The 1,122,066-nt window shown below is 44.7% G+C and overlaps 7 protein-coding genes across 23 annotated transcripts; 4 read left to right on the forward strand and 3 right to left on the reverse strand.

Annotated features, from left to right (window-relative positions):
* Positions 1-30,107: 30,107 nt before the first annotated feature.
* On the forward strand, positions 30,108-925,838 carry ATP11C (ATPase phospholipid transporting 11C). Of its 10 annotated transcripts, none has more exons than XR_009557004.1 (31): positions 30,108-30,946; positions 62,515-62,707; positions 70,820-70,939; positions 75,333-75,422; positions 78,292-78,372; positions 78,534-78,641; positions 79,269-79,397; positions 83,503-83,606; positions 87,606-87,656; positions 87,942-88,006; positions 90,187-90,268; positions 92,560-92,710; positions 92,820-93,017; positions 94,925-95,065; positions 95,335-95,492; positions 98,453-98,524; positions 99,326-99,399; positions 100,335-100,438; positions 101,735-101,916; positions 103,084-103,338; positions 106,042-106,216; positions 107,054-107,156; positions 107,371-107,516; positions 109,115-109,174; positions 110,603-110,730; positions 114,847-114,982; positions 123,295-123,360; positions 123,583-123,686; positions 124,688-124,841; positions 136,684-138,264; positions 925,575-925,838. XR_009557004.1 is itself a non-coding variant. In XM_035126433.2 (31 exons), the coding sequence occupies exons 2-30, from the start codon at positions 62,645-62,647 to the stop codon at positions 132,368-132,370; spliced, it is 3,384 nt and encodes a 1,127-aa protein (XP_034982324.2). In that variant the 5' UTR covers positions 30,108-30,946; positions 62,515-62,644; the 3' UTR covers positions 132,371-132,375; positions 139,882-140,010. The 10 variants fall into 10 exon arrangements, 8 of the variants coding, with proteins under 8 accessions (XP_034982324.2, XP_034982323.2, XP_034982319.2 ...); XR_009557005.1 differs by lacking the exons at positions 136,684-138,264; positions 925,575-925,838 and adding exons at positions 132,287-133,763; positions 133,795-136,537; XM_035126433.2 differs by lacking the exons at positions 136,684-138,264; positions 925,575-925,838 and adding exons at positions 132,287-132,375; positions 139,882-140,010.
* MCF2 (MCF.2 cell line derived transforming sequence) lies at positions 144,590-234,486 on the forward strand. Of its 3 annotated transcripts, none has more exons than XM_060270479.1 (30): positions 144,590-145,495; positions 158,525-158,593; positions 159,443-159,557; positions 169,026-169,116; positions 183,919-184,038; positions 185,731-185,847; positions 187,409-187,562; positions 189,569-189,689; positions 190,738-190,852; positions 191,276-191,395; positions 191,838-192,029; positions 193,691-193,882; positions 194,220-194,391; positions 202,392-202,480; positions 203,894-203,982; positions 204,367-204,433; positions 206,287-206,402; positions 206,539-206,608; positions 208,143-208,235; positions 211,185-211,277; positions 211,777-211,902; positions 212,660-212,881; positions 215,680-215,772; positions 222,243-222,321; positions 223,171-223,234; positions 224,380-224,486; positions 224,906-225,018; positions 225,759-225,871; positions 228,534-228,634; positions 232,022-234,486. In XM_060270479.1, the coding sequence occupies exons 1-30, from the start codon at positions 144,976-144,978 to the stop codon at positions 232,060-232,062; spliced, it is 3,774 nt and encodes a 1,257-aa protein (XP_060126462.1). In that variant the 5' UTR covers positions 144,590-144,975; the 3' UTR covers positions 232,063-234,486. The 3 variants fall into 3 exon arrangements, with proteins under 3 accessions (XP_060126462.1, XP_060126465.1, XP_060126463.1); XM_060270482.1 differs by lacking the exon at positions 144,590-145,495 and adding an exon at positions 162,283-162,354 and having other exon boundaries at positions 158,576-158,593; XM_060270480.1 differs by lacking the exons at positions 144,590-145,495; positions 158,525-158,593 and having other exon boundaries at positions 159,456-162,354.
* Positions 194,573-200,894, forward strand: LOC132591526 (uncharacterized). The gene is made up of 2 exons (XM_060270483.1): positions 194,573-199,391; positions 199,889-200,894. Exon 1 carries the CDS (start codon positions 196,275-196,277, stop codon positions 199,329-199,331), a length of 3,057 nt encoding a protein of 1,018 aa, XP_060126466.1. The 5' UTR covers positions 194,573-196,274; the 3' UTR covers positions 199,332-199,391; positions 199,889-200,894.
* On the reverse strand, positions 234,544-255,452 carry LOC118089875 (coagulation factor IX-like). The gene is made up of 8 exons (XM_035124963.2): positions 255,320-255,452; positions 245,295-245,458; positions 243,332-243,356; positions 241,197-241,310; positions 240,502-240,630; positions 239,497-239,711; positions 238,160-238,274; positions 234,544-235,816 (listed from the first exon to the last, which is right to left on the reverse strand). Exons 1-8 carry the CDS (start codon positions 255,384-255,386, stop codon positions 235,266-235,268), a joined length of 1,380 nt encoding a protein of 459 aa, XP_034980854.1. The 5' UTR covers positions 255,387-255,452; the 3' UTR covers positions 234,544-235,265.
* LOC118090360 (coagulation factor IX-like) lies at positions 261,103-275,093 on the reverse strand. Its single transcript, XM_035126015.2, has 8 exons — positions 274,979-275,093; positions 269,255-269,418; positions 268,771-268,798; positions 268,034-268,147; positions 266,409-266,537; positions 265,250-265,422; positions 263,205-263,319; positions 261,103-262,064 (listed from the first exon to the last, which is right to left on the reverse strand). Exons 1-8 carry the CDS (start codon positions 275,043-275,045, stop codon positions 261,520-261,522), a joined length of 1,335 nt encoding a protein of 444 aa, XP_034981906.1. The 5' UTR covers positions 275,046-275,093; the 3' UTR covers positions 261,103-261,519.
* Positions 324,494-595,128, forward strand: FGF13 (fibroblast growth factor 13). 6 transcript variants are annotated; one of them, XM_035125708.2, is made up of 8 exons: positions 324,494-324,851; positions 337,130-337,381; positions 404,910-405,076; positions 464,945-465,112; positions 556,716-556,826; positions 564,804-564,907; positions 590,582-590,780; positions 591,981-595,128. In XM_035125708.2, exons 4-8 carry the CDS (start codon positions 464,947-464,949, stop codon positions 592,115-592,117), a joined length of 717 nt encoding a protein of 238 aa, XP_034981599.1. In that variant the 5' UTR covers positions 324,494-324,851; positions 337,130-337,381; positions 404,910-405,076; positions 464,945-464,946; the 3' UTR covers positions 592,118-595,128. The 6 variants fall into 6 exon arrangements, with proteins under 6 accessions (XP_034981599.1, XP_034981596.1, XP_034981594.1 ...); XM_035125705.2 differs by lacking the exon at positions 404,910-405,076 and adding an exon at positions 329,350-329,665 and having other exon boundaries at positions 324,496-324,851; positions 337,151-337,381; XM_035125703.2 differs by lacking the exon at positions 404,910-405,076 and having other exon boundaries at positions 324,496-324,851.
* Positions 902,390-908,260, reverse strand: ZIC3 (Zic family member 3). Its single transcript, XM_035102576.2, has 4 exons — positions 907,764-908,260; positions 906,984-907,727; positions 905,357-905,520; positions 902,390-903,686 (listed from the first exon to the last, which is right to left on the reverse strand). The coding sequence occupies exons 1-4, from the start codon at positions 908,164-908,166 to the stop codon at positions 903,501-903,503; spliced, it is 1,497 nt and encodes a 498-aa protein (XP_034958467.1). The 5' UTR covers positions 908,167-908,260; the 3' UTR covers positions 902,390-903,500.
* Positions 925,839-1,122,066: the final 196,228 nt, after the last annotated feature.

Genomic DNA, 1,122,066 nt, shown 5'->3' on the forward strand with positions numbered 1-1,122,066 from the left:
TCTGTTAAAGCAAGCCTTTTGAAAAGAGAATGGCAACCTACAAAAGCTGTCAATCAAAGTTTGCCCTCCAAAGCTGGAGTTCACATGGATTCGAATGACAGCCCCCTCCGTCCACCCGCCCTCCCCGCCCGCAAAGCATCAATCTCTCTCCCCCCACATGCACCCACAGCCCATTGTGAGGGGCGCAGGTGTTTGTTACAGCACCCAAAAGCCGCCTCCTTACAACCCTGCCGCTGAGAAGTGGGAACTGCGGACAATGTGTGGCCTCGCAATGTGGGAAGGGACAGAGGGATGTGTGTTTGTGTGTGGAGGAGGGGAACAGACAGATGGTAGAGGATACCAGGGGAGTAAAGTCATTTCAGAACAATTGTCCCCTTCTATTTTTAACTTTCTCGGATTGGCCCAGTTTGAAATGAAACAAAAACACCCCAGGTGTTGTGGGTGGGGAGTCATCCGATGGATCACACCAGCAGCATTCTTGGCCTAGCGTCTTTGGTGGGGAGGGGGGAAAGGGAAAACTGGGAAAAATTAGAAAAGTTTGGTTGCTTTTGCAACTTTTAGCAAAAGAAAAGGAAGAGAATGCTAACAAAGTCCTTTTTATGGATTGAGTTAAAAGCATATAAACTGCTGGACTATATACATAAACTGCTTTAAAAACATATAAACTGCTGGATTTTACATGTGTGTGTGTTAGTGTTACACCCTATGCTTACATGAAATTGTTCCCTGCCTTGGTTTTAGTCTTCAATCTCCATATAGAATTCATGCAACTGCCCCAAGAAAGCTAAACGAGAATTGCTCAGATCCTGCCAAAATTAGAGGCTGCCACTTTCCACTTTTCCTTTATTTGGACAAATTCAACCCTGGTTTATTTATTTTAAAAGAATTTATCTGACGTGAAATTTCCCATTTTAAGAACCCACGCTGAAATCACACCACAGCTTGGTTAAACTAACTAATATCTAACTAACAACGGAGTCTGCTTCTGCTAACCCGACATTAAACACAATTACTTCTATATTTTAAAGGCAAAAATAATAGAACAAGCATTCGTAGTTAAGCACATGCTTGTCATTTCTCTTGTCATTTTTAATAATACTACTACTAATAATAATGGCTGTAACTCTGTGGTACCGTAGAGCATCTGCTTTGCATGAAGGCCCCAGGTTCGTTCCCTGGATGAACCTAGAATGCTAAATGCCCAGAGAGCTGCTGCCAGTCAGTGCAGACAGTACTGAACTAAATGGACCAATGGTCTGACTCCATATAAGGCTGGTTCCTATGCTCCTATTAAGAAATAAAGGATGCTGTGGCAGCTGCCATCAGCCCTGCTTAGCACCGACATTCCCATTCAGGCTCAGAGACTGAGATTGCACTTCTTTGCTTCCACCCTCATCAGTGTTATGTATTAAGATTGGCTGCAGTTCTCACTCAGGGCCTCCTCCCTTCCATATTTATCTTTTTCACTGTCAACACCTCCACTGGTGAAATCCACCATGGGGTCTTAGTCTCTAACAGTGATTTGTTTCTTTCCCATACCTCAAACAAAGACCTTCTTATCACATGATTTGTAAAACCTTTATGGACTCTTTTCTTGTCGTACCAAAGATATGAATGCCAACCAAATCTGTTGTCGTATCCTTCCAAATCTAATAAATCTGTATTTCCCAATGTTATCCAATCTTTTAGCCAACAGAGACACGACGCCTCATAATATAACCTCAGGTCCGGCATAGAGATTCCACCTCTCTCTTTTCTATCCACCAAAATCTTATATTTTATTCTTGGTTTCTTCCCCTGCCAGACAAATCTCTCTAAAACTTTTTGCCATTCTTTGAGTTGTCCTGTTCCCTTTATTATAGGAATCGTTTGAAACAAAAATAACATTTTGGGTAATACATTCATCTTTACTGCAGCTATTATTCCAAGGAACGACAACTTCATTCTGTTCCATGTTTCTAAATCTTTCTTTATCTCTTTCCATACTGGTTCGTAATTGTCATTAAACAGGTTTATATTTTTTGCTGTCATCCAAATTCCCAGGTATTGTACCTTTTTCGCCATTGCAATACCATGTTTCTGATGTAATTCTTCCTATTCTTCTTTTTCCATGTTTTTAATCACCATCTTCGTTTTTTGTTTATTTAATTTGAATCCCGCTAATTGTCCAAATTTTTCTATTTCTTCTATCACTTCTGCAACACTTTCTTTGCGATTTTCCAAAGTGAGAACTAAGTCATCTGCAAAGGCCTTCAATTTGAACTCTTTTGCACCCACTTTAATTCCTTTGATTGTTTGGATTTCTCTAATTCTGTTCAGTAATACTTCCAGGACCTTGATAAACAATAACGGAGATAACGGACATCCTTGTCTAGTTCCTTTCGTAATTTCGAAGTAATCTGTTAAAACATTATTTATTATCAATTTTGCTCTTTGTTCAGAATATATTGTTTCTATTCCATTCAGGAAGGATCCCCCCACATCCATCAATTCCATGTTCTTCTTCATAAACTGCCAAGATATATTATCAAAAGCTTTTTCTGCATCAATAAACATTAATACTGTAGGTTTATCTATTCTGGTCTCCAGATACTCTATTACATCTATAATATGTCTTACATTGTCCTTTAACTGTCGACCAGGTAGAAATCCTGCTTGGTCATTATGAATCATCTCCTTTAAAATCTATTTCAATCTTGTTGCCATTATATCTGCAAAAAGCTTGTAATCATTATTCAGCAATGAAATTGGGGACAATGACAATAAAGATATCTTATCTTATCTTATCTATGGCAACTGCATCAGAAATAGACTGTCAATCTCCATCCAAGTTTGCCTCAGGGCTGGTGGACCACATTACTCACATGGGAATTCTCCATGCTCAGCTGAAAAGCTTAGCTACTGCCAACCCCCCTCATGTAGGGGGGGTCCCTTTATCTGTGTGGCAGAGGCTCCTGGGAACACCTGTCTGCTGGCGTGGAAATGGATGGCAAGAGGAGGACGCTTCACCTTTCGGTGTCGGGGCCGTTCTCAGCCATGTCTTCCCTGATGGCAGTGAGGCTACCATTGCATATTTTTCAAGAACCTTGTTGTTAACAGAAAGGAACTATAGTCAGCTTGACAAGGAGGCACTGGCGCTTGTGACAGGAGTCAAGCGTTTTCATGAATATCTCTATGGCAGGATTTTCAACCTCGTCACAGACCACAAACCTCTTCTGGGTATCCTGGCTGGTGACCGCCTGACCCCCTTGATTTTATCACCATGAATGCTACGCTGGGACGTTTTCCTCGCAGCTTATAATTATCAGCTACTATACTGACCAGGCAAGTTATCAGGGCATGCCGACGCCCTTAGCTGCTGGCCTTTGCCGGCGCTGGTTGAGGATCCGGCACCCTCATCAGAGGTACTCCTGATTGAGGAACTGCCTGCACTTCCCCTGTCAGCAGCTGACGTCGCTCTCCACTCTTCCAAGAATCGCACCATCAGCCTCGTTCACAACTGGGTGTGGAGGGGGTGGCCAAAAGGGCCAACTGATCCAGAGTTCCAGCCTTTCACTCAACAGCAACACGAGCTCTCAGCTCACTGGGGGTGTCTCCTATGGGGAGACCGGGTCATCATTCCAACCAAGCTTCATCAGCGCATCCTTCATGCGCTCCATGTTGGGCACCCAGGAATTGTGCGCATGAAGGCGTTGGCATGCAATTTTGTTTGGTGGTTGGGCATGGACAAGGTCATCGCAGCCTGGGTCAAATTGTGCCAGGCATGCCAGGAGTCAAGGCCTGATCCACCTGTGCATCGTGGGAACTCATGAGAGAACCCCAAGGCACCATGTTCGAGGGTGGCATATCCATGGCCACATTTTTATGGTGGTAGTGGACACATATTCTAAATGGTTGGAGGTGGTGTTAATGTCCTCAACCACCTCAGAAGCCATTATCCGTGTGCTGCAGAGGCCTTTTGCCACACATGGGTTGCCAGACGTACTCGTATCGGACAATGGAGCCCAATTCATGTCGGGCGCATTCGAGCGCTACCTCCTTGGCTGGGGCATCTGCCTCACTCTGACAGCTCCATTTCATCCAGCCAGCAACGGTCAGGCAGAACGAATGGTTTACTTGGCTAAAGAAGCATTGGCACGTATGGGACAGGGGGACTGGCACAAACGGGTAGCCGAATACCTATTAGTACAACACATCACCACATGTACAACAACAGGCTAGAACCCGGCCAAACTGTTGATGGGCCGCTGCCTACGATCGTCTCTCGACCGGCTGCACAGATTCCCCAGGCTGTGCTAACACACCACGTTTCTTCGTTCCGGGAGAGAAGGTGTTTGCCCGGAACTATGCGGGGGAGGTTCCCTGGGTGCTGGCTGTGGTGGTTGGGGTTACAGGGCCCAAGTCATATCAAGTGGTTTTGGACTGTGGAAGGATATGGCGCCGGAACATTGACCAACTGCGCCGCCGGGCTGGGGATTCGGACACAGGGACAGTGCCTCTGATGGCCCAGACAGAGGGCGGCCAGCTGCCAAGTACCGCTGAAGTTCAACCAAGCAAGGTTGGGGAAGAAACTCCGGCGTACAGCCCATCTTTACCTGAGTCCTTACCGGAGCCTACTGTACAACCGCAGTCCGAAGCTGCCACCGCAGAAGCCAACATAGAATCATCCAAGTCGAGCCATACACCTGCGTCTCCAGGGGGGAGTGTGTCATCAGGCTCTGGCAGCCTGGCTGCCCCTCCAGTGATACCTCGGCATTCTACCCGGACCCGTATACGTCCAGCCTACCTGAGGATTAAACCGTGTAATGTACCTGTACAGTACTTCTAATCAAACCTGTGGCTAGCTTATACTTGTATATAGTGGAATTACATATGGTATTTGCTTATGGTGTATGGTTGTAACAATTAAGGATGGGGGGGCTAACACCTCATCTAGGTGGGGAGGGGTGTTATGTATTAAGATTGGCTGCAGTTCTTACTCAGGGCCACCAGTATGCAGATGAAGGATTGAGAACTGTCACTCACTGATTGGTTAGTTAGTTGGAAGTTGTTACTGTTACAAGTTACTTAGTATTATATAAAGCAGCCAGCTAGGCTGCAGAGAGTCAGACTCAAGGAGCAGTTCTAACTGCTGTAATAAAGAGCTGGGAATCTAACAGAGCTGTGTCCTTCGTCCATCTTTCCCACTATTCAACAATCATCTTCTGCTCTCTGTGGGCCACTGGAGGGCCTAGTCCTAGAATCATAGAATCGTAGCATTGGAAGGAACCATGAGGGTCATCTAGTCCAATGCCCAGCAATGCAGGAATCTGTGGGGCCCAGGCTTTGGCCCTGAAGTCCAGTCCAGAACAAAACACTCCACACATGCAATTCTACAGTATATGTGTATCAGAGCCTGTGGATGGAAGCAGCTGACAGCTAGCTGCACTCCAGTTCCCCTTTTAAAAGCAATGAGGGAGTTTTCCCCTCGAGTTGCACAGGGATGTTGGAGATGAGTAATTTACAAGCCTTTTAAAGAGCCCAGAGACATTTTGCTTAATGGGCATCCCCAGTCACACACGGCAGGAAGAGCAGAAACAGCTGAGTAAGAATATGCTTACTGGGGCATCAGCGTGATGATAACATCTCCTCGATGGCAGGATGAAAAAGCAGAACTGTCCTCTTCCCCTGAAGGGACTTAGCGAGTTCCGCTTTGCTAATCAAAACACCAGGTTTCAGGTTTCACATGAGACCGGCATTTGAGGGCAGGGTGTGTGTGAGAGTGTAGGATGTTTGGACTTTCAATCACATCTTATTAGCACCATCCTCAAGAGATAAAAGATTTAGAGCTCTTATGCAATAAACCCCCTCCCCTCCCCACCCAAATCAGATGCTTGGTGATAAGGAAAGTGATGTCAAGATGCACTGGGAAGTACAAGACAGCATTAGCCTGATGCAATGTTATCTGGATTTTCTGCAAACAAATCAGAATGAATGCTCAAGAAATAGCCAAAGTCAACTCAACACCCTGCAATGAATCAGGACAACAGCCCCATAAACAGGTGGTCTAGAAGCAACCTGAGGCTCGTAGGGCTGATTTGGGTGGTCAAAATGGAAGACCATGGATTTAGCATCCTAGCTTGGACCTGCCATCTGAACACTGCATTCTTGGGCAACTCTGAGAGCCCTGGCAAGGTCCATTGTTAATACAGTGGTACCTTCACTTCCAAACAGGATCCGTTCCAGAGGTCCGGCCACATCCTGAGGAATTCTCAACTGGAGGACCGCTTCTGTGCATGTGTGTGGTGCATAGAGTGCTTCTGCGCAGGTGCGAGCATGGCGAAACCCGGAAAAATGCTTCCGGGTTTGCTGTGTTCGCATCCCGAAGTTTACGTATCCAGAGGGATATGTAAGCGGAGGTATGACTGTATCTGTCCTGAGCCTTCTAATCAGCACATACCAGTGAACCCCCATTGCAATTTCCCATGTGCCTCCAAAGTAGCATCACTTCAGGACCCTGTAAAGGAGTGCTTGCTGCCCATTTGTTGTTGTTGTTTAGTCGTTTAGTCGTGTCCGACTCTTCGTGACCCCATGGACCAGAGCACGCCAGGCACTCCTGTCTTGCACTGCCTCCCACAGTTTGGTCAAACTCATGTTCGTAGCTTCGAGAACACTGTCCAACCATCTCGTCCTCTGTCGTCCCCTTCTCCTAGTGCCCTCAATCTTTCCCAACATCAGGGTCTTTTCCAAGGATTCTTCTCTTCTCATGAGCTGGCCAAACTATTGGAGCCTCAGCTTCACGATCTGTCCTTCCAGTGAGCACTCAGGGCTGATTTCCTTCAGAATGGATAGGTTTGATCTTCTTGCAGTCCATGGGACTTTCAAGAGTCTCCTCCAGCACCATAATTCAAAAGCATCAATTCTTCGGCGATCAGCCTTCTTTATGGTCCAGCTCTCACTTCCGTACATCACTACTGGGAAAACCATAGCTTTAACTATACGGACTTTTGTAGGCAAGGTGATGTCTCTGCTTTTTAAGATGCTGTCTAGGTTTGTCATTGCTTTTCTCCCAAGAAGCAGGTGTCTTTTAATTTTGTGACTGCTGTCACCATCTGCAGTGATCAAGGAGCCCAAGAAAGTAAAATCTCTCACTGCCTCCATTTCTTCTCCTTCTATTTGCCAGGAGGTGATGGGACCAGTAGCCATGTTCTTGGGTTTTTTTTTGATGTTGAGCTTCAGACCATATTTTGCGCTCTCCTCTTTAACCCTCATTAAAAGGTTCTTTAATTCCTCCTCACTTTCTGCCATCAAGGTTGTGTCATCTGCATTTGCTGCCCATTAGTGCCAGATAAAAGGGACCCAGGTGGCGCTGTGGTTAAATCACTGAGCCTAGGGCTTGCTGATCAGAAGGTCGGCGGTTCGAATCCCTGTGACGGGGTGAGCTCCCGTTGCTTGGTCCCAGCTCCTGCCAACCTAGCAGTTCGAAAGCACGTCAAAATGCAAGTAGATAAATAGGAACCGTTACAGCGGGAAGGTAAACGGCGTTTCCATGTGCTGCTCTGGTTTGCCAGAAGCGGCTTTGTCATGCTGGCCACATGACCTGGAAGCTATACGCCGGCTCCCTCGGCCAATAATGCGAGATGAGCGCGCAACCCCAGAGTCGGTCACGACTGGACCTAATGGTCAGGGGTCCCTTTACCTTTACCTTTAGTGCCAGATAAACCTGCCTTTGGGGTGAGGGGAGGCAATTGAATGGGAGGGAATCCACCAGAGGGCATTTGGCAGAGTGCCTCCGCAAAGCAGCCCTACCACAGCTGGAATATTCATGCTGCCTCTCCCTAAAGCAATGCTTTCCCAGGGTGTTGCACACTCACCAGGAACACAGACATGGAATGGAGAGGACATTCAAAATCAGTTTAGGGTGGAGCATTGGGTGGGGCTGCTGATGTCTAAAGGGGAAAAAAGAAATCACAGCTAATCACAACAAAATCCAAAATCCTTGGTCACAACAAACATAGCACTTTGGATCATTGGAAGAAATGGCCACCATCAGGCATGCCCTATTCATCCCCTGTTATAGCAATACCCCAGAATCAATACAGCCAATCTGGTGTGCCCTTCATTCACCACCCTACCATTTAAAAGGAGGAGCAGCAGCTTCTATTGATTAACCAACTACAGTAGGGGTTGATTAATCTGTTTAGGGGTTGATAAATCTGCTTATTGAACCAGTATAACTTAGAATGCTGCAGTGTGCCATACATAGGGCTGCCCTAGAAGGCAGCTTCAAAGCTTCAGCTAGCACAGAATGCAGCAGCTAGATTGCTCATTGGAATGGATAAAGCTGTCTGTGCATCCAACCTTTCCTCTTTCCTTGTGGGTTCTGATATTGGACTGGAACAAGGCGACCTGGCTGGGATGTGTCCTTGAACCAGTGTTTCTTGAACTTGGTTCCCCATCTGTTGTTGGACTACAACTCCCATCACTTCTGACCACTGGTCCTTCTAGCTAGGGATGATGGGAGTTGTAGTCCAACAGCATCTTGGGACCCAAGTTTGAGAAACACCGCTTAAACTCTTGCTTGCCTGGGTGGATAAGTGGCCACCCACTGGCATGTGGCCCCCAGAAAGTTCCCTATGAGGGAAGGTGGCCTTTGGGCTGAGAAAGGGATCCTTGCCTCTGCTTTATGAGAAGGCTTTAATCCCTCCAGTCAAGTGCCTAAGTAGAAACTCTCTGATCTTTTCTTTATAAACTCCCTCCCTCTAAGCTTTCTCAAAGCATGTCAGTCTTTAAAGCCCTCCAATGCTTTATGAATCCTTTTTAAATGATGTGAGTGAGCAATGAAGGCTTAGCTGAAGACAGAATACTTTGCTACCTGCAAAAAGAAGCAGAGGGTATAATGCCCTTCTGGAGTATCTCTTGTCCAAGTCCTCCAAGAAATCAATAGGGGCACATCGGAGTCTCTTATCCTCACAACAACCTTGTGAAGTCAGTTGGGCGTAGAATTAAATGTAGAATTGCACTAATGTCCCAACTAAGCTGTAAATGCTTTGGCCATCATTTGAATCTACACCATAGGACAGTGTTCTTACCTTTCTACCACATTGCTTATGCCTGCAATTCCCACTTACATGAGAATAAGTCTCACTGAAGTTAAAAGGTTGGGCTGAATTAAATGTGCACAATGCAGATCTCCTGATGTTGCATTGGAAGCTCCCTTCTGCTGAATCTGTCTGGTCTATTTAGCTTACTGTAGTATTGCATACACTGAGGGCTTATCCACACTTATCTTTTGCCCTCTCTTTCTAGACGCATGTCCACACTTTAAAACTCCATGTCCAAGTGTTGTTGTCCCCCACCCCTCACCCTGGAGCTTTCCCCATGAAATCCCCTTTTTAGTGCTCAGTTGGAGCAAACTTCAATGCAGGTTTTCCCTTTGGAGCACAGACCATGCCTGGAAAGTGGAAATTCAAGTGTGGATAAAAAGCTCTCCAGGTTCCAATTCCCAGGTGCTATCAGGAGATGCGAGGAGGTGAGTCTGCGACCTTCAGTGTACAAAAGAGACTTGCTACCACTGAGGTACAGCCCTTCCCAGTTACATCAGTGGTCATCTCTCTGCATGAGTTTTCAAAACGCAAGTGGGCAAATGTGGTGTCAAAAGTGGCCCTTCATCAATAAGTTTCGCCATGTTTTCAATCCACTTCCAGAGCATAGTTTCCAACAGGTTCCTCTCTGCCACCCCAAACTGTGAAAACAGCACCCTCTGCTGTTCAAGGTCTGCATTTTTCCACTTTGAAATGTCGACCCGCTTTGACTCTTCCTGTAGAGCACATGACTCCATTGCTAGCACCGTAAAGGTCAAACAAGAGGAAAAAATGTGCATGGGAATCTTCTATACTTCTATACTGTATCATTTTTGGTGTTTTTTGTTTTTTTGTTTTTTTCAAGGTGGTATGCCTGTATGTCAGGCAGGGCTAGGAAACCTTTGGCCTTTCAGTTGGTGCCTGACCCCACCTCCCAACAGCCCCTGCAGCTGGCATGACCAATGGTCAGGGATAATCAAGAGTTGTTGGTGGGAGCTGTAGCTCAGTGGCAGAACACCAGCTTTGTATGCACAAAAGGGTTCCAGGTCTAAATCTGAGCTAGATGGACCAGTAGCCTGACTTAGGGACACAGTCAGACAGGTTATCTAGTGCAACCCCCTGCAATGCAGAAACCATGCCCACAGCAGAAGTGGATTTAGGGGAGCACAACCAGTTCAGTTGCACTGGAGAAAGAGCCTCAGAGGCACCATAGGGAACACTGCAACTGCGCTTTAGAATGTAACATGAGCAGTGGGGAGCGTTGAAATTTTAAAACCCAAAGTCTGCCACTGTTTGGGGACAATTTGCTGTCTTGCTTTTAACTGGTTTATTGAAGCATTTAATTCAGTGATTGCCAAATTCCTGGTAGCCAAAGCACATTCTGGTTCTTATTTAAAGCTGGAAAGATCAGGTGGTAGAGAGTGAGACTCTTATATCTCAGGGTCATGGGTTCAAGCCCCATGTTGGGCATTGCAGGGGGTTGGACTAGATGACCCTTGGGGGTCCCTTCCAATTCTATGGAGGTCTCTTATCAGACTAGGAGGAGGAATCCTTAAAGTAACCAGTTATAAAGCTCCGAAGAAATGACTTCCTCTGAAACAAGGCATTCCAACATGGGAGGGTTTGCATTGAGCATGATAAGATATCAGCTCATAATGACAACTGATTAGCAAGGGGCACGGCTTGATTTGATTAGCCAATTTAGGAACAGTGGAAGTCAGACCAATCTCGCTCTACGCAGGGTTGCCCTTAAAGCTGACCCAGAAACTCCAGCGGGTGCAGAATGCCGCGGCGAGGCTCCTTACAGGGTCCCGGCCGTGGGATCACATTCATCCAGTGCTTTACCAGCTGCACTGGCTCCCGGTGGAGTACAGGATCAGGTTTAAGGTGCTGGTTTTGACCTTTAAAGCCCTATGCGACTTGGGACCCTCGTACCTACGGGACCGCCTCTCCTGGTATGCCCCGCGGAGGACCTTAAGGTCCACAAACAATAATATTCTGGAGATCCCGAGTCATAAGATGGCTAGATTGGCCTCTACTAGAGCCAGGGCCTTTTCAGTACTGGCCCCAACCTGGTGGAACGCTCTTTCCCAGGAGACCAGGGCCCTGCGGGATTTGTCATCTTTCCGCAGGGCCTGCAAGACAGAGCTGTTCCGCCTGGCCTTTGGGTTAGACTCAGCCTGACCCCTGTGTTTTTCTCCCTCATGGCTTGGATTTATGGCCTACTTGAAATGAGGCTGCACTTTAAATTTTAATACTGTATTTTAATCTGTATTTTAACTAATTGTTTTTATGTTTTATTGTGGTTCTGTTGGTGTCAGCCACTTATGGCCTACTTGAAATGAGGCTGCACTTTAAATTTTAATACTGTATTTTAATCTGTATTTTAATTAATTGTTTTTATGTTTTATTGTGGTTCTGTTGGTGTCAGCCGCCCTGAGCCCGGTTTTTGACTGGGGAGGGCGGGGTATAAATAAAAATTTATTATTATTATTATTATTATTATTAGTTCCCCAGGGAAGGGAAGGGCCCTCCAGATCTTTGTTGGATTACATCTTGCATGATTCCTGATCATCAGTCATGCTAGCTGGAGTTGATGGAGGCTGATGTCCAACAATATGTGGAGAGCTGCAGATTCCACATCTCTGGTCTACCGTGACCAACAATGGCTCTCTGTGGTTTCAGGCAAAGAGTTTTCACCTTCCTTTCCTGATCTGTCATCCCTCCCAGCTGTCCCCAGCCTTTCACTTGAGGCATCTGTGTGAAGCTAATCAGCAGGGCAGCCCTGTGACAATCCACTAACCACCAGCGCTTGCAGGGGAATGTGTACGGAGTTTCTTGGGATGCCAGCCCTGGCCCTGTGGCCAGTTTTAGTTTTTCTGAACCACTTGGGGCTTGTGCCTTTCCACATAAAACCTTGCAAAGTGCCATGCACACTGACAGCATGGCATAAATAATAAATATTAGTACCATCAATTTTATTGTTAAGAGTGCAGCCAAGCACTGATGCTGAACTTCCTGAATACCTGAGCATTTTGCAAGCTGTTTCTGTACCCTCATAACACTGACTACCAGAAACGTTTTTTTCCAAAATCTGGCATCCCTGAGTATCCAAATTCTGTGCAATCTCAAACAAATTAGACCAGCAGAAAACAAACAGCTCTTGGCATGAGTAAACACACACACACACACACACACACACACACGAACATATTTTTCCTTCCCTCTTTTATTTCATTTCATTTTTTTTAATCTCTCCAATGTCATTTATTTTACCAGATCATCAGTCTGGGTTTTGTTTTGTTTTCATTTTGAGTCGCAGCAATCAGTCCCTGTTTTTGTTCACTTTGTGGGGAAATTTGTAGGACAGGTTCTTGCTATGATTAGTTAACCTTTTTTAAAAAAACAACAACAAATCAAACTGACAGGAAGTTCGCCTTCAGTTCATTTTGATCCTTGGGAGGGCTGGGGGCTGAGGTTGTGGGTTATGGGTTGGAATAGAGGACGATGCAATCCATTGATTTCGGGGTGTTCTGACTTGGCACGCTGTGACACAGATGCTCAAGCATCTCCATGAAAGAAAGACACCGAGTAGTTCAGCAAAGGCATGATACCGACCATTCTTGGAACTGGCATCATCTTGGCCATCACATATCACGGATGGCGCACAGCATGATGCTCCCAGAATCGTTGCTTCCGCCACTTCCTTCGTCCTGGGCTCCTTTGCCCTCCAGAGATTCCATGGATCCACTCCTGGAGGAGCCGTAGAGGCACTGGAAATGTTCCACTGAGTAAATGCTCCCAGACTCATCGGAGTGAATGCTTTCAGAGGAATGGCTCCTGTAAATGTGGCTGATTGACTTGGCACTTGCCTTCTTCTGTTTTGATGGTGACGCTTTTGATGGCTTGGACAAGGGTGCTGCAGGGGGCGGGGATCTTGGCTGGGGTCGTGCCCGGGTCAGTGGCTTGGTCGATGGCTGGGATGGTGGCAGAGGCGGTGGTTGGCATGGTGGCAGGGACATTCCCTGGGATGTTGGTGCCTGGCATGGTGGCAGGCATGGTGCCTGGCATGGCGGTAGGCATGGCGGCAGGCATGGCGGTAGGCATGGCATCCGCTGAGATGATTCCAATGCCTCTGCTGGGGAAGGAGACAGGACGCAGTGTGTCTGGATAGTATAAGACTTCACCTCCTTCCTCAGGGTGCTTGAAGAAAAAGAAGATGAGAGAGGTACAAGCACAGCAAGGAAACCCAGATAGATTTTCCATATATAGTGTTATTTACTTTGCAGATTTGTTTATTTTAAGCAAGTGTTCTGTTTAAAATCAATCTGATATGCATGTACATAAAACAAATAACCAGCCTTTTTTAAAACAAAAAACCGAACCTCTGTTATGTTGTCAGAGAAGTGTCATACAGTTCCCCATAATGTATATAGGTCTGCATCACACCAATAAATAATAATTAAAAACTCAATTTCTCATTAAAAATGCCACCCAACTGTCTATCTGCTCTAATTCTCTCCATATTTTAGAGGGACAGACTCAGATTTACAGAAGCTGTCTTGGTTTCTTATTGGATCCCATGAAGCCTCACTTTCCCTGAGAACATCCCTATTTTCAGCGGAGAAATGTTGGAGGGTATGGAGTTATGCAACCCCCGAGTCAAGGAGATACAGTAAGAAACTAAACAACCTTTAGAAGACAACCCTGTCTTCTAAACTTGAAGGCAGTCCTGTATAGGGAAGTTTGTTTTATTAAATGTTTCATGATTTATTAATGTCGGCACACCCCAGGCACTGACTGTCACAGGGCCAAGGCAGCATGCCTTGCTACAGCACAGTCAACAGGGCCTCCTGCACTAAGTTATCAGCTATATAATTAATTGTTGTTGTTGTTGCTGCTGCTATGCTCTAATACACCATGTCAGTCTATCAGTCCAAGCTCAGTCTCATCCAGGGCCGGCCCTACGGCCAGGCTGGGTGGCGCAGGGCGCCAGGGCGCCTGCCTGCCCGCCGTGGAGCTGCGCCCGCCCGCCGCGCTGGGAAACGGGGCAGGGCGGGGGCGCCGGAGGGATCCCGTCGCACCACGGCGCCAGGGCGCCAAATATACTTAAGACGGCCTTGGTCTCATCTAATCTGACTGGCAGGGGCTCTCCAGGATTTTAAACAGGAGTCTCTCCCAGCCCTATCTGAAGATGCCAGGGATTGAACCTGGGACCTATATCAAGGCTGCCGGCTCCTGGGGGCCGAGGCACTATGCCCTCGAACTTTGTTTTAGGGAAGCAGGCCCCCTCAATGTTCATAGGGCCCCATGTGAAATGTTAGGATGTTGCGTCAGGCCCCCTCAATCCTCCACAGAAGTTGGTGCCTCTGTTCTACATACAAAGCAAATGACCTGCCACTTTTCTACAACCCAACATTTCTCATAGGATGTTGTTTATATAACCATCTCAAATCCCTTAGCTTTATTGCTGTTGGTGACATTTGCTATTTCAGTTTTCATTATGCAAGGGCAACACCTGCAACATACATTCATAACACTTTTAGCAAAAATGCTTTCCCAGAAAGAATCATTGGGTGCTATACTCTACCCCTCACAAAGCTAATATTCCCAACATCCCTAACAAATTACAGTTCCCATGATTATTTGGGTGGAAGCCGTCAGTTCTAAATGCATGGTGTGTATGTGACCACAGTTACTTTGAGACTCTTCAGTGCAGAAAGTGTCAAATAATCATAATATGACCATCTAGCTCAGTATTGATTCCACTGACCAAGAATCATATAATCGTAGAACTGTAGGGGACCCTGAGGGCCATCTAGTCCAATCCCCTGAAATGCATCCAACTAAAGCATCCATGACACGTGGCCACCCAACCTCTGCTTAAAAACCTCCAAGCAAGGAGAGGCCACCACCTTCCAAGGTAGTGCATTGTACTGTCAAACACCTCTTACTTCTCAGTTCCTAATATTAAGTTGGAATCCCTTGAACTCCATTGGTCTTCCTGAAAACAAGCTTGCCGCATCTTCCATGTGGCAACCCTTCAGATATTTGAAGATGGGTATCGGACTACTGCTCAATCTTCTCCAGGCTAAACATACCCAGCTCCCTCAACCATTCCCCCAAAGCCTCACTTTCCTTGGTTTCAGACAGATGTTTTCCCCAATCCTCTCTGTAGATATTGGGGATCGAACCTGAGTCCTTCTGAATGCAAAGGACTGAGATTTGGTCCCCTTTCAAACAGCAACTGTTGCATGCACAAGTTGGTGTGTGTGTGTGTTGTGATAGGTGAAACTTACATGTCGTCTGTCATCAGCTTGTAGTGAAGAACAGTGCAGCCAACAATAAGCAAAATCAGGAGCACCAAGAATACACACATCACGGCAATCAGCAGGTCTTGCTTCAGTCTCTGCTTTTCCATGGCGTCTTCTTCCAAATGGTTGTTTAAAGGAGAGGTACTGTATTAGTTCAAATTATCACCTGTATCCTGCCCTGTTCCATTCTCCAAGGCACCCTTGCCGTCTAGGAAGAATCTGAACCCATTTTGTATCTTTGCTAAATAAATTTCTTAGTTGGATTTTTTGGGATGTACTCATTTAGGAACAGAGGAAGATGTAGTATACAGAGTCAGACCATAGGTCAGGCATAGGCAAACTCGGCCCTCCAGATGTTTTGGGGCTATGACTCCCATCATCCCTGACCACTGGTCCTGTTAGCTAGGGATGATGGGAATTGTAGTCCCAAAACATCTGGAGGGCCGAGTTTGCCTATGTCTCCCATAGGTCTATCAAGCTCAGCTTTGTCCAAATTGAGTAGCGCCAGCTTTCCTGGGTTTCAAACTTGGGTTCCCAGCTGTTGACGGACTACAACTCCCATCATCCATGATCACTGGTCCAGCTAGCTAGGGATGATGGGTGTTGTAGTCTAACAACAGCCAAGGACGCAATTTGATAAACACCGCCTAAGTGAAGATGCTGGGGACCTGAACATAGGAAGTTGCCATCTACCAAGTCAGACCATTTGGCTGATCATGCTGGCTGCTGGGTTTGCTGGGAACTGGAGTTCAACAAGATCCAGAGGTCCACTGGATCCCTGCCCCTGCCCTAGTGAGTCACAGCTAGGGATGGGGCAGAAACTCCCCATAAAGTTCAGCTCCCACATAAAGGCGAACCTACCTAATTCACACTTCCCATAACAATAAGTGACCCAAAACACAGTTGGAATCTAGACACATATAAAAAAAAAGCTGTTAAAAACGCTTTTAAAAAAAGTTTTGAAAAATATATTGAATTTGCAACCATTGCCACCCAGTGTCACATTTGTATTATGCACTTTAAAGGTAAAGGGACGCCTGCCCATTAGGTCTAGTCGTGGCCAACTCTGGGGTTGCAGCGCTCATCTCGCTTTATTGGTCGAGGGAGCCAGCGTACAGCTTCCAGGTCATGTGGCCAGCAGGACAAAGCCGCTTCTGGCGAACCAGAGCAGCACATGGAAATGTAATTTACCTTCCTGCTGTAGCGGTACCTATTTATCTACTTGCACTTTGACGTGCTTTTGAACTGCTAGGTTTGCAGGAGCTGGGACCGAGCAACGGGAGCTCACCCTGTCGCGGGGATTCGATCCACCGACCTTCTGATCGGCAAGCCCTAAGCTCTGTGGTTTAACCCACAGCGCCACCAGCGTCCCTTATAATGCACTTTACAACACACTTAAAATGTTTTATTTGCAACTGTATAGCTGAGTCCCCAGCCTTTCCCCAAAAGCGAACCTGGTTCACCAGATTACAAGTCCACCGCTCTTAACCACTACACCATGCTGGCTCTCTGGAGGCAGGGAAGGGAAGACCTCCCAGGATGAGAGATTGGGAGAAGGGAGGAAAACTCCCAGGTGGGAGCTGGAAGGGTTCACCACTTTCTGTGCGCACCTTTGGGAGAGGGTGCAGTTTTCTCTTTCTCTGTTTCTGTTTTTATTTAGATTAGTTCCTTTTTCTACTTGTATTATGAAAAGCTTTAATGGGGGGGAGATATTGACTTGATTTGTCCACCCCCAGTTGCAGTTCTGAAAAGACATGACTGCAGAACCTTCACTACACTACATTCTGCATTTTAGGAGGGTGGCGAAGTCTTTAAGATCCCCCACCCTTTTTATCGCTTTTATCTTTCTGCTGTGCCAATGCATTTTAAAACTGACTCAGCAATTTTGCACGCCTCTCATCATGTTACTGTTTTAATGATTGAATCAATTTACTGTACTGCCTTAATCCCATTATCGGCGTCTATGTTTGCAGTCTGGAACTGGCCCTCCTGCAGGCTGAAAGGAAGGGGTAGGTGCTTGTCTAAAATAATATGAAATAAAGGTGGTAACTTTACGTGGGGTTCCCTAGGCACACCCCACTCCCAAATAGCAAGTTTTCCGATTGCATCCATGCCCCTCTAGCTTCAGCAACAGCCATGTTAGGTGTCCCCACACCATTCAATGCACCCCCAAGTTCCTTTGGCATGGGGAAAGTCAAAACACTTTACTGTTTGGGTCAAAACAGAATAGGTTGGTAGGGTTAGACGCAGAGCCACTAAGAGGCTCTCATGTGCTACTGTGCCTTAAGAAAGGTCTCCTTTGAGGTGATGGCTGGGGTTCCATTTAGAATTGGCAGGGCTATTAAAAAACAGTGGTTATATATGTTTTAATAGCTCACCAGTGGTCACTCCGCATTCCTGACCGAAGCCCTAAGCAAGTTAGCCCCCAAAATATCTCAAAAACCATCTCTGTGCCTTTAGGTCCTCTTGGGTGTTAAGACTGACAAAGCAGGTGTCCTCTTGGTAGTTCCACCATCCTCAAAAGTTTGGGGTGGTGGTGTCCTGGAAGTGGAGATCCTCTGTGGCAGTCCCTAAGCTGGTGAATTCCCCTCTGACTGTACAGCTTTTGCCAAATACTGAAGTTACGCCTATTCACCCTGGCATTTGACAGTTTAAGGTGCCTTGTTGGAGACACCTGAATTTTTTTCTGAAATCACACTGTACTGCTCCATTTGGAAAGCTTTGGTGCCTCTTGTCGTTGAAATGTTTTTATCTGCTATTAAATAGTTGTATTTATTGTATTGTTGTAACCCACTCTGGGACCATATGGTGAAGGGCGGGTGAGAAATCTTATAAAGTAAGCAAGTAAGTAAGTAAAGTAGGTAAGTAAGTAAGGCATGCATTCATCCCTCATGGGTACCCTACCTTGGCACAAGTGTGGCCCTATAAAGATGGAGAACAATAGGAATGTATGGGAAAAGCTGTGCATTGTTTCTTTAGTCATTGTCTTTCCCCATGCTGACTGCATATTATTCTGACCTGCCATGGAACCACGTGACACCCCCAGCATTCCTAACAACATTCTGACAGCATAATCTATTCCAGTGCTAGGGTGGGGTATGTGGTCACGTGGGTGAGTCCATAAGGTCTTGCTGGATCCATCTAGCTCCATCTGGCTTGGCCCAAAGGTTCATCTGGTCTGCTATCCTGCTTTGCAGAAGCTAACCAGATGCTTCCAGGAAGCCCACAAGTCAAAGCTTGAAGGCAACAGCCCAGTCCCCCTCTGATTGTTTACAGCAGTGGTGGCCAAACTCGGCCCTCCAGCTGTTTTGGGACTACAGTTCCCACCATCCCTGACCACTGGTCCTGTTAGCTAGGGATGGTGGGAGTTGTAGTCCCAAAACAGCTTGGGGGCCAAGTTTGGCCCACTGGCTTACAGGAAGGACCATATAGCGTAGTGGTATAGTTTATGCTTTGCACTCAGAATGTCCAAGGGTCAATCCCCAGGATATCCAGGTAGAGAGATAGGGATGTCCCTTGTCTGAAACCTTGGATATCCATTGCTAATCGGTGTGGACAGTATTGTGGTGGACGGACCAATGATTTGGCTCAATGTAAGGCAGCTTATCCTGCCAACCTAGCAGTTCAAAAGCACATCAAAATGCAAGTAGATAAATAGGAACCACTACAGCGGGAAGGTAAACGGCGTTTCCATGTGCTGCTCTGGTTTGCCAGAAGCGGCTTTGTCATGCTGGCCACATGACCTGGAAGCTATACGCCGGCTCCCTCGGCCAATAATGCGAGATGAGCGCGCAACCCCAGAGTCGGTCACGACTGGACCTAATGGTCAGGGGTCCCTTTACCTTTAAGGCAGCTTATATGCATTATGTCACCAAACATTTAGCCATCAGGCTCTCATCTGCTCTTTCTCAGATTTCTCAAATCCCCTTTTAAAATAAAAATCACCATAGCTAGTGACCATCACCATGGATGTCTTTTGTTGGGTGGGAGCTTAGATTACTGAAATGCATTGTATGTGGGGCTGCCATTCAAGAAGATGGCTGCTAGAATTTTAATTGGGATCAGTCCACTTCCAGGCCAAATTCAAGTTATAATCTTCAAAGCTTAGTATATATTATTAACACTGGCCAGGATTATACGAATACTGTAACTTGTAAATTCACTTTTATGAGCTTGGCAAAAAAATAAAAAATTAAAATTAAAAGGGGTGTGTGGAGGAAAGGCAGAGGGAAAAACTCCCACCCACCATTGCACCCAATGTGTTTTTATAAGATGCAATTCTGGCTTTAGGCGCAATCCCTGGAACATAGCTTCCACATAATTTGCAGCCTTGTTGTATGATAAACACTTCAGGTACTGAAAATAGTAAGTCACAAATATTAATCTCCCTTATAGGAATGCCAGCAGCATACAATTTCTGGAGACAAATAATATTCATGGTATCAGAAATTACAGGGGGGAAGGGTGGGATTAAGCCATATGTTGATCATGTTTAACTGGATCAAAACCGGCATACCAAATGGTATGAAATCTTTAATAGCAAGTTTGGTGAATCTCAGCAAGAAGGTTATGGAAGACTCACAACCTGTGGCCACTTGGGAACCACTTTGGAAGTGCTTATATCTCACAGAGGTGGAGAGGCTAACAGATCTGGTACTCGGGAGAAATGGTAACATCTATAATAATATATTCATCGATAAGTAGGTGTGTTTGGAAATTACTGCAATCAGCACTGAGCACTACAGACATTTGCAGCTCTCTTGGAATATATTTATGCAACCTGTCAATATTTCTTGCATTAAAAACCTGTATATGTGGTGTTTTTAAAAAGTATACTTTCATGTTTCCTTCGTCCACTTGTTAAGGAAAATCCAAATGGTTTATTTCTCAATTCTCCTCCATGCAATGAAATAATGTATGTCTCTTTAAGCTCAAATAATGAATTCATCTGCATGCCACATTAAACCAGGGGTAACCAATGCTGTGCCAGATGTTGCTGGACGCCAACTCCCATCAACCCACAACATCTAGAGGGCTCCATGCTGAGTATCCTTGATTTAAAGCAGGCATCCCCAGACTTCGGCCCTCCAGATGTTTTGGACTACAATTCCCATCTTCCCCGACCTCTGGTCCTGTTAGCTAGGGATCATGGGAGTTGTAGGCCAAAACATCTGGAGGGCTGCAGTTTGGGGATGCCTGATTTAAAGCATAGTTAAGTATAAACTATGGTTTGCAGGTGAACATGCAACATGCTGGGTGTGCAGACTCCTAAAATTATGGGCACATTGTTTCACTTAAACTGCCCCCGTCTTTGTGCTGGGAGTTACACCACAGTTTGGCTTATCTGAACCCACGCTTGTTTAAAGTGATGTGTGAACCACACCGTTGAAATGTACAAAAACTAATTAAAATCGGCTACTAATTGAAATGGCTGCTCACCCTGATGGCTATGCGCTTCCTCTGCTTTCAGAGGTCTTATGTTTGTGATTCTGGCTGGGAATCACAAGTGGGGAGAGTGGGGTTGCCTTCGGGTCCTATTTGAGGCTTCCTACCAGGACATCTGGTTGGTCACTGTGAGAACAGGATGCTGGACTAGATGGACCACTGACCTGATCCAGCACGGCTCTTATTATGTTCTGTGGGACTGTGATCTTGGAAGGGTCACTTCTTTCCCATATGATGTACCCTAGACCTGATATCGTGAATGGAGGGCCACTTCCTAGGCCCTCACAAATCTGAAAGGCCACAGGTTTGCCACCCTTGCTTGATCATCTCCCCACTCCTCATAGGGAAGGTGCACCAACACCCTGATCATTTGGGCTGCCCTTTTTATGGGATAGAAATCTGTTTGGGATGATAATAATTCAATGTCTCAATGAACTGACTTATTTATACATGCAGTGCTTTGTCGGCAACATCTGATGCTTAATTTGCCCATTCATTTTGCTTTGAGAAGTTTCAGTAGAATTTTGGGTCACTTTGATGGTTCCTGTTAAAAAGCTTATTACCCTTTAGTCCTTATTAAAGACCTGAACATTGCTCTGCAACTCCAGGGACTATACAAATTTACTCCAGTGTTGTTCTGGTTGTTGTTGATGTTTTAAAAAAGCAACACCCAAAACATAGATCCTCAGGAATTTTAGCAGATGTCTGGAGAAGCTACGTTCTGCAATTCACACAGTGATTAGCATTCTCTCTCCTTTAAGGATAAGATGATTTTGTGTACTCCTGTTTAAAACCCAATTAAACTTTTGACCTTCACAACATTCCATCCATTGGTTAATTGTACACTGTGTTAAAAAGAAAAAAAAGTGCTGGAGTCCTGCTTTTGTTTGCACCTGTGAATTTTCCGGGGGGGGGGGGGTCCCCTCCAGGTTGTGTATAATGAGAGTTTCCTATTGCTCTCTCCATCCCACTTAACCCAACCTCCTCATCTCCTTTTCAATAGGAGAAGGGGAGAAGACCTTTAATCCTTTTGGTTCTTCTCATGTGGTGGACTCCCTAGATTCCTGTTTGGAATTGCTACTTCTATATTCTCTATGGATTTTCTAGCTATGCTTAGGTAGCTATAATTCTCCCTTGTCCTTAAGATATCAGTGCTCCCAACACCTAAGCACCAATTCTCTGGACTTGGTGCAAAGTTGTAACATTGGACACACACACACACACACACACACACACACCCTGTCCACCTACACATTCACCCCCCAAAAAAGACTTGGTCAGTATTGGGGGGGGGACAAGCAGGGTATCCCTTGGAGTGCTCTTGGCCCCCCTCCTCTCCTGCTTCTGATCCTGGACTTCTCTCTGCCACAGACTCTCAGCTCACCAAGTCCTCTTACCTCCTCAGCTTCCAGAACCTCATCTTCCTAGTCTTCTCCCTCTGACCACTCATCATTGTCCCACCACCACTTCCTGGGCTCTGAGCCTTCTTCCCTTGGGGGTTCCCCAGCTGGTTTCTCCCACCATTCCTCTGCGTCCAACAAGTCTGTGACATCTGATCACAGTCTTCCTTGCTAGGGTAGCATATATTGCATTTCTATATACATTATAGTAATATTTTTTTTCTCAGTTCGTATCAATACATATAAAATAGCACGTGCCTTGGAGGAAAGGCAACAAACAAACAAACATCAGCAACAGATAAATTAATAAATTAGAACAGTCGTTACTTTTGCTGGAGTAGCCGCAGTTGTGCGCACTGAAATTTAGGTTTGTGCAATTAAAGTGGATTAAGGCACTCAGATGCCTTAGTAACACAAAACTATTTATTTATTTTGTTTTTTTGCAGGTAGGAAAGTGACAGGGGAATGTATATTAAAAAAGTGAGATGAACAAATGAGATGTATAATATGCAAGAAACAAATCACTATGGCTTGTTGTTGTATAACCTCCCCATAAATAAATAAATAAGAACAAATGCTTGATAAAGACTATAAAGGCTTGATAAATGCATAGTCTAACCTCCTCATAAGCTTTGTGCAAGCAAATCAGGTCAATAAACAGGTTGTCTGGTGGAGCCCCTACTTACTAATTCTGTCATCAGAGCACACTGAGTGATCACAAACGCCCCGTTGCCTCTGGTGGCCACTAGGTGGAGGCAGCCTCCATTGAACTGAGGAAAAGTTGCATCTTTTTTTTTAAGCAACCTAACTTGAAGTATGCATGGTCAGAAGAGGTCCAAGAGGATTTATTTGTTGGTTATTTCTCTTAGGGTGACATTTTTAGAATTTATGAAATCTCACTGCAAATTTAATTGAATATAGGAGAAAATATTTACCTGGTCCAGCGCCCTCCTTCTCAACAGTGGCTAACCATAAGTTTACAATGAAGTCCTCGGGTGGGGCATGGTGACAATTGCCCCCCTTTTAACAGTTGCCTCCACCAGAAATAGACTGTTTCTCAGTGTGAAGGTTCTACTGTATTTGGCTACTGTGGTAGCCAATAATAGACGTCATCTCCTTCATGAATTTGTTTATCTCCCTTTAGAGGAGGTGGGCTTTCCTTCACTGGAAGTTTCTATACCAGTGATGAGCAACCTTTTGAGCTTGGTGTGTCAAAATTTGCCAAAAAACTGAGGATAACTCGGGTGGTGTGTCACTTTGAGAAAAAAACATAATTTTGCGATATTTATAGTTTAAATAACAAAAATGTATAATTGTAATATATAACTATATTTAATAAACCAAAAACCAATTATTTAACCAAACCAAAAAACCCTTATCACAAAGTGCCCAGAGTTGTTGAGCTTTTTGAGGATATCTGTTGACCAAAGTTTTGGAGGGTTTTTTGGGGGGGTCCAAAAGTTGCTTTGCTTTTGGGGGGAATGCCCCAAAGCTGCTGCGCTTTTGGTGGGGGAGAGAACAGAAATAAATGACAAATAATACCTTCGCTGGAACTTTGAGAATGAGATGATGAATTTGGGCTACTGGCCTGATCCAGGCAGACTTCTTGGAAGTTTTTCTTTGTAACATAAGAAAGCTGCCTGGATCAGGCCTGTGGCCCACGTTCAGCATCTCATTCTCAAAAACTGCAAGCAGAATCTGACCACAACAAGCCTTGTGATTCTCAGGAAACTGATATACAGAAATATGCCGCCTTTGAACCTGGAGGTGGTATGTAGCCATCACTTGACACATCACTGAGTTCACATGGCATCCACCCGGCTTCTTCCCCCAAAGAATCTGGGAGCTATAGTTTGGGTCGTTGGGTTTGGTGCTTTTGTAACTGGTTTTGTAATGACTTTAAGGATTGATTGATCAATCGATCGATTGATGAAAAAGTGATTTTCCCCCCCTGAGATGCTAACTTTCTCTCTGCATGTCATTCCTTGAACAGCTTCCTGTGCGAAGATAAGGCTTTGTCCTTTCTCTGTTCATTTGAGCATTTGACTAGTGTTATGTGGAGGGAAATGCAACCACTAGGCTGAAAAATGGCCCCCTCCTGCCCCCTTGGTTTCCGGTGTGGCCTTCACAGATATCGGCCCAACTTGGGTGTGGGTGTTGGCTGCTGAGCTGCACTCACCAACCATTGTGAGGGCTGAGGGGGTGATTGTGATGCCTCCCCAGCTGCTGCCATTGTCTGTGGGTTGACTGTGATGTAACAATAACATTTAGCAGCTGAGCAGGTATAAATGTGGGCCAAGGCACAAGCCTCGGCAGTTGCCCTCCCCAGAGAGAATATGAGCAGCTCAGTGGCACTTAGCCCTGGTGGTCTCCTGCCCCATGGCAGCAAGCTGGCAAGCAGAAGGAGGCAATCGCCAGGTGCTGGGGTGCTGTGGAGCAAGGAGCAGGCAAGTACAGTTTACCTACTGGTGGGATCGCTACCTGAAGGTGACTGATATTCAGCCCTGAAGCGGATTGATGTCTGCCAATGGACCTGGCAAGGCTGCAGCTGGTGGGTGGTTGTCGGAAGAGTTTGCATTCAGGCTAGCGGATGCCATGAGGCTACGCTGGCTGAGATGGATGCAAACTGGTTTGGACCCTTGTTTGTTAACAGGCAGCCAAACAGAGGAATCTGAGGGGGATCCTTTCGGATGGTGGCCATCCCACTCACCTGTTTGCCTCTGCCTTACAGGGATGTCTGGAGCCGGTGAGGTTTTCCCCAAGTCCAGCCTTCAGAATCAGGAAGAGAACCGCAGGACGTCCCTATTTACATCAGAGAAATGAATGTGAAATACTGCCAGTGAGCAATGGACAAGGCCGTGGCCACACCTGAGAGAAGGAGCCTTGAAGGGAGACTGCAGGCGGACATCTGCTGCATTGCAAGCGATGGGGAAGTGGGGAGAGAGAAGAAAATGAGGGAGGAAACATTAGGCCACATTAGGCGCACCGTCCATTGGAAAGCTATGAAGACGCTTTGAACAGGAATGGCTTCCCCTCAGGGATTCTGTGAACTGTAGGTGGTTAAGGGGACGGAGGGTTGTTAAAATGGTTAAGGATTCGGGTTAGGATTAGAGTTAAGGTTAGAGTTACGGGAGGGATAGTGTTGGGGTTGGGGCAGCGGCAGGGTTCCCTTCTCGTCAGGGAACTCTGGGAAAGAGTTAAGGGTTAGAGTTAGTGTTAGCATCAGTAGGGGTAGGGGTAAGGGTAGGGTTCCCTTCTTGCCAGGGAACTCTGGGAATTGTAACTCTGGGTAAGGGTTAAGGGTTAAGGGTTAAGGGTTAGAGTTAGTGTCAGAGGTAGGGGTACGGGTAGGGTTCCTTTCTACCCAGGGAACTCTGGAAATTGTGGCTCTAGTTAAGGGTTAAGTGTTAGCATTAGGGTTAGAGTTAGTGTTAGCATCAGTAGGGGTAGGGGTAAGGGTAGGGTTCCCTTCTTGCCAGGGAACTCTGGGAATTGTAGCTCTAGTTAAGGGTTAGCATTAAGGTTAGAGTTCGGGTTAGCATCAGGGGTAAGGTTAGGGGAAAGGGTGGGGGTAGGGGTAGGGTTCCCTTTTGGCAGGGAGCTCTGGGAATTGTAGCTCAGGGAGGGGAACAGGAAGGGTCTCCTAACAACTCTCTGCACCCTTTTCAAACTATAGCTACCAGATTCTTTGGGGCAAGAAGCCATGAGTGTTCAAAGCGGCTTCATAGTTCTTTAAATGGTGTGGATGTGGCCCTGGCCTCCCTCACCCCACGACCTCTTATTATGGAAGATTTGAAAGAATTTCCCCATTCAAATCTGTCGGAAACAGGAAGAAAAAAGACTTTGCATCTCATGCCATTTTTAAATGTCTTAACTTGAAATGCCAATAAAGGTATTTGTATTGTATTGTATTGTGTTGTATTATTAACATGGGAAGTGGAATGGTAAAATGTTAATGAGGTGAAAGAGAAAGTTCTGTAAACTGGTACGCACGCCCCTTCTTGTGGGTGTGGAAGGAGGGACTTGCGGCAGGACAAACGACTTTATAAGATGTGTTTTTCCTGATGAAGATGTGCCTGATCTTGGGTTACCCCACTTGTGTATAATAAAAAGGTTTCCTAATTCACCCATTTTGTCCAGATCACTTTATTTAAAAGGATCCAGAGACCTTAAGTCAAAGGAACCAGTTTATTTTTCTCTCAGAAAGGGCAAAATAAATAATACGAATCCCTCAACTGCTAAAATAAAACCAAAACGGTCTTGCAGCACTGTCAAAACTAACAGATATTGGGGAAATATTTTTAAAATGGGAGGGTCTGGGGGCCTTGGTGGGTGCTAAGGAGGGTTTCTGAGGTTGCCATGGAGTCCACATGCCACAAGTGTCACAAGGAGGGGGGCTCCTCAGTCATCATTTACTAATAAATGCCCCCCTTGAGGCCTAGTTTCCCCAGCCCTCTCCATGTATGGTCTCCTGTGATGTCACAAACAGACATAGCAGCTGAGGGGAAAGAGGCAGTTTCTTATTCTAGAATTTCAAACACAGGAGTGCAGGCGGGGGCGGGGGGTATTTTTTCAGCCCAGGGTCTGCATTTCCCTCCATACAACACTTGTCAAATACTCAAATGAACAGGGCAATTAAACAAGCCTTATCTTTCCAAAGGAAGCTATTCAAGGAATGACACGGAGAGAGAAAGTTTGCATCTCAGGAAAAAAATCAATCAATCATTTATTTATTGTATTTGACTAAAAGCCATTACAAATCCAGTTACAAAAGCACCAAACCCAATGACCCAAACTATAGCTCCCAGATTCTTTGGGGGAAGAAGCCAGGTGGATGCCAGGTGAACTCAGTGATGTGTCAAGTGATGGCTACATACCACCTCCAGGTTCAAAGGTGGCATGTTTCTGTATATCAGTTCCTGAGAATCACAGGGGCTGTTGTGGTCAGATTCTGCTTGCAGTTTTTGCACAAGAATCTTTGAGAATGAGATGATGAATTTGGGCCACTGGCCTGATCCAGGCAGCTTTCTTATGTTACAAAGAAAAACTTCCAAGAAGTCTGCCTGGATAAGGCTTTTTCCTTTCTCTGTTCATTTGAGCATTTGACTAGTGTTGTGTGGAGGGAAATGCAACCACTTGGCTGAAAAATGGCCCCCTCCTGCCCCCTTGGTTTCCTGTGTGGCCTTCACAGATATTGGCACAACTTGGGTGTGGGTGTGTTTTGGCTGCTGAGCTGCACTGGACCTCAGTGTCCGGGCAGAACGATGGGGGTGGAGACGCTTCTTCAGGTCTACTGGACCGAGGCCATTTAGGTGTTTAAAGGTGAGCACCAACACTTTGAATTGTGCTCGGAAACGTACTGGGAGCCAATGTAGGTCTTTGTATGGTCTCGGTGGTCGCTCTCAGTCACCAATCTAGCTGGTGACCTAAAGCTCAAATGTTATGGGAAAGAGAGCAAGTGTTCTCCATTTTCTGTAACACATGAACATGAAATGAGCCTGATTGATCAGACTAGTGTCCCATCTAGTTCAGTATCCTGTTCTCACAGTGGCCAATCAGATGTGAGAAACCCACAAGCAGGACCGAGTGCAACAGTGCTCTCCCTACTTGTTATTCTCAGCAATTGGTATTAAGAACATGAGCACAGCTGGATCAGACCAATGGCCCATCCAATCCAACATCCTATTCTCCCAGTGGCCAGTCAGATGCCTGAATGGGAAGCCTGCAAGCAGGACCAGGAAGCACTCTCTACTCCTGGGTTCCTGGAGCAGAAAAGAGGAACACGTGCCACAGGAATTTATGCTGTGAGGAATGGCAGGAGCTATGTTTCTGTCGGGGTGACGCTTTACTGCAGGGCTGGGGAGCCTGCACCCCTCCAGATTTTGTTTCAACTCAACATCCCATGAGTCCCAGCCAGCATGGTCGCTAGGATGATGGGAATTGGGAGTGCAACATCTGGTGAGTTGGTGGTTCTTTATCCCTGCAAATTAAGCATGCTTATCGGCCAGGAGCAAGTTTCTTGCTCCGTATCTAAAGGGAATCACCGATGATTCAAATGAAGCCAAACTGAGATATCTACTAAATGATGAAGACCCCTCAAGATCACTCATGGTTGCCAGATTCTTGATCAGCGTCCTATCCCTAAAGAAGAAAAACGGACTCCTGTGCGGCTCGGATAACCCTTTTAAACCATGATTTATGTTTTAGGATGTAATTAGGTGATATTATCATTGATGTCTTTTATTAGTTTATGAGCAGAGGGCGATGTTTATGCTGCAAATTTATTGTATTGTATGTTGTTGGTCTTTTGTTTTTTGTTTGTTTTTGTAAGTTTTTGGCTGTTTTAAATTTGGAGGTTTAAGTACATATATGTTGGTATGGGAATTGTTGTGTGATGGGCCAATGGCCGTAATAAAAATCAATCAATAAGCATGCTTATCTGGGAGTTTTAGCAAGGTCCATCCTTAAATACATTCAAAGTTAAAAGTCTCATTGTAGGGTTGGCGAGACACAAGTTCAAACCTTCATTCTGACATGGTTGACCCTGATCGCCTCCCTCCCCTATGACATTGTGTGGTTAAAATGCAGTGCGGCAGCACAGGTTGGAGGGACCATGCAACTTCTGAAATTCAAGGTCTCCCCAAAGTGTAGTTCTGAATTGTATGTTGTTTTATATATTACTCTGATGTTGTTCACTACTTAGGTAATTTCGTTTCATTAAGATTCCTTGGTGGAAAGGCAGAATAGGTATGCAAGTTAAATAAAGGCAATGGTGTGTATTTTTAAAGACACCCACTGCGGTGGTCTTAAACCTCAAAACAACAACAACAAACAAACCATGAGAGATTCATTAAACTTATTAAGCGGTATATAAAGGTAAAGGTAAAGGGACCCCTGACCATTAGGTCCAGTCGTGACCGACTCTGGGGCTGCGCGCTCATCTCGCATTATTGGCCGAGGGAGCCGGCGTATAGCTTCCAGGTCATGTGGCCAGCATGACAAAGCCGCTTCTGGCAAACCAGAGCAGCACATGGAAATGCCATTTACCTTCCCGCTATAGCGGTTCCTATTTATCTACTTGCATTTTGACGTGCTTTCGAACTGCTAGGTTGGCAGGAGCTGGGACCAAGCAACGGGAGCTCACCCCGTCACAGGGATTCGAACCGCCGACCTTCTGATCAGCAAGCCCTAGGCTCAGTGGTTTAACCACAGCGCCACCTATAAACACACAGTGTATGTATGTTGTCTTGGGTTCATTGGTGGAAATGTAGAACATAAGTGCAATAATTAAATAAAGGGATACTGTGTATTTTAAAATCATTTATTATGATGATGCCATTAGGCAGAGATCAAACTGCCATCCTTTTTGCAAGGAAACATACGTGGGCTTTTGATGCGCATGCCTAAGCCCGTTAAAATCAAGTCACTCCGTTCGCGGAAAAAGGTGCAGAAACTCTTAAAACTTGATTCGGTGAGTTCGGAGGCGAAACCATACCAATTTGCGCCGCAGCGGCAAGAGAAAAGCGGTCGCTTATTGCTCAGAAGATTCTCTAGGTAGGGCTGGATATGTCCCCTGTCTGAAATGCTAGCGAGCCCACGGCCCTCAGTGTGCTGCTGAGTTACGCGCAATGATGACTCGCCTGTCCATGTTCTGTTTGGGGTGTGCCCGAGAGGCCTAGCCAATCTCCAAGCCAACTTCCCCTTACTGCGGCGGGCCGAGGACCGAGGAGGAGCAACAGGCTTGCGCTCGCTAGCCTCGCTCTCCTTTCTCCTACCATCCCGGACGTCGGGCAAATATACTACACCTCCCAAGCTGCTCTCGGGACCCAATGGGTGGAGAGAAGCCGAAGGTTCCGCCCCTGGGGCGGCTGAGAAAACAGAGCGGGGCGGAGGGGTGGGAGGAAGTGGAGCCTCCAGGCAGAAACGAGAAAGTAGCCCGTAGCGGGGCAGGAAAGCAGGAAGCGCCGCTGGGCTGGTGGTTTTGCTCTCCGCGGGCACCGGCGAGGCAGCGTGCCACGTGCGCTTGGGAGAGGCGGGCGCGCGAGGAGCGCTCTGCGCTTGGAAGAAGTCGTGAGCGTAGCGCTGCGCCTCGGTTTCTCGGTCTCCCGCCGCTCTCGGGCCTCAGGGGCGGGGAGGACTGTTGCTGCCTCCGCCTCCGCTGCAGGGGAAGAGGGGAAGAGGAGGTTGCATCCAGCAGTCTGGGTTCCCCGCCGCAGCTTCCCCCTTCCTGGCAGCCGGCCTCCCTGCCTTAGCTATTGTTCTCCTGCAGCCACCTTTTATTATTATCATCATCATTATTATCATCACCATAGCGCGGCATGCTGCCCAGATCTTGCCTTCGGGCAGCCTGACGGAGCCGAGGTGTGTTGGCGAAGCTCGGAACTCTCCCCCATATCCGGGGCTGCTCTCTGGGAGGAAGAGAGGGAGAGCCCCGCTGTGGGCTGTTGCTGCGGTTGGTGCCACGACTGGAAGAAGAAGAGGAGCGATGCGGCTGAGCGGCAGAGCGGCGCGCCGGTGACCGCGGGGCTGGAGGGGCTGGGGGCGCCTCTCCGCTCGCCGCAGCGTCCCCACTGACCCCTAGGCTTGGGGACCCGTGCAGAGGGGCTAAGTGCGTGTGCCAGTAGGCTCTAAGAAACCAGGACTACCCCACTATCACCCCACTGCCCCCCTCTCTCCAAGGCGCTGCGGCAGTCCAGCTATGTTTCGCAGTCAGATCAATCGCTTCGTAAGTACCTCTGTGCCACCCTAATTTGGGGGGTGGGTGGGGAGGTCCGTACGAGATGGATGCTCAGTTCTTTCCCTCCCCACTGTGCCCGAATGCTTGCACGCCTGCAGATGCTTGTGGTATGATGGGGGTGGGGGTGACCTGTCTACTGCTCCCCTCTAGTTCCCCAAGTGCACCCAAACGAAGTCATCCGTTCTCACGACTATCCCAAGGCCTAAAGCATCAACTCCCCCCCCCCCCCAACCTTCAATCTAGCCACCGTGTTGTTTTCGCAATCTGCCGCCGCCGCCGCCACACTGCTGCTTCCCGAGTGTTATTTTTAAAGCTCAGCAAGTTGGCCGAGACTCACAGGTAAAGGAACCGTCTCCCCAGGGTACCCGTTGCACAAAGGGTGGGCGGAAAGATGGCGTTTGATTGGCCGCTTTGATCACTTTTCATCCTTTTGTTCTTTCTAAATAGGGGAAGCACATGCAGAGGATTTGCAGATTGGCTTTGAATCCCTAGAGGCTTCCTCTTTTATTTTTATTTTTGAAAAGGATGCCTGTGGGGGGATTTTGTGGGTTGGGGATCAGCCAAGGAATGGGGAGCAGATTCAGGACAAGCTGGAGGATGAACTAATTCCCTGCTCTAGGATTCATTTAGTTAGTTTTTACATTTATACCTCGCCTTCCCTCCAAGGAGCTCAAGGTGCTTCTCCCCATATTATCCCCACAACAGCCCTGTGAGGTAGGTTAGACCCAGAGTGAGTGACTGGCCCAAGGTCACCCAGTAAGCTTCATGGCTGAGTGGAGATTTGAACCCTGGTCTCCCAGGCCCTGGCCAAGGACTCTAACCACTGCACTGGTGATGACCACTGCCTAAGGTTGAGGCCCACACTTCGCAGCCAAAATATATTTATTGTGGTATTTGTATATCCCACCTTCCCTCCGAGGAGTTCCACATTCCTACAAGTGAAACTCAGAAAATTAGAATATTGTCAAAAAGTGCATTTATTTCAGTAATGCAACTTATTATTTTAATTTTAATTTTTACAAATGCTTTCTTTTGGAAATTCCACAGTAATAAGACAAATAGTTACAACAATACAAAAATAAACATCATTATTACATTTCATTAATTACATTCCAATTATAATTGACCCGTCTAACGACAAACAATTACAGCAAATAAAGGCTTGACATATCTTGCTTTGCATGTCATGCATCTATATATTGGTTTCACCTTTTAAGTTGTGTTACTGAAATAAATGCACTTTTTGACGCTATTCTAATTTTCCGAGTGTCACCTGTATTTTAGCCTCAGATCAACCCTGTGAGGTAGGCCACTGGGCTACGTGGCTGAGAATGGATTTGAACCTGCGTCCTTGGCTGAGTAGCTCAACCCAGGAGACAGCTCAATTGGTTAGAACATGGTGCTGACAACGCCAAGGTTGCAGGTTCGATCCCTGTATGGGACGACTGCCTATTCCTGCATTGCAGGGGGTTGGACTAGATGATCCTCAGGGTCTCTCCCAGCTCTAAAATGCTATAGGATTCCATGAGACTGTGTATCCTCACACTACACGGGGGAATACAAATTTGACAAAAGAAGATTCCACCTCAACATTAGGAAGAACTTCCTGACAGTAAGAGCTGTTCGTCAGTGGAATTTGCTGCCAAGAAGTGTGGTGGAGTCTCCTTCTTTGGAGGTCTTTAAGCAGAGGCTTGACAGACATATGTCAAGAATGCTTTGATGGTGTTTCCTGCTTGGCAGGGGGTTGGACTGGATGGCCCTTGTGGTCTCTTCCAACTCTATGATTCTATGACTGGACCCCTGCGTTGAGGGGGTGGGGAGAGAAATGCATTGCTCTGCAAATAGAAGATTAGATCACCAGGGTAAAAGGCTCCAGTGCAGCTCATGATTCTATTTATTTATTGATTTCCAATCATTTCAAAATACAAAAATTCACAAAAATAGAAACAAAGAGCAATAAATAAATAAATGACAATATGACATAAACAAAAAAGAAAAAGAAGGGGGAAAAAGAGAGAGAAACATATCAATTCTTACATTAACTTGACATTGTAGACTTCCTCGATTCCCCCCACACTGGGTCCATTTTAAAATCTAAATTAAGCAATTTTCCTTTGCCATCTTAAATCATTCTAACACATTTTTTCCATTATCTCACAACCAATTCTAATCTTCACAAAGAAATCAACTATACTTAACCTATAATTCATTAATTAATCCAAATCTAAATTTATTTTCCCATCCATCTCTAATTCTTCCCTCACAATTTATTCCCCAAATTTTTCCCATACATTCAAATATTATTTCTTCTATCATAATAACTTTTAACCACATTTATCTAATACTCCCCCCTTCCCCTGGACTCCGGATCTCCCAGCAATGGCTCTTCTTGTTTTCAGTTCTTAAGCAGCAGAAACAGGCTGAAGCCCATCAAACAGCATGTGGCAAAAAAAAAAACGCATTTCAGAAAGCCGCCCTCCATTAAAAACTCCCTGCTGACACTTCCGGTCTACCGCCAGTGCTGAACAGCGAGGAATCCTCGAGCTCCGAGGTTCCTGGCACTGTGAGGGAGGGGGGAGCCGCGAGAGTGCTGTGGACCCCCAATAAAAAACCCCAGATTGAGCTTTTTGGGGACCCAAAAGTGACTCCTCTGCCCCCCGGTAAGCTCTTTTAAGAGCCCCGAGAGCGAGCGGAGTGCAGAATCACAGTCCCAAGTGTGTGGCCACCTTTGCCTCCTGCGAGAGAAAGCTCTTTAGTTTAGCTATATGCTGCATAAAGAAGAACTTTCTTTTCTTGTCCTGAATCTTGATGCGTTCAGCACACAACTGACCAGGCTTCTCAGATTGTAATGGACACGTTTTTGGAGGAGGAGGAGGAGGAGGTGTCTTCTGCTGACTGTGAATATGAATGGTTATCTGCAACCTGCATGCTTGGAGGCAATAAACCCTGGGGTGCCTTGCCCTGGGATAGGGAGTGTTGGACTGGGTGGGCCTATTGAGTCTGAGCTGATAGGCAGGGGTGGTGATAGGGCAGCCTTGGCCAACCTGGTGCCCACCCCCCATGCTTTGGACTACAGCTTCCTTCAGCCGCAGAGACCATGGCTCTGTGGCTTGGGGCTGATAGGAGTTATACAGAGGGCATCTGGTTGGTGAATCCTGATCTAAAGACTCCGTCTAGTCAAGAGCCTAAAGCAGGCATCCCCAAACTGCGGCCCTCCAGATGTTTTGGCCTACAACTCCTATGATCCCTAGCTAACAGGACCAGTGGTCAGGGATATGGGAATTGTAGTCCAAAACATGGTGGGCCAAAGTTTGGGGATGCTTAGCCTAAAGTCACCTGTCTGCACCCATCCAGCCGTTCCCAGTGAGGTGCCCCAGGTTGCTCAGAGGCGGGGCACTGGCTCTCTCTTGCTTTTACCTGGTACATACAAATAGATTGCTTCTGTATCTGGAGGTTTTATTTAACTATAATTGCTAACAGTGGTGCATTTAGGTTTGTCTGCAGCTTGTGTCCTTAATAGGCTATCCCCTATTGGAAACAGTACATTGGACTTGTTAAACACTTCTGATCCTGCGGGGCCCTTACTGTTCAGCCTCTGATCCATCTTGCGAAATAACACATTTCAGATATGTATGGAGTGGTAGTGGTGGTGGTGGTAACCTGCATCAAGGTCTCTCATTGCAACCTGTTTCCAAATGTGTATTTGGGTAGAGCCGCCTACCAACTAATTTGAGGAAATGATTTCTTTTCCCCCTCCTTTGGCAGAAAAGAGTTGGCTAAGAAAGGTGATGTTACAAGGGCAAATTGGAAGTGTCCTGGACATTTTAGAGCTTACCTTGTACCACTTTTAAAACAGGGAATTGTTTCTTGGAAGCGGTCCTTTGGTGCAAGTTTTCCTGATCACCTGCTGGGATGCTGCATTGCTGTTGCAGCCCTCTGGGCTACCAGAGACAGAACAATCCTGAAGTCTCGTGCATTGCAAATCCTTGTGTAATCCCGGTTTCCCTGCAGTGGATGTGGCTTAAGTGTATAGTATTGTTCTCATGCCTTAGCTCAGTGCTCCCGGAGAATATGCTTTGGATGCAGGAGATCCCAGATTTAATCCCAATCACTTGCAGATCGGGCTTTCCTGTTTCTGACAGGGGAGGAATGACATGGGAGTCACTGAGCTGTGGGCATGAGCAACCCTAGTTTATCATAACTTGAGAATGTGTCCATTAGTAAAGGCAAACAGCTCTACCATGTTCTTGGTATGTGTGTGTATAATGGATGCCTATGGGAAACTCATTAGCAGGGAATACAGAGTGATTGCAACCCCTACTGCTTGACCCCAGCATTTAATTCTTAGAGGTATACTGCCTCTTACCATGTAGCTTCAGTTGTGTATTGTAAGTGCTCTCAGTTGACTATACAAATGGTGAAGGTGCATGTGTGTTATTCCCCACTTTTCTCCCACAAACACTTACCCGATTGTCCTGAAATTTGGCCACGACTTCAAACTCACATGTGAGCAGGTCATCATGCACTTACACTGACCAGCTGACACCTAAGACAGGTATAAACCTGGATTTGTGGTCCAAAAAATTGCGCCCTCCAGTGGACACTCAATGAATAATGGACAAACATATTCCCACAATCCCTCACTCCCCGGAGAGCACATCTCCAACAGAGATCAAACCACTTGGAGACCAAGCCACTCCTCAGGGAACCAAGCCTGCCTCAGAGATCACACATCCGAGACCAGGCCGCTTCCCAGGGACCCACGCCCGCCCAAGAGATCACGTACCAGCGACCCCTCCCCCCGACCAAGCCCACTCCAGACATACCCCCACCCCACGGATCATGCCCCCGCCGATTCCGCTGCCTCGCACGACGTCTTCCCCTAACCCCAAACAAGCCCACCCCCTCCGTATTACCCTCAATCGGTGTGGGGGGGAATAGGGGTCAGGGATAGGTAAACCCTTCTCAGGTTGGGGTGGGTTTCGGGGGTCAAAATGGAGGACACTGATAGGTAAGTCCTTCCCTGATTGGGATGGGGGGGTCTGTCAATAGGTGACAGGGATAACTAAGACCTTCCCTGGACGGGTCGCTACAGAGTGTGGGGAGACACAGGTATCCCCCAATCTAACCATAATACAGGGGGGACTCTGACGGTCTGGGGAATCTGAAGGGGGACTCTGACCTGCCATTTAACAAACAATGCCACAGCAATGCGTGGCAGGGCCAGCTAGTCCTTTATGAATTTGCAACATCCTTTCTTTACAGCTAGCTATAAGAAACTTCATGACACAAGTCCCAATGAATGCTGCTGCTTCATTCTTTCATTTTTTTCTTATTTTCTTTCTTTTTTTGAAAAAAGACATTTATATTAAAACAAAAATCTGTAGATTCCCGAAAGTTCAGAAACTTGAATGTTGGTGGTTGTTTTCGTTTCTTCAAAAAGACGCTTGTAAACTTTTTGCACCCTTTCCTTTCAAATTTTGTTTTCAATCCCTCAATTTTACGGTTTCACTCAGCCAGCTGTTATATTTTCTATGCTTCATTTGCCTTGTCTTTAATTGTAGGCATTATGGAGTGTCCCCATTTCCCCGTTTTTCCCCACTGAAAGTTTTTTTTTGAGGCAGCCAATACATCTGATGATAAAGAAAAATATGGGTTTCCTGCTTGCAGAATAATTTAGAAGAGCTTTTTCAGGAAAAAAAAGAATGGAGTTCATAGTATGTCATAATGTGCTCTGTGAATTTTGCAAAACAACGACCTGACAGTTTACAGTACTTACTTTGTATGGCTTTTTATATATGTAAAAGAAACTCTCTGGACTCCTCTTGAAACAAAGAGAGAACCAGTGTTGTGTAGCAGTTAGAGTGTTGGACCTGGAAGTCCAGAGTTCAAATCTTCACTCAGCCATGACGCTCCCTGGGGGACCTTGGGCCAATCATTGCCTCTCAGCCTAACCACAGGGTAGTTGTGAGGATGACATGGGGATGCTACCTCGAGCTCCTTGCATCGAAAGGCGGGATGAAAATGCAATAAACAAATAAATGGCAATATTTGGTCAGCAGGAAGCTGCATCTCCAGCATGTAATAGTTATCTGCATTCTGCAGTCCATTCCATCACTTAGATACTTGGATCCTGACTGGGAGCCTCAGGGCAGCCAAGAACCTCCATTAATTGCCAACAAGACAAAAGTAGCTGTTTGATTTCCAGGTTGCCAAATCATGAGCAGCAGCGATACTGCACCAGCAGCCAAGTCCAAATCTAATCACAGAGCATCCTTTTAGAAAGTACTGTTTTGGCCTGATGTTGTAATGTTCAAAAGGAAGAAGGCCAGTTGAGGCCTCTGGGCCAAGGACACCCATATCCTGGGTGCCACAGATGAGAGGGCCTCATCCCACATTCACACACACTGAACAGCTTAAATGGCAAAAGACATGTGGCTTCCTGGCCTCAGTGGCTGTGTAGCTATAAACCAGGAACATAGGAAGCTCTGTTAAAATGAATCAGACCATTGGTCTATCTAGCTCAGTGCTCTCTGTACTGACAGGCAGCAGCTCTCCAGGGTTCCACAGGTGGGACATTCTGAGACATACCTGGAGATTGAACTTGCATGTGAAGCAGGTGCCCTGCTGCTGAGGAACTGCCCTTCCTCAATCTAAACGTACAGTTCTCTCAGCCCAGTTCTTCCAGGTTTATGCATTTGGGTAAACAAACCACAAATGAGGTAGCTTAGTGCGACCTCCCACCTTGCAGATGTCGGGCTTGAGCTCATCCAGTCCAATGCAGCATGCCCACTGCCCAGGGACAGTGGGAGTTCTGGTCTATCAACACCCCCAAGTCGGGGAAGGCTGGTTTAGCATGATGGGATTGTAGTCTGTTTCCCCCCCCCCCTAATGAAACAAGATTCATAAGCCAACACCAAGCTGGCTGGTGAGCTTGGCTTATTGAGGAGAAACGAGCCATGATCCTGAGTTCAGATGTAATGCAAAGACACCCCTTCCTATTTTGCTTCCAGCTGTGCAAAGGGAGAACTGATGTGAGAGTGATTGGGCTGTGTGTTTGGCCCCTGACCCCAATTATCATTTAGGGATTTTGAGGGTGAAACAACGGGACCTTAATTTGGCCCCTGGAAAAAAATCGGGAGCAATTGGGAGCAATACACCCATTGCTTCACACAACACCGTGGTCCTCAGAATGTTCTTAAGAAGGACGTTTGGCCCTTGAGCCTGCAGCTTCTGTGCTCAAATGGCTCAGATGGCTTAAAAGCCAACACATGGAACAAAGTGTATTTTGCAAGTAGGGATTTTTCTTTTTGGAGGTTGATGCCTTAACCTCTCTCCTACTTCTTTGCCTCCCACCCCCGCCTTCTTTTCTTCAGATCGTTCTCAATTCCTCACTCTCTGCTAGTTCTTTCCTACTCCCTTCTGTTGCGTAAATACACAGCAGATGGAAGCTTCCTGGAAAACCGTAACTGGCCTCAAACCGACTCCAGATCTGCTTTGCCCTGAAAAGTAAATAACTGGGGATGGGGGTGGGAGCCTTTCTTAAAGCAACAGAAGGTTTGAGAGCATATCTAGATATGTCTTATATAGAGGAACATAGGAAGCTGCCTAATGCCGAGTTCAGTCTACTGCACTACTGTCTGCACTGACTGGCAGCAGTTCTCCAGGATTTAAGAGAGCCGTAAACGTGGGGTTCCTGAGGATTCAGTTCTATCAACTTTGGCTGGTGGCCCAGCTGTGCCCTTGTCTGGACAGGAATAGCCTAACTTCCATTATTTATGCTCTGGTAACCTGTAGGCTGGAACCTGTAGGTCCCAGCTCCTGCCAACCTAGCAGTTCGAAAGCACCTCAAAGTGCAAGTAGATAAATAGGTGGGAAGGTAAATGGCGTTTCTGTGTGCTGCTCTGGTTCGCCAGAAGCGGCTTTGTCATGCTGGCCACATGACCTGGAAGCTGTTCGGCGGCTCCCTTGGCCAATAATGCGAGATGAGCGCCGCAACCCCAGAGTCACTCATGACTGGACCTAATGGTCAGGGGTCCCTTTACCTTTACCCCTGTGGGCTAGATTACTGCAACTCATTATACGTGGGGCTGCCTCCGAAGACAGTTTGGAAACTTCAGCTAGTGCAGAGTTCAGCGGCCAGGTTGCTCACTGGGTCTGCATAGATATGTCAAGGCCTCCCACCCCCAATATTTTCAGAAACAAAATGGAGGGGAAACCCTGAAAAATTAAAGCAACAGATTCAGATTTTCTCACGATTTTTTTTACCTGAGTTTTTACATGCAAAGTGCTTACAACGTGCCTAAAACCCTCTTTAATTATGGGTTGCAAAAAAAGGGATCTTGAAAGATCTTGTCCAGGCACTTGAGATTGCACTGATGATTTTTCCTCTTCTCCCTCCTCAAACCTTTGGAATCCATAATAGCTACCAGTAGCAGCTTGAGGAGTTTTGGGGGGAGGGGTAGAACTGCAGAATGTCCTGCCTGTGAGGCCAGAGTCAGGCACAGCTGTTTCTGCACCTGGAGTCTGCACGCCTCGCTGCAGGGTTAATGTGTAAGTTTGTCCTTTTGCAAGTTGCTCTGGAAGCACCAAAACACAATCTTTTGCCCCCTCTGCTCTGTCTTGACCATCATGCTTGATGGTCAGAGAATGATGGGCTCTGGAGTGTGTCAACATCTGGAGGACCTCAGGTGCCGAGAAAGCTGCAGAGCAGGCTGCTTATAGGCTAACACAGTTGCAATACTATGGGTGGGTGGGCTCTGTTCCCCTGCCTTCTGCTCACATGGGTTTGACTTGGCAAATTCCTGCAACCACCTTGGTATTTATAGAAACTCATTAAAGGCCTGGGTGGATCCAGATTGTATTCCTGGAGCCCCTCCCTTGCAGCATGCAGAGAGTCCTGACCCTTCTATGCCTTTGCTATGCTGGTGCTTCGGAGATGCAGAAGAACTTTGTGGTGAAATCTTCCTGGACCATACTCACTTCGCTCTGTGAACAAGAAAGGAGCCCCCTGACTTAAGTGTTCTCACTTACAGAATTCTATTTACTTAAGCTCCTGTTGCAAGTGGAAAAGTAGCCTGTTAGCAGTGTGCTGGCTTTCCTGGTGCAGGATAGTGTGTGTGTGTGTGTATCCAGGGAGCATTCAGACACATTCCCTAATCTTGTGTATTCTGAAGTGCCTCCTGAATGTGTCAGTGCGTTCTAAATCTTTCAGAACCATTGCATAAAAATACAGGGTACTTTGCCCACCCAGTGAGAGCAGGGACAGTGCGGCCTGCTGGTTAGAGTGCTGCACTAGCACCTAGTGAAGCTTAATGAATGACATTGGGCAAACGATTGCCTCTTAGCTTAACATACCTCACAAGGTTGTTGTGAGGATTAAATGAGAAGTGGGGAGCACAGGTGGCATATAAATGCAGTAAAATAAATCAAGACCAAAAAAAATCACAGCAGGGTGAAGTAAATTGGGAGGAGTGAGGAAATATAAGGGACGATGGATTCTCTTTCGGTTTTCATTTCTTTTAATGTGGAAATTCCCTATCTGAAAAGTTAGGGGAAATTTAACAGTAATTTTGGATGCTGAGAGTTGTGTTGCCAGTGAAATTTGAGCCTTCAATTAGGTTTCAGATATGCACATGCTGGGTGCTAGTGGGGGAAAAAAAGCACAGGCTCTGGAAGATTGAGCAGAGTTGTTGTTGTTGTTGTTGTTGTTATTATTATTATTATTATTAATACCCCACCGTCCCTGGCCAAAACTGGGCTCAGAGCAGCTTTTTTCAGAAGAGACGTATAGTGAATGCAGTGGTCAAGAAGGGGCTCGTCATCTTCCTGAGAAAGTAACCCAACTAGGAGAAGGAGAACTCTGACCCTAAACTTTGGAGTTGACTTCCACAAGATGCAGTAAGCACCGTCCACCTGGATGGCTTCACAGAAGGATTAGAGTTAGACAGATGGGTGGGACTGCAAGTGGCTGCTATCCACAACGGCTGGGCCCTGCTTCCTTAGCCAGAGGCAGTGTGCTTATGATGAACCCCAGTTGCTTTGGAGTGCAAGTGGTGAGAATTGCTCTTGTGCTTGGGTCCTGCTTGTGGGCTTCTTCTCATTGATATCTAGTTGGCCACTGTCATAACAGGATGCTGGGCTCGGTATGCCATTGGCTTGATCCAGTGGGGTTCTGCTTGCTTCTTCACTCTGATCAAAGCAGTGGCCTGGATCCTCTGTAGCCCAAAAGCTGAGAGGAAGGCTTGAGCTTGCCACACAGCTCGGAGTTGTGGGAGGTGGGAACAGTCACCGTGGCGAGTGAAAACGCAACAGGGAATTTCATTAGCACAAGCAGTTTCTGAGCTCTGGGAGCAGTATGCGCCTAATATTTCAGATTAAAACTGCCAATGCTGGGATGAAAGGAGGAACTTTTCCTGCTTCCCCACTTCCAGGCACTCTCTGAGGACTGGAGAAGGGACCTTCATAAGTATATTAGGGGCGGGTGGGCAGGGGAAGTATAGCTTTGTTTTTTGCAGTCTTCAGATGAGGACTAGACTATGTGAAAAATGAATATAAGATTTTTGCTGCAGTTCATTCATTTTCAGCTTTGTATTCTTGTTATAAAAAACGTCTGCCTAGACATTCTGTTGTTGCGCCCGTAACCTAGGTTAAGGTGCCATTTAGCTCCTAGCTTTCATATCTCACTTTCTAACACTGGTGAAATCGTAGCCTGGTGCCAGGTAAAGACTTTTTATTCTCAGGCCTCTTATAATCCTGTTGCCTTGCCCCACCTTGGCTTAGATGTGAGCTACCGTATTTGTTTGGTTTACCTTTATAATGGCGGCCTGTCTAATTTGGCACTTCCCCAACTGACAAATGAACTGAGGCATGGTTAATCCCTTGCAATCCACAGCATTCCAGAGTTTGTGATGTGGTTCTCCAAGCAAAAGAGTTGTCCATAAATATGTACATGTATTAGTGCAAAGATTAAGCAAAATTGCATGCGGGAATGCACATAACATTGGTGCATACGTACCGTGTTTCTCCAAAAATAAGACACCGTCTTATATTTATTTTTCCACAAAAAAACACACACACACTACGGCTTATTTTCAGGGGATGTCTTATTTTTTCCTCCTCCTCCTGCCGCGGCCGGCATTGCTGCTGTGCCTATCACTATGTCTTCTTTTCGGGGTATGGCTTATATTCCTTGAATGCTTAAAAATCCTGCTATGGCTTATTTTATGACTACGTCTTAAAATAGGAGAAACAGGGGCATGAATGCATACGTATGAATTTTCATGCTGGTGCTTTTAGAAAAGTACACTGTTTGCTGCAAAAATTGAGCGAATGTAAGCTTGGGAAAATGAGAAACCAAAATTGGCAGGATTTCAAATGGACTTATCGTAGTGGGAGTTGGTTCTTAGTAGACTTTCACAGGATTGCATTGCAAAAGCTTTTACATTGATTGTTACATTTTGGAAAGAATCTCAACTTCAAGAACTGAGGGCTGGAATATACACGTTATAAATTAAATCAGCAGTGCCTTAAGCTGGTCCATATGCAGTCAATGTGTGAATCCCATTTGTCTCGGTGCTTAATGAATGCCGTTTTGGTCTTTGACAGCTGTTGAACAGAATCTCACTTCTGATCTAGAGGAGCTATCTAGCTGATCTCATTTGGAGAGCACTTTCTTAATGTGCAGAGATTAGTCAAACCCCTGGATCTGATCCTGGCATAATATTAGAAGTCTGGTCGCATTAGGGAGGATTAGATTGCCATGTAGCTCTGCTGGAAGCCTGGATGTGAGCAGTTCCCTTCTGTCTCCTGGGACAAGAAGCGCTTAGCGCGTCCTGGGCTACGTTGTCTAATAGCTTGGAAAGAATGAGCGCCTAGGGTGGCGCCTGGTAGCACAAATGAGATTCTCTCTCTCCCCAAACCCAGTGACATTGCCTCTTTGCCGCCCCACCGCCACCTTAGCTTCTCTTTGAAGCTAACCTTGAATATCAGCGCTGATTGAATACAACCAGCCGGAGGCTGTGTTGCCGCAGAGTCGGCATGAATCCATTTAGCATCAGCCGGGGCTGTGCGAGAGTGAAAATTGGATCCACAATGCATTTCGCTCCCTCGCTTGGAAAGAGGCGCAAGCTATTAACTTCCCACCTTTTTCTAATGTGAAAGACTGGCGGATGCTGGTGCCAGGTGTATGTTGTGGTCTCCATCCTGGAGGGCCATTAAAATGCGGTGGTTCACTTTTGGGTGGTTGTTGTTAGTTTTTTCTGGTGTGCCATTTTTGCAGCTGGAGCATTTGAGGTCCCGCTGCTGCAAAGAAGGGGCAGTGTTTGCTAAACAAGTTGCACAAGCCAGTCCAGGTTTCATGGGCTGTGGAGCCATTGACCCCTAGTGCAGGTCAAGTCCATCCAAAGTCCTAGGCTTGAGTACAGTTAGGGCCAAGAGACATGTGATGTTAACCATTCTTTAAACACAGGATGCTTAACCCCCCCTTTTGCCCTATGAAGTGGAAGCTGCCACAAGGCTCGTCTAAGCTGACATGCATATGCTCCTGTTCCGGACCGGGCCCTGCACCATTTCTTGCCAGGAGCTATCCATAAAGGGGATGGGAAGCACATTTCAAAGTGCAGCTGCAACTGCCTCCTCTTCAAAATGAAAGTTTCCAATTTAAGCACTTTATATATATAAAAAAAGTTTACCACAACATGCAGTACGACCTTACAAGGGGTCGCTCGGGACTTCATGAAAAGCATGGCCTCCATGGGGCTGTCCCTGAATAAGTCTGGCCCAACTCATAGCCGCGGACATGCCTTGGACCTGGTGTTCACCTCTATGGATGTTGGTGATCTGACACTAAGTAAAAGTGAATCTAAAGAAGTGCCATGGTCGGATCACTTTCTGGTGTAACTGGACTTCTCCGCAACCCTTCCCCTCTGTAGGGAGGTGGGACCTATTTGGATGGTCCGCCCCCGTGACTTAATGGATCCAAATGGTTTCCAGAGAGTGGTAGGGGATGCTTTATCCCATGTTGATGGCCTTTCAGCCGATTCCCTGGTGGCCCGCTGGAATGAGGAGTTAACCAGGGCTATTGACTGTCTGGCTCCGAAGTGCCCTCTCCGATTGCATGGAGCCCGGACAGCCCCGTGGTTTTCCAGGAAATGAGGTAACATTCCCTTTGGATTGTAATGGATTTTCAACCAGAGAGATATTGCTTGCTCCCAGACTTTTAATTCCACTCTGGGAAGTCCTGCCTTTTGCCTTAACACTGCATTAGGTGTGCTTTTTGGGGTACCGAATAGTGATCTTAAAATTTTTGATTGTACTGTTTCAAGGGTCTTAAGATTGTCAGAAGGTCCGATTTGAGAGCTATACAGGAGCTGGGCTAAAGATTTTGCCTGAAAGACTTTTAGGGCCATATGAAGGAAGCCGGCGCCTTTCCTTCTGAATAATCTAAGGATGGCATTTGCTATTTGCTATTATTATTATTATTATTGGCTATCCATAATGTGGGTTTTCTGGGAAGTATTGTATAGGGATTTATTTTTCTTCCAAATGCCCTAAATTGACTGGGATCTGAACCATCATTTGAGACCCTTTTGAATATCTTCCCTGAGAGGTCCAACAAAAGGGACCCCTGACCATTAGGTCCACTCGTGACCGACTCTGGGGTTGCAGCGCTCATCTCGCTTTATTGGCCGAGGGAGCCGGCGTACAGCTTCCAGGTCATGTGGCCAGCATGACAAAACCAGAGCAGCACATGGAAACAATGTTTACCTTCCTGCTGGAGTGGTACCTATTTATCTACTTGCACTTTGACGTGCTTTCGAACTGCTAGGTGGGCAGGAGCTGGGACCGAACAACGGGAGCTCACCCCGTCACAGGGATTCAAACCACCAACCTTCTGATCGGCAAGCCCTAGACTCTGTGGTTTAACCCACAGCGCCACCCGCATCCCAACAAATCAGTTCCTAAATAGGTGGCAATAAAGCTGAAATGTGTAGTACCTGATTGGTTTTTCTGATTGACATTAGTATCAAACCTGTTGATTACTAAAGCATCAATTTTTGTTGTTCTAACAAGTTGTTATTATTTTAAGACTGATCAATAACCAATTTGTTTATTGTACTTACTCAATGTAATGCACACCCTTTTTGGCCAAATAGTGTCACAATCATTAGGGTGCACATTAGATTTGATGGCACCAGCAAATAATTTTTTGGTTTCAAGGTTTTGAGAACTGAGGTGCGCATTAGATTTGATGCCATGTTAGACTCGAGTAAATACAGTATTTGTGTTGGTGAAATGCTCAGTCCTAAAGCTTGTTCAAGTGTTTTCTTTTTTGGACTGTATGTCTTTTTGGAGAGGAAATTCTGAAAACTAAGCCCACAAAAATGTTGTCCTATTAACACTTTTCTTTTTCTTATAGATGGCCACATAGATCTCTCTCTTATATATCTATGCCCTGAAATGTGGGTGGCAGTGGGGGACACCAGCTGTTGTAAAGCATGACTTGTGAGTTGATCCTTTATCAGCATAGTAGAGTAATTACCGCAAGCTTTTCCTTACATCCTTCTTCTCTATAACCCCATTTTTTTCTCTACAACCCCATTTTTATCTGCTTGTGCATGAACACAGCTAGCATAGCACCCAGGGTCTTCAGTAACATTTTGTTGAGTGCTACTCAAGAGTTTAATATGTACTTTAAGGAATGGGTGAACAACTGGGATTCACACTTAAAATCTTCACAGACTAGCATGTTAAAGGGAATTTGCTGCTAGCAAATGTTAATGCTTAACTGTAGCAAATGCAGCTTGAGCCTGAAAACTGGAAAGAGAATCAGTGGCATTTTACCAGTTCGCCGCAACTGAATCTTATCTTGAAAGTAATTAAACAGGAAAGTGGAGATGTTCAGTTTAGATTGGCATATGGTTGTAGCAATGTAAACATTCCCCAAAGTTGCCTGGACCTTAGGACACATTCATCCTTTCGCAACCACAAAGATCATTCATACTTTCGCAAAAACAAGTGTGTGTGTGTGTGTGTGTGTGTGCCAAGGAAATTGTACATTTTTTAAACAGATAATTAACTATTTGGAACATAATAGGCAGGAGGTTATCCTTGTGGAAGAACATGATTAGGGATTATGATGTGGGCAGCATATGGTAGCTAATTTTTCAGACGTTGCCTGAATATCTGTGAGGACTAGATGCATGGACACACTTGGCATTTTCAGGGTGGGAATTACAAGTTCCCTTGATTGTACTGAAAGTTATAACGGTATTACTATCTAGATCAGAGCTTTCCAAACTTTTCCTGTTGGTGACACACTTTTTAGACATGTATCATTTCGCAACATAGTAATTTAGTTTTACTAGCAAAACGGAGGTCAAACTAACCCCTTTCCAGCCCCAGGAGGAACATGGGGAGCATTCTCACAACACATCTACACAATGCAGCCGACACGCTAATGTGTTGTGACACACTGTTTGGAAAGCTCTGGTCTAGGTGACTCTCGGGGTCCCTTCCAACTCTACAGTTTTATGATTTTATGATAGGTATGATCCTGAACATCTGAGAACTGAGACACATCAAACTCAGTGATGCTTACTTATTTATGTGGGAAATACCCTTTGGTTTGCAGCTAATTTATTTATATAATAGACCCCATGCACCACTTAATCGTAAAAACTGCAAAGCGGCTTACAAAATATAAAATCATAAAATCAATAAGAATTAAATCTGGAAATATATCACCAGGCTTACCTGCTGAGTAAGACTAATAATTGGAGAGCTAGCAGAAATCCCATTTGGGCTACTCTTGAATATAGTTTCTTTGAACCCCTTGTTGTTGTTGTTTAGTCGTTTAGTCGTGTCTGACTCTTTGTGACCCCATGGACCGGAGCACGCCAGGCATTCCTGTCTTCCACTGCCTCCTCATAGAGGGAGGAGAGGTAGAGAACATTGCATTGCTTTAGGAGAATCTTCCACCTTCACCTCAGGTCGCCGCTACTGCCCCAGTAGGGAAACGGTAGGCAGAGGGGTTTGGGGGGGGGGAGAGTGTGCGTGTGCGTCTAGTCTCTGCATCCAATCCCTGTGTCCGTGGGGTACATGCGCAGTAGCGCGGACACAGGGACTGGACGCAGAGACACAGGGACTTTATTATATAGGATAGCATCTCCTTGAACCTGGCAAATTATTTATCTCTCCCAATTTCAGGATTTTAAGCTAGCAGATATGGGCAGTTCTGCATTAGGGTGTGTTGCCTATAAAGTGGGAACAACGAAACCGGTTTTTTTCCCCTGGGTCAGAGAGTGGAAACTGTAGTTTGCCTTGAAATGTACCTAAATGTATTGTGAAACCTGTTGGGAAAGCTATTTCACTACAGTGGAACCTCGGTTTATGAACACCTCGATTCATTCACTTTCCATTACTTTCTTTTTTTTAAAGTATATTTATTAAGAATTTTCTCAAGCAACCAAACATACCAAAAATACAAAAAAAAACAAGACAAAAACAAAATACCATACATACAAAGCAAAGCAATAAAAAAAAGAAAAAAAAGAAAAAGAAAGACAAGCAAAAAATAAAAATAAAAAATCTAGCAATCAAATCTTTTTTCATAACTTCGTTATAGGACTTCCCCGATTCTCCCCATATTGGGTCCATTATAATAACTAGATTAACAGTATTCAATATACATGGTATCTCATATTTCAATTCTACTTTTCTCTCCATTTATCCAATAATTCCAATCTGATATTTCTATTTACCTTTCAATATATAATCCATAACTTTCCCTCACCTTTATTTTTTGCTAACAATGAATCATCCTTCAATTATTATCTCTTATATCATGATACATAATACATTTATGCACTTTCCATTACTTTCAATGGGAAAGTTTGCTTCAGTTTATGAACGCTTCAGTTTATGAACAGACTTCCGGAACCAATTGTGTTCATAAACCGAGGTACCACTGTACTGTATTTGCATGGGGAATGGTTGGATCAACAGAATGACCACCGCTTTGAAGAAATCCTCTTGCTTCAGAACAATTGGTTGTCCAGTGAATTATGAGATTTCTCAAAAAATTATCCCATTAGCTGCTTCTGACTTGAAGTACTGTAATTGTACTCAGTGGCACTGCAGTGTGTTTCAGTGAACTTTACATATGCCATTTCTTGTAATGCATAAAATAACCTTGCAAACTACCGTAGGTTGGTAACACTGGCCTCTTGCTCATTTCAGATGAGTTCAGGCCATAGACAAGATTTGGACCGGAATGACTTTGTCCATAGTAAGTCTGGTTCTGTATGGGAGAGTCATTAAAACAGCCTCTGCCAAGCTGGTGCCCTCCAGATGTTTTGATCAACTCGCATTAGCCTTAAGCAGAGGTTGGATGGCCATCCGCCATGTTTAATTTAGTTGAGACTTCTGCATTGCAGGGGTTTGGACTTGTTGAACATGGGGGACCCTTTCAGCTCTACAGTTCTATGATTCATAGGAAACGTTGGTCCAAAAGCATGCTTGACCTTTTGTGAGTTGCTTTTTTCTCAGCCAGCCTTTCTCACAAGGTTGTTGAAAGCACAAAATGGGATGAAGATGACCCACAGATATCAGGCTCCTTGAAAGTGAGGTGATCAAATTGAAGTTTACATACAGTGGTACCTCGACTTACGAACAACTCGACAACTGAATTTTTCAATTTACGAATGGGGCAAATGGCCGCACGCTTCTGAATTTCTCGACATCCAAACGGAAACCATGGCGGTTTTAGATAGGGTTTTTTCGACTTACGAATTTTTAGATGGGGTTGATTCGACTTACGAATTTTTCCGTTTCCAATGCATTCCTATGGGAAATTGTGTTTCCAATGGCACTTTTCGACTTACAAATTTTTCGACCTATGAAGGTGCCTTCAGAATGGATTAAATTCGTATGTCGAGGCACCACTGTATTTGGTCTGAGAGGGATGGAGCTGACTTTTATTGAGTGAGACCCTGGGAGCAAGGTTTACGTTCTGCCTTAAGTGTGGTGCTGTGTTTTTCTGAACATGTTAAGCCAATGGAGTTTTGGAAGGCTATTTTTTGCACTGATTTCATCAGCAAGTGATAAAGGCTCATTGGAGTTTACTCTGGCCCCAAAGGAAGGGCTTGACGACAAGCTCATCAGTTCCTGTAGCTTGGTGGCTTTGCTAAAAAAAGAAGCAACACAGACTGAAACCTGCAAAGAGGCACCAAAGTCTTAATGGCTTTTGTACTCTGCACTCTTGAGAGAGATGCCCACTCGGAAAAAGTGCTCCTATTTCTGTCCCATCTTTATTTCCACAGGCCTTTTGTGAAAACATGTCACGTGGTTTTGTTTTGTGTTTAATTTCCTTATTTTTGCCAGATAGAGAGGTGCTGAAAAGAGTTTTCCTTCCTCTGTCCTACCAGTAAGATCAAGAGACAAGAGATCAGAATGTTTCCTCTTTCCCCCTGTCATCAACCCAGCCGTTAGGATTTCATCTTTCAACACACTTCCATTGACTTAAAATATATATCTTCTTTCCACCAGCATAAAAATATATTTCTGCATCATTACTACCATGTTGTCCTTCTTGTGGAAGCTCTTTTGTCAGCAGCTTCAAGCTTCTGGTCCTCTATGACGTCAGACTTTTTTTTTTTGAGATGCAGAGGAGGGGCTTCCTCTTGGGAAGGACCTTGGTCTCCACCCATGGCTCTGACTCCCCATCCTCAGGGGAAGAGGTCATGGATTCATAGGATATATCTGACCAGGAGCAGAATGTGCCCCCCTGAACCAGCCTTTGATGTCTCTGTCACTTCAGATGTTCCATCACCAGTGCATCCCATAATGCCAACATCTCTCTAGCCTGAAAATGTTGGGCTTTTCTCATGCTCTACCCTACACCTGAGTAATGCATGAATCAGGATTTGCTTTTTCTTTGTGCTATCAGGCTGGTTCACATGTTCAACTGAACACATTGCAAGCTGTCTCTACACAGGAACCAGCGTTGTGTGAGAGTGTGCCCTTGTTGATTTGTTTAGATCAGCTGTGGTGCCTACAGATAAGGCACTGAACTTTACAAGTGGATAACTATAGAAGGGTACAGCTTAACTATTTGTGTAAACCTCTGAATCAGTAGAATCTTATTTGGAATGTGTGTATCGCAGAAAGACTGCCATTGGGCTTCCAGTTCAGTGTCTGGTGCATCTTTTGTGTTGTGAGTGAAATTTCTGCTTTCAGTTGGGTTCAAGGTTTTTGACATGCATGCTTGGGTTCTGGTGAAAAAGCCCAGGCTCTGGCAGATTTATTGGACTAGACCAGGGGTCAGCAAACTTTTTCAGCAGGGGGCCGGTCCACTGTCCCTAAGACCTTGTGGGGGGCCAGACTATATTTTGAAAAAAATATGAACGAATTCCTATGCCCCACAAATCACCCAGAGATGCATTTAAAATAAAAGGACACATTCTGCTCATGTAAAAACATGCTGATTCCCGACCGTCCGCGGGCCGGATTTAGAAGGCGACTGGGCTGCATCCGGCCCCCGGGCCTTAGTTTGGGGTCCCCTGGACAAGTCCAATAGTGAGTCCAACGGTCAAGAAGGCAGTTTCTGCACATGAAGGGCAGGTGGGGCTCATCAACCTGGGAAGGTAGCCCATCTAGAAGAAGGGAATCTCCAGTCCAAACTCTCTGCTCCCTTGCAGGTTATCTTTGGGAGAGGAAAAAGCCAAGGAGTAAACTCTACACAAATCCAAAGTGGAGTCCCTAAACTGGTTGGATGGCACCTTGTACGCCTCCTTCCAGCAGCTCCTGCAGCCAAGCTGGCGCCAAACATATTGCTATGTTTTACTTTGGACCACATCAGTGAGCCGAGAGGCAACCTGGACATCCCAGGGCCTCTATGTACACTGCCCAGGCTTGAGCCCCAGGGAGGTCATTTACTTTGATTTCACCCCCTAAGGCACACTCCATTGTCTTTTGAGTCAGATGGATGCCAATAGCAACAGCTCTTGAAAGAGCATTTCCAGTGCAATCTTCTGCATGCTTACTCAGAAGTAAATTCTCACTTTGTCCCAGTGGGACCTCACAATTATATTGCAATTTTTATTTTAAAACATGCTTTTCGAAAGTGGGCAACCCCAATCAGCAGAAGCACTAGGACCAGCTTGTGTACTTGGCAACCTACTAAGTTCATGCTTCTTAAAGACATTTATAATGCTCACATTCCAGTTCCACCCTAAACTGGATCTTTAACAAGCCTCAAGCAGGTTTTTCTTTTGTCAACCCTCCCTCAAGTCAGCTCATGAGGTTGGAGTTTGAAAAAGAGAAGTCAAATAAAATAGAATGACAGTCACCAAATGTCTCCACATTCATTAAACCAGGGGCCTTTCTTGGGTTTTGTATAATTAAATTGGAGTGCTTTCCTTATCTCTCTGCTGGGGAAACATTTGCTTTTCAGGGTGTGAAGCCAGCAAGCAGGAGGAGAAAAGTGAGATAGGAAGCTGCTTTCTACTGAGTTAGACCATTGTCTGTTCTAGTATTGCAGTATTGCTTTGCTAGACTGGCAGCAGTTCTGCAGGTTTGCAAACAGGGACTCTTTTCCAACCTTACCTGGAGATGCTGGGGACTGATCGTGGGACCTACTGCATTAAAAGCAGGTGCATTAAAATCCCACTTTGCCTACCATGGGCACCTGTGTCTTGGAAGTTTTCCCAGACTGTCTTGTGCCAGTACAAAGGTGTTTTGGTTCATGCGTTGTGTGCCCTCTCCACTCTCATGTGCTGCTACTTCCCTTGGTCTCATCCTGCAATGGCCTGCAGTGTCCCCCGACAAATAAGAGCAACTTCTCCTGATCAAAGCTGAAAATATTGAAAGTGAACGATCAAAATAAGAATTTTTGAACCTCGGTTACATTTTTTGGCTTTGTGTGATTTACGTTTGGCATCCTGTAGACCCTTACCTGGCAGTTAAGTTGTGTTGAACTCACTGGGGGTTACTTCTGAGCTGATGTGCACAGAATTGAACTGCAAAAAACTCCAAAAGCAGTGATTTCATACTCTACTCCAGTTTCTCCTTAAATTGGAATGAAACCACTCGTTATCTGAGCAAGCTATGCAAGTTTACTTGGGAATAAGTCCCAGTTGTTTCAATGTGGCTTACTCCCAGGTAAGTGTGAGTTGGATTGCAGCCTGTATTTTGGTCTTAACAATGCATTTCAAATATAGCTGTGTTTCCTGGCTATAAACTCTTCCAATGCAGCAGCACATTTACATTTTTAAAAAAGAGCATAGGTCCAGAATGTCTCCACTTTCCTCTATGAGGAGGACTTTAGTTTGTGTAGCCAAGCCGCAAACAAATTTACCGCATTTTTCGCTCCATAAGACGCACTTAGTTTTTAGAGGAGGAAAACAAGAAAAACAATATTCTGCTGGCCCTGCCGCTGCCTCTCGCTGGGGCAGGCACAGGAGCCGTGGTTGGGAGAGGCGCTGCACTGCGCCTCTCCCAACGGTGGTTCCTATGCCAGCTCTTGCAAGCGGGAGGGAGAAAGTCGGCGGTTGGAATACCTGCGACGGGGTGAGCTCCTGTTGCTCTGTCCCAGCTCCTGCCAGCCTATCAGTTCGAAAGAATGCCAGTGCAAGTAGATAAATAGGTACCGCTGCGGCAGGTAGGTAAACGGTGTTTCCATGCGCTCTGACACTCGCCATGGTCCTCCGTGCGCCAGTAGCGGTTTAGTCATGCTGGCCACATGACCCTGAAAGCTGTCTGTGGACAAACGCTGGCTCCCTCGGCCTGGAAGTGAGATGGACTTAACTGTCCAGTGGTCCTTTACCCTTACCTTTTAGACCTTCCTTGCTCTCAGTCAGCCTCGACTGAGATCTGATTCTACTGCCTGTTTGCATTCAGTCCTCAATGCATCTGGTTGACCACTGCGAGAACAGGATGCTGGACTGAAAGGGACCCCTTGCCCTGGCCCACCAGGGTTCTTTTTCTGTTCTTAGGTTTCTTTGGCTGCAATCCCACCTCCCCTTAGCTAGGAGAAAACACTATTGAACTGAGTAGGACTTATTTCTGAGTAGATACTGTTAGGGTTGCTCTGCTAACATGTTCTTCTGGTGTAGAGAAGGATGGCTTGTATTTGCAAGCCACTCATTCAAGGAGCACAGGAAGTGGGCTCCTTTGAGCTGAACACACTCTAAAAGGGGGAAAGTGAACTCTGCTAGATCGTTGGCATCCGTCTGTCCCAAGAGACAGTGGAATTTGCCTCCAGGGTGAAGCCAAACTGCTGCATTAGCAGCACGGAAGTGACTTCCCTGGGGCACAAGCCTGGGCACTGTGAATGGGGGTCCTGGGCTGCCTAGGACAAGACCCCCCTCTCGGCCTCACTGATGTGGTCCAAAGAAAAGAAGACATTTGGCATCAACTTGGTTGCAGGAGTTGTCAAAAGGAGGCACACAAGACACCATCCAACTGTCTTAGGGATCCCACTGTGGATTTGTGTAGCGTTTACTCCTTAGCCTTTCCTTCTTTTGAAGATGTCCCACAAGGCAGTGGATTTAGGATGGGCTACCTTCTCAGGTTGACAAGCCCCATCTGCCCCTCACCTCCCTCCACATCATGAGCAGAAACTTTCTTGACCATTGGACCCACTATTAGTCCCATCTGTTTAATCTTCTGGAGCCCATCTTCCACATACAGGGAGAGTCCCTAACTCACTAAGGGACCCACCAGGTCCCCCTCACCTGGTTTGGCCGGCCAGTCAATTTTGTTTTCTGGGTATGGTCTCTGCTAATGGTCACAATAATGGCATAGCCAGCCCTTTATCAGATGCTTGCAGGAAGTCCTCAAGCAAAGTCACAGTAACTCGGTCACAGCAACTCTGATTTAGTGGCAGATTGTCTCTGATACTGGAGAGTGTTATGCAACCATCATGACTAGTAGGTATCAATAGGCTTGTTGTCCATTGGTTTGTTCTCCAGAGTCTTAGGCATCTGATCAAGACCTCTTCTGATGTTAAGAATGAATTATATGTTTCGATTTGGTGGGGTGGGCAAGTACCAGAGATTTGGGAAACATTGATTTCTGTAATGCAAGGCGATTTCCAAGGAAGATAGTACAAATAGAGATAAGTGTGGTCAGTCAAGGAATACACAGACCAGTTGTGTCAAGGACAATTCTAAAACGATAGATCGGGAGTGGTCAACATCACCTTGGAGAAGCATTTGTTATTATTTTAGGGTTGGCAGCTGAACAGAAAAAGAAAAATCCAGATGGGCCTGTTCATTTATCAGCCACTTGAGCTGCAGGGATGAGATGAAGCTGTTTAATAGCAAGGAGATCTAGCATCGCCCTTTGCTAGCTCAGGTAACCTGTCCTACAGTCATTATTTTTACCTGCTTTTAACTTTTTAACCTTTTTTTTTTGCAAGGTTTTGTTTGTACTGCTGTAAACTGCTTAATCTTTTTTTAAAATGACGCAAGTGTATACAATTTTTTAAAAATTAATAAAGTAAAATAAAAGCAGCACCCCTCACCCCTGATGGGAGTTGGGAGTCCAGCAACATCCAGAGGACCACAGAACTTTCCCTCCCTGCCTTCATTTCACTAGACCCAGGAAAGAGGCTGCCATGAGTTAAATTCTGCAGGCATGTCACACCTATGCTCAAGTTACTGCCAATGTCTTTATCCCAGGCTCCAGTTCACAGGTGCGTGAGGCTGAAAGGTCATTATAGCTGGCCAGACAATGCACAGCTGCTAATATAGCACAGGAAGAGGATATTGTGGTTTATCTTTTGGCTTCTTTTATAAGCAGAGTTTGGTAACGAGAGCTGTGTATCTTCAGCAGCTCCAGCATCCGAATACTGGGAAGCATTTATTCAATGGCAGCTACAGGGATTAGAGTGTCTTTGCAAGTGTGCAATGCTTGCTAGCCAACAAAACATTTTTAGCAACCAGTCTGCCATACTTTTCTCTCTGTGTGTGCGTGTGTGCTCCCACTGAACTCAGTTGGACTTTACTTTGAGCAGACACGTGTTGGATTGCAGTGCTTTTTTGCTTCAGGTATAAATGGGTTGGGATAGTGGTGGTGAACCCCTGCTTTCATAAAGCTGGAGGCAGCCAAGGCTAGCAACCATTTGCAAGCTTGGCTCAGGACAGCATACTAATACTGAAAGGCAACTCACCTGCATTTGTGCACATACTGTACCTGCATTCATGCACATACACCCCTGCAAGAACTGGCATGCTCCCAGTGCATTCTGGATACATATATAACAAGGGAAAGTTTGCTTATTTATGGTAATTGTGCAAAAAACCTTTGAACTGCACTTGTATCAGATTGCTTAAGAATTTATCCACAATGAAGGTATATTCAAAACGCCCTGCAAATATCCCAGTCCTTGCCAGGTGTATTTTCAAGTGTGTGGGTTTTGCATGTGGATACTGCACTAGTTATTAGCACCATTTTCCAATTTATTTATTTATTAATGCTTATGGAAAACATGGTGCTAATAACTAGTGCAGTATTACCTGCCCTGTGGCATACCACTACCTGTAGGAATTAAGAGAGATGCATAGGAAACACAGGATGTTAATGACTATCCTTTGTCTTCTAAAACTTTGTATTGCCTGTTATCTAGGCTTTCCCAGAGAGATAATGTTATACCTGCAGGTGAGGCAGTGGAAGTGCTGGACCGTTGTCTTGCCTCAGCAATAGACGTGAGGGAGAGCCAACAAACTGAAGCTCAATCCAGATAAGATTGAGGCACTGTGAATGGGTGGTTCCCTAGACCGCATGGGTGGGACGTCGCCTGCTCTTGATGGGCTTACACTCGCTCGGAAAGAGCGGTTATGCAGCCTGGGGACAGGGGTGTAGCGAGGCGCTGCGTCACCCGGGGCTGCAAATTGCCATGCACCCGGGGGGGGGCGGCGCTATGTAATGATGCATGTGTTGCTATGTAACGATGCATGCGTGTTATGTAACGATGCATGCATCGTTGCATAGCGGGGTATCGCCGCCGCCCCGCGCCACTAAAGCCGTGCGCCTCCAGCTACAAACTCCAGGTAGAGAGCGGGGTGGCGGTGTGTGTGTGTGTGTGTGTGCCACTTGGCGCCCCCACCCCCTCGACTCCCAAGCCGAGCTTCCAGCCTCCCGGTAAAAAGTCCACTCGGCGCAGTGCCGAGAGGACTTTTTACCAGGAGGCTGGAGGCTTGGCTTGGGAGTCGCAGGGGTGGGGGCGCAAGTGGCATCCCCCCAGAGTGGAACCCGGGGTTGGCCGCCCCCATCTCCCCCCATTGCGATGCCTCTGCCTGGGGGTACTCCTGGATCCATCACTTGAGATTCAGGTGGCCTCGGACTGCCTTCCATCAGCTTCAGCTGGTGGCTCAGCCATGTCTCCATCTGGTCAGGGAAAGTCAGTTGGTGATGTCATCACCTAACCAGTTGGTGCAGAATTCGGCGGCCAGGTTGCTCACTGGGACAAGACGATTTGATCATAGTACACTGATCTTGGTTTTTGTGGTTTTACACTGTTTTTATATAGAAATTTAATAAATAATAATAATAATAATAATTGCAGCATTTTTATAACTGGCTTTTAAAAATGAATATTTAAGAACCATATAATTATTATGTATTAATGAATCACCTTTTATGCAAGCGTCTCAAGGCGGTGTACAGTGGTACCTCGGTTCATGAACACAATTGGTTCCGGAAGTCTGTTCATAAACTGAAGCGTTCATAAACTGAAGCGAACTTTCCCATTGAAAGTAATGGAAAGTGAATTAATCCGTTCCAGATGGGTCCGCGGCGTTTGTAAACCAAAAATTCGTAAACCGAGGTGTTCCTAAACCGAGGTTCCACTGTACAATACAAATAGGAAAATAAATAAAAAACAGCATTTTTAAAAAATAAAAAAACCCAGTACAAATTAGACACCCATGGCAGAGACCCTTCTATCTAGCCTGAAAAGCCCTTTAGAACAAAACCTGTGTAGCAGGTTTCTGCTAATAATAAGGGTCTGGAGAATGCTAAAATAACTTGCCTGCAGCTTCAAAGCCTTCTGCAGGTATTTCTGACAGCCACACAGTCAGTGGTTAAAAGGGGGCCTCTGGCATGCTGAGATCTTATAACTACTGTATTTGCATATTGCATAGTTCTGATAGGGGTTTGTGTACAAGATGCCAAGACTGCCTCTTGCAAGGTACTGCATGTCTCTTGGTTTATTTTTTCCTGCAGCAGACTTGCAGCAAATGTTTTAAGTATTACAGCCCAGGGAGCCAGATCATTTGCATGTTTACTTGGGAGTTTGTCCCACGGAGACCTACCAGGCTTGCTCCTTTGTGGTTGGTTGAGTGTGCAGGAGTTTGCAGCCTTAAGGTCAACTAGGATTGCTACAGAAGTCAAACTGCTGAGGTCAGAAGCCCCTCCCCTCCCTTTTGGAAAGTGCTTATTTAAACAGAATGCGTTTCCAGCCCAATGTAATTTGATCTTTGTGCAGCTTTGTGCAAAAGCCTGTTTTTGCCTGCTTGCTGCCTGCTTTTTTAAAAAACAACAAACCACATGGCATTTTAATTCCTTAAAGTATTTATTTTATGGAGTACCACTTCTGCATGGAAGACTGTTGGTTCATTTTGTTGTCTTGAAATGGAATTCTGCTTCACCCCAGAAACTTGGTTGAAGGTGTGGTCTACGGCGGTAAGCCCAAACGTATTCACTGGCGTTTCTGCTTAGACATTGCATTTGCAAATTAACTGGTGTTTCAGAATTACAGCGTTTGGTCTGGAAAGTATGCAGCAGAGAACAATATGTTGTTTTTAAAATGCAGACGTTTCTGGAAAGACTAATGGAAGCAAGGGGGAAAGGTAAAAAAGAATGTCGGTTAGCAGAAGCCAGAGTTTCACTTAGGTAACGAGATTTACTAAAACACGTCGGATTAGTGTGTTGACTGGTTTGCAGTGATATTTTACTGACTGATGTATCGGAGCTGATCCTGAATAAGGCCACAATCCTGACATCACTTACCTGGGTGTTAGCCTCGTTGTGTGTGTGTGTGCGCGTGTGTGCATTCTTTAAAAGGGGGGGGGAGCATTTAAAAGTGGCAAATCAAACGCTGTAAAACTGGCTTCCAAAGCTGAGAAGATTTACTGCTATGTGTTTAGTGCAAGCAGATAAATAGGTATCGCTACAGCGGGAAGGTAAACAGCGTTTCCATGTGCTGCTCTGGTTTGCCGGAAGCGGCTTTGTCATGCTGGCCACATGACCTTGAAGCTGTAGGCCGCCTCCCTCGGCCAATAATGTGAGATGAGTACCACAACCCCAGAGTCAGTCACGACTGGACCTAATGGTCAGGGGTCCCTTTACCTTTACTAGTGTACCTTTAAAATTGCTGTGCTAAAAATCAAGTTATAGATTTCTGTGACCAGTATTGGAGTGTCTTATCAGATCTGCCATGGCCAAAGCTGCGGACACCACTCTTTCCCCTGGTATGGCTCTTGGGCCTTTAACAGTTGGGTAGCGGGCTAAAATTCAATAAATGCAGCCTGAATACATAATAATAGGGGCAAAGTTGCACTGATTGAACTTTTCAGGAAGGAATTCCAGCCTTACGAATGAGTCATTGCATGTCTTAGTTCCCTGGAACAGAAAGTCAGTTATTCAAGGTGTATGCCAAGCCAGTGAAATTTTATACATTTGCTTTTATTTGAAAACGGCTTCATTTATTTGAAAACAGCATTGGCCTTGCTAACGCACTCTAGAACCTGCTTTAAGCTTGGCACTGAATTCAAAGAGAAGTTGTGGACAGGTGTCCAGGCTTATGCGGAGTGCATAGGAAGCTGGCTTATACCAGGTCAGACTGTCTATCTCAGTACTAGCTGGCCCTGCCATACATTGCTGTGCCTGACTCAGGGTCCTCGTTTCCCAGGAAAGGGGGAGGATGTGCCCCTCCCCCCTGGGCTATGTGTTTGCCCCCCCTCGTTGTTATGCCTCCCCCATCCTGTCACGAACCTCCCCCCACCCCCGGATCATCCCTGTGACTCCCCCCACTCTGGCCCAACCCATGACCTATCCAACCCTCTCCTCTCCTCCCCACCCCACCCCACCCAGGGCTCCACTCGGGCTAGTCTGTAAAGTCGAGCCGAGATCTCCAGTCGGCCTAGTCTGTAGGCCTCAGCTCGGCCTGGTCTGTAAATGTGAGCCAAGGCCTCCGATCGGCCTAGTCTGTAAAGTGGAGCCAAGGTTTTGACCCATGATCTATCCTGCCCCCTCCTCCACCCACCCACCCCTCATCCCTTTGACTCCCCCGGTTGGCCTTTGTGGAGGAATGGCCTTTGTGGCGGTTATAGCATGTTGGTTGGTGACATCATGATCTTGCTTTGGCCTTGGAGACGCAGCTTCTGGGTTCTATTTCCCAGCATGCACTTTTGTGGAGGATGGTAGGATACCCTTCCCTGTGTTGTCCCCGGGGAGTGTTGACCCCCTCCCCACTGTATCTCCATACCTTGGCCCCCACACTTGGAAAAGGAACTGTTAGCGTCTGGGTTCTATTTTCCAGCATGCACTTTAGGGTGAGTTGTGCGTTCTTGAATATGGGGTTTTGGGGGTTTTACCTGGCGCAGGTGTGACATCTGTCTTACCAAACTTTATAGGAACCTTCGGACATTCGCTTTGGACGTTGTGTCAAAATTTGAGTACAGTCAAGCGGTTCCAGAGAAAAGTGGACACAAACCCACATGCCCTTTTTACATTTTTATACAGTGGTACCTCGACTTATGAATGACTCGACAACCGAATTTTTCGACTTACGAATGGGGGTAATGGGCGTGCACTTACGAATGTCTCGACATCCGAAAGGAAACCGAGGCGGTTTTAGATAGGGATTTTTCGACTTACGAATTTTTAGATGGGGTTGCTTCGACTTTTTTCTGTTTCCAATGTATTCCTATGGGAAATCGCGTTTCCAAGGGCGTTTTTCAACTTAATGAATTTTTTGACCAACGAAGGTGCCTTCGGAACGGATTAAATTCGTAAGTCAAGGCACCACTGTATATCTATATCTATATATAAATGTAGGCATTGCGTGCACAGAGGTCACAGCCTTTCTCCGTAACCGCTGAACCAAATTGCATCAAATTATGACAAAGCGTACCTTGCCCATCAGTGAGGGATCTGGCATAATCCCCCCCCCAAAGCACAGCTTTCATCCCTTAAATAGTGATTAAACGCAAAAAGGTGGCATACAAATTAGACATCACCAGCAAAAGCTCTGAAGATTCCAGCAGCATCCAATAGAAAGGCAGATTGCACACTGTCACCAGCAAAAGCTCTGAAGGGCGCCGCCAAATAATGACATCACCAACCAAGCAACTGAAACCACCAAGGCGGCCATTTCCAGGCCCCTAGGCCCCTGCCAGGCTGCTAGGCCCACACTAGGCCCGGGGGGGGGGGAGAGGGCGAGTGCCCGGGTCGCAGGCCGAGGACAGCCTTTGTTTTATGTAGGCCCCTGCCAGGCCGCTAGGCCCCCACTAAGCCCGGGGGGGATAACCCACAGCAGCGCACTTGGGGGCACGGCAAGGTTTTTTTTTACTTTAGTGGGCATTTTGTCACATGCGAGGCTCCGGCGGCCATTTTAAATAAGGGCAGTTGTGCCCCTTTTAACCTAGGCTTTATACTATGATTGATTGCAAGCCTCTGCGTCTTTTAAAAAAACAACCATGCATTTTCTCTCCCCAGTTTAAGTCCTCGGATATTTGCAGTGGCCAATTCCCACCCCGCCTTGATTTACAATCTCCTACCTTCCCCATGCCACTTCCTGGTTTTTTTATGGAACCGAACAGCTCAGGCGCTTCGGAACTTGCCTTCTGCTGCCATAGGGCTGTGGGTCTCCCAAATCATACAATACCCACCAAAATAAATGACAACCCCCAAATAAAATTAAACAATAATAACTTCTGCTTCTCATGTTCTTATTTTTTAAAAAATAATCTAAATATATAAAAATGTTCACAATGCGTGCACAGGGGCCAATGTATGGAGATACAGGGGAGAGGGGACAACACTCCCTGGGGACAACAGAGGGACACTTGTGTGCAAGCAACAGGTGGGAGCTTGCTGTTCACCTAGACACATGCAATCTGTGCCCCACCATTTTTAAATCTGTGCTTTTACCGAAACACAGGGATGAGCCATGGGATTGGAGGGACGAGGGGCGGGATACGTCATGGATGGGTGGGGGGAATCACAGGGATGACCCATAGTAATGTGTGGCTGGGCCAGCTAGTATAGTTTATATATATATATATATATAGTCTACCATTGTTTCTCATACTTGAGTCCTCAGCTGCTATTGGACTACAACTCCCATCATCCCTAGCTAGCAGGACCAGTGGTCAGGGATGATGGGAGTTGTAGTACCCAAGTATGAGAAACATTGTCTGACAGGCCACAGAGAGGGTGTTGACTTTCCCCTTTGATAACTTTGCTTAGCACATCAAGGATGAAAGGGGGCAGACTTCTCAAATCAGACTTCCTCCACAGCCTTTTTTATTGCATTTATTTATCCATTTCACTTGAGTGCTGTTCCATCTTTTGTCACATTTTTATAATGCACATAAAACACAATTAAAACATTATATTTGGAGCTGTTTAGCTGAGTCCTGTGTGTTGCAACACGTTAGTGTGTCTGCTGCAGTGTGTACATGTGTCTTGCAAATGCTCCCTGTGAATACTGTAGGATATTGGATGAAGGGCAGTAACAGAAATATAGCTAATGAATGAATAGCTTCCTCTGGGCATTTTAGACTACATTAGGGATGAAAGCAATTTAAATACAAAGAAATGAGACATGAAAACAAAAGCAATGTAGATATAACAAAACCAAAACACACTGAGTATGTTTTAATTGAAAGCACAGATTTAAAAATGGTGGGGCACAGATTGCATGTGTCTAGGACTAGGTGAACAGCAAGCTCCCACCTGTTGCTTGCACACAATTGTCCCTGTGTTGTGTAGTTGCCGCGAGGGTTGGAGTAGTTCCTGAGAAACCTGGGTTCAAATTCTGCCTCCACTGCAGAGCTCACTCAGTGACCAGTCGCCATATTTCAACCTAATCTACCACTTGTGGCTGTTGTGAGGACAAAATGAGGTGAGCAAGATAAAAATGTAATCCAGTTTTGTGGGTTTTCTTCAGAATACACCCCCTTCTTCTCCATGACCTGGTGGGGAGTAATGACTGAGTTCAAAAGTTGTGCAGCCAACTTCTCAAACAACTCCTGCCATTTCTCCCACCCACCCCTAAAAATATACAAGTTTGATGCATAAATATGGCAGCAGATGTTTATCTCTAGCCTGCTTTGGGGTTGACGTGGTTTGGCGAAATTCCCTGCTGATTGCTCTGCTTTTTCTAACAGCAGAAAATATTTTCTCCATGTGAAAGAGCAGTGTAGGGCTTTTGCCTGCTGGTCCATTGACACCATCTCTCCCTAACCCCATCCCGGTCACTAGATACTGGGGCACAACCTCCCTCTTTCCTTGCCCTAAGCACCAATCCTTGAATTCCATGGCAGTTGGTCCCCAGGCTGGGCGGTTGCTGCAGCAACACTTCTCGATGCCAAATGGGATTTTGAGGACCCTTTATCCCGGTGAGAGGATCCTCTCCTCCGCTCGCCCCCGTTCCCCAAATTCAAGATCCTCTACATGGAGCAGAAACCAGCCGCCTCTCATGTGCAGCCCCAGTGGTCAAAGCATATTCATGTACCGGTAAGTCGTGTTGACCTTGAAGTTGTCATCTGAAGGGGAGGGAGAGGGGGACCTATGCAAGTCCTGGGTTTTGTTTCTCTCTCTCTCTCTCTCTCTCTCTCTCTCTCTCTCTCTCTCTCTCTCTCTGTGTGTGTGTGTGTGTGTGTGTGTGTGTTGGTATGTGAGGGGGGAGTTGTTATTTAGATCCCACCTCTAGGCCAAAGGCATAAGGTGAGTTACAGACTTTAAATAATAAAACTTGTGCTTTCAAATCTTCAAATTGCTATCTGTGGATTATCTAGTTGTGAGCTTTGCAATGACCCTTTAAGGCAGTTTTATACTGAAGTATCATCTGTCTGGTTGCAGATAGCAAGACTTGGGTTATAATCCTAACAGCCCTTTCTGCCCCAGTTTTTAACATTTTTAATATTGAACTGTTTGTGTTGGTAGCATGTCTGGGATGTCTGCCTTTCCTTTTTCTTTTTGGTATGCGATTTATTTGTTTAAGGACATATGTAAGTATTTTGCCGGATTTTGGGGGGGTGGCATGAGTTGTAATCCTGAGTATTCTCAGGTTTTCTTTTGTGAGATATGTGGTGGTTTTTCTTTCTTTCTTTTTGGTGCCCACAACAGTTTCTTACTTTATTGAATGTGCTTTTGGACCGTGGAAGTTTTGGGACACAGGATTTTGCTCTCTTGGGTACTACCCCAGTCTTGGTTTGCACCCAAGACTGGTGGGGCAAGTAAGGAAGGAGTGGCTGTAACCTCCCCCCACCCCAATTTCTGAAAATATAAAATCAAGCAGTTACCCAGATCTGTCTCCAGGCTGATGCCATACAGGCAGATTCCTTGCAAGGTAAAGAATACAAGTAAGTAGAAACATAGCTGGGGGGCGGGCGGTTCTTTTAGCAAAGCTGGGGATGAGTTTCAGGTGGTTAAAAAAATACTAAATGGAAGCTAGCCCAGGTAACATGGCCTAGTGGTTAGGGAAAACTACAGCTTTCCATGGGTCTACACATACTAGCTCCTGGAGTTTTTAGGTGATGCAAGTTTATTGTCAAATAGTTTCACGTGGCTTAAAAAACATCAGGTCAAAAAGACTTCCCGCCATAAGCCAGATCAGTTGTTTTCAAGGTAAGAGCTTACTGTTGTAAATATGATCTTCCTCCCTTTCATTAGTTTAGAAAACAAAACAAAACAGAGACACCTGCTCTGGAGTCTTTTGTTTTACTTCTTGAGAGCTTTTTGGCGGAGTGCCGGTTTCTATGAGAATTGGACCCTTTTTAACTCAGTGGAGGGAAGCCTTTGCGTGAGTGACCTGTGTGTTTTACAAATCTTTAAATATTCCCCTTCCTATTCGTTTTACTTGTTCCTCTGATGCTTTTTCTTGTGCGGGTGTAGAATGAAGGTCAAGATTACAGTTCCTGCTCTCATTATTGCAAACTGTTGCGTTCAATTAAGCCTTTCTTGTTGGTTGGAACTGGGCTTAGAAAGATGTTTTTGCAGTAGAATTTAGGGGATGCAGAAAGCTGCCAAATGCCAGGTTATGGTACTTGCTCATAGGGGGCAGGTATGTATGCAAAATATTGTCTACTCAGAGCTGTCTTAAGCATATGCAGCGCTGGGGTGCAAAGATCCACCAGGTGTGCGCACCCCCCCCCCAGGTTGCCCAGTCCCAGGCGTTCAGGAGGGTGGAGCCAGCTGGCCGCCTCAGCGTCTCGCTGGCTCACTCACCCCCGAACTCACAGCTCAGAGCCACCCACAGCAGAAGAGCTCGCCGCAGCGCTCCAACTGTCGGACGGGCTCTTTCCTGGACTCAACTCTCGGGCCCTGGACTCTCAGGCTGGTGCCCCTGAGAGCCCGGCACTCGGGTGCACCGCACCCCTAGCACCTATGGGTAAGACGGCCCTGTGTCTACTCCAGCCTTTTTGACCTGGCATCCTCCAGATCTTTCAGACTGATGCATGGTCAAGCCAGCATGGTCACTAATCAGGGGTGACCCAGCCGAAGTAGAGCATTTCAGCAGTGGAAAATTATGCCTCTTCACTTGGAAAGAAGTACCATTGACTATAATAGGCATTACTTTTCTGAGAGTGTGTGTTGTCTTCATGGTTGCTTTAAAGAGGAGTTGCACAAACTTCAACTCTTCCACAAAGATCAGTGGGAGGCATTTTTGTGCTAGAGTATTCTAGAGGATTTTGGGTGCGTTCAGATGTAGCAAATGTTGTACTAGTTTCCCCAGTTGTCCTGTTTTCTAACGATGTTAATTTTGTACTTAAGTACCTGGTGTGCTGTGGAATTTTGACTTTTTGAGAAATACACTGGCGTGCTGTGCTAAATTTCATATTCACAAGTATTGTGGCACAGCAATGACCTTTCTACACATGTATGCTCCTTTTCTCCTATGATTTCCTCATGAAAACAGGAAGGAACTGTATGCCAGCATCCCACCCCAAATTTTTCAGTTTTCTCCTGGGGTTTTCCACGTTAAAAGGGCTGCAAATAGATTATTTCTGGAATCAGATTAGAGCTAAATATGTGCTATAGTCCATTAGTTTTCCTGAAGTGGCTTTTGTGTCATGTGAAAGCCCAGATACAATGCAGAAATGCACCTAGGGAAATATTGGGGAAATTGAACAAACTTTTGTGTGAATAACTCAGGCAATATAAATGCCTTAGTACCGTGTTTCTCATATTATAAGACATGTCTTATATTTATTTTTTCCCTCAAAAAAACACACTATGGCTTATTTTCAGGGGATGTCTTATATTGTTCCTCCTCCTCCTCCTGCCATGGCCGGTATTGCTGCTGTGCCTATCACTATGTCTTATTTTCGGGGTATGGCTTATATTCCTTGAATGCTTAAAAATCCTGCTATGGCTTATTTTATGGGTATGTCTTAAAATATGAGAAACAGGGTAATGAATTTATACTGGGCAAGTCCACACACCATTCTGCATTATTAGTTCTGTAATATTCCAATTTTACCTCAATTGTCTGGAGGAGCACACTTGCACTATACTGTACAGTAACAGAAAAACAGTAGCAAGGAAAACTCTTGGAACATGTGCGGCATGAAAAGTTGCAGAATTTCAGCTACGGAACATACATTGACAGGAAATAAAGCAGTATGCCCACCTGGAAACTTTTGCAGGTGCAAATGGTATTGAAAGGATAATAATAATTATAATAATAACAAGTTATTATATATACCCCGCCCATCTGGCTGGGTTTCCCAAGCCACTCTGGGTGGCTTCCAACCGAATATTTAAAACAGTACAGCATCAAACATTAAAAACTTCCCTAAAGAGGGCCGCCTTCAGTTGTCTTCTAAAAGTAAAATAGTTGCTTATTGCCTTGACATCTGCTGGGAGGGCATGCCACAGGGCGGGTGCCACTACCAAGAAGGCCTTCTGTCTGGTTCCCTGTAACCTCACTTCTCGCAATGAGGGAACCGCCAGAAGGCCCTCGGTGCTGGTGTTGCTGATAAAGTACAATGGTACCTCAGGTTAAGAACTTATTTCGTTCCGGAGGTCCGTTCTTAACCTGAAACTGTTCTTAACCTGAAACACCACTTTAGCTAATGGGGCCTCCTGCTGCCGCCACGCCACCACCACACGATTTCTGTTCTCATCCTGAAGCAAAGTTCTTAACCTGTGGTACTATTTCTGGGTTAGCGGAGTCTGTAACCTGAAGCGTCTGTAACCTGAAGCGTCTGTAACCCGAGGTACCACTGTATGAACAACGAAACCGGTGTTGTTGTTTTTTCTGGGAAACTCGTTTGCCTTGAAATGTACCGAAATGTATTGTGAAACCTGTTGGGAAAGCTATTTAACTATTTGCATGGGGAACGGTTGGATCAACAGAATGACCACCGCTTCAATCCTTCCAAATCCTCTTTCTTCAGATCAATTGGTTGTCCGGGTGAATTATGAGATTTCTCAAAAAAATATCCCATTAGCTGCTTCTGACTTGAAGTACTGTAATTGTACTCAGTGGCACTGCAGTGTGTTTCAGTGACCTTTACATATGCCATTTCTTGTAATGCATAAAATAACTTTGCAAACTACCGTAGGTTGGTAACACTGGCCTCTTGCTCATTTCAGATGAGTTCAGGCCATAGACAAGATTTGGACCGGAATGACTTTGTCCATAGTAAGTCTGGTTCTGTATGGGAGAGTCATTAAAGCAGCCTCTGCCAAGCTGGTGCCCTCCAGATGTTTTGAACTTCAACTCGCATTAGCCTTAAGCAGAGGTTGGATGGACACCCGCCATGTTTGATTTAGTTGAGACTCCTGCATTGCAGGGGTTTGGACTGGATGAACATGGGGGACCCTTTCAGCTCTACAGTTCTATGATTCAGTGGTACAATCATGGATGTGCCCAAAGAGCCATACCCTGCGACGCTGTGGAGTGACTCGAGTTATTGTGCCGTCTCTAAGCCAGTCACAGTGACATGTCCCAGTTATAAGCACTATATAGCCTGTTCAGACAGCCCATATTTGGCTGAAGATAGGCGTGCATTTGAGCCATACAGGCCATTCCATATTTGGTAGAATTGTCAACAAATCTGTAATTGTGCCTCAATCCTCTTTCATTCGATGCTGCTCTCTTGGGGCAAGGGCTGGGGGACATGTGGGGGCATGTCCCCTGAAGCTGATCTCTCCCTACCCTCTGGCTTCCCAAATTCTTTTCAACCTTGTAAACACCTGTAGTTGGATTACTTTGTGGAAAAGGTCAGTCCCTGGTCAGCCCTCACTCTGTGTCCTTCCAATTTGGCTTGTCATTCAGGGCCAAACTAGATCTGTTAAAAATTGAGCTCATTCTTCCACCCCATTCAGTATAATGGAGAATCTTAAAAAGCCTGCTATAACTTCTTCTTCTTCTTCTTCTTCTTCTTCTTCTTCTTCTTCTTCTTCTTCTTCTTCTTCTTCTTCTTCTTCTTCTTCTTCCTCCTCCTCCTCCTCCTCCTCCTCCTCCTCCTCCTCCTCCTCCTCCTCCTCCTCCTCCTCCTCCTCTTTTCCACACAGAAGTTGTTGAAATACATAGACCTAACAGCTCAGCCAGAATGGATTAAGCTTGATACATCTGTGTGTGCTGTGCACAGGACTTTTTTAAAATTTGATTTTAAAAACAAAGCAAAGCGAAAACGTGTAATCTTTCCGCTTTCTGCCAGAAGTGGATGCAGTTCTCCCCCTCTTATACACAGACGCAGGTGGCACTGTGGGTTAAACCACAGAGCCTAGGGCTTGCTGATCAGAAGGTCGGTGGTTCGAATCCCTGCGACGGGGTGAGCTCCCGTTGCTCGGTCCCAGCTCCTGCCAACCTAGCAGTTCAAAAGCACGTCAAAGTGCAAGTAGATAAATAGGTACTGCTCCAGTGGGAAGGTAAACAGCATTTCCGTGTGCTGCTTTGGTTCGCCAGAAGCGGCTTTGTCATGCTGGCCACATGAACTGGAAGCTGTACGCCGGCTCCCTTGACCAATAGAGCGAGATGAGGACCGCAACTCCAGAGTGGGTCACGACTGGACCTAATGTTCAGGGGTCCCTTTACCTTTACCTTTATACACGTATACATCTCCCCCCATTTTTTAAATCTTATACATGGGGGCGTCTTATAGATGGAAAAATACAGTATCTTCTGTGGTTCTGCTGCATGGGCAGGCTTTCCCCCCAGTTTTGTTGTGGGCAGCAATCACAGGTCCACTTGGGGTGGTGAGAGAGCAGGGATCCTCAGGAAAGATGGGCAGTAAAGTATCACTCCCTCCAGCAAGGAGCCTGTTACCCCAAGGGTAGATGTTTGGGGGCAGGTTTTTCCAGACCCCCACATCCCTGGATTTTTAGGAATCGCAGCCTGTTCCCTCCCTCCCTCCCTCCCTCCCTCCCTCCCTCTCCCCCCCCCCTGTGAGAGATATCTCTTCTTTGACCATGAATGATGAAAAAAGATCATCTATCCCTAAGGAATACAGCGGTGGAAGGGAAAGTATTGCCCTGATTCACCATATAATTCAGAGGCTGTGCACACCCCAAGCAAGCACACCTGCATGCAACATATAATTTGGCATTTATTCAGCTCCTGGCAAAGCTCTGTTCATGGCCTCGACAAACAGACTTCCACATTGAATTGAAGACCAGGGTTGCAGTTCTTCTTTGCTGCTCAGTGCACCCCATGAAGATGTTTTGAATGGTAAATGTACAGTACTGCCACGCTTATGGTTGCGTGGAGGCCAGGGAATAGTTAGGTTTGGAAGGATTTTCCATTTTATTTTCATCTTCCCCTGCGTGCACTCCTGAAAGAGAGTTTGGGAGGAAGGAAGCAGGAATGTGAATTTGCTCCTCATGGTCCTGGATCATTTTTTATGTCAAGGTCTTTGTGCAGAAACTCTCTGATCCGACACTTGATGCTCCTGGGAATTTCCAGTACAAAGGTCCGGTCAATGATGGATATGTACCTCCAGTTGCATTAATGCTATTTTTAAACTGTTGTCCTCCCCTGCAATAGGAGGAAAATCCTCTCCTTACTACTTGGTTGTGAGCAAGGTTTTTCCACACTGGAAGGAACGAAAAAGGTTGGGTGTGTGACTATCGGAGCTCGGCATATAAAATGCTCTGGAGTATTATCCAATCTCACATCAGTTGATTGTGTTGTATGTGCTTTTTTTGCCGTGACGTACTTTTTCTAAAAGTTCTTGCGTGGTCTTCTAAATCCTCCTTTGTTTTCCCATTGTTGGAGAAGGTAGATTGGATGGAATGGACTGTGAATTGGATCTGGTATGTTCTTACTGGGTTTGTCTCTTTTTCCCCATTTTAGGTAGAAAAATTTATTTTATTTTATTCTTAACTTAATATCTTTTTTTAAAGGAACTTTCACCCACCACGAGCTTGCCTGCCCCCAAATATGCCTATTGCAGGAGATTGTGGGAGGCAGAGATTCTGTCTTGCACCTAAGTTTGAGGGGGCCTGGTGTGTGTTGCGTTGTGTGATGTCATGTGTGCGCGATGTGCGCAATACATCATATGCTTGGTGACATCACATATCAGGAGGAGGCCAAGCATGGAGCCCAGCATGTCACTGCTTCCTCTCTTGCGCTCAGGAGGAGCCAGTCGCTTAGCACTAGCCTCTTCTTTGCCATCCGATATTGAGGGGGCCAAAGACTCATCCACCCTTGGGAGTTGGTGCGCCTGGTGGGATGTGTTTTGGGGCCTTGCTCTCTTGAGCATGAGTTCTGTGGGATGCACCTAGTGCAGCTGCATTCTGCTGTGGGAGATTAGCTGCCCGTAAAGGGGTACGTTTGTTTCTTGTGGTCGTCTCATTGGAAAACCTCTGATAAGGTTGGAAGAAAGTCCCTGGTCCTGGAGCATGCTGGAAATCCTCATTTGCAGAAGATTCTCCTTTGGAGTCAACTTGTTTTCCTGTTGGAAACACCTGCACTGTGTTGTTCCTCCATTTCTTGGTGCCTTCAGAAGGAAGTGACCATTCAGTGGTCTAATGTGGAGCTCCCAGGAATGTTTGTTTGGCTCCCATGGATAGCATCAAAACGCTGGCTTTCAGTTTTACCCCAAAGCTCTCCCAGTTACTAATTGCTGCTTTGCTTCCACTGTTGCTCTTAACGGTTTTGTTGTTGCTGCTGCCGCATCGCTATACACAAATCTGGTTTTTTCATTATTTTTATTCTGTGGTAATTACTTGTTTCATACTGTTATCTGCCTTGTGGCAGGATATAATGTTTCAAATGAATGAAATAGGTAGCTTGGATATAACTTTAGGAAAACAGCAGCATATGTAAATTGTGTACCGCCAGCTCTGAATAGAGTTGTTCTGTACGTTTGGAATGGTAATTTCTTTTTGTGGGACAAATGTTCTCTGCACATCCATGGAATTTCCCAAGAGATTTCCTCACTGACTAACAATAGGAACGGCTCCCCAAATGCACAAATGAATTGTGTGCATGGAGGTGCCCCTGACATCCAGTGAATGCCACAAGCCCTTGGGAACATGGAAGCTCCATGTTGTTAATGAGCCATAGGCTATTGACCCAGGGCACCAAGGGTGCAGAATTCCACAGGCACGGAAGCCTGCTTAGCAATACGTTTGGGGGCCCGTGACTTAATCCTCTTCCTCTTCTATTTGCAGCTTCTCGGGGACGAGAAACGTGTTGGGACACGAACTGTCATTGTTGGCCACCATCCGCTTCCCACGCCAGAGGCTTACATTCCGCAGAAGTTCTGCTCTAACCAAATAGTCTCTTCCAAGGTACGTTTGCCACATGAATGCTGTTGTGGGAATGGCATGCGAGCTCTTGACAATTCATGTGAACACCATAATAACCATGCTTTAATTGCTACACCGGCCCACCCGACCTGTTTTTATCTTCACAACAACCCAGCGGAGTATTTCAGGCAGAAGGGATGCGGCCGGCCGAAGGTCACCAGTGAGCATCATGGAAGACTGGAGCAGGTTCTCCTGGTCCTTCATAGTTTAGATACTCAGCTCATAACCTGCAAGTACTTAGATCATGTTCAGGTTACAGAACAGGTTACTCCAGAGTGTGCCATCAGCAAAAGCAATTTTGTGTTCTGTTACTTTTCCCCCAGACTTGTTTTGAACTTGGGAATCACTCTGACCATCATTAACCTTATGACTTGATAATGAGTTATGAGGATCACTCGCAAGCTGTGCCTGGTTTTTGCTTGTTTTTGTTCGGGGAGTGTCATTTGTTTAAAGCTTACACTTTGTTAGTGATCCAGCTCATCCAGGAGGTCCTCCAGGCATAACAAGAAATCTCTTGCAAAAAGGCAGTCTGTGAGACCCTTTATCAGTCTGGAGCACCTATTTTGCTGCTATTTTGCAACTCTGTCTGTTTTAGCTAAGAATAAAACCTATGCATAAAACCTTTCCCAATCCTGCAAGGTGTTCCAGTTTTAGAACTGCATGAAACAAAAAAGACCCATAGTTCATCTTTTGTAGCTTCTTCCGTCTGGAAGCCCAGCTAAGGGGTTTATTACATTTACGAGTGGGAACTGCAATAAAATGTCGCAGAGGGTATTGTCCAGTGTTCCAGGTAACCAACCGTATCTTCTTCCAAGACACCCCATCCGGTTATTATTGTTATTTGTTAAATTCGTATGCCACTCTTCATCCAAAGATCCCAGGGTGGTTTGCAAGAGAAAAATACAAAATGAGAATTCAAAATACATAATGGAACAACAACAAAACCCCCAATAACCCCACTCCCACAAACACGTTAAAAAAGCCGTAGAAAGTTAATCAGCTGAACACCTGGTTGAAGAGAAACATTTTTGCCTGGTGCCTAAAGATATGTAATGAAGGTGCCAGACCAAGCCTCCAGGAGGAAAGCCTTCTGCAATCAAGGGGCCACCACAGAAAAGGCCTTTCTTGAGTTGTCACCCTCCAAACCTCTCCTGGAGGAGGTGGCACATAAAGAAGGGTCTCAGATGATGGGTCGCAGGGTCTGGGTAGGCTCATATGGGGAGAAGGAGTCCTTGAGCTATTGCAGTTCACTCTCCTACACACACACACACACACACACAGAGTTCTCTGGGTCCCCGTCCCCCCAATAGACACTGAGCATGGTCAGTCCTCATTGAACTGTTGTGTTGTTGCTGTTACTGTTATTGTTATTTTGTCCCCTTGGCTTTTTATTTCTTGCTTTTTCGTCACCCTTTGGGATTTTTGCTGACCCAACCTCCTCGTTTTCTCCGCTACAGTTCCTTCAGGCACTTGCCACCCACGCATGCCAATACAGGGAGTCATATACAGAACCATTTTGGAGCGCTGAAGCCGGAGAAATTTCCAGATAATTAGCAAATACAAAATGATTGTGAATTATACAAGGAGAGCTTGGATAAAAATATTAGGGTCGACAACCCTAAATATTTTTTTAATGTGCACAAATCTCCGTTTCTTCTGTGCAGTGATATTTGCAAAGTAGAATGAAAGTATAAATTGCACCCAAACTTCAATTTTTGATTTTGATTTTTTTTTAAAGAGCTAATGCAAACCAGGCAAGGCACAGCACAAGCTGCCCCTCTGGAATCTTTTAATATATTTACTGTTGCATTGACTGGGAAGTCTTGGTCTCATTGTGTGTAGCTTGGAAGGCGGAACAAAAGGCAGCAGTTTTTCCAAGCCAGGAAAGCAGGTGGCTGCTATCAGCGGGCAAAAGGGGAGTTGCGTAAAACATCGTGACAACCTCCGCTAGTGGTTGACATTCAGCAGATTCTGTGCATCAACTGTCGTATGTTTCATGTGCCTTTTGTGTGCTGGGAAAAGGTCGGGTTCCCATACCCGCTTTCTCTGCTCTGCAAAGCACCCACCTGCAGTTTTCATGTGGTCTCGCGAAATGACTCAGTGCAAGCTCAGCTTGCCATTTAGTGGACTTGCCATTTAGTGGACGAGCCTGATATTTTTTTTCGGGGGGGGGGGGGTCTTTCTTGTAAGTGCAGAGCTCCTGGTGTTTGCTGGATCAATTCAGAAGCTTGTCCTTTGAGTGGTGAAAGTCTGGGCTGTGCAGAAGGCAGATGAGAGGATTGACCCTGGAGCTAGACCAGCATAGGAAAGGTGGTCCTTGCCAAGGCCCCAGGCTAACAAGAGGAGAGTCAGCGGCTACCCTCGATGGACACAGTCATTCCAGGGAGATGCTGCAACCTGCTGCCCTAATGTCTCGCTATATGGTCTGGCAGATCGTGGAGCTATTGGTTCTGGGTTCTGGGTTCTAGCCCCTGCAGTTCCAGACAGTAGTGCAGAGCTTTTCATGACACATTAGTGTGTTGGCTGCAGTGTGTAGGTGTGTCACACGAATGCTCCCCATGCTCCTCCTGAGGCTGGAAAGGGGTTAGTTTAACCTCCAGTTTGCTAGTAAAATTGAATTACTATCTCGTGAAATGATGCATGTCTAAAAAGTGCGTCACCAACAGGAAGAGTTAGGAAAGCTCTGCAGTAGCACAAGAAAGTTGTTGTTGTTGATTAAATCTGTATACCACCCTTTATCCATACATCTCAAGGCAGTTCACAACATAAAAATGCACGATAAAAACACAAACTACAGAATAAAAACAAGAATGAAAACAAAAGAAAACAGCAACCCCCTTCTACAGAAGGGCCACATTAAACCAAAGAAACAACAACACACAAAATAACCAGCTGTGGCAATGATTACCTTTGGTGCCAGGTTTCTACTGCAGCTGGATTTGGCTGATCTAGGAAGCTTTTTGAATTCCTCTTATGGTCAATTTAAAACCAGCCAGAGCATGGGTTAGTCCATTTGTTCACATATTGAATATATATCCCAACTTCCTCACACACCCCAGAACTCAAAAGTGGCATACCCCTTCCTCTGTTAATTCCCACAACCACCCTGTGAGGAAGCCACAGCTGAGAGGCAGTGACTGGCTCTAGGTCAACCCAGGGAGCTTCATGGTCGAGTGGGGATTTGAACCCTGGTCTCCCAGGTCCTGGCCTAACACTCTTAACTGCTGTGCCACCCTGGCTCTCACCGCACTGTGAGGGAGGCCACAACATCTCTGGAGGCTATACTGTTTATTGATCAGTAGCTTGAGAAGACGCGAAAGGGTTGGTATTCTGTAAGCCAGTGGAGGTAGCTTCCAATGACTTGGTATTGTTGAGGCAGAGGAGGAGCCAAGAGGTTGTGTCAAATGCATACCTTGCCAGAGCAATATGTTTGGCAGCCTTTCATTTCAAACCAAGCGACTGAAGACGCGGTGCATTTTGCCATTACGTTTGGAAGCACTTTCTGATATTTAAGTCATGGTGCTTGTTCAGCAATGCAGAGGCAGTAACTGGTCCTCAAGGCTGCCCTCTCCACTTCACCTTATTTCAAGCTGGCTTGTGTGTGCGGGAGAGACAGGGAAAATGCCTCCCCCTTTAAACCTTCACATCTCTTGTTTCTGGCACTAGAATTTTTGAGTGGGGTTATGCGCCGAACCTTTTGCAAATGCTGGCGTAAGACCCACGGGACACGGCTCATAGAAATGAAAGGAGGAAAACCCAACGTTTCTGAGTGGGTAGCAAAGCAATCTCTTCACGGAGCAAGATGCTTATTTCTTTCCGTTGGAAATGACACCAAAGGGGTGTGTGGATGTGTGTGCATGCGTGCCCATTATAATTGTTTGCCCCTTTAAAAGCCACCCATTTTATATTTATAGACAGACAGATAGACAGAGATAGATAGACATATTGAACAGATGATAGGTATTCCAATTCTGGTGTGGTCTTCAGAGGCAGGGCTGGCCCACTCCACCCATGAGGGAAGGTGAGGTGACCACCTCATGCAGCAGAATCCAGAGGGGCAGCAGATCCAGCCTCTGAGGATTACATCGTCCACAGCCACTCCAATACCATCTCTTGGCAAATAGGAGGCACTGCAGGTCTCTTTCCATCCTCGCTCCCAATGTAGATCTTTATTCTCCCATTGTTCCTGATGTAGTTCCTTGACCATCACTTCTTCCCTGGTGGGGGGTGATTTGTGTGTGTGTGTGTGTGTGCGCGCGCCCTTTTCTGGTTAGCTTCAGGTGCCGGAATGTCTCAGGGCAGCCCTGTTCAGAAGAGGCCATTGTTGGTCGAAGTCTTGGTTCATACCTGCCTCTTTTGCTTTTTTGCCCCACAGTACACAGTCTGGAATTTTCTTCCAAAGAATCTCTTTGAACAGTTCCGAAGAATTGCCAACTTTTACTTCCTTATCATTTTCCTTGTACAGGTAAGGCTGCTTTAGAAAAAGCAATGAAGGTGAGAGAGAATGTTGCTGGTGTGTGTGTGTTTGTGTGTGTTTGTGTTTAACTACCAGTCATTGAAATGTTTCAATGCCACCCTGCTAAAATACTCTTATTTTCAAGGCATAAGTTAGTGGGTTCGTGTTTACAGAACACGACGACAATGGTGTCATTTGCTCCAACATAGAGACTATACATTATATAGCTGTTTATCTTAAAGGATCAAAGATGCACCATCCCCTCCCTCCTGCACACACAACAGCTTGTGATGAGGCCCCCAAATACCTCCCCTGTTACATTGTGAGATGCTACACAAATGCAGAAGTAAATTTCTGAGTATGCATTTCTTGGTGGGTAGGCGAATAGCAACCACAGATGTGGGCTGTGTCCTTTTCACTTCTGCTTTCTGATTAAAGAGGCTAGAGCCGAATCGGGAGACTCTTATAAAATAACAAGCAAGCTGAAATTCTGCAGACCCAACTGTTTCAGGGAAGGAAAGTAGGGGAGTGGGTCCAGGTTCCGTTGATGTTGGATGGGTTTTCAGTGTTTCAGCATTTTTTTAAAGAAAGTGCTCCTGACCTGCAGCATTGGGCACCAGCCACTGCTCTTGGGCAGCATATCTACTGATGTTTACATCTTGGCCCATTCCTCATAAGCCTGAACCTTCCTCAGGCTTTGCTAAATGGAGTGTGTTGAATTCACCACTGCTGCTGCCTGCTTGATGATTGCATCTTGCCTGCTTTGAAGACAGAGTGCTTTGCCAATTTGCATCTCATCCTTGTGTCAGGGGCAGAGGCATTAATGATCTCTGAGGAAGTAGCTCCAGCTAATTTGCATTACAATGCTAAGATGGCATCGCCCCACCTTCCAGATAACTGTAGAATCCTGTTCTGAGCAATCGGGGCTGGTTATGAAATGTATAGCCTTGCTTATGCACCAGGCTAACCGGCTGCCACTTCCACTTCCTTGGGCGGTGTGGTTCAGCTTGCCAGGAGCAACAAATTCAACAGGAATCTCCCCAATCCACGTGGGGCTTTAACTCGGAACAGGTTGGAACAGAGGCTATATTTAACTTAAAACAAATCGAAATAATGCCACTAGGCATGGATGCAGTTTTGTCTCTCGGTTCCAGTGCTGTGCAGTCAGTTTTGGAAGAAATATCCCCATGTTTCAGTGAATTGCATACAGCTGATTTTTGCCCAGAGTTGACCCGTCATGGTCAATATCAGTGGGTCTACTCTGAGTAAAAGTTACTTGAAAACTTGGCCATGGAGAGGTGTGTATGGATTATCACACTGTGATTAAAAAACAACAACAACATCCAACTGACTTATCTTCTAAAGCAGAACACCCCCGTGAAAAATCTCGTGGCTACCTATTTGTGCCAAACCTCCCCCTTGCCCACCCCAGTTAGCCTTCACCATAGGAAAGAAATTCATGTTATAGTCAAATGTTTGGCATCGGATTACAAAAGCATTGCTCCTGTGCCAGGCATTAGTAAAACCTGGCAGTTAAAGGCATGGAACCCGTCAAATTCCCCTGTCAATGTGTTTGTTCATTGTTCTACAAGAGGCTTTTTTTCTTGTGAAAACTGCACAGCTTCAAACACATGCCATAATAAATCCATTACGGTGCGGTCATACACGTTTACTGAGAAGTATGCCCCACTTTCTTTAACGAGGCTTATTCCCAGGTAAGTGTGTGTCTTTAAGCCTTAGTCTTTAAGGGTGCTGCAAAAAATTTTTAAGTGTCTGTTTGTTGTAATAACATAGCTAACCCCCATAATTCATACATCGTTGCATCTATCAACGGCTTTTGGCCACAGTAGCTATGCTGTGTCTCCACGGTCAGAAGCATAAATGTCTCTGAATATCATTTTCTGGAAGCCACAGGAGGGGAGAGGGCTCTTATACTCAAGTCCTGCTTGTAGGTTTCCCAAGGGCACCTGGTTGGCCTCTGAGAGAACAGGATGCTGGACTAGATGGGCCACTGACCTGATCCTGCAGGCTCTCCTTATATTCTTATCATTCCGAGTGCCAAATACTTTTAGTGCTGGAGTAGCTTGGACCACTGGAATAACTGTTCTAGTGAACAGACTTCTTGTAGCGTGAGCTGAGCTCTTGAGCAAATGTGCATGTGTGTGACAAACCTCCATTTACAGTGCAAGCTTAGCACATACTTGATATCAACTGCGTATCTGTAGCAGAAGGCTTTGACACACTCAATCAGCCTTGGGTCTTCAGATGTTTCTGGGATAAGATTCCTGTCACTCTCAGCCAGTTTGAACAGGTATGATGCTGTTTGCAGCCCGACAACATCTGGAGAATCAAAATTGAAGAGTGTTGGCTTCGAAGAAATGAGTTCTTTACTACTACTACTACTACTACTACTACTAATAATACACACTTGGATTCACATGGCGGGACATATAATGGAAAAGGATGCATTCAGACGTCACATTATTCTATTTGGACACCCAGAGAGATCCCTTCACAAGCTCTTCACAGCAATAAAGCGGGAATGAAGAATATACATGGGTGCTTTTCTTCTTATCTGGAAGACACCTCTGCCATTCGAATGAATGGAAAACTTTGCCACATCATTATCAAAACTTACTATAAAACAGAAGTCTAAACGCATTGTTGTACAGGAAATTTTGCACGTAAACACATGCAATTCATTAAAAAGGAACGGCATGCACTCTCTGGTTTCCCCCCTGTGTTTTCCACGTTGCAGTGTCAGTTTATGTTTGCTGCTTATAAAAGCTGAGGACATCAAACAAACCAATCTTTCACCAGCAAATATCCTCTTCTTCAATTCTCCCCCCCAAAACCTGCCTTTCCCCCTCTTTTGCAGGTCATAGTGGACACACCAACCAGCCCCGTCACGAGTGGACTTCCTCTATTCTTTGTTATTACCATTACAGCTATTAAACAGGTACTTTCGTTCTCCCCCCTTCCCCCCAAAAAAAAGTAAATGAAAAAAGAGGATTACCAATTTAGAGCTCTCTCCCTCACCTCTTTTTTTCTTTGTTTCCCTTTCTCTTGTTTCTTGATTGTGATGACTTCCGCCCCCTGCTCCCTAATTTATCCCTCCAGGGCTATGAGGATTGGCTGCGGCACAGGGCTGACAAAGAAGTAAACAAAAGCACCGTCCTGGTAATCGAGAATGCAAAGCAAGTGAAGAAGGAGTGCGAAGGAATCAAGGTGTGGTATGAAAGAGGGGAGCAAGCTTTCGGGGCACTGGGAAGCTCCAGGGAGCCTGCAGCGAAAGGCAGAGGGTGGGGTGTGAGTGCGGGGAGAGTTGTTATTAAAACCTTGCATTCGTGCTTGCTGATGGACTCTGGTCCCCTATGGCTGGTTGGGGTGGCTGGGAATGGGCTGAAGCACTTGTGTGTTTTGTAGCAAAGACGAGCAAGGTTTCTGCACATTGGAAATTGTCTGGGGCCTTCAACCACAGGGAGCCATAGGCAGCAAGGAGTTCTGTGCAGGCGAGTGAGCAAGCTGGTCTCTGCACCCCTCCTCTGCCATTCCACTTGGCAGAAGGCTTTCCCCTCTTCTGTAATACAGCACGATTGCAACTTGTGTGAAGGCTACATTCTGGGCATGGTGCACAGAGGCAGGAATGTGTGTACCCTGCATGAGCTCCCCCCCCCCCACCCACCGCTCCCAGCACGGCAGAGAGCTTTAGATGCCTTCTTCTTCGCTTCTTTGTTGTCGATCTGTATCAATAAAGCCTTTTCAGCTGAAAGGGTTTTTTTTGATGCTCTAAATAAGTACCTCTAAGCAAACATTTCTGCAGCACGTTGACATTTATTTGTTCTGGTCATTAAGGTTGGCGACATAGTAGAGGTAACGTCAGATGAAACCTTCCCATGCGACCTGATCTTCCTCGCATCAACTCACAAGGATGGGTGTTGTCATGTCACTACAGCTAGTTTGGATGGAGAATCAAATGTCAAGGTAACAGAATGGGTAAACAGCGCATCTGACCTGCAGCCCTTTTATCTTCACTAAGCTTTGAAGCGGTAAATCTTGGCTTTCCAAAGCTTTGACACGGCACAGTCTTCTAGGCTGCAAATGAAGAGTGACTTGACTGTCACACAAAGGAAAGCGAAATGCATTCTCTTTCAGCCATGCTCTCTTCCTGACTTGCTCATTCTATATGACAGGATATTTTTGTGCTGGGGAGCATATGGTCATGCGTGGCCCTCAGAGCTGCACCATAGTCCTTCTCTCATGAACGGCAGGCTCCTAGTCCACAGCTTACATGGGATTATAAGAGCATGCCTTCTGTGTTCAGCACCCTGTTTTCTGTGAGGGCAGATCCAGTGATGTAGGAAGGGGGGGGGTCCGGTGAATGCCGCCCACCCCCGGGTGTCATCACTGAGGGTGGTGACCATGGGGCCTGGCCTGCAGCGTGCCCGAGCCACACATCTCTCTTGGGGAGTGACGTGATGGCTTGGGCCCCTGCAGGCTCCACACTGCCCAAAACAGCAACGTGGGGCTTGTGGACGCCCCACGTTGCTCTGCCCTGGCTTGCCCTCCCTGTGGGTGGCTTGCCTCGCCCCTGGGTGCAGGGCATTTGCACCGCCCTGGGCGCCCAAGCAGCTAGCTAAGCTGCTCGGCAGATGAAGCCGCCGCACCCTTTTGGGGGGGATTCAGCGGTGCCTTGTCTTTGAATGTGGATTTCTCTAATAGCCACTGATAGAGCGCCTTCTCCATTCAATGCGAAGGTGGATAAACCATTGGATTCATGGTTCTTCCATGCAGCCAGCCACGGATGCACAAGCCACCCACTGCTGCCAAATTCACCACCCACCAGCAAATTTTGCTGTCTGGCAGGGGTGTGCCTTATAAACTGCTGCTTGACGGGCTGAGGGGATCATGATTGCAATGGGAGTCATCCCTGAGCACCTTCCTCTGAATGTAAACTGCACTTCTCTTGGCCCACCCAGTTACTGTTATGCAGGCTGGCCAGAGTGAGACCTTTTGCTACTGGTGTGTGTTGGGAGCAGCTGCACTTCTCAGTCTTAGCAGGGAGACCTCTGGAAAGTCGTGTGTGTGTGTGTGTGTGTGCGTGCGCATGCCCCAGGCACACAATTGGCATGTCACCCTCAAACACCCACTGCCTGCAGCCTATTATGATATCACAAAAAATAAAATAAAACTGGAAATAGTTGGTGCCATTCTGAGCAAACATTTGCCCTGCAAAAAGGCAGAAATCAGTTAAATGAAAAGTCTGAAAGGCAGCGATGCTTCTGAATACCAGTTGCTGGAAACCAAGGGAGGGGAGAGGGCTCCTGACCTCCCCTTCTGCTCCCTGGTCTTGCACAGGCAGCTGGTTAGCCATTGCAAGAACAGGATGCTAGATTAGATGGGCCATGGGCCTGATCCACCAGGTGCTTCTCATGTTAAATGAGGGGAGGCTTAGGTTTATCTCTAGGTGAACAACTAATCAATTTTACTCTCTGCCCATTTTTAATAGTTGTACAAAATACCATTTTAAAAATACAATAGTGCCTCTGTGTATGTTATACACTGTTCAATATTTCAATCTTACTTCATATGCAATATGATTCATAACATGAAGTCTGGCTGATAACAGCAATAAGATCGCCCATCCCATGATTTATTGTTTCATATTTCCTTTTGAAAGATAACAGAGCCCGGGACCACCATTATCCTATGAAATATTCTCTCTCTCTCTCTCTCTCTCTCTCTCTCTCTCTCTCTCTCTCTCTCTCTCTCTCTCTCTCTCTCTCTCTCGTGCATGAACACACCCACCCACCCGTATGGACCATTCCATTTTCTGTACATTGCCAGATAAAATATCATTGAACTTTGGTGTGTGTGTGTGTGTGTGTGTGTGTGTGTGAGAGAGAGAGAGAGAGAGAGAGAGAGAGAGAGAGAGAGAGAGAGACAGACATTATAACATAATAGAACACTGGTGTTTTTCTGGCATGGTTAAACTATGGCATGCATTCTCATAGGAGACAGTGTTGGCCTTGGATGTCTTTAAAAGAGGATCAGACAAATTCATGGGTGATAGGGCTGCCAGTGGCCACTAGGCTCAATGGCTATGCTCTTCCCCCATGCTCGGAGTCCGTGTTCTTCTGAATACCAGTTGCTGCAAACCACAAAAGTGAGGAGTGCTCATGTCCTGCTTGCGGGCTTCCTGTTGTCATCTGGTTGGCCACTCGGAGAACAGGATACTGGACTGGAGTGGCCACTGGTAAAAGGTTACCAGACACCCCTGTTTCCCGGGGACAGTCACTGCATTTACAAATCAGTCCCCATACAAAATCCATTGAAGTTGAAAAGTGTCCTCGGATTCATTGAAAAAAAAAATCTGGTAACCTTACACTGGTGTGATCCAGCCAGCTTGTCTTCTTCTCATCCACTGTTACCGCAAGCAAGTCATGCTGATCCCCCCCCCTTTCCGCCTTCAACTTTCCTCCAAAGCATGTCCTGTATCTTGTTTTGCAAGAACAAGGTGCAACAGGATGTGCCTAAGAAGGAATGTACTTAAAATGTTTAATGAGCTTTTTCTATAAATCTTTGGCAAGGAAGCGCAAAGCCCATGAGCTTAACCTCCAAGTTGTGAAAATGTCTGTGTGCTTTTAATGCCATTCATCATCTCCCACTGCTGATGCAATAGAGCTGTTTCTCATCCAGCTTGAAATGAGGAAAATTTAGAGATAACGAGCTAGGGAAGCATCTGGGTGAGTTTTGTTTATGAAGATGGATCACAGCAGTGTCTCCTGCTGACAGAAGTGATTTACAACACCCGAGTAGCATCTAGAAATAGAACCTCTTAAAATGGCAAATTTTAAATCCTTTGTCTGCTTTCTAAGTTAATGAAGAAGTATCTGCGTAGCCAGGGATGCCGAGAATAGCTCTCCCTCCTCCACTGACATTTAATTCTCTTACCTGATTACCTTTGAGAGATCCTGGGCCAGGACTCAGGGGAACAGGGAAGACAGAACAACTGTTGAAGCACCTGCAGCTTTTCATGAAACCTGGAGAAGTTGATAGACTGTTCTTCAACAGGTCTCTGGAATCAACCCATTAGGGCATGGTTGGGAAACCTGTAGCTGTTGCTAGACTCCAGCTCCCATCATCCCTGCTCCCTGGCCAATCACTGATGGGGACTGGAGTCCAATAGCAGCTAAAAGGTCACAGGTTCCCCATCCCTGAATTAAGATTTTGTTCACCGTGGAAAGCAAGTTAATGGCAGTGTAACGCTAGGCATGAGTTATCAAGAGTAAGCTGCTCAACTGGAACTGCAACCCCACAAGGAGGAGACAGGCATCTATTTCACATAGGATCTATCTGTATATTTCCAGCTTATTTCTATATTGTGGGAGCAAATAATTGGCTCAACATGCATTTTAATTTAGTAGGTTTACTCAGTTGGTTAGTTGCTGAAGCACTTGTGTTTTGCTTTATGCCCCAAAGGACTCTTGGGGTAGCTTGCAGATAGCTTCATTATTTTATATTTATAAAAGGTATTTATATACCACCTGTTCATAGAATATAGCATGGCAGTGCATAGCAATTACATACAGTAAAATATATAAAAAAAGATTAAAATGACTGGCCAATCAAAGATTTTTTAAGCAGCTGCATAGACCTGTTGATGCAAAACTATCTCCAGGAAAGTCAGAAGTGAGGGTGCCTGCTGAGCATGTGTTGGAAGAGCATTCCACAGCATGGGACCGATGACATTAAATGCCCAATTTCTAGTAGGTGTCAGTCAAGCCTCTGTAACACAGGAAGCAGTGCTCCTCTGGATGATCTCACTGATCGAGCTGGGATAAAAAGCCTTTAAAAACCAAGCAATAAAATTACAGCTAACGCAGCAGTAGTGATAGTAATAATGAGCCCCTTGAAGATGGCTAAAACACAGATCAGCTAAAACCAATTCCTAGTAGCATTTCCAGCAATCAAAGCACCACATGAGCTCTGTAGCTTGTTAGAATCGCCCACTGTGCAAAACGGTCTGTGTACTCTAGGGACAGTAAACAGCTGCTTAACAGATTTTGCATTTCCGTCTCCCTTCTAGACTCACTACACTGTGCAGGATACTGCCAAACTCCATACATGCCAAGCCATAAATTGCCTTGCTGCTATAATAGAATGTGAACAGCCTCAGCCAGACCTCTACAGGTAAGTTCTGAAGCACAACGTTTATTTCCTTGCCAGTTTGTGTCTGTCTTTTTTTTTTTTTTAACATACTTTTTATTAATTTTACAAAATACAAAAAAACAAAAAAACGGTACATACTTAAACCCCTTTTCCACCTCCTTCCTACCCACCCACATGGGTCCTCCCCTGCCACAGAAGTATCCCATGTTTGTGAACAGTCAGAAATGGTCCATTTTATGCTTGGATTTCTGTCCTCCTCCCCCTCCCCTGACCCCAAAGCCCCCCCCTGCCACCAGGGAGCTCCAGCAAACCAGGGCAGTACGCAGGAGGACATCCATCCAACCATCTATTGTTATACCAAAAAAAAGAGAAAAATAGAAATAGGAAAAAAAGGGGAAAAAGAAAGGGCGAAAAAAAAAAGAAAAAGAAAAAAACAATACAAAACAGAAAAATTTTTCTTGCATTCATAGTTGAAAAACCATATTTTATGGGCTTCCCCTCCCCCCCTTCCCCGGTTTTCATCCCTTTTTTATCATCTGCAACAGTTTCTTACTTTATAAAAATACACCTTTGTATCTTATACAACTTATAAATCAATTGTTAACATTTTCATCTAATATTCAAATCACTGAAAATTCAAACTCCCATTTTCTCTTCCCGTGCCTAATTTTTTTTTTTCTCCCTCTATAAGCCTCCATATTTTCACATTTTCCAAAATCCATTCACTTTTAAAACTATAACTATTCTCAATTTAACCTTACATCCCCGATTACCGGCTCCACCCCCCCCAATCCAGCAAATTCCAAAATCAGCAGACCAGTTATAAACCTGTTAATCCATCCTTATAATCACAACATCACTTTCCCTTCACCCCACCCCCTGTTTACAGTCTCTTGCCATCCAGGCCACCATACAGGACCCCTGGATTTCTTCTCTTCTCTGCATATTTTTTCCTTCTTCCCTGTGGGCGTTCTGGAGTTCCAATAATACCAATCGTGCCCCCCTCAAAGGCAGGGCACTCCATCCAACTTTTTGTAGAGTAGAGTCATCATTTTTTTCATGGTGTGTTTCATTTTGTGTTGAATCATCACAGTCCTCATCTTCATCTTTTCCTTCCCCATCATTGTCATTCTCACATTCCTCTTTTTCAGTGTCAAAAACTTCATCTCCTAAAAAATCATATTCCGCCATCACCTCCTGAAATTTCTGCTGTAACTCCTGTCGTCGTGTCTCCTCTTGACATAACTCTATTCTTGTTTCCCACATTAAGGTCAAAACAGACCGTTGGAACTCAGGGGAACACTTTTTTGTTGACATATTTCAGTCCTGCCAAGGTCAAAACTTATCACGTGGGGTGGAATATGATCACAGTTTATTTTCTCGACTCCATTTTAACAAGCTGGCTGCATTCTTCAAGTCTTGTTAACAATAAAGTTCGAACTCACATTTCACAAGCACTTAAGCCAAAAAAGAAATTCCACAAAGTCCAGAAATACAAAGTGAAGTAAAAATTGACTTATAAATCCTGATCAACTCACTGGGTTGCCTGGGCTGCCGGCTCCCGAGGGAAAGAAAGGTTTTTCTTAGGCTTTACCTCATTGCTGCAGGGCAGTCATAAACCACAGTCTCTCTCCCCTTTTCACCCTGCATCAAAGGGGATATTCTCTTTGATGCCTTTGAGGGATCCTTTTGAATTACAAATCTTCTGTTTATGGCTTCGGGTTTCTATTTACTGTCTCTTTGTTGCCGTGGGGGGGGGGTGGCTTCCTCTTTTCTCCCCTCTCTCCCAGACCAAATTGTTTTATAATCCAAATCGTGAGGTTACTTACAGTCTTTTCCAATCGTTTTATTTTCGGAAGAATCCAGCGCTCTCCGCCTTCGGCTTGAAGCTTCTCCCTGCTAGAATAACGTTGCCGCTCAAAATGGCCCCCGCGACTTCTACCCTCCTCGCTCCGGAGCTCTTATTAGAGCTAGCCGAAGAGTTGGGGAGTCCGGATTGGGTCTGTGCCGAGGAAATTGCCCTCGGGACGCCCTTCCCGAGGTTCTAAGGGGCGCAGCGTTGCTCTCGCTGCCCTCCCCACTCCTAGCAGAGACGGGCCGTCTCGGAGACGAGACGAAACCCCGCCGATCGACGCTGGCGCTGAACCCGGAAGCCTCAGTTTGTGTCTGTCTTGTCCCAGGACTGGGCTCATGAGTTGGACTTTGAGGTGCATGGTAGGTTGAGCTTCAAGCGTGTCAAAGCTTTCTGTTTGCTGTCTTATTTGCATTAACCATCTGCGACCTGGATCTGCACCATTTCCTGGGAGATCAGGCAGCCAGGATTAGAGATTAGGATTGCATCTTGCTCACAGTTGTGTACACTGACAGGCAACATTGTCTTAAAACAGCATCTGGATGTCCATCTGCCATGGATGCTTTAGCTAAGATTCCTGCATTGCAGGGGGTTGGACTAGATGATCCTTGGGGTCCCTCCCAACTTTAAGATTATGTTTCTATGATCTCTGCAGGGTTTCAAACAAGGATCTTTCCCAGCCCTGCTTGAAGGTGCTAGGGACTGAACCTGGGACCTTCTGCATGCAGTGCAGTTGATATATGACCCTTCTCATGTGAGATTATTTCTTTATGAGAATTCGATTCATTCCCGAATGTAGAGTTGTTTATCTCCTTTCCCCATATGAGAAAGTTGACTGTGCTTCGTTATATTCTGAAATTGATCCTGGTCTAATTGCCCTTAGGCAAATGTCAAACAAGTCCCTTTCCACCCATTGGCCTGCCTGACCCAGTTGCCACTCCCCCCTCCCCTTTCTCATGCATGGGAGGGCGGGAGGGAGGGACCCCTCTCCCTGGCCTGCTATTGATTCTCCTTCCCTTGTACTCTCCCCTCCTCCAAAATGTGTCATGTCTTTGAGCTCACAGTCTATAAATGGGTTAAAGGCACACTGCCTTTTAAATCTTTTTCTGCAGCATCTAGCAAATGCAGGCGCTTGGTAGATGTGCGTTTAGCAAATGCTAGGGAGGATGGTGGGTTGGAGACTGACAAATAACTGCTTGTAAAATAAATGCCTTAAAACAGGTTCTCACAGATGTAGTCTCTGCCATGTTTTATATCTATCTATCTATCTATCTATCTATCTATCTATCTATCTATCATCTATCTATCTATCTATCTCCTTATCCTTCTCGGTAGTGGCACCCACCCCATGGAACACCCTCCCATCAGATGTTAAGGAGATGAGTAATTATGTAACATTTAGGAAATGTCCGAAGGCAGCCCTGTATAGGGAAGCTTTTTAAGGTTTAATGTTTTACTATGTTTTTATATATGATGGGAGCTGCCCAGAGTGACTTATTGGTGAATAACTCGCTGGATTTGCATAGCACACAGTGTACAAATGTTTGGAACAGAATGGGGGAACCTTATTCAGCCTGAGGGCTCATTCCATCATGGTCCAGCTTCTGGGAGCTGTGTGGCAGTGATAGGTGGGGCCACAGGTAAAGTGGGTGGAGCGGCGAATGTGGCTTTCAACTTTCTACAGTAAGATACCTTCCTGACAGGTCAGCAGTTTCTACACACAAGCACACTGCACAAACACCCCCTTCCTCCACCTAGGGTGGGGCACAAAACCTTTTTATTTTATTACGCATATTACATTTTTATATTGTAATTCCATGTTGTGAACCATCCTGAGAACTAAGGAGGAAGGGCGGTATACTATTTTAATAAACAAAAATAAATAAAAGCTCTGATGAGCAGGCAGGTGAAGGGTGTGGCCTGGAGAACAGTGGGGCCTTGGGAATGCACCAAGGGCCGAATAGGGAGGCTTGGAGGGCCACACACACCCCGGGATGAGATTCCCCACCACTGCTTTGTGGAACAGATGTTTCTGAGAGCTCTGTGGTCCTTATCCACCTTTGCTTTTCTCCTCCGCCTCTTTTGTTCATTGATAATTTGCAGCAGCTCTCCTACAAATTACCAGCAGGGCATAATAAGCAACCTCTTGTGCCTGTCTCTCATTGCAGGTTTGTGGGCCGAATTACCATCTACCAGGACGGTCAAGAGCCAGTAGCCAGGTTAGTCAGCTGTTTTGTTAGTTCATTATCGCTATGCTTGGGGGGGGGGGGGCTTCTGTTTTGTAACTAATTAGCTGGCCTCTTGTCGCCTCCCTAAAGGCTATTGCTGACATCAGCAGCTTCATGTTTGACTGCTCTCTATCCCCTGCATTGATTTTTCACTTTCCCTGCACATTAATGAAACTGTCTTAGTGGTGTTGTCTTGCTTCCCCCTTACCGTTGCCATTTTCAGAATGCATTCCCCTTTCTGTTTGTAAGTAGCCTAATAGTCTGACTTCATTCTAGGCCACTGGGTCCCGAGAACCTGTTGCTGAAGGGAGCGACATTAAAAAACACCCCTAAGATCTATGGTAAGCAACTGTTTGACATCTCCCTCTTTTCCAGTTTATTTTAGCCATGCTTATTATTAGCATTGGATTTAAGACCTGCCCTTCACCAACCTCTCCCAGGGCACGTTACAACAATTTAAATTAAGGTAAAGGGACCCCTGACTGTTCGGTCCAGTCGCAGATGACTCTGGGGTTGCAGCGCTCATCTCGCATTATTGGCCGAGGGAGCCGGCGTATAGCTTCCAGGTCATGTGGCCAGCATGACAAAGCCACTTTGATAAAGCAAACCAGAGCAGCACATGGAAACACCGTTTACCTTCCCGCCGGAGCGGTACCTATTTATCTACTTGTACTTTGACGTGCTTTTGAACTGCTAGGTTGGCAGGAGCGGGGACCGAGCAACGGGAGCTCACCCCGACGCAGGGATTCAAACCACCAACCTTCTGATCGGCAAGCCCTAAGCTCTGTGGTTAAAACTTGTTAGTCACGGGAATGGGCTGGGCATTGGAAACACACATCTCAGGTGTCATAGGCCAGGGTGAAGTGATGCATCTTCAACATTCACCAAAATCCTGTCTAGTGAAGGTGCCAGACACATGGGGGGGGGGGAAATCCCAAGGTTTAGGGGCTGCCACTCCAGGCACTATCTCTTGGGCTGTTACCACCACCCCGCCCAAACTTTTGATGGAGGTAGAATGACCAAGAGGGACCCACTTGCTTATCTCAATACCTGGGAGGACCCGTAGGGAAGAAGGCTGAAATCTCAAATTTGTGTGGTGTTTATTTCCTGCCCCAAACAAAAGTTTTTGGGCTGGGTTCCTATGCATATTTACTCACGAGTAACACACATTTTAAATTAGTGGGATTTACTTTTGACTTAAGGGCTCACTCAGGCAACCTTTTTAAATGGGCACTCATCTTGGTTTGCTTGCACAAAGCATGCACAGCGGTTGGATCATGTCTGATCTTTATTCTGATTTGCTTGCAGGGTCTTACCCCATTTCTCAGTGCATTTAATGGGTTTTTCAGATCTTACTCCATTTTCAGATCTTACACCATAGAGAGCCAGTATGGTGTATCAATCAATCAATATACTTTATTCGACCGATAGTAGTAGTGGTGTAGTGGTTAAGAGCGGTAGACTCTTAATCTGGGGAACTGGGTTCGCGTCTCTGCTCCTCCACATGCAGCTGCTGGGTGACCTTGGGCTAGTCACACTTCTCTGAAGTCTCTCAGCCCCACCCACCTCACAGGATGTCTGTTGTGGGGGAGGAAGGGAAAGGAGAATGATAACCGCTTTGAGACTCCTTAGGGTAGTGATAATGCGGGATATCAAAACCAAACTCCTCCTCCTCCTCCCCCTCCTCCTTCTCCTTCATTTTCCAGTGCATCGCTTCTCTAAGTGCAAAGAGTGATTAAAAAAGGAAAGAAAAATTCTTAATCAGATTTGTCGTGCCAGTGCAATAGAGCACTCTAATCTGCCTGAACTGTGCAAACCTAAATTTCTTGGTTTGAATTCCTCTCCCAAAATAACTTTACAATCAGGAGGCAACCTCAAGGTTGTACTTCCTCTTCTTTCCTGAGCTTCAGCTCATCAATTGTGAATTCATTTTTCAACCAAGTGAGAATGATTGTTCCATGCAGTATGAACTGTTTATTACATTTACTAGTCATGAAGCCCGTTAAATTAACGGGTGCTAGAACAGACCTGTTGCTCTAGCAACCTCGGGGACATGCGCAGAGCTGACATTGCTCGCCCGCCGCCACTTGTAACGGCCGCTGCCGATTAGAAGTAAGTCCACACGAGAAGTAAATGGCCTCGCGAGTGCGCCTGCATGGAGAAAGAGCTTGCTCGCAAGCACGGGGCTATCTTGCGCGTCCTCTGGATTATCTCGCGAGAGCTGCTCCGAACGCCGAGAGGTTGAGCTCCCTTACGTGCTGGCCAACGCGCTCCGTCTCTGCGCTCCAAGTCCCAACGGCTCTCCGTGCGGCACATGCGCAATAGCACAATCCCACGGACACAGGGACTGGACGCAGAGACACTTGGACTTTATTATAGAGGATTATGTCTGACTACCAGTTGCTGTGGAACATGAGTGAGCCCATGTACTTGCCTACGTGGACTGTGAAACGTCCTTCCTAGAAAGGAGCAGGTAGGTGAATGTTTGCAGGGCATTTACCGGTCACTTTGATTTTTGTAGGAGTCGCAGTCTATACTGGAATGGAAACCAAAATGGCTTTGAACTACCAAGGAAAATCCCAGAAACGATCTGCAGTTGAAAAGTAGGTTATCTGGACATATTGTAAATCTCTTTTGTGTCAACTGTTGTTGTTTAATTGGATTGTGTATATAGTACAGTGGAACCTTGGTTTACGAACACCTCGGTTTACAAATTTTCGGTTTACGAACACCGCGGACCCATCTGGAACGGATTAATTCACTTTCCATTACTTTCAATGGGAAAGTTCGCTTCAGTTTATGAACGCTTCAGTTTATGAACAGACTTCCGGAACCGATTACACCCATGCTTCGGGTTAAGTATGCTTCAGGTTGAGTACTCCGCGGACCCGTCTGGAATGGATTAATCCACTTTCCATTACTTTCAATGGGAAAGTTCGCTTCAGTTTATGAACAGACTTCCGGAACCAATTGTGTTCATAAACCGAGGTACCACTGTACTTCAACTTTCTTCCTTTGTCTCAGACACACTCTGTGTTAGAAACTGAGAGATGAAAGCTAGGAGCTAAATGGCACCTTAAACCTAGGTTGAATGTCTAGGCGCGCTTTTTTTAAAACAAGAAAGCAATGCTGAAATTGAATGCACTGCAGCTAAAATACTATGTTCATTTTTCACATGGTCTAGTCCTTCCCCTGCCCCCCCCCCATATTCTTATGAGGATCCTTTCTCCAGTCTTCAGAGAGTAGCTGGAAGTGGGGAGGCAGAAAAAGCTCCTCCTTTCCTTCCAACAGTGGCAGTTTTAATCTGAAATCTTAGGGGCAGTACTGCGTCCAGAGCTCAGAAACTGCTCACACTAATGAAATCCCCTGTTGCAAAATGCGCCTAGAAAAACTACATACACTGAAGAAGAAAGGCCCAGCTTTGTGGCGGTGACACATTCTGTATTTGCCTGAATGTAATGTGCACCTTAATTTTCGCAACGTAATTTGGCCAAAAAAGCTGAGCATTAGATTTGAGTAAATATGGTATTTGTAAAATTGAAGAAGGCTGGTAGAGTAATCTACACCCCCCACGCTCTGTATAAGACATGCGCTGTGTGTGAAAGGGTAAGGTTGGACTGGACAAAGATGTGCCATGTCCCTCTCTGTATGCCTTCCAAATGTGTGGGAAGGCAGAAGGAATCCCTACCAGGAGATGGTTTTAGAACAAGGCATTCTGGAGGTGGGAAAGGCTTTAGCCAGCCCAGGATTCATTGGTTCACAAACTGAATTGCTGATGATGCGGCAGTCATCCTGCCCCCACCTTGAATCTGGAGCCCCCAGGTGGTTGCACCTCTTTCTAAAGCCCCAACATTTGGTTTCCTCCTTGGAATTTCTATAGAAATTAACTGGAGTGACTCAGTGGCTGAATTTAGGAGCTATTGTATCTCTTAACTGTTTCATAGCCCCGCCAGGCCTCCTTGTTTTGCACTCCATTCTGTTCTGGCCAAGCCATGGCCATCCGCTAATCACCTGATATCATGTATGACCATATGTATGTAACAATGACAACACAGGGACTGGATTGGCTCCTCGCCCCAGTGAAGTTTGAACTTCAAATGTTAAATAATTCTTTTTAGTCCTTTAAAATTGTAAACTGCCTTGGGTTCCTTGCCAGAAAGGTAGCATATAAATGCACTAAATAAATAAACGATTGAATCATGTGTGGGCAGGAGGCTGGGCTGAACCAAAAGTGTCTTCTGCAGCATGGGTGACCAGCTGATCAGCAGGACTTCAGAGCACCATGCAAGGGTCCCTCCACAGTGCTTTGAGGTCCTGCCTGGCCGCCATGAATACTTCAGCTGAGAATCCTGCATTGCAGGGGATTGGGCTTAGATGATCCTTGGGGTCCCTTCAAAATCTGCAGTTCTATGATTCTATGATTGTAAGTGCTTCAAAGTATCATGTTGCTTAACTGATGACCTACCAGTCAGCTTTGTCATGGGGGTTGGGGGGGGATCCAGTTCCCCACCCCTGCTAAGGTTTACATCAACATTTTGGATTAAGACCAGAAATAAATAGGTATCCAGTGTGGTGCACGCCCCCCCCCCAATATTCTCTGCCATCTGTCTCAAGGTGGCAGTCTGGCCAAGGCATCTTCTATCAGTTGCAGGTCTCAAACACACTTCAAAAGAGAGCCTCACATATACATGAGTGTAATGTGGTTTAATTCAAGTGAGGGGGTCTAATGCCGGTGCAATTCTCTTGAAACAAGGCTGGATGGCTGCAAAACCGTTTTGTATCCTTATAAGTCTTGGAATTGTTTCTTGCAGGTCCCTATCAGCGTAGAGTTTTCCCACTGCTTGCGTAATACTATACACCACTTTGATTCTTTTTTAACACTTTGGCTTTCCAGATCGATCAACATGTTCTTGATTGTTTATTTATGCATTCTTGTGGGCAAGGCTATAACATGCACAACTCTGAAGTACATCTGGCAAAGCGTTCCATTTCACGATGAGCCTTGGTACAACCAGAAAACCCAAAAGGACAAAGAAGCCTTCAAGGTAACTGGGCTTGCTTCAGCTTTGATTGCCACCACCGCTGTATTCATTAGCATTTGCCCTTGTGTACTTTTTAAAACAACAGTCCAGTCAATCTTTCTGTTCTCTCTAGCTCTTAAAAATGTTCACCGATTTCCTGTCCTTCATGGTTCTCTTCAATTTCATCATCCCTGTCTCCATGTACGTGACAGTTGAGATGCAGAAATTCCTGGGCTCCTTCTTCATTTCATGGGACAAAGAGATGTATGATGTGAGCTGCAACGAAGGAGCCTTAGTGAACACCTCTGACCTCAATGAAGAGCTGGGCCAGGTCAGAAACATCTCGTTTCCTTTTTCTCACCTTTCCCTCCTCCCCACTGCAGTTAGTGTATTACGATCTGTTGGTCCAAGTTAAAATGATACAACTACCACTGTATTGAATTTTGGTGAGAACTGACCTGAAGTATAGCAGTGACATGGGTTTTCCAGAAAAATCCAAACTGGAAAATTTCCCCAATGTAAAATTGGACTAATTTTTATATGCTAATCAAGAATAATTTGCTCGGGAAGTTTTCGGATTGCATTGGAGAAGTTGCCAATGCCAGGCTAAAAACTCACAATGTGCTAAGCTTGACTAATACTGAATCTGCAGTCGGCATCCATTCGTTCTTCCAAATGTCCTTGTGGAACAACAAATTTTCAGCAGAAAAATTAAGCACCAATTCCCCACCCCCATCCTTGCCCACAACACCATGTGTAGTCAGAACATAATAATCCTTCAGAGCTCTTATTTTTTTCACTAAAGTTTTGGGCTCAAAAAAGAACTGACTACTTAACCCTGACAACTCAATCCTGTTCGGAAGTAAGTCTTTCTGAATTCAGTGAGGCTTACTCGTGTGGTTAGGGTTGCAGCCCAAATCAATTTAGAACTGCTTCCAAGTTCCAAAATACTGACGACTCAGCACTCAAGATTTGACCATCAATCCAAGTAGAAGGTCACCTTTGCTTTGATATTCCATTAGCCTGACGAACTGCATTCTCTTCTCTGTTAGATCCTGTTTATTTCTGCCCTCCCTAACAGTGCATCTATAGAAAGGTATATTGCAACTATCAAAACAAAAGGAAGCATGGCTTGGTTGTGAAACAAGCAGAGCAAACATGTCAGGGAGAAGATAGTAGATTTCCTGCCAGCGCAGTGGCTCTAAAAGGCTGTTTAGCCAGCCAAGACGTAATCTGGCCGTAACAGAACCTGAGACTTCTAGGTTATCGTGTTCCTTTCAACACAGGATTTCTTTTTAGAGTATTTAAATATGTATCAGCACTAAAGATTGATTCTTTGGGCCTCTGAGTGCTGGATGCTATAATTAGCCCTCACTAAGCAGGATTTGCATGCTTGTTACCATGCAGCGAAATGTCAGGCTCCCAATCCCATGCTGTGCGCATGTCAGCTGATCCTCCTAGTCGTGCTGCTTTTAATTTTTAAAATCACTTCTTCTCCTTTTGCAGCGGAGCTGTTTTTCTTGCGAAAATAAACTTGGTTTGACTTTTTTGTTTTTCACTTTATTGGGCAGTTGGGCTTCACTGCTTGCCGCTGTGTAAGGCATGGCTCAGCAGCTAGAAGATCTCAGCCAAATTCTCCCTCTTAAGGGCCTGCCTTCTCCCATCTGGGGAGGGAATGGGTTCTCTGTGAAGTGGACTTGCCAGTAGGCCACTTTGAGGGATGGAGCCTTGGTTCTCCACCCTTTGCTTCAGGGATGGGAAACTTGTGTCCTTCCAGACTGCAGAGCTCCCACAGTTTTTGGCTTCAGCCAACAAAGCCAGTGATCAGTGCTGATGGAAGTTGTAGTCCATCTCTGCTTTTCTTCCATTTTCCAAGTGGCCCTCCAAGAAAGTTAGATTCTGGCTAGGAACATGAAATCAACTAACTTTATGCACACCTGGAGTGTGAGATGAAACTAGATAATCAGTGGGGGGTGGGAGGTACCGGTGTATCTCTGTTTTTGAAGAATAAGCAGGATAAAAATGAAAACAGTGTAAAGAACCAGGGGGCATTGCTGCAGGAAATATGAGGCACAAATCAGAATGCAACAGGCATGTTTTAATTCTAGCATTCAAGCCACTTCTTAAAGCATTTTATGTCTTAACACAAATATAAAAGCGAGGTGGGTCTCCTTTTGGAGAAAGTGCAAAGGGTTTTTGTTTCTCGTTAACTGGAAACCATTTCCCTTTTACTTCTAGGTTGAATATGTGTTTTCTGATAAAACGGGGACTTTAACAGAAAACACAATGGAGTTTATTGAGTGCAGCATCGACGGCCACAAGTACGGAGATTCCATTACAGAGGTTGATGGATTGAAGGGTCATGGGAAAGCAGAGAAGGTAAGCATCCAGTGCAGGGCAGCCCAACTTTCTGTACCAAGAGGGCCGCAAGAGTACTTAGACAAGCTTTTTGAGGTATTGTATGTGCGGGCTGCACACTGTCTTGTTGTGGGAGGGTGGTGGTGGTGGAGCAAGACTAAAATTTGACTGCTGTTGCGCTGGAAGCAGTTGGTCCTGTGATGATGTCTCAGTGTTTCTTCCTTGTATCCCTGGAACAGAAAGCCTGCTTGCTAACGTGCTTGTTTCCTTTTGTTACATCCCTTCCCCAGAACCGCGAAGAGCTGTTCCTTCGTGCTTTGTGTCTCTGCCACACAGTTCAGGTCCAGCAGAAAGACGAAATGGATTCACAGGGTTTGCTGACAGGCAGCACAAGCGAGTATGTTGCCGCATCCCCAGACGAGATTGCTTTGCTGCAAGGAGCTCAAAAGTAAGGATGGCTTCGGAGGCAAGGCCACTCCCTTCCCAATGCATCTATCCTCCTGCTCAATTGTATTGAATGGTACACAAATGTTCCTCGTGCTCCTTATGCTCACAGGTGGACACTCTCCAGCTTTGGATACTGAGAGTGGTAAAGAAAATATTGCTGAAACTGCCTGGTGAAATCTGGCTTAAAGGTGTTTGAAGTTGTTGGTTTCCGTGACTTAGGCCATGCTGTGGAACTCCCTTGATGCATGGGCAATGCTAGGAGCCACCATGGCTGGGCACCCACTGAAGCTCAGAATTGCAGGGAGGCTCACCTGACAGGAGGAATTCCTGCCATTTTGGTATCCACTGGTCTGGTCTTGTCAGAGGAATTGTGCATACTCCCTCTGTCAAAACCAGTCCGAGGCACGTCTCAGAATCCCCAGACTTCCCTAGTATCCCCAGATGTTTCCCTGGCCCACTTCCCACCTGCCTTTTTCCATTTCCCCCATAATGTTGGAAAGCAAGGGCAGCTGGACTCTGAAGTCCTGTCAGCCACAATAGCTGTTGTCATGTAGTCATGGATTATGTAATTCAACAACATCTGGAGGGTAACAGAAGAGGAAGGATTATTTTGACCAAGATGTGTCCTTTGCCTGCAGGCATTTGATCTGTTTGTTTGAGGATTATTTTGTGGTTTACCCCCCTTCTTTTTAAATTGTATTTTATCTGCTGCATCAGGTCTTTTAATTTTTTCAATTGCTTGGGACAACTCTAATTGGATTTTATGGTTTATTAAAATTATTGTAAGCCAACGGATGCGAATAGGACCATAGGGTTGCAGCCCGCAAAGACATACTCTGAATTGACACTTTGAAATGAACGTATACATGCTCTTCAATTCCAACTGGTCTGCTTTGTGCGGGACTAACATTGGATATATAATCCCTAACCATCTAGCTCAGTGTTGTTTACACTGACTGGCAGCAGCAGCAGCAGCAGCTCTGTGATTTCAGGCATGGCCTATTTCTCGGCTCTCCCTGGAGATGCCTGGGACTTTCTGCATTCAAAACAGGTGCCTTACCACTTTGCTGTGGGCCCTTTGGTGAAAAGGTGGGATGGAAGTATTTATAACAAGTCGTTAAAATGAAGAAGCTGAGTCAGGAAGGTGAATCACTTGGAAGTGAGTCTTTACCGCCTACTCAGACAGGTGTGGGCGTAATTGTAGAAGCAGTGGTATGCATCTGGAGAAGATGCTTGTAAAGCAGATGTGTGTGTGGGGTTTCTTAATCTTTCTACTGGGGGATAGCCAACAACTACTCTCCCTTGGCCACGACATTGCACCTGTCCTCTGTGCATTTTGGAGCTGTGCAGCTTTGGGTCCCTCCACCTTAAGGAACCTGGCAGGCACCCTTTTCTCTGAAACCAATGCCTTTTCAGAATCTCCTGGGGCGCCAAGCACTGTGAAAGGTGCCAGCCAGCTGGGAAGTCAACTGACAACTCCCAAAATTAGGGTGGGGGGGAGGAAGGGGGGACAGTGTGAAAAATTGGGCTTGGGGCTGGCTGCAGCCCACCTGTTGCCCATCCTGGCCTAAACACAGGTTGGTGTCTTGATCTTTAACAGCAATCACTCTTGTCTCATCAATGGAGGAACATTCCAACAACTGGGCTTGTTCCTTTACCTCTTGCTTGCTTGCTTGTTTGTTTTAAGTTGCGTTTGATGCTTCTAAGGTCAGCATAGGCTGAACCAGAGTCCTTCAACTTTTTCCTCTGTGTTGCAACTGTGGCCAAAAAAGAAAAGAAAATTTAAGATCATTCCGTACAGCAGAGATAAATTCTTTAAAAGTCCTTCAGTCGAGTTTTGTTTTGCAAAGCAGCTGAAACAGGGGCATCAGCAAAATGGAACACATTAACGGACAAAAAAAATAAACGATCTGCTTGCCAAGAGAGCGTATTGTCCATAAGTTAAAAACAAGCAAAACAGAAGAAATGTGCAGAGCAATCTCTGAACATGCTCCCCCCACCCCCAAACCACATATAAGGATCAGAGGCTGCCTGTATTCCATTGCTTAAACACGTTCATACACCCATCTATGGGCGATTGGAAGTCCTTCACCCCCACAAACTCAGTCCTACATCTTGCGTACATTTTATTTATTTCTAAAAATATTTATAGACAACCACCTCACATAAAATGCCAGTGCACAAGTGTGCAACAAGTTCAGAAAATAAAAACAACACAGAACAATAGTAAAAAAATGAATAAATAGGCCTGTTGGCATGAAATTGTCTTCAAGTATCGCCTGAAAATTAGCAGCGGGATTGCCTGCAGAAGACTGTTTTGCAGCATCTAACCCAGGCATCCCTAAACTGCGGCCCTCTAGATGTTTTGGCCTACAACTCACATGATCCCTAGCTAACAGGACCAGTGGTCAGGGATGATGGGAATTGTAGTCCAAAACATCTTGAGGGCCGAAGTTTGGGGATGCCTGATCTAACCTGTGACGCTAAATGTTCAGCCGGGTTTCTGAAACATGAGAAGCAATTCAAATTGAGCAAATGTGCCTAATTCTGATGCTTCTCACTGAACTACGAAGGGGCAAGGAATGCTAAAGAATATGACACCCCTTTCACCAGTCATTGGAAAGCTTAGTCAGTTCTCTGAGATTTCGGCAGATAATGTATTTTCACCCATGAGAACTAGAAACCTACTTTTTAACAACAACAACAACAACAAAAAAGCAAACCTGATACTTTCTCAGGAAGTTGAACTCTGTGTCCAGCACTATTTGTGCAGGTTTCCTACGTTTGCAAGGAACTGCTCACACAACTCCTGCCTATATTGCAGTATCAAACAGCATTTTCTCCACGTGGCTTTTATTTCATTTTAATTTCTGTCAGTTTTTTGTTTCTTTTTAAATCTGAAGTGCGTGTGTGTTGGGTTTTTTTTTTCAACGCCATTCTGTCCTTTTTGTTCATTGACAGGTATGGTTTCACTTTTCTAGGACAAGAAAATAACTTCATGAATGTACAGAACCGAAAAAAGGAAATCGAAAGGTAGGCACGACCGCGGCTTGGCCTCCCGATATCACGCAAGGCAGCTGAAGCCCTAGTCAGGGAAACCCTAATACTGGGCGGTGGTGATGGAAGTGACTGGCTCATTTCGAGGCATGTTTGTTTGTTTTATTAAAAAAAAACCCACCTGCCTTCCTTGAATTTAGCACCAGGGTTCCCATTGCTCTTTTTCCACATTTCTGCTTCTGTTGAGCCATCTGGGCTGTGACCGATACCTGTTAGAGCAGTACAGAGATCAGCAGGTGTACGTGGGCTGCATCCCCCTTCCTCTTTTTTATATCGCTTAGAGGTGGGGCAGCTCCAGCCTTGCATGTGGCTGCTGGCTCCACATTAGAATCCCAGAAGTACTAGCATCTTTTAAAATACATCATTAATGTAGTCAAAACAGTTTTCTCTTTTTTGGGAGGGTGGGGGAGGCATCCTTAAGTGGGCCAAGGCAATTGAAGGAGCTGAAGGACAAGGGTTGGCTGGCTGCATGGCTCAACAGTTGCCCCTCCTCCTGCCTTTACACATGGCCCCTTTCTTCCCAGAGGCCAGATAAGCATCCCTTAGGAGGGTGGATTTGACTTAGACATCCCTTTTCATTTACACAAGTTGCAACCCCTAAATACCTTCATAATAGATATAGAGTGTTTGTTATCCTTTCCAGAGCAGCAGCTAACTGAAGCTTACGCAGGGCTCTTATTTGATTCATTTGTGTAGGGTCGGAGGGTAATAAGTGGTTTGAGTTTCCCAGCCACCTCCCAAGACCCTAAATGCTCTTTGTCCTTCTTGCCTCAAAAGGTATGAATTGCTGAATGTTCTGGATTTTGATTGTGTCCGTCGCCGAATGAGTGTTCTCGTGAAATCGCACAATGGTGAGTTGAAGCTCTTTTCTCTCTTCCCCATAAAATTTATTATTTTGGCTTTTCCAGCAGCGGCCTGCTAGTTTATCTTCTTCACTGCTTTAAATAATAATCAATCCCTTCTTATTTTTAAAATAGTTTTTATTTAAGTTTTCAAATTCACATTTCCATCATTAAAATAATACATTCGTTGACTTCCCTACTTCCTCTTCCATGGGTCTTTTAATTTTCTCATAATTAATGTATATTCTGTTAAAACCATTTAATTCCCCAATCATATTTCCTCATTCTACATTATATTGTAGAATTTACCTTAATCCTGCTAAAATTTTCACTTGTTTACTGTTATTTTCCAGATATTCCACAAAAAATTCCACTCCCCTTTGTAGACTCGATCTTCTTGTTCTCTTTATTTTACTGGTTAGGCCTGCTAACTCTGCATGTTCTATTATTTTAAGTTGCCATTCCTCCTTCTTAGAGACCTCTCTCATGCTCCATTTTGGGGCTAACAAAGTCCGAGCTGCTGTAGTTGCATACATAAATAATTTTTTCCCCTGACTCATGGGTACCTCCATCTGAACCATTCCCAAAATGAATGCTTCTGGTTTTGGGGGGAATGTTTTTTAAAATATTTTTTCATCTCACAGTATATCATTTCCCAATAGTCTTTAACTGTTTTGCATGACCACCACATATGAAAAAAATGTGGCTACTTCTTTACATTCCCAACACAAATCAGATTAAGATCATTACATCTTTGCTAATCTACTCAGGGTTAAATACCCTCTGTGTATTATTTTTATATAGTTTTCTTTCAGTGTGTAGCATGAAGATCTTTCTTCCATAATTATTCCCAGAGATCAAATTCTATGTTATGACCTAGATCTCTTGCCCTACAAATCACTGATTATTTTACCCATCCATCCCTTTTCAAACTCTGTTTTTAGGAAGCATATACCTGTTCTGCAAGGGAGCAGACTCTGCAATTTTCCCCAGGGTCCCAGAAGCTGACGTCCAAAAAACAAGGATACATGTAGAACGCAATGCATTGGTAAGCCTGCCAACTTTGACCTTTCGAGTTATTTTGATTTGTTCATAGAGAGAATGCATAGTCCAGAATCTTGGCATTTGGAAAACCAAATGCCGTTAAGCTTTGCCCAGATTGGCTGTTGATTTTTAACAGGGACCATGTTTGGACTAAAGTCCCAAAGGCTGGTGGCAGTGGCTCTTTCCACTAGCTCACCCTTTCAGGGTCACCTTTACTGCTGACTCTTCAGGATAAATAGTGCAGAACTTGCAAGATAATAGTAATGGCCACCAACCTGTATGGCTTTTAAGAGAGGGTTAGAGAAATTCATGGACGGAAAGGTTTTCAACAACTGCTAGCCAGGCTGTCTATGTTTTCCCTCCACAGAGGCAGTATGCAATTGGATAACAGTTTTTGGGAATCACAGGAGGAGAGAGCACAGTTGTCCTCAGGTCCTGCTTGTGGGCTTCCCAAAGCCATTTGGTTGGCTGTTTCTGCATTTTCTGGTAGTGAATCCATTAGTACTAATGGCATGAACCCTATTTGAAGGGGTGGTATCTCCAAAAGCCTTGTGTCTTGGCTTGTGTGGTAGAAAACAACTGATAAAAAGGGTGATGTTAATTTGTCAAGGGGTGGGATTGGGCTCCAAATTGCCTATTCCTAATCACATGTTTTAATGGGTTTCATATTGGTGGCCCCAACCTTAAACTTTTTAAATTTTCTGCTGTTAAATGGGAGCCTCCAGCTTCAGTATTCTGAACACTGGCTGGGGAGCAGCGGCAAGTAACTTGTATCTGGCTGGCCACTGTGGGAAACTTTATTGGCCTTGCTTATTCTGTGGATAATAAACTTCTTTTCCATTGTGGAACACAAGCTGATGTGCATGGGATTCCCAGGTTGTCTCCTGAACCCAGGCACTGACTAGACCTGCATCTGCTTAGCTTCAGCAAGGTGGCTACCCCCCTCACCCCCCTCATACTTTCAGACAAGGTCTTGGGACTCAGTGAATCTCTTGGTCTGATCTCACAAGACTCTTAGGTTTTTGAACACCTGTAGGGTCACTTTGCTGCTACCAATTACACTTAGCACCAGTGGATTTACTGCAAGGAAGGCTCTGAGAATCATGGCCGTCAACCCATGACCCAGCAATCTTTTTAAGGCAGCTTTGAGAGGCTGCCTATGACCACCGGCCCAGCAGGTTGAGTCTGGTGTGTTTTTTTTTGCAGGTGCTTGCGAGCAATTGAAGCCTGCTGTTCTAGAGGGACGTTGGGTGGGAGACTCAAGATTTAGAAAAATGCCCTTCCTTGCTTGTTTTCTTAGGATGGGTATCGAACTCTCTGCGTGGCCTACAAAGAACTATCTCACCATGATTACCAAATAATTGATACCCGGGTTAAGGAAGCCACGATGGCACTACAGGACCGGGAAGCAAAGATGGCCCAGGTTTTTGACGATATTGAGAGGAACATGCATTTGATTGGGTCCACTGCTGTGGAAGACAAGTAAGTGTCCACGGGAAAAGAAATGCGACCTCCGCAACTTGGAAAAGGAGATTGGGTGACGTTTTTGTCCCTGCCTTTCACCGCAAGATCCCAAGGCAGGCTACATATTTATTGTTAAACACCAAGGTAAAGAGTGCATCCATACAGCTCCACCACTTGACTGAGAACCCAGATGTGCATATGCACATCCCCCTCCATGTGTGTCGGCCTCCTTTCACATTTTATGGAAGTGCATAGTGAATATGCACGACCCCACTTCTTTCATGCACTCACTGAATGTGGGGTGGCTGGCTCTCCTACATAGCCTTGTTGTGTTTCTGCCAACCAGTTTAGAATGCCAGCTAGCCAGAAGAGAGCACTTTGCTGAATATTATCACCAAATGCCATCGGTGGAAAAATAATGCCAGTGAGGAACCTAGCGACCAGAGGGACACTGTAGCATGGAGGTGTCAGTGCACCAGTAGGCTTTGATCTCTGTTGCCTGTCTGAGCAACTTCGGAACCTATCCTCCTCTTTCAGCTCTCCTCTGCCTTTTCCCTTCTCAGCCATACAGGGCCCAGCTGCTCTGATAACCTTATGTCAGATTTTTGTGGTGGCCACGGGACTAAAGGGGTAGCGAATGTAGTTTGCATGCAGACGGTCACAGGTTCAATCCCAGGAATCTCCGTTAGATATGATCAGGGAACAGGTGACGAGGAGGACATTTCTGTGCCTGAGACCCCTGAAGAACTTCTGCCGTTCAGAGTAAACAGTACTGTTCATGGACCAACAGTCTAACACTAAGGCAGTTCTCATATTCCTACTGCCTGCCTAGAAAGTAAGTATAATCAGAAATCAGCCCCTGAACTATTAGAACAGAAGGAAGAGTGAATTCTTCTGGAAAACATACACTTGTCTTTTCTTTTTTTGTAATACTGGAATTGTTGACTGGAAAATGCCTTATCTTCTCTTTCTCATCCCCACCAGTTTTACTGGGTTCCAGTTAATTAAGTAATGGTTGTGAAGGTGTCATTATCTCTCTCCTGTATCCTTTTTTACCCGCTACGAATTCTGAATCGTTCAAAAGAGTTCTCTCTTTAAAAAAAGAAAAGAAAATTGTAGAGGCCAAAGAACATTTTGGCACACCAGCTGCTTCGTTTGATAAGTGAAAGGTGTCTCTGCCCGTAGGCTCCAGGACTTTGCTGCTGAAACCATTGAGGCCATGCACACCGCGGGCATGAAGATCTGGGTGCTGACAGGGGACAAGCTGGAGACGGCTCAGGCCACCTGCTATGCCTGCAAGCTCTTCCAGACCAACACGGAGTTGCTGCACCTGACGGCCAAAGTCATGGAAGGGGAAGGCCGGAAGGAGGACCGGCTGCACGAGCTGCTCATGGATTATCACAAGAAGCTGGTGAGCGACGTGCCCCCAAGTGCAAAGAGGTAAGTGTGAAACAGGCAGCTTCTAAGGGTCTGTAGACAGGCGCCCCTGAGATAACTTTACAGCCAAAGAGGAGAGACTGGACTTCGTTCAGCCAAGAGCATCCTGTAGCCGATCACCATGTTTTTTCGCTCCATAAGATGCACCTGACCATAAGGCACACCTAGTTTTTTTAGAGGAGGAAAACAAGAGAAAAAAATATTGCTAGCTAGGGGCAATGGGAGTTTTAGTTCAACAACATCTGGGGACCCACAGGTTGAGAAAGGCTGATATGGTATGTGAGGTGGGGCTTACCTGCCCCCCCCCCCAATATTTTATTCAAGTTGGAAGAGGGAGGGAAGGAAGGAAGGGAGAGGGAGAGCTCACATTTGTGCGTGTCTGTGGCGGGCAGCTGCCTTGCCTCGTCTCTGAGGTGATGCCGGAACCGGAGCAAGAAGAGGAGGAGGAGATGCCGGGACAGGAGCTGTGTAAGTTGCTCTCGCTCAGCTTGCTTTACAGTGAGGCAGGAGGAGGGGTGGATGAGAGCCATGGCTCCCGTCCCTCCCTCCTCTGGCCTCCCTCCTCCAGCCTCGCTGTAAAGTAAGCAGAGTGAGAGCCGCAGAGCGTGTAAGCAGCTCTCACTTTGCTTGCTTTACAGCAAACGACAGACGGGAGCCATGGCTCTGGCAGCGGAGGCATCCCTCTGCTTGCGAGTGCAGCGGCAGCCGGGGGGTCCTGCTGCCGTCCAGTGCATTTGCTACATAAGATGCACAGACATTTCCCCTTACTCTTTAGGAGGAAAAAAGGTGTCTCTCACGGAGCGAAAAATATGGTATTTTCCAAGAGGTGCTCTGGAATGCAACCAAATTAACCCTTAGCACTATTTGCTGGTGACTCCGGATTAAGTTTCTTTTAAAGAGTGCCCAGACTTTGAAATAAAGTTCACTTCTGTGTACCTCAAGGCTGGCCACCATGCCTCTGTTCTCCCTCCTTTGTCGGAAGCGATATGTCTCTGAATACCAGTTTATGGGAATCACAGGTGGGGAGGTGCCTAGCTGGCTGGCTGCTGTGAGAAATGGATGCTAGACTGGTTGGTTCCACTGGCCTGATCCATCAGGCTTGTCTTACGATGTTCTTTTCCCTGTATTGGTTCCTTCCTGATTTCCCTCACCCCACAACTTGCAGAATAACAACAGTCAGAGATTGATTTGCATCATAATGAGTGAAATAAGTATTTGATCCCTTTGCAAAAGATGACTTAGTACTTGGTGGCAAAACCCTTGTTGGCAATTACAGAGGTCAGACGTTTCTTGTAGGTGGCCACCAGGTTTGCACACATCTCAGGAGGTATTTTGTCCCACTCCTCTTTGCAGATCCTCTCCAAGTCAGTAAGATTTCAAGGCTGATGTGTAGCTACTCGAACCTTCAGCTCCCTCCACAGATTTTCGATAGGATTAAGGTCTGGAGACTGGCTAGGCCACTCCAGGACCTTAATGAGCTTCTTCTTGAGCCACTCCTTTGTTGCCTTGGCCCTGTGTTTTGGGTCACTGTCATGCTGGAATACCCATCCTCGACCCATTTTCAATGCCCTGGCTGAGGGAAGGAGGTGCTCACCCAAAATTTGACGATACATGGTCCCGTCCATCGTCCCTTCGATGCGGTGAAGGTGTCCTGTCCCCTTAGTAGAAAAACACCCCCAAAGCATAATATGTCCCCCTCCGTGTTTGACGGTGGGGATGGTGTTCTTGGGGTTGTAGGCAGCATTCCTCCTCCTCCAAACACGGCGAGTTGAGTTGATGCCAAAGAGCTCAATTTTGGTCTCATCTGACCACAACAATTTCACCCAGTTCTCCTCTAGGTCATTCAGATGTTCATTGGCAAACTGCAGACAGGCCTGTACATGTGCTGTCTGGAGCAAGGGGACCTTGCGGGCTCTGCAAGATCTGAATCCTTCACGGCATAGTGTGTTACCAACTGTTTTCATGGTGACTATGGTCCCAGCTGCCCTGAGATCATTGACAAGTTCCCCCCATGTAGTTCTGGGCTGCTTCATCACCGTTCTCCTGATCATTGCAACTCCACGAGATGAGATCTTGCATGAAGCCCCAGACCGAGGGAGGTTGACAGTTATTTTGTGTTTCTTCCATTTGCGAATTATTGCACCAACTGTTGTCACCTTCTCACCAAGCTGCTTGGCAATAGCCTTGTAGCCCAGTCCAGCCTTGTGCAGGTCTACAAGCTTGTCCCTGACATCCTTGGAGAGCTCTTTGGTCTTGGTCATGGTGGCTACTTTGGAATCTGCTGGATTGATTGCTTCTGTCAACAGGTGTCTTTTCTACAGGTACTGTAATGAGCTGGGATTACAGGTAAGACCTCTCCCTTACAGCAGGTGCTTCTAATCTCAGCTCGTTACATACAGTGAAGATACCAGGTAGCCTGACACCTGGCTGGTTGATAGGGGATCAAATACTTATTTCACTCAATATAATGCACATCAATCTCTGACTTTTGTCTTCTGGGTTTCTGGGGTTTTTCCTGTTGTTATTCTGTCTCTCATAGCTACAATAAACCTACCATTAAAATTATGGACTGATCATTTCTTCGTCAGAGGGCAAATGGGCAAATTTAGCAGGGGATTAAATACTCCCCCCCACACTGTATCTTCTTCCAGGATCTATGTCAGGAGAGGTGTATATAATTATTGCAAGGCTTGTTGTCTGTTTTAGAAGCTGGACACTAAGTCACGAGTATGGACTGGTTATTGACGGTGCCACCCTGGCCCTGATACTGAACCCTTCCCAAGATTCACGTTCCAGCCACTACAAAAGCATCTTCCTCCAGATCTGCCTGAAGTGTACAGCAGTCTTATGTTGTCGGATGGCTCCCTTGCAGAAAGCGCAGGTGTGTGTGTGTGTGATGCAGGACCTTTGACCAACAAAAGAACCACTGCGTTTTAACTGCTACCGTGTTTCTCCAAAAATAAGACACCGTCTTATATTTATTTTTCCTCAAAAAAACACACTGGCTTATTTTCAGGGGGTGTCTTATTTTTTTATTAAATATGGTACAGTTTAAGCTACAAGGTTATACTGCCTATCACTATGGCTTATATTCCTTGAATGCTTAAAAATCCTGCTATGGCTTATTTTATGGCTATGTCTTATTTTCGGAGAAACAGGGTATGTTTACATACCTCTTTACCCCAGCCTTTGGCACTGAGAGGAGTGTTGTGTTTTAGGACCCCCACCTGTTTGCAGTTTTTTAGAAACTGCTTTGACTACTCAATTTCAGATTGCTGCAATGCATCTCTGACTTGCTGTTGAAGGGCTTGATATGATGTTCTATCTTGCTCTTGTTATTTATTGGTTGCAAGCAGCTTTGGGATTCATTTGAATGAAAAGTGGCATCTAATAAACCAAATCAAAATGTGATAAAGGTGATGACAACGACGGGCAGGTAATAAATATTAACAGTAAAAGGGTTATAAGTTGGATGAAGATTGGTAATAAATTACCTCACCTGGATAACAAACAGGAGGTGTGGAAGTAAATTCTCACTTGCAGCAGCAGGACCTTTTTGTGTGTGTGTGGCATCTTTTCCAGTTGGGTCTCAAGTCCAAATCCAGCCCCCCTTTTGAGCTATACTAAATGTAATACTTGTGAGCTGCACAGGACAGATTCATAGACTTTACTCATTTCTCCTCAGTCTGCCTTTATTTCTTCTCTTTTGCCCATTTAGATTGTTCGGATGGTTAAGTGTTCGAAGGGCAGCCCAATAACCCTGGCGGTGGGAGATGGGGCCAATGATGTCAGCATGATCTTGGAAGCTCATGTGGGCATAGGTGAGGCATATCTTGAAGTGCATAGCTTTGGGCAACTATTTGGAGTATTGTTGTCTTGCAGGGTGAGTGGTGGAGAAATCTAAGAATGGGGGGAGCATGATAGAGGCGTATGTATGGTGGTGGTGGTGGGGGAGGCAGAGCAGCTGGGGTTTTTATTCAGGATGTATTGGCCAGGGAACTCCTCACCCACCTATTTTTCCATCTCCGCTTCCAGGTATCAAAGGTAAAGAGGGCCGCCAAGCATGCCGGAACAGTGACTATGCCATCCCAAAGTTTAAAGACTTGAAAAAATTGCTGTTGGCTCATGGGCATTTGTACTACGTGAGAATCTCACACCTTGTACAGTATTTCTTCTACAAGGTAATGGGCTTCATCTGCTTGGGGGGGGGGGTGCATTTAGTCACTTCCCGATCATTGGTTAATCCCAAGATGAACTGCTGGTGGGCTTCAGGGGAGGTGGAAATTCCAAAGCTCTGATCCTAGATGAGTGGCCTACGGCACCCATCCTGGCTTACAGATATGTCGGTTCTTTCTGGCCTCTTATGTCCTTCAGCCACTCCTGGCTTTGCAGCCCCATAGCTGAGCAATGGAGCAAGTGTTTCGCACACTGGGAACCCACAATTCAATCTCCGACCTCCCCAGTTTAAACTATGAGATAGCAGGTGATGAGAAAAGTCTCTGCTTGAGACCTGTCAGGGCTGTTGCTGGCTACCCTTGAGCAACGACACTCCAAACCATCTTGTCTTTAATAATTTTATTATGAAAGTTATTTACAATGCAAGAGCTTCATGAAAACATGTCTACTCAGTACTATCAGATTCTCCCAATGACGCTTTTTGGCTCCTCCCCCAGCAGAGTAGTTTGGGGACCCCTAATCTCCTCCCCTTGCGTTTGCGAGCCGCTGATCGCCTCAGTTCTGGGGTGAATTTGAAAGGACGCCCCTCTGCTGTTTCCCCACTAGAACTCTCTGCTGGCCCCTCCTTCCCTGCTGGTATCACAGGCTGCAGGTAGGGCTCTGAGCCCTGGCCCACTCCGGTCACTTCCTCCTTCCTGTCTCCTGTCCCTCCGCTGTTGTCCAAGCCATTCGAAGAGCTGGATTTGATGAGGGGTGGCTGTTCCCTGTAAGCCCACCCCCTTACAAGACCCTTGAGAGCTATTGCCACCCAGCGTGGACAGTATTGGGCTAGGCTTGCAAACAGTTTGACCTGGTAGAAGACTGTTTCCTATGTCCTGTCTTACCATGGTTGTTGGTATGCATGCCGAGAGAGGAGGTGTGTGTTAATGGGTTGGCAGTTGGGCAACAAAGACCTCTGTATTGCCATGGGTGGGTGCACAGGCTAGGGCCTTCTCAATCACTGCGCCATCGTGACAGAATTCCCTTCCAAGAGAGGCTGGCCACTTGGTCTTCCAGCAATACTGTAAAGATATGGCTCTTCTGTAGAGCATTCGTGGATAGGAAAATGGGCAGTAAGCATGTGATGCAGCACACACACACACACACACACACACACACACACACCTGAAACAAATAAGGCTCTTCTGAATTTGTTGTTTTACATTTGTGATTGTGATTTTTAAATTTGTTTTATTGAGTTGTAGCCTTTAAAAGACTGCTGAGATCCAGGGGGTTGGACTAGAGGATCTATAGAAGACAAAACAGGTAGCACAAAAAAAGAAGCAGCTTGCTTTGTGATGCTAGGGGCGAGCTGCCCACTCCAAGGATAAAATGGGATCACCTGCATATATGCCACCCTGCACCTCCTGGGAGGGAGGGCAAAACATGTTGCTGCTCTTTTGAAGTGAGGATTTGGAGCAGAGCTTTGTCAGCAAATCTGTAAAGGGCAAGAACGGTTTTGTAGTGGGTCCCCAGTGCTCTCGGCTGTATAAATTAAAATAAATTAATAAAGTGCTTTGGTCTCCTGAGTAACATGGCTTTTGCTTTTCTGTTTCATTTTTAGAATCTTTGCTTCATTTTCCCACAATTTTTGTACCAGTTCTTCTGTGGCTTTTCACAACAGGTACGTTGTTGCTATCGGTGATGACTTTGTGAGCTGAAGTGAATCGCGACTCACAGTTTGAGCTGAAGTTCTAGGCCTGCTAATTTTTTATTATGGTGCTACCTCCTTTTCTGCGACCAGAATTCTCAGACTGCTTGTTTTTATCAAATTATATGAAACTATTTTGTTCCTTTCAGTGCTTACTAGAGAAAAATGCTCTTTCCTCCCACCTGTTCCATACGCCCTGCCTAGGCTTGCACCCTCGAGGGGACCACTTTGGTGTTGCAGTTGCAGCAAAGACAGCACAGGAGGCACCTTTTACTCCAGTTGGATTTCCAGATAGATACAGATAAATATTGTGAAGGGATGAGTGACCTCCCATCCTACACTAGGGCAGGAGTTGGGATAAAGGTCCAGTGGCAAGACGGCTGGCTCCCTCGTGCGTCTTCTCTTGTTCTGCTCTGTAAACCACTCAGCTTTGGATCACCCTCTACCATTATTCCACTCCTGCTTTTATTTCTTCACGCACCCCTTGCAAAATGCAGAAACATAGGCACTTGCCAATCAAGCCAACGACCTTCGCCAGGAACACTCCTGTGCTGGAGGTTTTTTAAATAAAGGACTTTGCAAGGGGCAGGGGCAGGTGGGTAGTTCCATTGTGCAAAAAAGCCGTTGAAGCCATCTGGGTGTGCAGCTTTTTAAATTAATCAAAAGTGAAACTGTCTGGCAGCTGTCACCGTCATAGCAAGCAGGCAAGCATCTGCAACTGCTATCTAACGGTTTGGTTTCCTGCCCTCTGCACCTCAAAATGTTTTCTGTGGTACTCGAAACCCACTTCCAACCCCTGTTTGTGGAATTGCTGGCTCATCTCCAGAGGCTCACAAACTACCCAGTTTCTCAAGTGTTCCATTCAAGCACTGGTTTTGCCGTAACCAATTCTGCTAATGAGCCTGCTTCCTTTGACTCTCCTCTTTTCTCCCTCTTTGGCTTGTGGTTACTGTCCCCCTCCCACAACAGTTCAATTTTGTGTTTGGTGTAGAAGTTCAGAGTGAGGTTATGCTTGAGTTTACAGTTCTAAGAAGTGCAGGATTTGCCCTTGCCGCCCATGTTCCTTCTGGCTGAGTAGGACTCGCCCCTCTTCTTGAACCTGTAACATTGCATTATGACTGTGATCTCTTGCAAACCAGAAGTCCAGAATGGCATGTTGGCAGCCTAAAGCCAGCAGGAAGCGTGCCCCAAAACTGCATAAAAGCTTTTCCCACCTGGTTTGCAATCAAGTGCATTTTGCTAAACCTGAGGTTCAGTTGCCTCTGGAAGCCTTGAAGCCTTAACTGTAGGGGAGGCTGCTGCAGCGGGCAGCAGCATCATGAGTATTTTGGAGAGGGCAGGAGCAAACAATGGTGCTGCTTTCTCCTTCTGACTCCCCTTCTCCCTTCCTTGTCTTTTAAGCCTCTCTACGATGCCGCTTACCTTACCATGTTCAACATCTGCTTTACATCTATGCCAATCGTGGCCTACAGTCTGCTGGAGCAACACGTCCCTATTGACACGCTGATGGCCTTCCCAAAACTATACCTGTAAGTAACCCATCAGCGCTTTTCCTGTTTTATCTGCCCTAGGCTGCTGGTGACAGAAGTTGAGCTGGGTTGTGGACAGAGATCCAACATTCCCTTCCCTTTGCCCGTAGCCTTAGGCAGTCAACCCCACTCCCAGGTGCAATGTTCTGATTTGCTTTTCTTTGTTTATGGCATTTATGTCCCACTCTTTTATCAGCAGTGACAGCAAGCCCTGCTGGAGTCAGCTGGGCTGCTGAGTCCACCATGGGGAGAATTCCATAGTTTAGCCTCCCTCCCACTAAAGAAAGCAGGGCTTGACGTTAGTTCTGCTCAGCTTGGATCTCTGCTTGCTGTGAAGCTTTGGCTCAAGCTGCACTATAAATGAAGAATTAGTTTCCTGATATTATGGTCACCTCCAGTGATTGACAGGTGGGCAGAGTGTCCGTCAGGGGTCAGTGTGATGAGCTCTGTCGCTCTGTCAGGGTTGGGGCCAGGTGGGCAGATCCTGACATGAGCAGGAAGAAACTCGGGTGGTGGCGCTCATTTTTGGGGGAGCATGGCTGGTGGGGAGGTTCTCCCCAATGTGCCTCAACTTCCACCTGCTTCAGAAAGGAGAAGCAAGGATGCTGCTTCCTCCCCAACAACCTCCTGGGGGAGATCAGAGAGCCCCAGTGGAGCCCTTGTTTTCCATTCTGGCATTCTCACAAAATGAGCAAGTTGCACCTTTGCAGCTTGGGACAGTTGCTTCCTTCCAGATCTTCCTGATTCCTGAACTTCTGAATTGTGACTCCTGAGTGCTGCTGCTCAGCCTGTACTGTTACTTCCCTGGCTAAAGATCTCTTTCTTACATACACGCAAGAATTTCTGTCTTTAATATTTTGGGAGTGAGGCAAGACATGCAGGATCTGGCCTGTCTGCTGCAAAAGGTTCTCCACCGCTGCTTTAGAGTAAGGAACTGGAGATAGCAATTATTGCTGGAGAGGGTTGCTAGTTGATGATGCTGGCTGAGTACTATGGTCCCCACCTGCCCCCCCCTCACTTGCATGTGATGTCTGTTGCACAGCAGATCCATAAATCAAAAGCTTTGGAGTATCAAAAAAATTTTTTTAGACCTGTGCTTGTGGGTCTTTTGACTACCCTGACTCAGGGTGCTTTCAGAAAGTTCTGACTGCAGTGATGATTGGGCCGTTACCAGGATTCCCAGTTCCAGCAATTAATACCTTCTGGTTACCTTCAGCGTGCTGTTGCTTCTCAGTCTTCACCGCTGATACAAACCAGGGGAGAATTGGTGCTGCTGGAAGCTGGTCCCTGGAAAAGCCCCTGTCAGTGGCTGTCTCGCCATCTCTCCCTGAACTGTCCAGCAACAGATGCTTAGCCTCGCATCTGTGGAGTGCTCTGCTAACCTGCTCCGGCAAATGAAAATCTTCCTCTGGCCCTGGTCCAGCAAGCCAGCTGCTGTTACCAGTTTTGTGTGCTTGATGCTGGTGTAAACATCCTTGTTTGTATCCAAAAGATTTGTGTATGTAGCAAAAGGCTGTGTGGGTGGTTGTTGGAGGCATGGAAGCGGAGCTGCTCCAGAATGGGACAAGCCACCCCCTGCACCACTTCTCCCTTTGCCAAGTGCCTCAGCATTCCCCTCTGCCACTATTTATAACTTGATAGAAGCTTATTGAGCTCCTGTGCTTGCCTGGCGATCGTAAATTGCATGAGCAGAGTAAGGAAAACAAGCTAATTGCAAAAAAATAAGGTGGCCTTGCTTTGAATATTCATCAGCTGAAAATGTGCCCCTGAATACAAAGTGGTTTTGCAGGCTGCTGCCTTTTTCAACTCTCCCATTTTCAGCTCTGCTACTTAGGCAGTTTATCACTGCTGTTTGGGCAGGCGGGATGGTCCAACAGCAGAATCCCAGGCGGGGCTTGCAACAGTGGGCTCCCTACAGTTTCTCAATGGGATAGTTAGCCCTGCCATCATTACTGTCTGTCCTGAAGCACACTGCCTTTCCTAAATCTTAGCGCAGCTCTGCCTGGTTTGGCTTTGCCTGTGAAACGATGTTGCCGTAGCAGGTGGGAGAGGGGCTTTAGCCCAGCCTGCTATTATAATAGTCCCTGCGTTATCAAAACAACACGAGAGGGAAGGTAGCTTCGCCTTTCTCTGCGCCATGCACGTTTCCAGAAGTAAAACATTCCTGATCGTGGCCCTGTCAAAGCTAAGCACTTTTAAACCCCATTGATTCTTTCAGAGGGAGGTACTTAACCACATGCCCAATTCAGTGGGGCCTGAACCTGCTTGACTGTAGCAGCCCAGAATGGGACTCCCATACCATACCGTACCATACCAATCCAATTTCATATATCCCAAGGCCCATATCACCCTTCTCGGTAGTGACACCCTCCCTGTGGAACTCCCTCCCTTCAGATGTCAAGGAGAGCACAACTTTTAGAAGACATCTGAAGGCAGCCATGTATCTGGAAGTTTTTAATGCTTGAAGTCTTACTGTGTTGCTGTATTTGGTTGGAGGTTGCCCAGAGTGAGGGGGCAACTCAGTCAGATGAGCGAGGTAGAAATAAAAGAACAACAACAACAACAAACAGGGCCGTCTTCAGCACACCTGGCACCGTGGTGCGGCGGATCCCTCCGGCGGCCCCCCCGCCCCGTTTACCAGTGCGGCGGGTGGGCAGGCGCAGCATGCAGTGTGGCTGCTGCCTGGAGGGCTGGTGCCCTGCACCACCCAGCCTGGTCGTAGGGCCGGCCCTGGGCCAGGGGGCGCTGCCCGCCCCCTGTTGCGACGCCCCTGCGCGCGGCGGAGGTGGCCCCAGGCCCGCGCGCCTTCGGAGAGCGGCCTGAAGCCACTGAACAGCTGAGAGGCGTGCCTGGGCTGCCTCCGCCGTACCTCTCTGCGGGCGCAGCGGTGCCCCGCGCCACCGGACCTGGGCCTAGAGACGGCCCTGACAACAAATATAATAAGATGAGCCAGGGTAGGTGTAGCAGAACAGCTGGAATTGGGAAAGAAACAGAATTTAAAGGGGGGGAGTGAAGGGGGCTTGATCCCTATAAGAATTTGTCTGCTATTTATTGTATAACAAAGAAATATGAAAGACAACTTGTGTTAGCTGATCTTTGCTATTGTAATAGCCATATTTGCATGCCATCTGCTGTGCAGCAAGAGGCCGTGGCAGTCAAGTACCTCTGTGCTGGTATGTGGAAGTAAAAAGACCCCTCCCCTTCCTCTGGTGAGATTGTGGAGAGCAGTTGTCAGGGAAGACAAGTCTGACCTTGATGGCCGGCTGCTGCCTGGGCTAAATCCTGTTGCTGTCACACTGCATTCCTTGCATTTCCCTTTTCAGTCTTTTCAAGAACTCCCTTTTGGAAAGAGAGTGTGTTTCAAGCCCAGCAGAGGGAGCCCATGTCTTACGTTGCACATAGGAATGATAAGGACATGATAAGGACGTTCTACATAGGAATGATAAGCAGTTTCAAATATCATATCTGTGTTTTTCATTATTATTATTATTAAGCCACCAGAGCAATGCAGCCAGAGTAGTTCAGTCATTCTCCTCACTTCTTTTTGAAGAATGTGGCTGGCTAAAAGATGATTCTGTCAGGCCAAACAAAAGAAGAGCAAGACCCAGACTGGGCAGAGAATAAGTACTGAAACGGAATGCCAACCTGTGGAGAGAAGTGTCTGAAAGTTATACAGCCACCTTGTTACCGTCTTTGCAAACTAACTCTTCTTGTTTCTTTTCATAACCTGCTAGTCTTATGCAGCTTACTTTTCCACTTCTAACGCAGGAAGGGGATTTCATAGATTTTATTTATTGTATTTTTTATACTATGTTCCCTCTAAAGAGCTCAAGGTTCTCCCCCTCCCAAAATAAAATATATCTTTACAACAACTCTGTGAGGTTGGATTGGGCTTGAAGAACGTAACTATCCAGAATATCACCCAGTGAGGTTGAATGGTTGTGTAGGGATTGTGCTGCTGTTGTAATCTTCAAGGTCGCCTTTTGGTCTCCTGCCTGCTTTGAGGTCCTGCAGAATACCATCGGGCAATTGTGCACATGCACACACACACACACACCTTGCTTTTTGTGAACACATTTTAAAAGCCTTTTCTTTCTGTTACATTTTCCTTGGCAGGAACGTTTCCGACAATGCCATGTTGCAGTTGAAACCTTTCTTATACTGGACCTTCCTGGGCCTTTTTGATGGCTGTGTGTTTTTCTTTGGGACTTACTTTTTTTTCATGAACTCTTCTATAGAGAACAATGGAAAGGTAAGAGGAACAAATCCTGCTAAACCAAAAATCAGGCTGTGCCTGGAGTTGCTGAATGGTGCAACTCATTCCATCTGCTCATCAGATGTGTATATCTAAAAGAGCATCCCCCTGTCATGCGGGAAACCACTTTTGAAACTCTGTGTGATTGTGGCAGGAAATGTTTCCTTCCTTCCTTCCTTCCTTCCTTCCTTCCTTCCTTCCTTCCTTCCTTCCTTCCTTCCTTCCTTCCTTCCTTCCTTCCTTCCAAAAGAGCTTGTGAAGGAGCATTCAGATCTACCCAGAAAGAGAAAAATCCAAACATCCCATTGGATATAATGTGAAATTCAGCCAGCTCTTAGGATGCTAGCCTCATTCCATTAAGCATTTGTGCCAAAGTGTGAGGTAAACCGCTTTGCAGGGTATTTTTATTTTTTATTTTACATTCAAGCATGGAATGAATGAGTATAGTTTTTAAACTGGCCATTGAAATCGGGGAAGTTTTCAAAGGCTCCATCAACCATCTTGATTCCAAAATGGCATCCAGTTGCATCCAAACCTGTTCCTTGGTCTCAGGAACCAGTATGTGGAATTTGCTGACAGTATCTTAAGAGGTTTCCAAATGCATACAGACATAATAATAATAATAATAATAATAATAAATTTTTATTTATACCCCGCCCTCCCCAGTCAAAAACCGGGCTCAGGGCGGCCGACACCAACAGAACCACAATAAAACATAAAAACAATTAATTAAAATACAGATTAAAATACAGTATTAAAATTTAAAGTGCAGCCTCATTTCAAGTAGGCCATAAGTGGCTGACACCAACAGAACCACAATAAAACATAAAAACAATTAGTTAAAATACAGATTAAAATACAGTATTAAAATTTAAAGTGCAGCCTCATTTCAAGTAGGCCATAAATCCAAGCCATGAGGGAGAAAAACACAGGGGTCAGGCTGAGTCTAACCCAAAGGCCCGGCGGAACAGCTCTGTCTTGCAGGCCCTGCGGAAAGATGACAAATCCCGCAGGGCCCTGGTCTCCTGGGAAAGAGCGTTCCACCAGGTTGGGGCCAGTACTGAAAAGGCCCTGGCTCTAGTAGAGGCCAATCTAGCCATCTTATGACTCGGGATCTCCAGAATATTATTGTTTGTGGACCTTAAGGTCCTCCGCGGGGCATACCAGGAGAGGCGGTCCCGTAGGTACGAGGGTCCCAAGTCGCATAGGGCTTTAAAGGTCAAAACCAGCACCTTAAACCTGATCCTGTACTCCACCGGGAGCCAGTGCAGCTGGTAAAGCACTGGATGAATGTGATCCCACGGCCGGGACCCTGTAAGGAGCCTCGCCGCGGCATTCTGCACCCGCTGGAGTTTCTGGGTCAGCTTTAAGGGCAACCCTGCGTAGAGCGAGTTACAATAGTCAAGCCTGGAGGTGATCGTCGCATGGATCACTGTGGCCAGATCGGGGCGAGAGAGGTAAGGGACCAACTGCTTGATGCGGCGGAGATGGAAAAATGCCACCTTTGCTGTGGATGCAACCTGCGCCTCCATGGAAAGGGAGGCGTCAAAGGTTACACCCAAACTCTTGACAGAAGGCGCTGGTACCAATTGAGCCCCTGCAAAAGATGGGAGTTGGCCCCCCAACCCCATGTCGCCCCGACCTAGCCAGAGGACCTCTGTCTTCGAAGGATTTAACTTCAGTCGGCTCCCACGTAGCCATCCAGCCACAGCTTCCAAGCACCTGGTGAGTGTGTCCGGGGCTGAGGCAGGGCAGCCGTCCATCAACAGATAGATCTGGGTGTCATCAGCATATTGATGACAACCCAGCCCAAAACTCCGGACAATCTGGGCAAGGGGGCGCATAAAGATATTAAAAAGCATTGGGGAAAGGATTGCGCCTTGCGGGACTCCACACACCAAGGGGTGCCGCGGCGACAACTCCCTCCCTAGCGCCACTCTCTGTCCCCGACCTGAGATGAAGGAACGCAGCCATTGTTGGACTGTGCCCTGAATCCCCACGTCGGCAAGGCGGTGGTCTAAAAGGTCATGATCGACCATATCGAAGGCTGCTGACAGGTCTAAAAGAATCAGCAGTCCCGACCCACCTCGATCCAGCTGTCTACGGAGATCATCTGTTAAGGCTACCAGAGCTGTCTCGGTCCCATGACCAGGGCGAAAGCCGGACTGAAATGGATCTAGAGCTGATGTTTCATCCAGAAACCTACCAAGCTGTTCGGCAACCACTCTCTCAATTATCTTACCCAGGTACGGAAGATTCGAAACCGGGCGATAATTGGATAGATCTAAAGGATCTAGAGATGTTTTCTTTAAGAGTGGACGCACCACTGCCTCCTTCAACTCCTCTGGGAAAGTCCCTGTGCCCAGGGACAAGTTGATGATCTCACCCAGGGGGGCCCGTACCTCATCTGGACACGCTCTAATCAGCCAAGACGGGCACGGGTCCAGGGAGCAAGTGGTGGGCCTTCCAGCCCGGAGGAATCTGTCTACATCGGCAGGGAGTATCTGATCGAATTGGTCCAATACTGAACTCGAAGACAGTCGAGGGGCCTCCAGTTCCGTTATTGTATCCAAATTGGCAGGGAGGTCACGGCGGAGTGTCAAGACTTTCTCCGCAAAAAAGCTCGCAAATGCCTCACAGCTATGGGTCAAATTCGTATTTAAATTTGGCTGTTCCTCTAGGGTTGTTAAAGACCTGATTATTCTAAAAAGTTGTGCTGGGCGAGAGCTAGCGGATGCAATGGAAGCTGAGAAGTAGGACTTTTTTGCAGCTTTCACCGCCATCTCATAGGCTTTCATAAGTTTCCTGTAAGATGTTCTTGAGGCTCCGTCGTGAGCACGCCGCCATACTCGCTCTAGCCGTCTAAGGTCCCGCTTCATTTTCCGAAGCTCCTCGGTAAACCAAGGGGCCCGGTTTCGGCGGGGTCGCAGAGGGCGCTTAGGTGCGATCTCATCGATGGCCGCCAAGAGCCGGTTGTTCCAGTTCTCGACCAGCTCTTCTAATGAGCCGCCAGGGGGAGCAGGGTCCCGCAAGGCCTGACGGAATCCATCAGGATCCATCAGCCTATGCGGGCGAGCCCAAATAGGCTCGCCACCCAAGCAGGGGAGGGGCGGGAAGTCAATCCTGGCTTTCAGAGCGTAGTGATCAGACCATGGCACTTCCACAGTTGGGGACATGATCACGTCTATACCCGCACCAAAGATCAAATCCAGCGTGTGGCCTGCTTGATGTGTGGGACCCAAAACAAACTGGGAGAGCCCTAGTGTCGCCATGGAAGACACCAGATCCGGAACCCGTGAGGAGGGGGTGGCATCTGCATGGACGTTGAAGTCCCCCAAAACCAGTAGGTTAGGGAACTCCAAGGCCCAGCCTGCCACCACCTCCAGCAGGTCCGACAGGGTGGCTGCTGGTGCGCTAGGTGGTCGGTACACCAGCCAGACAGCCAAGCCCCCCTTGGTGCCCCACACTAGGCCAACACATTCAATGCCGGTGATTGATGGTGATGGCAGAGCCCTGAAAGAGCAATCCTCCCGGATTAACAGCGCTACCCCTCCCCCCCGACCCACAGTCCGCGACTGGTGGAGGACGGAGAAGCCCGGGGGTGTTATTTCATGCAGGGCAACTACTTCGCCCACACGCACCCAGGTCTCAGTCACGCAAGCCAGGTCGACCTCCAATGAGATGAAAAAGTCTCTCATAGTGGCGGTTTTATTGCCTATAGACCTAGCATTGCACAACACCAGTGACGGAGGTGGGTAATCCCTGCTCGCCCTACCCTCGTCCCTCGGGATGGGGCGAAGATTGGAAGGGATTCGAGCATCACCACATCTCAAAACCCTTCGCCTGTAAAATCTACCCCCACCGCCATACCTCCCTCGCCCTTCCATGGTGGTGATCCCAAACCCCATGTTGGCCTCATCTATAAAGGACTGGTATCCCCTCACTAACCAGTCATCCCTGGGCCAGGTCTCTTGGGTCGGAGGGGTATAATGATGGAGTATGGAATCAGCTGGACAAACATCCCCACTAGGTATGGCCCATCCCGCAGCACCCCATGTAAGGAGGGCGGCCCCACAATGGCCCACTAGCTGTCAATCCCTTTCTTGCTCATGGGATGACCGAGGGGCTGCTAACTCTTTCTGGGCCTTTGGGAATATTAAAGAAGCATGTGCTATAAAATGGGGATCATTCGCCAACAGAGAGCCAGCTTCCTGCTGAGGAACTCCATCTGTCCTATCTTGCCAAAGATGGAATGGGGAGGAACGGTTGTCTTCGTGGGTTTTGGGAGTATTAAGCAAAGGACCAGCCTGAGTATTTTGGATCAAGAGTCTATCAGCAACCTGAAGTTCTTTGGGAGTTGTTAACATGGAGTTATCATGGTCGCCAGGCTCTTCCTCTTCATTGCTATCACTTAGGAAGAGATCCGAGTGTTGGACCGATGTCCTTCCTTGGGATGGAAAGTTGTTGGGCATATTTAAATATTGTGTTCCAGGCTGTAGTGTCCTTATACTTTGAATTGAAATCTCCGATTTTATGCTTAATAATCTTCTCTTCAGTTCTTGTATTTCTGAGCTCACGACTTTCTCTTCCTCTTTCGTATTTATGATGTCTCTATTGTTTAGTTTGATTTCCCTTCTCAGCATTTGTTTTGATTCTCTGTCAGGGACCAACTGTCTCACTACTTCATCTTTGAAAACCCTTACCGGGTGGAGAGAGTAAGACCGCCATAGGATGTTTTTCATCTCCATAAGTCGGGATGGGAATGCCGGTTTACTAAAGGTCATAAGTAAACGTGTGGCATTTCTTGTGTTGGGCAAGAAGTGGAAGTTTTCCAGGTCTACTTTTTTATAATGGCAGTTCAAAAGCTGGGATAAGGATGTTGTAATTGACCTGCGATTCGTCCACCTGTACACATTGCGATGAATCTCAAGCATAATCTGGTTCTTTTGGAGAACTTGGCAGGACCTTATTTGGTCCATGACTTGTATTGGCAAATCGTTAACATAGCTATGCCTGGGCTTTGTAAAGGGAGGGCAGATATCCAATTTCTCCTCTATATTAACTATTTTTGTGAGAATTTCATTCAGTCTTTGGAGAACTAAGACCATAGTTTCTGCAGACATCATGCAAATTTCTTGGTAAGGGTGCATGTCTGGAATCTGCTGGCAATTAGCTCTTTTGCTGTTTTGTTCCAAAGACATGGGTGGGTCAGCGTTTGGAGTAAGGGGAGTCTCTCCTCCTCCTATCCTCTGGATTGAATCATCTCCAACCCTCCTTGAGAGGAGAGGAGTCAGGTCATCTCGTTCCCTTGGAGAAAAGAGTGGGGGGGATCTCCCGACATCATTACTCACAGTTTGCTCTCTTTCAGGGTTAGGAGTAATGGTATTCGCTTTCGACCGCTTCTCAGCTTTAGAGGATTTATGAGTCCCAATTATGCTGTTTTGGTTCTTCTTGCTTCGTTTTTTCCTTCTAACAGGCATTCTAAGGAATTAACAAAGTTCTGTCGAGTCAAAACCAGGTCTTTTAACAGGTGGAGGAAAAACAGCCAGTGAATAAAGACGAAACTGCAAGTTAATCGCCAGGGCTGCAATCAATCTTCACTCGGCGTTCAGTGATTACGCTAAGTCGAGTTGAGCCATAAAACCATAAAATAAAACCACAAAACTAAAAACAAAAGGAGACAAACTGATAAGGCAACTAATGAACAATTTAAGTGTCAACTTAGGATCAAAAGGTGACTAAAAACTGCTTAAAAACTTGATTGAAGGCGGGAGGCTCTGACTAAGCTACTGCCTCCGCCGCCATTTTGGCTCCATCCATACAAACAACTTTCCAAGCTGTAGTGGAAGCACTGAATAGCTGGGAAGTGGGATTGAAGATTAGTACTGTGCTGTCCACAGGAGGGTTTTTTAACCTTTCTCCTTGTGTTGTTTTCTCTTTTTTTATTTTTTTTAAATAACCTTTATTTCGTATTTTATAGTTACAAAACAGGATCATAAAACATGGATCATAAATTATATATCAAAGTTACAGAACAAAATCATAAAACATAAATCAGTAAGATAGAAGAAAGGTAGAAGAAAAGGGGGGGAAAGAAAAAATAAAAATAAAAAAGAGAGAGAGAATATAGCATATATATATATATATATACACCCATGCATATGGGATATGTGTACATATACATGTACATATACATACCAGGTAGAAACAACACATACATAAACATAGAAATATAATACAGAAAAAAAAGAGCATTTCCTATTGTTTGAACATCACTTCCCTTTGTCAGTTCTTCCTTATCCTGCTTTATCTCTGTCCCCACATTATCTACTAAATTGACCTTTCCTCCATTTATTATCCGTTTGTTATTCATCCTATATGTATTTTACTCGAAGCATATCACCAAATTTGTATTTATCTTTTCTTTTTTTAAATACTCTTCAACATATTTCCATTCTGCTTTACTTTTCTGTATCGGGATATCTCTAATTGCTGCTGTCATCTTGTGTTGTTTTCTCAATTAACTCCCCCTATGAGTGGAGTGGACAGTGTACTGTACTCATTTTTTGTGTGTGCTTTTTATTTGTGCAAGTTAATAGGGAGACATGGCATTGGGGGAGGGGGGGAGGATTACAAAACCTCTCCCCTTGTGCTATATCTTGATCTGAATGTTCATCTCCCCCAACCAACAGCTGCAATTACCACTTTAAAAACCTGTGGGGAATCTTCTGTGTGTCTTTGTTTTCCCTTAGGTGACTTTGTGTAAATGTTAATTGTAAATTATGTATTTGACCATTGCAGTGATGCATCTTTTCTACCAAACCTGTTTATTTGTGGCCTCTGTGCAAAGGTTGTTCTTAACAGTGAATCAAAGCCTCTTTCAGATGTTGCAATGTTCCATAAACTCCTTTGTACAGTGTTTTTCAGAAGCAGCAGCGGTTGGCAGCTTCCAAAAGGGAGATCCACATAGATCTACTTTGCTGTGTCCTTGTTGTAGTGGTTAAGAGCAGTAGACTCGTAATCTGGGGAATCGGGTTTGTGTCTCTGCTCCTCCACATGCAGCGGCTGGGTGACCTTGGGCTAGTCACACTTCTCTGAAGTCTCTCAGCCCCACCCACCTCACAGGGTGTATGTTGTGGGAGAGGAAGGGAAAGGAGATTGTTAGCTGCTTTGAGACTCCTTAAGAGGAGTGAAAGGCAGGATATCAAGTCCAAACTCCTCCTCCTCCTCCTTCCTGCAAAGTTGCTTCTTGTTGTCCATTTAATCACATTCCCTGGCTTTCTGCACCTTGACTTTGTGCCTGTTTGTCATTAAATGCAAAACATTTTTTTAAAAAACAATACAAAACAAAAAACTTTTTACATGTCACTTTCTGTTTTAATATATGCATTCAGACCTTGACAGAATTTGGTAAGCAAATTGTCCCATTTGTTGCCATCATTCTGACTTTGAAACACAGTCTGTTGCTTTTTCTTTGGTGCGGGTAGAGCCAAAAAATAAGAAAGAAGGAGATGCGTGAAAAAGGTGGGATAGCAGTCCACACATAAAGGCTTGTCCATGTGGGTGTTGAACCAAGCTCCTGTTTAGCACTGAACCAGAGGTTCTGGAATTGGATCCTAGGGACGGCATTCAACTTAAGTTGTGTGAACAGAGCAAAGTCCGCTCACGCAATGGGACCCCAACAGTGCGCCCTCTGCACCCCCTAAATCTGCTTTAGAGAGTGGTAGAGGAGCTCCACTTAGCACCATATTGAATTCCACACCCCATGAAGGCAGGGGTGATGCAGATCATCCCATGATCGCAAAACACTGATCAGTTGTTGCTGTTTTAATTTGCCCTCTCCTCAACTGAGTGCATGTGTGGAACATTACCCAGAATCCTCTGCAGAGACTGTACCTTCTGTCATACAACCGCAAAACATTCAGAGTTTCTTTCAACCAGACCCCTTACCAGCCAACATAAACCTTTGTGGAAAGGAATGCCAACCTTGCTTCCTCACACCTGTGGCTGTTGTTGGGTTTTTTTTTTAAAGCAGGAGACCACCATGGTTGCATTTTCTTTTCTCTTTTTCCTTTTTTTAAAAAAAAGAACCATTGAGCAAATTGCGGCAGATAGCCATGATTTTGTTGTGCTCTGCAAGGTGTTTGTTTTTTGGTTAGGGGAAAATGTTCTAATGATCATTGCAGTATCTTGCTCCTGTGGGGCGGGGATGAATTATTCAGTTCATTGTAATCATTTATTTAGTTCCTCACTTGCCCTCTTTCAAAAATCTGGACAAGGCAAATATCTCAGCCAACTCTGTTTTTCAGATGTCTGGGAACTGGAGTTTTGGAACAATGATTTTTACTGTGTTGGTGTTCACCGTCACTCTAAAGGTTAGTGTCCTCGTTTGATTTTTTTTTTAAAGCCACCTTTCGATTTAGTTGTACAGAGGAGTTCCTGATACTGAGCTTGATGTATTGATGCTACTGACAGTGATTTTCTTCTTATTGCTCCAACTGCTGTGGTAATTAATGATAATTACGCCCTTCAACATATTGTATCTAAAGCTCCCCATTCATTCTCTTTTCTCTCTCTCTTTTTTTCAAATACTCCAGCTGGCATTAGACACTCGGTTCTGGACGTGGGTTACCCACTTTGTCATTTGGGGTTCTTTGGTCTTCTATGTGTTTTTCTCATTCTTCTGGGGAGGAATCATTTGGTAAGCATTTTATTTCCAACTTATATTATTGTGCTCCAGTGTAATCTGCACCGATTGCACCCCAGATTTAAGTGTACAGTGGTACCTCGGTTTAAGTACACAATTGGTTCCGGAAGTCTGTACTTTACCTGAAGCGTACTTAACCTGAAGCGAACTTTCCCATTGAAAGTAATGGAAAGTGGATTAATCCGTTCCAGATGGCCTTCTTTTACACCCCACCTGGAAATGCCTCCTGGAACCCTCTGGATGCAAAACATGTGCTCTCCCACCACTGAGCTATGACCCTTCCTCAGCACGAGGTGGTGGGAAGACCTATGCTCAGACTCTTACTTGGCCATGAAATTCGCTAGCCGACCTTGCTAGCAAATGAGTCCGCCTACAGCACAAGGCTGCTGTGGGAATAAATTCTGTGTGTAGGGAGTGGCCCCGAGATCCAAAGGGAAGAGTCTACTTACAATCCCAAACCACAAAAATATCAGTAGAATGACAGTCCTCGTTGGAACCACAAATATTAGCACCAGAGCCTACAAACAGCCACTGGAACTTAAGGCATCGAAAACAAACTAGCAAAAGATTAGTGTGGGCACAATGACATGATCCATGTTCAATGAAGCAGCTATTGGCAGATTTGAGAGAACAAGATGGGGGGTGGGTGGGTTGCAATGACTCAATGAAGGCCCAGTGGGCATCGGGAATACTGAGTGACTGTTTAGGAGGGGAATGGAAAACCAGGTGGGTAGGAGGGAGAATGTAATGGAGTAGCCTGGGAGAGGGCATGGCCAGCTGGCATGAACTGGAGCATTCCTTGCTACGCTCTGTTGCTAGTAATAAGTTTTGACATTCATATTATAGTTGATTTAAATACCATAAATCTTGATGTTTTAGGATAAATAAAAGACTGAGGCAAGCCTGTTTGGTTGAGGGGTGCTTTGTTTTTGTTTTAAAAGAATAAATCTAATGTGTGCCTTTCTCTCTCTCTCTCCTTCTGTTGTTCCGGCCAGGCCTTTCTTGAAGCAACAAAGAATGTATCATGTCTTTGCCCAGCTGCTGACTTCCGTCTCAGCCTGGCTGGCAATATTTTGCCTGATCTTACTTGCCCTTCTCCCCGAGGTCCTTGTCCAACTCTTTAAAAGCATGAAGAGAAAACGCCACCAGGTAAGGAGCGGACGGAAGAAGCCCGACATTTCTCAACCCGAAGAGTGGATCCCCCTCTTCTAAGTAATCTCTTTGGCAGGCAGACTGTTCGGAACATTTGGAGAGCTCTGCCCAGATTATCTAGCAGTCCCTCGTAGTCGGCCAGTGGCTCTTTGTAGAGATCAGCAAGGAGGATATCAATGGATATGGAAAGGCAGCTGGCAGTGCATAGCAGACAACAGCTTCATCCATCTAGCCTGTCTAGACCTGAACTCATAGAGGCTGGACCAAGACAAGCGAGAATGCAAGCAGGGGTTTCCAGAAAGAACTTTCCCCCAAAACTTCAAATCAGACCCAGACTCCATCTTTTGAGGTTTTCAGCTGGACCTTTGCTTAGGGCTTCCTGAATCTGTTTCAGCAGTTGTGGAAGGTGGCGTTTTGTTTTTGTTTTTTAAGAGTTGAGGAGATGTCCAATTTCTTTATGTCCCTTTATGTCCGACGAGGGCTGAATTGCATACCTGTGTGAATCTGATACTGCAAGGAACCATTTGTGCTGGAACCATAAATCCCATAGCATACCTGTTGGGACCAGCGGGAAGGGAGCTTGGTTTTCCTCTGTGATGCTTAACAAGCACTAAACCCCAGTCGTCTAAGTCCCTCACTTGGGCTAGTTGAATAGTACTTAGTTCTCGGTTTTTCAAAAACACTGCTAAGAGTCTGCTGCTCAGAAGCTGCAACATTGACCCACTCATCCCCAGCAGCCACCATCCATGACAGATTGGGCCTGCCAGCTGAATCATCCTTTGTGCCAGTGAGGCATTGGCAACAGCCACCTGCTGCAAATGTACCTCCCTAGATCTCCTAGCCATGAGTGAGGAAGTGTGTGATCTGTGAGCTCATAAGCTCCGTACTTCCCCCCTTGAGCACAACTTGCCCCTCCCTCCCTTTCTAGCCTTAAACCTGGATTAATGCTGGTCAACCAGCTCGGGAGGGAATCCTAGATAATGCTAAGCACTTGTAAGTGCCAGTGCAGATGGTAAACTGTGATTGCAGCTGGGCAGGGAACAGGTAGCCGATTTATTAGTTGAGAGACCAGCAGTATTACATCTGCATCAGAACTCCCATATAATATTTGTTTCGTATGGTTCTAGCTCATAAACCATTTCGTGAATTGCAGGTCTCCCTTTTCTTACTTGTCTATTTAAGAAATGCTGGAGTTGGCATTGTTTTAACAGGGATTTGGTGAGTTCTAAGTGATGCCTTCAGAAATATTTTTGGGTTTTCTTTTTTATATATGGTGCAGTGTGTTGAAAAATGTTGCCGTGTGCATTATGTTAGATTGTACTTTCATGCGGTTTTACAGTAAACTTTATACACAATTAACATGTCAAAGACTTGTCTTTGCTAAAGTATAAAAAAGGCACAACAGCATTATAATTCAAGTACCCCAAAATAAATTGCGGAGACTGTAGGCGCTTTTGATGGGCAGCTGTCAACCGAAGGAGTAACATGCAAGGTAGCTTTGCTAGCAGAGGGCAGTGGCTAAAACTGAGCAAAGGTTTCCAGTTCAGACTGCAATTTTACAGGACAGCCTTCGGCTCAACTCCCCACTTGTATGTTTTTGGGGTGATTGTTAAGGACCTTGGTGTGATGTTTTTGTTGTTGTTATTGCCCTTGACACATTTGAATCCACTAATCCTGCTGTGTTTTCTAACTGGCAGGTGGTGGGAGGGCAAACATTTCCCTCTTTTGAGTTACATTAACAGCACGTTTAGGGTCAAACAGTAGACAGTTTCCTAAATGGTTTAAAAGGGGGAAGGTGGGGAAATTGCATCAGGGTTCCAAGTCATGTGGGCAACCTTTCCACATAGAGTTGCTCTCCAGGCACAGAGGGTTTTTTGTGGCGGGCACAAGGTGTTGTGTCCTTCTTGGCTGTTCTCCAGTGGCATGCTCTGCCACTGCTGCTTCCTGCTTCAAACCACGCCATCCAGCCCATGGAAGGAGGCAGGACCAGGCAAGAGCACTTGGTGGGGTTGATGAGCAGGCAATTGCAAACCCTGTAAGGGTGAATGGCCAAATAGGACTGCAAAGTTGTTGCACAGCATGATCCCTGCACCCTGTAGAGCCAGGGGGGGGGACCTGTGTGTTCCTGACTTCCACCAGCCCTGGCTGAATTGGGAAGAATAGATGGTTTAGTGATTTTGGCGGTCAGATTAAAAACTTTCCTCCCTTTCCTCCCAAAGGCATGGTTATAATACAGTCGTACCTTGGTTCTCGAACGTCCTGCGATTCGAACGTTTTGGCTCCCAATCGCTGTAAACTCGGAAGTGAGTGTTCCAGTTTGCAAACTTTTTTGGAAGCCGAATGTCCGATGCAGCTTCTGCGGCTTCCGATTGGGTGCAGGAAGTTCCTGCAGCCAATTGGAAGTTGTGCCTTGGTTTTTGAACTTCCAGAACAGATTCCGTTTGAGAACTAAGGTACGACTACAATCTGTTGTGGGCACCACAACGTACGTATCCAGTTCACAAAACTAAACCTGGTGATGCTCAGACCTGCCCCCTTCATGAAAAGGGCAAAACACTGAAACACACACAGACAAAAAGCCAGGCATCCCCCCGTCTTAATCCACCGGCCCAAAGGAGGGGTTGTGGGAGTGGCTGGGTGCAGGGGTACCAAGGATAGATGCCAAAAATGCCAGAGAGATCAGTTCTAGTGCTTTATTAAAAGGTGTAGATTTACAGCAAATCAGCCTGCCAGCCTTTACAGACACAGAACTGTCACCGCAGCAAGGAGATGGTTTGTCCGTTCCCAAGCAAACATGCATATGTTTCTTTATACACAAAGTAGCATACGTCACTTTGCCCAGGACTTTCCACCACTTCACCTGACCAGAAGAGGACATGGGTGACAAGCACCCAAATCTTACAGAGAGTTCCTGTTTCTGGGCTCAGTGCCCAGCACCTGGAGCCCACAGATAAGGATAACATCAAAGTAAGCCAATTAGCTTATATCAAAGCAAGCGAATATAAACATATATGAGCTCCTTTCCCCAAAATGAAAATACTCTTTAAAAAGAGAGAGAGAGGAGTGGGTGGGTGGGATAGCTGGTATTGGCAGACACCAAGAGGAATCTGTGGTGCCCCCAGGCACCAAATTAGGGTTCCCAACATTAAAGTGGGATGAAAATATTGCATAGCTGGCTGTGTTGTGTGCTTGTGTTCTTTCTTGGTGTGGAGTCCAAGAAAGACAGACGGTTCACTTCCCTCTTAAAAGCTGTGTTCTAGTTCTTTTTATTACGGTCAGTTCCTTTTATTTATTCTTTATACAGAGCACAGTTGAGTAGGGGAAGGACTTGCAAAACTGCTCTGGGAAGAAAGGGGGTGTTCACAATGTTCCAGATTCCAGCAAATCAGTGCTGTGCACAGCCAACTTCTGCAAACCAAGATTTCCTGTGAACTTAATGAGATGATTGTTCATTGGAACAAAATTCAATGATGGTGCTTCCAGAAGAAGACTTCCTAAAATTATATGCAGCTATATATAACCCTGTACGGAGTCTGAGGCACTTAAAAATGGAAGGAGAAAGGAGGTTTTTCAGTTCAAAGAATTCTTCTAAACTTTTTCTTCTTGGCAATACAAAAACAGCCACATATAATATTTATTCAAGCTGTAAAACGAAAAAAGGATTTTGTCCTTGGATCCTCAAATTTTTATGCAGTTTGGCAAATGAGAAGGTTTTCTTGTGAAAGATTTCTCAGGGGAAAGAGACAACTGGTATCACAGTATCATATTGTGTGACGTATTCAACTGCTTTGGTTGGCCAATCTATTCCCCCCCCCAAAAAAAAATATTTATTGATTTTCAAACATTTCAACACAAAAACAAAACAGCAAAAATAAAACATATAGTCAAAAAAAAAAAGAATGAAAGAAACATATCAATTCTTACATTAACTTGACATTGTGGACTTCCTCGATTCCCCCCACACTGGGTACATTTATTAAATCTAAATTAAGCAATTTCCCTTTATCATCTTAAATCATTCTAACACAATTTTTCCATTATTTCACAACCAATTCTAATCTACACATAGAAAAAAAACAACTATCCTCAACTTATAATTCATTAATTAATCCAAATCTAAATTTATTTTCCCATCCATCTCTAATTCTTCCTTTAGCCTCACAATTTATACCCCCCAAATTTTCCACACATTCAAATATTATTTCTTCTATCATAATAACCTTTAACCACATTTATCTAATTCTACCCCGCTTCCCCTGGACTCTGGATCTCCCAGATGTATCAACCAGCTCCATAAAATGTTCCAGTTTCGGACCATCTTAATCAATCAGAAAATAACCCATTGTTGCTCCTCACCCTATTGGCACTCTTTCACCACCTATCCACCACTCTCCCTTCTTTGTCCCCTGCTGCCCCCCCCCCCAATTTTCTAACTGTAGCACAATACCATCCAGCTATGTTTCCACTTTTCAGCCCTATCTCAATTCGCCCCCCCCCCCCAGGTTAAGCTCAGGCCCCAGCAAGGATCCTGCCCCTTCCTCTCTCACTGGGAGGACATTATTCCATGCTGGTTCTTCTTTGCGGACTCCTTTAATTGAACATAAGTCTTGTTCCCCCTCTCCCACTGGGGTAACAATATTCCATACTTCTTCCTCCTCTTTTTTAAGTTCAGTTATATTGTCCAGGACTGATGGATCTTCCTCCTCTTCTGTAAAGTCATTTACAATGTCCCCGGCTGGTGCTTGTTCATCTTGCTTCGCTTCGTTCTCTACTGAGATCGATCCACCTTCACTTTCCACACAGTTCTGTCTTATTTTTGCGTATCTGTATATTGTTCTGCCGCAATTCATCTCACACATCCAAAATCAGTTTTTTGAAAGTCCACAAAGTCTAAAGAGCCTGATGTTGTTGTGTCTACTGACATCCTGTTTGTCTCAAATTCCATGGGAGCTGCACAGATTACAGTGCAGGAAGTGGCGGTGTTCGTATTTCCAAACCTCAGAAACAAAGTTTACGTCTGATCTGGTTATCAACTCTCATTTTTAATTCTTGTCCATTTCTGAAAAGAGCAGTTTCAAACTTCTTGTACACGGCCTTATATTTCCTCTCTCTTCAAAGTTAACAGTTCTCAGCCTCAAAGAAGTAAACAAATTCCTTCCTATTATGATGTCATAATGGTGGCTGGCTGATCCCTCCAGGGACCCAACTCCAGTTCCCAGGGGGCTTTCCCCAGTTCAACTTAAATAATTTTGCAGGGATTTTAATGTAATCAATCATCCCCTTTACCCTGCCTCAGGGGGAAGGTTTTAAGTCCCGTCCTTGGAAGTTATTAAAGTCCTGTCAAACTCTCCGGCTGCAGGCAAGTTACCTGCGTCACCATTCTCTCAATGGGGGAGACCGACTTCCTGTTTAAATTGCCTCCCGTGGCCAATTCTTTTCAATTGAATTTTTTTTTTTAAAAAAAATTCTTCCCGTTACTCACGGTGTCCAATGTCTTCAAATCCTTTTTTTAAAAAAAAAATCCACTGCTCCTCCGCTGCCGGCATGGAGCTTCGCTCTGTGAGGGTAGCGATATACTTGAAAATGGCGCCCGCGACTCTCACTCTGCTCGCTCCGGAGCTCTTTTAAAAGAACTTGCCGGGGAACAGAGGAGTCACTTTGGGGCGCAGTCGAGTTCTCATGCCTCCAGAAAGCTCAATCTGGGGTTCTTCTGGGGGGCTGTGTTGCTGTTGCGGCTGCCACCCCCCCTCACAGCGCCTGGAACCTCTGAGCTCGAGGATTCCTTGCCGATCAGTGCTGACGGTAGACCGGAAGTCTTGGTTGGCCAATCTAAAAAAACCCAAAGGTGTGTGAAAATGCAACCTAAGTGAGTGGGAATAGAGGTGGTAGAGCATTTTACCTCCTGAAAGACTAAAGCAGAGATACGAAATCTGTGGCCCTTCAGATGTTGGTGAGCTATAGTAGCTCTCATCATCCTTGACCGGCAGGGCCATGTTGACTGTGTCTGACAGCAGTTGAATTCAGTAACACCTCAGGGTACCAGCTTCCTCTCCCCATGTTCTAGGAACATGACAGAGTTTTGTAAAAAATTGGGAGAAGAATTGAGAGCAAGTGGAGTTTGATACACCTTCTCCTGCCCCCAGAAAAGAGACAAGAGAGTCACCCAATGAAATCGACTTGACGGTAGACAAAAGAATGTTCCATCTTTTTGTGGCAGCACCTTCCATATGAGAGGGGTAGCCAAAGTGGCACTCTCTAGGCCAGTACTTCTCAAACTTGGTTCTCCAGTTGTTTTTGGAATACAACTCCCATCATCTCTAGCTAGCAGAACCAGTAGTCAGGGCTGATAGCAGTTGTAGTCCAACAACAGCTGGGGGCCCAAAGTGTGAGTAGCACTGTTCTAGGTGTTGCTAGGCTGTCTTTCCCATCACCGACCACCATGGCTGTGGTTGATGGGAGCTAGAGTCCAACATTTGGATGGTAATAGGTTACCTTACGGCAAAGTTTGCTAGCTATCCTGCATTTCTTTTTACACTGAAACTCAAGGGTTAGACAAAATCTTGGAGGAGGAGAGATCCTTTATTTTTATTTTTATTTTATTTTATTTATTTGGAATAATAATAATATTTTTGTCATGTTTACATTCCACCTTTTTGTCTGTCATGAAACCCAACCAAGGCAGAGGATATGTGGTTCCCTAGTGATCACCCACTCTGACACTGACATGTCCCAGATCCATCAGATGAGGTGATGATGTCATGTGCCTTCAGACCATGCTTTAGCTAGCCAATGGCACCAAGAGTTAAATGCAGCCCCAAGGAAGCACCCATATTCAGGTGTGTGTGTGTGTGTGTGTGTGCGCGCACACACACACACACACACACCACCAATAATTGTATTAGCCCCCCACCCCGTTCAAACTATTCAGCTGGTAATCTTCGGAAACAAGATGCCTGGAAACGAGACGGGCATTCTGCTGGAGCCAGCAGGGCTGATTCCTGAGTGTAAAAGATTACATGCACAATTTTAAAAAAATGCAATACAGATAAATGTTACCTGCCCCTGCCTCCCCACCCACCCCCTCTCTGGATAAGCTGTTTTTTTAAAAAAAAAGCCTCCCCTCCTCCCTCTGGCCTATTTCAGAACAAATCAGCTTCAATAGGTGTGCTTTTGTTCCCCAAGTCTTCCTGTCTAAAAACTGCTGCTCTCTTGTCTCTAACCCTTCAGTGCTTCTCTATCTCAACATATTCTGTGCTCTTTGGTTTTTATTAACAGTGCCTTCCCCCATGTTGAGTGGAAAGTTCATTTGTAATTTCTCTCTCTCTCTCTCTCTTGCTCCCCCCCCGCCTGTCCCTGCATTCCTTTCTGCACCCACCTCCCTCCCTCCCTCCCTGCCTCTTTGAAATCTCTCCCTTTTTTTCTTTTGTGCCCTTCTGAACCAGGTAACGAGGCGCCTTCCTTCCTCGGGAACGTCTACTATCTTCGTGCTCTCTCAAACTTCCAGCAATCACAGCTTCTCTGAATGAATAAGGTGATCTTTCTTCTCTAATAATTGGAAGCCCTTGAGCCACTTAGCTGCTTTACTTTCTCTCTACACATATAACCTCCTTGATAATGTGTGTGTGCGTGCGTGTCTTGCCTTTGCTTTTTGCCTTTGCCTTGTATTTCTGCTTTTCACTGTGCATTGCTTCCTCTTGTCGTTCCATCTCTCCCCTTCTCCAAAGGCACCCCACTCTCCCACCTCCCCAATAGCCCAGCTGTCTTTGTGCCTGACAAGACTCTGAAGCTGACTGCTTGGAGATAGAAGCCAAATGTGACAGAAACAAATATACCATGAAATCCCCTGAAACGAGAGGTAATCAGACAAAATAAAAATAATTAAGGAGCTAAGGATATCAGAAAACTAATAGTAACGACTGATGAAAAGAAATAATTAACGAAAATAATCAGAGCCTTAACAGGATGCCGGCTACAACCTTGTTTCACTGTGATTAACAGTTTCCTCAGAAGGAAATTGAAAGCAATGTATTTTCAATAAACATCATTCAAAAATAAAGAATAAGAAAACAGTCTTTGCCAAACATTAGGTCATGGAGCTCTCGCAATCCAGACTTTGAGTTTTTCAGAAAGCTATATATAGCTTAATTTGAACCCCTTTTTGCCTGCGTCTTAGGCCTAGAATATGCAAAACCAGTGCTTCCTTATTCCTTATTTATTTATTCCTTAGTTCCTTAAATATTTTTATCTTATCCGATCACCTCTCGTTTCAGGGAATTTCACGGTATTTTTGTTTCTGTCACATTTGGCTTCTGTTTACGTATGTTGCCGTGACTGCCTTTTCTGCTACTGACTGCTTGGAGATAGCAGCCGCCAGCATTGACCAGCTTGTGTGATTGAACCATCCATGGAAGAGCCAGTGGTGGTGTAATGGTTAGGGTATTAGACTTGCATTCAATCCCCCCCCCAGCCAGGAAGCTCACTGGATGACCTTGGGCCGGTAATCAGTATCACCAACTTCATAATCGACATCAATTTTATTTCCCCTGACGGGACTCAAGGCACTTTACACATAAAGTCACCACCTATCAGCCTAGCAGTTGCTGACCATAGTGCTGATCATGTCAAGTTTGCAGGTTTGATCCCTGTATGTGCCAGCTGCATATTCCTGCATTGCAGGGGGTTGGACTAGATGATACCTCAGGGTCCCTTCCAACTCCACAATTCTACGGTTTTACATTGCAGGGTTGGTGGGTTGAGGATAGCGTGGAGATAACAGAGGCAAATGTGTCCCCTTGAGCTCCTTGGAGGAAATACAAAAACTAAAGTAAATACCATAGATAGGACCATTACCCCTGCCTGACCATTACCCCTGCCTGTCCGGTGTTTTCTCCTTCTCCCTACCTCCACCCTCCCTCTTCGGTGGAGTCGGATCACCCTGGTAGGCTTCCAGGTGGCCCTTTCAACTCTGGGGCGGAAGATAATGTGAAGGTACCATTTCAGATTGAAGGTGGGGAAACACTTTTTTTTTTAAAAAAGAACAATTTGCATTACTGTAGTTTGTTGTTGGCATGGGTCTGTCTCAAGAGACAGTGGAGCGCACCTCCGGCGTGTGTGTGTGAAGTCAGACCACTGCAGAAGCACAGCGTCTGCCAGTAACCCATAACTGCTGCCTCCCATGTTGTTTCTGCTGCACTAGCATCACCAGAGTTACCTCCCTGAGGTGCAAGCCTGAGCAGTGTGCATGGAGGCCCTGGGCTGCCCAAGCAACAAGACCCGCCTCCCTCTCAGCCTCCCTGATGTGGTCCAGAGAAAAAGCAGAGCAAGACATTTGGCACCAGCTTGGCTGCAGAAGTTGCCAGAAGGAGGTGTACAAGGTGCCATCCGACCATCTTAGGGTCTTCACTCTGGATTTGTGTAGGGCTTACTCCTTAGCTTTTTCTTCTCCCAAAGATATCCCACAAGGCAGCAGAGGTTTAGGATCAAGAGTTTTCCTTCTCAGATTGATGAGTTAGTCCCTATCTCACATCAGCTGCCCTCGCCTGGTTTTGCTGGCCAGTCGAAGTCATTCCCAGTGTGTGGACACTGTCATGTGCTGACAACTTCTAGGAACCCAAAATATTATTATTATTATTATTATTATTATTATTATTATTATTATTATTATTTTATTTGTACTCCACCCTCCCTGGCCACAGCCAGGCTCAGGGCAGCTAACATGAAACTAAGACAGTATACAAAGAACATAAGAACATAAAAACAGGCAATCAGTTAGTTAAAATACATCTTAAAATTAGTTCAGAGCAAATTAAAATCTGGACAGATGGAATTCCATGAGTAAAATTGAGCAGAGAGGGGATGAACTACCCCGGAAGGAGCTTGACATGTTCCCCCACCAGAGGTACAACCCCTCCCCTAACCCCCCATTTACTTTAGTGCTGTTAGCTTAATTCCTAGACTGCCCTTCATCTGATGATTGCAGGGCTGGATTGCGCAGTATTCAAAATCCTAACAAAAATAAATGTATGTAAGCTATTAAAATGCCACCCATAGCTCCATAACACAGTTCCATACAGGGAACCAGGCAGGGGGCCCCTCTCAGTAGTGGTGCCCGCCCTGTGGAATGCCCTCCCATCAGATGTCAAGGAAATAAACAACTATCTGACTTTTAGAAGACATCTGAAGGCAGCCCTGTTTCAGGAAGTTTTTAATGTTTGAAGTTTTATTCTATTTTTAGTGTTCTGTTGGTAGCCACCCAGATGGGCAGGGTATAAATAATAAAATTATTATTATTACTATTATTATTATTATTACTACTACTACTACTCAGTTTTGTTAAAGGCTGGTCAGGAAGCTGCAAGATAATTGAAAATGCAGCCGCTAAGCCACTTACTGGGGCAGCCTATCAGTCATGTATTGCAACACTCTTAAAGGAATTGACACTGATTGTAGATAAGCTACTGGGCCAGGTGTTGGCCTATAATGTCTTAGTTTATGTACCACTTCAGGTATCATTGCTGTTCATCAGGTGTGGAGGGACCTTCAGCTCATGGGCTAGACTTGGGTCACCAGGCCTCCCCATTTGGCCTATGAGACAGTTTCCCCCTAAACCACACTTGTGTCAGATGTTGGGCTGGTAAAGACGCAGCTTCATAAAGCAGGGAAAAAAAATTCCTGCATGTCTGCTGAAGTTTCATTTCAGGTGAGCTAATGAATGCCTGCTGGGAACTGGCTGGCTCAGCCAAGCCCTGCACAGAGCAGGACTGAACACACAGGGAGTTCAAACCTGCTTGAGCAACATCTCCCCCACCCCTTTGACAGTTGGGTGGTCCCACCTGTCAAAGTTACCCCAACAGGGTGCGGAAGATGAATACCTAGCCCCCTGGGCAAAAAAGGGGATGGAGGTCTCCACCATCACAATTACTTGGTTGGGCCTTCTTGTCATGCCGAAGCCTATGGGAATATAGCCAGCGGTTGCTAGAGGGAGGGCCTTTTCTGTGGTGGCCCCTGTACGGTGGGACAGCTTTTCCCCTAAGCTTAGGCTAGTGCTCGCATTAATGATGCTTCGGCACCTTTTCAAAATGCACTTAAGACAGGAGCAAAGTGCAATATATAGACATGAACCTTTTTGCTGAGCTGGAATGGGCAGCCGCAAGACTCTGCAGCAGTAAAACTTCCAACACATTAGCAAAGCTAAGCAGGGTCCGGTATGGTTTCAAATTGGATTGCAGGGGGTTGAGCTAGATGGCTATCAGGGTCCCTTCCACCTCTATGATTCTATAGGTGGCTGGTGGCCTATACATTTTACGAGGCCTGGCCAATCCAGAGGCTTCATACCTCCGGGTGATAATGGGGGCCAGTGTTGCACCCTGCCATTCCCTCCTATCCATCAAGGATAGGACACAGAGACTCCTGGTTAATTTACCAGGCAGGTCCTGCAGAAGATGGAGCTCAGAATCAGGCCTCTCAGGTGGGGGGTAGCAGGTAGTCGTTATTGAAGGCATGTAAGCTGTTTCTTCCCCACACTCTGATTGGAGCAGAAAGCCAATAGGGTGGGACTTTCTTTCTCTGTTTGCTGCATTGGGTGGAGTTGTGAAAATGAACAGTGTGCATCTCAGTTGATATCTGGGAAGGAGATCCCTTCCCCCTCCACAAACTGGCCACTTTTCTCACAGTGAGTTGTGTGCTGTCTCCCCCTCCCCGGCCACCCTTTCCTTTTAACCTTTTTCGTTTCCATTTTAGCTTCCGGAGCTCAGTTGCGTTGCCTTGTTAACCTCGCTTTGCCCAGATCATCCGCTGCAATTTCACGTGCTTTATACTCTGTTTGCCTCACCCTTTGCAGAAAAGAGTGCGCCCTAGGATTGCAGCCAGTTCAGTGCCGACCAGACCGTCAGTCAGACCTCTCCTTTTAAGAACCTTCTCAGACGAATCTAATGTATTGTGACAGGTATCCTGTTCTCGAGAATTAGGGCCTGGGAAGGCATGGATTAACCAAGTGATCCCTGAAATCAATTAAAATGTGATTCTCGTAATCTCAGCCATTGGGGCCGGCAACTCTCCTTGCCAAACATCGCCAGATACAATGCCTGCCGTAAAGGTTTCGGGTGCCATTTGGGAGTTTTGGATTTTCTTCTCCTTTTTTAGTGGAGATGTTTTTATTAAAAGAAGGATAACCAGAAACGGGAGGAAGGGATGTTTCCCTCTTCTCTTTTTAACTTAATATCTAGCACAGGCCAGAGCATTGAAAGCTTTTCGTTCAATAAAAGCTTTGTGGCCATCTTGACTGAGGTTTTTAGAAGGTGTTTGGAAATGCATGGATCTTTTTTTTTCTGCAAAAAGGCCCAGAAGCCAGAGGAGCCTGGTTTTCTTCTCAACTTCTGCACACTTCTTTTTTGCCTTTTTTCACAGGTCCCTCAACCTGTGGCTACTTCTATCTTTCCTGGAGCCATGAAAGCCAGGGTAGTTGCCAGAAAAACCCCACACCTGGCCATAAAAACCCTGAGACATCCCCAGTTCCCTGAAACCTTTGTTGGCAAAACTGAATTACACAGATGAAAGGATGGACAGAATTTGCATGCAATTGTTATTATTATTTTACTTTGTAAATGCTTTCATTTGATTTTTCCAGTATAACAACATGAGAAGCCCCCATACAATAAAAAGGGAAGGGAAAAATCCTCATCCCTCATGAGAATAAGGTGCAGAGGTTAGCCTTATATACCCTGCCATAATTCCCGGAGACTGCATGCCAGAGTCAGTTTCTGATACGCATGCTATAAAGCAGGGGTTGGCAAGGTTTACCTCGCCTGAGACGGTTCACTTCAGCGGAGATCCCTCCATGGGCCGGATCGTACGTGCCCGTGATTTCTGGCATCTGCGCAGACACAATTTTCAGTGTCTGCATCTGCGCAGACGCGATTTCTGGTGCCACAAAAGCGAGTCCCTGTGCTGCACCAGTTTAGCGCAGCGTGCGGGGGGCTCACTGAGCAGGCGGCTCTGTTTGGGGGCAGCTTGTGGACCAGCTAAACAACAACTCTGGGCTGCTTGTGGCCCAGGGGCCTTAGGTTGCCGACCCCTGCGATAAAGACATGCCGTATTTCTGCAGGATCATTTTCCATTTGCTGTCCGTTCACTGCCTTTTTAGCATTTAGTCAACTTTTTCATGAGAGCCATTGTGCAAGCAGGCAACTGCAAATCCAAACCCTTCCAGTTTTTTGTGCAATCAGCAGATGAGCTGTAGCCAGTGGAAGTGGGATCTGTTCTTTATGCAGAAGGTCCTTCTGTTTGCCCTTTTTCTTTTTAAAAAAGTGAATAAGCCCAACTCATTTTGCCTTCGTTCATTCTGCCTTGACTATGTCAACATCCTGAGCCACAAGATTGTAGTTACGTTAATCCTTTTAGAAAGAACCTTGGTATGGTAATAGTTATTCAGCAGCTGGTTATATAGGAAGGCTGCTTTTTGAGGACAGTTAGCTCCTTTTTCACCCAAGGCTTCAGACCTTGGGTTTAGGATATGTGTGGCTTCTATTCCAGTTGGGTTCACTCACACAGGCTTTATGGCAGACACCACTTCTATTGCTTTTTCTGTTACATTAAGTGCACTTAATGTGCCAGTGTGCAAAGTGGTGTGTAGAGCCTTGTGTGTCGCAACAGATACAGTCTGATATTTCTGGGCATGCAAGGAACACAGGTATCTAGCTTATATTGAGTCAGGCCATTAGCCCATCTAAATCAGTAGTGTTTACACTGCCTGGCAGTGGCTCTCCAGGATTGGGTTCTCTCCCAGCCCCACCTGGAGATGATGGGGTTTGAACTCGGGCCCTTCTGCACACAAGGCAAATACTGTACCACTAAGCTAAGGTGGAGCAGATTGTCAGAACCCATTTGGAGCCCCATAGCCATTACAAGTTTCACAGAAGGAGAGGTGAATCCCAGCTCATTCCCCAAAGAAGTAATTTCCCCAGCCCTAGCATAAGCTTCTTTTGGAGTTAATCAAACCTGCAATTGCTACACAGAGACTTCAGTGCCTCTGTGGATTTCAGTGGGGTCCTAGAGGTTTTTGGAGAACCGTGCTTAGTTTTAAGCATCAATGAATCCATGCTGGTTTCTTGGTGACTCTAGAAGTGAACATTCCAATTGGAAGGAAAGAACAACTGGCTTCCATTTCCTCCCCAAGTATTCTGGCATTGCACTTGTGAGGTGTTTAAATGATTTGATGGTATTTAACCGCTAGCTGCATGCTGCTCCTATCCGAATAAGACTTGCAAATCTCTGTATTTTGACATCACCTGGCTTTGATTGCCTGTTGATATAGAATAACATGAATCCATCTGTCTCTGGATTCTGTGTCTGTTGTATATTCTTCACACACTGCACGCAACTCCTTCCTAAATGTTTTTGATCCTCAAAAGTGTGTTAATTACCACATGTAATGAAGAGGGAAGAATGCCAAACCAATCACCTTCCTACTTCCATTTAAAATATCGCCCTGTAGATGCAAATGGTCCATTTCATGCCCATAATAGTCATATCTGTTTTCAAGTTTTTCCTCTGTTGCATACCGTAATATGGGGGCATGATGCACCAAGTCATTGTTTGTTTGTTTGTTTGTTTTTTTGTTTGTTAATGTATTTATTATAAAACTCTAGAATCTGCCTTCCTTCCAAATGGAAAACAAATCAAGAAAAGCTAAACACAAATATAAGAGTGTCCATAGATAATTAAGAACAATAATAAATAGTGGACTTCATTCTGTTTGTTAATGCAAGGATTATTGCATTTGCAGACAGGTGAGTTTTAATCATAGCACTTCTCTGCTTAATTATGAATTTGGTTTGGCATTTTCCCTCCCCAACGCCTTTGCAAATCATGTAGCTCTTTCCCTCCTCGCAAATTCTAAGTCTTGATTTCTGACATGGTGCCACACTGTTATATCTGTTTCTTTCCCTTCCTGGTCCATGTTGACAACAACAACTTCATCTGAATTTCTCTCTCTTCCTTCCCAACCCCTGCCCTCCGTCTCCCCCCCTTTTTTTTACAGCCTAACCCCCTGGAGCTGCCGATGCTGGTGTCCTACAAACCACGGGGGAACAGCTACACCGCTGAAGGAAAGCCAGGGAGCTCCATGACTAATTTTGCAGAACGTTGCCATCTCAGGATAATTCAGATGCAAAGATTTTAAACCCCAGCACACAGTTCTGAACAAACAGCACTCTCGGAGTAAAAAATGAACGCTTGGACGCAATCAGGCCCACTAGAAAAAGAAAAAGAAGAAAAATACAAATGGTTCTATATTTTGGTTAGGCTTTTTTTTTTAAAGACCTTTGGTTTGCATTGTGATTTTTTTAAAAAAAAATCAGCATAAGGGTGTGTGTGCCATCCTTTTCATCTGTTCCTACCCCTTCCTAATGCAAGTTTTGAGAAAGCAACCTTGCTGTTTTGATGACAAAAATTGTGTGAGACTTTTGCCTACCATGATGGATGATCTGTCCTCTGTTCAGCCATCTTCACCCTTGTCCAAGGAAGAGGAGGGGCTGTGCATGGCTCTGCTCTCCCCCCCCCCAACCAATGATATAGCACAAGTGGTATGTTACAGTTCCCCCAAAATAGCACTAGGAATTTTTGGTAGATAACCATTCTGTTGCTAAGCCATAAATGATGTTTGTTGGTGGAATCCTAATTTCACCGATTGCCACCCAAGTTCCTCTAATGAGAAAGTTGTGCCATACCGTTTTAAAGGGACAATGTGGACATTTAGAGAAAACACACACCCATTTTTTTTCTCCCATCCAATCCGACCCATCAGGAATACCCGAAAAACAAAACAACTGAAGCACCCATTCTCTCAGACATCTACGTCCATCTCAAAACCTGAGGTTAATTCCCACCTTTTCAAAATGTGTTCAGGCTTTCCCTTCTCCCACCAAACAGGTATCTCACAGCCAAAGTGAACATGCACCTATTCCCCAACCACCCCAACTCTAGATTGGTGTCCTTTGGCTGTGTGAAAATGTGGGACCTGCGTTTTCTGACCTGCTTTGACGTCTGCTGTGATGGGCTTGAGAACCTGCCTTTTGGATGCAGGTTGCCACATTGCCTGGAATATGTGAATTGTTCACAAGGTCAAGTCAGTGTCCCAAGCACCATCGAAGGATGCAAGCCATGGGTTCTTTGCTGTGCTAACCTTGTCCTCCTCTTCGGTATTCTGTTGAGTGGCTGGCAGCCCTCCCCCCCATTTTTTGAAAGGGAGTGGGATGCAAAACCTAAAACAGCCTGTACTGTTATTCCTTCTTTCCTGTGAAGGGAGGCAGGAGACTTATTACCTTCAATCTCCTCCAAAGTGTGGCACATCTTAATGGCCGACTCCAACAATAGATTTTAAAGGCGTTCCCTGCAGGATCCTTTCAACGTGGACACCTGGCGCTATTTTGCATGTGCAACGCCAAGCATGCCTTCAGCTGCACGTATCTGGTGGGTGCATGTGTTTGCCACCACGTGGTGTCAGAGGCGGCTCATTTGGGCACATGCAGTGGACACAGAGCACCACGGGTTTTTCCCTCCCCCTCTTTTACCATGAGTGTTGCACACAACCTCAGCACTTCCTGCAACGGTGGAAGAGGCCCCATAGAAAACTGGTTTGGAATTTATGGTTCAAGTTAAAAGAGTGTAAGCTTTGGTTCACACATTGCTTCTATGCAAGGTGAAGGATATTCACCAGCAGCAAGCAATTCCACAACAGCAGGGCATTTGTATGGTCCAGTCAAAATGTTTCTGTAGCAGATCTGAGCCTGTGATGATGTGGCATGTGGTGACTGGGGCTGGTTCTAAAACTCCCCAGCATTTAATCGAGGTTCAGTCTTCCGTTGCTCATTCTTTCCCCATTGCCACCTCTTAAAACAAAAACAAAAACAAAAATCAGAACTTCTCACTTCCGCTGTGCCTACAAAGGACATATTGGAGAACCTTGCTAGATGTTAGTGGGGAGGCTGGCAATGACCCACATCTCTCAGGAAAGAAACTAGTGGGGTGGCTCTTGCCGCTCTTGGGTTAACAGTTCTTAATTTAATCCATGTCTCATCTGCAGTGTCCAGATAGGTCCCAAAGGCAGCTTGAATGACAGCCTGAGTGCCAAACCATTTGAGGGTGGGGAGGGAGGGATGTTTATATGCATATTTCAGTCAGTGCTTTTGTGACTTCTCCGGAGCTAGTGCTGAAATGTTCAGCACTAATGTTCTCAGGGAAGGAGAACCTTGAAGTCCTCCAGATGTTATTGGATCAAAGCTCCCATCAGCCCCAGCCCACATGACTAGTGAGAAGGGATTATGGGAGTTGTGGTCCAGAACACCTGGGGGATGGCAGGCTCCCTTCAGGCAGCCTTTTGCCTACTGGTTGTGATTAGGATTGACACTGCACTCCCCATTTATTTTAGTTCAAAGAGTGTGGTGGTTTTATTATGTTTTTTTTGTTGGGGGTGTGTGTTTTTTATTCAAAGTGAGTCAGGAGAAGCCTCAAGCTTATCATCCATCCATCCACCCTCCCTACCCCCAAGTAACATTAATTTGGTAAGTTTACCAAACTCTCAGCTGTGAACAAAGTATGGTTTCTGCATTTTGTTGCTTTTGAAAATACAAAGCCACCTCAGAGACAGTTTTATTTCAGCTCCACTGAAGCGCCCAGTCTACCCGAAAGTAATGTAAACCTGGCAGTTCATTGAGATTTATGCAGAGGCTTGGAGGAAGAAAAGAGGAAAGGTGGTTTCTTTGAAATCCCATTTGTAAAATGATGGGTTTGGTCTGGCCTGCAACACAGAAAAGATGGGAGTGGGTACTTAAAAAATGGACTGTGCCACTTTAGATAGCAGATGGGGGATCTCCCAATTGAATCCCTGTCCATTGTGTCCTCCAGTGGGATGGTGGTCAAGACTTGCTTCACATGGAAAACTGGATTTTAGAGAGAAATGGCCTAAACAGCTCCCTGATGTGCTCCTTTTCATGGGAAACTCATTCTAACACGGTATAGTTCTGCCGCAGTTTTTCCAGGTGATCTGCTCTCTGCATAGACTGGGCCTTAATCAATACTAACCTTCTCTGCACTTCATTCTGTATTGTCCAGCAACTAAGTGTGGCTGGTGGCTTCTCTCCCTCTTCCCAAAGCAATATAATCGTTGCTGAAAATTTGCATATGGTCAGTGACACAGAATAAGCAAACAAAAAATTAAATTCAGCTTTGCACCTGTGCCACACCAGTCCAAATAGACTTGTGTCAATATCTTGAAACTTGCCTGACTTAAATCTGCAGCAGAACTTCTGGAAAATACATTTGTTCATTTGTTTTTGTAAATACGGGGGGTGGGGTGGGGGCGAAGGAGGGTGTAAAATTATATACAATATACAGATTTCAAGACGCATTTTTCAGCTTCTTGCAAAAACCCAGCAGGACTGCATTTTTAATTTTTATCACTTCAACTGCAATTTTATACGTTCATGTTGCTTTACATAATGACAATGGAATGTGAATGTTAACTTTTATGAATGCAACTTGCTCCTTTTTTCCCTTATGAAAACAAACCTTTTTTTGTTTTGAAAATAATCAATAAACTTTGGTATGTTCTGATTGAGCTTGGTGAAGTTTGTTGTCTTAAGTCAGGGGTCCTCAAACTATGGGCCGCTGCTCAACTGCAAAATACTAAAGGGGGGAGGGAGTACCTATTTCTATTCCAGCTTCAAACTGGCTCAGCCACATGGTGTATTCCATGGACCATGGGCCCAGAGTAGTACAAAGAGACTGGAGTAGCAGTATTTGGTAAAATGAACACCAGCACCCCAAATCCAGTTTGGGTAGAGGAGCAGCTGTGTATATCACTTCAATAGATTGAAAGCTTTTTCAGGAAACAGGATCAAAATCCTACCCACTCCTCCATTTGAATAAGAACAACAACAACAACAAAAACTTTCTCTCAAAAGAATGAGGGCAGTGTCTGCCTGTCAAATTTCTGAACCTCTAATGTAAAAGAAAAAAAGGCAGCAGCATAATTATACAGCCCACAGAGGATATAAGTGCCTTTTCCCCAAAAACTTTGATGTGAAATGACAGCTTACATAGAACTTTGAACAAAGCTGCTATATAGAGTTTATATTCCCAGCTGCTGCCACCACACAACATGTGTGCATACCTAATTGAAAAGCAGTGCAGTGATTCATCTGCCTGTTCTACTTCCTTTTATCACTAAGCATGCATAGGACCGCACTGTTAAAAAGGTCTGCTATCCCAATGACAGTGTAGACTACTATGGTAATATTGATATATAAAAATGCACTGTATTAACTACAATTGCATTGTGCAGGTTATAACACTTAATTTCATATTTATAAAGCCATTTATAATTATTAGTAGTTTGTATCATATATTTTTAAGGGACCCAGGTGGCGCTTGCTGATCAGAAGGTTGGCGGTTCGAATCCGGGCATCGGGGTGAGCTCTTGTTGCTCGGTCCCAGCTCCTACCCACCTAGCAGTTCGAAAGCACATAAAAGTGCAAGTAGATAAATAGGGACCGCTCCGGCGGGAAGGTAAACGGCATTTCCGTGCGCTGCTCTGGTTCTCCAGAAGCAGCTTTGTCATGCTGGCCACATGACCTGGAAGCTGTCTGCGGACAAACGTTGGCTCCCTCGGCCTATAGAGCGAGATGAGCGCTGCAACCCCAGAGTCGGACACGACTGGACCTGATGGTCGGGGGCCCCTTTACCTTTATCATATATTTACACCTATTATTTCATGTTATAGCAAGTTTCTAGAGACTAGATTATGAGTCTTTGTAAATTGTGTTTCTAAAGGAACTTTTGTTATTGCCAAATGCCAATGTGTTTGCATTATTAAGGTTGTTATGAATTAATTATTAGAGCTTAATAATTATTTCACTATTAATATATTTCTTCATTGTATTTCAGTTCAACAATTTCTTTGATAAGATACCTATTTTGTGCAAATGGCTTTAGATACCTATTGGTCCATGGATTACCATATACCATATATTCAACACAAAAAAACCAGCGACAATTTGTTGTTGACAAAGGACAGCTGGACATATAAAGGGCCCCATTACCTTCAGTAGTTTATACAGTATGAGGAAGGAGGACCATGCACGCAGCTCCTTGGAGGAAAAGGTGGGGGGTTGATGCAGTGCATTTAAATACTGTAAATAAAACAAGCCTTCGGGAAAAAGAAGCACAGAGCGAGGCGGACCCAAAGCACAGGTGCCCAAAGCAGCTGCCGGGCAGAAACTCATCCAGGCGCTCCGCCCAGCCCGTGCGCCCTCCTCTCCAGGGCGCGAAGGTCCTTAAGCCTCGCCGTCGAGGCCGGGAAAGGGATTGGAGAGACTTCACGGGCCGCCGAGCTGGGGCGCTGCGCTCTTCCTGTCTCCCGATCGCCGGGAAGGGAAGGAGGGAGCTGGAGCCGGGAGCGCCCCGGGAAGAACTCGACGGAGGCGGGCTATGGAGAGCGCAGCCTCCGGCCGGGAGTAGCCGCCGAGCCGGCATGGCCCTGGCCGGCTCTTCGCCGGAGCTGCGCCTGCCGCTGACTCGGATCTCCGAGGCGGAGATGGAGCTCTACTACCGGCTCCTGCGAGCCGCAGTCAGGGCCGAGTCCTTGGCCGCCGCCGGTAAGTCGCCGCCTCTGGCCGGGCAGCAACAGCAACTGCAATGCAGCGAGGCTCGGGGGCGGGTGTCCTCCCTCTGCCCGCCCCGCTTCCATTTCTACCAGCGATCTCCCTCTTCCCCCCCCCCGGCCTCGTCAAGGCAAATAAGTTTTCCCGGGACGGGGATAGGTGGGTGGGTGAGTTACAGAGGGGCTTCTCACGGACCCCCTCTTCCCTCCCAAAGATGGGCTGCATCGCTACAGCATTCAATCTGCTAATATTAACATTTTGTGGGATGGACGCATGAGGGTTGCCAACTGACCTGTCTTGCGCCTTAAAGAAGGGTCGAGTTGCAAAAATCAGCAGGTCACCGGTGCCTTTCTTCGCCTCAGGCCCCTTCGCTCCATGGAGGTAACCGTGGTTTCCTCTTGCTGGTGCATGCAGAGCAGGTGAGGAAAATTGAGAAGTTGGTAATGCAATGTATTCACTGGTGGAGCTTCGTTCTTTCTATGCATACAAGGAAAATCTACAGGTGTTGGAGCCTTGGAGAGAGGAGCAGCTTCCATTCTGATGGATGCAGAGTGCTGTGGACAGAAAGGGATGAGGGACTTTAGGCCTAGCAGCCAAATGTGGCCCCCCAAGCCACTCGAACTGGCCCTCTCTAACTCTCCCTGGACCACCCTTTTTAATAGCCATGCTCTGTGCACCTTCCTTGAGTTTTCTCTAGCTAGAATGTGACCTTAAACGGGAACCTAGGAACATAAACTCCTCATACTGAGTCAGAAGCATTGGGCAATACTAGCTCAGTATTGCCTACACTGACTGGCAGCAGGATTTCAGACAGGTTTTTCTCCCAGCTCTACCTGGACATGCTGGGGAGATGCTGGTGGTGTGTGTGAGTGAGTGTAAACTAGCCTACTCTACTAAGGAAAATAAATAAATAAATAATAGGGAGTACAAATGTAAAACTTACATTTGTCGTCCTTCCCACTTTTTTCTGGTTCCTCCCAGCGCTGGCAAGTGGCCCTTTGAAAGTTGCCAAAAAGGGAATGTGACCCTCATTGTTCTTCTTCCACCATGACATCTTAGCATTTTAGGAATTTGAAAATCCTGAAGCAAGTAGCGTATCCTACTCATTCAGTGACTACCTTTGCTGATAGATCATTCTGGGAAGTGTGTAGGGATGGGTGGTCTAGGGAAGCCTTGCATCCCAACTCCTTCAGCAGCAGATGAATGGATTTGGTCCAGAGGCTGATAGCTCCCAACTCCCTTGTCATTCCAACATTTGCTCTAGTCTAATGGGGGACGGACGGGGGACTTGCAAAATCTCCAGCAATCATCAATGACTTTGGGAAATAAGAATGTTTGTGTTCCTGCACAAGTGAGAAGTTCGGGGGACCCTGGGCCTTGACTGTGTGTGCAACCATTGGTGTGCAACCTTGCTGGTGGTTCAGTCCTCAATGCCATCTACATGTTCGGCTGGGAATGACCCCCCCCCCCCCGCTACCTGAAACCCTAGAGAGCTACTGACAGTGTAGAGCAGCGGTGGACTGCTGGTCCACAGGTCACTCTTGACCTATCAGGGGTCCTGTTTGGCCCATGAGGCCATTAACCTCCCATCCACACCCATTTGTCAATCAGCTGACATCATTGGGTCACATCAGTTGATAGACGGGAGGCCGGGGTTTAATGCAGCTTGGTGCAGCTTCTCCAATGTACAGTATTACCTGCACTGAGCACACAGGGGAAGCCGATCACCCACCCCATGAATTAACTCTTACAGGTGGGAGGGACCATTCTCTTATGGTGTCACCATGATCTCAGGTGGCTGGCCCCACCCACCTGCCAAAGTGGACCCACTGATCCACTGGGCCGGAAAGATTCCTCATCCCTGGTGTAGTTGTTTGGTGTACTAATGTTTTGAGTTGGATTGAAGCAGCTACAGTACTGGGGCTGAAGCTAGGTGGTTGAGAGGGCCCAGGTTCAATTCTCAGCATCTCCAAGTAGGGCTGGAACATATCCCCTTCCTGAAACTCTGCCAGTCGCTGTTGACTGAGCTGCTAACTCCCTCTGCAGTCCTTGGCTGTGAACTGATTCATACACGCATGTGAGTGCATCATGTGAATGTGTGAACAGACTCATGTGTTGGTCACTGGGAGAGTTGGGGTCCCCCAACATCTGGCAGGGGTCAGCAAACTTTTTCAGCAGGGGGCCGGTCCACTGTCCCTCAGACCTTGTGGGGGGCCAGACTATATTTTGAAAAAAAATATATGAACAAATTCCTATGCCCCACAAATAACCCAGAGATGCATTTTAAATAAAAGGGCACATTCTACTCACGTAAAAACACCAGGCAGGCCCCACAAATAACCCAGAGATGCATTTTAAATAAAAGGATACATTCTACTTGTGTAAAAACATGCTGATTCCCGGACTGTCCACGGGCCAGATTTAGAAGGTGATTGGGCCGCATCCGGCCCCTGGGCCTTAGTTTGGGGACCCTTATCTGGAGGGTCACAGGCTCCCCACCCTTCCCCTAAAGAGAGATCTGCTTGCAGCCATCAAAACAGTACTCTGATCATGGGTGGCTTTGGGGAATCACAACATACCTCCCTGGGAGTCTGTAGCAATTAACCAGAAGCAGCAACATTGACCTTAAAAGCAGGTGAATTCAAGCAGTTGGAAATGCTGGGGCTTGTCCTGAAGCAGGTGTGGCAGTGAGACATGTAAACTGCTAGAGCAGGTGATTTGTCAGGCTACATCCTTCTCAGTGGGAAAAAGGATGATGTGCTGAAACTTGGGCAGTTGCGAAAGGATGTAACGCAAGCAGCTATCGACAAGAACTGGGTTTTTACTCTAGCAAACAGCAGCTGGTTTTCCAGAGGCTGTACCGTTTTGGGCTGCAGGTGCTGGCTTGCATCGTGAAATGCTCATCCGCCACACAACATTTTCCTGCATGCAGGAGAAATGCAACAGCAGTTCACAGCAGGCTTCATTGCTTTCTATCATGCAGTTGTATGAGCTCTTGAGTCTGGTATGATGCTGTCTGCCAGACACAGGTCTACCACTTCAGCTGCTGTTTGTAAGAGAAGCCGGGGCTGCCGCTGCCGCCTCATGCCGCGGCGTGGAGAGGCGGGCACAACGGGCGGGCGGACGGGCGGGAACAGAGGGGAAGCCCTGGGACCGCGCAGTTGCCGCCTCCACTGGCGGGGATGTGCGCCGAGGGCCCCCGGCTCCCCCGACGGACCACCGAGCAGCTGAAGAGGCCGAGCACTGAGCAGGCGGGAGAATGGGGTACCGGAAGATGGCGGCGGCAAGGCCGGCGGCTTTGTCGAGCATCTCGCTGTCCCGCAGCAGCCGCTCTCGAGCGAGAGGCGGGAGGAGAAGCTGCCAGTGGCTCATTTACTGGGTTCTGGTTCTCTTCATTGGTGGGGAGCATGTGTGTGTGTGTGTGCGTCCAATCCCTGTGTCCAATCCCTGTGTCCGTGGGGCACATGCGCAGTAGTGCAAACCCAGGGACACAGGGACTGGACGCAGAGACACAGGGACTTTATTATATAGGATGGTAAAACTGACCTAATTTTAGATGTAGCCATAGTAGTAGTAATAATAATAAAAATTCTTACTGTGTTTGAATGGGGAACCTCAGACCTAGGGGACAAGTACAGTCCTCCAAGTCTCACTGTCTGGCCCTTGGACGCCTCCTGGGGCCACACCCCTCATCCGCCTCGCTTCAAACCCTCCCTGAGTGTTTTTGCCTGGGTGGAATGGTCTTTGAACTCTCATAATGAGAAGGCTTCTTACTTGCCTTTAAGAAAAATACAGAAATAGGTGTGCTGAGTGTTGTCAGGAGCCAAGTGGGCAGTAAACCACACTGTGCAAGTTGGAATTAACTCTTCATTAGCAAAAACATGATCTTCACAGATGTGGCAGGGTGTCAGGCCTAATGAGCACAGCCGCTCACCCCTGGTAGGTTTTATCCCATGGATAAGTTGCTGAGACTGAAAGCTCCCCCCTCCCCAGCTGCCTAAGTCCTCTCCTCTCCAGGGGTTTCTCTAAGCAACCTGAGACTGCACCTGCATGAAGCTAACTTCTCCACCCTTTTCATGCCTCTTCTGGTTCCGGAACAGAAGTGGGGAGGAGATCTTGTTGCAGCAGGAGGGGGAGACACCCGTGGCTCTTCTTCAGCCAGACTCATCCCCTCCTCTTGGCTTACCTCCTCTCCTGCTTCAGCTTCTGCCTCTGATTCTGGACTTCTCTCTGCCACAGATTTTCACTGCTCACTAAGCCCTGCTCCCCCTTCAGCTTTTTACACCTCCTCCCAGTCTTCTCCCTCTGACCACTCATCGTTGTGCCACCACCAATCCCTGGGCTCTGAGATGTCTTCCCTACCACTCTTCTATGTCCAACCAGTCCATGACAAGTATGTGCAGAAAGTAGCCTGCTCTTTAAAGCTACGGTTCACATTCATTGCTCCACCCATTTTTGCCTCTGACCCCACCCACCTCTGGCATGTGGCCCTTGAAAGGTTGCCCAGAAGGGAATATGGCCCTTGGGTTTTTGCTTTCTGTCCTTGCTTATGCTCTTCCTGGAGGCATCTGTTTGTTGGGCCACTGTGGAGAGCACCCAATGAAAGGAAAATGATTCAGTGGCTGCTATTATTATTATTATGCTGCTATAACTTTTTAAGCTTATTGTAAATGCAGGAACCTGCCTTAGGCTGAGTCAGACAATGGGCCAAACTAGCTCAGTACTGTCGACACTGACTGGCAGCATCTATCAAAGATTTCAGGTAAAGTGTTTTGGAAGAAGCTGCCGTTTTGACCAGGGACTTTCAATGGAAAGCATTCTCTTCACCACTGAGCTATGGATATTCTTAATGAACTCTGTATGTTGCCTTATCTTGACACAGACTGTGGGCCCTTGTATTGCCAACACTGGTTAGCAGGAGCTCTGCAGGCTTTCCAGCCCTACATGGAGATGCTGGGGACTGAATTTAGGATTGATCCTGTGATTTTCTGATTTTCTCCCTTTCCAAACTAAACCAGAGTTGGGGCATTCTGAGTGATGGGACCCCCTTTGTGGGTCCCCAGGACGTTTGCCTGTCACCACCATTGCTACCTTTTAGGTGTCTGCTGAAGCCAATTTTGCTTTTCTTGGCGTTTCAATGGCTAATGCTGTCTTTACTCTTTTATTACTGCCAATCGTGTTTTTATAGCTGCGTAGGACTGCATGATTGGTCTTTTAAAATGCTGCTTCTTGAATATTTTATTTAGTTGTATTTATCACTACACCTCCATTCTACCCAATAAACAAGGCAAGGTTTTTGCTTTTCATTTGTTTGTTTTTGTGTTCGAGTTACACTTTGCTGCTTTGGAAGCCTGTCTCAATCCTAAAAAGTGTTTTTAAAAATAATTGTAGACACATTTGATTTAATACCCTAGTATGGAGACACTCTGCCCAGAATTAGACTGCTCCATATGGAAATATGATGTGATTTATTGTAGTCCTGCCCTTTTAAATATCCCCCATCTTCCAGATTGCCCTTCTACATTATTTTGTCTGTCCATCCCACCCCACTGCAAAAAATATATCCGAAGCTCATAGCTGTGCATCCTATTAAAAATAGATGCTTCAGATGCCTTTACAGAACTTTCAGAATATAGGGCAACAACGTCCCAAAAGGCTTTGGATGCTTTCGTAAGCTGAAGAGAGTGTCTCAAGGAGAGAGAAGCAGATTGAAACAGCCATTCAGAATGCTTTTTTTAAAAAACCTACAAATGTCACACCAGCAATAACTGCCGTGTGGTGGGTCCCAGCGTCCTAATTGTTTACTGCAATAATTATAAAAAGTGACAGCAGGTGTGTGTTGGGCAGAAATATTTGCTTTGGATTGTAAATTGGGAAGGCCATTTAATTCCATTGTCCCAGGGGAATAGGCAGTGTTAATAAATAGGCAGTGTTAATTTCTGTTCCTGTGAAGTGCAGGGGCGTTTTAATTACTTATTTCCCATTTTAAATTAAATTTTATTGGAGTTCATCTGTTGCAAGACACCACTGTTGTGGGATACAGATGAAAAAAATAAAATGGGTGGGGGAAAGCTGTAATCAATGCCTCCCTTTTACTGGAACAGGAACTTAAACTGGGGCAACTGACTCGTTATTCACCAGTAATCCCACTGCTGCCATCAACAAGGAACTGAAGCTGCCTTCAGGACATTTTCAGGTGGTATTGCAATTTAAAATCTGTTTGCTGAATGGGACCTACTTCTGCGTAAACATCTTAGAAGGACATTGGTCCAAAATACATCCCTATATTTATTCATTATAAATAATACTTACGGTATTCCTCAAAGAATACCATTTCAGTACTCCCCACTTCCATTTTATCCTCACAACAACCCTGTGAAGTAGGTTAGGCTGCAAGACTGTGACTGGTCCAGGCCTTTGGGTAACTGGGAGTTTCAGCCTCCCAATGGAAATTTTCAGAATATTTCTTTGCATCGGCAGTTTCCATCTATAGGCTTAATGTAGATACTGTATATCTCTTCAGATCTTTACCAGGGCATATTTGACTTCATGGGAATTCCAGGAATTGAACCTGGGACATTCTGCATACATAGTATATCACCTGTTCTTTACCCTAGGCTTTAGTAGGGCTGGGCTCTGCTGTTAAATTATGAGATTCTACCTCTGCAGAAATTCCACACCCTTTCACAAAGTGGCTATTTAAGCACCAAAGGTTGGAAGCTTTTGCAAGATTCTTTTTTGTGCTTGCAGGAACCTACTGTGCCTTTGTCCCAATGTTATTATTTTCATGCACTGGGGGAGTTAGTGCCACTTTTACACAGACACACGCCCTTTGTGTTGCAGAAATACCTTCTGGGACATTGTGTACCTTCAACCCGAAATGAGGTCTTCTTCCTCCAAAGAACGTTTGGTCTGCAATCAAATCTTGCATGAATGACCACAATCATCACCATCCTGCAAAGGAGAAAATGACCATCTTAGAATCCTAGAATTATAGTTAGAAAGGGCCATGAGGGTCATCTAGGCCAACCCCCTGCAATGCAGCAATATTTTGTCCAACCTGGGACTTGAACGCACAACTTTTATAATTAAGAGGCTCTGGGCAACTGAGATATCATCTTGGATTGCCATCTGTCAGGAGTTCTTTTGCTGTGTTCCCTGTATTGCAGGGGGTTGGACGAAATGACCTCAGGGTCCCTTCCAACTCCACAGTTTTATGATTCGTCACTTTAGGGCTCTCTTGTCAGGATTCGAAAGGAGGACTTTCCTGGCTCGTGTTTAGTTTCTTTACTACAACACTTTGCTCTAACTAGAAAATGCCCTTGTTAAGAGGGAGCAGTCTCCTCTGCTTAGCGCTTGTGCCTGGATGTGGCTCAGCTACCCTCAGTTGAATCTTGGTGTCACTTTACTCCCTGGCTCTTATCCTTTCCATCTTTTTGTGCTTCTGCTTTTTCCATTGGGGATGCTGCATTGTCAGGAGTGTGCTCACGTTTCTGCTTCATATTTACTGTGCCTTGGCATGACATAATGGAAACATCCCCATGAACAGAGGACAGAACTCGTTGGAAAGGCAGATAAGATATGGGATGACTACTCTGTGTTAACGAGACGCGGGTGGCGCTGTGGGTTAAACCACAGAGCCTAGGGCTTGCCAAGCAGAAGGTCGGCGGTTCGAATCCCCGCGACGGGGTGAGCTCCTGTTGCTCGGTCCCAGCTTCTGTCAACCTAGCAGTTCGAAAGCACGTCAAAGTGCAAGTAGATAAATAGGTACCTCTCCAAGCGGGAAGGTAAACAGTGTTTCCGTGTGCTGGTCTGGTTCACCAGAAGCGGCTTTGTCATGCTGGCCACATGACCTGGAAGCTGTACGCCGGCTCCCTCACCCAATAGCACAAGAGGAGCGCCGCAACCCCAGAGTCGGTCACAACTGGACCTAATAGTCAGGTGTCCCTTTACCTTTTACTCTGTGTTAACAGCAGTGTAACTATCCATATGTGCAAGCAAGGGAGCGAGATGGATTTTCCCCTTAACAGTGAAATGCGGCTTCTAATCCACTGTAATTTAGGCTGCATTCACAAAGTGAATGTTTGAGCTTTCACATGATGTAGAAGCCAGAAAACTATTGGAATATAGTGCACGTTTAGTGATCATTTCCATGTAAAGTGACAAATTTGGGGTGGTATACTGGCATACAGTACTTTCCTATTGTTTTCATGGGAAATCATGGAGACTTTGCCTTTAAATGAGAACTTGTCTTTAAATGAGAACTGAATTGAATTTCTCCTATATCCCTAGTTGTGAAAAAACATAATTTGTGACATTGCACAATGCATTTTAATGATCAATGGGGTCCCTCTGTTGAGGCATCAGCTTTAGCTTCCCATTTCCTGACTTTGTGGAGCCTCTCCCCCTCCCTGCTACATAGAGATGTCTTGTAACCCCTCCAGTTCTTCCATGGCTTCTTTCCTCCCATCCCACAAGTGGCATCAATTTCATTCTTTCCAACCAAAGAGGTAGCTAATCTCGGCCAATAATGGAAATCCAGTTTGACTTGCTTTAATTAAGAGCCTCCCTCCTTCAGGCTCGAAAGCCATTAGAGGATTAGAGGAAATTTGGGACATATAGGTAATTACAGATCTTATTTTGCAGCCCAAAGCCACTACTGCAAGCGAGCTTTAGTGGTAGATACACCCAACTGTTTTCAGATTGGCTGTGCTATTTTAAAACAGAAGATGCTTTAATGCAGTGGTAGGCAACCTAAGGCCCATGGGCCGGATGCGACCCAATCGCCTTCTCAATCTGGCCTGTGAACGGTCCAGGAATCAGCGTGTTTTTACATGAGTAGAATGTGTCCTTTTATTTAAAATGCATCTCTGGGTGATTTGTGGGGTATTGGTGTCAGGGGGTTGTTGCAGCTACTCACGAGTAACAACGATCCAGTCCCGTTGACAAAGTGTAGGATCATGGCAATGAAAATAATGAATAGAGTTGGGGCAATAATCCCACTGTGAATGGTTCACTTTGAGAGCCATTGTTATCTGTGATTGTTGCTGTCATATTATCATGGAGGAGCTGAATGATGTTTACAAATTTATTTGGGCAGCCAATTTTCAGAAGGACAGCCATAGAATCATAGAGTTGGAAGAGACCACAAGGGCCATCCAGTCCAACCCCCTGCCAAGCAGGAAACACCATCAAAGCATTCTTGACATCTGGCTGTCCAGGCTCAGCTTAAAGACCTCCAAAGAAGGAGACTTCACCACACTCCTTGGCAGAAAATTCCACTGTCGAACAGCTCTTACTGTCAGGAAGTTCTTCCTAATGTTTAGGTGGAATCTTCTTTCTTGTAGTTTGAATCCATTGCTCCGTATCCGCTTCTCTGGAGCAGCAGAAAACAACCTTTCTCCCTCCTCTATATGACATCCTTTGATATATTTGAACATGGCTATCATATCGCCCCTTTACTTCTCTTCTCCAGGCTAAACATACCCAGCTCCCTAAACCGTTCCTCATGAGACATTATTTCCAGGCCTTTGACCATATTGGTTGCCCTCCTCTGGACATGTTCCAGCTTGTCAGTATCCTTCTTGAACTGTGGTGCCCAGAACTGGACACAATATTCCAGGTGAGGTCTGACCAGAGCGGAATACAGTGGTACCATTACTTTGCTTGATCTAGATGCTATACTCCTATTGATGCAGCCCAGAATTGCATTGGCTTTTTTTAGCTGCTGCCTCACACTGTTGACTCATGTCAAGTTTGTGGTCTACCAAGACTCCTAGATCCTTTTCACATGTACTGCTCTCAAGCCAGGTGTCTCCCATCCTGTATTTTTGCCTTACATTTTTTTTGCCCAAGTGTAGTACTTTACATTTCTCCTTGTTAAAATTCATCTTGTTTGCTTTGGCCCAGTTGCCTAATCTGTTAAGGTCATTTTGAAGTGTGATCCTGTCCTCTGGGGTATTAGCCACCCCTCCCAATTTGGTGTCATCTGCAAATTTGCTCAGGATGCCCTCAAGCCCATCATCCAAGTCATTGATAAAGATGTTGAATAAGACTGGGCCCAAGACAGAACCCTGTGACACCCCACTAGTCACTACTCTCCAGGATGAGGAAGAGCCATTGATGAGCACCCTTTGGGTTCGGTCAGTTAGCCAGTTACAAATCCACTGAATGGCAGCACTGTGTAGCCCGCATTTTACCAGTTTCTTTACAAGAATATCATGGGGCACCTTGTCAAAGGCCTTGCTGATATCAAGATAGGCTACATCCACAGCATTCCCTTCATCTACCAGGCTTGTAATTCTGTCAAAAAATGAGATCAGATTATTCAGACATGACTTATTTTTTCAGAAACCCATGCTGACTTTTAGTGATCACAGCATTCCTTTCTACATGCTCATAGACCGTTTGCTTAATGATATGCTCTAGAATCTTTCCTGGTATTGATGTCAGGCTGACTGGGCGGTAATTGTTTGGGTCCTCTCTTTTCCCCTTTCTGAAAATAGGGACAACATTTGCCCTCCTCCAGTCTGCTGGGACTGTTCTCCAGGAATTCTCAAAGATTACTGCCAGTGGTTCTGAAATCACCTCTGCCAGTTCTTTTAATACTCTTGGATGTAGTTCATCTGGCCCTGGAGACTTGAATACATCTAAATTAGCCAAGTATTCTTGTACTACCTCCTTACTTGTTCTGGGCTGTGTTTCCCCTGCTGAATCATCTGCTCCATATTCTTCAGGTCGGGCATTGTTTTCTTTTTTGGAGAAGACTGAGGCAAAGAAGGCATTACGATTTACAGTGTCGAAAGCCTTAGTCAGGTCAATAAACACCATATACATGCATTTTTCTTGAAGCTGTTGAGTGGTGAAAATCATGTCCACTGTCCCCCTAGAAGGCCAAAAACCATTTTGGGATTCAGGAAGGGTCACCTTGGATATTGTTACCAGACGGTTTGCTAAGATCCTTGCAAGAATTTTGCCGGCTGCAGCTAATAGAGAGATGCTTTGATAGTTTCCACAATCAGTTCTGTCACCTTTTTAAAAGGGATTGATAATTTTGGCATCCCTAAAGTCTGCTGGGATTTCTTCTCTTTCCCAGATTTTTTTCGATGAGCTTGTGAAGTTGTTGTGTAAGTTCAATTCCACCCACTTTGAAAATTTCAGCAGGTATCCCATCAGGTCCACTGGCTTTGTTGTTTTTCATTTGGTTAAAAGCTGTACACAACTCTCCCAGATTTGGAGATATTGCAAGCTCATCTCTAACTTGTTTTTGCAGAATTTGTGAGAGGGCCTCAGCAGCTACGGGGAAGTTGTGGTTAAGGAGATGTTGATAATGTTCTTTCCAGCGCAGTGCAATAGCTTCTTTATCTTTTAGAAGTGTGTTACCATCTGCTGAGCGTAGGGGACATATGCCATGATTTATTGGCCCATAGATGGTCTTTGTGGCTTTAAAGAAACTCTGTGCATCATGAGTATTGGCTAAGTGCTGGATCTCTTGAGCTTTTTTATCCACCAGGTGTTTTTTTAGTTCTCTGGTTCTTTTTTGAACCTCAGCCTTAGCGTTGGCATAGGTTTTTTTTTCTTAGTGGCACAGTTTCTATCTCTTTGCCAGATCTGAAAGGCCTTCCTTTTCTTGTCAATCATGCATTCAATCTCACTGTCATTCTCATCAAACCAGTCCTGGTGTTTCTTGGTTTGGTATCCAATAGTTTGTTCACAGGCTGCAATAATGGATGTTTTTAGCTTGGTCCAGTGATCCTCGATGTTAACAGGGAATTCCGAAAGCAGATGGTCCTTAAGAGTCGTTTGGAAGCAATCCCGCTTAATGGGATCTTGAAGGGCTTGAGTGTTCATTTTGCGCCTTGGTTTCCTTCCTTGAAGCCTGCGTTGAGGTATAATCTTGATAGCCATGGTGGAGCGTATTAGTTGGTGATCTGTCCAGCAGTCATCAGCGCTCATCATAGCTCTGGTAAGGAGCACATCATGGCAATCTTTAGCCCGGACAATAACAAGAGTCTAAGAGGTGCCAGTGGTTTGATCAAGGATGCCTCAATGAAGTTTTAAATTTATTTTTCTGTCGAAAGAGTGTGTTGGTAATAACAAGGCTGCTAGACAGGTGTGTAGTATACACCTGCTGTTTGCAAATGGTGTGGGCCGTTCTGGTGAGGGGCAGGGAAGATAAATAACAGGCAGCATTGAACCAGCCCTCCTTTCTTAAAAGGGCATTAATTACTGCACATGCTGTGTCTGTGACTCAAGAACATCACCTACTCTGTAACCTTTTGCTGACCCTGTTCTTGCCCTGGTCTTGTTGTTCATCAAACCCAGGCTCAAGGTTTTAGCCCTCTGAAAGGATTTGTTGTGGGCTGCCTGCCTGCAGGTAGCTGTTTGCGGCACACTGATGCTCCGAAAGGAAGGAGGGCAAAAATTGTACCTCCTGGCCCTGCCTTGACTCATCTAGCTATTTTTCAAGCTGTGAACACATCTAGATGTGTACAGTACATAAGTTACGTGAACAATCTGGGATCCTGCAAAATGCAGGGTTGTTGATTGTGCAGAGTTGCGTCAGCTCTGTTCACAGGTTGAATGAACTCGAGGTTGTGTAGTGGAGTGACTTACAGATGCCAGAGGTGAGATAGTTCCTCCGTTCAGGTTGACAATCCAAAACAATACACAACACAAAAGGAAAATGGATTGGGAGGGACAAGCTTCCTTAATTGCAGAGTTCTTGGAATGGCCAGCTGGAGTGGGGGAGATATCACAGAGAGGATGAACAGGGTCCTTTCCCATCAGGAGATGCTAGGGTTTAAGCCTGGGACCGTCTGCATCCAAAGCAGGTACTCTGCCACTGAGCTATGACCCTCCCACACGGAGGCTATAGAAAGGGAAGAGCAGGCACTCAAGTCGATGGGTGATGGAGATGCAGAGCTACAGGAAGGAGAAGCCTGGAGAAAGTGGGATATAGATGTGACAGGTTCAAGCTACGCAATGATTAAGCCATGCATTTCATGTTCCTTTGTTTGCCAGAGTCATCTTTTCCAACATGTGCAAAGGACATTGCTGAGGACTTGAAGAAAGAATTTGCATTTCTTTCCGGTGAGTATGGCAAACGCTTCTTTGTCTCCCAAACATTGTTTTAAGTGTATATAATAGTGTAAAAATAGACAAAATTAAAGTAAACTCCACCCCACATTGCTGGGACCAGTTTGAGACTGAACAAGGGCTCCTTTGGGACCAGGGGTGGGCAGTGCAGTTTGAGACTGAAGCGAAACGTAAGTTCACAGCTGTTAGCATAATAAATAAGGGTTCCATTTAGGATAGTTTCAAGGTCACATAGTAGTGTAGTTGGACCCCTTCTTGATAGTCACAGCCATGCCCCCTTCAAAAATTATTCAATATCTTATCAATATATGGTAATAATGATTAGAGATGCAATTCAACAACCAGTGCGGGTCTGCATTTGTTGCCCTTCAGCTAGAGCTATGCACATACACGTGCAAATGATTTGGAGTGCTCCAGTGTCTTATTTCAGAGTGACTTGAGTTCTGTTTTCCTTGAAGTCCCATTGCACATAAGCCCCTTGCATTCTTAGTGTTCCTAAACACTTAGTTTGGAGTATGCAGAATAACTCCTCCTCCTTGTTCTCCCCATGTTCTTTCTCCAGAGGGGTCCTTGGAGCCAGTCCTCAGGGGCTGACTCATCTCTTTCATTCCAGATGAGCTCCAAGTAGCACCCAGGGTGAGAAGACTTCTTCTTTGTGGTGAAAAGGTCCCCTTCCATGCTGATTGGGCACCTTTAAGAGGCTGGAGACAGGGAACCTGCTGCAGAAATAGTAATGGGTCTTTGACCGTGACCCTGCCTCCCCCAGCAGGCACATGTGTTGAATGGTTTAATAGCTGGTTTAGGATGTCTACTTATTCCCAACCCCCCCTCTCTCCAAACTAGGTGGAAGAGGGAAAGACAACAGCTGGATCATAACATTTCCTGAAAATTCCAATTTCAACCAAATGCCTGAAGAGGTTGTGACAAAAGTTTTGAGCTACTTAACTCAGATTCCAAGGTACCCATATTTCACTCTAGTGGGTGCTGCGCTGTTACATCAGCTTGATATTGTTATAGATCTAAGGGTGGGGGTGGGGACTCCCCTAAACCCTATAAGTTAACAAATGCTAGGATTTTGATTATTTGGGACACAAAGGGAGAATGCAAGCTGCAGAAGAATTCCTGTGGCTGAGCTATGTTCCTCAAGGAACAATAGAGAGCAATTGAGGGACATTAACCATGGGATGCGGGTGGCGCTGTGGTCTAAACCACTGAGCCTTGGGCTTGCTGATCAGAAGGTCGGCAGTTCGAATCCACACGACAGGGTGAGCTCCCGTTGCTCGGTCCAAGCTCCTGCCAACCTAGCAGTTCCAAAGGACATCAAAGTGTAAGTGGATAAATAGTGGATTAACAGTGTTTCCGGATACTGCTCTGGTGTCGATGTTCCATTGTGCCAGAAACGGCTTAGTCATGCTGGCCACATGATCCGGAAAAACTTTCTGCGGAGCGGACAAATGCCGGCTCCATTGGCTTGTAAAGCGAGATGAGCGCTGAGAGTCATTTGCGACTGGACTTAACTGTCAGGGGTCCCTTTACCTTTCAACAATACAAGAGAGTGCCTTCCCCCTTGCCCTGAGGTGTGAACAGAGACTGGGGATTTGGAAGGTTGCCAGGGTAACTGTTCTGGAAGAGGAGGAAGAGGAGGAGGAAGAGGAGCTGAGATCCATCCTGGGCAGGCTGCCGGAAGGTTGCCTGTGCTGCTGTGGGTGGTACGAGCCCTCTTGAAAGGGCCAGGCTGTAAGATCTGGATTCCCTCCATGCAGAGTGAAGGTGTAAATAATAGGTGAACAAACAAACCATATTTCTTAAAGCCACGACATTTCTTCACCATGTCTTCCTTAGGCTGAGAGACAGAGGCTGGCTTAGCCTACCTCACGAGATTGTTGCAAGGATGAAAGGTATATGTTCGGGGGGGGGGCATGCAGACTACTGTGACACACTGGAGAATCAGCATAATAAAAAAGCAGATAGTTGCCTGTTGCTTACTATGACAAAGTATGCCAGCACCAGAATAATAAACAGCACTGTTGCTGCATCAGTAACCAAGACAGAAAACTTGCAGCTTTTTTTCTGGTGAGGGGCGTGGCATAGCTATGTATTAGGAGCACATGTTTTGCAAATACAATTCCCAGCACCTCCAGTTGGAAAAAAATATCTGGTGGAAAGTAATGAGAAACCCCTCTTTCTTCCTGAGAACTGGGAGAGTCAGCGGCAGTCAGATAAGACCAAATGTCTGCTATATGTTGATCAGGTGTTGTTTATTATTATTATTATTATTATTATCATAAATTATTATTAGATCGCACTTCATAGCGGCAGATTCTATTTCAATAAGAAGCAATGCATCAATAACAGAGGATATACTAAGCTATGGGGGTTATTCCTTTACATGCTAGAAACAGCCTCAGAAACTATGTTCCCTGAGGTCTAGAAACTTTGCAAAGGGCAGGCGGCTGTTTAAAAATGAAACAGGGATTCTGTGCATCCTTGCCTTAAATGTGTGCTAGATTTAAAAACAGCAATGCACACCCACAATCCTGGAGGTCCAAATAACAGCTTATATATCATGTTCACTAGTTTCATTTGCAAATGTTTGTTCTGGAACCTAATAATTAAACACTTGTAGGTTTAATTCACCTGTGTGTCAACCTTCAAGACTGCTGCCAGGAAGTAAGAAGAACTGGGGGAAGGAAAAGAAAAACGTTAACTGTGATCAAGTTACTAATAAAACAAATCAGTCTACCTTGATACCTGCCCAGCAGGTTGGGTTGTATATTTAATGCAGTAGTGAGGTGCTCAGAACTTTGTTTTACAGGCAGGAGGCTCACTTTTGGACTTAATGGCTTTATGTCTCTCTAGATGGCAATGTGTGTTTCTTCCCTTACCCGATCTTACAACCTGAGTCTCCTGTTTCAATGGGATTGTTTTAGCACATATTTTAATTGCAGATGTTTTCTATTTCTTTCTTTTTTTAATTAATGAGATTCCCCCACCCACCCCTTTTGTATCTTAGTGGTTGACGTTTATATTTGAATGTTTGTGTAATTGGTTTTTTAATCCTTGTAAGCTGCTTAGAAGCTTATTGCGGCATTAAGTGGTATATAAATTAATAAACAGTAATACTTGCAGTCAGTCTAACACTTTACCACACTTAGGGATCCTCCTGCTCAGTGGTGCCCTGGATATTTGCCCCCCCAAAATGCTAACTTGATGGCACCACTCTTTGTTGGAGGGTTTAAGTGTCATTTGCCTCTATGTGGTCAGTAAATGAATCTAGCATTAACTGCTCTGAGTTCGAAGGTATCTGCAGGTTCATTGCTGAAGTCAGAGAATGAATATTGGGCCTCGGCCCAGGGATCAAGAACATGCATGGCACCCGTTGATTCAAGAACCCCATGGTACCTGCTAAGTCTCTGAATACCCCTACGCCCCTCCGCTCATTGCTCCCTTGGTGATGAAGGTGGCTAGGGTGGTTAACTCCCCCTACTCTCCCTTTAAAGGGTCATAGAGTTGAAGGAGGAAATGGGGAAGAGTGGTATTCTTTTCCACTTCCTCTTTCAGCTCTTGTTGCTTTTCAAAGCTCATATGAATTCTTTTGGATCTGAATCTAGGTCCCTTGAGACATTGAAGTCTGTGTATGCATGTGTGCATGTACCCAACCCTTCTCTCTTTCTGTTTTTCAGAGGGTAGGTTGATCCAGGGCGAGGGACTTAATACACCCCTTGACTTGAAAAGGCTGGCAACTCCTGGTCTAGGTCTGCCATTTATTAACTCAAGCACTGATATAGTTTTGTAAACTGATGTGGAATTTAGTAAAGTGCCAGTCAAAGAGGACTCCCACAAGTCGACGGTGATGATAACTATGCCTAGATGCTCCGAAGAAAGGATATTAGACAAACTCACAGTTGCTACAATAGTTAAATGGAACCTTATATTCAGAAGCAAGTATTGTGCACTGGGAGCAACAAACAGGGGAAGGGATATTGCCTTAATGAGACAAACATCCGTTTTTGAGAAGCATCTGGTGCTGCTGGAAACAGGTCATAGTGTTAGCAAAGTCATGTAAATAATAGAGGGGGAGACAAAAAAAATCCTTGTAACCCTTTACCAAGGAAAATGAGCAAAACAGTGTGTAATTTGAGGATAAATAAATGAGAAAAATGTGCATAATTTGAAGAGAGGTTTTTTATCTATTTTACTTGAAGGCCTTGTATATAGCAGGGAGACATTCAGCAAAATTAGCTGGTGGGTGAAAGGTACAGCCAATCAGAGCATGTGGCATCTTAGCAAACATCATGCCACTCTGCCCAGTTGCTAAGCAGCATCTTTGCCCGCCCCCACTTTTAGCTACCAGAATTATCCTTTAAGCAGGGAGTTCTGAAAAGTGAGTACTTCCACACTATAGGATCAATTTCATATGAAGGTGGAACAAGTATCATGTGGCACCAGTTCCACAGATCAAAGCAGTCAAGCGGGCATATACAGTGGTACCTCTGCTTACGAATTTAATGCATTCCGAACACACATTTGTAAGTCGAAAAAAATTGTAAGTCGAATCCCATAGGAATGCATTGGGAGAAAAAAATCGTAAGTTGAAGCAACCCCATCTAAAAATTCGTAAGTAGAAAAAATCCTATCTAAACCGCATCCAAGATGGCGGACGGAGCTCCATTCATAAGTAGAAACATTCATAAGTAGAGTTATTCGTAAGTAGAGGTACCACTGTATGGGGGGAAGGTGATCTTGCAAATAAACTGGCCCAAAGCTGTTAAGGCCTTTATAGACTAATTATCTTATTTTTGTTAATTAGGTATTTAGGTATTGCATTTATACCCCACTTTTCCTCCAAGGAGCTCAAGGAAGCATGCATGGTTCTCCCCTCCCATCTCATTTAATCCCCACAACAACCCTGTGAGGTAGGTTTGGCTGAGAGGCAGTGACTGGCCCAAGTGAGCTTCATGGCTGAGCAGGGATTTGAACCCTGTTCTTGCAGGTACTAGTATGACACTCTAAGCCAGGGGTCAGCAAACTTTTTCAACTGGGGGCCGGTCCACTGTCCCTCAGACCTTGGGGGGGGCAGACTATATTTTGGAAAAAATAATGAATGACTTCCTATGCCCCACAAATCACTCAGAGATGCATTTTAAATAAAAGGACACATTCTACTCATGTAAAAACACGCTGATTCCCGGAACGTCCACAGGCCGGATTTAGAAGGTGATTTGGCCACATCTGGCCCCTGGGCCTTAGGTTGCCTACCCACGTTCTAAGCAATGCACCACAGCGGGCAAACAGGCCATAGTGAAGGTGCTGCATAGCAGAGGTGCCACATGCTGACAGGGTCTCATTCCTGTCAGTAATCATTTTCTCAGAATTCTGCACTAGCTGCAGCTTCCAGGTCAAGCCCAAAGGGAAGCACCACCTAATAATACAAAGTAATAATGTTAATGCAGCACATCCTGGCCAGTTTCAGAAGGGAAGTTAAACAGAGCATACTGTTAATAATAATAATAATAATAATAATAATAATAATAATAATAATAATAATAATAATATATTTATACCCCGCCCATCTGGCTGGGTTTCCCCAGCCACTCTGGGCGGCTTCCAACAGAAAAATAAAACACAGTGATCTATTAAACATTAAAAGCCTCCCTAAACTGTTTGTTACAGTGGTTGAACTGCCGGTGGAACAGGGAGCCCTGAGCTCGATTTGGACTCTCTGCCCACTTCGTCTCTTTGCTGCAGCTTCAGAGATATAATTCTTCCCACCCACCTGAGCCCAGCCACTTCCTGGAATTCCTCTCTTCCCACCTGTCCAAAACAGGGGCATAGCAAGGGGTGTAGGGGGCAGGGCGCCCCGGGTTCCACTCTGGGGGAGGGTGACACTCGCCGCCCCCACGACGTCCAAGCCGAGCCCCGGCACCTGGTAAAAAGTGTGCGTCCACGGCTTGCTCGCAAACCTGCTCGGCACACGCTTTCCTTTTTCCGGCTGGAGCGGAGGCCGGGGGGGGGCGGGGGCGTCAGCATTGCTCTGTAGCATGCATGTGCTGTAGCTCCACGGCTTGCTCTCGGGGTTTGCAACAGCGCTGCAGCGCTCCGTAGCGTGCATACGCCGTGCGTCATGATGCATGCATCATGCATCCCGACGCACGATGCATGCGCACTGCAGACACCCCCACCCCCCGGGGGTGCCTTCGGGTTTGCTGCCCTGGGTGGCCAAGCGGCTCTGTTTGCCACTGGTCCCAAAACCCTGAGGGTTTTGGGGGGGTGAGTTTCATCCAGAGGTGTGTTGCCACCAATCTCGTGTGTGAACTGAAGGTTGCCGTTTCCAAAGATGAAAGTGCAACCCAGCTTCCTGTACTGGTGAACGAGTCATTGCAGAGTTGCTCCACCTTATTAAGGCACTTTAGGGCTGTTCCCAGTATTACTTAGAGGGAACGCCCTGGCAGATAGCAGTCCTCCACACCCTAGACAGCAAGGGTGGCAGCACCATGAAATCCATGGGAGCAACTAGTGAGAGATTTGCAAAGCAGAAATTTTCCTAACAGGATCACAGTGGCCTGTTTTTCAGGGTGTTGTTGTTGTTTTACTTCCTTTCAGCTGGCTGGGTGCTGATTGATACGGGAATAATCTATAGAGACTAGGGATGGGGAAGGAATTCCTTTGGCCTGCTTTGCACAATGGACCAACCTGCTCTAAGATTCCCAGACTCACTAGCTGATTGGAATGCAACTCCCACTTGGATTGCATCCTTTTCCAGATTTTGCAGTGTATTTGAGATGCCCAAAAGTGTGCACAAAAATAATAATGCATATTTTATGTAAAAAAAGATTGATATTGCATAGTTTTGTACTGATGGATGCATCAAAAAGTGTGCGTTTTATCTACTGTTTCATAAAATTTATATACCACTGGCTGGAAAGGAAGGGATTTACTCTTAAGCTTATCCTCTCCCTCTTAATAATATTTTTCTATGTGGTTTATTTTTCCATTTATGCACACTTTGTCCTAATATTTGCATTCTTGCCCACATGGGGGAGATGCAAGAAACTAGTTCCCAGGAGACTGGGACCCTTCAAGGTCATTCAGCAGGTCAATCTGGTAGCGTTCCGTTTGGAGTTGCCCGAGTCCATGAGGATACACCCCGTGTTTCACAGGTCACTGCTCTCCCCCTACAGGGAGGGACACAGGTTCTGGGAGGGGGGCACAGAGCAGCCACCCCCTCCACTGGAAGTGGGGGAAGATAGGGGAAATGAAGCAATGGAGATTCTGGATTCCCGTTGGGGAACAGAAGGTTTGGAGTACCTAGTAGCGTGGGAGGGGGTTCCGGCTTTGAGCAATGCTTGGGTACCAGCGGACTGTGTGCAGGAAGAGTACCTACTGCAGGAATTCCACGCTCTGTTTCCACATAGACCCAAGCCACCAAGCTTCTGGGTGGAGGAGGTGTTTGCGCCCACGAGCAGTGAGGGGGAATTTGAGGGGTTTCCGCCAAGCGGGGGTGGGGAAGAGGAGACAGAGGAAGAGGACAAGGAGCCACGGCAGAACATGGTGTGGGACGCAGTATTTGCAGACACGGGTGAGGCGGAAAGCTCTTTCAGGGGCTTCCCCAGCAGTTCGCCAGAAGCGACAGACTGGCAACAAGTGTTCACCCCCACAGACTCAGACGACACGCCTTTCGAAGGTTTTCTGCCCTCGCCCTTTACGCAACCCGCCTCAAGTGGGGAGGGAGGCATGAGGGGGGGTGGGTGTCAGGGGGACCCCCGACAGCAGTAGCAGCGGGTCAGGCGAGGGGAATGAGGAATGGAGCGGAATGGAGGGAGGGTTCAGTGAGGCATCCAAGCCCTTGCACTGCCCCAGCCATCTAGTGGAGGAAGGAGGGCTCAGCGATGTATCAGAGCCCCTGCACTGCCCTAGCCAAGAGGTGAAAGAGGGAGCGCAGCCGCTTCCGGCGCCTGAATTGAGGCGTGTGCCCAAACACAGGTTTACGGGGCGGCGTTTCAGGATCCCCAAGCTATTATGCTGGCCCCGAAGCAGAAGGGCGCCATTGCCGGATTCTGCGAGTGACTAGGAGATCATGTTTTCTGCTATCTCTGCACTGTAAATAGTATGCACAATAAAACCTTAAAAGACAGATCGGACTGGAGCGTCTTTACTCGAGAGTAGCCGCAACAATCCCCTGACAGTATGAATTTGGTAGGTTCTCTTTAAAATGCAAACTGTACTGAATCTCACCCTGCTGTAAGTCTTGCAGCATCAGATTCTGGTAAGCCACTGCTAGGGCGTGTGCCCTCCTTTGTTTCTCCGCCCTTTCTTTTTCCTGCCCTGCCCCACCCTACCCTTTCAGTGGCTTTGATCCTAGAAAACAAAATAAGTATGGAATGAATTGACCAAAATCTTGCAATGTGGGTTGGAATTTGCAGCTTAATCTCCAGGCAATGTTATTTGCCAAGTGTATTCTGCCGGGCAAACCTCTCATTAACAGTGTGATTCAGAGCGGGTTCCCCTAAATTATTGTCTTGAAGAACATGAATTAGTAATTGAGTCAGGCAAGGTTAAGGCATGTGCGATTAGGTTTTTGCATGCGGTTATGTGGTTTTGCTGGGAGAACAAAGACTTGTGCAACAGAGGAAGAAGAATCTTCCTTATTCCAGATAAATAGCACGTGCTCCAGGTATGCCCATCTACTATCAATTTCAGTTCTCTGGTCCCTGTCCCTGGTAAAGTTTCTCCTTTGTGCCCATAGTTTGTTTTGTTTCGTTTTGATTTTTTTGTTTCGTTTTGATATTTTAGCTGCTTCTTTAAATATTGTCAGCTGCAATATTATTTATTGCATTTATATGCCACCTCCCCCCCCCCCCAAGGAGCTCAATACATGGTTCTCCTTCCACTTTCATCCCCAGAACGACCCTGTGAGGTAGGTTAGGCTAAGTGATGGTGAGTGGCCCAAGGTCACCCAGTGAGCCTCATGGCTGAGAGAGGATTTGAACCCTGGTCTCCCAGGTCATAATCCAGCACTCTAACCATTACACCACACTGAGGCTCATGTCAGTCCCCTCTCTTGGGTTTAGGGGTGGGGAAGAAATTAATTTCAGTTTGTATTTAAAAGTGAATGTGCCTAATTTGCACTTTCTGAAACAATATGTGAACCAAGGCACAGCCATCCTTTTTTTAAAAAAAAAATCACACTGTGCTGAATTTTGTAATTATTTGTCACTTTTTTTTTTAACTAAACTTATATCCTGCCCTTTCTGTCAAAAGAGCCTCGAGCAGCAGACAGATGTAAAGACAAATGCATTATAATGTAATTAAAAGCAATCTTAGAACAATTATAGTGGTACCTCGGGTTACAGACGCTTTAGGTTACAGGCTCCACTAACCCAGAAATAGTACCTCGGGTTAACAACTTTGCTTCAGGATGAGAACAGAAATTGTGTGGTGGCGGCACGGCAGCAGCAGGGGGCCCCATTAGCTAAAGTAGTACCTCAGGTTAAGAACAGTTTTAGGTTAAGAATGGACCTCCAGAATGAATTAAGTTCTTAACCCGAGGTACCACTGCACAGTTAAAAGCATCTAAAAGCTGTTTCATTTTAAACCATATTAGCAGTTAAAAACACTGTTCCATCCAATGATCTTCGGGTTGCAAGGGACAGGATTTTTCAGCAACCCAATACCTAGGTGAACAGGAATGCTTTCAAATTCCTCCTGAAAGTTAATAATGATGGAGACAGGTGCACTTCACTAGTGAAGGCATTCTGCAACCAGGGAGCCACTTCTGTAAAGGCTCTGTCACAGTTCTGCACCAGTGGGGCAGCCCTCAGTGGCAGCACTACAAAAAGGTTTCCCTAGCCAATTGTAGGTTCCAGGGTGGTTGGAACTGGGGAAGGTGTTACTTTAGGTACAGTATCTGGCTCCCAGTCAAGTAATGTGTACATAGAATGCATATATTATGGGGAGTTTGGCATTAAATTAGGGGAAACTGATTTGCAAAAATGTGTGTTTCGGGTGCAAAACTGCATACAAAAATGGGTATATTATAGGAGGTTCAAACTGCAATGCCAGTGACTTTTCATGAGGACTTTTAAAAAACAACCTTTGCATCCTGATTTGGATATGTGGAGAACTGAACTTAAGAACCGGAAAAATGAGACACTTGGTTCGTCAGATTTGCCCATCCATATTCCTGGTGGGCCGGGTGGTGCGTGACTAGAAACCTTCAGCTCAAACACCCTGCCAGTGTGACTTTTCAAGGGTGAGCTTTTAACTCACAATAGGAATAGATGTTTGTGTATTGAAAACCATTAAAAAAAAAAGAATGTAGGAAGGTCCTGGATCTAAGGAAATCCGGTTGTGAACTTTTGACATGGATGTGATTGGCACAGCTATGTTCCCTGCTTCTTCTTTATTTTATTTTATTGTGTTCCAGCCAACGTGAATTGGAAACCAAATTTATCCTAATCCTGGACAGAAGGTTGGATACATGGACGTCAGTCAAAATGACTCTGCAAAGAATAGCAGTAAGTTCTTCTGTGGTGGGGTGGGCACAAGGGGAGTGTCATTATCTGCCCAAGGACCATAATTCATTTGTGGGTAACCTTCCAGGGGACAAACACCAGTGGTGGGAGGAGCCAGAATTGGGCAGGGCAGGGCTAGAGGCAGAAGTGGGTGGAGCAATGGCTATGACTCTTACCAGGAGAGCAGGCTGGATTTTTAGCTAGGCAGAAGCCAGAGGTTTCTGCACACACATATACACACACACGCTCTCTCTCACACACACATACTCCCCAAGACACCCTTCATCCAGGTGAAGAAGTAGTGTTACCACAGTTCAATTACACATTCCAGCCAGGCAAAATCATTGGAGGATGATGCTAAAGAGGGTATGGCCTGGGGACAGTTCTGAGGACTGGTCCCCCAATTCCAGAGGAAGGGGAGTTGGGGGGCTGAACACCATTGGGGGGAGAAGGCCTAGGTGTGTGTTCTTGTTCTAGCCCTAGTGAGCTCCACCAGAAGGTGACATATCCGCTGAGCTCTTTGGCCTGGTGCTGCTGGTGCTGAATGCCAGATCAGTCCATAATAAAACCACGCTCATTCGCAATTTGAGTGGGCTGATCTGGCCTGGGTGAGTGAGCTGGCTGGGCCTGACCTTACCCAGCTCTGCCCACCTGGATTTTCAGTGCTGCACCAATCTAGACTAGGGAGTCAAGGCAGGGGGGTTGGCTGTTGCCCATACAGACGCCATTTCCTTAACCAGGGAAAGACCTTGGGGTGGGATTAGAGGGTCAGCACTTGAGGCTGGGCCAGAGATTAGGGATGCCCCTCAGCCCATTCTCTTCCTGTATTATCAGATTTAGCAGAAGGTGGTTGACCATTTGGGCCCAGAGTGGAGTTAATGCTTTGCTGCATGAAGGGATGGTCTCTGCAACAATGAAAGGAGCAGTGATGTGGCTGTTCCTTAAGGAACCAGTTCTCAACCCTTTGTATTTGAACAGCTAGTTGCCAATACCCCTTTGGGGGGAAGGTGGTGGAAAGGGCCATGGTGGGGCAGCTGCAGGAATTCTTGGAGGACACGGTTTATTTAGATCTATTCTAGGTTCAGGCCTGGCCAAGAAACTGAGTCTCCCTTGGTTGTCCTGCTGAGTGACCTTTGCAGAAAATAGGGCAGGGGGAGTGTGACCTTGCTCCTGTTTCTTGGTATCTCTTCAGCACTTGAGACCTTTGTCCACGGTATTCTCCTGGACCAGTTCTGGAAAAGGAGAACTGGGCGGTGTGGTTTTTTTGGGGGGGGGGGTCCTGGGCTGCCCAGATGACAAGACTCACCTTTTGAGAAAGGCTTTGGAAGTAACCTCAAGGAAAATTCCATACCCGCTGCCTGTCAGGGCGGGTGTCATGAGCAAGTCAGCAATAACTCACACAGTAGCAAGTGAAGGTAACTCTTTATTCCAATAAGAGGAGTTCGGTGAAATTAAAAAACACACCATTTTATAAGTTGTGTGAGCTTGTTTCTCAGTTTGATTCTTTTACATGGTTTTGCATGTTTTGTGGTATTTTATGGATTGTGATTTGCTGTAATTTTTATTTATTATTGTCTAGTAATTCTTTATTGTAACTGATAAGGGTTATTATTTGTGGATATTTAATTTTACTGTTTACTATTATATTCTAATGGATTATTGAAAATTGCTTTATTTGATATAAGTTGCTTATTTTAAAGTTATTGTGACTTTCTTGTATTGGATCAGATTGTTATTACGTATGTGATCTTTGCTGTCTATTTTGTTGTTTCTTCAGCTTGTAAACTGCCTTGTGCATAGTAATATAGAAAGGCGGTATTACAAATTAAAAGTGAAATGAAAAATGAAAATAAACAAAAGAGCCCAGGAGGTCAGACCTAGTGAGCAAAGCAACTCATCCCGGTAGTTCTTACCCCAACGAGGCAGTTGCAAGGACTGAAGGTCCCTGCTTTCCCACAGTTCTCCTCCTCCCCTGTTTCCTTCCTAAGCAATCTGAGGCTCCTTCGTCTTGCCTGTCTTTGATCCGCCCTCTTCACACCTCTTTGGATTCTGGAAGACCAGAAGAGAGGAGAGCTGGTCGCCACAGGACGGGGAGACACCCAGGCTTCCTCACCAGCCTGCCTCATCTCTGCCACTTGGCCATTGCTCCTCTCCAGCCTCCGCTTCTGCTTCTGATTATGGACTGCTCTTTGCCACAGACTCTTCCTGCTCATAACCCTGTTATATCTTCAGCTTGTGACACCTCCTCTTCACAATCTGCTCCCTCTTCTCCTTCTGACTACTCATCACCATCCCACCGCCATCCCTCTGAGCCTTCTGCCCTTTGGGGTTCCCCAGCTGGTGCCTCCCACCACCCCTCTGCATCCAGCCAGTCCATGACGCTGCCTTGCAGGATATCATTGGGAGAAGAAAAGGCTCAGGAGCAAACGCAATGCAAACTCGTAGTGCAGTACCTAAGATGGTTGGATGGCGCCTTGTATACCTCCTTCTGGCAACTTCTGCAGCCAAGCTGATGCCAAATGTCTTGTTCCGCTTTCCTTTGGACCACATCAGCAAGGCTGAGAGGGGAGGTCTGAGCAGCCCAGGACCTCCTTACACACTTCCCAATCTTGTGCCCTGGAGAGGTCACCCATCTCTGCAGCCACAACCATCTCAAGACGGATGGATGCCAACAACAGCAGCATCTGACAATGGATTGTATAACATAGCCGTTGTGGCCATTGATGGCCTTTTTCTCCATTATTTTGACTGCCCCCCTTTTAAAGGTGTCTTGGTTGCTGCCCTTCTCTGCATCTTGTGGCAGCAAGTTCCATAGTTTAAACTAACGCACTGTAGCTATTGATAGAACATAAGTTGTAGTTATTGACATAACTTTTAAAGAGTTCTGCTGCATCAGGCCAAAGGAGAATCTTGTCTAGCATTCTGTTCTCACAGTGGCCACCCGGATATCCATTATAGGAAGCCTGCAAGCAGGATCTGAGCACAGCAGCACTCCTCCCCTACTTGTGATTCCCAGAATCTGGGATCCAGAGGCATGGCAACTCTGGCAGTAGAGGGATAGCTGCTTCTTCTTCTTTGGCGATCACTCGTATCTGAGTAAGATTGTCTTCCATAAACACGGTTTTAACAACGGCTCCGTAAGTGACTGTGGAGGCCAATTCTGGATTCACATGTCCTTCCACAGTGGGGACATTGGTTTCCGGGCGGGAGTTGATCATGGTGTGGATTTGCCAAGCATGCCTTCCTCTTAGCATGCTTCTCCCTTGCGTCCAGAGTTTCTTCAAAGCCCACGACACCTTTTGTAAAGGCTGTTCTCCAACTGGAGCGCTCGCAGGCCAGAGTTTCCCAGTTGTCAGTGTTTATACTACATTTTTAATGATTTGCCTTGAGACAGTCTTTAAACCTCTTTTGTTGACCACCAGCATTACGCTTTCCATTTTTAAGTTCGGAATAGAGTAGTTGCTTTGGAAGACAACATCAGGCATCCACACAACATGACCAGTCCAACGAAGTTGATGTTGAAGAATCATTGCTTCAACACTGGTGATCTTTGCTTCTTCCAGTACACTGATACTAGTTTGCCTGTCTTCCCGAGTGATGTGTAAAAAATTTCGGAGACACCATTGATGGAATCTTTCGAGGAGTTGGAGATGGCATTTATAAGTGGTCCATGTTTCATAAGCATATGGTAAGGTTGGTAGTACAATAGCTTTGTAAACAAGCACTTTGGTTTCCCTGCGAATGTCCTGGTCCTCAAACACTCTGCACTTCAATCGGGAGAAAGCTGCACTTGCAGAGCTCAGGAGATGCGGGATTTAGGCATCAATGTTGGCCCTTGTGGAAAGGATAGCATAGCCATCCTGGCTAGTAGCCTAAAACACCTCGGGGGCATGTGATCTGCTCTCTTCACCAGGGCACATCCGGGGCAGCCAGCAGCAAAAATGGAGACCATATCAAAGTTACCAAATGGTCCCTCTATCCCTCTCCCTCTCTGTCTCTGTATTAGTTGCCCAGTAGCTATCAGCTATCAAAGCAGTGCTGGTTGCACAAAGCAAAATTTGTTTCTCATCTGCAGGAAAGCTTTGAGGGAAAAAAAACCACCAGAAAGGATGCTCGCTAGAATCTTAACACTGCTCTGGAGTGTGTTGCTGCTGTGAGCTATAAATGGCAATATATACGTCTTCAAACTTCTGCATTCCACCTTAAAAATCTATAGCTGTTCTTGGCCACTGAGTCTCTCCTCGCACCCCCCCCCTGCCAGCTAGCACAGCCAACAGCCATTCATAGTTTTGGCACCCTTGCCTGTTCTGCTTTAGCCAGAGGAGAGGACCAGGTTATCTGCCAGTCAGTTTTGCGTTTGGGGATGAATGGATTATGGGAACATGTATCATCGCCACCCGTGCAACTGACATGAGTGAGGAAGCTGCTCTGTGTGTTCTGTGCAGCGATGCCTTGGCATAGAGAGAAGCAGCAGTGCAGGCGGCTGGCTACCCCCGGCGATTTTTAAGCACCTCACGAGATCCATGGGTCTTATTTCACTGATGCCGCATTGACATTTGGGCAAGGTAGCCAGTTCCTCTGTTGCAAGGGAGATGGCTGAGGCGAATCCCCCAGGAGGCAAGATGAGGGGAAGAAGGAATGCGGTAAGGATTCTGTCTGCCTGCAGTCTTTCTCCTTTTTTTTTTTTTTTTTTTGCAAAGCAGATTTCTAAGTTCAAATGCAGCCTTGATGCAGCACTAGCATCCAGCCTGGCTAGCAGTGCAGCATTCTAGGACAAACTGCTGAACACAACGCTTGGAAAATGAAAGGGGGGGAGAGGAAAAGGATGGTGTTTGGGCAGTATTTACTGTGTTTTCCATACACCTGTCCACACTGACAAAGCAAGGTTGGCACCAGTTTTAAACAGAGCTCCTAAGTCTGGGTGTCTCTCTGTCTGAGAAATGTGGAGGGCTTCAGAACCCCTTCATTGCATCATACATATGCATCATGCATATAAATATTCCTTGGTCTTTGAAGGCAGAAAGAGGAAATCAGGCAGAAATATTTCATTCTTTGTGGAGCCTCCTGCAGGGCCTGTAAAGAAATAGGCCATGCTTTTTGAAATTAGCTACTCCTAGAATGCCAGCCTTGAATACCTTCCCTTCTGTAAGGTGCCCTGATCTTTTACCTGCACTTAATAAAACCATTGTTTCTAATTTTTTAGCATTTTTGCAGAGGGAGGGGAAACTCCTTTGAACTCTTTTGTTAGCCTGTACAGATGCATTTTCTTATGGCTTTCTAAAACTTTTACTGGCCAGCTCTACCACACATGCATGCAAATGTGTTTGTGCATGGATGCAAAGTGCTAGCATAGTGTACTCTTTCATTTCCCCTTCCCCTCCACCTCCAAAAATGAAACATGACTGTAGAGCAAATGTTGCTCAGCTATTCTGCAAATTCAGACAATTCCGTCATATAAGTGAAAAACTTCGACAATATGTGTTTGGGGGCTTGTTTGCAATTTAGAGAGAGAGAGAGAGAGAGAGAGAAAGAAAGAAAGAAAGAAAGAAAGAGAGAGAGAAAGAGAGAGAGAGAGAACTATGATGGTCGGTTTATTGACATGTCCCTGCTTTAGATTAGCCAGTGCCAGACAAGACTTTTGCAGAGGTGGATTTAGGGGAGTGCAACCAGTTCAGTCAAACTGGGTGAAGAGCCTTGGGGGCACAGCAGGAGCTGCCACATCTTTGATGTAGAGTGGAAAGCAAGAAGCGGGAGGGAGGTGCCAAATTTTGCCACTGCACAGGACACTGCTGGCGTTTGAAGGGCCCGCTACTGACCCTTGCAGACTAAATCAACATTCAGCAAGCATAGGGGCAGCTTGGGTGATGTGTGGTGTGCCAAGTGGAGTGGGGGAATACTTGGTATGAGAATCGAGGTTTTGCAAGCCCCCACCCCCATTTGAAATGTTGGAGGATTTGGAGATGTCCTTGCTACACAACCATACCCAGCCTTCTAGAATGTTGAGTGGTTTTTGCACATGTGGAAAAGTTACCGTAACTTCTGCAATGGCCAGGACTTTGAGCCATGGCTGCGAATCCTGTGGCTTCCCATATGTTGTTAGACTCCAACTCCCGTCAGCTTCGCCCTTGCGCAATCAATGGTCAGGGATGATTGGGAGCTAGAATCCCAGCAATGTCTGGAGAGTCACCCTTTCCTCAGCCCTGTCCAAGGGGGAGACAAGCCACAACTTCTTGAGTCATCAATCAATTTCCGTTTACAACTGCTTCAGCTTTTCAATTTGGCACCTTAAAAGACTTCATAGGATTTATTAAGGCATGCGCTTTTGTGGAGTCCAAGCCGACTTTTCCAGATGCATCTGACGAAGTGGGCTTGACCCCACGAAAGCTTACCGGTATATCACAATTAATTCTGTTAAGTCTTTTAAGGAGCCAGAAGACTCTTGTTCAGTTTTGCTCCAAGAGGGCTACCCACCTGGAAGAGTTTACAGCTTGTGTTTCTGGTCAATCTCAATGGGATTGGCTGACTCCCAGTGCTCTCTAGGAAGGAAAACCAGAGTCTGCCATAAGGCTACAGGGACAATCTGTTATGTAAGGTTGATGTGGTGCCAGGCTGATTCTGTTCTCTCTTTCCTGCAGGGGTGCTCTAAGCTAGAGGTTGGGAACCTGAGGCCCTCCAGATGTTGCTGGATGTTGTTTCAACTCCCACCACCCCTACCTGTGCTATCCGGGACTAATGGGAGTTGTAGTTCAACTTGCCCATGGAGGACTGTAAGGCCTCCACCCCTGCTCGGTTCTAGTCTGAATTGGAAGCCATAGAGTTCCCTATTCTGCCCAGTGGAACTTGCTCCACCAACCTCAACCTGCCCTGAGCCAGCCCCAAACTACCTGGTCTCTTACTTACAACCAGAGGCATACCTAGGCTCCCTTGCACCTGCTGAGGCACCCAAGGAGCCTGAGTACCTCACCAGGCTGCCCAAAGCAGCGGAGGAATGGCCTGTGGAGGATGGGCGAGCTCCTAGCCACTCCAGGTCAGAGTGGAGAGGCATGATTTTTGCACCCCCAGGCCTGTGCCCTTGTCCAGTCCCTAGGCACACCTCTGCTTAAAACTACTATTCAGATTCCACCTGTTTAGCTTCAGTGTTGCTCTTGCAGAACTCAGCAGGGAAGAGGATGGAGACTAAACTAGAATGAGTTATCTCTGTCTGTCATTAGCTCTGCCTTCACTTGGGCTGTTTTCAGAAAGCCCCTTTGTTCCATTTCCCTGACATTTCCTTACCTGATAATTACTGCATTCTAGGAGATTTTCTTTCTTTTTTTTAATATATTTTTATTAATTTTCCAATTAGAACCAATTATATCACATTCATTATTTCAAATTATACACATATATATATCAATCAAACCGAATGTTATGCCAAATCGTCTAGAGAATTTTTTATTTGGGTTCCCATGCTTCAAGAAATTGGGGGTTCCTCGCAACCGTCCACTGCCGTCTTTTTTCTAAAGTTCAAATCGTCCTCCAAGTTCATAATATTCCAGATCTTCCCCTTACAGTCACATAGATGTTTTCCACTTTCAACCGATTGTTTCCCAGCTGCTGAGATAAATATCAAACAAGGTTTCACAGATGTTCTTTCTCCTGTGTGGGTTAATCAGTCCAGCCTCCCCATAAATCTTCTTGGTCTGGAGCTCCCTGTTGCGTCGACTCTCAACACGAAGCAGCGCCATCTTAAAAAACTCAAATCACTTTCGTTTTCTCTCATAGCCATGAAGATTAACGATCTTTATAGTATTTACAGCTTTTCCAGGCAGAAGACCCAAACATCAAACCATAAACTCTTGGTAAATTAATGGATCTCCTTGCCCTATAGCTGAACTTAGCTTCAGGTCGCTGCTCCAATTCAAAGTGCGTCACAGCTCATAAATCCTCCGAACGCGTCCAGGACTCCTTCCGTCCGACTAGGGGGGGGGGCTTTTCTCATCGGCAACTCCACATCTTTAAAAAATATGCTCAGTAACAACAGTTTATAAAGTTCAACTCACACAGTCTTTTGCTTCTCTTTCACTCCAAACAAGCCAGGACATCGCGTCTGGGAAGGTACGAAGTATGAAGAAAAATAAAAAAAAACTCAATTCCCTTATCGCTCCGTCCCCATCAATCCTTCTTCCAGATGATATACAGCCTTTGACTCCTCTCCCTCAGCAGCATAAATTTCTCAGCAGTAAACAGCGCTTCTTCCCCTCCTTCTGAAGTATGTCCATAGTTTTAAGCCTAATTATCTTCTTTAACCATGGAAATCCCCGCCATGCAGATTAGCGTCCGGGAGTCCTGGCCCTCGTAAGTGCTTTTCAGCCCAAGCTCCCCCCACTCCATAAACAGTCGGAGTGGGTCTGGGGGCATCGCGGGCCAGCGGCCCCTCTCCGTAACCCCCGGAGAGGGTAGGGGGTTGCCATTTACTCCCCTTGCAACCGCCAAATTCCTTACGAAGGTCAGAGGGATGGAAAACAGGTCCGCCATTCCTGCCGGCGGAAACCGGAACCCTGCATTCTAGGAGATTTTCTATGTGATATAACAGCCACTTCTGAAAATGTAGCAAGTGTTTAGTGCGTTTTTTCCATGCTAACTGCTTCCAGGGAAAACATCTGTTTTCAACCACATTAACCTGGAAAATCGTGGGAATTTTTGCACTGCAGTTTCCCCACTGTTTTCATAGGTCATGCTATGTGATGAAGTTTGGGCTGGTGTTCCAGCGCAGAGTTCTTCCTTGCCATTTTCATGGGGGGAGGACAGAAGCAGTCACGTGCATGCTGGGTGGTGGCAACATATCTGGTGATATCTGCTGTTCCATCACACCACACACACTGATGTGCATGAAATATAGCATGGTACATGGCAGAATATCAATCAAAAAGTCACAACGCAACAGATAGTGTGGTGTAAAAAGAATATTGGGAAAAGGAGCAGAAGGAAAACTATTGCAATAATCCATGAGTGAATGCAGACTTGCTGCTAGGCTCCTTGCCTTTTGCCCTACAATGACCGCAAGGCACCAATATTTCTTCCTGTCCTCTCCAATCTTGTAAAAATGCAGGAAGAGCCCTGCTAGATTGGACCAAAGACTCAGCATCTAGTCCAGTGCTTCCCAAGCTCGGGTCTCCAACTGTTTTCAGACTACAATCTCCATCATCCCTGACCGTTGGACTTGCTAGCTAGTCTTGCTTGTAGTCCAACATACTGACCTCTAGACATTGCCAAACAGATGCCTTTGGCAATAGGCTTCTCTTGTTGGTACCCCTGTTATCAGGTAGACTGCTGCTGAACAAGGAGTTTCTATTTAGCTGCCACAGCTTCTTTTAATGTAATTAAATTGATATACTGCTTGACTGAAATAAAACCTCTAAGCAGTATACCAGAAATATTAAAATTATCAGTTAGAAACCCCCAGTTGGAAACAAATAATTAAAAGTGTTTAAAAGGAGTGCAGTGAAGGCACCTGCTTACGTCAATAGGCAGGGAGTTCCAACGTTTAGGTGCTGCACACAAAGTGATTGGTTCTTGTAATTGTGGAATGAGAATTACGTGACACCTTCAATAGTGCTAGTTCTGCAGGTCGAAGTGGGCATATCTCACAAGTAAATTAGTTCTAGTTACAGGTAGGTAGCCGTGTTGGTCTGAGTCGAAACAAAATAAAAAAATTCCTTCAGTAGCACCAAAATAAAAACTTAGTTGGTCTTTAAGGTGCTACTGAAGGAATTTTTTTATTAAGTAAATTAGTTAATACCATTGGTAGACCTCTTCTTTAACCATGGATTTGGCTAATCCTCACATTTTTAGGGTCCCTTCTTGGGGACCCTATGTTGGTTATCTCAGGCTAAATAGAGCCCCCATGCTCAGATGCAGTATACCTTTGAGTACCAGGCTCTGGGGACAAAAAGCAAAGGTGGGTTGTTGCCTCCATGCTCTGCTTGTGGGCTTCTCAGAGGCATCTGGTTGGCCACTGTGGGGAAAAGGTAGACCTTTTGGATTGTCCCTTACAGTAAGGCTGTTTGTAGGTTCAGTTCCACAGGAGGCCTGCCGATAAAATAATTTTGCTGGCTGGTCTCTGAGAATGCTGCAAACAGAATTGGTTTAAGAGCCAACTTTGTTTGGGACTCCTTTTAAAAATAAAAAGTAGGTTTGTGTTAATACTAAAGTGTTTTTATTCCAGTTTAAAATGCAAGAGGACAAAAGCTGACCAGGTGGTGCATAACTTTCTCCCATTGGTTTAAAAAGGGATTTAGAAGCAGCCAACTTTATCTGCATCATAAAATGTGTCTTCATCAATGTTAGAATCAGCCTCGTTTCCTTTTTACCAGACCCTCTTTTTTGGGGGGGGAGGGGATTCCAGAGCAGAGGCCCCACCCTTGGTGATTCCCCCCCCCCAAGCTGGGAGGTGGTAGTTCTTTAGATCATGGTTGAAGATTTCACATATGTATTATTTTAAAGGGATGGGCAAAGGGATGGCTAAATTTATTTATTTATTTATTTCATAAAATTTATATTGGGGGGGGTCTATAAAAAATCTATTGTAAAAAGGAAAAAAGCCTCAAAGTGGTTTACAAAAGATAAAACAGTAAAATGAAGAAAAAAATTGCAACTGTACCTTAAAACATATAAAAGTTAAAATACTAAAACAGATTAAAATCACCTGTACTTTCGTAGCATCTGGGTAGGCTTGCCTAAACAGGAATATTTTTAGGAGGCTCTGAAGAGAGTACAATGAAGGCCCCTGCCTGATCTCAACAGGCAGGGAGTTCCAAAGTTGTAGGCGTTGCCACACTGAATGATCAGCCTTGCTTGAGCTCAAACCCTCCTCATAGTCAAAGGCTGTAGAAAAAGGCAGGATTGCATAAGAAAAAAGTCCCCAGGAGAGCCATTGTGGGGGATGGCACGGGATCTGAATGAAACAGATTTGCTTATGTAAGGTTAGGAGAAAAGGTTTTTAAAAAGGAGCTCACCATTCTGCCCCCCCCCCTCGGTGTTCAGGAGCAGATTTAAGGTAGTAAGGATATAATTTGATGAGAAGGACATACTTGTATGAAAGGGATGCACTATTTCTTTTTGACAGTTCAGTGAGGGCCAAGTCTCATTAGGGCAGCTCATTTGGAAATGGTGAGCCAGGAAAGAGATGCATGCCAACTGCTAACAAATAAATTGCAGGTCTTTAAGTCTAAAAGGAATCACTTGCAGAAAAGCCTGCTGCATGAGTCACTGCTGTTGTTCTCCCTGGAACGGGTGGGTGGGTGATACTTTCCCACCTCTCTGCATCAAGTGTGATTTAGCATTCTGTCACTCTGGCCACTGAGGTACGGCCTGAGGTACGGCTTTATTCAATGGCATGCCCAGAACAGGGACTCACACAGAAACACACTGAGTGGACTCTTGTGAGTTTGGGTAATTCTTAAGTTTTCCAGACTCTGCAAGATAATAATCTTACGATTGGCAGCGGTGGTCAGGTGGGTGAGCGATTGTCGGCAATCCACCCCAAAAAAGCTCTACAACTTTGGGCAACACCCCCTCCCCCCAAGCTCAACAAGTCTGGCCAATCCCCCCCCCCCAAAGCTTAACAACTCTGGGCATTCTTCCCCCATTTCCTTAATTTTGAGTCTAATACACGGGGGCATGTTATACACAGAAAACTACGGTAATATGGCGAAGGAAAGAGAAGAGAAGCTGCAAAGTCCAGCAAGCACCAAAACATCTTTGCATGCATGAGAATAGCAAACTATTTACTATCCCGTCTATTTCCTATGTTCAGACTATGGAGCCAGTTCCATTATCAATAGCTCCACTCATTCACAAGAAGGTTGGGGTGACCATAAGCCTGATGCAAACTGAACATGCTCAGTGGACCTGGAATGCTGCCATACTCTTGTGAGTTGTGGAGTGCCTGGAAACTTGAGCAGAAGCTCTTTTATGCTGCAACATTTTGCTGCAGATCCCATGTATGCATCCTGAAGAATGTGATTGGTGGGGCAGTGCCCTGTTTGCCCTAATGGACTAACCTTCACTACAAAGCTTACCTGGGAGTAAGTCCCATTGAACTCAGTGGGATTTTTTTCCTGAGTAAATATGCTTATGAGTTCCAATGGAAACTGGGTGGCGGTGGCATTCAGTTTGGGGGCTCATTGAATTTGGATGAAACTATCCTGTGGTCCACACTCACATACACTGCATTACCAGTGGGCATTGCATTCAATGAGCACATAGTCTTTGCTGGGTTTGATTTCTGCTGGGTTTGATTACGCAATCGCAAGCTACTGAGCAGTTTGCCCTTGTTTCAAGAGCCGGTTCTTGGTCCCTGGAAGTCTTCCTGCTGGCTTCATTCAGCAAGAGGCTTCATTGCCAGAAGCGGCTTTGTCATGCTGGCCACATGACCGGAAGCTATACGCCGGCTCCCTCGGCCAATAATGCAAGATGAGCGCGCAACCCCAGAGTCGGTCACGACTGGACCTAATGGTCAGGGGTCCCTTTACCTTTAGGGGCCCAGGTGGCGCTGTGGTTAAACCACTGAACCTAGGACTTGCTGATCAGAAGGTCGGCGGTTCGAATCCCTGTGACGGGGTGAGCTCCCGTTGCTTGGTCCCAGCTCCTGCCAACCTAGCAGTTCGAAAGCACGTCAAAATGCAAGTAGATAAATAGCAACCGCTACAGCGGGAAGGTAAACGGCGTTTCCATGTGCTGCTCTGGTTTGCCAGAAGCGGCTTTGTCATGCTGGCCACATGACCGGAAGCTATACGCCGGCTCCCTCGGCCAATAATGCGAGATGAGCGCGCAACCCCAGAGTCGGTCACGACTGGACCTAATGGTCAGGGGTCCCTTTACCTTTACCTTATCCTGTGGTCCACACTCACATACACTGCATTACCAGTGGGCATTGCATTCAATGAGCACATAGTCTTTGCTGGGTTTGATTTCTGCTGGGTTTGATTACGCAATCGCAAGCTACTGAGCAGTTTGCCCTTGTTTCAAGAGCCGGTTCTTGGTCCCTGGAAGTCTTCCTGCTGGCTTCATTCAGGCCAGAGTTTTGGCAATCGGTTTGCATTCATTTATTATTTTAAGCTTATCTTAAAAATAGCTCTTGGGAACATGTTGCATTTGGGCCACACGTCTCATTGCGTGAAATATTATATTCCAATGCAGTATGTATAATGCAATATTGTACAGGTTGAATCTGTATGCATTTTTTAAAGTCGCAGACACCAGGAATCCATTACTGTAATAATTTTGTTAACAATATGGCAGGATAATTTATTGTTGACATTACTTACCCTGGTTATTACAAACCTCCAGACGGCAAGTTTATGGGCCCCTTTGAGTTCATAAGAGATACTCACAGGCTCCTGGAAAGAAAGGGTGAGATAAACAAGTCCTATACAACAATTTACAGGATGTGATTGATATTCTTGCAACGAATCTTTGGAGGAGTGTCCCCCAATTTCCACAACTATTTGAGGCTGTTTGTTCTCTTCCTCTCTCCTCATACCTGAAAGCGGTTTTAAAAATGGATGGTGAAGGGCATTGTTAACACTGCAAGGATGAGGTGCCAAAAATTTGGCATGTGTCTATTTCAAGGGGCTATTGATTATTCCATATTGGACGGAATAAGACTGGATCTAGGTGGCTATTGGATGCACGTAGAGTCTGCTGCAAACACCAGCCTGTGTCTTCTCCTCGGGTCTTCCCTGAGAACACCTAGCATCAACAAGACATGCGGAAGTGTTTTACACTGCTACAAATGTCTCAATCCTTCGCAAATGTCTAGAGAAGGGAAATTCCCGTGGTGAATAGTTTTAATGGCTGCCTGTCTCGTTCCTACATGGAAGTACTCTCATACCAACTATGCTGGCTACTGCTGGTTAGCTTACAGGGGATAATTCAACTTGCTGGTTCTTATCTGTTCCAAAAACTTAAACGACTTGAGATCAGTAGGCAGAATGAGACTGCTGCATGAGGCAGCAGATGCTAGGAGAAGGCAGCAGTAGCGGAAAACATCCCAGTTCTTCCTTCTGAACTCGCCCATCCTCCATTTGACAACAATAGTGTGTTCCAGGGGTTTAACCTGGGACCTTCGGCATGCAAAGCAGATGTCCCAAAGCAGATATGGCACTTCTAACAACAACAAAAAGCAGCATTCTGTTCCTCATGGTCCTGAATAAAGGGCACAGGAAACTGCCTTTAACTGAGTTGAGACCCTTGTTGCATTCAGGTCAGTATTGTCTCTGCTGACTGTAAGGGGCTATCAAGAGTTTCAGGCAGGGGACCTGCCCAGCCCTACCTAAAGATGCCAGGGGTTTAACCTGGGACATTCTGCATGCAAAGCAGATGCTCTGCTCCTAAGCCACTGCTCTTGCTCAATGGCCCCTCACAAGAAGGGATGTAGAACTACCTCCCTGGAGGGAGCATCCTTTCTACGCCCTTCAAAAATAATTTTTGAATATGCTTTTGTGTTGTTCACTCACTTTCCATGCTCCCTCCAGCAACACCTCCTTGTTTGGAAAGGCAGGGTGTGGTGTAATGGTTAGAGTGCTGAACTATGACCTGCGAGACCCAGGGTTCAAATCCCCACTCAGCCAATGAAGCTCTTTGGGTGACCTTGGGCCAGTCACCTCAGCCTAACCTATCTCACAGGCTTGTTGTGAGGATGGAATGGGGAGCAGGATAGCCACCGTGGACTCCTTAAACAGTATTTTCTAAACTGACTTTCCTCTTGATAGCGGAAAACTCTCTGTATGTAATACTGGCTCTCTGGTTTCCTCTCCACAGGCCTCATTTCCCGGCAACTTGCACCTAGTGATGGTCCTGCGCCCCACCGGATTCTTCCAGCGCACTTTCACCGACATTGGATTTCGGTTTAGCCAAGAGGACTTCCTGCTCAAACTGCCGGTATCACACCTGCTGCCACAGCATCACCTCTGTCTTTGTACTCTGCAGCTTTACCTGCAGGGAATTTTCCTTCCCTGTTGTTGTTCAGCTGCAATGCATTTGTTTAAAATGACAGTGAATGCAAATGACAATCACACACACACACACACGTACAAAACACCAACCTTGAGCGTTTTATGGGCTATAGAAGATGATGCTAAAAATGGAGGTGAAGTGTTAAATTCATTCATATTTAAAAGCTCTGGCAGGCGTTTATCTGGCGAAGGGGTGGGGCTCCCAACTCGCATCAGCCCCTAGAAGCCTGTCCAGTGATCAGGGAGGATGGGAGTTGTAGTTCAACAATATCTGGAGGGGTGCAGGCTCCTGCACCCCTGAATTATAGCTTTAAAGTTGGGATGCATCTGGAGCTCAGAGTTTTTCCAAGTGAGAATGCTCTGAACAGTAAGTTCTTTCCCATATTGCAGATTGCTTCCCCTGCCCCAAGGTATTGAGCGGTAAAGAGAGTGTGGTGAGCCTGCCAGCCTGCCTGATTGGCTTGCAATGCATGCATTCTACCTAGAGCCAGAGTCGTCTTGGGGCAGGAGGAAGGAGGAGGGTGCAAACTGAAACATAGCCACCCTTTGAACTTTGCAATTCCCCACATTTGGAAATGTAGTTTTCCAGCCAAGTATTGTGTACAAAAATGCATCTACAAAGGCAAATGGCACATAAAAATGTTTGTGTTCATGAAAGCAACATACAACACATGTAACGTTAGGGTAAATTGATTTGCAAAGATATGTACCAGTACATAAGGCGCCGTTGCATACCAATGTGTACATGTGTAATGGTGTTGTTGCGGCTACTCTCGAGTAAGGACACCCAAGTCCGCACTTTTCTTCAAAGGTTTTATTGTGCATAGTATTTACAGTGCAGAAATAGCAGAAAACATGACCTCCTAGTCACTCGCAGAATCCGGGAGTGGACGTTTCCTGTTACGTGACCAGCATAAGAGGTTGGGCACCCCGAAACGGCTCCTCCTGACCTTACGTTTAGTGGCGTGCCTTAATTCGGGCACCGGAAGGGGCTGCCTGCTCCTCTCCACCTCTTGGTTCTCCAACATCACTGAGCCTTGCCTCCTCCATACCGCTGACTTCCTCATTCCCCCCACCTGACCCACTGGCTGCTGCTCTCACTGGGCAAAGAGCTGGTGAACAGGATGGTGGGAGGTTCCCTGTAGGAAGGTCCCCTGACAACGTGCTTTTGCTTTTTAAAAGTTGCAAACTACTGAGGAAATGCGGAGAGCTGAACTTAAGAGTGGAAAAATGAGAAATGAAGAGAAACCAAAATGGACAGATCCACCCATCTCTAGTCCCTGTTCAAAGGCATCTGAGTAGTAGGTTGACTAGGTTGCCATCATGTGTTGTTGGGGAAGGCTCCACAGTTGAACCACACACTGTGTGAAAAAGTACTTCCTTTGGTCTGCCCTGAATTTCCAACCTTTCAGCTTCATTGGGTGACTGGGCTCTGGAATCTTTGGTTTGGGGGCTGGGGTTGGCTAATTGCAAGGCTGATTAAATGGATAACATGTGCTGGTATATTCATTGAAATGACTCCTGCAGAATCAGATATCTAACCCTGTGAATATTAAACTTCTGCTTCCTCTGGAAGTGTGAGCTATAAGTCTATTATCCCCCTTTTCTCTTCCCCCAGGTTGTAATGCTGAGTTCGGTCAGTGACTTGCTGACATACATTGATGAAAAGCAGTTGACACCTGAATTTGGGGGCACCTTGGAGTATTGCCATAGCGAATGGGTCATCTTCAGAACAGTACGTTCCTCCCATTAATGCTGTTGTAAATGTGTGTGTAATATCTTCTTATATACATAAAAATGTGAGGCGTCACCAAGCTCTGCATTCCACATGCCTCATCAACTGTGGTGTGAGGAACAGCAAGTAGGCCCAGGAGTATGGCTATGCATGCCTGCAGCAAGGTTTAACAGAGAGGGGAGGCCTTTCACACAGTGGTTTTTAGCAAGTAAAAGAGTGAAATGCCTCCCCCCTTTAAAAGGGGGTGGAGCTTGAGGAGAGAGGGGTGGGTGTTAGTACAACGGGCTTGGTGCAAGCTGTGAGGAATAGGGAGCAGAGGTAAACTTTCAAGGGAGGGGGTTTGGTCATGGAGGGGGAGGCAAAGAGGTATGCTGCATTGGCAAGTGGAGAGAGTAGGTGCAGGAGGCTTTAGCATATATGCAAAATTATAACATAGCTTGGGTAATTCTGGACCATGCAATGGGAAGTTCATGAAGTTACCATCCAAGACTCCAGCTCCCACCAGCCTCAGCAAGGGCACTAGTCAGAGATGGTGGGAGCTGGAGTCTATTATATATATTGGCTACCCCTCTTAGTACTCTGGCTGTCAGCAGCTTCTCAGGGTCCTGAAAAGAGAAGGGACTTCCCATCATTACCTACTACTGTAGATCCTTTCTTTTAACTGGAGATCCCTGGGATGTAACCTGGAGTTGTGTTCTGCTTGCAAAGTACATTGCTCTGCCACAGAGCTATGGTGAACTCCAGTCCTTCCAACAACAGCTGAACTAAGTTGTAGGTGCATCTAGGTCCCTCTCCATGAACATTCTCTATGTGAAAATTCCCATATCCAAGCACAGTATCTGAACTTTGCTATACACACTGCAGATTCAGATATCAGAACAGAGAGCAATTTTTACTTTCTTGTTTGCCTTTCGCTGGTTGGCTGAGGGAGGGAGAGTGATCAGACAAACCAGAGACAATCTTTTCTGGGTTCTCCTGTGGTTTCCTGAGGATTTCTTTGGCTTTTTTTGGGTGGGGGGGTCCAAAGTTCCTTGGTCAGGAACACATTAGAATTTCCCCTCTAGCAGTCAATGGAATTGCTCACCTAATGAAAGATTTCCGGAGAATGCATTGTGTTCAGTTAGCAGGAAATGCTGGTGTACAAAGCCCATCATCTCACTACGTATATACCCAACCAATCACTGCACTTTGCAGGAGAGGGCCTTGTTGTGTGGAAATCACACCTTTAGTGTGGCAGCACCTGGCATTTGGAAGCCCTCCGGTCTGAAAGTCTCCATTATCTGTTTGCGCCTACGGAACACCTTGGTTTTCCAAACATTCTTTAAAGTGCAAATTTGTTTTTATCCCAGTCTATTCCTGTATTGGACCTGAATTTGTTCTGTATTGGACCTGAATATGTTTTTATTGCCCATGCTTTTTTGTTGTCCATTGAATCCATCAGGGGAAGAAATTCCTAAATGAAAATAAGCAACTATATAAATAAATACCTCATTGCTGCTTTTATTGAGCCTAAGCACCAAGCGGCATGCCAAGCTGATTAACAGAAAACTTTCTCCCCCAGGCCATAGAAAGCTTTGCACTAACAGTGAAGGAAATTGCCCAGATGTTGCAATCCTTTGGCATGGAGCTGGCAGAAACAGAGCTCCCAGATGATGCCTACTCAATTGAACGCATCCTGGCACTGCGCACAGAGAAATACTATCAGCTGAAGGCAAGTTGCATCTGAAACTACCTGATCCTGTGAAAATCTTTGGTCACCTCCAGACTTGATAACTGTTTTGCAGGAAGGGTTCAATCCCATACTGGTGATGTGGGTTTGCACAATTAAAGTAAAGCACTGGTGCGGGGGGCGGGGCAGGAAGCAATTCCAGACCTTTTTTGTGTGTGGTGGGACTCAATCACACACTAGCATAAGGCTCTAGGAAGAGCCTGCTGGATCAGGCCAATGGCCCATCTAATCCAGCATCCTGTTCTCGCAGTGCCAAGCAGATGCCCCCAAGAGAAACCAGAAAGCAGGACCTGAGCCTAAGAGCACTCTTCCCTCCCGTGGTTTCCAGCGACTGGTATTCAGAACCATTACTTCCCCTGACCCATGGACCAAATTCAGATTGCATTTAGATTCAAAGGGGTTCTGCAGCAAACCTAGTTCCCTAGCAGGTGTTTTTTCGGGGGAGCTGTTATTGATATTTTAGGGAGACTAGAGCAAGTGACTTCCCCACAGTTAGCTCTCTCACCACCCTGGAGTAGCTAGCAGCTGAAGTGGCACTACAGAGGCTGGCATGAACGGTTAAAACAAAACATTTATTTAACAAACAGCGAAAGAACTGGCTTCTTCATAGAAGTTATCAGAGGCACATACAGACCACTTCTGACAGGAATAACGGACACCAACTGACACAACAGTCACATGACCCCCTCTCTCTCTTAAGGTGGAATGGAACATTACAACAGGAGCATCATATAATCTTCACACAAAGCAACTATTCAATAAACAGGTTGGGATGTCAGGAAAGAAATGACATTTCACTGTCCTGCTTTCCTTTCCTTGCTTTTGCCCCTGTGCTATGGTATATGATTGTCCTGGGATCACTATTTGCTAGCTAAAAGCTGCCATGTTTGATGGGTGGAGGAAGGGACAAGGAAATCCAGTCTACTCATCAAAGCAATTCTTCACCACAATTAATTTACTCCTGCTCAAACTGATGGGCATCTAACTTGTTAATCCTGCCATTTCGAAGTGATTGATCACGATTTCTTAAACTAGGTGTCTCGGACCTACCTGTCATTGTTTGCTTCTTATTTCTACAACTTCAGAAAGGCAAATGGTACATACAAAGTTTCATAAGCAAACACTGCATTGACTTCTGCCCCCTTAGACCTTACACTCTGCCTACGAGCAAGGAAATCCTAGAATGACAGAGTAGGAAATAGTGTTGCCAGTTCTGACTCTGGACTCTGTATCTTGCCTCAATGATAGCATCTCTGATCAGGGACTCAGGGGAGGGGGGAATTGATTCAGTTCTCATTGGAAGGTGAAACTACCTAATTTTCAGTTTCCAAGACAAAACACAACCTTCAAAATCCACAATTCTCCGGATTTTGCATTGCAGTTCCCCAATCAAGTAATATAGACCAAAATGCACGTCAGAGTAAAGTATGCATATAAATGTATGTATAAAACAGCAAACAAAAATGTGTTATGTTAGGGAAAATGGCTTAACACTTCCAGGCAGATTATGGCTATTCATCATCTATTATTTTTGTGGGTCCACCCACACGAACAGTAAAATTGATGGGGAAATACAATGGAAGATTCCAGCCCCCTGGTCCTGTTGCTGATCAATATAAAACACATATTCTGTTTTTATTAGGTGGTTCTAGTTCTCAATAGTTCTAGTTATGCCCTCTAGAACAACAGAGGTCAAATCTGCTCCATCTTCTGCATGACAGCCCCACCAGATATTTGAAGACCATGTCTTCCCTTAGTCTCCTCTTCTGCAAGCTAAATATACCCAGGGACAGGTGAGGTGGGGCAAGGGACTGATCTTAGCAGGTGCAGTCGCAGATGTGTTGTAGATTTGATTCCGTCTGAGGGTTGGGTTCAGAGAGCTCCTTTTGGTATTGTGGTCCTTGATACCTCATTGAGTTGGAAACGGAACACCACCACGGTGGTTCTGGTGACATATTAATCGGCAGTGCTTATTATACATACTGCAGGAAGATATTACGACAGTGACCAAAGAAGGAAACATGCTGCTGTGTAGTTTAGAGGAACCTGACATGGATGAACCTGACAAAGAGGAACCACAGGAGAGATCTGGTGACTGGGAGACTGTCAATCGGTGAGCATGTTGAGCATCATGCACATTTTAAAAGCTGTTGACTAGGATCACTGTCTTGCCCATCGAAAGCATAGAAACATAAGATGAGCCCTGTTGGATCATGCCAATGACCCATCTTGTCCAGCATCCTGTTGGAAACCCAAAGGAAGGACCAGAGTATAAGAGCACTCTCTGCTCCTGAGGTTTCCTGCAAAACAATGCACAGGAGAACTTAAGGATAAAGGCTATCAGTGACTGCTAGTCACAATGGCTGGGTACTATGTTCCAAGCCCTATCTGGAGATGCTGGGAATTGAACCTAGAACCTTCTGCATGTGGAACTGATGCCCTACCACCGAGCAATAGCTCTCTCCCCCCCCAAAAAAATACGAACAGGAAATTATCTTTACAGTATACAGTCCATCTAGCTAAGCGTTGTCTGTGCAGGTTGGAAGATGCTCTTCCATTCCTCTTGGGGAAGAAAGCAGCCATGTGCCTGGGGTCAGGTAGGCACTCCATTAGAGTGCATTCCCCCAGCAATGGCAAAAGTTATGGGGGGCAAGCAGGTAAGCCACCACTTTGGATACAACCTCTTCTTCTCTGTGTGCAATCCTCACCTGTCTTGCACCTGTGCCACCACTGAATGGGACAGCCTTCTTTTACCTTGGACAAGCTACAATTTTTTCCCTGGTGAAAGGAGGTTGCAACAACACAAGGCATCACCTAAGGGTTGTTTTTGGGGACCTTGGTAGTACCTTGGTAGATTCTGGAGTTTCCAGTCCTCAGCAGTCCAAATAGGCGTTGGGTGGCTGGAGTCCATTTAAATGCCACATAAGGGATATCGTGAGAAATCTAAAAGGTGCCTGCTTTTATATATATATATATATATATATATATACTTTTTAAGGGGTTGAGTTCTTTATTGAAACGTCTTTTTTCAATGGCTTGGGACCACTTGGTAGAAATGCAGTTGAGGGTTTTTTATTGTTTTTATTAATGATTTTCTTGGGTTACAATAGTAAAAAAAATTAAATGGATAACTAAATCAACTCCCTCTTGTGAAAAAAAAGGTTGCTTGCACAGTTGCATGAAATGGAAACTGCTTTTGATGGATTCTGGGAGAAACATCAGCTGAAGATGGAGCAGTATTTGCAGCTTTGGAAATTCGAGCAACATTTCCAAGAGGTAGGATGAGGTCCCCATCCCATCAGCCATGGCTAAGAAACTCTTGCTGGCATTTTGTAATATTCATTTGACCCCCACAGTAGCTTTTAAGCTTGAAAGGTATAGAGGACCTTTCCCCCCTGCGAAAGACCTTTGATCTGCAGGAGATGTCATGGGGGGGGGTGGCTCCTTTGATGTGTGGAGCTAGAACCAATGGTGGGCAGAAGACCACTGCTGCCCCCCCCCATTCTCTGCTTGTTCAGCTTCAGATGTCTTCCTTGCTCAAGCATAACTCAACACTTTCAAGTGAAAACAGAGCAAAGAGGGATGTGTAGATCACATGAGGGGAACCTAAGAGCCACAAGTTCCCCTCCTGTGCTTTAAATAATATTGTGCCCCTCCTGTTTTATTTTCCTTTTTGACAAAATTTCCTTTTCCTTTTAGCTCAGTAAAGCCATTGAATTTTTAATGGAGAAGCAAGGGGAGCTGCCAGATACTGGAGATAATGTCTCTCAAGTAAAACAGAGGGTGTTGGATATGGAAAACTTGAACAAAATGGCACAGGTGAGAGCGCCATCCAGTTGGTGTCACTGAGGAACAGCCATCCTAACCCACCTAGAGCAGGGATAAGGAGGTGTTCACTGGCCAGGATGGCTGGAGGTGGGGGGGGGCACTCTGAAATCTCTTCAGCAGATGACACAAGGGACGAAGGTTGGCAGAGCAGCAACTGTAACTGTTGCCTTTGTGCAGTAGGCTGCATTCTCTACTCACTCAAACACACATTTTTTCCTCCATCCTCACAAGCAAGGGGCATGATCAGAGTTCAAGGACACATTCCAGCCAGGGAAGAAAACTCAGAGAGGCTGTGAAGTAGGGACAGTATGTGACTGGGGAGAGAAGGTGTTGCCTGGGAAGAGAGGCCTGCGAGGGCCACATGGTGACCCTTCTGCCTCACACAGTCTAGAAGTATAACTCCTACCCCCTCTTTTATTTGGATGTTACATAGGAGTTGACAGGGAAGGCTCAAGTTGTGATCCTTCATGGGCACCAGCTGGCAACCAACCACCACTACGCCCTCAACTTGATCTGCCAGCAGTGTAATGAGCTGCGGCACCATTCGGATATCCTGCTGGAGGAGATCAAAAGGAAGCACAACCAGCTCCAAAGAACCTTGGACCTTCTCACTTCTCTGCAGCAGGTAATGTCCAGAGGTGGACCTCCAGACCCAGTGAATGAATGATGGAGCATTGCTTTCAGAGTCCAACTCTGCATGACAAAGGATGGAGCTGTGCACTTGCTGTGATCCTGCAGGAGGGCAGGATAGGCTACTAGCCACAGAGCCCCAGTTTTAATTTACAAGTTTACTAGTGTGGAAGTGAAACCTTGTCGAAATTAAAGAATGCTGAATAGCATTTCTGAGGCTTCAGTGTCCCACATAGCTCCTCGCTTCTCCCCAGAATAGATAATATAGAAGATGAAATTATACTATTGCATCATCCTGGATTGTGGAGTTGACTTGTTGTTGGTTCAGGATTCTAATTTTTTAGGCCAGGAGCGGGGAACCTCCAGCCTGGAGCCTAATTAGGTGTCCCTATTTGGTCCAGCCATGCTCATCAATGATACCATGCCCATCAATGATATCAATGATGGGCAAAGACATGGCTGAAATGAAAGGGTGTTTTGTATGTTTGTTTGTTTGTTGCGGGTACTGCTGATCCTGCACAACTCTATGGAAGGATCTATGTATGCCACTTTGTGAGCCTTGACAGTCGGCTACTCACTGGGGCTTTCAAAGTGGGATGCCTTTGCCTGCACAGTTGATTTCAAACCACACAGGCTGCCTGTTAAACGTCAAGAGACAGGGGAGATCAGGACCACAGGCCTTGGGGCTTGCAGGCGAAGTCGTAGCAATTGTCATGATCTGGTCTGGTCTGGGCAAGGCAAGGCAGATCAGGACCCTGGACAGGTCTCATGGGAAATTGTAGGCTGAGGTGCAGAAGATGTTGCTCTGCAGTGGACCAGAGGCATTTAAATGCTGCCTTTCCACAGTGAACTCTGTGCCCAAAGCAGCCTGCAACAAACAATCAGTCATCAAAAGCTTTGGGGTGGGGGAGAGAAGTCAATTTGCAAAACATATCCAATAAATTCAAAGTGGACAAAAAAATATAAACAATTAGCATATTAGAATAATTTCAATATAACGAAGAAACATAGACTTAGAGGTTTATTTTTATTTTTTGGTGTCGTATTTTGGAATTTAATTAAAAAATAAGTTCCAACTGCTGCTGCAGGTCTTATTGCTCTCCAAGAAGCCTCAGCTCTGCAAGAAACCTCAGGGGGTCTTCTGATGTGGCTAGCTGAGTTATAGCTTGCTCCCTTTTCTGTCCTCCAGAGACCAAGAACAGCACTTGGGAAACGCTGGGGAGAGCCGTGGTGGTGCTTTCCCCCAGCATCCTGGAAGTTCTGCAGTTGCATGTCAAAGCATGGCTGTGGAACAGGAGAAGCTATGGAGGAGTCACCCCCAGAGTCAGAGAATGATAGAAGAGCCACCTCCTCTGTCTAGGACAGTGTAGGAGGTCTCCTTAATAAGGGTGACCTGTGATTTTCCTGGCACTGGATGCAAAGCACATGATGACAACAATGCAGCAGAATAAGAGGGTTAGGCAGTTGGAAGAGGACATTGGTTGCTGGTTGGAAGAGGACATTGGAGACAATACTTCCACCTTAAATCTCCTCCTGTCCTCTAAGCCTGTTCATAACAGGTGGGAGAGGGGAAATCCACTGCTCCCTACAGACTGCCAGTTGGTCATTACCCTAGGTAAGACCACCAACCTGTTCCTGCTCATGTTTTTTCACCAGGCCCTGGAGTGCTGCGATGAAGGAGCCTACCTTCTAGCCAACCAGCAGATGGATAAATGCCAGTCTCGAGAAGGTGCCCAGAAAGCTCTCCAAGACATAGAGATGTTCCTTGAGGGTTCTTCGCTGCATTTATATGCTGACTCACAAACCCTGTGCTCTGACTTTGAGTCCATCTTAACTCCTGAACTAAAGGTAGGCCTGGTACAGGAATCACATTTGTGCTGGCCATGATAGCAAGAGCTCCGCTACACAGTGTACTAGCCTTGAATCCAACAAACTGAAAATACTGGAGTAATTAAGCTTGTTGGCCTAGACTGGAATTCCCTCCCAGGCTTTACACCAATAGGCCAAAGTAGGTCCCTGACTCTTATGGAGGCTTCCAATCCAGATTAGAGCCTGAACTACTAGGAGAGCCAATATTGTGTCTCAAACTGACCTCTGTTTCACAGGCTTGATCAAACACCTGTGATATGTGACAAGCCAATTCTGCAAGATTTCCTTACGGGGTTTTCCTTTTTGGACTCTGCAGGCTCAGATACAAATGGTCCAGATGAAGCTTGAGAATGTGCGGAGCATGTTCGAGAACAGGCAGGCTTGCTACAAAAAGCTAGCGGACAAACAAGCACGCCCTGTGCAGCTGGTAGCCCCACGGCCAGAAAACCCACCCCGGTCGAAATCTCCTTTGTTTTCCCCCAAACATGGTAACCTGCTTTTAAAGTTTCGTCATTCAGAAATGTTCATTAAGTAACTGTGGGGAAGATGGAATGAGAATGGGCTTGAGAATGTCGTAGATTTCTTTGTATGTGTGAACAGAGAGTGAAGCTAACTGTGGAGGACACCACCAAGTCTATTCCTTCTCTAGTGATCAGAGCTGTTTTGCGAGTGTGTTCTTTAAATACCCTGCAGTGTCTTCAAAAAATAACACAAACTGATTGTTATTCATGTCTCTCAAAGCCTCTACTTAATATAGTATGGAGAGTATCCCTTTTTGCAATCTGCATTATTCATCTGTATTGCACTTTTTATATGTTACTGCTTTCTGCCCACTCTTTACATAATGGGATACATACCATAAGCGTGCAGTGTGATTGCTGGAGAGGAACTTCTGCTTGAAGATTTTAGACGTCTTCTAAAGGAGGACTACATTCCTCTGGGTGCTCCAACTACAGTACAGGACAGCTCTCAGGGAAAGTGTTTTGGTTTGCAGGTGTTTGCCTAGCCTCCCAAGGCTGTTCAAATGTTATATTCAATGAGTATACAATCCATGCACACAAATAGTTGAGCTGTACATTTATGCACTTATTCACATGTGACATTCAGCGACAACACAGGTGGAATCTAGACACATATAAAAAACGCTGCGAAAATGCTTTTTTTAAAAAAAGTTTTGAAAAATATATTGAATTTGCCCTAAGCTCACCCTTCGCCATCTAGTGTCACATTTGTATACTGCACTTAAAACACACCTAAAACGTTATATTTGCAGCTGTATAGCTGAGTCCACAGTCTGTGTACCGTACCTGTGTTTTGATACAGCTAAGCTGTGCAAATCTGCAAATGTAACACTCTTTTATATAAATAGTTATACATGCGTAGACAGCTTGTACCTGTGTTCAGTGTAACGTGTGAACAAGATGTTCTGATTTCTGTAATCTCAGACTGTCAGCAGAAATGATCATTTTTTTGAACTCCCTGGGAACTGTCATTTGTGCTTAGCAAACCGCTGGTTGTCCATCTGTGACAAATTGAAGCACTTTTAAAATGTTTATTTCTGCCCGGCTGGCAAAGAGTTAACCCACCTCCAGCCTGACTGGCATAGAACTCTGATGGGGGCGGGACTGTGCCCGGTTTGAAAGGAGGGAGTGTCGGTTTTGGTCAGTTAGGAGGGAGAGGGAGGAAGGTGTGGTGTGGTGTTATGTGGTGGCTTGTATGAAGACAGTTAAGAGGCTGGGAAAACTTAAAGTTAAATGTTTGACTGAGTTTATTTTGTACAACTGGAACAAAGCTAATTAATAAATGACACGTTAAAGAATCACTTATGTTTTTAACACAATAAAACTTCATCTCTGTTTTTGCCAACAAGAGGTCCGTCTGTATTTTTCCAGCGAGGTACCAGGACTCACAGCCGTGGTGACTCAAGAGAGGGCAAAACTCACCTCAGGCAGGGAGGTAGTGGTTTGTGTCCTGTAGTTACACGGAGGAGGCTTAGAAGGGTAACCTGAGGTGCCAAGAAGTTGCCAGAGTGCATAGGGCAAACTTCTACAGTGGGGAAATCCAACTGAGGGAGACCCTTTACTGGAGGCAAGAGGTTATTCCTGGGGGACAGCCTAGAGTTTCTTAAGGTACCAGGCCACGCAAGCTGGAAGGCTCTCCTTACTAAGAAACCCATTAGTAAAAGGGGGTTTATTTTTGAGGCGGCAGGACCAGAGGGTGGGTGTTTTCCCCTCTGGATTCCTGTGTCGCAGTGATAGTAAGGCAGAGTGGGACACGGGTCGTCACATTTTTGGTGGCAGCGTCGTGATCGAAATTCAAAGCTCACGCGCCTAGTTTGGTTTGAGTCTGTCAGGATTTTCCTGTGAGGAAAATGACTCACGTAAGAAAACCCAGAGAGGCAAAAGGAGATGAAAGAATGGAAGGGGCTGAGGGAAGCCCAGGTTCTGAGGTAGAAGTTATGAAACTACGAATTGAGATGGCCCGAATTGAAAGTGAGAGAGAAAAAGCAAGGATTGAAGCTGAAAGTGAGAGGGAAAAAGCTAGAATTGAAGCTGAGAGGGAAAAGATGGCATCTGAGGAGAGAATGCAGTCAGAGAGGATAAGGGCACAATTAGAACAGGACAGAATGAGGCTTGAAGAGATACGTTTGCGATCAGAATTAACTCAGAGTCCAGTTAATAATGATAGTATCGCAATTAATTTAAAAAGGTTCCCCAAATTTGGAAAAGACGATAATGTCGAATCGTTTCTATTTACCTTCGAACGCGTTTGTGTGGAATTTCAAATACCTGAGGAGAACTGGATGCTTTATTTAAGACCTCAAATTTGTGGGATACTAAGTGAAATTTATGCTGACCTGAGGGAAGAAGAGCTGTCAAGTTACCAAGTATTTAAGCAAAGAGTCAGGGTTCGATGTGGGCTCACGGCTGAACAAAGCAGAAAGGCTTTTCGTGAGGCAAAAAAGGAACATAAAGAGACTTATGCCCAACTAGCTAGCCGCTTAGATAAATTACTTGACAGATGGATTCAAGGGAGTGGAGTGAAGGACTTTGATGAGTTAAAACAATTAATTTGTTTAGAACAATTTTTTAAGCAAATCCCTAGCAATTTACGTTGGTTCTTGAGGGATAAAAAACTGAAAACTGTGGCACAGGTTGCCGAGGTCTTAGACGAACTACAAGGAGATTTCAATGAAATAGCATTCCCAAAACACTCACAGAAGGGTAATCCATGGAGAAACAGAGAAATTAAAGACAGGCAAGAAAATTTTCCTGTCAGGGAATCAGTTTCTGACAAGACAGGGTCTAAGAAAATCACTTGTTTTTTCTGTAATCGTGAGGGCCATGTACGTGCCAGGTGCCCCCTGCTGGTTAAGTCGCAAACTACACCTACTGCAGCTAAACAAGTAAAACTGGTAATGCAGTCACAGGAAAATAGCTCGCCTCAGACAGAAGGCTCAGAGAAAGCAGACCGTCCAGCTGAGACTACTTCTAAGGTCTTGCAGGTCTGGAGGGCTGAGCAGGAGTGCAACCAAGATTACATGGAGCCAATTGAATTAAATGGTCAGTCTTTTTTAGGTTTGAGGGACACAGGAGCAGAAGTCTCACTGGTCAAATCACAATTTGTTCCAAAGGAGCAGTACCTCAAGGGTCAGTCCTATAGTTTAAAAGGCATATGGGGCCCACATTTTGAAGTACCATTAGCTGAAGTGGATATTACCTACAAAGGATTTTGTGGCAAATGGAGAGTAGGAATCCTAAATGAATTGGAGGTACCCTTTTTAATAGGGAATGACCTAGCTAGTCAGAAGCACCGTATTCAAGTGATAACTAGGTCACAGTCTCAAGTCACTGAGAGTAATCCTCCTGCAGTTATAGAGTCACCCATAGAGCCTGGTGAGGATGAAGGGCTGATTAGCGTGCCAGTGGTCCAGGAGCACGGTGCCCAATTCTTGAGTGATCAAAAAGAGGATGAAACTATAAAAGAGCTGTGGGGTAAAGCACAAAGTCCTAATGCCGAAGTAACTGTGGAGAACCCCTGCTTATTTACCACCATTGAGGGAAGACTGTATAGAATTTCTAGGAGGAGGAAAACTGCTGCTGTTTGGGAAAGGAAGAAACAGTTAGTGTTGCCAAGAGCTTACCGGTTGCAAGTGCTACAAATGGCACACGACGCACCCTCAGCAGCGCATCTAGGCATTAGAAAGACTAGTGATAGAATCCAAGCAAGATTTTACTGGCCTGGGATGGGCAAGGACATCCAAGAGTATTGCAAGTCCTGTGTGATCTGCCAAAAAGCAGGCAAAAGAGCGGACAAAACGCGAGGCTTGTTACAGTCTATTCCTGTAATTACTGAGCCCTTTTCCAGAGTAGGAGTGGACATCCTCGGGCCTATCTCCAGAGTTACAAAAAGGGGGAATAAGTTTATTTTATGCCTCGTGGATTATGCTACGCGCTATCCAGAAGCAATACCTCTAAAGGACATTGATTCCAAGACTGTAGCAAAAGCCCTCATGTCGGTGTTCTTAAGGCTGGGATTCCCCAAAGAAATTATAACAGATTTAGGGACATCCTTCACGTCCAAGACCATGGAAGAGCTTTTAACTCTTTGTGGAATTAAGCATGTTAAAACTACGGCTTACCATCCGCAGTCGAATGGCTTGACGGAGAAATTTAATTCGACCCTGAGCCGGATGCTAAAAACCTATTCCATCAATCATCCTAACGACTGGGATGAGAGGCTGCAACACTTCCTATTTGGTTATCGCGAAGTGCCACAGGAGAGCACAGGGTTCAGTCCTTTTGAACTCCTATTTGGACGACAGCCACAAGGACCCCTAGACTTGATGAAAGCAGCGTGGTCGGGGGAGGAGCAGATCGACAGCCCTGATGTTGTGACGTATCTACAGGAGCTGCAGAGCGACCTTCAAGAGCTACGGGAGCAAGCTGCTCACAACTTGCAGCAGGCACAGCGTCGACAGAAGCAGTGGTATGATGCACACGCAAGAGACAGAACTTTCCAGCCTGGTGACAGTGTGCTCGTGTTAAGAACAAGACGTCGAAAGAAGTTGGAGATGTCGTGGGACGGTCCCTTCAAAGTGGTCGAGAAGATATCTGCGGTGAACTATTTGGTAGAGTTAGATGGGGAAGGGAACCGATGTAAAAATTTTCATGTAAACTTACTTAAGCCTTATTTTGACCGAAATAAGTTGGTGTTGCAAGTAAAGGGGAAGGTGACCCAAGGAATTCATTTAACTGGGTGGGGAGAACTAAGTAAGGGCACAACTCTAGCAGAGGTGTCATTCGATGAAAGTCTGACCCCAGAGCAAAAGGAGCAGTTAAAATTAGTCCTTGCTCAGTTTGCTCAGATCTTCTCAAACATCCCAGGGAGGACCAGCCTAGCAACTTATAAAATAGACACAGGGTAAGCACATAAGTGGGAAGGAAAACATCATAGCGGACGCTTTGTCTAGGTATATTTTTGAGAGGTGTTGTTGTTGTTGTTGTTTAGTCGTTTAGTCGTGTCCGACTCTTCGTGACCCCATGGACCATAGCACGCCAGGCACTCCTGTCTTGCACTGCCTCCCGTAGTTTGGTCAAACACATGTTCGTAGCTTCGAGAACACTGTCCAACCATCTTGTCCTCTGTCGTCCCCTTCTCCTAGTGCCCTCAATCTTTCCCAACATCAGGGTCTTTTCCAAGGATTCTTCTCTTCTCATGAGGTGGCCAAAGTATTGGAGCCTCAGCTTCACGATCTGTCCTTCCAGGGAGCACTCAGGGCTGATTTCCTTAAGAATTGATAGGTTTGATCTTCTAGCAGTCCATGGGACTCTCAAGAGTCTCCTCCAGCACCATAATTCAAAAGCATCAATTCTTCGGCGATCAGCCTTCTTTATGGTCCAGCTCTCACTTCCATACATCACTACTGGGAAAACCATAGCTTTATAAAAAACCATAGCTTTATAAAAAACCATAGCTTGAGAGGTATAGAATGGTGCAAAGTATTATATGAAACGGTAATAACCCTAGCAGAACATTTGTGCTTAGGCATTATAGTCTGACACATGCCAAACATGGTTTATCTGTGTACAAGTTTATGAGATGTTAATTTAGTTGACTTTGTAATATGAATGTTATAGAATGCATTGAAGTATTTTTTTAACCCCAAGCCCATTGCTTTGGCATTGCTCTAGTTAGTTAAGAGCAAGCCGACGCAATGTCTTTGTGGTGGGGGAGATATGTGACAAATTGAAGCACTTTTAAAATGTTTATTTCTGCCCGGCTGGCAAAGAGTTAACCCACCTCCAGCCTGACTGGCATAGAACTCTGATGGGGGCGGGACTGTGCCCGGTTTGAAAGGAGGGAGTGTCGGTTTTGGTCAGTTAGGAGGGAGAGGGAGGAAGGTGTGGTGTGGTGTTATGTGGTGGCTTGTATGAAGACAGTTAAGAGGCTGGGAAAACTTAAAGTTAAATGTTTGACTGAGTTTATTTTGTACAACTGGAACAAAGCTAATTAATAAATGACACGTTAAAGAATCACTTATGTTTTTAACACAATAAAACTTCATCTCTGTTTTTGCCAACAAGAGGTCCGTCTGTATTTTTCCAGCGAGGTACCAGGACTCACAGCCGTGGTGACTCAAGAGAGGGCAAAACTCACCTCAGGCAGGGAGGTAGTGGTTTGTGTCCTGTAGTTACACGGAGGAGGCTTAGAAGGGTAACCTGAGGTGCCAAGAAGTTGCCAGAGTGCATAGGGCAAACTTCTACAGTGGGGAAATCCAACTGAGGGAGACCCTTTACTGGAGGCAAGAGGTTATTCCTGGGGGACAGCCTAGAGTTTCTTAAGGTACCAGGCCACGCAAGCTGGAAGGCTCTCCTTACTAAGAAACCCATTAGTAAAAGGGGGTTTATTTTTGAGGCGGCAGGACCAGAGGGTGGGTGTTTTCCCCTCTGGATTCCTGTGTCGCAGTGATAGTAAGGCAGAGTGGGACACGGGTCGTCACACCATCCCAAACTGGGATTGTGCCATTTATATATTCAGTATATGCTAATTTTGGTGTTCTCCCAGTTAACAGCCTTAGGGATCTCTCACAAAAGTGCTGCCTGTCATTTTAAGAGCTTGTAGGCAGCAGGGCAAATACATCTGAAACACTCCACCTTATTTGGGAGTTTTCTTTCTGATGATGCTGTCCGACATCAGTGAGATCTTGTGGAAATAGTAATGTTGTCACTGTTTGAAGCACAGTTTGAAGATGGGGCAGCTTCTCTTCATATCTGTTTGCATTCTTCTGCATCTGTTTTTCTCCCAACATCCTTTGCCCATTACTTCATTAAAGGTGCTTCTTCTATCTAACGGATATTCAACACTTATCTATGTCAATAAAATTAGATACTGTTCCTTTTCTTCCTCAGTTGCATCTTCTCCTAGCAAGGAACTCCATTGCCTTTCCTTTCCACTCTTCCATTATATCCAGAAATCCTTTCAGTGTGGCCCAACTGCATTATGAGTTTTATATAAAGCAGTTTTATACCACTTTAAACAGATATTGTGGCTTCCCTCAAAGAATCCCGGGAATTGTGGTTTTTTAGGAGTGTTTCTAAATGATTGGTTGATAGATATTGTAGATGTCCTGGGTGTTTTTAAGCTGAATTTTGGTGTAGAAGTACTTTCAATAAATAAAGCTTTGCATGAATAAATGCTATCTCCACAACAATATGGTGGCTTGATGGTGCAGGTTTGCGTAGGAAATTTAATTACCCAGGAAATGCCATCAAAGCTGGATATAACACATTATCTGTTGGTTATTAAAATATTATTAGCCACTATTCTGGGGGGGGGCTTTTGGAGTGATAAGAGGTATATAAATGAATAATAAAAATATTAGATCTCAGAGTTATGTACAAAATAAGTCAAATAATGGCCAGTTTAACAACAGTGAAGAGTAGCGACATTTAAATAGTCCAAATGTAGCCACTTCAATGGGTCTACTCTGAGTAGGATATAACCCAATGCCCTGAGATCTGCACATGAATGGTGGTATACAAATTTAATAAAAAATAAAAATGCAACTTGAAGAGGAACTGTAAAGCAAAATAGGATGCTTCAAACCTTTTCTTGGTACCTTGTCAGATTATGAATTTTTAACTTTTAATCTCATATTTTGTTCATTTCAAATTCTGTGTGATTACTTACCGTAGTAAAAAATTCTGTTGTTTCCTAAGTGCCATTTATTTATTTTCAAATCTTTTGTTATAATTAATAGTTCCCCCCAATAACTTTTTTCTCTTTTAAAATGTTTTGTCCTGTTTGTTAAAACATGTGTGCACACAGGAACACACTCACATATATTTTGTTTCCAGCATTAACTAACTGAACAATCTACCTTTTAAACAGGTGGTGTAATGTGGTTCAATGTATTTCCTTTGCACAAAAGTAATCTGCAATTTGTAGACTATAATCTGCCCTTCTTCTTTTTCTTATGTCCAAGGTGTAGATTTTAACTCCAGTTTGAAATTTTCATTTGATATCTCACTGCCTGGGAAGAAGACTTCAAGGAAATCTCAAAGTTCCCGCAAGGTAGGTGATTAAAAATGTTTAAGTACAAGTGTGACGTCCACAAAATCAATGTGGAATAGTCCTGTTCTGTGTTCCTGCCTGCCATCCAACCAGCCATACCTTTTTCTAGGGGACTCCATTCCATTCCTCACCAACTTCAGTCTCCCTACTTGCAATAGATGCTGAGCATTCTAAGGACACAGAGCATGATCTATCCTTGTCATGCTTTTTTAGGTCCCCTCCTCCTTAAGCCATTGATTCCTCTCTGTTGTGCATGGTTGGTGCTGTTTCGGCTACATACCATAGTCAAAGGAATGACTTGAAGGGAAATCTTGCATACCATTAACAAACTGCTCCTCAAACCACATCTTTTCATGCAGCATTCCTTGTCCAGAACAAGCATAAAAAACAAGATGGATGGGAGACCACATAGCTAAAATGTATAAATGGGACAGAAGTTTTATCAGTGCAGTCTTATGCCTACTCACTTGCCCAGTTCAGATGAAATGCCCAAACCAAGCTTTAAATTAGTGCTGCATAAACTAACCTGGATAAGCCGTTGGATCATGGCTCATTGATCCTTTGGTATGGCTTGGAGATTGGAAGCATTTTCCTCCGAGTGTAAACTAACCACATTTTGTTGCTGCATCCAGTCTGGGGTGCAAAAGTTGATTTAAACTATGGTTTATTTAACTATCTTGGTTCAGAAACCATGGTTTGATCTTCTCTTGTTTCAAAGAGATGGAGTTTAAGCTAACAATAGCTTAGAGTGGGCTGCTTTAGGCAGTGGTTTGTTTAAATTAGGAAACAGATACAGTACTTCTAGTCTCCTCCTTGAGGCTGTGCTAGGGGAAGAGAGGGGAGGGAGATGAGCAAGCTCACTCAAGCTCATTCATGTAGCACTAAACTTTGGTTTAGTGTTGTGCACAAACCAGGCCATATTCTTCCATCCTGCTACTATTTTCTTTCTCTTCTTCTGTTGACTCTCCTGTGTCAGATTCTAGATAGTAAGCAAGGGATGGGGAACTGCAGACCTGGGACCAAATGTAGCCCCTACCCACCCTTCCCTCTTTGATTCCTATTTGTTGGTCACGCTCTGTGGCCTCCTTGTCTGCTTTTGCCTAGGTGCAATAAATCCTTGATCAGTAATGATGCTTCCTCCCCCTCACTTTTTTTGACTCTAGCTACACCTTTATTTCTTTTTGCCTCCAACTGCAGTTGTGTAGCCACCATAAAGTTGTCCTCTGGGGAATGAGGCCCCCATGCTGCAAAAGGTTCCTCTAGCAGGGATGTACCCCCTAGTACATTGCAAAATGCAAGTTCATGTTTAGGGCAGCACATGAATCATTTTAAAATAGCAGGCTTCAAGTTGCCACTTCAAAGCTTTTTATTTTTTATTTTTTCCTCTTCCTAAAGCATTTTGTTTCCCTCCAGATTGAAGTGATGCACGATTATCAGGAGAAAAGGAATTCGCTGCAGTTCTGCATATCAGAAAGTGAAGACAGTTTAGACATATTGAAAAGGTATTCTTCACCCCCTTTTTAATCCACCAACTTCTCTGCTAGTCATGCACACAAACCCTGATTTGTGCTAGGGAAAGTTCTCTGTTCCTTTTACTCAAAGCATTTGAAGAACGACATTGGCCTTGCTGTGACGATTAGGCCTCATCCAAACCAAAATGTACACCCCTTCAGTGGGGTAGGGGGGTCAGGAATAACTAGGCTTTACTCTCACCCTTTCAAGCACATCTTTGTAACATGAGGGCTAGAATGTTTATCTTTTTCTTCCTCCAATAAATTCTTGAACATTTAGAAAGCTGGATTGTACATGCTACTGTTTTCCCCCCAGTTTTTTGTGGAATTGCTACATGTACCCAACCTTGATTTCCCCCCCTTCTTCATTTTTAGCTATGTGATAAACGAGCTTATAGAAACTGAACGGGTTTACGTTGAGGAGTTGTTCACCATTTTGATGGTAAGTGTGCCTTTGTTTCTTCTTGCTTCACCCTTAGATGTATCTGGGATACATATTTTACTTCTTTATCTGACTGCAAGTAATAATAATATAATACAATAATAATAACAACAACATTTTATTTATACCCTGCCCTTTCTGGTTTAGGAACCGGGCTCAGGGCGGCTAACAACAAATATAAAACATTGATTAAAAATGACTTTAAAAAAAGCTTAAAAACAGCATAAAGTACAACATAAATATAGCATCGCCAGGGCTAACTGGCCAAGTTAGTCCTGCTAAGGCCAGCAAGGAGACCAGGGAAGAATTTAAATGTGGGGACCCAGAAGGATTTCCTCATAGGAAAAGGGAATAGAAAAAGGAATGGAGGATCAGGGTAAATAGAAGGCCAGGCGGAATATCTCTGTCTTACAGGCCCTGCGGAAGGAGATCAAGTCCTGCAGGGCCCTAGTTTCATGGGACAGAGCATTCCACCAGGTTGCTGCCATCACTGAAAAGGCCCTGGCCCTGGTGGAGGATCTGGCTTCTTTAGGGCCCGGGACCCTTAAGCTGTTACTATTTGTGGACCTTAGGGTCCTCTGCAGGGCATACCAGGAGAGACGGTCCCATAAGTACGAGGGTCCTAAGCTGCATAAAGCTTTAAAGGTCAAAACCAACACCTTAAACCTGACCCGATACTCCACCGGGAGCCAGTGTAGCTGGTAGAGCACTGGATGAATATGCTCCCATTGCAAGGTCCCCTAGATGCTAACAGATGCAGGGCCGTCTTAAACGCCCCTGCCGCTGTGGTGCGCCGGATCTCTCCGGCGCCCTCCTGCCCCGTTTCCCAGCGCGGTGGGCGCAGCGCGCAGCGTGGCTCCCACAGGCGCAGCTGCGCGGCGGACCGGCGGATCGGCTGGCCAGCGGGCGGGCCGGCGCCATGGTGCCCTGCGCCACCGGGGGTCTACCTAGAGCCGGGCCTGAACAGATGTGCAGGATGAGGAGAAATTTAGTTTCGTGCATGCTTTAGCCTAATTCACACTTCCTGAAGCAATACACAAACCAAAATGCACCTGCCCTTAGAAAGTCAAACTTCTCTGTATTTGGCATTACAGTTCTCCAACCAAATAAAGCGTACAAAAAATGTTGATATATGATTTTTTTAAAAAAATGATTTCATACTTGTATTCCAGCAACAATGTTGATCTCAATGCAGCTCACAATAACAATAGCATTAATATTTTGAGGACAATGTTACAATCACAGTAATTGTATTAAAAAACACAATAGCATACAAATAAGGCAGAAAACAAATTCATCGAACAATTAATATAATTATATACATTAGGATTAAATATGCAAAAAACGTGTTAGGAGAAAGTCGTGCATACAAAAATGATGAACATTGAGATATGCATATTAGACAGTATCACATGCAGAAATAAATTTGTATAATGGGAGAAATGCCCACTAGATGCTGATAAATTTTCATGAGGACTTTTTACTTTAAAAAAATAATAAATGCAAACTGATGTGAAAATGTGGGGAACTGTACTTAATAATGGGAAAGATGTGAAACTGAGCAAAACCAAAATTGTCAGATTGATCTATCCCCACTCCCCATTCCAGTTTTAACATTTATTATTCTTATTCACATTCCCCTGTTGAACATGCCACTCAGTGGCATATTTTTACTGTCATAACACTCTGTAAACACACAAGCCAAATAAACACCCCTCTGGGGATGGTGCACGACTGCAAAGAGATTTTTAGCATTAGGACCAAGAGGTGATTATGCTACTAAGCGCGGCCTTTTGGGGTCGGACAATCTGTATGTGTGCCTAATACTACATTTGGGATTGTGCTGTCGGCAGGGCTACAGAGCTGAGATGGACAACCCCACCATGGCCTTTCTCTTGCCACCCCCCTTGCAAAATCGCAAAGATGTTCTGTTTGGAAACATGCCAGAGATTTACGACTTTCACAACAAGTAAGACACTGCCAAACCTTTGCATTGCCAGTCTTTCCCCACCTCTACCACCCCTTGCCTTTAAAAATGAGTTCCAGAAGCAAATGTAACCCATTCTTCATTCCTACCCTCTCCATCCTCTTCCTTTTTCTTGCAGGATTTTCCTCCACCATCTGGAGAGCTGTGTGGAAGCCCCAGAGAAAGTTGGCTATTGCTTCTTGGAAAGGGTCAGTAGGCATGTTGTTGGAGCTGTGCTCGTGATCCTTCTTGTTCTAGATCAGGGGTGGGGATCCTTATTCCTCCAGGCCTCCCTGTCTGGCCCTCTGAACTCTCCCCAAGCCATGATTCCTGTCCCTACTTAGACACACTGATTGTTTTTGTCTGGCCTGAATGTGTCCTTAAACCTGGGTAACGCCTCTTACCTGTTGGAGGATGGAGAGGGGTGGGCTGGTCTAAGAAGCAGCCTGTTGTAAAACCCACATTCTCTGCTCTGCCCGCTTTTGCCTATGGCCCCAAATATCATTAGCCTGTGGTCTTCAGAAGGCTGCCCATGGTTGAAAAACATTCCCCAGCCTTGTAGTATGAAGTTTAAGGAAAGCCCATTGCATGTGTTCAATGTACACCACTAGTAAGAAAAAAATTGTCCCTCCTCGGTTGGTGAGTGGTAGACAAGAAGGATGGGGGGGGGAGAGATTAGCCCCTCTTTTGCCCCACTTCCTCCCACCACCAGCACCCTGCCTCCAACTGGTTGCCCCAAAGGGAATGTAGCTAACTTCAGGAAAACCTTTCCTATTGTTGAGGTAGGCAGTAGTGAGCTAGACTGACCCAATGGCCTGGCGGAGCATAAGGCAACTTCCTATGTTGCTAGAACCAACAACATTACTTTTCTGCTTCCTATTCACTCACTAAACAGGAGCAGCAATACGTATGTGCGTGGGGCGGTGCTTTTTGCACTGTGGGGGCCACATTCCCTTCTGGGCAATCTTCCAAGGGCCACAGTGGACAAGGTCAGACTCAGAGGCCAAAGCGGATGGATGAGTGTTCATGGGATGCTCTCCCCAGGGAGACTTGCCTGGTGCCTTCATTACTCTGGTTTTATATTTTGCTGGAAGCCAACCAGAGTGGTTGGGGCAGCCCAGTCAGATGGGCAGCATATAAATAATAAATTATTATCATCATTATTAGTATTACTACATATCTTTAGGCACCAGGCAAAAACATTCCTCTTCAACTAGGCCATTGGCTGATTAAACAATCTATGGCTTTTTCAATTTGTGTGTTGTTGTTGTTGTTGTTGTTGTTGTTGTCATTATGTTATGCATTTTGTGGTTTTGTTTTGTGGTTTAATGTTGTAAACTGCCCTGTAATCTTCAGGAGAAGGGCGGTATTTGAATTTTAATAAATAATAATAATGTGCAGTCTTCCCCAGGCCTGAGGTGCCCCACCCCAGTCATACTGACAGGCCACCACTGTCCCCAGCTCCAAACAAGGATCTTAGCTAGTCCTACCTAGAGATGTTAGTATTTGAACCTGGGACCTTTAGCATGCAATTCCTGTGCTCTATTTCTATGATCTAGAACAGGTTCCTGCATGTCCCTCGGGATCCCTTTCATCTGTACAATTTTGTGGTCCTGCGATGGCTGTTCCACTTAAATTAGATAGCTACAGGTTCTGTGGCTGTCTGATACAAGTTCCCTGCAACGGATGTACTTAGAATCAAGGGGATGTTACATATTTATCCTTCTTTCTTTCCTCCTGCAGCGGGAAGATTTTCAGATGTACGAGAAATACTGTCAAAATAAGCCACGATCTGAATACCTGTGGAGGCAGTGTGCAGAAAGCCTCTTCTTCCAGGTATTTTCACATTGTCACTTGGGCCAGTCATTGTCTGTCAAGCTAACCTACCTTGCAGGGCGGTTGTGAGGACAACCTTCCCTGTGCCTCCCCCCCCCACGCTATGCCACTGGGGAGTGGAGCAGCATTTTGGGGTCCACCTCAGTTGTTATAATATCTCAGCCCAGCCCTATTGAGGTGACTTGCTTCGACAAACCTGAAATATATATGTATCCCAAACTGGGCAACAAATTCTAAAATTTTTGCTCATTCATTTTGATAGCTCCATAATGCTGATTGTGAGGCGCATTTGGTGGACATAGAAGATTGCAGGCAGCCTATTAATGAGATCCTGGCACATGGATTAATAAATCATCTGTAAATGCAGCTAGGAACAAATCTATTCATCAGCTGCTTTATACAAGCTCCAGATTTTGCCTCTTTGTTGTTGTTGTTTAGTTGTTCAGTCGTGTCCTACACTTTGTGACCGCATGGACCAGAGCACGCCTGTCTTCCACTGCCTCCCGCAGTTTGGTCAAACTCATGTTGGTAGCTTCGAGAACACTGTCCAACCATCTCGTCCTCTGTTGCCCCCTTCTCCTCATGCCCTCAATCTTTATCAGCACCAGGGTCTTTTATAGGGAGTCTTCTCACGAGGTGGCCAAAGTATTGGAGCCTCAGCTTCACGATCTGTCCTTCCAGTGAGCACTCAGGGCTGATTTCCTTCAGAATGGATAGGTTTGATCTTCTTGCAGTCCATGGGACTCTGAAGGGTCTCCTCCGGCACCATAATTCAAAAGCATCCATTCTTCGGCGATCAGCCTTCTTTATGGTCCAGCTCTCACTTCCATACATCACTACTGGGAAAACCATAGCTTTAACTATATGGACCTTTGTCAGCAAGGTGATGTCTCTGCTTTTTAAGATGCTGTCTAGGTTTGTCATTGCTTTTCTCCCAAGAAGCAGGCGTCTTTTAATTTAATGACTGCTGTCACCATCTGCAGTGATCATGGAACCCAAGAAAGTAAAATCTCTCACTGCCTCCATTTCTTCCCCTTCTATTTGCCAGGAGGTGATGGGACCAGTGGCCATGATCTTAGTTTTTTTGATGTTGAGCTTCAGACCATATTTTGCACTCTCCTCTTTCACCCTCATTAAAAGGTTCTTTAATTCCTCCTCACTTTCTGCCATCAAGGTTGTGTCATCAGCATATCTGAGGTTGTTGATATTTTTTCTGGCAATCTTAATTCCGGCTTGGGATTCATCCAGTCCAGCCTTTCGCATGATGAATTCTGCATATAAGTTAAATAAGCAGGGAGAAAACATACAGCCTTGTCATACTCCTTTCCCAATTTTGAACCAATCAGTAATTCCATGTCCAGTTCTAACTGTAGCTTCTTGTCCCACATAGAGATTTCTCAGGAGACTGATGAGGTGATCAGGCACTCCCATTTCTTTAAGAACTTGCCATAGTTTGCTGTGGTCAACACAGTCAAATGCTTTTGCGTAGTCACTGAAGCAGAAGTAGATGTTGTTCTGGAATTCTCTAGCTTTCTCCATAATCCAGCGCATGTTTGCAATTTGGTCTCTGGTTCCTCTGCCCCTTCGAAATCCAGTTTGCACTTCTGGGAGTTCTCGGTCCACATACTGCTTAAGCCTGCCTTGTAGAATTTTAAGCATAACCTTGCTAGCGTGTGAAATGAGCGCAATTGTGTGGAAGTTGGAGCATTCTTTGGCACTGCCTTTCTTTGGGATTGGGATGTAGACTGATCTTCTCCAATCCTCTGGCCACTGCTGAGTTTTCTAAACTTGCTGGCATATTGAGTGTAGCACCTTAACAGCATCATATTTTAAAATTTTAAATAGTTCAGCTGGAATATCATCACTTCCACTGGCCTTGTTATTAGCAGTGCTTTCTAAGGCCCATTTGACTTCACTCTCCAGGATGTCTGGCTCAAGGTCAGCAACCACACTACCTGGGGTATACGAGACCTCCATATCTTTCTGGTATAATTCCTCTGTGTATTCTTGCCACCTCTTCTTGATGTCTTCTGCATCTGTTAGGTCCTTTCCACGTTTGTCCTTTATTATGGTAATCTTTGTACGAAATGTTCCTTTCATATCTCCAATTTCCTTGAACAGATCTCTGGTTTTTCCCATTCAGTTGTTTTCCTCTATTTATTTGCATTGCTTGTTTAAGAAGGCCCTCTTCTCTCTCCTTGCTATTTTTTTGCCTCTTTAGCCTACTGTTATGTTGTGATAGCTCTCCAGGGGCTGAGGAAGCAGTGTTGCCCCCCCCCCAATGACCTGTTTGTTCAGCAATCATCCTGATTAGCTTCTGCAAAAAACTTAGTGTTAATATTTGTAAACATTTTAAAATTGCAAAACTTAAAAGTAATCAAATCATCACCAAAAAAGATTAATATATATATAATTTTGTAATATCACTGTATTCTGAACCCAAAAGTCAATTAAAAAGTGCTGCATATACTTCTTGAGCATCCCTGGTAACTATTATATTTTAAACTGGGTGTTAAATTATACATGTGAATGCAAAAATATATAAGGCTTGACATTGTCTTTGAGTTTTACATTCCAATATTTAACAAACTCCATTTCTCAATAATTTTTGTGCCCTTCCTTTAATTTCTCTTTCACAATATGAACAACAGTGCTACATAGCATATGTTTTTATACCATCTCAATATGTCAATGGACTTAACTGATTTCCAATGGCTAGTCTGGCTGCTATGATCATTGCTGTTGCAAATTCCAAGTCTTAGTCGTTTACTCTGCCTGTTTTGGTGCTAAGATTACATTGCTACCAATCATTTAATTTATAAACCTCAACGCCTCTTGTTAAAATTTACACAAGTCCAAAATCATGTACTGAATTTAATATTTTTTTATTTTAAAAGATGACATACACAATGTGCCACATTTTACCTTTACCTTTCCATTTCGTTGCAGGAATGCCAAAGGAAATTGGAGCATAAGCTTGCGTTGGATTCCTATCTACTCAAACCTGTGCAACGGTTAACAAAATACCAGCTGCTCCTGAAGGTATTCATGTCATTGTTCCTAAGAATGGATCTACAACACTTCCATCTTTCACGAATGTAGCCCCTCACAGAATGGTAGCTCTGGGAACTGTAGCTCTGTGAGGGGAGTATCCTCAACTTTCAAACACTGGGATCCACTTCCACAAGAGGTCGTGAAGGCTGACAAATTAGATGGCTTTAAAATTAAATTAGGCAGATGCATGGAGGATACAGCTATCGATGATTACTAGTCACAGTGAACATGTGGGCCCTCCGGTGTCAGAGGTGTGTGGCTCTGAATACCAGTTGTTGAGTATTTCAAGGGAGGAGAGCACTGTTGCTCTCAGGGCACCTGGTTGGCCCTGAGATGCTGGACTAGATGGGCCACTGGTCTGATCCAGCAAGCAGGCTCTTCTGATGTTCTTATTGCAGCCAATGCAACATTTGACATATTTCTATGTGAAGTGGCCTGGAGTGCAGAGAAAATCCTGACTCCAGGATACTTTGATTTTTTTTTTCAGGAGCTGCTGAAATACAGCACAAGTTGTGAAGGTGTCCAGGAGCTCCAAGAGGCACTGGTTGCCATGTTGGATTTGCTGAAGTCGGTGAACGACTCCATGCATCAAATTTCGATAACTGGCTATGATGTAAGTAGACTTTTCTTTGGTTGGGAAGGCATCCGTCGTGGGAATGGGATGCAGTGGGGCTGTCAGGGCAGGACTTTGGGGGGCAGATGTCAAGGCCCCACTCAGCAGAATGAGCAGAAGGGGCTCTGAATGCAGGAAGACTGGCTTGGTACACTTCCATCTAGATATTCTGTAAGCCGCCCAGAGTGACCGGGGAAACCCAGCCAGATGGGCAGGGTATTGATGATGATGATGATGATGATGATGATGATGATGATGATGATGGTTGAAGAGGAGCAGCCATCTCTGTGTTACCATCTGAACAGCACTCTCTCCCCAGCAAGGCCACTGAGTCTGGAATCTAGGAGCAGAGGGGAGGATCATAGCTCAGTGGTTGAGCATCTTGCTTTGTGTGTGAAAGGTCTCAGGTTCAGTTCCTGGCAATTCCACGTCAGGCTGGGGAAGAACTCTTTGGATGCAATGGTGGGGTGTTACTCCATCTTCATGGGCAAGGAGACCATTTTGGCCAAAACACAACCATAAGGGGTATATGATATCAGGCACGGGGCAGATAAGGACTTGCCTTGGACAAAAGGGTGTTGGAAACAGCATGGTTCAGTTGATTGGCAGTGCCAGAATAAAGCCCTTTTCAAAGGAATAGGACAAGACAGCTCTTTGAAAGGGTCTTCGGAAGGCTTTATTTTGTAATTTGCTTTTGTGATGAGGAACCCCTGTGTGCATTAAAAACAAGCAAACAAAATACAATTGTTCTTCCCAGGGAGACATTGGTGAGCTGGGCAAAGTGCTGATGCAAGGATCTTTCAGTGTATGGACAGGGCACAGGAAAGGTCCCACGAAAATGAAGGACCTGGCCAGATTCAAGCCGATGCAAAGGCACCTCTTCCTCTATGAGAAAGCGCTGGTCTTCTGCAAGAAGAGAGAGGACCACGGTGACAGCCACGACAAAAGCTCCTCGTACAGTTTTAAGCACTTTTTGAAGGTAAGTGGGAACCTCAGCATTCCGCGTTTGGCATTTCATTTGTTGTCGGTTTTTAGCAAAGTGTTTCATCACTGCATCACACACACACACACACACACACACACACACACACACACACAGCACGACATTGTTTTCTGGTTGTTGTTTTTTTAGATTATCCCCCCTTCCCCCCCTTTCTCTTCCCTTTTCAAATGCAAAAACCCAAAAATTGGATAAGTGGGTAGCATAGAACAAAATTAGATTAAATTAATTGGAAAGAATTATATGGTGTTATGTTATTGTTAATCTTCCTGTTCCAATAATTATTATTATTAAATGCCAAAAGACGCTACACTGCTGATCTGAAGTGGAATATATCTAGGAAATTTTCCCAACCAGACAACAATTTATAAAGTCTAGGTTTATTGCCCCGCTCCCCAAAATGGTTTCATTTATTTATCTACCTTTATTTCAGATTCTTCTGTACCACTTTATGTCAGGCAGTTTTCAGAGTGGTTTGCATGAAGGTTTGCATCAATAATAATAAGCTCATAACAATTCCATTCCATTAACTGACAGTATAAAAGCAGACCCTGAGCCTCTTTTTAAAAGACCCTCATTCTGGTTTCATACTCATCAGCTTCTTGCTTCTGCCTTGGGTACCCAACCAGCCGTCTGCTCCTATGATAGTTCTGTCAGAATTTTCTTCTCACTGATTGCAGATTTGCAGTTTTCTGGTGAACTGCCTTTTGTTACTCTCCAAGCATGTGTGCATTTGTGTAAAGTCCTTCCTTTTTTCTCACAAGTCGAACATTTCATGGATTTGTAATTCCGGGGGAAATCCTGGTGTTACTTACATTTCCTTTGAGTGTAAAAGCTGCTTCATGCAAGGGAAGGCTAATTACAGTGCTGGAGCACCTGCTTTGCATGCATAAGGTCCCAGCTTCATTCACTGGCATCTCCATGTGGGGCTGGGAGAGTCTCCAGCCTGAAATGCTGAAGAGTTGTTGCCAGCCTGTGTAGACAATATACTGAGCTAGATGGACCAATGGTCTAACTCTGTAAAAGGCTTCCTATCTCCCGAGATTATTTCAGCTGAACTGTTAACAAAAATACAAATGTTGGCTTTCAGAAAGAGGGTGGAAGATCTTAACTTAAACTGTGTACTTGCCATGAATTGAACTGAAATATCATCTCGCCCCTCCTATACCTGATCGATCACTGTTCTCTGCAGATGAAAGGACCAGCGGCGCTGTCCGGTCCACCACTAGGTCTGGGGAACGGTGAACCAGCCCCCTCCAAAAAAAGTCTGCTGACCCCTGCACTAATGCAAGCACCTTGAATTAGAACCAGATATGAACTATCCAACATAGCAGATGCTTATGTGAGATAATCTGGTTGCTAAATTCTGGACCAATTCAAGATTCCATGTTGCCATTAAAGGGCAGGCCCACGTAGAGCACATGGCAACAGCCCAGTCTGGAAGTTACCAGAGCATGGAGTCCATTTCTGTGCAAGAGTGGCTACAGCTGTGAGAAAAAGGCACCCTAGCCCCCAAAGCTGGTGGTACAGCTTGTATTCTCAGCAGTGCCTGGAAACCAATTTTGCAGAAACAAAACTTAATTGGCAAATGGCTTCTTGTGTCCCTGAGGCTGCCTTCCACAGCTGATGATAGCCATGCCAAGAAGAGAAAACAGAGAGGAAGGAACAGAAGGTTTAGCCAGGTGGCCTCATTGCTTTAATGTCTCAGGCCACCTGGCAGTATTGTTCTTTGCACATGGAGAACATAGAGTGTTTTATTAAGGGTGAACAATGGGAACTGTAAACTGAACATCTATTTATAAACAGCTTACTCATATTCCTAATGAGCAACTAGTTTGCCTGGGTTCTTAGCCCCCTTCAACCTGGGTCCCTAAGGGCATGTAGATCTAGTAAACTAGCTGCTTAAAGGGCGTTCATAATGCTGGCCAGAAGGAGGGTGGAGAGAGCCAGTGTGGCGTAATGGTTAGAGTATTGGGCTGGTACTTGGGAGAGCAGGGTTTGAATCCCCACTCAGCCATGAAGCTCACTGGATGACCTTGGGCCAGTCACAGTCTCCTAACCTAAACTACCTCACTGTTGTGAGGATGAAATGGGGAGGACCATCTTGAGATCCTTGGAAGATAAGGGTGGCTTATAAATGTAACAAATAAATAAAAATAAATAATGCCATGACCCCTAATTCTAGCAATGATCTGGACATGGAGTCAGAGGCTTCAGGGGCATCAGATGAGGAGTCTGGTGAGCTTCAGGGGTCAGAGAAGATGGTATTACTGCTGTCCTGAGTTTGGGTCTACATGAAATGTTGGAGCCCCACAAGAGGGTGCAGAATATTTGAGTGCTCCTTCCTCCATGGCAGGGGCTCTGTTTCTGACAAGGCTGTTAACTATTTATTTATTTATTGCACCTTTATTTCCCACCTTTTCTTCAAGGAGCTCAAGGGTAGTGTACTTGGCTCTCTCTTCTGCCTGATTTCAGCCTCTCACAACAACCCTGTGAGGCTGGGAGAAGGTGGCTGGCCCACCAAGGTCACCTGGTGAGGTTCATGGCTGTGTGGGGCATTTGAACCTGGGTCTCCCAGGTCCTAGTCTGACTCTCTAACTACTACACCACCGCTGGCTCTCTGTAAAAGAGATGCACTCTCCCATTCAATGGAGCCCCATGTCAAGGCATGCAGAAATATAATGCAGCCCACTTAGATTGTCTGACCATCACTGAATCACTATGGGTGCTGCTATTATTATTATTATTATTATTATTATTATTATTATTATTTTTAGATGAGCGCAGTTGGGATCACTGAAAATGTGAAAGGAGACCATCGGAAGTTTGAGATCTGGTATAGCGGTCGGGAAGAGGTCTATGTTGTTCAGGTTTGTTTTGCTTTTGTAAGGATTTTCCTTTTTTTTCAGCCAGACCATTGGCTCCACCAGGTGGAGTTACTGCAGCATATTCATGACTCTTGTTTGCACCCATATGTGTCCTGCAGGACCAGACCATAGGCATCCTATTGGCAACTGTGGGAACAGGACGCTGGACTAGAAGGGCCTTCCTTTGGCCTGATCCCGTAGCCAAATACTTCTGTTGTTCTTATGATATACTGCCCTCAGCCATGGAGGCTTCATTTGCATTGTCATAATCTCCACTGGCCTATCTAGTGAATTTATCTCATCTTTTTTTTAAAGAATCTGATCTAACTGGTCTTCCTCACGTCTTTTGCATGAAGCTCATTGGGTGACCATCTCTCAGTCTATCCTACCTCAAAGGGTTGTTGTGAGACTGAAATGGGAGGAGAAAACTATGCATGCTGCCTTGGGCTCCATGGAGGAAAAGGTGGTATATAAATGTACTCAATCAATCTGTCACAGTGGCCGGAGTGAACTACTTCAGAGTAACGACGCTACGCAGCTCTGCATTTTATTCTTTTATTGGTGCTGCGTATTTACAGTGCTCAAGTCATTGCTATTTACACGGAGCGATGTTGTCAGTCGGTTTCAGAACCTCCTAATGGCTTTTGGCGCGTCTTTCTCCAACACAAAAGCTTTGGCAGACCCATCCTCTTGCCCCTCCTCTTCCTGCGTAATTCTGGAGTTGGGGGGATGGGTCTTCCCCCCTTACTTGCCCCTTCCTGTCCCACCTGGGACCCTGGCTCCTTTACCTTGCCTGAGCCTCGGACACGACTTCCTGCTTCCCCACTGGAATCGGAGCTCTCCCTGCTTTCCCCTTTGCTCGGGGACGGGCTTGAACTCAGGAGGGGAGGGACTTCGCGATATCCCTTGTCCCTCACATCCACCCCCCTCCCAAGCTCTCCTTCACCCCTCCCCAGGCCCCCCCCATGTGTCGGTGACGACTGGAAGCCCAAAAACTCGGTGCTCTCCGAGCCCGTTGGTGTGAACACCTCCCCCCAGTCCTGCGAGCCCCCCCCTTCCGCCTGGGAGGACGGGAATCCCAAAAAGTCCGTGGCGTCTGAGCTGGTGGGGGTAAAAATGTTTTGCCAATCTGCTCCTTCCTCTGACTGGGTGGATCTCGGTGACACCCATACCTCATCCTCTGGTTCCTCAAACTCCGCTTCCCAGCGCCATGGTGAGCTGCTCTCCCGTGCCTCCTCCTCCTCCCCCTCCCTTTCCATGTGCCAGGGCTTGGGTCTGTGGGGAAAGAGGGCGTGAAATTCTTCCACCAAGAATTCCTCCTGTATCTGAGTGGCTGGGACCCATTCATTCTGGGACGGTGGAGCATCCTCCCATGCCATGAGGTACTCCAGTCCCCCCACCCCCCACCTTGAATCCAGGATGGCCGTGGCCTCATTGAGTTGCTCCCTGCCTTCCCTCTCCCCCCCTCCCTCGGGGGTTAGTTCGCTGTCTCGGAGCCTGCTGCTTTCCCTGTACGGCGACAGCAGCGATCTATGAAACACTGGATGCACCCTCATGTCCTCTGGCAGTGCCAGCCTGTATGCCACCGGGTTTACCTGTTGCGTGACCGTGAAGGGGCCCAGCCTTTTGGGTGCCAGCTTTTTGCACCTCCCTCTGGTGGGAAGGCCCTCCGAGGACAACCACACCTTGTCCCCCACCCTGATGACCTCCCCTTGTCGCCTGTGGCGATCTGCCCCCTTTTTGTACGCTTCCTTGGCCCTCTCCAAGTGTTCTCTGAGCTGCTGGTGCACCGTCTCCAGTTCCTCTGCCCAATCCTCAGCCTGTGGGCCCTCCTCCTCCTCCTCCTCCCTCTCCCTCTCTGGGAAAGATCTGAGGTCGCGCCCGTAATTGGCCTTAAAAGGCGACACCCCTGTGGAGACGTGCACTGCATTGTTGTAGGCAAATTCTGCTAGTGGCAAGCGATCCACCCAGTCCGTTTGCCGCTGGCTGACGTAGCATCTCAGGTACTGCTGCAGAATGGCGTTGACCCTCTCCGCTTGTCCGTTGGTCTGCGGGTGTCTAGCCGTCGACAAGCTGACCTCCACCTGCAGGAGGTTCATGAGCCGCCGCCAGAACCTGGAAACAAATTGGCGGCCACGATCCGAAATAACCCTTAAAGGTAATCCATGCAGTCTGAAAATGTGATCAACAAACAGTTTGGCTGTCTCTTCTGCCGAGACTGCCCTGGCACACGGTATAAAGTGACACATTTTGGACATGAGGTCCACCACCACCAACACTGCAGTCTTACCCCTGGACGAAGGCAGATCTGTGATGAAGTCCATGGACACCACTTCCCACGGCCTGTGTGGTGTGGCTAAGGGCTCCAGCAACCCTGGTGGCGCTGCTCTGACCACCTTCGCCCGCTGGCAGGTGGTACAGCCCCTTACATAGTCTCTAACATCTTCCCGCACCCCTGGCCACCAGAAGTGTCTCATGACTAGGTGAGTGGTCTTGTCCCTTCCAAAATGCCCCGCTGTAGGGTTGTCGTGCATCTGCTTGAGGACCGTACGTCGAAGCTGGGTGGTGGGTAGGTACAGCGCACCCTTGTAGAAAAGCAGCCCTCTGCGTTCTGCAAAGTCTTTTGCCTGCTCCCTCCCCCCTCTCAGTTCTCTGAAGATGCGGTTGGCAAATTCATCCGCTGCCGTCAGTGCTGTGAGTTCTGCCTCGCTCACCACTGCTGCTCCGCAGGACCATGCCGACGGGGGGAAAATGTGCCTTGGGGCTGGTGGCGCCTCCTCCTCCATGTACTCTGGCTTGCGGGAGAGGGCATCCGCCCTGACATTCTGCTCCCCCGGGATGTAGTGGATGGAGAAGTTGAAGTTCGAGAAGAACTCTGCCCACCGTATCTGCCGCTGGTTGAGTACCCTGGCAGTTCTCCAGAACTCCAGGTTCTTGTGGTCTGTGCACACCTGGATGGGGTGCTTGGCGCCCACCAGGAAGTGTCGCCAGTGCTGGAACGCAGCGTAGATCGCGAGAAGTTCCCTATCAAACACTGTGTAGTTGCGTTCAGGCTGTGTCAGCTTCCTGGAGAAGAAGGCACAGGGTCTCCACTCCCTGTTGGCGTCCAGTTGCAACAAAATCGCGCCCACAGCTTTTTCCGAAGCATCTGTCTCAATGCGTAGGGGCGCGTCCTGCACCACATGGAACAGGTTTTGGTCTGAGGCGAACACTCTCTTGAGGCTTTCGAACGCTGCTTGCGCCTCTGGTGTCCACTTGAACTTCTGCTTGCCTCTCAGGCAGTCCGTGATGGGAGCCGTAACGCGAGAGAAGTTCTTGATGAACTTCCTGTAGAAGTTAGCGAAGCCTAGTAGGCGTTGGGCATCTTTGCGCGTCCTGGGGCTGTGCCAGTCCAGGATGGCCTGCACCTTGTCCTTGTCCATCGCCAGCCCCTTGTCTGACAGCTTGTAGCCCAGGAAGTCCACCTCTTTGGTGTGAAACTTGCACTTCTCCAGCTTCACATACAGGTGGTTCTCCTTCAGGCGTTGCAACACCTCTCTGACATCTTTCACATGCTGCACTGGGTCATTCGAGTAGATAAGGATGTCATCTAGGAAGACCAAGCATTTCCTGAAGAGGAGGGACCCCAGGACGTGGTGCATGAAGGCCTGGAAGCATGCTGAGCCCCCTTGCAAACCGAAGGGCATCACCAGATATTCAAAAGAGCCCAGAGGCGTGAACATCGTGGTTTTCCATTCATCTCCTTCCCGGATCCTGATCAAGTTGTACGCCCCCCTTAGGTCCAGCTTGGTGAAAATCTTGCCCCTGCGTGCCGCTGTCAGGAGATCATCCACTCTGGGCATGGGGAAAGCCACTGGCTCTGTCACCGAATTCAGCCGTCTAAAGTCCACCACAAGACGGCGCTGTTGCGTGTCTTTCTTGTCCACCCAGAAGACCGGGCTGCCCCCTGCTGCCTTGCTTTCTCTGATGAACCCCCGCTTGAGGTTCTTGTCGATGAAAGCGCGCAGATCCTCCAGCTCCTGGTCTGACATGGCGTACAGCTTGGCTGGGGGTATCGTCGCCCCTGGCACCAGGTTGATCTGGCAGTCAAAAGGCCTGTGCGGGGGTAGGTGGTCGGACTCAGCTTCGCTGAAGACCTCCTGCAGGTCCCAGTACTGCTTGGGTATTGCCTCACCCCCTTTGATATGCATGGTGGCCACCGTGGCTATCGGAGGCCCCTCCCCTGGTTGGTGCTGCATGCAATGTTCCAGACAAAAGTCTGACCCAAACGTGATGCACCTCTGGTGCCAACTGATGGAGGGGTCGTGGCGCGCCAGCCAGCTCATGCCCAAGACGATGGGGGGGTCTGAGATGGTGGTGACGTTGAACGCCAGTGTCTCTGAGTGCCTTCCCACCGTCATTCGCATGGGGGGGGTTTGATGTGTGATGGCCCCTCCCAGCAGCTCCCTGCCGTCAATGGTTGCCACGTGCAGAGGAAAATCCAACTGCAAAAGCTGGATTTGGTGCTCTTCTGCAAAGCTTCTCGAGAAGAAGTTGGCGGACGCCCCACTGTCAATTAAGGCGAGAACCGTCAGGGGATAGCCATTTGGGAGCGTGAGCGTCACTTCTAGAACCACTCCTGCTCTGGGAGGGGTGGGCTGGCTCTGCACCTCTCTGTGCGGGTGGGCGGGCTGGGGCTGTTGTCTGCTGACCGTGCCTGGCTGCTGCCCCTTGTCTCCTGCAGCCAGGCTTTCCCGTTTCCCTGCTGTGGTGCTGCGTCAGTGGGGGAGGGTACCACCGTTCCCGCCTTTCCTTGCCACTCCCTGCGATGTGGGCAGTCCCTGACGAGATGCTGGGGTGAGTTGCAGAGAAAGCAATTCCCGCCCCTTCCCTCCTTGCGTCTTGGCGCCGCTGGGGTTTGAAAAGCCCGCGCGCGCGCGCTATCAATCTGCATGGGCTCCTGGTCCTGGCTGGCTCCAGGCGTGGCTTGAAAGGGTTGTTGAGGGAGTGGCTTCTCCTGCGACCGTGGGAACCAAGCCCGCTTTGCGCGCGTCGCTTGCTTGTCGTTCCACCGGGATTCCTGCCTCACCCCCACCGCCAGAGCTGCTTTGCTCAGCTGATCCATAGTACTGGGCTTTGGACCTCTCGAGAGTTCATCCTTCACCTCCTCGCTCAAACCCAAGTAAAACGCAGCTTGCATGGGAGGCGAATCCAAAACCCACCCCAGTCTGTGCACCAGCATGGTGAATTTCGCCCAATATGCGCGAACTGTCATATTTCCTTGGCGTAAATTATGCAGTTCCTCCTTAGTCTGGTCCAAATGACTATCGGACGAATACATCGTCCTCAAACCTTCTAGAAATTGTTGGACATTTTTCATGCAAGGATTCTTGGTTGCGATTAACGGTCTTAGCCACTCCCTGGCTGCTCCGGTGAGATGTTCCACAATAAACGCTACTCTGTGCTCATCATCGGGGAACTCATTCTGGTGCAGCTCAAGAGCATACACGATCTCAGTCTCAAAGCCCTGAAACTCCTTCGGGTCTCCATTGAACTTGCTTACAAGGGTCCCTGCTCTCCTTCCTGGCAGCACTTGGACTTGGGGAGCCCCTCCCGCCTTGTTTTTCTCGGCATCCAGCTTGTTTTGGAGGTCTACCGCCACCGCCCTTAAATGCTGCTCTTTTTCCTGGAGCTCTCTCACCTGTTCCGCAAGTTGTAGCCGGTCGTCCTGGACCTTCTTAGTCTCCTCTTTAGCTGCCTTCAATTCTCCCTGCGCCTGCAGCGACAGCTGTTGCAGTTCTAGCTGGGCTTGCTCAGCGATCTGCCGCCACTTCTCCGCCTCGGACACGCTCATCCCGGCAACTCCAAAGTAGCCCAAAAATGATTAGGAGGTTGCTGTCACAGTGGCCGGAGTGAACTACTTCAGAGTAACGACGCTACGCAGCTCTGCATTTTATTCTTTTATTGGTGCTGCGTATTTACAGTGCTCAAGTCATTGCTATTTACACGGAGCGATGTTGTCAGTCGGTTTCAGAACCTCCTAATGGCTTTTGGCGCGTCTTTCTCCAACACAAAAGCTTTGGCAGACCCATCCTCTTGCCCCTCCTCTTCCTGCGTAATTCTGGAGTTGGGGGGATGGGTCTTCCCCCCTTACTTGCCCCTTCCTGTCCCACCTGGGACCCTGGCTCCTTTACCTTGCCTGAGCCTCGGACACGACTTCCTGCTTCCCCACTGGAATCGGAGCTCTCCCTGCTTTCCCCTTTGCTCGGGGACGGGCTTGAACTCAGGAGGGGAGGGACTTCGCGATATCCCTTGTCCCTCACACAATCAATCAAATTGGATGAATAAATTATGGGATTGTCAACACCTTTTCTTTTTTCCACACCACCCTTTGGTTGTTTTTGGGAGGGGCATGTTTCTTAACTTCTGATAGCAGAGAAGTGATTGTTCTTTGTCCAGAAGGACTTCAAGGCAGTTCTCTCTTCTTCTGTCAGGCACAAACGGTTGACCTGAAGATGGCATGGCTAAATGAAATAAGAAAGGTTTTGTTCAAGCAGCAGGAACTCATCAAAGGTACCTTGGAGGGTGGACCTTCTGGACTTCCCTGTCGTGAATAGCAGGGGTGGTGTGTCCTGTTTTGCCGCTTGAGGAGAAATGGAAAAATGCCTCCCCCTGCTGCTGTCCCGCTGGTACCAGTACAACTCTCTCACCTGCGTTGTGCGACATCAGCAAAGTTTTGTGAGAACTCATGCATTTCCATTCTGACATTTATTCCAGGATTCAGATACCTGGTATGTTCTGCCCCAGGTTAATTCTGGTCAGAAATTCAAATTCTGGGATGCAGCTTCTGAGTGCCTGCACCTGAAAAGCAAAATATTAAATAGGGTTTGTTTTAACTTGTAAAATGGTGCATTGATGGAATTATGTTGTAGAACAATTTTGAAAATTAAAAGAAAGAGAAATAGAATGAACTGCTCTTTCAAAACATTTGCAGTTTAGCTTTCCCCTCTGGAAAAATCTCCAAACACTCATTGGGAATCCACTTTGCAAATCTGAGGTAAAGTCTGATTGAGATAGAATTTGTTTTCTATTCATAGAATATTTTTTCCATCCATAATCTGCAAGCTTGATCTTTCTCCAGCCTTCAGACCACAAAACATATTGTACCCCTGGTTGAGATGAATAGGTGGCACTGGAGAAATTTTAATTTAAACCCACATTTACCAAGAATGAGGTCAGCATGCAGGGCTAGTTAAAAGGGGAGGTCCATAAACCATTTGCCTGCTGCATCAAGCCAAGGATTTATCTGCTTCAGGATTTTGAGTCCAGACCTAGGCACCTGATGGTCTCCATCACCTAACTTTGTGAACATTTGCCTGATACATGACAAAAAGCTAATCCATATCTGCATTATATTCACAGTTGAGAAGCAACAACCTCCTTCATGTACAGACCAGATCCAACTCTCCCCTCCTCTGAGTGATGGGTAAGTCAGCAGGGCCTGAGACAAAATAGCTAATTTCTGCCCATCAGGATGCTGGGCTCCACCCGGTCCAATCCTTTCCTTACATTTTTATGTATTTACAGTATTATTTAAATCTGTATGCAACTTTTCTGTATAAATATGCCCCAAGTGGCCCCTAAAATGTGAATCAGTGTATCGTTACATTAACATTCAGACACTACAGTCATACCTCTGGTTACGTTCGCTGCAGGTTGCGTACATCACGGGTTACAAACGTGCCAAACCCGGAAGTGCCGGAACGGGTTACTTCCGGGTTCAGCCATTCGCGCAGAATGATGTCACGCGCATGCGCAGACGTGCCAAATCGCGTGACAAGCATGTGTAGATTCGGTGCTTCAGGTTGCATACTGCTCTGGTTGCGTACGGGGCTCCAGAATGGATCCCGTTCGCATCCAGAGGTACCACTGTACACCATTTCAAAACAGAATTCCAACATATAGTAATTCGGTTTCAACTGAATAATTCAGTATGGACATTGTAACATTTTAAAGTAATCATAAAACAAACTATCCTTAAACTGTATCAATTAATGACAGATACAATAAACATTCCAGTGCAATTGCATGCCAGCAGTAATATAACCAGCAGCCACTGCGGGTACAAAAGCTAACCAAGTGTATATAAATTATTGATTGGATTTATAGACTGCATTTCTGCCAAGGCAGGTATGATAGCTTGCAATTTCAAAATATTAAAACAAAAACGTAAGTTCACAAAGGCTAAAAAAGTTAAAGTGTGCATAGTTCCTAACAGCTTAACCGTATATCATGGAATACATAGCAGTTAATAAAACTATACTGTACTATAAAGCACATGAATCATTTATAGGGGCTAAAAACTGAAGTGCACCTATTTCATAGCAGCTTGATCATGTAAAGTGCTAAAAATACAACTCTCACCCACTGCTTTTGATTGTATCTGGCAAAATCGGTGGAGAGCTTGGAGGAACTGCATCAGGACACAGAATGGGAGGGGGGATTAGCACCTACACCCCCACTGCATATGCTTAGGAATGGACACCACATTGGTATTGCTGGGATTACCTGCTCATAGTTTGGTCGGTCTTGTTGCCTCAGTTTCTCTAAACAGACTCTGTGTGTTTTCAGAAAACAACCAAGAGCCTCCATAAGCTCAGAGGAAAACGATTCTGAGCGTACCAGCCCCGTGGCCTTGGAGAGCGTGGCTTCCTCACCGCAGAACAAGCCAAGCAGGAGTATGTGCAGCTTGATAGCATCTTCTTCATTCTTTGGCCCAAGTGTGCAATTTTCTCTGTGTTGCCTGTGTAAATCTCATCTTTTCTTCCCCAAATGTATTTAGGGACACCTGTCCATTCTCCAGCTAGGCTGAAGTGTGTTTTCCCTAGTCACACATCTACATATGGGGGGGAGGGGGGCAGCAAGCGAGTGCCTGCCCCCGATGCATGCCCCATTTCTGGTTGCACCCACCGTCCCTAGGAGGCATACAGGAAAAACCCAACCTTCAAGTGTTGATGGGGGCTCCAACTTCCACCATCCCCAGCCAAGTGGTTTGGGATGATAGGAGCTGGAGATTCTCCATTCCGGATTTTGTAGTAATGTTCTACAAGTGACCTTGTAAGCAGTGGTGATCGTGTATCCCTTTCTCCCCATGCAGCTTGGCCAGGAATGTCTCATTCTTTGGAAATCTGCGAAGGACTTGATGATTGGTCCAGCCATAACTACTTCTTGACGTGTTCTGACACGGAAGAAGAAGATGGGAACCAGTTGGTTAGTTGAACCATTTGAACTTTATTGATTTATTTCCACGTAGGAATCACTTCCTATAAAACATCTTGGTGTCATTTAACAATAAAAATATCAACATCCATGAATCACAACTGGAATTGCTCCTGTTATATTTTCCCTTTTTTGTGATGGCTCTGTACCTGTAACCTGTTGTTGTGATTACTGTTGATATTTTTATTGTTGTATCCCCTTTATATTAAATTCATTTGTAATTGATTTTTTAAAAAACAACAACCTCCCAATTATAACAATTTATCTAATAATGACTTGAATAGCAGATTTTGTACCTGACACAGACACACAAGTTTGCAGAACACACATACCAGATTCATTTCAGGTGAATGGTATGTTACTGGGAACTCGGCATTTCTGAAGCTACTCTGTGAAGCATGAGACATTGGGCCCAGTACTGCTGCTTCTCCCCTTTATTGAATAATAACAACAAACCCCTCTTCCCAGGGGAAATTGCACTTTTGTGCAGGAAATAAGGGTCTCCTAAGAGCTCTCAGCACTCTTAATAAACTACAGTTCCCAGGATTCCTTGCAGGAAATCATGATATCATAGTGCTTTAAACACACAGTGCAGATGTGGCCTGGCTCTAATTAGATTTGGAGTATGTGAGAGGGTTTATTTATATATTTTTGTAAGGGGAAGTTTGGCATCCTGGGAGGCTGGAACTGCTCTCTGGAAATAAGCCATATCTTTGTTCCTGGTGTCTCAGTTCCCAGGAAAATATAAAGCCCTGGCAGACTGCAAGATGAGCAATTCAGAAGACTTGCTAGTGAAAAATGGGGATGTGATTCAACTATTGCATGAAGATGGAGAAGGACAATGGTGAGCACCCCAGATCTTTTTCAGCAACAATTAAGGCAGGTGTTGACATTGATAAATAGGTACCGCTCCAGCGGGAAGGTAAAGGGTGTTTCCATTTGCTGCTCTAGTTTGCCAGAAGCGGCTTTGTCATGCTGGCCACATGACCTGGAAGCTGTACGCTGGCTCCCTCGGCAATAATGCGAGATGAGCGCTGCAACCCCAGAGTCGTCCGTGACTGGACCTAATGGTCAGGGGTCCCTTTACCTTTACCTTTAAGTTAAATTCACTCCGCTGTAAGCTTGTTCCGCTGGCAAAATGTTTTGTCCCAGTAGAATGTTGTTGCCCAAGAGAACACACAAGCACATTTCCGATAACTTTGTTGCAAAATAGATTACACAATCTGTGGTGCAATGAGTTTCTGCTAGTGCAGCTGTCACACTGGATTCCTCTGCGATACCTGCACTGAAACTCACTCCCCAATAGCAGACAGAGTGTTTGTTTTCCCAGTGTGTTTGTTTTGGCTTTATGTTGGCTGCTGTTGTATTTACAGTCATACCTCGGTTTAAGTACGCTTCGGTTTGAGTACTTTCAGTTTAAGTACTCCGTGGACCCACCTGGAACGAATTAATACACTTTCCATTACTTTCAGTGGGAAGGTCACTTCAGGTTAAGTATGCTTTAGGTTAAGTACAGACTTCTGGAACCAATTACAGTCATACCTCGGGTTAAGTACGCTTCAGGTTGAGTACTCCACGGACCTGTCTGGAACGGATTAATCCACTTTCCTTTACTTTCAATGGGAAAGTTCGCTTCAGGTTAAGTTTGCTTCAGGTTAAGTACAGACTTCTGGAACCAATCGTGTACTTAAACCGAGGTACCACTGTATTCTGAAGTTTTGTCTCGGTGTGATTTCATTGAACTTTGGTACACTGCTTTCTGATCCTCACATGAAAGGCAGTATAGAAATAGCTTCAATAAACAAACAATGAGAAGTGAAGAGGGAGCTGTAATCTCTTGAATCTGGTAATATGTTGTTACTGCTTTCAGAGGTGTAGCCATGTCGGCCTGTGCTGCAAAACCAACTAGGAGTCTTGTGGCCCTTTATAGAGATACATACTTTGATAGATTATTTAGTTGTTTAATTCCTATATTTAAAATATCTCTAAGCGGTGTACAGGAAATTGAAGCAGCAACAGAAAACTTAGACAAAATATTACGAAAATCCGCACAGGGCAGAGGGTCCTTCCTCAGGCTGCCCACAGCTGTGTCCCATTCACCTTCACTCTCCACACCCAGTTCCAAGTGCAAGACATTGGATGAATTTACTCACAACACACACACACACACACACACACATCATATCATACATAGATAGTAGGTAGACAGATAGATGAGAGACCTGAGTTAAATAGGAATAAGATTCAAAAGCACAGCCTGTGGGAATTCAACTAGCTCAATGCTGTGCTAAGCAAACCTACAGCAACTAAACTTAGCATTACTGATGAAAATGGCAATATAATTTGAGCTTAAGTAGCTTTGAATATACAGTGGTACCTCGGATTACAGACGCTTCAGGTTACAGATACTTCAGGTTACAGACTCCACTAACCCAGAAATAGTACCTCAGGTTAAGAACTTTGCTTCAGGATGAGAACAGAAATCGCATGGTGGCGGCGCAGCGGCAGCGGAAGGCCCCATTAGCTAAAGTGGTACCTCAGGTTAAGAACAATTTCAGGTTAAGAATGGACCTCCAGAAAGAATTAAGTTCTTAACCCGAGGTACCACTGTAACGGCTTCCTGTTTCACTGCCATCGTTGAACTACTCAGCAGTGCTGAAAGGTGATTGTTCTTTCACTAGTTATTGTCAACACTATGCTCACTTATAATAATAATTTCCCCCAGCCACTCTGGGCGGCTTCCAGCATGTATTAAAATAGCTATAAAATGTCAAACATTAAAAACTTCCCAATACAGGGCTGCTTTCAGATGTCTTCTAAAAGTTGTGTAGTTCTTTATCTCCTTGGCACCTGATGGCTCTAACTGGGTTGCCACAGGCTGTAACATGCTGCTGACGTGCTGTTGACTCTGTGCTTTACATACCCCACCCACCTCCTTGTGTATTCATTCACTTGCCAACTGATATCCCACTCCAGAGGAAACTGAGTTGGACCTAGAGCTCAATGTTGTCTCCTCCAAATTTCCAGCGCTACCTGGAGATACCAAGGATTGAACCTGGGATCTTTTGCATGCCCTCCAGGTGCTCTACCATTGAGCTATGGCCCTTGCCTTATGGATCTGGGCTCTAGTCTTATGACTATAAGAAGAGCAAGGGCAAAGGCCCATCTAAGCCAGCTTCCTGACCTCAGTGGCCAACCAGTGGCCCAAATAAGAAGTCAGCAAGGAGGACATGAGTACCTTGGTCTTCTCCCCACTTGTGCACTGTGGTACCTGGTATTCAGAGGCAAGCTTCCTCTAACACTGGTGGTAGCACAACACCATCATGGCTCATAGCCATCGGTTGCCTTGTCTTTCACGAGCCTAACAAGTTAGCCTTTAAGGTGCCATAAAACTGTGTTTTACCGTAGTTTAGTCGTCCTGCGTGCTGTGTATAGATATGCAAACATTGGTTTTCTTGTACACCTTTTTAATGCATATGTTTTCTTTTCTTTTATCATCTTAAAAGGCTGGTCAAAAACCTCAACCGAAGAAAAGAAGGTTGGGTGCCCATCAATAGTTTGCAAATCATTCTCGGGGACTGTCGTGTTCGCCATGCCCGAGATGCAGGTATCTCACTCTGAGTGTATCTCACTCTGACTGTTTTGGAACTGGAATCTGCAGGAGTTTGGAGGCACTGGCTGCTTTGCATTGGCTGCTTGCTTAGAGGAAATCCTGGCTTTCGCCACAGTTTTTTTGAATTACGCTGAGCAGGGGAGAAAAATCAAGTATCTGAATTGCTTCAAAAAGTTATCAGTAGTATGATACAATCTTTCCCCTCTCCTTTTCATTTGCTTACTTTGATTTTACTTCTTGCAAATATGGAACTGCCAAATAATAATAATAATAATAATAATAATAATAATAATAATAATAATGGTAATAAGTGCTAAAGGCAGGAGACTTTAACATCTAATCCAGGCGAACATGTAATCACTTAACAACTAACCACCAAACAATAGACATGGCTGCCAGGACACACTTGTTCCCTAGTTCATGGGAACCTGCACACACACATTTTCCCCTGCAAATAATGAGGACTAGAAACATGCTGGCTCATTCAAAATGACAGCTAATATGTTCAGCTAAGATTCTGTGTGAAAAACCTGACTCTACATAGAAAGGCTGGACTTTTCATCCATGCTCCAGTGATGGCCACACCATTCCTCTGCACTCAGTTAATTGCAGGTTGTTATTTTTTTCTTTCTGAGTAGAAAAAATATATTTGATCCAGTGCTAATGGCAATAGCAAGTGACAGAGGATGGGTGGAGGCAGAGACCTGTGGGTCTTAGAAAGAGAGCTGCATTCAATAGAGAAGCGTATCTGAAATCCTTCACCTCTTGTTTCTAATGGGATACCTTTTGTTTACTCCCCAGTTCTTTTCCTCTTACGATTCAGGGCCTTTTGGTGTCACTGGGCACACTGTCTCTTTTGAAATAAGGGTTCATTTGTCAATTTATTGTTTTTTACACTGGGAGAGGATAAAGTGCAGACAAAAGCCAGGAGATAATGGTGGCATTAGGACATAAACCTAAACAATTGTTTAGCATTAGGAGAACAAGCACTTCCCCCTCACTTCCAGCATGATCCTGAGGAAGAGGAGACCCAAAGTCTTCACTTCCATTTTAAATTAACCACTGTTTAGTGGTTCACACAAATCCTAAACTGTGTTTATCCTAATTATAGTTAGTCGGAACAAGCCAGCTTCATAAACCATGGTTTGAAGTTGACTAGTTTCAACTAACACATAATTAGGATTAATCACTCTTTGTCTGCATGTAGATGACATTGTCAACTCTTTTTCTAAAATCTAAAATGGAAGAAAAAGTTTCCCAACTTCACCTTGTTGCTATCCCGGGGTTGAGGGCAGACAGAGGAGAGAGAATTGCAAGGTTCACTGCAGCTTATTCTTGTAATGCTAAACTATGGTATAGCCTTGCATCCAAACCAATCCACCTAAGACTTATTTATCTGAGATTTTCCCACGTTCAAGTGAAATTCCTGGGATCGCCTCTTTAAAGGATTAGGTAATATGCAATATGAAAAACTTCTGCCTGGGACCATAGGGAGCCAGTCAGAGCAGGCAATGCTAGTTATATAGATATATGGGCAGTGTCTACACATCAAAGTAAGCCATAACCCACAGTTTACCATTCACAAGCAAATCTTACCAGCTCCACTCTTCCCCACTAGCATGTGGGGAAAACAAGACACAATTGCTGGCTTGCCATTACACCTGAACCAAAGAACCATGATTCCATTCGCACATGCAAAGTAGGATTGGTGAGCTAAGAGGAAACCTTGGTTTATCTAAACCAGTGTTTTTCAAACTTAGGTCTCCAGGATTCCCATCATCCCTGACTACTGGTCCTGCTAGCTAGGGATGAAAAGTGTTGTAGTCCAACAACAACTGGAGACCCAGGTTTGAGGAAACACTGATCTAAATGCTTTGTTTGGAGTGAAACAAGCCATAACAATTCGTTTGGATACAACACTAACCGGGGAAGAGTAAAGTGGGCTCAGTTGGCTCACAGTAGACACAGTAAGCTAGCCTGGTGTGTCATGGTAAGAATATCACACTGGGACCTTGGAGGCCAGGGTTTAAATCCCCACTCAGCTATGAAGCTCACTGGGTGGCCTCCTAGCCTATCTTACAGGGTTGTGAGCATAAAATGGGGAGAAGGAGCAGCACACACAGCACCTTAAGCTCATTGAGGAAAAGGTGGGAATATAATAAAAACAAATAAAGGCTTGTCCTGCTGGTCAAAATGTGGCTGGTTCCTTACCTGCTGTAAAGCAGTCTCTCATGTCCACATGCTTTATGCTCCATCCTTTATATCATATTCAACCAACAAGTAGCACTTTTAATAAGAGATCTCCCCCCCCCTTAACTTCCTGCTCTATTCTGCTTTCAAATGAATTTTTGCATGCTGCATTAATTCCATGCTTCCATGACCTTGTGGCCTGGCATCTCGAAGTCCTAGTTCTCACTTAAATGGTCATGGTTCGGAATTAATCCCACCTTATTATCTTTTATGCCAAAGAATGCACAAATGCTACGGATTGCCTAATCTTGCCTAGAATCGCCAAAAGAAAAAAAAGTTGACCTAACGCCTGATGGGCTGCAATTCGTAAACCAGGGTCTAGGGCCGTAACCTTGACAAATATATTGTAAGATATGTCCAGAATTCAAGGCACCTAAGAAAGAAAGTATGGCCAGCTTGATGGCATCTCAATAGGAATATTGGGTTTACTCCCTCTGGGAACTGACAGCTGTTAATAGGCCAGTTTGGTGCATCATAATATATATTGCCATTTTATTAAATCTCCGATAAGAGTTTTGTTTATTGGGAGGGTCTTGGCCCAAAACCTTGTGTTAACAAAGCGAACTTGCCTTTTAGCTGGTCTTTGGTGGTTTGATTCAGTTAGGGGAGGGATTGCACCCAACACCAGTTCTACTCAGTGTAGACCCATTGAAATGAATGGACATGATGAACGTAGGTCCATTAATTGCGTTGGGTCTGTCCTGAGCAGCTGGAGACAACTATGGGTTTATTTCCACTTTTCACAAGCGTGCTGGATAATGTTTTGCAATTATCGATGGGGTGGGTGGGGGTGTGTTCGGGGAAAGGAATTGTAGCAGAACCTCAACCAGTCAAATTGCAAAGCTATTTAAATGCACTGGATTGCACTCTTTATGCACTTTAAGTTGCGTGTCTATGTAGCCTTAATGATTTGTGACTGCTCTGTGGAATGCAAAGTTGTTGAATTGAGTTTTCTCTTATTTGTTCGTTCTTGCTGGCTTTTGGAACAGAAGGCAGTCCTCTGGCCAGCTTGTCCTACACTGCCTTGTGCTTTGGGGAACAGAGGAGTTATAAGCTGCATGGTCGTAAGAACCTATGTAATCTTGGAATACGCTCCTCCTAATGCTAATGTTGCTCTTCGTTGCTTTATAGACGCTGCCATGTATAAGACGAGAAAGCTAAGCTCCCCCTGAATTTAAAGGGAGAACTCATATCATGTCATGTTTGAATGCTGCAGTGGCGATTTGAAGTGGTTGTTCAAGAGGGAGGACTTACCCATGGCTGGAGATCCACCTCTCTGTCATCCATCACATTTGCAGCACATCACAGCTCCATCAACATTCTCCATGACCTTCAGTAGAAGTCATTTTTGTTTTTGTTTTTTGGCATATTTAATTCCCACTTCCTCCCACCAATGGAAAATAGGGTACCATTTTGTTTTCACTTTCCCCGTCCTCTCCATGGCATCCACTGAACTACATTTAATAACTAATTGGGTGGTTCCTTTTGCCTTTATTAAGATGCCTGATGCTTCCTCTTGAAGATGTGTTTCCCAACCACACGTCACTGCAGTTGGCTGCACTTTCCTATGTTCGGTTGGGTCTAGACCAGATAGTCACAATAAGCTGCTTTCTAGTTCATTGGTTGTTGCCCCTCTGGAACAGGCATGGATACATCTCAACAACATATGACCATCTTTCAGGCTGGATGATGCAATACTGTTGCGAAGGAGTGGAGTCTCCTTTTGCACTAAGGGTCTGATCCAGAGCCCAGGGTATCCGTAGGATGTAGTTCAAGATCATATTTGACAACTCAAGATTGTCGAAACTCCTATTGGGTTCCCTGGAGTTCCTGGGTGACCTACTAAGTGTCCAAGTTTACATTGTGATTTTTTGGGGAACACACGTGCCATAACTGAGTTCAGTGTCCCTGTTTGCACTAAAAAAGCAATGTTCTTCTTTGTGCTAAGACTGTACTCTTCAGCATTGTTATTGAGAATGACGTGATGCTGGAATGGAGGAGAGAGAGTATGTCCCCTCTCTTTCATTCTTTCTTTTTAAAATGAAGTTTACATAATTTATTTCCTGTTGTGCTTCTTCGTTTTATCTCTGCCCTTAGCATTCATGTGTCCATACAGGTAGTTCTACGTAATGTATGTAATTCAAATTTCATATGGGAAGAATAAACACAGGGTAGGTGTTGTGACCTCACTACTCAGAATGGCTCAAGACAGGCGTTTGGTTGCATGCCTGCAAATAAGAATTGATACAGTCTTGGTAAGCTGCAGTAGTCATTATTATTATTTTCTTACACACCACAATGTGAAGGGGAGAAACACAATTTTTTTAAAAAAAAATCAGACTTGAGTTTCTGAACCACAGATTCCAAGCTTGTACTGCCACAGTGCATTAGCACACATTTCATCAGCCTAATCATGCAGTGTTTCTCAAACTTGGGTCCCCAGCCATTGTTGGATTACAACACCCATCATCCCTGATTACTGGTCCTGCTAGCTAGGAATGATGGGTGTTGTAGTCCAACAACAGCTGGGGACATAAGTTCAAAAAACATTGGTAATGTGTGTATTCGGGGTGGGGATGGTTTCTCTCCTCCAACCGTCAATTTCATAATCACCTCTAATGCAAATACTGTGTGATATATTAGGTGGTGGACTCTCCTTCACTGGAGTTTTTTAAAACAGAGCTTAGATAGCCATCTTTCAGGGATTCTTTAGCTTCAATTCCTGCATTGCAGGTGGTTGGATTAGATCAGTATTTTCCAAACTTGTGTCCCCAGCTAGTTTTGGACTACAACTCCCATCATCCGTGGCTAGCAGGACCAGTGGGCAGGGACAATGGGGGGGAACAGCTGGAGACCCAAGTTTGGGAAACACTGGACTAGGTGGTGGTTTGGGTTCCTTCTCACTCTATAATTCTGTTATTCTGTTCAGAACCATTTTTTTGCTTGTTCACCACTCTGCAAGAAAACAACACTGTAGAATGAATGGCAGGATCCTAGAATATGCAAGCCCTTTGTGAGAATTCAAATGGACCGTTTTAACAGATATTCTATAAAGCACCATCCAAAGTTACTGTACATTAGTTACTAGTTACATTTAAAATGGGTTCCTTTCTTCTTTACTCTTTACTGTAGATTAGCCAGTCGTGCTGTGGAGATCACTTAAAAAAGAACAAAAAACCCAAACCTCCACACCTAAATACTTTGTCTTGGCAACCACAACACACCTTGGCCTTTTAATTGTGTCTTTCTAGTTCTGAATCGTGCACTATTTTATTTATGAAGCTGGCTAGTTCTGCAAGCCTGAATGTACAGTCTTAAGCTGCAACCTGCACCCACTGACCTGGAAATAAGATCCGCTGGGCTTATTTCTGAGTAGACACATTTAGGATTGTACTCTTAGGACTTTGGAAAAATTTGCACAAATCTTTGACACCTTAAGAGTAGCCAGGTTTACCACTTGAGCTGTAAAATGTATATCGAAGCTAAACCAGAAGGGTTTCTGCCCTCTCTAGAAATTATACTGTAAATGTACTTGTAAAATGTGTTAAATCTATATTTAAAAAGAATTATAAACATTGTTAAATAAAATATATATATATGAGACATTTTCATTTTGTGTGGAGTTTTATGCTGCATGAATTAACAACAGAGGAGCTTTTTACATGGTATTTTATTTGCAGTTTCATAATAAACGCACTGAATGCTGATTGCATTCTAATGCACCCGCTGTGCTAATTTCCCACAATACCTTTAAAATCTTGTGTTTTACTCTTAAACACCACAGGTAGGGAGCCAAAGCTGATGTGGCTTGTTTGAAATTCCTACAGCCGTGATAATTAACATTAGTTTCAGTAATACAAGCCAAATATTCTACCCCTTGCCCAACACTACCTCTAGGTAGCAATTCCTTTGTAAACTCTTATCTAAAAGATGTGTGCTCAGTTGTGTTTAATTTTGTGAAACTATTTTAAAAAGGGGGCTTGGGAGGGGGGTTATATGTGTTGCCCCCTTCCCCCAATCATATGTTTCTTTGGAATACATTTCGGCAAGGATGGGCAAAGCAATCACTTTCAATTTCTCCCTGTTTCTCATTTATTCCCAGTCTTAAAATAAAGTTCCCATACACCTTCAATTTGCAATCTATTTGGGGGTAGGGAGTCCTTATGAAAATCCACCAGCATTTTAATGCTGATTTCACCAAATGCTCTCATTTTTTAAAATGTTATGTTCTTGAATATATATATATGCCATTTCCATGCACGTATTACCCCACTGCACAGGTACTTTTGGCTGGAGATATAACTGCTTTGGAAAATTTGGAGAAATGCAGATCTAAAAGGATTTTCAGAACTTCTCCCCCTATCACAACTCTGGGCTACTTTGCATTCAAAGTCGTCATGTCTTTTATCCACTTAATGTACTTTGAAACTCTGGTGTAGACGCCATATTTACCCTTTTTCGCACACTCCTCCCCCCAGCTGGTTATCCCCGTTAGGAACCAGGTGCCTTCGATGTCTGCGGTGTAAGGGCCCCCGCTGTCCCCTTGGCACGTGTCCTTCTCTTCATCTGAGTAGCCAGCACAGAACATGTTGGGCAAGATGGGGTACCTGGTGCTCCTTAGGCAGGTTGGCCGGTCAATGTATTTCACTTTGAGAACCTGTAGGATGCTAGCCAGCCTTCCTTGAAATGCCAGCCTCCCCCAGCCACTCACAGTGCCGATGCTGTGCTTGAGCAGGCTGTTTGTGAACTCTTTGTCCGCAAGGCAAATGGGAACGGCATACTGGTTGAACTCCAGCGGCAAGTCCAGCTCAAGAAGGGCAATGTCATTGTGGTACTTGTTGCTAGCGTTGTAGGTTGGGTGGGGGACCGTTCTGGTCACCCGGCGACGCTGTTCAGTGCCGTCCTCGATGTTGACGTTATGCTCACCTGATAAAGAGCCAAAGCATCCTTTTAAAATAATAATAATAATGATAATGATGGAAGAGGGGGCTGATCCATTAGGGCACATAGGGGCACTGCCCCCCACCTCAGCCAGCCTTCCCCCCATCTGCTTGCCTTCATGTTTGATGTCTTGGGCTAGTTGGACACAGAGTAATGGTGGGAGGAACCAGCTGGAGAACCCCCAAGGAAAGAAGGCCCAGAGCCCAGGGAGTGGTCGTGGGACAAAGATGAGTGGTCAGAGGGAGAAAACTGGGAAGAGGAGGTGTTAAATGCGGAAGGGGTGATAGGGTTTGGTGGGAAGTCTGTAGCAGAGAGGCGTCCGGAATCAGAGGCAGAAGCTGAAGCAATAGAGTGGGAGAAGGGAGGCCAAGAGGGGGAGATGAGTCTGGCTGGTGAAGAGTCATGGGTGTCTCCGCAGTGTGCTATGACAAGCTCCTTTCCCCATCTTCCAGAACCAGAAGAGGGATGAAACCCAGGCGCAGTCTCCGGTTGCTTGGAAAAGCCCTGGAGAGGAAGGAACAGCTGGAGGGAGGTGGGGACTTTCAGTCTTGGCAACTTATCCATGGGGGTGAGCTGCTGTGCTCATTAAGCCTGACACTCCGACAAGTTTGTGCAAATTGTGTTCTTGCTAATAAAGAATTAACTCCAACTTGAACGGTGAGATTTACTGCTGATTTGCTCCTGAAACTTCACAAGAAGTCTGGGATGTGGGAGCCCTGCCTGTCAGTTTCCTTCTCCAAATTTTCAGTGTTGCCCTTGTAAAACTCAGCAGAGAGGAGGAGGAGGATGGGGACAAAACTATGATGTGTTGGTTCTGGCTCTCATTGGCTCTGTCTCCACCTGCTGTTGGGCTCCTTGTCTTCTACTCTGCCAATCCCAATGGGCACCGACAGTCACTGAATTCTCAGGACCATTAGCAGGCCCATCTTCACAGCATATGGTTAAGCTACTACAATACCACCTTAAACAGTCATGGTTGCCCCCAAATTATCCTTGGAGCTATGGTTAGTACAGAGCTACAATTCCCATTGTTCTCTGAGCAGATTGTTAAAGCATTAGGCCCTGTGAGGGTGATAGAAGTTTCCTAGCAGTTCTTAGCACCCCTAGCAAACTACAGCTCCCAGAATTCTTTGGAGGGGAAGCCATGATGACTTAAAGAGGTATCATCATGCTTTAAATCTGTGGTGTGAATGTGGCTTTAGTGTACATTTGTGAATCATGATAACAAGGATTCCCAGGCTAGTTCAGACCTAGCATCTGTTGAGTTCAGGGAATGTACCCCATGGGCTGGTATCAGTGAGTCAAGTATTCGATGAAGCTCAGAGACTATTGAGCCCCAGTTCTGCAGAAATATTAACTGCACCCTCCCTTGAACACCAGGCATACCTGCCAAAACCTAGAGGGACAGCTTCACAAGTATATGAAATTAGAGGTACTACCTGGAACGAATGGTGTGCATCTGGGCTCCGAAAACTTTCCCACCCCTTTTCTTTCTGCTCACCCTTCCAGGAGCCACATGCCAGGGTGGGCAGGGTGTTGGCCAAAGTAGGTGGGTCAATGAATGCACACTTTGCCTTCATGCAACTGGCTAGTTTCTACACCCACTGGCAGACTCATCCACATTCTCCAACCAGACATGAAAGAGGTATCAAGTTCAAGGATACATCCCAGCCATGCAGAAACACTTGGGAGTGCAAAGCAAGGCAGGTGAAGCATGTGGCCTGGGGCAAGTGCCAGAAGGCAGGTCAGGAGGGGTTCATTTCCCCCCTCCCATATATGTGAGCCCTAACCTACAAGCTCAGAGTCCTTTGACCTAAACTGAGGTGCTCTGAGGCTGCCACAGCTCACTGACAGATCCACATGCAAGCACAGAGGGTCTTGTGATCAGTCCCAAACATTTCCCAGTGTATGGCAAATTCCCAAGCTCCTGTGGCCATGATTACCCAACAAAGACAAAACTCTTTGTAGATGCTTGAGTGTGCTTTATTTTACTCAACCTATCAAAGGTGCAAAATAAGTACTGTTGCCATATTCAAAAAGTTGTTGAAAGTTGTTGTGCTTTCTTTAGACAAACCCTTGACTTGCCTCTGAAAGTCCACCTTTCAGAAATTCCCCGCAGTCCAGGAAAATCTGGACATTTGGCAGCCCTAAATTAAGGCTAGGATAACCCACATGTATTTTCCAGACCAAAAACCTGGACTCAGCTTGGATTGTTCTCTTCCTACCTCCTTGTTTCTGTAAATACCCCCGAGGTTCTCTGTCCCTGCTCTGGCAAAAATGTGGCAAGGAGGAACACAGCACTCACACGAACATTACTCTGTGACTTACCTGCCACAACAGTGTGGGGCACATACTCAAGGCAGTGGGCTGCAGTGACGATCCATCTTTCGTTGATGATTGAGCCTCCGCAGAATCCTTTCTGCTCTTGGTTGAGGATATAAACCTGCATGCAGAGAAGGCTGAACTAGACCACGGGAAATTTATATAACCAGCCTGGAGACCCACTCAACTTTGGGCGAGACTCATTTTCAAAGGGAAGGTGAAGGTTGCCTGATAGCAAAGAACAGGACTATGAGCAGGGGGCTTGCAGAACTGTCTGGGAAAAAGCATGTCTGTTGTCTACATTACTGGGACATATGTGCTATGGTTTGGGCACCCTGGGAAACAGAACACCATTGGTCCAATCCAGAAAGGCTATGGAAATTTTACATGCAGAAGTGATTTTGACCATAGCTACATTGTGTGAGTGCCCCCGAACACAGAGAGATGCTTGCCTCTCTTGATAGTTACCAGGATGTGATCACTGGCACCCTATGAAAGGGAAAAATAGATCTATAGATCTATGTACTGTATGTTAGGGATCATGTGAGTTGGGTGGTTGATGTGCATATCAACCAGCTATTTTACACATTCACTATGTGTCATGGAGAATGTGCCCATGAGAAGGGTACACATTGCCTGGCAAATACGCACACTCTCAAACAGGACTTGTGGAATGTGCACATTTGAACAGCATTTTGTACATCGTCCATACAATATCTAGTCTCTCCAAGAAACATCTGCTTCTAGTTCAGAGGTGGGCAGTCCCTTGCCCATAGTAATTGAATTTCAGACACTCATTACCTGACCATGTGACTTGGGAACATTCACAAAATGTGTCCCTTGCAAATGTCAACAGTAATTGAATTTCAGACACTCATGTCACCTTAAATATAACAAAGAGCTTTGTGTCACCTCAAGGACTAATCCATCTTACTGTGGCCCTAAACTAAGGAGTGGAACAGAGAAAAGGGATGGGGTTGTACTGTTTGATGAGTAACTTTTCCTTGATTTAAGCTGTGCTGAGTGGGTGACAGGTTTGTTTCAGAGTGAGAAAGGTTAGCTGTAGAAGTTGCTTCCCTCCTCCTACATTAGTTAAAGCCCAGTGTTCTTTACAGCAGACATGGCCAACATGGTGCCTTCCATATCTTGGTGGACTACAATTCCCATCAGCCCCAAGGAAGCATTTAGATGATGGGAGTTGCAGCACAGCAACATCTGGAAGGAACCACACTGGCTACCGCTGCCTTAGAGGGATAAAGTATTTCGTAATTTCCTGATAGTGAACAAGAAGTCGCAAGGTTAGGCACCCCCAGATGACAAAGCAACCATGACAACTACAGTACCTGCCAAGGAATCTCCCCTTTCTTGCTGTCCATGCCACCAACCACTCGAATTCTGACTCCCGTTTTGGAAACAACCTGGGTGGCATTATCTCCTGACTCCTCCTCAAGGTCATCAGTAGTGTTGGTGACCAACCAGTCATCAAATGTATTTGGCGTTGAGCGGGTGAGCTTCTTTACTGCCTCTTGAGCTGTGACTTTTCCGCATGGGAAGGGCACTGGGGGAAACAAAATAAGAAGACAACACCCCTGCCTCTGACAAAGGGGACTCTGGCCCACAACAACATTGCAGACAAATGCCTCTTGCTTAGTAATAACTTTCTGGTTTTGACACTGTACTCGGTAGGCAAGGATTAGTTACTTTGGCTGACTCAGGGCAAAGGTTTCTTTGAGCAGCCTTTTCCATTGAGCAGCCTTCCCCAATCAGATGTGCTCTAGTGGCTGGACAGTGGAGGAGAACCATATGGTAGGGATCTGGAAGCCAGGAACTGGGACTCAGAACTGGAGGCTAGGCCAAGTGTAAGGCTGGTTTTTTGGAGGAAGAGGCTTGCAGCCCTTTGTCCACCTCCCCACGCTCCACAAGGGGCTTTGCATGTCCTGTGCTTGGGCAACACAGTGCCTGCAAATATTTTCTTGCCTAACGCTGCCCTATCCCACAGGAAAGTTGGTGGGTGTAGCCTGGCCAAAATGGCCTTGTGGGTCAAATGGGAAGATTGGTGGGACAAATCTAGTTCATCATTACAGGTTTTAAAAATAGAACAGCCACAACCCACCAGAGATGATGAAACAGATGAGTGTATGTTCTAGTGTGAAGGTAGCAAGCACTTATTGGACAGCACCCATTCCATCCAATTTTAAATACATCAAATAGAAGGAATGTTCATTTTTTTTATTTTGGTGGAAAATGTGTCCATGACAGGAACAGAGGCCTGAAATATTAAATATGTAGAGTGTGTGAGAGATATACAGCTCAAAATTTAATAAAGCTGTAACAAAAAGGAGACTTACCTGTTGGCTCACAGCTCCTCTGATCATCTTGAAGCCTATATCCAGAAGCACAGGAACAGGATGCTTTCCCTCCTGGGCCATTCTTACAAAACTGTTTGCAACCTCCATTCTTTGTGGCGCAAGTAGCATCTGATTGCAATGGGGTAAAGGGAATCAAATTTAATCATGGGTTAAGAGCAGAAGAGGGCTGTGGAGGGTGGAGAACATGGAGACAATGAAGAAGTCCCATCACTGATCAGCGTTAAAGGATGGTTCACACAGGAAAATGACTTCAGCATTTATGTTTCTACTAGGGCCTGCCATTGCTGCTCGTGTTGCTCGCCAACCCCACCAAACATCCCACCCCATTGCCAACCACAACCCCTCCCTTTATGCCTTGTCCAAAAGACCCTTCCCCTCACAGTCTGTCCCAAAGTCCTCCTCCATCCCTTCACAGCTCTCTGGGAAGAGGATTTGATTGTTAAACCACTCTGACAACTGTAGCTTTGAAGGGGAATAGGGGTTTCCCTTAACAAACTACAGCTCCCAGAATTCTCTGGGGGTAGCCCTGGCTGCTTAAAGTGGTGCTGTACAGCTTTAAAGGTGCAGTGCAGATAGGGCCTTTGACACACTACCATACTCAGCAATGGTCGGTTGCTTAACATCCTCTGGATTTATGGCATTGTGCAACAGAGACAGACTCCCTCTTAACATACCTAATTCACAGTTCCTTCCTTCATAACCACCCAGACACCAGCATATGTAGTTACTGATATCATCTTCACACCGACCTCCGTTCAAACAGGGGTTTGAGTCACACTGGTTTCCGTCTTGGAAAGGAAGAAGGAAATGTAATAGGAACTTGCATTATCCAACAGTTACATTGTTATTTACACATCTTTATCACTTGCTTCAGAGCATAAGCAAAAAAGACAGGGTGGGGGTGGGGTGTTAGGGGAGGGGTAGTATCTCTGGTGGGGGGGATTGTGCTTCTTCTTCTGGGGACGTTTATCCGCCTTCGGTCCCCACCTTGCACTCAGCCTTCACCTGTAGCTTCTAAAAGCGGCCAGCAAGAGAGACCATTAGTGTGTCTCTACTATTTTGAAGCTATTTAGGCCTCTGTAACATGCAGGGCAACCAACAGTGCTCCTCTACATTATTTCAGAGATGAAGCTAGGAGAGGAAGGCTCGGTATCCTAGAGCCAAGTTGTTGAAGGCTTGTAGACCAGCATAAGCGCCTTGAACCTGGCCTAGTAGCATATGGGCAGTCAATACAAATATTTTTGCAAGGCTGCCTGCCCCTATCAGCAGTCTTGCCACTGCATTCTTCGCCAGTTGGAGGTTCCACACCTGTCCCAACACAACCCCACATAAAGTGCATTGCAATAATCTAGTATCAAGGATTATTATCCCAATCAAAATACAGCAGTGGATCCAGGAAGCTATTTTCTACAAAGCCTGATCATGGGTCTGTTTAGCTCAGTGCTGCCCACGCTGCCTTGCAGTTGCTTTCTAGAACAGGCACCCCCAAACTGCGGCCCTCCAGATGTTTTGGCCTACAACTCCCATGATCCCTAGCTAACAGGACCAGTGGTCAGGGATTATGGGAATTGCAGTCCAAAACATCTGGAGGGCCGAAGTTTGGGGATGCCTGCTCTAGAGTTTCAGACCCACCTGCAGATGTCATGGACTGAACAAGGAACCTTTGGCACAGACTCTACCAACAAGCCATAAAAAGGGAGGGGGTGGGAGAGAGAGACGTCATACCTCAGTTTAAGTATGCCTCAGTTTAAGTATTTTCAGTTTAAGTACTCCACGGACCGTCTGGAATGGATTAATCCACTTTCCATTACTTTCAATGGGAAAGTTTGCTTCAGGTTAAGTACGCTTCAGGTTAAGTACAGACTTCCGGAACCAATTGTGTTTGTAAACCGAGGTACCACTGTATGCTGGTTTCTTTTGGGTTCTGCTCTGTCTGAATTTCAGCACTTCTGCATTCCAGAATGTTAGCGACAGACCTTATGCATGCAACTGCACAACAGTATTTTAAAAGCAAACACACACACACACACACACAGAGAGAGAGAGAGAGAGAGAGAGAGAGAGCCCTAAAACTCAGGAGTCAAGCATCTTCCATTTACAGTGGTACCTCAGGTTAAGAACTTAATTGGTTCTGGAGGTCCATTCTTAACCTGAAACTGTTCTTAACCTGAGGTACCACTTTAGCTAATGGGGCCTCCTGCTGCTGCCACACCGCTGCTGCGCGATTTCTGTTCTCATCCTGAAGCAAAGTTCTTAACTCAAGGTACTATTTCTGGGTTAGCGGAGTCTGTAACCTGAAGCGTCTGTAACCTGAAGCGTCTGTAACCCGAGGTACCACTGTTCTGGCTCTTTCCATGATTCCAGTTGGAATGCAACTGTTTCTTTTTGAGAATAAAATACAGTAAAGGTAAAGGGACCCCTGACCATTAGGTCCAGTCGTGACCCACTCTGGAGTTGCGGTCCTCATCTCGCTCTATTGGTTGAGGGAGCTGGCGTACAGCTTCCAGGTCATGTGGCCAGCATGACAAAGCCACTTCTGGCGAACCAGAGCAGCACACAGAAGCGCCGTTTACCTTCCCACTTGGAGAGGTACCTATTTATCTATTTGCACTTTGACGTGCTTTCGAACTGCTAGGTTGGCAGGAGCTGGGACCGAGCAATGGGAGCTCACCCCGTTGCAGGGATTCAAACCGCCAACCTTCTGATCAACAAGCCCTAGGCTCTGTGGTTTAACCCACACCGCCACCTGCGTCCCTCCATGCAATGCAATGCAATTGAAGTGTCTTAAAAAAAAAAAAAGCCTACTTACCAAGGTATACCTTCCAGAATTCCAGCTGTAAGAAATATGGTAAAGCTGAATTCAAATGAAAATGAAAGCAGGAAAGCAATTAACATATATAAGCCATCTATATAACATTTGTATAATGATCCAGACCCATGCACAAGGGCAGTGATGGGCAACCTTTTGAGCTTGCTGTGTCAAAATAACGAGCATAACTCGGGTGGTGTGTCACCCGAGAAAAAACGCCACAATTTCACGATATTTATAGTTTAAATAATAAAAATGTATAATTGTTTCCCCTTTTAAAAAAAGGAAAAAGGGGAGGGGAAAAATTATTAAAGTTTTTTTTAAAAAATAAATTTAAAATATATATATTAAAAAAGGAAAAAAATAAGGCAAACCCCAGAGGTCTTTCCCAGTGGGACTCTGGGCTCAGGCCTTCCTCCAATGGGTCTGCCGCTGGGGAGGTGGGCTCAGGTTGGGCCTGTGCCTCCTCGTGGCCCTCTTCTGCCCACCTCTCCCCTCACTCGGCTATGCTTGCGTGGCAGTGGGGCGACAGTGAAGGGGTTTCATCTTACTTGGGTGTCTCTTCTCTCTTCCCGGGAGGGTGGCGAGGTGGCGGTGGTGGCGGCAGCAGCGAGGTCGGGGTCAGGTTTCTTCTCCCTCCTCCAAGGGCCCCCTCCTCTCCCTTGAGGTGGGGGCAACGGGGACGGCAACAGAGCGAGCGGACCTGTTTCCCTTTGCCTTGGTTTCCCTTCTTTTCTCCCTCCTTTCTGCGACGGCAGCAGCAGCGGGGCCGTGGCTTCCTTTTTCCTCCTCCGGAGTGCCTCAAGGCCATCCATCAGGTTTGCAGGGTGGGGGTGGGGTCTGGCAGCTCCACAGTTGCTGCACTGGTGGCCCCCAGTGTCCGGGCGGCGGCGGTTTCAGTGGCTTGGGAGCCCGTCCAGCAGCTCCTGCAGCGCTGGTCACTTTCAGGAGCTCTGTGGCTCCGTGCCCACCACCATCTTGCCTCGCCGGAAGTCCACAAGGCCCCCAGAGGTGTGTCGCCTGCGGCATTCCGCCGCCGGCCAGAAGTGAGGTCTTGGCATATGGCTGCGTGTCACCAAAAATGGCTATGCGTGTCAGTGCTGACACGCGTGTCATGGGTTCGCCATCACTGCACAAGGGTGATGTCAGTGCCTTTAACCCATGACTGAGTACATAACAAACTCCTTCTAATCATCTACAGTCAGAAATAATGAGGATAGTACATTCACAGAGAACCCACATCTTACGTTTTTTGCTGTGGAAGTCAGCTTCTATTTTCACTTCAAAAGAAAAACAGGATTCTAGTCCTTATTGCTGCCAAACTAAGGCATCCTTTAAAGTCTGAGGTGTTGTGCCTACCATAAGTGCAAAAGCTGAACTGGCACCTAAATATGCTTTTCAGAAGCCAATGGAAAGGCTCAAGTCCTTCTCACTCCCTATCCCAGCAAAATAATAATTATGCAAAAAAGTAAAACTGGCAGAATGTGCAAAATAAGGGGACTCACATACATCTACTTTGTCTGTACGTCACGAAATTTTCTAAGTAAAGAATTTGGATACCTTGCCACATAATCAAAGAGTTCACTAGGATTTACTAAAGAGGTTTGGTAAAGCACACTAAGGCTGCTGTACATACTTACCTGCTAGAAAGCCCCATTGAACTCAATGAGATCACACTAGTGCAACCTTTCTCTCTCTCACACACACACATACATTTTGGGAGGGGCTGCTCTTTCTAACTTGCAACAAACTATGGGAGAATTTCTCCTCCTGTTGGGAGAAATTCAGTTAAATAGTTCAACCCACTCAGAAAAAAAATAATTAAAAATTATCTGCCTGTCAGTAGGATGGAGAATTTCACTAGACTCCTTGCAAACAGCTCTAGATTGCATAGCAGGTTCTTTTTTCAATTGCACACCCGTGGTGAAGTTCTAGATCTTTCATTCTAATAACTGGAACTCACCGTTTTCTCATCATTTTCAAATACTTCTCTTGCTTCCTCATAACTGCATCTTTCTTCCTGGCACTCGCGCTCAAGATTTCCTTGAATCATTTCTTCCAGCCGCCCAGAATTGTACCTTTTGTAGCGTGGCAGAACTGCACTCGCCTCATCCTGGTTTATAAAAACTTCAAGTTGCAAAGAAGCAACAGGTCAGAGAGCGAAATGAGCAAAAGAATTAACTGGAATAATAACTACCCAGAGTCCCTTTTGAAAGCCATGGCTATTTGGATGCTTGGTTGGTAAATAGTTCACCACTCAAATCTTACCACAGCCACAAATTCACCTGGATGGATGTAGGCAAGACATTATTACAGCCAGAGTGGTGCCATGGGTAGAGTGTTGGACTAAGACCTGGGTTCAAATCCCCACTGAGATGTTGTTTGCAGATGATACAGTCCTGACAGTGTACTCCAAGGAAGTTTTCCAGAGACTCATCAACTGTATTGCCCAAGCCTGCCTCGAGTTTGGTTTCACCATCAGCCTGACGAAGACCAGCCGCTTGGGTCAGGACACTGCCAGCACACCAGGCATCAGCATTGATGATCGCACCCTTGAGGTGGTAGACAATTTTGCTTACCTGCCTAACTTTTCCATGGACCCTGAGCTAGACAAGTGTATTGGCAAGGCAGTGATGGCAATGGCTCGCCTCTCCAAAAGGATATGAGAGAATGTGATGCTAAGGACCAATACCAAGATGAAGGTCTACCAGGCTTGTGCGGTGAACACACAGCTTTATAGTCATGGGCAATTTACACCTGCTAGGAGAAACGCCTCAATGTCTTCCATGTGTGCTGCGTCAGGAAGATTTGGGGCATCACATGGCAGAAACAAGTATCAGGCAATATGTGTCCGTATTTCCAGCATGTTCACACTCCTGTCTCAGCGACGTCTATGCTGGCTTGGTCATGTACACAGAATGGAGGATGGAAGGATCCCCAAGGGACAAGCTCTATGGGGAGCAGTCTTCAGGTACCAGGCCTGTTGGCAGACCAGCTCTGCGTTATAAAGGTATCTGCAAACGTGACTTGAAGGCTGTCTACATCAACTCCACCGTGTGGGAATCCCTTGCAGACACAGTGCCTGGAGACAGAGAGGCAGGTCGTGCATCTACAGCAATGACCATAGGAGAAATGGTTGCTGGGAGGGCACAGAGAGAAGAAAAACCATGGTTCATCTGCACCAGTGAAACCAGACACCCCACTGCAATAAAAAATGTCTCCCCCATTTTGTTGTCTATAGCTGCAGCAGGCACTGTAACTCTTCAACAGTTTCAACTTTATCCCTGAAGGTGTCCCAAGACATATGGATGCCAACACCAACAATGCTAGCCTAGCTTACAGGTGTGTTGTAAGGATTTCTAATGTATTTTAAATCTTTGTTGGAAGCCATCCAGAGTGGCTGGGGAAACCCAGCCAGATGGGTGGGGTACAAATAAATTATTATTATTATTATTATTATTATTATTATTATTATTATTATTATGGAGGGTGAGTGCAGTAAAATGAGGTGGAAGAAGACCAGCCCAACCTAGTTCAGAATGCAGGCTGGAGATAAAAGTTCAGACTGCTCCTATGTGTCAAAAATGCCCTGCAAGTAGAAAGCGACTCCATCAGGCTAGGAGATTCTAGTGCAGCGACTTTGCTTCAGTGTTGGCCTTCTGGTTGCAGAGAGTTTGCAACACTGGGGAGCGTTAAAAATGCAAACCTGTGACATCTATTCCATCACCACCTTCTGCTGCACCTATAGCCCAGGCTTGAGATAATAATGCATGCCAGGAGTGGAGAAATATTTTCGCCTCAGGGGCTGCATCCCTCATAGGCAACTTTCCAGGGGCCACATGTAAATGGTGGGTGGAGTCAGAGGAAAAGTGGGTGGAGCAAAATACCCATGTTTCTCATGAAATAAGACACCGTCTTATATTTATTTTTCCTCAAAAACCCCCCACGGTGGCTTATTTTTGGGGGATGCCTTATTTTTTCGAGCGGGAGCCAGCAACAGCGCGCTGCGCCAAGCCCCGACCCAGCGGGACCCGGTGAGAGCCGGCAGCAGCGCGCTGCGCGGGACCCGGTGAGAGCTGGGGAGCAGAAAATAAAAACAGCAAGGCTGCCCTTATAACAAAGCACAATAATAATACTGTGGAGCTGCGGAGCTCAGCGGGGTTCCGGCCCTCCCATTTGCGTGCTGCTGGGGAGCAGAAGAAACACCATGATCCAAGGAGCACGGCCGCGTTGGCGGAGCAGGAAGCGGCAGTGGAGGCAGCTGTGAGAGAAGCGGCAGCGGAGGGCCCGGCAAGAGGCGGCTGCATGGGAGCCGCTTCGGGGAGCGCAGCGCGAAGAGCCTGGTGAGAGGCAGCTGCGGCTGCAGGTGAAGCCCATGATCTGTGTGGGCGACTGGGGGCGATTAGCCCGCCTCTCAGCTGATCGTCGGGAAGCCCCCGCAAAACACAGTGAGGCGGTCGCGGGGAAGTGCCGAGAGCGCCCAGGAGCGTGGCTGCAGCGATGGAGATCCCAGCGGCTGCAGAGGTGGCTGTGGGCACGCGCCCAGCACCAAAGCACGGTGGCAGCGGCGGTGGCGGAGACGGCCACTGCGAGTGGCGCACTGTTGCCTCTTGCCAACTCTTCCAAAGGCGCTTAAACGCCTTCCTTTCCTTGCCAGACCTGCTCCCCCACTACGGCTTATTTTGGGGGTATGTCTTATATTTAATCAACTCGTGAAAAGCCTGCCACGTCTTATTTTGTAGGTATGTCTTATTTTATGAGAAACACGGTATGTGATTTCCTTTTTTAAAGGGGGGCACATTCAACTGCTTTCCTCTCTCAATCCACTCTGGCAGGCAAGAGGCATGATTGCAATTCAAGGACTCATTCCAGCCAGGCAGAAACACTAAAGGCTGGTGAGCGGTGGAGCCTGGGAAAGAATCTGAGGGCCGAGTTGAGAGACATGGGGGGCTGCATTTGCCCCCACCCAGGACTGAGGTTCTCCGCTGCTTATCTATGAGGGAAGTGTTTTCCTTCTTGAAATGCGGTAGATAAAAATGCTACGCCAGACCCTCTCACTCCCCCCTCCCCCGCTCCAAATTGGCTGTATAACAGCATTGTCTTCTTGCAGGTAAGATTCAAATTCTATTCTGTGAGCTGGAAAGTCCCTCCCCCTTACCTGGCCTGTCCCCTGGCAACACTTCCCCAGGCAGGATTGGACGATTGGCTGGGGTAGGTGGAGACCCCTGGTATCCAGCCTGGAGAGGTAGTGGCCAGATCCGATCTATCAGGTAGCTGCTGTGTGGTCTGGGCGGCTTCCAACAGAAGTATTAAAATACCATAATTTATTAAACATTAAAAGCTTCCCTAAACAGGGCTGCCTTCAGACGTCCTCTAAAAGTCTGGTAGTTGTTTTTCTCTTTGACATCTGATGGGAGGGCATTCCACAGGGTGGGTGCCACTACCAAGAAGGCCCTCTGCCTGGTTCCCTGGAACTTGGCTTCTTGCAGCGAGGGAACTGCCAGAAGGCCCTCGGCACTGGATCTCAGTGTCCGGGCAGAGCGATAGAGGTGGAGACGCTCCTTCAGGTATACTGGACTGAGGCCATTTAGGGCTTTAAAGGTCAGCACCAACACTTTGAATTGTGCTCGGAAACGTACTGGGAGCCAATATAGGTCTTTCAAGCTTTCTTAGGTTGGAACGCCCTCCCATCAGATGTCAAAGAAAAAAACAGCTACCAGATTTTTAAAAGACATCTGAAGGCAGCCCTGTTTAGGGAGGCTTTTAATCTTTAATCGATTATTTTATTCTTCTGTTGGATGGGTGGGGTGTAAATAATAAATTATTATTATTATTATTATTATTATTATTATTATTATTATTATTATTAGGGTCATTTCTGTTGTTGTTGAGATTTCGCAAAAAAAGCCGACAACAACTTCTTTGGCAAAACAAACAAACAAACAAACAAAAAAACCACCCAAGAACTTTGTCAAGAAAAGCTCAACAATTTTTTGAAATATGGCAACCCTATTTCGGAAACCGAGGGGGTGGTTGCACAGATCATAAGCATGATCTATATACGTATATAAAGATGTAGGCATTGCGTGCATGGAGGTCACAGCCTTTCTCCGTAACTGCTGAACTGCAATGTAACAAATTTGGCCACAATGTTCCATGCCCATCAGGGAGGGCATTAATTTTTTTCCCAAAAAACCACACCTTTCACACCTAAAATAATGATTAAACACAAAAAGTGGCGCCCAAATTAGATGTCACCACCAGAAGCTCTGAAGACTCCAGCAGCATCCTATAGAAAGGCAGCTTGCAGCCTGCCACTTCCAAAACTGCGCTGCCAGATGACATCACAAAATTCCACAGCAACCAACTGAATCACAGGGATGAGGCACAGTCCTTTTGCAGCAACAAGGCCCAGCTTTTTCAATAGGCCGCAGCATTGCCAAGCAGGAAAAACTGAGTAGGCCGCACCATTCAGTAGGCCACAGGCAAAAACAAACAGAATAGGGCCTTTCACAACCGGGGGGTGGGGTGGGTGGTCACAGGGATGAGGCACAACAAAAGGAGGGAGGACACATAGCCCTGGGGGTGGGAGGAAGAACCCTGACTCAGCCAAAGCAGTGTGTGGTGTGTGTGTTGGGACAGGGAAAACTGAGTAGGCTGCAACATTGCCCAGTAGGCCATAGGCAAAAACAAACAAAATACAGCGGAACCTCGGTTTACGAACACCTCAGTTTATGAATTTTTGGTTTACGAACGACTGTAACCTGGAAGTAAGTAACCCAAGGTGTCCGAGGCCTACGGAGGCCTCCGCAAAGGCCTGAAGGCTGGGCCGCAGCTGTGGAGGCGCTCCCATGGCTCCTTGAAGGCCTGGAGCGAAGTCACGGACGCTCCGAAGCCTTCCAGGAGGCTGGGCCTTCGCTCCAATGCCTTCGTGAAGCCATGGGAGTGCTTCCGTGGCTGCAGCCCAGTCGCGGACGCTTCGATGCCTCCATCGTCATCAGCCCAGGTAAGAAAAAAAAAGTCTCTTCCCCACCCTTGCAAAGCGGTCCAAGATGATGTCACTCCCACTCTGCGCAATTGTGCAGCTTCACCTTAAGTTTCTCTTCGACTTACCAGCACATTTATTTCTGGAATTACTAACGGCATCGCGATGCCTAGCCTCGATGGGCTGTGGGAGAAGCGACATATTGGCTCTGTCCACTCTTATGGCTGATTTCATTGACTTTCGGTTCAAAGCCTTTGGCTTTCAGATTTTATAGCCTATGGGGCAAATCTGGGGATATCAGGCACAGTCAGCCCTCCCGCCACAGATCAGGTGCTTTAATACCTTGCCTGACTATGTTACCTGGACGTGTGGTTAAGTCTTTTACTAGCCTGACAGCCGCTATTCCTCTCTTAGCTTAAAAATTGAATAAGAATCGGTAAAGGACACCAGGCGATTCCTTCAGTTAAGGACACCCACGCCTGGCCCCTTCATCATCCATCAGGATGGGTGTGCGAGCTCCCTGCCCCCGACCAGTCTGTCAAGGGCACTTGGTTATCCGACCTAATTCTATCCGATACATAACTATTGCTTCACATTCGTCAATCAAAAATGGACAGGAGAGGGAAGAGTCCCTGTGTGGTACTGCACATTCCTTCCGAATTCGGTCTGCTACAGCAGTGGTACACATGGGCCTCTCATTGGAGAGAATAAAAGATTTGGGTCAATGGAAGTCCAAGCTTACAAGGGTTACCTCCGCTGCACAATGTGACTAAGCAACTGAGTTTGGCAAATCACTTACATTCTTTTGCTTTGTTCTCAGGAGATAATACGGTGAATATCTGGATGGTTGATCACAGTACCATGCCCAGGCGCGCGCCCTTGATTGGAGACTGGGTCCCAATTTGGGGCTACCTCCACGGGTCAAAGTTTCCTGCTTTACAAGGAGATGGAAGTGCTGGGTCAGACTCCTGCCAGCTGTGTAGGCCAAGGCCGCCAGGGCCGCCTCACAAAATCCCCCTGTTTTCTTGGAGGTGCAGCCCGGTGGAAATGATTTGGCTTACTGTAAAGGCATTGATTTGCACTGAAGATTTTAAAGACTTTGTCGAGCTGGGGACTGCCTTTCCAAATCTTGAACTATCTTTGGTCTTCACTGCTGAAGAGACGCATTTTGCACGACTTTCACACCCCTGCTGCTATTGATAAATGAAGGAAATTCTTGGTTCTGGCAGTGGCCAGAAAGGTTTCAGCTTCAAATGGACAAAGTGACCAGAAAGGTTTCAGCTTTGAATGGACAAACTATCTTGTGCCCAGCCATAGGATTCTGAGAGGCCCCAGGGTGAGTCCTAGTTGAAGGACTCACAAAACGGTGGTTAATCCTTCACAGACTGCCAGCGCAGCAGGCTGGAGTCGTATGACTGCAAGGCGTTCCTGTACCGTGTTGATGGCATTCACCTCTCAAATGAGGGAAATGGTGTTTGGCTTGCTGACATTCCTTTTGCAAGGCGTCCCTGTACCGTGTTGATGGCATACACCTCTCAAACGAGGGAAATGGTGTTTGGCTTGCTGACATTCCTTTTGCTATTAGGTATTGGTTGCGGTTGTGGGGGTATTGGCGGCGAGCCCTTTGGGCTCGATTGGCGGTAGGCATTGGATTATCTCGTGAAGGTACAGGTGTGGGGGGGAGGTTGCGGCCATCACCTCCCCCAAAATGCGGAAAGGTACTCCCTTAAGGAGTCTGGGGGCGTTGCCAAGTCCGAAGCCGTGGTAGGTGAGGGCCAGAGGGCACGCCCCTAGCGGTGGCCCCAGGATGAGCTCCTAGTTGATGTGCATCGCAGGACTCATCCAACGGTGGTTAACCTTTCACAGACTGCCAGCAGAGCGGGCTGGAGTCAGATATAGTCGGTTAGATCCAATGCCTAGGCCAATACCCCTCTACATCCGTAATCAATAAAGTTGTGGCCTTCTATGCCCATTAACCTTATGCAATGTGTCTAGTGTTTTTATTTCTCGGGGAGGCATCGGGGTATCGCCACACAAAGTCTCTTCCCCACCTCGGGGGGAGGAGATGTTGTGGGCGCCACGAGGCCTTCACGTGGGGGGGGGAATGGTTAGCATTCCCCCCCCAGCCCATTGGTCATCTCCCTGCCGCGGCACGCCCCTAGCACAGCCAATTAGGTCGCTCTGGGGGGCGCGGCTCGCCTATTTGAACAAGAGCGCGGCAGGGACTCTGCCTTGCTTGCTTCTTCTGGATTCAACAACTGCGTTTCTCCCACCCACCTCCCCCACGTAGGCAGGGTTTCTTCGTGACAGTGCTATGGACTACGGTTGGTCGCCTATTGGGGCCTGGTAGGAGTTTTTCCCACTTGGCAAATTGGCTCAGGCCTTGTGGTTTTCGCCTACCTCGTAGCTACTCGTCACAACTTGGGTTTTGGCGGTAGGCATTGGATTATCTCGTGAAGGTACAGGTGTGGGGGGGAGGTTGCGGCCATCACCTCCCCCAAAATGCGGAAAGGTACTCCCTTAAGGAGTCTGGGGGCGTTGCCAAGTCCGAAGCCGTGGTAGGTGAGGGCCAGAGGGCACGCCCCTAGCGGTGGCCCCAGGATGAGCTCCTAGTTGATGTGCATCGCAGGACTCATCCAACGGTGGTTAACCTTTCACAGACTGCCAGCAGAGCGGGCTGGAGTCAGATATAGTCGGTTAGATCCAATGCCTAGGCCAATACCCCTCTACATCCGTAATCAATAAAGTTGTGGCCTTTTATGCCCATTAACCTTATGCAATGTGTCTAGTGTTTTTATTTCTCGGGGAGGCATCGGGGTATCGCCACACAATCACATTTTCATTTTGTACTGTTTTATTGATTGCATTTTATGGATCAATGGCCTCATTAGACAGTAAAATCCGTGTTAAATTGCTATTTTAGGGGGTGTTTCTCATCGTCTGGAATGGATTAATCCACTTTCCATTACTTTTAATTGGAAAGTTCGCTTCAGGTTAAGTATGCTTCAGTTTAAGTACAGACTTCCGAAACCAATTGTGGTTGTAAACTGAGGTACCACTGTATGGGCCTTTCACAGGGTGGGGGAATCACAGGAATGAGGCACAACAACAGGAGATGGGGCTCACAGGGATGAGGCACAACAAAGGGAGGGGGAAACCCCATAGCCATGGGAGGGAGGGAGGACCCTGAGTCAGCCAAAGCAGTGGGGGGTGGGGGCATTTTCAGGAACACGCATGGGTGGGGGAGTCTTATTTTTGAAACTTACAGTAGGGGAGTCAGGGCTGGGACAGGGCAGGTGAGGGGACTCTGAAGGTGAATTTAACAGAAAAGGATCCATTTAACACAAAAACCCACAGCAACGCGTGGCCAGGCCAGCTAGTATGAACTATAAAAAACAGAACTGGCACAATCCAAGGCAGTTGGCCATACTGAAATCTTATTGAATGAGGCTCCCTCAGCCCTTGTATTCCCTGCTCTCACTAAGGTAATAATTAAACTCCCAGTTGTGACCTATGACTTATTTGCCAAAGCTAAGGAATGAGCCACACAGCTAGTTATGTGGCCATTCATACCATTGATTTCAGTGGGACAAGTTCAAGCAGGAGCTTAACTTGCCCATCAAAATCCATTAAAAGCTGCAAGACTTAAACATGTATAACTCTGGCTGAATTGTGCCTGAAGTTTGCAACTGGATGCACATCCTAAAATGCAGGAAAAGGAATCATCAAAGTACATTTTATGCATTTTTTTTACTATATTCCTAATCTTCCATTTTTTAAGGTGAACTCCCTGCAAATATCCCACATTGCATTTTAAATAACTGTTCAGGCTTATATGCCAAATGTGGAAATAATTATATTCATTTTCATTCATCATTATTTGTCTATGCAATGTTTATTATTATTATTATTATTATTATTATTATTATTATTATTATTATCATCCAAGGAGTTCAAGGTGGCACACATAGTTCTCCCCCTTGTTTTCTCTCTGCAACAACCCTTTGAGGTAGGTTAGGCTGAGAGTGAGTGACTGACTCCAAGTTCACCCAGTAAGCTTCACAGCTGATCAGAGATTTGAACCCTGGTCTCCCAGGTCTTAGTCCAACACTCTAAACACCACACTGTAGCCTCTAGTTAATTGGAACTGTCACAATTTCTTCTTCCTTGTTTAATCTATTTTTATTAATTGTTTCTTTCTTCTGCCGGAACCCAGGATGGCTAGAAGCAAGAAACTCCAGCTAGTGCAGAACGCAGCGGCCAGATTGCTGAAGAGGGCATCTGATGGATATCACAAGGCACCATTGTTAAAACATTTTCATTGGCTGCTCATCTACTACCGAGCCACATTCCAAGTTCCTTGTAATAATTTGCAAAGCCCTGAACAGGTAATGACAAACTTAGTTGGTCTCTAAGGTGCTACTGGAAGGAATTTTTTTAATTTGTTTTTATTTTGTTTCAACTACAGCAGACCAACACAGCTACCTACCTGTAACTAACTCTTTCTAAAACAGTTTGCTGATTTCTGATGTCAACTTTTTTTTTTACATGGTTTTTGTAGTAGGCTTCTTTTTGTACAATTTCAAACAGCTCTGATATTTTTGTAATGAATAGTGGTATATAAATATATATATATTAAATAAATACACATCAAAAAATACACAGTGCAAGTATCATTTTAAAAATATTGAAAGCACATTAAAATCATCAACAAATCAAAGCTACTCATAAAACAGTAGGCAGGCACTAAATCGTATCTGTCAAAATGTTCACCGAGATATTGCATTTCTTAATTCAACTATACTGTGAACTGAAGGCTATATGAAGCCCCCCCACCCCTCAGTTCTTTAAATTAATGAAAGTTGGGTCAACACTGGCAACTACATTAAAAAAAATCCTGTACGTAAAAATGTTTCTCCTTCCTTGTAAATTATTGATTGCATATCTGCCTACCAGACCCTGGTCTCATTTCAGGTGACTCGTTCACTTTAAAATGAACCCACCTGCACATTCACCACGGAGATGACATCCCAGGAGACAGATGGCCAGCACGAAGAAGCTGTTTGCCATTTTCTTAAAAGCAGCGCATCTGCTTTGCTAACAATGTATTGTGGACTAGGAGCCACCAGTTTAAGGGGTCCAAAGGGCAAGTACATATTTGTTTTGTTTTGGGCTCAGCTTTGAGGTCATCTTCTAAAAGGAAGTGCCTCCGGAAGTTTCTAAAATGGCTTCCCCTATATTGAAACACCAGTTTCAGCATGGCCATGACATAAAATCTCACAGACTAAGGGCTAGGGTCTCGGAAGAGCAGGGCTGGGGAATCTTTTCTCGGGCCAAATACTAGATTCTCTTCTAGGTAACTTTCCAAGGCCCACATGCCAATGGTGGGCAGAGCTGGTGGCCAAAGTGGGTGGGGCAGTGGATGCAAATTTTACCTATGCAAAGCAGGTTGGTTTCTACACTTTCTTTCCCAAATGAAACCTGTGTAGGCAGGGAATAGAAGTGAGGAAAAGCATGGCAGTCTTTAGACCAGTCTTCGCCGATCTGGTGTCTCCCACCGTTCCCACCAACCCCAGCCAGCACAGGGGTCAGGAGAATTGTCATTCTGCAGCACCTGGAGGGTACCAGGTTAGTGGAGCTCACAGAGAACCCAAAGTGAGTTTTCACCATCTTGCCTTGTGAGTCAATAAAGTCTATAATAAACCCTATACACTGGAGTAGACCCATTTGAGTCAACTCTTAGGGGCTGAAGTCCCTCCAATAAAATATTTGAGGGCCCCCCGAAAATTGATTGGCATTGCCATTCAAATGGTGTGTGTGTGTGTGTGTGTGTGTGTGTGTGTGTGAGCTGCGTTTTGCCATCAATTATGCAGAGTGGTGCTTGATTGCCCCCCCCCCCCTAATATTTTATTCAAGTTGACACCCCTGATTAGACTCATCATCCAGAAGCACACCCATCTCCTCCTCAGCATTGCTGCATCATCAAATATCAACAACTCAGAAGGATAGAGAGGGGTAGGGGAAGACGGCCATGCTTCTCCTTACTTCTATTCCCTGCCTACGCAGTTTTCATTTGGGAAAGAATGGGATTATAAACTGAGTGTTTCTCAAATAAATGGAGCACTACTGCCATTTCCCCCTTCTTGATCCCAGTAATCCAAATATGTAGCACTTCAGAAGGAATAAGCTTGAAATCTCTGTCTTGGGGCCTATTTGCGCTATACATTTAAAGAAGTATTATACCACTCTAAGAGAGAGATGCTTCCCCCTCAAGGAGATGATTCCCCCTGGGAACTACAGTGGTGCCTCGCTAGACGAATTTAATTCGTTCCACGGGTCTTTTCTTATAACGAAAAAATTCGTCTAGAGAATCCCATAGGAATGCATTGATATTTTTTTTTGCCCATAGGAACGCATTAATTGAATTTCAATGCATTCCTATGGGAAAGCGCGATTCGCTAGATGAATTTTTCATAAAACGAATTCGTCTAGCAAGGCAAACTCCGCTCGAAAAATCCTTTCGTTAAGCGGAAATTTCATTAAGCAGGGCATTCGTTAAGCAAGGCACCACTGTATAGTCTGTTAAGGGGGCTGAGAGTTGTTAGGGGGGCTCTATTTACAGAGCTGTAAACCTCAGAGTGCCCTGGGAACAGGAATTGAGCGCTCTGGGAATTGTTGTTTTATGGGAGGGGAGTAGTGGAGAGCCTACAAACAACACTTAGCACCCTTAACAAGCTACAGTTCCCAGTATTCTTTGGGCGAAGCCATGACTGTTTAAAGTGGGCTGGTGGTGCTTTAAATGTATAGTGCACATGGGGCTTTAGACTAAATCTGTGAGCCACCTCATAGCTTTAACTAATTATTCTACTGTTGTGTTTATTATCATTTCCCCCTGAGGAAGATCTCCAGAGAATCCAGAAGTGTGTTGTGTTTTTTGTGACTTTTTGGTTGGACCTAATAGAGGTGTTACCAGCTGCTGACTGACTTTTCTTATTGATGTACATGGCTGCCTTTGTTCTTCTTAGTTTACTTTGTACTTTTTGCAAAACAGACAGAGTTCAATATCTACATTTGCACCAAACAGCAATACTCCTGTCTGCAGTAAGGCTGTACTTTTTGGTTATCTTAATTATTTAAGATTGCATTGGGGTAGAATGGTCCCACCTCATTAATTAATTAATTAATTAGTTTACATAATTCATTCCTTTTTTGTGTGCAAAGCTTATCTGCAATGGCATCAATAAACCAATAAGGTGCTATGTCAAGACTGAAGGGATTAGTGCAGGAGTTGCCAACCTTCTTAAGCCAATAGGTACATTTGGATTACTCAGCCTCCTCCCAGGAGAAACAGAATGAGAGAAGGTGTGCATGCACACTCATTGCTTTTCCAAGTGATCTGACTAAAAGTAGAATTAATCATGGGCTTTGAAAAGCACCTGTAAATGTCATGGCCCCAATTCAGCAGCTGCTAAGGCTTGTGGGTCAGGAGCTACAGACATTCCAGCCAAGGGACTCAGCGACATTAGTAAAAAACAAAGAAACCCCAGCGTTGTAAACATGCAACACCAGATGGCGCTGAAGAGCACAAAACTTTTCTAGGCAATTTTACGTGTGATTTTTCCCCCCTTTTGTTATAACGATTTAATTTATAACTTATTTATAGTATGTGTTTTCCCCTGTGTGTAGAACCACCCAAGGAATCAGACCAGGTGCAGGGCTGTGAGTCTGCTGGTGGAAAGCAGGAGCAGAAGCTGATGAACATGAGCCCCCCCCCCCACCAAGAGCCTCCTGCAGTGATGGCTGATGTCCAATGGGAGGGCAGTAAGCAGGGAGGCCAACAGTAGTCTAGTTTTGTCCCCATCCTCCTTGCTGCTGAGTCCTATAAGGGCAACACCAAGGTTGAGGAGGAGGAGGAGGAAACTGGCAACCAGCCCCAGCCCCTGGACTTGGATACAAGCAAGAAGGTAATCAGGAGGGCACTGGCTGAGGGCAGATTTGAGGTTGGTGGGGCAGTGTACTGTGTCCCATCTGCCCTAATGGACCAGTCTCTACCGACCTTCTGCATCTGTAGGGTCAGAGCGTGGACCCCCATGAGCACCTTCCCCCAAGGAACACACATACCCCTGTCAAGACCTTACCGGCCCAGCACTGAAGGAAGTGTACCAGGCCAGAGGGTTGGTCCTTTAAGAGTCACAAGGTGCTGGAGAGACCGCCTGGAACCAGAGGCTTAAAAGGGATTGGTCAGCTTCAAACCTCCACCAGGGCAAGCTGCCCACTCAGAGTTATCTGTGGCTATGTATCTTTCTCTATGGAATATGTTACTGGACTAGACCGCGACATTAAAAATGAAACTACCAACTTCCTCCTTCACCTCTGTGTATTTCTCAAGGGAGAAAATGTCAAGCACCCTCAGATTCTCATGGTCAAGGGGGCAATGGAGTGGGGTGAGGAGCTCAGGGCTCAGAGGCTTCATGGGCACCAAGCTGGTTACCCCTAGATTACTGAAATGGTCCCCAAAGTCTGGAGTTTTGTTCCTGTAGGAGAGCTGGAACTCTTTTAAATTATCAGTCTTGGCTGTTGAACCACAGTTTTACTGCAAAGCTTGCAAAAGAACATGCGTGTTTATTTTGGGTGGTGATGTTGTAGCAGGCACTTATTGAGCTAAAGCGAAACTGCCATCTGATTGCAGGGTACATTATGCATCTACAAATGCTAAATTGCTAATGCCTTCTGATGCTTTTCTAATGTATCAGTTCAACAGTATTATACCACTCAGCAAGAAAATGATACCTTGAATCCATTATAGCTTGAATGATGGGATCCTATCAGGCGCCAAATATGTGGCTTCCAACAGTTTTAAAAGATAGCCATGTCTATATTGATTTTCACCAAAATAATAATGTTATGAGTTGCGTGGGGAAAGAGCAGTCTGTATGCCAAGACCCTTCTAATACCTGGGTACAGCAATTGTTAAAAATCTAAGGAAAGATTTTAGTTCCTAGAATAGCCAGGCTAGCTTCCTGGTAAGGTAATGGCCTAAATATGAGCTATTAAGGAAACAAAGGAAGTGGTTCGGTGCCAGAAAACAAATGGGTGGACCCTCCTTCCTTAACTCAGTGGTAGTTAAAAAGACAAAGGCTGGAAGTAGCAGGCTGGGAAGGCAGAGGGTCGGAGCCATGCTTTTTCTGTTTGAATCCAAGGTTGTGGCTATGGGAGAAGCAAGACCATCTTGGAGTCTTATTGCTGTGAACCCTCCCATCATAGGCTCAGATTGTATATGTGTGTAAATAAATCATATATTTTAATGACCACAGTCTCTGCTGTACTTCATTCTGAAGGAAACACAAACCCTGGGTAAGCGCCTGGAACCCCTGGAATCTCACACTGCTCAGAGAGTGGGGTGGGGTGCAACAGTATTTTAGCCTTTTAATCTCATCTTGCTAGATCTGAATGGTATGCACTTTTACTGATGAATCTGGCTGGTTCTGCAAACCTGAATGTACTGTCTTAGAATGCAATCCTATATCTGTTTACCTGGGAGAAAGCTCCATGGGGTTTACTTCTGAGTAGACAGGTCTAGGATTGCAATCTTAAGACTTTTAAAAGCTTTACATTCCCATTGAAGGGTTTCATCTCACCCAATTCAGCAGACACCGGCTGCTCCCCTGGTGCCTGCACACAGGTCTCTGAATTTTCCTGCATGTTTTCCTCCACTGCCAATTCCTCAGGCACTGGCTCTTCCTCTTGCATGTTCACACACACCTACAATTTCTCCCTCACCCCCTCTTCCACAACAGGCTCCCAGGGAGTGGAGAAATCAATCAGAAGCAGCTTATCAGTTCTAGCCACCACACATTTCCCCAATGTGGGTTCCCCCCCTTGTTTTCAGCTGCCCACCCACACTCTGGATCTCTTCGGCCATCCATTCCAGCTGGGTGCCTTGCAGCTGGGTCCTGGGTCACTCTCAACCCCCTGTAGCATCTCATTCAGCAGGACCCTCAACTTGCATGGAGCCACACCCTTCTCTCCAAGGAGGCCTTTCACACACTCTGCAGCTGCTTCACCTCAGCAAACTGTCGCTGGATCATGTGCTCAAGCCGCCCCATGTCTTGCTGGCTTCACTGCTTCATCTGTTGCTGGAGCTGAACTGCTCAAGGAGTGTTGCTGTTCCTTCTTCCACTTCACCTCTGGCACATCTTGGTCACAGGTCCCCTTCCAGGAAACACAAAACCCACTTCTCACACCAGTGTTGCATGACACCCCAATACCGAACAGTTGCAGATTTCCTTGGGTTTCAAGCACTTACCCAGGCTTCATGTTTCCTATGGAATGAGGTACAGTAGAGACTGTGGTTTCCTTATAATATATGGTTTCTTTACACATACATATGTACAAGCTGAAGCTATGATGGGGCAGTGGGGGGAGGTTGTTTGGTAGAATCCACAGCCTTGGATTCTAACAGAAATCAGCCATGGCTCTGTCTCTCTGGATTCCCAGCCTGCTTCTAGCTTCCAACTTCTAGATTTAAACACTTGCTGGATCCAGGAATTAGAAGGGTCTTGACATTCAGCCTACTCCCCTGCCCATCAACTCATAACACTATGGTACTCCAAACTACACCCCCCAAAAAAATTCCTCTCATTTTGAAATATACTGGTAAACTATGCTGTTAGCATGTTTGTAAATATGTGTTAAATCTATCTGTTGAAAGAGTCACACACATATACACACTGAATGTTTTGTCCCATGTGGCGAGTTTTGTGACGTTTTGAATTCAAAATGGTGCTGTTTTTAATGCGGTAATTTATTTGTGGTTTTATGGCACTTCATTCTTATACACGTAATAAGTGCTGATAGCATGGCAAGAGCATTAAAATGCTAAGTTTCCAAAGTAGTTTACAGAACTTTGCTTTATAACAACCTGCGGAGGTACTTTTGAAAAACGGGTTGTGAGCTGAATCTGGTGTGGCTTGTGATACTAAATATTGGCCTTCTACTACCTTTTAACTATCCTTACTCTTCCGGACAACAATTCCTATGCAAACTGTTTTCAGATTTGTGCTGCTGGGCTTCCTTCTTTGTTTTTAATTCTAGAAAACAAATTCAGAACAATACCTTAGGATGATTATATTCCCCCGCCCAACCTTACACCACCATGAGATGATTATTTTAAGGAACTGAAGACATCTAGCCCCTGGCTAAATTATGCAAGCTTTGTTGTGTTTCTTATCCACTGAACATAATCTGCAACTCCAGTGAAGACATCATAATCGCCCTTCAATGCACACTCTTCGCAGCTGCTCGCTATGCCTGTTAGGAACCAGGTGCCTTCCACATCTATGGCATAAGGGCCTCCACTGCCTCCCTGGTGCGTTTTCTTAGCTGTGGCAGAGACACCAGCACAGAACATGTTTGGCAAGAGGGTAGACTCGTTATCCCTCTGACAAGTGGTCTGGTCAACACGGTGCACCTTCAGAACCTGGAGGACACTGGCTCTTTTTCCTTGGTCCTTTGGTCTCCACCAACCGCTCACCGTGCCTGATCCATGCTGCAGAAGGTTGTTTGTGAACTTCTCACCCGCAAGGCAAATCGGGGTGATGTAATGGTTCAGCTGCAGCGGTGAATCCAGCTCAAGAAGTGCAATGTCATTGTGGTACTTGTGGGTAATGTTGTATGCAGGGTAGCGAATCGCCTTTACCACCCGACGTTGTTGTTCAGTGTGGTCGAAAGCATCCATTTTGTGCTCACCTGATGAAAAAAAGAGCGATTGGATATGCACAGGTTCTTTAAACGGGAAATTTGGCATTCCGGACATACACTTAGTTTTCAACACTGCATGCTCCAGGCTGCGTCAGATTAAAGCAATGATTCCAGCACTGAACTCAAGGCACCAGTGTTAAGTATACAATATATAATGAAATGGAAAAAAATAACTCTACAATGTGTCTGTGTTGAACTGTGAAGCATTGCATGGATAGTTCTGTTGAAGAGCAGCCTAACAGGTTAATCATTAGAGTGGCTGCATCACGGGGCTTTATCTCTGCTGGCTCAGTCACATGAAAGAGATACTATTACAGATCTGTGTATATGCTAATCTGCGGGCATCCATCTTGGTTGTGTGAGTTCTTTGTTTTCAAGCAACTGGAGAGAATGGATATATTAATTCTGTTCTTCAGTAAATCAGCCTCAGGCTAATGGACTGGATGCAATATATTTATAATCAAGATACTTATTTCTTTTCAGCTACTGTTGATCAGGATCATAGAATGGTAGAGTTGGAAGGGACCCTGAGGATCATCCAGTCCAGCCCCCTGCAATGCAGGAATCTCAGCTAAAGCATCCATGACAGGTGGCCACCCAACCTCTGCTTAAAAACCCTCCAAATAAGGAGAGTCCGCAACCTCCCAAGGGAGACTGTTCCACTGTTGAACAGCTCTTACTGTCAGAAGCTCTTACTGTCAGAAGTTTTGTTTAGTCAGAATCTCCTTTCTTGTAACTTGAAGCTATGGGTTCAAGTTTGATTGTCTTTTGAATATTTTAAGATATCTGTTTCTTATCAACAATTTAGATACTTTGCTTAGTTTTTTATGGGCTGCTTAGAGGTTGTCTTACAATGAAATGACACATTAACGTTGTTAAAGGAAAATAAATAGACGGACATGAATAATGATCCTGAGGAAAGGGCATGCACTTAGTACATGCTCAACAGCATTCTCCCTACCCCACCCCCAAAGTCTAGGAACAGAGTAAGGCCCCCAAGAAACCTGTATCCAGCTTTCTCATTCTTCCAGCCCTCCTGGTTTGCTCTGAGAAGCCTCCCTGAGACTCTAAGCAAAAATGCAGCCAAAGGTTGTTCCAGCCACACCTCAAAGTTGCTCTATCACTTACCTGCCACAACAGTGTGTAGCCCATAGTCAATGCAGTGTGCTGCGGTGGCAATCCACTTCTCATTGATGATTGTGCCACCACACAGTTCTTTTCTCTCATAGCTGAGCATATAAACCTGTGAGCGAAAAAAACCAGGATGAGATCAGGATCGACCCATTAAAGCATATATGCAGTTACAGTCCAATGGTAGTGTTAATGGCAGCTGCCCCTAGAGGGCAGCAAAGGCTGGATGGTGCAGCAGCACACTGAAATTTGCAAAGAATAAATGGAAGAGTACTCAAACAAAAGACTTTTTTTTAAAAAAAAAACCCAGAGAGAAATACAGTAGCAGGTTAAGTGTATTTACTTATATCTCAAGTGCCTTTGCCTACATGCATAGAAATCAAAAATCAGGAAGGCTTGAGTGAATGTTTCAGGATGCAATCCTATGCAGATTTACAAAGGTAATGGTAAAGGGACTCCTGATCCTTAGGTCCAGTCGTGACCGACTCTGGGGTTGCGGAGCTCATCTCACGTTATTGACCAAGGGAGCTGGGTCATGTGGCCAGCATGACTAAGCCATTTCTGGTGAACCAGAGCAGCACACGGAAACGCCGTTTACCTTCCCGCTTGGAGCGGTACCTATTTATCTACTTGCACTTTGATGTGCTTTCAAACTGCTAGGTTGGCAAGAGCTGGGACTGAGCAATGGGAGCTCACTCCGTCGCAGGGATTCGAACCGCTGACCTTCTGATCGGCAAGCCCTAGGCTCTGTAGTTTAACCCACAGCGCCACCTGCGTCCCCCTTTGCAGATTTACCTGGCAGTAAAGTGAAGCAACTTAGTTAAAATGTAGAATTCTCTCGTGCAAGAGGCTGTGATGGTAGGGTATGTCATTTTAGGTAGGGAAACTTAATTTCTTCCAATTTCTTCAGTGAGGTGTCTGAAAAATATGTTTTTGGGTGTGAGGAATTCAGTTTTGCTGTTATTTTTGTGAGTGGCCAAGTCTACATTTGAGGAAGAAGCACATAAACTGCTTTCAGAAAACCAAAGAATTTTAATCTGATCTTCTGAAAATGTCAGGTAATGCTAAACAACAGCAACAATTTACTTGCAAGTATTTGGCAATCATTTTAATGATTTCTATGCAATTTTACACACATTTTACTTGTCAAGCAAAACTAAATTATATTAATTTGACCAAAATAACCTTTGAATTCCAAAGTCATGTTACAACTTTTTTTAGCATCCATCATTTTTGGAATTTGAAAGTTGAATATTCAACTGGTCTTATATAGGCACTAACTTGGATTTCAAATTCTCTACCACCCTTTATCAAAAGGTCCCAGGGCGGGTTCAACATTAAGAACACATTTTACGGAGCATAATTAAAACAAACATAAAAAGCATAGTAATATATAGCATAGTAATAAAATAATAATCATAGTAACAGTCTCCCTTACCCCACAACTTTAACACGCCATAGATTATTTAATGGCCAAAGGCCTGGGTAATGTTTTGCCAGGCACCTAAATGTGTATAATGAAGGCACTAGCTGAGCCTCCTTGGGGAATGCATTCCACAGATGGGGAGCTACTGCAGAAAAGGCCTGTTCTCATGTTGCCAGCCTCCAGACCTCTCATGGAAGAGGCACATGAAGAAGAGCTTCAGAGAATGATCTCTAGGTCTGGGCTGGTTCATATGAAGAGAGGTGGTCCTTGAGGTATAGCAGTCCTGATTTGTTTAAGGCTTTATAAGTGAGCACCAGTACTTTGAATTGGGCCTGACATTATATGCTCAAACTGTCTTGTTCTGGTGAGCAATTAAATTCTGCACCAGCTGGTTTCCGAACTGTCTTCAGGGGCAGCCCCATGTATAATGCATTGCAGTAATCCAACCTCCTTCGGCATGTGGTTCCCAGACGATTGCCCAGAAGGGAATGTGGCCCTGAGACTGAAAAATGTTTCCCACCCCTTTAACTAGAGGGAACGGTTCTCCTGCAGATTGCCTGATGTGGGCCTTCTATAGCCACCACATTTGCAAAACATCGAACTCTTGTTGCATTACCTGCCACGGAACTTCCCCCTTCTTGCTGTTTGTGTTTATTGGCCCGGGAGGCGTTGGTCCCACAAGAGCAATCTGGGCTTTATTGACAGACACTTCTCTGGGGTCATTGGTAGCATTGCTGCTTCTGTTGTTCATTGCCTCTGGAGCTCCAATCCTCCCGCATGGAAAGGGCACTGTGGAGAAACTACAAAATCACTCATGCACTGGAAAGTAGGCTCCGGTGCACAAGCACACCTGCTAGAATTTGAGGATTAGCCTTTCCTTGATGTGAGGCTGCAGCTGCAAGCATCACCGGCTCATTCGTGTGTCCGCTTTTGGAGGGTAATCCATAAACTTGAGAATGTGCTTTATGTTAAAGTGGACCGTTGGATCAGGTCCATATTGACCGGCAACAGCACTCCAGGAATTAAGACAGGAGGCATTTCCAGCACTCCTAGGACATGATGGGGAATGAACATAGGACTTTTGCCTGCATCACAGGTGGTAGAGCCTTTCTCCATTTGTCCATTGGGTTCAGGATTGCCTCCACTGACTGAGACATACAGTAGTAGGATATACCAGAGATTGAAGCTGGCACCTTTTGAATGCAAGGCAGGTGTTCTATCATGAACCAAAGCAGCTCACAACAATGCCGGAAAAGAATCCAGTAGTAAGGAAATCCATTGCAGCACATTGCAAGATATAAAATAAGCATGGATTCAACAGGCTGTCTCACATTACAGTATACTGTACTGCATACCACCAAGACTGGGCAACCCACTAGCAATTCACACTAAAGTTTATTGATAAACATAACAAGACAAAAGTCTAAATTAATAGCAAAATAGTACACCAGCCTGAGATCTAAGAAACATCCCCCTCCCGACTTCTCACTTTTTAAAAAGGCTTCTTTAGCGCTTCATGAAGAGGCAGGAAAAACTAAAGCCTCCTCCCCATCCCATCCCAGATGCAACTGACTAGTGAACCTTCTGGTATGACAACTGCAGGTAGCTATTGGCTAGTACCCATTCCACCCAGATTTGGATAGTCTGCACACAAATCCCTCACCTGGAGGGATTTCAATGGAACCTGTTCCCACATCAGGTTTGGAGTTTTATTCCACTAAAAGGGTAGAAGATTCATAGGTCAAACATTACTAAACAGTGCTCAAATTTTTTACCTGTTGGTTCACAACTCTTCTGGTCTTCCATCAGTCTGTACCCAGGAGCACAGGAACAGACTGCCCTCCCTGTAGGGCCATTCTCACATATCTGCTTGCAACCTCCATTCTTCGCTGAGCATGCAAGGTCTGATGGGGGGAGGTTTGAAATTAAATTGAATTTTACTTGAAACTTGCCAAAATATAAGAACATACTTGTGGCATGAAACAGGTACAACAAGGATGCCCCCAAATCAACCAAATTTTTGATCTGGTTAACACTGGCATGGTAATCTCATGATCTCCATTTAAAACTTGCATTTCATTCTGTTGGCTCAAGGCAACATGCATCGTTCCTCCTCAATTTTAACCTCACAACAACCCTGTAATGTAGGGCTAGTCAGTGTGGTGCCCTCATCATCTCCAGCCAGTGTGGCTGATGGGAGTTGGAGTCCAATAACATCAGAAGAGCAAACACTTTATTTGTGGACAATGCTTTAAGAGACTTTGATAACCCAAGATTGTGGGAATTCAGATTGGGTCCTCCAATCAGTAAGGTCTAAAACCACAGCATACAGGTGTCATAGGTAGTGGATCAGACCCTTACTGCAAAAGTACACCCCACTCCTCCTCAACTTTATTGCATCATCATATCACTGAGCTCTAAAAAATGGTCTTATGCTGATGACATCATTGGCCACAGATCCACAGCCTGTAGTGTCGCGGCAAATTCAGAAGCGCAGGGTCCCTTTGTGATAGTCACACCCCACCACCTCAGAGCCACACCCCCTTCTAAGATTATACCATATTCTAAGACTATACAATAATCTTATAATTATACAATGATAATAATTAGGGATGCATTGCAAAATGATCAGTGCAGATAGCCATGTATTGCCTTTCAGATGGATCTACTCTTTTCTGCACAGGTAAAATGATTTGGAATGCTCCAATAACTTCCTTTGGAATGGCTTATGTTGTTGTTGTTTTAAGTTCCATTGAGCGTAGAAGAACTTGCACACCATTCTGTTGAAACTGAAGCACCTGATGATTTCAGTGTTCCTAAATACTCAGCTGTGGAGCAGGCAGAACAATTCCTCCTCGTGGCACTTCAAATATGAAACAACCACCCAGGACAGGTCCACCTTTTAGAATTGCTGCTCACTTTCTAGTGTGTTGTTACAGCCCTACTTAAAAAAATAACACCTTAACTTGTTTAGATTGCTATTATAATTATTATCAAAGGTAAAGGTAAAGGACCCCTGGACAGTTAAGTCCAGTCAAAGGCGACTATGGGGTTGTGATGCTCATCTTGCTTTCAGGCTGAGGGAGCTAGCGTTTGTCCACAGACAGTTTACCGGGTCATGCGGCCAGCAGGACTAAACCACTTCTGGCGCAATGGGACACCATGACGAAAATCAGAGTGCATGGAAATGCCTTTTACCTTCCTGCCGGAGCAGTACCTATTTATCTACTTGCACTGGCATGCTTTCGGATTGCTAGGTTGGCAGGAGCTGGGACCAAGCAATGGGAGCTCACCCCGTCGTGGGGATTCGAACTGCCAACCTTCCGATCAGCAAGCCCAAGAGGCTCAGTGGTTTATTTGTGGTTCCAGGTAACTGAGCACCCATTCCCCATTAACATACCAATCTCACAGTTCCTTCCTTCATATCCATCTAGGCACAGACATAGGTAGTCATTGGGTCGGCATTGACATGTTCCACCATTCATGCATGGTCTTGACTTGCATCCCTCGCCACCTTGGAAATCAAGATTCAATTGTAACTGTAACTAAGGATATCCATCAGTCATATTGTGATCTACAAATGGCTATCAATGCATTTTACCGCAGAAGCAAAAGATAAAAGAAAACACAGGGCAGTGAGTCAGGAGTAGCATGCCCCCCCTTCTCCTCCAGCCCCACTGCAAGGAGGACATTGGAAGTGTGGAAGTGTGCACTCCTGTTTAATGATAGCTATGGTTTAATGTCACATAAAAAAAGACAGCTGTGGTTGGCTTAAATGATGCCTATTGTCAAAAATAGTTCAAAGCAAAGCCATGGGAGATTGTAGCTATCATTGTTGAAATCCAGTGTGATGCTAGGCATATTCAATGTATTACTAAAGACCCAAGCTTCTTCCATGCGATAGCACAGTTCAGTGGTCTGTGGGCTGCTATTTGATGAACGCAGAATACTGCGGCAGCCTGTGTTAGCCTGGTTCGCTCCAGAAACTGTGGACCAAAAAACTCATTGGCCCCACACCATGCCAGCTGGGAGTGATGGAAGTTGGTGTCCAAACCATCTGGTTAGTGAACACATTTGGTGGGTGAAGGTAGTCGGGTTGGTGAAGGTAATCAAAGTCAGACAAAAGATACTGCTTACCGTAAGTGTATGTATTCCAAAATATGATCTACAAGAAAAATTATTAACATTAACCTCAATGGTAAATGCAGGCAGAGAAACAGCAAACAGGTTTATAGAACATTCATATTACTTTAGTATTGACATCCAGGCATTTCACAAGCATTTTGGCAGGTTCACACCATAGGTCAGCACTGCCCTTCTGTTCTGAAATATGTCCCAGAGTGGTTTAACAATCAATCCCTCTTCCAGAGAATTCTGGGAACTGGAGCTCTGGGAGGGGAACAGGAGCCTCCTAACAACTCTCAGCACCCTTCCCAAACCACAGTTCCCCTAATGCTTTGGGGGAAAGCCATGACTGTTAAGGGCTGCCCTGGTGCTTCAAGTGCCTGCTGTGGATGTGGTCCTAGTTGCGTTTAGTAAAGAACATTACAAACATTCCCACCCACCCACCTGCTCATTCGCCAAAGTACTCAATGACCAGCATTTGAGATCTCACGATTACCGTTTGCAAGTCGTCTTCAAAGACTTCTCTTGCTTCCTCATAATTGCATACTTCCTCAATACACTCACGCTCAAGGTTTCCTTGCAGAACTTCTTCCAGTAAGCCAGTATTGTGCCTCTTATGTCGGTGCAATAGAGCATTTGCCTCATTCTTGTTAACAAAAACTTAAACAGGAAAAGAAATTAGAAATCCACTGAGAAGGCTGCTTCCAATGCCATCCACCACCACCACCCCGTCCCTCGGAATTGCATGAGTGTGAGGGGGCCTCCCTGCCCTAATCATTGCATCACTGGTGCTGCTTCCAGCCCTGTATTCCCAATGCTACCAGGTGATGCCAGGAATTGAACCTGGAATGTCCAATGATCACATTCTAAAGTACAGCGGTACTTCGGTTTATGAACTTAATCCGTTCCAGAAGTCCGTTCTTAAACCGAAACCGTTCTTAAACCGAGGCGCGCTTTCCCTAACGAGGCCTCCCGCAGCCGGTGCCCTTCCGCTGTTCGGATTTTGTTCTTAGACCGATGTAAAGTTCATAAACCGGGACACTACTTCCAGTTTTGTGGCGTTTGTAAACTGAATCATTCTTAAAGAGGACTGTTCTTAAACCGAGGTACCACTGTAGTTGTGTTCTATGTTATTAATCAAGAACTGCTAGGAGTTTTTTTTAATTTTGTTTTCCAATGTAGTTTTTATTAATTAAAAAAAATCAGTGTGGCATGAGCAAATTTTTATCTTGACAGTGTGGGCAAGAGAAAAAAGTTTGAGAACTACTGCTTTACAAGTACATAAGAAGAGTCCAGCTGTATCAGACCAATGATACATCTAGTCCTGCATTCTGTTCTCACAGTGGCCAACTTTTGGAAAATAGCAACTAAATTCAAAAGCATTACTGCCTCTGATCGTAGAGGCAGAACATAGTCTTCATGGCTTGTGGCAACTGATTGCTTTATCCTCCATGAGCAGGCATGCCAGGCCCCTTAAAGTTCAGCAGTGTCCGTGCCCGCATGCTGTGGGCTATGCTTGTGCCAAGCATACAAGCCATGGGGCGTCCGCACAACACGTCCTCGTGCCCCACACTGTGCATGCATGATGTCGCCCGGACCCGTCAATCCTGCAGGTATTAACCCAAGTGCAGAATAAAGTTGTGAGTTTTGTACTAATGAAATGCATCGTGTAAAATGTAAATCTTACATTATGCTACCTGTACATCTCATGAGCAACAAATGCCACGGTTATAAACGCAGACCTGGAATAATCCAAGGACAGCTGTGAAGCTGACATCAGACTGACCATGTCTTTTGGGGTCCATTTTTTTACCCCATGCTCTGACTTAAGGTAATAATTAAACTTCTGATTGCCACCCATGGCTTATTTGCAAAAACTGAAGCACACTCTGTAGAGCCAGTTATATGCTCTTTAGTCCTGCCGACTGCAGCGAAAAGGGGCTCAACTCTCCTCATAAAAAACAAGGTTACTCTGAAATGCATAACTTTGCCTGGATCGCGTTTCTAGTTTGCATTATGCAGCCACAGACACATCCTTAAATGAATGGAATGGGAATGGAAAAGAAAGCATTTAATCATTAAATCAAATGTGCATATTATTTTTTACTCTGTTCCAAGGGACCTTCCTGATGCAAATGGGTTGCTGTCAACAAGGGTTTTTCAAATCTTGTTTTAATTTACCAGATTTTATCCAGAAAGGGAAAATAGAGGGGAAAGACGGGTTGACATTTTGATGTCAATGTAATTCCAGGTAGAACAGAGAACCCCGTGTCTCAAACCCTGGAGAGCTGGTGCTAAATGGACCAATGGTATGATTCTGTAGAAGACAGGTTCCTATGTACCTCATGGAACCAAATATTTTAAGGTGATCCCACACATAATATCCATTTGATCAAAGCCTTTCTCAACCTCCTGCCCTGCCCAGATGTTTTGAACTACAATCCCAATCAGCCCCAGCTAGCAGGGGAGTTGCAGTCCAAATCATCAGGGGGGCAACAAGCTGATATTATGAAGGCTGGTTTAATGAGAACTCCCTGCAGATGTTCCTTTAAAAAAATTACTCATTTGGCTTCATACTCCAAGATCAAAATTATTTTATTGATTAAAGGCATTGTCTCCTGGGGTAGCTCAGGCAGTGAAGCATAAGACTCTTAATCTCAGGGTTGTGGGTTTGAGCTCCACGTTGGGCAAAATATTCCTGCATTGCAGGGCTTGGACTTGATAACCCCCATGGTCCCTTCTTTTTTTTTAAAGAAACTTTATTTCAATTCTTTAAAAAGGTTACATAAAACCATAAACAGATAACTGATACAAAATAGACAAACTATAGAAATATAATCAAAATTAAACATAGCTGAAATTGGAGAAAAGAAAAAAGGAAAACGAAAAAAAAGGAAAAAAAAAAACCTTACAGAAAAATATTATGCAGCAAATAGTCCGGATAATCGATTATTAATTAGATATCTGTTAATAATATATCAATCCTATATCATAGTAAAAATATTAAGAAAAAGAAAAGAAAGAGGCAAAAAAAGAGAAAAAGAAAAGGGAGGAAAAAAAAGAGAGATAAAAATTGCTTCCTGTTGTTTGAGTACCGCTTTCCTTTACATATTTTCTTTTATCTCGCTTTACTTCAGTTATTGTTTATACATAATCTCCAACTCCCCTGTATATCTTTCAGTCTAAGCAAATCACCAAATCTACATTTAATCCTTCTTTTTTCAAAAAGTCCTCAACATACTTCCATTCTTTTTTACAAATTTGTCTGGGGGTATTTCGGATTGCTGCTGTCATTTTTGAGAGATTCATAAATTCTACTAACTTCTCCTGCCATTCTAAAATAGTCGGGGTTTTCTCCCCTTTCCAATGCTGTCCAATTAGGAGTCTTGCTGCTGCGGATGCGTAGAGGAGGATGTTTTTCCTGTCTTCTGGGATATTCTCTGGTACCATGCTTAATAGAAATAACTCTGGTTTTTTTCAAATGTTATTTTTAGCATCTTTTTTAACTTTTCATATACCAGATTCCAGAATTCCCTAATTTTCTTGCACTGCCACCAACAATGATAATAGTTTCCTATTTTTTCATGGCACTTCCAGCATTTATTCGAGCTTGTTTTATAGATTTTCGCAATTTTCTCTGGAGTGAGATGCCATCTATACATTAATTTTAACATATTTTCTTTTATTCTTGCACAGGCCGTGAATCTCCATCCCTCTTTCCATAGTTTCTCCCATTGGTTGCTGTAAATGGGTCTCCCAATATCTTGAGCCCATTTAATCATGGTTGTTTTAACTATTTCATCTTTCATCTCCCATTCTAGCAAATGGTTGTATAATTTTGCCAATGGTTTTTCATTATTTTCTATCAGAATTTCTTGCAATTTAGATTTCCCCTCTTTAAACCCAATTTTTCTATGTTTTTGGAATAGGCTCTGTATTTGACAATAATGTAGCCAGCTTGTGCAGTGCTCTTTCATTTGCTGATATGTTTTTAATTTTAATTGTCCATTCTCTTTTATTAATAATTCCTGGTAGGTTGCCCACTTTCTTTCTGTATTTTTGCTAAATAATGAGTCATCTCTGGGGGGGGAAACCCACCACGGAATTTTGGATTCTAAGATGTCTCTATTTTCCCTCCATATCTTCAATAGTGGCTTTTTAATGACATGATCTCTAAACTCTCTATAACCTCCTTTCCCTTCCATCAAGTAAGCATGCCCCCCCCCCTGGTCCCTTCTTTTCTCCAAGGAGCTCAGGGTGGTGTACATGGTTTTTCTCCTCCTCCTCCTCATTTAATCCCAACAACAATCCTGTGAGGTGGGTTAGGCTGAGAGGCAGTGATAGGCCCAGGGTCACTAACTGAACTTCCTGGCAGAATTGGGATTTGAACCCTGGTCTCCCAGGTCCTAATCTGACGCTAGACTACACTGGCTCTCAGAGTTCATTGTTCTTCATTATTATTAGTCTACATTTTAGCTATGACTTCAAGTTTACGTGTAGCTGCTTCCTTCTTCCTTGCATATCCGCCCCCCAAGTGGGTCTATTTTAAATCCGTACTCTAATAGAGACAAAGACCACATCAGATTAGAAATATCTGTTCTTTGGACCTGGGAAGAAATCCTATGCAGCAGAGCGGGAGTTACCTCTGATGAAATGTGTACAGATAACAACTTCAATCCCTGTTCTGTGCTATTGAAGGGGGTTAAAATTGTGCACGAACTTCCTCTGCCTGACTCTGCCCAACTCTTATCACATTCAGGTGGGTAGCCGTGTTGGTATGACACTGTCGAAATAAATAAATAAATAAATAGTCCAGTAGCATGTTTGTGTGCATGCACACGAAAGCTTATACCCAGAACAAACTTAGTTGGTCTCTTAAGGTGCTACTCGACAATTTTTAAATCTATTTCAACTCTTATCAGGTCATTGGGAAGGGGTTGGGGTGGGGAGTTCTGCTGCCACAGAAGCTGCCATGAATTCACCAAGCCCATGGCCAAGTGACCTGTCTCCCTGCAAAGCCCACAAGTGCTAACTGTTGCTGGGTACCCTTCTTATGAGTTCTTAGTCTTTAAAGTGAATTTGGACCCAGGGCCGACTTAAGCATGTCGGGCGCCCTGGTGCCGTAGTGCGGAGATCGCTCCGGCGCCCCCGCTCTGTTTCTTGCCGCGGCTGGTGGGTGGGCGCCGCGCCCCACGCCACCCAGCCTTCCCCTAGAGCTGGCCCAGTTTGGACCAGTGACTCTCCTTCAAATAGAGCACTCGTTCAAATAAAGGGTGCTCCTCCGTAAAGCAGGACATATTACCACCCTGCCAAGAACCCACTGGATCCTAGCACACGATGTAGGTATTAAGTAGCAAATAAATTAATAAGTAATAATAATTGCCAGAAGAAGATACCAGCCTCTCTGCTGGGCTGGCGGTGGTGCAACAGAAAAGCTGCCCCCTCCTTCTGCCCTGATAGGCAGGGACCAGCAGAGCTCAGCTTTAGGTGTGGCTGCGACTATCCCAGGTGTTTCTAGGGCCAGATTATGCCAGTTTAGGATTCCTCTAGCTCAGGGGTCAGCAAACCTTTTCAGGAGGGAGCCGGTCCACTGTCCCTCACACCTTGCGGGGGGCCAGACCCACCCTCTCCCAAAAGCACCCCCCAAACCCCAAAGGACCCCCTCTGCTGCCACTCATGCCACAGCTGCCAACGCTGCCTTGTCTCCAGCAGCATTGTCGCCATCCTCAGCCTTGGCCAGGGGTCCGCGGGGCGCATAGCCCATGCCACTGGCCTGGGTCCGCTGCCGCCACTTCCTCCCGCTCAGCTCTTGGCCATACGCGCCCGCCTCAGCGGGAAGGAAAAGGCATCGCCCAGAGGCGTCCACAGCTTTGGATTTGCTGGAGGAGCTTCTTGCAGCTAATCCGAAGCTGCGCAAGCGTTGCAGAAATCAGTCCCCGCATGGCAAGGCCTCCGCGCAGCGCCAGTTTAGCGCAGGGACTGACCGAGCAGGCAGCAGGGTCTGCAAGGTTTGCAGGCTGGATTAATGAGCCCTGATCTAGCTGTTAATGAAAATTGGGTCCTTCATGATACTCCTGTGGCGGGAGTATCTTTAGAAGATAGGATTTTAAAGATTTCATGCTGCTTGTAAATGTTTTGTCCCTTATCCGATGTCGGAGCTCCTCTCTCTTTTCAAGTCAGAAGAAGCACAGGTGGCCAGTTAGCTTTAAAATGAACTAACCTGCACATTCAGCATAGAGGTGGCATCCTAGGAGACAGGCAGCAAGGGTGAAGAAGCTGATTGCCATCTTCTTAAAAGCACCACGGCTGGTTTGCTAATGAATTGTGGACTGGGATGTCTCTTGGTTTAGGGGTCCGAAGTGCAAGTACATATTTGTTTTGATTTTGGCTTTACTCCAAGGTCATATTTAAATTTATGGTCACTGGATAGACATTTCTGAAATGGTTGCCGCTATGTAAAAAGTTATTTCATTTTGGGCTCAACCCTCAGTTCATTTCTTACTTTATGGTCCCTGAATGAACATTTCCAGGTGGTGCTGATTTATGCCCAAATTAAGTAAACTACAGTTTAGGGCGTTGGATTATGAGAGGAAGATTGGGGAGGTGGGGGAATGACTAAGGCCCCAACCATACCAGACCATCAAAGTAGTATCATATCACTTTAAATAGCCATGGTTTTGCCCAGGGAATCATGGGAACTGTAGTTTGTTAAGGCTGCTGAGAGCTGTTAGGAGACCATGATCCCCCCCCCTAGAGAACTATGGCTCCCAGAGTTCCATGGTAAGAAGGATTGTTTAACCACTTCAGCAGGAGTCATAATTATTATTTGTTTTCTGTGTATGCGGATATGCAAATGTGAGAAAACAAGGAAAGCAAATAATTTGTTGGATGCAAACACAGATAGAACCAATATCCACAATAGCCTTCCCCCACAAACAATTGTTCAAGAAACCTTTGCAATAATGGAAACAAGCATATTAATTTTTCATTTTGGCTGTTTGTTGTAGTATCTAATAAAACATTTAACTTCCTCTGCAACCCCCCCCCCCAAAAAAAAAACCCCTCAATCCTCATTTCTGGGATTTGCATTTCAAAATGAGAAGAAAAGGTTCCATGCTACAATAGATCACAGCCCAGCAATCCTGATCCGGCTTAATTTGCATTAGTCTGTACTGATAATTGTCAAAAGGGAGCTAATTAAATTCCCAAACGATGGTGCATGCCCTGTGTTACTCATGTTCTGAAGCTGCAACATAGGAACTGCTCCATCTAGCTCAGCATTTTCCACCCTAAGGGGCAGTGAGTGTCCAGAGTTTCAGTCTCTCGCATCGGAAATGCCAGATATTGAAGGTGGAACCTTATGCATGAAAAGCAGACACTCTACCACTCAGCTATGGCCCATCCCTTAAGTAAGATTCTAGTTCTCAATGTTGTGATCAAATGGATACTTAGGCTGGATCTAGACGTATCAAAGAAATGTTTCAATTAAATGTGTCATAAATTTAAACAGGGAAAACAGGTGGAGAAAAACGGGATTCCACATCACCATCTGGTGGCACAATGTTATAGGTAAAAAAAGGTAAAGGACCCCTGGACGCTTAAGTCCAGTCAAAGGCGGCTATGGGGTTGCGGCACTCATCTTGCTTTCAGGCTGAGGGAGCCGGCGTTTGTCCACAGACAGCTTTCTGGGTCATGTGGTCAGCAGGACTGGCGCATGGAGGACCATGATGAGTGTCAGAGTACATGGAAACACAATTTACCTTCCCGCTGTAGCGGTACCTATTTATCTACTTGCACTGGCATGCTTTTGAACTGCTAGGTTGGCAGGAGCTGGGACAGAGCAATGGGAGCTCACTCCACCGCAAGGATTTGAACTGCCGATCTTCTGATCGGCGAGCCCAAGAGGCTCAGTCGTTTAGACCACAGTGCCACCTGGTGGCACAATGTTGTATTGCATATGCAACGCCTATAAATCGCTTTTTCTTTACCAATTTAGCTGAGTCCTTAATTTACACAGGAAGCTGCCTTATACCAAGTTGGATTATTGACCTATCTAGCTCAGTATTGGTGACTGACAATAAATACTATAATGGCTCTTCAGAGTTTCAGGCAAGAGTCTCCCCCAGTCCTTTGTCAGGGATTGAAGCTAGGGCTTCCTGCAGGCAATCCTACAACATCTGAAGGGCACTAGGTTCCCCACTTTTGCCCTGGGTTCAGCAATTTGCACATCAAATGAGCTGGGCCAGTTCTTTTAACCAAGTTCTTTGGAGGCGGGTCTGTCTTCAGGGGAACAGACCATTCCCTCCTCTCTTCCTTATTTTCTTTTAGTTAGGCTTGCAGATGAACTCACAACACAAATCCAGCTTTCATCATCTCCTGTCCAATATTTACAGGAAGTAACTATCAGGAAAAAACAACCATAATCCTTGCCTGGCTCTACAAAAATTAAATTGAAACACACACATGGCTTTGAAACACTTCTGTTCAAAGGCAGCTTCCCTTGTTGAATAAACCCAGGATGCCTGAAAGATTCTCAATGAGATGAGTAAATACAATTATTAATTCATCACAAATGGTGCATTCTGCTGGAGAGCTGTTCTATCCTATTTCTTTTCCTGAAAGCAAATGCATTCTCAGATTTTGTTTTAATCTGCTGGTAACTGTCTCATCTGGAAAGAAAAACAGGCGAAAGAAACCTTAGACTCTGTGCAAACAGTTTAAGGAACAAGTTGGCATTCACTGACAAGTCCCAACTTTCACTTTCTCCTACAGAGATATTTTTAATGATTAAACAGCAGCTAGGACACTGTCCTTGTCTTTATCTAAAAGTGCCCAGAACTGTTTTGAAAAATGGCTGGAAAAGATCCCCCAATTCTGATGTCTCAGCACCGAACCATTGGTTGCTCTGCTTTAAGCTGGAAGTTGAACAATGGTTCCACTTCCAGACTAGCAGACCCTCCAAGTGTCCCTATTTTCCAGGGATGGTCCCAGATTTACAGAAGCCGTCCCAGTTTCTGATTTGACCCCAGAATCTCCTGCTTTTCCTTAGGACGTTCCTATTTTCATTGGAGAAATGTTGGAGGGTGTGGAGTTATGCAACCCCCGAGTCAAGGAGATAAGGAACTATACAACTGGTATTGGAAGATTTTTAATATTTGATGTTTTATTATGCTTTTATATTCTGTTGGAAGCTGGCCAGAGTGGCTGGGGAAACCCAGCCAGATGGACAGCGTATAAATATTGTTGTTGTTGTTGGTATTATTATTTAAAATCTGAAGGCAGCCCTGTATAGGGAAATTTTTAATGTTTTATGTTTTATTATGTTTCTATATGTAGGAAACCACCCGGAGTAGCTGGAGCAACCCAGTCAGATGTGTAGGGTAATAATAATAATAATAATAATAATAATAATAATAAAAAATAGGACATCCCTATTTTCATTGGAGAAGTGTTGACAGGTAACTTGTAACAATCAATCCCTTTTTTCCAGCCCCAAATGTTGGAGAGGGAAATTTTGATTGGGACCACAGTTTGTGGTTAAAAGGTTTTGTACTCTCAACCATTATTCTCTAACCCTTCCAGTCACAATTTAGCAGGGTTGTTTGTGTGTGTGTGGATGCAAATGCAGTTGTATTTGGAAAGAGAAGGATACATTTGATAGAGCTGACTCTTGGAGAGAAGTGACGGAACATATAATAATAAATAATAATAATAAATTTTATTTATACCCCGCCCTCCCCAGCCTAGGCCAGGCTCAGGGCGGCTAACACTAGATATAAAACAATTGATTAAAATACAAGAACAATATTTAATACATTAAAATTAAAATTAAAATGCAGCCTCATATGGAAAGAAAAGGAAAAGGGGGAAATGGGGAAGGGGATCAGGTTGGCTCCAGGCCAAATGCCAGGTGGAACAACTCTGTCTTACAGGTCCTGCGGAAAGAAATCAGGTCCCGCAGGGCCCTGGTCTCAGGAGACAGAGTGTTCCACCAGGTTGGGGGCAGTGTTGAGAAGGCCCTGCTTCTAGTAGAGGCCAATCTGATTTCCTGCGGGCCCAGGACCTCTAAAGTATTACTGTTTATGGACCTTAAGGTCCTCCGCAGGGCATACCGGGAGAGACGGTCCCATAAGTATGAGGGTCCTAGGCCGCGAAGGACTTTAAAGGTCAGAACCAGCACCTTAAATCTGACCCTGTACTCCACTGGGAGCCAGTGCAGCTAGAAAGCACTGGGTGAATATGCTCCCATGGCAGGGACACCGTGAGGAGCCTCGCTGCAGCATTCTGCACCCACTGTAGTTTCTGGGACAGCTTCAAGGGCAGCCCCACGTAGACCAATTACAGTAATCAAGCCAGGAGATGACTGTCACATGCACTCCACTATTCCATTGACTTTAATAAGAACTTGGATTTTGTGACGGGTGGAAAAAGGAATCTGAGCAGAGTAACCATAAAAGGGGGGAATAATTTTTTTGTTCACAATGTTATGCAGATGCCCCATAAAAAATGAACGTAGTGTAGTTGTTCCATTGTGAATGCCTAATGCATAGGGGTGGCATGAAATTCAGTCCAGTTCGCATTTGAAGATGAACCTATCAAATTTGCACTTTCTGAAATAATACAAGAATCAAAACACAGCCATTCTTCTAAATTTACATGTACCAGTACTATTTTTTCTAGAAAAAGAGATGCCGGAACTCACCGTGAGCACCTCCCTTGCTCTCTTAGAATGGCAATGTCGCCCCCACCTCACAGGTGCCAGGGGGGGGGGAGCCTTGCACTTATCAGAATTTTGCAATGCAGTTCTCCCACCAATCAGTGTTTACAAAAAACATATATTACGTAAAAGTGTGCTCAACAATGAATATTATGGGAAAATAACTTACAGCAATGCATTATTACTAGAAAAAATGGCTTGCAGAAATGTGCACATGATTCAAAACTGCACACAAAAAAGGTGATTGTTGGGTGGAATTCATACTGAAATGAAGAATCTTCATGAGTGCTGTAGAAACATTCAGGTCTGAATTTAAGAATGGGAAAATGAGAAACGGAGAGAGAGCTGAAACTGGCAGATCCATCCGCACTCCTAATAGAGTTGAAGAAGCAACATCCTGCAGCTTTCACTTGCTTTCTGGGTGATAAGGATCTAACCTGATCAAAACAGCTCATTCAGTGCTGCATTTTTGTTTGTTGCCATTTCTAATCCACACCCATTTATTTAACCCAGAATTGTCACTGTATTTCCATTCTATTTTTGTTGCTGTTAACTTTGCAAAGCTGTTTTAATGCCCCCTGGTGGCGAATGTCACAACAGAAAATCCTTGTCCATAACCGACAATTTGAGATTGCATGGCTGGAGATTTATCCCCCCCCCATTTTAATCACAGTGAGATGACCTACTTCTATGTATTTGAATCTTAAAAGGGGGAAAATTAATGGCTAAGCTACATGTTGGTGGCGGGGGCGGGGGCACTGGCTGTGTGCAGGATGCAAAATATAGAACCACCTCGCCTCCCATTCTTCTCCCAGCCCATCTCTCACACAGCAGTCTCCTCAGCAATTGGGGGTCTAACAGGCATCTAATGTAGGTTTGCCAAAAATGCTCAAAAAGCACATGAGTTTATCAGAAGGGCTGTAGGTCCAGGGCTGTCTTAAGCATATTAACTTGCGTCGTGGTGCAAATCTCCCCCCCCCCGTTTCTCAGAGTTGTTGACCTCTTTTTAGGGAGGACACACTGCTGGTGGGGCTGGAGGAGGCGGGCAGCGGCTGGAGGGCAGCTCCTTCAATGGGGAAGAGGCGGAGCCTGGACATGGCCCCTCTTGCCTCAGCTGGCCGCTTCGTGCCACGGTGGCCACAGCAGGTGGAGGCTCCGGGTATGGTGCTGCTTCGGTGCAGCATGGCGGAGGCGGTGAGGGTGGCAAGCTGATGCTGGGAGGCGCTGTGTCCAGCCTCCGCCTCTTCCCTGGCGCTCTCCAGAACTTGACGCCCTGGCGCCCCTTGCCACTAGCCTCTATGTATAAGATGCCACTGTGTAGCTCACTGGTAGAGCTCCTGCTTTTCATGCAGAAGGTCCCAGGTTCAATCGCCGACATTTCCAAGTAGAGCACAATTCTGCCTACACTGACTGGCAGCATCTTTCCAGGGTTTCAGAAACACGTCACTCCCAGCCTTATCTGGCGATTCTGGGAATTGAACCTGGGACTTTCTGCATGTGAAGTATGTTTTGATGGATATGAATGCACAGACACATGGAGGGTTGCCACCCGCTTGCTTCACTCCCCTGCCTACCCACCAAGCCCTTAACCAACCCCCTTTTCCCCACATCTGGCCAACTCCGCCAACCTGACCACCACCACCCACTTTGCACCTCGCCCACCTGGCCACCCCATCACCTATCCCCTCCCATATCAATCCCCTCCTCTCACAACCAGCCAGAAGCCCCACCTGAAGAAGAGAGGCACTTCAGAGAGTGGTTTTCTGAAGCAGCTTCCCCTCATTAAACATGTCACCCTGGGCTACCTGTCGCCCTGCTGCAGTGCTGCACACACACCTCATGGCAACCACACAGCTGCAGCATGGCACCCTTACATTTTTATGTACACAGTATAGGAAGATCTGGAAGGTGTGGGTATGGAAACTGGAGCTGGCATAAACATGACCTACGTCTTCTATGTCATAAATCAGTTCAATGCTACAGGTGCTGTTTCTGGGTTTCATAGATCTGAGGCGGGCAATAAGGTACACCATGCCCCACTGGCTAATCTTTTTGCAATCTAATAAGAGCCCTTGGAAGGGAAAAGCAGTTTATGCCTCCTTTTTTCATTTATTTGGCCAAGCAATCAAGACTGTGATCCCAAAGACACTTGTCTGGGACATCTCAAAAAGGCTTCTAAGCAGGAGGCTTCTAAGCAGAGTTTGGATGGCCATGTGTCATGGATGCTTTAGTTGAGATTCCTGAATCACAGTGGGTTGGAATAAAAAACCCTTGGGATCCCTTCCAACTCTACCATTCTATGATTCTATATTCTGAATAGGTGTGCATCAATGTGATTTGTGTGTGTGTGTGTGTGATTTATTACTGTATATCATAGAATTGGTAAAGGTTGGCAAGGCTTAATACAAGTAAAGATCTCGATTATGAACTTTATTGACCCTGATGCCTGCCTTATCTCAAACATGTTCTGGAAGGCCTCAAGAGACATCCTAGACTCCTAATACTTTGTGTAAATAGCAGCACATGCAATCTAGTTACCAGCAAAATCTAATCAACACCTGCTGTGAAATGATGGTGATGGACAAACAGTGAGATAGCTTTAAGACAGGAAACAAACAAGGATAACCAGTGGAGTCATTGCTCACTAGGATTATATTCTTTCCACTTTTAATTAAGCAGAATAAACAAAATGGGAAAATTCAGGAAACTCTAGAAAGAAGCAACAGAACAATAGAAATATTGGAATTATAGGAATTGCTCATCTAAAAGTCTCCCTCCCTTTTCCATTAGAATACATTGGCTAAAATTAATACAAACCCTAGATTTCCAATGATTAGTTAGATCTTTAAGCTCCAAGGAAAGTTCCTCATGATATTAACGCACAATGTGCCTTAAGTGAAGGTATACTCTTCGCCTTCTATTTATTGTCTTGCTATTAGTGTGGGTTCTGTGGCAAAACTGCCATGCTCACTTTCTGTAGGCTTTTAAGAATAGTTAGAACTAGGTGTTTATGCACTATAAGATTCACTGCCAGCTTAAATTTTTAACTTTGCTATCTGAAGCTGCATTCATATTTTCTGTCACTTTGGTGAAGACTCAGCCCAACCCCCCTGATGATTTCTTCCAGAAGTTTTATATAGATGTTGAAAAGCATGAGGGGTGGGGAGAGCCACGAGGCACCTCACAAGTGAACACCCATGGGCTGTCTGAGCACCCCCCCCCACTTTCTGGACACAGCCCAGGAGGAAGGAGCAGAGCCTTTACATAACAATGCCCCCAACTTCCAGCCCTCTTAGGTGGTCCAGGAGGATACTGTGGTCAAGGGTTTGAAAAGTCACTGAGAGATTCAGCAGAACCAGGAAACAGCTTTCAACTCTACCCTTAACCCACCAGAGCTCATCAATCCGCCTGAACCCAATTGAAAGGGGTCCAAATGGTCCACAATGAAACTTCAAGGACAATGTGGCTTAAGTCACTCTGAAAGAAGGTATTGGAATACTTTAGGTAAAAGTGCGGCCGTCATCTCACTTCAGGCCGAGGGAGCCAGTGTTTGTCCAAAGACAGCTTTCCAGGGCATGTGGCCAGCATGACTAAACCACCTCTGGCACAACAGGACACTGTGATGAGTGCCAGAGTGCACAGAAACACCGTTTACCCGCCACAAATGCAAGAACTGCACTTCTGGACTCCTGCCTTTTGACACTGCCTAGGGTTGCCATATTTCAAAAAGTAAAATTCCTGAAACCTGCAAAGTTAAGTTTTTGGAGCTGTTTCCGCTGCTTTTTCCCATCACATTGCGATACATCTGGGTTTTCCCTGACATTTTACTGATTCAGCAACCCCCCCCCCCGCACCATTTTTACACCTGGAAACCAGGACATGTCAGGAATTTTCCTGACGTGTGGCAAGCCTAACACTGCCAATCTCCACAGTCTCTGGCCACATGTAGCCTCGCTATGCAATTAAAGTGATAACTCCATCCTCCCAGCACTTGGCACACAGTGCCTGAGGCAGAACAAGACCTCTGATTCCTCCAGCACCAGGAGAGCTTGCTTCAGAGGCAATAGCTGTCCTGGTCCCTGTGAGGCCTTACTGCAAGTCAAAACAAACACCCTTCCAAGTGCTGCGATGCAGAAAGTCAAATTGCACAAATCTACCATGATCTGGCTAAATGATGCAAATTATGCAAATATTATTTGATTATGTGATCTAATGACTCATTTCAATTTGATTATACACAGATGTCGTTTGGCGTCAGCGTAAGTGCTTAATGGTTTCGTCTGAGAGCACTGTGCACATGAACACTACAGGAGTGGGGAAGTGGGTAAAAGGTAAAGGAAAAGGGACCCCTGACCATTAGGTCTACTCTGGGGTTGCGGCGCTCATCTTGCGTTATTGGCTCAGGAAGCCAGCCTACAGCTTCCAGGTCATGTGGCCAGCATGACAAAGCCACTTCTGGCAAACCAGAGCAGCACATGGAAACGACGTTTACCTTCCTGCCAGAGCTGTACCTATTTATCTACTTGCACTTTGACGTGCTTTCGAACTGCTAGGTTGGCAGGAGCTGGGACTGAGCAACGGGAGCTCACCCCGTTGCGGGGATTCGAACCGCTGACCTTCTGATCGGCAAGCCCTAGGCTCTGTGGTTTAACCCACAGCGCCACCTGCGTCCCTGCGTGGGTACTTTGCCCTAACCTAAATGAAAAAGAAAGAGTAATGGCATTCTCAGAAAGAGAAGGAAAGTAGCCCTAGTTGCTTAGGTGTGTGCAACATTAGGGATCAGCAAGGCCAGCCCAAACAATGAGACAACTTAACAGATTAGACAACTGGGCCAAAGCAAACAAGATGAATTTTAATAGGGAGAAATGTAAAGTACTACATTTGAGAAAAAATAATAAATGAAAGGCACAAATACAGGATGGGTGACACCTAGCTTGAGAGCAGTACATGTGAAAAGGATCTAGGAGTCTTGGTAGACCACAAACTTGACATGAGTCAACAGTGTGATGCAGCAGCTAAAAAAGCCAATGCAATTCTGGGCTGCATCAATAGGAGTATAGCATCTAGATCAAGGGAAGTAATAGTACAGTGGTACCTCACAAGATGAAAATAATTTGTTCTGCGGGTCGTGCCGTCTTATGAAAATTTTAGTCTTGCGGAAACAAACAGCAGCCGGCAAAAAACAAAAAAGCGGCAAAAAAAAAAGTTTTGTGAGACACGGCCATAGAAAGCTTCGTCTTGCGAGGCAACAAAGAATCTCTAGACGCTTTCGTCTAGCGAGTTTTTGGTTGCGTGAGGCATTCATCTTGCGAGGTACTACTGTACCAATGTATTCTGCTCTGGTCAGACCTCACCTGGAGTACTGTGTCCAGTTCTGGGCACCACAGTTCAAGAAGGATACTGACAAGCTGGAACGTGTCCAGAGGAGGGCAACCCAAATGGTCAGAGGCCTGGAAATGATGCCTTATGAGGAATGGCTTAGGGAGCTGAGTATGTTTAGCCTGGAGAAGAGAAGGTTAAGGGGTGATATGATAGCCATGTTCAATTATATAAAAGGATGCCATATAGAGGAGGGAGAAAGGTTGTTTTCTGCTGCTCCAGAGAAGCGGACACGGAGCAATGGATTCAAACTACAAGAAAGAAGATTCCACCTCAACATTAGGAAGAACTTCCTGACAGGAAGAGCTGTTCGACAGTGGAATTTGCTGCCAAGGAGTGTGGTGGAGTCTCCTTCTTTGGAGGTCTTTAAGCAGAGGCTTGACAGGCATATGTCAAGAATGCTTTGATGTTGTTTCCTGCTCGGCAGGGGGTTGGACTGGATGGCCCTTGTGGCCTCTCCCAACTCTATGATTCTATGATTCTAACTTGGGGAAGTCAGGGCCAAATGATGTGTTATGTTATATGGTTTATGCTGGCATTCAGAGTCTTTTTTTCTTTCACAGGTGGCTTAATCTAGATTCAGATCCCAGTGTGGCAGATGAGGGGCATCAGCTCTTTGTCCTCCACTGATTCTGCATTTATGAGCAAACTATGTGATTGGTATCATGGTTAACTTGGTCCTGAACAGAGTGCACTAGGGTGCTTAATTAGGGAGCTGGCACAATGGCATAAGGGTGAGCAGATTTATGGCTTGTCGGGGCAACTTTTATATATATAAAACCTCTCAGACCTGGAGACAGTCTCGATTGAACCTGCTAGTTAGGTACTACTCCAGTCCAGAAATACAACCACATTTTGAAATGGAAAACAAGTTGTACACTGGGGACAAACACTGGAGGAAAAACACCACATTGTGATTTGTTGCTCTGCTCTTTAGATGTGTGGCTTGCTTTTTGGCCCTTGCATGCAAGGTCACTCTTGGATGAGACTGTCAGTGAGTGGGTGTACTCTGTGCCCATGGAGAGATACCTTGCGCTCTGCTTACACACACATACACTTGATGGAACGGGCCTTGAATCGGCATCAGCTGGGATCTGCTTAGCTACTCAGTGTTCTGTCAGAGCAAAAGAGAGTTACGGCTTGCTATTGAGGAGCTGGGGGACAGGAAATCAGGACAAAGCAGGCAGGCAGTGATCTTGGACAGTTTGTGCACCTCTTCCTGGTGTGCTGTAAGCTATTGGGCCATTTCATGATGGCTAAATCAAGAAAAATGAGTAGCACGGTCATTTTCAAACACTGTACTTGAAGGGAACCTTTTCCATATCCACTAAGGCTGGTTGGATCTACTTCAGGCTCTCCAAATGCCTTTGGCCAGCCCTCAGAAATCTCATTAGACCACACCCCTCATTGGCCACACTCCTCATTGTTTTGCACTCTGGGGTTTACCTGGCTTGAAATATGTCTCTGAAATTCTTTGCCTGAAAGGAGAATAGAGAGGAGTGTGTGAGTGTGTAAAGGAAATAGGCAAGTGTACTGAGGTACAGTTGCTGTGCCCACTTTTGCCTCTGATCCTGGCTAGCTCAGTAAGTCAGAGCATGGTGCTGATAGTGCCAATGTTGCAGGTTTGAACCCTCTATGGGACAGCTGTGTATTCCTGCATTGCAGGGGGTTGGACTAGATGATCCTCAGGGTCCCTTCCAACTCTACAATTCTATGATACTAAGATCCCAGCTACCACAGCATGTAGCCCAGGAGGAAATGTGGCCCTCCGGCTGAAAAATGCATAGCCCATCAGCTTTTTATTATGTTATTTTTGATGGCCCTGTTTTCCTAACGCAGGGGTTCCCAACAAAATTTTCTTGAGGACCCCTCATCGAGCCGCTATTGTGACAAGGACCCCCATTAATTCCTAATGCTAAAATTAAAAAGTGAGAGCCAAATTAAGAGTCTTTTTATATTTTATATTTATACGTTTTTTACCGTTACAACAGAGTACTCCATCAGTATACAGTTAGTTTTAATTTTCAGTTCTTAATGAGATGAACCACTTTTTAACCAATGGTCCATTTTTAACTACGCGAACTGTAGCTTCCGCGAAAAACAATGCTTTGTTTACAAACACTATTGTTTTGCAAAGAGGCAACGCGCGCCAGGGAGGAGGGAGGGGAATGGAGAAGACAGGGTACCTGCGCAGTAGCGCACAAATGAAGCCGACGCGCGCAAAGCATCTTGGGGAGGTGAGCGTTAGTAGAATGTGTGCACTGCCTCTTTGCAAAACAGTAGTGTTTGTAAAGCACCACCTAACGGCATACAGCATAACATCATAACATACAGCATAACAGCAAAAAATCTGTTATCATATGAAATATATTTAATATATTTTTTATTCTAATAGCATCTTGCGGACCCCTCTGGCATAGCTCGCGGACCCCTGGGGGTCCGCGGACCACCTGTTGGGAACCACTGTCCTAACGTTTTGCAAACCACTACAGCAAAAAGTCATGTCTCCATGATCACCTACCTTAGGCATGAATTTTTGAGAGCATGATTAAAAAGAACAAGCTCCCGAGACAAAAATCTGAAGTAGCCAAATTGAGTCTGTGAAGAATGGCAGATCGCATCAGCACATCGGCGCTCGACAGCAAAGTGCTACCATTAAAATGGCATTATAAGGTAATTGATAGCTAAAACGGATCAAGCTGGAGGAAGGATTGACACAGGATAAGCCTGCTGTTGAAAAGGAGCCGGGATGAAGAATTGACACGGTGAAAGCAGCTGCAAACTCAAACAATGAAACAGGAGAATGTAAACTAAAATCTGAGTAAATAAAATCATCAAGTGAGGAGAAAGAGGAGGTGCCGACACAGTGCTTGCTGCCTCTGCATCGCGGAGCCCTTTGCTGCCTGTGTCTGCTGCAGACACCATTCTCTCCATCATCTCCTATGTCTGGTAAGAATATTGTTGCCTGTCACCCCTGTCTCCAAGAGATGTGAGATTGCAGGGGTTCCTGGCACTTACCCAGCGTTCATTTTCTTTGGAATTAGTGCAGCGTGGCAGAGACTGTGGTGCCTTGATGATATATGGTTTATTTACACACATATAAAACCTGAGTCAGCAATGGAGGAGCTCGCAGAGTTAACACCCCAAGAAGGTCTTGCTTCTCTCATAGTCACACCCTTGGTTTCAAGCTGAAATCAAGCATAGCTCTCCCTCTCAGGCTTCTGCCTGCTGCTTGCTCCTAGCCCAAATCACTCACTCACCCATCGCCACCTCAACCCTGAGGGAGGGAGGCCCACCCATTTGCCCTCTGGTACAGAGCCACTTTCTTTGTTACCTATACTTAGGGGGGCATTAGCTCACCAAGAAGTTGGCCTGCTAAGTGCAAGGCCTGATGTAAGAAAGACAAAAGCTCTCTGTTTATTCCTCCTCAAATTATACACTGTTTTGTTCAGTTTTTGCACAGTAAAGTGTCAAGAAGACTTCTCTTCTCTGGACTTGCTATCCTAGATAAGCCTTTGCCAACCTTGTGTTCTCCAGATCTTTTGGATTACCATTTGTACATCAGCCCCAGAAAACACAGCCATGCAGGTTGGAGCTAATGGAGGAGCACCAAGTTGGCAAAGCTTGTCAAAGAGCTTGATCTTGAGCATACTCTAAATTGGGTAGGGGACCCGTGGTTCATACAGATGTTGTTGGACTTCCAACAGCCTCCACTAGTACAGTAAGTGGTAAGGGATGATGCGAATTGCAACTCCAACAACATCTGGAAGGCCACAAATTCATCATTCCTATTCCGAATGCTCAAATGCATATCTTGAATATTCCCCCAAATGCTACTTTATTTTGATATCTGCAGTTGGGGAGCCAAGCAGCAGGAGAGAGTACTTGCTTTCATGTTCTGATTGCAGGATTCCTAGGAACATCTGATTAACAGAATGCTGGAATGGAGAGGCCATTCATCGGATCAAGCAGGGCTCTTGGGACATGTCATCTCCAGCGTACTGGTCTCCGATAATGTCCTCATCTTGTTTGCTTAGCTTCCATACCACAGAGACTCCAGTGTTGAATAAAAACTACTGGGGGAACACGGAAAGGGAATTGTTCAAGTGCTCTCTGTGGAAATAGCAGCCAAGTGTGAGGCTTGCAGTTTACTTCTAAGCATTGACTGCCATTCCAAAGGAAAAAGCTGAGCGGTCACAAGTCATAAAGCAAAAAGCTTTAACTCTCAGCAACACACACACACACACACACACACACACACACACACACACACACACCAGCAGCTTTCAAGAGTCATTCTCTAGTGGCTTTAGTTTTATTTCCCAATGCACTGAATCCTTTCCCCATAATTATCAAGGTTGCTTTAGAGCACAAATCACAACTTGTTTTCATGTGCTCTTGGTGCACAAGGAGCATTGCAATCAAATGTTGGAGGGGGATGTTCATCTGCTCTGAGAACATCTACTGATTTGCTCCTAAGCCAGGTTCAACGTGCTTATTTGCAAAGCCCTAAAATTAAAGAACCTTTTAATGAGGGTGAAAGAGAAGAGTGCAAAATATGGTCTGAAGATCAACATCAAAAAAACCAAGATCATGGCCACTGGTCCCATCACCTCCTGGCAAATAGAAGGGGAAGAAATGGAGGCAGGGAGAGATTTTACTTTCTTGGGTTCCATGATCACTGCAGATGGTGACAGCAGTCACGAAATTAAAAGACGCCTGTTTCTTGGGAGAAAAGCAATGACAAACCTAGACAGCATCTTAAAAAGCAGAGACATCACCTTCCCGACAAAGGTCCGTATAGCTAAAGCTATGGTTTTCCTAGTAGTGATGTATGGAAGTGAGAGCTGGACCATCAAGAAGGCTGATCGCCGAAGAATTGATGCTTTTGAATTATGGTGCTGGAGGAGACTCTTGAGAGTCCCATGGACTGCAAGAAGATCAAACATATCCACTTAACCATTTCCACATTTTACAGAATGCCTGGAGTGGATCCTCACCACACCTGTCCATTTGAACAGAGGAGAAGTTCTTTGTGGGTGAGGGTGAGTGAGGTAGGTGCCTTCCAAAATATTTTTTTGGGTGCTGTCTTTTTTGCTGCCCTTTTAGATGTGGCTACAATTTTGTGTTCTGCTGCACCTTTTGAGCAACCATTTTATGTTAGGACTAGAGATGGGGGTGGGTATATTCAGATCAGTTTGCATTTAAAGGTGAGTCTACTTAATCTGCATTTTCCAAAACAATATGAGAACCAAAACACACCTTCAAAATTCGCATGTCTCTGAATTTTGCAATGCAGTTCTCCAGTCAAATGATGGGTACAAAAACGCATACACCGGGGTAAAGTGTGGATAAGAATCCATATATTAGTGAAAAAAATATACAATATATATGGGGAAATTGCTTGGAAAAATGAGTATATCTGGAAAAAAGAATGCATATAAATATGTGTATGTGTAAATTCACACAAAAATGCTGATGAAATTTCATGTGAAGTTTTTTCTTAATGTATAATGAAATTGGAAAGCTGTCCTCATGCTGTGGTTCCCATGGCTGCCAACTCATGAGGAGTTTTTTTTTAAAACCTTATAATGAAATTGGAAATCTATCATCATGTGTAGTTCCCAAGGCTGCCAACAGGTGGCCATGGCAACTCCAGCATGATGACAGACCAGCAGACAGGCAGGCAGGCAGGCAGGCAGGCAGGCAGGCAGGCAGGCAGGCAGGCAGGCAGGTAGGCAGGCAAGCAAGCAAGCAAGCAAGCAAGCAAGCAGCAAAGATGGCAGGCAGCCTAGGCAAGCTTTTTAATGAAGAGTGGAAGGCACTTCAGAAAGCTGTTTGGCAAACAATTCTCTAACGCCCCTCCCCTTTCCATTAAACATCACTGGAACAGTTACCATAGGTGGCCCCTCCTCTAAGCAATTGCTTGGATTATATTTGTATAATTGAGTCAGGCAGTGGTATATGACCAAGAGACAGAGATGCCGTATTGTCTTTTCAGTGCTATAGAAGCAATTCTAGTAGGATGTTGCACAGGCTTCCTCTTAATTTTATTGAGATACAAGCAGGAGAAAATGTGTTGGAGTTGTGCCCTAAATTAATTAGATTACCTGAATTCTGGCTTCACTCAGAGGAACCAAATTAATCTATCCTCTCCCTGTTGCTTCCTTCCAAGGTAATATACCCATTGCTGCTGGCCTAAATTACAGTTTCACATTTCCCAGTGACAGGCCTATTTCATGCGGTTAGCAATGACATGCCTTTCCTGCAACGCCATAATGTACCATCAAAGCAGGCGCTTCTAAAAATAGGTTATGCTTTCTTTAAAAAGAATCAATCAGTAACAATATTTAAAATTCCCCTCTGTATCCTTGAACAAAAAGAAGTCTTTTCATTCCAGGGCTTCAAGGAAGCCATTTCACCATAATGGCCACAGGATATTTACAAATCAACTCGACAAGGACCACGGTCAGCCATCCCAGGGGCTGATCACAAATGCTGAAGGTAACAGATCAGATGTCATGGAAACAGAGATGAGAGCTCGTTCTCAGCCCTAACTGTTGCCTTTATTTATTTCATTCTGATAAGCTATCTCTAAACTGAGAAAGGGGGGGGGAGGTGCTGCCTGTGCTATAAATAGCACAGTGTTGGTATTTTAAACTCAGCCATGTTTAATAATATTGCTGGCATCTGCTGTTGGAATCTTTCCTTCATGCATGAGGGATGCATAGGTGCCAGGGAGGAGAAAAATCAATGCCATTGCCAAGTTCTTTTTTGGGGGGTGGGGTGGAGATTTGATCAGAAAATGCCTGAAGATGCTAATTCCACATATACATATATATGCATGAATATTTCCTCCCTGCCCACCTGCCCACTTGCAAATCCACATTGCAAAAGATGCTTATGCTGCTTTCTGAGGCCAGCCAGCTGAGGCCAAAGTCATATTAGAGCCGGCATGGTGCTGTGATTAGAGGGTTGGGCTAGGGCCAGAGAAGACCCACAAAATTCACTTGGGTGATCCTGGACCAGTGACTCTTTCCCAGCTCTTTCTACTTACCTTGCAGGGCTCTTGTAAGGAGAGGCAAGACAGAGGCTCTTCTCTCACAGACAAGTTGATCAGACTGGGACCAAGCCTAGGAGAGTTTCCATATAAGGCCAACAGGGACCTTTATTGGCTGCCAGAGCCAAACCATATTGGGAGGGTCAGAGGAGAATTTCAGCTGCTCTGACTTACTTCTCCAAAGAGGCTACCTTGACTGATGTGGCTTGTCTCCTCGCAATGCCTTCCATTAGCTGAGGTGGCACCCAAATTGATCGCTGTCCCCCTGGTCAACAGTTGAAGACTTGTGCATACCCTGATATCCCTCATGCACGATGTATGTAAGGGGAAAGGGGTTGGGAACCTCACCTGGGGCCCAAATCTGGCCCTTAAAGCCTCCCCCTCCCTCCCTCCCTCCCTCCCTCCCTCCCTTTCTTTCTTTTTACTGCCATATTTGCTCTCAGAAAGAAAGCTTTGCTTCTGCTCTGTGGTGACTAATTCTGATGGCTATGTTCTGCTTCCACTGTCAAGGGGCAGTATATGCTTCTGCATATCATTTGCTGGAGGCCACAGGAAGCGGAGAATGCTGTTGTGCTTGGATCCTACTGTCAGGGACTGACTGGACGGTGAGGAAGTTGGATACTGAAGGAGAGGGCACCTGGAGAAGAGGGCCAGAGACTGGAGAAGCCTGTAACAGCAGTAAGATGAGAGGCAGAGGCAAAAGAAGATGCAGGTTTGGAGAATTAAAGGCAGGTACAGGAGGCAGGAGAGATGGGTCAGACTGGTGTAGAGTTAAGGGCTGCTATACCTCCTCCTCTTGCCTCCACCTCTCCTGCTCCACTGTCTCCCAGGACCAGAAGAGGATTGAAGAGGGAGGAGCAAAAGCAGGTTATACTCAGGCACAGTGCAGCAGCTAGGGTGCCAGAGATACATATGCTAAATGGGGTCTCTCTGTTGTGGTAGCTGCCTCATCATGTGCACACCTAGGAGTAGCTAAGAGATGTAGGACTGAGGGACATGCTTTTCTTCCTAATTTGTAAGTGTACTATTGATAATAAAGAGTTAATTCTTCACAGGCCATGACACCTACTTAGCATTTGCAGGTTTCCCATAGGCAAATGAAAAGAGGATGCTGAACTCTGTGGGCCACCTAGGTAGGTCACCAGTGGTGAGGCTCATCTCATGTTCTTGTGATGGGAGGGTGGGCCTCTAACAATGTTGGTGGCTGTTGTTGTATTCTGATGAATATAAATTTGTGGCTAAGAGGCTTGTCCTGAGCAGGACCCAGCAATGGAGGGAGGGAGGGAGTGGTAGGTGCCAAGGAACATAGGCAGAAAAAACAAACAAACTGACCATGCGATTGGATGCAATTATGAAAGTTCTCCTTGAGAATCATTAAAATCTCTTTCCCATGGATAAGAATAGAATAGAATAATTTATTGGCCAAGTATCGACCATACTTGGAATTTTGCTTCGACTACATTGCAATGTAAAGAAAAAACGTACCTCATACAAACTATTCGCTTCACAATACAACAGCACAGCGAAAAAACCCATACCACCAACTGGCCTCCCTTCTGCCCACAACTACAGATTCAACCATTTGAATGGCACAAGGAAAAAAGCTATTCCTGTGCCTAGACCTTTTTGTATATAGAGTCCTGTACTGATGTCCAGACAGGGCCGGCTCTAGATAGACCCCTGGTGGCGTGGTGCGCCAGGGCGCTGGGCCAGTAGGCTGGGCGCCGGGTGGCAAAGCCGCACGGAAACAATGCTGTGCCCTGCAAGGGCGGTGACGCCGGAGCGATCTCCGCCCCTCAGCGCCAGGGCGCGCGATCTGCTCGAGACTGCCCTGTGTCCAGATGGGAGTAAATCAAACAGGTAATGACCAGGATGTGAAGGGTCTACAGCAATTCTCTCTGCTCTCTTCCTGACTCGAGCGGCATAAAGTGTTTCTATTGGAGGCAAACTAACACCAATTACCCTCTCTGCAGTTCTTACTAAGGGGGCATACCATGTTTCTCCGAAAATAAGCCATACCCCGAAAATAAGCCATAGTGATAGGCAGTTCAACCTTGTAGGTTAAACTGTGCCATACTTAATATATAAAAAAGACATCCCCTGAAAATAAGCCACCATGTGTTTTTTTGAGGAAAAATAAATATAAGACGGTGTCTTATTTTTTGAGAAACATGGTAGACCGACTGTAGGGGAAGCTGAGCCAATGAGATCAGGAACTGAGGAGGAAAAGCAAACAGTGCTGTGGATTTTTGGGGAGATATTTACTGAGAACTTCCAAGGGTACCACAGGAGGTATTGCTGGACACACTGGCACCCATGAGTGCCACGTTGGCAAAGCCTGCTTTACCAATATTCAAATAGCACATCATAAAACAACATTCCCCAATGTCGTCATCCGAATGCAGAAATAACTCTACTGCGGTATAGATGCCAGCAAGGCAACCCTTTGATGCTAGCCTTCTGCACCCAACCGCCTCCCATTGACTTCAAAGCAGCAACAGGAAATGTGTTCCTCATTTGGGGATATGATCCATCCTTTCACAGCAGCCCAAAAGCTGGAACCAAAGAGAGCAAGAGAGACAAGGATGACAAGCAAATGTCTCTTTCCTGCTTTCAATTAGCTATGCTCTGTAAAACCATAAAGCTTTTCTTCTTCTTTTGCTGCAGTGCAAGGCGGAAGGGTTAGCTGTCAGCTCTCCCCCTCCCGCTTCTTCTTTCAAAGATTCCCCCAACTATGACTGCAAAGATATTCTGGGATACAATGAGATGAATGGGAGCTGCTTTCAGGATCTTTCTTGCTGCAAATTGGCAGATCTTCCTTACCACCCTTTGTTTAAAATCGGCACAAGGACAATGATGCTCAAGTTTCTGACGTATTTAGAGAAAGCAAACATTTTACTTTCTATTTATTATGGCAGTCGGGAGTGAGGGGGGAGGAGGAGGGAAGGGAGCCTGTGTATCGGCAAATGATGCTGTGGTCTTGTCTGCGCATCACAGTGAGCCATAGTTAATGGCTCACCATGTGGGAGCCACATGTAGCCCTCCAGGTCTCTCTTTCTGGCCCTAGCCCACATCTCTCATGGATCCTGCTTTGCACATGGAACACTTTCACCTGGCTGGAATGTGGCCTTGAATTCTGATCATGCCTCTTGCTTGCCTAAGTGGAGGACAGGGAGGGTTGTGTGAACATGTGTAGAAAACAGCCTACTGTAAAAAAGTAGTTTGCATTCATTGCTTCACCCACTTTTGCCTTGGGCTTACCTTCCACTGGCATGAGAGACTTGGCTCTGTGGTCCTCCCTCAGTGGCCATCTTCAACAGCCATTTCACCAGGCTATCAGAGACCGATGGTGCTTCAAGTCATTTCCATCATCTCTGCTTCAACACCAGAACATTTTGGCTACTCTCTGAAATCCCCCTAGTCATTGCAAGAACTCTGCAATGCAGAAACTGTGACCAAGTCCCCCCCCCCAACCTGCTTTCCTTTTGTGCCCTGTCTCCTCAGAACCTGTTTTTGGCTGGAGAACTAGATTTATTTATTTATTAACCAACCTTTTAATTAATTTAAATAACGCTCAGGACTATTCTGTTAATCTTAATACATAACTATACAACACGAAATGGGAATAAGATACTATCATTCTCATGCCAAATCCACCCAACACAATATTCCCATTAATAACGTTTTTGTATTGTCTCTGAGCTTTATTGCTAAAGTTTTACCTTCCATTTCCCCCTCATTGAGCCTCTGAAGAGCTTCTCTGATCTCTTGTGAAACACACAGCAATTTGCTTTGATTTCAACTGTTACAGACTGTAATTCATCTCCTCCCCTCCACCTTGCATTATTTCCTGCTTTTCTCCCTTAACAGACAGGCACAAATCTGAGAATATCCTGATTGCATAAACTTTAAAAAATTATTTACTCTTGACTAGCGTTTTTAATCTTAAACTAGAGAAAGTAATTGATGCACATAAAAGCAAATCTGAATGACAAAGAAAATGGGGGAAATCAGGAGGGAGACTGGAAATGCATTCCATTGCAGGAATCGTCATGCCTTGGTGATTGTTACAACTCCCATCACCATTTGACTACGACTCTCATAATATCTGACCATCTCTCCATCCATTTGCTGGTTTGAAACATTATTCACCCACTAATGCTCTGGTTTAATGACCGCTCCCCACATCAAATGGTTTTTCCCCCATGGTTGCGTGCAGCCCCCCGGATCCCAATGCGGCTTCTGGTAGTACAGGCTGGCTGCATCCTTCCCAGGCTGGATACCTGGATATCTCTGCCTCCCTCAGCCAACTGCCCAATTCCGCCTAGGGAGGTGTTGCCAGGGGATCAGCCAGGTAGGGGGAGGGACCGCCCTGCCCTCACAACAGAAGGTGAATCTTACCTGTGCAGTGTCAGTGGGCTCCAGAGCTTCTTCCACCCTGCCCTCCCTCAGTTAAGCCTTCTTTTCCAGGTTAACCTCTTCTCCACAGGTATGTGGGCGCTGCTATGTCATGGTCGCTGTTGAAGGGCCAGAAAGGAATTTTCCTGCATTGGCAGGTTTTGCCTTCCCCATAGCAAAACGTCAGAACTTTGGTGGTTTCAGGCCCTTTAGTCTATCTTCCCTACGCCCTCCTTGTGGTGGAGATCCCAGGGTTCCCTGTTAAAGGGGTATTGAGGGGAGGCATTGGCCATACTCTGAGAGGTTGGCATTGCTCTCCCCTGCGATGGCGGCAAAACAGGGAGTGGGCTGTCTGCTTGAACATACGGTATGTTCTCCAGAGCCAGCCCAATCCCACACATTCTGGATAACCCTGATGTTCTCCAGATCCCCAACTGGGGAATGAGAAGGATAAATGCCCAGTGCCTGAGCCAAGGTCTCCCCACATCTGAAACTTATTAAAGTTGTGGCCAATTTTAATCCCATAGCACGATGTCTTGAGTCATTATTCCACTCGGGAGTCACCTGGGGTTGGGGGGACTCCGCCTGTCCACGCAATGGCTCATCTCCCAGGTCATTCCCAGACTTCGTTCCCCTAAAGACCCACACTCAGTGAGCTATCACCAGGCCTTTATAGCCAGGATTTATTCAAGGGGGGGCAGGCTTTATGTTAGAGAGGGGCAATTGGTGGCACAATTGGTTAGTTAGTTAAGTATTTTTATTTATTTAGTTGATTTAGGAGGGGCAGTTCCCCAAACCTTGATTAACTCCCCCAGCCTTGATTAATTCTGACTTTTATTGGACCCAGAAATTTATGGTGTCTCACACCCCACAACCTCATAACAGTTTGATGGCCCGGGGAAGAGCTGTAGCTTAGTGGTGGAGCATATGCTTTGTGTGCAGAAGATCCCAGGTTCAGTTCCCAAGCGTCTCCAAGTAGGGAAGGGGGGTGAAACCTCCCAGAAATGCTGGAAAGCCACTTCCAGTCAGTGTAGACAACACTGTACCAGATGGATCAGATGTCTAATTCAGTATAAGGCAGCTTCCCGTGTCCTCATACAGGCCCAGAGAGCTGCTGCTAGACAGTGTAAGCAATGCTGAGTGAGATACATGAGTGGATCTGAGTTTGCAGAAAGACAGCTTATAAGTCCCTGTGGGATTTTGTTTGTTTGCTTCTGTGTGCATGTGAATGCGAGAAGTGCGGTTACAGGGAACCAGGCAGAGAGCCTTCTGGGTAGTGGCACCTGCCCTGTGGAATGCCCTCCCATCAGTTGTGTGTTCAGACCTTTTAACCTCCCCTTTAAATAACTTCAGACAAGACTCAAATTTTGGTTTGGTTTTTGGCAGAATTTAGTCCACAACTTTATTGATTACAGCAAGTGAGTGGTTGCATAGGCTCTGGTTCGACTAGCTCCCTGCAGGTAGTGCTGACCCAGGGCACCAGCATAGGTCAGCCTAGGGTGAACACCTGGATAGGCAGAAAGCCGGGAACAGGCTATGTTCGCCACCCAGATGTCCCCCTGGACTCAGGCATGGGCACAACCCCTCACAGGGTTGACCAAACCATAGAGTCCCTGGATTCCTTTAACGGAATACCCTTCACATAGGGATGGTGAGAGCATTCCCCCATCCCTAGCACCTGAACCAGAGCCTATCCACAACCTTACAAGTTGTGATGATTTGCTATGTGGCAGGTGAAACCCAAATGGCACCAGCCAATTGGCCAAGTGGGGAAAATTCCTGCCGTGCCCCTGTCCCAATGACAGACGACACACAATGGCGTAGCAAGGTTAAGCGCGAAAAAGCCATAAAAGTAGGGAGAGGTGGGCGGGTGTTCTGATGCATTTGCCAAAAGAGGGTATATATAGGTCCCTTGATCCATTTAGGCTGTGTACCATTGGCCTGATTACACCCTGCATCAAGGGATCTACCAATTGGGTGTTGTGGCTGTCAATCATACCCACCCACAACACAGGGTTTGGTTGCCAGGTCTCACCGCAACATGTGCCCTCTTTGAGGGAGGACCCAATATGTCAAGGAAATAAGCAACTATCCAGCTTTTAGAAGACATCTGAAGGCAGCCCTGCTTAGGGAAGTTTTTAATGTTTAATGCTGTATTGTGTTTTTAATTTTGGGTTGGGAGCTGCCAAGAGTGGCTGGGGAAACCCAGTCAGAAGGATGGGGTATAAATAAATATTTTATATTATTATTATTATTATTATTATTATTATTATTATTATTATTTACTACTATGTCTCTGCATGTAGGAGGGCACATTCCACAGATAGAGTCACCCCTGTGGCACGGAACCAGAAGTGTTTGCAATTATTCAGACTTAACACACTGAGGTTGAAAAGTACCAAGGGACTGGTCCTGTGGTACATCAAATCAATAATATAAGCTCTCCGAGCCTTCCGAGCTAAGAATAAACGCCAGCTGCATGGAATACACAAAGATGCCTCTTTCCATCAGGCAAAGCACCCAGGGGAACACTTGGGCATGCTTTAAGTGATTATAGGTCAATGAAGACTATATCATATTTGACTTTCATTGCTGGTTTTTTTTATTTAAAAAAAATCTCCCCATTGTTATGAGATTAATGCTGATCCCTTTGTCAAGTCTGGGGTGGCAGTGTTTGGAAGCAATCGTCCTGAACTATGTTTGAACAATATGTGAAGGATAGGAATGAATTTTTATACTATAGATAAGAATAGAGACATTCATACCAAGGATCGCTGTGCTTTTCTTATCCTCCCACACCCCATCCCTGAGCTCCCTCTCGCCTTCTTGCTGTTTTCACTGGCTTTTTATTAGCTGGTCCTGCATGGTCTTGGAACAGTACCGGATTTACATATAAGCTAAACAAGCTATAGCTTAGGGCCCCACTGTTTTGCCCCCCCCAAAAAAAATGTAAAGGAAAAAAAACTTTGAATGTACATTTCCAAAATATAAGATACGTTCAACAATTACTTTGATAAAATACATATTTTGTTACGTGCAAATGGCTTTAGATACCTATTAGGTCCATAAATTACCATATAGCATACAGCCATCAACAGGTTTACCACTCTTACAGCCCATCACCCATTCCCATCACCCCACCCCCCACCCTCTGAATATATATAAGGGTCTGGTTGCTTCTGTTTCAAGTGTATCTGAAGAAGTGTGCATACACATGAAAGCTCATACCAAAATAATAACTTAGTTGGTCTTTAAGGTGCTACTGAAGGAATTTTTTTTATTTTGCTTCGACTCAGACCAACACGGCTACCTACCTGCATATAGCATATATTCAACCCAAAAAACAGGGACAATTTGTTGTTGACGAAGGTGCATATATAAAGGGCCCCATTACCTTCAGTAGCTTAGGGCCTCCACAAACCTACGGTAAATCCGGCCCTGTCTTGGAAGCCAAGTCAACTTTTAATTGGTTCTATTCTTTTTGGTTAAAGAAATGCTGGGGGAACTTGCAGACAGCCACTGTGTTCAGGTGAGATTTAGTCACATGCCATACACTCACCCAGTTCAAGTTGTGTAATTACAGTGGATCGGGGAGTGATTTGTACAATAAACCCTCTTTCCCAAAATATCAGATTTTTTTTTAATGCAATGTTGGTAGGTAGGTAGACTAGTGCTGTGTGGAAAATTGCTTGTGTGTGTGTGAAAAATTGTCTGCACTCAGCCATTAAGCTCACCCTGGAATGGATGAGGAGTTTACAGGACATGCTTTATATCTTAAAACGTCTGGATAGTATTAGGGTAGGTGAAAGCAGGCAATGGAAGGAAAGCTTTGTAGAGAAATTGTCTGTCCTTGCTGTTTTGGACTAATACTTGCAGGCAGTGGAAGCTGGTCCTTTAGGGGAAATGATATTCTGCCCCACCATCCTCATTCCCACTTGCCTGCTGCCTCTCAACTTCCTCCTGCTAAGTCTCAGTGTTGCCTCTGTAAAACTCAGTAGAGGAAGGGTTAATAGAATCATAGAATTGTAGACTTGAAAGGGGCTCAGAGGGTCACCTGGCCCAACTCCCTGCAATGCAGGAATCTCAACTAAAGTATCCATGATAGATGACCATCCAACCTCTGCTTAAAAGCCCCCAAGAAAGGAGAGTCTACAACCTCCTAAGGGAGACTGTTCCACTGCCAAACGGCTCTCACTGTGTTTCCTTTGGAATGAGGCACAGCATTCAGAAATGTTAAATTTCTAGAGTTGGTGGCGCGGAAACTGAATCCAGAAGAAGCAAACTTTAGCAACCTGTGTTGACAAAAGTTGAACGAGGCATTTCTCAAAGGCAATAATCAAGACAAAATATGGACAGTGATTTAGCATGACAGGTGCATAAGCACATTGGATCAGCCCCTACAGGATCAGGCCAAATGCCTATCTTGCTCACCATTCTGTTCTCACAGTGGCCAACCAAATACCTCTGGGGGAAAAGGAGGTTTTGCCTCTGTGATTTTTTTGTTCAACAACCCTTGTGAAATCCAAATATCACTGCACAATTCCATCTTGGAAAGTGTCACCATTCACACATGGGGGCGGTGTTCTAAGTTTTGGTGATAATAGGGCTGCCATACGTCCAGAAATTCCTGGACAAAAAAAAAAAGCTCCACAACTTTTCTGTCCAGATTTTCACTGTTTGAAATATGGCAACTCTACAGCTCTTGTGCTTTAGTGTTCAGTCTTCTTTAAAATAATAAAAATAATAAAAGACAACCATTAATAAATACACACTGAAAAATTAGGGCGAGCACTTTGTGAAAGTTGTCTCACTGTGCTTTTTAAAGGAGTTATGAATATGCTTCATACACTGCTTGCTTAGAGGGTTTTTTAATTAAAAAAAGATATACAGAATATTATTTTTATGTATGGTGTGTACCAGCAGGCTTCATCTTGTTACCCAGATGATTTATTGGTCCCTAAAAAATTCAAGAGAATTTAAATTGCCCTGTCTTTTTCACATCATTGGATTTGTGCCTGGTTCTCAGTCATTTAAATATTCTGTTAGAACAACGATTTGGAGTGTTGTAATGAAAAATAGGTAATAATGAGTTGAATGGCATACTTGTGCTGCAATCTTATTAACTACCAACCAAAACCACTTCATTCCATTTCCGAGTAAAAGGAGGTATTCCAGAATGGTTAGGAAACTATTCTAAGCCTTGTAGCTTCTGCGGAGAGGTGGAAGCTAGTATGGTATAAAAGTTGCAGTGTTTGACTAAGACGTGGGAGACCAGGGTTTGAATCCCCACTCAGCCATGAAGCTCACTGGGTGGCCTTGGGCCAGTCACTGCCTCTCAACCTAACCTACCTCACAGGGTCGATGTGAGAACTGATTGAGGATAGAGAGAGAACTCATTGAGGATAGAGAGAACCATGTATTCAGCTCTTCAGCTCCTTGGAGAACAAGGTAGAATATAAATGCAATCAATTAATTAATCAATAAAAATAAGCAATGTCTCATTGAAATTGTGCAGCAGAAGTATATGGTCAACTATTATTATTCTTCCTTTGTAAATGTATGTAAATGCATTTTTATATATTTAAAATGTTTATATGCTGTCCTTCATGAAAATAAAATTTTAAAAATGTATTCCAGGGCAGTTACGGTTTACAACAGTTTTAAAACTGCAACTACCAACACACCATAAAATGCAGAGATAAAAACAGTTGGCAAGTGTTCAGATCGGCCCTACTTGAAAAGCTTGGATGAAAAAAAGGGGGTATGCACCTAAAAGATAATAATAGATAATAACTAGTTATGAGACCCCTGAGCTGGTTAGCTGGTTCTATTATATCTGATATAATGGCTGCTGAATACTTCATGTTAAGCCATTTTTTAATTGCATTGCTTATATTTATTGCTTTAGCTTATACAATATTTGGGGTAGAGAAATATACGCAGACGTCTAATAATAATAATAATAATAATAATAATAATAATAATAATAGGCATTATTATAGTGGAGCACCATACCTGGGAAACCCTCTGCCTAGTTGAGATCCATAAAGTCTCAAAAGAACAGGTTCTTGAAAAAATGGGATCAGAAGAATGTTTTAGAAACATAGGAAGATGCAATATAATGAGCTAGGTGATGGAAGTTGCAGTCCAGCAATATTTGGAGAGCCAAAGATTAGCCACTATCTAGATTCTAGGCTGACTGACAGAAGCTCTCTAGGGTTTCAGGTGTCAAACCCCACAATGATTCGGTGTGTGTGTGTGTGTGTGTGTGTGTGTGTGTGTCTCAACCTAAAAACTTTTGTGTGAAAAGTAAGTGCTGTACCATTGAGCTAACCCCACAAAGGAACTAAGTCTAAGGGACGCGGGTGGCGCTGTGGTCTAAACCACTGAGCCTCTTGGGCTTACCGATGAGAAGGTCAGCGGTTCATAGAATCATAGAATCATAGAGTTGGAAGAGACCACAAGGGCCATCCAGTCCAACCCCCTGCCAAGCAGGAAACACCATCAAAGCATTCTTGGCCCATCAAAGCTTGCTGGCCACATGACCCAGAAAGCTGTCTGTGGAAAAAAACGCCAGCTCCCTCAGCCTAAAGTGAGATGAGTGTTGCAACCCCATAGACGCCTTTGACTGGACTTAACCATCCACGTGTCCTTTACCTTTTACAAAAAATTACAGGTAGTAAAAGGTTGAGTCCTCAGGTTATTGTGTATCATATGAGTTTTAGTTGGTTAAGGGTTGCCGAGAATGGTCTATCTCTGAGAGGGATAAACTACAGGTCCCATAATTCATTGAGGAAAATAATGTGCTTAAAGTGGAGAAAGCTAAGAGCCAGTATAATGCTCAGGATTGCTTATGAAATCAAACAAGATGATCAAGAATACAAAAAGGACTGGAAAATTTTTGTAGAGTGTTTTAAAAATCAGTATAAACAAGTGAACAGATCAGCAAGACCTGAATAAATCCAGCAGTATAAGAGGAAGTAAGTGAAAATTAGTAAGAAGAGTAGAACTAGGTAACTTAGAATATGCAGAAGAGACAGAAAAGAAAAGATATCAGAGAAGGAGAGGAAGGGAAGTCCTTGGGTGTTTTGTGTTGTGTCCTTGGTTTGCCATGGGTTTTGTTTTCATTTTTCTTTTATTCCTTACTTTTTTTTAACTATGGAAAACCGCAAATAAAAATTACTTTCCAAAAAAGAAAGAAAAAATGGATTGCTTGTTAAGTCAGAAAGACAGGGCAGGTGGAGACTGCCTGAGGTTGGTGAGCTAAAGCTCCATTTGCCCTAACTGACCAACCTCCATTGAAGAATGCACTCCCAGCCTCTTGTGCCAGTTTTGTGAAATACATTGCTCTGTCCTTCCCTGCTGAACACTGGGCTCCAGGGCAAGCCAAGCCATGGTTGTGGTAACTCTTAGCTAGCAACAGATGTGACAGGTGCAGGGTCACATGAATCATAGAATTGTAGAGTTGGAAGGGACCATGAGGGTCATCTAGTCTAATATTTTGCCCAATGTGGGGCTCGAACCCATGACCCTGAGATTAAGAGTTTCATGGTCTACCGACTGAGCTATCCCAACAGAGTAAGGTGAGGCAAGGTCAGAAACCTAGATAGAGCTCTGGCTGAAAGGGAGTTGTTGCTCCAGCAAGCTGTGAATGCCTTCTGAGGCCTTAGGAAGGCTGGCTAGCTTAGTGGTGGTGTTTGCCCCACTCCCTCTGAGGAGCTACCTCTTCCCTTCAAGCAGCCCTCCCCAGCCTTCTGCTCTCCAGTTGTTTTGGATTTCAGCTCCCACCATCACTAACCATTGACCACCTTGGCTGTCCAAAAACATCTGCAGCAGACCAGGGCCTTGCTCCACAGCTGTTAGTTCCTACAGCCTGCTATGGAGATAGCCTTGGGAATGAATCTTCTGAATGTGGCTGGGGAAGTGGAAGAACCTGGTATGGGAAGATGGAGACTCCTTGCCCAGCTCCTCCTCTGAGCTGTGTCCAGCTTGGAGAAGAGAAGATCTTCCTATTTGAGCTTTGAGAACCAAGGCTTGTGCACGTTCTCCACCCCACCCCTGAAATACTTTAATACATTCAGATCCTTACTACAAATTCTACATCTTCATTTCAGATGTCCTTCCTCATCTCCCCCTCCCTCCCCGCCATCCGTTTGCTTCCTTTGCAGACACTGGGATTAGCGCTGGTTCATCTCTGAGCCAGTTAATTACCTGCCAGAGCATTCCGACCAAATCAGAATACCCATCACACAGATCAAAGAGGGGATTTGTGCCTGCCTGCCTAAACAAGAGAATCGGCACATCCATCAGCAATTATGATAATGGATTGGCTTTCCTGAGGATAACTAATTGCTATTTTGCCCAACTTCTACTCAAGTTTGCTGTAGAGATTAATTACTTGGCATATCCAGTATGTTGAATGATTGAGCAATAAGCTCATTTTCAGACAGGGGTCCGTGGAGAAGGTAACCAGTTCGCAGACAGCTTAGGCATGTTGCGAGCATAGTTCTGCATCCACAAGGTCCTTCCATACCTCCATAATAGTAGTGCCCCATCTATTAGCAGCCAGAAAACCACATTCCCAACACTAAGATGCAGTTTGCCAGGGTATGTGACTGGCTTGACAGGGCAGTGGCAAAAGCACTGGTGAAGCCAATGCAGCAGTGCAATTTTGCCCCACCCTTGCCATCCCTCCCACCCTTGTCAAAGTAAGCAGCTATGACACCTGGGTTGGGGTAAAGGCCTTACCTCCCAACTGGCCACTACTGGTATTCTTGACAGCAAGGATGGGGAACCTGTTGCCCGCCAGATGTTGTTGGACTCCAACTCCCATCACCCCTGACAGTTCATCATACTGAGGCTGTTGGAGTTGGAGTCCAACAATGTCTGGAGAGCCTCATATTTTTCACCGCCCACTTTTAAGGAAAGTATGCATGTTGACCTGTCTGTCAAGCCACTGTGTCAGCAGCACCAAAGTGACCTGGGCAGTGTGTATTGAGGTCCTGGGCTCCACAGACAACAAGAACCACCCCCTTTCAGCCTTGCAGATTGGTCTAAGGGAAAACAGAGCAATATATTTGATACCAGCTTAGTTGCAGGAGTTGCTGGAAGGTGCCATCAAAGCATCTTACAAGGTGCCATCAAAGCATCTTAAGGATTTCTGTAGGGTTTAGCCTTTTCTTCTGAAGATATCTCACAAGGCAGCAGATGTTTAGGACATGAGTTTTCCTTCTTCTAGAAGGGCTACCTTCCCCAGTTAATGAGCTTCCCTCTACAGCTTGCCTCTAAGGCATGTGCAGAAATTGCCTCCAAGATCATTGGACCTACTATTGGTCACATCCACTCAATCCACTGGAGCCTGTCTTGACACGCAGGGGAAGTCCCTAGCTCACTGATGGTTTGAGACCCATTGGCTACCCTCACCTGGGTTAGCTGGCCAGTCAAAGCCATTTCCCAGGTTATGGCCATTGTCACATGCCGACAGCTTCTAGGAGCCCCAGGTGAGAGCTGAATGCAGGGTGGGGACCAAAGGTTGACAAACTTCCCCAGAAGGAGCATGATGTGTCCCCCACCACAGGTACTACGCCTCCCCCAACACCCCATACACCCCATAGTGACATATAAATATTGTAATAAATAATAAAATGCAGCCAATTATTGCCCTTTCTTCAAGAGTGAGCAAGTTTCTGGCATGGGCTTTTAAGCATCTGCACAGGAAGTTTATTTGCAGTCCTCAAAGAACAGCCCACAATGATACATGACAAAAACAGGTGTGTGATGCTGAAAGCCCATCAGAAGGTGAGTGCCAGTTTCTGAGGCTGTCACACAACAGCCTAGGAAAGGTATTTGTGCCCTCTACATTGTTTCTTGAGTGCTGGTGATGACCCCAAGATGTGCTCCAGGAGGTGCGGGCTCTTGCATCTTAAATGAAGTTCTGGTGCCATTTCCAGCAAAAAGGAGATTTTCTGATCCCCCCCCCCCAAGGTGGCAGGCAAAGGCCTCCGTGGAAGTCAACCAGGCATTGGAGAAAAGCTTGCCAACATAAGGGTTTTTATTTCTGCCAAAACTAGCATCACTTTGAGAGGAGGAAAACAGTAGTCAGAGAGAAAGAGAGAAAGAGAGAAAGAGAGAAAGAGAGAAAGAGAGAAAGAGAGAGAGAGAGAGAGAGGCAAAATAACAGGGGGAATGGAATAGCAAGGCCAGCCTTAACATGAAATAACGTGAAGTGAAGGTTTGGGTGGTTGGTTCTTGAGTGCAGTGGTGGCATTTCCAAGGCACAAAACCCCTGAAGACTGAATTTATCCATCCTCCAAAATGTGTCTTACAAGCGTAGAGAAAGAAAGAAATAGTTTTAGTTTATTTATATTTCACCCCTAAAACATCTAAAAACAATTCCAACACAGATGCAGATTGGGACAGATCTCCAATTTAAAGGTTTTGTTGAAGGAGGAAGGTCTTCAGTAGTTGCGGAAACCTGACAAATATTCAAGGAGAAGGAGGTGGGATTCCAAAGGGGAGTTGCCACAACACTAAAAGGCTCGATTCATGCACCTCCAGATAAGATGATTTCTGCAGGAGGCCCTCACCTTGCAGTGATTGGGTAAATGAGGGGTGAGCTGATCTTCCAGGCATTGCTAATAGCCCCTGATCATCCTCAGCTTATGTTTTCCTGAAGAACTCTCTCTGCTAACCTGCCATGACATATCATTCTTCAGAGCAGCAATCATCACCACCAGCTGATAACGTTCTGGTAATGATTTCTTAAAAATATTATTTTGTGTTTTTTGCTGCCTCTTTAGTTATCATTCTCCCTGTCCCTTTAGATAAGGTTTTCTGCATCTGTTATGAGCTATGGTGTCTGCTAGAATCTCCCTCCTGCTCCCCCTCCCCGCCCGCCGCTGTTGGCTGTTCACATGAATTGATGTTTGAAGAAATTACTTTAGAGATATGTACCATGACTTCTGTTCTAATGATGCTGTGCTGATCGCACTGAGCACATTTTGTTGTCAAAGCACTTTGTGTGCGCACACACAAAAAAGAATAATGATTCCAGTGGTTCTGCCTGATTCAAACAAAGGAAACGTCACTCGCTTTGGAGGAAGTAAATGAAATATAATGCAAACATTATGCAGGGGCATAACATAAGGTGAACCATCATTTCCTCCTTTGAAATGCATTTGTGTAATTCCGTAATTCTGTATACAGAAGGGCAGGCTGTAGCTCAGTGGCAGAACATCATTCTGCATGCACAAGGTTCCAGGATCAACACCTACGGTAGCACCTTAAAGAGCTGCTGCCAGCCAGTGCTGGCAATACCAAACTAGATGGACTAGTGGTCTGACTTGGCATAAGACAGCTTTCTAAGAGCATGCAGGATGTCTAAAGCGCTTGGATAAAGGAAAGTCCTCTATGCAGTTTCAGGGCCAGTGTCAGCTCCTCGAATCCTTGGGCATCTTGCATGGCTCTGACACAAGGCCATGGCACATCAACATCCATGAGAAACCTCCTTCTTTGCTCCCTTCTGCTGAGTACAGCTTCATTGGCATGCCTGTTGGGGAAATTTTGTTCACAGAAGTTTTCTCCCCCCCTCCCCTTCCTCACATCTAAGCAGAGGTGGAGACGTCAGCACCGAGAGCCTCGCTGGAAACATAATGGAGTGGAGAGCTGCCACTAACTTAATGTCTTTGTTTACATGCATCCTCTAATTTGCATAACATTCCCATTAGGTTGGCAGACATACAAAAACCGCCAAGGACGCCATTCACACTCAGACGCAGAATCGTATCTTCTGCAGTGGTCAGTGGGGATCTGGTCTTTAAAATAGCTTCCTGGACAGCATGCCACAGTCCCTTGTGCTGGCCATCGTCACCATCAGTTAATGGTTATCGGGGACCTTTGGGGTGTTCAGAGTGTCACAGCTATGTTATCTTAGTAAAACAACAATCTAGTGGACCTATTAGTATTAACATCCCCTTTTAAAACTCTCTTGAGACTCCTGCAGACATTGTGCTTCAGCATGATGGATATAAGGAAACCTCTAGTTATCTGGAATGTTTTATTTGTGGGGAGTAAGTTCTGCCACATTATTTATCCCCTTGCCCTTGAGTCAGCTGTACCCTTAGACAGAATGAAGCACCCATCTCAGGGAGCAGTTGTGGAGGGTGGGCAGTGAGAGTAGCCTCCCACACCTTCGCCAGAGCCCAGAGCTCCCCACTTGACATTCCCCTCTGCTGCAGGACAGAGCTCATGTGATCTACCCTGTTATTCTGCTACTTTCAGCTGTGATAGAGGATGCTGTCCCATTGCATCTGTTGAAACAAGGCTCCATCTGACCATTTAAAGCAGCACCATACCACTTTAAAAAGTCAAGGCTTCCCCCAGAGAATCCTGGGGACTGTAGTTTGTTACTGGTGCTGAGGAGTTATTAGAGACCCCTATTCCCAGCTAGTACCCAGAGGACGTGGGTGGCGCTGTGGGTTAAACCACAGAGCCTAGGGCTTGCCGATCAGAAGGTCGGTGGTTCGAATCCCCATGACAGGGGGAGCTCCCGTTGCTTGGACCCAGCTCCTGCCAACCTAGCAGTTCGAAAGCATGTCAAAGTGCAAATAGATAAATAGGTACCACTATAGCGGGAAGGTAGATGGCATTTCCGTGTGCTGGTCTGGTTCTCCAGAAGCGGCTTAGTCATGCTGGCCACATGACCCGGAAGCTGTACGCCGGCTCCCTCGGCCAATAACACAAGATGAGTGCCACAACCCCAGAGTCAGTCACAACTTGACCTAATGGTCAGGTGTCCCTTTACCTTTACCTTTACCCAGAGGTGCAATTTTAAGAGTGGTTTAACAGTCAATCCCTCTTCCCAGGGGCCTCCGGGAATTGTGGTTCTGTGAAATCAGTTTTGAAATCAGTGATTAAGCTCTGCAATTTTGGAAGGTTCAGCTGATTGCCTTGATTCAAAATGGCATCCACTTGTATCCAAACGTAGATAAAAACCTGCTCCTTGATCTAAGGAATCGCCATGCAAAATCTAGTTATCTTGCATCCAAATACATAGTGAACAAACTGTAGAGTAGATACATGTTGGGAAACTTTTACAAAACAGCCTGAGGCTTATTATCAGCAGATTTGGAGGAACTTCTGTATGTAGTAGGATGTCACTTGACTCCTCTGCATGAGATCAGACCACTGCAAGTGTGGACAGTGGTAACATGTTTCTTAGCCTAAAGCCAGGGTTGGCTCTAGGGGAAGGCTGGGTGGTGTGGGGCGCTAGGGTGCCACGCTGCGTGCGGCGCCCATCCACCAGCCGCAGCAAGAAATGGGGTGGGGGCGCCGGAGCGATCTCCGCACCACGGCGCCAGGGTGCCCGACATGCTTAAGACGGCCCTGCCTAAAGCCATACTATTCACTGACCATATGAAAAAGGAAAGGCACTACTTAATGCCACATAATCCCAGACATAAACCACATAATCCCAGACATAAGCCACATCTGCATTATACATTCACTATTAGACCAGTGTAACAGTCGTGTCCTCCCTAAAGAATCTATAGTTTCCTATAGTAGTTAGGAGACCCTTATTCCCCTCTTAGACACATATCCAAAACTTGAATCTTGTAGCTAAGTGTAGAAACTATTGCATCCTGCTTCTTATTAATAAGCTTTTTTTAAAAAAATAGATGATATATGTTTGGCTGAGTAATGTGAGGCCTCTGGTTTAACTTGACCACTTGACATTCTGTCTGCTAGTCTCTGTCAGGTTGTCCGTAACACTGTTAGATGGGAGATCTGAATGACACACCCACAGGGCTCAGTTCTATGTTTTGAAGCTTGAATACCAGCTTATTTTCAACATGGGTGAGGGTGTACCTAAAATGTAGTGTGGCATCTTGCGTTGGAGACTGAGATGTTGGAATGAACATTGGCAAGTCAACATTCTGTGTTTCAAGAGACGAAGCCCAATGGATGCATTTTCAAGCAGGAGCGAGCAAAACCTTTCAGACAATGTGTTCACATCCACAGCATATGTTTAAAGCATTCCCCCAAAGAATCCCAGGCAATCTAGTTTTATATCCCACAATTCCCAGTGCCCTTAACAAACTGCAAATTCCAAATGTGACCTTAACACACACACACACAACGCAACACAACGCAACACATCTGCTGCATAAAACCGAGGGCTTAGCCACTCTTTCCAGGCACAGCACATACTTTAAAGCATACTTTAAAGCTCTGTGTCTGAGCACTCCCTGCTTCTTTGGCTACAGAACTTTCCCCACAAAACCCCACTTTTTAGTGCTCAATCAGAACAAATGTCAATCCATGGAAAACCCAAACTGATGTTTGCTCCAAAAGAGCACCAAAGAGCAGGCTTCACAGGGAAGGCTCCGGGGCAAAACAAAAAACAAAAAAAAACTGCCCCAAAATGCTCAGATACAGAGCTTTAAAGTGCAGACCTTTGCCTGGAAAGAGCAGGGCAAAAGACAAGTGTGAATAATCCCTGATTCATACCACTGCTCCATCTAGTTCAACACTGCTAGCAGTGGTTTTCTGGGGTTTCAGACATGGGACATTTCCAGCCCTACATGGCAAAGCCCTGCAGGCAAAGCAGTTGCTCTACAGCCCTGCAGGCAAAGCAGTTGCTCTACCATTGAGCCCTTCCTAATGGTGCTTGGCAGAACAGACTCCTGCTAAGCCAACCTGGCTTTGTTCACTTTTTCTGGACGTAGGCATGCTAACTTTTCCTTGTAGAACATAGTAGCCTACAGCAGGATATGCTTTTCGACCCATCCACTTCTTCCTCTCGAAATCAAGCTGTCTCTTTGCATCAGTCTCTTCAGGAATGTGAAGTTGTCTGATGTACCTTTTTGCTTTTACAAAGCTCTGTGGCACCGCAATGCAAGGGAGGCCAGTTCCCCAGTGGCATTACAGCTTTGATTGTGCAATATCCTCTGGTGGTAATAAGGGACTGGCAGATCTGTGAATTTCGTTTTCTTGTCTCCCACCCCCACCCCCGGTCTTAAGGTTAGTTTTCCACATTTCCACATCAGCCTGTGATATCTTTTTTAAAAGTCCTTATGAAAATTTATCAGCATTCTGCTGCAAGTTTCTCCTAACGGACACATGAAATTTTGCCTCATAAACAAATTTATATATGCAGAACTGGCACTGTTACAGGAACACCATAATACTTGTTCTGTATTTGTAATACATTCATCTTTTAGTGTGGCAGTATCTGCACTTCGGAACTTCCTGCCTAGAGAAATCAGGTTGGTGCCTTCACTGTACTCTTTTTGGTACCTGAAAAAAACATTTTTGTTTAGGCAAGCCTATCCAGATATGTAAACTGCTGAAATGTATTTAAATCTGCTTTTTAGCTTATTGTCAATTTTAATTATTTTTTAAAAATGTTTTAAATAATTTTTTTAACTGTTCTTTAAAATTATAATTTAATTGTTTTATTCTTTCAGAAGGTTTTTTAAAACAATCAAGTTTTTATAAATTCCCCAATGCCACAAATTTCTTTATATTATTTTCATGAATATATGTATTTTGATACTCACTTTACCTAGGGTTGCCTATATTATTTGTAATTATTATACTTTTAGCCCTATATTTATTTTTAACGTTTGTAAAGTAAGCACGCTTTGAAGAGTAAAAAAAGAAAACACATTTGCCGACATTTACTTTTAACTATGGACCACTATGACATCTCTCGTTTTAAATACCCTTACTATATGTAGGCTATAGAAGCTGTGATAAATTGTTAGTAGTGATGTTCTCAACTTTCATAATAATAATAATAATAATAATAATAATAATAATAATAATAATAATAAATTGCTCCCTCACTTGCCACATGAAAGTATTTGGGCTCATGTTCACATCTTTGTGAACATAAGTATGCACAGAACATTTTATTAAACTGTTAAACATGTACATATGGACTCTCCTTAAGGGAAGGAGGGTGTTAACCCTTGCCCTCTCAGACTCCGTCTCCAAGATCTTGTAGCCGAGCCAGCGTCCTTTAAGTTCAGCCACAAGAGAAGGGATTCATACAGTATGTATCTAGTTTAAGATGCTACTCTGTTGTGATCCTCTGCTGCAGACAAGCTTATCTGGGTGCCTTAGATCTGAGTCTAATGCACTTGACTAGATTTTTTTTCTTGGGTTACTGAAAAAAAAACTAAAAACTAAACAAAAAACCTGGACATTTCCCCAAATTTTAAAAATCCACCCAGACGGAAATTTTAATCCTGAAAAAGAGGATGTGTCCAGGAAAAAGGGGACATATGGCAACCCTAACTTTGCCCTAGCATACATGTTGATATTATTATTATTATTAGTAGTAGTAGTAGTAGTAGTAGCCGAAACAACAATTTTTTTGCAATGTGGAATTTGTTTTGTATTTGTTATTGATTCCCTTTTGCTAATCTTATATTGATTCCCTTTTGCTAATCTGCTTAGAGATTTCTGCTAGAATATGAAGCAGTATACAGTATAAATTAACCAACTAGCTAAATAGCAATTGTCAGGGCTGGAGTCAGACACAGGTCAGCATGCAAGATGCAAGGCTCCGTTATCAGCAACACTTCCAACTGAGCTATCCCTCAGGTCTTGCCCCTTTGGAGCAGTTGCCAGGACTGAATGTCCCTCCCTTCCACCCTTTCTTAGGCTCCTCCTCTCCCAGATGCTTCCCAAGCAGTTCTGAAACTGCACCTTCCCACCTTGGCCTCTGCTCCACTCTTCTAATTATCCTGTGCGTTCTTGGAGACAAGGTGTCAGGGAAGAGTCGGACTTGCCTGACAGGATATGTATCAATACTTGAAATAAAACCATAAAAACTTCAACAGGTATGAAAGGGTGATTGTCGTGAAGAGAGGAACATTCCATCCTGACACAAGGGGAGAGAGAAGCTTGTCACAGCAGGAGAGGAAGACTTCCTGGATTCTTCAGCAGTCCTTGCCACCCCCATCTGCTTCGACCTCGAAGTCTGTCACTGGTACTTCCTGCTCACTAAACTCTGTTGCCTCTTCAGTGTCCAGCTCCTCCTCTCATTCTTCTCCTTCTGAACTCTCTTCAGTGTCCCACCATCAATTCCCAGGCTTCGAGCCTTCCTCCTCTGAGGTTTCCATTGGGGGTTCTCCAGCTGGTGCCTCACAACACTCCTCGTCATCCAGCCAGTCCCTGACAGCAAATTAGGCACTATCCTGCCCCGCCCCCCATGTCCAGGGTTATACTCCCTTCAGCATCATGTCTTCAGAGTTTCTGGTGGTGACGTCTAATTTGGGCGCCACTTTTTGTGTGTTTAATCATCATTTTAGGTGTGAAAGGTGTGGTTTTTTGATATATATTTTTTATGCCAGATCCCTCCCTGATGGGCAAGGTACGTTGTGGCCAAATTTGTTACATTACGGTTCAGGAGTTATGGAGAAAGGCTGTTTCATCCGCGTGTGCAATGCCTATATTTTTAAATATATAGACACAGGATGTGAAAGCCAAGCCAAGCTTCCCAACTCCAGAGTTATCCCCACAGCTGTTTGCTCTCTTCCTCTGCCCCCCCCACTGCCAAAAGGTCATCTCTGGTCCTTATTGCTTCCAGATGGAACTTCACAGGTCTGTGAGCAGCAGGTGCTTTTACGTGAGCTGTGCTCAGCAGCAAAAGGCACAGCACTGCTTATGAAGGTTTAGCATGTCTGCCTCGGGACTTAAAATAGATGGCCAGTCGTCTTTCACAGTCACGCCTGCAGATAGCTGCTACATTTTAGGAAGGATGTAAACAAACTGCAACAGGTTCAGAGCTGGACAGTAAAGGTGGCACGTGGTATGGAATGTAAGTCCTATGAGGAAAGGATGAAATAGCTGGGGACATGCAATGGGCACAGGGCACAAAACTTGTTGTTGTTTATTTTATTTTATTTTTGTAAATGATTTTTATTGATTTTACATGGAAGAAAAAAAATTATTCTCAATTTATCTTTGTGCTAGCACTTTCGTCTGCATTACTTAGGTGCAGAACTGCACTGCAAAATTCAGAGAAGTACAAATTTCAAAAGGCTGTTGTTTCAGTTCACAAATTGCTTTGGAAAGTGCCGACTTGGTAAGTTTGCCTTTAAATGTGAAGGGAATCAGATTTCTCCCCCTCTCTAGGCAAGATAAAAAGGTAAAGGTGCCCCTGACTGCTAGGTCCAGTCACTGATGACTGGGGTTGCGCGTTCATCTCGCTCTATAGGCCAAAGGAGCTTCCAGGTCATGTGGCCAGCATGACTAAGCCGCTTCTGGCGAACCAGAACAGTGCATGGAAACACCGTTTACCTACCTGTTGGAGTGGTACCTATTTATCTACTTGCACTTTGACATGCTTTCGAACTGATAGGTTAGCAGGATCTGGGACCGAACAACGGGAACTCACCCCATTGCGGGGATTCGAACTGCTGACCTTCTTATCAGCAAGCCCTTGACATATTCTTCCATGAAATGGCGAATGGCAGGTGCTTTTTTCACTGGAAGAAAATGAAATAATTCAAAATGGGTCAACCTGCCCTCCAGCATGTCACAGAAGATAGCAGGGAGGTGCTTGTCATGCCACTGACCTCATACTCTGGAGCGGTGCCAAAGTCTCTGTCTCACTTGCACAGTGCTGCAGGCTGTGTTCTACTGACTACATTCATTTGCCATACAGTGTCTTTGTGGTCCCTTAGTATCTCTGCACATGCAGCTAGGAGCGCAGGAAGATTAGTATTGTCTGCGATGACAACAGCTGTGCAGGGTTTCGGGCAGGGTCTTTGTCACCTGTACCTGGCTGGATATACCAGTAATTGAAGCTTGCAGACTTCTGCATGTAAAAGTAAGCTAGAGATCTTTCATATTACACACACACACACACACACACAGAGAGAGAGAGAGAGAGAGAGAGAGAGAGAGAGAGAGAGAGAACTTATTCTCCAAAATAATTAATGAATTCCATTGTGAATGGTGGGTATCTGTTGTGGGCTATTTGTGAATGGGAAAATGGGGGAGGGCTCCCTGAAAATGCCATACGTTGGCTGGCTTGCATTCTGAACAGGTGCACTCCTCTGCGGCAACTATCTGTCCCCCACCCCTGCTTGCATATATTGATACCAAGCACTTTATTTAGCCAAAATGTGCCAGGGTTTCTTTTGTTGTGATCTGCTGCAACTGACTGCCACCGCCTACCCCCTCTGGCATTTGCTCTCTGACAAATTAAGAAGCCTCCTGGCATGCAAGGAGCTGGGATTCAAGTTTCATCATTGCCCCTGTCTGAGTATCTGCTATTTAAGTGAGCATCCAAGCTGCCTCAGTTTTTATTTGGTCACTGTTCATCATTATTTAAGATGGCTCAGGGTGTGGGGTGTCTGAGTGGCCCTGCTGAGCTGGTGCCAAGAGGCAGTGATTATATATCAGGTCCAGAAGTTGCAATTAGTGCAGAATGCAGTGGCAAGACACTTCTGGCCCTGCAGTTTGGTTGACCTGTACTAGGGACCAAGCCTTCAGTATGGTGGGCTTCACCCTGTGGAACTCTCTGCCACTAGAAGGCCAGGAAGAATAATTCCTGCATTCTCTTAGATGTCTCCTAAAAACCTTTATTTAGACAGATGTTCACAATGTGAATTTCTTTCTATCAACAGTCCGGCCTGTCACAAAGCATCTTGCTATAAGAAGCTACCTGAAGGAGCGTCTCCACCCCAATCATTCTGCCCGAACTGAGGTCCAGCACAAGGGCCTTTGGGTAGTTCCCTTGTTGCGAGAAGCCAAGTTACAGGGAACACGGCAGAGGGCCTTCTCGGTAGTGGCGCCCACCCTGTGGAACACCCTCCCATCAGATCTCAAAGAAAAAAACAACTACCAGATTTTTAGAAGACATCTGAAGGTAGCCCTGTTTAGGGAGGCTTTTAATGTTTAATAGATTATTGTATTTTATTTTTCTGGTGGAAGCCACCCAGAGTGGCTGGGGAAACCCAGCCAGATGGGCGGGGTATAAATAAATTGTTGTTGTTGTTGTTGTTGTTGTTGTTGTTGTTGTTGTTGTTACTACTACTACTACTACTACTACTACTACTACTGCATAAGAGGGCCTGTGAGCGATGTCATGGGAGGGATTTCCCCCACTACATCACCCCCTGCCTTTGGGAGCCGTGTAAGAAGTTGTGTGCAGGAGGGGAACGGCTAGCAGCGTCATGCTGGGAGTGTTTCTAAGACCAGAGATGAAACTGACAAGTCCTCTTGTTTCTTTTGCTATTGTCAGGAGGTGCAATGTTGTTACTTTTGTAGTATTTAAACACCAATCGTGGGTTCAATGGTCAAGAAGGCGGTTTCTGCATGTGCTGTAGAAGGAAACAAGGGGCAGATGGGGCTCGTCCTGCCAATAGCAACTGTTACATTTGCTATTGTGTTGTTGTTTTGCTATTCTTGTTCTTATGAGATTGTTCTTATGATCCTTGATTTTGAGGGTTTTGCTGTTCTCTTTCTTGTAAGATGCTTGAGAATCAGTGTGATGATGCTATTACAGAGCCTAAGAGGTTTAAATATCTCAGCGCAGGGGTGGGAAATGCCAGGCTCAGGGGTGAATTATGGACCTCCAGGCCTTTTAATCTGGGTTCCTAAACCAGACCTCCTCTCCCCAGCCCTAATTTTACATACCAGTAGTACTTCTGGGTGTCCCCCCCCCTGGATAGACTGAATGCTTTGTGCCTTCCTACAGAAGGAATCCTGCCTTCTGTACATAGGTGATATTGACATTCATTTATTGTTCCACCCACTTTTGTTCCTGGCCCCACCTATGTAGGTGGGTTGCTCAGAAAGGAATGCAGCACTCTGGCCAATATAAGGATATATGACACCTACTATTGAACTTAGCAGGTCTGAGTCTGCTGGCCAATAAATCCAGTCATTCCCCCCCCTCCAATTCAGTAAAGTTTATTTTTAAAGCCAGTTAATCAATCCAAGTCATTGAATGAACATTTTTGCAAACCGTGATGGAAGGCATATTACTGAGAACTAGCAGAAAGCTCACTTGCATATCTGTAAGAAGCTCAACTTCCCCTCCTTATTTATTATGGCAATGCATCCGCAGCAAAAGATCCTGTTCACCTTGTCAATTTTTATCACACACAAATATACACAAATACAAACACTGGGAGAAAATAAAATGAAGTGGCGAGGGAGCTGTGTTCACGGAAAGATCCCCAAAGGGGAGGTCATCTTGCTCCCTGTGCAGGAGAAACCAATTAAGATCATGCGAAGTGACATTTGCATGCTTTCTTGGTGCAGAGAAACAAGCCTTTGGCAGAGAGCAGCAACAGGGGACTGGCTGGCTTACAAGGGAGTCAAGGGCACCATTTGCTTTTATATATATAAATAATTTTTATTAATTTTCCATTTAAACATATATAATCACATCATTATTATCCACTTTACTTCTTTGGCTCTTTAGAGCCTGTCAACATCCTTCCCTCCTGACTCTTGGCTTTCAAAACAAACCTTTATACCACAGCATTTTATATATTTTCGAATTCTAATATAACTCATTACAAAATACCTCACAATTTAAATAAATATAGAAAGGTAAGAAATGTCTCATTACAAGTCTTCAGATAACCGTACTAGTGTTGTTAATTGCTTACAATGATCTTTCAAATATTGTATAAATTTACTTCAGCCTTTTTGGAATACTTGATTGTGTTGGTTTCGGATTTTCTCAGCCAGCTTCTCCAGTTCTGCAAAGTCCATCATTTTAATCTGCCACTCTTCTTTCATTGGTACTTCTTGTTGTTTCCATTTTTTGGGCTAAAAGAGTTCTTGCTGCTTTTGTTGCATACACGAACAGTCTTTTATCTTCTTTTTTGTATCTCTTCACCTACTATACCCTGTAAAAAGGCTTCTGGTTTTTTTTTTTAAACAAAAGTGTTTTTAAACATTTTCTTTAACTCATTATATATCATTTCCCAGAAAGCCTTTACCTCTTTACATGTTTACCACATATGGTAGAAGATACCTTCCTTTTCTTTGCATTTCCAAAACTTGTTGGATCTTGTCTTATACATTTTAGCAAGTTTTGATGGTATTAAATACCATCTATACACCATTTTCATCACATTTTCTTTAAGTGTACTGCATGCAGTAAAATTAATACCTTCATTTCACAGCCTTTCCCACGATTCTAACTGAATTTTATACCCAAAATCTTTAGCCCATTGTATAATCACAAGGGCACCATTTGCAAAACACAATGCAAGCACATTGTTGCAGTGAGAAACTGTCATCCCAGTTGTGGTGCCCGAACTCCTAACAGTTACATTTGCATGCCATGTTTTCTTGGAATGGTGAGAATCCAGTGGGAAGTGACAGCTGCACAGGTAAGGATGGAGGAGACAATCTAATCTGAATCTACCCCTTCTCAAAACAAGACAGCTAGGCCTGTGACAAACCTCTCTTCCTCTCCAGCATGCTGTGAGCCAAATCTTTTTTGATACTCTCTCCCCCCCCACCTTTGCCACCACCTGTTGGCAGGTTTGCCTCTTCATGTCACACATACGATTGGGTTACACTAAGCTTAAGCCAAAGCCAAGGGAACTCTCAGTTGAACGTTAAGACTGCTGCTGAGTCAGGGCTCTTAACAGCTATCCAGGCCAGAAAGAAGCAGGCTGACAATATGGAAACCATTTGAATAATGGATATGGAGGAGGGCTCATGCAATGCAGGGAGGGGACCATCTTCATTGCTGCCACCACCAATCACCACACAAAAATATTCTTTTTCTCTTGTGTTTACTTGGAGGTAAGCTCTTATCTCTTGCAGGGATTCAGTTTTGCCCAAATGTTGATATGAGCTCACTGGATCCTCACCTCACCAATTAAAATGCAGTTCAGGGTGTAGTCATTCTGTGGGTTTCTCGCTCCATTGAATTTAGCAACGTTGTTTTAGGTTCAAGGAAGCGTATCAAAATGCATGGAGAAATGTGCACATTAAGATCAGATAATGCTTAGAAATCTATTCTGTGAGCAAATATATTTAAAATATGTGTTTAAATGTGAAATCTTGTGCTTTAGAACCATAGATGGAAAACTGTTTTCAGCTTGAGAACCATATTCTCTTCTGGGGGCCACATTCTAGTGGTAGCCGAGACCAGAGGCAAAAGTTGGTGAAGCAACAAATGTATATTTTAACTTTGTATAGTAGGCTAGTGACTACATGCATACGGTTCAAAGGTACAATTTTCAGTTGCTGCTCTGCCAAATTTTGCCTCTAGCCCTGACCACTACTGGCATGTGGCCCCTGGAAAGTTGCACAGAAGGGAATGAGGCCCTTGAGCTGATAAAGCTTCCCTGCCCCTGCAGTAATGCAGCGGAGCAGCTGATGAATCATATTTTACTGGAGGGTGTGGTAGGAGGCTAGTTCAAATGCCTGAAGAGGGTGAGAAGGTTCTGTTTGTGACTCTGCATGTTTCCTTCTGCAATGTACACCTTGCAATTGTACCAGTTTACAAACATGCATATATGAAGCTATTTGGCCTGAGATGTTTCATACTTAATGTGCCTTCTGTCATTCAGGCCAATCTGGTGGTTCTCAAGCTTTTTCCTCTGGGCCACACTTTCAGAATAAATTTTTTCTCGCACCACACCTAATTATTGATAGGAGATCGATTGGAAAAGGAAAAGAAAGAACTCCTAGCAGCGCTTGATTTATAGCACAGAACACAACTACTTTATAATATGATCATGGAGCATCCAGAAAGTATAAAACAATGCAACTACCTAAGGACGTGAATCATTCCCCAAAATATAATTATAAACAAGCCTCTTGCATATGTACCTTGAGTATGTAGACAAACTCAGTGAGAGGCATGAGCCTGCTTTTGCAGGGTATATGAAGTCTAATGTGAGACAAACAAGCTCTCACTTCCTCATCAAAACAAGGAAGCCTTTCTTTGGAAAGTCAAGGAAGTCAAAATTAAGGGAGAGAAAAATAACAGTGATCTCATTGTGGGAGTTTACTATAGATCCCCAAGCCAAACTGAGGACACAGATGATGCCTTCCTGGAACAGATGACCAAGCATTCAAAAGGAAGTGAGATAGTAGTAATGGGGGATTTCAACTATCCTGATATTTGTTGGATGTCAAACTCAGCCAAGAGCATATGGTCGAACAAATTCCTCACTGGTCTTGCAGACAATTTCATTGTCCAGAAAGTGGGAGAAGCAACAAGAGGATCAGCCATTTTAGATCTGTTCCTAACCAATAGTGATGACCTGGTTAGTGGGGTAGAAGTGGCAGGATCATTAGGTGGGAGTGACCATGCTCTTCTGGAGTTTATTGTACAGCAGAAAGGAGCAACCAAGCATACTAAGACTCAAATTCTAGACTTTAAGAAAGCCAACTTCAGAAAACTTAGGGAAACACTGGGTGAGATCCCATGGACAGAAATACTAAAAGGGAAGGGAGTTCATGATGGTTGGGAGTTTGTTAAAAGGGAGATATTAAAAGCACAACTTCAGGCAATACCAATGAGACGGAAACATGGAAGGTACCCAAAGAAGCCAGGGTGGCTATCTAAAGAACTTTTAACTGAGTTAAGATTTAAAAGGGATATGTACAAAAAAATGGGAAAAGGAGGAAATCACCAGAGAGGAATTCAAACATATAGCTAGCATGTGTAGAGACAAAGTCAGAAAAGCTAAAGCACAGAATGAATTCAGGCTTGCTAGAGAGGTTAAAAGAAACAAAAAGGGCTTTAATGGGTATGTCCGTAGCAAAAGGAAGAACAAGGAAACAGTGGGGTCACTTAGAGGAGAAGATGGTGAAATGCGAACAGGGGACAGAGAAAGGGCAGAACTCCTCAATGCCTTCTTTGCCTCAGTCTTCTCCAAAAAAGAAAACAATGCCCGACCTGAAGAATATGGAGCAGATGATTCAGCAGGGGAAACACAGCCCAGAACAAGTAAGGAGGTAGTACAAGAATACTTGGCTAGTTTATATGTATTCAAATCTCCAGGGCCAGATGAACTGCATCCAAGAGTATTAAAAGAACTGGCAGAGGTGATTTCAGAACCACTGGCAATAATCTTTGAGAATTCCTGGAGAACAGGCGAAGTCCCAGCAGACTGGAGGAGAGCAAATGTTGTCCCTATTTTCAAAAAGGGGGAAGAAGAGGACCCAAACAATTACCGTCCAGTCAGCCTGACATCAATACCAGGAAAGATTCTAGAGCATATCATTAAGCAAACGGTCTATGAGCACCTAGAAAGAAATGCTGTGATCACTAAAAGTCAGCATGGGTTTCTGAAAAATAAGTCATGTCAGACTAATCTGATCTCATTTTTTGACAGAATTACAAGCCTGGTAGATGAAGGGAATGCTGTGGATGTAGCCTATCTTGATTTTAGCAAGGCCTTTGACAAGGTGCCCCATGATATTCTTTTTTTATATAATTATTTTTATTAAGGATTTTTTGGGTTACAAAGGTGGTGCAGTGTCTCATGCATCATGTTTACACATCAGTTTTACTTGTTGAGACCTTATGAGGAAGGGGGGGGGAAAGAGGTGGGTGGGATGGGGAGTTGGGTGTGGTGGATTGTCAATGTTTCTGTTTTTCTTGATATGTGTAGGGGTTCGGCGTCAGCGTCGTTTGTGCAGGTTCTCTGTTGTTTGTTCGTGCTTCTCTGTTGGTGAGAGAGGTCGGGATTCGTCTTAGGATGTGATTGCTCATTTGTGGTCGGCTGTGATGATCTTTAGTTTCTTGTGTGAGTGGGGAGGGAGGATGTTTTGCTTAGGTTAGCTATATTGATTTGTATGCTGACGGTAAGTTTTTGTCGTTGTCTTGTTGGGCTGTATAAGTGATGAAGGGGAACCATACTGGGGTGAAGGTGTCTTCTTCTGTTTGTCCCTGTGTCAGTTTCAGCTTACTGGTTAGTTTTTCTAGTAGGGCCGTTTCCCATACAACCTGGTACCATTGGTCCATACTTACTCCTGACAGGTCCCTCCAGTGTCTGGCTATGATGTTTCTTGTTGCTGACAATAGGTGGATTATAAATTCTTTGTGTTCTGAGTGAGCGTTGTTATCTTGAAAGATACTTAGTAAAACCAATTTTGGGGTAATTTCTAGCACTTGCTTAGTTATCTTGCCCCATGATATTCTTGTAAAGAAGCTGGTAAAATGCGGGCCACACAATGCTACCATTCAGTGGATTTGTAACTGGCTGTCTGACCGAACCCAAAGGGTGCTTGAGATGAAAGTCCTTTACTTTCCGTCTTAATTTACAACCAACTTCTCAAATTATAAAAGAACCAACGTGGATATCCTGAGGTATGCAGTGGTGGCGGCGAGAATCCTAACTGCCAAATATTGGAAAAAACAAGAGACCCCTAAAATTGAAGAATGGCAGGGAAAAATATTTAGCTATATAGAATTGGCCAAATTAACAAATTCAATCAGAGGAGGCAGAAATTGGAAATTCAATCAGAATTGGGAAAAGTTTGGGGATTATTTGAAAAGGTAATGCCCCTCAATAAAGACTTGGATTTACTTTTAATATTCCGTATTGATTCAAAAATGGAATGTGAAGGGAAGCAGCATAAAAATATGTGAGTTTATTAGCCCGGGATGATGACAGTGGAAGTCGGTTTATAGGAGAATTCTTGTGAAGTCAAAAGAAATTATTTTATTTGATAATATATATATATATATATATATATATATATATATATATATATATATAAAAGATCTACTCAATTTAGGTTATGATTTATATATTCATTAGTAGGTTTTTATTTGCACACCTTGTACAAATTGTTTTGTTTCGTTTATATTATTTGTACATGTTATATTTGTATATTTTTATTTCGATTTCAATAAAGTTATTTTAAAAAAGTAAATGTTTCTTAGATTGTCCTTGAATCTTTCCTGCCACACCAGTATGTCACGCCACAACCTTTGAAAACCATTGGTCTAATCCCTGTTCTGAAAGAAAAGCAGGGAAGGGGAAAGCAGCAGGCAAAGAAGTCCAGAGTCTTCAGAGAAGGTGATGACATGTTTATATCATGTTCACTCTCACTGAAACCATGGGCAAGCCTTCCCCAAGCTGGTGCTTTCCAGATAGTTTGGACTACAACTCCCATCAGCCTTGGTCAGGCCAGCACAGAACCAATCACAGCTGTTTGTTCTCTCTCCCTCTCCCTCTCCCGCTCCCTCTCCCTCTCTCTCTCTCTCTTAGACTGAGAGGAGAGCCTATCTAAGGAATGAACTCAAGCACACCAGGAGTGACTGCCATTTCTGGGGCTGCTCCTATATTTGCAATTGCTAACACTGATCCAAGTTTCCCTTTTGCACCTGTCGGCATACGCCGAAAAGGATGGGGAAATGAGAGAGCTCAGTTGGCAGAACACCGGACTCCTATTCCCAGGGTTGTGGGTTCAAGCCCCAAGCTGAGCAAAATATTCCTGCTTTACAGTGGTCCCTTCCAACTCTGTGATTCTATGTACCTTCAGAAGCAGCTCTGTTGAAATGAGGCCAAAAGGCCCATTGGCAATGGCCAGCCACGTGCTCCTGGGAAATTCAGAATACAATGGGGTGGTTAAAGAGAACTGTAAAATCTGTCTCATTGTTCCATACTTGTTTCTTAATATTTAAGAAGAAGACAGTGATATAAACAACCCCTGTACCTCACTCAGTCACAATCACGGTCACAGTTACGAGTGGTTTCCCCCCCCCCTTTGCCTGATTTGCACATCTGATTGACCTTTTACAGCTGCATTCTCAAAAATCAAACAAACATATTTACATACTTTTAAAGGGTGATATTCTACAGCTGTTATACCTCAAGGCACGCAGCTGAGTGAGTCCCTTCATTTGCTGTGGTATGCTTTAAGAAATTGAACACTCTCTGTGTGTGTCTGTGTGTAAGTATGCATCACTGTGGTGGGCATGTGTTCAAAATGTGGCAAACCAGCCCTTTTGTTGGCCCTCTTCCAAGGGGAGTCATGGACGGCTGCCCTAATGCCCTCCCTTTCTTGACAGCACCCCTGATCACTTGTCTCTTCCTGGGGCCTCTCCTCTCCAACTTTGGCTCTGAAAGGGATCCTCCATGCTGTAAGGCGATCTGGATGCACAGCTGCCTTCTCCAGCACTTAGAGGAGAGCAACCTGGGAAGTCAAAACAACTTGACGAATTCTGTTTCACTAAAAATAGCCGCTGGAGAAACCCTGTGACTTGCCACATCTTTGGTTGAGCATGGCAGGCCTCTGATCCTTTTTACTGCATGGGTCATTCTTCTGTCTACCAGATTCAGAGGGTTGTTCCTCTGGAGTGTTTTCCCAAGGCCACGGGAAACCGGGAGAAGGAGTTGTGTGTGTGTTTTTTTAAGGACAGAGATTGTGTTTTGTTTTTGTGCCATTGTTCTTGAGGATTTTTTAAGCACGTGCTAAATGCATAGGATTATTTCAGGATTTTTACCCCGAAGAGCGCTGGAACTCTTGGCCAGGAATAGCTTCTAAGGCACACAGCTCACGGCCCTTTCTCGGATTAAGGTAGGTGACACAGTGATGGTGGGGATGGGAGCGTTGTTTGGGTGAACTGGATCCAACTCTGAAAGAAAATAAAAAGCTGGTGCATCCAGGGAAGACCATGAAAAAGTATGATCAGTTTTCGCGCTGTTTATATAGGTTCTTTACAAGCTCCTATCTCCCCTTCGCATAATTCCCTTATGGCTTAATTGGAATTACAAAGAGGATAAGGATAGTCTGGTTGGGTCTGACCAAATTCTTCTTCTTCTTTTTTTTTTAGTTTTAAAAATGAACTTTATTGAAAATCTGATTAAAAAATACAAACATAAAACTCATCCACACACTTACAAAATACAAATCATAATAGAAAAGAAATCTCAGATTAGCTATATCCACAAATTAAATTAACTTAATTTCCATCCCTCCTAGTTGACTTCCCCTCATCTCTCTCTCAGGTTCCTTAGATGCTATATACCATTACTGCTTCCCCATATATCCACCAATATATACCTTAAAATGATTTATAAATAGAAATACATCAATTATCATCCTTATCATATTTGGATCAATCTATGTTATTCAATACAAGAACTAAAAATGAACCCAGGACTTTACCGTGGGACACTGTTTTTTCATATACTCCCCAAATTTGACCCAATTAAGTTGGAATTTCTTGTTCGAATGTCCTCTAATTGAATTCGTCAGGTTGTCCAAATCTAGGTATCCAAACAGCTTTTCCCTCCATTCCTCAATATTAGGTATCTCTTTGGTTTTCCAATACGATGCGATCAATATTCTTGCCGCTGACATTGCGTACAAGAACAGTGTCTCATCTTTTTTCTTGATTGTATTATCCATAATCCCCAGTAGAAAAAGTTCTGGGGTCTTTTTTATATTATATTTGAACATTTTTTTGATCTCTTCAAATACTTGGGTCCAAAATTTCTTTATTTCCCCACAGTGCCACCACGCATGTAAAAATGTTCCTGTTTCTTTTCTGCACTTCCAACACAAATTGTCCCTGGTTTTATACATTTTATGAATTTTAACGGGGGTTATATACCATCTGTAAAATAACTTAATCATATTCTCCCTTATTCCCTCTGATGCTGTAAATCTCCAGGTTCTTGTCCATAACTTCTCCCATTCCTCCGTGTTTATACTTCTCCCTACATCGATGGCCCACTTTGTCATCACTTCCTTAACCATCTCGTCCTTAGTCTCCCATTCAAGTAATGTACTATACATTTTAGATATTAATTTGGTGTCTGATTTAATTAAATTTTTTTCCAATAAAGAGGGTTCATTCAAAAATCCTTGTCTGTGTTTGTGTTCGTTAAACTTACTGTGGATCTGGTGGTATTGTATCCAACCCGTTAGGTGCTGTTTTACCTCCTCATAATCTTTAATTTTCAAAATTCCATCTTTTTCCTCTAGCAGGACCGAGTAGTTTCCCCACCTCCTCTCTAAATTTACCTTTTTTACTGTAATTATTTCCATGGGGGACGCCCATCTAGGTGTTTTTGGCTCCAGCAGTCTCCTATGTTTATTCCAAATGCCCATAAGTGATCGCTTGATGATATGGTTATTAAACCCTTTGTGGACTTTCAATTTGTCATCCACAAGATAGGCGTGCCACCCAAATTTATTTTCAAAGCCCTCCAAGTCCAGAAGTTCGCTATTCACTAATGTTAACCAATCTCTTAGCCAAACAAATCCTGCTGCATCTCATTTCTATCTCCAAATTCTTCTTTCTACTGTGGTCTTGGGAAGCCAGCAAGGAGTGGGTGATGTTGAATAACCCTCTCCTGCTGTTGCCCATTTGGGAAGCAGCATTTGGGATATACTGCTTCTAAATATGGAGAGTCCATTTAACTCTTGTAGCTTGTGGCCAATCTCTCTTCCTCCTCTGTGTTTTCCCCCAGAATCAACCTTTGCCAACTGGTGCTGGTGGAGGCTGATGGGAATTGTAGACCAAAGCACCGGGAGAATGCCAAGTTGGCAAAGACTGCCCAAAATTCCCTCTAAGCTAGTGGCCATCTTTGCCAGGTGGCACTGTGGTTAAACCACTGAGCCTAGGGCTTGCTGATCAGAAGGTCGACGGTTCGAATCCCTGTGACAGGGTGAGCTCCCGTTGCTTGGTCCCAGCTCCTGCCAACATAGCAGTTCGAAAGCACGTCAAAATGCAAGTAGATAAATAGGAACCACTACAGCGGGAAGGTAAACGGCGTTTCCATGTGCTGCTCTGGTTCGCCAGAAGTGGCTTTGTCATGCTGGCCACATGACCTGGAAGCTATACGCCGGCTCCCTCGGCCAATAATGCGAGATGAGCGCGCAACCCCAGAGTCGGTCACGACTGGACCTAATGGTCAGGGGTCCCTTTACCTTTACCTTTACAGGTGAAGAAGTCCTTTCTTTGTCTGCCTTGAATCACCCGCCCTTTATTCCAGTTTTGATGGACCCTAAGTTATTGCAGATTTGAGAGACAGAGGGGGAAAGTCCCTGTAGCATAGCCATGTTCTCCACATCCACCGAGAAGCTCTCTCAGTGCTGTCCTGTCCCTCAATGCTGAAGTAGAGCATCTGCTTTACCTGCAGAAGGTCCCAGCATCAATCTCTAACATCTCCAGCTATGGCTGGGAGAAAACCCTGCCTGAAACCCTGGAGAGCTGCTGCCAGTCAGTGTAGACAATACCAAGGGTCTGAGGCAGCATGAGGCAGCTTCCTGTGGTGCTATGCTGCTCGCCATTCAAAGTAAAAGTTTGTAAAAAGTTATTCAAATGCTTTCAAACTTTCCTTCTGGAGGAGGTTTCCCAACCACCCGATCATGTTTGGGTTGCATTGCTAGGTACTTAAAGGATGTGGGACACTGGCCCATGACACAGATTTGCACCAGATTTTCAAATGCTAATTTACAAATATAGATTATCTGGAGAAGTTAAGATGATGGGCAGCTGAAGTCTCACACCATCATTTTGCCCTGGTGCCCTTTTATGCAAAGTATTTTTTTAAAAAGCTTTCTTAAAAGGGGAGGGCAATGGGGCAAGAAATCCTGGGCTTGGAGTGACAAATCTTTTCCTCCCCGCCCCTCAAAGAAAACACTTCTGTTTGTGCTGTAACATTTAACCATCTTTATTCCATGGCTCTCTTACTGGAAACTCCCTAGTCTTCTAGACTCCTGGTGTTTGTCAACAACCCCGCCCTCTCCAGCAGCAAATGAAATGCAATCCTGAATTGGAGATGGCTTCACTTGAATCATGGAATAACAGCAGAAAGGGTTGGGATGGAAAATGTAGGGGTGATGGGGAGATTTGATCCCTGATGCTCTTTTTGCAGTGGTTTGTAGAATTTATGTAAAATGTAAGATGAATCTATTCCTGACTACCATGACACCATGCATGGAAAATTCAGAAGTGCAGGGTCCTTTCATGATAGTCACAGCCACACAACACACCCTTCTAAGATTATGCAACCCTTTAATATTATGCAATAATATTATAATTAGGAATGCATTGCAGTCACCTGCACAGATGTCCATGTGTTGCTACTATTTCCTCTGGAGTAGAATGGACAAACAATTTGAAGTGCTCTGATATATTCTTTCAGAGTGGTTTAAGTCATGTTTTTTCTTGAAGTCCTGTTGTATGCAGCAGAACTTGCAGCCACTCTCCTGAAACTGAAGCACCTGGTGTTTTTACTGTTCTTGTGTGCTTTGGAGCACACAGAACAATCTGCCCTCTGTGTTCTTCTTGGGCACCTTCTCCAGAATGACCCTACGAGCCGATAAGAGGCTAAATCACATCCTTGATGATGATGATGATTTATTAAATATGCATACCATCCTTCATCTGAAGATCACAGGGCAGTTACAAAGAAATGCAAAATGAGAACACAAACTACATAAAAACAAGAACAAGAGCAAAAACAAAAACAAAAACTCCTCCCTTCCAATCAACTCCAATTGGTTCCAATCAGCTCAAAGGGTGAGAGGATTTATTTCCAGAGGCTAAAAAAAACCTCACTTTCCTGCTAATTGAGTGGCTGAAGGAAATTGGAGCCAGAAAGTCTGCTGGGACCCTGTTGCAGTAATAGCAATGGGTCTTCAACCCTGAACTACTGCTCCTTCAGTCACACTTTAGTGGTAGAGAAGGGGTCGCCAAGGTTTACCTCGTCTGGTCCGATTCACTCCAGTGGAGATCTCTCCATGGGTTGGATCGCTCGCCTGTGTGAGTGTGCGTGCTTGCGATTTCCAGTGTCTGCGTTGATACGATTTCTGGTGTCTGCGTCTGCGCAGACGTGATTTCCAGTGCCACGAAAGCGAGTCCCCGCACTGCACTGTGCCGGTTTAGCGCAGCGCGTGGGGACTCGCCAAGCAGGCAGCTTGGTTCAGGGGCGGCTCGTGGGCTGGTTAAACGACCCCTGTGGGCCGCTTGTGGCCCATGGGCCTTAGGTTGCCTACCCCTGATGGTAGAGCATCTGCTTTGCATGCAGAAGGTCTCAGATTCAATCCCTGTCATTTCCAGGTAGGACTGGAAATATTCTTACCTGAAACCCTGAAGAACAGTTGCCTGCTGGGTGGACAATACTAAGTTTGCTGGACCAGAAGCCTGGCTTGGTATAAGGCATGTTCTTGTATTACATCATTCTTAGCCAAGTTTGTTGTGGGAAATGTGTGTGGAGAAGCATGCCAGCTTTCAGGAGAGAAAGAAATAGCTGTTGAAAGCAATCAGCTAGCACTCTCCCAAGCACGATGTGCCATCTTTGCCACCACCTGTAAAGAGTGTCATTCTGATTCCTATCAAGATGTCCCAAACAGAAAACACAATTTTATTTGTTCAGGTAGGTAGCCGTGTTGGTCTGATGCAGTCGGGGGGGGGATTAAAAAAATTGTCCAGTAGCACCTTAGAGACCAACTAAGTTTGTTCTGGGTATTTTATTTTTTTAAATAAATTTGTTATTATTATTTGCTCTTATTTTTTTGCCTTTGAAACCTACCCTTCCCTGCAGGTCAGGAGCTCAACCTAACCCTGCCCACCCCCTCAATTTTATCCTCTCCTAACAACCTTGCAATGTAGATGAAGCTGAGAAGGGAGTCATTAGCCCAAGGTCACCCAGTAAGCTTCCTAGCTGAGCAGAGATTTGATCCAGCATCCTATCTCTTGCTCTTGTCTGACACTCACACCATTTCATCATTCCTGGCTCTCACCTCCTGGTCCAACTTTGCTTGGTTCCACAGACTTTCAATAACAGGAAAACAACACCTATTCCCCAACCCAGATTTAGACATCTAAAAGTGGCTGTGTTAATGATTGAAAGAGTATTTGGCATTAAAATATGTGTTATAAACTCTCTCTCTCTCTCTCTCTCTCTCTCTCTCTCTCTCTCTCTTTGTTATTGTACTGTGTACAATGGCTCTTTTTCAAATTCAGGGTGACAAGTGAGGGCTGCAAAAGAATGTTGCAGTGCAAAGTTTTGCTGTTTATGATTCTAGCTCCTCTGTTCTGCTTTTTTCCAGTTTTCCATGTCCCCTACCCCACAGTGGCCAGTGTACTGTTACCTTATTTTGAAGAGCAAAAAGAAAAAGAAAAAGAGAATACATTTGCCAACATCTACTTTTAACTATGGATCTCTATGATCACTATTTTACATATCCATGAAAAAGAGGGCATGTCCTGGATAAATAGGTCAACCCTACTTCATAGAATCATATAAACGTAGAATTAAAAGTGACCACAATGGTCATCTGGTCCAACCCCCTGCAATGCAGGAATCTTTTGCCTAACATGGGACTCAAACCCATGAGATTATGCTCTACCGACTGTCCTACTCTGTGGCCATAGAGCATGCTCAGTTCCCATTGGGCTGTTTTGGAGTTGCCTTCTGAAGATTTTCTGCGTTTCTGCAAACTTAAGAGTTTCACCAAACCTTCTTACACCTTGAGTAAAATGCATGGAACAGTGAAAGTGGGTAGAGAAAAGTTTTTTTCTCCTTCTCTCATTGCACTAGAACATAGAGCCGGCATCCCCAAACTTCGGCCCTCCAGATGTTTTGGACTACAATTCCCACCTTCCCCGACCACTGGTCCTGTTAGCTAGGGATCATGGGAGTTGTAGGCCAAAACATCTGGAGGGCCGCAGTTTGGGGATGCCTGACATAGAGCCATCCAATGAGGAGGAATGTTGGAAGATTCATAACAGACAAAAGGAAGGCCTTCTTCACCTAGCACATTGTTATACCACAGAGCAAGAGACAGTGATGGCCACGAACCTGGGTGGCTTTAAAAGAGAATTAGACAAATCCATGGAGGAGAAGGCTCTCCATGGCTGCTAGCCACAATCTGTATATTCCACCTTCACTGTTGGAGTGGGTGAATGAATACCAGTTGCTGAGTATTACAAGTGGGGAGAGTCCTGCTTCAGGGTTTTTCATGGGCATCTGTTGGCCAGTGTGAGAAGAGGGTGCTAGACCAGATGGGCCCCCTTTTGGCTTGATCCAGTACGGCTCTTCTTACAGTCTATTGTGCATTGGCAAATGCCCTTTTGGCTACAGAAGGACTGATATTTGGAGACCTGAGATAAGTATTGGAATATAAGACTATGATACTTGTATCTCAACTTTCTAACATTACGGAGCTCAAAGTAGTCTCCCACTGGGATCCCAGGTGATCTCCTATCCAGGCATTGACCAGACCGAGGTGGCTGTATCCAACCATTCCTGGAATTAGACCCTTAATAAAACCAAACCAAAATATGTGCCTTTGTAATCTGCAGAAAACCATGCTCCAGATATGGAAATGTTCTGAGAGTGCTAAGTATTAGAAAAGAAAAGAAAAGAAAAGAAGCAAGCAAAGGGCTTGTGGTGGCTGACATCTTATGAAGCTCTGCTGTGGTCTATGAATTAATTGCTGCCTAGCTCCAGACAGCTCCAGAAGGCAAATGTTTCCTGCTCATTAAATTCTGTCTGTGACATTGTGCCCGGGTCAGACTATTGGGGGTTCTGACTTTCATACAGCAAATGGGGCAATGAAGCAGAAAGACCCCACTGATTGTGATTGGCCAGGAGATGGATGACATCAGCTGGGAACATCCACACCTCCTTATCATTATCCAACACTCTTAAAATGCTGGTGCTTTCTGAAAGGCTGGGAAGGGACGGAGCAGGAGGGGTTGGGTAGTACGAGCATATATCCTATGCACATGTAGCCAGCCATTAATTAGATCTGATTCCAGCTCTTGCCTGCAAAGCCTGTGACCCATGAAACAATTCACCAACCACATGTGGTGCCTCTTGTGTCTGGCAGACTGCAGGGCTCATTGAGTGGGCTACATTCAACTAGCAGTGCAGGTCAGTGTAGGAGAGCTGCAGTTCCACTCAAGTCCTGCTTGCGGGCTGCAAATAGGCATCAGGTCTGCTGTGAGAACAGGATGCTGGATTAGGTGAGTCCCTGGGCTTGACCTTGCAGCCATGGCCAGAGGAAGCAATGCTTCTGAATACCCATTGCTGGAAACCACAGGAGGAGAGAGTTACTTTTGTGTTCAGATCCTGCTTGCGGGCTTCCTATGGGGGCATCTGGTTGGCCACTGTGAGAACAGGATGCTGGACTAGATGAACCACTGGCCTGATCCAGCAGGCTCTCCTTATGTTCTTGTGCTCTTACGGTACCTCTTTTGAGGGGACACTACTTACAACCCTTCTCCACTGTTGCAAAAATCTGAGGCATGTGTATCATTTCTGATACACATTCTTAAAACTCAAGCTGGGAAACCTTCAAAACAACTATTGAGATATTAATTGCATGAGTTTGGAGCATTCCCAGTGTCCTCTAGTAGCAACCCACAACTTTCCCTCTCTAAGGCTGCAATTTTTAATCTGTTTTAATCTTCTTCTTTTGAAGTTTGCATCTATTAATAAGACACCTCCAGTTAAACAGGTGACACTGCTTAACATAAAAGGTGATTATTCTTAGTATGAGTAGCTGGATACACCAGATGCCATTTCAGAGGTCTTCTCCCTTCACTCTTCTGCAGGGGGGATAGCCTCTCTTTAGGGCAACATGTAAAGACAAACCTTTAAAAAGTGTTATTCCCTCCTCTTCAACCCTCCTCATTGTTTCTGTGTGTGAAATGTATGTATACTGAAGTCAGATAACAAGGCAGCTATCATCTATCTAGCTCAACTGGTAGAGCATGAGACCCCTTAATCTCAGGGTTGTGGGTTTGAGGCCCACATTGGGTGCAAGATTCCTGCCTTGCAGAGGGTTGGACTAGATAACCCTTGTGGCACCTACCAATGCTACAATTCTATGATCCTACCTACCTACCTACCTACCTACCCTACCTACCTTCAGTGCTATATTTCTAGAAAAAGAGGTGTCAGAACTCACCATGAACACCTCCCTTCTTCTCTTACAATGGCAATGGCGCCCACCTGAGAGGTGCCAGAACTGAGTTCCAGTGAGTTCCAGCTGATTTTAAAAAAAAACCCTGTACCTACCTATCTATCCTAGGTGCTGACTGTGAATGGGCAACTTCATGGATCCAACTGCTCTCCCTTCTCCATTCCTTAAACCAAACTTGGCCTGAACAGTCCATAAAATAGAGAATTGCATTCTGCAAAGTAGGACACATGCCCATTATTGGAGTGGGGCATCAAAAGTAGATTGAGAATGGGGAATCTCAGGCTTGTAGGTCCTCTCTATCTGGCCCTTCAAACTTGCACCAAATCACCCTTTGTCTCTGCAATCCACTCTCTGGTCTTGCTTTTCATCCCAAGTGCTTTTGCCAGGCTGGACTGTGTCCTTGAACTCTGATCATGCCTTTTGCTTACCTGAATGGAGGGTAGAAAGGGTTTTGTGATTTTGTGCAGAAAGCAGCCTACCAAACAATGGTATAATCCACATTAGTTGCCCTGCCCACTTTTGCCTCCATCCCCACTTGTCACTGGCATATGGCCCCCAGAAGGTCACCTGGAGAGGAATGTGGCCCTCAGTTTGAAAAAAAGCTTTCACACCCCAGGGATTAATGGAAGATTGCTGTTTTAGGCATAAAGTGATGTATTGACTGTCAGGAGTTTGTGCAGGAGCCAGGCCCTGGGACCAGCAGGGCTTTGCAGGACTGGGATCCTCTTCGGCTTGCTCTCGAGAGGCAGGGCGCGGCCGCACAGGTGAGGCCATTTGGTATTCACTGCACCTGGTGGCAAGAGCCGGCAAGGGATATAAGGCCAGCATTTTCCCTCAGCACTTTGCCACAGCAATGCACTCTCTGCCTCGCCTTGTGCCTCCTTACCTTTTGACCATGACTTCGTGCCTTGACCCTTGGACTGTGACTTTATGCTTTGACCTTCGGACTGTGACTTTGTGCTTCAACCTTCATACTGTGACTTCTTCCCTTGTGCTTCTTGACCCTTGGGCCTCTACTCCCTGGATGTTCGTGCCTACCATCTTGCCCCCGGTCCCGATGCTCCTTGCTGGGACTTCGCTCGTAAACAGCCCGGATCATGACACTGACTCTGGAACATCAGCCAAGAGAAGCTCAGCATGCATTCAAATCCAGTCAAAATTTGCATTTTAAGTTTTGCAATGCAAGACTTTGAGTGGAGGACACATCTCTCCCTCCTCCAAAATGCACATTCAGTGACACCAAAGGTGATCATCACATTTCTTTTCCTCTTTAAGAAAATGCTTAACATCCTTCTTGGGGAGTTATTTGGCATTTATGATGTTATCTTTGGAAGCCATTCCACATCACACCAAGATGTGTGTCCAGGATTGGAGAACTTCCTCAACTCATCAAAGACACACACACAAACACGTACCACTTAAATAATTTTAAAATCCAGATTTTTCATAATTTGTTAATGGCTGAAGGCGTAGACAATATATAACCTCTGGATTCTTTTCACCCAGGTGACTTGGCAAGTTCCACCATTCTCTTGCATGGGGACTTACATGTGTGGGAAAGGATGGCAAACACTATCCCCCCCCCTTCTTAATTAGGAAGAAGAATTCACAAGCAGTGAGAGAACAGCTGTTGTGGATACTTATCCTCATGGTTCTTGCCTTGGTGGACCTTTCTGTTCAGCTTTGGTTCTGTTGGCTTCAGGGGCTGCATGACATCAAGAGTCAGCATAGTCAGGCATTTTTTGGGGGCTGCTAACAAGAGCCTCTTGGGACTGGGCCGCCTCTTCACCACTGCAGCCTCCTTGCTTCACCCTCCTCTTGCTCTTGCCCAGGTAACGGGAGCAGTGATCTTGAGGAGCCAGAGATGTCACAGCCCTCTTGCTCATTGGCTCTCTAACTGGCAAGCAAGCAAGCAAGAGGTTGCAATGGTGAGGAAGAGGAGGGGCAGTGGATGGCGACAATGGAAGTGGAGTGGAGCCTCACTGAGGAAGGGGGGGTCCCATGGAGGGTGCCTTGCCTGAGCAGCCACCCAAACCTAGAGCTGCTTGCATTTTCTGCATCTGCAAGATGAAAACTTGATGAAGGTGAAAGGGGATGGGTAAGAAGGAAGCTGTGAAGGTCCACAATTCCAGCTTGGGTCCCATCAAAGCCCAATTCAAAAAAGTGGCCCTAGAGTTTCCTCCTTCCCTTGGTGTCAATCTACCCTCTGGTTTAAGGTAAAGGTAAAGGGACCCCTGACCATTAGGTCCAGTCGTGACCGACTCTGGAATTGCATGCTCATCTCGCATTATTGGCCGAGTGAACCAGCGTTTGTCCGCAGACAGCTTCCGGGTCATGTGGCCAGCATGACAATGCCGCTTCTGGCAAACCAGAACAGCACACGGAAACGCCGTTTACCTTCCTGCTGTAGCGGTTCCTATTTATCTACTTGCATTCTGACGTGCTTTCAAACTGCTAGGTTGGCAGGAGCTGGGACCGAGCAAGAGGAGCGCACCCCATCACAGGGATTCGAACCGCTGACCTTCTGATCAGCAAGCCCTAGGCTCAGTGGTTTAACCCACAGCGCCACCTGGGTCCCTACGCTTAAATCAACACCGAGTGGTTGCAGCTGAAAATTAAAGGCATTAATTCCTTCCAGATATTGAGCTAAGCAGCTGGGTGCAGGTGGTGTGGTATTTTGCCCTTTTCACCCACTTTGTGAAATAACAGCATGATCCTAGGCATGTGTGTTTGGAAGTAAGCTCCATGTTGTGTAATGGGACTTACCAGCAGTCCAGTATGCCCATTAGGATTGCTATCTTGGATTCTTTACTTCAGCTGTCCCAGGGAAGTAAAACCAGATTCTGCCTTCCCTAACAGAGGCCAACCCTCTCTTAGAGGCCAGCCCTTTATTGGAAGGTGTCTTTTGTTGGAAGGGATGCCCAGTTGAAGTCCACCTTAAAGATCAAGAAGGGAGAGCCAGACAGCCCTTGGAAGTTGCACATCCACACCCAGAATCTGGAGAGCAGGCACGCAGGTCATAGGCTTCCCCATGGAGGAGCATTGCATTCCTATGCAAATTTCATATGCAAATTTCATGGAAATTCGAAATCCTCTTTTATTATGCATTTGCTCTCCTTTCTTTTTTGGCCACGCAGAAGCAGCCCCCGCCCATCCCTCTTTTGCTCCAGACCCAACAGGTAGCGCCTCTCTCTTCACCTGGGGAACAGCTTTGCCCAAAGCTATTCTCCCTACCTGAACATACAATTTGTTTCTCCTGTGTTTGAAAAGAAACCCTGCAAGTTTTATCCACGCCTCTCTCTGCAGTGTAACGACCCCCCCTCCGTTTCTTCCAACACCTCCCTAGACTTTTACAAGAATCGTGTGTGTAGGAGCGGGGGGAGGCAGGGAGATTGCACGCTCCCTCCCCCAAGCGACAGTCCCACCGCCCTTTGCCTGAGTGGGGAGAACAAGAGAGGTGTGTGTAATTCTCTGCCTGTCAGTAGCATCTGGGGGGTGGGGGTGGGCTGGAGCTATTAGGAGTGGTGCCCCCCCTCCTCTCCTGCTGCCTGGGAAAGGTGGAAGGAGGAGAGGGAATATCTGGTGGCGGAGAGAGAAGACAGCAAACTGCTTTTGTCTCTTGCAAACCTCCCAGCCAAGGCAAAGGAGAATCCTGCGGATGTCCAGGGGACCCCCCTCGCTTTCACTGCCCCCCTTTCTCCTGTACTAGGCAGGAGGGGGGAGAGAGATAGCACCAGCCAGCAGGTTCAATACAGTCTTTGGCAGTGGTGGTGGGCTTTAACCCTCCTGCACCAGGAAATAGCACGAGGAGCCATCAAGATTTCCTCCTGATTCTTCCTTTCTTCCCCTCTTCCCCTTCTCTTCTTCCCCTCGTCCCCCTCCTTTTTTATTTTTTATTTTTAAAGAAAAATACATTTTGCTTTTAGGATTTCCCCCTTCTCTCCAACCCGCTGCTCGTTTACCCACAAAAGAAAGGTGGGGGAAAAAAAAGAAGGCGCTCTCATCGCTCTGTCCATATATCTCCATCCACTGCCTGCATTTCCTGGAAGTCCAGTCGGATTGTCCACACGAGGTCTCTTGGGGGGATTTTACAACCAAACTGGGATCTATGAGCGGGAAGGTGATCAAGTCAAAGGAAGAGAAAGATGCATCTAAAGGTAAGGGGCCCGGCCAGGTGTGTGCGTGTGTGCGTGTGTCTCTCTCTGTGTGTTTTGCCGACCCCTTCTCCTCTTCCTCCTCCTGCATTCTCCACAGCCCCCCACCCCGCGCAACACTCCTTTGTCTATACACCCCCCTCCTCTCCAGAATTTCCTTTGTCTCTCTTTCTGCCTTTCCCTTTCCGTACTGAGCTCTGGGAAGAAAGAATGGGAGAGGAAGAATAAATGGGGACAACGGAAGCCTCTTTCCCATCTCCCCCAGTTCACATGCTTTAAAGCATTATTTTATTTTTTTGCCTGGGTGGGGGCTGCCTTCCCAAGGTGTTTGGGTTTGACAGTTCCTCTTCTACCTCCCTCTTTCCACCATTGTAGAGGGAGGGAGAACCACATTTAGGGGTGGGGGTGGAGGTAGACCTTTTCTAATGCTGCAGTGTCTGTCTTGGCGCTGACAGTTGGGGTGCCTTCCTTTGTGTGCGAGCGCCGCGGGGAGAGGCAGCATGTGCCTCGTCGGCACCCGTGTTCTGCAATAGATCTGGAGGTACCAGGAAGTGTGGGATTATTAACCCCGCATAATATATCCTCCTCTCTCTCTCTCTCTCTCTCTCTCTCTCTCTCTCTCTCTCTCTCTTTCTTTCTTTCTTAACTTGGTGGTAGCAATTGGGGATGGGGCTGTATCCTGATAAATGTGGGGCGTGTGTGTGTGCGTTTGCTCGTATGCGCGCAAAGGAAACGTGTTATTCCCCCCCCCCTATTCCTGGGGTGGGTAGTAGCAGCTAACATAGTCGGCGATGCTCACTCATTCCCAGGGATCTTCAGAGGTGCCACAGATGGAAGAGAGACATGGGGTACCCCCACCCATCGTGCCTTTTCTGGCGCCGACGCCCCTTCCCCCCAGCAACTCTTTGCAAAAGAGGGCCGTTTAACTACCTGGTGTTGGAGCCCATCTATTAGCGCATCTGTCAGTGTGGGTTATTCCAGCCCACATTGGAGAGGAAACAATAGGATACAGTACTATGGTCATAGCCACTTTCAGGCCAGGTGGCCTGGGCGTTTGGATAGGCCTGCAGCTCTTGCAAAGAAGCGGGGGGACAGGGGTGGAAGGCTGGTGGTGCGGCGTGGTGGGGGGCTTCTTGCAAATTGTCCACCGACGGCTGCATGTGTCCGAAAGAGGACATGTGATGCTTTGAATTGCATCTTATCTTCCCTCTCGCAGCCACTCCCCAAACCCACACTGACTTTCAAGCTTTTCCCCATGCAAGGGACTGGATTGCTTTTCTTCTTCTTTTGAATGCATAACAATTGCCATGGAGACAAAATAGAGTTGGGGCGGGGGACGAGCAGAGGCAATGGAGATGAGGACTCTAAGAGGTTAGCGCCAATGGATTACTTTCATAGACAGCCCCACTAGCACCGAAGGTAGACCAAAGCTCTTGGTGGGATGGACCTGGGAGAGAGCAGGGAAAATCGAAATGGGGAGTGCGCGCGCGCGCCTATGCACCTGTGTGTGTGTGTGTGTGTGTGTGTGTGTGTTGTGGGGAAGAGTAGCGAGTGATGCTCCCCAAACAATCAGTTCCAGGCGCACGAGGTTGGTGCAAAGGTGTGCATTGCCATCTCACTTGCTACATTTAACCTTACTAAATTTAACATGCACACACACACAAACACGTTTGGTGCACCAGCCTCTAATCCCTCCTGTTATACAGCGCGCGCTCACGGGCACGCGCGAGCTCACGGAGCTTTTTAAATTTTGGTTCTTGAAATGAAACATCTCCAGGCTGGGGAATTTTATTATGATTTTAGCCGGATGTGCTACTGATTCTGCAGCAGTTTGTAGGTGCATGACCCGGCACGCGAGTGACCAGGAGCCAGTGGTTCACATGCACATACCTCGAAAGATAAACAAATTAGGGCCTAATAAAAAATCGTTCGCATCTCAGGCTACACAGCATGGTTATGCCAAAAACCCTTTGTGGGTTGGTGGTGGCTAAACTGTTGTATTCCCACTAGTCTCTGCTTGGACTCAAGATCTGCTTCCATTCCCCGCTCCTCATTTTAGTCTAAGTGGTTTGCGGACAAACAGATTGGTGTTGAGCATCATAGGGGACATCTAATTTTGGGGAGGAGGGGCTTTATAAAGTTACCGTTTGGCCAGGTGTCGTTTTTCAGTGAAGATGAATGCAGAGATGAGTGTGCATGTTAAATCAACATACAACCTTATTGTTACAATGAGTGGAGACTCTACCCCTACGTTCCCGAAACACCTTGAACAAGTTGTCTTGCGGGACGAGGGTGTTGATTTTAGATGCATCCTCCCTTTGTAACCTTTCTAGTTCCAACTGTACAATTTGACCCCCCCCCCCGTTAATTCAGTATCAATGCATGCCGTACTTTTGATATCTGTTTCTATGTAAAAAGCAAAACAAAAACCTTGTGCATGGTGGGGTTGATTTATCTAACTGTCCGCGTGATGTTTTCTGGCCAGCCTTTACCACCCCCAATTTGTCTGGTATTCTTTTTATCTTCTCCCTTGTATCAGTTGTTAGAATTATTCTTCCCGGAGTTTTCACGGGTGAAACAATGCCCTTCTAGGTTCCCCCCGCCCACTGTTCGTCATACACAGAGTAAAGTCATTGAAATCTATGGACGTGACTAACTCCGTTAATTTTAATTTGTCTGCTCTGACTAGAACTCAGCTGTAGTCAGCCCTGTGTTGACCAGATTTTTCAGACCTGATTTACTCTTATTATTATTATTATTATTATTATTATTATTATTATTATTTATAATTTTCCTTGCTGTTTAACATTCATTGCACGGACCCAGCCATGGCTGTTTTTGGAATTCTATATTAAAATAGCGTGTGAAGCAATGCATGCAGTTGGGGACTTGCTAGGAGGCTGGGTTGTTGATTATTCCTTCTTGCCTTTTTCAAGAATTTTGGTTCCAATGTAGTCCCAGATAAACTGTCCCTCCGCTGTACATTATCTCCTATGCTGGGCAAACCGGTTTGCTGCATGACATAACCACCATTATGAACATTACTCAGTGTCCTTAAATATAAATTTCTTAACATCTCAGCACATGCTCCTTAATAAACCCAGTCCTGTGGTCCTTAAAGCATGGACTGCAACATGCTGTGCACATAATGCCCCTAATCATCCCAAAGGGTTGGAAGGCACAAAGTATGACAATTTCCAGACAGACTCCATCAAAACAAAGCCAAACAGTATGAAAAGTTACCAGTAGTAGGAATGCTTCAGCAAATACAACCAGTGCATCACTTCTCCAGACGTCACCACCATCAGCTGGACGTCTGGCAGCTGCATGTCTGAAAATGATTTTGCATAGAAAAGTGTTGCATTTGAAGTGATGTGAGGTTATGTCTGTGGTGTTATATATTTACAGTGGTCCATTCACACATTTGGCCAGTCATAGCTTGATGCCAGTGGTGGGTGGAGCTTTAGTGGGCTCGACTTAGAAGTGCCTTCCTTAAGATGAACTAACTCAGGACAGGCATATTCTGAGCTTTGAATTTTATCCCTCTCCCTCTCCTGATGGGTTTTTAGGAAATGGCAATGACATCTCGAGGCATTACTTTGGAAAAGTTAGTGTGGTGTGGGAACATGGGAGACCAGGGTTCAAATCCATACTTGGCTATGAACCTCACTGGGTGGCTTTGGGCCAGTCACTGTCTCTCAGCCTGACCTACCTCACAGGGTTGTTGTGAGAAGAAAATGGAGAGGAGTACCACGTGTGCCCCTCGAGCTCCTTGGAGGGAAAAGTGGGATATAAATGCAATAATAAATAGATTAACATGCAAGCAAGCAAACAAACAAACAAGCTGCTCTCCATATAGGGATGACCATAATGGATGGGGGGGGGCTCCTTATCCCAACCCTTCATGCCTCCCCCAATTAGTTTGCCCCAAACTTATCTTTCTTTATTGGCTAGCAATGAGTAGAGTGGTGGCCGAGGTTTCCATTACCGCAACAGCATTCCCTAGACTCATGGGAAATGAAATTAAGGTCCCAGGAGCCCTAGGAAACTGTTTTCCAGGGAACCTGGCCCTCGTAATGCTACCATGAGCTAACAAAGGTCCCAGAAGCAGTCCTTTTCCTCACTGCCACCTCATCCTGGTGAGTTTCAGTGGGAAAGGTAATGGCAGTGCCCAGGGCAAAGGTAGTTAATGAGTTAAGGATCATAGTTCTGTAGGAGAGTGCCTGCTTGGCATGCAGAATGTCCTGGGATCAGTTCCTCACCATCTCCAGGCAGGGCTGAAACTTTGGTGTGTCATTGTCACTAGGTATGTTGACAATGCTGAGCTAGTTGGACCAGCCATCTGATTTGGTATCATGTTTTTATTCATTTAGTTCACAACATTTCTATACTGCTCAGTTGCAATAATACTTTGAAGCAGTATAAGGCATGTTACTAGCTGAACCCAAAGATCTTAGACTCATAAGATCTATTCAGTCATCCTCTCCACTGCTCCATCCCCATATTAGTATGGCAGAAGAAGGAGAGCAGGAGATGAACCCATTGGCCTCATCCCCTCCCTGTAGTTCCTGCAGCCCCCCACCCACATCTGGAGGCTGAACATATGCAGCAGGAAGTCTCACATTTTATTTATTCACTGAAAGCATTTTTAAAATGTCTTCAATCTGAAACAGGAATGAGGAACACCTGTGGACATCTGAATGTCAATGGGACTCCAACTTCCATCAACCTCAGGCAGCATGGCCAATGTTCAGGGTGATGGCATGGAGTCCAACCACATCTGGAGGGCCAGGAGGTTAGGCATCTCTGATCTACAATGGATATCAGGCTGACATGCAGGAGGCACAAAAGAAACTCATCTTTCCCAACCTGTGGCGCTCTTCAAACATCTGGAGGCCACCAGATTGGTAAAGCTCTGAAATAAACAGTCATGCCAACAATCTGATTCAACAGAACATCCACTTGACCTAAATATAAGCAACTGAAAGCAACAGAGCATACCAAATGATGGCCATACATTTAAAAGTTGAAAATGCATGGGCAAAATGAATTTTGACCTGATGCTGAAATGGCTGTGATGTTGGTGACAGTCATACTTGAGAGTGTTCCATGGACTGAAATTATACATCAGGATGAACAAAACTGTCAATTTGGGTTTCCCTCAGGTCACATTATACTTTTAAAGCACTATGGTACCACTTCAAACAATCATGGGTTCCCGCAAAGAAGTTTGGGAGTTGTAGTTTGCTAAGGTTACTGAGGATTGTTAAGAGACCCTCAGAGAGCTACTATTCCCAGAGTGGTTTAACAACCAGTCTCTCTTCACGGGGAATTGTAGCTTTCTGAGGGGAATGAGGGTCTCTTAACAATCCTCAGTGCCCTTAGCAAACTACAACTCCCAAACTTCTTTGGGGGAACCCATGGTTGTTTTGAAGTGGTACCATAGTGTTTTAAAAGTATGGTATGAATGTGGCCTCAGTCTCTCATTTTCCGAATCCTTAGTTCAGTTCTCCACATTTCCACAGCAAAACCCCTCATGGTTTCAAAATGGACAGTAGGACCATGTGTTGAGATTCCTGCAATGCAGGAGGTTGGACTTAATGGCCTCGGGATCTCTTCCAGCTCTACAGTTCTATGATTTGGCGGTAGTTTTTCACGGTACTAAGTTCTGCTTCAGCTCAAAGTTCTGCTTCAACTGAAAGCTTTTCAAAGTTACACAGACCATTTAGGATATCTTAATGTCTGCTGGTTGCATTGCTAGACCTGACATAATCAGCATTTGTAGAACCTCATTATACGGCCTCATTTGGTAAAGCAAAGAGACAGAAGTTAATTTTTTTGTCTAGTCTGTATGGCTAAGGGGATCCAACAGCATATTAGCTTCAGTACAGAGAGCTCCAGGAAGACGTGGCAGATATTTTAAAGAGCATTGCAACTGAGGCTGTGTTCTTTGAACTTCAAACATCACAGGCAGGCTTAGAGCATGGAGATAAACCCACATTATCAATTTATGGGATGAACATACCGTACCCTTCAAAGGGGCAGGCAGCCTTGTAACCATTTCAAGCAGGTTCTCTCCTCTGCCTCAAACCCGCCCCCCCCGCCCCCGGTAATATTTTCATGGCAATGGACAGGTGTTATTTATTTGTGTATGTGTTTATTTGAGCGAGTTCTATTTTGCTTTGTGTCAAAAGACCTCGGGGCGGACAAGGTTTAAAATGTAAAAATCAAAGCAGAAAATCAAAGCAAGGTGTCAATCAGTCTGAGTATTATGACACCATAGGTCAATGATTGTGTTACCCATAAGCCTGACAGAAGAGGAATAACTTCAGCTGGCCCCCCAAATAGCTAGTGTTGGTGCCAGCTGAACATTGGGGTATATAGGGCAGACTGTTTCAAATCTGAGAAGGCCCTGCCTGAAAGTCCTGTAAGTCTTGTAAGTTCTAAAGCTATGTGCCTTGCACAAAGTTAGCTTCACTAACAGAGTCTCCTCAGCTAACTATAGAGCCCAGGAAGGGCTGTATGGGGTGCCATGTTGTTTGGGAAGATTGATCCTAAGCCATGGAGGGCTTTATCAATCAAAACTAAAGATTTGGAATTGGGGCTGTTGACAAGATGGCAAATGGTGAAATACCACAGTTCTATGATCCTGCGCCATCAGGTCCATGAAGACATGCTCATTGTATTTTGCAGCAGCTACAGCCTCCAGGCCATCTTCAAGGGCAGCTCCACATAGAGTGAATTACAGTAGTCCAGACAGGAAGTTTAGCTATGGCTAGCCTAGCCTTGGGGCGCAGGTGACGCTGTGGGTTAAACCACTGAGCCTAGGGCTTGCCAATCAGGAGGTCAACAAGACCAGTTTAAGAAAGGCAGCATGAGCCATTGCTGAAGACCATTGTGAACATAAGTACATATTATGTAGCAAATGCAGGTGCACCCATTTGTGTCCTTAGAAAAGCAGTGTATTATGACCTGGTGTAGAATCTGCAAACTGGGCAAGGTTGCTTTGTGTGTATTGTGAAAGCATGGCGACTGGTAAGGCTAGTATGGAGGCAGGAGAGAATGTGTGGGTGGGCTTACAGCAAGTGCTTGTTTTGGCCATCTTTAATCCATATTTTTTTGCATCTGGGCTTTGACTTGAGAACCAATTCTGGCTTGGGGAGAGATGGTCTTGGTAGGATGCTGAAAGGGTAGAACTGGCAGGTGTGGATAGAGTTAAGGAGTGTTTCTCCCTCTTTTGTAATGCTAGAACTGAGATCAGTCCAATGAAACTGAGTATTGGATGATTCAGGACAGAGGAAAGAAAGTACTGTACTTCACAAAGCAGCTTAGTTAAACTACCTCCTGCAAGAGGTAGTGAAGTCCACCAACTTGGATGGCTTTAAAAGATTAGATAAAATCATGGATTTTTAAGGCTATCAGTGTCTACCATCCATGATAACCTGAATCATGCCTCCATCCAAATTCAACACCCTGTTCTACTGTGGCCACCCAAATGCCCTTGGGAAGCAGGACCTGAACACAGCAGCATTTTCCCCATCTGCCATTACCAGCAGCTGTTACTTCCCTGGGGTCAAGAAGACATCACAGTCCAAATGTTTTGTGCATATAAACTCTTCAGATCTGGTTTCCATCCCCTCCCTTCTTCACTTTTTATTTCATTTCATTTGTGCCCAGGCTTTCCTTACAAATCTATAAGGCAGGCAACCACAGTAAAACCCACAATGAAAATTGTGACATGGTAGGCACTATAAAAAACCACAACATGGGGGAGAATCAAACAGGAGTATATAAAAATAGCAGCCAGAAAATGTATCATTGAAAGATACAGGTTGAAGCACAGAGTAGCAGAGAAAGCCAAGCAGCTTTGCAGGCCATGTGATTATTTTTGAAGGTAAGGTTTTCTTGCTGGTGGAAGGCCATCAGCGAAGCAGTGCCTTTGGTATTTAACAGAACACAGCCCCTAAGAGGGCCCTGTCTCAAGTTTCTGACAAATGCACATCAGATGCTGTGACAAGAGAGAGCCAGCAGTAAATCATACCAAGCAGGTGGAGTTATCTCTTTATTAGCAAAAGGATCTGCACAGGAGTGTCAGGCCTAATAAGCACAGCAGCTCATCCCTGGTAGGTCTTGCCCCTTGGATCAGTTGCTGAGACTGAAGGTCACTGCCTCCCTGAAGCTGCCTATGTTCCTTCCTCTCCAGGTATTTCCCCAAGCAACCTGACACTGAGCCTGCATGAAACTAACTACTCCTCTGCCCACTTCATACCTCTTCTGGTTCTAGAAGACCAGTGGGGAGAGGAGCTTGCATCAGGAGGTGGATACAACCTGGCTTCTTCACTGGCCTGACTCACCTCTGGCTGTTAGCCTCTCTTCTCCCACTTTCCAGCTTTGGATTATGCCTCTGATTCTGAATAGGGGTGTCTTATCCATAGAGGCTAGTGGCGCAGGGCGCCAGGGCACCATGTTCTGGAGGGTACCAGGGAAGAGTTGGAGGCTGGATGCGGCACCTCCTGGCATCAGCTTGCCGCCCTCACCCGCCTCCGCCATGCCGCACCTAAGCTGGAGCCTCTGTCTGCCGTGGCCACCATGGCACGAAGCGGCCAGCTGAGCCAGGAGGTGCCTTGTCCAGCCTCTGCCTCTTCCCTGCCGGAGGAGTTGCCCTCCAGCCACTGCCCACCTACTCCAGCCCCTCCGGCAGCACGGTCCTCCCTAAAAAAAACTCTGGGAAATGGGGGGAGGGAGGGGAGAGGAAGCTTTGCACCATGGCACCAGATATGCTTAAGACAGCCCTGATTCTGAACTTCCCTCTGCCACAGACTCTGCTTGTTCACTAAACTCTGTTATCTCTTCAGCTTCTGACACTTCCGCTTCCCAGTCTTCTCCCCTTTGATCACTTACCATCGTCCCACCACCAATCCCCAGGCTCCGAGCCTTTTTCCCTTCGGGGTTCCCCAGCTGTTCCTCCCACCATTCCTCTGCATCCAGCCAGTCCATGACATGCTGACAGATGAGGAGAAGCGTCATCCTGGGAAATCTCAGCACCCAGGAACCAAAGTGCAGGGAAAAGCAGTGGGAAGTTTAGGAGGGAGGATTTCTGATGATCCAGATGTTTTTGCTTTACTGCAAGCACAGGCACTAGCAGAGGAATAGGGGTGGGGTGGGGGAGTGCACTGCCCCTGGCAGCCTGATCCTGGTGGGGTGCCATCACGGCTGCCTCCCACACTGGGCCCCATGCCCCCGCAGGTGGTGCACCACACCCCCAGGATGCACATCACGCCCCTGCGGGTGGCGCACCACACCCCCGGGACATACGCCAACCATGCCCCCGCCTACTCTCCTTGCCCCCCCTCCTGGCCAGAGCTTGAAGCTCTGCCACTGAGCAAAGGGAAAATGTTCAAGCCCAAGGACCATGTGCCCTTTAAAGGAATCTTCTGGGGACCACAAGCCAGCGGTGGACAAAGCCAGAGGCAAAAGTGGATGGGGCGACAAATGTGATGGAGACTAGTTGTTACACCCAGTTCACACAGCCCTCTCTCTCCTTGACATATGCAAGCAAGATGAGTTTGAAGACACATCTCACTCAGGCGAGGCACACAAGGCGAGTGCAAAGCATGGAACAATGAGGGGCCCAGTGAGATGTAGCTGTGGAAGAGATGTAGTGTGTGGGGAGAGACTGGCAGTCAATGTGTAACTAGGGTTGTCAGACCCCCTGGCTGAACTGAAGGCTCCAGGTTTGCCTGCCCCCTCCCCTCAGGTTACAGACAGAAGGCTTGAACCTCCAGGTGGGCAAGAGTGCCTTCTCTCTCTCCCCAGCCTCCCTAAGCAGGTGAGAAGGAATGGTCCTCTCACTTCAGCTGGACACCCACTTTAGCTAGGGTTTCTATCTTAATTTCCAACCAATTTACATTTTTGCTCATTTGCCAGTCTTTGTGGCTTTTATTTGAATGACACATTCTCAGAGACTGTGACTGATGCTTAATGTGCCATGCTTAATGATGTAACTGGGGCCACTCCTTATGATACCACTGTAGGCTACCCCTAGGTCTCAGGTTTGGACCCTAAAATCTCAGGGTCCAGGATGCTCCTGAGCTGGGAATCGTATGTGCAAATACTGTAACATTTTCAAGTGCCCCTATTTTTCAGGGATGTCCCTGATTTAGAGAAGCCATCCTGGTTTCTGATTTGATCAATGTCCCGCTTTCCCTTAAGATTTGCCTATTTTCATTGGAGAAATGTTGGAGGTGCCTGAAGGCAATCCTGTAAAGGGAAGTTTTTTTAAAAAAAATGTTTTGTGTTTTATATTGTTTTTATATATGTTGGAAGCTGCCCAGAGTGGCTTGGGCAACCCAGTAAAATGTGTGGGATTTAAACAGTAAAAGTTTCATTATGGAATGGGACATCCTTATTTTCATCAGAAAAATGTTGGAGGGTATGGTATAGCAATTTACAGGAATATTGCAGGTTCCAATTTGTCTCCCACAATGCACCTGCTAACAGGACAAATTCTCTCCCCACTCTTCCCTCCCAATGCCAATCTCATTACTGTATTGCAATAAAAAGCTTAACATTTGTTCTAGGAAGTAATACAGTATTAGCAGAACCATAACATGCAATTTGTCTTTCAGATATCTCTAGCCAAAAAAGCAACACCTTTATACTAAACAAGAAGTTCTGCATCAATCTACATCCTGTTCTCTGAAGACTGCTTGTTTTAAATGTCCAAGCCAGGTGTTTGTGGTGTTTTAAATAGGCTGTTCATCATTAAAATTAGAAACATTTAATTCACAGCTGCCATTAATTGTAGAGACAATATTCCACAGAAGTCCAGTAGAAAATTTCCTTAGACTCTAATGCAGGCATCCCCAAACTGCGGCCCTCCAGATGTTTTGGCCTACAACTCCCATGATCCCTAGCTAACAGGTCCAGTGGTCGGGGAAGATGGGAATTGTAGTCCAAAACATCTGGAAGGCCAAAGTTTGGGGATGCCTGCTCTAATGGTATCATACTATTTATGTTTACTCAGAGGTAAGCCCCATTGAATCCAGTGGGGCTTTCTCCCAGGTAAGCATGCATAAAATTGCAGCCTCAGGGATCCAGGACATATAAGATGCTGATGGGGAAAAAAAATAGCTGTGTGTATAAAACAACCTGTCCTTTCATGAAGAAATCATATTACTTGTTTCCAAAATTTCATTATGAAGGGACAAGACAAGAATATATTATTGAAAGAAGCAGAAAAATAGAAATTGGCTTCCTCAGCAATTGTGCTTTGCCAAATTGTATACAGTTGTACCTCGGTTTATGAACTTAATCCGTTCCGGAAGTTGGTTCTTAAACCAAAACCGTTCTTAAACCGAGGCATGCTTTCCCTAATGAGGCCTCCCATCACTGGTGCCCTTCCACCATTCAGCTTGTGTTCTTAGACCGAGGTAAAGTTCGCAAACTGGGACACTACCTCCGGTTTTGTGGAGTTTGTAAACCGAATCGTTCGTAACCAGGGCTGTTCTTAAACGAAGGTACCACTGTATTTGTTTTTGTTTATACTGTATAGCACCAGCAAGGTTTCCTCCAGATGTTGTTGGAGTGCAACTCCCATCATCCCAGATCATTGGCCATGCTGGCCGGGGCTGATGGGAGATGTAGTCCAATAACATCTGGAGGACATCATATTGGCTACACCTGATGTAGTCAGCCTGTCGGAACTGAATTTTATACAAATGTTTCGCTCAAATTAGCATGAATCCAAGCCATTAGTTTCCATATCCACTTCTATTCCTACCAGAAGAACATTAATTCCCAGATCACAGTTCTCTTCACCTGATGAGTTTATCTTCATTCAACAGAAGTATTCCAAAATTACACCTCTTGGCTAGGTCACATAATCTTTGCAAAGTCCTCTGAAAGCTCTGAAGAGCAATATAAATACTAATAGTTCTTTGAATAACAAGTTGTTGAAGAAGATCTATAATTAAGATAAGAATGTAGGAAGAGTCATGAGTACAAAAAAAGAGTACTACTGGATCAAGCCAGTTAGTCTACCACCCAGTCTCCAGCCATTGTGGCTAGTAGTGGCCACTAATAGCTTACCCTCTATGAATTATGAATTTGCCCAATCCTCAAAAGCCAGCCAAGTGGAGGCCATCACTGTCCCATTGGATTGAACTAAAAACCTGTCTAGTTCAAAATAATAATAATAATAATAATAATAATAATAATAATAATAAATTTATTATTTATACCCGCCCATCTGGCTCGGTTTCCACTCTGGGCGGCTTCCAACAGAAAAAATAATAATACAGCAATCTATTAAACCTTAAAAGCCTCCCTAAACAGGGTTCCTTCAGATGTCTTCTAAAAGTCTGGAAGTTGTTTTTCTCTTTGAAATCTGATGGCAGGGCATTCCACAGGGCGGGTGCCACTACCGAGAAGGCCCTCTGCCTGGTTCCCTGCAACTTGGCTTCTCGCAACGAGGGAACTGCCAGAAGGCCCTCGGTGCTGGACCTCAGTGTTCGGGCAGAACAATGGGGGTGGAGATGCTCCTTCAGGTATCCAAATGACTGAGGCCATTTAAGGCTTTAAAGGTCAGCACCAACACTTTGAATTGTGCTCGGAAACGTACTGGGAGCCAATTTAGATCTTTCAAGACCAGTGTTATGTGGTCTCGGCGGCTGCTCTCAGTCACCAGTCTAGCTGCCGCATTCTGGATTAGTTGTAGTTTCTGGGTCACCTTCAAAGGTAGCCCCACGTAGAGTGCATTGCAGTAGTCCAAGCGAGAGATAACTAGAGCATGCACCACTCTGGTGAGACAGTCTGCAGGCAGGTAGGGTCTCAGCCTGCATACCAGATGGAGCTGATAGACAGCTGCCCTGGACACAGAATTGACCTGCGCCTCCATGGACAGCTGTGAGTTTAAAATGACTCCCAGGCTGCGCACCTGGTCCTTTAGGGGCACAGTTACCCCATTCAGGACCAGGGAGTCCTCCACAGCTGCTTGCCTCCTGCCCCCCACAAACAGAATTTCTGTTTTGCCAGGATTCAACCTCAATTTGTTAGCTGCCATCCAAACTCCAACCCCCTCCAGGCACTCACACAGGACCTTCACCGCCTTCACTGGTTCTGATTTGAAAGAGAGGTAGAGCTAGGTATCATCCACATACTGATGAACACCCAGCCCAAACCCCCTGATGATCTCTCCCAGCGGGTGCATGTAGATGTTAAAAAGCATGGGGGAGAGGATAGAACCCTGAGGAACCCCACAAGTGAGATCCCAGAGTCTGAACACACGTCCACCATCACCACTTTCTGAACACAGCTCAGGAGGAAGGAGCGGAACCACTGTATAACAGTGCCCCCAGCTCCCAACCCCTCTAGATGGTCCAGAAGGATGTTATGGTCGATGGTGTCAAAAGCCGCTGAGAGATCCAGCAGGACTAGGAAACAGCTCTCACCTTTGTCCCTAGCCTGCCGGAGATCATCAACCAGTGTGACCAAGGCAGTTTCAGTCCCATGAGGCCTGAATCCCAACTGGAAGGGATCCAAATGGTCCACTTCTTCCACGTGTGCCTGGAGTTGTTCAGCAACCACTCGCTCAATCACCTTGCCCAAGAATGGAAGATTTGAGACTGGACAATAGTTGGCCATATTGGCCGCATCTAAAGATGGTTTTTTAAGAAGCGGTTTAATTTCAGTGGGTATGGGAAGGCTGCCTCACAGAGAGAAGCATTCACCAACCCACAAAGCCCATTGCCCAGCCCTTCCCGGCTAGCTTTTATAAGCCAGGATGGGCAAGGATCAAGGAGACAGGTGGTTGGTTTCACTCGTCCAAGCAGCCTGTCCACATCCTCGGAGGTAACAGATTGGAATTGATCCCACATGACTAGACAGACCTCTAGCACTCCCCTGCCCCAGCCCTGTTCCCACCTCTTCCCAAATCTGAGTGACTTTATCTGCAAAATACTTTGCAAGATTGTTGCAGGAGATCATGTGGTCCGTACTGGGCCCTGATGGAGCAGGTGGTTCCACTAAACTGTGAACCACCTGAAAAAGTCTCCTGCTACTGTTTTCTGCAGATGCAATAGAGGTGGTGAAGAAAGTCTCCTTCGCCGTCGCTACTGTCACTTGATAGGCTCGGCATTGAGCTCTAACCCATGTGTGGTCAGATTCAGAATGAGTTATCTGCCACCGGCGCTCTAGCCGTCTCAGCGATTGTTTCATTGCCCTCAGATCCATGGAAAACCACGGGGCTGTCCGGGCTCCATGCAATCAGAGAGGGCACTTCGGAGCCAGACAGTTAATAGCCCTGGTTAACTCCACATTCCAGCGGGCCACCAGGGAATTGGCTGAAAGGCCATCAACATGGGATAAAGCATCCCCTACCACTCTCTGGAAACCATTTGGATCCATTAAGTCAAGGGGGTGGACCATCCGAATAGGTCCCACCTCCCTGCAGAGGGGAAGGGTCACGGAGAAGTCCAGTTGCACCAGGTAGTGATCTGACCATGGCACTTCTTTAGTGTCAGATCAACCATATCCATATCCCACACCAGGTCCAAGGCATGTCTGCGACTATGAGTTGGGCCAGACTTATTCAGGGACAGCCCCATGGAGGCCATACTTTCCACGAAGTCCTGAGCGGCCCCTTGCAAGGTCGTGTCGGCATGGATATTAAAATCCCCTAGGACAACCAAACTAGGTGTCTCCATGAAAACATCTGCCACGACCTGAAGCAGCTCAGGCAGGGAATCCTTGGTGCAGTGAGGAGGTCGGTACACCAGAAGGAATCCTGTACTGCCCCTATTGCCCAACTTCCAGAACATACACTCAGAGAACTGGGTCTTCCCAATAGGATGCCTGGTGCAAACTAATGACTTCCTAAAAATCACTGCAACCCCCCCTCCCCGCACACAAGGCCTGGGTTGCTGTGCGTAAGAGAAACCTGGTGGACAAGCAGCAGCTAAAACAGGCCTATCTGCTTCATCCAACCAAGTCTCAGTTACACATGCCAGGTCAAGTCCTCCATCCACGATCAAGTCATGGATGGCAGTTGTCTTGTGAATCATTGACCTGGCATTGCACAGCAGCACCTTCAGGTCATGTGGGTATCCCTTGCTGATTCCAGTATCCATCCGGTCAAGACCAGACCCGGAGGCAGGGATAGTCCTCAGACGACTAAGCCTGTCTCCTCGGTAATAACATGGTCTGGTCTTAGCGTAACTCCTTCTCCTACCCGTGATCACTGAGATCGGTTGTCCCAGTGCCAACCCCCCCCCCCCCGTGGAACCTGCCCCAGCCAGTTGGCTGGGACCCACTCCCAGGCAGCCCTGACCCCTTCCCTTAAGAACAAAATATAACCTATATTTTAAAAAATACAATAAAACAATACAAACCAAAAACAGAAAAATTACAAACAAACCAAAATTAAACAAACTCAAATTAAACAAATTTCCAAACCCAACTAGACATCCATCCCACCCCCCACATCAAAAAAATTAAGGTGAATTTTTTTTTATAAATAATTCTTCTCTTAGCATCCATGGAAGATGCAACGGGTGAGATCTAACAGTGGTGGGTCTGGGCTCTCCAATTCCAGCCCTGTGCAATGCTAAAATTTGGAGCCCTCTTCCTTTGGGTATCCCCCAGCTGGTGCCTCCCACCATCCCTCTGTGTCCAGCCAGTTGGTGACAGATGGGGCCACAGCTCTTTAGATTGGGGAGGGGAAGCTCAGGCCCAAGGGTCAAACATGGTTCTCCAGGCCTCTATCTCTGGCCCTTGTAACTCTGTCCAGGCTACACCCATTGCCCAGCTGCACTCTTCTCTGTGTTTTCACCTGTTCTTGAACTCTGACAATGACTCTTTAAAAAAAGAGAGAAACCAATGTCCCCACTGTGGAAGGACGTGTGGCTCCAGAATTGGCCTCCACAGTCACTTACGGACCCATTGTTAAAACTGTGTTTATGGAAGACAATCTTACTTGGCTACGAGTGATCACCAAAGAGAAAATATATATAGGATGCCTACATTCTCCATGGACTGGTCACATGGTCCATATAGTATATATTCAACACAAAAAAAATGTTGTTGACAAAGGACAGCTGGGCATATAAAGGGCCCCATTACCTTCAGTAGCTTAGGGCCTCATCAAACCTAAATCCAGCTCTGCCCAGATCAGAGCTGGGTTGAAAATAAACTGTGGGGATTAAGTCAGAGGATTATGCCCTTCTATGGACCTGAACAACTGATCTTTTGTTCTAGCAACACAGGTGGAGTGTCTGCACATTTCCCCAACTTTACCTTTGTCAAAAGGATTGCTGCTTGTGGATTTTGCAACCAGGAGTAGTGCAGGTGGTAAAGCAAGCAGATTTCATCAGTGTCAAGAAATTGACATCTAACCTAAGTCTTGAATCATGATTGATAGGCGCTTGGCTGCAGGGAGCCACCTCCTGCGTCGGCAAGCATTTAATATTAAAACTTTGTGGGCGATGAGAACAGATGTTCACCTCTGCGATTTGAAATTCAGATCCATCCAAATTTCCTTTTGAAGTTGGTGGGAGTTTGAAAGTGTCTCTCTCTAGGATTTCACCCCCATCTTAATTAGTGATATATTGTTAACATAGTGGTGCTTGCAGTATTTACAGGAACAACGGCATTTCTGACTCATTATCTTTAATTGCATTTGATGTTGCTGCCAAAATCAAATAACTTGTTGCTTTGGAATATGAAGCTGCATTGGGGAGGGCCCTGCACCTGACATGCCAGTTTGTGACACACACACACACACACACACACACACACACACACACACACACACCTGACACTTTTACATTAGGGAAAAAGCAAAGCCATAAGTGATACCACAGGGAGGCAGGTACCCTCCTTACAAGTAGCCCATGTCCTTCGCACATTATAACTTACTGTTTTCATAAACTGGCTCACCATAAGGCTGCAATGCTAAGTATGCTTATTTCAAAGCTTCTTAATGGCAAATTCCTGTACAGCATCAATGGGTAGCATCTGACTAAGTAATCCTTAGAGTCAGTACTTTTCTTCTAACATAAAAGGTGCCGGTACTGTGTACCATTGAGCACTCCCAGAAATAAAGCACTCTTCAGAGTAGACCCATTTAAATCAGTTAACCTAATTCCATTGATTTTTAAAAGTCTGCTCTGAGTACGATTTAGTTGGATACTACCAACAGCTAGTGGGACGCGGGTGGTGCTGTGGGTTAAAACACAGAGCCTAGGGCTTGCTGATCAGAAGGTCGGTGGTTCGAATCCCCACAACGGGGTGAGCTCCCATTGCTCAGTCCCAGCTCCTGCCCACCTAGCAGTTCAAAAGCATGTCAAAGTGCAAGTAGATAAATAGGTACCACTACAGCAGGAAGGTAAACGGCGTTTCTGTGTGCTGTTCTGGTTCACCAGAAGCGGCTTTGTCATGCTGGCCACATAACCTAGAAGCTGTACGCCGGCTCCCTCGGCCAATAATGCAAGATGAGTGCCGCAACCCCAGAGTCGGTCACGACTGGACCTAATGGTCAGGGGTACCTTTACCTTTACCAATAGCTATTAGCAATCTTGGCTATATAGTGCCTCCAAGATCTGGCTATCATTGCTGAGGATCAATAGAGTGAGAGCTATTGTTCTTATTTCTGATTTGCCGGTTATATTTGGCATCTAGCTGGCTACTGAATCCTGCTGAATTTTAAAGGCTGATTATAAACTGATGCTTTTGACTGATTTATCTGTTCATCTGTTTTGACTGATTGATTGTTGATTTTATTATTTAGTTGTAGAGACACTCAGAAGGTTTTACTGAAGGGTGACTTTAAAATACTGTAAACAAACAAAAAACAAAAAACAAAAAAAACAACATTGCAATCCTAAGTGTGTCCACTCAGAAGCAAATCCCTTTTAGTTCAAAGGAACTAAATTCCAGGTAAGTGCTTATATAGTTTGTAGTTTAGACTCATAACAAGGAAGACACAAGATCAAATTCTGGTGCACTGGATTGCGTTAAACAAATCACTGATGTGACAACCTAACACATAGGGTTTTTGCTGGGGTGAGCTTGGATGACTCCATTTATGTTTCCAGGAAAGCCTTTATATTTGAATTTACATCTAAACATATAAATTAGGAAATGCACATTTTAGGCAAGCTGGTGTTCTCTTTGCCTGCTTTTGTGTGTGATGCATTTCACCTCTTCTGGCAATTCATAACAAAAGTGACCACCTGTGCTCTTTATTTCTTCTAGTCAATGAATCCCCAGCACAAGTGCTTGCAGCCTGTTAAGCTGATAACTCTTGTCAGCTAAATTTGCAAGCCTGGATTCAGAAAAATGTGAGCACTTAATAAATGCACACTGCTTATCTTTCTCTGGATGGTGTTATGGTAGCTGGAATTTTGCCAGCTCGTTTTCATTGGGCTGGGGTAGGGGAGGGAGACACAAAATCTGCCATTGCATAGTGTGGTGACAATTAGCTGACATTTCACTCACTGGCTCAATCATTCTCCTGTGGATTTATTCTCTCTGTTAATACATTTCTTTGCAATTGGTGCTTCAGTCTTATCGTGGCACATCTTGTAAAGAGAGCTCACTGCCTCTGGTAGAGTCAATCTTTTAAAATTCTGCTACTGTTCTCCCATTCAGCTAATTTTGCTTTTAGCTGGCTTACAATTCCAAATGAGGCCAATGGGTGGGGAACCTTTGGTGCTCTAGAAGTTGCTGAGGTACAACTCCTCTCAGTCCCAGCAAGCATGGCCAATGGCCAGGGATGATAGGGGTATAGTTCAGTAACATCTAGAACAAGGCCCACATGTGGCCCTCAAGGTCTTTTTGGGTGGCCCTCAATGACATTTGATGGCCCGCTCTGCAACCATCACAATACCTTCCCAAAGCCTAGTAAGTAAGGCACTTGGTTTTGGGGATGCTGCATAAAGACTCTGAGAAGGGTCCTAGAGTCCTCCAGCTTCCCCCCCCCCTGAGCCTAGTTAACACTTTCCCTGCTTTGGGAAGAAAGTAGGAGGGCTCTAGGACCCTGCCAGAGCCTCACACCTCCTTTCCAAAGCCTGGTGCCTTGCCTATCTGGCTTTAGGAAGGCAGCATGAGGGCTCAGGGCCATGGGCCATGTGAGAAAAAGGTGGGATACAGATGCATATAAATAAATAAATAAATAAATAAATAAATAAATAAATAAATAAATAATGTTTCTGGGTCAAATGGGGATATGAGAGACAGATACGAATATTTGTCTTTAGAAGACTACTACCTACAGGAAAGATAAATGGCTTTTTAAAAAAAGAAAAGAAAAAAGAGTTTGAAAGATGGATAGCTGCTTGTTTTGCACACCTTTGTCCCATTTTTGCTCTGGGTTCAATAGGTTTGGTGGGGTTTGTATGTTTTCTAAAACCTGCCAAACCTCTTTAACCTGGGTCAGTAAAGGTGCAAAATAAGGGTGTCCTGTATACCATAAGAAGTGATGTCTCTTCCAAATCACTTCCAACTCCCCTAAGCACCATTGTCTGTTTCAGTTCATAGCATGACTTTTGTACTTTGCTTTCTGAAAACCTAAAGCTGGGATCACTAATTGTACAGTTAATTTAGCACTTTAAGCAAAAAGCTTGTTAAAACCAAAACACCATTTGTTTCTTTTAGATGCATATGATGCTGTCATGTTAGGTTTGCTAATTGGACATTTGAGTCATATCTGATGTGTGTGTACAGGGAGAATAAATGTATTTTTATTTTATTTTATTATTTTTACACAAAAGCTCTTGAAAATCCCAATAATTATTCATCTGTGACTCACCTGCCTTTGCTTCTCATTATTTACTGAGGATCATGAAGTACTGTGTAGGTTTTCATAGGCAGAATCAGTTACCCCCTCTCAAAATGCTATGATTTCAAAAGTGAATGAATTCATGAAAAGGCAGAAAATTAATCCATCAAAAAGCTATTTAATGGAAAGACAGCTCTTTCTAGGTGTCTGATGTGCAGCTTTTGGGGCTCATTTCATGTGACAAACAGCGAGTGAAAAAAACAACAACAACTCTGTTCTTGGACTGCGTAATCTGAGACAGAAGATTAGGGATAATATATTTTGAGTGTGTCCCCTTGAAAACAAATTCCCTGTGCCATATTGAAAACATTCAAAGGACAAGGCTAGTTACGAACTCCTGCACTTGACATACAGTATAAAAAACTTTAAGTGGGCCCTGCAACAAAATGTTGCACTATGGAACATTTCTATTTAGGAATGGCTTCCGGGTGAGGTGTGCCCATATTCATCATTAGTAACTTTGAAAAAGAATTTGAAAACATTCCTGTTTTCCTTAGGAGGAAGAATACTGTTCTTGGCCACCCCGAGTACATTGGATGGAAAAATGTTCTTAACCATATCTTAAAAACTGTTTTGTTTTTACTTTGTTTTTAAAATGTTCTTGCTGTCTCAGGCTCCTTAGAGAGGAAGGGCAGGGTATAAATTCAATAAATAATATTCACAATAATAATAACCTAGCTTTGTTCACTTGGGGGGGGGCATAGACAAGCTAAATCTGAGAACAAAAGAAACCTAGATGAAGATAAAGGTAAAGGGACCCCTGACCATTAGGTCCAGTCACGGACAACTCTGGGGTTGTAGAGCTCATCTCACTCTATAGGCCAAGGGAGCCAGCGTTTGTCCGCAGACAACTTCCAGGTCATGTGGCCAGCATGACTACGCCGCTTCTGGTGAACCAGAGCAGCTCATGGAAACGCCATTTACCTTCCCGCTGGAGTGGTACTTATTTATCTACGTGCTTTCAAACTGCTAGGTTGGCAGGAGCAGGGACCGAACAATGGGAGCTCACTCCATCACGGGTATTTGAACCGCTGACCTTCTGATTGGCAAGCCCTAGGCTCTGTGGTTTAGACCACAGCGCCACCTGCATCCCAAAAGAAACCTAGAATTTGCCTAATACCAAATCAGACCATTTGCCTAATACCAAGTCAGAACATTGGCCTACTAAGCTCAGTACGGTCTACACTGACTGGCAGCAGCTCACTAGGAATTCGGACAGGATTCTCTCCCTGCCTTACTTAGAGATGCAGAGGATTAAATTTGGGGCCTTCTACATGCCCAGCAGATGTTCTACCATTGAGCTATGACTTTTACATAGTTGGCAAACATCTGTGTTGGGAGGCAATGGAGGAGTGCACTTTGGGAGGGGGGTGGTGTAAAAAACCTTTACATAGTTCCCTTTTAACTCCTACCACCATTCCTGGCTATATGGGGGCATATAGCCTGCGAGTTCCTGCGAGTTTGCCTTGATCCACCATGGAGGGAAAGTACTGTATCATGGAAAAGCAAAGTCAGAAAGCAGGCAATGACAGCCAGTATTTTTCAAACCACTACCAAAGCTGCAGCTGCACCGAAAAACTGCAACACTGCTAGAGTATGATTCATGCAAAGTGGAAGAAACTTGCCTTGGACTAAGGAGGAAAAATGTTAATATTTCATGCATCTGGGGAGACATTCTCCACTCAGCGCCTCAGGATGGCATGTTCTGCAGTGAGAACTTATTCCACACTGGGAAGTCTTTCAATGTGCTTATTTCAAATGCTGAGCAACAGCTCATTATTATGTGGCCAATCATGAGAGGTGGGGAGAGGGTAGGGGAACAATAAGGAGAAATGAAAAAAATCCAACCTTAAATAAGCGCAACACACTAGACACCCTTAACCCTGTAGTTTATTAAGGGTGCTGAGAGTTGTTAGGAGATCCTTAACAAACTACAGCTCCCAGAAATCTATGGGGGGGGGGGACCATGAGTCTTAAAATGGTTTGAGTGCTTTAAATGTATTGTGTGGATATCACACTAAGTAAATTTTGTATGTATGTACTCTCTCTCTCTCTCTCTCTCTCTGTGTGTGTGTGTGTGTGTGTGAGAGAGAGAGAGAGAGAGAGGAACGGGTTTCTTGAACCATGCTGCCACCGCTACATTTAAGTGGCTTCATCATCATACTTTTTTAAATTACCTCTTTATTACATATGCAAGCAAACAAGACAAGAACCAACCAATACCTCCCCCCGCCACATAGAAATCAATATGGTTAACTTGACCCAACAGTAGCAACACCTCCCCCCGTACTGCAACTGACCACACCCTGGGCCCTCTGTTCTCTCACACTGACAGCAAAAACAAAGCACCTGTTTACATGGCACTGACACAAACGCTTTGCTTAGAATGAAATTTTACTGTCTTCCCCTTTCCTCCCCTCTTTCCACTTCCTCCCTCAACCCCATATTGCCTATAACAATAATGTCTCACTCTGAATATGTCTGACTTGTTCAAAGGATTCTATGACTTGGAAGCAGAGACTGTAAGCCAGTGTGGTGTAGTGGTTAAGAGTGGTAGACTCGTAATCTGGGAAACGAGGTTCATGTCTTTGCTCCTCCACACGCAGCTGCTGGGTGACCTTGGGCTAGTCATACTTCTCTGAAGTCTCTCAGCCCCACTCACCTCACAGGGTTGTCTGTTGTGGGGGAGGAAGGGAAAGGAGAATGTTAGCAGCTTTGAGACTCCTTCGGGTAGTGATAAAGCGGGATATCAAATCCAAACTCTTCTTCTTTTATTACCCAAGAAAAACCTTTAATAAGTGTGTGTGTGTGTGTGTGCGCGCGCGCCCGCTCACACACACACACACACACACACACACGAGTTAGGTAGAAAATACCTGTAAATCATGGGATGATTTGCAGTAGATTTGCACTACCCTAATTTTTGGAATAAATTAGGAGAGGAGAGCGCAAAATATGGTCTGAAGCTCAACATCAAAAAAACCAAGATCATGGCCACTGGTCCCATCACCTCCTGGCAAATAGAAGGGGAAGAAATGGAGGCAGTGAGAGATTTTACTTTCTTGGGCTCCTTGATCACTGCAGATGGTGACAGCAGTCACGAAATTAAAAGACGCCTGCTTCTTGGGAGAAAAGCAATGACAAACCTAGACAGCATCTTAAAAAGCAGAGACATCACCTTGCCGACAAAGGTCCGTATAGTTAAAGCTATGGTTTTCCCAGTAGTGATGTATGGAAGTGAGAGTTGGACCATAAAGAAGGCTGATCGCCGAAGAATTGATGCTTTTGAATTATGGTGCTGGAGGAGACTCTTGAGAGTCCCATGGACTGCAAGAAGATCAAACCTATCCATTCTTAAGGAAATCAGCCCTGAGTGCTCCCTGGAAGGACAGATCGTGAAGCTGAGGCTCCAATACTTTGGCCACCTCATGAGAAGAGAAGAATCCTTGGAAAAGACCCTGATGTTGGGAAAGATTGAGGGCACTAGGAGAAGGGGACGACAGAGGACAAGATGGTTGGACAGTGTTCTCGAAGCTACGAACATGAGTTTGACCAAACTGCGGGAGGCAGTGCAAGACAGGAGTGCCTGGCGTGCTCTGGTCCATGGGGTCACGAAGAGTCGGACACGACTAAACGACTAAACAACAACAACAAATTTTTGGAATGCTCTGCCTTGAGTAGTTTGAGAGACACAAACAGTAACCAATATTAAATACCGCTGTTTAGCCAAACTCTCACAACCTTCACTGCCTTATACCACATCAAACCATTGATGCATCTAGCGCAGCATAATCTTCACTAACAGGCAGTAGCTGTCCAGCATTTCAGGAAAGCGGACATTCCCTGCATCTACAGTCATACCTCGGGTTAAGTCCGCTTCAGGTTGAGTACTTTCCGTCTGGAACAGATTAATCCACTTTCCATGGGGAAGTTCACTTCAGGTTAAGTACGCTTCAGGTTAAGTACGGACTTCCGGAACCAATTAAGTACTTAACCTGAGGTACCACTGTACTTTGAGACGCTGCTGATAGAATACAGTGGTACCTCTACGTACGAATTTAATGCGTTCCGAATGCACATTTGTAAGACGGAAAAATTTGTAAGTCGAATCCCATAGGAATGCATTGGAACAAAAAATTCGTAAGTAGAAGCAACCCTATCTAAAAATTCGTAAGTAGAAAAAATCCTATCTAAACTGCATCCAAGATGGTGGACAGAGTTCCATTCATAAGTAGAAACATTCGTAAGTAGAGTTATTCGTAAGTAGAGGTACCACTGTACACCTATTGGAATTCATGGTAACAACTAACTATTGCTAACCTTGCATACAACCCTTGGGTGTCTTTCCTTGGATATGTGCATGTAGTACATATTTTGGGTCTTTCAATAGCCTTCTCTGCTTTGAGGGTTTTAAATCTTCAGATTAATAATAAGATGCCCCCTCTCCACCCAAGCAGTCTGGCCAATGAGATTCTCTGTCTGTCCTCTCCTTCTGTGATGTCAGTGCAGGTTAGCCAATTGTCACCAGAGGCTCTAGACTCCATCGCACATTGCAATATGACTTTGCCTCCTGTGCTGATCAAGAAATCCATTTGGTGGGTTGGTGAGGCTAAAGGGGAAAGGCTCTTCCTTAAGCTGATTACCTTAATTAGCAGCAATGTAAAATAAATAAACAAACAGTGGGCACCTAGAAGCAAGACAGCCAATTTTCAAGGTAGGAAAGGAATAGATGCAAGTAAGCTTGAAAGCTGGCGCTCCCTCATTACCTTTCAGTGTTGAGCTGATTAACTTACAGTGAAGACAACTAGTTGATCCCCCTGCTGGGAAGTGGCCTTATTAACCTCAGACTGAAACGACAAAGTCACAGATGTTCTCATCAGGATCCCCAATGAAGATTCATTTGCTGGGCTCCTCTTACGAAAGCAGCAATTAACTTGCTGGCAAGTATATATATATATATATATATATATATATATATATATATATATATATACACACACACACACACACACACACACACGGTATATATGTGTATGTATATTCTTGTTGGTATATAAACTTCAGTGTTAAATGACAAAAGTGCAAAGGCGCTTTTTACTACCTGCAAGAAAGCAGCTCATCCGTTCTTAAATATCCTAATTAAAGGGGATGGTAGTAAACTCAAAGACGGAGATAATTAAGCAATGATCTTTCCAGGCCAGGAAAAAAATAAATAAATCACACACACCAACCTCCATAATGCAAATTGCAATGCCAGTGAAACCCATTGTGCATAAAACAAAACCTCAGAACAAAAAGACCTACAAAAGCAAGGATCATATCAAAGCATCTAAAATTACCCATGGCTGCTAGCCATGATGGCTGTTTTCTATCTCCACTTTTGGAAGCTGCATGCTTCCAAATACAGGCAGCTGGAATTTACAAGTGGGCAGCCTGCTGTTGCACTCAGGTGCTGCTTGCAAACTTTCCTTTGGCATCTGGGTGGGCACCATGAGAACAGGATGCTGGGTTAGAGATGTCTGTGTCCCCCCCCCCCACTGTCAGGGTCAGTGTCTCTCTGAATACTAATTTCTGGACTTGGGGGGGGGAGCAGGTGTTGCTGCACTTATGTCCTTCTTGAGGTCTTCTCGTCAGAGCACTTGGCTGTCTACTATGAGAAAAAAAGTGCTGGACTAGCTGGGCCTTTGGCCTGATCCAGGAGGACTCTTCTTATGCTCTTAGCACATATGATGCAGATAACTATTTAAAACCCTTGTAAACTAAAACAAAGGAACAACAACCCCTAACAATTATCCCCAAACAGGAGCAGAATGCAGAGATTAAAAACACTAAAACGAATCATTCTAAAAAATTTTTTTTGAAAGCTTGGCATGGGGGGGAATTCCTTCCCTGGTGCAAAAACCATATTAAAGTAGTTCCTGAGAATACCCTTTAGGGAGATAACTTGGGGGTGGGGGCAACATAAAAGGTCCATTCTCTTGCAGCCATGCTCCCTTTCTGAGGAAGAGTCTCAGCTGAGGACTTGGGTAAGCAACATGGAGGGGCTGGTTATCTTTTTTTATAACCAGCCTCTGGGACTGCATCATACCCCTTCTCTGACTATGCAGTTCATTTGTCTGGGGGAAAATAAGATATACTCAGTGCACTTAAGCCTTAACTGCATATCTGATGCTCACCTGAACTATAACAGCTTTTGCTCTCGAAGGACCCCCCCACGAATACTAGGTTATGAGATATACAAACAGTTATACAGGAAACATACAGGATAGCTGTGATAGCTCAGTTGGTAGAGCATGAGACTCTTAATCTCAAGGCCTTGGGTTCGAGCTCCATGTTAGGTGAAAGATTCCTGCATTGCAGTAGGTTGGACTAGATGACCCTTGTGGTCCCTTCCAACTCTGCAGTTTTGTGATTCTATCAAGCTGTCTTACTGGACATAAGAGCATTATTCCACACTGAGTGGCAGCAACTCTCCAGCATTTCAAACAGGGGTCTCTCCCAGCCCTTCCTGGAGATGCCAGAATCAAACCTAGGACATTCTGCCGGCAAACCTAGTGCTCTACCACAGAGCTACAGCCCTTCCCCAATCATTTCTTATCCACAGTGGCTACCATCAAACAATGTACAAGCAGCAGGAATTCAGGCTTAATATGTTTGCATCTCCCTCTTCAGGAGTTTACCAATTCCCTGTAGCATGTTGTTGTTGTTGTTTAGTCGTTTAGTCATGTCCGACTCTTTGTGACCCCATGGACCAGAGCACACCAGGCACTCCTGTCTTCCACTGCCTCCTGCAGTTTGGCCAAACTCATGTTCGTAGCTCCGAGAACACTGTCCAACCATCTCGTCCTCTGTCGTCCCCTTCTCCCTGTAGCATAGCAAAATGATTTTCAAACTTGGTAGAGGGTTATCTTGAACACTGTTTTGGTGAGAGTTCTGGATTTTTGAGTTAGGGAATTGTCTGTGTGACAGGCATTGTATAAATGAAAATATTTCTTAGATGGTTGTAGTGCTCAGTGGTCTGATATTTGGGTTGGAAGCTCAGCTGAGCCAGCTTTGGAGGAAGGGTTTGTGTATACGGCTAAAGGCAGCCAATGCCAGTTCTTGTCTGTTTTTGCAATCACTAAGGCTCCATACCTTTACTCACTGAGCATGAGCTCTATTGGACATAGGCAGAGTTCCCTGAGGAGAGGGATTGATCATTCAACCGCACTGAAACAGTAGCTCTGTGAGGGGAATTGGGATCTCCTAACAAATCTGAGCACCTGTAACAAACTACACTTCCCAAGATTTCTTGGGGGAAGCTGTGTCTGTTTGAAGTGGTATCATGCTACTTTCAATGTATAGTGCAGCTGTGGCTTCAGTATGTAAGTTTTGAATGGCCCTAACTGTTAAGGTGCTTCTATTGCCACAATACCCTTTCTTTGGTCACTGAAGTTTTGGCAGCATTTCCACAGGGAGCAAAAATCAAATCCCCTTTTGCTGTGTCACCCGGTGATTTTGTGACTGAATGTGGCAGGGGCTTTGCTGGCCCCTGCCACATTCAGTTTCAACCTGTCTTTCCAAGTAAGGAGAGTCTGTGCTGGATAAAAATAATAAAACAGTGCCTCTTGGTGATTAATTTTTATTTTTGGAAAACCCCTGAGGGGTGGAAATGGCATGCAGTTTATTTGGGCAAAACTCCAGGTTTATATCAAGCAGCCAGCAAAAGTAACCCACAGAGAATAAAAATAATTTCCCAAATAACCAAGGATAGCATGGGCCAGCCAATTATTGATTGTTGTTCTGCCCTTTTGTGGAATTCTACCTAGCAATGGAATTCTCTAAAGTGTTGTCATGCCCACAATGACTTCCCTCTTCTAAGCACTTGGTAAAAGAGCCCTTTTGGGTACCATCAAAGATCTCAGTGATCAGGCAGGGTTTTAAGAAACCAGGAAATTCTTAAGGTATCCTGGATGCAAGTTGTAAAGGGCCTTGCAAATTAATTCAAGAACTTTGAACTAGCCTCAGTAGCGTATGGGGAGTTGGTGCAAACCTTTAGCCCTGGATTCATGTTGTGCTGGCAAGCCCATCAACACTCCAGCTGCTGCTTCTTAGACCAGTTGGAGCTCCATATCAGGGAATATGGAATCCCAAAGTGGATCCCATATAGAATGCATGGTTGATCTACCCAAAAAAGGGATATCATAAAATGAGTAAGAATATAGAAAAGGCCAACCTGAACTGATCAGGGGGTTGGAGACCAGTTAAGAAGCCCCTCCCTCCAAAAAAGAGTCCAGGTTTACAAAATAATGGGTGGTGTGTAGAAGTAAGATAGAAAGATGTTTATCTCATAAAATAAGAACTTGGGGGTCTCAAACAAAACTGACAGGAGATTCATCAAGGTAGTGAAAAGTAAGTACAGTTGTACCTTGGTTCTTGAACGCCCCGAAACTCATACGTTTTGGCTCCCAAACGATCGAGTGTTCCAGTTTTCTAATGTTCTTTTGGAAGCCAAATGTCTGGTGGCACTTCCTGCAGCCAATCAGAAGTCACGCTTTGGAAGTCAAACGTTTTGGAAGTCAAATGGACTTCTGGAACAGATTGCATTCAACTTCCGAGGTACCACTGTACACAAGATACAGAATTGCCTTGTGGGATTAGATGCTACAGGATGTGGTAAAGTTGGCCATTAATTGAGATTTTTTTTTAAAAAAAAAGAGGATTAGAGAAAATCACAAAAAGAAATACATCAGTAGGCTAGCAGTGGGGGTGAAATTTGCTCAGTTTACATTTTGGTGCAAACTCACCAGATTCACACCTTCCAAACAATGCCCAAACAAAAACACAGCCTTCCTTTGAAATGTACACTTCTTCCAAATTTTTGATACAGTTCAAAGAATGTGTACAACAAATTGTGTATTAGTAAAAATAGCATGCAAGGATACATTCTATTAAATGGAAAATGTTTGCAAAAATCTGTATATTACAATAAACATCCATGGGAATGTGTACAAATTTTCATGTCATTTTTAATTTTCTTTTAAATCACAAATGTATGCAGAAATTGACAGATTCTTCCATTCCTGCAATGTGTTACGGTAGTTCAGTGTAACACTAAACCCTGGTTTAGCATTGCAATAACAAGTGTAGCCTCTGGGCTCGCACTCCCCCCCCCCACTGTGCTGTTAAAATGAGGAGCTAGACAGCTTTTGCTTCTATTATACAAATTAACCACAGTATCACAGTGTCATCCAAACTTGAATAAACTCTGTTTAATCTTAAATCTGGTTAGTAGAAATAAATCAACTTCAACACTTAGTTTATGAAGCTGGCTTGTTTCCATTAATTCTAGGTAAGGTCAACCAGAGTTTGGGATGAAAATGACATGCTAAACTATGGCTATTATAAAATGGCAGTAGGCAATTCCAATCTCTTGATGTCACATCAGAAGAGGAGTGTGGAGGACAGAGCATATGAGTTTAGGAGATGATTGTTTCATTCTTGTTCCTTTAAACCAGGTGTTGGGAACCTTTGGCCCTCCAGATGTTGCTGAACTACAATTCCCATCAACCCAGCAGGCATGGTCAGTGATGATGGGAGTTGTAGTCCAGCAGCATCTGGAGGAAATCATAGTTTAATTCAACATCTGAACACAGCCAAATAACTGCTATATTTAGAGGCAGTTTACACCCGAGATTCAGTTGTTGGAAAGCAACATCAGAAAAGGCCTTCAGGTATTTCCTTCAGTTTTTGGGCTTCCTGGAAGCATCCTGATGGCTGTTCTGGGAAATGGGATGCTAGACTAGGTGATATTTAATGTGACTCAGCAAGAGAAGAGGGTTCTTTGTTCTCTTCGGAATAATGTAGTGCTGAGGTCTGCAAAATGATGGCAATCTGGTTGCGACTAAATAGAATACAAAAGTCCCCCCCCCATATGAACATGTGGGTGTCAAGTGTCTGAACTCAAGTCCAAGATTTAGATCTGCACCTTATATCACATGGAACAGAAGGGGTGGGGGTGGGGGCATAAATGGTTTGGGTGTAATCCTGACACCTCATCTCTCCCACCCAATGTGGACAGAAGGGAAGACCCAGGCTCAAATGCCTATCCAGCCATCAAGTTTACTCACAAACTTGGGCAAGCTGTAATTTCTCAGCCTAGCCTATTTTGCATGGCTGTTGTGAGGATGAAAGGCAGGCAGATACACCAGCCTGGGCTCTTCAGGGTCAGCTCTACTACCAGACAGCAGCCTTGGGGTGCATAGGAGGTGATTTCAATTTGTTTTAGTATTTTAACTTTCATACATTTTAAAGTATGGTTGTGAATTTTTCCTCATTTTTATTGTTTTATCTTTTTGCAAACTGCTTAGAGTTTCTTTGTTTAAAAAATGGTGTATACAACAAACAAATAAAATGCTGAGGGTTGGGCAGTGGATGAAGATGTCTTTGGGCCCCCTAAGATAGTCCTCTGACTTCAGGATCATTGTAGGCTGTTGAAGATTCAACTGCTGGCATGATTGCTTTTGTAAATGGAATTGGGTGAGGCATCAGAAGCAATCTTGGAGTACAGCATCAGGGTTGTTGCTGTTCAGAACAGGATCATGTGACCAAGGGTGGCAGAGAGAGAGAGAGAGAGAGAGAGAGAGGTTTCCCTCTCTAGCAAATCCATTTTCTAGGCCTTATGATAACAGAAGGAAACCTAGTATTGTGGGCCACTATCCAACACCTGGAAACCAGAACAGCTCCAGTAGAGGTCTGGGGATTCCTGCTCTTCCCAAAGGTGGTTCTTCCTCTGCCCCCTTTCGAGGTCTTAATAGTTCCTCCCACATCTCCCAGTTCCATTCTTAACATGTGAACTCCCAACATGAAAATATTTCAGGAAGTCAGCATGAAAGATCCAGCTGAAGGGGCGGGGAATTGCCCCAGGTTAACAATGGAATTTGGAATGAAAGAAAATGACTTTGGTGTGGGTGCACCAAATATTTTTTTAATTTGTTTTTTTTAAGCATTTTATATCCTGCTCTTCAGCAACAAAAAAGGGAAAAGGCTCCCAGAGCAGGGCACAAATGTTCGTGATAGGACAGTCCCAATTCTTAGGCTTATGGTCTAAAAAGGCATGATAGAAAAGGGATTGGGATGCAGGAGGAGAAAGGAAAAGAAAACTCAGGCTTTATTTCTTAGTTGTGGAGTTCTTGTAATGACCATGTGTAAATGTGAGATGCAGGTGGCGAAAAGGCTTGTCATCGCTGAAAGCCACAACAACAGCAGAATGCAAGGTGTCATAGCACCGGATCCTTTCAAACTCTCCTGGTGAGAGGCAGAAAAGCTCCTGTGCAAATGACAACACACTCCCTTTGGTAGTTGTCTCATTGGCTTAACGATCAGAAATGTGTGTGGCTCCCAAGCATTGATTTCTTCTGGCTTCCATCCCTGGAAAAAATGAAATTATACCTTCAGGACATAAAGGATGAAATACCATATAAAGAAATATAAAGTGTGCAAGAAAAGAAATAAAAAGTCAGCATCCATTGTGGTACAGTGACATGTTTCTTGGAATTTTCTCAACTGATTCAAATGGTGACCTACTTCGTGCATCAAATTTGGCCACCCCAATATGATGTGTGTGTGTAGCCGGGGGGGGGGAGGGATGTCTCCATATATTAGAATTGTTCACACATAACTCTGAGCACAGGAGCACACTGTCTCTACACATAGACAAGTGTTCATGGGAAAGATTGTAACATGTTAATTTGTGCCTCTCAACTGTTCTTTACACAAACTGTGGACTCAATAAATATAATCTGTGAACACGTTGCTATTATCTGAAGGCTATGCATGATAGGAGCTGTCGCCTATTGACTGACGAAGCCCCATGACACTAGGGAGACAAGAACACAGGAAGCTGCCTTATATCAAGTCAAACAATTGCTTCACCTAGCTCAGTATTGTCAACACTGACTGGCAGCAGCTCATCGGGGCTTCAGAACAGGATTTTCTCCCAATCTCTCATGGAGATGCCCGGGATTGAACCTGTGACCTTCTGCATGCAAAGCAATTGCTCCATCCCTGAGCTACAACCCATTAAGACTTTTAATTCCCATTAGGACTCTTAAGAACTGGATGCTACTTTTTTGCCTTCTTCAAAGTTGTTTTGCTAAACATACATTAGTGTGAATTTTGATTGGTGTTTGGTTTTTTGTGCGTGTTTCTGCCTGACTATATATAGTGGGACAATTGCCTTTTGTCTTTCTTCACACAAAGTTCTCAGTCCCACCCTCCAACCCCAAAGAAGAGTCCCCATGATTAAGTTGTTTTGTATCTCTCTGTACAAGGAGAAGGGGGCATAAATTATTCATTTTTGGTGGGTGTTATGGGACTTTGGCCTAAGCTGCGCTCTGAATATAGAAACTGAGAGGCTTATTCAGCATGGGTCAGGGAAAGCAGATTTCAAACAGCTATTTGGCAAGTATGAAAGAAAATGCTGTTTTTTACTTTAAAAAAAATTAAAAGATGAATAGACAAAAATAGATTTGCATGGGCATCTGTAACTATTATTAAGAGCTAGTTCACAGCCTGTCATTATAATAGGTGTGATTTTTGTGTGTGTGTGTGTGAGTTTTAATATTGAATTAATTTATTTTATCAAGCCTTATAGCAAATGCAACCCACAAATACAGGGTTTTACTTTCCCCACACAGGAGTAACTGCTAGGGCTATGTTCACAAGCCTCCCCCTGCAATGCAATTCAAAGCCTGACCTGTCACCTTGGAGTGGCCCTGATCTGGTTTAATCTTCAACCAGTGAGAATTGGGCCTGATAGTTGCTGCCCTTTGGGACTGCTGGGGAGAAGACCAACAGTAGGCAGTTCCAGTGCCAAAGACAGGCAGAGGACCCTTTGATTGGCTGGAAATAAGAGAGGCAGACATGGTGAGCTCTGACTGGGAGCAGACTGGTTGGTGGAGCTTTGCCCCATTTACCCTTATTGGCAAGCCTTCACTGGCCCCACCCCTTTATTTGCATCTCCCCACTGCTTTCTGTTTCTTGCTTATCTGTGGGCAGCCTTCCTTAACCTGGTGCCACCCAGATGCCATTGAACTCCCTAACCATTGGCCATGCTGGCCACTGGGGCTGATGGAAGCTGGAAACTGCAGGTGCAAAGGATTTTGTCAGCAAAGCTCCTGGAAAGAGGGAGGTGTTAATATCATCTCGGCCAGCTCCTTCCCCTTCTTGATCAACCAGCCAGCTCCCAATGGACACCTGGGTCATCTCTGGATTCTCCATGCTCCTGAGCATCAGAGCAAGGACCATCTAGCCCATGACTGAGGAACCTCAGGTGCCAGAGATTTTTTGGGGGCACATTCAGCCCTGGAATGCTCTGCCACACTCCCTCTTCCCAGGCCACACACCCTCACTGGTGGTCCTGCTTTGCACTGTTCTGGAATTCTGATAAATTCCTCTTCCTTGCCTTGCAAAGAGGTGTGTGCACAAGTGTAGAAACCAGCCTACTGCATAAAGGGAAAAATTTCATTTGTTGTTCTGCCTTCTTTTGCCTATGCCCCCCGCATCAGCTTGGGGCCCTTAGAAGATTGCCTGGAAGGGAATGTGGCCCCCGGGCTGAGAAAGCTTCCCCACTCCTGATCTAGCCTACAGTTCTGTCACTCTGCTAGTGCTGTGCCAGACTACCTATTTTCCCCTGTCGTTGTAAAGCCTTTGAACAGAGCTGTCTCCTGTCTTCTTAAAGCCCAGGCTCCCCCCTGAGCCTCTGGTGCCACTTTCCACTGCTGAGATATAAATATTTAGGGATTGTCATCTCTTCCCTCTCCCAGTGACTTAAGCCTCTCTTGCAGCCAGATTTGTATGAGAGAGGGTTATATTTATACCAGTGCTTTTGTTTATTGAGATGTTTATCGTGAAAACCATCAGTTTTGCAAGCAAAGGCCTGGCAAATTTAGATGCAGTATATGCTTACAAGAAATGAGGAATATAGTGTTACTTTTCCTGATTGCAATGCTAGTGCTTGCTGTGACGTTGACCTATGATGGAGGTGCTGGAGGTGAAATAGTTAACCGGGTGACCCAATAAGAACCCAAGGGGGTGGAGTCAGAGGGACTATAAAACCAGCCCTGAGGGGGAGTTCAGTTGAGTTCAGTTGGTTCAGAGTTCAGTTGGGATTGGAGTGGGAGTTGGACTGCGGGGGGGGGGGAGTCTGTGGGTAGGTTGAGTTAGTGTAGTGGAATATAAGCTGAGTCAGTAACAGTTAGTTGCTAGGAAGTTCAGTAGATAACTGAAGGGTGGAACTGGATGCAGGAAGGAGGTTGGTTTAGGGAGTGTGAGCAGGTATAGGAAGGTATATGCACCAAGTGTTTATAATTGACTGAAGACCATTTATGAAACCACACGCTTGTTAAACTGCAATAAATAAACAGAAGTTTTATGTTCCAATTTAACCCTGACTGGACTCAGTATTTTACCAGGTAGAGCCTGGTTGTGGCAGTGGGAAATAAAGTGGTGGCACAGGGATCAATAGACAGTGACACATCCGGGGACCCTGTGTGATCACCACAGTAAAGTTGTGGCAGCGGCGGGATTCGGACAGCTAACAACCTTTGAGGGTAGCAATACACCAAGGAGGGAAAGGGTAAATCTGTGAGGTGATTTCCTGGCCCGAGGGTGTGATTGAGGTAAATCCCAGGTTGCCGCAAGGCCAAGAGAAATAAGAAGAGCAAGTGATCTCAAGAGTTGGACTCGTGGTCAGAGGAAGTAGGCAAGAAGGGTCAGAGAGAGAACCCATAGAGATACTTTGGGACCAGGGTCTTCTGAAACTAAGCCAAGAGGAACAGTTCTGAGAGAAAAGTTCTCTTATTTAGTTAATTTATTGAAACTACCAACTCACCAATAATGCCACCCAAGAAGACAGAACACCCAGTGAGAGAAACCTCATACGAAAGCTCTGGTGAAGAGAATGGGAATCCCCAGGGGGAGGAACAGAGGTTAGAAGAGATAACTAAAACCCCACCTGATGGAGCGGTTCCAAAATTCTCAGAGGATTTTGAAAAGTGGAAGTTAGAACAAGAATATAAACTGAAATTAGAACTTGAGAAAATTAGATCTGAACAAATGAGGGAACAAATTTAGTTTGGAATGATTCTAAAAGAGCAAGATTTTTGAAGCTGCAGATCCGAGAGCCATATGTCAGTTGTGTTAATTTTTTTGCAGCAAAGACCTGGGAGGCTGCCGGAATATATTGGCCCCCTTTCCCATAGAAAAATCTTATAATAGCTTTGGTACATCTTTCTGCATTTGCAATAGTATTTTTTTTTTTTGTAAATTATTTTTATTAAAGAATTTCTTAGGTTACAAAGGTAGTGCAATGTCTCTTTCTTTTCATGCATCATTTTTACACATCAATTTTTTACTTGTTGAGACATTATGAGGAAGGGGGGGAAAGGGGGGAAAGAGGTAGGTGGGATGGGGAGTTGGGTGTGGTGGATTGCCGATGTTATTTTTAAGCTGGTAATGCCATAAGCCCTTTTCCTGGAAGGTTATACCCAGGTATTTAAAAGATGATACCTGTTCAATAGGTCGATTGTCAATTCTCCATTTGTGTCTCATTCTTTTTTTAGAGAACACCATAACTTTGGATTTGCTATAGTTAATTGTTAGTTGTTCGGCATTACAATACACAGTGAGAGATCTCAGAAGTTTTCTTAGGCCTACACAGGAGAAGGAAATAATAATAATAATAATAATAATAATAATAATAATAATAATAATAATAATTTATTATTGGCCAAGTACATTTTCCAACATACTTGGAATTTGTTTTGGCTACATTGCAATGTAAACATACACACACTGTTCCACTCACAATACAAATAAGCAAAGAAACCCACCCATAATTGACCTCCCCTTCAGCTACACATCTACAAATTTAACAATTTAATGGCACAAGGGGAAAAAAATTGTTCCTGTGCCTGGCCGATTTTGTATATGAAGACCTGTAGCGATGTCCAGATGGGAGTAAATCTAGCAGATGATGACCGGGATGTAAAGGATCTGCTGCAATTCTCTATGCTCTCTTTTTAACTCTGGTAGCTTAGATTGTCTCTATTGTAGGCAAGCTAGCACCAATTACCCTTTCTGCAATTCTTACAGCTCATTGGAGCCTTTTCTTAGAACTGCGTCATCCACATATAAGAGAACCGGGAGGGGTGTACCAGCCAATTTAGGGTGTGTGTGTGGATATTTTCTTTCTCCATGTTTCCTACTAAGGAGTTAAGATAGAAGTTGAATAAAGTAGGCGCAAGGATGCAGCCTTGTTTAACACCATGGTAGGTTTGGATTTCCTTGGATAAATGGCCCTGTCGGTCACACCTAACCCGGACCCGAGTGTTTTCGTATAAACTGCGGATGAGATGCAGTAGGCGTCTGTCTAAGTTTGAGGCACTTAGTTTTTCCCAAAGCCTGTCTCGTGATATTAAATCAAAGGCAGATTTAAAGTCTATGAAAGCTGCGCACAACACTAGACATCACTAGACAATGTTGCTATTCCCCCACCCTTTCCACACTTGTGTGCTTCTGTTCCCCTGTGATTCCCCCATGAAAACTGCAGGAAAGAACTTTATGCTGTTATGCTGCTTCAAATTTCATCCCTTTACTCCCCCAGTTTTCCTGGATTAAGGGGGCTGCAAATGGATTCTTTTCTGGAACCAAATAATATGGAAATGAGTGCCAAGTGTGTACTATATTCCATTCCTTTTCCAAAATGGGTCTGTATGTCAGGTGAAAGCTCAAATCAGTTGCAAAATTAGTTACAAAAACAGCCAGGAACTGGCTGTGTGAATGCAGCCTCGGTTTGCATTAGGGCTAGCAACAAGAGTCAGCATATTTGGGCCTCTGGAGAGGGCTCAATCCCCAGCAGGGGCTGACTGCCAAGAGCTCATTGCGCCTATTGCAATGAAGAGGCCAGCTCACCAAGGGAGGATGAGCATCTTGCTCCCAGCCCTTCTGGAGCCTGGAGTCAACAGTGGTTCATATGGCAACTTAAAAAGGCTAAGAAGAAAGGCCCAATCGCTTCACCGTATTTAGAAGGATGCTAATAACACGTGATGGAGATGTAAGATAGAGGAAGCAGGGATGGGCCACATTTTGTAGTTCTGGATGAAGACATTTTGGAAATAAGTTGGCTTTGTAAAAGAGTCAGTGCTGTCCGGGGAGATAGAAATAGTTTAATGAAAACAGTTTTTAAAAGGAAAAAGGAAGAAAGAATTCTCTCTACCCAGTTTCTCCACGTCAGTCATACTTTTCTAAACTTCTACCATGTCACCTTTTCTTGAAACCAAAAAGTCCTGAAGGTTTCAAACTTTCTTCATGTGGATCACTTTGATTGCCCTTTTCGTTTGTTTGCCTGGATGGAGAACAAAGAGGCGTCTGTGAGGTATGAATGTAGAAATTTCCAACTTCTGCATGGCTAAAATCCCATTCCCGATTTTATAGGATTGCACCTCAATTCTACATGTCAGCAGTGTGTTAAGAAGGAAAAAAAAGCAACGGGAATAACTTGTCCACAATCCTGCACATATGTATGTGTCCTTGAAATTAAGCCCCATTGAACTTACTCCCATTCTGTTTTCACTTTATTCAATTTAAACCCTGCAAGCTGTCCGAACTCCTGAATTATTTCCAGTGCTTTAACTGTACTAGTCTCCGGGTCCTGTAAAGTTAGTACTAAATCATCAGCAAAGGCTTTTAATTTATTCTGTTTAGATCCCACTCCTTTAACTTTCACCTCTTCATTTTTCCTTATCATGTTCAACAAGACCTCCAGGACAGTTATAAAAAGTAGAGGGGAAAGTGGGCACCCTTGCCTGGTACCCTTTTCCATTCTGATTTCCTCTGATACCACGTTATTCACAATGATTTTCACTTTCTGTTCTGAATAGATTGCATTTATACCATTAATAAACCCTTGCCCAACCTCCATATTTTCCAGATTTCTTATCATAAAATTTCAAGAAACATTATCAAATGCCTTCTCTGCATCTATAAAAATTAACACTGCTTTTGTATTTTTTCTTACTTCCAATCTTTCTAACACATCAATTATATTTCTGATATTATCCTTCATATGTATTGCGGGTAGAAAACCTGCCTGATCTTGATGTAGTTGATCATTTAACATCTTTTTCAATCTCGAGGCCAAAATACTTGCAAAAATTTTGTAATCCACATTTAAAAGGGAGATTGGGCGATAATTCTATCCGCATCTGGTTTTGGAATCAGAGTTACGTAAGCTTCTCTCCAGGTCTCGGTTGCTTTGTCCCCTCCAAGGATCTTGTTGCAGACATCCATCAACAGTTGTATCAACTTTTAATGTCTTGTAATATTTTGATGTCAGTCCTTCTGGTCCTGGTGCCTTGCCAATTTTCAATTGGTTTATAGCGTCTTCTACTTATTGTTTTGCAATTCTGTGATTGAGTGATGATCTCTTATCAATTGGAATCGTTTGCAGTCCATTTTTGCCCAAGAATTGTTGTATTTTATCCAATTGTTCTTTATCCTTTTTATAAAGCTGTTTATAATACTTCTGAAAACATTTCCTTATGTCTGTTGGGTTCTCAATATTCTTCTCTTCCAACTTAATATTGGTTATCGTACTTTATTTCTGTCTCTTTTTCAATTGCAATGCTAATAATTTCCCACATTTATTAGCAGATTCAAATGTCCTTTGATTCATCATTTTAATCTTCCATTCAACTTCATAATTTATTAATTGTGCATACTGTACTTGCAACAACTTAATTTCTTTTTGGATCTGCTGATTTTTAGGATTACATCTCAATTTCTTCTCTTTTTCTTTCAATTGTGACAGAATATTTTCTTTTTTCTCATTTTGTTGTTTCTTCCTAATCACATTCTGTTGTATCAGGAATCCTCTCATCACCGCCTTACTTGCGTCCCAAATTACCCTTTTATCTCTTTCTGTATTCAAGTTTATTTCAAAGTAATCTTTTAGGGTCTTTTGGGCCTTCTTCACAACATCCTCATTCCTCATCAATGCATCATTCACCCTCCATCTAAAGGAACCCTGTAGAGACAACTTTAATTCTAAAAAAACAGTGTTATGGTCCGAACATGTTCTTCGGCAAATTTGCACCTTAATCGTTCTCGGAGCCAAATCTCTGGTTATCCATATATAGTCTAAGCGGGACCAACATTGTTTTGATTCTGGAAAAAAGTACTGTCCTTCTCCAATGGATTTTTCATTCTCCAAGCATCTATCATATAAAAATTATCAACCATCTCAAAAAAGGTCTTTGGTAGTCTTCCATCATTCGAAATTTTCTGTCTCTGAGATCTGTCCATCAAAGTGGAAACTACCCCATTCAAATCACCCATCATAACAATTTTGTAATCCATATAGTCCAATAAAGTATCATGGATCTTTTTGAAGAATTTGGCCTTCCCTTCATTTGGTGCGTAGATATTTTTTTTTTAAAAAAAGATATTTTTCACCTTGCACTGTTACTTCAACTGCAACATATCTTTCATCTTCATTCTTAAACATCAATTTTGATTCCAATTTATCTTTCACATAAATTACTACTCCTCTTTTTTCACTTTATCAGATGAAATATAGTCCTGTCCCAACTTCTTATTCTGTAGAATTTTTCTATGAGTTCTCATCACATGGGTCTCTTGCAAGCAAATCACATCTAGATTCTGTTTTAATAATACATGATGAATCCGATTCCTTTTGGGTCTTAAATTAAGTCTATTAACATTCCAAGTTAAAATTCTTAAAGCCATGTTTTCTTACACTGCTGCACCTGCTCCTGCTCCTAGAGCCACTGCTGCTCCAGATGGTTCTCCAAGTCCTGGTCCTAGTTCAGCTTCAAAATCCCTTGCATGTCTCTCCAAGAACCTCCTCTTTTCTTCCGGTGTTGTAATTCTTACTTTCTTTTCTTAGTATTTGAAGAAGAGACCTTGAGGAAACTCCCAATGAAAGAAGACCCAATTTTTCCTCAGCACAGTAGCCAAGTCCATATATCAATTTCTGAAACCCCAAAATAATTTCAGAATTTCTTTAAAAAATATCACTTGCTGCTGTATCTTCAGATTCTTCCTGTAATGTAATCCTAATATTGTGTCTCTTTGTTCTCTGGTCTGGAATATCACAATGCAATCTCTCACCGTTCTTGATCCTTTCTTCCCTCTAGGGCCAAATCTGTAGACTTTCCTCCATCGTCTTCTCGCGTTCTTCTTTAACCAAATCCCACTGTGAGACGAATTCTTGAATTATTACTTCTTTTTAATTCCCCTGTTCAATCTCTGGAAAATTCCTCAGGCACAAATGAGATTCACGTTCCTACATCTGAAGACAAGCGATCGCGATTTGGGTTGCTTCCTCTTGTTTTTCAAGCTCTTGTCTATGGGCTTCCAATTCTGTGACTCTCACATCCACGCCTTGGATCTGGATTTTATTATCTTGAACCTCCTTTCTCAAATTCCCAATATCTTGTTTAATTTCCTGTATCCCTTCTGTATTTGACTTTACACTTGCATCTAATTTGTCCAGGCGTTGTGTGACTGTCTGTAATCCTGTGGTATTAGATCTTACTTCTGTCTTGATTTCTGCCAATGCAGCCAGGTTCTGTTCTTGATATGTAGCTGTTACTGAGCCTTTTCTCTGCTGTATTTTGGATTTCTCACTTGGAGTTTCAGCCATAGTCAAAATATTAAACAAGCAGCTGTGCTGTCAAGGTCAAAGAATGGTTATTCCCACCAGCCAGCAGCAGAGGGCTGGTGAGCAGTGCAACTCTCCAATTACAGTCAATAATATAAGGCAGTGGAAGACAGAAGTGCCTGGCGTGCTATGGTCCATGGGGTCACAAAGAGTCGGACACGACTAAACGACTAAACAACAACAACAACAACAAAAATATAATGCAGCAGTAATTTATGCTTCAGAGTCTCTAAATGTAAAGAATGTGCACATATGTTGTCCAATATTACCTTTAAAAGTCCTTTCCAGCAGCCCAGACTGCTGCAGGGAACTTCAAAGAGTCAAAATAGGAAATGAAAGTCCAGCAGTTCAGCAGTATCTATTGTGACGTCAGTGACCGGCAGAACCCCCGGGTCTCCATTCACAGAGAAAATAGCAATGTTTTTGCAGTCTATTTTCCTAGATTTTCAGGGCTATTTACACCAAAGTCTCTTCTCCCCCTTGCCCTGACTTTTTTGGGGGGGATTTCCAAGCCTGGATTTGGAAGTTTTATTTTTTCTAAAAATCATTTCCGGTTGTAGCTGCTTGTCTTACTTTTGCTTTTAGCACAGCGGAAAGGACCGACTTCCCTTATTTTTAAATTCTTTCCATATTCCAAATTCTGAATTCAAATTTAATTTCTTTGAATTTTTAATTTGGGAAGAATCCACTACTCAGTTGTCAGTCAGCATGGAGCTTCCCATGGCAAAGGCAGCGAATCAACTCCAAGAGCCCACGTCTCCACTCCGCTCGCTCTCGGGGCTCTTAATAGAGCTTACCGGGGAGCGGAGGATACGTGTCTGGGCTTGGCTGAGTCTCCATGTCCCCAGAAAGTTCAATATGGTGCTCTTTTGGGGGTCCACGGCACTCTTGCAGCCCACCCCTCCTCCACCGTGCAGGGGAATCCCAGAGCTCGAGATTTCCCTGCTGATCTGCCATGGTGGTAGACCAGAAGTCGAACTTACTCCCATTCTGAGCAACTGCATGCAGGCTGCTTATCTTAATGGGGCCAGAGAAAAATCTATGCCAAGGTAATCTTGTGTGTGATATCTCACATGGAACACATTGCTCATGAATTAAGTATTTACCTCCCTCCTTTTTGATGGGGAGAATGTAAAACATGGGCAGATCATTTAAGGGCTGCCAATGCTCATTATCTTCAAAACCTTCTACACAGGACAAACATCACTTAAATTAAAATCATTTGGAGGGAGGCATCAGGGGGAAGAGAGGATGCAAAGAATGGAAAGAAGTAGCAGGAAAATGTGGCTGAGACACCAGTTCAGAGTTCCTAGAAAATGAACTTGCTCTGCAGTCATAAATAGCCAGCGCTGAAAAGCTTCTGGAGTTGATGGGACTGTCACTGTTGAGCCATAAGGCTTACACGGTTGCTTTTCAGTGCTTGCTTTTGGTGCTGGGGTCTTCCTATGAGCAATTCAAGAGAAGGCACATCTAGAGGAATGGTTAGAACCAGACTTCAGGGCAGAACTCTGTGGCCCTGCAGCCTCTCTGATCCTCAATGATGGCAGGCACAAGTGACAGCAGGACATAGGGCACAAGCCTTTGGGACCCATAGACCCATTTGGAACATTCAGAAAGTGACATGAGCACCGCACTTACAAAATGGCTGCTATAGGGGTTTGGCATTACACAAAATGGCTTCCAGATTTAAAAGAGCCAAAAGAGGATGGGTGGAACCACAAAATGGTGCAGCAATGTCTGCACCCCCATCAGCCTGCCATCAATGAAATAAACACATACCACCACCCCCAACATTTTTCTGATGAAAATACGGACATCCCATTCCATAATGATAACTTTACTATTTATACCCCACACATCTTACTGGGTTGCCCCAGCCATTCTGGGCAGCTTCCAACATATGTAAAAATATAATAAAACATTAAACATTTTAAAAACTTCCCTATACAGGATTGCCTTCAGATGACTCAGGGGTCTGATAACTCCATGCCTTCCAACATTTCTCCATTGAAAAGTCCCAAGAAAAGTGAGACATTCTGGGATGAAATCAGAAACAGGACGGCCTCTCTAAATCAGGGACATCCCTGGAAAATCAGGGACACTTGGAGGGAATTACATACACATCAGAAACTGCTACACCAAACCACCCAAGTGTCCCTATTTTCCAGGGACATCCCTGATTTAAAGAAGCTGTCCTGATTTGATCCCAGAATGTCTCACTTTTCCTTGGACATCCCTATTTTCATCGGAGAAATGTTGGAGGGTGTGCTACACTTGCTCAGAGAGAGAAGCAGTCCTCTGTTCAAAAGGCAATATCCTGGTATCCAATAAAATATGGTCATATTGTGTCTTGCCCACCTCTGATATCTGGCCCTCTGAAACTTGCCCAGGGGGGAATGCAGGAAAAATGCAACCTGTGCCATTGATAAGCCAGGAATGCAGGCTTAAAAAGTTTCACCATTTCTCTCTTCCACTCCCTGCAGTTTTTGCTGGTCAAAAATCTGCTGCATGGAAACTTCTTTGAGCTCAGTGTCTTTTTCCAGCAGGGAACACCTGAATGTCACTGGAAGGTTCACAAGCATGGCTTGAAGACAACAGCTGTCGCCTTTGCCCCTCAGCAGTTGGCATTCAGAGCTAGACTGCATCTGAATGTGGAGGTTCTATTTAACTGTCATGGCTAGCAGCTGCTAAACACCACTTGCTGGGGAATATGAGGAGGAGAGTGTGATTGTGCTCATGACCTGCTTGCAGGCTTGCCAAAGGCTTGTTGGTGGCCACTGTCAGAACAGAACACTGGAGGAGCAGGACCCATAGCTGTCAAGTTCTCCCTTTTTTAAAGGGAAATTCCCTTATGCTGAATAGGCTTCCTCATGAGAAAAGGGAAAACTTGACAGCTATGGCAGGACCTTTGCTCTCAACCAGCAGAGCTCTTTTTACAGACACAACTTTTCAGGAGAGCTGATTGACAGAGGCACTTTCTTACTACCATGTGCAAAAACATCCCTTTTTGCTCCTCCTTTGCCCCGGGCCAAACAGCTTTCTAGGTTTCTAAAGCCACATAATGGTCAAGGTTTCTAAAGCTTGACCATTGACGTCAAAGGGATAATGAATATGGTCCATCTCATGGGCACTACCTGTTGCACTACCATGAACAGGCTATCAGTGGGGTAGGAGAATAACACTCCCCTGTCTTCAGCATGAGCTTTTATTAACCAAAGCATTTATTAAGCAAAGCAGGCAGAACCAGAGATGAGCTGGTACATTTATTTTAATATTTTGTAAGACAAATGTGTTGAGATTTGAAAAGGTGATTAATTTATTTTTTGCTGCATTCCAGGCTGCCTCCTGTGCTTCAGCATCTCCCCCTCCATTTAGAAATTTCAGCTTTCACTGTTGCCCTAAATATGAAGAAACTGTGAGATGCAAGCCTATTCTTTCACACACACTCCAACCTCACTTCAATACCCCTGGCTGTGAACTTTCTTTTTCTGAATTTGCATTTAATGTTGTTTACTTGGGTTGGCTAGGTGGTGGAGGAGGAGATAACAGCCTTTTCTTTCGTCCTGCTGTATTATACCTTCAGAAATGGGTTTGGTTTTTTGGGGGGAAGACAGATAATTATACTTAACATACATGGAGGTGGATTTCTTTCAAAATCCTTCACTCCTCCTGAAAGAACAAAGTAGCATATAATGAATTGAGCTGTCTCTCTCTCTACTCCCCTCAATCTTTCCTGAACACAATCCCACACTTGCCTGGACTTGAAGGTTAAGTTTTTAACTCACTATATTTTACACACACACACACACACACATACACACAAATTGTAAATTCTCAGATTAAATATATACAACAGGGGTCAGCAAACTTTCTCAGGAGGGGCCCGGGTCCACTGTCCCTCATACCTTGTGGGGGTCGGGACTATATATATATATATATATATATATATATATATATATATATATATATATATATTTAGGGGGGGTGATGCAAGAGCACCACGAGCCCCAGTGGCTGCTTACCTGTGTCTTGCGAGCAGCAGGGGCTTGTGGCAGCGGCAGGACAATGAGCGGTGTGTGAAAGGGCTCCAGAGAGGGGCTGCTTAAAATGGCGGCCGCTCGAGCAGTGCTGCTGCTGCTGGCACCAACAAAGCCCAGCCCCCTCCCTCCTCTAGGCAGGGCGGGGAGAAGCCAGGAGGAGGGAGGGAGGAGGCGGCAGCGCCGCCGACGTGTGAGGGAGAGGGAGGGAGAGGGAGAGGGAAAGAATGTGCATACTGGTGATCCACGTGGCGATTCCTGGACCGTCCGCGGTCTGGATCCAGAAGGCAATTGGGTCTGATTCATGGGCCTTAGTCTGCCTACCCATGCTATACCCATGATATACAATGAACACATGTATTTGCTGGAATATTTCCACTCAGATGCTTCCCCGCCCCTTCATAAGCTGGTGTTTTTGGAATTGCATAAACGGGGATGCTAACCAAAGATGTCACTAGTGTCTCGGGTAGGAAAGAGAGATGTCAATTTTCCTAGTGTGAGTCTTAGAATATGGCGCAGTCTCCAAGGGTAGTATTTATTGTATTTTCTAGGATTCCTGACCCATCTTTTTTCCACCCAATCTTGCTTAGCTTTCAATAAGGGTAGCTGCTATCTAACTTACTGAGGGTAAGGCTATCAGTGGCTACTTGCCACAATGGCTATGCACTCCCTCCAATGTCGTAGGTGTCATGCCTCTGAATGCCAGTTGTCTGGAATCACAAATGCATACCCTCCAACATTTCTCTGATGAAAATAGGAATGTCCCATTCCATAATAATAATTTTACTATTTATACCCCTTGGTCTCTAAGGTGCGCAGCATGGGACCCTAGCTCAGCTGCAGAAGACTCTCCAGTCAATCTTTGGCATAATCAGTTCTTTTAAAAGGCTCAGGTTCAAAGTGGTAAACAAAAGCCCTCTCTGCTTAAGACCCCAAGGAGCTACTGCCAGTCAGAGTAGGTATCACTGGGTAGACAGAGGCCTATTTTGAGGCCTCATTGCTCCTTTTTTTCAATATACAGTGGTCCCTCAACTTATGAATGACTCGACACCTGTAGGTTTCGACTTACAAACGGGACAAATGGCCGCACGCTTACGAATTTTTCTACATCTGAACGGAAACCGTTGGTGGCTTTAAATGTGGTTTCCTCGACTTACAAATTTTTCCGAATATTTTTTTTCCTATGGGAAGCCGTGCTTCAACTTACGAACTTTTCGACCTACAAATGCGCATTCGGAACGGATTAAGTTCGTAAGTCGAGGGACCACTGTAGTTGGAAAAGCATGATACTCTTAATCTCAGGGTCATAGGTTCAAGCCCCACATTAGACAAATGATTGCATGTGAAGACCTTTAAAACTCCCCCTTAAATAAATTCAGACAAGACTCAAATTTTGATTTGGTTTTTGGCAGAATTTAGGCCACAACTTTATTGATTACAGCAAGTGAGTGGTTGCATAGGCTCTGGTTCGCCTAGCTCCCTGCACCGTGGCATGTGGCGCTGACCCAGAACTCCATAATAGGTCAGCCTTGGATGAACACCTGGAATGGCGGAAAGCCGGGGACATGCTATGTCCACCACCCAGATGTCCCGCTGGACTCAGGCACGGGCACAACCCCTCACAGGATTGACCAAACCATTGAGTCCCTGGATTCCTTTAATGGAAAACCCATTGCATAGGGATGGCCAGCCTGCTATGCCACCCCTATCACCTGAACCGGAGCCAATCCACAACCTTACAAGTTGTGACGATTTGCTGTGCGGCAGGCGAAACCCAAATGGCACCAGCCAATCAGCCAAGTGGGGAAAATTCCTGCTGTGCCCCTGTCCCAACAACAGACAACACACGACGGCATAGCAAGGTGAAGCGCACAAGCCCTAAATATAGGGAGAGGTGGGCGGGTGTTCCGATGCACTGACTAAGAAAGAAAGTTCAGGGTCACGTGTATTGGCATATATAGGTCCCTTGATCCATTTTGGCTAGTGTCCCATTGGTCAGATTGAACCCAGCATCAAGGGACCTACCAATCAGGTGTTGTGGCTATCCAATCGTACCCACCCACAACACAGGGTTCGGTTGCGAGGTCTCACTGCAACACGTGCCCTCTTTGAGGGAGAACACGATTTCCTGCATTGCAGGGGGTTGGAAAAGATGGCCCTTGAGGTCCCTTCCAGCTCTACAATTCTATGATTCTGTGATTCTGCTTTTCTTTCACTGATGAGGTTGAAGCTCAAGTACAGTGCAGGCTGAGCCCTTAGACATGTGATTGCTTAGTTCAGCTTTCAGCTATGTTGCAGACTTGGACCAGATGCCGCTTGCAGAAGGTGAAAACTCAAGGAAGCTGCTCAAATTGGTTTCTGCTGCAAATTAATTCTTAAATTAGAATGCCCTTGAGGCCTGTTTCTCTTTGGGGAATCTTTGCTTCACCATTGCTAATGAATGAATTAATGAAATCAAATCAATACTTTATTGCGGCCATAGGCCCATACCTAGATGTCAACACAAAACAATGTACAGGTGAACAGGTGCCACTTCCCATTATGACATTTTGCTGGAGGTCCATCTCCTCTAGTTTTTGCTTAAGGGTTCTTTTAGCTGTGGCAAGTTCTAGTTTCAGCAAGTCCGAAAGGGACAGTTCATAGGACACAATTTTAGTATGGATCATTTTTGCCCAAGAACTAGGAAACTTGTCTCGCCAGAGACATTGAATCAAATAAAGATTCGGAAGCCTGTACCACAGAGACAGCCAATAGAATAGAATACGCCTCCAGAGAGTAGTTTCTAGAGAGGTGATTTTTAATTATAAGCGAATGGCTGAATTACTAACACACTGAGGCAGTTTTAATAGACGTCTCATAAATTGATTTTGGATTACCTCCAAAGGCCTTAAATTTACTGCAGCCCCCCATAGTGGGGTGGCATAGGTCATTGCCACGATCACTTTGTTGTTAAATACCTTCAAGGTTGAATGAATGGATGGTGCCACAATACTCATTTAGTTTTGGGGTGTCCCCCCCGTAAATGTAATATTGTTTATTGATAAAAAGTATTTCTGTATCGCCATATCATAAAATATCTGGGCACTTTGCAATGATAAAATACCGTGTTTCCCCTATTTTAAGATGTCATAAAATAAGCCATACCCTGAGCCAGCGGGACCCAGCATGTCGGCCTTGGCAGCAGGAGGAGGAGGGCTGCCGGGTCTGTGCCCAGAACTGGTTACTGCTGCTGCAGTGCTGCGTGGAGCAGGACCGCCGAGTGCTCCAGCCAGCAGGACCCAGCACGCCGACTGTGGCAGGAGGAGGAGGCCTGCCGGGTCGGCGCCCAGAACTGGCTGCAGCAGCAGCGCTGTGCCTTGTGGAGCGATACCGCTGAGCACCCCAAGCCAGTGGGACCCAGCAGCAGGGCTGTCTTAAGGTTATTGGGCGCCCTGGTGCAGGGATCCCTCGGGCGTCCCCCCCCCACTCTTTTTTAAAAAGGAAAACTCTTACCTGGTGTGCCGGGCGGCGGGAGCCTCATGGCGGCCCCCACTCCTCACAGCAGGGCCATGCTGTGCCGGAGGCCGCCTGCCTGTCCGATGCCACCGGATTGAGTGGGGGAGGGGGCACCGCTGCTCCACGCAGCCTTCCTCCCTTCTCCCAGCGGAGCGGGGTGCCTGGGCAGGCCGGGCCACGCCAGGTTCCTTCCTGCCAACAGGGCACTGTGTTTCATTGGTAGAGGTGTTGCCATGTGGCGTTCACCTCTACCAATGAAACGCAGCGCCGGGGTGAGGGATGACCCTGGCGCTGCAGAGCGGAAAAGGGTCCTAGTGCCCCTGTTCCGCTCGCTTCCCTCCCTGCTCTCGCAGCGCGGCTGGTGGAGGGAAAAGGGAGGCCGCCGCGAAGCTCCCCCACTTGCTGGCGCGCCCCTCAGCGCCCCCTGATCGCCCAGGTGCCGTGGTGCATTGCGCCACTAGAGTCAATGGGCGAGTCGGGCCTGCCCAGCAGTAGGACTCTGCTGCTGAAGTGCTGACAAAGCACCCAGCAGCACCGCGTGGAGCGCCCTGAGCCACAGCAGCAGCAGGAGGATTCAACGTGCTACAGAGCACTGCTGGTTCCCAGAGGCTCAGGGTGCTCCGTGCGGCGCTGCTGGGCACAGAGCTGGCAAGCCGCCTCCTCTTCCTGCCGTGGCTTGGCACCCGAAACCGGTTGCTTCTGCTGCTGCTGAAGTGCTGACAAAGTGCCCAGCAGCACTGCATGGAGCGCCCCGAGCCTCCGGGACACAGCAGTGCTCTGTAGCACTTTGAACCTGCCTCCTCCTCCTGCGGCTTGGGGCACTCCACGTGGCACTGCTGGGCGCTTTGTTGGCATTTCAGCAGCAGCCAGTTCTGGTCACTGAGCCATGGCAGGAGGAGGAGGAAACTTGCCGGGTCGGCGCCCAGCAGCGCTGCGTGCCCCGAGCCAGTGGGACCCAGCAGCAGCAACGCTGGCGTGGCAGGAGGAGGCAGAAACCATACAGTACTTAATTTAAAAAATAAGACACCCCCAAAAATAAGCCATAGGCTTATTTTCTTGAGTAAAATAAATATAAGATGGTGTCTTATTATAGGGAAAACACAGTATAAAGCACTGCTGAAAAACACTGCAGATAATCATTAAATTGACTGGCTGCCTATACACTGCCTTGTCTTCACATTTTGGCAGTCTTGGAATCTGGGTTTTACACCTTTCAAGAACAATGCTCTCCCTCTGCACATTATTCTAAAACATTCCTTCCTTCCTTCCTTCCTTCCTTCCTTCCTTCCTTCCTTCCTTCCTTCCTTCCTTCCTTCCTTCCTTCCTTCCTTCCTTCCTTCTGCTCAGAAAGCCTATTCCCAGCTATGAAATGCTAGCTATGGGAAGAGTTCTGCCTTACACATCTCTCCCTGAAGGGTTTAATTCCTTAATGCATTGTGATGAACAGACAAGTTCTAGAGCTGAATTTCGCTTATCCAGAAGTTTAATGGGAGGTGCCATCTTTCTAGCCCAAATAAAGAGCAAGCACACTTGGTCCTCCTGTATGTTGGGTGTCATGTGAGTGCAATGGAGAATGTGGATGTCACAGGTGAGCCAGCAGTAAATCATACTGTGCAAGAGTTAATTCTTTATTAGCAAAAACACAATCAGTACAGGAATGTCATGCCTAATGAGCACAGCAATTCATATCTGGAAGGTCTCATCCCCATGAAGCAGTTGCTGAGACTGAAGGTTCCCTCCTCTGCCAGCTGCCTAAGTCCCCTCCGCTCCAGGGTTTCCCCCAAGCAATCAAAGACTGCTTCTGTGCATCCTCCACTCTTCTCATTCTTCTCATCCTCTTCTGCTTCTAGGAGACAAGGAGGGAGAGGTTTTTGCCGGTGTCACAGCAGGCGGGTGAGACACCCATGACTCTTCTCCAGCCAGACTCATCTCTGCCTCTTGACTTCCTCTCCTGCTTCAGTTCTTCCTCTGATTCTGGACTCCTCTCTGCTACTGACTCTCCTATCTCACTAAGCCCTGCTACCTTTTCAGCTTCTGGCACCTCCTCCTCCCAGTCTTCACCCACTTCTCCCTCTGACCATTCATCTCCATCCCACCACCAATACCCAGGCTCTGAGACATCTTCCCCTGGGGGTTCCCCAGCTGGTTCCTCCCACCATTCCTCGTCCAACCAGTCCATGACATTGGACCACCACAGTTAATATGCAAGCTCTGACTCTCTTTAAAGGACAGTTGCCTGATTGTGCCTGATATTATCTTATGAGCATTCACACCCCTAATACATACTCTCAACCTTCAAATTGACCCTGGCTAATTGCTAACTGGGGGCAGAACATCCCCAATATAGACTCTTATTTTTAGCACATTCAGCTGTTTTAACAATCTTCCTAATTACTGCTGTTCTATCATCTGGCAGATGATGAGTTAGATCTTCAGGTATTAACTTTGAGATCTGGATTAACTTTGAAGTTCAAGCAGCGAGCCATAGTTTTGAGCTTGATCCATAAGCTGCAGAATGAAAGTCGTGGCATAGAACACCTCAGGCCACAGAAACGATCCTGCCTGTGAGTCTGAAACGTACATGTCATCCTCAGACAGATGAACAGATCAGCTTGTCCAGGCCTAAACTGTGGCTAAAGGCTGTTTATGATGCAGAAGTGGGTTTGGGCAGCTAATTATTTAGAGATAACTCCATAGAATCTTAGGGACCCAGGTGGCGCTGTGGTTAAACCACTGAGCCTAGGGCTTGCTGATCAGAAGGTCGGCGGTTCGAATCCCTGTGATGGGGTGAGCTCCCGTTGCTCGGTCCCGGCTCCTGCCAACCTAGCAGTTCGAAAGCACGTCAAAGTGCAAGTAGATAAATAGGAACCGCTACAGCGGGAAGGTAAACGGCGTTTCCATGTGCTGCTCTGGTTTGCCAGAAGCGGCTTTGTCATGCTGGCCACATGACCGGAAGCTGTACGCCGGCTCCCTCGGCCAATAATGCGAGATGAGCGCGCAACCCCAGAGTCGGTCACAACTGGACCTAATGGTCAGGGGTCCCTTTACCTTTACCATAGAATCTTAGAGTTGGAAGAGACCACAGGGGCCATCCAGTCCAACCCCCTGCCAAGCAGGAAACACCATCAAAGCATTCCTGACAGATGGCTGTCAAGCCTCTGCTTAAAGACCTCCAAAGAAGGAGACTCCACCACACTTCTTGGCAGCAAATTCCACTGTTGAACAGCTCTTACTGTCAGGAAGTTCTTCCTAATGTTGAGGTGGAATCTTCTTTCTTGTAGTTTGAATCCATTGCTCCGTGTCCGCTTCTCTGGAGCAGCAGAAAACAACCTTTCTCTCTCCTCTATATGACATCCTTTTATATATTTGAACATGGCTATCATATCAACCCCTTAACCTTCTCTTCTCCAGGCTAAACATACCCAGCTCCCTAAGCCGTTCCTCATAAGGCATCGTTTCCAGGCCTTTGACCATTTTGGTTGCTCTCTTCTGGACACGTTCCAGATGTTGACTAAGACTGGGCCCAAGACAGAACCCTGTGGCACCCCACTAGTCACTTCTCTCCAGGATGAAGAGGAGCCATTGATGAGCACCCTTTGGGTCGGCCAGTTACAAATCCACCCTGAACACTGCCAGTTTCTTCTCTTGCAATAAAGTAAAATTAAATGCAATATTATACTAGTTCACATAAATGACAGATGAACTTGTACCACTTCAGAATGCAGGTGGGGAGGTTCACTGCATACACACCACACACACACACACTCACTCCTGTACATATAAAGCAAGGTCAGGAAAATGTTTTGCCACATGCCATGCATGGGTAGGACCAGAGGCAAAAATGGTCAGAGCAACAAATGCCAATTTTACCTTTGTACAGTAATCTTGTGATTCTATGCACATACCTCTGTTTCCTTCCCCCAGGCAAGAGAGAGGCATTTCTGGGGTTCAGTCACACATTCCAGCTAGGAAAAAATACTCCATGTGCAAAGTAAGGGCAGAGGTCTGGAAAAAGTCCCAAGGGCCAGACCACCTGCACCCATATGAACCCAGGGGCTGACACTGTCTATCTGCTTCCTCCTCTTTAGAACTCAGCAAGAGGAGAAGAGTGGAACTACTTATTTATTAAGAAAGGTTGCAGCATTTGGGATTTTATTTTATTAGTTTAGGAAAAAGGTGAGTAAGAGGTGACCTGATAGATGTTTATAAAATTATGCATGGCACAAATAAAGAGGGTAGAGAAGAGTTTTTCTCCCTCTCACCCGCCACTAGAACTCATGGATATCCAATGAAGCTGAATGTTGGGAGCTTCAGGATAGATAAAAGAAAGGAGTTCTTCACTGATTCCAGAGGAGGCTGTGACGGCCACCAGCTTGGATGGTTTTACAAGAGGATTAAACAAATTCATGGAGGAGAGGGCTACTGTTGACTACCAGTCATGATGGCTATGCTCTTCTTCCATGAATGGAGGTGGCCATGCTTCTGAACACAAGGTGCTGGAACCCATAGGAGGGGTTCTGCTTGGGGGGGGGGTTCCCAACTAGGGCAACTGATGGACCACAGTGAGACCAGGATGCTGAGGTAGATGGGCCTTCTTATATTCTTATGACAATACTGCAAATAAGTTGGCTCAGCCTGTCATTGGCTCTGCTTTATCTCTTGTTGGTCTTCTGCCCAACCAGTTCTCCCAGCAGGTGATAAGAAGACCTCTGTCTGAGGCCCTGGGGAACCAGTAAGAGTGGATTGCTGAACAGTCTGCTTTGCTTCAAGGCAGCTTTATATCACCCACATTGTTTCCATACCTTGTTGTCGAGCTTTGAATTGCAGCTGCCACAGTTATGGTTGTTTTATTTTATTTTTTGCATTAGATGCATTTGCCACTCAGATGACGCAATTAATTTTTTTACTTGAGACTAAATTGCTGCAGGCCCATTTAGATTAATTTAATGAACATCTTTATCATGCCTTTTATCTGAAGATCACTCAGATACAACTGCCTCTGGATTGAAATTCAAAATCCTATCTGGTGGCAAAACCGCAGCATCATGATGCCTTGTTGCGGAATGGTGCCCTTCAATGATGAATCACGAAGCGTGCTTTATTAGCATGGTTTATTCAATTTGTTGATGCTAATAATAACAACTCACAGCATTTATATAGCACAGCTCAAGTGTTCAACACGCCTCACATATTCTATCTCAGAGATCCTTATGGCATCCTTATGGCATAGCTCTGGGAACACAGGAGAGAGGGTAGGCTTGCCTGAGGTGTATCATAGCTATGCATGGTATAAAGAAAGTGGACTGTTGGTCCACTCTGGATGCACACTGGATGCACTATAGGTGCATTCAAATGTCTGTAATATTTTGCTAGTTTCCCTCATTGCAATGCTAGTGCTTCTGCCCTGCTTTCCAATGTTCCTTTTACAGTGCTGTACCAAGCTGAGTGTTGGAAGATTCTGGACATATAAAAGGAAGTACTTCTTTATGCAGTGGCTGTCAACTTGGTGCCAGAACACCTGCTTTGCATGCAGAAGATCTCAGGTTTGCTCTAGGGTTCAGTCTCTGGCATCTTCAAGTACGGTTTGGAGAGCCTCCTGCCTGGAATCCTGGGGAACTGAGCCAGTCAATATTGAACCCGGTGGATGAATGGTCTTACTCAGTATAAGGCAGCTTCCTGTGTTAATTAAAAATCATAATTCATAGAACTGTAGAGTTGGAAGGGACCACGAGGGTCATTTAGTCCAACCCCCTGCAATGCAGGAATCTTTTGCCCAGTGTGGGGCTCAAACCCAAGGCCCTGAGATTAAGAGTCTCAGACTAGACACCGCTACAGCATTGTACAGCTGCGCCTATCACCTGCTATTCTGCTTAAACCATACTGGATTTAATTATCTCTCCTTACTCCCCACTGTGATATATTTGCTGCCATTTAGGCTGCCTCCTGCTGATAAGATTGGCCTTGAAGTCATTGTTCTTTTTCTTCTTTTGCCAAGGCCCTGGCCAGCTGTCTGCTGCTATTGAAAATAAGAGGGCAAATCCCAAAGCAGTGCTTCACTCCAGGAGCGGGAAACCTTTGGTCTTCCAGATGTTGTTGAACTGCAACTCACAGCAGCCTCAGCAATAGTTTCCAATCACCAGGAATGGTGGGAGTTGCAATTCGGTGACACCTAGGAGGCAATTTTTTAAAACCTTGTGTGTGTGTGTGTGTGTGTGTGTGTGTGTGTGTGTTGGAAATGGACAGGAACTAACATGCATAGAGAATGTCTGGGGTGATCTTATGGCTATTTATATACAAGGAAGTGTGGGATGTAATCCACTGGGAGCAGTCAACTAAAACATTCCTTGTTTTGCTAGCGTGGACATTCAAGGGAATGTTTGGTACAGACCATAGCTGCCAAGTCCGGGTCGTAAAGATCCGGGATCGGCAGCGCGTGCATGACTGGAAGTTGCGTCACACAACTTCCGGTGGCGCTTCGCCCTTCTATGGGCACCAGAAAATGGCGGCGCCAACGCCGGAAGTCGCTTCCGCGCATGACCGGAAATACGTAAAAGCGACTTCCGGCGCCGCCGGCGCCATTTTCTGATGCCCATAGAAGGGCAAAGCGCCACCGGAAGTTGCGTCACGCAACTTCCGGTCATGCGCGGAAGTGGCTTCCGGCGCCGGCGCCGCCATTTTCTGGTGTCCATAGAAGGGCAAAGTGGCACCAGAAAAATGGCCGCCGGGCAGAAGCCAATTTAAGGGACAATACCGGGATTTTCCACCAAACGGGAGACCGCCAGGAAACGGTAAGAAAAAAGGGGTTTTCCCGGCAGATGTGGGATACTTGGCAGCTATGGGTACAGACGGTCAAAGCTTCCTGTTCCTCCTGGCCTGGAGCATCCTTCCTTGCATGTGACTAGTAGGTGGGTGTGGCCTTTCCAGACCTGGTAAAAGGCCAAGGCATACTGCCATTCTCTCTCTTTTCCATCTTCTTTTCGGCCTGCGAACTTCCTGGAATGAACTGCTGGCTGCTAGCCAAGCAGTCCCCCAGGTCATATTCTTTAACATCCTGTTGTTGTTGTTCTTTTTCTTCTTCTTCTTCTTCGATCACTCATAGCCGAGTAAGATTGTCTTCCATAAACACGGTTTTAACAATTCGTCCGTAAGTGACTGTGGATCTGGATCCACAGTCTGGATCCACACATCCTTCCAGAGTGGGGACATTGGTTTCCAGGCGGGAGTTGATCACGGTGTGGATTTGCCAAGCGTGCCTTCCTCTTAGCACGTTTCTCCCTTGCGTCCTGAGATCGAGTTTCTTCAAAGCCCACGACACCTTTGGTAAAGGCTGTTCTCCAACTGGAGCGCTCTGAGGCCAGTGTTCCCAGTTGTCAGTGTTTATACTTCATTTTTTTAGATTTGCCTTGATACAGTCTTTAAACCTCTTTTGTTGACCACCGGCATTACGCTTTCCATTTTTAAGTTCAGAATAGAGTACAGTGGTACCTCAGTTTAAGTACACAATTGGTTCCAAAAGTCTGTACTTAAGCTGAAGCGTACTTAACCTGAAGCGAACTTTCCCATTGAAAGTAATGGAAAGTGGATTAATCCGTTCCAGACGGGTCCGCAGAGTGCTTAAACTGAAAGTACTCAAACCGAAGCATACTTAAACCAAGTATGACTGTAGTTGCTTTGGAAGATGATCATCAGGCATCCACACAACATGACCAGTCCAACGAAGTTGATGTTGAAGAATCATTGCTTCAACACTGGTGAACTTTGCTTCTTCCAGTACACGGATATTAGTTCGCCTGTCTTCGCAAGTGATGTGTAAAATTTTCCAGAGACACTGTTGATGGAATCTTTCAAAGAGCTGGAGATGGCATTTATAAGTGGTCCATGTTTCACAAGTGTATAGTAAGGTTGGTAGTACAATAGCTTTGTAAACAAGCACTTTGGTTTCCCTGTGAATGTCCCGGTCCTCAAACACTCTGCACTTCAATCAGGAGAAAGCCGCACTCACAGACCTCCGGCGATGTTGGATTTTGGCATCAATGTTGGCCTTTGTGGAAAGGTAACTGCCTAGGTAGGAGAAGTGATCAACATTTTCCAACGTTACACCACTGAGTTGGATTTGTGGCGCTCTAGAGGCGTTATTTTGTACTTGTTGGTGCAGCACTTTGGTTTTTTGGATGTTGAGTGATAGGCCAAGCTTTTCATAAGCTTCTGCAAAGATATTTAGGATGGTTTGGAGGTCATCCTCTGAGCGTGCGCACACTACGTTGTCATCAGCATACTGAAGCTCTATGACGGAAGTTACAGTAACCTTACTCTTTGCTTTCAGCCTGTTCAGATTGAAGAGCTTTTCATCTGTTCGATATATGATTTCTACTCCAGTGGGGAGATTCCCGTCGACAAAGTGTAGGATCATGAATGAAAATAATGAATAGAGTTGGGGCAATAACACAACCCTGTTTAACACCTGATCCCACTGGGAATGGTTCACTTTGAGAGCCATTGTCATCTGAGATTGTTGCTGTCATATTATCATGGAGGAGCCGAATGATGTTTACAAATTTATCTGGGCAGCCAATTTTCAGAAGGACAGTCCACAGGGCATTACGATTTACAGTGTTGAAAGCCTTAGTCAGGTCAATAAACGCCATATACAGGGGTTGGTTTTGCTCTCTGCATTTTTCTTGAAGCTGTCGAGCGGTGAAAATCATGTGCACTGTCCCCCTAGAAGGCCAAAAACTGTTTTGGATTGAAGAAGGGTCACCTCGGATATTGTTACCAGGTGGTTTGCTAAGATCCTCGCAAGAATTTTGCCGGCTGCAGCTAATAGAGAAATGCCTTGATAGTTTCCACAATCAGTTCTGTCACCTTTTTAAAAAAGAGATTGATAATTTTGGCATCTCTAAAGTCTGCTGGGATTTCTTCTCTTTCCCAGATTTTTTCGATGAGCTTGTGAAGTTGTTGTGTAAGTTCAATTCCACCCACTTTGAAGATTTCGGCAGGTATCCCATCAGGTCCACTGGCTTTGTTGTTTTTCATTTGGTTAATAGCTGTACACAACTCTCCCAGATTTGGAGATACTGCAAACTCATCTCTAACTTGCTTTTGCGGGGTTTGTGAGAGGACCTCAGCAGCTACAGGGGAGTTGCGGTTAAGGAGATGTTGGTAATGTTCTTTCCAGCGCAGTGCAATAGCTTCTTTATCTTCTAGAAGTGTGTTACCATCTGCTGAGTGTAGGGGGCATATCCCATGATTTATTGGCCCACAGATGGTCTTTGTGGCTTTAAAGAAACTCTGTGCATTGGCTAAGGAGTATCGGCTAAGTGCTGGATCTCTTGAGCTTTTTGTATCCACCAGGTGTTTTTTAGTTCTCTGGTTCTTCTTTGAACCTCAGTCTTAGTGTTAGCATAGTTTTTTTTTCTTAGTGGCACAGTTTCTATCTCTTTGCCAGATCTGAAAGGCCTTCCTTTTTTTGTCAATCATGCGTTCAATCTCACTGTCATTCTCAGCAAACCAGTCCTGGTGTTTCTTGGTTTGGTATCCAATAGTTTGTTCACAGGTTGCCATAATGGATGTTTTTAGCTTGGTCCAGTGTTCCTTGATGTTATCAGGGAATTCTGAAAGCAGATGGTCCTTAAGAGTCGTTTGGAAGAAATCCTGCTTAATGGGCTTGAGTGTTCATTTTGCACCTTGGTTTCCTTCCTTGAAGGCTGTGTTGAGGTATAATCTTGATAGCCATGGTGGAGCGTATTGGTGATCTGTCCAGCAGTCCCCAGCACTCGTCATAGCTCTGGTAAGGAGCACATCATGGCGATCTTTAGAATGGACAATAACATAGTCTAAGAGGTGCCAGTGGTTTGACCGAGGATGCCTCCATGAAGTTTTAAATTTATTTTTCTGTCGGAAGAGTGTGTTGGTAATAACAAGGTTGTGTGCTGCACATATCGTCAAAAGTAAGATTCCGTTCTGGTTGCTGTTGCCAACTCCTTCTTTCCCAATAGTCCCAGGCCACAGATCAAAATCTCGCCCAACTCTTGCATTAAAATCACCCAGGAGGATAATTTTATCTTCCTTAGGTGCCTCTGATAGGACGGTATCCAGCTGAGAGTAAAATTTTTCTTTAATGTCTTCATCAGCATCCAGTGTTGGTGCATAAGTGCTTATAATAATAGCCTGTTGGTTTTTGGAGAGCTTTATTTGAAGGGTTGAGACTCACTCATTAATGCCGGTAGGGACTTCGAGATAGGGAAAACCAGCATCCCCCCACTTTTTTTTCTGATGGAATTAATTGATTTGATTTTTGAACGTAATTATTTCAAATTCCAACAAGATTTCTATTTGCAAATTAGAGGAGTTGCTATGGGTAGTGCATGTGCTCCCAATATAGCCAATCTATTTTTGGGCAAACTGGAGGGAGAATTCTTTTATAATCAATTGGTTAATCCTTTTTTTTGAAGAAATAATATTTTAGAAAAGATTTGTTGGTGATTTATTTCTGGTTTTTAGGAATGCTGATAACGTTTTTGGACACGGTCGTATATCGGAATAATACCAATAAACTGGCAATCAGAACCTATAAAAAACCTACAGATAGGCTGTCTTATCTTCACTACAAATCATTTCATCCACCCCATCTTAAACGGAATTTACCATACAGACAATTTTTGAGAATTAAAAGGAATTCGACCACTCTGGAGGATTATACCAAAAACTGTGCCCAAATGGTGGGTGAATTTGCCAACAGAGGCAATCCCCAACAAGTGATAAGAACAGCGCAGTCGAGGGCGAATAATAGGCCTAGATATACACTTTTTGAGGAAATGAGGCCATAGATAATAAAATCAACAGACTGAAGGAGTGGCCAAGGGTAGAAGAGGAGGAAATCAGGGAGATAGTTAGAAGCTTTAAATCAGGGAGATCACATGGGCCAGACAGTCTACTGATAGAATTATTTAAGACATACATAGACTGGTGGGCAGAACCCTTAGCTCAATTATTTACTCTCATTGATAAACATGGAATCATGCCTGAAATATGGCTTAGATCAATAATTATTCCAATTTTTAAAAATGGCAACCCAAACAAACCAAAGAACTATAGACTGATCAGCTTATTATCAGTCATAGGAAAAATCTATGCCAAGCACCTCTTATTTAAACTTCTTACCTGGATGAAAAACCTAAATTTACCAGGGAAAGAACAAATAGGCTTCTCTAAAGGTTGCTCTACTTTAGACCATTGCCTTATACTTACACATTTGGTCAAAAAATATAGATCCCAAAAGCAATCTAAAATTTACGCAGCTTTTGTAGATTTCCGTGGTGCTTTGACTCAGTTGATCGTGCAAAATTGTGGAAGAAACTTGTAGAGCTAAGAATACAAAATTTATATTCTTTCAACACCTGTCAAGTTAAACTCAACATTAAAGGTCACCTCTCGTCTGATATCCCTAATATGAAAGGGGTAAAACAAGGGTGTATTCTTGCCCCCTTTCTATTTAATCTATTTTTATCAGCTCTCCCAGAACACCTCCAAAAAATAGAATCACACGACCCCAAACTCAACCAGAAGCCTATTCCTCTTTTATTATACGCAGATGACGCAGTCCTACTATCATTAACAAGCTTGGGTTTGAAACGTCTTATGCTTTCCCTGAGTCTCTACTGTGAAATTAACAAACTTTCTATAAACTATGAGAAGACGAAAATCTTGGTCTTCTCCAAAGGTTGGAAACTAGGGAAATGGAAAATAAGAGAACAAGAAATCCAGCAAGTAAAGATGTATAGGTATCTGGGAATCTTATTCCAGAGCAATTTAGGGTGGTCAAATCATTGTACAAATGCTATAAAACAGGCAAAGGGTACCTCCTCAGCTGTTGCTCGTTTCTATTATCAGAAAGGAAACCAATTTATCCATGCGGCCAACCAAATTTTCCAAGCAAAGGTGTTATCCCAGATACTCTATGGGGTCCCAGTATGAGTACAAGCATTTAATAGAGATTTAGAAAATATTCACTCAAGTTTCCTGAGCCTTAGATAATAGGATCAACTATGTTAAAAAGCTAATAATCCCAGCCCAACGTGGGGCATTTATGCTGGCCCGACTGAATATATTTCCCTCAGCATTTGTCAGGGGTAGATATCAGAACACTCCCAGAGACAAGAGATACTGTAGATCAGGGGTGGCTACCTCCCAAGAGACTCTGATCTACTCACAGAGTTAAAAACTGGGAGTGATCTACCCCCTTTGGGGGGGTTCAGGTCAAAGCTGTTGAGTTTTTTTTAAGGAAGGGAAGCCCTGTTTTGGGGGGTTTAGGTCAAACTTGTTGAGCTTCTTTTAGGAGGGAGGGAGGCCCATTTTTGTTTAGGGCTTCAGGTCATAGTTCAGCTTTTTTTAGGGAGGAGGAAAATTTTGGGTGAGCTTTTTTTAGGGGTGCCAGTGATCTAGCAGTGATCTACCACAGACATCCAGTGATCTACTGGTAGATCACAATCTACCTGTTGGACGTGCCTGCTGTAGATGTTCTCTGAACGTGCCGGATACTGTAGAGCATATTCTCTTTCATTGTCGACTCCACAGTATGCTGCATGAATGTGTGCTGTCCCCTCTTCTGGGTGCTCTGACACCGCAGCATGGTGGAAATGTTGGATTCTGCCTGTCTGACATTGACCATAAGGTGACTGCGGGAGTAGCTGAGTTCTTGGCAGCAGTGTCTCAAGGAGTAGTTTAATAGGAAGAAATCTCAGATATATATGTATGTATGTATGTATGTATGTATGTATGTATGTATATATAATATATACATACATACATACATACAATTAATCTATGCAGTTTACTGTTGCCTCTTTGTATGCATTTTAAATACTTTTGTATGTGACTCTTTTTCTTGCGGTTCTATTTGTAAAATGCCTAATAAAGGTTTGATAGTCAGATATACACTTTTTGAAGAACAATCCAAACTTGAAGACCATCCCTTAACCTGGTCCTTAGATTTCACTCCATTATCTAACTCAATAGCCAGAACAATTAGAAAACACTGGCACATTATACAGGAAGTCCCAGGTTGTCCATCTACACCTCCACGTATTGGTTTTTGTAGAACCAAGAATCTCAAGGATATTTTAGTACATGCTGATATGACTGGAAAAAGCCAACCCCAAGCAAGTGATATAAAGGGCCATTTCAAATGGGGTCCATGTGCCATATGCAGCCTAACAATTGAGCAAAAGGAGTTTACTATTCCTAATACAAACAAAGTGATTCAACTAGAAACATTCACTGTAACTCCCGGGGAGTGGTATATGCTATCCAATGTAAGTGCAACCTATGGTATATAGGTAGTACGATAAGAACTGTTAAGACCAGAATATTGGAGCACAAAAGCCACATTTTTAACAACGTTATAGAGGGCCCGCTTACATCCCACTTCATAGAAGCTAACCACAAAGCTAGACTTCAGATGGTTCGTGATTTACAAACATAATATTAATGAAACAAATATGGATATTTTGCAAAAGAAATTATTACAGAAAGAGATGTACTGGATTTATAGGTTTGCATCCCTGGCGCCAGCAGGCCTTAATACAAATATGGATATCAGTTCTTTTCTGTAAAAAAAACATTTCCCAGTAACTCTAGGCATGCCCAAGTATGAAGTTTTAGTGATCTGTCTCTTTAATAATTATATAACATTCAGGTTTGGTTTCCAGACTTGAAGCACATGCATGGCTTGCCCTCTTGGGATAATTTTTTTCCATTTGTAAAGATCGCCATATCCATATATTATTTTCCCTATACAGTTTTCTTGCTTTATGAGTATTTCAGAGTTTTTATGATGTAAGTTTGTATAACTTCTTTTCCTGAAAGCGTCTTAAGACACACCCAGAAATAATTGGTGTGATCTAGCCTTTTATGAATTGAGTACCACTCAGTATAAAAGCCAGTGATTAGGAACACCTTCCAGCAGTCCTAGCAATAGCTTTGTAACAATGAGACTATGGGAGCTAACATAGCCGTCTGCTGAATCTTTTTCATAAGCTATGATATCTTGGCTTTGAATTTTCTCATAAGTTTTTAACCTTTTGGTTTAAGCACAATTAGAATCTTTATCCTGGGTAATTTACCCCTGACTGCCTGGGAGTTTTCAGTTCTTCTTTGAGTTTATGAATCCTCCCCTTATCATGAATATAAGAGACCTTGAGTCTTTATAACTTATTTTTTTCCTTCTGAGGAAACTGATAGATCATTTACAGTGAAACGAGACTTTTAGCCGGCAACTCGTTAAGGTTTCTTTGATTAATTTATGTTTTTTGCGTATTTACACATCAAGTAGTTTAGCTTCATTATAATTTATATTCTTCACTTTAATTTAATTATCTCGTTTCAGGGATCTTTCATGGTTTAGATTCGTTCTGTGCTCATTACATTCCTGTGATTGTCTTTTTTGCTATCATGGTTTATTTTATGTCTACGTCTTAAAATAGGGGAAACACGGTAGTGTTTTTGCGAAAGGAAGTTTCTTAATCTCTGGTGCAGCATGAAAGGAAGATGAAGATCTTCTTAAGAGGAGTTTTAAAAACGTATCTCACTTTGTGTCAGGTACAAGTATTAGAAGCCTTTCATTAATGGAAAGAGACATTGTTTTGTAAAAGGAAGCATTTCCAAATGCTTTGCTGGATAGAGGTTTTGATAGAACTGATGTTGGCTTCATGAGAAATATAATTCCTTCATTAAGTCTTGACAGAAGCAAGTGCATTGCTGTAATTGCTTTGTTAAGCCTCTGAGAATGCAGAAATTAATATCGTCAGCAAGCAGCTGGAGCTGAAGCAAAAAAACAAAGATCATTATGCTACAAAGCTATTGCACTATTTCCAGCTTCTTTGCTTTGACAACTAAAAAGGGGGGGGGGGGAATGGACCATGATTTGAATAGTGATGGAGCAAGATACAGACTCTTGTCCAGTTGAAATGCCTCATGTCCATTTAAGGCAAGTGGAGATTCTTTGGGATTGGGGCCTGGGATCAATTTGCCTTGACTTGAGATCCCTGGGAATCTTAGTTTCCTGTGTCTCCTCCTTGTATCTAGAACACTGCTGTTTTCAGCATTCTTCTAGGTGCACTGACAGAACAAGGCAGGCATGGTGGCAGGTGAGGAGTGCTTGCTTCTGTCAGTATCAATGCTTCTACTGATGTACCCACTCCCAAGCAAATATGGGGGAAGGTGATGGGGAGGTAAGCATATGGGATTATGGTGTTGCAGGTACTGAAGGGAGCATTATTTTCTGGATCTTGAAAGGAGCATTACTTTTCCGGATCTTGAAAGAACCCAGGCAAGATTTTTTTGAAGGTAGTGGCTGCAGCTCAGTATTAGAGCATCACCTTTGCATGCAGAAGGTCCCAGCAAAGGCAGTTTTAGGGTAGCATGACTGGCTACACTGGGCACTATGCTGCAGGGAGAGGTAAGGGGACACAGAATTTTAGCATCACACAGGGTGCCACCACTGAAATTTGAGAGCCCAAAGTCTGCCACCGTTCCCAGGGTCAATCTCTGGCATCTCTAGGTAGGGCTATCTGAAACCTTGGAAAGCCATTGTCAGTCCATGTTGACAATACCCAGATGGACAAGCAGACTGTCTCAGTGCAAGGAAGTTTCCTGTGTTCCTAAAATAATAATAACAATAACTTATTATTTATAGCCCGCCCATCTGGCTGGGTTTCTCCAGCCACTCTGGGTGGCTTCCAACAAAACATTAAAATACAATAATTCATCAGATATTAAAAGCTCCCCTAAACAGGACTGCCTTCAGATGTCTTCTAAAAGTCAGATAGTTGTTAATTTATTTGACATCTGGTGGAGAGCGTTCTACAGGATAGGCACAACTACCTGGTTCCCTGTAACTTTGCTTCTCACAGTGAGGGAACCACCAGAAGGCCCCTGGAGCTGAACCTCAGTGTCTGGACAGAACAATGGGAGTGGAGATGCTCCTTCAGGTATACAGGACTGAGGCCATTTAGGGCTTTTAAGGTCAGCACCAACACTTTGAATTGTGCTTGGAAACATACTGGGAGCCAATGTAGGTCTTTCAGGACCGGTGTTATGTGGTCTCGTCGGCCGCTCTCAGTCACCAGTCTAGCTGCCGCATTCTAGATTAGTTGTAGTTTCTGGGTCACCTTCAAAGGTAGCCCCACGTAGAGTGCATTGCAGTAGTCCAAGCGTGAGATAACTAGAGCATGCACCACTCGGGCGAGACAGTCTGCGGGCAGGTATTTCTTTTTGCATAACAAAGAATGGAGGCAACTGGCAGTCCCAGGAAAGACATGAAACATGCTAGCTCCTGCAAATGATAAAAAAGCAATAAATAAAAATTGCACACCTTGCATTGCAGAAGTTGAGGTTCTTTGCTTCAAAAGATGAAGGCTTCTCCTTGTGCCTCTTAGCAGAGAGAGGATTTTATCATTAGCTATACATGACTATCTATGTGTGATAAGCCCCTGATATGACGCGATTTATTTCATTTGGCATTTCAATTCCTCTCTGCCAAGTTAGGTGTAATTGTGTAGACATAGTCACTTTTAATTTTTTATGGGCTAGTATAATGTACAATTAAGGGTGGCATGTAGGGGCACCAGAAAGTATCACTACCCACTTTTCACTTTAATTTTCTTTCGTCAGTTCAATAATTCATCTTAACTGGATGATGAATGCTGGCATGAGAGTATATGATGGGCACACTGGAGAGAGAAATGGGTTTCTGCAATAGTGCCTTAAAGCCAATAGCAGCTTGGGAATACATTCTTGTCTACTATCAGTGGAATAGCTGTTTTAGTAACTGCAGCTTGCATACAATGAGCATAGATATGTTCTTGGTTGCTGTCCTATATTTCTCCCCCCCCCATCCCACCCCTCCATCTGAGGTTGCCTCAATAAAGTGAACAAGAAAATGCTTGGGATGGATCCATCTGTTCATTCTGATTTGTACCAGTTTCTCATTTCCCCCCAGCAATAAGTTCATTTCTCAAAAAAATTACTGAGTTCTTTACTAGCCATGATGTCTATGAGCTGCATCCACCGTCAGAGGCAGTACTGATTCTGAATACCAGTTGCTAGAAACCCCCGGAGTGGAGAGGGCTCTGGTAAGCAGCTCCTCCTTGTGGGCTTCCCAACCAGGGCAACTGATTGGCCACTGTGAGAACAGGATGCTGGGCTAGATAGGCCTTTGGCCTAATCCAGCAGGGCTCATCTTAGGTTCCTATACTGCATTTCCACATCAGTTTGCATTTTTGGGAGGGGGGGGTTGATAGCATGGCATCAGTTGGTCTTCCCAACATCTGTGTAGGTTCTTGTGAGAGCAAACAGGCCTTGCAGCTCAAATGTGGAATTTGTGAAGGAGCAGGGGAAGCAGAGCCTCACCTCCCAGTGGACCTTCCATACTGTCATTGACCAAAAGATCTGGTAGATCCAAACATCCCTACTGTAGGACTGAAGGTTTCACCACACCAACTCCCTTGGTTCAGGAAGCTGTCAGAATCCCCATATCTCTCCACAGGAGCAGAGAAGACAATGGTCCAGGCTGGAACACCTGGTATGCCAAGGAAGGGGCCCAGCTAGCTGCCCATGGGGCTATATGGGAAGAAAGAGTTCCACACGGAAGTATCTGACCATATCAAGTGCTCGATGAGAGCCAGGAAGTGGGGGGATAGAGCTTCCTGCCAATCTAAGCTTCTCATTGCTGCAGCAACATCTCCATTCAGAGCTTCAGGGTCCCTGAACTGGAGAGGTGGCTAGAGGCAGGTTGGACCCAAGCCATAAAGTGATCAAAAGGTGTAAACCAGCCTAAGAGTTGTTGAATTGGGAATTGTTGTTGGAGGGTGTTGAGATCTATCCCTTTAGTGATCCCTATCTCTGCCAGAGAACTATTGTTTCCAAGGTAGGAAAATGGAGTTGTTGTGAAATCAGATTCCATCGGGGCTTTTTTTTTTTTTAGCGGGCACTCACCAGAACTCAGTTCTGGCACCTCTTAGGTGAGCACCATTGCCATTCTAAGAGAATGAAGGTGGTGTTTGTGGTGAGTTCTGGCACCTCTTTTTCTAGAAAAATAGCATTAGATAGGTAGGATGTTTCTGTCCTTGATTTGTAAGCAGACGAAGCATGTTTTTTGACACCACCACCCGTAGCATCATCACTAGCTGTGATTGGAAGAATGTTTTGTTTATTGATTTGAACACATTGCGAAGCATCTTAGGAAACAAATGAGCTGAAAGTGCAGCAATACATTTATCTGGGGCTGGAAAGCAAACTGGAGTTACATCACAAAAGTCAAGGCAGTGTGGATAGCCCATCAGATGGGTAAGCCATGTGATAGCGCCTGAGGCAACATCTCCTAAAAGCAATGTCAGATACTATTCCCAGCTGTTGGAGTGAAGAAGGGAAAGGGAATCTGGCACAGTGCTTTTCCTTATAGCCTGGGACAAAGTCAGAGGGCTGTACCCATGGTTAAACATACTTGGACTAGACTTCTGAAATTAATGGGAATGGCTGACATAGGTCACATCCACACCTTACAGAGAAAACACTATTATATCACTTTAACCGCCATGGCTTCCACTCTGAAGAAGCCTGGGAGCCACAGTTTGCTAAGGGTACAGAGAGTTGTTAGGAGACCCTACCCTACCCTACATTTTCCAGTACCCCTAACACACTATCTCCAGGATTCTGGGGTGAGGGGAATCCGTGAGTGTTATAAGAGTGCTTTAAATGTATAGTGTGGCTGTGACCTTAGATCTTTTAATTCTATCAGGTCTACTCTGAGTACAACTCACTTGATTACACAGCAGAAATTCCAAGCCATAGACACACACGCTATCCAAACTTCCATAGGATGCATCACTGCTCATGTCAAGGGTTGCAGCTTGGGAACCCCCGTTTTCTGTAAGTAGTATTCATGTGCTCTCCAATGGCCTGCTCCTGCAAGGGTTTTCCAAGGCACCTGATGCTTGCAGATTCTTTTTCTTGAAATTTAAGAATGTTTAATCTCACGAGAGGTCTGTTTCTCCTTAGTGCAGACAAAGGGCTTAACCAGGCACGATCCAAAGTTTAAAGCCCCATGTCCAAATGCTCTTTTTTTCCTGCCCTGAGTTTTCCCTGCTCTCTCTCTTAAGAAATATAGTTTTATTAATTTCTTATTACAAAAGGGGGGGGAATACGAAAACAAAATCCCAAGTCTCTTCCCCTCTCCAGGATGGGTCAATCCAGTTAAATTTGCCAAAATCCAACCTGTGAGTTCAGTAGTTTCCATTTTTCAGGGTTATCAGGAAAGTCTTTTATAAAAGGAGTGCCATATTTTAACAAAATTGTCTACATTATTTGTATTATTCAATGCATGTAATCTCTGTTAATTCTTTCTGAAACAGCAAATACACTGTACATTCTGTTTCCAACAAGAGATACACAGATGTTCCAGTCCTTTCCGATTCTGCGCCAGTAGAAGGCATGATGCTACTGAAAGAAAAGTAATTAGTTATCCAGGACAAAAAAACTTAAAATTAGACAAACACTTGGACATGGTGCTTTTAAGTGTGGACCTGTGTCTGCAAAGAGCAAGGCAAAAAGTAAGTGTGGATAAACCCTAACTGTAAATCAAACATCCTCAACATTGTTTGGTATTCTACTGCAGTGTGAAATGAATGTTAGAAAGTGGGGCATAAATGCCACCATTATAATCAGCAAAATAAGCCCCCTACTGAATGCACCCGAAGTGCCACATCTGTGCCTCTGTTCACCAATGGAACAGAACCTCACGCTGACCAGAGGATCGCAATGGATTTCGTCCAGGAAGGAGACAACTAGGGGAGGTGGACAACAATAGGGACGCCCATCCCTCTGTTCTCCTTTATTATTGCAACCCCTCTTTCATGAGATTTTTACCATTCCAGGCTGACATTCACAAATTATTTAATGATCTCATAAGGGCACCAGCCTCCCCTTTGTAATGTCACAGGCCCTAGGGTTTCATGACAGGAAGGCCCTGACATCTAGATTAAAGCTAATTGCACTGGCAAAATCCATTAACTTCTTGCAAAACGAATGTCTGTGGCCGGAAATGTTTGGGACCTGCAGAATCGACTTGCTTTGGTTGTGCTATCAGATCTCAGAAGAATAGATGGGGCTGGGTCAGATGCAAGCTCTTATTTCTCCTTTCATGGCATGAAGTAGTTTAAGGCATTTGCTGTATCAGAGATGGATTAACAATGAAGCGTATTGAGAGAACAGCCTCCTAAATTGTATCTCTGTGTGTGATATACCGTATATATCTCTGTGATCATCTATGAACATCAAGTTGCTAGTTTTCAGCATTATGTACAGAATCTTAAAAATCCCAGGATACTCCAGGGCCTCAAATGAGATTGCCTTGCTGCAAACCCTTTCTGCTCTAAAAAGTAGACCCCCTCCCCGGCTTTTGAGTCAATAGTGCAGTCATGGGCTGAAAGCAACATAGCCCATCCTGTAACCAACATATTGGGAATGACAGAGATGAATGAAATTCTCCTTCAGTTGTGTTTCGTGGTGAACAGATTCACTCTCCTGTTAATTCAACGCCTCATCGAAAGCCTCCCTGCCATCATGCCGTACAAGAAAGAGGGAGGGAGATTTGATCTAGTTTGATTCATTGATTTCCCCCACGCCTAAACCTCTTTTTACATCTGTGTTATGTAATTCTGAATGTATTTTATTCTGAGCAAAGTCCAATTTAGACTCTGACATGTCGAATTCTCTTTGAGGGGGATTTTTTTTTTTTTTTTGATGGAGAGAGAAGAAAATATTCTCCTGAGGGATCTGACTTTTTGAGGGGGAAGGAAGAGCAGAAATATGATAAGGCAATGGGAATAAGACATCTGTTCTGCTAATTTGAAGACTTCTTAATGTGGCAGAAGGAGGCTACAGGTAGCAATGTGAGAAGGCACTCTTTTCTGTTCTGCCCTGTATTTGTTGCATATAGCAGCGTTTCCATTCCGCTGCAGTTTGCACACCACCAAAGACTATGTTAATCGACTTGCGGTTTACTGTGATGAAATTATGTCACTTAATTTACTTAATTAATCGGGTGGATTACATTGCTATTCTCTCATTCCAGACCATTCACTTCAGTGCAAAGGAAAGAACAATACAAAGCGGGGATGGGGGGGGGATAATTAATTGCTTGTTTTTTGCACTCTGAAAGCAACATCAGCAACTGTTAGTACAGTGGTACCTCTGGTTACAAACTTAATTCATTCCCGAGGTCCGTTCTTAAGCTGAAACCTTATCCTGAGGTGCGCTTTCACTAATGGGGCCTCCTGCTGCACGCACGCCTCTGGCGCACGATTTCCGTTTGCATCCTGGGGCAAAGTTTGCAACCAGGAGCAGCTACTTCCAGGTTAGCAAACCTCATAACCTAAAGTGTTCATAATCAGAAGCATTCGTAAGCAGAGGTACCACTGTACTGATCATTTTCAACAAACTGATTTCCATCTTGACTCCAACTGTTGCAAATGTCTAAGCTCGGTTGGAGTCTTTCAGTTATTAATATTCTCAGAACTTTCAGGGTAGGAAGAATCTGAGCCCAGCATCTTTTTCAACTTGGGTGGGCACTTTATTTGAATGTTACACTAACTTTTTATTTAAAAAAAAATAAGAATAAAAAAAGTCAGCTTTAATTGTTCATTTATACAGCTGAGTTAAAACAGAGCAGGCAGGAGAGAGAAGCAAGGAATGCCTTGGAGCATTTCTAAAGGAAGAACTCCAGGACATTCTGTTCTTAAGTCCAAGACGCTCTTCTGATCTTGTAGCATCATTGAATAAGGATGAGCAGTGTTTTTCTTCTTGCATTGAATGGGCATTACGTTCTTCACCCTCTCTCATAACAGTAGCACTCGACATTCAATGTAGCTAGGTGTTGGAAAATTCAGAAAGTGCTTGTTCATACATTGCAAATTTAAACTGGACATTTCTCCCACCGTGTGGGGCACCAAAATGAATGGCTATAAAAAGGGGATGAGACAAATTCATGGAGGAAATTATACGAGACTTTCTCCTTTGTGTTGGTTGTATTGGTGGCTACTAGCCAAGGTGACTTCCTTTAGAAATGCTTGCTTCCTTGCTTGGGCTCAGATTCTTCCTACCCCGAAAGTTATGAGAATATTAATAACTGAAAGACCAGATGGGCGGGGTAGAATTTATTATTTATACCCCGCCTATCTGGCTGGGTTTCCCCAGCCACTCTGGACGGCTTCCAACAGAAAAATAAAATAAAATAATGTATTAAACACTAAAATGCCTCCCTAAATAATGCTGCCTTCAGATGTCTTCTAAAAATCTGGTAGCTGTTTTTCTCTTTGACATCTGATGGGAGGGCGTTCCACAGGGTGTGTGCCACTACCGAGAAGGCCCTCTGCCTGGTTCCCTGCAACTTGGCTTCTCACAATGAGGGAACCACCAGACATAGCTGCCAAGTCTCCCGTTTTCCCCGGGGAATCCCTGTTTTTCCAGCTGTTCCTAGCTGGAAAAACGGATTTTTTTGTTTTTTCCCGGTTTATTCTGGCGCGCCGGCCATTTTGGAACTGGCTGGAGCATGCTCAGAAGCGACTTTTGATGCTGCTCTGCTCAGTTCCAAAATGGCTGCAGTGCGACTTCTGGCGTGGTGCCCATTTTGGAACTGGGCAAAGTTAGGCCCCAGTGTTTTTCGTACAACCCCTTCTCAATGAAGTAATCAATTTTAATCTAGAATTTAAATTCTCAAAACTTTCTTATTTGTTAATTTGAGCAACTAAACTACATTACATTACAAACAGCATTTCTACCTGCAACACACTTGAGAAAACTTGCTCATCTCCCTTTCATAGCTGCCAAGTTATCCCTTTTTTACAGGGATTTTCCCTTATGCTGAATAGGTTTCCTCGTGAGAAAAGTGAAAACTTGGCAGCTATGCTCCCTTTCACAGATATTTTGTTGCCATTTGCAACTGTAGCTACTTTAACTCTTGGGGAAAATAATTAGCATCACACATCATGTGCATGGAAGTTGCCGAACGAATTAACCAACTAGAAGGATTACTGTTAATAGCACCAGTTTTCCTTCATAGTGGTACCTTGGTTTACATCCATAACCTGTTTCGGAGGTCTGGTTGTAAACCAAAACAGGTTGTAACCCAAAGTGCACTTTCACCAATGGGGCCTGCAAAATAATGGGTTGTAATCCCCCCCCCAAAAAAGGGACACACACTTCCAGGTTTGATGTGGTTGTAATCCAAAACAGTTGTAATCCAAAATGGTTGCAAACCAAGGTACCACTGTAACTTGATATTGCTGGACAGTTTTGATGAACTGCAAAAGCATTTTTAGTTATCTTTCTGTTGCCACCCTGCAGCTTTTCTTTATTAGTGCGACTTTGTTTTGTACGATTCCTTGCAAATGAAAGAAAACAACTTTTCTGCTTGTATATGTTGATAATATAATTTTGGTTACTGAGGACAAACAAGTGGGCAAGTGGGCACCCTATCAAATGACAGGGCAGGAGCTACACAGAGGAGGGCCTTTTAACTGGGGTTGCCCATTGTATACCTCCCCTGCAATGTGCCCTTTTAATACCCCCCTCAAGGATTGCACCCGGGGTGGGCCACACACCACACACACCTCTTCCTATGCACCTGCTCCTTCCTCTGCCTTTTCTATTGCACCAGCATAGGCTAAGGCAACCTTTGCCAACCAGTTGCCTTCCAGACTTTTAGGACTACAACTCCCATCAGCCCAAGCCAGCACATTGCTTGCTGCGAGCTGATGGAGATTGTAGTCCAAACTGTGTGGAGAGTATTAGGTTAGACCAGTGATGGCCAAACTTAGCCCTCCAGCTCTTTTGGGACTACAACTCTCATCATCCCTAGCTAACAGGACCAGTGGTAAGGGATGATGGGAATTGTAGTTCCAAAACAGCTGGAGGGCCAAGTTTGGCCATCACTGGGTTAGACAGTAAAGAAGGAGCAATGCCAGGGTTTCCATATTTCAAACAGTGAAAATCTGGACAGAAAAGTTGTTGGCAAATCGCCCCAAAAAGAAGAAGCCACTTTTGAGCTATTTTAAGAGGAAATAGCTGGTGAAGGCAATATTCTGGATATGTCTGGGGAATTCTAAGTGACGCCATTCTCTTACCCCATGGAAGCCTATGTCTGATCCAGAGAGGGGCCATGGTCCCAATGCAGTTGTCTCTCCACCACAACTGCACAAGGGCTCGTGTTAGGTTTAACGTCATGGAGGCTTAGGCTCCTAAGCTAGATCACGCTGGGAAAGGTTTACTCCATTAATCTGACAATATTACAAAGGTGCAACGTAACAAAAGAGCCAATAAGTGCACCTAATGATTGATTTGCATGCAGATCAAAACCAGATGGTTAGAGGAGTTTAAAAGCAAAACAAGCTGGCCCCTCCTGGGGTTTAATAGAAGCACAGAAATGAGATTGCTGCTGTTTCATTTTTGTCTCCCAACCCTCCCTCCCCTATTTTGGAAGGATTAAATTGCTTGAAGAATAATGTGGAAGGGCTTTGTGGTGTGTCAGCAAAAACAAAACGAAAAAACAAAAAACCCGCACTGCCCCGCTATAATTTAATAGCATTCAGCACAAGATGAAGGGTCTTGATATAAAAGGTCTCAGCTGACGTCAGTCAGAGAGTAAAGCAAGGGGGGTTTGGTAGGAGTTTGGTCAAAATCTATATTGCAATTTAAGCCTTTGTCATTTTCAGTCAGAAAAAAACACAGCTGCTAATAAATCCAAGCCGGTAGGGTGGGAGGGAGGGGGGAAGCAAGAGACGGCAACTGGGTGCTGCCAACAACTGCAAAATAAGGGCGAAAGCCTCGTGATTTCCTGGATCTTGATATAAATAAGTTTTAGGGGTTCGCTCAGTACCATAGCTGCCAGGTTCTCCCTTTTTTAAAGGGAAATTCCATTATGCTGAATAGGCTTCCTCGTGAGAAAAGGGAAAACTTGGCAGCTATGCTCAGTAGCATTGCACCATATAGAAGGTCCCAGGCTCAACCTGCAACGGCATTTTCAGGTAGGGGCTTGGAGAGAATCTTGCCTGAAAATCTGCAGAGGCACTGCTGGCTTTTGATATTGAGCTAGGTATTTATTCATTCATGTATTTGTTTATGAATTAATAATCCTCGATTTCATAAAAGACATGGCAAGTCAGAACATAAAACAAGCTTCCGAAAGACACCTGAAGGAGCGAAGGTGTGCTTCCTGCCAAACCTTCTTGTGGCATGGAATTCCACAGGCCAGGGCCTGCCACACTAAAGGCTCGGCCTCTGGTGAATGCCAACTGAGCCTCAGGGGCATGGGAAACTGCCAGAAGTCCCCCATTAGATGATATCAGTCAAGGTGGAGTGTAAGTCCTTAAAGTACTTTGGGCCCAAGTTGCTTAGATGGACTAATGGTCTGATGCACTATAAAGCAGTTTCCTATATTCCTGTGAAAATTCATGATGAAATGTGGGTACACACTGCTGTCATCCTTCACAGGTAGATACATTCCTGGATGCCACTGGCAAACACACACAATAGCAGATTTCCCTCTGCACCTGTTTGATTGCTCTGTCATTTCTGGCTTTGAGCCAGAGATTAAAGAGGGAGCTAAATGCACTCTTGATCTAATCCGATCAAGGAGTTCTTAACATTCCTGTTTGCTGGAGTTGAACAAGGCCAGGCTGCCCCTAAGACAAGTGCTATGAGCTAGGGTAGGTAATGGGGAAGAATGATACAGAAAAATGTAATTGGAGCTGGCAAAAACGCAAGCATTTATAGCTCTTTGGTTCATTCTTGAGTCATGAAATCCCATCACATATTGTGAAGCATCCTCCGTACTCTCCCTCCTTCTCTTTGGTCGATGATAGCTTTGGCAGTAGGTTTTTATTTTGCCTTCTTTGTGAGTTTGCAAGGTGTGATGAAGGGTGCCGAGCGTCTGCTGACAACTGCAAGTGCTGTGGGAGATGGCTGGAGGGTGGTGGACTGGCTAAAAGCAGAACACTGAGTGTTTGCTGAAGGATCTAGTGAGACTTGCAGAGCGGGGGGTGGGGGTGGGGGTGGGGTGTTTGTAAGAAAGTGTGTCGAAAACTCTGAATGGAATGCGAGGGAGGCTTAGTGCTTGCTGTGCAACCAGGACAGTTTGTGCTCTGTGAAAGTGTGAATGCTCCGAGTGGAAAGTGTCAGTCTAGGGCAAGAAAAGGTCACACTTGCCAAATACATACATACATAACATACATACAGCCATGTGCATAAATTGAGCAAACTGATTATCATTGCATGTGATCTTTTTGCAAAACAAAACAGAACCCAACCATTTTAAAAAACTAAGAAGGTCAAGTTGTCTCAAATACTCAGAGCAGATCCATTAATGGAGATGACTAAGAAAGGTCCATTCATTTCATTGTGTCTGTGGGAATGTTAGGGATGTGGATTTGGATATATTATTAGATAGATCCTATCCAAGCTTGTGTTAGCAAGCTTCCAATATCAGCAGAGTGACATTCCCCTTTTGTGCGCAGCAAAGCGTGTGCGTTAGGTTCGCTAGAACCTCTAAAACAATATTATACTTTATACTTCAATATTACACTTCCTGGCAAAGTCCCCGTTGTCCCTCTTAAAAGAAATACACAACACAGTGTTTATAAAATAAGATAGAGTTTATTTACAGTTTCATCCTGAGTTAACAGCATAATCTCAGAAAGGCAGGCTTGCTTAGAAAAGTTACAAATATATACATGTGGAGACTACTTAGTAAAGTAAGGCTCCATTTGGTCTCACTCTTGGCTGCAGGCCAAGAGTGAGAACCATCCTAACTGGAGATTCTCTGGAGATGTGTTCCCATCGAAGGATAGAAGGCTAAGAGAGAGAATGGCTGCTGGTTAGAGGCTTTGTCCCAGCTAGTCCATCTCATTTGCATGTCTTTAGGAACAGGAACTTAATCAGGTGTCCCTCCAGGTAAGTTCCTGTTAGTGGACACTCTAGGAACTGTTGTGACTTGTCTGCCCCAGTGTTCCATCCCACAGTGTCTACCCTGAGTAGGACTAGCATTGGATACAACCTTTGTGTAACTTATTCCCCCCCCCCCTAAATAGCAAAAGAACACTGAACACCCTTACCCATCATCACTGTTAAATCATGTTCAGCCAGCTTTTTGACTTCTGGAGATTGCAACAGCTGTAGCTCACACACTTTAAAACTTACCTTTGCAGCAAACAATGAACACTATAAAGTTGCATTTTCAAAGCAAGGAAGATAAAATGGAGAATGGCAGGAAGTGGAATTCCATGTCCCTGTTGCAGCTGTTCTGCAATCCCATGTGACCTTAGCATGTAGGCAGCGACATGTACAAAAAGGGGAATATAAAAAATAATAAAAAGTGGAATACTCATTCCGCACAATGGACCATTGAATTGGGATTCCTATTCAGGACATGGGTGCTTTTTCACTTGTACATGCACACCACAAACATTTATTTATATCCTCCACCCTTTAACAAACTATATTCCCCCCCTAAAGGAGCTTGCAATAAAAACCTCAGATAACTGCAGTGCCAAATAAGTCAAAGCACAGAGAAGTTCTAAAAATCATCAGATCCATGCTTGCTGAAGAATCAAGCAGCCTCTCCCATCTCCCCTGAGGCTGCTAAGAGACGTGAGAGCCCTGGGGGAAAGCAGACTTAAGGAAACCAAGGCCAGAAAGCTTGAAGAGCCAGTCAGCCTAAGAGGACTCCCATCGCGCAACATTTTATACCAGTCCTGTGCTCTTTGTCTTTTAAAATTGTAAACTGCCTTGAGTGCCTTGGCAGAGGAAACCAATCCACCAGTAAATCAATCAATAGGAAAATCACCTCCTGCTAATAAAATATACTAGCTGTTCCTTTTATAGATTGCCATGATTTGGTATATTCAAAGAAGGTGCTTCTGCAGGAGTAATAAATGTCACTTGAATTCATGAGGCTGGTCATGTCCAATGACCATAGCAACTCACCAACTTTTAATCAGACATCCTCATTTAAAACCACATAGAGGAAGTCTGAAAAAGATGAATATAAAAGATATATTATGGACACAGGGAAGGTCACCTCTGAGAGAGGGAACAAGAGAGAGTGCCTTTGGATAAAGAATGCACAGCTCTTTTCTGAATCATCCCAGGTTTTGGTGCTGGAATCCTGCATAACGATATGGGTAATGTCTGCTGAATCATAGCTGATTCATCAGTTTCACTTGAGGCATGATAGGCATGACTTTGGAGACATTCTTTAAAATAAAAATCTAGTATTCCCTATCCTTGTGCCCTCTGGATGCTTTTGACAACAGCTCTCATCAGTCCCACCCAGCACAGTCATTGGGGGAAACTGTATTGAAAGCATCAGAATTGTTCCCTGCAGCACCACCAAATCATCCTGTGTGGCCACATTCACACCATACATGTAAAATTTCATGTTACTACTTTACGGAGTCATGGGAATTATGGGAGCTGTAGTTTGTTAAGGGTGCTGAGAGTTGCTACGGCATGCCTATTTCCATCCCACAGCTATGATTTCTAGAGATCCCTGTGAAGGGGGATTGAGAACTGTCACTCTTTGAGGGGAATAGGGGTCCCCAGCACCCTATTCCAGCACCCTTAACACACTACAGTTTCCAGGATTCCTAAAGGAGAAGCCATGGCTGCTGAAAGTGGTATATTACTATTTTAAATTTGTAGCACAGGTGGCATGTTGTGTAAATATGATGGGCACCTCCTCTTTTCTTAAGGACAGCCAGTAAAAACCTTCCTTGCCATGTTCCAGTATTGTTGATCAACATATCTAGAAAGTACATTTCATAACCGAGGGATGGTAGGAAAAATATATAGCTACTTCTCTATGATTGCTTGAAAGGCTGATTTATCATAATAATGCAAAAAAATGCACAAAAATACATGTGGTTCAGGAGAAGCCAATTTGTTTACACACACACACACACACACACACACACACACACACACACACACACCATGTATGAATCTTCATGCTGACTTTCCAAAACAAACTGCAAACTTACCTGGAAACAGGGTGAACTAAACTGGAAAAATGGCAGATAGATTGGCATATTTGCCATCCCAAAGAACATAGGAAGCTGTCTTATTCTGAGTTAGACTGTTAATCCATCTAGTTCAGTATTGCCTACTCTGATCAGCAGCCACTCCAGGGTTTCAGACAGACCTACCTGGAGATGCCTTTGTGGGTTGAACCTGGCATCTCCTGCATTCAAAGCAGATGCTACAGCCCTTCCCCAAGCACAGGGGAACAAGTGTGGGAACAGCAAGGGACAAAATTAAAACAAAACAGAAAGAAGCAGAGTTGCCACAGAGCATCTCCAGAGAGAAGGCATTCACCCACACCTTCCTGCTCATGTCCCCTTGGGCTCTTTTTGTAGTGGCTGCTGAGAAACAAATTACAGAGAACAGTAATAAGTCTGGGAGACATAAAACGTGTTACTTACCGAAGGGCAGTGCTTCAGGCAGAAATCCAAAACAATTACTTGAGTTACACATTGAGGAAGGGAAAGAGAGGTAGAGAGAAACTGTGGCTATAAACTGAAAGGTAGTGGGTTCATTTGTGATCCGTCTGAGAAGAGTGTTTAAGATTTACATTGATCAGCATTGTTCTGAATAACTCAGTGTACATCACAGGCTTCCTCAAGCTGATACTTTCCAGATGTTTTGGGTGGCAACTCTCATCATCCACAACCAGCACATCTGGAGGTAACCTAATTGGGAAAGGCCGAGAATGTAATGGCCCTGCTGAACCAAGCGCCTGTCAAGTCCAGCATCCTGTTCTCACAGTGGCCAATCAGATGTCCACGGGAAGTCCACAAAGCAGGACATGAGCACAGGAGCACCCCCTCCCCTGTGGCTACCAGCACAGCCTCTGACAGTGGAGGTAGAACATACTGATCATGGCTAGTAGCCATTGTTAGCCTTATGCTCAATGAATTTGTCCCATCCTCTTTTAAAGCCTTCCAAGGTTCCATAGATTAACTGTATGTTGCATGAAAAAGGATTTTCTTTTATCTGAACCTTCTAACCTTCTGCTTGGTAATTGCAACTCTTGAATTCTTAGTATATTGACGTTGGAAGATGTGTTCCCTCTAGTCCACACTGATATGAAAATGTGGCAAACTGAGCGTGAGATTGTAGAAATGAGAAACTGAAGCACAGAATGAACTCAGGCTTGCTAGAGAGGTAAAAAGCAACAAAAAGGGCTTTTATGGGTATGTCCGTAGCAAAAGGAAGAACAAGGAAACAGTAGGGTCACTTAGAAGAGAAGATGGTGAAATGAGAACAGGGGACAGAGAAAGGGCAGAACTCCTCAATACCTTCTTTGCCTCAGTCTTCTCCAAAAAAGAAAACAATGCCCAACCTGAAGAACATGGAGCAGATGATTCAGCAGGAGAAACACAGCCCAGAACAAGTAAGGAGGTAGTACAAGAATACTTGGCTAGTTTAGATGTATTCAAGTCTCCAGGGCCAGATGAACTACATCCAAGAGTATTAAAAGAACTGGCAGAGGTGATTTCAGAACCACTGGCAGTAATCTTTGAGTATTCCTGGAGAACAGGCGAAGTCCCAGCAGACTGGAGGAGGGCAAATATTGTCCCTATTTTCAAAACGGGGAAAAGAGAGGACCCAAACAATTAGCACCCAGTCAGCCTGACATCAATACCAGGAAAGATTCTAGAACAGATCATTAAGCAAACGGTTTGTGAGAAATGTAAAGTACTACACTTGGGCAAAAAATGAAAGGCACAAATACAGGATGGGTGACACCTGGCTTGAGAGCAGTACATGTGAAAAGGATCTAGGAGTATTGGTAGACCACAAACTTGACATGAGTCAACAGTGTGATGCAGCAGCTAAAAAAGCCAATGCAATTCTGGGCTGCATCAATAGGAGTATAGCGTCTAGATCAAGGGAAGTAATAGTACCACTGTATTCTGCTCTGGTCTGACCTCACCTGGTCTGACCTCACTCTGTCCAGTTCTGGGCACCACAGTTCAAGAAGGATACTGACAAGCTGGAATGTGTCCAGAGGAGGGCAACCAAAATGGTCAGAGGCCTGGAAACAATGCCTTATGAGGAACTGCTTAGGGAGCTGGGTATGTTTAGCCTGGAGAAAAGAAGGTTAAGGGGTGATATGATTGCCATGCTCAAATATATAAAAGGATGTTATATAGAAGAGGGTGAAAGGTTGTTTTCTGCTGCTCCAGAGAAGTGGACACGGAGCAATGGATTCAAGCTACAAAAAAGAAGATTCCACCTAAACATTAGGAAGAACTTTCTGACAGTAAGAGCTGTTCAACAGTGGAATTTGCTGCCAAGGAGTGTGGTGGAGTCTCCTTCTTTGGAGGTCTTTAAGCAGAGGCTTGACAGCCATCTGTCAGGAATGCTTTGATGGTGTTTCCTGCTTGGCAGGGGGTTAGACTGGATGGCCCTTGTGGTCTCTTCCAACTCTAGGATTCTATGAGAGAAACCCAAATTGACAGAGTCATTCATCCGGACTTGTATGTGCAGTGGTAAAACCTGTTGAGATATTTTTAAAAAGAGTATGTTCGTGGGAGGCAGCAGTTTTTCTGAATGTCAGTTGCTGGAAGCTGCAGGAGGGGGGTCCTGCTTTTGGCACCTGGTTGGCCACTGTGAGAACAGGATGCTGGACTAGATCAGTCATTGCCCTGATCCTGCAGGCTCCTCTTATGTTATGTCTTCCTTTTTTCTTCAATGGGACATAGTTGATTTGTCTATAATCTGTCTGATCAATGGAGTATTTTATTTTATTTTATCGTGGTGTTGTGGAGAGAAAAGCAGTGTTTGCTTTCTGATCCTGGCACCAGCCACATCACAGCTCCTTATAAATTAAATATTCATCAAAGGAAGCTTACAGTGGCATTTGATTGGCTAGTTCTGAAGAACTAATTTCCTTGCTAATTTCCCCTCTGATTTTAATGTGCATGATGCCTTTACAAACAACATTATGAAATGATTCCAGTGTAAAGATTTATACACAGCAATAAAAAGCAAAAGAGAAAATGGTAAAAAAACTGGAAGGGGGAGATCTGGGATGGAGACTGGGAATAGAAGGTGTGCTTTGCATGCAGAAGGTCTCACATTCAATCACCAGCATCTCCAGGGAATGTCCTCTGCCTGAAACCTTGGAGAGCCACTGCCAGTCAGTGCAGGCAATACTGAATTGGATGGCTCAGTGGTCTGGCTTGGTACATAAGGCAGCTTTTTGTGTTCCTAAAAGCAAAGTACTAGTGCAGCATGTATACAAATGGGATGTAAGCCCTGCTGAATTTAGTCACCAATTCACACATTAGTTGGCTGGGGAATTGCATGGCAAAATTTGAAGAGATGTTTTTGAGGGATGGCTGCATTTCAGCATGTGTATTGAGTCAGAAAGTGTGAACTAGGTAAGCTTCCCTTTCAATGAGAGCTGAATCACATTTCGCTAGTTCTGGGTTGCTTGGAGGAGTCCAACACACTTATTTGGGCATTTTGCTCCCATGGCCCTGTGCACAGTTATCCCGTGATGGGAAGCACAGTGAGCTTATTCAGTTGGGTGAGGGGGAATACCTGCCCCACTGTGTTCTCTCATGAGGGCAAAATAAAGTTTGCAAAGTTTAACTCCTTGCTCAGCCCAGGGTGGGGAATGTGATCCTAATTATTTATTTCATTTGCAAGTGTTTCTGTTCCAACATTAAGAAAAAAACAATATCATGATGGGAAGCAGCACAAAACTAGGAATAAAATTACATTCTGAGGTAAGCATAAGATATATCATTAGCTTTATCATATTGTTTTGAGCCTGGGATATGTGGGTGAGGGGGGGGAGAGGAGAGAATAATGTTTGACCAGCTGGAAGTTTGTCCAGCTTTCTGGACTCAGACAAAACACCATGTTTTGCAGCATTCTTTAATTGAAGACAAAACGGATATATTTGCATTTAGATGGTACTCAAAGGATAATATATTTTCATAAGAAGCTGCTGAGTAACATGATGCCAACTTCCTTAGCTATTGTGTGCTCCCAAGGTGTGAAATGAATAGGTTCCTTGAATAAACCACAGAGTGAGAGTGGAGAGGGTTGTTGTTTTTTAGACCTCACCATTTTTTATAGTGGGCTACAAATGCACTTCAGCAGGAGGGACTGTACTGTATGATATCCCCAACTGCACTTCTAAATTGTCTCCGAGATTAAAATTACACTTCTGTTGTTATTCTCAAGAGTCATTTGAGTTTCTAACAAAACTGAAGAGCCACGATCTCAGGAAGCTGAGCTAGGAAGTTGTCTGTCTGTGAAATATTCCATGAAGCAGAACTTGTAGATACAGGAAACCCCTTTCATTTCCCCAGCTGTGAGAGGAATTGTCACTGGTAGGAATTCCAGCATAACTGCACAGAAGGAGAGGTGAGACAGTGAGTCCCCCTCCCTTCATCATCATTTGATGCTTCCACTGCCAACTATTCCACCAGGTGGGGCAGAGCTGCTACACAAACTTTCGGGCAGGTGGGTTGTTGTTGCACACTGATGGGAGAGGGGTAGGGGCAAGGCCACAGAGAGATGAGCGCAGTGCTAACCTACTGACAGAGCCAATCCAGCACTCCTGCTAGCACATAATAATAATAATAATAATAATAATAATAATAATAATAATAATATATTATTTATACCCCACCCATCTGGCTGGGTTTCCCCAGCCACTCTGGGCGGCTTCCAACAGAAAAATAAAACACAATAATCTATTAAACATTAAAAGCCTCCCTGAACAGTGGCTGAATCACCTGCCCAAAGCAGAGGAAGACTTGAAGCCCTGAGGACTCTTCCATCAGCTTCTGCCCTGAGAAACAGGATCCTGGCTTAGGTACACCTTTGGTGTGGTCCAACATTAAAGGTGAAGGGACCCCTGACCATTAGGTCCAGTTGCAGACGACTCTGGGGTTGTGGCGCTCATCTCGCTTTACTGGCCAAGGGAGCCAGCATACAGCTTCCAGGTCATGTGGCCAGCATGACTAAGCCACTTCTGGCAAACCAGAGCAGCACACGGAAATGCCATTTACCTGGAGCAGTACCTATTTATCTACTTGCACTGCATGCTTTCAAACTGCTAGGTCCAGCATTACTCCTCTTCTATTCTTAGGACCATTCCATTAAGCTTCTTTATTTTAGAAGGGGAAGCTGTCTGAGACAACATAGTGAGTTCATGGAAGAGATAAAGTTCAGAGCTTATTCATGGCTCAGACTCTTGGCTCCTGAGTGACACCAGCCTTCTAATGGGGCAATCATGCCCTCTGCAGTGCTCTGGGGGGCTTTTCCAGATTATGGTGCCATTGTGCAGGCAGCGAAGCTAATGGTGGGAACAGAAATCCTAGAAGAATCCTCCATCAAGCCCCAGGAGGGACTTTATCAAGAGCCATGCGGAGTCCAGTTCCAATGGATGCACAGTCTTGAGCCATTGCTCACTGTTCTGGTGCAGTGATAGCTACACCATGCCCATATTACATCAGTCCGCGGGTGTTTTTAAAAAACCTTGGGTGTTTTTAAAAAACCCATGAGTGACACAGGAATATTAGTCATGTGGATTTGTAGAAAAATAAATATCCAAGTGCCAGAACAGAAGGGGTGCTGGCTGTTGCCAAGGTGTTATCTTTCTGGCTTTTGACTTGGCCCAAACCAGCTTGTGCTCAGCTGTAGTCAATTCTTTTTGTTGACTATTACTGTTCAGTGCCAGCCAGAAATCTGGCAGCCTTCCTTGATGTTTGGGTGGTGGTTTTTGTTTTGTTTCAAATCATGTGGTATGTTGAATGAGTGTGGGGAACAAAGATGACAACAGATACTGAGTCAATTGGCTTTAAAAGAGGATTAGACAAATCAATGGAGGATGAGGCTATCAATTGCTTGTAACATTGATGGCTATTCTGTATCCCTGCTGTCCGAGGCAGCATACCTACCTTGACCTCTCTTTCAAATCAGAACCAGAGGAGACGGTGAAGGTCCTGTGTGAGTGTCTGGAGGCGGTTGGAGGATGGATGGTGGCTAACAGCTTGAGGTTGAATCCTGACAAGACAGAAGTACTGTTTGTGGGGGACAGGAGGTGGGCAGGTGTGGGGGACTCCCTGGTCCTGAATGGGGTAACTGTGCCCCTGAAGGACCAGGTGCACAGCCTGGGAGTCATTTTGGACTCACAGCTGTCCATGGAGACGCAGGTCAATTCTGTATCCAGGGCAGCTGTTTATCAGCTCCATCTGGTACGCAGGCTGAGACCCTACCTGCCCGCGGACTGTCTCTCCAGAGTGGTGAATGCTCTAGTTATCTCTCAATTGGACTACTGCAATGTGCTCTACGTGGGGCTACCTTTCAAGGTGACCCGGAAACTACAATTAATCCAGAATGCGGCAGCTAGACTGGTGACTGGGAGCAGCCGCCGAGACCACATAACACCGGTCTTGAAAGACTTGCATTGGCTCCCAGTATGTTTCCAAGCACAATTCAAAGTGTTGGTGCTGACCTTAAAAGCCCTAAATGGCCTCAGTCCAGTATACCTGAAGGAGCGTCTCCACCTCCATCGCTCTGCCTGGACACTGAGGTCCAGTGCTGAGGGCCTTCTGGCAGTTCCCTCTCTGAGAGAAGCCAAGTTACAGGGAACCAGGCAGAGGGCTTTCTCGGTAGTGGCACCCGCCTGTGGAACGCCCTCCCACCAGATGTCAAAGAGAAAAACAACTACCAGCATTTTAGAGGACATCTGAAGGCAGCCCTGTTTAGGGAAGCTTTTAATGTTTAATAAATTATTGTAATTTAATATTTCTTTTGGAAGCTACCCAGAGTGGCTGGGGAAGCCCAGCCAGATGGGCGGGGTATAAATATATTATTATTATTATTATTATTATTATTATTATTATTATTATTATTACCTCTAAATACAGTCATACCTCAGTTTAAGTATGCTTCGGTTTGAGTACTTTCAGTTTAAGTACTCCGCGGACCCGTCTGGAATGGATTAATCCACTTTCTATTACTTTCAATGGGAAAGTTCGCTTCAGGTTAAGTACGCTTCAGGTTAAGTACAGACTTCCGGAACCAATTGTGTACTTAAACCGAGGTACCACTGTATCAGTTGTTGTTGGAATCTCAAGTGAGGAGACCACTGGTGTACTCATCTCCTGCTTGTGGTCTTCACTTAGAGACATGGTGTTGACAACATGAGATTAGGATGCTGTGAAAATCCAGAAGGGCTCTTCTCCTAGTGGTAGAAGAATAAGAGTTTGAATTTGATATCCCGCTTTATCACTACCCTAAGGAGTCTCACAGCGGCTAACAACCTCCTTTCCCTTCCTCCCCCACAATAAACACTCTGTGAGGTGAGTGAGGCTGAGAGACTTCAGAGAAGTGTTACTAGCCCAAGGTCACCCAGCAGCTGCATGTGGAGGAGTGGAGACACAAACCCGGTCCCCCAGATTACGAGTCTACCGCTCTTAACCACTACACCACACTGGCTCTCATCAATAAAACCACCAGCACCTTTGCAAAGCTAAGCAGGATGCAGTATGGTTTCAAACTGGATGAGCAACTATGTGTTCAGATTCCTGTGTTGCAGGGGGTTGGACTAGATGACCCTCAGTGTCCCTTCCAACTCTACAATTCTATGATTACTAATTACTAATTACCATATTAATTACTATATTATTATATTACTAGATTATTAATTACTATGTTATTATATTATTTATAGTAATTAATATAATTACTAATGCAATGATAAAGGGAGGTTAATACCTTGTTTAGCCTCACTTCATTCAAAACCTTTTTTAAAAAAGGGATATTTAATTTAGGTAAGAGGGGGACAGCAGACTTGTGATCTGCTACTGAAGTCTCCCGTAGTTTTTGTGTTACGGTCAGGCTAGGCATTTATTGGGCCAGTGGTACCCTCCTTCCAGTTAGCATGTGGCACCCTAGAAAGTGGTAGGACAAGGTCCATTGTTGAGAGACAGAATGTGCTCTTTGCATACAGAAGATCCCATATTCATTTCCCAGCATCTCCAGTTCAAATAGTTCAAGAAGCAGAGCTTCCTGAGACCTTGCAGAACCAAGTGCCAATTGAAATGGAGAATATTTGGTGAAATGGAGCAATGGCCTGACTCTGTAGAGAGGGTTGGGAAGGGACAGTGGGTCAACAGTAGTGCAAAGACTTTGCATGTGGAATGTCCCAGGGCCACCATATGTGCAGTAGCAGAACTGGGAATGACCTACTTCTGAATCATAGAATTACAGAACTGGAAGGGACTGCCAGGGTCATCTACTCCCTGTAATGCAGGAATATTAACAAGATCACACATGACAGATGGCGATCCAACCAATATATTTGAAGATGGCGACCGTATCTCCTCTCCGTTTCCTCATGGAGGGAACTTAGACGGTTGTGGGAAGGTGGGGGGCTTTCAGTCTTGGCAACTTGTTCTCATGGGAATGAGTTGCTCTGCTCATTGGCCTGATGCTCAACCAAGTTTGTGGAGATTGTGTTTTTGCTAATAAAGAGTTAACTCCTATGACACTTGTGCCCATTGAGAACGGTAGGGCAGAAAACTGTGATACTAATAGTAGGAGGAGTAGGAACGAATGACAAGCAAAGCCAGCTCATTCTAGTTTTGCTCCTGTCCTCCTCCCTTTTGAGTTTTACAAGGACAGCACTGAGATGAAAGAGGAGCACCAACAGTTAGGCTTGCTGTTGGTAAGGCACCATGCAGCTGGGGGCTTGCTTAGGGCCCCTGCATAGGCCTCACCTAAAGTAGGATATTGCAGAGTTGGAAACAGTTCCAAAAAGGGCAGCTAAAATTATCAAGGGGCTCCTTCGTCTCTTCCCTGGGAGGAAAGGTTCCAGTGTTTGGTTTTTTTTAGCTTAGGGGAAAGGCGAGTAAGAGGTGACATGACATAAGTTTATAAAATCATTCAGGGCATGGGGGAAGTGGATAGAAAGTTTTTCTCCCTCTCTCATAACCCATGAGAGTAGATAAAATGAAGTCCTTCATGCAGCACACAGCTAAAGGGAGGAACTCCCTCCCACAGGAAGCAGTGGCGGCTACTAACTTGGATTGTTTTAAAAGAAGATTAGACAAATTCATGAACTGTGATGGCTCTGCTCTGCCTCCATTGTCGGAGGCATTATGCCTCTGAATACCAGTGCTGGTAGTCATGGGAAGGTAGAGTGCTGTTGTGCTCCTGTCCTGCTTGGAGACTTCCATAGTGGTTGTCCACTGTGCAAACAGGATACTGGACTGGAAGGGCCATTGGCCTGGTGACGTGGGCTCCTCTTGTGTTCTTACTGCTGAGATGGGTGGGACAATGCTCCATTGGCCCTAACATCAGTCGCCACTACTTCTGCACCAATGGAGTGCATTTCTAAATGAATAGTAACTCCGTCTTTCTATGTACATTTCCCCCACAACTTCCCCTATTTTAATATTTCTTTTGGAAGCTGCCCAGAGTGGCTGGGGAAACCCAGCCAGATGGGCGGGGTATAAATAAATCATCATCATCATCATCATCATCATCATAATCATCATCATCATCATCATCATCATCATCATCATCATCATCATCCTTTTCGCAAAGCATAGACAGAATGTCCTACCTACCCCTTTGCCACAAGGGATCACAGTGCAGAATTCATCTCTTCCTAAAAAGAAAAGAAAAGAGCAGCTTTGAAACTGCACTAAAGTGGTAAATAGTGTGTGTGTGTGTGTGTGTGTGTGTGTGTGTGTGTGTGTGTGTGTGTGGCTTTAAACTGTGCCAGTTGATTCCAGTGCATCGGATACATTCAATAGCATTCACAATCACACTTCAGTTAATTCCGTGACAATGTGTTACTCCTTCTTCGGCAATATCTGCCATAACCTGCTCCTTCTTCTCCATTGTTCTTTGGGGGAAAAAACCATTTCTTGTAAAGCCTGGAAGGCGGTCAGAGGTGATGGGAGGAAACATAAACCCACCCTTGTGGCTTTTCTTGTTTTCCGCCTCCTTTTTTCACACTCACCAGGCAGAATTGCAAACATGATGCTTTATTAGGTGGAGCAGCACATCCTAGCCCAGAATCTGAAAGAGGAGAATTTGCCGCAACATCCTGCTCTTTGATTGCACTGTTGGGAAACAAAGTAATTTGTACACAGAGTAAAACAAAAACAAAAAGCTATATAAAAAAACAGAGGAGCTGTGATGGACACCAGCTTTAAAAATGGACTAGACAAATTAATGGAGGATGCAATGGCTATTAGTCAGGATGGCTGTGTTCTATCTCCACTGCTGGAGGAAGTACATAATTCTCAGCTGAACATGCATCTAGATACTGGCCAGACCTAGACTTGTTTAGCTTCAGCAAGGTCAAGACAAATTTATGGAGGATGCTACCACTGCCTATTAGCCAGGGCTATGATCTCCCTCTACTCTCAGAAACAGTATGCTGGGGAGAATCACAGGTAGGGAGAGTGCTGAAGTACTTGGATACTATAGTTGGCTACTGTGAGAAGCATATGCTGGACTGGATGAGCCATCATCAGACTGATCAAGCAGGCTGTTCTTACTCTCTTTGGAAATGAACATATCCAGTATTTTTTCAAGACTACTGGGGATATTCATCCCATTCCACACCTTAAGCAGAAACTTACCGGTATGCTTGTCTATGAGAAGTAAGCCCTGCTGTCTTCAGAACCCTGTGAGGGAGGTGAGATTGAGAGCTGGTAGCTGGCCCAAGTGGCCAAGTGGGAATTTGAATCCTAGTTTCCCAGGTTTTAGTCTTGAGTCCCTGTCTACACCACACTGGCAATATTTTTTCCCAAACCAGGGTACAAATTGCAGTACGTGATTGGATGAGAGAGCGTGCAAGGCTCATTGATGTAGTGCCCAACAATAGTTGGTTCAAGGGTTAGTCAACGTGGTGACTCCAGATGTGCCAGACAACATAACCAACAGTCAGGGATGATGGGAGTTGTAGTCCAAAATCTGTAAGGCACCATGTTGGCTAACCTCTGATGCCTGAAGCAGCCTCATTTTTTTACACCTTTATCTTTGAGTGTACAGCATCTTTCTTATTTGTGTATGTGTGTGTTGAATAGCATTCTCCTTGACTTGGTTGCAGGAATAAGATTTTACTAGCAAGGCTCTCAGAAGCCAATTACTTTTTATTACTGTCATGCTTAATGGCTTATTGGAAACACTATAAAAAAAATCTTTGAAAAAGCAAAATAAAGCAAGCACACGGTTCTCCTTCTTCAGGGATCAGAGACTGTGCTGATTTCAGATTGTTGGTACAGCAAAGTCTTCTCCTATCCCCCCTCGTATCTCTCTCGCGGGCATGCCAACTTGCATCCAGTGCATCTGAGAAATTACTATAATTGGGTTGGGATGAATGATGTGTCTTCAGTTTATTATTTCATTGCCAGTTCATTACTTCATTGGCTCCTTGTCATAAAACTGGAGACAAGGAGGCCGACATCTGGAAGGGAGATGCAGTGGGACAGAGCCTTTGGGGTAAATCATTTTGATGAGGTCAGAGGTTTTGTGTGTGCTTAATATCTGTGATCAGAACATTGGATTAAGTTGCTGTGGGGTGTGGTAGAAAGCCACAGATTACACAACTGAGAGTGCAATCCATACACCAAGAGCCATAAAGCAGGTAAATCAGACTTGTTAATCCCTCATCATCATCATTAACATTTAACATTTATCATTCTTAAGAGTGTTTAAGGGCCTAAGGCAGTTTCAAAGTGCAGCAGATATAACAATTTCAGAATGAGCTAATTGTCTGATGGGTTAGAAGGCAGCTTTGTATGCCTGCATTTTTTATACATGGTCATGTCTCTCATCCTAGTGTTTGTTAGTAGTGTGGTTTGCAAATTAACAGGTGGGTGAACCTGTCAATTTCAGTTTCTCTCATAATCATTTTCCAAGTCTTAAGTTCAGTTCTCCACATTGGCCACATTCACCCCATACATTTAAAGCACTATAAAGGTAAAGTGCTTTTACCTGGACCCTGACCATTAGGTCCAGTCATGACCAACTCTGGAGTTGCGGTCCTCATCTCGCTTTACTGGCCGAGGGAGCCGGCGTACAGTTTCCAGGTCATGTGGCCAGCATGACAAAGCCGCTTCTGGTGAACCAGAGCAGCGCATGGAAACACCATTTACCTTCCCGCTGGAGCGGTACCTATTCATCTACTGGCACTTTGACGTGCTTTCGAACTGCTAGGTTGGCAGGAGCTGGGAACGAACAACAGGAGTGTTGTGTATTAAAGTAATAGCACAGTCAAGTATGTATTGTAATATAGAGTTTATTGTACTGTATTACAGAGTTTATTTGAATGTACAAGTTCCAGCAGGAATGTCTATCATTTGCTGGTTCAGGGTGCAGGATTTGGATCCTCTGCCGGATTGGTTTCTGCGGGAGGGAATCCGTGCCATTGGTTCCCGTCAAAATGTATCTTTTCCCTGCTTGTTGTTGTTTAGTCGTTTAGTCGTGTCCGACTCTTCGTGACCCCATGGACCATAGCACGCCAGGCACCCCTGTCTTGCACTGCCTCCCGTAGTTTGGTCAAACTCATGTTCGTAGCTTCGAGAACACTGTCCAACCATCTCGTCCTCTGTCGTCCTCTTCTCCTAGTGCCCTCCATCTTTCCCAACATCAGGGTCTTTTCCAAGGATTCTTCTCTTCTCATGAGGTGGCCAAAGTATTGGAGCCTCAGCTTCACGATCTGTCCTTCCAGGGAGCACTCAGGGCTGATTTCCTTAAGAATGGATAGGTTTGATCTTCTAGCAGTCCATGGGACTCTCAAGAGTCTCCTCCAGCACCATAATTCAAAAGCATCAATTCTTCGGCGATCAGCCTTCTTTATGGTCCAGCTCTCACTTCCATACATCACTACTGGGAAAACCATAGCTTTAACTATACGGACCTTTGTCGGCAAGGTGATGTCTCTGCTTTTTAAGAGACATCACCTTGCCGACAAAGGTCCGTATAGTTAAAGCTATGGTTTTCCCAGTAGTGATGTTTTCCCTGCTAGTCCTCTGTTATTATATAAACCCCAGTTTTCCCCATTCCTGTGTTTTCTGGCTCTTACCAGTTCTTTGAAGTAAAGAGATGTTGTACCAGATCCTCGCCTCCAGCTTCTTATCTGCACTGGGCTGAAATCACCGAATACCCACTACACAACAGGAAGCCCGTCACAGGGATTCAAACCACCGACCTTCTGATTGGCAAGCCCTACGTTCTGTGGTTTAACCCACAGCGCCACCCGCATCCCCTTAAAGCGCTATAATACCACTTTAAACAGTAGTGGCTTACCCCCCGAGAATTCTGGAAGCTTTAGTTTGTTAATGGCAGGGCCGTCTCAAGCCGGTCGGGCGCCCTGGCACCTGGCTCCAGCGCCTCAGCCCTGGTGGGCGGGTGCAGCACGCAGCATGGCTTCCGCGCGGCTTTGCCGCGCAGTGCCCTCCTGCCAGCCCGGCGCCCTGGCGCCCCACGCCACCGAAACTACCCCTAAAGCCAGGATGGTTAATGGTGCTGAGAGTTGCTAGGAGACTCCTATTCCCCTCCTAGGGTTACAGTTCCTAGAGTTCCCTGGAAAGATGGATTGGCTGTTAAACCATTCTGGGAACTGAAGCTTTGTGAAGGGAACAGGGGCTTCGTAATAATACTCAGCACCCTTAACAACAACATCTCCCAGAATGCTTTGAAGATGAAGATGTGGCTGTTTAAAGTGGTATGAAACTGATTTAAATGTATGGTATGCTGTGTCAGTTTGCAAAAAATAAAAATAAATAAATTGTAAAAAGTTGCTCAGTGAAAAATGTGTCAGCATTTTGGTGTGAATTGCACCAAATGCACATATTTTTGTTTGCGATTATGCCTACTATACACCATTTTTTTCAAACGATTTTCCTTAATGTAATGCATTTTTTGTATTATTTTTACTAATAGATGCATTCCTATGCACACTTTTCCTAGTACATGCATTTTTGCATGCTTTACTTGCTTGGAGAACTGTACTACAAAATTTGGAGGAGTGTGAATTTCAAGGTTGACAGTGTTATGGTTTGCATATGGTTTGGGAAGTGGGAATAGGGCTGATTTGTCTTTAAATGTGAACTGAATGGAATTCATCCCCATCCCCGTTCACAGCCACCCTGCGCTCTTGCCTGCTGACAACGCTGGCAGACTGAACATCCGGACTGGATGATATTTAGTCAGTTTACTATAAATAGCCTCATTTTGACATCAGCTGTATTGACAGCAGGTGGGGCCATGCAATGGGCCTTGATTGCCTCTTGGCATTTCTCTCACTGAGGCATAAACACAACCCCAAAATGATTTCCAAATGTGGGTTCTGCAGCAGCGCTTTCCGCTGGCTGCTGCAAAGGGCACCAAACTTCTCTTCACTGTTCGCCTTCTAATCTTCATTTATCCCTTTGTTTTCGGAGACTGTTGGAGGTTTAATTTGGGGAGCGCAATGAAATGCAGCAAACAGTTGCTATAAAGTTGTGGAATTTAGCTGGAGATCATAGTGGCAACTCTTAATTTTGAAGGTATCGAGGTATCGGTTTATGTTGGATTAACCCCATTTAATCAAGAAACTTATTTTTCTAAAATAGCTCTAGAAAGTACAGAGGTGCTTCCCCCAAAGGCATTTCATGTTGATTTATCAAATTTACATTTATTCCTATGGCTTCTTCCAGCTGTGGCTACTGTTTAAACGTGTCCTGTAGTGCGTTCTTCCCTTTTCTGTGTGAGCATTTCCCTTGATTTCCAAGCCGGCCCTGGCCACATCAGGTTGTATCCAGCTGCATCCTACTCAGAGTAGACCAACTGAAATTAATGGAATGAAATTAGGCATGGATTCAGCCTTGCACCTCTGTGGCAATCAAATTTGTTTGCCAAACTTGAGAAATAGAATGTCATTATTTTCTGCTTGCATGAAATGAACTTTGAAAACTTGAATATTTAGTGAGGACAAACAGAAGGAGATGTGTGGCATCTGATTGTGCTTTCTGGGCTTATAGTACATTCCTGTCTGTCCTAGCTACCTATCTAGAAATGCCATTCAGAAACTATGCAAGTGACTAACCCAAGCACTTTCTCCTGAATACTCTGCAGTGCTTCAAGGGAAGGGGTATAGCTTGCGATGTAAAAAGACAAAAAAAAATCACCCCATGCTGTATTATTCTCACACAGCACTGTTTCCATTCTGCTGCAATCTATCTTCCACCAAAAACAACATTATTTCTCTTGCTGTTGCCATTACATTTTCCCACCCCATTCACTTCAATGCAAAAAAAAGCACAATGGGGACAAAACTCATAATCAATTACTGTATGTATTGTTTGTGGACTGAAAGCAGCAGCAGCAGCAACAACAAATATTGATTGGCTTTGCTGGATTGATTCCAATTCTGGATGTGGAACAAATAATAGAACACCCGTTCTAGTTTCATCAGAATTCTCCAACATCCCTAGGTGTGTGTAGTTCAGTGGTTAGGGTGACCTCTTGCTCATTGAGAAGAAAGAATAAATGCATCACTGACAAAGGAGGACCAAGGAGGGTACCAATTTGGATAAAATGGGCATATGCTAATTTATATAGATGCATATGCAGAAAAAATGACTATAATTTAAACATCTCAAGGAAATGTTGGGAAATATTCCTGTCTTAAATCCTGGAGAGCTACCGTCCATCAGTTTATCTCAGGGATGAGAAAACTTGCTGCTTTCTAGATGCTATTGGACTCCAACTCCCATCAGCCCCAGCCAGCACAGCTGAAATTCAGGGTTGATGGGACATGGAGTCCAACAATATCTAGAGGGTCACAGGTTCATAATCCCTGGTCTATGAACAGGGGCCAAAGGACCAAGCAATGTGGCAATGGACCACAGCTCGGTGGTAGATCTCAGTGGTGGCTAGTGCCTCTTAGGAGCCAGTATGGCATAGTGGTTAAAGTGTTGGACTAAAACTCTGCAAGACCAGGATCGGTTCAATACCCACTCAGCCAATGAAACTCATTGGGTGTCCTTGGTGCAGTCACTGCCTATCAGAGATGTGGAGGAACAGAACCATGTATGTTGCCTTGAGCTCCTTGAGGGTAAGATGAGGCATAAATACAATGCATGCATGCTGGTAGGGAAGAAGGCAGGGAGCTCAATAGTTGGCAGAGCCAGAGACAATGACAGGCAGAGCCAAGCAATTCTAGCTTTGTCCCCACTCTCCTCCCCCTACAAGTGGATGCAGTGAGACTGAGAAAGAGGCAGCAAGTGCCACCCTCTCAACTGGTTGTAGGAAGCAAGACTGGATGGCCAAGGGGACACTGAGGTTGGTTGGGCAGTGTCCCATTTTCCCTAATGAACCAGCCTCCTCTGGGGAGCAGCTGCTTTATATTGATTCAGTCAGTCTATCTAGCACACCGTCATCTTCCCCAGCCTGGCACCCTCCAGGTCTTTTGGTTTAAAACTTCCATCATCCCTGGCCATTGGCTGGGGCTGATGGGAGTTGTAGTCCAAACTTCTGGAGGCTGTTAAACTGGAGAAGACTGATCTCTGCCAACTGACAGTGCCTCTCTAGGATTTGACATAGGACCTGGAGATGCCAGGGAGGATTGACCTTTGGCATGCAGAGCACAGCATGTGATCTGCCGTGGAGCTACGAATCTTCTCCTAAAGATCCCAAGTTCAATCCATTGCATCTCCTGTTAAAAGGAAGCCAGGTGGCAAGTGGTAAGTGAAGACTCTAACCTGCCTGAGGCCGTGGAAACTGCTTCCAGGCAGAGTGGACAATACTAAAATAGATGGACAAACAGTCTTTCAGCCACTATCTCATTCTCAAGCTATGTAGGCAAATGGCTCTTTAACCCTCCCTCTGCCCATGCGGACAGCAAGAGGGGATTTGACAGACCGAGCCCATCCTTTGGGCACCTCACTCTCACTTAGCCTGGGCACACAGGAATAATTGGTTGAGGTAAAAGCCTCTTTTTCAGGTTGTGCTATAGGAAAAGGGGGCTAGAGAGGCTTTTTATTGGAAAAGCAAGTTAAGTTGGAGAAACATCATGGGATCCAGGTACTCTCATGGAGGCCAGATTCCACCCTTCCCTCCCACAACCTCCAGTTGCCTATTCATATATTCAGCAATCACTTGGGTCCTGCCACAAGCGGATAGAATTTTTTGTAATCCTGACATAAATCAGCACAGAACAAGAATGTTACTGGATGAGAATGTATGCTGAATTAATTCCAGGAAGCAACAGCTGGTTGTTGGCATCTATATTTAGAGCAGTGGATTCCCAAATGGCAGGCCACAACAAGAGAATGACTGGCAGGCCAAGCAATGTTCATGAAATAATTCAGATCATTGCAAGTGAACAGAGGAGATTCCATCTCTGGATGAGTTGCTGTTCTAGCTTTCCCAATCAGCCTCTGCTCTAGGAGAGAAGGGGTGGGTGATTTGATCCATTTCTTTTTGGGTATATGTCGGCCAACTTTCCATTAAATTGGCTGAGGCAGCTTTCAACAGCTTTCAATCCATTACCTCCAAGGATGTGGACAGGCTGCTTGGACGAGTGAAACCGACCACCTGTCTCCTTGATCCTTGTCCATCCTGGCTAGTAAAAGCAAGCTGGGAAGGGCTGGGCGATGGGCTCTGCAGGGTGGTGAATGCTTCCCTCTGCGAGGGAGCCACCCCAGACCCATTGAAAGAGGCAGTCATTAAACCGCTTCTTAAAAAAAAAACATCTTTAGACCCGGCCAATATGGCCAACTATCGTCCAGTCTCAAATCTACCATTCTTGGGCAAGGTGATGGAGCGGGTGGTTGCTGAACAACTCCAGGCACACCTGGAAGAAGCGGACCATTTGGATCCCTTCCAGTGGGGATTCAGGCCTCATCATGGGACAGAAACTGCCTTGGTCGCACTGGTCGATGATGTCTGGCGGGCTAGGGACAAAGGTGAGAGCTGTTTCCTAGTTCTGCTGGATCTCTCAGCAGCTTTTGACACCATCGACCATAACATCCTTCTGGATCGCTCCAAAATGCCTGCCTGGGTGATCCTGCCTATTGCCTTGCCCACCTTCAGCATCAGTGGCATGTGGATTGTGTGAGTAACACAGGACGGGACGGGCGGCAGGGTGGGAAGGGACCCTCACCAGCAGACCTGTGCGAGGGATCGGGCGCGCCACGCTTCCAACCAGCAGCGTTTCTGCCCCGCTTGCTTGTCCCGAGCGGCTTTCAAATCAGAACCAGTGAAGGTCCTGTGTGAGTGCCTGGAGGCGGTTGGAGGATGGATGGTGGTTAACGGATTAAGGTTGAATCCTGACAAGACAGAAGTACTGTTTGTGGGAGACAGGAGGCGGGCAGGTGTGGAGGATTCCCTGGTCCTGAATGGGGTAACTGTGCCCCTGAAGGACCGGGTGCACAGCCTGGGAGTCATTTTGGACTCACAGCTGTCCATGGAGGCACAGGCCAATTCTGTGTCCAAGGCAGCTATCTACCAGCTCCATCTGGTACGCAGGCTGAGACCCTACCTGCCAGCGGACTGTCTCGCCAGAGTGGTGCATGCTCTGGTTAGCTCCCGCTTGGATTACTGCAATGCGCTCTACGTGGGGCTACCTTTGAAGGTGACCCGGAAACTGCAACTAATCCAGAATGTGGCAGCTAGACTGGGAGCAGCCGTCGGGACCACATAACACTGGTCCTGAGAGATCTACACTGGCTCCCAGTAGGCTTCTGAGCACAATTCAAAGTGTTGGTGTTAACCTTTAAAGCCCTAAACGGCCTGGGTCCTGTATACCTGAAGGAGCGTCTCCAACCCCACCATTCAGCCCGGACACTGAGATCCAGCTCCAAGGGCCTTCTGGCAGTTCCTTCATTGCGAGAAGTGAGGTTACAGGGAACCAGACAGAGGGCCTTCTCGGTAGCCGCACCCGCTCTGTGAAATGCCCCTCCATCAGATGTCAAATAAATAAGCAGCTACCCTAATTTTAAAAGACATACAAAGGCAGCCCTGTGTAGGGAAGCTTTTAATATTTAATGCTGTATTGTTTTAATATTCAATTGGGAGCTGTCCAGAGTGGCTGGGTAGACTCAGCCAGATGGGTGGGGTATAAATAATAAATTATTATTATTATTATTATTATTATTATTATTATTATTATTACAGAGCAAAGACTCATAATAAAAATGCATAATGTTTTCTTCTGTAGCATCTCTGCACCAGGTTTGATTGACTGCATGAGTCAATCTGTGTGGTGAGCCTTCTGAACTGCAGATGGCAGCTTCTCAATGACTCTGCCTGCCCAGGTTCACTATTGGTCCTCCTGGACAAAATAATAGAATCATAGAGTTGGAAGGGACCCTGAGGACCATCTAGTCCAGCCCCCTGCAATGCAGGAATATGCAGCTGTCCCATACAGGGATGGATCGAACCTGCCGTATTGGCTTTATCAGGACCATGCTCTAACCAACTGAGCTATCCACAGGAAGGAATACCGTAGAAGAGGGCTTCCTAATCTGCTGGGGCCTTTTTAGAAGAACAAGGTCTTCCTTGGCTATTTTCTTAGTTGCTCTTCCATCCTCAGTCCTGGCTTGTTCTTTGATCCTACCAGCTGGTTTGCCTGAGTACTGGCTGGCGCCACAGTTCCCAATTCTCAATTCCTGGCTCTTTCCAGACTCCTCATGGCCCAGCCTTCTCTAGGGAGGTGTATGTGTGCATGCATTATATCTATCTGGCAGGTCCAATCCTTAGCTCCCCCTTCCCCTGAAGGTCACCTAACATAGCAGTAGCAGTTGTGTTGTTGTTGTTGTTGTTGTTGTTGTTTGTTGTGTTCCTGCACTGATGCTCAGCTGATTTTTCAGGGCTTGCATCCTGATGCCCAAGTCCCTATAACCCAGTTGTGTCCTTTACCTGCCTCACCCCTGACACTCTACATGATATCAGGTGCAGGCAGGTGGGTGTGACCTGGTCAAAATGGCCTTGTGGGCCAAATGGCTGAGTTTAATACAGTATTGCATTTTTTACATTGTGGTAGCCTGCTCTGGGACTTTCTTGTGAAGAGCCCTAAGAAATTAATAAATAATAAATTATTATTATTATTATTATTAATAATAATAATAATATCTGTGGGCCAGAGGTTCTCCGTCCCATTCCCTTTGAGTCATTATGCACCAGGAACACTCAGTTGCTCCTCATGCAGATAACACAATCACCTTGCCTCTGAGGGATGCTAACCTTTCACATCTCTGTATGAGCCCCAAGATGCAGAGAACAACAACTCACACAGGGGAAAACAACACAGGAGAATGGGCTTCCTGCTGTAGGGGTGGCAGTCGTTACCATCTCACAGACTGTTCTGTGTGTAAGATTGAAATGAAGTCCAATTTTGATTCAATGTGGGTGATGTGCTTTACAACCCTTCTAGAGAATAAACACTCTCCCAGGCACGTCAAGAAGCCCAGCCTCTCCCCATCACGTTCCCCCCCCCCACTGCCACCACCACGGTTTAGCTTTAATTGTGAGCTTGGTGTGTCAAACTTCAATTTGTCACCGTTGCCCTCTCCCCTCAGGCGAGAGCACAGTGTGCTCTGCCAAGATAGGTGCGGCTCATAAATGGCTCTGACGTATTCACGATTATCTTTTCTCAAATGCTGCAGCTCCAGACGTGGGTGAGCAATTTGGGAGGACTATGGGGGTAAATTTTTCCTTGGTTCTTTAATTTTGAGACGGTAAATGCTTCAGATTTGCGACAAAACATTACAGTTTTGCAGACACCTCTTTCCCGTTTCAAAGAGGAAGTGTTAGCAAGTGCCACAGCTTCACCTATTTACCGGGGACAGACCCTCTTTCTAATCCTGTTCCTTTGTAAATTCGTGTTCCTACTTTGTCCTTCAGGGAGCACCTTGTTAAAATTCTGGTAATGCTGAGTTACTAGCCTAGTCCTTCTGTGGGGTCAATGTCACCGTATTGGCTTCCTAGAACCTGAATCTCTGAATGGCTGGGTGTATGGTGCACAGGTAGGAACACTTGTCAGCCATTAAGAATGGGCAAATCTGTCAGTTTTGATTCCTCTCTCACTTTTCCCATTCTGAAGTTCAAGGTGTTACTATTAGTATAAAGGTAAAGGGACCCCTGACCATTAGGTCCAGTCGTGACCGACTCTGGGGTTGTGCGCTCATCTCGCATTATTGGCCGAGGGAGCCAGCGTATAGCTTCCAGGTCATGTGGCCAGTATGACAAAGCTGCTTCTGGCAAACCAGAGCAGCACATGGAAACGCCATTTACTTTCCCGCTATACCGGTTCCTATTTATCAACCTGCATTTTTATGTGCTTTCGAACTGCTAGGTTGGCAGGAGCTGGGACCGAGCAACAGGAGCTCACCCCGTCGCAGGGATTCGAACCACCGACCTTCTGATCAGCAAGCCCTAGGCTCTGTGGTTTAACCCACAGCGCCACCTGTGTCCCTACTATTAGTATAGAAAGCCTTTAATGGTCTTTTAATGTGGCCGCATTGCAACTTTGCTTAATGTAAACCACTTTGCAAAGCTTTTCACCCCAGTATAATGCATTCTGCTTGTTATTTTCACCAATGCATTATTTTTATGCATATCTTCCCCTAAAATAGGCATTTCCCCCCCCCCCCAGCATATTATTTGGCTGGAGAAGTGCATTGTAAAATTTGGAGAAGTGTGAATTTCATATTATTGTTTGGGAAAAGGTGAATTAGGTGCATTTACTTTTGAATTGTGGTGCTGGAGGAGACTCTTGAGAGTCCCATGGACTGCAAGAAGATCAAACCTATCCATTCTTAGGGAAATCAGCCCTGAGTGCTCCCTGGAAGGACAGATCGTGAAGCTGAGGCTCCAATACTTTGGCCACCTCATGAGAAGAGAAGAATCCTTGGAAAAGACCCTGATGTTGGGAAAGATTGAGGGCACTAGGAGAAGCGGACGTCAGAGGACAAGATGGTTGGACAGTGTTCTCAAAGCTACGAACATGAGTTTGACCAAACTGCGGGAGGCAGTGCAAGACAGGAGTGCCTGGCGTGCTATGGTCCATGGGGTCACGAAGAGTCGGACACGACTAAACGACTAAACAACAACAACTTTTAAATGAAAACTGAAACTAATTTCTGCTCCACCCCTGCTGCCATCATACATGCTGGCATTGATGCGCTGAAGGCTGAACAGTTTATAACCTTTTGTAGGACAAGAATATGGTTTTGGCCCACACCTATATGGACATGCCCAGGCTATGAGATTAGCTGCAGATCCTTGTTCATGGCTCTGCTTTTAAAATCCAGCACACTGGCAGGCACAAGAGAGGGTAGTTCAAATCTTGTGGAACTCCCTCCCACCAGATGTGTGTTTTCCTTTCCTTTCTGGTACCACTGAACTATAACCCTTCCCTGCAACACCTCAATGTGATCTTGGATTCCAATAGTGAGGGAGTATGGGCTCTCTATAGGGTCACAGATGTTTGCCATCTCTGTATTAAAATAACATTCTGAAGTTCCTAAATGTTGGACAGTGACACTTATTTATCATAATTGCATCTGATTTTTCTTCTTTTCTCTTCCTTTAATTTCTGTCACAGTCATCCTGGAGTGTCTGAATACTGTCTTGGCATGCTCTCGTCAGTATTCAATTTATAGAAACTTGCATGCATGGGTGAATGGTTTGGATTTGGGTTTTTAAAATAACTTTAGAATGGCCACCTGAAGTCCCAAAAATAGATTCTACTGTCTGCTGTCGGTTGAGGAATTTTAGTAAGTAGAAATGCAATTAATATGTCACAGCTCTGAGCAGAGAGTTATTTGGCTTCCAGCTTCTTTGAAAAGCAAGACTCCTTTGTCAGAGAACCCACAGAAAGTGACAGCAGGCTGGGGTTATGTAATAATGCCCCACTCATTATCTGGAAAACAGCAAGCTATGAACTTTTTGCAAGGACCAAAGAGAAAGGAATCTGATCCCCATTTGAAATGCTAATGAGCTTTGGAGAGTGAAAATTTGCAATTCGAGGTAAGATAGTAAGGAGCCTTGGAAAGGTCCAGAAACATTGGATCTCAAGAGCAGAGTGGTGTAGCAGCTAAATTTCAGAGGAAGAAGACCCCTCCCCCAAAATACATTGTGATCAAAACATAACAAAATTATAGAACCATAGAACTGTGGAGTTGGAAGGGATCCTGAGGGTCACCCAGTCCAATCCCTGCAATGCAGGAATCTCAACTAGATCATACATGACAGATGACCATCCAACCTCTGCTTGAATACTTCCAAGAAAGGAGAGCCCACAACCTCCTGAGAGAGTCCATTCTACTGTCAAACAGCTAGCTCTTACTATCAGAAAACTCTTCCTGATGTTTAGTTGGAATCTCCTTTCTCGTAACTTGAATCCATTGGTTCAGGTCCTGGCCTTCAGAGCAGAAAAAAACAAGCTTGCTCTATTTTCCATGTGACAGCCCTTTAGATATTTGAAGATGACTATCATGTTTCCTCTCCATCACCTATTGACCAGGTGAATCACCCAATTTTCTTAACCAGGTCCATGCCTGGTTTGTCTGAGGCCTGGAGCAGGAATCTTCATTTGGCTGGGAGGCCTTGGGTGGCATGACAACATAAGTCTGGCAGATCCCTGGAGGGGCTTCCCAGACAGCTTAGCCCTCCGAGGCCTGGGGCAAGTATAACAAGTTGCCCATCCCACACACACTACATGGACCTGCCATCACCCATTCCTCATATGGCTTGGTTTCCAGACCCTTGATCATCTTGGTCACCCTCCTCTGCACACACTCCAGCTTGTCAACATCCTTATTAAATTGTGGTGCCTAGAACTGGACACAGGACTCCAGGTGTGGTCTGACCAACACAGAACAGAGTGGGACTATGATTTCCCTTGATCAAGACGTACTTGCATTTTAGTTTACAAACCCCAAAAAGAGATGATATTCTTTGCCATGTTTCTTCTTGTACACACAAATATTTCATTACTATTTTTCCCCTCTTCCCCATCCCTGCCTCCTTTAGAAGTGGAGCATGTTTTGTCCCGTTTATTTCTAAATGAAAGTTAACACTTCACAATCAACCTCTCGGGAGCCTTCATGGCGCCCAATTCATAATCTGTGAATTGGAAGCCTACTGTTTTCTTAAGTGGAGGGGAAACAGCAGAATAAAGGCCTGCTCAACAACTCTCTGCCATTTTGCAGTTAAGTACACTTTGAAGAGAATGAAAGAGATGCATTGACTTGGGAATAATGTTCTCTGTCTTAGAAAACAAATTTTTTAAAAATACTCTCAATGAAGGCTCTTGATCCTCTAAGGATTTTTGTAAACGTTCTGGGTAGCAGATTTTTTTTTTAAAAAAAAATCAGCTGAGTTTTTCTCTCACTCACTTTTCTTAAATTTTATTTAACAGATCCTCCTTTTTTAAAACCCCAAAAGAGTGGTGCAGGAAAGACGTGGGTAGAATCAAGTAGGTCCCTTAAAATCTAGCACCTGAGGTTGTCGTCTCCCTTTGTGGGTCACTTTCTTCCAAAGCCACCCCCAACCTTGTCAATTCTCCTTCCCACCAGCAGAAAATATATATCTCCGTTTACTGGATTTCACCTTCCTAAAAGGTTATGGTCTGTGATGTAATTATTCTGACATTCTACCAAGTGCCATGGTAATGGATTGTGATGTCAGAAGTAAAGATTGGAGAAGGACATGCTTATGGGAGGGAATAGACAGTGGAGAAAGAATTTGTCATTTTCGCACTGGATTTTTCTGACATTCCTCTCCGGCAGTCTTCTTGCTTACTGGGGTTGGTGTTGAATAAAGAACAGGGTGGCAATAATGGCAAGAGTTGGGGGCGGGAAGGAGGCAGGAAATTGCTTTTAGGCTCCCTGAGAATTTCATTTGTTTCCAAGGTTGATGATGTGCACACAGAACTGCTTCTAACAGGAGGAAGATGAAGCTCCTCAGACAGGAATGAAGGACATTTCAGCGGCAGCAATATGCACACCTTGGGCACGATGACCCAGGAACATAGCAAGCTGTGTGACGCTGAGTCAGATCTTTAAACCATCTAGCTCAGCATGGTCTACACTGGGTGGCAATGGCTCCCCTGGAATTCAGACTAGAGATGCAGGGATCTGAACCTGGGGCCTTCATGCATAGTGGATGCCCAGCCACTGAGGTGTGACCTTTAGACACAAAACGGAAAGTGCAAACTGTTTTGAATCATAGAATTGTAGAGTTGGAAGGGACCGTGAGGGTCATCTCATCCAACCCCCTGCAATGCTGGAATTTTTTGCTCAACATGGGGATCAAACTTGCCCTGTGCTCTTTTTGGGTGGATGTTTGGGATAGAAATGCAATAGTAGTAGTAGTCATGAGAATGTGAAAGGTTTCACCCATTATACCAAGGGGGCGGAGGAAATTCTTCTCTAAACACTAGAGGAGAAGACAGATCCTTGGGCTATTTTACACATGGTGTAGAGCAGGGGTAGGCCCAATCACCTTCTCAATCCGGCCCACGGATGATCCAGGAATCAGCAGGTTTTTCCATGAGTAGAATGTGTCCATTTATTTAAAATGCATCTCTGGGTTATTTGTGGGGCATAGGAATTCGTTCATTTTTTTTTTCAAAATATTGTCCGGCCCACCCACATGGTCTGAGGGACGGTGGACTGGCCCACAGCTGAAAAAGGTTGCTGACCCCTGGTGTAGGGGTCAGCCCAGTTTAATACTGAGTGTGCATTCAACAGGAAGCTGCAGCCAATCAGAATTACTTGAAGTTGATGGCATGGCGTGATTGCTGGTTGGTCACGGTCACACTTCAAAGGTAACCCTGCCTCCATGAAACCTTAGAAATACCCAGTTCTCACAGGCCCAGTTTCAGCCAGCAACACACTTGGGCAATGCTGGGACTCCACTTCTGCTGACGCTGCAATTTAGGGTCCTCTTTTCTAGAGCTCAATGGAGGAGCTGAGCTAATGATGCAGTGGCTCTCCTCCTCCTCTTCCTAGTGGCATACAGTGGTACCTCGGTTTAAGTACACAATTGGTTCTGGGGAGCCATACGCTCCCCAAAAAGTACTTAAATGGAGCGGCGATAGCGCACATGCATGAAGTGCTGATAGATCGTTTCTGCGCATGCGCGCACCGCACAAATCACTTCTGCACATGCATGTGCTATGCAGATCGCTTCTGCACATGCGCACGCCACGGAACCCGGAAGTAAACACTTCCGGGTCCATGGAGTACTCAAACCGAAAGTACTCAAACCACAGCGGACTTAAACCGAGGTATGACTGTAGTGGCAAATTCAGAAGTTTGGAGTCCTGCCACAACCTCAGCCACTCATAACTACTCCCCTTTCTAAGATTCTACAGCCTTCTGAGGTTATACAGTAACATTATAATTATGCAAGAATAATAATTAGGGGTGCATTTCAATAATCAATGCAGATGTGATGCGTTTCAGCGAGATCTACTTTTTTTCCATGCACGTACACCGGCAAATGACTTGGAGTGCTCCAATACTGTGTCTTCTTTCCAAGCAACTTAACTTGTGTGTTCCTTGATATCCCATTGTACATGACAGAACTAGCACACCATTCTCTTGATACTGAAGCACCTTGTCCTTTCAGTGTTCCTAAATGCTTAGCTGTGGAGCACACAGAACACCAACTCCTCGGTGCTCTTTCCAGAAGGACCATAGGAGACAACCCTCCATGGCTGACTCACCTCCTTTCACTCTTGCTCCAATTAGAAATTTTGCAACTTCTGCTCATTTCCTATTATGCTGACTATGTGGCTCTAGGATGCTGGAGTCAAGGACCCTGTCAGGTCCTTGCTGCAGAAATAATATGGGTCTTTAACCCCCTGTGACCCCAAAACACTCCACCTTTGCTTCCTTTTCAGCTAAACCCATTCATATGTGCTCCTCAATCTATGGTGCTAAGGAGAAGTGGAGGGGCCATCCCATTACCTTGTGGGGAACACGCAAAGCCCTGTGTCACCAACCACTTCAAACTTGGAGACATCTCCAAATTTAAATCTAATGTACTGTACTATGACACTGAAATTATGCAATGGGTATTTTTTGGGTGGGGGGAGACTATGGATGCTGGAAATTTAAGATTGCTGTGCCTTTCATGGGAGGATTGTTTGGCATGTGAATGAAGTGCCATCCTATTAGTTCCACCTTGCTAACTTAAGGAAATAGGGAGATAGTGTTCTGTCTGGCAGTTGTTTTAGCTCTGAGAAAATGTATGGCTCTCACATAAGCAGTGGAGTTAACCACCCCCCTTTTTAGCATCTGTTGCCAGGCATCTCCAAACTGCAGCCCTCCAGATGTTTTGGCCTACAACTCCCATGATCCCTAGCTTACAGGACCAGTGGTCAGGGATGATGAGAATTGTAGTCCAAAACATCTGGAGGGCCAAAGTTTGGGGATGCCTGGCATAAGCCTTCATAATCTCGGATTTTGTTTTAGGGAAGAGTAAGTTCCTAGTCTCTGTGGATAGTGGGGAGAGAGTAGGGTAGTCACTTGCATATCACTGAAAAAGAAGGCACCAATTTGCATTTGCTAATGTTCAGAATTTAGAAATAATTGTTGTTGTTGTTTAGTCGTTTAGTCGTGTCCGACTCTTTGTGACCCCATGGACCATAGCACGCCAGGCAGTCCTGTCTTGCACTGCCTCCCGCAGTTTGGTCAAACTCATGTTTGTAGCTTGTTGTTCCAGTTGTTCCATATCAGTTGTTCCATATCCAGTTCTAACTGTAGCTTCTTGTCCCACATAGAGATTTATCAGGAGACAGATGAGGTGATCAGGCACTCCCATTTCTTTAAGAACTTGCCATAGTTTGCTGTGGTCGACACAGTCAAAAGCTTTTGCATAGTCAATGAAACAGAAGTAGACGTTTTTCTGGAACTCTCTAGCTTTCTCCATAATCCAGCGCATGTTTGCTATTTGGTCTCTGGTTTCTCTGCCCCTTCGAAATCCAGCTTGCACTTCTGGGAGTTCTCGGTCCACATACTGCCTAAGCCTGCCTTGTAGAATTGTAAGCATAACCTTGATAGCGTGTGAAATGAGCACAATTGTGCGGTAGTTGGAGCATTCTTAGAAATAATTAAAAGGTAAAGGTAAAGGGACCCCTGACCATTAGGTCCAGTCGTGACCGACTCTGGGGTTGCGCGCTCATCTCGCATTATTGGCCGAGGGAGCCAGCGTATAGCTTCCAGGTCATGTGGCCAGTATGACAAAGCCGCTTCTGGCAAACCAGAGCAGCACATGGAAACGCCGTTTACCTTCCCGCTGTAGCGGTTCCTATTTATCTACTTGCATTTTGACGTGCTTTCGAACTGCTAGGTTGGCAGGAGCTGGGACCAAGCAACGGGAGCTCACCCCGTCACAGGGATTCGAACCGCCGACCTTCTGATCAGCAAGCCCTAGGCTCAGTGGTTTAACCACAGCGCCACCTGGGTCCCTCAATTACTGCTGTGTAAATAGAAGTATATCTCATTGTAACTCAGGTGGTCTGGTCAGTGTTGCTGTTCACCCTGCTGTCTGGGCACTAGCTGTTGATGGGCAGCTTCAAGGTTCCTGTTCTCCCTTCTTAGAGTTGTTTTTTTAAAATCTTAAAATAGGAATGGACCAGACATCTCTTCAAACACTAGATGTATTCACAAAGAACAGTGTAGGGAATGTTTGAAATGCCAGATGTTGCTGAACTACAACTCCTATAATCAACGGCTGCTGGTCCCCATGATGGCGGTTGTAGCTGAAAAACATGGTGAGGGGGCAAAGGTCCCCTACTCCTGAAAGAGACTATCTTCTGTGTGGGTTTCAAATAGTTGATTGCCTGTAAATTAGAACAGGTGACTATCCTGAATGTTAGCAGCATGTTTTAGAAATCAGAACTACAAACCACAATACCACAAAACAAGCTCGTATCAGTAAATAATCAACACAGTCACTGAACAATCCATTTCATTCTCAACATTTCATCAGGGTTTAGCTAATACAGTAATTAATCTGTAAGTACTGTATATGAATAAACAAAGCATTGCAGTAAGCAATTTGTAACGAGACAGTAACACATACATTTCAAGATGTTAAAGGTAACACTTTCTATAAACATTTCATCAAAAATATTTTGTGTTCATACTGCAACTGATAAACAAGATGCCAGCTTTTTTTAAAGAACAAAAAACAAACACCAGTTCCTGCGCTGATAACAGGAAGTGGATGTGCTGATATTATCAAGTCATCATGCTTATCTTGCTGCCAGGAAAAGACTTACCTACTGGCTTCTGTATGTGGGACGGAACAGAAACAAAAGAGGGTGGAGCAACAAATGCACATCTTTCTCCATCTTCCAATCAGGCAAGCAAGAAACATTATCAGCCAGGAGAAAACAGACAAGGCACAAAGCAGGGTTGCAAGGTATGTGGCCTGGGGTGTTCCAAGGACCAGATAGCAATTCCTGGCCTGAAGGTACCCATCCCTCTCTTAAAGCCGCAAGAAGAAGCCCAGCTCCCCACCTCAAACAGCTGTCAACCAGGGAACATTACCTCTTTGAAAAAATAAATGTAAGAATATATATATCCTTTGGGAAACTTGATCACCATAGCCAGCCCAACACATTTTGCTCCCTGTTAACATAGGGAGGATAACATGTTGCTGTTATTTCAAAAAGTAAAAATCCAGACACAAAAGTTGATGAGCTGTTTCAGACAACCAAACCTGGCTAGGGTAGGTATGTTATCCCTAGGATAACATAGCTACACCTCTCCCCACCAATTCCACATACAAATGTCAGCTGAATTGGCTATTGACTCTGAACTTCAACACTAGCAATGGGACAGTGCCCTCTACACCTGAGGACAGCAAGCTAGCTTAGAGTTTGCATGGCACACACACAGCTCTGTCTGCTCCTGAAGTGGCTACTTCACCCTGCCTGATGGTTGGGCTGGCTCTGTTTATTGCTGCTGCGGCAGGAAGAAATAAAATTAAACACACACACCCTTTGTTTATTGGCAAACAATACCAGAGGGAGCCTGAAGCTGCAGCCAGCTTGCATTGGCATTCCAAGCACACAGGCTCAATTTGTAGAAAACAAAGAGAGGATCGATGGCAGTTCCACCTGCTGAGTGCCAAAGGAGAACTGGCTACAGGTTTTTCCTCTGACCCAGATTAGGCCAAGGCTTTGCCAGGATAACCAACAACAACTGCTTTCCATTTCCCCACATTTAGTTTTGTAGCGCACCAGTCTACAAATGCAAGGTGTGTGTGTGTGTGTGTGTGTGTGTGTGTGTGTGTGTGTAGAAACAGGAGGAGGATTGGAGGATAGAGAACAACTGCTCAAGCTCACTTCCTTGAGCCAAAGGAGAAGCACCTGCCACAGCAGAGGCCAGAGTGCACTTGCTAAACTGTGAAGCAAGTGCCTTTTCCTGGAATCATGAAGACAAAAACGCCCAAAATCTGCCATGTGCACATCGAGGAAAGCATGCAGGGATACATTTCAAACTGATGTGCACTGGCCTCAGTGTCAGACCTTGGTGTCTCAGATTTTAATGGTGCCCTGTGCAACAGGGAAAATACATGAACCCCCTTTCCTCTTGTCTTCCATTGGATGTCATAGTTGCAGCACCTGCTTCAGCATCCCAGAAGCTCCGCACCTGGTGCAACCACACTGGCTTCTGCCTTTGCTTACCTGGAAGTGCTTTCAGTGATGCCGTTAGGACACTTTCAACTAGGAATGGGGTACCAAAAGCAAAATGCTTCCTTCTCTATCTGGCCCTCATAATTCTTCTTGGGCCATGCTCCTTGTTAAACCCCCACCCCCACCCCTCGCAATTTCTTTGCCTGGCTAGAATGTGTCCTTGAATTCTCATAATGCTTCTTGGTTGTCTGGACAGAAGACAAGAAGGGTCTCTGAGAGAACATGTGTGTATGTATGCGCGTGCATGCCTGTGTGTGTGTGTGTGTGCAGAAACTGAACTACTGCACAAAGGAGAAGTTGACATTCATTGCTCCCCACCACTTTTGTGTCTGGCCCCTGCCCACTACTGGCATCTAGGCCTTCAGAGGTTGCCCTGAAAAAAGGTCTACAAAAGGGCATATGCTAGGGCAAAGTGTGAAAATAAAATGCAAATTGCATTATATTAGGGGAAATAATTACTTTGGGGGAAAATAACCAAAATTGAATATAAAGATTTATGTGGTAGGAGTAATTTGCACTAAAAAAAACCTAATGAATTTTCATATGGTTTTAGCAAATGTGTGTGAAAATGTGGTGAACTGAATATAAGATTCTTCTTCTTTGGTAATCACTCATAGCCGAGTAATAATAATAATAATAATAATAATAATAATAATAATTTATTATTTATACCCCGCCCATCTGGCCGGGTTCCCCCAGCCACTCTGGGCGGCTTCCAAAAAAAACAGAAATTCTAAAATACAGAAATCCATCAAACATTAAAAGCTTCCCTAAACAGGGCTGCCTTGAGATGCCTTCTAAAGGTCTGGTAATTGTTCTCTTTGACCTCTAGTGGGAGGGCATTCCACAGGGTGGGTGCCACTACCGAGAAGGCCCTCTGCCTGGTTCCCTGTAACTTGGCTTCTCGTAATGAGGGAACCGCCAGAAGGCCCTCGGAGCTGGACCTCAGTGTCCGGGCAGAACGATGGGGGTGGAGACGCTCCTTCAGGTATACCGGACCGAGGCCGTTTAGGGCTTTAAAGGTCAACACCAACACTTTGAATTGTGCTCGGAAACGTACTGGGAGCCAATGTAGGTCTTTTAGGACCGGTGTTATGTGATCTCGGCGGCCGCTCCCAGTCACCAGTCTAGCTGCCGCATTCTGGATTAGTTGTAGTTTCCGGGTCACCTTCAAAGGTAGCCCCACGTAGAGCGCATTGCAGTAGTCCAAGCGAGAGATAACTAGAGCATGCACCACTCTGGAGAGACAGTCAGTGGGCAGGTAGGGACTCAGCCTGTGTACCAGATGGAGCTGATAAACAGCTGCCCTGGACACGGAGTTGACCTGTGCCTCCATGGACAGCTGTGAGTCTAAAATGACTCCCAGGCTGCGCACCTGGTCTTTCAGGGGCACAGTTACCCCATTCAGGACCAGGGAGTCCTCCACACCCGCCCGCCTCCTGTCCCCCACAAACAGTACTTCTGTCTTGTCAGGATTCAATCTCAATCTGTTAGCCGCCATCCATCCTCCAACCGCCTCCAAGCACTCACACAGGACCTTCACCGCCTTCACTGGTTCTGATTTAAAAGAGAGGTAGAGCTGGGTATCATCAGCATACTGATGGACACCCAGCCCAAACCCCCTGATGATCTCTCCCAGTGGCTGCATATAGATGTTAAAAAGCATGGGGGAGAGGACAGAACCCTGAGGCACCCCACAAGTGAGCGCCCAGGGGTCTGAACACTCATCCCCCACCACCACTTTCTGAACACGGCCCAGGAGGAAGGAGCGGAACCACTGCATGACAGTGCCCCCAGCTCCCAAGCCCTCTAGACGGTCCAGAAGGATGTTATGGTCGATGGTGTCAAAAGCCGCTGAGAGATCCAGCAGAACAAGGAAACAGCTCTTACCTTTGTCCCTAGCCCGCCGGAGATCATCGACCAGTGCGACCAAGGCAGTTTCAGTCCCATGATGAGGCCTGAATCCTGACTGGAAGGGATCCAAATGGTCCGCTTCTTCCAGGTGTGCCTGGAGTTGTTCCGCAACCACTCGCTCAATCACCTTGCCCAAGAATGGAAGATTTGAGACTGGGCGATAGTTGGCCATATTGGCCGGATCTAAAGATGGTTTTTTAAGAAGCGGTTTAATAACCGCCTCTTTCAGCGGGTCTGGGAAGGCTCCCTCATGGAGAGAAGCATTTACCAACCCGCGAAGCCCATCGCCCAGCCCTTCCTGGCTAGCTTTTATAAGCCAGGATGGGCAAGGATCAAGGAGACAGGTGGTTGGTTTCATTCGTCTAAGCAGCCTGTCCACATCCTCGGAGGTAACAGATTGAAATTGATCCCACAAAACTTGACTAGACAGGACTCTAGCACTCCCCCGCCCCGGCCCTGCTCCCACGGTGGAGTCTACCTCTTCCCGAATCTGAGCGACTTTATCTGCAAAAAACTTTGCAAAATCATTGCAGGAGATCATGTGGCCCGTACTGGGCCCGGATGGAGCAGGTGGTTCCGCTAAATTGTGAACCACCTGGAAGAGTCTCCTGCTGCTGTTTTCTGCAGATGCGATGGAGACGGTGAAGAAGGTCCTCTTCGCCGTCGCCATTGCCACTTGGTAGGCTCGAAGTTGAGCTCTAGCCCGTGTCCGGTCTGATTCAAAATGAGTTTTCCGCCACCGGCGCTCTAGCCGTCTCAACGACTGTTTCATTGCCCTCAGCGCCGGGGAAAACCACGGGGCTGTCCGGGCTCCATGCAATCTGAGAGGGCGCTTCGGAGCCAGACAGTCAATAGCGCTGGTTAACTCCGCATTCCAGCGGGCCACCAGGGAATCAGCTGAAAGGCCATCGACATGGGATAAAACATCCCCTACCACTCTTTGGAAGCCAATTGGATCCATTAAGTAGCGGGGGCGGACCATCCGAATCGGTCCCACCTCCCTGCAGAGGGAAAGGGTTGCGGAGAAGTCCAGTTGCACCAGAAAGTGATCTGACCATGGCACTTCTTTTGTTTCGCTTTTACTTAATGTCAGATCACCAACATCCATAGAGGTAAACACCAAGTCCAAGGCATGTCCGCGGCTATGAGTTGGGCCAGACTTATTCAGGGACAGCCCCATGGTGGCCATGCTTTCCACGAAGTCCCGGGCGGCTCCTTGTAAGGTCGTGTTGGCATGGATGTTAAAATCCCCTAAGACAACCAAGCTAGGTGTCTCCAGGAGCACATCCGACACGACCTGAAGCAGCTCGGGCAGGGAATCCTTGGTGCAGCGGGGAGGTCGGTACACCAAAAGGAATCCTGTACTGCCTCTATTGCCCAACTTCCAGAACATGCACTCAGAGAACTGGGTCTTCCCAATAGGACGCCTGGTGCAAACTAATGACTTCCTAAAAATCACTGCAACCCCCCCTCCCCGCCCAGATGGCCTGGGTTGCTGTGCATAAGAGAAACCTGGTGGGCAAGCAGCGCCAAGAACGGGCCCATCGGCTTCCTCCAACCAGGTCTCTGTCACACATGCCAGGTCAAATCCTCCATCCACAATCAGGTCGTGAATGGCGGTGGTCTTATTCATCATCGACCTGGCATTGCACAGCAGCACCTTCAGGTCATGTGGGTATCCCTTGCTGATTCCAATATCCGTCCGGTCAGGACCAGACCTGGAGGCAGGGATAGTCCTCAGACAACGACTAAGTCTGCCTCCTCGGTAATGACATGGTCTGGTCTTAGCGTAACTCCTCCTCCTACCCGTGACCACTGAGATCGGTTGTTCCAGTGCACACCCCCCTGTGGAATCTGCCCCAGCCATTTTGCTTGCTGGGACCCCCTCCCGGGCAGCCCTGACCCCTCCCCTTAAAAACAAAATAAAACCTCTGTAAAAAACAGCAAAGAACTCAACAAAAGAAGAACACAAAAAAGACAATAAAACAATAAAACCAAAAACAATAAAAATTACAAATACACTAAAATTTAACAGATTCCCACACCCAACTAAAAATCCCTCCCACCTACCACCCCAAAGAAGATAAAAACATTAAAAATTCTTTAAAAAGCATTTTAAAAAGGACTCTGTGCTGTTTCAAGTTCCCCTGGGCAGCACCAGCAGCAGAGCGGCGGCAGCAGTCCTTTATGAGGCCTTCCAGGCCCCGCCCTAGACCAGGTGGAAGGAGGCAGGGACAGGGCCTGTGGGCACTCACAGCAGGAGAGAGTCCTGGGCAGCACCAGCAGCAGAGCAGCGGCAGCAGTCCTTTATGAGGCCTTCCAGGCCCCGCCCTAGACCAGGTGGAGAGAGGTAGGGACAGGGCCTGTGGGCACTCACAGCAGGAGAGAGTCCTGGGCAGCACCAGCAGCAGAGCAGCGGCAGCAGTCCTTTATGAGGCCTTCCAGGCCCCGCCCTAGACCAGGTGGAGAGAGGTAGGGACAGGGCCTGTGGGCACTCACAGCAGGAGAGAGTCCTGGGCAGCACCAGTAAGATTGTCTTCCATGAATATGGTCTTAGCAGTGAGTCCGTAAGTGACTGTGGAGGCCAACTTTGGATCCACGCACCCTTCCACAGTGGGGATGTAGGTTTCCGGGTGGGAGTTGTAGCAGGATGAAAAATCTGAGAGAATTTGAAATTGACAGATTAGAAATATATTATGTCTCACCTTAGTAGAAACCAAGTGGCCTGTGTGCCTGCTCAGACTGCCATTGATGGACACCCTTAAGGCCAGCTCTGCTCTCCCTTCTTTGAGTTATTTATTTGTAAACTGGACTTTGGACCACAAAGACCTTCAATTAGAGTCCACCGTGAAATGGAGAACCTTTCCCCAACCAGGTTTGCTGATGGCAGATGTAGTTCAGGAGGGCACTTGGCTGGAACAGAGGACTATCCTTGGGAAGCCTTGCAAGTAGAGGAATGTCCTCTCTAAAACAGGACACCTGACCACCCTTGTCCTCTCTGCATGCATCTGGAAATATGGATGGAGTATAGTAACTGTGACCGACAGGGCCGTCTTAAGCGCCCCTGGCGCCGTGGTGCGCTGGATCCTTCTGGTACCCTCCCGCCCCGTTTCGCAGTGCGCTGGGTGGGTGGGCGCCGCACGCAGCGCAGCTGGCACAGGCGCTGCTGTTCGGCGGGCGGGCAGGCAGGCACAGCACGGTTGCTGTGGGCACAGCTGCGCAGCGGACCGGCCGGCCAGCGGTCGCCCTCCTGGCGAGCCGGCGCCGTGGTGCCCTGCGCCACCCAGCCTGGCCATAGGGCTGGCCCTGGTGACCGACTTTGGAAGGTGGTTGTAGAGATTCTTGAGCTCAGGTTTGAGAAGCATCTGAGCACTTGAAATATGTAACACTGTGGTTAAGTTTTAAAGATTCATGGGCACTTGAAGCCAATGAGCCTCCAGCTGACTCTTCTGTGTCCTGAGGGGGATATAGATAATATATGTGGCTTTCACAGGCAGACTGTGGTTTAGTTATGCGAGGCCTGGGATTAGGAAGAAGGGGGGGGAATCTAGTGGTGTCTGCATTGTTTTGTTCCTTGGGAGTGATCTTTCAATTAACGCAGGCAAAGCCAGCAAGTGGGGCCACAGTGGTGCCTTATGGCGCAACTGGTGGGTGCAATTCGGTGTGTGCATGATAATGTCAAATGCCACCAAAGACACAAGCCAAAGAATTTGCAAACTGCGCTCTCTTGAACCCGGTGCTCATACTGCAATTAATGAGAGCACCAATTAAACACTGCCCCTCCTGTTCCTGCATTCTAAACAAAGGAATGTATCTTAGGTTAAGCAGGAGCTTTTCTTAAACTGCATTACGCATCATTAAGAAATACAAAAAGGCTATCTGCCCGAATGAGCTCAAATGCTCCCTTCTGCTTAGTTGCCTGTCACTGACAGTGGGCACTAGTGGAATATTCTGTGCAAAGGGCTGCTCCTTTCAGTTTTCCAGCTGAGGCTCACTGAACAACCCCACATACAAAAACCACACACACAGGCACAAAGCTGTGTATGTGTGCGCGCACAAACAGAAGCTGCAGCAATGCTGTTATCAAGCCAACTTGCTCTGATTTGACCTGGTGGCTCTAGAAGAGGTTTGGTCTAGGGGGGAACCAAATGGCTGAAACCCACAAATATGTTGGCTTGTTACCCAGTTACAAGTGGGGTGGAGTAGGGTGGGTGTTAGAGGAGGGGTAGTACCTCTGGTGGGGGGGGCATGCCATGCTCCTTCCAGGGTAATTTTTCCACCTTTGGTCCCCACCAAAAATGTTTATGTTAAGATAAAATTGCACTAAAATGTTGACTTTTTTCATGTGGACTTAAAAAATAATAATCACAGACTGATGTGGACATGTGCTAACTGAACCTCAGATTGGGAATACATGAAACAGAGAGAAACTGAAATTGATAGATCTGTGCACTTCAGCAGAGGTGTGGATGAGCTTTTCCTACCCTCCAAACTCTGATAACCACCTCTTTCTAACACAAGAGAGAGATCTTCCGCCTAACCATTGCCCCCACTGAAGAAGCACCAGACAATCATTCTGGACGATTAAACAGCAATCTGCCAAAGGGAAACGGCCATTCAGGAAGCAGGAACACCATTTAGGATGCAATAATGTGTTCTGCTTTTTTCTGTTTCCATGCATCACACAGCCATGTCTCACTTAGCCACAGTGTTTGCACAATGTCCCATCTCAAGTCCCTTCACCTGCTCACTGATGAGTCAAGGTCTATGTTCACAGAAGAATATGTACTTGAAGTAGGATTGCTTTTGCTACCTAGCACAATACCCTTTTCTGTATGCAAAAAGCTGGGAATATATATTTATAATATTCTTTCCCGGCCAAATGTTGCAAGGTTGGAAAGAATGAAACACACTGTTAATTTTCCCCTTCCTTTTTATGAGGCTTTCCAGAGCCACTAGCGCGGCAGGGGACAAAGGCAACATTGGCAGTCCAAAGGAGATTTCCAGGAAACAAGCTCATGGAGCACAATGAAACCGAATGGGAGGCTCTCTCTCCCCCCACTTCCCCGATGCTTCCAGTGTGATTCATTGGTGGTGTGTTAATTGGGTTATAGATCCTCAAGGATGTTTCTGGAGAAAGTGTTTTGCTCAGGCAACATTGCAGGCAATCCTTTCTGCAGTTTCTTCCAAATTATCAGAACCTATGAAACAGGTTCACGGGATCGGACCCAAGTTTCATGGAGTGTCTGTAGTACAGTGGTAAAACACCAGCTTTGCGTGCAGGACAGGGGTGGGGAAAGCTTTTTTTCTTTTCTTGCTAGCCTCAGGGTCACATTCAGGAATGGGCTTACAAGGGCCACATGCCAGGGTTTGTGAAGCCACAGGCAAAAATGAGTAGAGCAATAGAGGTGACACTTACTACTACTACTACTACTAATTTTTATTTATACCCCGCCTTCCTTGGCATCAAATGTATAAGACATTAACATAAAATGTATAAGACATTAACATAAAATCAGACAATCAATTAAAATACATCCTAAAATCAAATCAGGATCAGAATAAAATCCAATCAAATGGCAACCCGCAGATTAGGGTTGGAGACCTTAAATGCTCACCAGGCCCAACTGTTTGTGCTGAGCTTATATGGGCCTGTGAGAAAAATTGGGATGCCACTTTCATGCAAGTTCTTATGAAAGGGGGGAGAGAGTCAGACTGAACCCCAACCAAAGGCCTGGCAGAACAGCTCCGTCTTGCAGGCCCTGCTGAAAGATGTCAAATCCCGCAGGGCTGTGGTCTCTTGTGACAGAGCTTTCCACTGGCCCTGGTCGAGGCCAGTGTAAGCTCCTTGAGGCTCGGGACCTCCAAGATGTTATTATTTGCAGACCGTAAGGTCCTCCATGGGGCATACCAGGAGAGGCAGTCCCATAGGTACAAGGGTCCTAGGCTGTATAGGGCTTTAAAAGTTAAAACTAATACCTTGAACCTGATCCTGATATTTTTTACATGGTAAGCTACATCCCAGCTTACCAACAATGCCCCCGCCCCATGTACAGTGAGTTAGGAATGCAAGATCTGCCTGCTGGATCAGGCCAATGGCTCATCTAGTCCCGGGTCTTGTTCTCACAGTGGCCACCCAGATGCCTCCAGCAGGAGGCAGTGGATAACCATTGTGGCTAGTAGCTATTAACTGTGTAGGAATGGCTACAAGAACTTCAGCTGCCATGACAAGATAAAACTTTGGGTGTTGTCCACCTGTTAAGCAGTAGCTAAAAGACAGGGCCAGTTCTACCATGTGACAAAGTGAGGTGGATACTTTGCTGCAGAGGTTGGGGCACTTCCAGGGTCTGCATGCCAGTGGCATTGGGGGCCAGAGGCAAAACTGGGGGGCAGCAATGGCTGCAACTGATGCCTTTCCACAGTGAAATGTATTTCAAGCATACAAATGTCAGAGGTCCCTCCATCCTCCATCCAGGAAAGTAAGAGGCATGATCATGTGCCTGGCACAATGTGGCCAGCAAAAGCACTTAAGAACTGCAGAGAAAGGGGCATGGCTTAGGTAGAGTGCCCAGGGCCAAACAGCGATGCATAAAGAGCTGCATCTGGTGCCTGGGCATAAGGCTCCCTACCCGCTTGTATAAAAGGTAAGTGGCCTGAGTTGAAAGGCATCTATTGAGAACTTTCAGCTCTGATTTGGGGTCTGGAGGGTGGGTAGGCCAAAAGGAGGACTGGAGGAGAGAGTTTGGAGGGAGGCAAAACTCACCATCCTCAGTGGAGTGTCTCACATAAGCCCCACCAAATGGTAGCCATCATATTTATCTCTCTCACCTGCCCAAAGCTCCCATCTGAGAAATTCTTCAGTGACCATCTATCAGAAGTGACCATGTAGCAACCTTACTTTAAGTTAGGAAGAGGAACCTTGTGTCCTCCAGATGTGGTTGGACTCCAGTTCCCATCACCCATGGCCATTTACCATGCTGGTTGAGGCTTATGGGAGGTGGAGTCTAATAACATCTGCAAGGCCACAGGCCTTAAAGTACTGAACAGGTAAACTGCAGGCCATGAATAATTCTGACACATTTAGAAGGATGCCTTCCCAGTTTAAATATTTCTGTGCTTATAGCAATCAAATGGATAATATTGAAACTTTCCATAAAGCCTTTCTCTGTGTATAATGGAGAGCATCACTGGACTTAGTTGGGTCCAGGTCCACAAGGCATCTGGTTCACCACTGTGAGAACAGGACGCTGGTCTAGATGAGTCTTTGGTACCCTGTTTCTCATATTTTAAGACATACCCATAAAATAAGCCATAGCAGGATTTTAAGCATTCAAGGAATATAAGCCATACCCCGAAAATAAGACATAGTGATAGGCGCAGCAGCAATGCCGGCCGCGGCAGGAGGAGGAGGAAAAAAATAAGACATCCCTTGAAAATAAGCCATAGTGTGTTTTTTTGAGGAAAAAATAAATATAAGACATGTCTTATAATATGAGAAACACGGTATGATCCAGCAGGGCTGCCCTTATGTGCAGAGCCCCAAATTTTTAAAAAGTGGACCTCAGCCAGTGCTTTAAATGGGAAACAGGTTTGGCTTCTTAGCTGCAGAGAGCATCAAGTAGTTTGTGGATATTCCTTCCAGTAGCACCTTAGAGACCGTATCTGAAGAAGTGTGCATGCACATGAAAGCTCATACCAATGACAAACTTAGTTGATCTCTAAGGTGCTAAGGAATTTTTTAATTTTGTTTTGACTACAGCAGACCAACACAGCTACCTACCTGTAACTAGATTGGTGGATATTGTTCCCTTTTGCATCAAAATGTCAAGTCATCTGACAAATGTGTTGCACTGTGTGAAGTTGGTTGGATCCTGTAAGGGTGACTCCCTACAGGGAGCCAGCCCCCATCATCCTAACGTCCACCTTGCCAAGCACAGGGAGCAGCAGTGGGTCTGAAGCAGCCAGGGGGGAGGGGAAAGACTTGGAGGGAGAGAGAAACCAGCATGTGGAATGATGGGAAAGCTCAGGGGAGGAGAGATGCAGGCGAGGGCTCAAGGATGCTGGAGAGCCCTTCCACTGCCTTGATGGGGAGGAGACCGAGAGGGCATCACTCCTTCCGGCACAAGACTTAAGGAGAGCACTGCGACGCAGGTCAAGGGGGAGGCGTTTTAGGGTGCCCCGACTACTTTGCTGGCGTAAGAACAGACGTACGCCATTGCCACATTCTGATTCGTAATGAGAGGCCATGTACAGTCTCTGCACTGTAAATACTTTGCACAATAAAAGTCTTTAAAGACAAACTGGACTCAAGCGGAGTTACTCTAGAGTAGCCACGACAACCCTCTGACAGATCCATTTTCCCATGAAGACAGTCCAAGGTGAAGGAGCCTTTTTAGTTGAGAAAACCAACCAACCAACCATACAACTATAAAGGGATTGAGATTTATAAAATTATGCTTGGTGTAGAAAACATGGATACAGATTGTTTTCTTAACTCCCTACCAATACCCCTGGGAATTATAGAATTATCTGGTCATCTGCCGAGGTAGGCAGGGAGTTTTGGATGTGATCACAGGCTGAGAAGACATGGTGTGCCAGGAGACTCTGTCCTAAGCCAGGAGTCATTGCTGGGGGATCCCCTACATTTCTTTATTTCCACTAAGATTTCCTATGTAATTTTTGAATATAATAAGAATGTGCATATACTTTTGGAAGATGAGCCTATGCAAATAAAATAATAGTTATAACAACAACCCCTCCTCATTGGCACCCCTGCTTCACAGACTTGAGGCTGTTTTTAAGAAGTGGCTCAGTTTCGCTCGGACCACTGGAAAGCTTCTGAGTAACACGAAAGCATCGCTGACAGAGCTGCATTGCCCCTGTCAGAATTCTGACATCTTAAGCTTGCTGCACACATGGAATCAGCTTTACAGAGACAATTATCTCATTCTTTGCTGAGGAAGCAGATGCTTTACAGTAGCACAGTATCATTCCCAGCTTGTTACTGGGGTGCTATAAGTGAAATGGGGGTGTGATGCAAAATGCAATAATTATATTTAGTTGCCCAAGAGCTGAGACAAGGACAGCAAAGTTATGGGGCCATTTTAATCACTGGAGCAGCCGGGGGGAGGGGAATAGACCCAGTAAAAACACAGATTAAACTGTATCCTTTTGTACTTGCTGCAAAAAATTCAAACATTTCCTGTAAGGTTTGTGTGAGAGAGAGACAGAGGGGGGGAGACTAAAATTGGGGCTTTTAGAAAGCTTTGGGGGTGCCCTCTAGGCTGCAGTATCAGCCTGCCTGGGAACCAGTCAACTGACCCCCCCCCCCAAGCCAATCACTATCCCCCAGGCTGTATAAAAGCTATGCTTCAGATCTTCTTCTCAGTCTGCCCACCTGGGCTTAAACCTTTGTTGCTAGTTAGATCTTGCCTGACTTTGACTTCACAACTTCCCCCAGCTCCCCCTGATCCCTTGTTCTTGCTTTGGAAGTCAATCACTACTAGTACTCAAGGATGATGGGAAAGTAAAGTCCAGCAACATCTGGGGGGCCAAAGGTTCCCCACCCCTTTGTAGTATTAGAGCAGCTGGACCAGAGAAGAGCATATGCTGCTCTTAGCTGTGTACTAGCATTTCCAAAGGGAATACTGTACTCTGCAAGCGCATTCCTGCTGCCTAGTACCTTAACAGAGTTTGAAAACTTTCTAACATCTGGAAATAAAGACTTCATCACCCCACTTTCTAAAGCAGAGGCAATTTATAGCTCAGTGATGCGGTGATATCTTCATTTCATGATAGGCATTTATCTTTAGCAGTCATGATATACAGTTTTAAGCTAAAGTGCTGCAGTATTAACTTTGTGTACCAGTGTCAGAAATATAATGATTACCCCCCCCCCCTCCAGCTTTTCACTGTGCTTGCTGATTTGAGTTATATTTCATGCCTTTTAATGTGGTGGAAATCAAGGCAATTGTGTTACATTGGTTGGTGTAAGATGAGTGTGTGTTTGTATGTCAGAGAGAAAGGGAAAGGGAGAGGGAGGGAGAAAGAGATTGGCTTATATGGTTGCTGAGTTCTGCCACACTACAGTGTGACCAAAACACAGAACCTGGGGTCAAGCTATGCAGCTGAAGGAGCAGACTATGTAGATAAGGGCCTCATTGATTCCTCGTAGCTACTAAATGTAAGAAATGAAAATCAAGCAAGGCTAAAATATTGGAGGTGGCAGAAAAAGAGTGGCAGAATAGCAACATTGTACAATGACGTCCACTTTTGTGCCATGTCACACTTCACTGTTCTCAAATAAATTTAATGCAACATGGCAGTAGATCGATCATAAAGTTACCGTTCCATAATGACTGGTAATGTAATGTAAAATGAACATTAGAAACTGGGACAGAAGAGCTAGCATTATAACTAGGATAACTAATACAATAATCTCTATGTTTGAATGCACTGTCAGAGTTATGGATGTGACTCTTAAACTCCACAGACGTTCCTCCATTCAGGCAAGCAAAATGAAATTCTCACAGTTTAACGACACATTCCAGCCAGGCACAGGCACTCAAAAACTGGACCAATGAGGAGTCTGAGGGAATGACCAATGAGGGAAAACCCTGAGTAAAGTCTCAGGGGCCACATTCAGCCTGGGGTCTAAGGTTCCCCACCTTTGCTCTGAAGAAATTCATCTCCATATCCCTCATTCAGTAGGTCCATTCACAAAGTTCATAAGACTTTATTGACTCCACTGCATAAATTATTCCAGTGTGCTTGACCCTTTGTTGCTTACATGACTCTCTCTCACCCACCTGCAACACTTCCTAGCTCACCAGACTATATTGCAAATGCCCCCGTTTGATGGAAGGCTGTTAAACATTTCACACTAATGGGTGTGCTGGAGTAGTATTTTATGCCAATCCTTGGCATCTCCAGCAGTTCTCAGAATGGAGCCTTGGAGGCAGTGCTAAACTAGATGGATCAATACCCTGGCTCGGTACAACTCAGCACATTACTCTGGGTTATCACCGTATCATACTTTCCTATCTATCAAGGCATGTAGAAAGTCCCAGGTTCAATCTTTGACATCCCCAGGCAGGACTGGAAGAGACCCCTGTCTTAAATCCTGGAGAGCTGCTTCCAGTCAGTGTAAATAATAATGAGCTCAATGGACCAATAACTTGACTTGGTCTAATGCAACTTGCTATGCTCCTGTTTAAACCAGCCCTTTATGCAGACCCATAACAACTGGGACCTAGCATTATTTTTTTAGGACAAGGAACATAGCCCACCTGTAGCACACATACTCAGCATGCAGAAGTTCAATTCCTGACTATCTCCATCTAGGTCTCAGAGAGACATCTGTGTGAAACCCTGCTTCTAGTAAATGTTGTTGATGCTGAGTCGACTCAACCAATGGTCTGACTTGGTATAACAAAACACCCTGTGCCAACCTAGACAGAGTGTCTCACTGGGGTGTGGGTCTTCCCTGAAATGACAGGGGCTGTAACCCAGGGGCGTAGCATGGGTTGCTGGCACCCAGGGTGGGGTAAGTGTTGCATCCTCCTGGTGGAATGGGCAGCGGTCAGTCCCTTAGCCTGCCAGTGTCTCAAGGAAGTCTTTCCTTGCAAACTAGTCCCAACCTGGGAGCAGAGGTAAGGCAGAGAAACAAGAAGTCAGGAGTGGGTTATGCAGAGAACAGAAATGATGAAAATTCAGAAAGTGCAGATAAGTTGATGTGAGAACTGAAGAGAGATGCAATGAATGTTTGCAAATTGCCGCTTCTGAAGTGAATATTCACTGCTGTGGAGAAATGTCCCAAGCAAGCAATGTATTGCCTGATCAATGGAGGAGAGAGGAAAGGTCGAAAAATCACCCTGCCTAATGCAGAACAGCCAGGAAATCCTGTACTTTGAAGGGGTTGGCAGGGCTGGTGCACAAAAGCCTGACATGATATGTGGCAGTTAGCCAGGACAGGCTATGCAATGGATGGAAGAACCAAAGGGCTGTGGCCTCACCAGGGAGTGTGAAACAGCTGGTCAGTGCTTTGAATCAGAAACTAATAATTCAAGGTGCTCGTTTTAACCTATAAAGCCTTAATTGGCTCAGGACCACAATACCTGAAGGACCACCTCGCTCCATATAAACCGTCCCAGACACTGCAATCATCATCTGATGCCCTCCTTCATGTGCTTCCTCCTCGAGAGGTCCAGAGGGTGGCAACACAAGAACGGGCCTTCTCTATATTGGCTCCCTATCTGTGGAATGCTCTCCCCAGGGAGGTTCACCTGGCACTTTCATTATATATATATTAGGTGCAAGGCGAAAATGTTCCTCTTCAACCACACTGTTGGCTGATTAATATTCTACAACCTTTAAAATAATAATAATAATAATAATTTATTATTATTTATTATTAATATTATTTATACCCCGCCCATCTGGCTGGGCTTCTCCAGCCACTCCGGGCAGCTTCCAACAAGATCTTAAAATACAGTAACCCATCAAACATTAAAAGCTTCCCTAAACAGGGCTGCCTTCAGATATCTTCTAAAAGTCTGGTAGTCTTTGTTATCTTTGACATCTGGTGGGAGGGCATTCCACAGGGCGGGAGCCACTACCAAGAAGGCCCTTTGCCTGGTTCCCTGTAACTTGGCTTCTCACAGTGAGGGAACCACCAGAAGGCCCTCGGCGCTGGGCCTCATTGTATGGGCAGAACGATGGGGGTGGAGACACTCCTTCAGGTATACTGGACCAAGGCCGTGTATCTGTGTGAAGGGAGGTGTTGTTTTGTTGTTTTGTTTTTACTTATTTGCTTGCTTTTATGCTGTATTTTGGTGGCGCTGTGGGTTAAACCACAGAGCCTAGGGCTTGCTGATTAGAAGGTTAGTGGTTCGAATCCCTGCGGTGGGGTGAGCTCCCATTGCTCAGTCCCAGCTCCTGCCAATCTAGCAGTTCAAAAGCACGTCAAAGTGCAAGTAGATAAATAGGTGTGGTCCAAGCGGGAAGGTAAACGGCATTTCAGTGTGCTGCTCTGGTTTGCCAGAAGTGGCTTGGTCATGCTGGCCACATGACCTGGAAGCTGTACGCCGGCTCCCTCATCCAATAACGCGAGATGAGTGCCGCAACCCCAGAGTCGGTCACGACTGGACCTAATGGTCAGGGGTCCCTTTACCTTTATCCTGTATTTTATTCTGTGAATCCCCCTGAGATCTTATAATGAAGGGCAGTATATAAATCTAATAAATAAGATAAAATAAAAGGGAAAAGATTGGACAGAATTGTCCAGATCATGTGATGGCAGTTCTTCAAGAAGGCAGCAATATCCATCAAGAAAAAAATTGAAGGTTTCAAACGTACTTTATTTATTTAACTTTAAAAAAATTGTATTCATTTGTGTGTGTGTGATTTACAATTGTAGAAAATAAAACCATACAATAAAATATTTTAAAAAATAGAAATCAAACACTGGCTAGCTATTGTGGAAATAGGTATTCTTAATTGCCTGCATATGCCTGGTGGAATGAAAAAGTTTTCAGAAGGCTTTTGAAAACTGGCACCGAAGCTGCCAGCTGACTCTCTGTTGGCAGAGTATTCCAACAGTGCTTTGCTGAAGACACTATATGGCTTGAGTTTCTTGCTGTTATCAAGTGAGCCTCTCCAACTTGGTGAATATCCAGCGATGCTCTTGCTGATGACCTGTGGTCAGTCTGGAATATAAGGGTTCAGGCAGTCCCCAAGGGACCCTGGACCTAAGTGGTTCAGGGCTTTTGTACATTAATACATCTCTACAAAACAGGGAGGAGATGGAGCAAGAGAGAAACTAAGATCTTCTTGTTCTTTTTTTTTCCTTGCTAGTGTCCTAGTTTCAGAGTCATTTTGTCAGATTAATCCCAAGCAGAAATATTTGCTTTCTCCCCGCCTCCCCACCTTCAGCAAGCTCTGTGCAGAACCAAATTTTTGGCATGACTTTTTTTTGGGGGGGGGGAATTACTACCTTTGACAACAACCTCCAGCTTCTCCCTGCTGCTACGAAGTTTCCTGAAAGCTCGCTTCTTAGTGATATCAACTCTGCCATGCTCTGCTAAATTCCCTTGAAATAAAAGTTGGCTCTTATTTTTAAGAGCAGTTACCCAGCAACACAGACTCATGCCCTCCCGGATTTATGTTGCCTTCCTACTCCACAACTCCCTCCCCACCAAAAAACAACAACCCTGCTTTGTTCTGCTGTTAACTTTATGTGTTGTTTTTAAGTGGTGCATTCGGGTGAGTGTGTCAGTGATCATTACCAATGACTGTCTGTTACCCCGTGAAGCGTTTCCTGGTGATTAATGGGGGCATACAAATGGACAATTGGACCAAAGACCAGGCCAAAGGCCACAGCCTGAGGCTGACTGCCTAATCCCATGGCCTGATTACTTCTGCAAAAGTCATTGAGGTTTTGACAGGCAAATAAAACAATGGACAAGTTCTGCGTCCTTCTTCTAGACCTGGAACAAATTGTCTATGTGGTTTGCAATTGATGTGGGAGCTTGCAGAACCGACTGCACTTCCATACTAAAATGTGGCAGGGGGCACCCCAAGTACCGTGTTTTCCCCAAAATAAGACACTGTCTTTTATTTATTTTTCCTCAAGAAGACACACTATGGCTTATTTTCAGGGGATGTCTTATTTTTTTATTACACGTCCAGCCTCGCCTCTTCCTTGGCGCCCTCCAGAACTGCGCCTATCACTATGTCTTATTTTCGGGGTATGGCTTATATTGTGCAAATGCTTAGAAAGCCTGCTACGGCTTATTTTATGGGTATGTCTTATTTTCGGAGAAATGGGGGTATTTCACGGTGAGGCTAGGCTAGTCCTCTTTTTCCTTCCACACCAGTTTTCCTAGAAAAAGAATTTTTGAGGGGATGGCCCCTGGCTGATTACATACCCTCCAACATTTCAATGATGAAAATAGGGACATCCCATTCCATAATGATAATTTTAATATATATACCCCCAATATCTTATTGGGTTGCCCCAGCACTCGGACAGCTTCGAACATATATAAAAACATAATTAAACATTAAAAAAATAAACTTCCATTTACAGGATTGCCTTCAGATGGCTCAGGGGTTGGATAACTCTGTACCCTCCAACATTTCTCCGATGAAAATAGGGACATCCCAAGGAAAAGCGGGACATTCCGGGATAAAATAAGAAACCAGGATGGCTCCTCTAAATCAGGGACGTCCCTGGAAAATAGGGACACTTGGAGGTTCTGTGATTAAATTCCTTCCATATTAAGGATGAGCAAATGTGTCAATTTGTTTCCTGTCTGTTATTCATCCCCTGCCTCATCTTAATTCAGTTTGCCACAATTCTGCATTAGCTGGTGATTATTATTTTTTAAGTCCTCGGATTAAGCCATCGGTATGTTTCTCCTAATAGAAACATATGCAATTTCTCCTAATATAACTCTCTCACTTTTATATGTAACGGAATTTGTATGCTATTTTCACTTAACACACACATTCTTATCCATGTTTTGCCCCTGTTATACACTTTCGGCTGAATTACTGAGATGAAAAATTTCAAAGAAGTATTAACTTCATGTGTTATTCTGGGAAGTGCAAATTAGGTAGGTTTGCATTAAAATTCAAACTGAGCTGATTTTCTCCTCATCCCTTTTCCTGATGAAAGCTTGCATGTTCAGCTCTGTTCATCCCTTTTCTTTTCTGTGAGGCCTTTGGAACAGCAAGACATGAGAGCAAACTGTTCAAGTATTTTCTCCTTGTCACAACCTGCTGTTTTGCAGCACAGATGAGGTGTTTAGATGTACAGCACTTATTCCACAGAGAGTACTTATAGGGATGGTGACCTTGTTTTTATTTTTTATTTTGTGGGCACCCTTGCTTTTAGTATCTATTTCTGTTATTCTTGTGTGAACTGCTTGAGGGACCTAGACTTAAAAATGGGAAACACATTTTTAAAACAACTTCATTTGCAAATTTCACTCAAGGCTGTGGACTTCACAACACTCAAACATCTGGCAGGCTATTGAACTGGATTTCAAGTGGCACTTGTCTGGATCATGAAACCTGCTGATTTTTATTTTTTGAAATCCACATGTTTAGAAATCAGCTGCTAATGGATATGCATGAGGTTAAGGTTTTGAAAAAATTACTCCCCTGGTGGGCACCAAGTGTTTGCATTTTATAATGCCGCCTGCAGACAGATTCGTTTGGAGAAAGCTAGTTATGTCCATTCGTTTCAATATGTCTGCTATGAGTAGGACAGACGAAAGAAAGTGCTTCTTCATGTAGTTAAACTGGATGGGCCATTGGCCTGATCCAGCAAGCTTCTACTATGTTCTTACAACTAGCAATTCTATAGATATAGGACCATGTGTCACCAGTGCTGAAATCACAGCACTAGCTGCCAGTGAACTAGTGGGCCCAATTCAAGGAGGTAGAACCAGTGTACAAAGCCCTAATGGGCTTGGGACCTGAGTGGCTTCCCTGATATCAACCATCTTGAACTACAACCAGCAGGTGAGGCATAACTGGGAAAGTGAAAGGAACACGCAAGGGGAAGGGTGGGATGGCCCTTTCTTTGATGAACACCACCTCATGACATCTCCACAAACATATCAGATTGATCTGGAAATAGCCAACATTTGCCTAACCACCCTGTCAATAACACAGGATGCAGTGCAAGCAGGAATCTTGATACCCCAAAGGCCTAACCCGTAGTTTGGAATGTCCCTGACAATATTCTCTGAAACCTTATTTGGTTTAATGGCAGGCTTCCAGGGGTTCCTCAACATATGAGCTGACACAGAAGTATTTTCTGGAATGTAGAACTCAGTGTTTGACGTATTAAGGGATGGGGTAAACCATGAGATCACCCCACCCCACCCCACCCCACTCCAACATGCTCCCTCTCTTTGCGCCTTCTGGAATGAACTGTAAATTTGAATGCCAGTGAATGATGATCCGTCGTCTGAAAAAAAGTATCTTGGCCTATAGAGTCTAATAGCAATATGATGTGAGTAATGCTGGGTATCTGTTCAAATTGCTCATTGCTGTTCTGAATATAAAATGAGTAGCTCTGGCCATTAAAACCTGCATGATATCTTAGCTGTTACTGTATGTAATCTGCATGCAAAATATAGCCACGTATTTCACTAAAATGGTAGCAAAAAAGAGAGGTTATATGTGGTATAGATACCTTGTATTCAGTCTTTTCCCGAATACATTTTTAAGATATGTAAGCTGCGCTGCTCTGGTTTGGCAGAAGCGGCTTAGTCATGCTGGCCACATGACCCGGAAGCTGTCTGCGGACAAACGCCAGCTCCCTCGGCCTATAGAGAAAGATGAGCGCGCAACCCCCGAGTCGTCCGCGACTGGACCTAACGGTCAGGGGTACCTTTACCTTTACTTTTAAGCTACCTTTCTTAACACAGTATCATTTCCTATACAGTGCTAGAAAGACTGGTGTAAGCATGGAAATATAGAAGTAAATGACTCCTACCCTCTTGTCTCCTCTTCCTCTGCCATCATAAACCAGAGTACGTTAATTCTCTTCATTCTTTTCTTTTTCTCTCTACCAATGTTTTCCCCTCCCCTCTACCCCCTGCTCCCCTGTCCTTCTCTGCCCTTCCCTGTATCATTATAGAGTTGATTTGCTTCTCTAGATTTTTTTTCTTTGTTTTAATTTTATTTTTTCCCTTTCATTCTAACTTAAGTTCATTTTGTTATGTGGTGACCGCAGTTATGGATGACGCTCCCCCCGGCACACAGGAATATATTATGTTACGGCAAGATTCCATCCAATCTACGGAATTAAAGAAAAAAGAATCCCCCTTTCGTGCTAAATGTCACGAAATCTTCTGCTGTCCTCTGAAGCAAGTGCACCTCAAAGAGAACACAGAACCTGAAGGTTTGTGCACCACGAGATCCATGTTTGCTTTCTTTTTCCCGGTTTTTAAATTTTTTATTTTCCTTTCCTTTGTGTTTTTTTTTTCGGAGAGAGCGTGCCTGTCCTATAGATTGTGTCTTGTGTGTTCTTTGGCCTGTGTTTAATATAATGCAACTGGATGCAGCAATCTGCCTGGGGTTCATGTATCACCCTCTGCTATTTTGCTTGCTTGTTAATGTCTGATACGAGTTGGCCATGGGCCACTGTATGAAATATAATTCACTGATATAGTAAAACCTTGTGTGTGTGTGTTTGTGTGTGTGCGTGTGTGTGTGTGCGTGTGCATTTGACAATGCTTTAAAAATTACTGATCAAAACTTTTATTTCTGTCCATTTTCATCATTACACTTGCCTTTTGGCTGCCAAAACTTGCTTGCTTTTTCTAAAACAGCATCTTAACAGCTCCCTCTTCTCTCTCTTCACCCGAGAAGTTCTCCTCCACCTTAGTATTTCAAAGTTGCACTGAGCTGGGAATAAATATTAGATCGCACTTAAAGCTGGATTCTCTGACACTTTTACACTTCATAAAGCTTTTGCGCATTGCTGCCCCCCCCCAAAAAAAGCTCATAAAAGCTTTAGTTTGGCAAAGCAGGATAAGTTGAATGTACTGCACGCCCGGTTGCATTTTGGAGAAGTTCTGTGCATGCAGTAGAGCTAATGTCTGAGTGGAATGTTTCCTTTTTATTTTCCGGAAATGGTAATCAGGTATGGGTGACCACTTGCTTGCGTGTTCCCCAGAAACTATTAATAAGGAAATGTGTCTTGTTAGCCTGTCAGTTTTGGGTATATATGATCTTAAACATCCACCCTCTCCAGACAACCTAATTCTTTATATTCTGTAATGCTGTTTTTATATGTTTTCCACTACTGCCTCAATTCCTATCTGGTAAGACTTTGCACGTTTTACATGAGCTTCTATATATGGTCCAATAGAAGATGTCTTTATAACAAAGAAAGAGTGCATTACAGAGATTATGAATATATAGGATTGGATCCTACTCTGACTTATACAGGTGTGAAAAAATGAGGGTTTGCGCAACACAATTGCCATGTCACAACTGTCTGGTTTCTACAGTCACAATGTGTACACATGGGGCACATCAGTGCACAGTATGTGATGCTTCACAGTTACATCAGCAAAATGGAGTAAGTCTCTGCCCTCAGTGAGCTTACATACTCATAGTGGTACTCCTCTTTCCATTATCCAGTTCTGTAGGTTTCCAGGATGCATGTGTGTCCCCAAAATCAACATAGTGGTGCTTTAAAGTTAACATGAACATAACAGACAGGTGTCTGATTTCAAGGAGCTTACATATTTCTAATGGACCTCATTGCATTATCTCATTCTATGGCCATACAACTATCCCATAGCCAAATAGGCCCATGGAGATTGCATATGTAACATGATAGTTTTTGCAGTTTTAAATGGAAAATATGACTGCCTGTTTTGTCAGAAGATAGGTTGCAATAAACACTTTCAAGAAGTCTCAGAGGCACATGTGTTTTTCTTTTGCCTGCACCTATGTTTGTCTAGGATTGTGGTTATTACCCACAAATGCAGATCTTTGCTTTACTAAATATTACAGGAACAACATCTACAGGTATGGAAAAGGAACAACAATGAAATCTTTTTTCTTCTTCTTTTGGGGAGATTGTAGCTCAGTTTAATGCTTTCAGTGGCATTGGCATGTCAGATGGGCAACTTCTGAGAGATTTAATTCATGCAGCTACATGTGTCATAAAAGTGGAACAGTTTCTGAATCACTGAATTGTATTATCTTTCATGTCAAAGCAATGGTTTTAGATTTAGATGTTCAAAAAACAATTGCTCTGCAAACAAACTGGCCAGAAGCTTCAAATGTCAGTGAGTTGTGGCTGGCAAGAGTTGGCAATTTCAAACAACATTTGGATTATTTTTTGGTTTCATTTGTATTCATGCATAGTTTCTTGCAAGGAGAAGCTTGGGAGTTCTAGAAAATTGTCTTTTACTAACCATTGTGTTGCTTGATTTTTTTTTCCCAAAGAAAAAGTGATGATACTGAAGTCAGAGAGAAACATGCATGGTTTTAGAAATAACAGAGTTGTTTTAAGTTGAATTTTTAACACTATTTTGTTCACGAACATTCAGTTTGGTCAAAAAAAAAAATCCTTCAGTAGCACCTTAAAGACCAACTAGGTTTTTTATTTTGGTGTGAGCTTTCGTGTGTATGCACACTTCATCAGATACACTGAAACAGATACTCTGTTTCAGATACTCTGTTTCAGTGTATCTGAAGAAGTGTGCATGCACATGAAAGCTCACACCAAAATAAAAAACTTAGTTGGTCTTTAAGGTGCTACTGAAGGAATTTTTTTATTTTGTTTCGACTCAGACCAACACGGCTACCTACCTGTATTCAGTTTGGTGTTATCACTCCTGGTTATAACTTGTGTTTGTAGCAATATTTGTATTTAAAGAAGCACCTATTTATAGAAGGCACTAGGGCAGGCATCCCCAAACTGCGGCCCTCCAGATGTTTTGGCCTACAACTCCCATGATCCCTAGCTAACAGGACCAGTGGTCGGGGAAGATGGGAATTGTAGTCTAAAACATCTGGAGGGCCGAAGTTTGGGGATGCCTGCACTAGGGTCTTGATATACATGGGGTCATATCATACAATACCCTTTTGCTAATCCTACCCTTAGGCAGGGTGGAGAACAAATGTCTGTCATCCCTATCTGCCATCCTAATAATGCCATCCACTGGGACAGACTGTTTGATTTTTTTGGTTCAGGTGTGAAAAATGCAAGATGTGTAGGTCAAAATCATGTAGTCAATCTCCTGGTTGAAAAACAAAAATGGGTTTAATCACAGAATTTAGGGGTTCCAACCTTACTAGGTTTTGCTCACATGAGACTGCCTTGTTTAATTGAGTGCTTGCTAATCTCTCAACTGCTCATGTATTGTCATTCTTTAAAAGAAAAGAAAGCCTGACTCATTGTATGCAAAAAATATGAATATTATTCATGTAATATGTATAAAGGTGAAGTCCCACACTGTGCTATATTTCTTCAGCATTTATATTAATACATGCATATTTTAATACAGTTATATACACTGCTTTATGCATCTGTTTAAGTGCTTGTTGCATTAGAAAACGTGGAATAAAAATGTGTACACTGCATTTAATAATGCATATAATCAAGCATATTATGTGCCAGCACTCTCACTATGTTTAATGGAACTCGGATGGGGGTAGAACCTTGCATTTTGTTGAGATTAAGGAGTGGAGTGAGGAATCCATTTGGATAAACTCAACATTGGGATTATGAGAAAATTCCACCCTCTTCTTACACAGATTGAATTTCTATGTGCATTGGCACATAGAAATTGAACTCAAGATAGGATAGAATTGAACTCGAGATAGGCAGCTACCAGATGCAAATGCCGCTCTTCCCTCCCCCCTTGAATTCCAACAAGTTTCTCCTCATCATAAAAAGCTTCTTCCACCACCACCCCGCACCCTGGAAGCATTTCATTCAGCATGATAGTTCCATTGCTCGATTTCAGTGACATATTTTAATCATTAAGCCATTCTTCCAGAAAACATTGTAGAACCAAAGAGACCAGACGGTTTGCCTCATTCTAATGCACATACCTAATAGCAAAAGACAAATGTCTTTTCCCCCTTCTGAGGATATATGTTTCCATTCACAAAGAGGCATCCAGGCATGAGATAAGAAATGGCACTGTGATGTTACCTAATCCATAAATGTTGAGAGGGTGTCAGTTCCTGTACAGATGGAAACAAGAGTGCTGACTTATGCCAACTGCGTGAATATTGCACTTTAAAAAAAAAGAATGCTATTTAGTGTGATGATATGTATTCATGATTACTCGCCACATTTTAATTTGTCTCAAACAATCTGGGAATAGGTTAGTTGGGTGCCTCTTCCACCATTTCGCTTCATAATTCATGCCTTGGCTCATAAGATCAGTTCAACCCATAGGATTCAAAAGTACATGAGTCATCTTTAAGATTTTGCTTGTATGGGGACTGCATGCTAGAAGGCTCTGGGCTACATGTAACAAAGTAGACCAAGGCACTTTTTCACACAACTACAGAACTTGCTCCTTCAGGAGGCAGTAATGGCCAGCAACTTGGTTGGGTTTAAAAGAGGATTGGACAAATTCATGGAAGAGAAGGCTGTGCATGACTCCTAGCCACAATGGCTATGTTGTACCTCAGGCTTCCTCAACCTCGGCCCTCCAGGTGTTTTTGGCCTACAACTCCCATGATACCTAGCTAGCAGGACCAGTGGTCAGGGATGATGGGGATTGTAGTCTCAAAACATCTGGAGGGCCGAGGTTGAGGAAGCCTGTTCTACCTCAATGGTCAAAGGCAGAGGATAGTGTTATTGTGCTCAGGTGCTGTTTGAGGTTTTCCCATTGGGGCATCTGGTTGTCCACTGTGATAACAGGGTGCAAGGCTAGATGGGCCATTGTCCTGATCCAGCAGAGTTATTCTTATGTGCTTATGTTCATACCAACTTAACCTAAAGTTTGTGTCCAACATTAGTTCTACTCTGAGTTGGTCCATGGAAATTAATAGAAATGGCTTACTTAGGTCCATTATTTTCAGAGGGTCTACTCTGAGTAGAACTTAGTTGGACACAACCCTAAGTTTACATCAGCCTGTCCTAACCTTTGGCTTATTTGGCTTATTATGGCTTATTTGGCTTATTATGTTTGAAGCAAGAGGAAGAACAAGAAAATAGTAGGGCCTTTGTGTGGAGAAGATGCAGAAATGCTGTTGGATGACACAGAGAAGACAGAGCTGCTCAACAACTACTTTGCATGACTGGCAGTGACTCTTTAGGAATTCAGACATAGGTCTATCCCAGCCCTATCTGAAGATGCCAAGGACTGGACCTGAGTCCTTTTGAATACAAGGAAGATGCTTTACCCCCGAGCTATGCTCTGTCTCCTAAGGTGGGCCTTGGCCAATATCTTAGCCATATAACTCCATTGCAGCCAACCTTAGTTACCTCAGAAGCCCCCACAGAAGAAGTTGTGGAAAGGTCCATATGGTTGCCTGAGATTCCCCAGAGGCTTTTGCACATTCTCCATTACAGCCAGGCAAAAGCACATAACATATGTATCACTCCACTCAAGCAGGGAATCTGGTTCTAGCGGCAGGAAGGCCATCTGAGAGGCATGCTGCAGCTATTTGTTCTCTTAAATAGTTTAAACATAAGCTGCTGCTATCTTTCCAAAACAGGGTTATGTAAAGAGAAGCCTGTTTTTGCAAAAACCTAATTTGTGTTAGTACATTCAGAGCAGCAAGGCTATAATGAGGTTGTGTGTGTGTTTCTCCCTTAAACACACACACACCACACCACACCACTCATTGGTTAGTTGCCATCATAGATAGCTTAGTGCATTGCCCATACCTCTGGTTTTGATGTGATTCCCCACCCCCTCCTTCTCTCGCTCTGCAACAGTCTGCCTCCCGCAGGGCACACATAACCTTTTTAAACAGGAAAGTAGAGGCGCATGGCCAAGTCAGTGCATGAGAGGCTGATATCAGCCTTCAATGAGCAACACAGAAGTATGATGGGTTAGAGCAGTGTTTCCCAACCTTAGTCCGAAAATAGCTGGAGACCCAAGGCTGGGAAACACCGGGCTAGAGAATGTTAAGGGTGCTAGGCAGAGAAGAGCCAGTGCATTGTGTGGGTGGGTGATCTAAGTTAGCCATGCCCATTCATTTCAATGTGTCTGCTCTGAGCAGGATAGCTAAAAGTTGAGTACCGGTACTTCTTCACACAGTGCAGAGTTACATTATGGAACTAATTTCCACTGGAGGCAGTGACGGCTACCAACTTGGATGGCTTTTAAAGAAACTGGGCAAATTGGTGGGGGATCAAGGCTACTAATGGCTACTCACCATGATGGCTATGCTCTGCCTCCACAGTTGGAGGCAACAATGCTTCTGCACCCCAGTTGCTGGAAACCATGGGAGTGGAGAGTGCTCTTGTGCTCAGATGCTGCTTGAATATTTTGCAAAATATTGGCCATTGTGAGAACAGGATGCTGGACTAGATGGGCCATTGGCCTGATCCAGTGGGGCCTGGTTTGCTACTTAATGTTCATTTGCCTTTGACTAGTGATAGAAGAATCTGTACAAAAATGCATTATTTTAGGCAAACATGCCTAAAATATAAAATGTATATGGAGGGGTGGAGAATCACACTAAAATGCTGATGAATTCTCAAGAAGACTTAGAAGAAGCCCACCATCACCACTACAAATAGATGTGAGAATGAGAAGTGAACTCGGCTGGTGGGCAGGTGCGGCCCCGCGCCACCCAGCCTTCCCCTAGAGCCGGCCCTGGTGATGTCCCTGGAAGACACAGAGGAAGAGGAGGTGCTAAGCTAAAGGCACATTACTTGGTACAGCTAAAGTCATGTTTTCCCAGTTGAGACCACAGGAACCCTGTCATTGCAATCATTTGCTCCAAGGCTCCTACTTCCATGGCATTGCCTCTACAAGGAATACATTTTCCAGGGACATGCTGATCGCTAATGAAGAGCATGGGAGTTGTTGTTTTTTAAAAAAGGCTTGGAAGCTGGTGTATACACAATGACAAGAAAAGTAATGAGTCATGCTTGAAGAGACTGATTAACTTCTTATGACAAGGCTTCCGATGAGCAAGCTTAGGACAGAATGACATCAAATGTGGTTGATGGACTTCAGGTAAATCACCTCCCCTATTTGAAACTTGGCTTGGGATAGCCATCAAGTACTTTCTGTGTTTCAGACAGGAGGGTTTATTTCCCCTTACACAATAAAAATTTTATGCATTTTTTTAAAAAAGATATTTATTCACCTTTCATCAGATGATTTCAGAGCTGGATACAAAAAGTGTGAAAGCTATTGACATAAAATTATTCACACTAGATATATCCATAGCATTGGGGACACAGGTGGCACTGTGCTTTAAATCACTGAGATTCTTGAGCTTGCTGATCGGAAGGTTGGCAGTTCAAATCCCTACGACGGAGTGAGTTCCCGTTGCTCTGCCGCAGCTCCTGCCCACCCAGCAGTTTGAAGCATGCCAGTGCAAATAGATAAATAGGTACCTCTGAGGCGGGAAGGTAAACAGCATTTCCATGTGATCTGGTTTCTGTCATGGTGTCCCGTTGCACCAGAAGTGGTTTAGTCCTGCTGGCCACATGACCGGGAAAACTGTCTGTGGACAGTCGGTGGCTCCCTTGGCCTGAAAGCAAGATGAGCGCCGCAACCCCATAGTCGCCTTTGACTGGACTTAACTGTCCAGGGGTCCTTTACCTATCCATACCAAAGCATAGCAAGCTGCCATAGCAAGCTCAGTGTTCACAAGCTTCATTCACATGGTCTGCATCATGTTTGTAAGGAACAGTAACTAAATAGCGGGCACAGTGGCTGCTCTATTATTTTTCGTACCCAGCAGCCTGTCTAGAAAGAGAGTGGGATGTACGGGAAGTGACAAGCAGAGGAGGCACTTGAAAGGAGTGGAGAGGATTAGCAGTGAAGTTAATGGGAGGCGAGAATTAATTAAATCTTGATTCAATTCACAATCATGCAGCATCCAACACAGCATATTACAATTGTTACAACATTATTATTATTATTTTAAAAATCCATTAAGTGGTCCTCAGCAACTTTCAAGTGGTTCACTAGGTAGGGCGGAGGGAGGGAACCATAGGTCTACCATGACTGGCAGTGGCTTTCTAGGAAATGCAGACAGGGGTCACACCCAAGCCTACCTAGAGATGCTGGGGCTTTATTCACACAAAGCAGATATGCCACACTAGGACTGGGGAATCTTAGACATGAGGACCAAATGTGGCCTTCAAGCCCTCTATCTGGCCCTTGGAATTTTCCCTAGGACCCACCCCCTTTCCTCAGAACACTCCCCCCCAATGGGTACTACTTTGCACCCCAAATAACTCCCACATTGCCTCTGGTTCACCTGGATGGAGAAAAGAGAGAGGTGAGTATGTGCAGAAAATACCCGACTGTACAAAGGTAAAATTTGCATTCATCACTCACTTTTGTCTCTGACCCCACCCACTACTGGCATGTAATCCATGGAAGGGTGTCCAGGTGGGAATGTGGCACTCAGAGTGCATAAAGATTCCTCACTCCTGATTTCTGCCACTGAGCTTGTCCCAACCCAGCAGGCCCAGTGACCTGAGTGATTCTCACAGTTGCTCTCCTGCTGCATCAAAATCCACCTGCTAATGAAGCCAAAATTAAACAGCGTTGCCCACTTCAATATCCTGGTAAAGTGTAGCTTGATTATGCAGATGTATTGCTAATCCTTAATTGCATTATAAGTAAGTGTTATTTTTCAGGAATGGTCTTCCTCTAAAAGTGAGCACCTTCCATTTCACCATGATAATGCTGAAGGCATGCTGGGTGGGCTGTACGTAACCAACTAAGTCAGGGGTGGTGAATATTTTTCATTCCAAGGGCCACATTCCAGGATGGTCAAGGTCAAATGCAAAAGTAGGCGGAGCAACAAATGTAAGTGTTTCCTTTGTACACATGGCTGGTTTCCACACACATGTATACCTCTATCCTCTATCCTCTATATCAGTTCTCAGGTGGTGTGGATGTGTGCAAAGTAGGGCAACTTTCACATCAGACTTTCAAAGCACTATCACAAACACATTAAAGAGTTATGGCTTTCCCCAAAGAATCCAGCGATTGCAATTTGTTTAGCGGTGCTATGAGTTGTTAGGAGACCCCTATTCCCCTCAGAGAGCCACAATTCTCAGAGTTCCCAGGGAAGAGGGACTGGTGGTTAAACAATTCCTGGAATTGTGAATATGTCCTAGTAGTGATGAGGGATGTTGCCCGCAGAGTGGTCATGTAGCTAAAAAGTGTGTGTTGCCGAGAGTCCTGAAGGTCGGATGGAGAGGCCTTGGGGTCAAAAGTTCCTCATCCATAAACTCAGCTGTAGACTCATGCATGGCCAATGGACTAGCCCTGAGTGCTAGTTTTCTCCCCCGCCCCCACAACTAAATTAAGACTGACATATCCATATAGTGAAGGAAAACTGGAGCTTGGTTCAGACCTATTTATACAGAGCAACAAGACCTTAGGTAACGGATGTATTTCATCCCTGATATACTCACATTATGCAATGTGCACTTGTTATTTTCAAAACACATACATCAACAATGACACTAAAATGCAGCTATCCTAGGGTTCGATTTATCCTGGTATGGATCAGGGATGAAGGTCAATAGCTGGAAGAATTATTGCAGAATCTGTGGCACAATGAGTTTCCAATACCATAACTGTTGCGTTGGATTCCTCTGTTGCACAACATTACAACTCACCCATCTACTAGAACAAGAGCCCTTCAGCTAGCAGACAGACAACATTGGATACATTGTTGCATCTCTGTCCCACAAACCTTTTTTTCAAATTTTTAAATTCATTTTATAATAAAACGAAATACATCAAAAACAAAAACATATCAAGTACATAACAATAAACACAGACACAAAGCAAATAACAAAGACAAAATATAACTTTCTCGATTCATAAACTTTCCTTCACATTTTAGGATGACTTCCTCAAGTCCTCCCTATCTGCGGTTCATTATCATTCATCTTTAGCAATTTCTAAATCATATCTTTAACTCACACTATCTAACTTCTATAACATAGGTAAAGGTAAAGGGATCCCTTTATTGTCATTATTGGCCGAGGGAGCCGTCGTATAGCTTCCAGGTCATGTGGCCAGCATGACAAAGCCGCTTCTGGCAAACGAGAGCAGCACATGGAAACGGTGTTTACCTTCCCACTGTAGCAGTTCCTATTTATCTACTTGCATTTTGACGTGCTTTCGAACTGCTAGGTTGGCAGGAGCTGGGACCGAGCAACGGGAGCTCACCCCGTCACAGGGATTCGAACCGCCAACCTTCTGATCAGCAAGCCCTAGGCTCAGTGGTTTAACCCACAGGTCCACCTATCCTTCCTTTATATCAAATTACATTAACTTTCCATTAAATTCTAAACCTACAGCTTATAACTACTTCCAAACATTAAATTCTAAACCTACAGCTTATAACTACTTCCAAATCAATTCATACTAATCAATTTTACAATATTTCTTTAAATAAACTTTAAATTTATTCCAATCTTCTTCCACCGACTCTTCTCTCTGGTCGCGGAGTCTCCGGTCAGTTCAGCCAGTTCCATAAATTCTATCATTTTCATTTACCATTCTTCCACGGTTGGTATCTCCTGTGTTTTCCAGTTCTTAGCTATCAATATTCTTGCTGCTCTTGTGGCATACAGAAAGACAGTAGCATCTTCTTTGGGAATTTCTTTTCTGACAATGCCCAATAAGAAGGCCTCTGGTTTTTTAATAAATGTGTTTTTCAACACTTTCTTTAATTCATTATAAATCTTTTCCCAGAAATCTTTTACTATGGGGCAAGTCCACCACATGTGGTAAAAGGTTCCTTCCACAGCTTTACATTTCCAGCATTTATTTTCATATGTATGATAATTTTTTTCTAATTTAACCAGTGTTAAATACCATCTATACATCATTCTAATCATATTTTCTTTCAAAACATTACATGCTGTAAACTTAATAGCCTTTTTCCCTTTTCCAAATTTTTCTTCATAAAACTCCAAGAAATATTACCAAATGCCTTGCCCCACAAACTTTCTGTGATGGAGCCCAGGGCAGTGTACATGGGGGTCCCCACTGGACCCCTATCCACGCACTGATGAGATCAAGAACATCTTAGCTTCAGCAAGGATACTCCAATGTATGCCTTTGGACTGTGCTGTGTGGCTGCTATATAGCACATGCATGCACCCCATGGGTGCTGTGTGCATCCGAAAAAGCCACACATAGGGCACTCCCAACTTTGGATGAGAGGCACAGAGTTTCTAGGAATGGGAAGAAAAGGAAAAAGTAAACCTCGCTGAATGGAAAACAATTCTAACTTACAAAGGGGAGGGAGAAGAAAATAAGCTCTCAGCTTTGAGTAACCCAGTGCTACATGCTGGTGTTCTGCACTTGGAACACAAATTGGTGGATACAAATGCCAAGCAATGCCAGAAGCAACAGATGAGCAATTCTGACTGAACCCAGCCCAAGATCTTCGCATCAATGCAGCAGCAGTCACTAACACTACTATAGTGAAGAGGAGAGATATTCAAATGATACATAGAAGCAAGGAGGAGAGAATCATAGAACCATAGAATTGTTGAGTTGGAAGGGACCCTGAGGGTCATCTAATCCAACCCCTTGCAATGCAGGAATCTCAACAAAAGCCTCCATTACAGATGGCCATTCAAACTCTGTCTAAAAACCTCCAAGGAAAAAGGAGATTCCATCACCATCCCAGGTTCCACTGTCAAACACCTTCCTGTTGTTTAGTCAGAATTTCCTTTCTTCTAACACGAAGTCATTGGTTTGGGTCCTACCCTCTGAACCAGGAGAAAATAAGCTTGCAACATCTTCCATTGGCCTGCATGACATTTTTTTGCCCATTTCTTCATGGGCAACTTTCCAGGAGCCACATACTAGTGGTGGGTTGGGGCCATTGCAAAAGTGGACAGAGCTATGGATTTGACTCTTACCTTTGCACCGTAGGTTGCATTCCAGCCATGCAAAGGGTAGTTTTCACATGTGCATGCACCTCATCCTCATGCCAGGCAAGCAAGAGGCACTGTCACAGTTCAAGGACACATTCCAGCCACCCAAAAGGACTCAAGGAGGATGTGCCCAGTGGAAGGAACTGTGGTCCATAGGTCACATTTGCTCTCCCAGCTGGAGGTTTCACACCCCAGACCTAGGATCACCTCTGCATGCAGCCTCTTACCAGTCTTAGACTGGAGATGGGGGACTGGATTCAGATGGTGGTCCAGGTCCTTATCTCCTCCAGCCTGATTGCCTCTCCTGCCCACCAGATCATAACCATAGGATGGATTGTGGGGGTTGAATATACTGTAGCCCTAGAATCTTCCAACACTCTGCTCCATTGGATGGCTCCTAATTAGACCCATCAACCCAGAGGTTCACCCTCCCCCCGCCCCACAGCCTATTTCAAGAATACGTTTCCTTATATCCTGCTTTCTCCTCTGTCTTGAGACACTCATAATCTCACATCCTCCCCCCTACTTCCCTTGCTGAAATCATCCTCCCAGTCAAAAGGTGTTTTCTTTCTATCAGTCTTTGATAGAAACAGTTTAGTTTTACACACATTTCTTCTAAAGTGTGAAACGTTAGTGCGAGCCTGCCAGCATGCAGAGAGATAACTCAGATGAGAAAAGGTGTGAAAAATGTTGTGTTGTGTCCCCCCCCCCACATACACCATGGAATGCTTTCTTGTTAAAAGCTAGTTCCTTGCACCCCCATCAAACAGAAAGATTTAGGTCAACAAAGAGAATGGCTAGAACTGTCAGATTAATCAATAAATAGGGATGCCCGTTCTTTGATTCCTTCACCCTGTAGGTTGAAGTTGTGATCCTTTAGATGTTGCTGGACTTGATCTCCCATAATCTCTGAACATTGGTCATACTAGCTTGGGCTGATTGGAGTTGGTATCCAACACCGTCTGAAGGGCCACACCACCCCTGGTTTAGCCATCTCATCCCAAATAGGGACGCGGGTGGCACTGTGGTCTGAACCACAGAGCCTAGGGCTTGCCAATCAGAAGGTCGGCAGTTCGAATCCCCGCGATGGGGTGAGCTCCCATTGTTTGGTCCCAGCTCCTGCCCACCTACCCTGTTTCTCCTATTTTAAGACGTAGTCATAAAATAAGCCATAGCAGGATTTTTAAGCATCCAATGAATATAAGCCATACCCCGAAAATAAGACATAGTGATAGGCACAGCAGCAATGCCGGCCACGGCAGGAGGAGGAGGAGGAGGAGGAGGAGGGAAAAAATAAGACATCCCCTGAAAATAAGCCATAGTGTTTGTTGTTGTTGTTGTTGTTGTTGTTGTTGTTGTTGTTGTTTTGAGGAAGAATAAATATAAGACGGTGTCTTATTTTCGGAGAAACGTGGTAGCAGTTTGAAAGCACGTCAAGTTCAAGTAGATAAATAGGTAGTGCTCCAGTGGGAAGGTAAACAGCATTTCTGTGCGCTGCTCTGGTTTGCCAGAAGCGGCTTAGTCATGCTGGCCACATGACCCAGAAGCTGTCTGCGGACAAACGCTGGCTCCCTCGGCCTATAGAGCGAGATGAGCACCACAACCCTAGAGTTGTTTGTGACTGGACCTAATGGTCAGGGGTACCTTTACCTTTATCCAACACCATCTGAAGGGCCACACCACCCCTGGTTTAGCCATCCCATCCCAAATAGTATGTCTTCATCATTACACAGATGGAGCGCATTTTTTTTAATGTTAAAAAATTAAACACCAACTTGGGGGGGGGGGAGAAATGGAGAGAAACTGAAATTGACAGATTCTTCTATCCATAGTCACAGTCACAGGCAAATGAAGTACCAAAGACCCTGCCATATTAGGCCAATCATCCATCTAGTACAGATTCCTGTTTTCCCAGGATGCTGGACCAACCAACAGCCTCTGGGAAACTGGCAGGCATGTTTTTATAACCTCTTCTCTGCTTGCTGCATTGATTAACTCTGCATGATAATGCTGTTGAAGACTCTAGAACCAGGAAGAGTTGGGCCTCTGTGCGGCAGCCCCACATGGTGAGTCGCTGAAACTGCAATGTAGAACATTTTCTGGGTAGTGAAATATCCTTTGGCTCTATCCTAGCCCCACCCACCCAGGCTGGCCATTGGGCTCTCCTGGACAGAAAGCGCTATAAAGGATGAGAGTCTGCATGAGCCACATTAGTCTTAGTCTTCCTGACTCTGGTGTGTTCCTTGGTTCTGACTCTTGGCTTTGTTCCTTGGCAGCCAACCTCATGGCTGGGTTTCCATCTCACCTCTGCCTTAGTCTTGACTGCTGCACTTCACTGAGTTTATTAGCAGGTTCACTTAGGGATTTTATGCATCTAGCTGAGTATTGCCACTGCACAGATTGACCAAACCCCTTTAGGGTTACAAGGAGGGGGCATCTCCTGGCCCTGCAAGGAGATTGGCAGGGATTGAATTTGGGGGCTTCGTCATGCAATGCAAATATTCTGCCACTGAGCTTTGACCTTTCCCTGCAAATTCTTCTTCTTCTTCTTCTTCTTCTTCTTCTTCTTCTTCTTCTTCTTCTTCTTCTTCTTCTTCTTCTTCTTCCTTCTGTCATAGCCTGTTTTGTCATCATTTAAGGCAGAGCTAAAGAGCATATGGCTCTCCAGATGTGCAGAACTACAACTCCCATCATCCCTGACCACAGGCCATGCTGATGGGGTTTGTGGAAGTTGGTATCCAATAACATCCAGAGAGACAAAAGTTCCCCATCCATTATCTAGGCAGTTTCCCAAACGTGGGTCTCCAGCAGTTTTTGTACTACAATTCCCATCATCCCTAACCACCGATCCTGCTAGCTAGGGATGATGGGAATTGCGGTCCAAAAACAGCTGGAGTTCCAAGTTTGGGAAACCCTGATCTAAGGTTTAATTACACACACACACACCCCAAGCTTAAGTTGTCTGAACTTATAATGCGTCTGGTTGTACTTGTTATATTTAAGTGTAACCTGCAATGAAGTGTTGCAGTGTGGACTGCTCCTGTTCAGGATTCCAGTCTATCAGCTGTGATTTCTTCCAAGTTATTCAATCCCATCCCCTTTCTAGTAGCAACATTTCATCATCAGTGTTCCATGGCCACTTAGCAAAATCAGGTTTGACCACCCAACACTTGTCCAGCAATGACAAGCTCAGTGTCCATAGTTGGTTTGGTCACTCATGGTGGGCAGCAGCCTCCCTGTTGGTATATGTGCCCCAGCAATGCCAAACTCTGCTCCAAGACATGAACCTTTGCCCCATCCCACAAAGGGCAGTAAAATACAACCAATACTTGAGCTGGCCCCATGAACCTTGTCTTGGGACTTCGTTGAGCCTGTTTTTCCTTTTTAGAAGGAGCATCATCATCATCACAGAACTGCATTTTTAAAAAAGCCACACACCAAGAAACAACAAGGCTATCAATAGCTGTTTGTCATGGTGGCTTCATACTACTCCCAGGACCAGAGGCAGCCTGACTGTTAATACCAACTGCAGAGGATGAGTAGGGAAAGGAATGTTGTGCTCAGGTTCCCATAGATATATCTGGTTGGCCCCTGTGAGGACAGGATTATGGACTAGATGGGCCTTCCAGTCTGATCCAGCAGGGCTCTTCACATATTCTGAAACTCTTTTCCATGGCTAGTTTCTGCAGTGTGTGCAGGACGAGTGTTAGCTCAGAACACCAAGGAAGAGGACACCTCAGTCAGCAAACAGCTGAATTCTTTTCAACTAAGAAATGATTTATATTTGCAGGATACGTGACCTGCGCTGTACTTTTGCTCTTTCCATATATATATATATATATACTGCCAGGAAAGGGGAGGGTGCCATGATTGTTCCACAATATGAAAGGCTAGGTCTGATGTTCTTTGATTAATTATAAGCACAGACCAAGGTAGCTAAATCATTTCTGGAACGGTAAATGCACTGAGATTTCAAGCCAAACTACCAAGTTTCTTCCCATTGTGGTCTGAATGCCAAGAGCATATATGGCCCTCATTTCCACACATTTTATTTTAAGTATTTTAAATATCATTTTCTGTCATGCAGGTATTTTCTTGCTGGTGTCGGTGATCTCATAACTTGCATGGAGCCTTCAGAATTCAAAGTCAGGCCTTTTCTTTTGCTGAGTTTCAAATGATTGAAATGGACAGCAGAAGCTTATAAAATTAGGCATGGTGTGGAAAAAGTAGACAGACCTCCCCCCCCCCACATATGTCAGAATTTTAGATACTGCATTAGAGTTGGTTGGCCGTAGAATTTTTGAGTCCCATCTACACTACACATTTAAAGCAGTATCATACCACTTCAAACAGTCATGGCTTCCCCCAAAGAACCCTGGGAGCTGTTGTTTGTTTCGTGTGCTGAGAGTTGTTAGGGGACCCTTATTTCCCTCTCAGAGCTACAGTTCCCAGAATGGTTTAACAGTTAATCAGTCTTCCCAGGGAATTCTGTGAATTATAGCTCTGCATGCACGGCATAAAGCGTGGGGTGAGCTAGTATCAACCATGATGCCTGCAAATGGTCTCAATAAATATCCTTGTAGAAATCCACAGTGTGTAAGACAGCTTACTCTTCCTGCTCGGTTCCTGTTTGTGATGGCCCAGTGTTTCCTACACACCCTTAAACAGGCCCACATTTCATTGGAGGCCAGGACTGGACACTCACCCTCCTTTCCACTCAGAATAGAGAGATGCAAAGAGCTTCTGTCTGCAAGTGGGCAAGCTGTTGGCATGGATGGTGGGGGGCAAGTGGATGAGAGCATAAGACAAGTCCTGCTAGATCAGGGCAATGGCCCATCAAGTCCAGCATCCTGTTCTCACAGCAGCCAACCAGATACTTGTGGGAAGTCCACAATCCGGACATGATTGCAACAGGGCTCTCCCCTGCAGTTTCCAGCAACTGGTTACGCAAAGGAACAGTGCCTCTGACAGAACATAGACATCATACGTATATCCACTATCCCTAAAAAGCTTGGTGACTCCTACTACTTTAATCAGTTATGGCTCCCCCCAAAGAATCCTGGGAAATGTAGCTTGCTAAAGGTGCTGAGAATCATTAAAAGCCTCACAGAGCTACAATTTCCAGAGTTCCCTGTGAAGAAGGATTAATGGTTAAACCACTTTGGAAATTGCAGCTCTGTGAGGGGAATAAGTATACTGTATATTAATGACTCTCAACGCCTTTAACAGACTACAACTCCCAGGATTCTTTGAAGAAGCCAGACGTTTACAGTGGTTATCATTACATGCATGTTTTAAATGTGGCCCAAATAGACTTTTGGTTCAATCCAGCAGGGTTCTTCTTGCACCCCTATTGTGAGATTTCTTCCTTCCTACTCCTTCGGTAGGGAAAGCAACCATAATCACAGGCCTGATATCTCATGCAGCCAGGAGTAATTTCATGACTGTTTCGTGGTTGTCTTGTTTCATTTCCATGATGAAGAAAAAGACTGAAGGGCGTTTTTGAAATCCTGCACCCTCCCTTTCACCATTTGTCCGTCAGAGGGATCTTTCCCACCTAGAACAACTTTTAAAGGTGCCTTTTTAAAAGACCACTTTGGGATGTCAAGTGTTTAAAGATAGATGTGCACCAGGCCAAAATAAAATAAAAATATTCTCCCCCTCTATCACTTGTCATTGTTTAAGGTCACTTTGTTTCCAGGCAAAGCACATGAAGATGGAGACCTGCCCATGTTTTCCCTAGCAAATCCTTGACTAGAATGTTATTTCTGGATAAGAAACTGGTGCACACTCAGCCAAAAATGCAGGCTTCCTGACAGCTGGCAAGAGGTTTGGCTAAACCTTCCAAGTGTTTTTATATATATATATAGATAGCTTCAGAGTCCATTACTGGCTTTTGAAAGGCACTAGTGACTTGTCTTTTGTGTTTGCTAGCAAGTTCTAAATTTAGCCGTTTGTTCATGAGATATATTTCCTGTGCTGGTGCCAAGATCTCCATCTTCGTTCTTTGTCCAGCATCCAACAATCTTTCCATGTTTGTATCCTTTTGTTTCAGGGGTCTGATTCCTCTCCAAGTAGTTTTTGTCAAGGCTGTGAAGCTTTTGTTGCTTCAAGGCAGGTGTGAGGAACCAAATGCAGCCCTCTAGGGCTCTGTAACCTGCACTCAGAAGTCACCCCAGGCTCCACCCCTCCCTAGCTGGAACATCTCATTGAACTATGATAATGCCTCTCGCCTGCCTGGGTAGAGGTTGGAGAGGACCGTGTGGGCTTGTGTACAAACCTTTTACAAAAGTAAAAGCTGCATCCATTGCTCTGATGTGTGCCCCCTGAAACTTGCCCACAAGAGAATGCACCCGTTGGACTAAAAATGGTTCAACCTCCCTCCCCCCCACCTATGCTTAAAAAAAAGATCTGCCCCTTCTACATCCAGGTGTTCTGCAGTTTATGGCCAGCCAGGCTTTCAAGACAAATTAATGCAGAGAAGCACTGGAACTGGGGGTGGGGGGAGAATGGGGGAGATGCATGCCTTTAGGGACATGGAAACATGGAAAATGATCTATGTTTAAGAACCTAAAGAGAACCTATCTGATTAGGTTCCAACAAATCTCATCCATACTTACTAATTTATATACTATTTAATGTCCCACTAGGCAATCTGCTGCTGAATAAGAGGGCTAGTTTGACACCTGCAAGGTCTACCCCCTAGCAGCGAGCCCAAGATAAGAGCCAATTAGACCTGTACCCTCCTCCTCCTCCTTCTCCTCCATCTTCCCATACTCCACCCTGCTTATTGGCCTGACTGAAGTAGCATCATGGGGTATTTGGCTCTGTCTAGCAGAAGCTAACAGGTAGGGGCAGGCCCGGCTTGCCCATTGACTCTAGTGGTGCATTGTGCCAGGGTGCCTGGGCAATCAGGGGGCGCTGAGGGGCGCCCCAGCAAGTGGGGGAGCTGTGCAGTGGCCTCCCTTTTCCCTCCACCAGCCACGCTGGGAAAGCAGGGAGGTAAGAGAGCGGAACAGGGGCACTAGGACCCTGTTCTGCTCTGCAGCGCCACGGTCATCCCTCACCCCGGTGCTGTGTTTCATTGGTAGAGGCGACACCATTTGGCAGCACCTCTACCAATGAAACACAGCGCCCTGTTGGCGGGAAGGAAACAACCGTGGACCCAGCAAGCGACGGAGTCGTGGGAGACGGCCGGGAAGGCCCCAGCACGGCCCAGACTGCCCAGGCACCCCGGCCCCACTGGGAGAAGGGAGGAAGGCCGTGCAGAGCAGTGGCGCCCCTCCCCCACTCAATCTGGCAGCAGACAGACGGGCAGCCTCTGGCACAGCACGGCCCTGCTGTGAGGTGTGGGGGCCGCCGTGAGGCTCCCCCCGCCCCCGCCGCCCAGCATGCCAGGTAAGAGCTTTCCTTTTTTTAAGAGTAGGGGGGGCGCCTGAGAGTTCCCTGCACCAGGGCGGGTAGGGGCAATCATAAGGCAGAGGGGGAGCAGCAGCTGGCTATAATGGCAGGGGGCAGGAGACTCCCTGAGAGATGGGGGCCCACTGAGGGTATCTTGCCCAAAGCTCTCAACCCCCCCTCAAAAAAAACCCACCAACAGCCCTGAAGCTGACACTGAGCTGGTTATAAATGTATGAAAATCAGAAAGTAATTATTAGCAGTTTAATACTAATACTAATAATTTATTATTTATATGCCGCCCATCTGACTAGGTGTCTTCCAACAAATTAAAACATCAAGCACAATAAAACATCAGACATCAAAAAAAATTCCCGATAGAGGGCTGCCTTCAGATGTCTTCTAAAAATCTCATAGTTGTTTATTTCCTTGACATCTGATGGGAGGGTGTTCCACAGGGCAGGCGCCACTACCGAGAAGGCCCTCTGCCTGGTTCCCTGTAACCTCACTTCTCTCAGTGAGGGAACTGCCAGAAAGCCCTTGGAGCTGGATCTCAGTGTCCGGGCTGAACAATGGGGGTGGAGATGCTCCCTCAGGCATACAGGGCTGAAGCCCTGTATAAATGTCTATGCTATTGTTTCTGTTTCAGTGGGGGGGGGATTCCACCTTCCTTTTGCCCAAAATAACTCCCCGCAACACTATTGGGGGGGGGAATGGCAATATATTCCAACTCTAAAACAAACTCATCAAAACATTTGGGGTACAAAACAGAGCACAAAATAGAGAGTGCAATGCAAAAATCCACAATATGTTCCAACGGAAACTGCCAATATGTCCCAGCAAAAATGACAGAACATAAACCTTCCACTTGAAGGCATAAACTCTTGCTGCTGGATGTGTCAGCCTCAGGCCAAGTAACCATGCCATGTTGAGACAGATGTCTTGGCCACAACCCCTCAGAATCTGAATTCCCCTGTTGCCCCAGGAATCAGGGCTGCAAAGTGAAAAACATGTTTTGATATGCCAGCTCATTAGTGTTTTCGCCTTGAACTCTTATTATAACTTCTTGCTGACCTGGGTGGAAGATGAGGAGGGGTGTGTAGAAACTAGCAAACCGTGGAATGGAATATTGGCATCCATCTGTTATGAGAGACAATGGAATGTGCCTCCAGGGGGCAGCTCAAGGTGCATGCCTGGGCAGTGTGCATCAAGGTCCAGGGCTGCACAGACAACAAGGAGCCCCCCCCCACACTGATCTCACTGATGTGATCCAAAGCAAAGCATTTGGTACCACCTTGGCTGCAGGAGTTGCGTGTGGAGCCCTTTAACCTAGGCCTAGAAATAAATTCAGACATGACTCATATTTTTGGTTTGGTTTTTGGCAGAAATTAGGCCACAACTTTATTGATTACAAATTGAGTGAGTGGCTGCATAGGCTCTGGTTCCAAAAGCTACCTAGGGTAGCACTGACTCAGGGCGCACCATGAATCAGCAGTCAGGTCCACACCTGGGACGGGGAACCTGACTACCGCCAGGCCTTGATTCCCCTATGTGTGCCCAGAATTCTGGAGAGGGTACAACCCTGCTTGGGGGAATACCAACCAGAAGTCCAATGGATTCCTTTAAGAGGAATACCTGTGGATAGGGTGGTAAGGGATCAGCATGAACCAGAGCCTATCCGCCACAAAGAGTGTGCACACACGCATTCCTGACAACCACTCACCCCTGTAACCAATCCCTTTCAGAAGCGCTGCATCTGAAACCGGGATAGGGCATCGGCAATGTCATTACTGGCGCCAGGTACAAAATGGGCAGAAAATACTTTTTAAATCTGAGGCAATGCAACACAAAAGTGCGCAGCAGGGTGCAGACTCGGCTGGAGTGGGACGACTGTCTCGCTAAAACACTCACCACTGCTTGGTTATCTGTCCAGAAACAGACCCGGCGGTCCTGGAACTCCTTAGTCCAGATGTGCACTGCCACTTTTTTGTTGTTTAGTTGTTTAGTCGTGTCCAACTCTTTGTGACCCCATGGACCAGAGCATAATAATAATAATAATAATAATAATAATAATAATAATAATAATAAATTTTTATTTATACCCCGCCCTCCCCAGTCAAAAACCGGGCTCAGGGCGGCTGACACCAACAGAACCACAATAAAACATAAAAACAGCATGCCAGGTACTCCTGTCTTGTCCATGGAGTTTTCTTGTCAGGGATACTGGAGTGGCTTGCCAGTTCCTGCTCCAGTTCCTGCTCCACTATGACCTGTCCATCTTGGGTGGCCCTGCACGGCATAGCCCATAGCTTCTCTGAGTTATTTAAGCCCCTTCGCCACGACAAGGCAGTGATCCATGAAGGAGGCACTGCCACTACTATGGGGAAAAACTCAAGAATTGTTAAATCAACCAATGCTCTGTCCATTTCTCGACCAATGTTCTGTCCATCTCTGCACGCACCAGCGTCCTTTAAAATAAAGGCCAAATCCAAGAGAGCCGGCAGTGTCCGAATGGAGCTGAAAATCAAACTGCAAATTAAGGGTGTCTTGCCACAGTGATACGCCATTAAATTCCTGCAAAAAGTGAGCCACATTTGGAGGTCTGTCCTAACCTCATCCTGTGATGTGGGTAACATAGGCTGGCAGAGAGCCTGGTCAAGTGGGTGCAGAAGGGGCGGCCAGGGGCCACCACTCTGCAGGTGAAATTCAAATGCCCCAACAGGGATTGTATTTGCTGCAATGTCACTTTTTTAAGGGGCATGAAACTGGAAATTAACTGTCTCAAGGCAACCAATTTGTTCTCAGGGAGCACAGAAGTCTGTGTCACAGTATCTAACTGGATACCCAAATAAGAAAGTTGCGTGGAAGGGCCCTCGGTTTTGTCAGCAGCCAAGGGTATGCCCAACTCTGCAGTAAGGTCATTAAAGGCCTGCAAAAGCAGCGTGCATTCATTAGAATCAGCTGCAGAGCATAGTAAAAAGTCATCCAGGTAATGGGTAACACCCCTAAAACCTGTTTTCTTATGAAGGGCCCAATCAAGAAAAGTGCTAAAGGCCTCAAAGGCTGCGCAAGAAATTGAACAGCCCATGGGCATGGCTATATCGATGTAAAAGGCTCCCTGAAACTGAAAACCTATGAGCTTAAAATAAGAGGGATGAACTTGGAGTAAGCAAAAAGCAGCTTCAATATCACATTTCGCCAATAAGGCCCCTGGTCCAAAACTCCTGATTAACTTGACCGCTTGGTCAAACATAGCATATTTAACTGATGCCAATTCAGGAGGGATAGCGCCATTAACCGACATGCCACTTGGAAAGGACAAATTATGGATCATGCGAAATTCACCAGGGGACTTTTTAGGGATGACACCTGTCAGGGGGGTGTTGCGGCTACTCTTGAGTAAAGACATTCCAGTCCGCACTGTCTTTAAGAGTTTTATTGTGCATACTATGTACAGTGCAGAGATAACAGAGAACATGACCGCCTAGTCCGATTCAGAACCTGGCAATGGCTGCCTCCTGCTTTTTGGCCAGCATAAAAGCCTGGGCACCCCAAAACGTCGCCCCTTTCCCCTATGTGTGGGCACACGCCTCAATTCGGGCCCTGGAAGGAGAGGTTTCCTCTCTTGCTGGCCGGGGCGGTGCCTGGGCTCCGACGTCTTGCTGAGTCCCTCATCCACTGTCCCTTGACCAGAGCAGTGCCAGGGCTCTGACACATCTCTGAGCCCTTCCTGCACTCTCTGTCTCCGTAGCATCGCCAGGGCTCAGACACCTCACTTAGCCCTCTCTCCAAACCGCTCCATTCCTCATTCCCTCCTCCAAACTCGCTGCTTGTGCTGTCACTCTCTTACAGGGAGGACCCGATTTGCCAGAAAGAGGCGTATGAGGCACCATTCACCCCCCCCTTAGGGTTTACTCCTTAGTTTTTCCTTCTCCTGTAAATATCCCTCATGCAGTGGGGGGTTGAGAACCACTTTTCTTCTCCTAAATGGGCTCCCTTCCCAGGTTCATGAGCCCAATCAGCCCCTCATTTCCCTCTACAGCCCCTCTACAGCATGTGCAGAAACCACTTTCTTAATCGTTGGACCCACCCTTGGTCTCATATGCTCAATCTATCAGAGCCTATCTTCACATGCAAGAAGGAGGTAAAATCTCACACATTGCTTTGTATAGTTTTGCATCTGTTTCTGGCCACCACGGTCTTGCAGTACCTGAAAAGTTGCCAAGAAGGGAATGTGCAACTTGTGCTGGAAAAGACTCCTCCCATAAAGTAATTGTTGTTGTTGTTTAGTCGTTTAGTCGTGTCCGACTCTTCGTGACCCCATGGACCATAGCACGCCAGGCACTCCTGTCTTGCACTGCCTCCCGCAGTTTGGTCAAACTCATGTTCGTAGCTTCGAGAACACTGTCCAACCATCTCGTCCTCTGTCATCCCCTTCTCCTAGTGCCCTCCATCTTTCCTAACATCAGGGTCTTTTCCAAGGATTCTTCTCTTCTCATGAGGTGGCCAAAGTATTGGAGCCTCAGCTTCACGATCTGTCCTTCCAGGGAGCACTCAGGGCTGATTTCCTTAAGAATGGATAGGTTTGATCTTCTTGCAGTCCATGGGACTCTCAAGAGTCTCCTCCAGCACCATAATTCAAAAGCATCAATTATTCGGCGATCAGCCTTCTTTATGGTCCAGCTCTCACTTCCATACATCACTACTGGGAAAACCATAGCTTGAACTATACGGACCTTTGTTGGCAAGGTGATGTCTCTGCTTTCTAAGATGCTGTCTAGGTTTGTCATTGCTTTTCTCCCAAGAAGCAGGCGTCTATTAATTTTGTGACTGCTGTCACCATCTGCAGTGATCAAGGAGCCCAAGAAAGTAAAATCTCTCACTGCCTCCATTTCTTCCCCTTCTATTTGCCAGGAGGTGATGGGACCAGTGGCCATGATCTTGGTTTTTTTTTTGATGTTGAGCTTCAGACCATATTTTGCGCTCTCCTCTTTCACTCTCATTAAAAGGTTCTTTAATTCCTCCTCATATAAAGTAATTATATGTGATCTATAGCAATGATTTCCATTCATATAACAAAATTTTCTCTCCCCTTTGAATGCATTTTTGGTGGGCAATCTTTGGGAATGGGATTATATGCCAGTAATGGGTGGGTTCAGATGCAACATTCCAGCCACAAAGGTTTGTATACAAACACACACACACACACACACACACACACACACACACGCACGTCTGTTTATCATCCAAGCAAGAGGCATTATCATAGCTTAGAATATAAGAGCTCTGCTGGATCAAGCCAATGACGCACCTAGTCATAGAGATCATGGAATCATAGAGTTGGAAGGGACACGAAGGGTCATCTAATCCAACCCCCTGCAATGCAGGAATATGCAGCTGTCTCATATGGGGATATCCAAGTTTGTGGCCATCACTGAGTTCCACACCTTATCTATGCACTGCATGAAGAAAGACTTTCTTTTGTCTTTCCTGAATCCACTAACATTCAGCTTCGTTGAATGTCCATGAGTTGTAGCAGTTCAAGGACATGTTCCAGGCAGGCAAAAGTGCCCTAGAAGGGCATGGAGCCAGATCAGTCAAGCTTGTGACCTGGGGACAAGTGAAGGGGGAGTCTCAAAAGCCAGAGGTGCCTGGAGGCCATAATCTGCCCAAGGGCAGAAGTCTCCTTATCCCTGATCAAGATATCTAGATTTTCTACTACACTCACAACACTCCACTTTATGTCTTTGTTTTGCCTCATCTTCCTCCTTTGCAATCAAGCTGTTGTGACAATTCACTGGTTTCCTGAGTTAAAAGTGACTGTTGCTGTGGAGTTTAATGATAATATATTTTCCAAAGTCCCTCACTGTTGATGCCTGAACGGGAAGTAACGGAACAGAAACAATTTGTGCCAAAGTGATTCTCTTTGCGTGCTGTTGCCCTCATGGGGATATATCAAAATTCATGGCAGATTTCAGTCAATTAATGCTGGAAATGTTTCCAAGCAGAAAAGCTCATGTTGGGGTAGAAGGATTTTGTTGGAGGGATGTGGGTGGTGCTGTGGTCTAAACCACTGAGCCTAAGGCTTGCTGATTGAAAGGTCAGCGGTTCAAATCCTCACGATGGGGTGATCCCCTGTTGCTCGGTCCCTGCTCCTGCCAACCTAGCAGTTCGAAAGCATGTCAAAGTGCAAGTAGATAAATAGGTACCGCTCCGGCGGGAAGGTAAACAGTGTTTCCATGTGCTGCTCTGGTTCGTGACTGGACCTAATGATCAGGGGTCCCTTTACCTTTACCTTTTTACCTGGATTTTGAAGTGGTCAGGGTTGTGTTGGTTTTTTTTTTGGCAAGTGCCTTTTCTATCATTCTGCAGTAATTTCACTAGTGGCCTGGCACGTTGCAGTCTTCCGTGATATCCAGGTTCTCATTAACACCTTGGGGAAGATGTTATGAGGTTAACTCCTTCCATTGCAGGGTGTGTGTGTGTGTGTGTGTGTGTGTGTGTGTGTGTGTGTGTGTGTGTTTCGGATAAGGAAGCGTTGAAAGCTGCAAATGTTTTACTGGAACACACACACACACACACACACACACACACACACACACCCCTCCACCTCACAACCTAGAAGGTAAGCTGAAAACCCTTCACCCACTGAAATTCTACAGAAATTATCAATCAATCAAATCCGTTTATTGTGAGGACCATGCCTGTACACAAATATCAACACAACAATAATTAAAAATATTAAAATCCATTTCATAATATCCCAACAAAACCTTCATCCCACAAAACATGAAGAGAAGGAAAACAAGCAACGAGTTAAACAGACGATGAAGGGGTCTTTACATTGTCATCTATAAATCTTTCCCTGGCTTTCATGGCCTTCATCACAAAAACCGCTACCGCGTGGGTAATACGTGGGTTTGCATCAACCAACAAAAATTTTACTCTGTCTTCAGGATTGATTATGGAGTTGGGTATAATTTGCAGCATTGCGTCTCTAAAGCCCGAATAAATGGGGCAATAGAGGAGGTAATGTATAAGATCCTCTTTAATTTTCATAAGGCAAGGGCATAGACGATGTTCTACTGGGGTTTTTGTGAATCTACCGGTCAAATATGCAGTTGGCAATGTTTGAAACCGCACCATAGTAAAAGCTCTCCGAAGGGTGGGATCAGTGATCTCCACCAAGTAGTTGGCACAGATTTTGACTGCTTTTACTCGGGGAAACCAGTAGGAAAACCCAGAGTTTTTTATCTTCGTGGTGTCCAAAAAGGCGTCTTTTTCAAATATCCATTCCCGAACTTTATCAGGGCTCCACAGTTTGAGAGTATTAAACTCAGGTAGATTGTATCTGGATAGAATATCTAATAGGTTTTGACGCCAAGTAGTATTATGTTGTAAAGATACAAAGGCTTGTTTAGCCAATAAGGTGTTCGAGGCATCTGCGAGGTTGGTGAAAAAACGCAGAAATCTTAAGTGGGCCCTGGCAGACACAGAAGGTAATCCTACTTCCACTCTTAGGAAAGCTGCCGGAGTACTCTGAGGGAGGCCTAGAATTCTTCTGAGATAAAAATTTTGGAAGATTTCCAGCCGTTCTAGCAGCTTCTGGTTCCATCCCCAGAGTTCTACCCCATATAACATCTGGGGAATCACTTTACCAACAAAAGCTTTTAGTGCCGGGATCACCAGTTGCCCTCCCCTTGAATAAAAAAAGCTGAGCAGAGCACCGATTGTCCTACGTGTTAGAAGGGTCGCGGCCTTGAAGTGGGCAAGCCAGCTAGATGTAGCTTGGAAGGTGATACCAAGATATTTAAAAAGAGGACACTGTTCAATTATGTGTTCATCTAAAGACCATCTAAATGTGTGGCGAGCTCTAGTAAACACCACAATTTTTGTTTTGTCATAGTTTATCTTTAGAGAGTTTTGGGAACAATAAGCTGCGAGCCCCTCCAGCATGCTGTGTAGACCCCTTCGAGTAAGTGCCATGACAGCCATGTCATCAGCATATAGCAATATATTCAGGTGTTTGCCTTCCAGGGCAGGAGCTGATGACTTGTACTTCGCCATATGCTGAACAACATCATTTATATAAAAGTTAAAGAGGAATGGCGCTAACAAACAACCCTGTTTAACCCCTTTCCCCAGTGGCAGTGGGTCAGTATAGTTGCCTGACATCCCAGTTCTGATTTTAACTGTGGTATGACAGAAATTATAAAGAAATCATAAAGTGCTTAGAGAATGAGGCAGGAAAATGGAAGCCTCCTTTACAGGGAAGTTGTGGGGTGTTTTTTTACAAACAGTACAACAAATTCCCACACAGCACTAAGTTAGATGCTACCTGGTTTGTCCTTTCCCCCGTTACAAAAGGGCTTGATTTATAGTACAGCATGGTAGATTTTAGTTTTACAAATGGTGCTGAATGAAGAGTGGAGCAGATAATGAGAAACAATTTAATATGATCCATGAGGAGGATTAATACGAGTACCTGGCTTGTGGCTGGGCGATGAAGCTCAGCACTGATGAATGGGAGATAATCAGCTTAGGAGTAAGGAACTCTTGTAGAGGACTGAAGAAAGACTGGAAATGCTGCAGGGAGCTGAGTAAGGGGGTGGCAACTGCAGGAGGCACTGGAGAAAGGGGGAGAAGAGCAGCCATTGGGGAATGAGCTACTGAACTGCCAGCAATAAGGTGTTAAGCAGTTTTCACCCTTCTGGTGGTCTTCCATTTAAACCTACAGCCATGGTGCTTTCTGCTTTAATAAAAAAAAGTGTAGGGAAAGACACATATGGCTGCATGCCATGTGGCACTTACATGATATGGGGGCAGTATGTCTCCTTGTGCATAATGGAAGATGGCAGGATCCCCAAGGAAGCGCTCTATGGGGAGCTGGCTTCAGGCACAAGACCTGTTGGCAGACCAACTCTGCATTACAAAGATGTCTGCAACACAGCATGAAGGCTAGCAACATCAACCCCACCATGTGGGAATCTGTTGCAGATGACCACAATGCCTGGAGACAAAGAGGCAGGCCATGCACCCACAGCAATGCCTAGAGGAGGAATGACTACATGGTGCACCTACAGCAGCACAACCAGACACCTTCACCTGCTCCAGCTGCAACAAAACATGTCTCTCCTGTGTTAGTCTCTACAGCACACAGCAGACCCTGTAACTCTCCAGTGGTTTGACTTCATCCCCAAAGGTGCACTCTTCCATTGCCTCCCAAGGCAGTTGGATGCCAACAACAGCAGAATGCACACAGCTGCTTTCCAACACAAATTGCACAATTATCTCATCAATCTGCAGACCCGTCCCTCCTCCTAATGGAAGGTGGCTGAAGACTAGGCAGCTATTTTCAGTGGTCATGGGCAATCTTTCAGCCGATTCCAATATCATCTTCCACATTCCAGTTCCTTATAGGAGAGTATAGCAAGCAGTCACTTTAAAAAGAAATAAATTATGCAAGCCAGTAGGTGTCTGAATAAAACCACCCCACTTTTGATCCCATTCACCCATTTTGAGCAAGGGGTTTTAAATGTCTCCTCTCCCAACAAATTGCATCCCACACTACTGCCCATCTTCAACCAGCCTGTTTCTGCATTGACCCACCATAGATTGTATTGGTCATACTGGGATGTGACAGCGGCTTTGATGTACAGTAGATAAGATTGTTCAGGCAGAGAAGTGCAAAAAACTTCTTACAAAGTAAAACCCCAGAGGTTGAAAGTGACCTAAGTGAAATAAATATTAGTCCCTAAGGATGTGTGTGAGTCATTTAAAAAGGTGTGACTATGTATTAATCAAAAACTAAGGAAATGAGGATGCCTGTTAATTAAAATTCTGTTGTTTCAGTAACTATCGGGTCCTTTCTCCTAGCTTGATTTTTATGTTAAAAGCAACAGGAATTGGAACATTAAATTCTACCAGGCATCATAGACATAATTATGTCTACAAGCCATTCCTGGGGGGACAGAGATGACCCTCTTGCCATAATAGTCTTTCTACTTGCACAATCCAAAATTTCCCCAAATGTGTGCAGCCATTATTATTATTATTATTATAACAAATATAATGCATGTTGTTCTGTTTTCTCATTGGCCGGACGTGCTGATCTGTCAGAGCATGGCAGGATGGCCTCCCAGCTGAGGACAGAATAATGCTGGCTGCTTTTGCCTGTGAGATTTGAGGTGCAAAGAGGAAGTGGCTTGGAAGGCTTGGGGGGGGCACTTATGCATCATGAAAAGTGGGGGAGGGAAAGGACAAAGATTTGCATAAACTTGAATGTGTTAATTTGGATAAATATGGATGAACATTCTGAAATAGTTAATGTAGTACTGTATCAATAGAAATACAATGCACCTCATGATCATAGGAAATATTATGACCAGGTGACTTGTGTATCTGCCCAGTACCTGCCTCCCAGGTACTAACTGTTGATGGGCACTTCTTAAGGCTTGAGCAGGAGCCCTGGTCTAGACCAGTCTTCCCCTAGCTGGTGCTTTCCATGGGTTGTTGTATACAGCTCCCATAATTCCTTATTATTCACCGTGATGTCTGTGGGTCATGGGAGTTGTATTCCAACAACCCATGGAGAGCACCAGTTTGGGGAAGACTGGTCTAGATTAATAATCTCTCTGATTTCACACTCTGCTCACCCTACCTTGCAAAAAAAGGTACAATAATATCTTACCAAGACTCTCAAGTTCATTGTTTGTTGATGGTACCATCCTGCCTTACAAGGATGGTGTTACAATTGCTGGGATAATGTAGGGTGATACAAAGCAAACACATTCTGCTTTATAAAATGCAGAGTAACTTTGCTAGGGACATAGGAGACTGAGTCAGACCCTTCGTCCATCTAGCTCAGCATTGTCCACTATAACTGGTAGCAACTCTACAAGTTGTCAAACAAGGGACGTTACCAGCAGAGCAATACATGGAGATGCCAGGGACTGAACCTGGGACCTTCTGCCACTGAGCTATGGCCCTCTTGTTATTTCAGACAGAGAAAGCAGAATAGGAAGGGTCAAACCACACATAAGAGCAATGCAAATGGCTGGTGGTATGATGCGCTCCTAGGTAACGTTTCCCTTCCCTCTTTGGGGAGAACAATTGCTTCTTCTTTTTTAGAAATAAATGCAACCAAGAGGGAAGTTTTAACAGCGTTGGTGCTTGCCCACTGTTATGTACTGAGCTGAATCCTAGAACAATAGGATTCAGAATCAGCGGGAGCTACCCAATCCAACTCCAGGTGGAAGTGAATCCGCAACCTGATTGGCCTGCTGGAGCAGCCAATCAGGCGGCTGGCAGAAGTGAATCTGCTACCTGATTGGCCTGTAGGAGCAGCCAATCAGGCTGCAGGCAAAAGTCAATCCACAATATAATTGGCCCACAGGTGTAGCCCTGAAGTAGCCAATCACGCAAGGCCCATTGTGTAAATAATGTATATAAGCAGATGGTTTTGGGAAAAGAGCCATTCGTCTTCTCTTCTCCTCCTTGATGACTATGAGCTGAATAAAGAGCATGAAATTCACTCTTGACTCCGAGTATATTTCACTGGCGACGAAGGTGGGATCCTGCTGAGCTGACCGCCACCACGCACTGCACCGCAGCACCGCCACCTGCTGCACCGCTGCATCGCACCGTGCATCCAGGCTTCAGCTCCAGGACCCAAGGAACCCAGAATGGCAACCGACAGCAGCTTCTCGCCATTCAAACCAGCATCAGGAGACTGGGAAGGGTACGCCGCCCGTTTCAACTTCCTCCTGCAAGCGAAAGAAGTCACCAACGATGCCATGAAGAGGGCGACATTCTTCAGCGTCTGTGGAGAGGAGACGTTTGAAATCGCCCGGGCTCTCCTTGCACCTAGAGATGTCGCTACCGTCTCTTACAAAACAATAATGGAACGGCTGAAGGAGCACTTCTCACCACAGCCCTCGGTGGTAGCTTGCCGAAATGCCTTCTACGCAAAACGGCAAGCCCCGGGGGAAACCATAACTGGGTTTGTGACCTCCCTCCGCCAAGCCGCCCGGTTATGCAACTTCTCAGAATTGGAGAACATGCTTTGTGACCGCCTCGTCGGTGGCCTGAGGGACGAGATGTTGCGACGACGCCTCTACGCAAAAAAAGACCTCACGTTCCAGATTGCTCTGGAGGAAGCCCTGGCAACCGAAGCCGCCGAGAGGTCAACGCAAGAGGCACGACCGGCCCCGCCATCCCAACCGAGGGTCTACCACGAAGACCTCACCGACGAATCCGAATCTGACAGGGAGGAAGTACACCGAGTACAGCGGCGCACTCAAGCAGCACACACACCACAGCAGCCTCGACGAGAAGGAGGGAACTGTGCAAGCTGCGGGGAGAACCACGAGAGGAGGACCTGTCGTTTCCGCAACGCAGAGTGCAGGCAGTGCAGAAAATTGGGACACATCGCCCGGGTGTGTCGGGCTCGACTCACCCGTCGACAAGCATCAGATGACCGACCCAGGAGCCCCAGGTCACACGGCACCATGCACCAAGGCAACTCGACGGAGATCACGGACTACCAGGTATTCCAGTTGCCCCATCCCAGCACAGAGAAAATTTATATAGAGGTACAGATAGAGGGAGCCCCATGCCGCATGGAGCTGGACACGGGTTCAACTCTATCCATAATCTCGGCCCGAACATTAAGGGAACTGTGCCCTAATGGGGGTCCCAAACTAAGGCCGGCCCCATTCACCCTCCGGGACTTCCAGAAACGTAAGGTCCCTACTATGGGGGTGGGGACCTTCAGGGTGCAATATCGAGGGCGAAAGCAACAATTGGACTTGCTGGTAGTTAAGGGCCCCTACGTTAGCTTACTGGGACTGGCATGGTTTGGACCTCTGGGGCTAGCCGTTACCGGGGTGAACCGCACTAGCTTACAAGTGGACGTGGACGCCATATGCAAAGAGTTTCCAGGGGTTTTCGATGGGGCATTGGGACGATATACAGGACCCCCCATTGCCCTACAGCTAGACCCCGCTGTACGACCCATCAGGCACAAGGCCCGCCGGGTCCCGTTTGCCCTGAAACCCCGCATAGACGAGGAATTGGACCGGCTCGTGGAGCAAGGAGTGCTGGAGCCGGTGCCCAACGCCCCCTGGGAAACTCCAATTGTCACACCCGTCAAGCCTAACGGTTCGGTCCGCATCTGTGCAGACTACAAATGCACCATAAACAAGGCTCTCACGGCCCATGCATACCCAGTGCCAGTGGTCAGCCATGTCCTCGCCACCCTGGCTGGGTCAAAAATCTTTGGCAAACTGGACTTGGCCCAAGCGTATCAACAGTTGCCTGTGGACGAAGCCACAGCAGAGGCTCAGACGATTGTGACGCACAGAGGGGCATTCAGAGTAAAGCGGCTGCAATTTGGCGTTAGCGTGGCACCAGGCATATTCCAGAATCTAATGGACTCTCTCCTTAAAGGGATTCCTGGTGTCACCCCCTTCTTCGATGATGTACTGATCGCCGGGCCCACACCAGAGGAATTTGAGGACCGCCTCCGCTCCGTCCTGCACCGTTTCCAGACGGCGGGCCTCAAGGTGAAGCGGGAAAAGTGTTTACTGGGAGTGCCGCAGGTGGACTTTCTGGGATTTAAGGTGGACGCAGAAGGGGTCCATCCAACCGGTGACAAGGTACGGGCCATTTGTGAGGCCCCAGCGCCCAAGAGCAAGCCCGAACTTCAGTCATTCTTGGGACTATTGAACTTTTACCATGCCTTCCTTCCCCATAAGGCAGCGGTAGCGGAGCCCCTACACAGACTCCTAGATAAAAGGGCCCCTTGGGTGTGGGGCCAGCGACAAAGGGCCGCATTCCAGGCAGTCAAGGACTTGCTCGTCTCGAACTCGGTCTTGGCACACTTCGACGAGAGGCTGCCAGTGGTGCTGGCATGCGACGCCTCTCCCTATGGCATCGGCGCTGTCCTGGGACACCAACTCCCGGATGGAAGAGAGGTGCCGGTGGCATACTTCTCCCAGACGCTTGCTGCAGCCGAACGAAACTACTCACAGATTGACAAGGAGGGTCTGGCAATCGTGAAGGGCGTAAAAAAATTCCATGATTTCTTGTACGGGCGGCCCTTTACCATAGTGACTGACCACAAGCCGTTGCTTGGCCTGTTTGCCCCTGAGAAGCAGACCCCCCAAGTGTTGTCTCCACGTGTCCTCAGGTGGTCAATTTTCCTTGCCGGCTACCAGTATGCACTAATCCACCGCCCTGGGAAGGCGATGGGCCACGCAGACGCCCTCAGCAGGCTACCACTACCAGAAACAGGCCCCGACCCAGCGCCTGCGCAAGAGGTTATGACCCTGGAGCTGCTTCCCGACCGACCCATTCAGGCACAAGAAGTTGCGCACCATTCCACAAAAGATAGGGTCATCTCCCGGGTCCTGGACTGGGTGTGGCGAGGATGGCCCAGCAGCAGCCCCGGGCCAGAATTCGCTGGCTACACAAACCGCAAACATGAACTGTCGGCCCACAAGGGGTGCCTGTTATGGGGAAGCAGGGTTGTTGTTCCCCAGCCCCTCCGCAAAAGGGTCCTCACAGCCCTACACGAGACACACCCAGGGGTAGTGAGGATGAAGGCCCTTGCCAGGAGTTATGTGTGGTGGCCGGGGATTGACAGAGAGATAGAGGCCTGGGTCCAACACTGCCAGACCTGCCAAGAATCCCGCCCGGATCCCCCAAGGGCCCCAGTCCAGCCCTGGGAGTCCGCCCGACATCCATGGTCACGCTTGCACGTGGACTTCGCTGGCCCCTTCCAGGGAAAAACATTCTTCATAGTGGTGGATTCCTACACCAAATGGCTGGAGGTCGCACTGGTACCATCCACTTCTACGGCGGCAGCCATCCGGGTACTACGTAAGCTGTTTGCGACCCACGGGCTCCCTGACACCCTCGTCTCGGACAATGGAACCGCATTCACGTCAGAGGAGTTCCAGACCTTCACAGCGCAGAACGCCATCCGCCACATCCGCTCAGCACCATTCCACCCTGCCACCAATGGCCAAGCGGAGCGCATGGTGCGGACCACCAAGGACAGCCTCCGCCGCATGACACAAGGGGACTGGGAATACCGCCTTGCCGCATTTCTTCTAGCACAGCACAGCACCCCAAGCACAACGACGGGCCGGAGCCCAGCTGAATTACTAATGGGCCGGCGCCTTGCAACTAGACTGGACCGACTTCACCCCGACAGAGCTCAGGATGAGGTAGTGGTGGGGAAAGGCAGGAACCCCCGGACATTTGTGGCCCAGGACCCAGTGTATGCAAAGAATTTTGGGGCAGGCCCAGCATGGGTACCCGCCACAGTCACCAAGGTGACCGGTCCCGTGTCGTACGAGGTACTAACGGAAGGGGGGCAATGTTGGCGCCGCCACTGCGACCAGATACGGCGACGATTCCCAGGAGGAACCCGGGAGGAGAGCGGGACAGAGGGGTCCCAAGGGGACAGCAGGGCAGTGAGGCCTGTAGAGCGAGAGGGGTGGGCAGAGGAAGCAGAAGCAGTAGGCACAGAGGGGCGCCCCGAGGCTGGAAGGACACCGGAACCAGAGCTACAACCTAGTGGTTCAGTGGCGCCAGACCAGACAGCCCCGGCACAGCCAGCAGCCTCGGAACACGAGCCAGAACCAGAACCCCTGACCAAGGAACATCCCAGGCCACAACGCACACGGAGGCGGCCAGCAGACCTTGGGGACTACGAATGCAACTTCCCGGGCAGGACTGGAACTTAGAGGGGAGGGGTGTTATGTACTGAGCTGAATCCTAGAACAATAGGATTCAGAATCAGCGGGAGCTACCCAATCCAACTCCAGGTGGAAGTGAATCCGCAACCTGATTGGCCTGCTGGAGCAGCCAATCAGGCGGCTGGCAGAAGTGAATCTGCTACCTGATTGGCCTGTAGGAGCAGCCAATCAGGCTGCAGGCAAAAGTCAATCCACAATATAATTGGCCCACAGGTGTAGCCCTGAAGTAGCCAATCACGCAAGGCCCATTGTGTAAATAATGTATATAAGCAGATGGTTTTGGGAAAAGAGCCATTCGTCTTCTCTTCTCCTCCTTGATGACTATGAGCTGAATAAAGAGCATGAAATTCACTCTTGACTCCGAGTATATTTCACCCACCTATCCTTCTTCTGTTTGGAATGCAATAATATAAAGGAGCTGTGAGATTATCTGTTAGACAGGCTTGAAGATTTGAATTGCAAAATGTATTTTTTTTAACCAACCAAAAAACAACAACCAAGAACTTTAAAAATAGCTTGCAGACAGAATCAAACTGACAGTACAGCCGGGGTGGGGGGGTAGAGAAGAGAGAACAAAAAATGAGGACACACTTGCATGATGTGTCATGGCAATGGTGTCATCTTCTTTTGAACCTCCCCCCCCCCAGATGTTCCAAATGTGTATTTTATTAAAAAAATAATTGAAGGGAAAAGCAGTGTGAACTAGAGAACAAAAAATTCTGGTACTTTGAGGGAAATTTGTTTGTTGAACATTGTAGTATCATTCATTTTCTCACTGCAAACCAAAAAGGTGGTGGTGAGGGGGTTGTAAGAAGACAGCTACTGGATTACACCAAATCCAGAATCCATCACTCCTCAGGGTAGGGATAGGGTAGAAGGTCAGTTTGGTTCAGAACCACTTCCTTTGTTACCTTAAATGCCTCTATGTGAAAGTCAGTTTTGTTGAAGGAGTGTTAAGTAGTAAATGCTCTGATGGAGTCTTTTTAGGACTCACTAATATCTAGTATATAGTTTATATGTTATGTAACCTAACTATGTACTCAATGAATCTGACAGTAAAGTAGTTTATGTTATTATCATTCAGATTCATGTGTATTTTTCTTTAAGAGGGACAAAAGGGATTATCCCAGGAAGGCAAGAAGGCAGGAAGGTAGAAGGCATAATTAGTAAAAGGACTCAAACGAGTTAGCAATCCGCTTGCTGTTGTGTAAACTCAAACAAGGAATCGTTTAACTCTGCTATATTATATAAACGTTCCTACACCATTATCAAGAAGCATGTGTGGCTGTTCCAACAATTTGAATCCTTCCTTAGATTTTTCATCCTTGCTGGATCCAAGAATTAGAAGGGACTAAGGGACCCGGGTGGGGCTGTGGGTTAAACCACTGAGCCTAGGGCTAGCCGATCAGAAGGTTGGCGATTCGAATCCCCACGACAGGGTGAGCTCCAATTGCTTGGTCCCAGCTCCTGCCCACCTAGCAGTTCGAAAGCACGTCAAAGTGCAAGTAGATAAATAGGTACCACTCTGGCAGGAAGGTAAACGGCATTTCTGTGCACTGCTCTGGTTTGCCAGAAGTGGCATAGTCATGCTGGCCACATGACCCAGAAGCTGTATGGCGGCTCCCTCGGCCAGTAAAGCGAGATGAGTGCCGCAACTCCAGAGTCATCCGTGACTGGACCTAATGGTTAGGGGCCCCTTTACCTTTAAGGCATCCAGACTATTTCTTCTCCACAACCACAACCACCTCATACCAATATATGAGGCAAAACCAACTTCAGAAATACATGGTATTTGGGGAAATCACTTGCCAAAAGTGTAGATTAGGCAAAATTGCATACAAAAATATGCAGATTCAGAGAGATTCTCTGAAGAAATTATCAGGACCTTAATGAAATAAACATATGTGGAAATGTGGCAAAAATGACTGGAGAAATGAGAAACTGAGAGGAACAAAATTGGACAGGTGTGTCCATCCGTATGTCTAGGCAATTGGCTCCTGATCCAACTGATAATTTTGGTATGATCTGGTGAAAAGCACAAGTGGAGATATCTCCAGAGGGCAGGGAACAAAAGAACTGAAAATGTCTGCTTTTGCTGTAGGAGAATGGATGTTTACACATGCATGGCTGTGTGTGGTGTGTCTCACATCTGATGATCTGAAGGCCTAAGACTCAAAATGGTCTCCAGGAATATCATTTTGCCTGAGGTAAAGTCAAGAGGTTGTTCCTCCCGCATAAACCACCCCAGCTGCCAGTATGCATTAGCAACAGTTAGAAATCTGTGATGTTATTTATATAATATGTAAGTGTGTGTGTGTGTGTGTGTGTGTGTGCGTGTGTGTGCGCGCGCATGCGCACACGCCTGTGTGAGTGTGTGTAAGAGAGATAGATAAATATGCATATGTTACAGGAAGACAAGATACAGGCTGGCATGGTGATGTTTTCATTCCTCACATCTGTGCTTGGTCTCTCTCTTTGATGTCTGTGCAAGTCCAACATGCCCTGAGATAGTCCTTCGGGCTAATCTGTCATCTTTCCCTTGACAACTGTTAAACAAGAATTTATCAACATGATGCAGAGGTACTCCCCCCCCCTTTTCCCTGGCCTGTTTGAGGGTGGGGAGGGAGTAGACCATGTATCCACTGAAGCTCTTAAAGGGCACAGCTGCAAACAAGCTAAAATCTGGCTCTCTAAAAGACCCAGCACATCTGCTTTGGGCTCAAACATCATTTCTGCACTAAGGAAACACTAATGAAGGATTGTTTGTGTTGCTGTCATATTGACACTGGCTTGTATCCAATGCTGTTTCTACTTGAAGCAAACCTATTGAAATAAATAGACATGACTTAATTAACTCCATTCATTTCAGTGGGTCTACTCTGACTAGAACCAACCCACAGCTATTTTAGTGGAAGTTGCTTGTATCAGACAAGATTATCCTTTGGATAGAGTAATAATAACGATAATTTTATTATTTATACGCTGCCCATCTGGCTGAGTTGCTGCAGCCACTCTGAGTAACTTTTATATATATATAAAAAAGTCATACATGGCTGCCTTCGGATGTCCTCTAAATGTTGTGTACTCCTTTATCTCCTTGACATCTGTTGGGAGGGTGTTCCACAGGGCGGGTGCCACTACCAATAAGGCCCCCTGCCTGGTTCCCTGTAACTTGATTTCTCCCAATGAGGGAATTGCCAGAAGGCCCTCAGAGGTGGACCAGTAGGGCTGAGGAACCTTATTTCCTTGAGAGCAAACCTTCAGGGAGGGAGAGACAAAAATGGGCAGAGCAGTAAATGTAAATTCTACTTTCGTAAAGTCTTCTTCTTCTTTGGTGATCACTTGTAGCTGAGTAAGATTGTCTTCCATAAACACGGTTTTAACAATGGGTCCGTAAGTGACTGTGGAGGCCAATTCTGGATCCACATGTCCTTTCACAGTGGGGACATTGGTTTCCAGGTGGGAGTTGATCACGGTGTGGATTTGCCAAGCGTGCCTTCCTCTAAGCATGTTTCTCCCTTGCATCCTGAGATCGAGTTTCTTCAAAGCCCATGACACCTTTGTAAAGGCTGTTGAGCTCTCACAGGCCAGTGTTTCCCAGTTGTCAGTGTTTATATTACATATTTTTTAGATTTGCCTTGAGACAGTCTTTAAACCTCTTTTGTTGACCACCAGCATTACACTTTCCATTTTTAAGTTCAGAATAGGGTAGTTGCTTTGGAACATGGTCATCAGGCATTCACACAACATGACCAGTCCAACGAAGTTGATGTTGAAGAATCAATACTTCAACACTGGTGGTCTTTGCTTCTTCCAGTATACTGATATTAGTTCGCCTGTCTTCCCAAGTGATGTGTAAAATTTTTTGGAGACACCGTTGATGGAATCTTTTGAGGAGTTGGAGATGGCGTTTATAAGTGGTCCATGTTTCACAAGCATATTGTAAGGCTGGTAGTACAATAGCTTTGTAAACAAGCATTTTGGTTTCCCTGCAAATGTCCCGGTCCTCAAATACTTCAATCGGGAGAAAGCCGCACTTGCAGGGCTCAGGCGATATTGGATTTCAGCATCAATGTTGGCCCTGCTTAGGTAGGAGAAGTGATCAACATTTTCCAACGTTACAACACTGAGTTGGATTTGTGGCACTGCAGAGGGGTTATTTTGTACTTGTTGGTGCAGCACTTTGGTTTTTTGGATGTTGAGTGATAGGCCAAGCTTTTCATAAGCTTCTGCAAAGATATTTAGGATGGCAATGAAAATAATGAATAGTACTGGGGCAATAACACAACCCTGTTTAACACCTGATCCCACTGTGAATGGTTCACTTTGAGAGCCATTGTTATCTGCGATTGTTGTTGTCATATTATCATGGAGGAGCCGAATGATGTTTACAAATTTATCTGGGCAGCCAATTTTCAGAAGGACAGTCCACAAGGCATTATGGTTTATAGTGTCGAAAGCCTTAGTCAGGTCAATAAACGCCATATACAGGGGTTGGTTTTGCTCTCTGCATTTTTCTTGAAGTTGTCGAGTGGTGAAAATCATGTCCACTGTCCCCCTACAAGGCCGAAAACCATTCTGGGATTCAGGAAGGGTCACCTCAGATATTGTTACCAGGCGGTTTGCTAAGATCCTCACAAGAATTTTGCCGGCCGCAGCTAATAGAGAGATGCCTTGATAGTTTCCACGATCAGTTCTGTCACCTTTTTTAAAGAGATTGATAATTTTGGCATCCCTAAAGTCTGCTGGGATTTCTTCGCTTTCCCAGATTTTTTGATGAGCTTGTGAAGTTGTTGTGTAAGTTCAATTCTGCCCACTTTGAAGATTTCGGCAGGTATCCCATCAGGTCCACTGGCTTTGTTGTTTTTCATTTGGTTAATAGGTGTACACAACTCTCCCAGATTTGGAGATACTGGAAGCTCATCTCTAACTTGCTTTTGCGGAATTTGTGAGAGGACCTCAGCAGCTATGGGGGAGTTGTGGTTAAGGAGATGTTGCTAATGTTATTTCCAGCGCAGTGCAATAGCTTCTTTACCTTTTAGAAGTGTCTTACCATCTGCTGAGCGTAGGGGGCATATACCATGATTTTTTGGCCCATAGATGGTCTTTGTGGCTTTAAAGAAACTCTGTGCATCAGGAGTGTTGGCTAAGTGCTGGATCTCTTGAGCTTTTCTTATCCACCAGGTGTTTTTTTAGTTCTCTGGTTCTACTTTGAACCTCAGCCTTAGCATTGGCATAGGTTTTTTTCTTAGTGGCACAGTTTCTATCTCTTTGCCAAATCTGAAAGGCCTTCCTTTTCTTGTCAATCATGCGTTCAATCTCACTGTCATTCTCATCAAACCAGTCCTGGTGTTTCTTGGTTTGGTATCCAATAGTTTGTTCACAGGCTGCAATAATGGATGTTTTTAAGCTTGGTCCAGTGTTCCTCGATGTTATCAGGGAATTCTGAAAGCAGATGGTCCTTAAGAGTCGTTTGGAAGCAATCCCACTTAATGGGATCTTGAAGGGCTTGAGTGTTCATTTTGCGCCTTGGTTTCCTTCCTTGAAGCCTGCATTGAGGTATAAACTTGATAGCCATCGTGAAGCATATTAGTCTGTGATCTGTCCAGCAGTCGCCAGCGCTCGTCATAGCTCTGGTAAGGAGCACATCATGGCAATCTTTAGCATGGACAATAACATAGTCTAAGAGGTGCCAGTGGTTTGACTGAGGATGCCTCCATGAAGTTTTAAATTTATTTTCTGTCGAAAGAGTGTGTTGGTAATAACTAGGTTGTGTTCTGCACATATCGTCAAAAGTAAGATTCCATTCTGGTTGCTGTTGCCAACTCCTTCTTTCCCAATAGTCCCAGGCCACAGATCAAAATCTCGCTAGTTTCCACACACACACACACCCTCTTAGTCCTCTTTCCAAACTAGCAAAGAGCATTAACAGAGTTTAAGGACACTTTCAGCCAGGCAGAAGACTCAAAGAGGGTGTGGCTGGGGACAGGATATGGCCTGAGGGCCAGAAAGAGATGTCTAAAGTCCCTGAACACTCAGGGACTGAACCTACAGTTCCTCATCCCTGGGATGGAGACTTTCACTTAATCCCACCCACTAGAACCTGGCATCACCCAGTGACATCAATTCATGAAAGTGCTTCTTTGCACTGCTCATAATTAATGTGTGGAATTCATTGGAGGTGATGGTTTGTATTCAATGCTAATGCTACTCTGAACAGAACCATGGAAATGAATGAACCTAACTCACACAGGCACGTTAATTTTGGTGGGTCTACTTTGAGTAGAATTTGGAGACAACCTGATGGCCACCAGCTTACATGGCTTTGAAAGGATTAAGCACATATATGAAGGAGGCTCATAAGCAGGAAAGTTGATTCAAAGCTTTGGTGGTCCAGAGGTGTTTCTCCTGAGTACCAACTGCTGGCCCAATTGTGAACATCCACAAGCAGCTGGTTGGACACTCAGGCGTCCTGGACTAGATGGGGACTGATCCAGGATGGTGGCTTTTATGCTCCATCACAGCATAAGTAGAACTTGCTGGATCAGGCCAATGGCCCATCTAGTCCAGCATCCTGTTCTCACAGTTGCCACCCAGGTTCCTATAGGAAGCCCAATAGCAGGTCCCGAGCACAAGAGCTCTCTCTGCTCCTGTGGTTTCCAGCAACTGGGATTCAGAACTATTACTGGTTCCAACTATGGAGGCAGAGCATAGCCATCATGGCTTGTAGCCATAGATAACCTTGTCCTCCATGATTTTTTGCATGTGGGTTACCTTGTCAGATCAGGCCAGCATCCACCCAGTCCACAGTTCTGTCTCCAGCAGTGGCTATAGAGGTGTCCTAGGATACTCACAGAGGGACGCGGTTGGCGCTGTGGTCTAAACAGAGCCTAGGGCTTGCCGATCAGAAGGTCAGCGGTTCGAATCACCACAACGGGGTGAGCTCCCGTTGCTCGGTCCCTGCTCCTGCCAATGTAGCAGTTCAAAAGCACATCAAAGTGCAAGTAGATAAATAGGTACCGCTCCGATGGGAAGGTAAACGGTGTTTCCGTGCGCAGGGAAATAAATTTGGCTCCCAGTGTAGCAAATTATGCAAATGTTTGCATTCATTCTCTGAGGATCAACAAATGGCTACACGTACTGTAGACAAAATGCTGGTGTTGAAGATAAGCAGAGAAATAATCTTAGGAGGTGCTCAAATAAGTGTAGATCCAAAGAAATTTTGCAGTGGGGTTCTGTAATGTGTCCTCCCCCCACCCTTCAGTGGCTTCAGTGACAAGGAAATGCATCAGGAAGATGTGATGTGTTGATGTCACATAGCTCATGGCAGAGATTATTTATGAGCCAGCCCTTCTTTCTGTTTGGAGGTTTTTGAAGGAAAAAATATGGAAGGGAATCAAGACAGAAAACAGTAGATCAAAGGTTTGTCATTTGTCAGAGGTGCCAATATACTCTAATCAAATCAGGTTTTAGTGTTTACCAAAATAGGACGCATTGCAAAAAATGTAAAATCAAAGGTCCTTGAAATAAAACAACACTAGGAGCAAAATTATTTGTGTGTTCAGACCTTTAAACCTCCCCCTTAAATAAATTCACATAAGACTCAAAATTTTGGTTTGGTTTTTGGCAGAATTTAGGCCACAACTTTATTGATTACAGCAAGCAAGTGGTTGCATAGGCTCTGGTTCTACTAGCTCCCTGCAGGTAGTGCTGACCCAGGGCACCAGCATAGGTCAGCCTGGGGTGAACAACTGGATAGGCAGAAAGCCGGGGACATGCTATGCCCACCACCCAGATGTCCCCCTGGACTCAGGCACGGGCACAACCCCTTGCAGGGTTGAACAAACCATTGAGTCCCTAGATTCCTTTAATGGAATATCTCTTTGAAAAGGGATGGCGAGAGCGTTCCTCCATCCCTATCACATGAACCAGAGCCTATCCGCAACCTTACAAGTTGTGACGATTTGCTATGCAGCAGGCGAAATCCAAATGGCACCAGGCAATCTGCCAAGTGGGGAAAATTCCTGCCATGCCCGTGTCCCAATGACAGACGACATACGACGACATAGCAAGGTCAAGCGCACAAGCCCTAAAAGTTGGGAGAGGTGAGCGGGTGTTCTGATGCACTGGCCAAAAGAGAAAGCTCTGAGTCACATGCATGGGCATATATAGGTCCCTTGATCCATTTTAGCTAGCATCCCATTGGTCAGATTAAACCCAGCATCAAGGGACCTACCAATAGCGGGTTGTGGCTATCCAATCATACCCAACCACAACACAAGGGTTTGGTTGGCAGGTCTCCCTCTTTGAGGGAGGACACGATTTCCTTCAAGAGAGAATTTGCAACATACATCAGTGCAAGTGGACAGTCCACTATGTTTACCTCTCCAAACAATGGGAACAGCGAGGTGTCATAGTGTAAAAGGAGGCTGAAAGCATTTGAGATGTGCCTAGTTCTCATTGACAAGGTCAACTTGTGCATGGGCTTCAAACTGCTCATGTGGCTGAGTGCTCAGCCACAAACATTTCCAAAACAGAAGAAAAGCTGGAATGCTTTTGTTTGCCATGCTCTTTTCCAGTGTGGCTATGCAGAGGATATTATCCTTCCTATTTCCTATGCACAGACTAGGTATGTCATTGCTTACTAAGCCAAAAAATGCACCTCCATGTGCTAAAGGGAAGATTGAAGGAATTACAATTCTGCAGAAGTACCAAAAAATAGAAGAAGAAAACTGAGGAAGAACCCCTCTCCTTAAAAAAAAAAAAAAAGCAGCCCAGTGGGTAGTGAGAGTGCTTGGTAGCCATAAATCCCTTGAGACCACATTCACACTGTACATTTAAGGCATGCGATGGGATTGCTCAATTGATAGACCATGAGACTTTTAATCTCAACACAGTGATATCCCTTTAAACACCCATGGGTCCCAAAGAGTCCTGGGAGCTGTAGTTTTTAAGGGTGCTAATAGTTGTTAGGAAGCCACTATTCCTCTCCCAGAGCCACATTTCTCAGAGTTCCTATTATTAATATTAATATTTCCACAACAACTGTTATTAATTAACCAATTCATTAAACAAATGTATACCCTGCACTTTCCAAATGAGCCCAGGGCAGCAAATATATCAAGGAAATACAATTAAAACTTTTAAAAAAACAGTTTTAAACAGCCTTCTTCTTTTTTTCTTTAAAAAATACCACTTTAACATTTCTAAAAGCAATCAGATATGTGCGTATTTTGGGAAGGGTACTGGATTATTGCAGTGCAAAATTCAGAATATTGACAGAGAACTGGGCTTTGGTTCAGTTCAGAAGCAGCAAATTAGGTCAAAGCACTACATCATGCCTGGATTATTCTCAAAAATGTTTCATCCCCAGACCTTTTAAAACATGGACCGAAAGAGCGTTTGCTTCCCCGCACGCTGACGGCTGCCTCCCTGTCATGTAAATGCCTCCCCATTCATAGCCCGAAAAGTTGTTGCTTAGCAGCTGAGACTTTTTCCTCTTTTTTTGACATACTGTAGGGATTCAAAGCCAAAGCGCAGAAGGGGGAATGGAAGCTTTGTCTGTCATTTTGATAAATCTTATTGGTAACACTCATGCAAAGGATTTGACAGATTGGCTGGAAGGAGCAGTCTGGGGACATACGGTCGCCTGCGAAATCTAATTCTGAATGATGTGGTGTCGAGATGCAAAGAAGGCATGATGGAGCGTGAAGCCGTAGCTCCTTATAACTCTGCTCGTCCCTGCCCCTTTATTGACTGAAAAGGGTGTCGTCAAAGCCTATGGAGGAAGAATCAGCTTTCTCAGTGTCTCTGCGAGCCTGTTATCGATTTGTTCCTTCTCATTAAAGCAGGCAGTTCTTCCTTCTTGGGGAAATAAGTTCATTGTCACTTATTCATGTTACATCACTGGCTTTGTACCACCTAGGCTTCTTCCTCAGCTTAGCAGCACTGACAACTCCCCTCCTTACATTTCTGCCCGTTGATCGTAACCCTTCTAAAGGGGGGGAGAACTCCTTGCGACCCGTCTTGACAATCTGGGACAAGTCTGCAGGAGGGAACACCTAAGCTCATAACTGCCTGAGTAGTTTGGCTGGCTTCAAAAGTCCTCATCTCAAGCACACTTCATTGGTTCAATTAGAGGATGGAGAAGCTGAAACAAATAAATTTCAAGTTTCAAAGGAAGGCACAACTCAAACACCTCTGTTCCCGATCCCCCATTATCCGTTTCTGATCCATTGTTTGCATCCATCTGTCTTGAGAGACAATGGAGGAATGCACTTGGGGGAGTGAGGTCAAACTGTTGCAAGGTTGCAGCACCTGCTGTGGCTATAGAAATCAATGTGGTAGAGACATGTTTTGTTGCAGCTGGGACAGATGAAAAAGTCTGGTTGTGCTGATGCAGATGCACCAAGGCATCTCTTCTCTCTGTGCTCCTCCCAGTGGTCACTGCTACGGATACACAACCTGACTGTCTCCAGGCATTGTTGTTATCTGCAAGGGATTCCCACATGGCAGGGTTGATGTTGCCATCCTTCATGTCACGTTGGCAGACACAGAGTTGGTCTGCAAATGGGCCTGGTGCCTGACACAGCTGCCCTTAGAGCATGTCCTTGGGGAACCCACCATCTTCCATTCTGTGGACACGAACAAGCCAGTGTAGATATCACTGAGATAGGAGTGTGAACATACTGGGAAAGTGGGCTTGGGAGAGCACATCTTGGTTTGAAATTCTGTCTTGCAATGTGATACCCAAAATCCTCTTGGTGATGCTTTATATACACCTTCTATAGGTTGATGCTCATTTACTTAAATTCATTTACTTTCCATTGTATTCAATAACTCGTCTTCCACTGATTTCACCGCCTAGAAAGGGCTGGCTCCCTTAGCCAATGGCATACAAGTAAAACATAATTGTCCCATTATCGGTGACCATCCATTCCAAAATAGGTGCCAGCAGCTGTGGCATATGAAGGACAGGTCAGTGCTATTCGGATACTGAAAGAGCTCACACAGAGAAGAGGGCCAATATTTATTCTCTGCCCCCAAAAGGCCAGACTAAATCCCATAGGCTTTAGTTAACAGGAGGGTAGATTTGGGCTGAACATTAGGGGGAAATGGTAAGAGCCATTCAACAAGAGAACCAATGGCCTTATTGGCCCTTTCTAGCCAGAGGTCTTGAAGCAGAGACTGGTGCCCACATCTGTTGAAGATGCCCTACCTCTGGATTTCCTGCATTGAGTGGACATGGGTGGTGTGAGGGATTCCCCATTCCCCCCCCCTCACTGCTTTAACAACAGAGGCTCTCCCTGTGCTTCTCTACAATTGGGAGTAAACCTCCAGTGTCCAAATTGGACTTGTCTCCAGGGTACCTCAGGGCTCTGCGTTCGAAACCTATTGCCACCAGTGGGGTCTCCCTCCCATGGATCCCTACTGCTACAATTTGCCTCTCCCTTAGGCAACTATGTGGCTCCCCTGGCTTCACTAACCAGCCCTTTGTATGAAGCAAACAGTTTCCTCTTCCACAGGAAAGCTTTGTTCTCGCCTCTTAGTCACACCTCTGAAGGTACTGAGACACTGCCCGAGTCCACGAATGTCTAGGCACATTTAACTTTATTATTTAACTTGAAAACATGGATTTCTCTGGTTCTTAAAAGTGCATATCTTCTTTTCATATAATACATCTCCTGCATCTTGGTAATAATGGTTATAACCTTTCTTCCCATCCACCCAAACCTAACCTCCTGCTCCCTCTCTAACCCTCCACCCCCCCCAACTTCAAACCCCCAACTGCCTTTCAACGGTTGTTCCCCCTCCATTTAGAACGCCCTCTATCTCTGCCTCCCAGGGAACACCTGCCTATCATGGGAGTGATAGGTTAACCCATGATGAACCAGAATCATCATCAGGCACTATTCCGCCACAGGTGGCAAGTTTGACTAGATGACCCCCATGACATCTTCAAGCTCTCCAATTTCAGGGGAGCTCATGCCCACCATTCTGGCCCCAAAGGATGGTCAAGGTTCATGCTGTAACCTGATAGACTGGATTTAAAAAGCAGGCTAAAATTGGCTGCTACTTATGCCTGCCAGATTCCCTGTATTCCAAAAGTCGAATGGACTGTGGCATACAAATCTCCCCCCACCCGATCCCCCCCTGCCCTTCCTGTTTGTTCAAAATGTTACATTTCTGCAGTGCTTTACGATATGCATCTCTCTCTCTCTCTCTCTCTCTCTCTCTCTAGTATCTCTTTGTATGTAAAGCACAGCAGGGGGCTGGTGATATGACTCTCTTCTTATTATGAGTCATCTTTAACACTTCGGGTCCCTCCCCCCATTTGTGTCCCAGAGAAACTGCTGGTGGCAGCTGAAGAGCGGGTCCTTTTAATTGCGTTTAGCTCTTTGAGCTTTGCTGATCTCAACTTCGCTATCAACCCTCTCCTGGCATTCTTCATCTTGGTCCCCCCCCCCTCCACACAGTGCAATTAGCATCATTAACTGTGACAGAAGCAATAGAAGAGTTCGTCTAAAGCGGCATTCAGTGAAGAATTGAGGCCAGTGTCATTTAGATGTTATGGCTCGTAGTTAGCCCATAGCTTGCCAAGCTGAATTCCCCATGGGAAGCACACATTTCTGTGTTTCCTGTAATTTTAATTGCAGCAAGAGAATGAAAACAAAGTGTGTTATGCGTCACACAGGGAAGGCTGAAAGCACATGGCAAAAAGCAGAAGAGAACATGAGAGGCTGGCCAACCTCAACGGGTGTTTGCGCCTGGGCCCCTGTGAGAAGCAAGCGTTCTACCACAGAGGCAGAGACTGCAGCCACTGCTAACTTGTCATGGTGGCTTCTAGTTGAGAAGTCAGGCATGCCTTCTGTTTGTGAAGAGCTTTGCTGATGTGCTATTAAGAGCAGGGGTGGATGAATTTGTCCATTTTGGTTTCTCTCCATTTCTCATCCTTCCAGTCTTTATTTCAGTTCTCCACTTTTCTGCAGCAATTTCTCTGGCACCTTTGACTCATGGACATATTTTTGATGCAACTTTCCACAGTGCAATGTATTTTAATGTCATTGTAATTAATATGTTCATGTCTACTCACACTTTCTCCCACAGTGCACTTTTGTACATGGTTGACTAGAGAACTGCATTGCACAATTCACAGGTGTGTGAATTTCCAAGGATCATCTTGTTTAGGTTTGTGCATTGGTATGAAACTGTGAATTAAGTAGTTTCTCATTAAAATTCAAACAAAGTTGCAATTCTACCACATTCTGATGTTAAAGTGTAGAATCATAGAATTGGAGAGTTGGGGGTAATCTAGTCCAACCTTCTGCAATTCAGGAAACTCAACTAAAACATCCATGGCAGATTCCATGGCCATCCAACTTCTGCTTTAAAACCTCCAAGGAAGAAGAGTCCACCATCTTCTGAAGGAGACCATTCCGCTGTCCAACAGCTCTTATTGTCAGAAAGATTTTCCTGATGTTTAGCTGGAATCGCCTTTCTTGTAACTTGAAGCCATGGGTTCGATTTCCAACCTCCAGAGCAGGAGAAAACAAGCTTGATCCATCTTCCATGGGACAACTCTGCTTGGGAGCCTGTGGAATCCCTTCCTTGAAGGTTTTTAAGCAGAGGTTAGACAGCCATTTGTCATGGATTCTTTAGCTGAAGATTCTGAATTGCAGGGGGACAAGATGATCCTCTGGAGTCCGTTCCAACTCTACAGTTCTATGATCCTATGATCCTATTGTATACATTACCATCCATTGATATGGTTGCTTTCCCCTTTCTTATTCCACTGAGGCCCAAAATGATACTAAATTCACCTGTGCCACAGCTCTTATTTATTCATTTCAGGCAACACAGGTTAAAAAGAAGAAGGAAATTTATGATCTCAGGGGAGCATCTCATGTAAATTGTATTTCTCTCTCTTCCTAGACACATTGTCTGGGACATGACGTTGTGCTCAAGGAACTTCCAAATGTCTCCTGTGTTAAAGCCCTTCTCCCTAATGAATGGCTTGGCTGTAAATCCAGCTGCCTGTGAAATGTCAAGAAAATAACAATTCCATAAAAAGTTAACGACTCTAGTACAAGGACAATTAGAACCTGAATGCATTAAGACAGAGAAACAGAGGCAGAATGTTGGAAGGTGCACCTCATTTGGTTTCTAATAGGAATATGCTTTGTGCTTTTTTCAAAAGTTGTTGCTTGGCTGGTTACTAGATTTGGTGTCAGGCAATAGTTTTCCTCCTTGGTAAGAGTCCAGGTAGGCATTAGGCAGTAGAACTGGAACCAAATTTCCTGCCAAAGAGCTTAAAAAGAAAAATGAAGCTGCAGTACCACTTCTGCAAGTGGTATTCGGAGATGCAGACTCTGACAGTGCAGATTGCCATTGCGACGAGGCAGCTGTATATATATATACAGGTGGCGCTGTGGGCTAAACCACTGAGCCTAGGGCTTGCTGATCAGAAGGTCGGCGGTTCGAATCCCTGCAACAGGGTGAGCGCCTGTTGCTCGGTCCCAGCTCCTGCCAACCTAGCAGTTTGAAAGCACATCAAAGTGCAAGTAGATAAATAGGGACCGCTACAGCGGGAAGGTAAACAGTGTTATCGTGCGCTGCTCTGGTTTGCCAGAAGCGGCTTTGTCATGCTGGCCACATGACCTGGAAGCTATACGCTGGCTCCCTCGGCCAATAATGCGAGATGAGCGCGCAACCCCAGAGTCGGTCACGACTGGACCTAATAGTCAGGGGTCCCTTTACACACACACACACACACACACACACACACACACACACACACACACATATATATATATATCCTTGTCCTCCATGGATTTGTCTAATCTTCTTTTATAGCCATCCAAGTTGGTGGCCATTGCTGCATCCTGTGGAAGAGAGTTCCATAGTTTCTGCAGCTACGACTCCCTTCAACAGCTCATTGCTTCTTCCCTGTGTTGCTGCCATAGACTCAATCCTGAGGTCCCACTGCATGATAATGAGGGGGAAGCTTAGGCCTCTTTCTCTATGGAAGAACGTGCAGTTATTTAACCTGCATCTTGCCAGCCAGGGGACATGGCTCTAACATTAGTGTCAGACTCCAAGGACAAGTTCCCAGCTACCATTCCATCTTCTAGTCCTTGCAGGTGTTGAGGAGTACAGGCAAGGGCCCTGTTGAGGATAACAGCTGGCTTCTTTAAGGAGGAATAACATTATTCAGAACTGGTCTTGAGTGCAATGGCTTCTGCTACCCAATGAGACAACCTCACCCTAAAGTTCATTTAGTAGGATCCATTGGGAGTTGTCCAGGGTTCTCTTTCCAGTCCTGCTGTAGCAAAACGTAATAATTTCATTCTTCCAGCCAGGTTTTCCCAGGCCAACTTCTCAGAAGGTGGGTCACTTACTGGGGGGAGTGGGGAATAGGATGAAGTAGCAAGGAAGTTAGTGCAGTTCCAGCCAGGCAAAAGGTATTGAGAGAGGCAGAGAGGCATGGAGCAGGACTTTGGGTGTGGCCTTTGGATGAAATGGTATGGCCTGGGGAGGAGCAGGACCTAGGGGGAGTCCAAAGGGCTGGGGTTTTTTGCCACCAGGTCTGAGGTTCCGCACTCTGCTCTGGTGGAAAGGATCAAGGTGATTCTGTGCCTGAGGCTCTGGAGAGCTGCTGCCAGTCAGAGCAAGCAATACTGGTGGACTAGCCTGCACTGGTGGAAGTCAGATCTCTATGTTCCTGTGCCAAATTGCACATTGCCAAATAAGAGGAAATGCATCTCCAAAAAAAGCTAAACAAGAGGGCAAAAGGTGGTACCATGCAATTGGCACATGCTGATTCATGTGCGTAGATGCAACTCTAAGAATCACTATCATTTAAATAGAGAAACAATCCACCTCACCTTGGTAGGTTGGACCCTGACAAGGAGATTTAAGCGGCTGCTAATCTTTGATGGTTAATTTCAAGGTTCCTCCTCTGGTGGTTCTTTATCTTTAATCTGCTCTTAGACCAGACGATGCTTCAAATACAGAACAGTCCTCTTATCTGAAAAGTAACAATAACAATAACAATAAATAATAATAATAATATTTTATTTGTACCCCACCCTCCCCAGTCAAAACCGGGCTCAGGGCGGCTAACACCAAAAAAATTACAATAAGACATAAAAGAAAACAATTAATTAAAATACAGATTAAAATACAATATTAAAATTTAAAATGCAGCCTCATTTTAAGTAGTCCATAAATTTTAAGTAGTTCATAAAACCATGAGGGAGGAAAACACAGGGGTCAGGCTGAATCCAACCCAAAGGCCAGACGGAACAGCTCTGTCTTGCAGGCCCTGTGGAAAGATGACAAATCCCGCAGGGCCTTGGTCTCCTGTGAAAGAGCGTTCCACCAATTCGGGGCCAGTACTGAAAAGGCCCTGGCCCTAGTTGAGACCAATCTAACCACCTTACGGCTTGGAATCTCCAGAATGTTGTTATTTGTGGACCATAAGGTCCTCCATGGGGCATACCAGGAGAGGAGGTCCCGTAGGTACGAGCTCAATGACACATTCTCGCCAAGCATAAAAGCAGGAGACTGCAAAGCAGGACCAGTAAAGGTCTGAGGAGAGTCAGGAGAGTCAAGGGCTACATGCATTTCCCAGGTCTGAGGTTCTACATTCCTGCTTTAGCATGACCTAACAAGGCTCTTATGATCTAACTGGGCTCTTATTATGTCCTTATGAAAGTCTCAGTTTGGCTGGTGTGTGTGTGTGTTATTCTCTCCAGCAAGGAGTTCTATATTTCCCTATATATATCAGCAGGGATGTAAGATGGAGAAATTTTTATATGTTTGCAGAAAAGGATTATATTAACGTCTATAATTAAAGTTAAATCAAAGAGAATTGGGATCTGAAGAAGTGTGCATGCACACGAAAGCTTATACCCAGAACAAACGTAGTTGGTCTCTAAGGTGCTACTAGACGGGGGGGGGGGATTTAAAAAAATTATTTCGACCTCGTCAGACCAACACAGTTACTTACCTGAATCTAAAGTTAAATCAGATAGTGATGTGGCTCCCTCTGCTGGCGTAGTTTTATTACAGCATTCTAAGAAGAAGAACCCCTTCATGGATCAATGCCTTGTCGTGGCGAAGGGGCTTGAATAACTCAGAGAAGCTATGAGCTATGCCATGCAGGGCCACCCAAGATGGACAGGTCATAGTGGAGAGTTTTGACTAAACGTGATCCACCTGGAGAAGGAACTGGCAAGCCACTCCAGTATCCCTGCCAAGAAAACTCCATAGACAAAGACAACAGGCATATAAAAGTTATGACGCTGGAAGATGAGCCCCTCAGGTCGGAAGGCGTCCAACATGCTACTGAGGAAGAGCGGAGGACAAGTACAAGTAGATTCAGAGCTGATGAAGCGGCTGGGCCAAAGCCGAAAGGACGCTCAGTTGCGGATATGCCTGGAAGCGAAAGGAAAGTCCGATGCTGTAAAGAAAAATATTGCATAGGAACCTGGAATGTAAGAACCATGAGTGGAGGTAAGCTGGATGTGGTCAAAAATGAGATGACAAGAATAAATATCGACATCCTGGGCATCAGTGAACTAAAATGGAAGGGAATGGGTGAATTCAGTTCGGATGACTATCATATCTACTACTGTGGGCAAGAATCCTGTAGCAGAAATGGAGTGGCCCTCATAGTCAACAAAAGAGTGGCAAAAGCTGTAATGGGATGCAATCTCAAAAATGACAGAATGATCTCGATACGAATCCAAGGCAGACCTTTTAACATCACAGTAATCCAAGTTTATGCACCAACTACCGGTGCTGAAGAAAGTGAAATTGACCAATTCTATGAAGACCTACAACACCTTCTAGAAATGACACCAAAGAAGGATGTTCTTCTCATTACAGGGGACTGGAATGCTAAAGTAGGGAATCAAGAGATAAAAGGAACAACTGGCAAGTTTGGCCTTGGAGTTCAAAATGAAGCAGGGCAAAGGCTAATAGAGTTCTGTCAAGAGAACAAGCTGGTCATCACAAACACTCTATTCCAACAACACAAGAGACGACTCTACACATGGATATCACCAAATGGACAGCATCGAAATCAGATTGATTATATTCTCTGCAGCCAAAGATGGAGAAGCTCCATACAGTCAGCAAAAACAAGACCTGGAGCTGACTGTAACTCAGATCATCAGCTTCTTATAGCAAAATTCCAGCTTAAACTGAAGAAAGTAGGAAAAACCACTGGGCCAGTAAGATACAATCTGAATCAAATCCCTTATGAATACACAGTGGAAGTGAGGAACAGGTTTAAGGATTTAGATTTGGTGGACAGAGTGCCTGAAGAACTATGGATGGAGGCTCGTAACATTATACAGGAGGCAGCAATGAAAACCATACCAAGGAAAAGGAAATGCAAGAAAGCAAAATGGCTGTCCAACGAGGCCTTACAAATAGCGGAGGAGAGGAGGCAAGCAAAATGCAAGGGAGATAGGGAAAGATACAGGAAACTGAATGCAGATTTCCAAAAAACAGCAAGGAGAGACAAGAGGGTCTTCTTAAACGAGCAATGCAAAGAAATAGAGGAAAACAATAGAATGGGGAAAACCAGAGATCTGTTCAAGAAAATTGGAGATATGAAAGGAACATTTCGTACAAAGATTACCATAATCAAGGACAAAAGTGGTAAGGACCTAACAGAAGCAGAAGACATCAAGAAGAGGTGGCAAGAATACACAGAGGAATTATACCAGGAAGATATGGAGGTCTCGTACACCTCAGGTAGTGTGGTTGCTGACCTTGAGCCAGACATCTTGGAGAGTGAAGTCAAATGGGCCTTAGAAAGCATTGCTAATAACAAGGCCAGTGGAAGTGATGATATTCCAGCTGAACTGTTTAAAATTTTAAAAGATGATGCTGTTAAGGTGCTACACCCAATATGCCAGCAAGTTTGGAAAACTCAGCAATGGCCAGAGGATTGGAGAAGATCAGTCTACATCCCAATTCCAAAGAAGGGCAGTGCCAAAGAATGCTGCAACTACCGCACAATTGCGCTCATTTCACACGCTAGCAAGGTTATGCTTAAAATTCTACAAGGCAGGCTTAGGCAGTATGTGGACCGAGAACTCCCAGAAGTGCAAGCTGGATTTCGAAAGGGCAGAGGAACCAGAGACCAAATAGCAAACATGCGCTGGATTATGGAGAAAGCTAGAGAGTTCCAGAAAAACGTCTACTTCTGCTTCATTGACTATGCAAAAGCCTTTGACTGTGTCGACCACAGCAAACTATGGCAAGTTCTTAAAGAAATGGGAGTGCCTGATCACCTCATCTGTCTCCTGAGAAATCTCTATGTGGGACAAGAAGCTACAGTTAGAACTGGATATGGAACAACTGATTGGTTCAAAATTGGGAAAGGAGTACGACAAGGTTGTATATTGTCTCCCTGCTTATTTAACTTATATGCAGAATTCATCATGCGAAAGGCTGGACTAGATGAATCCCAAGCCGGAATTAAGATTGCTGGAAGAAATATCAACAACCTCAGATATGCAGATGACACAACCTTGATGGCAGAAAGCGAGGAGGAATTAAAGAACCTTTTAATGAGGGTGAAAGAGGAGAGCGCAAAATATGGTCTGAAGCTCAACATCAAAAAAACCAAGATCATGGCCACTGGTCCCATCACCTCCTGGCAAATAGAAGGGGAAGAAATGGAGGCAGTGAGAGATTTTACTTTCTTGGGCTCCTTGATCACTGCAGATGGTGACAGCAGTCACGAAATTAAAAGACGCCTGCTTCTTGGGAGAAAAGCAATGACAAACCTAGACAGCATCTTAAAAAGCAGAGACATCACCTTGCCGACAAAGGTCCGTATAGTTAAAGCTATGGTTTTCCCAGTAGTGATGTATGGAAGTGAGAGTTGGACCATAAAGAAGGCTGATCGCCGAAGAATTGATGCTTTTGAATTATGGTGCTGGAGGAGACTCTTGAGAGTCCCATGGACTGCAAGAAGATCAAACCTATCCATTCTTAAGGAAATCAGCCCTGAGTGCTCCCTGGAAGGACGGATCGTGAAGCTGAGGCTCCAATACTTTGGCCACCTCATGAGAAGAGAAGAATCCTTGGAAAAGACCCTGATGTTGGGAAAGATTGAGGGCACTAGGAGAAGGGGACGACAGAGGACAAGATGGTTGGACAGTGTTCTCGAAGCTACGAACATGAGTTTGACCAAACTGCGGGAGGCAGTGCAAGACAGGAGTGCCTGGCGTGCTATGGTCCATGGGGTCACGAAGAGTCGGACACGACTAAACGACTAAACAACAACAACAAAGAAGAAGAAGAAAAATCTTAGTTTGGGTTTTAAATTGTGGGAAGTTTTTCCAGGCTAATATCCCACATGGTGTGGGATTGGCTGAGATCTGAGTTCTGAGAAACACATATGTCTGCAAACTTAGCATTCATGCTTTTACATTTTTTTTTGTGTGTCCCTTTTTTGAGCTTTCCCAGTTTGTTTCCCTCAGTTTGTTTACTCTGAAATAAGAGGTATGTTATGGACACAAAATAGGTAGAAGAATAATTAAGGATTCCAATTTCCATCAGCTTGGCCAAAGCTCAGTGATAATGGGAGATGGAGTGCAACATCTGGAGGTTTTCAGGTTCCTAATCCCTGCTCTATGAACAAAGGCCAAAGGTCCAAGCAATGTAGGGATGGACCACAGCTTGGTGGTAGGTCACAGTGGTGGGTGGTGCCTCTTAGGACTGGTGGGGCAGGAAGTGGGAGCCCAACAGTAGGTGGAGCCAGAGTCAATGACAGGTGCAAGAGCAGCCAAGGACAGGTAGAGCAAACCAAACTAGTTTTGTCCCTGCCTTCCTCCCTGATGAGTTCTACAAGTTCTACTGAAACTAAGCAGGCAGAAGTTAGAAGCCAAGACTGCCCCCTAGACTGCTCCCAAGAAAGAAGGTAGGCAAGTGAGGGCAGACTGAGGTTGGTGGGGCAGGGCACCATTCAACCAAATGAACCAGCCCTCCACTGCAGACCACAGCAATTGACGAAGAGAGAGACCAATCACAGAACTGTACAGTTGTGAGGGACCCCAAGTGTCATCTAGTCCAACTGGCTGCAATGCAGGAATTTCAACTAAAACATTCATGAGAGATGGCCCTCCAACCTCTGCTTAAAAGCTTCCAGTGAAGGAGAGTCCACAACCTCCTGAGGGAGTCTGTTCCACTGTCAAACAGCTCTTACTATCAGAAAGTTTTTTCTGATGTTTACTCGGAATCTTCTTTCTAGTAACTTGAAGTCATTGGTTCAGGTCCTAACCTATGGAACAGGAGAAAAGAAGCTTGTTCCCTCTTCCATCCATGTGACAGCCCTTGAGATATTTGAAGATAGCTATCATATCACCTCTCAGTCTTCTCTTTTCCAGTCTAAACATACAAAACTTCCTCTGATGTTCCTCATAAGGTTTCATTTCCAGACCCTTGATCATCTTGGTTGTCTTCTTCTGCAGATACTTGAAAATAAATGGTTATATGGTAGACAAGAAAGGTGACAAGGCACTGCATTCTGTAAAAGCAAAATTCCTGGATTTTCTCAAGGAGTTTTCAAAGCCAGAACTTTCCTATGTGTTCAGATATGCTTTTACAAATGGGGATAGATATTTAATGGAAACAAATGTGAGAGCTTTAAATACGTAAAGCAAGGGGTTTTTTTGTTTTGTTTTTTACAAAATCTGGGGGTGGGAAGAAAAAGCTGAACGCTTGTTGCATTAGCCCAGTGGAGAAAATGCAGAGCTCTTCTGAAAAATCTTCTCTGCACCAGGAAAAGTTCAAGATAGTTAAATGCTAGAATTTGCTGCCATCTCTTGGTCTTTAACTGCAATGCATCACACTGCAGGAACAGGAATACAGTGGTACTTCGGTTTAAAAACAGTCCTGTTTATGAACGATTTGGTTTATGAACTCTGCAAAACTGGAAGTAATGTCCCGATTTGCGAACTTTACCTCGATCTGAGAACGGAAGCTGAATGGTTTCGGTTTAATAACAGACTTCCGGAATGGATTATGTTTGTAAACCGAAGTACCACTGTACATACGCTGAGAAAATGGGTCCTTAGCAGGTTGGCATGAAACCAGCCTTTTCAAAATCATCTGATGGGGAAAAGAAAAGAAAAAAAGGACTCCTATCTAGGCATTTCTTTTTCACCATATTTGGCACTCACCAACTTAGTAATTTGGTCCTTACTTACCATATAGTGACACTCGACATTTAAGGGAAGTCTCATTTGTTCCATTTGACTTTTACTTACCTTGGCAGTTAGTCCTCACTTACTTAGACATTTGGGCTGGATCTACATTGATCTTCTAAACATTATTAAATTGAACGTTCTGTAAGGTTCAGTGGCAGTTTCCCTTTGTCGGTGTGTGGCTCTGCAGTGCCCTCTGGTGTTACATTTTAATAACACATTTTTAGAATTATAAGTGGCGAGTACACATCCGCCCTTGGTCCTCACTTAATATATTATGGCCTTCACATACCTAGGCATTTGGTCCATTCTTGCTGAATTTGGACCCTCATTTATCTGGACATTTAATCCTCACTAACAGATCTTTGTTCAAACAAATAATAGTTCTTCATTGTTGTTCAAAGATGTAAATGTGGTTAGAATTACCAGTTTCATTAGAAGCAGATTTTACCTGCTTGCCTGAAATGCTCCCATCCACTTTCAGTGAATTCCCCCCAAACACACAAATGCCTTCTTCTTTATACTTCCCAATTCTTGTAGTGCTGTCATTCTTATTTATTAAATGAATATGCAACATCACAGTTGCTTCTGATACAAAATCATATGTGAGCAGTATACAGCCAAATCAATGAAACTACATTAAGCAGTATAATAATAATAAAAATCCATAAACTTACACTTTTAAGAAATCCACAAGGTAAGATTAAACTCCAATTAAAGATCTTTACAGCCGACTCTAGTTAATGTTCTACAGCACTTTTAAGAAATTGTTGCTGAGCAGGATTCATGGGTAGCCCGAAGAAAATACTACAGCAGTCTGATCTAGATGTTGCTGAGGTCTATATAAGCTGAGACAAGTTCTAGATCACGGGTAGGGAAACTAAGGCCTGGGGCCGGATCCGGCCCAATCGCTTTCTAAATCTGGTCCATGGATGGTCCGGGAATCAGCATGTTTTTACATGAGTAGAATGTGTCCTTTTATTTAAAATGCAGGTCTGGGTTATTTGCTGGGCATAGGATTTTGTTCATTCCCCCCAAAAAATATAGTCCAGCCCCCACAAGGTTTGAGGGACAGTGGACTGGCCCGCTGCTGAAAAAGTTTGCTGACCCCTGTTCTAGATCATCCAGGAGGGGCAGGTACACTAAATGAAACTGGAAAATGGACTTTTGTTCCAAGCCACAACCTAAAAATCAAGGAGGAAGGGCATATACAGAGAAGGTCAGAAAGCTACAGAAGATCCTGCACTTTGCATGCAAACGTTTTGAGTTCAAAATTCCCCCACCTGCATATTTAGTGAAATGAATCTCGGCTAGTTGGCATTGGGAAGGGGCCCTGCTATTGTCCCAGGGGAGCTGCTGCCAATCAAGGTGGACAAGACTCCCCAAACCAGCTCCTTTGGAGGGAACGCAGCCCCATCTTGAGTAAGGGATGGCTTCTTCCCCCATAGTCTGAAAAAGCTCCAGCCTTACTTGCTTTCCACAGAGGTCCTGAGTGGGAGTCCTTACCTGCTAAGGCACCAGTGAAGAACAAGAATGAGGGCAGGAAATGCTGTCAGAACAATCCTGGTTTCATAGAGACACCATGCCACTTCTGCTCCTGTCCTAGATTTCGAGCATAGTTTATGTTGGATGCTTTCTTGCAAACCACCTCAAGAGCATCTTGGTGCTGTAAAGCATTAATGCTGGGATGGGAGACCTGTGGCCCTCAATATGTCATCCATCATCCATGACTACTGGCCATGTTGGCTGGGTCTGATGGGGGCTAGACCCCGACAACATCTGTAAGGCCACATGCTCATGAGAGATATGTATAAATCACAAGTAATGTTATGCTGATGAGTCATTGACCCTTTCCAAAATAAGGGTTTATTTACACTTACCTTTCTTCCACTCCCTCCAGGCATGGTCCATACTTTAAAACTCCATGTTCAATGCCCCCCTCCCCAACCTTTTGTCCCAGAGCTTTCCCTGGGAAAACCTGCTCTTTAAGCCTCCTTGGAGCAAATGGCAATCCACATTTTGTGGGGAAAGTTCTGGGGAAAACAAACATAAAAACAAACCAAAAAACAATGCTGAGATACAGAGCCTTAAAGCTCGGGCCTATGCCTGGAAAGAGAGAAGCAAAATGCAAGTGTGGATAAGCCGTAAGTGTCAAAATTTATGGAACACATTGATTTAAAATGCGGAGGTTGCCTTGTTATACCACTAGGGGGCAGAGTGAGACAAGTGGATTAGCTCCCACTGTTTAGGAATGAAAAACTTTACAAAATGAAAAGCTGATTCCAATTGCAACCTACAGCTCAGTTTGGTTTAGTTTCTGCCACGAGTGAGGTCGAGGTGCCAGGTGTGTGTGTGTGTGAGCTGCACACTTCCTGCTTTTTAATTTTGTTTCATGGTTGAATTGGACGGACTATTATTGGTTTGAGAGTAATATCGCCACCAGCAGTGTTGTCAGTGTGGATGGTGCTTTCACTCTGCAAGAGAACGGGTCTCTGCCCAACAATCTTACAGTTTAAAAATCAGCATGGGATAACTAGAGAGGAAGGGGAGATAACAAGGGAAGACTCTGCACTGATTTCAGTTACACATACACAGGCTTAGTCAGAATTAATGATGAATGGACTTATTATGACTCATGCCCAATTGGCTCAGAAATAAGCCAGTTTATCCCCTGCTCTTCCAAATGATGGGGAGAGAGAGCAAGAGAGCACTCATTTTGGAGCCAATCCAAATCTGGCACTGTTGTTGTTGTTGTTGTTGTTGTTGTTGTTGTTGGCATCTTGTCCTAGTGGATGGCTCAGTGAAAATGTCAATCCCGTGTGCAGCAGCTGTTACAAGGGCAAATCCCATGCTTGGTACTGTATATCATAATGCCATCATACAACTCTATGGTGCGGCTACATTTGGAATACTGCATGCAGTTCTGGTTGCCTCACCTCAGAAAGGATACCATAGAGTTGGAAAAGGTTCAGAAAGGGGCAATGAAAAGGATCAAGAGGTTGGAAGAAAGCTTGCAGTGTTTGTACTCTTTCAGTTTAGAGAGCGAGAGACAAGAGGATAGAAATTTATAATATTATAGATGGCATGGAGAGGAGGAAGAGAGGGGAGAATTGCTCTTGTCTTCAGGCCCTGCTTGCAGGCTTCCCAAAAGCACCTGCTTGGCCACTGTGAGAACAGGGTGCTGGAGTTAAGTGGGCCATTGGTCTGATCCAGCAGGCTCTGTGCATAGCTAGGATGTATCCAGCAGGCTCTGTGCATAGCTAGGATGTATATTCTAACCCTCTCTGATGTGTTCAGTGAATGCCAGGTGTGCCTGTGTGTGTGTCATAGGAACTGACTTCTAGGGGCTGTGGAGGCTTCGGACCTCACAATAAAATATTTGAGGGGGCAGGGCTCCCGCAAAGTTGATGGTTATCACCATTCAAATGGTTTGTATGCACTGTGTCATGTGAACAGTTATGCAGGGCAGGGCTTACCTGCCCCCCCCCCCACAATATTTCATTCAAGCTGGCACTGCTGGTGTGTGTACAGCTCTAGAGGGCTCCAGCTTCTTACCTAAAATGGACCCAGCTGTAGCTGGTAGTTGTGCTTTCAACTTTCACATCTCTACTGGCTGGGGAACAATGACTCCATTTCAAGTGACACTTTCTCCTGCTACAGTACTTGATTCACAGCAGTTGCAAATGTGCTGGCTAAGAAGGGCTTTGTTTCAAGTGAGAGGCTGGAGCCCTCCCTGTTAGCAGATGTGAAGCTTCCTCACCATTTCCCTTCACATATGGTGAGGGACGATGCAGGGAAAATGTATTCTGCGTTCACGAACAGGACTTTTGCAGACATCCAGCTGGGGTGCATGCCCCCCTTATGATCTGCCTGCATGTACTTGCAAGTGAATAGACATAACACATTTAGACACTTGCTCCTGCCCTGCCACACAGAGGTAAAATGTGTGTGTGTGTGTGAGAGGGGGGGATGTGCCGCACACCTGTTGAATTCTTAGTGGTTTAACCATCAGTAGCTCTTCACAGGGAATACTGAGAACTGGAGGTCTCTGAAGCAAGCAGGCATACCCCAACAACTCTCACAACCCTCTCAGCTCCCAGGTTTCTTTGGGAAAAGCCATGGCTGTTTAAAGTGGCATCATAATGTTCTAAATGTATGGTGTGAATGTGGTCAGTGTCACTCTGTGAGCCTTATGGAAACCCAGATCCACCCATCCCCAATCCCAGTCCAGTGTTCCTTCCTTGGGACCTTCTTTAGCCCAAGAGGTGCCTTCCAACCTGCACAACATTCTAGAGACCACTTGCCAGTGGCTGGTGAAGCCAGAGGCAAAAGTGGGCTAGTTTCCAAACACCCTCACTTACAAACCTCTCTATGCTCCACCAAGGCAAAAACACTCAAAGAGGGTGTGAAGGAGAGTTGCTAAGGGATATAGCCTGGGGGGAAGTCAGTGTGTCTGGGCGTGAGGTGGGCAGAGTCCAAACGGGCAGGGGCAGAGGCTGGGTCTGACGTCCCTGGGCCTGACACTCCCACTACCATCACTTCACAGTGGCTTTCTCAATTAAGCCATTTTAAACCACTGGCTTTAATATGAAGGAGACTTCATTTGCGTTGTTTCTGAGTTGTTCCGGCTGCTGTGATCAATTTAACACTGAGGGTTTCATTTACTCTTGCACAGATGCAACGTAGCACTCCAGATTATAAAAACAGCTCTGAGGATGACAAACCATGCAGCCAGGTGTGGTTGTTGTTGTTGTTTAGTCGTTTAGTCTTGTCCGACTCTTCGTGACCCCATGGACCAGAGCACGCCAGGCACTCCTGTCTTGCACTGCCTCCCGCAGTATGGTCAGACTCATGTTGGTAGCTTCGAGAACACTGTCCAACCATCTCATCCTCTGTCGTCCCCTTCTCCTTGTGCCCTCCATCTTTCCCAACATCAAGGTCTTTTCCAAGGATTCTTCTCTTCTCATGAGGTGGCCAAAGTATTGGAGCCTCAGCTTCACGATCTGTCCTTCCAGGGAGCACTCAGGGCTGATTTCCTTCAGAATAGATAGGTTTGATCTTCTTGCAGTCCATGGGACTCTCAAGAGTCTCCTCCAGCACCATAATTCAAAAGCATCAATTCTTTGGCGACCAGCCTTCTTTATGGTCCAGCTCTCACTTCCATACATCACTCCTGGGAAAACCATAGCTTTAACTATACGGACCTTTGTCGGCAAGGTGATGTCTCTGCTTTTTAAGATGCTGTCTAGGTTTGTCATTGCTTTTCTCCCAAGAAACAGGTGTCTTTTAATTTCGTGACTGCTCTCCTGTATAATGTTACGAGCCTCCATCCATAGTTCCTCAGGCACTCTGTCCACCAAATTTAAATCCTTAAACCTGTTAGTCATTTCCACTGTGTATTTATAAGGGATTTGATTTAGATTGTGTCTTACTGGCCCATTGGTTTTTCCTACATTCTTCACTTTAAGCTGGAAGTTTGCTATAAGAAGCTGATGATCTGAGTCACAGTCATCTCCAGGTCTTGTTTTTGCTGACTGTATAGAGCTTCTCCATCTTTGGCTGCAGCAGAGCCATCTTAAGGGTATCCAGCGCCGTGGTGCAAAAATCCCTCCGGCACCCCACCCCCCATTTCCCTCCGGCCTGAACTCACCTCTGGGAAGGATCACCTACTGTACCCTGGCCGCAACGAGGAAGGGTGGGTGGCAGGCATTTATTTTTTTAAAAATAAACATTCATTTATTTTTAAATAAATGAAAGTAAAAATAAAAGTAATAATAATAATAATGATAAAAAGGTGGTGATAGCGGTGGCAGCGGCAGGGGTGGCAAGACTGAGGCTCCTTGCCTCAAAGGGTCCCTCTCCCCTTCTCCCCATCCAGGGCAGGGACAGCAGTGGCAGTGGCCATGAGGCTGGGGCTCTCCCACTTCCCCTCCGGAGCACCAGTGCTCTGTGGGCCGGGCTGCCCCAGGCCTCAGAGCTCTGCCCGGTTGAGGGCTGGGCACCCTTGGCTCCGGCCTGGTGCGATCGCTGGGGGGCAGTGGCTCCCCGGCCGGTCCACCAGGTTCCTCTGGCATCTGCACAGCAGTGGTGGCGGTCTCGGTGGCTCTTGGTGGCTCGGGAGCTGCTCAGGCAGCATGAGCACGCCGACCACGGCTCCCTGGCCAGTCCACCGGGTTCCCCCGGCACCCACACAGCAGCGATGGTGGTCTCGGTGGCTGCTGGGTGCCAACAAATTTAATAGCGTCACATGAGGAGCTGTCTGGCAGTGCAGCAGTGCCCTTGGTGGCCAGGCACCCTGGCAGGAGGCGGGCCCCACATGCAATCACTTCCCTCCGGAAGGGAGGAGTCCTTCTTATCAGCTGTCTGGTGCAGCAGCACAAACATCAGTTGTCTGGCGGCACCCAGCCCAGGCCTAGAGACGGCCCTGGGCTGCAGAGCATATAATCAATCTGATTTCGATGCTGGCCATTTGGTGATATCCATGTGTAGAGTCGTCTCTTGTGTTGTTGGAAAAGAGTGTTTGTGATGACCAGCTTGTTCTCTTGACAGAACTCTATTAGCCTTTGCCCTGCTTCATTTTGAACTCCAAGGCCAAACTTGCCAGTTGTTCCTTCTATCTCTTGATTCCCTACTTTAGCAGTCCAATCCCCTATAACGAGAAGAACATCCTTCTTTGGCATCATTTCTAGAAGATGTTGTAAGTCTTCATAGAATTGGTCAATTTCACTTTCTTCAGCACCGGTAGTTGGTGCATAAACTTTGATTACTGTGATGTTAAAAGGTCTGCCTTGGATTCGTATCGAGAACATGCTTTCATTTTTGAGATTGCATCCCAGTACAGCTTTCGCCACTCTTTTGTTGACTATGAGGGCCACTCCATTTCTTCTACAGGATTCTTGCCCACAGTAGTAGATATGATAGTCACCCGAACTGAATTCACCCATTCCCTTCCATTTTAGTTCACTGATGCCCAGGATGTCAATATTTATTCTTGTCATCTCATTTTTGACCACATCCAGCTTACCTCCATTCATGGTTCTTACATTCCAGGTTCCTATGCAATATTTTTCTTTACAGCATCGGACTTTCCTTTCGCTTCCAGGCATATCCGCAACTGAGCGTCCTTTCGGCTTTGGCCCAGCCGCTTCATCAGCTCTGAATCTACTTGTACTTGTCCTCCGCTCTTCCTCAGTAGCATGTTGGACGCCTTCCGACCTGAGGGGCTCATCTTCCAGCGTCATAACTTTTATATGCCTGTTGTCTTTGTCCATGGAGTTTTCTTGGCAGGGATACTGGAGTGGCTTGCCAGTTCCTTCTCCAGGTGGATCACGTTTAGTCAAAACTCTCCACTATGACCCGTCCCTCTTGGGTGGCCCTGCATGGCATAGCTCATAGCTTCTCTGAGTTATTCAAGCCCTTCGCCACGACAAGGCAGTGATCCATGAAGGAGAGCCAGGTGTTAAAAAAGGCAACGGTTCACACTCATTTACACCAGCTGAGTCTCTGCCCGTTTGGCATCTGGAGGGTACCCAACACAACCATATGGTAAAAGTGTGGTGATTTAAAAATGAAAGGATGAAAGAGCAGCTGTGAAAAGTAACTGGCCTTATTTAATAAAACAGCTAGAGGACATGAAATGAATTGTGCTGAGATGTGCTCTGAGGGCAGCTGAACCAAGCGTGTTTTCTGTGGCATGCTGGAGGGGTTCTCCAACACAGAGCCAGCAGCTGTTCTGAAATACACCCCCCCCCCAATATGTTGCAGCAGGCAAGAGCAAAGCCAGCTCACCCAGCCATGCTTGTGCTGGGGGTGCGGGACCCAAATGGCAATGAGAAGCAACATAGAAAACTGCCTGATGCCAGATCAAACCATTGTTCTATGTTGCTCTCTACTGTGTACACATGGTGAGAGGCAATATGCTTATGAATGACAAGAGGGGAGAGGTTCTCTTGTGCACAGGTCCTGCTTGCAGGCTTCCCAAAAGCACCAGCTTGGCCACTGTGAGAACTGGGTGCTGGAGTAGGTGATCCATTGACCCAATCCAGCAAGCTCTTCTTATTTCTTAACAAAGAGAAAGTTGCCCAGGTGGTAATTAAATCAGAACACTCAGCAAGAGTGATTCTTGTCATTGTTTACTATTACTCCTGGTAGTGTTCACTGCCCATCAATAATTCAGCTTAAACAAATCCAAAGTAATGTGCAGTTTTGCTTCTAAAAAGCTATGAAAGCTGTAAAAGAAATACAGCAACACAAAGATACATCAGGAAGGCCTAATGTAATCTGGGATCTGGTTACAGCTGATGGGTATTTTTCTCCCCCCCCCCCGCCTTTTGCTACACTGTTCTAGAAAAACAACAACCTGCCATTTGCAAAATAACACATTTAAGCAAAAGATCACAGAAGAGGCGGCACCAACCAATGTCCAAGAAATGGTTCCAAGTTTGCCAGAAAACGACTCTTGGAGGCTATGCATTTTTAATGACTGCTGAAAGTCGTAATGGTCTACTGCTTCTAATGCCCATTAATGATCTCTGTGTATACCACAAAGATGTTTCTGGCCAGTACCTTAGAGAATACTTTAAATATGCCTTTAAACTTTCTCTGAGCTCGCTCTCAAACACAGGCTGGAATTGAAAGGAGCAGCAGCAGCAGCTCCTCTGGAAATATGGCTCTGGGAATAAGGAAGTCTTATTCAGGTAAGATGGATAGAAGGAGCATTTGGAGGGGAGAAACTTTGGGGAAAGGCTGGCGACTACCAAAGATTTTGGAAAGCATTGTTTTTGATGGTGGAAATTAACTCATATCCTCACCATATATTGTGTGTGGGTGTGGTTTAATGTCACATATTTGATCCAGCTGCTCCATAAATGAATTTTATTTTTGCAATCACCTACAGAAGCAGCCACCATTATGGACTGTATGGCAGAAGGCATCTGGGTATACGGATGAGATGGCGAATATGCTTTCTCAGTTTGCAAACATGCCTTCTTTTCCCAAGATGGGATTTTGGTTTTGATACAGAAATATAAGAGAGACTGATACAGTTACCTCTGTCAACACATGAAGGATGCATGCTGGTGAATATTTTTTACAACGGCTTTCTCAGATTTTAATTTTCATTGCAACATATAGTTACAAATTATATTAATATTCTGATGTCATGTAGGTTTATTTTGAGGTCCCATTAATTTGTAAGTAACTATGATTTAGGATTGTAGTCGGAGAGTAACGTTGCAACTATGTCTATAACTACGTGACTTTGAAAACAAACAAAAATAATTTAATTTAAATACAATTGTACATAAGCTAAATGGGTGTTTCTAAGCAAAAGTTTGTTTCCATACAAATTTATCTGCTGCAACATCATGCCAGCACATATTATATTCTCTTAATGCGAAAAACAACCATTTGGTTATGTGAAATGATCAAATTACCAGTTGAACCAACGCCCTTCGCGGAGATAGAAAAACCACCCCAACAATTCCTACAACAATCTTTTTTCCTCTAGATAGCCACTGAAATACCCTTGTTTATATAATTTCCAAATCTGTTATTTTCTTGGATTTTTCTAAATGCTGTAGTTGAGCTAAAAAAAGAAGTAGTGGTAGTAATAATACACCTCATACTTCTATTGTGAACAGTGAATTCTTGGGTCAAAATGCATTGGTAAAGAGACTGACAGCTCCATCTGCGATACAAAGTTAATGAAATAATGGTATTAAATAGAAAATAGCCTGATATTCACAGCAAAATGGGTGTTTTACTAAAATGTTTCACAGTGTATCATTACGCTAAAAATGCAGTTAAGAAAATGGTGAATTTTCTCAAATGGAAAATTTGTCTGCAAGACAGCTGTTTTTAAAAAAGCTGAACATGGTTCAACTTTTCCTTAGTAAAGAAAAGTTAAACTCAGAAGAAACCAGCAACTTGGCTTCTAGCACTGAAATCCTGATAAGTAGCCTTACTCCTAAACACGTTTACTTGGGTATAAGCTCCATTGAACTTACTTCTGCTTAAATCTGAATATGATTATGTGCCACAGCTGCAATCCTATCGCAGTGGGACATGTTCAAATAAATGTGCATATTATTATTATTATTATTATTATTATTATTATTATTATTATTATTATTTCTGGCCTTTGCATCAGAACACGACTCAAGGCAGCTTACAGATAAAAATATAAAAATATTAGGTTGCATGTCAGGCTTGTTTACATGAATGTTGCTTAACAGTCGTAGGATAGCTTCTCCTCTTCAGGGGTTGATTCACTGGTGCAGCTGGGTAATTTTAGACTTCAGATTTAGTGGTTTGGTACAGGGGGTTATCCTCTTTAGATGGTAATGTGCATTGGTTCATTGATTGCAAAATGTAGTAAGCCTCTGCTTGAGGGCCCTCCTCCCTCATCTGCTGAGCGGGGCTCTGGACTTCCATCCTAAAATCCTCCCGACAGCCCTCCTAGGTTTATTTGCATGGTTCTGCATCAAAGTTACTGGAACTATGTTAGTGCGAGGTAGAGAGAGAAATCAGAGTCTGATTGCATTTAGGGGCAAGTCTGCTGCATTCACACTTTCGAAAACAACACGTGAAGTGATACACAGGCATCCTTCAAAATCTGCACTTCACCGAATTTTGCAGTGCAGTTCTCAAGGCAAGTAATGTGCAGAAAAATTGACATTCTGGGGCAACATATGCATAAAAACCAAAAATAACATACACATTTGCATTGTATGGGGCACTGGGGGGAAATGTGTGTATTAAGGAAAACTGCATACAAAAAAGTGTCTGTATTGTGAGGAATTCACACTAAAATGTTGATAAACATTCAGGAGGTACTTAAAAAAAACTGGAAATATGGAGAACTGAACTTATGACTTGGGGGGGGGGATTGAGAGAAATCAAAACCGACAGATTCATCCATCTCTACCTCCAGGCCAGTTCGTAAAATCAGCACACTCCAAGCTATAAAGACTTCCGTTGGAGAGATCTTATGAATGAATGCTTCTGTTGGGGGTGGGGGGAGGTCCCACATATGTAAAATGAGCATGTCAAGGAAATGGTGACATGTTGAACCTTCTCTCGGGCTTCCCAGCATTTGCCCAGTTTTTATGTGAGCAAGCATTCCCTCATGTGATTCTGCCTCCCACCCCACCAATACATTCTGAAATGGGATGGCCTCGTGCTGCCCATACCACATGCCTTTTCTGAACATGTCAGCATGGAACTGAAAGCTTTCCCCAACGGCAAGTTAGTTTTCATTATGCTGTTTAAGAAGCCATTCTTGATTTCATGATTGGGGATTGGACTATATGACCCTTTGGGTCCCTTCCGACATTAAATGATTCAATGAAATGAAAGGGAGCATATTACTATGGACTCTGCCCAAACCACACCCCTCCTTCATGTTGGTTACATGAATACGCACATTAAGGAGCTAAGGCTCACAGATCTTTTCTGTAAAAATTGCTAGAGAGAATTCTGCGACATCACTTCCTTTGTCTGCCTTGGCAGGAAGCTTTAACACTATATACTTCCTTACTGCCTGGGCAGCCTCTTGTTTCTTCATCATGCCTTCAAGCATCTGCATGCCTGAGCTCTGTAGCTCAGACACCATTTTTGAACTTACATATTGTTGTTTTGAAACTTAGATAGTATTTATGAGCCTGGTTTCATTTTGCTACTGTAATTGCTGCTTCAAGACCTATATTATGTAAGTAAGTGCTGCTTTTATTTCTTCACAAAACAATGTATGTGTGATTGTTGTTTTTAAGGTGGAGAAAAGGGGTAATACCAGGAAAATTCAGTCTGTCTTAATGCATCCTGGATTATTGTTTCTAGAAGGTTAAATCAACCTTGTCTTAGCTTCCAAGTTAAAAGCTATAAAGGATGCTACTCTGCTGATCTCACTAACATAAGCAAGGAAGGATAATAGCTAAACAATATGTCCTCTCCTGGTATCTAAATCCATTCCCACATCCTGCCCAGGGAATGCCACACTCAGGCACTGTTCCATTACCTCTATGATTGCTTTTGCCTAGCTGGGTTATGTTCCAGAACTGTGACAATGCCTTTTGCTTGCTTGTTTGTTTGGATGGAGGATGGAGGGGTATGTGTGTTGGGGTGTAGAAATCTTTGACTTTTGTGCAGGTGGGATGTAGTCTACCATACTCTGCATACTTTAGCCATACTCAGTAGAGGCATCTGACCCTTGGAAGTTTGCCCATAAGGGAGCACAGCCCTCAATATGAGAATATTTCCCCCATTCCTGTTCTACTGTAACAAACAGCACTTTGCTATAGATCCTGAAGGACACCAGGTTGTTGCCTGAGAGTACACCTTGTTCCCAGATTAAAGACTAATGACTGAGGGCCCTGACTCAATGTTCTCTAACCACTAGCACAAGAACAGTTGCATTAGCATAAGGGCAAGAATCATGGTTGATTCTGGCAGAACAGTTATGCTAGTAGGAAGTATTGGGGCTACAGTCAGCCACACAAACCATACTGGCTCCCTGCACCATCCTTTGCACAAGTCATTCCACTAGTACACTGCCAAAGGACTTAGCCCTACGCTGAATTCCTCTTGAGGTCTTTAAAGAGTCATAGCCTTAACACTGTTGCTCATGTTCTGGTCTCTGTAGCTGATGGTTATGCCTAATGATAACAGACCCATATACTTTAGGGCAGAACAGAACACAGGAAGACAACATAGCAACCATTAAAACCAATGGCACAATGTGCAGAGATGTCACGCTGTGACATGTCAACATACAATAGAAGGGAACCGTGATTCTATTGTTCTGGTGAATGTCTAGTAGTACCAAAATTGCAGGTAGACATTAGACCTTCAAAGCAAATTTTGTGAATGTTTCAGCAATCTTGCCAGTAGTGTATGTGAAAAGGGTCTCATGCATCTGAAATCAAAAGGCAAATTTGGAATGTGAAAAGAAAACAAAGGATGAAGGGTTGCATAATATCTTCCTAGTGAAGGATGGGGGGCCTTTTGCTCCCCAGATGTTATTTCTGACCATTGGCCATGGTGGCTGATGCTGATGGAAGCTGCATTGGGGAAAATTGGGATAAGGGGGGCATTTTTGGAAGGGGTGAGGGCAATTTATAGCAAACAAACGGCGAGTGTAATTGTAAATGGAATAATCTCAGATGAATTCGATTTTTCTAAAGGTACCCGACAAGGATGCCCACTGTCCCTATTATTGTTTATTTTAGCATTGGAATTTTTGGTTCAGGATATTAAAGGGGATGAGGAGATCAAGGGAATCTCAGTTGGGAGGAAAAACATAAAATCAGGGCCTTTGCGGATGACATTATAATAATGATGGAAGACCCAGTGAAAATAATAAATAAGTTGAAAGAGAAATTATTAGAATATGGGGAGGTAGCAGGATTTAAGGTTAATGGGAAAAAGACTAAAATATTTTTTTAAAATATGGGAAAAGAGGAGAGAGTAAAATTAAAAGGAATTATAGAGTGGGAGATAGTAAATAAAGTAAAATACCTAGGGATAATGGTAACCCCAAATAATGTTAATTTGTATGAGAATAATTATGCGAGAATCTGGAAAAATATTAAAGAGGATCTAGAGAGATGGAAAAGATTAAATCTGATGTTTTTGGGGAGGCTAGTGGCAATTAAGATGATGGTTCTTCCCAGGATTCTATTTGTATTCCAAATGTTGCCCATCAGGATTAAAAAAGAAACATTTGAGACTTGGAGAAAGGATTTAAGTAAATTTATTTGGCTAGGAAAAAGGCAAGCATACAGTTCAGATTACTAACAGATATAAGAGAAAGAGGTGGGTGGGGGGTCCCAAACTTTAAATTATATCATGCAGCGGCTTGCTTGTGCTGGCTGAGAGAATGGGTTGTGCTGGAGGACCGGGAGTTGCTAGAGCTGGAAGGCTTCCGGAATGTAGGAGACTGGCACACGTATCTATTAAAAGAAGAGAAAGGGAATTATAAAACATTTTCAGATCACATGATTAAAAAATTGCTTTATAATACATGGGAGGAATACAAGAACTTACTTGAACCAAATGTACCATGGTGGGCCTCTCCTCTGGAGATGACATTGATGGGTGGAGAACCGAAAGGAGGAGCATGGTTAACGTATAAAGATCTGTTAGTGGAAGAAAATGGACAATTAACAATGAAAGCATACCAACAGATAGAAAAGTATTGCTTGAGTTGGCTACAATTTCACCAAATACAAAGTATGTTTAACAAACATAAATTGATTAGATTTGCGGAAAATAGATCTAAATTGCAGGAAATATTATTAGAAAACTCGGTGAAGCCATTGGCAAAAGTTTATCAATTCCTTTTGGAATGGGATATGAAAGATGAGGAAGTCAAAAATGTCATGATAAGATGTGGGTAGAACAATTTACAGAGACCAATGGGATAAATTATGGAGGGAGGATTTGAAATTTACGGCATGTGCAGGAATTAGAGAGAATATGATGAAAATGGTATACCGTTGACATTTAACACCAGAAAAAATTTATAGAGGTAGCCCAGACAAATGTTGGAAATGTAAAGAGAAAGTGGGCAATTATGTTCATTGCTGGTGGAACTGTCCAAAAGTGTTTAAGTGTTTATTTACGATAAATTGAAGAAAATGCTGAAAGTAACTTTTGAGAAAAAACTGGAGATCTTCCTATTGAGTATGATTCCCAAAAGCATCTCAAATGATAGGGGGATTTATTTATTTTTATGCGTGTGCTGCAGCTAGAATGTTACTGGCTCAGAATTGGAAAGGGGAGATAATCCCATCAATACAGGAGTGGTATGTTAAGTTGGCCGAATTTATGAACTTAGCAAGAATGACGGCGGCGATAAGGGGTACCTCCAAACAAAAACTTAAAGAGGAATGGAGGTATGTGGAAGAGTACTTACAAAAGGAAGGTATTAATACAAAACTGGCGGTATGCTTAGACTGAGATCCACAAGAATTTAATTGTAATTGTAATTATAAACTGTAATGAAAAACTGCAGAGAATGCATTGAGGAAGAAGCATAATAATATAATATACTAACTGATGGGAAGTTTCTTTTTCTTTCTTTTTTGTGTTTTTGTCTTTTTTCTCTTGTTGCTATGTTGTCTTTTTATTATTATTTGTATTCTTTTTTCTTTCTTTCTTTCTTTCTTTCTTTCTTATGATTTGTATGTTTTGTTGGTTTTGGTATGTAAGTGTGTGTGTTGGTTTACTATCTATTATGAGTTGGTTTATCATGATGTGCTATGCTTATTATGATTTACTAGGTTTATTATGATTTATGAATGTTTGTCTATTAGGAATTATGAATGTGTGTGCCTGTTATGATTTGTGATTATGTCTGTTATGATTTGTGAATGTTTTAATAAGAAATAAAGTGGATTTTAAACAAACAAACAAAAAAAGGAAGCTGGAGTTAAACAACATCAGGAGGACCTCGGAACCTTGTTGTTCTCCTAACCCAAAGTTGTTTTGTTGAGGTTGTGGGTTTTGCTTATTAGGGAGGAGGCACAGGGGAAGTATTACAAACTGGTGTGTGGGTGTGTGCATGCGCACGTGTGCTTAAGAGTTGCATTGTGTTTTGTGCATAGAGTTTCAACCACAATATTACAGTGAGTCCATTGTCCATGCAGAGTTTAATGCATCAGAATGCATTTACCGGTAGTCTCCCTCCATTCCAGCTATAGATTCCACTGCTAAAACCTCAAATTGATGGCATTACCTGAAAACAACTTTTCTGTCCTATTTCTTAGGATGAGATAAATGCAACACTGCTTTTCAAAAATGATTGTAATAAATGTTCATCCTTTTAATTCCTGTTGACAAACTACCAATGAGCTTCTGACTTGAATGTGAAAGGGAAGTCGATGAGGGGTTGTTTTCTTGTGTTGGATGAGCGCACTGTAAAATAACCTAAGATGCCTTTTTTTCTTATTTTGACATTCAGAAGGTAGCACAGAGGCAACAAAGTACTTGTATGTTTCCTTGGTGGCCAACGTGCCTGTTCTCTTTTGATAAACAGAAATGCATTATTGCTGTCACTGTTGTTATATAGCATGTGAACTGAAGCTCTAAATCTCATTTAACTCTAGATTTAATATGGCCATCTGCAGTCTGAGGATAATGCTGGCCTACCTGATAGGGACATTGTAAGGATTGCACAACGATGTATGTGAAGTGCTTAAACATCTGAAAGCACTCTATAATAACTGGAGGGTGGGATCCTCAGGCCCAGAGACTAAGGCCCCTCATCAGCATAATTGAGTGCTTTTGCCTGCCTGGAATATGTTCTTGAACAATCACCCCATCTGCACCATGCATTTAAAGCAGCATCATAGCACATTAAAAAACAACAACTCATGGGAACTGTTGCTTGTTATCTAACAAGCTGTGGCCTGTTAGAGAGCCTCCAATCTTCCCCTTACAGAGCTAAAGCTCCCAAAGTTCCCAAGGAAGAGAGATAGGTGTGTAACTCACTTTGAGAACTGTAGCATCAGTTCCCATGCAGGGCATAGGGGTCTCCTAACAAAACTTAACAAACTACAGTTTCCAGTATTATCGGGTGTGTGTGGGGGGGGGGGAGCCATGCCTGTTAAAAGTGGCATGTTTCTTATTTAAAGGGACTGTACAGTGCAGATGGGACATGTCTCTTGGTTCCTAACAACCCACACGTCTTCTGCACCTCCCTGCACCCAGCCTCTTGCAACTACTTGTGCTGAATAATCCCAAACAAACTTTGTAAAGTTTCAGAATGGCTAGCAATTTAATTTCGAACTGTGGGTGACTCTGAAAGCAAAAGAGAAGTCCCTCTGTGAACAGCATGCTCCTAGTGGGGCTGTCATTTAGTGAAACAGCCATGTCTGTAATGTTAGGCTGAATTAACCACACTTCATTTTATCCATGCAAAGAGAAATACGGGAATGGTTTTGGCATTATGCTCTTACACTGTCATTTGGCAGCCTTGCAAATGTAGCATTGATGATTCCTGGGCTACTGCCAGTGGGAAGGGATCTTGGCAACTTGGCATCTTGAAATGCATCTCTTTAATTGCCATGCATGACAGCCAGGGACTCTCGTACACTGCTTTCATGTTACAGTGAGGTACTAAGGGACTCTTCAAAGGGCTCACCCCTTTGAAGCCTGTTTTTTCTTTCTTTCTTTCTTTTTTATTTAGCTAGCAAATGTATATACCACTTAACAATTTTTAAAAAGTCAAGTAAAACAAAGTGTACAATATAAAATAACATCTAAATCGATCAGGATAAAGCAAATCACACATTCCAGCCATACAAAAGTCAGTGTGTGTACATGAACACACACATACACACAAATACCACTCTCTATCCTTCAAACAGTCAAGCAAGAGGCATTTGCATAGTTCAAGGGCACAGACCAGTCAGGCAAAAACACTGAGGGAGGGCGCAGAGCAGGCTGGTGAAGAATGTCTCCTAGGGTGAGGGAGTGTGGCTTTCGGTGTGTCCTGGGTGGTACATATAGCTCTCAGACTAGGGGCTTTCCACCCCTGTTATAAATTATGGTATTTTATTTTATTTTCAAATAATATTTATTCATTTTCAAACACTACAAAATACAAAAAAATCACAAAAAACAAAAAGAAAACATAAAGAAAAACTATCAATTCTAACATTTTTACTTGACATTGTGGACTTCCTCAATTCCCCCCTCACTGGGTTCATTTTTAAATCCAAGTTAAAATTTTCATATTATATCTTAAATCATTCTAACACAGGAGGGCTTTAAACTGACTTATGTAGGGGAGGGAGATAGTGGTCCTGAACATAGGAATCTATCAAGTGCTGAAGATGATCATCCAAATGTCAGGGACCAAATGGAGCAAACAGCATGCAAACCTAGTGGTGGGAGGAAAAAATCCTTAAATGAGAGGCTAGGGGGGTGATCAATGGTCTTCAATGTCTGTATACTAATGCACAGAGCATGGGAAATAAACAAGATGAACTTGAGCTCTTGGTACAGCAAACTAAATACGACATAATAGGCATCACTGAAACCTGGTGGGATGAGTCTCATGATTGGAATGTAGTAATAGAGGGATGCAATCTATTTCTGAGAAATAGACCAAACAGGAAAGGAGGAGGAGTGGTGTTATATGTCAGGGATGTGTATACCTGTGAAGAGATGCAGGATTTAAAACTTCAAAGCCATATTGAGAGTATCTGGGTCAAAATTAAAGGAGAGAAAAATGGGAGTTTACTATAGACCCCCAAGCCAAACTGAGGACACAGATGATGCCTTCCTGGAACAGATGGCCAACCATTCAAAAAGAAGTGAGATAGTAGTAATGGGGGATTTCAACTATCCTGATATTTGTTGGATGTCAAACTCAGCCAAAAGCATAAGGTCGAACAGATTCTCCACTGGCCTTGCAGACAATTTCATTGTCCAGAAAGTAGGAGAAGCAACAAGAGGATCAGCCATTTTAGATCTGGGTCCTAACCAATAGTGATGACCTGGTTAGTGGGGTAGAAGTGGCAGGATCATTAGGTGGGAGTGATCATGCTCTTCTGGAGTTTATTATACAGCGGAAAGGAGCAACCAAGCATACTAAGACTCAAATCCTAGACTTTAAGAAAGCCGACTTCAGAAAACTTAGGGAAACGCTGGGTGAGATCCCATGGACAGCAATACTAAAAGGGAAGAGTGTTCATGATGGTTAGGAGTTTGTTAAAAGGGAGATATTAAAAGCACAACTTCAGGCAATACCAATGAGATGGAAACATGGAAGGTGCCTAAAGAAGCCATGGTGGCTATCTAACGAACTTTTAACTGATTTAAGATTTAAAAGGGATATGTACAAAAAATGGAAAAAGGGGGAAACCACTAGAGAGGAATTCAAACAAATAGCCAGCACGTGTAGAGACAAAGTCAGAAAAGCTAAAGCACAGAATGAACTCAGGCTTGTAAAGAAGCTAGTAAAATGTGGGCTAGACAATGCTACCATTCAATGGATTTGTAACTGGCTCATCAATGGCTCCTCTTCATTCTGGAAAAAAGTGACTAGTGGGGTGCCACAGGGCTCTGTCTTGGGCCCAGTCTTATTCAACATCTTTATAAACGATTTGGATGATGGGCTTGAGGGAATCCTGATCAAATTTGCAGATGACACCAAATTGGGAGGGGTGGCTAATACCCCAGAGGACAGGATCACACTTCAAAATAACCTTAACAGATTAGAGAACTGGGCCAAAGCAAACAAGATGAATTTTAACGGGGAGAAATGTAAAGTACTACACTTGGTCAAAAATAAAAAAATAAAAAATAAAAGGCACAAATACAGGATGGGTGACACCTGGCTTGAGAGCAGTACATGTGAAAAGGATCTAGGAGTCTTGGTAGACCACAAACTTGACATGAGTCAACAGTGTGATGTAGCAGCCAATTCTGGGCTGCATCAATAGGAGTATAGCATCTAGATCAAGGGAAGTAATAGTACCACTGTATTCTGCTCTGGTCAGACCTCACCTGGAGTACTGTGTCCAGTTCTGGGCACCACAGTTCAAGAAGGATACTGACAAGCTGGAACATGTCCAGAGGAGGGCAACCAAAATGGTCAAAAGCCTGGAAACGATGCCTTATGAGGAATGGCTTAGGGAGCTGGGCATATTTAGCCTGGAGAAGAGAAGGTTAAAGGATGATATGATAGCCATGTTCAAATATATTAAAGGATGCCATATAGATGAGGGAGAAAGGTTGTTTTCTGCTGCTCCAGAGAAGTGGACACGGAGCAGTGTATTCAAGCTACAAGAAAGAAGATTCCACCTAAACATTAGGAAAAACTTCCTGACAGTAAGAGCTGTTCGACAGTGGGAATTTGCTGCCATGGAGTGTGGTGGAGTCTCCTTCTTTGGAGGTCTTTAAGCAGAGGCTTGACAGCCATCTGTCAGGAATGCTTTGATGGTGTTTCCTGCTTGGCAGGGGGTTGGACTGCATGACCCTTGTGGTCTCTTCCAACTCTATGATTCTATGTTTCTATACATTTTTTCATTATCTCTCAACTATTTCAATTCTAAAAACATCAACTATCCTAAACCTATAATTCATCAATTAATCCAAATCTAAATTTATTTTCCCACCCATCTATCTTCTATTTCCCCCTTAGCCTAAAATTTATTCCCAAAAATTTCCCATAAATTCAAATATTACTACTTCTATGCTAATAACATTTAAACACTTAAATCTAATTCACCCTCCCCCCCTGGACTCAGGGTCTCTCAGATGTTTCAGCCAATTCCATAAGTCGGTCCAGTTTCGGACCATCTTGATAGATCAGAAAATAACATCCAATATTACTCCTCACTCTACTCCCACTCTGTCACAAGCTATCCATCACTCTTCCTTCTTCGTCCCCTGCTGCCTCCCCAGTTCTCTAGCTGTTACACAATACCATCCAACTACCTTTCCACTTTTCAGCCCTTTCACAATTTTTATTCCCCTTAGATTCTGACCCCAGTATGGATCCTACCCTCCCTCTCTCACTGGGAGGGCATTATTCCATGCTGGTTCTTCTTTGAAAAGCCTTTGAATCAAGCAAGGGTCTTGTTCCCCTCCTCTCACTGAGGGCACAATGTTCCATGCACCTTCCTCTTCTTCTTTAGGTTCAATTGCATTGTCCAGGACTGATGGTGGTTCATCTTTCTTCTCTACAATCTCTGTTAAGATTAGTCCTTTTTCGATTTCCACACAGTTCTGATTTATTTTTCCAATCTGTATTGTATTCTGATGTACTTCGCATTTTAAATCCCAAAGCAATTTCAGGAATTCCTCTTGAAAGTCTGAGAAGTTTAACTGCTTTCTCCACTGCCCTGGACTTATTATGAGGGTGTGGTACATATAAGCGCAATAAAATAATTTTTAAAACAGTTCCCCCAAACACCATTGCCACTTTGTCTCTTAGAAGCAACCAATTTGTTGAATTTTGAATCAGGGTCTTGCACTGATGTGCTCATGATCACTCCTGTTTAGTCCCACAATAAACCTGAGGTCAGATAAGCTAAAAAAAAGATTGTAGCTGTCCAAAGAACCAACTTGTGTGACCAGGGACTGGAATCCAGATCCATTTTGTCCCTAAACTCTAGCCATTATAACACACTGGCTGTCAGAGGAGTCTAAGTGAGCAGTTGGTTTTACCAATGTAAGCTTAACCCTGTGCATTATGCATGAAATGACATAGACCTATGGACAAGTCTTGGATTTTGCAGAGTGATTTTCAGTTGCCTATGTGTAAAAACTGGAGAAAAGTGCTTAGCTGTTGATCGCAAACCAATATTCTTTCTTAATAACACCACTGAACTACATATTTGATTGCTGCAACATGCCATTTGTAGGGCTGCCTCTGAAGATGGTTTGGAAACTTCAGCTGGTGCAAAATTTGATGGCCAGGTTGCTTACTGGGGCAAGACGAGTTGAGCATATTACTCTGATGCTGGCCTGATTGCACAGGCTGCCAATTAGTTCCCAGGCCCAATTCAAAGTGCTGGTTTTGACCTATAAGCCTTAAATGGCTCAGGACCGCAATACGTCAAGGACTACCTCTCCCCATATGAACCAACCTTAACCCTGTGATCCTCCTCTGATGCCCTTTTTCATGTGCCTCCTCCAAAATACCTTCAGTAGCTGGTGACACGAGAACAGGCCTTCTCTGGAGTGGCTCCCCAGACAGGCTTGCCTAGCACCATCATTACATATCTTTAAGCTCCAGGCGAAAACATTCTTCTTTGGCCATTAAACAATCCATGTGGATTAAAATAAAATAAAATGGGGGAGGGCCTGTTGTTATAACTATTTCTATGATTGTCTTCCATTATTATGCTATGTAAGTTATCTTTTTAATGTTGTACACTGCCCTCGGATCTTGGATAAGGGGCAGTATATAAATTGAATTAACAACAACAACAATTTGCATTTTGGCAGTACCAGCTGCAAGCCATGATACAATCACTGTTTCCATTCTCAGGTGTGGGTAGGCAGGCTCTGCATTTGAATTGCACCTCTCTGAGGTGCCTAGACCTTCACTGAAGATCTCAAAAACTTACTCTGTACTTTCCATCTAGGATATTTTTATTATTTCATTATTACATTTGTATTCCACCTTTCCTCCAAGGGAACTCAAGGTGGTATAGATAGTTCTCGCCTCCCTGTTCTTTCCTCACAACAACCCTGTGAGGTAGGTCAGGCTGAGAGATTGTGACTGGCCCAAAGTCACCCAGAGGGCTTCATTACCATAGTGGGATTTGAAAGTTAGTCTCCAAGGTCCTTGTCTGACCCTCTGACAACTTCACTGGTTCCCTGAAGATGGCAGAAGAAATTTCTGAGAAAGCAGAAAGCAGTGTCTGTTGATCATAACAGAGGCTTGTCGCCGCGGTGGCATGAGAAGGGAGGTGATGACTGAGAGTACTACAGATTAATCAATTCACTTTTTCCTGTCTCAGTTGCTCTTTGTAATTTAGGTCCCAGTTATCATCACACAAGTTTCTGCTTGGTAATGCATGCATCATAGTATTTTGTAGTTTTAGATAAGGTGGCTGAGTCTCCTTCACTGGAGGTTTTTAAACAGAGGTTGGATGACCATCTGTCAAGGATTCTTTAGCTGTGATTCCTGCATTGCAGGGGGTTGGGCTGGATGACGCTTGGGGTCCCTTCCAACTTTGATTCTTTGATTCTACAACCAACCCCGTGTCTGTGTATTTGACTTTGATGACATCTCAGGGGATGACAGGGCTTAGCTGTTTGAGAGGACACAGATGTAGTGAGGAAGTCAAACACTCATTAATGTGCTTATGGCAAGAAAGACCATTTCCTCGTTCTGGATAAACATGCAGCTGATTGGTCAAAAGCATGACAGCCAGCTGTTTTTAGATCAGTGTTCTGATTTCTCAGAAGAACCACACACTTCAATCCAGATTCTGTTGTTTGAACGTTTTGATGAAAAATTTTGCCTGGCTACTCTGCACTCAAGAAATCACTAAGGGTTTATTTTAAACTGCCCCTGTTTGCTATCAGATTAATATTTGGAAATGGAAAGCAAGGCCACTTTTCACATGTTGGAATGGGGAAGCAAGTCAGCTCTGCAGGCATACAGAGAAAACCCAAAAGCAACACTGGAGAGGCAAAAGGTCTCTGCTTACTAGGAGCTTATAATCACCCCCTCACCAAAATCATGGTGCAGGCAACAAGCAGTTTGGGGAAAGCCTTCCTGAGGAACTAGCCCCTTGCCCCTTCTTAAAACCCAGAAAAACCCTGATTGGTTTCCTTTACTGGGGCACTGCAACCAGTTCTTTTATCATTGTGTTCTGAGGCGAGGGCATGTGGCTAAATTTGGGTGCATATTTTGGGGGTTTGCCAACCCACCATCCTTCTCCTTAATATTTTTTTAAATGGTCTTCTACTGGCTTCGGTGAGAGGCCTTGTCTCCTTAATGCCTTGCTAGTGTGAGCTTCCCCACAGGATGAGAACGAGAAAGATGCAAGTGCAGGATTCAAAGGTGGACCGTTTGCTCCGAGCCAACCGCTGAGTCCTCCTTCTGCTGGACACCCATCGTCTCCCAAGCGTGCCCGCCTGTCGGGTTTCTCACGACGCGCGCCCCCGCCCCACCTTTCCCTGCCACTCCGGCATCCTAGCTCCTCGAAGTTCTTTCTAAGGCAAGTCACGTCTGTTTGGGTGTCTGCTGCCTCTTTCTCCACCGAGAGGCGCTTCTTGCTTAGAGGGGCCGTCCTCGCCCCCCCGCCTCGCCCCCCGCCTCTCTACCTACCCAGGGAGACCGCCGCCTCCTCTAGCCACAGCTGCGTCTGCCTCCAAGCTGCTTCACCCCCTCCCCTTCTTCCTCTTCCTCTGCTTCATCCTCCTCCTCGGCTCCCTTCGCTCTTAGTCCGATTTCTGCATTTGCTGAAAAGGAGGGGTTTGCTGAGCTGTGCTGCTGAGGGGCTTTGCTGCGTCGCCGTGCGGCTCCTGGCAAAGAGAGCGCAGCCTCCGTTAGTCCTGCTGCTGCCTTTGTTTGCAGGTGCTGCTGTCGAAGGAAAACCCAGTTTCTCTCACCCGCACCCCCACTCCCCATCTTCCATCCGAAAACACGCCAAAGCCAGGAGGAGGATTTGGGAGATGCTGCGGCTACCGCTCCCGGTTTGAGGAGAGCCCGTGCCAATCCGCTGGCGCTCCCGCAGGGACCCGGACAGTCCCGCACGCAGCAGCAGCTTGGAGAACTTACTGAAGAAGACCCCACAACTGGTGCCCACATTTCCAAGAAGGGAACGGACAACAGCCCGGGCGCTCCCCGTGCCTCCCTCTTTCTCTCCACCTCCCCGTCTCCCTCCGAGTTCCTGAAAGGGTGATTGCTTTGCCAGTGGTCGAAAGAAAGGGGGAAAGGGGGACGAAGCTTCGGCGCGAGGCGCCGCCGGGGCCCAACAGCGCCAATGCTGCGCCAAAGGAGCATTTGGAGACGCCGAGGGACCTGTTGGCTTCCTCTCTTCGCTGACTGGGCAGGCAACTTTTCAGTCCGGGACCAAGTTTGAGAAGGATTCTTTTTCACCCCTTCCCTCTACTCTACTCACAGGAAGGGATCGGGACTGGGCGGCTTAGAACCGAAAGGCACGCGGACGCTCTCCGCCCCGCGTGGCCCCCAAGAGGCGGCTGCCCCACCTTTCTTGCGAGGTGGGAAGTGGCCCGGCCTCCTGTCACGCCGGGCCTCGCATCATTTATTAATTTTCTTCCGAGGGGAGGCGAGAGCAGCATGCTGGGGGCTCCCCCCGCAAGCAGCCCCCGCAGCCCCGACGTCTGACCCTCCAGGGTGGCGGCTATGGCAGCAGCCATCGCCAGCTCCCTGATCCGACAGAAGAGGCAAGCGAGGGAGCGGGAGAAGTCCAACGCCTGCAAATGTGTCAGCAGCCCCAGCAAGACCAAGACCAGCTGTGCCGACAAGAAGAAGCTCAGCGTCTTCTCCAGGGTCAAGCTCTTCGGCTCCAAGAAAAGGCGGAGGAGGAAACCAGGTGGGCTGGTGGGGGAGGCGAGGGATGGCAGGCTTGCTCCGGGTTGCGGGGGAGGTGGACCTGTTCCTGGGTGAGGAGCTGCACCCCTGCGAAAACCGGGGTGGGCTGTTTGGTTTCCTGTCCTGCTGCAGGCTTCCTTGTAAGGCGTCTGATAGGCCACTGCGATTGGAGGGTTCTGGACTAGCTGGACCTCTAGTCTTCTGTTCTGATGCTCCTATCACTGGGGAGAGGTGAGCTCTGTTAGTCGTGATGCCTCTTTGGACTCTGGTGTCTAATGCCCCTTGTGGGAAAGGCTCAGAGGTAGAGCATTTGCTTGGCAGGCAGAGAAGGTCCCTGGTTCAATCTCCAGACAGGGCTGGGAATGTCCCCTGCCTGAAACCTTAGAGAGCCACTGCCAGTCAGTGTGGACAATACTGAGCTAGATGGACCCAGTTGTCTGCCTTGGTATAAAGGCAGCTCCATATGTCAGAATACTGTTGAATGTGTTGGGGATGGCTATTGCTTGGAAGCCCCCCTGCTTCTGGGCCTTTTGGCATCTGCGTAGCTCTTGTTAGGAGATGGAAGCTGGATTCTCAGTCTGCACCAAGAGGGCTCTTCTTCTTCTTCTTCTTCTTCTTCTTCTTCTTCTTCTTCTTCTTCTTCTTCTTCTTCTTCTTCTTCTTCTTCTTCTTCTTCTTCTTCTTCTTCTTCTTCTTCTTCTTCTTCCCCCCAAGAGTTAGACCCTCCATGTACAAGAGCAGAATGCCTCTGAATATCTGGTGCTGAGGAGCAAGAGCAGGAGAGGGTTCTTGCCTTCACTCCCTTGCTTCACGGCTTCCCATAAGACTGGCCACCGTGGGGAATGGGATGCTGAGTTAGATGAACCCTTTTGTTGTGGTCCTTCAGGGTTCTCTGCGGAGGACCAACACCAGGCATTCTGGTTTTCCTACTGGGGGAAAAGGGGGGGGGAGATGTGAACAAATGCTGTAGGAACCTATGCAGCTGCCTTATATGAGAGGCAGACATTAGTCCATCCATTCCAGTCATTTCTGCTCTGATTTATCTTCCTCTGGGCTGAGAATGCCAAGTATTGAGTTGGGGACCTTCAACCCAGGTTGCGCTACTGATTTGCAACCCCACCCCAACGTGGATTGAAACCATCTTCATATGTGGCCATTAGGGCTTGTGACCTGCATGCTCAGGAGGCAACAAATGGGTTTTTTGTTTGTTTGTTTGTTTGTTTTTAAAAAAGAAAAGGTATATTTGCAACTGTTCCTGATTAGTTGCAGCCCTTTGTAGTGTGGGAAGGACCATGGCTCAGTGGTGGAATCTCTGCTTTGCACGTAAAAGGTCCCAGGTTTAATCCCTGGCATCTTCAAATAGGTCTGGAGAGAATCCCTGTCTGAAACCCTGAAAAAAATGCTGCCGGTCAGTGTAGACAGTACTAAGCTAGATGGGCCAGTGTTCTGACTCAGTATAAGCCAGTTTCCTATGCTCCTTTAATGGAGCAGGATGCAAGTGTTGGCTGGCTGCATGAGGCTTCTTGGCGCATTGTCTGGCCATTGTATGGTGGAAGCCAGGAGCTTCCATGGCTCTTCTGTGGTTGGATGTGTGGAGTGTAACAGCTGGGTGTTGGCCACAATAATGAAAACAAACCTCCATACTCAAAGGCGGTATACTTCTGAGTATCAGACACCAGTGACAACTGCTGCTTGCAGTGCCTGTGAGTCATAGAAATATAAGGTTGATTTTGCTTTTGGGTCAGGTACATCTCTGATACATAGGGGGAGTGGTATGTTCTCACATGTTTCACACATGGGTGGTGCTCCCCTCTACCCATGTTGCAACAACAACATACAGTCAAATTAAACAAATAAGCATCTATACACAAGTTCCATGTACTTTCTGACACAGATGAGTTTCCCATAACATATGAAAGCGGTCCTAATTTTAACATCCAGCAGACCAATTTTAACATCAAGCATGCAGGCTGAGATTTGAATGGAAGTTGATTGGCACATCTCTGCTTCCTGATCCATGTATCTGGAGAGAAATGTGGCAATTGACACATGACCAGCTAAGCATTATGCTCTTCCATACAGCAAAACATAATGGGTAATGGAAAGCCAAGCATTCAGATATCAATGGTAATAATTAGTTACCCAAATCCACCTTTTTGTTGTGGTAACACCTTTAAAACACCTCCCAAAAGAATATTTGGAACTGTAGTTTAAGGGTGCTGGGAACTGGAACTGGAGGTGGAGCTCCCATGATTCTTTGTTTTTGTGGGCAGGAGGGGGGAACTTATTTTAAATATATGGTGTATACACAGCCTTGGTTGCATTTGCATTCTGCCCTTCCTCCGAGGAGCTCAGAGGTGGGCATCAGCCCAGCCTCATTTTATCCTTACGACAGCCCTGTAAAGTACTCTGGACTGAGGGGGGTGACTGGCTCAGATCACCCAGAAAGCTTCACAGATGAGTGGGGATTTGAACCTGGATCTCCTTCCTCTAAGTTCGGGACTCTGTTCATTCCACTGCTCTGACTTCTCTTTGATCTCCAGTGCTTTAAACGCCCCAGTCCCTGATCTCCTCTTTTTCCTTTCACATTGCTCTGCCTCAGATCTTCTGCCCCTTTCTTTCTTTCCTCCTTTTCTCAAGCTTACTAAAGGACTTCTTGTTATGCCTTCTGAGCATCTTGCACACTCACCAATATAGACAGGCACCAGTTTTCTTTCCTTTCCCACACACTTGTAACTGTCCTTATGATTTCCTACGCTTGTTTCCATTCCTAAGTTCCTGTGCATTTTTGACAATGGCTGATTTCAGTTTCTTGTGGAGGTTTTTTTATTTTCTACACACACAAAGGAATTGGCATGCCAAGAATGTGTCTCTCTTTGTGCACCCAACACCATGGACACAATGGTGAACGGCATCTTCTGCCTCTACCTTGTTCATGTACCATCCTGGATTTCTCTGCTGTTCCAGATTTCTGCACTCACTTGAGATGTATGTTTGTGCATCAGCAACATAAGAAGCTAACTTGGTCCATGTAGCTCAGCATTGTCTACACTGACTGGTTTTCAGGCAGCGGATATTCCACCCCAGCCCAACCTGAAGATGCCAGGGATTGAACCTGGGACTTTCTGAATGCAGATACAGTTGTACCTCTAGTTACGAACTTAATTCATTCTGGAGGTCCATTCTTAAACTGAAACTGTTCTTAACAAACGCGTGCTTTCGCTAATGGGGCCTCTTGCTGCCGTTGCGCCGCCAGCACACTATTTCCATTCTCATCCTGCGGCAAAGTTCTCAACTCGAGGTAACTCTTCCAGGTTAGAAAGTTTGAAACCTGAAGCGTTTGTAACCTGAGGCGTTTGTAACTCGAGGTACCACTCTCTCTACCCCTGAGGTACTGCCCTTCCTCATTTGCCTAAATCTGGGGTAGTTAACCTTTTAATACCTACTGCCCACTAATGCATCTTTCTTGGTGGTAAAATTTCCTTACCCCCCCCCCCAACCAGTGCTCGATGGAAGGAGGATTCAGCTTGTGTGTAGAACCCGCTACCACCCACCTAGAATCCTGAAACACCCACTAGTGGGTGGTAGGGACTAGGTTAACAACCCCTGGCCTAAATGGTAGATAGGTCATTGTTGTTGTTGTTGTTTAGTTCTTTAGTCGTGTCCGACTCTTCGTAACCCCATGGACCAGAGCACACCAGGCACTCCTGTTTTCCACTGCCTTCCGCAGTTTGGTCAAACTCATGTTGGTAGCTTCGAGAACACTGTCCAACCATCTCGTCCTCTGTCGTCCCCTTCTCTTTCCCAACATCAGGGTCTTTTCCAGAGAGTTTTCTCTTCTCATGAGGTGGCCAAAGTATTGGAGCCTCAGCTTCACGATCTGTCCTTCCAGTGAGCACTCAGGGCTGATTTCCTTCAGAATGGATAGGTTTGATCTCCTTGCAGTCCATGGGACTCTCAAGAGTCTCCTCCAGCACCATAATTCAAAAGCATCAATTCTTCAGCGATGAGCCTTCTTTATGGTCCAGATCTCACTTCCATACATCACTACTGGGAAAAACATTGCTTTTAACTATACGAACCTTTGTCAGTAAGCTGATGTCTCTGCTTTTTAAGAAGCTGTCTAGGATGGTCATTGCTTTTCTCCCAAGATGTAGGAATCTTTTAATTTTGTGACTGCTGTCACCATCTGCAGTGATCATGGAACCCAAGAAAGTAAAAACTCTCACTGCCTCCATTTCTCCCCCTTCTATTTGCCAGGAGGTGATGGGACCAGTGGCCATGATCTTAGGTTTTTTTTATGTTGAGTTTCAGACCATATTTTGCCCTCCCCTCTTTCACCCTCATTAAAAGGTTCTTTAATTCCTCCTCACTTTCTGCTATCAAAGTTGTGTCATCAGCATATCTGAGGTTGTTGATATTTCTTCCGGCAATCTTAATTCTGGCTTGGATTTTATCCAGTCCAGCCTTTCGCATGATGAATTCTGCATATACGTTAAATAAGCAGGGAGACAATATACAGCCTTGTCATACTCCTTTCCCAATTTTGAACAATCACTTATTCCGTATCCAGTTCTAACTGTAGCTTCTTGTTAGAGATTTCTCGGTAGACAGATGAGGCACTCCCGTTTCTTTAAGAACTTGCCATAGTTTGCTGTCATCGACACAGTCAAATGCTTTTGCGTAGTCGAAGCAGAAGTAGATGTTTTTCTGGAACTCTCTAGCTTTCTCCATAATCCAGAACATGTCTGCAATTTGGTCTCTGGTTCCTCTGCCCCTTCGAAATCCAGCTTGCACTTCTGGGAATTCTCAGTTCACATACTGCTTAAGCCTGCCTTGTAAAATTTTAAGCATAACCTTGCTAGTGTGTGAAATGAGCACAATTGTGCGGTAGTTGGAGCATTCCAGTGGATTTTCCTACTTTCTTCAGTTTAAGCTGGAATTTTTCTATAAGAAGCTGATGATCTGAGCCACAGTAAGCTCCAGGTCTTGTTTTTGCTGACTGTATAGAGCTTCTCCATCTTTGGCTGCAGAGAATATAATCAATCTGGTTTCGATGCTGCCCATCTGGTGATGTCCATGTGAAGAGTCGTCTCTTGTGTTGTTGGAAAAGAATGTTTGTAATGACCAGCTTGTTCTCTTGACAGAACTCTATTAGCCTTTGCCCTGTGTTTTGAACTCCAAGGCCAAACTTGCCAGTTGTTCCTTCTATCTCTTGATTCCCTACCTTAGCATTCCAATCCCCTATAATGAGAAGAACATCCTTCTTTGGTGTCATTGCTAGACGGTGTTGTAAGTCTCCATAGATTTGGTCAATTTCACTTTCTTCAGCACTGGTAGTTGGTGCATAAACTTGGATTACTGTGATGTTAAAAGGTGTGCCTTGGATTCGTATTGAGATCATTCTATCATTTTTGATATTGCATCCCAGTACAGCTTTCATCACTCTTTTGTTGACTATGAGGGCCACTCCATTTCTTCTACGGGTTTCTTGCCCCCAGTAGTAGATATGATGGTCATCTGAACTGAATTAGCCCATTCCCATCCATTTTAGTTCACTGATGCCCAGGATGTCAATATTTATTCTTGCAATCTCATTTTTTACCACATCCAGCTCACCAATGTTCATGGTTCTTACATTCCAGGTTCCTATGCAATACTTTTCTTTACAGAATTGGACTTTCATTTCGCTTCCAGGCATATCTGCAACTGAGTGACTTTTCGGCTTTGGCCCAGCTGCTTCATCAGCTCTGAATCTACTTGTACTTGTCCTCCGCTCTTCCTCAGTAGCATGTTGGACGCCTTCCAACCTGAGGGGCTCATCTTCCAGCGTCATAACTTTTATATGCCTGTTGTCTTTGTCCATGGAATTTTCTTGGCAGGGATATTGGAGTGGGTTGCCAGTTCCTGATCCAGGTGGATCACATTTAGTCAAAACTCTCCACTATGACCTGTCCCTCTTGGGTGGCCCTGCATGGCATAGCTCATAGCTTCTCTGAGTTATTCAAGCCCTTCGCCACGACAAGGCAGTGATCCATGAAGGAGAGCCAGGTGTTAACTTGGTGCAAAAAAGGCAAAGGTTCACACTCATTTACACCAGCTGAGTCATCTTCCAGCGTCATAACTTTAATATGCCTGTTGTCTTTGTCCATGAAGTTTTCTTTGTAAAATTCTGGAGTGGTTTGCCAGTTCCTTCTCCAGGTGGGTCACAGGAGAAAGTAAAACCATTAGCCCATCTAGCACAGTATTGTCTACAATGGCAGGCAGTGGCTGTCCAAGGTTTCAGGCAGGAACCCTACCTGGAGTTTGAACCTGGGACCTTCTGCGTGCAAAACAGATGCTCTGCCACCGCCTCAATCATCAGTGACTTACTCAGAGAATGCACACATGCAGTTTGGCTTATAGGCTCCACTTATTTCCACACACAACCCTGTCATCTGTATACATGAATGATCTTCCCATATTTCATACGCCCCCTGCATACCCACTCAGGATATGTTACATGAAGATGGAGTTGCGAGGGATGGAGAGATCACCTTACCCAACTCCGGTTGTGTTTATGCATCATTGTCACATCCCACATTTTCATGTGAATCTGTCTTATTCCGAGCCACCCACTAACTATGCCCAAGTAGTTCAGGGCCACGCATATGCCCATTGTGGACTGAGATGGCTCAGTTGGCAGAACATGGCACTCTTAATCTCAGGGTTGTGGGTTCAAGCCCCATGTTGGGCAAAGGATTGCTGCATTGCAGGGGGTTGAACTAGAGGATATTCACGGTCTCTTCCAACTCTGCAGTTCTATGATTCTGTGATTCTAGATGGTATTATCCCACTTTATCCTCTCAACAACCCTGTAAGGTTGGTTTAGCTCAGATAGTGCATTGATGAAGCTCTCTCTTTTACTAGGCTTCCCACTCTAGCTTTAGTCTCCCTTTGAATCTATGCATTTGCTCCAGGCTGCTGTTGTCACCAATACTTTCCTATCACTGTTTTGTGAGGTTGGTCTTCTGTATAAAATGTGTGAGACGAGGGATGCACCTGGGTGGGCGGGGAGGAATGAGCAAGCATCTGAATGCTCTAGAAGGTTTAGGAAAGGGGAATGAGCCAATTCCCTCTCCTCTGGTTTTACTTTACTAAAAAATAAATAAATCACCAAACTAGCAACCATTAAATATTCCTGTTGTTCTTAACCAGCTGAAGAACTAAGAGTTGTTTCATGCACTGCATAGATATTATCCCTGGGTTAACTGTGCTCACTAGACCAGGAGCTATGACACACTCTGATGCAAGAAACTTGTACAAGACATGTATTTGCAAACACACGTCTCAATTTCATATGCTGCATTTCTTGTGTATGTGTGTGTACAGACACATCTATTGTGTACATAATATGCTTTTTTAAAAAAAAAAACACGTGAAGAGACCTGAAGTGCCAGGCTGTAAAAGGAAGTAGAGAGTCGTTCTTGTTAACAGCATTTTGGCCCAACAATCAGCAATCCAATTTGTGGTGGGTCTGATAACTATGGGCAATTTCAAATGTTACACAGCAACAAAGGATGAGCAAGCATGTAAATGGTCTCGCGTATTTTGGAAAACGGAATTAGCAAATCCTCGCTCCCTGGTTTTGCTTTGCTAAATCTTCTAAACCCGTAAAATCTTCCATTAAGTAGATGGTTGATTTGAAGTGGTAGCAAAACCTGGTGGGTGCCTGTACAACGTGTGTGTTTTCAAACCCATTTGTCATTGCAGTACATCACATTTCTAAAGGTATGTTTCCAAAAAACAAAAAAATCCAAAGGCCACTTAGATGCATCCTAAAAGAGGGACATGATGGATGATGAGGTCCTAAATAAGCTTAACAGCATCACCAGGTTGGTCTGCTTTGCTAATGTTGCATTTGGGAAGCAGTGTGCATCACCTCCAGATCCCATTTGAACGAGATGGGAACAGTTTCTTTGCTGTGGCTGGAGGTGGACACCAATTACTTCTGCACCTCTCACTGATTCACTGCAGAGGTCCCAAACTAACTAAAACTGATGAAGCCAGGCACAGATCCCCAGGCACAGATCCCCATATCTATGGTGCAGGTGTTTGTTGACACTTTCTGGAAAGAAACGTGCCATTCATGAGGCTGCATTTCATTGTGTCACAAGTCATTCTTCAGTCAAGTCTTCACGTTCCTCTGATGCTCTGACTGAATGAGACTAAATGAGATTTATGGTGGAAAGGATGTTGCTGTACCCATGTGTCTCAGAAATGTTCATATGTCTGTTTAGCTGCATAGCAGGCTGCAGATGGAAGCATGGGTGTGCATTTGCTGGGCTCCCTAATCCCGGACAGTGGGCACTCTGCTCTAGCCAGGGACACCTGAGAAGGTGGGGGACAGGAGTCAGAGGGTTCTTGATGCTGAAATCCTGGAGGACTGTGTAGACCCTCCAGTGAATCACCTGACTGTGGCACATGCTGACATTTGCACATGAATGCTGACAATGCCAGATGAATGTCTGGGGAACATTCAAAGACATATGACAGATTTCCCTACTCTTTGGATACAGATAGTTCCCTTTTCTTTCTCTCCTTCCTTCTTTCCTTCTCTCTCTCTTTCTTCCTTCACTATAAGATTCCAGGGTAGGTTACAGGAATATAAAAATACAACATTCAACCCAGTTTAAACAACTTAAAGAACTTATTAATATTATTATTTTAAGAATGTAAAACTTTGGATAGTGTATCCTTGGCATTTTTTTGACATTCTCAACATTTGTCTGGATTCACAATACTTGCCAAATTCCAGATATTCACTGTATGGTATCTGTCTGTCTGTCTGTCTGTCTGTTTGTTTGTCTGTTTCTCTCTGTGTCTCTCTCTCTCACACACACGCACCATTTGAAACCAAGTAAAACATAATTTGGGTTCAATTCTGCTGTATTGTTGCTTACACTTACCCTCTTTCCTATTACCTTCCTCTAACATATATTTAAGTACTTCTGTCTCTTGATGCCCAATGGTTAATTGGAACTGCAGTGGTACTAACTATACCTCTCAGCTTGGTTCTTGGTTAGCACACATCCTCTCATTTTAAGAAGTGTTTTTCCTTCCTCCCCTCGCTTTTTATTCTACTGCTGATGAATCTCAAGCTCATTAAAAGGCAGGATCTTTTCCTTGCCAACACATTTCTAATCTTAATAGCAATCAGATCTAGCTCCTTCAGCCATGTAACATACTGCTGGTATTTTGATCCACTGGCACAAGATTTGTGTTTTAAAACCACCTGCATTTCTTACCCCAAGTCAGTGGTGACCACCAATGCTCCAGTTGCTGATTTGTTTCGGCAATCTTACAAATAGCTGTGAAACTTCTAGCTTGGGGTGTTTTTCTCTGGAAAAATGAGGCATGTCTTTTTTGTTCACCGAAAGCATATGCAATGTCAGTTTCAGAATTGAACTTTTAATCTTTTCCACTTGTTTGTTTTCTTACAGAACCACAGCTTAAAGGCATTGTAACAAAACTGTACAGCCGGCAAGGGTATCACTTGCAGCTACAAGCAGATGGAACTATCGATGGCACTAAAGAGGAAGAGAGTACCTACAGTGAGTATTCACCTTGGAAGTGGTTTGTTTGTGCAGTCTACAAGTCCATATGAATGGCTTAAAAAAACCCAAAACCTAAATCCAATGGCTATTTTGGAGATAGCATGTGGCAGATGGAACCAAGGTGACATTATTATTCTCTGTGTGTTTGTTGTTCAACCTTCTGTAGAAAAACACTTGAATGTTAGATGAACCAGTGGAGGTAGTGGTGGCTTATGAAAAACCTGTCCGAATGTTATCTCCATGGAGATCTGGAGGGTTTCATCTCTTCGCTTTGGATCTCATTAGGTTTTTGTTTTCCATCCGGAGAAAGTTTTCTCACTCCCTCATTTTGGCTGAAATAAATCCAAGCCATTGCTTCTCCAAAAGTACTAGAAACAAATGATCCCACCAAGAACTGTGGGGGAAAGGGTGAAGAAACCAGCCCACTTCATTAAATTTGCATGTGTTCTACACTCTGGTGATAGACCAGATTCTGCTTTCAGTTTTTCTTCTCTATCTTCAGAGTTGGATTTGTTTAGTTTAGTTTAGTCAGATGAAAATATCCAGTGGGAAAATGTTTTTCCTTACACAAATATGTCCATAAACCTTTGAATCATTTGTTTGTTGGAGGGTGGTAATTATCCCAGCACAGCTTTTTCCTCCAGGAGTCTGTGTCCATGACAATTATTTTAAAAACATTATTTTATTTTTATATATTTAATTTCTATACTGCCCTATACCCAAAGGTCTCATAGTTCAAGAACATAGTTCTTGCAGAGAGAGCCTCCTTTTTTGTTCTTTTTGTTCTGTTTGTTTATTTGTTTGTTTATAGGTTCTCCTCCTCTTCCATGATTTACCCACTCTTCATCCTAAGGTGCCAGGGTGGGCCACAATCATTCAAAATACAACATTAAATGCAATTGAAAACAAATTGCAATCACAATAACTGGGTGGGTCCTAATAATACACATCTCAAGTGTCAAAACTCTTGAAGTATTCAAGTCCATGTAAGTGGTTCATCCACTTCAGCATTCAGACTTTTGATCATGGCCAACCAGGAAGGTACTGTGTGTGTCGGGGAGGAATATTTTTATCCTTGAAGGGTGGTATAGAATGAATGAATGAAATGCCTTCTTTCAAGCACACCTTATGATCTTCCTCAGAGATTCTTCCCTAGGTTTTCCTTGCCAAAGGCAAGTGATTTCTAGGGAGAGGGTCTTGTTAGTAGTGGGACCTCACAGATGGAATTGCCTCCCCAGAAAGGCTAACCTGGCACCCAGGCCACGACATTGCTAGTCACCAAGCTTCTTCTTCTCCCACGCCTTTTCCATTATGATCTGTCAAACACTTGTATTTTTCTGCCATGTTATTGGGTTTTAAAGTGGATTTAATTGTTTGGGGGGCTTGGTTTTCTGCTAACTTTAGGTAGCTTTCTTTTCCTGGACTTTTTCTGTGTGAGATTATTATTATTAATTATTATTATTATTAATTATTATTTTAAAAAAATTAAATAAATAATAATAATTGTGTTTTTATTGCAAAATGTATTTTCATTTTAGTCTTGGTTTTAAATGGCCCAGAGAGCTTGGTTGAATAGGTTGTGTAGAAATGCAATAAATAAAATAATGCTTCAAGGTGGTGCACAAGCAGGGTGTGACAGCAGCATCACAACTCGGCTGTTGTTCTGCTTTTGCCTAACTCAGGTAGTCAGTCACAAGTAGATAAGTCCACCATGAATCGGTTGCAAGAAACATAGGGAGCTGCTTAATATCGAGTTGGCTATCTAGCTGAGTGTTGTCTACGTTGGACTGGCAGTGACTGCCCAGATTCTTATTCAGGGAGCCTTTCCATCTCTCTACCTGGAGATGCTGGGAACTGAACCATTTATTATTCAGTGCAAATGAAGCTTCTCCTGTCATCTTGTGCTTGTTAAAGGGAGAGAGCTCGTGCAATCAGTGTTGAAACTCTGAGGCTCAAAGGGCTGCATAGACTCCCCTGTCCATGCTTTGCTCTTCAGGGAGCTGCCTCCCAAGCGTCCGCCCATTCTCTGCACATTTGAAGGTGAAACAACTAGACCAGCTCTTCTTGTTCCACATTAAGCAAAATCTTACATGGATGGAAATAAATGGGGGACGGGCAAAGGGTGCTGCTGTCACAGCCAGTCCCAGATAAGGAAGAAGCACACATCTGATAGTTAACTGCTTATTGGCAAGATAAACACTTACAGCAGCTTCCATGGTGCTTTGATAAATATGCACACATGCTTCTAGATTCTATGCAGCGGTCCATAGGTCTGAGTCCTGTGGTGCAGCTGCAGCAACAGGAGAGCCCCTTCCCTCTTCCGGCTTATATACCTTCCTCTGATGGGTTGTGTGCCTGCAACTTGAGACTTCTCCCCTCCTGGTTCTAGGACACAGTGTGGCAGGGGAAGGTGGGGAATCAACTGGCCCACCCTCACCTGGACCATCCCTTTTTCCTCTGAGACATGCCTTCTTCTGCCTCAGACTTCCTAGACTCTCCCTTCTCCCATGGCTCTTGCCTTGCAGGTGGCATGACACCCTAGAAAATTGCTGGTTCCATTTCCTGGGTCACTCTCCTGGTCTCCTGGCTCCACCACACACTCTCCAGAGCTTTGCCACCCCCTAACATCTGTTGTCTAGGTTTTACTCATATTCACTTCCATTTATTGCATGGATGGAGAGCCTCTGGCTCTGCAAATGTTGCTGAACCACAACTCCCATCAGCCCCAGCAAGCATGGCCAATGGCCAGGGATGGTGGGGGTTGTAGCATGTGGAAAGGGCCAAGTTTCTCCACACCTCCTCTATTGCTTATGCCACACTTTTCATTCCAAAGTGAAGCCCAATGCAGCTAACAGCAAACAACCCACTCAAAACAAAACATTGGACTAATATTTTTAACCAAAGTAGAAGCATGTATCAAAATTCAGAGCAATTCAAAGCCACACTCATGAGAAAAAATACAGTAAATTGAATGAATCTATGAATGATTTTGATGTAAGTTCTGGTCTTAACAGAAGCAAGGGAGGTGCCATGGACAGCTCCATCCATGGCTCAGGATGAAGAACGCAGCATCAGAACTCAGCTTAGATGTTGCTTCAGCAACAGCTACTCACAGGCCGAGCCTTTTATAGGAGCTGCAGCTCTGCCTCAATTGTGGCTTCTTTAATTTAAGAAGCCCAAGCCTTCTCCAACAATGGTTTGCTTGGGTGGAGTAAGGAGACTCTGCTTGCCCTGGGCCTTCTGAGATGAAGTCTTCTGAGTCAGAGGGTGGAGAGATGGGTACTGGCTTCTTAGGGCTTCTCTGGTGCAAGTGCTTCTAAGGCTCACACTGATGGTCCCTCTCCCTCCACTCTGAGTCCCCAGCCTCAATTCCTGAAGAAAAGTAGCTTGGCACCAGGATGGTGATCCCTCCCCCAATAACAAGGGTCCTCCTGGCAGTGAAGGACTTACTCCATGCCCCCTTGCTTAGTTTCATTTATGATGGGAGCTGTTTCTCCTTGTGATGATCCCATGCTACTAGGAAGTGCATCTGAATATTCTTCCCTTCAACCACTCCAAATTTCTGTACCCTCATATGTGTGATGGATGAGGAAGGTGGATTGTGGGTAGGCCCCTAGAAACGTCTCTCAGCGGTCTGAATCTGGTGGCTGCTAAATGCTCATAGTAGCCAAAGGAAGAACCAGGAGTGATACCAAATATGCTGCGTATGACAAAATGTGTTCATTTTCAATGGACCCTTTTACCGCTAGCATAAATAATTGGATTCTCTGTTGGGAAGACAAGTTTATGTTAAGACCACATAATAAATGGCTGCCAAAAACCAAAAACAAAACCATTTTCCCCAAAGCTCTGAAATTATGATACACTCTACAGAAGATATTGTGGCCATTCCTCATGAAGAAAGTTTTTGTAACCTTCTTATTGCTATTAGGAACTAGCAAAAATGACCATAATAATGACAGTGGGGTAGAGAGATTGCCAAAAAGAGCTCTTATGAGCATGGTGTACTCCCATGGTGGGTTCCTATCTACGCAGCTCCTTCCCCCACCCTAGAAAACCACTATCCTATAGAAGTAATTTTCAACCAACCACTTGTATGGGCATTTGTAGATGGCCCCTTAGTTACATAACCTTGAGAAAGACTGTTTCAACCTGCCTGTATTTTAATCATAGCCCAGGAGTAGGAATGGATAAAGCTGTCAATTTCAGTGTCTCATTTCTCTAGTCTTAAACTGAGTTCACCACATTTCCACATCAATTGTTGCATGGGTTGGGTTGTGGGGGAGGGAGAAGACCTCACAAAAGCATGGCCAGTTTCCCACACACACTCAGCACAAGGATGGCTGTGGGGCAGTTGCGCACAGGGTGATGACCATGAGGACTTTGGTGTTTCTGTGTGCACACATTTGTCCCATGTCAAATTTGTCCCCTGCCTCTCCTGGGACCGCAAGCAGGGGCATAGGAAGGGGTGTGTGGGGTGTGTGGGCTGCCTCAGGTGTCATCCTGAAGGGGGGTGACATTCGGCACGCCCCCCCCCGCCACTCCCCCAAGCCCAGCAAGCGGCAAGCGGCGAAGCAGCTGCTGCTGCTCCCCCCTTCCCCTGGCTCGCTGTAAGCTTGGGAGTCGTGGGAGGTGCCCCTGCGCTGAGAATGGCCCCGGGGAGGATTGCACAGCTGCACCAAGATTGGGCCCCAGGGAGGATCACACAGCACGCCAATTGGCCCATGGGTGGATCACCCCACCTCTTGAGCGGATCGTCCCCGCCCCCAGGAGCATGGCATGTGTGCCGCTCCGGGTCCCAGAGCACCCAGCTCTGCCACTGACTGCAAGGAAATACTTCTGTCTGTGACTCTGAAAAGCTGCTGCCAGTGAGTGCAGATAACACTGAGCTAGATAGGCCAATAGTCTGACTCAGTATAATGCAGTTTTCTGGGTGCCTGTATCTGGTTTCTGTTCACAGCACTTGGCTCTTTGGAAGAATTGATGGATGACTGATACCTGGCTGCACCGGAAAGTTTTATTGCATCCAACTCATGGCTTATGTATTTTAACAAAATGTATTCTAACAACTGACAAATAATAATTGATTTTGTGTTAGTTTTAGTGGCTGATACTGCCTATCTTCTACCAAAGCTGAAATGTCATTATAATGTCAGCATTATTGAAATGAACTGTTGCAGAATTGGGTCATTTGTTTGGATTTCTGCATTATTATGTTTTGAAATGAATTGGTTGTAGGCTGTTGCTGCAAGGGAGATGCTTTGATATGTATTGCTGTTATTGACTTGCTGTCTAAGGTCTTCCTAAGTGCTGGAAAGACCTGGGGTAGAGGCCGAAATCTGCAAAAAATTACACCTGCTGATTTATATGGGTAGATGCAGATCTAGGTCAACTTTCAAAGAGAAACAATCAAACAAGTGCTGCCTTTTGCTGCCAGGTGTTTCTTGAGCTATAGAGCACCAGCTTTCTGAGTCCCGTTCACTCTGTGTGGTCTTTGCCCACCTGCAGTTATGCACAAAACATAGAATATTAGTATGCACATTTGGGTTCTTTTTTATAAAAAAACCAAAAACCTGTTGATTGCATCTGTATTTTAGAATTGTTTTCTGCCTGCTGCCTTTCAAAGTCTTCTCTTGCTCTTTAAAAATAATAATGTTCTATATGGTTTTATGTGAACACCTTAGATGATTTGCTTATTTATGATTAGCGGTATATACATTTTGCTAAAAAGAATTCTGCATGTGTATGTACTGAAACCAAAGCAAGTACCACCCAAAATCTAACATTTCTTTTGATTGCTCACTCACCCACCCACCCACCCACTCACACATACACATACACATCTATATCCTGTATGGGTCATATTTGATAAGTGAGTGGGTCTGACCACCTGTCAATCACTGTGACATTTGCCTATTCTTTGGGGAGACGTTTGTATTGGGAAGAGAAAGGTCGACCAATAAGAAAGCCCGGAGGTGGAACCTACCTGATTTTGAGGCTCAGCCCAGAGGTTTTGACAGTTAGTTTGGTTGGTTCTTTTGGGAGGGGAGATAGAGGAGTCAAAGTGAGTTAGAGACAGGGACAAGACTGAGAGGGAATAGAGTGACAGTGTTTCGAATATATTTTAAAACTTGTTTGTGTCTGAAATAAACTTTAATCTTCATTGTTAACTCTACCTGACTGAGACTCAGTACTTCACTGGGGAGCCCTGGGTTCCCCCCCACAAAATTGGTGGCAGCGGAAGAATAAAGTAGTGGTGTATAGGTCAATAGTCCGTGAAATGACCAGGGGCTCTGTACGAACACCTCAATCACCTTCCATCACAATGAAGTCAGTGCTTTGAAGCCCCAGCAATCAACTGATCATTGGGACTGCTTCTGGGACTTCCAAAGGTGGCATGCATCATTCTCCTCCTCTGCATTTTAGTTATTTGTCTCCTATTTGATTTGATTTTCTATCCATACTTTATGCATGGTGGGTTGCAACCACAACAAACTAGGCAATTATGCAACAAATCTATCCCCACTCTTTGAGATTGGTTAGGCTGAAAGACTGTGACCGGCTGCTGGCATCCCAGGCCCTGGTCCAATGCTCTAACCGCAGGAGGGGAGGCGTGAACACACATTGGCATGGTACCTAACGACTAGATGAAGGATCAACCATCCTCGAAATTCATGTAATCATATGCCTATCAGTGGCTATTCAACAACAACAACAAAAACCAGAGGAGGAGTTCATCATGTGTAAGTAACAAAGGGAGAAGTTGCAGGAACCCAAGTGAGACTGAAATGATATCAAAAATAATTATTTAAAAATGAACAACTCCTCTTGCAAACATATGCGGGTATATGCTTATTTTATTTATTTATTTATTATTTAACAGGATTGATGCTATACCTGATTGTAGGAAAACCTCTAAGGGATATTGATATTATCGATAAAAACACTTTAAGCAATTAAAAACCTTTAAAGATAATGACAAGTTTTTTAAAAAGGGGGGGGGGAGATTAAAGCACACCAGCTCAAATGTGCCTTGATAGGCTTGCCTGAACAAGAATAGTTCCAGAAATTGATTCCTTACAAGTACAGAGCAAGTATATTTCTATACTGGTAACAGTGCCAGTTCCGCAGATCAAAATGATTCAGTGGGCACATATGGGGTAGATTCATCCCTCATTTCGTTTAAAATACAAAATGATAAAATACAAATTCACCAAATAAGAAAAAAAACGGCGTTCTCTGTGATACAGATACTAATTGATACTAATTGATAAGATGTCCAGAATTATATCTCAGGTTACTCTACTTGTGAATAATTCTCCAATTTGATTTTGAAGCAACATGAAGCGAAGTTTAATATTGGAGCTCTTGCCCTTAACTATCTTTATTGCTTGGAGAACTTCACTGTTTTTCACACAGTGGTTATATTTTGGAGAATTTGTATTTTGTAACTTTGTATTTTATACATGCATGCCCAAGTGTTTGCATGTATAATTGTTCATGTTCCAATAATCATCCTTTCTGATATCAATTCATTGTCACTTGGGGCTCCTGCAGCTTTGTCTTTTGCTACTTATCAGTGGCTATTTGCTGTGATGGAGATGCAGAACCACCATGGTCAGAGAGAGTTTACCTCTGGATACAATTTTCCAAGGAGCAACAGTGACAAGAGAGTTTCATTAAAGGCTTCCTGTAGGCATCTGTTTGGTTGCTGTTGGATGCAGGAGGCTTGGATATAAGGTTCTGTGAAATCATCTTATCCATTGGGGTTCTTCCCCCACCCCCAAGGGAGATGATTAGCTTGCGTTTGCTCCTTTATAAAGGGGATGTGTGGCTGCCCTGCCGTGCTACTTCGCTTTAAAAAAAGGAGCTCATATTAAATATTTACAAAATGTCTCTTTCTATGAAAGATCTGAAGTTGTTGCTGAAATCTGGAGAGGTTAACTTCCTTCCTTCCTTCTTCTTCCTTCCTAGCTTTGTTTAACCTCATACCTGTGGGTTTACGAGTGGTGGCAATTCAAGGTGTCCAGACAAAACTGTACTTAGCCATGAACAGCGAAGGATACTTGTACACATCGGTAAGTGTCTACTGCATTCCACATTCTTGGTTTATTTATTCTGTCTTGTGTGTGTCAGAAACCCAGGGTCCTGAAACAATGTAAAGATGCTTATTTGGTTCAACGATGGAGGGTAGGAGCTGCTCTTTGGAAGGGGCTTTGCAGAATTGCAGCTGAATTCTTTGCCTTGCACCTTATGTAAACCCTCTTACTCAGGCATCCCCAAACTTCGGCCCTCTAGATGTTTTGGACTACAATTCCCATCATCCCTAACCACTGGTCCTGTTAGCTAGGGATCATGGGAGTTGTAGGCCAAAACATCTGGAGGGCCGCAGGTTGGGGATGCCTGCTCTTACATGCTAAGTTTGGATAATTGGCAGGAAACTGCACAGGGGAACTTCATAACTCAAAAGAGAGGCGCTTTCTGTTTTTACGGCTGTAACCCACCGAGGGCATTATCCATTATTTAATTATTAGGATTTATATGCCACTTTTTATCCAAAGATCCCAGGGCTGAGCACTACATTAAGAACATAATTTATGCAATACAATAATAAAAAATGAAATCCACAGCATAATAATGTAATAATCATAATAGGTCACCGCCCCCAAACTTTTCATAAGAAGAAGAAGAGTCTGGCTGCTGGATCCATCCAAGGACCCATCTAATCCAACATCCTGTTCTCACAGTGGCTGATCAGATGCTCCAGGGATGCTGGCGGTGCTGTGGTCTAAACCACAGAGCCTAGGGCTTGCCAATCTGAAGGTTGACGGTTCGAATCAGAGATGGGGATTAGGGGTGAACAGACTGGCATTCAGTTATTGTTCTGACATTCTGATATTTCTTGGGTTCTGATGTGTTTGAATTTCATCAGGAATAAATGTTTTTGTAATGTTGGCATTTGGATTCTGAACATATGTCCTCAGTGCAATACATAATAAAAACAAAAACAAAAACTGTATTTGCATGGAAAAACAGAGAAAAGTTACTTTTATTGTTGCTAAAAAAAAATTTTTTAAGCCTGCTTTTTAAAAGCAACAAATCTCCAAAAAAGAGAGCCTGCAATTGCAGAGCTGAGTACTCCTAAACAGCTATTAAAAACATAAATTTAGAAATAAATGCCAAATGCCATGCCAAAACCCTTGAAATATGCCTCAAGAAAAAACACAGGTTACAGCATTTTGAGTTTGGTGCCAGTAAGCGTATCCCATAAAGTGGAACCTCAAAAGGGGGGGGGGTGTCCTGCAGAGGTGGATTTCTTCTACGTCATCCATGAAAATAGTTTTTCTGTAATCCTCATAAGTTTATACTTTCACAGTGCACTTTTATACTTGTCTACCCATTAAGTTCTATGGGATTTATTTCCAGGTAAATGTACAGCTTAAATGTAGCAATGGATAGGGATGCGAGGTTTAATGCGAGAAGGCGATTGCTGGGTGCTTTGCAGGTGGATGCATCGATCGCGGCAATGCCAACTATTCAGGGGTTACTGTCAGATAATAATGATGGAGTTACTTTAGTGGTGGCTGAGTTTTTGTGCTCGGTTTACGCAGAGAGATTGGGCCACTGTGGAGAGGACCAGGGGATGCTAATTGAAAATTGATATATCGTTCTAAAATATTAATTTAATTAATATGTATTTTATTTCATGAAGTCTATACAGTAACGTGAATGTTTTATCCATAATTTTGTTCTGAAGCTCCTGAACTTGTCATGCCTAATAAAGGTTATTGATTTAAGAATAGGGATGAATCTCCAGTGATTTCTCCTGGCGAAGTGGCAATCACACTTCTGTAGCTGAAGCAGTATAGTCTCACCCACCCACCCTGATATCATCATGTGACATGATTTTATTGTGCTCACCATGCATATATGCTTAATGTATTTGTAAACTGCATTGAGATCTTTCAGGTGATAAGCAATCTATAAATGGCAATACTGTAATAGTCTGTGTGCATTGAATCTGTGCAAAATATGAGGTGCGGCTACATAACAGCAAATGGTAAATATGTATTGAGGATGGAAGGGGAGCTTGGAAAGAAGATAGTGTTTTGTTTTCATTTAAACAAATGATTGCAACCAAAGTGTTTTGCTTGCAGCTGGTGTGTAAGGGTGCTTTGAGCTACTTTGAGTGTGAGGTTGATGTTTGCACCTGCTGTTAGTGCTGATTGTTTCTTTACTGGGTTGAGGTTGTGCAGTGCAATGCATATTATTATGATATAGTCAGGAATGAGTGGGTGGAAATAGTTTTATACCCTCCCATGAGGCAAGGTGAGATGACCACCTCAGGTGGCAGGATCCGCAGGGGCAGCAGATTCCGCCTCCAGGGAATGAATCGCCCACTGCTGCTGCTACTGCTGCTGCCGCCACAGTGAAAGAACTGCACTGGCTGCAGATGGGGTACCAGCCAAATTCAAGGTGTTAATTCTAGCACATAAATCCTTAGGTGGCCTGGGACCCAAGTACCTAAAAGTGCGTCTTCTCCCATATCTTCCATCTCAGATCTTACAATGAGGACTTGGTAGTAGTTCTGCCACTAGGGTTGACCAGTTGATGTTAACCCACAACAGGGCCTTTTGGGTGGTAGTTCCCCATTTGCAGAATGACTTCCCTATGGAGGTGCATCTGCCTCCTTCACTATTGGCTTTCAGGTGAAAAGGTATAACATTGTTGTTTACCAGGAAATTTGATGGTTGAAAGACACTGTTCCAAGCAACCCTGAGATTCTTGCCTGATATGATGTTTAAAACTGTTTCTATAATTTTTAAAAAATGTTTTATCCTTGCCACCCTGGGCTCATTCAGGATGAATTGTTATTGTTGTTGTTGGCAAAAGATTTAATCACCGCCCTGGTGTTACCTACTGGTAGGGAGATGCTTGGGCTTCACTGAATCTGCTGGGAGAAGATAAATCCAGAAGTTTCTGGTGCAGATATCCATCAATTGACTTTCTGTGCAGCATCAGCTATGTTCAGCCCAGGACTTCCCATCTGCTCTTCTCTACAGTTTCTTCTTTTCATAGGCTGTAGGGGAGGAAGAAAATTCTAAGGCAGGGAAAGTTGAAAACCTTTGTTCCGCCTGAGGGGTTGATGGAATTGGTGGCTCAGCAGTACCTGGTGAGTCAGGGGTTCCCCTGGGTACTGTGCTGGACTGGGAGTGACAAGATCCACTCACCTATGAAGATCTCACCTACTTCAATGGGTTCTTGTTGTGAGGATTATGGGAAAGGGTTAAGATGAGCAGTGGATGCCATCTAATGCCCCTTAGGAGAACGGATGGGATGAAAATGCAATAAATCAGTGGGTGTTAACTGTTGCAGACAAATGGAACCTCCATGTGCCATAGCAGCCTATCTCTGACTATCTGTGGGAGGAGAGCAGGACAAGGTGTTGCCTTCATGGGCATCTAGCTAGCCACTATTGAAAACAGGACACTGCAGTAGATGGGTGTGGGGCTCTTCTTAAATTCTTGGAGAGTTAAAATCCGCTTAACTGTGCACCTTTGAAAAGGACTGCTTTATGCAGTGACCTTATCATTTGCCTTTTTAAAAAAAGGAAAGGGGCCTGTTGAATAAATGATCTTGGACTTAGGAGGTTGTTTATTTTATTTTTTAAGGAAATGACTTCTCCCTCCCACCCCACTTGCTAATTGGAAGTTTTTTCCCCCTCATTCCATTCTGACAGTTTGGTCAGGTTGGCCCGTGCCCCTCTGCATAGCAATTAGCATGCCGGGATCCAGCAAGGAGCCTTTGCAGCTCAAGTGAAAGCAGTGGTGAGGTGGCTGGTTATGGAGCCTGCTGATCCATAATTGGGAATGGGGTGGAATTAAGGCTGTGGAGTGCGGTGAATGTGTGGGCTTCCAAGGCTTGTGTTTGACAGATAGATCTTTCTAGAGATTTCTCACATCTGCAAATTGCAGCCAAAAAAAGATACTGCTGGTAGAATAGAAAAATAGCACAGTGAGAGCTCCTCGGCAGAGAGAAGGAGCTCAAGTGCAACTGATTCAACAATTGTAGGAGCACCAGAAGCCACCTTATACAGTATTGAGTCAGTCCATTGGTGCATCTAGCTCAATATTGCCTATGCTGACTGACAGCAACTCCCCAGAGTTTTGCTTTCAACTCTGCCTGAAGGTGCCTGAATTGAACCTGGAACCTTCCACATGCAACATGTGTGCTCCATCACGTAGCTGCAGCTCTTGCTCCCAAAAAGAAGCTAGGAGTCTAGTCCTCATCATCATTCCTTAAGAGGGAACAGAGGGAACTACTTGCTTACATTGAGTCAGACCATTGATCCATTTTATTCTCTGCACTGACTGTCAGCGGCTCTCCAGGATTTCAGACTGAAGGCATTCCTCCCTGGAGATGCCAGGTGCTAAGGTTGGGTCCTTCTGCACGCAAAGCATTTGCTCTGCCATGGAAGCGTGGCCCTTCTACATTATACAATCTCTTTTGCACATTACAGGTGGGCTGAAGTGGCAGAGTTCAATGGTGTGGCTGTCTATGGCCTTGGACTTAATGGTCTCATGAGGCTGGCTTTTAGACAGCTGTGTGCAGCTGTGATTTCACTCGCAATGCTCACTATTCCAATTTTTCTTCCTTCCTTCCTGCTCCACCCCACCCTGTGCCATCCCTTGCTTTATCATTTCTGCTTCATTCCTGATACACTTGTGCAAAGCACAGACAAAAAAAAAAAAAAATTGCCACCCCTGAATTGTTTCTTTAAAGGAAATAATTTGAGCCTGTGCAGTTTTGCACCTTAGCTTAAATTATAGAACGATCAGAACTGGGGGAGTAAAATGGTGAGCAGAATTTTCCAGGTGTACTATGCTTTTAAAACAGCATCATGCCACTTTAACCAGTCATTACTTTCCCCAAATAATTATGTTAAGAGTGTTGAGAGTTGTTAGGCGATCCTCACAAAGTCACAATTATCAAAATTCCCTTGGGAAAGGGATTGGAAATCAAACTACTCTGAGAACTGTAGCTCTGTGAGGGTAATAAGAGTCTTCTAACAACTTGCAGCACCCTTGACAAACTACAGCTCACAGGAGTCGTTGGGGGGAAGGCTACAACTGGTTAAAGTGATATGATACTGCTTTACAGGTGCAGAAGGTGCCAACAATAGTGCATTAGTTGTGGATTTATACCGGACTGTCTGCAGATCATTCCACTTTATTAGTTCTGGTGTTTGGAGGGGCCATATCACAACAAAATCAGTCAAACAACCCCCAGAATGTTTGTTGTGTGAAAAGTTAAGGGGTTTCAGCAGGAAGTTACAGGATATGCAATGATAAGAAATGAAGCAGTTTGTCAACACTGAAACCTTGGCAGGCACAGACAGTATGGAAAGAAGGGCTGTGTTTGACCAGCCCTATAGTATCATGAGCACAAATCTTTATGAATACACAATAAAAAGCACCTCAGGAGGGGCCTTTCCTGAGTGTAATATTAGAGAATTGACAGGAATCTCTTTTCTTTCCTTGGAGGGAGAGTTGCATGTATTTCAAGAGACTCGAGGGGAGAAAAATCCCGGCTGCCTTTTCACCCTGTGCTTGTGCAGTACAGGCAGAAGAGCGATGTTTCAATCGTTGCAGCCAGGGATTCGCTTGTTGAAGGGATGTTTCTATATGAAGCCAATTATCTCCCTCTAAGTAGGGAGGCTTTTACCCTGGTTTTTCTTTTCTTTCTTTTTTAAAAAATCCTCTGGATTCATTCTGCAATAGGTCATTGCAGAGTCAACACTGCAAACAATGTTTGCACAAGTTCCATTTCTGTTGCTTTCTTCCAGATGCAAACCCGTGACTTTGGCAATGGTTTGGACAGTGAACATTTCCATAGGAACAAAAGAAACTGTCTTGTACTGAGCCCACGCACTGTTTTACCCAACTCAATACTGTCTGCAGTGACTAGCGGTAGCTCTGTGGGATCTTTCCCTCACCTACCTGAAGATGCCATTGGAGATTAAGTCTGGGGCATCGAAAGGAGGTGTCCTACCACTACGGTTCATTGTCTCTTTCTGAGCTTCTCTTGTGCTGGTTACCATAGAGTCATAGAATTGTAGAGATAGAAGGGACCCCGAGGGTCATCGAGCCCAACCCCCTGCAATGCAGGGAACCTGCCCGCAGGGCCACTTGTCTGCACAGAGCAGACAAAGCTAAGTGGGGAGGAACATCTTTGATTCAAAGGAGCACCTGAGCCCATGTAAGGCTAACATTCCCATTGCAAAGCTGACCAGAAGTATGCAGCTAAAGAACCAACTGGCCACTTCCACTCAATGTGTGAAATTCAACCTAATCAAATCTCCCCTCCCACCATGTTTCTTCCTTCATTATTACATTTGTATCCCACCTTTCCTTCAAGAAGCTTAAGATGGCATATGTGGTTCCTCCTGCCACTCCCCCCATTTTATCCTCACAATAACCATGTGAAGTAGGTTAGGCCAGGAGACAGCGACTGTCCCAAGGTCACCCAGTGAACTGCTCTGGCTCTTGGGTGCTTTTAATACATTCAGTGGTATTTCCTTCCCCTCTTGTCTTTCCTCTTCCTTTGGTATTTTCTGTTTTTGAGAATTTCATGCAACTTCTGTGCATTTCATTTCATTTTAAAACAACAAACCTCCCCACCCCCAAATCACATTCAGAGTAGTAAATGAAAAGCCAGTGACAGTCTAGAATTGATCAACTGCACGCCCACACACTCCTTTTGTCATTGCGAGGCTGATGCTTGCAGCTTTTGAGATGGTTCAAAAAAGATAAAGAAAAAAACCCTCCCCCAAAAAACTTGGTGCTAGCACAAAGGAAAGGAAGATCTAATGTATGAGAGAGCGAGCAAACCTTGTTCTGCCCCAGCCTTGCTAAAGCAGCTCCAAATGGCCTCAAAAAATGGATCTGATTTGAAATGAATAATGCAGGAAGTGGCACATCAGCAGAGGCGAGGGGTTGCCGCATGCCCAGTCATGTTCTGCCCCACCAGGAATCTCTCTAACACTGAATCAAATGGTCATGCTTAGAATTCATCCGTTCTCTCTTCTGTAAGATTAAATAAGAACAAATTCCTGTGGTTCACTGTGGGGGGAAGCTAGGCCAGGGTCAGGCACTTTTTAAAACCCTGGAAAGACTTTATTTTGGGGGGGGGCTGCATAGCTGTCAAGTCTTCCCTTTTCTCGCGAGGAAGCCTATTCAGCATAAGGGAATTTCCCTTACTGTATATAAAAAAATGGGAGAACTTGACAGCTATGGGTAGATGGAGCTGGAAGTAAAATTGGGTAAGGGGCTGAAGGGAAAAATAATGGGCAGAGCATCCAATATGATGGTCACTCCCTAGGCTACGTTCCAGCCAGGTGAAAGCCAGAGGATTCTGCACACCCATTTCTTCATCTAGGCAAGCGAGAGGCATGGTCACCAGCCAAGGGCACTTACAGCCAAGCCCAAGCAAGGCATAGAGGAGAGGCAGTGAGAGATGGGAACTTAGAACAGATCTGGCAGTCAGATAGGGAGCTATGGGGAGCCACATTTGGTTCCTGGACCAGAGGTTCTCCACCCTTTTGTGGACTGTGGGAGCAAAGGTTAGGCTATCCCAGATCTGTGTGTGTTTTCTCCTTGTTGATCTGAAAAATCCACGAGAAAGCGATGGCAAATGCATGTGTGCCAAATTGATTTCATTTAACTGCTGACCAAACTTAGCTTGTACAGTATGTCCCACAAGCTCTCCAACCAAGTACTGGTACCTTATAGGAATGAGGGAAAGATTCAGTTCACATTAAAAGTGAATGCCTCTCATTTATGCTTTCCGAAACAATATGCAGCCCAAAACATGGCCATCTTCAGGAAGGGGATGTTTCAGATCTTCTGGCTTAAGTTTCTTCAAGAGTTGGCTACTTAATACTTCTTTTAAAGAGGTCTGTGCCACAACCACCCCCACAGAGGAATTTGCAGCCTCCTGAATCCAGTCAATCACCCCCACCCTATTAGATATGATAAACCAAGAAGGTCAAGGGATTACGGTAGCCAAAGAGAGGATTAGTCAATCTGGCATTGTCCTCACCCTTCATCTGCAACAACTGAAATATGAATCAAAGTTCCAACTCAAAATGAGGCAAGTTCGTCTACCCAAGGCTGCAATATTATCCACACTTAGCTATGTTGAAACATCATTAAACACAGAAGGACTTCTCTGGGTTAGGCATTTGCAGGAGTTGGCTGCGAGTTGTCCTTCCAAAGCCATTATTGTTGACAGATGTTGTCTTTTCTGCAGTATGGTAGCAGATCTGGAAAGTTTATCCTCTCTCTTAATTTTGTAAATACATATTGGCAGGGAGTAGTGGCGGTGGAAAAATATCCACAGCATTCAGCTCAAGAAAGCATTAATTTAATAATGCCAATTTGCTCAATTAAGTGAGGAAAACATATTTTTGTATTTGCAAATTCTGTCCTGTTAATATATATCCCCCTCCCCTCCTTGTTGGCATGTGTGCACATTCTGCTTCTCGTTTAATCTTGTTTGCCTTGAAATTAAGTTTTTCCACAGCTTCTGATTTAAATAACAAATTCCAGCTTTGTGTTGGCTTCAAATTTTTGCTTTTGAAACCATGACATTTCTGACAATCATAGTCCTCTGAATTTATTGATTTTTATTTTTGGGGTATAAATTAAATGTGCAAATGAGCATGGTGGTGATTAAGGCAGAGGAAGACTATGGTCTGTGAACACAGTTCTTGCTGGGAAGCTGGTTAACGGATTTGCCACAAATAGATATCGGCTCTGAGACTGCTTTCGGAGCTTCAAAACTAATATTTCTGTGCTGACTTCCCTTGGTGTGTTAAGAAGCCGAATGAAAATGTTCTCTAAGAATGTGAGAAGAGCCCTGCTGGATCGACCCTGCTGGATCCAGCATTCTGTTATCACAGAGGCCAACCAGATGACTTAATCGGAAGCCCTCAAGCAGAATGTGAGTGCAACAGCACTCTCCCCAGTTGTACTAGTGTGTAACTGGTATTCAGAGGTTCTGAGATTGGAGGAAGAACATTGCATTATCCTCCATGAACTTCCCTGACCCTCTCTTGAAGCCATCCAAGATGGTGGCCATCGCTGCATCTTGTTGGAGCAAATTCCATAGGCTTAATTATCTGCTTTGTGGATATGTTTGATCTGTCCTGAATCTTCTAACGTTGGATTTCCCTGTGTTCTAGCACTGTGAGAGAGGGAGGAAACACCCACCCACCCCCCGTCTGCTATCTCCACACCATGCCTATTTAAATACATGCCCATCCTGTCTCTCCTCCTCTTTTATTCTAAACTAATGTGGCCTCCAGATATTGTTAGATTATCCCATCCCTGCCCATTGGGGGCAATGAGAGTTGTTGTTGTTGTTGTCCAATGACCTCTGGAAGTCACCACATTGGCTACTCCTGAATCTATACCTTAAAAGTAGGAGTTCACTTGTTTGGGAAAATATGCACAGAGTAGTCATCAGAGGGTGGGTGCCTCATGAGATGCCCATTCTGGTTAATGGTAGGGGTGGATCAGCCTATTTATATGCTCCTGACATGAATGCACTTCCATTTCTAGATGCAAAACTGGGCTCCTAGATATCTTCAACTTTTATTTGAAACTGTGGGCCTGGTTCTCTTCACTGGCTTTTCTTCTAAAGTTTCAGTCTACTAACTGCTTGGGGTTGTTGGCTATTTTAGATCTCCTGCTCCTCTTTGGTTGCTAATTTCATTTCTTCATTTTTGGCTAACCATTGCCTTTATTTAATCAAAATATACATATCTGTTTCTGTAAGATGGGACATTTCCCAATTTTGCTGGTGTAAGAGATGGTCATTCTCACCATTTACAGTACCTTGTGGTATTGATATTGGTATGTCAAAGCATTAGTAAATGTTATGACATTTTCCATTAATCCTCTTGGTCTGGTGTCTCACTAATGAGACTGGGAGATGAGGCCAGGGCAGGGAAACATTTTTACAGTCTGAGAGTCACATCCCCTCCTGGGAAACCTTCTGGGGGGCCACATACCAATGGTGGGCAGGGCCAGAGGTAAAAGTGGGTGGAGCAATGGGTGTGGCTCTTGCTTTTTTACAGCCGGTTGAATTCCAGCCACACAAAATTTGGAGGTTTCCATGCACACTGAGACATCTCTCCATTCTTCATCCAGGCAAGCAAGAGGCATTCTCATAGCTCAACACATTCCAGCCAAGAAGGGTGTGGAGCAAGGCTGGCAGTGGACACAGCCTGGGGAGGAGGCATTGCCTGTAAGAGTACCAAGGGCCACATAGAAATCTCCAGAGGGCCACATTTGGCTCCCAGTCCTGACAATCCCCGTCCCTAGGGTAAGCAAACTGGGCTGCATTTGAATCTACAAAGTAGGAGCTTACCAGGGGCCCAAACAAGCCAGTCAACAGGCTCCCCATGTGACCTCCATGTGCAAGCAGTTTTTTCCAGGAAAAAGTGGAAATGTTTTGTTTGCGAGTTTTCTTCTTCTTCTGGATTAATCTTTAAGGAGATTTAAGCAGTCCCAGAGGGAAGGTAAACAAGTCGTGCTGTTATTTAGATTGGTATCTCTTGCAAGTTTGCAAGCCACTGTTGCTTTCTCTCCTTTTGAAGGCTTAATTACCTGTTGGCCCATTTTTCAAAAGCGTACCACATCAACGCCACTATCTTTCATCTCTTTCCTCTTCTCCTCATAAATATTCTTTCTTGGGTGTCAATGGAGGCTCCTGCCATGACAAACCTTTATCTTTTCTAATATTGGACTCCGCTTGATCTTTTCTGATATTACAAGGCAGCACGTGGGGGTGGGAAATCTTCTGGCAGCTCCTACATAAATTGTTGTCATGATAGAGCCTTCTGTTTTATTTATTCATTTAAGAGAGTAAGAAGAGTTTAGCTGGTTTGGACCAAAGCGCCCCCCCCCCCCCAGTCCAATATCCTGTCTCATGGCAGCCCAACAGCATTCCTCGGTGAAGCCCACAAACAGGATCCAAGTGCAACGTCACTCTCCACAACTGTGATGCCCAATGAAACAAAAATATAAGGCAAGGCCCACTGGATCAGGCCAAAGGCCCATCTTTGTCCAGTATCCTGTACTCACAGTGACAAGCTAGAAGCTCATCATAAGCTCGCAAGCAGGACCTGAGTGCATCATCACTCTCTACGCTTCAGATAAGCAAGGAGGCAGCAACATCCTCTGTCACTGGAGGCAGAACAAAACCATTGTCGTTGCTTCATTTATTTGCTTACATTTATTTAGTTATTGTCAGTTTTTCACCAGCTCTTCATCAGATGATCCTGGGGCTGGGTGATATTTGAAATGATAGCAATAAGCTGGAAAAAACAAGAGCAAGCAAAATAAATATAATCATATTTTTTTTAAAAAAACAACAACAACACACAACTAATTTCAGCAACAAACTAGGATCATCCTGTAAATGCCCAGACAGGTTTTCACTGGTGTTGCACATTCAAAAGTTATGCATTTTGGTGAGATATCACAAACCAAGACAGGTTTGATAATCATCCCCTTTACATGTTTACATGTTACATGGGTGGAAACGGGTGGTGCTGAAATTCTCTCTCTCTCTCTCTCTCTCTCTCTCTCTCTCTCTCTCTCTCTCTCTCTCTGTGTGTGTGTGTGTGTGTGTAAATGTAATCAGATGCCAGTGGAAAACCCAAAAGCAGGACCTGAGCACAACAGCTCTCCCCTCACTTGTGATACCCAGCCATTGGTATTCAGAGACACAATGGATCTGATAGCAGAACATAGCCCATTGCGGCTAGTAACCATTGATAGCATTCATCCTCCCTGAATTGGTCTAACCCTCTTTTTAAGCCATCCAGGTTGGTGGCCATCAGCGTTTTGTCAAGCATTTTGAAATGGGGGAAGGCAAATGCATTCTGAAAAGTTCCATTATGAAATGGGAAAATGGCCATGGAAAAACAAAGCTTTTGAAAACTTTCTGGGTGGTTTTTTTTTTGGGGGGGGGATATCCCCAACACTGCATGGCCCCAAGCTAATCAGGCCTTAAAATTTAATAATATTTTCTTTTTTTCTTTTTTAAGCCCAGGTGCTATATGCGTGCAGTAATATGTGTTTTAGCGATCAGCCTGTCTGCCTGATATGAAAAGGCAGCCCCTGAGTTTGAACAGTGCTGGAGTTCTTTCATCATCGACCAAGGCTGTTAGATCTTTGGGGAAAGCCCTTCCATTTACTGAACATCTTTGAGCTTTCAGAGGAGTTGGTGGTTTCAACCATTGCAAAAGAGCCAGTTAGGTCTCTCTTCTCTTCTCTCCTCTCCTCTCCTCTCCTCTCCTCTCCTCTCCTCTCCTCTCCTCTCTCCTCTTTCTGGAGTCAAAAATGCTGGAAAGAGTTCTTTCACATAGAACAGATTCCAGATCCACCTGAGGAGTTATTATGCAGAGCAGCATGGTGAAGAAGCTTAAAATAATAAGATACTTGCTTTGTTTGAACAAAGGATCTGGCTAATTGCCAGTTTGGTGCACCAGGCAGGGCAAAGAATTATGGGTGGCAAATGGAACTTGCTGGGCCTTTTCTCTTTAGAACAGAAGTTTGGTTTCTGCTGTAGGGGTTGTGAATTATTACTTCTTCATTTTACTACTGCTGCTGTTGTTGCTACTACTGCTGCTGCTGCTCCTAATATTCAGCTGGTTGGGTGGATGATCTGAGGTCGTACCAACACCATCCTTTACAACTCTCAGTACCCCTAACAAACCACAAACCACAGTTCCCAGGATTCTTGAGAGGAAGCCACAACTTCTAAAGTGCTATAAGAGTGCTTTAAATGTACTGGGTGAATGAGATCTGTTCCAATATAAGACTGATGCATATGTACAAAAACTTAAGAAGAGCCTGCAGCATCAGGCCAATGGCCCATGGAGTCCAGCATTCTGTTCTCAAAGTGACCAAGCAGATGCCCGTGGGAAACTCTCAAGCAGGACCCCAGCAGAAGGGCAGTCTCCCCTTCTACAGCTTCTGGTATGCAGAAGCATTGCTGCCTCTGACTGTGGAAGCAGAGCATACCCGCTCCGTAGTGCGACATGTGCTTCAGGCGGAGTAGCCGATCCATAGCGCGACCCGTTGCTGGCAACCCGCTCCGAGGATCCGGGCACTGGAGCACCGCCCCCCCCCCGGCAACCCGCTCCGTAGCGCAACGCATGCGCACAATGGACGCCCCGCCCCCTGGCGGGGTGCCTTCTGGTTTGCAGCCCCGGGTAGCCAGAAGGCTAGTGACGCTGCTGCCAACATAATAGCTGCTGGTTTGTTGATTTTATAATCCAGGTATTCCAATGCATTAATCACACATCTCATATTAGATTGCATATAGCGTTCAGGGAGGAACCCAGCTTGGTCTTTGTGAATTGTCTCTTTCAGTACTATTTTCAATCTATTCACAAAGATATCAGCAAAGATCTTATAATCATTGTTCAGCAGAGCAATGGGTCTATAATTGGCCATATTTGAGGGTCCGTTCCTTGTTTATGAATAAGAGTAATGTAACTTTCCTTCCATGAATTTTGTTATTTTTAACATTATCATTATCTCTTTCATGGGTAGAAATAATTATTCTTCTAATTTTTTGTAATAGATATCCGGGAGGCCATCCGGGCCTGGTGTCTTCCCTATCTTAGATCTTTGAATGACTTGTGGGTAATTTGTTATGGTGCTTTAAATGTATGGTGTGAATGTGGCCTTACAAGGGATCAGAACTTTGGTCCATCTTGCTCAGGATTGTCTGAAATGACATTCAGCAGCTCCTCCAGACAGGGTTTCTTCCTAGCCCTACCTTGAAATGCTGGTGGTTGGACCAGGGATCTTCTGCATGCAAAGCAGGTGCTCTACCACTTAACCACCACCCTTATCCCATTGTTGTTGACTGATCATTAACTGACTGATGGTGGAGGCTGTCGAGGTTACCTTTTAAAGCAAAAACAAAAACCCTGCAAATTGCATTTCTGCCACGGAGGCAGCTGGCTGTATCTTATAATTTGATCCTGAAGTATCAAGAGCTGGATGGAAATACCAACTTCATATTGTTCTTTTTATAAAGACACTTCTAGCTCAGTGGTCATGCTGTGGTAATATGATCCTGCTTCTTGATAATGTGCAAGTAGCAAAGGAGTGGGTTGCTGAGTGACTGAGAGTAGTTACTCGGTGGAGATAATTTTCACGAAGAAAACGCCTGAGGGTTCAACAGGACATTTGGCTGCCTTCAGATTCTGCACAGTATGCACTATATGGGCATTTCCAAAAATAAACTTGCAGGGCAGGGAAGAATACTTTGCTCACCGAAGGCCCCCAGTTGAATCCCTGGCACTACTTCATAGAATGATCAGGAATGGCACTTCTCCGCTTAAGATCTTGGGGAGCTCTGCCAGTCAGAGTAGACAATACTGGGCTAGAAGGGCACATTGCCTGACCCAATATGAGGCAGACTCCTGGATGCAAAGAGTAGATAGGTGTTCCTAGAAATACCTTGATTGAATGAGTCGACGGGGTCATCAGCTGAGGTTCCTAGAGGTTTCGTGCACCACAAACATCTGAATGTCGCTTGAGTTTTGTGCAGCCCTGATGACCAGTAGCCAAGGATAAAGCATGTAGCTATCAGTGTGCACCAAAACACATAGCTATCAGCTTATGTAAGCCAAGGTGGTTAGAGAGCATTGGGCTAGAAGCTGGGAGACTAGTGTTCAAATGCCCCGATCAGTCACTGGCTACCCATGTCTCCTAAACTTATGCAAGCCCACGAAAACATCCTATCGGGTGCAAGTTGCAGCTGCATTTCCAGCACGACTGAGCAAGGGGGCCATAAGAAGAAATTGCAAGATGAAGATGGTGTGGCTTGGCTCCTAATTTGATCATTCATCTCTGAATGGAGCAAGTGTTGCACTCTCTGCACAGCAGCAAATTACTGTACACAAGCTATAATCACCCGCAGCACGCTCTTGGCTCCGCTTCTACTGCTCTTAATTGGATGACGTACTCCACACTTCGTTCCCGCCAGATTGCTTCAGCAAGCATCAAGCAAAAGAAGTGCTTTACTCTGAACCGTCTGGAATGCTGTGAGCACTTTAGCCTTTTTAATGAACTGAATGTACACGACAAATACATGTGTCTGAGGAGAGGAACAAGTATACAGTACTTGTATGTTTTATTGCATATATATGTGTTTGTGTGACACACTCAAACATCCTGTGGCGCAATGGGTCAGTGGGTCTGGCTGTTAACCAGAAACTTCCTGGTTAGGCAGGATTCCTGCATTGCAGGGGGTTGGACTGGGTGATCCTTGGGGTCCCTTCCAACTCTACAATTTTATGGGTCTATCCATATAAGTCTCACAGAAATATTCACTTGCAATATATCCCTCAAACATAAAGATCTACGGTATTTATCAAATTTGACAAAATGTCATGTTATTTCTTTTGTTTTGCCGTAGTCCGTGCCTCCAATGTATGCATTTATTTAATTCCATTAATAGTTAGCATACATTTCTAAGCAAAATACTCGGAGTGGTTTATAAATAATCATAGAATCATAGAGTTGGAAGAGACCACAAGGACCATCCAGTCCAACCCCCTGCCAAGCAGGAAACACCATCAAAGCATTCCTGACAGATGGCTGTCAAGCCTCCGCTTAAAGACCTCCAAAGAAGGAGACTCCACCACACTCCTTGGCAGCAAATTCCACTGCTGAACAGCTCTTACTGTCAGGAAGTTCTTCCTAATGTTTAGGTGGAATCTTCTTTCTTGTAGCTTGAATCCATTGCTCCATGTCCACTTCTCTGCAGCAGCAGAAAACAACCTTTCGCCCTCCTCTATATGATATCCTTTTATATATTTGAACACGGCTATCATATCACCCCTTAACCTTCTCTTCTCCAGGCTAAACATACCCAGCTCCCTAAGCCGTTCCTCATAAGGCATTGTTTCCAGGCCTTTGACCATTTTGGTTGCCGTCCTCTGGACACATTCCAGCTTGTCAATATCAACAACAAATCCGTTTATTGTGAGGACCATGCCTGTACACAAATAACAACACAACAATAATTAAAAATATTAAATGATTAAGAAAAATAATTAAAAATATTAAAATTCATTGCATGCTATCCCAACAAAACCTTCATCCCACAAAACAGGAAGAGAAGGAAGACAAGCAACGAGTTAAACAGATGATGAAGGGGTCTTTACATTGTCATCCATAAATCTTTCCCTGGCTTTCATGGCCTTCATCACAAAAACCGCTACAGCATGGGTAATACGTGGGTTTGCATCAACTAACAAAAATTTTACTCTATCTTCAGGATTGATTATAGAGTTGGGTATAATTTGCAGCATTGCATCTCTAAAGCCCGAGTAAATGGGGCAATAGAGGAGGTAATGGGTAAGATCCTCTTTAATTTTCATAAGGCAAGGGCATAAACGATGTTCTACTGGGGTTTTTGTGAATCTACCGGTCAGATATGCAGTTGGCAATGTTTGGAACCGCGCCATAGTAAAAGCTCTCCGGAGGGTGGGATCAGTGATCTCCACCAAGTAGTTGGCACAGATTCTGACTGCTTTTACTCGGGGAAACCAGTAGGAAAACCCAGAGTTTTTTATCTTTGTGGTGTCCAAAAAGGCGTCTTTTTCAAAAATCCATTCCCGAACTTTATCAGGGCTCCACAGTTTGAGAGTATTAAACTCAGGTAGATTGTATCTGGATAGAATATCTAATAGGTTTTGACGCCAAGTAGTATTATGTTGTAAAGATACAAAGGCTTGCTTAGCCAATAAGGTGTTTGAGGCATCTGCGAGATTGGTGAAAAAACGCAGAAATCTTAAGTGGGCCCTGGCAGACACAGAAGGTAATCCTACTTCCACTCTTAGGAAAGCTGCCGGAGTACTCTGAGGGAGGCCTAGAATTCTTCTGAGATAAAAATTTTGGAAGATTTCAAGCCGTTCTAGCAGCTTCTGATTCCATCCCCAGAGTTCTACCCCATATAGCATCTGGGGAATCACTTTTCCAACAAAAGCTTTTAGTGCCGGGATCACCAGTTGCCCTCCCCTCGTATAAAAGAAGCTGAGCAAAGCACCAATTGTCCTACGTGTTAGAAGGGTTATAGCCTTGACATGGGCACGCCAGCTAGATGTGGCTTGGAAAGTAATACCAAGATATTTTAAAAAAGGACACTATTCAATTATGTGTTCATCTAAAGACCATCTAAATGTGTGGCGAGCTCTAGTAAACACCACAATTTTTGTTTTGTCATAATTTATCTTTAGAGAGTTTTGGGAACAATAAGCTGCGAGCCCCTCCAGCATGCTGTGTAGGCCCCTTCGAGTAAGTGCCATGACAGCCATGCCATCAGCATATAGCAATATATTCAGATGTTTGCCTTCCAGGGCAGGAGCTGATGACTTGTACTTCGCCATATGTTGAACAATGTCGTTTATATAAAAATTAAATAGGAACGGTGCTAACAAACAACAGCTTGAATCCATTGCTCCGTGTCCGCTTCTCTGGAGCAGCAGAAAACAACCTATCACCCTCTTCTATATGACATCCTTTTATATATTTGACCATGGCTATCATATCACCCCTTAACCTTCTCTTCTCCAGGCTAAACATACCCAACTCCCTAAGCCATTCCTCATAAGGCATTGTTTCCAGGCCTTTGACCATTTTGGTTGCCCTCCTCTGGACACGTTCCAGCTTGTCAATATCCTTCTTGAACTGTGGTGCCCAGAACTGGACACAGTACTCCAGGTGAGGTCTGACCAGAGCAGAATACAGTGGTACTATTACTTCCCTTGATCTAGACGCTATACTCCTATTGATGCAGCCCAGAATTGCATTGGCTTTTTGAGCTGCTGCATCACACTGTTGACTCATGTCAAGTTTGTGGTCTACCAAGACTCCTAGATCCTTTTCACAGTACTGCTCTCAAGCCAGGTGTCACCCATCCTGTATTTGTGCCTTTTATCCCCCCCCCAATGTAGTACTTTACATTTCTCCCTGCTAAAGTTCATCTTGTTTGCTTTGGCCCAGTTCTCTAATCTGTTAAGGTCATTTTGAAGTGTGATCCTGTCCTCTGGGGTAGTAGCCACCCCTCCCAATTTGGTGACATCTGCAAAATTGATCAGGATGCCCTCAAGCCCATCATCCAAGTCATTGATAAAGATGTTGAATAAGACTGGGCCCAAGACAGAACCCTGTGGCACCCCACTAGTCACTACTCTCCAGGATGAGGAGGAGCCATTGATGAGCACCCTTTGGGTTCGGTCAGTCAGCCAGTTACAAATCCACTGAATGGTAGCATTGTCTAGCCCGCATTTTACCAGCTTCTTTACTAGAATATCATGGGGCACCTTGTCAAAGGCCTTGCTAAAATCAAGATAGGCTTTCCCTTCATCTACCAGGCTTGTAATTCTGTCAAAAAATGAGATCAGATTAGTCTGACATGACCTATTTTTCAGAAACCCATGCTGACTTTCAGCATTCCTTTCTAGGTGCTCACAGACCGTTTGCTTTATGATTTGCTCTAGAATCTTTCGTGGTATTGATGTCAGGCTGACTGGGTGGTAATTGTTTGGGTCCTCTCTTTTCCCCTTTTTGAAAATAGGGACAACATTTGCCCTCCTCCAGTCTGCTGGGACTTCGCCTGTTCTCCAGGAATACTCAAAGATTACTGCCAGTGGTTCGAAAATCGCCTCTGCTAGTTCTTTTAATACTCTTGGATGTAGTTCATCTGGCCCTGGAGACTTGAATACATCTAAACTAGCCAAGTATTCTTCCACTACCTCCTTACTTGTTCTGGGCTGTGTTTCCCCTGCTGAATCATCTGCTCCATATTCTTCAGGTCGAGCATTGTTTTCTTTTTTGGAGAAGACTGAGGCAAAGAAGGCATTGAGGAGTTCTGCCCTTTCTCTGTCCCCTGTTCACATTTCACCATCTTCTCCTCTAAGTGACCCCACTGTTTCCTTGTTCTTCCTTTTGTCATGGACATGCCCATAAAAGCCCCTTTTGTTGCTTTTAACCTCTCTAGCAAGTTCATTCTGAGTTCATTCTGTGCTTTAGCTTTTCTGACTTTGTCTCTACACGTGCTGGCTATTTGTTTGAATTCCTCTCTGGTAGTTTCCCCCCTTTTCCATTTTTTTGTACATATCCCTTTAAATCTTAATTCAATTAAAAGTTCTTTAGATAGCCAACCTGGCTTCTTTAGGCACCTTGCATGTTTCCATCTCATTGGTATTGCCTGAAGTTGTGCTTTTAATATCTCCCTTTTAACAAACTCCCAACCATCATGAACTTCCTTCCCTTTTAGTATTTCTGTCCATGGTATCTCACTCAGCATTAACAGTTAGAAAAGAAGATCAATGGAATGTTGTTCTAAACAACTGTATTGCCAAAGCCAGTAGAAAGTCAGTACTGATGGCACTTTGCATATTTAAGCAGAGGGAGGATTCCACAGCACTGGTGCCACCAGTAAAAAGTTAGTTCAAGCTGTTAATCATCAACTCTGCAAAATATAAGCTATGGTGGAACCAGGCTGATTGCGGTTGGGTTCTAAGAATACAGAATACAGATGCCACTACAGACCACCTCTCTCATACCTGCCTGCCCCATACCTGACAGTGACAAGCTGTGGATTACAGAATGATTAAAAGGGTCCCTGAAAGTAATCCAGTCTAACTACTTGCTTAATGAATAAAATCTAAAACTGGAGCATCCCCAACAGATAGCTGTCATAGCCTCTGGATGACTTTCAGTGGAGAGCCTGCCCACCCCCTCAATGGTAATTAGTTCTAAGGTGGCGGCACACAGAGATGCAGTGGCTCAGTGCTCTCCCTTTTTCTTGTGACTTTTAGCTTTTAGTATGGCTTTTCTTGTTGTTACTTGTGTTAAGTACATTTGGCTAGGCAAATTTAATTTAAATTTATTTGTTTAAATGTGAAAATAAGTAGATTCGTCGCTTTAAGGGGGCATGGCTCATTCCTGAGGGAGAATGGCAGTTATTAAGAGAATGGCAGTTATTAAGATCTGGATGGCGGTGCACAAGACTTACAGCCGGCAGAAACTCCTAAGGGTCAGGTTACAGTGGGAATAGGTTCTAAGAGATGATTACCTTGGCCTAGACAATATCGTGATGGGAGTAGCTAGGACACCAGGCTCTCCATGGATTACTATCCCCTTAGGAATGAGGCGAAGGCGACGCAGAGAAAGGAAGCAAAGGTGGGGTTGTCACGCCGGCTTGCTGGTAAGATCACAGAAGAGTCCAAATAAGCCACCACTCCCTAGCATATTTCTTGCTAATGTGAGATCCCTTGCCAACAAGATGGATGATTTGAGGCTGCAGGCGGCAAGAAACAGGCTTATTAGGGACTGCTGTGTTCTATTTGCCATTGAGACATGGCTTCATTCATCCAGATGCAGCTATTCAGTTGGAAGGCTGTGCATTACATCGTCATGACTGAAACATGGACTCTGGAAAAACCAAAGGAGGAAGGCTGTGTGTATATGTGAACAAATGTTGGTCAAACAACTCTAAGACTGTAGGCAGTCACTGTTCATCAGATTTGGAGTATGTGACTATTAAATGTAGACTAAACTATCTCCCTAGAGAGTTCACAACTGTTATGTTAACTGGTGTGTACGTTCCACCAGATGCCAATGCCAACTTAGCTATGAGGTCTCTGCAGAGCTTTATCAGCAGCCAGCAAGACAAGTATCCCCACTCCTATTTATCTTATGTCTGCTAAAAAAAATTAAGGGAAGATGAAAGAGTTAAAGGAATCACAATTGGGAGAGATGTCCATAAAGTAAAAGCATTCACGGATGATGTTATAATCACAGTGGAGGACCCAAACGAAAGCATCCCACAGGCGCTAGATATAATTAAAGATTTTGGGGAATTGGTAGGGTTTGATATAAATAGGAATAAAACGAATATGATCATCAAAAATTTAACAAAGGAGGAGATTGGGAAATTACAGGATAAAGCAGGATTGAAGGTTGTAAATAAATCTAAATATTTGGGAATCTGGATTACCAATAATACAAACAATTTGGTGAAAGGTAATTATATTAAAATATGGAAAGAGGTGAAAAGAGATTTAGAAATTTGGACCAGATTGAATTTAACATTATTAGGAAGAATTGCAACTATTAAAATGAACATCTTGCCCAGAATGCTCTTTCTGTTTCAAATGCTGCCAATATTGGGAACAGGAAATAACATCTTCAAACAATGGAAAAAGGACCACATAAAATTTCTTTGGAATCACAAACCAGCCAGGATAAAATATAAACTATTAATTGATTCAAAGGAAACGGGAGGGCTAGCGCTACTGGACCTAAATTTATACCATGATGCAGCAAGTTTCCTCTGGTTAAAGGAATGGATCACCTTAGAAAATCGGAAATTACTAGACCTAGAGGGATTCGACAATAAGTTCGGTTGGCACGCATATTTGGAAGATGAGAAGGTCAAAATACATAAAGGGTTTAACACTCACATTATTAAGAAATCACTATTGAAAGTGTGGGGAAAACATAGGCGTTTATTGGACCCAAAATTCCAAAATGGTTATCACCAATAGAAATAATTACAATAAGGAAGTTAAATTTGGACGGAAATTGGGGAAAATATAAAGATTTAATAGAGGAAAAACAGGGAATTTAAAGTTAAAAAATATGAAGATATTAAACAATATTTAACGGGCTGGCTCCAATTTCATCATATTCACAGCAGATTTAATGAGGATAATAATAATAAAAAGATTTAGGAATGAACCTTCCTTATTAGAAATAAATTTATTGCAGAATAATCGGAAAATTATTTCTAAAATTGTTAGAATTGGGAGGATAAAGATGAAGTGCTGAAGGAGACTATGACAAAATGGGCAATTGATCTGGGAAAACCTATACAAGCGGAAAAATGGGAAAGACTATGGAAAACATAATGGAGGTTTACAGCGTCAGAAGGAATTAGAGAAAATCTGATCAAGATGTTTTATAAGTGGTACCTGACGCCAGTTAAAATTCATAAAATGTATAAAACCAGAGACAATTGCTGCTGGAGATGCCATAAGGAAGTGGGGACCTTCACACATATATGGTGGTATTGTGATAAAATAAAACCCTTTTGGAATGAAGTATTAGAGGAATTGAAAAAAAAAATATTTAAATGTAATATCAAAAAAAACCCGAAGTCTTTTCTACTAGGAATGGTAGAGGAAGACATAAGCAAACAGGATGAAAAGGTTTTCTTCTATGCAACGGCAGCGGCAAGAATATTAATTGCCAAGTATTGGAAAAAACAAGAAATTCCCAGTATTAGGGAATGGCAAGAAAAGGTGATTAGTTATATAGAATTGGCCAAATTAATAAATTCTGTCAGAGGGGGTAGTATTCAAAATCTTAAATACAATTGGGAAAATTCGGAGATTGTTTGAAAAGACTTGGATTTATGTCAAATATTCTGTAGAGATCCCAAGATGATAATTAAAAGAAAGCAGTCCAAAAAGAAGTAAATTTATTAGCCCAGGAGGATGACAAGTGGAAGTCGATCTGAATATGAATTTATATAAAATTAATAAAAGTCATTAACATTAAGACAGTTTATGTGATTTAAATATATGGTTTTGATATGGCGTGCTATGGTCCATGGGGTCACGAAGAGTCACACATGACTAAATGACTAAACAACAAACAAATGATTTGTTTGTTTTGCTTATATATTTTATTGTTTGAAATTATTGTTTGTATGCATTTTAACTGTATGATTTTGTTTGAAATTTCAATAAAGATTCATTTAAAAAAAGAAAGAAAAAAAGACAAGTATCCGGAAGCTGTGCACATCATTGCTGGGGATTTCAACCATGCTAAACTTAAGACTGTGCTCCCAATGTTCTATCAGCATGTTAAATGTGGCATGTTGAAGATCTTAGTAAAGACCTTCGCCAATTGATCTGCACAGCCCCTCAACACCCTTCCTGTGATATCATCAGGTCCAGCAGCATTCCTCATATTTACCATCCTCAATACCTGTCTCACCTCATGCTCCTTTACAGTGAATATGTGGCTGAAAATGTGTTATTTGTTTTGTTTCTTGTTTTTGTTTTTATGGGATAGCATCCAATTTCATTGTCACACAATGACAATAAAGAAATCTAATCAAATTGGTTCCACTGATGAACTGCTCTTACTGTTTATAAGTGTCTCCTAATGTTCCATCAAAATCTACCATCCTGTCACTTAAGCCCATTAAATCTATTTCTAACCTGTGGGGCAGCAGATGAGGCTGATGGTGTGGATCATAAGGCTCAAGAAAGCTAATACCTGTATGGGAAATGTGAAAACAAACGCTTACTGATTGTAGTAAGTATGTCCCCATTTTGCATTTAATATGTTAATCTTAGAAGACTCGAGATTACCAAGCTATGTCACTCCAATGTTGGACTGAAGGTAATTCATTTCATTTCCGATTTTTGCTGCAAGTATTCCCATTGCAATTAGCAAATTGAAAATCAATTCAAACTCATATTTTGTTATTGAATCCTTCATAGTACGCCGATGCCATAAGTAATGGATCCATAGGGACCTAATTGCTGTGGATTTTTTTAAATAAATAAATAAATAAATAAATACCATTGACGGTTCTCCAGTTGTTGTTTTAAATGTGTAGGCCAAATCAGCAAGCATGGATTTCTCTAGCCATTCCAATCCCACACTAACAATATTTCAGTGGCTCATCCACACTTATCTTTGCTCTGTATTTCTAGGCACAGATCTGGGCTTTTCATTCCAGCTCCAAGTGGTTTTGTTTCCCCTCACTGCTTTCCCCATGGAAACATGCTGTTTACCACCAAATCAGAGCAAACAGCAATCGGTAAAGGTAAAGGGACCCCTGACCATTAGGTCCAGTCGTGAATGACTCTGGGGTTGTGGTGCTCATCTCGCTTTATTGGCTGAGGGAGCCAGCGTACAGCTTCCGGGTCATGTGGCCGGCATGACTAAGCCGCTTTCTGGCGAACCAGAGCAGCGCACGGAAATGACGTTTACCTTCCCACTGGAGCGGTACCTATTTATCTACTTGCACTTTGATGTGCTTTTGAACTGCTAGGTTGGCAGGAGCTGGGACCGAGCAACGGGAGCTCACCCCATCGTGGGGATTCGAACCACCGACCTTCCGATCAGCAAGCCCAAGCCTCAGTGGTTTAGACCTCAATTGCTGTTTTCTCCGATTCAGGTTAAGTACGCTTCAGTTTAAGTACTCCATGGACCGTCTGGAACGGATTAATCCACTTTCCATTACTTTCAATGGGAAAGTTTGCTTCAGGCTAAGTACACTTCAGGTTAAGTACAGACGTCCGGAACCAATTGTGTTTGTAAACCGAGGCACCACTGTACTGTCTCCAGCAGCCTCTGACAGTGGAGCAATAAACATAATTGGATTTTGTTAATTCAGAAAGTTTCCTGATTCTGTGGTCTTGATTGCAAACCACAGTTCATCAGTTTCCCTAACTGTGGTTTCACATGATTTCTGAATGAATTCCAAATATCATTGTATTTATTCATACACAATCTATGTCTAAAAGCTATCTATTTGTATATTGCAGCAGGAGTTGTCATGTCTTTTATGCATTGCTCAAGGGGGGGGGGGTATTACCAGTATCTTTCTGATGAATCACTGTTAGTCTTTTGAAAGACGTTACGGTGCAGAGTCCATCTATGCTGACCCGCTGTCAAACCCTATATAGTTGGCATATGGTTTCAAATAATATTAACATCTGAGAATTGTAACTTTTAAAATTTAACATTCTCCTGTTCGGCATCTTGGAGGTGCTTCAGATCTCTGAATTTCCTGCATCAGACTAGATTGCTTACAAAGCCCCCTATATGCTTCCATTGCAAATGAAAGCACAGCTTGAAGCCCATTTCTCAAAGAAGAGCGGGTACCTTGCCTTTGCTAATCACTTTAACAATTGTCCATCAGGCTTTGCAAAGGCCAAATACTGTTACCATTAAGCCTCATTCCCTTCCTCTCTCAACTTTTCTCCAAAACTCCTGTCAGCTCACAGAGGCCTCACACAAGGAATCCTTGAGAGACAGTCTTGTAAATTTAAGACCCCCATTTTGTCTGTCGCTCTCTTTGTTTTGGTTTGGTTTTACATCATGGGTCTTGGAGTAGCTATTGTAGGCTTCCAGGGACATCCAGCCTGCAGCATGCTGATAAAAAGGGTATGAATAAATAATTGCAATGTAATGGGGTAGCTAGTAGATGTTATTTTAACATCATTCAGTTAATAAAAGACCATTTGCTCTCTGCATTCTCCCTCTAAAGCTTTTTTTCAATCTAGGCTTTTCTTGACGCAGGTCTGTTCACCCCTGTCTTCCTGCTGGCGTTCGTGATCTGATAACAAGATTCTCTTTCTGATCAATACTTCTTCACTTGAGATTTTATTATCACGCTACCTTCAGGCTGCTCTTAGAATTGGTCCGTGTGCTCCAAATTGTGTTATTTCTTGCGCTAATTCTTTTGAAGGCTACTGATCTCTAAATGGGCAGGAGGAGGAGAAACCCTTTTGGCCTGTGGAAGCCTGCAAATTATCAAATGTTTCCTCCCTCCCTTCCCCTTTGCATTAGCAGATGTTATGTTTGGCACATATTGATCCTTTCCCTTCCCTTCCTTTGCAGGAACATTTCACACCAGAATGCAAGTTCAAAGAGTCGGTTTTTGAAAACTACTATGTGACATACTCCTCTATGATCTACAGACAGCAGCAGTCAGGGAGAGGCTGGTACTTGGGTCTTAACAAAGAAGGGGAGATCATGAAAGGAAACCACGTCAAGAAAAACAAAGCGGCGGCACATTTCCTTCCGAAACCATTAAAAGGTAAAAAAATATCCCGGCTTCCTCAGAGGTCTGCAGGTGCATTGGAATGCCAGACTGCATGCTTGACCAAAGTGTAGGTTTTTCTGATATTAGTTGAAAATGTGCAAGGAGGAAGTGTAGTTCAGTGGCAAAGCTCCTGCTTTGCATTTAGAAGGTCACAGGTTCAATTCCTGCCTCCTCCAGGTAGGGCTGGGAAAGATTCTCTGTCTGAAACCCTGGATTGCTGCTGTCAGACAGTGTAAAGCATTGATGAACCAATAGTCTGACTCATAAGGCAGCTTCTTATGTTCATATGGATAATAGTTTCTACAGGGCTGAGATGAAACTATCCTAATTATAGAGAAGGGGGAAGGAATTCAAGTCAGTTAGCTGTTAAAGGCAAATCTTCCTAATCCACACCTTCCAAAACAATACATGAGCTGAAACTCAGCCATCCTTCAAAATGTTCAGTTCTCCAAATTTTGCAGTACAGTACAGTTCTCCAGGAAAAACTAATAATACATATACTGGGGTGAAGTTTGCACATAAATGCAAATGCATTAAATTGGGGGGGGGCGCAAATGCATTTTTAAAATATGTATGTTCAGAGAAATTTGCAATGAAATGCTGGTGAATTTCCATAGAGGCTTTAAAAATAATAGTAACCTGAAACTGATCCGGATCCGTAAAATGCAGAGAGAGAGAGAGAAGGAAACAAAGCACAACTGACAGATTACCCATGCCTACATGGGTAGAGTTCCCTGGGGATAGGAGCTGGTTGTTAAACTACTCTGGGAGTTGTAGCTCTTGGGGGGTGGGGTGGAGTATGAGTCTTCTCTCAGCACTCTTAAAAGACTATAGTGCCCAGGATCATTTGAGTGAAGCCATGACTGTTTAAAATGCTAAGATGCAGCTTTAAATGCATAGTGCAGGTGGGACCTAAGTGAAGCACTGCATAAGTGGAATAACTTTTACTTGTGCATAGGAAGTTCCCTTCCTTCTCTTCCCTCCATGTGCTTCCACAACATAGCCCCACCCCACCCCGCCACCCCCAATATGCTCTGGGGTCTTTCCAATCCTCTGGAGCAGATCCCAGAGCATAGAAATGCACGGAAAGAGAGGAAGGGAAAGTGGAATAAAAGAAGAAGACAGGAATAATGTGACACTGGCTCTTAGATATACAAACTCTCTTACTCTTTTCTTGTTTTTCTTCTGTTCCAGTGGCTATGTACAAAGAACCTTCCCTCCATGATCTTACAGAATTTTCACGGTCTGGCAGCGGGACCCCCACGAAAAGCAGAAGTGTCTCAGGAGTGCTAAACGGTGGGAAATCCATGAGCCAAAACGAATCGACGTAGCCAGGTTTAGGGAGCAACTGGAGAGACGTGTAAATGGAATCTTACCTCTGGAATTATAGATATAAGCACTTTTTTAGCTGCCTATCATCCAGCGAGGCAAGCCAATAAACTGGCATAGGTCACATCGTCTTATCAGCCATTTAGACCTTCTGGTTGTTCAAAAATAATTTTAAACAAATGATAACAAACAAATGATAATAGTAAAAAAAAAGAGAGCCCAATGACGTAGAATGTGCTTGTGCAATCACACAAGGATAGCCAGACAAAACATAACTTGTGGCATAAAACCACAGAGAGGAAATGTCCATCTTGCTCACTCTCTCTTTAATCTCACCTGTGCTTTGGGGGGGGGGGCAGAATTAAGTAGCAAGAAAACATTTTTTGCAGCACTTAACTGCTGATTTGAATTTGCTGTCCAGCCAAGAGAGAAGTCCAATCAAAGACCACTTTTTTTGCTTTTCGAGGGAAATTCTAATGCTTAATGTTTTATACATATATATATCTATAGCATTAGAGGGTAAACAAACAGGATATGTGAACTCTATGATTTTTTTTCTCAGCTTACCATTTTATATCTCTTAAGGCTTGATATTGATAACAAACCCAATGTATTCTTTTAATTTGGGATAGTGCAACTTTCTGATTCCTTAACTCCAATGGGTCTTCTTCAGCGCTGTGTCTTTTCAAGCAAAATGATGCTAATAGTAGTATATTAAAAAAAAAAATCAGGTTTGGAGCTGAGTGTCAGTGTCTCAGTCTCCAGAGAAGTGTTCTTGCGATTAAAAAAAACAACACTGAGAGATATACATTTTTTAATAGATTTGTAGTATTCTGTTTAAAGTCCTTGTGCTGACCCTAGTCTGTAGGAACCAAGGTGTTAATGTTAACCCCCAGTCAGTGGAAGATAATGTTTTTGGGTTGTTGTTTTTCTAAAAAATAAAAAAATAATATAGAGAGGATGGAAATATCACCAATATGTAGAGTTTCTTTTTCTCCCCCCCCCCTGCTTTCTCTTAATTACATTTTCTGTAACATATTTTAAAAAACAAACTGTTGTCGTGACTTCTTTTTTCTAAAGACAGAAACTGTGGAAATGAGGTGACTTAATTTTTTATAAGAAAAAACAATATTGTTTGTAAAAAAATAAAAATTCTTTCTTTCACTTACATGAAATTAGGGTAGAAGAGAAGCAGCATGACAAAAAAAACCCTAAAGCATATCTACATGCTGTTGGGAAGGAGAACACTGCCCAGTGTCTTCTGCCCACAAAGAATGAAGCCAGCTTCAGGTGCTACCTTTAGACTGATATAACCATGTGTGGGGTGGCAGGGACAAGCACACTGCCCCCACTGTTTTCCCATGCCATCATTCTTAACTCCTCCCAACTCATGGAACACAAACTTCTGCAACAAGGACCCTATTGTATCTTTGGAGGCTCCCCATGGATTCTTGGAAGCCTGCAAAGCCATGGTTCTGAAATGCATCTGGAGCATCCATGACTCCAAACATGGCTGGATTAACCATTAAGCAAATTAAGCACGTGCTTCGGGCATCAAGGGAAGAGGGGGGCACCACAAAAGTATCCCATTGCCTGACTTTTAACATTCATGGCCACAAATTACTCAGCTAAGCGTTCGTTTTCTCAGCTGAAGTATATTTAAAAATCCCAACAGAACTGGCATGCTTTCGAACTGCTAGGTGGGCAGGAGCTGGGACCGAGCAACGGGAGCTCACCCCATCATGGGGATTCGAACCGCCAACCTTCTGATCAGCAAGCCCTAGGCTCAGTGGTTTAGACCACAGCGCCACCCTTGTCCCAAAACAGCTATACAACAAGGCAGGCTGGATGCCTTATCTCTACAAAGTGTAGAAGCAAATGCATTGTGTAAGGTTAGTTCTGAGGATCTGATCAAAGACGTTACAACTAGAAAAAGTAAAAACCCCTCCCCCCAAAAAATATATAAATAAAATACAAAAATGAAGCATGTAGGTTTTGGTTTCATTTCGTAACATACAATTTTCTTTTGGGGTTTAAAGTTGTTTATATTTTGAATTAGGAATATATGGGAGCACCAAAATCTTTTAAGTGCTTAGGGCCTCTAAAGGTCTTAATCAGGCCCTGTCTTCAAATGGCACCCTGTTGCAGAAGTTTACCTTCTTTGAGTTGGAGTGTGATAATATAAATAACTAGCTGTCCCAGCCACGTGTTGCTGTGCCTCATCCCTGTGACTGCCCCCACCCTGTTCCGATCCACGACCTATTCTGCTCCCTCCTCCCCCCACTCTCGGCTCATCCCTGTGACTCCCCCCCACCCTGTCCCGACCCATGACCTATTCTGTTCCCTTCCCCCCCCTGCTCATCCCTGTGACTCCAACTCTGTCCCAACCTATGACCTATTCTGCCCCCTCCTCCCCCCACCCCCAGGTCATCCCTGTGATTCCACCCACTCTGTCCCGACCCATGACCTATTCTGTCACCTTCCCCCCACCCCGGCTCATCCCTGTGATTGGCCCCACCCTGTCCCCCTCGCAAACCCCTGCGGCCTGGCCAATGCCCCCGCATTGGTGTTGTTTTCTGTTAACGGCCCATATTCATTTGGTTGGAATGTTCTGTTATGATGTCACTGATAGTATGCAGCCAATGGCAGCAGGTGAGGTGTATGTTCCTTTGACGTCCAATGGAGGCCGCTATTTTTTGAGAAAATTCCATTTTTACCTGCCAAATGTTTGGCACGTGTGGAATCTAAGGTTATGTTGGCACTTGTGTATTGGTACTGGACGCTGTGTCCAAATTTGAATGCAATCGGTCAAGCAGTTTCCGAGAAAAGTGGAAATCCCAAACATGGACCTTTACATTTTTATATAGAGAGATGGGGCCATGGGGGAGGGCTGACACACCTGTTCCTGCTGCTCCTACCATGTGCTCACATTAACCTAATTGTAACACCTGAAGGAGGCTTAAAGTGCAAGGGGCTATCAGATAGATGTATTGCAGTCCTGCCATGGAAAGGAGCAAGCTCCCGGGTAATATTTAAGGGGTTTTGCCTTGCATGAACGGCAGTCATAGTGGTGTGACAATGGCCTGGTGGGATAAGGGAGGGATATGATGCATTCCTACAAGGAGCCCATCTGCCTCCTGATCTCTGCCTGCAGCAGAGTTTTGATTGTGCCCTCCTTTTCCTTTTTTTTAAAAGCAAAAACCTATATATGTTTTTAAAAAATTCATTAGGTTTTCATTTAGTTCCTCATATCCGTTGCATGGGAGAAAGTTGGAATATTGGCTTAAGAGTTGCATGACATGTTACGATTTCGTGCATTGCTCAACGTCAGCATCCGTTGCAGATTTGTACAAAGCTGACATGGATTGGTTTGAGCTGTTTCAGACTGCTTTGTACAAGGAGATGTTTATTATTTGTTGTATACAACCATGCACTGAATAAACTTATTTATATTAAGATGTACTTTCTAAAAAAAACAGCTTGTGGATTTGTTCAAAAAACTGGATCGTTTCGACTGGCTTGTCTGGAGAAATGGGAGGCATGCAAGACACCTCCTCAGAGGTTGTTCAGATTGGGAATGAGTGAAACGAGAAAACCCGGAGAGTTAAAACTCAGGTCCCAATTCCCACTCACATGTAACCAGCACTCCTTACTAGGACTGAAGTCCCTTTGAACTGCATAGCAGTCTTCGCTGACCTGGTGCCCTCCAGGCATTTTGGATTTCATTTTCCATCACCTCTGACCATTGTCGATGCTGATTTTGGTGCTTAGGTCTGGACTGCTATAAGCTCAAACTGCATGGGAGCCTTGTGACCTGTTTTTAATGATTTTTAAAAAACAAAACACTACAGGTGAGAATGATCAGTTGAAACTGCCAGAGGAGGGGGTGCTTAGCCCTTTCCCCACTACAAATTGTCACTCAATCTGTGTCCCCACCACCGTGACCACCACAAGGTTTTCACTGAGCATTTTCCTACATTTAAAGCCCCACGGAGGGTAGGGAACTGCTGAGACAAGGATATTTGGAGTACAGGAATGGTTCAGCACTTTCCCAAGCACCCCTCTCAGATGGGATCCCTGCTCCCTTTCAACAAAAGCAGCTTAGCTTCCAAACGAGATGTGGCCTTTGATTAAGTGAGTCAAAGAGTTCCTCGTAGGAAAGAGAAGTTGTGTGTCACATTTTGGGGGGCTGACAAAGATTAATCACCCCTCCTTTTTCTTTCTTTTTAATTTCCTGCACTGCTCAAGACCAATCAATATCTCATTGTCAGCACAACCCAGAAGACCATCTCTGAGCCTCTATATTTCTTTCAGCAAAGTGAGGCCATCCATGTATATCTTTGCAGATGGGATTCCACCACATTAGAAAAAATATCAGGACCAATTTTCGAGGTGGTTTCTGAATATTAGGATATTTTCCAGAATGGGACTCTAAAAAATAAATATATGACTGGAAGGTACAAGACATGGCTGTAAGCTGGTTGAATGTTGGAGTGAACAAAATCTCTCTCTCTCTCTCTCTCTCTCTCTCTCTCTCTCTCTCTCTCTCTCTCTCTCTCTCTCCTTCCTCTCTTTCTCTCTCTCTCTCCCCTTCTCTCTCTCTGCCTCTCCATCTCCTCCCTCTCTTTCTCTCTCTCTCTCCCTCTCCCTCTCTCCCTCTCTTTCTCTCTCTCTCTCTCTCTATCCCTCTCCCCTTCTCTCTCTCTCTCCCTCTCCCCCTCTTTGTCTCTTTTCCTCCCTCCCTCCCTCTCCCTCTCCCCTTCTCTCCCTCCCTCTCCCTCTCCCCTTCTCTCTCTGCCTCTCTCCCTCTCCTCCCTCTCTTTCTCTCTCTCTCTACCCCTCTCCCCTTCTCTCTCTCCCTCTCCCCCTCTCTTTGTCTCTCTTCCTCCCACCCTCCCTCTCCCTCTCCCCTTCTCTCTCTGCCTCTCTCCCTCCCTCTCCCTCTCCCCTTCTCTCTCTGCCTCTCTCTCCCTTATAGCTGCCAAGTTCTCCCTTTTTTAAGGGAAATTCCCTTATGCTGAATAGGCTTACTCACGAGAAAAGGGAAAACTTGGCAGCTATGCTCTCCCTCTCCTCCCACTCTTTGTCTCTCTCTCTCTCCCCTCTCCCATTCTATCTGTCTCTCCCTCTCCCTCTCCCCTTCTCTCTCTGCCTCTCTCTCTCCCCCTTCTCTCTCTCCCCCTCCCCTTCTCTCTCTGCCTCTCTCTCTCTCTGCCTCTCTCTCCCCCCACCTCTGTTTGCTGTCTGCCAGAAATACCTCATTGTCTTCATTCATGTTATGTTATGTGCTTATGATTTTAAATGATGTGGCAATGACCATACTTCGGTGGTAAAGCAGCTGCTTTCCTTATAGGTTCAATCCCTGGTCCCAGGTTCAATCCCTGGTAGGGCTGGGAGAGACAACTGGAGATGGACCGATGGTTTTACATGGTTTAAAAAGGGGGCAGCTTCCTTCCTTCGTTTGTTTCTAATAAAGCATCCATGTAGCAGCAATGCTGACAATGTTTGCACAGAACAAGCTTATATCACCTTCCCCCCCCCACTGCTTATGTGTATGCAATTTTTGTATGATGGGAACACACGGCTTAAGGATAGACCACATCTGGAGAAAGACCCTGGTTCTATCCCTCCTAGAGGACCAGATCAGAATGTTTTGCCCTGACAAAGGACACAATGTCACTCCACCATCCCATGTTCAGAAGCTGAATGGAATGGCAGCTGAGTCTTGCTTCAATGCTGGTGGCAGGGTCACAACCACCATTGCACCTGAAGGAACAAGGAAGTCACACTGATAATCCATTTATTTCAGTATGGTCTACTCACTGAATGGCAGCAGCTCTCTAGCCCTATCTGGAGCTACCGTTAGGCATTGAACCTGGGACTCTGCATGCAAAGCAGATTGCACTTGCAGCGGGGCCTCTGGCCCATTTTATATTGACTTTCCAGAGGGAAATCCCGCTCGGTACCTCTGCCGGCTGGGGAATTCCCTTAACTATTGGGCGGCACTTGGGCTGCTGCTGCTGCTGCTGCTGGGATGGCTGATGGGGTGAAGGTCTGCAGCTGTCGCCTCCCTGAGAAGGGTGAGCATCCACTCTCTACCACTGAGTTACAGCCCTTCAAAACAGGCCTGCTCAAGACAGCCAGGGTCAGAGAATGTAGGAGATGCATTCTATTTTCTTTGCATTCTAATGAGAAACTACCTGGTTCACACTTCTCAAGGCAAGGTACAAACCAAAACACAGCTCTCCTTCAAAACCCACAGTTCTCTGAACTTTGTATTGTGGTTCTTCAACCAAACAATGTGTGCAACAACAAAAAATGCATATATTATGGTGAAATTTTGACATACAAAAATACTGCCTATTAGGGGAAATGCTTGCAAAAGAAAAAGTGCATTTTAGTTTCAAAACTGCATACAAAAGTGTGTTTATAAGGGGTAATGGTTTTCATGGGGCTTTAAAAAGCAGACAAACACATAGTGTTGTGGAAATGTGAAGAACTGAAAAGGGGGAAATAAGAGACCAAGAGAAAGTGAAGGTGGCAGATTTGCCCATCCAACATTTTGATGCCAATTTTCAGCATCTGCTCCATCTTTCTGCCTCATGGTAGGAATGGCTCAGCTCTCGTTGACAGTGATGGAAAAGACATTTCTCTGATGCTCTGAGCAGCTGCTGCTAGATTGGACAATAGTGAACTAAATAGGTAGTCACACCTGGTGTGAAGCTGATGCCTATTCTCCTAAGGGGTAGTTCACATTAATGGCATCTAGGCATGAAGGACATACAAGCCAATGAGGAGCCTGCTGGGAGCAGGCCAATGGCTCATCTAAACCACCATCCTGTTCCCTCAGTGGCCAAACAGAATATCATGGGAAGACCATAAGCAGGTCTTCAGTGCAACAGAGTTATCCACACCTGGCATTCAGTCATACTGCCTCCAACAGTAGAGGTAGAACATGGCTTTCCGTGGCCTGAATCTGACCTGAAGCTTCCAGTCAGGACACAAACAGGCTAAAGGGCTCGTCTCCAAAGATGGTGCTAAACAGTGCACATCTTACAGGGTTTGGCCACACTGCATCAATGCAGCAATTCAATATGGTTTAAAACTAATAACTTCCTCCATTTCTGTACCACATATGCCCTCGGAGCTCTCCTCCAGTTGCCTCTGAGCATATTCAGAGTGCTTGGAGGTCACCACCATCCATGCATGGAAGAACACACAGGTTGGATATAGTGACGTCCTTGGAAGGTAGACACACTTAGGGTATTTTATTTTGCTTTGTTTTATTGAACAACATTTGCATACCGCTTACTTGAGCACCAAAACCAAAAGGACCACTCAAGATACTCATTTTAAAATACCAATTAGCACAGCTGTGAAAAACAAGGTATAAATATAAATAAAGGTGAAGGTAAAGGGACCCCTGACCATTAGGTCCAGTCGTGACCGACTCTGGGGTTGTGACGCTCATCTCGCATTATTGGCCAAGGGAACTGGCGCACAACTTCCAGGTCATGTGGCCAGCATGACTAAGCCGCTTCTGGCAAACCAGAGCAGCACATGGAAACGTCGTTTACCTTCCCGCCAGAGCAGTACCTATTTATCTACTTGCACTTTGACGTGCTTTAGAAGTGCTAGGTGGGCAGGAGCTGGGACCGAGCAACGGGAGCTCACCCCGTCGCGGGGATTCGAACCGGCAACCCTCTGATCGGCAAGCCCTAGGCTCTGTGGTTTAACCGACAGTCCTACTTGGAGCAGACTCATTGAGATTATTAGTAGGAGTATCTATTACATTTGTATACTGCACTTCATCCGAAGATCACAGGGCAGTTCACAACATAAAAATGAGAACACAAAACTCATAATAAAAACAAGAAAAACAAGCAAAAGCAAATTGATAACACACACCCCTCTCACCCTTCCATGATGGGCATGATTAACTTTCAATGGGTCTACTTTGAGTAGAATTTAAATCCAGTCCATTATACATGCTAAAACAGCATGCTCAAATTGCAAGAGAAAACTACATTTTATTTTATTTTTGTGTGGCCTCTCTCCTTCTCTTCAGCAGTCATAATGTTGGGGAGGATTACCTAGAGGTTAACAAAAGAATGAGGGGAAAGATTCTGATCTTCCACATCTCTGATTAAGGGAGAGAACATAACAGTGGCGTCTGAGGCTACTGTACCATTGAGGTGTGGGGATACAAGCCTACGGATACAAAACATAGGCAAATCCATTTTTGCTGTTGCTTAGAGACACAGCCAAATCCCAGGGTGGATTAGAGCGGGTCTCGTGTTGAAAAGGGATTGTGCTCAGACACCGGAACAGCAGCGTAGTGGGTTGCTCCTTGTGGCCGAGCATTAGCATCAGATACAGTCTGCAAAACACATCAGTGCCTGCCTGTCAAAACCAGTCCAGTCCTCAACAGAATGCAGTCGTGATTCATCGTCCCACATCCCCACCACTTGCTTCTATCAGAAGTGAAAACACAGAAAAGTCTCTGGAGCAACCCTCCTCTCTTGAGAATGTCTGATCCAGGCTTCTGTGGGCAGCTCTGTCACAAGCACCATACATTCATACCCCAGGCATGGGAAAATGTGGCAATGCCTCTGAGCATGCATAAAGTGCTTCCTCCTGCATAACCACATAGACTTAGAAAGAAAGGGAAGTTGTCGTTTCAGGGCAAAGGATTTTTACTTCCAGGGAACAACTCTATTCTTATTCTTATTTTGAAGTATTTTTATTAAAGATTTCCTTCATTGTTATTATTTTTTTATGAAATCTGAGCTTGTAATTTTCAGCAGGGATTGTTGTGGACTGGTGAGCATTGCAGCCCACCTGGGAACATGAGGAATTGGCTGTATTAAGGTTTGTGCAATCTATTTTGTTTTCTCTATTTGTCTTTTCATTTAAATCTCGCCTTTCCCCCAAGGAGCTCAAGCACGTGTGACCCCACACATTTTATCCTCCCTGCTGAGAGGCAGTGATTTCCTCAAGGTCACCCAAGGAGCCTCATGGCTGAGTACTCTTAACAGTCTAACCAATGCACCTCACCACTCTGCACAATGTCCACACATAGGAGCAAGAACCCAAATGGTGGCTCTGAGGGCAGCGCAAATTACTAATGACACCCCATGAGACATAGGAACATGACAACCTGCCTTTGGATCCCTTCCAGTCGGGATTCGGGCCTCATCATGGGACTGAAACTGCCTTGGTCGCACTGGTTGATGATCTCCAGCGGGCTAGGGACAAAGGTGAGAGCAGTTTTCTAGTCCTGCTGGATCTCTCAGCGGCCTTTGACACCATCGACCATAACATCCTTCTGGATCGTCTAGAGGGGTTGGGAGCTGGGGGCACTGTTATACAGTGGTTCCGCTCCTTCCTCCTGGGCCGTGTTCAGAAAGTGGTGGGGGGGATGAGTGTTTGGACCCCTGGGCTCTCACTTGTGGGGTGCCTCAGGGCTCTGTCCTCTCCCCCATGCTTTTTAACATCTACATGCAGCCACTGGGAGAGATCATCAGGGGGTTTGGGCTGGGTGTTCATCAGTATGCGGATGATACCCAGCTCTACCTCTCTTTCAAATCAGAACCAGTGAAGGCGGTGAAGGTCCTGTGTGAGTGCCTGGAGGCGGTTGGAGGATGGATGGCGGCTAACAGATTGAGATTGAATCCTGACAAGACAGAAGTACTGTTTGTGGGGGACAGGAGGCAGGCGGGTGTGGAGGACTCCCTGGTTCTGAATGGGGTAACTGTGCCCCTGAAGGACCAGGTGCGCAGCCTGGGAGTCATTTTGGACTCACAGCTGTCCATGGAGGCACAGGCCAATTCTGTGTCCAGGGCAGCTGTCTATCAGCTCCATCTGGTACGCAGGCTGAGACCCTACCTGCCTGCAGACTGTCTCGCCCGAGTGGTGCATGCTCTAGTTATCTCTCACTTGGACTACTGCAATGCACTCTACGTGGGGCTACCTTTGAAGGTGACCCAGAAACTACAACTAATCCAGAATGCGGCAGCTAGACTGGTGACTGAGAGCGGCCGCCGAGACCACATGACACCGGTCTTGAAAGATCTACATTGGCTCCCAGTACGTCTCTGAGCACAGTTCAAAGTGTTGGTGCTGACCTTTAAAGCCCTAAATGGCCTCGGTCCAGTATACCTGAAGGAGCATCTCCACCCCATCGTTCTGCCTGGACACTGAGGTCCAGTACCGAGGGCCTTCTGGCGGTTCCCTCGTTGCGAGAAGCCAAGTTGCAGGGAACCAGGCAGAGGGCCTTCTCGGTGGTGGCGCCCACCCTGTGGAACACCCTCCCAGCAGAGAAAACAGCTACCAGATTTTTAGAAGACATCTGAAGGCAGCCCTGTTTAGAGAGGCTTTTTAATGTTTAATAGATTATTTTATTTCATTTTTCTGTTGGAAGCCGCCCAGAGTGATGGGCGGGGTATAAATAATAATTTATTATTATTATTATTATTATTATTATTATTATTATTATTATTATTATTATTAATATATATTAATATATTTATATAATTAATAATATAATTAATATAATATAAAAGGAAAAAAGAAAAAAGAGGGGGAAATCCACATAATGATACCTCCACCCCGCCCCCACCACCCTGTGTGACTTCCAGCCTTCCCTATATTCTGGTTTATATATATTTGTTTCAATGCATACTCTTTATTGTATTCTTTTCCTTTAGGTATTTTTGTGCCTTTCACATGTCTGCCAAGAGATTGACTTTTTCTACCTGTTTCATTAAATATTGTTTTAACATTTTCCAATCTTTATCTATTCTCTCATTAGTTAACCCCTTCATTTCCCTGGTTTTGGTATATTATCAGTTTGACTAGCCAATCCTCCTTGCTGGGTACTTTATCACTTTTCCAGTTTTTTGCGATAAGGAGTCTGCCAGCTACCGTTGCATACATCATCATGCATCTGTCTCTATCCTTAATTTCTTCGCTTAACATTCCTAACAGGAATATTTCTGGTTCTTTTCTGAAGGAGTATTTAACTGTCTTCTTCAATTCTTTATAAATTGCTTCCCAAAAATTCTTATTTTTTTTTCAGTGCCACCATACATATATAAAGGTACTGACCTCTTCATGACACCTCCAGCATATATTACTGCTATCTTTGTATATTTTTGCCAATTGTTCTAGTGTTAGGTACCACCTATATTGCATCTTAAGCACATTTTCTTTCAACTCATAATTTGAAATAAAATTTAGATCTTTTTTCCATATTTTTTCCCATTTTTCAAACATAATTACTTCCCCAAATCCTGTGCCCATCTTTTATTATTATCCTGTGTATGACTGTAACACAGTATGTGTTGATGAATGAATGAATGAATGAATTGATGATGATGTGATAGAAAAGCAAATAAAAAATATATTTTAAAAAAGAAAACATTGCTTTTTGGCAGAAGAAGAACTGCAGCAGAATGGAAATCGTACTGCATATGGCAGGGAGGAACAAAAAACATCACAGAGACGCATAATTCATAGTGGTCCATTTATGAAGCTTCCCCTACCCCCAAAGGGAAGTCAGGAAGTTCACACATGTACAGACACATTGACCATACTCAGACAGTGTTAAGATCTACCAATTTGTCTAAGTCCCTGGAACATAGTCAATTGTGACATTTTGTACTGGAGGCCTCAATTACTGTCATGCTGGTTTGACTATTTTTATGATGTGTTGTTTGTTTGTTTGCCACCCTGGGCTCTCTTCTAGAAGAAATGATTGGTTATAAATCTGATATCTACCTAGTTGTCAGTCCAAAATCTACTAAATCCAGATTGCTCGTGGAGTAATAATTGTACTAACTTACTAATTAGCTTACTAACAGTCTTCCCAGATGACCTGCTTATTGAGCATTCATTCTGATTTGTTTGTGGGGAGATAAGACAATGTGGCCTATTTAATGAGAACTCACTCGCATCTTTTTTGAGGGGAGGCTAGACAGAGCTGCATCAAAGCTAGTGTTATCCCACACTTGACAGTGTATTTTCACAGTGTGTTTCTTATTGCAAAATCTCCAATCTTTTAGGGTGGCAGGTTTGTAGAGCAAGAGATCCAAATCATCTTTGATTGTGCAACCAACATTTTGACAGTGTGTGAGTGAATCCCACCAGAAAATAGTGACAGTCTGGGAGCCCCAAAACTAAGTGAATAAATATCAGCAGAATAATCCTGCATTGGCTGGGGATGGAACTAGATTGCCTTTGAGGTCCCTTCCAGCCATAGAAGCCAATTCCTAGGGGTCGAGGGGCAATAAGTTGGCACCCCTGCTGCTAGCTATATGGTTTGCTGAGTCTCTAATTACACTCCTCAGTTTATCGTATCATACACCAAGATGTAGTGACACCAAAGTTTAAATGCACAAACCCTTGTGTGATTCAGATCCATAAGAAGATGCCAAACCCCCACTCTAGGATGGTGTCAGAGTCTGAAAAATGAGGCATCCCAGTGGGTGGTGCATCAGGAAAAAGTCTGCTTAACAACCTTAATCACATCTTATCCTGCAAAATAAAATTGGGGGAGGGGGAGTCCCCCTTAGACCTAGAAGTGTCAGCAGCTTCATTAGCTGATGTGCTTTGCAGTAGCGGTGCAGCTTTAGAGGAATTGAAAGGCAGGAGGGGAGGGGAGAGAAATACAGTCACCATTTGTAAAAGGGAAGCCTTTATGGAACACCTCCGTGGCACTCAGCATCAAAGCATGGAAGATGGCAGGCCTCTTCTCGAGATCTGGAAGGCATATGTAGCCTACTTGAGAAATCTGGTACTAAGTGGGTATGTGGAAGGATCACTAAACTTCTGATTTCAAAGCCTCTGGTACCTGGGAGAGATCGTGAGAATGAGCCTGTGACAGAAGGAGTAGCCCAGTAGACTACAGTGGGAACAGAGTTGATAGGAAAACATTTGCCTTTAGTCTGTTTCTTTGGATCATGTTAAAATATACATTGGAGTGGAGAGGGAGGGAGGAAGAAGCGATAGCAAACCCTCCACATAGCTACCAATAGGGATGGGGGAGAAACTTGATTCAGATGGCATTTAAAAGCAAACCTACCTACTCTGCACCTGCAGAAGGTTCAGAGCAGATATACAGCTTCGCTTCCAATCAGTGCATGCCTCATAATTTCCTGATTAAATCCAGTAGTTTTCCATATCAGAAATGCTCATGGGCATAGCCAGGATTTATGTTGTTGGGGCGGGGGGCAGGACACCCACCTGTCCTGTTCCAGAACTGAGCTACTGTGACGAGTATTTAAAAAACTGGCAGAGGTGATTTCAGAACCACTGGCAGTAATCTTTGAGAATTCCTGGAGAACAGGCGAAGTCCCAGCAGACTGGAGGAGGGCAAATGTGGTCCCTATTTTCAAAAAGGGGGAAAGGGAGGACCCAAACAATTACCGCCCAGTCAGCCTGACATCAATACCACGAAAGATTCTAGAGCAAATCATAAAGCAAACGGTCTATGAGCACCTAGAAAGAAACGCTGTGATCACTAAAAGTCAGCATGGGTTTCTGAAAAATAGGTCATGTCAGAATAATTTGATGTAATTTTTTGACAGAGTCACAAGCTTGGTAGATGAAGGGAACACTGTGGATGTAGCATGTCTTGATTTCAGCAAGGCCTTTGACAAGGTGCCCCATGATGTTCTTGTAAAGAAGCTGGTAAAATGCGGGCTAGACAGTGCTACCATTCAGTGGATTTGTAACTGGCTTACTGACCGAACCCAAAGGGTGCTCATCAATGGCTCCTCCTCATCCTGGAGAGTAGTGACTAGTGGGGTGCCACAGGGTTCTGTCTTGGGCCCAGTCTTATTCAACATCTTTATCAATGACTTGGATGATGGGCTTGAGAGCATCCTGAGCAAGTTTGCAGATGACACCAAATTGGGAGGGGTGGCTAATACCCCAGAGGACAGGATCACACTTCAAAATGACCTTAACAGATTAGACAACTGGGCCAAAGCAAACAAGATGAATTTTAACAGGGAGAAATGTAAAGTACTACACTTGGGCAAAAAGAAAGAAAGACACAAATACAGGATGGGAGACACCTGGCTTGAGAGCAGTACATGTGAAAAGGGTCTAGGAGTCTTGGTAGACCACAAACTTGACATGAGTCAACAGTGTGATGCAGCAGCTAAAAAAGCCAATGCAATTCTGGGCTGCATCAATAGTACAGTATAGCATCAAGATCAAGGGAAGTAATAGTACCACTGTATTCCGCTAAGGTCAGACCTCACCTGGAATACTGTGTCCAGTTCTGGGCACCACAGTTCAAGAAGGATACTGAGAAGCTGGAATGTGTCCAGAGGAGGGCAACCAAAATGGTCAAAGGCATTTGTAAAGACTTGATGTGAATAATTTTTAAATCTTTATTTGAAATAAAGGTATTTTAAAATTCAAAAAAAAATGGTCAAAGGCCTGAAAACAATGCCTTATGAGGAAAGGCTTAGGGAGCTGAGTATGTTTAGCCTGGAGAAGAGAAGATTAAGGGGTGATATGATAGCCATGTTCAAATATATTAGAGGATGCCATATGGAGGAGGGAGAAAGGTTGTTTTCTGCTGCTCCAGAGAAGTGGACACGGAGCAACGGATTCAAGCTACAAGAAAGAAGATTCCACCTAAACATTAGGAAGAACTTCCTGACAGGAAGAGCTGTTTGACAGTGGAATTTGCTGCCAAGGAGTGTGGTGGAGTCTCCTTCTTTGGAGGTATTTAAGCGGAGGCTTGACAGCCATCTGTCAGGAATGCTTTGATGGTGTTTCCTGCTTGGCAGGGGGTTGGACTGGATGGCCCTTGTGGTCTCTTCCAACTCTATGATTCTATGAGACTCGTCTGTTCACAGAAGCCTCGCGACATCATCCAAGTGACCTCAGTGAGCATTTCAATTTCAAATATTCTGATTATACTTTTACTCAAGTATTTTTATTTATTTACTTGCTTTAGGGGAGGGGTTGCTGCCCCCACTGCCCCCCCCACTGGCTACATCCATGGAAATGTTCTGAGGTGTTGTTTGGTCTGGTTATGTTGCATTGTAGTACAAGATTGCTGCTTCAGGCAGCGCTAATGTGATAAACCTAGGGAAGCAGGACAACTTATAAAGAGGAATAATGTGTGTGGACTGTCCATCAACGACATAATGCAAGAAAACACCCCAGTCTGGAGGACCTGAGATTGTCTGGGGAAGTGAGGAAGTGGCAGCTATATTTCAGAGCTTTGCTTTTGGTTTTTGCAAGCGTGGTAGACTCACACAGGTCAAAAAGCAGGCTTTAAAAAGCCTTAAGTAAATGAAGATGCTAACAAATACTACCCAGAGAGAGAGAGATTCTTTCAAGCATTCCCTAATCTTTGCTGTTATTTTGCTTCAATTTTGGCACTGGGATGGGCTCTACTCTGAGCCCCATGTGACAGGCAATTCTGAAAGGGCACTAGGGGAGCGGTTTCTGTAGAAACAGATGTGTGAGGGTTATCGAAAATAAAAAACCTCTCTCTGAGCATGTTTCTCTCCCAATAAATAAGTCTCTTCTTTTTCCAGCTGACTGCCTAGGGTGGTGATAGCAGGGAAGGTGGAAAACAAATGTGCATTCAAAAGCCCTGAGCTGGCGTTACAAAGTCTATGAACAGGAAATTTCATAGTGAGGTAGGTAAGAAAGCATCTTATTTTTGTTTTATGGAAAATGCATGGCTTGGTTGGATAACTTGGCTGGAAAGACAGAGAGACAGGGGGCATTAAAAAATTTATCAATGAAGTGACAAGGAAATAATAATAATAATAATAATAATAATAATAATAATAATAATAATAATAGATAATATTTATACCCTGCCCATCGGGCTGGGTTTCCCCAGCTACTCTAGGTGGCTCTCAACAGAATACTAAAAACATGATAAAACATCAAACATTAAAAACTTCCCTAAACCGGGCTGCCTTCAGATGTCTTCTAAATTTATTTCCTTGACATCTGCTGGGAGGGTGTTCCACAGGGCAGGTGCCACTACCCAGAAAGCCCTCTGCCTGGTTCCCTGTAACTTTGCTTCTCGTAGTGAGGGAACTGCCAGAAGGCCCTTGGTGCTGGACCTCAGTGTCCGGGCAGAACGATGGGGGTGGAGACACTCCTTCAGGTATACAGGGCCGAGGCCATTTAGGGCTTTAAAGGTCAGCACCAACACTTTGAATTGTGCTCAGAAACGTACTGGGAGCTAATGTAGGTCTTTCAGGACCAAGGTGCAGTCAGAAAGGTACTGAGGGCCACATTTGGCCCCCAGAACGGAGGCTCCCCACCCATGTCCTAGGTCAACCCCACAACATACAGTCAAAGCACATTTAAAGCACATTCTTCACACAGTCTCAAGAATAATCCTGGGAATGAAGTCTACTCTTCACAGAGCTATAATTCTCAGCTCGCTTAACAGTTCCCAGGATTCTTCAGGAGAAGCCATGTGCTTTAAATACTTGGTGTGGATGTGATCCTAAGCTAAAAGAGAAAGGGAAGGTGGTAATCTGGGTTGTGTTTTAGAGGTCATACTGAATTCAGTGTGTCTGGATGGTTCATGTGCACATAAGTGCCAACCTGAAAATGGAGGTCTACATAGGAGCTGAAACTGACAAGCCTTGGTGCAGGCAAAATGGGCAGGAGTTCCATGTCATTTTGACTTCAAATAGTGTAGTGCAGGCTCAAGGCAGTGTCAGTGTGTTTGCGTGTGTGTCTGTGTGTGACACTGACAGGCAGCCTACTCACTTTTTTCTTTTGGACTAAAACCGTTTTGCATGCAAGTTCCCTCTCTGCTGCCCGATTTCTGGGTTGCAAAATGGGGTGGCTCTGGAGGGAATGGGAAGGTGTGTGGCTTGCTCAGCATCAGTGAGGGCACAGATACTGTCCAGTAGGTAACAGTTTTGAGATAACATTGGCTTTGAGAGAGGGTGAATCGTTATTGGTGTTAAGCCTGAGACCAAGAAAGTATTCCAGATATAGAGGCAGGAAAGCTGGAAAGACACAAACAGCTCTTCTGTATTTTTAGCTGCTGTTGATGTAGAGAACCCTCTTCAAACTGACTTTCTTGGGGCCACATGCCAATGATAGGGCTGCAGAGGCAAAAGTGGTTAGAATGTGACTCTCAAGTTTGCAACACAGAAGTTGGAAGTTTCTACACTCATCCTCTGTCATGTACACCTCTCTCCCTCCTCCATCCAGGCAAGTGAGAGGCATCATCACTGACAAGAGTTGCTTCCAGGTGGTCCTTTTGCTGAGCACCCAACCAAACTGATTTGTTTGCACAAAAGTTTGCAGGCAGGTTAGACAACATCAGGCAATCATCACCCCACATTTTCCAGTGCATTTTCCTGCCACTTTCCTGAACAACCTGAATTTGCTGGAATGTGATTGAATCCCAGTCTGGAAATACCCAAGGACACATCTGAATCAGGCAAAAGCCTGGGGAGAGTCCCATGGGCTAGACAGGAAGGTCTTCAGCCCACAAACTGAGCTATTATTTGTGGAAAGCTGCTGTATTGGGACCAGGAGCATAATGCGCACTAAAGGTATATAATATCTTCCCTTCTTCCATCTCCGTGGAGCCCTGTCTAATTTGCCTGCCATTGATGACCAGCATACAGTCATACAGACTCTTTCTTGCTTTTGTGTTTTCAGCCTCCCCATCTTCAAGCTTCTCCTTTATTTCTTAATCTAATGGGAGCAAAAACTATTAGGAAAACCGAAAGCTGCCTTATACTAAGTCAGATCATTTGGCTATCTAGCTAAGTATTGTCAATGCCTCTCCAGAAGGAGGGGACAGTTTTCCCTGTGGGAAATGGAGACACAGGACACAGTGTCTGTCTGCTGCCCAGTGTACTAAAGTAGTGCAACTGCTAACGCAAAATTCAGTATTTAAATTAACAGCCTTTCCTCTTTGGTCGCCAGGTGTGATTTGCCTGTATACTGAAAAATATGTCGTCCCCCACTCTTCTCCCATAATAATTAATAATAATAATAATAATAATAATAATAATAATAATAATAATTTATTATTTATACCCCATCCATCTGGCTGGGTTCCCCCAGCCACTCTGGGCGGCTTCCAACAAAACATTAAAATACACAAATTCCATTATGGGAAGCTGGGAAGCTGCCCAGAGTGGCTAGGAAAACCCAACCAGATGGGCAGGGTATTTATTATTATTAGTAGTAGTAGTAGTAGTAGTACCCGTAGTAGTAGTATTCAGACTGGGATCCCTTTCATCCCTACCTGGAAATGCTGGGTAATGAACCAAGGACCTTCTATCACTGAGCCAAGATCCTTCCCTAACAGATGCCAGAAGAGGCCATTTCCTTTCCTTGAGCTATGACTAGTTTTGAGGCTCAACTAGGCTGCAAACATGGAGTAGCTGAGCACACTCAGGCCCAAAAAAGATTTTGTGCCTGTTCCTTTCAGTTTAGATGAGCATCGCAGACCCTTTGATTTCATTTGGCATTCTGTGGGAGAGGAATGGCAGGCACCCTAGCTAATTAAGAGGTTGGGTTTTGATTGGAGGTTTTATTTTTAGGCAAACGTAATTGGCGGTATGTGAGTTGGGGGGAATAATCAGAAAACTGGATTCTCTCTCTCTCTCTCTGGGGGGGGGGGGCTGGTTGTGGATTTGTGAAAGGGGAGACATACAGGCACATTTATCAAACTCCCTTCCCCAGAATATTTCCAAAAAGAATAAAGTTATATTATTGGCACATTGGGAGCAAGGCATGCTAGCCTCCTATGTGCATGGATTTTTATTCTTTCTTTTTAAAAAATTATTTTTGTGAGTTGGTACATGCTGCCTGAAGTCATGAAACAGCCTTACCATAGTTGGAAGGGCAACAGTAGGGATCGTTCAATTTGCAACTTAAGGGTTAGTTCTCTCGTTGTTAAAATCAACTAGCCCAGAGGGATGGGTGGAAGTGTTGCTTAGCAACCAGGTAGACACCAGACATGGCGTTTACTGAAGTAGCACATGCTCTGACTGGCTGTGAAATTCTCAGAGAGTTTTTCTTCTGTCTGTTTTGTTTAGGTAAAGGGACCCCTGACCATTAGGTCCAGTCGTGACCAACTCTGGGGTTGCGCGCTCATCTCGCATTATTGGCCGAGGGAGCCGGCGTATAGCTTCCAGGTCATGTGGCCAGCATGACAAAGCCACTTCTGGCAAACCAGAGCAGCACTGTTTTGTTTAGTGTCGCCATATTTCAAAAAGCCTTCTCCAAATTGTTGAGCCCCCCCCCCCATATAGTGATTTAAGCTTTTGGAGATGTTTGCACTGCTTTTTCCATCGCGTTTCCATACATTCAGGTTTTCCCTTAAAATTTGGCATTTCAGCAAAAAAAGAGAACATATCAGGAATTTTCCTGACATATGGCAAGCCTAGTTTTGTTGAATGACTTCCCGCTCTCATGAGTGCTCATCCCATTGCACTACATGAGGCAAAATGGAAAGTTGCTGCCTTGCCCCAATCAGGGCCGGTGCTAGGGTTTTTTGCGCCCTAGGCGAGATCACCTTCTGCCTCTCCCCCCCCCCCGCCAATCACAGATGACAGCTTCATGAATAGGAGCTGGGTGTGCATACAGGTGTAGGGAAACCAAACAGATAAATGCACAGACATCCCAATCCTCTCTGCCGTTTACAACAGCAAGGGGGAAGCAATCTCATGGTGTTTTAAGCCACTAATGTGCCCACTGACTAACTCCAAAATATGGGCTGCTCCTCTCTCACACACCTCTCCCTGCTGAGCCCTATTCCCCAATGCTAGACTGCCCATTAAGGAAAAACCAACATTCTTTTTTAATAAAACCCTGGATTACACATTCACAGTGATTAAGATGGCCAGGCTACAACAATATGTGCTTAAATAAATAAACTACCATGAAAGCTGTATGCCAGATTTCTCTCTCTAAAAGCAAAAACTCTGTAGAGAGAGGAAAAAACTTAATAGGAACTGAACTTACAGGTGCAAAGAAACATAGAATCATAGAATTGTAGAGTTCAAAGGGAACCTATGGGTCATCTAGTCCAACACCTTGTAATTCAGGAATCTCATCTAAAATATTCCGTACATGGCAGGTGGCTACCGAAACTCTGCTTAAAGACCTCCAAGGAATGAGAGTCCACCACCTCTCGTGGGAGACTGTTCCACTGTCAAACAGCTCTTACTGTCAGAAAGTTATTCCTGATGTTTAGTGAGTATCTCCTTTCTTGTAACTAGAAGCCATTGGTTCAGATCCTAGCCTCTGGAGCAGGAGGAGACAAGCTTGTTCCATCCTCCATGTGATAACCCTTTAAATATTTGACAATGGCTATCATATCTATTCTTTTCCAGGCTAAACATACTGTGGTCGGGCAGAGGTACCCCAGGCCTTGCGGCTCCCCCCTCGGCTCTCTCTCTCTTGGCAGCCCCCGCAGGAGGACTCAGCGCACGCCAAGGGGAATGGGCCGCGGACTTCCGTCCTGGGGTGCCCTTCCTGCTCACCTCACTCATTGGGCGGGGGGCACGGGGCGGTGGGCCAGCGCCCCCTCCATTTTGGCACCCTAGGTGACTGCCTAGTCCGCCTATATGGACGCACCGGCCCTGGTTGGAAGCCGTCCAGAATGGCGAGGCCACACAGAAAGATGTGTGGGGTATAAACAATAAAATTATCATTATGGAATGGGATGTCTCTATTTTCATCGGAGAAATGTTGGCAGGTATGCTTCATTCTGCTGCATGTGCAGACTGAGCCTTAGAATTGAACCTTCAGGGAGAGCAGGTGTTCAAAAAAGACTACTCTAAATGGCAATCAATGAAGCAAAACAGGGGTTTGAGTAGAAGGCTATGCAATGAGGTTGCTGGGGCATTCCATTTCCCAACAACAGCACATGGCATGGAGAGGCAGGGCCTGACCCCATATGCTCCAATGGCTCCCATTTTCTGCTACTTGTTCCCAGAAAACCACTCTCCCTTTGTGGAAATTGGGCAAATGTCCTGGAAAACCAGCAATGGGGGCTCCATAACTCAAATATAGGCAGTGGTGCTAATAATAATCGCCCATCTGGCCGGGTTCCCCCAGCCACTCTGGGCGGCTTCGAACAAAATATTAAAATACAGAAGTCCATCAAACATTAAAAGCTTCTCTAAACAATGCTGCCTTGAGATGCCTTCTAAAGGTCTGGTAATTGTTGTTCGCTTTGACCTCTGATGGGAGGGCATTCCACTGGGTGGGTGCCACTACCGAGAAGGCCCTCTGCCTGGTTCCCTGTAACTTGGCTTCTTGTTGCGAGGGAACCGCCAGAAGGCCCTCGGCGGTGGACCTCAGTGTCCGGGCAGAACGATGGGGGTGGAGACGTTCCTTCAGGTATACTGGACCGAGGCCATTTAGGGCTTTAAAGGTCAGCACCAACACTTTGAATTGTGCTCGGAAACGTACTGGGAGCCAATGTAAGTCTTTCAGAACCGGTGTTATGTGGTCTCGGCGGCCGCTCCCAGTCACCAGTCTAGCTGCCGCATTCTGAGTTAGTTGTAGTTTCCAGGTCACCTTCACATAGAGCGCATTGCATTAGTCCAAGCGAGAGATAACTAGCAATTTTAAAAAGCAATGCCAATATGAGAGGACTGGGTTTATATCTTTATTGATCAGTGGACACATTTAGAATTTTAAGAAAGCACTGTGGGTGCCTGTCACAAAATGGCTGCCATGAGGTCATTGCATAACATAGCATGGCTGCTTTGGGGACATGGCATACAGCACAAAATGGCTGCCACATTTAAAAGAACAAAAAAGAGCCAGGACTAGAAAATGGTGCAGGCATGCTCCTCACATCAGCTCCCGCCAATGCAAAAAAGACACCTCCATCATGTTTAAGGGAGCATGTTTAATTGAGGGGGGGCTGAGCCAAGCCAAACAGGAACTGAACAGGAAAAGCAATCTCTCAGGCACTGTGGATATTTGGGGTGGGGGGACTGTGTATGTATTTTGATCATATCCACTTTGGGCTTAGGCCGTGTCTACCATTGGTACGCAGCCTTCACTACTTTCTCCAAAGGAAATGAAGCCCTTGGCAGGGAGTAGGGAATAGTTCCTAACTGCTGGTGTAAATACATGAGCTCTTTTTGTGGGGAGAGGGGAGATTTCTAACCATGATGTACATGCAAGTGCAGGAATGCAAGAGGCACCATGAAATATACAGCCTATTTCACAAACGTCAGCGCCTGTTTTCCATTTTGAGCTGTGGCAACATATTGCCAGGCAATTGCATTTTGCCAAATATACACCTTCAAACCAAAAGAACAACTCATTGGCTTTTAAATTGTGGACGACAAGCAGAGTAAATGAAAAACGTGTGCAAGAGACAGAGCAAGACCTCCAGAAACATATTTGCAGATGTGCAGAGCTCAGATTGAGATTTTTTGGAAGACAATAGGGGTGTTAGAGGCTAGGAAGAGCATTTCTAGGTGATTAGAAAAAACAGCCCCTGGGCGAATTGAGATGCAGGGACATGCTGTGGTCCCATGCACACCCATCTACCCCATAAGCAAAGTTGTTAACAAAATTAAAAATTTAAAACAAGGGGAGAAGGTGCAGAAGATCTGTTGCCCAATGCAAAATGCCTTCAGCCTTGTGGGACACAACCAAATCTCCTGGTGCCACGTGTAACTGAATATAACATGGTTCTGAATTTCTGATGAAACCCCGCTTCTGTTTTGTTTTTAAATTATACTATATTATTTTTGCTCGCTTTAACAAATACAATACAAAAAATATAATTGGGACAATGGGACAACCATGCAATTAGGGAGGAACAAATTACCAATTTTGGATTTTCTCCGTTTCTCTTTTTCCCCAATAATAAGTTTCATTCCTCACATTTCCATGTCAGTCTGCAAATCCTCAGAAAAATCCAACAGCCTTGTGCAAATTTCCTAACCTTCCCTCCGATATAATGCATTTTAACTCTACTAGTATGCGAATTTATGTGCACATTGCTGCATTGCAAAATTCAACCAAGTAGAACATTTGGAAAATGGCTGTGTTTCAGTTCACATTTTGTTTTGGGAAGTGTGAGAGTGTAGGAAAAATAGTTTTGCTTTTGAATTTGAACTGAATCAATTTTTTCCTCCATCCCCTACTTACAAGCCATGGAAAACAGGAAGCTTAATACTGAGTCAAACCATTTGTCCATCTAGTTCAATATTGTCAACACTGACAATGGTCTCCCCCAGCCTTACTTGGGGATGGGCAGACTGAACCCAGAATCTTATGAATGTATGATTGATATAATATCTGCAATCATTGGCAGAAAGAGAGTTGGATATTTGACAGTAAAACAGAGAGATATACAACAGAGAAGCATAAAGCAAAATGTCTGTGTTCTTATACAAAATATTTTTGCTGATGTATGTGCATGCACACGAAAGCTCATACCAAAATAAAAACTTAGTTGGTCTTTAAGGTGCTACTGAAGGAATTTTTTTATTTTATGCTAAGAATGTGTGCCATTTTTCTAAGAAGTGATCAGAATATTTGACATCCTATTTAGCTGCAGGGAAATCTTATCCATTGTTAGGTTATTCCAATCCTTTACAAACTACCCTCTTATTGGGAGGAAATCACTTGTTTCTTTTCCTGAAACAAGCAATTTAGAATAGAGCTTTTTTTGATGGCTGTCCTTGTTTCTATAGACTTTTAATTTTTGACGAGCTTCCTTGCTTAGACTCTGCTTATTCCCCATTTGAGTTACCAACTACCCCAAATCCTAGATGGCTCAGAACATTTTTTATAAAAAAAGTTGCAGGAAGCAGTGCTGATCCCTTAATGGGGTATTTTGAGACAATCGAGGGAACATAATGAGCAAAACGTTAGAGTGGAAACAAACCCCTTTTGGCAATGCAGCAGACCTCAGCCCACGCACTTCTCACAGACTGAGAGCAAGTGGGGGGGGGAGAGAGAATCTGGCTTGTTTTGCTAGCATCGTAGTTTTATTGCTATCATACATTAAGCTCCCTTTTATAAATAGAGGTGATAAAGGCTGATGGGGAGAAGGGATGTAAGTTTCTCACAACTTACATACTGGAAAAGACCAGTGTCAATTTTTCCTTTGAACATACTAATCTCCATTCCCCCTTACTTGCACACAGTACTAACAAACCACTTATTAGCACATTATTCTCAGTTCTCCCTTACACACACACACACCACACCACACCATACATTTAAGTGTTGAGAATAAACAGGATGGAATCAGTACTCAGGTTTGGGGCATGGAGGGGAAGGAAGTTTTATGCAATGGATATGCCCAATATCTATGACTTGAGGGGGGGGAGACTGTGACTTAAAGGGGTGGGCAGGAAAAGTGGGTGTCATTTGGCCTGTCAATACCCCTTAAGATACCTTCATGCTCCTAGGCACATTAGATAACGTTGCCTCATCACCAGTACTGAAGGAAGAGTCATCCTCCAGTCTGGTCAATTTTTATGCGGGAATGTAGGAAGCTGCCTGTCAGAGGATTGATCTAGGACACCAAAAACATGATTTTTCATTTTTCCATGACCAAGTGCTGCTAAATTTCCCCCAGATGTCAATTCTGCCTTTGAAAATCCAGATGTATGGCAGCCCTAACTGATCCATCTAGCTCAGTTTTGTCTAACTGGCAGGAGCTCTTTGGACAGAGCTCCCTCCCACTCTTATCTCAAGATGCTGGGGACTGAACCTGGGACCTTCTGCATACAAAGCAGATGTCCTACCACTGAGTTATGGTTCTTTTATCTGCTAATAAATTTGCAACTTCACTACCTCTTTATTTATTTCTAGTGTTGACTCAGTATTTAACCAGTTCAGTTGTTTGCCTCTGACCTAATCAACATTGATCAGAGGAACACAGGAAACTGTTTCGTACTGAGTCAGACCACTGGCCCATCTCTGCACTGAGTTGCTGTGGCTTTGCAGGGTTTCAGGCAAGAGTTTCTCCCTGGAGATACCAGGAAATTAACCTGGGACTTTCTGCATGCAAGGCAGATGCCCTGCTGTTGAGCTATAGCCCCTATTTGGAAATGTGGAGTTAACATACTGTCCACTTCAGAAAGCATGATATCTTGGCCTAAAGATAGAGGGCATCCCTCTCTGTTCCTGCCCTATAATTGCTATGGCCGCTATGGAGAAACATGAGCATTGCCAGGATACTCATGAAGTCAATGTCTCAGGTTTGTGCCCAATTAATGATGTGGTGGGTCCCAGAGTCCCAGAGTATATCAGCCAAGTATTTTGTTTGCAGTGATAAGGCTCAGTCCTGTGAAGCAAAAAGTCAACGACATTCACTGAGCACCAAGAAGCACTTTAGACCCCAACACTTTGTATCACAGATGGGTGAAAATACATGTTTAAGTGGCATCAGCTCATGATCCCCATCCTGCACACAGAAGAGATCCTGTCAAGGAGAAGGACTGTAGCCTGATTCTCTCCCTGAAATACTAATCTTCTGTATGCAGGGAGCTTTCAATAAATTTTAGACCATACATTTACAGCACTGTGATACCACTTTAAACAGCCATGGCTTCCTCAACAGAATTCCAGATCCTCCTAGTGGCCCTATTTTCCAGGGACAGTCCTGAATATACGGAAGCTGTCCTGGTTTCTGATTTGATCCAGGAATGCCCTGGATTCCAGGGGTCAGCAAACTTTTTCAGCAGGGGGCCGGTCCACTGTCCCTCAGACCTTGTGGGGGCCCGGACTATATTTTGGAAATAATAATAATGAACAAATTCCTATGCTCCGCAACTAACCCAGAGATGCATTTTAAATAAAAACACACATTCTACTCATGTAAAAACACCAGGCAGGCCCCACAAATAACCCAGAGGTGCATTTTAAATAAAAGGACACGTTCTATTCATGTAAAAACACGCTGATTCTTGGACCGTCTGCGGGCTGGATTTAGAAGGCGATTGCACCGGATCCGGCCCTTGGGTCTTAGTTTGCCTACCCATGCCTTAAAGGTAAAGGTAAAGGGACCCCTGACCATTAGGTCCAGTCGTGATCGACTCTGGGGTTGCACGCTCATCTCGCATTATTGGCCGAGGGAGCCGGCGTATAGCTTCCAGGTCATGTGGCCAGCATGACAAAGCCGCTTCTGGCAAACCAGAGCAGCACATGGAAACGCCGTTTACCTTCCCGCTGTAGCGGTTCCTATTTATCTACTTGCATTTTGATGTGCTTTCGAACTGCTAGGTTGGCAGGAGCTGGGACCAAGCAACGGGAGCTCACCCCGTCACAGGGATTCGAACCGCCGACCTTCTGATCAGCAAGCCCTAGGCTCAGTGGTTTTAACCTGGGTCCCATGGCTTAGGACGTCCCTATTTTCACTGGAGAAATGTTGGAGGTTATGGAGTTATGCAACCCCTGAGCCAAGGCAATAAGGAAGTATACAACCTTTAGAAGACTTCTAAACCTGAAGGCAGCCCTGTATAGGGAAGTTTTTATTTTATATTATATTTTAATATATGTTGGAAGCCACCCAAAGTGGTTGGGGGAACCCAGTCACATGGGTGGGGTATAAATAATAAAATCATCATCGTCATCATTATATAATAGGATGCCCCTATTTTCATCGGATAAATGTTGGTGGGTATGGAATTCTGGGAACTGCAGTTTGTTAAGGGTGCCAAGAGTTCTTAAGAGACTCCCTAGCCCCCTCCCAGAGCAACAATTTCCAGAGTTCCCTGTGAAAAGGGGTTGATTGTTAAACTGCTCTGAGAATTGTTGCTCTAAAAGGGAAATAGGAGCCTCCTAAAAACTCTCAGCACCCTTAACAAATTAAACCTCCTAGAATTCTTTGGGAGTAGCCATGACTGTTTGAAGTGGTACTATAGAGCTTTAACTGGTATGAATGTGAGGGGTTACCTAAGATAGGGATGCCATACGTCCGAAATTTTCTGGACATTGCCAGGATTTGGCTGTCAGAAACAGTGTGCGGGTGGGAATGGCAACTTCCGGGTGCATGGCAACCCATGTCGGAAGTGTAGATTTTGGCGAATTTCCTTAAAAATAGCTCAAAAACTTTGCTCAAAAACTTTTTTTTTCCTGTCCGGATTTTTACTTTTTGACATATGGCAACCGTACCTTAGCTTCAATGGAGCATCACGTTACAAAACCTTGGCATTTCCATATGATTACTAAATGCAAACAGTCGCCATAATTGGAAGTGGGTGAGTGGAGGAAATGTACAGACACTGATTCTGTGTGCCAGTGTTTCATTTGATCAAGATATATTTACTTTTAGGAATGCAAAGTGCCCAGTAATTGGTATTGTACATATTGCCCCCTCCCCCACCCAGTCTTAAAATTAATGGATCAATAAATTAACAAGTACTATGTTGGCCCGGCATGAATATCCTGGTGCCAAAGAGTCTTTGCACTTGGCATCGCTCACATCCTGTAATTAAACCAAGCCCACTGGTGAACCTGAGCTGTCTGGGAAGGAGCCAGTGCATAATAGAACATGGGAGCAAAATTGTCGCATTTAAGAGAGATCAGTAATCCATTAAGGGCCACAGCCAAGCTGGTGATGCATTGCTGAAAGCGCCCTTTCAATATTGCATGAAGGGAGTCAGCCAAGCAAACCATATTAAAAGCTGGTTTCCTGCTCTTTTGGTAAGGCAGAAGCTCAGTCGGCACTCGCCTCCCCAGCCAGGATGTTGCATGCCACAATCAATAGGGCTGTTCCAAGTCCTCCTAAGAATAGCAGACAACTCGCCACAGAACTATGCTCTAGGTTCTCTCAAGCCTGGAACTATGGGGATGCTGTAGTCCACAGAAACAACTTATCTAGCTCAGTATTGCCTGCACTGATTGGCAGCATCTCTCCATGAGCTCAAACTGGGGACATTCCCAGCACTACTACATGTGAAGCAAATGTTCTGCCACTGGGATATGAACCATCAGTTGGAACTCACAAGCTCATGGAAGGAAGCACATCATTGCCTGGTCTCAGTTCCAAAACTTTGGACTGAGTCGGTCAACTTTGCAGGTTTTTGTTTGACTTACCACATTAAGTTAGCCTGGATAGCTGAGTTGGTTTAGACTGAGCATGGTGCTGATAATGCCAAGGTTGCAGGTTTGGTTCCCATATGGGACAGCTGCACAGTCCTGCATTGCAGGGGGTTGGACTAAGATGACCCTCTGGGTCTCTTCCAACTCTCCAATTCTAGAATTCCAATCACCAGCTATGAGTTGGATTCATACTGTATCTTTGGCGATCACACAGGCAGGATCAGCCCTAATGGTAACCATAACTTGTACTGAGTCAGACCATCATAAAGGAGTAAATTTCAAAAAGTAGCTGTGTTTCAGTCCACAGATTGTTTCAGAAAGTGATTAGGTAAAATTGCCTTTAACCTCGTCTCAGTTATTGTAATGCACTCAGTGTGGCCTACACTTGGTCCTGGCCCAGAGATGCCAAGGATAGGAGCCAATTCCCTGGGGCTGAGGTCCCTTGCGCATCCCCAATAAAGTATTTGAGGGGGCTGCCCCCCAGTTGATGGGCATTGCCATTCAATTTGTGTCTTTGTGCTGTGTCACATGTCAGGACTTAATTGGGGCCCCCAATATTTTATTTATGGTAAATTGGCAGCCCTTACACCAAGCATTGCCACTCTATCTGCACAATCTAGCAATTCTAAAATATAGATGCACTTTTACTCTTGCAAGTTTGAATGTATTGCCCTGGGCTGTACTTGAGGGACGATTCCAACAGATTCCACACCAAAAACACTTACCGGTATGTCCCTGTGGAGAGGGCAGTAATGAATCGGTGCCGTATGCCCTTCTGGCTTGCACTCTTTATAAAGACTTGAGGGATAAGGTTATCCTCCTTCTTTTATTGTCCATTCCAGGTTGCTCAGCCACTGCCACAGTGTCCTTTCTCTTGGGAGATCAAGGTGAGCAGGTGACAGCAAAGGTTGCAAGGTGTTGTTTTTTTATTTTTTTAAAAATATATTTTTATTGGGTTTCTTTGTTATAACAAATTGCAAATATAATTATCCAAATTTTATATTTTACAACCCCCACCCTCCCATTGACTTCCCTCATCTTCCCTTTCTGGTTTATTTCATTACTTTTGCACGTTAAATAACTATACGTGTTGTTACACTATCTTTCATCATATTCTGCTTAAAGTTGTGAATGTTTATTTAAAACCTGTTTCTGTAGGTAAGTTGTGAAAGGTTCTCAATCTTTTTTAAAATCACTATTGTCCTTTTCATGTACTTTGTCTGTTAACTTTGCTAATTCTGCATAATTCATCAATTTTCTTGCCATTGTTCTTTCATTGGTACTTCTCCTGTCTTCCAGTCTTGTGCTAACAAAACTCTTGCCACTGATATAGCATACATAAATATTTTCCATTTTTCTTTGGCAGTTCTTGACCTGAAATACTAAGCAAAAAGGCATCTGGCATTTCTACAAATGTCATTTAAAACATTTTTTTTCAGTTCATTATATATCATTTCCCAAAAATTCTTTACAACTCTAAATTCCCACCACATATGGTAAAAAGTGCCTTCCTTCTCTTTGCATTTCCAACAATTATTTGATCCTGTTTTATACATTTTTGTCATTTTTACCAGTGTAATATACCATCTATACATCTTTTTCATGTACAGTGGTACCTCAGGTTACAGACGCTTCAGGTTACAGACGCTTCAGGTTACAGACTCCGCTAACCCAGAAATAGTACCTCGGGTTAAGAACTTTGCTTCAGGATGAGAACAGAAATTGTGCAGTGGCGGCGCGGCGGCAGCGGGAGGCCCCATTAGCTAAAGTGGTATGTCAGGTTAAGAACAATTTCAGGTTAAGAATGGACCTCCAGAACGAATTAAGTTCTTAACCCGAGGTACCACTGTAGTTCTCTTTCAACAATATGCAATCCTTGAATTTCAGATTTACTTTCCATAATTTTTCCCAATCTTCAAATTGTATATTATGCCCCAAATCCTGTGCCCATTTAATCATTACTAATTTAACTTCTTCATCTTTAGTTTCCCATTCTAATAATATACTATACACTTTCTCTAGTAATTTGGAATTATCTTCTATAATTTCCTTTTGAAATCTAGAAATTGTGTAATTAAATCCTTTCTTATTGTCTTCTTTAAAGATCTCAATTAGTTGTATGTGATGCAGCCAACTCTGAACATCTTCATAATCTTTCAATTCTAGTTTTCCTTCTTGTTCTCTTAATATATCTCTATATGTAGGCCAAATTCCTTTCTTGCTGTCAGGGGGCCTTCCTACAGGGAGCCTCCTCCCCTCTTGCTGACCAGCACTTCACCCAGTGAGAGCAGCAGCAGTGGGTCAGGTGAGGGGAATCAGGAAATGAGCGGGATGGAGGTGTCAGGGCTCAGCGATGTTGGAGAGCCCTTGCGCCACCAGGACCAAGAGGTGGAGGGGAGCAGACAGCCCCTTCCGGCACCTGAATTAAGGTGTGCCACCAAACGTAAGGTCAGGAGGAGGCGTTTAGGGGTGCCCAAACTCTTATGCTGGTCCCGTAGCCAGAAACGTCCACTCCCAGATTCTGCGAATGACTGAGTGGTCATGTTTTCTGCTTTCTCTGCACTGTAAATACTATGCACAATAAAACTATTAAAGACAGAGAGGACTCGGGCGTCTTTACTCAAGAGTAGCTGCAACAACACCATTACACTTGCTTAACGGTTTAAGTAATGAAGGTTCAATAGGAGATAACCACCAAGGTATTTTTTGTTCTAATAGATTTTTATATTTTTCCCATACTTTTATTAGCGACTTTCTTATTATATGATTGTAAAATCCTTTATGTACTTTCCCCTTCCCATACCACAAATACGCATGCCAACCAAATCTGTTATCGTGTCCCTCCAACTCTAATGCCTCCTCCTTTTCTAATTTAATCCAATCCCGAATCCAAGTAAGACATACTCCTTCGTAATAAAATTTAAAGTCTGGGAGAGAAAAGCCTCCTCTTTCTTTTATATATGCAAGTATTTTATGTTTAATCCTTGGCCTTTTTCCGCCCCAGACAAATTTGGAAATATATTTTTCCCATTTTTTGAAGCACACATAATTTCTTATCGGTATTTTCTGAAAGAGAAATATTTTTGACAATGCATTCATTTTAATTGCAACAATTCTTCCTAACAGGGAAAGACTCATCCTACTCCAAATTTGAAATTTAGAAATTAGGTTGCAAGATTTTTAGCTGGGGCAATTAGAATAAGATCCACTATTTGACTATTGATTCAAAACCCTAAAATGTATTTTATATAATTGACTTTTTATTTCCATTCTTTGTATATTGTATTGTTGTTTTATTGCTATGGCCGATGGCTGACGCAAATAAAGATTCATTCATTCATTCATTCATTCATTCATTCATTCATTGCAAAACTCTGCAGCTAAACTGTTGAAGGGGACAGACTATTGCCAGCACATAACTCTACAAAGCTTGCACTAGTTCCCCATATACTACCGGGTTAGGTTCAAGGTTCTTGTATTAATTTACAAGGACCACCTGACACTTTTTATATCCCTCTTCAATTTCCTAGGGTTTTCAGCACACTCACTGTTAATGATCCCCCATACCTTGGATGCACAGCTTAGATCCAAAAGAGTCTTGTGTTCAGTATTATGGGCCAATTTTGTGGAACTTGCCTCCAGTTGGGGTCAGACAGGTCCTCTCCTTGTTGAACTTCTTGCACTTCCTGAAGGCCTGTTTTCATTATGATTTACCCAGCAGGTTCTCAAAACCAACTCTAATTTGACAGTTTTCACTCATCATTTGCTCTCTACTGCTGGTCTCCTGTGCACTGCTTAGAGAAGATGTGATTAAGCGGTATGCAAATTGCTGAAATAAAACTAAAAGGTGAAATAAATGTGAACTGAGTTGAATATCTTCCCCATCCCTGCCTGCAAATCATGGTAACTCATGTTACTGATGAAGCAATTCATTATGGGTCAATGCAGCAGTGCTTTTGAGCAACCCCCCATTCATTTCAATGGGACATGAGCAGGAAAACTTTCCATTGCATAGTTTTCATAAGCAAGAGGAGCCACCTATGTCTAACACAATAGATGTTGGAGTGGTGATGGGGGGGCGATAATTGCTTTTTCTCTTTTTAGTCCAGACAAGAATCCTTGTTAACCCTTCACTCAACCCAACTTTTGACAGTCCCTAATAAGAAGCCTGTTTGGGAGGACAGCAAAGAAGCCTCGGCTTAAAATTGGCTACAGAAGCTGGCAGCTCCTTTTAGTAGGTGTCAAAAGCGTATGTCCAATTATAACACTACATCCATCACAGATGGGAAGAGAAGCAGATGGCTATCAGGGGGACTCAGATGCCATTTTGAGAGGAGGAAGGAGGAGGAAAGAAAAAATGCATTTGTTTGCCCTCTGTAGAAATTAAATATTGGTCTGTTTGATTAGAGATGGATGCAGGGATATAACTGGCCAATGAGACAGAAACAGTCTGGCGTAGCTTGGCTCAGTTTCTACAACTGGGAACCTATGGGAATAGAGGAGGGGGAGGGGAGGGACATAGGAAGCTGCCATATACAGAGTCAGACCATTGGTCTGTGTTAGGGCTGCCATACGTCTGGATTTTCCTGGACATTACCAGATGTCCGGGGGGAATTTTCAAAAGGCAGATCTTAGGCAAATCAATTGGTGTGTGTGTGTGTGTGTGTGTGTGTGTGTGTGTGTGTGTGTTTGTAAAAGCTCAGCAACTTTGGGGTTTGTGTAGGGGCCTCTTTCAGCCATATTTGGAGATGCCACTGGAGATTAGACCTTCTGCATGCAAAGCAAATGTTCTACCACTGAGCTTCAGTGACACTGTTCACTCTTTTCAAAGCTTTCCTCTGCAATCAAGAGGGCTACAAACTTGACTGGGGGGAAACCAACCACCCTTAGTGGGCATTACTGTATATTCCAACCTCTCCTCTGGCTCAGCTGCTAAACTGCATGTGTGTGAAGTAAAGCCACAGAAGCACAAAAAGTACATTGACACACATCCTGACGGTATCATTATTTATTAGATTTTTCTCATAGGATATGGGTTTAGTAAAGCATGGGATCCTAACAGGATCATTTACTTAACTGCCACCAATAGTAACAGTGTCAAACTGAAATGTCAATTCATTCTGCCTTGAGCTGAAACCCACTTGGTTCAAAAGTAGTCATACTGTAAGAAACATCTAATAGGTAGTCTTGTCCAGAGCATTTTAGCAATTGCTTTATTACATGTGTTCCCTAATAAGAAATCTGTTTCTCATCTTGCCTTCTGTACATCTGAGAAATTGGCATAGCCGATCAAGCAGAAGCCATTGTGCTCAATGTCAGAGTTATCTGGGTCTTTAATGAGTCTCTGGAGGGGTCTGCAATGGATTTTGCTGCCAATTTAATGTTCAGCTGCTCACTGCAAGGGGGGTGGGGTGGAGACAAAGAACGGGAAATGGATTTGGTGCTGCAAATTGTATCCACAACATGCTATTCAGAAACCTCCATTTAGTCCAGCATCTTCAGGCATTGCTGGTCTCCACGATAGCATCAGGTATGCAAGTTTCATGGACCAGTTGCCCTAAAGGAAGTGTTTCATGGACCACTTTGCTCAAAGAAGAGATGCCTTGCTCAGATCTTGGCAGTCTGTTATGCAGAAAGATAGAAAAATTCTTTATGCTTGGTTTGATTATTTGTTCATTGAGCTCAGTATTGTCTGTTCTGGCTAAAAGTGACTTTCTGGCATCTAAGATGGGGGTCTAATTTATAGTATAAATTTAATGCATGGTTGGCTAATTTCCCAAAGCAAACTTAAAGAACAACACACACACCAAAAAAACCCCACCCACCTAAATGCTGGTGGCTGAAATATAGGAAAGCACTTTCAGGGGTGAGAAGGGGGAATTAAATGAAATTCTTTTGCTTCTTCTTATCTTTAGGTTCAGGAGAAAAGAATAGGAGAAGAGAACCAGTCACTGGAGGGACAGTAAGCATGTGCAGGAAGGCACAATCTTGTCTCTTTCAGTTTAGCCCAGTTTCTCATTATTCCAGTCTTAAATTTCATTCATCCATTTTTGAATTGCTTTGCCCTAAATATATTTGGTAGCAAAGTGATAAGTCAAATACTCTACGATGTTGAACTCCATTAAAGTTTTGGAAACAATGCAGAATAACATTTTTTGGAAGCTATACTCTCTATCATCAAGAATATCAGCAGCTCTTCTTCATACTTAATCTGAATAGCCAACACTTAAGGCAATTGCAGACTGCACTCAGTTAAAGTATATTAAAAGAATTGCTACTATGCCCATTGAGAGTTTTCTTGCACTGTGCTATATGGAATTGGGTGGTACCAGAGTTGGTTGTTTTAGACTACTACTATATTCCAGAACTGAGCTCTGCTTGGGCCTTGAATAAATGTCAGCTAAGGGATTGCCTCTTCTGGATAGAACTCAGAAGGGACCTAGAAACACAACTTTTCCCCCCTTGGTATGCACTCTTGAGAACAGAGCATTTTACAGCTAGTTATCTGACAAACTTTCACCAGTTTCCTTGGGCTGCATTTCCAAGTGATACTCACTGCAGTCTTGGATGACTGCTACAAGGTCTTGTACACAGACAAACTTTGTACTGTATCTGTGGACAACCTCAGATACAAAACGTCACTCATTATCTGTTAGGCTGCCCCTTGTGTAGAGACCCAAGAGTACACATGCAAGCAGTTACACCCCAGCATAAACTGTTTGGTTTCTTTTGAGAGGAACTAATAGTTTTGTAACACAGATAGCGACCTTCTGTACACTGGCTGCAAAAAATAAAATCAGGAAAAGGCAGTTATATAAAATCACTATAAGTTTTTTTGGTGATTTGGAGGTTTAACCTGAAATCAAGCTATGTATGTTCTGTATTATTTTATTAATAATATTGCTACAGTTTTGTATGGTCTTTGGATAGAACACTAACCTTATGAACTGAATAGAAAAATGTTCGTTCATTTTCACATTCATTCCTCCTAATAGGCACATTTTTGTGTGCAATGTTGCCTAATACAGACATTCCCCATAAAGCAATTTCCTCTAGTGCCATTTTGCCCATTGTTTCCCCTAAACCCATGTGTTTCAGCACACACTAACTCTCCATTGCTTTCTTCTTGGTATGCTTAAAAAAGAAAGTTATGTATCAGAAAATTCAGAAGAGTGAATTCCAAAGGATAGCTGAATTTTAGGTGACATTTTAGTTCAGGAAGAGAAAATGGGGCAAGTTAACCTGAAACCTGGAACCAAATGAATTTCTCCTCTTTCTGTATTATATGGAAAGATTGAATCATTGTTAACCTCGGGGAAGGGGCACAGCTTGAGTTGCCAACTCAAGTGCATGCTTTGCATTGCAAAAGGTCCTTCAATTTAAAAGGAACTCAAGTAGCAGAACTGGAAGAGAGCGTTCTGTCTGAGGCTTCGGAAAAGTGCTGGCAGCCAAGAGTAGAAAAGGCTGGAATGAGTGCGCCAGTGATCTGACATAGTATGTGGAAGCTTCATGTGTTCCTATTTACCTTGCCCTCCTTTGATCAGAATTCATTTCCATGTTGACATTTAAAATGTATCGACTTTCTTCCAAATCAGACGAGGAACAGAATGTTGAATATGGTACATCACGACATTGCAAAGTTTCAAAAGATCTAATGTCATTTAAAATGGTAATTAGAATATTGCGTCCCACCTTTTGAACCAAACAAGTCTAACTGTGAGCTCAAATGCTGCTAAACCAGGGATGTGGAACCTGTGGCACTCCAGCTGTTACTGGACTTCAGCTCCCGTTATCCATGACCATTGGACCATGCTGACTGGGGCTGAGGGGAGTTGGAATCCAAGAACAGCTGGAGGGCCACAGGTTCTCCACCCCTGCTGTGCAAGAATAAAATAATGGACAAAACATTTCCTTAGGCTCTAGAATGAACAGACATAGCCTCTGCAGAGAAGTCCCAACTCCCAATGACATGAAAGGATGCTAACTGGTGAAAGGCTCTCTTATCTAGAGGGTACATAAGAAGCATCAAGGCATTGCCAGTTCCATGGGCCAAGGGTTGTGAATGGTTGCTTGGGGTTATCATAAATATAAGCAGCATAATCTTTTCCGGCTGTTACTATTTTCATTCAGGAAGAGCTTTCGAGTATCAAAACATTAACCTACTGCGGATTAAAATGGCCTTTTGCCGCTTCAATCAAAGTCCACTGAAATTGACAGAAGCATTTCCATGGCATGTCCCATGCAGGTACTGTTGCAGGGGGGGGGGTGTTATGTTTTCCACCTCTCCCATTTTGGCCTGTGCCCCACTTTTTAAAAAGAAAGAAATATGTAAATGGATTAGCAGAGACTCCTTCTTTCAACACCAAGCAACACCAAGCAACCACAGCTTGCCCTACTAAGAATTTAGGAGAAGGGTTTCATTCTAAGGCTTATTATACTCAGGCTGTTGAACTAAATTTTTGAGCCACTGGAAGCTCTACCTTAATCTCAGGTGGTGGTGGGGTTAGGTTCTGCATTGAATCTGACTCCTCTTTTTTTGCATCTTGGTCATGATGAGCAAGTGAGCTGGTAGATGTCATTCACACCTAGAGGGCTAGAGCTGGTAGGCGGAGGGGCGCCCCAGCATTGGCAGGGTGCAACGAGCCACTAAGGCCTATGGCTCCGCCGCCGCTGCCACCTCCTCTCCCTCCGCCGCCGAGGGAGCCTCGTCGTCCTCGCCTTGAGGCTCCTCCGCGGTCCTGAGGGGAGAGGCGGAGGAGGAGGAGGCAGCACCAGGTGTCCCATCCCCCTCAGCAGCCAGCCAGCTCCCTCAGGGGTCACCCTGCCACTTTGCAACAGAGGGTGGGGAAGTGTGGCGCCGCCAATGTCCATCTCACACTGGCAGGGAAGTGGCAAGTCGGGAGGAGGTGAACCAGCACCAAGCGGCGGCTGCGGAGGAGAGCGGAGGCGGAGAGGGGAGCTTCCTGAGGACGCAGTGGTGTCGTTTCCCTCAGCCTTGCCTGCACAAAGAGCCCTGCTGCCTTTTCCCACAGCCCCTGCCTGCTGCCGCTGCTGCTGCCACCTCCTCCTCCTCCCCATCCCAACCGCCATCTTCCAGCCCCTGGAGGGAATAATTGCCAGCAGTCACAGTTCACCTAAGTGGTTTTGTTAACCTCTGGGGGCCCTTACAAGTTTATTGGTGATGGTGGGTTCCGGGTGACAAAATCAATTGTGGTTTTATTTTTATTTTTTCTGTCAGCTATCGAGGTGAGGCAGACACAGGAGCCCCGAGCAAACAAAGTGTTGGCAACTCAAGTGGATAGGATGGAATCAACCCAGGTTTTCCTCCTGGGTCTCCAGCTGTTCCCCTGAGATGCCTCCTCAGGCTGGGGTTGCTCCTTAAAAACATTTGTAGTCCACCCTTCATGTGCACTAGGAAGGTTGCTCCAGAGAACTGGGATGCTAGATCTCCTGTGGCAAATGCGGGCACAGGCAGGGCTGCCACCCAACAGCATCATCAGGGACTTTCACTGGCATCTGCCTGGCAGCTTCATTCCTGAATTCAGCCTGCTACTTCCACTGGCTTCCACCTTTGAATATCCATTGGGCTGGTTCATCCTTCCACCCTGTACCTGGAGCTGGCTCCTGTCACATAATTCCCAGGAATGTCACATCTGGTGGGCTACCTATGCCAGCAGGTACATAACAACAACACTTGCTGCTCTCCCACACAGGCCCTCAGGCTGAGGAAAGCTCCTCCCCTTCTTGTTTTCAGTGAGGTTTATAGATGGGATGTGTTGTTCATTGTGTCATCCCAGTTCAAATGGAGGCACCCAGATTTATCCATATAAAATGCATTTCAAGACCTGCACAAGAGAAACTCCTTTTCATACAAGAGCAATTCCTTGTTCTTGACACATCTTGGGTCCTCCAGCACGCGGAGGAAGTCAAGCGTACATCAAACTGATGTTGGGCAGTTCTAAGGGAGAAACAAATCAACCACAGCCTTGATTCTGTCCATCCAAGCAAACCCAGATGGGTAGGCAAATCCTAGGGGTGAAAAGAAGAAGAAAAAGCAATGTTTGCTCCTCAAAACGCCTTAAGTAATTGTATTTTAGCATAGGCTTTTTTTAAAAAAAATGCTACAGATTAGTTTTGGCAGCCTTAGTGGTTGTGGGGGAGCTCTGTTGTTATTCCATTAAATAGGAACATATGTAAGCCCTAAACCAGGATGTATATCAGCTTCCAGCCAGCTTAATGTCTCCTGAATAATAGAAATTTAAAGTTTGAAGGTACCTCGGATATCACACAGTGAAACCCTCTCTGCTCAATGCAGGATCTGCAGTGCAGGATGCAACTAGGGAAAACAGCCATAGCTCAGCAATACACCATCTCTTTTGCATGTCAAAGTAAGGCTGGGAGAGAATCCTGTCTGATTTGGTATAAAGGTGTGGCTTGTGATGCTTATTTAAAGGAAAGAGAGCAAGTGCAAAGCCTTTTGTGGTCCTGGAAGTGATGAGATATCTGAGGTTAGCAACTTAGTTGAAGGTGCTTTCTGCCATCTATTATGGAAGGGCCATAGCCATAGGTAAAGCATCTGGTTTGCATGCAGAAGGTCCTGGTTTCAATCAACAGCATCTCCAGTTAGGGCTGGGAGAGACCTCCTGCCTGAAATCCCAGAGAGCCACTCCCAGCCAGTGAAGACAATACAGAGATAAATGCACCGAGTCATGAAGTTTCCTATGTTCCTTCCAAACTACAACATCCCTGGAAGATTGCCTATTCAGCCTCTGCCTAAGTACCTCCAGCAAAGATAATCCCATCACTTCCCAAGGGAGAATATCCCCCTGCCAAAGAGAGCTTATTGTTAGGTAGTTTCTCCTAATGATTACCCAGAATCTGCTTCCTTGCTATTTCCTCTCATTAATTCTAGTTCTGCCCCCTGGAACAACCAGTGACAAGCCTCCTCCATCTTCTGTATGACAGCCTAACAGATATTTGAAGACAGCTGTCATGTCTCCCCTTAATTTTTATTTCTTCCAGCTAAACCTATACCCAGCTCATTCCACTTTTCTTCATAGGACTTGGTTTTCCAGACAGACCCTTCACCATCCTAGTTGCCCTCCTCAGGACATGCAACAGTTTGCAAATGCCATTCTTAAAATGTGGTGTCCAGAACTGGACACAGTCCCTCCAGATGAGGCTTGAAATATAATTGCATCTCATTTCAAGATACCTCACTTCCTGGTTGCACCTTTTTGGATCTCCTTATGACCCTGCATGCCCTTGCATTGATGGCCTCTCATTTGCCAGTGTTCTTCTTCCAATGTGGCATCCTGGGATCCTTAACCCTCTCCTGACCCTGATACTTTAGGAAAGGGGGGGTTTACTTGGTAAACAAAATAAAAAGAGAAAAATAGTCCTATAGTCAACACTAGCTGAACTGGCAAGTAGATTCTCCTCCACATCCCCAGAGAAGGGCTATCATTTAAAAGGTAGCAGCTTTGAGGCAAAAAACAAAGTTTCAGTCTGTCCTCCTGTTAGAATGGACAGCCTTGAAACAGTAGCTTCCTTTAAACCCATTTAGTGGCCCTAATTTCCCAGGGCATGTCACAACCATTTAAAGTACAACATCAAAAAAAGCTTAAAAGAAATCAGTCACAAGGCGTGTCCCTGAACATATACACCTCAGGTGTCAGGACAAAGAGGTGCATCTTTGGTGTTTATGTGTTCCACCTTCAACTCCAAGGGGCTTAAGGTGAAATGCATGGTTCCCCTCATTCTCATTTAATCCCCATGACAACCCTGTGGGGTAGGTTAGGCCAAGAGGCAGTGACAGGTCCTAGGTGAAGTTCATAGCTGAGTGAGGATTTGAACCCTGGTCTCGCAAACTTTAACCACTGTACCACACCAGCTCTTCATTGCATGAGCCCACTAAACATAGGATGCTGCTTTATGCTGAGTCAGACCCTTAGTCCATCCAGCTCAATATTGTCCACACTGACTGGCAGCAGCTTTCCAGGGTTTCAGGCAGTGATATCTGCTAATGCACAAGAATGAACCTGGGCTACGTACACAATATTTTCACACCACACTAAACATAACCGGCTGATTATCACAATACTGCACCATACACTTTTTAGGAGCTGAATGATGAAGAGGGCAGAAAGAAAAGAGAAAACTGTGCTTGCCTGTACAGCTGCATAGCTGCCAAGTTTTCCCTTTTCTCACGAGGAAGCCTATTCAGCATAAGGGAATTTCCCTTTAAAAAAAGGGATAACTTGGCAGCTATGCAGCTGTAATGCTCACTTCAGTGGCGTTGCACAATGTGGGGTGAGTGAGAAGTTTAGCTCATGGAGGGAAACATCAGGGGGAATAAAAGTAGGCTGGGAAAGAGAGACCTGAGGGAGAGGAGGGAGGGAAAGGGAAAGGGAAGGGGATAGTATGCAGCTGAGATGAGGGAAAGTGGGTGCATAGCGACAGACCTGAAAGGAGCCTGCTTTGACAAGAGACTGTGATCCAATTAGTGGCAAAAAAACTGACGTCCTTGTCATGTAACCAACAGTGATCTTGGGTTGGGTTCTTTGGTGACTTTGTTTATTCATTGTTATCATTGTTAATTAATTGGGTATCTTAACTGTTTCAATCCATAAAGAAATACTGCTCAAGCAGCCATTAGACTCAAAGATTGATTGCCTGTCTGCCTCTGTTGAAATTGAGCACACAAGAGGACTGGCTAGTTCTGAGCACAGCACCACCTAGTGGTGGGAGAGGGGTGCTAACGTCTATCATTACAGCATGCAACAGGGAGGAATGATGTGAAAAGAGGTCTCTGGGCCTCATTCAGCACCCAGAGGCTTTGAGGGCATGACCTGGAAGATGCACAACTCATCTGGGAAGGGTGCAAGTTGATTCCCAGGCACCCCTGGGGCACCTGGGCAATTGATAGAGAGGGCCAGTGACACTGCCCATAGATAGATGATTGGACATCTGCCTTGCATGCAGAAGGTCCCAGGATCAATCCCAAGCTTCTGCAGGTAGGGCTGGGAGAGCCTCTGCCTGAAGCATTGGAGAGCTGCCAGTCAGTGCAGACAATACTGGGCTAGTCTGACTTGTTCTAAAGCAACTTCTCATGTTCTGGTGTTCCTAAACCAGCAAAGGCCCAAAAACTCATTCAAAAGGTTTATTTAGGGCAAATAAGAGGAAAATGGGAGAAACAGTAGGTGCTGTTCATCTAGGTTTTAATCAAGAGCATACCCATTGAAATTGATGAGCATGACTAAGTTCAGTCCATTCACTTCAGTAGGTCTACTCTAAGTAAAACCTAGTTGGCTACCACCCAGTATGCACAATCATTAGGAAAATAAACTACTCACCTGGATTACTGGTCTACCTAGTCCATGTTTCCCAAACTTGGGTCTCCAGCTGTTGTTGGACTACAACTCCCATCGTCTCTAGCTAGCAGGACCAGTGGTCAGGTATTATGGGAACTGTGGTCCAGAAAGAGCTGGAGACCCAATATTGGGAAATACTGATCTAGTCCTATAGTAGGCAAATGAACATAGCAAAGAGTTATGCCTAAGGTCACCCCCACAGGAGTAGCCTGATGGAGTCCATCTAAAGCAGTTTCCTATAGCCTTGTCCTCCCTGTAGAACAGGGGTGGGGAACCTCCAACCATTGGTAAATCTGTGTTGTTGGCACTGGCTGACAGCTGCTCCTCAGCCTTATCTGGAGATGCTAGGGATTGAATCTGAGGCCTTCTGCATGCAAGGCAGGCGCTCTTCCACTGCAATCCTTCATCATCACCACTGCTGACCCTCGTGATGGGGGCTAGAATCCAAATTTCTGGACGGCAGCAAATACAATTATCCTTTTCATCAAGAGGTGCAGAAGCACACAAAACAGTGGCAATACACAAATGAAGAGTTAACAAAAAGAAATGCTGCTTCCTTAACAAACCTTATTTTTTTATTCTTCTTCTTTCACGAGAAGGGGAATGAATAGGCACCACGCATTTCATGCAGACACATCAATCTCTTTATCCCAAGACAAGCCTACTCTAGCTTTGTACTAGACCTAATTAGGTTTTAAATGAGATTCCAGCACCCATAATAGCATATTCTGATTGTTCTTTTTATATTGCACAGGTCCCGAACATTCCTCAAGTCTACATTATTAAGCACCAAACCACCACCTGTTCACATTCACAGGGTGAGGCCGCGCATCGCAGCCTCACAGTCCACCCTCACGCAACCTGCAGGCACATTCTGCCTCCCACCAAGATACATCGGCTGGTGTTTAGTTCATGCACAGCCCAGCCTGTGCGATTGTCATGGTCTACAAAATCTTAAAGCATTGCAATCTATAAAACTTAAGTGCATGGTGACCTGTTTGCATGATTGTGGCTCACAGCAGGGATGTGTGTGCTGGTTGCGCATGGATAATTTAAAAAATACTATTTAGTGTTTGTTTTCCTAAAGACTCCTATGCATTAGGAGAATAAGAACATAAGAAGAGCCCGCTGGATCAGGCCAATGGCCTATCTAGTTCAGCATCAACACAGTAGCCAACTAGATGCCTGTGGGAAACTTACAAGCAGGACCTGTGCACAAGAGCCCTCTTCCCTCCTGTGGCTTCCAGTAACTGGTATGCAGAAGCATTCATGCTCCCAACTGTGGAGGCAGAATATAGCCCCCGTGGCTAGCAGCCCTGATAGCCTTTTCCTCCGCAAATAGTCCAATCCTCTTTTAAAGCCATACAGGTAGGTGACTATTGCTGCCTCCTGCAGGAGCAAGTTGCACAGAAGAATGCTGCTGGATTAAATCAAGCGTCCATCTAGCCCTGTGCCCTATTTCTCACGGTGATCCATCAGGTGTCCAACAATCATGGTGACCAGTCAGGAGCCAACAAACAGGGCTTGAAAGCAACAGTCTTTCTCCTTTGTCTCCAGTGTCTGATATTCTGCAATATACTGCACCTGTAACGTGGAGGTTTCTATTCCTATCGTAGTTGCACCCGCCCTGTGAAACGCCCTCCCATCAGATGTCAAAGAGAAAAACAGCTACCAGATTTTTTGGAAGACATCTGAAGGCAGCCCTGTTTGGGGAGGCTTTTAATGTTTAATAGATTATTTTATTTTATTTTTCTGTTGGAAGCCACCCAGAGTGGCTGGGGAAACCCAGCCAGATGGGCAGGGTATCAATAAATTATTATTATTATTATTATTATTATTATTATTATTATTATTATTATTTATTATTATTATCGTGGCTAATAAAAATGCAAGGTTGGTCCTGATAGATCAGACTACATCTCTCAGAAGCCCACAAGTAGTCCTTGAAACCAGAAGCCATGTTCTGCTGTGCAGATGATGCCTTTTCCCCTCAGACAGAGTATGAACAGAAGTCCTGGCACCCTAGTTTGGACCGTATAGTCTGGATTGTGGAGGAAGGCCTGACCACAAACCTCAGTAACTACAGGGGCCAGGAGGAATAAACAAGCCTTGGTGGGACACCAGTCCTAGGACTCAGCCAGGGAGCTGGCCGAATCAGGAGGTGCAATGCATCTAGACGGGCCACAAAAATATCAGTTAAAGGCTTGCCAAAATCACCCGAGGGCCTTCTCGGTAGTGGTGCCCTCCCTGTGGAATGCCCTCCCTTCAGATGTCAAGGAGATAAAGAATTACACAACTTTTAGAAGGCATCTGAAAGTAGCCCTGAATTGGGAGGTTTTTAATGCTTGTTATTTTATTATGTTTTTAGATATGTCGCAAGCCACCCAGAGTGGTTGGGGAAACCCAGCCAGATGGGCAGGGTATAAATAATTAAATTATTATTTTTTATTACTATTACCCCCGGGACAGAAGGACCTAAGAAGAGCCTGCTGCATCAAGCCTGTGGCCCATCTTGTCCAGTGTCAATACTCTCTCAATGGCCAACCCAAAGCCCATGGGAAGAATGCAAACAGGACCCAAGTGCAGCAACAACTGCACTCTCGATGTTTAGAGGCATATCGCATCCGACAGTGGAGGTGGCAGAAGAGTCAGCAACACACCTGAACTGATGAACAGAGAAGAAGTGTGTGGCTGGCAACAGAAAGGCCTACTCAGCAGGAGAAATCATAACGTCAAGTAGCTTCCAGAGTGGGGCCTCACAGATGTTCCACAAACTGCTGCTATAAAACATTTTGTTTGCTGCCTGACTATTACTAGTGGAACATGAAGGGGTCAGGGAGCAACTCCCCTATGGGGAAAGATTACCACGTCAGGGGCTTTTAAGCTTACAAAATAAGCTAGTAATAGGGTTGGGACAGGGTCCTTCAATACAGCTGAATGTTGAAGGATTCAGAACAGACAAAATGAAGACAAAATGGCACCAGAGTGCATATTGAGAGGTAATGTGATGTAATGGTTAGAGTGTCAGACTAGGACCTGGGAGACCAGGCTTCAAATCTCCACTCAGCCATGAAGCTCACAGTGGGACCTCAAGGGGTTGCCGTGGGAGATAAAATGAGGAGGGAGATAACCACGAATACCATTTTGAGCTCCTTGGAGAAAAAGGTGAGATAGAAATACAACAAAGAAATAACTCAATGACTATGTTTACCCTCCACTGTTAGAGGTAGTATGCCCCCAAATACCAACTGCAGGAAGGGAGAAGGCTATTGGGCTCATGGCCTGCTTGCAGGCTTCCCAGAAGCATCTGGCTGGCCACTGTGAGAACAGGGTGCTGAGCAAGATGAGCCACTGGCAGGATTCACCAGGGCCCCTCTTATCTTTTTGGAATACCTCTTCAGCACAAGTTGTGCAACTGGGTAGCTCACTGCTGGTACAAAAACGTGTGCCTTGTCCCGCTGGACAGCTGCCCTACCTCACCAGCTGATGGAGAATCCAAGCCTTGCAATAGCCCTGTTAAGGGAGACCAGACAGCAACTGGTTTTCAATAGCATAGTGCTTCTGAGAATGGAGGCTTATGGTTTGTTGCCATTGGCAGAACTCATGAATCTGCCTAATTCAGGGGTGGGCAACCTGTGGTCTTCAAGATGCCACTGGACTCCAGTTCCCAGCAGTGAGCATGGTCAATGGTCAGGGAATATGGGAGGTGGAGAACTGCTGAATGGCCACAGGTTCCCCATCCCTAGATTAATCCTAAATAACATAGGAACCTAAGAAGAGAACACCTAGTGGATTGGACCCAAGACCCACCCAACCCAACATCCTGTCCTTGCACTGGTAACCAGGGAGGCTTCAAAGCAGAACCTGAACACAACAGCACACACCCCACCTGTGATTTCCTGCAACTGGTATTCAGGGGCACACTAACTCTGACACTGCAGGAAGTGCAAAGCCATTATGACCAGCAACAATTGATAGCCTTATCTGCCATGCATTTGTCTAACCCTCTTCTAAAGCCATTTTGTCTAACGGCTCCATTATCACCTATTGTGGTGGCAAATTCCACAAAGTGAGTGTGCATTGTGTGAAGAAGGAGCTGAATCCACTGCCCATAAAATGTCATCTCCTTAGCATGAGCATTACAGGTCTCTCTCTCTCTCTCTCTCTCTCTCTCTCTCTCTCTCTCTCTCTCTCTCTCTCTCTCACACACACACACACACACACACACACACTGCCTGCCTGCCTGCCTGCCTGCCTGCCTGCCTGCCTGCCTGCCTGCCTGCCAAAATATTATGTCTGGGGCCAGCCAGCTTCAAATGAGATACAAATGTTATCTCCATGGTAATTATATCTCAAGCTGCCCCCATCACTGATTCTGCTTCTACCTCAGAACTGATTTGCCCACACATTCCGCCCAAAATAGACTGCCTTCTCATCAGCAAGGGACCTTTGCTAATTTCTTGTTATTAGAATTCAACTTCATTTACATTCACCAACTGATAACTGGCTTCAGTTTGATGTGAAGACCAAGAGGCAACCCAATAAAAGAAGACGAAGATGATGAAAAAACAGTGTGCTGTAGTGGTTAGAGTATAAGACTTGTATCTGAGAGAACAGGGTTCAAATCCCCACTCAACCATGAAGTTCATGGGGCCAGTGACTGCATCTCAGCCTAATCTACTTCTACAGGGCTACTTTGGGGATAAAATGAGGAAGAGAAGAAGAAGCAATAACTAAATAATAATGAAGAAAGCCAAATAGGATCCTCCCTCTCAGAACCCATGGAATAACTAGCCAATTTGACCTAGAGGAGTTGTCCTTCTGAACCCCAAAACTGACAGTCAGTTTGACCATGACACTTAGAAGGAGTATAACTCCACCCCATCCATTGCATTCACTCTCAGAACATAACTGTCTGCAGTGCCCTAATGGAAGGAGGAGAGACCTTAATTAGGGCTGCCAAACAGATTTTATATCTTTTTAAAATGTTATCATTTAGCTGATTGATTAAATTTGGAAATGTACACACATTTACCCAAATATCAGTATAGAGGCCCTTTTCCGGGTATGAAAGGGAGAATATTTTATTTTTCATTCAGTGTTCCAGTAGCCTGCCTAAAATAATAATAAATAGCACGCCTTTAACCAGTGTTATTAAAATTTGCCTGCATTGGTTAACTCTCATCCCCACTGATTAAGCTTTGGTCAGTTAATCCTTCAACCATTCTAGTCAGAGCTTGCAGCCCTATAAACAACCAAACAAATCAGCTAGATATGATTTTCTCTGTGTCATTCAATAAGCATAGGGTACATAGCTGCCAAGTTATCCCTTTTTTAAAGGGATTTTCCCTTATGCTGAATAGGCTTCCTCGCGAGAAAAGGGAAAACTTGGCAGCTATGATAGGGTAGGAGTTTGGTTTCGTTTGCATCTTAATGCAAACCAGCTTAATTCACACTTCTTAAGATAATAAGCATAAGATAATAAGCGAACACAGCTCACCTTTGAAATTTGCACTTCTTTAGATTTTTGCAATGCAGTTCTCCTATCCGAAATGTGCCCAAAGATGCATTAAATTAGGGCAAATTGCTTGCAAAATGTGCATGTTAGGCAGGATCACGTGCAAAAATGGGTATTTTAGAGAAAATGCAAACTAAAATGCTAATGAATTTTCATGAGGACTTTTTAAAAAAGAAAAAAGAAATCAAGTTGCTGCAGCCATGTTTCAAACTGAATTTGACTGAGGGGAAAAAGAGAGAGAAACTGAGATAAACCAAAACATACACAATCATCTTATGCTTATGACATATACTGCCCTTTGCTGATGAGCCCGGAGGGCATTTAATTTGATTATTTTTCACCTTTACTGTGGAAGCTCACCTCAGCATTCAGCTAATCAAAACATTATTGTGCGGAGAAGCTGACATTTAATGGTAAGTCCTAGGATTTGGAAAGGTTTAAATGGAAATTGACCAAGAAGCATCAGCAATGAAATGCCTTCCAAAAAAAAAAATTGACCCAAAGTCATCCATGTTTCTAACATTTCTAGGTAACAAACATTAACAATGAATGTGACCTGTTGCCATGTTGCTGACATCAGCCCTTCTATTCCCATTGTTCCAGTATAGGTTCTCATCCTTATTGCAGTGAAAATGATGCCATGCACAAGAAAAAGATCTCAGTAGTAAAAGTAAAAGGTAAAGGACCCCTTGATGGTTAAGTCCAGTCAAAGGTGACTATGGGGTTGTGGCGCTCATCTCGCTTTCAGGCTGAGGGAGATGGCGTTTGTCCACAGACAGCTTTCCGGATCATGTGGCCAGCAGGACTTAACCACTTCTGGTGCAACAGGACACCATGTCGGCATGGAAACACTGTTTACCTTCCTGCCAGAGCGGTACCTATTTATCTACTTGCACTTTGACGTGCTTTCGAACTGCTAGGTTGGCAGGAGCTGGGACAGAGCAATGGGAGCTCACCATTCGAACCACTGACCTTCAGATCAGGAAGCCCAGGAGGGTCAGTGGTTTAGTTCATAGCGCCACCCGCATCCCTATTGGTCTCAGTAGTAGGCTTGATGGAACTCCAACATTATGGGGAGGAAAACCAATGTGAGAGGGAATCCAGAACAGCGCAGTAAGGACTGAGAGGACTCAGGGGCCATGGGATGTTGACTGATTATTAACATAAGAACATTTAAAAGCCCTGTTGGTCAGGGCAATAGGCCATCTATTCCACCAACTTGTTCTAACAATGGCCACGCACATGCCAGTGGGAAAGGAGGAAGCAGGACCCTAGCACAAGTGCATTATTATTATTATTATTATTATTATTATTATTATTATTATTTTATTAAATTTATATACCACCCTATACCCAGAGGTCTCAGGGCAGTTCACAGAAAAGATCACAATATATAAAATAAAAATAAAAACAATAACCCAATAATATCCCCCCCCAAAGAGCAACATTTTAAAAGGGTATAGGATGTCAATCAAGTCAACCAAAGGCCTGGTTTAAAAGGAACATTTTTGCCTGGCGCCTAAAGGTGTATAACAAAGGCACTTGGAAAACTTCTCTGGGGAGAGCATTCTGCAGATGGGGAGCCATTGCAAAGAAGGCCCCATTCTCGTGTTGTCACCCTCTGGACCTCTCGAGGAGGAGGCACATGAAGAAGGGCCTCATAAGATGATCTCAGGGTCCAGGTAGGTTCATATGGAAAGATGCGGTCCCTCCTGCGGTTTCTAGCAACTGGTATTCAAAAGTATTGTTGCCTCCAACTCTAAAGGCAGAGCAGATCCATCATGCTTTACCCAATACTCATTCTATATCTATCTATAATCTATCTCTCTATCTCTCTATTGCTCCATCTACCATATCTATCTATCTATCATTAGATTTCCACAAATTTCACATAGGCATTCTAATACATAATAATTTTTCTTTTGTTTTATTGACTTCCCGTCTCATTTTCCATGTTTTTTTAATTCCTCCCCTTTGCTGCACCCTGTCAATATTCTATAATAATAACAATAATAATAATAATAATAATAATAATAATAATAATAATAATTTATTATTTATACCCCGCCCATCTGGCCGGGTTCCCCCAGCCACTCTGGGCGGCTTCCAACAAAATATTAAAATACAGAAATCCATCAAACATTAAAAGCTTCCCTAAACAGGGCTGCCTTGAGATACCTTCTAAAGGTCTGGTAATTGTTGTTCTCTTTGACCTCTGGTGGGAGGGCATTCCACAGGGTGGGTGCCACTACCGAGAAGGCCCTCTGCCTGGTTCCCTGTAAAGCCACCTAGGTTGGTGGCCACCTATAGGAGTGAGTTTCACAGTTTAACTATGCACTACATGAAGATGTTAGTTTCTTTTATCTGCCCTGAATCTTCTTTCGTTGCAGGGAAACAACTGGAATCCAGGGGAAGAGGGAGTGGTGTCAAGTGGAGGGGCTGGAATCCTGAACAGTGAGCAGCCTAGACGGTAACATCCCATTGCAGGTTCAATCTCTTCCATCTAATATATCGCCAGCCAAGGATTTTAAAATTCAATTCGAAATTCAACCAAGATGACTTTGCCTTTTAGCTCATGACATACTATGTTTCATAGTATTATTCACACAAATGGCATTGCTGCCAAGAGGCGGGGGGTTGGGGAGGGAGAGAGAGAGGAGGAGGGAACATCCTATTTCAGGAAATCTGCTTGGGTCATCTTGCTTCCTCGTATATTTTATAAGATGAAAACAATCTGGCCAGTGTTAAGAGCAAATCAGAATCTAGCGCTGATGGATCAAAGCCAGTAATCAAATGAAACCTTCTATTGACTTTTGTTTACAAGTTTGAGCTGTGCTGCTGGGGTGAGAATGTGAGATTTCATTTCCTTTCCTTCCGTGGGCAAATGGAGATAGGAGCATTGGGGCTTTCATTTCCCTTTTATATCAGATGGAAATCATCTGTGTACTTGCTTAATGATTTTTAAATTGCATTTTGGACACTGATGGTCAGAGGGAGCGGGGGGGGGGGGGACTGTGCAGTTTGTTAAGCTGTTCACATCTCTCTTTCAGTGGCATTCCCCCCCCCTTCCAGCTTTTTGTTATGTGCAAGCTATGTGAGAGCACAGACATCGCTCTGCTATTCAGGAACATATTTGCCTGTGTCAAAAAGTGCCCATTCTTTTGACAATTTTCCCACAATATCTACAAAAACGTTTGCCTATGCAATTATATTATGCTCTTTCTCGTTCTCCGCTTTGTTTATCTTCAGTAATGTCTCATAGTCAAAGCAATTGGATATATAGTGCAGTTGTTGTTTATTCGTTTAGTCGTGTCCGACTCTTCGTGACCCCATGGACCATAGCACGCCAGGCACTCCTGTCTTCCACTGCCTCCCGCAGTTTGGTCAAACTCATGTTCGTAGCTTCGAGAACACTGTCCAACCATCTTGTCCTCTGTCGCCCCCTTCTCCTAGTGCCCTCAATCTTTCCCAACATCAGGGTCTTTTCCAAGGATTCTTCTCTTCTCATGAGGTGGCCAAAGTATTGGAGCCTCAGCTTCACGATCTGTCCTTCCAGGGAGCACTCAGGGCTGATTTCCTTAAGAATGGATAGGTTTGATCTTCTAGCAGTCCATGGGACTCTCAAGAGTCTCCTCCAGCACCATAATTCAAAAGCATCAATTCTTCGGCGATCAGCCTTCTTTATGGTCCAGCTCTCACTTCCATACATCACTACTGGGAAAACCATAGCTTTAACTATACGGACCTTTGTCGGCAAGGTGATGTCTCTGCTTTTTAAGATGCTGTCTAGGTTTGTCATTGCTTTTCTCCCAAGAAGCAGGCGTCTTTTAATTTCGTGACTGCTGTCACCATCTGCAGTGATCAAGGAGCCCAAGAAGGTAAAATCTCTCACTGCCTCTATTTCTTCCCCTTCTATTTGCCAGGAGGTGATGGGACCGGTGGCCATGATCTTGGTTTTTTTGATGTTGAGCTTCAGACCATATTTTGCGCTCTCCTCTTTCACCCTCATTAAAAGGTTCTTTAATTCCTCCTCGCTTTCTGCCATCAAGGTTGTGTCATCTGCATATCTGAGGTTGTTGATATTTCTTCCGGCAATCTTAATTCCGGCTTGGGATTCATCTAGTCCAGCCTTTCGCATGATGAATTCTGCATATAAGTTAAATAAGCAGGGAGACAATATACAACCTTGTCGTACTCCTTTCCCAATTTTGAACCAATCAGTTGTTCCATATCCAGTTCTAACTGTAGCTTCTTGTCCCACATAGAGATTTCTCAGGAGACAGATGAGGTGATCAGGCACTCCCATTTCTTTAAGAACTTGCCATAGTTTGCTGTGGTCGACACAGTCAAAGGCTTTTGCATAGTCAATGAAGCAGAAGTAGACGTTTTTCTGGAACTCTCTAGCTTTCTCCATAATCCAGCGCATGTTTGCTATTTGGTCTCTGGTTCCTCTGCCCTTTCGAAATCCAGCTTGCACTTCTGGGAGTTCTCGGTCCACATACTGCCTAAGCCTGCCTTGTAGAATTTTGAGCATAACCTTGCTAGCGTGTGAAATGAGCGCAATTGTGCGGTAGTTGGAGCATTCTTTGGCACTGCCCTTCTTTGGAATTGGGATGTAGACTGATCTTCTCCAATCCTCTGGCCATTGCTGAGTTTTCCAAACTTGCTGGCATATTGGGTGTAGCACCTTAACAGCATCATCTTTTAAAATTTTAAATAGTTCAGCTGGAATATCATCACTTCCACTGGCTTTGTTATTAGCAGTGCTTTCTAAGGCCCATTTGACTTCACTCTCCAAGATGTCTGGCTCAAGGTCAGCAACCACACTACCTGGGGTGTACGAGACCTCCATATCTTTCTGGTATAATTCCTCTGTGTATTCTTGCCACCTCTTCTTGATGTCTTCTGCTTCTGTTAGGTCCTTACCACTTTTGTCCTTGATTATGGTAATCTTTGTACGAAATGTTCCTTTCATATCTCCAATTTTCTTGAACAGATCTCTGGTTTTCCCCATTCTATTGTTTTCCTCTATTTCTTTGCATTGCTCGTTTAAGAAGACCCTCTTGTCTCTCCTTGCTGTTTTTTGGAAATCTGCATTCAGTTTCCTGTATCTTTCCCTATCTCCCTTGCATTTTGCTTGCCTCCTCTCCTCCGCTATTTGTAAGGCCTCGTTGGACAGCCATTTTGCTTTCTTGCATTTCCTTTTCCTTGGGATGGTTTTCGTTGCTGCCTCCTGTATAATGTTACGAGCCTCCATCCATAGTTCTTCAGGCACTCTGTCCACCAAATCTAAATCCTTAAACCTATTCCTCACTTCCACTGTGTATTCATAAGGGATTTGATTCAGATTGTATCTTACTGGCCCAGTGGTTTTTCCTACTTTCTTCAGTTTAAGCTGGAATTTTGCTATAAGAAGCTGATGATCTGAGTTACAGTCAGCTCCAGGTCTTGTTTTTGCTGACTGTATAGAGCTTCTCCATCTTTGGCTGCAGAGAATATAATCAATCTGATTTCGATGCTGCCCATTTGGTGATATCCATGTGTAGAGTCGTCTCTTGTGTTGTTGGAAGAGAGTGTTTGTGATGACCAGCTTGTTCTCTTGACAGAACTCTATTAGCCTTTGCCCTGCTTCATTTTGAACTCCAAGGCCAAACTTGCCAGTTATTCCTTTTATCTCTTGATTCCCTACTTTAGCATTCCAATCCCCTGTAATGAGAAGAACATCCTTCTTTGGTGTCATTTCTAGAAGGTGTTGTAGGTCTTCATAGAATTGGTCAATTTCACTTTCTTCAGCACCGGTAGTTGGTGCATAAACTTGGATTACTGTGATGTTAAAAGGTCTGCCTTGGATTCGTATCGAGATCATTCTGTCATTTTTGAGATTGCATCCCATTACAGCTTTTGCCACTCTTTTGTTGACTATGAGGGCCACTCCATTTCTTCTACAGGATTCTTGCCCACAGTAGTAGATATGATAGTGCAGTTACATTACTCCAATCACCAGGTAATCCCTGGTTGGCTAGGATGACCAATGTACTTGATTCAAGAGGCACTACTTCTTCACTCACAACTGACTTTGTTTGCCCTCACTCGATATTATCTTGTAGCAAGACCAGATTTGCTACACATTGCCATGACACCATCCCATCCACAATATGCCCACATATTTTCAGAAAGAACATAGAAGCAGTAAGCAGAAAGGTGGAGAGACGTACAGAAGCAATAGCAGAGAAGGGAAGCAATAGCCCACCATGCATTGCTTGACTCTCAGCCCGACAGCAGGACCAATAGACAGGGATGATGGGGAACTTTAGTCCAGCAATATCAGGAGGGCCACAAGTTTATCATTCTAGTCTTACAGGCCGTGCCGGAGCTTCATGCTTCATGCTCCAGCACCAGGGGCAGAGAGCAGGCGGGGGTGGGGCTGGCACATGTCCCGGGGCAGAGCGCACCACCTGTAGGGGCATGGCATGTGTTCTGGGGGCGGGGACAGCCACAATGGCACCCTACCTGGATTGCGCTGCCCAGGGCTGCGCGCTCGCAACGCCCCCTTCTTCCTACGTGCCTGCTTACAGGAAAGAGGACAAAGTTAACAATGTATGGGGGGGAATGGCACAGAAAGAAACTATAGTCAGCTCCAAACAGAAAGTGCCCCTCCTCTCTTGGTCTCTCGTTCTCTCAACCTTCCCCCTGAGTAAACATTGGAGCAACTCTGGTCTGAAATGCCATCAGCTGTAGCAAGGTACTTGGCATAGCTATGTAAGTTAGTGCTCACCTCTATTGCCCACATTGAATTCTAAGTCTTTGCTCCTATGTGTGCCCAGTTGGTTGCTTAGCATGCAAACAGGTGTGGAAGGAGAGGGGAACTGGCCCAATGGATCTATATATCAGGAAAAGCAGTGCCTTTGCTCTTTGGTGATTTGGTAATTAGGTGCAGGGGAAGAATATCTCCTCAAAGAAAGGTTGTAGGATTCACAAATGGTGCCTATTAGAATCCTCCCCCTCTCAGCATTCAGATGATACCTCTCCTGCCTACACCAGCAAATGTTTCAGGAGAAGCTGCAGAGAGAAAGAGGGGGGGGGCACATGTGTACAACATTGGTAATTTGGATAGCTGTGCTTCCTATTCACATTAGCTGTTTGAGCATTAACTGAATGCCATCTCTCTCTTTTTCTCTTTTAAAAGAGAAAAATTCAGTACATCCCCCCATGCACAATGGGATGTAACATTTGGCTAAAGAGTTTGCGATAAGAAAACGCTTGCATCCCCCTGTCTGGCTGCATCTGTTTACTCCTGTGCTCCAAAATGATTTCAGATTTTCCGACAATCTTCCCCAGAAACACGGAGGCCATTGATTGCTTGCATGCACACTGCAAAGACATATGCAAATCTCAATTGTTCCAGCTTTGAAGAGCTCGTTATTTCAAATATTGTTTGACTTTGATATATGCTCAAATTTCTAAGATAGAAGAATGTTTCCCATTGATTGAACTTGAGCTTTTTATCTTTACTCGCATGCCCAATAATGAGGAGAATAACTCTGTGCATTAGCCCAGCAGTAACCTTGCATGTCCCTTTCCAACAATTTATAGGTCTGCAGAAGGAAAGGGGGAAAAGGGAAAGGCTTATCTTAGCCAAATGTTAACCAAGTGACATTGTATGGGATATGAAATGGAACAGTTGTCTGTAAGGCTGTCACCTGATGATAATGTTAATAATATAAAAAAACCTGCAGTCAATTAACTGGGTAAGGTTTTGATCAATTTAATCTGCATATTTTTGCATACAAGAGAGAACTATTGTTTCAAAGGATAAGAAAAGGTGGGTGAGGCCAGAGCAAGAGATGTGACTCTTTGTATAGTAGGTTCTATTTCAGCCATGCAAAAGTCAGAGATTTCTGCATGCACACATGATTCCTTGGTCAAGAGCCATTATCACAGTTCAATGATGCTTTCCAGCATGCCAGAAGCACTCAAGGAAGAGATGTAGCCAGGTCAGTAAGGAAGAGGCAGTGCAGCCAGGGAAGGAGGGAGGAGGAGTCACAAAGGCCAAATAGAGATACCTCAAGGGCCACATTTGACCCCTGCAGCTGAGGTTCCTAATCCCTTTTTTAAGATGAATCACAGCTGGTAATATCTCCACTTACAAAACTGCAGGTTTTTTTGAAATTCTAGAAAGCTACCTTCTAAAAAATGAAGTCTGCTTAATTTTGATCACCTTTTAATTGAAAGTGCTGCAATCAAGAAACCTAACTGAATAATCAACCAAATTTTCCCTTTTCTTGTGAGGAAGCCTATTCAGCATAAGGGAATTTCCCTTTAAAAAGGGGGAGAACTTGACAGCTATGTTCAGCAGAGTCCCACCAACCTCAGTGCTCTGCTTTGCTACACAGTGATTTTCTTCCAGTTCCATGTGTGCCTCTGAATACCAGTTGTTTTAAACTGCAGGAGGGGAAAGTGCTGTTGTGCTCAAGTCCTGCTTTTGGCAGAAGATGCTTCAGGCTAGCTACCAAAAGTAGTAGACCAAATAGGCCTGTGGCCTGATCCAGCAGGAGTCTTCTAACCTGGATGAGGGAGATCATCTGGAGCTGAGCATTGAACATTTACTGGTAAATGAGAGAAATGAGGGTGAAACCAATTCATTTACTGCAAGCCCTCTTGGCACTTGAGAAATTAAAACTCTACTATGAAGCAGCATGTCTGTGCTGGCTAAGAGAATGGATTATGTTAAATAATACAGATATCCTGGATTTAGAAAGATATGAAAATATATTCGGCTGGCATTCGTATTTATGGCAGGATAAGGTCAAAGTACATAAGGGTTTTCTAAACCATATAATTAAAAGATCAATGTATGAGGTCTGGGACAGGAATAAGAGATTAGAAAGAAAAACTCCATGGTGGATTTCTCCAATTAATATACTGCCAGTCAAAAAATTAAATATGGAAGAGAGAGTGGTAACATATGATGAATTAATTATGGAGACGGAATCTGGACTTAAGCTAAAACCCTATGACCAGATACAAGATCGTTTTTTAGGATGGCTACAATACCATCAGGTCAATGATTTAAGGCAGATAAGAAAAATTAGGTTTTGAAAAGAAACTATCAAAATTTCAAATTGAGTTGTTGGAAAACAATGTTAAATTATTGTCAAAAATGTATAATTTGTTGTTGGATTGGTACACTATGGATGAGGCAGTAAAATTTTGTATGGTAAAATGGGCAATAGATCTTGGGCATAATATTGAGTTCGAAGAATGGATAAAATTATGGAAGGAAAATCTTAAATTCACAGCATGCATAGTTCTAAAAGAGACTGTAATGAAAACAATATACCACTGGTATATGACGCCGGCAAAAATGTATAGAAAGAAGGACAAAGCATGCTGGAAATGAAAGTATCAGATGGTGATTTCTACCACATGTGGTGGACATGTGACAAAGTAAAAAAAAAAAAGGGAATCGGTTTACAATGAACTAAAAAAACTAGGTATACATTCCCAAAAAAACCCAAGGCCTTTTTGTTAGGGCTGATGGGAAATGAAATTTAAAAAGCAGACCAAAGATTGTTCATGTATACCACAGTGGTGGCGAGAATATTAATAGCCCAGAAATGGAAATCTCAAGAAAGCAGGTTCTCCCATAAAGGAGAGCATGGGTTGCAGAAGGGTTAACAAGACATCCCAGGGTGGGAGAGGCGGGTCAGTTTGGATGGCCACATGTGTGATTGGTGGGTGTGCTGTTGCTGGGGAAATTTGCTTGTAGCAAGTGATTGATTGACAGCCTTACCCTATATATGCTTAGAAAGCAGCTTTCAGTTCCACTTTTGCTGCTCGCAATGAATATCCCTCCCGCCCTCCTCTAATTTTAGGTGTTTTTGCATTGACTTGCTGCGCCTTTCATGGGGTCGCCTGTTTTGGATCAGGGGCCTGGTAGGAATTTTGCTACTTGGCTGATTGGCTGGTGCCAGGTGGTTTTTGCCTACTACGCTGCAATAAGTCACAACTTGTAAGGTTGGTGGTTAGGCTACATCTTATTTTCGGAGAAACAGGGTATTGATTTAGTATTGATATAGTATTTAGTAGTGAGTTAGCATTTAGTATTGAAAAATTGTAAAATGTGCGAGTAAAGTGAAATAAATTACCTACTTAAGGGAGGGGGGAAGTCAAAACCTGACAAAGGCTATTTGCCGTATAAATGTAAATTGTATTGTTGGATGCAAAGAAATCTGAGAAAAGAATAAAAATTTATTGGGGGGGGAGTAAATCTTACAAAGGATTGTGTCATCACAAGGTGCATTTTTTGAAACTGACACATGAGCTGTGTTAAATGTTATTCTTTACCACTGGAAACAAAACATCAAATTTGGCTGTTGACCAAGGTCAATCTCCCTAAGATCTTAGGGTCAATCTCCCTAAGATCTTAAGACCTACCAGTAAAATTCAAAGAGGTTTTGACATTTGCACATTTATTTGTGGATTTTTAAAATTAAAAAAAAACCTGCCCTTCAGTGTAAGGTCCAAGAGTGTGTTACAGCAACACAAAAATATAGTATTAAAATTGAGACAATAATAAAAACATACATGCTATAAACCGGGGGACCTGTGGCCCTCCAAATGTTGTTGCACTCCAACACCCATCATTCTTAATGGATGTTAATTCCATTTATTCATCAGCATCTTCTAGGCCATCTCTACTTTATGTCAGGTCTTCTCTGGTTCCCAGAAATTCATATTATGGCAGCAGATCGTTCTCCATGATTAGGTTTGATTGTGATTGGGAAGAAAACGGAACACACAGTAGATGTAGAATTGGGAAACAGCCAGCAAGAATTGGAAATGAGGACTGGCCAGAGTAAGTTTATTGGATAGATGTCAGGATGTCAAGCTACTCAGTGTAGACCCACTTAAATTAATGAACCTATATGAGTCCTGTCCTTTGCTTTCAATGGGCCTACTGTTTGTAGGATTAACATCAGATACAGTCCAAGTCAGGAGGCGAAGTTACTTTTTGCTGTTTGCTGCTGGGCCTCTGCTTTCTATAAGTGAGAGACAGAGACAGAGAGACTCTACTCTAGAAGAGCACTCTGCACATTCTCTGAAGCACCAGAATCCTGAAGAGGAATACCACTTGGATTTTCATGATCTTGATCAGCAACTAGAATCCAGGCACAGATCAAGCAGGCCCTGTGGTAGAGTACCTGTGTGGCATGCAAAAGTGCCGGTTTTCATCCCCAGCATCTCCTGCCAGGGATAGGATAGACTCCTGGCTGAAATCCTAGAGCCACTATCAGTCAGTGCAAAAATACTGTTACATGTACCAAAGGCTAAATTTAGAAGAAGGAAGCTTACTTTGTTCTATTAACAGTGAACAGTACCATTGATGGATGCAATAGACCCAAGTTCTGGTAGCAATAACCAGGATCTCCTGGAACCCATAGCTCCTCAAGAAGGTTCCAAGAAACAGCAACCCCCCCCCCTCCCTACACGAACCAGGACCCTCCTCCCTGGGGATCCCATGCTCCATGGTTTGTGCTCGCCAGTGCAGCTGAGAATGGATTGGGGGCCTTTAAAAGAGAGACTAGGACAGTGTTTCTCAAACTTGGGTCCCCAGCTGTTGTTGGACTACAAATCCCATCATCCCTAGCTAGCAGGACCAATGGTCAGGGATGGTGGTAGTTGTAGTCCAACAACAGTTGGAGACCCAAGTCTGAAAAACACTGGCCTAGGATGAATAACCAGGGTCAGGAATGAAAAAACACCATTGAAACACATTGAAGTGTGGATTACACACGAAAGCTCATACCTTGAAAGCTTATATTTAGTTATCTTTAAGGTGCCACTGGAATTATTAAAAAAGATTTTTTAAATCTTTCATCTTGTTATTTATTATGACTATGAGAGATCAACACGGCTATGCACCTGAATTGAAACACATGATTACTCTCCCAGACGGTCCTGGTCCATGGTCCTGATATCTGGGTCACTGACCATCCTTATTCTAGCAGCTATATTCTAGCTAGCCCACTGCCCTGAAGGTATACTTGGATGTGCTCAAGCTCTAGGATCTACCATAGATGACAGATTGGGCTCTGCTTGTCCTGGCAAGGCTGAAAGACATTTGCTCTCCAGGGCTTCAAAGATGAGTGCCTCCTAGCCCTCCTTGGAGCCCTCCCGAGCCAGAGAACTGTTACTGACTGTACCATCTGCCACTACTTCCATGGGACACAATAGATTAATCTACCACAGATTAATCAACATAGAGATAACTTGCAGGTCACCTGGCAGCAGCTCAAATGAAACTCACATGCTCAGGAGGCATTGATGGCCACCAACTTGGATGGCTTTTAAATAGGATTGGACAATTCATGGAGGATGCATCTATGAATGGCTACTACCAGTAGCTGTGATTGAGACTAGAATATACCTCAATGGTTGGAGGAAGCAATACTTCTGAATACCAGTTGCTGGAAACTGCAGAAGCAGCGAGTGCTTTTGTGGGTTCTGCTTGTGAGTTTCCCAGTGGGTTGGCCACTGTGAGAATAGGACACTGGACTAGGTTAGCCATTGGCTTGATCCAACAGGCTCTTGTTATGTTCTTAGGTTCTTAAATGCACCATCACTCTTTAATGTAGCAAGTTCACACATTCAACTGTGCCCTCTCTCTTTCCATGTGGCTTTGTTTGGACATTGAGCTTTCCCATGTGTTATGTCCAACAAGTTGTTACACTTCTGGAAGCAAACGGGTATAAACCATCACACATGTTTGGTATATAGGCAGTCATTCAGTCTGTGACATCTCTGATTCACCACATCCATAGATGTGGGATTTTTGAATATTTAGATTTGGGGGGAATGAGGATAGAAGAGAGGGACCTATGTGAGAGAAAGGCCAGAGAAGGTTTATCCTAATGGTGTGAGGCTGAGAAAGGGGGAAGCTTCCCCAGGTGGGAGCTGGGAAAACTCATTTGTATGTGGATTGAAGATTAAGATATAATTATGCTAGAGGGATATATACATATAATTTAGTGCCTCGTTAGGGACGTGGGTGGCGCTGTGGGTTAAACCACTGAGCCTAGGGCTTGCTGATCAGAAGGTCAGCAGTTCAAATCCCCACGACGGGGTGAGCTCCCGTTGCTCGGTCCCAGCTCCTGCCAACCTAGCAGTTCGAAAGCACGTCAAAATGCAAGTAGATAAATAGGTACCTCTACAGCGGGAAGATAAACGGCGTTTCCATGTGCTGCTCTGGTTTGCCAGAAGCGGCTTTGTCATGCTGGCCACATGACCCAGAAGCTGTAAGCCAGCTCCCTTGGGCAGTAAAGCGAGATGAGCGCCGCCACCCCAGAGTCCTCCGTGACTGGATCTAATGGTCAGGGGTCCCTTTACCTTTATTATTATTACTATTATTATTATTGGTGTTGTTTTTTAATTTTTCCTGTCTCTCTGTTCCTTTCCCCTTCTCATTTTCTTTTTCTCTTTCCTTTGGTGTTTCTCTCCTTCTTGATTCTATTTCTTTCAGGTACTATTTTATTGTATTGTGAAAACTTTAATAAAAAATATTTGAAATAAAGCAAACAAGGCAAAAAACCTTCTGTACCTCTGACCTAAAAGATTCAGGTACTGTGTGACAGGAAATAATTTTCTTTGCTCCAAAACCCTGGAGAATCCCTGCCAGTCAGAATAAGACACCACTGGGATAGATGAACAAAGATACTGAGTGATATAAGGCAGATTCCAATGCCCTCCCCAAAGGTAACATCAATACAGACGTCCAGACAGGAGTTGCAACATTTATGGGGTATAATAATAATAATAATAATAATAATAATAATAATAATAATAAATTTCCACAGTCCCTTTCTCCATCCCAGTGGAAATAAGCTTACTGGCACCACTAAGGCAATGCTGAAGAGTTACATTTGCAAGGCAGAAACCAAGAAGAAGGAAACTCCCTTTGGTGAGCCACCAGAATTGTTCTATAGAGGGGGTGCTGCCGCTGCAGGGGGGGAACAGAATCCACACAAGGAAGGAAAAGATGAAAAAGCAAATATGTATTAACACATGGAGCATCTTTGCATAGGGTTTGTGCATCAGGGGGGGTTCTGCCCCCCCCAAACAACCCCCCCACTCTGCCTCACTGATCTGCATTAACAGTTACGTTTTGGTACAATTCAAATAATGATAAGAATAACACTCGCACTTCCTCCCCAACCCTCTGCAAAAAAGCCTGGGGCACAACTGTGATTTCGGCTCACCCAGCTGCACACAAAGGTATCTCAGAATTAAAGGATGCTCTTCCAGGTTTTATGATCCTGCAGGAGAGAGGAAGCTGAGAATCTTGACGCATTTGTGTTGTGAGATTGGGGGATTTCTTTTCTCTCTTTTCTTCCCTCCACCACCCCAAATTAATATTCAGGTCACTTTGCACTATTTCACTGTTATTCCCCTCTCCCATCACCCAGCCAATGGGAGGGCTGTTCATTAGCATTCAGGAGCCACATCCACCTCCTTGCAAGCATTTGGAGAAAACCTTGGGATGCCAGCTGAGGGGACCTCCTCAGATATAGGCTAGAGTTATTGTGTTGCCATGGCAACAGCAAGGCAACTGGCTGCAGTGCACTATAAATGAATGGGGAATGTCAGCAGAACCTGTTTGTTATGCTGGGTGCAGAATCCCACAGAGTTCTCCCCGTGAAAGATTTTCAAGCCCTGTCTGCATCCACCACACTCTTGTTTGAATCACCAGCTTAAATTGATTGTGCTTCTGTAGAACTCTGAGGGGGGGGGGAGAAAACCCAGCAACCACAACCCTGCCATGTGAGTCAAATTAAAGAGGACTGATTTCTGCAGTTTCCAATCTGGAAGAAAAGGAAGGGGGACATTTACAAGACATGGGGTGTTAGCAATGAAATAATGCAGATGGTGGCCTGATAGAAAAGTCCTGATAACACATCACTTAGGCAAGCTGATAAAAAAAACATGTATAATTTGAGAAGGAAGGATTAGAGAGGGTTTGTCATCCTTCCTTCAGGCCTCCTACATAGACTGGAGACATTTAAACAAACATACAGAAGCAAATATCCCTCAAAGCTACAAAAATTGCATGCTTCTTTGGTAAAGATCATGCCACTCTGTTTGGTTACTATGCAACACCTCCAGCCCTCCTTTTAAGAACAGAATTAACCCCTTAAGTTACAAACTGAATGATCCCTGCTGCTTTCACTTCTAATGGGGCAATGGCAAATTTACCCCTGTAAGCTGCTTGGGGCATGGTTTCCTCTATAAATCATAGAATCATTGTATTGAAGGGTTGGAAGGGATCACTAGTATCATCTAGTCCAACCCCACTGCAATGCAGGAATAATTTGCCCAATGTGGAGCTTGAACCTACAACCCTGATATTAAGTCTCTTGTGCTCTTCATCTGAACTATGCCAGAGCTTAAGCGCCATGTGCAATGATGGTACATTACAAACACACAAAAGTGGAGTCCTGTTGAATCACACCAAAAGCCCATCTGATCCAGCATCCTGTTCTCAACATGGTCAGTGAGATGGCCTAGTAGGAAGCCTACAGAGATAACCTGAGAGCAGCAGCACTCTCCCCACTTGTGCCCCCAACAACTGGCATTCAGGGGTATAGTGTCTTCAGTAATGGTAGGGTCAGCAGCTTCCACAGCTAGCTACTGATACCCTTTTCCTCTCTGTGAATTCAACTAATCTCCTTTTAAAGCCATCCAAAGTGGAGACCATCACTATGTCTCATGATAGTGAGTCCTTTTTTTTTTTTTACTATGTGCTATGCTTCTTTTTGGCTTTCCTGAATCTTCCAACATTCCTTGCATGACCCCAGAACACAGGAACACAGGAAGCTGCTGTTTGCCAACTCAGGCCATTGATTCATGTGGCTCTCTCTCTCTTGTTTACATTGACTGATAGTAGCCCTCTAGGGTTCAGGCAAGGTCTCTTCCAGCTCCATCTGGAGATGCTGTGGGGACTTTCTGCATGCAAGGAGGTGTTCTGCCACATGCTCTTCAACAATCCTCAGGGAGGAGCCACACCCTACTTTATGAAATGAAGTTACCAGATTTTTTTCAATTAATCCGGGGACACTACAAACAAACAAACAAACAAACGTTCTGGGCGTTGATGCTGCAGCGGTGGCAGAGGGGCTGTCGCTGCCTTGACCTCAACCACCACGTTTCCCCTTCCTCTGAGGCTCTGTCTCCTTTCTCCATGAGCCTGGGCAGCCCTTGAGTTGTTGGTTCTTCAGAGGTGGTGGTGGTGAAGCGGTGCGCAGTGGGTCAGGCATGGAAGGCAGAGAAGAAGGGCCAAGAGCAGCGGCGGCGGTGAGGCTCAGGCAGCGTGATGCCTCCCTTACCATCAGAGCAGCCCCAATCCCATTCCTATTTGCGTGCAAGTCGGAAGGAGCAAGGATCCCTCAGCTGGGAAGGGAGGCTTCTTGTTGCCTGAGAGATCCCTGCCCCCTCCTGCTTGCACGCAAGTTCTGATAGGCAGTGGTGGAGCTTCATGCTCTGGCACCGGGGGTGGGGGAGCAGGTGGGGGCGGGGCTTGCACACATCCCAGCGGCGGGGCACATACCCTGGGGGTGGGGCACGCCACCTGAAGAGGCGTGGCATGTGTCCTGGAGGCGTGGCACGCCGCCCACAGCAGTATGGTGCGTGTCCTGGAGCAGGACACACCGCCTGCAGGGGCATGGCACCAGAGTGGGGGGGGCAGCCGCGATGGCACCCCACCAAGATCGTACTGCCGGGGGCGGTGGTCTCCCTCCACACTCCTCCTCCTCCAGTGCTGATAGGCAGCAAGAAGCCTCCCTTCACAGCCGAGAGATCCCCCCCCCTGCTCCTGCTTGCAGGGAGTTGGGAGGCTGCTCTGATAGGCAGCAGGAAGCCTCCCTCCCACATCAGGGAAGGTGGAGGCAGCCCAGAAGCTGCATCTTAGAACCCCTGCACCATCATCATATGGGGGCTTCTGAGCAGCTCCTGAAGCCAGCCAGAGCCAACTGCACTGGGTTGATGAGACTGCTGCTCCTGCGTTTCCCGGGGACATTAGATGAAATCCGGGGACATTCCGGGGATGAAATTTCTCTGGGGACTTATTCACAAATCCGGGGACTGTCCCCGGGAAACGGGGACATCTGGTAACCCTATTATAAAAGCAACTATGAAATCTGGCAGCCACATTAAAGGCTCACACATTTAGCAAGGGTTATAAGCCCTTGTGACCAGTGCTCAGTTGCCATCAATATTTCCTCGCTGCTTATGTGTTAGGTCTCAGCAAGGCTTGGGCTCCAAGAAGCTTGGTTCTGGAAGAGCTAGCCGACATCCCAAGTGGGCAGTGGTATGGAACAGGCAGGGTGGGATCATTTTACAAAGCAGCTGCTGAGGATTTGGTGTTTTTTTTAAAAAATAATAATTCTTTATTGTTTAAAATAACATTTTGACAAACATAAACAAACAAACACAAATAAACACAAAAATAAACAATTGCAATGTGAATAAACCATAGCGAATACACAATTCTCTTATTGCTTTAACTATACTTAGACTTCTGTCTTAAGTACTTCCCGTCCTTCTCATTATACAATATTTTTCTTTTTTAATTCCACAGGTTTTTATTTTGTATTATCTTCCATAGAATCATAGAGTGGGAAGAGACCACAAGGGCCATCCAGTCCAACCCCCTGCCAAGCAGGAAACACCATCAAAGCATTCCTGACAGATGGCTGTCAAGCCTCCGCTTAAAGATCTCCAAAGAAGGAGACTCCACCACACTCCTTGGCAGCAAGTTCCACTGTCGAACAGCTCTTACTGTCAGGAAGTTCTTCCTAATGTTTAGGTGGAATCTTCTTTCTTGTAGCTTGAATCCATTGCTCCGTGTCCGCTTCTCTGGAGCAGCAGAAAACAACCTTTCACCCTCTTCTATATGAAATCCTTTTATATATTTGAACATAGCTATCATATCACCCCTTAACCTTCTCTTCTCCAGGCTAAACATTCCCAGCTCAGTATCCTTCTTGAACTGTGGTGCCCAGAACTGGACACAGTACTCCAGGTGAGGTCTGACCAGAGCGGAATACAGTGGTACTATTACTTCCCTTGATCTAGATGCTATACTCCTATTGATGCAGCCCAGAATTGCATTGGCTTTTTTAGCTGCTGCATCACACTGTTGACTCATGTCAAGTTTGTGGTCTACCAAGACTCCTAGATCATTTTCACATGTACTGCTCTCAAGCCAGGTGTCACCCATCCTGTATTTGTGTCTTTCATATATATATATATGGGGTCTGGATCAGGATGCCCTCTAGCCCATTATCCAAGTCATTGATAAAGATGTTGAATAAGACTGGGCCCAAGACAGAACCCTGTGGCACCCCACTAGTCACTTCTCTCCAGGATGAAGAGGAGCCATTGATGAGCACCCATTGGGATTGGTCAGTCAGCCAGTTACAAATCCACTGAATGGTAGCATTGTCTAGCACGCATTTTACCAGCTTCTTTACAAGAATAGCATGGGGCACCTTGTCAAAGGCCTTGCTGAAATCAAGATAGGCTATATCCACAGCATTCCTATATCTTCCTTTTGCTACGGACATACCCATAAAAGGCCTTTTTGTTGCTTTTAACCTCTCTAGGAAGCCTGAGTTCATTCTGTGCTTTAGCTTTTTTGACTTTGTCTCTACACGTTCTGGCTATTTGTTTGAATTCCTCTCTGGTGGTTTCTCCCTTTTTTCCATTTTTTGTACATATCCCTTTAAATCTTAATTCAATTTAAAGTTCTTTAGATAGCAACTCTGGCTTCTTTAGGCACCTTCCATGTTTCCGTCTCATTGGTATTGCCCGAAGTTGTGCTTTTAATATCTCCCTTTTAACAAACTCCCAACCATCATGAACTCCCTTCCCTTTTAGCATTACTGTCCATGGGATCTCATCCAGCATTTCCCTAAATTTTCTGAAGTCAGCTTTCTTAAAGTCTTGAATTTGAGTCTTAGTATGCTTGGTTGCTCCTTTCCGCTGTATAATAAACTCCAGAAGAGCATGATCACTCCCACCTAATGATCCTGCCACTTCTACCCCACTAACCAGGTCATCACTATTGGTTAGGACCAGATCTAAAATGGTTGATCCTCTTGTTGCTTCTCCTACTTTCTGGACAATGAAATTGTCTGCAAGGCCAGTGAGGAATCTGTTTGACCTTATGCTCTTGGCTGAGCTTGACATCCAACAAATATCAGGATAGTTGAAATCCCCCATTACTACTATCTCACTTCCTTTTGAATGCTTGGTCCAGGAAGGCATCATCTGTGTCCTCAGTTTGGCTTGGGGATCTATAGTAAACTCCCACAATGAGATCACTGTTATTTTTCTCTCCCTTAATTTTGACCCAGATACTCTCAATTTGGCTTTGAAGTTTTAAATCCTGGATCTCTTCACAGGTATACACATCCCTGACATATTTCCTTTCGTTCTATTTTTTATTCTTATCATGCTTATCTTTTAGCAAACATCATTCAATTTCTGTCAGCAGAGAGTTACTTGAACAATATAATTTTAAATAATTTTTGTATATAACCCATTCTCTTGATATCTTTTGTATTGATGGACTGCTTACTGAATTAGTCAATTTTGCCAGTTGCAAATAATTTAACATTAGTATTTGCCAGTCTAATTTTGTTGGCAGGTTTTCGTTTTTCCAACTTCTGGCTACTAGAATTCTAGCAGCCGTCAATCCATACATTAACAGAGTTCTTTTTTTTATATCTCAGGTTGTAATATACATAATAGAAACAATTCCGGCCTTTTCTTAAATGTTATTTTAAATAGTTTTTAAAAACTCCTCATAGATACCGGTATTATTCCAGTACCCTTTGATCTTTTGGCAAGTCCACCACATATGGTAGTATGACCCCTCTTCATTTTTGCATCTCCAGCATCTTGAACTTACTCTTTCATACATTTTTGCCAGTTTTGGGGGTGTGTGGTGCCAACGATAAGTCATTTTCATAATGTTTTCTCAAACGTTGTAACATGCCAACATCCCAAGTGGGCAGTGGTATGGAACAGGCAGGGTGGGATGATTTTACAAAGCAGCTGCTGAGGATTTGGAGGCTCAGGTCAAGACAGGGGAATCAGAGGCTAGGCAGCTCCTTCAGGCAAGAAATGAGTTACTATGTCTGAGGTGCATGCAAGCTTTATGGAGTCTGGCATTGGCCCTTCAATTTCAGTTGATGGAAAGCTCAGGCAGGCGGGTACTGCAGTTGAATCGTGGAGCTCAGTGCTGCTGAGGTGGAAGGAAAGTTGTGGTACTTACATCATTAGACTTGTGCCCAGTTATTTATGTTAATAGCTTTATTGTTTTGGAAAATAAAAATATTTGGAGGGGGGAACACCATGCACACACTACCCCAGTAGATACATTTTTGTAGCCCAGTAGATGCACAGAGTGGGACGCGGGTGGCACTGTGGGTTAAACCACTGTGGGTTAAACCACAGGGCTTGCCAATCAGAAGGTTGGTGGTTCGAATCCCCGCGACGGGGTGGGGTGAGCTCCCGTTGCTCAGTCCCTGCTCCTGCCAACCTAGAAGTTCGAAAGCACGTCAAAGTGCAAGTAGATAAATAGGTACCGCGACAGCGGGAAGGTAAACGTCATTTCCGTGTGCTGCTCTGGTTCGCCAGAAGCGGCTTTGTCATGCTGGCCACATGACCCGGAAGCTGTACGCCGGCTCCCTCGGCCAATAACGCGAGATGAGCGCTGAAACCCCAGAGTCGACTGGACCTAATGGTCAGAGGTCCCTTTACCTTTAGATGCACACAGTACGGTACTTGATTGGAAATCTGCACTGCAAAATTCAGAGAAATGCAAATTTTAAAGAATGTACCTAAGAGGTGCCCTGCTGGACTAGCCTGATGGCCCATCTATTCCAGCATCCTGTTCTCACAGTGGCCATCTAGATGCCCATGGAACAGTTCCCAGCAATTGGTAGCTGGATTTTCATTTGTTAATTGTTTTAGAAAAGGCAAATTAGGTAAGCTTGCCTTTCAGTGCAAACTGAATTGAATTCAACCCTCTCCCACACTCTCCACTGTTGCCAGGAAGAACACAATGCTTGATAGACAATTGGGTTGACCTAACCTGGCAACATTCTTATGAGAAACAGATTAATTTCAACAGGAGCTTTCAAGAGCATTGAAAAGAAAGGCACAGCATCAGAAAAGCACAAATACCAGTAGACTAATTTAGTTAGACAGGTAAAAAAGAGAGAGGCTAAAATCGGTGGCAACTTTCTTATCTCTTAGCTTGCTAACCACCCATCATGCTGCAGCAATGTTGCTCAGTCACACCACTTCGTCCTTACCTGTCTATTCCTGGTGGACTGACATTCAACCTGACTTGTGCAAGTGAGGCACAGAAGGTATTCTGACACTAGTATCTGCCATACCATCATAGTCAAGCCTTTGGTGTGGAGCAAGGAAAGGTTTTAGAGCAGCATTCATTTACCTTCTTATGTTCTGGTCTCTGCCAACTTGGTGCCCTCCAAATGTTTGGACCACAACAACCATCAGCCCTAGTCAGCCTTTGGTACAAGGGGAGAGGGTTTTTTTTGTTTTTTTTAAAGGTAACCTGTGGCCTTCCAGATGTTGCATGACTCAAACTCCCAACAACCTTAGCCAGTGAAAACACCCTGATCACAAACCACCTATCTTCAGTGTTAGCACTTAAAAATGCAGACAGTCCAGAAAGAAAAGGAATACTGACAACACTTTACTGCAGAAATGGAATGAAACATTCTATTATTTGAGGAGAAAGGAACAGAGAGATTGGAATAAAGAGGTGTGGGAAATTAATGATAAATTAGCATGTGCTATTAAGGTAAGATGGGGTATATGCAGGAGAAAGGATTTTGAGGAGATGTGTACTGTAGAATTTGTTGATTTGTTAAATGGAAAGGGGTCAAACCATAGCAAGAGGTGTTGAAATTTTGGGTGGTTGGATAGTTGCAATGGAATGGTCTTGGGGGTGGGGGTGCACATTTTTATTCTTATTTATTTTTATTCTTATTTATTCATTTATTATTACTTTGTTAAAATAAAAAATAAAATTATATATAAAAATGAAAGGAATAGAGAGGTTTTGTCTTTCATACTTCAGGCCTTGTATATACTGTAGTTGGAAGATATTCAACCAAACATACAGAAGCTCCCTCAGAACTAATCAGAACACATGCTACCCCAGCAAACATCAAGCCACACAGCCTGGTTGCCAAGCAATTCCTCTACCTGCCCCCCCCCCCGAGTAGTTAGCTTTAACACAAACTAAATTAATCCTTAGGCTGCACACGAAATGAACTTGCTATTGAATACTAACATTCAGTAGCTGAACAATATAACATTCAGAGAGAATACTTATGAGAGTGACCCAGGGCATGGAAGGCTTTGTCAAATCATGGCAGATTCCAATATGACAGCCATATGTTTGGGGGTAGAATTTGTATTTACTGGGGAAATCTTAAAGGGGACATTCAACTCAAAAGCCAGTTTTGGCAATTTCAGCTGAGTATCTTATAATCACAAACTGTAAAAGTAGCAGGGGGGTTGGGGCAGTAGTTTTAAAGCACCCAATGATGTTATTCCTGTCCCAGTTTTGTTTGAGTCCATTGTGTACAATGCTTGTTTTTTAAAAATCAATTCCATTGCCAAAAGATATCAGAAAACGAGATCACCAATGCTTTTCCTGGAATTTCTATGGTATGAAAGCTTGATTGCATTTTGCCCTCTCAGGGCTCCATGAAACACAATAAGAAAACTCCATTTTAATTATCACCCCAGGATGAGATAGGTTGTCAAAAGGCAAGCATTTAAATTATTTGAAATCAAAAGGAGACTGAGTGCTAGCAGAATGCACGATGTGTCTTATCAGCCTTGTTAAAATCAAACAGTACAACACGCCCTATCTAGCTAAGGTTGCGAGACACGGCAATTCAATTTTGGAGAGTGTGAAGCTATCAGATTTATGAATATGGATGAAACAGATGGCAGCAAGGACTTTGGGTGAAAGGAAGAAGCACATCAATTGTTGATTAGCTTCAATGAACTGGAAGATTCCTTTGCTGAAGTCCCTCAGCCACCAGCCACTTATTTGGAGGGGTAACAAACACAAAGCATGCATTGAAGTGACCAGTAGCACTGGCTGCAATCACACCATGCATGTGAAGCACATTTAAAACACATCACACACACACAAGAATCCTAGGAACTGTAATCTGTTGAGGTTGCTGGGAGTTGTTGCTCTGTGGGGTAAACTTTTATTTATTATTGCAGGGACTGTTGTCACCCATATGAATCTGTCTGAGCCATAAATGGGCATCAGGGGCTCAACGTTAGCTGAAAGCCAATTGCTGGTTACTAAGTTCAGGGTCTTTTCAGTGCTGCCCCTATGTTTATGGAATTCTCTCTCCTCCTTCTCTCTTCTAATTCATATATGGCATTTTAAAGATGTTTTTATTCCAGAAGGTATTTTATGACTGGGCTGGCTCTTTTTAATCTGCTGTTTTTATCAGCTTTTAATAAGCCTTATGCTTTTTTGCATTTGCTTGGGGTTTTTTTTTGGGGGGGGAGTTAATGTCACATGCTTTGGAAATTTATATTTGAAAGGCAAGGTAGGAATTATTTAAGTAAATAAATTAAATGTCATATAACCATGCTGGATTTATCAACGGCATTCTCACTTTTAAGATTCTCCATATACTGCATTATGCATATATAAAGCAATAATACAGGGAATATTTTACATATACATTATCTCTTTCTCTCCTTTTCCTTCTCCCCCCCCCCCTCCACCGTTTACTGTTGGATTTTTCCTAGTTTATAAAGCAAAGCTTTAATACTCCTCCTGTTGATGGTGGAGTAATGTTAATCACACCAACTTCAGGGTGTTAAGGCTTCTCAATGGCGAATATTAAGAACTTGCTGAAGTTTCTATTGTTTTTTAGACGTCACAAGCCAGACATGACTGATGGATTGATTACGGGGAAGAAAAACCTTTCTGCAGATCCTTGATTGGCCTGGAAAGAACAACACTCAAAAAGCAAAAGACTCACTGATGGGCTGATGGAAAAGCTAGCAAGGTTGATGAAAATAACCTTGAGAGTGAAATCCCGGAGAACATTTCACTGATTTTGCTAGAGCACTTTCTAAGATACTCTGCCAAATAATAATAATAATAATAATAATAATAATAATAATAATAATAATTTATTTATACCCCACCCATCTGGCTGGGTTTCCCCAGCCACTCTGGGCGGCTTCCAACCAAATATTAAAAACAATACAGCACCAAACATTAAAAGCTTCCCTAAACAGGGCTGCCTTCAGATGTCTTTTAAAATTAGGATAGCTGCTTATTTCCTTGACATCTGCTGGGAGGGCGTTCCACAGGCCGGGTGCCACTACCGAGAAGGCCCTCTGTCTGGTTCCCTGTAACCTCACTTCTCGCAATGAGGGAACTGCCAGAAGGCCCTCGGTGCTGGACCTCAGTGTCCGGGCTGAATGATGGGAGTGGAGATGCTCCTTCACGTATACAGGACCGAGGCCGTTTAGGGCTTTAAAGATCAGCACCAACACTTTGAATTGTGCTCGGAAACGTACTGGGAGCCAGTGTAGATCTCTCAGGACTGGTGTTATGTGGTCCCAGCAGCCACTCCCAGTCACTAGTCTAGCTGCTGCATTCTGGATTAATTGCAGTTTCCAGGTCACCTTCAAAGGTAGCCCCACGTAGAGTGCATTGCAGTAGTCCAAGCGGGAGATAACCAGAGCATGCACCACTCTGGCGAGACAGTCTGCAGGCAGGTAGGGTCTCAGCCTGCGTACCATGGAGCTGGTAGACAGCCGCCCTGGACACAGAATAAACCTGTGCCTCCATGGACAGCTGTGAATCCAAAATGACTCCCAGGTTGCATACCTGGTCCTTCAGGGGCACAGTTACCCCATTCAGGACCAGGGAGTCCCCACACCCGCCCACACCCTGTCTCCCAAAAACAGTACTTCTGTCTTGTCAGGATTCAACCTCAATCTGTTAGCCGCCATCCAACCTCCAACCGCCTCCAGGCACTCACACGGGACCTTCACCGCCTTCACTGGTTCTGATTTAAAAGAGAGGACCCAGGTGGCTCTGTGGGTTAAACCACTGAGCCTAGGGCTTGCTGATCAGAAGGTCGGCGGTTCGAATCCCTGTGACGGGGTGAGCTCCCGTTGCTCGGTCCCAGCTCCTGCCAACCTAGCAGTTCGAAAGCATGTCAAAATGCAAGTAGATAAATAGGAACCGCTACAGCGGGAAGGTAAACGGCGTTCCATGTGCTGCTCTGGTTTGCCAGAAGCGGCTTTGTCATGCTGGCCACATGACCTGGAAGCTATACGCCGGCTCCCTCGGCCAATAATGCGAGATGAGCGCGCAACCCCAGAGTCGGTCACGACTGGACCTAATGGTCAGGGGTCCCTTTACCCTTTACCTTAAATATATAACAGAGGCCTCTAAACCCACTAGTTCACTTCACCCCTGCCAGTGAAGTGCACACTTAGATGATGATGGCTTAGAAACTGTTTTTCCATATAAATGGTATATAAATTAATAAATAACAACAATACTTGACTATGGGCTGTATTGTCTTTATTTTCTTAGGTTTATATCCTGCTTGTCTTCCACTGTGGTTCCCATATGGAGTAACACAGGGGCTGATGGAGATCCAGTCAACAGGCTAACCCATACTTCTGCTTGTCCTTTGCCTAGAAAGCACAGGTCCAAGAGGTTTTCCACTTGTCCTGTGGTTTCTAGGCATGAGTCCGAGCAGTTTTGCTACTTTCCCTGGGAAATTGCACTGTTTACCACTGAATCAGAGTAAACGTCCACCTGCAGAAAAAACTATTGTCTGTTCCAATTCAGCAGTAAACAGCAGGTTAGGCAAGCAGGAATGTGGACAAGCCCAAAACCTTTTTCAAAGGATACTTCATTATGTCTAATACAGTCATACCTCAGTTTAAGTACGCTTCGGTTTGAGTATTTTCAGTTTAAGTACTCCGCGGACCTGTCTGGAACGGATTAATCCACTTTCCATTACTTTCAATGGGAAAGTTTGCTTCAGGTTAAGTATGCTTCAGGTTAAGTACAGACTTCCGGAACCAATTACACTCATACCTCGGTTTAAGTACGCTTCAGGTTGAGTACTCTGCGGACCCGTCTGAAACAGATTAATCCACTTTCCATTACTTTCAATAGGAAAGCTCGCTTCAGGTTAGGTATGCTTCAGTTTAAGTACTCCACGGACCATCTGGAATGGATTAATCCACTTTCCATTACTTTCAATGGGAAAGTTCGCTTCAGGTTAAGTACACTTCAGGTTTAGTACAGAATTCTGGAACCAATTGTGTTTGTAAACCGAGGTACCACTGTAGTGTGGTTTGAAGGCATATGGGGCTACTACCTTGCTTGAAAGCAGGACTGGGTCTGGCCAGTGCCTGGAAAGGTAATTGCTGAACTTTTAGTTCCTCTCTGAAGGTATTTTCAATGCTGCTTATATATGTGTTTCATTGCATGCACTGCATTTGTGATGGTAAAGCCTTTGATACTGACTGAGAGAGAACTAGTGTGATGCCACAGAACATTTCAGTACTCAGGGAACAGAGCAGTTCATAGTCCAGCTTCTGTGGGGGAATTGAAAGTTTTCGGTTTGACAGCAATTAAACCCCCGTCTGGGCAGGTGGGAGACTGAGAGAAGTTTCTGGGACACAGGAGAGAGTTCCCATATTGCCTGGTTAACTTAGTATCCCCATATTCTGGCCACAACACACAGTTCTGGTCAATTTGATAGGCTGATTCTCTCCCCATTAAAAAAAAAATCACTGGCACTTATAGATGCAAAGAGACTAACAGTGCAATCCAAACCAAGGATTTGCCAGGATGGGGCAGTTTGTATTTGATGGTCTTTGGCTTGCCCAGCTAAGATGTGCCTAAGTGGGTATTGTCCCTCATCGTAGCTGAGTCTAAGAAATGCTGGCATATGTCCCTCACCCAGACAGGACTCAGCCAGCAGAACTTTTGATAGCAGCACCTACAATGACATAAGTTTCCCAAAAAGGGTATTATGGATTTGTAGGGTATCATAGGAGGAGCAGGACAGATGGAGGAGACACTGATGATGCCTATTCCAAACATCTTTCCGCTTGGTCACATGACCTACCAACTGAGAGGAACTTAACAAAAAAAAAGGTGGTGTAAATCAAATCCTTCCTAATTCCTCTTGAACCGAGTTTGGAATAGGGGTACCTTAAGTTGGCTTTCTTTAGTTTGAATTGCTCAGTGAGTAGCCAGTTCTTTGGCTTCAGGCTTTCAGTTGTGAAGGGACATTTTGGGTCTATTCATTGGGTATTTTGATCCCTGTTTTTCTAAACCATGCATTCACCTGAGTGCTTTGCTATCCCTTTCAGCTCTTGTGGGATAACCTGGTTTCCTGGCTTCAGCTGATTCTCCTTATAAATTGGCATGGCAATCTGCTCCATGGCATGCAAAATCCATTCCCTGGCTTAAAAATAGCACCAGGATTGTGTACACCTCGGTTATTGCATACCATTTAATGCTTTCTAAAGCATTGTGGTTAGCTGTTGATGTCCTATTTTTAGAAGTCTGCAAGCTATATGATCATTATTGTGCAAGCTTCAGACAGAGGCAAAAATAATAATAAATAAACATCCAAGATGTAAACCAATGTTGTTTTCTGCAAGGTGACCATATTACACATGAAGCTTATATTTCTGGAAGGAGTTTTATGGCTGCTCATTAGCTCCCCAAGATTATCACAGAGGGCCTGTCAGAGGAAAATCCAATTTGTGATTGGAAACCACAGCTTAAAAATTAAAATAAATAAAACCTGTCTGTTATGTATTTTTGTTCTTAAGAATATGCCCAGGAAGAACAGGACATTGAGAGGGAGAGAGAAGAGGGAAAGACTGCTGCAGTTGAAAAGAGATCTATCAGCTGATAGACAGAAAGAAAGAAAGAAAGATTATACCAGTTCTACAATACTTAAAACTGTTGATTTTAACTTTAAGAAGGGTCAATGGCCCATCTAGTCCAGCATCCTGTTCCCACCAGATGCATGTGGGAAACCCATAAGCAGCAACACTCTCCCCTCCTGCGGTTTCCAGAAACTGGTACTCAGAAACATTACTGCCTGCAACTGTTGAGGTACAGCCCAGCCATCATGGCTAGTAGCCATTGATAGCCATCTCCTTTATGAATTTGTCTAATCCTGTTAAAGCCATGTAAATTGGTGATCTGTGGGAGCGAGTGCCATTGTTTAACTGGACTTCTCACTGCCACAGACTCTTCCAGCTGACTAAGCCCTCCTGCCTCTTCAGTCTTCTCCCTGTTCTCCCTCTAACCACTCATTGTCATCCCCCCACCAATCCCCCCACCACTCCTCTGCATGCAACCAGTCCATGACAATAGGTAGCAATCCAAGTACAAAGCCTTCGCTACGTCTTTTGGAAGCAAATTCCATCATTAAACTATGCTCTGCCTCAGGAGTGGGAAAACATCTTCAGAATAGAGGTCACATTCCCTTCTAGGAAACCTTTTGGGAGCCACATACCACCAGTGGGTGGGGCCAGAAGCAAAAGTGGGTGGAGCAGTGAATGTAAACATCATCGTTGCTGTAGATTTATTACCTGTCTTTCAAAAGCTGCTCCCAGGGCAGGCTACAACAATTTGAAATTCAGTATTTCAAATACTGGCAAGCAAGAGGGATCTTCAGAGTTCAAGGACACATTCCAGACAGACAGAAACCCTCAAGGAGGATATAAAGCAGTTCTCATGTGGGGTGCATTTGTATTTATTATTCTATTTATATCTCACCTTTCCCCTACAAGTGGCAAAAATAGTTCTCCCCATTTTTTCCTCACAAGAACCTTGTGAAGGAGAGAGGTTAGGCTGGGGGGGGGGACTGTGTATGGACTGCAAACTACACAAAAAATGACCCTCAAACTAAGCCCTGTGTGGTTGAAGCTTTCCCAGAGAGGAGCCACGCTTCCTCACCAGTTGCAAAATGCAGCCCTTCCCTTGTCTTCTTCCCCCAACCACTCAGAAGCCTTTTATTTAAAAACAAATGGAATTAATGGGCAGCTCCTAATCCATGTTGATGGAAACCACCAGGACCTTTGTGAGACAGGAAGACAGAGAGGTAGATGGAGAAAGCTCGACGTGGAAAAAGCATTTCTGGGAACCGACTGAGCCAGCAGGGAAATGACAACCACGTGTCCACCTGGAACTGTTCTCTTAATGACAATTTTTACATCATGAACCCAAGAACAATTTATTAGCTAGTGAAAAAGAAAAAAATAGGGAAAGGGGGGGTGCTTGATGCTATTCAACTCATTATTTTTATTTTGCTATGGTGCTGTTTTTAAATCTGCTGTTGTGTTGGCATTGTTTTAAAAGTACAGCATTTACTGTTTTTGTATCTTTTCTGTGTGGAATGCCCTGGAAGTATGTGTCATAAAGTGTGGTATAAGAATTCATTAAATCTAAGCAAATCTAGCTGTGATTCCTGCATTGCCTGGGGTTGGGCTAGATGGCCCCTGGAGTACCTCCCAATTCTTCAGCTCTATGAAATAATTAAAATCCAGGGTTATACAGCATAAGTGGGATTCCACTCCCCTTAAAGTCAGTTTCTCATGTTGATCTGCATCTAGTGGGTATGTTTAGCCTGGAAAAGAAGAGACAGAGGAGATACGATAGCTATCAAATCTCAAGAGCTGTCATATGGAAGATGAAGTGAGCTTGTTTTCTCCTGCTCCGAAGGGTAGTGTCCAGATCAAGGGAAGTAATAGTACCAATCTATTCTGCCTTGGTCATACCCCACCTGGAGTGCTATGTCCAGTTCCAGGAACCTTGGAGGAGAACCAATTTGACGAACAGTCTGGAAACCAAGCCATATAAGGAACAGTTAAGGGTCCTGGGTATGTTTAATATGGAGAACAGGAAACTGAAAGGGCTGTCACAAGGTCTGGATGATGGATCAAACTTGCTTTCTGCTTCTCCAGAGGGGAGGACCTGGATCTTAGGATCATAAAACTATAGAGTTGTAATGGACTCTGAGGATCATTTAGTCCAACCTCCTGCAATACAGGAATATGCAGCTGCCCAGCGCCGTCTTAAGCGCCCCTGTCGCCATGGTGCGCCGGATCTCTCCGGCGCCCTTCTGCCCCATTTCCCAACGCGGTGGGTGGGCGGGTGGGCGCAGCACTGCTGCGCGGCGGGCGGGTGGGCAGACACAGCACGATCTCTCTGGCGCCCTCCCGCCCCGTTTCCCAGCGCGGTGGGCAGGTGGGCGCCGCGCGCAGCTGCGCAGCGGACCGGCGGACCGGCCGGCCGGCCAGCGGGCGAGCGCAGCTCGCGGCACCCTCCTGGCGGGCCGACGCCATGGTGCCCTGCGCCACGGGGGTCTACGATGAGCCGGCCCTGCAGCTGCCCCATACAGGGATCAAACTTGCAACCTTGGCATTATCAGAACTAAGCTCTAAACGACTCAATGGATTCAAACTATAGGAAAAAAATATTCCAACCAAACATTAGGAAGAACTTTTTGATAACAAGAGTTGTTTGACAGTGGAATGGACTCTCTCATAAGGTGGTGGACTCTCCTTCATTGGATTTTTTTAAACAGAGGTTGGATGACCATCTGTCAGGGATTTTTTACCTGTGATTCCTGCGTTGCAGGGGTTGGACTACATGACCCTTCTAGGATTCTGTCAAGGAGCAATGATGTAAGAGGGGAGGTTAGAAGCACAGTCCCCCTCCAAATCAGTTACGGTAGCACAGTACACGTGAATAATACCTGAGTATTGCTTAAATGTCTGTCAGATTCAGGTGAGGCTTCCAAGTAAGCAGGATTGCAGCCTCCTTCTCACAGGCTGAGCATCTGAAGAGCTTAAATGACAAAGGCTGATTCATGTAGCTAAGAGACGCTAACCCAGCACCAAATTCTCATTTAAACTCCCTGCTGTGAAGAATGTGCTGGCTCTTGTTCCTTAGATTTTGCTTGCTCAAGGTCTCTAAGGGACAAGGGGATTACCAGAACATGGATAAATGTTGTGGAAATGCTGTTGTAGCACAGCAGTACATCCCGGAAGTACCCACATGAGGATTCTTGCAATCCTTTTTTTAATAAAAAAAATACCGTTAAAATATACCAGCTGAAACATCAGAACAACAGAAGAGTCCTGCTCAATCAGGCAAGTGGCTCATTTAATCCAGCATCGTGTTCTCACAATGACCACCCAGATTCCCATCGATAGCCTGCAAGTAGGACCTGAACACAACAGCACTCTCCCCACGTGGGATTCCCAGCAGCTGGTATTTTGAAGCATACTGCCTCCAACAGTGGAAATGGAGTGTAACCATCTGGATTAGCAGCTGTGTATAGCCGAATCCACCATGAGTTTGTCCAATCTTCTTTGAAAGCCATTCAAATCCTCTGCTGGTATGCTTGACTTGTTGTTGTTTAGTCGTTTAGTCATGTCCGACTCTTCGTGACCCCATGGACAAGAGCACGCCAGGCACTCCTGTCTTCCACTGCCTCCCGCAGTTTGTTGGTAGCTTCGAGAACACTGTCCAACCATCTCGTCCTCTGTCGTCCCCTTCTCCTTGTGCCCTCCATCTTTCCCAACATCAGGATCTTTTCCAGGGAGTCTTCTCTTCTCATGAGGTGGCCAAAGTATTGGAGCCTCAGCTTCAGGATCTGTCCTTCCAGTGAGCACTCAGGGCTGATTTCCTTCAGAATGGATAGGTTTGATCTTCTAGCAGTCCATGGGACTCTCAAGAGTCTCCTCCAGCACCATAATTCAAAAGCATCAATTCTTCGGCGATCAGCCTTCTTTATGGTCCAGCTCTCACTTCCATATATCACTACTGGGAAAACCATAGCTTTAACTATACGGACCTTTGTCGGCAAGGTGATGTCTCTGCTTTTTAAGATGCTGTCTAGGTTTGTCATTACTTTTCTCCCAAGAAGCAGGCGTCTTTTAATTTCGTGACTGCTGTCACCATCTGCAGTGATCAAGGAGCCCAAGAAAGTAAAATCTCTCACTGCCTCCATTTCTTCCCCTTCTATTTGCCAGGAGATGATGGGACCAGTGGCCATGATCTTGGTTTTTTTGATGTTGAGCTTCAGACCATATTTTGCACTCTCCTCTTTCACCCTCATCAAAAGGTTCTTTAATTCCTCCTCACTTTCTGCCATCAAGGTTGTGTCATCTGCATATCTGAGGTTGTTGATATTTCTTCTGGCAATCTTTATTCCGGGTTGGGATTCATCCAGTCCAGCCTTTCACATGATGAATTCTGCATATAAGTTAAATAAGCAGGGAGACAATAGACAGCCTTGTCATACTCCTTTCCCAATTTTGAACCAATCAGTTATTCCATGTCCAGTTCTAACTATAGCTTCTTGTCCCACATAGAGATTTCTCAGGAGACAGATGAGGTGATCAGGCACTCCCATTTCTTTAAGAACTTGCCATAGTTTTCTGTGGTTGACACAGTCAAATGCTTTTGCGTAGTCAATGAAGCAGAAGTAGTTGTTTTCTGGAACTCTCTAGCTTTCTCCATAATCCAGCGCATGTTTGCTATTTGGTCTCTGGTTCCTCTGCCCCTTCGAAATCCAGCTTGCACTTCTGGGAGTTCTCGGTCCACATACTGCTTAAGCCTGCCTTGTAGAATTTTAAGCATAACCTTGCTAGTGTGTGAAATGAGCGCAATTGTGCGGTAGTTGGAGCATTCTTTGGCACTGCCCTTCTTTGGGATTGGGATGTAGACTGATCTTCTCCAATCTTCTGGCCACTGCTGAGTTTTCCAAACTTGCTGGCCTATTGAGTGTAGCACCTTAACAGCATCATCTTTTAAAATTTTAAATAGTTCAGCTGGAATATCATCACTTCCACTGGCCTTGTTATTTGCAGTGCTTTCTAAGGCCCATTTGACTTCACTCTCCAGGATGTCTGGCTCAAGGTCAGCAACCACACTACCTGGGGTGTACAAGACATCCATATCTTTCTGGTATATTTCCTCTGTGTATTCTTGCCACCTCTTCTTGAGGTCTTCTGCTTCTGTTAGGTCCTTACCACTTTTTGTCCTTACCACATTTGTCCTTTATTAATCACTAGTATCATTAAGACCATTAAATTAACGGGTGCTAGAACGTATGTGGTGAAACATATGTTGTGAAACATATGTAGGTAGGTGTGACTGAACTGGGGAAGTGGGTAGCCTTGAGGCACCACAAAAAAGCCATTTTGTCATGATGGCTTCACAGCAGGGAAACACATGAGGAGTGAAAAGGTCGATTGTACGAAATGTTCCTTTGATATCTCCAATTTTCTCGAACAGATCTTTGGTTTTCCCCATTCTGTTGTTTTCCTCTATTTCTTTGCATTGCTCATTTAAGAAGGCCCTCTTTTCTCTCCTTGCTATTTTTTGGAAATCTGCATTCGATTTCTTGTATCTTTCACTATCTCCCTCGCATTTTGCCTGCATTCTCTCCCCCACTATTTGTAAGGCCTCCTTTTGCTTCCTTTCACTTCCAGGCATATCCGCAACTGAGCGTCCTTTCGGCTTTGGCCCAGCCGCTTTATCAGCTCTGAATCTACTTGTACTTCTCCTCCGCTCTTCCTCAGTAGCATGTTGGACACCTTCCAACCTGAGGGGCTCATCTTCCAGCGTCATAACTATTATATGCCCATTTTCTTTGTCCATGGAGTTTTCTTGGCAGGGATACTGGAGTGGCTTGCCAGTTCCTGCTCCAGGTGGATCACGTTTGTCAAAACTCTCCACTATGACCTGTCCATCTTGGGTGGCCCTGCATGGCATAGCTCATAGTTTCTCTGAGTTATTCAAGCCCCTTCGCCACGACAAGGCAGTGATCCATGAAGGAGTGCTTGACTAGCATCCAACAAGTCCCCCCCCCCTAGTGTTCTTCAAGCCTTCCATGCCATATTGTCAAAGCTGGGTAGCTCTTCAGCTGGAATCAGAAGTCAAGCATTATCTAGTAGTGAAAACCCAAGAAGGGCCTCCCCTGTTGATCTTAATATAGTAGAACAGCAGATTCCACAGGTGAACTCTGGTGGAAGAGGAGCTGTGTAGGCAAGCAGACTAGCAAGCTTGAAAACTTCCAAGGGATGAGGAAGAAATTTGATTCATCTTGCATTTAAAAGAACCCCGCCTAATTAGCACATTCTGAAACAGAAACACAGACCTCTTTTGAATTTTGCAGTTCTCTAAATTTTACGGTGCAGTGCTCCAGCAGATTCATACATTCCATGTTCCTCTTTCAACAGATCTTCTGAAATCTTTCTCCCAGTTGGAAGCTGTCTTGGATTTGAATTGATCTTATGTATGTGGTGTTGTTGTTTTAAACTGTTTTTATATGCATAATAGATAGATAACAGTTTTATATAGGTTATTATATTGTAAATTGGTTTTGGATGCCTTAATAAATGAAATGATGATGATGATGATGATGATGGTGTGTCATGGTAAATTTTCCATAGAAACACATAAAGGTAAAGGTAAAGGACCCCTGACAGTTAAGTCCAGTTGTGAATGACTCTGGGGTTGCAGCGCTCATCTTGCTTTACAGCCCGAGGGAGCCGATGTTTGTCCGCAGACCGTTTTCTGGGTCATGTGGCCAGCATGACTAAGCCGCTTCTGGCGAACCAGAGCAGTGCACGGAAATGCCTTTTACCTTCCCGCTAGAGTGGTACCTATTTATCTACTTGCACTTTGACATGCTTTCGAATTGCTAGGTTGACAAGAGCAGGGACCGAGCAACGGGAGCTCACCCCGTCGTGGGGATTCGAACCTCTGACCGTCTGATCGGCAAGCCCTAGGCTCTGTGGTTAAACCACAGTGCCACCCGCGTCCTAGAAACACATACATTACTGCAAATAAGGAAGTGTATTATTTTAGTAAAAATCATACTGGAAAAAATGTGTACGCTAGAAAACATTTGAACTAAAATGCCGATGAATTGCCATGAGCACTAAAAACAGGGAAAAAATTGAAAGCTCATGTGGAAATGTGGGGAGCTGAATTTAAGATTGGAAAAATGATAAACAGAGAATATTAGAAGAGCCTGCTGGATCAAGCCAATGGCCCACCTAGTCCAGCATCCTGTTCTCAGAGCAGCCAACCAACTGCCTTTGAGAATCCTGCAAGCTGGGCCAGAACACACACACAAAAAAAACCCCTGAAATTTACAGCCTTGGCTATCCCTGTGTCTTAGCCTGGGTGCCCATTCTCCCCACCCTGCCTTCATTCCCTTACAGCAGCACAGTCCATCAGCATTCATGCTACAAACGCCTGCTAAAGCTTCTGTGTTTTTCTAGCAAAAATATCCCCCACTAAATTCAATAAAATCAATAGCACCCAGGAGTGATAGGTTACTGAGCCAATGACTCACACACTTAACGTCATAGTTGGCCCATGAAGCCTGTATGTTACAAATCCAAATGGCACAGCATCAAGGGTTCGATGAGCCAATAAAGAAAAAAGGTCTCTGCAGGGATCTTGTTACAAGAGCAGCTGTCATTAAGAACATCAAAAGAAAAATTGCAGCCCTGTATGCACTCACATTAGGCTACCCTTCTGGTTAGGCTTGGGCAGGATATTGGTAAAGAAAGCAAAAGTTAGAGAGACAGTGGAAGTCTCCAGTATGTTCTCATCCACAGGAAACCAAACCTGAGTGGCAATAGTCCTGGATGAAAAAAGTGTCCTGCTGGATCTAAAAAACTGCCAGTCAGTTTCAGAGTCTGCTTCTACATATAGACCAGCCAGCATGGGCATAGGCAGGGAGAGCAGGAGGGGGCAGTTGCCCCCCCTAGAAGTAGGGCCGCTGGCCAGCCTGCCCCGCTGCCCGCCGCCGCCTGGTGCCGTCTCCCTTCTCCCTGGCTGGCTGTGGGGCGTTTAGCTGGCTTTCCCTCCACCCGCCCCACAGCCAGCCAGCTAGAAGGGACGTCTCCCTTCTCCCTTGCTGGCTGTGGGGCGGGTGGAGGGAAAGCCAGCCTTACCTCCACCCGCCCTGGCGATCACCGAGGGGGAGGAGGGGGTCAGAGCAGCCCGATTTCGGGCTGATCCTGGCGCCCCCTCACCCCTGAACGACCATGGCTTTCCTTGCCCCACTGTGGCCCCTCCCCATGCCTTGGCCCTGCCCCTTGCCCCCCCCAATTTTGATCCTGGCTACGCCCCTGCCAGTCAGATGTCTCTTTGGAAGCCCACAAGGGGGACAAGAGCGTGCAGCCCTCTCCCACTGTTTTTGCCCAGCAACTGGAAACTAGACACATCTATCTAGATGGCAAAGGGCCATACCTCAGTGGTAGAGCACCTGCTTTGCATGCAGAAGGTCCCAGTTTCAATCCCTGGCATCTCCAATGCCATACTAGATGCTCTGACTCACTATAAAGCAGTTTTCCATTTTCCTATACTCCCACAGGCAGAAGAAGCACAGAGCAGGCCATATCCATCAAATCAAACTTATGTGGTAAATATAGCATTATAGTGACAACCTCTCGGGGCAGGTTGACAAGCCAGGTTGACAAGCCCCATTTGTCCCACACTTCCCTCTACTGCACATGCAGAAACTGCCATTATTTTTATTTTATTTTATTATTTATAACCCACCCATCTGGCTGGGTTTCCCCAGCTACTCTGGGTGACTTACAGCATATATAAAACCATAGTAAAATATCAAGCTTTAAAAAAATTCCCAATATCAGATGTCTTCTAAAAGTTGTGTAGTTCTTTATCTCCTTGACATCTGATGGGAGGGCGTTCCACAGGGCAGGGGCCACTACCCACTGCCTGGTTCCCCATAGCTTTTAATGTTTAATAGACTATTGTATTTTAATATTTTGTTGGAAGCTGCCCAGAGTGGCAGGGGAAACCCAGCCAGATGGGCAGGAACCGCCAGAAAGCCCTTGGAGTGAGTGAACCGCCAGAAAGCCCTTGGAGCTGGACCTCAGTGTCCAGGCTAAACAATGGAGGTGGAGACACTCCTTGATGTATACTGGGCTGAGGCCATTTAGGGCTTTAAAGGTCAGCACCAACACTTTGAATTGTGCTCGGAAACGTACTGGGTAGTCGTAATTGTAGTTGTTGTTTGGTGATGTAGCATGTTGATCACCCTGGGTAATGGGGGCACAGACTGGAGAAGCTGAACCTAGGGGAAATCTCCTTTCCTTTGCAACCCTTAAAAAGAGCCAGATCCATCACCACATATAACACAATGAATTTTCATTAAAAACAACAGGAAGCCGAACCATTTGAAAACAAATGACAAAGACTTTAGGTTAATGGGGATTAATGACAACAAGTGTTATTAAGCATTAATCATTTCCCACTTACTGTCCAGGACAGCATTAAAGCCAGCTAATTCTTTCCTTGCCCCCCCCCACTATTTCACTTTGGTAAGTCAAATGCATAAACAACATTATACATTGTGAGACTCCTCCCTCTCCTCTTCCCAAGTCTTTGGTTTTAATTAGAACGTGTAGGAAGAGAGATTGGGGAGTGCACATTTGATACAAGGGTGAATTAAGCTGGGTTTTTTTTAGGGGTATCATTTTGTGACATTTGAATGTATTAATTATTCATGCACTCTTTGAGCCAGATTTTCCAAAACATCCTCTGCTCCAGTGCCAGGTCCAGGATTTCAAGAGAATGCAAGCTTCTGTTTGGGATGTTGAATAACTGGGCCATGGAAACATCGTCACAGATACTGCAGAGGGCTTTGGATACTGCACAATTTGGGACAAATTGTGTTCCTAAGTGGACTGCACAGGCAGCCAGTGAGCTACAGAAACCAGTTCATGGTGTTGGTTTTTAAAGACCTAAATGACCCAGGGTCTAAGTATCTGTAGGTAGGTCTACAGATGTATACCAGATCAGACCACAGAGCCATCTAACTCTGTATTGTCTACTCTGTCCGTAGCTCTACAGGGTTTCAGGAAGGATGCTCTACCAGTCCTGTGTGGAGATGCTGGGGATTGAACAGGGGGCCTTCTGCATGCAAGGCAGATGTTCTACCACTGAACTATGGCTCTTACCTCAAAAGTTTTTTTAAAAAAATCTAGTCCTCAAGGTTCTGAGTAAAGGGCTGGTTTAAAGTATAAAGCAGTATAGAAATGAAAACAACAACAACAACAACAACAACAACAACAACAACAACAACAACAACATTAACTGGCAACAGGTCTCCAGGGTTTCAGATGAGGAGTCTCCCCTAAGCTTACTTGTAAATTCCAATGGGGATTGAACCTGAGACATTCTGCATGCAAAACAGATGCTCTGCCACTGAACTATTGCTCCTTCCCAACTGAGTAAGAGAACAAGCGCAAAGTCCCTGAAAAAGAACTATGGGGTAGAACACTGAGTGGGGAGTGAGTTAAGGGGGAGTGGGTTAAGGAAAGCTAATTAGAACTCAGCACCCCACAGCATCAGTAGTTTTGCCCAAGAGCAAAATTGAGCCCCCACCCTTGAGAAGATGGTTGTGTCTTGTTTCCATCAGCATCACTCCAAGTCATTTGTCCCGCAGAGGTTGGGGTGGGGTAAACCGCTAAAGACTCTGAAACAAAAGGCCCATAAATGCTTTAGTGGTGACGCGAATCCAGTAGGCTTCTCCAACTTGCATATCCAATTCATTTTGCATGGGATTAAATCTTGCCAGAGCTGCTGCAGCTGTCTTGTTCGGCTACTGTATCCTTCTCAGGCAGAAGCTCATTAAGGAACGGCGTGTCATCACCCAGTGATGGGTGCTGTAGGTCACTGAAAATTTATACTCCCAGCTGCTCTGCTTCCTGCTTTGTCATTAAGGGCTCCTCTGGAGACAATCAAGTTTGTCAGTTAAGGTTCATACAAATGCTCTGAATCTAAAGGATTTGGCACATTCCCCTCCCGCCCTTACACATATGATTCGTCAAACCAAGATCACAACTTTTTCTTTGGCAGTGAATTAACTGTGTGGCCTCCAGATCTCTCCCCCCTTTCCTTGGACTGAGTAAAACTCAGTGAGCCATAGAGAAGCTAAACATGCACCTTCTCAAATATCCACCATCTTGGCTCCTAGGATTGTCAAATGAGTCCTTGTTAGTGATGGCACAACTGTGTGCTGCCTGGTTGTCATTGACCTGTTGTTGTTGTTGTTGTTGTTGTTGTTGTTGTTGTTGTTGTTGTTGTTGTCATTGACCTGTTGTTGTTGTTGTTGTTGTTGTTGTTGTTGTTGTTGTTGTTGTTGTTGTTTTTCACCTTGAAATCCCAAGGCAGATTACAACAATTAAAACACAATGTGTGTGGAGTATGAATGTAATAATTGAAGCTCGACAGACTGTATCCCCTCATAAGCTCATTGCAGGAAAGCCTGATGATATTTTCTTTTCTTTGGCACTTCAAAGTACAGACCTGTCCCTAAAAAGGAGGTCTGGATGAGCTCTCTGCCATACCTAAATGCTTTCTTTCTCTTTCTGGTCCTGGTGCTTTCCTTGCAAAAAAAAAAAAACCCTGCTCTTTGCCACTGTATTGGAGCAATGAAAATCTATGGAAAACCCAAATTGACATTCATTCGAATTTAGCATTAAAGAGCGGGTTTTCACAGGGAAAGAGTTCCCAGACAAAAACAAAAAACAAACCCCAGAGCTTTAAAATGTGGACCTGTGCCTAGAAAACATGGGGGGAAGTAATTGTGGATAAGCCCAGAATGTTGGACTTGGAGAGAAAAACACACACTTTATTTGTGAATAGGGAATCCAACACTCCCTTCCCCCACTGCTCCCTGGATGCAAAGAGCACATCATTTGTATGCAGGGCATTGTTGATTAAATTTCTGACATTTCAGTTAAAAGAAAAAAGAGGACCTGGTAGTCAGAGGTGTAGGAAGGGCGGTGCAGGGTGTGTGGTCTGCTCCGGCTGTCATCCTTGAGGGAGGGTGACAAAATGGCATGCCGTGGGGGGCAGCACTTACCGTGGGGCCTGGCCTGCAGCGTGCCTGAGCCATATGTCTCTCCTGGGAGTGAGGCGGTGGCTCGGGGGCCCACACTATATCTCATAAGCCTTTTTTCTGCACAGTCCCATTGACTGTAGCATCAGGCATGAAGAGGGAATTTCATCCTTTCCAGCCCTGCTGTCCTGAGGGGAAACGGGAATTTGGGGTGTTGTGGGGATCCTTAATTAGTGCCTAAAAACCTTGTCTCGTGTTCTGAGAGCCTGTTGACATGTGGCATTGAATGCATCTTTGCAGATGGCAAGGAATGGATGAGAACCCACAGGGTGGTTGATACTCAAAGAGGTGGTGCTTAACACACCCTGCTTGCAGACAACAGGCAAGTCATAAAAGGCAGAGGAGCTCTTTCTGGGCCCTGCAAATATATGAATCAAGCTACTCAGCAGATTTACAAAAGTGGCACTAAGAAAAGAAACTGCTATGCAATATGCTTGCTAAATCTTCCCTTCTTTTCAAGAAAGGGAAAGCTTTAGCAACTGTTGGTGGAAGTAACATCATCAATCACATCATTAAAGTCTAATGACTCTGTGATGGCCTCAAAAGAATGTGCGGGGTGCATATGCAAGCATGATGTATTATACTTTGAAGGTAGCATTTGATGTATTTCCAAACAGAATAATTTGTCTGCATCAGTGTTTGATGTGAGATGGGGCAAAAGCACTCTCTCAGCACGAAGCAAAGGCTGCGCCATCTAACACTGTGCACCTCCTTGAAAGGAGGTGATGAATAAGAGGTTGGGGGGGGGGAGTCTCCAGATGTCCTTCTGGTCAAGTTATCCCTTCAGTGTCCAAAGCTGACTGAGGCTCACGAGAGAGGCATCAGAAACGCTTGCGCTTAAGGCATTTTTACCCCACCCTCCAGCCATGAAGACACAGAGTGCATGCACAGCATACAGTTCAAACCCATGACTTCCCCCAAAGAATCCTGGGAATTGTAGTTTGCCTCTCACAGAGGGACAACTCCTGGCACCCTCAGTAAAATATAGTTCCCAGGATATTTTGCAAGAAGTGATGGGTTTTTAATGTGCTTTAATTGTATTGTGTGTGACATACATAGACTGCCTCAGCCTCTATTTCCCAGCATCCATAGGAACACCATAAAGCTGTCTCCAGTGTTTCAGAAGCACGATGGGTTTGAGCTAGAATTTGGGCATTTCCCATGACTAGTCCTAAGCTGCAGAACACTTGGATTTTCAGGTGTCCCTCAAATACATTTTTATGCCAGCAGGCCTATTCAGTTGTTTAAACATTATTCATTGGATTTTTTTGTTTTTGTTCTAAAAAAGTTTTTAAGGTTTTATTTTACTTGTCAGTTTTGTTGGATACAGTGTTGCCTCGCTAGACGAATTTAATTCGTTCCACGGGTCTATTCTTATAACGAAAAATTCGTCTAGCGAATCCCATAGGAATGCATTGAATTGTTTTTTTTTAAAAAAAATGCCCATAGGAACGCATTAATTGAATTTCAATGCATTCCTATGGGAAACCGCGATTCGCTAGACGAATTTTTCATAAAATGAATTCGTCTAGCGAGGCAACCTCCGCTAGAAAAATCCTTTCGTTAAGCGGAAATTTCGTCTTACAGGGCATTCGTTAAGCGAGGCAACACTGTACTAACCTGATGTTGCATATGAGGGAGGGTTTTATAAATAGCTTGTATTCATAAAAAGGGCACAACCTTGCCCATATGTTTCCCCTTTCCTCCTCTGTTATATATACCGTGTTTCTCATATTATAAGTCATGTCTTATAATCTTTTTTTCTCAAGAAAATAAGCCTATGGCTTATTTTCGGGGGGTGTCTTATTATTTTTTAAAAAAATTACAGTATGGTACCTCCCCTGTCCGGCGCCCGGAACTGGCTGCTGCTGCGCTGCTGGGCGCGTTGTCGGCGCTTCAGCAGGGCACGCTGCTGGGTCCCGCCGGGTCGGGGCTTCACGCGGCGCGCGCTGAGGCTCTTGCCGGATCCCGGCTCGGAGCAGCGCGCGCTGCGGCTCTTGCTGCGGCTCTTGCTGCCGGATCCCGGCTCGGAGCAGCGCGCGCTGCGGCTCTTGCTGCGTCCCGCAGCGCCAGCGCCAAGCGCCAACCCAGCAGCGGGACCGGCGGGGACCTGCAGCGCGCGCGACAGGAAGAGGAGGGACCAGCGAGTGGCAGCCGCGGTGGCCAATGAAGGCTCGGCTGGGTGTTTTTTGTCGTTGTAGCTGCGTCCCGCTGCGTCCCTCCTCTTCCTGTCGCGGCTCGGCGCCCGGAACTGGCGGCTGCTGCGCGCGTTGTCGGCGCTTCAGCAGGGCATGCTGCTGGGTCCCGCCGGGTCGGGGCTCCACGCGGCGCGCGCTGCGGCTCTTGCTGCGTCCCGCCGCCGGGTCAGCGCTTGGCACGGTGCATGCTGCTGGACATTTTGGAGGGGCAGCAGCAGCCGATTCCAGGCGCTTACAGGCATCTTCCTCTTCCATGGCGCCATCCAGACCTGCTCCCACCACTACGGCTTATTTTTGGGGTATGTCTTATATTTCTTCAACTCAGGAAAATCCTGCCATGGCTTATTTTGTAGGGATGACTTAAAATATGAGAAACACGGTGTATACACACACACACACACACACACACACACACACACACACACACTAGCTGGCCCTGCCATGCGTTGCAGTGGCTCAGTTTGTTAAATGGAGCCTCAGAGTCCCACTTCAGACTCCCCTCAACTTCAGAGTCCCCGTTTTTCGTGTGTTATGTTTACATAGGTGCATCCCTGTGTCTCCCCCCCAACCCTGTTGTGACCCATTTCCTATCCCTGTCCCTCCCCCCCATCCCCTGGTTCATCCCTGTGATTGGGCCCACCCTGTCCCGACCCATGACCTATTCAGCCCTCCCATCCCCCACCCAGGCAGGTCCCTACCTCCACTCAGCCTAGTCTGGAAAGCCAAGCCGAGATACTGTGGAGAGGGCAGGTCTCATCCCTGTGTCTCCCCCCACCCTGTTCCGGCCCCTTACCTATCCCTGCCCCCTACTCCACCCCCCCTCCACCCCAGGCAAGGCCCTACCTCCACTCGGCCTAGTCTGGAAAGCGGCCTAATCTGGAAAGCCGAGCCTGTGGAGAGGGTAGGTTTCCTAAGTGTAGTACCAGTGTAGCCGTCGATAGAGGGCGCTGTGTTGCAATCTCTCCTGTGCTCCCAGCATGCACTTGTGGGTGATTTGTGAGTTCTGAAACATGGGTTTTGGGTTTTTTTACCTGTAGTAGGTGACTCATCTGTCTTTGAAAATGGCATGGGGTCACTCGGGCAGTCACATTTGACTTTGTGTCCCAATTTCAACGGTACCGGTCAAGCGGTTTTGTTGAACATTGGAAAGGAAGGAACATACCCGGTGTGTGTGTGTGTGTGTGTGTGTGTGTGTGTGTGTGTGTGTGTGTGTGTGTATGGAAGGGGGGTTGACATCAGAAGAAATTGCACCGTTCTCAAACGGAGGGACCATCCCCTGGTCTGATAATTTGAAAAATGGAAGTGTAAGCATTTGCATCTAGACACCGCTGCATGCTGCAATATTATAAGCAACACCCCTTCCTAAGAAAGTGATACAGCCAGCAGGAGAAATACGGAGGACCCTTTGGGATGTAGTACAAATTACTTCCTTCTTGTTCTTGATGTAGAATCAAGAAGCTTTGGGCATTGAAACATCTTGCAGCTGTCCAAGTAACAGAGAAAACAGCAGACATGGCACCATTTCCTAGACTTTTACCTGAGATAATTATGGTTTTCATCTCATTTTGTTACTCAGCAAAGCCATTAGCGTGAAGAGGGGTACCTCTGGTTTCCCTAGAGCGCGTCCTTCCGCAGAATGGTTCCAAAGTGCTTCTTAACAGTCACGTTGAGTTCTGTTTCCTGCTCATGAATATCTTTTAGCAGAAAGGGTTGGGCAAATTGATTTCACTTGCAGGCCTTTCCAAAGAGCCCTATCCCTCCTTCCGTCTAGCATCCTTCCAAACCCTGTTCCTAGAACCCCATCTTTTCCTCGAAGCTTTTGGCCTAACCCAGGGGACTGCATGGCAATTTTAGGACATTCACTTGTGGATGACCTCATGGGGGGCCTCTTGGCAGAAGTGGGCAGGGCAATGGATGTGACTCTCATCTTTGTATGAGAGGCTACAGACCAGTCGTGCAAACATCAGCCATTTGGATGGCTGTTTCTAATAGTTGGTGCTGTACGATTGCTGTATGACTGCCAAGGACTGGCAGGATGCTGATGAGTGTCACTGGGGAAAGGGAGCCTGGAGTCTGACTCAGGAGAGCAGGGCAGTGATTTGTGGGGAACACACCAGCCAGGAGACAAGAGGCAGGCAGGGGAAGCTTCAGACCTAGGAGGTGGAGCACAGGATCCATCAGAAGAAAAGGAGGAAGTGAAAAGTCGGGTGCTTCCCCACCCTCTCCTGCATACTGTCTCCCAGAAGCGGGGGGGGGAGGGAAGAGGGAAGAGCAGAGGAAACTTCCATGCTCCAGGTGTAGTCTTGGGCTGTATGTGTACAGCCCGGGGGAGGCGGGAGATAAATAAGCTAATGAAGGAGGGGGGGTGGCCCAATATTACTGCAACTGCTTCATAGAGCACAGCCTGGGAGTAGCTGCCTAGGCTGGCGTGCATGGGTCATGCCTTGAGGTTTTGTAAAGCCCGGTCCATCTCAGTTCTGCATGGAGATGGGATTTAAGGCAGCTTTCCAGATTACCTGTTTATCAAGGTGACCTGAGGGTCATGTAGGTGACCTGAAGATGGAGCTGGAGTCATTGCTAGTCATGCTTTGGGAGTATGTAGGAATGGATGGACCAATTAAAACCAGGCACAGTTCTACACTGAGCTAAAGTCACTTTGACATGACCTGTTTTTTTGGGGGGGGGTTGATCAAAATCTGTTTGCAGTGAGATTAGACAATGTCAGCTAATGAAGGGGGAGCTTTAACTTGAGCTCTCCAACAGTACTTTGGAAGAGCCAGAATATGCGAACCACCTTTGCTTTTCTCCCAGCTGAATGTTTAGTATCTGCCAGTGGAAGCACTCAACACTGTTCTTTGCAGTGTAAATCACCATGCTGTCAGCAACCTAACCTCAGTCAGGCAGCCATAGTTGTCCTTTATCTGTGCAGCACCAAGCTTGGAGATTATTATGCCACTGGGCCACAGGTTTTGCTTGTTTTATTTTCTGGCCATGCTGAGCCTCATCTTTTTGGATCTCCACATCATTTTCGTTTGGCACAGTTTATGCACGTTGCTGCCCTCGGCTCCTTTCGGCGGCGTACAAATTTGACAACTAATATTTATTGAGCATTCAGTCCAGCTTGTTTGTGGGGAGGTTAGAGGCAGCACTGCCTCTGTCTGATGACATTTTCCTTTCTTTCTTTTTAAAGGTGGCTGCTCACTCTCCACCTTAGAACGAATCTACACCACCAGGTGCCATAGAAAAGCACTAGACATATCAAGAGATCCAACGCAGCCTGGTCACCATTTCTTTCAGCTCCTGCCATTGGGACGGAGATATAGAACAATGGAGGCAAGAACGAGCCGTCTCAGGAACAGTTTCTTCTCTAGAGCGATTTTGGCCTTAAATGGAAAGCCTGGACTTTGAAGTCATCTTATTTTACTTGTTATTTTGTATTATGTTTACTGTTTTTAATTAGGTTTTGTAATTTTGGATTATGTGGAATGCTTTATCTGAGTGGATGTAGCAACCGAGAAATTTTGTTGTTCCCGCAAGGGGACAATGGCAATAAAGATATCTTATCTTAAAATGTGGAGCCATCTAGCCATCCACAGCTGAGAATGGCAGCACTTACCATAGAGCAATTCAGAAGAATGTAGCTCAGTAAGTGGAGCAAGATACCCTTAAACAGTGTTGTTGGTTCGAGCCCCACATTGGCCAAAAAGATTCCTGCATTGCAAGGGGTTGGATTAGACAACTCTTGTGGTCCCTTCCAACTCTACAGTTCTATGATTCTCTTATTCTTATAATCTATTACCCCTCCCCATAACATAGTTGTTCCATCCCCTTTCGTCAAAAGTCTCACCCCTTCCCACTAGAAGCCCCACTTTTTATTTGGAAGGCTATAAATCCTATATAAAATCATATAAAGTCAATATTGAATTGCATTAATGTTATCTTAAATTAATTAGAAATAATTATTTGAGCATGAGCCTAGATATTCTAGAGATTACTTCTACAGCTGAGACCTGAGGGACCATACACACAGTAAGGACTTCCCATTGTTGAAAACCAAAAATAAAAAAAAATACTTAACATTTATAGCATTTAAATTTTATATCATTTATATGTTTAATATAATATTTATAGTATTTCATATCAAAAGGTGGGACTTCTGGTCAGGGGTGTACCCAGGATCAAAACTAGGGGGGGGGGCAAGGCAAGCCATGGTCGTTCAGGGCGGGGCCAAGGCACAGGAGGGGAGGGGCCATGAAGTGGGAATGTGGGTGGGGCTACAGGGCCAGAGGGCCCGCGGAGGCGGCTGCAGCGGCCACCTTGTGCTTCTTGAGGAGCCTGGCAGCTGCAGACCTCAAAGCCCAGGAAGGGAGGGGTGGCGCCCACCCCACCCTCCCCCACACACCCTGCCCCAGAACTGTACCCCCAAAGTTGCACGGAATTAACTGCCCAGTTGGCAATGCCTTGCATCTGCAAGGACACCCCCCCACACACACCTCCCTGAAAAGTGCCCGCCCCCTTGGGGGGACACTCCTGGCCACCCCACAACCAACCCCTCCCTGCCTCCCCACCCCACCCAAGGGAGAGAGGGCTGTTGTATGCTCCAGAGCCCTTGCACCACTCTGAGGGAGAGCTAGGGGAGGAGGAGCTGAGACAGTCATCAGACACAGGCCGTCCATTTCCCCCAACGCCTGAATTGAGGCGTGCTACCACTCGTAGGGCAAGGGGGCGGCGTTTTGGGGTCCCCAGGTTCTTATGCTGGGTGAAGATCAGGAGGAAGCCATTGCGAGGTTCTGATACAGACTGAGCAGTTATGTTTCCTGATACTCTTGCACTGTAAATAGCATGCACAATAAAACTCTGAAAGAAATGATGGAGTGGAGCGTCTTTACTCATGAGTAAATATGACAGATGGCATATAGGCCACCCCTTTGCAAAGGTCACAGAACTGTTTACATTAAAGAGAAGTAGATGCCCATATATGAAATCTATAAAAAATAAAGTCCACTGAAAACAACAGCAAATCATTGAATGATGGTTACTAACAGCAGCAGCAATCAGGTCTTTTCTCCAAATGCTCTCTGAAAAAGGATGCCACTTTGTGCTCCTTGGAGCAAAGGCAGGAAAGGAAGGCAATAAATATATTTTAATGGGCAGTATCCAATGCTAGTCCTGTTTAGAGTAGAGCCGTTGAGATTAGTCAGCATGACTTCAGTGGGTATACTCCCAGTGGAACATAGCTGGATACTTTCCTTCAAGTATTTGTGGAACAATACTATTCTATTTGTTTTAACAGACTATAAAACTTGGGCTAAATAATCAGGACTTTTGGGGCTCTGCTTTGGGAGGTCTCTCCTGACTCCTCCTTGCTCAGTGCTAGCTGCTGTTTTGATAATGGAGTGCATGTGAGATCACAAGGTGAAAATGAGAAAACCCTCTGAGATCAGAGAGTTACAGCAGCATAAAAAGAAAGATGTTCACAAACAGTTTGTCTCTGATTCTACCATCTCATTACTTTAATTGATACGGACAACACTGCCAGCCTTAATTTCAATGAAATGTGAAAACTAGAGGTGAACTTTGCACCTAGACTGCAGGAAATGTGTGGTTTGGGGATTCTTCCACCCTGCTTTTGATGGGCTTCAGGAGTAATGTGCTATAGAAAAAAGATGGGGCACCCACCCTTCATGGAGAACCATAAAAAAGGTCAACATTTGTCTAGGGGAGGGGGGAAAGAGCGGAATGCCATGGTTTGGGAAAATAAATCAACTTACATTTAAATGTTGCACAGTAAGCCAGCAAAAGGAATTTAGGTAATTTATAAGAGTTGTGGTTTTCCATCACAGAACAATACTTTCACAGGGCCTGAGGTTCCCCACCTCTGCATAAATAAAGGGCAGTTTAGAAATGTAATAAATATTTCATCGATTAATAAGCAAGTAAATGGAACCCTGATAAAAGGTTCTGTAGTGAGAACAGTAGCTGCAGACAAGACTGTTTGCATGCTCACCACTACAGATCTTCCCCTGGGATATGCTGAACAAACTCTATTCGACATGCTGTAGGTTAACTGCGTTAACTCACAGAGTTAAAAACTGGCAGTGATCTACCCCCTTTGGGGGGTTTAGGTCAAAGTTGTCAAGTTTTTTCAGGGAGCAGGTAAAATGTTGAGCTTTTTTTTAAAGGGGAGCCACAGTTCAGCTTCTTTGGGGGGAGCCAATGATCTATCAGTGATCTACTGCAGACGTCCAGTGATCTACCGGTAGAGCACGATCTACCTGTTGGACATGCCTGCTGAAGGTTTTTGCTCTTATATGAACACAAGAGACCTTGCAGCTCACACCAAGACATGCATGCTGAAGCTAAGCAGGTGTGGGCTGGTCAGTATTTGGATGAGAAACCACCTTGGGAACCACATGTATGCTTTCTTTGGTTCCATGATGGAGAGCAAGTGGGATATACATTGTTCATTGTCTAATTCACACTGAAATTGGGAATGTCTAAATCATAGCTGCCAAGTTATCCCTTTTTTAAAGGGAAATTCCCTTATGCTGAATAGGCTTCCTCATGAGAAAAGGGAAAACTTGGCAGCTATGGTCTAAATGTGTATTACTGAAGGCTTTAAACATGGGGATTTTCCATGCAGCTATATTCAGCTCTCTGAGCTCCTTGATGGATTGATAGCTGTTGTTGTTCTCTGCTATCTCTGACATGGTGTTTAACCTTAGATCAGGTGATTAAGGTACTGAATGACAAATGGGAATTTGAAGGGAGTTGCCTTTGGTCTTTTTTCCTAGCCACCGTGGGAGTAATGTGTCTCTTACTGCATAGCCATGGGGGTGGATTGCAGACTAATGGAGCCTGTGAGAGAGGGAGCCATGTTTGTCAGCTCTGGTTAGAAGTTAATTTATTTCTTATAAGATGCTGAACCTGTGCTAAACTTGCACCTGATCTTATAGAATTATTTGGATGTATCATGTACAGTGGTACCTCGGGTTACGTACCTGATTCGTTCCGGGGTGCGGTATGTAACCCAAAAAGTACGCAACCCAAACAACCGTGAAAGTGCACTTCTGCATATGCACAAACTGCACACGCTCCTGTGCATGCATGCGCGGCAAACCCGGAAGTAAACGCTTCCAGATTTGCGGAGTTCGTAACCCAAAAAGTACGCAACCTGAAGCATACGTAACCAGAGGTACGGCGGTACTGTTTTTAGTTCTGTATTAAAGAACGTTCTGCAAGTAAAGTTTTGAACAATCTAATGCAGGGGTGTCAAACTCAAATTCATCAGGGGCCGCATCAGCAGTTTGGTCACCCTCAAAGGGCCGGTTGTATCTGTAGGACTATGTGTCCACTCTTTATTATCATAAATTATTGTCACTGCATTCAATTATTACTGTTTTTTTTGTAATAATGTCAGTAATAACTAGCTCTGAAAGCAGAAACATAGTCAGAATAATGGCAAGTAGATATTCAAATGTACAATTATTGTACAATTTATTGAAAAATGATTTTTGGTAACTGCACTGGGTGGTGGAGGCTCGCTAGGGTTTCATGCAGGAGCTTTGCAGAGCTACTGGTACCTGGAGATGCTGGGGTCCTTCTGCATGCAGGACAGATGTTCTGCCAGTGAGCCACCACCCTTCACCAAAGGGACTGGCTGAGGTTGACTCACTGGAGCTGCTCTCCTGGTTCCAGGGTTTAAGGGCCAGAAGTATAAAGCAGCATCCTATGTTTCTGAGGAGAGGGAGAGGGAGAGGGAGAGGGAGGGGAGGAGGGAGGGAGGGAGGGAGGAAAGAGGGGAGAGAAAGAAGAGTAGGAAAGAAGGAAGGGAATAAAGAAGGAAAGAAAAAGAAAGAGGGAGAGAAGACGGAAAGGGAGAAAGAAGGAGTAGAGAGGGAAAGAAAGAATAAGAATGAGGGAGAGGAAGAAAGATGGGAAGGACGGAAGGAAGGAAGGAAGGAAGGAAGGAAGAAAGAAAAGAGGGAGCAGGAGGGAGAGAGGAAGGAAAGAGGGGAGAGAAAGAAGAGTAGGAAAGAAAGAAGGGAATAAAGAAGGAAAGAAAAAGAAAGATGGAGAGAAGACAGAGATAAAGAAGGAAGGAAGGAGAGGGAAAGAAAGAATAAGAACGAGAGAGAGGAAGAAAGAAAGAAAGGGAAGGGGGGGTCGCCGCCTTGATTCAGCGCCAGAAAAGAGTGCGAAGGGACCCAGGGGCAAAAAGCATTTCCCGTGCAGCGTGAGGCAGCGGGTGTCTGTTTTAGGAGACGCTGCTGAGCTCACGTTTATGAGGCTGAGCCACAGCAGGAGGAGGAGGAGCTGAGGCAAGAGGAGGAGGAGGAGGCTTGCCGGGTCGGTGCCGAGCCTCTGGGACGCAGCAGTGCTCTGTAGCACTTTGAATCCTCCTCCTCCTCCACACGGCGCTGCTGGGTGCTTTGTCTGTGCTTCAGCAGCAGCAGCAGCAGCCGTTTCCAGGCGCCGAGCCGTGGCAGGAGGAGGAGGATTCAAAGTGCTACAGAGCACTGCTGCGTCCCAGAGGCTCAGGACTCTCCGTGCGGCGCTGCTGGGCGCTGACCTGGCAAGCTGCCTCCTCCTTCTCCTGCTGTGGCTCGGGGTGCTCCATGCAGCGCCTTTCTAAACCCCCCCCCCAGGCCCCAGCTGTTTGTCGGCGCTTTGTCGGCGCGGCGCTTCAGCAGCAAGGTCCCGCTGCTGGGTTCCGCTGGCTGGGGCGCTCGGCGGGCCACATGACGAGGTCTGGCGGGCCGGATTTGGCCCCCGGGCCTTGTGTTTGACACCCGTGATCTAATGGGTCCAAAAAGAGTCAGTTTTTTATGCTTCCCATTGCTTCAAGCTGTGCAATATTAATATCTGCAATACACGTGCCATAAAATAAGAGAGATAAGTCTCATCCAGGTGTCTGATTCCTGTAGAAGCCAACCAAATATCTCTGGGAAACCAACAGCAAAGTACAAAGCCTATGCCAAGGGATCTGCACCTATTAGTTGCTGAGCCAGTTTTAAGTTCTTGCTATTTTCGTACCAGTATATAGCCTGAAACAACTCCAAAAGACTGACATCCATTGCCCATAAAGCATTTTAAGTACTGAATTGTAGGCTGTATACACATAACAGTTTACTCCTAGTACACATTGCCACTTACTCGGCATCCACTGTGCTTCCACTGCTGGGTTTTGAAGTGCACATGACATTAGCCACAATCCATATCCATCCTGTAGTAAGTTATTTGAGAAATCCTGCTGCACATGCAAGACAATCATTGCATATGTGCGGACAGCAGCTTCATAGGAAAAGAGTTTGGGGTGGTTGCAACTGCATGGGAACAAATAAGGAAATATGTACTGGATGAAGACATCCCCACCTCCTCTCTGGTGTGCACATCAATATAAAAACATGACTTGAAATGCAGCGAGGGGAGAGGGGAGGGAAATGACATTGCTGCATTTTAAGATGCTAATGTGCATATAAATGAGGAACTGAGAGAAGCTGGACTCAACATATTTATTCACCCTTAACACATTGGAAAATACACCTGCAAACAAACAATCAGTCTGGAGGGACCCTGCCAGAGAGCTTCTTCCCTCACTTGGCCTAACAACATTCTAAGCATTTCAGAGCACTTTCAAAGTCTCAAGCTTGCTTCCGCAATGGGTTTCCAGGAAATCTGAGCTAATTGCAAGGCAAGCTTGCCGATCACTTGAACCAATTTTTGCGATACTCACATTTGAGGGGCTTCTTAGGCACGCCACTGTCAAGATCCCCATTCCTTCAACACTGCTATTTTGTTGATTTGTGAACCACCGCCACCCCATTCTTATTTTTTAAGAGTCTTTGGTTGACAGCCTGATTTAAATCCTGCTCTTTCTGAGCAATTGTGTATATTTGCTATTTGTAGCTCCAGGAGTCAAGGACCAGAGGGAGGAGGAATGAAACGGGACAGCAATTTAATAACATTGATGTATAACAGTGTGGTCTTTCGAAAGCAGCTCCTTTCTCCCTTTATTTAAAAATGCCTGCTGGGGATAAAAAAAGCAAGTGTCACCGTGGACTGTAATGAATTTGGTGGATGATAGATAAGTATCCTCTTCTTCGCAAGCTTGGCATAAGACACCAGCAAGGGAAAGAAGCAAACACAACCTTCCAGTACAAAATTGGACATTTTAACCAGTGCCCAATGCAGCAACCAGATTATTGGTTGTAATTTGGGCTTGGACTGAGTTGGGTCAAAACAGCACTGGATCAAGTCGGGCATCCTGGATAATCTAGGACTGTCACAACAGGCCCTCCAAGTGTCCCTATTGTTCAGGGACGTCCCTGATTTAGAGAAGCAATCCTGGTTTCTGATTTGATCCCGGAAGCCAATAATAAAATTATCATTATGGAATGGGATGTCTCTATTTTCATTCAGAAATGTTGGTGGGCATGTCACAGGGTAGTGGTGCGGTTGGGTGAAGGCTACAGGGATCTGATTCACCAATGTGTTCCCCATAGGATATGTGCTGTGGATACAGACCCCAGCAGGATTGAACCCTCTGTTGACTGGCTGCCATCTGTAGGTGCTTCTTCACACATGCTGACTTAGGTGTCAAATATCTGAAAGACCATTCCCATCATCCTGTACCCTGGGTGTTAAGAGCAGCAGGGAAGGGGACTCTCTTCATAGTTTTCCCATTCTCAGAAGTGCAGGGAATTGTGGTCTGAGAGAGCCCCTAACCCATGAAATACCCTCTCCACAAAACCCTATTCCCAATCAGTGGTGCAGATAATTGGGAGCTAAATGGATCAATGCTCTCAGCTTCCTGTGTTCCTTTTCTATATTCCAGTTTTTGCTACAGGCATTTTCAGTGGTGATTCCCTGATTACAGAATACTCTCCCCAGGGAGAGCTTCCAGGCTGAACGTGTGTGCATGCACACACACACACTGCCCCCTTTCTCACGAGGTGGTGAGGGTGGTTACTTTTTCCTCCCTTGGAAAGTAGATATAGCTAAAGGAGGAACTTGGAAAAGTGGAGCTCTTTCAGCTCTGTGGTCTTTTCAGGATTACCTACCATAGGGTAAGGTTGCCAGATGTCCCTGTTTCCTGGGGACAGTCCCCTGATTTACAAATCAGTCCCCTGACAAAATCCATCTATTTAGCAGGAAATTGAAAAGTGTCCCTGGATTCATTGAAAAAAATCTGGTACCCTTACCATAGGGAGTTGCACACACATTGCAATACTTGCCACTGTCAAGTGGTAGAAGGTAGAAGGAAAGAAGGATTAGCCAACCACACTTGTTCTAGACTGCATAAATTAGTTGCTCCCCTCCCATTCCCAACCATAAAGTTTTATCACTTGAAAAGAAGATTCCCAGAAGGCCATTTATGGAATGGGCCCACCTCTGGCTGAAAACAGCTGCATGCAGCTGCTTCCCAAGCCACGGGTGGCTTCAGAGTGCTTATGATAACATTCTCTTGTAGCATCAAATCAATAATTTTGCATTAAATATTTAACCAGAGGTACTCTGCACTCATCTCTCCTCTTTGCCGGCCTTCCACAAAATCATCACAATGTATTAGCATTAGTAAAGTTCATTGCTTAATATGGTTAGGACAGATTAATATGAATATTTTGCTTAAATGAGCAGACATGCCAATCTCAGTTAGACAATGCCTGCAGAATGGAAATCTGTTCTCAAATCAAGACAGAGGAGAGTATGAAAGAAAGGCATTGACTGCGGTGCAATTAGTCTGGGCTGGACAGCAAACAAACAAGCAAGCAATGGAGTTATTCAGGTATTGAATATCCTTAAGAACTATTCTGAATCATAGAAGGGAGAAAATAGATAGGGGGGAAAGTCCCCCCCTTTAATAAAATTAGAATTTGTGGGCTTCCAGTGAAGCTGAATATTGGATGGTTCAGGACAGATAAAAGAAAGTACTTCTACACACAGTGCATAGGTAAACTATGGAACTCACTCCCACAGGCAGCAGAAATGGCCAGTAACTTGGATGGCTTTAAAATAAACAAACTTACAGAGGATAAGGCTATCAGTGACAGCTACTGGTATACTCTTCTTGGGAATTTGTAAGAAGGTGGTTTCTGCACGTGCCATAGAGGGAAGTAAGGGGCAGATGGGGCTCGTTCACCTGGCAAGGTAGCCCATCTAGAAGGAGGGAAACTTTGACCCTCAAACTCCATTGTCTTGTGGTATATATTTGGGAGAAGAAAAGGCCAAGGAGTAAACCCTACAAAACTCTAAAGTGGAGTCCCTAAGACAGTTGAATGGTGCCAGCAACTCCTGCAGCCAAGCTGGTGCCCAACACCTTATTTTGCTTTCCTTTCGACCACATCAGTGAGGCTGAGTCATCTTGTCATCTGGGCAGCCAGACTGCCATACACATTGCCCAGGCTTGGGCCCAGGGAGGTCACTTCAGTGCTGCTGATGCAACAAAAACAATGTAGGAGGCAGCAGCTACAAGTCCCTGCAGCCACAGCAGATACTGTGATTCTCCAATGATTTGACTTCACCACTAGAGGTGCACTCAATTCTATCTCAAGCCACAACTGCATTAAGAGCACATACCTCTCAACTGTCCCTCGAAAACTGGGACATCCCATTTTGTTAATGTGAGAGCACGGCAGCCATTTTGCGCGCCACGATCTCACTCTGTAAAAGCACTTTTTCCGGGGTGTGACCTGGCACCCCCCTCCATAACATGCGTTTTGGGGTGCTGTTCTCCTGTACACTTTTTGATGGGGTTGCAATATAATGCTGGTCACATGACCTGTATGGGAACATGTTCCCAGAAGATGGTGTCCCAGTTTTTCACCTTGACATGTTGGAGGGTATGAGATCAACAGGGGAGGCCCTTCTTGAGTTCTCACTAATATAAGGTTAACAGACGTCCCCGTTTCCTGGGGACAGTCCCCAGATTTATAAATCAGTCCCCATACAAAATCCATTGAAATTGAAAAGTGTCCCCTGATTCATTGGGGGAAAAATCTGGTAACCTTACACTACTAGATAAAGCTTGACTCCAGGTTCCTGCTCAAGGGCTACCCAGCTTTGACAATATGGCATGGAAGGCTTGAAGAAAACCAGGAAAACTCCTGTTGGGTGCCAGTCAATGATACCAGCAAAGGATTTGAATGGCTTTCAAAGAAGTTTGAACAAACCCATGGTAGATACAGCTATTGTGACGAAGAGTCGGACACGACTAAACGACTAAACAAGTAGTCAGGGGAGGCTTTGAATGGCTTTCAAAGAAGATTGGACAAACTCATGGATTCGGCTATCCACAGCTGCTAATCCAGATGGTTATGCTCCATCTCCACTGTTGGAGGCAGTATGCTTCAAAATACCAGCTGCTGGGAATCCCACATGGGGAGAGCGCTGTTGTGTTCAGGTCCTACTTGCAGGCTACCGATGGGAATCTGGGTGGTCATTGTGAGAACACGATGCTGGATTAAATGAGCCACTTGCCTGATTGAGCAGGGCTCTTCTTAATACTCAGGGGATTCAGCAGAAGAGCCCCACTCTCCATGATTTCAGTGAGCACATGAAGAGGAGAGGCCTTGTGCCTGCTAGGCATGCCCCTTATCCCAATGATTATGGACCCACGGACCATGCTCCCTTGGCAGACACACATTCAGCAGTAGCATTGAAGACGGCCTTGACAAGTCCAGATCTAGCCATGTAAAGCTGTTCCACACAAGCAGAAATCCTGATCGATTGGAATTCCCACCATGTGAAAAAGGATATGACAAATTTACAGAGAGTAAGACTATCAGTGGCTAGTAGCCATGATTGCTATGCTCTTCCCTCCAGTATTGGAGGTAGTAGATGCCTCTGTATACCCATTTCTGGGAATTGCAGGTGGGAAGAGTGTTGTTGCACTCAAGTCTTCTTTATGGGCTTCCCCAATACACACCTTTTGGTACACAAAGGTTTTTGCAGGTGGAGAACAGCATCAAAATATTTGGGAAAGTGCTGATTTCAAAGGATAGCTGTGTTTCAATTCCATTATTTTTATTATTTTTATTATTTTTATTATTTTTATTATTATTATTATTGGAATTGTGAATGATATTCAGCTTAAAATGCAGACCATACCAAATTCCTACCCCCATCCATTGGGGAAATGTGGGCAGAAAAACAGAGAAAAGATAGACCAAGCAGAAGATATACTTTCCTCTTTCAAATAATTTTTATTCATTTTCCAATATTCACAAAAATAAAATCACAAAAAAACATTTTTAAAAAACCCCAGAAAAAGCAAGGAAAAAAACCACACATAACAATTCTTACATTTTTTACTTAACATTGTTGACTTCCTCAATTCCCCCCACACTGGGTCCATTTTAAAATCTCAATTAATCAATTTTCATTTTGTATCTTAAATCATTCTAACACATTTTATCATCATCTCTCAACTATTCTATTCTGACAAACGTCCATTATCCTCCACCAATAATTAATCAATTAATCCAAATCAAAAATTATTTTCCTGTCCTCTATCTTTTATTTCTCCCCTTAGCCTAAAATTTATTACCAAAAACTTTCCATGAATTCAAATATTAATTTTTCTAACATAATATCACTTAATCACTTAAAACTAAATCAGCCCCCCTTCCCCTGGATTCAGGGTCTCCCAGATTTTTCAGTGAGTTCCATAGGTCATCCAGCTTCTGACCATCTAATGCAATCAAAAAATAACATCCCTTATAATCTCCTCACCCCACTCCCACCCTGTCCCTTCCTATCTACCCTTCTTCCCTGGTCATCCCCTGCTGCCTCTCCAATTCTTTAAATGTTACAAAACACCATCCAACTGCTTTCCCACTTTTTAGCCCTTTCACAATTTTTGTTTCCCTTAAACTCTGGCCCAGTATGGATTCTGCCCTCCCTCTCTCACTGGGAGGGCATTATTCCATACTGGTTCTTCTTTAAAAGCTCTTGGAGTCAAACAGGAATCTTGTTCCCTCCCTCTCACTGGGGGAACAATGTTCCCTTCGGCTTCCTTTTCCTCTTTTAATTCAACATTGTCGTCTTTCTTGTCTAAATTCTCAGTTGGGAATAATCCTCCTTCATTTTCCACACAGTTTTGAATGGTTTTTTTCATTTTTGCAATCTGTATTGTGTTCTGATACACACCACATCTTAAATCTTCAATAAATTCCGGAAGGTGTTTTTGAAGGTCCAAGTCAGATGATGTTGTGCCTACTGACATCCTGCTCGTCTCAAATTTCCTGGGAAAGCAGAGATTACTAGACAGGAAATGGCGTAGTTCTTATTTTCAAAATTCAGAAACAAAAGTTATGTCCGATGTGGTTACAAACTCTCATTTTTAATTCTTCATATCTTAAAAATCTTGTGTCCATTTATGAAAAGAGCATTGTCCAACTTCATGTATGCAGCCTTATATTTTGTGCTCTCTTCACTGCTGACAGTTTCCAGCCTCAAAGAGGCAAGCAAATTCCTTTCTATTATGATGTCATAATGGCGGCTCACTGATCCCTCCAGGGACCCTACTCCAGCTTTCAGGGGGACTTTCCCCAGTCCAGAATAAAGATCTTTACAGGGGTTTTGCTAGGTTCAATCCTTCTCCCCTTTACCCTGCCTTAGGGGGAAGGTTTTAACTCCAATTTTTGATAATTGAATGCTTCCTGACAATCTTTCCGGCTTCAGGCAAATTAACCTCGTCTTGGTTCACTCAATGGGAGGGATCGACTTCCTCTTTAAATCTCCTCCCATATCCAATTAAAAATTACTCCAAAGTCTTTTTCTTTACTTACAGTGTCCAATGTTCTCAAATCCAACTATTTTGGAAGAATCCACCGCTCCAGGCTGCTGGAACGGAGCTTCACATTGCAAGGGTAGCAGTTTAACTCAAGCACGCTGTCTCCACTCCGCTCGCTCTCAGCGCCCTTATTAGGGCTATCGGGGGGGCGGAGTAGACCGAAGAACGGTGCAGCTGAGTCCCCACGTCCCCAGAATGCTCGATCTAGGGCTCTTTAGGGGGTCCGTGTTGCTCTCACGGCTCCCCCCTAGGGAATCCTGGAGCTCGGGATTCTCTCGCCAGTCAGCAATGGCAGTAGACTGGGGGGAAAAGAAGATATATTTCCTCTCGCCACTCAGTTAAGGTGGGAATAAAACATGTTTATTGTGGCAGCTATTTTCAGCTAATTAATGTCTGGAGGGACTTGGACATAGTGGTTAATCAAAGGAGTAGATGTTTCTTGCAGAGCTGACCTGCCCTTTTCTAACTCATTGGGTTTATTTTTAGAAGTTCACCAGAAGGAGGTGTGATTTAGGCCCTCTCAAATGGTCTTATCGGTATAGCATAACGTTAGCAAGAGATAGTTGTTGGTGTTTTTTGACACACACTCTTTCCTATTGACCGATTATGTCATCCTATATGTATTATCTTCTCCTAATAGCAGGCATAAATTGCCCAACAGAGAAAGGCTAGAGGGGGTGGATTTCTCTTTGTAACAGTATGAGCAAAAATGCCTAAGACTTGTTGCTGACTGAATATCAGATATCCCTCTCCTTAATCCAGAGAAATATATTGTTCCTAATCTCTAGTGGAGCTGGTGAGACTTTTAATTTAGATAATCACTAGTTTTCTCCTTGCCATGGCTACCTTATAGAAATATTATAATGAAGCAAATGGTCACATTTCTGTACATTGGAGGCTTTTCCTGTTGTGAACTCCATGCTGGCAGTGAGAGGAGCCAAAGTAATTGATCACGGTTTATCGTGGGACCCTGACCCCCACCCTCCAAAAAGAAAAAAAGCTAGTCCTACTTGCTAGTTTCCCTCATGGTTTAATTTTTAAAAACAAACAAACAAACACTAATTTTGATGCTTGTGAAATACCAAGTTCCACAGACCTAAGAAGAACATAAGGTAAAGGGACCCCTGACCATTAGGTCCAGTCATGACCGACTCTGGGGTTGCGGCACTCATCTCATGTTATTGGCCAAGGGAGCTGGCGTACAGCTTCCAGGTCATGTGGCCAGCAGGACAAAACCGCTTCTGGCGAACCAGAGCAGCACACAGAAATGTCATTTACCTTTCCCCTGTAGCAGTACTTATTTATCTATTTGCACTTTTGACATGCTTTCGAACTGCTAGGTTGGCAGGAGCTGGGACCGAGCAACAGGAGCTCACCCCGTCAAGGGGATTCGAACCGCCGACCTTCTGATCGGCAAGCCCTAGGCTCTGTGGTTTAACCCACAGCACCACCCACGTCCCGAAGAACAACATACTTCAGTGTAAACACACTTCAGGTGGCGTTGTAAGTCATAACTCCTTTTAACTGAATTGGGGCCCTTGTATCCTAGTTCTCTGAACTGCACTGAGCTCCTTATGACTTGCAAAATGATGAAGACTTTTTAATTAAAAACTTGAGCAAATGTCTGCCTAGATGAATGGTAGATTTAAAAATAGGCCCTGCCTGGGAGAATTTTATGGCATACATCAGTGGCAATGGATATTCCAGTTACATAACATTTAATTTCCATTCATCATGTGCCAACTCTTTTTAATTCATTCACCTGTGACTCGGGGATTGCATCCTATTAGAATCACCACTTTGGCAGACACAACGGCACCTTGTCCCCCTGTGGTCTTAGGGAGTTTCCTTCTGCTTTGTAGGAGCAGTATTCTTCACACGATCCTGTTCTCATTAGGGTCCTGCACAAATTGAGGACTTGTCAACAGCAATGCCAGTGTGGGAAGCAACTAAAAGAGTATTCAGAACTGGTCCAAGCTCGGAATCCAAGCAAGATCCACATCAAGAGCTAGTAGGAAGAGAAAGTCAGAGCAGACTGTGATCATGTTTTAGCATAGGTTGGAGATCTGAAAACAGACAGGGGGCAGAGCTGGGCCATAGATGTACCAGCAGCTCTTCCAGCCTAGCACTGGCATTTCTAAGCTGGAGCAGCTAGAACCAAACCCTGAACTCAGCTGACTCCTGTCAACTCCCTTCATCCAGAGGTCTCTTTGAGAGGAGAGTCTTATTTCTGAGGAGAGCAGAGGGGATTGTGAGACAATGCCTCTCCCTCAGCTCTGGGACCCATTTAGTCTCAATTTCAGAGGTTAAATTACCCTGGGTGTGGATGACACTTTCTTGGCCTCATCACAGGATCCTAGCTCCTCAACCCCAGAAGGATCCTGACCCAGGGCTGGGTATATGGCCAAAACCTCCTTGTCATCCTTGAACAAAGACTCCTCTGGCTTGAAGGAGTTTGTAAATGAACGCAAGTGGAAGTTTTTCTTTTTGTAAACTGACTCCTGTTTAGAAATAAATTTCTCCTGTCCAAAAAAAAAAAATTGGTTCAAAAGATTTACTAACAGAACTTAGCTTCAAATGTTACAAAAACAATGAAAATACTTTGTCTCAGATATACATAAACATATACTGTTCCCACTATAAGGCTTAAAGACTAAAAGTTGCTAAAATCCAACTTTTGCACTAAAAAAAAAATCAAAGCTCTTTCTCTCCCCCCTATTTCCAGCCTATGTGCCTCAGGCAGTTGAGAACAGAAGGCAATGTGTTCTCAGATGGAGGACCCTACTTCATTAACATATGCAAACATCTTGTAAACAAATCCAAGTGGCTGCATGTGATTGCACTGTAAAGAGTCAGATCACTCCACCTCTGTAATGGAAATTTACAGCAGGTCTCCATCTCAAACCCCATGGAAAAATACAGGCATGAATTTCCCTACAATGCAATGCAATACTGTACAATAATCACATTTGTTCAAAATATTATGTAATATTAAATAAATGTAACATGTCTGAGATGTGGCATGCATTGACCGGCAGCAGCTCTCTAAAGTAAAATATTCCCAGGAAATTCCTTGCCCAAGTTGGGGATGTGGGGAGTGAACCTGGAACCTTCTGCCTGCAAAGGAGATTCTCTACCACTGAGCCACAGACCTTCGCTAATATTGCACTAACTCTGCAGTGTGTGCTTGAATGGTCAGCTTCAAAATATGCTAGAATGCTCTGCTTCTTGCTACAGCTCAGGGGCTGGGAACCTGCAATCATCCAGGTATTCCTGAATGACAATAAAGTTGGGGAGGAGAAAATTCAATCCTGCTCAGTTTGACTGTGTATGTGTGGTCCCTTGCTGAGAACAGGGACACAGAGCCAAAGCCCTTTCTCTCCCCCACCTGTGCTGACTATTGCAGTTATTAATATTGCACATTTGGAAGCAATAGAGTGAATAAAAACTGACTCTTCCTGAAATTAAAATTGTCCAGTCCAAAAACATGGTAATTGCATGAAATAATGCTCTGGTCCCAGCACAGGCATAATATCTTAGAAATATGAAATAACTTTATCCAGAACTGAAAACAGAGGTCTGTCTCTCCTATGCCTGGAGGCTGTTTTTTCCCTGGAGAGAATCATTAGCACACCATCCTCTTTGGTGGCTTGAAAACAAAGACTAAATTACACAAAATGGATGCCCAGAGATTAGCATAGGCATAGGCCTGAAATTCAATCTCTTTCATATGACCTAAATTGAACATCTCGTGTCAGAGCAGCATTCTAAGTGGAAGTTTCCATACTATGCCTTCAGCACAACACATACAGAATTATTTTCAATGTACAATTAAACAATTATAAACACAGAGAGCCCCAGATCATTCTGAAGCAACCCAGGGCTACCTATACCCAACTCAGCCAAAGGCTGGATTTTGCCTGGTTCGGGCTGAATCTGGTCCACAGCTCTATTCATAAGCCTTGGTCTTGAGCAGGGGTCCCCAGACTACGGCCCCCGGGCCGGATGCGGCCCAATTGGCCTCCCAATCCGGCCCGCAACGGCCCCCGCCGCCCACTGCCCGCTCTTGCGGCGCGCTGCGCGGCGGCGCACTTCGAGATCTGAAAAAAATCGCCGAAAATTGTTTCTGCGCATGCGTATGGGCCTCTCCTGACCCAGAAGAGGTCATTTCCGGTGCAGTTCCAGGTCGGGGGAGGCCCATACGCATGCGCACAAACAATTTTCGGCGATTTTTCTGACCTGGAAGCGTGCCACCGCGCCAGTAAATGGGTGTGCGCATGCGCACTGGCACACACTCCCCCACCCTCCGGCCCACTGCGCGCGCACTCCCCCACCCTCCGGCCCGCCGCACGGTCGGCGCGGTGGACACCGGCCTGAAGGCGGGTAAGTCTGGGGACCCCTGGTCTTGAGGCTACCTCCTCCAAGCTCCTATCCACTTGTGGAGTACTTTTCGGGAAGCTTTTAATGTTTGACGCACTATTGTATTTTAATATTTTGTTGGAAGCCGCCCAGAGTGGCTGGGGAAGCCCAGCCAGATTGGGGGGGGGGGTGTTATAAATAATAAATTATTATTATTATTATCATTATTATTACTACCTCAGGCAAATTCCTGAGGTAAGGATATTGTCACTGAATACCACTTGATGGAGGAGAGGTGTCATGGGCAGTGGACATGACAGCTCTCTCCTAAATAACCTGCTTGTTTTAGATTTCCCCATCTATTGAGAGAACACTAGTAACTGGCCACTAAATTTGCAAATACATATAATAATAAAAATAAAAATAAAAATAAAAATAAAAATAATAATATATCCAATGTGCCCATGAACAGCCTCTGCAAGGACTGTTAAGTTCTGGAGTTTTTAACCCTGAGTGAAAAATTGATCAATGCTGCCACCTACTCCACACAGAGTGAAATGTTGCCAACATTTTGAGCCATTATATATATATACCGGTATATATATATATATATATATATATATATATATATATATATATATATAGCAGGGCTTTTTTTTTCAACTGGAACTCGCCGGAACTCAGTTCTGCCACCTCTCAGATGGGCACCATTACCAATGCAATTTTTCACTACCATAAGAGAACAAGAGAGGTGTTCATGGTGAGTTCCAGCACCTCTTTTTCTAGAAAAATAGCATGGAGAGGCTTTGGGTATCATGTAATTTTATCACCTTAAAAAATAAACCAACAAAATGAACATTCCACTTTTCTGCAGAAAAAGTATCGTCCTTCTCCCTCTCCCTCCCATACTCAAGGCTCAAACCATTACCATCACAGGAAGCTCTGAAAGTTTTATTAATGAAGTCAGTGCAGCATCCCAACCTTGGGTCTACAGGTTATGAGGAGATAAAGTGTGGCAGAGCGCTAAGATTCATGGCCAGGGGCGTACCCAGGATCAAAACTGGGGGGGGGGGCGCAAGGCCCATGGTCGTTCAGGTTGTGACATTTCAGCACGGAAAAGGCGAATGAAACCAAAATTTTATTATATATAATTATAGCAGTGCTTTATTACGGTAGTTATTACAATTATTTGCTTGAATTTTTTTAAACAAATTATTTTAGATACACGTCTTATACTAATATCATTTTTCTTGGGTTTGAGAATGCCTCATCATGTTCTTTGTTTCTCTTGCTTCAACCACAGACAGAGCTAAAGCACCTACTACTGCCTGGCAAAAGAAGTAGTGGCCCCCTCAGGAGGGCTGCAGGGTGGAAAGACTGATTTTTGAGTCAGAAAATGTTGGAAGGTGGGAGTGGGGTAAAATGAAAAGTGAGTGGCCCCTTCTTTAATAGGTAAAACTGGGTTGAAATTGGAATGTTGTATGGAAGTGATTTTAATTGTGATTTAAAAAGGTGGGGGAAGAGTTAGGAGTGTTGAAGTAATAAAGGAGTATATTTGGAAATGGGGCAATAGATGGGACTCATCAATTTTGACTGGGAACTGCTGTGACCAGAAAGAAGTGATGGTGGAGGAAGAGGATAAAATGTTAAATTTTATTTGATCAAAGTCTGAAATGGGTTAATTTGGGGGTATCATTGGAAGTATAATTAGGCCAGGGGGAATAGAAGATTCATTTAGAATAAGATATATGTATGGCATAAATTAAGTTTAGGATATGGAGAAGTTGATAATGAGATTATATTTTGGGAGTTGGGCGGCCTTTCGCCCCCACATGCTTCTTTTGTCTTAGGATCTTTTGGTGGTAGGGGGAGGCTCTGGGATGGAGGGAGGGTGGGGGGAGCAGCTCAATTGTTCTAAGGACCACCCTAGTCTATCTTTCTTGACTTGGGATCTCGACTTGGGGGAGACCCGAGGATGGGAGGGGGATGGGGGGGAGAATAAAATGTGATAGATAGAAAATGGAGGTATATAATATAATAAAAGCGTAAATTGAAAATGATTATAATTATGATGTTTGAAAACTGCTATAGATGATATAAAAAATAAAAATCAGGAAGGGGGGAACCGAGGAAGTCCATAAATCAATGTTTAATAAGATGAATGATAAAGTTTGATATTTTTTCTTTTTTTAATGTATTTTGTACTTCTGTGTTTTATTTTCTTTTTTGTGTATTTTTGTATTTTGTATTTTTTTTTCATTCTTATAACATGAATAAATATTAGGGGGGGGATGAAATGGCATTATACACTTCATTCAGAGAGTACCAGACAGGAGCACATTGTCAGCAGTTTGAACCAATGGAAGTTCCCAAAGACAGCCCCATATAGAGTATGCTACGTTAGTCCAGACTGAAGGTTAAACCAGTGTGGACAAATGACCTTGGTCAGGTCTGTCTTCTCAATTCTGTGATATTGGCACATAATTGGCACATCATCAGAACGCCACTTCTTCTTTTTACATTGGTGTATTCCAAATGCTCATGCACAGAAGGTCTGTAGAAAGACCACAAAGGCTTTGTTGTTGTTGTTTAGTCGTTTAGTCGTGTCCGACTCTTCGTGACCCCATGGACCAGAGCACGCCAGGCACTCCTGTCTTGCACTGCCTCCCGCAGTTTGGTCAAACTCATGTTCGTAGCTTCGAGAACACTGTCCAACCATCTATTCCTCTGTCGTCCCCTTCTCCTAGTGCCCTCAATCTTTCCCAACATCAGGGTCTTTTCCAAGGATTCTTCTCTTCTCATGAGGTGGCCAAAGTATTGGAGCCTCAGCTTCACGATCTGTCCTTCCAGGGAGCACTCAGGGCTGATTTCCTTAAGAATGGATAGGTTTGATCTTCTAGCAGTCCATGGGACTCTCAAGAGTCTCCTCCAGCACCATAATTCAAAAGCATCAATTCTTCGGCGATCAGCCTTCTTTATGGTCCAGCTCTCACTTCCATACATCACTACTGGCTAATCATAATGTATTCCTTTCTTCGTTTCATACCAGAGGATGCCCATCTTTCCTGTCTCTGCTCTCCTTCCATTTTCTCAATACTGTCAGACTCTAGATGGGAAGTCCCTTGATGCAGAGGCCTGCTGTTTGCTCCTGTTATAAAGCATTGGTAACCCTCAGTGGCGTGCAGTGAAATTTTTCAGAGGAATAGTTAGGGCTAGAGGCACCAGCTTACAAGGGTGATTGTGGGGGTGACATCTTGACATCCCATGAGCATCCTACCTCCTTCCCTAAGCCAGGCAGAAACTTCCCTGGCTTTGGGAAGAAGGCTCCAGGCTTTAATATTTTAGTACTCAATTTACCAGGAACATTCAGGGGACTAGCCTAGTTCCCCATGTCCACTGACCACATACCACTGGTAACCCTGTATAAATAGTAATCTTGACCAGGATCTAAAGAACAGTTTGCACTAATTCGAGGAGCTTTTAGTAGCCCAGTGGAATTTTTGGCTTTCTGGGGGGCAGGGTGACTTGAATATGTAATCCTCCTGCTGTTTAGCAATCCACTTGCGCAACTCCCCCACATTTCATCCCAAAAGCAGTTTGCCATGTGGCATACAGCAGTGAGTGGGCGCTGTTTGAAGAGAAACAAGTTTAAAGTCCCCAACAATAAATACCCAAATTGGCTCCTCTGATATAACAGCTGGTGAAAAGTATGTTGCCGTGTTTAAGGACTAAATTGCTCCTGTATACCCACCAGTGCTTACAGAGCCAGGTTTGAGCCAGTGTGGTGTAGTGGTTAAGAGTGGTAGACTTGTAATCTGGGGAACCGGGTTCGTGTCTCCGCTCCTCCACATGCAGCTGCTGGGTGACCTTGGGCTAGTCACACTTCTCTGAAGTCTCTCAGCCCCACCCACCTCACAGGATGTCTGTTGTGGGGGAGGAAGGGAAAGGAGAATGATAACCGCTTTGAGACTCCTTCGGGTAGTGATAAAGCGGGATATCAAATCCAAACTCTTCTTCTTCTTCTTCTTCTGACAGGCCTAGGATGGCATCACCCTAACCCCCATAGTGGTCCAAGATGCCAACTGAATCACACCATAGTTCATGGACATTATACCTGACAATGAAGCGCCGGCCCTACGCCTCCTAGCACGCTTTCAAGAGGGCAGCTTATGGCGCCGTCTTCCACCGGAGGAGGTTCTCGGTGGCTGTCGTCAGCCGAGGGATCTGAATCGGGACCTTGTCACGAGGTACCTGGGACAGATCGACACTGATGCCGCTTCCTTGCAGAAGATGGCGCCCGGTGGACCAGCAAGTCATTCTCTGCAGGGGATGCAACCTCTGGAGACCTGGAAGAGACTGGCACAGACTGATGAAGTGGAAACATCATCCCTGCTCCTCTTTGCCCTCCTCCTGGACCGTCGCCTCCGATGACGCTTCATTCCAGAAGAAGTGCACCAGCAAGTCATCCCCTGCGGGAGAGGCAACCTCTGGAGGCATCTGCGAAGGCCCCGCCATAATCTGCAAAGAACTAAACAAATGTGAGGAACCAGCAAAACCAACCCTTCATGCACCACTAGGAGATGCTACCTTCCTCCCTAAGGACCTAGTTCGGTTCTGGAAAAAAATTTAATCAGAAAAAGGGGTGCCAAAAAGAGGAAAATCCTCTCCCTCCTTACTAGAGATGGAAGGCCCCTGAGCTTCGATCATTCGATGAAAAAAGGCCCCGGGTGGGAGGTGGAAGCAGGAGGTGGACGCTGCCAGAGGCCATCAAATTCAAGCGCAAAGTGGGCCAAAGCCCTAGGATCAACTGCTAGGCCAGACATGAATGATTCCAGCGAAATAAAAGACTTGAGGCAGCCCACAGTCTGTCCAGGTACCCCTGCTTGCCCTTTTAGAGGGAAGCACCCCCTCAAGAAACCCCAAGCTCATTCATGCTGGCCAGTTCCAGTCACCACACAGAAGCAACTTAAGGTCCAAAACAGTTTGCTGCTGCTTCAGTAATACAGTTTTGGACATAGAATCATAGAATTGCAGACTTGGAAGGGACCATCTTGTCCAAACCTCAGCAATGCAGGAATCTTTTGCCCAATGTGGAGCTCCAACCCACAGCTCTGAGATTAAGAGTCTCATGTTCCACCAGCAGAGCTACCCTACATGGAGCAAATGATTATACATCCATGTAAGTAGATTACTGCAGCTCTCCATGATGGAGACTTTCTCAGCCCTATTTAGATGCTGGGGATTGAACCTGGCACCTTTGTCACATAAAGCAGCTGCTCTGCCCACTGAGCTATGGCTGTTAACCCTATGTATACATTAAAGGTAAAGGGACCCCTGGCCATTAGGTCCAGTCGTGACCGACTCTGGGGTTGCGCACTCATCTCGCATTATTGGCCGAGGGAGCCGGCATATAGCTTCCAGGTCATGTGGCCAGCATGACAAAGCCACTTCTGGCGAACCAGAGCAGCACACGGAAACGCTGTTTACCTTCCCGCTGTAGCGGTTCCTATTTATCTACTTGCATTTTGACGTGATTTCGAACTGCTAGGTTCGAGCAATGGGAGCTCACCCCGTCATAGGGATTCGAACTGCCGACCTTCTGATCAGCAAGCCCTAGGCTCAGTGGTTTAACCCACAGCGCCACCTGGGTCCCATGTATACATTACCCTGTACATATATACAGTACCCATTTGGTATAGACATACAGCTTGTAGACTTTGCAGCTATAGATATATACAAGTACAAAGTATTTTTGTTGTTGTTGCTCCAGCAATTCAAGATGCAACACAGACTCTTTCACTTCTCGAAACTCGCTGGCTGAGTAATGAGCTGGCCTGCCTTAATTACTTATAAAGATGGCACTGGGCTGTTGCTTGGCTGACCATGCATCTGTTGCTGCATGAGGTGATTTGTGCCCATGAAAGCAATTAACCCTTTCCTCAACATGTATTTCTGGAAATATCGCTCAGAAAAACTGCCAAAAAAGAAATATTTTGAATCTGGGATCCACAGTAGGGGAGTACTATTGAGATCAAAGGGACTTACTTCTGAATACACATCAAAAGGATTGCCCGTTTAGAGTGCAAGCCTGTAATCGGGAATGAGCTGGGTTTTTTATGCCAGGGATTGCATTTCCTCAGGCCAAGAGTCCAAGCCCTGGGTCGAAATACCAGCCTCAGGACTCTTAAGACTCTCCTCCATTCACACATTTATTCAGCCTCGCTCCACGACCTCCTTAAATGACCTTGCCTGGTTGTGACCATATTTATACCATACATTTACACCATACATTTAAAGTATTATTATTCCATTTTAAATAAAATAAATATTTTAAAAAGCATGTGAATTGGGCAGGAGACACACATACACAGATACTTCTCATTGCCATGATGTTTGCTGCCACAAGTCGTCACTGTTGCACTTCCAACATTTCTATCTGCCAATTAAGAAATCAAACAGTTGCAAAACTCAGGGTTCCAGAACTCGATGCTACTTAGTGAAGTCGGTAGTCAAATCATAGAACTGTAGAGCCAGAAGGGACCCCGGGGGGGGGGGTGTCATCTGGTACAACTCCCTGAAATGCAGAAATCTTGTCCACTAGCCCTGGGCAAGGTATCAATACATTGCCTGAAACCAGTTTAAACTTATAATTTCAAGACAAAAACAGAATTTCCAAACAGGCAGTGTCTCACGAATCCCCAGGCAGCATAACACACTTCAGCCAGGCCTCCAGATGGCCGCCTGATACTCACCCACTCCCTCCCTCCCTCCCTCAGCAGCCCAGCCACCAACCTCAGGAGTGGGGTTTGCCTGCCAGTCAGCCAACACCTTCGTTTCTTTCTTTGCCTCCATGAGTGCTGGCAGGCTGCCTCCTCTCTCTGTTCTTCTTCACACCTAGTGGAAGTGGAGGAATGGTCAGAAGCTGAAGAGGTAACAGGGTTTAGTGGGAAGGGAAAGTCCATGGCAGAGAGAAGTCCAGAATCAGAGGCAGGAGCTGAAGCAAGAGAGGAGGGAGGCCAAGGCAGAGATGAGTCTGGCTGGAGAAGAGCCATGGGTGTCTCCCTCTCCTCTTAGATGTGAATGCTCTGCACTCCCTTCATCCTGGCTCAGGTTGTATATATGTGTAAATAAACCATATATCCTAAAGACACCACAGTCTCTGCTTCACAGACTCCTACACCCTTCTCTATTCTCCATCCACATAAACAAGCATTATTGGAGTTTGTGGACACATTCTAGCCAGCCAAAAAAAGACCCAAGGAGGGAGCAAAGGGGGTTGCTTTGGGTAGGGGCTATGGCCTGGGGAGAGTCCTGAGGGCCAGTTAGAGAGGATTGGATGGCCACAATTGCCACCCCCAGGCTCTGAGGTTCCCCAACTCTCCCCACTGGCTATAGACTCTTTCTCCTTTTTCTTCTTTAATATATTTATTTATTATGAATCAAGCATAGATAGCTCTATTTAGCTATAATCCATGTTCCGATGAAAGATTTAGGCATTCTATTAAAAGAGATTTGTCAGCAGACATTGCAGAATCTGCCAAAGTAATTGTGGGATAAGGAACCTCATATAACCAACATGCCTAACCATAATGCATGAAGGGGTTAAGACCATAGATTAAGCTGTCCTGCCAGGCTTAGCTAGGTCACAGCTGCTCACCTTGGCAGGAAGGGTTATCAAACTCTTTGCTTTCACTCTTTTCCACAATGTGAACCTCCACGAAGGTCTAAACTGGATGCCCAAAGTTTAATCTATGTGGGTTAAGCAACCCATCTTTGTGTTTCTATATAAATAATTTAGAAACAGTTATCATTTTGGAAACTAAGTTTTACTGTCTGTATTTTCTTAGGGCTGTATGGAAAAGCGCATGAATCTAACTACTGAAAAGTTTGTAAGTAAGCCATTTCTAACTTGCCAAATGTGTGGTCTTTTTCTATGCTAAGGGGACTTTGGAAATGACTTAGGAGGAAATACCAGCCTAAATTTCCATTCTTTACTTTGCTGCATGTTTTGTGATTTGGAATCTCCGCTGAGTACTTGACCCAAACCTGGATCTACCATAGGCACCCAGGGGATTCTCCTTTTATTTTACCATATCTAGCATTTTTCCTTTTAGCCAAACCAAATTCAATTCAACACTAATAGGCAACCTTTTGGCTCATAGCTCCCCATCAGCACCATGTTGATTCCTAGATCCCCCCCCCTTCATTTATTTCCAATTCTGGTACCCGTGGCCATGGAAACATACACTGAAACCTTTCAAGCAGAACAGAACTGACAATCACTTTAACAGCACAAAATACCTGAGCTTGGGGTGTGGGGGGGGGGGGGGAGAGAAGCACAAAGAGGCAGCTGTTGAAATTAAAAGCTAATGACTAGAAAACAGCTGGAAACAAATCAGGAGGTGATCACGTGATCTTCACTTGCTGGTTCTCATTTGGTTTTCTTTCGTTTTCCTCTCCCTGATCCTAATTGGTTGGGTATGTTAATGTTTCATGAGAAGGCATGTTTAAAGCCAACATGAGAGTTTCTAACAATTCTAGGAGGGGGGACAGGGAGGGACTGACTCATATTGCCAATTTTGACATTTCAAAATAATACATTTCACAGCAATATTCAAATTTGTGCTTGGAATTGTGTGCAACGCCACACTAAAAAACAAACAAAACAAAAACCTGATACCTATCAAGTTGTTAATTAATTAATTAATTAATTAATTATGTATACTGCCCTTCATCTGAAGATCACAGGGTGGTTCACAACATAAAAATACAAAATGAAAACATAGAATACAATTAAAAAACTAAAGCAAAAGCAAAGCAAACCAATAACCCCCTCCCCCAACAGAAACATTTAAAAGGCCATAGAATGTTAATGAGCCAAAGGCCTGGTTGAAGATACTGTAATAGGTTTTTGCATGGGTCCTGAAGATATGTAACAAAGGAAACAGGTGAGCCTCCCTGGGGAGAGCATTCAACAAATGGGGAGCCACTGCAGAAAAGCACTGTTCTCATGTTGCTGCCCTCATGACCTCTCGTGAGGGAGGCACCCAAAGAAGAGCCTCAGGGATAGTATATATGGGGAGAAGCAGTCCTTGAGGTATTGCGGTCCTGAGCTAAAGGTAAAGGTACCCCTGATCGTTAGGTCCAGGGTGGATGACTCTGGGGTTGTGGCACTCATCTCACTCTATTGGCCGAGGCAGCCGGTGTACAGCTTCCAGTCATGTGGCCAGCATGACTAAGCCGCTTCTGGCAAACCAGAGCAGCGCACAGAAACGCCGTTTATCTTCCCACCAGAGTGGTACCTATTTATCTACTTGCACTTTGACATGCTTTCGAAATGCTAGGCGGGCAGGAGCTGGGACCAAGCAACAGGAGCTCACCCCATCGCGGGGATTCAAACCGCCAACCTTCTGATCAGAATTAATTGTCTCGGTGAGCAACCTGTCTGCCAAATCCTTTACCAGCTGGAGTTTCCGAACTATCTTCAGTGGCAGCCCTACATATAATGTGTTGCAATAGCCTAACCTTATGCATAAATGGCCTTGCGGTTCAAAATGAAGCAGGGCTAAGTCTAATAGAGTTCTTTCAAGAGAACAAGCTGGTCATCATAAACACTCTTTTCCAACAACTCAGGAGACGACTCTACACATGGATATCACCAGATGGGCAGCATCGAAATCAGATTGATTATATTCTCTGCAGCCAAAGATGGAGCAGCTCTATACAGTCAGCAAAAACAAGACCTGGCACTGACTGTGGCTCAGATCATCAGTTTCTCATAGCAAAATTCATGCTTAAATTGAAGAAAGTAGGAAAAATCACTGGGCCAGTAAGATGCAATCTAAATCAAATTCCTTATGAATACACAGTGGAAGTAAGGAACAGGTTTAAGGATTTAGATGGTGGACAGAGTGACTGAAGAACTATGGATGGAGGCCCGTAACATTAAACAGGAAGCAGCAATGAAAACCATCCCAATGAAAAGGAAATGCAAGAAAGCAACATGGCTTTCCAACGAGGCCTTACAAATAGAAGGGGAGAGAAGGAAAGCAAAATGTGAGGGAGATAGTGAAAGATACATGAAATTGAATGCAGATTTCTGAAAAATAGCAAAGAGAGACAAGAGGACCTTCTTAAACGAGCAATGCAAAGAAATAGAGGAAAACAATAGAATGGGAAAAACCAGACTGTTCAAACTGTTCAAGAAAATTGGAGATATGAAAGGAACATTTCATACAATCAACCTTTTCACTGCTCCTTTGTTTCCCTGCTGTGAAGCCATCATGCCAAAAGGGCTTTTTTGTGGTGCCTCAGAAGCAGAAGACATCAAGAAGAGGTGGCAAGAATACACAGAGGAAATATACCAGAAATATATGGATGTCTCGTACACCCCAGGTAGTGTGGTTGCTGACCTTGAGCCAGACATCCTGGAGAGTGAAGTCAAATGGGTCTTAGAAAGCACTGCTAATAACAAGGCCAGTGGAAGTGATGATATTCCAGCTGAACTATTTAAAATTTTAAAAGATGATGCTCTTAATGTGCTATACTCAATAGGCCAGCAAGTTTGGAAAACTCAGCAGTGGATAGAGGATTGGAGAAGATCAGTCTACATCCCAACCCAAAGAAGGGCAGTGTCAAAGAATGCTCCACCAACCACACAATTGCACTCATTTCACACGCTAGCAAGGTTATGCTTAAAATTTTACAAGGCAGGCTTAAGCACTATGTGGACAGGGAACTCCCAGAAGTGCAAGCTGGATTTCAAAGGGGCAGAGGAGGAAAAGGTAAAGGGGCCCCTGACCATCAGGTCCAGTTGTGTCCGACTCTGGGGTTGCGGCCCTCATCTCACTCTATAGGCCGAGGGAGCCAGCGTTTGTCCGCAGACAGCTTCCGGGTCATGTGGCCAGCATGACAAAGCTGCTTCTGGTGAACCAGAGCAGCACACAGAAATGCTGTTTACCTTCCCGCCGGAGCGGTCCCTATTTATCTACTTGCACTTTGATGTGCTTTCAAACTGCTAGGTGGGCAGGAGCTGGGACCGAGTAATGGGAGCTCACCCCGTTGCAGGGATTCGAATGGCTGACCTTCTGATCAGCAAGCTCTAGACTCTGTGGGTTAACCCACCTGGGTCCTGGACGGGGAACTCCCAGAAGTGCAAACTGGATTTCGAAGGGGCAGAGGAACCAGAGACCAAATTGCAAACAGAGAGAGAGTTCCAGAAAAACGTCTACTTCTGCTTCATTGACTATGCAAAAGCCTTTGACTGTGTCGACCACAGCAAACTATGGCAAGTTCTTAAAGAAATGGGAGTGCCTGATCACCTCATCTGTCTCCTGAGAAATCTCTATGTGGGACAAGAAGCTACAGTAAGAACTGGATATGGAATTACTGATTGGTTCAAAATTGGGAAAGGAGTACGACAAGGCTGTATATTGTCTCCCTGCTTGTTTAACTTATATGCAGAATTCATCATGCGAAAGGCTGGACTAGATGAATCCCAAACTGGAATTAAGATTGCCGGAAGAAATATCAACAACTTCAGATATGCAGATGACACAACCTTGATGGCAGAAAGTGAGGAGGAATTAAAGAACCTTTTAATGAGGGTGAAAGAGGAGAGCGCAAAATATGGTCTGAATCTCAACATCAAAAAAACCAAGATCATGGCCACTGGTCCCATCACCTCCTGGCAAATAGAAGGGGAAGAAATGGAGGCAGTGAGAGATTTGACTTTCTTGGGTTCCATGATCACTGCAGATGGTGACAGCAGTCACAAAATTAAAAGACACCTGCTTCTTGGGAGAAAAGCAATGACAAACCTAGACAGCATCTTAAAAAGCAGAGACATCACCTTGCCGACAAAGGTCCATGTAGTTAAAGCTATGATTTTCCCAGTACTGTAGTGATGTATGGAAGTGAGAGCTGGACCATAAAGAAGAATGATGGCCAAAGAATTGATGCTTTTGAATTATGGTGCTGGAGGAGACTCTTGAGAGTCCCATGGACTGCAAGAACAGATCCTGAAGCTGAGGCTCCAATACTTTGGTCACCTCATGAGAAGACTCCCTGGAAAAGACCCTGATGTTGGGAAAAATTGAGGGCACAAGGAGAAGGGGATGGCAGAGGATGAGATGGTTGGACAGTGTTCTCGAAGCTACCAACATGAGTTTGATTGACCAAACTCCGGGAGGCAGTGGAAGACAGGAGTGCCTGGCGTGCTCTGTTCCATGGGGTCACGAAGAGTCGGACACGACTAAACAACTAAACAACAACAATGCATAAATGTTAGGCTACTGCTGTCCAGATAGGGATGCAGCTGGTCCACCAGCCAAAACCGCAATTGCAGAACAAACATTTTATGGCACTACTAAAAGTGCCTGTTCCACAGATTGACTCAGTCAAGCGAGCACATATGAAGGAAGGCCAAGTAAACTGTTGGAAGCCTTATGTGTCATGTAACAGTAAATTACTCAACACAGAGTCTTCTTTATAAACAGAATAAAACTTTATTGAAGAAAATAAACTTTTTCAGAAACATTATCGTTAAAGAGCATACACAGAGTGCTCATAGCAGCTATCTGACTCTTCACAGAGGCATAGTCTTAGTGATTTACTGGAGTCACTCTGTCTGCCTTAGCTTTACATTCACAGCAACGCATTACAACAGCACAAACACTACACTGGGCCTGCCTGCAAACAGGATACAAATTTATAGATAGAATGAGTCATCGTGTAGATGAGTCACAGTGACTTAGCAGTTTGCTGTTAACAGTTAGTGAATGATTGTGTAGGCCTTGTCAGGCTTACTGCTTCTTCTGCTCTCAAGAACTTTTGTCTCATGACAAGATGTACCAATAGTAACACTTTGAACAAACCTGGTAATGAATCAGCAGCTAGTGTAGGTCTTTAAGCAGGGGTATGGTTTGCTGCTGGGATGTCAACCCCGTTAGTAATTGTGTGACAGGATTCTGCACTAGTTGTGGTTTCCAGATCAAGCAACAGGGAAGCCCCACAAAGGGTGCATTGCAGTAGGCTAGTCCTAAAATTACACAGAGTGCAGGGATGGAGACCACAGGACTGTAGGCAGCTGCATTATCCCAAGTTAGACCAATGGTATATCCTGCTCAGTACTGTCTACACCAGGCATCCCCAAACTGCGGCCCTCCAGATGTTTTGGCCTACAACTCCCATGATCCCTAGCTAACAGGACCAGTGGTCAGGGATGATGGGAATTGTAGTCGAAAACATCTGGATGGCCGAAGTTTGGGGATGCCTGGTCTACACTGACTGTAGTGGCTCTCCAGAGCATAGGACATCCCCAAGCATATCTGGAGATGCCAGGATTTGAATCTGGGACCTTCTGCATATAAAGCAGATGCTCCACCACTGAACCATGGCTCAGTTCAAAATTTGCTATGGTTCCCCCCCCCCACCCTTTCTTCATCGTTTGGGTTTTCCTTGTTGTCACCCTGAATGTGTTGTAGCACAGAATTTAAATCCTGTACAGATTTAAAGTGAGAGGACAGGGTGACATGTTGCGCAACAGCCCCCAAATGGGAGCATCATTAGTGTCAGGAACCTGCTCCGACAATGGGATTAATCCAAGAGCAAGAGGCCTCTGTTAGTATTGCTGCCCAAACCCATTGAGAAGGAGATGGGGTGTCATTTATGCTTCTGTTTCTAAAGCCTCTCTTTTTACTTTGCCACACTGGTGCATGTGAAAGAGTTGTCACTCACTGTCAGCCAGTTTATACTAGCCTGCTCTTTCTCTGGGGAATTGGCTTTTCTGAAGCAATATATTCCCTTTCTCTTTTTCCATCTTCAGGGGTTGGGGGGTGGTTGTGAAAGAGAACATTTGGGTTGTCCTCCACTGACTTTCTTTGTTGCATATATTTTGTACATTCTCCTCTCACTATACACAAACGCTTCACTTAGTTGTTCTCATTGCTCCATGATTTTGGGGTTAACATATTACTTATTAACATATTGTTACTGTCAGGGAGCTGTTGCGGCTACTCCTGAGTAAAGACACCCCAGTCCATTGTGTCTTTAAAGGTTTTATTGTGCATACTATTTACAGTGCAGAGATAGCAGAAAACACGACCTCCTAGTCACTCGCAGAATCCCAAATGGCGCCCTTCTGCTCTGGGGACAGCATAATAACCTGGGCACCCGGAAACGCCACCCCTTAGCCCTGCTTTTGGGCATGCACCTCAATTCGGGCGCCGGAAGGAGCGGTGCCCCTTCTTCCCTTTGCTGGCTGGAGCCGTGCCTTGGCTCCGACGCCTCCCTGAGCCATCTCTCCTCCACTTGTTGGTCAGAGTGGTGCAGGGGCTCTGATGCCTCGCTGAGCCCTTCCTCCACCATCTCTTCCCCAGAGCATTGCCAGGGCTCTGATGCCTCACTGAGCCTTCCCTCCTCCATCCTGCTTCCCCCTGACCTGTTGCTAGCGCTGTCACTGGGTGAAGTGCTGGTCAGGATGATGGGGGGAGGCTCCCTGTAGGGAGTCCCCCTGACAGTTACTTATTATTATTTCTTAGGCTTGTTAGTTTCTTGTTATCCAAAGGTTTCCAGGAGATTCCAGGAGTATGTTATACAGTTAACAAATTATACATAACATTAACAAACTCATACAAAATGCCTACAATTCATGTTATATACAGTATAGCTGGCCAGGCCACGCGTTGCTGTGGCTCATCGCTGTGATTCCCCCCGCCCTGTCCTGATCCATTACCTATCCCGTCCCCTCCTGCCCCCAACCCACACCCAGCCGAGTCACCACCTCCATTCTGCCTAGTCTGTAAAGGCGAGCCTCCATTCAGCCTAGTAGCTGCAGTACCAGTGTAGCCTCCGATAGAGGGTGCTGTGTTGCAACCTCTTCTGCCTTCTATTTTCCAGCTTCCCCGGCCCTCTGATTTCAGTGGGTTTTACCTGATTTTCATGGCACAGGTGTGACATGTGGGCAATGTAAGCATGGAAACACTCAGATATCAGCCAACCATCTGGGTGGGTGGGGCTGGGTGGGGCTGATGGGAGTCTCAGTCCAACATCTGGAGCACCAGAAGTTTCTCCATCCCTGCCTTAGAAATTAAGGAACAACAAATATTGACCTTAACATCTGCCTCTGTGCACCCTCTTGGCCAGTGGAACCTAAAACCAAACTTTCCCAACCTGGTGCCCTCCAGATGTTTTTGATTACAGTTCCAATCAGGCCCAGGGCAAATAGGTGTTGTCACCCAAAACAAAAGAGAGAGAAAAAACTAGGGGAAGGTTGGCTTCACATTTACAACTGTGGTCCCTGATGTGAGCCTGGCGCTTGTGAAACTTTCACATCTTGGACAGATTCCTCTTTAAGATGAGTGAATTTGCCTTGGGACTCAGAACTTGAAGGTTTCCTCCCTGCGCCTAGATGAAAGAATAAAACTGAGCCCTGGAGCCCAACCAAAGCATTTCCTGCTCTGTTTTTTATTTGCAGCCATGTATGAATTATTCCAGGGAGGATGCACGACTGAGAAATGGAGATGCAGCTCAAGGATCAGTCAGAAAGGCATGACACTTGGCAGGTCCACAGCACACGGTTGAAATGCTCAGGTTGATGATACAGCCCAAGTTAATGTGCTTCTCAGAATCTTAGCCAGTCTTTGGAAAAGTGAGGTGCGGACAGTATGGGGGTGGGGTGAGAATGAAGCTTGCTGGGTGGATTTTGTTTCATGGAAACCCAAATGGTTGCTGCTGCCTTTGAGGCTGAAAGAGAAACTGGCTCTGATCACTGTCATTATTGAACATATATGGACACATCGGGTTGTATCCAGTTTGGTGCTGAATCTAAGTCACTTGGTGGTATACTTCTGTCCACAGAGTGTTTTTTGCCGGTGCAACATTGCTGTGCAAAAGAAAGCATGTTTGTGGTTTTATATATGTGGTCTTAAGTGGAATTTTCTAATGTACCTCTACAAAAATTCAAGAAAGTTTTTTTTAAGCATAAGTAGGTTGCTGGTAGATTGGTTGTGTAATAGATTCCACAATTTGTTGCACAACACATTCCCACTACTAGTCACAATGGCTCGGCTCTGCCTCCACAGTCAGAGGCAGCGTTGCTTCTGAATACCAGTTGCTACAATCTATAGGAAGGGAGACTGCTCTTGTGCTCAGGTCTTGCTTGTGGATATCCCATAGGCATCTGGTTGGCTGCTGTAAGAACAAGGTGTTGGGCTAAACAGGCACTAGCCTGATCCCACAGGGCTCTTCTTATGACAACTAGTGTGCTGCACAACATTAAAACTCACCAGTCCACTTCAAACAGAGAATGCTGGATGCAGCCCATGGTGCTCAGACTGCTGATTAAGGTGGCAATGGATGCTGGTCCATTAGAACACCTGAAGCACTGACCCACCAGTCAGTGGTGGAGCTTCATGCTCCGGCACTGTGGGGCAGAGAGCAGGCAGGCACGGGGCTGGTGCATGTCCTGGGGGCATGTCGCGCCGCCCACAGTGGTGTGGCACACGTCCTGGGGGCGTGGTGTGCCACCTGCAGGGGCGTGTAACGCGTCCTGGGGGTGTGGTGCACAGCACGGACAGGTAGGCAGCCGCAATGGCACCCCACCGGGATCACGCTGCCCGGGGTGATGCGCCCCCCGCAGTCAGGGTGTGGCTCTGCCTTTCCTTAGCTCTTGAACCACTAATAATAATAATAATAATCATTTATACCCCGCCCATCTGGCTGGGTCTCCCCAGCCACTCTGGGCGGCTTCCAACAGAAAAATAGAACACAGTAATCTATTAAACATTAAAAGCCTCCCTGAACAGGGCTGCCTTCAAATGTCTTCTAAAAGTCTGGTAGTTGTTTTCCTCTTTGACATCTGTTGGGAGGGCTTTCCACAGGGCAGGCGCCACCACCGAGAAGGCCCTCTGCCTGGTTCCCTGCAACTTGGCTTCTCGCAACGAGGGAACCGCCAGAAGGCCCTCGGTGCTGGACCTCAGTGTCCGGGCAGAATGATGGAGGTGGAGACGCTCCTTCAGGTATACTGGACCGAGGCCATTTAGGGCTTTAAAGGTCAGCACCAACACTTTGAATTGTGCTCAGAAACGTACTGGGAGCCAATGTAGATCTTTCAAGACCGGTGTTGGCCTCCCTACTTTCCACCCTACCAAATGGTAATGTCTCCTTCTTTGCAGAGGACTCCTCTCTGCTTGAAGGTTTTGTTGGAGGGCTCTGCTCAATTTGGTTTAAAGATAAAGAGTCATAAGAAGGGAGAGCAGCAGGGGCCTTGCAGCTGCCTGACAACAATGAGTGCCTGGACAGCAGACAGAGCAAGCACCAGCTCATAGTCTTCCCTGCCATCATGAGATTGTATTTCTATTTAATTCAGAGATGGGGAACCTATAGTCTTCCAGACATTACTGGACTCCACCTCCCATCTCCCCTCAACCAGTATGGCCAATAATCAAGGTCCAGGAGTTCTGCCAACATCTAGAGGGCCATAGGTTCTCCACTCCTGATTTAAATGATTATAATTTCTAAATTTGCACCATGCACACTTAAATTAACAATGTAATTCTATGCAGATCTGTGCCCTTTTTGTTGTTTTGTTCCTATTTTGTTAACATTAAAGTTTTGCAGTTCCTTTGGGGCTTTTTTTTTGGTAGTATGCAATGCATAAGTGGTCACACTTCTAGCATTTCTTCTAGCCCAGTGTTGTCTACTTCAAGTGGATTCTCAAAATCTCTGCTGAATGATAAGTTAACTGGCGATTTTAGGGGCTGAAGCTGGGACCTTCTGCCTGCAGCTGTATGATATATCACCTGCGGTAGCTGTAGATCTTTCTGAATCATGTCATATGCAGAGCCACATAACTGATCCATCAAGCCAAGTCAACTGTATATTCTCTGTCAGGGTCTCACCAGGACCTCAGGCAGAGCGAATTTTCCAGCTCTGCTTTTGACACTCTTTTTGTTCAAGATTTAACTTGAAGTATTGGGAATTAGACCAGTGGCCTTTTGCTTTCAATGGTATATTCCATCAGCTACCTATGGGTCTACACCTATCTCTATGCCTACCACACAGGGTGCCAAACTGTAGCACCGATGCCACCAACAGCATGTGCATTGTGAGCAAATGCAAGATGAGGCAGCCTTGCAAATAAGCCCCAGAAAAAAATTGTTTACCAGTCTGTTGCATGGCGGGTGAAGGGGGAACAGAGAGTTGCATTTCTAGGTCGGCCAGCAGGCCACTTGCATCCTCCTCTGTCAGCTGACTTGCTTGCTTACTCCCCTGTATGAAGTCCCATGTACTCACCAGCAGCGTGCAATTGCTGGTCCCCTAGGGCTATCAGGTGAGTGCTTAAATACCAGGCTTGTTTATGGCACAGAGACAGTTTGACAGCCTAGTCAGCCTCTCCAGAATTGCTTAATGTTGGCTGCTATTACACCTCATGTGTGTGTTTAAATGCATTAGCAATGAAATGTTGTACAGAATCAATCAAGATGTAAAACTGTGTGCTGTTACTTTTTAGTCCAGTGCAAGAAACTAAGAAAAGACCACAGATATTTTGGAATTCCCATTTTCTTCTTCAGCATAAGAAAGAAAGAAAGAAAGAAATTCTTATGGGATGCCTTTTAGCTCTGGCAGACTCAAGCTGAGGCAGATTTTCTACAGCTACAGTCTCCCTCTCATGATTTCCTCTATGCCAAGTTCAAGCCCTTTCCAGCAACCTAAATTGCAAGCATCCTTTTCCCCGATGCAACCATTTATTCCACTCATCTGGCCTGCTCACTCGCCACCCCGCACAGAGTTGGCAGTTAGACATCTCTTCCCCCGCTTCATCGCCTGGTACTGTTTCGAGCAAGAAACCTGCTAAAGAGCACCTGTTTTCCATTTTGACCTGCAAATAACAAAACACTATCAGCTGGCAAAGATAATTACTCACTTGTCAAAGCAAGTGCTACTGCTTGATTTGCCACTCTGCACACACAATATCAGCACCACCTTAAGTCAGGTTATATTAAGCAATTCCTTGGTCACGTGCCCCAGTGTGTGAACAGACACATGCTGTGCTGTTGCATTAGATGGCAGTCTGCATACATAAAAGGAAAGATAGCAGATAGAGTGGTACCTCTAGTTACGAACTTAATTCGTTCCAGAGGTCTGTTTTTAACCAGAAACTGTTCTTAACTAGAGGCATGCTTTCACTAATGGAGCCTCTTGCTGCTGCTGCGCCGCCAGGACACAATTTCCGTTCTCATCCTGGGGCAAAATTCTCAACTCGAGGTAACTCTGCCAGGTTAGTGGAGTTTGTAACCTGAGGCATTTGTAACTCGAGGCACCACTGTATAGACCAAGGACTTGCACTGCTGATAGGCTGTCCTTTTCTGAGTTAATAATGCAGCTAATGCCTTGGGTGGGTTGGCCATCACTTGGCATGCCACAGCAACTAATGACAGCCAAATAGGGAAAAATCAGGAGCGTGGACAACTTTCCAGGGACCATAGTGGATGTGGCCATACACATGCCATCTTCCTTCCTCCATTCAGGCAAGAGACATCATTCCAGTTGAATGAAACATTATAGCCAGTTAAAATTACTAAAGAAGGGTTCAGAGCAGGTCTAATCAGGCATGGCCTGGGTACAAACTTGAGGGCCAGACAGAGGGAGGTGGAGGGCCACATTCAGGCCCGAGGTTTCAGACCCCTGTGCGTAGGGTTTACTCCTCCATGAATTTGTAGAAACCTTCACAGGCTTGGTTGCTCATTTCTGTAGAAACCTGGAGAGAGAATACATTCCCTGCTCCTTTGGAAGAGGGCTTGCACATATGAAATACCATGCTATCAGCAGCATAACAACAATTTGAGCAAGTGATGAAATCTGCAAGGACCATCTTCAAAATCACCATCATTTATTTGCATGCTGTTTCACCTTGTTAAACCCAGGCCCGGGTGGGGCAGGGGAGAGCTTTTTTTGTTTGAGTTTATAACTTTATTATAACAAGATTCCTGCCCTGGACCTCAACAAGCTTAGGCCTGGCTATGCCACACCAAGGCAGTTTACAACATCAAGAGATTTACCTATTTACAAAAATATTACAAAAATTAAGTAGCAGTAATAAAATGAAAACAATAAGTATACGATCAAATTAAACAATCCCCACGTGGTTCATAGTAAGGTCTAACAACAGATATACAAACAAACAAAGCACAACATGATAACAGGAACAAATGAAGCATCTACAAAATTAAATCTTGACCCCCTACAAAAAAACTCCTAAATAATACCCCACCCTGAGAATCTCTGGGCATCCTCAGCATCAAATTCTGCAGGACTCGCAGTATGATGGTCTCTAGGCCACTTCAGTAGCAGCTTATGCAGCAGAAATCCCTTAGTTCCTGTCTGCTGCCTCTCACTGATAGATCAGTGCCCCCATAAATGGCTTGGTGGGTGGGACAAAGCCACTATGCTAGCTTCCCCACAGGTGTGTTGCTGTTGCTTACTGGAAGGCTATGATGGAGGAAAGACGGGTATGGTGCAAACCCACTGACCGAAGCACCAGATTAGCTCTGCTGGTGTGCTTTACCCTGTACAAAACTCCCTTTCATTTTGTCCCTGTCTCTCTCCCTGCATGATCACCAGCTGCACACCCTCTAACATTTCTTTCATGAAAATAGGGATGTCCCATTCCATAATGATAATTTTACTATTTATACCCCACACATCTTATTGGGTTGCCCCAGCCACTCTGGGCAGCTTCCAACATATAAAAAAAACATAATAAACATTAAACATTAAAGAAAACTTCCTTATACAGAATTGCCTTCAGATAGCTCAGGGGTTGGATAATTCCAAACCCTCCAACATTTATTCAATGAAAATAGAGACATCCTAAGGAAAAGCAGGACATTCCGTGATCAAATTAGAAACCGAAATGGCTTCTCTAAACCAAGGATGTCCCTGGAAAATAGGGACCCTTGGAGGGTCTGCAATTGGCTAGGATCAGGTAGTTAATCTATTCCTGATTGGCTAGGCCAGGCATTCCCAAACTGCGGCCCTCAAGATGTTTTGGCCTACAACTCCCATGATCCCTAGCAAACAGGACCAGTGGTCAGGGATGATGGGAATTGTAGTCCAAAACATCTGGAGGGCCAAAGTTTAGGGAGGCAATGGCAGCAAAGAAGCAGCAGTTTGGATGATAAGCAGACCATAGCTGCCAAGTTTTCCCTTTTCTCGCGAGGAACCCTATTCAGCATAAGGGAAAATCCCTTTAAAAAAGGGATAACTTGGCAGCTATGAAGCAGACACAGAAAATGTGAAGAGACTCAGAAGTCAATTTTCTTGGAGAACATTGTGCCTGCGCCTCCACTACCCACCCCAGAAAGCACAGCAGAAAGCACAAACCAGAAATGAGTGACTATTTGGTGCAACCCTAATTCTAACCCTGGTGATATATCAATTCAATGTTTCAACTCTGGGTAATCAATAATGCCCCAAAAGTAAGGTAAGACACAGTTATGGCAAAGGATCACTTAGTTGCCTTTGGAAGCAAGAGGGTACAAAGCATTAAGAAGATAATGTATTAGAACAGATATGAGGGATCTGTGGCCCTTCAGATGTTGCTGGGCTGTGATTCATCACTGCTATTAGCTGTGCTATCTGGGACTGAAGGGAGTTGAAGTCCAGCAACATCTGGAGGGCTACAGGCTCCCCATCCTTCAGACATCAAGGCAGGGTATATCCAAGTTCTGCCAAGGCAACATGAAGCAACAAGAGGCTTCTGATGTACAGCTCAAAGTGGAGCTGGAACAAGGTTTGACCATTGCTCCAGCAGCAGATAACCCAAGACGGAGCCTTAAATAATAGTGCAGTGCAGTTCAGCTCTACCTTCAATGGGAGAAACCTCCTTAGTTAAAGGGGGAGCCTTTCCTGTTTCAGCAGACATTGCCTCCAACAGCAGAGGCCAGGCAGGGTCCTCTGGGGGGAGGGGGAGGGTTCCAATGTGACTTTCTCCTTAGGCCAGAGGGGTGCTTGCAGAATGAGCAAAGGGAACATCCAAATCCAACTCTGAAGGCAATCCCCTCTCACCCTCTGACTCGTCTTCTAAATCCCAGCCTCGTCCCCTCCCTCAAGCCACCACAAGTGATGCCACAGCAAGGGAGTAGCAGAAATCCCTACAGCCCAGTGGGAAACTACCGCCTTAAAAAGTGGCACCACCAAACCAATCCCAAGGAAGCATTACTGCATTCCTCAGCAAACTAATGCCAACCACTTGTGTGCATGCACAATTAATGGGCCCATTCTCAATGCTATGGTTGGCACCATGCTTGCTGGCCCCACAAACCGTTCCATGGTGCAGCTTTGTGTGTTGGGCTGGAAGGACAACTGCAAGCAAGGACTTCATGGGTGCTAGCTATTATGCAAACATTATTGCCAAGGCAACATCACCCCAGCTTTTGGGGGATACATGTGGAGAAGTTTGTGTTTTTTTGCCCCGGTATACACAGTGCAGCTTCCAAGTAAGGCTCCTACGCATTACAAAGATTTTGTTTTCCCTGACACTTTAACAGGAGAGCAAACTGCAATTAATACACCCCATTAAAGCAGACAGCACCCAATTAGTTATCATCCATTTTCAGACTGGGAATCTAGATGCACAAAAAGGAGAGAGAAAAAAGTGGAGGGGGTGAAGCCATGGAGCCAGCTTCTTATTCAAAAGGAAAATGCATTCAAAACTACAGGTTTTCAAAGACACATTTAACTCACAATGGCATGGATACTCACTTGGCCTTTAATGTGAAATGGAGTGTTAATTTTTTCCCTGTCACCTCTTAATTGCTTCCTTATTATACTATTCAAGCAGTTAATTGCTAGACAGAGTGAAGGAGTGTTTGCCGGGAAAAGGAAATGCGACAGAAAGCAGCACAGTGGAGTAATTGGGTTTGATATAACATTCATTGCAGTATTACTTTTAATGGCATCAACAACATTAAGTGGCAAAGCTAAATTGTTTTTCTAACATGAGGTGGGGGTTGGGGTGGTGGGTTAAAGGAAGTGGAAGCAAAAAGATTAAAGCAGGAACATAGTGTGATGGGCTGCAATTTCGAATTGTTTTTAAAATATCTATGCACCAGATCTGTTGTGCACAGGTGAGCATGATGACCAGCTGTGCTGGAATATGGAGGGGGGAGGGTAATGTGCATGCAAATGCGTATCCATTTGAAAGCAATGCGGTGTGGGAACTGTATGTATACCCTGCTTTCCAGCCAAGATGGTCTCTCAGAACAGGTTGCCATTCAAGTGCATGTAAAAGGACATCAGGAATATGGAGATGGCACACTCAAAGTAGTGTTTCAAAAATGATTGAAAACACACAAAAACAACAGATACATTTAAAATAAGACCAAAGGCTAAGAATAAGGAACATAAGAAGAGCTGGCTGCTGGATCGGGCCATAGAACCATCTAGTCCAGCATCCTCCTCTTACAGTGGCCAAGAAGATGCCTTGCTGGGAAGCCCACAAGCAAGGCATCTTTCTTTCTTTCTTTTAATCATTTTTATTAGATTTTTTTTCTCTTATAACAGTATCTGTAATCATTACAGTGGTACCTCGGTTTAAGTACACAATTGGTTCCAGAAGTCTGTACTTAACCTGAAGCGTACTTAACTTGAAGTGAACTTTCCCATTGAAAGAAATGGAAAGTGGATTAATCCGTTCCAGACAGGTCTGCGGAGTACTCAACCTGAAGTGTACTTAACCCGAAGTATGAGTGTAATTGGTTCTGGAAGTCCGTACTTAACCTGAAGCAAAGTTTCCCATTGAAAGTAATGGAAAGTGGATTAATCCATTCCAGACGGGTCCGCGGAGTACTTAAACTGAAAGTACTCAAACCCAGGGCCGGCGCATCCATTAAGATGAACTAGGCAGTTGCCTAGGGCACCAAAATGAAGGGGGCGCTGGCCAGCCTGCCCCCCACCCCCCACCCGCCGTGCCCAGAAGGGAAAGCGAAGGCTCCGACAGCGCCTTCCCTCTCTGCCAGCACGGTGAGCAAGAACGCGACAATGCGCTGCCGGGGCTGCAGGCAGGAAGGAGAGCATCTGCTGTTGCACCTGGAAGCTCTGGGCTGTGCAGCAGTAATGACCTGCAAACTCTGCAGATCAGCTCGGGCTCCTCAGCAGCAGCACATCACTGGCATGCTCTCACTCCTTTCTCTCTTTCTGCCCTGGCGTCCTGAGATGAGAAGCAAAGAAATCAATTCTTCTTGCTGCTCTCCTTTTATGGAAGAGGGGCGGTGGCGGTGCCAGCAACCTGAGTCACCCCCACCCTCCCCTCTCGTTCTCCAGCTGGAAAAAGAAGAAGCTGGTGGCTCCTTTCTAAAAGAGATTGAGCCAAGGGTTGGCGGCTCACCCGCGAAGAATTTGGGCGGGAGAGCTCCCTTCCCGCAAGGCGGGAGCTAAGCGAACGGCAGGAGGATTCACAGAAGCCTGCCGCTCGCCTGACTACAGGAGCGCCAAGCACCCCTGCAATGCCCGGAGAGGTCACTCAGCACACGCGCACACCCACCTCTCCCACCCTCTCCTTCGGGAGGCAGATCCACGGGGTCAGAGGGAGAAGGGAAGAGCTCGGGGACAAGCAACCCAAGGAAATGCCGATGCTGCCTGGCCCTCCCGCAGCAAAGAGCCCCAGCCCAGCCCCGGTAGAGGCGTCGCCCAGCAAGGGCACACCGGTCGTGCTCTGGCTGGCGCTGCGCCAGAGCACATGTGCCTCCTCCAAAGCTAGCTGCAGAGGCTGCAAAGTGGGCAATGGGGAGGGCCTTTCTTGCCCCTTCACCAACAGGGGAGTGCTCAGTTTGCCTGCAACAGGTGCTCGCGGAGGCCGGGAGCGCCATGCCCCACCACCCGCGCCACCCCACCCAGGGCTGGGGAAGGGACCTAGCAGACAGGGCCGCCTTCACATCTCTCCACCTCTGGGGCCGCCTACGTCCCACGCTGGCCGCCCGATTCCTGCTGAGATTGTGGTGTGGCCCAAACTGGCGCAGAGTCCAAGTTCTCGGGCTCCACAGGTGTAGGCAGTTGTGGGGCTGCTGTGGACACCAGCACGAGATCGTTCTGCTTAGGTGTCTTGGGCAGTGAATCCTCCGTTGCCCCACTTGTCCCAGTTGCTGAGTTGCCAGCTGTTTCTGTTGTGTTGCCATGTAGTTCTGCTGGACGTACTAGGTTGGTAGATGACCGGGGTCTGATCTGGTCGAGGTGTCTTTTCCAAACCAGTCCACCCTCCAGCCCCACCTCATAGGACACCGGGCCTGTACAGCATCCTATGGTCCCCGGTACCCAACTCTGTCCTAGCCCATAATTCCGGACATTCACAGGATCCCCTGGGGCAAACCTCTTAGGTGCCTTCCGCTCCATGGTAGATGGTTGCTGCTCTAAGGCCCTGTCGGGATGTATGCGATCCAGGAGAGTAGTAAGCCTTCTTCCCATTAGCCTAACACTTAAGCCTAACGGGCCAAACCATGCCAAACCCAGATGGCTGGTAAAGGGACCATTCGTTATGATGAGGTCCAATTTATTAATGTGATTTTTAAACTGGACCTTGAAAGTGCCCATGCCCCTTAGCTGAATTATCTTTCTCTGAAAGTCTCTTAATACCATGGTAGCCGGTCGGAGAGGGGGACCCCCATTGGGAAAAAGCTCTTTAAATGTCTTATCAAATATTATGGAATACGATGAGCTGGTTTCCAGCTCCATATTGCATGTCTTTCCCTCGATTCTAACTTGCACCTTAAGCTTATTGGACCCTGAAGATGAAAACTGATATACCCTGGCTGAAGGGATTGACTGCAGCTCCTCATTGAGGGCCTCATGAACGTGCTGTTTGGGTCGTTTTCCTGCGTTCTTGGAGCGGCAGACACAAACGATGTGCCCGGCCTTGCCACAACCTTGACACATGGCGTCATGCAATCTGCATGTCTTACGATCATGGTTCTCACCACAACTGGAGCAGGTACTGCGTGGATCAGACCGATGCTGGTTTGACGACATGCGTGTGGCTTGGGAGCGGCAGTCACGGTCAGGTCGGACTATGGTTTGGTGGACCTCCTCATGGGGGAACTCGCCAGAAAACGACCGCTCTCACTGGATGCTATGGGTGCCCCCTTCAGCTCGGGGGTTTGGAGCCTTCTCATGGGCACCATCCTTCTTGAAAGCCCTTGTCATGTTCATGGCCTCCGCCATCGTGATGTCATCTTTCACCAGCAGCTTCTGGCAGAGATGGCTGTCTCGCACGCCAATTATGAACCTTTCAAGCAGTCGCTCCTCCAGGTTAGTGAATTGGCAATACATCGCAATTGCCCGGAGAGCTGCAATGTACTCACTCACTGATTCTTGCGCTTGTTGCTCTCTGTGGACGAAATTGTAACAGCAGTGGTGCGAGGTGCCTTGTCATTGCATTGGTTAGCTCATCGAAGGAGCAGGCCTCAATGTCCTTAGGTGCCATCAAACCCTCCAGTAAGGTGATGGCGGAACTTCCCAGCACTATGAGAAGTACGTCTACCTTATCAATTTCCCTAGTGAACCCTTGAACCCTTATCCGGCGGAGCCATTGTGGCCACTGCTTGGGGTGGCTCATGTCGAAATCTGGTGGTGGCCAACTCTGCCTGGTGGCCATTCTCGTACCTGGTGCTGTTGCTGGAGAGGTAGTGGGTGATTACGAAGGCGCGACAGGCCCTTCTCCGTCCCTGGGGTTCTCTGGGGTCCATCGTGGCAGTGTTGTCGCACTCACAGTGAGTGGCAGGGCGGTGCTGCAGTGCTGACTCAGGCCTCAAACTCAGGCCTCAAACTCAGACCTCAAAGCAGGATGGACCCTGCATCCCATCCTCGTCAGCAGTATTAAATACTGAGTAGACGACACCAGGCCCGGCTCTACGTAGACCCCCGGTGGTGCAGTGCACCAGGGTGGGGGGCTGGTATGCTGGGCGCCGGCCTGGTAAGGAGGGTACCGCGCGGCAAAGCCGCACGAAAACCAATTGTGCCCTGCGAGGGCGGGGCGGGCGGCGGAGCGACCTCCGCCCCTCAGCACCAGGGCGCGCGATCTGCTCAAGACGGCCCTGGACGACACAGCGATTCATCAAAAGCTCCTCTTTTTTGGGAGGCTGGAACATGACTGAGCAGACTGCTGAGCCGGCCTGCTTTTATAGAGGCTGGCTCAAACAATGTAACAAAACATAATTCAAAGATCCCTCCAAAAGTTCCCTCCTAAGAACCTGAGGGAAAACTATATACAGCAATACATAACACCAACTGTATAGGCAAATCCTCTTTTGTTATCTTCTTTGAAAATTTCATTCAATTGTCTATAATGCAGGGGGGGGGGGCAACATTCTTTCCAGCTATGATTCCTAGTAACTTTTATTCAGAGGCATGCTGCTGCCAACAGTGTAGACAGAACATATGAAGCATTGTTGGTCATCACTGACAGCCTTTGCATGTGTCCAACCCTACGGGTTAAACCACTGAGCCTAGGGCTTGCCGATCAGAAGGTCAGCGGTTCGAATCCCCGCGACAGGGTGAGCTCCCGTTGCTCCATCCCAGCTCCTGCCAACCTAGCAGTTCGAAAGCACCTCAAGGTGCAGGTAGATAGCTACAGCGGGAAGGTAAACGGCGTTTCCATGTGCTGCTCTGGTTTGCCAGAAGCGGCTTTGTCATGCTGGCCACAAGACCTGGAAGCTGTATGCTGGCTCCCTCGGCCAATAATGCGAGATGAGCGTCGCAACCCCAGAGTCATCCGCAACTGGACCTAATGGTCAGGGGTCCCTTTATCTTTATCTTTAACCCTCTTTTAAAACCCTCCAAGTTGATTGCTTTTCCGATCCAGTAAATTTCTTGGAGTACAGCCACTCCAACCAAGAAAGTCTTCTTGTGGTGGCTCATTGACTAAAGTCATAGGACACTACCTTCTGCTGAGTCAGGCTACTGGTTTATCTAGCTCAATATCACCTACACTGACTGGCAGCGGCTCTCCAGGGTTTCAGACATGTACTGAGCTGAATCCTAGAACAATAGGATCCAGAATGCAGCAGTCTGATTGGTCCGCAGGAGCCATCCAATCCAACTCCAGGTGGAAGTGAATCCGCAACCTGATTGGCCTTCCAGTGCAGCCCTGAAGTAGCCAATCACGCAAGGCCCATTGTGTAAATAATGTATATAAACAGACATTTTGGGGAAAGAGCCATTCTTCTCTTCTTCTCCTTTTGCTACTACAAGCCAAATAAAGAGCATGAAATTCACTCTCAACTTCGAGTATATTTCAGAGTCCAACTTGGAGATGCTGGGGACTGAACCTGGGATCTTCTGTGTGCAAAGTAGATTTTCTACCCCTGAGCCATACACAAACTTTCCCACAAATTCCCACTAGCCATTGCTCACTTTACCTGGTCAGTACCAGGCAGTAAGAGCAATTCCTAGTCAGAGACATCAAGATAGGATTGTGCTCACCCAACGAGTGGGGGGGGGGGAGGGGACTAAATTCCCAGAATGTGAAGGGAGGGATTACATGCACTTACTTAAACAACAAAGCATGAATCACTGGCTTTAATGAGGTTCATTGCAAGCTAAGTGCCAGTATTCAGAATTGGTATTATTTCTTCTGTCCTTTTATTTATTAAATGCATAGCAATTGTTGTTGTTGTTGTTTAGTCGTTTAGTTGTGTCCAACTCTTCGTGACCCCATGGACCATAGCACTCCAGGCACTCCTGTCTTGCACTTGACCCCTTCATGGATCACTGCCTTGTCGTGGCGAAGGGGCTTGAATAACTCAGAGAAGCTATGAGCTATGCCATGCAGGGCCACCCAAGATGGACAGGTCATAGTGGAGAGTTTTGACTAAACGTGATCCACCTGGAGAAGGAACTGGCAAGCCACTCCAGTATCCCTGCCAAGAAAACTCCATGGACAAAGCAATTATTAATGCAGATAAAGCAAATGAAACATGGAGATTGAAGAGCAACACTGCACAACTGATTTAACCATTGCACTTAAGAATGTATTGATATAATGGAGAGAACAATAATGTTTGTCGAATTCGATAAGCACCGTTTTGGCAATGGACAATCCAGAGTGGGGCAGGAATGCTCCAGTTTGTAAATTTGCCTATTGGCATTTAAACATGCAGATTAACTCATTAGTAAGGTTATTTTTATACTGTGGTTTATTTCCCATTTACAGTGGTACCTCTACTTATGAATTTAATGCGTTCCGAACACACATTTGTAAGTCGAAAAAAAAATGTCTATGCAGCATCAATTAAATAAAAAGAACACCCACATATCTCTCAGTTCATAACTACTTTTCATACTTTTGTTCCTTATTCATTGGTGTTAGGGGCCAACATAGAAATTCCACAAACAGAGGGCTCAAATGTTGTAGCTGGGAAAATAGCTCAATGGTAGAGCATCTTCAGGCAGGACTGGGAGAGACCTGTATCTTCAGGCAGGACTGGGAGAGGCTGCAGGTTCAATCACCAGCATGAAACTTTTTTTAAAAAAAATCATCTTAAGAAAGCAGCCACCATTGTTAGGGATGAGTGAATCTGTCAGTTTGGGTCTCTCTCTCTCTCTCTCTCTCTCTGTTTTTCCAGACTTACAATAAGTTCAGACCTCTGCATTTCCACCAGTTTGTGATAATAAAAAAAGGAAAAAGTCCTCCTGAAAATGTATCAGCATTTTAGCAACAGCTTCTGCTAATGTGCACATTTTTGCATGTAGTGCTCCCTAATATACCATACACATTTTCACAAAGCACTTTTCCTTCGTATGATGCATTTTGTATGCTACAGTACTTTAAACTACATATGAATTTGCCCTAATGCATGCGTTGAACCCAGCTCAGTAGAACAGTTGAGAAGCCAGTCTAGATGTTTTAACAACAATGTTACAATGCTGCCAGCCAGGTAACCCCTTGGGTGCTGCATTCTGCACAGTCAGCACCTTTGGAACAGGCCCAAGGGCTGCCCCACATAGAGTGCACTACAGTAATCCAGCCTTCAGGTTACCAAACACATGGACTCCCGTAAGCTTACTGCTACTCTGTCAGCCACCACAAAATTTATGCAAAAGGTTTGGGACAGAAATAGTTAAGTAAGAACTAGATATTTTTAAAAAATAACCAGGTGGCTTACCTGCGTCAGAATCCATTGCCTTGACCTGCCCCTATTTTCCTTGATGGAGTCCCTTGCCTAAACCCTTTCCCCATCTACTTCCAATTTGCTATTGTTTAAGCAACCCAAGAACATCCCACATAACCCTGAAATCAATTTAGTGAGGTCGTCTTTTTGTACAACAGTTTTTTAAATCTGTGACATTTACATTTCTATAGCTTTTTTTTTTACTTTAAGAACCCCCCACAAAGGATAGAATATTTTTATATGAAGGAAATGTGGGGAAGAGAAGAGAACCAACCCTGAGCTCTGAAAATATGAAAATCATTTCCAAATTGGTTCAAGGATTTAAAATGTTTGGCGTTAAACGAATCTGTAATATGAAGAATTTCTTTGTGTGTCAAAGTTCTGAGGCTTCCATTTTTAAAAAGTGTACAGAAGGTCCTCATTATACCGTGAGCGAGTTGGTGGAGGCAATTTCTCATTCCATCCCATGAATTTATGTTCTTTCCCTCCAAGTTCTGAAAAAAGAGCTAGAAATAATCTTTTCCTGACACTTCATTTCTTACAGATGTATTTATACGCATAGCTTGATTGACTCCGAGATAATTCTGCACCTTCTTCCGAGGCCAAAGAAAGAATTTAGACATAATGATCAGCACTGTCATTGTCAAGATAATCAGTTGTCAAACTTTTGTGCAGCAGAGGAACCTGACTCATATAATTACTTTGGAGGCTTAGAGCAATGGAGGAGCCTGGCTGGATCAGACTAAAGGTCCATTGAGGGAAGAAGCAGAGCTCTTTTTCACCCAAAGGCCACAGACCCTTCCATTAAGGGGTCGCCAAAGCTCAACCATTTTGCAAAACAAAAAAAAAGGTCAATAACTTTGCCAGGATGTTCACTTTTTGAAATATGGCAACCCTGTGCACCATAGTGGGTGCAACCAAAAACAATAGCAGGCTGTGGCTCATATCACTGCAAAGTAAGCTACATTCTAGGCATGCAGAAGGCAGACTTCTCTGCAGACTCCTGCACACACATCTATCCAACTTCCATACAGGCAGGCAAAAGGCATTGTCATAGTTCAAGGACTTGTTACAGCCAGGCAAAAGCATCTGAGAAGGGTGCAGAGTGGGGCCAGTGAGAGCTGTAGCCTCCTGAGGGCCAGGTAGGCCCCATCTGCACTATACATTTCATTTTTTTGTAATGATTTTTATTACATTTTTTCTGTTTTACAATTTCAAATAAACATTTTACAAACTTTAAAATATCCAATAACTTTCCTTCTTCTCTTTCCATGGTTCATTTTACATACCACACATCCCTGCATATTTTACTATAACTATTCAAATTGATTTTCCACTTTTACATCCACCAAAAATTATTTACTCCGTTGAATTTATCTTATTGCTGCCAGCATTTTCAGCTGTTTACAGTTATTTTCCATATATGCAATAAATGTTTTCCAGTCTTCTTTAAACATATGTTCTTCTTGCTCTCTTATTCTATATGTTAAATTTGCAAGTTGTGCATATTCTGTCAACTTAAGTTGCCAATCCTTTCTAGTTGGGATCTAGCTCACTTTCCATTTTGGGGCCAACAAAACATGAACCACAGTTGTTGCATACATAAATAGGCTTTTCTGACACCTGGGAATTTCAGTCGGGTTATTCCCAACAAAAAAGACTCAGGTTTTGGGGGGGGGGAGTAAAAAAAATCAATTCATTATAAACCATTTCCCAATACCCTTCCACCACATGTGGAAGAGCATTCCCTCCACTTCTTTATGCTTGCAACTCATATCTGATTCTGCCATATAAATCTTAGCCAAACTACTCGGAGTTTAGAACCATCTATGAATCATTTTCAAATAGTTCTCTTTCAAAGAATAGCATGCTATAAATTTCAGGTCACTTTTCCGGAGTTTGTCCCAGGAGTTAAGATCTCTATTGTGTACTATATCCATCTGCACTATACATTTCAAGCAGTATCATGCCACTTTAAACAGCCATGGCTTCCCCCCAAAGAATATTGGGTAGTTAATTAAGGATGCTGAGAGTTGCTGGAGAACTCTGCCCCTGCTCCCCTCTATTATTTCAGGATTGATTGTTTAACCACTCTGGGAATTGTAACTCAGTGAGAGGAGAATGGAGGGTTTCCCAGAACTCTTTGGGAAAACCATGGCTATTTAAAGCAGTGTGATATAGCGTGAAATAGGACCATAAGGTTCTCCACCACAGGTCTAGTGAGTAGCCAATCAATATTCTAATTCAACATTCTGCTTCCCATAGTGGCCAGACCAATCCTTTCAAGAAGCCCTCAAGGAGACTATGAAGGCAATAGTCCTTTCCTGCTTTTCCTTCCCAGAAATTGGAATCTGGTGGTTTGCTGCATATCTGGACATGCAAACTCCATGACTAGCCACCATGACTAATAGCTGCCAATAGAACCATCCTCCATGGATGTGCCTAAAGGCATCTGAGCTAGCAACTACACTCTGTGGCAACAAGTTCCATTGATTAACATGGTGCCGTGTAAAGAAGGACTTCCCTTTGTCCCAAATGTACCTCCAATCCAGTTCATGGAGGAAAGTGCATGGGTCTTCATAACTATGGTTAAGAAGGCCCCCACTGCTCTCACAAACCTGTTGACTTCCACGTCCTCAACAACCACTTATCCAACATATGCATGATTTGTATAGCCTGAAATATGGGACAGGGAAGGTAACAATCCATCCCAGGTTTGGGAAACCTGTGCTTCTCCTCCACATGTTGCTGAACAACCTCATCCTCTGTGACCAATGACCGTTGACCATTCTGGCTGAGGCTGACAAAACCTGGAATCCAGCTACATCTGGAGAGCAGCAGACATTTCCTATGCTTGATCTACCCTGCTCTGTTGAGGCAGGGGAAGTGTTAGCAATTACTGGAGTCTCTTCCAGTCAGGTAAGATTCAATCTCAGCAAAGTAAAGCAGATAAGGACATTGGCAGCTCCCAGTGGGACTTTGCAGGCTGAGATATGGAATGTGATGCCTCTGCAAAGGATTAGAGTCTCAACTAACATGTTCCATGTGTGTTGAACAGTTTTTAGCCATGCCTAAATTTAGTTAATTAACAGTATATTTATATAATGAAACTGAAGTCCCTCTGGGTTTATCTCCACAGCAGGGGGTGGGGTGGGGCAGGGGAGAGGCTGAGATGAGCATTTCTAGACCTTTTGGCTTTAGGTCAAATGCAAGCTAAATATAGTTGGGCGGTGGGCATTGATTTTTGTGGCACTTAGGCTCATCTGACTTCCATGTGCTATTAGGTTATTAATTGTGTTTAACAGTCCCTGGAGCTATTTGCCATGATTTTGGCAGGCTTAATCCACTCTGAAGGATCTAGCAGGCCTGAAAATTTCATCCACTTGTCAAAGTGGTAGAGTTGTAGATCATTAAAAAATAAAATAAAATAAAATGCCCCTAGTGAATGGAGAAGGGAGAAATTAAGGAGATTCATGAGCTGAATCGGGCTACTTTCTCTTGTTGGCATCCATCTGTCTCAAGAGACAATGGAATTCACCTCTTGGGGGCATAAGCCTAAGCAGTATTTATGGAGGTCCTGGGCTGCCCAGACATCAAGCCCACCACCTTTGGACTTGCTGATGTGGTCCAAATGAAAGCAGAGCAAGACATTTGGTACCAGCTTGCCTGCAGGAGTGTCATCCAACCGTCTTAGGGACTCCACCCTGGAGCGTTAAGAGTTTACTCCTAAGGGTTTACTCCTTAGCCCTTTCTTCTTGTGAAGATATCCCACAAGGCAGTGGAGGTTTAGGATTGGAGTTTTCCCTCTTTTAGATGGGCTACAGTCCCAGGTTTTCAAGTCACATCTGCCCCTCACTTCCCTCTACAGCACATGCAGAAACCACCTTCTTGAGCATTGGACCTACTATTGGTCTTCTCTGCTCAATTTGCTGGAACTTGTCTTTGCATGCAGGGGAAGTCCCTAACTCATTGATGGTTTGAGACCTATCGGCTACCCTCACCTGGCTCAGCCAGACAGTTGAAGCCATACTGAAGTCACATGCTGACAACTTCTAGGAACCTCAAGTGGGAGCTGAGTGTGGAGTGGAGACCAAAGGTGGACAAACTAAACCAAACTGGGGTGCAAACTGATCGTGTGGTTAATGTGCACCCCAAATAACTACCCAGCCACAGTAAAATAGTACAGTAACCATGCTTAAAACATTTAACATAAAATCCCTGCAGCCAATATTCAAAGCCAGCATAAACCATATAATAACAACTCGGCAAACTCTTATCTACAGCCCATGTCATAATTAGTCCCAGTAAAAGTAAGGATATTTTAAAACAAAATGTCAAGCAAAATGATCATGGGGTTGGAGCAACACTCCTATGTGGAAAGGTAACAACATTTGAGACTTTAGTTGAAAAGTGAGTCAGACAGAGGTGTGTGATATTTTAAACTAGGGTGTGGAGAAAGTTGATAGGTAGAAGTTACATTCTCCCTCTCTCATAACACTAGAACCCAGAACCATCCAATGATGCTGAATGTTGGAAAATTTAGGACAGGGGAAAAATAAGTCCTCCTTCATATAGTGCATAGCTACACTTTGTGATTTTCTCCCCCAAAAAGCAGCAATGGCCTCCAATTTCGGTGGTTTAAAAGAGGATTAGACAAATTTAAGGAGGATAAGGCTTTAAATGGATACTTATACCAGTTGGTGCAAATCACAAGTGGGGAGAGTGTTGTTGTGCTCCAATCTTGCTTCTGGGCATCTGATGGGCATCTGGTTGGCCAGTATGAGAACCAGGGCTCTTTTTTCAGCCAAAACTCGCTAGAACTCAGTTCCAGCACCTCTTAAATTGCCATTGTCAATATAAGAGAACAAGGGAGGCATTAATGTTGAGTTCTGGCACATCTTTATTAGAAAAATAGCACTGGTGAGAACAGGATGCTGGACTAGATGTGCTATTGGCCTGATCCAGCAGTTCTTACTTCAAGGAATGGAGTCAGAGAGAGATATGGTTACCTCCCCTGTGCCATTTTGTTACCTGCACAGGTGAGGTCACGCCCACCTCTGGTCACATGTAGAGGAAGTTTGTCCCGGCCCAGGAGGAAACAGGAAGTTCCAAATGGCTGGTCCCCTTTTTATGTCTACTCTAGGAATGTTGTATTTGACTGCTCTGTGTTTCACACCCCACGGTTTGCCCACAGTACCAGTTTGGTACCTGTGTCCACTGTGTCACCCAAAAACCTTCCTGAAGTCTCTTACTTCAGAGCATATTCAGTTCAAGATGCTGATCCTTTCCCCCTCCAGCAGCTTCCTCGACACAGGATGATTCCAGCAGTTTCTGAAAGATTTGAAGGAGTTAAATAGCTGGAAGCAGGTGGACACAGGAACTAGGGGAAGACCCGGGTGGGGAGATGAATAGGCTTGATGGCTGGAACTACGGGGAACCTATTGAAGGCCCAGATGTAAATGCTGGCCTTGCTTCACACACTGTTCAAAGTGGGGTGAAGGTGCCTGGGTAATTGGCTATAAATAACTAACCTCTAGGAGGAAAATTGCCCTGGTTCTTAATTGCTTCTTGTTGAGAGTGTCATGTGGCCACCTGGCCTGGAAATTATTATCACAATGTTGTTTGGGACTTTGCAGATGAAATCCAACAATTAATAGCTCCCATTTTTATCCTCTATCTCTATCTCTATCCCCTCTGGGGATCAGAGGGAAACAGACACCGTTCCGGTACATCCCCATTGAGCTGAGTGGGATTCCAGAATAATGACATTGGGGGGGGGGGTGTAATGTCATGACAGGAAGCAGAAAATCATTATGAGTACAACACAAACTGGAGGGGAGGAAAATAAAGTACAACGAAAGAGAAAGTGCCCCACAACACAAACGTTATCCTTGTTAGCCTTTTAAGGAGGGGTGGAGGATAGATTGAGTAGTTGTCTCAGTTTCACTGACTTTCTCGGTCAAAGTTCCTTTTTACCCCATTTTGAGTTCTTGTGGTTGTTTACAGAGCTGGCTGCTAATCCCTCATCAGGACAGTTAGCATTGGTAAGACAGTGGGCCCTTCCAAATGGCCTTTTTATTTAGCATTCACTGTGATTTGTTTGCAGACAGACTAGGTGACATTGGCTACTTAACGAGCATTCACTATGATTTGTTTACGGGGAGATTAGATGAAATTGCATCAAAGCAAGCATTACCATGCACTTCCTCACTATTGCAAAAAAGTCCGGCCCTCTGGGGAAGCAGGTTTGTTGCACGAGACCTCCTAACCAGCTATAATTGCACAAACCTGAATTTGCTGGAATTTGATTGAATCCCACCCCAAAAGAAGGATTGTCTAGAAGCGCTCAGACTTCCGCATTTCACTTCCCCCTCTTGGCCACTAGATGGTAGGCAATGATACTGTTTCATGGTGAACAGCAGGGTGGATGGGAAACTCTTTCTGCCGCTGCTGCAACTATCTCAGATGCTGCTCTGGGTGACAGTTTTCATAAATTATGATACACCCTAATTAATCATTTGCAACCATCCCTAGAGATATGTTACGCCTCACCCCAGCAGGGACCTTCAGCACTGATACAGTTCCGTTCCCATATGGCTTTCTCAGCTGGATATTTTACACTGTTGACCTTAGGACTTGATGCTACAGAGAATTTCCTAAATACATTCAATTAATATCAGCCTACTTTATTTATTCATTTCTGTAGGAATCTGAAATAAAACTGCAACAAGCCAACACATGACAAGCAGAAAGGCACGGAAGCCAAACACAAGGGAAATTGAGGAAGGGTTGTGTCAGATTGTCTACTTTATTCTCTTATTCTTCTCTGGATTGTCTTCCATAAACACAATTTTAACAATGAGCCTGTAAGTGACTGTGGAGGCCAATTCTGGATCCACATGTCCTTCCACAGTGGGAACATTGGTTTCCGGGTGGGAGTTGATCACGGTGTGGATTTGCCAAACGTGCCTTGCTCTTAGCACATTTCCCCCTGCAACCTGAGTTCAAGTATCTTCAAAGCCCATGACACCTTTAGTAAAGGCTGTTCTCCAATTGGAGCACTCATGTTGGTGTTTATACTACATTTTTAAAAAATTTGCCTTGAGACAGTCTTTAAACCTCTTTTTTTGACCGCCAGCATTGCGCTTTCCATTTTTAAGTACGGAATAGAGTAATTGCTTTGGAAGATGATAATCAGGCATACACACAACATGACCAGTCCAACAAAGTTGATGTTGAAGAATCATTGCTTCAACGCTGGTGATCTTTGCTTCTTCCAGTACACTGGTATTAGTTCGCCTGTCTTCCCAAGTGATGTGTAAATTTTTTCAGACACCGTTGATGGAATCTTTCGAGGAGTTGGAGATGGTGTTTATAAGTGGTCCGTGTTTCACAAGCATACAGTAAGGTTGGTAATACAATAGCTTTGTAAACAAGCATTTTGGTTTCCCTGTGAATATCCCGGTGCTCAAACACTCTGTACTTCAGTCGGGAGAAAGCCACACTCGCAGAGCTCAGGCGATGCTGGATTTCGGCATCAATGTTGGCCCTTGTGGAAAGATAGGTAGGAGAAGTGATCAACATTTTCCAACGTTACACCATTGAGTTGGATTTGTGGCACTGCAGAGGAGTTGTTTTGTGCTTGTTGGTGCAGCACTTTGGTTTTTGGATGTTGAGTGATAGGCCAAGCTTTTTGTAAACTTCTGCAAATATATTTAAGATGGTTTGGAGGTCATCCTCTGAGTGTGCACACACTACGTTGTCATCAGCATACTGAAGCTCTATGACGGAAGTTATGGTAACCTTACTCTTTGCTTTCAGCCTGCTCAGATTAAAGAGCTTTCCATCTGTTCGATATATGATTTCTACTTCGACAAAGTGTAGGATCATGGCAATGAAAATAATGAATACTGTAGATTTGCGGTTATTGCCTGTTTAACACCTGATCCCACTGTGAGTGGTTCACTGTGAGAGCCATTGTTATCTGCAATTGTTGCTGTCATATTATCACGGAGGAGCCGAATGAAGTTCACAAATGTCTACTTTATTATCCATGTTGTGAATCATAGAGTCATAGCATTGTAGAGCTGGAAGGGACCCTGAGGATCATCTAGTCCAACCCCCTGCAATGCAGAAATCCTGGTTAACAGTGTCTGAACTATTGCAAAAGAGAAGTATGAGGAACTGGGGCTAATAGTGATGATGAGAAATGAAGCTGTATGGCTAACTGACAAAAAACAAACAAACTGGGAAATCTCTGTGTGAAGGTAGCATCCACCCAAGCAATCTCAAGGAACTCAAAAGTGAAAATTCTAACAAAAATATGTAACTTGTACCTTAGATCAGCCTCCATACCTGAGTACTGGAAATTAGCCAACATAACAGCAAAGATTAACAAATCTATTATGGCACAAACCTTTGTAGATTAAAGTATAAATCATCATCATCAGATGATGATGATCAAGATGATTATCTTGTGTAACTATATAGATGAGTGTGAAAATGTGGGCACAGCAGTAACAGGTGGCAACACAAGCATCTTCACAACATTGAGTAAGGGTGCAAGCAAACATGCACCTGACAGAAAGCCCCACAGAAATCAATGACTTCATCATCATGGCTCGGCTCTGCCTCCACAGTCAAGGCAGTAATGCTTCTGAATATCAGTTGCTGGAAATCACAGGATGGGATGGTGTTCTTATGCTTGGGCTTCACTTACAGGTTTCCCAGAGACACATTCTTAAGTCCTTATGTTTTATTGTTCTTCCTATTCAATTATATTCCCTTCCTGTGTAAAAATGGCACTCAACTTAAAATGTTGCCTTTTGATACCACTTGCACAAAAGTTCCTTTGGCACTTTGCAGTTGTGCAAAAGGATGGGTTTGTGATCATTTCCTAGCTCTCTTGGTTCATGCTACAGGGCTTTAGGACAGGGGGTGATAGATCTTTGGGAGAGGCAAGATGCTACTAAGGCCTGGCTCTACTCCCCATGCAAGCTGAGAGTGATCTTGACAGAGATAAGCAAGTTGCTGCTACCCAGGTAGCACTAGGGAAACGGGATGCTATTTTGGAATCCTGATTCATTGAGCACTTCAGAAAACTTAGGGAAACGCTGGGTGAAATCCCATGGACAGAAATACTAAAAGGGAAGGGAGTTCATGATGGGAGTTTGTTAAAAGGGAGATATTAAAAGCACAACTTCAGGCAATACCAATGAGACGGAAACATGGAAGGTGCCTAAAGAAGCCAGGGTGGCTATCTAAAGAACTTTTAACTGAGTTAAGATTTAAATGGATATGTACAAAAAATGGAAAAAGGGGGAAACCACCAGAGAGGAATTCAAACAAATAGCCAGCACGTGTAGAGACAAAGTCAGAAATGCTAAAGCACAGAATGAACTCAGGCTTGCTAGAGAGGTTAAAAGCAACAAAAAGGGCTTTTATGGGTATCTCCGTAGCAAAAGGAAGAACAAGGAAACAGTGGGGTCACTTAGAGGAGAAGATGGTGAAATGCGAACAGGGGACAGAGAAAGGGCATAACTCCTCAATGTCTTCTTTGCCTCAGTCTTCTCCAAAAAAGAAAACAATGCCCGACCTGAAGAATATGGAGCAGATGATTCAGCCGGGGAAACACAGCCCAGAACAAGTAAGGAGGTAGTAGAAGAATACTTGGCTAGTTTAGATGTATTCAAGTCTCCAGGGCCAGATGAACTACATCCAGGAGTATTAAAAGAACTGGCAGAGGTGATTTCTGAACCGCTGGCAGTAATCTTTGAGAATTCCTGGAGAACAGGCGAAGTCCCAGCAGACTGGAGGAGGGCAAATGTTGTCCCTATTTTCAAAAAGGGAGAAAGAGAGGACCCAAACAATTACCGCCCAGTCAGCCTGACATCAATACCGGGAAAGATTCTAGAGCAGATCATTAAGCAAACGGTCTGTGAGCACCTAGAAAGGAACGCTGTAATCACTAAAAGTCAGCATGGGTTTCTGAAAAATAGGTCATGTCAGACTAATCTGATCTCATTTTTTGGCAGAATTACAAGCCTGGTAGATGAAGGGAATGCTGTGGATATAGCCTATCTTGATTTCAGCAAGGCCTTTGACAAGGTGCCCCATGATAAAATGAGGGCTAGACAATGCTATCTTTCAGTGGGTTTGTAACTGGCTGACTGACCGAACCCAAAGGGTGCTCATCAATGGCTCCTCTTCATCCTGGAGAGAAGTGATTAGTGGGGTGCCACAGGGTTCTGTCTTGGGTCCAGTCTAATTCAACATCTTTATCAATGACTTGGATGATGGGCTTGAGAGCATCCTGAGCAAGTTTGCAGATGACATGAAATTGGGAGGGGTGGCTAATACCCCAGAGGACAGGATCACACTTCAAAATGACCTTAACAGATTAGAGAACTGGGCCAAAGCAAACAAGATGAATTTTAACAGGGAGAAATGTAAAGTACTACACTTGGGCAAAATAAAAATGAAAATGAAAAGCACAAATACAGGATGGGTGAAACCTGGCTTGAGAGCAGTACATGTGAAAAGGATCTAGGAGTCTTGGTAGACCACAAACTTGACATGAGTCAACAGTGTGATGCAGCAGCTCAAAAAGCCAATGCAATTCTGGGCTGCATCAATAGGAGTATAGCGTCTAGATCAAGGGAAGTAATACCGTAGTACTACTGGTCAGACCTCACCTGGAGTACTGTGTCCAGTTCGGGGCACCACAGTTCAAGAAGGATATTGACGAGCTGGAACGTGTCCAGAGGAGGGCAACCAAAATGGTCAAAGGCTTGGAAACAATGCCTTATGAGGAACGGCTTAGGGAGCTGGGCATATTTAGCCTGGAGAAGAGAAGGTTAAGGGGTGATATGATAGCCATGTTCAAATATATGAAAGGATGCCATACAGAGGAGGGTGAAAGGTTGTTTTCTGCTGCTCCAGAGAAGTGGACACAGAGCAATGGATTCAAGCTACAAGAAAGAAGATTCCACCTCAACATTACCTGTTTCCCCTTTTTTAAGGCGTAGTCATAAAGTAAGCCATGGAAGGATTTTTAACCTTTTGCAAAATAAGAGACATACCCCGAAAATAAGACATACCTCCATGCCATGTGGAGCGAGACTGCCGAGTGCCCCAGCCAGCCAGTGGGACCTAGGATGCCAGCTGTGGCAGCGCCCAGCGGCTCGGAGCACCCAGCAACACTGGGCGGAGCGCCGGAGACAGCCTCCGCCCGGCCGAGAAGACTTGCTGTCCCGCCGCCCGGAACCGGCTGCTGGAGCGTGCGGAGTGCCCAGCAGCGCCGGGCGGAGCGACAGAGCCAGCGGCCTCGCCTCTGCCCGGCTGAGGAGGCCTGCCGTCCCACCACCCGGAACCAGCTGCTGGAGCGTGCGGAGCTCCCAGCAGCTCAGAGCGCCCAGTAGCGCCAGGCGGAGCGCTGAAGCCAGTGGCCTTGCCTCCGCCCGGCCGAGGAGGCCTGCTGTTCCGCTGCCTGGAACCAGCTGCTGGAGCAAGGGGAAACACGGTAGGAAGAACTTTCTGACAGTAAGAGCTGTTCGACCGTGGAACTTGCTGCCAAGGAGTATGGTGGAGTCTCCTTCTTTGGAGATCTTTAAGCAGAGGCTTGACAGCCATATGTCAGGAATGCTTTGATGGTGTTTCCTGCTTGGCAGGGGGTTGGACTGGATGGCCCTTGGGGTCTCTTCCAACTGTATGATTCTATGATTCATAATCTCCTCCTGTCTGGAGCTGCAGATTTGAATAGGGGTAGTGGTGGCAGCAGTAATTGGATAGTTAAGGTGCAACTAGCCCACCCTGCAGGTCTGTTGTACAGAATTTACACAGAGAAGGACTTGAGCAGGCTCTGCTAGCTTTTCCCCTTCTGTTACAGAAACAAAATTGCATATTGAAATACAGGCCAAATTTATATCTCTGGGTAAAGGTAAAGGGATCCCTGACTGTTAGGTCCAGTCGCAGACAACTCTGGGGTTGCGGCGCTCATCTCGCTTTACTGGCCAAGGGAGCCGGTGTACAGCTTCCAGGTCATGTGGCCAGCATGACTAAGCCACCACCAGAGCAGTGCACGGAAATGCCGTTTATCTTCCTGACGGAGCGGTACCTATTTATCTACTTGCACTCTGATGTGCTTTTGAACTGCTAGGTGGGCAGGAGCTGGAACCGAACAATGGGAGCTCACCCTGTCATGGGGATTTGAACCGCTGACCTTCTGATCGGCAAGCCCTAGGCTCTGTGGTTTAGACCACAGCGCCACCCGCATCCCTATATCTCTGGGCAGGCTTCACTAAACAAAAATGTTTTAAGCAGGTGCTGAGAACGGTACAGTGAAGAGGTCTGCCTAATGTCAATACACAGGGAGTTCCAAAGTGTATATGAAGGATTAATTTCTAAGAGGCATGGGATGAACATAACAGCATAGAAATGTTATCAAGGGACACAAGGCAATAACTCATAGCCGCAGCCAGATATCATGCAGATAGCGACTTCCCTATAGTTTCTGACTTGTTAAACTGCAGGGGGGGGGCAAGATCTGCTTAACACAATCCTGTCCTTACTCAGTCTGCAGCCTCCTAACTCCTAACCTGAGAAAGGGCTCTAATAAACATACTTGGGAAAGTCTGGGATGAATTACCCCAGCAGGAGATGCCCTGCAAGTACACCTCTTCCTCCTTTGGTTCCATAGGGTATAAGGCATACAAGGAACCTTTACACTGAAGCTAATTAAATAAATATTTTATATACTTTCCTGTTCCATCACCACCACCCTCTCTTGAAGCAGGTCATTTCTAGTTAGAAAACTGTAATTGCAGTTTAAGCAAACCCTTACCATTCCTCATTCCATCAAGAAATATTTCCCAGTTGGCTTCTTCATTTTCTCTCTGAGTGCTTCTAGACTGTTAATGTTTTCAAGTGGGATTCAATTACATACCTGCAAATCCAGGTTGTGCAATTAAACTGGATTAGGAACAGTTGCCCAACCAAGTCACTTTCCAGAAAAGAATGGATTTGGGGAGTGGGATTGCAATAAGGAAAGTGATGGGAACATGCCCAGGAAAATGTGGGATGATACTTGTTTTTACTGTCTAACCTCCCTGCAAACAAATCAGGATGAATACTCCATAAGCAAGTTATCTGGGAGCATAAGAGTGTAAGAGCTAGGTCAGACCATTAGCCCATCTAGTCCAGCATTCAGTTCTCACAGTGGACAACCAGATGCCCATAAGAAACCCACAAGCAGGACCCAAGCACAAGAGCACTTTAGAAAGCTGCCTCTGACACCGTCTTCATGTCTTTGATATATTTTATATTTAAGATATAAAATATACATCTAAGAGATAGGTAAGGTAAAGGTAAAGGACCCCTGGATGGTTAAGTCTGGTCGAATTCAATCTTGGGGTGTGGCACTCATCTCGCGTTTCAGGCTGAGGAAGCCGGCGTTTGTCCACAGACAGCTTTCTAGGTCATGTGGCCAGCATGACTAAACCACTTCTGGCACAATGGGACACTATGACGGAAGCCAGAGCGCATGGAAACACTGTTTACCTTCCCACTGCAGCTGTACCTATTTATCTACTTGCACTGGCACGCTTTCGAACTGCCAGGTTGGCAGGAACTGGGGCAGAGCAACGGGAGCTCATCCTGTCTTGGGGATTCGAACCGCTGACCTTCCGATTGGCAAGCCCAAGAGGCTCAGTGGTTTAGACCACAGCGCCACCCACATCCCTAGTAGAGATAACCAGAACATGCACCACTCTGATGAGACAGGGTGCAGGCAGATGGGTTCTCAGCCAGCATACCCAAAGGAGCTGATAGACAGCTGCCCAGGACACAGAATTGACCTGCGCCTCCATGGACAGCTTTGAGTCCAAAACGGCACAGCTACGCCATTCAGGACCAGGGAGTCCCCCACACTTGCCCACCTTACTCACCTTAGCTATTAAAACTTTGGATTGTTTTAGTAGCAATCCAATGCAATTCAGGATTTTTATTTTCACTTTTTGAGTGCAGAAATCAAACAGGAGCTGATCTAAAGGCAGCTGACTGGATGAATCTGTGCAGTGCCAGCAAGGGTCGTGAGAAGTATTTGGTGCTGGGTTCAAGTTCATCTTGCTATCAAATTCTTCCTGTGTTTCATTTGGCTCTGCAGTAGTGGGAGCAGCCTAACTCCGTCACCTATCATCTGATGGAACATTGTGAACTCAAAACACCAGCCATATTTACATATCTGTGATGGTTGTGGGGAGAAAAATCTCAAGGCCAGTTATTTGAAGGATCACAAAGGGAAGAGAGAGAAGATGAAGAGTGAATGGGTGCAAAGGGCCCCTAATAGCAGCTTGCAGCTTGTTTATGAAATTGAGAATATCAAAAGATTTCTCCAGAGGTTGAGAATCTGAATCAACATCCTTTGTTTTACACACACACACACACACACACACACACACACACACACAGGGGTTTTGGCACAAGAAAGCTCCCTCATTAGCTATAGTCAAAGCAAATTGCAAATCCACGACCTACCCTGCCCCCCCCCAGCACAAGTCAGCCACATCCCTGAACAGGATTCCTGCTTGGACTATTGGGGAGAGGTACTATATTTGACGCCTGCTAAAAATGTTTTATTTTAGGCAAGCCTATTCCAACATGTAATGAAATTATGCATATTTGTTTTGATAATTTTGTCATGTCTACATTGTTTTTTAAAAAATTGCTTTTCTATTGTATCACACCATCAACACATACTATATTACAGTCAAACGCAGGATAATAAGATAGCATAAATATAATACATATATAGGTGGTAGTGGTTGTTCATGTCTACATGTTTTTAAAGCCTGTTTGTTATATTGGTGTTTTTAATGAATGTTCTGTTTTATGTTAACTGTAATGGATTAGCCCTAGTATGGAAGATTTACTACACCCTGGATTAGAAAGAGTTAATCCATATCCAACTTAACGGACATCGCATCTTTTGGAGGCGGGATGGTTCCCGGTACAAAAGAGGAGGGAATAGCCTTTTGGAGAGGGAGAGGGGAGTGTGGGGACAAAGGAGGGAAGGAGAAGGGTGTGAAGTGAGGTTAGAGGTGGTTTAGGTTAGGCTTAGATTAAATTGGAGTTAAAGTTTGACAGAGTTAGTGTACAACTGTAACTAAGTTTGTAACCTTATGAATCGTTAAGAAAAGAAAGAAAAACTATGTTCTCAAGAAAATAAAATTCATCTTTGTTGTGCCAAGGAGAATCGTCTCAGTTATTCCAGCAGTGTATCAAAACTCACAGAGGTGGAGACTCAGAAGAGGGCAAAACTTACTTCAGGGGAAGGGGGGATAGTTTGTGTTTAGAGTCACACAAAAGGGGCAATAGGGTGAAAACCTAGAGTGCCACAAGTTTGCCAAGGTGAAAAGGCAAACTGATACAGTGGGGATCCTAGCTGAGTGGGGGGACCCTTTACTGTAAGCAAGATGTTGTTCATTTAAGTAGCCCTGAGTTTTTATGAGATCAGGCCACGAAAGCTGGAATTAGACTCTCATTACTAAGAAGGCCAGAAGTAGTGAGGGGGTTATTTTAAGGCGAAAGGAGTTGAGTGGGGGATTGCTCCACCCTCTGGACCCCTTCGTCTCATAATTTATTGACAGCATCGGAGTTTCGTTGCATTAACCACTTAGAGGGTTGTTATTGTGTGATTAAGTTGTTGGTTGGTTGGTTGATATTCTACCTTTCCTCCAAGGACCTCAAGGTGGTGTGCATTGTTCTCTCCCTCCTCATTCAATCTCTGCGACAACCCATTGAGGTAGGTTAAGCTGAGAGGCAGTGACTGGTCAAAAGTCATCCAGTGGGGACTCAAAGCCCAGCCTCCCTCCCCCCAAGTCCTAGTCCAATGCTCTAACCACTACACCACACTGGCTCACTCTATAAATCTTGATAAAATAAAAAGAAACACTCAGGGCAGATAACGGTGCCATTAAAGAAACAACAACAACTGAAAGCAGAGTGGCTTGGATCCTAAGGTAAGTTAAGGGATTTTGCAGAAGGGACATCCCCCTGCCTTTCTCCCTTGCAGCCACCAGAGTTCCCTGTCACCCAAAATCTCTCTGAAGTATCAGGATGCCCTCACAAACAATTCATGATGGGACATGTTGGACAAAGAGGGGAATTTACTAACATGAACTTCCTGAAGTTTCCTTATCTTTCAGCCCAATCCTTTTTTATATATGCCAGGGGGTGGGGTGGGGATCTCCAGGTGTTGATGGGCTCTCCCCACCAGCTTTTTTTAAGAGGCCAGAGTTGTTGAGCTTTTTTGAGAGAAATGACAAACGGTTTGAACTTTTTTTGGGGGGGAAATCGCCAACATTTATTTAGCTGGTGGTTGAGCAATGGCCAGTGGCTCCACCACCCGGCCTGCAGCACCCTGGACGCGCAGCGACCCCTGCGCCACCCAGCAGCCCCTACACCCCAGCCCCCGCACCCCTGCCTTCCTTCACAGCTGCCCCCAGATCCCAGTCAGCGTGGCCAAGAATCAAGGAAATGATTCTTGTAGTCCATGCTGCTCCATGCTGAATATATTTCAGCGTAGCCCCCAAAATATGTGGGAAGTAACAACACGTACTGTGCAATCCTATGCAGGTCTACTCAAAAGCAAGTACAGTGGTACCTCGGGTTACAAACGCTTCAGGTTACAAACTCCGCTAACCCAGAAATAGTACCTCAGGTTAAGAACTTTGCTTCAGGGTGAGAACAGAAATCGCGCTCCAGCGGCACGGCAGCAGCAGGAGGCCCCATTAGCTAAAGGGGTGCTTCAGGTTAAGAACAGTTTCAGGTTAAGAACAGACCTCCAGAACGAATTAATTTCTTAAGCAGAGGTACCACTGTACTATAGCATTCTTACAATGACAGGATAAAGTGGTTCCGTGTTATCATTCTCATTGCAAGTGAGGGGGCTGTGCACTAGATGTGACCCAAGTCCCATGCTGAATTGGCCTGGTTCATGTTGATCCAGACTTCAGCTGGATCAGGTGAGACAGGTCCCAGATTACTCCAAGTGGGAGTGGCCAGACCTGGTCCAATCCAGGGCTGTCAAAAGGGGTGGTCAGATCAGATGGGGTAGGGGGGAGAAAGAGAAGCAGGCAGCCTTTCCAGGGCCTGACTGTTTGGCACATCACTGCACAGAACATGCTGGTGAAGCAGCACCTGGCAGGACTGAACTCTGCTCATCAGCTGGTGAGTGGAAGGCCCAGTCTTGCTCTCTGCAGGAGTCTGCTTTGCTAGCACTTTCCCCACAGGATAGACAGCATAAGGGGAGGAAGACTAACCTCAAAAACACTGACTGGAGCTGCTTGAGTGAAAGGTGGAATAAAAACATAATAGACAAATATCCTTAACTCTTTCCTTGCTACCTTGTATGGCTGTAGCAGATTCAGAAAATAAAGTTCAGCTCTCCCCTTTTTTTCTCTTGCTCCGTCAACCTATGAGGACTGTGAAGTTAGGGCATGAAAATGTCAACCTTTCTTTTAGTTAGCAATGTGCTGAAAAGTTCTGTTTTCCCTGGCCACTCTCAATCAGATCTGTGCTCAGAAATTATCAAAGGGGAAATAATATTTCGGTGAAATACGCATGGGTGGGGTGCAGAGGTTTTTGATGTGCTTCTGTTGCTTTTGAGATGGCTAAAGGTTATTTATGAGTATCCTTTCATCCATACTGCATCTCATCATATCCTCAGTTGTATGCACTCTGCAGCCTTCCTGGGTGTTTTTGCTTTAGTCAATGCCCAGGGGAAGACATCATGAGGTTAACTCCTGCCATGGGGCTTTTTCAGATCAGAAAAGATGGGCAGCTGGGGAGGCTGCTGGCTGCTGGCGAAATATTTATGGGAAAGGGGAAAACACACATGCTACCTTTGCAAGAAAAAGGTGCACTCAAAACCCACAGAACTTCTGGAGAAATAGTAAAGAAATCCTTCAGCGCCAGTTGCAGTCAGCGGACTGCGATAGGAACACTTACCTTACCTCCTGGTAATGGAGTCACTGCTGCTTACTGAGAGGGACAATGGGAGGGGTAAGTTGGTAGGGAAGAAACTTTCAAAAAACTGGCACAGAATGAGTTTTAGCAGAAGAGCAGGCCCAGTCACTATTTTAAAAACATGAAATGAGTTTGTAGGAATCTGTAAGAAAGAAATAACTACACTTCTTTTTAAGTACTTTGCTTTTAAAACCCAAGGTGTGGGGATGGGGAGGGGTGCTGAAGAAAAGGAAGCCAGTTAAGAGGCCCTGAAGTCAAAAGTGAGGAAATTAAAATCCTTGGACTCAGCATGAAAGCTACTTAAGGCACCATAACAGTCGCTGAAGGAATGTTGAGGGCCAGGCAAGAAAAGGAGCAGGTGGGCAAGGAGGAAATTAGGGAAGGAAAATGGCATCACACGAAAAATTATTGTTGCCAAATGGTTATCCAAACCGGGGGGGGGGGCATGTTGGAATCCTGAGTGCAAATGAAGGGTGCAATGTGTCAGGAAGTTCTCCTCCGTGAAATGAATGGCAGCAACAAGAAAGAGATGTAGGTCAGTTCCACTGAGGGTTGTTGTCGGTGGTGAGTTCTGCAGACCAGATTGAGAGATCGGGGGTGGGGGGCACATTTGGCTCCAAGGCCTGAGGTTCCCCACCCTTGCTCTACAGCAACTATGCAGTGGATTTCCAGCTGGTGAACACTTGGGTTTCCTTGCAGCTTCTCTTTCGTTCTGTGATGACAAGACTAGAGACATCTTAAAGGTAAAGGTAAAGGGACCCCTGACCATTAGGTCCAGTCGTGACCGACTCTGGGGTTGCGCGCTCATCTCGCATTATTGGCCGAGGGAGCCGGTGTATAGTTTCCAGATCATGTGGCCAGCATGACAAAGCCGCTTCTGGCAAACCAGAGCAGCACATGGAAACGCCGTTTACCTTCCCGCTGTAGCGGTTCCTATTTATCTACTTGCATTTTGACGTGCTTTTGAACTGCTAGGTTGGCAGGAGCTGGGACCAAGCATCTTATGCTGGGCCAAAATCATTTCTCTGGTTTCTCATAAGTTTTATTCTGCTGCAAAAGAGGCTTTTGTTTTTCTGCCTCATTTTTGAGGCATCTGAGAATTTGTTTAGAATTTTGGTGGGTGCTGGGTTTTAAGCTTACCTTACTTGGGTGATGCATGTTTTCTTTCCAGCAAGCCTTTCTCTCCAGCACATTTCAGCCTTCCTGGCTACCTGCACTTCCTGATCTGAAGCAGGAGCAGTTAACCACACAATGTCTTCCCCTGCACTTTATTTGAAATGTGGGCACCTGGGATGGCTGCAGGGTGCACCACACCGCTCATATGATTTTGCAGAATAAAAGAAAGGGCATTTCCAAACACCCACCAGCCACCTTAAAAGGAAGCTTGCCTACAGTGAGAACCTTGCAATTCCACCCATGATAATTTCGCTATAATTTTCTCTCCCCTTTGAATGCAATTTCCTTTCTCATTAACTGATGGGGAACAGTCAGGGGGGAAGCAGGGGGTGGGATATTACAGCACTAGTGATAGCAGACAATTTGATTGAAAGGCAGGTCATCTGCTATTGCTGGTCTTCTATTTCTATGTGCACACAGCTACAAATGAACGCCTGAGCATTCTAAGGTACTCTCCATATTTTGGCTAGACCTAAGAGGCTTTACCTGAGCCCTGTGGAGAGCATGTTCAACTGATTTAGGGCTAATGTATGCACATGTCAAACATCACAGAAGCTATATTCATCTAGGTTTTCAGCTGGCTGGATTGTGCAAGGAATGTGTCCTGTTAATTGAAAAGGTTTCAGTTAAAGTCGAACGCTCTGGCCAACCCATACTGTGCGCATGAACTCCGCACAACCTTTGGAATACCTCTGTGAAGGCAGGAAATTGAAATATTGTGCTGTATTGGCAACCTAAGTGGCCATTTATCATCCATGGCTCGATCTGGAGCAAAATCATATTTGTTTTGTTTTAGGCTCTCCGAGGAGTCCTCATTTAATTTTTTTGGGTGAATTTTCTTTTCTTTTTTGTTAAAAGCACATATATAGATTTTTTCCCAGCCTACAAAACCTTTGAGATGTTTGACATTTGCTTCCACCATTAGCAGCCCCTCTCTAAGAACAACGCTGGGCTAAATTCACACACACAAGAACTGCATTAAAATACATTATAGGCAGGACACCAACTGGCAGAAACAAGGAAATCCACAGTTAAAAGGGGAAAGCGGACCATATGTTTCCCGGTACTTAGGAACAACAGGGAGTGTTCAGAGTCATTAAAATGGCACCCAGTTGGGCTTAGGTATTGAAGAACAGATGGAATACTTGCCTCCCCAAGTAAACGTTCTATTGACGTTGCGAGTTTATAGGCCAACCTTGGGTATTTCTAATATAGGGTTTCAGGGAGAGATATATTAGTTTCAAAAAAGAAAACTTATGTGTATTTATTTAAGGGGTAAAACAACAATAAGGTTGTCACTTATTCAGCTATTTAGCAGGCAGCCTAATTCCCCAACCCTGGCAGGATTTTGCAGAGTTGTGGAACCATGGTGGCTGGGCTTGTAGATTGCTGTGCCAGACTCGAGAAGGTGCAGTGGTTCAGTTTGGATTGGGCCCAGTGCCCTCATGTGATGAGAGCAGAGCCAGCTTGAGATCCAATGAACTGGCTCAGCCTCACCCCTGCAAATCCCTGATGAAATCCTATAAGTCTCCGTACTACAAAGTCTTCATTATTCTGTTCTGCTTTTGTTAGATTATAATGCAAGTATTCCCCTCGAGATGGCAATAATACTACAACACCAGAGAGGCTTTGCAGAAGGAAGGGGAATGATGTTTGGCCAGGCCAGTATAAATGCACCACTAATGCACTGTTATTGCATCAATGGCACATTGCAGAATACATGTGCAAAACCATTCTGGAGGAGCCCTCGGTCAACCCTTAGCTGATTTGCCTGAAGAACACCCATTTTCAAAGCCTGGTACCAAGAGAAAGCGATCTTTTTCTGGAGAATTTTCTTCTCTGTTTGGCAATCAATGTGGGGTTAACCAGAGAAGCTGTCGAGGAATACTGCCTGGGAGTATAACCCTACGAGATGATTAAACGGAGCAGGTGGCTTGCTAAATGAGAGCTGCCCTGTAGGTAGGCTAGTCCATTTAACACATCTGCATAAATAGGCAAGAGGAAATGATAGTTTAGAAGGATGATACAGCCAAATAGCTGACATGGAATCAAAGTGAAAAGACAACAGGCTTCAAGGGCTGGTGGGTGATGATTTACATTTACTTTCCATCTCTATTTTCTTTCCCCAGTGCTCCTGGGAAGCAATGCATTTCTTTTTTTATTAAAGTCCTTGAGAAAGCACATACTCTACAATTCAGATTTTAACATTCACTGTTGATGTTGACTCCTCAGTTATTAAGCTGTCTTCCAGAAGTTCATCTGAACCTTCCATCTTAAGAATCTGTGGAGCAAAACACATCAATTTTCTCCTTCAAATTCCTTTCCACTCACTTGATGGCTTGACAGCCACATCTTTGGGGCAAAATTGTTCCTGAATGCTGATTTATTTGGTGAATGGGCAGATTTGTTGCTGGGGGATTTGTGACCTTCAGTTTCTTTCTTAACTGGAAAGGAGTCAGATGCCACCAGGATGGAGCCCTGTGCCACCCAGCTGTTGCACATCTGTCAGTGATACCATGAAGGTCTATAGATTTAGGGAACAATGCCATAAAACTGTAACCAGTGATTGGAAGAACTCATGACATTACAAGCCATTTGGGGAGTTTTCCTTTGTGAGAGGATTTTAAAGCACAAGCTGGATGGTCACCTACAAGGTAGGCTGCAGCAGTGGTTCTCCTGCAACATCAGTGTTGGGAGTAAAGCAGCAACACTTGCAATAAGCTAGCTGAACCAGCTGGCAGCAACAGACAGAAAGACAACCTAGTCTTCCCTCTCTTTAAGTAACTAATTGTTGATAAAGTCAAAGGCTTTTGCATAGTCAATGAAGCAGAAGTAGAAGTTGTTGTTTTTTAAAAGCCTTTATTTCGAATTTTATAATTACAAAACAGAAATCATAAATCATAAATCAGAATTACAAACCGAAGTCATAAGTCATAAATCATAAATCAAACCTCAGAATTACGCAAAAAAAAAACCCCGAAAAAAAGCAATTCCAGATCCATAAAAAAGAAAATAGAAAAAGGAGAGGAAAAAAGAAAAGGTTGTGTCATCTGCATATCTGAGGTTGTTGATATTTCTTCCAGCAATCTTAATTCCGGCTTAGGATTCATCTAGTCCAGCCTTTTGCATGATGAATTCTGCATATAAGTTAAATAAGCAGGGAGACAATATACACCCTTGTCGTACTCCTTTCCCAATTTTGAACCAATCAGTTGTTCCATATCCAGTTCTAAATGTAGCTTCTTGTCCCACATAGAGATTTCTCAGGAGACAGATGAGGTGATCAGGCACTCCCATTTCTTTAAGAACTTGCCATAGTTTGCTGTGGTCGACACAGTCAAAGGCTTTTGCGTAGTCAATGAAGCAGAAGTAGACGTTTTTCTGGAACTCTCTAGCTTTCTCCATAATCCAGCGCATGTTTGCTATTTTGTCTCTGGTTCCTCTGCCCCTTCGAAATCCAGCTTGCACTTCTGGGAGTTCTCGGTCCACATACTGCCTAAGCCTGCCTTGTAGAATTAATCTATCTATCTATCTATCTATCTATATCTATATTGATCGTAGATGAATAACTTGCAGCTGTTGAGTTGAGAGAGTATGTGAGCCTAGTCACTAAGTTCCTTGCTGATGCATTTCAGTGCCACCACCCTTTATTCTGTGAGGGGGTGAGTGTCACTGGGGTGGTAGTCATGGTGGTGGCCCCTGCTGCAAAACAAGCAGCAAAACTTATTAAATGTTGAAAAGGTGTCTGAATTTATGGGCCCCATACGAACATAATAAGTCCAGCACCTTGTTCTCACAGTGGCCACCAAGATTCCTGTGGGAAGCCTGTAACCAGAACCCAAGCACAAGAGCTCTCTCCCAACCCCCATCATCTCCAGAAAATGATATTCAGAAGCAATACTGCCTCCAAAGTGGAGTCACAGCATAGCCTTCTCCTCCATGAACTTGTCCAGTCTTTTTTTTCAAGCCATCCAAGTTGATGGCCATTGCTACCTCCCGTGGGTTCTATAGTTTAGCTACACAATATGCAAAGCAGCACATTCTTTTATCTGTGTTGAATCTCCCAACAATCAGCTTCATTTGATGCTCAGGATCAGTGCCGGATTTACGTACAGTATAAGCTAAACAAGCTATAGCTTAGGGCCCCACTCTCTTGGGGGGCCCCAAAAAATTAAAGGAAAAAAACAACTGGTTGTACATTTCCAAAATATAAGATAAAAAACAAATGAAATAAAACCTATATATAGCAACAGTGTTTTGTGTTGTATAGGCTCCTATTTGTTATGTGCGAGAAGCAAAGCTACAGGGAACCAGGCAGAGGGCCTTCTCGGTAGTGGTGCCAGCCCTGTGGAACGCCCTTCCATCGGAGGTCAGAACAACTACCTGACATTTAGAAAACACCTAAAGGCAGCCCTGTTTAGGGAAGTTTTTAATTTTAATGTATTTTGGTATTTGTTGGAAGCCGCCCAGAGTGGCGGGGAAAACCCAGCCAGATGGGTGGGGTATAAATAATAATAATAATAATAATAATAATAATAATAATAATAATAATAATAATGTTGTTGTTGTTTAGTCGTTTAGTCGTGTCCGACTCTTCGTGACCCCATGGACCATAGCACGCCAGGCACTCCTGTCTTCCACTGCCTCCCGCAGTTTGGTCAAACTCATGTTCGTAGCTTCGAGAACACTGTCCAACCATCTTGTCCTCTGTCGTCCCCTTCTCCTAGTGCCCTCCATCTTTCCCAACATCAGGGTCTTTTCCAAGGATTCTTCTCTTCTCATGAGGTGGCCAAAGTATTGGAGCCTCAGCTTCATGATCTGTCCTTCCAGGGAGCACTCAGGGCTGATTTCCTTAAGAATGGATAGGTTTGATCTTCTAGCAGTCCATGGGACTCTCAGGAGTCTCCTCCAGCACCATAATTCAAAAGCATCAATTCTTCGGCGGTCAGCCTTCTTTATGGTCCAGCTCTCACTTCCATACATCACTATAATAATAATAATAATGTGCAAATGGCTTTAGATGCCTATTAGGTCCATAAGCATATAGCATATATTCAAAAAACAGCGACAATTTGTTGTTGACAAAGGACAGCTGGACATATACAGGGCCCCATTACCTTCAGTAGCTTAGGGCCTGATCAAATCTAAATCTGGCCCTGCTCATGAGTTCTAAGGACTTTCTCCATGCAATGGAGATCCACTTTCTCCATGCAATGCCTCATTCTGTAAGCTTCTATCATGTCGCCTTTTCTCTAAATTGTCCCAAACGCTGAAACCTTTCTTCATAGGGGAGTTGCTCCATTGCCTGGATCATTTTGATTACACCTTACTGAAGCTTTTCCAATTCTTCAATATCCTTTTTGAGGTGAGGCGACCAGAACTGGGCACAGTATTCCCGATGCTACGCTCTAGGTTTGTATAATGGTATTATGTTACTGGTGGTTTTGTTTTCCTTTCCTGATGATCCCTAGCATGGAATTTGATTTTTTCTTTTTTCACAGCTGCACACTCTGAGCTTGATGCCACAGAACCACATGGTCTTCCTGAGCCCCTTGCTCACATTGACCATGGCTTCCACTTGTTTATTTAAAAAAAGCTGGTAAATTCATGCTACCTTTCAGAGGCTTCAACATACAAGAGAAACAAGGACCAATTCATTTCCACATTCCTCCTTTTGTATTATTCAGAAAAAACTCCAATGTGGTTCTTTAAAATGTCACCCTTCTCTCACCCAAATATGTCCCAACCCTTACTCACTGTAAGGTTGTGCAACTCAATATTTGAGTGTGAACCAGTGGGTTAAATCTCACTCTAACAAAAGTGCTTTGGAACACTTGAAATGTGTCCCATTTATGCCAGAATTTAGGGGAAATATGCAAGACAATTTTGGTAATGCCGGTAAGTATCTGACCTTATATGTGTGCATCCTTAAGCTATTTTAAAATTATTGTTGTTTTGTCTACCCTATCATGAAAGTACATACTTTTCAGATATCACAAGAAACACTGAAAGTTGTGTACTGGCAGACTTCTGAGAAGTCCCCAAAACAAACATCAGCTGCGTTCAATTGCCATGACAGATAAGGAAACCTTGACTGTAGTGAGTGCATCTGCTTGCAGCTCTTCAAACCTGCTGAGTTTAAGCCAAACCAAGAGTCTTAAGCCACTGAGAATGACCTGGAAAAAACTGGATTCTATGAAGTCCTCAAGCACAGGAGATATTGATGTCAGCCACTTATCAACCCTGGTGTGAATATTTCTCCAGGACTCACTGACCTGCCATTGCATGCAGCATTTCAAAACAACACATTATTGGGCGTGCCGGGGAGGATGTTGGAAAGTAGAAATCAAAAGAACCAGAAATGTGTCACTGTGCAAAAATGTGGGTTTGGCCACATGGGTCTGTGTGGTGCATGCTAGAGCACTCCTTTACCACTTGCAGACCCAAACTAGGCTGAGACAGCAATCTAGCACAGCCAGAGAACCATCAGCTGAGAAGCATTCAAGTAGCAAAAGATCTCTGTCATGTTTAATGATGGTGTGCATGCAACGGGGATATTCAGTGAGGTGCCTTCCAGATATTGGGACCACCAGCAGCCCTAGTCAGGCTGGCAAGTGGTCAGGGATGAAGGCAGCTGTGGTTCAAAGCATTTGGAGGGCACAAGCTACTCCTGGCTTATAGCAAGAGGTCTGTTCAACCAAACACCCTTATGTGAACATGAAGCACCCAAACATGAAAACATAAGAAAAGCCCTGCTGGATCACACCAAAGACTCTGTCCTCCCACGGGCCAAACATTTGCCCATAAGAAACCCGTAAGCAGAAACTGAGAGCAACAGCACACTCCCCACTTGTGCTACCCAGTAGCTGGTATTCAAACATTGTGGCAACAGCCCCATGACTCTTGTAATTAAATCATTAATATCAGGAGCAATTACTTTGGGTTGGAAACCACCTTTGCTCTTCCTCCACTGAAGGAGTGGTGCATGTGTGAAAAATTGCGTATAATCAAATTTCTTAGTTTTTCAAAATGCATGTGGAGTTTGTTTTTAGATTTAGACTTTTACTTTGCCAGCTTGGGTTATTTACCTAGCTTGGTCATCCCTGATCATTGATCAGTAGTGAGGAATATCCAGTTTTATTGCCAGAGGGAGTGAAGTAGCCTAAAGTCATTTAAATTACCTATGGAAGCAATCCTACATGCAAAAAGCTGCCCTAAAACAAACCAGTGTGTAAATTAAGCTGACATAAAGTTACACCAGACCCTGTTCATTAGCCTAAACCAGGGGTCCACAAACTAAGGCCCGGGGGCCGGATGCGGCCCAATCACCTTCTAAATCCGGCCCGCGAACGGTCCGGGAATCAGCCTGTTTTTACATGAGTAGAATGTGTTATTTTATTTAAAATGCATCTCTGGGTTATTTGTGGGGCATAGGAATTCCTTCATATATATTTTTCAAAATATAGTCCAGCCCCCCATAAGGTCTGAGGGACAGTGGACCGGCCCCCTGCCGAAAAAGTTTGCTGACCCCTGGCCTAAACCCAGCAGAAGGAAAACTAGCCTTTAAAAGAATGTTCTGTGCTGAATTGCTAGGACACTTGACCAAGCAGAATGGGCTTTCGATTCAGCCAAAGTCCTCCATCTCTGGTCCCTGGAATGCGCCTTTTGGGGGACTTGCACTAACCCTGGCTCAGTCAGCTGAGCCCTGGCTGAGCTGTGTCTATCAAGTTACACTGAATTCAGGTAGGTAGCCGTGTTGGTCGGATGTAGTCAGAATAAAAAAAATGTCCAGTAGCACCTTAAAAAGGTAAAGGGACCCCTGACCATTAGGTCCAGTCGTGACCGACTCTGCGGTTGCGCGCTCATCTTAGAGACCAACTAAGTTTGTTCTAGGTATAAGCTTTTGTGTCCATGCACACTTCTTCAGAAATGTGATAGGTATCTGAAGAAGTGTGCATGCACACAAAAGCTTATACCCAAAACAAACTTAGTTGGTCTCTAAGGTGCTACTGGACATTTTTTTTATTTTTTTATTAAGTTACACTGGCATATCTTTGCCTGAATCAGGATTGGAGCCTTAACGCTGGCTGAGCCAGGAACCAACCAGCTGAGCTGGAGATCTGCTGCATCCTAATGTGCTTATCCCTGCGGATCTGGTCATAAGATTGCTGTGTGTGTGTGTATTAATTCTTTATTATTACTTTTTCATTTTTGACCTGGCTTGGCTTGAGAAAATGTTCCCTGCCATGTCTTTGTTAAAAAGAAAGAATTGGTAGCAATCTCACCAAAGGTAACAACATGACTGATTACTTTTGGGCAAGAAGTGTGAGTGAAAACCATCTGTCAAGCAAAGCATTTTGCTCCTCTTTGATACAAATGCAAGAAATGGTTTGCTTTAGTTTAGCATACGGAACTGGTTTGTGCACTTAGCACTTAAATTACCTGTGGATTTAAAGGATTCTTAAATACTTTTTGACAGGTGAGACTATAATTGTTATTGGATCAAAAGCACCTTTCAAAAATGCATTGCATATGTTTGCTAGCAGCGCACATAGTTTCAAAACGTTCAGCCTCCCTTTCAATGATCCTTTTATAATTTGATTGTAAAAGGGGGTGCAATTTCCCCATATCTTCCTTTCCATCCTTTAACAATGAATACTCAAAAAGGAAGAAGACAATATATAAAATCAGCCCATAAATACACTGGAAATGTTTGTTTCATAGGTTTAAAGGAAACATATGTAAACTCCACCACATTTGAACACCAGCCCAGTATGAAGATGAGAAATTATTCTGTGTTGTGGTCTTTTCACACTATGGAATAAATGATCTATCATCTGCTCTGCTGCAATCATTGTATTGGTTGGGGGTTAAGTATTATAAAGTTACTTTAATTACCTGAGTATAATTAATATTACATATATTGTATTAATAATTAATATAAGAGTTCCCTGGGAAGAGGGTTTTACTTCTTAACCATTCTGTGAATTGTAGCTTTGTGAGGGGAATAGCATTCTGTTAACAACTCTCAGCACCCATAACAAACTGCAGTCCCCAGGATTCTTGGGACGGGGGGGAGGGGGGGCAGCCAAAATGGCACCGCAGTGCTTTAAACATATAGTGCAGGTGGGGCCTTGCACTGGAGTCAACCTCTGCAGAAGTTAGTAGAATTTGCCTCTGAATAACCGTGCATGGTGGGATGCATTTAGGAATATGGGACACATTCAATTCAGTTCACATCTGAAGGCAAACTTATCTGACCGGCACTTTCCAAAATGATACACAGACCAAAACTCATCTATCCTTCAAAATCTACAGTTCTAGAGCCAAGTAATGTGCACAACAATGTTATGGGGTGAATTGGGTGTATGAATGCACATATTATTACCACCACCACCACCACCCCAAAAAAACAGCATATGAAGATGTTCTGCATTACGAAAAACTGTTATACTGGGTCCCAAGCCTCCCACTTACAAACCAGAATGAAAAATTCAGGCAGCAAAATTTTTAAAAGACAGGTTTTTCTATTTATTGTTTTGTCAGACAAATCAACAGGTGCATTCAGAAAATTGGCAAAATGCACACCCTGCAGGGGTTGTGCAGTGGGTTAAATACATTTTTCAAACAGCAAAGCCCAGCCTCTTCCTACCCCTTTGCAGTATTTCTTTAGCCCAGGGGTGTCAAACTCAAATTCATCGGGGGCCGCATCAGCAGTTTGGTCACCCTCAAAGGGCCGGTTGTGTCTGTAGGACTATGTGTCCACTCTTTATTATCATAAATTATTGTCACTGCATTCAATTATTACTGTTTTTTGTAATAATGTAAGCTCATTCCCGCCCCCACGCGGATCACATTCCTGCGTCGTGGCGCATGTGTGGGAGGGGATGTAAACGAGGGAAATTTGAACAAAAGGTGGGGATTGACGGCTTGGGGGGGGGGCTCAACTAAACCTTCGGCAGGAAGGAGAAAGCCACTGCTGGGATTAAAAACCTGCAGATGGAAAAAGGGCTTCCCTCTCCCGCCCTGCGCACACCCAAACCCCGCTAGGCAGGATGCCACACGCTGCAACCCACCCCATGCTTTGGAGAGGGGCAGGAACATGCGGTGCAGCGCCAACTCCCTGCTTTGCTTTTGCATCCTCCCTCCTCAGCGCCAGAGTCCCTTCCCCTCGCGCTGAAGGAGGGCAGCGGATTTCCCGAGGAGGAAGGCGGCGGCAGCCCCAGCGGACGTGCATCTTCGCCTCAGAGCTGCTCTTCCCCCCACCGGCGCTGTTGTCGTCTTCGCTGCCGCCTCTCCCTACCGGGACTGCAGGCAGAGGAGGCTTGAAAACCTCCCCCCCCCAAAAGGGGCTGAGAGGAGGCGGCAGCGGCAGAGCGGGAAGAGCAGGAACCCGTGCTGTTTCCGCCGCCTCCCTCCCGGCCGCCCCCCGGGAGCAGCTTTGCCGGAACTGAGAAGCCAAAGGGCGGCTCGGGGGTGGGGGGCAGAGCAGGAGCCAGGCACCCTCCCGAGTGTCTATGAGGAGAAAACGGGGGAAGAGGGAAGAGAAACCCGGCTCCATCAAGAGAGTGACTGTTGCGCTTCGCCTACTTCCCCCTCAGGCTCACTCTGCGTCCCTTTCGCCCGCTCGCTCGCCCACCTCCCGGATGCAGCCGAGGAGAGGAAGGGAAGCGGCGGGCGGCGGCTCCCCAGTGCCGCCTCACTCACTCTCGGAGACAACAGCAAAGCCCGCCAAAAAAAAATCCAGCGCTGCTCCGTCCCGGCACCAATTTTTCCGGCGGTGCCTGTAGGACTTTCCTACCTCCTCGGCGGGCTTCCTCCTCCTGCATCTCACTTCCCCGTCTGGCCGCTGTGCCACCGCCTCCCTCAGCCTCATTCGAAATTGAAATTCCCTGGCCAAGGCCGTCAGCGCGGCTCCAGCGCCCCGGCCTCCACCTGCAGCCCCGCCCCCGGTTTTGACCCTCGGCCAATCGCAGGCTCCAGAACTACTGTGAGTTGTTATTGTCGGCGGCGGCTACGCGGGCCACATGACGAGGTCTGGCGGGCCGGATTAGGCCCCCGGGCCTTGTGTTTGACACCCATGCTTTAGCCAATCAGAATGGTGTCTGACTTATTAATTTCAAGCTACAAAGCCCTTTGCCTAGGTGGTGCTGTATAAGTATTATTGCATCGAAGTAGCTGGCAGTTACCAGGTGCAAGTACTTTGCATATTTCTAAACTTAGGTATGATTGCGGTCAAGCCAGTTTCATTTGTCCAGTTTTGGTCAGCTAGGGGAATTTCCAACCAACAGGTGTTTCGGCTCGTGTGCAACGAGAAATTTGCATACTATTGGACTTCCGGTTTGCCGCCATCGTCGTTCGGCGGGGTTCGTCTCGGTCTCCGAGACTCCCACCGCCACCAAGAAGGGGGAGGGTCGCGTGAGCGCCGCGACCACCCGTAAAATCCCAGATTGAGCGTTCTGGGGGCTTGGATTTCCCAGCTGTGCCCCATAAAGTCGTGTTCGCTGCCCGGAAACCCCCTTTTGGGGGCGCCGAGAGCGGAGAGAGCGCGACGGAGCCTTGGGTCCAGTGCTACTTGGATGGCGGAAAGTTCCGATCCGGAGACGAAGGAGCGGCAAATACCTCCGAGAAAAAGAATTTGGTCGTGAGTAAAAAGAAGCAAGATTTAAGCTATTTGAATTTGGCCACGAGAGGGGAGTTAAAAATACGAGGGAACGGAGGTCGCTCCCCCCCCCACCGATATAACAATCAGCAGCTAACTAGCCTGCAGCCGGTTTACGTAAGGCTAAGAACTCTCTTAAGAAGGTGAACTCGAACCCTCCCCTCAGGTTGCAGAGCCAGGGGGAGAGAGTACTTTAATTTGGGAACTCTGCAAGGCATAGTGAGATCAAAAGATCCCCCCCCACGTATCCTGGGAGCGGGACCCTTGAAGCCACTACCAGCGGCATTAGTGACGAGATGAAGGGAAAGACTGTATCAAGTATTGTGAATTTCGGATATATAGTTGCGATTTGAACTGGTTTGAAACTTTGGAATGGGAAAAGTCCTTGGTTTTAGAAGTTAAAAGGTGCATGTATTATGGACAAAATGGACGGAGTGAACAAAAGAGAATAGTACCACCCCTGGCACCATATTACGTGTCTGCTGTTGTAACATGAGAAGACAAAGGAGCTAGATAGACTAAATATCCGACATGCAGCCTGAGGAAGTCAGCACACAACAGATTCTGGATTTTATCCAGGAGATGACTCAAGAGCTGTGTAACCCCAACAGGAACTTGCAGCCCTTAATGACAATTTTACAACCACAAGAACAGGAGAAAGAAGAAGATAAAGAGGAAAATCCACAGGAAGAAGAGAAGAAGGAGCAGTTGGATGAAGAACAACCTGTGAGAGAGGTTTTGAAAGACTTTTACTTGATGCAAAACTCTCCAGACCAAGAAGAAACATGGGGTCCTGGACTGCCAGTGAGAGAGGGAGACCGGGCCCCAGTTAGTGACAATCAAGTGGTGATGGAAAAAGGTGTTTGGGACTGGGTTTGTGCCTCTCTAGTGAGAGAGGGGAGACACAACCCAGACAAAAGTTTCATGATGATAGGGGACAAGGAAAATGAAGAGGAGGGAGGGAGATGGGCAGATCATCTGAATCAACAAAAGGAGAGATGGGAGAAATGGCATGGGAGGGAGTGTGCAAGGGAGGGAGTGGGGTGAAAAACTTTTTACAAAATACCAATTAAAGGACAGATTTTTGAGGTTTGAGATATGGTATGGATCAAAGATTAAGGATTAAGGATTATGGACCTGGTGGTGGTGATGAGGGAATTGCTACCCAGGAGAGGGAGGGGGAAAATAAAAGAATGATTTGTGAAAATTTATGTGAAATAAGGATTGGGGAAAATGATATACTCTTTAGGGAGTAAATAGAGGCTAAAGGAAATAACTGGAAGAAGTTAAAAGGAATTTAAATCTTAAAGTTTAAAAGAAATAGGATTATATGAAGAATATGAAACTGTTGAGTAATTTTGCATGTAATAAGATTGCTGCGAATAAGTTAATGATAAGAATCGGGAAAGGGAGGGACGAGGAAGTCGATGGAAAGATCTTAATAAGTTTAAGTTAACTATATGTTTTTATTATGTATTTTTTCTCTTTCTTTTTTCATTTTTTCTCTTTTTTTCCTTTTAGGATTTTTTCTTTGTTTCTGTTTTTTTTTGTGCTCTACCTTTTATTGTAAAAATTTCAATAAATATATTATTAAAAAAAGAGAGAAATTTGCATACTATTTTTGAACTAAGCTGAAGAGATGCAGACTATTCATTTCTCTGACATCTATGCTGCATAGGTCAAATGGAGGTTTGCACTAAAATGGGGTTTGACCAAACTTTGGTCAAGCCTAGCACTTGGTCAGTGTGGCTCAGATGCTACAAAACCACTTTGCAAAAATGTGTATATACGCTTAGCACGCTCCTACATGTGTAGGAGAAATCTGGCCTAAAGAGCTGATGAGGGCATAATTACCTCCAACATCACCTCACCTCCACCCCCAGAAAAAGAAAAAAACTACTGATGTAGAAACAAGGAGAATTGAAGTATGGAAAAATGAGAGAAACTGAGAGAAAATGAAATTGACAGAGTTGCTCATCTAGACGATATCTAGATGAGCAACTGAGCAACTCTGCCAATTTCATTTCAACAACATGGCGCCCATGGTACAATGGTTCCTACAAAGATGGAAGAAGCCAGAAAAGTGACACTCTTTCCTCCTTCATCTTCCAGCAGCGTGTCCTTTTCAACATCCAGATTCAGTGGATGTAACCAGAGGTGATGATTCCTGAGGCACTCACTCAAAAATCCAAATATGCCCACAAGCCTAAAACATTTGCTGCACTTTGGCCCCAGATATCTGAGAGACCTCTTTCCTTACAGACCCCAAACTGCTTGGGTGTTCAGAATAGCAGAGGGCCTCCTCTTGGTAGTTCCACCTCCCTCAGATTCCCACGTTGCCAAGGAGGGTTGCTCATGCATGTGAGGTGCAATACATAAAAGCAGTGACAGACGGAAACCCTGAACCCAAGAAATCTATGCACATTGTAATTCACATTAAACTCTGCTTGAGTTAAAAGCCCACAATAGTTCTTTGGTTCAGGTGCCTGGCGTTTCAGCTTTCAGATGCTGCTTTCATATTGTTTGGCCAAATAACTTAGAAATATATAACCAAATAGTGGTGGGTACGGGGGGGGGGGGCTGAGATTAAGAATGAGAGATACACTCCCATTTATCCTATACATTGGTACATATTTACTGCTCATGGCTACTTTCTGTGAATTCCAAGTATGCCCACTAGCCAAAGAAACACGTTGCCAACCCCTGGTCTATAGCCAAGCCCTATAATATAACCACAGCAGTTTGGGTTCATTGGACTCACAACTGGGGGAAAAACCATCAGGCATTTCTCAGACATAGTACAAGATCCACTGAAGGAAGTAGGTGGAAAGCAGATCAACAAGGCCAGACTGGATTAATATTTGGCCTTAAAGTTGTTGCTAAACTCCAGCTCACATCATCCCTGGCCATAAGCCACCCTTGTTAGGGCAGATGGGAGCTGCAGTTCAGCATCCTATGGGGTGGCTGGGAAAAGGTTCCGTTCACCTGATATGCAGGCTAGATCTAGAAGACAAAATGATAGGACACCACTTGTATAGCTCCCAGCTAAAACTACCCTAATGCATCTACTGGAGAAGGCCACATCCCTCACATAGGCATTGGATAAATGTGAGAGAGTCAGGCCTGTACTTGCTTGCAGACGTTCTCCCTTCTTCAGCCTAAAACAGCCACTTATGAGCAATGGCAGACTGTACAACCAAGAGACCAACATAGGAACTGGAGCCTGCATAGGAACAAACTCAGCACCAGCAATGTTCCCATCTCAACAGAATTTAATGATGCTGTGTATCTGATGAAGTGTGCAACACGGCTACCTACCTGTAACTAGAACTTGTCCATCTAGTTCAGCATTGTCAACACTAACTGGCAGCAATGGCTCTCCAGGATTGCAGACTCAGACTCCCCCAGCTCAGCCTGGAAATGCTGGGGAATGGGGGATTGGACATGGGACCTTCTGCATAAAAAGCAGATATACAGTGGTACTTCCGGTTATGAACTTAATCCGTTCCGGAGGTCCATTTGTAACCCAAAAGCGCTCGTAACACGAGGCACACTTTCAGAAATGGAGCCTCCCACTGCTGTTGCACTTCTGGCACGTGATTTCCACTCGCATCCTGGGGCAAAAGTCGCAACCGGGTGTATCTACTTACGGGTTAGCGGAGCTCGTAACCTGCAGTGTTCACAAGGGGGACGGTACGTAACACGAGGTTCCACTGTACTATGCTGTCATCACAGCCCTTCTAAGGCATTTTCTGCAAGCAGCACCCTTTGCATTGCATGCAAGACTAACTAACAGGTCAGTGACTCTGCAAAAGAATAGATACAAATCTGACATCAGAACAGTCCAGACTCCAGGCCAGTCCTTAACTGACCCAAGGAACTTCAAAAGGAAACTCCAGCAGGAAATTGCTGAATTACACTTTATCAGGCAAGTTAGTGCCTTGAATAGATTATGTGTTTGGGGTTTCTTTCTCTTTTAAATCACACTACATGTGTTAATTAGCTCACCAATATCAGCATGTTTGTGTTATCAACACCACACTGTCTTGTTAATTGGTTACAGTAACTTTCAGGTGGTGGCCTTTGTATGATCCTCTTTTTTTACTTCACTTTCCTCTACATTTATGTATTTTATTAAATAATCCGTTAATCTCTTCATATAAAAAAGAAAAAAAGCAAAGTAATGTACAAGAGATTTTAAAAATCACCATAACATATAAAGGAACAATAAATCTTATAATAAGCAATTAAAAAGTACAGTTCTACCATTTCATGAAACTGACACATACACACAATCTATCATGGCTTTCCAGTTTAGGAATACATTTTCTGCATCTGCTGAAGTTGGATGTGGTTCACACAAAAGCACATGTGGAGATGAGCATGTGGTGTGTGATGTGGACATGCCATCCACACACACACACACACACACACACGAGAGAGAGAGAGAGAGAGAGAGAGAGAGAGAGAGAGAGAGAGAGAGAGAGAGAGAGAGAGATTGCACACACAAATACTGCATTCCCAACATGGCATTCTAGCGTTTTCAGACAACTTATTTTCAGACAACTGTGCCACAGATTCTCATAAAGATTTTCTCTTGCTTAATCTTTCAAAATCTTTGTGAAATGTGATAATATTGAGCAAAAAGATGAGAAGATTCTTAAAAGCAAAGAGGACAAACTTTGTGATGAAGTTTGTATTCCCAGTAGCAAGAGAGTAGCAACAGAATCTGTTTTTCATGATCATTTCATGCTGGAAAACTGTTGCAGCTGCTGATTCTGCAGAGATAGCAGCACTAGAACACTTTGAATTTTCAAAGGACTCAGTTGGTCAAAACAAGAGAATCATAAGAGATTTAAAACTACACAGCAGGGTCAAGTTAGCTGACTATCAAATGAAATGCATGTTACATTCTGTCTCTGTTTTACATGGATGGTCTAATTCCTTGTTTTCTAATCCCAGTCCCTGATAAATCACGTTCTTTGTTTTGTGCTTTTACAGATGCCTTTTTAACCACTTCACTATGAGATGCTAGAATCATCACTTCTCAAACTGCAACTCCCTTCTCAAATTAAGAATTCTTCCAGAGCACCTACCGGTATTTATTGATCATTCATCCAGATTTGCTGGCACAAATCTTACATGGAGGTTAGATTATGTCTGATCTTTGTTCAGCATTCATACTGATTACTGTAGTGGGTTGGGGGAGGTCATACAACAATGAGCAGTCACCCCAGACCTTCCAGGTGTCCCTATTTTCCAGGGACAGTCCCTGATTTACAGTAGCCATCCCAATTTCTGATTTGATCCTGGAATGTCCAACTTTTCCTTAAGATGTCCCGGTTTTCATCAGAGAAATGTAGGAGGGGACATCTCTATTTTCATTTGAGAAATGTTGGTGGGTAAGGAATAGGATGTCCCTATTTTCATCCAAGAAATGTTGGAGGGTTTGTCATCCTTGTTTGCAGTTCCAAACAATCATTTTGCCTTAGAAAGGATACTGTAGAATTGGGGAAACTTCAGAAAATATCAACCATAATTATGTAGAGGATGGAGCAACTCCCCTTTGAAGAAAAGCTTGCAGCATTTGGGACTCTTCAGTTTGGAGAGCAGGTGAGTGAGAGGCAACAGGATAGACGTTTTTCTCCCTCTCTCATAACACTAGAACTTGATGACATCTAGTAAATCTGAATGTTAGAAGATTCAACACAGAGAAAAGTAAAAGGCTTTTTAAACACAGCATGTACTTACATGATGGAACTCACTCCCACAGGAGGCCATCAGGTTAAGTGACTTTAAAAGAGGGTTAGACGAATTCATGAAAGGTTATCAATGTCTACTAGCTAGGATGGTTCTGCCTCCCACTGCTTCTGTCAGTGGCATACCTGTTTTTTAATATTTATTTACTTATTTGCTTACTTACCGTACTCATACTCCAGAGGTGGTGTCACCATTCTGCAGAGCTTGAAGGCTTTCCTTTTTGCAAGCCACAAAATGGCTTTTGGTGGTTTTTCCTATTAGGATGCCCCCCTGTAGATAAAATGGGCAGTTATCACCTCCAAGGAATCTAGTATGCCTGTGTGAAACTCCCACTGACCTCCAAGGATGGTCAAGGAATGTTAGTTGGGAGGGGCGGAGTCATCACGATGTAAATGGCTGCCTTGAGGTCATTGTGATTCCTACACAACCTCAGGACAAAGTGAACCAGCCTTGGGATAGAAAAACAAGTCTTGCTTTCTTCCTTCATTATTACCTTCTCAAATTCCAGAGCAGCCAGTCTTCATTTATAGATAAGGGAGAAGCTTTCTCAGCCTGAGGGAAGGAAAAAACCTGTACATTTAATACAATAACATAGACTAAAATCCTTTTCTGAATTACCTGAACAGTATGGGACTTACTTCTGTGATTGAAAACTTAGAAAAATGTGTCAGTCAGGAAATGAGACAAGAACCTTTTTGAACAAACAAAAACAGAAGTCAGCGGGCTGCCTAGTAATTATTTACAAACTTCTTATTGAGCATGCATTAGTACAGAGTTTCAAGGTTACTGTATTTTTTGCTATATAAAACACACTTTTTTCCTCCTAAAAAGTAAGAGGAAGTGTCTGTTTGTCTTATGGAGCGAATGCATGGTTCCTGGAGCCGAATTGCCCAGGGGCAAAAAGCAGATCATGCTTCTTCTTTTTTTTAGAAAGAGCTAAAGGCTAACAAGAGGGAAAGAGAAAGGAACCCACTCAGCAGCTGATTGCAAGAGATCTGGAGGGAGATAAGAGAAGCTAGCTCCCTTCCAGGCCCCACCCCCTTGCCCAGGCCTCCATTGTTGTGTTTCTCCAGCGACATGTGACTGACTGATTATATTATCTGTCTGGAAACTAGAAATGGCTCCCTTTTCTTTCCTTTCCTAAAGAAGCTGCACAACTGTGAGCTGCACTCCATAAAAACAGGATTTTTTCCCCTTTGCAAAAAAGCTGCACAACTGTGAGCTGATCCCAAAAAATGGAGCTTTCCCTCTTTGAAAAAAAAAGAACTGCACAACTCTGAGCTGATTCCCCCCCCCCAAAAAATGGGGCTTTTCCCATTTGCAAAAGAACCTGCACAACTTTGAGCTGATGCTCAAAAAATGGAGCTTTCTCCCTTTGCAAAAAAAGCTGCACAACTGTGAGCTGATCCCCCCCCAAAAAAACACAGGGCTTTCCCCCTTTCCTCCTCTAAAAAATTAGGTGCGTCTTTTGGTCAGGTGCATCTTATGGAGTGAAAAATATGGTGGGTATATGATGTTGGCTACTCATTGGTTTCCAGAATTGTTACCCCACACCTTCGCTTGCATTCCCCATCACTTTCCTCACTGCACAAAGTCTGACCTTTTTTAAGGGGGAAAGAGGATTTGTTGTTTAATTGTGCAACCTGAACTTGCTGGTATACATTGAATTCCACACCAATATGCATTGAATCCCACAAAATAGTGGCAATCTGGAAGTATCCAATCTTGCATTTAAATTGCTAGCAGGAAGCAGGAACCCCCATCAAAAGAAAGGAGAGAGTGACCTAGCCTCTGCTTGGTCATTTTGCTCTTTTTCACAGTTCATCTATGCTACTCTGTGACCAACGTGAAAGCCTCGCCTCATTCACTTCCCAGAGCAAGACAGGTTGATTTGTTATGCTGACACTCTAGCAGATGACATCATCGCCCTGCTCCCTCCCCTACACCATTGACTCTACCTGATCAGGGTCACATGTACAGCAGGCTCACCACTTCAATCCCAGCATGGGGATGGTGGTGTGGTCAAGCCATTGGGAGTATGAACCCAGTCTCCCTCTCATGTCACTTCTTTTAACGCATTTCCAAATGGCTTCTGGACACAGTTCTAAGTGTTGTTGTTTACTTTTAAAGCCCCCAAAGAATTGAGCCTTGAGAATCGTAAGTGTGTGCTTCCTCCTGTAAATCATAGAATCGTAGAGTTGGAAAAGACCACAAGGGTCATCTAGTCCAACCCCCTGCCATGCAGGAATCTTTTGCCCAATTTGGGGTTCAAACATATGACCCTGAGATTAAGAGTCACATGCTCTACCGACCAAGCTAGTCCACATTCTGAGGCTATTCCCTACCCCTTACAGTTTCCATATGAGTTATTTCTCCAAGGTAAATCTTACAAGAAAGTTAGATTAGCCTCTCTTCAGAGCAGAGTCTTCTTCATATTGGCACCCATGATCTGGAATTCTCTTCCAAGAGCAAGACTTGCACAGCCCCCTGTTATGTTTTCTTTGCTAGAGATTTATTTTTTAAAAAACAACTTTGGGAAGGGCTGTATGCATGCATACCCGAGGCTCCAAGTTCAGTCCCAGCATCTCCAGATAAGGCTGGGGAAGGCCCTGTCTGAAATCCAGGAGTGCTGCTGAAAGTCAGTGTGTACAACACTGACATGAACCCGATGGTTTGGCTCATTAGAAGGTCAAGTGCCCTGTGTCTTTACTAACTGTTAACTGAGTTGCCAACTGGAGATTGCCCTCTTTTATCCTACTTGCTCTCTTTTTAAAAAAAATAAGATTAATTGGGTTTTAATTTTCTGCTTTTAAGTTTGCTTTGTTACCTTGGTGGCCTTGTTTCATAGCTGGGCACTGCTGCAGGATCTTTTCGATGAATGGTGTTTGTTTTTAAAATGCAAACTAAAGAATAAATTAAATCCGAGAAAGCTAGTAAGCTAGTAAGAATCAGTTAACTGGAAGGCTGACATCAGAGAGAAGAGAAGCAGGGGGTGGGAAGTGAAGAGTTACTTCTCATTTTACTACGAGACTTGCTGCTGGCTTTGTCTCCAAAACTGTTCTTAATATTTGCCGTGTTTGGGTTGTAACTCAACCTTGGGGCCAGGGGCTGATGTTGAGCACATGTAAAGACTTTTATGCCGGATGAACCTCCTTGTCTCCATTGCCTTGGAAAGTCAGAAGAGCGGAAAGGTTTTGAAAAAGAAGCTACAGCTCTAGTTAAGCTGAGAGCAGACCAGGAACATCTTAAACCATTTGGCACAGGGGAGACATTTGTAAAGGAAGAGAGAGAATGCGGAAATACTGGCTATTGGCTCTGGTTACCTTGCTGAATGGGAGGGTGGGTTGCCCATTCCTTTGCTCTGCCATGTGGAATTGGTCAAAAAGTCATCCGGTTGATGTCCAAAAGCCAAACTGGAGCAAAATACCCATTTATTTATATATATTTAGTGTTTTTGTTTTGTTAAAAAAGCACCACCCTTGGTGTTGACAAGGTGCTTAGAGTGGCTGCTGGCCCTTTAAAACTAGTTTAAAAGGTGTGGTGAGAAAATAAAGTTATTCACCATGTGAGCATTTCATGTTGGACACCAGGAAGTTCTTGAATCTAACCATCTGGTTAAAACTGGAATAAACCACAAGGGAACATTTTGGCACCATTTCTTCTGTATGCCAGCATAATTGTATTTCAAGATGACTCGGGAGCTTCTTCGGTGGAATGGCATGAGTTGAATCCTTAAGATGCTTTGCTAAAACTTTCAGGGCACCTCCAGACTCTCAGGATTTTCCGTGACCAACTCAGTGGCAGACTTGGAACTTTAGGTTTGTGTACATAAAGTGGGTTAGAGCATGGGCATAGTCAGGAGGTAGGGGGGCAACTGCTCCCCCTCCACAAATCAATAAAATAAATAAAAATGTTTAACTAAAAGTAGAAAATGGGAAGAGATTCTGATAGGTTTTTATGAGCGCTTGGAATCAAAAGAAACAACTGTTGCTGAGACGTTTAATTCCAAGTCTTCTATACAGAGGATGGTGACAGGGGGGTGTCCTACCTCCCCCCCTAACATAAATCCTGGCTACACTCATGGATTGGAGCACCCTATTGCCCCACTTCAAGAAAGTCATTTTTAAAAGAAGAGAAGACTCTTTGCAATTTCGAAAGTGATGGGAAAACGCACTGAAATAATGAGCTAGCTATTTTATTGATTGATTGATTGATTGATTGATTGTATTCATACCCCACCTATTTTCTTCAAGGAGTTCAATGTGATGTACATTGTTCTCCCCTTCCTCATTTAATCCCCACAACAACATAGCTGCCAAGTTATCCCTTTTTTAAGGGATTTTCCCTTATGCTGAATAGGCTTCCTCGTGAGAAAAGGGAAAACTTGGCAGCTATGCACAACAACCCTGTGAGGTAGGTTAGGGTGAGAGGCAGTGACTGGCTCCTAGTCATGGCTGAGTGAGGTTTTGAACCCTGATATTACAGGTCCTAGTCCAACACCCTAACCATTACACCACACTGGGGTAGTGATGAACAGGAAGCACCCTGCAAGTAAATCATGGTGAATGCAGGAAGAATAGTTATTGTCACCCTCTCTCTTCACCCTTCACCCCCACAGCCTAAGGGAATAGCTGCTGTTGATAACAGCTGAGGTAATAGACTCTGATGCCTACTCTCAGAGCCATTCGTAAGTAAAAACATTTGTAAGTAGAGGTACCACTGTATTAGTGGCTGAGCCAATGTTATGAATCAACTTGCCCCATAAAGTGTGCCAGGTGGCCCTCTCTCTCTGACAGTATTTCGCTAGTTGATGAAGACATTTTTTTATTCCTTTATATCTGCTATAAAGGCCGTGCTTTATGCGTGGTTTTTGCCTCTGCTCTATTTTTCATGCCTGATGTATTTGCATTGTTGTTGTTGTTGTTGTTGTTGTTGTTGTTGTTGTTGTTATGCATTCCTTTTATTATGTTATTATTCTGTGAACTGCCCTGAGACCTTCGGGTATAGGGCTGTATATAAATTCAATCAATCAATAATAAAAATATTTTTCCAGGAGGTCCTCAAGGGTACACAGTATTGGTGCCTCTTTTTTATTGTTGTTAAAAAGTGTGGCACTAACTGTAACAACTTCATGGTAAGTATCGGAACCTCTTTTTTCTGGTTTAAAAGTGTGACACTTACTGCAACAACTTCATGATGAGTACTGGCACCTATTTTTTCTACAAAAAAAGCACTGATAACAATAATGTTGAATTGTTGTAAACCACCTCAAGTAGGCCATAAGCACTAGAGATATAAGAAAGAGATGTTTGGAGGGGGGTGTCAGTTATTCCATCAAATAATAATAGCAACACCTGAATCCCTTTATGGGACCCTGAAGTTTAGAGGCCGTACATCTCTGAATCCCTGATTCTAGGAGAAGGTCAACAGAGGATGGTAGTTGTTGTCCTAAGAACATAAGAAAAGCCTGCTGCATCAGTCCAGTGGCCTATCTAATTCAGCATCCTGTTCTCACAGTTGCTAGCCAGATGCCCCAATGGGAAGCCTACAAGCAGGAACCAAGAACAATAACACTCTTCCTTTCAATGGCCTCCTGTACACTGCCTTTGACAGTGGAGGTAGAACATATTCATTAGAGATAGTGGCTATTTGTAGCCTTATCCTCCATGAAGTTGTCTAAACTTCTTATAATGCCATCCAAGCTGGTTGCCATCACTGCCTCCTGTGGGAGTGAGTTCCATAGTTTAACTATGTACCATGTGAAGAAGTACTTTCTTTTGTCTTCCCTGAATCTTCCAACATTCAGCTTCCTTATCTTCTTCTTCCTTGTTGTAGTCTTCTTTTTCATTGTCATCAGCATCAGCATCAGCATCATCATTTACTCATTATTGCTTCCAGCTGTTGGCTATTGTTTAAACCAGGATGCTAGAACAGACTATCTCTTCTGCTAATTCTGGAGTCATTGCTCTAGACAAGTAGTTGCTTGTATGGGCACCACCTTTGGATGAAGGAAATGGCTGTAGCTTAGTGGTGGAGCATCTGCCCTGCATGCAAAATGGCCCACTTTCAACCCCCAGCATCTCTAGGCACAGCCAGGAGAGACTCCTGCCTAAAATGTCTGGAGAGCTGCTGCCAGTCAGTGTAGAAGACAATGCAGAGCTAGGAGGGTGAAGGATATGATGCAGGATAAAGCAGCTTCCTGTGCCAAAAGACCTTCCAGAGAACTGTACCCATCTGGCTGGAGATCCATGGGTGTACCTTACATGCTGAACCATTTGTACCAATAGCAGCTGCCTTTCTAGCAGGGTGGCTGGCCACCTGGGCATGATGGTGATGACATGACACTTTGAATGAAAGGGGGATAAACAGTGCAGAGGTGTGGTCCGGAGGTTGGAGCAACAAGCCGCCAGTAGGGTCATCATCATAGAAAAGATTAAAGTCAACTGGCACCAGAGCGAAGACGATTTTCTTCCCCTCCCCCTTTACAGCTCCTCATTCCACCACTTGCTTAGTAGAACTTCTAAGGGTGCAGGGAAACTGCTCCGCCTGGTTCTTAATTAGGATATTTCATTTAGTAGTTTGCTATGCTTATTATTGATTCCCCATGTATCTTAGCAGCAGATTTGTATGTGCAATGCTTAGTTCTATACCAAAGGGGTTTGTTTGTATAGTGGTTAGTTCAGTTTTATAGGATGTAGGCCTTCCCTGGTATTTTTTTGTATTTTCTGTTTATTTGACATGTTTTAACCTATGTTGTAAACTGCTTAGAGTTTTGTTTAAAAATAAGAAGTGTGTGCATTGTCCAAATAAAAATAATTTAGGGGGTAAGTGTGTACCTGAGATGGACCATTCCAGATTCCCCACAGGGACTCATTGATTCAAAATCAGCTCCATTTTTTATTAAAAAATGATGATAATAATCTAGCAGACAGAAAACCAGACATCATGGAGAAAGATCTTATCCTAGCTTTATCGTTTGTATGCTGTTTGCCTAAATGCAGGGATTTGAATTTACTTGCTTGTTAGGTATGGGACAGAATTTATTTGTGCGAGCTCCTGTCAGCATCCTGAAGTAGGAGACCTCAGACACACGTTCACCATTCCAGTGAGAATTAGGCCTAATTCTCACATCAGTGTTAACGTAATTCATGCAAATGCAAGGGACAAGAACTAATGAAGGAGAACTGACCTGGGAAGTGGGTGTCTGTGATTTGGTCTCTGCTCCTGTCAAAGTGTCCGGGGCCGAGTGGAGGATCAATGCCTGCAGCAGTGTTAGATTTAGGCTGGTTTTCCTCCACGGGGCACTGAGCCAAGAGGGTGCAAAATAATAATGATGATACTAATAAAACCTATATTTATATGGGTACCTACACAAAGTACCAAAAGGAACTATTGTGAAAACAACAAATATTAAGGCTGGGGGTGCCAAATTTTGTCTTCGTTCAGGGTGCCATATTACCAAAGTCCCCCTCTGCCTGCAGCTGGAGTCTTTTAAAAGGTTATTCCATTTCTTTTAAACAAAGTGTTATTTTGCAACTCAACAAAGTTTTTTTTTAAAAAAAAATTGTTTGTGGAACAAACCAGAAAATAACTGTTCTTTTTCTTTTGATGGCAAAAAGTGTGTTAGATCAAATATTGATTCCCCCCACCCCCAAGCACAAGTTTCCAGTCCTCAGCAGACCACTACATCAGTTTGGGTTGTCCTTAACCAGAGATCCATATACGAATCAGGCTCTACTGTTTTCTAACACCAATGGAGTCCCTTATTCATTGCAGTGGAGCAAAGTTTGGTAGGGCAAACATCCATTTGTTTTTTTTTCAAACACAAGCTTCCATCCAGTCCTCTTGACCACTACAGATAAAGCTATCACTTTGGGTTTTCCTTAACCCAGAGATCCCTATACAAATCTTAGTGCACTGTTTCCTAACATCAGTGGAGTTCCTTACTCATTGCAGTAGAGGACTGAACCACTTCAGAATGCAGGTTCGTAAATCACACTGAGCAAGTCGGAGTTAACTCTTTATTAGCAAAAACAGGAGTGTCAGACCTAATGAGCATGGCAATTCATCTCTAGTAGGCCTTGCCCCGATGGATCAGTTGCTGCGACTAAAAGTCCCACCTCCCCAGAGCTGCTTGTCCCCTCATCTCCAGGGCTTCTCCTAAGCAACCTAAGATTGTGCCTGCATGGAGCAAACTTCTCCATCCTCTTTGTTCCTCTCCTGGTTCTGAAAGGCATGGGGGGGGCAGGGGAGAGAGGAGCTTGTTGCAGGAGGAGGAGGAAACATCTGTGACTCTTCACCAGCCGAACTCATCTCTGCCTCTTGGTCCCTCTCCTCTGCATCCTGTTTCTGCCTCTGATTCTGGACTTCTGTTTGCCACAGACTCCCCTCACTCACTAAGCCCTGTTACTGCTTCAACTTCTGACACCTCCTCTTCCCAGTCAGAGCATGGCGCTGATAATGCCAAGGTTGCAGGTTTGATCCCCATATGGGACAGCTGCATGTTCCTGCATTTCAGGGGTTGGACTAGATAATCATCAGGGGCCCTTCCAACTCTCCAACTCTATGATTCTTCTACCTCTGACACTCATTGGCGTACCACTGCAAATCCTCTGGCTCTGAACCATTTTCCTCTGAGGGCTCCCCAACTGGTTCCTCCCACCATTCCTCTGCGTCCAGCCAATAAGGCAGCTTCCTGTGTTCCCAGAGTAGCAATCTGATATAATCAGAGAGGGCCTGCACCGTTTCCTAGAGCTGGAGGAATCCCCTACATTCAGGGGATCCTATGCTGCCAGCAAGGCTTCTTTCCAAGCAAGAAATCTGCTGGAACTTTGTGCAAAAGTGTAGACGCTTGAGAAATTTCTTTGGAACATCAGCAAAGGACGTACATTCTGCACATGACATAGAGTGTGAGATCAGAAAAGCAGCTTGGATCTAGGCTTGGAAGAGATTCTACTGGAAAAAGGCACTGCAGATGGAAACTAGATAAACTTGTATTAGACGCTTCCGCCAGGAGAAGGCAACTAAACATTCGGATCACTTCCAGTTTAATGGCTTAAGTCCCATTTCATATGCTTGCTGTCTGCGTCCTTATGGCAATGTTCCTTTAAAATAAAAATCATTTCTACATTTCAACCAGTTTAAAGGAGTTGGAAAGCAAAAAATCATTGCAAAAGTAAGTATTTGGCACTGGACAACATCTCACTTCATCCTCAATGCTACCTTTGAAAACATGTTATAATGGAAATACGTTGGCACATCAAGAAATCAAGATGTCAGCAAATATGGCTTTGCAATCTCTCTCTCCACCCACCATCACTCAGCATTAGCAATAGATGTTGTCAGGATCTCATATACAATCTTGTGAGCCAAATGGGGAGGGCTGGTGGTCCCAGATTAGTCCATGGGTCAGAGGTTCCCCACCAGTGTTATATAATCTGGCCTCTTAATAGAAGATGGGATGAAGGTGACATCCACACTGTGCATTTAAGCATCATCATACCACTGTAAACAACCATGGCTTCCCCCAAAGAATCCTAGGAACTATCATTTGTTAAGAGTGCTGAGAGTTGTTAAGAGACCCCTGTTCCCCACACAGCTCCCACAGTGGCTTAACAACCAATCCCTCTATTGAGAATTGTATCTCTGAGTGGGGAATATGCTGGCTCCATGGTTGGAGGAAGTGTACCTCCGATTACCAGTTGCTGGAAACCACAGGAGGGGGGAGCTGCTGTTATTCTTGGGTCCTGCTTGAGGGCTTTCCACAAACATCTGACTGGCCACTGTGAGAACAGGATGCTGGGCTAGATGACCACCCCCCAGGCTTGATCCAGCAGGCTGTTCTTACGTTCTCAGTCTGTCTAAACAAAATGTGACACCTGCAACCTTCACATAGAATCATAGAGCTGGAAGAGACCCCAAGGGCCATCCAGTCCAACCCCCTGCCAAGCAGGAAACACCATCAAAGCATTCCTGACATATGCCTGTCAAGCCTCTGCTTAAAGACCTCCAAAGAAGGAGACTCCACCACACTCCTTGGCAGCAAATTCCACTGCCAAACAGCTCTTACTGTCAGGACTTACTGTCTTACACATCAGGGAAGCAAGATGCCATGTGGTGCACTAAGAGGTGTATCCTCAGTGCAAGAAAGGATATCAACTCAATCCCCTGAGGTCCCTTCTAAGAGAGCCTTTCCATCACTGAGAGTGACACCCTCTTTCCCAGAGACCCTCATCATCTGTGCAAGCAGAGTAAATGGGATATTTCACATGTATTCTCACTCTAATCAGCACAACCGTCCTGTTGAGTAGGCTGATGCTATTTTATCTATATTGCAGGTCCAGGGCTGAGACTGGGGTGGGGTGGGAAGTCCTGCTGCTTTGTCTCATTATCTGCTGAGGTGAGAATTGAGCTGTGGGCACCCACACTCCCAGGCATTGCCTATAACCTTCAGCTCCCTGACCAACTCACCCTGTTTTGTCTAATGCATTCATACATTGTTTTGCTTCGCTTCAGAGCCGCCTCCCCAACTTCAGTAATCCTGCTTGAGAAGCTGACTGCTGAAATGAATCAAGGGAACAAGCTTGTTCATTGGTCTGAATGACAGGTCATACATAATCACCCTACGAATATATAATTACACCTGTCAAACCCATGTTGTGTAATTGATTCAATAACTAACAATGTCAGAAGCAGGCAAAGCTCAGAGGTCTCCCTATGAGAAAATGCTTGAACACGGTGAGGCATCTTGGTATTTTAATTGCTTGTCATCCTGCCAAGGTCCAGTACTGTTGCCATCTCCACAGCAACTGACTGGAACAAGTAAACTTAATACCTGGGAGAAGTGAATTTATAGCTTGCGATTCCGCTTTCTTATACACCCATGTAACATATTGAAAAATCACCGAGTGCTCTCAAGTCATCCAACAACAACATAAAGCTGGGACATAAACAACATAAATGCTGTAGGAAAAGCTCGTTGGCTACCTTTTTACTAATTGCAGGAAGGCAGGAGATTTTCTCATAATGATGCCCCTCAGAAGAGATCAGTTTATGCCTCAGAGTTTCCACAAGTACAGACTGACAAGAAGCCTTAATCCCAAATGTGCCTGATGGGAAGCTGTATGAAAGCCCCTTTCTCCTAAGCCAACTGATTCCAAGATATGGCTCTCCTCGGAGAGAGGAATTAAAAAAACCCCTAGAAATAGCTCTGCTCTGTATTTCAATTATATGCAATAAACGTTACTCGCTCATTAATGCTTCATTCCACAGCGTCTTCTCAGAGTGACATTCGCAGGGGAGCACAGCCTCCTGAACAATGGGCCCCATGCATGGTTGATCTGCACATTACAGTTTCCAGACAGAGAAGGCCTCCCCCTCCCCTCCACCCCACCCCCGGCAATATGAGTCATTCCTAGCTCTGGAAGTATGGCACGGTGGGTGTCGTGTAAATTTAAAACATAGGTAGCTTTTTCCCCAAGGACTCCTGTTGGGCAACATGGCCTTCCAGCCAACACTGTAGCCTGCTTGGAACAGATACCTGAGTTTTATTCCATCCTTCCTGCAATAAGATCATGGCAGTTCACATGGTGTGGGCTGGCAGCAAGTGTCAACATGGCCAGGCACCTGCCAGGGTTCACACTCCAGTGGGGGCCCAATGACAAGAGCCCCCTGGACCTGCTCCTCCTCTCCACCTCTGAGATGCTCGTAGGAAGGCCATCCAAACAACATGGAAGGGATGTAGCTCAGTGGTAGACCATCTGCACTGCATGCAGAAAGCCGTAGGTTCAACCCCCAGCATCTCCAAGTAGGGCTGGAAGAAAAACCTGTCTGAAATTCTAGGCAGTTTGTGTCAGTTTTGTTGACATCTGTCTGCCTCGAAAAACAATAGAGTGCACCTCCAGGGATGAAGTTAAACTGCTGGAAAATCACAGTGCCTTGTCTGGCTGCAGAGACCATTAACTCATAACTACTTCATTTTTCCTGTGTTAGCAGCACCAAAGTGACCTCTCTGGGGTGCAAGCCTGGGCAGTAAAACAATAGAAATAACTAAGTGACCAATCAAGTTGGTTCTGCCCCCCCCACCCCACAAAAATCCTGGCTACACCCAAGCATCACATCAGATTGATATGATAAATATAGCATTATGGTGACTTCATCTCTGGGGCACAAGCTTGGACAGTGTGTGTGGAGACCAGATGGCAAGACCCCCTTCTCAGTCTCACTGTTGTGGTCCAAAGGAAAGTAGAGCAATACATTTGTCCCCAGCTTGGCTGCAGGAGTTGCTGGAAGGAGGCATCCAAGATGCCATCCAACCACCTTAGGGACTCCACTTTGGATTTGTATAGGGTTCACTCCTTAGCCTTTTCTTCTCCCGAAGATATCCCACAAGGCAGTGGAAGTTTAGGATCAGAGTTTTCCTTCTGCTAGATGGGCTACATTCCCAGGGTGATGAGTGCTATCTGCCCCTCACTTCCCTCTAATGAATGTGCTGAAACCGCCTTCTTGACCTTCAGACCTACTATTGGTCTCATCCATTCAATCCGCTGGAGCCTGCCTTAGCATGCAGGGGAAGTTCTTAATGCACTGAGAGTTTGAGGTCCATTGGGTACCCTCATCTGGTTTAGCTGGCCGTCTAAGCCATTTCCCAGGGTGTGACCACTGTTGCAGGCAGACAGCTTCTACAGTAAGAGCCAAAGTGAGAACTGAGTGCAAGGTGGGGACCAAAGGTGGACAAACTACTCCAAAAGGAACACAATGTGTCCCTCACCAGAGGTACTACCCCTCTCCTAACACCCCCTATACTCTATGTCAGTTAGTATATAGACAATACTGAGCTAGATTGACCAATGGTCAGACTTCAGCAATTTCCTATATAACTGGACAGCAGTAATGGGGCAATGTTAGAGAAGCATCTCAGAATAATGTGGAATTATGTGTGAACAGTCCTATATAAATCCACCATGAATTCATTACGGCATCAATGATATGCAGCAGAATACACACACACACACAGTCTGGAGGAGCCTCTTGTTATTAATTCATTTCAGTTTCGCTCTTCAGATGGAATGAAGTTCTAAAAGTATTCCCTTGTCTTTACACCACTTCCTTTTTCTTCTTTTTTCTTTTTAAGGGTGGCCCGAGTTCAGGGCAAGAAAGGCTGGAATGACTGAACAAAAATCTGACAACTGTGTTACTTATTACTCTTGACATCACTCCAGCCAGGGTCATTCTAGTTAAATATTTCATTTGTTGCAATGTCCATCTTCATCAAGGCTTTCTTTTTCAAAAAGCAATCTGCAGATCTTTCATTCTTTGTGCTTTTGTGAGGGCTGGTTCTCTCTCCAGCTGCTTACTGTACCACTTGGCTAAACCTCTTCTCAGAGAACTTGATGGAGAGGGGGCTTAGCAGCTGGTCTTCCTCTTGGCATATTCTTTATCCTTCCTTGTGGCAGCAACCAAGCCTTTGATTCTGCCATTTATCTTAGAAGCAAAGCAAGAACATAAGAAGAGCCTGATTGCTGGATAAGGATATTGGCCCATCTTTTCCACCATCTTGCTCCCACAGTGGTTAACCTATGGGGAGCCTGCAAGCACAACATGAGCACAACATCACTCTTCCCACCTGCAGTCCCCAGCAACCCACATTCAGAGGCATACTGCCTCCAACAGTAGAGATGGAACATTGCCATTGTGGCTATTAGCCATAGATAGCCTCATCCACCATGAATTTGTCTAATCCTCTTGAAAGCTGTCCAAGTTGGTGGCCATCAATGCCTTGTAGTGGCAAGTTACATACAGGTAGTTATGTGCAGCTATCTGAAGATGTAATTTCTTTTGTCTGTTTGGAATTTTCCAACATTCAGCTTCATTGCACGGCCCCATTAGGTTCTAGTACTATAAGCAAGGAAGAAAAACATTTCTATTTCTGCACACACACACACACACACACACACACACACACACACACACACCTTTCCCTCCTCCATCCATGCAAGCAAGAGCCAGGGTTCAATGACACATTCCAACTAGGCAAAAAAACACTCAAGGATGGTGTGAAGCAAGGCCAGTTAGGGGAGTGGGCAGCCTGGGGAGAGGGGAGTGGCCTGAGTAGAGTCACAATGGCAAAACAGAGAGGCCTGGAGAACTACATTTGGCACCTAGGTCTGACGATCCCCACCCTTTGCGCAAACAATACTGAGTTAGATGGGTAAAGGTAAGGTAAAAGGACCCCTGAATGGTTAAGTCCAGTCAAAAGCAACTATGGGGTTGTGGCATTCATCTCGCTTTTCAGGCTGAGGGAGCCAACATTTGTCCACAGTCAGCTTTCTGGAAACACCATGAAAGAAGTCAGAGCACACGGAAATGCCGTTTACCTTCCCACCACAGCGGTACCTATTTATCTACTTGCACTGGAGTTGTTTTTCAACTCCTAGGTTGGCAGGAGCTGGGACAGAGCAACGGGAGCTCACCCCATCATGCAGATTTGAAACACCAACCTTCCGATCTGCAAGCCCAAGAGGCTCAGTGGTTTAACGACAGCATCACCCGCATCCCCCTGGTGCAAACAACACTGAGTTAGATGGACTAGTGGTTCAACTGAGTATAAGGCAGATTTTTGTTTCATTAACCAACTATCTGAGTCAGCAGCAGTGGGGCTGGTGGGGTCCCATGGGGACTTGGTAGGGTGGACATTAGGGACACCAACAGTAAGAGGAGCCAGAGGCAATGACAGGTGAGGACAGCTAATTCTTGTGTTGCTACCGTGCTTCTCCTCCCTGCTAAGTTCTACAAGGGCAAAACTGAGACTAGGAAGGAGGAGAAAGCAGTGCACCTCTTGGACTGGTTGTAAGAAAGAAGATAGGCTGGTGGGATTCAGCTGACGATAGACTAAGGCTGGGTGGGACAGCAAGTTGCTGCACTAGATTTTGAGACTAGAGTATCTCTGCACATTCCAGCTCTTTGATTTTTGACAGGGATTCAGTGTGACAAGTAAAGACTAACTGGAATTTGCATCCTACAAGGCACCATAACCAGTGGCCATTGATTGTTGTTGTTGTTCACTTGTTTAGTCGTGTCCGACTCTTCGTGACCTCATGAACCAGAGCATGCCGGGCACTCCTGCCTTCCACTGCCTCCCGCAGTTTGGTCAAACTCATGTTGAACACTGTCCAACCATCTCGTCCTCTGTCGTCCCCTTCTCCTTCTGCCCTCAATCTTTCCCAACATCAGGGTCTTTTCCAGGGAGTCTTCTCTTCTCATGAGGTGGCCAAAGTATTGGAGCCTCAGCTTCAGGATCTGTCCTTCCAGTGAGCACTCAGTGCTGATTTCCTTCAGAATGGAGAGGTTTGATCTTCTTGCAGTCCATGGGGCTCTCAAGAGTCTCCTCCAGCACCAAAATTCAAAAGCATCAATTCTTCAGCGATCAGACTTCTTGATGGTCCAGCTCTCTCTTCCATACATCACTACTGGGAAAACCATAGCTTTAACTATACGGACCTTTGTCGGCAAGGTGATGTCTCTGCTTTTTAAGATGCTGTCTAGGTTTGTCATTGCTTTTCTCCCAAGAAGCAGGAATCTTTTAATTTCGTGACTGCTGTCACCATCTGCAGTGATCATGGAACCCAAGAAAGTAAAATCTCTCACTGCCTCCATTTCTTCCCCTTCTATTTGCCAGGAGGTGATGGGACCAGTGGCCATGATCTTAGTTTTTTTGATTTTGAGCTTCAGACCATATTTTGCGCTCTCTTCTTTCACCCTCATTAAAAGGTTCTTTAATTCCTCCTCACTTTCTGCCTTCAAGGTTGTGTCATCTGCATATCTGAGGTTGTTGATATTTCTTCTGGCAATCTTAATTCCGGCTTGGGATTCATCCATTCCAGCCTTTCGCATGATGAATTCTGCATATAAGTTAAATAAGCAGGGAGACAACATACAGCCTTGTCGTACTCCTTTCCCAATTTTGAACCAGTCAGTTATTCCGTATCTAGTTCTAACTGTAGCTTCTTGTCCCACATAGAGATTTCTCAGGAGACAGATGAGGTGATCAGGCACTCCCATTTCTTTAAGAACTTGCCATAGTTTGCTGTGGTCGACACAGTCAAATGCTTTTGTGTAGTCAATGAAGCAGAAGTAGATGTTTTTCTGGAACTCTCTAGCTTTCTCCATAATCCAGCGCATGTTTGCCATTTGGTCTCTGGTTCCTCTGCCCCTTCAAAATCCAGCTTGCACTTCGGGGAGTTCTCGGTCCACATACTGCTTAAGCCTGCAATGTAGAATTTTAAGCATAACCTTGCTAGCGTGTGAAATGAGTGCAATTGTGCGGTAGTTGGAGCATTCTTTGGCACTGCCCTTCTTTGGGATTGGGATGTAGAGTGATCTTCTCCAGTCCCCTGGCCACTGCTGAGTTTTCCAAACTTGCTGGCATATTAAGTGTAGCACCTTAACAGCATCATCTTTTAGAATTTTAAATAGTTCAGTTGGAATATCATCACTTCAACTGGCTTTGTTATTAGCAATGCTTTCTAAGGCCCATTTGACTTCACTCTCTACAATGTCTGTCTCAAGGTCAGCAACCACACTACCTGGGGTGTACGAGACCTCCGTATCTTTCTGGTATAATTCCTCTGTGTATTCTTGCCACCTCTTCTTGATGTCTTCTGCTTCTGTTAGGTCCTTTCCACTTTTGTCCTTTATTATGGTAATCTTTGTACAAAATGTTCCTTTCATATCTCCAATGTTCTTGAACAGATCTCTGGTTTTTCCAATTCTGTTGTCTTCCTCTATTTCTTTGCATTGCTCGTTTAAGAAGCCCCTCTTGTCTCTCCTTGCTTTTTTTGGAAGTCTACATTCAATTTCCTGTATCTTTCACTATCTCCCTCGCATTTTGCTTGCCTTCTCTCTCCCGCTATTTATAAGGCCTCATTGGACAGCCACTTTGCTTTCTTGCATTTCCTTTTCATTGGGATGGTTTTCATTGCTGCCTCCTGTATAATGTTACAAGCCTCCATTCATAGTTCTTCAGGTACTCTGTCCACCAAATCTAAGTCCTTAAACCTGTTCCTCGCATTCACTGTGTATTCATAAGGGATTTGATTTAGATTGTGTCTTACTGGCCCAGTGTTTTTTCCTAGTTTAAGCTGGAATTTTGCTATAAGAAGCTGATGATCTGAACCACAATCTGCTCCAGGTTTTGTTTTTGCTGGCTGTATAGAGATTCTTCATCTTTGGCTGCAGAGAATATAATCAATCTGATTTCGATGCTGCCCATTTGGTGATATCCATGTGTAGAGTCGTCTCTTGTGTTGTTGGAAAAGAGTGTTTGTGATGACCAGTTTGTTCTCTTGACAGAACTCTATTAGCCTTTGCCCTGCTTTGTTTTGAACTCCAAGGCCAAACTTGCCAGTTGTTCCTTTTATCTCTTGATTCCCTACTTTATATAATAATAATAATAATAATAATAATAATAATTTATTATTTATACCCGCCCATCTGGCTGGGCTTCCCCTGCCACTCTGGGCAGATTGCAACAAACATTAAAATACATCAAATATCACAGATTAAAAACTTCCCTAAACAGGGCTGCCTTTAGGTATTTTCTAAATGTCAGGTAGTTGTTTATCTCTCTGACCTCTAATGGGAGGGTGTTCCACAGGATGGGTGCCACTACCGAGAAGGCCCTCTGCCTGGTTCCCTTTAGCTTTGCTTCTCACAATGAGGGAACCGCCAGAAGGGGTGGAGACACTCCTTCAGGTATATTGGACTGAGGCCATTTAGGGCTTTCAAGGTCAGAACCAACACTTTGAATTGTGCTTGGAAACATACTGGGAGCCAATGTAGGTCTTTCAAGACCGGTGTTATATGGTCTCGGCGGCCACTCCCAATCACCAGTCTAGCTGCCACATTCTGGATTAGTTGTAGTTTCCGGGTCACCTTCAAAGGTAGCCCCACATAGAGCTCATTGCAGTAATCCAAGCGGGAGATAACCAGAGCATGCACCACTCTGGTGAGGCAGTCCGCAGGCAGGTAGGGTCTCAGCCTGCGTACCAGATGGAGCTGATAGACAGCTGCCCTGGACACAGAATTGACCTGCGCCTCCATGGACAGCTGTGAGTCCAGAATGACTCCCAGGCTGTGCACCTGGTCTTTCAGAGGCACAGTTACCCCGTTTAGGACCAGGGGGTCCTCCACACCTGCCCGCCTCCTGTCCCCCACAAACAGTACTTCTGTCTTGTCAGGATTCAATCTCAATCTGTTAGCCACCATCCATCCTCCAACTGCCTCCAGGCACTCACACAGGACCTTCACTGCCTTCACTGGTTCTGATTTGAAAGAGAGGTAGAGCTGGGTATCATCCGCATACTGATGAACACCCAGCCCAAACCCCCTGATGATCTCTCCCAGTGGCCGCATGTAGATGTTAAATAGCATGGGGGAGAGGACAGAACCCTGAGGCACCCCACAAGTGAGAGCCCAGGGGTCTGAACACTCATCCCCCCCCCACTTTCTGAACACGGCCCAGGAGGAAGGAGCGGAACCACTGTATGACAGTGCCCCCAGCTCCCAGCCCCTCTAGATGGTACAGAAGGATGTTATGGTCAATGGTGTCAAAAGCCGCTGAGAGATCCAGCAGAACTAGGAAACAGCTCTCACCTTTGTCCCTAGCCCGCCGGAGATCATCAACCAGTGCGACCAACAGGCCCAGCTCTAGGTAGACCCCCGGTGACACAGGGCACCATGGCGCCGGCCCGCCAGAAAGGCGCCGCGAGCTGCGCCCGCCCGCTGGCCGGCCGATCCGCCGGTCCGCCGCACAGCTGCGCCTGTGGGAGCCGCGCTGCGCACGGCGCCCACCCGCCCACCGCACTGGGAAACGGGGCGGGAGGGCACCAGAGAGATCGCGCTGTGCCTGCCCGCCCGCCGCTGCGCCCACCCGCCCACCGCGCTGGGAAACGGGGCGGGAGGGCGCCGGAGAGATCCAGCGCACCACAGCGGCAGGGGCGTTTAAGATGGCCCTGGCGACCAAGGCAGATTCAGTCCCATGATGAGACCTGAATCCCGACTGGAAGGGATCCAAGTGGTCCGCTTCTTCCAGGCGTGCCTGGAGTTGTTCAGCAACCACTCGCTCAATCACCTTGCCCAAGAATGGTAAATTTGAGACTGGGCAATAATTAGCCATATTTGCCAGGTCTAAAGATGTCTTTTTAAAGAAGCGGTTTAATGACCGTCTCTTTCAGTGGGTCTAGGAAGACTCCCTCACAGAGGGAAGCATTCACCACCCCATGGAGCCCATCGCCTAGCCCTTCCTGGCTCGCTTTTATTAGCCAGGATGGGCAAGGGTCAAGGGGACAAGTGGTCAATTTCACTCGTCCAAGCAGCCTGTCCACATCCTCGGAGGTAACAGATTGATCCCATAGAATCTATGGAATTGATCCCATAGAACATAACTAGACAGGGCTCTGGCACTCTCCTGCCCCGGCTCTGCTCCCACGGTGGAGTCCACCTCTTTCCGAATCTCAGCGACTTTATCTGCAAAAAACTTTGCAAATGCATTGCAGGAGATCTTGGTGTCCTTACCAGGCCCCGATGACGAAGCTGGTTCTGATAGATTCCGAACCACCTGGAAGAGTCTCCTGTTACTGTTTTCTGCAGATGCAATGGAAACAGCAAAGAAGGTCCTCTTCGCCGTCACCATTGCCACTTGGTAGGCTCGAAGTTGAGCTCTAGCCCGTGTCCGGTCTGATTCAGAACAAGTTTTCTGCCACTGGCGCTCTAGCCGTCTCAGCGACTGTTTCATCACCCTGAGCTCTGGGGGAAACCACGGGGCTGTCCGGGCTCCATGCAATCAGAGAGGGCGCTTCGGAGCCAGACAGTCAATAGCCCTGGTTAACTCCACATTCCAGCGGGCCACCAGGGAATCAGCTGAAAGACCATCAGCAAGGGATAAAACATCCCCTACCACTCTCTGGAAGCCAATTGGATCCATTAAGTGGTGGGGGCGGACCATCCGAATCGGTCCCACCTCCCTGCAGAGGGGAAGGGTCACAGAGAAGTCCAGTTGCACCAGGAAGTGATCTGACCATGGCACTTCTTTTGTTTCGCTTTTACTTAGTGTCAGATCCCCAACATCCATAGAGGTAAACACCAGGTCTAAGGCATGTCCGCGGCTATGAGTTGGGCCAAACTTATTCAGGGAAAGCCCCATGGAGGCCATGCTTTCCATTCCACCAAGTCCCGAGCGGCCCCTTGTAAGGTCGTGTCGACATGGATGTTGAAATCCCCTAAGACAACCAAGCTAGGTGTCTCCAGGAGGACATCCGCCATGACCTGAAGCAGCTCAGGCAGGGAATCCTTGGTTCACCGGGAAGGTCGGTACACCAAAAGGAATCCTGTACTGCCCCTATTGCCCAACTTCCAGAACATGCACTCAGAAAACTTGGTCTTTCAAATAGGACGCCTGGTGCAAACTAAGGACTTCCTAAAAATCACTGCAACCCCCCCCCCTCCCCACCCAGATGGCCTGGGTTGCTGTGTGTAAGAGAAACCTGGTGGACAAGCAGCGGCAAGGACAGGCCCATCTGCATCGTCCAACCAAGTCTCTGTCACACATGCCAGGTCAAATCCTCCATCCACAATCAAGTCGTGGATGGCAGTGGTTTTGTTCAGCATTGACCTGGCATTACACAGCAACACTTTCAGGTCATGTGGGTTTCCCTTGCTGATTCCAGTATCCTTCTGGTCAGGACCAGACCTGGAGGCAGAGATAGTCCTCAGACAATGACTAAGGCTGCCTCCTCGGTAATGACATAGTCTGGTCTTAGCGTAACTCCTCCTCCTGCCCGTGATCACTGAGATCGGTTGTCCCCATAGATCCCCCCCTTTGGAACCTGCCCCAGCCATTATGTTGGCTGAGGCGCTATCCCCTTAAAAAGCAAAATACAAACTATACAGTAACTTAACAAAAGAATAAAAACAAAAACAAAGCAAGAAATAATTATACTACTCCCTACCCCAACAAAATTAAACTACTCCCTACCCCAACAAAACATTTGCCCCAGCCCAAACAGAAATAAATAATAAATAATAATATAATAATATCATATCATAAAAGAGGGGGGAACCACCCTTCAGGGTGCAATGGATTAAAACACATAAGGCATTTAAAAACATTTCCACCACTTGCTGCAAAGAGCTGCTGAGATTATGTGTGCAACAGAGTATGTGCAGCAACAGCAGCAGTGTCCCAGGCCTCTCTGCAGGCTTTTTAGCTGTGTTGGTGGGTGCAGGCCAGGTGGAATTGGCAGGACAAGGGAGTGGTCCCCCAGGCACTCACAGGCAGCAGCAATCCCCTATAATGAGAAGAACATCCTTTTTTGGTGTCATTTCTAGAAGGTGTTGTAAGTCTTCATAGAACTGGTCAATTTCACTTTCTTCAGCACTGGTAGTTGGTGCATAAACTTGGATTACTGTGATGTTAAAAGGTCTGCCTTGGATTCATATTGAGATCATTCTGTCATTTTTGAGATTGCATCCCAGTACAGCTTTCACCACTCTTTTGTTGACTATGAGGGCCACTCCATTTCTTCTACAGGATTCTTGCCCCCAGTAGTAGATATGATGGTCATCCAAACTGAATTCGCCCATTCCCGTCCATTTTAGTTCACTGGTGCCCAGGATGTCAATATTTATTCTTGTCATCTCATTTTTGACCACATCCAGCTTACCTCCATTCATGGTTCTTACATTCCAGGTTCCTATGCAATATTTTTCTTTACAGCATTGGACTTTCCTTTCGCTTCCAGGCATTGATTACCTGATCTAATACCCATTTAAAGCCATCAAAGTCTTCAAACAGCTTGGAAATAGATTGTTAGCTGCTTTGCTTTGACCACTTTGCTCTGCAGAGCTAGCACATTTATAACTGCCATCTAATGTTATGTTGTTGCTGTTGTTGTTGCTGCTGCTGTTGTTCTGTGCGTGTTAGTAGTCAGCCCTTCAGTGTGGCAAAACCTATGCTGTTTTAAAATGCCTTTGCTTAAACAAGCCAACCCGATTCAAATGTATAGTACTTTGCTTTTAAACATTTCCTGATTTTATCTGTGTACTGTTAATTATTTTCTATTCCCACCCCCACCCCCATTTTTATGTGTATTGCTTAGCGTTGTTGGGTTTTGGTTTTGTGTTGTGTTATTGAGCTCTTTGCTAAATAAATAAATGGTCCATTCAGCTGGTCCAAGTCCACAGAATAGCCTAGCCTTCTCCAACCTGGTGCCCTCCAGAAGTTTTGGACCCCCAACATCTGGAACATTTTGTTCCAGACCATCGACCGTACTGACTGATCGTGATGGGAGCTGAAGCTAAAAACATCTAAAAGGCAACAGATTGTGGAAGGTTGGCCTAGCTACTGTATTTTGCACTGGCCAAAGTTAACAAACGTGCTTAAGCAGTAGCCCCATGTACAACACATTGCAGTACTCAAAATGAGATGCTATCGGAGCATATTTGACCCTGCATCTCAGTGTTCCTTGGAAGGAGAAGTGTTTTGTCTGTGCAAGGTTTTGGTAATGAGGGAGTCCCGCGGCACTTAAAAAATCAGTCTGTGCAGCTGATAAATTTATTTTGACACTAATTAAATTTTTTGAAAAGCCCCTGGTTTGCAGAAGGGTAGACTGACATGAAATGAGAGAATTGCCGAAACAGAAGGCTGCTCTGAACAGAAAATTGCTGTTAACCGTCCAGCAAATTGCTATACCAATCTCAAGGTTAGCACTCCTTTTTACAAAACAATGCCTCTCCAAGGTATCATAAACAGTGCAGATTTAGCAGTTGCTATGGCTCCCGCCTCTGTGTTGAACAACAAAAAGTTCTAGATGTAGTTCAGTAAATCTCCTTGCAAGTTATATGTCCCCTGTTAACTTTTCTACCCAGCTTTTTCCCCATGAACACAGAAAAAGGAGGAAAAAATGAATTGAAGAAGCATGTTTTGGCATCCCAGCACTGTATAGGAGGACTGTGTCATTTATGTATACATTGCCTTTCCTGGTATTGTCATTAGGTATTGCAGCTCACATTGAACTGCATGTGATGATGTGCCAGAGATGAACTTGAAATACAATTTTAGCCAACCAAACTACCTGCAAAGATTTAGTGAGAGGTGTGACAATCAATCCAGAATACTTCTGAATAATCAAAAGAAGTGGTGCTTTTTACTAACACTAATGCCCACTTTCTGGGTGACATTTTTTAACAATACAAGTATATTCCTGCTGGTCATCTCTACACCTTAGGGCAGGAATGGTGAACTACAACTCCCAGAATTCCTCTGGCTATGTGGGCTGGGGCTTACGGGAGTTGTAGTCTGGCAATATCTGGAGGGCCATGGAGGTCCCACCCATGTCATAGATGCACCCACCCCTATCTTGGTGCTCTCCAGATGTTATTGAATTCCAACTCCCATCGGCTCCAGTCAGTGAGGCCAATGGTCAGGAACGATGAGAGGTATAGTTTGCAACATCTGGATGGCATGACATTGGGGAAGGGTAAAGTTTCTTTAGGGCCAAGTAGCAAATTTTGTCTATTAAGTAGCTATTTGACTTTCTCCAATAACAGTAGCTGTCCTAGTTTGCTACCAGGGAAGCTAACAGTAGGCTAGGTAAAGATTTTGAGTGTAGGAATGGATTTAGACCAAGGGTCAGCAAACTAAGGCCCACGGGCCAGATCAGACCTAATTGCCTTCTGGATCCGGCCCAATGAAACATTCCTCCTCATACCCTAGGGGGGGGGGGAAATGATAACAATCCTAATTTTTGTGAGCTGGAGACAGGCAGATTTTCATTAAATATTGGGGGGTGTACATTGATTTTTGCTGTAAATCTGAGCGTAACCAGCAATGCATTGGAATCGGGGTTCAGGGGAAAACATCTTCAAGAGTTTTTCCAGAACAGGAATGACGGCCAGGGGTGTAGGAGGGGGGCGGGGGGCCTACCCATGTGCCACCATGGAGGGGGGTGACAAATTATCAAGGAACAATTACTGCCCTACTAAGGTGGTTCATAAAAAACTTTATTTTGAAAATGTTCCAAAGGTCTTATCTTACTACAATAGGGATTATATAGTTAATATATGAAATTTCATGCATACCAGTTAATATCTTGACCCTCCTCCTTGAAAATAGCTGTTTACTTGGCTGTTTTCCTATCTTGAAGGCTGAAATTTCAATTCAGTGGAGCAGGATCAAGATATTAACTGATATGCATGAAATTTCAGATATAGCTATAGAATCCCTAGTTTAGTAAGTTAAGACCTTTGGAACAGGCATTTTTTTTAAAAAAAAAGTTTTTTATGAACCGCCCTACTGCCCTACCCTCTGCTGGGCTTCCCTCCCCCACCTCCAGTCTCCGTTGTTGTGTCTTTATCCATTGTGTGTCCTGGTTGAGGGGAAAAACAGAAGAAGGATGGCCATCGATCAGGGGTGGTCTAGTTGAGATTCCTGCATTGCCCCAGGGGGTTGGCTAGTGTCCCTCAGGGGTCCCTTCCAACTCTATAATTCTCTGGTACAGGCTTGTGCAGAGTTTTAGGTACAAGTTGGATGCAAGGGGTGCATAGGATTGCAGCCCATTTTATGCACCGCCGGCTCGGGAATAAGTCCCACTGATCTTGATGAGACTAGATTGCTGCTGTGCAGTCCTGTTTTTTAAAATAAATGTTTTCCTTTTCAGATAATACAGAGCATGGTGAAATCACAATATATAAAACCTCCCCTTCAGTACAGTGGTACCTTGAGTTACAGACGCTTCAGGTTACAGACTCCGCTAACCCAGAAATAGTACCTTGGGTTAAGAACTTTGATTCAGGATGAGAACAGAAATTGTGTAGCGGCGGCACGGCGGAAGCAAGAGGCTCCATGTGGTACCTCAGGTTAAGAACAGTTTCAGGTTAAGAACGAACCTCCAGAACCAATTAAGTTCTTAACCCAGGGTATCACTGTAGTTTCAAGCACTACTACAGGTTCCACATAATATCTTTACTGCATTGTTTACTGTGACAGCACCTGCACTTTGGAACTCCCCACCCATTGCAACAAGCCTTTGCTAGACTCTTTTTGGGCACCTGCTAAAAGCATTCTTCTTTAAGCAAGCATACCTAGATGCTTAGGAATTGAAGTAATTTTAATTTTAATATTTTAGCTTTTGTATGTTTTAAGGTAGGATTGTTAATTTTTCTTGATTTTACTGCTGTGGTGTTTTTTGTTTGTTTTTTTGTTTTGGTAAACCACTTTGCATGTTTTTTAAAATAAATTTTATTAAATAAATAAACAATAAACATAAATAAAATAACACAAGCTAAAACACAATCCATCCTGTAGATTTAAGTATCTGTCCATAGTCGCCTACTTGTTATCAGAGGCCCAGAATCCACATTCCTTTGTAAGAAAATATGAAATAACGTAAAACCATTTTTGCAGGCGAATTTTTTTTTTAAAAAAAATCAATGTTTGTGGGGGTGACAAGAAAATTTCCTCACCAGGTACCACCTGACCTTCCTACGCCTCTGATGATGACACCATCTGCCAAGCACAAGAATAATTAATGGAGCCTCCTTGCTCTGGCAAATGAATGAGGTGATAATGAGGCTTTCAAGTCTGTTTCAGACAAATTAGCAATAGAGGAAGCCAAACCATGAGGAAATACATCATAGTCGAAAGGGTCATCTAGTCCAATGGTATATACTGTACCTCTCTCTCTCTCTCTCTCTCTCTCTCTCTCTCTCTCTCTCTCTCTCTCTCTCTCTCTCTCTCTGTGTGTGTGTGTGTGTGTGTGTGTGTGTGTGTGTGTTTGTGATTCAAAATGTGTCACTCGGTATAATGGAAGACTCTCTGTTATCTTCAGATCTATATTGACCCAGTGTGCAGCAGTTGTGAAAAAGGCAACTGTTTTTTCCATGCTAGGGATCATTAGGAAAGGAATCACCATTATACAATTCTGTGGTGCAACAGTATTTAGAATGCTGAATACGGTTCTGGTCATCTCACCTCAAAAAGGATATTGAAGAGTTGGAAAAGATTCAGACAACCAAAATGTTCAAAGGCATGGAGAGATTCTGCTATGAGGAAAGGTTGCCTTTTGTAGAAAAGGCAAGGAAGAGATGACATGATAGAAGTTTTATAGAATTATGCAGCGCACAGAAGAAAGTGGGTAGAGAAAGGGTTTTTTAACATTAGAGCTTTTGGCTGTTGAATGAAGCATTAACATTAGAAGTTTCAGGACAGGTCAAATAAAGTACCAGTACTTGTTCATGCAGTACATAGTTAAACTGTGGAACTTGTTCCCTCAGGAGGCAATGATGGCCACCAACTTAGACTGCTTTAAAAGAATATTAGACAAGTTCATGGTGGAGAAGAAGGCAGCTGCTGGAAACAAAATGACAGCTGAGTGCTCTTGTGTTTGTGTCCTGCTTGTGAGTTTCCCACAGGCATCTGGTTAGTGACTGTGAGAACAGGATGCTGGACTAGATGGGGCACTGGCCTGATTCCGCAGCCTCTTCTTGTTCTTATGTTCTCATCCATTTCTGCCCAAAGGCTTACTTCATCCATGATCACCAAAGTGAGCCAACATGCAAGTGTTGCTGGTTTTGTTTGTTTGTTTGCCTGAATATACATGGGTGTACCCAGCGAGGGGTGGGGGGGCAGCTGCCCCCTCCCCAGAAGCAAAGTCGCTGCGGGTTATGGAAATTGGGCTGTTTTCGCCTCCTCCGCGGCTGCAGCCAGGGACAGGAACGTGGGAGGGGGGAGGAGCAGCCTGAGCTGGGGGGCGGGGCGGATGGGAGCACCATCCTTCCTTCCTTCCCTCCCTCCTTCCTTCCCTCTCTCTTCCCCTCTCTTGCCCCCCCCCCAGTTTTGATCCTGGGTATGCCCGTGTGAATATACATGTGGAGGCTTGTGGGAAGGGAAGAAAGAGAAGTATCTTGTCAAGTTCACACCTCTTAAGGCCATTTCCATGGACCAAAAGATGTTTTAAGTATGTCCATCTTGCTTTCATGCAGGATCTGATCCAATTGAAATGGATGCATCCCCCACCCCACATCGGACAATCATAGTCCCTTTTCTGGAAATTGGATGGCGAGTGTTCTCAGTGTGCTTCTGAATGCCAGTTCATGGGCGTACCCAGCACGGGGCAGGGGGGGCAGCTGCCCCCCAGAAGCAAAAAGGGGGTGGTATAAAACAGCTTGCGGCGCACACTGTTGTCAAGGCAGTTCACCTTCTCGGTTGGGTACACGATCTTGCCACAGCGGGCAGGGCCGTCTTAACTATACCAGCCGCCATGGTCCGGCGTCCTGCCAGGCAGGGCCAGGCACAGCAGGCAGCTGGAGAACACGGCACGACAGGCAGGGACACTGCCAGCTGTGCTCCGCCTCTGCCTCCTCGGCTGAAGCAATATGGCAGCAGCGCCTCTGTCAAGGGAAACCTGGGCCTGGACCTGGGCTAACTTCAGCCCACACTTCTTCAAGTCACAGCGAGCACAGCACAGAAAGTGCTGCCCCACAATGCTCCACGGCACTTCTGGTTTTGCTTTGCTGCTGCCGCCTCGTTTTAGTTACCGCTGCCGGTAAAGGAGCAGGCGAGGCAGAAGCGCAAGCGCGGGTGGCTCCGTGTGCCGTCTCAGCAATGGCTGGAAACGGCCCCCTCCCCTCTGGGGGGCGTGGACATTGACCACGCCTCCTGGGGGATCCCAGCCACGTCATCGTCAGCCAGCCAATCGGGGGTGGGGGCGTGGCTGACGTGCAAACCCCCTAGTTTTGATCCTGGGTACGCCCATGTGCCAGTTGCTTGAAATCTCAAGAGGGTAGAGTGGCTGTTGCACAGGTCCTGCTTTGGAGCTTCCCATTAGGGAATCCGGCTGGCCACTCTGAGAACAGGATGCTGGACTAGATGAGCTTGATTCAGCAGCTGTTTATGTCTTTGTTTGCATTTGCTCTGAAGAACATCAATATAATCAGCACCTGCCTCCATCATTATTAATTTTCAGGAGGAATTTGAAAACTTTCCTGTTTGGTGGCTGCTCCTGGCAGCCCTTAAAATAATTGGCTAGAAGAATATTTTAACTGCTTTTAGTTTTTAACTGTAACTGCTCTTAGATTTTTTTTTTTGATGTTCAAACTGTTTTTGAATGTTTTTGCTTCTTTTTGTTTTTAAATTGTGTATCTGTTTCTTGCCTTGGGCTCTTATAGGAGATAGAGTGGAATGTAAATTCAATAAATTATAATTGTTATTGTGCATTCACATCGGCTTGTGCAACTTCAGAGCAACTTCATATGCCCCTAACTGGAGAATTGAAGGGACTGAATCTGGGACCTTCAAGCACATGTCCACTACCACCAACCCATGATACTTTCCTAGATAAGACAAAGTGTCTCATAATCATATTCATTTCTGATTAATCAAATATTTTAGGAGTGTTCACATTATGGTCAATGAGTCTGCAGTCTCTGTGCACACACATAATTATATACACAGATACCACTTCTAAATTGTTTACAACTGCAAAAACAAACACATGTTAAAAGATAAACCTCCACAATTAAAATGTCATCATTTGTTAGGCTTGCAATTCCTGACATGTCCTGGTTTTGGGGTGTAAAAATGTCATCAGGGCAAAATATCAGGGAAACCCAGATGGCATCTTCCTAAAAAACAGCTCAAACCTTGCAGGTGTCAGGAATTTTACTTTTTGAAGTATGGCAACCCTATATCATTTGTACAACAGTGATGGCCACAGCCTCTGAATACCTTTCCTATGCAGAGCAATTGTGAGGTTATGTTGGAACAGTTATTTCCCCAGTAGTGTCAAATGAGTGTACAGTCTGCATACCAATATGCACAACCATGGGGCTGTACAAATCAACAAGTATATGCCCTTTCAGATATACACTCAGTGCTGGATTTAGGTTTGAAGAGGCCCTAAGCTACTGAAGGTCAGGGCCGGTTCTAGGTAGACCCCCGGTGGCGCGGTGTGTGAGGGCACCGGGCCGGTAGGCAGGGCGCCGCACGGAAACCATGGTGCGCCCTGTGAGGGCGGGGGCGCCGGAGCGATCTCCGCCCCTCAGCACCAGGGCGCACGACCTGCTTGAGACTGCCCTGCTGAAGGTAATGGGGCCCTTTATATGTCCAGCTGTACTTTGTCAACAACAAATTGTCTCTGTTTTTTGTGTTGAATATATGCTATATGGTAATTTATACCTATAATTTAATTTATAGGTATCTAAAGCCATTTGCACATAACAAAATAGGTTATCAGTCTACAAGCACTCTTTAATATTAGATAACAGGTACAACAGCTTGTGCTGCTCTGCAGTCTGCAGCTGCAAGCTACATGTTGCCCTGCAACCAGTCCAGGCAAAACGTAGGCACCCTATAGTATATAGAAATTAGCAAACCAGTGATATTTTAGGGAGCAGGCGAGCAGATGGGGCCCATTACTTACAGTACATCATAGGAGCCTACATAACACAAAACACAGTTGCTGTATGTAGGTTTTATTTTATTTGTTTTTTATCTTAAATTTTGGAAATGTGCATCCAGTTGTTGTTTTTCCTTTTAAAAAAAATTGGGCCCCCAAGAGAGTGGGGCCCTAAGCTATAGCTTGTTTAGCTTATACATAAATCTGGCACTGTGTATACACTTGTACATGTGCAAAGTCAGTTTGTACCTGTGTTATTAGTGCATTGTGTGAAGAACCCAACACACACACTCCATGGATTCAAGCAAAGCCCATCTTAGTCTGACGTACAAGTGTATGACTGCCATGTCAGTTCTGTAACCCCTGGTCTGTTCTGCATTCACATTCAGTATCTATTTGCTTTAAATAAAAAAAATCTTCTAACAGAATATATAGAACTCTTACAAAAACAAAACAACAACCCTCCAACTTTTTACCACTCTATTGTTCCTCTCCCTTTCATCTTTCTTTTCCCAAGAGTCCCAGCATTCCACTGTAACCAGAACTATATTATCATAACCCAACTTCCTTTTTTGTCAGAGAGAAAACACATTTCTCTCTTCTGAAAATAATACTTGGGGATTGAAAGACTTCAAACTCTTCCCTGCTGCCCCCCAAGCTCCCCCCCCAGACCATCACTTTTCATCAGGACTTGATGGAGGAACAGACCTTATTTGCAGTGCATTTACATATTGTGTATTTTTGCAACTGTTTCATTTGCTTGCTTTATCTCAGCAGGGATAACAGGCGTGGAAGTCAGGCATCCTTCATCGATGAAAGATTGTATGCGAGGAAGGACCAGTGTTTTGCCATGTTGTGGCTTTCAAGTTTAGCAACTGAGGAGGGGTAGGAGGAATGACTCTGTTCTGCCTCCGCTGTCAGAGGCAGCATGCCTCTGAATGCCAGTTGCTGTGAATCACAAGTACTGAGTGTTACCATTGCACTCAAATCCTCCTTGCAGAAGAAGCACTTAGCTGGCCACTGTGAGAACAGGCCACTGTGAGAATAGGCCTTTGGCTCTTCCGGTGTTCTTATGTAATGTCTAACTGAAGAAAGAAAGAAAGAAAGAAAGAAAGAAAGAAAGAAAGAAAGAAAGAAAGAAAGAAAGAAAGAAAGAAAGAAAGAAAGAAACAGACAGCCCTGCAGATCTTCTCACAAGCTGTGACAGGTCAGACCTGCGACAAAAAGTTGCAGTATATGATCACTTCTTAACGGGGGTTGGAATCATGTTCAGGGTGTCGAAGTCAACCAGTCAGTCATGCCCTCCTCCGAGATAATGCACATTATTATGGGTTGGTGCCAAGCTATTCACTCTGCCACCATTTTCTTTTTTCCCTCTCTCCAACATTTCATGCTCCTGGAGACCAGAGAGAACACTAGTCCTCATTGACTCTGAGTATGCATAGGAACATAGGAAGCTGTCATATGGCAAGCCAAATCCCTATACAGCTAGCACAGAAGTGGCTACTCTGTGGACCTTCAGATGTTGCTGAACTCCATCAGCCCCAGCCATCAGACCAAGGTGGGAGTTGGGATTCAACAGCATCCAAGGTCACTGAACTTCTCTATGCCTGGTCTTCCCCCAACAGCCTATTATATGTTATCTTACCATGAAATCTCTATCCGCTGCCTCTGTATTAGAATTGCCAGTATCTCTCTGTATTAGAATTGCTGTTTTATATCTTAGAACTGTATATGTCAGGACTGTTACCTTTTAATTAGAAATCCCTGTATTAGGTATGTTTTCCAGGTATATTTTCTGTATGAACCCTGTATGATCCCAACCCACCTGAACCTTGCCCTACTACCACCCTATACCCATTCAAGGACACACGGACAATAGAGGGATTAGCTGGAACAACTTTATTCAAATAAATTGCCATCCTCAACGTAGCCCACCCTTCCATGGCCTGGAGGAAAACACCTGCCGGGCGGACTTCCACCCCACGGAAATCGCCAGGAACTGCCCCACCTCTGCACCCATCTCGACTGATTGCCCCTCCTGCCAAACAACAGGGAGCACCATCAGCGACAGGAGAAGAGCAATTGACATCCCGCCATCTGAAAGAAAAAGTCATCTCCCCACCCAGCTAATCCGATCGCCACCCATCCTCCTTGTCCTTCCCCTCCCTCCCAGTCCAGGGATTTTCACGCAGGGACAGGAGGGCATAAAAAGGGGCTTCCCCATTTCCCGGGGTTCCTTCCTTCTTTCCAGAGGCAGGGATCCTACAGCTGTAGCTTTGCATTCTGCAATAAAGGGATCAGTTTGTTTTTCCTGACAGCATCGTGTGGTCTCTGTCATTTTCCCGGCGGAGGTGAACTTAGTGCAAATTTTGGAGCTTCCGACCCGCGTCTGTCCTTCTTAAAAGGCAACGCATTTTGGGGTACATTTTTCATAACAATGCCAAAGATGGAACCCAGAACCTCCTGCTTGTGAATTAGATGCTCTACCACTGAGATACAGCCCTTCCCAAATATAATAATAATAATAATAATAATAATAATAATAATAATAATAATTATAATAATAATAATAATAATAATAATATAATTTATACCCCGCCCATCTGGCTGGGTTCCCCTAGCCACTCTGACCCACTTCCAACAAAATATTAAAATAGAGTAGTCTGTCAAACATTAAAAGCATCCTTAAACAGGGCTGCCTTCAGATGTCTTCTAAAAGTCTGGTAGTTGTTCTCTTTGAGATCTGGTGGGAGGGCATTCCACAGGGCGGGTGCCACTACCAAGAAGGCCCTTTGCCTGGTTCCCTGCCATCTTGATCCATAGGACGGGAAAGCTCTGGGTACAGGAACAATCTCTTTAAAATGTAGCCACATCCCTTCCAACATCTGGCAACCTCATCTAAATCTTTGCTGCCCCTCAGTCTATCAAATGTCATATTTGCTTGCAAAGTGCTGGTATAAATTGGTAATTCATGTTAACATTGCTTCTGATCTTTTCCCTGTCACTGTGATTTCTCCCATCCTTCATTTATCAGCTTTCATTAAGCTGTAACTAAATTTAAAGTCCTAATCCCGAAAGGAGACCGTTTTAACTTCAGAGGCACACAAGCTCTGTCTGTACATCGCATAGCAAGTGTGGCTGGGGGCTTAGACTGCAATCACCTCAAGAGCAGAGACCTCTTCCTTTTAACCAAGGAACCAACTGCGAAATGGATTCACGTTATTTGATCCTATTTCTGAGATGATGAGGATCATAATCCCCTTTGGGTGGAGGAGAACTGGCTAAACTCATAAAATTAAAGAGGTTCAGATACACCCCCTTGATTGGAAGGTTATCTGCTCCAATAAGAATTTAAAATTTCATTGCAAGATGTAGGGATGAGCTGAAATTTATCAGAAAACATTTTTTTTTCTGGGAATTTCCCCCCTTTTTCTCCCACACCCCACACCCTCCACAAAGAAGAATGGTTCTCTACCATCAGGTGGTCATAATTTTCATTTCTCAGTATACTGGAATGATTTTTGATCAAAAGCACTGTAGAATATGCAAATAGATGACCAGGTTATGTGCAGAGTTGCCAATGCTCCCATGTGCCTTGTAGGCAGGGGGTGGTCTAGGTCAGGGGTCAGCAAACTTTTTCAGCAGGGGGCCGGTCCACTGTCCCTCAGACCTGGGGGGGGGGCCGCTGGACTATATTTTGGGGGAAAATATGAACAAATTTCTATGCCCCACAAATAACCCAGAGATAGATTTCGGACCAGTTTACTGGAAAAATCCCTTGCTCGCCTCTAACCATACACATTTGACCACTTTGACTTTCAGGACTAGCACATTTACAAGTGCCACATAATGTTCATTTTTGACAACTGCAGATTTTACTTATAATTCTATAATATTTCCAGGTCAATCTGTTTTTTAACGCTTGATTGTACCAATATTTTTATGAACATTTTGCGTTCTATGTAAACTGCTTCGAGGTTATGGACAATCAATAAATGTATAAATCTGCCTAGATAAATAAATAGATAAGAAAGCCGTGGAAATTTACTTCTCTTCTGGGGGAAAAAATTCCATGAAATGCCACACTCTTTCCTGCTTCCTGTACCCACAAAATTTCAAGAGGCCACATGGTTCCAGCTGCATGGGGCAGTAGCAGTTGGTGAAGGGGGTGGTATTCACCTAGGCTCTGGTCACCTACATGTTGGACTAGATTAGCCTTGTGGCCACTTCCAGCTCCACAATTCTATGATTCTGTGATCAGTGCTGCATGTGAAAAGGCAAGGTCAGCATGGTGCAAATGCACCAGCTGAACCAATCTGTTACCTCCCACCTCTCTGACCCAGTATTTAGCAGCAATTCTGTTTGAACGGTAGTCATGAACCTACTGCCGTGGGGACATTTAAGCCATCTATTTTTCCCCCAACTGTGGCAAGCCAGGGACCCCTGATATTTAGTGGTTTACAGCCTATCTACATGGAGGTTCTATTTAACTGACATGGCTAATTATCTATAGCAGGCACGTACGTCCAACAGGTAGACCGTCGTAAACCACTGGCTCCTCCCTAAAAAACAAAAACAAAAAAACTCAACAACTTTGACCTGAGCCCCCCCACCCAAAAATGGGGTAATCACTGCCAGTTTTTAACTCTGTGAGTAGATCGCAGTCTCTTGGGAGTTGGCCACCCCTGATCTATAATAGATCATGACCCGGAAGCTGACTGCAGACAAACGCCAGCTCCCTCGGCCTATAGAGCAAGATGAGCATGCAACTCCAGAGTCGTCTGCGACTGGACCTAATGGTCAGGGGTACCTTTACCTTTAAGTGATTCTGTGTCACCTAAGTCCGTTATCAGAGAAAAAATTGGATTACAGGCAAGAAATTAGGTGCTTCACATTGGGGAGGTTTGTTTTCTCTCTTAAAAGCGGGGATTTGAATTTGCAATAATTTGCAATACAATATTATATCTGTCCATGAAAGATGGACATAATAATAATTACATAATAATTACATAATAATGCAATTTGAACCGTCATTTGGGGACAACAAATATTTTAAGGAACCTAACCCAAGTAACCAAGTAAGGGGGATCATGCTTTCATAGATCATAATAAGTGGCCAATAAGCTGATCACAAAAGGACAAAGATACATCTGGATTGCACATTAGATCCACAAAAGTCGGCCAATTGCAATTGTAGGATGCAAAAAAAACCAGAGAGAGGCCATCAAGCTGGAGAGACACAATAAAAAAAATCCCTCTTTTTTAAACAACAAAACGAAACCTGCCTAGATAATGTAAGTTTGTTCTATTTTGGCACAATGAATTAACTGTGTCAGCTGAAGAACTTTCAGAAATATGTCTATTAACGCAAGTGCCTCCAATTTTATTTTAAAACCGTCTACTCCTTTATTGCATGAAAACCTAGCCAGCAATTTTGATGGCAGAGAAAAGATGAATGAGGCGGAGGGGGAGGGGAGGAGCAGAGACTGGACTAAGCCACTTTTTAGCTTTTTCTCCATTGACGGGGCTACATCTAGGAAGGAGCGTTAGGGGCCCAGCCCTGAATAGCCAAGAAAGGCCCAGGAGTGTGGATTTACTTTTCCTAAATCCTCTAAGTCTTTAAAGCCCTTCACACCATTTGGTCTTGGCCTGATCCAATCGGGAGGTGTAAACACGGGTGACAATAAAGAAGCCATCTGGCAAAGTGGCCGGGCTAGGCAAACAATGACACATCCTAGTGAAAAGACCCATCACTATTTCCACAAACATGTGAACTCCTTTCAACTCGGGAGAGACTTTAAGGAGCTTCCTCGGACAGCCAAGTAAACAAACAGGCTACTGCGCCAACTCTGGGCTTCCCCGATTCTGAATCCCCCGGATTTATTTCGAATACGGGATGTGCCAAGCCCTCCACAAGAGAGTGTGTGTGTTTTGTTGAGGGTTTTTCCCTCGTTGTCTTTCAGAACTGTATGCAGATTGATGAGGTGGGGAGGGAGGAGAGAAATGAGAAAAGGAGGAAAGATGGGGAGGGGGGACAACTCGGAGCTATCCAGACCTCACTTTAGTGCCTGGCGTTTCACTGTCAGGGTGATGTACTGGAAGTCTTTATTGCTTTCGGCCTGGGCCTCTCCGCAGCTCATTCTCCTTGGAAGCCGTTCTCATGCTTTTCTTATCACCTGCTGAGGCCTTGATCATGGAGAGAGGAGACAAGCAGCAGGGGACAATTAGAGAAGACTTCAGACTTTGATCATTTGACCATATGTGAATACAACAGCTGACCACATGTCTGCAAAGACAACTAACTTAGAAAGTGTTGGGGGCTGGGGAGGGAATCACAAAAGCAAAGCATAGATATTTAAATTTACATTTTAATTATCTGGTGGTTGAATGCTGCATTCAACTTTTCTCACCCCCCCCCCAAAAAAAGAATAAATCTGGGGGGAAATGCACTCTTTTCTGTCAGTTCCCCCCAAATGATGTTGCTGCTGAGAAATAAAATTCATATTTCAAAGGGAAATTGTCCTTTTCCTATTTTTTCTGCCTTTTCAAATGTGAGCTTCTCTTTTGTAAGAAAGAAAGAATTGCTTTTAGAGATATTCTAAGGGCTCTATTTTAGTTTGGATTACATTGCAAGAACAAGTCAAAATGAATGTTTGCTATAACCACCTTATTTAAATGTGACTAACTAGCTTTGTTTTAAGCCACCCTTCCCCACCCTTCCCACTTTTAAAGCTCAGCCAAAATATCTCCCAAAAAAAAGAAAAGAAATATGGGTAGAAATTTTAGAAAGTTTTTTTTCTTAGTACTTTCTTAATACTGTACTTAGTTTTTAAGTACTGCTGTAAAAAGTGTAATTTGGGGATAGTCAGGAAATTAATTTCTCTCGCAATTTAAAAAGATGCAGTCCACATGCGTATATTTTTACTAATCTTTTTGGCAGCCTTAGAAAGTGAAATTATTTCATCCTGATCTCATTATTTAAAGTACCTGAAACATATAGAAGCTGCAAAGAATGCCTGAAATGTATAATATACATACATTTTAAAAACAATTATTTCTTCTTGTTTGTGGAACTACAACATCATACTTATCTTTTCCACTTACAAAGCAATTAACATATTCATGAAATGTCTATTTATTCTAAAATAGGAGCGATGCAAGAAAAATAACCCTAATTGTTTTGACAGCAGTGTGCTTAAGAGTTATCCGAGGCAGTAAATGTTGCTTTTGAAAAGGGTGGGATGTCCCCTCTTTAGGGTGGTAGAAGGCTAAAGAGTTTTCTGCAGAATTACTCAGACTAGTAAACTGCAGCCAGAAAGGAAAATCTAAGGAGGGAGATGGAATTAAAAGGGAGATCAGTAGTAACTGCCTGCGTGTTTTAATTATAAACACCACAATGGGAATCAGCTGAAGGTTTTTTCTACCCATTCTTGGGTAAAAGTGCTGGTTATGTATAACATACCCCACAGTCAAGTCATTGCCAGAGAATTCATTATTTTAATAGCCATCTTAAGACACAGTTGGAGCATAGAGTGCTGGAAATAAGATGGGGGGGGGACTTGCACTTATCACAGGGATGGTTTTTAGACATATATTCTCTTCCCCTTTTCGCTTGCAAATCTGTATGTATAGCCCTCCCAGAGCATACCATCTTAGAGTCCCCCCAGACTGTGGTGGGTTTTTTTAGTGGGTATATTCTTACAACATGTAATAGATGCAATAATACCGGTAGTACCGCATTGGTGGTGGATTTATACTGGACTGTCCACACACAACACTCTTACTGGTTATCGCTTTCTGGAGGGCTATAGTACAACAAAAACAGAGCAGAGAGAGAGAGAACATGTTTGTGCTACAAAAAGTTAAAACATTTCAGCAGGAAGCTACAGGACATGCACAATTTGGGCATGAAACAGTAGGTCCACCTCAAAAGCTTTGAATGATCAAACAGTATTGGAAGCAAGGAGTCATGTGGCCAATGCCTCCCAGCTGCAAGAGAAACCAAGTGATCTGAATCTCTCCAAAAGGGCGATTTTAAAGCTTGCATCCTTGCTAATCCAAAGACTGCATGATCTTTTTCATAAGGAAACTAAGTTTGGAAGTCATCTTCATTTTACTGCCAACAAATAAAGATTTATTGGATGAAACTCTGTGAGTAAAATATTCACTTATTTGTAAAGCTAAGTGTCTGTTATTTATTCTAGCCTAAGTATTTTTATGGGGAACATTTGCTTAAAGGTGGATGAGGACAGCTGCAGAATTTTACCACATTTAAATGTCCTTGGAGCAATTGTCATTGTGCTTAACTCTGCTATGAAGGAGTTAAAACCTTTCTCTCCACCAAACCCTTCCCCAACCTGGTACCTTCCAGATGTTTTGGAATACAACTCCCATCAGCCCCCAACCTCATACAGTCATGTCAGCTGTGACTGCTAAGAATTATAGTTCAAATAGTCTGAAGAGCATCAGGTTGGTGAAACCTAACGTGTGATTCTTCTAGTGCAGTACCCAGCTCAGAAAGGATGATTGCTAGACCAGTGTCGTTAATTTTTCTATTTGAGCAGGTACTTCAGTGATGTTTTCTGTTTCTGTGCTTAATTTTAATTGATCTTATCCACTGCATGCTTTTTAATTTTTATGCATACCATTTAGAAGCTTTGGTAATTAATGATGTGTAATAGCTTAAATAAACAAACATTGTTAAAGTTACATACAAAGAATGCTCTGAAAATGTGTAGTTTAGAGGGGGTAGCTATTTAATCCTGCCCATGTCCCAGAGAATATCTCAAAATCTTGCTGCAACAACTGAAATATATTTGCATACACCCAAAACGACAAAATCTTTATGGCATTCCTCCTTCTCCTTCTTGACTTCCCAGGATTCTATAGGCAAGGAGCCTCTGACACTTGTATGTACAAAAAAAGTGAGCCTACTTTCTTGGTTCAGAATATGCAGATTTAAGACAGCTTCATTTGCATACCTTGTTCTGATTGCAGAATCCATATTCTCTTGGTGTGGAATTTTGTTGGAGGAATTTTGATGTGTTCACGGGGAAATATACCCCCCACCATAAGCTACTACTTGAAAATTTGCAATGGATGCCCTCTTACCCTCACTCTTCCACCTCTCGCCAGTTTGGGAATGTGCTTTATTTTTATTCTATTTCTGAGCCATAAATCTTAAACCACCTCTCTCCTCCAAAAACCTGCTGCTGCCACTTCCATAGTTACTGAGGAGGAAAAGGAAGGCACTTGGGAGAGAGTCAGACCAGTAAAGATTCACACAAGACTGAACACATGGTTGGAAAGAACAGCATCCTTGGAGAATGCAGGCACTGTTTCTGCCTGGCAAGTTCTAGGGAACTTGCAGCTTTAAAATCATGCATTTCCCCCATGGTTAAAAAAGAAGAGGTGGTGATAGAAAATGGAAATCTCCACTCCAACTAAGAGTTGCAATCCTATCTCAAAAACTCCCATGCAACACACTTTTTGACGTTCCAAAGATTTTTGCCCTTAGGCTTCTCACTTGTCAAAAAAAAATTTCCACAGTGGCCAAGTTGGGGGGGGGAGAGATGGCAGAACCTGATTGGCTGTTGTACAATGAAATCAATTGACTGTACATGATTTGGAGGCCAAAGGTTAAAGAACTGCCAACCCCAGGCATACTCAGAGGAGGAGCCCTTGATTGACAAGGACTATAAGAATCTATAAAGCTGCACTTAAGTCAGAGAGGGCAGAAATACTCTCAAGTGCAGATGCTGGTAGACCTTGAATAATAATCAGAGTAATGCCCTAGTCCTCATTGTTCCAGAGAAATATCTGCAGATATGCTGATATTGATTGCTAGTTTATATCCCAAAGAAGTATGTAGATGCACCTGACTTGACACACTTCTACATCTTTCTACCTGGTTCTCAGTTCTTCTTGTTTTGCTCACTTAATTTTTTGACTCCCATAGGAACACAGAAAGCTGCCTTCCACCAAATCAGACCATTGGTCCATCCAGCTCAGAATTGTTTGCACCAGCTACTCCAGGATTTCAAATGGGGTTCTCTCCCACGTACCTGGATAAGTTGGGTCCAGCATATTTTAGCAACATTTTATCTCCTCTTGGTCATTGAGATCACCTGTAAGGAACATCTTTGATCATCCATGGAGTTGGTGAGGCTCATCAAGAGAAATTCAAGTTTTCAGTGTCATCAACCCAGTCTTGTGGAATACTCTGATAAGAGATTCAGCAGGCGACTTCTGTTTCAACCCTTAAATGTTCTCTGAAAACTTTCCTATGCCACAAGCTTTATGAAAACAATTGAGAAAACATCTGCTGTAATAGCTCATTTTTACATGGTTTTTAAGTGTGTGTGTGTGTGTGTGTGTGTGTGTGTCTGTGTCTGTGTGTAAACACATACACACCTAGAACCATAGAATTGTAGATTTGGAAGGGACTTCAAGGGTCATCTGGTCCAACACTCTGTAATGCAGGAATTATACCTAAATAATCCCTGACAGATGGTCATCCAAGCTCTATTTAAAAACCTCCAGGGAAGGAGAGTCCATCACCTCTCGTGGGAGTCCATTCTATGGGCAAACAGCTCTAGGTTCTTCCTAATATTTGGTTGGAATCTCCTTTTTCATGTTTAGAATTAATTAGTGGCAGTTCCTACCCTCTGGAGAAGCAGAAAACTGTTTTCCCCCTCCATCTTCCATTAGACTGCCTTTTGTTGTTGTTTAGTCGTGTCCGACTCTTCGTGACTCCATGGACCACAGGACGCCAGGCACTCCTGTCTTCCACTGCTTCCCGCAGTTTGGTCAGACTCATGTTTGTAGCTTCGAGAACACTGTCCAACCATCTCATCCTCTGTTGTCCCCTTCTCCTTGTGCCCTCCATCTTTCCCAACATCAGGATCTTTTCCAGGGAGTCTTCTCTTCTCATGAGGTGGCCAAAGTATTGGAGCCTCAGCTTCACGATCTGTCCTTCCAGTGAGCACTTGGGGCTGATTTCCTTCAGAATGGAGAGGTTTGATCTTCTTGCATTCCATGGGACTCTCAAGAGTCTCCTCCAGCACCATAATTCAAAAGCATCAATTCTTCGGCGATCAGCCTTCTTTATGGTCCAGCTCTCACTTCCATACATCACTACTGGAAAAACCATAGCTTTAACTATATGGACCTTTGTTGGCAAGGTGATGTCTCTGCTTTTTAAGATGTTGTCTAGGTTTGTCATTGCTTTTCTCCCAAGAAGCAGGCGTCTTTTAATTTTGTGACTGCTGTCACTATCTGCAGTGATCATGGAACCCAATCATGGAATCATGGAATCCATACACCTTGAACTAAATAATTCTGAGCCCAGGTATTTGTTCTGACTGTCAGAACTAAAAGGAGCTAACAGCCTTTCTGCAGTAAAATATACTCCTGGTTACCCCAAGCTTTCCTCCACTCAGCAGTATTGATTACAGTGGTGGTAAGGAATCATTTTGTTGCTGCTATTGTGAAAAATTTGAAAGTTGGCAAATCCTTGCTGATCTGCAGCAAATCACCCAGAAATCTGCTAGCAAACTCAGAGCTATGTTCTGCTTGACCTTGTTGTGGAAATACATAAATCCACTGATTTCAGACTTTTTTTAAAAAAAAAACCATACTGGCAAACTACCAACACCCTTTTCTGTTTTATTGAGTACCTTCTTGTCTTCTCTGTGTTTATAATTTTATTTTTGTTTTAAAAATATTAGTACTTCAAGTGAATCACAACATGAATTTCTCCTTTCTTTACCAACTTACAGCTGCAAATGAGAGCCTCTTCCCATCTTCCTTTGTTTTTTGTTATTTTTCCCTTGCTGCTTACAGAATTCCAAAATATAGAAGACCCCTGAGAAAATATAAACAAGTGCTTTGAAAATGCCATTTGCATCAGCCTAATTAAGCTTTGCTCTCTCTTCCCGTCTCTAGTCTCAAACGTGCAACAGATTTTGTCTACTGGGAGAGTGCATTGTTTGTGGAATTTGTGGGTGCTCTTAAGGGGGAACACTAAGAGTGTTTCACCCAAATAACTTACATTGTCTCTCTTCTAATCATAGAGAAAACCAAACAGCTCATGCTGGCTATGTGCCCAGTGTAAACACACTGGTTTCAATGGAAGAATTAAGCTCTTGTTTAAGTGTATATTAATTTATGGCATAGGATCCCTTCCTGGTTGAAGAACACATGGTTATATCTTATCTCAACCACATTCAGAGTAGATACATTGAAATAAATGAACACAGCTAACTTGGGTCCATTAATTTCAGTGGATCAACTTTGAGCAGAACTTAGTTACATATCCATACATAGGTAAAGGTAAAGGGACCCCTGACCAATAGGCCCAGGCATGACCGATTCTGGGGTTGCGGCGCTCATCTCGCGTTATTGCCCAAGGGAGCCGGCATACAGCTTCCAGGTCATGTGGCCAGCATGACAAAGCTGCTTCTGGTGAACCACAGCAGCACACGCAAACGCTGTTTACCTTCCCGCTGTAGTAGTACCTATTTATCTACTTGCACTTTGACATGCTTTCGAACTGCTAGGTTAGCAGAATATATCTATATCTATATAGATGTAAAATGCCCATGTTTGTGTGCATCCACTTTTCTCTGAAACCGCTTGACCAATTGTGTTGGAATTTTGACACAATGTTACATTCCAATATGTGAGTGTTTGCATAAACATAAATTATATAGATGTCACACCTGTCACAGGTAAAAACATGATTTTGTGTACACAAATACCGCCCTCCAGTGGTCGTCAAAGGGACAGATGCCATATCCGTTTGTGTAGCAATAGTGCCATCTGTTGGACATCAAAGACACCTCTGGGAACCCGGGGGGGGGGGGACAACGTTTCCACACTCCCGCCCATCCTCCTCCTCCCTCACCAGATCCATAGCTGCCGGGGGGGGGGGAGAGGGAGGGCAGCAGGTAAGCCCAGGAGGCAGGCGAAGCCTCGCAAATCCTCCCCTCCCACCACCCGCAGCTGCAGCCGACACCGCTGATGCCACAAGAGGCAGGCCAGGCCCCACAACTCCTACACTGGCGCCATAAGAGCCAGGCCACAAGGGCCTCACCTATCCTCACTGAGCAGAGAGGGAGGCCAGCAGCCAGCCCGGGAGACACGCCAGGCCTTGCCACTTTTCACCTCCCACACCAACGCTACGAGAGGCAGGCCAGCCCCCACCGCCGCCACCACAAGAGGCAGGCCAGGCCCTGCAGCTGCCGCCGCCACGAAAGGCAGGCCGGGCCCCACAGCCGACACCACTGACGCCGCCGATGCCATGAGAGGCAGGCCGGGCCCCGCAACCAACGGCACAGGCTCCACCGACGCCAGCCACAGCAACACGTGGCCGGGTACAGCTAGTAACCTATAATAGGACAGCAAAAACAACTATTTGCTTAAATTGGTTTTTGCAACAATGAAAGTTATACTGAACACTTAAAGACTTCTGCACAAATTTAGCTTGGGAAGATGTTTTTTTTTGGCTGCAGTCTTATGTTTGTTTAACTGGTAATAAGCCCAGGTTTAATTCTATAGGGTGCCTGAGTAAACATGCACAACCTTTTGGTTTAGATTCAGGTAGGTTGCCGTGTTGGTCTGACGCAGTCAAAATAAAAAATAAAAATAAATAATTGTCCAGTAGCACCTTAGAGACCAACTAAGTTTGTTCTGGTTATAAGCTTTCGTGTGCATCTGAAGAGGTATCTTTAGAAGTGTGCATGCACACGAAAGCTTATAACTAGAACAAACTTAGTTGGTCTCTAAGGTGCTACTGGACATTTTTTAAAAAATATATTTCTTTTGGTTTAAGTTCATTCCATTCCATGCCATACTAACAACCCACTATGACCAGGAACATCATTTATGTGGCCCAGAATGGGGGGGGGAGTATACTGGACCCTTCGAATGTTAAGTCATCTTGTGCATAATGTTCTGTTGCCCATAATGTTAAGCTGCATCATTCATTTCCTCACCACCCCAAACGTACACAGTTTCACAGCTCTCCTGCTTTAGCAAGGCAGCATCGCAGTGTGAGATTCATTTGGTCTCTTGGCATCTGCAAACCAGCTGCCTCCACTCAGCCTGCAGTCTTGACAGTGGCTGACCTAATGCCTTCAGAACTGTTGAGCTGACATCCTTGGCTACTTTTCTACTCCAGATGCCTTTGTGAGTAGACACTGAAGCATTGCAAGCTAGGTAGAAAAATGGAAACCACATTCAATCGCAGCACTGGGTAGTTCTAGTGTGGAGCAGGAGGTTTCAAAGCACTGACAGTTGCCATGTTGCTCATGAGCTCTGAAAAAGAGAGGTAGTCCCATTATGGGATGCCACTGGCTTTGTCAACGAACCCTTCTCAAATTAATAGTTCAGCTTGAAATAAGAGTTAGGGTTAGGCTATACATGTGAGCACTTCAATTGGAGAACAGCCTTTACCAAAGGTGTTGACTTTGAAGAAGCACGAATTCAGAACAAAAAGGAGAAACAAGCTAAGAGGAAGCCATGCTTGGCAAACCCTCACCATGATCAACTCCCACCTGGAATCCCATGTCCCCACTGTGGAAGGATGTGTGGATCCAGAATCTTATGGAAGACAATCTTACTCGGGTACAAGTGATCACCAAAGAAAGAAGAAATAAAACCTTTAATGCACATTGGAAACACATTTCCCTCCCCCCACCCAAAGTATTCTGGGCACTGTAGTTTTTAAAATGTTGCTGTGAACTGTAAATCTGACTAGGGTAAGCTTTGTACTGTGGGAACATTAATTCATGCAGGATACAGTATGTTTCAAGGTGATGCATCTGGCCCATTCATAAAACCTCTTCAGGCAGTGGTATAGTGGTGGAAGGGCCATAGATCAAAGGCACAGTATCTGGTTTGCATGCGGAAGTTCTCAGGTCCAATCCCTGGCATCTCTAGGTAGATGCAATCAAAAAGACCATCCTTGGAGGGAAACGGATTCAAAATCTTCCCTCTGATAATGGCCAACCACAAAATTTCACTCTACTGATGTCCACTGGCTGGTGACACCAGTTTGCAGATGGCATCAACTAGAAAAAGTATCCAGTGCTACTGAAGACAGAACTGAGATTCAATGTGACCTTAACAGATTGGAGGTGGCCAAAGTATTGGAGCCTCAGCTTCAGGATCTGTCCTTCCAGTGAGCACCCAGTGCTGATTTCCTTCAGAATTGATAGGTTTGATCTTCTTGCAGTCCATGGGGCTCTCAAGAGTCTCCTCCAGCACCATAATTCAAAAGCATCAATTCTTCGGCGATCAGCCATCTTCAAATATCTAAAGGCCTGTCACATGGAAGACAGAGCAAGCTTTTTTCCTCCTGCTCTGGAGGGTAGGACCTGAACCAATGGATTCAAGTTATAAGAAAGGAGATTCCAACTAAACATCAGGATGAACTTTCTGACAGTAAGAACTGTTCAACAGTGGAACAGACTCCCACAAGAGGCAATGGACTCTTCTTCCTTGGAGGTTTTTTAAACAGAGGTTGGCCACATCTGCCATGGATGATTAAGTTGAGATTCCAGCATTGCAGGGTTTGGAGTAGATGACCCTCAGGGTCCCTTCCAACTCTACAATTCTATTTTTCTATGTTGTGTGTCCAGGAAGGACTGAGCATTCTCCAGCTCATCCTGTTCTGACTCTCAAGGGAAGGAAATGACATTTCAGTTAAATGAGCCAGCCAAGCAGCTGAAGCAGATAAACAGGAGTGAAAAGGGTTAAGTGTCTGTCACAATAAAAGCCTCAGGGGCACTTGACCTTTTAACATCCTTTCTCCCCCCCCCCCTTTGAGAATCAGCATTTTGAGGTTGTTTGGGGCGGTTCCTTTTATATGCTCCTGATTCCTCAGCTTGGTTGAATTGTCTTGTTAGCTGAGTAGCATCTCTGCCCAACCCAAACAATGTTTTTGCTATCACTAACAAAAGGGGTAAACATTAATTTAGGGAAAACATGACATATCCAAACCTGTTTTTCTCTGCATGGTAAAGATGGAGGGCACTTCCAGGGGAAAATGTGCAGAGACAGGGAACACTTAACTTTCTCTCCCTCCACCCACCTCAATGTCAGCCACAAGATTCTCCTTGCAAATACTTCTTTAGACTGGTTTACAAATTAAACACACCAACACTAGCAGAAATGGTTTTACAGTGATCTGCATAATAAAAACCAACAGGGAGAGGAAATGTTTGTTGAACTCCATGCTCACCATTTCTATCCCAACCATCCTCCAAAGTCTTTGGGCATCATACTTTGTTCTGTCCACACCATTTTATCCGCACAACATTCCTATGAATGTCCTGCTTATGTAACTTATATGCAGAATTCATCATGCGAAAGGCTGGACTGGATGAATCCCAAGCCGGAATTGAGATTGCCAGAAGAAATATCAACCACCTCAGATATGCAGATGACACAACCTTGATGGCAGAAAGTGAGGAGGAATTAAAGAACCTTTTAATGAGGGTGAAAGAGGAGAGCACAAAATATGGTCTGAAGCTCAACATCAAAAAAACCAAGATCATGGCCACTGGTCCCATCACCTCCTGGCAAATAGAAGGGGAAGAAATGGAGGCAGTGAGAGATTTTACTTTCTTGGGTTCCATGATCACTGCAGATGGTGACAGCAGTCATGAAATTAAAAGACGCCTGCTTCTTGGGAGAAAAGCAATGACAAACCTAGACAGCATCTTAAAAAGCAGAGACATCACCGTGCTGACAAAGGTCTATATAGTTAAAGCTATGGTTTTCCCAGTAGTGATGTATGGAAGTGAGAGCTGGACCATCAAGAAGGCTGATCGCCGAAGAATTGATGCTTTTGAATTATGGTGCTGGAGGAGACTCTTGAGAGTCCCATGGACTGCAAGAAGATCAAACCTACCCATTCTGAAGGAAATCAGCCCTGAGTGCTCACCTCATGAGAAGAGAAGACTCCCTGGAAAAGACCCTGATGTTGGGAAAGATTGAGAGCACTAGGAGAAGGGGACGACAGAGGACGAGATGGTTGGACAGTGTTCTCGAAGCTACGAACATGAGTTTGACCAAACTGTGGGAGGCAGTGGAAGACAGGAGTGCCTCGTGTGCTATGGTCCATGTGGTCACGAAGAGTCGGACACGACTAAATGACTAAACAACAACTTTGTCCTGTCCCCACCATTTTATCGGCACAACATTCCTGTGAGCAGGGCTTTCTTTCTTCAGCTGGAACTTGCTTGAACTCAGTTCCAGAACCTCTCAGGTGGGCACCATTGCCATTCTAAAAGAATAAGGGAGGTGTTCATGGTGAGTTCTGGCACCTAAGGTGAGGTTAAGAGAGGGGAAGGTAGGGAGTAAGAGAGGTTAAAGGAGAGTAGTGAGCTTTTTGTGCCAAGGTTTTGAACCTGGGTCTCCAGTGCCATTTCATCCTCCCTCCTCATCCCTGTTTTCTTGTGTGTCATGTCTTTCCAACGAGGGTAGAAACTGACTCATAACACCTCTGGAAGACTTTCCCTTTTTGCTTAAGAGTAGGATAAAATGTTAAAGAGCAGGATAAAATTAGGGCTGTATATGCCTCCCCCAGGGATGCAGGTGGCGCTGTGGTCTAAACCACAGAGCCTAGGGCTTGCCGATCGGAAGGTCAGGAGTTCAAATCCCCGCAATGGGGTGAGCTCCCGTTGTTCGGTCCCAGCTCCTGCCAACCGAGCAGTTCAAAAGCACATCAAGTGCAAGTAGATAAATAGGTACCGCTCCAGCGGGAAGGTAAACAGCGTTTCCATGCACTGCTCTGGTTCACCAGAAGCAGCTTAGTCATGTTGGCCACATGAGAAGCTGTCTGCGGACAAACGCCAGCTCCCTCGGCCTATAGAGCGAGATGAGCGCGCAACCCCAGAGTTGTCCGCGACTGGACCTAACGGTCAGGGGTACCTTTACCTTTATGCTTCCCAACCTATTTCAGGGCCCAATCCAGCTCTATCCTACTAGTGAGCAGAAGGTCCAACCCTGCCCAGTTTGTCTCTCCATGCATGTTCCCCAGCTGGGGACACAAATGAAGCATGGTGTGGAGCTGTTTGAAAGCCTCACTGCTGTTTAAACCTTACAAAGGCTGCCTGCCCCTTCCTCCCTGCAACTCTACCCACCTCCTGACTATCCTGGCTTCTCATAGCTGCAGATGGGTTGACCCAACCTGGGGCTGTCTCAACCCGATCTGCCGGAAGCCCAGATCTTACCCCCTGAAATCAACCAGAGTCAGTTCATGATTTGGGCTTCAGCTAGATCCAGTGCACAGCCCTAGGTAAAAAAAAGACTCATTGAGTAAGTGACCACTCCATGCAGCGGTTCAATGTACAATATGTTTTTCCAGCGTATCATTAGATAAAATAGTCAGGTCGCTGTCCCTAGGAGTTTTACTCTCTGTTGACAGTGAGTGGAATGTCAAAGGAAGGAAGTGGCTAAGTAATAGAATTCTGGAGAAGGTGGGGTTTAAGGAGGGCACAAATAATAGATGTTCTGGGAGGGAATTCCAGACATGGAGAAGCAGAGAAGAATGAGAGGTGTCAAGGCTCAGTAGGAGATTGCTGAGAAGTTGTCTGAACCCACATTAAGTGTTTTGTTGAAAGCCTGATTCATCCACCCACCTGAAAGTTGGAGAGGGGAAGAAATTATTTCTGTTTACTACAAGTGGAGGAAAGAGACACTCCCTTATTTCTTTTTCTTAAAGCATCCAATGGCAATATGTCTTTGGGCCTATAGAAGGGTGTACATTAGCCTCCCACCAAAACCACCTTGGTGCCTTCAAGACCTTTTGGAATTCCCCTCTGTAGTTCAAAACATCTGAAGGGCACCAGGTTCGTGAAGACTAGTGTGGATTACATTTGCATGGTAACATTATAGATTCGGGTGCTACAGCTGTTAACATCTGTCTATATTGAGAGAAAATGGAGTGAACATCTGATAGCAAAGTCAAAACTGTTGCGTCAGCAGAACCTCTGCGCTACAAGCCTGGGCAGTGTGTGTGGAGATACTGGGCTGCCCAGATGACAAGACTCTTGTCCTTGCTGAAGTGGTGCAAACAAAAGCAGAACAATGCCTTTGGCACCAGCTTGGCTGCAAAAGTTGTTGAAAGGAGGGGTGCAAGGTGCCATCCAACCACCTTAGGGACTCCACTCCAGATTTGTGTAGGGTTTACTCCTTGGTTTTTTCTTCTCCCAAGATATCCCTCAAGGCAGTGGAGGTTTAGGATCAGAGTTTTTCTTCACCTAGATGGGCTCCCCCTTCCCAGGCTGATGAGCCCCATCTGCCCCTCCCTTTCCCCTACAACACATGCAAAAAGTGCCTTCTTGATCATTGGATCTATTATTGGCCTAGTCCATTCACTGACCTGTCTTTGCATGCAGGGGAGGTCCCTAACTTACTGAGGGTTTGAGACCCATTGGCTAGCTGGCTTAGCGGGCCAGTTGAAGCTCCTTCCTGGGATGTGGTCACTGTCTCATGCCGCCAGCTTCTAGGAGCCCCAGGTGAGAGCAGAGTGCAGGTTGGGGACCAAAGGTGGACAAACTACCCCAAAGGGAGCACAATGTGTCCCCCTAACACACTGCATACCCCATTAACACATTAATACATTTAGAGCAGTATAATTCCACTTTAAACAGTCATGGCTTCCCCCCAAAGAATGCTGGGAGCTGCAGTTTGTTCCGACTGCTGAGATTGCTATGAGAGGCCTATTTCCCTCCCAGAACTACATTTCCTAGAGTAGTTTTAACAGTCAATTCCTCTTCACAGGGAACTTACTGTCAATTAAGAAGGAAGTGGTGGAAGGCCTGGAGCCATAGCTGCCAAGTTATCCCTTATTTTAAGGGATTTTCCCTTATGCTGAATAGGCTTCCTCGCGAGAAAAGGGAAAACTTGGCAGCTATGCCTGGAGCACAATGGCAGAACACTTGCCTTCCATGCAGAAGTTCCCAGATTCAATCCCTGGTGCTTTTTCAGGAAGGCCTAAGACTGAGAAACACCCCTTTCTGAAGCCCTGGACAGCAGCTGCTAGTCATGATAGACAATGCTGACCAGTAGTCTCTCAGCTGGTGCAAATATAGTATCATAGAATTGTACAGATAGAAGGGACCCTGAGGGCCATCTGGTCCAACCCCCTGCAATGCAGGAATATTTTGTTCAACGTGGGGTTCAAACATACAACCCTGAGATTAAGAGTCAGTGTGTCTGGCTGCTAACCAGAAGGATGGTGGTTTGAGCCCAACCAGGGATGGCTGTGGGCACAATTCCTGCATTGCAAGGGGTTGGACTTGATGACCCTTAAGATTTCTTCCAGTTCTACAATTATGTGATTCTATGGCCTGAGCTGTTATAAAGATGCTTTGTATGCTTATGTTTAAAGCAGAATGACAAGGACTAGAATCTTCCGTTATCTTTAAGCAAAGAACAGCACTTAGTGGTAGTACATGTGCTTGGCGTGCAGAAGACCCCAAGTTCAGACCCTGCATCTTCCAAGTAGGGCTGGGACTGGCTGCTGCCAGTCAGTATTGACAATACTGAGGCAGCCTGGGCTAGGCACAAAGTAGCTTCCTGTGTTCTTGTTATTGGATTGATGATGGGTTAAATCCCTGCTGGTTCATGAAGCTTCATAAGCTTCACCATTTTAGGCTAGTCACAATGACCTCTCAGCCTACCCTGACTTACAGGGTTGTTGGAATGGTTCTTAAATGGGAAATTTAAAATGGCAGTTCATAGACAGCTGCCGATGCTACTGCAAAAGCCCATAGCTGGGCAAGTGGCTGGACCTCTACCTTGGAGAAGGGAGACTCTCTGCCAGGCCGTCCATTATTCCCAGAGCCATGGAGAAGTGGAGCTTCAGGGATCCTATATTTGTTGCATTCAAACATTCCCCATTCAAAATAAATGGCTTGGGTGTGGGGAGGGGGAGACTGGCCAGCCTCAAACCCAAGCTCCTTTCTTGGCTGCATGGCAACCCTGAAGCCAGGAAGAAGGGGGCCCATTTCAGTTTGATTTGTTGTGGTGGCAGAGCCACAAGATGAAATCCGAGAGATGAAAATCTGAGCAATTTCTTGCTTCTCTTCTCTCTGGGCAGTAGATTAACACTATAAAGAAGGCAGAACAGTGGGAGCCCCCTGCCCTTTCATTGTCAAGGCCCCATTTCAAAGGCAGGGAGCTGGGATTCCTGATGTCCCTTTGTTTCCACAGGGACTGGAAATTTTGTTCTCTGGAATGGCTTCTCCCCACCCCACCCCCACCTCCCCAAACAATTGAGCTGAACTGAATTTATTTTGGAGAGGAGAGAAGCCCAAGTCTCTTGAATTAGGGGGTGCTGCAAGAAATATTTAGGAATGATGTGCCAAATAACCGTAGGATGCATGCCCCGTTGATGGCTACTCAAGCTACAGTGACTCCCCATATGTTTAAAGGCAGTGCTCAAAGTGCTGGTTTTGACCTATCAAAACAATAACCCTGAATTGCCAAAGCCAGAGGTGTGGAACCTCAGGCCTGAGCCCGGACCGCTGTGTCTGGACCTCAGGACTCTCCTCAGACCACAAACCTGTCAGTGACCCTGCTCCATGCCCTCACTGATGTGCTTCTGCCTGCCTGGAATCTTTGGCCCAATGTGGGGCTCGAAGTTATTACTCTGAGATTACAAGTCTCAGGCTCTACCAACTGAGCTATCCCAGACAGATATTGAAAAGATCCATTTTAGGGGGAGGGCGCACTGCACAGGGCTCGCACAGGGTGCCATATTACTAGAGATTACCCAAGTCACCCCTGTTGCTTGTACCAAAATGCTGCCTACGTGGCCATTACAGAATTTCCTGGGCACAACTGAGATATTGAATTTGCTGGTGGGCAAAGAAGAGAAGTTAGTTGCTCCCCACCCCACATCTAAAAAAAAAAAAAAACCAGCCCTGAGAATTTGTATTCCATTTACGTGAGTTTCCTCCATACACAGCAGCACACATTCCAGAACTCCACCCAAGTGTCTAACAAATTAAAACTGATGTGCCAATGCTAGCTTTCACATGGGGGGGGGAGGCTACTGCATTTTATTAAAACTTTCCCTCCCTGATGCAAACAAGAACATGTATTATCTCAGAGTTTACAGAACCATTTACTCTGAATCCAGTCCTACTGAATCCAGCCAATGGCCCATCTAGCATAGTTCTCTCAATGGCCAACCAGATGACCTAATGGGAAGCCACACACAGGGCCTGAATGCAAGAACACTCTCCACACTTGCAATATTTCCAGCAACTGGTATTCAGGGGCAGACAGTCCCCGGCATGCAGGGGCACTTGGATTTATAATTAGATTTATAATAATACAAAATCATAATCAGTTATTACTTATAAGAGCACCTAACATGTGTTGGCACTGGAGGTGAGGAAATTGATGTCCTCCAGTTGGGCTACACCTCCTACCAACCTTGACTACTGGCCATACTTGCTGAGGGCTGGCAGAAGCTGGAAGGCCATAGATTCCTCAGTCCTGTACCAGGCACCATACAAAAATTGCAGGCTCAGGAACAAATAAAAGATAAGGAAGGGGATATGATCAGCATTGTACCGTGTTTCCCCTTTTTTAAGACGTAATCATAAAGTAAGCCATGGCAGGATTTTTACACATTTGCGAAATATAAGACATACCCCGAAAATAAGGCATACCTCCATGCCCTGCGGAGCGAGACCGCCGAGCGCCCCAGCCAGCCAGCGGGACTCAGAACGTCGGCTGCGGCAGCAGCAGGAGGCCTGACGGCTCGGTGCCTGGAGCCAGAACCGGCGGCTGCAGCGTGGAGCGTGCCAAGTTATCCGCAGCACCAAACGGTTGGAGCGCCCTGCCGGGCTGGGCGACCACCCCAGCCAGCGGCCTCCGCCTGGCCCAGCCGAGGAGACCTGCCTCCCCGCCACCCAGAACCGGCAGCTGCAGCGTGGAGCGCACCGAGCGCTTGGAGCGCTCTGTCGGGCCGGGCGGAGTGCCTGAGCCAGCGGCCTCCGCCTGGCCCCGCCGAGGAGACCTGCCTCCCCGCTGCCCAGAACCGACGGCTGCAGCGCCGAGCGCTTGGAGCGCCGAACACTTGGAGCGCCGGCCGGGCGGAGCACCTAAGCCAGCGGCCTCCGCCTGGCCGAGCCGAGGAGACCTGCCTCCCCGCCACCCAGAATCGGCAGCTGCAGCGTGGAGCGCTCCAGAGCACCGAGCGCTTGGAGCGCTCTGTCGGGCCGGGCGGAGCGCCTGAGCCAGCAGCCTCCGCCTGGCCCGGCCAAGGAGGCCTGCCTCCCCGCTGCCTGAAACTGGCGGCTGCAGCATGGAGCGCGCCGAGCGCTCCGCAACGCCAAGTACTTAGAGCGCCTTGCCGGGCCGGGCGGAGAGCCTGAGCCTGTGGCCTCCGGATCGGCAGAAATCAGGGGACTGGGTGGGAGGGCGACTGCAGCATCCGGAGGGCTGGGGGGTTGCTCTAGGACTTCTCTCCCTCCCTCCTTCTCCGTCTCTTTCCCCTCTCATCAGACACTGCATCTGCATTGGGGTAACTTGATGGTAGAATTTGGGCTAGATGACAGGTAATTTTTTTTAAAAAAGACACCCCACCGAAAATAAGACACCCTGTGTTTTTTTGAGAAAAAAAGTTATAATACGGTGTCTTAAAAAAGGGGAAACACGGTAGTATGTTAGGGTTAAGGATGTGTCCTCAATGGAAGAGAAGAGTTGTTTGTTGTCCCACACAGAGATATTATTTTTAAGAGTCCCCAAGGATGTTGGTTTTTCTCTCTCCCTCCCTTTTAAGGAAGCAAAGCTTAAGGGGGCGGGGAATTAGAGATCTCTAATTTTGACTAACCTCTGACTATTTAATTTATGCCATTTAGATTACAGCTGCCTTTAACAGTCTTCTGTACGTAAGGAAGTTTGGAAGAGCAGCTGGCTGTAATTAAAGCTGCAATTTGTCACTTTTGATTTCTTTATAAAGAAAACAACAACGTTTTAGTTGTGGTGCGGATACCTTGCTGATGAACATATTATACTACTCCTTTAGTGAGGGATAAGATAGTCTCTGAATGCTGTACACTGACCTGGATTCGATTTTGTTAAAAGAAAACTGAAATGAAGGGGTGCTGGCATGCTCTGTGCTGGTTTTGAGAATTCTCATTGGAATTGGGAATTGTTTTGAACTGCTCGTGGTGGGCACAACTCACTGGAGATCAGCTGGCGGGGTTGAAAGGAGTTTCAATCCATGATGGTGGGAGGGTGGGAATTCGAGACCAGCCGGGGGGGGGGCATAATGGTTCCCTCCCATCTCTGCTTTAGGTTCAATATTGGGAAAGCTCCTAAACAATTTAATTAATTGTTTTTCTTTCTTTTACATCTTATTGTAATTTTATTGGTGTCAGCCGCCCTGAGCCCGGTTTTGACTGGGGAGGGCAGAGTATAAATAAAATGTTGTTGTTCTTGTTCTTGTTCTTGTTACTGCTGTGCTTGACTAGGGTTGACAGTTTCACACCTGCATGACCCATCTTCACTTGACAGAGCAGTCATTAGGTGAGTAGAATACCTTAAAAGACTTACAACTTCACTGGTACTTACATCTACATGCTAGGCTACATCCTGTCACCCCAGTCCTGTTGCTGGAATCTGTCTGTCTAGAGGACAATGGAGTACGTCTCCAGAAGTGAACTTAAACTGTTGCATTTACAGCACCAAAGTGACCTCCCCAGGCTCAAGCCTGGGCAGTGTATCTGGAGGTCCTGGACTGCCCAGACAACAAGAACCACCCCCTCTTAACCTTGTTGATGTTGTCTGAAAGAAAGCAGATCAATACGTTTGGCACCAGCTGGGCTGCAGGACTTGCCAGAAGGAGGCATACGAGGTGCCATCCAACCATCTTAGGGACTCCACTCTGGATTTATGTACGGTTTACTCCTTACCCTTTTCTTCTCCCAAATATATTCCACAAGGCAGCGGAGGTTTAGGATCAGAGTTTTTCTTCTCCTAGATGGGCTCCCTTCCCAGGTGGACGAGCTCCATCTGCCCCTGACTTCCCACTACAGCACGTGCAGTAAGCGCCTTATTGACTCTTGGGCCCACTATTGGTTTTGTCTGCTCAATCCACCAAAGCGTGTCTTCACATGCAGGGGAAGTCCCTAATTCATCAAGGTTTTGAGCCCCATCATCTACCCTGCATGTGAAGACAGGTAAGAGCTGAGTGCTGGGTAGAGATCAAAGGTACAGAACTACCGCAGAAGGAACACGATGTGTCCTGCAGCAGAAGTACCATCCCTCCCAGAACATACCATGCACCCACAGGACAGCAAACATAGAGCAAAGCTCTGAAGATACTGTAGCATGCATGATCTTGCCAGTCGCCTCACTCATTTCTCTCTCTCTCCTCTATTTCCTTTTATTTTAGGTAACCTTGAAAGAGACACCTAAAACTGAAATCCGTAATGCCACGACAATACCTTACTCTGCAGAATTTGCTCCTTTCCACCATCTTCGGAGTTGTTTTCAGGGCGTTGTGTGCACTTTTCAACTGGGTATTGTTCAAAAATCACAAACATCTTTCCAAACCACAGAAAACAGTGTCTGCAAGCTATAAAAACCGTTTTAAAGAAATCTGCATATTTTAACCTACCTCCATAACTAAAACCAAAATCCAACTGGAGTCTTTGAGGCAGCTGTTTGAAATATGTAATGAATAAAGATTCAGATTTTAAAGTGTAATGATAAAAAGCAGCTATGGAGGCTGTGTTGATCTGACACTTGATGGCATGTTTCTATGGGAATGTTAGGGATGTGGATTAGGATATATTATTAGATAGATCCTATCCAAGCTTGTGTTAGCAAGCTTCCAATATTAGCAGAGTGACATTCCCCTTTTGTGCGCAGCAAAGCATGTGCGTTAGATTCGCTAGAATCTCTATAACAATATTACACTTTATAGTTCAATATTACACTTCCTGGCAAAAGTCCCATTTGTCCCTCTTAAAAGAAATACACAACACAGTGTTTATAAAATAAGATAGAGTTTACTTACAGTTTCATCCTGAGTTACAGCATAATCTCAGAAAGGCAGGCTTGCTTAGAAAAATTACAAGTATATATACATCTAGAGACTACTTAGTAAAGTAAGACTCCATTTGGTCTCACTCTTGGCTGCAGGCCTAGAGTGAGAACCATGCTAACTAGAGATTCTCTTGAGATGTGTTCCCATCGAAGGAGGAAGTAGCTAAGAGAGAGAGTGATTGCAGGCTAGGGCTTTTGTCTAATCCAACTCATTTGCATGTCTGAGGGAACAGGAATTGACCTGTAGTCAGGTGTCCCTCCAGGTGAGTTCCTGTTAGTGGACACTCTAGGAACTGTTGTGACTTGTCTGCCCCAGTGTTCCATCCCACAAACCCCTTCTCAGGCAATTCACAACATTCATTACATACAAAACAAAACATAAGCAACTTTATTCAACCACCCAAGAGTCCCAGCTTGACACGCAGGTTCTGGAAAGTCTGTCTTGGCAGGGGTTTTGTTAGGATGTCTGCTGTCATCTCCGATGTGCAGCAGTACGACAGTTCGACAAGTCCATCTTGTATCATCTGGCGAACGTAGTGGTACCTGACCCCTATGTGTTTTGAGCGTGCTAGGAACTTCTCATTCTGCGCCAGCTTTAGACAGCTTTGGTTGTCCTCCAGCAGGCTTATAGGTTCCTTTCTCTCCACGCCAAAGTCTGTTAGGAGTTGGTCCAGCCAGGAAATCTCTCTGCACGCTTCTGTAGCCGCAACATATTCCGATTCTGTAGACGATAAAGCTATACATTTCTGTTTATAACTGCCCCATGTGATAGCTCCGCCCCCATACATAAAGACATGCCCGCTTGTGGATTTATAATCAGAATTATCACCCGCCCAGTCAGCATCAGTGTACCCAATGAGCTTAGGGTCACTGACAGCTGGTAACTTTAATTTACAATCCATTGTACCCTTAAGATATCGAACCACCCTCTTCACACCAACCCAATCATGCTCAGTGGGACTACTCACTTTCCTGCTGAGAATCCCTACTGCATTGGCTAAATCAGGTCTGCACGTGGTAACTAAATACAAAAGTTTACCAATCGCTGAACGATACTCTGTGTTGTTTGGCAGCAGCTTCGAATCCTCTTGGTTCTTTAAGAAGTCTGTAGCCATCGGGGTGTCGACGGGTTTTGCATCCTGCAATTGCATACTCTCCAACAGTTCAATTATCTTTTGCTTCTGATTAAGTAGAAATGAACCATCCTGTTCTCTTTCCACTTGAATCCCGAGGTAATACTCAACTGGTCCTAATTCCTTCACTTGCACTTCCTTGTTGAGGTGCTGGACTACATTTTTATAATCCCTGTCATTTGACGTTGCGATTAAAAGGTCGTCAACGAAGGCAAGAATATAAGAAAATTGTCCATTACTCTGCTTAGTGTACAAACACTTGTCAGCTTCACCTTGCTTGTACCCAAGTTTCACCAGCATTCCATGCAATTTCAAGTTCCAGGCTCTGGCTGCTTGTTTTAAACCATACAGTCCCTTTTGAAGCTTGCAAACCAAATGTGCCTCATTTGGCTTTATAAAACCTTTAGGCTGCTTCATGTAAATTTCTTCAGAAATTTCCCCATGCAAAAACGCAGTAGCTATATCGATGTGTTTCACCTCCATCCCTTTTGATGCTGCGATGCTTAAAAGTAATCTTACGCTACTGTATCTTACTGTCGGTGCAAAGACTTGGTCATAGTCGTGGCCATATTGCTGTGAAAAACCTTGTGCCACTAGTCTTGCTTTGTAACGTTGCACCTCCCCTTCTGAACCCCTTTTAACCTTGAACACCCATTTGCTCCCAATTGCTTTCTTACCAGCAGGTAATTTTGTGAGTGTCCAGGTCTTGTTCTTGTGCAGTGCGTCAATCTCTTCCTGCGCGGCTTTCCTCCAGAGACTGGCTTCGGTGGCTGGCATCTGCTCTACCTCTTCCCAAGTGGAAGGTTCTGGTGGAGACGCCGACCCTGCAAAGTAGGACAGTCGTAGTGGCGGAACGCCCTTGTTGGTTCTGGATGAGCATCTGACCTCTGGTTGTGCAACCGCATCAGCATCCTCATCCTCCTCCAACGCTGGCATGTCCACGTACAGCTCCTCCTCTTCGTCTCTGGTGCCGCCAGGGGTCTGGACCTCTGCGTCTTCTGGGGTGTCGCCTGTAGGGGGTGTTGTGACACTAGAAGGTATATTAGTTCCTTGTGCTAAAGGAAAACTTATAAACTCTTCATCTGGTGACTCTCTAGAACAGTCAATAACTGTGTTCTTTGTATCAAACTTTCCCTGTTCATCAAAATGAACCACATGGTATGGGTCTACTCTGCCACTCTTTGGATCTAGAACTCTATATCCCTTTCCTCCAGGAGCATATCCAACCAGGATACCTGCTTTTGCTCTGGAGTCAAGCTTGTGTCTGCGCTCTTTGGGCACGTGGTAATAACAGACACTTCCAAACACACGTATGTGCTGCAGACTTGGGACTCTCCCGTGCCAAAGTTCAAATGGTGTGCGTTCTGCACCCTTTGTAGGCAATCTGTTTTGCAAATAAATCGCCGTATTCGCCGCTTCACCCCATAGCTTCTGTGACAAGTTGGCCTCTTTTAACATGCACCTTGTCATCTCCATAATAGACCTAAACTTTCTCTCGGCAATGGAGTTCTGTTGAGGCGTGTAAGCAACTGTAGTTACATGTGCTATGCCTTCTTGTGCCATGATGGCCTTCATCTGCCGTGAGCAAAACTCTCCACCATTATCCGAAATTAAGGTGGAAGGAGCTCTCTGGAATTTGTTCTTCACCATGTTTAAGTACAGTTTGAACAATTCCGGTGTCTGACTCTTTTCTTCTAGAAAATATCCAACACAATATCTTGAGAAGTCATCTATAAATATCAGAATGTACTTATTGTTTCCTAGGGAAGGTACATTCAGCGGACCACATAGGTCAGTATGAACAGTGTCCATGACTTTTGTGCTTCTCTTCTCTGTACAACGTGGGAAGGAAGGCTTGACTGCCTTTTCAGTTATGCAAGTTGTACAGTTTGGCATTGGTGTACCGCAATTCTTTACCTGTAGACCTTTTACCAGATTTTCCTTCTGCATTTTCAGGATAAGGTTGGTATCCCTGTGTCCAAGCCTTTTGTGCCAGAGTTCCAGATCTGGTTGATCCTTTCTGCTGGGTTGTGCAACCCTTGCAGACTCATTCTCTGAAATATCAATCTCATACACATCATTGATTAGTTTGGCTTGAATAAACACTTCACCATCTTTTATCACGTTGCATTGTCCATTTTTAAATATAATTTCAAAACCTTTCTTGTCCAAGCTAGACACACTTATTAGATTACAGTTCAGCTTTGGTGCATACTTAACATTACTCACTGTAGTATCAAAAGACTCATTGTTCACTTTGAAATTCAAGTTCAAAGATCCTGCACCTATTGACTTTATAACATTTCCATCAGCAATTTCAATCTCAGACTGTTTATTATTGTCTATTTCATTGAAATATTCCCTTTTATAACAGAAATGGCTGCTTGCTGCACTGTCCAGAAGCCACTTATTGCGCTTTCCTTCACAGCTCTGGAAAGCTACATTTCTTTCTTGCAATATCATTGCACGCCCACGACCCCCCTTCTTTTCGCCTTTTGGTGGAAAGGGGCGGGATTTATTCCTAGGTGCCCGGCATTCCTTCGCCATGTGCCCTTTTAAATTGCAGTTAAAGCAAATTATTTCCTTTGGCGTTTGTCTGGACCTTTGAAAATGCTTGGAAGCATAATTAGTGTCCTTTCTCCCTGTATTCCTTTCTGAAGAATCAAGGTAATCTCTGCATTCCTCTCTCAAATGATCAATCAGTTCTTCAAAAGTCAGGTCCCTTTTGTGATCCATGCAACTCTTGAATGAACTGAAGCTTGGTCCTAGAGATGCTATCAAAAATGAAACCTTTGTTTCTTCATCAAGGGCTTTAGTAGTAAGATCAATCCTCTGAACAATTTCACTAAATTTGCTGATATGGTCAGTGAATTCTTCTCTTGAATTCATCCTCAGCGCAGTTAATTTGCTCATCAAATTCCTGTAGGAGTTCTTAGTAGATGCTCCATACCTGCGCTCAATATCTTTTAAGATTTTAGCTGCATCATCTTTGCTATTAACTGATGTTAGATGCCTGTTGCGAAGTCCACTCAAAATTATGTATCTGGCCTCGCTGTTCATGCGTTTCCAATTTGCTATCTTGGCTAAATCCTCTGCTGTTGTGCCAGTAGGCATAGGATTTTCAATGGCATCCAAAACATTCCTTGCATCTAAAAATGCTATCAGGCGTTGTTTCCAAAATACGTAATTGTGGTCATCTAAAGCCATTAATCCTAGGTTAACTCCACTATCAAAATCTGCAAAAGCCATCTTGGAATCTCAAACTTCTAAAAATTTCTCAAAATTCAAAAATTTACCAAAAATTCCAAAATCAAAATCTCTAAAAATATCTCAAAATGCAAAATAATCTTCACTGCCTCTGAGTTCTCAGTGCTGTAAACTCTGAGGGAGGGGAGGGGTAGCTAATCCCCTAGGCACACTGGAGAACAATAGACCATGTGCTCACCAGGAAGTTCTAACTGAAAAAATCCTACTCAGTTCAAAATCACAATCCAAAGCAATCCTTCAAAAATACACAAAAATACGCAGTCCTGGGCCGTAATAACCCTTTATGGGAATGTTAGGGATGTGGATTAGGATATATTATTAGATAGATCCTATCCAAGCTTGTGTTAGCAAGCTTCCAATATTAGCAGAGTGACATTCCCCTTTTGTGCGCAGCAAAGCATGTGCGTTAGATTCGCTAGAATCTCTATAACAATATTACACTTTATAGTTCAATATTACACTTCCTGGCAAAGGTCCCATTTGTCCCTCTTAAAAGAAATACACAACACAGTGTTTATAAAATAAGATAGAGTTTACTTACAGTTTCATCCTGAGTTACAGCATAATCTCAGAAAGGCAGGCTTGCTTAGAAAAGTTACAAGTATATATACATCTAGAGACTACTTAGTAAAGTAAGACTCCATTTGGTCTCACTCTTGGCTGCAGGCCTAGAGTGAGAACCATGCTAACTAGAGATTCTCTTGAGATGTGTTCCCATCGAAGGAGGAAGTAGCTAAGAGAGAGAGTGATTGCAGGCTAGGGCTTTTGTCTAATCCAACTCATTTGCATGTCTGAGGGAACAGGAATTGACCTGTAGTCAGGTGTCCCTCCAGGTGAGTTCCTGTTAGTGGACACTCTAGGAACTGTTGTGACTTGTCTGCCCCAGTGTTCCATCCCACAGTTTCTTGGGCTATGAGTGAAGCACAATGGGTTTCTGCAGGGCTAAAGAAACAAAAATGAGTTTTTTTAAAAATGTGAAACCACAAAAAACTTATGAGATTGACTTATTCCATATATGCCCACTTCACCACTTCAATCTGAGGAACCGGTACTGTTACAGGTCCCCAAACATGCAGAATGTTGACATGTGCATTAAGCTGGTTTTTAGCTTCTACTCAATTTTAATTCTTTTAAAATGTTTTAGACAGCCGCTTTGAACCATTTTTATTGATAATCTTAGTGTATGTGTTTTCAACTTCTCTGAGGTTTTATTACAATCAAGCAGTATATACATTTTGTGAAATAAATAAATTAAAAATGCCCCTTTGAACTGCAAATATTGTGTAATTTTGGGGCAGATACCATATTGACTCGAATGCAATGTGCAAGGGTTTTTGGCCAAATTATGTTGCGAAAATTAGGATGCACATTATATTCAGTGGCACCAGCAAATACTTTTTTGTTTCAGTTCTGAAAACTGAAGTGTGCATTTGATTTGGTGATGCATTCAATTCACGTAAATACGGTAAATGCTGACCTTAGAGATAAGCTCTGTGTTTAAAGCTGTTTTCAGGTCCTTTCAACAGGGGAAACTAAAAACCCTTGGTGATACCCAACATATCACTCCTAGTCATTAATTTCAATGGGTCAACTATGTGTATGATTTAGGCTGTGTGGTTGGCTACCACTCAGTATCAGAGTGCCCAGGATTTCCTGGACATATCTGGGATTCTTCTGGGCAGAATTTTGTAAAACTGGTGAAAATGTCTGGGGAAACCCAGGCATAGGGCAACCCCTGTCCTTAAAAACTACTACTTCTTCTGCTTCTGCTTCTGCTTCTGCTTCTTCCTCTCCTTCTCCTTCTCCTCTTTTTTTGGGGGGGTGGGGGTTTGAGTCCAGATTTTCACTTTCTGAAATATGGCAACCCTAGAGTAGACCCATTGAAATAAAGTTAGTTGTGTCTATTAATTTTAATGGGTTTGCTCTGAGTATGACTAACACTTTTAAAGAGTTATCATATAGACATAATTACATTTCTTTACTGTTTCATTGAATTCTTCATCAGCCAATTAGTTCAACAATCATAAGTAGAAATATATGTAATTTCTTTTTTGAATAGATATAATAGATACAATATACATGTGAATGAAAAATACTCTGGACTACATAATCACATGAGCACTGTTCCAGAGTACTATTTTTCATTCACATGTACGGTATATATCTATTCGAAAAAAGATTGGTTAATGAAGAATTTACATATCTTTCTACTTATGAGTGTTGAACTAATTGGCTGATGAAGAATTCAACGAAACAGTAGTTGTTATCCGGAAACACTGTTCAGCAGAGTTCAGAGTTGGACATCAGAATTGGACACTTTCTGATTATATGAAGCTTCACAGCTTGTTCTCTGCCAGGTAAAGTCTGGCACTGTGGTTCATTTAAGGACTTTCAGAGACTTCAGTTTGTTAGTTTTGATGTTTTGAATCATTCCATAAAATTTTTCACATTGTAATTATTTCTGGCTATCGTGTTGCCTTTGATATTTCTGAATCATATTGTGCAACACAGGGTTTTGTTTGTTTACTCATTGTTGTACCAATCCCATATTAAAACAGCAAACTGTAGAATTGAATAAAGTCCACTAAGGATAGGTAAAAATTCAGTGTCACCCAAGATTACAAATCTAATTTTTGACACAATTAAGAAATAACTCATGAATGCTATTTTAAATTAGTTTGAAGGAATTGCAGCAGTTAATATCTAGTCTGCATCTACTCCCCATGTGACTTTAGGTAAAAATAGAAACTAATTGTGAATAAAAGTCGGCAATTAACCCAACTTTTCTTCACAATTAAACTAGGACATACAACAGGAAATAATATTTAGAATTTACTGGATTCCTTTATGCATGTATAGAAAAGGATTTTCCAAGACAACCTGTTTCCTTTCCTTTCCTTTCCTTTCTTTTTTTGGAATGCCCTTTGCTTACTAGATTTTGGAAGAAACTATTGAATTGTATCAACATGACTGTGTGGAAAAAGTTAAAAATTCCAGAGGAAAATATTCTTTTGAATTACATACCTACTATATGGAATTTGACAACTGGACAACGTGAATGGATTCTTTGTGCCCTTACTAGGCCAAAAGGCTGATATTTATGCACTGGAAAGATGAATCTATGCCCCCCATCAGTCAATGGGTTGAAGATATGACAACACTAACAACTTATGAACAGTTACAGGTAGGTAGCCGTGTTGGTCTGAGTCGAAGCAAAATAGAAAAAAATTCCTTCAGTAGCACCTTAAAGACCAACTAAGTTTTTATTTTGGTATGAGCTTTCGTGTGCATGTACACTTCTTCAGATACACTTGAAACAGAAGTGTCAGACCCTTATATATATACAGAGGGTGGTGGGGGTGGGTGGGAATGGGTGATGGGCTGATGGGAGTGGAAAACCTGTAGATGGCTGTTAACGACTGTTGATGACTGCAATTAGTCCTGGGGGGGGAGCAAGGGCTGAGGCCCTAAAGAAAGCTTGATCATGCATAATGAGATAAGAATCCGATGTCTTTATTCATCCCAGGTGGCTCCATGGTTTTAAGCTTGGTAATAAGTTCCAATTCAGCAACTTCTCTTTCCAGTCTGTTCCTGAAATTTCTCTGTAATAAAACAGCTGCTTTGAGATCTTGTATAGAATGTCCTGGGAGATTGAAGTGTTCTCCTACTGGTTTCTCTGTCTTATGGTTCCTGATGTCAGATTTATGTCCATTTACATCTAACATTGTGTATGCCATCAAATGCCAACAGTGCCCTTCAGCTCCCTATATTGGACAAACAGGCCAAACCCTACGCCAAAGGATAAATTTACATAACTCTGACATCAGGAACCATAAGACAGAGAAACCAGTAGGAGAACACTTCAATCTCCCAGGACATTCTATACAAGATCTCAAAGCAGCTGTTTTATTACAGAGAAATTTCAGGAACAGGCTGGAAAGAGAAGTTGCTGAATTGGAATTCATTACCAAGCTTAAAACCATGGAGCCACCTGAGATGAATAAAGACATCGGATTCTTATCTCATTATGCATGATCAAGCTTTCTTTAGCGCCTCAGCCCTTGCTCCCCCCCCCAGGACTAATTGCAGTCATCAGCAGTCGTTAACAGCCATCTACAGGTTTTCCACTCCCATCAGCCCATCACCCATTCCCACCCACCCCCACCACCCTCTGTATATATATAAGGGTCTGACACTTCTGTTTCAAGTGTATCTGAAGAAGTGTGCATGCACACGAAAGCTCATACCAAAATAAAAACTTAGTTGGTCTTTAAGGTGCTACTGAAGGAATTTTTTTTCTATTAAACTTATGAACAGATTGCTAACAGTCGTAATAATAGTAATAGTAGTGGTGGTAATAATTAATAATTAATAATATTTTTATATAATTTATACCCCACCCATCTTCCTGGCTTGCCCAAGCCATTCTGGGTGGCTTCCAGCATATATAAAAACATAATAAAATATTAAACCATAAAAAACATTCCCTATACAGGGCTGCCTTCACATGTCATTTAAAAGTTTTATAGTTACTTATCATTGACTTTGTATGGACAGGTATAATGATATTTGGAACACATTTATATATAAAAAAGTAGGTTATAAATAACCATATATGTAGTTGGATAATAATAACATTGATATACCTATATATAACATTTATATACAAGCATATATGGAATTGTAGTTGTTTGCATAAACAGTGATATAATATACCTTTTTATTTTTCTTTCTTTCTATTCCTACTTTATTTTGTTCAATGAATATATACGGTACTCAATAAAGAAAAAGAAAAAATGTTAGCTTGCAATTAACTCAACCAAGTATTACAGAAAGCCCTGCCTTGTCACCTTAAAAGGTGTTTTAAGTGGCTAATACTGGGCCCATCATGATGATCAGCTTTTCATCCTCCTCCTGGCACTACCCACTACAGTATTTAACTTCCAGGCTTAAGAAGACCTCTGGAGAACTCAAAACCTTGCCAATTTGTTTATAACATCTCTGTTTATCCAAATCACCTGTCTATGGGCCTTAAATATAAAAACAAAACAAAACAAAAACAAACCATTCTTATCATTTTTATTTAATCATGGATCATCACATCTGTTTACATCTTTTGTTCAAATCCCATTGCCACTGGCTTATAGAGTCAGTTCCAAGATGGGGATTTTGGGCTGAGCAAATCCCTCCTGCTATCAGGTCACATTTACACATCTCCTTCTGAGATGAAGGAGCAGTCACTGCTCCCCATCTCTGAGAAATTCAAGTCTGGTGTGTCACCCAGAGTCAAGGGTCCACAACGCTCTTCAAGGATCTGTGAAATGTAGACACCTTCGCTCAAATAGGGAGTGACTTCAATACATACCATTCCTTGGCCCAGGGTGGGGAACCCCAGGCCATGGGGAGGTCAGATGTGGTACTCCTGGCCTCTCTGTCCTGTCCTGTCCTAGAATCATAGAATCATAGAGTTGGAAGAGACCACAAGGGCCACCCAGTCCAACACCCTGCCAAGCAGGAAACACCATCAAAGCATTCCTGACAGATGGCTGCCAAGCCTCCATTTAAAGACCTCCAAAGAAGGAGACTCCACCACACTCCTTGGCAGCAAATTCCACTGCCAAACAGCTCTTACTGTCAGGAAGTTCTTCCTAATGTTTAGGTGGAATCTTCTTTCTTGTACCTTGAATCCATTGCTCCGTGTCCGCTTCTCTGGAGCAGCAGAAAACAACCTTTCTCCCTCCTCCATATGGCATCCTTTAATATATTTGAACATGGCTATTATATCACCCCTTAACCTTCTCTTCTCCAGGCTAAACATGCCCAGCTCCCTAAGCCGTTCCTCATAAGGCATTGTTTCCAGGCCTTTGACCATTTTGGTTGCCCTCCTCTGGACACGTTCCAGTTTGTCAGTATCCTTCTTGAACTGTGGTGCCCAGAACTTGACACAGTACTCCAGGTGAGGTCTGACCAGAGCAGAATACAGTGGTACTATTACCACTCTGTTCTGTTCTGCCCTGCCCTGCCCTGCCCTCCCCAGTCATATTTTCTCTCTGAAGTCCACACACCCTCCAGCAACCTTGCTCCAAGAAGGTTCCTTGGGTGTTTTTACCTGGCTGGCATATGTCCTTGAACTAGGATAATGTGTCTTGCTTCCCAGGGTGGAGAACTGAGAGGAGTATGTGAAGGTGTCTCAAAACTAGCATATCCAGCTGCAAAGGTAACATTTGCATCTATTTGCTCCACCCACTTCTGCCTCTAGCCCTGCCCACACCTAGCCTATGATTCCCAAAAAGTTGCACAGAAGAGAATATGGATTTAGGTAGGTAGTCGTGTTGGTCTGACGCAGTCAAAATATATAATTAAAATAAAATAAATTGTCCAGTAGGACCTTTGTTGTTGTTTAGTTGTGTTTGACTCTTTGTGACCCCATGGACCAGAGCACGCCAACTAAGTTTGTTCTGGGTATAAACTTTCAGGTCTGAAGAATCTGAAGATAACCTGAAGGTATCTGAAGACCCGTGCTCTGGTCCATGGGGTCACAAAGAGTCGGACACGACTAAACGACTAAACAAATCTGAAGAAGTGGGCATGCACACAGAAGTTTATACCCAGAACAAACTTAGTTGGTCTCTAAAAGGAGAATATGGTTTGCCTGTCTTACCCCTTCAAGCCAGCCGACATAACTAGAGGGAAAGACCTACCAAACAGAAAGGCAACATTCTTTAAGAGGATCTTAAAATAAATGGGCTGCCTGTCACACATTATAAAAGGATTAGGGGAAAAGCAATAAATTCCCTTGTTTAGGAGCGGAATCCTGCTTTTAACACCTTCCAGATAAGCCATTTCCCCTCCCATTAGTTCTCTCTGTGCTTTTAATCTGCCCCTTTTGTTTTGGCTACCAAATCATGATCGACAATGTGGAGATTGGCTAAGGGGAATTATTGTCATTCTGATACCAAGAACAAAAAGGGGGGAGGGGGGAGAGAAGAAATTGCCTCTAGTCAAAAGCGGAAAATTCTGCTAATACTGAACCTGTCTCTTTTGCCAAGCTCCCGTTCTTTCTGATGGGACTTGGACATGCATAGATTCATCTTTGATTGCACTCACCTGTTTGCTTCTAGAATTTTGTTGTTTAGTCATTTAGTCGTGACCCCATGGACCAGAGCACACTTCTAGAATAACAGGTCCCATATTTTCATATCTCAATGGTACTAGCCAGGATGACTATATTATAAATTCACTGTTGGCTGCAGAATGCCCTGAATGCCTCTTACTGGGAATCACAAGTAAGGAGAGCATTATTGCACTCAGTTTCTGCTTCCGTCCTTCCAGATTAGAGCATCTGGTGGGGCACTGGGAAGACAGGAAGCTGCTCTAGATGAGCCCCTGGCCTGATCCAGCAGGGCTCTTCTTACATTCTTATCTATTTAACAGAACCATTATACCACTCAATGGCAAATAAAACCTCTGAGTGGTTTACAAAGAATATACTGCTATAAGCCACCCCCAATCTCTGCCAATAGGTGACAAGATTCCAGGGGGATTTCCAGGCACTCACGAAGGATTTGTTATTGGTGGATCTTACACCGATCCTCCCGTAGTGGACACCCTGCAAGACTGTGCAGCCCAGTGCACTGGTTCAGGAACAAAACTTTAGGAACAGTAACTTGAGTTCCAGTTGCTTTTGTTATATACAGCAGAGCAAAAGCAAAGTATTTACAAGTTACCATACACAGCTCTCTCATCTAACACACACCAACTATCTCCAGACTCTCTCAAAACTCCCCAACAACAACCTTGCAGTATCATGCTGCTTATCAGGGAACTTTCATCCAATCACAGCCTGTTGCCAGGCCTCTAGGTTGCTGAGCAAACTTTAGTCACATAGTCCAGCCAATTTGGCTGCTTGCCAGCTTTCTAATTGCTTCCCCAAAGCTGCCTTACTTTCTCAGACTTTAACATTTGTGTAACTGGAAAATGAGCACAGTGAAGACTGCAGTGCTTTTATGAAATATGGTTTATTTACACATGTTTAAAATCTGCACCAGGGTTGAGAGAGTTCCCAGTGTTCACATGACAAGAGAGTCCTTTGTTGTTCTGCTAAGGGTGGCGAGCTTGGATGAGTAAACAGGGGAAACAGCCATGCTTCCTGTGCCTCGTGGTTTTGGCTCCTTCTCCTCAGATCCCCAGATCTGGTATTCTGCCCACCTTCTTCCCAGAACCACTTGCAGAAAAACAGCTCCTCTCCCTTCCACTTACAGCATCCCCCATTGTCACCTGGGCAACCTGCATTTCCCTAGCTTATTGCAAATTGGGTCCTCCCTCAAAGAGGGCACGTGTTGCTGTGAGACCGACACCCTGTGTTATGGGTGGGTAAGATTGGTCAGCCCCAACACCCTATTGGAAGGTCCCTCAATGTTGGGTTCAATCTGGCCAATGGGGCGTAGTCCAAACCGATCGAGGGACCTATATATACCCATGCACATGACCCAGAGCTTTCTCTTTCGGTGTGTGGATTTGGAACAACTGCCCACCTCTCCCTACTTTTAGGGCTTTTTTGTGCTTGACCTTGCTATGCCGTCATGTGTCACCTGTCGTTGGGACAGGTGCACAGCAGGAATTCAAATATTTACTATATAGAAAGTTGACGCAGCTTCCATTTTCTCTCTCAAATGTCTTAATTGTATAAGGTAAATACTCTGGATTATGGAGAAAGCTAGAGAGTTCCAGAAAAACATCTGTTTCTGCTTCATTGACTACACAAAAGCATTTGCCTGTAGCAAACTATGGCAAGTTCTTAAAGAAATGGGAGTGCCTGATCACCTCATCTGTCTCTTGAGAAATCTCTATGTGGGACAAGAAGCTACAGTTAGAACTGGATATGGAATTACTGATTGGTTCAAAATTGGGAAAGGTGTATGACAAGGCTGTATATTGTCTCCCTGCTTATTTAACTTATATGCAGAATTCATCATGTGAAAGGCTGGAATGGATGAATCCCAAGCCGGAATTGAGATTGCCGGAAGAAATATCAACAACCTTAGATATGCAGATGACACAACCTTGATGGCAGAAAGTGAGGAGGAATTAAAGAACCTTTTAATGAGGGTGAAAGAGGAGAGCACAAAATATGGTCTGAAGCTCAACATCAAAAAAACTAAGATCATGGCCACTGGTCCCATCACCTCCTGGCAAATAGAAGGGGAGGAAATGGAGGCAGTGAGAGATTTTACTTTCTTGGGTTCCATGATCACTGCAGATGGTGACAGCAGTCACGAAATTAAAAGACGCCTGCTTCTTGGGAGAAAAGCAATGACAAACCTAGACAGCATCTTAAAAAGCAGAGACATCACCTTGCCGACAAAGGTCCGTATAGTTAAAGCTATGGTTTTCCCAGTAGTGATGTATGGAAGTGAGAGCTGGACCATAAAGAAGGCTGATCGCTGAAGAATTGATGCTTTTGAATTATGGTGCTGGAGGAGACTCTTGAGAGTCCCATGGACTGCAAGAAGATCAAACCTCTCCATTCTGAAGGAAATTAGCCCTGAGTGCTCACTGGAAGGACAGATCGTGAAGCTGAGGCTTCAATACTTTGGCTACCTCATGAGAAGAGAAGAATCCTTGGGAAAGACCCTGATGTTGGGAAAGATTGAGGGCACAAGGAGAAGGGGATGACAGAGGATGAGTTGGTTGGACAGTGTTCTCGAAGCTACGAACATGAGTCTGACCAAACTGCGGGAGGCAGTGGAAGACAGGAGTGCCTGACGTGCTGTGGTCCATGAGGTCACGAAGAGTCGGACCTGACTAAACGACTAAAAGACTAAACAACAACAACAACAAACACTCTGGTATTAGCCACCCTTGCACTACAGTTTGTGCAACATAGGTTTTCTCTCTAAAGTATCATCATTCTGAAGAGCCAGTTTGGTGCAAAGTTAGGGTGCTGGACTATGTCACAAAGCCCACTGGACGACTTTGGGCTAGTCATTGTCTCTCAGCCTAGCCTACTTTACGGGGTTGTGGTGAGAATAAAATGGTGTGGAGGACAAAAATATGTGCCACCTTGAACTCCTCAGAGGAAAGGTGTGATATAAATGCAATTAATTAGCTACCTGCTTCATCATACTTTGAATCATAGAATTGTAGAATTGGAAAGTACCTCAGGGGTTATCTAGCCCAATCCCCTGTGATGCAGGAATCTCAGCTAAAACCATTCATGACAGGTGGCCAGCCAACCTCTGCTTAAAAATCTCCCATGAAGAGAGTCCACAACCTTCCAAAGGTTCCACTGTAGAACAGCTCTTACTGTCAGGATGTTTTTTCATATATTTAGTCAGAATCTCCTTTCTTGTAACTTGAAGCCATTGGTTCAAATCCTACCGTCCAGAGAAGGAGAAAATAAGCTTGTTCCATCTTCCATGTGACAATCCTTCCAATATTTAAAGATGGCTCTCATATCTCCTCTCGACCTCCTCTTTTCTAGGCTGGAGTACAGGGTCAGGTTTAAGGTGCTGGTTTTGACCTTTAAAGCCTTATGCGGCTTAGGACCCTTGTACCTATGGGACCGCCCCTCCGGTATGCCCTGCAAAGTACATTAAGGTCCACAAATAATAACATACTGGAGATCCCGAGTCACAAGGTGGTTAGACTGGCCTCGACCAGGACCAGGGCCTTCTCAGTACTAGCCCCGCCCTGGTGGAACGCTCTCTCAGGAGACTAGGGCCCAGCGGGAGTTGTCATCTTTTCGTAGGGTTTGCAAGACGGAGCTCTTCCGCTTGGGCTTTGGACTGACTCAGTCTGACCCTGGTGTTACCCTCCCCTAAGGCTTTATCCTACAGATATTTAAATGAGGTTGCACTTTTAGATTCCTAATTTTAAAATTGAATTTTAACATTGTATTTAATCTGCATTAAAATGTAATAATCTATTAAACATTAAAATCTTCTCTACTAAGACTCTGTCAGGTTGACACTCTAAAAAGTCACAACACATGAGGAAAAAAGGAATTGGTGGGAGCAATCTCTGTTGTACAGGCACTCAGAGAGGATGGCTGTCATGATTGCAATAAGCCTTATGCTTTTATATTGTGTTGGCTGAACTTTGTTCACCGTTCTGAATATTTGATGTAGGGAGAAGTGGTATAAATCTATCAAAATAAATAAATAAAAGACATCTCGTCAGTTCAAAAAAAGAGAAAAAGGAAAATAAAGGACCCCTGGACGATTAAGTCCAGTCTAAGGTGACTGGGACGCAGGTGGCGCTGTGGGTTAAACCACTGAGCCTAGGGCTTGCTGATCAGAAGGTCAGCGGTTCGAATCCCTGCAACGGGGTGAGCTCCCATTGCTCGATCCCAGCTCCTGCCAACCTAGCAGTTCGAAAGCACGTCAAAATGCAAGTAGATAAATATGAACCGCTACAGCGGGAAGGTAAATGGCGTTTCCGTGTGCTGCTCTGGTTCGCCAGAAGTGGCTTTGTCATGCTGGCCACATGACCTGGAAGCTGTACGCTTGCTCCTTTGGCCAATAACGCGAGATGAGCACTGCAACCCCAGAGTTGGTCATGACTGGACCTAATGGTCAGGGGTCCCTTTACCTTTACCTAAGGCACTATGGGGTTGTGGCACTCATCTTGCTTTCAGGCTGAGGGAGCCAGCGTTTGTCAACAGACAGCTTTCCGGGTTATGTGGCCAGCAGGACTAAACCGCTTCAGGTGCAACGGGACACTGTGATGGAAACCAGTGCACACGGAAATGCCATTTGCCTTCCCCCTGCAGCAGTACCTATTTACTACTTGCACTGGCATGCTTTCAAACTGCTAGGTTGGCAGGAGCTGGAACAGAGCAATAGGAGCTCACCCGTTGCCAACCTTCCAAGAGGCTCAGTGGTTTCGACCACAGTGCCACCCACATCAGTTCAGTCCTGATAATGAATGTCATTTAACAAAGACATCACATGCCACTTTTGCTTACCCAAATAATTGCACATCATTGATATGTTAGACCTTGCTCCCAGAATATCACATGGGACTTTGTTCTCATCTCGATATGCATGTAAGTCCCATTAACACTGATGATAGCTACTCATATTTCCAGAGAAGACAGGCAGCCTCCAGAGATTAGATGAACTGGCAGTGCCATATGAGAGACTACTGCAGATGAGACGATGTGAGCGAAACCAAAATCAACCATGATCCACTGTTGGTTTTTCCCTCTACCCAGAAAAAATCCTGTTCTGACTGCTACCTTCCCAGACTCTCAGTCTCTGGAAGTGAGTGAATGCTGTGTTTCTATGTTTCTGATAGCCATTTAGTTTTCAGTGCTAGAATACTATAGCGTGACCAAACATCCAGCTTTAGCCCAAACCCATTTTTTAAAAGAATAATAATAATTGTATGCTGCAATTTCATTTTTTAAATTAACAAACTGGTTTGCAACCATATATACATATTAACAAAAACTAGTTCTTTTTAAAAAAGATGCACAGATCACCAGTTAACTACAGTGGTACCTCGACTTACGAAGAAAATCCGTTCCATGGCTGTCTTCGTAAGTCGAGGTTTTCGGATGTCAAAGCGTGTGGGCGGCGCATGTGCGAAACACGATTTTGTGCTTCTGCGCAGGTGCAGAATATGTGTGTCAGGCGCGCGCAGCGAAAAAACTTCCAGAGTTGTCGACTTCGGTAGTTGAAACCTTCGGAAGTCGAAGCGTTCGGATGTTGAGGTATGACTGTATTACAGAATATGTTTCCTAAATAGATCTGCATAAGCATACAGTAGGTGCTTATGCAGTGCGGGTGGCGCTGTGGGTTAAACCACTGAGCCTAGGGCTTGCCGATCAGAAGGTCGGCGGTTTGAATCTCCGTGATGGGGTGAGCTCCTGTTACTTGATCCCAGCTCCTGCCAACCTAGCAGTTCAAAAGCATGTCAAAGTGCAAGTAGATAAATAGGTACCGCTCCAGCTGGAAGGTAAACGGCATTTCCGTGCGCTGCTCTGGTTCTGGTCTGGCACATGACAGCTGTATGCCGGCTCCCTCAGCCAATAATGTGAGATGAGTGCCACAACTCCAGAGTCGGTCACAACTGGACCTAATGGTCAGGGGTCCCTTTACCTTTATCTTTAAGCATAGACAATGTTTCAGGATACATTAAAGGTTAGAATAGATAGTGCCTGGTAAACCTCTGTTGCAAGAACATTCCACAGGACCACTAAAGACTCCATATCCTGTCAATGTCAAATGTGCCTCAGCAACTCAGGGGACGACCAACGATGTTTGTGCAGATGATCTCAGTGATCAAGCAGGGATATAAGAGTTCAGGGGGGTCCCTAAGGAAACTCCAGTATTTTAACTCCAACCTGCAAAAAGAGGATGTGCTGCTAGTTATTGACTATATCACTCCAACCTTTTTACACCTTTTTTCTTAGGCTGGAGCTAGATCAAAAGGATGGACCAAGTTACAAATCATCAAGCTACGAATAAAACCTAGAGGCACTGTTTACTGGTTGGAATCTTGTCCTCCCTGCTGGACACTTTATCTCCCTCTTGCATAAAAACAAATACTAGACTCAGGGATTGTCCAATGAAGCTCAGTGGTAAGACATCCAGGTTAGATTAAAGAAAGCATTTCTCCATACAACACAAGGTTAAACCCTAGAATTCACTACCACAAGATGTAGCTGGGGGTAGCAGCCAACTTCTAGAGGGGAATAGACAAATTCAAGGAGGATAAAGCTATCAGGGACAAGTAATCATGACAACTATATATTCCCTCCAATTTCAGTGGTAACATGCCTTTGAATATCAGCCACAAGCAGGATAGTACTATTGCACTCATGTCCAGCTTGAGAACTTTCTATACATGTTGTGTATTAAAGTAATAGCACAGCCAAGTATGTATTGTAATATAGAGTTTATTGTATTGTATTACAGAGTTTATTTGAATGTACAAGTTCCAGCGGGAACATCTATCATTTGCTGGTTCAGAGTGCAGGATTTGGATCCTCTGCCGGATTGGTTTCTGCGGGAGGGAATCCGTGCCATTGGTTCCCGCCAAAATGTATATTTTCCCTGCTAGTCCTCTGTTATTATATAAGCCCCAGTTTTCCCCATTCCTGCATTCTGGCTCTTACCTGTTCTTTGAAGTAAAGAGATGTTGTACCAGATCCTCGCCTCCAGCTTCTTATCTGTGCCGGGCTGAAATCACTGAATACCCACTACACAACATTCTGGCGACAAAGGTGGGATCCGGCTTGCCATGAATGGATGTCAGAGGTCGGCATCCGGAGTCAGAAGAAGAGGAGGAAGAAGTCGTAGAAGCTCCTGAGTACACCATGGCAGGGAGTAAAATCATTGAGCCATTTAAATCGGGAGCCGCAGAGGCCTGGGATTCATATATTCGGTTTAGAGGAAAGTGTCTGCAGCTGTCCCTGCCTAGATCAAGTAAAACATAGAAATACTTAACTGACCAATCATGTCGGTGCTGTCCCCTACAAGAAAGTCCTGCCCCCCCCAAAAAAATCCCAGCTACACCCATGGTGTCTGCTTTAAATGTTTGGCATGTATGTCACCTAAGAGTGCTTTAAATTCATGGTGTGGATATGACCTGTGACTCAGTAGTGGCACACTAGCACCCAACGCACCAGCTGAAGACCAATGGACTAAAAAGTAAGTCCTATTGCATTCAGTTGGATTTGCTTCAGATCAGGCATAGGCAAACTCTGGACCTCCGGATGTTTGGGACTACAATTCCTATCATCCCTGACCACTGGTCCTGTTAGCTAGGGATGATGGGAATTGTAGTCCCAAACATCCGGAGGGCCGGAGTTTGCCTATGCCTGCTTCAGACTAAGAATCAATGGGATTATCTTACATGTTTCCCAAGTAAAGCCCCATCTGCACTACACAGTCCCAGCTTTCCCCAAAGAATTATGGGAACTGTAATTCATTAATGCTGAAACAAAATAAAAAAATTCCTTAGAGACCAACTAAATTTGTCATTGATATGAGCTTTCATGTGCATGCACACTTCTTCAGATACACTGAAACAGAAGTCACCAGACGCTTATATATAGTGAGAGGGTGGGGAGGGGTATTACTCAGAAGGGGATGGGAATGGGTTATTGACTGACCGATAGCTGTTGATGACTGTTAACGACTGCAATTGGTCTTACAGGAAAAAGCAAGGGGTGAGATGGCTAAAGATAGCTTTATCATGTATAATGAGATAAGAATCCAATATCTTTATTCCAACCAGGTCTCTCCATGGTTTTAAGCTTGGCAATAAGTTGCAGTTCAGCAACTTCTCTTTCCATTCTCTTTCCATTCTATTTCTGAAATTCTTTTGTAATAAAAAAATTCCTTCCAGCAGCACCTTAGAGACCAACTAAGTTTGTCATTGGTATGAGCTTTCGTGTGGCCAACATACAGAAATTTATTAATAGAACAAGAGGGAAATTTAAAACTGAAAGATTATGAAGAAATAAAAGAACATCTTCAAAGTTGGTTGCATCATAGACAGCTAAAGGATATCTTCAACGAGGACAATAAGAAAGGTTTTCCATACTCGGTTTCCAAATTCCAAAAGGATGTGATAGAAGACAATTCGAAATTATTTTAAAAAGGCATATACAGTGGTACCTCTACTTACAAATTTAATGCGTTCCAAACGCACATTCGTAAGTCGAAAAAAATTGTAAGTCAAATCCCATAGGAATGCATTGGGAGAAAAAATTCGTAAGTCGAAGCAATCCTATCTAAAAATTCGTAAGTAGAAAAAATCCTATCTAAACCGCATCCAAGATGGCGGACGGAGCTCCATTCGTAAGTAGAAACATTTGTAAGTAGAGTTATTCGTAAGTAGAGGTACCACTGTAACATCCTTTTTGTTGGAACGTTTATAATAGACTTTAGTTTAGTTGCAGAGTCAAACGTTTCCTTACTGAGGTCTGCACAGCAGCAAAACGGCTTGCTGACTCATTAGAGTCTTTCTTAGTTGCAAATCCGTTTTATCCTGCTTAAAAACAATACACATGAATCTATGTTATAATAAAACAAACTAGTTTACTGTCAGATTCATACTTAGGTTACAAAATAAACTATATGTTACATATTAGTGAGTCTTAACAACTTCTTCATAGCATCTATCAGCAGCAGCAGCTTAACTGTTCAATGGTCCAAACAAACTGACACAGAGATGACAGTTGGTCCTCCTTGAAATGTTGGAGTTGACTGACACATCCCACACTTTTGGAGTGGGAAACTAAAGATGAAGAAGAAAATTTGGTAATGATTAAATGGGCACAAGATGTAGGTCACAATATACAATTTGAAGATTGGGGGGAAATTATGGAAAGCAAACATGAAATTTATGGATTGTATATTGTTGAGAGAGAATTACATGAAGATGATGTACAGGTGGTATATATCACCGGTCAAATTGGCAAAAATGTATAAAAATGAAAAGAAAGAGTGTTGGAAGTGTGAAGCTGAAGATACCTTTTAGCAAATGTGGTGGGATTGCAAAAATGTAAAATTGTACTGGGAAATGATATACAATGAATTGAAGAAAATGTTGAAAATAGCATTTGTCAAACAACCAGAAGCTTTCCTATTAGACATTTTAGGTCAAGATTTGCCAAAAGAGAAGAGGACATTATGTATGTATGCTGCTATGGCGGCAAGGATTTTGATAGCACAAAAGTGGGAGACTGGAGAAATGCAGAAGTACTGGACAAGACAGAGTACTGTTTTGGGGGGACAGGAGGCGGGCAGGTGTGGAGGACTCCCTGGTCTTGAATGGGGTAACTGTGCCCCTGAAGGACCAGGTGCGCAGCCTGGGAGTCATTTTGGACTCACAGCTGTCCATGGAGGCGCAGGTCAATTCTGTGTCCAGGGCAGCTGTCTATCAGCTCCATCTGATACGCAGGCTGAGACCCTACCTACCTGCGGACTGTCTTGCCATGCGTGCATGCTCTAGTTATCTCCCGCTTGGACTACTGCAATGTTCTTTATGTGGGGCTACCTTTGAAGGTGACCCAGAAACTACAACTAATCCAGAATGCGGCCGCTAGACTGGTGACTGGGAGCAGCCGACGAGACCATATAACACCAGTCCTGAAAGATCTACATTGGCTCCCAGTACGTTTCCGAGCACAGTTCAAAGTGTTGGTACTGACCTTTAAACCCTAAACGGCCTCGGTCCTGTATACCTGAGGGAGCGTCTCCACCCCCACCATTCAGCCCGGACACTGAGATCCGGCACCGAGGGCCTTCTGGCAGTTCCCTCATTGCGAGAAGTGAGGTTGCAGGGAACCAGACAGAGGGCCTTCTCGGTGGTGGCACCCGCCCTGTGGAATGCCCTCCCAGCAGATGTCAAGGTAATAAGTAATTACTTTACTTTCAGAAGACAATTGAAGGCGGCCCTGTTTAGGGAAGTTTTTAATGTTTGATGGTGTACTGTTTTTAATATTCGATTGGAAGCCGCCCATAGTGGCTGGGGAAACCCAGCCAGATGGGTGGGGTATAAATATTATTATTATTATTATTATTATTATTATTATTATTATTCCAACTAAAGAACAATGGTAAGAGAAATTGATGAACTATGCAGAACTGGCAAAAATGACGGACAGACTTAGAGAAAAAGAGTGACTTTGAAAAAGAGTGGGAACCATTTATAATATACTTGCAGAAACAAAGGAAGACTATTGACTTGATGGCAGGATTTAAATAAACACTCACATCTTTATTAACAAAGATGACAAATTAAAACAACAAAGAAATGATATAGTGGATTTTTAAGAAACAGCAGTATGTACCGGTAAGAAAAGGGAAACAAACCAGAAGTGGAAGTTGGGGGAAGCCCAGGAGGGGAGGGATGAGATGGTGTAATATAAATGTTATTGATATGAGATGTATGTAATAATAGAAAAAGAAAACTGAATAAAAATTTAATTAAAAAATGGAGAAATCACATGTTGTTCAGCTCTGGCTTAACTAGCAGAATACGAAACATAGGTTGAGAATCCTGGGAACCATAGTTTGTTAGCAGGACTGGGAATGGCAGCCCTGATGAGGTGAACTACAGTTCCCAGGATTCCCAGGGGAAAGCCAGCTGCTTTAAATGTGTGGTATGCACAGCCATAGCCTCCTAACACAGAACCAGTTTTAAGGACTCTTCCATGTTTGGTGCCGAGCGCTCCCAAGAGATAGTTGGCTAAACATAGCAGTGTTGTACGTGTCAATGTGTGTTCTCTTCAGATGAGTTGAGGATTTAGCTCATGCCCCTCCATTGCCACTTAATCCCCTCTTACACACTTTTGTCTTCTCCTTCACACCTGGGTTACCCTGACACCCTTCCACCTCCTGCAGCCAGCTCTCTCTCCCCACCACCACCACCCCAAGCTAATGCTGATGGAAAGGTTCAGTCAGCCACACAGCTCAGGAATGAATAGCACGGGCGGTGAACTCTCCATGACTCTGCAAGACCTGCGAAACTTCAAATTGGAAATGACATAACTGCCCAGCTATAGCCAATGGCCATCCTGTTCTTTTACTCAGCAATAACGGGCTATAAACCAAACCTGGAAAAACACTTACTGATGTGAATCAGCCCAATGAATTCCAGTGGTCGGTGCTTCACTCAGTGAAAACATGTACAGATGACCCATCAGATCTTTGTGCCCGCATTGTCCTGATGGAATTTGATTATGTCAGCATGGCTGTCATATCACTCTCCTGTGCCAGGGCAAAGCTGATGAATTGTCTGTTCCATGCGTGCTTTCTCAGCCAATCCCAGGAATATTGTCTTGAGACCCAAGTGTATTTAAAATCACTAGGGTTCGCTGTATTAAATTTACATAACTCTGATGCCGGATCATCAGTGGGCTCACAAAAGAACCATCTTTGAAGCAGCATTAAGCCAGATTCATGTCCTGGCATTGCGCTGACTCAGTTCGCTGATCAGTGCAAACCACAAAGGAGGCCACGCTCATGTAAGACCTCATCAGCAGACATTATGCAAGGGAATTAACGGGTTTCCATACAAAGAGCAATGTGATGCATGCAAGATTCACTGCCTGCCCCCCCGCCCCGCCCTGTGCTTCTTTCTTTACAGCGAGCAACAGGGCCGGCTCTTCGTAGACCCCCGGTGGCGCAGGGCACCATGGCGCCGGCCCGCCAGGAGGGCGCCGTGAGCTGCGCCCGCACGCTGGCCGGCCGGTCCGCCGGTCCGCTGCGCGCGGCGCCCACCTGCCCACCGCGCTGGGAAATGGGGCAGGAGGGCGCCGGAGAGATCGCGCTGTGCCTGCCCGCCCGCCGCGCAGCAGCGCCGCGCCCGCCCGCCCACCGCGCTGCGAAACGGGGCGGAAGGGCGCCGGAGAGATCCGGCGCACCATGGCGACAGGGGCGCTTAAGACGGCGCTGGCGAGCAAACAAGACAGAGCATATTTCTGTTAAGAAGCAAGGTATGTCAACCAATTAATGACTTTTTAGATGATGAGTCACCTGCTTTGTAACCAATTAATCAGTCAATTAAATTTAAATACATCTGCAGATTACCAAAACCTTGATATGTTGACTTTTTTGAGATACTGAGTGAAGGGTGAAATAACTTACAGCTTATAGAAGCTGGTAGAAGAGAAAGGCTAAATGGAACGCTTTCTTTATCTTTTCTTACGTCATTCCCGTTCATAACACAAGCAAAACTAGATTCAAAACAGCACCACAATTTGTTATCTTGTCCTTGATTACAGTTTCTCCTCTTTGTCCCACTCCAACCATCCACTTAATCAGCTAATGTTTGTTGATATACCACTCAAATCAAGTACAGAACTCAGATGACTAGCTACATTGTTCATCACCCAGTGAGTATCACTGGATACATTCTGATGCATGTCAAAGATCTTGGAGGCTTGACAGGCATCAGATATAACTTAAACTTGGAGAGCACAAGAGACAGAAAAATGTAAGTACCACACATGGTCCTCATTTCTGTGTTCGATTTGGATGCTTCATTATTATCATTATCTTCATTTATCTGTACACTATGCCATCTTTCCAGAGTGCACCATCCTCAAGGTGGTTTGCAACTTCAAAAAGTTTACATAATTCACTAGCATGACACAATGAATGATAAATAGCCATATAAACTAATGGGGGTATCATATGAATACAGATGCAATGAAATTAAACAACCCTCTGACCATTCAGAATTAAGTCTAACTAACAAACAAACACAAATCTATAATGCCACTCCAAAACTAATATCTTGACCCGAGCAACACCCCCTGAACAATACCCTACCTGCTGGGTATCTGGATTTTCTGAACAGCAGAGGAAGTTGTCATAGGTGTACTCAGAAAGGGCCCTGCACTCCCAGGCCAAGTGGAAAGGGACCAGATAAGCAGGGAGCAGGTCCTGGAGGACTCTGAGCAAGAGAGTGCAGAACGAGCCCTTCTTTGCAGCCTTCTACCCCAAAGTCTCTATGGTGCCCCACCCTGTCTTTTGCATACTGTTGTTGTTATTACTCATTACTTTTAAGGCTCTTAATTTTTTACAAGCTTTGTACAGAGATTAAAAGACAAGGCAGCCCTTGCACACAGGGCCATAAATTAATAGACAAAGTAGAAAACAAAATGAAGGAATAGGGAAGCGAGCACACAAGCACTTCATTGGCTGAAATTTCTTCACTAGCCAATGAAACTAGCCAATGAATGGGTCCAGACTGGTTTTCTGCCTGCCATGAAGTTCTTCCCAGGAGGCAGGGCATGCAACATTCTGTTGGCCCTTAAGTCTCCTGGCCTAAGCATGGCTTCAGAATGTGGTTCAAATATAGCTAATTAGAAATGGCAAGTGTTGATAACAGCACCCTTGGGGGAAAGCACTGGGGGGGGGACGGTGAAGAATGCCATCAGCTCCCAGAAGGCAAAACATCTGCTATATCCCAAATTAGGAGAGCAGTATGTTGAGCACTAGGGATTAAGGCACCATGACATGGTGAAATACAGCCAGACGACACATAACTGGCTCCACACTCAGGAAACATAAGCCAACAATTTGCAAGAACGTGCAGAGTGAAGGCTGCTTTCATCAGGATGACACCTCAGAATTTAGCTTTGCAGTATATGAACCTACCCTAAGAAAGATCCTGACCCAGAAGAACCAGGTGAGGCAAAATAAAAAAAATCATTCCATTAGCACGTTAGAGACCAACTACGGTAAGTTTGTCATGCACATGAGAGCTCATACCAATGTCAAACTTAGTTGGTCTCTAAGGTGCTAATGGAAGGATTTTTTAAATTTTGTTTTGACTACGGCAGACCAACACGGCTACCTACCTGTAACTAGAACCATGTACTGATGAGTTGACAACGCGATCATACTGGACTATGTATTTTAAATGTTTGAAAATGATGCCAATAAAGGTTTTGATTGATTGATTGATAGATTTTAACTAGAACCAGGTGAGGCAGTTCCATAGCTGCCAAGTTATCCCTTTTTTAAAGGGATTTTCCATTATGCTGAATAGGCTTCCTCGCGAGAAAAGGGAAAACTTGGCAGCTATGGGCAGTTCTCCTTGGAATTCAGAAATTCAGCAGTTCTCCTTGGAATTTAGGGAGATTGGTCTATCCCTCTGCCCAGTTTTACTTACCCTGTTTCTCATATTTTAAGACATACCCATAAAATAAGCCATAGCAGGATTTTTAAGCATTCAAGGAATATAAGCCATACCCCGAAAATAAGACATAGTGATAGGCGCAGCAGCAATGCCGGCCGTGGCAGGAGGAGGAGGAAAAAAATAAGACATCCCTTGAAAATAAGCCATAGTGTGTTTTTTTGAGGAAAAAATAAATATAAGACGTGTCTTATAATATGAGAAACACGGTACCATAGTTGTTTTCATTTATTTTAATTTATCCAATATGTATGGCACACCTTTCTGCTCCCATATTCAGTGGGACTTTCAGGAGGATGGCAAGTGTGGCAGGAAGATTCAAGGACAAAGAAGCAGGCAAACATTTCAGTTCAGTATGGTATAAAGGAAAAGGAAAAGGATGGGGTTGCGGTGCTCATCTCACTTTCAGGCCGAGGGAGCCAGTGTTTGTCCACAAACAACTTTCTAGGTCATGTGGCCAGGATGACTAAACCGATTCTGGTGCAATGTAACACCATGACGGAAACCAGAGCGCAAGGAAATACTATTTACCTTCCCTCCGCAGCAGTACCTATTTATCTACTTGCATTGGCATGCTTTCGAATTGCTAGGTTGGCAGGAACTGGGACAGAGCAAAGGAAGCTCACCCCATCGCAGGGATTTGAACTGCCGACCTTCTGATCAGCAAGCCCAAGAGGCTCATGGTTTAGACCACAGCGCCACCCGCATCCCTGTTCAGTATGATGTAGTGTCGTATCCGCACTTCTCTTCAAGAGCACTGGCTATTCTTCTATGTTCTCCACAACATATTGTTGTGAACAGGGATTTACAGCTCTGGCTAACATGAATTATTAGAAAAGAGAAAGGCTTATTTGTTCTGATGAGATGAGAGAAATTAGACCTCATATAAATGAGATCACCCAGCAAAAGCAAGCTCACACCTCTCATTGAGTCTGTATATATAATTAAGATACAAATGTAAGTTGCTCATTTATAGTTATATTTTGGGAATGATTCATGTTCTTAGCTGCATTGTTTTATACATTCTGGATATTATAAAGTAGTTGTGTTTTGTGCTATATAAATCAAGCACTGCTAGGAGTTGTTCCTTATTTCCCCAAAGTATTTCTTATTAATAAATAAAAAAAATTAAATGGTGTGCCGTGAGTAAATGTTTATTCAGAAAGTATGGGATAGAGGAATTTTTTTGAGAACCACTGTTTTAGGGGGTTCTCCCAATCTTGTGAAGCAGATTTGGAGATGGCACAGGGGAAGAAAAGTTGGGCATTCCCATTTTGCTCGTGGGAATTGCTGCACTGGGTTCCCCTCATAATATGTGCAATACACCGTATTAGTTGTGGTTTGGTTAGAAAACCTTCAACAGGAATGCAACAGAACCCATTCTGAGCTTGGCCCAGCCCAAATAAATCATGTCCCCTTCCACTACTTCCAGGGAGAAGAAATAGCAGAGGATTCTTCATTAAGTACAAGAGCAGAGCCCTGGGAGACAGGCACAATTAATAAAGCAGCAGATATAGGTCACTGCCAGCTCTATTAATTCTATCGCTTCAAAACTCTCACACACATTTCTAAACAAGTCCAAGCCCTTTGGGGAGGTTGAGCCATAATCTGCAGCACAGTTGCAAATTGTATCCCATAATGGACCAATTATGTGGAACATGCTGGCCTATGTGATTGCATCTTATTTGGTGAGAAATACAAACATGAGTAATTATTACATTGCTATTTCTCCCCCCCCCTCTCCCCCCCTCCAATGAATCTACTGCAGAGACTCTGCAAAATTCCTCTGTCTTGGAAAAATGGCTGGTTGTGTCTCTGGCATCGGTGGGACACTGTTGTTTAGTGTTTAGTTAGAAAAGGACAGAGAGAAACCAGGTTCTAATCCTCACTGGAGGGCTTTAAGTCAGCCACAGTCTCTCAGCCTAACCTACCTTACAAGGCTTTTATAATGATAACTAGCTGGCCCTGCCACGCATTGCCGTGGCTTATTTGTGTGATTTCCCCTACCCTGTGTCAATCCATGACGTATCCCTGTGATTCCTCCCCTCACCCCCGGCTTATCCCTGTGATTCCCCCCTCATCCCCCTCCCTCATCCCTGTGAACCCCCCCAACTCTGTCCTGATCCATGACCTATTATGCCCCCTTTTCCCCCACCCCAGCTTATCCCTGTGATTTCCCCCTCCTCCCCCTAACCCCCCCCACTGACCCCTGTGATTTCCCTCCTCTCCTCCATCCAACACCCCCGCGGGTTATCCCTGTGAGCCACTCATTTTGCATGCAATCATTCCCCCAATGTGCATGTGTAAAATTTTGCCCTGTCCCAACCCTGACTCCCCTACCCACGTGTGTTACATGAAATAACATTTATTCTACCCAAAGGCATGGCCCTGTAAAAGGCCCATATTCAGTTGATTCTATGCTGCGGCCTATTCGCCCCCCCCCATCCTCCACCCAGGCAGGCCCCTAAATCCACTCAGCCTAGTCTGCAAAGCCGAGGCGAGATACTGTGGAGAGGGCAGATTTCATCCCTGTGTCTCCCCCCACCATGTTCTGACCCATTACCTATCCCTTCCACCTATTCGGCCCCCCACCCCCCAGCCCAGGCAGGCCCCTACCGCCACTTGGCGATGTTGGGCCTTGTTGCTGCAAAAGGCCTGTTTTCAGTTGGTTGGGCCTTGTTGCTGCAAAATGCCTGTTTTCATTTGGTTGGGCCTTGTTGCTGCAAAAGGCCTGTTTTCAGTTGGTTGTTGTGGAATTTTGTGATGTCATCTGGTGGCGCGACTTTGGAGGCAGCAGTGGGCGATCTGCCTTTCTATTGGATGCTGCTGGAGTCTTCAAAGCTTCTGCTGGTGACGTCTAATTTGAGTGCCACTTTTTGTGTTTAATCATTATTTTAGGCATTAAAGGTTTGCTTTGGGGGGAAAAATTATGCCAGATCCCTCACTGATGGGCATGGATCATTGTGGCCAAATTTGTTACATTACAGTTCAACGGTTACAGAGAAAGGCTGTGACCTCTGCGCACGCAATGCCTACATTTTTTATATATATAGAAGGGGTAGTGAGAACTTTGTATGCCACATTAAGCTTCATGGAGAAAAAATAGGCAATACATGTAGTCAGTGAGAGAGTTACCATTCAAAGCCCACTTCCTTTTAATAAGGAGAAGATCAGCAACTCAGAATGCAGGAAAGGCAATCTTTTGAAGGAAGGGATTTCTTAAGTGCATAAGAAGAGCCTACTGGATCAGGCCAATGGCTCATCTAGTCCATTAACCCTGTTCTCACAGTGGCCACCTTGATTCTTGTAGGAAACCCTCAAGCAGTACCCAAACACAAGAGCACTCTCCTCTCCTGTGGCTTCCAGCAACTGGTATTCAGAAGCATTGCTACCTCTGATCATGGAGACAGCATGGCTAATAGCCATTGATAGTCTTATCATCTATGAATTTGTCTAATCCTCTTTGAAACCGATCCAAGTTGGCTGTCATCACTGCCTCCTGTGGAAGCGAATTCTATAGTTTAACTATATCAGTTACAGTGCTGCTTACTCCAGGGGGTGATCAATGTGGTTTCCTCCAGATGTTGCTGAACTAGAACTTCCACCAACCCCAGCAAGCATAGCCAATGGCAAGGCTGATGAGAGTTGTAGCACCACATTGGCTACCATGGTCCATTAAGATTGACAAGAGATATCCAGGGCTTCAGGGCAAGATGGGTCTTTCGCCATCACCTCCTATCCCATCCTCTAAACTTCAAATTGGAATGCTGCTTATCTACTAAGCCACCCCTCAAAACATCCCACCCATTTTTATGACTGTCTTTCTAATCTGTGACCCTATCCTAATTTTGAACTCTCATCAGCATGTCACCACTTTACAAAGAAAATGCAAGTGTGGCAGCAGCAGGATAATCACAATGCACAGCCAAGGTGTGCACTTATTTATAAATTGCTAGCAACTCTGGGATGGTCGGTGATCCATGGCTAATTTGCACACTCACAGGTGCTTATTACAGCAACTCAAGCACTGGCTTCAACCATCTTGTTTATGTGTTTCTAAACCATGACTTTCTGATTATTTTGAATTGGAGGAACCCCACTATCACTACCACCATTCAGAAGGCTTCTCAAGAGGAAATCTCTTGAGGAAGCTGGCTATAGCTATTGTTGGCACTACACTGGAAGTTCATGTACTCTTGGAGAAACAGTTGTGACTCATCACCATAAGTGGATTCTTTGACCTTCTTTGAGGAATTATGGGATATAAGTGGAGAAACAAATAAAAATAAAGTTTGAAGAGACAGTGGTTAAAGTGTTGGCCTATGACCTGGGAGACCAGGGCTCAAACCCCACTTAGCCATGAAGTTCACGGAGTAAGCTTGGGCCAGTCTCTGCCTCTCAGCCCAAATGCCCTCACAGGGCTGCTGTAAGGATAAAATATGGAGAACCATGTATACCACCTTGAGCTGCTCAAAGAATAAGGTAGCTTATAAATGCAACAAATTAAATTAAATTAGTGGCAAAGAGTGCAAAATGCAAATCCTGAGTTATAATATCACCTTAGCTATGAATGTACTAGAGGACATAAGGCATGCCTTTATTTTTGCAACCATGGCTCTCCCAGTCTTTAAGGTAGGGGTAATATTGACCTACCTGGCCTACCTGGGTCTGTGGAACACAGAAGGCTCCTGGCCCTGATTGAGAGGTCACCATGTTGGGGGAAGTTGTTGTAGAGATGACTGATATAATGTATGGTATATCAGGATGGGAGACCTCCAGATGTTCCTGAACTATAACTCCCATCAGCCCCAGAAAGCATGGCTAATGGTCAGGGATGATAGGAGTTGTAGTTCAGCAACAGTGGGAAGGCCACAGGTTTCCCACACCAGATATATATTGCCATGTTTTGTTTTGTTTTCAAAAAAAGAGCAAGCTTAGAAGTATGGTAAGGTGTCTACAGGTCAGCAGTGGGCAACCTCAAGTCCCTGGGACCAACTGCTGCTTGAAGAAGTGCAGCCAACCACCTGCCTCCTTGACCACCTTGTTTTTTAAAAAATTAGCCATAGGGGCTTGACAGGGTGGGTCCCAGGAGTAGTTAATGCTTCATTGAAGAATGGGGAGGTGCCATTAGCCTTGAAGGAGACATGGTGTTCCCCCTCCTTAAGAACACCTACCTGGATCCCAAAGTGTTAAACAACCTTTTCTAGATAAGGTGCTTAAGAAGGGTGTGTGTGGTTCAGTTTCAGGCATGCTTGGATGAAGCTGATTACTTGGATCCATTCCAGCAATTGTAGACACAGATCACATTAAGACTGCCAGTTTTGCAGTGTTTTACTGATGGATGCGAATGAACCCAAGGAAGAGGTAGCTATGATTATATATTGATTCCATAATTAATGAAGATCATTTCTAAAATTTAAACTGGAATCCAGGAGGAGTAGAAGTAGAAGTGTGAGCGAGGAGACTTCCGGGTTGCTCGCAGCCGGAGCTGCGTCGGAATCGCTGTGAGCTCTCGTGGCGATTCAATTTTAGAGGGGGCCAGGGAGTTCCGAGGGCAGCGGAACCTCAAAACCCTTGAAGGAAAAGTTCAGGGTCCTGGGACGAAAGCGGCGCTAGAAAAAAGGGGTTGGAAAGGCGTTTAAAAACTGAAGAAAAACTGAAGATAAACCCCATCCCCCAGCGCTTGGAAAATGTCCGCCCCTCTAAGAGCTGCCTCAAGACGGAGCACGGATTAGCGACGGCATTTCAGAGCAAGGAAAAGCATTCTAAAGAGCAGAGGAAGTACAATTTTACTTTTTTTACCTTGTTTTAACCACATTCGTGGGGCCAAGCCCTCTGCTGTACGAATTTAAAGTGTCTGGCAAGCGGTAACTGGGGAGGATTGCAAACGGAACTTATTTCTATCCCCAGAGAACTTACGAACTGCAGTAAAAGCGATTCGGGACTATAATAATACAGACCTTGAAGGTCCAGAGCCCTGAGAGAGGAGGAACCGACCCCCCCCCCCGCCTGGTCTGGATGTACCCACTTTTCGGGGAAAGGACGAGGTGAATAACGCAAAGACTGTGAGTAGTGGGGGAGAAAAAAGAGAGCGTAAGGGGTGGTTTCCCTGTACGAGCGGCCACAAAGAGATACAAAGATACACTGAGAGAGCTACAAAAAGACACAAAGAGGCAGAGCAAAGGGCGGAGAGAAGAGACGAGGAGTGAGGAGGGAAGAAGGATAGACAGAATAGAGCAGCAAAAAGGACTATAAAACAATTAACGGATGTGAAAAAAGAAAGAGGGGAAAAAGAAAGCTAAATCTTTGAGACATCGGGAGGGAGATTGGAAGCTGTTAAAAATAACGCCGCCGGGAAGGAGAAAGTTTTAAAAACGGGAGTAACAAAGAATAATGGCGGCTAGAAATTGCTGATTCACTGAGAAAAGGAAGTTGGTGAAACAAGAAGCAGGAAGGAGAATCTGTAGAGCGGTAGACTGTAAGAAAAGAGCCGGGAGAAGTGGAGAAGGAATAAGGAGAGAGCGGCAACTAGTGGCAAACCACATCTCTCAGACATATATCTCTCAGACCCCTGCCCTGCTTTGGAAAAGCGGATATAATATCACAGACACTATTGATATGCTACACTCCTTCCCCTGATTTGACTTCATTCTCTCTCTGGATCTAAGTCGCAACAACATGCCATCAGCATAAGAATCCATCTCCCCCCCCCCCAAGAGCTAAGTTTGAAAATAACTCACTCTCCATTCTGAAATTGAAGACAATAGACTTTATATAACTGTGAATTCTAAGCTTTGAGGAAATAAAAGTACCCAAGTATGAATGAGAATAAAAGGCTTAAGAGTCAATTCACCACGACACCGGCTGGAGCCCAAAGAAGACCATCGAACATGGACGCAGATACGTTGGATATAAAGGAGCTGATTCTTGGGCTAAGGACGGACCTTACAGAAAAGATGGACTCATTGAATGATAAAATGGATAAGATGGGGAACAGAATTGAAGAAAACTGGAAAAAGACAGAAGAGAACACCAAAGCGATTGAGGATTTGGATAAACACGTCATAGAATTACAAGAAAAAAACAAAGTAATGGAAAGTGATACCCAGAGCTTAACAGCAAGAATAAACAAACAGGAAGAAATGATAAAGAAGTATGCAGAGGAAGGCAGAGAATATAGGAGAAATCAAGAAAAAATGAGGGAAGACATACAAAAACTAAAAGATAGCCAAGAAGCACTACTGGATGCTCTCGCGATGCAAGAACTAAAGCAAAATGATTTGACTCTCAGGTTCAGGGGACTAAAGGAGAAGGCAGATGAAAATATAGAGAACGTCATCATCACAGCCCTGGCGCAATGGATGGACTTGCAGGAGGAGGACATTTCTATTTGTTTGGACAAAGCATTCAGGCTGAGATCGAAACAAGCCCGTGCGAATAACTGGCCGGGTGACTGTTTAGTTTTTCTAAACTCAAGGATCCTGAGAGACAAAATTATGATACGCAAGAAAACCCAAAAACTGAGAATAGATGATAAAGAAATAGCAATCATGAGAGAAATACCACCTAGACTTTTGAAAAAAAAGGGCAAAATATAACTTCCTGACTGAGGCATTGAAGAAGAATAACATTTATTTCAAATGGGAATTCCCTGAAGGGATTACCTTCACCTATAAGCAAAACAAGAGAAGACTGACTACAGAATTAGATGCAGATAAGTTCTGGAGGAAATATGAAAAATTTCTGGGGGGGGGAGGGAAGGCGGGAGACAAGAAGGAGCCTAAAGGAGATAGGCATAGCTCGGAAAGTGAAGAAGAATAAAGAAATAAAGAAGATAGCTATTTTGCTTAATCTATATCTCGCCCTAGCATAGTAGGTCAATCTTAAAATTGTATGTAGAAACTTGAACCCCAAATGGGGTTGTGAATATTGTTGTTGTTGTTGTTGTTTTCTTTCTTCTCTTCTTCTTTTTGGTGAGTTGCTTTCTTTTTCTTCATTTAATTCTCTCTCTCTTGCTCCTTGTTGCTGCATTTGAAAATTCAGGTTTTCCCTTACTCCCTAAAGAGGGAATTTAATAAAGGTAGAATAAAGTTTTTTTATTAGTCTAAAAATGGATCTAAGATTTATTACGTGGAATGTCAATGGCCTTAATAACAAGGTGAAAAGAAATAGAGTTGAACATTTAATAGATAAGAGGAAACCTGATGTAACTTGCCTACAAGAAACGCACATTACAAAGAAGCACCGCAGACTATTAGTGAAGAAAAACCTGGGGGAGGAGTTTATATCTTCGGATGTAGTCAAAAAAAGGGGGGTCGTACTATATGTGAACCCGAAATTAAAACCGGAACAGGTATATAAAGATAATGAGGGAAGAATTATTATGGTGAGAATACAAGGGAAAGCAGAAAAGATTATAGTGGTGGGACTATATGCACCTAATGAAAATAAAACAGAATTTTACCAAAAGTTAGAAGAAATATTATTGGACTTTGTAGACCAAAAAATAATCCTATTGGGAGATTTTAATGGGGTGGTTTCCCCAGAGATGGATAAATGGAGTAAAGGTGCTGGGAAAAAAGAAGGAAAATTACCCCAAACTTTTTTCAATTTAATTGAGAAACTGGATTTACGAGATATGTGGAGATATAGGCACCCCCTCCAGAAACAATTCACTTATTATTCCCATCCAAATGACACCGAAAGCAGAATAGATCTAATTTGGATCTCCAGGGAATTAGTAATGAGATGTAAAAAAGTTGAAATTTTGCCTAAATGTCTTTCGGATCATAATCCAATTCTGATGGAACTAAAAGGAAGTGAACGGATATTTAGGCGGTGGAGATTAAATGAATTATTATTAGAAGATGAGAACATAATAAAAAAGGCTGAAATGGTGTTAAAAGATTACTTTGAGGAAAATTTAAATAAAGGGACACCAACAAATGTAGTGTGGGATGCTGGAAAGGCGGTAATCAGAGGCTTTTTCATCAGCCAAAGCAGTTGGAAAAGGAAAGAAAAAGAGAAAAAACTGGATACCCTGCTAAAAGAAATAACAAAGATGGAATTAGAATTAGGAAAGGCTAAGAATCAAAGGAGGGACGAAATAAAAAGAGCTATAAAATTGTTAAAAGATCAAGTCTCTAAGTTATTGGATATAGAAATTGAGAATAAAATAAGATATTTAAAACAAAGGAATTTTGAGCTCTCTAATAAGGCAGGCCGATATTTAGCATGGCAGCTGAAGAAAAAACAGAAAGAAAGAGTGATTGATAAATTGACACAGGAAGGGAAGGTGATAACAGAGCCTAAGGAAATCAGGGATTCTTTCGTCCAATTTTATTCAAATCTATACAAGGAAGAAGGGGTAGATCAAAAAGAGATAGAGAGATATTTACAGGAAACGAATTTAAAAAAAAAAGATAAAGAGGGAGATAATTTGTTGAACGAACCCTTCTCAGCTTTAGAAATACAAAGGACAATTCGGAGAGCAAAAATTGGGAAATCACCGGGCACAGATGGGCTCCCTGCCCTTTTTTATAAAAAATTTGAAAAAATTATATTAGACCCCATGAAAACATTGATGAACAAAATTATTGATCAAGGTGAAATCCCCCAAACATGGGAAGAGGCTTATATTGCGGTAATACCGAAGCAAGGAACAGATAATACCCAGATCAAAAATTTTAGACCAATCTCTTTGCTCAACAATGATTATAAAATATTTGCGGATTTATTGGCCAACAGAATGAAGCAGGTATTGGGGAAAGTAATAAACAAAGATCAGTCGGGTTTCTTACCAAAAAGATCCATGCATGAAAATATAAGAAATGTTATAAATTTATTGGAATATCTTAGTGTTAAAATTAACAAGAAAGCGGCATTTTTGCTGTTGGACACCGAAAAGGCGTTCGACAGAGTATCATGGATCTTTATGAAAAAATGCGTGGATTTTTTTGGATTTGGAGAAAAAGTAAAAAATGGAATAGAGGCAATTTATAAGACCCAAACAGCCAAATTAATAATAAATAACGAAATCTCGGGAGAGATAAAGATCCAAAGAGGCACCAGGCAAGGCTGCCCTCTATCCCCACTTTTGTTTATACTAAGTCTCGAACTTTTATTGGAAAATTTAAGAAAAAAAGATGAAGTTAAAGGGATTAGAATTGGGGAAAATGTGTATAAAACAAAAGCATTCGCAGACGACATCATTATTACAATTGAGGATCCGACAGAGAGTATTCCCCATGCTTTAAAGATAATAAATGACTATGGAAACTATCGGGCTTTAAATTAAATATGAATAAAACAAATATGTTAACCAAAAATTTAACAAAACAAGAGATTGACCAATTAGAAGCGAAAGTAGGATTGAAGGTTGTGGAAAAAACAAAATATCTTGGGATTTGGATAACTAATAATACCAACAATTTAATAAAGGATAATTACAATAGAATTTGGAACGAAATTAAAAAAGATCTGGAAAATTGGGAACGATTAAATTTGTCATTGCTAGGTAGAATCGCGGCCGTCAAAATGAATATACTTCCTAAAATGATATTTTTATTTCAGATGATCCCGATCCTAGGAACAGGTAATAATGTCTTTCAACAATGGAAGAAAGATCTGGTGAAATTTATATGGAAACACAAACCTGCCAGAATAAAATATAAATTACTGATTGATACTAAGGAAAGAGGGGGCCTGGCCTTGCCTGACCTAAATCTTTACCATGACGCGGCAGGATTTACGTGGTTAAAAGAGTGGATCAAATTGGAAAACAATAGTTTATTGGATTTGGAAGGGGTGGGGAATAAATTCGGTTGGCATGCCTACCTGGTAGATGATAAGGTCAAAGTGCATAAGGATTTCAACAATCATATAATTAAGCGATCTCTCTTAAAAATTTGGAATAAATACAAAAGATTGTTGGAGCCCAAGACTCCCAGGTGGGCATCGCCAACAGAAATAACCGCAGTCAAAAAATTAAATTCAGGAAGAAGTTGGGGGACCTATAGGGATCTATTAGATGACAGGGGAGGAAATATCAAATTGAAAGAATATGGGGAGGTAAAACACCAAGTAAACGGCTGGTTTCAATACCATCAAATTTATAGTAAATTTAAGGAACACAAGCAAACATTAGGCTTTCTGGAAGAACCCTCTTTATTGGAAAAAAATTTAATACAACCGGAAATCAAAACTATATCAAAGATGTATAATGTCTTGTTAGAATGGGAAACCAAAGATGAATTAGGAAAAGAAACGATGACAAAATGGGCTATCGACATAGGGAAAAACATACAGGTCGATAAATGGGAACACCTATGGAAGAAAACATGGAAATTTACAGCCTCAGAGGGAGTCAGGGAGAACATGATCAAAATGTTTTACAGGTGGCACCTAACCCCGGTTAAAATACATAAAATGTATAACACTAAAGACAATTTGTGTTGGAAGTGTAGGGGGGAGACGGGTACATATATGCATGCATGGTGGCACTGTGAAGAAATTAAAAAGTTCTGGATCCAAGTTTTTGAAGAAATAAAAAAAATACTTAAATATAATATTAAGAATTAAGAGAGATGTTTTATTTTATTATAATTTATCTTATAACTTAAATAGAAAATGAGTTTATGTCTTATGGAATGATATCTGGAGATACTTATTGAACGATATCTAATTGGGAATGCAGTAATTGGATATAATACCTAAAGAAATCTGAGAATAGAGATAAGTGGGAGTCTTTAAATGGGTGGAATACAGTTTAGAAGATTGAGAATTCTGATGAATTTAGTTGATATTGTTATGGATTGTTTCTGGATGAGAGTGATGATTCAAATGTTTGCCTTTTTTTCCTTTTTCTTTTCTTTTCCTTTTCTTTTCTTTTTTTTTCTCTTTTCCCTTATCCTTTTTTTTCTTTCCTTCTTTATTATTGTATGATTTACATGAGCTTGCACATTATGATTTCTATGAGTTGGTATATTATGATTTTTATGAGTTTGTATATTAGGACTCCTAGGATTTTGTGTATATGAATTTGTGCTTATTTTGGTATGTCTGTGAGTTTCGAGTGTGTATGGTTTGTATTTTAACTTCGATTCTTAATAAAGCTTATTTTAAAATTAAAAAAAAAAAAAAGAACACAGAGGAAGAAAGAACTAGGGAAGCAGTAAAGCAACGGGACAAAGAGAATCAAGTCTCTGGAGGAGATTTGCCTTTTCTCCCTTCCAATCAAGGAGTCTGTAATAATTGACTTTTTCCTGGGCTCATCCCTGAAGGATGAGGTTTTGAAGATCATGCCTGTTCAGAAACAAACCCGGGCTGGTCAGCGCACCAGGTTCAAGGCCTTTGTGGCGATTGGTGACTACAATGGTCATGTTGGTCTTGGGGTCAAGTGCTCCAAGGAAGTTGCCACTATGATCCTTGGGGCCATCATTCTTGCGAAGCTGTCCATTGTGCCCATGAGGAGAGGCTACTGAGGGAACAAGATCAGAAAGTTGCATACTGTACCTTGCAAGGTAACAGGTTGGTCAATACCAGCCATCATCAGCAATTTATTGGGAACTGGGGCAGACACAATTCCAGTACCACATGGCACAGGGATGAGACGCACAATCATGTGAATATCAGCTGGGAACTCTGCTGGTTGCTCTGTCATGCTGCCAAGAAGCTACACCACTTCATGCTGGTATATTTTAAGCTCTTGTGGGTGTATACAGTAGGTGTTTAAGTTTAATAATAGGTTCGGATTATACAGTCTAAGAACAATGGGAAGCATCTTTTTGCTTTTTCCAAACATCTATTCATGAAGTGATCCTAAATTTGGGGTTGTATGGCGTGTTGGGAGGTGGGGTAGTACTTCTGGTGGGGTCACCCCATGCTCCTTCTGGGGTAGTGGTTCACCTTTGGTCCTCACCCTGCACTCAGCTCTCACCTGGGGCTCCTAGAAGCTGTCAGCATGTGACAGCGCCCACAACCTGGGAGTGGCTTCATCTGATTGGCTAAACCAGGTGGGGGTAACTGATGGGCATAGCTGCCAAGTTATCCCTTTTTTTAAGGGATTTTCCCTTATGCTGAATAGGCTTCCTCGTGAGAAAAGGGAAAACTTGGCAGCTATGCTGATGGGTCTCAAACCCTCTGTGAGTTAGGGACTTCCCTGTGTGTGAAGGCAGGCTCCAGTGAATAGAGTGGACAAGGGTCCACTAGTCAAGAAGGTGGTTTCTGTACAAGCTTTAGAAGGAAGTGAGGGGCAGATAGGACTCATCAACCTGGGAAGATAGACCATCTAGCAGAAGGAAAACTCTGTTCCTAAACCTCTGCTGCCTTGTGGGATATCTTTGGGAGAAGAAGGGACTAAAATGCTACACAGCTCCAAAGTGGAGTCCCTAAGGCAATTGGATGGCACCTTGTACACCTCCTTCTGGCAAGTCCTGCAGCCAAGCAGGTGCCAAACATATTGCTGTTCTTTCCTTTGGACCACATCAGCAAGGCTGAGAGGGAGATCTTGTTGTCTGGCAGCCCAAAATCTCCATACATCATGCCCAAGCTTGTGCCCCAGGGAGGTCACCTTTGTGCTGTTAGACAACCATTTGAAGTCAACCCCAGAGGCGTAGATGGATGCCAACAACAGTCAGCTATGAACTGGCAAAGAAGCTGGGTTCTTGCACAGAGATTTGTTTGAATATAGTAGCAGATAACTTGCAAAGCTTGTCTTGCTTATTCCCATTGATAGTGACATTTACAAAATCACCGTGCAAAAATAAACACTTTGGATGAAATCAGATGGAATAAAATGCAAACACAGTTGTCCTTAAGATGCAGATGAGTCATGATGAGAAAAGGAAGTAGAGATGTTTCTTGTTTACATATCCCTTTTGAAAGCTTCTCTTTTCAGGGATCCTTTCAACAACAAAAATTACACCATGCAAAAGATGAGTACAGAACTTCAGATGACACGGCCAGGTGGCCTTATTTCAGCAAGATTGGCTGTCTGGTTTGCAAATGGTCATATTTTAACAGGAAAAAATTGCTTTCAAAAGATGTGTTCCCTCTTCTGTTGCTGCAATTGCCCACAAAGTGCCACCTCTACCTAGGTGTAATGTCTCCAAATTGCCTTAGGTCTGCTTATGCCTTGGAACTGTAATGTGTCAATTTCAAGGTGCAATTTCATGTAATCTGGCAGGGTTAAAAAAGAAATGTGTCTGTGTGAGCGAAAGCATGTGTGTTTCTCACATGTGGGGGGGGGGAGGCTTCCCCACAATCTCAAGCCAGATATTTGAGGTCTGACGAGACACTGAATATTAACCTTTTCTAAATAGGTAGCAGTTAAGGATGCAATCCTAACCCTGCTCACATGGGAGAAACCTCCATTGAATTCAATAGGGTTTACTTCTGTTGAGGCATGGTTAGAATTGTGAGGTAATATTTGTTTTGGCTTCACAGTTTGCAGGGGACTGACTACTTGCCATACAACTTGCCTTGAAAGCCCTGATGACAGGTCTGCCAATCACCATAAGCCAACACAGTCCTGTTCCCCAAGAGAAATGAACCCTAAATATGTTGTGTGTTTCCCTAAATGTGGAGAAAGTGGCTGGAGGGGTGTAATGTAACTAAGAACAATGTAGAAATTCATTCATTTATTTAAAATGCTTTCTATGCCACTTTTAATTGAAAAATAAATGAAAACCCCAAGGCACTTAACTACAATAAAAATAATATTGGAGTTCTAGTTGGCCACTGTGAGAAACGGGATGCTGGATTTATGTCTGGCTGGGCTCCTTTTATGTTAATAAGACTTAACAACAAAACAGTAAAAAGAGTTACAGTACCAGGGTCATTAGAAGCAGACATCAGCCGGTCAGGAAAACCTTTGTGCAAAAGGTTTTTGGTAAACAGTTATTTATTTAAAGTATTTTCTGTGTGACTCACTTCCTTTGGTCTGGCTTTAATCTCCCACCAGGGCCAGCCTGTGCATGAGGCAAATTGAGGCAGCTGCCTCAGACAGTGGAATCCAAGGGGTGCCTCCATGCAGTGGCCCCTGCTGGCTGGATAAGTGGCTGTGGTGGCCTCTGGGTTCTGGCAAGATCTCATGAGAGCCCTGCAAGATCTCAAAAGAGTCCCATTTGAGCTTGTGGGACTCTCACAATATCTTTCTGGAACCCAGAAGCTGCAGCTGTGTGACCCAGGTCAGTGAGGCTTTGGTGGGGGCAGCAAGTTGGGGTGCCCAGTAAGTGGCATGCAGCCAGAGCAACACCTCCCTTGTTTTGCCTCAGGCAGCAAAATGGAAGGAACTGCCCCTGTCTCCCATCACCTCTGTCTCCCACTGTTCAGCTTCATTGGCTGACCTTGCTGGGTTCTGATATTATGAAAGAAAGAGTAAGCTTCCTCTCTATTCACACCCTTCATAAACTCCCACTGCATTCACACAGCAGTTTATTCCATTTCCCCAGCATTCCCTTAATTGATAGCTTCTGCATTATATTTGAGCTTTCACATGATGTAAAAGCTACTTCCAGAAATATAGTGGAATATTGCACAAGTTCACTGCTCCTTTCTGTGTTTTTTATTCGGGGGTGTGTGTGCATTTGTAGCCTCCTTATTTTAGCCAAACGCAGGAGTAAAGCAAATGAATTTTATATATATATATATATATATATATATATATATATATATATATATATGGGAGAACATAAGTACACAGGCTTAGAAAGCATAGGGGAGCAGTGACATCATCCAATGACTTTCATTGTTGTGTCACACCACACCCACTGGTATGAATGAAATCTAGCACAACATTCCAGTGTATCGGTCAAAAAGCCACAGTTCCAAAGCACAACAGGAACTGCACTTTGAAAGGAATGCTAGAAAATAGGAGAGAAGAGCTGGTATTATAATCAAGATAACGGATGCAATATTCCCCATGTCTGAAAGTATACACCTCTATCACAACCCCTCCTCTTTGCTTACCTTCCCCCCCACCCCCAAAAAGGAAGCCCCAAATATAACATTTCCCTCATAGAGGAGCAGCTTGTTCAGGCAGCAAGCATAGGGTGCATGCAAAGAGGACAGCAGATGCTCACTCATTTAATTTATTATTTTATTTTGACCTTGGGGGGTAGAGAGGGACACCAGTTGGGTTTTCCACCTTGGGGCGCCACGATGTCTTAGGGCCAGCCGCTGTCTGGGATAAACATAACCACACTGACCCTGGGTGAGGCCAGTATACAGCATTCTGAAAGAGGGATGGTTTATTAGTAATTAATTTACTTATGCGAAGCACTCCTTCATGAAAGGTCATGTCCCAAGAAGGCGTCAATGATTCAAAGATAGAAACTGGGTGGGGAAAGGTCCAGGAAAGCAGGTTTCTGGGGGCTGGTCAGCAGAGGCTCAAGAGGGAGGGATGAAGAATCTAAGAAGAGTGCAGCTGCATCAGGCGAAAGGGGGCCCTTCTAGCTCAGCACCCTGTTCTCACATTGTCCAACCAGATGCTTCATTGGGAAGTCCACAAACAGAATCTGACAACACCCTCCCTGCTTGCGAGTCTCAACAATATAGAAAGCTAAGAAGAGCCATGCTGGGTCAAGGCAAAGTCCCACTGGACCTGGTAGATCCCTATTCCCTGGACTAGGGGAACAAGGCTTGTCCCCTAAATGTTCCCAGTAAATTAGAGTATTAAAGCCTGGCACCTCCTTCCCAAAAGCCAGGAAGTTTCTGCCCAGCTTAGGGAGGGAGGCACAGTGCTCACACACACAATGGTGGGATGTTGGAATGTCGAATGTACAACCTCAGCCCTCCCAATCGCCCTCGCAAGCTGGCGCCTCTGGCCCTAACTGATCCCCTACAAAAAATTTCACTGCACACCACTGCTATTATGCTCCCAGATCTGCCATCTCCAGACTAGTTTGATAGTCTTTCCCTCTTCCCTTGGAACTCTGGGAATTATAGCTCTGTGAAGGGAATAGATGTCTCCTAGGAAGTCTCAACATGCTTAGCAAACTACAGCTCCCAGATTTCTTTGGAGGATGAAGATGATGATGATGAGGAAGAGGAAGAGGAGGAGGAGGAGGAGTTTGGATTTGATATCCCACTTTATCACTACTCTAAGGAGTCTCAAAGCGGCTAACATTCTCCTTTCCCTTCTTCCCCCACAACAAACACTCTGTGAGGTGGGTGGGACTGAGAGACTTCAAAGAAGTGTGACTAGCCCACGGTCACCCAGCAGCTGCATGTGGAGGAGCGGAGACGCGAACCCCGTTTCCCAGATTACGAGTCTACCGCTCTTAACCACTACACCACACTGGCTCTCACACCACACTGGCTCTCACTGGAAGCCACAAATGTTCAAAGTGGTACCATATTGCTTTATATGTATGGCACGAGTGTGGGCTAATTCTAGTTTTCTCCCAAGCCTTCTCCTTGCTGAGTTCTATGTGGACTAAGGATCTGGAGGGACTGGTTGTAAGAAAGGAGTTAGGCAAGGTTGAGCTGATAGCAGGCTGAGGTTGGTGAAGCAGTGCCCCCATTCACTCTAATGGAGCAACTTCCACCAATTATACATTATGTGCACCTCCCTAGAAATCTCAGATGAAGGGCCCTTTAGAAATACTTTTAAATAAAAAATAAATTATCCCACTGTGAGGGATTCCAGTTCTTCTCACCAAATGACCGCACCTTTTCTTGCCTCATCATTGTTCCCTCTGAGTAAATTATTCATCTGAATAGCTCAGCAAGGTGAAGCTCTTCTTCTTCAGACCTCAAGATAAATTTTAATATTTGCACACCGCATGGTTTTACCAAGTCTGCTGTACTTTACTTCAGTTTTATGTGAGTCATAATGAAAACCATGTGCAAACATTTGTAGCTCAAGGACTGGTGCACATCCGTGTGGTTTGAGTTAGGATTTTTCAAAACAGTGGCAGCACACGCAAGATTTTAGGCAAAAGATGAAAACTGTCCACAGATAAGGTACCATGTTTTTTTTGTGGGGTGCATGCATATGTATGTGAAGGATCATTGCTTTGTAAGTCAAAGAACTGAGTATTCCTTGCAAATACATATGAGAATTTTGTCTAATAAAAATTGGAAACCCAGCCTTCTAATTTTTTTCTTTTAGAGGGACAGACTTCTGAAATTGACAAAAGCAAAATGTGCTTTTCCGTTGCTTGTTTTTAGCACCAGGATGTTTTGCCACCCAATTCCCACAGAAAACAAGTTGATATGTAAAGTGATAGTATTACAACCTATTCCATATTTTCTATAACAACATTCCAAATGTCTATGGCTGTGTATGCATTGCCACTTTCTCAGGTTCCATTCTCACCCCTGCTGTTTGATGCTAGGCACCGCCCATGTGCATCCTGGGGGCTTCTTGAGAAATATGGCTGTTTGGTGGGGTTTCCCTCAAACCAGCTTCCATCTTATTTGATGGAACAAATAAGTGGACAGCTTCCTTTAATAGGAGTTTGGGGGCGGGTTTCCATGCGCATCAGTTGAAGCTCTCCCTGCCCCTCTCTGGAGTTGGACAGTAAGTGGTAATGCAATTTGAAAAACAGTGGCAGGAAAAAACTTCCCTGAGTTTTAAGCCATTAATGTGTGCCTAGCTCAAGAGTAGTCTCTATCCCATTGGTTCCCAGTTAGGGGTCCAGGGACCCCTCAGGGTCTGTGGAACACAGGGGGTCCATGGCCCCATCCCTTGCCTCCCCCCAACAATTTTTTTGTCATTTTTGCATGGTAATATAACAATTTTAATGGTCTGTTTTAGTGCTGTTTGATTTTTCAATATATTAGCCAAAATTGGTTTTGAAATCACACCATGATAACAACTTCAACCCAGCAATATATCACTCCTCACAGGAGGGAGAGCAGGGCAGTTGATTTTAAGGCACCACTGATATCTCACGATGATCTCAGCCAATAATGCTGCTGATCTGGGCTGAATTCCCTCATGCTGAGGGAGACCAGGGCAGCTGCCTTCCCGTCACACTAACAAAGAACAGGGCAGCTGATTGCCCTCACTTCAAGGCATCATGGCACTAAGGCGGACCAGCTTTTCTCAGTCAGCTCGCTGGCTGCGCTGCTGATGCCAGCTTGATGTACGCCTCCCCCCCCCCATCCCCATCCCTTCCCACTCAAACCATGCGGTGGAGGTGACTCCACTTCCTCTCCTCCCCCCCCCCCAATCCAATATCCGTGGCTGTTCTTTCCCTCATCCCTATGCCTGATTTCCAATTTCAGACACAGTGATGTATCAGAATATCACAATGTTTAGATGCTGTTGTATCATGATGTTGAAAACCAGATATCACTCAGCCCTAGTCTGTTTTTTAGTGTACCTAAAGCCCTTTGTTTGTTAGGGACTACCCCACATTTTGTTCAAAAAATTGCTTTGCAGAGGTAACTACCACAGAGTTATCAACAATTTCAAAATTAGCTCTTGGACTTGTGATGCCACATTTGCATGATGTGTTTAAAGTACTCAAACCTCTTCAACAGTTATGGAGAATCCTGGGAACTGTAGTTTGTTGAGGGTGCTGGGAACTGCCACTCTGTAAGGTCAACAAACTACAGTCCAAGAAACTACAATTGCTAGAATCCTCCATGACTGTTAAAGGGATATAATAGTGCTTTAATGTAGGTTTTAGGTGTGGCCTTGTAAGTGATTCAACAGCCTCTGAGATCAGATCAAATTCTTGGGAGTTGGGTTTGCTACTTCCTGGTCCGAAGAAGCCAAAATCCAGGAAAGTGAAGTTGCAAAGGAAAATATCCCCCGTATCTCAGTGCAGCAAATACGCTAGGCTCCAGAAAAGGGGCACCCTTCCATGTTCACCTTGAATCACTAAGTGCCAAGGCCTTTTGAGTGGAGGGAAGTGGAGCACACCCATCATTATGAAAGAAGAGTTTAGAGTTTGCCTGGATTGGTTCAGTAGAAAGAGCGTGGAAGAAAATCCAGATTCTGGTATCCACTCCAAACCCCACCCCCAAGAATGTCCTATCTGTCCGCATTAAAGTTTCAGAGGAGACCCAGCGGCTTTTCATCTATTCACAGTGCCATCAAGGTCTCTTAATAGGAGTGAATTTGGCAAAAAAAGAGCAAGCTTTAAAAAGGCAGAGAGCTTCGCTGAAAACAGGAATCCCCCCTCCCCATTTTCACACTTGTCCAAAAGAATAGAAGACTAAGAGAGCTTCAAATGCTGGTTGACAGATGGGAAGACAAATGGGCCTTAAAATCCTTGATCTCTAGAGTCAGAGCCATGGTCAGCTCAGATAGACATACAACTCTATTTTGATGTTGACCTCAAAAGGGAAGAGGCCTGAGTCAACAGAGAGGTCAAAGGGTAGAAAACATCCCAAGCCATGGTGAAAATGTGGGGGGAGGGGGTGGCACTGCTTTGAACTTGAGGACAAACTCGCTAAACAGTACCCAGTTGTCAGAGACCCTTCCTGCCATGGGCCATCACACAAAGATCAGCAGTGCCTGAGCCGTAGAATTCCCTGCGCAGTTTTCCTCTTGGCACCGCAGAGTGGAAGGAGGAGAGCTATTGACTTAGGGCTGGGTTTACCATCTCCTTTGCCCTTCCGAGTCTCAGCTGCCTAGTTATAGAGAGATTCCTAGAATGAAACACACGTATGACTGGCGAGGGAAGAGCAATTCATCCGGGGACGCTTTAACAAATATAGACATGTAGTCCAACAGACTACATTCCCCACCCCCCTAGATCAGGTGCCTTTTTGCAAGCCTTTTTATTTTTATTGGAGGTTTATATTTGCTTCTGTGCTGAGGTTTTACAACAGGATCAAGCTTCATTTTAGGTTCATGGTGCAGAGAGGGCGGAGTAGACCACACATTGGGTATGAATAGGGTTGGCAAAACGTCAAGTGACTGATGCCTTTCAACCATTGCTTCATTACTCAAAGGCTGAAAAAATGCAGGAGCTTTTAACCTTAGAAAAACAGCATGGTCAGACCAAAGGGCCCATCTGGTCTAGCATCCAGCTTCCCACAGTGACCAGCCAGATGGTACTTTGGAATCCTGCAAGCAAGGTTTGGAAGCTCCTACTGTGCAGGCCACAGCCACTAATATTCAGTGGTATAGTGCCTTTGACTCTGGAGGTTCTGTAAGATTACTGTTCTATTTAAAAGCATGTATAAACCACTTAACATTAATAAAATCCCTAAGCAATGTACACAAATAGCATAAAAACAATGAAACAGCATCATACAAACAAGAACAGTTAGAAGCAGGAGTTAAGAAATAACAGGATCCAATATTGTGGATCAGGGAAAGTTTGGGCAAAAAGCCACATCTCCATAAGGTGTCTGAAATACCTAGTGGGTGATGCTTCATTTTCATCAGAGGGGAGATCAACCCACACTACAAAGGCAATGGTATAAAATACCCATTTTAGGTTTATGTTTATTTGGTAGAAGATTTCTGCTATTGCAACTAGTGTGTTGCATTAGGAAATATGCCCACTAGATATATGTTGGCTCACACCCACACAGCCAGGGCAACCTAAAATCTTCAATCCTCTCACTGAGATATCCCATAGACTACTCCAGGGATAGCTAGTGTGGTACCAACACTGCTCTACTGTTTCTGGACTTCCATCAGCCCCAACCAGCATGGCCAATGGTGTCAGGGATGGTGGGAGCTGGAGTCCAGCAACATATGGAGGGCATCATGTTGTATACACCTACTCTACTCCTTCCCAGAACCTGGAGTACAAGGAAAGCTATTAATTCAGTAACAAAGAAAACCTCTTGTGTGCAGCTACCAATGCCCCAATTAACAAAGCAAGGTTTGGATTCTTGGAACAATATCTCTGTTTGTTAGGAGCTCTCCAAGGTCCTATGTTTGCTACCTGCTATCTACTGCTGACTACCTGGATTCACCACTACAAGTGCATGTCCAGTGCCACTATGGACCTCTTACTGGACAGCTTGACATAGCTCCAAACTGATACAGAAGAGCACTGCCACAGTAAGATGCTTAAGGCATGTCTCCAAGTAAGACTGAGAAAGACTCATAACTGAAACCCTGGAGAGCCACTGCCCATCAGCGTGGACAAAACTGAGCTAGATGGACCCAATAAACTGACCAAGTATAGGGTAGCCTCCTATGTTCTTAACCCTATAGAGTCTAATCCTATAAGATAGCTTTTTACGGTACTAAAATGGGTAATTCTCCTTTTTGAATGTTGTAAAAGTTGACATTTCCTAATGGTTCTGATTGTTACTTCATTACTGATATCAAACTTGGACTTTGAAGGCAGAGAGTGTATTTCATTCCCCCTCACATTGTTTCAGCAAGCCTGGGTCCAAAGCAGCAGCCAGCCATAGCTCCTATGCAGCCTCCTCCAGCCGGCACCAGGATGGTTCTAGCCTCCAGCTCCCACATGTAGTTCTGGCCTTTGTCCTGTAAAACTTTGTCCTGTAAAACTGAGACTTTTTTCCTGTCACCTCATAGTCCTTCCCATCACCTTGGCAACCCCAGACCTAAGAACCTTCTTTGATGTGTGGATGCCTGGCCATTGTTTCATACTGTCTTGCATTCAAGGACAGGCTAGTTTGCAGAAGCTGGCCTAGGGATTCCTTGTAGTTTGCATTTTACATTCCTATCCCAAATATTAGCTAGATACTGATATTCATTAATTTCTTAGGTTTCAGGGGATGGGTCATGGTGGTAGAGCATTTGCTTTGCATGTAGAAGGTCCCAGGTTCAATCCCCAAGATCTCCAAGTAGGGCAGAAAAAAAAGACTCCCTGTGTGAAATCCTAGAGAGCTGCTGACAGTCTGCATATAGACAATACTGAAGTAGCTGGACCGATAGTCTGACTTGGTTTGCAGCAGCCTCCCTATGTTTCAGGTATGTAGGGAACAGGTAGGAAATGCACCAATTCCAGTAGAATTAATGGAAACTTGACCCGGTGCATCATAAGCTGGGTGCTCAGTTCCTCCACATTGCCTTTTTTCTTCTGTCCATGGGTGGATGCAATTACTTGAATGCTGCCCATTCCATTAGGTAAGTTTCAATGGGTCATATGCCAGGCATTTTGGTTTCCCTGAATGCCCAGGTGATTCTTGAATTCCTCATTTCTCTTGCATTCCATGCAGTTAGCAGAACCAAACACCCACTCTCCCACCCACACGACAGAGAGCTCAGATATGATCAAGGAAAGTTACAATGCTGTAACAGATGCTGTAACAGATGCTGCAGAAGGTGTGAAAACAGAGTGTGTTTAATGTATCAAATGAGGTTTTTCCATCATACATGCTATTTGTTTGAAGGGCTGCCTAGGCTGGCATCAGATGTAGAAGACTGGATTGTCAGCAAAAGATAACAGAAAGGAGTTCTGTGTAATGGCAATTGATGAGTCAATTAGGATGACTGATGCAGCTCACAGGCAGATCTTCCATTTAATATATCAATGGCCAGATATTAGGTAGAGTGCTAACACATGTGCTCTGGGGAGCCTCTACTTTGCAAGAAGCCCTGTTGCGCTAAAAAAGAGGGATGTGAAATCATGGTTGCATTCACTGGGGCTGGAGCAGACCTAGAATTGGGCAGCCAGCCCCCCTCAGTGAACATTTTTAATCTAGATTCTAGAGGTAAGACAGGCAGCCTCAGAATTCTCAAGCACCCCCTCTGATAATTTCTGGTACACCATGGAAAGAGAGAACAGCAATGTTGTTTGAGGTAACAGGGTCTTTATCATTCTTTGGGGTTCCCATAATGCCTATTTTCAATGCCCATCAGAAGATTCCTTCAACCAGTCAGGCAGCACTTCCTGTTTTCATAGCCATGGAAGCAAACGAGATTTCAAAGCACCACCTAGCAGGTCTGGTTTTGCCGCAGGGGAGCGAGTGAGGCAGTCTGCTTCAGAGAAGCACCACTGAAGAAAGCAAGCTGTCAGTGGTTTAGCCTAATATGTTTTTACCACAGCTATTGGTGCTATTCTGAATTTTCCTTAGGGATTCCATCAATACATATCCAGACTTCACCAAGAGCCACACTAGACATGATAGCAGCAACCACGTTTGCCAAATGACAAACTTGCCACAAGTGGCCAGATTTTACAATAAAATGTATGCACAGGCAGGGCTTCTTTTCAGCCAGAACTCACTGGAACACAATTTCGGAACCTCTCAGGTGGGCACCACTGCCATTCTAACAGTTCATGGTTTGTTCCAGCACCTCTTTTTCTAGAAAAATAGCACTGTGCACAGGTAAGCAGGGCTGAACTTCTTGCCCCATTGGAGCATTGGAAACTGCCTTATACTGAGTTTATCTAGTTTGGTGTTATCCATTGGCTGGCGGTTTTCAAATGTTTTAAGCAGGATCCTTTCCCAGCTCTACCTGGAGATGCTAGAATTGAATGGATAATGAGGCAGTTAAGTGGGATCAAATAGTATCCTTAATAGGAGTTCACATTTCACATCCAAATAAATATCAGTGGCTTCCCAAGCACACACATTTTAATATAAGCAGCAACCATTTTGAATGTGCATGCTGTTTTTGGCCCTGGAAGGGAATGGAACAAGGCAGGGTGGGGCAGGCTTATGCACACTCCACCAACACGCATGATTACCTGGAACACAAACCCCCATGCAAACAGGGAGATGCTGTTTATAGTATAACAATTAGCTACTAAACTTGGTTTCCCCCCCATATACTGTATTATTTTGGGGCCTCCAACTCCCATCAGCCCCAGCCAGCATGGTAAATGGCCAGAGATGATGCGCGTTGTGGTTCAACATCTGGAGCATACCATGCTGAGGAAGAGCCAAGTTTCTTCAGGGCTAAGTAGCGCATTCTGCCTATCAAGTTACCCTTTTCAAAACATACTAGACATCTGAGTTTGCTATCAGGGAAACGAAGAGTATGCAAGGTGAAGACCTTGGTAAGTAGTGGATATTTGACAACCTTCCTTTCTGGCAGCTACAGCCAACAAGAGTTGTAGGTCAAAACACTGGGAGGGCACCAGATTGGTGAAGATTGTGCTAGAGATCAATGGGTCAACTGCTAATAGGCTGTTGCCTTTAAATGAAGAGCAGCATTTTAAAAAATACTAAAGAAAAGAACCAGCAGGGTGTTCTGTTTCCTGAATGCTTGGCAGAGGCAATTCGCAATGAGATAGCAAGAGCAAAGGCGTCAAGACCTTGGCGATAAACTTGCATGAGGGACTGAGTGGAAGAGGATGCTGCAGGGCCTATCTTTAGAACCTATTTTAAACATTTTGCTGAGTGAAGGTAGGGTGGGGAAACGGTTAGGGTGCAGCAAAGATGGAAACATTGTCAACAAGCTCCTGATTGCAACATATGGCATGTTATGATGGCTCTAATTGGAAGAGCTGCCATCAGCATTTCCACTTCCCCAAAACTCAGCCACGTGGGGTGACTGAGCTGCCGTTTCTCCCCTTGGGACTTGGGGGTATGGAAGCAGCGGGGACTGTGCCCCCTCCCTGCCCAAAGTGGTTGGCTTTCCCCATGGAGCCCAGACATTTGCCCAATAGGAAAGGTCTCCTACATGGCCCATCCTGCATGACAGAGGAACTGTCTGAGAGAGAACAGGAAGCCACAGTCCTGGTGTGTGCCCTTGGAATGCCAGTATATTATTAGGGGCGGAACATATAGTCCCTTTAAGCCACACTACTTCAGATCAGGCTTTAGGTAATTCAGTGTTCCCAACTATAAAGACCCCCCTTCCCAATAGACAACAATTCTGGCCTAGGCTATTCTCTTGATGTGCTGGCTGGCGATGCACAGGTATCATTTATATTTTATATGGTGGCCCATTTCACTTAGATATTTGGCAGATAAAGCAGATTTATTCTGGAATGGTATAGCTCCAGGAGAGCTATACCATATGGTGTTTCTGCACTTGGTGGTGGGCTGGAAGAACAACTCTATGGTGTTCTATACCCATGAATTTTAATAAGATGGCATATTGTTGTATTGGGGGGGGACCCTTGAGCTCTTTTCAGGCAACACAGTTTGAATTACAGTCATGTACAATGCTGCTTAAAGGATCTTTTTGTATAGCCCAGTCTTCCCCAACCTGGCACTATCCAGATGTTTAGGACTACAACTCTCATGGGCCCTGCCAGCCCAGCAAATAGCTAGGAATGATGACAGTTGTACTCTAAACCATCTGGATGGCACCATGTGAGCTACAGCTACCCCTGTATTTACCTATCAAGAAACAGCTGCAGCCACCCTGTGATAATTTCACGCCCTTTAGATTGGGTGGATGTTGCTATGTTGTCTAAGAAGTGGCATTTCCCATACTCTTGCACACAGAAAAGGAAATTCCTCTTCCAAGAAGTAACTCTTGACACCCACAAGTTTTTACAAACACTAGCACTAAAATGTTTTTTAAGCCTACATACCAAATAACAAGAACCACCTTTTGAGCCATTGGCAATGCTTTTAATCAGTTAATTCAACCAATTTGTTAACTGAATGTGGTAACCCTATTTTGCAATCTTGTCCACTATCATACTCAATTCTGGATGTTTTGGTGCATGTATTATTGCCTTGAGTACAAACACAAGTTCATAAAGCAAAGATCTTCAAACTAAGGGTGGATTCAGATGTGCATCTCCAACACATGGCTTCTCAGACAATTGTGGCTGGAAATTGAAAATGAGAAGTGACTTCAGTGAGAACAGGATTGTGCATGAGGATTGTCCACCTGTGGTGTTAGATCTGCAACTATCTGCAAATTGTTATACTGAGGTTATATTGTTCTGTTCTGTTCTGTTCTGTTCTGTTCTGTTCCATACCATTCTATTCATTATTTGTGGAACAGTTTCACCTGGGAGGTTGTGGACTCTTCCTCCATGGAGGTTTTTAAGCAGAGGTTGGATGGTCATCTGTCATGGATGCTTGAGCTGAGATTCCTGCATTGCAGGGGGTTGGACAAGATGACCCTCGGGGTCACTTCCCACTCTACCATTCTATGATTATATTAAAATCATCCATTTCTTCTACTAAAAGTGCTCAGTATGACATATATGACCCTCACAACAACCCTGTGAGGTAGGTTAGGCTGAAACTAAACTTTTAAGCCAGAATACAGATATGAATCTGGGTCTCCCTCATTTAATCCTATCACTCAGTCTAAACCAGGGGTCAGCAAACTTTTTCAGCAGGGGGCCAGTCCACTGTCCCTCAGACCTTGGGGGGGGCGGACTATATTTTGAAAAAAAGTATGAACGAATTCCTATACCCCACAAATAACCCAGAGATGCATTTTAAATAAAAGCACACATTCTAGTCATGTAAAATACCACACAGGCCCCACAAATAACCCAGAGATGCATTTTAAATAAAAGGACACATTCTACTCATGTAAAAACATGCTGATTCCCGCACTGTCCGCGGGCCAGATTTAGAAGGCGATTGGGCCGCATCTGGCCCCCGGGTCTTAGTTTGGGGACCCCTGGTCTAAACCATGATGGGGAGCCTTTGTCAGCCCAAGGGTCACATTACCTTCTGAGGGCCACATTATGGCGGAAGGGAAGGCAAAAGGAGGTGGGGCAATGAATGCAAATGTTATCTTTCTACAGCATACTCACACACCCATCTCTGTCTTCCATGCAGGCACACAAGAGGTGTTATCAGAGTTGAAGGGCACATTTCCATCCAGGCAAAAACACTCCAAGAAAAGCCGGTGAGGAGTGTGGCCTGGGGAGAGTCGGGGTGAGTGGGGGGGGGATGTGGTCTGGAGAGAGTCTGGTCATATAGGAGGCTTGGGCAGGCTCCCTTCAGTCCCTGGGCAGCAGTTCCTCATCACTGCTCTAAATGTGACGTCAAACATTGTGAACCCTATGGAATAATGCCAACAAAGATCAGATGTCCCATTTCCCCCAGTGTGCAGATTATGCCTAGTCACTGCTGACAAAGCTATTATTTCCCAGTAGCAAGGTTTCAGATAGAATTAAGGGGGTGGGGAGCAGAAGCACCCTACTTTTTACTCAACAGGAGGAATGTAGTTGAAAAGCCATCATCACAAAGTCAGCATTTTAAACTCTTGTTCCATCTTCCTCATAGCTCCCTCTCCCTCCCTCTCTCTCTCTTACTAAGATAACAGCATTCTGCCGACAGCTATTAACATTCCTGGAAATGAAAATGTTCGCAGTAAGATAATGAAAAACAGACACTTAGTAACAGTTTCATTTTGCATGTTTAAATATTCATAACCCTCTTCATAAAACCACATGTTTGCTCTCCTTAATGCTCAGGCAATTGTGTTTATGAAATGTCATATTTCTTGTAGCCTTTTTATTACGTCATTTGCATTCGGTAGAGCACAACTTGCACAAAACACTGAAGCTTTTGCTTTTATGCAAAAAGATTGGTCAAGATTAAGAACCGAAAATTATCAGATCTGTGGACAGGTGCAGGGAGAAAGCCTGTCCATCTCAGTACAATAAAAGTATTCACCAACATAGCTTTGACTTCAGACTTTGTAGGGGACATTAATAGAGATGTTCAGTGCATTTGCCAAGGCATTGTGCTGTTAGAAAATCATTTTCATTTCTTGGAAGGCAAGCAGATCTATAAAGCAATCTTAACATTAAAGTGAATAGTCCACAAAATTTTCCTCCCCCATTGGGAGAGGGAGATGCAGAATCCCTTCTCCACCCCATCCTGAACATATGTTGAAGATGGGGTGGTCTCTGATTTGGCACAGGGTTGATAGACCTGATCCAGGGGCCACAAATCAGGACCATGGAGTGGATTAGGGTGCATAACCTTTCTGTCACTGGTAAACAGAAGCTTTCTGTCTCATCCCTCCCCTATCCCAACTTAGCAATGGCCAAATTGATATAACTCCAACAGAGATCCCTCTGTGGGCCTGATGATGCACACACATGAGCGTGCCCACCCGCCTGGAATTTCCGACATCTGTGTCTGCACAGACGTGAATTCCGGCACCATGAAAGCGAGTCCCCGCACCCCACCGTGCCGATTTAGCATAGTGTGCGGGGACTTGCCAAGCAGGCAGCTTGGTTCGGGGGTGGCTCGTGGGCCAGTTAAATGACCCCCGTGGGCTGCTTGTGGCCCATGGGCCTTAGGTTGCCAACCCCTGCCCTAAGTCCTTGTATTGCATCCTGCTCTGCCTACTGAGACAGGCCCTTCTCCTTCCATAGGGCTAGACTTTCTGCCATCAGGAGCACAAAGGCAAATACTGTACTAAAAAAAAATTGTGCAGACCTCCTGAAACACCCCATTCTTAGGATAGAGATTGTAGCTTGGGGCTGGAACAAATGCTTTTCATGCAGAAGGTCTCAGATTCATTCCCTGGCATCCCCAGCCAAAATATTCTACTCTTTACTCTTGAGTAAAGATGCCCAAGTCTGTCTTTAAGAGTTTTATTATGCTTTTAATTTTAACTTAAATGTAAAATTAAAAGAATATGATGAAATAAAAAATACCTTTCGGATTGGCTTCAATATTTTCAAATTAATTAAGATTTAATGAAGACAAAAAAATTGGGAAATGCTAAAGAAAAATCTAAATTTGAAAAAGCATTGATACATAAGGACGGAAAGTACATTTCGCGTATATATGACCTGTTGCTGGAGTGGGAACTCATTGAAGAGCAAACCAAATCATTAATGGTGAAGTGGGCCCAAGATTTTGGATATAACGTCCTCATGGAGCAGTGGGAAAGGCTGTGGAGAGTTGACCTAAAGTTTACCGCCTGTTATACTTTGAAGGGAAACATCTTTAAAATGATGTACAGGTGGTATCAAACACCTGAAAAATTAGCCAAAATGTATAAAAATCAATCATCTAGGTGCTGGAGGTGTGATGCGGAAATAGGATCACAAATACACATGTGGTCGAAATGTCCAAAGATGTGTAAATACTGGAATGAGATTTATGAAGAACTAAAGAAAATGATAAAACTTACATTTAAAAAGAAACCAGAAATGTTTCTTCTAAATATAATTCCAGAGGACATTAAAAGTGCCACTGGAACGCTGTTAGTGTACGGAATAGTAACGGCAAGAGTACTAGTCGCAAGAAATTGGAAAAGCAGAAACACACCCCGCATACTAGAGTGGCAAATTCTAATGAAAGAATACTCACAGCTAGCAAAATTCACTGGAAGAATCAGAGGGCAAACAAAACAAAAAATAAAAAAGGAATGGAGGATTTTTGATGATTATATATTGAATAATAAGATATCCAAAATCCAAATGGCAGAACACAATTGAACCCAAATTGAAGTTAAAGGAAAGATAATAATGTAAATAGAATAAGAATTGTGTGATATGGTAAGGTTAATGTTTGTAAATTACAGAGAGGAAAATTGGAAGTCAATATAGAGAAGACGTAAATGATTGTTTAATTAACTATTGTTTTTTGTTTTTGTTTTGTTTTTGTATTTTTTCTTCTTTTCCACTGTACTGTAAATGATTCTTTTGTATGTAGAATGTTTTTTCTGTAAACATGTTGTGTGCTAACGTTTTTAACGAAAGAAACCAATAAAAATCTGTTTTTTTATTTAAAAAAAGTTTTATTGTGCATAGTATTTACAGTGCTGAGATAGCAGAAAACATGACCTCTCAGTCACTTGCAGAATCCGGGAGTGGATGTTTCCGGCTATGGGACCAGCATAAGAGGTTGGGCACCGCAAAACGCCTCCTCCTGACTTTACATTTGGTGGCACACCTTAATTCGGGCGCCGGAAGGGGCTGTCCGTTCCCCTCCACCTCTTGGTCCTGGTGGCACAAGGGCTCTCCAACATCGCTGAGCCCTAACACCTCCATCCCGCTCATTTCCTGTTTCCCCTCACCTGACCCACTGCTGCTGCTGCTGCTACTCTCACTGGGCGAAGTGCTAGTCAGCAAGAGGGGAGGAGGCTCCCTGTAGGAAGGCCCCCTGACATCTAGTAATGGAGATGGCTCCCTCTCTGCATGGAACCCTGGAGAGCTGCTGTCATTATTCAAAGCAAACAGTATTGGACAGATTGGGAAGGCAGTCTGCCCTGGTTGAAGGTAGATTCCTAAGCTGCCTACCTACCGGTATCACCAAACTGAAGTTCAGGTTAATGCCTTCCCTGTATCTCACCAGGTGGCAAGATATAACAGAAGTATACATACATGGCATGGAGAAAGTGAACAGAGAATACTGTTTGCTGGAAACTGCAATAGGAGACAGTGCTGTTGCACTCAGGTCCTACTTGCAAGCTCTTCCCATCAAGACATCTGGTTGGCCACTGTGAGATCAGGCTGCCAGGTTAGATGGGCCACTGGCCTGATCCAGCAGGCTCTTCTTATGTCCTTATAACTCATTTTTGCTGTATTTGAATTAGATTGGGGTGCATTGGCAGTATTCTGTCTCACTTCCAGTCACCATGATTTAGGAAGGAGATTGATAACCTGAAGCATGTCCAGAGGAGAATGACCAGGATAGTGAGGAGTCTGGAAACCAGGTCCTATGAAGAGCAGTTGAAAGAGCTGGGTCTTTTTACCCTGGAGAAGAGAAGAAGAGAAAGAGATTATGGTAGTCACCAAATATCAAAAAGATTGTCACAGAAAAAGGTGTTCTCCATAGCACCAGAGGACAGGAGTAGAACCATCTAAAATTGAAGGACAAGACCATCTAAAATTGAAGGACACAGACCTAAAGTCAATTGGTCTACTATGAGTAGAACATGGTTGGATTCAACCTCGTTGGGTAGAAGCTGCGGGCAAGGAGATTTCTGCTAAGGTAACTCCTGGGAACTATAGTTAGTTAAGAGTTCTGGGAATTGGAACACTGAGGGGTAAACTAATGTTCCCAGAATTCTTTGGAGGAATGTATGGTGCGTAGGATTGGCCCTACAGTGAGGCAACATGAAGCAGCAGCCTCCAGTGGCAGGTGCTGAGGTGCAATGAGTGCCTAGAGCTGTGAGTGCCATATGAGCTGCCCTGTGCACCCTAACACTAACCTGCTGCCCTCAAGTGCAGTGGGAGATACTGTCCTTTCAACCGCCAGTCCAATTGGCTTCATGTACCTTGAGGCAGAGTGCTGTCTTGTCCTTTGCCTTGGACTATCTTGAGCCAGCCCTGATGATGTATGCTTACACAGCCTGAAGTTCAAGCAAAGTGGAATCAGGATAAAGTGAACCAGAAGAATGGTCACACAGCTGAATAAGGGAAAATCTTCTCAAACACCAATTTAGCATGATGAAATTCAAAGTTTTAATTAAAAAATAAGTGAGTGCTAGCCTCCCAGCAAACATCTGTCACCTTCTAGAAGAGGGTGGGATGTTTTTAATGTGTTTCTTTCCCCCCCTCTTGTTTTGATGTATCTATGGGGGGGTGCTATATGGTTGGTTGGCTGGTTGGTTGGTTGGTTGGTTGCGTGTTGCTTTGGGTTGCCCTAGGCAAGATAAAGCGACTAACAAATTGAAATTCAAATAATAATAAAATAAATTCAAGGGGAAACGAATGTGGCAACTCTGTCCCCAAACAGCATCCCACAGTCTAGGTGCCATCCTAGACCCTCTCATATCCCATGATATCATCCTTTTCAACAGAGTAAGATCAGCTATTCTGCTGCAAGTCATCAAGAGTTGAGCAAGCAAACTATGAATTATATCTTTCTCCAGTTTGGTCCCCTCCAACTATTATTTTGATCTCCAACTCCCATCAACCCCATCCAGCACCCAGACTTATGGGAATTGCAGACTAAAACAACTGGAGAGAACCCAGTTGCCAAAAGGTTACTCAGTCTATTGCATACATGGGAGCATCAGCTTTTGGCAACCTTCCTGCTTAGACATTGTAAAAATATTATTTGAAGGTTGTTTTATGTGGGGGAGGGGGATGTAACTGCATAAAAGTTAAAAACAGTACACTTTTATTTATTTATTTATTTGTTTGTTTGTTCAGTTTATATACCACCCAAAGATCTCAAGATGGTGTACAACATTAAGAACATGTTTTACGGAGCATGACAATTAAAAACAATACAAAGCATAATAATAGACAACACAATGATAAAATGATCATAATAACAGTCCCCTCCTCTCCCCACCCCCCCTCTCTCACACACACCTTTAACAGGCCATAGATTATTTAATGGCCAAAGGCTTGGTTTAAGAGACCAAGTGTTTAAGAGACGTGTTTTTGCCTGGTGCCTAAAGGCATGTAATGGTGGCGCCAGCTGAGCCTCCCTGGGGACAGCATTCCACAAACGGTGAGCCACCATGGAAAAAGGATGTTTTTGTGTTGCCACCTTCCAAACCTCTCAGGGAGGGGTGACCTACAGAATGGCTTCAGATGACAAGCACATATTGTAGACCTAGCAAGGGCGTAGTGAGGGGGCCAGGAGGGCCATAACCCAGGCACACGATTTTGAGGGGCCATGAACCAGGCATCCCCATGTAGGGATCCCTCTTCCACCCTGCCTGCTGCCAGGGGCCTCTGGGCCCCGTAGCCTAGCCTGGCCGCCACATCCCTGGCCCGCTTGCTGAATGGCCACCTAGCCAGCATTGGGTGGGGGGTGCACTCTCCAAGGGCCACATCAGCCAGACAGGCTCCTCACTGTGCAGGCAAGCAGGTGGTGCATTGCAGCCCCATGAACTCTCCGTGTCCCATGCCCACCTAGTAGCAACAGCAGCTAGGGCTGGGCTGGGCTGGTGCAGCAGGTTTTGCTCACTCTCCGTGCCAGGCCCTGGAAGCTGGCAAAGGATGCAACACCACTGTGACCTAGGCTTCAATCCTAAAACAATAAAAAATGCTTAATACAGAAATAAGTCCTGCTAAAAAGAGAGGGTGAATGCTAAGGCTCATAGTCGGTTTAAAATAGCCCCGCATAGCCTCAACTGCACTATGCATTTAAAGCACCATTATACTGCTTTAAACAGTCATGGCTTCCACCAAAGAATCCTGGGAATTATAGTTTAAGAGAGAGTTGTTAGGAAAGCCCCATGCCTCCCACAGAGCTACAGATCCCAGAATTCCCCGGAAGAGGGATTGTCTGTTAAGTCACTCTGGGAAGGGAAGCTCTTTGAGGGGATTAGGGGTCTCCCAACACTGCTTAGTGATCTTAAACTGCATTTCCCAAGATGCTTTGGGGAAAGCCATGAGTATTAAAAAGGCATCATTGTATTTTAAATGTGTGGTGCAGACAGGGCCTTAGTGTGGAGCAAACAATCAATCGTACAGGCACCCCCCCAAACTTCGGCCCTCCAGATGTTTTGGACTACAATTCCCATCATCCCTGACCACTGGTCCTCTTAGCTAGGGATCATGGGAGTTGTAGGCCAAAACATCTGGAGGGCCGCAGTTTGGGGATGCCTGGATTAGAACATTAAGAAAAGCCTACTGGATCAGGCCAATGGCCCATCTAGTCCTGCATCCTTTTCTCACAGTGGCCAACCAGATACCTCTGAGAAACATACAAGCAGGACCTGAGCCCTAGAGAACTCTGCTGCCCTATATTTTTCAGCAACAGGCTTTCAAAAGCATTGCTGCCTCCTGCCCATTGTGGCTAGTAGTCATTGATGGCCTTATCCTCAATTGTTCAGCTTAGCACAGCATCCCCAACTTGTTGCCTTCCAAATGCTTTGGACTGCAACTTCTATCATTCCTGACCATCAAGCATATTGGCTGAAGGTTTTGGGAGATGTAGTCAAAAACATGTGATTGGAGAAGGCTGGTTCAGTGCAAGTCGCTGAACATTTCTAGAAGGTGGTGGATTTTTTTTGATATTATTTTTTAGAAGGAAATCAAAATTCAGAACCAATAGATTTCAGTGTAGACAAATTATGTACAGTCATACCTTGGTTTAAGTATGCCTCGGTTTGAGTATTTTTGTATCGCTCTGCCATAGGCAAGCTCAATTTTATTCAAAGAGTTTCAAGGCCAGATGTAACTTATGCTTTTCATTTTCTGGCAAAATTTGTAGAAAAACCCACTACCCAATGCTTCAAAGCTCTTAAGAGAGTGGTGATGTACCTCAAACACAAAAAACATTATAGGTTGGAATTTACACCATCTATTGACAAAGGTTTTGAAATATATTGTGATGCATCTCATGCTGTAGAGCAAAATAATTACAAAGGTACATCTGGTATGGTTTATTTTTATAATGGGTGTCCTTTTGAATGGAAAGCACAGAATCAAAGGATTAATTGTCTTTCTTCAACTGAAAGTGAGTTATATGCCTGTACTCAGGCCATTCGTGATATAGAGTGGTATTTACAAATATTTGAAGACTTAAAGATGCCAGCATCACTCCCAGTAAAAGTTTATCTCGATTCCCAGAGTGGACTTGCTATCCTGTGCTCAGAAACCAACACACAGCGCACTAGAGTGTTGAGATTACGTTTACAATTTGTAAAGAATTTGATTGCTGACAAAACAATTGTTTTTGAATATGTCCCTGGTGACAGACAAGTTGCAGACATCTTTACTAAAGCACTTCCAAAAGTTGCGCATGAAAGACATGTACAAAGTTTGTCTCTGTTTCACAATAATGAACTGCAGGGGATATGTTGAATGATTGTGTAAAAGTGTCATTATTGTTTCACTGTACCTTTAAGAGTCAGGAAAGATTTAATGACTGGAGCTCTGCAGCTGTGGAGCAGCTCTACAGGTGTTGCTGTGAAGCTGATGATGCAGGGTATATCAGGGGTGTTGTGTGTTGCCTCTGTGCTGGGCGTTTTCCCAGTGTGCTCTTGGTGGGTGGTTTGGTTGTGTGGGTATTTTGTGCAAGCCTAATTTAATTTTTGTTATTTTTACTTTCTCCATTAAACCAAGCATTTGTTTAAGTCTTGGTCTCTATGTGTAAGTTTCTCAACCAGTTTCTGCTGATTTTGCTTTTAACCCTAACAAGATGGGTTAAATACTCCACGGACCTGTCTGGAACGGATTAATCCACTTTCCATTACTTTCAGTGGGAAAGTTTGCTTCAGGTTAAGTACGCTTCAGGTTAAGTACAGACTTCTGGAACCAATTGTGTTTGTAAACCGAGGTACCACTGTATTCAATACAGTTCTCTTGTCATCATTCTGGCAGAAGAGAAATTTGAAAGTTTTTTCCTGTCACTTTTTAGGGTAAAGCAATCCTGAGATAATATGCTGCATCCAGCTAATATTTGAACCTAATAGTAATCCAGTCATATGTCCACATTACTTCCTAGGATTTCATGAAGTCAGTTGATAATCCTAATTCCAAAAGGATTATAAAATGACTTTTACTCCCAAACAACATATGCTATTCTATTGCAAGAGCAACAGTTATAATTTGCCTCGGTTTAAAATGTATTTGTTCAAAATACTGTAACCAAAGCAAGAATTACTAACTAGGTTCTTCAGCTGCACCCCTCTCAGAAAAGTCAGGGGGGGTGCTTTGGAGGGGGGAAAAGCAAGCAAGATCCACTTTGGGTTTACAAGCTAGATATTTTCATCCAGCCCACTGTTTATTTGGATCTGTTTATTTGGATGCCAGTGGACTGGATGAAAACCAGTCCAATGCCAAGAGTGAAACATCAGAATACAGTAGTGTAAAATCTTCTTCATTCAAATTAGTTACCAGCATTCACATTATGGAGATACTTAAATACTCTTTACCTAGAAGTAAGCCTCACAGAACTTAATGGGACTTACAGCCACTATGACTGTGCTGTGGATGTGCCATTTATACAAGTTTACATTAACATTGTAATATTGGGGTGTGTGAGGTATTAGGGAAGGACTAGTATCTTTGGTGGGGGCACATTATGCTCCTTCTGGGGTAGTTTGTTCACTTTTGGTCCCCACCATGGATCAACCTGGGAAGGGAGTCCATCTAGGAGAAGGAAAATTCTGACCCTAAATTTCCACTGGCTTGTGGGATATCTTCAGAAGAAGAAAAGGCTCGGGAGTGGAGCCCCTAAGATGGTTGGGTGGCACCTTGTACACCTCCTTCCAGCAACTCCTGCAGCCAAGCTGGTGCCAAATATATTGCTCTGTTTTCCTTTGGACCACATCAAGAGGAGGGTCTTATCATTTGGGCAGTCCAGGACCTCCATACTTGCTGCCCAGGTTTGCACCCTGGGGTGGTCACTTCAGTGCTGTAAACACAGCAGCTTGGCTTCATCACCATAGGGGTATCTATCTCAAGACAGATAGATGCCAACAGCAACATTAACATGGTCTGTTCTACTATTCCAGCATTTTCTATCAGAAGGACTATTGCACAGATACCAAAAAGAAGGTTGTTTCTTAGCTCAAGCTGGTCCTCTTTTCTTCTGGATTAATTAACCTGTTACCCCTGGCTTTGTACTAGAACTAAGATGAATATTTTAAAAAGCAAATTTGCATCTCAAATAGCAGATTAAAACATACTTCAACATTCACTAAGAAGACAGGCAGGGGTGCTGAAATAAAGACAGCCATGTCTTCCATTTTCTCTTAATTTGGTCTTTGGCCTTCATTGAACAAAGCCAGTTTGCGACCTTCTCCTACAGAGCCAGCATAGCCATGAGGTAGGTGAGGCCCAGACCAGCTCATCCCTTTCACCACTGCAACCTGGTTCTTCACCCACCTCTCACTCTGACACAAAGAAAAAGAGGTGGTGCAAAAGAGCAGCAGTAGAAGCCACTGCCTGCTAGCTCCTTGGCATAGCTGTCAACTTACAGATTGGAAAATAAGGGATCAGCAGCCTCACCCAGCGGCACAGCACCAGAACAGCCCAGACATGCGCAGAAGCAACTTCCGCTGCCGGCTCTGCCCATGTTGGGGCACCGGAAATCAGTTCTGCGCATATCCAGACATGCGCAGAAGCAACTTCTGCTGCCGGGCTGCCCGTACCCGCATGTCTGGGCACCGGAAATTGCTTCTGTGCATGTCTGGACATGCACAGAAGTGATTTCCAGTGCCCAGACATGGGCAGAGTGGCACCAGAAATCGGTTCTGTGCATGCCTGGGCAAGCGCAGAGGCGATTTCCGGCAGCACTCAGCAAGTGAGCAAGCAGGCAGCCGCCGAGCAAGGCATTTTACCGGGGGGCAGCTAGCTGCTCGCTCGTGGGGGGCGGCACCGGGTGGAGCCTCCCTGGCCAGCAGGGAGGGAGAGGAGCTGCTTTGAAATCCGGGAAATTTACGGGATATCTACAATCCGGGATAGCAGCAGGAAACGGATTGAAATAAGGGAGTTTCCTGCTAAAAACAGGAGGGTTGACAGCTAAGCTCCTTGGCTCTCTGACTGACAAGCTGCAACAATGGCAGTAAAGAGAAATGTTTCTTACCCTCTTTCATCATACTAGAATTTGGGGCCATTCAATGAAGCTGAATGTTGGAAGATTTAGAACAGGGGTTGGGGGGGGGTTAAATAGTTAATACCATGAAATTCTCTCGCAAGAAAGGCCACCAAATCACCAACTTAGATGGTTTTGAAAGAGAATCAGGCAAATTCATTTAGCACACAGCAAAATCAGTGTTTTACTAGCTACAAAGTTTATGATTTCCCCTCTACTATTGGAAGCAGTATGTCTCTGAATACTAGTTTCTGGGAATTGCAAGTGTGGAGAGTGCTGTTGTGCACAGGTTCTGTTTGTGGGATTTCCAAAATGCGTCTGGTTGGCCACTGTCAGAACAGGATGCTGGACTGGGTGGGCCCTGATCTGATCCAGCAGAGCGTTCTTATATTCTTAAAGTGATAGACTTACTGTGGGGGTGAGGACTACAGACCATGTCTCACTTAAATGCTCTCTAACACCTGGAGTCAATAATCACAGTGGATAATCAATAGTGGATGAAGAACAGAAGTTACACCATAGGTCCTTCCATCTCTATATTGTCTATGCTGACCAAAAGCTCTAGGATTTCAGAGCGGTAATCTTCCTCCGTCCCATCTGGAAATGCCAGTGATTGAATTTTGCACCTAATGCATAGCACTGAGCTAGTCAGGATGCCATCACTATATGCCTCACTTTCAACAGCATTATCATTCATTCTCTCTCCCTCTCTCTCTCTCACTCTCACACACACACACATCACAGTGTGTTATATGCCCAAATAATAGGTGCCACCAGCGGTGTAGCTAGCCACTCAGGTGCCTGGTGCGGGGGCGTGTCCTGCAGCCGGGGGCGGGGTGAGCTGCACCCATGGGGGTGGGGCAAGCCTCTCTGACAGTCAGAGCCTCCGCCCGGCTGAGGCAGTAAACAGACACAAGTCCCACGCTGCCATTTCAGGCAGTGCGGAACCTGCACACTCCTAAGCCACCACGTCACTCCTAAAAAGTTTCATGAGCCCATTAAAAGAAAAAAGAACCTCATTTTGTCACACACACACACCCTCAGTGATAAAACCCGGTGTGGGCTGCACCCCCTTCCTCCACCACTGGGTGCCCCAAGAGACACAAAACCTTTAGAAGGGCACATGCATTTCCATAAAACCACACAGAGCAGCTTTCCAATTCAAATATTTGTTCAGTGTTCCGCATAGCAATGCACTCTCAAATATAGCTGTTGTATATTGTCTGGAACAGACAAACCCTGGTCTACAAAAACTCCATCATGCAATTCTCCACCCACCTTTGTCACAGCCCTGCTCACTCCTGGCATGAAGCACCCGGGACAGTTGCCCACAAGGAAATGCAGACCTCAGTCTGAGAAAAGGATTGCCCACTGCTGCCTTTGTCTTACTGAAGCCCTTCAATTCTAGCCGAGTGGACACTTCAAATTGTTCAGAAACTTAGCACATGCTCTAAGGCAGCAGCCCCAACCCAGCAATAGGCATTGAAATCAATGGGCATTTATGCATTTTCAGCTCTGTTCCTTCCTTAAAATGCTCACTCCCACCAACGGTCCCTTTGTATGATTATGAATCTAGGACTGAATCCCGATTTCTGACTGAAATTAAGATGCCTGGCATAGAGCTCCACAAAATGCATCCAGAAGGTTCCCCCCTCGGTCAACCAGCTTCCCACAGCGTTGCTGGTCAGTCTGGCTCCTGCTGCTTTCTCCTGGCTCTCTGCCAAAAAAGAGAAAGCAGCTGCTTTGGGGAGGCCATAGACAGCAACCACAACAACTTCCCCCCCTCTCTCTCCTGTGCCGCACTCCACAGGGTATCCCCCACTCTGAAAAAAATCTTCCGCCATTTGGCTTTGTGGGAATGTTCAGGAATGTGGATGAGGAGATATTGTTTAATATATCCTATCCCCGCTTGCGCTAGCAAGCACAAAACTTTAGCAGAGTAAAACATTCCCCTTTTTCAAAATACACAGCAGAAGAACGTTTGCGCAGGCTTGATTTAAGCCACTAAAATAAAGTGTATTTTCCTGGTATTTCCCCTTTTTCCCTCTTAAAAGGAAAGACACAACACAATGCTCTTAAAAGTATAAAAGATGTTTACTTACAAGCATCTCGAGGTACAGCACACTCAAGAGGTAGACTTGCTTAGTTAAAAGGTAATATATACATTGTGAAGTTCACTTATAAGAAGTGAGACTCCATCTCATCTCTCTCTCTAGGCTGGAGGCCTTGAGGGAGAGACTCACTAAGATGTGTGTAGTCCAAGAGGTCTGGTCCAAGAGAGGGAAAATGGCTGTTTCCTTCAGGATTTATCTGCCACTTCCTCAACTCATTTGCATGTGAAGGAAGAGGAAACTACGCTTAGTCATATCCTCCTCCTCAGTCCTCCAAGTGGACTATCTAGGGATTGTTGTGACTTGACTGCACTTAACCCTTTGCATCCCACAAACCCCTTCTCAGGCAATTCACAACATACACAAAAACATACATAAATAACTTTAATCAACCACCCAAGAGTCCCAGCTTGCCACGAAGATCCTGGAACTTCTCTCTTGGCAGGGGCTTTGTTAGGACATCTGCAGTCATCTGGTCAGTGTTGCAGTAACACATTTCAACAAGTCCATCCTCGATCACCTGGCGTATGTAGTGGTACCTGACCCCAATGTGTTTGGTGCGTGCAAGGAACTTTTCACTTTGTGTCAGCTTCATACTGCTCTGATTGTCCTCCATCAAGCTGACAGGTCCCGTTCTTGGCACGCCAAAGTCCTTCAGGAGCTGATCCAGCCAGGGGATCTCTCTGCAAGCTTCCGAAGCCGCAATGTACTCAGATTCTGTGGACGATAAAGCTACACATTTCTGTTTATAGCTGCCCCATGCAATAGCTCCGTCCCCATACATAAAAACATAGCCACTTGTGGATTTATAATCCTTATTGTCCCCAGCCCAATCCGCATCAGTGTACCCAAGCAGTTTAGGGTCTCTGACAGCTGGCAGTTTTAATTTACAGTCCATGGTTCCCTTTAGATAACGAACAACCCTCTTAACTCCAGCCCAATCATGCTCAGTGGGACAACTTACTTTCCTACTTAGAATCCCCACTGCACTTGCCAGGTCAGGTCTGCATGTGGTAACCAAATACAAAAGTTTGCCAATCGCTGACCTGTATTGCGTGTTGTTTGGCAGCAACTTCGAACCTTGTTGATTCTTCAAGAAGTCTGTGGCCATCGGTGTCGCAACTGGGTGTGCGTCCTGCATCTGCATGCTTTCAATCAGTTCAGTTATCTTTTGCCTTTGGCTGAGTAAGAACGATCCATCCTCTTCTCTCTCAACTTGAATTCCCAAGTAGTATTTCACTTTTCCAAGTTCCTTGACCTCTACTTCCCTGTTGAGGTGTTTGACTATGTCTTTATAGTCTTTCTCATTTGACGTAGAAATTAAAAGGTCGTCAACAAAGGCTAAAATGTACGAAAACTGTCCATTCCTTTGTTTGGTGTACAAGCACTTATCAGCAGTCCCTTGCTTGTACCCAAGCTGCACCAGCATCTCATGGAGTTTCTGGTTCCAAGCCCTCGCTGCTTGCTTCAAACCATAAAGTCCTTTCTGCAGCTTGCACACTAGATGTGCCTCATTTGGTTTAATGAAACCTTTGGGCTGCTTCATATAAATCTGCTCAGAAATTTCGCCGTGAAGAAAGGCTGTCGCAATGTCAATATGGTAAACTGACATTTGCTTAGATGCTGCAATACTTAAAAGTAGTCTGACACTGCTGTATCGAACTGTCGGTGCAAACACTTGATCGTAATCCTCTCCATACTTCTGGGAAAAACCTTGTGCCACAAGCCTAGCTTTGTAGCGTTGCACCTCCCCTTCTGAACCCTTTTTAACCTTGAACACCCATTTACTTCCAATTGCTTCCTTACCAGGAGGTAGTTCTGTGAGTGTCCAGGTCCTGTTCCGATGAAGTGCATCTATCTCCTCCTGAGCAGCTTTCCTCCAGAGACTGGCTTCATCTGGTGGCATCCTCTCTATCTCTTCCCATTTGGAAGGTTCCTGTGGAGACGCCGACCTTGTAAGGTAGGACAGCCGTAATGGTGGAACACCTCTGTTGGTTCTGGATGAGCGTCTGACCTCTGGTCTTTCGACCGCATCAGCTTCCTCATCCTCCTCCAGCAGTGGCATATCCCCATACAGCTGCTCGTCATCATCTTCGTCTCTGGTGCTGCCAGGGGCCTGGACCTCCACGTCTTCTCGGGTGTCACCTATAGGGGGTGCTACGACACTAGAAGTTGGATTAGTACTTTGTATTGGTTCAAAAGGAAAAATCACAAATTCCTCATCCTGTGGCTCCTTGGAACAATCAATGGCAGTGTCCTTTGTATCAACTTTGCCTTGCTCATCGAAGTAAATTACATGCTGCGAACTTGTCTTGCCAGTTTGCGGATCCAAGACTCTATATCCTTTTCCTCCAGAAGCGTACCCAACTAGGATCCCTGCCTTCGCTCTGGAATCAAGTTTGTGTCTGTGCTCCTTGGGCACATGATAGTAGCACAAACTTCCAAATACACGTATATGTGACAAATTTGGGGCTTTTCCATGCCAAAGTTCAAATGGTGTGCGCTCTGCGCCTTTTGTGGGCAGTCTGTTCTGAAGATAGACTGAGCAACGAGCCGCTTCACCCCACAGCCTGTGTGACAAGTTAGCTTCCTTTAGCATGCACCTTGTCATTTCCAAAATGGATCTAAATTTCCTCTCTGCAATTGAGTTTTGTTGGGGTGTGTAGGCAACTGTGGTCACGTGTGATATGCCTTCTCTAGCCATGACGGCCTGCATCTCATGTGAACAAAATTCCCCACCATTATCGGACATTAAAATGGAAGGGGCTCGCTGGAACTTGTTCTTGACCATGTTAAGATAGTCCCTGAACAATTCCACTGTCTCACTCTTCTCCTTGATAAAGTAGGCTACGCAGAATCTCGAGAAATCGTCCAAAAATATCAAAATATATTTATTACCTCCTAGAGAAGACACATTCATTGGTCCACATAGATCTGTATGGACAATGTCCAATACTTTAGTGCTTCTCTTCTCTGCACAACGTGGGAAAGAAGGTTTAGTTGCTTTCTCACTAACACAAGTTATACATTTTGATGTTGGTGTATTTGTGTTGCTTTGCTTTACCTGCAGACCTCTCACAAGATCACCTTTCTGTAGTTCCAGAATAACGTTGGTGTCTCTGTGTCCAAGTCTCTTGTGCCAGAGTTCCAGACTTCCTTCGTCCTTTTGACTTGGTTGCGCCACCTTTGCAGACTGGTTCTGCTGGTTCTCTGAAACATTAAGCTCATATACACCATCCTTTAGTGTGCCTTGAACATAAACTTCATCATGCTTAGTCACAATACATTGTCCTTTTTCAAATGTAATTTTAAAACCTTTCCTGTCCAAACTGGACACGCTGAGTAAGTTGCAATTAAGCTTTGGTGCAAACTTAACTTCAGTTATCTTAGTATTAATTGTTTCATGATCTACGTTGAATTTCAAATTCACAGTTCCTGAACCAATTGCCTTTACAATGTTGCCATCAGCAATCTCAATTTCAGAGGTTTCATCCCCATTAATCTCATTAAAATACTCCTTTTCATAACAGAAATGAGAACTCGCTCCACTGTCAAGAATCCACTTATTGCGCTTATTTTCACAATCCTGGACAGCTAAACTCCTCTCCTGCATCAACATGGTTTGCTCATGACTCCCCTTCTTAACACCTTGTGGTTTTGAGGGGTGGGATTCAACTTTATCCCCATTTTGACTCTTGCAGTTCCTTGCTATGTGGTTTTTCCCATTGCATTTAAAACAAATTATTTCTCTAGATGTCTGTCTGGACTTTCCAAAATGCTTGGATGCATAGCTGCTATCCTTCCTCCTTGGATTCCTTTCTTGAGAATCAAGGCTATCTCTGCATTCCTCTCTTAAATGGTTGATAAGCTCATTAAAAGTTAAATCCTTTGTGTGATCCATTATACTTTTAAATGGAGCAAACGTAGGTCCCAATGATGCAAGCATAAACGTTACTTTAGTCACATCATCAAAGGCTCTGGGAGTAAGGGCAATTCTTTGAACAATCTCAGAAAAATTCTTAAAATGCTCTGTAAACTCTTCTCTAGAATTCATCTTCAACTTGAGTAACTTATCCAACAAGTATCTATAGGAACTCTCTGTAGATTGTGCATAAATGCGTTCAATGTCCTCTAGGATCTTAGATGCATCATCTTCAAAATTTATCATTGATAGATGCTCATTCCTCAAACTGCTCAAAATTATGTGCTTGGCTTCATCATTTTTAATACTCCAAGCTTCTATCTTAGCTAAAGCTTCTGCATCGGTTCCTGTAGGCTTTTCTTCCTTAATGGCCTGCAGAACACGCCTAGCAGCAAGATAAACTAAAACGCGCTGCTTCCACTGCACAAAATTATTGTCATCCAGCAGCATAAAACTTGGTCTTGCCTCACTATCAAAACTGGAGCTTGCCATCTTAAAACTTCAAAAATTTCCAAAATTCAAAAATCTTTCAAAAATCAAATTCAAAATCTCAAAAATATCTTCACTACCTCTGAGCTTTCTCAGTGCTGTAAACTCTGAGGGAGGGGAGGGGTAGTTAATCCCCCAAGCACACTGCAGAACAAAGAGACCATGTGCTCAACCAGGAAATCCTAACTGGAAAAATCCTACAGAGTTCAAAATCACAATCCAAATCAATCCTTCAAAAATACACAAAATACGCAACTCTGGGCCGCAATAACCCTATGTGGGAATGTTCAGGAATGTGGATGAGGAGATATTGTTTAATATATCCTATCCCCGCTTGCGCTAGCAAGCACAAAACTTTAGCAGAGTAAAACATTCCCCTTTTTCAAAATACACAGCAGAAGAACGTTTGCGCAGGCTTGATTTAAGCCACTAAAATAAAGTGTATTTTCCTGGTATTTCCCCTTTTTCCCTCTTAAAAGGAAAGACACAACACAATGCTCTTAAAAGTATAAAAGATGTTTACTTACAAGCATCTCGAGGTACAGCACACTCAAGAGGTAGACTTGCTTAGTTAAAAGGTAATATATACATTGTGAAGTTCACTTATAAGAAGTGAGACTCCATCTCATCTCTCTCTCTAGGCTGGAGGCCTTGAGGGAGAGACTCACTAAGATGTGTGTAGTCCAAGAGGTCTGGTCCAAGAGAGGGAAAATGGCTGTTTCCTTCAGGATTTATCTGCCACTTCCTCAACTCATTTGCATGTGAAGGAAGAGGAAACTACGCTTAGTCATATCCTCCTCCTCAGTCCTCCAAGTGGACTATCTAGGGATTGTTGTGACTTGACTGCACTTAACCCTTTGCATCCCACAGGCTTGAGATTTTGCAAGACCCAGCAATCTCTCTCTCCGCAGTAACCAGCTTCATGTACTTGTGATGACCTAGGACCCCTGAGCCTTTGAAAACTGTTTATAAAGGGGACAGAGCTATGGGGGGGGCCTTCTCTCTTACACACACACACAGGCACATTCCTGGCAATGTAGTTTGCAAATTGGAATTCTGAATCAGTCTCCTCTGGTTAAATTTTTGCTGTATTAAAGAAATAAAGTTGTTGGCTCTCAAAACCATTGCCATATTTCTGATCATCAGTGACTTAAGCAGAGCAAAATGGAAAGAAACTGCAGGTCTTCCAAATTTATGGGGGAAGGGGTTGCTGGAGATGCCACTCTCTGTGTGTCCAGCTATGGTATTTTCCTGTTGCGTGCAGGAGAGAGGTGAGTTATATTGGGTGCCCATGGTTTTTAAGCCCTTGTCTATCTATAAATAAGCTGTCTTAGCAGAATCCTGAAAGCAACTCTTGGTGGAATGAAAATACAAGCCAATCCAGGCAGCCACTAATGTAGGAGTAGTGATAGGGTTGCCAGCTTTTTCAGCAGGACCTGCAGCTGCATCTTTAAAAGCAGCTCAAGGGACCAATATTCCCAGGGCATCCTGTTTCTCTCACCATGCTGTGAAAAGCCTTCCTTACTGGTTTCTGTGCTGCAAAAGGCACAATAGCTGTTTTGAGCTGGTTTCCCCTCCATGGCTGCTGCTAAGAAGATAGATGCAATCTCATTTTGGGCCAAAGTTAAGGTGTGCACCCTGGAATTTAGCGAGGCACATTTGCAAGTATAAACATGCACAAAGACATGTTGGGTGAGGTTGGCAACCTATATCTTAGCCTCCCCCAACCTGAGGCTTTGGACAACCACCACCATCCACTTGAGCCAGCACAAGAGAGAGCTACATCCCATGGATTTAAACTGAGCTTTCTTCCACATTGAAGTGTGTGATCCATTGCACTTTAAAATCACATCCTCTTTGCACATGTGCCCAATTCTGTGTTTCCTAGGAAATAAGCACCACTTGTTTTGATGGGATATACTTCTGAGTAAGTGGCCAGAGGCACACTTACCGGTACTTCAATGCATGGAATCGAAATGCAGAGCCTTCTCTCTGAGTAAACATGTATAGGCTAGACCAGGCGGCTAAGGCTGCTATCCAATTCAGGTTCACCAGGCAGAGAGTAAAGTTCCATTTAACTCAGTGGGACTGACTTCTGACTTCTCTGATTCAGGCCTACAGAGAGACAAGAGTGCTAGTGGTATTGTACTGGGATCAGATAGATTTAGTTACATGCGTATTTCTCTTACTCTGTTACATGCCCATACCAGGGCCATCAATGAAGGAGGGATTATTCAATCCATTTCAGACTATTGCTAAGGAATACCTGCACTTCTGGACAATTGTCTGTTCAATAAATGACAATAAATATTGAATCGTCTGTTCAATAAATGACAATCCTTATAGCATCGATATATATACTTATTGTGGATCTTAACACACAACGGATGAACAGGATGCAACAGATGTGCATGCCAAATGACATAGCCCTCTGCTAAATGAAATAAAGGATATCCGACCAGGCATTGGAATATTGCACTAATACAAGATATTTAAGAAAAAGCTACACCACAAAAACATACTTTCAAAATGCACTGGAAATTTTTAATATATCTACCCTGGCAATTTAGTCTGCAGTCCTATATCATACACACAATTACCTGGGAGCAGGGTACATAAATCACACTTAGTAAGGCATTGATAAGGCTGAACTGTTAACATTGGACATACCTAAGAGCAGATCTTGGTACAGTGCAAACCTAGGCATGTTTACTTAGAAATAAATCACACTTACTCCTAGGTAACTTACTCCTAGGTAAGTGAGAATAGGATTGCAACCTAAGCCTTGCTGTAAAGCTTCCAACACACACAGAAATATTTTTCAACATTCATCCAAATATGAAAGGGTACTCTCTTGCTCCCATACACTAATTTTATAGCCCCCAACAAGCCATTTTTTCATGGAACTGTCAACAAATTTAGGAGGAATGCAGTTGGGGGAGGAACCCTTTCCACCTTTAATTTTCCCATCACCTCATATTTTTCTACTTCCTGAGTAAGGTCTCAGCCTCCAGGATGGAACACAAACATGGATGAGCAGGAAAATCTCATTCACAGAGACAGGCAAGTATCAGTAGCACCTTTTCTGGGCTCTGCATATTGTACCATCCACCAAAATGCCTCATCCCCACTTGCAACACAAAGGAGTCCAAAGGAAGAAACTCAAGTACTAGTCTCCTCATGCAGATTTCTTGCCATGCAACACACCTGGGGACGGGGAAGGAAATGAAGGATGGGGAGATATACATGAACATGCCCACACGCAACAGAATGCACCAAACTAATAAGTAAACCAACTTTCATTAGAAAAGTGGTGTGGTTCAGATCTATTGAAATAAAGGCTGCACTCTTGTGAGTAAACCCCATTGAAAAGTGGGGTGTGTGCTTCTGAGTAAACATGCTTTGGATCACACATTGGCTAGCATTTTACCCCATAGCCCCAAGAGCGTTGTTGACAGTAACCCTTAAACATCTACACTGTTGCTATGGTCATATTTAAGAACAGTAACAATGAGACATAATAATGTAACAGTAGACTGTCAGAAATAATTGTACATCAATGACAAAACATACACAGTATTTTCTTATTTATAGTATCAGGCCCAATCTATCCAAAGTGATGCCCCTTTCAATCCCACTGATTATTAGCTGAAGAATTGCACACAGGTGTGTAAAGTGCAGTCCTCTCTACAGGTCTACTCAAAAGTCTTACTGTGTTGCAAAGCTCTTGCTGCCAGGGATTTGGCTACAGAATTGTAGTCTGTTGAGTTGCAAATGCTATGGATACTGACAAGAGAGTAAATCCCACTTAAATCAGTGAGACTTTTAACTCCTACATCATTATGCTCAGAACCACCCTGATTTGTTGAAATAAAGCAAGTCTTCCAGATATTGTTGGACTCTAAATCCCATCAGCCCCTGCCAGTATGGCCAGGGATTATGGGAGTTGTAGTCCAACAAATACCTGGAGGGTATCATCCCTGAATTAAATATTTGAATTAATGTTGAAATGTTGTCAGAAACCAGAAAATAAAACCATAACGATAATCCTAAACAATTAATAGCTGTAGGAATGGTTCCATATCAGATTAACAGACCGTCTACTGCAAACAGTCAGCAGTTTTATAGCCAATTCCTCCCCCCAGGAAAAAAAATCCTCCTGGGAGGCTATGTTCACAAAAAGCCTCACTTTTTTAAGATTTTCCCTTATCCAAATGCAGAGTTACTTCCTGAACTGCAAAACTGGTAATAATAATTTTTTAAAATCCTACATGGCGATCAGGTCCACAGGGAGTGATTTCCCCCTGGTCTGTTCTGCACATAGCAAAGGAAATACTTTTGCAGCAAACCCACAAAGAAATGTTGCAGAAGAAAATATATTATATACTAATAAAAAAATAATTACTTGTTCTATTTATGAACTTAAACAAAATAAATTGCAAAGATTAGATTAAGAGAGCAAAATTCTCCATTTCAAAGAGGCAAACTTCCAATCTCTCTGTCTGGCGGTATCCTCTGCAGATCCAGCCTGTGAGACTTCACTACAAAAGGTCACATTGATGTCACTTGCTGCCTAGTACCTATATTTACTCAGAAGTCCCACTGGCTTTAGTTGTGCCTCCTCAGAAGTAAATCTCCGAGGTCAGCATGACCACAATTCCAAACATACTGGTTGCAGTGTAAGGTCATTCCCAAGGAGCAAGCCCCATTAAGTTGGAAGAACCGGAACTTACCTCTGAGCTAACATGCTCAGTACAAGAGTGTTGCAGCGCAATGCTAGGCATTTCTACTTGGAAGCAAGCACTACTGTATTCCATAGGACTTGGATTGCAGCCTCACAGCACAAGCCCATGCCGGTCTACTCAAGATATAAGTACATAGAAAAGAAACTATGCCTTACAACCAATGTGGTGTCTGGCTGGAGACCAGGGTTTGAATGCCGGGTCAGCCATGAAGTATCCAGGGTGACCTTGGGGCAGTCCCCTCCCCTCATTGGAACCCTACCTGGCAGGGTTGTTGTGAGGATTGAAAAATGAGGAAGGGGAGAGCAGCAAGCAAGTGGGGTGTATGGAAATAATTAAATCCAATCAATTAACTGACTAGAGAGTAGACCCCATTCTGCACAGCAAGACTTACTTCTGAGGAAAGATTCCGATTATTAGGTTGTCACTGAACAAAAATAAAAGCTGCTCCATAATCATTACTCACCCTGTCACCCTTGCCTGGCCAAGGGCTTGAACCGCGGAAGGGGCCAGAAGGCTTTCCTCATTGCCAAGTTCAGAGTGAGTTACAGGGGCCACTCCGGGCAACTGCCCCCAAGCCAGATGGGTCTGCAAAGTGAAGTGTGCGTTGTGGGGGCGGGAAGAGTGGGTGGACGTCACTTTCTAGAGAGTTTCCTCTGCAAAGGTGGCGGGTCAGGGTGGGGAGTCTCGTCTCCCCAATCCTTATTACCAAACTTTCCCTCCTTTGACTGAACTAACACACACACACACAGTGAGAAGCATCCAAACACCACCGTTGCCTGGAGCAGAGGGGGAAACCGCCAAAATGGCTGGGAGGGGGGATGGGTCTATTCTCGCCCTCCCGAACACCTCCCTCTCTCTCCTCCACCCCACCCCCCTTAAAGAGAACAGACTTGGAAGCAGATTACTGTATTCCCTAGACTCAACGGCTCTTGTCTCTACACACGAACGTCTTTGGAATCGGAATATTCCAGCTAAACACGCCAGGATATTTTTACACACACACACACACCCTTTCAAAGGAAAAAAGAAAAGCCTGGTCGTTTAATCCGAAGCGGTCTTGATTCGGTTTGTTCCGACGGTTCCCAGTGGGTAAAAGCCAATGCTAAAATCATTAAGACTCTAGTTCACCAAAGCAGTCCAGAATTGAGTCCCTTGAGTCCCTTGTTGTATTCCCTCTGTGTAGCCACGGATTCCCCACGTGCCCGCCAGTTTCTGTGCAAAACCGCTTCGGTTTCCCCCCCTAGAGCTGGATCCAGCTATACAAAAGCGCGAATGGTTTGTTGTGTTAAAAAAAAAAAAAGCCATGCCGGCAAGGAAATCCGATTTAATGCGTGGTGGGGAGATTTGCAGGTTTAAAAATAAAATAAAATAAAATAAAATTGCAGGCCTAGTCTCTGACAGCCAGCGGGGCTAGCTTTTGAAACTCGGAGAAAAGTTTTTTTTAAAAAAAAAAAAAACTTTCAACGCAAGCGCGAGGCCTCCCAGAGACTGTAATGACCAACTGAGAACAATTGTGCCAGAAAATTAGCCTACAAGCCAATTTCATTCATTTGGCTTCAAGAATCCTCAACGGGCTAAAATCTAGAGGCTTCTAATTTGTACTAGCTTCTTTGTAAATTTTCTACCTCCACAACAACAAAATCCCTTCCTCAAAACCCATGTGTTTGTTTCAAGGATACCGTACATCTTTATTGGGGGGGGGGGCAAGTTGAAGCCAGGTGCAAAGGTCCGTAGTCCTCTTGATTGATTATTTAGGCATCAACGCTGCCATGCATTTTCAGTACACATATTTCTGATATCACAACGCTAGAGGAACATGACCTGAAGCCCAGATGAACATGGATTATATTTGACCAACCAACAGATGGAAGACACCTAGCGAGACCTTTTCCACTAAGTGTATTTAGCAATAAATCAATAGAAATACTGTGCTACAAAGAGGCCCTAATTTTTTTGCACACATTTCCCTCAACCCCCCCCCACACACACACACTATAGCTGCCAACTATGAATGCAGCCATGCACAGCCCCCACTTCCCCTTCTATGACATTTTAGCTTTTATTATCTATATTGTTTACAATGCTGTATAATAATGGAGTGCTTCAAAGTGCAATTTAAAAAAAATAAAATAAAATAAACCATAATTCACATTCTGCACTCAGTTAATAGAGTACCACATCAACCACTACCAACTTGAGAGTAAGTCCCACAGAAAAATTAAAGAGCCTTGCTTCCAGTTAATTTTGTTTAGGACACAGAATAAGACATGGAAACTAGCTAGATAGGCAGGCAGGCAGAATATTAATGTGGGACTGTGAAATTAATTTGGGAGTATATTTTTGTTCACATTCACCAAATACAGACGTAAAGCATATTTCCCACAGGCAATCATAATTCAGAAAACTAATTCAGTTTACCTTTTGGTGTTTACATGTGTCTGTCAAGGCAGATTTAGAGCCTCTAGCTCCTCCCTTCTTCGTTTGAAGTTCAAGGTGTCCAGGCCGCTAAGTGAATTGTGAACCCCATGTGTGGTGGTGGTGGAGATTCCAAGAAACCATTATAAGACATTTGCAGTGAGGACAGGCAGCTCATCATCTAAACAGGGGTGGGAGAGGACACACACACACACCTCCCCTCCTTCTTCCCTACCTCCCACCCATGGTGAGAAAGAACCAAACACCATAAACCTTTCAAGCGGGGGTAGGGGTGGGGGGAGGCAGGGGTGGTCAGCATTTCACATAAATAAAGGAAAATTGGAAGTGAGGTGATGAGATCTAGCAAATTGGGAAACATTTTACAAAATGGAAGACACGCCCCTTGTTTCTTTTTAGATTTGCTTTTTGCAGCTGTGAGTTCCCCCCCCCCAGGCAGAAATTTCGAAAAAGGGTTGGGGGAGGAAAAAGATAGAAGAAAAACATTGGAAAGAAATGGATTCTACTGTGTTATTTCCAAAACAATAAACTTTTAATGCTAAAGCAGGTATATAACCAAAAAGCTGTACAGAGTTTGTCTGGATTTTGTTTGTTTGTTTGTTAGAAAACAAAATTATTATTTTTGTGGGGGTTTTGTTTTGTTTTTTTCCTCATAAATATGTTTCCGTTTCCGGCACTTCTCTCAATAATTAAATTACAATTGATAAATATGGCATCATGGAGATGTATTTACAAAAAATAAAAAGTTGTTACAAAAAGGCAACTGTTTATACTAAACCGCCATGAGCTGAGTGAAATTAAGATTACATTTCCCCCTCCTGAAAAACATACTGAAGAACACCCCTGGCCCATCCTCAAATCAGATGAAATACATTCACAAGTGTAATGTTTTAGAGAGTGAGAAAAAGGTAGGAGAAAAGGGGACAGAAAGACAGAGAAAGAGAGAAGGGAAGAAAGATTTCAAGACAATACAGGACTTTGGCAAGTTTTAAGACTGTGGTTGTTGTTTTTTCTTATTATTTTTAATAATCATAACTAAGGCCAAGGGGAAAAGTCAGTTTGCTGTTTTTCAAAATTCAACACCCCCCCCAAAAAAAAAGAGAGAGAGAGAGAGAGGAGGGGGTATATATCTATTGGAAGTTAAATCATAAAGTGTAAAAGTCAGTTCGTTGTTTTTCAACATCCCACCCCAAAAAGGAGTGGGTATATATCTATTGGAAGTATATATTTACAAAAGGCAAGAATGTTTGGAAATGAAGGGAGTGGTATTGAAAGGTGAGTTGGAAGAGGGATTTTTAAAAAAGAAATAAAGAAATAACCATCAATGCAGAAAAATCCTGAGAAAAATAGAGACAAAGTCCAGCCTCCAGCTCTTGGATAGGGTTAAAAAAAAAAATCACACCCTTCCCCCACTTGTTTGTTGTTGTTGCTGCTGCTACTGTAGTTGTTCCTCCTTCATTTTTTTTTTCATTTTTTTGTCCTGCAAACTCCAATGGCAGGCCAAAGATGAATCCGGTGTCCTTTGATGTCAACAGGAATGCTTTTGGTACAGTCCGATTAGGCTGGGTTTTGTTGTTGTTGTTGATTTTGTGGGGGAGGAGAGGAGTTGAATTTGTCCTCATCAGACATACCACTCATTAAAGTTGGGGGGCAGTTCTTGGTTGTGGCTGGGGTTGGCTGTCTGAACAGCTGCAGCTGGTGGTTTGCTGGAGTCTTTGCTGGTGGCAGCCACGACTGCTGGCGGGGTGGATGACTCGTAGCCGGAACTAGCCGCCGGAGAGGATTCTGACCCTTGGCTCTCATGGACCTGAAAAAAGAAGGTGGAGACAATTGCCACAAGTCCAAGAGCAAGGAACTCTCTTCTTTTTTGCCAGTGGACAGGAGAGCTGATTTACAGTGAGCCACCAATCAGTACATATATACAACTCATTATCTATCTATCTACTGTATTAGTTTATTTTTAGAAAATTTCTGGATAAGTGGAAAATATGGCCAACATGCCAAGCTGATCCCATAATTAAATATAGGATGGAAAGGGTAAATTCTGAAAGAAATCCCCAACAACAACACCTTCTATAAAAACAGAAACAGGATAGCACATTATTAGATGAGCACACTATACTGGAAATCAGAGCACTGTTTTATATCTAGTGGCTTTAGCACTACTGTTCACTATAAGTGATTTTTTAAAAAAGATTTCATATTTCAGGAGCAGTTATATATGTATATGCACTTAATATTTTAAATATGTGTGGATGGATATCAGATGACTCTGCACTCCATTCCAACCCCCCACACTCTCACAATACTCAGCGGCCAGATTTACTCATTCATAAACCAGGATTGGAAGCTTAGCAACCGTTATTTAAATGAAATGTTATTTTAAAAGGGGAAACAAACCAGGCACTTGAGACAAACTGCTCCTTGTGCAAGACGCCCCCCTGTCTGGCCAAGCCAAAGCCCTTTGAAAATTACAAAATAAAAAATAAAAATTTAAAAACAGCATGCACAATTCCTTTTATTTCCGTCTCGCTGAGGCAATCATTACTTGAAAGCCCAGGGAAAAGCGTTCTACTTTTTCACCAGCAGAATAGCTGGTGAAAAAATGTATCAAACTGGAAGGTTATACACACAGAAAAACACTCCATGGGTGTATATGTCCAGACACACAAAATCAGCATACGGGCATAGGATTATGCATAAAATATACATGCATGTATAACTATATAGATTGATACATGTGTAATTAATTACATGCATAATATAAATGCACATGCATATATAGTTCCAATTACATAAGCAGATGGGCAAACAAATAACTATAAAACTATATTATGTATTTTGTACACATGTATAATATAAATCTCCTGCCAACCTAGCAGTTTGAAAGCACGTCAAAAGTGCAAGTAGATAAATAGGTAATAAGTAGATAAATACAGCGGGAAGGTAAACAGCATTTCCGTGCGCTGCTCTGGTTCACCAGAAGCGGCTTTGTCATGCTGGCCACATGACCTGGAAGCTGTACGCCGGCTCCCTCAGACGCAAGATGAGCGCCGCAACCCCAGAGTCGGTCACGACTGGACCTAATGGTCTGGGGTCCCTTTACCTTTATAATATAAATAGGTATCTGAAGAAGTGTGCATGCACACGAAAGCTCATACCAATGGCAAACTTAGTTGGTATCTAAAGGTGCTACTGGAAGGAAATTTTTTATAACTAGGTATGCATTCAGGAATAATATAGATGCTTTCAAACACACAAATTAATAGATAATTAATAAACTGATAAGCATATATAACTATAAACCACACACATGTGGCTTATATTTATATCTATAGAAGCAGAAATACAGATGTGTCTGTAAACAATCACTCTATATGCCCACACACTACATGAGAGAGGCGGAAGAGGGTGGTCAGATCTCACCAAATTAAGGGAGCCATGGCAAAAGCAAGGTCCCCAGGAGGACTCCTTTACCTTCATGTGCTTCCTTAAGGAGCTGGGGTGGGTGTAGGACTTGTCACAGACTTTGCAGATGTATGGCTTGTCTGATGTGTGGACGTGCATGTGCTTCTTTCGGTCGCTGCTGTTTGCAAAACGCCGGTCACAGCCTTCAAACTCACACTTAAAGGGCTTCTCTCCTGCAAGTAAAAAATAATAAATAACCAGAGACTGGGACACTTGTTTCATAAAGGAGAGACACAGTGGTAAGATGGGGGTACAGAATGGTTTAGAGATTTTCCCACTGACTTCCCATTCCCTTTCTCTCTTATCACACACCTTTTCTGCCTACAGCAAAACTTTCTTCTTTCTTTTTGCAGCTTTTGGGCTCTCTGCTGCTCCTCTGCCTGAACTCTCGCTCTTGGTACACAGACAGGTTTCTGAATTTTTTAAAAGTAGGAGAGAGCAAGGAGAAGCCAGGGGCTCTGGGCTGGTGAAGGGACACCGGACAGTTCTGAGACAACAGAGTTTTCAAACTTTGCCGTTCAGTTAAAGGGCCCTTTTGTAGCTTTTAATTTATGCCTTTACAATGCTGCGGGCTTTCCTTAAACTAACTGTTAAAAATGAGATGAGAATTGGATGTTTAGATTATTTGGGGCAGGAAGAAGGGAGGGGAGGGGAAAGAGAGAAAGCAGAGAAGAAAACTCCGCTGAAGATAAATTGTGGAGATCCAGACAGTTTTATAAGATGTACTCAAGAAGGCAATAATGTGTGTTGGATTGCTGTTTCCGTCTCATTCTAATTCTACGCTAGTTTTTTTCTGTAGAGGACGGAACCGTTTATTTCTCTTTTTTCCGTGCTTTTTTTTTTAAAGAATGCTTTGGACAAAAAGTATCAGTGATTTAATTAGAAGATGTGCCAATCAAGGCATTAAGAGAGCGGGCGAGAGCGGAAGTAACCGAAAATTAGATTGCATTAGCATTTGTATGGTTTCCTCAACAGGATGTCTGAGGAGAGCTATTTCTCTTTCTCTCTCGCAAAATGCAACACACACAGCTCCAATGATTTTTGTTTCCCTCGCATTACATCCAGAGGGAGAGAACTCAATGAGAGGGACGAATGCCGGGGGGGGGGGCGTGTACAGGGGTGGCTAAGGAGTTGCAGATGAAAAGAAAGCTTCCGAGACATCTTCAGAAGTAAAGGGAAAGTTTTAAAAAAATCAGTCAGGAATTATTTCTCTTCTCGTCTGAAATCGACAAGGAGCCTCCGTGAAACTGACTTTCACCGCGTAGGGGTGAAAAGAGTATTTATTTTAAACGCCTAAACAAAAATAGGCAAAAGCAAACCGCTCGTTTTATATAGTTTTAGATTATTTCTACTCCACCTTCCCCAATCCCAGATCCTTCGGACCTCCAGAGCCATACAGAGCAACCTTTTGGCGCGCCCCCTTCACCTGCTCTGTTTTTTAAAAAATAAAATAAAAATCTCTATCCACAACAAATCCAAAAATATTAAAAATAAGAATCTGGAACTTTAATTTTGTTGCTCTTCTGTTCAGGATTATTGCTGGATAGATAGATGTACAGTATATAACTGTATTGGTGGATATATATTGTTGGACATGGATATATATATATATCGCCAAAGGTGTTCCTCGCCTTACCTGTGTGCGTCCTCTTGTGGATTTTGAGGTTCTCCGACCTGGCGAAGATCTTCCCGCAGCCGGGAAAGGGGCACGGGAAGGGCTTCTCGCCGGTGTGGACGCGGATATGGTTGACGAGTTTGTATTTCGCCTTGAAGGACTTGCCCTCTCGGGGACATTCCTCCCAGTAGCAGATGTGGTTGTTCTGCTCAGGGCCCCCGACGTGCTCCATAGTGACATGGGTGACCAGTTCGTGCATGGTGCTGAAAGTCCGTTCGCAGCTCTTTTTGGGTCGGCTCAGCGGCGGTTGGTGAGGCTGCTGTTGCTGATGCGGAGGAGCCGGAGGCTGCGACAGTTCCTCGATCCATTTGCAGGAGAGCTCCTGTTTGATGGGCTGCCGCATGTAGCGGAAAAAGGCTCCCGCGCCGTGGTGGTGGTGACGGTGGTGAGCCGCGGCCGCCGCGGCCGCCACGTTCATGCCCCCCATGTTCACATTCATGGGGCTGTAGTTGTGGAACTGAGCCGGGCCCCCATAAGGGTCCGCGCGGGGGCTGGAGACTCCTCGGTACGTCTCCGGCCTTCCGAAAAAGTCCCCCCGCAAGCCCAGGTGCATCTGCCCGTTCTCCACGTGCCCAGTCGGGGAGGTGTGGCTGGGGTTCTGCTCGTGCAAACTCGGGAACAGCAAGTAGCCGCCAGGGCTGTCCGAGATGCCCGGAGGAGCGTGGAGCCCGCTGGGCGCATTGCCGCCGAAGAGGCCGTGCTGAGCTGCAGCCGCAGCCGCGGATCCCCCTCCTCCGCCACCGCCGCCGGCGGGGGAATCCCCGAGCGCGGATCCCCCGCGGTTGCGGAAGAGAAAGTCCCGCGTGGAGTTGAAAGCGGCCGCGGCGGCCGCGGCGGCGTAAGAGGAAGGCACCTGGCCGGCGTGATGAGGGTGAGGCGGGTGCGGAGGGTGGCGGTGATGGTGATGGTGAGGGTAGCCCGACGCTTGCGGCGTGAATGCAGAGCCTTGACCCGACGCCAGCTCGTGGGGCGCCGGGCTTATTTTAAAGGATGAGTCCCCGAATGGGTGGTTGAGTCCCATAGCGGCGGCAGCGGCGGCAGCGGCGTCGCGGTTCGCCACGTCGTGCGGGTGGTGGCAAGGCGCTCCGAAGCCCCCGACTCCCAGCGCGGAGAACTGAGGCCCGCCGTCTAACAACATGGTCATAGTCCGCCTTGAGAAATGCAGCAGAAGCAGAAGGAAGAGGAACCGCGGGGAAGATGAAGAGGACGAGGCGGCCCCACGACGGCGATCTCCTTCCGCGTCTCCTTCTCTTCGCCCCCTTTCCTGCCCCCCCTCCCCAACTTCCAAATAACAACAACCGAGCTCTCCAAAGCTTTCGATCTCCCTCTTCTCTCTCTCTCCCCTCCCCACTACTAGCTCAGACCCACACAATGGAGAGACAGGCAGGAGGGCTCGCGCGCCAGCCCCCCGAATGCCGCATTCACACGCGCTCCAAACCTTTCACAAATAAGTGGGTGGGGGGTTGGCGAGAAGAAGAGAGGGGGTAGAGAAAAAACAACAACTGAACAACACCCGCTCCCCAAAAAACAGCCCCCAAACCCCACCCACTAGCCCTAAAGGGCTACGGACGGAAGCACCCCCTCTGTTCCCCCCCCCACAGACTCGCACACACAACCCCTGGAGGGATCCCCGCTGCCTCTTTCCCCTCCTGCCTTCCAGGAGGGCGCCCTCCACTCCAACTGAGCGACGTCCTTGCACTGGCTAAAGTCAGGCGCTCCTCCCTTCCTAACACATATGGAAGGGGGGGGAGAGAAAGAAAAAAGAGAGGGAGAGGAAGGGCAAGGGACGCTGAGAGGGAGAATACCCAACTCCGAGAGGCAGCTTCCCTGCCAGCCAATGGGGAACCGCCTGGCTAGCCGTCACCTGACCCCCAGCTGGCCTGCCCATTGGACCAACCCCGCCTGATTGACAGCGTTTAACATTGAATATGGCAGCTGCGTTTAAGCCCTGCGCTCTGATTGGCCCGGCTGGGTTTAGTGAGGCGCAGGTAAGGTTAAAGGGTGTCCGCCAACCCCAAATGTTTTGTTTACTGGAGATGCAACGGAGGCGCTTTTGCGGGGGAACAGAGAAGAGGGTTTGGGGGTGGAGATGATGGTCCTGGGTTTAGGGGCAAATTACTTGTGCATCATTCTTACCCAGCGCAAAGCAGAGAGGGAGGGGGAGAAAGAGAGAAGCTCTGCGTGTATAGTCCGATTCCATCAACCGCTGCGTCGTTAATGTTTAGGAAGAAATTTCCAAATCCTTTGAAGCTGTCCCTGCATTGCCCCCGCCACGCGCATTTGCCCCTTATAGGACTCCCTTTACTTCCCTTCAGCCCTCACCATTTCCGTTTGTTTTCTGTAATAATTCCTCGAAAGCACTGTAGGAACACACTTCTCTTGAAAAATAAAATAATAACAAGAAAAGTCTTTTTTAAAAAAAGGAGGGGTGGAAAACCGGGGTGAAAAGTGGAGGTTCTCTTTTGTTCTGGGTTCCTTCCTGAGTGAGGGGAAGGACCCTGTTGCAACAGCAAAAATAAAGGCTTTGCTTCTCAAACTTCTCTGGTTGGCCTCTGTTATATTCTCCGACCGATGGAGAACCCCATAAGGGCAGATTTTTGCTTATATCAGGGGGTGGGGGTAGGGAGAGAGAGAGATATGAACTTAGAGATGAAAAACTTAAAAGACAGGGCAAGATGCTTCCAAAGACGTCAGCACTCCCCATATTTTTGTGCCTCGGGGCAGGCATGGCAGCGAGACCGACGAGGAAGGACGCGGGTCTATCCCCGATGGCACCGCGTTCAAAGCGGGGACTCTTTAAACCTGAGATGATTTTAATAATGATGATCATAATCAGAGCAACGACAAGAAACAGATTTAAAAAGTAATGGTGATGTTGATGGCGTAAGGAAGGAAGGAGAAGGTTGTGTGTGTGTGTGTGTGTGTGTACACAGACACACACAATTTTTTAAAAAATTGTTTTTAAAACGACAAAAATCCTTCGTTTGTATATCATTTTGCTTATTGCACATGTCCAAAGCGACCTTCAGTTCGGAGTGAAGTTTGTTTGCATGTGTAGAATGTATATATAGATAGATTTTTTCATTTTGTTTATATTTTTACTACGAATAATTCGAGTCTTTCTTTATTCATCGTCCCCACCCACACCCACCCCATCTTCCCGCTCGAAGTGGAAGAAGAAACTTCAAAATCTTTGGGGGGGTGAGGGGGAGCAGAAGAAAGAAGGAGGGAGATGAGGGAGAGTTGAAACATCTGAGAGACAAGGCAACGTGTCTGTGGTTTAGGGTCCCTGCTTCTCTGCTTATGGATCTCCAAGTCAAATATATACTGTACACATCTTTTCTTTCGAGCAGAGAACGTATAATGTTATCCCGAAACCTGAAGCTAGCGGATCAAAGGCACGCTTGGTATTTATTTATTTATTTATCTATTAATTTATTTCCAACGCAACGTTTTAATGTTGGTAAATGACCGTCCTCTGTTGCAGCCCGGCTTCACCCCTTTCATTTTCCCAACCCCCCGCTCGCATCCCACCGTCCTTCAACTCTCAATAAATCCACTCATTTTCTCGTTTTGGAAAGCATTTGCAAAGAACGATGGGGGGGAAGCAAGTGTGGAAAGAAAAGAGCTCGGAAAGAAAGATGCCAGTAATTGTAATATCCTGAGATTCGCCGAGCCCCGAAGTCTCTCCATTGAAGGCCCCTCGCAGGATTTGCCGCCGCCTCTCCGCAGGAAACATACAATCTGATCAAGTTCAGAAGCGCGTTGAGAAGAAGGAGAAGAAGAAGAAGAAGAAGAGGAAGGGAAGGGGGGACTGCTTCAAACAGCGCTTTTATAAAATACAGTCCCCTTTTCACGTCCTCCCCCCCCTACCCAACACCAACCCTCAGAAAGGGGGGGGGAGAGACTTCACATTCTTTATTTTAGGGATCTGGCCAAAAGGAGACAGAATGAGAGACCTGAGGACAGACTCAGACAGGAGGGATTGTTTTTCTACATATATATTGTTTTTCTACACACACACACCTATAAAACTTAGTCACTGGAGTTCACATCCTACCAATCCCCAAAGCCCCCCTCCCTCCAGAGCAGCCCAGGAAGGTGAGTCTGTTGCTTTCAGAAATCGCTGCCGATTTGCTTTATTACTTTACTGACCAACTTACCTATCTACCTACCGAACTACTGTACTTATTACGAATCCTTTCTTCTATCCAGAAGACAGAAAAATGCAAGGGGGTGGTGACGAAAAGTTTCGTTTTTCTCTTCGTGGAAGGGGATGTTTGTTTGGGAAGGGAAAGTTTTGGGGTTTCGCCTCCTTCCTATTGGAAGTTTCACTCGAACGGGGCAATGTGTGTGAGAGAGGTTGTTGTTGTTATTTTATTCATCCATTATGAAAACGACTAATATGACTTCTTAATTCTCTGGTCCTCCGTAATGATTGTCTGGTATGGGAAGGGGAACTGCGGGGGGGGGGGTACGTGGACAGGGCTGGAGGAAAATTGGGCCACGGAGTGCATTACGAAGGCGCACAGAGTCCCGGATAATTTGGGATTTCCCACGAAGCAAACAGGGGCCTCTTATGGCCACACAAGGGGGGTTGGCTCGGCAGAGATGTCTCGGGGGTTCCCCAAGGTCATGTAATGAATCGAGTTGGCTCACCAAACACACAGATCTACACGCGCGCACTCCCCACCTCACCCCGCTACTTTTTATTTTATTTTAAGCGGAGGGTCATTCTCTAAAAACCACTTTTTTCCTGCCCTCTAGTTTTTCATCCTCCTTGTCACCACCAGCTTGACACTGTCCCAAGCGGTCGTTCTACCTGATCCCAGGGCCTGCCTTGCGACGCCCTCGATCAGATAATTAATTACCTCCAGCACGTGTTCTGTTGTCTCTATAACAAAAAATAGAGAGGCGTAATTCAATTAGATCATCAACGGAGTCTTGGGTTAGGGAATGTCTGTGAAGCCGCGTCGTGGGGCACGCTGGGGCGAATGACCTTTGCTAGGGCAAAAGGCCTCACGTGTTGGCCTGGTGGCCCATTGTCTTTGGCTCGCTGGGGTGATGTAGAACAAGTTGGGACTTCGGGCCGCTCCGAGAGCAACTTTCGCTTGGGCACTGAAGCCCCAAATCTTTTTCTTTCTTTCCGCGAATCTAACAGATACATTTCTTCAGATGTGGGTTATACCGTATATACACCCCGAACGTTCAAAAGCATAGTGCTTTTATTTTTAAAGGAGGGGTTTAACCCCATTCCTATATTTTCTATGACCAAGTTACAAGGGAAGACGTAAAAATCAGATTAAAATTTCGAATTTGTTTTCTCCATTGCGTCATGGTTATCCTAATATATCCGAGAAGGGTGGGGTACTGGTGGGGGGTGGAGGAGGAGGAAAATCCGAATTAGTCCTTTTGCAGAGGGGAAAGCGAAAGACACCTTTGTGCGCGCTAGAAAGGCGACCTCGCCGAATATCTTGATTTATTCTGCGAGAAGGAAGTGCAAAGAAATCGTGATTTCTTTTGGGAGGAGAAACGTTTCCCTGAGAAGAAAGGAGAGGGTGTGTTTCAAAAGACGGCGGAAATAAATCGTAGCTTTAAACAAGGGACTGCGGTCCTTTCGAACTATTTTATTGCTTAAGAAGACGAGAGGGGAGGCGTGGGGTGGGTGGGAAGAGGGAGGAGACAGATTTGACATAGTGGAGTCACTACAAGTAGATTAGGCAACATAAATTAACCTATAAATCTTTTTATATATACATTTCACCCCTCGGCAGCGACTGTGTGACTGGGGAAATAATATACGAGCAGACAAGAGCGGTTGGAAGTAGTTTACCTACGCTTGGGAAGAAAGTGCATTTTCACCACCCCGCCCCCTAACCTCTTTCAAAGAGCAGCGCGTATTATGTAACACGCATCAAGATATGTTTCTAAAGCAAAACTCTGGACGTTGACTGTAAAAGGAAATCTGTCCTCGTTTTTCTCTCTCTCTCCACACCCCTCACCAATTAAAACCCAAAGTGGTTTGCTTTTACAAATGTGCTCGATTGTATGTGCTACTTTCCTACTCAGTATTTGTCTGTTTGCCCTTCTCTCTCTCTCTCTCTCTCTCTCTCTCTCTCTCTCTCTCTCTCTCTCTCTCTCTCTCTCTCTCTCTCTCTCCAGCCAAAATAAATCCGTCTTTAAGTCCTCCTGATTTCAGTGGGGAAATTAAGCACGTGCTTCCCGTTTTAAAGATCGCAGCGAGTTATACGTGTTTAACCTGGCTGGATCATGTTTCGTCATTAGTTAGGTAAGATGCTTGTTTAGTATTAGTTGATTAATTATTAAGGTATTTTGTGAGTTGGTTGGTTACCTGTCCACGTATTTGCCACCCTGTCCACGTATTTGCCACCCTGTCCACGTATTTGCCACCCTTTCCAGATCTGTTAATGCATCTATTCATGGGTGCAATCTTCGCAACTTCATCATGGAGTGGGGAGAGAACATTTGTATGTGTTTGTGTGTTGTGTGTGTCTGTTTGTGCGTTACACGACCCGATTGCTACGACCTAGACATCCTTATAAAGATTTTAAAAATGCACACAAAGACCACCACCACGCTTTTAAAAATGTGTTGAGAAGATGGGAAGAAGTAGAGAAAAATTAAAGAAGAAAAATACAGTAAGAAGACTGTCTTGAGTTATTTACTCTTAAACTGCAGAAACCAGAGTCTAGCTCGTTTCTTTGACTGACGTGGACTTGATATCCCTTTTTTCCACCCCTTTAAGAGAGACCTCTGGCTCTCTCTCATTTAATCCCAAAAATGATATATTACACATTTAGAAGGTGGCATGAATAGTGAGATCCGCTTCTCCCGTTTCCTTAGGGCCTCACAGGTATCTCTCTCTCTCTCTCTCTCTCTCTCTCTCTCTCTCTCTCTCTCTCTCTCTCTCTCTCTCTCTCTCTCTCTCTCCAAAAAGAGGTAAGAATGTTAATAATTTAATAACTTTCCGAGAAAAAGAAGAAGAAATATTGTAAAATATTGTAAAATATTTCATCACTTAAAACCTTTCTGCTAATTAAAACATTTTTAAAAGAGTAGGGAGAATATTCTCTCTTCTCAAATTCGCTTTCTAGCCGAGTTCTAGCAATTTCACTTCGGGGGCGTTTACAGGTGAATTTCCCAGTTATTGATCTGCCCAGGGCGTCATCTCCAAGCCTCGGCTGCTTTCCCAATAAACTAACAACCCTGTTCCACCCCCAATGCAAAAGTTGGATAGAATAACTGCAAAGCACCAATCATAGCCTCTCCAAAATGTGTCCAATGTTTTTAATCAGCTCGCATGCCAAAAGGCGTCGGCTAATAAACGTTCGAGGAAGTAGTTTATTCGCCTGCCATAAACATGTACGCGATTTCGGCGTAATTAAATGCAAACCACAAAGCGTAGGAGACGTTTTCATTGTAGCGCTCAGTCAGAGCAAAAGGAATCACGTGTACATTTGAACTTCAGAGATCTGAGCTGGGATAAACAAGTCCGAACTCTGACAAAGAAAAAAAAATAGAGGATGTGCAGTGGGATTGGGGAAGGAGGTGGGGTAAGAGTACTAATAGAATCGAGGAAAGAGTTTGGGAGCGCAGAAAGGGGGCAAGAAACCACTCGGTTAGCATTTGGGGTGTTAGTCTGGAGCGTCAATCTTCAGTTTACTGCAATGAGGGGGGGGGTGATCCGTGGAAATCAGACGTCCTATAGGCCCAATGCTATGAGGCAATATCCTACAGAAGCGAGGCAAAAATGAAAAGGGAGAGCTGAATGAATGGCTGGTCCTTGGAGAGAAAGAATGAAATCAACAGGAGAAACTTTGCAAAGGTGTTTGGTTTTTTATTTTTGGTCTTTGGTGGTTAATTTAGACTTCTGGGCAAAGTTTTAAATATTGGCTGGATGGGAGCGTGAAAGAATCATTTACTTATCTTGAAGATATCTATTCCGGATAAAGAGAGCTTTCACTCTTAAGAGTCATCCAGGCACCTTCATTCCAAGATCATAAACACGATTATTTAACTAACAAACAAACAAACACCACATCCCATTTATGGATCCAACTAGACTCCACATACGCATCCATGCACTCCACATACGCATCCATGTGACACGTATGCACTCCACATACGCATCCATGTGACACGTAGCAAAATGCTCAAGGAAAAGGATCAAAACGCGATCGCTTTGATGTCCACATTAAACTGATATAGTCAAGGGTTTGTAAGATGCTTTCAGACATTTTATGAAAGAAGGGAATAAAATAGGTGGCAGATAAATCACAGGTACCCATATTTGCCAATTTCTATCACATACAAGTTTCAAGCTGCGTATTGTTGCTTAAAGGACACAAGAGTCTTGCTAGAATAGGTATGTAGACGCCAGCGGATCAACTATCATGCAATAGCTGGAAATTTGTCCTATATTTGATATATGAGTTCGTGTCTTTATATTCTATCTCTCCATCTCTTCTTTTAAGAGAAGAGTAGGATGTACGGCTGTGAGAGTCAAAGGACAGACAAATAGACAAACATGCCACAGATAAGCTTCGCATATATTGTTTGGGCATCCATGCTGTCCCTTTGATCATCTCAGTTGTGAAGCCCGATCTTATTTGCTAAAGCACCGAATACGAACAAGAATCTCTACGAAAAATGACAACACAATTTGCCAAATTCGTCCATTTGTGGGGACCGGAGAGGGGAAGATGTCGTTGTTTGGAAAATCCGTGCAGACCCTATCTTCGGCTCCCTTCCTTTCTCTTTCCCAACTCTGGTCCACCATCATCCCACACAAATTCAGATACCAGGATTGCTAAGGTGCGGGTTCAGACGACCCATTGCTTTGAGGTTCCGGCAATGGCACCAGTGTCAAACATGTGAACATAATTTTGGCTGCGAGCCTCCTTAGAAAGAAAAAGGCAAACGGAAGTGTTTGCGTGAAGATCACTTCAACTTCTGTCATTGACAGTGTTTCCAATAAAATAGCTTTTTAATAATTATTTATATTTTTGGATTGATGTTTCCGTTTTTTACATTGGTTAAATCCAGGTATTCGGAGGGTTAAGTACCTTAGCACGTGGGAAAGGCTGAGTGTAGCATTTGCATCTTAGAGAATGGAAGGGGGCATCGCATTAATGCCCCTGTGTAAGAAGTGCTGGTTCCATAGAGGCATTCGAGGAAACGTTCCACTGTCCCCTGGGAATGTGGGCTATTGGATTTTGTAATGGGCTAATAAAATGTTCCATAAATGAAATTTTATTCTTTTATTATGATTGATGGTGTTGCAAACAGCTGGTGCTGGGACACTGCGATATGTAAGCAATTTATGGGAAGAAGAGTTTATTGCCATATTTGAACCTCTATTCACAACAATTCTGAGCGCAATTCGGGAAAGGCGATTTCCTTTCGCTCCAATACAGAACGACCTTCACATACAGGCAAGCGACTGATTTTCGCCTGTGATTTATACAAACAGGCAATCCTCCTCCTCTCTTCCCAAGGCCTTGGGGTTCTCCGCATCAGGAGGGGGATTCAAAGCCACTCTTCTTGCTACGGCAACAGACTACTCATACCCATACCATTTAAAAACAAAAACAAAAACCTGTCTTATGATATCTTCCCTCCCACCCCACGTCTCCAGTTAGGAAGCTAGAAAGAATTGGGATGTTTACACGCAATATAATTTTGAGCGCAAATAACGATTGAAAATAAATCGGGGGGGGGCTTGATCACTACAAATCTTAAAGCGCACCTACCCCTGTTACAAAGTGCCCCCACCCATTATCTATCTATCTGTCCGTCTGTCTATTTAATCTGTCTCTGATCTTTCCATCTGTGTGGTAATATAACATTAAATTAAACGTTAAATTATATTAGCACGCACGCACTGAACTAAGGGTTTGGTGGGCTGTCCAGTGTTGTTGTGACATAAGTTTTTGTTCTTTGAAATCCACTTTTATCAGGTGCATGAAGGGGAAACCACAGTTAGGAACTGAACCCTCCTTGATAGAATCCTGTCTGCGCGCGCGCGCGCGTGCGTGTGTCGGGAATAGCTTTCAATGTTTCTGCAACAGACACCAATTTAAGGTTCAGTGCGCGCGCACACACACACACACGTGGGAATATGGCAAAGATCCCTGCATCCAAGGGGGTTAACCTTGTTAGAGTTCTCCTGCAGCAAGAGCAGCTGAGGCTCACGCGTTTGTTTGTTTGTTTGTTATGGGAGAGAAGCTTTTCTGACCGTGCATCTTATGACGAAGTGGGCTGTGGATCGCGAAAGCCGATGCTGTCGCAAATCTGTTGGTCCTTAAAGGCGCCGCAAAACTCTTGCTTGTTCTTTTTCTCTCGGGCTTTCTTTTCGGCGCTAACTCGTAGAAGGAGAGAGGAGGAGGAGGAGGAGGAGGAGGAGGAGGAGGAGAATGAAAGTGAGATGGGGGAGGTGGGGAAGAGGAAGGAAAGAAATTTGCGAATATCTCAATCAGTGACGAAGTGACCTGTGACCCGGAGGGTGGCTTTATTGTCCTCCTCCTTTTGCGTGGGACATACACTGTATTGACCCTTTCTGCCTGATTGAGCCCTGAGGGGCAACCGGAGCAAACAATCCCTCCGCAGGCATGTGGGGGCTTAGAGAGAAGTCGCCATCCTTCCTCCGGGATCAGTTGGAAAGCCACTGGGAGACTTGGCCTCTGTCTGAGCAGACAGGCTTCCCCCCACCACCGAGCCCCAAGAAGGCAGCTCCCACACCAAAACAAAAAAGCAAGCAAACAAACAAAGAAACCCCAAACTAACCGTGCCTGTTTGCTGTTTGGGGTTTGAAGGAAACCCGAAAGGGCTGCGGGAGGGGGGGGCATCAAAAGAAGGAAGGAGATGCGGCGGCTGGGATAGATCAGGGTTCAAAGGCTCCGTCCGAAATAAAGAAGGTTGCGATCGTCAGAGGCACCGCCACACTTTCCTGGAATTTAAAACGGGATTTGAGGAGAGGAGGATCAGTCGGGCTTGCGAGCGCGGACCTCTCGACTCGCCCATTCACGCCCTTTCCTAAAGTTCCGAATTCGATCTGCCCGGACTCGAAGGTTCTGCCTTCTGCGGCCCTTTCATCTTTTTCTCCAGTCGCGAGAAAGTTCGGTGCATGTTTATAGACGCCGCCCGGGCGCGCTCGGGTGGAACTGGGTTTCTTAAAGAAGAGGGGGTGTTTCTTTCAGCAGACAAGATTGGAGAAGTGTCGTGTGTTGTTGCTTTTAAGTGGTATCGTTGGTCTTGTTTGTGTGTGTCGATGTTTAGGAAAGACGGCTGGAGAATGTGGAAAACGGGCTGAGCGACGAAGTAGGAGAGGAAAGGTGTGCCTTTAATTTCGCGCCTCCTCCTTGTATTCAGAGGAAACCGTCGGAGACGGGCAAGGGGAGGTCGGTCGAAAGGAGGAGGCAAAAACCGAGGCGGAGTGCTCTAACTCTTGAGGGGAAAGCAGAAGAAGAGTCCATAATGACCCGCCCCCCGACAGAGCATGCTGCGCCCTGTATTCTAAAAAAGCCCTATCTGTTGAGGCGATATTAGAACAAGCAAAGGGAGTACAGTAGGTCTTTCTGCACCCCTCCAATTCCAGCACCGGATACAGCTGCCTTTAATCGGTATCTTTTTCTAAGAATCTGGGTTTACGCGAGTAGGCGAAGCTGATGGGTAGGACTTCCACCTACTTCCACCACTTGGAGACTCCTGGAGCTCCAGAGACTTCTCTTTTAAAAAGCCCTTTGCTATGTAGTCTGTTTGTCTCTCCACCTTTTCACAGATTCTATATGCCAAGTTGAATGGGAAGCAGCGGCTTACCAACCGGAAAAGAGGCCTTTGCAATTGAGGGGGTGACCTCCCCCCTTCTTTCTCCCATGCTTAGGCATGTATGGAGGGATTGTGGCAAACTCAGTGGAGGAGGTTCATTTCTTGGAGCAATATTGTCTTCCTCCATCTCATACCCTTGTACTTTTTCCCATCTAAGGGTGTCTAGGTTCCTCCATGCCATAGGAACTTATGAAACCAACAAATTTCATTGATCCATCCAAACCTCAGTGATCTTCTCTGGCTGGCAGAAGTTGAGGTCAGCTGTGAGACCATCATGAGGTTTTTCACACTATGCAGATCAGGCAAGCCAGCTAACTGGTTCTGGGTGTTAAAATCCTATGGGTCATCTGCCTCATTTAAGCCAATGTCTCAGGGAGACAGAGAATCACTGGCTGAACATCTGGAGGAGGTGTCCAAGGCTTAGTGAGTGGCAGAGTTGGGACTTGATTCTTCCCTCCACATCTCCACCCACTTTTGGGTACAAAATTCTAGCTATTGTCCACATTGCCTCATTCCACTGTGTCTGTGAATCTGGGGGTGGTGGCTCTTTAATCCAGATTGATTAACATGGTAATAATACCATGGGGAAGTGCTGTGGCTCAGGGGTAGAGCATCTGCTTTGCATGCAGAAGGACTCAGGTTCGAGCCCCAGCATCTCCAGGTAGAGAACAAAAAGAGGTCTCTATATGAAACCCTCAAGAGCTGCCAGTCAGTGCTAACCTAGAGGGACCAAGTGGTTTTGTTTGCTTTCAGACAGCTTCCTTTGTTCCTACTGCAATAGTATCGCCACTGAAATTTATTATTATTATTATTATTATTATTATTATTATTATTATTATTTAGGGTTCCCATATTTCAGGCTACCATCCCATACACATTTACTGAGGAGTAGACCTCACTGACCATGTTAGTGTTTTATAATTAGTCCAGGTTCCCTGATATTTTATTATTAAATGGTTGAAGTGACTCATATGTTGGCATGTGTACCACAAGCCTACAAATATTTTAAATAAATCATTCTGAGTACTCAGTATTTAAACTTGCTCTGGACATTACTTAATGCCCTGTTGTTACACTGCTAAGGCACATTAGACTGAATTAACCAAGAAACCTGTCTTTCCTCGACATGTAAGGCACTTTCTTGGCAGTTTTTGAACCAGGGTGGTTGGTTTACAGGCATGCAAAGTTTATTTATACACCTGTGTGTATGGGTTTCTTCTCCCACATGGAACCTACACCCAAGAAAATCAAACAAGTGGTTGCAAACATCTAAACCACATCTGTTCCCTGCAGGCCACAGGCCACAACCCTTCCTTTCCCTTTTCAAAGGTATAATTGCAGACGACTCTCCAGCCTGTGCTTGCTCCACACAGGCACACACAGACATATTGTCCAATACATGCTCACAAAACCAAGACTCGATGTGCTTGATCCTGTGCCCTAAACACACACAACCAGCCATATTTCAATGTGTGTGGTGAAGGAAATCCCTTTCCAGACACATTTCCTGGGCAACTCATAAAAATGCAGACCACACAGAACCCCATCTGAGGTTGAGGAGCATCTCAAAAAAGACACATGTGCGTAAGTTATGCTCAGCTAACCACACTACATTTCCCTGCAGTAACAGCAAACCACAGATTGCCTTTGTTATTATTACATTACTGTAATACCTCTGCCTTCGTCCAGTGAATTCAGGGAACTGTATGTGGCATTCCCTCCCACCTGTTTTATTCATACAACAACCCTGTGAGTTAGACCAGAGACAGAAGTGAAAATCCAGTGGTATTTTGCAAACAAAGGGTCCAGTTTAAATACCCAGAATTAATTTACACAGAGAGAGGGGGGGAGGGAGAGAGAACTGGGATAGACTGACAAATAGTTTGAGCTTATATAATAAGGCAGCTTATTATGTTAGGCCAAGAGTTGGTGGCTTGTAGGGCCAGGGCTGCAGTTTTAAATTCTGGACTTAATGGTTACATGAAATGTCGAGAGGGAAATGTTTTGCATTGAGCACACAAAAGGTCAGGAGAAGGAAGAGGTATGTCTCTGTACACAGATAAGGGGAGATATTGGCTTCCCTGAAGTCGTGCCCCACACCCCAAGTGCCAAATGCTGTTGATATGCTGTTTGCTCAAGGTGATATTATACTAGCAGTTAATATCTCCTACATCTAGAGCTAACTCCTACTACATGGTTGGGGACCTCTAAGCCTGTGGCTGAATATGGCTCTCTATGTCCCTTAATATGACCCTCAGAACTCTCCCCAGACCACACCCTTCATTAGCCCTACATTAAAACCAGAGTGTTCTTGCTAGGGCGGAACAAATTACAGTCATACCTCGGTTTAAGTACGCTTGGGTCTGAGTACTTTCAGTTTAAGTACTCCACAAACCTGTCTGGAACGGATTAATCCACTTTCCATTATTTTTAATGGGAAAGTTCACTTCAGGTTGAGTACGCTTCAGGTTGAGTACTCTGCGGACCCGTCTGGAACGGATTAATCCACTTTCCATTACTTTCAATGGGAAAGTTCGCTTCAGGTAAAGTACGCTTCAAGTTAAGTACAGACTTCCGGAACCAATTGTGTACTTAAACTGAGGTACCACTGTATTGAGTATTAATAATGTCTCTTGCTTTAGGATCAGGGTAGGGGTGAAATATGTATAGAAACTATTCTACAACATAAAGGCAAAATGTATATTTGTTGCTCACTCACCTTTGCCTCTGGCTCCACCTACCATTGGCATGTGGCCCTCAGAAAGTTGTCTAGAAGGGAATGCAGACCTCAGACTGAAAATGGTTCCCCACTCCTGCCCTACTATCTAGATCAGGGATAGAGAGGCTCTGGCCCTTCCAGATGTTGATGGACTCCTAGCTCCCTGATTATTGGCCATGCTGGCATGGGACTGATAGGAGATGGCACTCAGGAACCTCTGGAGGACTACAAGTTTCCCATCCCTGATCCAGATAATCAAAGAGCCACATACATAAGAAGAGCCTTGATGGGTCAGACAAGAAGGTCTGTCCAGAAACCTTTTTCCAGCTGTGACCACCCAGATGCTTTGAGGAAGTCTACAATCAGAGCATGAAGGCATTCTTGATTACTTAAACTAAAAGACTAAAACTAGCCTCTCTGAGCTTCCTTTAAGCTGCAAAGGGATGGCACTCTGCTGAAGGAAGGAAGGATAATATCTAATAAATGTACCTCTCCTCTCCTAGCATCTAATCACTTGCTGTATGCAACAACACACTTCCTTTGATTCCCCAGGCCTGGTTCCAGAATGAATGATCATAGCACTGAACATTGCCAGTGTTGATCAGGTCCTGAATTTTATCCACTACCCCAGGGGTGTCAAACTCAAATTCATCGGGGGCCGCATCAGCAGTTTGGTCACCCTCAAAGGGCCGGTTGTATCTGTAGGACTATGTGTCCAACTCTTTATTATCATAAATTATTGTCACTGCATTCAATTATTACTGTTTTTTGTAATAATGTAAGTAATAACTAACATAGAATAATGGCAAGTAGATATTCAAATGTACAATTATTGTACAATTTATTGAAAAATGATTTTTGGTAACTGCACTGGGTGGTGGAGGCTCGCTAGGGTTTCATGCAGGAGCTTTGCAGAGCTACTGGTACCTGGAGATGCTGGGGTCCTTCTGCATGCAGGACAGATGTTCTGCCAGTGAGCCACCACCCTTCACCAAAGGGACTGGCTGAGGTTGACTCACTGGAGCTGTTCTCCTGGTTCCAGGGTTTAAGGCCCAGAAGTATAAAGCAGCATCCTATGTTTCTGAGGAGAGGGAGGGGAGGGGAGGAGAGGGAGGGAGGGAGGAAGAAAAGAGGGAGTGGGAGGGAGAGAGGAAGGAAAGAAGCGAGAGAAAGAAGAGTAGGGAATAAGGAAGGGAATAAAGAAGGAAAGAAAAAGAAAGAGGGAGAGAAGACAGAGATAAAGAAGGAAGGAAAGAGAGGGAAAGAAAGAATAAGAATGAGGGAGAGGAAGATAGATGGGAAGGACGGAAGGAAGGAATTAAGGAAGAAAGAAAGAAAAGAGGGAGCAGGAGGGAGAGAGGAAGGAAAGGGGAGAGAAAGAAGAGTAGGAAATAAGGAAGGGAAGGAAGGGAATAAAGAAGAAAAGAAAAAGAAAGAGGGAGAGAAGACAGAGATAAAGAAGGAAGGAAGGAGAGGGGGAAAGAAAAATAAGAACAAGAGAGAGGAAGAAAGAAAGGGAAGGGGGGGTCGCTGCCTTGATTCAGCGCCAGAAAAAAGCGTGAAGGGACCCAGGGGCAAAAAGCATTTCCCGTGCAGCGTGAGGCAGCGGGTGTCCGTTTTAGGAGACGTGCGTAAAGCCTCGGAGTTGCACGTTCGTGAGGCTGAGCTGCGGCAGGAGGAGGAGGAGGTGAGGCAAGAGGAGGAGGAGGAGGTTTGCCAGGTCGGTGCCCAGCAGCGCCGTACGGAGAGTCTCGAGCCTCTGGGACGCAGCAGTGCTCTGTAGCACTTTGAATCCTCCTCCTCCTCCACGCGGCACTGCTGGGTGCTTTGTCTGTGCTTCAACAGCAGCAGCAGCAGCCGTTTCCAGGCGCCGAGCCGTGGCAGGAGGAGGAGGATTCAAAGTGCTACAGAGCACTGCTGCGTCGCAGAGGCTCGAGACTCTCCGTGCGGCGCTGCTGGGCGCTGACCCAGCAAGCTCCCTCCTCCTTCTCCTGCTGTGGCTCGGGGTGCTCCACACAGCGCTGCTCCAGCCGCCTTTCTACCCCCCCCCCAGGCCCCAGATGTTTGTCGGCGCGGCGCTTCAGCAGCAAGGTCCCGCTGCTGGGTCCCACTGGCTGGGGCACTCGGCGGGCCACATGACGAGGTCTGGCGGGCTGGATTTGGCCCCCGGGCCTTGTGTTTGACACCCGTGCACTACCCAGTCAGGCTGATTTTATTGTTGTCAGTATTTTCAGCGCTGGTCATGGTGGTGATGACAGTAATTGTTTTTTACAGGTAATCTCCATCCTACTTTAAATGTATCTCCCAAAATCAGCACACATAAAAGCAATAAATAAATATACACATTTGCAGCACAATACAACTTCCCTATAAAATAACCTAATGGTGAATCAGATGGAAAAGCAGCAGGCTAAATGGGTCAGTGAAGGCCAGCTCATCCACACACCTCGTTCAGTGCTAAAACTCCAATACTAGAGCATCCTCAGCAGATGGCTGACAACTTCAGGCAGGCAAAGACTTCTAGCCAAGGAGAGATCACTGCTCCTTCATCTAATTCCTCCAGGTAAAAATTACTCTTACCACAAAGTTTCTTGGCTGAAACGTTCATCCAAAATGGACTCTCTTATAACTTAAATACAAAAGATCTAGTCCTGTTCTCTGGTGCACCAAAGGACATGTATTTGCCCTCTTCTGTGTCACAGCCCTTCAGTTATTTGAAGACTACTGCCATGTCCACATCCAAGCCTTTTGTTCCCTAAGCTAAACATAACCAGTTCAGCTTAGATCTCTTTATGGATGTCCCCTCTCAGCAACTTGTGAACTTTAAACTGATGGAAAGGTCTTCCAGAATTGGAAAGTCTTATCTAGTTACAAAAGGTGGTGAAATTTACCTTAGGAGTGCATGTAGCTTCCAGGAACATTTTGTTCCATGACTGGAACCCATGTTGAATGGGACTGAGAGACCCAAATAATCCCAGGAGTTGCAACAATTTGGCTAAACACAAGTATTTGGTTGTATTTTCTTACTTTATACCCATTTTTGCTGTATAAAGTGAGAAAGAGAGGGATGAGAGAGAGAGATGATTCAAAATGTCTAACAATCACACTTTCTATGGCTACCTTCAAAACACCAGATTAGACTACCAGCATTGACCCCCTGCATGGGGCTGCCCTTCTTCACTTTGCAGAATCACAAGTTTAATTGCAGTGGGAGAAGATTAGAGCAGTGCTCCTGCATAGTGGCTAAAAACTGAACCATGGGATCAGGAAGTCCATGGATCAAACCTTACCTCTGCCAGGAATTCCCACAATGGCCTTAAGCAAGCTGCTCTGTCTGATCCTCAGTTCTTCCCATCTGCAACATGAGAAGTAATAATACTGACTTGCACTGCTCAGGTAATATATGTGAGCTTAATGCTTTGGGCAGCTGGAAGTGTTATTCTAGTGCTAAGTATTATTATTCTCCTTTATGTCCAGGTGATAGCACCTGGGCACCAAATCAAGGCACAAACAGGCATCCTTTCCTTTATGCCCCTGGAGCAGGCTTCTATTGGAGCATTTCTATGAAATGTGTTTTCTTTATCTAGGCTTTATCTAGGCTGGCTTTTCAAGTAGGTATGGAGCAATACAGATGTATTGTAGGATTACCACCCACCTTTTAACAATGGAGAATATCAGATTCTGATTTCAATGTTGCTCCTCCATACTGATACATTGAGATGGTGTTAGAAGACTATGTGAATCCATTGAGGATAAGACTACCAATGGCTACTAACCATGGTGGCTTTGTGCTATCTCCAGTATTAGAGGCAATCGGCCTCAGATCGCGCTTGCAGACATTACCATTAAGGCACCAGGTTGGCCACTGAGAACAGGATGATGGACTAAATGAGCCTTTGGCCTGACCCAGCAGTCAGCTCTTCTTATGTTCCTAGGGTGGGTTAAAAATAAAATGAATTTTGAGAGAGGGGGAGCAAACTCTAGAGCAGTGTTTCTCAACCTTTTTTGGGCCAAGGCACACTTGTTCCATGAAAAAAATCACGAGGCACACCACCATTAAAAAAGTTAAAAAAATTAACTCTGTGCCGCTCTATATTGACTATATAATTATGACTGTAAGAAACACTTGCCAATTGCTGTGTTGGTTGCAATCTCCTGTAATAAGGCTTCACAAGCCACTGATTTCTCTGCCAGCACAATCCTTTGCTCAGCAAGTTTCAGGTTGAGCTCATCCAGCCAGCTTCTTTAAGTTTGTCTAAAACCCCCCTCCCGTGGTGGTGGCTGTTGAGAGCTGCGCTCGCCCCGCGTCGTGACCCGGCCGGCTTCCTTTCCGGCGGGTCAGTGTTGGTCATTGGCGGCCGCCAGGCACGTGACAATGCAAATCGCCCTTCTCGTCGCCGCACGTCGCGGCACACCAGCCAGCATCTCGCGGCACACTAGTGTGCCGCGGAACAGCAGTTGAGAAACGCTGCTCTAGAGACTGCTTTTTTGCTTCCAAATTTCCAAACACATCATATTCAGATGATGATGATTCACCTCCATTTGTTACATTGTGTCTTCCATGACTTGAAATCACAGCTTTTTATCCTTATTGCTGCCACCACACCCTCCCTTTCATACATAGAGTTCATAGTGGCATTTGCCACAAGCCAGAAGTTGGCAGCAAGTGCTAAACCCATGGAATCCCTTGGACTGTCACAGGATTTAAACCTAGTACTGTATGGATTATTCCTAAAGATAACATTTAGTTAGGAGGGCACTCCTCCAGCTGAAACCACTTCCAGTCTTTAGGAAGTTGTACATACAGTGGTACCTCAGGTTACAAACGCTTCAGGTTACAAACTCAGCTAACCCAGAAATAGTACCTCAGGTTAAGAACTTTGCTTCAGGATGAGAACAGAAATCGTGCAGCAGGAGGCCCCATTAGCTAAAGTGGTGCTTCAGGTTAAGAACAGTTTCAGGTTAAGAACGGACCTCCGGAACGAATTAAGTTCTTAACCAGAGGTACCAATGCCTATGTCTATGTCTATGTGGGACAAGAAGCTACAGTTAGAACTGGATATGGAACAACTGATTGGTTCAAAATTGGGAAAGGAGTACTACAAGGTTGTATATTGTCTCCCTGCTTATTTAACTTATATGCAGAATTCATCATGCGAAAGGCTGGACTAGATGAATCCCAAGCCGGAATTAAGATTGCCGGAAGAAATATCAACAACCTCAGATATGCAGATGACACAACCTTGATGGCAGAAAGCGAGGAGGAATTAAAGAACCTTTTAATGAGGGTGAAAGAGGAGAGCGCAAAATATGGTCTGAAGCTCAACATCAAAAAAACAAAGATCATGGCCACTGGTCCCATCACCTCCTGGCAAATAGAAGGGGAAGAAATGGAGGCAGTGAGAGATTTTACTTTCTTGGGCTCCTTGATCACTGCAGATGGTGACAGCAGTCACAAAATTAAAAGACGCCTGCTTCTTGGGAGAAAAGCAATGACAAACCTAGACAGCATCTTAAAAAGCAGAGACATCACCTTGCCGACAAAGGTCCGTATAGTTAAAGCTATGGTTTTCCCAGTAGTGATGTATGGAAGTGAGAGCTGGACCATAAAGAAGGCTGATCGCCGAAGAATTGATGCTTTTGAATTATGGTGCTGGAGGAGACTCTTGAGAGTCCCGTGGACTGCAAGAAGATCAAACCTATCCATTCTTAAGGAAATCAGCCCTGAGTGCTCCCTGGAAGGACAGATCGTGAAGTTGAGGCTCCAATACTTTGGCCACCTCATGAGAAGAGAAGAATCCTTGGAAAAGACCCTGATGTTGGGAAAGATTGAGGGCACTAGGAGAAGGGGACGACAGAGGACGAGATGGTTGGACAGTGTTCTCGAAGCTACGAACATGAGTTTGACCAAACTGCGGGAGGCAGTGGAAGACAGGAGTGCCTGGCGTGCTATGGTCCATGGGGTCACGAAGAGTCGGACACGACTAAACGAATAAACAACAACCAATGCAGAATCTCTGCTGGGGGTTATTGAACTGAGGGCTATTGGACTCTGCTGAGGGATATTGAAACAGGCAGGTGATATCTCAGGACCCGAACATCGGCTGGGAACGAGTTCCGAGTTTCTCGAGAGTTGTAGCGGTAGTACGAATGGGCTCCCTTCGCGCAGGCGGGTCATCACCCAGTGTAGGAATTATCAAGCGGTGAATGGGATCGTGTGAACCAGCCCTAAGTCAGTGCTCCAAGGAAAGCGGGGCGGGCGGGGCGGTGGAGTCCGTAGCTTAGTGAAAGCAGTTCATCTCTAGGCAGGACTGGAAAGGCCATGGAGGGCCGCTTACTTTGAAACACACAATAGCGTCGGCCTTCAGCAGCCGTGGTCTAGCTTTCCTGGAGTCCCAGGCGCCTGGGAGCTGTCCGCGGTTACGCAAAGAAAGAAAGGCACTTTACACATCCGCAGAGACACCGTTTTGGTATTACTTTCCCATGTGTCGTGGCTGAGCCTAGGCGCTAAACAATGTGTCAATAAGCCTGGGGAGGTAGGAAACTACGTTTTGTCTTCTCCCCGCATCCCACCCCCCGCCCAGCATCCCCAGCCCCAAATCTGGCTTCCTCTGATTCTCTGTTAGGGAAAGATTAGTAAACCGAGTCTCAAAGGCGACAACGCTACTCGCTTGCGTGCGTGTAGGCGAGGAACGGAGCACCTGCTTCTGAATGACCTGTACCCTATATTCAAATTTGAGTTCTGCGGTTGGTTTCAGTAAGGTGTATAGCGCTGAGCTGAGCGGGGTGTGTGTGTTAGAGTTTTGTTTTATTTCCCTCTCTTTCTTTCTCTTCCCATTCTTCATTTTCTTTCTTTCTTTCTTTCTTTCTTTCTTTCTTTCTTTCTTTCTTTCTTTCTTTCTTTCTTTCTTTCTTTCTTTCCATTTTTCCTCTCCCCTTTTTTCTTCCTTCTCTTCCTCTTTCCTTCTTTCCATTTTATTATCCTCCCTTCCTTTTCATCTTCCTTCCTTTTTTCATCTTCCTTCCTTTTTCCCTCCCTCCCTTTTCTTTCTTCTCTGCCTTTCACCTCTGGAAGGCAAAGACTCTGTGCTTTTATCCGCAGTCTGGCTGTCAGAAAGTCAACAGGTGCAGCTCTCCCTCCTCCCCGCTTCCCTGCCTCTCTCTTATACAAGCTGTGCCACTAGAAGCAGGCCCTGCTCCCTTTCCGATTTCCCACAACCGTCTTTTGCCTATGTTAAAATTTTAAATTGTAAGCCGCCTTTTAAATTGCGAGCAGTATATAAATCAAGAAAGCACAAAGACCTAAGCCAACTGGTAAAGGTTCAATATCTCGCGGGGGGGGGAGATGACTTCCTGGGGGCCATCTATGGATGTCCTGAGCGTTTGTGTGAATTCCTTAGGAGATGCAACTTTCACACACATTCCTCCTTCATTTTAAACCTTTGTTGAGATTGAGTGGAATGAGAGACGCACTGACATACTTCCCCCCCTCCCATACCTAATTTAATTTTGTTTATTGCATGTTATATGCCACCATTCTCCTCAATGAACTCGGTGCAATGCTCATAGTTTTCCGTTCCCGTGTTGATCCCACAACCACTCTGTGAGGTAGGATAGGCTGAGAGGCAATGACCTGCCCAAGGTCACCCTGTGAGCTTCAAGGGCTGGGTGGGGATTCAAACCCTGGTCTTTCTTTCACCCTCTTGCTCCTCCCTCCCAACTGCATCTCCAGCTCAAACACTGAGAAAGACTCCCCGCTTTCCAACCATGGAAATGCCTCTCTCCGACGCTTGTATTCAGGCAGGACAGCAGCTCAAACCTCTGCCACCGACTCTTTATGTGGTCTTGGGCAAATTACATTGACTGGAGAGAAAACCGTGATTTACACGCCTTTGCCAGTTCAGGGTGCCCTGGAAAGTATAACTAGATAACAGGTGAAAGCAGGGCAGTTGCGTTTCACACTTGGGGTGGAGGGACACTCTCTGAAAGACAACAGAAAGCGCCCTTGGGCGTTATCTTCCTCGTCAATCTAAGAAGATGGAAAGTGTCAAATTAATTCCCTCTCCCCACCCGCTCGGAATCTGCTACAGAAAGATCCCGCAGGATCGAATGAGGATCCACTTTACCCTCCCACACACGCACACACGGAACTGGGAACGGGGGAGAGAAGCAGCCCACCCCCCTGCCTCCTTAGAATCGATCGTTCTAAACTTCTGCGGTGGGATACTGTACTCAGAAAAGAGAAATATGGAAAAGGGAAAGATCACCAAAAGTGTATTAGCAGTTGATTTAAAACACACACACACACACACACACACACACACACACACACACCGCCGCTTGGAACAGGCACGTGCAAAAACAATAGAATCATAGAGTTGGAAGGGACCCACGTATCATCTAGTGACCAACTCCCTGCAATGCAGGAATCTCAGTTGAAACATCCATGTCAGATGGCCATCCAACCTCTGCTGAAAAACCTCCAAGGAAGGAGAACCCACCACCTCTCGTGGGAGTCTGTTCCACTGTCAGAAAGCCTTTCCGAATGTTTAGTTACTTGGGATCTCCTTTCTTGTAATTTGATACAAACAAGCTAAAGTTCTCTAACAGTGAATGAGGACTCTTAAGCCATAATGAAATGTAAAGTCATTTTGAATTTGTGGCGCTGCGGGTTAAACCTCTGAGCCTAGGGCTTGCCGAGGTTTGAATCCCCGCGATGGGGTGAGCTATGGTTGCTCGGTCCCAGCTCCTACCCACCTAGCAGTTCCAAAGCAAGTCAAAGAGCAAGTAGATAAATAGGTACCGCTCCAGCGGGAAGGTAAACGGCCTTTCCGTGCGCTGCTCTGGTTCGCCAGAAGCGGCTTAGTCATGCTGGCCACATGACCTGGAAGCTGTGCATCGGCTCCCTCGACCAATAGAGCGAGATGAGCGCCGCAACCTCAGAGTCGTCCGCGACTGGACCTAATGGTCAGGGGTCCCTTTACCTTTACCCTTTAATTAATATTACTTAACTATATCCTTAGAGCAACAGATGGTGGGGTGAAAATTAGGGGTAGCGGGTTAGGAACATTATTACCTTCGAGCTTATATTATTTTCCGGGAGATGAGAAGTTACTTCTTGAAGCTGCATGCTCTGTCACCTTCTTTTAAACTGTGCAGTCCTGTGTATGCTAACTCAGAAGTATGAATACCACTGATTTAAACGGGGCTCACCCCAAAGGTTAGGGAGGGAGCGCCATTCGATTGCCCCTTCCGGGGCCTGTGAGAAGGAGGGGCAGTTGTTAAGATTTCTCATGAATAAGAGACAGGCTCTCTGAGCATCTGGCACTGAGAAAAGAGATCCCGGTCCCATTTGGAGAAGGAGCATAGCTCAGTGAATGGAGCATCTGCTTTGCGTGCAGAACGTAGCGGGTTCAGCCTTTTGCTGAGATTCATGCATTGCAGGGGTTTGGACTAGCTGACGCTGGGGTCCCTTCCAACTCTAAAATTATATGTTTCTATTATAATCCCAGGTACTGCTGGAAAAGACTCCTTTCTGAAACCACAGTATTGTCGGTGTATTGACAATACTGAGCAAGGCGGACCAAGGTCTGGCTCGCCACAAGTCCTACACCCCTCTTTAAATCAGTCCTTAACTCAAAACCATGAGGACTGGAATCCTGCTAGTCATCATGCCACAGCTGTAGAGCAAGTGTTTTGCATGCATAAGGTCTCTGTTCAATCCCTGGCATCTCCAGGTTCGGTTGGAAACGATTTCCTGTCTGAAACCCTGGAGAGCCGCTGCCAGTCAGTGTAGGCAGTACGAAGCTGGATGGACTCGGTTAGAGGACAGCTTTCTATGCATGAAAAGTGAAAACCCGCTTCTCACTCAGAAAACCTAATGGTTCCTTGAGGTTAGGATGGGTTATGTCTTTTGCCTCTGTCACCCTCTCCGGCTGGGCATCGGGAATCCACAGACCAGTTCAACCACAGTATGTTCAGGACTTCATGGCTACGTTGCTGCTTCAAGGATCAAAGGCAGCTTGCCGCAGCAGAATACTACGTGCTGGCTGGTAGGAGATGGCTGTTGTACGCATACCCCGCTTGTATTGCACCTTGAGCGGAAAGGCGAGTTATAAATCCAGTAGCAGCAGCAGCAGCAGCAGCTGCTGCTGCAATTCGGTTTAGCAATTGGGGATGATTCACACAATCACTTGATTTCTCATTGCACGGTCTCTCCCTATACTCTCTTAACTGTCTCCTTGAATGATAGTCACGGAAGTATTGCATTTCAGCTGATATTGGGTGACTCGGAAAGACCTGCTTCTTCAGGGTGGCGAATTTGTGACGGCTCCTTCCTACGCCCCCACCCTCCACGCTGAAGGAAGGAACACGAGCTCGTGTGAACTGGCCGATAGCATTTTTGGTTTGGAACGAATGTACATTTCCCGGCTCTTTCCTTCCACTAGAAGCCTTTGAAGCAAGGATTTAGGTTTAACTGAGTCGTGGATCGGGCTGTAGTCTTAGGTTCTCCCCGTCTCGCTTCCCGCCTTGAGAATCTCATCTATAAAACTAGTTTGCGCGCGCTTGCGCGCGTGTGTGTGCTGATTTTCGTCTGATGCATTATTTGTTGTAACACCGACATGAACATGACACAATATCACTCCACTCGTGTCTGCTCGAGCGTTTTTACCTCAAGAACTAGGCTAAGAAAGCTTTAAGGAGGTGTACACGTCTCTATCTCCACACACGAACACACCGAGCCTTCCTGCTTTTCGATCAGTTTCCCTTGTGAAATACCTGCAAAATAATTTAGCAACACCCTCCCCCTCAAGGAATTCAGCAAGGTTCTGGATGTCAGAGAGGAAACATTTGAAACAACATGTTGAAGATTTCAAGAATTAAAGAGAACTCACACAATGCTTCATCTTTACTTTCTTTATAATTTATGCAGTTTTGGCTCATCCCAATCAAAAGCCGTCGCTCACTTAAAAGGAGACGTTAATTTTCTTTATCTCTCCCCCCGCCTCCCCTTCCCACAGTCGAAAGGATCTGTCAGAATATATATTTAATTAGTTCCAAAAAGCCCTGAGATTCAGCTACATCATTGGGGTTTTTGTTTCTAGGTGTGTGTGTGAAGCAATATATACTTTTAGGGATCTTGGGGCAGGGTGATAAATCATCCTAACAATCCAGATGTTTTTAAATGGAATGATGAAAATAAAAGGAGACCAAAACTCCAATGGAACCAACATTTTGTTTTCTTTCACATTTGAAGAATGAAGGTTGCATGTAATTTCAGCTGTACTCTGAGCAGACCTATTGAAATTAATAGACGTTACTAATTTAAGCCTATTAATTTCAGTAGGTGTACTCTGCGTAGAACTTAGTTGAAGAGCACCTATTGTAATTTTTTTTTGGGGGGGGGGTGTGTGGCGGATATTCTGAGCAGAGGAAAATTGCGAATGTGTGGAATATACCTCCAAATAAAAAAAATCAGGCCTGGGCACACGTTTTTCTTTTCCTTTTTTCCTATACCAAAACCAGCTAAATAATTCTTTAAGTCTTGTGGTTGTTTTTATTGTCATTACGTGGTTACAAAGGAAATCAGCTTTCCAATTCCCCCTCCCTCAAAGGAGTGGGGAAAAACACCTCCTGTATTGATAATCATAGCTGTCAAATTCTCCCTTTTTTTAAAGGGAAATTCCCTTATGCTGAATAGGCTTCCTCGGGAGAAAAGGGAAAACTTGACAGCTATGGATAATAGGCTGGAATTCTAAATAGACCTCTGCACACCTAGATGCAATTAATGATGGGGGGCTGGAAAGCGAAGGGTAAGAAAGATCCAGGAAGACCCAGTTTGGCCTTCAGCAAAAACAAAGTTTATTTGGGAAGCAGCTGAAATTAGCGCTCATTCTAAGTCACAGGTTGCCTGATGGTTTCCGCTGCCTTCCAACTCCACCGCCACCCCCCAAAAGGACCCTTTCTTCAACAGTTGTGCTGGCGAACTCCAGTCATTTCCCCTCTCTGCTAAAGTGACTAAGATGATCCTAAGGTTTGGTGTGCCCGGAGACTAACTGTGGAGTTTTGCATTTCATTCGCCCGTCCCTGAGACAAGCAGATGGCTGGACGGACGGACGATCCCTGGCGTCTAAAATCGAATATTAACAAGAATGTTTTCTAGTGCTGTTCAACAGCGTTTTAAAAACGTTTGTGTGCCAAACCCGTTCGAAAAATCGGACTGCTTATTTCATTCTCCTTAATCCGTAGCAGATATCTCAGTTTGGGTGTCGGGGGCTGCTCGTTTTCTTTGCTTCTTTATATTTCTCTGACTTATTTATTTCTCTTTCTCCATCCTCCTTCTCTCGCTCCACATTCGTTCTTTTTTCTTCCTTCCTTCTTTCTTTCCCTGTCTCCTGTTCTCTTCCTTCCTCTTTCTTTTCCTCTCTTACTCCCCTCCCGTTATATTGGAACCACCCTTCCTCAGGACTGGAGAAGCGCTGAGCTTTCCCTTCCAGATCTCCCAGGGCACCCTCGTCTGCCCCACAACACATTGTGGGGCTTCTCCCTGCAATAAAAATAGTAGGACTTTCTCCAAACCCAGAACCGTCGAGGCTTGAGAGCTGGACCAAAGGAGGTCATACGGATTTCGACGGGAGTCTGTGAGGCCAACGAATGCAGGAAAGGCCCGCCCTGTGAGGTCACAGAGGGACCAGGTCAACCTCGGGTGGTAGATTTGAAGGTGCCATTAAATTGGGCAGGAGGAACTTCGGGTTTTCTGGTTCTAGCTAGCCAGATCCATCTTTGCAACACAGAGAACCTTCCTCTTCTACAAAGTGAGGTACACAGCGCAAAATCTGATTGGCAGATAAGCAGGTAATAATAGTTGGTTAGAGCGTTGGTTAGATAACGCCAAGGTTACAGGTTCGATCACCATAAGGAACAGTTGCATATTCCTGCATTGCAGGGTTGGACTAGATGATCCTCGGGGTCCCTTCCAACTCTATGATTCTAAGAGATAGGATAGGCAGACTGACAAATACTTTGTGGGCACTTTGTTGCTTTCAGAATCGCATTGGCTCTTCAGTCAAAGGAGTAGGCTTGCATAGGCAGGGACTACCGTGCTGTGTAGTAAATGTAAATTGTGGTGCTTCTTCTGAAACCACCTCTCCCTGGAAAAGACTCCTGTGTAATCTGAAAGCTGCCTTCCAGCGTTTTCTGGTGTGTGTGTGGTTAAATTGTTGCTCTTGTCGAAGCACGGTGTATTTTGCTTCGTTGCCATGAGGGTTAGTTTCTGGGTCTCAACCTTTACTTGTCCCTCTTCTTTCCGATGCAATTTGAATTAATATATACTGTGGGGAAAGTGCTTGAAACTTTCCTCCACCTGATACTTTAAAATAACGGGGGAGAGACGGTGATGAGTTACAAAAATGAAAAGATACAGGGACTTCTCTCTCTCTCTCTCTCTCTCTCTCTCTCTCTCTCTCTCTCTCTCTCTCCCTCCCTCCCTCCCTCCCTCTCTCTCTCTCTCTCTCTCTCTCCCTCCCTCCCTCCCTCTCTCTCTCTCTCTCTCTCTCTCTCTCTCTCTCTCTCTCACACACACACACACACACACACACGCAGGCACGCACACCCCGAAACAACCACACAAAATAACATTCCGACATACCAGACTATTTATAATTCGGCGAGATACATCGCAAAGATCAGCATAGTTCAAAACAGCTGTCGATTAAAAATAAACAAAATGAAAGTTTAGTTCCACATTAGTACAATATTACATCACATAATCGCGCGCTGGGGGCTGAGTTGGGGTCAGGATCCTGGATAGCAAACTTTCAGGTATCGCTTCCATCCTCATACATTGATCATTTACCCTTTAATAATTATATAGGGAAATAAATTTTGTGGAATAAATAAAAGCCCGGGGTGGTCTTGAAAGGGTTTTTGCGGAGTGTGTGTGTGGAATTTGATTTCAAAAAACTTTTCCCGTCGGCCTAGATTCTGTGTTATAAATAGTAAGCACACACACACACACACACACACACACACACACACACACACACACACACAATATCTAGAAGAACGAAAAGGAGAGGGTTGCGGGGCGGGGGCGGCGGGAGTTGCTTTGCACTGAGGCAGGAATAGATATAGTAGTTGGATATAGATGTATCCCACAGCGCGCGCGCGCATGCGCGCGCACGGTCTCCTTGCACTTTTTCATTTGCTCCTTCCCGTCTCTTTCTATTGCAGCTCTCCAGAAGCTGCATCTCACACACCCTCGCTTGCCATTCTTATTTATTTCTTTTCCCCACCCCCACCCCGCCTTCCCGCCTTTCTCACACACACTAAAGTTAAAGGCGTTGTCTCTCAGCCTAGGTAACACGCAGTTGTTTTAATTAAAAGGTTTTGGCGCTGGAAGGGTGTCGAAGAGAGAGACGGGGAGAGGAGGAGACGTAAGCGGTAGATGGGCTCAGCAGACACTGGATAAAAGGCGACGGCTCAGAATAAACTAATTAAAACATTGTGTTTGGGCCACATCGGAGTTCTTTTTTTGATCTTCCTTATGTTTTAAAGAAATGTCAACGCACTAGAAAGCCGTCGCGGGAAAATAAACTCACACTCACCCCCCACCCCCACCCCCAGCTCCTTTTCCTAGAAAGCGCGGCGCTTTTCAAAGGCAACGCCGGTAGATTTTCCGAAAGATGCCCCGCTGGGATCGCTGGCGTATCTCCTCTTTGCCAAAGTAAGCTGCTGTCCATCAACGGCTTCCGCAGCCAATCCGCGTCCTCCTCTCCTCCGAGCCACCCTTCCTGCTGTGCTTTTATGGAACACGCCTCAGCATGTTTAGAGGGAGAGGGAGAGGCTGTATTTCTCTTCTCCCCCCCCCCCCTCCAGCCTGAAATCCCCCCTTCGTTCCCCGTTCTGTCTGCTACCCCTTTAAGGGGAGGGGGCTCTGATGGGGAAGGCATGGCTAAAATACAGGGGAGCATCTTCCAAAATGCTCTCCTCTCTCTCTTCATCCAGATAAACACGCGCACAAACTCGTGACTGTTCAGACTGGTCGGTTCTGTGGTTGCTCAGCTCTGGAGGGCCGCATTGATTGTGGACCCCTGCTCTTACTGAATGACTGAATGGAACTGGGGCTAAATAATTAATTATACAGGATTGTGTGTCCTTAGCCCTGCAACTGGCGTCCGCGAGCGGGGGCGGGGCGGGGGCAAAGATGAGTTGCCCCCTCCCCCATGAACCGTATTTCCCGGGTTTATTTCTCTCATTTCTTTCTTTTTAAAGTAAGTTTCTAGCATTAACAGAACCTGCGGTATGAGCCTAAATATGCAGTCGCAATTTCTCACTCTCTTTTGCAAGAAGCCAGCTTGCTCTCCGCCCTCCCCCTTTCCAGCATGTTGCTCCCCCCCCCGCGCGCACTGTCTTGTGGGGGGGGGACCCCCTGCAGGCCTGGGGTTGCCCGTCCTCCGAGTTAGAATGGAGAAACTGCCACCTTTTTCATGGTGTGGTGATTGCAGCGGGTTGCGGGGTGGGGGGCAGGAGGGAAAGGGGCAGCTGTTTTTAAAAGTCGGAGTTATCCCACACTGTAGCTCACAGACCCTTCGGAACTGCAAGGAGGTGTCCGCATTTCCCTCGCCCACCCTTTGATCCTTCCCTCCCCCTCTCCATCCTACTTATTAGGACTGATCCAATCAGACAGGAACTCATCCAGGGAAAAAGAAACAATAATCCCAGGGGAACCCTTCCTTTCCCCGCCCCCCATTCTTAGCAAATAAAATAAAATTAAAAGGTCTAGATTCTGTGATGAGATATGGTCCTCTATCCTGACCTCGCCATGGCCTGGATTTAGTACCTTCGCGGGGGGGGGGTACGCGCTTGTCATCTGAGCCAGTTGTAACCAGGAGTTGGAGAAAGGGTTGTCTCGGTGAAGTGAAACATCAGCATCCCAAAGGCCCTACCAGAATGCAAAGCCGCGCGCGGTTGAAGGAAAACCCTGCTTTGGCACCTCTTAGAAGGGCGCCAGCAGGGCCGCAGGCACCACCTCGCTCTGGTCCTGGCACCACCCCAAGAAGATCGAGTCACCCTCAGTCTCATTTGGACTGTCCAGCAAGGGTGTTCTTCTGGGGAAGAGGCTAGTAAACAGGCCACAACGTCAACACGGAACGCGACTCGGAGGAGCAGAGTGCCAGGGTGGCTCGAAACGCTGCTCTGGTGGGGAGAGACCTTGTCTAGACAAGTGCATGGTGCTATGCTCCAGGGGCCAGAAGCCTTTCGCCTTTGCCCTACTCATGAATGCCAGAGAGTTTCTGCCCGATCGGAAAAGTGGAGGATCCTAGCGGCCGGCCAGCAGAAAAGTCGTTCAGTTTCTGGGTGAGTGCTTGGTTGTGCGTGGTGTGTGCGTGTGAGTGAATCTCAGTTATGTACCGGTACACACAAGCCACCACACATACACTACATCTCTGCAGTCCTACAGGTATCTATTATGAGTCTCTCTCTTTTTAAAGGTATTTATTTCATAGATACATAAATTCACATACATAGCGTACCTATTTATCCATTTTTGTTAAGCTCAACAACAAAACTATAACCCAAATATCTGAATATTCATAAATAAATCTAGTTGTTTTTAACGATGTTTGCTGCCAGAATTGCCCTCGAAACGTGCTCAAGTGGCAAAACACATCAGTTTTCGTTTCCCTGGAGTAAAGCAGCAGTCCTTTGCACATTTAAAGGAAAAGGTACCTCTGGCCATTAGGCCCAGTCGCGGAGAACTCTGGGGGGGGCAGAGCGGTACCTATTTCTCTACTTGCACTTTGACTTGCTTTCGAACTGCTAGGTTGGCAGGAGCAGGGACCGCAACGGGAGCTTACCCCATCGCGGGGATTCGAACCGCCAACCTTCCGATCCCTTGGCTCTGTGGTTTAAACCACAGCGCCACCCGCGTCCCTCCTTTGAACATTTACTTGGGGGCAAATGCCATTGGGCTCAGTGGGATTTCAATTGTGAGTAAACACGCATAAGATCTGGTTGCATCGCATGTTCTACGGATGATTGCCCAGATGTTATTCTTAACCTCAAACCGCAATTTTATACTCACACAGTTCTGGGAGAAAGTATTGCTGAAATCAGTCGAGTAGACCGATATATGAGATATAAAAAGCAAAGGTAGCAGCGTTGTTCCAAGAAGCCCCCCCCCAAAAAAAAATTCACAGCTGAGCAATGCCTTTATTAGGACCAACGAAAACGCCACAAGATAGTGGCAAACTTTAGAGTTCTCCAGAACTCTCCCTCAGAAAAGATGTTAAGGCAAAGCAGAAGGGGTGGGGGAAGGAGAAGGAAATTTTAAAAAGAAATGTCATAAGTACAGGAATTTGGCTGAATAAACGCAAGTTGTACCTTATGGAAACTACTGTATAATCAGCTGAGGCTCCAATACTTTGGCCACCTCATGAGAAGAGAAGACACCCTGGAAAAGACTCTAATGTTGGGGGAAATGGAGGGCACAAGGAGAAGGGGACGACAGAGGATGAGGTGGTTGGACAGTGTTCTTGAACCTACCAACATGAGTTTGACCAAACTGCGGGAGGCAGTGCAAGACAGGAGTGCCTGGTCCATGGGGTCATGAAGAGTCCGACACGACTAAACAACAACATCCACGTTTGTAGGAAGAAGCCCCATCCTCTGCTCCACTCTCTCCTGCCTAAAATGTCTTCCTGCTTGTTTCTAGCAAAGGCCACGACTCACAACTCCTCAAGTGGGTTATTAAGAAGAATAGTAATGAAAAATCTCCAAGACGGTGTTTACCAAGCCCCACTTTCTAAAACTGCGTGGCTGCGACTTCAGCTGCGTCTCTTCCTCTTGACAGGAAGATATGGGAAAGAGGCTGTGTAGACTACAATACAAAGGAGCTGTCCTCTTCCTCGCGCGCGTGCTTGTGTCTTCAAATGTCAGTTTCCGGCCCTTTGTAAAAAGACCCAGCAGTTCTTTCCCACCCGTCTCAGCCAATCAATGCTACTCTACTTAACCACTTAAAAAAAAAACTCTCAAAACTCTCTTAATAGTCTTCAGAAGCGCGTGCGTTTCCTTCCTTGCCTATTTCCAATCTTAGTGTGTTTTGATGATTTCCTGGTTGATTTCCTGGTTTCAAAATATTTCTCCCCATCCAACCAAACGCACACATTTAAAATGGGATGGAAATGGATCTCCTGCGATCCTTCCTAACCATTTCTCCTAAAAGCTTACAATTTATTGCCATTCATTTATTTCTTACTGTTTTCTGAGTCTGTGTCACTTTTGAACGAAACAAACAAACAAACAAAAACCCTTCCAAAAAATTTAAAAAATCTCAAAGAGGTTTAACGGTGTGGGGATTCCATCTCCCTCTCCGTGGCATTTTTGTTTCCATAGAAATAAGAAGGAAGACTTTTCATAAAATATTGAAGAGTGTAAGTGACCACCAATGAATAAAGTTGCAGTCCTAAAATTTGCAGGAACTGAGTGGGACTAATCAGAAATCGAGGAGTAATTACAGAAAGATTTCTATTCTGTCGAAGAATAATAGAATCTTTGAGTTGGAAGGGACCCCTAGGGTCATCTAGTCCAATCCCCTGCAATGCAGGAATCTCAGCAAAGCATCCATGAGGAAGGGTTATAAAATGAGATTTCCCCCCCCTCCAGTTGTGATAGATCAGGCTTGTCAAACCTGCGGCCCTCCAGATGTTTTGGCCTACAACTCCCATGATCCCTAGCTAGCAGGACCAGTGGTTGTGGAAGATGGGAATTGTAGTCCAAAACATCTGGAGGGCCGCAGGTTTGACATGCCTGTGATAGATGGATGGACGGAAGGAAAGATAGAAAGAAGGACATGTACATGCACACATATACATTGCAATCATACATACACACATCTTCGGAGAGGTTGTCAACTTTTCTTGTTCTTAAAGGTAAAGGTACTCCTGACTCTGAGGTTGTGGTGCTCATCTCGATCTATAATATGCATGAAAACTTCGTTTACCTTCCCAACGGAGCGGTACCTATTTATCTACTTGCACCTTGACTTGCGTTGAACTGCTAGGTTGGCTGGAATCATAGAATCATAGGGTTGGAAAAGACCACAAGGGCCATCCAGTCCAACCCCCTGCCAAGCAGGAAACACTATCAAAGCATTCTTGACATATGCCTGTCAAGCCTCTGCTTAAAGACCTCCAAAGAAGGAGACTCCACCACACTCCTTGGTAGCAAATTCCACTGCCGAACAGCTCTTACTGTCAGGAAATTCTTCCTAATGTTTGGGAGGAATCTTCTTTCTTGTAGTTTGAATTCATTGCTCCGTGTCCACTTCTCTGGAGCAGCAGAAAACAACCTTTCTCCCTCATCTATATGACATCCTTTTATATATTTGAACATGGCTATCATATCACCCCTTAATCTCCAGGCTAAACTACCCAGCTCCCTAAGCCGTTCCTCATAAGGGATCATTTCCAGGCCTTTGACCATTTTGGTTGCCCTGCTCTGGACACGTTCCAGCTAGTCAGTATCCTTCTTGAACTGTGATGCCCAGAACTGGACACAGTACTCCAGGTGAGGTCTGACCAGAGCGGAATACAGTGGTACTATTACTTCCCTTGATCTAGATGCTATACTCCTATTGATGCGGCCCAGAATTGCATTGGCTTTTTAGCTGCTGTTGACTCATGTTGACTCTGTTGACACTGTTGACTCATGTCTAGTTTGTGGTCTACCAAGACTCCTAGATCCTTTTCACATGTACTGCTCTCAAGCCAGGTGTCTCCCATCCTGTATTTGTGCCTTTCATTTTTATTTTTTTTTGCCCAAGTGTAGTACTTTACATTTCTCCTTGTTAAAATTCATGGGCGTAGCCAGGATTTATTTTAGCGGGGAGGATTTATGTTATGGGGAGGAAACGAGATATCTGCGATGCAATTGGTCAGTTAGTTAAACATTTATTTATTTATTTATTTATTTGGTTCTAGCTATTTATTTATTTACTTGATTTGGAGGTGGGGGAAGCTGACCCCCTCCCTGCGCCACACCCATGGATGCCTCCAGTATATTCTGAGACTGCCAGGGGAGATGTGGGTGGTCTTCTCAGTAGCCCCTCGAGTTCCTCTGTTCCTGGCGTGAATCCGCTCCTTAAGGAGTTCGCAGAAGTTCGCCAAAAGCAGTAGCGAGAAGCAGACCCGGGTTAACTCCTGCATCATGGCCCGTCTGGACAAAGCAGGGAGCCCACACGCCCCACTCACAGCCAACTTCTCCAGCTGTCTGAAGGACCACAGCTCAGTAACTAGAACACCTGTTTTGCATGCAGAAGGTCCCAAGTTCATTTTCCATTCATATACAGATTGGAGAAACCCCATTCTGAAACCCTGGAGAGTCGCTGCTAGTCAGAGTAGACAATACTGAGCTAAGTGGCAGCTTCCGTGGTTCCCTCGAGGGAGAGGGGGAGTGACTCGCTGTCATTGCCCAGCTCTGAGACTTCCTTATGCCTCATTCGCCAATCGAGGAGACGCAGACCTTCAGGCCTGGTCCAAATGAAAGTTAAAAGTCTCCCCGTCGGAACTTCACTTTCCCGAACCAGAATCATTGCCTTGTTTTGTTTCTCCCGGGAGGGAGGAGCGGCGGGGGGGGGGTATGCAAAGCCTAGACGGCATAGGAAGCACCCGCCCTTCAACTTTCTGCCTCTGGTAAACGCAATTTGGTCGACGTTTCTGTGGCGCCTTAAACACCACACAGCTGCCTTTCCCGCTGGGGATTCTGTTCGGCGCAGGCGCCTTCTGGCATAAATCAGCCCGAGCCCGTTCCTTCATTACAAGCAACTTCTGTTCTGTTCTTCACTCCCATTAACTTTAGCTGGAATGGACATCCTATGTTCACATCCAGATGGCGGCATGCCTCTCCCAGTGTATTCAGCACACATCCATTCCTGCTCTCCAACCCACCCATTCTTAGCCACCTGTCTCCGAGGGACGTGCCTCTCCTCGCCTGTGCGCTCCTGCACACCTGCTCGTACATCCCAGCTGCCAGGCTACGGATACATGGGAATGACCCCCATAGAACTCAGCGGGACTTGCTGCTGAGTAAAAATGCACAGTCGTTAAGAACGCAAGAGCCCTACAACTGCGTGAAACCAAAGTCCGATCCATTCTAGCATCCTGTTCTCACACTTTGCGACCAAATGCCCCCAGGGAAGCCCACGAGCAGGACCTGGGAGTAAGAGCTCTTGCCACTTGTGATTCCGGGAGGCTGTTATTCAAAAGCTTACTGCCTCCGACAGTGGCGAGAGAACAAAGCCAAGCCATCGTGGCTAACAGCTACTGATAGCATTATCAGCCATTCATATGTTCATAACGTTGCGCTATTTAGTAGTTGCGCGCCCTCATCCACCAAAAATACACACAGGCGAATTTTCTCTGGGTCTTCTGTCAACTCTTCTACTGGGACTCTTCCACCGTATAATAATAATGGCCACTGTTCACTATCCTCCAGTAGCATCCAAACCGTAATTCAGTTAACGTATGTAATTCAGTTAACGTGGAGGAACTGGCTTCAACGAATCTGTGGCGGGTAGGGCAGGAGGTTTCCTACCCCACAACCTTTCTAGTGAAAATTCCTTAAATTAAAATTAGCGGATATTTTGGATGTGTGCCAGAGAGAGAGAGAGACGAGAGACGAGAGACGAGAGACGAGAGACGAGAGACGAGATACCCCTCAATTCCACTTTGAATTTGACCTGCTTTGTCTGAACCAAGCACAGCGCCTGGAAGAAACCGGAAGGTTTAAAACTCACAAAACCTCGAAATGTGTTTCAAACTGAGTGTGTCTTGGAGATAGGCTGATGGATTGGGCGGGGAGTAGTCAAAAATCTACGTTTCTGATTGTGGCAACTGGCAGATCATTCTGGTACAGAGATACAACCACTGTGGTTCCTTACAAATTAAATCCCCACCTACCTTCATGACATTTTTCTTTTTTTGCGGTGGAAGTGGGAGACCCTGAGAGTACTTCATCTCTCTCATTGTTTCAGCCACTGTTGCAATTCGGAATTGCTTTCCCCGGTCTGCCTCAGGAGCTGGTACAGGAACATAGGAAGCCGCCTTATCAAGTCAACTCAGTGTCTACACTGACTGGCAGCAGTTCCCCGGGGTTTCTCACACAGCGCACTCTCCCAGTCCCACCTGAAAATGCAGGGGACTGAAACGCTGACCTTCTGCATGCAAAGCAAATGCTCTCCACTGAGCTATGGCCCAATCACTGTGTGTATGTTAATGTGTAACCTTTAGAAATATGTTTCATAAATACTATGTAGGTTGGCAATCATTGCAAATGGGGGGTGGGCAGGAGCATGAGCATAGCCAGGGGGGCAAGGAGGGGCAGCTGCCCCCCTAAATCAATGCAAATCAATAAAAATACATGAGAAACTGAGCCCCCACTAACAAAAGGCCTGGCTACACCCATGGGCAGGAGGGTCATGTGGTCTAGTGTCTCAAGCCCAAAAGGGGTGTCAAATTAAACATTTGTTCATTTTTTTACATTCTCTAAGTTTCACAACCAGTTTTTCATTTACAGCTGCAAATTCAAGCAAATAAGACATGTGGTTTGGTGCCTTATTTGTTTTCAGTGTGTCATCATTTTTAATTTTTCTAATGGCTTGGGACCTTGAAATCTAGAAATGGCCTGCACATTCTGGCCTTTTGAGAGGACCTGTTGGCAGTGATAACTGTCTAAAGACAACCCTTTGTGACATTAACACCATATACCTCTCTGACTAGCTGGTTAGGGAATTACACAATTTACACTTTCTCTCTTCCTTTAGTTAAGACGGGAGCTTTTTAATTGACTGGCTACACATATAATTGACTGGCTACACATATTTCTATATCAACATCTTTGCACATATTTTTTAAAAATATGTAATGGAATTCCTTTTCTCTGGAGGAGCATTCAGTCAAGTGATTCCCGGTCTACACACTGAAGTGGTACAGTTCAGATGCAAGATTTCCACTTCATCTGTTGTTTCTGGGAACAAGGACTATGATGTTCTTTTCACACACAAAAAGGCGGTGGGGGGGGGCAAAGCACACTGTCTATTTTAAGAAGGCTCTTAAGAACTACATAAGAACATAAGAAGAGTCCTCTTGACCAGCTGAATGGTTCTCCATAGTCCAGCAACCTGTTCCTACAGAAGCCAACCAGATGTGTATGGGAAGGCCTCTCTAGCAGGATCAGCGCACAAGGGCACAGTACTTCCACAGTTTGCAGCAACTGGCATTCAGAAGCATTGCTGCTTTCAAATATGCACAAGGAGCAGCATGACGGAAAACTAAAGGTAACTGGGATCCCGGGTCAAGTTTGTGTACAGAAGCAGTCTTAAATATGGGTATGGATGCCTTAAAAATCTCACAGGTAAAAAAAAAGCTTGATTGAAATTAGGAACCTGTTTCCTGCAGACAGGCTAGAGGATAGCCCACATCACCAGGACCCCAACACATGACGCACATTCATAGGGCAGCTTGTCAGGGATGATCAATGGTTGGCATGGCAACTAGCCTCCTTTCCCACAAGAACACAGTTCTTTTTATTAAATTTGGTTGGTTATTGATCAGTTCTGGATCCATGCATTAGAAACATGACAATTACTTAGCAGAAAACAAGCACATTTTTTTTAAAAAATGAAAAAAATATTACACTTGCACTCCTTCAGAGCTTACAACACAGTGCAGCTATGCTATATATAATGCCCTGAATCTTTTGTATATTGCATCCATTCCTTAATCCTGACCACCAAAAGACTGGTCACACACAGAGGTCTTAGGTAGTAACTAGAATGTGAGCTAGTAAATGCATTTGTTATCATTCGCCTTCTTTTACTGAGTGTGCATGAATCATAACTCTTACACAGTCTCATTTTCAGATCTTTTGGCTTCAGCACCTGATCTTGTCCCTCAATAGCTCAGATCTATTTATTGATACATCTCTCCTCTGTTTGCTCTTAAGTTAGCATCAGAACTGATTGTGTTCCATGGGGTTACACATAGAGCGAGAGGGTTGGTTTTTTTTCTTTTTGGCATTCCTGTCTCTTTTTCAAAGTGTGACCTTCTCTGCTTAGGTTTACGGAATCAGACCCATGCATCAGAATTGATTCACTGCAGGGCAAAGGAGACTGAAGTTTAGCATGTACTTTGAGAAGAGGGGGCATGGCTCAGTGGTGGAGCATCTGCTTTGCATGAAAAAGGTCCCAGACTCAATCCCTGGCGAGGGCTCCTTCCTGAAAGCCTGGATAGCTGCTGCCAAACAGTGCAGACAACATTGAGCTAGATGGGCCAAAGATCTAACTTGGTATAGATGTGTTAGGCCACGGGTGTCGAACACAAGGCCCGGGGGCCAAATCCGGCCCGCCAGACCTCGTCATGTGGCCCGCCGAGCGCCCCAGCCAGCGGGACCCAGCAGCGGGACCTTGCTGCTGAAGCGCTGGGCCGACAAAGCGCTGACAAACAGCTGGGGCGGGGGGGTAGAAAGGCGGCCGGAGCAGCGCCGCACGGAGAGTCCCGAGCCTCTGCGACACAGCAGTGCTCTGTAGCACTTTGAATCCTCCTCCTGCCACGGCTCGGCGCCTGGAAACGGCTGCTGCTCCTGCTGAAGCACAGACAAAGCACCCAGCAGCGGCGCATGGAGGAGGAGGAGGATTCAAAGTGCTACAGAGCACTGCTGCGTCCCAGAGGCTCGGGACTCTCCGCACGGCGCTGCCAGGCACCGACCCGGCAAGCCGCCTCCTCCTCCTCCTCTTGCCTCTCCTCCTCCTCCTCCTGCTGCGGCTCAGCCTCACGAACGTGCAACTCTGAGGCTTTACGCACTTCTCCTAAAATGGACACCCACTGCCTCACGCTGCACAGGAAATGCTTTTTGCCCCTGGGTCCCTTCGCGCTCTTTTCTGGCGCTGAATCAAGGTGGCGACCCTCCTTTCCCTTTCTTTCTTCCTCTCTCTCGTTCTTATTCTTTCTTTCCCTCTCCTTCCTTCCTTCTTTATCTCTGTCTTCTCTCCCTCTTTCTTTCTTTTTCTTTCCTTCTTTATTCCTTCTTTCCTACTCTTCTTTCTCTCACCTCTTTCCTTCCTCTCTCCCTCCTGCTCCCTCTTTTCTTTCTTTCTTTCTTTCTTTCTTTCTTCCTTCTGTCTTTCCCATCTTTCTTCCTCTCCCTCATTCTTATTCTTTCTTTCCCTCTACTTCCTTCCTTATTTCTCCCTTTCCATCTTCTCTCCCTCTTTCTTTTTCTTTCCTTCTTTATTCCCTTCCTTATTTCCTACGCTTCTTTCTCTCCCCTCTCTCCTTCCTTCCTCTCTCTCCCACTCCCTCTTTTCTTCCTCCCTCCCTCCCTCCCCTCCCCTTCCCTCTCCCTCTCCTCAGAAACATAGGATGCTGCTTTATACTTCTGGCCCTTAAACCCTGGAACCAGGAGAGCAGCTCCAGTGAGTCAACCTCAGCCAGTCCCTTTGGTGAAGGGTGGTGGCTCACTGGCAGAACATCTGTCCTGCATGCAGAAGGACCCCAGCATCTCCAGGTACTAGTAGCTCTGCAAAGGTCCTGCATGAAACCCTAGCGAGCCTCCACCACCCAGTGCAGTTACCAAAAATCATTTTTCAATAAATTGTACAATAATTGTACATTTGAATATCTACTTGCCATTATTCTGACTATGTTTCTGCTTTCAGAGCTAGTTATTACTTACATTATTACAAAAAACAGTAATAATTGAATGCAGTGACAATAATTTATGATAATAAAGAGTGGACACATAGTCCTACAGATACAACCGGCCCTTTGAGGGTGACCAAACTGCTGATGCGGCCCCCAATGAATTTGAGTTTGACACCCCTGTGTTAGGCCATTGTTAGGTGGTGGAGTGGCTGCTTTGCTTAGCCTACAGTCTCCTCCTCAAAAGGTTCTGACAGGTGATGTGAAAGACCTCTGATGGACGGCCACTGCAAGCCACAGCAGGCAAGATGAACCAACAGCCTAATGTAGAATTTGTTTATTGCAATGATTTATATCCCACCTTTGCATATATTTTCTACCAAACTGGCTCACAAGCAAAGCTCAATTACATTTTAAAAAACATCAGCAATATAAAAAACACACAAGGCTGCTCCCCACAGAGGACAGTGGGTGGTAGATTAACCTGCCACTTCCCCCTGTTCACCCCCTTGCACCTTTCAAGCTAGGAGGTGAGATTGGATTTGGGCACCAGAGGCCATTCCAGATTCACCACCATCTCACTGTTGTATAGCAAGGCATCCCTGAACAGAGCTCTTTGGCTTGGAGCATTGTAGAGCCACCCCCTTGAAAGAGAAATAACCCTCCTCAGCAGTGCATGCAAACTTATATCTTTGTTCTACAGTGCCTGGTCCTCCTCAACCAAGGAAAGCTGTGGAGAGCTCTTCCCATTACCTCATTGCCTAAGCCAGGCATCCCCAAACTGATGGGAATTGTAGTCCAAAACATCTGGAGGGCTGAAGTTTGGGGATGCCTGGCCTAAGCAGCCTGAACAGAAGATCTTTCCAGTACATCCCAAAGAGGAGAGAAGCCAAAATGCCTTCCTGCTACCTCTTTGCACCTTCTGAGCATCAACTAAAGACATACCCTGCTCATATCCCTTCCAGGAATGCAGTTCCCAGAATGAAGAAGCTTCTTTTGTCTCTTGGACCATGATCTATGCCTACTTCAATTTCACACCTGCCCCTGGCCCCTCCCAGCAACCAGGGAAAAGGAATGTGTGCTTAGGTAGTGTATTCACACTAGAGACAAATTTCTCATACTGGGGGACAGGCTTTGAATTCAGATGCAGCTTTCTAGGTGCATTTTGGCTGACCCTTGCTAGAAAGAGGTGGAACTTTTCTTATGCAGTAAGCCAGGGTGGGGGAATCTGTGGCCCTCCAGTTGTTGTTGGACTAGAGATCAGGGAGTTTGAGTTAGACAACCCAGGGAAGGGCCCAAGTGGACTGAGGCAGGCAAAATTGGGGCTTCAAGAGATGTTGGAGCTGGCAGAAGGGACCAGTGATCAAGTAAATCAGGAGCTGGATCCTGCGGAAAGTACAAGCAGGTTGTCACAGAGTGGTGTCCTGCCCCTGTGATATCAGGCACCTCCAAAAGGACCACCACTGGCCCCTCCTGTCAGTAAGGAGAGGGGAAGCACCAGAGAGTAAGTTGGATAGTAAGCAGCATCTCTGTTGCCAAGGACACAGAGACACCAGCACTGAAATGAACAACCCCACAGCCCCAGCCTGTTGCAGTAGTTTCCATTTGTTTGCCCAGAGCTGAAACACCTCTCATTTGCCACACAAAGTTTTGTGCTCACCCTGGTCTTCAAAACATGAGGCTGGTTGGAAGAATATCTCAGCTTGCACTTAGCCATGCCATTAACCTGCTGTGCCTTCCCTATGTATCACTCAGATGTATGCATTGAAACTCAGGTTCCAGTTCTTCATCAGGCAGTGAGGGCCAGGACAGCTCCCATCACCCCTGACTGCTGGGGCTGATGGGAATTGGGTTCCAACAATGTCTGCAAGGCTGCATGTTCTCAATCCCTGGTATAAAATGAAACTCCTGATCTTTCCTTGGAAGGTACTCCACTTTTAGAATAAAACAACCAGAAAATATGCTCAAGAATGAGTTATGGATCATGAATAATTCTGAATAATTAATAGGGTTTTGAGAAAATCCTACTGTATTTACAGAGAAGCTATGGACAAGACCAGAGGTGACATTGTCATGATGAATTATTCATTGTCATCACTTTCATTCACTCCCACTCTTTCTACCTCTCAGTCTACACATGGAAAATTGGCCAACTTGAAGATGAATTTGAGGGAATTAAAACTTATAGTGGGAAAGACCACAACCCAGCTCATTTTTTCTTTTCTTTTCTTTTCTTTAAAAAATCTCTTCTTGTCAATGTGTGTCTTGGAGTGACTACCTCTTGCAATCATTGGACTCTCATTCTGGTTGAAGAACCTGAACTTCTAATTTGACGCAATTACATCCTTATGACTTGGATAACAAATAAATTTGAGCTACAAACTAAGCAGAGGTAGGAACTAAGATCACCAAGACACAGACGTGTTTATTTGGTGATAGTATTCAGCAAGCAAGTTCAACACAAGTATGGATAATGGTGCCATCACCAACACAGGAACTGAGGAAGCTGCCCTATTCCTGTAAATCTGCCAGAGAGAACTCTGTGAGAAAACTCCCCATGTGTCCTAACATGAAGAGGGTTTAGCTATATATCCCTCCTGCCTGCCTGGGCAAACCCTCTTTCTGCTCTTCTTCACCATGCTTGTAGCATGACAACATCTGCATGTCTGAGCTCCAAGTTCAGGCTCCATTTTAAAGCTAAATTTAAGTATGTTTTTGTAATTGAATTACTATTTTAAGCCTGCCTGAACAAACCTGTGGTATCTGTTATTCTTCAAGAAACATACCGAGTGAGTGAACATGATTTTTACCTTTTCTCAAAATTCTTTGTGAGTGGCTATTGTTTTAAGGGGGAGAAAAGTGGGGGAAAGTACCAGGAGAATCCAGCCTGCCTTAAAGCATCCTGGATTACTTAAACTAAAAGGCTAAAATTAGCCAATATAAGCTTCCATTTTAAGCTGCAAAGGGATGGCACCCTGCTTAACTTACAGACATGAGGAAGGAAAATATCTAATAAATATATATTCTAGCATCTAACCACATCCCAATGCCAGGGGTGCAAAAAGATGCAAAACTTTTGTACAATGAAGTGTTGCAATGACAGAAAGAAGTCTAAATAAGTACTTAAAAATGACAAGTTAGGCTAAGGTAGGTAAAAGGATGATTGCAGATTTGGTTAAGTGCAAACAAGAAGATCTGGCAAATATAGGAGGGTGTCAGTAAAGGAGAAAATAAGCCTTTGACAAAGGACAATAGATGCACAGGTTTAGACAGAGAGGAAGAGAACTTTGCTTGCTTCCAACATGAGGGTGAGTGGCAAGGGAGATATTAAATGACACCCAGTTCACACTGCAATAGACAAACAAGGAATTAAAACAGATGTAGACTGAAAGATCTGTGGGGTTAGCTGAGGTCCAGCTCATTATAATTATAAAAAGGGGAAGGAAGGACTAAACCTTTTGCAAATACGTTTAAAACTTAATGTGCACATAAGGTTCCAGTGTTCTGAAAATGAGCAATGTGACAGTTGTGTCTATGCATGGAAATGAATCTACAAGAGAAGATCTCAATAAGACAATGGGAGCCTAGGTATCTCTGATGCAATTAACACGGAGGAATCTCAAGGTCCTGACCAGGTTCTCCAATCCATGAGACATCACTCAAACCACTCCAGTCAACAACTGTTTTAATTGATCGGAGGCTGGTAAACTACATGGTAAAATCTTCCGCATGGGGCCAGTATAATCCCATCCACCCATGCCAAAAAACATCTTCAAGAGAAACTGTTCTGTAACAGTGGTAAGCTGAGGAACAGCAAGAAGGCTGAGGTAGTCAGGGTGGTAAACCTATGGCCCTCCAGGTGTTATCACTCAAACTCCCATAAACCCCAGCCAGCATATCCAATGGCCAGAATCTCAGGAGCTGTTGTTGTTGGCATCCATTTGTCTCAAGAGACAATAGAGTGCACCACCAGGAGTGAAGTCTAATTGTTGTGTTTGCAGCACCAAAGTTACCTCTCTGGTGCTCAAGCATGGACATTGTACATGGAGGCCCTGGGCTCCCTAGATGACAAAATCTTGGCCTCACAGAGGAGGTTGAAAGGAAAGCAGAGCAATACCTTTAGCACCGACTTGGGATGCAGGAATTCAAGGTGCCATCCAAGCATCTTAAGGACTCCACTTCGGATTTCTGTAGGGTTTACTGCTTAGACTTTTCTACTCTCAAATATACCCCACAAGCCTGCAGAGGTTTAGGACTAGAGTTTTCCTTTGCCTAGATGGGCTCCCTTTCCCATTGTAGGGACCAAAGGTGGACAAACTACCCCAGAAGGAGCACAATGTGCCCCCACCAGAGGTACTAGCCCTTCCCTAATGCCCCATACAACCCAATATTACAATGTTAGTGTAAACTGGGTATAAATGGCACATCCATAGCACAATCCTAGACTACATCTGCCCATCACTTTCATCTACAGCATGTGCAGAAACTGCCTTTTTGACCATGGACCCACCATTGCTCTCATCCGCTCAATCCACCAGAGCCTGATTTCACATGCAGGGGGAAGTCCCTAACTCACAGAAGGTTTGAGATGCATTCACCTGGTTTAGCCAGCCAGTTGAAGTTGTTTCCTGGGGTGTGGCTGCTGTCACATTCTGACAGCTTCTAGGAACCACAGGTGTTTCAGTCAAACAACATTTGGGGAGCTACAAGTGTCCATCCCTGACTTAAAACCTCTAATGCTGCCTGGAAGCTTCTGGTGCAACAGTCTTCCTAGACCTGCTCCTAGTCTAGCAAACCTCCTGGACAGCTCCCTTATTGCTCAGTACTAGCCCCTGACGGAGCCTGCTGGACAGCTCCCCTGCCTTGCCCAGAAAGCCATACAAAGACAGTTAAATTTATTTTTTATATATTTCTTCCAGTAGCACCTTAGAGACCAACTAAGTTTGTCATTGGTGTGAGCTTTCATGCACACTTCTTCAGCTGGTATCTGAAGAAATGTGCATGCACACAAAAGCTCATACCAATAACAAACTTAGTTGGTCTCTATGGTGCTACTGGAAAGAATTTTTTTATTTTGTTTCAACTATGGCAGACCAACACGGCTACCTACCTGTAACTAGTTTAATTTATGGATTTCTCATTGTGCGTTAGCACTGTCTCCTAGCACAAAGTTTTGGAACCTACCAGAAGCCCTCCTGGTCTTTTGAACTACAACTCACATCAGCTGCCAGCTAGGGTTGATGGAAGTTGTATACCAAAACATCAGGAGGACACCATGTTGGGGAAATGCTGTTTTATGCCTAGTGTGTCTGAATCTTTACATATATACTCTGAAAGGCACCCCAGGAAGGAATGCATCACTGGCTTATTTATTGAGCTAACAAAGTCAGGACATTTTATGCGAGGGAGATTTCTTTACATCTTATCACAAATTTTGTTTTCCCCATTTGAGCAGAAGTCCCCAATAGGATAATTTCTCCTCATGATGCTAATTTTGTTACATGCTTTTCATTAATCCAGTTATAACTCCCATAATATTATTTGGCAGCTTATTGAAGCCTTGAGGAACCATGGGGGTTCATATGCGCATTGTCGGGTTTCTGTTTTAAAATAATAATAAAAAAATGAGTCCAATTAAAAATTCTTTTAGTACTGTATGATATAAGAAATTCCCCAAAGAAAGAGATGAAGCATCACCATTCTGCCCACATCATTGCTTCTCTTTGAGAGACAGTGAGGAAAAAATATGCAAATGTTGATATCACATAAAAGTCTGTCTATCTGACTACCTTATTTCCCTGAGATATTTGGCTAGTTGAAGAATTGCGGTGGGGTTTTTTGGGGGGGGGGTTGATAGGGGTAGGACACATTTTTTATGACTTAGGGGGGAATCTTTCAGTATAACAGTTTTAACTCCCTCAAGCTTTTGCAAATATATTCAAATTATCATGGGTGGGAGGAGAGATAATTCACATATCACTGAAGATAAATAGCTGGAAAACTATACTATTTACCCTGACATGTTAGGAAATAGTCTAGTGGTGTGTGCTGATTTTGGTTTTGGAGAGGGTTATTTGTAGGCTGTGCACAGACATCCCCCCCATCCACCCTTTGATTTGTGACCCCCCAAATGGGGCCAGTTCACCTTGTGCCGCCCCAGAGACCACCCACCTAATTGTGGATACTTTCCCCAAACAATGGGGGTAGCTAAGGGTTTTTTAAGGGGTTCAAAACATAAGGTTAAAATAGAGTTTTTAAAGGGTCTGGGTGCATTGGGATCATACAGGGTCAGATCCTGTAGGAATGCCACTTGCATTCCAACCTGCACCTCACAGGATTAATGTCTCCACAACAGCTGCTGAGTGGAGTCATTGATCCTGCAAGGAAGCAGGAAGGAAGTAGACTTGTGAAGTTGGGCCTACCTTCTCCTGGAAAGACACAGCAAACCAGTCAGGTAGGTATCTGCTTTTTTGTGGGGTTTCCCCATCCCGCCTGCCTCTCCTTCAACCTGATGCCCAATCCCTTGATAGCCATGGATTGTTCTGGGACAGTCCAACCCAACTCACAACTTACTCACCTTTTCTCTGAACTAAAAAACTCTAAATGTTATGGCCTTTCTTTAAATTGGAATTGTTCCATCCCCTTCTGTAGCCCGTTTCTGAACCATATCCAGCTCTACCATATCTGGTGAGAGAGCCAGAATTATACTCGGTATTCCAAGTGTGATCTCACCCTAGATTTGTATAATGATGTTACGATATGGGCAGTTCTATTTTGGATGCTCAGGATAAATCTGCATTTGAATCAACGAAATAGCAAATCACATGTTTAAATGTACACATATATTCAAGGCATCCCTTGCTCATTTGTAAGTTTTTGCCACTCCGGCAATTTATCCATACTTGAAGGCTCAGCTACCCATGCTTCACTGAAGGCATATATTATTGCAGAGTGTGAACAAGGCAGAACATGGTAGTAATAAGCAAAGGAGCCCATGTTTTTCTTAATGGGTATATGTTCCCATTATTAACTGACACTGTGTGACATGATGGAAAGCCTTGCCTCCCACCCTCTCCCCCCACCACCTTTGCATCTGTCACATCACAATAAAAGTGAAACAATCCATTCTGATAATACCATTGAGACTAATTGCCCTGGGACCTGCACAAGCCATTTTCAGATGTGTAGCAATCATGGAGTTATGATTATTATGAGACATGGAGGTAATGAGTGGGTCCCTAGTGGAAAGTGTAAATCAAGGTGGCATGAGGTCACCGTGCCCATCACAACTTTTTCAGCTTGCCTGCTTTCCTGACAAGGGAAATTTATGCAAATTGATTACCCTCAGAAGCTCCATTCATTATGGTTTTGAGTTTGTTCTTTGGCTTTGTTTATGAATGCTGTTGTCTTTCTTTCACTCTCCCCAGCAGTGCTTTGGAATGGGAAATGAGAGTGATAATATCATTGATTGGATCAAATTTATATCCTGCCCTTCCTCCTGAATGAGCCCAGGGTGGCAAACAGATACAGAATATAAAGGCAAAAAGAAAGCAAAAACATTCTAAAACTGGCTAAAACATTCTAAAAACAATTGCAATAAAAATAAAAGCACCATTGAAAAGCAGTTTCAGTTAAAAATATCCTTGAATCATCTGATCTCAGGATTGCCAGGGACAGTATTCCACCACCACCAAATGCTCGGGTAAACAGGAATGTTTTCAAATTCCTCCTGAAAGTTACTAAATGATGGAGACAGGTGCACCTCACTAGGGAGGGCATTCCACAACTCGGGAACCACCACTGAAAAGGTACTGTTGTGAGTCAGCACTGCCAGCAAGGCCTGACCTGCCAATTGTAGGGTTCAAGGCAGCTGGTATTGGGGATGATACTCTTTTAGAAGCTTGGGTCCCACTAACAATAACACTAATAAAAATGACAGCAACTAAGCGCCTTGTGCTAATTCTGGAGCCAGAGTCAATGCGTTACATATGAAGCAACTGCAATGTCTTCCTTGTATAAAAGAGACCTTGTATAGAAGAGCACGCCATTGAACTTCTTGGTGAGACCACTAGTCTATCCAGCCCAGCGATTGTCTATATAAGAACTGGCAGAAACACTCCAAGGTTTCAGATGGGGATATTCCATGCCCAAGATGGAAATGCTGAGGACTGAACATACCACCTTCTGCAGGAGAAGGATATACTCTGCCGCTGAGCTATGGCCCAGCACATCAGATGGCAATGCTAAAGTGGCCTTATACCAAGTTGGACCAGCTAGCATGGTGTTGTCTACACTTAATGGCAGCAGCTCTCCATTGATCAAACAGGGAATTGAATCAAATCGAATAAAGTTTATTGTGAGGCCCAAGCCTTTACACACACATATATACAACAATATTAAAAATTTATTACATCTATATATTAAAAAATGTAGAAACGGCGGAATTGTGGGCTCCACTTTTCTCCGAAACCGCTTGACCGATTGTGTTGAAATTTGGACACAACGGTCCACGCCACTACCCGAGTGTTTGCAGTGGCGGAGCTTCATGCTCCAGCACCGGGGCGGGGGCGGGGCTGGTGCCCATTCTGGGGGTGGGGCGCGCCTCCCGGAGGGGCGGGGTGCGCGTTCCGGAGGGGTGGGGTGTGCATTCCGGGGGGCCATGACATACATTCCGGGGCGGGGCACGCATTTGGGGGTGGGCGCCCGCGATGGCGCTCCTTGGAGCCCGCCGCTCAGGGCAGCCCGCCCCAACCGCCCCTATCTTCCTATGCCCCTGAATGTTTGTATAACCTCGGATTGTTCACATCTCATACCTAACAAAGGTAAAAATGTGTTTTTACACAAACAAAAATAGCGCCCTCCAGTGGCATAATCTCCACAGCTCCTCCTCCTCCACCTCCTCCCTCCCCATGGAGACTAGCCCACATCCCACTGATCCCACCTCCGCCACGAGCAGGGCCGGCTCTAGGGGTAGGCTGGGTGGTGCGGGGCCAGCAGGGGGCGCCGGAGCGCCCGACATGCTTGAGACGGCCCTGGCCACGAGCTACGCCAGGCAGGGAGATCCATCCGCCAACAATATCGAACACATCTGACACCACCATGGCCGCCTCCTTGGGAGCCAGGCCACTCCCTCTGACACTCCCGCATCACCCGACAGACCCCGACACCAGCCCATCCGCCTCCTCGGGAGCAATCCTGCTTCCTCTGACAGTACCTCACCACCTGACAGCCCCCAACACCACCGCTGCTGCCTCCTCGGGACCAATGCCACCTCCTCGGGAACAAGTCCCCTCCCTTGGACCCTGCCACACACCCCGACACAAGCCTCACTGCCGCCCCAAACTCCCAACGCCCATGAACCCAGCCCGATCCATACCCCACTACGCCTCCTGAGACCACAACCATCCACTCCCTGGATCGTTCAACAGACCGCGACTCCTCCGTAAATCCTGACCACACACAGACTTACCCCTTTGAAGAGACCACACCTCCACCCGAGACCCCTGATGGAAATGGACCCAGACCACTGTATACCTCTCCCCTCCGACCCACATCAGGACCATCCACGGACCAAACACACACTTCATCCCTCCCCACCCCCACCCCATACCACAACGCTCCACAAACCCATCTCATACCAGGACCAGGAAACCCCAGAACCCCTGCCCTCTCATCGACCGTCCCCTCCACCCCCAAAAAACCCACACCACCCAGAGACCCAGACCACCCCAAGGGTGGGGACCAAGGTGTGGAGATACAGGGGGGAGACCCCACCACTCCCCAGGGACAACAGAGGGGGGACTATCCTACCGTCCTCCACTGGAATATCTCCTCCTCACTGGGCCACAGCAACCCGGCCAGCTAGTATAATATAAACAGGTTATGAAAGTAAAGAAGGAGCCTTATCCTTGTCAACCAAAAATCTTTCCCTGGTTTTCATAGCCTTCATCACATAAACCACATGAGAGTAGAGTAGGGTCTTGTCATCTGTGCAGCCCAGGACCTCCATAAACAATGTCCAGGCTTGTGCCCTGGGGTCACTTCGGTAATGCCAAGGTAGCTGTTTGACCTCACCCCCAGAGCTGCACTTCATTGTCTCTCAAGACAGACAGATGCCAACAACAAATGTGCTTCAGATGTATGTTGTGTTTGCAGCCCATGAGTTTGCTACTAGAATATAGGATGGAACTACTTTATCTCTTGGCTTTTTGTCCATTGATTTCAGTCTAGTAGTTTCCTCATCACCTGAGATGCACCCAGCCACTTCTTTCTTCTCAAAGTTGCCAACACACTGCTTGCCTTTGCCCTTCACTTCAAGAGCTCCTCAGACACTGTTTTGAGCCCTGTTTGTTTAACTGACACTGACTTAGATTCGATATGATGCTTGCAACCTGGAGGTGAAAGGTTCTAGATCCCATTACACCACCCATGACCTCATTCTGTAGGGTGACCTACCAAAAACAGTTGATATCTATCTTGACATGTATTTGAACTGATGTACCACCTCTTGAGGTGATCTTTCCATATTGCCAGGTCAGATAGGCTCATCATGTCACCACCGAGAATGTTTTAAAGGACTGTTATCTATGCAGTTACAGCTATTTGGTCCAGAGAGGTCAAGTCCCATTGGAAAGGTCTGCTGGAGCAGTGGTGGCAGTGTAAGAGAATTTCAACAAGGTCACATCTTTGTTCACTGATTGCACTGACTGAGGTGGGCCCAGAAAATGTGACTCTTATGTAACAGAATCTGTATACAGTGGTACCTCGCAAGACGAATGCCTCATGCAACGAAAAACTTGCTAGACGAAAGCATCTTGCAATGTTTTTGGGGACTCGCAAGGCAAAGTTTTCAATGGCCGCACATTGCAAGACAAAGTTTTCTGGTGGGGTTTTTTTGTTTTGTTTTGTTTTGTTTTTGCTGTGGCAACCCGCACTTTGCAAGACGAAATTATTGCTAGACAAAAGCGACTCGCGGCACAAATTAATTTTGTCTTGTGAGGCACCACTGTACTGCTTAACTGTATAAACCTCACATGAATTACAATGATCAACAAAAGTAAGAAGTTAAAAGCAAGCTGGCCAAAAACACACACACAAAAAAAAAAAAAAAATAAACAACAACCCACAACCCCAAATACAAATTAGATCAGCTGTTAAAATACATGCATTATATATGAGAAATACATATTTAAGTGCATGCAAATACATATTAAAATGTACATGTCTGGATAGTCTGGTCTATACCAAAAGGTTTTTAGCAGACACTGAAAACAGTGCCACCTAAGAGCTCCAGAGGAAGATCAGTTCATTCCAAGTGCGGAAACCATGTGTACTAGCACAAAATACTGTGGCCTGGCTGGTCACAGGGGCAAACTGTTGCCATCATATTGTACAGAGCCAGGGCAGAAATTGGGTAGGGTGAGGCTGCTGCCTCAGACACCCCTTGAGGGGGTGTTCTCATGGGCGCCTCACCTGCCCAGCCGCATCTGCAGAGATGCGATGCTGGCATTTATAGCAATTTCCACTGAGATGTTGCTAATTTCCAGCAAGAACTGTGAGAATAAGAACATATCAGATAGTAAACCCTTTTAAACTCAGTGGGATTTAATTCTGAGTAAAAATGCTTAGGATTGCAGTGTAAGGCTGCACAGTCTTTACTCAGTTACCTGGGAGTAAGCACCATTGAATACAATGGGACTAACTTCTAAAGAGACATGTAAAGGCTTACAGTGTATGGATCAATTTACAATAAAGTAATAAACACTCCACACGTTTCCTTTAAAAATTGCTGGCTGGCTGCTGGAGCATTGCAATTAAATGATTTAAAGTGGATTGGTTACATTTTCCTTCAAAATTACAGGAAGAGCTTCACCGCTTCTGTCATTTTTCCACGCACATGCGCGCACGCACACACACATACACATACACATACACACACACCCCTTTTAATTGTTCTCCAAGCCATGAAGGAGGGGAGAAACGGAAAACTCCAGGGTCAAATCAGAAACTGGGGTGGCTTCTGTAATTCCGGGACGTTCCTGGGAAAATCGGGACACTTGGAAGCTTTGCAATTTGATTCAGACTCCAGCCAAATCCGGTGCACAGCCCTAGTTTCCAGACACCTCACCTTCTCTGGGCATGCTCTAGTTTGTCAACCAAAAGCAATTAGTTGCTCTGGAGCACTTGTGCTGCTATTTTAGGTTTTGTTAAAGAAAAACACGTGCAAGCACCCCAGGGCCACAGAGGTGCAAAATCAATTTCTTCTGTTTTCTATTTTGACTCTCATCTGTCAGAAAATAGGGTGAAAGCAAACAATAGTTCCTTATAGATTGGAACACCTGAGAGGAGGGGGAGGGGGAGAGGTACAAGGGGAGGATCAAGAAAGTAGCCTAAATACAGTCTCAAATGCAAATTAAAAATAGGGTGCTCTTTCACACTTGGCCCAGCAGCTGAGCCTTGCTGATTGTCGGCTGCATGTCTCTCATTCTGGATGTGTGATTTGTGTGCCTAGAGTGAAGGGCTGCAGAGCATAGCTGCCAAGTTTTCCCTTTTCTCGCGAGGAAGCCTATTCAGCATAAGGGAAAATCCCTTTAAAAAAGGGATAACTTGGCAGCTATGCTGCAGAGTAAAGGCCCACTCTGCTGACTCCATATTTAATAATGAGAAACAATGTCAGATGATTGCACTGTGCTTGTAGTAAGCCCTTTGATGTCCTACTTGTTTTGCTCCATTGAAGCAGTAGGTGGCTAGATTATTCTGAGAACACTAGAATGCAGGAATGGGACTGAGAGCCCACCTGGTCCACTGCGTTGTTGCCAACTGCAACAGCCAGGATCTCGCAAGCAAACCATGAAGGTTTCTTTAATGAAGGTCCTTTCTTTAATGTTTGTCTGGTAACCAGAGGCATACTGCCTCTGAACATGCCAGTTCCATTATTCAAGGGCATAGTGCTTGAAGCAGGAACTATTCTTCAACGGCAGACAGGAGGAAGGCTATTTCTGCCATCCTGGTTAAATCAGTAATTGGAAACATTTTTCAGCCTGAGGGCCACATTCTCTTCTTGGCAACCTTCTGGGGGCCACATTCCAGTAGGAGACATGTCCAGAGGTAAAAGTGGGCAGAACAACAAATTCATTCCTTCCCCTCCTCTGTACAGTATATTATTTTCCACACACACTCATTTTCTATCGTCCACCCAGTCAAGTTAGAGGCATTATCAGAGTCTGAGGGCAAATTGCAGCCAAGCAAAAACACTAAGATGGTGCAAAGCAAGGCTAGATGTGTCTGAATCTGAGGAGGGGTGTGATCTAGAGAAAGGTCTGAGTGCCAGCTAAAGAGATCTGGAGGGCCACATTCGGCCTCTGGGCCTCAGATTCCCCACCTCTGAGTTGAAGTGACCATTTAGCACAGTGTTTCCCAAACTTGGGTCTCCAGCTGCTTTTGGACTACAACTTATGGGATGTGAAACACAAGAGCAGTCAAGTACAACATCCCTAGAGTGGACATAAAACAGGATGTCTGGACCAGCCAGTCTGAACTTCCTGTTTCTCCTAAGCTGGGCAGACTTCCTCTACATGTGACTAGAGGTGGGCATGGCCTCACCTGTGCAGGTAACAAAAGCATAGGACTAGCTGCCATCTCTCTCTCTCTGACTACATTTGTCAAAGAAGCAACATCTGCTTCCAAAGATGCTCTCTTGGCTGGCCAAGAGAGGACAAAGGGGCTATCTCCTTATGGGATAGTTTCCAGGTGTACCTGTATGTTACTTTTCTAAGCTAAGTCTGCTTTCTGGGATCCTATTGTGAACAGAATGTGAGTGAGTAAACATTTTTTATACTTTTATAGAGACTTTGTAATGTCTTATCTTTTATTAGGGAATAAAGGGGAAAATACTAGGACAGTTGTTATAGAGGCTTTAGTGAGCCTGAGCAAATGCATCCGCTGTAACTTTAAAAGGGGAATGTTACTCTGCTAAATTGTGGAACTTGTTAACACAAGTTGGAAAGGCTGTAATAAAACAATATATCCTTTCCTGCATCCCTCAACATTCCCACACAACTCCCATCATCCCTAGCTAGCAGGACAAGTGGTCAGGTAAGATGGGAATTGTAGTCCCACAACAGCTGGAGACCCAAGTTTGAGAAATGCTGGTTTAGCATTTGATGAGCAGAACCTTTGCCCAAGAACTTGGAGAACTACTGCCAGTCAGTGTATACAACACTGAGCTGGATGAACAAATAATCTGGCGTATTGTTAAACCATTCAGCTATAATGGTTAGCAGCCTTTGGCTAGGCTGACACTTACATGTTCTTAAAGCCATCAAAGTTTATTGACTTGTACAATCACCTTACCCAATACTGTATCTACTCAGTAACTTCGGTATGTGGAACTGGCAAGGTTATATATAGGTGTGATATCATACTCATTCAGCACTTGTAAGAAATCGATCTCTTAGTGTGGCAGCTCCTACCCTTTGGAACTCCCTGCCTATTGACAATAGGCAGACACTTTCACTGTACTCTTTTCTGCACCTGTTTAAAACAAGTTTGTTTAGTCAAGCCTACCAGGACACGTAGAATATCAACATCTGTTTAATCTCTTTTTCCTTGCTGTTGATTTTTAATCCTCTTTTGAATATTTACAAATACCTGCTTTTAACTGTATTTGAATGGTAATTTCAATCCTGTTGCGGTTTTTTGTAACTCACTTAAGAGTTTTTATTATTTAATCAAGCAGTGTATAAATCTTGATACATAAAAATAAATGTGGGGGTGGTAGTTAGGCATGGTGTGGGGTGCCCCTTCAGGCGGAGCATCAATGTGTGGCATGGTTGGGAATCTGCCTGGGGCCCATACCCTAGAACAGGCCCCACAGACAGGAAGCCCCCTGGGTCTTGCACCAGTGAGGAGGGAGAGTCAATGAGGGAGGGAGGACCTATGGAGAGTATCTTTCCGGGGGGTGGGGGGTGGGGATCTCTTGAAAACCTGGAGCCAATATTGCCTCCATCTTGGATCAACCCCAAATCTTTGCCACCTGAGACTTCTAACCCAGCAAGGCAGAAGTGCTTCTCTTTGTTTCCTCTCTCCTAATTTTAGAAACTGTCTTTTCTCCCTTCACCTTTTGAGTTTCAACCTTTAGCCTTTCCTCATCGTTGATGCACCTTTGATGTTTTGAGTTGTTCTTTTCTGTATCTTTCCCAGCACTTTGATAACCTTCCCCCCCCCTTCAGATTTTTCAGGTTAAAAGGTAGCAACCCCAAGCAAAATGCAGCTGCTTTCAACTGTGCAAACTGTCTGTCTGTCTGTCTGTCTGTCTGTATTGCAGTGTGCAAAGAATTAATTGAGCGCTTACTTCAGTTTTCCCTTCCTGCATTAGTCAGGAGGCCCATTTCCTTCCATTTGCACTGCAAAGTGTTTCCATTTTTGAACATTTCCAACTAATCACAGTAGGAGAAACCACCATTTTGTTTCCTTACCCGACAATTCTGGGTAAAATGGTGGCATGAAGATGAAATGCTGCCAGATCAAATACATGTCTCTTCTGTCTTTCATCACCTCCTACAGCTCTTCCCTGTCTGAGACGTCAATCTGAATTCTTAATCATGTTAATATTTGATTTGTTGGAAGTTAAAAACAACACCAAACAGTAGTATTTACATTGCAGTCAAGCTCTGGTGAGAAGCAGGGGTGTTATTTCTCATTTCCCCCTTTGCAAATCAAATCATTTACCCAAAACAGTTTATTAGAAGGGTTGATTCAAATTTTGAAATATGATAACTGTACCTGGGGAAAGAGGGGCATCCAATGAAAACAACAACAACTCACATTAAATTATACATTTTCTGGTCTCAGTCACAGATGCTTGAGGAGACATAAACCACCACTCCTGGATTAACGTGTGGGTTGGAATGCATTTAACCTTCGGATTTCACCATGCTCTGAATTTTACATTGTAGCTCTTGGCTTAAACAAAAAATAAAATAAAATACTTATATAATGAAGAGTGTATCTTGGGATAAAATAGGTTTAGAGAGATGAACTTTAAGAGATGTGTGTCTTTCTGGAGAAAATAAGAATACATAAACATTTAAATACTGTACACTGATTTTTTTAAAAAAAGTCAGAAATTAATATGAGAACAGGATAGGATTTACTTATAAATGACCCACATACAAAACTGAAACAGACTGAAAATATTAGGCTGAGGTTTTTCTGTGTCCCTGGTAAACCACTCACCCTGTGGTTCTCTATTTCTCTCTTTTGGAGATGTGATGTTAATATTTAGACTGTGAATTCCTGGAGTGGTTCTTCTTCAGGATTCCTTTCCCCATAGAACAGAGGCTGTGAGGGGCAAGGTGGTGCCAAGGTCAGCATGGTGCAAACACACCAGTTAAGCCAATCTGGCAATCCCGCTGGCATGTTTGCACCTCACAATTGCCCAATCCTTACATCCTGGTATGCAGCAGCAACTCAATCAGGAGGAGACCAGGTGTGTGGTGCAGACCCACCACAGCACCTGCTACCTCTGTAGAAAAATAAAACATCTCATTTGGTGTTGGGTGGATCATAAGCCCAGTGTACATAAATGTATCAGCATCAATATGCCATTCTATCTGCTGCAAAAACTCGTTTCAAATGATGTGTACATGAACACAGCATACAGCAGAGGAGATCTTCCACTATAATCAGGCTGCAGCAATGGGAAAGACAGCACTGCCGGGTCTGTTGTCTGTGTTGAGAGACCAGTTCCATCATGCTTCTCCTTCAGCTGTCATATGCAGCAGCCACTCCATCTGGTTACATGAAATGGAAGGGAGTCAGGGCTGAAGGGCCTCTCCAGCATCTCAGTTGAGAGACCTGCAACTTTCGGCTCCTCCTTTAACTCCTTCCATTCAAACTGGTCATTATAACAACACTGAAACTGAGTGTTGTTGTTTTCCACCGCTTCCCAATACATTTGTGCTATTTTTCTAGAAAAAGAGGTGTCAGAACTCACCATGAAGACCTCCCTTGTTCTCTGAATGACAGTGGCACCTACCTGAGAGGTGCCACAACTAAGTTCTCGTGAGTTCCCACTGAAAAAAAGCCCTGTCCTTTTGTGCCATGTCATTCAGCTTGTAAGCTTGAGGGCTGGGGATGTCTTAGTACCAATATTTGTAAGCTGCTCTGGGATTTCTCCCTCTCCCCCTGTAATATGTAATGGAATGGAAACAGCAATCAGACAGTACAGCATAGCATAATATAAGGAGGTTCGTAGGCTCAACCCTGGAAGGTGTGGTTAAACCTCTAAACATATTATTGCAAGAAATCTGAAGCTGGCGGAAGGGATCCAATACCTTGCCAAGCTTATTATCAATGTTCCCTTTAATATTATTTTATAGCCTGTCTTGGGTTATAGCCAAGCAATTGTACCTAAATGGCTTGCGGATTGAGTTGCCGGATCGCACAATTCCAAGTATGCTTCTTCCACAGTGAAATTAAACTGTGGCGGGAGGGGGAAGAAAACAGAGCAATTTTTAAATATGCACAAACCCATGTTTAGACAGTTCTGACTTTGTATTTTTCTTTTGTGCTGGTGAATATTTCATGCACTGATTTTTATTTTATGGCAGGATCATAGTTCCAGCAATGTAATTGCAAGCAAGGGAACAGTTATGCTTTCTACAGTACAGAAATGAAAGTCTTTACCTTTAACTAAGACCTGCTCCACAGAATCAAATGCCACAGGGACTCAGGAACAAGGGCGGGGGGGGGGAGTGTAGGACGGAGGATAGCCTTTTAATGGGTTCACATGGGCTTCCCCCCCTTTCAAATATCCATAAAATGTAGCCATTGTTTCTCTCTGCTTCATTTTGCTTTCAAACCTAGCTTAACAGTACAACCAGAATTTTTTCACCAGTTGTAAATGACGGCTTGACAAAATAATCTGAAATGAGACTGTGCTGAGTGTAATTACAACCCATGTTTCCAAAATTGAAACTCCTGAAGGGGTTAGCCTTGGTTAAATTTTCAATTCAGTTATTTTAAGTGTCTGACTTACTGATCAGAATATTGTTTTAAAAGAGTGCCAGTTTAGCACAGCACAGAGTAGATTTCCTCCTTCTGTAAGTAGTGCCTCCTCTTATTTTTGACGTTGGCAGAGGTTCAAAGTCAAAATATTATATTCCCAATAACGTCTCTTTTTTTGCAAACACTTCCATTGCAAAACACTGATCCTTTAAAAAAGATTTTTAAAAATGCAATTTGTGCGCGTTATTTCGTTTGAAAACATCCAGCTAGTCTTATATTTTTGCTGATTTATTTTCATACATTTGGTGGTCAAATAGCTGAGTTGGTTAGAGCATGGTGCTGATAATGCCAAGGTTGCAGGTTTGATCCCCATATGGGACAATGGACCATTCCTGCATTGCAGGGGGGTGGCCTAGATGATCCTGGAGAAGAGAAGGTTAGCCTGGAGAAGAGAAGATTAAGGGGTGATATGATAGCCATGTTCAAATATATTAAAGGATGCCATATAGAGGAGGAAGAAAGGTTGTTTTCTGCTGCTCCAGAGAAGTGGGCACAGAACAATGGATTCAAACTACAAGACAGAAGATTCCACTTAAACATTAGGAAGAGCTTCCTGACAGTAAGAGCTGTTCGACAGTGGAATTTGCTGCCAAGGAGTCTGGTGGAGTCTTCTTCTTTGGAGGTCTTTAAGTGGAGGCTAGACAGCCATCTGCCAGGAATGCTTTGATGGTGTTTCCTGCTTGGCAGGGGGTTGGACTGGATGGCCCTTGTGGTCCCCCCCAACTCTGTGATTCTATGAATTCTATCCCATCATTATTCCATTATGGAACCCAATATGGAAGTCATATGAATGGGAACCACACACCCAGGGACTGACCAGACCCAGATGTGGTTAGCAGCAGGAAAATAGTAACCTTCTGTGCCTTCAACCACACCCTGGAACCCTTATAAAGCAACCTCAAAGAGGAAAGGTGCATTGCTATGAATCAGTCATGGCACCTGTCACAGTGGTCGGATGGGACTACTTCAGAGTAATGACTCTCCACCGCTCTGCATTTTATCTTTTTATTGGTGCTGCGTATTTACAGTGCTAAAGGTAGAGCTATTTACAGAGACACATCTTTTCAGCTTTCATCAGAACCTCCGAATGGCTTTTGGCGCGTCTTGCGCCAGCATAACAACTTGGGGAGCCCCATCCTCTTCCCCCGATGCTTTCTGCGAAGTTCCGGAGTTGGGGGGATGGGTCTGCCCCCCCTCTTTCCTCCTTCCTGTCCCACCTGGGACGCTGGCTCCTCTACCCTGCCAGAGCCTTGGATCCCACTTCCTGTTTCCCCACTGGAGCTGGAGCTCTCCCTGCTCTCAGTCGTGCTCTGGGCTGGGCTGGAACTCAGGAGGGGAGGGGCTTCGCGATACCCCTTGCCCCTCACATCCATCCCCCCCGGCCCCCCTTCCTCCCTCCTGGGCGGTTGCACGGGTGTCGGTGGTGACTGAAAGCCTAAGAACTCCGTGCTGTCCGAGCCGGTTGGTGTGAACACCTCCCCCCAGTCCCGTTGTCCCCCTCCTCCCTCCTGGGAAGAGGGAAAGCCCAAAAAATCCGTGGCCTCAGAGCTGGTTGGGGTGAAAATCTGCTGCCAGTCCACCTCTTCTCCTGACTGAGTGGACCTCGGAGATACCCATATCTCCTCCGTGTCCTCAAACTCTGCTTCCCATCTCCATGGTGAACTGCTTTCCCCCTCCTGTGCGTTCTCCTCCTCCCCCTCCCTTTCCATGTGCCAGGGCTTGGGCCTGTGTGGGAAGAGGGCGTGAAATTCTTCCACTAAGAATTCCTCCTGTATCTGGGTGGCTGGGACCCATTCATTTTGGGATGGCGGGGCGTCCTCCCATGCCATAAGGTACTCCAGGCCCCCACCCCCCTTCGTGAATCAAGGATGGCCGTTGCTTCATTGAGTGGCTCCCTGCCTCCTCTCTCCCCCCCTCCCTCGGGGGTCTGTGCGCCGTCTCGGAATCTGCTACTTTCCCTGTACGGAGACAGCAGCGATCTATGAAACACTGGGTGTACCCTCATGTCCTCTGGCAGTGCCAGCCTGTATGCCACCGGGTTCACCTGCTGCGTGACCGTGAAGGGGCCCAACCTTCTGGGTGCCAGCTTCTTGCACCTCCCTCTGGTGGGAAGGCCCTCCGAGGACAGCCAAACCTTGTCCCCTACCCTGATGACCTTCCCCGGTCGCCTGTGGCGATCTGCCCCCTTCTTGTACGCTTCCTTTGCCCTCTCCAAGTGTTTTCTGAGCTGCTGGTGCACCGTCTCCAGCTCCTCTGCCCAATCCTCTGCCTGCGGGCCCCCCTCCTCCTCCTCCCCCTCCCTCTCCGGGAAAGATCTGAGGTCGCGCCCGTAGTTGGCCTTAAAGGGCGACACCCCTGTGGAGACGTGCACCGCATTGTTGTAGGCAAATTCTGCCAGTGGCAGACGATCCACCCAGTCCGTTTGCCTCTGGCTGACGTAGCATCTCAGGTACTGCTGCAGAATGGCGTTGACCCGCTCCGCCTGTCCATTGGTCTGCGGGTGCCGAGCCGTCGACAAGCTGACCTCCACCTGCAGGAGGTTCATGAGCCGCCTCCAGAACCTGGAAACAAATTGGCGGCCTCTATCCGAAATAACTCTTAAAGGTAATCCATGCAGTCTGAATACGTGGTCAACGAACAGTTTGGCTGTCTCTTCTGCAGAGACCGCCCTGGCACACGGTATAAAATGGCACATTTTGGACATAAGGTCCACCACCACCAACACTGCGGTCTTGCCCCTGGACGACGGCAGGTCTGTGATGAAGTCCATGGACACTACTTCCCACGGCCTGTGCGGGGTGGCTAATGGCTCCAGCAACCCTGCTGGTGCTGCTCTGACTACCTTTGCCCGCTGGCAGGTGTCACAGCCCCGTACATAGTCTCGAACATCTTCCCGCACCCCTGGCCACCAGAAGTGTCTCATGACTAGGTGAGTGGTTTTGTCCCTTCCGAAATGACCCGCCGTCGGGTTGTCGTGCATCTGCTTGAGGACCTTACCTCTGAGCTGGTTGGTGGGCAGGTACAGGGCTCCCCTGTAAAAAAGCAACCCCCTCCTTTCCTCAAAGTCTTTTGCCTGCTCCCTCCCCCCTCGCAGCTCTCTGAAGATGCGGGTGGCAAACTCATCTGCTGCCGTCAGTGCTGTGAGTTCTGCCTCGCTCACCACTGCTGCTCCGCAGGACCATGCTGATGGGGGGAAAATGTGTCGGGGTGCTGGTGGCAACTCCTACTCCATGTACTTGGGCTTGCGGGAGAGGGCATCCGCCCTGACGTTCTGCTCCCCCGGTATGTAGTGGATGGAGAAGTTGAAGTGTGAGAAGAACTCTGCCCATCGTATCTGCCGCTGGTTGAGCACCCTGGCCGTTCTCCAGAACTCCAGGTTCTTGTGGTCCGTGCACACCTGAATGGGGTGCTTGGCGCCCACCAAGAAATGTCTCCAGTGTTTAAACGCAGCGTGGATCGCGAGAAGTTCCTTATCAAACACCGTGTAATTGCGTTCTGGCTGTGTCAGCTTTCTAGAGAAAAAGGCACAGGGTCTCCACTCTCTGTTGGCATCCAGTTGCAACAGGATCGCTCCCAAACCTTTGTCTGAAGCATCGGTCTCAACGCGTAGGGGCGCATCCTGCACCACGTGGAACAGGTTCTGGTCGGAAGCGAACACCCTCTTGAGGCTTTCGAACGCTGCTTGCGCCTCCTGTGTCCACCTGAACTTCTGCTTGCCTCTCAGACAGTCCGTGATGGGAGCCGTAACGCGAGAGAAGTTCTTGATGAACTTCCTGTAGAAGTTGGCGAAGCCTAGTAGGCGTTGGGCATCCTTGCGCGTCCTGGGGCTGTGCCAGTCCAGGATGGCCTGCACCTTGTCCTTGTCCATCGCCAGCCCCGTGTCTGACAGTTTGTAGCCCAGGAAGTCCACCTCTTTGGTGTGAAACTTACACTTCTCCAGTTTCACATACAGGTGGTGCTCCTTCAGGCGCTGCAACACCTCTCTGACATCCTTCACATGCTGCTCTGGGTCATTGGAGTAAATAAGGATGTCATCCAAGAAGACCAGGCATTTCTTGAAGAGAAGGGACCCCAGGACATGGTGCATGAAGGCCTGGAAGCATGCTGAGCCCCCTTGCAAACCGAAGGGCATCACCAGATATTCAAAAGAGCCCAGAGGCGTGAACATCGTGGTCTTCCACTCATCGCCTTCTCGGATCCTGATCAAGTTGTACGCCCCCCGCAGGTCGAGCTTGGTGAAGATCTTGCCCCTGCGTGCCGCTGTCAGCAGATCGTCCACTCTGGGCATTGGGAAAGCCACCGGTTCTGTCATGTTGTTCAGCCGTCTAAAATCCACCACAAGACGTCGCTGTTGCGTGTCTTTCTTGTCCACCCAGAAGACCGGGCTGCCCCCTGCTGCCTTGCTTTCTCTGATGAACCCCCTCTTGAGGTTCTTGTCTATAAACGCACGCAGATCCTCCAGCTCCTGATCTGACATGGAGTACAGCTTGGCTGGGGGTAGCGTGGCCCCCGGCACCAGGTTGATCTGGCAGTCAAATGATCTGTGCGGGGGCAGGTGGTCGGATTCCGCTTCACTGAAGACCTCCTGCAGGTCCCAGTACTGCTTGGGTATCGTCTCACCCCCCTTGACGTGCATGGTGGCCACCGTGGCTATTGGAGGCCCCTCCCCTGGTTGGTGTTGCATGCAATGCTCCAGACAATAGTCTGAGCCAAACGTGATGCATCTCTGGTGCCAACTGATGGAGGGGTCATGGCGCGCCAGCCAGCTCATGCCCAAGACGATGGGCGGGTCTGAGATGGTGGTGACGTTGAACGCCAGTGTCTCTGAGTGTCTCCCCACCGTCATTCTCATGGGGGGGGTCTGGTGGGTGATGGCCCCTCCCAGCAATTCCCTGCCGTCAATGGTGGAGACGTGCAGGGGAAAATCCAGCTGCAGAAGTTGGATCTGGTGCGCTTCTGCAAAGTTTCTCGAAAAGAAGTTGGCTGACGCCCCCGAATCGATTAACGCGAGGACCGTCAGGGGATACCCATTAGGGAGCGTTAGCGTCACTTCTAGAACCACCCCTGCTCTGGGGGGGGTGGGCTGGCGCTGCTCCTCGCTGTGCGGGCAGGTGGGTTGGGGCTGTTGTGTGCTGACTGCGCCTGGCTGCTGCCCCTTGTCTCCTGCAGCCAGGCTGTCTCGTTTCCCTGCTGTGGTGCTGCGTCAGTGGGGGAGGGCACAACCGTTCCCGCCTTTCCTTGCCATTCCCTGCGATGTGGGCAGTCTCTGACGAGATGCTGAGGGGAGTTGCAGAGAAAGCAATTCCCGCCTCTTCCCTCCCTGCGTCTTGGCGCTGCTGGGGTTTGAAAAGCCCCCCCGCGCGCGCTATCAATTTGCATGGGTTCCTGGTCTTGGCTGGCCCCTGGCATGGCGTGAGATGGCTGTTGGGGGAGTGGCTTCTCCTGCGACCGTGGGAACCAAGCCCGCTTTGCGCGCGTTGCTTGCTTGTCGTTCCACCGGGATTCCTGTCTCACCCCCACCGCCAGAGCCGCTTTGCTCAGCTGATCCATATTACTGGGCTTTGGACCTCTCGAGAGCTCATCTTTCACATCCTCATTCAACCCCAGGTAGAATGCCGCTTCCATCGGAGGCGAGTGCAGTTCCCACCCCAGTCTGTGCACCAGCATGGTGAATCTCGCCCAATATTCGCAAACTGTCATTGTTCTTTGTCTTAAATTATGCAGTTCCTCTTTGGTCTGGTCCATATGGCTATCGGACGCATACATAGTTTTTAAAGCCTCTAAAAATAGTTTGACATTCTTCATGCAAGGATTTTTTGTCGCGATTAACGGTCTGAGCCACTCCCTGGCTGCCCCGGTAAGGTGTTCCACAATAAACGCTACCCTGTGCCCATCATCAGGGAACTCATCATGGTGCAGCTCAAGAGCATACACGATCTCAGTCTCAAAGCCATGATATTCCCTTGGGTCTCCATTGAACTTGCTTACTAGGGTCCCTGCTCTCCTTCCTGGCAGCACTTGGAGTTGGGCTCCCCCTCCTCCCTTGTTTCTCTCTGCATCCAACTTGTTTTGGAGGTCCACGGCTACCGCCCTTAACTGCTGCTCTTTGTCCTGAAGTGCTCTCACCTGTTCAGCAAGGTTGTGCCTGTCCTCTTTAATTTTCTCCGTTTCTTGCTTCGCCGCCTTTAATTCCCCCTGTGCCTGCAACGCCAGTTCCTGCAGGTCCTGCTGGGCTTTCTCCGCGATCTGCCGCCATGTCTCCGCTTCTGGCGCGCTCATCCCGGCAACTCCAAAGTAGCCCAAAAAAGATTCGGAGGTTGCTGTCACAGTGGTCGGATGGGACTACTTCAGAGTAACGACTCTCCACCGCTCTGCATTTTATCTTTTTATTGGTGCTGCGTATTTACAGTGCTAAAGGTAGAGCTATTTACAGAGACACATCTTTTCAGCTTTCATCAGAACCTCCGAATAGCTTTTGGCGCGTCTTGCGCCAGCATAACAACTTGGGGAGCCCCATCCTCTTCCCCCGACGCTTTCTGCGAAGTTCCGGAGTTGGGGGGATGGGTCTGCCCCCCCTCTTTCCTCCTTCCTGTCCCACCTGGGACGCTGGCTCCTCTACCCTGCCAGAGCCTTGGATCCCACTTCCTGTTTCCCCACTAGAGCTGGAGCTCTCCCTGCTCTCAGTCGTGCTCTGGGCTGGGCTGGAACTCAGGAGGGGAGGGGCTTCGCGATACCCCTTGCCCCTCACAGCACCCAAATAGAAACTCAGAAGAAGCAACCATGGAAGCTTTCATGCTTTGTGAGTTTCTCAGAGGGATCCAACTGTCCAATATTGGGTGATGGATGATGAGGAGGATGGGCTATATAAGGGGTTGGGACCTTCAGCCCATGTGCATGGGCGTACCCAGGATCAAAACTAGGGGGGCAAGGGGAGGGGCCAAGGCACGGAAGGGGAGGGGCCACAAAATGGGCGGGGAAAGTGCATTCAGAGGCGCCGGGCTGGTGGGCGGAGACAGAGCCCAGCCCAGCCCAGCGGAGCGCGAGTTTGGCGTTCCCGCCCGCCGCGCCGTGCTCTCTGGTTCCCCGGCGCGCTTGGCCTTGCCTGAGGGCGCGACGGGGAGCTGGAGGGAGGGCGCGGCGGGAACGGCGAACTCGCGCTCCGCCGGGCTGTGCCCCTCCCTAGAAGCAGGGCTGGTGGGCGGAGGCGGAGCCCAGCCCAGCGGAGCGCGAGTTCAGCATTCCCGCCCACCGCGCCACGCTCCCTGGTTCCCCGCCGTGCTTGGCCTTGCCTGAGGGCGCGCCGGGGAGCTGGAGGGAGGGTGCGGCGCGGCGGGAATGGCGAACTCGCGCTCCGCCGGGCTGTGCTCCGCCTCTGCCCACCAGCCCTGCTTCTAGGGAGGGGCAGCCTGCGGCCCCCACTTGCCCCGCGGTGGGTACGCCCTTGTGGGGGGGGCAGCTGGCTTCTAGAGTAGGGCAGCTGCCCTAACTTGCCCCGTGGTGGGTACGCCCTTGCCCATGTGCCTAATTAAGTACCGCATAGGCCTCAATTTGACCCAGTAGGCAGTTTCCTTCAAACCACACCCATCTGCCCGACAACTGCCACCATATGTGGTGTCAGGTGACAGGAAAGGGAATATGCAGCTGCCAATGTCCAAACAGGAGCCTTAAACTGCACTCCTAATTGCACATTGGCCAGGGAGCCTTTCTGTCACCGCCAGTCTTTGAAACAAGTCTATCAGGGAACAAAAGAGGAATGGAGAGAGGAAATGCAATAATCGGTTTGCCAAGCAGTGTGATGTTTGTTTAATGGGCTAAAGAGATGTTAAACTCTTTTGCAGTCTCCAGATACCATGGTGAGATGATATAAATTTTCATTAGTAAGAAGGATAAATATATATTTATACGGTGCTTCCTTTGCTTCAAACCCTTCTAATTAAATGCTTAGTTTTCTTTTTACAACTGAAATTTGCAAAGGACAAAGCTGATTGCCTTAATTGATTAAACAGATTCACTCCAGTGCAACTGCACTTTATTGCCGAGTTATTTTTATCAAAGAACAAAAAGGGGGCATCCTTAGCCAAGTCAAATGAATGACAAATATGTGTTTTTAAAATGGCTGGAGATTAACTTCTTCAACATTGTCACATACATAAACAGGGGATGTGTTTCAAAATAATAAGGCTTTGAATATTTTTCTCTTTTTAGTTTATATTTCATATAAGAGGAGATGAAACAAGTGGGACCAGCAACAAAAGGTTGCAGTGCAGAGTGCTCCTGTTTGCAGTGCCCAGCAGCCCCATTTTTTCCCATTAACCTTTTTCTTCCACTCAACAAGCATTCAGCATTCCATGGCCACTGAGCATGCTCAGTACCCCTTACATTCCCCCCTAACTTTATCCTTTTGCAAACCTTGTGGAATATCATCAGGTCTCTCACCCAGGTGGTGCCATTACACAAAGATCAACACAGAGGGGGAAATTCACTAATCTTTTATATATTTTTGAAAGTAGCTTATGCACTATACATTTGGACACTTCTGAAGCTAGCATGGCCGCATCTTGCATGATGGTCCCTGAGATCAAGAAGCAAGTTTTGCCTATGTTTGGATACAACTGGAAGCCATTTTGAAGCAAAATGGTGGACTGAACTTTCAAAATTGCATTAATTTTAACCACTGATTTCCAAACGTCACTAAGTTTCTTTTTGTTTGTTTCTTTTCATTCCCAAGAACTGACATATGTGAAGTTTCAAGTACAGACGACTCCCCACTTACGCAGGAGTTAAGTTCAGGGCCCCTACACGCATAAGGGAAATGAGCACATGTGGGGTGCACCCTTATTGAAGTAGGGAGTCCTTGTGCCTCATGAAGAGACCCTCCCCAGACCTTATTTGGGCTCTGGAGAGGGTCTCCTTGTGTGCCAGAGGGGCAGCGGGGCTTTGCTGAGGCTGTTCAGCATCCTCACTTAAGAGCTGACATGTGGGGTATTGCAGCAGCAGTAGCTGCTTTCCCTGCACATCAGCTGAGCAGCCTCAACAAAGCCCCGCTGCCCCTCTGGCTCACAAGGAGACCCACCCCAGAGCCAGAAGTGGAAGTTCTCTTCAGGCTCTGTGGAGGGTCTCCTCGTGAGCCACAAGGACTCTCCAAGGTGCTCCCCACATCTGGGTTCCCAGTGCCGCATAGTCACAGTTGCAACAAGTGGATTGTGTGCAAGTGGGGAGCTGCCTGTAACATAAAGAGTCCAATTCAAAGTGCTGGTTTTGACATTTAAATCCTGGTATATATTGGTCCATGGCCCCCAAAATCTTTCAGAGCACCTTGAGACAATTGCATAGAAGGCAATTGATAAATTAATGATAACAAATAACAGCAGCAACAAAATATGCTCTTAAAAGGTTTTACGTAGATAAATGAATAAAAGACTAAGAAGAAAACAAAGACAATGAAGAAATTTCACAAACGTGCCATTCCAGCCAGCCACTTCTTAGCAAACCTCCTGGGCAGGGAGGGCCAGCTAATGTCATTCTGTATGACTTCAAGAACAGGCCACATTCACACCATACATTTAAAGCTCTATGATACCACTTTAAAGACTCATGACTTCCCCCAAAGAAGTCTGGGAGCTGTAGTTTAAGGGTCCCGAGAGGAGGCAAATTCAGACTACCTTGTGAAAAGGGATTGATTTTTAAACCACTCTAGAAATTGTAGCTCTGGGAGCAGAACAGAGGTTTCCTTACAACTCCCAGCAGCCTTAGCAAACTTCAGCTCCCAAAATTCTTTGGGGGAGACCACAACTCTTTCAAGTGGTACTACAGACCTTCAAAGTTTCCCTATTTTCCAGGGACATCCCTAATTAAGAGAAGCTGTCCCAGTTTCTGATTTGATCCCGGAATGTCCCACTTTTCCTTGGGACGTCCCTATTTTCACTGGAGAAATGTTGGAGGGTATGGAGCCATCTGAATGCAATCCAGTATAGGGAAGGTTTTTGTTTCTTTAAAAAAAGTTTAATTATGTTTTTATATGTTTTGGAATGTTATGTACTAAGCTTGGATCCTAGAACAATAGCCAGGTAGGATTCTAGATTGCAACAACCTAATTGGCCTGCAGGAGCAGCCCAATCAGACCCCAGGAGGAAGTTAATCAGCCTATTAGCCCTGTAGGCTACTAGGCTGCAACAACTGATTGGCCTGCTGCAGCAGTCTAATCAGGCTCCAGGAGGGAAATATAACCTACCAATCAGATGGGACTCATTGTGTAAATAATGTACTGTATATAAAGCCTGAGGTTCGGATGGAAATTCAATCACTGTTCCTATGAGCTGAAATAAAGAGCATGAAATCTCTACTCGGCTCTGAGTATATTTCTCTGGCAACAAAGGTGGGATTCTGCTAAGCTGACCGCTGTGCACCACACCGCAGCCCCGCTGCCGACCACACCACTTCATCACACCGCACATCCAGGCTCCAGCTCCGGGACCCAAGGGATCCAGAATGGCAACCGACAGGAGCTTCATGGCATTCAAACCAGCTTCAGAAGCCTGGGAAGGGTATGCCACCCGGTTCCAGTTCCTCCTAGAGGCAAAAGATGTCACCAACACTGCCAAGAAGAGGGCGACCTTCTTCAGCATCCTGTGGAGAGGAGATGTTCGAAATCGATCAGGCTTTCCTCACACCTCAAAATATCACTACTGTTCCCTACAACACAATCATGGAACAGATGAAGGGATACTTCTTGCCGCAGCCCTCGGTGGTAGCTTTTCGCAATGCCTTCTATGCAAAGTGGCAGGCCTCCTGAGAAACCATAACTGAGTATGTGACCTCCCTCCGCCAGGCTGGCTGGCTCTGCAACTTCACAGAGCTGGAGAACATGCTCCATGACCCCCTCATGGATGGGCTGAAGGATGAGAAGCTGGAACGACGCCTCTATGCCAAGAAGGACCTAATGTTCCAGGTTGCTTTGGAGGAGGCCCTGGCAACCAAAGCAGCCGAGAGGTCTGTGCAAGGTTTCCAGCCAAGCCCATCACCCAGTCCAAGGGTCCACCACAAGGACCTCACCAATGATTCCAAATCCAACAGAGAGGACCTGTACCAAGTACAGCGACACACACAAGCAACACGCCCACCACAACAGCCTCGGCTAGAAGAGGGGAACTGCGCAAGCTGTGAGGAGAGCCATGAGCGGAGGACTACCATTTCCGCAACACAGAGTGCTGACAATGCAGAAAAGCGGACACATCGCCCAGGTATGCTGTGCCTGGCCCACCCACCGCCCTGCAGCAGATGGCCAACCCAAGAGTCCCAGGCCCCACGGCCCAACATACCAAGGCAACTCGACAGAAATCACGGACTGTCAGGTATACCAGTTGCCTCATTCCAACGCGAAATTATTTTTACATTGGGGTACAGATAGAGGGGGCCCCGTGTCACATGGAGCTCGACATAGGCTCAACCCTGTCCATAATCTTGGCACGGACATTAAGAAAGTTGTGCCCAAACAGGGGGCCCAAGTTCAGACTGGCCCAATTCACTCTCTGGGAGTTCCAGAAATGTAAGGTCCCCATGATGAGGGTGGGAACCTTCAATGTAAAATATTGAGGGTGGAAGTGTAATTTAGACTTGATTGTGGTCAAGGGGCCCTACGTTAGCTTACTGGGATTGGTGTGGTTCAGGCCACTGAGGCTAGCCATCACTGGGGTGAACCGCACCAGCTCCCACGTTGATGTGGATGCCATATGTAAAGAATTTCCAGAGGTTTTCAATGGCGTGTTGGGACAATATACTGGTCCCCCCCCAATCAGCCTACAACTAGACCCCACAATACGACCCATCAGGCTCAAGGCCCGCCGGGTCCCATTTGCCCTGAAACGCCGCATAGACAGGAATTGGACCGGCTCATGGAGCAAGGAGTGCTCAAGCCGGCACCCAACGCCCCCTGGGAAACCCTGATCGTCACACCCATCAAGCCCAATGACTTGGTCCGCATCTGCACAGACTACAAATGTACCATAAACAAGGCCCTTACGGCCCATGTGTATCCGGTGCCAGTGGTCAGCCATGTCCTCGTCACCATGGCAAGGTCTAAGATTTTTGGCAAGCTAGACTTGGCCTAGGCCTACCAGCAGTTGCCAGTTGACGAGGCCACCGCCGAGGCACAGATGATTGTAATGCACAGGGGCACATTCCAGTTCAATGGCTGCAATTTGGCACCAGTGTGGTGCCAGGCATATTCCAAAATCTAATGGACTCTCTCCTCAAAGGAATTCCTGGCGTCACCCCCTTCTTCGATGATGTGTTGATTGCCAGGGCCACGGCAGGGGAATTCGATGACTGACTCCGCACAGTCCTTCACCATTTACAGATGGCCAGCCTCAAGGTGAAGCGGGAAATGTGTCTGCTAGGAGTGCAACAGGTGGACTTTCTGGGATTTACGGTGGACACAGATGGGGTCCACCTGACCAGGCACAAAGTGTGGGCTATTTGCAATGTGGGTAAGGGTAAGGCTAAACTCCAGACCTTCTTGGGACTATTGAACTTTTATCACACCTTCTTACCTCATAAGGCGGCGGTAGCAGAGCTCCTACACAGACTGCTAGACAAGTGGGTCCCATGGTTGTGGGGGCAGCGCCAGGAGGCAGTGTTCCAAGCAGTCAAAGACTTGCTCATTTCAAACTCAGTCCTGGCACACTCAGTCATGAGCCTGGAACAGCTTCCCAACCAACCCATTCAGGCACTGGAAGTAGTGTGCCACTCCCCAAAGGATAGGGTCATCTCCCGGGTCCTGGACTGGGTGTGGCGGGGATGGCCCAACAGCAACCCTGGGCCAGAATTCACAGACTACACGACCCGCAAACACGAGCTGTTGGCCCACAAGGGGTGCCTGTTATGGGGAAGCAGGGTGGTCGTTCCCCAGCCCCTCCACCAAAAGGTCCTCACAGCCCCACATGAGACACACCCCAGGGTAGTGAGAATGAAGGCCCTTGCAAGGAGTTATGTGTGGTGGCTGGGGATTGACGAGGAGATTGAAGCCTGGGTTAAATACTGCCAGACCTGCCAGGAGCCCCACCCAGATTCCCCAAGGGCCCCCATCCAACCCTGGGAGTCCACCCAAGCACCATGGTCCTGCCTGCATGTGGACTTTGCAGGCCCCTTCCAGGGAAGAACCTTCTTCGTAGTGGTGGACTTAGGGCCGTCTTTAGAAGATGCGGCGCCAGGGTGCAAATATCTGCCCAGCTCCCCCAAATTACCACAGATTGCACTGCCAGCCGTGAGGGAGGCAACTCTCCCCCATGGCACCGGAAGAGGCTTGGGAGTGAATTTGCGCCCCTCCCAAGCCTCCTCTGGAGGAGAGCGATCCCCACAGAGGCTTGGGAGGGAAGCTGCGCGCCCGCCAGCCATATGGTTGGCGTGGCACAGCTTCCTTCCCAAGCCTCTGCGGGGATTGCTCTCCTCCTGAGGAGCCGGGGGGGGAGCTGCACACAACCAAGCCTTATGGTTGGCGGGGCGCAGCTGGCAGGCGTGCAGGGAAAGGGGAGTCCGCCAGCAAAGCTGCGCAGCTGCCCCACTTGCTGGGACGCCCCTGAGGGGCCACTGCCCTGGCATGACACACCACTAAGCCCTATGGGAAAGACGCCTGTGGGTGGACTCATACTCCAAATGGCTGGAGGTCGCCCTGGTACTGTCCACTTCTACGGCTGTGGCCATCCGAGTATTATGGAGGCTGTTCACGACCCACGAACTCCCCGACACCCTTGTCTCAGACAATGGAACAACATTCACGTCAGAGGAGTTCCAGACTTTCACAGCGCAAAACGCCACCCATCACGCACGATCGGTGCCGTTCCACCCTGCCACCAATGGCCAGGCAGAGTGCATGGTGCGGACCACCAAGGACGCCTTCCAACGCATGGCGCAAGGGAGTACTGCTTTGTCGCATGTTACGGCTTGGTCTCTCCCACAAATGTGAGATGACTCTGGCTGTTAATTATTTCAGATTTATTGCTAAAACAACAAACGAGGATGGAGCTCCTCTACTCATCGTCCTCCCCAGAAGATGGAGTTACCCGGACTGAGCTCCCCCCCCTTCCCCAGCACGGAAGGCTCCCACACACACACACACACCTTATCTTCTGGTATCTTTCACGTGTCTCTGCCACTTTTGAGATCCTACAAGATTTGGGATAGAATGTTTCCTGCATTCCAACGTCTGGCTCATTATTGGAGCTCTCACACAGCTGTCTGTCCCTTTGGCTCAGTTTTCCCCTCCCCTTTGTTCAGAGCTCAAATTACAGCTGCTCTCCCCCTTCTCTCTGCTTTCTGCTGCTAACTGTTCTCTCCCTGTCAGCATCTGAGCTTCACTGACACCACATTTCTTCTATCCCTGCATAGCACCCTCAGCACAACAACCGGCCGGAGCCCAGCGGAACTGCTCATGAGCCAGCACCTCACAACAAGACTGGACCGCCTTCACCCTGACAGAGCTCAGGACGAGGCAGCGGTGGGGGGGAAGCAAAGACCCCCAGACCTTCCAGGTCCAGAACCCAGTATACGCAAAGAACTTCGGGGCAGGGCCAGAATGGGTACCTGCCACAGTCACCAGGGCGACAGGCCCCATGCCTTACGGAGGGTGACAATGCTGGTGCTGCCACTGCGACCAACTATGGCCACAATTCCCAGGGGAAAACCAGGAGGAGGGCTGGATAGAGGAATCCCAAGGGGGCAGCTGGGAAGTGAGGCCTGTAAAACAGGAGGAGTGGGCAAGGGAGGCAGAACCAGTAAGCTTAGTGGTGACCCCCAAGGCCAAGCAACCACAGGAACCAGAGCTGCCTCCAAGCGGCTCAGTGGCGCCTGACCCAATGGTCCCATCACAACCAGCAGCCCTGAAACAACAGCCAGAACCAGGAATCCCTACTGAGGGACACCCCAGACCACAACGCATATGTCCAGCATACTTAGATGACTACAAATGCTAAGCTTCCGGGCGCAACAGGAACTTAGGGGGGGAGGGGTGTTATGTACTAAGCTTGGATCCTAGAACAATAGGCAGGCAGGATCCTAGAATGCAACAATCTAATTGGCCTGCAGGAGCAGCCCAATCAGACCCCAGGAGGAAGTTAATCAGCCTATTAGCCCGGTAGGATACTAGGCTGCAGCAACTGACTGGCCTGCAGCAGCAGCCCAATCAGGCTCCAGGAGGGAAACATAATCAACCAGTCAGACAGTACTCATTGTGTAAATAATGTATATAAAGCCTGAAGTTGGGGGGGGGGGTTAAATCACTGTTCCTATGAGCTGAAATAAAGAGCATGAAATCACTACTCTCTGAGTATATTTTATGGAAGCTGCCCAGAGTGGCTGGGGCAACCCAGAAGATGTGTGGGGTATAAATAGTAAAATTCTCGTCCCTATTTTCATTGGAGAAATGTTGGAGCGTATGGTACCATAGTGCTTTAAATGTCTGTATGGCCTTCTCCACACAGAGTTGTTCCAGGCCCTTCGTACAGCAATCACAATTGTTTGTGGATTACTTGAGTTCTTCCACAAAGATGAATTGTTTGGATGCTGATGCGCCCAAAAGGAGACCACCGGCACCGGCGTGGGGGCAGGGGGGAGAGAGAGAGACCCGAGGAAATTAGGATTTCCAATATGGTATCACGACTGACACGGCTCTCTGAGCAGTGGTAGTGCTCAGTTACCATGGGGTGTTAATTGCATGTTCTCTGTGTTGCCATGGAAATCTGCACCACGGGGGCCTCCAGGTCACAGTGTTACCCAGGGCGGTCTCTCTCCTTTGCCCTAAAGAACCACACAGATTCCGAATGCCACTTTGCACCTGTGGGAAGGTACCACAGTGGACATGTCAACTGTTTGGCCTGAGGCTTCAGGACGGAGTGTGAGGAGGTGGCACTCCAAATGCATGACTGCCCAGTGGATGCCACACTAAGGTTGTCAGTTATCAACTATGGAGGCAAACGGCAAGCTGTTTAAAGCATGGAGCTTTCGAGAGGAATTTTTTTTACTGTGTGGTGGTAGAAGAACAGGAAACAGAAGGAAGGCCAAAATGGCACTGGCCATAATGGGAAATGAGAAAGACTATAGAAAGTGTTAGCCCACAAATCTAGGCCATATCTGCACCTTACATTTAAAGCACTGTTGATATCACTTTAAACACCTATGGCTTCACCCAAAGAATCCTGAGAACTGTAGTTTGTTAAGTGTGCCAAGAATTGTTAGGAGATCAACATTCCCCTCACAGAGCTGCCACTCTCAGTTTCCTGGGAAGAGCGATTGATCATTTTACCACTCTGGAAATTGTAGCTCTGTGAGGGGAATGGGGATCTCCTCTCAGCATCCTTAACAAACTACAGTTCCCAAGATTCTTTGGGGCTATGCCTTGGCTGTTTAAAGAGGCACCATAGTGTTTTAAATCTATGGTGTGAATGTGGCCTATTCCTATATGTTTAATTAGAACTCCACCCCTGTCTGGGGTATAATTGACACGGTTTTCTTTGGAACTGTACTCCACCTTAGAGACCCCATGGGGTAAAATGTTTAAAAAAGATAGTCAGGCAGATGTTGGTGTGAGTGGGAATGGAGTTGTGGAGGGCAGCCCCTAATCTCTACAGCATCCCCCTTCCTGGATCCATCAGCTGCATCAATTCCCATGAATAGATATTGCTTTCGCCATTGCAGCAGAGGGCCTGCCAAGTAAGGAAAGGCCCCATTGGCAAAGTTGCAAGCTCTCCTTTTAATTTTTGTGGGATGTGAAACACAGAGCAGTCAAATACAACATTCCTAGAGTGGACATGTTTGTTCAAGGCAGTCAGAACTTCCTGTTTCCTCCTAGGCTGGGACAAACTTCCTCCACATCCCACATGTGACTAGAGGTGGGCGTGACCTTACCTTTGCAGGTAACATAAGCACAGGGCTGGCCACCATCTCTCTTTCTTCTCCATCTTGCTTTCGCCGTAGAAGCATCAGCGGCTTAGCCTGAGATACTCTCTTGATCGCCAGCCAAGAGAGGACAAAGGAACTATCTCCTTATGGGATAGATTCCAAGTGTATGTATTTTGTAACCTAAGTCTGCCTTCTGGGATCCATCTGTGAACAGAATGTGTGAGTAAACTATTTTATACAAGACTCTGTTGTGTCTATCCTTTTTAGGAGGGAATAAAGGGAAATTACCAGGAAACTTATTTTAGAGGCTTAAGCAAGCCTAGCAACAACTTATCCACTGTGTAAGTTTAAAAGGGAATGTTACTCTGCTTAAATTATAGAACTTGCTAATGCAAGTTGCGAAGGATATTATTAAACAATATAACCTCTCCTGCCTCCCTGAACATTCCCACTATTTTCTCTCCCTTTTCTCTCTCTCTCCATATGCAGACAGGGAAGAGCATGCTCCCTCTCCCTGTTTTGCTTTATTTTATTTTATTTTATTTTCGGAAAAGCTGGAGGGTTCCCTGCCCACGCTCAGCTGAGTGTGGCAGTTCCCAAGGGTGACTGGAGCTTTGTGTCTGAGGATGGCGGTGATTAAGAATGAAGCAATTCTGCCAGGGTTGAGAAAGAAAAGCAGCAAAGGGGCTCCCTCCTGGGACTTGCAGCTCAGAGCTAGGGGTTGGTGGGTGAGCAGGCAGAGGGAGAATTGCAGAATTGTTGACTGTGCAACAGAGGAAACCCCTGCTATCAACTGACTTCACTCAGCAGGACCAGCAGGACCCTAAACAGATATTTGTAGTTGGAAACAGTGCCTGGATTATCAATATTACAGAGTTTTAAAAGGGGTTGGGGCGGGGTGGGTAGCAGGAATCTGGCTCCCTTTTGTGTTCATGCCCTTAGCTACCAGGGGACATGATTGGGTCAAACTTTGGGGGAGCAGGGGAAATCATGGATTTCATTAAAGGCCTCTAGGTCTCTCCCACACAGCCACAAATCTGAGCAATGTTGGAATGGAAGGCAAAGCAGAATGTTAAGAGACAGTGATTTGAAACAAAAGCAGTTCTAAGTCAGCTGTTCTGTTCGCACAGGGGGTGGATACCTGAGCACCAGAACTTCTCCATATCTCCTCCCAGTCTTATTTAAATGAGAAGCATTTGAGTTGATACTGCAAAAGCGCTTCTCAAAAGCACTGTTTGAATCAGCTTATATGCTTCAGCAAACAGGTGGGCAGTGGCAGAGGGGAGTAGGAGAGATTTAGAATCATAGAATAGAATCATAGAGTTGAAAGAGACCACAACTCCCTGCCAAACAGGAAACACCATCAAAGCATTCCTGACAGATGGCTGTCAAGCCTCCGCTTAAAGACCTCCAAAGAAGGAGACTCCACCACACTCCTTGGCAGCAAATTCCACTGTCGAACAGCTCTTACTGTCAGGAAGTTCTTAATGTTGAGGTGGAATCTTCTTTCTTGTGGCTTGAATCCATTGCTCTGTGTCCGCTTCTCTGGAGCAGCAGAAAACAACCTTTCACCCTCCTCTATATGACATCCCTTTATATATTTGAACATGGCTATCATATCACCCCTTAACCTTCTCTTCTCCAGGCTAAACATACCCAGTTCCCTAAGGCATTGTTTCCAGGTCTTTGACCATTTGGGTTGCCCTCCTCTGGACACGTTTCAGCTTGTCAGTATCCTTCTTGAACTGTGGTGCCCAGAATTGTGGTGCTATATCTGGGGATGCCCATTCACATATGCAAGTCACCACTGGTTGTTGCAGGTAGTCATGCAAGTATAATCCAGCCCCATGGACAAGCTTAAAGGCATGGAGACTCTTTGATGAGGCTGGTCTCTGATGGACATGGGGAGGGGAGGTTGGACTAGAGTGCCTGACTGAGGACAGAAATTGGCAAAGATAATTGAAGTACAGTCATACCTTGGATCCTGAATGCCTTGCAACTCAAACATTTTGGCTCCTGAACGCTGCAAACTAGGAAGTGAGTGTTCTGGTTTGCAAACGTTCTTTGGAACCTGAACGTCTGATGGGGCTTCCACAGCTTCCAATTGGCTGCAGGAACTTCCTGCAGCCTATCAGAAGCCGTGCTTTGGTTTCTGAATGTTTTGGCAGTTGAATGGACTTCCGGAATGGATTCCGTTTGACTTCCAAGGTACAACTGTATGTAAAGCTAGGTTTACTCCAGGCACGATGGCAGAGTCTGGTCCCCAGTGCCTCTCTGCCACTATTCACTCCAGTTTTTATTTAATAAACAGCTCCATATTAAGTCCACATTTGAAAAGACAGAACAGAGATGGCGTCCGAGATCACAGATTGCAAGCTCAAGGCCTCAGCAACAATAGCTGTCAAGTTTCTAAACGTGTAGAGTATTAATGTCCTTACACAAACAGAGATGGGACATGAAAGAAAAGTTTGTTTGAGTTGCGCCTTTGTAGAAAATTAATTCAGGTCATGTACTCAGAGTTTTTTTGGCAAGATAAAATACTTTCCTGGCTCCTATCAGCTCCCCTGTCTTCTCTTTGCTGGCTGAACAGGAAGGTGGGAGACAATGTTATCTACCGGCAAAGGTACAGCAATGGAGCAAGGCTGAGGCAGAGGGAGGGATCTTCTCTCCACAAAGAGCCTCACTTTACTCCTTCTTTCAACTGATTCCTAAGTTAACAACCACCTTGAAGCTTCAGGAGTGTAATGATGCTGGCCTATTATTATTATTATTATTATTATTATTATTATTATTATTATTATTATCAACATATTTGTTGCCTTCCACAAAAACTCAAGGTGACATACAATAATGTGGTTATACCACCCTGCAGCTGGAGGATTCATATATTATATAGCCATCAAGTTCTTGCATGGTCATGAAATGCAGTAGGCTGATCCTTTGTGAATGGGGCTCTCTCAGCCCTACTGACCTGGCAAGGATAAGATGGCATAATATTCATGTACACCACCTTCCTGGAGCAAGACCAGGAATGAACCTGATAAAACAGGGGTGTTGACCCTCCAGGTGCCATTGGGAATCTCACATCAGTTGCAGCAACCAGCATGGGCAGTCCCCCTTGACTGGTCCCTGCAGACCCACACAGACCCACACAAAGCCACAGAGAGGCCTGTAGAGTCAGCAGTGAACCAGTCCCTCTTGACCAGTCCCTGCAGACACACGCAGGCACATACACACAGAGAGAGAGAGAGAGGGAGAGAGAGAGGGAGTTTCACAACATCAAAGCATGAACACACAGAGTACTGTAAGATTATTACAAATCATAAGTCTTTACACAGCAACAAAGAGTCCAATACCCCACATTAGCTAACCAAAGTAGCCCCTCGACCCTCACAATTCCCCTCTTGGTTTCCTGTTTGGCCCACTAGCAATACTCTACTGCCCCTTGTGACCTTTCCGAGGTTGATCAGACCTTGCTTCCCCTCAGAAGAGGAGGTTCCCCCAAAACACCAAGAACTTCATGCCTCTCTTATCCTGGCTTGTTTGTTGCTGGGACTCCGCTCCTCCTCCTTAGAGTTAGGTGAAACGCAGGTTGGGTTCCTTCTTTTGGCTTCCACTCCTCCACTGATGTTCCAGGAAATCTCCCTTGGCACGTGCTTTGAAGAAAAATCCTCTAAATTTTGACCAACATAGTAGAAGATAAAAATGTCCTCAAATTGTCCTGCTTCAACCGTGGTACATCCGAGTGGTCATGGCACCAAATGTTGTAAGCCAAAAATGGCTTATCTTCTGAGTTACACCAATTAAACTCAGAGACAAAAGGAGTTAGGAGTCCATTGTTGTTTATTGCAAAGCAATAGGTTACAGTCTAATCTTTCTGCAAAACTGCAACCCCGCCCAAGGGTCCAGGCAGGGGTATTTATAACATTTCAAACAAAGGATTTCAATTTTGACCAATCATGTACATCATTACCTCATTTCATGTTTAATACGCATGTGCAATAAGCATTGCTAACTAAACTTTGATTCTCACCGTGATCTGTTACATTGTGTTAGTATGCATGTTGGGAACCTGTGCTACGTGTAGCCATTTGTACCATGTATCAACTTATATTCTAGTTTATGAGCTACAGTGGTACCTCTACTTACAAAGAACTCTACTTACGAATTTTTCTACTTACAAATGGAGCTCCGTCCGCCATCTTGGATGCGGCTTAGATAGGATTTTTTCTACTTACGAATTTTTAGATAGGGTTGCTTCGACTTACAAATTTTTTCTCCCAATGCAATCCTATGGGATTCGACTTACAATTTTTTTTTTACTTACAAATGTGTGTTCGGAACGCATTAAATTCGTAAGTAGAGGTACCACTGTATATCTTTGTGATTGACGTATTAGCTGTCCCTCTGTCCCAGTGGGGGACGGCATCTTGCCAAATCATCAGTTTCATAAAGCAACAGGTTACCACAAATGCTCTATTAGAAACATACTCAAGGATTTATAGGGGTTCACATTATCACATTCATTGTGGCCCTTTGGGCCACTACCAGAATAGCAGTTGTAGTGTAGCAGCTTCTGGCTGGGTTGCTAACTTGAATAAAAGGGGGGGCAGGTAAAGCCCCACCCCGTATAATCGATCACATGACACAGCACGCACGCACGCACACGCCTGTGCGTGCACACACACACGCCTGTGCGTGCACACACACACACACTGTTTGAATGGCAATGCCCATCAACTTTGCAGAAGCTCAGCCCTCTCAAATAATTAAGGGGGGGGGCTGAAGGAACCTCGGCCCCTGGGAATTGGCTCCTATGACTTCTGGGGAACATCAGGTCCACCATCCCTGTAATTAAAAAAATAAAAAAAAGCTTTTTGAGAATGATTTCTTTCTAGGGCTGTTACCTGATTAAAGTAATTACAGTTGATTAACCACTTGGGGTTAATCCATTAAATCCACTTAATATATATTCTGGTTGAGTTGTGTTGTCTTGGTTTTAACTAATGTTGGGGGTTTTGAGTTTATGATTAATCTGTTCTTATTTGCTGTTTTTATTGTAGTTTTTTAAAGGGTTTTGCTGTACTTATTGCCATCTTACCTTTGTTACTTTATTGGACACTGCCCTCAGATTACAATGTGATGAAGGTTTTTTAAAATATAAAACTGGTCAGTAAATGACAAATAAATAAACCTCTGCAATAAAAAAGCAGAGCAATAAATAAAGCAACAATTATGGATGGAAACACATATTTTATGTTATTTTTCAGAGCTACTGTGCACATTTATTGCAGTCAGAATGAACTCAGTTGGAAAAGGCATTCTCTTCCGCATGTGAGATGGAGGGCCATTTCCAAGATTTGTAATTTTACATTATTATTATTATTATTATTATTATTATTATTATTATTATTATTACATCACTAATGTGAATTGCACCCTACAGAATATAAAGAGGACAGGTCTCTGCCTCTATGAGCTTGCAGTCTGAACCAGCAGAGGCAAAATAGCAGAGGCAAGGGACTAGGATCTAGGAGAGCAGGGTTCAAATCCCAACTCAACCATGATCCTCACAGGGTTGTTGTGACGATATTAACAGCTACCTTACGAACATGCATGCACCAGAGCTAGGTTAGACTGTTGGAACTAAGACCTGGGAGGCCAGGTTTCAAATCCCTACTTAGCCATGAAGCTTGCTTGGTGATTTTCGGCCATGCACTGCTTCTCAGCCTAACCTGTGTCATTGGGTTGTTGTACAGATAAAACACAGGAGAGAACTGTCTACTTTGAGTTCCTTGGAAGAAAAATAGACAATAAATAGAATAGGAAGCTGTTTTGGTCTATGTACTACAGAATTGTCTACAATGATTAGCAGTAGCTCTCCAGAACTCCAAAAAGGGTTCTCTCCCAGCCATACCTGGAGATGAGAGGGATTGAACCTGGGACCTTCTGCATAGCTGCAGTGGCAGAGCTTCATGCTCTGGCACTAGGGGTTGGGGCTGATGCCCATTCTGGGGGCGGGACGCGCCTCCCGGAGGGGTGGGGCACCCATTCCAGGGCCGTGGCGCGCCTCCCAGAGGGGCATGGTGCACATTCTGGGGTGGGGCACGTGTTTGGGGGGCGGGGTGGGCAACCACGATGGCGCCCCTTGGAGCCCGCTGCTCGTGGCGGCCTGCCCCCACTGCCACTATCTTCCTACGCCCCTGCATAGGTGCTCAGCACTAAGCTACAGCCCTTCCCAAGAAAACACTTTGCAAGTATTTTGTGAGTACTTCTATTAAAAATAATTCTAAAAAAGAAGAACCTACCTGTGTGTGGGAGAGAGTTTATAGATTCAGTTCTTATTCTTATTCATCACTGGGGATGGTAGAATTCATTCTGTACTTTCTCCCACACACATTATAAGCCCACAACTGTTTTAACCAGCACTCCCGCGGCCAACCAAGTTCAATTGCTAGACTCCCTCCCAGCCAGACTTTTCAAGAGTTTGGTGTTCAATCTTATATGACGTTGTGAAAATGAACTTTGTGAAGGTCCAGTCAACCTGAAAGTGCCTCATACGTGAGACCCAGGATGACTTAACTACAAATATTTGTTCCATTATTTTCACCTTCATCACTCCTTTTCTCCAACCCTAACACTCCCCCCCCCTCCAGATTCTTATTTTTATTTCACTTCCATTAGTCTTTAACTAGAGGCAAGACGCACCTAGAAACAAGGGTGAAAATTGAAGCACGGAAGACTTTATTCTCAGTTAATCTAGAACACTTTTGTCTCTGGCTCCTTCAACTGTCAGCATGTGGTCCCTGACAGATTTCCTACATGAGAATGTGGCCCCTTGCAGGGAAAAATGGTCGTCCATCTCTGTGATAGTTACGCACACCCACATTTTGGAAAAGCATTCTAGTGATTTCCCAGGACAGGTAATTAAATACAAGGACTATTCCAGTAAATTGGAGCATTTGGACAAGGAGGTGTCATTACTGGAAGCCGTAAGCCACTGGTCCTGGTATGTAGTGTGTTTAAAGAGAGAGGCTTAAAAATAAGGTTGGATTCTGAAAAATGGACCAGATTTGAATGTACATGATGATGACGACTATTTTGCTGTGAACCATCTCTTTCCTACTTTACTATTTGCAGTACTTGGCTTTGATCTTGCAGGCATGAGATCATTCTCTATCCACCCAAAGCCTTCTAGGTGTTAGGATCATTCATCAGTAGAAAAGAAACACACACAAATCCTAAATATTTGACAAACATGCAGTAAAAGCAAACAGCAGAGTTATCTAGGATTACAGTAGTTAAAGTTTAATGTGTTCCCTGGTTTTACAGCAATTCTCAGGCTGGAAGGATCTTTAGTTTGGGCCATAAATCAGTCTTCAAGATGTATAAAAAAGCAGACCCTTGGTTGTGTGTACTCTAATAAAGATAATAAACATTCTTCTCCCATCAAAAAGCAGAAAAGTAATTCCATGCATTGCATCTATTGTAAAATTTACATCTGCCATGGAAAACTCATTTCCACTGAATCTGTTTAAAAATAAACAAATCTTGTATGTGGAAAGCTAGCATGCCAATAAGAAGATTGGACTGTATCAGCAACTGCTAGAGACTAGAAGGGACTGCTTCTCACCTTCCACATCAAAATAACTAGAATTAAGACACTTGTCTGCAGTGGTCAGGATGCTGGACCAAGAATGCAGAGACCCAGATTCAAATCCTCACTCAGCCCTGCAGCTCCCTGGGAAACCATGGCCCAAGAAATGCCCACAACTGGTTTCTCCTGCTAAGGATACATACCCAAGCACTTCCCCATCGTCTCAGATGACTATCCATTGATGGAGGCTTGATTTTGTCCCCTGTAAGTTCTATTAATTGACAGCACAATTGCTAGGCTGGACACTTACATAACCTTGAAAAAGATTTTGCCTAAATTGCTTTGATCTATAAAACCTTACGCAGATCAGGGTCCCGATACCTCAAGGGCTGCCTCTCCCTACATGAACCAGCCTTCACCGTATGTTCATTATCTGAGGTCCTGCTCAGTGTGCTATCTCCAAGGGAGGTGGAGAGGGAATGGCAAAATGAGAATGGGCCTCATGGAATGCTGTCTTGAGGGAACTGCATCTGGCACCATCACTGGCTAGTGTTAGGCACCAGGCAAAATCATTTTTCAGCCAGCCTTTGGCCTTGAAACTTGGAGAATTTTAGATATTGGGGCCTCCTTTAATAGATGGGGTGTGCTAGGCCGCCTTTCATATGTGTATGGATGTTTCTAGCTTTTATTTTGCTTTAGTTTTACACTGTTTTTTAATTTTTAAATATATTGTAAGTTGCTTTGAGGTTACTTTTCATTAAAATAATTTGACTAACAAGTGTGAACAACAACATCATAATATGCTAGTTTAGAACTAATGGCCCTAGTTTAAATAAAAATGCAATGCATCTCACTATAGTGGGTGATTTGAGTCCAGGATACCTCAGCAGCTACCTGATACCGAATATCTCTGCTCAGTCTCTAAGATGGTAGTCATTGCTAGGGGTCTCCCATGGTTCTGATGCATGCCTCATGTCCACATGGAGACATGCATTCAGTATTGTGGGTCCAGTTTTTTGGAACTCCCTTCCATTTCAGGTCAGAAAAGTCCCCTCCCTGTTGAACGTCTAGTGCTTAATGAAGATTTCTTTATTCAATCAGGCTTCTTAACTGAACTCTGATTTTATAGTTTTAACTCGTACTTTACTCATTATTGTGGGTTTCTTGTACAGTATACCACTTAGAGAGATGACTGTGGTTGAGTGGCATACAAATTGTTGAAATAAATAAAATGAGCAAAGTAAAAAGGAATTTGCTTCTGGATTTCTCAGAAACAAGGACCAGAAAAGAGGAACAGGTGGAAGGTATTGTCTCGCAAGGATGCTAGTGTTTTCTGGGTTATTTATCCATGCCAGGTAAACAGTAAAAATGACACATGCCTGAAGGTAAACCAATGATATATTCTAGGGATATTTAGGATTAGCTCTAAAAACAAGTGTAATTGGGGACGGGCTCTTCTTTCTTTCTTTCTTTCTTTCTTTCTTTCTTTCTTTCTTTCTTTCTTTCTTTCTTTCAAAAAGAATCCCTTGAAAGAGGATACACTATTAGAATCATAGACTCATAGAATTGCAGAGACACCATCTAGTCCAGTCCCCTGCAATAGATGAATATGTAGCTGGCTCATACAGGGATTAAAACCCACAACCTTGGTCCTAACAGCACCATGCTCGAATTAACTGAGCTGGTATCTGAAGTGTGCATGCACACAAAAGCTTATACCAAGAACAAACTTAGTTGGTCTCTAAGGTGCTACTGGACAATTTTATTTTATATATATTTCGACTGCATCAGACCAACACGGCTACCTACCTGAATCTACAACTGAGCTAAGCAATTGAGCAGCACTGCTAGATAATAATAATAAAAAGTTATCATCAAGATTAAGTTCATGGGATGTTAGGGTTGTGAATATATCTATCCAGGAGTTTTCTCATCCTTCTAATATACAGTGGTACCTCGACTTACGAAGTACTCGACTTCAATATTTTTCGATATACGAGCAGCAAAAACGGCCACAACTTACATTTTTTCCGACCTCCGAAGGGAAACCGCGGTGCTTTTAGATGCGGTTTCCTCAACTTATGAAGTTTTAGATGTGGTTTACTCGACCTGCAAATGTGTTTGTTTCCGGGTTTGTTTGTTTTTTAAAGGGGAAGCCGCTTTTTTGACTTTCGAATTTTTCGACCTACGAAGGCGCCTTCGGAATGGATTATCTTCGTAAGTCGAGGTACCACTGTACTGGGATTTGATGATTGTTGCATGGAGGGGAAGTCTCCAATGCATAAAACTTGTGGTCATCAGGACCATAATTTGTTGGTCCGTCTAGCTCAGTGTTATCTGCACTGACTGGCAGCAACTACTCAGGGCTTCGGACAGTAGACTTCTCAACCGTACCTGGAGATGCTGCGAGTTCAGCCTGGAACCTTCTGCATGCAAACCATGCAGTCTACCACAGAGCTATGTCCCACTCCAAATTTCTTCATCAAGATTTATGATTTATGGTTTCTAATGTGTGTATGAAGGTCTGTCATTGCCCCCCCCCCAATGTACCGTACTGGAGGTGGCATTTGTGATGTCTGCATTTAGCAACATATATCTAGTGAGAACATTAGTTTTTCCATGGTCACACTTGTTTTTGACCCTTGGGGGGCACGTTATCTCCACAACACAGCACTTTCTCCCTTCCCACCCATAATGGGCTCAATGGGGAGCCTATTACCCAACCATTTCCAGAAGTTTCATATGAACTTCATTAAGTCAATTACAGGGTGAACACATCACCGTTTCACTGCAATTAGTATCAAAATGCTTCCCTTTCCCTAATATAAAGGAGCAGATGCAGACACAGACGGAGCACTGTGTTTTCGTGAAATATATCTCGGCTCACATATTAAATCTCACAGCCAAGGTGGGGGAGAGGAGCCTCTCCAGATCCTGCAAATGTTGGAACAGATGTAGACTGATGATACCCATTTAGGCAGGTTGTAAGTAAAGTCCACCCAATGAGTGGGTAGGAAAGGGACACCTTTGCCATTAGTTGGATGGGGTAGTGAAACCATATTGCGCTGCCATTTTGCAGTAGGAAAGGTGAGCATTGGGGAGAGACCATAGTTCAGTGGTGGTCAAAAACAGGCTTTGCTCATGGAAAGTCTCCAGTTAATAACATAACAGCATTAAGAGTCTTGACGAATCAGGCCAAATCCTGATCAAACGAAGCATTCCCATAGATGGATGCCTATGGGAAGGAGGCAATCAGGGTGCGAATGCAACAGCACTCTCCAGTTGAGATTCCCAGCAGACCAAGAACATAAGAAGATTGTGTCTGCTGGCTCCGGCCAATGGTTCACCTAGTCCAGCATCCTGTTCTTACAGTGGTCATCCATATGCCCCAAAGAGAAGCCCGCAAGCAGAATCTGAGTGCAATAGCAACCCTTCCCAATTGTGATTACCATCAATGGATATTCAGCAGCATATTGCCTCCAATAATGAAGAGAGAACATAGCCTTAGGAGAGAATGAAATATCAAAACTGTAGGTGCTTTGTCTTAAATGCATTACACCAAATGTGTCAAACTATTTAATAAGCAGCTTTCAATTAATTGGTTGTATTTAAGGTCTTTGGTGTTGACTAACGATGGCTGCCATGTCTTGTTTTCATCTTTCAAGATTTCCAGATATTGGCCTGGATAGAGTTACCCCCAGTAAGCAAAACAGATACTGAGAATTGTTTTTTTTACCAGCTAATACAAATTGCTGGTAAACAGTGATTGCATCATGAATACTGCAATTGTCTGTAACCTAGTAGAATGGATGGTTTAATAAGAATATACCCATGAAAATATGAGCACTTTGACTGGAATAAGGAAGCGATTTTCTTGCCAGACTGAGAGGAACCTGTTCAAAGACCAAAGCCAAATGTGTGTGTGTGTGTGTGTGTATATGCATGTGTAATCTGATAAAGGAGAAAAATGATGTATTGCCTACTGGTGAATGGGTCTAATTATTAGTTGTATATATTTAATGGCATGTTATTTCAATGCTTTCATCATTTGGATTCTGTTGTATTTGCATGAAGTGAGATAAGGAGGATAATAGATTTTAAAATGTTTTAAAATCAAAACCTATTATTTTTGCAAATATAATTGACGTTAAATATCTCTTTTTTCTCTCCTCTCCTCTCTCTCTCTCTCTCTCTCTCTGTGTGTGTAGATAAATGATAGATTTCATCTGGGGAAATTCTACCTGTGGCACCATAACCTAAAGAATACATTTTCTTGTATCTGTCTCTGTACTATGGAATGCCCTCCTTCCCTCTGCCATATGTGTAGCAGGCATCCATCATTTGCGTCAGACATCTTGTAAAGAGATATCTTTTTTTGCCCAGGCCTTCTCTGATCCTGTTTTTATCTGTCTGGATTCCCCGAATTCCTGTTTTTATTTGCTTTTATATGCTTTATGCTACTGTTTTATTGGTTTTATGTTGCATTTCTGTTTTAATGATATAGTTTATTGTCTTATGTTGTACACCACATGGAGATTTCTTAAAATATTAAGTGGTTTACAAATGCTTTTAAATAAATTAGATGGAGCGATACATAGACATTTAGGGAGTTAGTTGTTTCCTAGTTGTTTAATGGTAACTTTTTATAATATGAAAACTGAGAATCACAAGCAGCCAATCACACATCTATTACTGCAATGGGAACAACATAAACAGAGCCTGCAAAACATTGAAAGGGTGGTTTAAGGTGCTTTTGGTCATCCAGGCAAAGATGACCCATTGTGCTTCCTTGCTCAAAGCCAGAGCTTCTGTTAATACTATTAGAACCAAAGTTTCAGATTTCAGATGAGGCATGTTGGCAATTACAGGCTGAAACAGATGCCCTTGAGAATGTGGGTCAAGTATTCAGGGCTCCAGTTTCATGGTCAAGGCGATCACAAGAGACAGCGACCTAAGAAGAACTAAAAGATCTCTTCAATGACCAAATATCTCCACAGAGGGCAAGGAAAACGAAGATGGAGGAGAAACAACATATTTAAACTTGGCTTATGGTCTGGCAAATGGTACACTTTACTTTAAAAACAAGATTAAACATAACTTGCTGAACAAGGCCAATGAGGATGTGTGCAGACTAGCTATGAAATGTTACTTGTCTATGCCATCTTAGTGGGACTTATCTCCTGGAAGGTGAGATGTGGAGGATTGTACTGAATACATAAATGAACAGAGCTTGCTTCTCACAGTAGCCAACCAAATTCCTCTGTGATGCATTCAACCAGGGCAGTGGGATGTATGAATCGGTTGATTTCAGTTTCTCCCTGTTTTCATGTTTTCCCACCTTAACTTCACCCTATTTCCACATCAATTGTTTTGAATTTCCAGTTAAAAAAGAAAAATCTGCACAAGAAAGTGCATACATTTCCACAGTGCTTTTCTCTCTCTAAAAAAACGTTTAGGGGTACTCTCATTTTGACTATAGTTTAAAACGGGGAAAATGAATACAGTAAATGGACAAAAGTACAAAGATTCACAAAATGTTTAGGGATATGCGTACCCCTGTGTCCCCCCCCCCCAGAAAAAAGCACTGCATTTCCGTGTATGTTTCTCCTAAGATATGCATTTTCATTCCCTGCCCTGATGCCCAATTTGCCCTAATATAATGCAGTTTTATACATTATTTTTACAAGGATGTTTAGTCATTTAGTCATGTCCGACTCTTCGTGACCCCATGGACCAGAGCACGGGGGGGGCACTCCTGTCTTCCACTGCCTCCTGCAGTTTGGTCAAACTCATGTTCGTAGCTTCGAGAACACTGTCCAACCATCTCGTCCTCTGTTGCCCCCTTCTCCTTGTGCCCTCCATCTTTCCCAACACCAGGATCTTTTCCAGGGAGTCTTGCTTTTGCGTAGTCAATGAAGCAGAAGTAGATGTTTTTCTGGAACTCTCTAGCTTTCTCCACAATCCAGCACGTTTGCAATTTGGTCTCTGGTTCCTCTGCCCCTTCGAAATCCAGCTTGCACTTCTGGGAGTTTGTGGTCCACATACTGCTTAAGCCTGCCTTGTAGAATTTTAAGCATAACCTTGCTAGCGTGTGAAATGAGCACAATTGTGCGGTAGTTGGAGCATTCTTTGGCACTGCCCTTCTTTGGAATTGGGATGTAGACTGATCTTCTCCAATCCTCTGGCCACTGCTTGCTGGCATATTGTGTGTAGCACCTTGACAGCATCATCTTTTAAAATTTCAAACCTATTGCTCTCCAGTAAACTGGCATTCGGTGGCAAACTGCCTCTGAACAAATTAAATTCCACATTTGACTAATAAATAACTAATATCTATGGCCAGATACCACTACCCCACCACAACCATCATACCTTTGCCTGAATCCCTTTGAAAAGTCATCTAAGCCAGGGCTGAAGGAGACGTTGCCTGACCTATCTCTTGTCCAGAGAAGGAAGTCCCATAGTCTGTTTGTGCTGTCAATGAGCCTATGAACTACACCACGAATTTCTATTGGGTTTTTTAAGTCATATATTCATTTACTATGTCATCGTTTGCAATAGAAATGGGGGAGAATTTCAATTCATTTCACATTGAAGGAGGAACATGCTTAATCTGCACTTCCTGAAACAATGCGCGAGCCAAAAACATAGCCACTCTTAGAAATTGCTCCCATGTTAAGGTAGTGATGGCCACCAACTTGGAAGGCTTAAAAGAAGACAAATTCATGGAATATTGTTTCCTGGTTCTGCTGGATCTCTCAGCGGCTTTTGACACCATCGACCATAACATCCTTCTGGACCGTCTAGAGGGCTTGGGAGCTGGGGGCACTGTCATGCAGTGGTTCCGCTCCTTCCTCCTGGGCCGTGTTCAGAAAGTGGTGGGGGGGATGAGTGTTCGGACCCCTGGGCTCTCACTTGTGGGGTGCCTCAGGGTTCTGTCCTCTCCCCCATGTTTTTAACATCTATATGCAGCCGCTGGGAGAGATCATCAGGGGGTTTGGGCTGGGTGTTCATCAGTATGCGGATGATACCCAGCTCTACCTCTCTTTCAAATCAGAACCAGTGAAGGGGGTGAAGGTCCTGTGTGAGTGCCTGGAGGTGGTTGGAGGATGGATGGCGGCTAACAGATTGAGGTTGAATCCTGACAAGACAGAAGTACTGTTTGTGGGGGACAGGAGGCAGGCAGGTGTGGAGGACTCCCTGGTCCTGAATGGGGTAACTGTGCCCCTGAAGGACCAGGTGCGCAGCCTGGGAGTCATTTTGAACTCACAGCTGTCCATGGAGGCACAGGCCAATTCTGTGTCCCGGGCAGCTGTCTATCAGCTCCATCTGGTACGCAGGCTGAGACCCTACCTGCCTGCAGACTGTCTCGCCCGAGTGGTGCATGCTCTAGTTATCTCCCGCTTGGACTACTGCAATGCGCTCTACGTGGGGCTACCTTTGAAGGTGACCCGGAAACTACAACTAATCCAGAATGCAGCAGCTAGACTGGTGACTGGGGGTGGCCACCGAGACCACATAACACCGGTCTTGAAAGATCTACATTGGCTCCCAGTACGTTTCTGAGCACAGTTCAAAGTGTTGGTGCTTACCTTTAAAGCCCTAAATGGCCTCGGTCCAGTATACCTGAAGGAGCGTCTCCACCCCCATCGTTCTGCCCGGACACTGAGGTCCAGTACCGAGGGCCTTCTGGCGGTTCCCTCGTTGCGAGAAGCCAAGTTGCAGGGAACCAGGCAGAGGGCCTTCTCGGTGGTGGCGCCCGCCCTGTGGAACGCCCTCCCATCAGCTGTCAAAGAAAAAAACAGCTACCAGATTTTTAGAAGACATCTGAAGGCAGCCCTGTTTAGGGAGGCTTTTAATGTTTAATAGATTGTTTTATTTCATTTTTCTGTTGTAAGCCGCCCAGAGTGGCTGGGAAAACTCAGCCAGATGGGCGGGGTATAAATAATAAACTATTATAATATAAGGCTACCAGTGGCTACCAGCCAGTATGTCTCTGAATACCAGTTGCTGAGAATCCCATGTGGGAAGAGTGCTGTTGCACTCACATCCTGCTTGTGAGTTTCCTATTGGGGCATCTGGTCTGCCACTGTGAGAACAGGATGCTGGACTAGATGGGCCATTGGCCTCATCCATCAGGGTTTTTCTTACATTCTTAATCCAATTAAATAAATAAAGTGTTTGCCACTGGCAAATCTTCAACACACAGAGCCTTGCACTGCAAAAGCTCCTTGAATGGACACAATCCTTTGCTTCAACATCCCTTGTTTCATTCCTCCTCAGGGCTAGGGTCCGTCTCACCCTCCAGTCACACAATGGCACTAAAGCCTTGTTTCATGTCTCCCCTTTCAGAGAAGAAGGAAGAAGGAGAAAAAACAAGCTTTGTTTGGTTTCTGCCTTTCATTTTGACTGTGTTCCCCCTTTTCATTTGGAGTGCTTTTACAATCTTCTTGCTTAACATCCCGCTTGACAACTGACTCTCCCCCTGTCCCTGTCTCTCTCTGTGTGTTAGAGAGAGAGAGAGAGAGAGAGAGAGAGAGAGAGAGATGAAAAACATATTTTATTTACTGCCTCCTATAAATTATTTACTAGTAAGGCTGAGGTAATTCCATTAAAGCTGCATGGTTTGTTTAGACTAAATAGTTACCTGGGGACTCTTTTGCTGCTATAAAGACACATGATTACAGCAGGGAATGGAGAGGGTGGCATACGGATTGGGGGGGGCAACAGTTCAGAAGGAGATGTAAAGAAATGAGCTTTAGAGAACTGGACAGAAAGAAGGGGGACTAAAGGATGTTTTGCTCTCTCTCAGTTTATAAGGCCAATGGCTCCAACAGGATTTCTTATTCCCTCTTGGCCTATCTAAGAAGCAAGCAGATTTCTGGCCTCAAGTAGAAAAGAGAATTGTTTTTGTTTAGTCATTTAGTCATGTCCGACTCTTCATGACCCCATGGACCAGAGCACGCCAGGCACTCCTGTCTTCCACTGCCTCCCACAGTTTGGTCAGACTCATATTCGTAGCTTCGAGAACACTGTCCAGCCATCTCGTCCTCTGTCGTCCCCTTCTCCTTTTGCCCTCAATCTTTCCTAACACCAGGGTATTTTCCAGGGAGTCTTGTCTTCTCATGAGGTGGCCAAAGTATTGGAGCCTCAGCTTCAGGATCTGTCCTTCCAGTGAGCACTCAGGGCTGATTTCCTTCAGAATGGAGAGATTTGATCCTCTTGCAGTCCATGGGACTCTCAAGAGTCTCCTCCAGCACCAGAATTCAAAAGCATAAATTCTTCGACGATCAGCCTTCTCTATGGTCCAGCTCTCACTTCCATACATCACTACTGGGAAAACCATAGCTTTAACTATACGGACCTTTGTCGGCAAGGTGATGTCTTTGCTTTTTAAGATGTTGTCTAGGTTTGTCATTGATTTTCTCCCAAGAAGCAGGCGTCTTTTAATTTCGTGACTGCTGTCACCATCTGCAGTGATCATGGAACCCAAGTAAAATCTCTCACTGCTTCCATTCATTCCCCTTCTATTTGCCAGGAGGTGATGGGACCAGTGGCCATGATCTTAGTTTTTTTGATGTTGAGCTTCAGACCATATTTTGCACTCTCCTCTTTCACCCTCATTAAAAGGTTCTTTAATTCCTCCTCACTTTCTGACATCAAGGTTGTGTCATCAGCATATCTGAGGTTGTTGATATTTCTTCTGGCAATCTTAATTCTGGCTTGGGATTCATCCAGTCCAGCCTTTCACATGATGAATTCTGCATGGCCTACTCTTCAAAATGACATCCTGGCCTCACCTGCCTGTCCCTCCACCCAGTCCACACTAAGTACATTAGGTATGCAGCCTCTCATCTCTGCTGCCTATGTTTTGTCTCTGTGTTTATTTTTATTTGCATGAATATTGAAAGAAACCCACCCACTGCCCATATAAAAGGTCCGGGCACTGTACTACCAAATTGACAAGTACAATCAGTGCTTTTTTTCTGGGGGTATGAAGTACCAGCACTCCCCACACACACACACACACCAAATGTTAAAAGTGTGGCACTTACCGTAACAACTTCATGGAGAGTAACGGTATCTTTCCCCCCTATTTTTTTTCTATTTTTCTATTTTTTTAAAAAAAGCACTGAGTACAATAAAATATAAGACACAATTAAAACCCGTACAAAATAATAATATATTAGACTGACTCATTTGAAGAACTGTAAACAATTGAATAGGCTTGTCAGTGTAAAATGGGTGAATTCTAGTGCTGTGTCAAAACTTGTCCCTTAATTACTCAAATGCTTTATTCTCCTGTGAAAGAAGCTTCTATTTTTCTGCCTGTTTCTCAGGGCAATTAGAATTTCTCTAGACATTTAGTGGGTGCAGAGTTGAGCTTATCTTCTTGTTATGAGGTGGCTACAGGTGGGTGAGAGGGTGTTTCTTCAGGAACATTTCTCCAGAACCTTGCCTCCTCTTCCTGATTTAAAATCATCATAGGACAATATTACCTCATGGCATCTTCCCAGAAAGTTTAATCTAAGCACAGCCAGCCAGGGAGGTAGGTTACTGAGCACCTCATAGCGGTGCAGTTGCTGATTTTGTTTTTAAGGAAAACTCTTCCTTTCACCCTTAAAAAAAGAAAATCTTTCTGTGCTGATTTATATAGAAGTAAAAATACATCCCTTGGGGAGGGGGATGAACAGCTGCCAGTCACACAGCAGGCAGCCTCCCCACCTACCTGCCCTTACAGGAAAGCCCAGGTGTTTTCAGGCAGTTCAGGCACCCAGGGAGGCTGCGAAATGCAGAGAACTGAAAGAGAATTACAGAATGAAAGAAAAGACACTGACAAACACGCTTTGTACATAATGCATGCACAGCAAAATCCTTGCACCCTACCCAGGAGAATTTTCTAAACAGCAAGATTCCACACTGCCACATTTTGTTGCATTCCCAAGTTTTGTGTGTGTGTAAGAGAGAGAAAGACAAAGAATTCACCAACTTTTAAAGAAAATGTCAAAAACCCATGTATTCCCTGGCTTCTAATGGAAGGTCCTTTTATTTGTTAAATATGCTGCTGCTAGAGATTGTGGCATTTAAAAATAGATTGTATTCAGACTTTTAAGATTTTTTTTGTATTACATTGTATGCCACCTTGATACCCTTTCAATTAAAGGCAGTAAAAGAAAATCAATCACATTATTTGGAAAAGGGGGAGCGGGAAGTGGATGAAGAAAAATCTCATCATAACAGCCACATTTTTTTAAATATAGGGTAGTAATGGTCAGAATGTGGGACTAGTACCTGGGAAACCAGGGTTCAAATCTCTATTCACTGTCTCTCATCCTAACCTACCTCACAGGGTTGTTGTGAGGATAAAATGGGGAAGGGGAGAGCCATGTAGGATAGAAATGTTGCAATAAATAGCAGAAATCTCTATCTATGGCCCATGTTAATAGAAGAAGTATAAAAACTATTAAAATGTAAGGTAGATTGCTGTAATTCCATCTTGCTCTTGCATCTCACCTTTACCCCCCATACTTTGTTCTTTCTGCCAAAGTCAACACTTAGATTGTAAGATATTACACACACACACACACACACACACACACACACACACGAGACATCACTGTTGGAGCAGTATAAATAATTAAATTGTCATCATCTCTATTCCTAGACACATGTTAAATAAGCATAAACAAAGACAGCTCCTATTGCCTTTGTTAAGAGTAGGGATGGGTGAATCTGGGTTTCTCTCAGTTTCTCATTTTTCTCATCTTCACATTGCCAAAATTACCTTGTGGTTTATTTTTTTAAAAAAAGGTCTTCAGTGTGAATTTCTCCTAATATACAAATGTTTTGCAAATCATTTTTCCACAATATGAAGTATCTCTGTGTGTTACATACATTTTAATGCACACTTTATTATAGTTCGTGCGTTTTTGTACATGTTACTTGGCCGGAAAACTGCACTGAAAAATCCACAAAAATTGCAAATTTTGAAAGTTGGCTTTATTTTATTTTGTGAGGTCCTTCAAAAAATGCAAAATAGATAGGTTTGCCTTTAAATATGCACCAAATTGAGTTAACCTCCCATCCATTTTAAAACTGAATAATGCTGGATAGTTCATTTGTTCATCCATCCATCTCTCTATTTTGTTGTTGTTATAATTATTTATTTCCCATCTTAGAAAATTCTAGGTCACCTTACAAGTAACATTAAACTTCAATTTTGTTTTTGTTTTGTTTTTAAAGAAAAACACAATAAATAATATCAACATGTTTTTAAAAAGTCATCAGGATATTCTTCAATAATGAAAGAAGGGAATGGTTCAGCTGGATCATTAACTAAATAATTAATTAATTAGGTTGTTAGGTGCAAATGTGGGAGAAGGTGGTCATAGAATCATAGAAGAGTTGGCGGGGACCCTGGTGATCATCTAGTCCAATCCCCCTGCAATGCAAGAATATGCAACTGCCCCAAACCTTGGCATTATAAACACCAAACTCTAACCAACTGAGCTGTTTGCAAGTCATATGGTTCTGCCATGCAATAATTTGCTGTTGTGCTTCAAATGACCAAATGGGTAATTCCATATAAGGGATAACACCATTTAGACAGATCATTGGGAGAATCAACTCTGATTTCACCATCTAAAGTGGTCAAGATGGCAGATCTGCAATTGACAAAGCTGGCCATAGAAAGTGAGAGTGGGTGTGTATAACCCTCCTTCGCAATTTGGATCTCATTTCAAACCCTGTGTTCTCAGATTAAAGGACTGTTGTTCTGCCCTGGTTCTTCATTTACTCAGCACTCGCTGCAAAAGACCAACCGTAGCAAATTCCATTGGTGGTAATGCAGCTGCAAACAAAAAACAAAAAAAACTTTCTGTTGGAAACAGGGGCACTGTTGTCATGGCCTGCAACAAAGTGTTACTGTTTGAGTTGATGGATGCTACTGGCTTGGAGAGTGTCTTCAAGCTGACTGCTTCCAGACTTTGTCCTTGAAATAGAAAGTTATACAGAAACTTTGGGGGAGGGAGGGAGGGAGGGAGGGAGGGAGGGAGGGGAGAGAGAGAGAGAGAGAGAGAGAGAGAGAGAGAGAGAGAGAGAGAGAGAGAGAGAGAGAGAGAGAGAGAGAGAGAGAGAGATATCCTGGGTGCACATTGGGGTCAGTGCTGCTTTGCAGAAAGATTGATAGGGTGTTTTCCTTCCTTTTGGATAACTGCTCATGCCCAATGGATTCCTGTGCACTTGAACTTTGGGTAGAGTGTGTATTCAGCAGTGTGAATGGAGCACTCAGTCATGATGCCCACAAAGGCTGATGCCTCCGAGTCGTGAATTAGGGGAAGACGGATCTGTCAATTGCAGTCTCTCATTTTCCCGGTCTTAAATTCACATTTCCACATTTCCACATCCGTTTGCAGTTGTTTTTTAAGTGGTGGTGGTGGGGAATCCTCATGAAAATTCACCATTCAATTAAACTCACACTTAAAGGCATGTCTCTCTCATTTGAACAATACAACAATACAAGCTGAAACACAGCCTTTTTTGCTGTGTGGTTCTCCAGCCAAGCAAAAACTGCATACAGTAGGTAGATCATGTAAAACAAATCTACATATCAGTGAAAATAGCATACACAACTGTATTATGTTAGGGAGCATTGCTTGCAGAATTGTGTCTATTTGGCAAAATTGCAGACAAAAATGTGTCTGTTAGGAGAGATTCAGACTCAAACCCTAATAAATTTTCATAAGGATTTCTAACTAAAAGAATTCCCAAACTGAGGTGTCAGCGTGGAGAACTGAACCAAAGATTGGAGGAGAAGACAAGAAAATAAGAGAAACCAAAACTGACAAATGTGCCAAGTTTTACCTGGAAACAAGCTGCAATGATCACACAAGCTGGGCTGACTAACTTTTCATTTGACTTACATCCAAGCGTGGGACATGGCTGTAAGAGAGTGCACTTGTATGTCAAGCTGTAGTAAAATATAGCAGATGACAAGGATGAGAAAAGATGGCTGGTAGGTGGCGGGGTTTAAACTAAATAGTAAAAAGACTAAACTTATGGCTAAGAACTTCACGGCTCTGCCAAGAATGTTGTTTTTATTTCAGGCCCTTCCAATAGTGGATAAGTTGAAATGTTTTCAAGAGTGGCAAAAGACATTGTCTAAATTTGTCTGGCAGGGGAAGAAACCCAGAATCAAATACAAACTTTTGACAGATGTAAAAGAAAGGGGAGGATTCTCACTGCCAGACTTAAAGATTTACTTTGAAGCCGCAGCTTTCTGCTGGTTGAAGGAATGGTTTTTGCTAGACAATGATGATGTATTAGATTTGGAAGGCCATGATAATGCATTTGGGTGGCATGCGTATTTATGGTATGATAATGTAAAGCTACATAAAGGTTTCAAAAACCATATAATCAGGAAATCATTGTTTAATGTATGGATTAGATACAAAGATTTGTTGGAAAGGAAAACTCCTAGGTGGATTTCGCCACTTGAGGCGAAGAAACCTAAAAGGACAAATATGGATGAGAATAGGCTGAAATACAAAGACATTTTGATGGAGGTGGAAAACCAATTTAAATTAAGGCCGTATGAACAATTGAAGGATAGGTTAAGTGATTGGTTTCAGTATGTGCAGATAAATGAAGCATTCAAGATAGATAAAAAAATAGGATTTCAATCAGAAAAATCGAAACTAGAAACAGAGTTAATAGAGGCAGACAGCAAGAATTTGTCCAGAATGTATAATTTATTGTTAGAATGGAATCTGAAAGATGAGCAAACAAAATCGGTTATGATTGATTGGGCCAAGGATTTGGGTCATAATGTAATGATGTCGGACTGGGAAAAATTGTGGAAGAAGGGTATGAAATTTACGGCATGCACGGTGCTGAAAGAGAATTTAATGAAAATGATGTATAGATGGTATTTGACTCCGGTAAAATTAGCGAAAATGTATCATAAAGGTGATAATAAATGCTGGAAATGTAAAGAAGAAGTTGGTTCATTCTATCATATGTGGTGGACATGCCCCAAGATAAAAGGCTTCTGGGAAATGATTTATAATGAAATGAAAAAGATATATAAAAATACGTTTTTGAAAAAACCAGAGGCCTTTTTACTTGGAATAGTAGGGGAAGAAATCCCCAAAAAAGATGTCAATCTGTTTATGTATGCCACCACAGCTGCGAGGATTTTAATTGCAAAATATTGGAAAAAAGAGGAATTGCCCTCTTTACAGGAATGGCAATTGAAAATGCTGGACTTTATGGAACTGGCAGAGCTGACAGGAAGACTCCGAGATCAAGCAGGGGAAAGAGTGGAGGAAGATTGGAGAAAGTTTAAAATATATATAGGGAACTACTTTTGAAAGTTGAAAATCTGAATATCTAGGGAAATACAGAAGTTAAGGCAATAGGGAGATAAGAGGAGTTTATAAGTTTGAAAAATTGATATGCAAATATAAATATGAGATTAAGAGGAATTAAGGAGATTATAGTATGAAGGAAGTAAAAGAGATGAAATAGAAACTGCTACAGTGACATTCAAAATGAAAATCAGATAGTGGGGAGTTGGGGAAGCCAAAAAGACAATGATTTAAAAAGTTGATTAAAGATGATATGTTTATGTTTCTGTTTGTATTGATGTTTTTTTGTGTTTTTTTGTTGTTGTAATGATGTGCTTTGTATTTTTGGTATTCTATGTATTTTTTTTGTTTGTTATAAAATGTTTAATAAAAAATATTTTTAAAAAAAAGAACTTCACGGCTCAAGAGAAAGAAGAAACTGAGAAGACAACACAGTTGAGGTTCTGTCAAAAAATAAAATATATTGGAATATGGCTAACATCGAAAAACATTAATCTTTATCAAGGCAACTATATTAATACATGGTCCAAAGTTAAAATACGGAGATTTGGAGTAGACTAAATTTGTTGTTGTTTTTGGGACGTGTATCAGCTATAAAAATGAATATCTTGCCAAAGCTACTATTTCTGTTTCAAACCATTCCAATTATCAGGGGCACAGGCTGTATAATAAAATGGCAGAAGGAAATTTCTTAGTTTATTTGGCAGGGGTGCAGACCGAGGATAAAACACATTTTACTTATTGATATCAAAGAGAGAGAGGGATTTGGCCTACCTGATTTAAAACTATATTATGAAGGTGCATGCCTCTCTTGGATAAAAGATTGGTGTCAACTTAAGAATACAGATGTACTAGATCTTGAGGGGCATGATCTTCGCTTCAGTTGGCATGCCTACTTAAATTACAACAAGGCAAAAGTACACAAGAGCTTTACCAACCACATAATAAGAAATTCATTGTTTAAAGTATGGGGGAAATATAAAGCCCTGCTGGAACCAAAAACTCCATGTTGGATTTCTCCCTTAGAGACCAAGGCGGTTAAAAAGAAAAATATGAAAGGAAATTGGCTGACTTATAATTCATTATTAATTCAAAATGGTAACTAAATAAAATTAAAGAGATATGAAGAAATAAAAGATCAATTATCAGGATGGCTAGAATATCACCAACTCTTTGAGACTTTCAAACAAGACAAAAAAAATGGATTCAACAACAAGCCCTCAAAATTAGAAAAAGAACTGTTAAATAACAATACCAAAATCATTTCCAGAATGTACCGACTCCTCCTTGACTGGGAAGTCAAGGAGGAGGAGGTGAGGGCAGTAATGATTAAATGGGCGCAAGACAGCAGATACACCATCATGATGAGTGAATGGGAAACTCTTTGGAAAACTAACATTATTTTTATGTTACACAATTAAAGAAAATATGATGAAAATGCAGTTCAGATGGTACCTTACACCATCAAAACTCTCCAAGATGTATAAAAATATTTCAGACAAATGTTGGCGGTGTGGAGAAACAAAAGGAGATATGTACCATATGTGGTGGACATGCTGAAAAATTTAAGAGTTCTGGAACCTCATTTATGATGAGATGAAAAAGATCTTTAAATTAACATTCTCAAAGAAGCCAGAAGCATTTCTACTTGGAATTCTAGGCAGTGATATCCCAAAAAAATAAGAGAAATCTTTTTATATGCGACAGCCGCTGCCCAGTTATTGAACTGGAAAGGGGGGAAAGTACCAACTGTAAGAGATTAGCAGAATAAGTTATTAGACTACACAGACATGGCTCAATTGACAAATAGATGAAGGGGAAATACAAAACAATCATTCACACAAAAATGGGATATATTACAAAAATATAATAACGACATAACATCTATGGCAGCATTTTTATGACCCATGTGTAAATTAGGTAAAGGGACGCCTGACCATTAGGTCCAGTCGTGTCCAACTCTGGGGTTTTGGCGCTCATCTCGCATTATTGGCCGAGGGAGCCAGCGTACAGCTTCCAGGTCATGTGGCCAGCAGGACTAAGCCGCTTCTGGCGAACCAGAGCAGCGCACAAAAACACTGTTTACCTTCCCGCTGCAGCGGTACCTATTTATCTACTTGCACTTTGATGTGCTTTCAAACTGCTAGGTTGGCAGGAGCAGGAACCGAGCAAGAGGAGCTCACCCCGTTGCAGGGATTCGAACTGCCGACCTTCTGATCAGCAAGCCCTATGCTCTGTGGTTTAACCCACAGTGCAGCCTGCGTCCCAAATATTTAATTTGTGTAAATAAAATATTATTAAATAAGGAAAAATGGTACAATATGTTATAAGAAAGTATTAGAAAATCTAGTAAGTGTAAGGTAAGGAGTATAAGTACATTCAATGTTGTAAATGTAACTTACATTGGGAAATGACGGGAAGTCTGTTTTCACATAATTTAGTTTATTGGATTTTTACTTTGGTTTATTTTTGTTTTGTTAGAAAGTAAAAAAAAGAGCTTCCTCAAGATGACATAGAGCCCACCTTTGCTTTCTTTGTTATGAAACCTGCACTGCTCTTTATAAGGAGTTTTGCAAAGGACACTGTTTTCCCATTTTGTGGGGTGCATATTAGAGAATGGTTATCATGGTGGCTCACCCCCATACACTGGAATTGTAGACATTGCTGTGCATAGTTAAATTATGGTATCCACTCACTCAGTTTTATGCAAAAGGGGGGGGGGACCTGAAACAAAGAAGGAAGGGTGGAGAAGCATTAGGACTTGCAGGGACACATCAAAACATTAAATGTACATTGACACCTGATTATTGTGCAAAAGATGGAAAACATGAACATGCCATTATGGGTTAAAAAGCTTGGATGGTAGAAACCAGAACTTTTTGATGACAGTTTTGATGTAAAGCCAGAATCAGCAAGCAAACAAGAAACCTCATCTCTTTGTTATGCAGCTCATTTTCAAGGCATATGTAAGTCTGAGAGAAAGCAATCATTTGACCCATGGCAAGATAGAGTTTGATGCCAAATCCTTAAAAGGGGGGGGGGAGAAGAGGTCAGAGTCAGACCCAAGAGGATATAAAAACAAAAAAAATGTGAAGGAAGTGGACCCAGTCTGACTGCAAATATCTATTTTCTGTGTGTGGGCACAGCAAACTTGTACAACACTCACCTTTACTGGCATAGAGAATTTTGTTCTGAACATTAAGTGGGTTTGGGTTTGATAACACTTTTTTGGTTGTATTTAGTCATTCATCTAAAGAGTGACACACCAAGATCACAATCACTTTGAATTGGCCCTTAAGCTCAGTTTTTTAAGTACAAAAAAGATGCATGTAATGCAAAATATTTTATTTGCTAAGCAGCTAAAATGGGGGGGGGGAGAGTAGCTTGCTAAGTTTCTGAACAGGCAAAATCCTTAGCATTTTATTATCATGCGCTTTGTGTACTTTGATTTGAGACCATTAAGTAAACATAAGAATCTTTGAAGGATGGTTGTAAAAAAAGAACGAGGCTCAGGATTTAACAGGAGAGTCTTCATTGAAGATTACAAAAAAATTGCTTTGGAAATTTTGCATTTCAATATCAATATGGCACCTGGCACAAAATACAAGGAAAGAGAGAGAGAGAGAGAGAGAAAGAGAGAGAGAGAGAGAGAGAGAGAGGGAGGGAGGGAGGGAGGGAGGGAGGGAGGGGGAGGGAGGGAGAGGGAGAGGGAAGTATAATGCTGAATGGAGAGATAAAGTTACTATTCTGTTCTGACATTGGGTGGTAATCTTATTACTGAATTAATGAAGCAAAATGAGATGAAGTAACTGGATGTCTCCCAGTTATTTGAATTGTTGCAGGAATTATTATTAGGCTACTCCTTATGCAAAAAAAAAAGCCACAGTAGGATAGTAATTTCATTAGGGCCAAATGAAATGAGTATGGAATGATTGCATTTGAGTTTCCCAGAATTCTTCTTTAAGATGGATGTTGTGCAAAACAACAAGGTGTGGAAACAGAAATTTGAAATGGAAGCCCAGACATCTGAAGTTAGCAATGGTATGGATGTATGAAGACACCAATTTCCTTTACAACTCAGGTTCATTGCAGAGCTGTTTCAATTCTTCTGCAGTTTGGCTTCCAACAAAAACTATGTTATCATCTTGCTGTCTACTATAGCAGAATTTTGTGCAATTAATTACATTATCATTGCCAGCCACCCCCCATAGCTGCCAAGTTTTCCCTTTTCTCGCGAGGAAGCCTATTCAGCATAAGGGAAAATCCCTGAAAAAAAGGGATAACTTGGCAGCTATGCCACCCCCCCATTTATGTGCATTCAATACGTGTGTGACTGTGCATCCGTGCATCATGCTGAATCTGGAAGTGACTCAAAAATGTCACAAAAGGAGTGGAATGGGACAGGTGAGGATGGAACAGGGTGTTTACAGGCTTTCTCAATGGTGTTTCAAATATATGCAATGTCACTTAAATGTGCTGTGCCTCTGGATGCAATCCCCTTTCCCCCTTTATTTCATTATAATGCGAAGGGTGTTCATTTCAGTGCAAAGGAAACACAATGCAACAGCAGTGGGTGGAGGAACCATCAATTACGTTTTGTTTGCAGACTTTAAACTACAGTGGATACTGGTCATATTGACTTCCGGTCCAGACATGGCACGAATGCTCTCATTTCTGTCAGGATTCTCTGTCACCTTTATAGTAATAGTCTTTAAAAGGAGATGTTGAGAAGATATACATCACAATCCTAGGCATTTTTACTCAAAAGTAAACCCTGTATTTTAGATGGATGAATCTAACAATTCGGTTTCTCTCAGTTCTTAACAATCTTAATTAATTTATTTCCAAGCCAGTTTGCAAACCTTTTTGTAAAAAAAAAAAAAGGCCTCTTGAAAATTCATCAGGGTTTTAGTGTGCATTTCTCCTGGTAGATACATTTCTGTACATTTTGCATACTCTTTTATTTCTTACATTGTGTTTTATTGTATTACAGTTTTATGGAATTCAAATTGTAATAAATATATAAGAAATAAAAGAAGTGTTAACATTAAAAATCACACAGCATCCAGCACATCTTATTACAACATGCAAAAGAATCTGCGAAGACCCTCAGCAAGTTTCAATTGGTCTATGCTGGGGGGAGTTTGGGAACCACTGACCTACACTGATGGGCACCAACTGCCCAGAGTTTCAGGCAGCAGCCTGTCCCAGCCCTGCCAGGAGATGCCAAGGATGGAACCTGGGGCTTTCTACATGCCAAACAGGTGCTCCACTATTAAGCTACACCACCTGCCTCACCAAGCAAGCTTCACGGCTGAGTGGAGATTTGAAAATAAGGGAGCAATCCTATGTGCAAGTAGAGCCAGCATAAAGTTGCACCAGGTCCAATCCCCATTCAAGAGCGTGGCTGCTGCTGCTGCTACTACTACTACTACTACTACTACTCCACCTAAGCCTGGCAGAGGAAAAACAAGCCTTTAAAAAACTGTGTGTTTACATCCAGGTCATGTAACTCGGCTGAAACAGGCTTGAGATCCAGCCTAAGTCTCCCTTCTCTGGCCCCATCCCCACATCTCTTTGGGGGAATTAAAACCACCCTTGCTCAGTCAGCTTCAGTTCAGAAGGCTGAGCCCTGGCTGAGCTGGGATGAGCAAATGAAGCCACTGAACACAAGCATATCTCCAGCTGAGCTGTTGTTGGGGACTTTTACTAGAACCTCCAAGTCCTGTGCTGGAGGAGCTGCTCCTGAGTGAGAAGCTGGAACGGCTTCGTACCTTAGAGGATATGAAGGCCATGGAGCCAGAGGAAGTCCCATGAGAAAACGGAATGCCAGAAGTCAACGGTGCTGAACTTCAGCAGCCTCTGGAAGCTGAGTCCTCGCTTCAGCCCAAGGGTGGCAAGACCCAGACCTCCAAGAAGACAGCCAAGCGCAAGGCTCTGATTGATCTGAAGGCAGTGCAGACACAGCCACTTCTCTAAAGGCAGCCTTGTTTAGGGAAACTTTTAATGTTTAATAGATTATTGTATTTTGTTTCCTTCTGGAAGCCGCCCAGAGTGGCTGGGGAAACCCAGCCAGATGGGTGGGGTATAAATAAATTATTATTATTATTATTAACCCCAATTATTATTATTATTAACCCCAGCAGAGTCAGGAATCGGCCTGCTGAGACAGAGATCCACTGCATCATAAGCTGCTCATCCTTGAAGATCTTGACAAAGCATTGCCCACTAATACACAGGTTTTCTAACCATGGTTAGAGAGCATCTGGTCCAAGGGCTGAATGTGCTCCACCAAGCCTCTTTATCCAGACCAGAGCACATCCCCTCAAGAGCAAACACTCCTTCTCAACAGTCCTGCTTTAGGCTAGAATGTGTATTTAGGCTCTGATCATATGTGTCTGTTGCCTAGATGGATGGCAGAGAGAGATGTTTTTGAAGAAATAAGCCAAAAGTAAAGGGGCATACGGGGCTCATCCACCTGGAAAGGTAGCCCATCTAGGAGAAGTAAAACTATGATCGTAAACCTCCACTGCCTTGTGGGATATATTCAGGAGAAGAAAAGACCAAGGAGTAAACCCTACACAAATCCAGTGTGGAGTCCCTAAGATGGTTGGATTGCACCTTATATGCCTTCTTCTGGCAACTTCTGTTGTCAAGCTCGTGCCAAATGCATTGCTCTGCTTTCCTTTGGACCATATCAGTGAAACCAAGAGAGGGGAATCTTCTTGTCTGGGCAGCCCATGACCTTCATACGCACTGCCCAGGTTTGCGCCCCAGGGAGGTCACTTCAGCGCTGCTAATACAGCAGTTTGACTTCAGGTGGATGCCAACAGCAACCAAGTTTTTTTAAAAAAATCATTTGTTACTCCACCTACTTTTGCTTTTGGCTCCACCCACCACTGCCATGTGGCTCCTGGAAGGTGACCTAGAAAGAAATGCTGCTCATGCATTTCCCACTCCTGCTTTAACCCAAGGTTAATGACCTGTAACCATCCAGACATTGCTGGACCACAATTCCCATCATCTCTGCCTTTTCACCATAATAGTTGATGGGAGTTAGGAATCGAAGTGCATCTGGAGAGCCACAGGTTCTGACTGCTACCCTGCAGTAACTCCCACACCTTGCAATTTGTTTTGGTATCTGTGCTGACATCCCATTGCATTTGTCTTTTCTTCCTTCTGCACACACACACACACACACACCCTGCACCCGGCATTAATCTGAGAGTAAACAGAAATAGCTATGCCATGACAGGTACATAACAAGGCTTTATTTTGCACAGCTGCCTATGGAAATGTAAGTCTGTAGAATTCACCTTGTTCCGTCAGCTAGCTTTCTCATAAACAATGCCATCCCTCTGATTAGGTGGGAATCCTTACAGTGTTTCTTTAGAGGAAGGTGTCAGTGAGCTGAAGTGTGTTGGAGTGAGTGAAGTTCAAGCAGGATGGTGTTTGGTACAGGGCAATCATACTTACAGGAGGTAGCCTGGTGTGCCTTTGTTCCCTATTGGATTGGCACAGGGTATAGCCTCTCAATTCATTTAGCACCATAACACCTTGGTACTCGGATGCCTTGGCTCCCAAACAAAGATGTTGCAAACCCAGAAGTAAGTGTTCCAGTTTGCAATTGTTTTTTGGAAGCCAAACTTCTGGCACAGCTTCCGATTGAGGGCAGGAAGCTTCTGCAGCTCCTGCAGCCAATTGGAAGCCGTGCCTTGGTTTTTGAATGGTTTCAGGAGTCGAACTGACTCCTGGGATGGATTAAGTTTGAGAACCACTGTACTATTCTGACTCAAGAGAAATAAGTTCCCAGTTGCAAGGAACTTTCAATCTGCACTTCAACTGTGCTTGCTTCCATGCTTGACTTTTTTATCTGGCTTGCGATCCTCTGTTTACTCAGAATGAGGGGTGTCAGAGAATTCTGATGAAAACAAAAGCGAGAGCCAGATTTGCCAACATTTGCTTATTTGTCCCATGTTCAGAACAGAAATCAATCCAGACTATATGATTGGCATTTGCTGCCATTGTAGCTTTTAGTCCATGGCGTGCTCTGGTCCATGGGGTCATGAAGAGTCAGACATGACTACATGACTAAAGAACAACAAAGCTTTCAGTCCACAAATGATAAGCAGTTGCATTATGACTGACAGTTGCATTGTGACTGAAATGAATGGGGTGAAATAACACAATGATAGCACAATATCTCCCTACCCTGTTTCTCCAAAAATAAGACGTAGTCATAAAATAAGCCATAGCAGGATTTTTAAGCATTCAAGGAATATAAGCCATACCCCGAGAATAAGACATAGTGATAGGCGCAGCAGCAATGCCGGCAGCGGCAGGGGGAGGAGGAAAAAGGGGAATTATTTGAGGAAAAATAATTATAACGCGGTGTCTTATTTTCGGAGAAACACGGTATGAGACAAATTTTCAAATCAGCTCATGTACAGTTATCTATCCACGTAAAACCAAACCCCACTCAAGCTAATGAGGAAGTTTTATCAACCAAAAAGTTGCGTAAAGCAGGAGCCACAAGGCCTGGTGAAGTTGATGTTATCATGGGATGATTGGCAGTGTCAGGAAGCCAGGTGCCCCCACAGCAAAGGAAAATGCAAGTTTAGCATCCTCAAAAAGTCAATCAGCAGGTAATGTCCACTGCTTGTATGGTGGGTCAGTGCTTATAGTACTTCCTCCTTCTGCGTGAGTAGTGTCATTTTGGCTTCCTGAGTTGTTGCACCTGCACACCTGATAATTGGAAATAGAGGGACTGGTTGATGGTAGGAATTTACATCCCCAAAGGAGATATACTCATCTACAGTACAGAAGTAAAACATACATTTGATGCTGTCCACTTTTGCATGCCCAGCACCAGCATACAGTCCCCAGAAGTTTGCCCAGGAAGGAATGTTGTCCTCAGACTGAAAAGTTTCCCCCAACTCTGCACTAAACTGAATGTGGCTACAACATCCTGCCTAATTTTTGCATTTTATTATGATTATGTGTAACACTTTGCCCAAGGAAGAGTCCTGGAGAACTCAAAAACCACACCATTATTTTGTGACATTCAGTTTGGTGCTAATAAAAAGCATGGCTCAACTGTGAATTTTGGATCTTTTTGTATGGTCCACCCATGGCTACCTCCTGAAGCTGAAATGGGGCTCTTAAAACAACTTTTGAAAGGCAAAGCTGGAGGGCAGCGCAAGCCCACTGCCTGCACCTAATTCATATCTTGATGCCTTCCCCCCACCCACCCATCTGTCAGCCATCTTTCAGAGAGGTAATCAAGAACTTGCTTGTTCACCAGTCTCCAATGAAGATCCCCTCCTCTCCTCCATCTTCTCTGCCTCAGGGTGATAGCTGGTTTGCATAATTCAAGATGGCAGTCCTAAAAAGGTCTCACGCTAATCGACTAAGTCATCCCAACAACTTTGGTAATTAGCCGGAACTGCACAGACCTACCTGTCCCTGTCTGCTCCACCTCCATTGCTTTCGATTTCATCCCAGCCACATTCCACAGGAAGAAAACTCTCTCCTTCTCAAGCAGACCAGGGCAAGAGGGGAACAAGGAATGTGAGGTACACCACTAAACACAAGACTAGGATGGTTCTACCAACATCACCCTCTACTGATCATCATACACCCCCTCATGAACCACACAGCTTCCCCAACCCTGCTTTGCACCCAGGACTGGCCCACCCATGAAGCAAGGCAAAGTGACTGCCTCTAGCAGCAGGATCCTCCAAGGAAAGCATCTGCTGCTGCCACCGCCATGGTAGCAGCTGCACACTCCTTGCAGGTGGGATCTGCTGTCTACTTGCCCCCTCCCCAATGCCACCTCTGCAGTGGCTTCTCATCGAATAGGAGGCACCGCTACTATCCTCCCAACCCCTAGGGACAAAATGGTGGGGACTGCCTTCTGCGGCCTGCACCCATCTAGCTGTGGGATGTGAAACACAGAGCAGACAAATACAACCTTCCTAGAGAGGAATGTTTGTCCAGCCAGTAGATAAACTTCCTCTTTCCTCCTGGGCTGGGACAAACTACCTCTACATGTGACCAGAGGTGGGTGTGACCTTACCTGTGCAGGTAACAAAATAGCACAGGGCAGGCAGCCATCTCTCTCTCTGACTCTATTCCTTGAAGAAGCAACATCTCCTTAGCCTGAGATGCTCTCTTGGCTTCCAAGAAAGGACAAAGGAACTATCTCCTTATGAGATAGATTCCATGTGTGTATATTTTGTAACTTAAATCTGCCTTCTGGGATCCATCTGTGAACAGAATGTGTGAGTAAACTATTTTATACCTTTTATACAAGACTGTGCCATTTCTATTCCCTTTAGGAGGTAATAAAGGGAAATTACCAGGAAACTTATTTTAGAGGCTTAAGCAAGCCTGGCAACAACTTATCCGCTGTGTAAGTTTGAAAGGGAATGTTACTCTGCCCAAATTATAGAACTTGCTAACACAAGTTGGGAAGGATATTATTAAACAATATATCATCTCCTGCCTCCCTGAACATTCACACATTGGCATGATTCAGAGAGAGCCCCTTCCCCCCTGCAACAGCCTTTGGTTCCCAGTTCAGCTGTTGGATGAGGTTGATTTCATAGAATTATAAAATTGGAAGAGGCCATGAGGGTCATGCAGTCCAAACCCTGCAATGCAGGAATCTTTTGACCAAGGTGGGGCTCGAACCCATGATCCTGAGATTAAGAACCTCATGGCTTACCAACTGAACCCTCCCTCTTGTTCCTGATGTAGATTTTCACTCCCTGCTACCTTCTTCACAGGCGGAGTGGGAAGCACCATTTTGTGATTTGCCTCAGGTGCCAGATACCTTGAATGTTTTTGCCTGGCAGAAATGCATCCTTGAATTCTTATGATGCATTTTGCTTACCTGGCTGAAGAATAGAGACTAACCAACTGTATACTGGTAATATTCACATTTGTTGCACTGTCCACTTTTGCCTCTAGCCCTTCTCATCCTTGGCATGTGTCACCTGAAAGTTTGCGCTCTGTCTGAAATGCGGCCCTCTGTCTGAAAAAGCTTCCCATGTTCTATGCAATGAAACAATAGTCCTTCCATCCTTCTTTCCGTGCAGATCCTTGAGCAGATTTGGGGAACCTGTTGCTCTCCAGATGCTGAACAGACTCTCTTGGAAGGTGGTGGATTCTCTTTCATGGGAGGTTTTTAAGTAAAGGCTGAATGGCCATCTGTCAGGGATGCTCTTGTTGAGATTCCTGCATTGCAGGGGGTTGGACTAGAATAGATGAACCTTGGGAACCTTCCAACTCTACAATTCTATGATTCTATGGACAACCAGCATCACCAATTGTCAGGAACAAATGGGGGGGGCACAGGTTTTCCAAGCCATTGCCTGGTGTGGAACAACCAAGCATGCAAAACCATTCTTAGGAAGAAACTCAGTTCCCTGATCAAACTTGAGAGTGTGGCAGCACCCACTACGGTAACTCCAGCAACGATTCATTGCAAACACTCACTTTTCTCATATCTTTGGAGGGGAAGGGAGCTAGGGAGAAGCTGGGGTGCACATACCCATAAAAGACTGCAATCTAGCTCTTAAACTGCAGGGGCAGGCATGAGGTGGAACATGAGGTGGAAGCCGGAGCAGAAGCTACAATGAAAAGCATTAATAAAAGATGCATTTTGAGCTTGTGCTCTGTTAGAAGCTTACACAGCCTATTAGCAAAACAGCATATTGTATTCCAGGATGTCATATGGTATCTTACTAACTCAGCACATAAATCCCTAATACAATTAGAAGCTCCAATGTCCATGTTGCTTTAGTGCTTCTGAGGTTCCCCGCTTCCATATCTGAAAGAATTACGGATTACTTTAAAATACAGGGATGTTTGTAAATACTATAGAGCAGCAAGAAGGAAATGAGTATAGGAGCATTCGCACAACTGTATAGCTCTTATTCTTGGTAGAAACAGGCAAATCTGTCAATTTTTGTTCTCTCGTTTACTTGTTTTTCCAACCTTAGATTCAGTTCTCTACCTTTCTGCAACAAACTGTGATTTTTAAAAAATCCTTTTGAGTTTTCTTCATAATTTTTTGTGAGTTTCCCTTAATAAAACACATTTTTGTATGCAATCTAATTGACCGCTACAAACTTTTTTGCAAGCAATCTTCCTGGATGTAATAAATGTTTGTATTTTGTTTGTTTCTTACTAATATAGACATTTATATGCACACATTCACATAATATATGCATTTCAGGAAGAGTGGAGGGCTTAGCTCCATGGTGGAACATCTGCTATGCACTCAGAAGGTCCCTGGTTCAATCTCTGGAATCTCTAGGTAGGCTTGCAAGAGACCCCTGGTCCTAGAGAACCACTGCCAGTCAGTGTATGCAGTACTGAGCTAGATAGGTCAGTGATATAAGGTAGCTTCCTATTTAAACTACTACTTCCCCCCCCCAAAAGGACTGGAATCCTACATTATTTTTACTGGGAAGGAAAATAGCTCAGTGGCATCTCCAGGTAGGGCTGGGAATGTCTCCTGTCTGAAGCTCAGGAGAGATGCTGCCAGTTAGACAATGCTGAGCTAGGTGGATGAAGGGTATGACTCATAAAATCATAGAATCATAGAGTTGGAAGAGACCACAAGGGCCATCCAGTCCAACAACCTGCCAAGCAGGAGCCACCATCAAAGCATTCCTGACAGATGGTTGTCTAGCCTCTGCTTAAAGACCTCCAAAGAAGGAGAGTCCACCACACTCCTTGGCAGCAAATTCCACTGTCAAACAGCTTACTGTCAGGAAGTTCTTCCTAATGTTTAGGTGGAATCTTCTTTCTTGTAGTTTGAATCCAATGCTCCGTGTCCGCTTCTCTGGAACAGCAGAAAACAACCTTTCTCACTCCTCTATATGACATCCTTTTATATATTTGAACATGGCTATCATATCACCCCTTAACCTTCTCTTCTCCAGGCTAAACATACCCAGCTCCCTAAGCCGTTCCTCATAAGGCATCATTTCCAGGCCTTTGACCATTTGGGTTGCCCTCCTCTGGACACGTTCCAGCTTGTCAATATCCTTCTTGAACTGTGGTGCCCAGAACTGGACACAGTACTCCAGGTGAGGTCTGACCAGAGCGGAATACAATGGTACTATTATTTCCCTTGATCTAGATGCTATACTCCTATTGATGCAGCCCAGAATTGCATTGGCTTTTTTAGCTGCTGCATCACACTATTGACTCATGTCAAATTTGAGGTCTACTAAGACTCCTAGATCCTTTTCACATGTACTGCTCTCAAGCCAGGTGTCACCTTTAAAGGTCAACACCAACACTTGAATTGTGCTCAGAAACGTACTGGGAGCCAATGTAGGTCTTTCAGGACTGGTATTATGTGGTTTCGAGGGCCACTCCCAGTCACCAGTCTAGCTGCCACATTCTGGATTAATTGCAGTTTCCAAGTCACCTTCAAAGGTGACCACATAGACCACATAGAGCGCATTGCAGTAGTCCAAGTGGGAGATAACCAGAGCAAGCACCACTCTGGTGAGACAGTCCATGGGCAGGTAGGGTCTCAGCCTGCATACCAGATGGAGCTGGTAGACAGCTGCCATGGATACAGAACTGACCTGTGCCTCCATGGACAGCTGTGAGTCCAAAATGAATCCTAGGCTGTGCACCTGGTCCTTCAGGGGCACAGTTGCCCCATTCAGGACCAGGGAGTCCCCCACACCTGCCCGCCCCCGTCCCCCTAGTATAGACTTATACAACATAATTGCATGCCTGACCCCTCTAATACCATAGAGGGGTGGCGGCAGAGGGAGAAAAAGAGGGAACAAAAAAGGCCTTGTTCTATAAGCACCTGTAGTTTGCAGACCAAGAAACCGGAAGAAAATGAGAATACCAGTAGCTTTGGCCTCAAAGACACATCCTTCTATTTCTTAAACATCCAGAACAGACCCACAAGGGCAGATAAATTCTGCTTTTTGTTAATCTGTTCAAATCAATGAGAGATCAGTCCAACTGGAAGTGTGGAAAGTGAGGACATTGTAAGAGGAAATGCTCCACCCGATCATGTGAAATCTCTCCCCCCCCCCTTCCTTCTGCCTCATGCCAGAGTTTCCCCACTCCTCGGAGCCCAAATCTACAGGGGGGCTAGTCCTCCAAACGCAGCACAGCCACTTCAGATTGCCAGCATTGGGTTCTCTTAATGAGACTGATCGCAGCTTGGCATTAATATGCAAAGTAGAGCGCCAGCCAATTCCGGACAAATCATTTGTTTCCTTAATTGCCCTCCAAGGGCAAAAGTGGGAAAGGGACAATTGAGGAGGGAGCAAGAATGATTAATGCGTTCCATGCAACCACTTCTTTCCCACTCCTTGGACCAGGAATGGGGTGGCGTGACCAGTGGGGGCTGATTTGTTTTCCCCTTGTACGCAATTTCTGCCTCTCCTGGCAGATTTGCGAGAAGGCACTGAGAGAATCTAGCTCTCCTCCTATAACTACCACCGCTCGTCAATTTCAGAAATGTCATACAGAAAGTTTTGTCAGTTTCCATTCGTCAGAGGCCCGCCTGTGCTGGCGCTGCGCTTTCCTTTAAAAGCTCAGGTTGCTTGTCTTTTCCTCTTTGTTTCCAGTCTGCTGAACTGGAGAGGGTGGGTGGGTGGGTGGATCTGAGGGATGGAGAGAAACAGAGAAGGGAATATGTGTTGGGGAGAGGGATGGTCCATCTAGTCCAACACCCTGTTCCCACAACAGCCACCCAGATGACTGTGGGAAACTTGCCAACAAGGGCATACCTGGGGGTTGGACAGGCTGGCCCCTGCTAAGGGCAAGAGGGTGCAGAGATCATGGCTGGCTAAGAGTGGCTAGGTGCCAGCCCACCCATGCACTCCCTGGGCCGCTCCTCTGCTACTCTGGGTGGCGAGGCGAGGCACCCAAGCTCCTCTAGGCACCTCAGAAGACAAATCTCTTCACTGGGTACAGGGTACTGATGCAGCCAAGTGCACAAAGGAGCCTAGGTGAAGGATGGACTTTGATAGTATGGTGTTCTGAGCTGGTTCAAAATTTGGTTGTTTCCCACCACTAATCCCCGCCCTCCCGCCATGCCAGGCTTTGAGAAAGAAGCCTCGAGGGTTCCTAGAGTTCTCCCACTTCCTTCCCAAAGCTGGGAAAGTGCTAACCAGGTTTTGGCAAGGAGGCAGGAGGACTCGGAGGCCTCATCCCTCCTTCTCATAGTAAGCTGACCAAGTGCTTACTAGGTGCCCCCTCCACGCATTGCCTAGTGCAGGGGAACAGGTTGTGCTGCCCTAAAACCGCCTCTGATACGGTAGGTACGCCTCTGTCTGCAAAGAGAATCAGAGCACAGGAGTCCTCTCCTCTCCATTGGAGCCATCCAGGTTGGTGGCCATCGATGCCTCCTCCAGGAGTGAGTTCCCTAGTTTAACTATGCGCTGCCTGAAGAAGGACTTCATTTTATTAGTCTGGAATATTCCAACGTTCAGCTTCATTGGATGTCCAAGAGTTATGAGGGAGGGAGGAAAACTTCGATCTCTCCACACCTTTTATCATTTTGTAAAGTTCTGTCAGCTCCTACTTGTGCTTTCTTTACTTGCATATGAACACTGAAGGTCCACTTAGTTGAAGAGAGAGGTGGAAATGTTAATACTGAGGGCCACATTCCCTTCTGGGCAACCTATCCTGGGCCACATGGCAGTGGTGGGTGGGGCCAAAGGCAAAATGGGCAGAGCAACAAATGCAAATTTCACTTTTGTACTTCACTGGTTTCCACACACATTCACACACACCCCACTCTGCCATCCAAAATAAGCTATGCTCTTGCTTTTTTTTTAATCTTCCAAGAGTAACTGCAGCATTCTGCAATAAGTCATGGAGGATAAGGCTATTTATTAAGCTACAAATGGCTACCTGGCTCTTCCAGGATTGGAAGCTGTACTTTTTAACACCGTGTGTATGGAATTTGCTCCACCACCCTGCAGGGATGGCCACCAGCTTGCATAACTTTATAAGAAGATTAGATAAACTCATGAAGGGTAATCAGTGGCTACTAGCTAGGATGGCTGCATTCTCATAGATTTGGAGAGTTGCAAGGGATGTTGAGGGTCATCTAGTCCAACCCCTTGCAATGTAGGAATCTCAACTAAATTCTACAAGGTCTGGAGGGCTACAGGTTCCCCACCCCTGCATTAAGGGAATTGGGCATCCTGTCCAACCTACTGCTAATCACCCAGAGATCTGCCGGATCCTAATCTGTTTTCTACTTGCCTCTGTTCCTCAGTGACTGGCAGTTGTAGAGTTGTAGACAAGGGGAATCCCAGTGCTACCAGAAAAGCTGTGGGTTGAACCAGAATCTTCTGCATGCAAAGCAGATGCTCTGTTACTGAGCTTCAGGTGCTCCACACCTGACTAGAACATAGGAATCTGCCTTGGACTGAGTCAGAGCATTTTGGTCCATCTAGCTCCGTATTGCCAGCTCTAACTGGCAGTAGCTCTTTGTGGTTTCAGACAGAGAGTTACCCTAGGTCTTACTTGGAGATGGCAGAGATCAGCCCTAAGACCTTCTGCATGCAATGCAGATGCTCTAACCCCGAACTATGAGTTTTATGTATGCATTTAAAATGTATTTATTGAACGTCTACAATTACAGCCTTTCTTGGCTGAGGGTCTAACCCCCTGATCCTTTTTATGTCCTGTTTGATGAATTCCAACCCACCCATCTACTAGTTCTACAATATCATTTTTTATATGATATAGAATAGAAACCTTAATAACATTAGTTACCAAATAACATTTAGTTCACCAGCAAGCTCTTTTAAGAGTGTTACACTGCAGTCCTTATGCATGCTTATTCAGCAGTAAGACCCGCGTTAGTGCAAGTATGCTAGGCTTACCCTTAGACACTGTGGAAAGTTGCAGCGTCATGATCAGATCATAGGGCTGGAGTCTAAAGATGACTTCCAGGGATTCCTTACCCACGCGTCCCGTGAGTTTCTCACATTTGTTGACTCCCAGCTAAATGTATGGGCCCTCTTCACGGTGCCAGAGTTGTAACTGTGATGGTAAGGTCCTCTGATTTGTTCACACGTGACGGTGGCTAGAGGCTGCAGGAAAGAGGGACACGGATTTGTGGTTCAGCTCTCCGCAATTTTGACTCGTTGCAGTGGGTTAGGTTTTTAGGGGCCATAAAGGAAGGGGAGGAATAGGATAATTGTACAAAAGCATATTTTGCACATCCACACACGCAGTTGCATCCCGTCGACACCTACAGGTCTCTTTCCAGAGTTGCCAAGACCCGTAATTGCGTAATCACTTATTTGTTAAGTACATATTCTTTTCTCGCCATCCAAAAGACCAGACGAGTTGAAAGGTTGCTTCTCCTTCGTCTTCATACATACCGCACATTTGAAGCACATAACTTCTCCTGAAGAATCACGGGAACTGTAGTTTGCTAAGGGTCCTGGGAAATGTAGCTCCGTCAGGGGTAAACTACAGTTCTCAGAATCCTTTGGAGTAAGCTACGTGCTTTGAATATACAGTGTGTACTCTGCGGAATGTCTTTTCATATGTAATCAAATTGTGCCTTCCATAGTAAAAATAAAACGAACTCTCCCCTTAAAATTAACACCCGCTCACCCACGGCCCAACTGTATTCGCCAAACGGGGTATATTTTAACTGTGGTGATTTTACAGTCCTATCCCAACACGCACGGAACTGGGTGGGAAGACCGGTCGGTCATTTGAGTGGTTTTGTAGGAATTAGAATCTTCCGTGTTAAAGTGTTTAACCTGAAGAGTTGCGATCAAACCAGAGTGAGATGCACTCACTTTGAACAACTGCCCTGATCTTGGGAGCTGGGAACCAAAAGATCTATTGAGCGCTCAAACTGGAGTTTCCACACTGGATAATTGCCAGATCCAAATGCATTTTTAAAACGGCTTGCTGGAGAGATTGCACCCTCCAGATATGGAAGAGATAGAGAAAAAACAGAGGTTTACAATTGCCGGTTCCTGACTTGGATCCCGATAATAAATGAAAATTTAGCTTTCTTTAGATTCTTCTAAAATTATTAATTAGTCCAAATCAATCCCCCACCTTGTTGATGCTGTTAGTGTTACTGTTAGTGTTAGTCGTGACTGCTGTTTAATAATAACCTGGGTTAACAACCGCCATTACTCCCGAGTAAGCCTGGTTGGCAGGAGGCGCCAACCTCTGTCCCAAAAGATAGAATTGGAGTACAGTAACTGCTTCCATAAGGTTCGCAGCCCTAAAACACTGCCTTGTTTGCTCAGAAGTAAGCCAACTGAGGCTTACTTCCTCAGTTAAGTGTGCTTGGGGTCGTATTTAGGACAAGATGGAAACCAACTCCCATGGAAATCGGTGGGTGTGGGAGGGTTCTCCAAAGAAAATGTTTTGAGGGTTGGTTCTGGACCCTGGATGAAAATTCATCTAAAGGGCGCTCGGTGTGGATAGAGGCCGAGCAAAGTTTTTTTTTTAAAAAAAAACACTCCCAAAATCGATCGCTCCCACCAATATTATACTGTATTCAGTAGGTCTTACTCACAGATAAACGTGCAAAGGAGTGCAGCCTATTGAGCCATGACTACTTTTTATTATTATTAATATTATTATTTATGGCATGTGCTGTGTTTACTCTTGGGTATGATACTACACATCATATGATGTGTATGATGAGATGCGGGTGTTTGCATGCACACGAAAGCTCATACCAATATCAAACTTACTTGGTCTCTAAAGTGCTACTGGAAGGAATTTTTTTATTTTGTTTCGACTATGGCAGACCAACACGGCTACCTACCTGTAACTAGAACTACCACTATTATTATTGTTATTAATTACGTACAAAGTGCCCCATTTTTCCTTAGTGTTCAGCAAGCAGAGTAAAGTACTGTAGTCCCTGCCTGTAGGCTCACAATTCAATAGGCACAACACAAAAGGAAAAAGCGACACGGAGGGAAGAAGAAATCAAGGGTTGGCGCATCTGTTCCTTCGCTGGATCGTGAAGTGGACCAAGCTGGTTTCTCCCTTGCCATAATGATCATTTTGCTGTGTGTTGTTTTAAACATATTTCTGTATGCAAAGCACTCGGAAGAAAATGCTAACTTTTCTTTTGTGGGATGTGATACATTTGTATAAACAGAAGCAGGTAAACCCCCAGATTGGGATATCGCAAACGATGACCGGGCAAATAAGTTTTTTGCGAGACGGTTGCTTTTGTTTTTTATTGATTGGCTCATTAAGATTGGCTGCCGTTCTAGGTCCACTCACATGATGAGTCCTTGCGACCTTCATGGGACTTCTTCCCCAGGAAACGTCCTTGGTAATGAGGTCTGCACTCTGCGCTTTTGAGAAAGCGAAACAGAACCTGGCTGAACAAGTGAGACTTTTCTCTCTTTCTTTCTTTAAACTAGATTTACGGACATGTATTTGGAGACATTCGGGATTTTGACCGGCCGCCTTCGTTGATTTCTAGCCAAAATGAAGCGCTTGGAGCTCCCGGATCAGAAAAAAAACCACTGCCTGCATCAACATTTCCGAGGCTTATTCAAAACTTCTTTGTTCTGGCCATTTCAATGACACCTGCCGCCGCCCCCCCCCCCAAAAAAACCCTGTCCTCATTTTGCCCTCCGAATTATTCTCTTGAAGCTAGACTGCGGTTTTGTAGCTGGCTTCCGTGAGCACGTGAGGTTCTGCTTAAACCTAGGATTGGGGCCCTAGTGTCTATGAACTCAATTGGGTGGGGTGGGGTGGAAGGAAGCCCCGTCGAATTAAATGGGGACTTAAATGGGTAGCCAGGATTTTTGTGGGGGGGGGGACAGCCAAAGTTGTTTAGCTTTTCTTAGGAAATCACCCCGTAAATAGGACATTGAGGGAGATGCTTCTGCTGGGGGGGGGGGACCTGATAAATTGAGTACTTTCAATTCTTTTCAATAATATTTGTGGATCTTGTGGGGGAGGGTAACTACCCCCCTACGCTCCCCCGGCTACGCCCATGCCCGTGCCCCATAGAGTTTTTAAAAACATTTTAAAAGTACACGGCTTTCAGTGGGTCTACTCGGAGTATGACGTGGTTCGACAGACACACAGGCAGCAGGCTAAAGAAAAACTCCCAAACCACTAATGTATTTCTGAGCGGTGTGGGGGGGGTGTATAAAGGAGCCTCTGGATTAGCCCCTCTCCCATCCACATCTGGCAGGGCTGCTGCGCCCTCTAACATTTTCATTACAGACAGAAATTCAGAATGCAATGCTCCGCAAAGAACATCATGACCCCTCCACGCCGCCGCCGGGGAAAGGTGTTCGCTGTCTGGGTCACCACGAGTCGTGGCGATTGGGAAATAGAACTTCCAGCTTCAGTAGAAGTCTACCTCCCCCGGTGCTAGTCATCTATCCGGCTAGGAAACGTGATGATAAACTGGATGGAACTTTGAGCCAGCAGGGACTCCTCTTATGCTCCTTTCTAGCTATGATGGCTATCAATGGACCCTCCACATTCAGCAGCAGTCTACACCCGCGTCTCAGATGCTATCGGAGCAGAGAACGCCGAGGACTTTTACCCTTTCAAGCCCTGCGTTGGTGTGAAAGATGGGGAAAATATATCTAAGTTCATCCATTCATAGATTAGATAGACAGACAGACGGACAGACAGACAGAGGGGTGTGTGTGTGTGTGTGTGTGTATTCACAGTGTCATAGGACAGCTCGGGGTGTCCTGCAGGAAAACAATAACCGCTTCCCTTACTTACGCCAGCATTCCAAGCCCCACTGATTTCAATGGCACTTCAATGGGAAGGGTGTTCCGGACGGTGACCATCGAGGCAGACTAATCTGACCGGGGGGTGGGGCTGCCATCCTGTAAACATGTTTGCAACTTTGGAACATAGGACGCCTCCTTATGCCGAGTCAGACTATTGGCCCATTTGGATCAGAATTGTCGACACTAACTGGCAGCAGCGGCTGCTCTCCTACCAGAATATGCGGGAATTGAACCAGGGACCTTCTGCGTGCAAAGTAGATGCTCTGCCACTGAGCTAAAGACCCCAAGGAGAGTTGCTGCCAGTCATCTGTTTGTAGACAGGACTGTGCTAAATCGACCAATGGTACAAGGCAGCTTGCTATGAGACTGCCAGCTTCTACCTGGAGATGCCAAGGATCGAACCCGGTAGCTTCCTCGTGCCAAACAATTGCTCTGCCGCGACTCTCCCCCTTGTTCTGCAAAGGAACAAAAAGCTCTTTTGTTTTGCTAACTGCGGCTGCCCAGTCCCTCGCGTGCTTCCCAGAGATTTCTGTTGCTTAGTGTCAGGTGAGTCATGCAGACCCGGAGCAACCATCTTGCTTGCACGCAAGCGAAGTCTGTTCCTTTCCACTGCGAAAGAGAGACAGGAGATTCTGAGCTCCAGCAACAAGAAGACCCACAAAGGAAGAAGGGAGGAAACTCCGGATTAAATCACTCTCTGGGTCAAACCGTGGATGGAAAAATTAAGCAAAGTGGAGGGGGTGGGGGCGAGGAACTAAGCAAAATGTATTTCGTATCCTCGGTTTTAACTCTGCCTTCAAAACCTGTAACAGAGCGAGCATCACCGCACCGCACCCCACTCAGTATCTCAGATCAGCTTTTGCCAGCCTGGTGTCCTCCAGATGTTTTGCAGTGCAGTCCAAAACATCTGGAAGGCTACAAGTTAGTGGAGGCTGTTCCAGCTGATGAGAATAGAAATTATTTCAATCATTACATTCTACCAAGGCAAAGCATATATATTTGTTCTCCCCAATGCACTGTATCCTCTCAACAGCACTGGGAGGAAAGTTAAATGAAGTAGTGACCTTCTCAAGCTGAGTTTCACTAGTGAACCCTTCCATGTGGGTACTCCTTGAACACACACATTTTCTGCAGTGCCCATTAGTGGTATAGTTGTGAATTATGAACTATGGAAACCCCCAGATTCTCACCTCCCAAACTCACACTCCTTCTAAGACATTTATGAAATCAAATGGATATCAAAAGATATGCTTCTACCTGTGCTCTATAAGGTATACTTAGAAAGCTGCGTGCCTATCCTGGCTTATTTACTGCCATAAACAACATGAGTCAAATGCCCTCTGGATGGAAATGAGCATCATTTTCATGGTGTATAACGGGTAGGCAAACTAAGGCCCGGGGGCCGGATGTGGCGCAATCGCCTTCTCAATCCGGCCCAGGGATGGTTCAGGAATCAGCATGTTTTTACATGAGTAGAATGTGTCCTTTCATTTAAAATGCATCTCTCTGGTATTTGTGGGGCCTGCCTGGTGTTTTTACATGAGTAGAATGTGTGCTTTTATTTAAAATGCATCTCTGGGTTATTTGTGGGGCATAAGAATTCGTTCATATTTTTTCCCCAAAATATAGTCCGACCCGCCACATGGTCTGACGAAAAAGGTTCATGGCTGAAAAAGGTTGCTGACCCCTGGTGTATAAGAAGGGGGGTAGGAAGGATCCACAAAACCACCCGTCAATCAGCTTGTTAGGCATTTCAAAGCTATACATATTTCAAAGCTATACATATGGCATCAAAAATTATCAGGCTGGTTGCAAAATAATAACCTTATTTGTCAAGAGCAAGCAGCATTCAGGGGAGAACACAATATCATTGATCAATGTTCTTTAGTACCGTATATAAGGAAATATACCAAAAACATTAAGAATAATCTTTTGTAGCTTTTATTGATCTTTCTGCTGCATTCGACTCTATTAATCAAAAGAGACTGTGGAAGAATGTCAAATTGCTAACATCAACTGCAGACTTCTGCTGTTGATCCAAGAACTATACAACAATACAGAAATAGGTTTATATGGTGGTATGACTGATGCTTTTAAAATTTCACAAGGAATGAAGCAAGGTTGCATTCTGGCTCCCACTCTTTTAACTTTTACATTAATGATTTGGTGCCATATTTAGCCAATGCAAACTCACCTCTCCAGTAATTAGGAACAGAAAGATCCCCCCCCTTGGTATGCATTGTTGAGAAAAGAGCATTTTAGAGCTAGTTATCTGGCCAAACTCTCACCAGCTTCCTTAATAAATGCCCTTTTGGAGCTGTGTTTCCAAGTGACGCCCACTGCAGTCTTGGATGGCCTCAACAATAAGGTCCCATACACAGACAGGCTTCATATTTGTGGTCAGCGTCAGGTTGAAGACATCAATCATTCTCTATTAGCCTGCCCCTTATACAGTTATCCAAAAGATCATTTTCTGAAACCATTGCTCACACAAGACACACCCTGGCAGAAAGTCTTCTTTTCTTTTTACATTATTTTACATTATTATTTTATTAATACTATTGCCTAATGCAAGATTATTGTGGCCTTTGGATAGAACATTAAACTTATGAACTTGAACATATTGAACAGTTGTGAACTTTAGACCACTGGTTTCATTATGGTTTCAACACCAAGCAAGCTTTTCTTCTTTCTTCCATCCCCCACTTTGCTTAACATCCAGCCTGATAAAGAGTTCTGGTGGACCCAAAAGCTTGCTCACAAATTTGTGACATTGTGTGTGACCATTATAAAGAGATTTTTGGTTATTTGTGTTTGTTTGTTTGTTTGTTTGTTTGTTTAAAAAAACTAGGAATTTAACCTCAAGCCATGCTAGTGCAACCCCCCCTTTTCCTACACTGAGCTTAGGTCACTTCCAGTCTATCACTATTTCAATGTGAGATTCAGCCACACATTTGCAAGATCACACTTGGACAATTACAGCTGATTGGGAGGTCTCATGCCACAAACCCTCTTTCCCCAAAATATCACATTCGCAAGCAGGACCCAAGAGGTAACCAGAATTGGAGGCAGAACACAGCTGTTGTGATTAGTAGCAATGAATTTCTGCAAACCTAGACTCCTTGAAGATGGCGGAGTATCAACATCCTCCCTTCTGACCTCCGTACTTTACTGGTTTGTTTTTAAGTTTTTTACTGTTTTATACCGTGTTTATATTTTATTTTCGTTTTATTCTTATCTACTTAATTTAGCTCAGTTTTAAGTTTTAAGTTTTAGTCATAGGTTTTAAGGAATTAAAGTACAGCAGGGAGTTGTTTAAAGTCTTCCTGACCTTCACTTGGGGGAGCGTCTGGGCCTCAGCGTGTTTTTTTTTAAAGAAGAAACCTTTCAAGTTGTGACTGCTCTTATCGTTATCTCCCTCCATTTACTCCCTGCTCCACCATTCTACTAACCAAGCAAATGAACTGAAGCGAGACTTTTACCAACCTGATTTTTACCAAATAAATAATGGTGACGACCCGGAGTGGCTGTAAAACCTCGGGCCTTCCTCGGAGTGATATAAGACCTCTCTCTAAAAGAGCTACTCTAAAGGAAGCACAAACAAAAATCACTCGGCCCTATAAGAATAGGGGCAAAGTGGAGCTGATTGAGAATCAGCAGAAAATTGAAACTTCCCCCCTCTGCAACGAGTCCTCTGCCAGCCACAACGAAGGGCCGGCAGTGCAGAGAGAGGATTGTGCGGAGGAATGCCACAACAATGGGCCGATAAAGCTCAAAATAATTTCAAATATAACTGGTACAGACACCGAAGTACTCCCGAAACAGAGACTTAAACCCCTAGCTTCTCCTGAACCATCCCAAGACCGAGAAGTGGAGGAACTGATGTTAAAACAAATTGCAGAGCTGTCTTCGGGAAACTCTAAAACATCAAAAGATTCTTGCTTCCAATCCCCTGAGACAAATGGTGAGGATTTATCCGTTATCAAATGGCTGGTGCTTTTAACTGAGGATATTGAACATATAAAATCCTACCTGGGCACCTGTACAAAAATCCTCACTATAATGATGGACACTTGTAAAATCCTCTGCAGGGAACCTGGCGGAGTGACTGCAGAATTGGAAAGTAACAACAACTTGCCTCCTATCACCTGCAAAAATAGATCATCAAGGAATGTAAAGAGATCCAGCAGGGCTATCGCCTTGAAAAGGAGGCCCATAAGTGCAAAAAAGAGCAAAAATGTTAAAAATTTCAAGGCAGTGCGTTACAAAAAAATGGATTTTAAAAAGCTCTTTAAACTCCTCAAGAGTTCCCCAATAACCGGGATCAGTGGGAACACCAAGAAACTTCCTGCCAGGAAGCCTTCTAAGCAAGAACTTCCTATAAACCCTTGCCCTGATGCTGCATTGGAATGCTTGGAACCCCTAACGCCTACCCCAACACCTAACTCCAAGCAAGACCTTTTGATTCAAGACCCATGGTCTCACGTTTTATCTGCAGATAAGACCAATCCCTCTAAGAAGAGGAACCTGACAAATAATAACTGGAATTTGGTGCTATACCGAAACAAGCTCGTTCTATCAAATTATCCTAAACCCCCAGGACTCCTGTCACAAGAAGAGCGTAAAGCCCATCTACTGAACTTTCTAAAGCTCTATATGCCAGGTATCCTTAATAACCCTACTGACTTGGCCCAAGTGGAATATCTATACTTCGACGGATTCCTTGCCAGAGCGGTGGTCTCATTTTATGACGGGAGACTGGCAAAACTGGTGTACAAATGTAGAGAACACCTGAAGACAAGTGGCGTAAGAATCTCAAGGTACTTTAAAAATGAAGCACCCCCAATTCCACTTATTCCCCATACTGTGATTTTGCCAAAAACTCTCCAACATAAGATTGACCAACATGTTCTAATTGATATAAACTCTGTGGATGACATCCTTAATCACCCTACTGGTCTGGTAGCCAAGGACCCTCAAAAGTTGGACTCCCTTGGGCCCACGTATGCGGTGAATCAGGGAATCGTCCTTGACAGCTTTGAAAATAATTTACTTCATTCTTATAGTGCTCTCCCACAAGAAGCTCAGAAAGAAATACTCCAAAAAATGGACACTCTCCGCCTTTGCCTGACAAAAGTGATGAAGGAACAGCTGAGACTACCTAAACAAAATATACCTGACTGTGCTTCAGATTCTGCCCCATTCTTATACCACCAAGAGCTGGACTTGTGGGTTGGGAAGGCACCCACCCCTTCCAGCCAACAGGTTGTAGCTGAGATGAACCCACTCTTCCATAATCTGGAGGCGAAAACCTCTCCACCAGACTCATGCACCACGCAACCCCCCTCTGAGGCAAATATGGCCACAACATCTGCCTGGGATAAAATGAGAGAACTTAATGAGGCCGAATTGGGCTCTCCATATAAAGTGCCCTATATGAGTGCGCTTACTTGCAACTTTATTAACCCACTCTCTTCCAACGTGAGCAAGCTGAATACATCCATAGATATCATCGAACTGGTAACAGAACCAGCTGAACCAGCTCAACAAATGAGAGACGACCCTATTTTATTCTCAGCCCCGAAGTGTGATTTGGTTGAAGACCTAACGGGTCGTATTAACAAAATTACTCAAACAATTAATGAAAATCCAACTAGTGGCACTACTTCTGTTGACTTAATTTCTCTCTCCCTAAGTAATACCCCTCTAATTCTACCATCTGGCTCTGAAGAGCCGACTATTTTAGGCCTAAAACCTGCCTCTAGTGAGACGAGTGGCTTGATTTTACAGTCAAACCATCCCAGTAAATCTAAACGATTGGGATGTATAACACGATTGCCACCTTCTCAAAGAAAAATAACTGAATTTTTTGAAGCTGAAACTCCCCCGAACTCAGAACCCCATTCCCACTCGATTTGACTACCTAATGACCAACCTAGTCACCCTCTGATGTCATTTCTATGCTGGAATATTGCGGGATGGAGGGGGAAGAAACTTGATCCAGACTTCTTAAAATTTGTTAACTTATTCCAAGTGATTCTTTTACAAGAAACTTGGGAAGAGGAGGTGATTGATATAAACGGATATGATATTATTTTACTTCCAGCTTGTCCCTCTCTTAAAGGTGGACGCCCCAGAGGAGGTTTGGCGATAGCCATTTCCCTCAAATTGCAAGCAAAACTTACACTTGTGAAATCACTCCCTCCTTACGCGATCACAGGCTTGATTTCAGGAGGGAAATTTGAATTACTGGTAACAAATGTTTATTTCCCCCCTGGGGGGCAAGCAGCGGACCTCCACTCCAAATGGGAAGCACTTGAAGAACATCTAGCTTTCTGCTATACTAAGTATCCGAATACCTCGTCAGTCTTGGGAGGTGATTTCAATGCTCGTACAGCTGCAAACTGGGAAGCGTTAGGCAAGGCCAAATGGTGGGTCCCCCCTGATCACCAGAACTTGGACCTATCCCCCCACGTACAAAGAAAATCGAAAGATAATAGGGTCAATGAAGCGGGCACCCTCCTTTATCAGCTGATTTTACGTATGAATTTAATAATTTTAAACGGGAACTGTCCCCCGGATATTCCGGGTGATTTTACTCATTTGAGCACACATACAAATAGTGTTCTTGATTATTTTATTGTCTCCAGAGATTTATTCCCAATTTTTTCTTATTTTAAAATAGAAAACGTTCAAATGAGCGACCATCTTCCCTTGAGTGCCAAGCTTTCCCTAGACTGGCAGCCAGTCAAGTCTAGGCACCCCATATATATGGGAATAAATGCTGCAGAACAAGTGAGAGGAACAAAATGGTCTGTAAGTCAAGCCCAGAAATATACGGAATTTTTCCAACAAGAGATAGTTCAAACCCATGCTGTTTTAGATTTAGATCTGTATGGGTATGAACAAATTATTAACTCATTCTCTCTGCTTACGGAAGACCTTATGTCCTTTTTTACAGTACCAGCTATTCAGGTAAATTGGGCCCATTTTAAGACTGGTGCCCCCTGGTTTAATTTACATTGCAGACAAGCTAGACAGCATCTTTGTGCCATTTACAAAGAATATAAATCTTCTGGTGCTTTAGTATTACCTAGAAATTACCAACAAGCAAAAATAGCATATAAGGAAGCTCAGAGAATGGCTAAACAAGAGTGGCAACAAAATCGCTGGCAGGCACTCATAGTCGCCTCTAGCTCACGTAGTTCACGGCAATTTTGGCAATTGGTTAATAGAAGATCAAAGAGGTACCCCCTAACAATTATTCCTGCCCCAGTCTGGGAATCCTTCCTAAGGAAATATTTTGCGTCAACAGAACCCAATACCAACACTCTTGATGATGTATTTGAGCATCTCCCCATCTGGTCCCCTATTGATCCTGACGAAATCTTGGATCTAATTTCTAAACTTAAAATTGGCAAAGCCCCCGGGCCAGATTTGGTTCCGGCGGAAGCCATAAAACTACATTCTGACTGGTGGGCAAAAATCTTGGCTGTCACCTTCGATGCCATTAATGCAACTGGAAGGGTACCAAAAATATGGAAGGATGCTATAATAATTCCGATATATAAAAAAGGCTCCCCGGATGATCCGGAGAATTACAGGAATATTAGCCTATTGTCAATAATTGGAAAGATATACGCACGTTTTCTATTGCGTAGACTTACTCAATGGGCTGAAGAAAAGAAACTGATAGGCCCTGAGCAAGCAGGATTCAGACCGAACCAGTCAACAACGGACCATGTTTTAGTTTTGCACCATCTAGCCCGAAAATATTCTTCTTCAAACCAAGGCCAACTCTGTGCGGCTTTTATCGACCTTAAGGCTGCATTTGACAGCATCCCCAGAAGGTTACTCTGGGAAAAGTTGGTTCGATGGGGAATTGACAGACGACTTTTGTGGCTAATAATTCAGCTGCATGAGGGGTCGGCTGCTAGGGTGAGAATAACCCCAGCCGGCGATCTCACAAACTCTGTGCCCATCAACAGAGGAGTCCGTCAAGGTTGTATCCTAGCTCCTTTTCTTTTCAATTTATTTATTAGTGACATGAGGACACCATTGGCTGAATCTCAGACAACCATTCATGCCCCCCGTCTTGCAAACTATCGATGCCCATTACTACTCTATGCTGATGATGCAGTAATTTTGTCATTTTCAAGAATTGGCCTCAGGAGAGCACTTAAAATATTTGTTTCATACTGTAAAACCAACTCCCTTACTATAAATCAATCTAAATCAAAAGTACTAATCTTCTCAAAAAGTCGAAAATCCTATAAGTGGCAATTAGATGGAAAACCTATTGAACAGGTTTATAAATTTCAATATTTGGGAGTTTTTCTCCAATACAATCTGGGTTGGAAGGCGCATATTGCATATATTTCAAATAAGGCTAAAGCCCTTTCTTTTGCGCTTCTGCGCTTTTTCTTTTCCGATGGGGCTCTTCATGTGCCATCCGCCCTGAAGGTATTTAAAGCCAAAGTGATCGCGACACTGGCATATGCTGTCCCTTTATGGGGGACCGCAGTAAATTTGATGCCATTGGAGGTCATTCAAAACCAATTCCTGAGACGGCTGTTAAAACTCCCTCAGTGCGTTAGCAATGCGGCTATTCGCTTAGAATTAAAAACTACATCTTTAGAAAATACTCTTTGGAGGCGCAGCCTTTGCTATTGGTTGTCCTTATGGCATAGGCTCCCGAATCTGTACCTGATTCAATGTCTTTGGAGGGATGATTTTCCCAGCCCATGGGCAAGAGAGATCCATTCTAAAGTAGTGACCTATGGATTGTCCCCATCAGAACTATTAAAACTGGACCTAGCCACGGCTAAAAGAACCCTCATTCAAAAACTTGAGGAGATTGACCTCCAACAAAACACCATTCTGGGTAGTGGCACTTGCTCACCACTAAATCTTGGCATAGTGCCTTCCCAGCAGATACCATCTTATTTGACTTCCTTGTCTGTAGCGGTCCACAGATACGCCTTTATTAAGGCAAGATTTAATGCCTTTCCTTCTAATGTTATGAACAATAGATTTTCCAAAGGTCAGATTTCAGCTGTGTGTGTATGTGATAATAGATCTATTGAATCCTTACAACATATACTATTTTGCTGCCCACTGCATTCAGTTTCTCGGACCAGATTTTTGTTCCCTTTATTATCGGAAACCTCGGGTGACTCCTTGGAAACACAGTTAACACACTTACTGCAAGATTCTGATCCGAGTAGGTCCCTTTTTGTTGCCAGGTTTCTGATTACAGTCTTAGCTTATAAGAGGAAAAATGGATTACTTTATGATTATTGATCTCGCTTATATAATACTGATTTATAGTGATAATCTGATATTTTAAGTGCTGTATTGCTCTTATTTTAATGGAATTTAGGAATTTATGATTTTAGATATGTATTTGAATTTTATTAATTTTATTTTGTCATATTTGCTTTGTTGTACAATGTATATTGGTATTGCATATGGGCCTATGGCCGTAATAAACTATCTATCTATCTATCTATCTGCAAACCTATTTTAAAGACATCTAAGTTAATAGCCCCCACGACATCTAGTGGAAATGAGTTCCATAGTTTAACCAAGCTTGGCATCTATGCTGATCTTCCAACACTGGTAAGTCATGGCTTCTAGTACTATGGAAGAGGGAGAGGGTTTTTTCCTTTACTATCTACCATCTCCACAACATGCATAATCCTGTACCACTCTGCCATACCCCCTTTAGTTTTGTCCCCACCCTCCTACCTGCAGAATTCTACAAAGGCAACACCAGGTATCAGCAGGAGGAAGCTGACAGGCAGTGGGCTGGGTGTAAGTAATAAGGCAAACAAGTGAGGACTGGCTGAGGACAAACGGAGGTTAGTGGGACTGTGCCCCATTGGCCTTACCCTCAACAGACCAGCTTCCACTGGTTATCAGCCTCATCTGGGTGCTTCCAACCACCTCAGGACTGGAGTGTCATCATAATCTTTTCAGTTCAAGAAAGTGACTTTATTTCTGTAATAAGAAAAGGACTGTAGCAATCGGGTGTTACCCACATTCCAGAGAGAGAGAGAGAGACAGAGAGACAGAGACAGAGAGACAGAGAGACAGAGACAGAGACTCTCTTTTAGCACACATTCCTGCTTGCTTTCCTTGCTCCGTGAGTTCTTTTGATTCAGCAAGAAAAAGAAGCTGATGGAGTCGGGAGAACTTTGAAAGTGGTTTCAAGGGTCTTTTGCAACAAGGAAGTGGATCAGAGGTGGAAATGAAGTTCCCTCTGCTAGGTCAAGAAACCTTTTCAGGAGTAACATAAGAGAAAAAGGAGGAAGTCTCAGGCAGCTGAAAAAATATCCATAATCTCTGTGGCACCTCACATTAGATTTTTCCATTCATTCATTCATTCATTCACTCACTCACTCACTCACTCATCACATCAATCCTCCTACTTCCAATGGCTGGGCTGTGTGTGCCGTTCCTTAGGTAGCCAAAATGGCATCATCCACATCCAAGCCTTGGGGAAACCCTGAAGATTTCAGAGGTACCAATTTTTTTAGGAAGCACTTGAAGGGGATTGGGAGGTGAGAACAGTTCATTGAGGACTGAGTATGATCATGCAATAGAAGGGTAGAATAGGAACACCAGGGAGAGGACACAGCTGGCCCACCCATGAGGCGGAATGCCTTGGGTGGCAGAAGCTGAAGAAGTGGTACCTGCAGGGCACCAGTTTCCAGTGAGACCTTGCAAGATTTCATAAGATTTCATGGAGCACACAAGTTCTTGTGAGATTTTGGTGAGATCTCATTGGAAACTGCCACAGCTGTCGCTGCTTTGTGGGTGCCACCGCACAACGCAGGTACGGCAGGCTTTGGTGGCAGCATAGTGGAACAAACGCATGTTCCTGTTTTGCCTTAGGTGGTGAAGTGGGATGCATTTGCATCCCTCCCCAGGTGAGGAGGAATGAAATGGAATAGCTGAACAACTTTCAGCAGCATTTCATGGCAAATCTCACTTTTAAGACTCAGGGCCCCTCCAGATTTCCTCTTCACTGTGCATTCGTGACTATTTGTGCTCATAACTACAGATAAACTACATCCAAGAGCAGGCACCCCCAAACTTCAGCCCTTCAGATGTTTTGGACTACAATTCCCATCTTCCCCGACCACTGGTCCTGTTAGCTAGGGATCATGGGAGTTGTAGGCCAAAACATCTGGAGGGCCGCAGTTTGGGGGTGCCTGTCCAAGAGTATTAAAAGAAATGGCAGATGTGATTTCAGAACCACTGGCAGTAATCTTTCAGAATTCATGGAGAACAGGCGAAGTCCCAGCAGACTGGAGGAGGGCAATTGTTGTCCCTATTTTCAAAAAGGGGGAAAGAGAGGACCCAAACAATTACCACCCAGTCAGCCTGACATCAATACCAGGAAAGATTCTAGAGCAAATCATTAAGCAAACGGTCTGTGAGCACCTAGAAAGAAACGCTGTGATCACTGAAAGTCAGCATGGGTTTCTGAAAAATAGGTCATGTCAGACTAATTTGATCTCATTTTTTGACAGAGTCACAAGCTGGGTAGATGAAGGGAACGCTGTGGATGTAGCATGTCTTGATTTCAGCAAGCCCTTTGACAAGGTGCCCCGTGATATTCTTGTAAAGAAGCTGGAAAATTGTGGGCTAGACAATGCTACCATTCATTGGATTTGTAATTGGCTGGCTGACCGTACCCAAAGGGTGCTCATCAATGGCTCCTCTTCATCCTGGAGAGAAGTGACTAGTGGGGTGCCACAGGGTTCTGTCTTGGGCCCAGTCTTATTCAACATCTTCATCAATGATTTGGATGATGGGCTTGAGGGCATCCAGAGCAAGTTTGCAGATGACACCAAATTGGGAGGGGTGGCTAATACCCCAGAGGACAGGATCACACTTGAAAATGACCTTAACAGATTAGACAACTGGGCCAAAGCAAACAAGATGAATTTTAACAAGGAGAAATGTAAAGTACTACACTTTGGGGGGGGGGATGAAAGGCACAAATACAGGATGAGTGACACCTGGATTGAGAGCAGTACATGTGAAAAGGATCTAGGAGTCTTGGTAGACCACAAACTTGACATGAGTCAACAGTGTGATGTAGCAGCCAATTCTGGGCTGCATCAATAGGAGTATAGCATCTAGATCAAGGGAAGTAATAGTACCACTGTATCCTGCTCTGGTCAGACCTCACCTGGAGTACTGTGTCCAGTTCTGGGCACCACAGTTCAAGAAGGATACTGACAAGCTGGAACGTGTCCAGAGGAGGGCAACCAAAATGGTCAAAGGCCTGGAAACGATGCCTTATGAGGAATGGCTTAGGGAGCTGGGTATGTTTAGCCTGGAGAAGAGAAGGTTAAGGGGTGATATGATAGTCATGTTCAAATATATCAAAGGATGTCATATAGAGGAGGATGAAAGGTTGTTTTCTGCTGCTCCAGAGAAGCGGACACGGAGCAATGGATTCAAACTACAAGAAAGAAGATTCCACCTAAACATTAGGAAGAACTTCCTGACAGTAAGAGCTGTTCGACAGTGGAATTTGCTGCCAAGAAGTGTGGTGGAGTCTCCTTCTTTGGAGGTCTTTAAGCAGAGGCTTGACAGGCATATGTCAAGAATGCTTTGGTGGTGTTTCCCGCTTGGCAGGGGGTTGGACTGGATGGCCCTTGTGGTCTCTTCCAACTCTATGATTCTATGATTCTATAATGGAATCAGGGTGTTTTCGCAGTCCCATTTTCTATACTCTTTGTTCCTGTAATGGTTACAGGGCAAACATACTGCTTTGTTTCCGATCCGTGCAGGTCCTGTAGCTTCCTGCTGAAATCCTGCAATATTTGTATACCACAAATGTTCCAGGGGTTTGTTTTTTCTCCAACTCTTTCTGTACCATAGCACAAGTGTGTGTCTCTCCAGGTGTCAATCATGTGGTAATGTTGGGGAAGCATCACAGAACAGCTAATAAAGCAGAATTATGTGTGGATGGTCCGGTATTAAATCCACCACTAATGTACTATTGTTGCAGTCAAAGACATGTTGCAGAATACAACTGCTGAAAAACAAACACCAGGTGATTCCTGTGGTGATTATGCATCACATCAAGTGACTGTTACCTGCACATTCCAGTGTATATTCTTGTCACTTTCATTGCCGCAAAATAAATATGTTTCTTTTCTTTCTTTCTTTTTGGAAGAGCTCCAAGTCCACTTTGATTACACAGTGTACATTGATTGGCATATGGATGAATCATGCGTAACATTATAGAATTTTGCACGACATAGAGAAAGTGGAGACAAAGGTTTTTCTCCCTCTCTCATAACATCAGAACTCAAGGACATCCAACAGAGCTGAATATGTTGGGAGATTCAGCAGAGACAAAAGAAAGCCTTTTGCACAAAGGCTAGGTAAACTATGGAACTCACTCCCACAGGAGGCAGGGATGGCCACAAACTTGGATGGCTTTAAAAGAGGATTAGTCAAATCTTCTATCAATGGCTACTAGCCGCAATGGCTAGAGCAACCATGGATGGAGGCAGTAATGCTTCTGAATGCCATTTGCTGGAAACCACAGGAAAGGAGAGGACTCTTGTGCTCAGATCCTGTTTGCAGATTTTCACACAGCTGCTGGTTGGCCAGTGTGAAAGCAGGTTGCTGAACTAGATGGGCCATTGGCCTGATCCAGCAGGCTCCTTCTATGAATAGCAGTGCCTGCAAAGGAAGGATGGGGAAAACACTTTGAGTGTTCTTCTGATGATTTACTTGAAGGTTGTGGTGCCTGGTACCATGATAGCAGCAGGTAATTGACAGATACGCAGACCACACACCTGACAAAGTGGCCCCCAGAATAGAGGAGTCCAGGGTCTGGCCTGCTAGTTGGATGAAGTCCACCATCCCAAATTAAGCAGAGGGCAGGGGGGCAGCATTAATTGGGTGACCCCAAAGTAGCTAGAGGAGGATGCCTACACATGCCTACACTAGGAGGTGATCAGTGGTATAGTGCTGAGTTCTGGAGTGCAGGAGCTCATCTTTACATCTGCTTAGACGAAAACCCCTTTTGAGACTAGATGGTGGCATCCCAGTAGAGGGAAGTCTCTTCTGGTAGTCACAAAGTTGTGGAATTCATTTTCCACAGAGGTGTGCCTGGCACCATCCCTATGCAGGTTATATCATATGCCAAAGACACATCCGGTCTTTGACACCTGAGACAGGTATACAGGAGGACCCACCCTCTTCTTGTGACTGCAGCTTGTTTTAAACTGGTTTTAACACAGTTATTTTAGATGGGTGCAACCTACCCTGGTTACCTTATGTAGAAGGGCTAGTAATAAATTGAAGTTGTTGTTGTTGTTTTATTGCATAAAATTTTTTATTTTTTATTTTTTTAAAATAATTTTATTCAATTTTCCAATTAAAAACAAAACAAAACAATAATTTTTTATACAATACATCTTAAATTCCCCCATTTCACCTTGCTCTGCCGAGCTGTGACTTCCCTCCCTCCCTTCATGCGGTTTTCTTGTTAACTCCTATCTTGCAGTTCCTTATTGTCTTTTTTCAATCAATTCGTAGGATTTATTTCAATCCTGCGAGTGTTTTTAAACTTCTACAGTTTTTCTCCATGTAGTCCACAAATTTACTCCAGTCTTTTTGGAATATTGTCTCTCCTTGGTCTCGGATCTTGCAAGTCAGTCTAGCTAAATCTGCATAATCTATCATTTTCATCTGCCACTCGTTTTATTGCATAAAATTTTAAGCTATTTGGTTGTGTAAATAAAACCCTCATAGTGATTTGCAAAAAGAATAACATTTGAAAAAACACCTTTAAATATAATTAAAATCAACAATAAGCAAAAAAAAAATACACCCACAGATTAAAACAAATGCAACATTCTGCATGTTTGAATAGGCTTGCTGGAAAAAATATATATTTTAGAAGGCACTGAAAAGAGTACAGTGAAGGCACTCACCTCATGTCCATCGACAGGGAGTTCCAAAGTGTGGGTGCTGTCCTACTAAATATTTGTTTCTTCCAAATTTTACAAATTTAAAATGTTTTCATTTTTATTTCTTTGCTGACACAGATATAATTGCTTCAGTGCCAAGTCAGCTTTATTTCTTTATTTCCCTATCCCCCCAAATCACTTTGCTTAACACCCAGCTTGATGAAGCAGTTCTAGTGGACTCAAAATCTTGCTAACGATTTTGTGATATTTTGGTTGATTATAATAAAGGAAAATAAAAGTGTCAGTTTAACCCTTAGCCATGTGCGCTGATGTATCCCACCTTTCCTCTGCTCAGCTTATTTTTAATGCATTTCTATCAAAGCTTATTCATTTGGCATACAAAAGTTTGATGAAGATACACGACATCCTCATCCCTCCTGTGGAACAAGCAGCAGAGTTTGATTCCTGCCCACCTTTCCCCCATTTCACCAGTGGAATTTGTGGAAGATACATATACATGCATCATTTTTCATGTAAGAGTGTACTGTGTGACTCCCATTTTGAACTAGGGCTGGGGAGCCTGTACCCCAGGAATCAAAAGTGTTTAATTTGGAAGTGCACAGCCAAGCTATCTTACGGGATCAGAGGGAGAGACTCCAATTGGCATACTTGTGGTTCACATGACACTCAGTGTATCTCATCATCTGGCCCTGCATGCTTTATTTATTTTTTATTTGGAAACAGCATCTGCTAAGGGCAGGGCAGGGCAGGGGAAGGTGGGGAAAGGTGACCAGGATCAAGTCCACAGAAAGGAGGAGGAGTAATTTCACCTCTGCAATGAAATCCTGGCAACACCACTCCCCAATAAAGCTGAAATTTGTGTTGGAATAGAAACTCTCATTGGAGTCAACATCACACAAATATTAGTCAATTTATCGAGCATGTCACTTGGCAAACCGGTTAAAAAAACAGGCATCCAAGCTAGGCTGATCTAAGAGATTCTGGTGCTCAAGGTAGAAAAACCAAATGGTACCATTCTCCTGCAACTACGGTAAGATGGACATAAGTACATCCCAGCTGAACCAAGCCAAAGGCTATCTAGTCTAGCATTTTACATTCAACACTGGCCAGCCTGATGTCTTCAGGAAGCCCACAAGCAAGCCATGAATGCAGTAGCCTTCTCTTGCTGTTCTTCCTCAGAGATTGGTTTTCAGAAACATGCTCTATCTAGGGGTTTGAAGAAGGCAGAGGCAGCTGGTGCCCCTTGGGAAGGCAGGGACACCAACAATAGGTGGCACCAATGCCAATGATAAGCAGATAAATATGTATTTGTTTCCATCTTCTTAGAACTACGGTAAAAGCAACTCTGAGAACCACCCCGTGCACCTGTTGTAAGTAAGAAGGCAGGCAGGTGGAAGCTGAATGCAGGTCTCCACTGACAGAAGGTAAATCTCCACATGCTAGTAGATTATTGGTGATTGGCAACAGATCCAGAAGAGTTTTTGTAGGTGAATGTTGGGAGAGTCAGGATAAAACAAAGCCCTTCTTTACCGGTGCATAGACAGTGGACCTTCCTCCCAAAGGAGGCAGCGATGGCCACCAACTTGGATGGCTTTAAAAGAGGATTAGAGAAATCTGTGGTGGAGGAGCAGGCTATGGAGGGCAACTAGCCACAATGACTATGTTCTGCCTCCATGGTCAGAGGCAATAATTCTTCTGAATACCAGCTGAAGGAAACCACAGGCGAAAGCTTGTGGAGAACTGAAAGATTGGAATCATCTGTTGAAAGGTCTCTGTGCTCAGTTCTTCTACTGAAAACAAATTCTTGGGCTGAGCATGCGTCCAAAAACACGCTGAGCACTAAGTGTGTCTGTCCCCCACTGCCTGGAGTCACTATGTTGCCCTTGGCTCCTGTTGGTGGCTCTCAGAGTTTCTACTGGAAACAAAGTCAATCCCACAAGCCTGAAGTCATGCAAAAGATCAATGTGGAGCACGATCCCGTGTGTGCTATCCTGCCAAGACTCGTTGAAATAAACAGGAACGACCCAAGATTCATTTCACAAGGGGCATTCGTTTTAACAGGGGTTTCAAATGCAATGCCTTTGCGATCTTGGAGGAAGCCTCTTGGGTTGGCACTGGTGTCATTGTGATGTCAGGTGATTGACATCCACCCATCTGCCAAAGTTGACCCATGAGGGGTAGGGCTGGCACAGATCTAGCCCACTGGCGGGGGGGGGGGGTTTGCTACCCCTGACCTGCACTGAGTAGGGTCTGTGCTATACATTTACAGCAGTGCCATTCCTCTTTAAAGAAAAAAAAACCCCATTGCTCCCCACAGATAATTCTGGGAACTGTAGTATATTTAAGGTGCTGAACATTATTAGGAGACCTCCTATTCCCCTCACAGAGCTAGAATTCCCAGAGCCCCCTGGGAAGAAGGATTGATTGTTAACATAATCTGGGAATTGTAGCTCCTAATCAAATATTACGCTAAATAGATTATTTGTAATCCTGTTTGTAGGAATGTAATGTGAATCCTGAAATACTGTTCGTGTGGGAGGAGGTTAATTTGTATTTATATTTTAATCAATATTACTTTCATAATACAGTTTGGTGTTGGAAAAATAAAAATCAGTAAAATTTGAAAGGGGTGAAGGGATAACAGGATTAGAAACATAAGTAATGCCTTGTTGGGATAAGTTGATGGTCTATCTAAGCCACAGCCTGTTTCCCACACTGGCCAATCAGGTGCTTCCAGGAAACGTAGTATGGTGTAGTGGTTAGAGTGCTAGGACTGGAACTGGGAGGCCTGATTTAAAATCCCCATTTGGCCATGAAGCTCACTAGGGGCCCTCAGGCCAATCACTCTCAGTCCAACAGCCTACCTCACAGGGTTGTTGTGAGGATAACATCGGGAGAAGTATTTGTGCCACCTTGCACTCCTTGGAGGAAAGGTGGGAAATATATATGTCATAAATAAATAATGAAGGGTGCAAAGTTGGTTGGCCTTTTGTGCTGGGTGTGTTTTAGGACAGTGGAGGAATTCAAATTGGTTTGCATTTTTTAAAAATAGAAACTAGCTTTCCAAATAAAAATGCAATCCAAAACATAGCTATCTATCAAGATTTGCACGTCTCTGAATTTTGCAGTGCTGTTTTCCAACCAAACAAAAGGTACAAAAATGAATTTGCTACAGGAAAATATGGACTAGAATGCCTATATTGGTGAGTTTAATGGTATTAAGAGCAGTATAATAGAGAAAATTGCTTGCAGAGATGTGCATGTTAATTGAAACAGCACCTGAATGTGTTTATTAGGATAAATTTGTACTAAAACATATCATGAAGATTTTATTTTATTTCGAAAACATTTGCAAATTGCTTCAGAAATGTGGAGTTCTGAGAGAAACTGGAACTGACAGTTTTGCCCTTTCCTTATGGCAAGCTACACCTCCTGAAATCTCTCCTATACAACCATAGGAAGGGCTATAGCAACTGCCTTAAACTGAAATCAGACCTCTGGTCTATCTAACTCAACATGGTCTACAACAAGAGGGCACTACCCACACACACACACACACACACACACACACACACACACACACACACACACACATACTGCTACTGAGCAGGGTATCAAAGATCCAGGCGCACTGGGTTCCTCCCAACATTGTGGGTGCCTGGCATGTGTGCATTATGTCACACAGCAAGAGGAGGCCTGACAGGGCCCACTGCATCCTCCAAAAGGCCCAAAGGGGTCTGCCACAGATGTGAGGGGCTCCGTCAGGTCATCCTGCAGCAGCAACAGGCTCCATAGGGCCTTTTGGGGGACGCAAAGGGTCCCTTTGGCCCTGCTCCCACCATGTGGGCTGTGGAATATTGAGGGGGCCCAGCTCCCTTATAGAAAATTGGGGGCTTGGCCCCCACAGCCCCACAGAGGCTGTGGATGGAAGGATGGAACCTATGCTGTAGAAGACCTTAATATACTGTGAATGAAAGCTAGGGATCAGGAAATAGCAGGATGGGGGGAGTGCTTGATTTGTCTTGCTGTTCTTTGCCTTGGAGAATGGACCATTGCCCAGCTGTAGAGCACCTGCTTTGCATGCAGAAAGTTTCAGGTTCAAACACCCATGGCATCTCTGGGTAGAGCTGGTAGAGAACCCTTCCAGAAGCTCTTCCAGAAACTCTTCCAGAGAGATGTTGTTGTTGTTGTTTAGTCGTTTAGTCGTGTCCGACTCTTCGTGACCCCATGGACCATAGCACGCCAGGCACTCCTGTCTTGCACTGCCTCCCGTAGTTTGGTCAAACTCATGTTCGTAGCTTTGAGAACACTGTCCAACCATCTTGTCCTCTGTCGTCCCCTTCTCCTTGTGCCCTCCATCTTTCCCAACATCAGGGTCTTTTCCAGGGATTCTTCTCTTCTCATGAGGTGGCCAAAGTATTGGAGCCTCAGCTTCACGATCTGTCCTTCCAGGGAGCACTCAGGGCTGATTTCCTTAAGAATGGATAGGTTTGATCTTCTAGCAGTCCATGGGACTCTCAAGAGTCTCCTCCAGCACCATAATTCAAAAGCATCAATTCTTCGGCGATCAGCCTTCTTTATGGTCCAGCTCTCACTTCCATACATCACTACTGGGAAAACCATAGCTTTAACTATACGGACCTTTGTCGGCAAGGTGATGTCTCTGCTTTTTAAGATGCTGTCTAGGTTTGTCATTGCTTTTCTCCCAAGAAGCAGGCGTCTTTTAATTTCGTGACTGCTGTCACCATCTGCAGTGATCAAGGAGCCCAAGAAAATAAAATCTCTCACTGCCTCCATTTCTTCCCCTTCTATTTGCCAGGAGGTGATGGGACCAGTGGCCATGATCTTGGTTTTTTTGATGTTGAGCTTCAGACCATATTTTGCGCTCTCCTCTTTCACCCTCATTAAAAGGTTCTTTAATTCCTCCTCACTTTCTGCCATCAAGGTTGTGTCATCTGCATATCTGAGGTTGTTGATATTTCTTCCGGCAATCTTAATTCCTGCTTGGGATTCATCTAGTCCAGCCTTTCGCATGATGAATTCTGCATATAAGTTAAATAAGCAGGGAGACAATATACAACCTTGTCGTACTCCTTTCCCAATTTTGAACCAATCAGTTGTTCCATATCCAGTTCTAACTGTAGCTTCTTGTCCCACATAGAGATTTCTCAGGAGACAGATGAGGTGATCAGGCACTCCCATTTCTTTAAGAACTTGCCATAGTTTGCTGTGGTCGACACAGTCAAAGGCTTTTGCATAGTCAATGAAGCAGAAGTAGACGTTTTTCTGGAACTCTCTAGCTTTCTCCATAATCCAGCGCATGTTTGCTATCTGGTCTCTGGTTCCTCTGCCCTTTCGAAATCCAGCTTGCACTTCTGGGAGTTCTCGGTCCACATACTGCCTAAGCCTGCCTTGTAGAATTTTAAGCATAACCTTGCTAGCGTGTGAAATGAGCGCAATTGTGCGGTAGTTGGAGCATTCTTTGGCACTGCCCTTCTTTGGAATTGGGATGTAGACTGATCTTCTCCAATCCTCTGGCCATTGCTGAGTTTTCCAAACTTGCTGGCATATTGGGTGTAGCACCTTAACAGCATCATCTTTTAAAATTTTAAATAGTTCAGCTGGAATATCATCACTTCCACTGGCTTTGTTATTAGCAGTGCTTTCTAAGGCCCATTTGACTTCACTCTCCAAGATGTCTGGCTCAAGGTCAGCAACCACACTACCTGGGGTGTACGAGACCTCCATATCTTTCTGGTATAATTCCTCTGTGTATTCTTGCCACCTCTTCTTGATGTCTTCTGCTTCTGTTAGGTCCTTACCACTTTTGTCCTTGATTATGGTAATCTTTGTACGAAATGTTCCTTTCATATCTCCAATTTTCTTGAACAGATCTCTGGTTTTCCCCATTCTATTGTTTTCCTCTATTTCTTTGCATTGCTCATTTAAGAAGACCCTCTTATCTCTCCTTGCTATTTTTTGGAAATCTGCATTCAGTTTCCTGTATCTTTCCCTATCTCCCTTGCATTTTGCTTGCCTCCTCTCCTCCGCTATTCGTAAGGCCTCGTTGGACAGCCATTTTGCCTTCTTGCATTTCCTTTTCCTTGGGATGGTTTTCGTTGCTGCCTCCTGTATAATGTTACGAGCCTCCATCCATAGTTCTTCAGGCACTCTGTCCACCAAATCTAAATCCTTAAACCTGTTCCTCACTTCCACTGTGTATTCATAAGGGATTTGATTCAGATTGTATCTTACTGGCCCAGTGGTTTTTCCTACTTTCTTCAGTTTAAGCTGGAATTTTGCTATAAGAAGCTGATGATCTGAGTTACAGTCAGCTCCAGGTCTTGTTTTTGCTGACTGTATAGAGCTTCTCCATCTTTGGCTGCAGAGAATATAATCAATCTGATTTCGATGCTGCCCATTTGGTGATATCCATGTGTAGAGTCGTCTCTTGTGTTGTTGGAAAAGAGTGTTTGTGATGACCAGCTTGTTCTCTTGACAGAACTCTATTAGCCTTTGCCCTGCTTCGTTTTGAACTCCAAGGCCAAACTTGCCAGTTGTTCCTTTTATCTCTTGATTCCCTACTTTAGCATTCCAATCCCCTGTAATGAGAAGAACATCCTTCTTTGGTGTCATTTCTAGAAGGTGTTGTAGGTCTTCATAGAATTGGTCAATTTCACTTTCTTCAGCACCGGTAGTTGGTGCATAAACTTGGATTACTGTGATGTTAAAAGGTCTGCCTTGGATTCGTATCGAGATCATTCTGTCCAGAGAGATACTGACATGCAATGAGGACAGTACTCAGCTAGACAGGACAAGCATTGACTTCCTATAAATGTAGTTTCTTATATTCCTTTAATGGCTGCTCCTCCTTACAGAAAATAAAAGAGCCAACAGTTATCACACAGTTTCTTGGGTGCTCAGAAGTAGGAGTGAGGGAGAAATTCGATCTGGTTTGCATTTATTGGCAAACCTACCCAATTCACACGTTCCAAAGCAGCACACAAACCCAAACACAGCTACCCTTTGAAGTTTTCGCTTCTTTGAATTTTGCAGAGCAGTTCTCCAACCAAGTGACGTGCAAAAAAAACCAAAAACATGCATACACTAGGGGAAAACGTGCATAAGAACAGTGGTGGAGCTTCATGCTCCGACACCCGGGGCGGAGAGCAGGTGGGGCGGGGCTGGCGCACGTCCTGGGGGCAGAGCACGCCGCTTGCATGGTCGTGGCGCGTGTTCTGGGGGCGGGGACAGCAGCGATGGCTCCCATTGCCCCCCTCTTCCTACGCGCCTGCATAAGAATACATATGTTAGTGAAAATAACATATAAAAATGCATTATATCAGGCAAAGCTCTATGCAGTAATGTCTATATTGGAAGAACCGTGCAGTAAGATGCTGGCTAATTTTCATAAGTGCTTAAAATTTGCAAAATGATCTGGAAACTACAGAACACATTCTAATGAGTTGTCCCTTTTATAATGATTTAAGGCAATGTCTTATAGCCCCGTATTTATCTCAGTTTAGTTCCCGACTAAGAGAACGGCAGGCAGCATATTTGCTAAACAAGCCCACTGGGAAAATAACCTTCTCTGTGGCTAAATTCCTCTTCCTGGCGCTCAAGTGTCGGAAACGTATAATCGAATGTCTTGATGTGGGTTACCTGTAGGAGGTTTAGTAGTGCGGTCAGACCCCATTTATGTATCCCGCTGATGCCCTCAGTTTTATATTTTTATATTTTTATGTATCCCGCTGATGTCTTCAGTTTTATATTTTTATATTTTATGTATCCCCTGATGCCTTCAGTTTTATATGTTTATCTTTGTATTGAGAAATGTTTTTGTTCTGACTATCGGTCGAATAAAGTATATTGATTGATTGATTGATCTGGAAACTTGGAGAACTGAACTTAAGAATGGAAAAGTGAGAAACGGAGAGAAACTGAAATGAACATATTCACTCGTTCCTCCTCAGAGGTCCCCTGTAAGGGGGGGGTTGAACAAAAACATAGGGAGGGCAGAATTGTTGCCTTCACACAAGGAATGCTAGAAGCAAAATTAAGGCAGAATCAATTGCAAGCTTCAAAAAAATGTGCAGAGTTACTGATTGGAAAGCTTGGCAGGATATTTGAATTCAAAGATAGCAACAACCCCAGCAATCTTAGTTGCCTTAACCCATTATTATTTTAATATAATGTTACTATATCTATACTTCATTTCAAGTGCATTGATTTACCAAAGAGAGAAAAACAAGAATGCAAATATTAGTATTAAATAAAAGTGCAAACTTTTTATTTACTGGTAAGGCAAGCATTGAATAATCGCCCTCTTGTCACTTTTCAGAATATTATTGCCATAATCTCTAAAGTCTGCCTTTTTATTTTTAATGGTCCAAGCTTATTTACTAATCTTCAAAGGACCTTTATTTTACCTAGCGTAGCAATGCAATCCATTAGAGGTCGCAACCCCGCAGGAAATATGGGTTGCCACGGTAACACAAAATGGCTGCTCCAAAGCGGAAAGTCTGTCATTCTCTCCTACTGAGTAATGAAAACAACAACAACAGAAGAGCCTATATTTTGTAAACAATTTTGTGCTTGGTATTTGAAGCCCCCATATTGATCTGGTTTTGTAGAAAAGAATATTACATCAAGGTGGAGTTTGTGGTGGGGTACTTTATTTCTTAGATCTTAAAGCAGGATTAAAAAACATTGCCAGACATTTCACAAGTTTCTTGATATCACTGAACAGTAAGCATTTCAAGATTCCCAGAATGTTACCTTTCCAAAGCCAGTATCCAAAAAACCATGTGATTAATTATGCACACTCAACAGAGTTTCTGAAGTCTTAGACAGGAGCACCATGTGGGGTCATGGTAAACTCTCACAGCTAAATCCAGCCTAGTCACTTCTGATAAAACCTGCTTATTGCACATTCATCTTGAATTGTTTGCACCAGAGGCCCCAACCTGCACTATTCATTTAAAGTCATATCATACCACTTTAAACACTCTTATTTAGATCAATTCTGATCTTGGCTGGTTAAGACTCGATACATCAGATTTAAAGAGCAGCTGGTTGAAATAGTAAATCAACTCACTGCCTTTTGTTGAAAGCCGGCATTTAGCACCTCACTCATGAAGAAAAGCACATGTATCTTTAGATGGGGCTGATTCAGCTACTCTGAGGGCTGTTTCAAACTTAAACTATAAAATTAATTCTTGCAAGATGTGATGGTCTCCAACTTAGCTGACTTTAAAAGAGAACTAAACAAATTCATGGAGGAAGATAAGGCTACCAGTAGCTACTAGTCACGATGACTGCGTTCTACCTCTACCATTGGAGGCTATGAATACCAGCCCTGGGGAACACAGGTTGGGAGAACTTTGCAGTTGGGCTCAGGTCCTGCTTGTTGACAGGGTATTACCACATTCTCACCACAAATCAGACATCTTAGGAAATGGGGGCAGGGGAGTAATGATACTCTCCTCGCCAATATCCAGAGATGTGATTTGCTCTCTTCTCTAGCCAGGGCCAACCCAGGATAAATTGCAACTCCAAGGAAAACTGGAAGTGCCACCCCCTGCTACTGCCTCCTCTGCAGTCCCTCCAACAGCCGGGAGGGGTGGTTCCACTGCCTGCCTGCTGCTCACTGCCAGGAACAATGCACCCAGCCTCCTCACACTAGATGCCAGTACCTCCTCCTCCTCCACAGTCCCCTCCCTTCTAGCTGTCTGGAGGCTCCCACCCTGAGGCCACTGCCTCACCATGGGCTGGCAGTCCCTGGCTGTAGCTGAAACTGCCACATGGGACACTTTTTAAGGAGGGTGCACACCAAATGGTTTTTTTTAAGTCCATCCTAAGTAAGACAGTTCAGAGGACGAGATGGCTGGACAGTGTCCTCGAAGCTACAAACATGAGTTTGACCAAACTGCGGGAGGCAGTGGAAGACAGGAGTGCCTGGCGTGCTCTGGTCCATAGGGTCATGAAGAGTCAGACACAACTAAACGATTAACAACAACAAAAGTAAGACAGTTACAGGATGATGGTGAAAGGAAAGTATGAGCATTACTGCCTTATACCGAGTCCAACCATTGGCACACCTACCTCAGTCAGCAACACTCCAAGATTTCAGACAGGAGTATCTCCCAGTTTTGTCTGGAGATATTGGGGACTGAAGGTCCAGCCTTCTGCACTGCACAGCATGTGCCTTCCCATGACACTACAGCTTGGCAAACACTGTACATTCAAACACAAGTATGTACATATTCTAAATACCAGTTGCAAGAAACTTCAAGAGTGATCTTGTGCTCAGGGTTTCTCAGAAGCATCCGGTTGGCCACTGTGAGAACAGGATGCTGAACCAGATGGGTCATTGGCCTGATCTTGCAGTGCTCTTCTTACATTCTTAAGTGTATACAAACCATGAAAATGTTCCAAAATGTACTTTGTTCCAAGAAACAAACAAGAAAGAGGGATTTATAGCAAGGGATGGATCCCAGAAAATAGGAATTGTCTCTGATAAAGAAGTACAGGTTAAGTTGCTGAATGTGTAAGAACTGCAGTCATTTCTCTGTAAAGTGCCCAGAGTGTGGGCTGAAGACCCATGATTATGGAAGCTAAGCAGGTGTGCTTTTAGTCCATCCCTGGATTGCAGACCATCTCAGGAACTGCATGTACACGCCCTTAGTGCCCATTAGGGAAGTAAGATAGGGTGTGCATGTAAAAAAGGAAATAAAGACACATAAGAAGCACAATCTGTCCCACTGCATTTTGAAAATTGCATTTAAAAAAGAAACAGCTGTGCTACCGTCCATTCATGTACAAGCCCTTGCCTCAGAAACCAGAGCAGGTTGCTGGAGGAGACAATCAGTGCAGTATAAAACAGAAAGAATGAGATGGGCCGTAGCTCAGTGGCAAAGTATCTGTTTGGCATGTGTAATGTCCCAAGTCCGATCCCTGGTATCTCCAGATATGGCTGCCTGCCTGAAACCCTAGAAGGCCACTGCCAGCCAGTGTAGACATTACTAGCTAGATGGAACAATGGTCTTGCTTAGTATAAGGCAGCTTCCTGCATTCCTAAGGCAGGGAGGGACCCAGTCAATTATCCTTGGTGGGGCTATAGAGCTATCCCACCCCACACACAGAGACATACTACTATGCCTCTATTTTCAGCTATGATGTGTTGTAGGGTGTGGCCGTGTTGTAACCATCAGAGAGGCTTGGACACTGCTCCTTGGGGATACGGATGGAGGTGCCACAAAGTTGTCCAAGTGTTTTATCTGCGAAATGTTGGTGATTCTGCATTTGTCAATGGATGAACTGAGTTTGCACACCATAAAATAGTTCTAAATCTTATTTTTGACACTTTTGTATGAGGTTGCTCTCTGGTGTTGTATAGGTTTTGATTCTTTAAAAAAAAAGCTGTCAGGGGATGGGTGTGTGGAAATATGGTTTTAATTTATTGGCAGAGGTGCTACCTTTTAAGAAGGGTGTTTTAAAATGTAAGGTGAGTGTTTCATCATACTGAGCTTTGAAGAAAGAAAGAAAGAAAGAAAGAAAGAAAGAAAGAAAGAAAGAAAGAAAGAAAGAAAGAAAGAAAGAAAGAAAGAAAGAGGAATCTTATTTAAATTGTAGATCCTGGCATGAAGATACATCAAGCTCATGTATCAAATCAATTCTTCAATTTGAAAAAGAAGGGCAATTTTTGTATCAAAATGTGGTGAGTGAACCAATATTTGGGGATGTTGGAGTGTTGGTTCTTCTTCCGCAAAGTAAAGGAACTCTTATTATTTGACTGATGGGTGCTGTGAGTCAGTAAAAGGTGAGATATTTGAGGATACTGCGAATTAGGTCTAGTTTACATGCTACCCTTTCATCTAGATTTTGTGAATCACTCTGAGGTGTTTTACAATCAAGCAGTATATAAATTTTACAAAATAAATAGATAGACAAATTTTAATGCTATAAAGGGAAAAAATGGCAGGAAACTCCATATTGCCTGTCTTATTTTAATGCAAGTGAATGCAAGCCTAGAGCAACCCATTTCCTGTCCTTTTTTGGATGGGGGAAGGATTCCCATTGGTCTCCATTGTAAATTATCTCCTTTCGGTGTTCTTTTTAGGGTAGGGAAAAGGAATAACTCTGAAATTTGATAGCTAAATCAAGACTATAAAATGACAAGCAGTGTAAAAGACAATTGAAACCAACTGAATGTGGTTACTAAGCAGCCTCCAGAATGTTCATTAAAGAAAATAATAACCTTTGTGGAATGTAAATATAAAGATCTGTTTTGACTCTGAGAAACTAGAAAATGTTCTCTCTCCTGTATGATTAGGTGGTGTATTTTTCCCACCCTAACTCCGCTGCAATTTCCCTCTGCTGTTTGTGGCTTGATAAAAATTCATAGGGTAAGGTAAACATCTTTTGCTATGGCTAGCAGGGTCACAGAATCACATGTAAAGAATTAGGTAGCAAGAAGGATCAGGAAATGCGACTCGCTGGACTTAATTAGAGGTCGCAACTGAAAACCCTTAAAAACAAAAACAAGAAAAGCTTCCGTTCTGATACAAAACTGCAAACTCCATGTTCCGTCATTTCTTTGGTGTTAAAAAACAAATACATTTGTTCATTTTCATCTTTCCCCCAACAAATTGTTACTTAGAAAACCAGCAATTTGTGTCAGGATCTATATCATATATTTTGCAGTATCAATGCAAAGATACCACAGGTCCAATCCTGCCCTAGATGATGGATGTGTTGAAGCTAACTTCTAACTTCATTAATGTGGGGCCAAACCACTCTGTGCATTATTTCAAATTACACATGATGAATGAATGAGTTTTCTTTCCTGTTCCTGACTCATCACCGACTCGCTCACGCCCTGCCATATATGCACATTAAACACCAAACAAATGAAAACGACATGCAAAGTTAATAGTGTTTCCGCAGATTGTTACCCCCTTTAAGGGAGAATAAAATGACATTATTTATTTATTGTTATCACTGTGCAAATATTTTTAAACATCTCTGCAGAGGCCCCCAATGGTTATTTATTAGAAGCCATATTCATTTTAAGCAACTCACTGGGAGCACTAATATCCATATTAAATTAGGAAGTGTTCAGCATCCTGAAGATACAGGAAGCATTTGATCCTCCATTTATGTCAAACTGCATTAAACCTCTCCCCCTAAAATAGTGTATATCTATTCCCCCACAATAGCTGTTTAGGTTTTTCTCTTTTAAAATGAAGACTTTCATTTCTAGCAGCATTGCTAGTAGATGATGGAATATCTGCATTTTATTACTACAGTTTATTTACAAACCCAAGGCTTGCAAAAGTGCTAATCTGCATATTAAAACAAAATATACAGTAAGGTACAATAAAATGCCATGAATCAATCACTCAAAAAACAAACAAACCACAGGACATTAAAATCACAACACAGAAGGAGAAAGCCTTTATAAACAAGTGGCTTAAAGCATGCTTTCACCTGCCCTACTACTCGCCACAAATGTAGGGGACAGAAACCCAAACAAAGAGAAATACTTTAATAATAAAAAAGGCTTACCCCTACTAGAAGAATCAAGGGTTCTCTGAGTATGGTTTACTGTTACACATATCTGCGTTTCTGTACATCTTAGCCCCCAATTTTAAGTCTCCTCAAACAGTATATGCACATAGGCTGTAGAAAAAGAAAAAGAGAGATTGAGTTGAATGATCATGCATCTAATCAGACTTTTTAACAGCAAGGCGTTCACAGCGCAGACCAATGTGGTGCTTTTTAGCTGGGCAAGGCATCAACTGCAAGCATAGCATCCCATTCCAAATTTCTGGCCTTTAACTCAGTGCCATATTGCCTTTCAGAAACAGCAGCGGGATCACTTCCAGGTGTCTCCTCTGCTGTCTGCACTCACATTTGAGAAGGACACAATGTGTAACCAGATATATTTACAGCCAGAATTGTGGTTGGGTTTTTTTATAAAGACAGTGAGAGAATTTTTTAAACCCTGATCATAAACACATTGGTCAGAGGAGGATTTCCCAGTGTTATGTGATCTCAACCACTGAGGGAGTCAGACTTTGAAGCAGAATGTTTAAGGGTAAGGTGCCAGCAAGTGGGGACTTTGCCCTAAATTACAGAAAACGTAGAAGTGTAAAAGTGGTGCAGATGAGAGAAGAACACTGCTGGATCTCAACACCACACCATGAAAGATCCATTTCACTCAGTGTCGTGGTTCCCATAGAGGTCAATCCTGTAGGATGTTCTCCCCAAAGTGAAGCAAATGGCTTCTTGCATCCTTCCATATCAGTGGGGCTGCAGGAGGAGAACTTCCCACTGGATAGTCTCAAAATCCATTTGTGAAGGGTGTTTAGAAGGGGGGGATGAACCAGCTGTACATAATATTCTCAAAATAGTCTCAGGAAAGTAAAACATGTCCCTATTTTTTCCCCCAACACAGAGTATCTGGGAAACATGAATCCTTGCTTTGCTACACCTGAGGATAAGGGATGCATAAGGAGTCTCTTTTCACTGTGGCCGAACATAGCAGCCAAGCAGCAGCATCACGTGTCATAACCAGCATGAAAAACGATCAAGGAGCCTTACACGATGCAGAGGCTTTATAGTCGCTTGTTAAGCCCGAGTGCAAAAGGATCTTGACTTGAAATTAAAATCTTATTTAGAGTTCTTATTGGGTTATTTTAATCTGTTTCTATTATTTTGCTATCCTTTGGGGCTAAGCAAAATGAAGCTGGCTCCATGTATCTGTCCCGAACTCTCAAACCTGGAGAGTATACCAGTTCTTATTCAAGGAACAAGCCCAGAAAGGTTAACCAGTCAATGCAAGTCCCATAAGAACTGTGCAAGAACACTTTTTGTATACAGTGGTACCTCTACTGTATTTTATTGTGGCTCATGAGAAGGGGAGCTACTGGCATATCATGCCCCAAAGCAGAATTGCTATCCTATATGATGATGGCATAGGTCAGAGTGTGGAATTTTGCACAATAAGTGTTGTGATCTAGCTGCTATGAATTTCAGAGGTGTTTGTACTGAGCAGTGAATACTGACCGAAATGAATGAATAAATATGTAACACGGAGGCAGGAAGGTGGAAACTCATCCTTAAAATGCATCAGGAATATACAGTAGGTTCTGATTTTATTAACCAGCAGAATATGTAACTGATAGAGGAAAAAGGAGCTTTCGTGATTTAGACAAATTGGGTTGGATTTAACTTGCTGGTTGCACCCAACACAACATCCATTACGGTTCAGGATGCAAAATGTAGGAAGCAGAATCAGCACAAACCTATAGACTATCCCAAAAAGAAAGGAATAAAAAATATATCCTTGGCTTTTCTCTTATGAAATAAAGACAATTCAATATATTTCCACCCCACACACAATGAGGGGAAGAAATGTTCATAGAAAAGTATTTCCTTTTTTCACCTTTTTTAGGGAAGCTAGGCCAAATTTCACCCCAAATGTTTTTGATATGAGATGCCTTTGTATATTTTATGACTGGGGAGTTTTGCATTTGGGCAGCAAATGTTTGATGGCCTTTCCAGCACATTATTTAATCAGAATTTTCGTGCAATTGATTTCTCTGGCCTTTGTTGTCAATCCTTTTGTATCAAACAGACCCGGAAGTACTTAACATGAAAGCATAAGTCGTGTTTTCCTGGGACTGGCAGATATTTTAGCTACTATTTTGAATGGCAATTTACAATTGTTTCTACAGACGAAATTCATGTTGATTTCTACATTTCTTTCAGCTGATCAACAGTCAATATGATTACAAACCTAAAAGTAATTTGAATAAACCTCAAAATGACAATTTAGGACCTAAGAGGCAATCTGCTTATGAAAGAAAAACACAGGATAATCTGCCTTTTTACCGGTTGCACTGTGGTCTGAAAGAAATCAGGAAATATCCCTGTGCTCATAATAAGTGTACTATATCCATTTCATAAACTTAATATAGTTGACTTAGAGAAAGAACAAAGCTAATAATTTTACAAATGTAACAGCCTGTTCATTTTTTAAAAAACACCTAAATAAAATTTATTTATTGGCTTTATATTTTGAAAACAAATCAAAATGCATTCTATGTAATCATCCTTCACCAATAATAACCACATCTTAAATGCTACGTTGCTGATGAAGTATATGCATTTGGAATAATCAGAATTTTAGGTTTCAGAAACCAGTTTCTCCAATTTAAACAAATAAATTAGCTATATTAATTTCAATTGTTAATGTAAAGCTGTTTAGCATTTCTTCATATATTAAAATAGATAAGGATGTAATGGTGAGGAGGGAAATACAAGAAATAAGCATTGGATGCAATATTAAACGGTAACATTTAAATGAGAACCACTTTATGTATCTCAGGTCATCAAACACATTTCAAAACTTGAAATGTAGGGGTCTTGTTCTCCCCCCATATTCTTCCCCTATGTAAAAGATACTGGGAGTAATGAAATTGTTATCATTTCAGCTTCATCTGGCATAATGAAAATACAGGGGCACATTTTAAAAGATTCCTATTTCAACTGAATAGAACAAACAAGAACAAAATATTGCCTCTATGAAGGAAGACAGATGCCAGTACCAAACCTTGGAGATTTCCTATTAATTTACACAAAGACAATGTTATAACAAAAAACCTTAGAATGGAGACAGGGTACAAAATGGTTGCTGTGTTGGACTGTTAACTAGGAATAACACACTTTCAACTTTGGGATTGTCACAACTGTTCAGTTGTGTTCTAATTAGCTGTTCAGTTGTGTTCTAATTAACTGTTCAGTTGTGTTCTAATTAACTGTTCTAATTAGCACAATTTAAAAAGTAAAAGAAAGATATTTCCCTCATAGTCGTAAGATTTCCTTTTGAATGTTCCACAGTAAATCATTCCAGTTTGGGACATCAACACATTGATAATGACATCTGCCACTACACTGAAGAAGCAGTTAGCACATATTTGAAACAGAAAGAACAAGAACATATTAAAACAGAGAGAAAATGGGTCCCAACTCTAAGCAATTAATTGCAAGCTAATGAAACTTTATTTTAAAGTGCCTTTAAAACAACAGCCCGTTCTCATGTTCATTTCCCCCTCTGAAGCAAAACACACTCAGACTTTGCTGTTTATAAACTTGTAACAACGTAATAAGATAACTTAATAAAACACTTACTTAAGCATACAGCTGCTTTGAATAAAAGAGTTGTTCCCCATATAAAAAACAACAAACCTTTAGAGACTTGTCTCAACGTTTACTGTGATTTCACACACCCGCACACCCAAACAATAGCTAGAGAAAATGAGAAGTCAAGTCAAATATTAAACTTTAATTTAATGGCCCAAAGCAACACAACTTTTGCTCTTTTATTCTTTCAATATTCTGGTGCCCCCTTTAGGCCTAAACAGTTCAATACATTTTCTATTTAAAAAATTAATAATATACAGTAGTGTTTAACTTGTGAAGTCTTAATTTAGACTATTATTGACTCATCCGTCCATTGTTCTCCAGTCCTATTAGAAGTGACTTATCGACCATACATTAAAACAAAACTCTCCACTTGAAGTTCAAAGGCAATTCTCCCTTCTCTGATTAGGGGGAGGAGGAGGAGGGGAAAGCCTCAATATAGCTTTAAGAGCCACATTCCTTTTTTCCTTGATATGATAAAGTTTACAGCAAACCACATAAAGGACACAAAATTTCCAGTCTTTACCTTGGCTACAATGCATTCAGGAAGATAAACTGATTCCTTGTTGCCAGATGTTTGGGTGTCATAGACAAAGCGGGAGGAGAAAAAAAAAAGACTTTTGAAAAGGTGGAAGAAATTCCTAGTGGTTAGATCTGAAGCTTCCCATGAACTCTGACATATTTGCCAAGTGAGCCTTAAAAGAACTATTCCTTTTTTAAAATAAAAAATAAAAATTTAAAAGTCAAGTTTAGAGACTTAAGCAAAAACAAAACAAAGCCCTAAAAAAGGTGGGGTGTTGTTGTTGTTGTTTAAAAAAAGAGAGTCTCCCATAAACTTGAGGCTGGTTCCTTAAGAGGCAGTAATTATGTTGGAGAAGAGTAACAAGGTTTTCCACGTTCAACACTGCTGTTCAGGGAGACAGACTCATTTCCTGCCGGGGATATTGAGTTCCACTATCTGAAGGCCCAATCAAGTGTGAAGTACAGTATAGTTTTAGGCCAGACTGAAAGGAAAAGGGTTGGCTACTAGCTTAGAGCATGACAACTTTCATGGATTAGTTCAGACCCTATTCTGTTCCTTGAAAGGGTATCACAGCATGAAGAAAGTTCTCAATGCACTACACTTTAATAGCGGAGTAGCTGACCAAAAGCTTCCTTTCGGTATCTATAGAAACAGCCCAGCCAAAATTTGAGGCGAAGTGAAGAATCTTGAGCTGGGGTGCTCTGTTTACTCTTCATTCATAAAGAGATTCCATCTTTGATTTTGGAGAGGAAGGAATTGGGGAGTGAGGATATTGAAGTTACTCCACACACACACCACACACATCCCAAAAAAAATCCTTATTTTGTTGCCTGCTTCCACAGCTGACTTAACACATGCAAAGTCTGAGCAAATTTATTTTTTTATATATTTTTTAAAGAGAGAAGTCACTATGTACTTGGTGTTTTACCCAAAGTCCTGGCACAAGACCACTAGTATGGGTGGAGGGGATGGAGGAAGAATGAGGGGGGTGGAATTAATCCATGGAGAGAAAGAAAAGAAAAGAAAGAGGGATTTCCTGAGTTTGTCCTTTTTTCTCCTCCAAAACCGGCATCAAAAGAGAACAGCGCTCTATCCTGAAAGAATGCAAAACATTCAGTATAGGCAGCATTCACCATCTGACTCTGTGAGCACAGTTATTATAGAGTTCATGGGCTGTACCCAACTACATTTTACTCAGAGTAGAACCCATTGATATTAATGGGCCATGTTCATTCGTTTCTGTGGGTCTGAGTAGGAATAGCATTGCATACAATCCCATGGCTATAACATTCAGTCTAATTATTATAGTTTTGTTATTATTATTACTTTTCCTCTTTCAGACACACACACCCTAACTTATATAATGTCTTGTCCGGTGAAGAGTTCTGTACAACTGGAAAGCTGGCCACATTTCTGTGACCATTTTTAGCTGGTCCTAATAAAGCTATGGACTTTACAGGCGTGATTCTTCCTACTGCGCCCCACTGCCTCCACCTTACAAAAACCCTTTCAAAGTTTCTGTGCTGGAAGGCAAATGGCTGTTTTTGTTTGTATGTTTGTTTGTTTGTTTTTCTTTTACATTATCTTCCCCTCTCTAAGCATCTAATAGTTAGCCATTATTTACTAAGGGCTCTTCCAGATTGTTGCTATTTTCGGACAGGATTCTGCAACAAAATGCTCTTCCCTCCCACTAAAAAAACCAGAGCTTTTGCAAAAAGCAAAAGGATGGGGCAATGCAATGGAAAAGGTAGGATAAGATTTTTTGATGCAACATTATCTAACCTCCCCACAAACAAGTTGGAATGGATGTTCAATAAAATAGCTGGTGTTGTCTAACCTCCCCATGAGCTTTGTGCAAACAGGACGAACCCTCAAAAAACAGGTCATCTGGAAAACAACCTAAAACTCTCCAACATTTTTCTAAGGGAATCTTTGGATAGACCTTTGTTTCCATACAGGAGCCGTTTAACATGTCCTGATGCAAAAGGGAAGCATTTATGGATGCTTAATCTGCAAACAGGTCGTTAGCAAACAGCGCTGCTGTTGTTTTTCAGCTTATCGGTATCCTACCCCCACATGTACATGCACAAGGATGGGTAAATCCTGACAAACTGAGGAGGGAAAATAGAGGCTGTCATTTTAAAGTTGGTGATATCATGTAGATGAGGTAAATATAAAAAAAGTATGCATAAGCAACACCAATCCCACAATGCAACAGTCATGAATTTTCCCAAATATTCCAGCTGAGAGTTGGGAGATCCTTCCCCTTTATAAGATTGCCAATTTATTTTGCTTGATTGCTTATTGTTTCAGAGACTTGTGAATCATGTTCCCGTGTATCTAAAATGACATACAGAGGAGTTGGATTAGAATAACTTTGTGCTATTAAAATGTTCAGAACTCGAAAGCACCAACTCAATCTGCAGCAGCAATTAAATAAAAGAAACACAAGGCGTCAAAGCTCTGTTAAAAGCCTTGTTCAACTAAGGGCACTTCCATTTCAGGTGGGATTTTTATAGGGGTTTGATTTTGAGGTCTTTGCACAACAAACCCATTTGGCCTCCTCCAAATTGGACTTTTTCTGCAAGGAAAGTGAAGGGGAATGTCCCGGAAAGTTTGAGATAGCAATTGCTTGGTGCAACATCATCTAACCTCATCCAAAACAAATAAGAATAGATCTCGGCCACACAATACATATCGATCAATGGGAGAAATTGTGGATTCAAGATATCAAATTTACAGCTTCGTATAGCATAAAAGAAATTTTTGTTAAAATGTACCATAGGTGGTACTTAACACCTGTAAAATTGGCTAAAATATATAAATTAAAAAAATAATATTTGTTGGAGATGCAATAAAGAACCTGGAACATTTATACATATGTGGTGGGCATGTCATGAAATTAAAACATTCTGGCTAGTGGTGCATGAGGAATTAAAGAAAATGATGAAAAAATCAATAAAGAAAAAACCAGAGATTTATTTATTAGGACTATTAAATTAGGAGATACAAAAAGAGAACAAAAAAGTGTTTTTATATGCTAGCACAGTGGCCAGGATGATAATAGCCACATATTGAAAAACACAAAAAATACCAACAAAGGAAGAGTGGATCAGCAAAGTAAGTGAGTATTTATTGATGGCCAAATTGACAGCAGCTGCGAGAAACCAATCAAAACAAAAATTAAGAAGTGAATGGAAATGTTATGATGAAAATATGAAAAAAATATTCAAAGGATGATATGCTTTCATGCTTAGAATGAAAGATATGAAGTGACACAAGAGGATAAAATTGGAGATAAAGAAGATAGGGATTTAGAAATATATGAAAATAGAATACATGCAGAGATATATATTTAGAGGAATATATAGATAATAGAATTTACAGAATTAAAATAAGGTTAAAAATAGATGTCGAGTAGGCAGCGGAGGGAAGTCAGAGGGGGGAGGGGGAAATGGTGGGGGTGAATTGCATTATTTTCTTTTTTGTTTTTTCATTTCTGTTTGTATTATATTTTTTGTTGATATGTTCATTTTTTAAAAAAGAATGTATGAGATTGTTTGTATTGATTGTTATAATTAATAAAAATTTATTTTAATAAAAATATGAAAATAATAATAATAATATTGTCAAGAATAATAGACTCAATAAATAATAGCTGGCAGTATCACAACTGTCTACTAGCTTAGCACAAGCAAATAAGGATGAATTCTCTACAAGAACAATCCACATCTGGAAGCAGACCTTGTCCCAAGCCTTCGGCAGCAGGAAGCATTATCCTGATAAAGGATGCTCTCAGAACATGTTGGAAATCAAGCAACTATCCTTTCTCGCTGATCTTGGATATCTCTCCCCTGCCATGTTCTGTCTAGGGCAGGGCTCCCCAAACTAAGGCCTGTGGGCTGGATGCGGACCACAAGGCTCATTTATGCGGCCCCCAGTGACCTCCGCTGCCCACTGCCACCGCCCGCACTTACTGGCACGGCACGGCTGCCCACTTCCAGGTCACCGGGAGCATCGGAGGCCCATACGCATGTGCACAAGCTATTTCCAGTGTTCTGGCAACCCGGAAGTGCGCCAGAAATTGCGTGTGTGCACGCGTATGGGCGCACGCTCCTGCGCGCTCCAGCCCACAGCACAATCAGCACTGGTGGCACCGGCCCTCAGCAAGGTAAGTTTGGGGACCCCTGGTCTAGGGTGACAGAAGACCTCAAACTACCTGTGGCTGCCTGCAGACTTGGGCCACTTTCAGACAGCCTGTTGATCAAGCATTCCTTCTGATTTGTTTGTGAGAAGGTTAGACGATGATGCTTTCAAGCAAGAATTGCCCCACACTTTCCATTGCATTTCCTTACGCTGCGTTGTGACATCACGGCGCATGACACACACGCCAGGATGGACTGCGCATGTCCGCACATGCACAGTCCGTCCGGGTGGCTGGCGCACTCTGAAGCAGAGCATGCTATGGAGTGGTTTGCTGGTGCCGCCGTCCGGCAACCCGCTCCGAAGCGCACTCTGCTTCTTCCTGTTCGGGCAGAGGAGGAGAGGGGTGGGCCAGGGCCGGGGATACTGCCCCCGCCAGAGTGGAGCTAGTATGTAGCTAGGGGCGGCCCGCCCCCTACGCCCCTCCCTTGCTACGCGCCTGGGTTTGTTGCACAAGACCTCCAGGTCAACCATAATTGCACAACCTGAGTTTGCCATTACAGGGATTGAATGCTACCTGAAGGTAGCAGCAGTCTGGAAGCAGCCTTAAAGACCTCCTGGGAAAGTATAGTGAGAGCTCTGCTGCAGGTTTGCAATGGGTCTGTATGGACCGTTCCCCTGAAGAAAAAGTGTGCTGATCCCTGGACTAAGCTAGTCCCCTAAATGTTCCCCTGGTTCCTCCTTCCCAAAGCCCAGGAAGCTTCTGCCCGGCTTAGGGAGGGAGGCATGGTGCTCATGTGCATGACGTCACGAGATCACGACGTCACATGCCCCTTGCAAGCTAGCACCTCTGGCCCCAACTGTTCCCCTATTAAAAATTCCACCTCATGCCATTGGGGTACAGTCAGGACTGGCCCGCCCATTAGGCTTTGTGAGGCAGTCGCCTCAGGCTGCAAAGGGTGGAAGATTTGGGCCCCTGAGGTGCACAATGCTCACCACCTCTTGAGCTTGTTATCCACAGAAACCCCTTGAGAAGAGCAGGGTGGCGGCGGCTGCTGCTGCTGCCACCTGTTCCTCTCCAGATTTTTTTTCTCCCCAGCACATTTAGCACACTGGGGGTTTCCCAGGACCATCTCCAGTCACCTCAAGTGGCAGCAGCAGAGGAAGAGATGTGGAGAGGGAGAAGGACAAGGCTGCAGGAGGCAGGGATAGCAGGTGCCATTTTATGTTTTGCCTTTAGTGGCAAGATGTATTGGGGACATTTCAGGAAACCCTCCTTCATGTGAGCATTAGGGTTTAAGAGGAATGTTCCAGAGAGTCCATGTGGAGAGGTGCTTAGAGCATTGGCCTAGAACTGAGGACTTGGTTTCAAATTCTGGCTAAGTCAAGAAGCCTGCTGAATGACTTTGGACCAGTGACTATCTCTTAGTCAAGTTTACCCCGCAGGGTGGCCATGAGGAGAAAAATGGGCCACATAAACCCCCCCCCATTAGTTTTTTTAAAGGGTAGTGGGATATTTTACTTTTTAATTTGTTGCATTTATATACCCTGCCGTCATTAACTCAGTCTTGGGGCAGTTCACTAGACACATATTCATATCTGGTTCTGTTGGGTATTCAGGGTTACATCCCACCAAATCCTTACTAATGAGTATTAATTTCAATTAAATTTTATTCTAAGTGGCATAGCGGATTCAGCAGCCAATTCTCCCCTGCCTCTCTTTTTTATGTTGGGGGAGGGGGGTATTGAGTGTGTTTGCCTTGGGGGTTGGGGGGTTGGGGAGGCATTCCCGGGAGATTGCAGGCATTTAGATTTCATTTTGCTGTTTCTGCATGCCTCTTTTATTTGTCAAGCTAAACAGGAGCCAGAATCTCCCACTCTTGCATAAGGGCAGATTTAGTGTGGTGGTTCCCCCTCTCCCCCCACTCAAACCAAGCCTTGCACTTTTTTTTTAATTTTTTCCCTCTTCTGCACGCAATCTCTATTCAAAGGGAATATTACACCTGCCTCCTTGCAGCCAGGAGGGTTTTTCTTCTCCTTGCCTTCCCTCCACTGCATCTTTGGGTATCCGGGCTTGGACACAGAGGCCTTTTTCTCCTCTTCATCTGCAGAGATCAGTAGATGCCTCCCACAGCGAGCAGCTCAAGGTCTAGATTGCCCCACAATGCTCTTCTCTGGCCTTTGTAGAAAGCACTAATTCTGAGTCGACTCAGACCCAGAAATTCTTCACATAGAGAATTGGGAGGGGGGTGTATTTCCCCCCCCCCACTCCCACTCCCAAACTTAATCCTGCTTGCAGGCATTGATGCCCTTTAATCACAACCCCAGCTAAGATATCTGGGCTCAATAATCACAAACTCCTCCAGGAAAGGACTCAGCTCAGTCCAGATCCCCCAAATGCCCAGTCCTCGGAGAGTAAAGGAGATGCTGACCAGGCCACATGGTAGGACTCTCGGCCCTTAAGGACCTAAAAGAAGATGGGACTGCCCTGCTAGTTTGTTAAAGAGCAATGTGTTACTTTGTATCATGTAATGTTTATTTGTAACTATTTTAAGGCTGCTTCCAGCAAAGTTTTGAAACTTGTTTTGTGGTGCAGAGCGTTCATTTCTACTCTGCACAAGGTCCAGATTAGGGATTCCATTGCAGCAACTCTAACACATCCAGACAAGCAAGAGGCATATCAAAGTTCAAGAAAATAGGGGTGCCAACTTGAAAAAAATATAGTGTGGGGGCCCAGATAAGCCCTGCCCCGCATAACTGTTCATATGACACAGTGCACACGCACCATTTGAATGGCAATGCCCATCAACTTTGTGGGGGCCAAGCCCCTTCAAATATTTTATTGTGGTGGCCGAAGCCCCCACAGCCCCTGGGAGTTGGGTCATATGCAAGGAAACATTCCCCTGCCCGACAAAAAAACAATAAAAGAAAGAAAGAAAGAGGGCGGGTGAGTGCTGTGACCTGGTGAGCTGAGGAGGGGGCCAGGCCTGGGGGAGCCAAGGGCTAGTCAGAGAAGCTTGGAGGGGCACATGTGGATCCTGTGCCTGAGATTCCCCACCCCTGCTTTAGGATCAAGGCTTTAAGTAACTGCTGGGTATGGTCTGAAACATAGCACAGAGTCATAGCTGCCAAGTTTTCCCTTTTCTCGTGAGGAAGCCTATTCAGCATAAGGGAATTTCCCTTTAAAAAAGGGAGAACTTGGCAGCTATGCACAGAGTAACTAGCACCCAACACTTCATTTCCTCAGCGCTGCCTGCAGGGCTTCCTTGCACACACTAGTCTAAGATACATTGAAACAAACAGAATGCAAAAAACTGGTTCAAAGGCCATCTTCAGAGGCAGCAGATGCCTCTGAATACCACTTGCTGGGAATCACCATTAGAGACATAGCTGAGCAGTAGAGCTGTTGCTTTGCATGCAGAAGGTCCCAGGTTCAATCCTTGGCATCTCCAGGTAGGGCTGGGAGAGACTCCTGCCTGAAACCCTGGAAAACCACTGCCAGTCGGTGCAGACAATACTGAGCTTAGTGGACCAGTAGATTTGACTCAGTATAGAGCAGGTTCCTATCTCCAAGAGCACCTGGTTGGCCACCATGAAAGCAGGATGCTAGACTAGATGGGCAGGGCTCTTTTTGCATTAATGTTGTCTTGAAATAAACTTTCTGTTACAGGGTTGTTGTTGTTTTCCACTTCAAGGGCCATGGGTTTCTTAATGAAATCCTTTTTATACTTTGCATCTGAAATATCAAATTGAGGCTTTTCAGTATTTTGTTCCTCTGGCTTCGGCCATAAAGATACCATCAGTCAAAATGTCACAGTTTTGAAAGAAATCTTTAAGAAGAAGAAAAAACCAACAACAACAACAACAACTACTACAACAACAACAACAAACCATTCAAAGCCAGACTGATCATCCTATTTGGTTTCATTCTGGAGACAAGGAAATGCATATTGCTGTTTAGTTTTGCTTAAGTCACTATATCTTTCGATCTTCTATATTTTAGGGAAGGCCAGACACGAAATGCTGAATGCTTTTGGGTTGCGGGGGAAGGAAAAAGACTTCTCATTTATAGTACAGAGGGAATTCTGCAAGATCAAGTTGAGATGAGATTGTTTTCTAAGCTGCCCAACTCAGTGTTGGTGATAGAGCTTGAAATTAGTTTCACAGGGTTTTTAGTCTCACACAGAGTTGGTGCAGCAGGTACTAGTGCCATTAGGCGCCTCATCACACACACAATCACATAATTCGTTCTCACCATGTGCTGCATCAGTGCTTCTTTCTGGCTGAACCTCCCTTCCACTGCAGCTCCAGGGTTTCTGAGAACCCAGAGCTCACTCTCCTGTGGGCACAGCATGAGTTGATACAAGAGGCTGGGACAATGCCAGTGAGAGCTTTTTACTGCCTTGGTGCCACCTGCTTTCCTTCTCAACAACATCGATCCAAAACCCAGAGCACCATGGTGGCATAGAGACTCCAAAACACAAAAAGGGGTGGAAAATTGTTGATAATGGACAGGTCGCGGGGGTTGCTCTTTGTTCTCTACCTAGGATGCACATGGTGAAAAGATTCTGTTCACTATTGGAGACAAATATAGGAGCATTCCCATCCTTAGAGGTACCAAGAGGTGGTGTCTTCCTAATGACAATGGAGGAAGGAGAGCCTGTTTTCCACCTGTCCCCAAAGCACATTAGTTTCCTCCCTGCTAAAGTTTCACAGGGAGCTGTGCCAATTAAGGATATATTCTAATCTGAAAGGAGTTCTTCCTTGGTGTGTGGTGTGACAAGCAAACATGGTTCAATGAGATTGAGTGCTTTTGGGGTGGAGGCTTGATTAATTTCATTGTACACAGGTTGTACATTGACAGTAAAGGTATTACCATTATTATTATTGTTGTTGTTGTTGTTGCCTTGGAACTGGGGTGTTCATACCCAGTTTGTCAGCAAACTGTTTAAGGGTGCCTCAGGTATGCAGACTGTCAATATTTTGCAGGATGGATTCAAGTGCATATTGAGAATTAAGGTTTGTGGAGTTAAAGTGGATTGAAGTGCTCTTGTCACCCTAGCACAACAAATCCACCTTTTCTTTTCTTTTTTTAAAAAGCCTTTTGTGGTTTGGAAAGTCACAAGGAAATCCACTGAAAAATGTGGGAGAAAGGACTGGATGCCAATCAGGATGAATGCAATAGGATACTTATTGTCATATAACCACCCCATAAACTAACGAGAACAAATGCTCAGTAGAGAGCTTTGTACTTGCAAATCGATATGAATGCTGAACAAAGGTTGTCTGGGGGAGTCCTATGCAAGCCTTCTCATCTACGGTGATACCTAGTGTAGAATTTGGATCCATGACAACAGGTGTAGGGCAGATGGAGACACTGCAGGCAGCAAATCCCCCACCCAAAAAACAGGGTTGAAATCACTACTCATCAGCTGATGGGCAGAGAACTCAGCTCTGCTGCACCAGCTCCATGTACACCTACAACACAAAGGCCTGTGCCATCCAGAGCCAGGTGCAAATGTTGGCTCAGGGGGTGAAGCCAAATATCAGCTGTCCTCCATATTTCACCCCTGGTAAAAACCAGCATAAGCGAGAACAAATCTACAAACTGTGGATTAGAAATTTGAACACTAAACAAAAACCCTCCTGCAGAACTGCCCAAAGATCTGGTCAAAGGCACGCAATTGAGAAAAATATTATTTTGAAGGAGATCCTCACAAGGGCAGCCATGGCAGAGAATTTTTCTTCTTCTATTTTTTTTTTAACCTTGTGTTTGTTTGTTTTTCCTTACTCTCGTTAAATTGCTGGGATCCAGAAACCCTTTCTACTGCAAATCAGCTGGTAGATCCTGATCTACCTTGAAGCTACCGCTGCATTACAATCAACCTGTCAAGGTGTTGCAGGCTAAAGGGGGGGGCTAAATTACTCTAAATACCACCACAGTGACCATCTCTGCAGACCAGTCTCATCAACTGCCATTACAGAGCTCTTTTGACTGTTAGTCCTCCATAGCCAATGAACAACCGTCTGGGAGGATGTAAAGAGTGGCATAGTCCTCTTTTCAAAATATTTTGCAAATAAATAGTGAGTGGTAGGTAGTCCTTTAAAACACACATTCCACTTTCTCTCTCTCTCTCTCTCTCTCTCTCACACACACACACACAGGAAGGAACGCCTCTTATTTCTAAGGTGGCATCCAGCATGCATGTGCTGTTGCAAAAGTGAAGGATATTGATTTAGAAGTGTAATTTTTGCACGTATGCAAATGTTAATTGATTAATTGATTTGCCCAATTCACGCATGAGGATTTATTTATTTGTTTGGGTGACAACTTTAGTTGAAGTGCTTCCCCCTTCCATTTTTCTTTTTTCTTTTTACTTTCTCTATTCCATGTGTTGATTGAAAACAGGGCAAAGAAAAGAAACAAACCTGATTGCTTTGCATCTGATTCAAAAGAGACAATTAAAAAAAAGACATTCACACAGAAGTGCTTGAAACACCCCCTTGTAACAAAGTGAGCCCCCATTTGTTTGAATGCAGGACAAATTCACAACAGTTTCCTCCAGCCAAAGCCATGAAGATATTTATATATAATTTATCTTTCCAAGTTGTCATCCTGGCAAAAGACCTCATGCTGTGCAGCAAGATTCTCTTGCTACTTAAGAGAGAATTACGTGATTAAATTGAGACCTGAAAAGTATTGAACAAGTGCGGGGGAAGAAAAGGTTCCCTCTTAAGGCCTTAATGAAGTGGGCTCCGGGCTCCTCCAACATCAACTTAGCCTTGTGTACTTTGTTTTCATTCTGGTTAATCACCGGCCAAAGCTGCAGTGCGGACCACCAGTTCCCAATAAACCATAAAAGGCAGATCAGAAGGCATTGTTCTTTTCTGCAGAGCTTAGCAGACAGCCGCTGAATTAAACCTGTTCAAAGTCAGAACACTCAAGGAGAGGAAAGAGGGGCCATAGATGGCTGTGGGGATGGGGGGGCGGGGGAGGTGGGATCTGAAAAGTAAATTAAAGTCTTAGGACATAATTGATGGTGCCCCGTACAAAAGCACCAAGGTGAAGCCTCATGCCGTCGCCAAAAATTAAAATATTGGACAGCAACCACAATTTGGGAAATCAAGGCAACAGCAGCTAGGCAGCAAATTGTTGCATGAATGTTGCTTAGGGAGGCTGCAATGTGGTTGTTTTATTTTTGTTTTTTCTGTAGGGCAAAGAGACCCATCACTCTTTATAAAGAAACAAAGGTGTGCATCGCTTACTCCCCCCAAAAAGATTGAGGAAAGCAGATGCTAATCTTGCCAAACACAAGTTTTAAAACCTGGGTTTGCCAAGATAACAGGAGTACAGGAGAAGATGTAACTGAATGAGAGAATCAGCAGGTGGATGAAGGGACTCTAAGCTGCTCCCCTCCTCCCATAACTGGACTGGTTTTGGATTCCAGTCCACCCTAGGTGGCTGTTAAAACAACTGGGAAATGGGCATCTGCAGATCTGGGCCCCATAACCTTGTTAGTGATATTTCCAGGGAGACTAGAGCAACTGACTTGCCCCCAGTTAGCTCTTTCACCACGGGCCGATAACTGCCAGTCAAGTTCCTTTCCCTGGAGCAGCAAAAATCAAGGGCCTCGTCTTCAGTAAGCTACACTCGCTTTCAGATTTCATATCACAGCAGAAGTGGCACTACAGAGGCGGGCATGAACATTTTAACAAGCATTTATTTAACAAACAGCTGGACAAAAGATGAACATTGAACACCTACAATCTCTAAAGCAAAAGAAAGAGAACTAACTTCTCCATAGAAGTTACCAGAAGCACACAGACAGATTTGCCTCAGACAGGTTAACTGACACCAACTGACACCAGTCACATGACATTCTATCTTAAGGTGGAATGGAAAATTACAACAACCTCCCCCGTTCCATGTAACATTAAGTACTGGTATTACCAACCAACTGTAGTTTTTGTATATACACATGGAGTTGTTCTTTGTTAACAACTTTAGACAACAGATCTGTGGGAATCTCATTACCTGCCATGTAGGACACTTGAATAAGTCCTTTCCTGATACATTCCCTTGCACGGTGTAATTTGATTTGCAAGTACTTGGTTCTTTCTTTGCAACTCTCAGAATTCAGCAAAGCCAAACAAGATCTGTTATCTTGATACACCTGTATAGGACAAGTTATCTTGACTCCGATATCCTGAAACAGTTGTATCAACCAATCACAATCCATCAGTGAAAATGACAGTGCATTTAATTCAGCTTCACAAGAACTTAAACTCACTGTTGTCTGCTTTCTGCACATCCAATCAAAAAGACAGTGGTTGTACATATAGCATACTCCAGAAGTGCTTGTTCTGTCTCTGGTGTCACTTCCAAAACCTGCATCAGCAAAAAATTCAAGACCTCCAGTCTTCTGACTGGTGAAGCTTAGCCTATAGTGCATAGTTCCTCTCAAGTAACTAGCTATGTGTTTTAAAGTCTTCCAATCCTGAACAGTAGGACTGTTAGCATGTCTGCTAAGCAGGTTAGTGCTTGCAGCTATGTCAGGCCTTGAGCATCTGGCAATGAAATTTAGTTTGCCTAGAATGCATCTATACAATGTTATATCAGAAAATGCTTCAGCCTTTTCATCTCTTTGAAAACCTGTCCAAGATCTTTCATATCAAAGTGTTCTTTTAACTGAGGAAGGGTGTTTCTGTATAAATCTTGATCTTTCCAAAACAACAAAAGATCATCAACAAAACAAATACAATACAGTTTGCGTTGCCCGTCCCCTTTTACAAATATACATGGATCTGCCTTTCCTTGATGAAATCCTAAAGATAGCAATGTTTCAGTAAGTTTGGTGTTCCAGCATCTGGCACTCTGCTTAAGACCATATAGAGATTTCTTTAGTTTACATACCATCCATTTTTGTACTTGCACTCCATCAGGTGGAAGCATGTACAGTTCCTCTTCCAAAATCCCATACAAAAAAAGCCATATTCACGTCATGATGGAAGATGTGAAGCTTTTCCTCTGCAGCAATCTTGAGCATGAGTCTTATGTTCTCATACTTGACAGTGGGGGAATAGGTTTCGTTATAATCTTGACCTGTTACCTGGGTAAAACCTCTGGCTACTAATCTGGCTTTATGTCTTACTATTTTACCATTTTGATCAGTCTTGGCTTTAAAAACCCATTTACTCCCAACCAGTCTCATTCCTGGGACTAGTGGAACTAGTTCCCAGGTCTTGTTCCTTTCTGAGGAACTTAGTTCATCATCTATGGCCTTTAACCAGGGCTCAGTGTCCTTAGAGGACAGTTCTTGAACTTCTTGAAACCTTGAAGGTTCCCACATCTTCACTGAGTTACCGATGACAGCAGTAGCTGTGCTAGCAAACTCGTCATCAAACCTTTTGGGTGGTTTGCCCTTTGTGGCCTTTTGTGATTTGCGTATCAGATGCGAGTTTAACGCTTATCTCCTCCTTGTTTGAAGAATTGTGGCCATTAATGAACTGTGGTTAATCCAATTCAATTTTAGACTCATCAGATGGTCTGAGTGAGGCTTTATCGCTCTGGTAGTCTACTGTTTCGCTGTCACTGTCAACAGCACCAGCACCTCCCACTAAATCGGAATCTGAACCTTGAACATCATTTTTTAGCTTCCTCTGCTTCAGGATGACTTTGAAAAATTCCCACATTGTCCCCCCCATTTTGCACAATACCTCTACACTCTTGGTGAACTTCACTGTCTTTGTATCGGGCATGTACACTCTGTATGCACCTTTCTCATATCCCACAAAAATCCCATGTACACCATGCTTCCTGAGCTTGCTGCTCTGCAGAGTATGTACCCACATGTCAGAACCAAAGATTCTCATGTACTTTACATAAGGCTTCTTGCCAAACATCCTTTCATAGAGGGTGCAACCTATAGGCGTTGATAGTCTCCTATTGTAAGTATGCACAAAATGAATCAAACTCTCTCCCCAATAAGATTCCGGTAGATTGGCATCATTCAAATGAGTTTTCAAACTCTGTAGTAACGTTTGGTTTGCTCTTTTGCAAAGTCCATTCTCCCATGGAGATCGTGGACAAGCAAGGTCATGCTGGATTCCCTTCTCAGTCAGAAAATCCTCAAATTGCTGAGAAGTGAATTCTCCACCACGGTCAGTGAAAAGACATTGCAGTTGCTTTCCTTGGGCATTTCGCAACCAAGCACAGAATCCCTTGAACTTAGGAAATCCATCTGACTTTTGTTTGAGCAAATACAAATGGATATACCTGGAAAAAGAATCAATCAATACCATGAAGTATTTTGCTCCACTAAGAGAGGGCACAAGTGGACCAACAAGGTCTGCATGGACAATTTAGTAGGGCTTTGAAGCTTGTCTACCAGATACCTTACCCTTGGGAGCCACCTTACCTTGTGCTCTGCACATGACTTGCATTTCATGTAGAATTTACAAGGTTTAATAGTTAGACCATTAACTACTTCTGGCATTTTGGTTAGTGTCTGCCAGGACATATGACCAAATCTCCGATGGTGTGAATGAATTTAATCTGCATGGAGAACTTTGTTAGTGTTTGCCACACAACAAGAATCATTACTTTGCATATTTACACCATTATCATCATAAGCAATCTGAAATAAATTATTCACATAGTCAGCTCATAAGAGTTCCTCATCATTATTGCTGATGATGCAGATGCCCCTTGAAAAGAAAACATTAAAGTTCTTTTCTGTGAGCTGGGGAATACTCAACAGGTTCTCAGGGGACTCTGGAACAAATATTACTTTGTTGATGGTAGAATTCAAGCTCTTAAGCTCGAGCATTCCTTCTCCAGCTATCTGGATCAAAGTCCCATCAGCCTGATGAATTTTCCCCTCCTGTGGCTTGAAGGAAGTAAACAAATGCTTGTCTTTGCAAATATGTCATGTGGCTGCAGAATCCACAACAAATCTGCCTTTAGTCTTTGAAGAAGTCACTTGTGTAACAAAAGCCTTGTTTTGCACATTCTTTGACTTTTGCCCCCCCCCCCCCGCCTTCTTACCATCTGCAGACTTTTGCTTTTGTTGGCCTTTTGGCTTGGGACAATTCCGTTGGATATGTCCTTGGTTTCCGCAGTTCCAACATTTTACAGCTGATAACGCTTTAGCTCCCCCTAGTGGCTGCAACGCTGTTCCACACGACATGGCTGCCTGCTCCCCCTGAAGTGGGCAATTGGGAGTTGTAGCGTTCCTCCGATCATACTCATTTTGCAGAACTGCTGTTACTTTGGAAGCAGTTAACTCTTGTGCTGGAAGAGTTGCCAGGTGGCTGGCTATAGTACTGTAACTTTCATCCAAAGAATCCAAAGGTAACATAGAAAATAAATTTTCAGGTACATTGAAACCTCGGTATACCAGTTCCTGTCTCAGTCTGAATATTTCTAAGACGTGGTCTCTTAAATTTCCTCCAGGCTCTAGCTTTTTAGTGTGCAACTTTCTGAAGCATAGAAGCACAGAACCAGCTTCTTGTTGCAAATGTGCATCTTTTAATGCATTCCACATTTCACGAGCAGTGATTTGCCATTAAGTGTAATACATTCCTCTGGAGACACTAATAAAACTATACAGTAGTGCCTTGACTTAAGAATTTAATCCGTTCCGAAGGCACCTTCCTCCTCTCGGTCTTCCTCCTCTCGTGCTTCCGATTCTGATTTTGATTATGGGCTCCTCTCCCAGCTCACTAAGCCCTGTTACCTGTTCAGCTTCCGACGCCTCCTCTTTCCAGTCTTCTCCCTCTTCTCCTTCTGACCCTCATCATCGTCCCACCTCTGATACATCTTCCCCTGGGAGTTCCCCAGCTGGTTCTTCCCACTATTCCTCTGTGTCCAACCAGTCCATGACATGGACTGGGGAAGGGCCCATCCCTTTTCAGTACCTGAGGCAAAATGGGAAGGCACCACCCTGCACTCCTGCAAAAGCCTAGCTTGCCAGGGTCATGCAGCTGCCCCTTGGATTCCTCTGCCTGAGGCAGCTGCTTCAGTCTGCCTTATGGACAGATTGGCCCTGGGCCTTGTTCAGTGGTAAAGCACCTACTTTGCATGTAAAGGTCCCAGATTCACACACACCGGTATCTCCAGTAGGACTGGGGAAAACATCGGAAAGATGCTACCAGACAGTGTAGATAATACTAAGCTAGAAGGACCAATAAGCAGCTTCCTATGTTTTGGATCCAAGGGCTCCTCACAGTTGCTGTCAATGTGGAGGAGAGCCTAGGTTCCAAGTCTGGGTAGGGCTGAACCTGGAAGAAAGAATGTGACCCTCAATTAATCAGGGATGCCTTTTCAGTTGATTAAAAAGCTTTGAATCTAACTGATCCATTGACTAACTGACCCCTGGGAGTAAGCCCCATTGAAATCAATAGGAGTTACTTATGGGCAGACACAGCCAGGGTTGTGTGGTAAGGCTGAGATCCATCTAAGCCATAATCATGGTAGGCCCACTGACATTTACGGGCATTATCCATGTATGGCTAACCCTGAATATCATCCTATGCGTCCGTGATCCTAATTGCTATTGAACCCTTTGTGGAAAGAAGCAAACTCATTTCTCGTTCCCTTTCTCCTTGAAGTCCCAAATCAATGCCCTTCTCCATTCCATCTGCCATTCCCACTGTATGTGCTGCCACCTACAGGGCAAGGGTGGATCAACAGCCCAAGCTGACTCCATCTCCAGAGCTGGCCAGTGTCTCTTCCACGTCCTAAAACAAAACCTGTCTGACATTGACAAGCAACCGGAGCCATAACATGATTGCATGCCAAGAGCAATTGGACCTGCATCAATAGAGACTTTGCAGCGATGCAGCGATCCCCAATAGGTAGAGTTGTGAAAGGCCAAAATGTTTCATGAGCAGACGGCTAACTGCTCTCTGTATGGATTGCCCTTTATAAAGCTGGGGGTTTAAACAGTGGGATAAAACAAGAGTGGGCAACCTTGGGCCTGGGAACCAAATAGGGCCATACACTCTCTTCAGCCACACCAGCCCTGCTTCATACCATCCTTGAGTATTTTTGCCTGGCTGAACTGTGTCCTTGAACTCTGATCATGCCCCTGAGATCAGGGGGGGGGGGCGTGGAAGTTTAGAAACTAGCATCAACAGGCTGCATCAACAAAAGTCTAGTGTCCAGATCAAGGGAAGTAATAGTCCCATTCTGTTCTGTCTTGGTCAGGCCACACCTTGAATACAATGTCCAGCTCTGGGCACCACAATTTAAGAAGGATGTTGACAAGCTGGAAGGTATGCAGAGGAGGGCAACCAAGATGATCAAAGGTCTGGAAACTACAGGTGAAACTCAGAAAATTAGAATATGATCAAAAAGTTCATTTATTTCAGTAATGCAACTTTTTATTTGTATTTTAGTTTTTACAAATGCTTTCTTTTGGAAATTCCACAGTAATAAAACAAATAGTTACAATAATACAAAAATAAACATCACTATTACATTTCATTAATTACTTTCCATTTATAATTGACCCACCTAATGACAAATAATTACAATTACAACAAATAAAGGCTTGACATATCTTGCTTTGCATGTCATGCATCTATCTCATATATTGATTTCACCTTTTAAGTTGCTTCACTGAAATAAATGCACTTTTCAACAATATTCTAATTTTCCAAGTTTCACCTGTAAGCCTTACGAGGAGCACTTGAAGGATCTGGGTATGTTTAGCTGGAAGAGAAGAGACTGAGAGGAGATATGATACCCATCTTCATATATCTCAAGGACCATTACATGGAAGATGGAGCAAGCTTCTTTTCTCCCGCTCTGGAGGGTAGGACTCGAGGCAATGGCTTCAAGTTGCAAGAAATTAGTTTCCTACTAAATATCAGGGAGAACTTTCTGACAGTAAGAGCTGTTTGACAGTGGAATGGTCTCCCTCGGAAGGTGGGGGACTCTCCTTCATTGGAACTTTTAGAGCAGAGGTTGGATAGCCATCTGTCATGGATGCTTGAGTTGAGATTCCTACATTGCAGGGGGTTGGACTGGATAACCCTCGGGTCCCTTCCAACTCAACAGTTCTATGATTCTATGATTGGCAGCAGCTCTCCCGGATCTAGTGGGGTCTTTCGCCGCCTTACCTGGATAGCCAGGGACTGAACCTGAGACCTTTTAGACACAAGGCAGATGTTTTACCCCTGAGCTGTGACTCTTTCCCAAGGTCATCCTTAGTGGAGAAGCTGCTCACAATAATTCCAGCATGGAATGCTCCAAACTCTCTTTGGGAATATCTTTATGGCTAAAGTTTGCATGCTGCAAATACTTAATTTTCTCACTTTCAGAGAGAGAGAGTTCCCTCTGCCAATCCCCTCATATTATTACAATTAAGAATACATCTTTTTGAAGGCACCAAGACCTCATGTTGAGCAGCCAACACACTGCTCACATCCACGCTACACAAAGCACATGGCTTCTCCCAAAGAATCCCGGGAACTGTAATTTGTGCAGAGTGCTGGGAATTATAGCTCAGCAACAGCTCTCTGGATTCCTGGGACAGGGAGATCCACATGCTTTCCATGTACGTTAACTGTGATTAAATGTATGCTGTGGATTTGACAACTGTTTAAGGATTTTTGCCAGACAGCAAAGTTCAGATTTGTTCGCCCCACGCCAAAACTTTGAGAGCACCATATGAGAGATTCACTCTCCCAGGCCTTTTTGCTGCTGCACATATTAAACAAAACCAGTCACTTCCAAACAAAAGGAAACTAAAGATCACAGCAGATCACTCCTGCCTTCCTTCTGCCATCATATCAGGAGGAACATTGATGGCTGAGTTGAGGGGAACTACAAAAATTCAACGGAACAGCTAAGCTGTGTGGCCATTAAAACAAAACAAAACAAAAACCATCTAGCTTCCTTTTAACAAGTTCTTTTCTCTTTAATTGAAGACTTTCCCCATCATTTATTCCTCTCTTTCTCACTTGCTCTCTCACCTGCATTGCATCTCCATGGGATGGAGGGAGGGAGGTCGGGATGCAGAGGATGGTTTAAAAAAAAAAAAACCCTCCTTGATTGCTTTTAATTCTAACATTTGGAGTGGAACACTTTCACCAAACTTTGCTGGCTATGGGACTCAAAACGAAGCTTCTCTCTTTTCTCTCCCCTCTACCCTTCTTCTCCCCCCTCTTTTTTCTTTTTTCTGTGTTGTTTTTCTTTTTCTTTTTTGTTCTCACAAGAAAATCAATTCCCTTGAAGAGCTCCTTAATCCCACTTTTGCAATCAACAATTGCCACTTGTATATCGCTCTAATAGATTAAGAAGTGGGATGATGCGGTTGTCTGGTCTAATTCAACCCTATTCAGGTAACCGCCAGCCCAAGGCACTTTGTACTGGCCGGCTCAGAACACTACAGGAAGACTTTTGCTATCATAATTTCCTGTGGCGCTCGGGGCTGCCCCTACTGAGTGTCCTGAATTACTTTGAATTAGGCCCGACAACCACAGAGACCAGAAATACAGCGAGCGACAATAACCAAGTCTTTGAGCTTGACTTGCGCGGCTTAGAGAGGTTCTTTTTTTCCCTTCCTCTTCTTCTCCTCCTTCTCCTCCTTCTTCATTTGCCCTTCTTCTTTTTGCATTAGGGGCAGAAAGAAGGGTTTTCAAGACGCACATCTATTTAGAGCGACAGCAACCTGCCATAAATCAAGGGGGAGAGTAAGGGAACCACAATAAAGAAAACAGTTTAAGTGCGTGAGAGAGAAAGTTGAAGTGGAAGGAGAAAAATTAATCAAAACAGTTCAGGGGGGGAATCCCCCCCCTAAAAAAAAACTTCATAGTTAAGGGCCTGTGAAAAATTTCAGGCCTGTACCTTCACCATGGCAACAAGGGAGCAAGCACATAGCAGTGCAGGGCAGGGTGGGGGCCTGTTGATTGCAGCTGAGGAAAAATGCCAAAATCATAAAAGATTTGGGGGTGGTTTTGTTTTTGTTTTGTTTTTTGTTTTAGATGAAAGAAACATGTGGATGGGCATAATTTTGTATTCATATGTGAAAGGTACACCAGTGTCAAGGGCACACAGACTCGTTCCAGAGACAGACTCCTCCTGCGTTTATTAATTTATAACAATCCATTATTGGTTAGAACTTGCTGTGAAACGGTGAAGCAAAATCGAAATATTCTGACTTGGGAGCATCTTCTTAAACAAACAACTTGATGTCTTCAGGTGCACACAGAAATAGGTCTGAGTCATAAAACAACCACTACAAAGAAGCTATGGAGTCAAAAACCCACACAAAATATTGGCAGGGCTTGTGTCATTTACTTCCCTTCAGAAATACGCTGATGTGTTTGTTTGTTTTAAACTGCATATACTCTCTCATGGACTATAAAGTTTTCTAAATTGATGCAAACTCACCCCCTCTTCTTCTTCTTCTTCTTCTTCTTCTTCTTCTCCTCCTCCTCCTCCTCCTCCTCTCAATCTCTTTTATTTTATAATTGCCATGGCCCCTTCATAATTACCAACATGGCAAAAATGAATGAAATCTAAATAACTATCGAAGGTTACTCTTCTTAAGAGTTTCAATCGCTGTTCCTATTCTTTTACCTTTTCTGTGTTCCAAAAATAAAGGGAACAAAGGGGGAGCCCCTGCCGATTCAAAACCAGCAGAACAGAGAAACAAGAGGGGCGCAACTGCTCCCTCATGCATGACTGGGATTAGGATAAAAGCAGCAAAGACTTCTGAGAAAAAGAGAACAACAAAAGAGACAGGAGTACTGACAAAACTACGACTCTCCCCCCCCCCTTTCTATGGAGGAAAAAGTGAGGGGCAAAGAAAGGAAAGGCTTGCAAATTATGATCATCGTTATCCTTATCTTGATACGGATGCTGATGATGAAGAATAACTGGTGCAATAATTATATTTTTATAATAATTAGTGGGGCCTAGGGAGATGATTTATACTGAGTCAGGCTGCTGGTCTGGCTAGCTCAGTACTGTCTACTCTGATTTGGCAGCAGGGTTTCAGGCAGGAGATATTCCCAGCTCTACCTGGAGATGTTGGGAATTGACCCAGAGACCTTCTGCATGCAAGGCAGTTACCCTACCACAGAGCTAAGTCCCTTTCCCTTGTCCCAGACTTATTCTTATAGCATATTGTTTTCCCCTCCAATATTCTGTCATGCATTGAACTTTGTTCTTTCCAACCCCCCTGCTATGGAGGAATATTTTGCCCAAGGTGGGGCTCAAACCCACAATCCTAGATTAAGAGTCTCATGCTCTCCTGACTGAGCTATCCCAGGGAGAGATCATGTAGCTCAGTATACACTGACAGTGAGAGGCTCTCCAAGGTTTCAGACAGGGGACAATTCACAACCCTACCTGAAGATGCAAAGGATCAGACTTGTGACCTTCTGCACACCCAGCAAATGCTCTGCCACTAAATTACAGAACTGTGGATTAGTAAGTCAATGGTTCGCAACTCACCTCTGCCATGAATTTACTCAATACCATTAAGCAAGGCCTCAGCCCTCCCCATCTGCAATATGGAGGGTGTTAATATTGGGTTGTCATAAAAGTTACAACTACATCAGTGTTCCTTAACCTCAGGTCCCTAGATTAGGGATAATACCATCAAGTCCAGCATCCTGTTTCGGACCAGTGGCCAACCAGATGGCAATGGGGAGCCTCAAAGCAGTATTGTTTAGATTGACTGGCAGAGTCTCTCCATGACTTCAGGCAGGAAGTCTCTCCCATCCCTGCCTGGAGATGCTAGGGATTGAACCTGGGACCTTCTGCATGCAAAGTAGATGCTCTGCCACCAAGCTACAGCACTTTCCCAAAGATGACAGGGATGCACAGATCAAACCCTCTCTCAGCCATGAAACTCAGAGTGACCGTTGTGACATGGGGTTCGTGATTTTAGCTCTCTTGACATAATATGCTGGAGACAGTTCTCTAGTAACACTTCTTTAGTAAAGCAAACAAGACTAAGCTCTGAGGGTTGATTTCATTTGAAGTTTGAAGGAAAGTACAGCTGTAGTAGTCTACCTTTCCTGAATGTGGAGGTCTTCATAGATAATTCAAAACTCCAGGTGTGACCGTTCAGGAAGAACATTGACAAAAATTCACTGTTGCATTACACGTCTAATCACCCGAAACATTTGCGAGATAACTTGCCAGTAGGCCAGTTTCTTAGACTTAGATGCAACTCAACAAAACCACAAGATTTTGTTGTTCATTCTAGACAACTTGCCACTTCTCTCGCACAACGTGGATATCCTTCCACTGTAATAGACTCAGCATTCCATAGAGCCCAATCCAAAGACAGAATCTCTCTTCTTAAAAATCAAGCGAGCAATATTACAAGCTCTGACTCCTCCCGTGTGGTGGTTTCACTGGAATATAACAACTTAACTTCTGATATTGTTAAGATTATAAAACGACATTGGCATATCCTTAGGGATATCCCTGGATGCAATACTATCTTCCTTTTTGCAAAACATCGTACAAAATCTCTTAAAGATAAGCTGGTTCATTCTGACTTGAGGGTAGTGTCTAATCAATCTTTTCTCCTAAATACCCCGCGAGGCTTTTACAGATGTGGACGTTGTAGCATATGCAACTTTGCTCTACAGGTGAAGGGGTTTTCTAATGCTACGGGATACAAGTTTACAATTTACTCCTTCGCCACTTGTGCCACCTCACGAGTGGTATATATCATTAGATGTCCGTGCAGGCTCTTCTATGTGGGTCACACACTCAGACCGATCAAAGTTAGAATTTCTGAGCATAGATCTAGAATTAGAAATAGTGTTCTCGGTGCACCACTTGTTAGTCATTTTATAGAGGCATCGCATACAGATCAAGATCTAACTTTCTTTGTGATATGGGTCTATTCTGGACCCCTGGAGTTAGCCAGACAGAGACTAATGCAGCAAGAAATGAAGTTCATCTTCCTGTTTAATACTTTACATCCTAATGGTTTAAATGCTGATATAGACTACAACTGTTTTTTGTAACCCCCCTGTGTGTGTTTATAATTTTTTAACTTGATTGAGCTTTGTATTATCTATCAGGCTGTCTCTTTAAGAGTCTATAAGTATTACCTTTGATTGATTACACCTGTTATTATCTGTAGCCAGACCTTTATATGTACTTGAGCTTTTCCTGACAATAGGAGCATTATCTGGTGTTACACCTGGAGTTTCTAGTTAGTACTCCGTCTTTGAAAGGTATGTACTTACATTGAGAAGATTCTTACTGTTTTTTGGGTGGTAAAATACTGACTTGATATTCCTTTATGACACATAGCTACAAGCTTACGGAAGAAGCCAACTGTGGTGAAACAAGGTATATAACCCAGGAACCTTGTCTTCACCTGTGGCTATTCCCATGCCCCGCCCGATCTTCCTTCGGACGCTTCGTTGCCACCTACCTAAATGTTGGTGAACACCTCATTCTGTGGAACTCAAGCATTTACAATTATTTTGCAAGTACTTTTGAATTGCTTTATCTCCATTTGGATACCCTATATGAACTATGACATATGAACTATGACCTATGAGTGTGGACATTGCATTTATGTTGGACTAAGTCCTTTTCTGATACTTTGCAACACGTGGTTGTGCTATTTATGTTATTTTACATTGTCTTTATAAATTCTTGAATGACTTGTTACAGCAGCCGGTTACGCCTGTTTGTATAATTGTCAATTGTGTTCGTAACTGAGGTTATTTGTGTATGTTTGCCTTTTGGAGGAAACCAATAAGACAGCCGGCTCCAGGGAGTCCTGGACTGCTCCCACCAGTGGACCGGTCCTCTGGCCCCTTCTGGACGCACCTCTTGGCATGCCTTGCATGTTCGTACCCATTGTTCTACGTTCTGGTAAATTCCAGGCCACCACACATAACATCGGGCTAGCGACTTCATCCTGACCATTCCCGAGTGTCCCATGTGAAGCGTCTCAAGAACCCTGTTTCTCAGTGGTGCTGGGATGATCACCCTATCTCCCCACAGGAGACAACCTTTATGCATAGACAACTCATGCTGCCTTGTCGCATAAGGCCTGAATTTTTCTTCATGTGGACCACCTGGCCACCCCCTCCCACCCAAGTGAGCACACGGGAGAGAACGGCATCTTTCCTCATTTTCTCAGCTATATCAGTACCCACCAGGAAGCTATATCAGTACCCACCAGCCCCATCACTCCGCTATATCAGTACCCACCAGCCCCATCACTCCCACCAGGAAGGGGCAATCGACTCAGCACATCAGTGTGGCACAATCGTTTCCTCGGCACATGGGTCAAGATGTACTGGAACCCATTCAGGAATATCGACCAACGCAACATTCTGGGGGAGAGAATTTGCGGTGTTTTTTGTTTGGGTTTGTGGTCTGTTTCAATGGAGAAATGGCGACCGTACACATAATCATGGATCTTTTTGATTCCTGCCACAATTGTCAGTGCCTCTTTGTCAATTTGAGTATAGTTGTGATCCGTTGGCGACAACATACAGGAATAGAAAGAGATGGGCTTTTCTGACCCATCCGGTTCCCTATGACTGAGCACAGCCCCCAGGCCATATTGAGAGGCGTCACTTGCCAGGACCAGTGGCTTTGACGCATCATAATGAGCAAGGATGCTCCTGCTACTCACAAGGAGTCAAAAGCCTTCTGCTGCTCCTGCCCCCTATCGCCACACATTCTTTTTCTTCAATAATCTATGTAATGGTTCAGCTACCGAAGCTTTATGGGGTAAGAACGAATTATAAAAGTTAATAAGTCCCAGGAATGACTGCAACTCTGTCTTGTTCTGTGGTCATGGTGCCTTGATGATGGCCTTAATCTTAGCATCTGTGGGGTGGATGTCTGATGCGTCAATTTTAAACCCCAAGAAATCCACAGTTGGCACCCAAAACCTGCATTTTTCCTTTCTCAGTTGCAACCCCACCTCCTTGAACTTGAGTAACACTGCACGGACACGCTCAACCAGTTCCTGTGGGTCTTTTCCAGCAATCAAAATGTCATCAAAAAATGGCAAGACCCCCGGCAGACCCCTTAACAGGTGTTCCATGAGCCCTTGAAAAATCCCTGGGGCCACACGAACTCCGAACTGTAATCTGTTAACTCTGAATGCCCCTTTATGTCTGTGCTTCCGCTGATTGCGGGGTTACTGGCAGCTGTTGGTAAGCTTGTGCCAGGTCAGTTTTGGCAAACACCCCAGCCAGTTTAGCCAACAGATGTGATACAACTGGAATGGGGTATGAGTTCCCCCTGAGTGCCTTATTGATAGTACATTTGTAATCTGCACAGATCCTGACTTCCACATTTGCTTTAAGGGGTGTGACGATTGGAGTCTCCCACTTAGCAGAGTCCACGGGTGAGAGAACTCCCTGCTTGACCAATTTATCCAGCTCTGCCTCGATCTTGGGTTGCAGTGCAAATGGCACTCGCCTTGGTTTGAGTCGGATTGGGGCTACCCAACTCGAAGTCAACTGGGGGCCCTTTATAACAACCCAGTTTTCCATTAAAGAAACCAGCAAATTCCTTGCATAATGCCTCGCTCATCTCAGGGCAGGTTTGGATTGAATTAAGCCCTGAGATACTCAGTCCCAGGGCGGGGAACCAGTCAGTGCCCAGGAGACTGGGGCGACTGCCCTTTGCAATCACCAGTTTGAGCACGGCCTGTTTGTCCCTGTTTGTCTCATGGCACACATTCCCATAACATAAATGCTGCCTGTTGAGTATGATTGCAAGGTTGCCGGTAAGGGCTCCAGAGGGGGCAACTTACCCCCGGGGAAGAATATCCGTGTGGTCTGGTCCGACACAATGGTGAATCCAGATCCGGAGTCCACCTCCATGTCGCACTGCTGACCCTCAATCTTCACCTTGACGTGTGCCTTGCCTTGCGCTGGGAACTGCATGGCCCTCCCGTTGATCTCCGTTACGTAGTGGCAGTCTTTAGAAAACGAGTTGTGGTGGGCGGTCTGCGATGCTCCAGTCTAGGTGATGCTGTCGCTCCCGACGATGCCAATCTACAGACCCTGGCAATGTGACCCGTTTTCCCGCACGTCCGGCATGTACTGTAGCATCCCAGAAATGACAACTCTTCCGCTCATGGTTTCCACCACAACCTGGGCAACTGCCTTGGTGATCTTTGTGCGCTGTGCAGGCCTGACACAGCGACTCGACCCCGCAGACTGGGCTCTGGCTCGGACTAGCCTCTAGCTCGTCCATGGCATGCACAGCTTCTATCTGTGGCTTAGTGGCCTTGCGACTGGCATCAAGCTCCTTACTTTCATAATTCTCTGTGGCTGAAGCATAATTCTCCTTCAAGGCTGAAGCAAGGGTAACCTCTTCTTTAGCCATGATGTGTCTTCTGGCTTTTTTGCTGCTCAGACCACCAATAAACCGATCCAGGAGAGTCTCTTCCAGATTTTGGAAGCCGCAGTGCTGAGCAAGCTTCCAGAGTTTGGCCAGAAATCCGGTTACAGACTCCCTAGCATGCTGCTGCCTCTTATGGAACTCCATCCACCGGGCCATCTTGGTCTCAGTAGGCGCCAAGTGGCTCATTAGGCAGGCAAGAATATATTTGAGAGATGTCTCACTCTGCTTCGTTGGAGCAAGCAATAATAATAATAATTTGTTATTCATACCCCGCCCATCTGGCTGGGTTTCCCCAGCCACTCTGGGCAGCTTCCAACAGAAAAATAAAACACAATAGTCTATTAAACATTAAAAGCCTCCCTGAACAGGGCTGCCTTCAGATGTCTTCTAAAAGTCTGGTAGTTGTTTTCCTCTTTGACATCTGTTGGGAGGGCGTTCCACAGGGCAGGCGCCTCCACCGAGAAGGCCCTCTGCCTAGTTCCCTGCAACTTGGCTTCTCGCAACGAGGGAACTGCCAGAAGGCCCTCTGTGCTGGACCTCAGTGTCCAGGCAGAATGATGGAGGTGGAGACGCTCCTTCAGGTATACTGGACCGAGGCCATTTAGGGCTTTAAAGGTCAGCACCAACACTTTGAATTGTGCTCGGAAACGAACTGGGAGCCAATGTAGATCTTTCAAGACCGGTGTTATGTGGTCTCGGCGGCCACTCCCAGTCACCAGTCTAGCTGCCACATTCTGGATTAGTTGTAGTTTCCGAGTCACCTTCAAGGGTAGCCCCACGTAGAGTGCATTGCAGTAGTCCAAGCGGGAGATAACTAGAGCATGCACCACTCTTGCTAGACAGTCTGCAGGCAGGTAGGGTCTGAGCCTGCATACTAGATGGAGCTGATAGACAGCTGCCCTGGACACAGAATTGACCTGTGCTTCCATGGACAGCTGTGAGTCCAAAATGACTCCTAGGCTGCGCACCTGGTCCTTCAAGGGTACAGTTATCCCATTCAGAACCAGGGAATCCTCCACACCTGCCCGCCTCCTGTCCCCCACGAACAGTACTTCTGTCTTGTCAGGATTCAACCTCAATCTGTTAGCTGCCATCCATCCTCCAACTGCCTCCAGGCACTCACACAGGACCTTCACCCCCTTCACTGGCTCTGATTTGAAAGAGAGGTAGAGCTGGGTATCGTCCACATACTGATGAACACCCAGCCCAAACCCCCTGATGATCTCTCCCAGAGGCTGCATGTAGATGTTAAAAAGCATGGGGGAGAGGACAGAACCCTGAGGCACCCCACAAGTGAGAGCCCAGGGGTCTGAACACTCACCCCCCACCACCACTTTCTGAACACGGCCCAGGAGGAAGGAGCGGAACCACTGTATAACAGTGCCCCCAGCTCCCAACCCTTCTAGACGGTCCAGAAGGATGTTATGGTCGATGGTGTCAAAAGCCGCTGAGAGTTCCAGCAGGACTAGGAAACAGCTCTCACCTTTATCTCTAGCCCGCCGGAGATCATCAACCAGTGCGACCAAGGCAGTTTCAGTCCCATGATGAGGCCTGAACCCTGACTGGAAGGGATCCAAATGGTCCGCTTCTTCCAGGTGTGCCTGGAGTTGTTCAGCAACCACTCACTCAATCACCTTGCCCAAGAATGGAAGATTTGAGACTGGGCGATAGTTGGCCATATTAGCCGCATCTAAAGATGGTTTTTTTAAGAAGCGGTTTAATGACTGCCTCTTTCAGCGGGGCTGGGAATACTCCCTCATAGAGGGAAGCATTTACCACCCCGCGGAGCCCATCACCCAGCCCTTCCCAGCTAGCTTTTATTAGCCAGGATGGGCAAGGGTCAAGGAGACAGGTGGTTGGTTTCACTCGTCCAAGCAGCCTGTCCACATCCTCGGAGGTAACAGATTGAAATTGATCCCATGAAACATGACTTGGCCAGCTTGAAGGTGGCCCTTCTTTTGCCGGCATTGGTGGTCCCTTGAGCCACTGCAAAGAACTTGAAGTGTTCAACATAGTCTTCCCACGTGTGGGGCTCTGATGGCTGGAAGGGCTCCAATACCCTTGGACTCTCCATTCTCCTAGCGAGCAGGGTCGTCTTCTCAGCTGGCCAGTGAGTCTTGTTCTCAGCTGCAATCCAAACTCTGAGGCAGGGCTGCGTTTAACCGCTCCTCAGCATTCCAGATCCCACCTTCGTCGCCAGTTGTTGTGACGTGGGGTTCGTGATTTCAGCTCTCTTGATATAACATGCTGGAGACCGTTCTCTAGTAACACTTCTTTATTAAAGCAAACAAGACTGAGCTATGAGGAGAGGAAAGCTACATTTATAGGGACGGGGGACTAGCTAGAAAGGGATACATTTTAGAGGGAACAATATCAGGCAATCACAGTGCTGCCTTTTGGAGGAAACCAATAAGACAGAGGATCCAAATACAGCAGCTTAAATGAACCAATAGTAGCTGTACCTTCTGGAACCAAAAGGCATTTACCCTAATGTAAGTACATACAATAGTAATACAGATATGAAATCCTTTGACTCAATACACAACAGTGGCTTTGGGCCATTCACCTTCTCAAACCTGGCCTAGCTCATAGTGTTGTTGTGAGGGTAAAATGGAGAGGGGGAACAGCATATGCCGCCTCAAGCACTTTAGAGAAAAATGGGATAGAAATGAAACAGCAACAGCAACAGTCATCATCTGCTGTTGTTCCTTCCAGGTAAGGGTCCTTAAAGTTACAGCAGGAATTTATTGAAAGCCCTACCATTTATTGAAAGTTCTACCATTTCTTGTACTTCCGCACCCATCTGCAAAAATGTGTTGTGGGCTAGTTGTGTATTTGGCACTGTCCCTCTGGTTGCCAAATCCACTGCAGATAAAACTCTCTAGAATCTCATAATGGATCAGCAGCCAGGAAGTCAATATTTCAGCAGCTTCAGGAGATCACTGAAATCCAGAGAGACTAGGCCAAGAGGAAGCACATTGATTTTTCTTTCAAGGGGAAATTGACCGGCAAAGAAAAGCATCTTCCCTGCCCATTTAAATCGGGACAGTCTTGGTTTCCTACCAACCTGCAACTCCCAAAGGCTGTTCCTGATGAAAACAACAAAGGGTCCTTATGGCACCTTAAAGACTCACAGATTCATTGTTGCATAAAGCTTTTGTGGGCTGCAGCCCACTTTGTCAGATACATGAAGCTGTTTCCCTCAATTGGCAAAATACAAACATACCCAAAGGGGAGGGGCAGTGGTGTGAACAGCGAAGTCAAATGGTCATGAAATGCAAGAGACATAATCTCACCAGGTGACCTTGGACCAGCTGGCCTGTTTCTACTCCTCAGCCTAATCCACCCTGCAGGGCCACTGTGAGGACAAAATTGCTGCACTGAGCAGATCCATGAATGGCACCTACAGAAGTTGCTGAACTACAACCCACATCATCCAAGAACAGGGGTAGGCAACCTACCTACCGGATGTGGCCCAATCGCCTTCTCAATCCAGCCCATGGATGGTCCGGGAATCAGTGTGTTTTTACATGAGTAGAATGTGTCCTTTTATTTAAAATGCATCTCTGGGTTATTTGTGGGGCCTGCCTGGTGTTTGTTCATGAGTAGAATGTGTGCTTTTATTTCAAATGCATCTCTGGGTTATTTGTGGGGCATAGGAATTTGTTCATTCCCCCCCCCAAAAAAAAATATAGTCTGGCCCACCACATGGTCTGAGGGAAGGTGGACCGGCCCACGGCTGAAAACGGTTGCTGACCCTTGTCCAAGAATATTGGATAAGGTGGCTGGGGGTGATGAGAGTTGTAGTTCAGCAACCTCTGGAGCCCCAAAGTTGGAGAACACTGCAATAGGTTGCTCCAGGTATCATAAAACATGGAAATTCCATACTTACTCCTGTGAGACAGTCGTACACTCACAAAAATAAGTTGTTCATTGGACTAAAAGGAGAAAGACAAAATAAACTGGTAGCATTTCTCTTTTTTTAGTAAAGGTAAAGGGACCCCTGACCGTTAGGTCCAGTCGCAAACGACTCTGGGGTTGCGGCGTTCATCTCACTCTATAAGCCAAGGGAGCCGGCGTACAACTTCCAGATCATGTGGCTAGCATGACTAAGCCACTTCTGGTTGAAACCAGAGCAGCGCACAGAAACACTGTTTACCTTCCCGCTGGAGTGATACTTATTTGTCTACTTGTACTTTGATGTGCTTTTGAACTGCTAGGTTGGCAGGAGCTGGGACCGAACAATGGGAGCTCAGCCTGTCACAGGGATTCGAAATGCTGACCTTCTGATCTAACCCCTAGGCTCTGTGGTTTAGACCTCAGCACCACCCGCATCCCATTTAAGTACAGGCAATGCACCCATTTAAGTACCGCATCCCATTTAAGTACAGGCAATGCACATCTTAAACTGTTCTCACTTATGCAATTGCAGCTTTGCCTGGATGGGGGGCGGGGATAAATAAATAAATGGAAGTGGGAGGAACCAACTGTTCCCTGGTCTCCACTTATTTATTTTCCTATCCCACCTGCACACCCAGCGGGTTTTCCTTCCTTGCCAGGCTCTGGAAATATCACAGGAGGGTCCTGCAAAGCTGCCAAAGAATCTTGTGCCTACATATATTCCTGAAGAACATATGCAAAAATGTGTTACATCATGGGACATTGCTTTGCAAAAACAAAACCATCTGCATTACATTGGGCAAAAAGATGTGAGAAAAAATTGCATTAAGAATGGGCATCTTAGGCAAAACTCACACAAAATGCTGGTGAATTTTCATGAGGGTGTTTGTTTGTTTGTTTGTATCTGAAGAAGTGTGCATGCACACAGAAGCTCATACCAATGACAAACTTAGTTGGTCTCTAAGGTGCTACTGGAAGGATTTTTTTATTTTGTTTGTTTGTTTAAAAAATGCAAACTAATGTGAGGAACTGAACTTCAGATTGGAAAAAGTGAGGAAAATTGGAGTCACTGTAATTGACAGATTCACCCACCCCACTTCCGGGGGTAAGTATAAGCCTCAGCAAACAGAACCAGTCAGCTGACTAGTGTCTGTAAGCAATGAATATGTATAGCCTGAAACATGGGAATGCACAGCTGTCCCTCACAGAACCTCTCAGCTTTACCAAAGAAAAGGACCAGGGATCCTATGTGAGCCTCGCATCTTTTTCCTGCTTGTTTGAAACTGGGTGTGCATTTTAAGTTGCAAGCTCACCTATATTTAAAGAGAGCACTCTTGTTAACTCAACACCCATGTCAAAGAGCGGGTGTTATAGGCTCAATACGGGTCCACACCTCCCCCCCTTTTTTTTCTTTTTTAAGATCCTTGCTTGCACATCCCTCAGTCTCCCATGTGTTGCTCAGGAAAGCATTACCTGACCAAGAAGTGATACAGTTGAATGTTTCCGAGACTCTCTCAAGGTTTCTCGCATTACGTCATGTGGAAAACACAGTCTGGAGGGGGGGAGTATCATGGTATCTTGAACCCCCCGAAGGCAGCTTACTGCATGTTTAATGGTTGGTAAACTGACAGTTTTTTACACACTGTGATTCTGATGTGATTTGAAATTCACAAAATTGTTGATTACAAATCAAGGCCAGCGAAAGGTCAACGGATGCCCCAGATGGCTCCGGAGTTTACCAGCGCCTGCCTCTCTGCTCCAGTGCTTTGAAATAGGCACAGAGGAAAAAGTCAATTGTCCATTTGAATCAAATCCCCACCTGGATTTGCGATGTGGCGTGCGGAGGTCTTGCAGAGTCGGGAGTGCTAAGAAATGGAGTCTTATGGATGTCCAAATGTGCCTTCGTGCAAACAAATTTGTGGGGGGGAGGGACACCCACGCAGCAGTGTGCAAGGGGAGCACTGTGCTGGCAGCAAAGGCCCACGGGTGTGGCAGGGATCCAAGATGACCAATTTTCTTCTTGCCAAAGGCACAGAGAGCGCATCGCATTTCATCTGGCACACAATTGAACCATGCAAACGGAGGGAGTGACTGACAAGAGAAGGTCGCCAAAAAGTCATACGTGCCATGAGATTCTTGCACCAAGTGGAGGGTACAGCGTGGGCAAGTGGTACAGCGGCCACAAACCCAGCTGTGCTCCACATGCCTGCAGAAGACACTTGTCAGAGGCTGTAAGGGGTGGCCAGGGCCACTGGCTTTGCTTTCCTTTTATAACAACTGGACAAACTCGGATAAGTAAGTGCATCCCTGGTAGGAATGTGGGGAGAAATTAGTTCATCTGGCAATTTTATGCAGACCTGCCTCTTTTGCATTTCCCAGAACAATGTGAAAACTGAAGTACACCTGTCCTTTCGAATTTCCAGTTCTCTGAATTTTGCATTGCGGTTCTCCAGCCAAAAGATGTGTCTAAAAAATGCATATATTAGAGGAAGGTGCACATAATAATGCATATTTTATTGAAAATAGCACACTGGGTGAATATTGCTTACATGTGGGTGTGGGGCAAAATTTCATACAAATGTGTATAATAGGGCCCACGTCTCCTGGTAAACTCAGGATGGGAGAGCTGTATAAATAGGTGGGGCTTAAATATCATCATCATCATCTCCCCAGAATGTCATGGGATCCACAGCCCCCATCAAACCAGATCATTGGCTTTTTCTGGCTGGAGCTGATGGGAGCTGGCATCCAATAATGGTATCCAGAGGTTGGGGGAGGCTGGCATACATGTCATGAAACTACCTCATATTCAGAAACCCTCTTTATTATCACAACTGGCTCCCTATTCATTTCCAATTCGAGTCCAATTTAAGGTGCTCACGCTAGTGTCTGAAGCCCTAAGAAATGTCTGAATGACTGCCTGCTTTCCTCCAGGCCTTCATGGGTGTTAAGATCAGCAGAGAGAAACCTCTCTGCTCCACCACCCTCAGAAGCTCAGGAAGCTCTGGCTCAGGAGAGGACAACCTCTGCGGCAGCATCTAAGCTGCAGAATTCCCTCCCCAAAGAGGTCTCTGAAAACTTCACTATACAACTTTCAGCAAATGCTAAGGACGCACCCTGGCTCTTGACACTTGAGGTGTATGGGGGTTGTTTTTTTAGCTCCCATCTTATTTTTATGATTCTGAGTTGTTTTGACTGCTTCTAATTTTGAATTTAAAATTGTTGTAACCCACATGCTAGTGACGGTTTGGTATTATTTCATGTTGTCTTTCAAAGGCAAGTCCCTTTCAGAGATGATATTGGAAGCCGCCCGGAGTGGCTGGGGCAACCTAGACGGGTGGGGTATAAATCATTATTGTTGTTGTTGTTGTTGTTGTTGTTGTTGACTCACTTCCCATGAAGCATCTCAAAATGATTTCACAGTACAATAAAAACTTATGGGATACAATCCCTTATTTATTCCCCTCCCCAATATTAGTACTTTGGCTCTTCTTCAAGGGGTTCAGGGCCAGTTGCCTCATGACAGACCTGCAAGGTAGGCTAGGCACGAAGTCAACTGGGGAGCTGTAAGTTCAGCAGGAATTTGAACCCAGCTCCTTCTTCTTTCCCAAGTCCAAGTCTCCATCCACCATGGTGGCTCTCCCCCAGTTTGGCACACTGCACCTGTTTCCCAGTCAGCTGATAAAATGAGATAATGGGTGAAAGATTAACATAATTAGCTGGAAAGATAAAGGTTTTCTCTTTAATAGTGTTTCATTGCCATTTATCTGTCTGAACAATATTCCAAATTAAAATACGAAAAAGGAGCCTACTAAGCGAGCGAGCAATGAAGCTTTCTTCCTAGGAGAAGCTGTCAGAGTTTATGGGTATTCATTAAAATCCTGCCTTAATTGCTCCCTCATCAGCTATGAATTTTAAGAAGCTTAGCTACTAAGTGTTTAAATTCCGTTTATTGACAGAAAATAGAATATTCGCTAATGACTACTGGGTGATGAGTCAGTATTATCGTGCATAGTGCTTGCTTTACATACTCATACAAAGGATGCTGGTTTCAAGATTTCACCCTTCCTGATGAAAGCCATCGCTGTGGGTAGTCAGTCTGGAGAGCAAAGCGCCCAGACAATTTGAGCTGACTGGAAGAGGCCTCCTGCCTGTTTGCAGAACTGAAGTGCCCTTGAAATGAAACAGGATGGAATGAAAAAAAAATGCTGAGTCCTAGAGAAGGGGCCTCTTCACCTGTTACACAAGCAGGTGTGTGCCTGAGACTTTTTGAGAGTACACCTAAGTGTGACAGTTACAAATTGTGTGCTTGTTATGACTGATGGCTGCTCAGTTAAAGGAATCTGAGCCGACCACTGGGTTAATTAAGAACATAAGAATCAGAGCAGTAGCCCATCTAGTCCAGCATCCTGTTCTCACAGTGGCCAACCAGATGCCTGTGGGAAACCAGGGAGCAGGATCTGAGCACAAGAGCAACTCTCCCCTCCTGTGGTTTCTAGAAACTAACATTCAGAATCATTGCTCCAACTATGGCAGCGGAGCATAGCCATCACAACTAGTAGTCATTGGCAGCCTTCTCTTCCATGAATTAGTCTAATCCTCTTTTCAAGCCATCCAAGTTGGTGGCCATCACTGCCTCCTGTGGATGAGCGTTCCATAGATCATCTATGCACTGCATAAAGGACTTACTTTTATCTGTCCTGAATTTTCCAACCTTCAGCTTCAGTGGATTTCCACGAGTTCTAGTGTTATGAGAGTGGCCGGGGAGGGGGGGGGATCTCAATTGAGCCATGCATAATTTTATAAACTTCTATTGTGTTGATTAAGTTTGCATCCAGGTAAAACAATTGTTCTGAAACAAGCTAAATATGATTATTTTCTTGGACCTTAGTTGCTTAGGAAGTTGCCTCATACTATTGCCGGACTCATGCAGAGCTGGCCTGGCCATCATAGGTGCCAACTCCAATGGGAGCCTGGGTGCCCAAGCAGCCACAAAATTCCACCTTAAAGGGGCTGGGCACCCACAAATTTTGGTAGCAGGGCCATGTACACTGCATAGCACCCATGACCCCTAGCACCCACAGTCATGGGGCCAAGTTGGCACTCCTGATGACCATTGTTCAAAGGGAGGCAACTGCTTCAGGTGCCAGGTTGCATGGGGAAGCAGTAGCTCCCTCAGTCACCATTCATTCATTCATTCATTCACAGGCTAGGTTCCCATGTTTCTCAACCAGAGTTAATGAAGATGACACAGTGTTTCAGAGATGGGGAGGGAGTTGTACTGGTTTAAGCCTGGCTGCAGTCCTTTGTTATATGGGTTGACACCAAACTGCGAAGGGGAGCTAATGACAGTACCCGAATTCAAAATGATCTTAATGGATCAGAAAACAGGGTGCGAGCTAACAAAATGAACTTCAATAGGGACAAAAGTCAGGTTCTGCACTTAGGCAGGAAGAACTAACTGAAGAAATTTAAGGTGAGGACACCTGGCTGCCAGTAGTACATTTGTAAAGGATTTTGTGGTCTTAATAGACTACAAGATTCACTTGAGTCAACAGTGTGATGCAACACCAGCAAAAAAAAGGGGGGGGAGCTAATGCTATTCTAGGCTGCATCCACAGAAGCAGATCAAGTCGACTCTCCTTCCTTAGAGGTTTTTAAGCAGAGGTTGGATGGTCATCTGTCATGGATGCTTTAGCTGAGATTCCTGCATTGCAGGGGGTTGGACTAGATGACTCTTGGGGTCCCTTACAACCCTAAAATTCTATGATTCCATGATTGGAGCAGCCTTTTAGTTAATTAAATCTTTATAAGCCAAATCTAATTAATCTGTTAAATCTGAGTTTTCTAGGAAATACAGAGGCCGCTATATTATTATTATTATTATTATTATTATTATTATTATTTTAAAAAACAAAATTACCTATAATAAACAAATAATGACCTTATCCAAAGAAGAGGAAGAAGAAGAAGAAGAAGAAGAAGAAGAAGAAGAAGAAGAAGAAGAAGAAGAAGAAGAAGAGGCGATACTCTTTTCTTAACTGTTCTATTGCAAAATATATTTAAGTTTGAAAGGGGAGGGGATTTCCAAAAGGAAAGGGGGGAAACCTTGCTATATTTGTTCACTGTTGTGGGGCAAACTTTCTCAGGTTACTTGACGTATTTATGGTCCTCTGACTTCTGAAAATATGACCAGCAACAGGTCATAATTCTCTGGCGTGTGACCCTCCATTTTTCATTAGTGACCCAAACATATGAGCTATTGTGAGGAACTGTGTTGCGAGGGCGGGTTCCCTACCAAGTTCTCCTTTGAGGCATATTTATTGAAACATTTTTATGACCTCTCAACGATGGTGTGTAATTTAAAGCTGTGGTTAGGAACTTGACTTTTAAGCAACAGACATTGATCACTCTGACAGGGTTTCATTGTGCAGGAATCACATTTTCTCAAATGAGTCATCCTCTGACAATATCTTACAAAATTCCCCCAAAAAAAATCTCTCAGAAAAGGGGAGAGAGGGAACAACCACCAATTTGCAAAGCAAAGGGGGTGGGGAAAGCGAGGAGGGTTTTTAATTTAAAGGCTTAGTTTGAAGGTGAATCCAAAGCTTTAACTTTTGCCTTGGGAGCTGTTAGCAAAAAAAGGTAACCACTTCAGATGGGGGAAATGTGTGAATTTAATTAATGTTATCTAAACAAGAGAAACAGTTTTAAAAGAGGGGGTTCTTTAATCCATATGAGATCAATGTGTTGACTTATCAATGCAAATTTAATTAGCCCAATGCCAAATACCCGTCTTCATCTAATTATCACATTTATACAAAGCTATTTTCACATCACTCTGAGCCTCGAAATGTTTTGTCATACAATCCAGCCCATTATTCGGGTGCAAAGTCCACTTATAATAAGCCCAACATGCTCCTTTACCGCAGCAACTTTCAGGCACTGAAACTTTTTTAATTGAATGCAGGAGAAGTGATTAAATGAAATCTTTTCAGAAGGCCGTTCTGCCGTCATCAGAGCCTCCCAGTGCAAGCGATGTTAACCAAGGGATGAGCTCAAGTTACAAACCATCAAGGGTCCTGGAATTCAGAGAACCTACAGAAGCGACACTGACAATAAACCCCACATATATTAAGCAAAATAGAAACATCGTCACCCAACCCCACACCCCACCCATCCACCCCTCCATCTACCTCTTTCCCCCTTTTCTTGCCAATGTCTCAACAAATGAAACTGATTTGTAAAAATGTTATGAGAGACATTGCACATATCTTTGTAAACCAAGAAAACCTTTAATAATAATAATAATAATAATAATAATAATAATAATAATAATAATAAACCACACACATACACACACACACACCATTTGGAGTTGTCAAAGGCTCAGGATACAAAGTATTTTGGAGGACAGGAGCACCTTTACACATACATACATGTAGAAGTGTGACATAATAGTTTATAAAGTTATGCATCATCCAGAAAGTGGATAAAGAAAAGTTCTCCTCCCTCTCTTATTACACTAGAATTCTTGGGCATGCAGTGAAGCTGAATGTTGGAAGATTCAGAGGAGATAAAAGAAAGGCCTTCTTCCAGCAGTGCATAGTTTAACTGTGGAACTCGCTCCCCAGGAGGCAGTGATGGCCACCAACTTGGATGGCTTTAAAAGGGGATTGAACAAATTCATGGAGGAGGAGAGGGCTTTGGGTGGCTCTGCTCTGCCTCCACAGTCAGAGGCAGCAATGTTTCTGAAGACCACTTGCTGGAAACCACGAAAGGGGAAATTGTTCTTGTGCTCAGTCCTACCTGTGGGTTTCTCACAGGCATCTGGTTGGCCATTGTGAAGATAGGATGCTGGACTGGATGGGCCATAGGCCTAATCCAGGAGGTTCTTCTTATGTTCTTACATCACTTCATTATTTTGTCCCCGGCTAAAGGCATTGACCAATTATCCCAAAAAGCAGCATGTTGGAGGTGAATAACCATGTTGAAGATGTTCTGGACCACAGGCCTGTGTCAGTGGTTTGATGCAGATATACCAAACAACAAAAATGCCAGAATGGCCCATTCTAGTGTTTTATTAAGGTAAAGCGAGATGAGCTCTGCAACCCCAGAGTCGTCCGTGACTGGACCTAGTGGTCAGGGGTCCCTTTACCTTTTTTAAACTTACAACACAGCATGCAGAGCCTTGCTGCCTTTACAGATGTGAGATGGACATAGCAACAGTGAGAGGTCACCATGACTTGTCCGCGCCCAAGCAAATGCTCATACAGTATAGCCTTTATGCACAAAGCAGCACATGTCAGTTTGCCCAGCACATGTCAGTTTGCCCGGAATTAGAATCTTCCCCTACGCTGGATAGGCTAAGAATTAACTTGCAAGTGATGCCCTCAGGAAAATCTGCCTCAGCTTCTGTTCCCGCAATGACCTCTCAGACACCACATTTGAGAGATGACGCAATTGTTCCATCGCAGGATCCACGGTTGAATCTGATTGAAGACCCAATAGGACATATTAGCAAAATTACTCAAATGCCTAATAACAGACCCTCTAGGGGGCCTGCTCATGCAGACCTAGTTCCTATTTCCCTGAGTAATGTTTCTTTAAGTTCCCCTAATATCTCAGAAATGGTGATCCTACCTGTACAAGGATCTACCTCTAGTGGAATGAGCATCCTGACTCAACAGTTAGACCAGCCTGTTACAAACTTTAATTCGGTGTGCCCCTTGCACTTGCCACCAACTCAAAGTAAAATAACAGATTTTTTTGTTACCCTTCCCATGCCTATTAAAAACCCACCCACCCCTCTTCGATCTGACTGTCAAATGGACGACATAGAAAACCCCCGCTATCTGTCCTATGCTGGAACATTGCAGGCCGGAAAAGGAAAAAAATAGATCCAGATTTTTTGAAGTTTATAAATTCATTCCATATAATCCTTCTGCAAGAAACATGGGAGGAGGAAGGAGTTAATATAAATGGCTTTGACCTTATATCACCTCCAGCTAGTCCTTCCCCAAAAGGTGGTCGTCCTAAAGGTGGTCTCACAATTGCCATATCACTCCAATTACATGCTAAACTTATGCTTTTGCAGGCTTTACCCCCTTGCTTTTACAGGCTTGATTTCTGGAGAAAAATTTACACTATTAGTTACAAATGTCTATTTCCCCCCTGGCGGTCTTACATCAGACCTCCACCACAGATGGGATTCCCTGGAAGAACACCTATTATCATGTTATATCAAGTACCCTAACATCCCCTCAATAATGGGCGGTGAATTTAATGCCCGCACAACCGCCAACTGGGACTTGATGAGCAAAGCCAAGTGGTGGATAGCCCCCTGCCCCCAAGATACTGATGTAACTTCTTTTATATTAAGAACATTGAAAGACAACAAAGTGAATGAGGCAGGAGTTTTTCTTTATCAAATGGCTATCCGCTTGAATTTAACTATTTTGAATGGCAGCTGTCCACCCGACATCCCCGGTGAATTCACCCACCTGGGCATATCATCAAACAGTGTCCTAGATTATTTTTTAGTCTCAAAGGACCTTTTCAAGTGTTTCTTTTATTTAAAAATAGAAAACGTGCAATCTAGTGACCACTTACCCCTAGTTGCCAAACTTACCCTGGACTGGCAGTCGGCTGATTGCACACACCCAATTCACATGGGCATAAATGCCGCAGCCCAAGGAAGAGGGATTAAATGGTCTGCAGTCCAGGCCCAAAAGTATTTGGAATTTTCCCAAAAAGAGATACTTGAATCCTAAATCATTTCAGAGGCCGAGTCGATCGATTTTAGTATGACCCTGAATTTATTCTCTCAGTTTTCTGTGGATTTAACCGTCTTTTTTACGTTACCTGCTCATTCAGTTAACTGTGATCAGTTTAAGTTTGGTGCACCCTGGTTTAACTCCCAATGCAAACAAGCCAGAATTCATCTCTGTACTATATATAACGAATATAAATATTCTGGCGCCCTTGTACTCCCTCCAAACTACTTACAGGCCAAAATTGCATTCAAGCAGGCCCAGAAAACGGCCAAACGGGAGTGGCAGCTAAACCGCTGGCAGGCATTGATTTCTGCCTCTAAGTCGCATAGCTCTCATGAATTTTGGAACCTGATCATTAGCAGATCAAGGAAGTACCCATTGACGGTTATTCCCGACCCAATATGGGAACAATTCCTGAAGAAATATTTCTCCCAGACAGAAACCCCTACTTTTCATTTGGAATATTTATTTAGTCATCTGCCTATTTGGCCAAACACCGACCCTGAAGAAATTATAGATTTAATATCTCAGTTGACAACGGGCAAAGCCCCCGGGCCCGATTTGGTCCCGGCGGAGGCCATTAAGCTACATCTCGTATGGTGGGCCAAAATCCTAGCTAAATTTTTTGACGCAATTAAAGCCACGGGTTTTGTACCCAGAACGTGGAAGGATGCCATTATAATCCCAACCTATAAAAAAAGGCTCCCCAGATGACCCTGGGAATTATCGAAATATTAGTTTATTGTCGATCATTGGAAAAATTTATGCACGTTCAATAAAAAACCTTAAATTGGCGCTACAAAGATACAGAGAGGTGGCAGGGCTAAAGATAAATTGGAAAAAAAACTAAAATATTAGTTAAAAATATAAGAGGAAAAGATGAAGAGGAGATGAAAACAATAATAGAGTGGGAAATTGTAAAGAGAGTAAAGTACCTAGGAATTGAAATAACAACAAATAATATAAATTTATTCGAAAATAATTATGTCAAAATTTGGAAATCTATTAAAAAGATTTAGAAAGATGGGGAAATCTAAAATTATCATTTTCAGCTAAAATTGCGGCAATCAAAATGTCAGTCTTACCCAAAATGTTATTTCTTTTTCAAATGCTCCCTATTATAGATAAAAAAGAAGTTTTTGAGAATTGGAGAAGGGATCTAAGCAAATTTATATGGGAGGGGGGGAAAGCTAGAATTTAATTTAGATTACTTACTGATATTAAGGAAAGAGGGGGGTGGGGGTCCCAGATTTAAAGATTTATTACGCTGCGGCAGGCTTGTGTTGGGTTAAGGATTGGATAAAATTGGAAAATAAAGAAATTTTGGATTTGGAAGGGTTTAGAAATTTATCAGGTTGGCATACATATTTATTAAATGAAAAGAAAGGAAATTTAAAAGAATTCTCTGATCATGTTTTCAAATATGCACTATTAAAGATTTGGAGGGATTATAAACACCTACTGGAACCAAAAACGCCTTGGTGGACATCACCATTGGAGATGACGGCCTTAAGTGGCAGAACTTATGATAAGAAATGGCTAACATATCAGGAACTATTAATAAAGGAAAATGGGAAATTAATATTGAAACCGTATCATGAAATCAGGGATAAGTGTTCGAGCTGGCTGCAATATCATCAAATGCAGAGTCTATTGGGTAAACATAGGGAAATTGGCTTTATAGATAATAAATCTAAATTACAGGAGATATTACTAGATAATGAAAGTAAACCATTGGCAAAATTATATAGTCATTTGCTAGAGTGGGAAATGAAGGACGAAGAAGTGAAATGTACAATGATAAGATGGGCAGAAGACTTAGGAAGACCAATATACAGAACGCAATGGGATAAATTGTGGAGGGAAGGTATGAAATTTACAGCTTGTACAAATATAAAAGAGAACATGATGAAGATAATATATAGGTGGCATCTTACACCGGAAAAGATAGCAAAAATTTATAAAACCAATTCCAAAGAATGTTGGAAATGTAAAGAGAAATTAGGAAATTATGTTCATTGCTGGTGGCAGTGTGATAAAATATATGAATTTTGGAACAATGTGTATGAGAAGTTAAAAAAAGATGCTTAAGTTTACATTTGAGAAAAAACCAGAAATATTTTTATTAAGTATGGTGCCAGATAATTTCCCTAATGACAGGAAAAATATATTACTATATGCATCTGCAGCAGCCCGCCTCCTTATAGCAAAGAACTGGAAAGGGGAGAGAGTACCAACAATTGGCGAATGGCAAGAAAAATTAGTGGAATTCATGAATTTGGCAAAGATGACACCAGCAATTAGAAATATTTCGATACAGAAAAGTAAGGCAGAATGGAAATATGTTGAAGAGTATTTTAAAAAAGAAAAGATAAATACAAATTTGGTGATATGCTTCGATTAAAATACATATAGAATGAGCAACAAACGGATAATAAATAAAGGAAAGGCCAAATTAGCAGATAATATGTGAACAGAGATAAGTATATTTGGATATATGGGTGCAAAAAAAAAAAAAAGATAGAGCAGGATAAGGAAGAACCGATAAAGGGAAGTGATGTTCAAACAATAGGAAGTGTTTTTTTTATCTATACTGTATTTTTATGTTTATGTATGGGTTGCTCTTATGTGTGTGTATGTGTACATATATCTCATATGCGTAGGTATATGTATGGGTGTATGTATATATGTATACACTGTAATCTTTTTTCTTTCTTCTTTTTCTCTCTCTCTTTTTTCTTTCTTTCCTCTTTTTTTTCTTTCTTTTTTCTTTTCTTTTTCCCCCCCTACTTTATTTTCTCTTTGTGAATTCCTTTTTTTTTTCTTCCTCTCTCTCTCTCTCTCGCTTTCTCTCTCTCTTCTTCTTCTTCTTCTTCTTTGATTTGGAGTTGGGTTTTTTGTAATTCTAATGTATAATTTATGATTTATGATTTGCGATGGCTTTGTAATAACAAAATATGAAATAAAGGTTTTTTAATTTTTTTAAAAAAATTATTTAAAAAAGTTATGCACGTTTTTTGTTATCCAGACTGACCCAATGGGCTGACGACGCCAAACTGATTGGTCATAAACAAGCTGGTTTCAGACCAAATCGCTCTACCACCGACCACGCATTAATCCTTTATCATCTTGATCAGAAATATTCGTCATCTGGTTGTGATCACTTTGTACTGCCTTCATAGATCTGAAGGCAGCTTTTGATAGTATCCCCAGAGAGCTATTTTGGGAAAAACTTGCACGATGGGGCATTGATAGAAGGTTGTTGTGGCTAATGATCCAACTACACGAGGGGTCGGTCGCCAGGGTAAGACTAACACCTGCTGGCGATCTTACAGACTCTGTATTAATAAACAAAGGAGTCTGCCAAGGGTGCATCTTAGCCCCCTGCCTCTTTAATTTGTTAATCAGTGATATGAGAGCCCTTCTAGCTGAGTCCCAAATATCCCCGGCTTGCAGATTACTGCTGTCCTTTATTGTTATATGCCGATGACGTGGTGATCCTCTCTTATTCGAGAATCAGCTTAAGGAAGGCTCTCAAGATCCTTGCTTTATACCTACAAAATAAGGCCAAAGCCCTTTCACATGCATTATTGCATTATTGCGTTTTTTCTTCTCTGATGGGGCCTTACATATTCCATCGGCCCTAAAGGTATTCAATGTAAAAGTGGTTGCAACAATGGCCTATGCCGCCCCGTTATGGAGCGCCTTAGTAAACCTTGCGCCCTTGATGACGCTGCAAAATCCATTTCTGTGACACCTCTTGAAACTACCCCTGTGCGTAAGCAACTCATCCATACGTCTAGAACTCAAGATCCCTTCATTAGAAATTTCTCTATGGAGGCGAATCTTTAACTGCTGGCTGACCCTTTGGCATCAACTACCCAGCTATTTTCTTATTCAATGCCTATGGTGAGACGAATTTACCAGCCCATGGTAAAAAAAAATAATCCATGCTAAACTTCTGTCTTACGGAATATCTCCGTCTGATATGTTGAACCTAGAGCTCGCCTCAGCCAAAAGAGTCATCAAACAAAGACTGGGTGATGTTGATCTACAACATAACCTTATAATGAGTGGAGGAACCTTGGCATTTTTTTCCTATGCCTCAGATTCCATCATATCTGTCCTCCCTTTCCATTGCGTCACATAGATTTACATTCACCACAGCGAGGCTCAATGTGTTTCCATCTAATGTATTGAGCCACATGTTCTCCAAAGGCCAAGTTTCTGTTTTATGTGCTTGCGATAATAAATCAATAAATCCCTTTACCATATAATGTTTAATTGTCCCCTGCACATTGTTGCTCGGACCAACATTCTAAATCCAATAATTTTGGAGATGGTGGATAAACCATCTGAGTCCCATTTAGCATATGTGCTTCAAGACAATGACCCGCACAGAACATTGCAGGTAGCAAGATTTCTGATTTCAGTTCTTTCACACAAAAGGCGAACTGGAATGCTCCACGAGTTTTGAATTTTAACATATTATTTGATTTATTATCAGCAACCATATGTGATATTTAAAGATGGTGCCCCCCATACGTGGTGGTGTAATCATTTTATAATTATATTTTATTTATGTATCAGAAATGTGTATGTGTGTTTTATGTTTTTGATTTATTTTTATTTCTGTGGGCTTTTGGATGAAATAAAGCTCTATCTATCTATCTTCTACTGAAAGGCAGGACAGACCCACTACCATGTTTCTTCGAAAATAAGCCATACCCCGAAAATAAGCCATAGTGATAGGCAGTTTAACCTTGTAGGTTAAACTGAACCATACTTAATAATAATAATAAAATACATCCCCTGAAAATAAGCCACCGTGGGGGTTTTTGAGGAAAAATAAATATAAGACGGTGTCTTATTTTTGGAGAAACACGGTATGTATAGAAGGAAATCAAGTTGAGATAATGAAAGAAATCCCAACACAAATATTGAAGAAGAGAGACAATTACAGATCTATGACATCGGCGCTAACAAAAAACAACATAAGGTTCAAATGGGAATTCCCAGAGGGGCTAATCTTCACATACAGAGATAGAAGAAGATCTTTTCGATCAGTGGACGATATGAAAATTTTCTGGAGGAAGTATTGGGAGGAGCTAGGTGGAGAAAAGCTGCCAGAGGGAAGGGGGGAATGCAAGTAATTTCATTGTGAATGAAAGTCTTCAACAGTTAAAAGGTTACAAGCCCACCTAGCTGATCTAATAAATAAGGAAGTTAGAAATAAAATTATCTGGACAAAACAAAGGTACTTTGAACAGGCAAATAAACCTGGAAGAATGCTAGCTTGGCTAAAGAAAGACAAATTGAAAGAGTAATAAATAAAATTATAGATGAGGGAAATGAGATTACTGATGCAGAACAAATTAAAGATAGTTTTGTAAACTATTACAAGAAATTATATAAAGAAGAACATATGGATGAAAAAGAAATGATAAATTACTTAGCAGAAAACAGCTTACCAGAAATTAATGAAACAGAATATGCAATATTGAATGCACATATTGAAGAGGAAGAAATAAAAAAAGTTATAAAGAACATGAAAGAAGGGAAATCTCCAGGTCCTGATGGGATTTCAGTAACATACTATAAGAAATTAGAGGTACCTAAACTTAAATTAATAATGAATGAAATATTAGAAAAGCGAGAGATACCAAAATCTTGGCAAGAAGCCTTCATACCTCTAATTCCAAAAAAGGATCAGATTTGAATCTAATAAAAAATTATAGACCAATCTCTTTATTGAATATAGATTACAAAATTTTCACTGTCATTTTAGCAAACAGAATGAATTTTTTTTTTTAAACAGAATAATAAAAAGGACCAGGCTGGCTTTCTTCCAGGAAGGCAGATAAAAGATAATGTTAGGATAATTATAGACCTATTGGAATATATTGAAATGAACCCTAGTATGACAATAACAATGCTGTTGGTGGACGCTGAAAAAGCTTTTGACAGCATATCTTGGAATTTCTTGATTAGTACATGTGAAAGTTTGAAAATGGGAAAGAAAATTTTGAATGGAATTTGGGCAATTTACAAAGAACAGAAAGCAAAATTAATTATCAACAACGGAATTACAGAAGGTTTTAATATCAAAAGAGGGACAAGACAAGGTTGCCCCTTGTCGCCACTTTTGTTCATCTTGATTTTGGAAACATTATTAATAGCATTAAGAAAAGATAAAGAAACAAGAGGAATAAATTTGGGACCGACATGTTATAAAGTCAAAGCATTTGCTGAAGACATAATTATAACAACAGAAACACCAGATGAAAGTATTCCAAAAGCATTAGTTAAAATGAAAGAATTCGGACGAGTTTCCGGATTTAAATTAAACAAAGATAAATAAAAAATGTTGACAAAGAATATGAGAGAAAAAGATAAAGAGGATTGAGGCAAGGCAACAGGAATAAAAATAGAAAATAAGGTTAATTATTTGGGAATATGGATTACGAACAAAAATACGAACTTATTCAAAGACAACTATATTAAAAAATGTAAAGAAATTAAGGGGAGTTTGGAAAAATGGATGAGATTAAAATTGTCACTATGGGGGAAAGTGTTGATGATTAAAATTATGGTGTTACCGAAAATAATATTTCTGTTTCAAAACATCCCAATAATAATTGGAACAAACCATTTCAAGGACTGGCAAAAAGACCTAGCCGATTTCATCTGGCAAGGGAAGAAAGCCAGAATGAAAATGGAAATATTGACAGGACCAAAAGAAACCAGAGGGTTTGCACTCCCAGACTTGAGAAGATACTATGAGGCAGCTTGCTGGAGCTGGCTCAAGGAATGGCTGCTCCTGAAAAATACTGAAATTTTAGACCTGGAGGGCTGGGATAAAATATTTGGGTGGCATGGCTATTTGATGTATGGGAAAATACAAATGCATAAAGGGTTTAAAAATCATCTGTTGAGAAAAGCTTTGTTTGAAGTTTGGGACAGAACAAAAGGGGAAATAATAGACAAAACACCCGGGTGGATATCTCCTGTAGAAGAAAATTCTACCTTAAAATATAATAAGAAACAACCTTGGCCAATCTATAAATAGGTTACAGAAGGCACGAACAGGGATATTAAATTAAAGGGATATGAAGAGCTTAAAACAATGGGTATAAGCTGGTTAGAATATTTTCAATTAAAAGCAACATATGAAAAAGATACAAAAAACCAGGGGAATTGGATATAAAATAACCGAATTTGAAAAAGAAGTTCTTCAAAATAATGGAAAGATACTTTCTAAAATGTATAGATTATTAGAAAATACAGAATTAGAGGAAGGAATAAAGGGGAAATATATGCTAAAATGGGAACAAGATTTGGGATACGAAATAGAATATAAGGATTGGAAAAATTTCTGGACGAAAGGTATAAATTTCACTGCCTGTTTTGCTCTAAGAGAAAATAATATGAAGATGCATCACAGATGGTATCTGGTGCCAGAAAGATTGGCGAAAATGAATAGCTCACTCGGCAACAAATGTTGGAGATGCAATGGCATGATTGGTAGTTTATTCCATATGTGGTGGTCATGCCCAGTGATTTAAAAGTTTTGGGAATTAATACATGAATTGATTAAAAAATTAATAAAAACGCCATTCGCCAAAAAAGCAGAAATATATTTATTAGGTATTTTAAATAGCGACATACCCAGTGAAAACGTAAACATTTCCATGTACGCAACAACAGCTGCGAGGATACTAATAGTGAGTAAATGGAAAAGTATAAATACCCCAACAAAGGAGGAGTGGATAGATAAGCTATGCGAATATCTAGAATTAGCAAAATTGACAGATTTAATTCAACACAAATCAAAAGTGATAATTAAAAAACAGTGGGAGTGTCTAAATGAATATTTAGGGAAACAAGGTCTGGGAACAAAAACTTGGTTGTGTTTAGAATAACCTTGCAGGAAGTGGAAAACGGGATAATACTAATTTATGATGGAAAATAAACTAAAATGAGAAAATAACAAAAAGACAGATTACCTATATGCATGTAGAAATAAGTACTGTATGGAGAGGCGGTGGAAGTCTCAAATGTTTTACAATTTTATTCTGTAATGTATTTTTTCTTTCTTATTCCTTACTTCTATCTCTAGCCTTACCTTTTCCTTTCTTCTTCTTCCTTTTCTTCTTTTCTCTTTTTATGAAAATTGATGTATTGTAACTACAAATAATTTTCTATTGCATATCTTGTTGCTATGTATTTTTAGTTGAATGTGTATGTATTTAGTTGAATATGTATGTATTTTTAGTTGAACTACCAATAAAGGACTTTTAAATATTTTTAAAAAACAACCAATTTGTTACATTACAGTTCAGCAGTTACAGAGAAAGGCTGTTACCTCCGCGCGCGCAATGCCTACATTTATATAGATAGATAGATGGTGTGTGCACACTACAAAAATAAAGGGCTCTTGCCAGGCGTCTTATGTTTACCCTTATTGAAAGTGGAACATCACTCTTCTGGGTGATTTTTATTTATTTTTTTACTTTATTTATTTATAACACCTTTCCTCCAAAGAGCAGGAGCTGGAATCATTTTATCCATAAAGCAACAATCCTGCGAGACTGGTTAAGATGAGAGGCAGTGGCTGGACCCCCCAGGTCACATCCAGTGAGTTTCATGGCCATGTGGGGATTTGAACTCTGCTCTCCCAGGTCTTAGTCCAACACTGTATCATAGTAATACTGTTCATTTCCAACCCTTTTGATTTGCAACATGGAGCCTCCAACTTTCCCTTGATTTGATATTGTGATCCAACAAGCCTAACCCTAAGCAAGAAATGTGGAACAGACTGTGACAAAAATGAGGAGGCTAATATATAATTAAAGCCAAAACTGCTTCAAAAAGCCTTGTGTTTAAACTTGAAGCCTTGTCCAACCATTTGCTGAAAGGTAATCCAGGTTTTGTTATATATAAAACAAAACCTGGATTACCTTTCAGCAAATGGTTGGACAAGGCTTCAAGTTTAAACACAAGGCTTTTTGAAGCAGTTTTGGCTTTAATTACAGAGGAGCGCCCTCTGCTGGGAGAAACAGCTCATCATTTGAGCGCTCTCACTGTCACGCAAGTCGAGCCTTTCTGTGAGTCTCAGCACTCTCTCACTTTCCTATATATTTCATATATAATTAGCTAAAGCAAACACTTCTAAAGCTGCGCTTTATTGGTTGTAAACTGCAAAGATGGGCCTGCATGATAAAGGAAACAAAAGTTAGCAGAGGGAGGATGAGGAGACGGCATTCGCTCCTGTTCCACATCTGCCATTCAGTGTGAAGCTGTGTGGCTGTGGCGACTGTGGAAGTAGCACGACTTTTGTGCACACGCTGTACCTTAGAATCACATTTTGAAGCACATTATTTCCTTCAGCGGATTATGGGCACTGTTATTTGCGAAGGGTGTGGGTCAACTACAGTTAACTACAGCAATCATTTTTGAACCCTGCAACAACAGCTGTGTCTGCTTCTGCTAACAGAAAGTAAAGAATAGAGTTTTCTTTTTTTTCCACCCCCAATTCATTTTTGCATGTAAAAAAGGGGGTGTTCATTTCTCCTTAGCCCAGAGAGTTGTAAAGCAATCTGGCCATTTCCCCTAGTTTGCAAATGATTCCAAGAAGCAAACAGGGCTGCAGCTTGGCCTACCGCGCATCTATCCCACACAGGCTGAGCTGGAGGCACCAGAGTGGAACACTGATCTCCCTGGCATTTTCTTCCTCCATCTGTTAGTTCCAGCTGATGAAGCCACTCCATGAACTAGTCACCTGAAGGATACAGCCCCACCCCTCACCACCTGATCCCATCCCTGTAACTTTGCTTCTCGCAGGGAGGGAACTGCCAGAATGCCCTCGGAGCTGGACCTCAGTGTCTGGGCTGAACGATGATACTCCTTCAGGTATTTCTGGGCCCAGAAAAAAGAGGTAGGACCAAAAAAGGGAGAGAACCTGTCCCCCACCCCATGTAGTGCATTCAGTGTTGGGGAGCATAGCCCATGCAAAGAAGAACTGGCCAGGAAGGACAAACACTCTCTCATGTGTACTGGATTTTTTTAGGGGGTATCTTCTGAAATGCCATAGGAGGCCCTGGCTGGCACACCACTGCCCAGGAGCAGTTGATGGCCTCTGTTTTAAATACTGTTATTAGATTAGCACCATGTCTCTTAAGTGGTCGGTCTCAGAATAGAGCCAAAATGAGCCCTACTGTTGTGCTCTGCTGAAGGATTTGCCCTGGTGCATTGCAGTTTTGCAGTATTCTGTCTGGGAAGACCTATGTTCAAATTTCCACTCAGTTGTGAAACTCACATACTTAAGGTGGTCAGTGCTCTCAGCTTCACCTTCCTCACTGGGCTGTTGGGAAGATAAAAAAGTGGGTGGCAGGGACAGGGAATCAGAGGTTCTGAGCTTCTTGGATTAACAGTAGGGCAGGAATACAAATAAATAAATCTGGCAGGACAGCAGTAGAAGCAAAAAGAATGTGGCAGGTCAGAGGAACACAGGAGAAGGAACGTAGGTCAGTGGCAAAGCACATGGTTTGCATGCAGACAGTCCTGGGCTCAATCCCCAGCATTGACAGTTGAAAGCATTCTGGGTAGCAGGCCATGGGAAAGATAATCTGCCATGTTCCTGGAGCGCTGCTGTGACTCAGGGAGGACAATGCTGAGCTAGATAGGCAAACACAACTTCTTCCATTGCAGAATGGAAGTGGCATGATCCGACCATTGCCAAAAACCCTCTTTCTGCTGCCTTTTTACAGACAGCCATCTTAGCTATCCAATGGGACCGTTTTGAACATTTGTGGACCATTAAAATAGTAAGCAATTGGCAAACATATTTGTTGCCCCACAAAGGCACAGTCTTGTTCTTTGCCTAACCGTTAGCTCTCCCAAAGTGCAACTTCCTATGTAAGCAAAAGCAAACACACGTGCACGCACACACACACACACACACACAAAACACACACACACCAAAAAAAAAACACACAGAGAGAGAGAGAGAGAGACAGAGACAGAGACAGAGACCACTTCCACCTTCTTTAATAAACTGCACCCACAATATGCCACTTTGAGTGACATACACACTGGTGGAGCTTGCACAGGGCCCTTCATGGCTGAAGGTCAGCTTGCTGCCGAGAGCTCAGGATCATTGTGATTAAGTGGTGATTCTGGGTAATCTTCTTACAGAACCACTCCACCCTGTCAAGCTTGCTTGGATTTCTAAGCCACTAATTTCCACAAGGCATCTTACTTCCATATGTGCACCTTCTTAATATCTTCGTTTGCCATTTGATACTCCCTAGAAACAGGCTTGGCCTGGCCAAACTTTGAGAGGCCTCTTTCTATCAGCTCACAGGAATCTTGGGGCAGATGTTTCAGTGCCCCACCAGCAACACCAGACCCTCCTGACCAGAAAATGTAATTGAAAGAAAGGCAGAGCCAAATATGCTTGCAACCCATCCTCCCTCTGTGGTTCCTGCATTAGTGCCTGTATTGGTCGCTCTTCCACTGAACTCCCTGCTCTGATGGCACTATTGCTTAATGCCAGGTTGATTCAGAGCAAGACTTCACTCATTCACAATTGGATCAGGAATTAGGGTGCCAACCTGGCATTCATTGCCAAGATCCCTGTAAGCCAAATCTCACTCAGCTTTCTCTGCCTGAATAGTCAGTGCAAGGCTAACCAGATTGGGGTCAGGGAGGTGTTGCTGTAGCTCACAGGACATCCATCTTCAACATCAGGAAATGATTCTGCCCTGGAACTGGACTTGAGAGCCTGAATCTGGCAATTGGCCATAGAGACAGACTGGGGGTGCTGCTAGTATAATACTCACCCGACCATAGCTGCCAAGTTTTCCCTTTTCTCGCGAGGAAGCCTATCCAGCATAAGGGAATTTCCCTTTAAAAAAGGGAGAACTTGGCAGCTATGCACCCGACTGAGGTGGAGTAGGAGGAACTCAGGATGGTTGTTTGGGGCAACTTCAAGATTCCCACTGAGGTTGCCTGTTGGTCAGTTCAGGACCTTGTGGAGTTGTCTCAGGTTGTCGTCAGCCCAACACACAGAAGGGTTGTTGCCCCTAGAGACACACAACTGGATCCCAAACAATGTGGACTAGGCTACCTCTGGAAATGCCTATCTTTGTCTTTGTGGGATGTATCCAGCCTCATATCACCAACATGCTTAATTGTGATTAATGCATGGAAGGGTTAAGACCATAGAGTAAGCTGTCCTGCCAGGCTTAGCTAGGTCACACACCTTGGCAGGAAGGGTTACCAGCATCTTTGTTCTTATTCTTTTTCACCATGTGAACCCTCCCAGGAAGGAGGGAGGGCTTCCCCCAAAGGATCCTGGGAGCTGAAGTCTGTTAATGGTGCTGAGAGTTGTTAAGAGACCCCCAGTTCCATTCACAGAGCAGAGTTTCCAGGGATTGATGACCACTCTGTGAATTGTAGCTTCATGAGCAGGGAATGGGGGTCTCCTAACAACTCTCAGTGCTGTTAGCAAACTACATTTCCAAGGGTTCTTTGGGGGAAGCCATGATGGCTGAAAATGATATGCTATGACTTCACATGTATGATTTGGATGCAGTCCTTAATAGTTGGCTCTCCCCATCATTGACTCTGGTTCCACCTGTGCTTGTCCTCCCTGCCTTCTGTCCTCAGCCCCAGCCACCACTGAGAAACTCACACCAAAATAATTCAGAAGCTGGGCTTTAGATGGCCGACCCTGTTCTGTGGAGCAGCATCCCCTGTTGAGACACAGCAAGCACCCACTATTTGTCATTTCCAGAGTGAAATGAAAACATTCTTGTTTTGAGGAGCTTCTCCAGCTTTATGGATTGTTGTTGCTGCTGCTGCTGCTGTTGCTGCTGCTGCTGCTGCTTTGAAATCTATCTTGGTTGCTTTTTGGGTTGCTTTTGCAGTTGGCCACAGCGGCTGGAGACAATCAGTCAGATGCCATATCCACAGCAGTGACCAGAGGAGAAATGACTGCTGGGAGGGGCGCAGGAAGAAGAAACGCCACAGTGTACCTACATCAGCACAACCAGGCACCTGCATCTGCCCCAACTGCAACAACACATGTCTCTCCCATATTGGTCTCTACAGCCACAGCAGGAGCAGCAGGAGCAGCAGCAGCAACAACAACAACAACAACAACAACGCATATTGGATTTGTTTTATGCCTATAAACTGAGATGTATTTTGTTGTTGTTGTTCATTGCTGCATATTTTTTCCTTAATGATGCAGTATAGACATTTTTGCAAACAAAACAACTAAACAGAAGAACCACTTCACGCTGCAACATTTTGTGCAAGTTTCACAAGATACTGATTGGCTCTTACCTCCCAGTGTTCTGGCCAATGAGTTCTAAGGCCCTGGACTTACTAACAGTACCCTGAATTATTATTTCTCCTAATGCACATCTCCTCATACACATTTGTTGCATCACCAACTTCAGAGAAGTGCTGATTTAAAAATAAATAAATAGCTGTATTTTGGTTTGCATATTGCATTGGAAAGGGAAAATTAGGTAGATTTGTATTCAAATACAAACCAAACTGAACCCCCACCCCCAATTCTTAATAAATATCTGTTATTTGTGGCTTTTGGTGTGCTGTTTTTCTTGGGGAAGGGCTGTAGCTCAGTGAGGACATCTGTTTTGCATACAGAAGGTCCCAGTTTCAATCTCCAGCATCTCAAAGAAGGATTGGGGAAAGATTCCTTGTCCCCATAGAAAACAACCTAGGGGAAACAACCTGAAACCCTGGGGAGCCTCTGCAGTTATTGTGGGCAATACTGAACTAATGGTCTGACCCAGTGTAATTCATCTTCCTACCGGTATGTTTCTGCAGATGTGTTGCACCAGAAGTAGCGCACATGACCTGCGCTCTGAAGGTCCCAGGTACAATCTCCAGCATCCTCAGGTGGGGGGGGGGCGATATCCCCTGTATGAACCCCCTGGGAGTTGCTTCCAGACTGAGCACAACACTGAGCTAGATGAACCAATGGCCTGGTTCAGTCTCAGGCAGTTTCAGACAGGTTCAGTATCAGCCAGCTTCAGCTCAGTTTGTGGACCCTCTTAATCTCAGGGTCATGGGTTCAAGCCCCATGTTGGGTGAAAGTTCCCTGCATTGCAAGGGGTTTGACTAGAGTATCCTCGTGGCCCCTTCCAACTCTGCAATTCTAGGATTCTCTATTTTTAACTGCCTACTGTGATTTGTGAGCTGCCTTAGAAGAAGACGTAGTTTCATTTGCTTAGGCTGTGTGCACACTTTGCCTTTAATTCAAAGCACATTTTCCCCCTCAGAGAATTCTGGACACTGCAGATGACCCCTTACAGAGCAAACAGTTCCTGGCAACAAACTACAGTGCCCAGAATTCTTTGAGTGGAAAGCTGTGCTTTGAATGTGTGTTAGAGGCAAAGTGTGTACACATCCATTAAGAGTAAGGTCAAAACTTGGCTCCCACAACATGAACAAGACTTCACTGATCATCAATTCCAGGGTGTGAAGAAAACTAGATGCATTAAACCCCATCTTCATTAAAAGCCAAGCAGGAGTGATTGAGCAGGGAATATGGGCTCGCTCCTCGCGTGACGACTTTGCTCTGTCTCCGCCAGCGACCAAATGGCACCTTCTTGGCAAGCAGCCACTCAAATCCAGGAGACCATCTGCCTGCTGCTGAATCACACTGATCCACCTCCCCTCCCCACCTCAACCCCACACGCTGCCCTTCTCAGGGTAAACACATGCAGGCAAGATGGTTTGGGAATGGCGTTTTTAACAGAAGCAATTAGTTTAATCCTGGATTAAACTGTTTAAATGCCAGCTTGTTTGGAGCAAATAAATAAATAAATAATGCCCCCTTCATGCTGGTGCACACACACGCTGGTGCCCTAACCCTTCCAGCTTTCCTTTGAGTACACTCCACAGTGCAGGCCCATTCAAAAAATACTATGACTTCTATGGCTTCTGAGCTTAATAGCAGCAGGTACCATGCAGGCCCCACAGCCAGCATACAGGTTTATTGGGGGGGGGAGTTGTGATTTGGCGGGAGGGGTTGTCTTCTGTGGAAACAGGGGACAATTGCAGAAAAACCAGAACTCATACCCAGATAGCAGCACCGTGTTTTGTTGCGTTTTAAAAATTACTGCATTGCATTTGCTTTTCAGCAAACAATTCGGTTAAAAGATGCCCTGTCTTTTTCCTCCTATTTTCTCCATGAGTAAAAGAGCTGCCCCCATATATTAATCCCACCCACCCTTGCAAAAGAACCCTGGGAACTGTATTTTTTTAATAGACAGTGTGAGGTAATAGAGTGCTGGCGAGGGTCTGGGAGACCAGGGTTTGAATTCCCACTCAGAGAAGTTCTCTGGGTGAAGCTCTCTGGGTGACATTGGGCAGGTCACTTGCTCTCAGACTAACCTACACCACAGGGCTGTTGTGGTGATAAAATGCAGCGCGGGGGGAGAAGTCTGTAGGCCACCTTGAGTTCTCTGGAGGAAAAGCAAATGTGGGAACTGTAGCTCATTGAGGGGTAAACTATAGTTCCCAGGATTCTTTGGAGAGTGCTTTAAATGCAGGGTGTGTATACAAACATAAAAACTGAATGCCCTACATTTCCTTCCGATTTTCCAATCATATTCAAATATCCACGTTCAGCATTTAAGCCTGTGTATGTTTACTTGGGAGTAAGTCTCCCTGTGTTTCATGGGGGGGGGGGGGGCGTGCCCCTAGCAAGTGTGTTCAGGACTGCAGCTATAACTACTGAGCCGTACAGCTACAGATTATATTTTAGGTAGAAACCCATGCTTGGCTTCCACATGTCCTCTCCAACTAACCTAATCTTAAACTTAAAGGCTCCTCCCCCCCCCATACCTTTTGTACATTTTTTTTAAAAAAGCAGAGTGGGGGGTTGCTAATAAGATTCACCTCAGTGGAAATTCTGCAAAGGGTAATCCATTAATATCCTGGAAGCACTTTAAGAGATTTTATAGGAAAGAAGAACTGAGTTAGCATACATTAACAATACTAGCTGATTATTACTTTGGTCCCTGCTCCACAAATTATGTTTATTCCCTTGGAGAGTGTGTGTTTAAAGAAATGTTTTATTTCTACCTCACCCTCCCTCCAATATTACTTCTATAGCTTTTACACTGGGGGGGGGGGAAGGAGAGTATATGAGAGAGAAAGCTGGATGGGATGCTTATTCACAAATAAAAGAAATTGCCTGTAATTTATGGTGTTCCTTTTGCTATTACTGGAAAATTTGCATTTGAATAGGGGCTCTTTTTCCTCTGCAATCCAGCTTCACCTTGATCCTGCACTATAATCACCCTCCCTCGTTTATGAAATCACAGCAGGCCGCCGTAGAAATAATGTCACACATTCAGCTTTATAGATTCTGCTGCAGGTGAAAAAGGGATGCTAAATTGTGCGGGGCGGAGTTGGGGGGGGCCTTCCCTTTGTCGTTCCTATATGAGAATTAACCATTTTTAACAAGCTCCATTTTAAATATATATTTTTCAGCTTCTTTGTAAAGGCATTGTAAAAGTGGAGATCATCTTCCACCCCTAGGGATTACGCTGTTACACGTCCTAAATATCAGAACAATACTCATTTCTGTAAGATAGAGCGGGGGGGGGGGGGATGCAGTAAGCTCAGCCATTCCCTATGCTCTGGATGCGATCCTGCCTGAAGATGCTAGGGATTGAACATGGGACTGATATTCTACCACTGACCCATAGGGCTTCCTTCCCTCTGGTCAGTGAGCACACACTGCTTATCTGGGCTGTTTTGGGGGCTCCTTTGTTAGAGCTCCTCCCCCCCCACCCCAGAAAAAACCCTGTACTTCTGCAAACCCCCAAGATCCTCCATGTCTGTTGATTCTTCCCTCCCCCTGACAGATTACACCATTTTATTTATATTGACTTCATAACACATGGGCACTCAAGCCTGAGACATCAGAAACAGAGGGGATTGCATATATAATAGAGGGAGCCATTGTGGTGTAGTGGTTAGAGTGTTGGACTTCGGACCTGGGCAGACCAGGTTTCAAAGCTCCACTTGGCCAGGAAGTTCATGGGGTGGCCTTGGGACAGTCATGTCTCTGGGATCTAACCAGTCTTGTAGGGTTGCTGCATGGATAAATGAAGGAAGGAAAGAACCATGGGCGTAGCCAGGACATTTGTGGGGGGAGAGGCCTTTTGTTGTGGGGGGGGGGCAGAACCTCAGTTAGCTATGTATTTCTATTGATTTTTATTGATTGGGGGGGCAACTGCCCAACCCTGCCCCCCTTAGCTACCCATGTAAAGAACAGTGTATGTCACCTTGAGTTCCCTGCAGAAAAAGTGGGATATAAGTGTTAAGAGTAATAGAGTATAATTGTCTATTGTAGAGACTTAAAAGAACTTTCAGAAGGCTGATGATTTGCATTCTGTATGTCTTTTGATCCAAGTTCTGAAGTTACTCACTGCCATGACATAACTCATTAACAGGGAGAGCAAAGGAAAGCACAAAGTATATGGGGCAGTGGATAAAAAAAGGCCAGCGCTACAGAACCCTAGAAGCATAAGTCACAAGGGGGAACTAATTGGTAAGGGGCAGCTTTGTTCTCCAAATGGAGTTCACATTTCTGAAGCTTAGCCATTGCTGATCCAAACAGATGAACACTTTAATGACACTGCACACTGGAAGTTAACATGTTCATAGCGAAACAGTCATCTATGAATGGATGCAATCCCCTGGGACTGGTTTTTGGGGAAGCATGCCATCTAATCTAATGGGGTGGCGTGGAGTAAGGAAATGCTGAACATTAATTCTGCTGCGCTTTCCACAAATAACAACACAGAACAAATGAGCCCATAACTGCAGTCATCAGATGGTAACTGCAACATCCAGTGAGGATATGACTGTCAACAATTAAATTATATCCAAGTTAAACCCATTTAAATTAATGGACATAAGCTAGTTATGTCCAGTAATTTCAATAGGTCTATTCTCAGTAGGATGAACATTTGGGCAACACCCATGGGACCAGTGATTTCCAAATGTTTACCTCCAGGACACTCTTCTCTCAATGACTTAAGAGAGTTGTGGGGCGGACTTCCGGTCTACCGCCATTTCTGAGCAGCAAGGAATCCTCGCGCTCTGAGGATCCTGGTGCTGTGGAGGTGGGGGGAGCCATGAGAGCGACGCAGCCCCCCAGAATAACCCCAGATCGAGCTTTCTGGGGTCGTGAAGACTCAGCTGAACCCCAAAATGTCTCCTCTGCTCCCCGGTAAGCTCTTTTAAGAGCCCCAAGAGCGAGTGGAGTTGAGACGCAGGTGCCTTGAGTGGACTCGCTACCTCCACAATGCGAAGCTCCGAACCAACAGCACTTTGAGCGGTGGATTCTTCTTCCAGCTTTGAAAGAATTGAGGAATTGGTCACAGTGAGTAAAAGAAAAAGGATTTATAATTTGAAAAAAATTGGCCACAGGAGAGATTTAAAAAGGAAGTCGATCTCCCTCGTTGTGAGAACAGTGATGCAGTTAACTTGCCCGAAACAGGAAAGACTAACAGGCACCTTTTAATCTCAAAAAATGGACTTAAAACCTTCCCCCCTAAGACAGGGTAAAGGGTGGAAGGGTTAAATTCAGCAAAATCCCTGTAGATATTTCTATTTTGGACTGGGGGAAGCCCCCCTGGAAGCTGGAGTCGGGTCCCTGGAGGGATCAGCAAGCCGCCATTATGACATCACAATAGGAAGGAATTTGTTTACCTCTTTGAGGTATGGAACTATCAATATTGAAAAGAGTGCAAAATATTCAGCTGGGAAAAACAAGTTTTGACATTGCTCTTTTCATAAATGGACATAAGAGCCTTAAGTTATGAAGAACAATTAAAAATGTTAGTTTGCAACCAGTTCAGACATAACTTTTGTTTTTGAAGTCTGGAAATACGAACTGCACCACTTCCTGCTTTGCAATCTGTGCTGTTCCCATGAAACCTGAGATAAACAAGATGTCAGTAGACATAATATCATCTGACTTCATAGACTTTCAAGAGGAACTCCTGAGATCACTTTTGGATTTAAAAAGCAAAGTGTACCAGAATTCAATACAGATTGGAATAATAAACCAGAAATGTGTGGAAATTGAAAAAAGACCAATTTTAACAGAGAATACAGAGGAGAAAGATGAACAACCACCAGTCCTGGACAATGTAATTCAATTTAAAGAAGAAGAGGAAAATACATGGAACATTGTGCCCCCTGTGGGAGGGGGGGAAACAAGATTCATGCTTGATTCAAAGATTTCTCAAAGAAGAACCAGTGTGGAATAATGCCCTCCCAGTGAGAGAGGGGGGCAGGATACATACTGGGGACAGAGTCTACGGGAATTAAAAACTGAGACAGAGCTGAAAAGTGGAAACCTAGTAGGATGGTATTGTGTAACAGCCAGAGAATTGGGGAGGCAGCAGGGGATGAAGAACGAAGAGTGGTGGATAGGCGTCGACAGAGTGGGAGTGGGGTGATAATGGACAATATTTTTTGACTGATTAAGACGGTCTGAAACTGGAACGACTTATGGATAATATTTGAATTTATGGGGAAGTTTTTGGGAATAAACTTCAGGCTAAGGGGCGAAATATATGACAGATGGATGGGGAAATAGTTTTAGATCTGGATTAATGGATGAATTATAGGTTAAGGACAGGTGATGTTTTTTAGAATAGAAAATGTTGAGAGATTATAATATGAAAAACTGCATAATTTGGACCTAAAATTGGACCCAATGTGGGGGGAATCGAGGAAGTCCACAATGTTAAGCAAAAATGTCAGAATTGATATGTTTTTCTTTTTCTTTAATTTGTTTTTGGTTTTGATCCTTTTGTTTTTGTTCTTTTTTGTGATTTTTTTGTATTTTGTAGCATTTGAAAATGAATAAATATTATTTGGGGAGGAGAGAGTTGTGGGGCGTCCATCTTTCTGGGCAAAGTGGGCACATTTGGAATTTTGAGAAAGTGCCATGGGCACCAGCCACAAAATGGCAGCCCCAGAAATATAGGAGCAACACAGGTTGCCCCCACCTGCCTCTATCAACTTCCCAGCAATGGGAAAGCCATTACTTACAGGGAGTAATTACTATGCACCTTCCTTGAACAGATGGAACAGGGATGTCCAGCCATAGCATTCAAGGTAGGTATGTTTAAAAGTGTGTGTGTGTGTGTGTGTGTGTGTGTGTGTGTGTGTGTGTGTTTAACACAGGAATGCCAGGCCAGTGCAAACATAAACTAAAGATGCTGGAAATGTAGGGTGGAGGATGGGGATACCGACCACATGTGGTGGAGGTGTAAGGAAATAAAACCATTCTGGGGAAAATATACAACGAATTTAAACAGTTGCTAAAATATACATTCCCCAAAAGACCAGAGCTATTTTTGCTGGGACTAATGGGGAAGGAGATTAAAAAAGAAGACCATAGAATATTCATGTATGCAACCACTGCGGCTAGAGTGTTATTGGCCCAGAAATGGAAAAAGGTAGAGATCCCAACTGTAGAAGAATGGAGGGCAAAAATGATGGAGTATCTAGAATTGGCTAGACTAACTGGGCGAGTGAGAGACCAAAAGGACCAGAAATCTCAGAAAGAATGGAGCAAATTTAGAGAATATCTAGGAACATACTGTAAACCAGCAATAACACTGATTGGCTTGACATAATACCCTACAGAGTTTAAAGGAAAAGATATGTAATGACGGAAATTACATAAAAGAGAAAAATATACAGAAATAAAAGAAAAAGAGCAGTGAAAAGGAATGAATATAGAAAACCGAACATGAAAGAGGAAGGAAGCCGAACTCAGGATAGATTAAAACAAAGGACGAGGTAATAAGGGGGTGGGGGTGGGGAAACTGGATTGATTCATTGTATTTTGGGGAACTTAATTGTACATTGTTGTTGATGTTGTTTTGTTTTTGCTTGTTCTTTATTTAGTAGTCGCATTTTATTACGTATATTTTGACATATTATATAAAGGATTACATGATATACAAAAATGTAACAATATCTATGTATATAATTATGTATGTGGTTTAAAAACAAAATTAATAAAAATCATATCAAAATAAAAAAATAAAAAATAAACTGAGGGCTTTTACTGCAACCTTTCATGGGTGCCAGATACTGACAGGTAGGCTGGTATAAACGGGTGTTGTGCTGCTGACTCCCTGCTTTATACCCAATCAGACCACTGGTCCATGTGGTTCTGTATTGCCTGTGCTGGGGAACCTGTGGGCCTCTAGATGTTGTTGGACCGGACCCCCAGATCCCAGCAGCCCCAGCCAGCATGACCAAAGGGCAGAGCTGGTAGAAGCAGGAGCCAAGCAATGCCTGGAGGACCACTGGCTCTCCAGCTCTGGTTTAAGGAATGCCTTCTCTTTTATGAAGGTTCCTCTGGTGACTACTTTCATTGTGTCCCAAAGGAGGGGGGGGTGTTGAATTGTCTATAACATTTTATTTGAAGTAGTTTTGGAGAATTTTTGTGAGACTTTCTCTAATTATTTTATTTGTTGTTAGGATGGGACTGAAGGACCATGTTTCTTCTCCTATTTTAAGGGTAACTTCTACTGGAGCGTGGTCTGTGATTTTAATGCTATCTATGTTCATTGATTCAACCAAGGGCATCAGACCTTGTGTGAGCAGAATGCTGTCTAGTCTGGACACTGTGCCATGACCCCCAGACTGGAATGTGTGGCTAGTGTCTCCGGGGTTTTCTTCGCCCCTTATGTTATAGAGACCCCTGTTTTTTAGTAGTTTGTAAGAGTCCCTAATTGTTTGAGGTTTCCTTTGGAGGAAGGTTGCCGATGGGGTTGTAAGGTGGGTGGCTTTCAGGGAGATGCCTCTCATATTTAGGCTGAAGCCACCTCCCAGGATTGCTACTTGTGGGTATAAAGGTAAAGGTACCCCTGACCTTTAGGTCCAGTCACGGACGACTCTGGGGTTGCGCACTCATCTTGCTTTACAGGCTGAGGGAGCCAGCGTTTGTCTGCAGACAGTTTTTCCTGGTCATGTGATATCTACTTGGGAACTTCTGTCCGCAACACATTATCTCTACCACTGAACTGCAGGCCCTCAATCATCTTTCTGTTGACAGATTAGGGTGAGTCACAGAGGATCCCGAGGGCATGTTACTGAACACATATTTACAGTTATATGAAACACAGGGGGTTTCTGGTTCCAAAACTGTCACTGATCCAGGTACTGACCAGGTCCAAACCTACTTAGCTTTAGCAAGCTGGTGCCTTTAAGCCATGCACTCAGACTGGGTAGGCCTCTTGGCTGACCCACATAGAGTGGGACCATGGCTAAACCATGCAGTATATGGCAAGGTATCTTTGCAAGGAAACTTATTCTTCATGGCAGGTCTTCTCACTAGTAGGGTATTCTAAAATGCTTTCCAAACCACTAAAACTCAGGCAAGGGCTGTGTGGCTCAGTGGTAGAGCATCTGCTTTGCATGCAATAGATTCCAGGTTCAAACCCTGGCTTCTTTGGATAGAAGTGGGAATAGCCATGGTCTGAAATCCATGGTAGAGCTGTTACCTGTTCACAGGAAATAGCTGTCACAGAGCAACTTCCAGAGGGACAACCATTTTAGCATGCTGCAACAAAAAGAGTCACTTGATCAGATGTCTTAAAGACCAACATTAATCGTAGCTGATTCTACAGCAAATCTGTTCATCTTCAAGGGACTGCAAGACTCCACCATCAGAGAACAAGGGTCTACAAGAAGTGTTTCTATATTCAAATAATACTTTCAGTGAAGTTGGCCGTTCACACGTTTAGCTCAAAAGGAAAAGTTGAGCCAGAGAGATATGTGTAAATTCTTCTAAAAGTTGTATGGTTGCATCAGGACTAGCATGAAATCTACCATCCATGACAAGGTGTTGCTGCTGCCACCAGGAGCCCTGAAATCAGGGCTGTTACATGTTCAGAAAAGAAATCACAGCACAATGAGACGCACTGGATTATACCCAAATGCAGCCTGAAATTTAATGCAATGTATATTAAGTAGTTGCTGCAAAAATGTAGAATTATTAAATATACTGTGTTTTAGGAGTCGATTACATATGCTATGGATGTAGTAATAGTGCATTCATACATTTATACACGTTGCATACAATTATACAT

This window comes from Zootoca vivipara, chromosome Z (genome assembly GCF_963506605.1).
Source record: "Zootoca vivipara chromosome Z, rZooViv1.1, whole genome shotgun sequence".
Classification (NCBI taxonomy): Eukaryota; Metazoa; Chordata; class Lepidosauria; order Squamata; family Lacertidae; genus Zootoca; species Zootoca vivipara.

Coding starts and splice junctions, on each gene's coding strand:
- ATP11C (XM_035126428.2), top strand. CDS start 62,645: ATGGAGCAGAAACCAGCCGCCTCTCATGTGCAGCCCCAGTGGTCAAAG. Junction 95,066..95,334: donor GTCATGGGAAAGCAGAGAAG/GTAAGCATCCAG, acceptor TCCCTTCCCCAG/AACCGCGAAGAGCTGTTCCT. Junction 99,400..100,334: donor TCTCGTGAAATCGCACAATG/GTGAGTTGAAGC, acceptor CTCTGTTTTTAG/GAAGCATATACCTGTTCTGC.
- MCF2 (XM_060270479.1), top strand. CDS start 144,976: ATGCACGCAGCTCCTTGGAGGAAAAGGTGGGGGGTTGATGCAGTGCAT. Junction 169,117..183,918: donor TGACTCTGCAAAGAATAGCA/GTAAGTTCTTCT, acceptor TCCTCTCCACAG/GCCTCATTTCCCGGCAACTT. Junction 211,903..212,659: donor TTTCGATAACTGGCTATGAT/GTAAGTAGACTT, acceptor TGTTCTTCCCAG/GGAGACATTGGTGAGCTGGG.
- LOC132591526 (XM_060270483.1), top strand. CDS start 196,275: ATGACTCACGTAAGAAAACCCAGAGAGGCAAAAGGAGATGAAAGAATG.
- LOC118089875 (XM_035124963.2), bottom strand. CDS start 255,386: ATGGCAAACAGCTTCTTCGTGCTGGCCATCTGTCTCCTGGGATGTCAT. Junction 240,631..241,196: donor AGGAAGGAACTGTGAATTAG/GTATGTTAAGAG, acceptor CATTGCAATCAG/ATGCTACTTGCGCCACAAAG. Junction 238,275..239,496: donor AAGGGGAGATTCCTTGGCAG/GTACTGTAGTTG, acceptor CTCTGCATGCAG/GTTTATATCCTCAACCAAGA.
- LOC118090360 (XM_035126015.2), bottom strand. CDS start 275,045: ATGGCAATCAGCTTCTTCACCCTTGCTGCCTGTCTCCTAGGATGCCAC. Junction 268,799..269,254: donor TTGAAGACGACTTGCAAACG/GTAATCGTGAGA, acceptor TTTTTCTTGTAG/ATCATATTTTGGAATACATA. Junction 263,320..265,249: donor AGGGGGAAGTTCCGTGGCAG/GTAATGCAACAA, acceptor TTTCGCTCACAG/GTTTATATGCTCAGCTATGA.
- FGF13 (XM_035125705.2), top strand. CDS start 337,333: ATGAGCGGGAAGGTGATCAAGTCAAAGGAAGAGAAAGATGCATCTAAA. Junction 556,827..564,803: donor AGAGGAAGAGAGTACCTACA/GTGAGTATTCAC, acceptor CTTCCTTCCTAG/CTTTGTTTAACCTCATACCT. Junction 590,781..591,980: donor CCTTCCGAAACCATTAAAAG/GTAAAAAAATAT, acceptor CTTCTGTTCCAG/TGGCTATGTACAAAGAACCT.
- ZIC3 (XM_035102576.2), bottom strand. CDS start 908,166: ATGACCATGTTGTTAGACGGCGGGCCTCAGTTCTCCGCGCTGGGAGTC. Junction 905,521..906,983: donor CCACAAGAGGACGCACACAG/GTAAGGCGAGGA, acceptor TTTTACTTGCAG/GAGAGAAGCCCTTTAAGTGT. Junction 903,687..905,356: donor CCTTAAGGAAGCACATGAAG/GTAAAGGAGTCC, acceptor TTCTTTTTTCAG/GTCCATGAGAGCCAAGGGTC.